We start from the raw sequence: 1068545 nt of genomic DNA on the forward strand, positions 1-1068545 counted from the left end.
GCTGGAGTGGACATGCAGTGGCCTAAACAGGAAAGAGGGACAGATGCAGGGGGCTTGAGCGGCAAACAGCAGGATTTAGGGACCTTGAGAGGGCCACAGGGGGTTAAAGCAGCAGAGGGCTTGAGGGGACATGCAAGCAGCTTGAAGGGCAAAGAGCAGGGATGCACAGGGCTTGAGGGGGAAACAGGGGAGGATGCAGGAACCCTAAGAGGGCCAGAAGCATGTTAAGGCAGCACAGAGCTTGAGGAGACATGCACAGAGCTGGAGGGGCAAAGAGGGACGATGCACAGGGCTTGGAGAGAAAGCAAGGGGGATGCACAGGGCTGGAGGGGAAAACGGGGCCGCAGGGCAGTTAAGGCAGCAGGACACTTGAGGGGACATGCAGGGGGCTGGGAGAGCAAACAGGGGGATGCAGAGACTCTTAGGGCACACAAAAGGGGATGCAGGGTGCTCGACAAACCCAGAGGGGGAATCCAGGGCACCTGACAGAGCTTGAGGGGCCACAAGGGGGAATGCAACGAGCTTGAGGCAGAAAAAGTGGGAGATGCAGGGACCTTGAGAGGGGCCACACACAAGTTAAGGCACCAGGGCCTTGACAGGGGATGCAGGGGCCTGCAGGAGGCTTGAGGAACACAAAGGGGGGATACACGTGCCTTGAGGGGGCCACACAGAGCTTAAGGCAGCAGGAAGCTTCAGGGGCAAAGAGACAGGATACATGGAGCTTGAGCCAGAAACAGTGGGAAATGCAGGGGGCTGGAAGAGCAAAGAGGGGGGATGTAGGGAGCTTAAGGGGTAAATACAGGGGTAAATACAGGGGATGCACAGAGCTTGAGGGGCAAACAGGGGGGACACAAGGACCTTGAGGGCACAAGAGGAGGGTTAAGGCAGCAGGGGGCTTGACGGGACATGTAGGGCACTTGAGGGGCAAAAAGAGGGGATTCAGGGGGCTTGAGGCGGAAAGACACGGAAATGTAGGGACATTGAGGGACCCGGAGGGCACTTTAAGGCAGCAGGGGGCTTGAGAGGACATGCACGGGCCTGAGGGGCAAAGAGGGGGTGGATGCAAGGGGCTTGAGGGGCAAACGTAGAGATTTACAGACCTTGAGGGGGCCAGCGGGGGGTTAAGGCAGCAGGGGGCTTGAGGGGAGATGCACAGGGGCATGCAGGGGGCTTCAGGACCAAAGAGGGGGAATGCAGAGGCTTGACACAGAAACAGGGGGTGATGCAAGTACCTTGAGGGGGCCAGAGGGGGGTTAAGGCAGCAGGCAGCTAGACAGGCAAAGAGGCGGCATGCAGGGATCTTAAAGGGGAAAGAGGAGGCATGCAGAGAGCTTCAGGCAGAAAGAGTGGAGGATGCAGGGACCTTGATGGGACCAGAGGGGGGTTAAGGCAGCAGGCAGCTTCAGGGGCAAAGAGGGGCAGGGTGCAGGGGGCTGGAAGGAGAAACAGACAAGGATGCAGGGACCTTGAGGGGGCCAGAGGCAGGTTAAGGCACCACAGTGCTTCAGGGGACATGCAGGAGGCTAAGGGAGCAAAGGGGGGAGGTGCACAGGGGGCTTGACAGGACGTGATGGAAGATGCAGGGACCTTCAGCAGGAAACAGGGGAGATGCAGGGACCTTCAGGGATCAGAGGGGACATGCAGCAGGCTTCAAGGGCAACGGCAGGGGATGCAGTGGGCTTCAGGGGCAAGGACAATGAGATGCGGGAGTTGGAAGAGACCAGAGGGGACTTAACACACCAGGACACTTGAGGGGACATGAAGGGCAGAATGCAGGGAGCTTGACAGGGAAAGAGGGGGAGATGCAGGCAGCTTGAGACAGAAACACAAGGGAATGCACAGACCTTGAGAAGCCCAGAGGGGAGGACGTTAAGGCAGCAGGGGGCGTGAGTACACATGCAGGGGCCTAAACGGGAAAGAGCAGCAGATGCAGGGAGCTTGAGGGGCAAACAGCAGGATTTAGGAACCTTGAGGGGGCTTGAAGGGCAAACAGGGGGGATGCACAGGGCTTGAGGGGGAAACAGGGGAGGATGCAGGGACCCTAAGAGAGCCAGAAGGGTGTTAAGGCAGCACAGGGCTGGAGGGGACATGCACAGGGCTGGAGGAGCAAAGAGAGACAATGCAGGGGGCTTGGAGGGAAAAGACGGGGGATGCAGGGGGTGGAGGGGAAACCAGGGGGGGTTTAGGAACCTTGAGGGGACCAGAGGGCAGTTAAGGCAGCAGGAGGCTTGAGGGGACATGTAGTGGGCTGGAGGAGCAAACAGGGGGATGCAAGGAGCTTAAGGGCACACGACGGGGGATGCAGGTTGCTTCACAGAGCCAGAGGGGGGGATCCAGGGCACTTGAGAGAGCCAAAAGGGGGATTAAGGCAGCAGGGGCTTGAGGGGACAAGCAAGAGGCTTGACGAGCAAAGGGAGGGGGTGCAGCGAACACAAGGGGGAATGCACAGAGCTTGACACGGAAACAGGGGGGGATGCAGAGACTTTGAGGGGGCCACAGGAGAATTAAGGCAGCAAGGGAGCTTGAGGGGACATGCAGGAGGCTGGAGGAGCAAAGAGGGGACATGCAGGGAGGTTGACAGGACACAAGGGATGCAGGGAGCTGCTGTATTTCAGGGAGACACGGGCACTGGGGACTGCAGGAGGTGTGAGCACAGCTGGGGCAGTTCCTTACTGTGCTGTAGTGGTGATTCCGTTTGCTGCATGCAAGAGGTCTTTGGTGTGACAGTGGTCAGAAAAAGGGTGCTGACTGGTGTGGGGCTGCTCCCTTGAGCACCCTTTTTTCCCTGGCACTCCTCCCTTTTGCCTCTGCAAAACACCCATAGTCGCTGCAGGCTGCAGGGTCCCGGGGGGCCTGCCCTAGCTGTGGGAAGGGCACTGTTTCCCGGTGGAGAGTGGCAATGTTTCCCATGTTTAGGGGTGCAAGGCAAGCCTGCTGCCCTGCTGCTGGGGCTGGGAGACCTCCCAGGCCAGCCTTGAGGGAATGCTCATGCCCTTGGGCAGTGGTGCCTGTGACCAGGGTGGAACGGAAGCAGAGCCGGTGGGGCCAGTGCTTCCTGCTGCAGTCCCTGGTGATCTGGTCGGCAGGGTTTGGTGTTTTCACTGCTGTAGTGTGGATTCATTTCCTGGCCAGGCAAAGGAGGAGCTTTTGATTTTCACCTTGCATCATAGGTTATGCGAAGGGGGGCACGGCATGTTCCCCCCCTGAGAGCGCTGGTGCCCCCCCTCACAGCAAGCACTCTGGCCATTAGGGGGGGTATGGAAAGTGCTAGTGTCCCCTCTGAAATTGGCTCTGCTGATGTGCTTGGTGACCAGCCACTGGGGAACTTCTTCCCCAGTCACTGGCTGGCTGCTGGAGGACCCCCACCCCCAGTTGTGCCCCACGGGTGCTCCCCAGATTCAACAGGCACGTCACCCATAGCCTGCACTCCCCAGGCCTCCTGTGGACCAGAAAGGCAGAGGCCTCCCTCCCATAGCCAGGGGTAGCTTTCCTGGCCATCCCTGGGCTGCCAGGTCCTGCTGCCTTGGAGAGATGGCCCTGAAGCTGGGTGCCTGAGTTCCCCCTCGCCCCTTTGTTCCCCTTTGGCCCCAAGCACTCCTGCCACTTGGAGGACAGGTGGCCGTAGCTCTCGGCGGCCAAGCAGAGCACGAGCCGCCGAGGCACTGGAGCTGCTAAGCTGGTGGGAGGAGGCTGTTGCGTGGGAGTGCAATTGGGCAGCCAGAAGCAAATGCCAGGAAACAGATTTGAACCCATCTTGTACGGAGAGGAGAGGGCAGGCTGGGCAAGGGAAAAGACCTCACTTGAGCCCAGGGGACATGCATAGGAGGTGCACTGGTGGCTCTGTGTTTGAGTTTCTGCCTACCACCTGAGAGATCAGCATTCAAGTCCCAGCTGGGACGCCCTGGGGTGAGTAAAGTGACAGGGGAGAAGTTCTTGTTGCAGTGGAAAGAGGCCGTTATGCTTTCTCCCCCTCCAGGTACCTAGGTCCTATATTCCTTGTTATTTGACATTTTGTATTTTGTGCCTTTTATATTTCGCCAACCAGTATTGTTTGTTCTGCTGTTTGTGTTTTATATTTTGTTAACCCTGTCTTTTGTCAGCTGGATGAATATGTCTATGACTGTAAGTGTCTAGCCTTTGTTGACTCCCGCCTCCTCGGGGTGTTGTAGTGTCCCCTGTGCCCCCTGGTTTATACTGGTTATGTTCCCAGCACTGTTCTCTCATTAAAAGGTGTACGGTTAAGTCCCCAGGGGTGGTCTGGCTCTGCTCCATCGGGGCAGGAGGGCCCGTACTCCTCCCGCGGCGCTTGTGCACCTGCTCTGCTCCCTTCAACGGGAGAGGGGGTCCCTCTCGGAGTACCGCCCGGGTTACAGTGGGAAACAGGCTGGGGACAGCTCTGGCAAACTGAGGCACAGGCTAGAGGGTTCAGGGGAAACTGAGGCACGGGGTCTGGAGGGCGTCTGGCAGGAACTGGGGCATGGTCGGGGATCGAGGCAGGGGGGAAACTGAGGCACGGGGAGACCGAGGCACAGGAGCTGCAGGGTCCAGGAGGGAAGTGGAGGCTCAGGGAGCCAGAGGCCACTGGAAACACTGATGCAGGGACTCAGGACAGGGAGGAAGGGGCACCTCCCAGGCATCTCCGAGCGGCGGGCCTTGGCCGGGTCTCCAACTCTTGGAGCAGCCCTCGCCCCTGCGGGTCCTGCCCGGCAGCTCCTGCTACCAAAGGGTTAACGCGCCGGCAGTGGGCCGTGGGGCAGCTGCGGCCGTGACGCGCCACAGACTTTAGGCGACGTCACGTGTGTGACGGAAGTGGGTGGGGTCGCGGCAGCAGGACTGAGCGGTTTGTGTTCAGCTCCCAGCAGTCCTCGCGGCGTGGGGAGGGGAGGGGAGGGAGCCAGGTCGGGTCTGGCACCGGGGTGAGGGGCTGCGGGTCGGCAGTGGGGGGCACTGGGGGGGGGCAAGGGCTGTGGGTCGGGGGGGGCTGAGGGGCAGGGGCTGCTGGTCGGGAGTGGGGGGCACTGGGGGGGGGGGGCAGGGGCTGCAAGTCAGGAATGAGGGTCACCAGCAGGGCTGCCGGTGGGGAGAGGGCTGTGGGTTAAAAGGGGGGGGGCTGGGGCTGCAGGTCAGGTGTGGGGGACACTGGGGGGGCTGGGGTGCAGGTCTGGAGTGAGGGGCATTGGCAGGGCTGGGAGTAGGGGGCTGCAGGTTGGGAGTGAGCGGCACTGGCAGGGCTGCTGGGGACGGAGGGGGGCTGTGGGTTGAGAGTGGAGGGCACTGGGGAGGCTGGGGCTGTGGGTCAGGTGTGGGGAGCGCTGGGGGCTGGGGTCGTGGATTGGGAGTGGGGGGCAGTGGCAGGGCTGGGGGCAGTAGGCTGCAGGTGTGGCGTGAGGGGCATTGGCAGGTGTGGAGCGAGGGGCAGTGGCAGGGCTGCTTGGAGGGGGGCTGTATGTTGAGAGTGGAGGGCACTGGGGGAAGCTGGGGCTACAGGTGGGGTGTGGGGAGCACTGGAGGCTGGGGTTGTGGATCAGGAGTGAGGGGCATTGGCAGTGCTGCTGGGGACAGCAGGGGCTGCAGGTCGGGAGCAAGGGGTACTGGGGGAGGGGGCTGGGGCCAGAGGTGAGGAATGAGGAGATGCAGGGCAGGAGGCTCCACCAGTCTCTGGGGCTGTTGGGAGATGCTGGAGATGTTGCCCAGGTCAATGGCACTGGGATGTGGGTGGGGGCCGGGGGGCTCAGGACCATGTGCCAGGTACTGTGGGGGTCTGTGGGGCTGGGGGAGGGCAGTGGGGGGTGAGGGGGTGATCTGTGTCCCCTGTGGATGCTGTGGGGAAGTGGACCTGTGGTTGGGGGTTTCTGGAGCCAGCTTAGTCCCTGCAGCCTGTGTGGGGCAGGAGGGGAAGCAAGAACAAACCCGAGGCTGCTCTGCGTGGGCACATTTGGGGTGTCAGGGCTGGGCAGACCTTGGGGCTGGGGCAGGGGCACAGTCCTGAGTCTCCCATCGTGGTGATGTCTGTGCTGCCTCCTTTCCCGCAGGGGCCCGCAGACTGGATGCTCTGGGCAGGCGCCGTGTGCAAGTGCGGGTGAGTGAGAGCGTCCCATGAGCTTTCCGGGCGAGTGATGTTCCTGCAGGCTCTGTCATGGTGCTGTAATAGGCACCCTGCACTGGGATAGAGTTATTGGGGCTCATCTCCAGCTTCGTACATGTGGAGGTCTGTTAGCCAGACCTGTGGGACTTTGATTCTTCTGCCTCCCCGCTCTTCCACACACTGAAGCCTCTGGCTGCCTCAGTCCCAGGCCAGTACAGGAGACTAGCAGGGGTTTCCCCATACCAGCAGCACCAGAGCTAACCTGTGCATCCTCTTCCCCACCCCACAGGTGCTGGGACCCTGAGCAGAGCTCAGCAGCAGCCTCCTGAGGAGGGGCCTGTTAACCTGCAGCTGCAGAGGACTTCCCCAGGAAGACTGGAGGAGAGGAGCTCCATGACACCGGAGCCAGGCCAAATGCAGAGGCAGCAGAGCAAACCTCCAAAGCAGGGGGAGAGCTTGGAGGTAAGCAGGGCAATAGGTCCGTTTGGCTGTGGGAGTACGGCTGGGGCAGAGCCCAGGAGGAGCCAAGGGTGGTGTGAAGAATTTGGGGTGCAGAGAGGCCCAAAGAGCATCAAGCCTGTGGTGATGGAGGCTGTAAACACACCAAGTTGGTGTTAGCAGGAGCTCCCTCCTAAGTGCAGATAGACAGGGGTGCTAGCACAGGCAGGCCTTGTCAGAGTGCATGGAGCTGGGGCTCCCTGCCCCTGAAAGTGATACCAAGGCTGTCTCAAAGGACTGAGCAAATACAACATGATGAGCTGGGTTAAAGTTGACACATGAACTCCTATATCCACAGCTGCATCTACATCATGTTAGCTGAAGATTGGGGAATATTGCACCCTTACCTGTTATAAGGAAGCCTGCAATTAGTTGCAATACAGAATGATTCCAGATAGGGCTGCGGGGGCTGGAGGCAGCTGGAACAGGAGACACTGATGGTGCAATGCTTGTGACTGCAGCTCCGAGAGGTGTTTGAGGACGTGGCTGTGTATTTCACGCGGAAGGAGTGGGAGCTGCTGAAAGATGAAGACAAGGTGCTTTACCAGGACCAGATGCTGAGGAATTTCCAAGCCCTTGTTTCCCTGGGTAAAGCTCTGGTTCTTGCTTCTACCTGGACCTGTGTGAACTGTGAAATTTAGTGTCTTCCTGTTTTTTCAGCAGTCTCATCCTCATGCACCTTTGGCTGATGGTTTAAATCTGCTTCCTCCCCAATGGTCTGTCCATGATCAGACCTCTCTCATATCATATTGATAGATCCTCCTTCATTTGATTCAGCCACCTTCACTTGTGTTTTCCCCATTATTGTAGCTGCTGGTGCTTCCATTTGCAGCAGTTTCTTTGACAACATGATCTCTTTTTGCCTTCTCAGCACGTTCATATTATCTTCAATTCATTGTGCATAAATTAACTAACAGCTCTTGGGGAATATTTCTAATTTTCCCCTTCACTAGTGCGTCCTGTCCAAACACATGTAACAGTCCTAGCGTACTCAGTTCAGTGCTATCTAAATGCTTTTTCTCCTCCTTTCGTTATGACCTAACACAAGTTAATGGAAGTCTTCTTAGCCTCAGCTGCTACAAGACGTGGATGATGCATTTCCTCAGCTCTTCCTCTAGTGACAGATGTACACGATGGACCCCAGGTACTTCTACCAAAGGGTCACTGGAAGCTTCCGTCCACGTTCCTACCTAACATCTTCACCTCTATAGACCAGAGACTGTGGCTTTTCTGTATTTACATTAAGACCTGTGCTCTCAAGGTCGCTCTGCCATTCTCCAAAATTTTGTTCTCCTTAAAGCTCTCTGCAGATCAGACACCCATCACCGTGATAAGAAGAAGTGGGCTAGGTGCAAAGCCTAGTGAAAACCATTTTTCTTTCCAGAGGATCTCTAATATAGGGCCTTGTTCTTTCTTGTGCACAGGGTTGAGGTACTTACCTTTTACTAGGTTAGTTTGCTTTTCTGATGCTCTTTCCCCTCTGCTTCCCCCAGAAGATTACCACACAAACCATTTATACATTATAGGCTTTCATATGCTATGAAGTGTGTGGGGTTTTTTTGCCTTCTTTTTGTCATTTCCATGACTCCACGAACCTTGGTTTTAGACCTGTCAGTATTTGCCAACCTGTGGACCTATCTCCATTCCTGGGATGTTCATCCCATTGGGCGGGATGCTAGATTCAGTTGTAACTACAGTTGTTGTAAAATCATTTTGTCCTGTGCCCTGGTAATGCTGATTTATCCTCTCTCCCAGAAAAATTTCATTGTCAGCCACCTGTCACAGATGCTTTTCATTGCCACGGGTCCTCACTTTAAACCTTCACTGAGAATAAGCTCATTTCCATTCTTTTAACTGGAGTGCCACTAATGAGATAAATATTATCCATTTGTAAATGTGTCCAATGTTTCTTCATTTTGTTACCTCGAAAACAGTAAAAGCTTTATGTCTGCTCCCTTGTACATCATGGATCACTGTATCTCCATGCCTATCCTCGCCTTTCCTTGGTGATTGTCAGTTTGGTACCCTTTCTGTACCCTTCCTGTATCCAAACAGGATATCAAGGTCCCACACCTGACTTAATCTGCTGCGTCCAGCAAGGACAAGTGGAGCTCTGGGTCTGTGATGAGGATGATGGGGAAATCTCAAGGTCAGAGGACCTGCTGCCAGGTGAGTTGTGGCTGTCCTCTCCACCCAACTCCCCCCTCAGAAATGCTCCTTGCCCAGAGTGCCAGGGCAACCTGGAAACTGCTGACATGCCCTGTGCTGCCATTGCAGGGTGCTGACCTGAAATACAGTACATTATACTGTAATGTGTCCGGGCAGGTGTTATTCCCTCTCTCTGAAATCCAACGATATGGAAACAAGCAACTTTTCCTTTCTTCTCCCCCTAATTACAGCTGTTCGGGGACAATCAAGTTTGCCATCTTGATTGTTCAGCCCAGATCTGGATTCCCTGGGATGCCATGATCTTAAATTTCCATCTTCACTCATTAATATAAGAGTTTATTCCCCAGCCCAAGGTAGCCATACCTGTCTAACAACCTCTCCCAGCACTCAATAGGATTTGTAGTCCCCCATGGAAATCAAGATGAATACCGAAGCTCTGTTTAACCATTAGCTCTGATGATACCGAAGCTCTGTTTAACCATTTCTGTTGGACAGGAGAAAAGCTGGGGCTCTCCTTGGCTTTTCCCGGTCAGGTTGACCTGGAACCCAGGAAGTGTTTCATCATGGTCTCAGGGTGCATTAAATGGCTCCATGGCATGGGTGGGATTCAGAAGCTTTCATGTTGTGAGAGGAAGCAAAAGCCCCATGTCTTACACCTAGGGCCCTAAGTGTCACAAAGCCAAAGACTCAGCACACAGTTCAGGTTCAAGGTCATGCCAAGGCTTTAAGCCTAGTTCAGACCCCTGTGACATACAGGCCAGCTGGGACTGGTCAGCAGAAGAAAGCTCCGTGGGCTCATTCCCTGTACCAGACCGTGACTTGGAAGCAGACAGGATGCACAGCTCTGCTCCTTTCAGAAGAAAGCCACAGCCCTCGCCCTACACACAGGTCCAGGGGACACATGCCCCCCACGCCTCCCCCGGGATGTGCACAGCCTCAGCAGCCGTTCCCCTGGGATGAGCCACGTTCTGTCCTGCACCCCGTTCCACTCTACCTGAGCTGGGCAGTGTCTCCCCAGCCCCAACCCCACTCCCTCCTTCACCATGGGGGCTTTGATCTGCCACGCCGACTGCCCCATCCCCCTGGCAGACTTACCAGCTGGATGCGGCTTTCAAAGCTGCCAGGCTGCATGTTGGCAGTTGGATTGGTATCAGCCAATATGGTTTGTTAATAATCAGCTATTGGTATCAGCACAAAACATCTTTATCGGTGCATGTCTTCCCACATGTACGTGTCTCAGCAGGGCCCAAGGTGATGGGGCTGACAGCTGGGGCAGAAACCTTGAGAGTCTGACTCTGAACTCACTTGAGTAGGGAACATTAGCTCAACACAAGGGACCTGCCTTTCCCTCGTCCCCAGCATTTTGGGTTTTGGAAAGAAGACCTCGATTGCTTGAGGGAACACAAGGACCAAGGTCCAGGCCTGCTCAGGCCCATTCCAGCAGAAGGAATACCAGTCTGCCCCTTGCCAGCCGAGCAGGGACTAATCTGGAGTTTTTCCTCCCTGTGTAGGAGGTGCCTGGCTCCTGAACGGAGCTGAGCAGGAGACTTCTCTGGAAGGGTCTGCAAACCTGGAGCCACCATGGACTTCCCTGGGTAGTGTCGGTGAGATGGACTCCTTGAGACCTGAGAAGGAGCAATGGCCCAAATGTCAGGGGAGACCCCAAAAGCAGATGAAGAGTGTAGCAGTGAACCAGGTACTATCTCCAGTTAGGTGCGAGTGTGGAGAAGGGGCAGAACCCAGAAACAGCCCTGGGTGCAGGGAAGAATATGTGTAGATGAGAGACCTAAAGACCCATTGGAACTAAGCACTGCATCCAAGCCAAAGCAGTGAGGAGGGTGTCGGAGGGAAGCAGGAGCTCATTGCCAAGCACAGGAGCAGAACCCAGCCCTGCTCCAAGGTCTGGAAAACCTTTAACTGCCCTTCCTTCCTGGCTCTTCACAAGATAGGGCATACGTGATGTATGCATCAAGTGTGGGAAGAGCTTCACCTGCCTCTCGACCCTGGTTGCTTATCGCCAAATCCATTCTGAAGAACTCCCCCACTGTTTCACCAAATAGGGGAGAACTTTATGTGCCCTTGAGGCCTGGACAAGCACCTACAGGGGTGGGGAAATGTCTACCATTGTAATACGTGGTAAGGCCTTCACCCATTTTTTCTCCCTGTCTCAGCACCGGCACGTCCACCTGGGAAGGAAGACACACTGCTGCGCTGCATGCAGGAAGAACATCTGCTGGCAAGACCTGTCCCAGCACCAGTGTGTACACAGCGGGGAGCAGCCACACCATGGCACTAAGTGTGAAAAGAGCTTCAGGCAGCCCTCCAATCTGGCCAGGCACTGGTGCATGCACACAAGGGAGAAGCCACATAAGTGCTCAGAGTGCAGGAAGAGCTTCACTCGCTCCTCCAGCCTGGCTCAACACCAACGTATCCACACAGGGGAGAAGCCACATCAGTGCTCGGAGTGTGGGAAGACCTTCAACCATTCCAGAAACCTGAGAAGACACTGGCTCATCCACACAGCAGAGAAGCCACATCAGTGTTCAGAGTGTGGGAAGAGCTACACCTGCTCCTCGCATCTGGTCCGGCACCAACTCATCCACACAGGAGAGAAGCCACATCAGTGCCCAGAGTGTGGGAAGAGCTTCACCTTATCCTCAGACCTGGCTCGGCACCAGCGTATCCACACTGGGGAGAAACCACATCAGTGCTCAGTGTGTGGGAAGAGCTTCACCCGATCCTCCCACCTTGTCCAGCACCAGCTCATCCACACAGAAGAGAAGCCACATCAGTGCCCAGAGTGTGGGAAGAGCTTCACTCACTCCTTCAGCCTGGCTGAGCATCAGCGTATCCACACAGGAGAGAAGCCACATCAGTGCTTGGAGTGTGGCAAGAGCTTTGCTCGCTCCTCCAGCCTGGCTCAGCACCACCTTATCCACACAGGGGAGAAGCCATATCAGTGCTTGGAGTGTGGGAAGAGCTTCACTCGTTCCTCCAGCCTGGCTCAGCATCAGCATATCCACACAAAGGAGAAGCCACATCAGTGTTCAGAGTGTGGGAAGAGCTACACCTGCTCCTCTCACCTGATCCGGCACCAGCTCATGCACACAGGAGAGAAGCCGCATCAGTGCTCAGAATGTGGGAAGAGCTTCACCCTATCCTCAGACCTGGCCCGGCACCAGCGTATCCACACAGGGGAGAAACCACATCAGTGCTCGGAGTGTGGGAAGAGCTTTACCCGATCTTCCCACCTTGTCCAGCATCAGCTCAGCCATACAGAAGAGAAGCCACATCAGTGCCCAGAGTGTGGGAAGAGCTTTGCTCACTCCTTCCACCTTGCTCAGCATCAACGTATCCACACAGGGGAGAAGCCATATCATTGCTCACAGTGTGGGAAGAGTTTCATCCGATCCTTCCACCTGGCCCGGCACCAGCTCATCCACACAGAGAAAAAAACATTTTAGTTGCTCAGAGTGTTGGGAAGTGCTTCCCTCACTCCAAACTGGCCCAGCACCAGTGCATGCATAACTGGGAGCATCCGTAACTCTTCCAGCAATGCTGGAATGGTTTTGGGGTGTCTGTCTGCTCAGCGCCCACCAGTGTCTTCATCCAGGCAAGGAACCTCATGCTGGTGGACTGCAGCAAGGGTTTACCCATTGTTCATCCCTTCTAGGGCCCTGTAAAACCCAAAGAGCACAGAGGCTGGCCTCCAAGGTTTGATGAGGGGGAGGGGTTAAAAGGAAATGTCTCATGCAGAGGCCAGCCCAGATGCTCAAGGAACTTGTGAGAAGGTGGTCTTTAAATCAGCCCTGGAGCTGTGCCATCCCCATATTCTCTAAAAGCAGGCAGTGCTCCCAGGGGGAGAAGTGCCTTCACAATAGGGTGCTCTCCCTTATGCAACTAACTCTAAATGACACCCAGGGACTGTCTTTGGCAGACTCCCAGCTTTGTCCTCTGTCCTGGTCCCAGAGTACCAGTATGTGAGACTCTTGAATTGCAGGAAGGAGGACGCTTATTGCTGGGGAGGTATTCCCTGTCTTAGACATCCCCGTCCCCCAATGAAACTAGTTTAAAGCTCTGTAGGAGATTTGCCAACCTGTAAGAAAACAGACTCTTAGCTTTTGGAGAGAGATGTAGACTATCGCATCCCAGCAAGACCCTATCCTGGAAGTACAGATCATGGTCTAGGAAGCTAAACCTCACATGGTGGCACCAACTACGAAGCTGTGAGTTGACCTCACCATTGCAGTTGCTGAGGTGCTGGCCACAACCGCTGACCGAGAGGAGAGATTAGAAGACAACTTGTGCCCCCAACCTCTAAGCCTGGCTCCCAGAGCCATGTAGTCAATCATGACCCAACCCAGACTATTCTGGGCCCCATCATTTGTTCCCACATGGATGAGGACCACAGGATAGTAGTCGGTGGGCCTGATTAGGTCTGGAAGCCTCGCTGTGACATCCTGAATCCGAGTTCCGGGCCAGCAGCATACCTCCCGTACTGTGGGATCCGGGTGGCAGATGGCTCCCTCAGTTCCTCTCGGGAGAGAGTCACCCATCACGATGACCCAGCGTCGTCTCCTCTGGCTGCCCGGTTGTTCCTCAGCCTGTCTGGTGGTAACTGTGGACATGGCCTCCATTGCTGCACTCTCTCCCGGTGATGCCGGGGCCTCATCCCTGTTCCCCAGCTGCACAGGGGGAGTCGCTTCAGCAGTGTGCCATCTAGTTCTGGAGGTGACTGTCTTTCATCTTTCTGCATCAGGTCCCTCGGATGATGCCATCCCACTACATGTGCGGTCCTGCAGAGTGGAAGTACCCGTCAATCTCTTCCTCAACCGCCCTGATCCCCTGCAGCCTGATAACCTCTGCCTGGAGTTCCCTAACTTGCCTCTCCAGGGTCTCAAGCTGGGCACACATGGGACAGGTGAGGAGACTTCTGCTTTGTCCACCACCCCCGGGCCCCAGAGCCCTCGCCAGGCAACCCCCACAGACAGGTAGCCAGGGTGCTGCCGACCCATCCAAAGGCCCTGTCTGGGTGCAAGGAGGGTAGTAAAGCACAGGAACAGGCTACTGAGAGAGGTGGTAGATTGTCTTTTCTTGGAAGCTTTTTTAAGTTCCACCTTGACAAAGCCTTGGCTGGAATGATGAAATTGGGGCTGGTCCTGGTTTAAGCAGGGAGCTGGACTAGATGTGACCTCCTAAGGTCCCTTCCAGCCATCATGTTCTCTGGGTCTATGAATGCAAATGGCCGTCTAGATACAGATGATGCAGGTTCTGACCCAATAGCAAGGGGACAGGCTGTGGAAGATGCCCAGCAAGGGCAGTGGAGGCAAGGACCCAGATGGCTGGAGACAGAGCTTCAGTCTACGGAAGGGAGTAGGTGACACAGGGCCTGGCAGGGCCAAGCCTGAACTTGCTGCTCCAGTAGGGTCTTTACCCTATTCCCACCCTCACCTTGGCCTGTGAGGCCTAGAAGGACCTGGGGAAGGGCTGGATGGGCAGGTGGGAGATCAACAGATGGGCCAGTGGGTACTTCAGGACAACTTTCTGACCCTAGCTGATGTTGATCCAGTGGCCCTGCTCCCAGTTCACTATGCTGCACACTCAGCTGGGATCCCTGTCACAGCAGATCAGGCTCATGATCTCTCCAGCATCCAATGAGTGCTTGGGGGGGAGGGGAGTATGAAGCAGTACTGTTCCAAATGTGCAGGGCCCTAATCTCATCCCACAGCATCTTCCTTGCTCTAACCCACTAGCTGCCCCTCCCCTATTTGTGCTGGGCTGGAACCCAGATATCTGGGCTTTCATCCCCTACCTGATTTGGGGGACATGGCATTGAAGACATCATCGTCCAGGACCTTGAACCAATTCTCTGCATAGCTGATTGTCTTGGGGGAGACGTCCGTGGCGGGGAAGGGGACAGCCTTGTAGTTGAAGTACTGAGCTGACATTGCACCCTGGGACACACAGACAGGTTGGGTGGTCATGTTGGGGCTGTGCTTATCCCTAACACAGCAGAGGTGGCAGGAAGTGTGGGGATGGGGTCACTAGAGGGTGCCACATTGCAGACAGCAGGGAGTTCCTGGCCCTGCAGCAGATCCCTCTGTGGTGGTCCCAGCTGTGGAGTGTAACCCCATTCCTACTGGGTGCTTCACCCCAGGGAGGGAGGAGTGAGCCAGGAACTGGGACCAAAAGCTGGGCACCCCCTGCATGGCCCAGCCACTCCCCACCTCCCTTTGCTCCATGGTCAAAGCAAAGTCCTGGCGGAGGGGAGGCTGGCAGGGATCAGAAGAGGAGCTGCAGCTCATGGGCAAGGCTTGCATGCATGACAGCAGGGGGCTCCTGTGACTCCCAGAGACCATCGCCCAAAGGGAGCAGAGGAGCCAGTACAGGGTTGATTCTGGCCAGGCTGAGCTGAGCCAGAAAAGGGTGCATGAGAAGTGCATCTGCTACTCAGTGACTGCAAAGCAGCCAGGGCCACAATCCAGAGCAAGCACAGGTCCACAGGAGAGCTCTGACTTATGGGGCTGGTATCCCACCCCAGCCACATTGCTGCCCTGGGATTCCCTTTGTAGATGACAGGGAAGATTAATGTCTCATTTGCTAACTGCATCCAAGGGAGACATGCATATGTACATTGGAGCAACATCGCCCAAACTTCCCTAAGTCCAAGTCACCTCAGATGCAGCCAGGCAGTTATGTGCCTGGGAATGGGGAAGGGGGAAGATTGCAGGTAGGTGGGAAATCTTCGAGAAATGGGGCTGGAAAGGGACCTTCATAGTCCAACGACTTCTTGAATATGATCTCATCAGAATAATGTAGACCTGGTGCGATGCCATCCATGACTGGGCTGTATCCATAGAGGGCTACCAGCTACACAGAAGGGATCAGGTAGAGAAGAAGGGAGGAGATGTAGCTCTCTCTATGTAAAGGAGTGGTATGCCTCCTTGGAGACCCAAATTGGCTTGAGAGAAGGGCAACTCAAGAACCTGTGGGTCAAGATATGGGGGTGGGGGATGAGGAGAAGGGAACTTGATGGTAGGCATCTGATACAGACTGCCACATGGGGAAGAGGACCTGGATCTGGAACGTCCAGAGAACTGATGAAGGCTGGACATTCAAGGGACATAGTTAGCATGGGTGACCTGAGTTTTCCTGACATCTGCTGAGAGGAGTGCTCAGCCAGATCTGACCGGTCACATAGGTTTTTGACCTGCAGGGAAGAACTTTAGTACGGAAGGTGAATGGGCCAACCAGGGGGACGGCTTTGTTAGATTTGAGTCTAGCCAAAGGAGATGACCTGGTGACAGATCTGAGGATTGAGGGTAATCTGGGAGAGAGTGATCATGAGATGACAGAATTCACTATCCATCATAGGGCAGGGAAGCCAGCCAGTAGGGCGAGGGGCTTGACTTCAGGAAGGCTGTCTTCAGTGAGCTTAGGAAAATAGTGGGAGAGACCCTATGGGAAGAGGGACCGGAGAGGAAGGGAGTACAGGAAGGGCGGTTGTTCCTCAAAGGAATGATCCTCAGAGCTCAGAAAAGGTCTGTTCCTGAATCCAGGAAAGGTGGTAAAGGGGCTGAGAAGCCCTCTTGGCTTACTGGAGTAGTCATGGATGATCTTTTGAGGTTTCTTCCAGTCCTTCATTTCTATGATTTGAGGTGATGTTGGATTTCTTTGTTGATATCAGCCTTCTGTGAGAGATTGCTTTCGAGGCATGGGAAATATTTAATGTTCTTCAGAGTCTCACTAAATCTGAATTAACAGAGCTGAGGTCTGTTCACTGAGAGCCTTGCCACATGCAAGGAGCAACTTTCACGCTTGTGCCATGATCGACTCTTTGGGCCAAACAGTGATAGGCTGAAATGGCCCTGTCTCTGTCTCCTGCTCTCTCTCAATCCATGTTCTGATTGGCTGGTATCCCTCCTAGCCTGCAACAAGCCCCCCCCCCATACTGATTGGCTTCTGGGGGCTTACAGCCTCTTTCTTGGTTTGTGTGCTGGTTGGTCCATTTGTGATGTGTTGTGGTGTCAGTCAGCTGGTGGAGTGAGGTGAGGCCAAGGGGCACAGTCAGTTCAGCTGCTGAGAGCAGGGAGGGGTGACACAGGGAGACCAAAGAGGTCATTTGGGATGGGGTTTTGGTTCTGGAGCATGGAGAAGTGCCTGGTATTCACAGCCTTTTCCCCATCTTCTCACTGCTGCTGCTACTGAGAGTGAGTGGTTTTGCGGGGGCTGTGCTCCCAGCTGTGGGGCCATTTCCTGCCGAGTGAGGGTGCAGTAGTGCGCACTGCCTACAGTAGTGGCTCAGTGAGGGTTGGAGGTCTGTGCGCTACAGTGCTCAGGAAGATTAGCCGTGGTTCAAGGAGACCAGGCCTGTCTGTCACCGTTTAGTTCAAAGAGACATGGGACCCTGGCAGGGAATGTGTGCAGTGGGTACCAGCACACAGGAGATCTGCATCCGCCTCAGCACCTAGCCGGAGTTGCCTCTTCAGCTCACCAGGTAGAGGCCTGTGTTTTTGCTTACTTGTTCAGCTCTGAAAAGTTGTGGCCTCAGTCCCTGATTTTATCTGTAGGGTGCTTGGCTTCTATCTGAGGGGGTCTCTGTTCTGTAAGCACTGGCCCAGTTATCAGCTCTTGGCAGCACTGGGATCTCTTGGGCTGGGAGTGGGCAGTGGTTTTTGAGGGCTCTGGGAGTGGATGCAGCAGCATTACAAGAACAGGGGAGGGGCCAGTCTCCTGAGAGCGTGAGCAAGGTGGAGGGCAGCCTCCAGTCCACCTTTAGTACAACAGAGTGCAGATGCCAAGGAGTTGCTCAGAGTTGCTGAGAAATTTATCCACACCCACGGTGTATACCTAGTGCTTCTCAGAAACCAAATTAGGGGAGGTGCTGCAGCTTAAGAGAGTCTGCTGCAATACAGTACTCGCCCCCCAGGAGAAAAGTCACAGCCACCACCTGAGCGAGTGCCATAGCTGATCAGCATCAGTAGTTAAGGAAGGGAGTATTAGCCCCTGCCCCCAAAATGGCTACTCACAGCAGTACTGGAGCCAGTGCTATACCTAGACTCCTGGCAGCCCTGGGCAAACTTTTAGTATCAGGCCTCCCCTTCACCAGAGATAATGATTTTTTTGTTGCAGAAGTCTTTAAAGACATTGATACCACAGATATGATAAATAGTTTGTTCTTAATTGATAACTTTGCTAGTCCTGTATATGCGCAATATTAAAACTTTTTTGCAATTCAATTTTATTTTTTCCTTTTCAAGCCCCCCTTTCTGGATTCCAACTGGGTATCAGCCCTTTTCTGGGCTGTGGGGGATGGGGGCGCTCCTTCTATCAGTTCTGCTAACCACGGCTTAGCACACTGGCGATGCGTAGGGGGTGCACGCAGGTACATGTGCACCCTCTGAGCTCGGCAGTGCATCCCCTGCAAACAGACACCACCAACACTGCTAGAGGCATCTGCGGGCAGTCGCCGCTCGCCACTCCCCCGCGCCGTCACTGCCAGTGACATCTGTGGGCAGTCCCCAGTCGCCACTGGCCACCACTGCTGGTGGCATCTGTGGGTGGTCACTGACTGCTGGTAGGCGGTCTCCACCCCCTGCTCTGCCCTCTGCCAGCCACAGTGCTGCAGCTGCCTGCGGGAGCTCACCAGTCCCTGCTGCCACACTCCCGCTGCTGACAGTGCTGCTGCCACCAGCGGGAGCTTGCCGTGCCCCACCGCAGCCTCTGGGGACATGCAGTGTTCATGGCTTAGCAGAATCTCTGCTGCTGCACAGGACCCATGTGAGAGCTGACAGTAGCAGGGCTGAGTCCAGTGGGGCAATGGAGTGGGCCTGCCCCTCCCCTTGAGTCCTGCCCTACTTGGCAGCTCAACTGAGGAGGCTCGACGTGCCCAGCACTGTTGGATGAGGCTGCAAGGTGAGGAGGGAGGCGGTAATAGAGAACCAGGTAGTAGAGACATGTGAAAAGTCAGGGTCATCCTCCAGCTCTTGCAGGGCCCATGCTCCCCTTGTGCTGGGTGAGAAGGGATGTGAGTCTGCCAGTCTGGAGAGGAGTTTTCCAACCATAGGGCTAGGCATGGGCTGGACATATCTTGAGCCCAGGACAGAGGTGGGCACATGCTGTAGTGACTGCAGTGTGCGCTGCTCCAGAGGACAGGGGAGGGGGGACAGGGGACCTCTAGCTAGTATGGGCTGTGGCAGTGTGCAGCTGTGTATCTAACAGGTATAAGCAGTGTGACAATGTAGAGGAGTTATTATCAGGGGGGAGGCATGTTCTCTGCAATGGGCAGGTAAATGAACACAGCACTAAAGCTCCTACAGAGATTCATAGATGCTAGGGTCAGAAGGGACCTCAATGGATCATCATGTCTGACCCCCTCTGCCTATAGCAGGAAGAAGTGCTGGGGTCATGTGAACCCAGCCAGGCCCTTGTCCAGTCTCAAAGACCCCCAAGCTAGGGGAGAGCACCACTCCCTTGGAAGCCCGTTCCAGATTCTGGCAACCCTTACTATGAAGAAGTTCTTTTTGATGTCCAACCTAAATCTACTCTATCAACTTGTGGCTGTTGTTTCTGGTTATTCCAAGGGATGCACTGGTAAACAGAGCATCTCCTATTCCCTGCTGCCCCTCCCACCCATGAATTTGTATACTGCCAGAAGAATCCCCCTTAGGCTTTTCTTGTGGAAGCTGAAAAGGTCCAGGTCCCTCAGCCTTTCCTCATAGGGCCTTCCCTGAAGGCCTCTAACCATATGAGTGGCCCTCCTCTGGACCCTCTCAAGTTTGTCCACGTCCCTCTTGAATTGCAGTGCCCAGAATTGGACACAGTGCTCCAGCTGTGGCCTGACCAGTGCCACGTAGAGGGGAAGCCTCCTCTGCTCCCTGCGTCCCCGCTCACTCGTTCTTGCAGCTGGCTTTTATTTGCACCGGGTGGTGTCTCTCTCTGACATCGGCCACCCGTGCCAGCTCCAGCTGCAGATAAGTGCAGCTAATGAAGTGCGTGGGTGTTACCTCTCAGTGTGGTCCTTCTGGCCCTCGGCGTCCTAAAACGGGTATTTCTCTTTTCTGGGGCTTTTCCTTTGGGGTTGGGTTCCCCCTGTCCTGGGTTCCCCCATGAGCGAGGTTCCTTGCTCCCCCATGCTTGTACCCCTGGGACAGATGGCTGGGGAACTGGCTCTGAGGCCAGATTCAAAGAGTGGTGGTTGACAGAAGTGAATCATCATGGCACTCCGTGACCAGTGGTGTCCCCCAAGGCTCCGTCCTTGGACCTGTTCTCTTCAAAGTCTTTATCAATGATGTGGATGCTGGTGTCAGAAGTGGACTGGCCAAGTTTGCTGTTGACAACAAACTTTGGGGTAGAGCATCCACACCTGAGGATAGGCTGGTGATCCAGGCTGACTTGGATAGGCTCAAAAAGTGGGCAGATACAAACCTGGTGACATTCAATACCAACAAATGTATGGTACTCCACCTTGGAGGGGGAAAAAACCCCACAGCGTGCCTATAGGCTTGGCAATGCTATGCTGGCTGGCACCATGGCTGAAAGAGACTTGGGAGTCATGAGTGACCACAAGATGAACATGAGTCACCAATGTGATGTCACAGCTGGTAAACCAAACCAAACTCTGGCTTGCATCCATAGATGCTTCTCAAGAAAATCTCAGGATGTCATCCTCTCACTGTACTCAGCCTTGGTGAGGCCACAGCTGGAGTACTGCATCCAATTCTGGGCTCCACAATTCAAGAAGGATGTGGAGAAGTTTGAGAGTCCAGAGGAGAGCCACACACGATCAGAGGACAAGGGAATAGGCCTTATAAAGACAGGCTGAGAGCCATGGGACTCTTCAGCCTGGAAAAGCATAGGCTCAGGGGCGATCTGGTGGCAGCTTATAAATACATCAGGGGTGTGCATCAGGATCTGGGGGAACACCTGTTCACCAGAGCACCTCAAGGGATTACAAGGTCCGATGGTCACAAACTGGGCTCCAAGACCGTTTTAGGCTGGACATAAGGACAAATTTCTCTACTGTCTGAGCCCCCAAGGCCTGGAATAGACTCCTTCCAGAGGTGGTGCATGCATTTACTCTGGACTCCTTTTAAAAAGCGTTTGGATGCTTATCTTGCTGAGATCCTTTGACCCTAGGTGACTGCCTGCCCTTGGGGCAGGGGCTGGACTCAATGATCTCTTGAGGTCCCTTCCAGCCCTAATGTCTATGAAATCTATGAAAAATATATATTTTTTAAATCAAACTGATGAATGTTTTAGATGTTCACTTTTTAGAATATAATTTGCTATTTTTCTGGTTCTTAGATGGCAAAACCCTTTCCTGAAAGGAGGACTTCCAGGGGCAAGGGGAGGGACTTCTGGTGGCAAAGGTCAGGGGTTAGGGGGCAGGACTTCCAGTCACAAGATGGTGACTGGGGCGGGGCACCTGTCAAGGGGTGGGGCTACTCATGGCCCTTGACAGCTTACCAAAACTGGTCCTCCGCCGAAAATAATTGCCCACCCCTGTTCAAGAACCATATGTGGCCCTGCTTCTGGCAAACATCCTCCACCCCCAGCTGGGGTTTCAGATGTTTCCAAATTATTAGGTGGGCATCCTACATGCAGGCCCAAGCCTGGACACCTGGGTTTTGGATGCCCCCGAGTTTCGCTCACCCATTTCCATAAAGTGAGCATAAAGATCTTACCACGGGAAATGAACATGGGAGCTGAACCATACATTACCTCCGTGGATACTTTTCTACCCTGTGCCAGAAAAGAGGTCATCCCCAGTGACTAAGAAAACTGCCTTGGTGGTTACGGTACTTCTCCTGCCAGAGATTCTTGAAAAGAAACCTAGGCAGATTCCTGCTTGACCCAATGCTCAGTTTTTGAGTGCCAGCCTGTCAAATGACACCCACCCCTCAATACCTGCATGCTAGATACGTTGTGCCAAATAAGGATCTTATTCTGGGCTGGGACTATGGGGCAAAACTCCCTTTGGGTCGCCTCAAACCATGCATCTCCCTGACCAGGGGATCTCCTGAAGAAGTCTGGGCAGGATAGTGCCTGACCCAAAACTTGTTTTTTTGCATGCCAGCCAGCTAACTGAGAGCCCCCCCACCCCAATTGTGTGCTATATAATCAGCACCAAATAAGGGATTGAGATTGGTCTGCGATTTCCAGGCAAGATCCTTTTGGGTCACCCAAAACAGCACCTCTCCACCACTGGGGATTCAGCCAAAGACGACGTTTCAGGCTGCATTTGATCCTTCACTTTTCTGCCAGAGATTTCTGTACGTGACATCAAGTAAGATGATAGTGTAAAAGTTTCGTTGAAGCTGTGATGACATTAAGTTGAAATAAAACTAAATGCATATCTAGCTTTATATCAAATTACCAAACCATGCCTTCTCAAATGCCAATTGCTGGCTTTTTAGAGATGGTAGTACCCTGTTTCCTTGCCCCCAAAATCCTTTTCTTATATCCTGTATTTAGATCTCTGGTATTTAAGCATGTAACAGCTGATGCTGGATTTGCAGCAGGGCTCAGGATCCCTGCAAAGGCAGAGTGGGAAAGTTTGCAGAAAGTCGTTGCTTGCAAGAGCATGGCTCCTGAGGCAGGAGAGGGGAGGGAACTTAGCTCTGGGGACTCAGGCAGGCCCAGAGAAGGGAAGGCGCCCTGGGGCCACAGAGCTTGGGGAGGAACCACCCTGCAGCCTGTCTGTGAAGTGAACCTGCCCTTAGTGATGGGGAGAAGGCAACCTGATATCCTTTTTTTCTCTCTGTGAGGCAGAGGGACCTGTGTGAGGAAAAAGGGTGGTAAAGTAGACTTGCCTAGGACGGCAGGGTGCTGATCTGGGAAGGCTCTGCAGAGAGTTAACAGAACCAGCCTGGGGCTGGGTGGGTGATCTACCCAGGGTTGTTTCAGTTATCAGCACAAGAGGCCGTGTCTGGGAATTGGAGAAAGGTGCTTTGGGGAGAGGGGACAGTGCTTTTTCATTGCAGATACCACAGACAGCTGGAGCAGAGGAGAGCTTCCAACTTCCCCATGAGGCTCTAGCAGAGAGCAGGACTTCCTGAAGCAGCAGCACCAGCCATGGTTACAGTGTTGCCAGTGTGAAGGAGAGCTGATGTCTTGTTAACCCTGTGTGCTCGTGCTGAAGTTCACTGGAGTCCCAAGGCCTACGCTGGGGAGTTGTACTGAGGGTGTCATTGATTCAATTTGTATAGGGTGTTTTAGTTCATTGATACCTGCCTTTGACAATTAGATTATTGCTATCCTGTTCTGCTATTAATCTCATTCGTATGTTGACTCCACGGAGAGGTAGCCTCAGCCTTACGGGCTGAGAAGTTGACCGAGGCTATCTGACACTCCAGGACCCTGAATCCAGACGTGGCTGCAAGTAGCACCATGGCTAGGGTTATATTTTGGGGGGCTCGTGTGGGATACCTGGGGGCAGCTCTGTTTAACAAGGTGCCTTTGTATCAGTATCAGTGTGCTTTCTTTGTGCCCTGCCTGGACGGCTAAGTTGCACCATAGCTATGGCTGGTTATGATGGTCCCAGGTCACAAAATCCTTGGACGCAGGTGTCACGGTGGACATAATCTTTCTGGACTTTAGGAAGGCCTTCGACACTGTCTCTCACCCTGTTCTCATTAAAAAATGAGGCAACTGTGGTGTCGATGCCTACACAGTCAGATGGGTCGCCAATTGGCTGGAGGGCCGCACCCAGAGAGTGGTGGTGGACTGTTTTTTTTTTTTACTTGGGGGGATGTGGGCAGTGGGGTCCCCCAGGGCTTGATCCTTGGGCCCACACTGTTCAACATCTTCATCAGCAACTTGGACAAGGGGCTGAAAAGCACCATGTTCAAATTCACAGATGACACTAAGATGTGGGGAGAAGTGGGCAGGAGGAGAGGGACAGGCTGCAGCTAGATTGAGACAGGTTACAGGGGTGGGTGGATGAGAACAGGATGGGATTCAACACTGACAAGTGCAAGGTGCTGCACCTGGGGAGGAAGAACCAGCAGCAGACCTACAGGCTGAGGACCTCCCTTCTTGTCAGCAGAGAAGCAGAAAAGGATCTTGGAGTCATTATTGATTCCAAAATGAACATGGGCCACCAGTGTTGGGACGCAGTCAGGAAGGCCAACCACACCTTGTCGTGCATCCACAGATGCATCTCGAGCAGGTCCAAAGAGATGATCCTCCCCCTCTATGCGACACTGGTCAGACCGCAGGTGGAGTACTGCGTCCAGCTCTGGGCGCCGCATTTCAGGAGGGATGTGGACAGCATGGAGAGGGTCCAGAGGAGGGTCACTTGCATGGTCAGGGGGCAGCAGGGCAGACCCTACCAGGAGAGGCTATGGGACCTGAACCTGTTCAGCCTCCACAAGAGAAGGCTGAGAGGGGATCTGGTGGCCGTCTACAAACTGGCCAAGGGGGACCAGCGGGTAATGGGAGAGTCCCTGTTCCCCTGAGCACTACTGGGAGTAACAAGGAATAACAGCCATAAGTTGACTGAGAGTCCTACCCTGGGGGTCTTCAGAAGGAGGCTAGATAATCACCTAGCTGGGGTTGTTTGACCCCAGCATCCTTTCCTGCCGTGGGAGGGGGTCAGACTTAATGATCTGCCCAGGTCCCTTCCGACCCTACCAACTATGAAACTATTTCGCAGGACCTATCCCAGGAGAAAGTGCAGAAACTACTGTGAGACTCCTCAGTGGAGTTTTGGGCTTGTCGGGTGTGTGGTATAGGCTTCAGAGACCCTGGGGATAGTCGGTTAGCTCTATGTGAAATGTCCAACCCTGTTGACCCAGACAGAATACCTCGGGTGTTGGCTTCCCCAGACCAGGGGGTCTGGGGCCTAACTGTAGTGAGCAGCATGGCTGCCTCAGCCTTAGAGACCAGGCAAGACAGCCACAGAGTCACTCCAAGGGCTGGAGAAGGGGGACCCCCTGAGTGGATAGGAGTTCTGAGGCAAATCCTGACGGAGGTCGCACAGCCCCAATCTAATCTAGGCTCTTACAAAAAACTTTGAGTGTTTTCAGGAGCTGATCCTTCCCCACCAGGTGAAGAGACCTTTGATTCTTGGCACACCTATGCTGCAGAGACCCTCAAGTCTTGGGAGGTGCCAAATATTGAAAAGCGTTGGCGACTACTCAGAAGTCTGTGAGAGCCTGCCACCGGGCTAGCTTGCGTGGTTATATTTCAGAACACTGATGCTACTGCTGAGCAGTGCTTAAAGGCTCTGGCTAGTGTATTTGGGAGTGTGACACACATGAGCATGCTGTAGTTCAAATGCCATAGTGCTTGCCAGAACCAGGGCAAGGCCATATCTCCCTTTATTCTCAGGTTAGAGAAGATACTTCAATAGCTAGTAGTATGTGGGGGTGGGGTTTCACCCAGACAGCTGCAGACCATGCCAGGCTGCGACAAGTACTTGTGGGGGTGTTGTATCACAAGCACATATTAAATAACCTACAGCTCGCTGGCCGAACAGGCACACCCCCCAGCTTGAGCCTTCTCATTCAAGAGGTTCAAGAACAGGAGAGACTCCAAACCATTAAAGCGACATTCAGATCTGTGCAGCAGAGTGCAGCACAACACGTACCCCTTTCCGGGGCCATGCTGGCTGAGACAGTACGCTCCATGGTTGAGACCAAAGATATTCCCACTGGGGTGGATGTCTTGCCTGGCTGGGTGGGTGCCCCTGGGTCTGCTGCCATGGGAGAAAGAGATTGCCATGCAACTGCTCAGGACTCCCGTACTTGAGGGCCCCACAAGAGGGTAGGCAGGAACACTTTTTGTTATAAATGTGGAGAGAATGGGCACGTCTGGAGAGAGTGTCCCAATGAGGAGGACCCAGAGCGGGTACTGCAAAAATGGAGGGACATGTGGGATCTATCAGGACATGTGGGTGCTGCCTACCACCCCAGCAGTTTCCACCAGGACTAGGCCCCAGAGCAGAGGTCCCCGTGATGGTGGAAGGATGCCAGTGCACAGCTGTTTTGGACGGTGGATTGCAGGTGATGATCATTTTTCCTTCCTTATATGATCAACATTTAAAACACCTGCCCTTGCAACTACTGGTTGGATTAGGCCTCTGTGGATTTAGTCACAGCCTCTCCCTGTAGTGGATACATTATATGTCGCCTTCAGTTCCCTGAGAGCGTTGTAGGTGTTAAAAGGGAAGTAGCCACTGTGACATTGGTTTGTTCAGACCCCAACTGGATGCAAGGGGCCTTGATTATAGTAGGAACTAACTCAAGTTTTTTTTCAGATTCTGGCAGGATATTGTAAGCAGAGAGCTGGAAAATTATATTCAGCAACCCTCAAAATGCATGTCCTTCGTGCTGAGGCATATCAAAAGATCAAGAGCTGGCCATTAGAGAAAGAGGATTCCCCCGTTGGGGCATTACACTATGCTGGCATCACTCGCGAGCACGTGCCTGCTCAGACTACTCAGCTGCTTCATACCACGTGCCAGTGTTCCATGAGATTCAAGGATCAAAAGTTGGCAGTGTTGGAACCAGTATGCCAGCAAGGAGCGCTTAGGAAGATGCTGGTCCCCAGTGGGATAATTGCATTAGAAAAACCAGCACCACAGGAGATCTCAATCCATTGGGGAGGGACCTTTTGTGCAACCCGGACAAAAGGTGGCTGACCTAAAAAAGGTAGAAGTGGCTCTGGTGCCACCGTGTCCCACTGAAACAGAAAGGTTGGACCCCACCCGGTTTTTCTTTGGAGACTTGCTGGTGCCCCCATAGTGGAAGGCACAGTTGCAACAGAAATTAAGCACCAGATCCAAGGTAATCATAGAATCATAGAAGTCGGGTCGGAAGGGACCTTGTAGATCTTCAAGTCCGACCCCCTGCCTGGGCAGGAGGAAAACGGGGCTCAAATAACCCCAGCCAGGTAGGCATCAAGCCGCTTCTTAAAGACCCCCAGGGTAGGAGCCAGCACCACTTCCCTTGGAAGTTGGTTCCAGATCCTAGCTGCCCTGACTGTGAAGTAGTTCTTACGGATGTCTAATCTAAACCTACTCTCCAACAACTTCTGGCCGTTATTCCTTGTTATCCTGGGGGTCTCCCCCAAGCCTTTCTGGTCCCCTCTAGTGAGTTTATAGATGGTCACAAGGTCCCCCCTCAGCCTTCTCTTGTGAAGGCAGGTGGAGAGGAGGAGACGGACAGCTCCTGAAGAGAATCTGGCTACCCTTCTGCCCAGCCCTGTGGGAGCATGGCTGGGCTGATTGCCCTGGGCTGCCAAACCAGGCTTTGCCACTGCCAGGGAAAGCCAGTGGGGAGCTCCCCACATGCAGGAAACCCTCTGCCCAGGGGAAGATACAATAGCCGTCCTTCCCACTCCTGGTTTGGGGGGTGGGCAGAGAGGGTCTTGAGGCATGTCAGGTGGGACAGGGAGAGGAGTGCTGAAGCAGAATTCCATCCTGCCTGGCTCCAAGGGAGCTGCCATTTGTGGCACCAGTCAGGGCTGTCACCAGGGAGGTAGCAGCTCATGCTGCAGGACAGCAACCTTTGGCTGCTAAGGCTGAGATCTGTTTAACCTTCGCCACTTCAGGGAGACACAATGAGATGCCTCTCCTAGGGTGGCCATCACAGAGGACAATCTAGTTGTCCTCTGTCCTCTATTGATATGAAATTAGATGCCTTTATATCCTCTACTTTTCTCTTCAAGAAAGGCATCGGGTTTCGTATCTTCGTATCAATAGAGGACAGAGTAGTAGAAAACCAGGATGTCCTCTATGATGGCCACCCTAGCCTCTCCTTAGTCCAGGTCCAGGACACTGATACAAAGACAGGAGTGATTGAACTGTAGGCTATGCCAGATTGTCAATGAGCAGCACAACCTCTGAAGGCAGCTCCAGGTTTTCAGGTGTCTCTGCAGATAAGCATCCAATTTACTCTTGAAGGTGTTCAATGTAGGTGCTTGAACCACCTCCGATGGCAGGCTGTTCCAGACCTTGGGGGCTCGGACAGTAAAGAAATTCTTCCTTATGTCCAACCTGAAATGGTCTTGTAGTAGTTTTTATAACCGTTTGACATCGTCATCCCTTGGGGCACTCTGGTGAACAAACGTTCCCCCAGATACTGGTGATCATCCCTGATAAACTTATAGGTGGCCACCAGATCACCCCTGAGCCTGCGCTTTTCCAGGCTAAAGAGCCCCATAGCTCTCAGCCTGTCATTGTAAGGTCTGTTTTCCTGACCTCTGATCATGCGCGTGGCTCTTCTCTGCACTCTCTCAAGCTTCTCCACAACCTTTTTGAATTGTGGGGCCCAAAACTGGACGCAGTACTCCAGCTGTGGCCTCACCAAGGCCGGGTACAAGGGGAGAATGACATCCTGGGATTTGCTTGAGAAGCATCTGTGGATGCAAGCCAGCGTTTTGGTCACTTTACTAGCTGCAGCATTGCATTGAAGGCTCATGTTCATCTTGTGGTCAGTGATGACCCCCAAATCTCTTTCTTCCTTAGTGCTAGCCAGCATAGCACTGCCGAGCCTATAAGGATGCTGTGGGTTTTTCCTCCCAAGGTGGAGATCCTTGCATTTTTCAGTGTTAAACCCCATCAGGTTCTTGTCTGCCCATTTGCTGAGCCTGTCCAAGTCAGCCTGGATTGCCCTCCTGTCTTCAGGTGTGGATGCTTTGCCCCAAAGTTTAGTGTCATTGGCGAACTGGGCCAGTCCGCTTCTGACTCCAATGTCCACATCACTGATGAAAATGTTGAACAATATGGGTCCAAGGACAGAGCCTTGGGGGACTCCACTGGTCACAGGGCACCATGATGATTGACTTCCATCAATGACCACCCTCTGGGTCTGACCATGGAGCCAATTCCCCAGCCAGCGGATCGTGGTGGACCCAAGGCCACAATTGGCCAGTTTTGCCAAGAGGTGATCATGGGATACCAGATCAAAGGCTTTTTTGAAGTCAAAATATATAACATCAGTCTCTTCTCCCTTGTCCAGGTGATAGGTCACCTGGTCGTAAAAGGAAATGAGATTGGTCAAGCAAGACCTACCCACAACAAACCTGTGCTGGCTATCCCTTAAGATGTTGGCGTCGGCCAGTCCATTAAGGATGGCCTCTTTAATAAACTTTTCTAAGACCTTCCCTGGGATAGAAGTCAGGCTGATGGGCCTATAGTTAGCCGGATCCACTTTCCTCCCTTTCTTGAAGATAAGCACCACATTGGCCTTCTTCCAGTCTTCGGGCACGACACCAGAGCGCCAAGAGTTTTCAAAGATCCGTGCCAGAGGCTGAGCTATGATGCTCGCCAGCTCCTCGAGTACCCTGGGGTGAAGATTGTCAGGCCCGGCTGATTAGAAGGTATCCAGCCTCTCAAGGTGTTCCTTCACAAGGTCAGCATTGATGGAGGGCAGGGGATCTCTCTCACCCGGACCTCCCTGTCCCATAGTGGGCATGGGCGTCCCATGGGACTGATGAAAGATTGACGCAAAGTACTTGTTTAATAGGTTGGCTTTTTCCTGGGCGTCAGTAGTCAGTTGTCTCATCTGGTTTAGCAGGAGTCCAACATTGCCATTGCTTTTCCTCCAGCTCCTCACATATCTGAAAAAGGACTTTTTATTGTCCTTGATGCTCAAAGCTAGTTGGAGTTCAGTTGCAGCCTTGGCTGCGGAGTGATCCTCCCACAAGATGTCTGGGTAGTTGAAGTCACCCATGACAACCATGGTCCTGGAGCATGTGGTCTCAGCCAGTTCCCAAGCGAACTCCTGGTCAAGCTCTTGACTTTGGGTGGGAGGTCTGTAGTAGACTCCCACCATTGTGTCCCCTGTGCCGTGTTCCCCACAGATTTTAGCCCAGAGGGTCTCCAGTCGTCCACCCTGGTCACTAACATTAGCTTGCAGGGACACGTAGCTCTCCTTAACATAGAGAGCTACATCCCTGCCCCTTTTATCTACTCGATCTCTCCTGTACAAGGAAGGTATAGCCGTCTATACCTGTGGTCCAGTCATGGGTGGAGTCCCACCAGGTCTCCATGATCCCTATGACGTTGTAATTTCCCTATGACGTCGTAATTATTTGTGTTAAGCAGGAGGACAAGTTCCTCCTGCTTATTCCCCAAGCTCCTGGCATTAGTGTACAGGCGGGCAAGCGTCCCCTTGGGGGCTCTTGCCTTGCCCACAGATGGTACCAGGGCTGAGGCAGGGGTGGGCTCCCTTAAGTGCCTTGGCCTGCTGGCTTTGCAAGGGTTGCTCAGCGGGCCAGCAGTGGCGGTAGTGCCCCCGTCCCCCAGCAGGCTTAGTTTAAAGCCCAGTGGAGCAGATCAGCCAGTCTGGCTGAGAAGAGCCTCCTCCCCAGCGGAGAGAGGTGGAGGCTGCAGGTTAAAACTCAGGGTAAATTACTCTAGTGTTCATGGCCTCTCTCTGTTCCCTGGGTGATTTTAGCCAGCTGGACCAGCTGCTGTTACCTGAGCAAAATAAGCCCTTCTTTCAAGGCATGAGCTATCTCCGCAGTATCCCACAGTCCTCAGGATGTAAACTAATTTCCTTTTACTGACTAAAAGCCAGATCTCAGTGGACAGTTAATGCCTTCATAGCATGTGTGACTGGTGCCACCTTAGTCACAGGGGGCACAAGGCCCCCCCCCCGGTGACCAGTCAGCGACGGGTCTCTCTCCACGGCCAATCGCACCAACCAGAAAGTGGCTGCAGCTCTCCGGGAAGTGGCCGCAGCACTTCATCTGGTGCTCCCACTCCCTGGCTTAGCCTCATGGGAGGCGGGGGGGCACTGGCACTCCCACCTGCCCCCCCTGCCCATCGCCTCAGCGGAGAGTGCGGCCTGTCAGGGAGTGCACCAGTGCTCTCAGGGAGTGCATGTGCAGCCCCATGCACCCCTACTCATCACCACTGCTTCATAAGGTAGCCAGGCCTTCCCCATGCACCTGCCCTGTAGCCACACCCAGAGCTCAGCCACAGGAACAATCAACACCATCCTATTCAATCTTTGCATCTCCCCCATGCATTGGTTAGATCAGCACAAGGCCATTACCAGGGCCACCCACTCCATAATGCTGAGCAGGAATCCACAGCAAAAGCACAGGTGGTGCCTAGGGAGGCACCAAGTTAGAGGATCCCACACAACAATTAGGGTCTGGTACATATGTAACAGCTGCAAAGGCTTTCTTGGCTGAAAGCTGAGTGGGTGAGCTGTGCCTAAGAACTTTGCAAGAAAGGTGGCCAAAAGTTTGCAGAGGGTGAAATATCTTTTCCAAATGGAGGGTATGCTGTGCACAATGCATACTTTTTACTGAAGCATTTGAATTGTGACCAGAACCCCCATTGCAAACCCCAGGCTCTGATTGACTACTATGGAGCCATAAAAAGCCGAGGGAGAGAAAAGGAGTGGGAGAGAAGCCAGATATGAACAACGCCAGTCTGAAGAGAGGGGCAGACTCCCCCCCCTGGAGGAAGTGGAGCTGAGGCTTGCTGGGGAGTAGACTTCAGGACAGAGGAGAGTCTGAGTCATCCCAGGAGAAGTTGATTCCCCACCCTAGTGGGAGCTGTGCAAGCAGGGACACAGGTACCCAGGGAAAGAGTGGGAAGGGTTGGTAAGCTAACTGGGAGCTGGAAGAAGCTGCATGGTCAGGGACCTGCAGAGGGAAGTCCTCTGTTTGGGCTGGAAAGGCTTGTACTGCAGGAACAGAGACCTGCAGAGGGAATCCTCTGTCTGCATGTGGAGGTGATTGGAGGGGAGAGAGAACAGGCTGTGAGAATCCCAAATCTGCATGGGTGTGCAAGAGGACACGTAACCCCTAGTTACCTAGTAACCCCTAGTGTTTGGAGGAGGTGTAGTTTTCGGAAGGAAATTAAAAGTTTCCCCACCATAACCCAGGGTGATTTACCTCTGATCACACTCCCCTTCCGATACCAATAAATAGCAGCACAGCTTTAACTATGATTCACCACTAGATGACAGAGGCGAGGCTTCTGCTGCTCTGGGGAAGGTACTCTGGGGAAGGTAAACTCTTTCCTCTTTCTTGCAGGGGTATAGGTTGTAGCCGTGTTGGTCTAAGGACATATACAGACAAGGTTCCTTGGGTGAATCTGATATCTTTTATTAGACCAACCCAAATGGTTGGAGAATAGTTATTAAGCAAGCTTTTGGGTTCAAAAACCCTTCGTCAGGCTAAGGAAGTTTCAGCAGTTGGTGTGTGCTCTTCCTGGATGGGATGAAAAGTAAAGAAGCCAGCGGCTGAGCTGGTATGTGTACAAGACAGGTAGTCAGTGAAAATGTAGATTGAGGAGTCAATGGGTGAGAGACAGGCAAGGGGGGGGCAGGGGGAGAGAGAGAGAAGGGGGATGAAAGTGGAGAGATACCTGGGGAGTCAGATGTCAGGGAGGGGTTTTTTTACCCCTTTTTGCATCATTGTACCCAGCAGCGACTGGATGCAGAGCAGTGTACCCTCGACTGCCGAGCTGAGGGGTGGGGATGGCAAATGGCTGGATGTGGAGCGATGGCAGCCACCACATGTGAGCTTCCCCCACTCTCCATGTCTGCCTGGGCGGGCGGCACCTGCATAACAGCACAGGATGCTGCATGGTAATGCTCCTTCCCCGCCCACCTGTGTGTACCCTTAGGGCCTTCTCAAGTACCCCTGGGGGTACGCATACCCCCAGTTGACAACCCCTGGTCTAAGGCATTACCTCGCCCTGCCTTCATACCAACATAACTACCCACCTTCATGCTCATGAAACATGCATGTCATCAGGAGGCGCTACTTCACTGTCAGGACTGCTAGGATCTGGAACCAACTTCCAAGAGAAGTGGTGTTGGCTCCTACCTTGGGGGTCTTTAAGAGGAGGCTGGACGAACACCTTGCTGGGGTCGTTTGACCCCAGTACTCTTTCCTGCCATGGCAGGGGGTTGGACTTGAAGATGTGCTCAGGTCCCTTCCAACCTGACTAACTATGACACTATGTGCCCAGCACCCGAGTGCAGAGCCACAGTTCTAGTTTCTCTCTCTGGCTCCATAATGCATTTCCAGTAGAGAGGCAGGCGAGAACACCCACAATGCTGCCCTGTTCTAGTCCCAAGGGCCCCTGTCAGATCTGGATGTGCAGATGCTGCTACCACCTCCATGCAGCCAGCCAGCCTGTCCGGCTTCAGCAGTGCTGGCAAATCACCAAACACTGCTGCAATGGGGCACAGGCCAGAGCAATACAGTCCCTGAAGGTGCCTGGGGAGCTGGCTAGTCCTCAGAGTCTTCTTTGTGGATAGAAATTCCCTCCCACTGACTGTGTCTAATGTGAGCAATGCAAACCACACCGTCTCCTCTGTTTTCCGTGTTGAAAAGACACTGCAGCCTGTTGTTGTCATAGTTCCTATCCCTCGACTCAGAACAATTTGTTCCTTGTAAACCAGTTGTCTGCAGTTTATTTCAATTGACCTATGGCATCAAAAGAACTCTCCATACCTGTGTTTTTGAGTCCCCTCTCTTGGCATCACCCACATCGCTTTGAACTGTAATGAAACCTGAACCCATCATTAACTTGCCCCCAGTCTCAGCTTCCCAGGTGTGCAGGCCGGGCCCTGATCCCGCCCTCGTCGGCGGTGATTCATATCCCACTCTGGCCGCCATGAGCTAGCCGGGGGCGAGCCGGGGTCGAACCAGACCCGTCTTCGGTGCACGCGGGCTGTGGCTAGCAGCCCGGGCACGTGGGGCGGGAGAGAACCGCAGGGCGGTTTAGCGCACGCGAGTTAGAATTAGTTTCGGAGGCGTAATGGTTGATTGAAAAGATTATTTACTTACACCGAAGATGGCATTGGTGTAGGCTGGACAGGTTTCCAGGCACAGCTCCCGCTTGAGCCCTCGTTGGAGGACTCTGACAAATTAATTGCTCCCACAGAGTTTGCTAGGCTCCGTGGGTCCGGTTAAGTTGTATTCGAAAAGTTTCCCCGGAGCTATTTAGGCTCCGCGGCTCCGATAAGTTTTCCCCGGAGTTTGCTAGGCTCCGCAGGGTCCGAAGTTACAGGAAAGGGATACGTCTAGGATTGCGCTCGGCGACGGGGAGAGGCGAGAAGCGAAAGCTCCGTAGACCCGGTTCTATTGCCTCTCTTGCCTGCTTAGGAGAGGCGTGCTGGGTCCGCGAGGGTCCGCAGCGCTTGGAGATCTTCACACAGAATCTCTCTCGTCCTCCCTCCTCCAACTTGGGCGGAAGCTACCCAAGCCTTACGTACGGCTAGCAAGCCAATTGCTAGCTGCCACGTGTGCCTATATTAGAAATGGGCCAATAACATGGCGTAAATCCTAATACAAATGGCGGGAACTTCTTTACAGCGTGTATCACTACGATGCAAGAAAGAGATGCACAGTGCAAAGAAAGCGACAAATTGGCGGGAAATAATTTAGCGGTGCTGAAGCACACACACAAACAAAAAATCACAACTTTGGGTTGTGACACCAGGCACCATGAACAAATTCTAGAAGTTCTAGACTACCCTGGCCTGCGATGTGGCATGTTTCCTAGTGCCCATCTCTGTCTGAGACCAGCTGGGTGGCTACTTGTGAATCCTCTCCACTGCACCTTGATCTTAAAGCTGCATGGCTTGAGGCAGAGTCTGCCAGCCCCCATGAATGGCACAGACCCTCCTGTGCATACTAATGGCATTTTATAGACTAACACAGGCACGTAGGCACTCGGGCTATCATAGGAGAGACCATAATAGCATCTAAGTTGGCTGCTGCCTAAGAAAGCTCATGCACTTCTGAACAAGTTAGTCTGTAAGGTGCCACCCTGCCTTGCCATCTGCCTGGCTTCAGACCAACATCACGGCAGCTCTGCACACGCTAAGTCCAGGCTCACTCTTATGCATCTGCATGGCTCTAGACAAGCAGTTCCAAGCCTTGACCTTTCAGCATGGCATTTCCTGAGCTGGAGACGGGCTTTTTCTGCACACTGATGATGCCTGGCCCTGGCCTGGTTCCTGCTCATGCCGCTACCCTCCACTGTGGTGCTGCTGCTGATTCTACTGCATTTACAAACCAGGGCATGTGCCTCTCCTAAGTGGTCAGCACCATCATGGCCCCATTCCCTGCTCCCCCCCCGCCCAGTTCCCAGTGTCAGACCCCCTGGGCAAGCCCACCCTGCTTATGCCCACAGGGCTTCGAGCTGGATGGGCTGGACAGCATGTCTAGATGGAGGGCCGCTCTAGCAGAGGTTTCCTCTCAGAGGCCCTCTGGGTACAGTACATCCAAAGGCTGCTTGAAACCCTTGGGTGAAGCCTCCCACTCTCATTTTCTGTCTTGTTCCCCTTCCTCTTCATCACTCCATGTAGGATTCCCTTGAGAAGTCTCAGCACTTAGATGATTCTTAATCTGATTATCATTATCATCATTGTCATCATCATCACCATCAGTTTCTTTATTATTATCTAGGTTTATAATATGGGTTCAAGTGATGTCACAGTTCCACCAAGTCATGGGTGACTGAGACAAATGCCTTATAAAATCAGAGCACAGCTGTCTTGTGTGGTAACTTTGCAACCTCATAAAAAACATAGAATCTCATCGCATCATAGAGAAGTCAGGCTGGAAGGAACCCCCTTCTAGTCTCATTCTAGTGCAACCCCCTGCCTAAGGCAGGATCATCACTATCCAAACCATCCTATATAAATCTATTGTCTAGCTTCTTAGCAAAACTACAGGCAACCCTGTCACAACCACAAGACATGACACCCTACCCAGCCAAGTTTTTCTGACAAGACTTTTGTTCCGTAGAGCACCTTAGACTTATACATGACCATTCCTTAAATCGGTATTGTTTGCATCCCCTATCGGCATTTCCCACGGTCAGTGCCAAGCTAACTAACCTGTGCTTACTCACGCCATCATGCTTTTTTCATGTACTTTAAACAGCAGCTTTTTCCAATCCTTTGGAGTTTCCCCTGTGTTACAAAGGGGCTTAAAAGCCAGTATCCTTGTCTGGCTCTTATATGGTTTCCAGGTGCACATTATCTGCTTCTGCTGAGAATATTAATATTCTCCTCCAGTTATTGTGTCATTGTTGCTGCAGAATAGGAATGCATCTCCCTACCATTTCTGTGCTGCAGAACAGAGAGAGCTGCTGAATGCTTCTCTCTTTGTGCATGGCTAACAGCTCTACAGCTGTGGGGAATACAGAAACATCTGTTTCTATGTTACTGTGGAAGAGCAGCCTGGCCCAGCTCACCTCTCACTCTGTGCAGCTCCCTGCATGGTTTGAAGTAGATGATTCCTTCCCAGGGCTGGAGTATTGGCTTGCTTGTCACCCTTGCAGGTGTCCTGGCCAGTAAGAACGAATTATGGAGGACTGGCCATATGTGATGGAGGTCCTTGGAGCAGGAATGTAGAACCAGCAATTGCGCACAAGGAGAACATGTCAAACCAGCTTGACTGCAGTGGAACCCAACACCTTGGCTGTGAAAGAATTGTTACCAATAAGGCTGGCAGTATGGGGAAGGACAAGATCTGGGCGCTGTGGGACAGATTATGTTGCAAGATAGATGCAGGGACCACTTTGGCTTTGATGGGGTAATGTAGGCATCTGAAACAACTGCATTCCTGTGTTTAATTGCTGCCAGCTCATTTGGGGCAGCTGCTTGTGGGCCCTGCATATGTCTGCTGGCCTCACAGCTCCCAGAGGGCACAGGCTGCAGCTGGGGTGAGGTTCGTGCACTCATTGCAAGAGCCATGTGGAGAAATGCTGAGGCATCAGAGACCCCCATCCTTGGTAAGCATTACCACAGGACTCAGTCCCACACAGAGTGGGGCCCTGTGTCCAGCCCCTGGAGGGTCCCTTCCAGAAGGGTTGCTGTAGAGAGGTCTGGGACACAGCACACATCCTGTAGATCCAGCACATGAACCAGTTGCAGGGTCTGCCTTTCCTGCTGGGTTCAGAGTTGGGCTTGGATCTGGAGAGCAAATATTGCTGGCACCACAAGGATCCAGGAGTTCCCACGTCCTGCATTGCTCTGAAGCTGGGGGTGGATCCTGAGAGCCTCTTTTTTTTCAGGGAATGGCTGGAATAGGCTGGGCTTTTGTGACGCTGTGACAGACTAGTTTCCAAGGTGTTCGGGGTATAGGAGGGGCTGCCAGGAGGACCCTGACAAGGCACCAGTCATCTTTCAGGCAGCATCAGAGACCCAGGAGGGCCCCAATCTCCCTGAAAGTTTAATGCGCACTAAAGGCATCATCTGCAAGTGCCCCAGGGAGGGTACACTTGCCCCTTCCCTTACTTCAGCCCCAATGGGAGCGATTCCCCACATCTGCTTGGGTTGCCAATGTCCCTTGTGCCTGCTGAGACCACATATTTCTGGTCCCCCCAGAGAGTCCTGGCTCCACCTGGATCTGCCCTAGGCACAGCAAGATCCCCTGCACCATTACCGCCAACGTGGGAGCCCAGCTTGTCTCTTGGGCTGAGCCCCAGCCCACTACAGCTGCATCTGCTGCCCTGCCCCTGACACTGGGAAAGAACCAGACACACTCTGGAGATGTGGCCTTTACAGACCGTGGTTCATGCTTCCCTTCTCCCATCTCAGAGAGGCAGCTGCCCAGGGGACAGCCTGTGGGGGCATTGGGGGGTGTGTGTGTTGGGGGGGTGCAGGTAGGTGCTCCAGGGAGGGCCAGTCCATGTTCTGTGGGGGGGCAGAACCTGCACTTGTTCCCAGTGGGGAGATAGGGGGGAGCCAGAGCACTGCCTGCTCTGCCCCAACCCCGATATACTACACCCTCTAACAGGAAGGGGGTGTGTGTGCACATGCAAGGGTCTGTATTTGCACATAAGCCTATACACTCTGGCATATAATAAGTTGAACTCCTTATTGAGACATCTCACTGCCTGTGCCCTTGTTCTGGGAATGCCCCACAGAATTGCCGCTCCTGACAAATGGGCAATGGAGAGGCATTCAGCCACGTGGCATTGCATGCACAATGACTCACAGGTGCAATGAAGGTAGTGGGGGAGCCCCAAAGGGCTTGAAGCACAAGGCCAGGCAAGTTGCCCTCGCCAGCAGCCAGAAGCACCTAGCACCAGTGCTAGGGCCCAGGGCAGGGCCCAAGGAGCCTGAAGGGATAGTGGTGAAGGTGGGGGCAGGGGGGAAGTGACACACAAAAAGCCCAGCACACCCCACCTGGCACAGCCCAACCTGACAGAAATCCTGCCCTGCTCTAGTTTCCACTCTCCTCTGAGTGGGCAGCAGCCCTTCCCAGGCCTGGGTCATCACTGGTTGAGGCAGCAGGAACCGCAGGTGTGCAGGGCAGGCAGCAGCTATGGGAGGGGCAGGAGCTGCAGGTGTGTGGGAGCTGTAGGGGGAGGAGGTGGATTCATCTTTCTCTGCCGCACTGTGCCAGTTTAGCAGAGGGCTCCATTTCCCTGTTCAGTCTTCCCCGCCCCTGCTCCTGCCCCTGCCAGGCTATAAGCCCCCCCCACAGCAGGTAGTGTCTGTCACAAGCTGAACACAGATCCTTGTTGCTCTGGACCAGACGGACAGGTGAGTCCTTGCCCTTACTCCCTGCCCCTGCCCCAGGTGCTGGGTCCTTTGGGGGTGCCTCTTCCTGTGATAGGGCAAGACCAGTTCTGAGTCTCCTCAACCATGAATCAGTCTTTCTGCCCCGCTTCCCCACAGCACTGCACCTAGCACCATGACCCTATGGACTGGTGCATCCTCTCTGTAGGCTTTGCCAGAGAGGAGAGGAACCCTGAGGCTGCAGGTGACAAGGTCCTTGGAACCAGCCAAGGAAATGGGCCCTGCAGCTCCCTGCTCCCAGGGGTTGGGTGGGGCTGGTGGATGGGCTGAGCAGGGCCAGGTGCTGGAGCAGATAGTCCCAGGTCTGCAGTTCTTCTCTCAGTGAAACAGCCTGAGAGGGAAGGACTGGTCCAGGGGGCTTGCAGCCCCTCTCCCCTCGTTTGTTTTCTCCCAGGGTAAGGAGATGGGGACCACGGCCCGCCTTTGCTTCTGCCTCCTCGGCTGCCTGGCTTTGAGCCCCTGGCTGGAAGGTGAGTCCCTGACCAGCTCCCTCCAAGGACCTGGGCCCGAGGCCTCTGTCTGTGCCAGGAAGCGAGTTCATGTCACCTGGGTCCCGCCTCCTGCCCCTGGGCATCTCCCCGAGGTTCTCTCCCGCCGTGCCTCCCCCCGGCCCCAGGATGGCGCCCCCTGCGCCTGGTGCCGAGCCGGGCCGGGCCGAGACCCCCCACCCATCTCAGCTACAGGGGGTCGCCAGCACCCCCCACCCCCCAGCGCCGCCCGGTCCGTGCGAGCGCACCGCCAGACCCTACCGGTTCCCCCTGCTCCCGCTCCTACCCCGCAGGCGCCGCGCCAGAGGTGGAGTCCTGCCCCCGGGGCTGGCTCTTCTACCGCGGCAACTGCTACGGACTCTTTCTCCAGCCGCTGCCCTGGGCAGAGGCGGAGGTGAGGTGGGGCACAGTGGCGCGGGGGTGCGGGGTGAGCCGGGGGAGGTGGAGCCGGGCGCTAACCCCGGACCGGCCCCGGTTCAGGCCCGCGACACGCCCCGCATCCCCGCGGGCCGTCAGCGCAGGCCGCTCCCTGCCCTTGCCTCACCCCGTCTGCGGCTCGTCCGCCGCGGGGAGCCTCAGCCCGGGTTTTGGGCGCCGGTGTCGCGCAGGCGGAGTGCCGCAGTTACGGCCCCGGGACGCACCTGGCCTGGGTGCGGAGCGCGGTGGAGAGCGGAATGCTGGCCATCCACGTCTCGCAACGGATGCCCGCGGGTGGTGTCTGGATCGGGCTCCACCGCCCGCCGCAGGTGAGCGCCCGGCGGCGCCTACCCGGGTCCGAGTGGCTGCGGGAGGGCCGCAGTGGAAGTGCCGCTGTGCCCTGCAGCCGCTCTGCGGCCTGCGCCCCACCCTGGTTGCCCTTGTGCTCCGAGCTGACGGGCCCCTCTCCGCAGGGAGGAGGCTGGACGTGGACGGGAGACACTGGCTTCAGCTTCAGCTCCTGGGAGCCGGGGGAGCCGGGCCGCTCGCGGCCGGGAGCGGGGAAACTCTGTGCGCTGATGTGGAGCGGCACCGGTGAGCTGCGCGGCCGGGCCGGGGCGAGACTGGCTCAGAGCCGGGGACCCGTGCGCTCCCGGGCGGGTACGGGCTGCGAGCAGGTGTAGAGGGCGAAGCCAGCTGCAGGGCAGAGCCGCGCGGCCGGGGCGAGTGGAGTGGGAAGGACAGGACCGGCTCCGGCCGCGGAGCTAACGCCCTTGTTCCCGCAGCGTTCCTGAAGTGGAAGGCAGAGCACTGCGCGGCCGAGAGCGCCTTTCTGTGCCAGTGCCGGCAGCCGCAGTGCCCGGCCTGAGCCCGTCCTGCCCCGGCCACCGCCTTCGAGCCGACCCCGCTGCCCCCAGCCTGTCTCCCCCCTCCCGGCGGTGCAGCAGCACCTCCCCGCCCCGCCGCGCCCCGCCCCCGGGGCTAGCGATGATAAAGTTCCTGAAGCAGCCGGTCCCACGCATCTCTTCTCCCGCCGCGCCCCACTCCCGGGCAACACCTCCTGCCGCAGCCGCACGGCTACCAGGACCAGTCTGTTTTCTGCCCCCTTCCCCCGGCAGGCCCTTCTCCCCTGCCACGCAACCGAGCCGCAGGCCCGGGCGTCGGGGCACGGAGCTCCCGGCTGCCTGCCGCCTCCTCCCCAACCTCAGCCCAGGCCACAACCGCGTCCCCCCAGCCCCAACACCTCCCGGCTTTCTGCCCCGGCAGCCTCCGCCCGCCGCCGCCCCGCTGTCGCCTGCCCCAGCCCTGCCGGCCGGTGCCCAGCTCCCCTCCATCCGGTCCGGGCCTACAGGAACGCCAGGCTTCTGCCCTGACACGCATGACGCGTCCGAGATGTTGGCGTGGCCCGGGGGGCCGACCCGCCCACTCCCTGGCCCCTCGCGCACCAGCCCCGCGTCCCGGAGCCCACCGAGGCCACATCTGCACTGGCCCGCGCCGGAGGCGGCGGCGGCGGGGGCTGTACTCCGGCTCGTTTGTCGCCACGGCCGCTGGCGGAGAGGGGGGCGCTGAGCGGGCGCCGCTACAGCAATAGCCAGGGCTCCCCAGAAGAAGCCTGGAGCCCGCAGGCACCGCCTGCCCGCAACCGGCCGGGTCCGCGGGCAGCGACCGAGCGGGTGCGCAGCGGCCCCAGTCCGGTCCCCTGGCTCTCGAGTCACCTCCGCGCCCGGCGGGGAGTGCAGCCCGGCCGTCCCACACAAAAAAGCTACCCCGGCCCCGCCCCCCCGCCGGGCCGCAAGGACTTCAGGAGACTCGTGTCGCTACAAGGCAGCTTTTACCGAGGCGCCGCTGCCCCTGTACCCCGCTCTACGCCCCGGCCGGGGGCGGGGGAGAGGGTGGGATCCACGAGAGCGGTGCCCGGTCCCGTGTCCGGCCCTGGGCGTGTCGCTGAGGGGGGCGCGGGGCTGGGTCAATTAGGCACTTTGTTGGGGGGCGCATCGAAGAGCCCCGCGATGTCCAGCAGCGCCTGGCGCACTTGCCTCCCGAAGCGCCGCGAGTCCTGCGGGGCGGGAAGGGAGAGAGTGGCCAGCGAGGAGCCGAGGCGACACGGGCACCCGTCTGCGGGCGGGGCCGGGGCCAAGGCCCCGGGAGCGGGTGCGGCCAAGGCAGGGCAGGGCAGGGCTGATCCCGGTCTGAGGATCCATTGCCGGAGCCGCGGCCCGCGCCGGGGATCTGTCTCGACCGGCACCGCTTGGGGTCTAGCACCGACCGTGGAGACGGGGCTGAACGGGCAGTTGGGCAGGTCCCGGTTCCGCCAGTGCCCCCACAAGAGACCAGAGAAGCCACGACCCCCCCCCCCCCCCCCCCCCCCCGCGCCCCGCCTCGGGATCTCACGCGGGCACTAACCGTCTCGGGGCTGGAGAATTTGCTGGAGATGTGGAAGGTGATCAGGTTCTCTCCCCCCATCATATACGAGACGCCATAGCCGTCGTCCGCCACCTGAAAGGGGGAGAGGATGCAGACGCTGGGCCGGGCCGCGGGCAGGGACAGGGGCAGCGTCCTGACCGCCCCGTCCTAGCCCGGCCGCAGGATGGTTAGCAAGGAAGGGCATGGGCTGCTGTGGCCACGCAGGATACTCACGGCCGCAGGGTCGCACCTGCCTCGGGGCAGGTAGTTCCGCGGACGTCCCCAGCCTCACAGGCCCGCCCCCGGGCTCGTTGCCCCCCGCCCCGGGCCAGTCCAGCGCCCCCGTCCGAGTCCCCCCATGCGCGCGGCCGCACTCACGGGCCCGAAGCCGCCGCCGGCCGAGACATAGTCCGAGAACTTCTCCAGGTCGAACATCCTGATCTGCTGCTGCGGGGTCTGGCTGGTGGACAGGCGCCAGGGCTCGGACAGCACCTGCGGGGCCCGTGAGCGGGGAGGTAATACGCGGCACCGGCCCTGCCACCGGCCGGGGGGCAGAGCTCGCCGCGGTGGGGAGGCGTGGGCCACAGTCCGTGGTGTGCACGGGAGGCTCCCACGCTACGTGGCTGGGAACATGTGGCTGCAGGGGAATCCGAGTCGGCAGCCCGGCACTGGACACAGATGCGAGGGCTGCGGATGAGCGGGCCAGAGCGTAGAAGGCTGCGGGCTCTCACCTGTGCGAGGAAGGGAGACTCCACGCCCAGGTACCTCGAGACCAAGTAGAGGCAGAAGAGGTGTCGGTCGATGCCAGCGCCGGTCATAGCCAGGCGGTACATGAGTTGGTGCTTCTCCGCCGCCAGCTTGAAGAGCCGCAGGCGTTCGCACCGCTGCAGGGAGAGGGCGGATCAGGGCACGGCTGGGGCTGCCCGCCCGGGGGCTCTCGGTGCGGCTGAGCCAGGTGCATTCTGGTGTCATCCTTCCCGCAGACTCTGCCGGGCATCGGTTGCCCTTGTGCTGGGAGTGCAGTGCAGGGCTGGGGGCAGGGAGGAGCCAAAGCCTGCGGGGACGGATCGGGAGCAGGGAGGACCAGGACCAGGCCAGGCTGGAGGGAGGGGGTGGGGTGCAGCGAGGGGCCAGGCCAGGCTGGGGGGAGGAGGTAGAGAGGGGCCAGGCCAGGCTAGGGAGAGGGCAGAGAGTGGACCAGGCCAAGTTGGGGTGGTAGAGAGGGGCCAGGCCAGGCTTGGGGGAGGTCAGAGAGGCTGGGAAGAGGGCAGGGAGGTGTCAGGACAAGGGGCTTACTTACGCTCTGGGCCGGGTCAGCCATGCTGCGCACAAAGGCTGTGGACTCGCTGGTGCAGGAGCGCACGGTCTCAGTTCGGCCCTCCCGGAAGAGACGTGTCATGGAGGCCTCATAGGTGAGGCAAAACCTTCCTTTGTCCTGGGCAAGGAGGCATGGGGCGGGGGGGCACAGCCCCAGCACCCTGAGTCCTGAAGAAGGGGAACCCTGCCCCCGCTCCAGTGCCCAGGGCTGTACCCATGTGTTGGGCCCAGGGCACTGCATCATCTGTATGCAGCCCTTGCTGCTCTCTGCCCCAACCCCCCGCCATTTCATGTTGGCTCCTTCAGCCAGGTCCTGCTGGGGAGGGAGGGTGGTGGGGGCAGGGGCAGCCCAATGTCCAAACCCCAGATACAAATATTTTGGGACTGAGCTGTGGAGCATGGCCCAGAATGGCCCAGCACGGCCCAGCACAGCAGTGGGAGCTGCTCTGGGTTGTTTGGTGCCAGACACCTCCCAGCTCCTGCACTCCTCCCCTCCTCCCCTCCCTCCCCCAAAAGGTACATTCCCCAGGACTTGGAGAGATACCCTGGGAGTGGGGGGATGATAATAGGACAAAGACTGAGGGGGTGCTGTATCTGAGCCCTGGGTGGGAGCCCTGCAGGGAGCCCTGCAGGGTGCCCTGGCCCTGAGGCAGCAACCACCAAGTGAGGGCCACCAGGCCCACACAGGAGGCAAGGAGGGTCAGCAGCTCACATGGAAGTGTGCCAGCTGCAGTGCAATCTGGATGAAGGCATCAGGGCTGGTCCGGCACCGCTTGATCTGGCCCTTCCCAAAGTTGGTGAACAGGAAGCAATGGAAGTCTACATCATCTGCCAGCACCTGGGCTACACGATAGGAGCCATCGATGGCCATCCTGCACTGCAGAAAGGCTGTGTCGTGAGCGTGTGCCCAAAGACTCCTCTGTCCCTGCCAGCACCCAGGGGGAAGATGGGACATGCAGGGCTCCTGGCTCATGGGGCTGCAGCTTAGAGCTCCTCCTGATATCTGTTTTCCCCCACAGGGAGGAGCAGCCTGAGTGCCTGGCCAGACACAGGCACCTGACCTGGGAGGCAGCAGAATCTCGCCCCTCCCGGTCGGTGCCTGGCCTTGCCTGGAGCTCTGGTGCCACAGCCCCTGCTCAACAGCTGCCTGTATTTACCTAAGATAAAGCTGTCCTTGGTCGGGCAGGACCTCCAGACCCACAGCACCAGCCCTGCCTACCTTAGGCCCTGTATTCACCCCTTCTCCCAGCACTACCAGACCCCACTCTCCACACCTGCCTGGAACCATGGCCCTTGCAGCACCTGGGATCAGCTTGGGCCAGGCAGGTACTGCTTGGCCCCTGCAGCATGGGTCAGAGCCCACCTTAGAGCTCTCAGGACCCGCAGGGGAGTTTCACTGTGTCTGTGTGGAGAGGCAGGGATTGAGAGACCTCCAGGGCTCAACGGGGAAGTGGCTGGGTGGGTTTCATATGCATGGCATGTAACCAGGCCCTGGCAGCAGGCAGCTTCTGTGGACTGGCCCACAGATCTGTGCTGAGCCCCAAGCTGCTGAGGATTCTTGACGGCCACCAAGCTTTGCAAAAAGAAAGACTCTCTCCCCCAGCTTGCTCTGGGAAGTGGCTAGTCCATTTTAACTGGAAGTAGGGCTGGAGATGACCTGGGCGGTGTTGAGGCCCTGCCAGGGCTTCCCCATCCCTGCCACTGCAGACTCTAGGACCTACCTCCTCAGAAATGTCCCACTGCAGCCGTTGGGGGGGTGCCAGGCCCAGGTTGGGCTCCCCACAGCAGTGGCCCCCCTCATTGTAACCCAGCTGGAAGGTATCTGTCGCCAGCACGAACTGAAAGGGAAGTATGGCAAGTGCAGGAACACCCAATCTGGCATGGGTGGGGACTCAGAGCCCCCGCCCCCACACACACACACACTAGTCCCTGGGGCCAGGGCCTCAGAGCCCCCTACACATACACCCACAGCACCCACCACTGCACTAACCTCTGGGGCCATTCCCCCCCTCCACACATCCTACATGCACTGAGTCCCTTTGCCAGTGCTGTCAGTGGGCACAGAGCCCCTCTGCAACAGGGTCTGGCCTCTGCCCCTGCCCCAGCCTTGCCGTCCATGCCCTATCCTTGGCCCCTGACTTCTGGTCATGGACTCAGCCCTGGCCCCAATCCATACCTCCCAGAGGTGCCCGATGATGGGCGCGTCAGCCCAGGCATGCTCAGCATTAGTACCCAGCTTGCCGTTCTTGTAGACGATTAGGGTGAAGGACTTGTCGAACCACCTGGGGGAAGCTGGAGCATGAGGCGGGCAGGGGGGACACCAGGGTGGGTGGGCAGGAGAAGGAGGAAGCCAGGGTGATGCCTACCTGTCATAGCAGCGGCCGTGCAGCAGGGACTTGGCATAACGGTCCAGGCAGTCCTCCTGGTCTCGGTGGTAGCAATGTTCCTCCTCATCCAGCACCACAAAGAAGGCTGCCCGCTCAATGGCCTCCAATGACACCTTGTTCTTTCCAGAGCCAAAGAACCGAGCACGGGCCTCGGCCCATGGGACCCTGTGCAGGGCGCCCCAGGAGCTGCTGAGTCACAGTCCCCTCTGCCACCCCCACCTAGGCACAGGTTCTCATCACCTGCCCTGTGACTCCTGGGCCGGCTTCCCTCCTCACTGGGAATCCAGCCTTCTCCCAAACCCTGGCACCCCATGCTTCAGGCCATGCCCAAGCCCTGCCCTCCTTGCTCTGCTTAGGCTGGGCTCCCTGTTCTGTCCCTGTGCCAGTGCCATTCAGGTTAGTCCCTATCCCCGCCCCTGGCTCTTTCCAGTTCCCGCAAGCCACATGCCCAGTAGGCTACCCACAACATCCATCCTGGCCCCTACCTGTCCCCGGCAGTGAGGGCTGCCAACTTCTCCTCCCCAGGCTGTGGGACTGATGGGTCATCCAGGATGCGCTGGAACTGCAGCTCCAGGTCACGTGGCCCCAGAAGCCGCCCGCTGTAGTATAACCACAGCTTGTAGAAGCGTCCACGGTGGTACACAGCCACATGTTTGCTGTCCACTAGGTGCTGCAGGATGTCTGTGGGTGGGCAGCAGGGGCACAGCGGCCCCAGAATCATCTGATGGCTCTCACTGCCTGGATCCCACCCACACCAACAAATTTATGCTGCCAGAGGGGAGCAAGGCCACCACAGAGATGGGGTTTGTCCTCTGAGCCCTGCTAGAGGGAGCTACTGGCTGCAACCCATTTTCCAGAACTGGCCCTTACATGCAGATGTGGGCAGAGTGGAGATGACGAGCCCACAGGGAATGGTCTCCCATGGAGATGCCCAATGGACAAGGTCCCCATTGAGTACTAGAGACTATGCCCAGGGGCTGGGAGGCTGCATAGGACCCCTGTCCTATGCTGTGCCACATACCTGTCTCCTTCCCGGGGATGCGTGTGGTGTTGAACATCCGCTCCATCTGGGAGGAGCACATGGGCACTAGGCCGAGCACCTTCACCTGCCAGCATGGCCACAGGGTCACATGTGGAGCATGGCCACAGGGTCACCCTGGGGTATGGCCAGGCCCCCAGCACACCTTCTCCAGCCATCCTGGCCACTCCTCCACAGCCCTGTGTCTATTCCCCATCCCCAAGGGTTCAAATTACAGCACAGCTGGGGGGGCGGCTGAGCTCCCCAGTAAGAGACAAGAACCCCCCTGTAAAATTTGAAAAGCATAACCTGGGGGTGGGGTGGGGTGGGGTTGTGATTTGATTAAGGTATTGTGAAGGGCAGCCCAATTTTTTTTGCAGACCTCTGCAAGAGTCAAAGTGTAATTAGAGCCCTGCTGCCCCCCCATTCCCACCCCTGCTGAACCCCATCCCTGCTGCTTCGTCATCCCCACCCCCTGCATCAGACCTTCATGCCTCTGAGGTCTCACCCTGCCCATGAGGAGCTGCTCACCGGGGAGATCTCCTCGCGGTCAAGCCGGCGCCGGTAAAGCAAGATGGCATGCACACTGTTGCCTGCCCGGGCAGCCTGCACGGACGTGGGTGTCACATACAGGAAGTCCTGGGAGAGGTGAGTTGTAGGGCTGGGGTCAGGGCCCTCCCTGCACTGGCTGTAGGCAGGGAGGAGGGGCACAGGGGCTGGGAAGGGTGGGACTGGGCTCTGCACTGGCCCCTGGTCCTGCACCCCAGAGCCTAAGGGTGCTGAACCCACAGGGTAAGGGCTACCCCTTGCTGTCATGATGGGCCCCTCCATGCGCAGGGAGCATTTGGCTGGTGCCAGGGTTGTGCAGCAGCATTACAGTCCCCCTGCCCTCCATGGGCTCTGTACCCTTCCTCACCATGGCATAGTAGTTGCTGTTCACCATGAGGGGCCCTCGTCCACGCAGGTAGATGTACTCCTCCCACCAGTCGCTCACCTGTCACAGGAAAGCACACATGAATGGGGGGGGGGGAGGGGGCACATGAGTGGGATGGGAAGCCAGAGCAGTGGGATGCAGTGGAGTGAGGTGGGGTAGGGGTTGCCTTCATGTCTGTCTGGGCAGTGCCCCGGCCATACCCTGCTCTCCCAGCTCCCCATAGCTGCAGGTGCTGGGTTGGATCTGGGTGTGGGGAAGCCCAGATGCTGTCCCCTGGGCCTACTACATGGTGCCCCCTCCCCGGTAATAATCAAGCACCTGCTCCCCACAAAGGGAACGTGCCTTGTAGAGGCTGTGACTTCAGCCTGCCCAGGGACCAGCATCATGTGGGGCAGAGCAGATGGGGCAGGCCAGGGGAGGGCTGAGAGCAAAGGGTAGAGAGGGTATATGGGGGAGGGGGGGGCTAAGGCTGGGCTGTGCCATGGGGCAGGGAGCAGGGACACCCCAAAGCTTGCAGCTGGCTGGGACCTGTGCCAGTGGACGGTTCAAAGGGCAGAGGTGGGCTGTGGCTCTGTCTGGGTGCAGGGGAGCTTCCAGGAGCTGGTGAAGAGGCAGGGGTAGGAGGTGGCTCTGTTGGGGGCAGAGGAGCTGTCTTGCAGGGGATGGCACAATGGCAGGTGCTGGCTCTGTGGGTGTAGGGCGCCTGGCTTGCAGAGGCTGGGGTGAGTGGGGTTCTGCCGGGGGTGGGAATCTGGCTGGCAGGGGCAGGGGCAGGGGCAGGGGCAGAGGTAGTGGCATGCAGGGGCATGAAGGGCCTGAACTTACATAGTTGGTCGCCCACCAGGACTTGAGCACTAGGTACTTCTGAAGCCGGGGCGCTGTGTCGTTCTGGAAGTCCTGGGCCAGCACCTCCATCTTGCTAAATTGGGCATCGTCCAACAAGGGCCGCACGGACTCCAGGTACTGCTGGCACAGGTGTCCTCACGGGTTAGAGGCCTGACTCTCTGCAAGGCCTCGCCCTGGGAACACCGCTCTGCGGGGTGGTGGGAGGGCAACGCTAGCACCCGTGTGGGGCCTCCCCTCCCCTCCCTGCCCTGGGGGCCCCTGGCCAGACATTTACCCAAACCAGGACTCCCTCCTCTGCCCAGGCACACCCCTGGCTCCCTGACCCCAGGGTCTCTGCACACCCAGCACTGATGCTTGTGGCTCACTGGGGTGGGTACCATTCAGCCTGCCCCTCCCCCATTTCCTGTGCCCTTGGGATTTCTGAGGTCCAGCTAGGACCAGCGACCTGGCCCATGTGCTCATGGCCCATGGCTTGAGGCCTGCTGGCTCCTGCCTTGCAGCTGGGCCCAGATGCACCCCTACCACCTCACTGGGGGCATCCCCCTCTGCAGCTGGTGTCTGCAGGTAGGAAATGCCCATCCATTCCCAGGCTGTTCTGCCCCTGGGGCCCCTAGCATGGGCCTTTCTGACAAGCCCCATGGGAGCTGGGCCTGGTGCCAAGCATCCCATTGCAGGCCATGTGGTGGGAGAGACACATGTTCTGTCCTGGAATAAGGGCCAGGGAGGGAATGGAGGGGGATGTGGGACCAAGGCATGAGCTAACAGGGGCAGGGGCAAAGGGAAGAAGTGGTTTCAAATCCATTAAGCCACCAGGCTCCATAGCCCCCCTAGTGGGAGCAGAGGCCTGAGCTGCTCTTAACCCTTGGTGCTCTACCTCCCACAGGGACTACAGGACTCGGCTCCTCACCCTTACCCTGTGAATGGTGGCCTGCACACTGGGAACAGGCAGCTTGGGCAGTGCGCTCTGGAAGCTGTACAGCATGGGTTTGTGGCCAGTCATGACCTTCGTTATGGCCTGGAAAGCAACAGAAAGAGCTGTACTGGGAGGTAGGAGGGGGCAGAAATCGGGCCCCAGGAAGATGCTAGGGAGCCTGTAATCAGCCCCATCTCAGCTTCCTCTGCCCCTTGCCATGGGGCAAACCCTTCCACATGAACCCCTCTCTGTGCTGCTGTCACAGATTCAACCCCCCAGCCAAGTCTGCCCCGTGTGGGCTCTGTGGGAGACTCATCATTGCCATGACAGAAACAGACCCCTGCCTCTTCCCTTCATCACCTCAGCCCCCATCCCACCCCATGTATGTACACATGCCTGCACATGCACACAGCTCTTCCTCAGCCCTCTGTGCAGTGCATAGCACTGCTGTTCTGCCTGTCACACACGACAGGTAAACCTCCAGCTCAGAGACCTCTGCAGCCCCCACAGCTACACCCAGACCCTCCCACATGGTGTGTCCAAGACAGGCTGTTTCTCCCCACCCCATCTCTTGCTAAGGCCCTGCATCTAAGCTGCTGCCACGTCCTGCCCTTCACTCCACTTGGTCTGTCTTGGAAGCAGCTGCATGGCTCCTTCCATGGCAGGTCCCTCTGACCCCATCACCCCTTTCAGTGCTTCCTGCATGGGGTAGGGGATGTGCTGTCATGACCCTGCACAGCTTGTCCCCCCTTCCTGTTCCATGCTGGGCCAACCCCTGCCTGGGGTCACCCAAGGCACCAGCTCCATCTGTTGAATTTCTGCCCCCTGCCATCTCTATTGTGCCTCCGACCATGGGGGAGTGCCAGCACGCACCTGGAGAGTCATGATCCCCTCTGCTCCCCCTCCCCTTGCCCTGGGGCCTGCAAAAGCCTCCACAGCAGCTGAGCTGCCACTGCTCACAGCCTGCCTGGGGCAGCCCCTCTGCTCCCTGGTGCATCTCAGTTTGTGACCACCCTGTCTAGCCCTCTGATCAGGATCTGCATGGGATGCCAACCACACATGTCCATGTCTGCAGCAGGAGGGCAGCCACATGGGGCACACTCACCGCCCAGACCTTGGTGCCACGGCTCATCTTGCCATGGGGCTCAAACATCCAGCCCTGGTAAGACAGCAGCAGCTTGAGTGTCTGCCGGAAGACCAGGATCCCCGAGATCCAGACGCCAGTGGAGAAGAGTGTGGCACTTAGCAGGGTCCTGTTCTGGAAGCTCAGGTACCGGCTGGAGAGGAGAGGAGACAAGAGGAGAGGGGGCTGTGCAGGGGCATCTTCAGGAGTTGGGGGACCTCCTGGGGGAGCAGAGTGGGGACTGCAGTGAACTGTGAGGACCTGACCTGGCACCAGGGAGACCTGAGCCCCCGCCACAGGCTCTATATGCCCCGGCCTGTCATTGAGCTGAATGAAAGGGACCTGGGGGTAATAACAGACCACAGTATGAATATGAGCCAGTAGTGTGATGCTGTAGCCAGTAGGGAAAATAATACTCTGGCATGCATCAATCGATGCATCTCCAGCAAAACCAAGGAGGTGATTCTTCCACTCTACGTTGAGGGTCCAGGATGGGTGGACATTCCTCAAGGAAACCATTCTTTGGGCTCAGAGTGAGTCAATCCCATGGCAGAGGAAAGGGAGAAAGGGGGCCAGGAAGCACCTTTGGCTAACCAGGGGCATCCAAGATACCTTAAGGGCAAAAAAAGAGGCATACAGGAAGTGGAAGCAGGGGGTAGCTAGCAAAGAGGAGTATACTTCTTTGGCCTGCACCTGCAGGGAGTCAGTCAGGAAGGCCAGGTTAGTGTCAAGGATTAAGGACAATAAAAAGTCTTTCTTTAGGTACGTTGGGAGCAAAAAGAGGGTGCGGGGTAGCATAGGACCCATACAGGATGGGCAGGGGGGCTTAGTGACAGATAGCGGGCATAAGGCAGAGCTCTTCAATGAGTTTTTTGCCTCTGTCTTCTTAAATGGGAATCTAGACGAATCCTCAACATACGTCACAGACACCAACAAAGGGAACATCAGTCGACCAATGGTCTGTGCTGACACGGTAAAAAGACACTTGGAGGGACTGCACGTATTCAAATCACCAGGACCAGAGGGACTGCACCCATGGATAATGAAGGAATTAGTGGGGGTCATAGCTGATCCACTGGCAAGGATATATGAGCACTCATGGTGCTTGGGTCAGGTTCTGGAGGATTGGAAGAGGGCTAAGGTTGTCCCAATCTTTAAGAAGGGGAGGAAGGAGGACCCGGGGAACTACAGACTGGTCAGCCTTACCTCTATCCCTGGGAAAATCCTAGACAAAATTATTAAGGAGCACATCTGTGGGAGCCTGCAGACTAATGTGCAGAGGGGTAACCAACATGGGTTTTTAGCAGGCAGGTCCTGCCTGACTTACCTGGTTTCCTTTTATGCCAAGGCCACCAATTGTTTAGATGCAGAAGTCGAGGCGGATGTTATCTATCTGGATTTCAAGAAGGCCTTTGAAAAGGTATCCCATACCATCCTTATAAATAAACTGAGGGGATTTGCCTTTGATAATTACACAGTAGATTGGGTAGCAAATTGAATCAAGGGTCGCACTCAGAGGGTGGTAGTGGATGGGTCAGTGTCAACCTGGAAAGATGTGGGCAGTGGAGTCCCTCAGGGCTCAGTTCTGGGACTGGTGCTGTTCAACATCTTCATCGGTGATCTGGATGAGGGGGTGGGAAGCACCCTGTCCAAATTCGCAGACAACACAAAATTATGGGGGTGCAGCTAACACCCTGGAGAGGAGGAACCAGATCCAGGTCAACCTAGACAGGTTGAGGGAGTGAGCAGATAACAACAGGATGCAATTCAATAAGGACAAGTGCAAGGTGCTGCATCTAGGGAGGAAGAACTGCCATCATACCTACAGGCTGGGGGGCAACCTTCTCAGCTCCACGGAAGCTGAAAAAGATCTTGGAGTCACTGTTGGCTCCAGGATGAACATGAGTTGCTGATGTGATGAAGCAGTTGGCAGAGCCAATTGCACCTTGTCATGCATCCGTAGGTGCTTCACAAACAGGTCCAGGGAGGTGATCCTCCCTCTCTACGCAGCACTGGCCAGACCACAGCTGGAGTACTGCATTCTGGATGCCACAGTTCAAGTGGGATGCGGACAACCTGGAGAGGCTCCAAAGAAGAGCCACTCACTTGATTAAAGGCCTGCAGGGAAGGTCCTATGAGGAAAGGCTAAGGGACCTGAACCTCTTCAGCCTCTCCAAGAGAAGGTGAGAGGGGACCTTGTGGTGGCGTACAAATTCGTAAGGGAGTGAGCAACACGAAGTAGGTGAAGATCTGTTCACCAGGGCACCCCCTGGAATGACAAGGAACAATGACCATAAGCTACTAGAGAGAAGGTTTAGGCTGGACATTAGAAAAAAGTTCTTCATGGTCAAGGTTGCCAGAATCTGGAATGGGCTCCCAAGGGAGGTGGTGCTTGCCCTATCCTTGGGGGTCTTCAAGAAGAGACTGGACAGGCACCTGGCTGGGATCACATGACCCCAGGGTTGGTGACTCTTTTCTTGCCTGTCAGGGGCAGGGGGTCAGACTAGATGACCCACTGAGGTCCCTTCTGACTCGATGAATCTATGAATCTACTCAGCACTGGTGAGTCCACAGCTGGAGTCCTGCATCCAGGTCTGGGCACCGCACTTTAACAAGGATGTGGACAAGCTTGAGAGAGTCCAAAGAAGAACCACCTGTATGATTAGAGTCTTAAAAGGCAAGCCATATGAGGAAAGGCTGAGGGATCTGGGACTCTTTGGCCTGAGGAAAACAAGGCTGAGAGGGGACCTGATAGCAGCTTACCACTGCACTAGGGGAGTACATCAAGGTCTTGGCAAGCAACTCTTCACCAGGGCACCCGAGGGGAAAACCAGGAGTAATGGCCACAAACTCCTGGAAGATCGATTCAGGCTCAACATTAGGAAAAACTTCTTCATAGTCAGGGTGTTCAGAATGTGGAATAAGCTCCCTTCAGAGGTGGTGCAATCACCTACCCTGAAAATCTTCAACAGGAGACTAGACAGTCACCTTGCTGGGGTCACTTGGCCCCCCCAGCTATCTTTCCTGCATGGCGCAGGTGGCTGGACCCAATGATCTTCCAAGGTCCCTTCCGGCCTTACAATCTATGAATCTATAAGCTGCTTGGCTTCGCTTCCTCCTGCATAATGGGACAGTGCCTGGCCTCGCCCGGCCCAGCCCCCAGGGGTGAGCGTGGCTCCTGCCTGCTCCAGCCAGCAGAACCCCACCAGGTGCATCTGTTTCTCTGTGTGTGTGTGCACGCGTGTGTGTGTGTGTGTGTGTGTGTATGTTGGTGGGGGGGTACTCACCTGCTGGGCAGGCATTGCCGTATGTGGCTGATGAGCCCCATAGACAGGTCAACCTTGCAGTATAGAGAGCCCACCGTTGTCATGACGACCACCAGCCAGCTGGAGGGGGTGGCAGGGTACACACCAGTCAAGAAGGTGTTCTGTGTGAAGAGCATGAAGTCAGGGTTGGGTTAGGGTTAGGGGTCACAGAGGCACTCCTGCACTGGGACTCCCTGGGCTCTACCCCTGGCTTTGCAGGGCAGCCCCTCCCCTCTTCTCCCCCTAGCACCCAGACCCCACAGGACAGCCCCACATCCTGTGCCTCTGAAGCCCCACCACCCCGTGCCCTGCAGTGCATCCCACCCCCACTCCCAGCCTCACCTTGAGGCGAGTGAGGCGCTTCTTCCAGGCGGCGATACCTGACAGGTATATGTGCTTGAGGGCCTCCCGGCTCAGGCGCAGGTCAAAGCCCTCAGGGGTGACCGTGAACTGGAAGGCCACAGCCTGGTGTGCTTCCGCCATGGTGGGGGCTGATCAGTGCCTGCAAGACACTGGTGATGCAGCATGGGGGGTGATGGTGGGCACAAAGACAGGGGATCCCAGTGGGACCCTCAGTCCTGTGCCCTGCTCCCTGCCCACAGTGCATCGCATGCTTGCCCCCAGCCATGGCATCATGGATGCCCTGCCCGTCATCCCGATATCAGTCCTGGGACGGGGACAGACAGGCAGGCATGGCCTTCTGGTCCAGAAGCACTGTGGGTGGTGGTGGGAAGCCACAGCTCTGTGCCTCAGGAAGGATCCTAAGGCATTCTCCATCTTTTGGATCCCATGGCTCAGTTCCAGCCTGTGCCCAGCCTGGGGGCCAAGTTCCTAACATGCCCATGACCCCCTGCCCCCCAGCTGCCCTCTCCACGCCTGCTGCTGCAGAGACACCAGCACCAATGCCGCAGCCCTCACTCTGGCAGAGAGGCTCCAGTGGCACAGGAGGGCAGGGTCAAGCTAAGTGATTGCCATCATCCCTCCCCCCCCCCCCCCACACACACACACACCATGGTGGCTTCACTGGTCACTGCTTGGGTGTCAGCATATAGAGCAACATAGCGACTCTGTGTTCACGGGAAGCACAAGAGGCCATTCAGGATGCCCCTCTCCTCTCCTTGCAGTCCCCCCAGCTCTATTAGTCTACCTTTGGAGTCTTGGGCCTAGCCCACCACGTTATGTGCTAGCCTCCCTTAGGTGGGGAGGCTACTGAAAAAGGGGGCAACTAAATGCTTGGGACAATGGATGCAAAAAACATGGACGGGAGTGTGGGCCAAAGGTTAAGAATAAGAACACCAATGGGGGATACCGAGCAGAGAGCCCACTGGCCCTCAAATGTGTCCAAGATGCTGAAGCCCCTCAGCACCTCCACAGCCAGGGGTGCAGGGTAAGACCGGGCCCTGAGCAGCAGCTTGAGGAGGCTGCAGCCCCCAGCTCCCTAGGACAGGCACAGATCAGTGCCCATGAGCTGCCACACCCCAGGGCCTGCAGCTGAGGGCAGGGGTCTCTCTCTCTCTCTCTCTCTTCAGCTCTGCTGCCCACTCCTTCCCAGGCAGCTGGTTGCTTTGGCAGACTGACAGCCCTACCTTTGCCCTAAGACTGGCAGGAGCATACCAAGCGGTGCCCAGTCCTGCTGCAAGACCACCTCAGGACACAGATGCGCAGCACCTGGCAGGAAGGCCCTGGCCCTGAGGTTCCTGGATGGCCCAGCGTAGGTGGTGCCCCAGAGTCCCAACTGCAGCAGAGCCCCAAGTCTTGGAAAAGGGGCAGGGCCAGAGTAGCCCGATGGAGAGGCTGCTACCCACTGACTGCCTATAGCTGCACTCCAGGCCCTGCAAGCCATGCCCCCCTTGCAGTCTGGAGCAGCAAACATCACTCCCATGTGGAGTGAGCCACCCAGGTGAGCCATGCTCCAAGGTGGAAGCCACCAATTATAACCTGCTCAGTGGGGAAAGGGTGGGAGGCCAGATATGCCTGGTCAGAGCTGCCCATGAGCAGTGGCTGCAGCTGCCAGGGCTGGACGCAGTGGGGCAGGAACCCCAGCAGAAATGCGGCATCGCTGCTTGGAGCAGCAGGCAGATGGGTTGCCCAGGTCTCTCTGGGGCAGTGGCTGCCACGGAATGAGCTGTCAACTGGAAGGATCTTGGGATCACACCTAGTCCAAACCCGGCCCAGGGCAGGGTCTGCCCCAGGGTACACGGATGGCGTGGGCTCTGTCTGCCCTAGGGCCACTGCTGCTGTGGAGGTGCTGCACTGGGAAGGGCCCAGGTGGCGTGCTCCTCCTCGGAGACAAGGCCCGGGACAGCCTGGGAAGGGTGCATAGCAGCGGCCCGGGACGGAGCAGCTCAGCACAGCCCCCGCAGGGTGAGGGTGCCCGGCTCCTGCCTGCCCTGGTCCCCGGGCACGAGGGGAAGCGCCCGGGCGGCACGTATTTACCTCGCCGCAGGGAGGCCGGGACGCGGCGCTCCGGTCCGTCCCAGTCACATGAGGCTGGAAAGGGGCCCAGCGGGGGAAGGGTCAGGCTCGGCTCCCTGGGCGCCGCGGGGAGGCGAGCTGACTCCGGGCCGGCCGCAGGCGCTCGGGCTGCGGACAAGCCTGACGAACCCGCGAGCAGCCCTGGGCGCTCGCGGTGCCCCCGGGCCAGGCGCCGACGGACACACAGCACGGACGCGTCGCCCGACTTCAGCCGGCCCCCACAAGCCCAGCTGCCTTCGCTGCCTTTTAAGGCCGCGCAGAGGAGTCGCTGTCTCGGCCCGCCCGGCTTCCACTCGCACTGCCCCTCCCGGGCCCCCGCCCCGCGGCAGCCCGATCTGCCGGGCTCCCCTGTCCCTCCCGCAGCGCATCCCGGCCCCGCTCGGCCCCCGCCCGCGGCAGCAGAGGGTCGGGGGGCGCAGCCGGCCCTGTGCTGACAGCCCGTGCTGGGCACAGCCGCCCGGCACTCCCACCCGGGCACCGTTGCGAGGAACCCTGTGTGGCCGGGTCGTGCCCGCTGCTGGGGAAGGCCCCTCTGGCCCCCCAGAAAGGCAGGACCCGGCCCTTCGGGGCTGCTGGAGAAGCTGTCGGGAATCCGGCCGGGCTGGGGGCGGGAGGAAGAGAGCCCTTGCCTGCAGTGATGCAGACGGCCGAGGTTTAGCCCCTGAGCAGCCGTGCTCGGAGCCAGTGGCGCGGGCTCAGCACCAAGGGTCACTGCTCCGACAAGGACTCGCCGTCTCCTGCCTGGGGCACGGAGAACCCCTGCACCACGGTCACTCCGGGCCCCAGGCTGGTGACGCCGCCGCGATCTGCCGGCTCCACGGATGTCCAGCTCGCTCCGCGGGGCCGGAGCCTGCACCTGCTGCAGCCGCATCAGCACGTCCCCCGGAGCCCCGCGCCAACACGGACCCAGAGAGGCACCCCAGGGCGGTGACACCGCCCCCCCGCCCTCGCCACGGTAGCTCAGGTCCGGGGTGGGCCAAGGGGCTCTGGTCTTGCTGGGTGCCCACACCTCCCCAGCACCGGGAAGACTGGGTGACACGGGAACCATCAGGGACCGGACAGACAGCTCCGCAGCACCAGGAGAGGGCTGGCCGGGCTGGGCCGAGGCGGAGCGCGGGTCGCTGGGTGGCCGGGGCCGGCGCTGCTGTTGTGGGAGCAGCGGTGGGTCCATCCCAGCTGGGGAGAGAGGCGAGACAGGAGCCGGCCGCGGCCTTGACCGTGACCATGGCAGCAAGGGCGACGGGCAGGAGAAGGGCGTTCAGGGCAGAGCTCCCGGTTTCCGCCCCAGCCCGGGGGAACGCACCAGCCTCTGCAGGCAGCGCCCCCAAGCACCCCCGGCCCCGGCCGAAGGCAGGGACCCCGAGGGGAGGGGAGGGGAGGGGATGCGAAGACACCGGTACCAGAGGGGGGACAGACCGGCTCAGCCTGGGGAGGGGGCAAACCGCGCGGGACTGGGGGCCCGGTACCCCGAGGAGTTTGCGGGGGGGAGGCGGCTGTACCTGCTGAGGACGCACAAAGACTCGTCGGCCGCAGAGCCAGGCAGGGCGCTCCTGAGCCCCCCCGCCCCGCCCCGCGCCTTCCTTCGCTGCTGCCACCGGACACCGCAGCCGCCGGCCCCACGCGGACCCCGCCCCGTCCTCCTCGGGCACCTGCTCCGGCCCAGCCAGGCAGAGACCAACGGCTTCCCGGGCCCGCGCTTCCCCCTGTGTCCGGGGCAGGGGTGGGGGCAGCGGCTGGGCTCGGCCCGGCTAAGGGGACCAGCCCAGGGCGGGAGGGGGCGCGTGGGCGAATGCCGCGGGGCGGGGGAAACGTTGGGGATGCCGCGGGCGTGGGGGCGCGAGGAGGATCCTGAGCGGCTCTGTCCCCCCGCGGCCCGGCCGAGGACCCTGCTCCGCTCCCGGCTGCTCCCGCATCACCCGGCTGGGAACAGAGCGCACTGCTGCACGCTGCTCCCCAGCCCCCGCGGCTCCGCAGAGGTAGCTCCGCCTGAAGCAGAGCGGAGCAGCTGATCGCAGCCGCCAGAAGGCGGTTAGAGGAGAGCTCAGGCCGGTGCCCAGTGGGAAGCTGCGGCCCCGGCCCCGGGGCGCCCACGCCGAGTACAGAGCGAGAGCGGAGGCGTGCGTGTGCAGCGGAGCGCAGCGTGTGCACCTGCGTGTGCAGGGGCCGTTGCATACGCTCGTGCCCACGAGCTGAGCCCCCTGCCAGGCTGGCCGCGCGGCGCCGTAGGGTTCACAGGCTGCTCAGGCAGGAGCGGGGCAAGGGGGCGCGTGTAAGCGGTGGGAGCTTGTGCGCGAGCTGAGCCGGGCGAAGGTCACTCCTGTCCGGCCCCGCCTCCCCTCGCGGCCGGACCAAGCTCAGGAGGACGCCGCCGCCGCTGCCGCCGCTGCCGCTTTATTGCGCTGCCGGTCCAGCCCCGGCCCGGGCGCAGAACTGCACGGACCCAGGAGGACAGTCCGCGCCAGAAGCCGGGGAAGGTCCTGCCGTATACGAGCCGCACGGGGGCAGGTCCGGGGGCTGCAGGGGGTGTCGCAGGCCCTGGCCCCTGGCCAGGCCCGGAGCAGCTGCCTGCTCAGCCCCCTATAAATAGCGCGGAATCCGGGTGAAAGGGGAGCGGGCGGGTGCGGCGGGCACAGAGGAGGCAGCGGCCCGGCCCGGCGCAGCCCCGCCCCGCCCCGCGCCTATGGGCTAAGGGGGCAAGACGGGGCAGACAGAGCCCGCGGCAGTACCCGAGCCAGAGGCAGCTCGCTCGCCTCCTCGGGTCCAGCCCGCTCCCGGCAGCGCAGCGTCCCGCGGGGGGGCGGTTGGCCCGGCTCGGCAGTGCGGCAGCCCCCGGGGGTGGGAGTGGGCCTAGCAGCGCAGCAACCCCTAGTGAGGCCCTCGGCCTCGACGGTTTGGCCCTGCAATGGGGCAGGGCTCAGGGCTTGTGTGCCCGCCTGCCTTGCTCGCTGCTCACGTCGGGGCCAGGCGGGGGGAAATGCAGGAGGACGACTGCCTCGTAGAAGAGCGAGAAGGGTGGCGGGGGCAGGGTGCAGCAAGCCAGCGTGTCTAGCTCCACCCGCAGCACCGCGCCCAGGTCCGGGGCTGCCATGAAGAGGCGGGTGCCCTGGACCACGCCCTGCCCCGCCAGAGCGCACCGGGGCAGGCTGCGCGCGGGGCCCCAGCGCCGTGCCTCGGGGCTGAAGGAGGTTAGCACGTTCTCCCGGGCGTTGCCACCCAGCACATAGAGTGGCTCCGAGCCCCCCAGGAAGTAGAGGCCTGGCAGGTCGGTGTCTGCCTTCGTCAGCGTCGGCAGCAGCTCCTGCCACGTGTCTGCAAGAGAGGATGAGGGGCAGGTGAGGGGCAGGTTCCTTGCCTCGGCATCCGGCAGTGCCCACCTGCAAGCCCCAGTCTCACAGTGTCCAGTCGCCCTGCCCTTGGGCCACTACCCCTGGCCAGCCAGCCCTGGCTCAGCATGGCCTGTACATCCCCTTGCAGGTCACTGCCCCAGTGCCCAAGGCTGCATGACCCGGGTGTGGGGAGGAGTCTCCAAGGGGGAAGACTCAGCAGCACCTGGAGGGCAGGGACCCTCTGCCCAGGGCTGAGCCCAGGCCCACTGGCCAGCTGGGGGGTCGTAGGGCACTGAGCAGGACACGCTGGGGCCTCCTGCTCACCTGCCTGAACGTCATAGCGCAGCAGCAGCTTCTCCCCAGTGCGCCGCACACTGCCCAGGGCATAGAGGCAGTCAGCCTGGGCCGTGCAGAGCGGGACATCATGGGACAGTGAGATGGCGAAGGTAATGTCGGTGAGAGGCAAGGAGGAGACGAAGGCCCAGGTGTCATGCCAGGGGTCGTAGCGCTCCACAGCTGCGTACAGTGCTGTGCTCACGTCTGGCGCCAGAAGCGAGTCCAGATACCAGCCTCCAATGGCATAGATGTGCTGCCCTGACAGCTGTGCTGAAGTGCCGCCGGCGCTGTGGGACAGTACAGTCAGGAGGGGCAGGAGCCAGGGTGGTAAAGGGCCCTGCCCTTTGTGAGGTGGGAGCTGGGCACAGGCCCTGGGGCTGGGCACAGATGTGAGGGGCTGTCACAGGGGCCAGGGCATGGGTGCAGGGGTTATATTGGGGCACTGGCAAAATGGGGGAAGACTGCAAGACAAAGGGGCCTAGCACAGGGCCAAGGGGCAGCAGTGGCACCAGTCAGTGCATGGGGTGGGAGCTGGGCCAGGTGGGACTGGTTATGTGTGCAAGGGAGGAGGAGTGGGGCTGCGTGAGGCAGGTGGCACATGCCTGGGGCAGATGTGGCCGGCCGTGAAAGTGAGGGGTGGTAATGTGGTAGGCAGTGACCGATTGTGGGCACGAGGGGTCACTATGAAGGCTGGTCTAGGATGCAGGGTGCGGTGCCGGCGGCAGGACTGACCTTCAGAAGTGGGGCAGTGGGCTGCCAACGGTTGGCTAGAGGGTTGTAGCGGAAGGCGGCCATGCGGAAGGTGAAGCCCCGGGTGCCGCGTGGCTCTCGGTAGCCACCGATGAGGAAGAGGTAGTTGAGGAGCTGGGCAGCACTGAAGCTCCACTTCTCGGCCTGGAAGGGCAGGGTGGAGGCACGGTGCCACGTACCCACCCTGCCCAGCGGGAGGTGGTATAGCCCACGGAGCGCCTGCATCTCTGGGCCAGGCTGGATGCCCAGGTTCTCCTTGCGCAGCAGGCAGAGCTGCAGGGGACCGCACTCCCGGAGCTGCGCAAGCTCTTCCCGCAGCACCGATGCCAGGTCCCTGGTAATGGGCGCCAGCTCCAGCAGCTCAGTGCTCAGGAAGCGGCACAGCTCGGCCCGCATCTCAGGACAGCCAATGGCCTCGGCAAAGCGTAGCAGGGTCAGGCAGTTGTGGGGGCTCAGGTGGGCATTCAGAGCTGGCCAGCAGCGTGCCAGAAAGGCTGGCACCTGCAGGTAGCTAGCAGCCTGTACTGCTGAAAGCAGCTCTTCCACGCCCACTGCAAAGTGCCCAGTGAAGACGAACTCCAATATGGCATGGAAGGCACCTGACGACACATGAGGCAGCTCCAGCTGCCGGGCCACGGCCTCCTGCATCCCTGAGCGGGCCAGTGCCTGGAAGTACGCACTCTCCTCTGCCAGCCGCCCCAGATCCACCTGCCAGGCCACCGAGGGGGGTGTCAGTGGGGCAGAAGCAGGGGCAGGGGCTGGCTCATGGGCATCAATGGGGCAGGGGCAGGGTCTGGGAGAGTCCTGGAGTGGCTCGTGGGCTGTCCAGGCCTTGCCCTGCCACTGGGCCCCAGACTTGCCCGAGGCCACCTGTGCTGCCCCCCGCCCCCCGTGGCAGTCCCCCTGCGGCTACGTGTCTCGTGTCTCACCCGACAGAAGGCTGCACCCTGCTCGACTGTGCAGTACCCCGCTGTGGGAGGGGCTGGGGGCCGCTGGTGGCTCTGGGGCGAGGTGGGCTACGGGGCCGGAGGGGTTGGCAGCTAGGACAGAGCTGCCGCCGGCCTGGAGCAGGGCACCCCTCCCCCTGCAGCCGCACCCTTGCAGTGCTGGAGGGCAGTAGGCAGAGCCACCCAGGGCCAGGGGCAGCGGGGCGGGGGTTGGGCGCGGGGCTGCGGTCGCCCACGCCTCAGTCCAGCCCAAGCCTCGGGACTCCCCCCTGGAGGGGCAGCGGGGCGGCACCCACCTGGAAGGCATGCGGCGCCGTGCGCACGGTGAGGAGCTGCGGGTCTGGCTCCCGGCCGCGGTAGACGCGGTGGTCGGCGCTGCACTCCCAGGACTCGGGCTGCTCCGCGCCGCCGGCCCGCGCCACGCCCCGCAAGAGCCGCTGGAGGCCGCGCAGGGCCCAGGCGGCGGCAGCCACGACCAGGCGCGACCAGACGAGCCAGGCGGCCGCCCCGACACCGAGGACACCGCGCTGCGCCGCACGGACCCCGCGGCGGGGCATGGCAGCCGCGGAGCGGGCCCGGCTCGGCTTATTTTAAACCTGGCGTTTGCAGCTGGCAGGGACAGCTGGTTCCAGGTCGCCCGCCCTCCCCGCGAGCTTTCCGGCGGGAGGGAGCGCAGGAAGGGAGGGTCCTGGGGCCCTGCCCGCTGCGAGGAGCACAGCCTCCCCCGGAGGCGCTTCTGGGCACAGTGGCCCTGGGTAGATGCGGCTCCAGAGGGGCAGCACTGCTGGCCACGGCCCAGCAACGTCCCCTGTGGGACACAGGGCACAGTGGCTCCCCCCGCCCCCTTCCCGTAGCCACTCCCGTGGGTCCAGCCCCTCCCTTCACCCCTGTCACTGTCCTGCTGTGCCCCCGTCTTTGCTGCTACAAGGCGCAGCGCTGCAGCAGGAAGGCTCACTCCTACCATTCCCAGCCCATGCCCCTGAGCCCCCTACTGCCCTGCTCTCCCTTTCCCTCCACAAGGCCAGAGTCCATGGATTGCAAGGGCAGTAGTAACCAGCAGCACACTTATAAGATGGGAAACTCCCTTCTTGAGAGCAGGGAGGCAGAAAGGGATCTTGGAGTAATTACTGATTCCAAGATGAATGTGGGCCGACAATGTGAGGTCACGGTCAGCAGGGCTAACTGGACCTTATCGTGCAGCCACAGGTGCATCTCAAGTAGGGCCAAGGAGGTGATCCTCCCCCTCTACGCGACACTGGACAGGCCACAGCTGGAGTACTGTGTCCAGTTCTGGGCACCCCACTTCAAAAGGGATACGGACAACATTGAGAGGGTCCAGAGGAGGGCCACTGGCATGATCTGGGGACAGCAGAGCAGACCCTACAATGAGAGGCTACGGGACCTGAACCTGTTCAGCCTTCACAAGAGAAGGCTGAGGGGGGACCTGGTGACTGTCTATAAACTCACTAGAGGGGACCAGAAGGGTTTGGGGGAGACCTTGTTTCCCCTAGCGCCCCCCGGGATAACAAGGAATAATGGCCACAAGTTGTTGGAGAGTAGGTTTAGATTAGACAGCCGTAGGAACTACTTCACAGTTAGGGCGGCTAGGATCTGGAACCACCTTCCAGGGGAAGTGGTGCTGGCTCCAACCTAGGGGTCTTTAAGAAGCGGCTTCATGCCTACCTGGCTGGGGTCATTTGAGCCCAGTTTTCCTCCTGCCCAGGCAGGGGGTTGGACTTGAAGATCTACAAGGTCCCTTCCGACCCGACTTCTATGATTCTATGACAGTCCAGAGGCACAAACAGCCGAGATTCTCCATCCCATCACTTACCACACTTCCATGCCAACCTGCAGCTCCTTAGAATCATAGAAAATGAGAGTTGGAACGGACCTCAGGAGCTCATCTAGTCCAGCCCCCTGCTCAAAGCAAGAGCACCCTGAACCGGATTAGCCCCACCAAAGCTTTGTCCAGCTGAGTTTTCAAAACTTCCAAGGGCTGAGTTTCCACCACCTCTCTGGGTAACCTGTGCCAATGTTTTACTACCCTCCTTGTGGGAAAATTCTTCCTAATATCTAACCTAAACTTCCCTTGCTGCAACTTGACAGAACAAGGAGCAATGGTCTCATCTGCCGCTAAGAACAGCCAAGCTCCATCCTCTTTGCAACCCCTCTGCAGGAAGCTGAAGGCTGCTATTCAATGACCCCTCAAGTCTCTTCTGCACACTAAATAAGCCCAGTCCCCTCAGCCTCTTCTCACCAGTCCTGTCCCCTAGCCCCCAACCATTTTTGTTGCCCTCTGCTGGACTCTCTCCAATTTGTCCACATCCTTTCTGTAGTGGGGGGCCCAAAACTGGATAGGGGACTCCAAGTGTGAAGCAATCACTTTCCTTGACTTACTGGCAACACACCTACCACTGCAGCCCAGGCTGCCATTAGCCTTCTTGACAAGAAGGGCATGCCGGCTCATATTCAGCTTCTTGTCCACTGTAACCCCCAGATCCTTTTCTGCAGAGCTGCTGCTCAGCCAGTCAGGCTGCAGCCTGTACCGGTGCATGGGACTGCTTCGTCCTAAGTGTGGGACTTTGCACTTGTCCTTGTTGAACGTCATGAGATTCCTTTTAGCTCAATCCTCCAATTTGTCTAGGTCACTCTGAATCCTAGCCCTACCCTCTGGCATATCTATTACTTCCCCCAGTTTGGTGTCATCTGCAAACCTGCTGAGGGTGCACTCTATACCATCTTCCAAGTCATCGATGAAGACATTAAACAAAACCAGCCCCAGAACCAACCCCTGGGGCACTCCACTTGATACCAGCTGCCAACTAGACATCCAGCCATTGATTACTACTTTGTGAGCCCGATGCTCCAGCCAGTTTTCTATCTACCTTACAGGCCACTCATCCAGCCTATACTTCCTTAGCTTGCCTGCAAGAATGCTGTGGGAGACTGTATCAAAAGCCTTGCTAAAACCAAGGTACACATCCACAGGTCTCCCCGCATTCAGAGCCAGTCATCCAGTCACAGAAAGCAATCAGGTTGGGCAGGCATGACTTGCCCCTGGTGAATCCATGCTGACTGCTCCTAATCACCACCTTCTTTAAGTGCTTAGAAATTGATTCCTTGGGGATCTACTCCATGATTTTTCTAGGGACTGAGGTGAGGCTGACTGGTCTATAGTTCCCTGGATCCTCCTTTTTCCCTTTCTTAAACGTGGGCACTATGTTTGCCCTTTTCCAATTATCCGGGACCTCTCCTGATTGCCATGAGTTTTCAAAGATGATGGCCAATGGCTCTGCAGTCATATCAGCCAACTCCCTCAGCACCCTTGGGTGCATCCCATCCGGGCCCCACAGACTTGTACACATCCAGCTTTTCTAAGTAGTCCCTAACCTGTTCTTTCAGTACTGAGGGCTGCTCACCTCTTCCCCAAACTGTGCTGCCCAGTGAGGTAGTCTGGGAGCTGCCCTTGCTTGTGAAGACTGATGCAAAAAAAGCATTGAGCACATCAGCCTTTTCTGCATCCTCTGTCACAAGGCTGTCTTCCCCATTCAGTCAGGGACCCACACTTTCCCTCTTCTTGCTACTAACATACTTACAGAAACCCTTCTTGTTAACCTTCACATCCCTTACTAGCTGCAACTCCAATTGTGAAGCCTTTCTGACTTCATCCCTGCATGCCCAAGCAATGCTCTTATAGTCTTCCCTAGTTATTTGTCCAAGTTTCCATGTCTTATAAACTTCCTTCAGTAAACTAAATCACAAAAAGGAGTTCCCTGCTAAGCCAAGCTGGTCTTCTGCCATACTTGCTAGTCTCCTTCCCCTTCCCTGGCTAGGCCAGGCCAGGCCCCTCCACAATTCCCTTGGGGCCCGTCCTGAACATGTCAGGCTGGGCCATCTCCCTCCCTGCTGCCTTTCTTGCTAGACCATGAATGCTGCAGGTCTGGCCCAAAGCCTTGCAGCAGCTGGTGACCTCTCCCCCTGGCTCAGGACAGCCAGCAGCCTGTGATGCTATTGTGTTTGAGAACATGTTGGCTTATCTTCCAAAGGCCAGGCCCAGCAGGCTGCAGCCTCCTGGAGCCTCCCCCAGCCTGATCGCCTGCTGCCTGGCTCAAACACTGCAAAGGGCACACACCTAGGGCAAAGAGGCTCCTTCCCAGGCTAGCAGTAGTCCATGCAGTGGCCAAGATGGACAAACAAGGCGTGCAGTTCACACAAAGCTGCTGGAGCATTTATTGGTCTTATTATGGGTTACATTCAGTCTCTGGCCCATGGGGATGGGGCAGGGGTGCTGCACGGAGCTTTGTGGCCTGAGCACATGGGACCTGCAGGCATATGTTGGTAGACAAAGCTTACAGAAGCCCAGATAGCTCTGGGACCTATCTTTAGGGCACGGCCACAGGCTGCAGCCACCCTGCCCCACAGCCCCTGCTGGCAGCACAACCTGGGAGCCCCCACCCTGCACCACTGCATGCTGCCCCAGCCCCACCTGCAGTAACTGCTCTCAAGCCGAGCCAGCAGGAGGCATAGGGCCAGGCGGGTCACCCTTGGGCAGCAGTCAGTCTGGGCCTGCCTTTGCCGGAGCCATCTACACATGCCCCTGTTGCCCACAGCCTGGGGCCCAGGTGAGCAGGGCGTGCCCTGCCTGGGAGGATGCTGGAGCATGGCTGAAGCACACTGGGGGCCCAAGGCAATGCCAGTGCCAGTGCCTGCAGCAGGAAGCCCCTCGGTGCAGGAGGACAGGGGTGTTCCACAGGGGAGGCAGACAGACTGAGGCAGGGGGGACAATGTGCTGACAGCCCAAGGGAAGGCAGGGCTAGGATGGTGCCATGAAGCCTGGGCTTGGGAAGAGGCAGGAAGTATAGTGCATGTAGGGCTCAGAGCAGTAGGGAATAGGGAGAAGACCCCCAGCTTGGGCAGTGCAGCCTGGGCCAGCAGCAGAATCCTGGTAGGGACGGAGCAGGCCTCTCAGACAGTAATATGACCATGATGTCTCCGTCCCTGGAAAAAGTGCCCAGGGCGGCCCCAAGACTAGGCCTGTCCCCCACTTGCAGGCCCCCGTAACCGTATGACATGACAACATAACCAAACGATGCTGAGGAGATGGAGTGGGCTGGAGTCCGCGGTCCCCAAATGTGCTCAGGGAGCCCCTGCCTCTGCCCCCCTCACCATTACATTAACCATTTTCCTACCAGACCCCTCAGGGGGCAGCCCCAGCCACAGCCAAGGAGTGAGCCAGCCACCCCCACAGACTACAGCTGACATGCCAGATGAGCAGCTTGCTGGGGCAGAGGGAGCAGAACAAGGGAGGTTGGTCTGTGGGCACCATGCCCTTGTGGTCCTTGTGGCCCCTGCTGTGGCACTGTGGGAGGCAGGGACAGGGACAGGGCCCCTGGATGCGGAGGGTAGCTCCGCTGTCCATGCCAGGCCCCCACATGTCACTGCCGTGGCGCAAGGCCCAGGCGCTGCAGCAGGAGGCAGAGTTGGAAGGGAATGGGTGGAGCCAGCTGGGGCCATGAGCCACGGTCAGGAGCACAGCACCTTCTGCTGGAAGTACGCCTCGAAGCGGCTCTGAGCATAGTCCTGGGCAGGGAGAGTGTCCATGGGGGTGGGGCTTGGCCTGAGGACCTCCCAGCAACACCCCCACAGGCAGAGGGGACCCGGAGACTACCCACCCATTGATATCCTCACACCAGGATGATATCCTCACCCCCATCTGTCAGGACGGCAGCCCAGGGCCAATCCCTGCTATGGGAGAGGCGTGCACTGCGCCCAGCTGGGGACAGCCCTGCTTCCTCCCTTCTCAAGGGCAGGGTGATGAAAGAGGCCTCCAGCGTGCGCAAGTTGGCACCCAGCCCCTCCCTGGGCAGGATGCCCCCAGGACCTCCTTCCTGGTTCCAACCCCATCCCCACCCCCAAGGCAGCCTGCCAGAGCTGTGCTCACCAGGTATCCGAACTCGATGGTGGAGATCTTTGCCTGCAGGATGGACCAGAGGCCCCAGAAGAAATGTGAGGCCAGAGCAAACCTGGAGGGAGTGGCCACTGTCAGGAGGTGCTGAGAGGGACCCCAGCACCAGCTCCAGCCCAGAGGCAGCACCCCCCACCCTGGGGAATCAGCCTGACCTTACTTCCAGCACCCACTCAGGTGCCTCCTCTTGGTGGGGGGGAGGACACAGGAGATGGGGTGGACCACACAGCAGGAGCCTGTGGCATTGTGCAGTGCCTCAGAGGTCTCCTAGGACCTCCAGACCAGCATTCTAGTCCTTGTGGGTAGGCTGGTCCCCCTGTGCTCCATTCTCTGTGAGGGGGGTCTCTATAAGCTGCTACCTCCTAGCTGTGTTGGGGAATCAGAAGGGAAATACTCCCTGCGACACCAACCAGATCCACGAGGGAATGACCTACACTGTTGCTCCCACCTGTCGGGGAAGCAGACCAGGGAGCCCATGACACCACGTCCCCTGCCTCTAAAGGAGTCTTGGGGGATTCCCTGTCCCGCCCCGACCTCCCCCGCACAATTCTGGGAGGGTCTCTCTGGGGCAGCACTCACCGGTTGACCTCGGTCAGCATCTCCTCCTCGATGCAAGCTTGCTCCTCATGCGTGGTGTCCCCATGCTGCCCTGAGTCTTCTGAGAGGTAGTGTCGGATGAAGTGTAGCTATAGATAGAGCCAGAGTGGGCTGAGCACAGGGGAGTCAGGGGCATGTGGGACTGCAGCACAATAGCCCAAGCAGGTGTCCCAAGACCCCCAAGACACCTGTCCTGCAGCCCACCCCCGCAGGCACCACCTGCCAGTCCCATCCCCCTCGTTAGGCACAGAGAGCGGCTGCACAGCCATGGCCTCAAGGGCACCCCCACAGCCCCTCCCTAGCAGGGACCCTTACCTGCTGCTGGCGCGAAGGGTAGTTCTCCATGGAGGCCTTATAGAACGGCCATGCATCATGGGTGTAGTCATATACCCACTCACAGAAGTGATTGCCGATGTCGAAGCCCCTACACAGGAGACACCGTCAGTAAGATTCCTGCCCCTTGCAGTTGCGGCATGCCCTGGTCTTCCTCTTCCAGGACAGCACTTGGCGAGAGACAGAGGTGGCAGCCCAGGGGAGCCACTGGCCAGACAGTAGCTGCCACCTGAACTCTAGCTGATGGCTGAGCCCACCCGAGATCACCCCATGCCACAGCCCCTCCTGAGCCCCGCTCTCATCCCACCCCACCCCATCTAGCACACCCCTCACCGCCCCCACACATACCTGTAGTTGTAGCTGCTGTATTCAAAGTCAATCAGCATCAGCTTGTCTGTGGAGGAAGCTTCGCGTCCCGAGAGCAGGAGAATGTTTCCTGGCAGGAAGAGTGGGGCTGAAAGCACAGCTCTGAGGGAGGTGGCTCCAGGAGTACAGCAGCATGCACAGGAAGCCGGGGGAGCTGGGACTGGCAGATCCTGTGTGCAGGGCTGAAGCAGGCAGCTCTTGCTCTTCCTAAGGGCAAGATGCTCCCAGGGGGAAGAAGCCCTGTGTATGAGACTCAGCAAGTGGTCAGACGAGCCCAGCTGTGGGTGGGGCAGGAGCTTGGGACCCAAGCGGCAGGCAGGGCCATCTGCAGGTCAGGCTAGTGAGGGCCCTCCATCTGCCTACACTCACTTTCCTGGACATCCACTCACCTTCCTGGACATCGTTGTGGCAGAAGACAACCGGTGACCGTGTGGACTCCAGCAGCTCCCTGAGGGCATGGCAGGGCAGAGCCAGGTCAGCAGGGAAGGTCCCTGCCCCCATGACAGCTTGCTCCTTCCCCCCACCAATTCTGCCAGGCCCAGCTTGTGGCCACAGGTGAGGGGGGAGTCACGGCGCTGACAGCAGCCGCTGACAGGAGACATGGAACAGGGACTGGCATGACAGAGCAGGCATGACATAGGGGAATCGAGGCTGGGGGGAAGGGCAGGGGAAGGCCCCACTGGGGATGAGGGAGCAGACCCACTCTGCCTTGCTCTCCCCAGGTGGCTCTGCCAGCAAAGGCAAGGGCGCCCACACCAAGCTTCGAGGGGGCCAAGCTTTGGGGCTGAAGCCGCCCCTGTGACTGCTGCCACACACCTGAGGCTGCGCATTTCCTCCTGTAGGTTGTAGGCCTTGAGGTGATTTAACTTCTTCAGCTGAACCTCCTCAGCAAAAGTGAGCTCAGCAATCTGATTCAGGTACCTGGAACACAGTGTGTAACTTGGGTGCCCACAGGGGAGACCCAACAAAACTCCCTGTCCCAGCAGGGCCAAGGCCCTCATTCATGCCTATGGTCAGAGGGTACCTACCTGCTCCCTGGCTCAGTATGGACAGAGCAGCCATCCCCATCCACCCTGAGCCAGGGCACTGGTCCCCTGGGGTGATGCATATCTAACGTCATTTTGGGAGATGAAGGGGGCTCCTCACCAGCCCCTGCCTGGGGCCTCAAGAGACATTATTAGCCTTACCCCTCCATGGTCCCAAACAGCCACTTGGGCTCCTTGTTAAAAGGCATCACCATGCCATGGAACCGGGACATCTTCACTGCAATCTCCCCGGAGATGTCAGGATCCCGCAGGTCCTCGGTCCGGAGGCGTCGGCTCTGGGGGGGATGCGGGGCGGGTATGAACCAGCCCAGACAGGCCAGGTACAGGATGGATTCCCCCCCTCCCTCCCCCACCCCTCTGCACAGGGAGATGGGGATGGAATGTGTCTTGCACAGAGTCCCCAGCTCTGGGAATGGAACGGGGTCTTGGTCTCCAAGCCATGAGGTTCAGTTCCAAGGACAGGGCACAACAGAGGCCCAGTCCAGCCCCATGCAGGGGGGAGACTAGCTTTGCCAGGCAGGGGCTCTGACCTGGAGCGTCCCCCTCAGTAGAGGCATTCACCCAGCGAGGCCCATACCGGAATGTACTGCTCCAGGCGCCCCTGGGGGAAGACCCCATACAGCCGTGGTCCCAGCGACCGCTCCGCCAGGATGGCAAACATCACACTCTCCAGTACCAGCGAGTCTACACCCTGGCAGAGAGAGCGGACAGGTAAGCAGTGGCAGCCCCCCTCCCAGTCTGAGCTGCAGCCAGGGAGGGGTCAGCACCTGCAAGCCTGAGGGCCTTAGAGGGGAGGCATCAGCCCCAAGTGCCAGTCTAAGGGGAAGCTCTGGGGGCCTGACAGCTAGGCAGGGAGGGGTCAGCCCCCAGGAGCAGCAACTCTGCACAGGGGGAGCTGCTCCCCTGAACTGAGGCCCCACAGGCTGGGATAGCAGGGCTGTGGGTCAGGACAGAGCAGAGGCTTCAGCACCCACCTGGCTATGGGGCACAACTGGCCCCGCGTGCAGCATGCACGGATGTTACTGGCCTGAGCCGGGCTGAGCACAAAAGGCTCAGCCAGCCCCCAGCCTGACCAGGACTGCAGGAGCTCCAAGATTAACTGGACCGTGAGGTCTGGTAACAGCTAATGGCCCCCTTGTCTCCCTGTTACAGGCCCCTTGTTGCCCCCGGGGGGCGGGCCGAGTCCGGAGCCAAGTACAGAGAGGATACAGGGAACAAGGGGCTGGTCTGACCCAGGAGACTCCAAGAGCGCGGCAGTGTAACGGGCAAAGTGAAGACCGAGGGCCGTAACTGCAGCCCGTTAATACCCGGAGCGGAGAAGGAAACAGCAAGGCCGGCAGGCGCCGATTGAGCCGATTCTCATGTCGGGACACAGCCAACACGAGAGATGCCAAGAGCACCCACTGGGCAGAAAGCATCTGACCGTGGGACCCCAAGGGAAGAGAGGGCTCCTGGGACAGCCCTGGGCCGTGCCCCCCGCCGCCCTCCCCACAGCCAGGCTGGGACCCACGTACCTGGAGGATGGCCCCGTAGACGCGCAGCAGCACCTGCCGGGGCTCGTCCCCCACGCTCAGGACGTGGTCTGGGAGGGTGCATTTGTACAGCAGGTTGCTCAGCCCCCCGCTGGCGACGAGAGCAAGGATCAGGGACCGCCGAGCTGCGACCCCACGCGCAGCGCACCCCTGGCCAGCTGTCACGCGTGGGACACACGTGCACCCCCCCACCCCGTGACCTGCCTGGTGGGGGTGGGGCACGAAGCAGCAGACTCCTGCCCCCCATGCCAAGGCCGTGTCTCCTGGGACCCGTGTCCTGCAGGGGCCACGGCCGGTGGCTCTGGGACCACGGGTAACGCCCCGACCACAGAGGGGACCGGTGCGGGGCCCAATTCCCACAGCCCGGCGCAGAGCGTGCAGTCAGGCCGGGGAGGGGCAGCAGGCGGCTCTCCTGCAGGGAGGGCAGGGCAGCGAGAGCGTCCCGAGGCCGAGGACGTGCCCTGCACCTAGTCAGTGTACAAGGTGCGCTGCCACCTGTGCAGCAGGGCCAGGGAGCTGCAGGGAAGGTGACTGTGACCTTCGCTCCCCGCCCGGCGCCCCACGGCTGCGGGTGACACAGCCCGGGGGCGGGCGGGGGGCAAAGCTCACGGACCGGGACCGGGACCGGGACCGTGCGCGCGCCGCGCAGCCCCGGGCTCCCCGCCTTGCCACGCACCGACCCCGCGGCCCCTCCAGCCCGAGGGGAGACGGGTCCCCGCCGGCCCGGCCCCGGCCCCGGGCGGCCAGACCGCGCTGATGCCCCGCTCCGGGCCACCGCCGCCGGAGCCCACCCGGGCGCCCGCCCCGGCTCCGCTCCCCGCGCGCCCCGGCCTTCCCCGGCACCTGACGGGGCTGATGCCGAAGTCGCGCGGCGCGATGAGCTTCCAGGACCCGGCCAGGAACTCGCGGCACCAGGCGAAAGCCTGCAGGCGGGTGCGCGCGGGCACGGGGCAGCCCCGCGGCGGCGGCGACCCCGACCCCGGCCCCGGCCCCGGCCCCGGCCCCGGCCCCGCCGAGCCCATGCCCGCCGCTGCAGCCGCCGCCATCCCGCCGCCGGCCCGGCCGGCAGAACCCGCCCTGCGCCCCACCGCTTCCAATCGGCACGTCGCGCCACGCGGGCTCGCAGCCTCACTGGTCCAGTCTCCTGCCAGTCAACGCCCGCTGCGGTGGCCCCGCCCAGGGGGGAAGCGCGGCCGGTTGGTTTGGACGCCGGGCGGTGACGCACGCCAGGAGTTGGGAGCGGATGGGGGCGGGACCCAGCGGCAGCCAATGGTCGAGGAGGTCTCGGGCGAAGCAGCCAATCACAATCGGCGAGCGGAGGGCTCTGCCGGGGGCGGGGCCGCGCGGGAAGGGGCGCGCGATGCCGCGGAACGTGGAGCTGAAGGCGCGCGTGCGGGACCGGGCGCGCGTGGCGCGGGACGCGGAGCGGCTGGCGGGGGGCGCGGGCCGCCGCCTCGTGCAGGAGGACGTCTTCTTCCGCGCGCCCCGCGGCCGCCTCAAGCTGCGCCGCGCCGAGGTCAGCGGGGCGGGGGCGGGGGCTCCCCCCGCGCGTTGTTTCCGCCCGCGCTGACCCCCCCTCTCCCCTGCAGGACGGCGCCGGCGGCGGCGCGCAGCTCATCTTCTACGAGCGCGCGGACGAGCCGGGCCCGCGCTTGTCTCGCTACCGCCTCTCGCACACGGACGACCCCGCGGGGCTGGCGGTGAGCGCGGCGCGGCGAGACGGGACGGGACGGGACGGGATGGGGGGCCTCGGGCAGCAACGTGCTGGGCACGGGCGTGGGGTCTGGAGGCGTGATGGGGGCTCCCGGCGGGGGCAGCGCAGTGTGGCAGGGCTGGCGGGTGGTGGGGGTGTGGGCAGTGGGGCTTGGGCTCCACTGGAGGCGTGATGGGGGGGTCCCGGTGGGGGCAGCATGGTGGGGCTGGAGCTGGCGGGTGGTGGGGGTGTGGGCAGTGGGGCTTGGGACACCACTGGAGGCATGATGGGGGGGTCCCGATGGGGGCAGCGCAGCGTGGCAGGGCTGGCGGGTGGTGGGGGTGTGGGCAGTGGGGCTTGGGCTCCACTGGAGGCATGATGAGGGGGTCCCAGCAGGGCGGGCTCTGGGCAGGGCCAGTGCAGCAGGGCTGGAGCTGGTGGTTGGTGGGGGCATGGGCAGTGGGGGCTGGGGCACAACTGGAGGTGTGATGGGGTGTGGTCCAGGTGGGGTGTGCTCTGGGCGGGGGCAGCGTGGCAGGGCTGTCACTGGGGCTGCCCCAGTGACAGCTGAGTTGTGGGCTGGCTGATGCAGGCACTGCTGTCGGAGGCGCTGGGGGTGCTGGGTGTGGTGCGGAAGGAGCGCCTCCTCTACCTGGTGGGGCAGACCCGGGTGCACCTGGACCGTGTGGATGGCCTGGGGGATTTTATGGAGCTGGAGGTGAGTGGTGCAGGCTGGGAGGCGTGCTGCTGTGTCCCCTCCTTGTCCTGCAGGCCAGGTGCTGGGATAGTGCCACCGCATGGCCGTGGCCCCATAGCCGACCTGCTCTGACGTGTCTCTTCCATGGTCTCTGCAGGTGGTACTGAATGAGGAGCAGAGCCTCCAGGACGGGGAGCAGGTGGCCCGGGCACTGATGGAGGAGCTGGGGGTCCGGGAGGAGGATCTCATCTCTGGGGCCTATCTGGACCTGCTCCTGGCCCAGGGCGAGTTGCAGCAGTGAGCTTTAGCCCTGCCCTGGCTTGCACCCTGACTGCCAGGAAGACTGTCCGGAGTCCCCCCATCCTCCATGTACACATCTCCCTGCCGCTGTGATGGGTGGGCGGCTTAGGCCCTCCTCTGCCCATCTGAGTGGGGGTGCAGCATGAGTTCAGCCTCACCCTGCCCAAGGGGCTGCCTATGAGGACATGCCCTTGTTTCTAGGATGTGCCCCCACCCCCAAGGGAGGGGCTGGCTGTCTTCAATAAATACTCAGTTCTGGACCAGGGACATGTCCTTTGCCATCCAGCAGCTGGGCCAGAGTCTGGGCAGCAGAAGCTAGGATGCCTGTGTTCCATGTGTGGCTCTGCTGTGCACACCCCAGCCCTGCGGTGGGGTGACAGATGCTGCAGGGGATGGGGTTAGCTCATGGGTGTCTTCAAAGCACCAGGCCATGCCTATGTAACCAAACCTGGGTAGGGGGGAGGAGGGGGTGCTGTCTCCAGGGCCTTTCCTTTTTCACTGGCTCCCTGGATGTTTGGGGCTGCTGTTTTGCGCAAAGAGGAGCAAGATCTGGTGGAGGAAAGTCTCCCTGCTGAGTTGCCCCTGGCTGAGGTGCACTGGATGAGGAATCTCTGCAGCTGGCTCCAAGAGCCCTTCACCCCCTCGGTGGCTGCGGACGGGTTGTCAGTGCTGGGCCCTGCAGGAGCCAGACCCAGCTTGGCTGAGAGGAGTGGGTGGGGTGACACCAGGCTGGGTTGTGGGGCAGGAGGAAAGAACTGATCCAAGAAGGGAAGGAGGAGAAACTAGCACTGGAGGAGCAAGGCACCTGGTGGAGGAAGCTGCCTGCAGGCTGGGCCCTAGGAGGCGGCAGGGCTTGCCAGGATGTGGGCCTGCCAGTTCTGGTGCACATACTCAGTGCTATGCCCCCATGGCAGCACATCAGGAGAGCATGGCCATGAGCACCTCAGTTGATGGGTCTGTCCCTGCAGCGGCAGCAGAGATGGGTCCAGCACCTCCATCTCTGCACTGCCCTAGCCTAGGGCAGCCCCCACAACCTGCCCATGTGGGGCTCTGGGAGATTCTGACAGCCACCCCAGGGCCTTGCAGGCACTACTGCTCTGAGTTGGGTGCTGCGGGCAGGGTGATGTGCAGGAATCTGGGTTCTCCATTTGCCATAGAAAAATGCTGTAAACCCTGATTGTCTCCTTTTAAAGAGAAAAACCCAGAGTTTCTCCTTTAAAGGAGAAAAATGTGGGAAATGATGGGTTTCCCTTGCAAGCTTGTAGAGTTCCAGCCTGCAAGGGGCTGCAGGGAGCAGGGTAGGGGCGCCATGCACATGTGTGTATATACACATACGGACATATGAACATGGGTGCCAGGCAGCCTGGAGAGCAGCTCCTGCAGGTAAATCATAGCGAGGGCGGGAGTTGGGCAGGACTGGGGCTGCTGCCCAGCTGGAGGGGTACATGGGGCTTGAGGCCCTCAGGGCACAGGCCCTGGTGAAATTGGGCCCCTCTCTGCCCCTGGTCCTGTCATGGGCCCCTGCCCTCTGGGGGTCCCTGCCCCCAGCAGCTGGGAAGACATCCTTAGGCTGGGCTTGAGGATGCTGCTCCCAGGAGCCTCTCCTTGCATCTGCCAGGTGGTTTCCTTCGACCTGGCACCCTCATCTCCTCCCCTGGTTTATGCATCAGGCAGCTGCCCTTGCCCCATCTCTGCTGGCATGAGGAAACAGAAAGTCCTCAAGGCTGGGCTGAGACCCTGGGAGTCCCCTCACACTATGATACCAATGCACAGAGACCTGTGTTGTGGGGTGCAGTGGAACTGGTACCTGTTGGAGGTGGGAGGCCTGGGCAGTGGGGTACAAAGCCACATTTCCTGATGGGGTGGCTAAGAGGGGAGCAATGGGGGTTGGAAGGGCAGGGGCTGCATTGAATAGATGGCGTATCTCTTGCTTGTACAGATGTTGCTGGTGCAAGTCTCCACATCCAGGTGGGAAAGGAAATTTCCAGTCTCCACCTTCCGCCAGTGGGGCTGTGGCCTCCTGTTCCTCACACGGGTGGGAAGTGTTGGGGAGTGCTCAGGGTGGGAGCCCTAGGTGAGAGGGGAACCCTAACTCCCCCTCCTCTCCCACACTCTGATGCTTGCTGGGGCTGGATGAGAGGAGGGGTAAAGAGCTCCAGGGTCTCAGGAAAATGGAGCTGTGGCTTAGGGGCTGGGCAGGGCTGGACTCTGAGCCTCCCTGGTGAGGCTGGGACGCAAGGTCCACCTCCTTCCCCTCCCTCCCCAGAATCCAGCTCGGGGGGTAGCACCAGCCAACAGTGTTCCCCCTGCTCAGGGAAGCCTGCTCTGGACAGGAGGACCCTGGCTATTGGTCTCCCCAGCTCCAACCTGCAGCATTGCCCTCATCCACCTAGGTCTGGAATCATCCTGATGAAATTGGACCAGTGCAAAGTCCTGTGCTTGGGATGGGATCAGCCCATGCACGATGCAACCTGGGTGGGGATTGGTCGAGGTGCTGCACTGCAGAGAAATCCCCAGGAGACCGCCATGGACCACAGCCAGGATTGCCATCAGCAGAGCTATGATGTTCCAGTTTCCATGCCCAGCCCAGACACTGCTTTCAGGGAGGCATGGAAATGCTGAGTGGAGCAGATGGGCCCTGTGAGGCGAGGTGGTAGAGCTGGGATTTATCAGTCACAAGAAGGGAAGGCCAAGGGGCCTCTGGGTCATCTTCACCTGCAGAAACCAGTCTCGCTGTAGCAATGGGGGTGTTGGGAAATGTCTTGTAAGGCTGTGACCCATGAGGCCCTAGAGGTTCTGTCATGAGGAACTGGGGGCAGGCTGGACAAATGCATGCTTGGGCCAGGTCCCATGGTGCTGAGTCTTCCTTGAGTAGGTGCTGGGGCTCTAGGGCTCCCCCCAGCCGTAGCATGCAGTTCTAGCATCTTCTGCTGCCCTGGTTGCTTCCATCTATAGGCACCTTGAAAGCCATCTCAGAGCCGGCAAGTGCTAGTTCTGCATAGCTCCCCCACCTGTCATGGTAGCCCACACTGAGTGGCCTGGAGCTGGGCTGGGTGGGTGTGGGGGTGGGCTGTGCCCCAGGTGCTACTGGTACAGTTTGCTCTGTGGGCTTTCTGCAGTTGCCGGAGGCATCTTTCACTAGGCAGGCCAAGGCCATAGCCCATCCCAGTCCTCTTCCCTGGCAGGGCTGTGGTAGATTTGCCTGCCCTACTTCCTGCCCAGGCAACCCCATGACCCCCAAAAGCCCCCGTACCCCTGCCCCTGCCTCCCCTGGGATCCTCTGCCAAGACCTGCACAGAGCTGGGGAAGGGCCCAGCAGTGATACCAATGGTGATGAGGCCCTCATCAGTACTGACCCCCGTAGGAGTAGGCCTGGGCTCTACACAGCTCTGTAGCCTGTGAGGGGTGGGGGAGGCAATTGGCAAATGGCTTGATACTTGGTCTAGCAAGGAGTGTAGGATTCCCATTGCAGGCAGGCCCCATTCATCCCTTTCACATGCATTTGCAGCTGTTTCAGAGCCACACAGGCTCCTGCCAGGTGCCGCAGCTCCAGGAGGCTGCTCCTAACCTCAGTGCCCCAATGTGCAGCCAACTGGAGCTCATCCAGCCAAACGGGAGGGGACTTGCCTTCTTATGGCCAGGACCCAGCTGACTCCTCTTGTCCGGAGCTGGGGGTTGGCCATGTTGACAATGGCCTCTGCAGCCCTGCCTGCGGTTAGTGCAGAGAGCAGGCTGTTCTGGCTTCTTGGGGAGTGCACGCACACCTGTATCTGTGGCAGGGAGAGGCTTCCTGTCTGTGCTGGGGAATGTGTGCACATGTATTGGCAATACAGGGCGCCTCATCTGTGCTGGGGCCCTGCCACCTGCCACGTATGTTGGGGACAGGGCAAGGCATCTTGTCTGTGCTGAGGAATGTAGACACACAGTGGCATGAAAAGTCCTCCCATCTAAGCTGGTGAGTGCATGCACATGCATGTTGGCATCAGGGTGAGGCCTCCCGTCTGTGCTGAGTAGCATCTATGAATTCATGTTGGTGTCAGGACAAGGCTTGCTGTCTGTGCTGAGGAGTGTGCATGCATGTGCATGTTGGTGGCAGGGCAAAGCCTTGTGTCTGTGCTGAGGACTGTGCACACGTGTTTGCAGCATGAGGTCTCCTGTCTGTCCTGTGGAGCACATGCACACAGGTGTTGGTGGCAGGTGAGGTCTTCTGTCTTTGCTGGGGAGTTGTGCACACACATATCCATGGCAGGATGAGGCTGCCTGTCTGTGCTTGGAGGTGCATGCACACACGTCAGCAGCAGGACAAGGTCTCCTTTCATACCTAGACCCCCAGCCTTGTTCTGCATCCACTGCCTGGTACAAAGGATGCTGTGGATGTTCCATGGGGCAAAGGGGCTGGAGGAACCAGTAAGAACTGGATGACAGGTGAACTAGCAGGCTGGCTGCCAACAGAAGAGGCAAGAGGCAGGTCTGCAGCCCAGGTTTTTACCGCTTCCACCCCAGAACTCTCACCCCAACAGCTGCCTGGCCCCCCATGATGGCCACAGAGATTCTTACGTGTACCAACTGGGGAGACTCCAGGGGCACAGGGAGAAGGGTGGCACACTGGCCGGAAGTGGGAGTTTTTGTATTGGTGTAGGTCCCCAAATGTCCCCCCAGCCTGTACCCTAGTGTAGAGACTGGTTCTGACAGTCTAATGACATGCTCTCTGATTGTAGTCCAGTTTCTGTTTTGCTGACACTTGGGGCTGGAGTGAACGGAGCCTCTTGTGCACTTGGAGGTGTTAGTTAATTGGCACTTCTGTCCTTGGGTAAGTAGAAGGGAGGGTTTCTCGCCCCTCCTTTGCCATCAGGGAGTATCACCCTGCTTCCTCTTTACCTCAGTTATGGTCTTTACCAACAAGGCCACTTTGTTTTTATACCTTATCTAATAAATTCAAGAATACTATATTTATTATGGCTGTGAAGTACTATATCTGGATTTTTCAGTTTAAAGTCTTGTTTTAAAAGCTCTTTTCAGGTCTTGTGCCCTTCTCGTTAGATTTCCTTACAGGTTTTGCTGGAGGTGCTGATGCTTCCTTTCCTTTGCTGACCAGGGTGGTCCTCACCGCTACCAAGGTTCACTCTGTGGTCACTCAGAAACCAGCTTTAGGGCCTTCTGCTCAGCCCCATGTCTGCACCTTGTCCCTGGCCCCTTGGAAACGGCCAAGACTAGCAGTCCCAGCCAGGGCCCAGGTGGGTGGGAACGGAATGACTGCAGAAGGGCGCAGTGAGTGTGGAGCCCGGCTGGGGTGCCTGAGTGCCCTGCCGTGCTCTGCCCTGCCGTGCATTCAGCACGCGGGCGGGGTGGTGTGGGGAGTCACAGCTCCAGTGTCCATCGCCCTGCCTGCTTCGGTTGTCCATCGCAGCAGGTACTGGCGCCACTTGGCTAGGGCAGAGCAGCCTCCACCGCGCTCGGCCACGTCTTTCCCGCACCAGCAGCGCTTTGATGTGGAGGCTCGAGCGGAGCCGGCCCCGACACAGCGCTGGCTCAGCCCAGTGTGGGAAGGCCTGTCCTCAGCGGATACAGACCCGCCACCGCCGCCTCTCCCTCTCCCCGTGAGCGCTCTCGCTGCAGGGAGGCGCTCCGGGGAGCCCGTCCCGCCTGGGCAGCCCCTTCCCTGGGGCTCTACAACACGGATGGATGCGACCCCCCGGGCGCCAGGGAGGGCGGTGGAGTCGGCTGGCCCGACTCTATCCCCGCTCTCCCAGCTTCGTGCGTGGGAGCTGGCGGCTTCCCGGCCCGGGGCGAGGCGGGCCGTGCCGCGAGGTGTGCAGCGCGGGCTCGCGGGGGGCAGCAGGTGCCGGTGTCGGTGCCGGTGCCGGCCCGGGGGAGAGCCGTGGACACACGCGGAGGGCCGGCCCGGGCCCATGGCCCGGCTGCCACCCGCCCTCAGCACCGGGCCCGGGACAGCTCCGGAGCCTTCAGCACCGGGCGCGGGACAGCTCCGGCGGGGCGGGCGCTGCCGGGCACAGAGCGGCTGCGGGGCCGGGCCGGGCCGGGCCGGGCCGGGCCGGGCGGGGGCAACCGACGGGCGGCCCCGGGTCTCGCTGCCTCCCCGGGCGGCCCCCCCGCCGGGCCCCTGCCCCGCTGAGCGCCCGGCCCCGCCTCCGCCCGCCCCTCCCCTCCCCTCCCCTCCCCTCCCCGCGCCGGCCCTGCCCCCGGCCCGGCTGCCGGCGGCGGCGCTGTGCTCGGCGCGGCTCGCTCGGCTCCGCAGTCGGCGCGCCCGCCCGGCAGTGCGCTCGGCTCGCGGGAAGGGAAGATGGCGGATCGCGCGGAGATGTTCTCGCTCTCCACCTTCCACTCGCTCTCCCCGCCGGGCTGCAGGTAGGGCCGGGACCCCCGCTGCGGGCCGGGCCGGGCCGCGCCGCGCCGTCAGCCCGCGTCGCCGGCTCGGGGGCCGCCCCTGGCCCCGCGCCCGGGACGGGGCCTGCCGGGGGGGGAGGCCGGCGTCTGGGGGCGCTGCCCGCCCGCCCGCCCGCCCGCCCCGCCCAGGCCTGGGATGCCGAGGCCCAGCGCGGCCTGGCTGGGGTGCTCCGCACTGCGGGCCGGGGCCGGGGCCGGGGCCGCGCTGCGCTGCGGGGCTGGGTGTGGGTGGCGGAGCCCGGTGCCTCGCCCCAGGTCCGGGCGCTGCCGGCGGGGTGGGGGCGCGCCCTGGGGAGGAGCCCCTGCCCCCTCCCCGTGCAGGGCAGAGGTGCCCCCTCCTCCCCCGACGGCCCGCCAGCCCGGGGGGCACAATGGAGGCGATGGAGGCGGAGGGTGGGTCGCGGCCCCGCTCTCGAGGCCCGGGGCAGCGCGGTCCGGTGCGTCTCCGCCGCCGTCGCCTGGGCCCCGCATCGCTCCCGCGAGTGCCGCGGCCGGGCCCGGCCCAGTCCTCCGTATCCCGGCCCGTCCTTGGGATCCCCGGGAGGTGACCCCCCGCCCCCCCTTGTTTGCTGGCGCGGGCGCTGCCCGGCTCCCATTACACAGCAGCAATGCACCAGCGCATCCCCCCCCCCGGCTGGGCCCGGCCCGGCCCGGCCCGGCCCGGGGAAGCTCCAGGCCTCCGTTAGGCACAAGCACCTTCTGGCCCAGCCTCGCTCCCCGCATGGGCCGCAGCCGGCCTGGGAGGGCGCTCCGAGCCTGCGGCCCCCTCCCACCGCCGGAGCCGCACGTCCGCCGGGAGCGGAGCCGGCTGCTGGGAGGCAGGTTGCTATCCAGGCCGCAGCTGGGCGATAAACAGGGAGTGCTGCAGGTGGGGAGGGGGCTCTCCTCTGCCTCCTGGGCCTGGGCTGCCCTGGGGCAGGTGCTGGGCATCTTCTCCTGCGAGCTGTGCAGCCCGGGCTCCTTGGGGCTGTGGTGCCTTTTGTGCCTCCCTCCACCACCCCAGGGGCTCCTGAGGATGGCTTGCTGCTCCTGGCCCTCCCTAGATCCCTTTTGGGCTCAGCGGCTGTTGTGACAGGATGGCTGGCACAGTGATGTTCCCAGAGCAGAGGCACACACTGACTGGGGATTGAGCTGGGCATCTGGCCTGCCCCCAGCCTTGTTGCCCCTAAGGTGCAATGGGCAGCTGCTCCCCTGGGCTGCCACAGCTCTTCCTCCTTTTCTGAGGTGAGGGCTGGCTGGACTGGCATCTCCCTGCAGGGTCTCTGGCTTGAGAACCAGAGACAGGGTCACACATGCCCCTTAGCAGCAGCTGCATGACCCAGGAGGGGCCGCACCCTCCCACACGGCCTGTATTTCCCCACTGTGATGGTGTGACCCAGACATCCTGGGAAGATGGGCACTGCTCTGGCCTTGTGGTGGCCTCTGGTGCCTCCTCTCAGCAGGGCCTGGTGTCCATGCCAAACCAGAGGGCCCTGGAGAGGGGGCAGAGCAGCCAGGGCCTGTGAGGCTCTGCATGCATTGCTGGGATGTGGCCAGGCCTGCTCTGGGCAGCTGAGCAAAGCTGCAGGTTTCTGGGGCCCTGATCCTGCAGTGTCAGCCAGCCAGACCAGTGCCTGCCTCTGGGTTTGCTCCCACTGGCCTTGGGAGACAGGGAGCCTGGAGGAGGGTGCAAAGGTGGGGCAGGAGGCCACGGGGGGATGGGGTAGCAGCTGAGGGCAGGACCATCTGTGGGGCAGGGGCTTCCTGAGCTTGCCTCATGTAGCCCCGTGCTCCAGGGCAGGGATGGAGCTGGGGAGCCATGATGGGGCAAGCAGGCAGCATACTGAGTGCAGGAGCCTGTGGTTCTTTCAGCCTGCTTTGGCACATGGTTTTACCTCCATTCTGCCTGCCAGTGCCTGGCCCCTGCAGCAGGGAGCACCTCTGTCCATGTGGCGTTGCTTTTGCTCAGGCCTGATGGGGCTGTCCCCCGCCTATCTCTGCTGCAGGCAGAAGGCAACACCAGCATCCAACCTCCTGTTGGTGCAAAACCAAGGAAGTGATTCTTCCACTCTACTTAGCATTGGTGAGACCGCGGCTGAAGTACTGTGTCCATTTCTGGGTGCTGAACTTTAACAAGGATATGGTAAAGTTTGAGAGAGTCCAAAGAGCCACCCATATGATTAGAGACTTGCACGGCAAGCCATACAAGGAAAGGCTGAGGGACTTGGGACTCTTCAGCCTAAAAAAGAGAAGGCTGAGAAGGGACTTGGTAACAGCTTACTACTACATCAGAGTACATCAAGGGCTCAGTGAACAATGGTTCACCAGGGCACCCTTGGGGGAAAAACAGGAGTAATGGCCACAAACTCCTGGAAGATGCACTGTTTAACATCTTCATCAGCAACTTGGATGAGGGGGTGGAAAGCACGCTGTCCAAGTTTGCTGATGACAGTAAGATGTGGGGCGAGATGGACACAGCTGAAGGGAGAGAGAGAGGCTGCAACTAGATTTAGACAGACTACAGAAGTGGGCAGACGAGACTAGGATGGGGTTCAACGCAGACAAATGCAGGGTGCTGCACCTGGGGAGAAGGAATCCACAGCACACATACAGGCTGGGGAGTTCCCTTCTTGAAAGCACAGGGGCGGAAAGGGATCTTGGAGTCATTACTGACTCCAAGATGAACATGAGCCACCAATGCCAGACCGCAGCCAGCAAGGCCAGCCATACCCTGTCATGCATCCAAAGGAGCATCTCAAGCCAGTCCAGAGAGGTGATCCTCCCCCTCTATGCGACTTTGGTCAGGCCTCAGTTGGAGTACTGCGTCCAGTTCTGGGCACCGCACTTCAGGAGGGATGTGGCCAGCCTGGAGAGGGTCCAGAGGAGGCCACCCGCTTGGTGAGAGGGCAGCAAGGCAGGCCCCACGAGGAGAGACTGAGGGACCTGAACCTGCTCAGCCTCAGCAAGAGGAGGCTGAGGGGGGGGACCTGGCGGCTGCCTACAAACTCATCGGGGGGGATCAACAGCAAACAGGCAGAGCCCTTTTCTCCCCAGCACCGCCCCGGGTGAAGAGGAACAATGGTCATAAGCTGATGGAGAATAGGTTTAGGTTGGAGATCAGAAGGCAATATTTTACAGTTCGGGTGGCCAAAATCTGGAACCAACTTCCCAGGGAAGTGGTCCTGGCCCCTACCTTGGGCATATTCAAGAGGAGGTTGGACGATCACCTGTCTGGGGTCTTGTGAACCCAGCATCCATTCCTGCCTGTGGCAGGGGGTCAGGCGAGATGATCTGTTCAGGTTCCTCCTGACTCTAGCTACTATGATACTATGATGACGGTTTCAGGCTCAACATTAGGAAAAACTTCTTCACAGTTAGGGTGTCCAGATTGTGGAATAACCTCCCTCCAGATGTGATGCAATCACCTGCCCTGGAAATCTTGAAGAGGAGACTGGATGGTCACCTCACTGGGGTCAGCTGACCCCAGTTGTCTTTACTGCTTGGTGCAGGGGCTGGACCCAATGATCTTCTGAGGTCCCTTCCAGCCTTACAATCTATGAATCTATGGTGCTTTATACCTGGTGTGGGCTAAATGCCTTGTCCATCCCCCTTGCCTGTCTGTCCATCCATCCATCCATCCCCTCATGATGCAGCAATGAAGGGGCAGAGCAATGATGGTGCCCAGATCTGGCTCCATAGAGCTGCTCCAATCCCGGCCTGTGGGAGGTGGTTTTGGGCCCACCTATGGCAGCCCTGACAGACAACGCCTCTGGGCATGTCTGAGCTACGACTTCAGGGTGTCTGCAAGGGCCCAGCAGGCAGCCCCTGTTGCCGTGCGGGCCCCAAGGCTCCCAGACCCTGCCCACATCAGGGCCCAAGGACCCCAGGGCTGACCCCACCAGGGCACAGTACCGCCAACCCTTTCCCATGCAGGGCAGCCTCTGCAGTGCCCCCAGCACATAACAGTCTCCTGATGCCAGAGGCTAGGGGTGAGCCCATCTCCTGCACATGTGTGTGTGCATGGGTGTGTGTACACATACATTCTCACACCCATGCCCTCTGTGGGGCAAGAGGGGACCTTGGCTGCCCATTTCGCACCCACCCAGCAGCAGTTGCTGGCAGAGGAGATGGTCGTTCTCTCAGGCTGGCAGTGCTGGGTCCTGGCAGGAAAAGCCCGCAGGCCTTATGGTTTGGGGCTGCAGCCTGGGCACAGGGTGGCCAGCATTCCCAGCCATCCCTTCCAGAGCAGGGGGGCAAGAGCGACTGTCTGCTCACCCTCCCCATCTGCCACCAGCACTGGGGTACCTGCAGGTGCATGTCCCCCAGGCCTGGGGGTGGCACTGACTCTTGTGCTGTGTTTTGGTCCCTGTGCACCCAGGATCATGGATTTCCTCCCCCATCCAGGCCCTCCATGCAGGTCTCTGCAGTGCTGATCATGGGGCTCTGCTGGGTCAGCGGTTTTCCACCTCCCTCTCCTCCCCTCCCCTCCCCCTCCTGTGAGTCCTGGTGCTGACAGGCAGGATCAGGAGCCTGACCCAGGGTGCCAGAGGCCTGTGTTGCCCCCAGCGCTCCCCACCCCCTCCTCAGCGTGTTCCCTGTGGAGACGCTGTGCAGCGTGGCTGGTTGCTAAGGAGGGTTGTCAGGGGAACTGCTCTGGAAAAAACTAGGGTAGGTCTGAATCTACCTCTGCCAGTCCTGTGTTGGTCTGCAGGCGTGCATCTGTCCACTGGGGCTTGGCTGGATTGGGTCCTGTGGGGATCTGCACGGACCCTGCCACCCTCCGCCTCTTCGTGGGGCTGCATGTTTGCACGCGTGTGGATGGGTGCAGGCGTTGTACTGCTGCCTCCATTGCTGTCGCTGTGGCCTGACAGCTGCATCCCAAACACCTTGCTCTTGGCCTAGGTCTCCTCCCTCCTGCAGGGGTCACGCGTGTGTGTCCTGGTGCCTCCTGCGGTGGCAGGTGTGCCAGCACTGCCCCCCTACCCGCGCAGCAGCCCTGGCACCTGCCTCTCCAGGCGGGGGCTGCAGAGGGGCTGAGAGGCCTGGGCCCTGGTGCCAGTGAACTGGAGCTGCCTGCAGCTGCTGCCCCCATCTCCCTCTCCCCTCGCCCACCCCCCATGCAGCTGGGCTCTGGGCTCCTGAGGAAGGGGTGGGGGCTGGGGCCAGTGGAGTCGCAGGGCCAGGGCAGGGAGTGCCCTTGGTTAGAGAGTGCCATCGCCAGCACGGACTAGGGGATCCTTCTGGCCCCAGCCCCCACAGAGTTCTCAGGTCTTGGTAGGGGGCTGCTGCAGTGGTGCCCTCACCCATTTGGTGTGTTGCCAGCAGGGCCCTGACACGCACAATGAGGTGGCCCTGCCCTGGGGGGGCATTAGGATGGTGTCTCTGCTCTTGGGGGTTTGGCCTTGGCAGTGGGTGGTATTGGGCTGCAGGGGGAGGGGAGGCCTCTTGGCTGTGGCTGCATCAGGCCACGCTTGCTTCCGGCCTGACCTAGAAACTCCAGCTGTGCGTTGTAGCGGGGAGGGGCCAGTGCTGCTGCGCTGCGGCTGCCGCTGCCGCTGCCGCTGAGGGGCTGCTCTTGGGAGGAGCTACACATGGGACCAGGGCCGGGTCCCCTGGCTTCAGCATCAGTGGCATGGTGCAGGATGGGGACTTGCAAGGCTGGGCTGGAGGTGCTGGGAATAGGACTGAGCATGGGGACCAGCCTGGGCAGAAAGGGCACACTTGGAGAGCTGCTGTCAGTGGCTGAGGACCGGGATGGTCAGCCAAGACGTGTGGCCTGGGGGGCTGCACCCGGCTCTCTGCCCTGGTGACCTGTGCCCCGTTCTCTTCCCACTGACTGAGCTCCTGTTCCCTCCATCCCATGGCTGCTTTGCTGCCTCAGGGAAGCTGTGGGAGCTGCTGAGCTGTGGGGGGCCCCAGGTACATTCTGAGCCCCTGCATTGTCCCACAGAGGCCTTGTAGGCCCTGCTGGGCACAGCCAGCCAGAAGGAAATGGCATGTGGATGGGGACAGGGCTGTCGTCTTCTCCTCCCTCTGGCTCCTCATTCAGTGCAATGTCCTGGGATGTCAAAGCTTGGAGGAAGTTCCCAGGAAGAGACATCCTCCTAGAACATGGCTTTGGCTGCCTGGCAGGGGCTATCTTGGAGGAGGAGGGCACTGGAGGTGCATGGAAGGCACCAGGGAACACGTTCCAGGGGACAGAGAGCAGGCAGGGATGGGCGGACAGGGTGACTTGGGACATGGGAGCTGGCCTTAGCTCAGAAGAGGAAGCTAGTGGAACTTGGCTTGTTTAGTGCGGAGAAGCCGGCGGGGGGGCGTGCTGCCTATAAATACCCCGGGCAGAGGGAAAAGCTGTTTGTGCTGGCGGATGCTGCTGGCACCAGCACAAATGGACATTAATGGGCCCTGAGTCCACGCAGGCTGGAAGCAGCAGGAAGATTTCTCAGCCTGGTCAGGGAGTTGTGGAGCCATCACCATGGGGAACTGGAGCTGGGGGGTTCACGGGGGGGACTGTGTGAGGCAGCACAGTCTGGAATAGCGTTGCTGCTTCTCATGTTTGTCCCCGAGTCCCCTGGTGTCTGCACCGTCCTGGCCCTGGGATTGCACAAATGGACAGGAGTCTTGATTTCCTGCCTGGTCCCTCCTCAGGCATTGCCAGCCCCAGGGCTATGGGGAGACTTGGAAGCAGGAGCCCAGGGCAGAAGCCAGGAGGCAAAGCAGAGGATTTCCCTTAATGCTTTAATCTCATGAAGTTTAAGCTGCTTCTGGGCTGTGGGCACCAAGCCATGGGATGGAGGGGGGCCCAGATGGTATCTGCAGGGGCAGGGGGCTGAGGCTCTCTGGCTGTCAGGCGGCCAGCCCCGTGGGATGGGCTGGCATCCAGTGGACTTGAGACCAAAGCATCTAAATGTGTTGCTGAAGGAAAAACTAAGAGCAGTGTGGATGTGCCACCCTCCTCAGCAGGCCTTGGCCAAGGCTCCCCCCTGCCATGGAAACCCAGGTGCATTATGGGAGCTGTATAAGGCATCTATGGTGCCATGTTTCCTGATGGGAAAGTATTTCATCCTCATGGGTCGGGCTGTTCTGTCTCTGTGCCTCCCCCGCGGGGTAGGAGGGCAGCGCCTGGCCTGTGGGCACCAAGCCTGGGAGGAAGAGCCCCAGGAGCTGGGCTGTAAAGCTGCTGATGCCAACACATAGTGCTGGTGGGACGTGGCTGGTGCCCTTGGGCACCACAGGGCTGGGCTGTCACAGAGCACCAGCCACTGTGGTGTGGGGCCAGCAGGGCCCAGGGAGAACTGACAGGGATTAAAGCAAGCAGCCTCTGGAAGGGCTGAGATTATTGGTTGAGGCTACAGCAAAAATAAATCCCAGCTGCTGCGGAGGCCTCCTCCTGCCCCCTATACCTGCGTGTTGGGTACAAGGACACGTCCTGGGGGTTGTGGGGCAGGACGGGAGGCAGCTGCTGTGCCACAGGGTTGTCACCACCTCTGAGCAGCCTGATACTTTCCTTACAGCAGCAGCTCCCAGGGCACTGGGACTTGGGGGGCTCTGCTCTGAGCAGCAGAACAAATGGGCATGGGCTCCCAGGCATGCAGCAAGCCTGGTGCAGCCAGTGGGGAAGTGACTTGGCCTCAGGTTCTGGGGGGAAGGTATGCCTGCTGACCTGCTCGGGGCCAGTGATCCCCAGGAGGGAAAGCACAGCTCTAAGCGTGCCCACCTGCCCGTCTGTCTAGCAGGTCTCGGGTTCATGAGAGGTCCCCTGGAGATGGTGTTAGTGTGTGAGACCGGGCAGGGGGAGTCTGCTGTGAGACCACAGCAGATGCCAGCAGCAGCATTCCCTGCTGCTCAGGACACCAGTATGGGTCTAGGGCTAGGGCGGTGCCTGGAAAGAGGCAGGTCATGGTTGGGAGCACGGGGCTTGAGTTCATGAGGCACAGGAGCATGCCCCATAGGCACAGGGGGCAAGAGCAGGCAGGGCCCCACAGCAAATGGTGTGCAGCTAGTGCGAGTTGGCAGGAGGCTAGTGCATGAGCAAAGGAAGCTGTGGGGGCAGCCTGGGGGTTGGCAGTGGCAGGCAGGTGCAAGGGGCTGGTCAGAGGCACGTGTCTATGACAGGGGCCTGTCCCACCCCTCCTGGGGCTCAGCCAGATTTGTGGCACCCCGGATCCCATTGGGATGGACAAGGCCCCAGCAGCAGCCTCCCAGTGCTCAGAGGGCTGCTGTGCAGGAGAGGGTAGCAGCTCCCAGCCACAGGGGCAGGACCAGGCAGGGGCAGGTGCAGCACCAGGCAGCTCCCTCACTGTCAGGCCCTTGCCCGGGCTGTGTCCTTCTGGAGTGTCTCAGGGCCAACACATCCTGCCTTGGTGCCAGGGGCTGGGCTCTCATGGCCCCTTCCCTTCCCCTGGTTCCAGGGTCCATCATTTCTGTGGCTGAGCTCCTGACCTCACCCGCCTCTTGCAGGCCTCAAGCAAAGGCATGGGAAGGCTGGCCTCCAGGGTCTGGGCTGCCAGCTCCAGGGTGCTGGGAAATGACAGGGGGTCAAAAGCTCCTCTCTGCCCATAGCACTACGGCCTTGTCAGGGCACCCAGGGGAGGGTAGTGTGCTCTCTCTATGCTGGGAGCTGAGAGGAGATGGAGGGGCAGCAAGCTGGCTGCAGGCATGGGTGGAGCCCAACAGGGCCAGGCTGGCTTGGTGGGGCGAGCGGTTGGGAGATGCAGGTGAGCCACGTGCCAGTCCCTGCCCCAGTTCCTGCAGAGGCCTGGTGGGGCCGGCACCGCCCCTGCACCCTGACCCCAAGCTGCTTCCCCGCGTGGAGCCTTGGGGCAGGAACCCATGGCTGCATCACCTTGTGGCCACCCTGACCACCCCGCACTGGCTCTCACTCTGCCCAGGCCCCCACAGGACATCAGCCTGGAGGAGTTTGATGACGAGGACCTGTCAGAGATCACAGACGACTGTGGTATTGGCCTGAACTATGACTCAGACCATTATGAGAAGGTAAAGGGGGGTGTACGGTGGGGAGGGGCTGGCGGGGACCCGGGGCTGGGTGTGTTGGCAGGGGGGGACACTCAAAGCTCTGGCTGGTGTGACCCTGTGTGTGTGGGGAGGGGTATTGTGGAGGTGGCGTGAGCCTGACCCACAGTGGCACTGGATGATGTGGGCAGCTCCACATCCAGCCTGTGTCTGTGGTCCTGGAGGAGGCAGGTGCATCAGGGCAGGCTAAGGCCAGGCTGTAAGGACGGTCGGGGTCACCGGGGCCAGCCTGTGCCGGGTCCCTGGCGTGGATCTTGCTCTGCGTGGGTGCCAGGGGGTGGGTGCCTGGTAGTGAGCCCGCACAGCGTGGAGGCTGGGGACACTGATGGCTCAGCGTTCCAGTCACGGGAGCTGCTGCCGAGTCAGTACCGAGCTCCCGCCTCTGGCTCCGCTGACTTAGCTGCTCCGCACCACAGGGACGCCGTGGGCACAGGACAGGTGGAGGCCCTGGGGCCAGGACCGTGGCACGGGGCCTAGCAGCACAGCCAGCGTGAGGGGCAGGGGAAAGGGCCAGGGCCAGTTCGACACAGGGACATGTGGGGCCGGATGGACATGGGGGTGGGGAGGGCAGGACAGGACATATGAGGTCAGCTGCACATGGGGCTGGGAAGGTGGGATGCACGAAACTGACTGGATCTGGGGATGGGGAGGCCAGGACGCCTGGGGCTAGCTGAACATGGTGGGCGGGGTGGGGAAGGTCAGGCCTGTGCCCTTGTGCCACAGGGCTCCCAGCCAGCCCATGCTCTGGGCCCCAGCAGGCAGGTAGGTGCAAGCTGGGCCTTCACTCCGTGTCCCGACTCAGGACTGCCTGGTGCTGGAGCGCTGCGAGCAGCCGCACCCCGTCTGCACCTTCCAGGATGACTTCCAGGAGTTTGAGATGATTGATGACAATGAAGAGGAGGAGGAGGAGGAGGAGGGGAACGAGCTGGATGCACCCCCATCACCCTCAGCCTCCCCCATCCCCTCCCCAGCCACTGAGGACACCCAGAAGACACGGCCCACCACACTAAACCTAACTGTGCCTGGCACCCAGGTGAGGGCTGGGGCAGGGGTGGGGGCTCTTTTCTGTGGGGTCTCTGCTGGGGGACCTCGGGGAGGGAGGGAGGTCCCTGCTTGTAATGTTGTGGGGAGCAAGGTAGGGTATGTGTCGGGGGGAGCAACAGCTGGATGAGTGGGGGGTGCAGCTGTGGTCTCTGCAGTGCTGTGGGTGCTGTGAGGTTGTCCAGTGTGCCCCAAGCAGGCAGAGGCACTTGTGTAAAGGGTGGCCCCATGCCCAGTCCTTGTAGGGCCATGAGCATCCAAGGGAGGCAGCTGCAAGCAGGCAGGTGTTTGGGGGTGTGTGGGGCATGGCTGCCATTGCATGGGGACAGAGCACGCATGTCTGGACACTGTGCACAGTTCTGGGCTCAGGTTGCTGGGGCTGGGGTGCCAGGCTGGGGAGAGGAGGTGTAGTAGTCCAGCTCATGGGGCCTGGCACAGCAGGTCTGATCCTTGCTGATACATGTGCCTGAATGCTGGTGGGTGGGGGCTGATGCCAAAGGGTGAGTCTGGCCAGGAGCCAGGCCCTGGGTGGCAGAGCTCTCTGGCTCATCTCAGGCAGTTGCTGTGGGAATGGAGCCCTGCCCTTCCGGCTCTATCCCCATCCTGCTCAGAGCAGGGGTCTTGCCATGTCCGTCCTGGGCCAGGGGCAGGCCACCCTGCTGTGACTGCATGGATTGGCAGGGGTTCCTGTCAGCCCTGGAAGGGTAGGTCATGTGGAGTGGGAAGGGCTCCGGGTGCTGGGCACAGGGGTGGTTTGGGGGGATCTGGAGTCCTCTGCTGTAGTGCTGGATAGCCCTGCTTGGTGCCTGGCAGTACAGAGCTGGTCCCTTCCTTCTCGGGATGTGGCTCCTCCTCTCAGTCTTTGCCTGTGGTTGGAGCCCCTGACACCTGTTCCCCTGGCCCAGCCATGGCTGCTTCTGGATTCCCAGCCCCTGATCCCCTCCCCTGGGGATTATTGCTCCATGCCTACTGGCCCACAGAGCTCCTGCCAGGAGCTTATCTGCAGGTGTTGCACACGTGCACATGCCCTTGCTCCTTCTGGATGAGTGGTCTTGGCACAGGCTACTGTCAGCTCTGTGCTCTGCCCACCCCTGAGCACTTTGCATGTGACTTGCTGGGCATCACATCCCAGCCAGGCCTCCATAATGCTGCTGCCCAGGCTCAGGGCCTCTGCAATGGCCACAGCCTGGGTGTTGCCCCCTCCCCCCCAGCGCAGGGCTGCCAGGGCCCTATGCGGGGAGGAAGCACTGGGCAGCAGTTGACTGGGGCAGTTCTGCACAGCTCAGCTTGCTTCCAGCCCAGGGGTCATGGGTTCCTAGGGTAGCTCTGTTGCAGATCCTCTGCTGCCATGTGCATGTGTGTGAGTGCACATGTGTGCCTTGGAGGGTGAATGGGTAGCTCCTGCGTGTGCTGGAGCTCATGTGCAAGGTGTGGGGGAGGGTGTGAATATGTGTTAAAAGGTGAGGGCTTATGTACACGTATGTTTGTGTGTGGTGATGGGCAAAGGAGCGCATGTACACATGTGCATACATGTACACACAGGTGTTCTGGGGGCTGTGGGGTCCTGGCGTGGTGCTGCCTGTGTACCTTGCCTTTGAGCTCTCCTCTGCCAGGTGAATCCCCAGCCACACGGGGCTGGGTCTGTGGGCTCTACTTGGTGTACTGGTGGGGGGCTCCCTGGTTGCCTCTCTGGGAGTGAAGACCCTTGTGACCTGCCCCAAGCACCTATCACAGGGCCAGACCTGGACACCATGCTGCTGACATGCCATGCTGATGCACCCAGCAGCTAGACCAGACATCCTTTGCCTCCAGCTCCTCGCTCTCTTTCTGCCTTTGCTCTCTTCCCCTTATCCCATGGCCACTTGAGGCCCCTAACGGCTCTGCCTCTTCTCTCTCCCACCAGGATTCCCTGAACAACAACGGCAGCTACCCACCTCCGGCCCCTGCCCCAGCCCAGCGGGCCACCTGGCAGGAGACCCTCCTCCACTCCTCTTCCTCCTCTTCCCCCCCTCGCGTTGGTGAGTACCTATCTTCCCTCCCTGCCCCCCTGTCCACTGCCTCAGCTCCAGGGTGGGGGTCTGTCCCAGAGGGTGGGGGGCATGTTGGTGTGTGGAGCCCAGCTGTGGGGTGGCAGGGGGCGGGGTGGGCATGGGGCTGAGGGAGCCAGGATGCTCTGGGGACAGGCCCTGCAACAGATGCACTAGCCCCCAGGGCCCTGGCTGTGCCAGGGAGGGCCAGCCCATGCCAGTGCCCCCTGCCCCCCCACGTGCCTCCTACCTTGGGCAGGGTCCTGCTGGGGGTCCCGGGCGAGCACAAAATGCTTCTTGGAGCTGCATCACCCTTGGGCATGTGAAGGGAACCTTGGGCATGTGGCCCATGGGAGCCAGCACCGGGCACTAAACCCACAGGGATGGGAAGGGCAATGGCTCTAGGTGCTCACTTTGGGTCCATGGATTAGTGACTTTGTGGCTACCCCCTGCCTGGCTGCATCCCACCTCCTTGCCCTGTTGGGAGCCACCTGTCAATGCACAGGCCCTTCCCTCACCCAGGATAGGGGATGGGGGGGAGCAGCACATGCTCCCTGCAGTCAGCCAGAGGGGCCGGCTGGGTGGCCAAGACGCCTTGAGAGTGGAGCTACAGCAGGGGCCTGGGGGCTGAGACGAGCTGTGGAAACTGAGTGCCTGCTCCCACCCCTGGGTGGCAGGGGCAGAGTGCAGGGAAGGGTGGAAGTTCCCCAGAAATGCAGTAACTCCCCCAGCAGCAGATCTCCAAGGAGCTCCACAGATTCCCCACACCCTGGGCCTGGGCACCTGCTCCTCCCGTGGTGCTCAAGGCTGTCTCCAGGGCATGGCTGGCCCCCTTCTATTGCACACGTGGACATGGGTGCATGCAGCAGCTCCTGACCCTGCCCAGCCCTGCTCAGAGCAGCTAGTGGAGTCTGGTTCCCTGTGGCAATGGTGTGACTGCCCCAGTGCTCCCATTGAGCAGAGGGCAGCGAGGTGCCTGCCGCTTGCCGCACTGATCTTGGCTCTTTGCACTTCCTCCACAGGGCACTTGTCTCCTGCCCACCTGTGTGTGCAGGATGGACCTTGCCTGGAAAGCCAGCAGGGCCTGGGGCCAAGCGTGGGGGGCACAGGGCAGGGTCCGTCTCCACTCAAATCCTCCCTCTACGACCTGGAAGGCAACAGACACGAGTCCCTGGCATGTGTTAACCAGGCGCCCGAGAGCGCCGGGGAGGATTATAACATGAACATCATCACCGTGCCGCACTCCCCTGCCCAGCTCTGCCCACCGCCTCCTGAGCCATCTCTCTCTCCAACAGGGCCTGCTGCCCTGCCTCGCCTGGACCCCGGCACGGATCCCCGGAGCCCTGGTGCCAGCCCCCCACTGCCTGGCGCCCTGGAGACCTGCTGCATGCAGTCAAAGCCAGACGCAGCCAGCAGGAGGGAGAAGCAGCATCCCGGGGGAGAAGGGAGCCCCATGGAGGGTGCAGTGCAGGAGGCAGGGCTGGGCGGCCCTCAGGATTCCCCCATTGCCCTCATTGACCAGTCCAGCACCCCACTGTCTGAGGAGGAGCTGGCCAAAGGCTACGGAGACCCTGGGGTCGGCGTCTTCACAGACCGGAGTGATGGGGAGGGCCCACAGCCCCTGGGGGCCTCTACATGCCGCAAGGGGCTGACAGAGCAGCTGAGCTCAGAAGGGGAGGGTCCTCTTGGTTGCCGGGCCGGGCTGCCCTCGGGCTCCTCGGAGACCACATCACCGTCATCAGACCCCGGCATCGAGGCTGACATGACCAGCCGGAACGCCAAGCCCTTCCTGCCCTGCAGCCGGCACAGCGAGGACCTTAGCTCGCCTGGCTCCGACTCGGACGTGGAGGGGGAGCTAGAGGCAGCATTCGGCTCTGGGGGCCGCCTGGTCGGCAACATGATCTCCTCCATCTCGGAGACAGAGCTGGACCTGAGCAGTGACAGCAGCAGTGGCCGCTCATCCCACCTCACCAACTCCATTGAGGAGGCCAGCTCCCCCGCCTCAGAGGCTGACCTGGAGGCTGAGCTGGATGCCCCGGGCATCCTGGGCATCAAGGACGCACTGCTGTTGGACACCGGCAAGGAGGAACCAGAGTCAGCACTGCCAGGGGAGCCACTGGGCAGTGAGCGGAGCATGGTGCGGAGGCAGAGCCTGGCTGACCTGAAGATGGAAGACTACTATGACAGCCTGAGCCCCGAGGACTCCTCGGTGCCTGCCGAGCAGACGGATTTGTCCATGCCCAGCCCCCTGGACCTGGCCATTGACCCTGACCACAGCCTGGAGAGCATCCGCCGCTCCTTCTACCTGCCTGTGGGACCCAAGCTCCTGCCTGCGGTGGATGACGAGGAGGAGGAGGAGGAGGAGGACAACAGTGAGTATGACTCGGACTCAGAGTCAGAGCCTGACCTCAGTGAGGACTCTGACTCTCCCTGGCTGCTCAGCAACCTGGTCAACAAGATGATCTCAGAGGGCTCCTACCCCATCAAGTGCCCAGACGAGTGCTTCCAGCAGTCCCACTCCCTCTGCGACACTATCTCCCCAGCCTCTGACCTGGAGCCTGAGATCCTGGGAGAGGTGCTGGATGGGGAGCCTGGTCCACAGGAGCCACCAGAGCCACCTGCGATACATCATGCCCAGCAGGGCATTGAACTAATGGATATGGAGACCCTGCGCAGCACCCTGCAGAGCGCTGAGGACGCCAAGCCCGCGAGCGCTGGCCCTGGCAGGGCCCCGGTCCCACCCCTGCCTGGAGCCGGCCCCTACCTGTTCATGAGCAACCCAACACGTGACACCATCACCCCGGTGTTCCCCGGGCGCCGCCGGGGCAGCACCAACCTGCGGGCCAGCCCAGGCTGCTGCACTGCCTCTACCAAGAGTCCCCCAGGTGCCCCTGAGGGCCAGGAGCCCAGCACAGAGCCAGTGGCCAGGCCCGAAGACTGGGCTGTCGACAAAGATCTGGACTCGGGCATCCTGGAAGACAACGACATGATTGACGACATCCGGTTAGAGGCCCTGGGCCAGGGCCCCGGTGCTCTGGACGTGTCTACGGCCAAGACCAACCGGTGCTTCACCATGGCTTACTCTACCGATGAAGATGATGCCCCTTACTTCGGCAGCCTGAAGGGCTCCCCCTTCTGTGAAAGCCCGGATGGCCTGGAGGGGGCCCTGGGGCTGCCGCCACCCACCCGGCCCCTGGACGCATCGCTGGTATACGACTCCATCAAGTACACGCTGGTGGTGGATGAGGACACACAGCTGGAGCTCGTGAGCCTGCAGCGCTGCACTTCGGCACTGAGCGACGATAGCGAGGAGCTGTTGCGGGCCGGTGGCCCTGGGGACGGGGATGAAGACGAGGATGCGGACACGCTGGGTGATGGGCTGGCAGCCTGTGACAGGCCCAGCTCCTCTGAGGACTCCTCACCTGAGGCCGACCTCCAGTTCTCCAAGAAATTCCTCAATGTCTTCGTCAACAGCACGTCCCGCTCCTCCAGTGAGTGTCCCTGCTCCCCCTCCCCTCCCCTGTGTCTCTGACCAGTCCAGGGCTATGACCCCCCCACCCTCCTGATGCTGTCCCTTGGCCCACCTGCACCATCCGCGGGGGGCATCTCAGTCCTCCCACATGGCTCCCCTCTCAGCAGCTGCCCCAGTGCCCACCTCCATCCCTTACTGCCCCATGAGCAGCATCAGGGAGACCTGGGACTGGGCAGGGGTGGGTGAGACTTGGCACCCCATGGCCTGCTGGGTGTTGGGGGTCACTCCATGGGCAGAGGTGACACACGGCTGTGGGGCAGCATGGTCTGGGTCTTCCTCCCCCATGTGCCCTGTACCCCTGGCTGCCATGATGTCCTCTCTGCTCCCCAGGCACTGAGTCTTTTGGGCTATTCTCATGCATGGTGAATGGGGAGGAGCGGGAGCAGACGCACCGTGCTGTCTTCAGGTGAGGAGCATGTCTGGACCAGTGCAGCCCCTGCCCCTGCCCTGGCCTGTGGGACCCTCTCCCCTCTGTGGACTGCCTACCTGTTCCTGCTTGTCTGCCACGGTCAGCTGAGGGCTGTCGTGGCATCTTCAGTCCCTGGCATTGCAGCTGTGGGGCAAAGGGCAGGTTGGCTGGGCCCGAGGCTCCTGGGCACCAGCGTTTCCTCCAGCCCTTACCCCCATCCCAGCAGCTGCCTCTGTCGGCAGGTTTATCCCACGCCATGAGGATGAGCTGGAGCTGGATGTGGACGACCCAATCCTGGTGGAGCTGGAGGAGGATGACTACTGGTACCGTGGCTACAACATGCGGACAGGTGAACGGGGCATCTTCCCAGCCTTCTACGCCCACGAGGTGGTGAGCCAGGCCAAGGACCTCATAGGTAGGTGAGCTCCTCCCACCCCAGGAGCCCTGGCTCCAGCCCTGGGACTGCCAGGGAAAGAGAGGGGTTTGCTGGCGCTGGCCCTGCCAGTGTCCCCTGGCTCACGCAGAGTCCTGTGCAGGGTCAGGCCTGGGGCAGGGCTACAGGGATCCTCTGCCCAGGGAAGTGTGGGCTTGGAGAAGCCCAAGGGAGGAGACTTTGGTGCCTGAACAGCTGCTTCCAAGAAAGGCTGAGGAAGTGCAGCCAGCCTGGTGGGAATGGGCAAGAGGGTCAGTAGAGGCCATGGAGCCCTGCCCCGAGCCTGCTGCCCTCCTGGGGGAGCCTGGTGCCACGAAGCCCTGGAAGGGGGTGCCTGCTGGCACCGGTGGGAGTCTCCAGGGATGGCACCTCATACCGGGTCCGGTGGTCAGTGACTCCCCTGACATGGAGCAGATACTGCTGCCAGGGTGGAGGATGCTGCTGATGAGGGGCGTGCTCGGAAATTCCTGGGATTGAGCCCACATGGCAGTGGGCTGCTGACAGAGCAGAGGGGAGCATGTTGCAGCCTCCTGGCAGGGGCAAGGAGAGCAAGAAACCCCATGCCTGTGAGGCAGGCCTGGCAGGGTGCAGGCAGTCATCAGTGCTAGGGAGCAAACCCGCCCCAGTGGGTACCATATGCTGGAGCCCTGACCCTGGTGTGGCGCAGTGGTGAGAGAGAAGTTGCAGTGGGGGCTGCATGGCTCCAGTCCAGAGGACCAGGTCAGGGAGGTGGGTCAGAGTCCAAGGTGGTGCTCATTTTGCCACCAAGTTAATTAGTATGCTGATGCCAGTGCTGAGTCCGTGTGGGTGGGGTGATGCTCAAGGGTTGCGGGAGAGGGGGCCTGGACAAGCAGGAGCCAGAGTCAAGGGTAGCACCAGTGCCAGCTGCTCCACTGGGGAGAGCTGCCCCAGCCAGGCCCTTAGCAGGGACTCGGGCCGCCCCCACAGGGAAGCAGTGGTGGGAAGAGGTTTCTGCAGCTGCCTCTGGGACAGCCCTGCAGCCTGTTGGTGGCCTGTGCTGGGCTTTGGGCTTGCCCCCAGCAGGGCATGGGACAGTGCAAGGGAGCAGGTAATGGGGAGGGCGGGACTGGGACTGGATAGCAGGGAGCTCCCCGCACTGGGCTGCGCTGCAGTCCCTGGGCAAGAGGGATGATGGGAGCCTGTTCCTTGGGCAGACCCCTGGAAAAGCACAGGGGAACAGGGCAGTCCCAGCCTCTGCCCCTGCCCCTGCCCCTGTATCAGGATGAGGGACCAGGGGTCTCACAAGCTTTCCTGTGCTCCCTCTTGCTACACAGCAGCCCGTGCCCACCCCCAGCCCAGGCCCAGCCGCACGCCCCAGCCCCATGGGCTGGCTGGCTTCCTGCAGGGCTTGCTGCCTCTCTTTGCAGGCCTGAAGAGGAACCCGTGCTGGGTGGAGCGGTTCAACGTGCAGTTCCTGGGCTCCGTGGAGGTGCCATACCATCAGGGCAATGGCATCCTGTGCGCTGCCATGCAGAAGGTGGGGCTGGGGCCGCAGGTGCCAAGGACAGGGCCATTGTGCTGCCAGGGACTTGCTGCTGTGCCCTGAAGGAGGGGTGGGGATGTTGGGGGGGGTTGGGGTGAGCCTCCCCAGCAGTGGGTGCTGTGGGGAGTGGGGCAGGGGCTCCGGCTTGGGCACTGTGCCTGGATACTCTGCCCCCAGCCTGTCCCAGCAGGATAAGACGTAATGGCAGCTGAAGGGGAGACACGGTCCTTAGAGAATAAGGGGCACTCCCAGTGCAGGCTGTGGGGTGTTGTGGTGGGGACGGGCCTGTAGGCATCTGGCTCTGGGCTTTGTGCTGCTGTAGAGTCAAGACCGCACGGCAGCAAGTGATGAGGACAATGGGCCTAACTAGGCTGTTGGGGGGGCGGGGGGGCGGCAGCAGCCAGGACGCTGTTTTGGGTGCAAGTGATGCTGTGGGGTGCCGGCGCTGGCGTGGGTGTGGGTGGAGTGGTGAGAAGGGGCTGGCTTGGACCGCAGGGGACGTGGGGCTTCCCTGATGCCATGTGCTGAACCCAAGGTCCTGCATCTGGGAACTGGAACATGCGTCACCCATGGCGGCAGCGTCGGAGCTCTGGGAAGCTGTGACAGGGCTGGGGCAGGTCACAGCTGGATCCGTCAGAGCAGTGGCAAGAAGAGCTGGGCCTGTGGGGGTGGGGCAGGGGCCGGGGCACAGCTGGGGCAGCCTGCCCATCCCTCAGGAGCTGGGGAGGGCCCGTGGGGAGCAGGAGCGGCCAGGATCAGGCAGTGAGGTAGCAGTTGTGCCATCAATGGCCTTGGGAGCAGGAGGGGGAGTGCCAGCCACATCCTGCCTGGGCCAGCACTGGCAAGGGGCCCCGCTGTGCTGGGCGTGCTGGGCCAGCGCGGGGCAGGGCTGTCCACAGTCTCCAGTGCCCAGTGGGGTGCCAGGGAGGCCCTGTTGGCCATGCATCATGGGGCATTGCGCTCCTGGCCTTTCCAGATTGCCACCACCAGGAAGCTGACGGTGCACCTGCGCCCGCCGGCCAGCTGTGACCTGGAGATCACACTGCAGGGCATCAAGCTGATTTTGACAGTCAACGAGTACAGCAGGGAAGAGGAGGTGAGCACAGGATGTTGTTGGGAGAGTGTGGAGGTCGTGGCAGCAGGGTGAGGACGTTGGCCCTGCTCTTGGCCTAGGCCGGGCTCCTCATGCTGGGTGCAGACGGGGCAGCCCTGCACAAGGGACCTGGGCGGCTGCCAACAGGCTCAGCTGATGCAGCTAGTGCTGCCCCAGGGCTGGGGCCTGCGCTTGCTCAGTGTGGGTTGTGGGGTAGCTCTGAGGCAGAGAAGGAGGGGTGGACAGGTTTGACTTTCCCCTCCTGGGAAGGCTGGGGGATGTTGGCTCCTCTGGACCAGAGGCCGAGCTCTGACATGCAACCACTTCCTGCAGTTTGAGCGCTGCAGCCACTTCTTCCAGATGAAGAACATCTCCTTCTGTGGCTGCCATCCCCGGAACAGCTGGTGAGAGGCCCCAGCCACGCTGACTCGCGGGCCCCACCCCAGGGCACTGGGGGGCAGAGGGTGCTCCGACCCTCCCCTGTGCATGGCCTTGCCCTGTCCCAGACCAGCTGAGTTTCCAGGGAGTTGTGCCCCATTCCCACCAGATGTCTGGTGATGGTGGCCTCATGCCCTGAGACCTGCCATCCGGGGAAAACATCAGGGAGTACGGGGTTCCCTGCTCCCACATCCCCCTGCCCCTGCCAGGAGTGCTTCAGCCCGGGGCTCCTTGCTGCGGCATCCCCGTGGGAGTCTCTGTTCTGATCCCCCGTGTCTCACAGCTACTTCGGGTTCATCACCAAGCACCCCGTGCTGAGCCGCTTTGCCTGCCACGTCTTCGTCTCCCAGGAGTCCATGCGGCACGTCGCTGAGTGTGTCGGGTGAGCATGGGGCTGGGGAGAGGGACTGCCCCACAGAGCATGGGGGAAGCCGGGAGGGCCTCAGAGCTAGGGAAGGGCGGAGGAGAAGGGTGAGCCAGGGTCCTCCAGCTTTCGGTAGTCAACATGATGGGGCTGGCCCATAGCTGGGCTCCGGGGGCCAGTACTGGGAGTGGTGCCTCAGGCTGTGGCTGGGCTCTGGGTTGCTGGGGCTGGGGTCTGCAGTGGTAACCCATCCCATGGCCAGGCTCTGGGCTAGTGTGAGGCACCCCAGCCCGTGGGCCCGTGCCCTGGCTCACCGGGGCCCTTGCCTTGCAGCCGAGCATTCCAGGAATACTACCAGGAGCACCTGGAGTATGCCTGCCCCACAGAGGACATCTACCTGGAGTAAAGGAGCGAGTCACTGGGTCTTGCTTCCGCGCCCCCGCCCAGCCCTGCCAGCGCCCAGAGACTCTGCAGGACCCTGCTGCCTGCTGGCTCGGCCTTGCTGCCCCAGCCCCAGCCCCAGCCCCAGCCCTGGCCCCAGCTCAGTGGGGTCGCTGCACACCCTTGCTGCCTTGCTGGGGGCCGGGGCTGGGGTGCAGGTGTCCTACCAGCAGCAGCCCAGGCAAGGTGGGAGGTATTGGTGTGGGGCATCCGGACACCTGGCCCTTGCCTGGATGGAGGTTGGGGGGCAGCTGGGAGCTGCTGCCAGGAGGCTGCTGTTCTGCATGACCAAAGCGAATACATTGAGGACTCCGGGGCCATATGGTGCCTGGGGAGCAGGGGCTGCTGGGTGAGTGTGGGGACCAGGGAAGTGGGGAGGGGCTGCCGGGGTGGGGGAGCTGTGGGCAGGGACCATCATGCGGTGGGTACCTGGCTGGGAGGGGCAGGAGGAGAGCAGAGGAGGGGGCCCGGTGGGGAGGAGCATCGCTGAAGGTCCCTGGGCCCTGAAGCCTGCCTCTGGGCAGGCACCTCCCAGCTCTGCAGCCATGGGAGCTCCACACAGTGCCAGGGATGGGGCAGGGGTGGGCATGGGAGTTGCGAGCCTCTCATGTGGGGCCACCAGCCCCCTGCCATGGCCCCATATGGAGCTGCTGCCCAAAATACCCACAACAGCATTGGTGCCACAGGCCTGTGGCTGGTGCTTCCATCTCAAGGAGTGTGGGACACATCTCTAGTCCTTCCTTCCCCTGCATGGGCACGGGAGGTTGGGGCAGGGAGGAGCTCCAGGCCCCAGTGTCCCGTGGCCCCTGCTGGTGCCCCCATCCCCGTGGCTCCAGGTCATGTCCACATGCTTGTCCATGGCAGCTTGAGTGTGGATTGGGTTTTGCCTCCCCCTTGGCCCCCTCATACCCCCGGCCTTGTCCAAGTGCTCTGAACTGTGTGAGTGTGAGTGTGAGTGTGAGTGGAGGGGGTGGATGGCTTTCCCAGCCTTTCTCCCAGATCATCCCAGTCTGGCTTGGCAGCACCTGGATGACCAACCCGCAGCCTGTGGGATGTCAGGGGGTCCCTGCAGCTCAGCACCTGCTCCCGGCACCTTTTGGGGTCTGTGCCGTGTCATGCCTCTCCTGAGAGGAGCTGGCCATGTGACCTGGCCGGTGCTCCCTTTCTGGGGGCTGCCTGCATGCCAGGCAGCTGGAGATGGGTGCTAGGACCAGGCTGAGGTCAAGAGGGGGAGTAATTCCTGGCATGAATGTGTTTGCCCCCAGGAGCAAGGCCTCTATCCAGCCCCCCCAGGGCAGCTGATCAGGGCAGCCCCACACTCACCTGGCCCCCTGCCCATTGCCACCCATCTGCACCCAGCCCCAGGGCCCTCTGCGAGTGGACAGAGGCATCCTTGGCAGCTGGGCAGGGTCCGTGGGCTGGTCCCTGCTGCTGCCTTCGGGTTGCTCAGGGTGCGCGGCTGTGCCCCCCCACATGTACCCCCACTGCTGTGCCTGGTGATTTCTTTTGCTTGCCGGCCCCGCGTTACCTCCGGTCCGTGCTAGTTTAGTGACTATAACTCCACGCCGCTCGCTGTACCAATATTTATCTGTAACTGTACACGACAGGAGAACTACCGCGCAACCGTATCTTGTACAAAGCCCCAGCCCCAGGCCCTCACTGCCTTGTCATCCAGTCCGTCTTTCAATAAAATATATGCTTGGTGTGACTGTGTGCCCGCGCCCCTCTCCTGCCTGGGGTCAGCAGGGGCCTTGTGAGGGGTTGCGGGGGGTGATGCTGCTTGGAGGAAGCCGAGGGCAGCATCCATTCAACGCCAAACCTGTGGCTGCGGAGGCCAGCACATTCGTCTCAGGAGCGGACGGCACTGCTTGCTGTGGACAAAGCCTGGACCAGGGGCAACATGGGCAGCCAGGGCTGTTGGCTGGGGCGTGGGGCTGCAGCCTTTAGCGTGCAGCTTGGCTTTGTCCTTTGTGCCGTGGAGTGTGGAGCCCCCCCCAGCTCAGACGCAACCGTAACTGCAGGGCCCATATGCATCATCACCCTGAGCTCGCTGTGTGGGCAGGACATGGGGCCCTTGATGTGAGGCCGGGCACCCCACAGCACATTGCCTCAATGCCCCCTCCACTGCTGGCTGTCAGCCCAGTCTGTGACATTGCCCTGGCCCTGGGGGTGTCTGACGTATCCGCAGGAGTAGCACTGCGGGGCCAGAGTGGGCAGGGGACCACGGGTGGGGGGCTGGATATGGGAGTAGGGGGTGGGACAGGGAAGGAGGGCAGCACCCTGACACTGGCCTTCTCTCCTGTGTGTGGCCCAGCCCGGGCATCGTGCTCAGACCCCTGTGAGCTGGGAGAAGCAGGGAGCGCTGGGTGGGGCGCTGGGTACCTGCTGCCTGCAGGGCTGAGTCCAAAGCAAAGCCAGTGCAGGGGCTGTGGGATGTGGTGGGCCTGGAGCCACTGGGAGGGGCTTGACCCCCCCCGGCCCATAACCACAGCTGGCCGGGGGGAAGGGATGCTGGCACCAACAGGGACAATGGGCACCAGAGCATGAGGGGACGACTGGCATGAGCGGTCAGGCTGGGAATGGGCCAAAGGGCCTGTGTCATGGGTCAGGGCTGGGGGAGGAGTGGGGCATTGTGAGGGGGGCTTCCCATGGGCCCCGAGGGGAGGGGGAGCCAGCCCTCATGGCAGTGCACAACCCTGCGCGGGGGAGCCACAGGCCGGCTGTGCTGCCGCAGGGGCCCTGGCGCCTCGGCCCCCAGGGCCCGCGTTCAGGACGGGCTCCCCAGGGCCCCTTGCCAGGGGCAGCCCAGGGCAGGTATGCTGGGGTGGGGATGTTGGCAGCAGTCACGGTCCCCGACCTTCCTGGGGTGGGTCAAAGACATCGGTGGTTTGGAGTCTCGAGCCTGGGCCTTGTGCGTGGGGCTCGTTAGCCCTGTGATTAGGAGCAGGCCAGACGGATGGGGTTCGCACTCACTGGCACCTCCTGGGCAATTGTGGCAGAGTCGTGGCACCTCGTTCGGCCACGTGGAGATGGTTTCTGCTGTTAGTGCCACTCTGCCTTCTCTCTGTGCCCACGTATGTGCACAGCCTGTCCCACAGCTGGCCCTCTTCAGCTGCCCCAGCCCCTCCCAGCTGGCCTGGTCCATCCCCATCCTTGCCCCCACAGCCCCTACCAGCCTCTCTCTGCTTGCTCGGGTCCCCCCAGCCCCAGGGTCTGGTGCCCTTGCTGCCAACCTGCCAGGCTGTCCCAGCTCGGCTGCCGGAGGAGCCAGTGGAAGCAGGAGGGAGCCGGAGCTGCCCCCACCCCGCAGGGCTCTGGCTGGAGCAGCTGTGCCTATAGCCCAGCCCCTGGCTGGCAGCTCTGTGGGTGCGAGTGTCTTGCTGCTGCCCCCACCCCATGGTCACACTGCTCCCTCTCCCTGGTGCAAAGTGCTGGCTTCTCCGGGCCGGGCCTGTCTGCCATCGTTCTGCAGCCTCACGCTCCCCGCTCACCTCGGGGAGTTGTCCAGCCCAGCCTGAGCGCTGCTCGCCAGAGCATCCTCCTTTGGCACCTCACAGAGGAAGCAGTCCCTGCCTGGGGGCCCTGTGGACAGCAGCAGTAGTAGCACTTCGCTCCAGCCTTGGCAGGCCCCTGCCACCTTTGCAGGCCCTGCCCAGGCCAGCTGTGTCGCAGCCTGGGCGTGGCACACCTTGTTGGCCAGGGCCTGTGTTGAGGTGGCTGAGTGTTTCTCTGCAGCGTGCAAAGGAGCCCTGGCATGAACCAGCCTTTGCCGCCAGCTCGTCAAGCCCGTTGGCCTGGAGCTGCTGAGATGCCTGGCTCTGGTACACCGTGTGGGAGCCGGCGGTGGCATGGGGTAGGCACGCAGCAGGTGAGCGCCAGACGCAGTCCCCAGCGGCACAGCCCATTGCCTCACGGCTGGAGTGAGCTCCCAGGGAGCACTGGGTCCCATACCTGCCAGGACTGAGACGGTTGCTTCCACCAGCCCTGCTGCCTGCGCCAGACGCGGGCCGCACATGGCACTGGCTGCAGCCGCCGCTCCTGAGCAGGCGTCTGCGCAGAGCTGATGCTTCCTGTTGGCCCTGTCTGCATGGTGCTGTCGGTTCATGGGCCACCCCAGAGGGGACAACAGATTAATCTCAGCCCGCATCTCTCTCCTCGAGGAAGGCAGGGCCCTTGGGCACTTGCCCTGCCCGGTGCGGGCTCCCTCCTGTCCAGCTGTCAGACAGAGGGGGTGTTCTGGGTGGCAGCTCCAGTGAAGGGGACAGTGTTCACCAATGGCCGCGGATGGAGGGCTGGATTCCCAGCCAGGCTGGGCGCCCGGTGTGGGTCAAGGGTGAGTGTAGCCACCCCCTTGGTCAGTATGTCGCCAGAGTCTCGCGCGCAGTCCCAGGCCAGCTCCCCTCCTGGCCGAGGCTGCCTGTGTCAGGGTCTGATCAGGGCAGGGGTGGCTGGGGCTTGACCCCAGAGGGTCACAGCCAGGGGAGCAGGCATGGGTGAGGTTAGGGAGCAGTTGGGATCAGGGGCAGGTGGGTTGGGGACTGAGGTCTGTAAGGGGTGGAGACGTGAGGGCCTCTGCAGGACATGGTAGGAAATCTGGTGGTTACACCAGATGACAAAGCTAACCTGTTTAACAATTTCTTTGCCTCCATTTTTCTGAGAAGGGACCGGGTCACCCCCCGCCCCCGGGATCCCTGACGGACCCAGGCAAGGCGCAGCCAGCCCCGGGGGAGGAGAGGACCTAGTCAGGGAACTTCTGGAGGGACAGGTCATGTTCAAATCAGCAGGTCCTGACGATCTCCGCCCCAGGGTGCTGAGGGAGTTAGCAGAGGTCATTGTGGGACCCCGTCGCGGCTTTATGAGCACTCGTGGTGCTCTGGCGAGGTGCCGGAGGACTGGAAAAGGGCCAATGTGGTCCCCATTTTCAAAAAAGGGAGGAAGGAGGACCAGGAAACTACAGGCCCGTTAGTTTTACCTCAGTCCTGGGGAAGCTCTTTGAGAAAATTATCGAGGAGCACATCTGTGAGGGGCAGCAGGGGAGGTCATGCTTAGGGGCAACCAACACGGGTTCATTAGGGGCAGGTCCTGTCAGACCAACCTGGTGGCCTTCTACGACCAGGCCACAACATCTGTAGACACGGGTGTCGCGGTGGACGTAGTCTTTCTGGACTTTAGGAAGACCTTCGACACTGTCTCTCACCCCATTCTGATTAAGAAATTAAGTGACTGTGGTGTCGATGCCTACACAGTCAGATGGGTCACTAACTGGCTGGAGGGCCACATCCAGAGAGTAGTGGTGGACGGGTCTTTTTTGACCTGGAGGGATGTGGGCAGTGGGGTCCCCAGGGCTCGGTCCTTGGGCCCGTGCTGTTCAACATCTTCATCAGCGACTTGGACGAGGGGGTAAAAAGCACCCTGTTCAAATTCACGGATGACACTAAGAGGTGGGGAGAAGTGGGCAGGAGGAGAGGGACAGACTGCAACTAGATCTGGGCAGGATACAGGGGTGGGCGGATGAGAACAGGATGGGTTTCAACACTGACAAGTGCAAGGTGCTGCACCTGGGGAGGAAGAACCAGCAGCAGACCTACAGGCTGGGGAACTCCCTTCTCGTCAGGGCAGAGGCAGAAAAGGATCTTGGAGTCATTAACGATTCCAAAATGAACGTGGGCCGGCAGTGTGGGGACGCGGTCAGGAAGGCTAACCGCACCTTGTCGTGCATCCACAGGTGCATCTCGAGCAGGTCCAAGGAGGTGATCCTCCCCCTCTGTGTGACACTGGTCAGGCCGCAGGTGGAGTACTGTGTCCAGTTCTGGGCGCTGCACTTCAGGAGGGATGTGGACAGCATGGAGAGGGTCCAGAGGAGGCCACCCACATGGTCAGGGGCAGCAGGGCAGGCCCTACGAGGAGAGGCGACGGGACCTGAACCTGCTCAGCCTCCACAAGAGAAGGCTGAGAGGGGATTTGGTGGCCGTCTACAAACTGGCCAAGGGGGACCAGCAGGCATTGGGGGAGTCCCTGCTCCCCTGAGCACTACTGGGAGTAACAAGGAATAATGGCCATAAGTTGACGGAGAGTAGATTCAGACTAGACATCAGGAAGCGCTGCTTCACAGTCAGGGTGGCTAGGATCTGGAACCAACTTCCAAGGGAAGTGGTGCTGGCTTCTACCCTGGGGGTCTTCAAAAGGAGGCTAGATAATCACCTAGCCGGGGTCGTTTGACCCCCAGCATCCTTTCCTGCCTATGGCAGGGGGTTGGACTTGATGATCTACTTAGGTCCCTTCTGACCCGACCAACTATGAAACTATGAAACTATGTGAGCAGCCTCACGGTGGAGCCATGAGCTGAGGCAGGGAGCGGGTGAAACAATTATCCAGTCAGGATCCCTGGCCAGGTGGTCTGGAGCTAGGTCAGACACAGGCATGGGCAAACTGGGCGGCTGCCCAGGGCCCGGACAGAAAGAGGGTCTGAAAATGGTGAAAATAATTATTATTATCATTATATCTGGTGAAGTGGGGCCCTACACTAAAAGTTTGCCCAGGGCCACCGGGAGTCTAGGTATGGTGCTGGTCTGGAGCAGATAGCTGTAGCTGTGCCAGGGCTTGGGGGTGGCTAATCTGAGCCATGAGCCAGGCTCTCTCCCAGGAGACAGAGGTCTGGGCTGGCACCAGGAGCAAGGGGGAGCAGGTGCCAGGGATCCCAGAGCAAATGGGCTGGCCGGCAGGAAGGAGCTCAGGGCTGGGCCAAGTCCTCTGTCCTGCTGGGCATTGACAGGGCGGCTGCTGGCATGCCGGCAGCCAGGCCTGGGCAGGCCACTGGGGAAGCTGGGGGTCATTAGGCTGCTGGCAGACAGGCCACTTGGGCTGGTGGGGGAAAGTGGAGCTGTGGGCTGCCCTGGTTCCTGACAGCCAGGCTCTGCCCAGCCCTGGGAGCCCATGGTGGGTCCACAGGCCAGGCCTCCTGAGGTGCCTGCTGCCTAGTGGTGTCCTCACTTGGCGGGGCTCTGCAGTTGGGCAGGGTGGGTCCGGGGCTGTGGGAGGCAGCACTGTGGCTAGTACTGTCCTCCGTGCACCTGTGCTGGCCTGGCTGGGGCAGCCCCGTGCAATGGGCACGTGGCCATGGCCAGGAGCCCCTGCTGTGCAGAGCTGCAGCAAGGTGCCCTCAGAAAGAAAGCCCGGGGAGGAGGGGCAGTTCTCAGAGGCCAGGGGGGAGTGCTGAGAGATGGCCCAGGACACAGACAAAGGTTTCTTATAAATTTATTACATAATAATAATCATAATAATATACTATAAGAAACATAGATCTCTGTGGGGTGTGTGTATCACAACGTCACAGGGAGGGAGAGCCGTGGGCCACACCTCCATGACTCTGGAGAAGGAGGAATCTCCTCAGAAAATCCGTACAAAATCAGGTGTGACGTCAAACGGACCCTGTAACATTTAAAAAACAAAAACAAAAAAAAAAACAAAAAAAGAACCGAACCAAAAACCCACAGGTGAGTTAATCTACGTGAGCAACAGGGACATGAGTGCGAGACGTGCGTGCATGTGTGTGTGTGTATGTGTGTGTGTGTGTGTGAGAGAGAGAGAGAGAGAGAGAGAGAGAGTTGTGTGTGTGTGTGTGTGTGCGCGCGTGTGTGTGTGTGCATATGTAAGTGTGTGTATGTTCATGACTGAAAAATTAAAACACGCTTTGCTTCTGTTTCCAAACGGCTGTAGCTGGAAAAGCCTTTCACAATCAGGAGCAAAGTGTTGCGAGTTTTGTTCTGTTCTTGTTTTTAACATCTAGAAATTCTTTGAAGAACAAAGGATGTACGAACTTAGGCTGGACAAAAAAATTATCAACAACTTAAAAAAAAAATTCAAAACAAAAAAAGTCTGTACCCATTTTTACAGAAGAAAACCAGCGTCGTTGAGAAATCACAGTAACCTCAGCACGCGGCAGGTCCCAACGGGAGCAGGGGTTCCTGGCGGGTGGGGTGTGGCTGTTCTCTGAATGGACCTTGCGCTAAGGTGTTGTTTTGGGTTCCTTTCCTGCATTACTCTGCCTTCTCCTAAATGGCTTTTCAGAATGAAATGTTCCATTTGTCTGGAGATGTTTGGAACGGAGATGCCAATGCAAGGAGAATAGATACGGAGTCAGAAAAGAGCTATCTACACATGGGGAAAAGAAAAAACCCTCTGCTTTAGCTGAAAAACGAAAAGTAGCAGCAGCTACAGTAACGGGAACGTGACATTTCCGTCTCAGTGAGACTAGGAATGATCCTGGGACCAGACTGCGGGGCCAGCAGGGCTGTGTGCAGCCTGCTCCCGGAAAGGTCCTGGAGTGGACGCGGATGGGTGTGAACAGTGCAAGAGAAGTTCTCCACCGCCAGTCACACACACACGGGGATCTCGGGACCTAAGCCCTAGGCATGTTGCGGAGCATGGTATGCGACTCCCCCGGAAGTCAATGAGTCCGTGAAGCAGCAAGTCTTCTATACTGAACTGGGAGCGCACCCGCCTGTTGCTGGACAGGCCAGGTGGGGGCAGAGGTCCCCACAGCCCGGCTCTCCCCAGAACTGGCTGGAACCCGGGGTGTCTCAATGGATACAGAATGGGATTCTGTCATCTGGAGACAGGAAGCAACAAGCAGAGCTGCTGGACTGGCCTCAGCCCGGCACTTCTGCAGCTTCCTTTGGACAGCAGAGCAATCTCCAGAGACATGCAGGAGCTGGGAGCTGGCAAGCCCCCATCTTTGTGCTGGGGCTGCGGCCACCCCGCCATGTCAATGCCCAGCTGTGGGGACGTGGCATCCCCAGAGCTCTGTGGGGCAAGGCCATTCCCCCCAGGGCCTGCTGACATGGTGCCAGGCGGTACAGGGCCTGGGAGCTGTGTCAGCCACACTAGTGTGGGGCTCGGCCCACCCGGTGCCTCTGCCTCTTGGCAGGGCGGGGTGGCTGGGGAGCACCATGCTGGCACAGCTACGCCGCGCCAGCCCATGCCACACCAGCCGGGCATCCGCTCAGCTCAGCTCAGACCAGCCGTGCCTGCAGTGCCGTCTCCTGTCTTCACGCTGACTCCTGCCCTGTGTTGTGGGATGGGGAGCGGGAAGGAGCCACAGCACAGATGCAAGCTGTCCTGGGAGGGGTGACATGGAGAAGCCGTGCTGATGGGCCATGCTGTGTGTTGTGACTGGGCAGAGAGAAGACCAGGGGCCAGGGAGCCACCTGGGGACTAGAGCCAGAGGGAGAGACCACGGTTGGAAGGCACCTTTTTTTGGGTTATACCTGACTGGGATGAGCCGTGGTGGCCCTGGGACTGATGGCGCCAGAGGCCTCAGTCTCACACCAAGGGCCACTCAGTGTTTTCAACACAGGTACGGCTGCAGCTGCTTGGCCGGGTGGAAGCTGCGGTGCACCCTGCGGGTGCCCGGGACGGCCCTTCTCTGCAATCAGCAGCACACACCATTTCTAGCCCTCTTAAGGAGGTGCAGCTCCATGGGGGAGCAGGTGGGGCTCTTCAGAAATGGGAAGAGGGCGTCCAGCATCCCCGGTCCCAGACCGAACTTCCTGCAGACACGGTGAGGTCTGCAGTCTTCGAGCCTCCTTGAGCCGGAGGCAGGTGCAGGTGGGTCTCATCAGATTGCCCCAAAACAGCTGCAGAAGGGACAGAGACCAAGGGTTCACCGAGCATGAGCTGGGAACCAACCTGCACTCAGGATAACACCAGGTGCGCTTCCACCCTGGGACAGCCTCCCCCAGGCTGAGCCGGGCCCATGGGCTCCCCTCAGGGGCCCCAACAGGACTTGTGAGGGGGCTGGGCTGGTTGGGTGTTAACAGTGGCTTGCTAGGAGCAGTGTCCAGCAGAGCTGGCGGCACTGTGGGGCTTGGGCACCCCCTCCGAGTTATGGACGGGATGGAGATTTGCGGGGCAATGGAGACGGATGTTGGGGGTGTGGTGGGGCTGGTGGTGGGCAGGGCTGAAGGATGAGAGGCTGCTGCATGGCATGTACTGGGCCACAGGGGTGGACTCGATGGGTGGCAGGCGCTCACCCATGGCACAGCGAGGTGTGGCATGAAACATGGGGCATAGAGAAGCAGGGGCCTGCCAGTGATGGGGTGGTAAGGAAAGCCAGAACCAGTCATGGTGAGGCGGCTGTGGCAGGGGCAGGAGGTGTTTGCAGGGCTGTGCTGCTGTGGGTAGGGCCAGGAAGGTGTGCAGGGGCTGGCATGTGCTGAGCAGAGGGCAACGTGCATGTGCTGCTGGCCAGGCACAGGGAACATGGTGCAGGGCAATGGACAAGGGCAGGAGGTGGTGGCAGGGAGCTGTGTGTCCTCTGCTACCTGCTACCCAAGAGCATGCGCCCAGGTGCGGCAGAACGCTTAGCCCAGTGCATGGTGGGATCACGCTGTCTGGAAAGGGACTGTCTGCCACAGCCACGAGCATGGGCAGGGATGGGACTTGGTGATGCACGAGGCCTTGCCTCTGTTGCAGGGCTTTGGCTATAGGGGATCTGAATGTGCCAATGGGTGCAGGCATGATCACAGGGCATGAGGCAGCATTGCTGGCATGGGCTGCAGTGTGGAATGATTAGTTCCAGGCTTGCAGTGGGTCAGCGCTGCAGGGTGTCAGTGCTGTGCTAGGACCAAGCGTGCTAGATGCTGGCCAAGGCATCACTAGGCAATGGGAAGGTGGGGTGTGTATGTTGGGTACGCACGGCCAGGCTGTGTTCAGGGCTGCCATGTGCAGGGTGCATGATGAGTACATGCAGAGTGATGTGAGTGTGGTATGGTGCGTGAGCTGGTGTTGGGGTTGGATGTGGCATAATAGATGTGGGGGGTGGGAGAGGGGGCATGTGTGGGAAGGCAGGTTGGGTACGGAGGGATGGTGTGCAGGGGAGGGCTTAACCATTGGGTTGAGGACAGGGATGTGGGAGAAGGAAGGTGAGCTGGGCTCATGGCATCGCGGTTATCTGGGCCCCTGGTTCAGAGGCTGGATGTTGGGCATGGGATGGGCTGCTGGGTGCTGGGCTGGGGCACAGGCCGTGATGTGGGTCTGGCAGCATGGGGTGATATGAAAGCAATGGCTGCTGTTGAGGCTGTGGCTGCGTGTGGGAGGGTTTCAGGCGAGACTTCAGGCTGCCTCGTGGCGAGAGCGGGTGTCTTGTTCTCAGGCCAAGGGGGCACTGAGGCACCAGCCTCTCCCCTTCCTCATAGCCCTGCCGCAAGCCGTGAGCTCTGGGTTGCTGCTGAGGAGAGGAAAGGGGCAGGACCACACTGGGAGGCAGAGTCTAGGGCACTCTGGGCAGGGCTGCCCAGGCCAAGTCTTCCCCACCTTGTGCCAGGAGTCAGCTCGGGACACGAGACAGCACTGCAGAGCGTGGCCCAGGCCTGCCTGGGGGTCGGGGAGGCTGCAGAGCCCAGCACGTGGCCTGGGACTTTTCACCAGCTGACGTGTCAAGGTCAGAGATGAGTGAGGATCGGAGTGGAGCTTCCCTGTCCTTCCCTCTAGCACCACAAGAGTTAATGCCTTCACCGGGGGCCTCAGCTGTCTGGGACCCCTGGTCACCAAGCTGCTCCCCTCGGAGCGGGCAGGGCTGAGCCCTGCTGCACCCAGAGCCGAGGCACCTAGCTAGGATGGTGATGGGCCGGGGAGTGCCAGACCAAGGCAAGGTCCCTGGATCATGGCGCTCCCAGGCAAGACTGGGTGCCTTTGGCACGAGGCCCTGCAGGACACCGCAGCCCTGCTCACATCCTTCCTCTGCAACTACCCCTGGGAGAAAGCTCTTCTGAGTGATGGAGGAAGGGCATGGGGCAGACCTGAGGCCTGACACAACTTAGGTCATCACGTCTGGAAGGGAGAAGCATGAGCCTAAGCTCCAGCCATGGGTCTCCCCAGCTCTGCCCAGACCCTCCAGGCCCTGCTCAGCACCACAGAGCAAGGGACGTTTCTTCTTGCAGCATCTGCCCCTGTGATGCCTGCCCCGAGGGCTCTGAGGGCAGGAAAACAGCTTCACTGGTGCCAGGGCCATGCCAAGCTGCTCCTGGTGGCACAGCCCCCAAGCCACACTTGGCTAGGCCCCTCACCAAAGCTGTTCCTCCCCACTGCTCCTCCTCCCCTGCAGGGCCTCTGCCTATCCCAGGGCTGGGGTCTCAGAGCAAAACTCCAGCTCAGGGGCAGAATCTGGAGCCAGGCTCCTTTCCTGCCCCATGACTGCCTCTGCCCTGGAAAGCCCTGCTCAGCCCCCTCCTTGCCTTGCCCTGACACACAGGCGCTCACGGGAGCAGCCCAGGCTGCGCCGTGGCCTGGTCCCACTCTTCTAGCAAGGTCTCCCCAGCACTTAGACGTCTACAGCGCAGTTTAAGTGCTCGGTGTCACAATGATGGCTCTTACTCCCAGGACTGCAGGCAGAAGACCTGAAGCGGTGGGAGCCCCGTGCCTGCCAGAGGCGTGGGGCCTGTGGTGCCGTGGAAGCGTGCCAGCTCCGCACCTCTGCCTGGGGGTGGAAGACTTGGTGTGTCCCAAAAACCAAGCTTGATTCTGTGTTTCTAAATCTTTAAAATCCAGAGTGTCTGGAAGGAGCTGTCGGGTTTTTTTGTAAAAAAGACTTTAACATTCATTCAGTCAGTCACTTAAAAAGGCCCGGGAGTCGTGAGCATCCCGGGAGCGGGGGCATGGAGACCCCCACCCAGCCGCATCGCAAGGAGTCTAGAGTTACATAGGTTTAGTAAAATTATAACAAAATCAGGTGGCTATAGCTATAGATATAGATATATAGATATTTGTTCTCTTCTCTTTTCAAATATATAGCTGATTAAAAAGATGCAAAATAAGGATGACTAGGACGGAGTGGGAATCCTGTAGTTAGCATCATCTCTTGTTGATCATCAGCTGCTCTACATAAATGCACGGAGATTATATATTACCCATCAATGTGTCCCCCTTAGAAACGACCCCGAACCAAGAGGAAATAACACCCCGTTCCCCCACCCCCCAAACGTTGGCAAAGCATTTCTGCTGGATTCCCCGCCAGGCTCCCTCCGACATCCCCCAAACATGCTTCTATCCATGCGGTTTCAGTCCCTCTCACCAGGGCAATAGGGCAAAGGAACACAGAGTCCAAAGGCTGGTCTCTCGCACCAGGGTCATCACAGTCTTCTTGCTGTCATGGCAATAGGTTTCCTCCTCTCTGGGGCTGGATGGGCGCGGGTGGTCACTCCAGGGAGGCGCAGCTATGGGCAGGGAGGGAGCAGGCTAGATGTCTCTCTGCTGCATGGCTCATCCTCAACCAGTAGCTTAGGCATTCACCCAGAATGGCCCTTTTGCTGCCAATTCCACTGGGCCTTTGAGCTGGAGCCCTTCCTCCTGTTGTGTGCTTGCTGCTGTGCTTCCCAGGCCTGCCAGGTGCCCCGAACCCTGCCTGTCCTGGCAGGTGGCCTCTGGGCCACATGCTGCCTGCCTCGCACCACTCTTCGGCTCCTGCTATGCTCCAGGTGGTCAGGGCCTGCCCTGCTGCCGCCTTCCCAGTCTTACCAGTGCCAGCACTGTGCATTCCTCTTTCCACAGCTGCGCTTTCCAGCCTGCCCTCCTGCCCCTGGGAGCAGCCTGCACTCAGCCTCCGCGCACCTCTGACCCAGCAAGCCGTGCGCCAGCCACACCAGGGAGGGCTGACCTGGCAGTGCACACGGTGCCTGGCCCAGAGCCCAGGACCTTGATTGATGCCCATCAGCTCAGACCATGGCTTGAAGTGACCAGCACTGTGTGGTGAAGCCCCCTCCATGGTGCGCCCCAGGACCTGGGCTGGGCTGTCTCCTGATCTGCACCAGCGATGCTGGCCCTCCTGTCCCTGCTCCACACAGGCAAACCAGGCTCCACTGCGTGGCCCAGACCCCAAGACAGGGGCTTGGGCCTGACCAGGCACGGTGCCTCGACCCCGCCGGCCAGCCAGCAGCGACGTGCCTTGGGAACGGCGCCGAGCGATGTACAGGGCGGACTCTGAGGAACGGAGACGAGCGCGTCATGCAACATTCCTGTTCCCGGAGGCGGCGGCGCTCTGGTGCAGGGCGCGTGGGTCGGGCTCTGCGCGCGAGTGCAAGCAGGAGCAGGGGCTCCGCGGCTCCTCGCCCTTCAGTGCAGTGGTCAGAATAGAAAGAATCCAATTGGGTTTTGTTTATTAGCCTGGTAGAAATGCCCCCTCCCCGTCCAGTGGCTCTGGAAGAGGCCAGCACTGCCTAGGATGGTCAGCTGTCGACCAGCTGCTTGAGTGCCCGCTCAATGTTCATGCGGTGCCCCACCCGTGTGACCCCTAACTCCACGAAGTCCTCCTTGGTGAGGGCAGGCAGGTGTGTGCCCTCGATCTCATTGTCCTCAAACTTGTCTCGGTGCTCCACCAGGTTGATGCTTTCCAGCCAGTCCCCTACATCATACTTGTTCCACAGGTGCAGGGGTTTCTGCATGAAGGGCCGTGGTGGGTGGAGCGTGTGCAGGGGTGGCCCAGGAGAGGGTGAGGGGGACGGGGACCGGCTCCGGGCACTCACGCTGCGCACTACGAAGCGCACCTCCTTGGGCTCATGTGGGATGGAGAGGCTGGAAGATTTGAGAATGGTGGGGGGGGTCAGGCCGTAGGGCCGCACGGTGCTGAGAGGCTCTGTCCGATCCAGGGCGGGCTTCACTGGGCTGGGAGTACGTCGGGTGACGGGGTAGCGGCTGCCGGGTCGAACCGTGTAGGTGGTTCCGGAGCTCCGCTGGGAAATGGTGCTGAGTTCTCCTAAACTACTGAAAAGTCTGTGGAGTAAGAGATGCAGAGAGAGAGAGAGAGAGAGAGAGAGAGAGAGAGAGAGAGAGCAAAGGGCAGGGGTGAGGCGGAGATCCCCAGACACGAGAGCACACAGATACGCTGTACACGAGGGGCAGCAGGGCTGGAGCGCGGGGCCAGCCTGAGACAGGGAGGGACTGTGGTGCAGTCAGCCTGGCGGGGCAGTGGTGGCAGACGTATGTGCCAGTACCTACAGTCTCTCCACGTGCTGGCCAAGCTTGACCTAGGCGCACTCTGCGGAGACCCCGGGAAGACCTGGCCCTGCTGCTCCCGACACACACACAGCAAAGCACTGCAGGTGGGGACACCGCTGATCTCACCTGCCTTCGACTGAATCATGACAGCCTCTCGGGAGTTGTGCCAGAGCCGGTCGAGCCCCGGCACAACTGGCTGCAACCCTTTTAGTTCCACTGGTAGGGATACGTGTTTGCCCTTGAAACTGGGTCCATTCGCTGTCAGCAGGTACAGCACATCTCTGGCCATGCTCTGCCAGTTGAGGGCAGTGCCCCAGTCTGGAGCTAGATGTTCTTGCCCTGAGTACTGGGCGGATGGGAGTGCCGCTGCAGTGCAGCGGGACAGAAGGCAGCAGGGACGGAGCATTGTCATGCGTGAAGGTGACATAGGCAGTGTGACAAGACAGGGCCCTATGTCTGGGGCACCTTGGGGAGGCAGGCACATGCAGGTGGGCATGCGCTGCATGGGAGCTAGCTGACCAGGAGTGCAGCACATGCCAGATCCCTGTGGGCAAGTCCAGCCCATGGGGCAGGGGGCATGATTGGGGTAAGGCCTCTCCCAGAGACTGTGAGGTCTCAAGCTGAGGGCTATGCTGTTGCCACAGCTGAGGCCCCTTCCTTGCTGAACAGGATGTGGCGGCACCTGCGCCAGGCGCTGCACGTGCCTGCCTGTTGCTGGTACCTGTAGGCACGTCGTGCTTTGCCTGCAGGCTGTGCATGCTCTGTGTGTGGGCTCCTGTCTCCGTGTGAACGTCTTGGGCTCCCAGGAAGCACAACAGCAAAGGCTGGCTGGAGAACGGCAAAAGTTTGGTCTCCTCTGGCTGGCAGCAGCTGGAGTTGGGACTAGGCCACATGTTCTTGCCTGGGAAGGGGGCCTGTGGTTTGTTGGTGTTTGAGTGACTCCATGTCGAGACTCTGGCCCTGCCTGCTTGGGTGGGCTGCGTGCAGCAGCCTGCCTCACCACCATGGGCTAGGCATCCTTTGCTGAGGTCTCAGCTCATCAGAAATGAGCTAGAGAAATGCTAGGGAGCCACAGAGCCAATGAGGGGCTCCAAGCCCAAGTGGCTGGTAAATGCCAGCACTTGTGGCCTCTGCCTGGCTGGGGAAGAGTGCTGCATCAGGGGTTACCCATGGGAGCATGAAGTGGTGCATTTAACATCAAACAGAACATTTGCCTCCTTGCTCCTGTTACTAGAGTGCTCTGTCCACTCCGAAGCCAGTGGGCCAGGCCTGGCCCAGGGCACCCTCTGCACTGGCCTGAGCCTTGCAACTCCTCAGCATTTCCTTCTGCTAAGCCCTGCTGCTCCTTCTGGGGGCCAGAGCCCTGGGGGTGTGTAGCACTGATAAAAACCATCCCCAGGATCTCCCTGTATTGTATGAAACGGCAAGGGAGAGGTAGGCAGAGAGACACTGCCCTGCTTCCTATGCTCTCCCACACAGCAGCCTGGTGCTGGCATTGAAGAAGCTGCCTCTCATGGTGTCCAGCTGACTTCACACCTGATGGGCAGAATGGCCTTCCCAACAGCTCTGACTTGCAGACATGAAGTCTTCCTCCCCACAGCCACGAGCTGCCAGGGTCCCAGCATGGTCCTCTCCGGGCTCTTCTGCCTGTGCAGCTGTCTGGCTCTGGGGTTGGACAGTGTGGATACTCACCGGCTTGTGCAACTTGGAGCAGAATGGGGGCATCTTAGTCTGTAACCCTCTGCAAAGCTGTGGTTAATGTGGGTCATGCCCCCACTCCTCCGTGCCCATGACACTTCCCATGGGGCTGTGCCAGCTGGAGTCCCCTGACCCTGTGTCCTCTTGGATCAGAGCTCCCAGAGAACAGGAAGGGACTTCCAAGGTGCCCTGCACAGGAGCGGGGTGTGTTGGTCCTACCTCACCCCAGAGAGGTGCTTTCCTCCAGCCTCTGCTTAGAAACCTACAGGGATGGAGATTCACCACTTCCTTAGGCAGCTTGCTCTACTGTCCGGCTGATTGGACGATATCCATCTACAGCCCACTACTCAGTGGGCACGTCTACATATTGCCATATGGTGATGTACTTCCTTTTGGAAGTACTAAAGCACGGCGCAGCACAGGCAGTTACTGCACTGTGCCAGCGGCGCATGCTTAGATGCTGCTGCTACATCGCCGTGGTGGAGCGCTAGACCCGGGGAGTGCATCACTAACGCAATGTAGCTAGTGATCACGTGCAGACACTGTAGTGCACCATAGGGTGATGTGTAGATGCTCCCAGTGTGCAGGAGCTGTCCTCTGAGACCTGATGTAAACCTGCCTGGCTACAATTTACACCTATTGCCCTGTGTCCTGCCCTGTGGCAAGAGAGAACCATTGTTTTTCCTCTCCTTAATGGGAGCCAGTCTGGCATTTGAAAACTGCTGTTGTGCCCCACTTCTTCTCATCTCCACACACTCACCCTTCCCTCGCACAACTTGCTTTCCACTCCCTTGTCTTCACTGCCGCTCAGCTCTGCACCTTCTCCAGTTTCTCTGCACGTTCCTTCCACTTAATCTACGGGGTGGCAGCTCAGAGTCACAGGACAGTGGGGCTGGCAGGGCCCTTAGGAGGTCACATCTAGTCCAGCCCCTGCTTGAGGCAGGAGCGGCCCTGTCTGAATCAGCCCGGGCGAGTGTTTGTCTCACCAATCCTTAGATCAGCCCTCGCACCACTACGAAGCTCATGGCTGCAAAACACCAAGAATGCCCAAACTGGCCACAGCAGAGCAGGGGGCCGAGGGCACTGGGGAGGGGTGACAGGGCGCTGAGCTGACAGTAACCGGTGAATAAGCCTAGACTCAGCTGCGGACCTGGATGGCGTATACACAGCGACAGTGCCCTGAGAAGGACTGACAACAAAATGCTTGCGGGGGGGCTCTCCTACATTGCGCGCCTGTCCTGCCGCCCGGTGGAGAGACAATTCCATGCAGAGGTGCAGGCTGCGCTACTGGGGGCATTTCTGCTCTTCTCCACCATGGGCCCATGTTGGAGACCTGCTGAAGAGCTAGTTTAAGCCAGGAAGAATGCTTCTTTCTGGTACCAAAACAGGCTGAGTCCAGCATGTCTAGACACAAGGTTGCATTGCCCTGGGGTGTCTGTGGGTGCATATACACTCTCCTTTATTTCATATTTTCATTAGTGACAATGGCACACACAGTAAGCCTCTGCTGATGCACAATATGAAGAGGAGGACTGACCACCGTGCAGGAAGACCTGAGGGATGCTGAGAATGCAAGTGAGCCAGGAGCTTAACAGTGGGGAATGACCAAGGGGGATGATAACCTGGGCAGTCCATCATGGGGACAGCAGAGCCTCCACCATGACCTGGACGTGACAAAGGCAACCGTGGCCCTTGGGGGTATCAGGCAGGAGCCGCAGTGCTACCAGACACAGCGAAGGATCACCACCATTGTTCGGAGCACTGCTAAGACCTCATGCAGAGCAATGCATCCAGTTGGACAGAATGAAAGAATTCAAGGAAGATGAGTTCAAACTGAACAGGTGGGAAGTACAAGGTAACCTAGGGGATAGTGACCATCGATTGATTGAATTCACTATCTGGCAAAGGGTGGGTAAACTAACCAGCAGGGCTGAAGTGCTAGACTTCAGAAAGGCTAACTTCAGTGTGCTTAGGAGATTAGTTAGTGAGGCGTTAAAGCTCAAGAACATTGGCGAAATGGGGGTCCAGGAAGGGTGGTTGTCTTCAAAGGAGCAATCCTATGGGCGCAGAAGGAGACAATCCCATTGCACATAAAAGGGGGCAAAGGGGCCAAGACGCCCTCTTGGCTGAACGGGGAAGTCCAGGAAAGCGTAAGGGCAAAGAAAGAGGTATGCAGGCTGTGGAAACAGGGGGTAGCTCCCTGGCAGGAGGAGTATAACTCCCTAGCTCGCACTTGCAGGGAATCAGTTAGGAAGGCCAAAGCAGGATTAGAATTCAGGCTGGTGACAAAAATTAAGGACAACAAAAAGTCCTTCTTCAGGTATATAGGGAGCAAAAGGAAGGTGCAGGGCAGCACAGGACCCTGCAGGACAAACTAGGGCAATTGGTGACAGAGAGTGGGGACAAAGCTGAGCTCTTCAGTGAGTTCTTTGCATCTGTATGCCTAGACACAGACCAAGACAACTCTCCCAGCTGGATCATACATAGACACAGGAGGGACACCAGCCCAACAACTGTTAGCGCACTTAGTGAAGGGGCACTTGGAGGGGCTGGATGTGTTCAGATCAGCAGGCCCAGATGCACTTCATCCAAGGGTGCTGAAGGACTTGGCCAGTGCCATAGCAAAGCCACTGGCACGGCTGTTTGAGCACTCGTGGTGCTCTGGTCAGGTCCCAGAGGACTGGAAAAGGGCCAATGTGGTCCCTATTTTCAAGCAGGGGAGGAGGGCGGAACCAGGAAACTGTAGGCCAGTCAGTCTCACTTCTATCCTTGGGAAAACTCTGGAAAAAATCATTAGGGATCACATTTGTGGGAGCCCAGCAGAAGAAATAATGCTGAAAGGAAATCAGCACAGGTTTAATGCAGGTAGGTCCTGCCTGACTAACCTTGTTTCTTTTTATGACCAGGTCACAAAATGCTGAGATGCAGGAGTCGAAGTAAATGTCATCTACCTAGGCTTTAAGAAGGACTTTGATACAGTATCTCATTCTGTTCTTGTAAATAAACTGACAGCCTGTGACGTAGATGATTATACGGTCAGGTGGGTGGCAAATTGGCTTAGGGGTTGCACCCAGAGAGTGGTCATGGACCGGTGAATATAGACCTGGAAAGATGTGGGCAGTGGAGTCCTGCAAGGCTCGGTCCGTGAACCAGTGCTATTCAATATCTTCACCAGGACTTGGACGAGGGCGTGGAGAGCACCCTGTCCAAGTTCTCGGATGATACCAAATTATGAGGCAAAGTTAACACACCAGAGGGTAGGGAATGGATCCAGGTGGATCTGGACAGGTTGGAAAAATGGGCAGAATGAGTTCAACAAAGACAAGTGCAAAGTGCTGTGCCTGGGCAAAAAGAGCCACCAACACACTTACAGGCTGGGGGATGACCTTCTCAGCAGCACAGCAGCGGAAAGGGATCTTGAAGTCATTATTGACTCCAAGACGAACGTGAGTTGTTAATGTGACAAAGCGCTCAACAAGGCTAACTGCACTTTATCATGCACTGTCCGGTGCATCACGAACAGGTCTGGGGAGGTGATGCTTCCCCTCTATGTAGCACGGGTCAGGCCACAGTTGGAGTACAGCATCTAGTTTTGGGGGCCGCACTTCAAGAGAGATGCGGAGAATCTTGAGAGGGTTCAGAGAAGGCCACCCGTGTGGTTAGAGGCCTGCAGGCAAGGCCCTACGAGGAGAGACTGAGGGACCTAGGTCTCTTCAGCCTTCACAAGAAAAATCTGAGAGGTGATCTTGTGGCTGCCTATAAATCCATCAGGGGAGGGCAGCTGGGAATAGGAGATGCTCTGTTTACTAGGGCACCCCCTGGAGTAACTAGGAACAATGGCCACAAATTGATGGAAGGCAGATTTAGGTTGGACATTACAAAGAACTTCTTCACAGTAAGGGTTGCCAGAATCTGGAATGGGCTCCCAAGGGAGGTGGTGTTCTCCCTCCCCTTGGGGTCTTCAAGAGCAGACTGGACAAGCATCTAGCTGGGGTCATCTGACCCCTGCACTCTTTCCAGCCCAGGGCAGGTGGACAGACTGGATGACCTACTGAGGTCCCTTCTGACCCGAACATCTATGAAGCTATTAAGTAGGACTACTACGATGATTAGGGGAATAGAAGGCTGACTCCTTATGAAAACAAGGGAAAGAGAGGCGCTTTTTAAGGTAAAAGACAGCATTGGCATAAAAGCACATTGGGATAAATTGGCTAAATTTAGGCTAGAAATGAGAAGAAGGATTCTAACCATCATGGGGTGAAGTTCTGGACCAGTCCTCCAAGAGGAGGAAGACTGGACAGAAGCAGGACACTGGCTGCCGTGGTTGCCCTGCTTTACCAGCGGCAGGTTAGGGTGTTAGGTCTGTGCTAAGTCCGGGCGGCAGTACTGTCACGTAGAGTTTAGATCATGGATTCTCTAGGATGGTTTGAAGGGGGATGGTCCTGCCTAGGGTGGGAGTTGGACTGGGTGGCCTCAGGAGGTCCTTTCTGGACCTGCTTCTCTATGATCCTATGATGAGTAGTGGGGGCCAGGTACCTAATAGGCTTGAAGGTAAAGCATAATCCATCTGAAGCACAATTTTGGACTGGGGCTACATGCTATGTGGCCTGTGATGATGGGGTTGGAGCTCATGTCCCAAAAAACCCTCCTAGTCACAGAAATCCTAGGTCCAGGTGCCTGTTAGGCAGGACTGCTGGTGAGGACGTAGCGCCAACTTGTCCGTATTTCCATATGGGCAGAGAGTGCAGAGTGGGCCATGTCGGGGACATGACAGGCTGTCCAAGCTAAGGTTAGGGAGATGAAAAATCTTTCACGTAGTGACAAAAGCAACAGTGAAGGCTGCTGTGCAAGTGAGTCATGCACTCTATGGCTTCTACTGGCTGAGAGCGATCAAGGCTTTTCCTCTGGAGAAGGCTCTTAGAGTGCAGTGGTTCTTGATTCTTGGCCCTGATCTTTTTGCACACCTGCCACCATTTGTCTCGATGACACTCCTGAGGTTTTGAGGATGCACCTGCCAGCAGAAAGGGCTCCTGGACGTGGGGTGGTGGCTCAGAAGGGTGAGTGCATACTCGTATTACTGCTGATTCCTTTTGTTGGGGTGCTGGCAAGATGGAGCTGAGGATGAGGAGCCAAACTGCTGGTGCTGACCACGGCTCTCCTGTGACAGTTCTCACAGCGGCATTTAGCTGCACATCAGTAAGTGTCCACGTGCTGTTGTATCTGCCAAGCCTGGTGTGCGGGACATGGCTATGGAAGAGAGAAGGACTGATAGGGTGGTCTGCGAGGTGTGGCCATCGGGCCCCAGGGGTACTTGAGAGCTCCTTTATCTTGGCAGAAACCACCATCATATACTGGCAGCATGTGAGACCACAGCTCAGGGCCAACAGCGATGGCAAGACAGAACCCGTAGGAGTCAGCCATGCAGGACAGGAGGCCTGCTGGTCTGCTCCATCTGATGGATACAGAACTTCTGGTTGGTGGCTATAGCTCTCTGCAGATTTGCAACACATGACTTTTCACCCTTTTAGAAGCAGAACCAAGCTGTTGTATGCCCCAAACAGGTCCAAACAGGCTGCTGTTCAAGTAAGTCATAGGAGCTAGTAGCTGGCTTTGCTGTGGGTCATCAGTGCAGTTACCTGGTTGTAGGTGCCCTTGACTTGGTCTGGCCACAGATTGGTCTTCAAGGTGTATTTTCACAGAGGGATGTAAGTCTCTGGTCAGCAGGGAGTGGAGGGGGAACATTGCCTTTTGAGAAAAGTCAGATAGGGCCTGATTTTTGTACCACAGGTCACAGATGATTCCCACTGATTGCAGTGCAGGGAGAAAAATAAGACCCACAGTGAGTCCAAAGTAACATCCACTTAGTGAAAATTAAGTTTCAGACCCAAGAAGAAGCTGAGTTAGATCTAGATGGGAAGAACTGGATTAACACCTTTAAACATCATTTTGCACAGACTCCTTGAATGGTGGGGCAGTGATCAGAGACAGCTGTGTCCCATCAGTGAAGACCAGGTCCAGTCTCCTTCAGAAACAATGAACAGTCCAGGGTGTTAGGGAGAGAGGCAGAGACTGGAGCGAAGAGTTTCTGACCAGTCCAGTTAGGACACTTGCATCCATTCAGCTCAATGACACTTGTGATTGGTTTGGGACTCTCTAGCAGGTGCTTCCACATGGCTTTCAGCAATCATCTAGTCCTCTTGTTAGGCTGCATTAACCATGTCGGCAGTGACAGAAAGTGTGTATCTGGGAGAAGAAGTGTGATCATTGGGGTGAGCAGTCCTCACCAACACTAGCTCTGAGGTGGGAATTACCCCCCATTCCCGATGGCCCTGCCACAACTAACTTCTGTGGTGGAAGCACCAGGTGCAGATCTTGGCAGTGACAATGACCTGTGCAGCAGAGGGAAGGGGCTGCCTCCAGCCCGAGGCCACTCCTGTGGATTTAGGGGTCAGCAGCAGCAGCAGCAGCAATCCCTTGCAGTCGAAGATGATTGTCTTCCATAATCGTCTTATCTGTGGGTCCAAAGATGGCTGACAAGGCCAGTCCGGGATTGTCAGGCTCTCTTGCAACTCAGACACAAGTTTCTGTGTGGGGTGGGGGACTCTGGGTTCTTCATTCAGCCCATGACATACCGTTTCTGCTGCTCCCACCTTTCTGTCTCCGGCTGTCGTTGTGAGGTTTCAAAGTACTGAGATCTCTGCAGCAGACTCTTCCTCCATTTCCAATAGTCCTGGACAACAGCCTCCCATAAGTTAATGTAGATGATGCATTTTTTCAAGTTGGTCTTGAGGACATCCTTGAAGTGCTTTCTCTGCCTTCCTTTTGAGCATGTGCTTTCTTTGAGCTGGGAGAATAAAACTTGCTTTGGAAGTCTGGCATCAAACATCTGGATACTGTTTCACAAATGACAGTAGTCCAGAAGGAGAAGAAATAATCACCGCTTTTGTGTATTTAGGACTCTCTGGGTGCATCTACATGAGATGCTAGCTGCGCAGTGGCTGAATAATACTGTAAAATGCAGTAGTGCATCACAGCACAAACAGAGCTAATATGCTGCTGCGCAGTAGTGTCACTAAAAAGGCATTAGCTGGCACTACTGCGCAGTAACTCTAGCTACTGCACGTTTATTTAGTACTTGATTATACAAGTACTAAATAAACGCACAGTAACCACGGCATAGTAGCATCTTGTATAGACTCGGCCCCAAAATAGCATTTTTGGAAGTGCAAAAGTGCCTTAATCCCTTTCCTGAAGGCAGTAAGGAGACAGGAGACTGAGCTAAGTATGCAGTGAATGACCTCTTAGTATCCTCTACACCACTCTCTAGACCTTGGGCCCTGGCAACTTTGTTCCTTCCCAGGACTCTGCTACCTGAGTGTCTTAAACGGGGTCAAGTGAATCTGTTTTTGTTTGGAAAATGAGACAACGTGGCATCAGAAAAGTCCCCTACTCAGCTGACTTCATTTCCTACTTCGGCCAAACTGGGAAGAACAGCCAACAAGAAAAGGTATTTCAGTCCTGCCTGGAGCCATCGCCTAGACACGCGGCCAAGGCAGGCACTAGTCACAGAGACCGTACCCGAGGCTGAGCGAGCCCGCCGCCCGTGCCCTTGTAACGGACAGTGCTCTTGGCTGCTGAGGCTGTCGCAGTCCAGTCACTGACGTGGACGTCTGGGCTCCCCCAGAGGCCGGACAACTGCACAGGTCACAATCCTGGCTCATCCAGGAAGGCTCACAGGCGCTTCCACATGAACAGCTGTGCCAACAAACAGCTGTGCTTCCCTACCCAGCCTCGGAGGTGCCGATATGTTCAGTCAGCACAGCGGCAAACACTTCACCTCAGCAGCCGTCAACAAGCTGGCGCCCAAAAGGCCCGTGTCCTCTCAGCCCACACAGACCTTGCTGCTCTTCTGACCCCAGCTGCCCGATGGGGCTCACCCGTAAAATATCCGTGCTACCGAGAATACCGAGCACAGCGGTGGGCCACCGTGGCAACACAGGTACAGCATAAAGACAGTGACTGCTTGACACAGGGAATGCTTCTGAGGAAGGTGTGAGATGTGCACAGGAAGAGATGTGGGATAGTCTGCCTCAGGCTGGTCTCAGGTTAATCTCTCCTGGTGTGCTGGATGCTCTAGCACCCCTCCATACTTCACGGTGACGCTCACCCTTGTGACTCCAGATGTACATGCTCTTCATTAGCACCTGGCTAAGCTCCTGCTATTGTTTCATGGACATTAGAAACACAACCTCACCCAGTGCAGCCCGGCCCCGCACGAGGCACCGTGCTGCATGTGCTGGGGGAAGGCTCAGCCACCACGGTGACAGGAGGGTGAAGGCCTCTTGGCAGAACACGTCTCTTGAGGCCCGGGCTGATTGCACACTGTGGAAAGACGCATTTCCTTCACCAGTTTGGGATTCCTGACTTTTAACACCATTGCACGTGGCCTCCTTCCTGTGCTATGAGAGAGGGTGTGCAGACGCTCCGCTGTGTCTCAGCTATCCATTACTGTCTGCTTTCACAGGTAACAGTCCCAGCTTTGGTGACATCTCTTTTTGCAAGAATCTTCCAGGCTTGTGCCATTCTCACTGCCCCTCTCTGTGCTCTCCATCATTCTGCAGTGTCCTTGATGGAAATGGAGTCTTTTCTTTTGTTTCCACTGATCAGCCATCACACCTACCCTCTGCTGACCATCCTGGTCCTTTGAAAATGGATGTGTCAGGAACGGGATCTCACTCCTTAAACTCAAAGCATGCCTTCAAATTCTGGGCCTGTGATTTGCAGTATCTCACCTACGCGCAGGGAGCAGGACTGCTGCCGCTAGCTCTGCTCCTTAGGCACAGTGCAGCTCTGACGGCAAGGTGAGGCTTGTCAGTGCCGGAGACAAAACTTTCTCAGGAGCTGGTCCAAGCATGTGGACATCGCAACCCCCTCAGACTTCACTTGCTCCTTTCCAAATGCAAAGCTCACTTGCTTTTACTCGGCCTCTGATCTTAACACCTGGAAGCTTATAAAACAAACCAAATAATCGTCCATCATAATTTTCTGTTTGAGGAGAGGAATGGAAAAGGAACCCCATGCGGAAGATGCTAGTGCAGCCGCTCAGAGTATCTCTAGGAGGCCCTCCCGTGTCAGTGCGACAGGCTCAGTGAAAGGCACACTCAGCAAGCAGTGGGGAAAATGTTGGATAAGCAGTCTGGATGGGAAAAGCATCTCTAGCACTGATATTTCTCACCACGGAGGCTTGTCTTGGGGAAGTCTGTTTGGGGGGCCATGCTCAGGCAGTCTCTTACACTTCATTTGGGCAATGGGTGGCTCTTCTTGTTTTTGGAGAGAGGTAAATGCTAGGTCCTGAACAGCAGGTGCCTCTCTCCTGAGCTTCCCGACCCATCCAGAACTAGACACCTGCTTGTCTCAAGAGCAGAACAAAGAAGAAAGGTCCAGCACTGGCTCTGACTCGCATCCTGCCTTGAGACCTGAAGTATCTTGTCCGTAAAGATCGAGAGTAAGAGGAGGAGGCCTGTCCCTACAATGCAGATAGCAAGGGTAACTGCCTAGAGTATGCCCTGTGGATCCCATCAGTTCTCCAGGGCTATCTGGCATACAAAGTGAAAAATATATACGGTAATAAGCTGACTGGCAGGTCACGCATCTAGGAACAAAGTCTGTCAGGTCACCCTTACAGTATGCAGGACAATAGTCTAGAAAGCAATGACTCTCACGGTGACCCACAAGTAGAAACCAACTGAACAAGAGCTTGTGGTATGGTGTTGGGCCAAAATGGAGACATTAACATAGGACCTGCCAAGATGACAAGGGGGCTATCATACTTCTGCATTTCACGTGGGCGAGGCCGCTGTGGACACTGAAGAAAAACTGGGAACTGCTACAGTGAGTCTTAAAGAGCCCCATCTGTTAGCTCAACTAAAAGACCACATAACACCTCTACGGTGGTGTAAAAGTTCCAGCACAAGGAGGAGATGCCAAGTACTAGAGAGTTCTTAGTCAGTGCAAAGAGGCCTAAACAAGAGTTGATAGCTGGAAGCTAAAGCTTTACAAGTTTGTAATAAGGCCCCGGTTTTCAACAGGGAGGGTGACTTTCCATGAATAAATTACCACGGAGAGCAATCCATACCTCTACATCCTGGTGTCCGGACAGGATGCCATCCCGAAAGGCATGCTGTAGCAAAATGCAAGCTGTTAGCTTTCCACAGGGATTTCTAGTAAAGTGCGATGGCTGCCTTAGGCAGGAGTTCAGACTGGATGATTATAATGGTATTTTCTGGCCTTATAACTGTATGAATCCATGAACATGGATGCGATGCCTCAAATTCCTTAGGTTTTTGGTTGTAGCTGTGTTGGTCTAAAGACTTTGGCAGGCAAGGTGTTTTGGGTAGATGTGATAGCTTTTATTAGACCAACTGAGTAGTTGGAAGAAAGTTATTTGCAAACTTTCCAGTGCAACCACCCTCCTTCAGGTATGGGGGGTCGGGGGCGGGGGGGGGGGGGGTCTCTGCTGTTCTGAGACTCCAAGGAATGAAAGAAGCTAAAGTGTGGCAGGCTGTCAGAGAGAATGTAAATAGGTAGAAATTAGGAAAACAAAAGGTAAAGTAGGGAAGGAAGGGGGAAAAGCCAAAGGTAAGTAAGGGGGACTCTACTGGAGTAGTTTTCCAAGGTAGAAAAGAGTCTGTCTGTGAAAAAGTAAATAGCTGGAAATTAGGAAGAGAAAAGACAGAAAAGGAGGGGAAGGGAGGAAGGTGGGTGGGGGAAGAAAAGTGTAAAAGGTCAGGTCTGGCAGGTACCTGGTGAATCAGATGTCAGGAAGGTTGTAATGTGTCATAAATCCAATGTCTATATTGAGTCCATGATTTTGTGTATGTAGTAGATTTATGAAGTGAAGTTTGTAGGCTTGTCTACGAAAGCTGTTTTGTAAAAGGGGACTTACAAAACACCTTTCGCAGATGAGGTGTTGGATAGTGGATATTGGATTTATGACACATTACAACTTGCCTGACATCTGGTTCACCAGGGACCTGCCAGACCTGACCTTTTACACTTTCCCTGCCCCCCCTTCCTTCCTTCCTTCCTTCCCCTCCTTTTCTACCTTCAGTCTTCCTAATTTCCAGCTATTTGCTTTTTCACAGACACTCTTTTCTACCTTGGAAAACTACTACAGTGGAGTTTCCCTTACCTACCTTTGGCTTTTTTTGCTCCTCCCTTCCCTTCTCTACATTTCTTTTCCTAGTTTCCACCTATTTATATTGTCACTGACATCCTGTCACACTTTTAGCTTCTTTCATTCCTTGGGAACAGCAGAGACCCCTGTGACAAAATGCACCCCCAAACTGCTATCAGGGTTATCACCTGTCTGTCCATTTGGTTACCATGGTCACTGCGGTGGGCAGGCGGCCCTCCCCACACCCTGCTTCAGGTAATGCTGAGGTGTAACCTGAGCCAGAAACATTCCCGAGGGAGGGGGGAACCTGCTCCCTTTGTCTCAGGTCCCCTCCCCCCCCCAGTCATGTGACTAGCTTCCTTACCTGGAAAGGTGAGGTCATTTGAAAGCACCGGGTTTCAGCCAGTGGGCCTGCTCCTGGTGGGACCTTAGTGATGTGGTCATGATAGGGGATAAAAGGGGTCCCCATGAAGAAGGAGGGGGGAACCATTTTTGGCAGAGCCATGCTGCAAAGCAGGGAGAGAGCTTCCATGCTGGAGCCCTACGGCTCCTGGGGAGAGAGGAAGAGCAGCTGGACGCTGCAGCCCTCTCTCTCTCGAAACTGGACATACAAGAAACTGCCTGCCTCCAGAGGAAAGCAACCAGCCTCTGGATCATACTTGTGAGTCTAGATATATAGCTTGCAGGACAGCAATTGCGTAATCAATGTCTACCTAGCCACACTGTTTGCTCCATGGCTATTCTGTAATACCTCTGTCCTGTACCCTACCCCAAACTTACTCCCTGGAACCAATGAAGTTCTCCATCGTTCTCAATGTGGTGAACTGGCTGGGAGAGGGGCATGCCCTTGTGTCCCCTTGGTCCAGCTGATGAAGGGAGGCTACTATTTAAGCCCCAGGCTAAAGGAAGCTTCCCAAGTTCTAGCAGTGGGCCGAGCACCTTCTAGGACTATGAGGCCTGTGTTTCCCAGGGGACACATGGCCAAGAATAGTCCAGACCCTGGGTGGTGGCCTAATAAAAGATATCATGTCTACCCACAGAACCTTGCCTGCCAAAGTCCTTAGTGCACTGATGATGCAGATCTGCTCCAGAAAGCCTTCCCTTGAAGAGAGGGCAAGTTTTAAAGCCAACCAACCAATGTTGGTTCCCTGCATAGGTATTTCCTAAGCATGCTCACAATCTTCTCACACACAGTAGAAGCTTCTTAGGCTGGAGTTGAATTGCCCAATGCCATAGCTCTTCTTATTTACTATGTCTCCAAAATTCATGTCCTTTGCTTGGGGATAGCCTTGGTAGTGTCTTTATTGCAAAACAAGTGAAAGGAAATTTATTTTTTCCTTTGTGTCCATCCAAACTGCTCATAAGGCTAATGAGAAAGGGCCAGTTCCTGGAGGATGATATCATGAGAGCGGGCAGGTAGTCCTTAGCAGGAGGATGCCAATTAAGAGCACAGAAGCAAGCTATCTCAATGTGATGGAAGAATTGTAAGTGCAATAGGAGACCCCCCACCTGGCTAGACAGCAATCTCTGCAAAGAACTGAAACTCAAAAAGGAATTCTACAGAAAGTAGAAACTTGGCCATAGCACCAGGGGAGTGTATAAGGGCATTGCACAGACTTGCAGGGAGAAAATTAGGAAGGCCAAGACATTATTTGAGATGCAGCTGGCAAGGGACATAAAATACAATGAAAGGGATTCTACAAGCATGTCAAGAGGAAGAGCAGAGACATTGTAGGGCCCTTACAGAATGCAGAAAGTGATTTAGTTATGGATAATGCAAAGAAGGCTGAAGCATTAAATGCCTTTTTAACTTCAGTCGTCACAATTAAGGGCAGCTACGAGATGATGAACTCAGTTGGCAGCAACAATAGAGAAGGAAACAAAGAGCCTAAAGTAGTGGAAAAAGAGGTTAGGGATTACATAGAAGGAAGCTAGATGCTTTCAAGTCAGCAGGGTTGGATGGGATGCACCCTAGGATACTAAAGGAACTGGCTAATTTCAGAGCCATTGGATATCCTCTTTGAGAATTCATTGAGGTTGGGTGACGTCCCAGATGATTGGAAAAGGGCAAATATCGCACCCATTTTTAAGAAAGGGAAGAAGAAGGATCTAGGGAATTATAGACCAGTCAGCCTGACCTCAATACCTGGCAAGACCATGAAGCAGATCCTCGAGGAATCTGTTGTGAAGTACATAGACGAGAACATGGTGATCAGGAACAGCCAACATGGATGACCAAGATCAAGTTATGCCTCACCAACCTTTTGCCTTCTGTGATAATGTGACAGGCTCTGTGGATGTGGGGGAGAGCGGTGGACATGGTATACCTTGATTTTAGCAAGGCTTTTGACATGACCTCCCATGACATTTTCATTACCAGGCAAAGGAAATACAGACTAAGTCAAAGTACTGTAAGGTGGATACACAGCTGTTTGGATCATTGTACTCATCATGTAGTCCTCAGTGGTTCAATGGCCAGTTTGAGGGAGGTATCAAGTGGAGTTCCCCAGGGGTCTGTTCCGGGGGTGGGGGGGGTGTCTGGTATTATTCAGCATCTTAATTAATGGTTTAAACAATGGGATTGAGTGAATGATTAGCAAATTTGCAGGAGACAAAATTGGGTGGAGTCCTGGGTACTCCACAGGGCAGGGCTAGGATCCAGAGTGACCTAACCAGAATGACCTGACTGGGAAAAAATGGTCCACAATTAATCAGATGAGATTCAGCAAGGAAAAGTTCAAAGTCCTGCACTTGGGCTGCAGTAATTGAATGCACAAATTCAGACTGAGGAGTGACAGGTTGGGCTGTAGCACTGCAGACAAGGGCCTGGGGGGGTTGCAGGACATCATAAGCTGAATAAGAGCGAACTGTGCTCTTTTTGTTATGGTGTGACACAAATGATTAGAGGCCTAAGAGGAGGTGAGACTGGCGAGGAAAGGCTGGAAGAGCGAGAGTTATTTAGTCTGCAGAAGAGAAGACTGAGTTGGGAAGTTGATAACAATCATCAAATACCTGAAGTGTGGGTATAGAGAGGATGGAGATGGACTTTTCTCAGTGGTTGGAGATGGGCTTTTCTCTGTGGTCATAGGGGCAGGAGTAAGAGCAATGGCCTCAAGCTGCAGCATAGCAAATTGAGGTTGGCATTTAGGAGGACCTTTCTGACTCTGCAGGTAGTCAAGCATTGGAATAGGCGGCCTAGAGAAGTGGTGGACTTGCCATGTCTGGAAAATTTCAAGAGCAGGTTGGACAGACACTTGGCTGGGATGGTTTCATCAATTCAATCCTTCCTGGAGCTGGAAGCTGGACTGGCTGACCTTGTGAAGTCCCTTCTAGACCTACTTTCCTATCATCAGAAGGATGAACTGGGAGTGGAGGGGCAGGGGTCATGACAGGCAGGGAAATGCTGACCCCCAAAGGACTGTGATAGGGGGATTGCCATGGCTGGGAGAAGGACTCGTGCAGACTTGGGTACCAGCTTTGGAGTATCTTCCATCTGGCTGGCTTCTCAAATCTCACCACTCTCTTTATTGCAAGCTTTTCTTTCTCTGTCACTGCTCTTAATTTCTTACTGGTGTTTTCTTATTTGCTCTATATTTGTTCATTCTTCTGCAGTCAGAAAAAATAACTACTGGTGCTTTCATCTTCAGCTAATTCATTTTTCACACCAGCTAACTGGTATAACTGACTGTCTCATCTATACTCCCTAGGTCACTTGCACCTTTTTCACACCTTTTTCACACCAGACCAAGTAGGGACTTTCTAATAGAACAAGCTGAGCTGGTCTTGCTCTCCCTAAATGACGTGAACTCAAGCTCACAAAAGCTTGTGCTTCCTCCCTCCCCACCCCACCTCATATTTACTTAGTTTATAAGGATACATATGTAGGCTGACTTCTGACTAACTTGGTTACAGTCGCAGCAATAGGAAATGAACCCCGCTGAGTCTAGCTGTGTGGTCAGTAGTGACTGACTCTTGCACACACAAAGGCTGACTTCTGCAGGCGGTGGGAAGAGCTGGGTGCTTGAGGTGCAATTGGAATTATAATAGGCTTTTGGTAGCATTAAAGTTGGGTTCGACTCTGAAAAATGACTGGATAGCCGGGAAGCATAAGGCTTTCATTTTATTTTCTTCACTGATTCCAGAACAAATGTGTGAATTTAAAAGTAATAAAAGCCCTGCCTTTTCTTAATTGCCGGAGCTGAGTTCTGAGAACCAACAAGGATCCTGCCCTTCCATCATCATCCTCAGCAACAAAAGTTGTTCAGGCCATGTCTGCCCATGAGATCCCTCCCTAACCCGGTTGTTTTCAGTGCGCTTGCACTGGAGTCACTGGCTGGACCTCAGCCAATAATTTGATTGATGATGCACAGGAAGGGATAGATTTCATTTTGCTCTCCTAACTGTGCTGGCTTTGCAGAGCCAACAGGCATTGTGCATAGTGAAAGCTTATCTTAGTCATGAACACGAGCAGCTCTGACTCAGACATACCGGGGACACTCTCCGACTGAGTGAGAGTGTGCCAGTTTTATTCAGTCACTTTTCACAGTAGAACTGTAGCATGCAGCTCCAAAACAGCGTCCCTTCTAGCCTCCCACTTTCATGCCTAAGAGCCTTTGCGACATCTGTCTTTGGGCTGAGGCTTCCCTTTTTTGGTTTCACCAGAACAGCTTTTTCTGAAGAATAAAACCCCTTCCTCTGTTCTTAAGACAGGTTTGGAATATCGGATGTGGCAGGTCTCTGGAGCCTGGGGCCAGCGCTCATCCCGGCGGAGGCAGGAGGCACTTTGGCCACTTGAACAGACGAGGTTTAGCCAGTCACCAACACTGAAGTGTATGTGCAGTGACTAGTTTCAATTAAGCTCAGAGCTGAGTTCAAAGCAAGGTAAGAAGCAGCAGTGAGTTTATGTATTCAAAAGACTGTTACGTTCAAACTTCTGTACTAATCACCTTGTTTTGTAAACCTCACTGAGGGCTACAACCTAAACTATGCACAAAGAAATCTGGTTTGGAAGTACCACAGTTAGTGACTTCTGTTCTAGTCTATACTCATTTTCTGTGCGATGACTCAGTCTGTTCTAAGTTACACTCGTTAGCTCTGGAGAAACTTCACTGACTTCAGGGGCATCAGTCTGGATTTACAGATGTAAAAATGAGAGCAGAATTTTTCCCATGTTGTCAGGAGCATGGTTTAACTGTGCTGCTACTGTGTGTGTGTGTGTGTGTGTGTGTGTGTGCATGTGCAGGGGGGTGAGGGGGTGTCTTGAAGGAATGTAGCATAGGTAACACAGGTTAAAAATGTGCCCCTAACTTGCAAAATCAACAGATGCTGCCTGATGCTTGTTGGTTACAGAATTAGGCCTTTCCTCTTCTTTCTTCTTTAAAAAATAAATTCTATCTTGAACAAAGTAGGAAATTAAATGGCCAAAGCTGTATTCAAAGAGTATCAAGGCTGCACATCTAAGCAAGGGGCAGGCCAGGTGAACAATGCAGTTTATATACAATCTGAGCACTGACCCTGTGTAGAAACACCACTTTACTTTTTAACCACTGAATGGAAACTCATCCTCCTTCAGTGCTTGAGGCATGAGCAGCACCTCTGCCCTGTCTGGGCGGCCTGTGGGAAGGGCTGCGGGTTACTATGCTAGTGTACAAGGCAACCGAGGCTGGTGGAGAAGGGGCTCCTCCTGCCCATAGATGATGTGCATGGTCAGACAGACGGGCAGTGGGACAGAGGGCAGCTCGGCGAGAAGCTCACATACACTGGGATGGGGCTGTGCCACCCAGACAAAGCATCAGCCAAAGCTCCTGCTCCCCTGCTGGCATTAGGCCAAAGCGCTGCCTGCAGCCTCTGCACACAAGACAGGGCCATGGGGAACAGAACATTGTTCAAAGCTCAATGGGGCTAAATGAGACAGGATTGCTGGAAGCCGATGTTCACAGTCAGGCGGGAATGCTGGACTCAGATGAAACAATGGTCAACGCTCTCACACAAACAAACAGGCCTTGCAATGGAGAGGGAACATCAGCTGACACTCGTGGTCATTCAAATGGTGTAGGGGGGATGAGCTAAGGTCCTGGCTGCTTCTCCTGGACAGAGGGAGGTACACAAGGGTCCACGGTCTGAAACACCTTCCAGGTGGCTGGGGAGCAGACCATCTCCCACCACCCCTACTCTAGATGCTGCCTAATGTCTCTGGTGCTGCCACTAGGTTCGTCTCGAGGGTGAAGGAGAAAGGACTGGGCAAAACCTGCCTTCAGCCCTCTCACTTTTTGCAGCCTCAGGCTGGGGGAAGTAAAGACTGACACGCATTCCTGCAGCAGTATGGAGCTTGGGAGCATGCCAGGATCCGCTTTGGGAAGCAAGAAGCCCGTTCCTGCTGTAACCCCCTGACTTGTCAGACATGATGTAACGCCAGCCAGAGTCAATAGGACTGAACGCATGAAGAATAAGACTGAATGCATGGGCATGTGCAGTGAACTCGGACACGGAGAGGACGCTCCCACCACTGGCCATGGACATATGGAACCTGAGCGCTCTGCTGACCCGAAGGTGCAAGGCTGCCACGCTTTGCCCGATTGACTGGCACACCTATGGGCTCTGGGCTCTAGGACTCCTGTCTACTGGGAAGCCGAGGCAAGGCAGCTGTTTTGAGTTTCCCACATCTCTGTTTATAGCAGCTGTCCATCAGAGGCAGGGGATGGAACGGGAAGTCAGCTGTATGGCTCTCTGGAAAGGAGCAGAGGAGAAATCACGTTCCCCTACAAAGTCAGCAGGGCCAGCTAGGAACGGGCACCCCCTCCTCCAAATGCTGTTACTTTGCTGCCCTGGGGTTGTGGCACAGCCCAGCCTCCGCCACGTTGGAGAGACAAGCTTGGAAATCTGGTAATCAGCAGAAAACGAGACAAGGGAAAACCAACACGACTCTGCCCAGAGCTTTGTGCGTGCTCTGGACTTGTCCTTGTATATAGAGGCAGCACACGTGGAAGGGACTGGACTCATTTATCCGACAGGTGAAACAGGAAAGACAGACAGGGACACACACACACACTCACAGCAACTGCACGACGGAAACACGCTCTATGCCATGCACCTGGGGAAATTCGCTGGGCTGGCCCCTGGACTCTGCAGCATCCCTGCCAGTTCAGTGCCTCCCTTGCATTTTTAAGGCTGCCGGTGACTTCCTGGCCAGTGGCCCTAGGCTCCTCCGGGAAACGGTCCTGGCACGTTCTCTCCCTCGGGCCCTGCTTCCTGTTCCTGCCCGGTGGGTGCACAAAGCCAAGCAGCCCATGCCCTTGCCGGGCAGGTGGGTCGTGAGCACCCGGATTCCAGCGAACAAGACCTGTGCTGGGAGGGGCTTTTGGGCTACGACTTCCCCGGGCCTGTCCCAGGCAAATGCTGCTCAGCAAGAAGGCCTGCGCTGGGAGAGGACCTGGGGACAAACACTGCCACTCCTGGGAATCAAGGTAAGAGGCTGACGTGACTGGCGGGGGACCCGATGGCTGTTCCGGTGCCCGGCACAGGGAGCACCCTCCTATTGCCCCAGCCCAGGCTTCCCTCTGCTGCGAGGCATCTGATCCCCACCTGGCGCTCAGGCACAAGCAGGATGAAGTGCTGCCCTCTCCCTCTCACCCCCACGTCTGGCGGCCAGCGCACGGCCTCCTGGGGCTGGCAGGACAGGTGCCGCAGGAGGGCCGTGCCCAGGCGAGCTCTGGGCTCTGGGGGCTCTCAGACGCCGGCTCTCTCTCGGGGCACCGTGGGAAGGGGCTGGTTCTAGGGCAGCCGAGGGCTCTGCCTTTTCCAGACACCTCACAAATGAAAACACTCGGCTGAGGTCCTAAGAGGGCCGTGGGCTGCCCCACCGCAGCCCCCGTGGGGTCCTCCCCAGGCAGCAGGGTGGGGCGCAGGGGGCCGAGTCCGACCCCGTGGAAGCCAGAAGGGAATTTCCTCAGTTGCCTCCTAGAAGCCAGCGCACGTAACGTCACGACACGGACACAGCACAGACATGCTAGGGGGCACGGGCAGGGTGGGGTACGGTGGGTGGAGGATCACGCGCCGCAGCAGGCCCCGCGCCCCCTCTCCCCATCCCCCAGGCCAAGGGAGGAGCGGGGAGCGTGACTGGCGCGTGACACAGAGTGGCACAGGGAAGACGACGTGAGTTGGCTATGAGATGAGAACATGCTCACTTACACAAATCGCCCACCCTCCTGAGGCCTGAGGCGGTTCTAGACAGAGCAGCGCGGACATGCAGATGTGAGAGCAGGAAGAGAGGCAATGAGAGAGAATGTTAGCATCAGTCCAGGGCGTAGTAACAATACGGAGAAGAATGAACAGACTTCATCACAAACCGGCCCGGAACCGCTGCAACTCCCAGAAACCCGCCTTGGGCCGAAGGGCTGGCTCTTTTCTCGCACCCCTGCCCTGCCCTGCCCCGCCCCTGGGAGCACGCAGCTGGGGGCTCAGGCGTGGGGGCGTGGGGGCTACGGTGTGCTGATCTGTGGGCAGAGGGGCATGACCCCCGCACCACAGAAACGTTCCCAGGCCATGGCTGAAAAGCAGCGCGTCCCTAGGCATTATGCTTGCGGCTGGTGCCGCCCCCAGCGCTGTGCTGCTGCCGTGCAGCCGGCGTGAGCCTGCCTGTAAAGGAGCTGGGATGCCCGCAGGGCTGTGCACCCCTCGCCCCTGTCTGACCAGGAAGGGGCTGTGGCCTGCGAGTGCCAGGACAGATTTAGACGCTCCGACTTAATTTGCTGTTTGCTGTGACCCAGCAGACCTGAGGGGGCTGGCTGTGGTTCCTGAGGAGATGTTAAAGGGTCCAGGCGATTGGCACCAAAAGGATTCTGGGAGCCAGTTCGGTTCAGGTCAATTCAATATTCATTGGCTTTACATTCCTGTTTACTAGAGGAAATGGGACATTCATAATTGCATGAATTCAACAGCCAAAGCCTAAGACAATTCAACAATGGTATTCCTAATAACTGAGAGCGGGCATGGGGGAATTGGGGGGTGGGGGGGAAGAGAGAGACAGAGAGAGAGAGAGAGCGGGGTGGGGGTGGGGGGGGAAGAGGAGAACATGAGAAAATGGGAAGAGTGGACTAAAAGAGGCAGGAAAGAGTGTGTGTAGGAGCGAGCACGCTCTATAGCGAGCCGGGGAGAACAAGAGCGGTAAATACAGTTCAACATTTTATCAGCCTTAACCAGAAAGCTGCTTGAGGTGCTCGACTGTGACACTTGTGAGAGGAATGAGAGCAAACTACAGGCCAGTCAAATGCTAAGGGGCCTTGAGAGCGTGCTAATGGTTCCCAGAAGGGGCAATCACAGGCTCTCCAGTGCGGGAATTTGGCTTCATCTTTCTCTGAGGACCTGCAATAGCTGGAGGATTTCCCTGCCCACTCGGGGACGGCAAGAGTTTCTCTTCAGAAAATGAGATGGAGCTCGGCAGTGGGTTTCCAGCACGCGGCTGGGCCAGATTACAGCTCAGCAGGGACAGCTCATGAGAGCCCCCGCCCCGCCCCGCCCCGCCCTGCCCCACCCCACCCCGCCCCCTCCTTCCCCCCCCGCTGGAGTCCTGCGCCTGTCTAGTTCCTAGCAGGAATGCCAGCCTTCCTCGGCGCGCCGGAGCTCAGTCCCTCCCCAGCATGTCCGAGAGGAGGGGAGTCCATTTTAGACCATCGCTCGCCACATCTCCCTCTCTAACAGAAACTCTTCATCTCCTTGCAAGATGCTGCCAGGGTGCTGCTTGTTCCCTGAAGCTTTGCTCACTGCGTCCGGGCCTTGGTCAGCATTTTGATCTGCTCCTGCGCTACGGACACAGAGGCACAGCGCTGCCTTCATTTGCAGTCTGTTTTTCTGCAGCAAAGCTGCTGTGATCGTAATGGGACAACGGTCAGGGGACAGGCTCCTGCCTGCCCCAGACTCCGGAAGGAGAGGAAGGACTGGTGTGCTCAATCCCACGGCTGCTGACTGCTTGTCTTGGGCCAGAAGAGGGGCAGCAGGTGGAAGGTACTGGCAAGCGCTTGTTACAGGGCACAAAGAGTCAGGCTCAAGTCAGGCTTACCCTAGACGAAGTACCTGTCCTTACTGCAGAGCAACCCCAGGTAAATGCACGCAGCCAGCCCCACAGAGGTCTCTGCCCAGCCTGTGAAGCAGCCTGGCTATCCCCTCGGGAGCTGCACGGGGCTTAGGGGGGAGTGCCGTCCCGGCTGGGTGTCACAGTAACAAATTTGCTATGCTTGAAAGAATGAAGTAGAAGAGCAAGAGGACTTCAAAGCTCTTTTGGTGCCACGTCCCTCCCATTCTTGCACTGCAGTAAGTACTGCACCTATTGCTCTCCCCTGGCGATATCAAAGCCAGCCACGTGCCTGCAGGACACACCGCAAGTCGAACATAAATCGCTCTGGCTGCCGAGGTGGCTTCCTGGCGTGCCGTCTGTCAGATGCAGTTCGTAGGGCGGTGTCACAGCGAGAAAAGGAACTAAGAACTATACTGCAAGAGAAAGCAGTGACCCGGGGGTCTGCAGCAGGGCGGGGAGCTAATGTTCTGGGCCGTCCCAACACTGCACGATGCCCCAGCTGTGCCTTGCAAACCTGCCCTTCTGGGTGAGAAGGGATTGCAGGGTTCATGCTCTTGGCCTGTCCTCAGCTTTTCCACACTGGCCCTCAGGCCTCCTCTGGGAGGGGACACAGCTTTCAGTCCCTAGGCACACTCCTCTCTGGGAAGCCCCACAGCCTCCTGCGAATTGCCTCGCTGACATATGGCTGTGCGTGTTGGGGCTCTGGTTGGCAGGGAGCTTCCTATACTGCCTGCATGGCGCCCTATTCACTGAGCTGCAGTGATGGCTAGTCTGTCCCAGGAATCTCACAGGTGAGGGGAAAGGCCTGTTTCTTTTCTGTGACCTTCACGTCCAGTCTCCAGGTGCTGGAGGGGTGGCCCTGTCCCTGCAGTGCGGTGTGCGGTACACGGGACTCCTCCCACCCCCCACCCCATGCTGAAATCAGTGCCAAGGTAAAGCTGCCGAGGCTTAATGCCCGCCTCTTTGGGACACTTCCACACCGAAATACTCTCGGAGACACGGCTAAGTCTCCCTCCGAAGGAGCAAAGAATTATCTTAAGCCGTAACCCAGGGGGCATGAAGGAGCTGAAGTCAAGGCTTGCTCTTCTACTCACTCACAGTAATGGGTGCATGAGCTGTGATTAGTACATGTTAGTGATCAGATGAGGTGAAGCCAGCTGTGCTTGCTGTGACATGAACACATGCTGAGACTGATTACTCACAATGCCCCTGTCTCCTTGTAGGCAAAGCACATCAACGTTTAAGAAGCAAACCCCTGCCCATGAGAGGAATTCCTTGATCACTTTGACTTTGGGGTGTCTGCCCAGAATGATGGGCTAGTGCTTGTGTGGAGGACTAGGCGATCAACCCAGACACACTGTTCGTGTTCTCTGGTGCTCTGCCCCAAAGTGGCCTGGGCCCTTGTCTTCTAATATTGTCCGCACCTGCTCTAGAAGGGAAACCTAAACCAGGCAGGCTGATGCCCAAGATGCCATAAACATCAGCCTCTCCGGAGACACTTCTGAACAGCAGCACGTTTTACGGGACACTGGGAAAACAACTGCCCTTTCCTGAGGGGACAGGTGGATGGGGTCTCGCTGACTTGTCCTGGCGTTCCCTGCTCTGCCTCCCACAGGACACTGTCACCCGTCTCCGGCCCACCTCCCGCTGGGCTCAGAGACGTTCAGTCTGTTCTGACAGCCCTGTCTCTCCCCCTGCCCCTGTGGACAGTACGGGGTTCGGAGCCTGGAAGGCCACCTTCAGTCATAACAAGCGCAGAGCGGTTGTGCTCTTTGCACCCGTACGCCCAGCCACCCCATTTGGGAACAAGGTGTTTTTTGCACAGCAAACCCCAGACCTGTACTTCTCCACCAACTCTCTAGCTCCTTCCCTGTCTGCAGAATGAACTTCAGTTTGGTTTGTGCCTGAGTTTAGACGGAATAATGAGGAGACAAAAAGCCTACAAGGAAACAGGGGGTTGTAACTGCAGTGGCTGAAAGCTTACACCAGAAATGTTACACCATTTGACTGAACAGAATTAATTGATGAGTTTATATAGAAAGAGGTAGCTTTACCCTAGGAGCTAAATGCCTAAAGGGCTTATTTTTCTTCTCTCTCTCTTTCAGATCTGTAGAAATACAAAGCAGTTGTGGGTTTCCAGAACAGCACCTGAAAAACTCAGTTTTGCATCTAAAAATTTGCTTCAAATGATACATTTGGCACGTTCTGTTGTTGCTTAAATGTAAGAATGAGAAAACCTGTGCAGAAATCCCACTACCCTGGAGTTTTGGCTGGATTGGAGCCTACAACTGAAACTGTGCAAACACTACTGAACTCTTGTGGCTTGTGTCAACCCTCGCTCACATATAAGCCGTAGGGCCCAGCTGGTCGCTGTCATGCCAAAGTGGACCAGCCAGTTGGGAGGTTGGAGTCCAGGTTTCGCTATACCCAATGAGGAATGGCACAACTCTTGATGAGGCTCGATGGCCATGGCCAGCATCACATGACACAAGGACATTAAACAAGAATGCCAGTTTAAACATATATTTTAATGCCGTACATTTAACATGTGTGATTCACCCTGGAAGTCTATGATCTCAGCCTCTGATGCTACAATGCATTCCTTCAGCTAGCTATGATTCACTAGACTCACCACTCACTGATCAAACACACCCAGCTGTCATTAGGGAACTTCACACACTGATTCCGTTGCCTTATTCCGGGAGCATCCTTAAACTGCAAGTTCTTCGAAAACGGCTCTGCCTCAGTAAAGGGCTAGCCTGCTGGTGGAGCTACTGCAGGACTTCTCAAGCTGCCTTGGGACAGATCAGAAGGTAACTTAGAAGTTAGCTCATGTCCTGGCTCTCTCATGATGCTTGGAGGCTCTCTTGCAGCTTAGATTAAGATGGAACATTACATGCTGGGATCTGCAGTCTTCGGGCTCCATCCACATTAAAGATGAAGATGACTGCAGCTAACTTCTACTCGTGCGTCTTAGGTGTGGCTCGTGTGTTCCTAGTGGGCATGTTTACACGTTCATGAATGCACTTTTGCTACTGCACATTAAATTTAGGACTTCTGCTGTGAACTACTAACTAAATGTGCATTAAGCTGCTGTAATGTGCAGAAGAAAAAGTGCATGCTTTTTTAGTGACGCTTAATGCGCACTAGCCTCTTTTTACTGCTTATTAGCATAATAGCACAGTTTTTGACATGGTGCTTTAATGAGTAGTAAAATTGGCTGTGTATTAAAGCGCATGTGTAGACACACCCAGCAAGTGCCAGAACAGCCCATGCTTGAGCAAAATAGGGTGCCACTGATATAGGAACACCGCACATGCCAGCGAAACTCCACAAATGGAAGGTCCACACGGTTCTGTTATGTCACCTGCGAGGCTTGATGGGCATCACTGTGAACACTGTGGTGAAGGCAGGGTGCTGCAGCTGGGGAAAGAGAAGCAGTGTTGCTCAGTGAACACAGCACATGCTCTCCAGGCCAAGCACAGCCCTTCTCCCCCCATTCAGCACTGCCATCTTCACAGAGTCCATGGAGCGGGAGGATGGAGGGAATAGCCTCGCTTTGGAGTGCCTTAACTCTGACCTAATCTCCTCCTCGTTCTCAGTGGGCACATCTACATGAGACACTAAAAGCACAGTAGATTAATTCTACTGCGCATTAGAATATCACGGCAGAAGCTGTGCTAACGTGCAGAATTAGTGTACTGCACATTAGCGTCACCTAAAAGACCTCTGTCAGCACTATTACGGCAATTTAGTATCTGTTATTACAGGTACTAAAGTTAATACACCATAAATCCGGTGCATTAATGCACATGTAGACGTGCCCAGTGTTTCTTGACCTCTTTCTCAGTCGCTCTGGTCAAGGCTCTTTATATGAAAGACTCTCTTAGAAGGAGACACAGGCAGAATTAGACTTAAGGAGATTTGGATCTCCACAGCCAGGAGCTCTCCAGACCTCTGGAAGAGAAATGGACCAGGCCCTGCGCTCCAGACAACACTGAGATGGATGCTCTGCTCTCAGGTAAAACTACTGTCTATTCAGAAACTAATGCCCCTGGGAGCACATTTGGGGACGACATGAACACCGCACCACCAGGCCCACCGATTCGCAGCAGCTACCTCAGTCCTCCTGGCTTCCAGGGATCAGCTCTGGCAAGAAGAGTGCTTGCTTAGGGTTGGCTTTGGGGACAGGTCACCTCACTGTCCTTCTCCAATGTTGGGGAGAGTCCAGGGAAGTGCCAGGCATCAGAGACACAGTGTCAGCGGGGTCTGATGGGAAGGGCTCACTCTTCTTCTGCAACAATGACGGATCCAAGGACGACAGGAGTGGGCGCAGGACAGGACAGATTCCAGCAGTGTGTCCTTGTGCCCAGTGGAAGGATTCGAAGGCAGCTTTGGGTGGCAGCAGCTACTCTGGCATTAGGGTTCTCCAGCAGGAGCAGCAAGAACGGTCCCCCAAGGGACATCACGGGTGGTGGCAGCAACAAATTTTGCATGGCCCTGCTTCTTGCCTTCAGGGTGGCTTGTCATGGGAGCTCTTGGTGGCAATGTCATTCCTAGCTCAGATACAGACACTGGAGGTGGTGGTGCAATAAAGTGTGTAATGCACTTGTAAATCGGTCTCTGTATTAGTTTCTGAATTGACAGTAGTTTGCTAAGAGAGAGCCTGACGTTACTCTAGAGTTCCCTATTTACAGCTGCCTGCCTGAGAAGTAGCTCCAAGTCTCTCTCAACCACCACAAGCACCGTATTTCAGAGGTGAAAGGCCACAACTTTCAGAAAAAGTAAATGAGAAACATTCAGCTCTACAAGACCAGAAAGAAATGCCAAGCAACCGGGGGATGGGCTGCACTAGCCCATGATGGTGTGGGGGAGAGCACAACACCAGGCTTAGCCCGGGAGTGCCGTGGAGGTGCAGGAACTTACTCATGGTGCAGAGCCGGGTGGCTGGCTCGGGGGACAGCAGGGCATCCTAGAGGGGTGTCTTGCAGGGAGTGATGGAGTCAGAGGGAGGACGGGGGGGACTGGTGTCTGAGTGCCTGGCGTTGGTGGAGCCCCTCTCCTAAGAGCAGTGGGGACCATGCAGGGTTGCCAGGGGCAGTGTCTCTGGAGGCACAAGCAGCAGAAAGACAGGGTTAGGGCAGACAGAGTGTGCACTGGTGTCCCTCGGGGTGGTGGGACAGTGGAGGAACATGAGGGGCCCATGTGTCTCTGGCAAGAAGAGGATGGTGCCTGGGAATGGAGAGGGAATACTGAGTTCTGATGTCTCTAGGGGCAAGGGATCCCTGTAGGTGCAGGGGGCTGGCATCTCTTCGGGAGCAGGTGGGACTGGGGAGCTGGTGTCCTGTAGAGCCCAAGGTGTGGGGGGAGCAGAGCAGTTATGCTCAGGGGATCCAGCACAGCACTGTGCGATACTTAACCTGCAAGGTGTGGAGAGAGCGAGCATGGGCTAGCCCTTTTGGCTCCACCAGCATCAAACAACTCTGACCTAGAGAACCAGTGCCTATGAATCCCAGGCATCTGGAAGGGAGGCAAAGGAGATGGGAGGAAACGGGACTGTGGCCAGCTGGGGTCTGTATTGGGAGATGTCTATGAAGCAGTGGCATAGCTCAGGTGAGGTGAAGGCTGCCCTGACTGCAGGGACAAGGCAGGCTGGGGGAAGCCATGGGGCCACAAGGAGGCTGTATGGGTGTGGGATGGACTGGTGTTGCTGGAGGCCTGTGATGAATGGAGCGGGGCTGGTTTCTCTGGGAGCTCGGAGGACACAGCTGGTGTCTCCTCTGCATTCAGGGGATGGAGAACTGTTATTGTTTTCCATGTGAGAGAAGGTTCTGTGCGCCAGGGGCCTTCTCACCCAGACCCCCTGGGCTGTGGCCTTGTTAGGTGTCAAAAGTTACTTTAGCTCTTGCTAGGTCTGTGTTGGGTGTGAAGCCTGTAGAAACCCATGCAGCTGCAGGCAACAGTGCCAATGTCTTAGCAGGGGGTATCTCTCTCCCTGCATCAATGCTGATCCCAAAGCTTCTGGGTGGTGGCAGGAGGTTGCTGGTGGAGGAGTGGGAATGACTCGGGAGGGGGCGGGGGAGACTGTGCTACTGCAGACGGAAGAGATGTTAAACTAAGGCACTGGGCTTGTAAAGATTGCTCGTCACATTTCCTAGCTATGCTTCGCCAGCCTAAGTCCCTTAGCAAGTCCACTTAGATGTGGCCTTCACTGGCGTCTCATCTTTCAGAGATGCATATTGTTGTGGCTTGTGTCAGGGCTGCCACGTTCCACCCCAGGAATGGCTTTAGCTCCATGAGTGATATGACTCCTATGTATGTAGCCTGCCAACACTTGGGAGTCCTTTGGGATGAAATGCAAGTAGTCATTCCCTGTTCAGGGGAACACACTGAGCAGTGGAGCCCACAACCAAATACAGCAGTTTAACAATAGAATCAAGACATAGAAGCAACATGAAACAACAGGAAAGCAAGTTAAAGGGCAGAGACAGTGAGAAAGTGAGGAGCCCCCAAACCAAACACGACCATTTCTAGGAAGTTTGTCTCGGCATTTCCTCTCCTGTAAGCGGCTGAGGAATCCTGACAGCTCTGAAATGCTCCTCAAAATGCAGCCTGTGATTATGTAGGACAGTTATAGGCCATTTCTTTTGCCGCGATGCCTAAACTTTGCACCAATCCCCTCCCCTGACCAGCATAAGTCTTACCGTGCTGCGACCACAGGTGACTTCTTCCCGGGATCTAAAGTGGACCCGGTAGGTTCCTCCCCCAGTGATCGCGTATCCTTATTCAGCTGTTGTAGCCGGGAACTTAGCTCACTGATCACAGTTGGCTTGTCATCATCAGCCCCGTGGACTGGCCTGCTCTCCATGGGGTCCCCCCATAGCTTGGACCTTCTCTGAAAGAGGTAGCGTGGCCGACCAACACTGGCTGAAGCCAGCGTGGCCGCATGTTGCTGGGAGATGAGCTCGCTGTCCGAAGACTGCTTCAAAAGTGGGTCCCTGAAAGTAACTGGCCCCTTGCTGAGCTGGGACTTGAGTTTTGGCTTTGGAGGCACTGGTGGCTTCTCGAGTATAAAAGTTTGTCCATCCGCAAAGGAAGTGTATGTATCTGTAGGCTCCCCACTCTCTGAGGACAACGTAGACATGCTGGAGACGGTAGAGATGGTGCTTGTCGTCTCCAGGTGATGGTCACTTGAACTTCTGGTGTCCACCTCTTCCACTCCTGAGTCTGCAGCAGACTCTGGGGCTCCGGGGGCATCAGAGGGCTTCCCTGAGGGTGTTCCACCAGTGGTAGAAGGTGCTACTGCTGCCGCTGGTATGGATGGCGTGCTAGGCTTTGCCAGTTGGCTGATTGGTGTGCCAGGTGTGGTGACGAGTACCCCGTTCGCAAACTCATCTGGTGGAGGCACCAGCCCAATCTTGGCCAGCTCCTCCCTGGTCTCTTCATCGCTTGAGGACAGCTGGGCTGGCGGGAGGGTAACTGTGTAGGGCTCCACTTCCTCCTCTGAACTCCCTTGTCCCAATGTTTTGTCAGAGACTGGACTTACCGGAGGCTTTCCCACAGGGCTGGGCTGGGTCTCCGCCTTGGGCAGCTCTGCTGGCTCCGTGCATTCTTCAGGAACAGCTGGCTTCTCCTCTTTCACCTCAAGTCCTATCTCGTCTTGGCCATTACTTGTTGCATGGACCATGATGAGGCCTGCTGTCTTTTGCTGTGATGTGTCCACTATGCTAATGATCATGGACTTCTTGTCTTCTGGTTTTTTTTCCTCTTTCCCAGGTGTTTCTGCTCTTATCTCCATCTCCTTCCTCACTGTCGTCGGGGTCCCCCACTGGCTCTTTGCAGGGGCCAAAGCTCCAGAATCTGCTCCAACTGCCCCTTTGCCTCCAGGTGAGAAAGCAGGAGACACTAAGCCCTCTAACTCCCCCCTTTCTGGTTCTTTGGTTTGGATGTCCACAAACAGGGGTGCTGCTCTTTCTGAATCTGGGCTGTGGATTGGGGTGGGCGATCTGGATGGGACTTGAGTGGACAGGGCCCGCTCCCTTGCGGCCAGCGCAAGTGCCAGTGGTGAGTTTGGATCCAGGGGCTTTCCTGTCAGGGGATGGATGAATGTTGAGGATGAGCTGCTAATTAATGGCTTTAAAGCTGAGACAGGTGAAGGCAGTAGCACATCTCGGCTTCCTAACAGCCGCTCATCAATAGACCTGGACTGCTGCAGGGATGGCATGTCGATGCTGGGGGGGCTTCCCTCAATGGCCCCAACCGAGAGGAAGACAGTGGATTTCCGCTTCTCATCCAGACGACGGTCTCTGTCCTTCATGACTCCGGCAATGGCAGTGGCGAAGGGGATGCTTGTGGGCTCGACCTGAGCGATGCCAGGGTGGTGCTGATATTCAATGCCACTCAGGCGATGGCTCCTGCGCGTGGGAGAGGGCTCCCTCGTGAAGCCTCCCACAATGGACAAAGCTGCTCTCTCCTGCGCATCCTCTACTTGGAGCTGCTTGACCAGTGGACTTTTCTTCCTCTGGGGCTTGGTGGGAGCAAACAGGCTGACATTGAACTGGCCCATGTTGGCGTAAGGGTTGTCGATCACTCTCCCTTTCCTTTTCAGCTTCTCTGGGGGGGTGGCGGAGGGGCCAGGCCGGGGGATTTCCGTCGGTTCAACAGGAAGATGAGAGGAGTCTTGTAGGATTATCATGGATCGGGCTCTCTTTTGCCGCTCAGGGTAGGGCACAGACGTCCTTGCCTGGTCGTACATTTCAGCTGCACTGATCACCTGTGGGAGCCCATGGAGCTTGGCCTCCAGGCTTGGCTTAAAGCTCGATCTGATGGTGTCATAAGCTCTTCCGGGGGGCGGCGGTGGGGAGAAGGATGGGGGAGGGCCCGTGTCAAAGTAATATGGAGACGGAGGCGGGGGAGGAGCTGTCTGAGGCGGGGGTGGGATGCCATGCCCTTCCCTAACTGTGTCTTGCATCGAAGTGCTCCGCGGAAACTTCCCATCCATTAAAGAAGCGGTGAGTTTCTCATCTTCACCTATAAAACCAGAGGAACAGCAAGGTCAGCATCTCCAGAGGGGACGGGGGGAAAGGGGGAGAGATGATGCTTCAGAGGAGTTGGGCCTTCCCTGTGCACGGCACGCTCGCTCTCTGACCCCCAAAGGAGGGATGCTGCTGCTCACTGCCTGTTTCTGAGGTGGGGCACTGTTCTTGGGAGGCGCTAACTGCTCTGTGTGCATGTGCCTGCCATGATGTCTAGGGGCTGAGTCCCCTGCCTGAACCCTGAGTGAAGCAGCAGGACAGCTGCAGCGGGTTTGCTGCATTTGTGTCGTCACAGGGTCGTGCGCAGCATTTATAGCACACATCGGCTGCACGGCCCAGAGCAGCCGCTCCCCCGATTCACACGTATGCCTGCTCACAGCTCAGCAGAGAATTCGACCTGCGCTGAGACACGCTCTTCCATCCTGACTCACGTGGCGCGTGCTTCACCTCAGCTATGCACTGGAAGCCTGTGCAGGCTCTGGCGCTGCTCCGGGGCGATACCAGAGCCTGGCCTAGAGAGGAAGACTACGGGAAAATGACACAAACAAGTGCAGGAAGGCAGAAGTTGCACCCATTTCAACTGCCTTCAGGCAGCCCCAGGAGCCTGGCCCTGCCTTGCCATTGCTAATGGCCACGTGCCTTCTCCAGATTGTTTCAGGCTCAGGGAAGGTTCCCTCAGGTATGCAAATGTCTCGAGCGTATACCAAGGGTAAGTGTGTGCTACATGGCTGTCTCCTTGGCAGCTACTCTATTGCTTTTGCCCATTTTTAATGCACTCAGACAACCCGCATGCTTTTCTCAAGGCAGCTGTGCACTGCCCTGGGCAGACATCTTTCCCAAGCTGCACAGTGAACCCACCAGCTCTTGCACACACAGAGTCAGGAGACTGGGGTCCTGTTTTGCCCTAAGAGCACTAACTGGATGCTGCTTCTAGCTGACTTTCCCCAGACCATCGCTGCATTTCAAGCCACTCCTATCATGTTTTTAGATGAGAGGCATCGTGGATGGGCAAGCACTAGGAGCCATGAGTCCTCCTTTCCGGTCTGTCTGTGTCGCAGCTGGCTGCATCCACACTGCAGGCGCAGACAGGCCAGCGCAGAGCACAGAGGCTGGGAGCAAAGGACAGGGCGCTTCAAACCCTGTCCCATGCTACAGCCACACAACACTCACCACAAGCTACAGGTGACGAGCGGGGCAGACAAGGGCACTGCTGAAGCCCTGCCACTGAGGATCCCAGGCTGCGGACCTGACCCACACTTCAGAGGAAGATGAAATACAACATGACCTGGCAAGACCTCACAACTGGGGACTGCTGGACCCAGGGTGCTTCTGCAAGACCCCCAGCTACCGTTCTGTGAGGTTCCTTGAGACTGACAGGAGCTGCAACCATCCATCCCCCAGCCTCACCAACATCCAGCACTTCAGAGGAAGATGAAGAAACCCAGCAAAAGCCATAACAAACATTGGTGGGAAAGAAATTAGTTCTGGGTCCTCCAGGGGCCCTGCAGCACGGATCCACTAGATATCTCCTGCACGACCCCACGGGACAGCAGCAGCAGCCTGGCTAGAGCAGGGTGGGCAGGGTACCCACACCTCCTGCAGTGCCTCGCCCCCTTGCACCTCCCTTCTGCTACAGTGAACTTGCCTGTAACCCTGGTCTCCATTCCCCTAACAAGCGGCTCGCCCTTGTTCCAGTTTACGTTGTTCCCTCCTGAATCCTGGCAGCCAAGAGCTGGACACAATATTTTAAATGGGGTCTTACTAATGGCACTAACACGCCACCATCTCCACCAGACGGGAGCATTAGGCACCATAGCACTGCCTTTCTTGCAGAAGCATTGCACCGACAGGTTGTGGTCACCCCGCACCCAGCTCCGCGGCATGTGCCCGCAACAGCCTTCCAAGGCCTGCCAAACTGCATTCCAGCTGCAGAGCTTGCTACGCAGCTCTTCTGCCCGCCCAGCTCTGCCCTGATGTCCTGGGGCTTCACTGCTCCCACAACCTGCTTCATGAGCAGGAAGGGAGCTCTGGAGGTCATATTTGGTGCAACCCCCTGCTTGGGGCAGGGTCACTCCTATCCAGACTATCCCATACAAACGTTGTCTGACCTATTCCTCACACTACTCAACAACCCCGTTGCACCACTACAAGACCCATTGCCCAAAAAGCACAAGAGCCCCCAAACCTGCCAAAGTAGGGGGACAGGGACTATCAATGGCTCACTGCTGCAAGGGTTGTTAAAATGCACTTGAGAGGCCTGCTCATCTACACTGTATTATACAAACAAACCCCCTGAGAAGCATCTGCTTGTACCCATGGCTGCATTGCATGACCCTGCTGCTGCAAGTGAGGCGTCTCCTTTCACACCCTGATGCATCTGCTGGACACCTTTCGGTCGTACCACTGAGGCTGACAAGGAGGTGATCAAGTGTTCCTGGTCAGCCCCAGGCACCTCACAGCTAGAGAACAGAACCTGCTTTCTCTGTCTGTGGGGACTTTCCCCAATGCCTTTCCACTGAAGCTCGATGGCGGAGGTTGACAAAGTATAGCTCCCTGGCTGACACCTTGAAGGAAACGAGCTATGTGCTAGTGCAGGTGCTGACTGTATGTGCACTCAGTGGATGGGACAAACAAGAAGAGATCCTGAGTGCCAGCAGGATACCCCGGAGCAACTCCAATCTGATAAGAAACCCGTATTATCAGATACCATCAGGTGATCCCGGGACATGAATAAAGAGGTCATAACCAGTCATTGTCACAAGCTGATAGCCAATCCTAGAAATGAGAAGGGGGGGGGGGGCAGACTGAAAGGGACACCCCCTTATGCTACTGGCTCCAATAAAAACTGCACATCTTACTGACAGCATTTTACACTGGGCAAATGCAGACTGCATGTCACCTTCACTGCCTAGGAATGCACTACCATGTCTTCAATCCATCAATTAGCCACTGTGCAGAGGGTCCTGCATTTTCATAATCATACTGTATCATGTAAACATTTCCAGTAACATTTTCTCAATAATGCTTTTAAATCTGTTCTATTGTGGGATCAAATGCAGAAAAGATGCCATGGGAACATTGGTCCTGTAAACACCTCTACCTTCTCTGTCAGAGCGGAGACAAAATTAATACTGGCATTTGTAACAGATACACCCACCAGCACAGTGGCTGCACCCCTAGACTTCAGCATTAATATAGCTGTGCCTGTGACTGCTGGCTGGAGTCCGTCATAGCTTGACTGGTTTTCCATTTTGGATATAGAAATTATTTCCATTTTGGATATAGAAATGATATGCAAAAGGGCAAATGCAGTGTACATCTTTAAGAAAGGGAAGAAGGACAATGCCTGACCTCAATAAGTAAGTAAGATCATGGAGAAGGTCCTCAAGGAATCTACTGTGAAGCACTCAGAGGAGAACATGGTGATCAGGAACAGCCAGCACAGACTCACCAAGAGCAAGTCATAACTGATCAACCTGATTTCCTTGTATAACAGAGTGAAAGGCTCTGTGGATGGAGGGAGAGCAGTGGATGTGATATACCTTGACTTCAGCAAGGCTTTTGACACACTCTCCCATGGCATTCTCATTACCCAGCAAAGGAAACACAGACTAGACAAAACTACTGTAAAGTCAATACATAACTCGTTGGATCATCGTGCTCAATGTGTAATCATCAATGGCTCAGCATCTAGTTGGGAGGAGGTGTCAAATGGGGCTTCCCAGGGGTCTGTTCTGGTCTGGTATTGTTTACTATCTTCATTAATGATTTGGACAATGGGACTGAGAGTACACTTAGCAAATTAGACTGGAAAAATAGTCTGCAATCAACCAGATTAAATTTAGCAAGGAGAAGTGTGAAGTTCTGCATGTGGGATGGAATAAGTGCATGCACAAATACAGACTGGGGAATGACTGGTCAGGCTGAAGTACTGCAGAGAAGGATCTGGGGATTGCAGTAGACCATAAGCTAAATATGAGCCTATAGCCTGTTCTTATTGCAAAAAAAGGCCAACAGCATCCTGGGTGGTATGAACAGGAGTGTCACTTGCAAATCAAGGGAAGTGGTTCTTTTGCTGTAGACAGCACTGGTGAGGCCTCCCCTGGAGCCCTGTGCCCAGTTTTAGGCCCTGCACTTCAAGAAGGATGTGAACAGATTGGAAAGAGTCCACTGCAGAGCAACAGAAATGATTAGAGGCCTGGGAAACAAGACTGATGAGGAAAAGCTGGGAGAGCTTGGGTTATTTAGTCTGGAGAAGAGAAGCTTGAGGGGGGATTTGATAACAGGCTTCAAATACCTGAAGAGCAGTTATAGAGAGGATGGAGTATGAAAGCTCTCAGTAACCGGCTCTGCCCGTCTGTTTTAGGTATGAGACCCAGGCTAAGCACGTGACTTGGGTTGGACAAAGTCACTTAGGGCCATCACTTCAGTGCCTCCATGTAGGCACTTGCAATACCCACAACTCTGGTGCATGTCCCAGGAAGGTGTTTCCCACAGCTGGGGCTGAAGTGAATGGAGAGAGTCATCATCTTCAAAGGGCTATTCCAGGTTAGGCACCTAGCACCCAGGCCTCCCTCCCTCCTGGCAGAGTGCTCTAACCACTAGGATTGAGGCAAAGGGTGAACACCATCACCCCTGGCGTTGGGCGCTGCACAGTGCCCTGAACTTAGTGCTGTCCGTGCGAGTTAGGTGTTCTCTAGGGATGCTGGGCCCCCAGGTCTCAGACAGAGCTTTAGTGCCTCTCTGGTACCACTGAGCTGCAATGAAGCTTTGCAGTTTGCTTCTGGGCATGTGGCAGCCCTAGGTAAGGCAGCAGGGGCCTCAGCAATGCAAAATAGACGATGGACTGAGGCTTCTGAGTTGTGCAGCTGCTAGAGAAGGGCCACACTGAGCTCAGGTGCCTATGGTCCACCTCAGACTTGCTCAGGTGCCTCCAAGACCAATCTGGATTTTTACCTTAGGCCTTGCCATGCTGAGTGGAGCCCAGGCTATGTCTGGCAGAGCAGGAACAGAAGCCAGCTATCTTGTAGCATCCCCTGATGCTCTCACAGGAGCCTCCTACTGACACGGACAGGAAAGAGGTGCAAAATGGGGGCACTGAGTAGAAATAACAAGCAAAATACACAGAGTGGATACAGAGGGAAACAGACAGAAATCACTACAAACTGGGAACAAGTATAGATATCTGATAAGGGAAGCAAAAGACCTCAGGGAGGGTGCCAGGGCTAAGGACAATAAGCCAGCGATTTTAAGCTTATTACCAACAGAGGAAGTCTTGGCAACTGAATCTGCCCATCACTAAGCAGAGATAAGCAAATAGTTAACAAGAATTCAGAAAAGCGGAAGGGGGGCAAGAAATACTTCTCTTTTATTTTTGGAAAGGAAAAGGATGACATACTTGCATCAAATGAGGATTATGAAGTATTCTCCAGCTCATTAGTAACTCAGGAGGGTATCAGACAATGGCTACTGGGGAGAAACATTTTAAGATTAACAGGACTAAATAACTTTTACCCAAGAGTCCTAAAAGAGTTGGCCAAGGATATTTTTGGCTTGCTGATTGTAATGTTTAATAAATCTTGGAGTCCCAAGGAAACTCCAGAAGACTAGAAAAGCACTGAGGTTCTGCCAATACCAAAAAAGGGCAAGTGGGATGATTTTGGTAATTACAGGGCTGGTCGACAGGGACATCAATCATAGGCAAATAACAGAAAAGCTGGTGCCGGAGGATGAAGTGCAGGCATCAGCCCAAAGGAAAGCCGATTTTACCTGAAAGAGGCTGTTAGCAATAAGAAAAAGCATGGAGAGATGACTCAAGTATGAAGCTGACATCCCCATGATGTGAGCTGGGAAGCTCAGCTGGGGAAGAGGATGGCAAAGAAGATTCTTCTGAGAGTCTGCCGGGTCTCTTCAGGAGGCAGGATGGCCACGAGTTTCAGACATGGTTGGGAGCTGGCGTCTATGACAGACCTGTCTCTGGGTCCTACTAACACAGACAAGTCATGGCACACTACTCCCCTCGGCAGGAACAGCCTGTCATTCTCACAGGCTTTTTGCCTGTGACCACTTCCTTTTCCTGCTTGGTCAATGAGAAACATCTGGAGCCTGTCACTTCTGCTTGCGGGCTTCTTCTGCAAGGCACACCACTGCCAGCACCCTGCATTGGCTCTGGAAAGCCAGCCCGTGCCCTCCTTTGGCCTAGATGGGGCTTTGCGCAGCAGCTCTTGCAATACCACAATGCCATTTCCAGCTGCTGTGAACTATTGCTGCCCAGGGCATTCCCACCAGAAGCAAGAGCCACCATGTCTGACAGGTGAGCATGTGCTGGTCAGTGCTGTGGCTGCACAGGCCACCTGGTGACCATCTCGCAGGACAGTCCTCCAGGCCTCTGAGTTTGTACCAGCAAATTTCTGAGGCTCTTGGCTCAAGATCCAAGTGGCTCAGCAGTGCACTGCTGTGACAATCTGCTTTAATTCCCCAAGCCCCACCATTGCTGCCATCCTTGTGTTAGGTCTGCACTGCCCTCAGGCAGTATCCTGCATGCGCTTGGCTGCAGCCGTGGGGAGGAAGGTGCTCAGCTATGCTGTGTGCCAGGGATCTCCAGCAGCCTCAGGTTCTCCTTCTCTCTGTGTGCACGACTGCTCCTGTCACCTTGGGCTGTGCTCAGCTGTATGCGGGGCCAGGCCTGTCTGGTATTTGCTTTTTTCAATTTAAAGCTACTTTTCTTTTGCACAGGGCAAAACACACGTGGCCTTTCTGCAGGCTACTGATGCTTTCTGCCCGGGTGTCCAGGGCACAGGGCAGCACGGACAGACAGCTGGTTGCTGCCGCAGCACCGGTGAGCTAGTGCAGCTGCCAGTGGCAGCCATCCCCCCTCTCCCCTACTCTTCCACATGCTCCTCCCTCGTTACCCCACAGAACAGGACGGTTACTTTCACCCTCTTTAGATATTCAGAGGTTGTAGGCTTGATGCATTAATGACTTCAGATAAGGAGACAAACCAGAAGGAATAACACGTAAGCATCTAGCTCCTAAAAGAAGAGATGTAGGCAGATTTCAGCTCTTCGCTGAATCAGAGCAATGTTATTATGCTGCTTTATAACTTGATGATATGCCCACACCTTGACATGAAGTTCTGGTCCCTCTCCCCCCATCACCCAGCTCCGACCTCCAAAACATAACGAGGAAAGGTGCAGAGAAATGTAACAAGGATGAACAGAGGCACAGAGAGGACGTAGTCTTTCTAGACTTTAAGAAGGCCTTTGACACTCTCACCCCATTCTTATCAATAAATTAAGTGACTGCGGCATTGATGCCTGCACAGTTGGATGGGTAAAAAACTGGCTGATGGGGCGCACCCAGACAGTAGTGGTGGATGGGTTGTACTCAACCTGGCGAGATGTGAGCAGTGGGGTCCCCCAGGGCTTGGTCCCTGGGCCTGCACTGTTCAACATCTTCATCAGCAACTTGGATGAGGGGGTAGAAAGCACGCTGTACAAGTTTGCTGATGACACTAAGATGTGGGGCGAGGTGGACACACTTGAAGGGAGAGAGAGGCTGCAATTAGATGTACACAGACTACAGAAGTGGGCAGATGAGAATAGGATGGGGTTCAACGCAGACAAATGCAGGGTGCTGCACCTGGGGAGAAGGAATCCACAGCACACATACAGGCAGGGGAGTTCCCTTCTTGAAAGCACAGAGGGGGAAAGGGATCTTGGAGTCATTATTGACTCCAAGATGAACATGAGCTGGCAATGCCAGACCGCAGCCAGCAAGGCCAGCCAGACCCTTTCATGCATCCAAAGGTGCATCTCAAGCCGGTCCAGAGAAGTGATCCTCCCCCTCTATGTGACTTTGGTCAGGCCACAGGTGGAGTACTGCGTCCAGGTCTGGGCACCGCACTTCAAAAGGGAGGTGGACAGCATGGAGAGGGTTCAGAGGAGGCCACCCGCCTGGTGAGAGGGCAGCAGGACAGGCCCTACGAGGAGAGGCTGAGGGACTTGAACCTGTTCAGCCTCAGCAAGAGGAGGCTGAGGGAGGACCTGGGGGCTGCCTACAAACTCATCAGCGGAGATCAACAGCAAATAGGCAGGGCCCTTTTTTCCCCAGCACCGCCTGGGGTGACGAGGAACAATGGCAATAAGCTGATGGAGAATAGGTTTGGGTTGGAGATCAGAAGGCAATATTTTAACAGTTAGGGTGGCCAAAATCTGGAACCAACTTCCCAGGGAGGTGGTCCTCGCCCCTACTTTGGGCAAATTCAAGAGGAGGTTGGATGATCATCTGTCTGGGGTCTTGTGAACCCAGCATTCATTCCTGCCCGTGGCAGGGTGTCAGGTTAGATGATCTGTTCAGGCCCCTCCTGACCCTAGCTACTAGGAAACTATGAAACTATGAGAGGCTTCTGCATGAGGACAGGCTAAATAGGCTAGAACTTTTCAGTTGAGAGAAAAGATGACTGAGTGGGGGTGTAGCAGAGGTCTACAAAAGCATGAGTGGCATGGAACAAGTTAATAGGGATTTGCTATTTACAGTCACCCTGAACTAGAGCTAAGGGACATACAATGAAATTACCAGGATGCAGGTTTAAAGCAAACAAAAGGGATTTCTTCTAATACATCATGCAATTAACTTTTAGAATTCATTGCTGCAAGATGTTATAGAGGCTACCAATGTAACCAGGCTCAAAGGGCACTGGACACATTCATGCAGGGCAGGTACATTGGCAGGTATTACACATGATCATTAGGGATGAATCTTCCAAATTATGACTTCCTGGGTCTCTGATCCTGGAAGTGGTAAGAGAAAAGGGGCAGGAGCCAGAACAGTCCAGTTAGGTCCTGCATATGCTCTGTCCCTGTGAGATAGGGGATACTGGTCTACAAGGACCTGTGGTCTGTTATGTTTTGAGCTGCCAAGCCCCCTGGCTGGCCTCCAAAGCTGAAAATACTCTTGTATTCTGGGCCTGGATGTGGCCTCAGGTCTTGTTCCAAAGCAGAACCCTTGCTTGTGTTCACTCCAGTCCCTGGGATCTACACCCCTCCTTCGCTTGTGGGGCCAGCTGTGATCTTAACGGTATTTATCTGTTGCTGTGCTGCTGCATCACTCTGCTGTCTGAGTTGAGCTCTGCTCATTCAAATGGCTCCTTTGACAAAACCATGTGCCAAACCACAGCCAGGCATTTTGATGCCCAGTGCAGGTTGTGCACTGGGCACCCCCACGCGCTATTATGGAACATCACTTCCATTTGACTTGGTGCTGCCCATGCAAGGGTCCCCAGTGCTGGTGCTCTTGCTATGGTACTGCACACACTGCCTACTGAGCCTCCTTGCACAGGATGTGATGTCTTCCACCATTTTTGGTGCAAAGCTGGTCTCTGACATGAGATCACCCTTGTAGTCCATACCAGTGCCTTGGTGTGCATGCTTGACTAGACATGCTTTTAGTCCTTTCTCTGCTTGTTGCCTTTTTTATTTGGTAAGCAGCTTTTGCTAGCTGTATAGATATATCTCCTAATAGATAAAACCATTTCTTGCAATAACTTTGGTTTGACCTTATCAAATTTGCTCAGTCTCCAACGGGTTTGCTAATGTAGCGAAAGCTGTACGGCTTTCTGGAGATGCAGCATATACTGGTAAAGGTGTTCCTCTGATGGTCTAATTTAAACCAATGTACTCAATGGAATAAGCCACTGCAGCAGATGCCTCTTTGCTGCTACTGCTGTTTTAGTGGAGGGGTGATTCTTTTCACATGACCAAGAGAAGCCACTATAACTTTTTAATGCAGACCAGACCACAGTCCATTAGTTTAATTGCTCAAGTTCACATGACACATGTCTTTAGCATAATGGCCAGCGGACTCACTTGGCACCTGGTTCCTCATTGAGAAAACTTGCCTTTCCTGTGTGACCCACTGGCAGGGACCATGGTACTCCTGATGCTTCAGTGACTAACTAGCACTCTTCAGTTGTCATCTTGGCCCCCCTGTAAGGTGTACTGTAGACCTTTTCATCCCATCCAGGAAGAGCACACACAGACTGCTGAAACTTCCTTAGCCTGACGAAGGGTTTTTGAACCCGAAAGCTTGTTTAATAACTTTTCTCCAACTATCTGGGTTGGTCTAATAAAAGATATCAAATTCACCCAAGGAACCTTGTCTGCCTGTAAACCTCAGTGCTTTTTGGATGTCTCTAAAAAGTTAATTCACTAAAAACATCAGTTTGATGTGCAGCCCTGACCAAAGAAGCCAATAAAACATCAATGTGAGAACAGCAGGAGGTTTCAAGTGAAGTTACACAGATGTCTGATCTAAGTCTGAAGGTCTTATTCATTATGTGGATATGGGAATAGAGAGCTGCAGATGACACAAAGGGCTTGTAAACTCTTGGGAGGCCAGGATTAGAATTTAAAAGGATCCTGATAAACTTGAGACCTGGGCTACAGAGAACCTGGTGAAAGACAAGGTGCTGTACATAAGGGAGAAAAACCCCAAACAAATTCACAGCTACAGAAGAGGGATAACTGGCTAGGCTGTCGCACTGCTGAGAAGGATCTGGGGGTTACAGCCCACCACAAATAATACAAGGGGGTTTCAGAAACTAACAGCAAGTTCCCAATAAAACCACCGTGTGCGCATCGGTCATTCCCTGGCCTGCACCACTTCTCGCGGTAGTTGTAAACGATGGTATGTGTGATGGTGCTGCCACTGGTGTTCCCTGATGCTGGGCAGTTTCTCACTTTGTCGCAGGCTTGCAGCATGGGCAGCCATTTTACTGGTGGTTTCCGAAACACCTTTGTAGACTCATAGAAAAGTTGGGCTGAAAGGGGCCTCACAAGGTCACATCTAGCTCAATGCCTTTCTGAGGCAGCATTGTCCCTGACTAGACCAGCCCAGACTAGGTTTGTCCGACCTACTTTTAAAGACTCAAGGACAGTGATTCCTCAGCCTCTCTGGGTAGCGTGTTCAATGCTCGGCCACCATCATGGTGAAAAAGTTCTTCCTTATATCCAATTTCAATTTCCCTTGCTGTAATTTCAGATCGTTGGTTGTTATACTTTCCCTTGAAGCCAGAGAGAAGAGGGAGGACAACTGCTCTTCACTGCCAAAGAGGGCAGAAGACGAAGCAATGGGTTTAAATTGCAGAAGAACAGATTAAATCTCAGGAACAAGCTTCCTGTTGCAATGGACATGTGGGTTCGGGAAGTGGGGGAATCTCTTCCTCTGGTGGGTCCAAGGAAAGGCTGCTCAGAAACAGTGCATCCTGCATCTGAGCAGGGGCTGGACTAGATGATGCTCCAGGTCCTCCCAGCCCAGGACTGTGGGAGATACTGACCCGTGTATCCCAGCCACGCAGCACGGACCGGGATTACTAACACCTGGTCCCTCAGTCACATGGCAGGGGCCAGGCTATGCACAAGGAAGAAAACCAAACTCACAGATACTCTCTCTTTTCTGCTGCCTTGCTCCACAGTTTTCTTTTTACTCACAACAACCCCTTCCTTTCCCCCTTTCCAACGCTGCGCAGCCCAAGAAGCTGCTCAGATAGAGGCTTCTCCAACGGCAGAGACAATTCCAGAGACAAAGCAGAGAGCTGGCACAAAGTGACCTTACCCGCAGCGGGTTCTTACCCGCGGCCCCCACTCAACATCACTTTGCTTTTGCACCATACTCCTTTGCCTTGGCCTGGGTCCTGCTCACAAGTCACCTGTGAGCTCCCAGGAGCAGGGGCTGTGTGCTCATATGGAATCGGTGGTGAGTGTCCCCTACCAGTCTGCACAGCCCTCAGAGGATAGGACCTGGCATGGCCCAGGACACAGGTGCAGCTGTGCAGTGCCATGGGCTGCCCCAGTTACACCTCCCCTTACACTACTGGCATGGCAGTATGGCTTTGGCTCTTTAGCTCAAGCTGTATAGGTCCTGCATTGTCCCTGGATCAGTCCTGCCTGTGTCAGCTGAGGAGGCGGTCATCAGATCAGCTCACGGGGCTCCAGCCCTGGCAGTAATACAAATGCACAGGAATGAACTGTTGCCTTGGTTTGCTGGCACAGAAAAGGAAGAAACATTTCCACCCTCAGCAGGACTGCGAGCTCTTGGTCATTAATATTTATCCAGCCTCAGTCGCAGGCAGCTTAGAAGGGCAGAACACGCCTGGAGCTCTGAAGCGTCACAGCAGCTGCCTCCTGGAGCTCCCCCTCTCCCTCCGTAAGCCCAGACCATCCTCCCGTTTGCCTTACCTACGGACTTGGTCCGTGGAATTCCTTTGCGTAGCGAGACGTGGGGTTTCTCCGCCCCAGTGTGGACCCCCGAATGCGCTGCCATCCCCTGGCGCTCGAATAGTGACTGTGACAGAAACAGACATAGAGGAAACGTCACTCCCGGGCCCGAGGGCACCCAGAGTGGAAGCGTCGCGCTGTGGAGCCCCTGGTTCTAGCCCGTGGGGCAGAGGAGCAGGGCCCTGAGGCCAAGCCTGATCACTGGTCACACCGAGCATTGCAGAACAGGGGCATGGCCCAGCACCACCGTGCAGTTAGAGCCCTCTGGGCACTATCGTGTAGGCAAAAGAAACCAAAAAGATGGGCCAGGAGGGTGGCACCCCTTTCCTCCCAGCTGCTCTGAGGTCATGGACTTGGCTGGCAGCAGCCCCAGGTCCCGGAGGCCTCCAAAGGAGCATGCTGTCTGGCCACTGGCAATCACAGAGCCTCAGCGGACCCCTTCCCTTGCCCTCAGCACCTCCCCAGGGATTCTGCTGCTTTGGGCATCTTGGAATATGACAGCTAGACTGTCACTGTCCCAGCCTTGCCTCCCTCCGTGGGTCACAGCCAGCGTCGCCCATTGGGTTTCCATGTCTCTACATTGACCTGTTCTCCCACTCGCTCTGCTTCCGCATGGCTTCCCAGACTCCCTCCCTACCTTCCTCCATGGCCTGTGCCTCCTAGCTGCTTGCAGCCCCACAGCTGGGAGCTTGCCCTAGCACTCTGGGCCCTTGCTGGAGCTGGGTAAGTAGAAGTCCTTGTCCCTCCCGCCACGGGAAGCCCTCATGGCTCACACTGATCTCTGCTGGCGTGATGCGCCGGCTTGTCGGTCGTTGCTTCACAGTGGCCGCCCTGGAATCCGCTTCCACAATGTCGGCTCTCAGAGAGGGCTCAGCTGCTGCCAAGATTTCATCCAGTTTCTCTGAAAATGCAGGAATAAAACTGCACCGGTGAGTAAGGGCCCTTCCACCATGGCACTGGGGCAGGACAGTGTCTGTGGCATGGTGGGGAGAGTGGGCACTTCCATTCATGGTGAAAGGAGAACAGGTGTGTTAGCACCTGCAGCTTGGGGAAGCTGCAGGTCCACCCCTGTGAGCATGGGTTCCTCCAGCAGCCCAGTGCAGTCCACCCTGCTGTCACCAAGCAGGAGCCCAAGGGTACTCTGGTCAGGAGGCCCCACTGCTACTGCCCTGCCCCACAGCACTGCCACCCCCCACATGGCAGGGACTGGGTCTGGGTTGCTGCCTTTCAAACTTGGGGACCCTTCAAAGTCTCGCCTCATTTACAACTGCAGCTGGGACTCTGCTTTTCCACGCAAGGCTTTGATGAAGTTTCTTTCTTTAAGCTACTGGTGAGGAGTCCTGCCTAGGCAGTTCTTTGGGCTGTGGCACTGAGAAGCTCCAACAGTCTGGGTGGGATCTCAAATGTCCTGGGCTCCTTCCCCCCCTGCTGCTGATTTCAGGCAGGCCTGTAGGTCTCTGATGTCCTAAGCCTGTAACTCAGGTAATCCAAGGACAGCATTCAGAAAACCCAGGGAGCCCCAGGTGTGCAGAAGCAATAAAGGCATCTCTCAGGCTTGAGCACAGCATGCCAGACTCCAAAACACAGGCTGCTGCTGGTCACAGCAACCCTCCCACTGAGAGTGGGCCATGTGTGGTCAGGCCAAGTGTTTTGGCGTTATAACAGGGCAAAATTAGGCACCTGGTCACAACTGAAGCCAGGAGGGTCTGTGACAGGCAAATAAACTGACTGACCCTCCACCAGCGGAGACTGCGCCTGAGTCCTGGGCAGAGACCTGAGTTCCCAGTGCACGGCACGGAGCCTCTGGGCCTCTGCTGCCAGGACGCTGCGGTGGCAGCCGCCCACCTGTTCCCGCTCTCCCTAGGCAGGCTCCGTGGCTCCGCTGCCTGACTGCCATGCAGGTCAGTCACGGGGCCAGGGACCGCGGGGCAGGGAAGTGCTGGCAGCAGTCGGGGCACTGCCCAGGCTTGGAGCCCGAGGACAGTTCCCTCCCAGCTGACAGCTCCACACAGAACCGCAGGGCCAGGCTGCGGACAGGGCAGGCCGGGGGGAAAGCACCCAGCACAGCTGGGCTCCAGCCTCGTCTCAAGTGCCGCAGGCTGGGATGCGGCTGTGGGAATTCCTCAGGGGGACAGAGACAGGACAAGGCCCTGGGCTTGGGTCCTGGAGCAGCCGGGCAACACTCTACACAAGCCAAGCAGGGTGCAGAGCCTAATCTGAGCCTGGGGACTTCCCCACCCGGCACCGTCCCTAGGGCTGGGTAACCCACATGGCGGGGACGTGGAAAGTCTAGCCACGGTTTGGCCAAAAACTGGGTGATGCCAAGAACACTCAGGCCATGGAGATGAAAAAAACCGATGCCTGGCAGCACGCCCCATGGGAAGGTGCTTTGTGCTGGGACCAGCTCAGCTCTTGTAGCGCTCTCAGTCCTCACTGATCTCAGACACAGCCGCGAGTCTCTCATCCCCTGCATGCCCAGCTTGGCCCCTGAGCTCTCTGTTTCTGAGTCCCCAGTAATGGACTTCACCTCAATCACCAGCTGCCATAAAGGGCGCTCTGTGCAGGGAACAGCCCTGTGGTGCTGCAGCCAGGCCCTCCCCAGGCAACTGTAGGGGGGGAAGGCAGGAGACACGGTCTGCTGGACAGAGGGTTCCTGGATGTCCCAAGGATGGGGTCTCCGCACCTTCCTGCTGAGACTGTCCAGTGAGAAAACTGCATGCCAGGCAATGGCCACATGTTTCCATGCTGCTCTGTCCTGTGCTCCTGCTGCTGCCTCTGCCAGGAGGACCCTGCTCTGCCCAGGGGGGCATGGCCACCTTCCCACACACCTCCTCTGCTACCACAGCTTGCAAACTAGCCTGAATTCCTTGCCTGCTGCTGGCCTGGCCCCCTCTTGCAGAGCAGGGAGACAGGCTGGTTGGTCCCTCACGTCAGGGGATGCTCCTCATGCTTCCCTGCACTGCAGCAGAAGCAGCTTTGCCCTAGTAGGACTTGAACCGGACCACAGTGCCAGGAGAGTGGAGGGCCCATGAAGTCCTCCCACTCCAGCCTGAGTCTGGTGCAGAGACCTTCCAGCAGGAGCAGGCTCCACAATGCACCAAGGCACAACCTCCTAAGGCAGGATCAGGGCTCCCTGCTCTATCTAGGTTCCTGGCTGGACACTCAGAGCTGCCAGGGGCAGGCCTCTTGGAGGCAGGATGATTCCTCACCTTCTGCCCTGCTGGGGACTGACAGGCATTGGCCCTGAGGCTTTTTAATGATCACGTTGGCATCTACAGAGACTGTCCTGCCTCTTAGACAGGGACGGTCCTCCTTTCCAGTCCAGTCTCTCTGTGCCACAGTGCCCAGGGAGGCGAGGCTGTAGCACATGCAGGTGCACCTGAGCTAGCACCGACTGATAGCCAGGGCCGGGGCAGCAATGAATCCACGGCAGCACAAGCTTCAGTGGGATCAGGACACACTCGACAGTGGAGGCCCATGCTGCCACCACTTCACTGGCGCCAGTGCCCCACGGCGCTAGTTCAGGGCTAGCTCAGATAAGTCTCTCATGCTGCAACCACCCCTGCACCCTGACTGCAGTATGGCACAGGGCCTCCCACACAGGACAGTGCTGGTGTTTGCTTCCAGGTGGAAGCCGGGCAGGGAAGGATCAGGCTTGGGGGTCTAGGAGTGTCTGCCACTGGTCATTGCACCACTGGCACGTGGGCACTTTGCAAGTCCGGCATGCAGGGATGCGGCTCTGTGGTCGAGTCTTAGATGGGAAACATAGCCCTCATTCAGGGAGCTGGGGGGTGAACTAAGCCCTGGGGATGGGGGGCAGTGGCCCTGGGTTTCCCTGGGGCGAGGCTCAGGGAGGATGTGCTGGCTTTGGTGGGGATGGGAGAAGCCCCCGGATGTGCGATTTCACTCACCCCCTTTTCTCCTCCGCATCGAGGCTTGGAATCAAGAAACAAAACACAAGACGTGAGTGGCATGCACAGTCGCTGCGCCCACCCCCAGCTCTCCTCACCAGCTGCCCTCCCTGCATTGGCTCCCCTCCCTGTCTGTGCGCACAGTCCCGCTCACAAGTCAGGCTCTGGTGATTCAGTGGGGGATACCTCCTGGCCTGTGCATCCGGCTTGTGTCATGCTGGGTCCCAGCCTGGCACTTGGTTTTCACCCGAGATGCCCGTGCAGGATCCCCTGCCTACTCCCTGACATCTCAGAGCCCCTGCGGGAGGGCTGGAAGCCCTGCCCTTCCTGCCCGTCCACTGCCCTTCACGTCCTGCCCTTCCACTGGGGCTCAGCAGCAATGGCCAGATCTGAGACAGCACTGACTGCAGGGAGGCTGCAATGGCACAAGGACCTGAGAGCGGGATGCTGACGCCTGGGCCTGAGGCTGATGCCTGAAGCCCTGGGATATGGAGGAGGCCAAGGTGCCCAAAGAAGATGGTTCGACTGCAGAATGCTTGCAAGAGGAGCCAACCGCCCAGCACATGGGACTCTCCACAAACTCTCAGGTGCACTGGCCAGCACAGCGTGGGACAGGGACATGCCTCTCCTGAGGCTTCCCAAGTCTGCCCTTCCCAAGGACTGGGCTGCGATGCACCTGCAGCCTGGGGCATGAGACAGCTCCTGACCAGGAGGCCAGGCAGGGAACAGACCTGGGTTAGCCTCTCGTGACAAACCCTCCCTCTCCTCATCCAGGAGACAGTGTTGAGATTGGTCACCACATCCTTTTGGCCACAGCAACCTGCCCCTATAAGCCTCTCCTGGCAGAGGGAGGAGAGAGCTCCCTCCCCTGCCTCTAAGAAACCCTGGGCAGGGACTGGCTGGGAAAGCCCTTCCTCCAACCCCTCCGAGGCGCCCAGAGAGGCCCGGGGACCCAAGTGCTGCACCGTGGGGATGGGTACTGAACCCTCCTCCCTGGGGGACGGGAGCTGCAGCCCGAGCGGGCCTGGCCTGTCGCTCAGAGGGGATGCAGAGATCAGCTGCCACAGCTTGGCTGCTCGCTGCTCTCCCGGGCCCTGGCGCAGGGACAGCTGCTGGAGCCCTTCTCAGTGAGCCCTGAAGGACGGCACTACCCCTAAATCCCTTCTCCTGTACAAAGCTCTTCCCTGCCCTTCTCCAGACGTTCCTCACCCTGCTCTGAGGTTGCCCACTGCCCGCCTGGCACCGCACAGGCCCACAGCATGTGATGGGTGGCGGCAGCGCTGTGAGGGTACACGGTTGCCCACAAGCCCCCTGCTTTGCTCATCTGGCACACTGTGTGCACAATTGCTGGGCCAGTGGCTGCATCCGTCTCAGGGCAGGGAACATGATCATCGCCAACCGGGGCCCGTGCTTCCCCCAGACAGCTGCACACAGCTGTGGACGGTGCCCTAGGTTGTAGCAACATGCTGCTCTTTACGCATGTAGGCCAACATCTGGGTGACCAGAATCCCGTTACTTAGCAGGCCGATAGGCGAGGCTGGCGGCTGGAGCCGGCGGGTACAGAACAGCAAGAAGCGGTGCATGCAGAAGGGCAGTCAGGACAGGAGACGCTAGCCAAAGTGAATCTCCCTACCCCAGGCACTCAGTACCCAGCCGGCGCCTGGACTGGCCAGGCTGGAGGAGCTGGGTTTGGTGGCTGAAAGCTGTCTCTCCATTCAGAGCACAACCCCGAAGTGCCCCCAGGGTCTCAGCACTCTGTTCCAGACCCTTCACACAGACACCTACGCTGCTACTCAGGCTATGGGAAGCGTGTGGACTCGAACCCTATGGTCTCTCCTTCCAGGGAGCACAGCACCGACAGAGGCACCGGCTTCCCTGGTAAAGGACTTAGTGACTCCCAAGCCCTGTCTGGAGTTGACCCTCCAGCTAGGGAAGAGGAGCGCTGAGTGCGAGAGGCTCTGGGGGATGAACACCCCAAGCAGCTGGAGGAGGGGGCTGCGGGACCCTGCTCACGTTCCCCTCCCCAGCTGGGTCTCTTCCGAACAGGGAGGAGCTGGCAGGCCTGGGGCTGTGCAAGGCAAGTCCAGTCACATCACCACATTTTAGCACCAAACAATACAAGAGCAAACAGAGGGAGCAGTGGCCAGGGCCGGGCTAGGAGCCATGGCAGGGCCAACAGGCACTGCACACAACTCCCTCCGTCAGCTCGAGCTCCCTCCAGCGCTGCAGCGCGTTTGATGCCAGCCCAGAACAGCCCGTCTTGATGCTGCTCAGCCTCGTGCATCGCAGCGGGAGCTAGAGCCAGAGCCTGCTCCGTGCTGACAGGGTGCATCCATGCAAAGGGGCAAGGAGACCTTGACCTGGGCCGGCATTCCCTCCATCACACAGCAGGACCGCTGGCACCCGGCACCCCGCTGGGACCCGCCGCTGCCCCACATCCTGTCTGGCGCACGGGGCAGGCTCTGCGGTGGAGCGCGTGATTGTTTCTAAGCACAGGAAACGCGTGGTGATGCTCAGGCTGTGGGAATGCTGACGCATGCAGACGTGTGTGCGTGGGGGCCTGCGTGGCTGTCAAGGGGAGCAGGGGGCTGTGCAGGGAGCTGGGGCGCCGGGGAGCGGTGGGGGCTCCACCTAGGACCTGAAAGAGCTCAGGAGCCTCTGTGAGGATGCTGGGACAGATGGAGCCAGCCCGAGGTCCCAAAGCACCTGAACCAGGTGTGTGCATGTGCGTGCGTGCGAGCGTGCGCGTGGAGGAGGGGCTCTGTGGTGATGCCAGGACTCCTGGAAGTCGGCTGAGCCTGCCTGGAAGTGCAGGAAGAGAGACACTGGGCTGCTAGAGACGCGCTTGCGGGGGGTGAGCTGCCTGGATGGGCGAGCACGGGCAGACGCTGGGCTGCCCTGAGACATGTGCAGCCCCCTCCCCCGGGGGCCGGCGAGCAGGAAGGAAGGGGACGAACCGTTCTGAGACGATTTTCCTCCTGCTGCTGCCTGTGCGGGTCACCGCGAGTCGCAGCCCGGCGCTCGGCACGTGGCCAGGCGCTGCAGAAACTTCAGCCTACGGGGGGAGATGCGTCCCTCCCGCCTCCCACACACGTGGCCCTCTGGGAAGGGGGTGCTGCCTGCGGGGGGGGTCCGCGCCCGCTCCACAGCCCGCGCGAGCCCTCATGCAGCCGTGCACTCGTGCAAGCGCCCCCATGCCCCGTGCTTACCTAGCTCCTCCAGCTCTGCCGTCATGGACTTGGAGCGCAGCGTCAGCGTGGTGCTGGGGGCTCTCTTGGGCGGCGGTGGGGCTGAAAGGAAGAGAGATGGCATTTTGCATTTCTTGTCCAGGAACTTACGAGGAGTGGCCAAGTGCAGGTGCCACTTCTTCTCCACAGCCTGGATCTCCTCGTACTCGCGGGAAGAGGAGTCGCACTGCTGCAGAATCTTATTGAGGCTGCGCGTGGAAGCAAACTTCTTCATGGTCTCAGCCGCACGGTCCCGGGCACGGGCACGGCGACGTCGCTGCGCCCAGGTAACCACAGCCCCTCAGCACGAGAGAGTCCGCGGCCTGGCCCCGGGGCCGCTCATGCCCCCGCAGCTCCGGCAGACGCCGAGGTCGTCGCAGCCTCTCGCAAACGAAATCCTAGGCGGCCGGCAGCCTGCCCGCGGGGCTCGGCGCGCCGCGCGGATGGCCGCTCCCCTCCACGCGCGCCATGGGCGGAGGGCGGGAGAGGGGCCGCGGCCGGCGCTCAGGCCCTGGCTCCTCGCAGGGGCTCCATCGCGCCACGCGACAGCCCACCCCACCCTCGCCGCTGGATTCAGGCTGTATCCAGGACCGGGCGAGGCTCCCGGCGCCCGAGCGGCGCTCCGGAGAGGCGAGTCTCGGTGCCAGGCAGAGGAGGCACGTGGCTCATGTGGCAAAGCCCGCACGGCGTGGGAGCTGTGTCCAGGGGCAGGGCTGGCGAGAGGGGCTCCCTAGCCAGGCCCGCCGGTGGGTGAGCAGGAGAGCTGGTCCATGCCATGAGCTCACAGAAGTGCAGACGAGTTGAAGGCTTTTCCTCTTCACTTCAGGTGCCTCCTCCCCGCCCGCTCGCTCGCTCGCTCGCTCGCTCGCTAACAATGCAGGACTCAACGCTCGCGCGTTTCCATGGGAACCAGCGCTTCGGGCTTGTGCTGGAGCTGCCTGCATCACAAATCCCGACAGGGGCGGATTCGGGCGGCGAGCGCGGTTCCCACACAGGCCTCCATTAGCAGCAGGGAACAGCAGGGCGCGCGGGCCCGATCCGCGGCCCTGCCGCTCGCGGGGCAGGCCGGACCCCCGGCAGCCAGCTCGCCCCGGCCGGGCGCGGACGCCAGTCGCGGGACCCGCGCCCCGCTCGGCCCCGGGGCTGGGAACGGCAGCCGGAGGGTCCCTTGGGGCAGGGTCCGTGCCGCGGGTGGGGAAGCGTGACAGGAGGGCGAGCGCGGCGCCGGCAGAGATCCCAGCGCTGGCTCCCGAGCCTCGGTCTTTCCCACGACTCGTGCTCTTGTGCGGTGACAACATAATTACAGCTCTTAGTGTCAGCGCGCAGAGCGGCCTCCACCCCCTCTCCTCGCGTGCTGCTTCCACAGCGCCGCGGTCCCCCAGCCCCCAGCCACGCTCCCCACGGGAGCCGCTCCGTGCCCCGGGGCTCCTTCTCCACACGCAGACCCGCGCGGCTGAAATGGCACTCGGTCCTCCGTGCCTCCCGCTCCCTGTCCACGCTCCCCCGCGCTTGGGCAGACTCCTCACAAAGCCGCGGCAGCCCCTCAGCGGGGCGGCAGCAGGCTGGAAGCTTTGCTCTGGTACAGGAGAACAAGGGGTCCCCTCTTCCCTGCACCCTCCCCAAAGGGCAGGGCAGGAGGAAGCCCCTACCTCCTGGGGCATCCTGGGGCTGCAGAGCCCTCCGCACCTAGCTGGGCTCTGCCCCCAGGCAGCTCCTCCACCCTTGGGGACCTGCCCCGCGGTCAGGATGGCAAGCCCCCGCGCTGCGAGTACAGGCCACTGCTGTTGCAGCCACGAGGGCTGCGATGGGGATGGGGCAGTGCTGCCGCTCTCCGGCCTGCATGGGGTGGTTGCAGTGCTCTGGGGAGTGCAATGCAGTTACCTCCTCCAATAAGCAGCTTTGTCTGGGGGCCTCCTCCTTGCACGTCTCAGGGCCCCCGAAGAGGCCCCAGCTCTGCTCCCCTGAGCACTGGGCTCTGCAAATCCCCGCCGTTCTGCACCTACCCTTTTTCCGAACGACTTCTTCCGATTCTGGCTTGCGGCTGACAGAGACGACTTTCATCACCAGGTGGTTTCCCCCTTGACGGATCAGGGACACCACCTGCTTGTGCCCCACCTTCACCACGTTCACACCATTCACCTGAGACACAAACAGACTGGTCAGCAGAAGCCTGGCCTATACCAAAGAGAACAAGGTCTGGGAACAGAAGAGGTGAAGGCCCCCGAAGTGCCAAGAAAGAGCCGTGTTCAAATCTTACAGCTCACCCCAAAGAGGCATGTGCGTCAGACTGGAGTGCCAGGGACAGGAAATCTCGGCCACCTGCCTGGAGCCTCTATCCTGTCCTGTTCTGCATAGGACTGGAGGGCTGTTGGAGTTGTGACGGTCCAGGACATATGCGAGAAGCAAGGCTGGTGTGGTGATGGCTTTCACTGGACCAGCTGCACAGCGGGGAGAGGTTAGATGGGCTTCCAAGCGCACAGCCCTGAACAAGGGCTATCATCCTGGAGAGCTTGTCTAGCATCTCTCCCAGCTGTCCAGGGAAGTGTCTTGTCCCAGGTCACCCGTGTTTGGTCAGTCTTTGCACCAGGCATACGCTACCTTTTGCCTCGTTCTAGAATCATGCACGGAGGCTTCCTGGCTCCTAGACAGTCTGGGCATGACATAAATCCCCGTGACACTGAGCATTAAGATGCAGACTACAGTGACACGGGGGAGACTAAAAAGCTGAGCACCCAAAACTTAGACACTTAAACAAGGGCACTGATTTTCATAAATACTGACCATGAAACTCTTCTTTAGCCTCTAGAGGGAGTGTTCAGCACCTCTGGAAGTCGTAGTTTCATAGATGTTCGGGGCTGGAAGGGACCTTACAAGATCATCAGGTCCAGCCCTCCTGCACTCGGGCAGGAAAGACTGCTGGGATCAGATGACCCCAGCAAGGTGGGCAGCAAGACACCTTTTGAAGATCGCCAGGGCGGGTACCACCTCTGGGGGAGCCTGCTCCAGGCCCTCGGCACTCGACTGGTAAAGAAGTTTTTCCTTATGTCCAATATGAAGTGATCTTCAATCAGTTTGTGCCCATTGTTTCTTGTCCTCCCCTGGGGTGCTTTGGTGAACAGATGCTCCCCCAGGCCCTGATGTATGCCCCTAATATACTTATAGCCTGCCACCAAGTCCCCTCCGAGTCTTCTCTTCTCCAGGCTGAGCAGTCCCAAGTCTTTCAGCCTCTCTTCGTATGACCTGCTCTTTAGGCCTCTAATCATGCGTGTGGCCCTCCTTTGGACACGCTCGAGCTTCTCCACATCCATCCTGAAGTCAGCCTACCTGTCCCACCACATGCATTATTTTATGGACCTTGATCCTATCCCCCCTCGGTCATCTCTTTTCTAAGCCAGAGTCCCAGTCTTTTAAGTCCTCCTCTTATCCAAGCCATCCCATAGCCCTGATGATCTTTGTTGCCCTTCTCTGCACCCTTCCATTCCTAGTATATCTACATATACTTGCATAGGAATGGGCACAGACAGTCACCCTGGAATAACTATCTTATAGTGAGTCCCTGCCCTCATTAACTAGCTGCAATTTGTTCATTTTTTGATACCCTAGGACTGGAAATGTTGGCCCTGACCTCCCCGTGACTGCCAGCTCCTTTGCAAAGCAGAGGTTGGCACCTTTGCATAGCCATGTCTGTAAAGTGCTTTGACATTTCCTGATCTTTGGGAAGCATGATTACTAATTAATGGTAGATAAGTGGAGGAGCAGAGGGGCAAATGCTTGCTACTCACTTTATCTAATGATCATCATAACATTTAAAATGCAAATAGGCATATTAAAAGAACTTTGCTGAGCTTGCAAAAAGCCATGAACTCTAAAGTTAGGAATGGCCAATATTCAGGCATCAGTTCTGCCCTGTGATTTAATCTTCCACAGGACCCCGCCTTTTTCAGGGCATAGCTGTTAATGACTTCTTTTCAACATCACTCAATTAGTGGTCCCTCTCACTGACAGCACAGCAGCCAAAGTCTGTCCTGAGGACTACATTAATCATTTCCCTGTGGTCTTTTAGTGAGTGCTTCTCACTGCATGCTTTGAAGTCCTCACAGATATTAATACATTTATATCGACATCTCTCTTGTGAGAGAAGAGAAGTACAGCACAAGCAGGAATATTGCTGTAGTAGAAAGTAGAGGCAGGGAGGTGATTTTACCTTTGCACAGAGCATTGGCAAATGTGGTAATAGATGGCCAGGGCTGGATTCACACATAGGCAAACTAGGCACATGCATAGGGCCCTAAGTGAAGAAGGGGCCCAATTGTGCTTATTTTACCTATTGTAATTTTTGAGTGAAAACAGTAATATAAATAAACCGTATTAAGTAGGGACCCACAAGTTTGTCTGCCTAGGGCCCACTAAAGGGTTAACCCAGCACTGTTGATGGCTATGCAATTCTGGTGCCCATATTTTGAAAGGATGTTGAATAATGGAAGACGGTGCAGAAAAGAGCCATGAAATGATCTGAGGGATGGAAAAGATGCCTGACAGTGAAAGACTTGAAGAGATTACCCTGTTTTGCTCATTGAAAGAAGGTCAATAGGTGACTTGGTTACAATGAGTAAGCACTTTCGGGGGGGGGTCCGGTGGGGGGGGGGAATACTGGATATTAAAGAGTTCTTTAATCAATCAGGGAAGCTGAATCCAGACAAATTCGTTAGAACTTGACGTAGTAATACCTTGTGAAAGGGACGGCTGAACAAATGGGCTGGGCTGCGGGGGGAAAGACTGAGAGCTGGACGGTGCACCCCCTTTCACAGGATCTAGACCCCAACTGCCCGTTTCATAAACTGTGCAGAGGGTGCCACTGGTTCCCAAAGAGAGGAGACAAGTCGGGAAGGTCTAAAACGATGGCGCACTCCACTCAGGTGAACAGTCAATCGGCTGCTGGATGCAAGAGAGACTGTTTGAGGGGATTCCTACCTCCAGAGAAGTATCAGGTTGCCTGACTTGATGAACGAGGGTTGTATTGCTTTCCTGTGGGAGCTGGGCTATATACTCCCAGTGACCTCCACCTCCCCCGAGTCTTAATGAGTGCAGCATAGCAGTAGCGTTCACTGCACAGACGACCGCTCCGCTGGCAGCCCCGCAGCTGCGTGCTGTGCTTCGTGGCAGCTATAGCTGAACCCTGCAACAGCGAGGGGATGAAGCGCTGAATGGCAGAAGCAGACTTGTAGCAGGAGGAGTGCCGAGGATGCCGAGTTGGGCCAAGGATGCGATAAGGATGCAGAGACGGAGAACCCACCCGGCGGGGTTGGAGAATTTACATTTTAAACACCAGGCCATTCAGGGAAGGGGACTCCTCCCTGTGGGGAAGTTGAGCGAGAGATGGCATCTGTAGGGTACTGGGTTAGTATTCCTTATGTCCGAGGATGTAAATATTCTCCTGGGCATAATTAGGTTACTGATTTCTTAGGACTGCTCTTGTTTTTATCTTAACTCTTCTGTTATCTTTTATACCTTTCTTACTGTCAGCAATCAATGTGATTTCCGAGCATGTGACCAGGCAGGCAGGCAGGCAGGCAGGCTTCTCCTACAGAGTGGGGGGAGTCTGTAATTTCTGAGCACTTGACTGGGTATGATTCTTCTAGCTGTCAAAACCTAAGTGACACAGGTAAAGCCGAGGTGCTATAGGTCAAGCAAGAGAGGGGTTTGGGGCTGAGGGGCTCCCCTCAAGGTGTGAAAACGCCTCAGAAGTGTGTCTCAAAGGTGCATCTGATGAAATCTGGGGGTCAGGGTGCACCAGAGCAGTGCTGGTAGGAGGTTTGCTTCATGTCACTGGTATGGCAGTCCTGGCAATCTGTGCTGCACTGGCTGGCACCAGGAGCAGTGGTCCTGGCTGCCTTGGAGCAGTCAGACAGGAGCAGAGCATCAGAGGACCCTGGCATGCAGGCGCAAGGCACAATGCCCAGGATCCCCAGGGCTGCTCAGTAAACCTGGTTTTGAATCTTGAGCTGTAAAGAGCTGGAGGTCTCAGGAGTCTGAGAGGAGGCTCCAGAGACAGAGGTCTCTGCCGCTTCTTTTCAGAAGCTTTGTAAAGCGCCCTTTGTCGATCTGAGGCCGTGCCTTTCAGCGACTAGGGAGAAGAGGCCAGAGAACCCCTTTTGGAGGAAGCCTAATTGGACCAAGCTGCCCTAGGCAGGTCAGCACCAGGGTCCAGGTGCTCCTGCCTGGGACACAGCCGAAGTGGAGACGGTCTAGCCCGGAGCCACACACACCCCTGTCAGTGATGTACCCTGCCTCTAGCCAACCAGGCACCTCCTATGCTCAGCATTCAGGCTCAGTTGTACAGGTCAGGCAGCTTCTGAAGCCTGGGGTACATGTTCGAGCTTGACTGAATCAGTTCTACCCCAGGCCAAAGAATTAAAACAGCCTTCAAAGGAGAGCTCAGGGCACTGCAACACTCCCCAGGCTGTTGAGAACAACCAATGACAACTTCCATGAGCTGTTGGAAAGAGCAGCCAAGGGTTACCAGGAGCCAAGATTCCTGAACACGGGGGTGAGGCTGAAGGGCAAGAGGCTGGAGTGGCCTCATCTTCCATGCCCTTGTTTCAGGCCTGGGGATGCTCACGACGCACGTGCTGCCCCAGCAGGCACAGGCGCTCATCAGCCGCTGCCTCAGCTGCTAGGACCAGGCTCTGCGATGCTCTGCCGTGCTCTCTGTGCTCTTGCAAACCTTGCAGCTTTGGGCAAAGACAGTGATGACCAAACTGTGACCGTGCCTCGGGCTGCAGACAGTGAAGCGCAGGTCAGAAAGACCTTCCGTGCCCTCCGCCCCCGGTCCACTGCGGTCACGTGTATTTGGGGATTCAAGATGCATTTTAGATTTTCTCTCTCTCTGTCAGGGGTTTACGACAGTTGGAAGCAGGGCATCTGGCAGGGTGGACCTGCGCTCCTGCTTAGATGCCTGTCCAGCATGCCTTGTTCACACCTTCTGGATCAGACTTGGGCTCTGGGAAGGACATCCCCATAGCTCACGATGGATGGGGCCTGACCCACCTGCTGGGACTGCCCGGGCATCTGTCACCTCATGTGTTCCCTGCCCTCACAGGGCCTCAGTCTCTTTTCTTTCCTGCCCGTGGCACACAACAGCTTCCCTTTGTGAGGAGGGATGTGCTTCGCTCTATGGAAGTGCAGCACACCGGGCTACAGGGTGAGGCTGAATTGTCCCTGCTGGCCCAGGTGCTGACCCACAGCAGGGTGCCAAGATGCCCCTGCAACGCACCCATCCCTGGCAGAGGCTGGGTTGGAACCGCGGTCTCCTGACCTTGCCCATTTCTGCTGCTGACGCAGCCTCCCTGCCAGAGCCCTACCTGTCCATGCCCTCTGGATGCAGCGCTGCAGGCTCAAGCCTCCTGCAGATAGATCAGCCTCCCATTAAGTATCCAGAGAACGAGTGACACGCCGTGGAGAGGCCACCTGTGAAACATCTGGCCTAAATGACAAAGCCTGAAGAAGAAGCAGGGCTGTTCCCTCATGTTCTTACTCCCGCCGAGTCCGGCCTCTCTCCCCCGATGCTTCCCAGCTTCTAGTGCACACGAGGCAAGAGGCCCAGCTCCCCAAGTGGTCCAGACTGTCCGGTACGACTGCTCTGTCCTCACTGCTATTCACCGCTCTGTGCCATTTGCACGTTTTCCAGCAGTGATTTTTATATTGACTTCCAGATCATTTATGAAAATGCTGAATAAGACTGGGCAAATACTTATCTCAGCAGAACTACGTTGGAAACACAACCATCTGAGGAGGATTCCTCACTGACCACTGCTCACTGAAATCTGTCACAGAGCCAAGTCTTAATCCATTTATTTTGGGCTTCATTGGTATCATATAGTGACAATTTTGTAATGAGAATGTCAAGGAGTACTAAGTCAAATAACTTACAGAAGTCTATTACATGTAGGCATCTCCCTTTACAAACCAAATTTGTAATCCTATCAAGGAATGAAATCAGGTTTGTCTGACAGGATCTACTTTCCACAGATGCTGACTGGCATCTATTCTGTTCTTAAGTTCTTTATCAAGTGAAGCCTGTGCCGGCTTTTCCTTTCTTTTGGCAGGCTGACTTATAATTAGCCGGGTCATTCTACTTGCCCTTGCTGAACACGGGCACATTAGCTCAGTCTCCTGGCACGTCCCCAGTATCCCACGATTTATTAAAAACCACATGCTACAGGCCAGAGATCTCCTTAGCCAAATCTTTTTGGACACTTGGGTGCAAGTTATATAGGCTTGCTGATTTAAAAATGTTACTCTTTGCTGATGTTTGCCACCCTCCTCAGCTTCTAAGGGAGAGGAACAGCACTTCTTCATTTCATGCGATAGAAGCACAACAACCTGCTTCTTTCCAGACACCAACAAGTATTTATTGAACTTATTGAACACTTTTGCCCTTCCTGCATGAGTTTTAATTTAACCAGCCCCACCTACAAATGAGTGACCATAGGCAGGAGGCAGCATATGCTCCTATGGACCCACTCAGCACTGAATGGCCAAAACTCAGTTATTACCTTGGCAGGCTGTTGAAGTGCTTTTGCTGATATTGCAGGTAATAGAAGGTGATTTTCAACTGTTTGTACCTCAAGTCAGGTTCAGTGGGATTTGATGATGTGAAGAAGAGACACTTTGGCCCTAAAAACATTTTATGTGGCTAACGTTAGTCACATAAGGGGCATTTGGGGCCATTTACATGGATTTTACATCCTACTCCTCTGTACAACTTGACTTGTCCTTCTGGCCAGCTCTAAAGGCATCTTATCTGCCCACTTATGCTGCTGGAATCCCGTTCTGCGCAGAACAGTGTGCAATGCCACATAACTCTCGAGCGACAGCTCTAGGACAAGTACCTCTTTCATAGAGGAGGAGGCCCTCCCACACTGTAGCCCAAATGTTTAGGGCACCTGTTTATGGAGCAGAAAACACAGGCTGCAGGCCCTTGTACAGCCTGGTGGAGTTTGCACCAACACCTATTTTCCAGAACACCGCCATAAACCCCTAGGCCATAGATTTAATAGATTTCATAGACATTAGGGCTGGAAGGGACCTTGCGAGATCATCGGGTCCAGCCCCCTGACCAGGGGTCAGGAAGTCAGATGGGGTCAGATTACCCGAGCAAGATAAGCATCCAAAGCAAGATAAGCATCCAAAAGCATGGGTAGGCAGGACCAAAAGCACTCTTCATCCCTCCTCCTAAAGCTGGTCTAGTGGACAGCAAGAGAAAGACAGACAGGCAGAGAGCACCTGCTTTGTGACTGGGATGTATGCTATGTCCTGGGAAGGGGAAGGGGAAGGGCAGAGCCCTGGTTTCTGGCCGTGCTCCCGTCCTCCACTGCTGCCTACCCATTTCAGCTAACGTCACAGGGCGGAACAAGGGCACGCTGGAAATGCAACTTCCAAGGGGAGCTTTAGTGCTGTTGTGCAATGGGGAGCACTACTTACCCACCTGAAAGGGGGGCGGATCAGGGCCTGGGGGGTTGGCTACGTAAACAGTGACCATGTGCAAACTTACCGCGCATTGGCTACCTCTTGGGAGTGGCCTGTGTGTACGCTCTTATTCTACAGCAGTGTGAGGCAGCTTGTCTCAGTGAAAGCAGGGTAAGCTGCCTCACATCTACCAGGGGCTAAAAGGATGCACAGAGGCAGTTAATGGCCACGTCTACATGAGACACTGGCAGGAAGCATGATGCAACATACACAGCAGTAGTCACGAGCTGTCAGCGTCATGAGAAAGCTGTTCCTTGGTGTGACTGCACAATAATGACTGTGCAGTCAGCATCGCATGTAGACGCAGCCACTGTGGGGTAACTAATGCCTGGGCAGTTCACAGGAACTTGTTCAAGTGCTCATACCCTCAATGGCCACAGCGTACCCGTAACTGGTGCATTGTCACTGGCAGTCCCTCAGTGCAAGGATGATCTCTACCACACCTCATGGATGGCTCTTGAGGTGACTGAAGAGTTCAATCCTCGAGCCACAGACACATTCACAGAAGCTGCAGGTCTTTCTGCAGAGGGGAGTAGGCTGCAGGCTGAGATCCCTCTCGTTCTCCTTCCTCTGCTCTCTTTTCTCTACTTTGAGGACAAGGCACTTTTTCTCAAAACAGGCTGCCACTTGGTTGAGACTGTAGTGCCACTGGAGTTGGTTGGCAGTCAGGTCCTCCCAACTCTCCACGTCACTGTCTGTCTTGGGGTATGCCTTCAAAATGTCCTTGCTGCGCTTCCTCTGGCCACCGCGTGATTGCAGGCTATACTAAGCTGGGAGTAGACCATTGTTTTTGGAAGTCAAGTAAGGTGTGGCAGTGCACTGTGTGTGCCTGCCACTTTAAGAGCCTGGAGCTGGCAGCCTCCAGGTGCCTGATTAGGGCAGCCATTTTAGAGGCAAGGGCTGCCTATATAAACCAGGCAGTTTGGCTGCAGGAGGCCAGGCAGCAACATCGCCTGGCTGGAGGGCTGCTGACATCACCCGGAGGAAAGGGGGAGCTGCAAGGGGGTGGCAAGGAGGCTCCTGGTCCTGGGCATGACCTGAAACTGCACCCTGCCGGGAGTGGGTGGTCTGGCGGGGCTCCCAGTGGCGTGGGAGCCCCCAGGAAATGCCAGGCCAGTTACCACCCCGGTGAAAGGCGGGTCGGGGCGCCTTAACCCCTAGCTCCCACCACCGGGTGGGTAACCCTGTGTATGTGGAGGGGCCCAGAGGGTGGACCCCAAGAGAGTGAAGATTACCGGGCGTGATGCTGTGGTGACCCCGGGAAAAAGGGGGTAGTAGTGCGATGAGCCCGAAGAGAGAGTGAGGGGCTAGAGACCCAGCCCGAAGGGGATAGTACCCTCGACTGGCCCATGCTGGGGCCAGGACCAGAGAGGGTCAAAAGGGCCAGGGGCCCACTGCGAGGGACACCCAAGAGCCAGGGGTCTGGGGTCCCGACTGGCCTGGAGGTGGGCCAGGGCCAGTTAGCCAAAGGTCCCGGGGGGACCACACCCGAGAGGGGAAAATGGCTTCGGGAGGGCTAGTAGCCCGGATGAAGGCGGAGAGGCCGCCTGATCAGGAGGGATCATAGAGGGGTGCTGTTTAGGAGATTCTGGGGCCCAGCGTGGGGGCCGGAAGAGACGAACACTGAGATGCCATCTGCGAGGCTTGGGCTGCGGTATTAGGGGAGGTCGGAGCCGCAGAGCGCCCCTGGCATCGGGGCATTAAAATGGGTAACCTCCTGCTTAATTGACATCTTAGTTGAACTAATTATCATCAAAGGCGTGGCAGGCGAGATAGGCGGGCGGTTGCCCAGAGACAGGTGGGCGGGCCACGAAGAGCTCAGCCCCAGGAGGCTCCCTGTCATGGTGACAGGCGGGCGGGCCAGGAGGAGCTCGGCCCCAGGAGGCCCCCTGCCACAAGGCAACTGCACATAACATCCGGTCTGGCGACGGTGGTGCTTGGAGATCACTGACTCAATGCTGGTACCACTCGCTTCAGCTCCCTTTCAGCTTTTGTGCAGTGATCTTCCCATTTGATGGGAAGGATTTTCCAGAGGCATTGTTGGTGATACCTTTCCAGGCTTCTGAGATGACAATGGTAGGTCACCCACATTTCACATCCGTAGAAGACAGCGGGGATGACGACTGTATTGTAGACCTGGATATTAGTGTCTTTATTCTTTGTGGTCTTCAGAAAGACATGCTGAAGCAGTTTCCCAAAAGAGGCATTAGGGCACCAGATCCTGTGCTGGATCTCCTCATCCATGTTCATTCTCTGAGAGAGGTGGCTATAGAGGTAAGGGAAGTGCTCAGCTACCTCCAGGGTCTTTCTCTCCATGATAATTTCGGGAGTGAGGTGGGGGGGTCACATTCATGGCCCAGAGCAGACTGATACAGCACTTCTGTCTTCCAGCACTACAAGGTCTCAGTCCACAGAGGACTGGTGCATCACACAGGCCAGTACGAACACATTACAGCCTCTTGGCAAAGGTCCCAGGAAATGAACAAAGGAAGGTGCTGGCCGACCTACCGCTAAGTCTGGAGGCACCTTTCCACTCCCCTTATAATCTAACAGGTGATATCAGGCCATTTGTGGCTGAGCCCAGGCTCCTGCCTGGCCATGTAAGCACAGCATGTAATCCTCTTCACAAACTTGCCAAGCTTCAATTTAAAACTAGTTAAGGTTTTTGCCGACTGCTCCTATGGAAAGCTAATTCTGAAGCCTCTTACTGGGTGTGGTTAGACAACTTGCCCTGACCACCTCATGCACATTTGGTCACGACAAGGTTATCTTCACTGATCTCATGCCAATATTGCCCGTCAGCTGAAAACAGCTCTTCCTGCTCCCTGGTGCTTAGCTCAAGGTACTGAGAGGCAGCAATCATGTTCTCTCATGGCCTGTGCTTGGCTACGCTTAAAAGCCAGGTCCCTTTGCTTTCTTCTCATAAGGTATTTATTTATTTCATTTATATGCTGCCCTTCCCAACAGCAGCTCAGGGTGGCATACAATAGAGAACAGACTAATGTATGAAGCCGGAAGAATGCTCGCAGAACAGGAAAAAGCATAAAATAGAGACCCAGTGGAGAATATTCCAGCCTGGCTTTGTTTGCTAAATGCCTGCCCAAACAGGAAGGTCTTATAGTGCTTCAGACAGATGTCCGGGCTCAGGCTCCAGCAGCCTCAAGAGCTCCAGAGCTGAGGAGCAACTGCTGAAAACAACTTCCCACGCATTAGAGCCAAGCAGACTTAGCGCACTGACAGTGCTTGTGGGAGGTTGCTTTTGGCTGACCTTGGGCATTGCAGTGTGGGGTAAGGGAGAAGGCAGCCCTTGGGTACATAGGACCCAGGTAGGTCAAAGCCAGCACCTTGAGCTGCACTCAGAGAGCTACTGGGAGCCAGTGCCAGGCAGTCCCTCCAGCTCCTTGATACCCTGGAAGGCCTCCTCTGTCCACACTGCGGTGGGTGTGAATCCATTTTCCTTAAATGTGGATGACCAGAGTTGTACACAAGATTCAAGACGGGGTCTAATGAGCTTCTTGTATATCTTGGATGTAATATCTTGGATGTCATGGAAATACCTTGTTAATGTTAAGCTACATTAATGATAACATTGCTGTTAGTTCCACTTGAGCAACAATTTGTTGGTTGTGCTATATGCACTTCCCTTGGCATCAGCATTCCCCAGATTTTTCCCTCCCATTGAAGGTCTGAATTTTGGATGGATTTTCCCCAGATGGATGAGCTAAATTCTTCAAAATTCACTCTGATCCTATTTCTTTCCCTGTATTTTAATTGCTTTATTCTCTTTTAATTGCCTCTCTGTTCTCTCTGGCATTTAGTATGCTTTGTCATTGATGAACTGGCTAAACCCATACCCATCTGCTAGACTTTCTCTCCCCTCTGCCTCTTCTTCTGTGTTCTCTAGAACTTCTCTCCATGTCTAAAAACACGATGATCCTTCGGGGTCCCTTCTGACATTACAACCTATGAATCTATGTCTATCCCGGGCCTTTTTTGTCTTTGGTTTGCTGTGCTAGTCTGGGCACATGGGTGCAATTCTTTTTTCCCAGTAGTTGGAGATGGTGCACCTTTCTGGATGCTGATAAAGCTTTTACCACCCTGGTAAACCTGGGTGTTACTATCTTCAGTAGGTGCTGAGCACAGCACCTTTGGCCACTGGCATAAAGACTGGAGGAAGAAAACGGAGCCTAAACTCCAGAAATCCTTGTAGGCCTGGGACAGCTGCACACTTTCCTCCCCGGGGAGTTACCAGCCAGACGTGTGGGGTGCTGGCTGCTGAGGGACCCTGAACATCTCACTCCTGCTGGAGCCTGAACCCAGCCCTGCAGAGCAATGCTGGGTTAACTGCATGCAGCTCCTGCAGGAACCAGCTGGGATCCTGCATCTTAGGGAGAGTACCTGCATGGTCAGCAGCCTCTGGCTTGGTACTGAAGACACCATGCCTAACGAAACCTTTGTCATTAAGGCTCGGTGGAATAGAAACAAGGTTAAAGGACAACTTCCTCTGTTTCTTGCCTCTGGGGTGAAAATCAGGAAATATAAATAAATGAATGCTGATGGCATTTTGATTGCAGCAGTGGGACTAAGATGCCACTGTCTTAGGCACCAGCTGAACAAGTCCAAAGAGTCTGTCTCCATGTTGTTCCATTTGCAATTGCTATCTTCTCTCCTGAGCACTTCATCGCCACAACGATGCTGACAACCTGGAAAGCTCTGAAAAGGGCAATGCTATGATCAGAGGATTTCAGTATGTTTCTACTGAGATCTGACTTGGAGAAGAACACAAGAACTTCAGCGTGCCGGGACAGACCACAACGCCTCCATTCAGCCCTGCGTCCCCACGTAGTGGCCGAAAGCAGAGGCTGAGGGACAAGTGAAAGGGCCCCGTGATCTGGAATTCTTCGCCCCCTGCTCCCCTCCCACTTCACCTTCCAGCACTCAAAGGTTTAGGGTTTTCTGATGCTTCCCACCTACTGGTATCTACCATATTCAGTACGTACTGATGGACCACCCAAGAACTGGTCCAACCCCTTTTTGAGCTGTATTAAACTACCAGGCTCCGCAACATCCTGTGGCAATGAGTTCCACAAGTTAATTACTTGCCATGTGAAAAAGAACCTCCTTTGATTAGTTTGAAATCTGCTACCTAATAGTTTCATTTTATGTCTCTGAGTTCTAGTATTGTGTGACACTGTAAACAAGAAATCCCTGCTTGCTTTTGGTGACCCTCAGATATATTCTGAGAACCAAGAAAAGTTCAGTCAGTCCTATGACAATTAAATATTAAAATTTACCTAAATTTTTCATAGCAAATGCAATAATAAATATAGAACAGAGATAAATGATAAAATAGTAGAGACACAGGTTATCAAGCAAATGATTAAAATCTATAAAATAAATGTATCTAAAGGAATAACAATCTTGTTAACATTTGAAAGAGTTACATCTACTTTCTCTAAGTACTAAAGTCTTAAAAAGCCTCTAACAGGTGGCCAGTCTGTTAGGATAAAAGACTTATCACCTAGATTTCAAATTAAGTTTTAAAAGAGCGCCCATCTGCAAGTGAGCTATTCAGCAGGAATGGTAGTTCAAAGCTGAAGAGCAAAAGTTTTGAGATGAACCCACATTTTTACACTTTATTGCAGAGCTAAAATATCAAAAACCTTACTAAATAAAGCAAAAAATATTCCTAAAAGGGGCCACTAATTAATATGCATATGCCTATTTTTATTCTATATCTAAGCTACATTTTGTTTAAAAACAGCCTTATCTAACATCAAACCACCAAATATATGCTAGGTGACCTTTAGCAACCTTTAGCCTAGTTTTGTTCCATGCCAATTTTCCTGAGTTTCCTAAAATGGCTCACACCTTGTGATGTCCCCTGGCTTGGGCATTTCCTTTGCCTCTTCTTCTCTTAGCCAAACTTTGGTCAAGCAAATGCTGGACCATACCACCATCAAGCAGCTGAGGGCCTGCTATGGTCTACATGTTCTCTGCACCGGTACTGTTCTGTAATTCCGTGTCAAGTAGCTCCTTAAGCATCTCTTTTCCAGACTGAAAAGTCCTAGCCCAGGGGTGTGCAACCCCCGGCATGGGTGCCAGAGCGTGGCATGTGAAGGCATTTTGCTTGGCATGTGCACCTTGGGGCGGACGACAGGGAAGGGGTCAGGGCTGCACTGTACAGCAAGGATCAGACCCCTCATGGCTCGCCCAACATCTTTCAAGTCAAGGTTGCAGGTAGTTTTGGCACTCTACTCTGTCCTAGCCTATTTAGTTTTTCCTCATATGGAAGCCCCTCCATACCCCTGATTATACCTGCTGCTGTTTTTGGTATCTTACTTGATCCAGGAAATCTTTTTAGGACTGCCAGTACCAGGCACTGCAAATGCTGATGGGGATGAGCTTGTAACAGGCCTCTGGGAGGAGGTTGTAGGTCTCCAGGAGTCTCCAGTGTTGTTAGGGCAGACTTTGTCCATGCTGTTATCTGACCCTGTCAGCGTTGCTTGGGGGTTAGGTGTCAGTGGTCATGTCAGGCTCCCTCAGGGTGGACGGTCTGTCCATGTGCTCCTAGGGCACCGTCTGTGTGCCCCTAACGATCTCATTGTCACAGGAAAGAGAGGCCAGGCGGGATCATAGCCCCTAAGCACTGTGCAGAGTATTCAGGGTCTCCAGGCCCTTTATATGTACCGAGCAAAACAACTTTGTGGCTGTAGCAGACACATCCGAGTTCTCAACAGTTACTTAAACAGCTTTAGGTGACATCATCCACATCCTACTTCTCACCAATTTGGGCACGCTTCCCACCAGAGATGGACACCTGTGGCCAGGTCACTCAGATGCTTGCTCTGGTGTCCTGTACTGGTCTTACCCTTTCACTCTCTACCTGTTGGCCTTGGTGGCTCTACTAAAATGTAACGCCTTTCTCAGTGCTTCTGCGCGAACCATATACAGAATGCCTAGCTCATATCCACGGGGCCTGCTTCACTTCGTGCTGTTAGCAGGGTCTCCATGTGATTTGTATACACATTGGTCAGTGCCTACATTAATCCGTGCTGGGGCGAGGCCCGTGGAGGAACGCCTCTAACCCTATCCGTGATGGATGCAGCACCTAGTGTCTCAATGCCGGGCCAGACGGTGGAGTGGAGTGCTCTAAATCCCCGAAGACAACTACATAGTCTGAAGCAGCCTCAGGCCACCTTTGGTTCATTTATCTCAACTTCCCTGAGTGCCCCTATCTGGACAAGCTCTTAGCTGTCAAGCACATGAATCACATGATACCTCAGCTCACAAATCTTGTTTCAAGCACATGAACTCCTTTTTTGGCTGCGCAGGGTGAAGTATGCATTTAACACAGACATTTTGTCACAGGGTGTAATGAGTTACAGCATAAACAGATGATATAAAAGCAGCAAAGAATGGGTGAAGACATCAGGATGCTCCCCATGGGACTTCTCTGATCTGAGCACTACATTTACAGAGCTCTTTATCATGTTCTTTCCGGTGGTATCTTCTCTAAATGTGACCTTCTCCCCACAGAAATAGAGTCTACCTGATCTATCACACGGTAGGCATACAATCTAAATTGCACTGGTATCTAAGAGCACAGAAGCGTAGCGATTGCAACTCTGACTCAGACTAGTGGTCCTTCCTGCAACGATCCCAATCCCACAATCCTCTGTGGTTACACAACCGCTTCGCTGTTCTATTTTGGACTACAGAATTGGGCTCAGTTCACTCTTGATGATAAATGTTCCTGCCACAATCTTCAAGCAGTTTGTGGAGTTTTGATCTGTCAGGGCACTGCTTTTCAAAGGATTTTGGCAAACTGGAGGATTCAGAAAAGAGGTGCAGTAGCAATTCAAGATTTGAAAATCTTGCCTTTCACAGAAGGGCTGCTTCTCTGGGGCAAGGCAGCACTGATGCAGATATGCTATTTCTGGTTCAGTAGCGAGTGTGTGCCTGAAGCAGGTGTGGCAAGTTTCAGCACGATGCTGGCTGGTGCCACAGAAATAACCTAAGAGACTGAAGAAACATGGTGTATTTAGCTTCCCAAAGGGAATATTCAGAGCAGACCAGATCAGTCTCCGGCTAGCTATGTAGGGAGAAGACTGGTGCCTGAGTGTTGGACTGTCCCTCACTGGAAATCTTTCAATCAAGATCGGCTGTATTATTTCTAAAGGATAAGCTCCAGTTTACTATCCAATTCCACTGTCTAGGGTTTCACACATTTCATAGATTTCATAGACATTCGGGCTGGAAGGCACCTCGGGAGATCATCGAGTCCAGCCCCCCGCCCGAGGGACAGGAAGTCAGCTGGGGTCATGGGATCCCAGCAAGATAAGTATCTGAATGTGTCTTGAAGGTGTTCAAAGTAGGTGCTTGAAGCACTTCCGATGGCAGGCTGTTCCAGACCTCGGGGGCTCGGACAGGAAAGAAATTCTTCCTTATGTCCAGCCTGAAACGGTCTTGCAGGAGTTTATAACCGTTCAACCTCGTCATCCCTTGGGGCGCTCTGGTGAACAATCGTTCCCCCACATACTGGTGATCACCCCTGATAAACTTACAGGTGGCCACCAGATCACCCCTGAGCCTGCGCTTTTCCAGGCTAAAGAGCCCCAGGGCTCTCAGCCTGTCGTCGTAGGGTCTGCTTCCCTGAGCTCTGATCATGCGCGTGGCTCTCCGCTGGATTCTCTCAAGCTTCTCCACAGCCTTTTTGAATTGTGGAGCCCAAAACTGGACGCAGTACTCCAGCTGCGGCCTCACTAAGGCTGGGTACAGGGGGAGAATGACATCCTGGGATTTGCTTGAGAAGCATCTATGGATGCAAGCCAGCGTTTTGCTCGCTTTACTAGCTGCAGCATCGCACTGCAGGCTCATGTTCATCTTGTGGTCAGTGATGACCCCCAAGTCTCTTTCTTCCTTAGTGCTAGCCAGCGTAGCACTGCCGAGCCTATAAGGATACTGCAGGTTTTTCCTCCCAAGGTGGAGAACCCTGCATTTTTCAGTGTTAAACATCATCAGGTTCTTGTTTGCCCACTTGCTGAGCCTGTCCAGGTCAGACTGGATCGCCCTCCTGTCCTCAGGTGTGGATGCTTTGCCCTAAAATTTGGTGTCACTGGCAAACTTAGTCAGTCCGCTTCTGACTCCAATGTGCACATCACTGATGAAGATGTTGAACAGTATAGGTCCAAAGACAGAGCCTTGGTGGACCCCACTGGTCACAGGGCACCACGACGATTGACTTCAGTCAGCCACCGCCCTCTGGGTCCGACCATGGAGCCAATTCCCCAGCCAGCGGATCGTGGTGGACCCAAGGCCATGATTGGCCAGTTTTGCCAAGAGGTGATCATGGGATACCAGATCAAAGGCTTTTTTGAAGTCAAAATATATGACATCAATCTCTTCTCCCTTGTCCAGGTGATAGGTCACCTGGTCGTAAAAGGAAATGAGATTGGTCAAGCAAGACCTACCCACAACAAACCCGTGCTGGCTATCCCTTAAGATGTTGGTGTCAGCCAGTCCATTAAGGATGGCCTCTTTGATAAACTTTTCCAAGACCTTCCCTAGGATAGAAGTCAGGCTGATGGGCCTAGTTTGCCGGATTCACTTTCCTCCCTTTCTCGAAGATAGGCACCACATTGGCCCTCTTCCAGTCTTTGGGCACTTCACCGGAGCGCCAGGAACTCTCAAAGATGCGTGCCAGAGGCTGAGCTATGATGCTCGCCAGCTCCTCGAGTACCCTGGGGTGAAGATTGTCAGGGCCGGCTGACTTGAAGGTATCCAGCTTCTCAAGGTGTTCCTTCACGAGGTCAGCATTGATGGAGGGCAGGGAATCTCCCTCACCCGGACCTCCCTGTCCCGTAGCGGGCAAGGGCGTCCCATGGAACTGATGAAAGACCGACGCAAAGTACCCATTTAATAGGTTGGCTTTTTCCTGGGTGTCAGTTGTCCCATCTGAGTTGAGAGAAGACAGTGGCTATGTCACCCATGACAGTGCTCAATGTGATGTAGAGAAGCTCCTCTCCCCTTAGTTTCTCCAGGACTGATACCTGGCCTCACAGATTCATAGATTATAGATTCATAGATTGTCTAGTCGGAAGGGACCCAATGGATCGTCGTGTCCGACCCCCTGCTCCTGGCAGGAAGAGGACCGAGGTCAGACGACCCCAGCCAGGTGATTGTCAACTTCCTCTTGAAGACTTCCAAATTAGGTGACAGCACCACCTCTCTTGGAAGCCCGTTCCAGACTCTGTACACCCTTGCTGTAAAAAATTTCTTCCTAATGTCTAACCTAAATGTACTCTCCACTAGTTTGCACCCGTTATTCCTAGTTACCCCGGGGGCGCTCTGGTAAACAGCGCATACCCGATTCCTTGCTGTCCTCCCCTAATACATTTATAGGTGGCTACAAGGTCACCCCTCAGCTGTCTTTTGTATAGGCCAAAGAGATCAACCTCTCCTTGTAGGGTCTTTCATGGAGACCACTAATCGTGTGAGTGGCCCTCCTCTGAACCTTCTCCAGATCCTCCGTGTCCCTCTTGAAGTGCAGCGCCCAAAACTGGACACAGTACTCCAACTCATACTCATACTGACAGCCTGTTACAAGTGCATCCACACCAACATTTGCAGTACCTTCTAGCATGGCAGGGCTAAACAGACTCCAGGAAGGAGTGCAATTAAAGAATTTTTTTTGCAAAAATCTTGTTGGTTTAATAAAAGATATCATCTCTACTATGAGTCCTGAGTGCCTTTTCCTCTAGACCAATACGGCTACAACCTGGATACCTGACACATGGAAGATATTGAATCTTAGCTGATTTTTTAAAAATTAAATCTTCATATTTTCCCAAGCAGGAAGCAACTATGACCACCTGAAATCTGAGATCCTGCTCCTGCCTTTGTTTCAAGGTAATTTGCATCATCACAGATCCTCACAGGAGGTGAGAGGCTCCAACTCCTTTGTGAAATCCTCTGAAATATGAACTTTCATTTCTACCCAGAAGAACTTTTACAACCTTTTCTCCAATGTCTGATGAAGGGTGTTTGTGCCTGAAAGCGTGCAATTAAAGAATTTTTTTTGCAAAAATCTTGTTGGTCTAATAAAATATATAATCTGTACTACGAGTCTGTCCCCCAAGGGTGCACTAATTTTAACCCTTTGACCTCACAGACACTCCCTTTTTTTGTCATTTTTTGTCCCCCGGAATTAGTTGAAGGCTTGGATCGCACTGCTGCCCAACAGTGGCAGCCCACAGCAACCTAGTGGGCTAAAAGCCCATGGCCCAAGAGGTCAAATAGGTCTACTATGAGTCCTGATTGCCTGATCTTACACTTAGAGTTGACTAGTCTTCACTTTCCTAGGTGTCCCCAAGACCTTAAAGTGAGACTAGGCAAGTTCAGCACTTTCCCCTGGGGAAAGAGGAAGGAAGAAAGCCCTTTCTAACAGCTTACCTGAAGTGTCATTTAAGAGACAATGCTGTAACAAGTGGTTTTAATGGCTCACAATTGCTCTTGCTGGGGACTAACCAAGCCAATTTTACCAGGTGGGTGAGACAGAAACACACCTAGGAAAAGCTGGGCTTTCTTAGGAGACTGAGAGTTGATCCTGTTCTGTTACTGTATCTCAAGAGTAAGTCTGGTTAGTGAAATGTAACACTAGCTGAGACCAACACACATCAAATGCTTGCTGTTTTCATTGAAATTAAGACCAGAAGAGACAGCCAGAGCATGTAGATTGGCCTCCTACATATGAGAGGCCAGTAAGTAGCACTCAGCCTCCTTATAAGCTTGGGATCACCAGACTAATGAGAGTTACCTCTATATCCAAAACCGGGGATTGATGACTCTACATATCTCACACTGCTCATTGAAAGTCCTATCCTGACACTTGACACGCCTTCCATACACATGTCCAGCTTGATCTTAAAGTGAGAGGCAGTTAGCTGAATAGTCTGAAGTCCAGCAGAAGGGCAGGGGTTCATTCACCTGCTCCTCTGCCAACGCCATATACACCATCCCGTCACCTGCTTACAGTGGCCCATGGATAGATGGGGTGAGCCCTACATGACAGAATGAATGGGCACCAGTCTGACATCAATTCCAGAAATGCACACAAGCCTGTGACAGACCACGTTCACCTCTCTGGACATCCCATCACTGACCTCAACGGAGCTGCTCTTAAAAAAACAGCACTTTAAAAACAGACTTGAACACAAAGTTGCAGAACCAGCAATCACCCATGGACTGGCCTATGTTCAGTAGCATCTGAACCAAGACCATGGCTTTTTATCTCATTACCTGGACTAGCATTTATAACCCCAGTGTCCCTATGAGTTTACTGCTTCATTTATGCCTTTGACCTCTTCAACCCACCTCTACTCTCATCAGGGCCCTTTTGCCCTTCTTCCCCCTTTCCTCTCCTTTGCATTTAAATTACCGATTTCTGTTTAGAACCTGCTTTTCTATTTAGTCAGGGGTGGGTGATCCTGCTTTTAGCAGGGGATTGCATTACCGAATCGTAGAGGAGTAGGGCTGGAAGGGGCCTACCTCTGGATCATTTAGTCCAACCCCTTGCCTGTCCCAACCATCCTATACAAATCCACTGTCTAACCTCTTAGCGAAACTACAGTTAATCTATAAAGTGTCCACTCTGTCCTGTCTTAAAGTGATGCAGGTTCCTTGCCCTCAACTACTTCGCTTGGAAGACCGTGCCAAAATTTTATGCCTCTGCCAGTTACACATCTTTAAAAGCCAGCTCTAAATTTATCCATAGCTGGTTTGGATCCATTTGATCTTATGCCACTTATTTTTTAGCCTAAAAAGCTCTTCCCCTTCCCTAACTTTCACCCTGTGAATGTATTTGTAAGGAGCGCGCATATCTCCGCTCCATCTCTGATCATACCCATTCTCAATCTCTGGCCTGTATACAAGGGTGAGATTTGGTTCCTGCTTCAACTTTACACTCCCTTTTTGGATATCTATCACATTAGCCTCACTTGCCACAGCACTGCATTGAGACACAATTATCGGTGGCCACCTCACTGCCCTTTCTCTGAACTGCTGCTTTCCCAGACACAGCCTCCGGTCCTGTAGGTATAGCCTGTGTTCTTCTTTCCCTGATGGTTTCCCCTTCCTTTTAACTTTATTACAATACATCTTCCTGGATTAAGAGCATTTAGCCAAGAGCTCCAGATCACTCTGTTACAGTAACCTGACCTCTTCATTATTTGCTACCCCTCCAATATTTTGGTCACGTGCAAACTTTGCTAGCAAAGACCCTAACTACTGAATACCCGGGACCAAGCACTAACCTCTGAGGTAACTCCATTTGTAACAATATTTTAACGTATGGATATCTGCAACCTAACTACATTTTGAGATACATCAGTGGGGCAGTTTTCAATTAACCTGTGTCCTATCAGAGGTGGAAAGGGATCTTGGAGTCATTATTGACTCCAATTTGAACATGAGACGCCAATGCCAGACCGCAGCCAGCAAGGCCAGCCAGACCTTGTCGTGCATCCAAAGGTGCATCTCGAGCCGGTCCAGAGAGGTGATCCTCCCCCTCTGTGCGACTGTGGTCAGGCCGCAGTTGGAGTACTGCGTCCAGTTCTGGGCGCCGCACTTCAGGAGGGATGTGGCCAGCCTGGAGAGGGTCCAGAGGAGGGACACCCGCTTGGTGCAAGGGCAGCAGGGCAGGCCCTACGAGGAGAGACTGAGGGACCCAAACCTGTTCAGCCTCAGCAAGAGGAGGCTGAGGGGGACCTGGTGGCTGCCTACAAGCTCATCAGGGGGGATCAACAGCAACTAGGAAGAGCCCTTTTCTCCCCAGCACCACCTGGGGTGACGAGGAGCAATGCTCATAAGCTGATGGAGAATAGGTTTAGGTTGGAGATCAGAAGGCAATATTTTACAGTTAGGGTAGCCAAAATCTGGAACCAACTTCCCAGGGAGGTGGTCCTCGCCCCTGCCTTGGGCATATTCAAGAGGAGGTTGGATGCTCACCTGTCTGGGGTCTTGTGAACCCAGCATTCATTCCTGCCTGTGGCAGGGGTCAGGCGAGATGATCTGTTCAGGTCCCTCCTGACCCGAGCTACAATGATATACTATGATACTATTATTTCCATATAATGCATACTTTTAAACCAGAATGTCACATGACACTAAATGAAAAAAGAGCCATGGAGAGGTCCAAGTACAATATATTGACACAGATGTCCCTTTCAACCAGATATATAATCCTGTCTTGTACTCCCCACCTTCCCGTCCCAGCCAGTTAAAAAAAAGAAGACTATTTGCTCAACAAGATCATCTACTTGCCATGAAACCATGCTGGCTGGCATTAATTACATAGTTAGCCTCTGATTTTTTTGTTGGTAGTGTCCATAATTAGCCATTTCATTATTCTATCCAGGATTGATGGTAGGCTAACTGGTCATGCCTCTGAAAATACTGCAGATTTCTAGTCCTTTAGATTTTGCCCAGTTTTCAAGATCAGTTACATATTCACACCAGTCGTTCACAGAACTTTTCAGCTAGTTCCTTTAAAACTCGGGTGTAAGTTGTCTGGGCCTGTTGATCTGAAAATGTTTAATTTTAGCAGATGCTGTCTCACATTCTTCTTGGTTACAGATGGTAAACTTTCTGTTCTATCCATAACATCATATGGGATGGATACATTCTCCTGCTTTGTTCCAAATTCAGAACAGAAATAGCTATTCAACATTTCTGCCTTTTCTACATCACTATTTACAATTTGCCATCTACATGTCACAATCAGCCTATATGAATTTAGATTTTCTTACTCCTAATACATTAAAAAGATTATTTTTATCAGGCATTGATATTTTACTGATTCCTTTAGCTTCCCTTATCCATTGCCTACAAGTTTTAATTTATATTTATCACATGTACTCCTTAATCCTCTTATACTTTTTAAAGTTTTATAACCAGTTTGAAAACTCTTTTCAGCCAGGATAGATTCTTACCCAGCACAATTTTTTTCCAAACATGTGTTTTTTTGCACATCAAGTAGGATGTTCCTAGCTGACACTTCATGTTTCGTTTATCATCCCAGTCTACAACTGCTTTAAGCTTTGGAAAATTGCCCCCCTAATGTTCTTGATATGCAAATTACAGATTGGTGCCATATTTGTCTCTATATAATAATAAATTAGACTGTGATCACTGGTATTTAGACAACTGCTATTTTTTATGTTACCATTTAGATCTGCTTTCTCCATCAGAAAGAAGTCAAATACTGAATTACCCATGTTTGGTGCAGGCTTGTCCATAATAAGAAGTTATCATCTATTTTCATTAGTAATTCTGAGTCATCTTTGACTCTGAGCAGGTAATGCTGTGTTTCATTTTGGAACACATTATAACTGCTAATTTAGTGTTCTAGTCTTAAGGCCCATCCCACTAAGTTACAGTGATGCTGGCCAGATTGTATTTCTTCTCATCCATGAGTATATCCAGCTCCTCTTGCTTACTACCAAGGCTCATGCTATTGATATGTACACCGTATAAAAGGTGTTATTAGATATGTCCCTTTTTACCCAAAGTGTTGCATCTATCACACCATGAACCTGATTTACGCGCTTGGATATCTATGTCATAATCAGCTATGATCAAAGCTACACAAAGTCATCATAAGCATCATGAAAAGTCCCTATTAGGGCTGGTACAAACAAGAATGCTGAAAGGCTTTCAGTCATTAAACAAGGAATTTTGCCAAATTTTGTGCTGACACGGATTGCCAAGTACTATGTCTTCAAGTGACACACTGAGGGACAAATGGTAACTGCCCCCAGATGTCAGGGATGAAGCTGACCTTTGAGAGAACATTGTGACAGTGAAATCTTTGTTAAACCTGACCTCGTCATCGATGTAACAGCTATGACTGATGATGAAAACTTTGCAACTCTAGCAATAGATACCTGTGGAATTTATATCACATCAGTCTACAAGCCATTGAACAAAACCTTTAATTTTACAAGTCCATCAGACCGCAGCCATGACAAAACATGAGTGACTATGGGTGACTTTAACAGTAGTAGAGTCAACCAGGGATACAACACAACCAATAAAGATGGGGAATGGGCCAAAGCATGGGCAGAGGCGCATCATTTAGGGCTCATTCATGATCCAAAGCTTCCCAATTCCTCTGATAGTAGCCACTGGACCCTGACCTGGCATTTGCTAGTAACACAGCTGGATTCTGTAACAAGGCCATTGTGGGACTTATTCCCCATTCATAGCACATACCAATCATCTTACAAATCAAAGATGCAGGTCACAGCCTTTCACGTATGCCAAGCCAAGCAGAAATTAAACATCACCTGGGATGGAATCCCACTGACTAATCACCTGAACCCGGTGTACGTGGGGGTTGCACTGGACTGAACACTTACCTTCAAAGCACGTGTGGAGAAGATGAAAGGGAAAGGCAGAGTCTTCAACAACATATCTCAAAAGTCGGTCACCTCAAAGTGGGGAGTGAACCCAGCTACACAATGAACCACTGCTATTGTCTTGTGTTACTTCACTGCACAGTATGCATGTCCAGTGTGGGAATGGACAGCTCATGCCAAGAAACTAGACCCAGTTCTAAATGACAACTACCATGAAATACCAGGATGTCTAAAGCCAACACCAAAGGAAAACCTGTATTTACTGGCTGCCATTGTATCACCTGGTACCAGCAGAAAGACAGCGAGCCAAAAAGAAAGATCACTGTAGGTGGAAGACCCCAGCATCCACTCTGTGGTCCTACAGAAGTAACTAAATGGCTTAAAGTGCCGAAGAGTTTTGTGACCAGTATTGTACCCTTGGACACGATGCCTGACGGGGCATGACTGAAGTTACAGAAGGAAAGATTATGTGCAACCAGATGCCCTGAAATGGAGCTGAACCCCAGAAGGACCTTCCCAGGGGGGCTGATACAGACTGGTCAACATGGTGATGCCTGAACCACCTGTGCATGTAAACTGGAAGATCAAAAGCAAACACAATCAAGTAGAGCTAGTCTAATGACATAAATATATACAAGTGCAGTGACGTATAGATCATGGAGCACCTGCTTATTTGCTTATGCCTTAGTGAGACCTATATGAAGGAGGATCTCATTGCAGCAATGGAGAGAGCCATTGCTAGTGCATGATTCTGGAAAAACATCTAATTTATGTAATGGACATGAGAAGATGTAGAAGTTCCCTTCCAGCATTGCTTCAACTTCAAGAAAGCAAAGTGGGATAATTCCACTGAACAACTCACTACTGCCATAGTAAACACTACAAGCAAGCTCTGTAGATAGGGACACTAGAAGAGCCACTCTTGTGGGAGCTGAGGGAGTAGTTTTCCATCAGCGTGACAGGAGTTGAGGGCCTCAGCAGCAGGACTCGGGTGCCTGTACTCCAGTGCCAGGAGCATGGGGAACAAGCAGGAAGAGCTAGCCCTCCTGCTCTTTGGTGGGCATTATGATCTAGTAGGGATTATGAAGACCTGGTGGGGCTCCTCACACAATTGGTGCATACCCATGGAGGGCTATGCCCTTCATAGAAGGGATTGAGTAGGGAAGAAAGGTGGAGGTGTAGCTCTCTACGTGAAGAAGCAGTACGCCACCTTGGAGGTCAACATTTGCTCCAAAGAAAGACAGCTTGAAACCCGCTGGATCAAACTGCGTGGGGGCGTGGGGGCAGGGGTTAGAGAGACCTAACTGTAGGTATCTACTACAGACCACCAAACCAGGGGGAGGAACTCGTCTGAGAACTGGCAGAGGCCGTACAAGCACAGGTCATGGTCGTCATGGATGACTTCAATCATCCAGGTATCTCTTGGAAGGTACACTTTGTCAAGTGGGATCAGTTGCGTTCCTTTCTGACCTGTATCAAGGAGCCTTTCCTGACTCAGGAGGTGCATGAGCCAACCAGAGGCAAATTTCAACAAACTCAGGTCACTACTAGGGAAAGTGCTGTGGGACCAGGGGCCGAAGGTGAAAGGAGTGCATGAAGTGTGGTCATTCCTCAAAGCACAAAGGAAATCCATTCCCACATGGAGGAAAGGTAACAAAAGGGCCGGAAAGCCCTCTTGGCTAAACAAGGATATCACGGTCCTCTTAAGAAGGAAGAAAGAGGCGTACAAACAAGGGAAGCTTTGGGCATGCCCCATGGAGGACTATACAATAATGGCCTGCACTTGTAGGGAACAGATTCAAAGGGCTAAGGTGGCAGCTGAATTAAAATTAGCAATGGGGATCAAGGACAACAAGAAGTTCTTCTTTAGGTATGTAGGGAACAGGAGGAAAGCAAATGGGAGTGTGGGGTCAATGCTCAACAACTCAGGAGAAAACTAAACTCCTGAATGACTACTTTGCTTTGGTATTTCACCGGGCCAAGGGGAAAACCATGCCAGCTAGGGTACAGATGGAGCAGGGTAGGAATGACTGCCTTCCTACTATTACCATAGAACTGGTATGTGAACATTTGAAAAAAATTAGACATATATAAGTCAGCAGGACTGGATGAACTTCATCCGAGGGTGCTGAAGGAGCTGGCTGAAGTCATCGTGGGACTTCTGGTGAAACTTTTCCAGAATTTGTGGTGCTCCGGAGAGGTCCCTGAGGACTGGAAGAGGGCCAGTGTTGTGCCCATCGTCAAGCAAGGGAAGAGGGAGGACCCATGTAACTATCAGCCAATCAGCCTAACTTCTATCCCAGGGAAAATCCTGGAAAAATTCACCAAGAAGTCTACATGCGATAGGCTTGCAGAAGGTAGGATTCTGAATGACAGCCAGCATGGCTTCGTTGAGGGCAGGTCTTGTCTTACCAACCTCATCTCCTTGTACAATCAGGTAACTCACCACCTGGATAAGGCAGAGGAGGTTGACACTGTATACCTTGACTTCCAAAGGGCCTTTGATCTAGTATCCCATGATGTTCTTGTGACAAAAATTGGAGGACTGTGAGCTTAACTGTGAGACAGTTAGCTGGGTGGGGAGCTGGTTGCGGGGTAGGATCTAAAGAGTCCTAATGAACAGATCCGTGTCATCTTGGTAAGAAGTGGCCAGTGGTGTCCCACAGGGGTCGGTGCTTGGTCCAGTGCTTTTCAACATTTTTATCAATGATTTGGATGTGGGGGTGAAGAGCTCACTGGCCAAGTTCGCGGATGACACCAAGGTATGGGGAAGCGTGGTCATGCTTGAAGATAGGCTGCAGATGCAGGCGGACCTAGACAGGCTAGCAAGTTGGGCGGATCGGAGCCAGGTGAAGTTCAACATCGAGAAATGTAAAGTGCTCCACCTGGGGACAAAAAATCCCCTACACACCAGCACCACGAATGAATGGGACCTGGGAGTAATAACAGACCACAGTATGAACATAAGCCGGCAGAGCGACGCTGTAGCCAACAGGGCAAATAATACCCTGGCGTGCATCAATCGATGCATCTCCAGCAAAACTAGGGAAGTGATTCTTCCACTCTACTTGGCATTGGTGAGACTGCAACTGGAGTACCGTGCCCAGTACTGGGCGCCGCACTTCAACAAGGACGTGTCAAAGCTTGAGAGAGTCCAGAGAAGAGCCATCAGAGACTTGCATGGCATACCGTATGAGGAAAGGCTGAGGGCCTGGCACTCTTCAGCCTGAAAAAGAGAAGGCTGACAGGGGACTTGATGCGGCTTACTGCTATATCTGGTGCATACATCCAGGGCTTGGTGAACAACTGTTCACCAGGGCACTCTTGGGGAAAACTAAGAGAATGGTCACAAACTCCTGGAAGACTGATTCAGGCTCAACATTAGGAAAAACTCCTTCACAGCCAGGGTGTCCAGACTGTGGAACAGGCTCCCTCCAGAGCTGGTGCAATCGCCTACCCTGGAAATCTTCAAGAGGAGACTGGACGGTCACCTTGCTGGGGTCACCTGACGCCCAAGTATCTTTCCTGCCTGATGCAGGGGGCTGGACCCAGTGATCTCCCGAGGTCTGTTCTAGCCTCACAATCTATGAATCTATGAACCAATACCAAAAAGCCTATTAACAGCTTGTAAAAATGTTACATTGGGCACGTCTCCGCATTACATTTAATACCTGTAATAACAGGTGCTACATTTAATGCGTATGTAAAACCCGGCGCATGGGGTTTTTTTTACACTAAGGTGCAGGAGACTAATTCTACCATGCATTACTGCATTAGCATGGCTTTTGCTGTGACGCACTAATGCGCGGTAGAATTAGTCTACTGCATATTTAGCGTCTTGTGTAGATGTGCCCACAGTGTCTTAAACAGACCTATTGCAAGAGGTTTGCAGAATGACCTGTACACCAGGACTAATGCCAGAATCAGGTGATAGATACATACAATACCACAGGGTGTATGAAGCAGACCTGTTTGCTGATGAAACTATCACTGCAGAAGAAGAACTGGTTGCTATACTAGTAGACGAACAAAGAAAGTCATGGCTGAACCTTGCTGAGATTGTGGATATGACATACAATAGTGAAAAAGTATGGACAACCATCCAGCAACTTAGCAATGACCTCAAAAAAGAAAGAACAGTGTCACTGAAAATCAGATTGCAGATCAACTCATTGAAAATGGGAGGGCAGCAAATAAGCAACCCAAGATTTGAACCAAGAGAAAAGACAGCCAGGAGGTTTATCACTTTGGGGTACATTTTACAATGGCTGAATTAACAGCTACAATAAACACTTTTAAAGATGGCAAAACCACCAGCCTTGATGATACTCACACAGAACAAATAAAACACTTCAGGCCAATGACAAGGCCCTGACTACTCCTGCTGTACCATGTGCGTGACCACACAAAGTACTCAAGACGTGGTGGCAAGCGCATATTGTACCACTCCTAAACACAGGGAAAGATCCCTTAGATCCAAAGAACTTCAGACCTATAACCTTACTTTGTCACCTTGACAAACTCTTCGAATGCCTTACTTTAAACTAGTTGTCACTGGATGTCAAAGAACATCTCACCGCCAAGCAAGCTAGCTTCTGACTAGGGAAATTACATATCATTCAATTACATATCATTCAATTATTAAACATCACCCAGCGTATCGAAGATGGCTTAAAAAAGGAGATGATAACTGGTGCCATAGCTGTACCCATCAGCAGCTTATGACGCTGTAAACCATTGGAGGCTCCTTTAAAATATATATATGATACAACAAAAGATTCCCAACTATTACAAATAATATGATTCTTGTTGGAAAACTGCTGGTTCTACATTGTTATGTAAGAAGTGGAGCTGATAGTGAAAACCAAGGAATGGCACACCTCAAAGGCGGACATTTGCATCTATACTGTTTAACATCTACACCAACCTTCAACTATTTCATCCAGGCATGAGAAACGTTATTTATGCAGATGATTTGTGTACCACTCCCCAGGCTAAGAACTTCACCCAGATTGAAGTGACAGAACAAGGAACAATGGTCTCAAGATGCAGAAAGGGAGGTTTAGGTTGGATATTAGGAAAAAACTTTCTCATTAGGAGGGTGCTGAAGCACTGGGCTGAATGGAAATTGCAGGTGAATCACTGGATGCCTTAAACCAATGACTGTCAAAAGTCTCCACCTACTCCACATACTTACGAAGCAGCTCTGCAGAAAACGACCTGGGGGGACAGTGGACAAGAAGCTGAACAGGAGCCAGCAGTGTGCCCTTGGTGCCAAGGCGGTGAATGGCATCCTGGGCTGCATTGGTAGGAGAGCTGCCAGCAGATCGAAGGCAGTGATTCTTCCCCTCTATTCAGCACTGGGGAGGACACATCTGGAGTCCTGAGTCCAGCTGTGGGCCCCCATGACAGCAAGGATGTGGACACATTGGAGAGAGTCCAGCAGAAGGCAATGAAAATGGTTGGGGGGCCTGGACACAGGCCTTGTGAGGAGAGGCTGAGGGAACTGGGCTTCTTTATCTGAGGAAGAAAAGACTGAGGGGGGACTTAATAGCAGCTTTCAACTCCCTGAAGAGTGGATCCAAAGAGGATGGAGCCGGACTGTTCTCAGTGGCTGTGTAAGCAGAGAACTAACATTTGTGTCATATGTGGCTACCAGAGAACTGAAACGGTTGTGACACGTGTGGGCCTCCTCTATGCGTACGAGACTCAAAGCAGACAGCCAGACGACAGTGTCAGGCAGGTTCGCGTAACGGAAACCTGCATTTGTACTGCAAGGGAAGCCAAAATCCTAGTGCTGAAATCTGTCCGGACCCAGATACAGAAAGCTGCAATAGCAACTACATGAAGTATTAAATGGATTGTTGTTAAAATGTTTAGATAAATTGTGAGACGTGGGCATGTCTACATATGCATCTAGGTGTGCCTAAATTTAATGCACATTAAGCTGATTTAGATTCATGCCTACATGTGCATTAATGCACTTTAGCTATTTGCACCAAAATTTGATCTCTACTTTTGCAGGTATCACATTTTAGCACGCATAGCCTAAAATTGCCATTTTAAGGCACATTAAGGGCACATGTAGATGCATGCTCTTAATGTGCCTTAAATTGGGCTAAAGTGTCTTAAATCAGCATGCGCAGATGTGTTCACAGTAGTATAAAATAAGGAAAATAAAGAAGTCTCCTGCTGCAAAAGATATGCATCCCCAATTAAGTGACACCTTTCATAACCACAAGGAAGGATCTAGTCTGACCCAGCTTTGAAGACTGCAGTGAGAAAAAAGAAGTTTAAATAAAGCCAATCAGGAATCCTTGCTTACAATCTTAAGATCACGTTTACCAGCCACCCATAAATAAAAAATGTAACTGGAAGGAACTGGAAAGGGTAACTGTTCACCGCTGTGGGACTGCTGCACGTACCAAGACGCTTGCCTGGTGGAAGGCCGAAGGGGCATTTCCCTCCCTGGCTGTGGAGGAGCAGGCCAAGACCGCTCCTGGCAGAAGAGGCTTATCCATAAGATGATGCTTATCCTCAGCAATGAAGCTTGTTTTTGCCCATCAATCAATAAACATAAGGCCCTACAAGGGGAGTCTGAGAGACCTGGATCTCTTCAGCCTCTGTAAGAGAAGGCTGAGAGGGGATCTTGTGGCTGTCTACAAATTCATCGGGAGGGGCCAGCAAGGAACAGGAGATGCTGTGTTTACCAGGGCGCCCCTTGGGGTAACCAGGAACAATGGCCACAAACTAAAAGACAGCAGATTTAGGCTGGACTTCAGGAGGAACTTCTTTATGGTAAGGGTTGCCAGAATCTGGGATGGGTTTCCAAGGGAGGTGGCGCTCTCCCTTACCTTGGGGTCTTTAAAAGGGGACTGGACAAGCACCCGTTCCTGCCGAGGGCAGGAGGTCAGACTGGATGATCTATTGGGGTCCCTTCCAACCCTAACAACTATGAAACTCAGAAACAAGGAGCAATGGTCCCAAGCTGCAGCAAGGGAAGTTTAGGTTAGATATCAGGAAGAACTTCCTTACTTGGAGAGTAGTGAAGCACTGGAACAGGTTATCCAGACAGGCAGCAGAATCTCCATCCTTGGAGGTTTTTAGGACCCAGGTGGACAAAGCCTTGGTTGGGATGATGTAGTTGGGGCTGGTCCTGCTTGGAGCAGGGAGCACCGCGAGGCCATGAGTGTGAGTGAGCAGAGGAGGCTGAACCCCATCAGTGATGGGGACCCCAATCCCCTCCGCCACCACTCCAGAGTCAAGTAGTCTGCCAACGCCATCACCTCCACCTTTGTCTGGATTCAGATTCAGTTGCTTCACCCACAAACACCCACGAGGTTATATCAATGCTTTATCATAACCTCATGGGCAACTGTGCCAAAGGTAGAGCTAGTATGATCCACAGGACACAATCTCTCCGGTTGATCTCCAGTGATGAGGATCACTGACCAGGGCTATCAGCAGTCCCTGTGCTACACACAGGATGAAAGCCAGTCTGGCAGGGCTCCAGGAAGCTGACGTTATTCAGATGTGCTTCGAGTTTTGGGGTGACCTTCCAATCAATTAACGTCCCCAAAAAGGGGAGCTTGAAGATGATGATAAGTGGCTAGGGATCTGGCATCCAGAGACAAGTTTTTGAGTAAGGATCAGACGTGTATTTGAATTGATCTATAACCCTGCTTCCCTCTCTTCCTTCAAATCATTCTGACTACAGTATCTGCAAGAAATCAGCCTACGATTTAATTGTAAGGTGAAGGGACCACAGAAATGAACATAATAGACAAAGAATTAGCCAATGTACAAGTGCCCATACCAGTAACCAATATTCACAGTCACAGCTTCTGAGAGCAGAAGGGATTGCTAGAAAATTCACTCTGGCCTGCTGTACAATAAGGGCTAAAGACTTTCCTCTTTTATTCCTGTAAGGAGTCAGATAACTGGAGTTTGATTGCAGGATACCTCCAGAAAGGACTTCCAGTCTGGATGTGAAGCAATCAAGAGAGAGAAAAACCCACCATTTCCTTAGACAGTGAGTTCAATGGCCATTTAACTACCCTCTGTTAAAAACGTGCTTTGCTTCTAATTTAAATGATCTGGCTCCAGCTTCCAGCTGTGGATCTACCTTTCCCTGCTAGATTCAGCAGCCCTCTAGTTGTGGGCTTCTTCTCACAGCAAAAGTACTTTAACCAAGTTGTCTCTCAATCTTGATAACATAACCAATTAAGCGTCAAGTCCTTCATTGCAAAACATTTCCCTCCACCCTTAAATCAGGACGGGGCAGAGAGCTTTCCATGGAGGCACTCTTGAAGATCCTTACAGACCTTTGGGTCTTAAAGAAATTTGGTGCTGAGAGTCCTTCATATTGTTTTTGATGTTTTGGAGCAAACTGGATGACAAGATGGTGATCTGTCCATCAGTCATTGGCTCCGTGCACGGCTCACGTGCTACAGACATCCATTCGACCACGGGCCCTAACAATAACATAGTCGAGGAGGTGCCAGTGCTCAGAAGGAGGGTGCCTCCAGGTGGTCTTGTATTTGTCACTCTGTCTGAAGACGGTGTTTGTGATGACAAGACCATGCTCCATGCGTTTGCTCAAGTGAAAGATGCCATTGGAGTTGGCTTTCCCTACTCCTCCCTTCCCAGCGGTGCCACTCACGCCCAACTCTGGCACTGAAGCCACCAAGGAGAAAGATCTTGTCCTCTTTGCTAGTTTAGTCAGTACATGATCAAGGTTTGAGAAGGACCTTGTTAATGTGAGGAAGCTGGTGCGTGGAAAGAGCAACGCCACAGTCTCAACAAGGTGAAGATCTGAGCCCAGTGGTAAGGGAGATCCCTAGACAACAGGAGACCTCCAGCTTGCTGCAGCCGTCTTTGTCTTTACAGTCATTGAGATCCTGACCTCTTCTTTCACCTGATCTGCCATTGAGGACTTGGGGTTTGGACTGTGGTTTGTCTGGAAGCTCCCCTCAGGCCTGTTCACCATGCAAGACCCTGAGAGGAGCGCGAGACTCTGGACAAGATAGCTCTGAGGATCACTGGGGTACATGAGCCTCTCCACCACTACAAGGTCTTGGTCCATGGAGAGGACTGGGAGGTAACATGTAGAGATGAGACAGCGTACCAAAAGTTCTGGAAGACCTAGAAGGATTGTCGAGAAGATCCTGGCCTGTCACGTTTTGATTTTGGGGCTGTTGAGGTGACCCAAGAAAGAGTAGTGACAATTAAGATGTACATAGCTTTTATTGAAGAGGAGGATAAAAGATGTTGGCTATCGAGGCACTGCAAAAGAGTGGAGAATGTGGAAAAGGTCTGAGACCCAGAAGGGTATGGACTGGGGCCTGGACAGCCTCAGTATTACTCTGGGTGGACTCAGTAGAGACAGGAAAGGGAATAGGCAAGAAGGGAGGACAGGAGGAACAGGCGGAGGGAAGAGCAAAGAGAGAGAATGGCAGGGAGGGGCAGAAGAGGCAGGGATGAGAGGAGTAGAAAAGATGGAGGCAGGGAAAGGATCAGAAAGAACGAGGGGGGGCACAATAGGAGGATTAGGGGAAGGAAGACTGGAGGTGGGAAGGCTTAGCCTCACTAAGAGAAGGGAAAAAGGTAGGGAGTGGGGGAAGAAGAGAGAGGAGGAGGAGGAGGATGACATCAACATGGAGTGGCTTGGAGGATGCATGACGTGGAAACCAGAGTGGCACATGCTTGAGAGGAGGCAGAGATGCAGGAGGAAAGAAAAGGAGATGAACAGACAACAGGAGTCTCCTTTCAAGTCGTCCCCCCACCCCAGTCCACTCCTAGCCCCATGGCACTCAGGTTCATTGGGTCCTGCAGAGGGAAGCCAAAGCCCTGCCAGAGCAGAGCTCTTAGAAGAAGGCACAATACAAAGTTTGTCGCATGCGACGGACATGGTGAAAAGAAAAGGTGGAGGGGGAAGAAGACATGAGGAGCAGGAAGGATCAGTCTCAAGTTTGGAATCAAAGTGGAGTAATGCCCAGACCTGGACCTCAGCGCACAAACTGGTCCGGGAGGGTGGTGGGTAACTTCTTGGATAAATACAATTGTTATGCTAATATCAGTTAATGTAAGGAGCACTCACAGCCATGTGAAATGGGGGAGGGGGGCAGTATTTGGATCAGATGGAGGCAGACGTGATAAGCCTGTGGGAATGAGGGATCTCGGGACAGAGGGAGTATAAAGACCTGATAGGAAGATGCAAGCATGGCCCATCCATGTGTTCGGGTAGTAACGAGAACAGGGTGACAGGTGTGGTGGTACTAATTAAAGGTTCACAGCTGCAGCTAATAAGCTATCAGGAGATAACTGGGGGAAGAGGGTTATGTGTGATTGCGGAGAAGGGAGGGGAAAGGTTTAGAAAACAAGGTTTATGCACCGGCTGCGTGGGAGGCGAGCTGCGCCCTCTTAGAGGACCTGGTGGTCTCCCACTGGGAGCACTGCCTCTAACACTGGTTGGAGATTAACTGTATATTGGAGGAAGGAGATAGGATGGGGAGCGACACCTCAGGATTAGATAGGACCTCACAGATACGGGCAAGGATGGCAGCGGAGCATAAACTACAGGACAGCCAAAAGGCAGTGTCTAGCGCTGAGTGTAGGTTTACTAGATTAGATGCGGTGGGCTGCTCATGGTCCTGCACAGACTTCATTTTGGGGTCTGCAGACTGGAAAGTCCAAGCGGCAGAGAGAACACCGGTCTTCTTCCCTGCTACTGAGGACAGTGCTGGGAGCGGGGCGCAAGGAACACCAAGGAGAGGGCAGTGGAAGTTATATACGAGACTACTGGAAGATGAACAAGTGTGCAGATGGTATAGAAGCCACTATGAAGAATGGGGAGCAATGCAAGGAATGAAATGCAGGACAAGCAGAGTGAGATGGTGGGAAGATGTTAAAGAAAGAACGCAAATATGTTTGCAGAATGTGGGGTAAAGATGGGCCTGGGAAAAGCAGAAGAGGTTTACAAGGTTGCAACAGAGACTTGCAGCATCTCCTACGATTAGCAGAGAAGGGGTTCCTGGTAGCAGAGGAAATTAGAGGCATGAAGAACCTACTGAAGAGGGGTTGAGAGAGAAAGGACAGAAAAACATCTTCTTTGTGAAGGCTGCCTGAGTGGAGGAAAGAGAAGAATAGTCCTCTTGCTTTACCCAAAGGAGAGAAAAAAAGTATCACAGCAGTGTGGAACGAGAGGGGAGCGTGGTACCAAAGACAGATGAGATACTGAGCACGCTGAAGGAGTTTTACCAAAATTTGTAGTCCGGCAGAGTGCTGCATCAGGGAGCTCTTGATTCCCGTTTCCGGCAGTGTTTACAGGGGCGCGTGGAGGGAAGTGAGAGGCATCAGCTAGAGAAGGTGTGGATGCTGGAACAACTATGGGAGGCAACGTCAACCTTCAAGACAGGAAAGGACCCAGGGAATGATGGGCTCCAAGCACAATTTTACAGGACTTTTGGGGACCTGTTAGCGGTGTTCAAGGAGTGCCTGGAGGGAGCAGCTGGGGCAGGTATAGACACAGGAATAATAATGCCATTGTACAAGAAAGGAGAGTGGGAAAAGTTGCAGAACTGGAGGCCAATCACTTACTGAACCTAGATTATAAAATAATGACCAAGATGTTGTAGTATGAATTTTTGCATATTAGTTATTATGTTTAAATGATAACAGTATTGAATTGATAAACCTCTATGATTTTAGGAACAACTAAAACTCCATTTAGTGCTTGTTCCCTGCCTGACATGAGTAGATGAACTTTGTATGCCACGTGGACGTGAGTCTGTGTGAGAGGGTGAATGGTGAAAGAATGGTAACTATTTGCATGAAAACAGAAAAAGATTTACCTGATTGTGTAAGCAACAAGGCGCCAATGTATAAGTTACCAGACAGTAAACTAATTAAGCTAATTAATGGATGGCTGAAGAACTTGTCTGTGATCAGGTGCAAAGAAGGAATTTTGCATATCCTGCCATTTGAACTGCACAGTACTTCAAGGCAGAGATACCAACTACAATGCTTTAAAGACACAATACTTCAAGGCAAAGATCAAGACTGAAATATCAACTCTGAGATAACCAACTTCACTGCAATGAGCTCATTGGAGATACACTGGAATGACCTCAAGTTGAGATAACCAGAAGAAACAACCTCTAATTAAAAACTGAGCATGGAAAAAATCCCATTGCTGAACAAAAACTTGAAATCCCTATAAAAGTGAGATGCAGACAAGCCAAGATGGGGAATCCACTCTCTGCAACCTCATGGAGCACAGGCATGAATGCCTGTATACCCCTGCTCATATCCTCAATAAGCCTAGACCAGTGTTAATACTGAGTAATGAGTTCCTGTCTGGCAGTCTGAACAAGATGGGGGTCCCCCCCCAAGTTTCTAAATTGGATTGAGACTATACAAAAGATCATGGTCTAGGATACAAGTGAATGGTCATCTAATGGAATAAGTCAAGGCCAGATGAGGCGTGAGAAAGGGGTGCTCTGTTGCGAATCCTACATATTCATCTGCGCCATCCAGCTACTGGTGCAAAAGATCAGGATAGATCGTGTGATCGAGAGTGTGCCGGAAGGAAAGGGACCATGAGCAAAAGGCACGATGTACATGGATGATGTTAATATCTTAGCAAGAGACACCACGTCCCTAGAACAGGCAATGAGACATACAAATGAATATGAAAAGGCACTGTTGGCAAAACTAAATATACAAAAAAGTGCCTGGTGGTGAGGAAAAGGGAAGGAATGGGAAAACTGGGGTAACAGGTCACAATGGACCCAATCCACATATTGGGAGTGGAGGCAACCACATGACAGACAGGCAAAGCAGCCTGGGTGCTAAGAGCCAGCTCAGGCTAGAAGCGGTTGTGTGCAGGGTGCTGTCCTGAGCTTTCTTGCAGCATTGTGGAGGGCAAGAAGCTTACTAGTCTTGTAACAACTGGACTTGTCGGTAGAAGATACCTTGCGTTCGGGCTTGAATGAACTGGGGTGGTGCTGCTGGTGGGACACAAGAGAACTAGGTAAGGAGCAGGTGATGAATTTATGGAAAAGAAAAGAACGGCAATACCTAGTAGATTTAGGAGGATGAAAAGGTGATGAGTAGGGATCTACCTAGACCACACCAGAAGTGCGCTGCACAGCCACTCCTATAATTTTGCTCTTTTTGCCATGTATTCCCCTGCCACTGATTGGCGGAGGGACCGCAGCAGCCCTGCTGCTTGCTGGTGATCAGCGGGGGGACAAAAACTGTGGGTTTAAATATGCTGCAGTTTTTGCCCCCCCAGCTGATCAGCAGCGAGCAGCAGGGCCGCGGGGGCCCCTTGGCCAATCAGCAGCAAGCAGCAGGGCCACCAGGTCCCCTCGGCCAATCAGTGGTGGGAGGCAAAAACCAGCACGATTTAGGTAGATCCCTAAGGATGAGTCCTGAGAGGCGGCAGAGCTATAGCAGCTGGCCACAGGTTGGCTAGGGAAGCCATGACAGGGGCTAAGACAAGACATATATGGGATAAGGGGTGATAGGAATTAATAGATGAGCTTGGAAGGCAACAGGGAATAATGCGGTATTAAGAAACAAAGGTGTCCAGGCCTCTGGATTAATGCAATCATGGGATAATGTATAAATCTTCTAGGTTTTCTGTTGATCTTATTTGTTGAAGTTTTGGAGGCGTGTAGAAGCATGCTTTAAGTTTTGACACCTTATTGTTTCTTTTCCTCCTTAGTTGATGCGGTTTTTGTAAGGTAATATAAGATGATGGAAGCTTGTTTTAAGTTTAAATACTTTATTGTTTTGTTGGCCTGTAATTAATATAGTTTTCTTTGTAAAACAACATAAGCAGATGGAAGAAGGGTTGTAAGTTTTTGATACTTTCATCATCATCATCATTATCATCATCATCATCATAAGAAGTTCTTATCAGTGTGTTTGCCCAATGTGGGTCAGGTGTTTCATGGGCATATCCAGCATGTGCTGCATTCAGTCAGCTTCAAAGCTGGTTTCCATAACTTAGCACATTACTTCTAGCTGCAGTTTAATGATAGACAATGTGTTTAAAGGGGGCGGGGGGTGAGGTGTCGCTGGTATGCAAATAAGATAAGAGGCTTTCTTCCCCATGCTAATTGTGGGGAAAAAAACTCATCTTACATTTGAGTAAATATGGTATTTGCTATATGTGCAGATATCACAGATGAAAAAAGCAGTGTTTTTTTTTCTAATTCCTGCCTTCGCTCCTCTTTCTGAGGCTTAGATTTTATTTAAAACTGCCCTTTTAAGTGATTCACTGATCCTTAGGCAATTGAAACTTATTGGTCATCTGGTAAACTTGTTGTAAAAAACCTCATATTTCACTCATGCCTATTTCCAATACATTCCTTGAACAATTTTTCTCAGTGTTAGAAAGTTGGACCTTTTCCGTTAGGAGCACTGAAGGGCTGTCTTACTGGCTGAGACTGTCTCTGTTCATAATGCATGCAACTGGGTCATGAACACTGATCCTTAGGCACCCACCAACTTCCAGTCCAGTGATCAATAAGTCTTTATAAGCAGATTGAGGTTTAAGCTAGAATCACATCATATCAGATGTTAGAAAACGATTACAAGTTTATAGAAATTCTAACAATGTTTACCTGATGGCTGAATAGGGCAGCCAACACGCGTCTTTCAAACCAGTCCTCCGTCATAACACATTTTTTCTTTCCACAAATTACAGACAGGTACTTAAGGAAAAACTCAGCCTATTGTCTAGTTTCATTTAGCTGTCTCAATAGTTGCAAGCAAAGGGTAATTATTAAAGGGTCCATGTCAGGATGGCAGGAGGTTTCGCGTGGCATCCCACAGGGGTCTGTCCTGGGCCTGGTGCTGTTTAACGCGTTTATTAACAATTTGGATGCTGGCATAGAAAGCTCTTGGAGCAAGGTTACAGATGACATGAAACTGCACAGGATTGTGAACACACTGGAGGATACGAGTGCAATTCAGAAGGATCTCGACAGATTGGACAGTTGGGCTAGGGCTAACAGGATGAAGTTTAATGAGGACAAATGCCAGGTACTGCACCTCGGGCAGAATAATGAAAAACACAAATACACAATGGGGGACCTCTGGCTGGATGGCAGCTCTGTGGAAAAGTATCTGGGAGTCTTGGTAGATCACAAACTCAATATGAGTCTGCAGTGTGATGCAGCCACACCAGAGGAGAATGAGGTTTTGGGGTGCATCAACAGAAGCATGAGGTGCAACACACAGGAGGAGATAGTGCCTCTACTCAGCACTGGTTAGGCCTGGTCTAGAGCAAGTTTTGGGATCTGCATTTTGAAACAGAAGTGGAGATTTTAGAGAGGGTTCAAAGGTGGACAACAAAGAACAAAAAGGGTTTGGAAAGCAAGTCATATGAGGAGAGGCTGAAGAAGTTGGGCATGTTCAGCTTGTGGAAAAGGCACTCAAGGGTGAACATGATAACAGTCTTCAAATACTTGAAAGGCTGCCATAAAGAAGAGAGAAAGCACCTTTGCTCTCTTGCTGCAGAGAGCAGGACATAGACCAATGGCTTAAAGTTGCAGCAAAGCAGGTTTAGATTGGATCTCAGGAAACACTTCTTCACTGTCAGAGCAGGGAGGTGGTGGGACAGGTGCCCAGGGATGGTGGGCACTGTCCAATACTGGAGGGGTTCAAGGGGTAGGACAGTCACTGGTTGGGGGTGATCTAGCTGTAACTATGCCTATGTTCGACTATGAGGATTTGCCATGGTTCTGGGCTTTGCTGGTTCCCTCTGCCCCACTTTTCTCCTATATGTCAGAGTGTTTTTAAGCCTTCTGGAGGTATTGGGTGTTGGCCGCAGCCAAGGCTGGGGACTTCGACTGGGGTGTGCCAGTGCTTCTGCTGGGATAAAAACCAGAGGGTCTTGCCCCTTCTGCTCAGGATCAGGTTAATTGCCATATTTAGGGCCACAAAGGAATTTTACCCCATGTCAGATTGATATGGACAGTGATTTTTGCCTTCCTCTGAACCAGGGTTGGGGTGGGGCGGATGGGGGGCACAGCCTCTTCCTGGCATTTCTTGAGCATATACTGACATGTCATAGGAGCAGGACAGTGGCTGCTGTGGTTTCCCTGTGGCAGGTTTGCGTGTTAGGTCTGTGTTGGGTCAGGGTTTATAGTTGTTTATGTAGAGTTTAGATTGCGGTTTGTCTGGGCTGGTTTGGACAGGGCTGAACCTGCCTCAGGCATGAGTTGGACTAGATGTGACCTCTGGAGCTCCCTCCCAGCCCTACTTCTCCATGACTCCTTTTCCTACGGCTCCTTCTTCCACTGCAGCGTGGGTCATTATTTCACAGAGCAAACATTCAGCATTCTAGTCCTTGTGCCACCGCTGGGGCTAGGTACAGACACTGAAAAAGCCCGAGGAGGAACTGATCTAAGGTATGTGGTTTCCTGTGAGTGGCGTAGTTTAGATCGGTAGCGAACAGGACATACATTTGCCCTGGGGGAGGTGAGGAGGGTGGGGAGCAAATCTTTGACTGGGTTCCACCATTTTTAAACCAGTCTGCATGTACTGAACTTCTGTTCTGTTCTGGGTATAGACTGGTTCCAGATCTTGTACTGGTACAAGTGTAATGTCTGTACCTGGCTTGGTTCACCTCCAAGTTCCTGATGTGAGAAGTCAGGATGAAAGTAACTCTGAGAAGGTCACTTGGACTTTTCTTCTCTTTGCCCCCCCCCAACACTTCCCACTCTTTAATAGCCTGTGTGGATCCAGTGCTCATGCTCATCCTCCTTAACCTTTCAGCTCCCTTCTACAACTGGCCAGAACTTTCTTGAACTTTTACTCTCCCTTGGCCTCCATAACCCTATCCTCTCATGGCGTTTCTCCTGTCTCCCTCATCACGTCTACAGTATGTACTCTGGAAGATCTACTTCCTCCCTCCTGCCCCTCTGCAGGTTTCTGTGGGGATCCCAAAGAGTCCTGTCCTTGCCTGTCTTTTCTCCTCCTGTATCTTACCTGACTCATTTTACTCACAGACCAAAATTGAACGACTCACCACTCTGCCTCGCTGCTTTAGACCCATTGCCTTCTGCTCGTACAGAAATCTGAGCCTGTCTCTCTGACATTTCATGGATGATTAGGCATCCTGTCAAGGTCAACATGACTAAGACAGAGCTCCTAATCTCCCTCCACTTTGAAAAAAACTCTCTCAACTTCTTCCTTGGTGCCTTCTTTAAGGTACTTTGTGCATAATGTGGCTAAGACCGTCTTCCCTGTTTATCTGCACAGCCAGCACTTTTGCAAGGCTCTCAGCTCAGGCCTTGAATTTAAATGTTCCAACAAGTTTCTCCATGATTTCTCCCACATGCTCCCCCATGCTTGGGAGACCCCACCCTGCAAACAGCTGCAGAACGAATGCATGATCTCCTTCAAATCCCTCCTGAAAACTCCCCTTTCCTGCAGTGCCTCTGGAAGTGAGAGTAGTCACCCTGCTGATGTGCAGAGTAGTCACCCTGGGTGTTGCCCTTCTTCTTGGCCTGACCTCTACGTGTAACGTGATATAAGTATTAAATACATGCTGACCATGCTTCAGTATGCTTCTTGCACTTGGTAACTCGTTATCGCTGGCTAAGGGTTTGGGTTCCAGGGTGCTAACTCTTGCTATACAACACTCAGGTATATGGGCATGAAGGGCAAGTCAGTTTTTATACTAGTCAGCGGGGTTTACCCAAGGTGGGTCTGGATTATGTCAGTCTGCTTATACATCAAAACAAAGGGTAATAATATTACCTTTGTTCTAATAGTTCAATATATGGCAGCACTGAATGATAGCACCAACATAACCAGGAAAGGCCACATGGAAAAGTGTCACTCACACAGGGTGAAAGCAGTGCACGGCTACCCCCTAACTGCCTGACCACGACTTTCCCAAGCCCAACAGAGATGCTGAAACAGGACAGTACTGTGCCAGGTCAATCCTGCTGCTGTCTGTGCTGTAATTTCAAATCAGCCTGGACAAAGCTCCAGTTACTGTTTGGTAATAAACAATCCCGCACCGGTCTCCAGGAAGGACACCAAATAGATCTTTCCTGTCTCTGACTTTTAGTAATCTAGGACTCTGGTTCGTGGAAGGGGACATGCCAGCCTGTTTCCTTCCTGGTGAAATATGAAGCACCACTGATTGCACGTTGTCCCTGGCTGCACTGTCACGGGTGGAGAAGCTTGGAGGTTTTTGACTTATTTTCCCAAGCAGACAAGTCAGGAGGGATATTCCAAGACATTTAAGTAATGAGTAATGCTTAGCCCTGAAAGTGCTTTACAGCAGGAGGTAGTTTCCAGCATGATTTATGTTCCTCATGTGCAGAATAACATATTGGTTGGCACCCCCCCCCTCCTCAGCCTCTAGACTTACCTCTATCAGAAAGTCCCCAGTGCGGAGTCCTGCTCTCCAGGCCACACCTTCCACGTCCACGGATTCCAGGTACTGGAGAGCTGGGAAAGCGGGGGTTGGGGTGAACTCCTCAATCGGAGTCTCCGCTGAAAGACAAGACAGGGACCTCCAGTTACAAGTCAGCTGAGGGCAGCCAGCGGTATGTTTGGTGAAGTTTAGAAAAGTTCTTTCCCGAAGCTTAAGTGGCTCACAGGAAACGTGGACAGGTGTCCTTGCCAAACAGCCCACACTGCTCCAAGTCCTGAGATAAACCAGGGTTGCATGTTTAGTTCTCTAAGGTGTTTCTCCATGTAGACGCTGTACTGGCGTCCAGAACCTCGTTTACCCCAAAGACCTCCCCACACGGTCCCCAGGTGACGTTCACCTCTACAACTGCACAGGCAGCACAGGGAGCTTTTGACAGAAAGGAGGTCACGGGGGTCTTTAGGTTTAAATATATATCTGAGTAGGAAATATGTTCCCTAGTATGAATCAAAGTCCTTCGCTCACCAACTGAAATCTCTCCTCAGCACAGAGCAGCTCCTTATCCATCCTCCATCCTCCGCGCCCTTGCTTGTCGACACTGCCTCTCAGCCCGTCCTGCTTCACCGTCCGTTCAGGGCGAGGCCATGCAGACTTGGGCTGGTGACCATGTTGGGAGGGATGTGGATCAAGCACGTAGCCCAGTAACTCCTGCCCAAGCTCCCTTCTCATTCAGACGGGAGCTGGAAGGTGCCTAAGTTTGCCTCCAACCCTGATCCACAAGGCATGCTCTGTGGATGCCTAATGCCGGATCATATCCAGTTAAAGCCTGTCAGCCTTCATGCACAACGCCCACGACCACTCTCATGGGTAGAAACAGTGTTGTCAAGGCTTCTGCAAGCTGCCTAGCAGCTGGAGCACTTGCCCAGCAAGTGGGGGACCGGGGTTGTAAGTCCTCTGCAGCACGAGGAGGCACCTGCCTATGTCTCCCTCTGCCCTGCGAACCCGTCTGTAGACATGCGCTGGCTGAAGTGGGCAACAGGGCAGCCAAGCCTGCAAGATACGCAGGGCCAAGAAGAGAGGAAGCACAAGGGAGCCTGCCTGTGTGGCCCAGTGATGGCCCTTTTAACCAGGGACGTCTTCAAGTGACCCAGGCTGTCCCGATGGCAGGGGAAGGGTGAGCTGCGAGTGGGAGCGCAGCCACATGCCTGCCAGCAGCGATGGCACCAGCACTGCTGCAGGTCCTGTGTTCGGCTCCGAATTCAACGCCCCGCGTCGATTGGGTGTTGGGCTAGGCAGCCCCCCTCCCTCGGTGCTCTGGACCTGGGGAGCATGGGAGTGCTTCATGTGCAGCCTGACTCGGGCTGCAGGGTCTGAGGGTGGGGTTCAGGCCCATGCCTGCACCTAGCATTTCCAATTGGCTGGCTCCTTGCTTTCCAGCCCCAAAGCACTCAGCATCCCTCTTTCATAAGCCCTATTTCTCTCTGTTGATTACATGATATGCAACTCCCCCTCTCTCCTGCCAACCCGGATCACGCTCTGGAGGCGAGGTGCTTAATTTCTAGACACTGACATGCCTAAGTAGAGCACCACAGACCCAGACCAATTTGGATTACTGCTAAAGCCTCTGCCTGAGCTGCTGCACTGGAGTCCAAGGGCACAACTGGGGATGTAGCGTCGACTGCCCTACACCGCCCTGCTCTAATTCAGGAGTGAGCCCAAACCCAGGAGTCGAGCTGAAAGGGGTGGGGAGAACCGGGGCTGAGTATGCAGAGGGACGGTTCTAGGACAGTTAACAGCTCAGAAACTTCCCTTCTTCGAGTGGCCTCCACTTATTCCCACTATGATAAGGTCTTGCTGAGCATGTTCTTCCATCCCTTGGTGGCTGCACACCAGCCAGCTCGTATCTGTTGTGACATGCAGTAACCAGCCCTCGTCCTCCCCCCGTCCCAGCCTTACCCCATACAGAATACAGCAGTTATCTGTTTTTGCTGATGACGACAACACACATTCATTTTGCTATGATTTGTAATGTGGCTGTGGAACGCAATTTTTGAAAGGACTTTTTTTTCCCCATTTGGAAGCCAGCAAATATCAGGCTGACCTCCAGGGTGTTCTTCCCTAAATTTCCTTTTGAGCTTTCTTTTCTTCAACAAGGTGGATACACATTGTTTCAGACATAAGTAGATCATCAAAAAGCAATCAGATCGGTATCAGCTAATATGGTGTGTTAAAAATTGGCTATCGGTATCAGCCCAAAAAATCTCTATCGGTGCACCCCTAATATATTCCTAATATATATATATATATATATTCCCTTAATCAAATTCCTTAAGGCAGCTCTCAGTGTAAAAACAACAAGGGGGGAGTTGGAACACAACCCTTTTACTCCATTAGCGACAGGAAGAGGTTTGGAGGTATCACTGTCTTCAGTGATGAAATAGCCAAGATGAGCTTGTAATACAAGATGCAAAGAAGGCAAACTGAGCTGCTCGGTTACTCTGACTCTGTCTTCATGAAAAAATAACCTGCAACCAGATGGCTAACAAGGATTATATAGACAAGAAAGGGTTCAGGCTGAGGGCCATGGTGATGAAAGAGACTGTCAGAGTTTTTGATCGGTTTGAACTAATTGTAGTCGGCAGGAACAATGAACTTCATCTGAGGGTACTAAAGGACCCGACTGAAGGGACCTCAGAGCCCTTGACAATTATATTTACCGAAGTCGTGGGAGATGGGCAAGGCTACACAGGACTAGAGAAGGGCCAATGTAATGTACTCTTTAAAAAAAGACAAAAAGGAGGATCTGGAGAATTACAGACTGTTAAGCCTCACCGCAGTACCCAAGACATCACTGGAACAATTTATAAAGAAGCATCCATTTGTAAGAGGAAAGGCTGATCATAAGCAGCAAGCATTGAGGTGCTCACAGCAAATCATACCACAGAAACTTGATCTTCTTCCTCAACAAAGTAGCTGGGTGGATGAAGGGAATGCAGTGGACATAGCGTATTTGGACGTTAGTGAGGTTTCTCACAAAGTCCCACATGACTGTCTCTTAAAAAAAAAATTGGAGAAATGTGGTACAGACAAAACTACTACAAGGTGGATAGACAATAGCTGCAAGCAAAGCATAATTATAAATGGATCCTTGTCAGAATGGCAGGAGGTTTTGCGCTGGAGTCCCACGGGATCAATCCAGGGGTCAATGATGTTCACTCTGTTTATTAATTATTTGCAAGTTGGAATAGAGAGCTTTCTGATCAAGTCTGAAAATTACCCAAAACTGAGAAAGACTGCAAATACACTGGAGGGCAGAAGTACAATTCGGAAGGAACTTGATAACTTGGAAAGCTGGGCTGCAGACAACAAAAAGAAGTCCAACACTGACAAACGCAAGGTGCTCCAGCTTGGGCAGAATAACCAAAAACACAAATACAGAGTGGGTGACAACTGGCTGGATGGCAGCAATGTGTGAAAAGTTCTTGGGGCCTTGACGCATCCGAGACTCAACATGAATCTTCAAAGCAATACAGCTGCAAAGGTGGCAAATGCAGTTGTGAACTGCACCGACAGGAGTAGTAGGTGCAAGACATAGGAGGGGATCGTGCTACACTACCCTGTGCTAGTTAAGTAACACAGAGTACCGTGTGTAGTTTTGGGCTCCAAATTTTAAGAAATATGTGGAGAAATTAGAGGTCTTCCAGACACAGGCAACAAAAAGGATGAAGAGCTTAGAAGGCAAGTCGTATGAGGAGAGCTTGAGAGAAAGAGGCATATTCAGCTTGCAAAAGAAGCGACTAAAAGGGGAAAGGGTAGCAGTCTTCAGGTATCGGAAGAGCTGGCATCAAGTCCAGGGAGAATGCCTTTTCCCTCTCTCTGAAGAGAGCAGGACAGACACCAATGGCCTGAGATTGCAGCAACGCAGGTTCAGGTTAGACACCAGGAAAGACTTCTTCACTGGTAAAGCAGTGACAGCGGGATGGGCAGCCCCGGCATCTTCTTCCCTGCAGATTTTCAATCAGAGGCTGGATAAACACTGGTCAAGGATAATCTGGAAGTACAGCAATGTTTGCTACGTGCTATGAAGAGCAACAGCTGGAAGCCCAGGAGACCGCCCGAACACACACGTGCACACGCACACGCACGCATCCCTTACACATCGCGAGAAGAGCTCCGTCGGGCAGAGCGCATGGACTGAAGACAGAAGCAGAGCTCCACAACTGGCGTGGCTAGCGGCGGGGCTGAAAGCTGGGACAAGCTCTACGGAGGGGGGAAGACACAGGGGAGTTCTGGCTCCCCAGTCATGGTGTGGCATGTGGGAGTTGTCTTCACATTGGAGCGTGTTTGGAGGGTTTTTTTGCATGTTTCTGGACTCTTTGTTGGTTGTCACATGGGACCAGGGAAGGACTTTATTCCTCTCCGATTGTGTTGCAGGTCTTACCGATTAATTGTTTCAGTGGGCACTTGGTCCTAGTCCAGCATCAGGCTTCCTCGGGCCTCTATGCTCTTGTTGGGGCCTCTGCCCCTCTTCTCTAGCTGGGCTTTCTAGTCCAGGTCCACCGTGCCGGAGCTGGCATGGTGGACCTGAGCTTCAGACGCTGTTATCACCTGTGTCTCAGGCTCCGGCCCTCGTCTTGCCTCTTCTGGCTTCCTGGGCTCACTGGCCCTGTCTCTGCCCCTCCTGGGGCTCTGCTGGGACCTCCTCCTCCCCAGTGGTCCCAAACCACCAGTAACAAAACCAATCGAAAGTCAAGCTCACCCCTGAACTAAACACCCACCCACGCTGGGCTCTCGGGCTAAGCACACACAGTCAAAAACCCTGAGGCTGACTCGATTCAAACTTTGCAGGTTAGTCTACACTGCGTCGATTGAACCGAGGAGCAAGTGAACAGACATTCACTTCTGATTCCAGAAATGCAGCCACGCGTCTGCCGGGGGGATGGGGGGGGAGGGGGCAAAAGTCAGGGGTGCTAGAGCACCCCTCCTGCCCCTGCCAAAGGGAAGGGAGGAGAGAAGCCCTTCAAGGCTTTCCCCCCTCCCTGCTCGAGCCGAGGGCATGTGGCCAGGCCCCAGCCAGGGGCCAGCATGCTGAGGCCAGGGGAAGGGGATGGGGGCTTTAAACCCCCCTCCATGGCCTGCACTTCTGTCCCCCACTCCCCACTCGGAGGGCAGTCCCTGCCAGGGTTTTGCCCCCACCTCAAGCAGAGATCGGGGGGGGGGGGGGGGCATGGCCACACCCCAGCCTGGGGCTCGCATGCTAAGGTGGTGCAGGAGGGGGGTTTAAACCCCTTGCTGCAATGCTCCAGCCCTGGGCTGGGGCATGGCCATGCCCCCCACCCTCCACTTGAGTGGGGGAGAAAACCCGGGCAAGGACTGCTCTCTCCTCTCTTGAGCAAGGAGCAAGGGGCGCAGAAGTGTGGCAGGGGCTGTCCCCCCAGGGCAAACCCCAGCTGGGGTCCCTTGAGGGGAGGGAAGAGGGGGGTTTAAACCCCTCCACCTCAGTGTGCCAGGCTGGCCTGCATGTGGCCATGCCCCCTGCCCCTCCACTCGGGTGGGGTGCAGGGGAAAACACTGAGGGGCTGCTCCACCCCCACCAGGCAGACCCCGGCTGGGGTTTACACCCAGGTTTCCCACGCCCGCACCTCCTTCTCCGCCAGCCGGAGCAGTGATAGTGCCCCAGCGGAGGAGCAGAGGGGTGGGGCCAACCAGGGCTGCAAACCACCCTGCGAGTTCACTTGAACCGGGAAGGGGTCTGGGACAGCAGTTCCATAAACCGGCTTGACCCAGCTCAGTTAAGTCTGATATAATACATCCAACCAGGTTTCTCTTCAGCCGGTTTCGGCCGTGTTGTAAGTGGTTTAACTTCACTGAACTTCTGTTTTGTTACAGGTTTACACCTGTTTGTGATCACTTAAACCATTTTGTGTGTAACTTCTATGCCTAGCCTTGAAGGCTGTAACCGAACGAGGTACATTTTTGCTTTAACGCAATCAGCCCAGCTCAGACAATCAGAGAGCAGAAATAACTGTCCTATCATTTTAACCCAGCTACATCCTCCCACTCCAAGTAAATGTGCCTCCCTCTGGGCAGCCTCACTGCCCTGCTTTGAGAGTCCAGCTCCCCTGCTGGGATTGCCCAGCGGTCAGTCCTCCCTGGGAGCGGGGTGCAGCCCCCTTGCAGGGCACCCGCACGCTGCAGAGCCTCTCACCCAGCTCTAATCACCTCTCAGCTCTCCCACCTCTGCACATGCCCTCATCTAGCGCCAGCCCTTACCGGTGTCTGGCGACTCCCGGTCCCAGGTGTTTGCCTTTTCAGCTGATGGGCTGCCCCTCTCTCCACGGCTGCCGAATCTATGGCTTCCAGTCCTTATCTTAACAGCCTGTTAACGCACGGTGGCTGTTTTTCTGCATAACAGGAGTCTCCGGCTCCGTTACAGTTCCCCTGCTTTACCTGCTGCACGTTAGGGTGCTCTTGATGTTTCTGGGCATTGTGCCTGGTAGGTAAGTGGAAGGGCTGTTTGTGCAGGTCTGCTTGGAATAGGCTCCACAGACAGTTGCGTGGGATGGTTTAGACAGGGACAAGCCTGCCTTACGTAAGGGGTTGGACTAGATGATCTCCTGAGGTCTCTTCCAGCCTGACTTTCCTACAGTCCTCAGATCCTGTGATCATAACATCATGGAACGGAGAGATCTCTGGGATGCAGTTTTGGGGATAAGGCTTCCATCGGGCCTCTCTCCTGACTAGATCAAAAGCCTTTGCGAGGAAAAAAAGCGTGCTAACGATTAATGGTCCAGATTTTGTCCTGGTGGAAAAATGGTGTCAGTTGTGCCTTTGCCATCTCAGCATCTGTACGACCAGGCAAGAGTTTCTCAGCTACCGGCTCCACCTAACGATTTAAACAGAGACGTAGCTACCAGGGTGTGCGTCCTGGGTTGCGCTGGCAGCAGGGGTAGTGGTATGGGCCGGGCCAGCTGTGCCAGCTGTGGGGCCAGCTGCAGCGGCAACTGCTGTTCTGGTGCCCAGGGCTGGCGCCTGGGTTGCCCACACCTCGTTATGCTACTGGTTTGAAGATCATCTGAGGAAGGATTTTCCCTGTAAGCAGCAGCAGAGTAATCCTGTGATGGTCAAACATGTATCTGGTACCTTCATGTTGAAGTAGATGGATAATGGGCACATCTCTGAATTCCTGTGGGATGATTTTTTTTCTTGCCACACACGGTGGAAAATTTTTTTCAGGGTCTGAACTAGGAAGAGCCTTCCAGTCTGGCATATCGCAGCAGGAATCATGGCAGAACTGGGGGCCTTGCCACTAGCAAGACGCGTCATGGCCTTAACAGCCAGTGGCACTGAATGTTGTTCAGCAACAGACTCTAAGATTGGGGTTTGTGGTACCTGACACGTGACCTTCTTGCCTATGCTAGGATGATAATTCACAAGCTTCTTCAAAAGATTAGCCCCTCCAGCCATGATTTTTCACTTTTGCCCCCAAGCACCGAAGCAGAGCCACGAGACAAGGAGCCAAAGACTGCAGCACTTCATAAAGACTCTTTGCATCGTGTCTATCAGCATAACAACACCCGTGCTTTGTGCCAGCTCTGTTTCCTATTGAGTACTTGTACAGGCAGCAACGTTTTCATCAGGAGGGCTTGGCAACAGGACCTGATGGCAGTAGGTGGGTGCAAGAATGACAGGGGAGGTGCGGGCACAGAGCAGGAGGGCAGGGGTGAGCGCAGGTGGCTTGCATGCTGCAGCTTCAGATTCGGCTGATTCGGGGGACAGTGATTCGATTCGGTGATTCGAATCACCATCCTGAATCGATTCGGCTGAATCTGATTCGGAGATCTGGCTGCTGCCAAATCTTCGAATCACCCAGGCTCATCCCCCGCCCGCTCCTCCAGCCTGGCCGTGGCTACCCCGCCCGCCTGCCCACCTGCACCTGATAAAAAAACACCCCGATTCAGTGGGTACAGCTGAGCGGGGGCAATCCCTGCTGCCCCCCACTGCCCCATGCTGCATGGGGGGCTCAGCACAAAGGCCGGAGCTGGGGCAGGCAGGGCAGCCGTGGGGGAGGGCTGGGGGTTGGGGGGCTCGTGCAGAGCCCCCACACAGCGTGAGCCAGTGGGGGGCAGTGGGGATCACCCCCCCCACCCGGAAGCACCTGGTAAGTCGGTGCTTTTTTTTAAAGCACCGGGAGCTGGGGTGCACGAGGCAAGCATGGCGGGCAGCTGGGGGAGCAGGCAGGGGTTGGGGGGCTGGGGGAGCGTGCAGGGGATGAGGGCTGGCAGGGATTCCCCCATGATCCCCTCCCCCTCCCCCAGCCCCCTTACTTATCGGCTCTGAGTCTGGCTGCAGCTCCCTGATGCAGCCGGCGGGGGCTGTCTCAATCATCAAAGCTCTCCGAATCTTTTCCAATGATTTGGAGAGCTTCGAGTCGATTCGGACCTTTTTATTGGTCCCGATTCAATTCGGATCTGGAGATTTGGCCACCGAATTGGGCTGAATGTCCTCCAAACCGAATCGCCACCCAAAGCTCTGCACAGCCCTAGCAGAGACACAGTTCAGTGGCAGAGAAGCCGGGTGGAGGAAGGGGATGCCTGCCCAGGGCACAAACCTTAGTAGTTATGCTTCTGATTTTCATTAAATCAATAGTGATGTTTTCCAGTTTTGGGCCTTAGACTATAAAGCAGGGTTGGACAAAATGCGGCCCAGGGGCCGGATGTGGCCCACCAGGACTTTTCATCCAGCCCACCGGGCCCCTAAAAAATTTAGAAAATTAATATTAACCTGCCCCTGGCTGCCTGTCACGCGGTCCTCGATGGCTTGCCAACACTCAGTAAATGGCCCTCCACCCAAAATAACTGCCCGCCCCTGCTTTAAGTGGAACTATCTGGAGATCAAGTTTTGCTTGGTTAGTTTATGGCCAGTCCAATATTCTTCTCCCTTGTGCCTTGTAAAATCTTAAAGTCTTTGGCATCTCTCTCGTGAACCGAAACAGGGCCAGATCAAATGCCAATGTTCAACGGGAGGGTACCTTCATGAAATCATCTGTTCACCTGGCAACCTAAGAGTGCGCAGGTGATGATCACTCTGTGCACATTTCAGGGAGCAATTGTCCCGGGGTGTTACTATTCCCATTTCCCTTACAGGACCAGTGTTCAGCTCTGAAATGGGCATTAAGGTTTTCCATGAGGTTTTCCATCTTGCCTCTCTTGGAACCTGGGTAATGACACGCTTGAAATCTTTAAAACATTTATTTTTTCAGAGCATGTTCTTGGTTGGGCCATAGGGACTAATAACGGTGGCACATCGCTTACCAGTCAGAGCTTCTCAAAGTTAGCGGCTGGTCACTGACTCCTTTATATACGCTTTCAAGTTGGGAAAGCTGCTTTCATCTGAACCAAGTGGCATGTCAAGATCAGGATGGCTGGAGTTGAACTCTGTTGCAGGAGATAACCTGCATTACCTAATGCCCCTTAACAATGGACTCTGCTTTTTTATATATAGCTTGGCTTCTGTGTCTCCCACTTGGAAAGCTTAGCACAACCGTTGGTTCTGTTTCGGTCTGCCACAGTAAATTTTCTGTACAAGAATGGGAGATAGGTAACTACAGCTCTCAAGGACAACCCTCTAAAAGCTACCTTTAGAAGGTCCCAAGACGATTCAAATTATGGAGCAGGACCTGCCTTCCTGCACAGGAATGAGTCTTTGGGGAAAATGCAGGCAGGCCAACAGCCCAAAAGAAATGGAAGTAAGACACCTGCACAGCCAGGTGTCACAGAGGACAATCTTACAAGTGTTTGAAGAGAAGACCCTGAACCTTATGAGAACAGGATTCGAGTATGCCAGTGAGGGAGACACGCACCAGATAGTGAAGTAGGATGGCTCACGTCAACCTGACTTGCTGTGGTACCAGCGCACTGGCAGGGCCAGGCAGCAGAGATCTCCGTATACTTTGCAAGGCTGCTAAAGCAAGCAACTACCCCAGCAGCTCCAGTCAAAGCCCGCATGGATGAACAGGAACTTCAAGCAGGCCATTAAAAATAAGCAAAAGATCGACAACTGAAAATGGGTCTGACCAGGACGGATGGATAACTTTCTGTGGGCAAGGAGTGCAAGAACAAAGTAAGAAGGGCCAGAAGTTTAGTTAAGCTTGACCCTGTAAGACATTAAACAAATAGCAAACACTTCTTTGGTCATAGAAATAAAAAGAGAACCAGGAGGGAAGAAGTAGGGCTGCTATTTGCTGAAGGAGATGAGGAGAACCTGCATATGGAACAAGAACTGAACAAATCCCTTTCCTCAGCGTTACAGTCAAGATGAAGAAGTAACTGAGAATATTGGTGGAGTACCACTTGGCAATGAAGATACAAACACAGAAATGATCATAGGACCATAGGAAAGTCGGGCTGGAAGGGACCTCACAAGGTCATCTAGTCCAGCCCTCTGGTCAAGGCAGGATCTTCCCTGACTAAACCAGCCCAGCCAAAGTGTCTGTCCAAGCGCTTGACGATTCCCAGGGATGGAGACTTCCAGGCAGCCTGCTCCAGCGCTCGACCACCCTCAGAGCCAGGAAGTCCCCCCCATCTCCAACCTTAACTTTCTCTGCTGTACGTTGAAACCACTGCACCTAGTCCTGTCCCCTGCAGCCACAGAAAAATGCCCATCTCCATCCTCTTTATAATCACCCTTCAGTTATTTGAAGACTTTTATCAAATCCTCCTCACTCTTCCCTTCTCCAGGCTCAATAGCCCCAGCTCTTTCAGCCTTTCCTTGTAAGTCTTGCCTCCCAGGCCTGAACTCCTTTTTTATTACTCTGTGCTTGAATCCTTCCAAACTATCCACATCCTTCTTGAAGTGTGGGGCCCAAAACTGGCCACAGGTCTCCAGGGGAGGCCTCACCAGTGCTGAACAGTGGAAGATTCACTTTGCCTGATTTGCAAGTGATGCTCCTGTTAATACAACCCAGGGCACTGTTGGGGTTTTTTTGCAATAAGAGCACGCTGTTGACACTGTTGGCTCATATTCATATTCAGCTTATGTTCTACTGTAACCCCCAGGTCCTTCTTTGCAGCACTGCAGCCCGGCCTGACGTTTCCTAATGTGTATTTGTGCATGTGGCTATCCCACCCTGAGTGCAGCGCTTTGCAGTTATCTTTGCTGAATTTCATCTGGTTGATTTTGAACCATTTATCCAATCTATTTAGGTCAATCTGGATCCTAGCCCTACTCTCCAGAGTATCTGAAGCTCTACCCAACTTGGTGTTGTTCATAAATGTGCTATGTGTGCAGTTGATCCCACCATTTAAATCTTTAATGAAGCCATTAAATAATACTGGACCCAGGACAGACCCCTGGGGAATGCCACATGATACCTCCCCCCAGCTAGACATTGAGCTATTGATGACTACTCTACTTGTTCAGCATGGTGATCCAACCAGCTATGCATCCACTTTACAGTACTTTTAAGTCTGTATTTTCTTAGCTTAACAAGGATGTTATGAGACAGAGTCAAAAGCCTTGATAAAATCAAGGTATATCACACCCACTGTTTTCCCTCACTCCACAGAGCCCGTTACTCTATTACATAAGGAAATAATAGAGTGACAGGGTGGTCAGGCATGACTTGCTCTTGGTGAATCCATGCTGGCTGTTCCTAATCATCACCTAATCTCCTCCAGATGCTTCACAATAGATTTGCTAAGGACCTGCTCCATGATCTTGCCAGGTCCTTAGAGAGGTCAGGGTGACTGGTCAGTAATCCCCCAGATCCTTCTCTTTCTCCTTCTCCTTCTTAAAGATGGGCACTAGATTTGCCCTTTTCCAGTCTCCTGGGATCTTACCCACCCTCCACAACTTCTCAAAGAGGAGAGTCAATAGCTCCAAAATTACCTCAACCAATTCTTTCAGTATTTAAGGGCAGTGGTTCTCAAACTTGACAGATTGCGCACCACCAATTTAAAACGATACAACTTTAAGTACCACCAGCACATTTTTCAGTTCAATCCTAAGTACCACCAGCAATTTTTTGTCATATAAATAATTATAATAAATCTGTTAACATGTACCACTGGTGGTACCTGTACCACAGCCTGGGAATCGCTGCTCTAGGGGTTTATATCCCATCCAGCCCTGCTGACTTGAAAGCATCTAGCTTCTGTGAGCAACCCCTAACCTGTTACGTCACTACTCAAGGCTGTTGGTTTCCTTCTCTATCACTGATGTCCAATGCTCTCGCCGTCTAGTGACTGCCCCTATTTGTGACGGCTGAAGGAAAAAAAGGCATTACATACTTCAACCTTCTCTGCATCATCCATAACTAGATTGCTTTCTGCATTCCCTTGGGGACCTATGGTTTCTTTGCTCTTTCTCTCGACATATTTGCAAAATCCCTTTTTATTGCCTTTTATATCCCTTGCCAGAATCATCTCAAATAGTGTCTGAGCCTTTCTGATTTTCTCCCTGCACACCTGTGTGATGATCTTATACTCTCCCCATGTGCTATAACCAAGTTTCCACTCCTGTAGGATTCCTTTTTAAGTTTCAGTTCATCGAAGAGATCACTGTCTAGCCAGACTAGTCTCCTCTTGCGCTTCCCATTCTCTGCCTCATCAGGACAGCTTACTTCTGTACCCTTAAAAGGGGCTCCTTAAGTACAGCGGTGCTTCTGGGCTCCTTTCCCCTTCAAACTTGACTCCCAGGCATAGGCAGATTAATGCATGGGCTGGCGCGGCCAGGGCCCAGGGGCCCTGCCAATCAAGGGTGCCTGGGTTCCCGTGGGAAATGGCAGGTTTCCCCTTGCAGGCGGGCGGCATTCTAGCTTGCAAGGGGCTGCAGGGAGCAAGACCCCGGGGCATGGCCACACGCATGCACACAGCCCAGAACACAGTGAGTGGGGCAGCATGCAGAGCAGCTCCCTGCAGGTAAGTGTATGGGGGGAAGAGGCAGACTGAAGCTCCCATAATGAGGGAAGGAGTGGAGCAAGGGCAGGGCCTGGGGCTGGGGGTGCTGCCCAGCCACAGCACTGCATTGGAGCTGGGGCCATGGTGGGGAGTGGGGACAGAGCCACTGGTGGCTCGTCCAGGAGGCCCGGGGGGTGGGAAGGGGGACAGCTCCCTGCTGCTGCATGCATCCCCCATGGGAGGCATGTGGGGGTATGTGACCCCCCTGATTTGTACGTGGGGTGGATGCAGGATGCCCACTGTGGGCTCAGAGCTCTCTGCTCTGTTGCCTTTAGCCCAGGGATTCTGCACTGGCTGCACACCCCCTGCCCACCCTACAGCAGCGGGGGTGGCGAGCTGCTGGCCAGTGTGGAGCCTCCGGGGCAAAGGCAGAAGAACGGAGAGCCCCGAGCCTGCAGCAGGCTGCCTGCATCTGCCCTCACCCCACTCCACTCTGACCATGGCAGGGGTTGGGGGGGCAAGGAGCAGGGAGGAGAGGCGGGCATGTGTCACCTCACCCCCAGCCTGGCTGGGTCCACCCAGCCTCCCCCATGGGGCACAGAGACCCGTCCTGCCCTTGGCAGTGGCAGCACCAGGAGGGGAAGGGGCCCTTTCCCCCACTGGAGCCCATGGCCCCAATACATCTTAATCCACCACTGTTCCCAGGGGATCCTGGCTGTGTTAAAGTCTGCTTTTCTGAAATCCAGTGTCCTTATTTTACTGCCTGCCCGCCCTTCCTCCCTGACGTTCTTGATCTCTATCATTTCATGGTCACGGTCACCCAAGTTACCTTCAATCTTTACACTGTCAACCAATTCCTCCCTGTTTCTGAGCATCAAGTCAAGACGAGCTTGCCCATTCATTGGCCTCTCTACCATCTGTATCAAACAGTTATCCCCAGCCATGGGTGGATTCAGGATTTTGAAAAGAGGGGTGCAGATGGTGTGGTTATCACCACATACAACAACACGTTTTTATGCAGTTAAAGAAAAACTAGGAATTTTACCAATAAGGTAGGAGGCTAGCACAATATTAGTCAGTTTAAGATAGAGGCAAAAACAAACATAACTATTGGAATGTGCACTGATTTGCTAGAATATATATTTAGTTAAAAAAAAACTCAACAAAATAGTCAAAAGATATTGTATCATCAGTCCTGTAGCTTTCATAGTTAAATGCACATCTCTTATTCAGGTTCATGAAACAAAATCTAGCCTTCTTGAGTGTCTTGACAGTGTCTTCTACACTTCACAGTCAGTCTCCCTGGAGGGATGTGGCAGTGATGTCCCCCAAGGCTCTGTCCTTGGACCAGTACTGTTTAATATCTTCATCAGCAATTTGGATGAGGGTGTTGAAAGCACCTTGTCCAAATTCGCAGATGACACTAAACTGTGGGGCACAGTAAACACACTGGAGGGCAGGGAGTGAATTCAGGCAGATTTGGACAGACTGGAGAAGTGGGTGGATCAGAATAGGATGCAATTCAACAAGGATAAATGCAAGATGCTGCACCTGGGGAGAAAGACTCTCCAGAACAGCTATAGACTTGGGGGGACCGTTCTGAGCACCACAACACTGGAAAGAGAGTCAAGATTTTTAGCTAGAGTTAAAACCAGTCTGCAGGGCTATGAGATAGAAGAGAGACATAACCAGGAATAGTTTACAAACAGAAACATTGCAGGAGAAAGGATAGCTTGACTAGTGAAACATCCAGACCATTAAAAAGGATAGACGGTCGTTAACATCTGTGGAGTGGAGAGAGATTAGCAGGAATCAGGGAGTTGATACTGAGCCATGAAGCCAATTGACTCTCTCAGCACTGCCTGAATAGAAATGCTGGTCCCCAGCACACTGCAGGACTTTGCTGGACTGATTGTGCACTGCTGCATCTCCCTCCCAGTAGATGTCCCAGTAATTAAAGTCCCGCATGAGAACCAAGTCCTGAGACTTGGAAGCTTCTGCCAGTTGTTTAAAAAAGGCCTCTTCCACCTCCTACTCCTGTTTGGAGACCTGCAGCACACACCCACCATGACATCTCCTCTCTGCTCTCCCCTCTGACCTTTCCCCAGAGGCTTTCAACAAGCCTACCTTCCACTTCGTACCGCACCTCAAAGCACGTATACATCTCCTTTACATATAAGGCAACAACTCCTTTTTTCCTTCCTGAACAAGCTATACCCATCCATGACCATACTCCGGTCATGTGCATTATCCCACCATGCCTCTGAGAGGCCACCAGTCTGGCACCCCTCTAGGTGGGCCAGGACTGGGCCCTGCTTTGCTCACCCCCAGTTATGCCACTGGGAGCTGGCACAGAAAAGAGCAGTTCCCCTAGCACAGATGTGTACAGAGCTGCCACCTTGGGAACAGTGCCCTATGGCTGGAAAACAGTGCGTCCAGTGTCCATCTTCACAACGGAGGGAAGTCTAGGCCTATAGATTGACTTCAACAGTAGGGAAGACCTTTGAACAGATCCTGAATGGAATAACTATGGACTAGAAGATCTACAAGGTCCCTTCCGACCCTACATCTATGAATCTATGAAAAACTACAGATGCAGAAAGAAATTAAATGGGTTTATCACAGAACGAACACATTTGATTAATCTAATATCACTCTGCGATATGATAACAGGCTTCTTGTTCAACCGCCAGGCTTCATTAATAGAGATAATGCAGCTGACTTAATTTATCTAGATCTAAGCAAATGTTTTGATGCTGTGCCTTATGGGAAATTATTGATCAAACTGGGGAGGACGAGCATCAATGCTACATTCTGGAGGAGGGCAAGGAGATGGCTCGAAGGAAGATTACAGTGGTTTATGATGAAAGGGGAGTCTGAATGGAGAGCAGTTACCAGTGATGCTCCTCAGCGAGTGGTCTTAGGCCCTACCCCGTTAAACAGCTTCATCAGCGAGCTTGATGCTGGGAACAGAAGTGTCCTTGTGCCATGCACAGACAGGGAGTATTGCCAGTGTGGAAGCAGATGGGATTATTTTAATCTTGTGGACGGGAGCATAACAAATGGAGTGACAATTTAACAGTATGGAGTGCAAAGTTGGGTACTTAGGCAACTGTGATAAGGACTTCAGCAGTAAGATGGGGAAGCACAGACTGGAGACATCTGAGGAGCAGAGGGACCCAGGACTGTTGGTTAATCAAGGAATAACCATAACCCGCTCCTGTGATGCAGTTGTGACAAAGGCTAATGCGATTTTAGGGTGTATTTGGCAGCGTATGCGGTAGAGGCAAAGGTACAAGTCATTGGTAAGAGCGCATTTTAGATACTGTGCGCAGTTCTGGTCACCATTTTTAAAAAAAGATTAATTTAAACAGGCATGAGTTCAAATGGGCCTCTAAGATGGTCACTGGAATGGAGACCTTTTCTCACGAGAGAGGATTAAAGGAGCTTTGCTTTTTCAGTTTAGTCAAATAGATACTAAGAGTGCATATGGCCACTCACTACACGTACATTAGTGGGCTGAATATTAGTGAAAAGAAAGAGATTTTTAGACTGAACCCCCACCCCCACAACCAAACAAAAAACCCACAAGATCAAATGACTAGAAAAGGGTGACAGACACATTTCTTTTGGTAATTAGAAGATGATTTCAAACTATAACAGGAGCTAAATTTTGAATGGCCTCCTGAGCAGCGGGGTGAGGGCAAAGAGCCTGCGCTGTTGAAAGACTGACCCGGATACGGTGATAGGAGAGACGGTCTGAGCAGAGGGGCGGGGTGCCCGGAAAGCGGGGTGCTCACCCCGAGAACGCCGCCTGCCCCGGTCTGCCTGGACTTCCCATCTCCAGAACGGCACGGCGGCGTGTAATGGAGCACAAGGCATTCTGGGAATCGCCGCGTTGTACAGCAGCAGTGGAGCGTGCTGCTCTGATGGGGGCGAAGAACCGGCCCGTATTCTTTGCTGCCTAAATTAGCTTTTTTTTGTACCTTGGACATGGGCTTTGGTGCCAGAAAAAGGGGTGAAATCCTGCCCCCGGCAGCAGGGAACTTCACTGCCGCTCCAAAAAGCAACAATTCCCAGAACACCTTGCACCGGGGGCTGCTTGCTGCGCCTGCCAGCCGCAAGGCAGGGGAAGACAAGGGAGGAGGGAAAGGGTGAGAGGCAGTGGCCGTCGGTGCATTTTTTCCATGCTTTGCTCTGCTCACAGCACCCAGAGTGCAGGGTCCCACCTACTACACGGGACCTTTGTTCCTAGATATGTCATCTTGCATTGGGACTCAGAGGACAGTTGGGCTGGGACGGGCCTTGGGAGGTCACAACGAGTCCAGGCCCCTGCTCCAGGCAGGACCATCCCTATCAAAACCATCCTATAGAGGCATTTGTTTAACCCATTCTTAAAACTGCACAAACGATCCTCATCCACGGCCACCAGGCACGCTACCCCCAACATGAGAACTATCTACCGTCCCAAGGTGGAGCAGGGGGATAAGGACACTGCCAGTGTCCCGCCGCTGCAAGGACACGAAGCAGCTTGTTCAAATACACTCGTGAGGTCCAAGGATGAGGAGCACACCCCCTGCCACGGAGGGAGGCACGACCCTCACAGCCCGTGGCAGCCTGTCTGTGGCATGATCCTTCCTGATCACATCTGTGACAACCGGTCTGACCCCGAGGAAGAGGCAGACCCGCTAGTGGGAACCTCCCCGTGTTTTTCAGTCCCAGTGTGGCAGGGTGCCTCTCCAGGGGTGGCCGTGAAGCCCCGGGAGTCCCTGCAGCCCTCGTTTTCTGGGCACTCACCCCTTCAGTTGCCCACCATGCCTTGACGTTTATTACTTTAATGAGGGGGCTGCCCCAGGGCTTCCCAAATTGCTCTCCAATGACCACCAGGTGCCCATGGTCCCTGCATTATGGGCTAATTGCATGGCTCTGTTTCTCCCCTGCATGGGCCACGACTCGCAGATGACATCTGCGTTGATGCTCTCTTACTTAACCCAGCCTCTGGGGTTCCTGGACCCTCACTGGTCTCACTCTCAGCCCCTCAAATCTGGGCTCCGGACCCCTCCCCTGGGTCCCTAGAAGCCTCCTCCTCCTCCCCTGAGTTCAGGGGTGGGCAGAATACAGCCCATGGGCCAGATCCAGCCTGCCATGTGACTGGATCTGGCCCCCGCAGCACTCTGCATAGGGCCAAGCCCCGCTCGCTCATGCTGGGGCACCCCGGGGCCAAGTTCCCGCCAGCACCTGCGGACTGGCCCCAGCCAGTGTGCCCAGCTTCCAGCCAGTTGCCTCTGGGGCGGCTGCAGCGGGGTGCCGTTCTGCGCCCCCCATCTCCAGCGGCAGATCCTGCTTCTGACCTTGCCCCTGCCGTGCCGTGCCGTGCCGTGCCGTGCCGTGCCGTGCCGGGGAGCAGCTTCAGCCAGGTGGCTCCTGCCGCAGCGCGCCAGGCTCCCAGTCCAGCTCCTGGCCACCTGCTACTAGAAGGCAGCTGAAGCTGAAGCCCAGTGTGCCCACCCCGAGTGGCACGGCGTGAGCAGGAGCCACTGCTGGAGATGGGGAGGCACAGGCAGAAGTGCAAAGTGGGCTGCCCCGGTGCAAGCTGGCAGGGCTCGACCCCACGCCAAGCACCACGGGGGAAGCAGGGATTGCACCGCCCGGACAAGCTCTGCTGCATGCGCTGCCCACTTGTCTTCGCTCCCCTCACCCACAGCAGGCTCTCGGGACCTAGCACCCAGGCACCCCCACACATACACATGCCTCCCCACACCCCGGAGGGCAGGGGCATGTTGGGAGCGGGCCTGGGCCTTGGCCAGGAGCTGTCACCGCCGCACGGTTGCAGCCTCGCCTGCCCCCTCCCTCTCTTGATCCCTGCCCCCTGCCGCCCACCCGCAGCCCCATAGGGAGCCCTGGTGAGTTGTGGTGGCAGCGGGGAGAGGGGGCAGAGGGGTGCTGACCTGGCCCACAACAGCACATCAAAACTCCCCATGCGGCCCTCGGGCCCAAATAATTGCCCACCCCGCCTTACTTCCTCCCCAACCTCCCGCCTGCTTCAGCTGTGCTCTCGGAGCGGCCGTCCTCCTGCGAGGGTGCAGGCTCCAGATCTTACTGCCGGCTTCTCTCAGGGCCTGGGCTTGCACCTGCATGGCCCCGTCACCTTCTGCAGCCAACCCCAATGCTGGTGAGGGAGAGGAAAGAAAACCCCCAGCACCTGTAGCAGGAGGAAGGTAAAAACTTCTTTCCCAGACCCTGTGGCAACCAGCAAAGTCCAGAATGGGAAACCCAACCACGCTCCGCTCTGCACTGAAACCTGAGGACCATAAACAGAGCTTCATGCATCACACCCCCCGAGGCAGAGGCAGGGGCAGAGCTGCCCCTTCTGTCATCCCATCCCCTCCATGAACGTGTCCCAGATCTTTAATCTTCTTTCATAACTCATCCAGTTGTGCAGCCTCTCCTTCATTCTCCGGTTGCTGAGCACGGTCCTCCCCAGTTTCCAGTGCAAGTGTGCAGGTTTCCTGGGCTTCCAACTGCACTAGGCTGCTTGCCCAAGTTTCCTCTTCTTATCAGCTTCCTTTTTGTGCTGTAGCTCACTGAAGAGCTCCCTGCCAAGCCAAGCTGGTCTCCTGCCATGCTTGCTAGTCTTCATGCACATCGGGGTGGTTTGTTCCTCACTCTCAGGAAGGCTTCTTTGAAGTCCAGCCAGCTCTCCTGGACTCCTCTCCCCCTCGGTCTGGCCTCCCAGGGGCTTCCCTGAGCGAGTCGAAGTCTGCTTTTCTGAAGTCCAGGGTCCTTCCTCTGGTGCTCTCCCTCCTTCCTCTCCTCAGGATCCTGAGCTCACTCTGCTCGTGGTCGCTGCTGCCCAAGTTGCCACGCACGATACGACATTCCCCACCACCTCTTCCCTGTTTGTGAGCAGCCGGGCAAGAAGAGCACAGCCCCGAGTTGGTCTCTCCAGCGCTTGCACCATAAAGTTGTCCCCAACACTCTCCACACACGTCCTGGATTGCCTGCACACCGCTGTGCTGCCCTCCCAGCACATCAGGGTGACTGAAGTCCCCCATGAGAACCAGGGTCTGCGATCGGGAAACTTCTGCTAGTTGTTTGAAGAAAGCTGTATCCAGCACTTCCTCCTGGTCTGGTGGTCTATAGCAGACCCCCACCACTACATCATCCTTGCTGCTCTCCCTTTTGACCCTAACAGGCCTGTCTCCAGCTTCACACTGGCATAAAGTGCAACTCCTCCTCCGCTTCTGCCCTGCCTGTCCTTCCTGAGCAGTTTGTACCCCTCCGTGACTGCTCCTGTCATGCAAGCTCCCACCAAGTCTCTGTTATTCCAATCACATCAGAGGTCCGTGACTGCACAAGGACTTCAATTCCTCCTGCTTGTTTCCTGGCTCCACGCACTTGTGTACAGACACCTGAGGTAACTGGCTGATTGCCCTGATTTCTCAGAAAGAATGAGGCCTCCTCTGTTGCCCCCTCTTGCTTGTGCTTCCTCCAGGTCTCCCACTTCCCCACCGACCCCAGGACTTTGGTCTCCATCCCCTGGAGAACCTAGTTTAAAGTCCTGTGTCTGAGAGTAGTTGGCCCTGTCTAGAGCCAGGCACTGGGACCCTGCCTCCCACACGTGGACCCATGTAGTGAATGCCAGGTGTGAGCTCTGCAGGACACACGTGGTTTAATGCCCTTTCAGGTCAGTACCAGGCCTGATCCCAGTGTCCAGAGGCCCAGTGTGTCCCAAGCAGATTTCAGTAGAAATTCCCAAATGCAGCCTGCACTAACTATTAAGAAATAGTTCTGGGCACCACACTTCAAGAGGGATGCGGATAACCTGGAGAGGGTCCAGAGAAGGGCCACTCGTATGGTCAAGGGCCTGCAGACCAAGCCCTACGAGGAGAGACTAGAGAAACTGGACCTTTTCAGCCTCCGCAAGAGAAGGTTGAGAGGCGACCTTATGGCTGCCTATAAGTTCATCACGGGGGCACAGAAGGGAATTGGTGAGGATTTATTCACCAAGGCGCCCCCGGGGGTTACAAGAAACAATGGCCACAAGCTAGCAGAGAGCAGATTTAGATTGGACATTAGGAAGAACTTCTTCACGGTTCGAGTGGCCAAGGTCTGGAACGGGCTCCCAAGGGAGGTGGTGCTCTCCCCTACCCTGGGGGTCTTCAAGAGGAGGTTAGATGAGCATCTAGCTGGGGTCGTCTAGACCCAGCACTCTTTCCTGCTTATGCAGGGGGTCGGACTCGATGATCCATTGAGGTCCCTTCTGACCCTAACATCTATGAATATGAATCTATGAAAAAACTCCAGTAAGGAAAACTGTACAGGGATATGGATAGACCTAGGACTAGCTGGTGGCTGCCCTCTATCTGAGAAGTGATGGAGAAAACAGAGGTGGATAGGGGGGATTCCCGTACGCAGACTGGGAAAACTGACATCGAATGCAATGAGGGGACCTGAGCAATCCCAGGGGAGCTCCCCAGTCCTTCCCAGAGGCACTCTGGGACCTGCCCCCACCGAGACCTCCCCGAGCTGAGCAGCAGGGACTTTGCAAGCAAGAAAACGGCTGTAGAGAAAGCCTGGAAGACCAGACAGACCGCCAGGACACATCATGGATGTCAACATAGACTGCACGGGCCTGTGCAGGGGAAGACACGGGACACTACTGCGCTCTTTCACTTAGCTGAAAGGGAGGTCCAGTGCTTGAAAGCTGAAGTTAGGAAAATTCAACCTGGAAACAGGAGACAACGTCCTAACCATGAGTGCAATTAACCATCACAAAGGTTCACCACTCCTTAACTGCTTAACTGTAGGGAAGAATAATTTATTATGCATTACTTATACAATTAATTATAAAACTAATTAATCACTTACGAAGAACAAAGCAACAACAATGATTAGGGGCCGGGAAAGCAAATCTTATGAGGAAAGGCTGAAAGAACTAGGATTATTTGTGAAGGGCAGCAGCGGGGATGATGCTCAAGGGCAACCAGCACGGTTTCATTAGGGGCAGGTCCTGTCTGACCAAACTAACTGCCTTCTACGATCAGGTCACTAAATCCTTGGACACAGGTGTCGCGGTGGACGTAGTCTTTCTGGACTTCAGGAAGGCCTTTGACACTGTCGACCACCCCATCCTCATTAAAAAGCTAGGAGACTGTGGCACTGATGCCTACATAGTCAGATGGGTCACAAATTGGTTAGGGGGCCGTACCCAGAGAGTGGTGGTGGACGGGTCATAGTCGACCTGGAGGGATGTGGGCAGTGGGGTCCCCCAGGGCTCGGTCATCGGGCCCGCACTGTTCAACTTCTTCATCAACAACTTGGACGAGGGGGTGAAAAGCACCTTGTTTAAATTAACGGATGACACCAAGATTTGGGGAGAGGTGGGCACACTAGAAGGGAGGGACAGGATACAATTGGCCCTGGACAGGTTACAGGGGTGGGCAAATGAGAACAGGATGGGATTCAACACTGACAAGTGCAAGGTGCTGCACCTGGGGAGGAAGAACCAGCAGCAGACCTACAGGCTGGGGAGCTCCCTTCTTGCCAGTGCAGAGGCAGAAAGGGATCTTGGAGTCATTATCAACTCCAAGATGAACATGGGCTGCCAATGCGAGGACGCAGTCAGGAAGGCCAACCGCACCTTGTCATGCATCCACAGATGCATCTCGAGCAGGCCCAAGGAGGTGATCCTCCCCCTCTACGCGACACTGGTCAGGCCACAGTTGGAGTACTGCGTCCAGTTCTGGGCACCGCACTTCAGGAGGGATGTGGCCAGCATGGAGAGGGGTCAGAGGAGGCCACCCACATGATCCGGGGGCAGCAGGGCAGGCCCTACGAGGAGAGGCGACGGGACCTGAACCTGTTCAGCCTCCACAAGAGAAGGCTGAGGGGGACCTGGTGACCGCCTATGAACTTACCTGGGGGGGACCAGCGGGGAATGGGAGAGACCTTGTTCCCCCAGGCACCACCCGGAGTAACAAGGAATAATGGCCATAAGTTGACGGAGAGTAGATTCAGGCTAAATATCAGGAGACGCTATTTCACAGTCAGGGCGGCTAGGATCTGGAGCCAACTTCCAAGGGAAGTGGTGCTGGCTCCTACCCTGGAGGTCTTTAACAGGAGGCTTGACAATTACCTGGCTGGGGTCATTTGAGCCCAGTTTTCTCTCCTGCCCAGGGCAGGGGGTTGGACCAGAAGATCTGCAAGGCCCCTTCCGACCCTACATCTCTGAATCTATTTAGCCTGTAGAAAAGAAAGCTGAGGGAGAACGAAGCTTCAGCAGAAGTTTAGGGGAGGAACTTCTGGACACTGGGGGTGATCAGGTGCTGGAACAGGCTGCCTGGATAAACTGGACTCTCCATCCCTGGAAGTTTTCAAGAGCAGGCGGGACAGACACGTGGCTGGGATGATCCTGGCTTGAGCAGGGGCGAGACTTGGGCTTGCGAGGTCCTTCCCGCCCCGCTTTTCCATCATCCTGATCCACTGCTGGAATGACAGCGCTAGTGCTACAGCCTGGGGGATGCAAGACCTCAGACCTGAGGATCACAGTGATTTCTTCACGGTCTTAACAGTCATGAACTTGTGCTGGCTTTGTCAAAGACCTTAGTTTTAATCGCCCCCAGAAGAGCTGGGAGAATAAACCCTGAGAGAGTCAGCTCGTCGTGGGAGCCAAGCAGCAGCGGTGAGCTCCACCTTCAGCAGCACCGTCCCCGCTGCTGAGACCCTGCGGCCTCAACGTCCAACTCCCACAGAAGAGGCTTCAACGCTAAGCCCGGAGTGAAGTAGCAGGAAAAGGATCCGTGCTGCAGACAGGGCGACCCTGTGCAACAGGGCAAAGGCTTGCGAGCCCAGATGCCCTCCTGCAGACCTTTGGGGGTGACTGCGACCGTCCTGCTCTGCAGCTCCCTTCGCCAGGCTTTGTGAGCAGGAAAGGTCTGCCCCAAGGGTAAGATCCTCCGTCACAGGCTCCACCTCCCCTGGAGACGGAAGATCCCGATACCCACCCAGATGCACTGCTGTCTACGTGAGGCACGGACGCTTCAGCCAGCCGTGCTGTGGCACCTGGGCATTGGTCTTGGCTGGCCAGATAAGACCAGACACATGGCTAGTGCGTGAGCTCAGCACAGACCCACCCTGGCAAGCAGCTCTCCGCAGCGGGCACAGGTCACCCACGAGCCTCCCTTAACAGCAGGGGAGGAGGTGGATGTCCAGCTTCCTGCAAACCTATACCCACCGATGCACAGGCTCCTTTCCCCATCTTCCCCCACGTGACTTTTGCTTGTGTCCAAAGAACGGATGACTGACACACTAACCACACACGAGAGCGGCCAAAGGGGCACATGAAAGAAAACACAGATTCACAGAAGTTCAGGACTGGAAGGGATCCCACACAAATGAGAGGGAAGACACGAGGACAGTGGGCAAGGCCGAGTATGCTGCACTCCCGGCAGCACCTGCAGCTGCTTGCTCTTCTGCCTCTCCTTTGTGTCTCCTTTCCACGCCGGCCGCGTGGTGAGACAAGCACGGAGAACGCGCAGAGCCCACGTGGAAGAGATGTGACTAACACACAAGCCTGAGCAGCAGCTCCCTCACTTAGCAGAGCCTGGATATCACCTGAGCCTCTCCGTCTCGGCAAGAGACCACCCTCCCTTCCCCGAGAGCCTGGATTCAGTGCAGAAGCGGTGATGTGCCAATGACAAAAGCACCACGGTCACATCCTCAGGGCACCGTGCTATTGAGAAGGGCCAAGCTGAATGTGAGCCAACGTGACATTGCCTTTGGGTGCCTCAGGCTTGCCAGGAGACCTGCGATCTGAGCAAAGGCACGGAGAGCTTTGTCCTGGGGAGACCAGAGCAATCTGTCTCCATGCTCCCAATGCCAAACCAGAGTAATGATTAACTTGGAGAGGAACCTCGGGGAGCACCAGGGGTTAATTTACACGCAGCTCAGATCCCAGGTCCTTCGATCCAGCAGTCACACCCCAGGAGCTCAGGCGGACGAACACGAATAGCCACAAGCTCTCCTGCCCATGGCTCTAGCACAGGGCCACACCAGAGGCACTAGCAAAACAAGCTTACAAACTACAGGCGAGGCCAGGTGTCCTCTCCCAGTTCAATCTGGGACAGGGTGGACTCACTGAAAACCATCCGGTTGCTGATACCATGAGCTGCAGGTTTGAGACGCTCATTCCCACCGCCCCAGAGTCGTGATCACAAGGGAGACCCTGGGCTGGGTCTGACAGCCATCCCGATGAAGCCGGTGTCTCCCAGGCCCATTATGGAGGCATTCTGCACGTCCCGTCTGCTTCCCCGCTGTGGCTATGCTCTCCCTGGCCTGCAAGGGGGTCACCACCAAGCACCAGTGACTCTCAACCAGGTGCTGTGGCACCCTGGGGTGCTGCCACTTCCCCTAAAGGCTGCTATGAGGTGTGAGGAGGTGAGAGCAAAGACGCTAAGCAGATAAGTGCAGGCTCAGCCTTGTTCCTGCCTGGCCAATTCCCCGCCCCTCTGCCAGGAGGTAAGCACAGTAGTATAAAAATGAGTTCCTGAAATTGGGTGCCACTCAATTTACAGAAGTCATGGAGCAGGACTGGAGTTCAGAAAGGCGGAGAACCAGTGCCCTGTGCCTCCTCTGCGGAGAAGACAGAGCTTGGGTGGGATAGGAAACGATAGTCGTAAAAAAGTTCTGTCTTTTTAAGGACCTTTTCTATCCCCAACACCGTTGCCTCTGAGCATCCCGCAACCCTCCCCGGATTTATCCTCACAAAACCCCTGTGAGGATGGGAGATGCTTTCACCTCAAAAAGACTAAGGGCCGGATCTAGATGGGTGGACTAGGTGCCTCAACAGACTTCAGACAGAGTTCAGGCATCTAAGTACGGAGAGTCAATGGAGAGCAACCTGGCCCGAGCAGCCACAAAACCACTTAGGAGCCTGAACCCAACGGGCACCTCTTTTGTCCTGGAACGATCTTTAGGCAACTAGACGCAGGCTCCGGGATATGCTCAGAAGCAACCCATTTCACTGTGATCTGGACAGGAGCCAGGCCGGCCCGATCCATTCGGGATCCGCAAAGCACGCCGGACACGCCACACACTTGGAGACCGTGCAAAGTGCAGCAGCCACCATCGCTCTGCCCTGAGGCCACAGGAAAAGAGGCAGCATGCACACCGTGTGTGCAGCAGCACTCACCCAGGGAGAGGGAGACCTGGGCTACAGGCCCTCCTGAGCCTGGAGAGGGATCAAATGCAGGAAGTATCCTAAACACCTAGCTGTAGATGAGTGGAGGCACGCTCCATCCCTCCTGCCAAAGGCACTGGCCCGTCAGGCGCCCTGGGTCTCGATCTGACGGAGGTTCCTAAGCTCCGGAGGTGACCGGGAGTCTGGGCGCACACCTGAGCCTACCGGCTAGCTCTAGGTGCCACCTGCCCAGCACCGGGGTGCTCAGCAATACCCTTCAGAGCGGGCTAGCTCTCGCCTTGAAACCTACAGGAATCCTAAGCACCTACCTGGATCCGGCCCTCAGCGACTTGCCTACGGTCAGGCTGGAAGCCTGTGATGGAGCAGGGTGCAGGCTCACGGTCTCTAGAGGCCCAGGCTAATGTCCTAACCATTGCTCCATCCTTCCCCTCGCTGATTACTCAGTTCTGCAGCGGAGACATCAGGCTGGGTCCTGGCCCTTTCCCTTTCTCTGCCCATGTATTATTCATTTTTCCAATGCTGTTTCCAGCAGCTGGGGCAGGAGTGTAGCGTGTCACTGGGTGTGCAAGCCTGGTGTTGGAGGGGAGAGAGATGTTGGGCCCAGGGGTTGGCCCAGGCGGACAGGAAAAATCCCTGGGGCAGATCAGCCTGGGACCCAATTCCTGACAGGGCCCAGAATCAGGACCAGCTGCCTCAGAGGACATTATAAAACCCTGCGAATGACCCTGGAAAGCCTGCCCGGTCTGGGGTTTTCTCCCAGGCCAGCCAGCCCAGGGTGGGCTCGCTCCCGAGGCACTGGGCTTGTAGTCACGCTAATTCTTCTAGATCTTAATTCACTGAATCAGAGGCCCAGGAGAGACGACCAGGGTCATCTGGGCTAACCTCCATGTTCATGGCAATGCCCTGATTATGCCTATAAATACCCACTCCTTATTTAAAGGATAAGCTTCTTGAGGCAGGACTGTCTGGGCCTGTCTGCCCCAGGAGGACACACCGCAGAGATACCAGACCATGAAGAGCTATTACCATCATGACCAACAGCTTAAATCGCTGGGTTTGCTGGAGCCTGTATGTGGAGCTCAGCGCGGGACAAGCCTTTATGTTGGATGCACCACGGTTTGGAGAGTGGCAACAGCGGCAACCTGATCGAGTTTGATAAATTCCCATGAAGTGGGTTGAGCTGTGATGAGTTGGGCAGAAAGGGAGAGGTGGCACTAGTCTACGCTGGATATCAGCAGGGCATTGGCATGGATTTTGGAAGCAGGGAAGGAGGCTGGATTCATTTGGGGAAGTTGCAGAGCAAAACGTAAGGTTTAATGACTTTGCACGCTAGGGCAAAGAGAAGAGAGGGGGGCTGTAGCCTGCACGTGCTGGGCTGGGCTGGAAGGGTGAGGCAGCCCTTTTGGGCCAGGCTGTCTGCAAATCTGCTCCCTGCCCAGGCCAGGGGAGACAACTGCCTGCCCTGTCTTCAATGCATGTGGCTCTGCATTACACCTGCGATTATAATCAAGTGTGGGCCTTCGGGGTTTAGCTAGTCGCCTTTGGAGTCAGCGCACAACTGACCAGACGTGTTCTGGCTGGGGACCAGCCTTGCTGCGACAGCAGACGATGGCCACATTGGGAAGCAGAGGTAGAAGGAGATGTAGTATGGACAACGCTCGCTGCTCACGTGCTCAGGGTCAGACTGATCCCCAGATGTGGAGCCAGGGAGGCGTCCTCCCCCAGGCACGGCGATGATTTCTGTTTTCCTCCGCGGCACGGGGCATCGTTCACTGGCTCGGAGCATCTGGGCATCCCTCACCTAGCCACCCCTGGGCACTGGTGCCAGCTTGGCCTCCTCTGCTCCCTGCCTGCGGCACACGGCGGTTTGGCCTCCTGAGAAGTGTCATCCTTTGGCCTAACTCAAATCTTTGGGCTCTAGGCGAGGGACACAAGTGAAACTGAGCCGTCTGAGAAACAGAGGCAGTCTTAATGAAAGATCGAAGGGCTCCTTTCCACGAGCATGTGACACCCCCAGGCAGCTGGCTGGAGAGCAAGGGGGTCTCAAGAGAGCCACAGCCACCTCCACAAGAGGGTCCCTCAGGAGCCACAGTCCTGTCCAGGCCCCTGAACCCTTCCCTCCTCCGCGGCCCCTGCAGCCACATCAGGGTCCCCAGATGTGGGTCTTGCTGCGAACTTGGTTCATAAGCTCGCAAGTCCCTGGCAGCAGCACAGCCCCACACCCTATTCCTGTGGCTGAGTCTGCCCAGGGTCTTCTCTCTCGCTGAATCGGCAGAGTGGAGCGCACCGAGCATGCACGCGGGAGGAGCGAGCACAGCGAAAAAGCTGAAAAATCAGACAAAAGCCATTCAATATGGGACTAACTCCCTGCTGAGAAACCCGAACTGGCAAGAAAGGGACATGCCTTTCTGAATGCTGAGAAGTTTCACTAGCCAATTTACAGACTAATGAGGCGAGTAAAATGCACATAGGCACATGTGCATGTCATGTATGCACCCGCGCGTGCACGCACACAGGCACATACACACACACAACCATATTCTGAGAGAAACACAAACACGCCCACCTACACACAAAGCCCTTTTGTGATCTATGCAGAGCAAAGATGATTAATGAATGCTAGTAGGAAATCACTGCCAGGATTCAAGCCCAAATCAGAGGGTCTCCACCCACAGCAAGGTCTAGACAGCGAGCAGCTCTTCACTGAAGCTGGCAGCCACTTATTCAAGCCTTCCCCATTGTGTCCTGTCTCTCGTGCGGAGGGAGGGCGTTCAGACATCACAGGGACTGTGGCCGCGCGGCTCCTTTACTGGCTCGAGCCCTCGGGACACTGCCACTGGCTTTGTGGCAGTCTTCGCCCTGTATTGCAGAATAGGTCCCCCCACCCCGCGGCTCCTCCCTTCCAAATGCCCCCGGCACAAGGGCTGGAGCTGACCGTCCGACACGAACGCGAGCGCATCCTCAGTCCCCGAGGGACTCCCCGCAGCCAACGTGCGATCACCTCCTGGTTATCTGAGCCACGATACCCCTGACACGGTCCAGGTGCACTGACAGCACGAGTCCCTGGGACTGAGTGCACGGAGAATAGAAATGCCCCTCGGACGCGGCAGGGGCACCCCCAGGGTAGGGGCAGAGAGGCAGGGGCAAGCCGAGGTGCAGCCCGGTCCTGCTCCTTACGCTGGGAGCGCTTCCCCGAACAGCCAAGGACCTCCGCGCTTACAGTCAGAAGGCAAGAAGCACAGGACTGCCCATAAGCCCGGGGAGGGCACAGGCCCTGCCATGAGGGGCTCCCAGCGCACACCTCACACACTGAGAGCACAAGGCATGCATGCCGCACACCCGCCATGGAGGAAGGTGCAAACTCCTCGGAGCGCGAGGCTACGAGCCCACGACTGTACCAGAAGACACCGTTCAGCGTGCAATGGACGCATGTTACAGCGGGATGCGGCTTCTGCACGACGTGCGTGGACAGGCTGAACCCCTCCAGGGTCTGGGCATGAGACAAGGAAGGAGAGAGCCCCAGAAGAGTCCCTGCTGCACAAGGGCCCCGGGGCTGGCTGCGTGCAATGCCAGCACAGCCAGCAAGAGCAGGGCCCCGGGCACTAGCGAGCGGCAAAGCCAGGGAGCCTCCCCGCCCAGCCCCAGCACCAAGTGAAAGAAGCAGCCCTTACCTTTGGCCCCTCGCAACACAAACCCGAATCCCTCATGCTCCCTCTTCTGCAGCACGGCCGTCTTCTCCTCAATGATGTAGTCACTGGGCAGAAAAGAGCACAAGAGAATGATGCTAGGGTTAGATTTCAGCACCATGCTGCCAGGCGCAGGTGGCCTTTGTGCCTTTCACAAGGAGACCTCTTCTGATCGACCATCTCGTCTCAGCAAGGAGTTGGGCACAATCTCTCTCGCTCTCGCTCTCTCTCTCGCTCTCTCTCCCTTGCCCACTGTCAGAACAAAAAGGCGAAGCTCCTTTTCCCTCCCTGTGTAGGTGGGGGTCAGCCCTGGCTGCCTGGATCCCCCGTCTGCCCACCGAGCCCCCTCTCAGTCACCTGCATCTGTATGCAGGGAGCTTACTGATCCCACACTGGGCTTCCCTTTACATGATGCCCTTAGCATGTAAGTGAAGAGCGAGGCGCTCGAGTGGAGTTGCAGGGAGGGGCAGCTGTCCGTCCATCAGGGAGGATTCTCTCTGAGACTTTCCCGTTGCCTCCTGCACGCAAAAACACGGAGCCTGACAAAAGGGATGGTGGCTCTTTGGTAAGTTTCCTGGGAGAGAGAATAGCAGAGTTTATATCCTCATGCTGCCGCTCTGATCTTCCTTAAAATCCCCCCCTGTTGCTAAGTAACGGTCTGTCATTAGAAGGGGGGGGGATGCATTTCATTGTCCTATTTTAACAACGCTGCACTCTCTGCCCTCAATGGCAGCTAGATGAGAAGACTGAAAAAAGCATCCAGTGGTGAGGAGAGAGAATCGAACGCAGACCCTGAGCGCTAGCGACCCTTGCAACAAGAAAATGTCTACACATTGGAAGAGAGATGGGGAGGGGGAAAGAGGGACGGGGGGAAGAGACAGAGAGATTCTCTCAGCGAACGAGAGCTTAAATGCAGCTCTGTAAATCCCTCCCAGCAGAGCCGCATGTCTGACATCAGAGTGGAATTAATCAGCGCCCTCAGCCCCTTCCAGCAGCACGGGCAAGGAGTTTCACACACCACGCCAAAAAGAGAAAGGCAGAGAGAGAGGGTCGGGGATGCGCCGGCCCCAAGCCCACACCTACACGTGCGCGGCCATTCATCCCGGCGCGCCCAGAGCCAGCAGCAGAGGAACAAAGAGCCAAAGCACCGAGCGCTGCACACGGGAGGCAGCCCATCGCCCAGGCATCGGCATGCAGGCTACACCCCCACAGGAAACACAACAGGGAGCGAGCCGGTTCGGCTACAGCCGTCGGCACAAGCCAGGCCGAGTTCACACACACTGACACTGCAGCAGAAACCCCCTCCCCAACCCAAGCACACGGGTGGAGCGCTACATACAGACATGCACACCCCACAGACACAATGTCATGGCCACGGTGCTGCATCTGGGTGCTGCTGCTCCCTGCCGCATGCAACGAGTATTGCGGCCGGTCGAGTTTATCCCGACAGAGACCGGGACTCCTCCTCTGACCGCTGCACGGCACCTCGGCTCCCACCTGGGCTCTGGGGCTGTGGCGCCTGTGCACCACGTCCACACTCGCACCTGCTGTGTGTTGTGCATACAAGGATGGCAATTCAATGTGCTGCCCTTCACGTTGTGTGGCCCTGGCTGGTGACAATGGCTTTTGTGCCCATCCTCTGTATTGCTACGGACTGGTGCGTGAGCGAGGGCAGGGCCGCCTGTTCTCCTGCACCGAGTCTAGCTTTCTCTGCTGGGACTTGTGTGTAGATGCACCACGGCCTCTTTTTCCAGGAGAGTTCAACGGCCCTGCTCTAAACCATCACGTAATACATCTACTCTTCTGTTGACAATGATATACAAATACGTACCACAAAACACTCAGCTTCCCAGCCACAAAAAGCAATTACGAACTGTTACACACCTGGCGGCGGAGGTGCAAAACAGCCCAGGGAGTTTGGGATCGCCTAATGGAATTAATGGCATATGGATGTCTAAAGCCCTTGGACTGGTCTGAAACCTGTGACTTTATACTGCCCTTTTGCACATCATAAGCATGACACGCGCTTATTTTTTTAAATTGATTTATGCACCTCCCTCCCTAGAAGAGGCTCAGAGCAGCTTGCAAGAAACAGCAGATACACGGCAAAGGCAGAGTCAAACATTGCAAGGCAATAATGTGCGATAGGGCAAACTCCCCTGACACTGCCCCCAACTTCTCTCTGCCTGCTGAAGGCCTGCCCAAACACAAAGGTTTTACAACGCTTCCGGGACGTGTTCGGGCTCAGGCAATGACAATGATGGAGCTGTTTCCATAGAAACAAACATATATTACTTCCAGCAGCAAAAATTAGAGAGCGCTAAATACTGACGGAAATAAATGAAACCAAGTATGGAAGGAAGGTGCTGTTCTCCAAGTGCCTGGGAAGAGCTCTACAACCCCGTGAGACTCTGACACGGAGCTGGGCAGAGCCAGCGATGTAGTTCCCTCCTGTCTGAGAAGGTCTCGGTCGGTGCCTGGATCATACCCTTTCTTACCTGGGCACCGTGTCTCCATCAGCACGTGGGCGATAAGCACGACAAAACTCATGCGAGTTATTTACACCTTGTGACGCTTGCTGAATGTTTTAATGTGAAGCTTGGCTCAACGCGCGTTTGGCATCAATAGGCTTGTGACCTATCAGGACTGAGTTTTAAATCCAATTTTTCAGTCATGTGGAAAGCACAGGGCTTTGTTCGTAACCATCTGCAATTGTCCAGGACATGGGGAAACATATCCAAAGTCTGAAAAAGAGTTTCCTAGAGATTAGGAACAGTCTCTTCATTTCCACTGAACTGACACCTTCTCAGCGGGAAGCAATCATTTAGATATGCAGGCTGTGGAACTGTCTTTACGACAGATGAGAAACCATGAAACATAAAAGGGTTTGAACTAGTATTGTTCAAATCCTCTCTGCCAACTGAGTTAGCGGGGAAGCTGTCTCAGTTCACTGAGAAGCATCTGGGTTTCTCAAGCAGAAGTTCATGCATTTTATTTCTGTGGTGCCTACATGTGCTCAGCCAGACTGCGGCATCTATGTACATGCATGTACATGCATATACACTAAAGACATGTGAGCTATGAATATCTACGTCAAGAGTATGAACGCACTGCAGGTATCTGGGAGGCACGGGGCAGTGGAGCCTGGCTCACCTCATTAGTGATGATTTGGGATGGGTGCAATACTCGTGAGTGGTGAGCCTCAGTTATGCAGGTCACCCCAAACCAGGGCTGCCAGAATTTCAGTCTCATCTCATGCACCTTGTGTGGGGCGCGCACACTACAAGCGCACTTCTCCCTCCCTGCATTCATATGGCAAAGTGCCTTGCTTACAAATTCAACGGCACAGGCCTCAGACAAAAAACATGACTAATAATATTTTATAATGTCATTATTAATAATACAGTTGCGACCAAATACATTAACTATGCACACCAGAAGACACGGTTCCTTCCCTGCAAGGGCAGACACATGGGAACAAAGGAGAGCCACTCCACATGGATACCAGAGGATTGGGAGAGGACAAAAATCTATCCAGGACACTTAAACCAGCCTACTTGGGTAGTGCCCAAGCACCTCCCAAATTCTGCTATGTTTATCTATCTTCATGACATCTGCTGAGAAGGGAACACTGTCCAATCCATTACGCAGACAGGGAGCTGAGGCCCAGGGAAACCGGTGACCTGCTCCAGTCCAGAGAGAGCAGGGTCTTGAACCCTGGTCTTAAGTACCCTACCCCTGCCCTGCATTTCTCAGCAAAGAGAGATCACACGATTACTTAGCTTTCAATGACACACATTTCCTCTGCCAATCCACTACCCTCCTCCAGGACAGAGCACACCTTCCAGCGCCAGAAGCAAGTGTGATGTGTCCTACTGGGGAACATGCATAGCTATTACACCCAGAAAGGACCACTATAGGAATTAGAGAAAGCTTCTCCAGCAGGTCTCTCTTCATTTTAAGTAATGGCTGACTGAAGCTGCGCAGTGTTTTAGAGTTGACAATTAGTCCCGCTGGGGACGGATCGGTGACCGGCCTCCCAGTGAGGTCGTCAGGAATGCATGAAGAAAGAAAATGCCGTATCCGTCATTCTTCACGCCGTATACGCGGGCTGTTCTAGCCATGCGGCCAAGGGCAGAAGCCCAAGACAAACTGCCCGCATCACATACCTCTGACCATCTCAACCAGCCTTTCCCATTAATCTGTCTATGCCAGGGTTTATACTCACAATGCACATTTCTGAGTATCTTGAAACAGGTGCCCATTCTGAAGCAAGCCCTTTCGACTGCAGTGCTTCCTCCTTTCCGTCACACGTGGCATTCCCACCCCGAAATGTAACTGCCACGCAGTTCATGGCAAGCAATGCTTGGCCCTGTACTAACAAGAAATAGTTCCCAGCTACTCCTGGGACAAACACAACTTGCTTTTAGCCCCGAGCTCTTAAGACAGGGGTGGGTAAAATGCGGCCTGGGGGCCAGACGCGGCCCGCCAGGTCATTCTATCCGGCCTGCGGGCCCCTAAAAAATTTAGAAAATTAATATTTATCTGCCCAGGGCTGCCTGTCATACGGCCTTCAACAGCTTGCCAAAACTCAGTAAGCGGCCCTCCGCCCAAAATAATTGCCTGCCCCTGTCTTAAGAAGATGTATGGAGAGGAAAAGCTAAGATACTCAGAGAGGCTATGAACTTGAGGGTTTAAGCTCCCTCTCTGCCTCCTGTGCAGCTGGACTTGTGGGGCTAGATTCTCAGGATCAACTGAAGTGTTCAGTCTTCATCCCACATTTGGGCACTGCAGCCATTCACCCCAACCTCAGCTGCTGCCTAACCCTCCAGACATCTGGTGTCCATAGACACCTAAGTGTCTATGGGTTTAATCCCACAGGCACATGCATTCCTCCTGGTAGGCATGCCCAGAACTACCAAAGTCTTGACAACACTGAGCAGCTTAGTGGGCATGTCTACATGTGCATTAATGTGCTTTTCCTAATGCACATTACATTTTGTGCCTCCAATGTTTGGTACTAAAAAAATGTGCATTAGGCTGACCTAATGCACAGTACCAAAAGCACAGGTTTGTAACGTGATGCTTAATGTGCAGTGGCCTATTTTACTGTGCATTATCATAATTGCACCGTTTTTTACGTGACGCTTTAGGGCACTTCTACACATGCTCTACACAGGTGTGTGCATGGGGGGTAGCACTTTAATTAGAGCAGCTCGGAGAGCTGCAGTGTCTCATGTATCAGCATCCCCATGCTTAAAAATGGCAGCAGGGGCGCTTGAACTAAATCTTGTTCAATGAGCTTTAGTTCAAGCGCCCCTGCTGCCATTTTTAAGCATGGGGATGCTGATACAAGATGCAGGAGGATGCTGGAGCACAGTAATTACTATGCTCCAGCAGACTTGGTTAACTGAGTCTGCTCTGACATGCTCCCTTGGCTAATTTGCCAGGAAGTCTGAGCTAACAGACATTTTCTGAGCATACTTAGCCCCACACACAGCAAAGGGGGAGCCTACTTGTATGCAATAGCTTGCTGACTGAAACACTCACTTGGTTCAAATCTCTCCTTTGTTTGATTTGAAGCAAGGGTTGGATCAAGGTCCCCTCTCCCAGGAAACAGCCCCAATCACTAGGCTATCAGATACTCGACAGTGGGCCACTTGCGCTCTCTTGTGGAAGATGCACCGCTTCAGATTTGCTCTTCATTGCAAAAGAGAACCAGCATCTCCCAGACTACAGACGCCTTCCAACTCCAGTCCGGTGAACACTGAAGTGATTATGCCAAGTGGGTAAACTTCAACATGCGGGACGGAGAGCCCGTGTCAGAAGTCACTACACCGGTGATTAGAGCAGTGTCCTCCGAGGGCGCAGCGCCTCGTTCAAGTGCCTAAGCAGGCACAGGAGAGGTCTGAACCTAGTTCTAGCACATTTTTGAAAGTGCTGTAAGCACTGGGATTTGGGATCTGAAGGCATCTCCTCACTTTTCTGAAAGCAAGGACTGACAGGGCTGACATGCCACAGTCCCGGACAGGGTTCAGCATCTCGAATCCCAAGTGAAGGGAGGCTTCTCCCTCCCACCCAGAGGTAGGTACCCAAGGCTCTTCATAGGCTGGGATGTCGGCCTCCCCCTTCCTCTCCTCAGCACTTCTTGCTGGATGGCAAGACTGTGTCTGGCCCAGTGCTGGTTTCTGTGAAACCCCAATGCCCGCCCCTCCCTGTGCATTGTGCAGGGAGCCTGGCAGCCTCACAGGGACTGACTCTGAATTCTACTCAGTGGAAAGGAGCTCAACAGTTGAGTGCAGCAATGCCCAGGCCCCCCAGCTTGCAAACCTACCGTGCAGTAACCAGGAGACTTGGTTTTGGAGGTGGAGGGTCCAAGAGGGACCCTTGCAGCTAGGTGGAGACTGGACATGCAAGTGCTAGGCAGAGCTGGAAGTGTGCACAGCTTCGGAGACAAGGGTCAGGAACAGTAATTGCATGTAGTGGGCACAGTGCAAATCAACAGCACAGCAGTGACTGCGGACAGTCTTCCAAGCATCTCTCACAGTCCATATCTCTAAAAACAACTCACTTCCTTAAACAATTCCTCTCCAGAACATTTTGGGCAAATGCAGTCCTTACACGAAGCTGAGAAATAAAAGTCCAAATCAGGCTGTAGTAAAATCTCTCAGCCATGATGATGATACATACTTCAGGATAAACCCATAAATACAAGCCAATGCGTAAGCAGACTTGCAAACCTACATGCGCACATTCAAGTACATACATATACAGCATGTCTACACATGCTTTTACATGCATCTACACTTAAAGTGCGGTAGTCTAATGTGCATTAAGGTGATTTAGTTGCACATCTACATATGCACGTGCTAATGCGCATTAACGTGGGTGTGTGGACCGACTTAGGTCTAAAGTCAACGGACACACCCTGAGTTAATGTGCATTAATGCATCTACACATGCGCTAATGCAATTTAGCTATTTGCACATAAATACGATACCTGTTTTATTCAGGTAACAAATTTAGGCTCAAATAGCCTTAAATCACCAGTTTTAAGGTGCATAAAGTCACACATGTGTAGACACGTGCCCTTAATGTGCCTTAAATCAGGCTACTGCACATTAATTGTGCACATGTAAATACGCCCATACACACTCAACAACTTGCAACTCTAAGTCTACAGGCACGTCCATGCATATACCACAATATCACCCTTATACAACAACAAACTTACATCTGCACGTGCATGGTATTTATGCATAAAACAAACAAATGAACTGCTGCACACATAAGCACCTCACAAACTCATGTTCACATCCAAACAAATGTGAACCTTTCTCCATAAAGTGTCCGGTGACAGTGACTTTAAATTGGAACAAAATATTGTCACAATGGTATACGATATATTAGCATGGAGTCATGAACGCCGCATACCCCTGGAGGCTGGGGGGCATGGCGAGCTCCTTCAGACCGCCAGCTGGGGGGAAGGGTGAGCGGCGGCTGCCCGCAGGTGCCATCCACAGTGTCGTCAGTGCCTTTTCACAGGGGGTGCGCCGCCATGCTCAGGGGGTGCACGTGCACCCCCTACACGTCGCCGATGCATGGAGTTAACGAACTTAAATCCAGGACCTTTTCTGTTTAATGTACAGGACAACATCTTGTATCCAGGTGCCAGTGACAGAGACATGCTACTGAACAAACACGTGCAAGTGTGCCTGCTGCATCCTACGGACACATAAGTCATGCTGTTCACAGAGGTTTGGTGGCTGCCAGCAAGCATGGTTTTGCTGAATAGACCATTGTAGCTTTGTGAAATATATGGAAAGCAGCCACCTTTCTGTTAGGTTCAATGGGAAGCAATTACACCCTCATTTGTTACATGGGAATTGAAACTAGATACCACTACCCAGCCACAGACCAGCATAGCAAAGCCAGAGTGGAAGAAGAGCCACGGGCCCCAAAAAGGCTTCCTGTGGTTGACTGATTAAGAAGGGGCTGTAAGGAAGCCAAGGAAGAATTTTGGGCAGAGTGCTGGCTAGAAATGCAGGTTTGGGAGTGGTGGGTAAGGAACCTGCCTGGTGTTAGTTCCTGCGTTCATGGAACAACATTCCTTGTCTGCACCAGAGAAACACTTCATTTGTATCATCAGTTCCTCCTCCTCGGGGGAACGCTGCCCAGCCCCCAAATAGCAGTTAATTACTTGGGTCACACACACACTACAGCACAGCTCTGCTCAACTTCTGCTACTGTCTCTAATCTGATTTCTTACCATGAACCTCGCACCTTGCCCTCTTCACTATACATCCTGGTATAGCAAAGCTCCTCTTAGGTGCTAGGTACCTCTTCTAAAAACCACAATATAGTCAAATCAGAGTAAGGCCAGCAGTTGTCCCACACCCTGCAACAAAAAAATGAAAGCTCAAATAAACCCAGACTTTTTTTCTATATTCACAGACATAACTTAGCCCCTAGTACAGCCCTAGTAAACAGGACCTTAAGCAGATAAACCTTACAGTAGGACCTGGAAATCACCAAATCTGGGCTATTTTAGCACTCGCTATCAACCCTTCTCTTTCATACCTAGGGACTCCAAACCAACCCCCTGTTGTCTGGTAGAGGCAGAGAGGTGGTTTCTTAGTGAGGTAGGGCACAAATCACTTATGGGACTACAGGTCAAAACCAACAACGTATGCTTTGCACAGAAATCACATAGGAATGAATGCATATCCTGGACTATTAGCATTCCATAGTCACATCAAGATAAATTTTGCCTTTTAAGCATATCATCACATGCTGGGAACTGTACCTTTAGGGAGGTCTCGCAAAGCCAGCTGAACCCAGTTATCCTGTCATGCATGGGTATGAGAACAGCTAGACCAGATTCATGGAGCACACCTCTCTGTGGCTCCCTGGCTAATAGCAACTGCTGAGAAGCTAACAGAGAGCCTGGCACTCTCCGGGTGCATCTACACATTCATTAATGTGCTGTAGGTAATGCACATTAAGTTTAGTATCTCTGGGCACCTTTACACATGCTCTGGGGATGGGGGAGTGGTGCTTTAATGAGAGTGGATCTGAGAGCCACTTTAATTAAACTTCTGCTGCGTCGCATGTATCAGCATCCCCACACTTGAACATGGCGGTGGGGTGCTTGAACTAAAGTGTGTTCAATGAGGTTTAGTTCAAGCACCCCTACCACTATTTTTAAGCATGCGGCTGTTGATACAGGAGGTGCAGTAGGTTGCTGGAGCATGGTAATTGCTATGCTCCGGCAGAGTCAATTAACTGAGTCTGCTCCAATACGCTGGAATTGCAGCGCACCCGAGCAGCCTCTGAGCTCATGTATAGGTGCCCTCCATTGTGAGGTACATTCAGGCTTTTACCTCATTGTGAGGTAAAAGGTGCATTAGCTTATTTTAATGCGCATTAGCTAAAGAGCATTTTTTTTGGTGACGATTCAGTGAGCATTAAAATAGGCTAATGCGCATTAAAGTGCACGTGTAGATGCACCCTCTGTCACTTTAAAGGAGAAACAGCCTAGGGTGAGCCCTGCAGGAAAGACAGGGCACGGCTGCAGCATGGAGCCCAGTTGATGAGCCTAATTAGAGGGCACATGCAACCAACACTGTGGACTCACCTGACCGGAAAGGGGCAGGGCGTGGGGGCGATCTAAGCCAGGGCCAGAGCCAGAGGCAGGGCAGGCAGCCTGGCCCTGGAGACTGAAGAGGGAAGAGCTCTGTGGCAAACTGCCTGTGGCTGAGAGGTGGACCGTGAGCATGCTATGCCTGGAGGTGGCAAGCAAAGGGCTGAGGGCTGGCAAAGGATTTAGGTCCATCACTAAGAAGGATTTTGGATAGATAGATGGAAGGCTAGAGGTTTAGTTATAGCTGGAGGGCTTGTGTTTTTCTGTTAAGTTTGACCAGCCGGTTGGGTTTGGGACTGGAGGAGGCCCCTGTAACCATGAATGCCACCTTCATTTTTTTCTGGAGATTGTACACCTGACACATTAATGTCTCATAATTAATAGGCGTGAGTTTAAGTAGCGATGAAATATGCATTAGATATATTACAGCTGATCCCCATCATCTCTGTTTCAACAGGTTAGTGGAAAATGGTGTCAGAAAAACAAAAAAGGCTGCAAACTGCTCTATATTTAGCACCGTTAAATGACAAAATAGTGCAGTGAAGTACAGATGGTCAACAGAAAACTGGGAGTAATAATGTGTGCACTGTTCAAAATTGGTCTCAACGGGGAGCTCCAGATATACAGAGAGACAAATAAAGAAAACTCAGTATTATCTGGAGTCTTGAGAGGTGCCACGGCTCCACGAAGTGATTAAAGCACAGCAGTGGAACCGTAAGTGAAAATAAAGAGGTGATACCTACTTGACATTTCAGAAAGGGAGACTAGAGGGCACTGAGTCAGACATCTTAGGGTCACAGGAAAGCAGGGCTGGAAGGGACTTCCCAAGGTCCCATCTAGCCCAGCCCTCTGCTCAAGATGGGATCATCCCAGACTAAATCATCCCAATCACGCATCTGTCCAATCTGCTCTTGAACATTCCCACGGGAGGAGATCCCACCACTTCTCCAGGCAGTACTGGAAACCTGGTCCAGTACTTGACCTTCAGCCGGGAACTTCCTCCTTATCTCCAGCCTAAATTTCCCCTGCCACAGCTTGTCCCTGCAGGACAGCTCCCAGTCCTGTCCCTGACGGCCAGCAAGAAAAGCCCATCTTCATCCTCTCTGTAATGGCCCTTCGGGCATTGAAGGCTTCTCTTCTCCAGATTAAATTACCCTAGTTCTTTCAGCCTTTCCTTACAAATCTTGCTTCCCACGCCTCCAGTAATTGTCACACTGATGGACTCTTCGCAATCTGTCCACATCTCTGTTGAAGTGTGGGGCCTAAAGCTGGGCACAGGACTCCAGGTGAGGCCTCCAAAGTGTTGAATACAACAGAAGGATCATTTCCTTCGATTTGCAGAAGATACTTCTGTTAATACAACTCAATATACAGTTGGCTTTTTTGCAGCAAGAGCAGGTTGTAGGCTCTCACACAGCTTATGGTCTACTGTAACTCCCACGTTCTTCCCTGCACTACTTCAGCCTTTGTGCATGCAATTATTTCATCCCAAATCCAGGACTTTGTATCTGTCCTCACTGAATCTCATCAGATTGATTGTAGACTATTTCTCTAGTCCACCCAGGTCAGTCTGGATCCTAGCCCTGCCCTTCGGAGTATCTGCAACTCCCCCAAGTTGGTGTCATCCACAAATTTGCTAACTGTGCACTCAGTGCCATTATCCAAATCATTAATGAAGATATTAAAAGATACCAGACCCAGGACAGACCCCTCAGGAACCCCACTTGCCTGATAAGGTCTCAGACAGGCAACAGTCGCAGGAGGTTGATACGGCTTAGCTCGACGACTGAAGCTCTACGGCAGAACTGATGGGCTTGCTGCCATGGGACACGAGTGCTTACACTGAATGGGCACTTCAGAGACTAATTGGATGTCATTAGTCAGTCTTCTTCTGTGTTTGCAATTTTGTATTCTTCCATGTGGCTGTGGAAGAAGGATGGGGACAGCTGTTTTTAAAGGCCAGCTGAAGGCGGTTGTTGAACAGAGGCTCATGTTATGCCGTGCTGATTATCTGGACCTCGGGCACTGGACAAAGTGAGCTTTGGTCACATTTCTGGGCTCCGAGAGGTCGCTGAACACGTGATGCACTGTGCTGGCTTCACGTGGCTGCTTGGCAGTGTAGGCCTATGGCGTGACCACCGCTAGCGTCTCATTTCGACTGACATGATTGTGAATCACAGAAGCCTGGTCCAGTTTTTAGAGAACCTGCTGCAGTCTCAGGTGAGACTGGGAAGAAGAAACCCCGAACCCTCTTCCCATGGGATCATATAACTGATGGCCAGGATCGCTGCTCCCACTCATACTCCACATCTTCCTCCACGTTGCCCCGTGCCTGCCACGACCTCCCCCTTCTGAAGGACGTCCAGGCTCGGGCTCTGCTGGCCTCAGGAGGGAGGGAGGGAGTTTCAGACCTGGGAAGCGACTGCTGAGAACGACCTCCCACGTTTTCAGCAAGTGAACGTGGCGCACCGATGGCGCTTGCAAGAGGCTGCTCTCGGCTGAGTTTCGGGATTGCAGTGGCACCTAAGCGAGAAGTCCCAAAGGTACGTAGGGCCTGGGCTGTGCTGAACTTTACGGGTCAAAACCAGCACCCTGGATTGCTCCCAGAAAGCTCCCGGGAGCCAGTGACGAGACTAGAGGACTGGAGCTGTACGTTCCTGGTGACCGCCCCATCAGAAGGCGGCTGCTGAGCTCTGCGCCGGATGGCTTTCAAGGGTAGCTGCACGTCGGGTGCATTGCAGCAGGTTACCCTGCTTTCACGGGGCTCCAGAGCCGCGGGTGAGTGCTGCTGCCACTGCTTGCCCCCTCCCTTCTCCTACTGCTGAACTCAGGGAGGGAGGGGAAGGGAGAAGAGCATGCGAAGGCAGGCGCTGCAGCCAGACCTGTCGTGATCAGCTGGAGCGCTCAGAGCTCGCTGCTCGTGTGGAGCCCCAGCAGAAGCCCCCCTGTTCGGGCAGCGAGCGCGGAGCTCGCTGTGCACTAGCAGCAGAGACAAAGTGAGGGGTGGCTGCAGCCCCACTGCCCCGTGCCTGCATTTGCCGTAACAAGGAACAACTGCCCCAGGCAAGGAAAAGCTCCTACAATAGCACCTGACCTCCAGCCACGGGCAGTGGGAATCCAGGGCCCTGTCAGACGCAATGCCTCCGCCGATTCCTGCTGCTGGGAGCAATCTTTTAATACTCAAATTAGAGTCAACGCTTGGATCTGCAAGTCAGCGTAGCACATAGACTACACCGACAATGGGCTTCCCACGGCTTCATCGCTGCTAGGCAAGATGCTCCTCACCGTGCAACCTAGATGAAGCTGCCAAGCAGTGGAAGGGACCTCCGGAGGTCACGTGTGGTCCATCCCCCAGCACTAGGAAGATCAGTCCCGTCCAACCATCCCCATACGAGTCCATAGTCGAGCCTTGTAGCATCCTATGCAGTCAACCCTGACGCACAAATGCAAGGCATAGCAGCACGCTAACCTGCCTCAAGTAAATCAGTGGCACAACTGTGGCCCATGCCCTGCTGCCTTGTGGTTTTTAAAATACACTCGAAAGATCCAAGGCCAAGGTAGGAAGGTAAAAGCCCCAAGAGTCCACACCAATTTGACCATGGGGTAAAATCCCTTCCTGACTCTAAATGCAGTGATCAGTCTGAGCCTGAGTAAGGCCAGGACCCTCTGGGCTTCAGTCCCAGTAGGACCACTGGCTCAGCCCAGTCACAACCCTCAGCCTTGGCTGCATCCAATGCCCAATGCTGCTGAAGATGACCAAGAAACCCCTGACACTGCTAGCAGCAAGAAGGGGGAAAAATCCTTCCCAACTCCGTGCGGCAACCGGCAATGTCCAGAAGCACGGGAAATGCCGAACACCCTCTGTCCTGCTCTGCAGCCGGGGACAGAGAGCAGAGCTCCCAGGCTATCCCCTTAACGAACTTATCCCAGCTACTCCTAGGGCTTGGTTACACATACATTTTAGGCCACTCAGGGAGGTCTTAACCCTGCGATTCTCTGCACATTAACACATGAAACTAGTTTTAAGCACCCTGTAGGTGTCTTAAAGTGATGCCACTCCAGGCTAGTTTTATCTGCGATCTGCATTACCCAGCTCATGTTACACTGAAGTGCAGTCACTCCAGTCTACACGTTAGTGTGACACTGCCTGCCCCCCTCACTACTGGCTTGGATTGGGCTGCTGCCCCCCCTCCACCCTCCTGGATCGAGGCTGCTGTCCCTACTGCCCCTAATCCACGGCTGCCCCCCACCTGGTTGTACCTTCAACCATCTCGAACAGAAAGGTGTCCTCCGCACAAGTCAGGGACATGCCCAACAGTTTGCATTACTCGTCTGGAAGAAAACAGGAAAATGGAGGTCTCCCATCAGGACCATCCCATGGCTTTTGAATAATTTTGTCATATCCTTGAAGAGTGCTTCATTCACCTCTTCTTCTTGTCTTCATGAGCTATAGTAAATCCCCACTGCTGTTTTGCTACTATACCTTTTACCCAAATGCACTCCAATCTGCTACCTTCCTCCTCATGAACCAAAGAAGAAGGTTATATACTTCTTGACATGAAAAGTGACACCACCACCTTTTTTCCCAATCCTGTGCTTCTGAAAGAGTGTGTCCCTCAGTGCTGACTTTCCCACCAGGTCTCTATGACACCAAATAGATCACAGTTGTTGTCACAAGATAAAGCGTCCATCTCATCTTGTTTGTTCCTCATATTTTTCAGATTTGTATGCACACATTGGATGTATTTTGCATTTTGACCGACTTGTTTTCCCTTTGCATTCCTTGTTACAGTCCTGTGGGTCCCTGGCCCTTTTCCTGAGTCGAGTTGCTTCTTCTGGTCCTTTTCCTTCTGGATTGTTTGTTCTGTTGCTGGAAGGTTTTGTTCACCATCCCCCATGGGACCTAGTTTAAAGCCCTCCCTGCTAGGTTGGCCAGACAATGCCTAAAGATGCTCCCTGCAGTTCTCATCGGATGGATCTCATCTGTTAATACCGGTCCTCCTCCGCAGAGTCCGTCTGCCCTTTGTCAAAAACTCCAAAGCCTTCACGTTAACACCACCATTTCAACCACACATTTACTTCCATGGCGCAACTTTACATCCTGGGCCCCTGCCTCCTACTGGGAAGCCTGATGAGACACTATTTGTACTCCAAACTCCTTAAAGAGAAGATATAGACCCAAAAGAAACCCGGGGCTAACTTCTGTGCCAAAGAGTAAATGCAACACTCCAACAGAGGAAACAAACACAGTTCCTACACAGTCTTCTGGGAGTTGCCCAGTCTACAATGACTGCCTTTAATTAGTCCAGATTGAGTTTCCTGCTGCTCTCATTCAAGCTCCTACCTTGTACAAGGCACCAGGAGGACAGAAACTGCAGAAAACAGTGTCTGCTGAAAGAAAGAAAGAAAGAAAGAAAGACTTTGACTTTTAAGAGACCTTTATTCCCCGGAGGGTGATGACTCGGAGCCAGTCAAAAGCATGTACAAGGACGCCCGAAGCTCTGGGCCTCATGGACAAGGCCTGGGCTCCTGGCCTGCAAGGCCTGCCCGTACACTCTAGACAAAAAAAAACCAACCAACACAACGAACATAAGGACTATTTACAGTATTTACAGTTCTGCCAGCAGGGACACCCATGGAGGCCTCCGGGGTCGACCCGCACGAGCAAAAAAAAGTCCAGGGCCTCGGCCCGCTTGACGCGTCTCTGCGGCTTGAGCAGCCGGTGGCATCACAGAACGAGGATCAGGCGTCCCGCCTCGACCCGGCACAGCACCCCCTCGAGGGCCCAGCGCTCCTCAAAGGCGGGCACCGTCCGCCGGAGGACAGCGTGCTCAAACTCGAGCGAGAGGCGGGCCCGCACCAGCAGGCGGAAGAGCTGCAGGGCGTCGACCATCCCGGTGCCGCTGAGCTGGTTTCGCCGGCTCTTCAGGGTGGCCATCTTGGCCTGGCCCAGCAGGAAGTTGGCCAGGCTGACCGTGGCCCGCTCGGCCGCCCGGTATGGAAAGGAGTGGACGTAGGCGTCTTCGGAGAGGTCACGGCCCAGTACCCGAAGCAGTGCGCCCAGGGCGGCAAAGAGAGGCTGCAGCCGGGGGCAGTCGAGGAAGGCGTGGAAAATGTCCTCGTCCAGCACCCCCGGGCAGAAGGGGCAGGCCGCCGAGGCCGCTGGCTCCAAGTGACGCACAAAGGTGCCGGTGGCCAGGATGCCGTGCACGAGCCGCCACTGCAGGTCGCCGGTCTTCTTGGCGATGGGCGCCTTATACAGCGTGCGCCACGCCGGGGTCCCGGGCCGCGCCAGGCGCCGCCGCCACGCGGTGTCCGGGCGGCCGGCCAGCACCTGGGCGTGCCGGGTGCGCACCACCCACATGTAGAGGCCCTTGCGGGGCAGGGTGCCAAAAGGGCAGCCCGTATTGCTGCTGGGGGGCACCGGGAGCCTGAGCAGCGTGTTGGGCCGCTCGGCCAGCTCGCCGGGTACCGCTGGGATGACGGGTAGCGGTGGGAAGGCGTCTTCTGCGGCGTCTGCGGTGGGGAGGGGCCGGCGAGTCTGGAGATGGGCTTCCAGGGCGGTCGCTGCCTCCGTCGGGAGGGCGGCCCTAACGGCCCGCAGAAGCCGCCCCGCGGTGCGGACGGAGCGCATGGCCAGCCGGGCAGCCAGGGCCTCGGGTGACAGCCAGTCCGACCGAGCGGGGTCCAGGAGGTGCTCCAGGCGGGTGGAGCGCGCCTCGACGAGAGCTGCCGTGAGGCTGGCGGAGGCCAGGCTCGGCACGACACGGTGCAGGGCCGGGTTGTGGACCAAGGGCTCTCGAAGGAGCTGCGGGAACCGCAGGTGCCTGGCCTGGGGACAGAGATGGAAGGCCGCCCGCCAGGCCCGCACCACGCTGCGGTAGAACGGGGGAAGGACCGCCCCGTTCAGGAAGGTGAGGTCCAGTTGAAACAGCTCCCGGTCAAAGCCGAGGCCCCCCACTCGCCGCAGGAATCGGCACGCCAGCTGTCGCCACGGGAGGTGGCCTTCGGTGTACAGGAGCCGCTGGAGGGCCTGCAGCCGATAGGCGGCCACCCTGCTGGCCAGATCGATCAGGCCCTGGCCCCCCTCGCCGGTGGGCAGGTAGAGGGCAGCTCGTGGGAGCCAGTGGCGTCCGTCCCACAGGAAATCAACCAGGAGCCGCTGCAGTCGCTCCAAGAAAGAAAGAAAGAAAGCCAAGTCCCGTCAGCACAGAGGTGATAGCACTGTTGGCCCTCACAAACACTGAGCAGGAGTGACAAAAACAATAGATGAACTGCAGTCATTACTGAGCTAACTCTCGACTTCATAATAAGACTCCAGAGGGATTCATTTATCCCAATTAGTCTAGGATGTGACAAATTGCTTAAAAATAGCTGTTGACAAAAACGCAGGTAAAAGAATACCTGGAAGCTAAAATGTGCACCGTGTTTGAATGGTTACTCACATACTTTAGAGACGGTATGAATGGGGGTGGACAAGGTAAGGTTACCCTGACAGCTATTTCTCAAAAGTCATGAAAGGCTGAAAAAATAGCAAAAGTTTGAGAACAGCGTGGTAACAATTTTCAAGACTGATCTTGGCAATCACCACCCAGGGCCTCTAATAAAACATAAAACCACCCAGGGCCTCCCAAATAAAACATAAATAATATGAACACAAAACTATGTCAATAAATGCTCACAAGCAAGGAGCAGCACCAGTAGGTTAGCAATCCCAATTCCTTTTTAGCTACTAGGACAGAATTAATGGATGAAAGAAAAGTCACAGGCTGATGGTCCAATTCTCTTTTGCCTTGTAGCTTACTGCTTAAGTCTGGGCAAAACATGCAAAAACCCACTGCGATTTGCTAGCATTTTACACACATTTTGCACAAAATACATGGCATGGCACTGGAAATTCACACCCATATATATGCATACACCCCCCCCACCCCCCGAGCACACCATAAGGTCAGTGAAGATTGATTACAGGACCGTGACCAGAGCAAAGGCTTTCCCCTACAACATCTTTGTTCAACTGAGAGCTGATGATTGTATCTTGGTAATTAGCACTCAGGCCTGCTGCTAACAGACTACGGTCATTGTAAGATATTGAGCTGCAAGTTCTGATAATTTTACTGTTTGAAAGAAAGCCATAGTCAGTCCACCTTCAGGAAAATTTGACTTATGGTGGTTTTTTCCTTGTACAACTTAGATGCTAGTGACACGCCAGGTGCTTGGTCCAGATGCGTCCAGCTTTGCAGTATGCCCTTTGGAGCAGCCATTTACCATCCTCATGAAAGAGGGGGTCTGGGTGGTAAAATGATCTGGGCTGAAGTAGTTTCAGTGCAGTCAGCAAGCTCATCGCTCCTCAGACCGACACCTGGCTTACCTGGGGGACCCTGGCCAGGCCATGACAGCAACCCTGCTCTGTTCGACTCATGGAGATAACAGATCTCAGCTGCTGTGATTGGGCCATGCTCTTTAATACATTGCTATTCTCCTGTTTTGGACAGGAGGCAGTGCAGGGTGCACCTTAAGGCCAACTTGTTCAGAAAGGTTGTGAACAGCTAGTTTTTCAGGTGCTGCCCTGCCCTGCCCTGCCCTGCCCTTTGTCTGACTTCAGACCGACACGGCTACACCTCTCCTACCGGGGGTGATGCAAACAGAAGCGTCTTGGGCTTCCAGTGGATAACATCCGCCCTGCATTTCTACTTACCTTGCAGATGGGCTGCTTATTCTGTGTGCTCTGTCTTTGAACACCGCTTTTGGAAACAGGGGGATGTTCCTTTGTCCTTGTAAAGAGTCTCTCTGCTCCATGCACTGAAAAGTGGTGCCTTGCGCCCTTTTATCCATGCATGGTGAAGCAGTCGGACACATTAATTCAACCTGTATGCTAGTGCTGCTTTTGTGCTTGTTTGGTAGATTCTGCCATTCTCTGCTTTCCTAAAATGAACGGCTGCAACCTATGAGGTGACAGCCTTCTTCACTGGTCCCCACACAGGACCTGGGGGAAGGGATGGCATCCCAGTAGCTGCCGAATCGATCCCCAGTGCTGGCCAAAAGCCAGTTTGCCTTTGCTGCTCAAGTTCATCCAGGGACGGCCTTGCAAGGCACACACATTAAAGAATGCGTGACCTAAAGAGGGCTCTCCCTGGATGGGTCCATGAGACCCTCTGACTGAAGCAGCTAATACTTCAGTTATTGAAGGAATTGTTTTCTTCTCCTTGTAGCAAGCAATTGTTAGTCACTGATGAAGAAAACTGTGCGTGAAGCATGACAACCAGTCAGCTACTATCCAGTATCTAACCTTCTGCTCCTCAGCTGTCTAGCAGAGAAGCTAACTAAATGTTACGTGCAAGCTCGTGTAGTCGAAGACAGGAATACTGGTTCAGCACAATCTGGATTCACACCAGCAATGGAACAAAAATAGCACTGCTGTGATCTGAATTCCAGTAGCGCCCAGGGAGCCCCGCTCAGATCAGGTCCTACAACACGAGTTATTGTAGAAAGGCAGATACTTCCTGCCCCAAACAGCTCATCAACTGAAAAAGAGAAAAAGGTGTGGGGTGAGGTGCTGTAACCTGGCAAGGATGGCTTTGAACTAAGATCTGTAGCAGATGGCAAATAAAAGCTTCCAGCCTTGGGGCATTCGATCCACGGGGAAGAGGACAGGGAGATTCAGGAATCTGGAGAAAGGTTTAGAGCCACAAAACAGCAAAAAGGAGCCAAAGGACAGCAGGCAGGTCAAAATCTAAAGTGCCGTATTTATTTGAATCCAAGACAAGATTTTTTCCCCCATTTAACATGAGGGGTGGGGGGAAGCCCATCACCCTGGATTTGAGTACGGGGGTGGTGGTGGTTTGTGGGGGGAGTGGGGAGGCAGCTGCTATGGCTCTGGCTCTGGCTCTAGCGATGTTTTTGCCCACTCGGTTTGGCGAGAGCCTTCTGCAACCTCAGCACCAGCCTGTGACCTGACGACCCGGAATAATTTCATATCATCTGCAGACTTGGAGATTTCACTGTGCACTCACTCCCCTTTCCAGGTCATTGATGACCACAGAATCATAGAAAATTAGTCTAGTCCAAGCCACTGCTCAAAGCAGGACCACCCCCAACTAGATCATCCCGGGATGGTTGAACCAAGGCTTTGTCTACCCAGGTCTTAAAAACCTCCAAGGATGGAAAGTCCACAGTCTCTCTGGGTAGCCTGCTCCAGTACTTTACTACTTTCCTGGTGAGAAAGTTTCCTTTTTTTAACCTCAACTTCCCTTGCTACAGCTTGAGCCCATTGCTCCTTGTCCTGCCATCTGCCCCCACTGAGAGCAGCCCAGCTCCATCCTCTTTGCAGCCCCCCTGCAGGGAGGTGACGGCTGCTATTCAATCCCCCTCGGTCTTCCCTTCTGCAGACTCAATCAGTCCAGGTCCCTCAGCCTCTCCTCACAAGTCCATTTTCATAAGTCTGTCAGCCTATCCTCGAACCATTTTCATTGTCCTTCGCTGGACTCTCTCCAGCATGTCCACATCCTTTCTGTAGCGGGGGGCCCAAAACGACAGATGTGGCCTCACCAGTGCCAATTAGAGGGCAAGGGTTTGGGTTGTAGCCGTGTTGGTCTAAGGACATAGGCAGACAAGGTGCCTTGGGTGAATTTGATATCTTTTATTAGACCAACCCAAATGGTTGGAGAATAGTTATTAAGCAAGCTTTCGGGTTCAAAAATTAGAGGGCAAGACTCTCTTCCCTTGATGTGCTGACAAAGCTTTTACTAATGCAGCCCAGGATGCCATTAGCCTTGTTGAACAAAACCAGACTCAGCACAAATCTCCGTTGCACCCACCATTGAAACTATCGACACTGTGGGAAAGTGCAAAATGTAGCCGCTGGACACGGAAAACACGAATCCTGAGCAGTAGGCAGTGGTTTTGCCTCTGTACGTGGCAATGTTGGTTCTGGTGTCCATACTTCAGGAAGGATGTGGGAAGTCCAGGGAGAAGTCACAGGAATGAAATCAAGGGAAGTGATTCTTCTTCTCTATTTAGCACTGGCGAGGCTCCACCTGGAGTCCTGTGTCCAGCTTTGGGCCCCACACTTCAAGAAGGATGTGGGTAGACTGGAAAGAGTCCAGCAAAGAACAGCACAAATGATTAGAGGCATGGGGAGCATGACCGACGGGGAAAGGCTGAAGGAGTTGGGGTTATTTAGTCTGCTGGTAAATTGGTGCATGATGCCACTTGGCATCTGTAATCATGACTGAGCAGAACGATTTAGGATCCACTCTGGTCAACGTGTGTGGGGAGGAGGCTAGAAAAGGTGCCCTATAGTTCATCTCATTTTACCTGACTGGAAAACTGCATCCAGTGGGATCACCACTTGTGGTCCAGATCAAGTAGGGCCTCAGCAGGACACACTAGGAAGTCTGGTGGTTGCACCAGATGTCAAAGCTAACTTATTTAACAGCTTCTTTGCATTCATTTTTCTGAGCAGGGACCAGGTCATCCCCCCCATCATGATCCTGGACGGACCCAGGGGAGTCGCAGCCAGGCCCAGGGTCAGAGTGGACCCAGTCAGGGACCTCCTGGTGGGACTGGACGTGTCCAAATCAGCTGGTCCTGACGATCTCCACCCCAGGGTGCTGAGGGAATTAGCAGAGGTCATTGCAAGTCCCCTGGCACGGCTCTACGAGCACTCGTGGTGCTCTGGCGAGGTGCCGGAGGACTGGAAAAGGGCCAACGTGGTCCCCATTTTCAAAAAAGGGAGGAAGGAGGACCCAGGAAACTACAGGCCCGTTAGTTTTACCTCTGTCCTGGGGAAGCTCTTCGACAAAATTATTGAGGAACACATCTGCGAGGGGCAGCAGGGGAGATCATGCTCAGGGGCAACCAGCACGGGTTCATTCGAGGCAGGTCCTGTCAGACCAACCTGGTGGCTTTCTACAACCAGGTCACAAAATCTGTACACGCAGGTGTCGCGGTGGACGTAGTCTTTCTGGACTTCAGGAAGGCCTTCAACACTGTCTCTCACCCCGTTCTCATTAAAAAATTAGGCGACTGTGGTGTCACTCCCTACACGGTCAGATGGGTCACTAACTGGCTGGAGGGCTGCACCCAGGCAGTGGTGGTGGACGGGTCATTTTCAACCTGGAGGGATGTGGGCGGTGGGGTCTCCCAGGGCTCGGTCCTTGGGCCCACACACATCTTCATCAGCGACTTGGACGAGGGGGTGAAAAGCACCTTGTTCAAATTCGCGGACAACACTAAGATGTGTGGGGATGTGGGCACGCTAGAAGGGAGAAATAGGCTGCAATCAGACCTAGACAGGTTACAGGGGTGGGCGGATGAGAACAGGATGGGTTTCAACACTGACAAGTGCAGGGTGCTGCACCTGGGGAGGAAGAACCAGCAGCAGACCTACAGGCTGGGGAACTCCCTTCTCATCAGTGCAGAGGCAGAAAAGGATCTTGGAGTCATTATTGATGCCAAAATGAACGTGGGCCGGCAGTGTGGGGACGCGGTCAGGAAGGCCGACCGTACCTTGTCGTGCATCCACAGATGCATCTCGAGCAGGTCCAAGGAGGTGATCCTCCCCCTCTGTGTGACACTGGTCAGGCCACAGCTGGAGTACTGCGTCCAGTTCTGGGCACCGCACTTCAGGAGGGATGTGGACAGCATGGAGAGGGTCCAGAGGAGGCCACCCACATGGTCAGGGGGCAGCAGGGCAGGCCCCACGAGGAGAGGCGACGGGACCTGAACCTGTTCAGCCTCAGCAAGAGGAGGCTGAGAGGGGATCTAGTGGCCATCTACAAACTGGCCAAGGGGGACCAGCAGGCGTTGGAGGAGTCCCTGTTCCCCCGAGCACTACCGGGAGTAACAAGGAACAAGGGCCATAAGTTGACAGAGAGCAGGTTCAGGCTAGACATGAGGAGGCGCTGCTTCACGGTCAGGGCAGCTAGGATCTGGAACCAACTTCCAAGGGAAGTGGTGCTCGCTCCTACCCTGGAGGTCTTTAAGAGGAGGCTTGACAGACACCATGCCGGGGTCATTTGACCCAAGCATCCTTTCCTGCCCATGGCAGGGGGTCGGACTTGATGATCTGCTCAGGTCTTGTCCGACCCGACCAACTATGAAACTAAGTAATGAAGTTTGCTACCTGGAACATTTGCGCCCTGATGGACAACGCTGACAGTGACCCACCAGAGCCAAGGACAGCACTCTTGGCCAGGGAACTTGCACAATGTGATCCTGACATTGCTGCACTTAGTGAGACCAGATGCGCAGGAGAGGGGCGGCTCACGGAGCACAGGGGTGGCTACATCTTTTTTTTTTTTTTTTGTGAAAAGAAAACACCAGTAAAAATGGACATATCCATGGCATCGGTTTTGGTATCAAGATGAAGATTATTACTCAGATGCCAGAATGTCCACATCGCATCAACAAGCGTCTCATGACCCTTTGTCTTCCACTGACCAGCAGATAACATGCAGCAGTGATCAGTACATATGCACTGACCTTTGATGCAGATGACGAAACAGAAGAACTGTATACTCAGCTCAACCAAGTCCTGCCATCTGTCCCCAAAGAAGATAACATGATTCTTCTTGGCAATTTCAGTGCTTCGAGTGGGCAGGGACTCTGAGCTGAGGAAAGGAGCACTTGAAAAAGAAGGAGTGGGGAAAGCAAATTCAAATGGGAGTCTTTCTTTAGCAGATGTTTGCAACATGATCTCAGCACCGTAACCGCCTTAACTTGTCAAAGTAGCAAATGGAAGACATCATGGACATATCCACACTCAGATCGTGGGCACGTGATGGACTACGTCACAGTTCGTGCCTGGGACTGTTGCAATGTCCATATCGCCAGAGCTATGGCCAGCGCAGATGACTGCTCGATGGATCATCGATTGAAAGGTTCTTCATGTCCACTCATATTGCCCCAAAATGGTATAAACAAAAGAAACAACCAAGAGGTTCAATACTGAGTGCTTGCAGGACCTTGGTAAAAGCAACCATCTCAGTGGTTCTCAGTTCCTCAGTGAGAAACTCTCCAACCTCCCTGTTGATCCTGACACCACTGATCACCAGGAAAGCTGCAAAAAAGGCACCCACGAGGCATGCACAAAATCTCTAGGCTTCTTCACAAAGAAACATCAGGACTAGTTCAGTGAGAATGACAGAGAAATTCAGGCTCTTGCTGAGGAAATGAAGAGCCTTCAAAGCTTGGTAAAATGACATTACGTCCAAATAGAAGCAAGACATTTATCACCACATTAAAGTTGAGACCCAGAGGAAAATTCAAGCATGAAAAAGCAAGTGGTGGGAGGACAAAACAAAAGAGGGTCAAAAGTTTGCTAACAGCCACAACATGGGACAGCCACATTTCTTCAGCACAGCCAAGGCTATGGGCCAAGCACACGAGGCGCCATCCCTCCAAGGTCCAAGGATGGAACAACGCTCTTTCAAACCTGCTCCGCTATCACTGCATGGTGGAAGGGGCACTGTCAAGAGCTCCTGAACTGAGATTCAAATGTCAAAAATAACACCATCAAAGCCGTTCTACAACTTGCAGATGCGCCAATTTATCAAGAGGCCTTGGAAGCCACAAAGCAGATGAACAACAACAAAGCATATGGTCCTGATGGGATACCAGCTGAAATTTATAAGAAAGCTCAAAAAAAAAGCTCTCGTGTCAACTACTCATCGTTATGAAAATCTGGAAACACGAACAGATTCCTAGTGACTTCCTAGACAGCTGCAGGAGAGGTGCTGTAAGCAACGCTAGGCACGTCTACACATGCATTAAGGTGATTTCTCTAATGTACATTCAATTTAGTACCTCCAATGTGAGGTACTAAAGAAACGCACATTAGGCTGCCTTAACGTGCAGTAACAAATGTGCACAGTTTTTTACGTGACGCTTTAATGCTCAATAAATTAGGTAACTGTAAATTAAAGCACATGTGTAGACCCCCCCCCCCCCCCCCCGAGAACTTTATTTGACCTTCGTTGACCTGGTTAAGGCCTTTGATTCAATCAACAGAGAGGCCCTCTGGAAGATCCTGATGCGATCTGAATGCCAAAATTTGTGACCATTATCAGACTCTTTCACGGTGACATGACAACTGTCCTAAGCAATGGCTCAGAAACTGACCCCTTCACTATTAGAACTGGAGACAAGCAAGGATGTGTGATTGCACCAGCTCTTGTCCATCTATATCACAGTTATCCCACATACCATTGCTGGCCGACTTCCACCTAGAGTCAGTGCCCAAAATCGTATGGGAATATCTTTATCACCGACTGCTTACATTCCAAACCCAAGATAACCAGCACGTTCATTACTCCTCTTCAGCCTGCTGACAACTGTGCTCTGGGGCCCCTCAACAGAAGAGCTCCAGGTCCCCCTTGATTGCTTCTGTGAAGTGTATGAAATGCCTGGGTTCACTGTCAACTTCATAAAAGCCAAGATCCTTTACCAACCCAAACCCACCAGTCACTCCTCCACATATTACAATTAGAGGGCAATCCTTGGAGAAATGTTGAGCATTTCCCCTACCTGGGTAGTCACCTTTCCTAAAAAGTAAGCATAGATGAGGATATTCAAGACCAGATAAAATCTGTCAGTGCTGCCTTTGCACATCTCCAAAATTGCTTCTTTGATGGTCATGACATCAGGATCCAAACCAAACCAGCAGGGTGTTGTCACCCCTACTAGGGGTGTGCTAAGTGGGCCCTATTCGATTCAGATTCGGCCCGAACCAGGGACAGTGTTTCAACTCATTGATTTGGATCGCTGTCCCTGATTCGATTCAGTCGAATCCAAATCTGAAGGTTCGATGCTGATTCGGACATAGACACAGCATCATCGCAGTGCTCACGAGCCCCTGCTACCTAGCATTTGTAGAAAAAACATTTAAAGCTGTGTTTGTTCGAATCGCCAAATCTCTCTGAATCAATTCAGAGGGTTCTGATTTGATTTGGAGAGATTAAATTAAGATTCAGTGATACAGACACCGAATTGGGCCGAATCTCCGTCAAATCGAATCAAGGACTGACGCTTTGCAGAGCCCTAATCCCTACCATGTTGTATGGGAGCAAAAACTAGATGTCATTTTATAAACACATGAAAGCTTTAGACATTTTTGATCAGTAATTTCTTCAGAAAAGCCTTCATATCAATTGGAAGGATAGACGAATGAATATCAGCACTCCAGCTCAAGCAAACACCACCAGCATTAAAGTCATGTTTATATGGCACCAGCTCCATTGGATAGGACATGTCATAACAGGCACCTATACACATGATGGACCTGTGCTCCAATGTGTACCAATTAGCACGTGCCAGAGTGTATTTGATTGAGTCTGCTGTGAATCTGTTGGAGCTTGCTAACTAGTGTGCTCCAGCAGCCTCCGCGACACGTGCATTCAGTATTTCTACACTTCAAAAGGGCGGCAGGGGTGCTTAACTAAAGCTCATTCAACGAGCTTTAATTAAAAGTGCTTCTGCTGTCATTTTGAAGTGCGGGATGCTGAATACATGTGATACTGTGGACACTTTAATTAGAACGACTCTCAGAGCCGCTCTAATTAAACTGCTTCCCCCTCCACCCCATAGCACACATATGGACGCCCAAGGATTCCTGATAACCAGCCCCCAAAACAGGTCCTATACTCCCAACTCACCAGTGGTCACCAGAAGAGATTCAAGGACCTCTTGACGGCCAATCTAAAGAAATGCAATATTAACATCAGTATCTGGGATACTCAAGCACTGAAGGGTGGGTGTTCCTCAAGGGGCTGACCCTACAGGTACAGAAGGACACCACCCCAGTACATGCAAAGGGAGGCAAAAGAGACAAAAAACCTTCTTGGCTGAGCAGGGAAATCCAGGACAGCCTTCAGAGGAAAAAAGAGGCCTACAGGCTGTGGAAAGAGGGGGCAGCCTCCAAGGAAGAGTACACCTGCTTGGCTCCCTCTTGCAGGGAAGCAGCGAGGAAGGCCAAAGCAGATACAGAGCTCAAGCTGGCAACAAAAATTAAAGATAACACAGAGTCCTTCTGAAGTACGTAGGGAGCAGGAAGGAGGCACAGGGTAACACAGGGCCGCTACAGGATGGACTAGGGCAACTCGCAACTGACAGGATGGAAGAAGCGGAGCTCTTCAATAATTTCTTTGCTTCTGTTTTCCTGGACATGGATACAAATGCACCTCCCAATGAGTCTTTAGTCTGGAGTGAGAGTGATATCAATCCACCAACGGTTAGCACTGACCTAGTGAAGGGGCACTTGGAAGGGTTGGACGCATTCAAGACGGCGGGCCCTGACGATCTTCACCCAAGGGTACTAGAGGTATGGGCTGACGACATAGCAGAACCGCTGGAACAGCTGTTTGAGCACTTGTGGCACTTGGGACAGGTCCTAGAGGACTGGAAAAGGGCCAACATGGTCCCTATCTTCAAGAAGGGGAGGAAGGAGGACCCGGGTAATTATCGGCCAGTTAGCCTCACCTCTATTCTCAGCAAGACCTTAAGAAAAATCATAAAGGATCACATTTGCCGGGGGCCAGCAGGTAACACAACGTTAAGGGGCAACCAGCATGGGTTTACAGCAGGCAGATCCTGCCTGACTAACCTGGTCTCTTTTATGACCAGGTCACAAAGTACTTAGATGCAGGGGCGCAAGTAGATATCATTTACCTGGATTTTAAAAAGGCTTTTGACACAGTGTCGCACCCAATTCTTACGAGCAAACTATGTAGCTGTGATGTAGATTTTTTTCACAGTAAAGTGGGTGAAAAACTGGCTTATGGGACGCACCCAGGGAGTGTTGGTAGGTGTAGCGGTTTCTCCTTGGAGGGATGTGGGCAGTGGGGTCCTCCAAGCCTCTGCCCTTGGACCTGTACTGTTTAATATCTTCATCAGCACTTTGGATGAGGGTGTTGAAAGCACCTTGTCCAAATTCACAGATGACACTAAACTATGGGGCATAGTAAACATGTAGGAGGGCAGGGAGTGAATTCAGGCAGATTTGGACAGACTGGAGAAGTGGGTGGATCAGAATAGGATGCAAATCAACAAGGATAAATGCAAGGTGCTGCACCTGGGGAGAAAGACTCTCCAGCACACCTATAGGCTAGGCAGGGGGACTGTTCAGAGCACCGCGACAGTGGAAAGAGATCTCAGAGTCATGGGAGATGCAAAAATGAACATGAGTCGCCAGCGTGATGAGGTAATAAGCAAGGCTAACTGCACTCTGTCTTGCATCAGCAGGAGCATCACAAGCAGGTCCAGGGAAGTGACACTTCCCCTCCATGCAGCACTGGTGAGGCCACAGCTGGAGGACTGCGTCCAGTCTTGGGCGCCGCACTTCAAGAGGGATGTGGATAACCTGGAGAGGGTTCAGAGGAGGCTACTTGTATGGCGGAGGGCCTGCAGGTAAGACCCTATGAAGACACACTGAGGGACCTGAATCTCTTCAGCCTCCGCAAGAGAAGGCTGAGAGGAGATCTTGTGGCTGCCTACAAACTCATCAGTGGGGGTCAGCAGGGAATAGGGGACACTGTTTACCAGGGCGCTCCTCGGGGTTACCAGAAATAATGGCCGCAAACTGAAGGAGAACAGATTTAGATTGGACATAAGGAAGAAATTCTTTACGGTGAGGGTTGCCAAAATATGGAACGGGTTTCCAAGGGAGGTGGTGCTTTCTCCTACCCTGGAGGCGCTCAAGAGGAGATTAGACAGGCGTCTGGCTGGGGTTACTTAACCCCAGCGCTCTTTGCTGCCTGGAGCAGGGGTCGGACCCGATGATCTACCAGGTCCCTTCTGACCCTAGAAATCTATGAAATCTGTGAATCATCCCCAAAAGAGCCATGAGGTACGACAGGGCATCAATCATTTCAAGCAAACTCACTTCACTATGGAAGCAGGTGGACTTCCCCATTTATCGGAAGACTGTCCTCCTTGTATCGAGGGACTGCTGACGACAATGACCACCTAAGAAACGGCCTGCTGGTAAGTGCCGGTGGCACTTTGCTCCCTCCTCCTCTATACCTATAGCACACATCTAATCATGCTTTCAGAGGAAAATGCTTCAGTCTAACTCTAGTCCCTGGGTGCACGACAGGACTCCCTGGGTGAAACTTAATGGCCTGTAGCATACAGAGGGCTGGAGATCAGGGGACCTAATGGACAGTTGTGGGCTTCACAAGGCAGGTCTGGGGATTCACTGGAGTTGGGAACTGAAGAGCCTGCTCTGAGCTGCAGCGAGCTGTCGAACAGGACATCGAAATTCTCCCGCCAAACCCTGCGAGGGGTCCCCATGGAAATGCCACGAGGTCCACATTCTTACTTTTTCTCCATCTCTCTCACAGCTCCGTCTTTTTTTTTAAATCACAACATTTGGTGGATTTCTAACTTTCCGGTTACGGTAACTATGTTCTTCGTCTTCATTTTGTAGGCCAAGTGCTTTAAGAGCACTGGACTGAAAGGGGTCTCCTGTGACATCAAGTTTAGGTCCCTGTTATCTTAAGCAACCTGGTCATGTCACCTGCTCATTAACTGATTAAATTCCACTCTGAGATATGACAGTGGTGTGGGTGCCAAAGTGCGTGGTTGACAACCCAGAGATTGCAAGGTCAAGGTCATAGCAGAAGCGCTCACTGCGCGGCCCTATCAAATTTGCACGAATTGGTGAGTTCTGCTAAATACCTCGTCACAAGGACATGAAGAAGGCAGGCAGGCCTGCAGCTGCCTGCATGGCTCTCCCCTGCCTTCCTACGTAAAGGCACTACCGGCCATGCACTACCACTCCGGATGCATCACAGTTGTTAAAAATATGCCGCCTTGTTTCCTAGTTCGCTTTCTATTTATTTCTCTGAAGACCCTTTTGTTGTTGGTTTTTAATATCCTTTGCAAGCTTTTAACGGATGGTGGCTTTAGGCAATTCTCACTTAATCTTTATACTTCTTGAACACTAAGCTTACTTTACTGGACGGTTCTTTTTTCTTTCCTGGTATGCTCGCTGCTTAGTCCTAATATCCTTCTTGTGGTGGTGGCTTTTTCCTTTTGCCTGGGATAAACATTTCTGATAAGTCTAGCACCTGTGATTTGAAGAAATTCTCAGTCTCCTCCACGCTCGGCCGCCTGAGTGTTTCAGTCTAGCTGACTTTACTAACGAGCTCCCAGGGTTTATCACTTTGCTTCCTTGAAATCAAGAATCTTACAGCCCAACTTACGTTTATTCTTCCACTTCATTTAAATTGAATCAACTTGTAATCAGTTAGGCCACGATTATTTTTTTATGAGTACCTCTTCAATTAGATCTTTAATATTTACCAAGCCCAGTGTGAAATAGCATCACCTCTTGTTGGTTCAGGGACTACTAGATGAAGAAATCTCTCAGCTATCACATCCAGCAATATCGGGACCGACCATTATTAGTAACATTTGTTCTCCAGTTTATTTGTGGGAAACTAAATCTTCCATATCAGCACAATTCCCAGCAGCATCTCTCTCTAACAACAGCACAGAAACTTTTATTTAAGTCCAAATCTGGCTCTTGGTGTCTGCAGCAGGCGCCTGGCACTGTCCCAGTGCATCCTTCGTTACCATCCTTTGTCAAAATGATCTCAACCCAAATAGAGTCTGCTTCACCCCCACAATCTCTTCTTATACCTCATATTCTTAACATACAGTGCTACCCCACCTTGATGTGTATTTGTCTCTTTCCTGAGCAACGTCTAAGCTTCTACATCCCATTCCTGTCTCGACTGGAATGAGACAAGAGAAGGTGAAGACAACGAGGTGTGTTTAATTCAGTTTAGATTAAGAGGGGCGTGACTGGTTTTAGCTATTTGGAAGGCTGCCCACTACAAAGGGCAGGGCACACGACAAATGGTTTAAACTGCAGCAAAGCAGATTTAGATCTAATCTCAGGAAAAACTACAAAAAAATAGTCCTTTCTGCCAGAACAGTAAGAGAACAGAACAACGTGCCTAAGGAAACTGCAGAATCTCTTCATTCAACGTTGTCAAGAAGAGGCAAACAAACCTTTGACAGAGACGGACCAGGAGGGGCACATTCTGCCTTTACAGCCCTTGAAGTGCCTTCCAGCCTTGCGAGTCGGTCGTTCCCGGACTGCCCTTATCCCTAGAGCGCCCCGTGTCCAGTCCCGCGCCGGGAGTCCGCACTTCTCCGTGCTGCGGGCCAGGTGCCAACTTCTCAGTTGTTTCTCACCCCCCGCCCCATTTTATATTCAATTAGGTAGCCCTTTCCTGTAACTGTGCCGCCTGCCTGCTGCTCTCCTCAGTTGCAACCCCGCTTTCTCCTTGCTGTGCATCCTCCTACCCTCCCTCCTTTCTCTATCCGTGGCAGTTTCCTGTTTCTGTCATTTTCCTCCTTCTGGTCTTGGAAATGACACAAGTCTCCCTCAACCTCCTCCCCGCCTGTCCTTTGTTCAAGGCTTTTCTTCTCAGTCGTGCCAACTCCGAAAGCCAGTACCCAGCTGGAACCCTCCTTCTGGGAAGCCTCCCATGCTGTTTAATCACCTTCTTTCACATGGTCTCAAACTTTCTGGAGACAGGTGCTCACCTTTTCCTGACCACACTTCTCAGTCGGCCTTATTGCCAGCATTGTTTGAGGGCCTGCTCCGGCGTTGCCTGCTGGCGCGTAGCTAGGAGGAGGATGCCGGGAGGGAGCGCTGCTCCGCGCTCCCTTCGCTCGGCCGCCGCAGGGGCTGCGTGCATGCAGGCAACACCTGAGCTGCTGCTCCTGGCTCTGACAGGGCTGTGGAGCCAGGTACTTCCTTCGGCTGATCCTCTCTGCTGCTTGGGGAACATGTGAGGAGGCTATGGGCACCTGCCCACACATCTGGCAGCAGGATGAATTAAAAAGAGAAAAGTCCCATGCACACAATACGCACATGTGTACACGCACTGGACTTGTCAGCACTTTGCTTTGCCAGAAGGGCGAGAACGCTTAAAATATCTCATCAGCCAGACCTCATCTCCCCACTCACGTAGGTTCAGAGACCTGCAGCGTGGAGGCCTACGGATGTCTGTGTTCACTCGGTGTCCAGAGCACCGAGTCCTCATCGAAAGGATGGGACACCCACAATGTCCTGGCAGTGCAAGCACTCTCCCTGCGAGGCCTCGGCGCTGCAGCCAGGCGCCTGGTCCGGCGACACTCGACCAGCCGAGCCCCGGCCCGCTGACCGGTTCGGGGGTGCTCTGCAGGAGCTGTCGCAGCGCCAGACCCCGATGTGCAACGACCAGCCTCGGTCTCACGCAGCTCTTGTGCGTGCGACTTCCCTGGTGCCTGATCTTGCTGCTCACGAACTGCAGAACCCCGGTCCGACCGCGGCTTGCTTCCTGACGTCCACTCCTGGTCACCCCTTTGGCTCAGCATGTCATCCCGGTCTGACCTTGGCTTGCCTCCCCACTGTGGATGCTGGTAACGACCCCGGGCTCTACCTGCTAGGCCTAATACCTCCGTGGACTCTGACACCCCCAGAAGTGGGAACCTGGGTTTTAGGTTCTTCTTGAAATCCACATCTCCCTCCTCCCAGGAAAGTGTCCAGACCGCCAGGCTTTACGCAGCATTCCCCACCTTCCTCTTGAAACCAGGCCACTGTGCAGAAAGACAAGCAAGAGTCACAGGGCCAAAGAGGAAGCTTCCCAGAGGCAGCTCCACTGCAGTGCAATGGGGAGGGTCCTGGACAGGGGGTCCCGGGGCCTTGTCCCAGCTCCCAGGACTGCTTGTGTACGTACATGGGAGACATGGGTCCGAAACAGGAAGACCCCTTGGAGCAGGGAGCAGATCTGCTACGTGGGACACGGGCACTTACTTTTCCAGTCTGGATCTAGCCTCAGCCATCCAGGTTGCTGACCCCAGGCCAGAAGGCATGATGTGCCAATGGATGAGAAGGCTTTGGTCTCTATGTCAACTTAGGCTGTGGCTAAAATGTGCTCAGAGGAAGGGGAAGGTCTCAGAACAAGAAAACAGTGGGTAGATGCACCACTGTCCCCCATCGCCATCTCGCAGGTCCCCAGATGCTTCACATTTCAAGAGGAGGCTGGACAGAGATTTGCCTGGGCTGATGTGACCCCGGCACCCGTTCCCGCCTGGGGCAGGGGGTCGGACTTGATGATCAACGATGATGATCAGCAGCCCAGACCTTACCAGAAGAGTCTGAAAAGATTGGGACTCTCCAGCTTGGAAAAGAGAGGACTGAGAGGGAGATGCGACAGAGGTGAGGTGCACGAAGTCAGGAATGGTGTAGGACGGCTATTCACTTCTGTTACACTACAAGAACCAAGGGGCACCCAAGGACTACGTCAGGCACCAGGTTCACACTAAACAAAAGGAAATGCACAATGAACACACATGGCCAAGCTCCATGGCACTAAGACCCGAAGCCTGCGCCCTCCCTCCTGTACCAACGAGGCTGTTAGGGGCACGGCATCACAGGCGGTACCTGACAGCACACGCACGGACCGTCCACAGCCGGGGAGCCTGATGTGAGCCAAAACACCCAACTCGAACAGCTCTATGTCAGATAACAGCACTGTCGGAGACTCCCCCAAGTCCTACAGTGGCCATTAAAATAAGTTGGGGTGTGACGTACTGCTGGTGACGGGGAGGGTCTAACAGGGGCTGAACTACTCTGCGCTAGACCGCGTGCTTTCAGATACAGCCCAAGCAGAAAAGACAAATGCAAAGTTAGCTCCTGGAACAACTCATCGACTCCGACCGGGGTGCCAACCCAGCAACGTTACGAGCTGCTGCACTTGCACTATGTTGTGCGGTAGCTGAATACACCGGCCCATTTGGGAAAGATCGGCACGTGCAAAGATTTCTGTTCAGCGCAATGTAGATGTTGCAGGCGTATCATCCGATGCCTTTAACCAGTGGTGTCCAACCTTCTCGCCTGGGGGCAGAGGGACGTTGCCGGGTCTGTCTGTGGGCCCGATATGGCCTGTGGGGTCAATGTGGGGTGCAGGCTTGGAGCAGCAGGGGCCTGGTCTGGCTGTGCGGGGTGCGGGGAAGCAGCGATGTGGATTTGCAGAGTGGGGTGGGTGGAGAGAAGCAGCCTGGCCCTGATCTGGATGTGTGGGGGGATGTGGGGAGGGTGGAAAGGGAAGGGATGGCCAGGCCCTGATCTGGATGTGCGGGGCAAGAGGAGATGTGCCTTCAAGCCAGATGTGGAAGGGATTGGCTTGGGCCTGATTTGGTTCTATGCATGGGGCCAGATCCAGATGTGCAGAGGTTGGTTATCTGGCAGGGGGGTGGGGTGACAGTATTAATTGCCACTGCTCCACCAGCTCCACCGGTGGGGATCCCCACAGGCTGCATGCGATGGCTCTACGGGCTGGATTTGGCTCACGAGCTGGGGGTTGAGCATCACTGCCATAAACCAACACATCACGGCTCGTCACAATCGCCCCACCAGACATCAGGACGGCGGCAGCAAGCAAAACGAACAAACCCAGCTGGTCAAAGACAAGAGGCACCCACGACAAGGCCACACTGGAGACTAAAATGACAGAAGTTTCCTCAATACAACGCAGCACTGGATGAAGCAGCAACAGCCACGGGAACGACATCACGTGTGGCCATCACGACTAGGAGGGATGAGACACCACGAATATCTGAAGGGCCCAACACCTCCCCGTAGGCTCGGAGCTCGACTGGCCGAGGTGGAGAAGCTCGGACCACCTCTGACCAGGGGCCGGTAGGGCTGAAGCGACGATGCAGCTGTGGGGCACGGCAGCAATGCAACCTCCGAGCGCAAGCGTGGAGCAGCTGCCAGACGGCGGGACGCCTGCCCACTGCCCATGTACGGGGGGCCAGGCCCCAACGAGGACCTCACAAAGGCTACAGATTGAGCAACAGCATGCATCCGTTTGTCAGGGTGGATAAAAACCAATGCTTTTAAAAGGTAAAGTTTAAAAAGTCAAGTTTTAAAATTTAAATCAGATTTTTTTTTATTTAATCATATTTTTGATTTTTTGTTAAGATGCTTTAAAAATAAATTTATAGAAAGATAATTTAAGATATCTTAAAGCTCAAAGATATAATCATGGAATAGAGATTTTAACTTCTAATTATATACTATTTGAGACAAATTATTCATGTATCCTTTTTATAAGTTTTATAAATAGCTCACAATAGGCTATATTAGGGCCCGCATCTTATGGGGTTCCCAGAGGCTCCTCTATAGATTAGTAAAGATTAAAGACAACCTTTCTACCCAATGGGACTCAGTGCTCAGTCTAGAAGATCCCATGAAGCACCTCTGTGATGCTTAGTTTCTCAGACAAGGTTCTTTGGGTAGATGCGATATCTTTTATTAGACTAACTACAATGTTGGTAAGATTGTTCTTTGCAAGCTTTTGGGCACAAACACCCTTCTTCAGGCATAGGGAGAGTGTTGTCTCCAGAGGTAACATCCTTGTTAACAGCAGTATATGGAGACGAGAGATAACAGACCTGATGATTACCCACCCATCAGCCTTCTTGACTCTCTGCAAGTTTGTGTACACACAGTCAAGCCCTTGCCTTTCTCTAAAAGTGCAAAACTTCAAGAAGTTAAATGAATAAAGGATATCAAACAACAAGAATGCATTTTTTGTAGAAAACAATGATTAAATTAAACAATGGGGTTATGTGAGCCCAGTAGTCTTTCCTGCCCAGAGCAGCGGGGCTGGACCCGATGAGCTCACAAGGTCCTTTCCAGCCCTACACTTCCGTGAACGTGTGAAATCGAGGCTTCCTGACCAGTGATTTAAATTGCAATTTAAATCGCTATTTAAATCAATATGATTTAAATAAAAAAACCCACCATCATGCTGCTCGTGAACTCAAGTTTGAACATGGTGACTGGATATAAGATGACGACGATGACGAGGACTCTGCATGTGCCCTGGTTTCTCTATGCTCCCTCAAAAGCATCTGCTGCTTGCCACGGTCAGAGACAGGCCACGTTGCTGCATGGACCATGGGTCCGATGCAGCTCTTAGATTCACGTGTTCCAGCAGACTGCTACCACGGCCTCTTTCAAATTCTCCCTCGAGACCCACATGCTCAGCAGTGGCTACGAGAAGCCGACCCACTAGTAATAGCTGGGCAGAGGGTCAGAGCACCTTCCGCTGCCCGCTTGCTCTCGCTCGCCTTCAGGGCTGAAGCACACGGCAGCGCACACCATGCAGCGTTCTCCACCTTTTGGTCCCTGCTGGCATACACATAATGAACCAAGGGCCACCGGGATCTGGCTTACAAGCAAGCTCGTAGGAAAGACAAGGAGCAGTTTGTTCCAGGGCCCCACACGGCAGTGAAGGATTAACTGAGGGGGGCATGGGCACAATTCCTGTTACCAAGCATTGATGGGAGCACTGTGCTCACGCTCTTTGCACGTGCCCTGCCTCCTCGACGTGCTGCTCCGGGCACTCTACAGCCGGCGTGTCAAACTCATCCCATGCCGTGGGCCGGATCCAGACCGCAGGGTTCATTGCAGGCTGGACCCACGGGGCCAGCAGCTGCTGCAGAGGCAGAGGTGGCAGTGGGATGAACAGCTGGAAGGGGCACAACGGAGCCACGTGCCCACGGCTGCACTCAGTGGTAAACCTGCGGTGTGTAGCTCACCGCTCAGTAGCGATGTGCTCGCTGTAACACAACCCATACCTGATCCACTATCCTCGTGCACAGACACCAGAAACCCCAGAGCCGGGGCAGCCTTCCTGGCAGACTTGCCTGCTCCACACTTCCTCCCTCTGGTGAAGAGACCCATCCAGATGGCTTATTAATACTCGCCGGTTTAATCTCCCTCCCTGGTCAGCTAATCTCCAGGAATGAACAAAAACAACCCTTAAATTATTGCTTGTTCCCAATTCTTTCATTTCCCAGCTGTGCCCTCCAGAGTATCGGGCTCCTGAGTTCACAGTGAGTTAATTTCAATCGATGTAATCCCTTCCCTTATCAGAGTTCATCAGCTGAAGTCGGTTCACCCTGCCACTGCCTCCTTCCCCCAAAAATGAGCTCACGTTTGTCCCTCTTCTCTATGCTGTTCTGGTTTTGGACCCGACTGCATTTACCGAGCTCTGCCCCAAGGTCTGGTGAGGCCCCAGGCTCAAGCTGGCCAGCCCGGAGACTTCATCTGGCCCCTGTGCTCTCTCCGCTCTTGTACCGCAGCTGTTCTTTGCTTTGGTGCCTTCGAGGACCTTTCACATCATTAGACATTAAAGGTCTACTTGCCCCAGTACAATCCCTGTCCCTTCACCAGGGTAGAACCGATCCTTTTTGTTCATCACTAGTTTTATCCAAGAGAGACTGAAACATCCCAAGTGCCGGGGCTTCCCAAGCCTCAGGGACTAGTGCCCAGCAGAACAGTTTTACCTGATATGCAGCCAAATTTAATTCCATTTTCCTAAATACAGCTATGCCTTACCTGAATACCCTTTTTCTCTCCTTACATTTACTTAAACTAAGTGGAAAATGAGTACATTTTCTAACCCCACAAAACTGCTCCTTAGCCATAATCTCGGAGGTCTGGGAAAGGGCCAGTTCAAGGCACGTCTACATGTGTATTAATGCACCTTTTCTAATGCGCATTAAATTTAGTACCTCCAATGTAAATTAATGTGCATTAGGCTGCCCTAATACGCAGTAGCACATTTGCACAGTTTTTAAGTGACAGTAGACTATTTTATTGCACGTTAGTGTAATATCATGTTTTTTATGTGATGCTTTAATGCACGGTAAATCGTTTACTGAGCATTAAAGTGCACATATAGATGCACCCAGAGTGTCCCTCTTTAAACAAAAAAAGCAAGAAAAAAACCAAAAAGGCAGAAAAGGGGAGCCCAGAGAAATACAGACTGGTTGACCTAACTTCATACCAAGAAAATTACTGCAGCAAATTATAAAGAAGGCCACTTGTAAGCATTTCAGGAAGGAAAGTCAGATTACGAACAGCCAGCATGGATTTGATAGGAACATGTCATGCCAAATACATCTGGTGTCCTCCTTTCACAAAGCTGGGTGATTGAAGGGAATGAAGTGGACACAGAGTGCTTGGACCCCAGTAAGGCTTTCGACGCAGTCCTACAAGACCATTTTACAACCAAACTGGAGAAATGTGGGCTAGACAAAACTACTACAGGAAACTGGCTCAATAGCCACAAGCAAGGAGTCATTATAAATGGATCCATATCAGAATGGCAGGAGGTTTCGAGTGGAGTCCCGCAGGGATCTGTCCTGGGTCCAGTGATGCTCAATGTGTTTATTAATGATTTGCAGAAGAGGATTCTTGATCAAGTTTGCAGATGATGTGAAACTGGGAAGGACTGCAAACGTGATGGAGGACAGGAGTGCAATTCAGAAGGATCTCAACAGACTGGAAAGCTGGGCTGAAGCTAACAGGATGCAGTTCAATATTGCCAAATGTAAGGTGCTAAACCTCAGGAAAAACAATCAAAAGCATAAATGCAGAATGGCTGATAACTGGCTGATGGCAGGACTGTTACGAAAGATCTTTGGCTCTTGGTAGATCACAGGCTCAACAGGAGTCTTTAACATGAAGCAGATGCCAAAAAGCTGAATGTGAATTTGGGCTGTATCAACATACGTCTTAGGTGCAAGACAGGGCAGGTGATAGTGGCACTACTCAGGGCTGGATGGGCCTCATCTAGGGTGCAGATTGTTCTGAGCGTCACAATTTTTAAAGGACGTGGAGAAATAAGAGACGGTCTGACAGCAAGCGAGATAAATGATAATGGGCTTGGAAGACAAAGCCGTATGAGGAGAGGTCAAGAGAAACAAACATGTTTATTTTGCAGAAAAGGCAATTAAGGAGGGGACATGGCAGCAGTCTTCAGCTAGCTGAAGGCTGCCAAGAGAAGAGGGAGAACACCTTTTTCTGCTGTTGCAAAGAGCAGGATATGTAGAAATGGCTGGGAATTGCAGCAAAGCAGGTTTAGGCTGGATACCAGGAAAATCTTCTCTCTCAGAGCCGTGAGACAGTGGAACAGATGCCTAGGGAAGCTGGGCAATCTCCTTCACTGGAGGTTGGATAACCATGGGTCAGGGATGATTTTGGAGGGGCAATGCCTGGAGTGTGCTTGGAGATCCCCCCGCGTACATCTGAACTTGGACAGGACCGTGCAGCACTGCATAAACTGGTGTGGTTAAAACGAGGATGAAAGAGCTGGGACAAGGTTATGGAGAGGATGGGATGGCAGAAAGGGCAGTTCTGGCTCTCCCGTTAGGGTACGTGAGAGGCTGCAGCGCAGAGTAGACGGTGTTTGGTATTTCCTGGGCTTGTGGGCTTTGCTGGCTGCCACACGGGGCCTGAAAGGAGTCTTCCCTCCTCCATTTTCCTTTTCCTTTTGCCTTCCTTGGCATCATCAGGTATTGGCTGCAGATGTACTCTTCCTCCTACTTGACTTCAAAGTAGCACAGCTACCTACATCTCCCAGCCTTTTCTTGGCTGCAGACAGGCCTGGGGATTTTGACTCAGGTGTGCTGATGCTCCTGCTGGACTTGAAAACAAAAAACCAAGCTCAGGGATGCTTATTTTTACCCCATGGTCAGACTGGCATGGATGGGGAGCGGGGTTCTTGCCTTCCTCTGCACCAAGGAGCACAGTCCTCAGCCTTGGATCTGTATTTTAATAAACTGCTTCCTGTCCTTCCAGTAGCAGGGCCCTCACCCCCTGCTTGACCTGTGGTGGTAGGTTGTTCTTGATGTTTTCAAGCACTGTCTCATAATGCCTCCTTTATAAATCCATGGCATAGTCACACCTTGAATACTGCTCCCAGTTCTGGTCCCCACACCTCGAAAAAGATATAAAAAAACTAGAAAAGGTCCAGAGAAGAACAACAAGGATGGCCAGTGGTATGGAGGAGCTTTCATATGAGGAGAGACTAAAAAAAGCTAAGCCTATTCAGTTTAGAAAACATACAGCTGCATGATAAGGATTTATTAAATACTAACTGGTAAAGAGACAGTAAATAGGGATTTATTATTTATTATCTCTCACCAGACAAGAACTAGGGATTGGAACATGAAACCAGTAAGGAACAGGTTGAAAACTAACAAAAGGAAGTTCTTTTTCACATAACACGTACTTAAACCGTGGGACTCGTGGCCAGCAGATGCGGTGGAAGCTGACACTTGAGCCAGATTCACCAAGGGACTGGACACACGGGGCATCGGTGGCTATTGAGCACAGGAGTTAGGGAGACGGCCTCTGAATCAAAACTCCCTAGATCTTAAATGCTGGAGGCTGTTATAGGATGGCTTAGATAGGGGTGACCCTGCCTTGAAGAGGGGAACTGGATGATGTCCCGAGGTCCCTTTCAGCGCTCTTGTTGCATGATGCGATAACCTGGCTGTTCCCTGCGGCACGCAGTGGGACAGGCATTCAGCACTGGGAAGTATTTCTAGGACTTTCCCAGCTGTTTAGGCTGGCTTGTGTGTAATTTTCTCAAGCACTTCTAAGCCTTTCCTTAAACAATGTCATTATGTTGATCTCCTTCCCCTTTTCTGATCTCGGATGAAGTGGGAGACGGCACAGTAAGTGCTCTCCTTCACATCACGTCAGCCTGCCTCCCAGTGCCGAGCGTCCAGCACCCTGGATCTTAGCTCACCAGATCTGCGCTCCAGCAGCTCCTTCGCCAAGTGTCTCCTTCACCTCCTCAAGAGAGGAATGGCAGCTCTCAATATTTGTGCTCTTTATCATTTCCAAAGTAATGAAAGGCAACCCTTATTCCATTGCCTCCAAACACAGAGCCACCTTCACACTTCTCTGAACCCTAATTCCAGTCCCACAACTCTGGACAAATAGCTCCTGGCCCCAATATCTCTATCAGGCCCCTGGATGACTCAATTCACCTGTTTTGTTAGCAATTGCAGCTTGACGCCCCTGCATCAGAGTGGACAGATGCCCCAGTAAAGAGTCAAATCTGTATGTTTGCCTTTTTGTTTTGAAGCATCCTAGAAGCTCCTGTTTTTTCCTGAACTAGCTCCTCATGAACTCCTATCCAAGAAGTCTTTATTTTCCCTGATAGCATACAGTGTGGATCCTGTAGTCCACCCCCTTCTTTTGTTCCTCCAAGACGGAGACCAGCTTACACTGGGTGCAGATGACATTGCCTCGACCTTCCAGGACGAAAACAAGCATGATGCATCCAATGCAAATACCAACTGCTGATCCAGGCTCCATTCACACCTCCCCGGCTCCCTGGAGGGCACCCAGGCTGGAGGTGCACAGGCATGTATGCACACACACACACACACACACAACTGCAAGCACAGACTGTGTCAAGCAGTCTCTCCCAAGCAGGCATTAGTTAAATATGCAGACACCACAAATCACTCGTGCACAAGCTCAGGTTTTCAAATCACCAGCTCACAGCAAAGCCTCCTCAAGGCAGCCTCACTACTGAGCTACTTCTTTCCCCTCCGCTCTACAACTCCCCAAGCAAACTCCCTGTCACGTCCTCCTGTTTGCTGCCCATGCCCCCATGCTTTATCTGTGGCCAGTTCCTGGTGTTTGGGGGCATTATGCCTGGTAGTCGTGTGAGGGGCTTGTTCATACAGTTTTAAGAACAAGTTAGACAAACACATGTATAGGATGGTTTACATGGGGATGACCCTGCCTCAAGCAGGGGGTTGGACTAGGACCCTGCCAGCCCCGCTTTTCTACGATTCTAGCCTGTTCCAGGGCTCAACCACACTCGTTGCCAGAAACGTCTTCCTAATATTCAACCTAAACCTCCCATAACCTCTGATGAACAAGGCCTATGAAAGCTCATGTCTCTCTGAATCACTGAATCACATGTCTCTGAAGCACTCAAGGGAGCATCTACATGTGTGCTTTAATGCACGTCAGTGTATTTTAATGTGCATTAAAGCGTCATGTAAAAAAACCATGTTTTTTACTTAATACTCATAAAAGTAGGCTAATGCTCATTAAGCATCACTTAAAAAGCATTTGCTTTAGTTAATGCACATTAAGCCAGACTAATATGCATTTTCCTAGTACCTCACAATGGAGGTACTAGATTTAATGTGCATTAACTAAAGCACATTAATGCACATGTAGACGTGCCCTAAGATGCCACCCTGCTTTACCTTCTTCGTTTATGATTGCTGCTTCTTGTCTTGTTTTCTGAAGACACGGGGAACAATTGATCACCATCCTCTTTATAATCATCCCCTATGATGCCTTATCAAACCTCCTTTCAGTTTCCTCCTCTTTAGTCTAAATAGCCCTAGTTCCTCCCATCATTCCTCATGTCATATTTCTTTGACCTCTATTCATTTTTTCTGCTCTCCTCTGTACTCTTTTCAATTTGTTCTCATCTTGAACTGTGGTGCCCAAAACTGGATGCAGTACTCTGTACGAGGCCTCACCAATGCTGAGCAGGGTAAAGAAATCACTTCCCAGGCCTGTTAATGCATCTACTTTATTTCATTCAAACTAATCAGTTTTATTCCTGTTTAGAAACCTGCTAAACACTTGACCTAAATGATATCTTGCATGCTTGGAGCCACAGGCTTTATGTAAAAGACCATCTTTACTTTTAAATGGGCTACATTTCAAGGTCTTTGAACATTGTATTATGGGAAAGAGCACAAGGGAGTACCTAGTTTACTTTCCCTATTCTACACACTGATACATGTACCATCAAAGCAGTTCCATTTTATTCATCTCCTTCCTAATACACAAAATCCCAATTCTTTCCAGCTTGCTCATACACAAATCCTTCCGTGCCTCTAGTTTCATCAATAGTCTCCTTCCCCTGCTGTTCGCTCGTTGGTTGGAGCGACCAGAGCTGAATACCGTCCAGTCGGATCGTGCACCTATATGATAGTTGTGCACTAGCAATCTCTTCTGCTCCATTCTTCATTGAACCGAACCTTTTGTTTGCTTTTTGCCTGTGCAACAAGTGAATGTGTCCACAACAACAACAACAGGGTTTTATTCCTCCATGATTTTAGTGGGTTTAGAGCTCAGCAACACACAAGTTGTACAAACTCTTTGTTCTGGCATGCATTGCCTTGCATTTGTCAAAATTAATTTATTCGGCCATCATGTTGTCTGCTCCCATAGCATGACTCCTCACCGCCCATTCCAGCCTGGACTAACCTATTTAATGGGGTCATCTACAGACTGTCACCCCTCTCCTTTTTAGGATCAAAAACAAACACTGGCTCTACTACAGAATTTTAGGGCATCTGGCTCACATTTTGCCAGGATGAAAATTTGAAGGGCTGGCAGGGAGCTTCAGAGGTCACATCTAGTCCACCCCCAGCCTGAGGCAGGATCAGCCCTGTCCAAACCCTCCTATACAAATCCATCATCTAACCTCTTAGCAAAACTACACAGTCAACCCTGACACAGCACAACACAACACAACACAACATACCCAAACTGCCACAGGTAAAGCAGGGGGACCATGGCAGCCAATGTCCCGCTTGTATAAAGGCTGGGAGAGATACACACTAGACAGATCCCAGGCAGAAGATACACCCCGACTACAAAGGAAGGCAACCTTCCCCCTCCCCAGTCTGTACCAGTCTGACTGTGGGGCAAAACTCCTTCCTGAGCTCAGATATGGTGATCGGTTTGACTGCAAGCAGAGGATCAAGACCCTCTAGCCCGGACCCGTGGGTTTAAGTCCCAGCCGATGCCCTGGCACGGCCCAGTCACAATCCCCAGCCTGGGCTGCAGCCAGCACCCAGCGCCTCTGGGGATGGCTTCCAACCCCCCCGACACATGGAGCAGCAGGAGGGTAGGGGGCCCAGCTCCATGCAGCAACCAGCAAAGCCTTGAAGCCTGGGAAATCCCCATGGCAGAAGTTAGGCATTGCTGTGCCTAGCTCACCCCCGACCAGGGGCTACCCAGCCTCTTGAACACCTCCGGTGATGGAGTCCACACCTTCCCTAGGCATCTATTTCACTGCCTCGCTGGTCTGAGAGTGAAGATGTTTTCACAGATATCTGAACTAAACATACTTTGCTGTAACTTCAAGCCATTGGTCCACATCCTCCTCTCTGCAAAGGAAGGGTGCTTTCCCTCCTCTTTACGGCAGTCCTTCAAGTATTTGAAGACTGCTATCATGTCCCCTCTTAAATGCCTTTTCTGCAAGGTGAACGTGCTCAGCTCCTTCAGCCTCTCCTAGTGTGACTTGCCTTCCAAGCCCTTCATCATCTTTGTTGCTGCCTCTGGACCCTCTCTCATTTTTCCACGTCCTTTTGCAAATGTGGAGCCCAGAACTGCACACAGCGTCCGGATAAGGCCTGACCAGTGCTGAGTAGAGAGGCACCATCACCTCCCACATCTTGCACCTCATGCATCTACTGATGTGTCCCAAAACCACATTTGTCTTTTGTGTAACTGCATCACACAGAAGACTCCTATTGAGTCTGTGATCTACCAAGACTCCCAGATCCTTCTCCACAGAGCTGCCATCCAGCCAGGGGTCCCCAAATGTGTATCTGTGTTTTTGATTATTCCTCTCGAGACATAGCACCTTGCAATGATCAGCAATGAACTTCATCCCGTTAGCTCCAGCCCAGCTTTCTAGTCTGTCAAGATCCTTCTGAATTGGGCTTCCATCCTGCAACATGTTCACAATTCTTCCCAGTTTTGCGTTATCTGAAAACTTGTTCAAACACTTTTTCCTTCTTAAACTGTTTCTAATCTATGGTAGAACTGTTTTTCCCCTACAACCACTCAGTTTACTTGAGAGCTTCTCAAAGAAACCTTCCTGCCGGCCTTTGAAAATGTAGGTAAAGTACATCCAACAAAGGTGCTCAGACCCCATAGCTGTGGGCTTGTTATATGATGCTCAGTAACACAGAATATGTCTACTATTTTGGTGGCATGCTCAAAGGATTCTGGACAATTGGCAAAGCTCAATTTTCTTATAATGCAGTGGTTCTCATCATTTTTAGACCCATGGCACCCCTTGTTAGACTCAAGGCATCCCTTGAAAAAGACCAGCTTTTAGCTTTGTCTTTTGATTATGAAAAAAGAGAAGGATTTTCCTGTTGCGAAGAATTCAGAAAGACCACAGGAGGTTGGGATGTTTTGAACACTGGTTTCTTACTGGAAATCTCTGGATTTATCTTGTGAATCGTGTTTGCACACCTCACAGTGCTAGCCCTGTATGGAACCCCACAGCACCTTTAAAGGATCTCAGGGCACCCTAAGGCCCTGCCACACCCGGTTGAGCATCGCTGCTATAAAGAGTTGTGACGGTTTCCCCACCATCAGATCATACTCAGTAATGCCCATCCTGTCACCTGTGCTGAGCAGATGTTATACAAGCACAGGGTGCCTGATAATAAGCAGAGATCCTGTCCTGGGCTGCTGCTAAAAGGGCTCTTGTGTGCTTGCCCATGATGGATATGCCCGAGGCCAGGCATGGACAGAAGACTTCGCTCTGCACCAGCTTTAATGCCAATCCCCAGAACACCAGAATTTGGCACAGCACAACACCACGAGCAACTCTATAAACCTGGCAGAGTGATTCAGCTTCATTTCAAGCATGGCATGTCTAACACACCACCTTTGTTACCTAACACAGGTGTCGAACCTTCTTTTGCAATTGCCAACAAACAGCATCCCTTTCTAGTATGAGATCTCCAGCTCACCCCTAACACAGTCACCAGGCATAGATCATTGGCAAAAAAAGAAAATTGCCTTTATGATCCCTACTGCTTCTAACCCTACTGCTATGAATGATGCCACTACCATAAATCGGACACAGTACATATTGTCCTCACAAGCCTCAGCTGTCTACGCAAAGAACTGCAGTCCTGGGGTACAGAATAAACAATGGATCCCTTTCCATGATCGACTGCCATTCATTGCTCGGTCATTAGGTGAAGGAGATCTTAATGCCATGGGGTTGACATAAATTCCAGTTCTGTCATCTCTCACGAAGGAGACAATCCGGCACTTACCTGTGAGAGGTGAAGTTGTCATAAGAACCCACAGTATAATGTCGGAAGAGACGCTTTGTCCTGTCTTCTCTTGTTTCTGTAAGAGAAAGAGCAGAGATCTCATGGGGCTGAAAGTTAACAGCCATTTTCCTGAAAGTATGCAAATGTATAAGCACACGCACACATGCACACACACCCTGATCCTTCCGAGCATCTCTCTCTACTGACACCCACACAGGCACACGTCTCCTTTTATGCCAGCATGAATCCCTGTGCAATTCTCCATACGTATTTATGTGCTGAGTCACACATGCGCCTCTGTCTCGGTCAACGTTATGTACAGATACACTCACATGCAGACATACACTGACTTGTAACTTCTCAAAATATATCCATACACAGATCCACATGCAAACATATACAGGAAAAGTTTTCTATGAAAAAGGAACTTTGTTGGAATGTAAACCCACGGTCTAAGAGCACCAAAGGCAGGCAGCTGGTACATGCTCACAAACAATGCTGTTACCCTAGCTGGCTTCCTGCCCTTGGGGCAGAGGGCTGGACTTGACGATCTTCAAGGTCCCTTCCAGCCCTAATGTCTATGAAATCTATGAAATGCCAATCCAGCTCCCACAGAAGCCAATATGGGGTTGAACCAGGTCCCAGGTCTCGTGTCGCAGGTTAGACTCAACCACAAGTTTTGGAAATGGTCGCAGAGTAAAGGTAACTAAGTAAGGAACAGGCCTGTGGATGCCAAGGTCTGCAGAACAAGGTAGAGCTGGTGGAGAAGGGTGCTTGAATATGTGATGTTCATGTGAGGAAAATTTCCCTTTGTGTGGCTTAATGGCATTGCACTGTACACATACAGTTTTGTGTATTTTAAATAAGTTTGCATCATCACAAACTAAACCGCATCCCGATGTAGTTTAGTTTGCAATGTTAGAACTAAACCGCATCCCGATGTAGTTATTTTGCAATGTTGCAACTTAGAACGTCGCAGTCATCAATCTGTCAGCTCGCCCCCCGGATGCAGGAGAGGTGGGCAGGCTCTGGTGAAGAAAGGACAGGGCCCCTCAGCACTTCTGCCTTCAGCAGGCTCTTGCAGCCACCAGGACAATGGTGTGTATACAGAGACAGACAAATAAAACTCACCATTTCAATTTAGTAGGCACAGAATGCAGCCCTGAAGGACTCAACCCCCATCACGTGTACAAGCGCCCGAAGATACCTGATTACTTTGGCCACAGGGAGATCTGCTTCCCAAGACCAGTGCTAAACACAAGGAATGCAAAAATCTCTCATTCTTTGAGAGACAGGGACCAGCATGAGGGGAGGGTGCTGGAAGGACATTAATGAGCCCATTTTAGTCCTCCAAGCCACTCTGCAAAACTGAATCTTCCACTTGCTGAAGTTACTGATGCTAAAATGATCAAGCACTGGTTGGAAAAGCCTCTTTAATCTCTCTGTCTGGCAGGACCCAGCCCAGCTGTCCGACTCCTCTCAGAGAGAGCGGCAGCACATATGGGTTTTGGTCTTTCTAGGATTGTGCCTCTCTGACATGCTTTCTGCACCATCATTAACTGCTGGGATTAGGGAAGCAACCATGTGCTATCCAGGTTCCTATACTATACCCTATAGTTTCCAAATACTGCCCTGAGCATAAGCTGGGTCCTTAAGCAGTCAAAATCCAGTTGAAGTCCTAACCCACCTGTTTGGGACACTGGGAGAACAGAGCCATTTCCATGAGACTTCCCTGTGAGGCTGAAGTTCCCAAACCGGAGCCCACAGAGCACTTTCTGGTGCTCAGGCCGAGTTTTCAAGACAGTGAAGGGTCACAGAAGGGTGCAGTCTCCTAGGCTCTTTTTGGAAAGTCTGTGGCACAAGGAGGGATGGTTTCTGCAGGCATCCAGACTCTCTTTTATAAGGAAAAGCAGCTAAAAGTAGCTGGAATTAGGATGCAAAATGCCCACCCAGTTCCATGGGTATCGGTTGTAGCCATGTTGGTCCAAGGACACAGGCAGACAAGGTTCTTCGGGTAAATCCAATATCTTTTATAAGCTCCACCTAGTTCCACTGCCTTTTAGTCGAAGCAGCAGCAGCTGCTGCCCTCAGGGAACTGAGTTACCAGTGGGAGATGCCGGAGAGAAGCAAACACAGCATGCACCCGGGCAGGTGAAGAGTCGCAGGGCAGCTCAATATGCAGAGGCAGAGAACGAAAGCAACGCAAGTGCCAACGTGAATTAAAGGGGAAGAAAAGTACTCCTGACAACGCTGGTGTCATTCTCCCAGTCCACGGGGCACTCTCAGCTGGTTCCTGCACCCAGTTCTGGCCACAGCCTCAGAGAAAGCCACGCAGAAACAGAGGAAGTACAGATGAGCAATGAAAAGGCCTGGCAGCCTGGAGAGATTTTCCTACTTGGAGAAACAGAACAAGATGCTTGGTATAGGTAAGAGGAGGCATAACAAGGATTCAAAATTATGTTGGAGGCAGCACAAGCCGGGCATGCCTTCACCCTCTCCTGTAACAAAAGAAGTCTAATGGCAGTGAAGAAGAATTGTCCTTTGTTTGCATGAGCAGGAGAGACTTGCTGCCGTAAGCAGGAATTCAGGCCCCGACAGTAGCAGGACTGGATGGTTAGAGATGCAGCTCATCCGTAGTTACATCAGAGAGGGGGTTTTGAAGAAGCGAGATAAACCCTCCTGCTTCAGCGCCTGAGCTAATTACCTGCTGCTGCAGCCCCTCGCATGCAAATGAGCAAGTCATTGAATAAATTGCCCATTGTGGGGACTCTTTCCGCTTCCTCTGAAGCAGCTGGAAGTGGCCACTGCATTAGATCAGACCCAGAGCTCAACTAATTTGGCAATTCCCAAGCTCCTAACTATGTGCAGTGTCACAGGCTGGTGGCAGGGATGTGGGTGAAGGGGGATGGAAGATAGGAAGGGAGGACGACAGGAAACAGGGCTGGGCAGGACCTCAAGGTCATCTAGTCCAGCCCTCTGCTCGAGGCAGGATCGTCTCAGACTAAACCAGCCCAGACACGTGTCGGTCCAGCCTGCTCGTCACAGCCTCCAGGGATGGAGAGGCCACAGCTCCCCCGGACACCTGTCCCGGTGCTCGACTGCCCTCAGACGCAGAAACCCCCTCCTCGTCCCCAGCCTAAACTTCCCCTGCGCCTTGTCCCGGCCCCTACAGCCACAGAGACAAGCTCATCTCCATCCTCTCTGTCATCGCCCTGCAGGGATTTGAAGATGGTTATTAAATCCCCGCTCAGGCTTCTCTTGCCCAGGCTAAATACCCCTTGTCCCTTCAGCATTTCCTCGTCAGCCTCACCTCCCAGGCCCCTAATCATTTGTGTTGCTCTGCACTGGACCCTTTCCTTTCAGTCCATGTCCCTCTTATACAGGGCTCAAAAGTGCACACAGGACTCCAGGGGAGGCCTCTGCACTGCTGAATAAAGCAAAAGAATCACATCCCTTGGCTTACAAATGCCCCTCCTGTTAACAAATCTCCGTATACTGCTGCATTACTTGCAACAAGAGCACGCTGTTGGCCTGTAGTCTGCTGTAACGCCCAGTTCCTTCTCTGCAGGATTTGAAACAAAGGGCAAAAAAGATGGCAAGACTCACTTCTCTCTTTACAAACAACAGAGATATTCCTTGCATCCACAAAAAAATAAAAAAGCTGTTGCTTTGGCTGCTCTGGGGAGACGAAACGATCGTGACAGGGAGAGGACATATTCTCTGCAAGGGTGGAGGGGAGGGGATGAGACCCACACCGGAAGGGAGCCCAGGCTTGTCACTAAGGGAGCTCGCTGTGACAGGACCAGCCCTGGCCAGACCTGGGGAATATCTGTGAGCTAGCTCCTTTGCACACATGGCCTCATCTCATCTCCCCTATAGCTCCCACTCAGTTCCAGTTACTCAGAGAAAGACAGCCTGGAAGAAACGGAGGGTACAGACAGGTCTGAAAGATGCCCCAGGGAGCAGAGAGAAACAGGACTGGGTGGAGCCCCTGGCCATCAATCCAGCCCGTGGCATCTGCAGGAACTCAGTTGTTGGAGAACCGGCTGCGATTGTAACGACCACTATGGAGCGCTGCAAAGGGGCTACGATCGGCATTGAACGCAGGGTCCTACTCACAGGCTGGAGAGCCCCTACCGCGAGGTACATCTTAGGACTTCACAGCTAAGGCCAGAACTTCGCTGCCTTTGCACACGGATAGGAGGGGACTTCACAACAGCGTTTACAACTCCGGCGTCTTGCCTCAACAACAGGCGACGACTCTGGCTGCAGCCACAAGGACTGTGTTCATCCCTGGGTGACACTTGGCTGGAGGAAAGAAGAGCTGTGACCCGTCAGGACTGGCACCCACCCACTTTCTGCCTGTGAGAAGAGCTGCAAAGCAGGAGCCAGAAAAGGCGAGGCTGGTGCTGCACGGTGCTGGACTCGGGAGCTGGAGGTGTCGCTCTCCCGGTTGCCAGCAGAGGGTGTTCATGCTCCGCAGCCGAAAAGCTCTGCCAAACTCCAAACTTGCTGCTGCTGTTTTAGGAGCCATTCGGCGTTCAGCACCCAGCTCTGGTCTCAGCAGCCGAGGACCAGCAAGTCCCTATCCAGCAAATGCTCCAAAAAGGAGAATCAAGTCCAGGATCGTAGATTTGGAGCTGTCCAGAGGCTCTTCTGGATCCTGTGGTCCAGACACGCAGGGTCAGCATATGGTGAGCACGCTGAGACGGCAGCAGCTACTGCCCTTCTGGAGGACACGGGTCCCAAGCTGTGCGAAACCCAAGACAGCAATGCCTTCAACAGTCCAGCCAGCTCCACGCATGTGGCCCAGGTGTGTGCAGAACAGCCTGGTGTGTGCAGAGAGGGCATGGGGCCCAGGATGCGGCGAGTTGGCAGGGAAGGGTCTGCGTGGTCGCAGGGCCTGTGCAGGGCAGTGAGCCAGTACGGAGCAAAACCAGCTAACAAATGCACAAACCATGTCATCAGACTGAAGACCTGTAGCTGTGCACAGACCTTGCAATTTCCTTGAACAAGCGACTCCTGAACAGGAGAGGGAAGTGCAGAGCCACGGGGGACAGCTGCTAGTCTCACTGCCGAATTGCCAGCCGCATTGGTATCTATTCTAGCCTTTCTTCATGGAGGCTTTTATGCTGCGCCAGCCCCGGGGTCAAAGCACCTCCCCAGGCCGTGTTGTGCAGTCGTTCATCCAGCCGGCTGGGCACTCGCACCGTGCCCATCACAGCAGCATCGGTGCAAACCCCTGCTGAAGAAGAACGAGGGAGCAAGCCCCTCGGTTCCCATGATGTGCTGCGGTGGGCAGGAAGGGCAGGCTGATGCACGTGCATGCCCGAGCAGAGAGCGGCCTCTCCGTGCAGCGCCCGCCCGAGCGACTGGTACGTGTCGCCGGCGCGTCACCACTGTAATGCAGGGAGCAAGCGCTGCACGCAGCGGTGCCCACCCAGCGGCAGAGCCCGGGGAGGCCCTGGGCACCCATGCTGGCTGGCAGAGGCTGCAGGGAGCATCTGGGGACAGCTGTGGGTTGTCATCACGGACACAAAAGCTCTGTGTCAAGCCAGCCTCTTCCCCCTCGGCTCCTATCGTTATCTGGTTGCCTTAGACCTGCTGCGGGGCGCGGGTGGGACAGGCCATTAGCAGAGAACATTTGTCTGCTCCGGAGAGATGCTCTAGAGACGGGCGCAGGTGCAGCGGGGGCTGTGGCCTCCACACGAATCCTCCTGAACTTACGCTTGGGCCGATCCCTTGCTGAGACCCAAGGAAGCCAGCTCGGAGCCGAGGAATTCCCCATCCTGCCAGAAGAAATGGGTTTGGGCTGCTATGCCAGTGCAGCCGCAGGACGCCACGGGCACGCGGGCAGCTGCTTATGGCATTGTAAGACGCAGGAGTCCCCACAACCTGCTGGACTGAGGACGCGGGGCCCACAGCCGTCTCCACCTGCACCACCGAGCAGCACGGCATCAGCACAACACGGTGTTTCACGACGAGCACGCTCCAGAGCCAACCCCTCTCTTCCGGCGTAGCCTCCTTGTTACCACACGCCTCTGGGAAGTGGGTTTGGAGGCCGAGGGACCAGGAGCAGCCGATCAGAGCCGCACCACGCTGCCTGTGAGACAGCCAAAGTGAGCACCAGATACAAGAAGCTACGAAAGCCTCGCGCTCCAAGTTGCGTCTCATCCACCCCCAACTCCAGCTCGAGTCCCCCTCCCGTCTCGCGCATGGGAGATCATTCCCCAGGTGCGAGACACTCGTAACTCTACGAGATGGTCCCTTGCTGCTGCTGTTTCCTTCAGGGATCCTTCTTCCCCCTCCACCCTTCCTTCTTGTACGGTGTCTGCCTATTGCTTTTTTGGCCCTCTCTTTGCCCCTCTCCTTCCCCATCGCTCATCCTCTCTGCCTCCTCGTCCCCTGCGCTCTGCTCTCACGGGCGATTGTTCCTCATCTGAAAACACTTCTATCGATTTCATTCCAGATAAGAGAATGGTGATTTCATGAAGGAAGCTGGATTTATGGGCTGTCCACAGCCCAAAGGCTCATTCTCCTCCTGACTTCTAAATATAGCTGCTACCGAGCTTGTGTTTAATGGAGCCGTCAAGTAGGCATCAGGGACTGTGGCTGATGGATGGCGAGATGAGAAGCATGTGGAGATAGGTGTGGAGGGGGAGGCTCTATATTTAGAGGAGACGGAGCGAGAGGACACGAGGGTGCTAGCTGTCAGAGCAGCGCAGCGAATGCCGGGGGCAGCCCTATGGGAGGAGCTGCGCACGCATGGAGGCAGCAGCTCATTGACATGCACGAGGCGGCACACAGCAGCTTGCAGAGGACAGACGCAAACGGGGGAACGGGAGTCAGGAGAAACCCCACTGAAAAGGTACAGGCTGGCGACCAGCTGGGCAGAGACAGGAGACGCAGTCTTCACTCAAGCATCCTCTTAATGACCTCAAAGAAAATTGCTTGTGCACAGCTTTTCAAAGACGAGTCTCTCTTGATAAGTTGTTCAACAGAAGAGCATCCCATGGCCGATCAGGGAAACGTCAGGAAACGTCAAAGCAGGGGCTGTGGAGAAACGCGTTGTTCGGAGGGTTTTGCAAGAGCTGGCTGGAACCGGTAGCTTTCTTCTCCCCAAACTGACTCTGCAGCAACAGCGGCAGCCCCCAGCTGTGCCCGACATGGGCAACTGCGTCTGCGACCGCGGTGCCAACGCAGCACAGCAGCTTGTAGGAGACTCAGCCGTGGGCAGACGCGAGCCGGATTGACCAGGCGGTTCACCACCCAGCGCAGCTCTGTCGCGGATGCAATGACAACGGAGACGTTTGCTACTGTCCGTGCCGGGCCGTCGTTCTCTAAGAGGGACCAATGCCGGAGTCCGCTGCCTTCAGCCTGGCTCAAGAGCCACCCATGAAGTCCTGCTCCAGCTCCGAAGAGCGAGGTCTCCCCAAGGCAATCAGCCTGGATGTCCTCAGCACCACTTCTGAGACCACCTTGGCTAGATGGGTCAGGGCTTTGCTGTGCAGCGCGCTGGCTGGCACACCAGCCAAATCCCCCTCTATCCCCAGCCTCACGAGGTGGACGTCCTCCAGCTGCTCTTCCCAGCAAGGCAGGAGATGAAAACAGAGCTGGTAAAAGAGCTAAGCCTGACTAGTCCCCCTGTTAGGACCCCGAAAAAACAGAGCAGACTGCAGCTGAAATCTGGGGGAAAACACTCCGGCTGAGGGAAGACCTAGAACTGACCCGTGAGAAGGCAACGAGAATTTTCCAAGTGGAGGAAGTTACTGAAGCCAGACTGAGGTTTGCAGAAGCCGCACAGCGCCATGACCGCAGACCGTACGCAGCATCCAAACACTACTAGAAGAGAGACCCGAGGCAGGAAGATAGGCAGCGTTCATGTCTGGAGTCTGCAAAGATCAGTGCATGGAGCTGCATATACCGTGACAACTACCTAGGCAACTCCCTGCCTCTTGATAACAATGCATCACTCTAAGAGTCTGCATGTTCTAGTTGAGCCTGGAGAAACGGGACGACCACAGCACCACTAGCTCCAAAGTTAAACAGGGAAGCACCAGACAGCGCCGCAGAAGCAGATGAATGGACTGTTAGTCTGGAAGCAGATGGACCATTTAAACCGGATGCCAATGCATGCGCCGCTGGTGCTAGAAACAGTACCGCCTGCACCTAAATAAAAGCCAGGTGCGTTTCTACAAGAACTTGGAAGACTGTAAACATACTTAGCACAATCGATAGGGAGCAGGAGACAATGACTGTAGAAAAGCACTGTCCCCTCCACAGAACCACAGCTGTTTTGGGGGGGTCTAGAGGCAGCGAGAGACACAAATCAGTCCTACTAGGGACCATCGTTCTGGTCTCAACAGCAGCACCCTCCCTTGAAGGTCTCCACGGTCCTCTGTCAGTTCCTCGGTCTAGACTGGGCAGTGCCTCCCTCCTACCTTGGCAATCAGGAAACAGTCTGAATAAATGCCCTTCATTCAAAACACTGAGGCACCTGTCCATGGATTCACAGGATAGAGAAGGAGCTAACTGTGTGCAGCATGTTGTGGGAAGGGATGCATGAAGTATTCTGGTGCTGAAGAGTATGAACGAGCCCTGTGGTACTACGTCCGTTACCCAGAAACCCAGGCTTTATAAGATAATTCTCAACAAAGCCCGAAGTAGAAGATAAGCTGGTAGCGGGGGCGGGTGGGGGGGGCTCATGTGCACCTGACCAGATGCTGTCACAGGGCTCCCACGTGCTGCTGGACCAGCGCCGTGGAGGCTGAGCAGAACCCGTGCAGCCAGACGTCGTGCTTGCTGCTTTGAAGGTTAAGCTGGACAGGCCTGGAGGGAAGTGTGTACAAGTGTCCCACAAGGATGGTCCGTGATACCTGAAGGATGCATATGTCGCCTTGTCCTTGAAGCAGTGGACTAGGACAGGCCAGAGACCTCATGGTTTTCATCACCTTCCAGAGTTTCATAGTTGGTAGGATCGGAAGGGACCTGAGCAGATCATCAAGTCCGACCCCCTGCCATGGGCAGGAAAGGATGCTGGGGTCAAACGACCCCCGCAAGGTGATTATCTAGCCTCCTTCTGAAGACCCCCAGGGTAGAAGCAGGTACCACTTCCCTTGGGAGTTGGTTCCAGATCCTAGCCGCCCTGACTGTGAAGCAGCGCCTCCTGATATCTAGCCTGAATCTACTCTCTGTCAACTTATGGCCATTGTTCCTTGTTACTCCCAGTAGTGCTTGGGGGAACAGGGTCTCTCTCATTACCTGCTGGTCCCCCTTGGCCAGTTTATAGACGGCCACCAGATCCCCCTCAGCCTTCTCTTGTGGAGGCTGAACAGGTTCAGGTCCTGTAGCCTTTCCTCATAGGGCCTGCCCTGTTGCCCCTGACCATGTGGGTGGCCTCCTCTGGACCCTCTCCATGCTGTCCACATCCCTCCTGAAGTGCGGTGCCCAGAACTGGACACAGTACTCCACCTGCGGCCTGACCAGTGCCGCATAGAGGCAGGGGATCGCCTCCTGGGACCTGCTCGAGATGCATCTGTGGAAGCATGACAAGGTGCGGTTAGCCTTCCTGACCGCGTCCCCGCACTGTCGGCCCACGTTCATTTTGGCATCAATGATGACTCCAAGATCCTTTTCTGCCTCTGAACTGACAAGAAGGGAGTTCCCAGCCTGTAGGTCTGCTGCTGGTTCTTCCATCCTGTGTGCAGCACCTTGCACTTGTCGGTGTTGAAACCCATCCTGTTCTCATCTGTCCACCCCTGTAACCTGTCTAGATCTAGTTGTAACCTATCCCTCTCTTCTAGCATGCTCACTTCTCCCCACATCTTAGTGTCATCTGCAAATTTGAGCAGGGTGCTTTTCACCCCCTTGTCTAAGTGGCCGATGAAGATGTTGAACAGTGCGGGCCCGAGGACCGAGCCCTGGGGGACCTCACTGCCCACAGCCCTCCAGGTCGAAAATGACCCGTCCACCACCACTCTCGGGGTGCGGCCTGTGGCAGAAATGCCCCGTCGGTGCCGCTCTCCAGAGACCTGTCTCCACCAGCCTGAGAGGCTGGTGTTGAATCCCTCAGGGTGGGGATCTCCCACCTTGTCTGCATGACAAAAGCCTGGGGCCTGAATGCTCTGGTCACCTGGGCGGGGGGGAAAGCCCGGCCCTGCGCGCGGGCCCAGGTAGCCAGGGATGCTTGGGAGATTGGTTGGCTTGTGGCCAGTGTTGGCAGCTTCGATTGGACCGGGCTGCTGAGGGGAGAGAGGTGATATAAAGGCCTGGGCCAGGAAGAAGTCAGCCATTAGCCATGCGGTCACCCAGGTGAATCTGAACCTGGCTCTCTCCTCATCACCGCATGCTCCAAGAGCGCCCTGCCTCCAGAGGAAACTCCAACCACCTCTGGATGATGCGAGTGAGTAAGCTACTGGGAGCCTGGACGGTGGTCGGGTGCAGGGAGGTGGGCGGGTCAAAGCAGGAGCGCCCCCTACCGGCCCGCCACATGGCCCTCCAGCCAACTAGCGACCCATCTGACTGTGTAGGTGTCGACATCACAGTCGCCTAATTTCTTCCTGAGAATGGGGTGAGAGACAGTGTTGAAGGCCTTCCTAAAGTCCAGAAAGACTACGTCCACCATGACACCTGCGTCTACAGATGTTGTGACCTGGTCGTAGAAGGTACCAGGTTGGTCTGACTGGACCTGCCTCTAATGAACCCGTGTTGGTTGCCCCTAAGCATAACCTCCCCTGTTTGCCCCTTGCAGATGTGCTCCTCGATAATTTTCTCTAAGAGCTTCCCCAGGACCGAGGTAAGACTAATGGGCCTGTAGTTTCCTGGTTCTCCTTCCTCCCTTTTTTGAAGATGGGGACCACACTGGCCCTTTTCCAGTCCTCCGGCACCTCGCCAGAGCACCACGAGTGCTCGTAAAGCTGTGCCAGGGGTCCCGCAATGACCTCTGCCAGTTCCCTCAGCACCCTGGGGTGGAGATCGTCAGGACAGGCTTTTCCATGTTTCAAAAGCCTCATCAGCTTTTTAAGTGAGCAATTTTGTGCTGCAAGGGAAGCTCCCCATTTGACCTGGTACTTCAGGAGTTATGCCTACTGTAGTCAGCCAGGATAACTTCTGGATAGCAGCTATTGCCCTTGCTGAAGGATCAGAGCCAGATATGAAGTATTAGAGGTTGCCCCTTTTTCTTTTCTACAACTAGCTGGCTCACCACCTAACACTGATCTGATGCCGAGCCACAATGGCCTCCTCGCCTTCCACGGTGTACACTGTGAACAAGCTAACACTGCTTGATACCTGGAGATTTGCACTGCCAGTCATTCCCCATGATTACCCCTTGCTGCTGAAATGCTCCCTCTGTACCTTTCCTTGCCCACAGGAGCTGAAGCAGACATTTCTGTGCTCATGAATTTCTCATGGCTTGTACTAATGACCCAAAAGAGTTTGTACAGGAGTGACGAGGGACATATAAAAGGTTTCTGCATTGGAACTGGGTAGACGAAACAACTGCACCATTTTAAGGGGGGGTGGACACTTACAGGAGATTTAAAATGAATTGCAGCATCTATTCCACCAGTTTGCTCTCCCCCTGGGTAAATGGAAGCTAAACTACAATAATTCCCACCCATTTCACTCAGGTATAAATTATTTCAGTTTAGCTTCACTTACTGCAAGAGTGGGCAGACAAACAGGTGCAACAGATCATCTGACATGAGCAGCAGCTCCCACCCCCTCCTTGCAAATTGTTTTTTCTTTCCTCACCCTGAGCAAGACTGCCAGTGATGGAGAGGCTGCAATCCAGGTACCCGGGGTGTATCCAGAAGGCACTCATGGACGGGCAGTGAAAGCCTACCCCGCACTTTCAACTGAAGAACGCCAGGCGGACGATCCAGGTTGGGTGGCAGTGTCGGCAGCGTTAGCTGGAGCGCACGTGCCACCCTGTTCAGTCCTTTCAGCAGCTCATGGAAGTGGTCTCACGGAGAAGCTGTGGAAGAGCGACGTCCCATCACTCATGCTCCACATCCACATCAACCACAGCAACAACGTCTGCAACGTCAAGAGTCGGACAGAACCAAGGAGGCACCGGTCACATGAGACGGAGCAGGGGAAGGCCGGGAAGGCCCTCGCTGGCTTGCCCAAGGCAGTCCAAAACTGACCGTACGTATCAGCATGGAGGCGTAGCCACAGCAGCAGGGCCACGCAGCAACGTGCAGGGTGCATATGGGGCACGCGTCAGGGATATGAACTCTCGGAGCGCAGCATCGCAGCATCACCCTGGCCTGACTGCAGAGCTCTCCTGGGAGCAGCAACTGCTCTTTCTTATGAGCCATCTCCTCCGGGCCTGATGATTGCTCCTTGCCCCTTGAAAGAGGAATGACGCTTAGGGCTGAGAGTGCTCAGGGCAAGCAGGAGTGGATGATGGATGGCTTTTTTCCCCTTGTAGTGCAGTGGACACCAAGCATCTCCAGGCTGTATGCTATCTGCACCATGTTCTCGGTGCAGATGGAGATCGGTGTGACTGCGATGGAGCGGTCAGTGCTGTAAGAAAGGGTCTGTGCTGAAGAGATCCGGTGACAGAAACTTTCGGCAGTGTCAGGGTACCAACCGAGGGTCCTGGATATTGAGTGGAGGAGGGCCCCGGTGCGACAGCTGCTGTACGAGCCTGTGCTATCGGCCGGCCTGGCCGAGGGAGAGGCTGTCTAGATGCACCCTCTGCCTTATGCCCACCTGGGTGGACTCTGGGCGTGGAGGCCCGGCAGACTGATGACTGCACCCCACTGCGGGTTTCTCCCAAGCGCACCGAGCAGCACACGAGCGTCTGATTCAGGGTGTGTAGGCAGGCAGATGGCATAGCAATTAAAGCCCTTTTTAGGCTCTGTGCCAGCCAAGCTGCCTGGGCAGCCTCAGAGCGCTGCTTCTGCAGAGGACGACTCTTCAGAAGAAGGGAAGCTGAGCTGCACCTGGAAGGGACGGGCAAGAGCTGCTCTACTGAGATGTAGCAAGGATCCTGATGCACTCTCATCCTTCCCTATCTGTGATCTCTGAGAGCAGAGAAGAGCCAGTAATGTATTTTTTAGCATAATGCTACGTCTATGGGTTGACAGCTATTTTGCTTTTCTCTCGATTTATCTCCTTTCTTAATACAGTTCAAAGACAACTTTGGGAACAAAGAGTTTAATGATGTTTATAAAAGCATTTCTTACTTGGGCTGGGACTCTGACCTGTCTTATGCAAGAATTCAGGAGATAATCAGACCAGGCAGCTCTACCTTTAATTTCTGATTTATTTTTGCAAAATAATTACAGCTGCAAGAATTCACAGTATATTCATAGCTGAAGAAGTGCAAGTGAACTGCAAAAAGGAGGTTACTTACAAGTAACAGGTTCTTTGAGAGCCCCTCTGTGCGCTGCCACTAATAAATGACTCAGCCGTGCAGCCCCGGTGGAAAATGGACGGGAGATTTCATAGACATTAGGGAGCTGGAAGGGATGAGTTAGGGACCGTAACAGGACTGTGTCAAGCCTAGCATCAACAGTGCACATATCAAACTGCAAATAGCCAGCTTGTACACTGCTGTACGAAGAATACTTCTAAGAAAAGGTCATAGAAATAGCTGTGGTCTTAGCTGAGCACACCCTGAGTCTACCGATGGAGACATTTTTACTATGGTACTGCACTGGACAAGTTACTTCTTGGCTCAGACAAGAGCCGAGGAATATGTTTTCCCTCGTGCACATATACCCAGAGGCTACCTAGGCCTGGCCGGCCGGCCTCTCCTTAAGATGCTGAGCGCTGGCATCAGGAACCGCTGCTCCGGCAGACTTGTTAGCAGAGGCATGCGTCCCTCTGAAGGGGGATGAAATCCATTTTCCAGGAGACAGAAAAAGAGACAGCTCCACCAGCCTGGTGTTTTATGGAGCATCAGAGGAGGGCTTGCAGGATTCCCCTGACTCCTCTCACCTGCAGGCGAGTCCACTTGTGCCGCTGACTCCTACTGCCATAGATTCATAGATGTTAGGGTCGGAAGGGACCTCAATAGATCATCGAGTCCGACCCCCTGCATAGGCAGGAAAGAGTGCTGGGTCTAGATGACCCCAGCTAGATGCCTATCTAACCTCCGCTTGAAGACCCCCAGGGTAGGGGAGAGCACCACCTCCCTTGGGAGCCCGTTCCAGACCTTGGCCACTCGAACTGGGAAGAAGTTCTTCCTAATGTCCAGTCTAAATCTGCTCTCTGCTAGCTTGTGGCCATTGTTTCTTGTAACCCCCGGGGGTGCCTTGGTGAATAAAACCTCACCAATTCCCTTCTGTGACCCCATGATGAACTTATAGGCAGCCACAAGGTCGCCTCTCAACCTTCTCTTGCGGAGGCTGAAAAGGTCCAGTTTCTCTAGTCTCTCCTCGTAGGGCTTGGTCTGCAGGCCCTTGACCATACGAGTTGCCCTTCTCTGGACCCTCTCCAGGTTATCCGCATCCTTCTTGAAGTGCGGTGCCCAGAATTGCACACTGTACTCCAACTGTGGTCTGACCAGCGCCCGATAGAGGGGAAGTATCACATCCTTGGATCTATTCGTCATGCATCTGCTGATGCACGATAAAGTGCCATTGGCTTTTCTGATGGCTTCGTCACACTGCCGGCTCATGTTCATCTTGGAGTCCACTAGGACTCCCAGATCCCTTTCCACCTCCGTGCCACCCAGCAGGTCATTCCCTAGGCTGTAGGTGTGCTGGACATTTTTCCTCCCTGGGTGCAGCACCTTGCATTTCTCCTTGTTGAACTGCATCCTGTTGTTTTCTGCCCACTTGTCCAACCTGTCCAGGTCTGCCTGCAGCTGTTCCCTGCCCTCCGGCGTGTCCACTTCTCCCCATAGCTTTGTGTCATCTGCAAACTTGGACAGAGTACGCTTCACTCCCTCGTCCAAGTCACTGATGAAGACATTAAAGAGTATCGGTCCAAGGACCGAGCCCTGCGGGACCCCACTGCCCACACCCTTCCAGGTCGAGACCGACCCATCCACCACGACTCTCTGGGTGCAACCCTCTAGCCAATTCGCCACCCACCGGACTGTGCAGTCATCCACATCACAGCCTCTTAATTTGTTCACCAGTATGGGGTGGGATACCGTATCGAAGGCCTTCCTGAAGTCTAAGTATACGACATCCACCCCTCCTCCTGTGTCCAGGCGTTTCGTAACCTGGTCATAGAAAGAGACTAGGTTGGTCAGGCACGATCTGCCCGCCACGAACCCGTGCTGGTTTCCCCTCAGCATAATCTGCCCTGCCGGGCTCTCACAAATGTGAGCCTTGATAATTTTTTCAAAGACTTTGCCAAGGTTGGAGGTGAGACTGACTGGCCTATAGTTGCCCGGGTCCTCCTTCCTCCCCTTTTTGAAAATGGGGACCACGTTAGCCCTTTTCCAGTCCTCCGGGACTTGGCCCATGCGCCACGAGCGTTCGAATATTCCCGCCCGTGGTTCTGCAGCGATGTCGGCCAGTGCCTTCAGCACCCTCGGATGGAGCCCATCCGGGCCTGCCGACTTAAAGGCATCCAGTTCTTCCAAGTGACTCTGCACCGTCTCAGGGTCTACACATGGCAGTCTGGCGCCTTGCTGCTGCCTCTCTACAACCCCAGTGAGAGACTTGTCGTGCCCCTCACTTAGGAACACTGAGGCAAAGAACTCGTTGAGGAGTTCAGCCTTGTCCCCCCGTCTGTCACCAATTGTTTCTGCCCATTTAGCAGCGGTCCTATTCCTCCCTGGGCCTTCCTTTTACTCCCTATATATCTAAAAAACAATTTCTTGTTGTCTTTTACTTGGGTTGCCATCCTCAGCTCCATGGTAGCTTTGGCCCGCCTAACTGCCTCCCTACAAGCATGAGCAGAGGAGGTATATTCATCTTTAGTGATCTCACCCTGTTTCCACTTTTTATGTGCTCCCCTTTTGGCCCTTAGGCTGCCCTGGATTTCTCTGGTCAGCCAGGGAAGCCTCCTGGCCCCTTTCCCTCTTTTGCCTCGCTCGGGGATCGTCTTGCTTTGTGCCCGAAGGATCGTTTCCTTAAGGCACAGCCACCCTTCTTGGGCTCCCATCCCTTCAAAACTCCTACTCTGCAGTGCGTCCTTGACTAATCGCCTGAGTGCATTGAGATCAGCTTTCCTAAAGTCTAGCACTTTCACCCTACTAGTTACCATGTCCTAGCACAAAAGCTGACTTAGTCACAATACAAAGCAACTGCCAGGGATTAACAGGGAACGCCAACTATATCTGCCCCCCATTCAAAAAACAGAGCAGCAGGAGGTGCATGTGGACACCCACTTGCCTTTCAGAGCCTGGCCTGCATTTTGCACCGCTGCTTCAGCACGCGTGGAAGCTCGCAGAACAGGGACGAGCATCCAGTGGGCCAGAGAGGCCGATGCAGCCACTGCCCTTGCGGAGACGCAGACTTGCTTTGCAGCGTCTCCCGTCCCTGCCTGGCGCCCGCTCCTCCGTTCTGCAGGACAGTCCCCGCTCTGACGTTAAAGCACCAGGTTGCTCCGGAGCCAGAGACTTCCTCACTGAAACGGCTGACGGCGCCTACCCCCTGCTAACGACAGGGCAGCCATTCCCGCACTGACTGACAGCGCTCGCACAGCAGGACCGCAATTACAGGGCACCCCAGCCCTGCAACCGAGTGCAGAGAAAATACAGGGTGAACCAAAGCTGCGCTCACCTTTCTGCAGAAAAGAGGCAGTTTAGAAAACTACCAGGCAGCCTGAGTGTCAATCAAAGTGGGGGAGGGAAACAGCAAGGGCGAACACTGCGAGTTACCAGGTGCAATGAGAAGAGTGAAGAGAGAGCCCTTCCCGCCTCGCACCTGCGATGGGTACCACGAGACCAGACACGCTCCTCGAGAGCGCACGGCGCTGGCCACTATCCGACAAATGCCAGGATTAAGATTGCTCTCAATGTGGTCATCTGGCTCACGTGGGGCTGTACCGGCCCCTCCTGTCCCTCTCTGCTCCTATCCTTCCCTTAGCCTGCCCCTGTCCCTGGGGGCATGAGGGTGGCGAGGGAGGCTTGACTTTCACCTGGGGCGTGGGGTCTGACACAGACTTACCTCTCACGCAACCTGATTTTTGGTTGCCATGCAGCTGTGTCTACGGAGATGCACAGTAAGTTTCTCAGCCGTGGCTGTGAGTCAGTGGACCATTTCAAGAGAATCTCAGGCACCAAGAAATCACAGACAGCAAGGGCTGGAAGGGAACTCAGGAGGTCACATCTAGTCCAAACCCTGCTCCAAGCAGGACCAGCCCCAACTACATCATCCCAGCCAAGGCTTTGTCTACCTGGGTCCTAAAAACCTCCAAGGATGGAGAGTCCACCACCTCTATTCCAGTGCTTCACCACCCTCCTCATGGGAGAGTTTTTCTAATCTCTAACCTCAGCTTCCCTTGCTGCAGCTTGAGCCCATTGCTCCTTGTCCTTGCACCCACTGAGACCAGCCCAGCTCCATCCTCTTTGCAGCCCCCCTGCAGGGAGGTGAAGGCTGCTATTCAATCCCCCTCGGTCTTCTCTTCTGCAGACTCAATCAGCCCATTTCCCTCAGTGTCTCCTCACCAGTCCTGTCCCTCAGCCCCCAAACCATTTTTGTTGCCCTCCGCTGGACTCTCTCCCCTCTTTCTGTAGTGAGGGGACCACAGCTGGACACAGGACTCCAGATGTGTCCTCCCCAGTGCTGAATAGAGGGGAAGAATCACTGCCCTCGATCTGCTGGCAGCGCTCCTACCGATGCAGCCCAGGATGCCATTAGCCTTCTTGGCACAAGGGCACACTGCCGGCTCCTGTCCAGCTCCTTGTCCCCTGTCACCCCAGGCCCTTTTCTGCAGAGCTGCTGCCCAGCCCGTCACCCCAGCCTGCACCGGTGCAGGGGATCGCTCCCTCCTCGGTGCAGGACTTGGCACTTATCTTTGTCAAACCTCATGAGATTTCTTTTGGCCCAATCCTCCAATTTGTCCAGGTCACTCTGAATCCTAGCTCTACCCTCCAGCATGTCTACTATTTCCACCAGCTTGGTGTCATCTGCAAACTTGGTGAGGGTGAACTACACCCCTAAGCCTCATTGAAAGCGGATGGGATTCAGGCTCCTAGGTCACTCTCACTTTTCAGAAAGGTGTAGCCATTCTCCAAGTCACACTAGCAACAACCAACGAGCTTGCTTAAGTTTAAGTAGATGCTCTGAGGACCTGTCCTTGTAGTTTCCATTTGTAGACCAGCCTAGAGTTAGCTTGTCACGTGGCAAAAAGGTTGAGGGGTCTTTGTCTTAGTCCCTCCTGGCACAGGACCACACGGGTAAGGAAAGGCTACAGCTCAGTCCCGATTAACTGACGTACACTCAGGTCTATTCTAAAGCGAGTGTATAAATAAGTATACAACGTAGGGCTGTCCAACTGGTGGCCTGCAGGCTACATACGGCCTGCAAGGGGTTATGCTGTGGTGCAACAGGGAGGAAGGGTGTGTTGCAGACACACGGTGTGTGGTGTAGTGGTAGAGAGGGGCTGTGGGCACAGGGTGCAGCAATGGGTGTGTGGGTGTGTGTGGGGGGTGTCCATGGGGTGTGTGGCCCAAGGGGGGCCATGGCTCATCCTGATGTGGGCTGTGCCCCCTGCAGCTGCTTAGAAGTTGGCCCCATCGATCGTACCCATTGATCTACAAGCTTCAATATTGCTTTTTTACTAATATTAAAGCTTCTGGAAGCAGGAACTGTGTGTGTGCAAAGCCTGGCTCATCTCCTATCCTGTCTGGTAAGACTGGCCCAGATCCTTTCCCGTTTGGGACACATTTAAGCCTGTGCAGATGCTCGCTCCAAATACACGTCTACCCGCAGAAGCACAATCCAGTTCTGCCCAGAGAGGCCCGCAGCTCTCCCATTCTGTCAGGGGGCAGATTTACGAGCGCACAGAGCATACAAGCACTGAGCAGGGACACCTACAGCTGTCCTAAGGAAATGCTAGGCACAGGGCATGGGGGAGAGGGCAGACAGCAAGAGAGAGCGCTCTTCCATCTTCTCAGGACCCAAACGGTCTGCAAGGCAAGCACAGACGTGCACTGAAAAGGGCCCACCAGCTATTCGATAACCTAGTGGGAGTCTGGGGAGGAGGGCGCTCCCCGGAAGAGTGGGAATCCCAGGTTTTGCCCAAGCATCCTGCACTAGTCACTGGATAACATGCAAAAACAGCTCTGGGAGGAGAGCCCAGACCAGGTTTCTCCCCCTCTGCTCTCCTTGCCGGACCAAAGAGCCAGGTCCGATACTGAGGACTTTCCTTTGCTTGTTCTCCTGCCCAATGGCTCAGCTTCAAAAGGAGGGTGGAGGATGACCTAAAAGGTGGAATAAGGATCTGTCTCACTTTATTTGCAGAACCATGCAAAACCTTCCTTTTTGAAAAAGCTTCTCCTCCACCCACCCTGCAAGGAGACCGTTCCCAGCGGTGACGCCCCAGCTACAACAAGCACCAAACTCCTAGGGAGAAAACACTCGTCTCAAAAACCAAGGAACCTGGCCCCCAAGTACCCTAGGACGTCCTTTAGGGACTCTGCTCTCACGACGGCTTTCCTGTGGAATAAGACCAGGTGTGCAAGCTGTTCAACAGCTATTTCTGGGGCAGAGAGAACAGCGTATCCTACGACAACGTGTGTGAAGCAGCAAAGAGGACGTATGCTCACTCATTCTACCAAACTGGATGCGGGGACAATACCGTTCGCAGAGCATCAAGAGCTATTAGCTTTAGGGCTCCCAGCTGCTAGCACTATATCACCAGTAATCAGTCAAGCCTCCGTTAATGTGCCTCCGTGTCACAAGAGGCTGTCCTAGACCCATTAAGAGAAGCCATCGCCAGACATAGTGATACTGCATCGCTGTGAGAACAAAGCACGCTTGCATGGCAGGGATCAGAGCAGCAGGGCATGCATTTCATCTGATACCCAACAGCAGTGAGCATATTGGTATTTGCATATGTTCCTCTGATGTTCATCTTGAACTTGAACTGCACGGGAAAGAATACGACTGTGCCCAGACTCAGATCCATTAACGCTACACTCGATGTAATTTTGAAATGATAAAAATTAGAACAAGAACTCTAGATCCGGAGCTCTTGAACGCCGGAGAAGGTCAGGTCTGCCTTTTGAATCGGAATGAATGCTGAAGTTTCAATCAGCTGAGAGCGTTACAATTTCATTTGAAATCAAAATACGCAGCTCTACAAATGTGCTGTTTAGGGATTATATTTCCCCCCCTACTACCCAGATGCCCCAAATCAGGTTTAGGAGCAGTAAGTATATACTAGGTCAAACCAAGCTCAGACACTGAAGTGCTAGGTGCCAACATAAGCAGCTCAGTAGACGAGAAATTCAGCATGATGTCACCGAACGTGACTAAAATGTCAGCAAAGGTTTAAATAAATCACATGTAAGTGATTCAGCACTGATGACGCTTTGCTCAGCTCAGATAATGCCATTCCATTGACAGTTTTGCAGAGGTGTGTACAATGCCACAGAATAGGCCAAGCCGCACCTAAGAACCTCAGGAAGAGTCTGAGCTGTCAACACAAGACGTAAGCATTTGCAAGTACATGGGGAAGGAGGGAGGATCAGTTACTCATAAAGGAAATAATCTGAATATGAGCCAACAGCATGCTCTTGTTGCAAAGAGAAAAAAAAAAAGGGCCAGCAGCATACTGGGCTGCATTAACAGGACTGTCACTTGTAAATCAGGGGAAGTCATTTGTGAGCAATATCCGCAGTGCTGGGTTCTGAACTCGCTGTTACAACTCAGGAAAGAGACCTTGGAGTCATTGCAGACACTTCTCTAAAAAAATCAAGTCCAATAAAATGTTGGGCACAGTTATGAAAGGAACTGAAAGCAAAATGGAGAAAATCAGTACGCCGCAATACAAACCCATGCTGCATCCACATAGAATCAGACAAGGAGGGCTGAAGGGAGCTCAGGAGGTCACATCTTGTCCAACCCCCCCTGCCCCAAGAAGGACCAGCCCCAACTCCGTCATCCCAGCCAAGGCTTTGTCTACTCGGGTCTTAAACACCTCCAAGGATGGAGATGCCACCACCTCTCTGGGTAACCTGTTCCAATGTTTTACTACCCTCCTCATGAGAGAGTTTTTCTAATCTCTAACCTAAATCTCTCTTGCTGCAGAGGGAGCCCATTGCTCCTTGTCCTGTCACCTGCCCCCACCAAGAACAGCCCAGCCCCATCCTCGTTGCAGCCCCCCTGCAGGGAGGTGAAGGCTGCTATTCAATCCCCCTCAGTCTTCTCTTCTGCAGACTCAATCAGCCCATTTCCCTCAGCCTCTCCTCACGTCATGTCCTCAGGCCTCCACTGGACTCTCTCCAATGTGTCCCCATCCCTTCTGTAGTGGGGGGCCCACAGCTGGACACTGGACTCCCCAGTGCCGAATACAGGGAAGAATCACTGCCCTTGATCTGCTGGCAGCGCTCCTACCCATGCACCCAGGATGCCGGTCGCCTTCTTGGCACAAGGGCACACTGCTGGCTCCTGTTCAGCTTCTTGTCCCCTGTCCCCCCAGGGCCTTGTCTGCAGAGCTGCTGCCCAGCCCGTCACCCCCAGCCTGCACCGGCGCAGGGGATCGCTCCATCTGAAGTGCAGGGCTTGGCACTTGTCCTTGTTGAACCTCATGAAATTTCTTTTGGCTCAATCCTCCAATTTGTCCAGGTCTCTCTGAATCCTAGCCCTACCCTCCAGTGTATCTACTGCTCCCCCCAGCTTGGTGTCATCTGCAAACTTGCCGAGGGTGTGCTGCATCCCATCTTCCAGGTCGTTGCTGAAGATATCGAACAAACCCAGCCCCAGTGGGGCCCTCCACTTGATACCGGGTGCCAACTAGACACTGAGCCATCGACTACTGCCCTCTGAGCCCAATGATCCAGCCAGTTTTCTATCCACTCATCCAACCTGTACTTCCATCTCGGATACTGCGTGCAGCTCTGGTCCCTGCATCTCAAAAAGGATATAGTAAAATTAGAAAAGGTCCAAAGAAGGGCAGCCAAATTGGTCAGCGCCTGGAGCATTTGCCAAACCAGGAGAGACTAAAAGGGCTAGGACTGTTCAGTTTGAAAGGAGAACGCGGAGGGGGGTTAGGATAGAGGGCTTTCTAATCACGAAGGTGTGGACCAAGGGATAGGCGAACCGTGGTTCACCAGGTCCCAGAACACTGCAACTAGAGGGCACCCACTTCAATTAGCAGATGACAGGTTTAAAACTAACAAAACAGAGTATGTTTTTAAGCAACTTGTAGTTTATTTGTGGAATTCACTGCCACAGGAGGTGGTGGAGGCAGACGGCATAGCCGAGTTCAACAAGGGACTGGATATATTCGTGGACGACAGATCTATCAAAGGGTATTGAGCTGAAAGGATGGAGAGGTGTCCTCTGATATCTCTAAACCTGTAATAGCGGATGGCAAGGAGGGTGTAGAATAGGGGAGAGATCATTCTTGAATTCAATGCTCTCCCCCTGTAGCATCCACCCCGACCGCCGGCGGAGACAGACTACCGGGATGGACAGACTGCTGTCCTGATCCTGCACGGTGCTTCTCATACTCTTATGATCCTTCCGCTCCAGTCGGCACTGGGGAGCCCTCCCCTGCGGTCCTGTGCCTAGCTTTGGGCCCCGCACCTTGAGAAGGATGTGGACAGACTGGAAAGAGTCCACTGTCGAGCAATACACATGATCATGATCAGAGCATGACGATGAAGAAAGGCTGAAGGAACTAGGATTATTTAGTCTAGAGAAGAGAAGAGAAGAGAAGAGAAGAGAAGACTGAGGGGGGATTGAAGACGGGCAGCTGCAGGGGACAGGACTAGGAGCAATGGCCTCAAGCTTCAGCAGTGTAATCTTAATTTGGAGGGGAAGAACTTTCTGCCTGAGGGTGGTGAAGCCGCCTAGAGAAGTGATGAAATCCCATTGGGTTTGCAAGAGCAGGTGAGATGCACACTTGCTCTGAGCAGAGGGCTGGACCTAATGTTCCTACATTCCTATGAAATGGATGTTGAAATTAAAAAAACCCAAGGTCAGAATGGAAATAAAGCATGACCTAATCAGCAAAATGTACCATGTAGAGTCTCTAAACTGAGGTGAGATGCCTCTTCCTACAACACTCGCTCCAGTTCAGCCATGAGTTATTATACTCAGTGCTTTCTTCTGTAACGAGAAGAATAGCTCCATCAACTTTAGAAATGACTGGTGACATTTTGCACGGTGTTTTTCAGGAAGCCAGACAAAGTGATCATTACAGCCCCTTCTGGCCTTAATCCACAAACCATGAGTAACGGGATTAAATTAAAAAAAAAAAAAAAGCAAGCAAGCAAATGAATAATCAAGAAAAGCTTGCTAAATAGTAACGTTCTGAAGCTTTTACTGGAAAGCAGTGGAAGCAGAGTCACTTGAATTATTTAAGCCTAAGGTATGTCCACACGGTACAAAGCAGCCTGTGTACACAGTGGTTTTCAAGCAGGGTGCCATGGCTGATAGAGAAGAAAGAAAAGATAAGATAGATAGATGGAAGATAGACAGCTGCTGGATAGATAAGAACCAGCTGATAGATGAGAAAACACCCTCAACTCAGTTTTCAGTCCATCCCTCAGCCCCTGCCATTATCAATGATAGCCCAACGAAAGGCAGGCCAGTGCCTCTGTGCTAGACAACTGTCCACCCATCACAAGGCTCAGGGAAGGGGAGGCAGGATGGCAGAGTTCATAGCAGGGACCTTGTCCCCAAGCTGTCACCTGCGGACCCGAGCACTGAAAGGGGCAGAGAACAGAAACTAGAGCACATTTGGCAATTCTTAAAAAGGAGTGCATCGGTTCATCTTGCGCTACGCCACTTCCGTCTGAATCGTCTTGCCTCTCCAGCAAATCCAGTCTTGTAAGGATGCGCACCCCACCTTGGGGCCGTGTCTTTCCTCACGGTTGTCTCTTCTCCTGCCCCTCTCAAGACCAGGTCCTTCCCCGTGGAGGAGTCCAGCGTCCGTGCACACTGCCTCTTCCTGTCCCCCAAGACGAGTTGGGTTTGACTTCTACAGGCCCCAGTTCTCTCTCTCACTCAGCAGCTTTTGGGATGGTGGATAGCTGAATATAACCAGCTGCTTATTGACAGTTCAGCATATTTTAGACATCACCACCTAAGGGTCTAAAAACACCCCTCACTTAACATACAACCCAGCGAGTCTAGAGCACGCCGGCAGTCAGAACTGACGACTACGACTGCAGAGGAGGTACCCGTTTTCCATTGTCAGTCTGTGGCCTCCGACTCGAGGCCTCATGCTGGTCAACACAGCCGCTCATCCCAGCCTGGCACCCTGCGGCCGGTTGCCCAGACTGATCCAAGATGCCTCCAGCGAGACCCAACCCTCCATCGGCTCCTTGTGGCCAGAGCGGCTGGCCAGGCCAGCTGACCCTCCGTTTCCCCCATATCAATCCCTGCACAGGAACAGGAAGAGTCCGGACAACAGAGCTCAACCTGCCCAAGACCACTTTGCTGTTCCCTCCAGCTTGCTCCCCAGCTCCGCTCTCTGCTTGACCGCCCGGCTGCTCCTGGACCCCGCTCTCGGACTGATGACTTCCTGACCTGGCTTGACTCAGGCTCTGCTCTCCTGGTCAGCCCCTCGATGGCCGAGGAGCCCCAGACCTGGCTGCCCGTGTCCTGGCCCAATGCCACCCCTACACTTACGTACTTGATGCATCTGCTGCTTTCGTTAATGAAAGGCTGTAGCAACCACCTCCTTCTTGGCTTTTCCCCTAGGGAGTGCTTGAAACAAGACATCGTGCATGACCGGGTACATGTGAGAAAGAGAGGGCTGCCAACATCCAGTGCTGTGCAGGACACCCCCTACTACAGGGCAGGCTTGGCACACGAAGCTGCAGTTGTGAAGGGCAAACGGGAGGAGCCGGCCAATCTTTCCAGCCCTACCTGTGCTGCTGGTACCGCACCTCCGAGGCCGGCTTGCACCTTCTGCGGAGCACAAGTGCAGCTTCGTCTCCGACAAAGAGCAGCAGGGAGAATTTGGGGGCAGGTGATGACTGCAGAAAATGTCGCTTGTGAGCAACCGAGATGGGCATCACAGCCCGGCCCATCCCACACCTGCAGTGCACATCCACTCTGCCTACCTGGCATGCAAACGTGGAACTGGGGCTAAATTCAATCCAGTTTTTCAGTGCAGAACTAGAGGGACGGTTACTGCCCTGCCACGCTGAAGACACGAGCTCCCGCAGCTGCAGCGTTACAACCCCCGGGTCAGTCGCCGCGAGGAGAACGCCACAGGACCAGGGTGCGGCGCGGTTACATGGACACGAACTACCCAGGAGTCTCTCCAGGGTTTTATCCCTGTAGAAAACAGTCGAGTTTGGGGGCCAACACAACCCTACACCCCCCTGGTCCCAGGCATCTAGAGCAGCTGCTTTCAGTTGTTCTTTCCTTTGTTTTTCATTCCTGCTAACCTAATGCTAAAAATCCCATTATCTCCACCATCAGTTGGCTTTGCAGCAGCTTTGTGAATGCTTTTTCTTATAAGCACAACCATCTTCTCTATTCCTACTGTATGCTTTGCTGAACATTAACTGTTAACGCCCCAAATTCAGAAACTGTCACACCAGATTTCAGTTTTGCCATTAGCACAATCTTTGTCATTTGGTGGCATTTCTTGTTCATCTTGTTTATTTTCCATGCTCCCTGTCACTGTGTACAGACACTTAAGTACACTAATTTTTTATTCTTCTTATTCATCATCTGTTGCAGTCTTTACCATCTGTTCTCTTATTTTAAATTGGAAATATATGCCAAGAAATATGGGTTTAAACAAGAGCTCCCCTTCCCCCAATCCTGCCCAGTTTAAAAGCTGCCCAAGAAGACACACCAGTTTTTAAGCCAGGCACCTGGTACCTGTCTGGTTCGTAAGTACAGACGTATCGTATACAACTAGCCAAGAGCTATAAGGAGGTTTCCCTAGATTTCTGAAGCTTTAGGTACTAGCCACTGCAGACTGGGTGGCACAATGGCCTGTCAAGTACAAAGGAAGACTAAAATCGTTTTGCTTTTTTATATCATGGGCACTTGAACAAGTTACCGTGACAAAAAGGGGGGCAGGGTTTTCATGCATGAGCTGCTCTGCAGAGAGGGCCTATGTGCGTGCTCTTTTCCCTGCTAAGAGAAAGCTAGCCCGAGTTAGTTTAGCCAGGAAGCTAGGAGAGGCAAGCTGTCGGGGGTGGCTTCCAGTTGCCGCGGGGTAGGAATGCATACCTGGGAGCTATGGCCCAGCGGGTGATGCAGAGTCCCTGTCACGTCACGGAGAAGCAAGGCTGGAAGAGACCTCCAGCGGTCACACCTAGTCCGGCCGCCTGCCAGAGGCAGGATCAGCCCTGTCCAAACCATCCCAGACACACCCATTGGCCAACCCCTCAGCCAAATGCCAGAGCCACCCCTGGCAGCACAGGACATCACACCTGGAGCTGCTGCCGGGGACCGTGGCTGCCAGCGCTCTGCTGCCGAGAAGGTTGTTCAAACAGGCTTGAGAGATCCCAGGAAGAGGCCATGCCCCCGCCACAGAAGAATGCAAAATCCCTGCAAAATCCGTAAAAATCTGACCATTTCTTCCTGACCCTAAATGTGGTGATTGGTTTGACCCCAAAGAGGGGCAAGACCCTCTCGCCAAGAGCTGCCACGTTTAAGTCCCAGCAGGAGCACTGGCACAGCCCGGTCTGCATCTCGACGCCTGGCTGCAGCCAGCACCCAGTGCATCCGAGGATGGTGCAAAAAACCCAGATGCATGTACTGGCGGGAGGGGAAAATAATCCCTTCCTGGCCCCACGCAGCAACGACAAAGCCCAGAAGCAGGGGAAGTACCCACAGAACAACACAGGCATCGCCGCTCCTGAATCCTCCCTGACCAATGCTTATCCAGCCTCTTCTTGAGCCCCTCCAGCGACGGAGAGTCCACAGCTTCCCCAGGCGTCTATCCCACCGCCGCCCTGCTCCAACAGTGAAGAAGTTTTTCCTGACAGCGTCCTCCGATGGCCCTAGCAATTTGTGTTCCCATGTCCTCTGTCTATCCAACAGAGCCGAAGGGGACCGATGACAAATCTCCATAAACACCAGGAAGGAGAAGAGCTGCCTAAACAAAGGGACAATGCCGGTACCAGAACAAAAGGGGATGAACTGTCCTGGGAAAAATGTAGGCTGGAAATTAGAAAAAGGTTTCTAAACATCAGAGCAGCGAGATTCAGAAAGCGGCAGGGGAAAAGTGTAACCAGTTTTATAACGGAGCTTGGAAAAAGTATGAACAGGCTTAATATGATGTGGTGACTATCACAAACCCAAGGGTTGGACCTCTGGAAGGTCCTTCCAGGGTTATGTCAAAGGCTACGTCCACAGTTATATCAGCTGCTTTGGGTGCCTTTGTATTCAAACACTCCTGAGCCTGGGAGAAAACAGAGCTCTGCCACCCCACGAGGTCTTCCCTTGGCAAATCCCCCTTTTCTGACACCGCAAACATCTCAACCGCAAAAATACCCCGGTGGGCAGCAGTGCCTGGGAACATGCTGCCCTGCTTCACAGCTACCCTCTGATCCACAGGCAGCTTTCCTACGAGCACCTAATTAGCACTGCTAAGTGACAGAGCTAATTGCCTGCTTGCAGGGTTGCACCAACACAACTTCACTCCTTCCAGTTGTGTCCAGAGCACAGTGGCTTGTCTGCAGGCAGGTGTTAATAGAGATGCCAATTATGGCCCCTCGCACACATTCATTTCATGGCATGATGGAAACTGATCCCCAGTCCCAACAAACGTGCCCCCTGCCGTGCCTGGTTGTCGGCCTGGGCCACACGTTACATTTAAGGTGCCAAACAAATCAGCCGGGAAAATGTTTGTTGTGATGCATGGGGCGATTTTATGGTCCCTTAAATTGGGTGCACGTGTAGCACCCTGCTCATGTGCTGTGATTACACCTTACACAATTAACACAGTAATGTGCAGAGGGGTCTTGGACTGCTAATGCCACTACCGATCAAGATCCACCACGATGTCGCAGTGCTAGGGAGGCACTCACCTAACACAGTGCCAGTGCTCCTGAAGTACAGTAACACGACAGGAGGTGCAACACGCGGTACAAACAGAGCGCAGCAAACGTGCAGCTAGCAAGACGGAGCAGGGGCTGAGCCAGGGGGACACTTTCTGCTCCGGGTTCTGAAACCCAAACAAATGCAAGGAAGATGCTTCACCATTTGATGAGGAACTAGAGGAAAATGGGTCTTGGCTCATGGAAAACAGGAGTTGTAAACACCGCACCATGCTATAGAGCCACTTACCACGGGTCAGGAACAGGCACTCTTGCAGACAAACACAGCAGAATAAATCCACCTCCTGGGTACATCACGCCAGCTCTGGACAGAGAGCCGAGAGGTCTCTCCCCAAGGACCGTACCTCATCGCTACTCATCCCAAACTGTATATTCATCTAAGTTCCTTGAAAAGCTGAATTTTTATGCATCTGTTTCTACTTACAAAACTTTTTGGTCATCTTTGTCACTGATGTGCTGACTCTAAGAAGGCTGAGCCAGTAAGCCCTTCTGTCAGGATAAAGGATTGCTTTGGCGACCTCTTTAAATTGAGGAGGACCCACTGCCTCTCTCTGTCTAGTTCTCTATTTGCAGGTTCATATGCGGAGCACAACCTACTAATCCTACGTGCGGGGACATTTGCACAGCTGGTGCATGCAAGACACTACAGAAGATACTTGCCCTTGAAAGAGAGAACAGGACTGCACAGTGCAAAAACCAAACCATCTTGCTGCTCCCCAGAAAGACTCTCACAAAGCAGTATCTGCACTGATGAGTACCATGCTTCATCGTATAGGGAAATTTCATCGGTTTGGATTTCTGAGTGTTCACAGCCGCACAGCTATCATGGAGATAAATGGGAGTCACCCAGCTAAAACTACAGACACAGCTCCGAAAATGAAGTGATTAAATCTCCTAAAGACTTTGGGAAGATGAAAAGGGGATTCAATTTGTGTGGATATCCATCAGGGGCTTTATAAAAATTCCTTTGCAATTCAGTACATATCCTAAAAAATACCAAGGAACCCAGCAAAACCTCAGCAAAACCCCTATTGTACAAAGCAGGCAATAATACCCTCAGAACTCCTAAATGCCAATGGTCTAAACCTGTTTTTAGATAATAGTGCAGCACACCAAGCAATACTAGCCAATGCACCGTCCCTTGATTTGCAGCCAGAAATAAACATGTATGCAATCACTTTGGTAAAACAGAGTCTCACAGCTAAACAGGCTTCCTTGGTAAGGGTTTTGTGGGTGATATCTTCTATTAGACCACCTGCATGGTTGGGATAGACCGAGACAAGCTTGCAGAAGCTTTGCTTAGTCGATCCCAAGCATGCAGTTAGTCCAATACAAGATATCACCCACAAAAATCCTTGCCTCGCAGACTTCCTGGGCCATCGTGGCTACAACGTCACTCCAACACATTCTTGGTAAGAAATTTCTGTTCTACCCAAACCAGAACTCAATGGTTTCTATAGACTCACAACTTGTTTGGGAAGACGACTATCTGCTCATAGTTTCTGACCATTATAAAATGTTCTGAACTCATATCTGGCATGAAGAAAGCAATCACAATATTGACAGATCTCATCACCAGGTTGGAGGTGAAGGCACAGATCTTATTCCACCTCTGAGTGTCTAAGTGGGACTTAGCAGCTTTTCGGACCACTAAGGCGCTACGGGTATGTCTACATAGGCGCTTGGTGAGGGACGTGCCTGAGCACACCTGCCAACCTACTCATGTGCCAGAGCTGGAAATGGTGCGATGGCGAACCTGGTCCTGGGGTGTCCGCGCAGAGAGGACCGTGACTCTAGCCGGCTCGGGAGAGACTGCCTGGGGCGCTCCTGGACGGCTTCACTGGCCCACTTCCAGGGTTGGCAAGTGAAATGGGATGAGACGGGCAGATCATGCTCAAGCCTGCTCTCCCCAGCGAGACGGCATACCAAGAAACATGGCCCTATTCCACCCCAAGCAACAGCTACATCACTGTGAAGGCGCGCCTATTCCTCACGCAACGTCATTCTGCCCTGACCAGGTCTAGACTCGACCTATGGCACGAGCTGACAGGTGATCCAAAAAAGCATTTGGGAAGGCACAGAAATGGAATAAAAATCCCTGAACCCTTCGCTGGAAGAATGACCAGTGCCCACTTAATGCAACATGTAAGCAGAAGCAGGGAGCTGGGAACGGCAGCCGGGCTCCCTTGTGTCTGCTCTTCTTCTGGCCGTCACTCTTGCAATCTTTTCCACCCACTGACCCAGCCTCAATGGAGGGGATGGAGGCCGTCTTGGGATGCGTTCAGACCCCCTGAGGGCAGGAGGATGTGGTACCCAGGTGGCCCGCTCCCTGCGTGGGTCACCCCTCATCCTGCTCTCTTCGCTTCCCCGGCCGGCTGGGTCTAAGACAGTGGAGACGCATCATGTGCAGCCCTGGCTCAGGGATGCATCCCGGGGTCTCTCGTCTCCCACCGGTGCCTGCAGGCGACTCCCTGAAAACTGTTAACTAAACCTTGCTGTAGGTGCCCCAGGCTGCCCGCTGGCAGAATCGGAGCTACGTACCTCTGCCGGGTGAAACAGCGTTCGCTTCTGTAGGTACGTGAAATATCTATGGAGAAAATAGCCAACGGAGGAGCCTTCACCATGGAACAGATTCACTTTTCTGAGGGAGATGTGCAAGTTTTGGGTGAGCCGAAGTGAAGTCTGAGGGGTCTGCGGGAGCTCGACTACCTAGGCGTTAGTGCCCATCGTCTGCTGGAGTTTACTGTCTGGTGCAGGGTGGTGAAAGCAAGCAGCAAGGCAAAAGTCCTTGACCTCAGGAGGGATGTTTTCAATGAGCTAAGGAGATCAGTCAGAGAGACATTGGGGACTCAGAGCCTCAGTGAGATGGGCGTCCAGGACGGGTGGTTGTTCCTCAAGGAGACGACCCTCCGAGCTCAGAGGGACTCAGTCCCAATGCACATCAAAGTGGACAAGAGTGCTAAGAAGCCCCCTTGGCTCAGTAAAGCATCCAGAAGGGCCTGAGGGCAAAAAAGGAGGCGTACAAACAGTGGAGGCAAGGGGCTATCACCGAGGAGGATTACACCCCCATTGCTCGGGACTGCAGGGAGGTGGGTAGGCAGGCCAAGGCAGAGATGGAGCTAGGGCTGGCGACCAGAATTAGGGATAACAAAAAGTCCTTTTTCAAATACATAGGGAGTAAGAAGAGGGCACCGGGTAACGTGGGCCCCTGCAGGACAGGCTCGGCAATCTGGTGATTGCAGCAAAGGAGAAAGCTGACCTCTTTAACGAGTTCTTTGCCTCCATATTTCTGAGCAGGGACCCCGCGGGACAAGTCCCCGGCTAGGATTATGGACAGGCTCAGGGGACACGACGCCATGCCTAGGGTCAGGGACGACCGAGTTAGGGAACTCGTGGAGGGGCTGGACGTGTTTAGATCAGTAGGTCTTTGTCTGAGGGTGCTGGGGGAATTGGTGGGGGTCATAGCAGGGCCCTTGGCATGGCTGTATGAGTGCTCGTGGTGCTCGGGCCAGGTCCCAGAGGACTGGAAAAGGGCCAGCGTGGTCCTCATTTACAAGAAGGGGAGAAAGGGGGTAACTGGGTAACTACAGACTGGTTAGTCTGACCTTGGTCCTTGGGAAGACCTTTGAGAAAATTATCCAGGAGCACATCTGTGGGGGCCCACATGGGAGGTCATGCTCAGGGACAATCAACACGGGCTCATTGCAGCCAGATCCTGCCTGACTAACCTGGTTTCCTTTTATGATCAAGTCACCAAGCCCTTGGATGTGGGCGCTGAGGTGGATGTCGTCTACCTGGACTTCAACAAGGCCTTTGGCACTGTTTCTCACCCCATGCTCACAAAAAACCTAGGCGACTGCGGCACTGATGCCCACACAGTCATTTCCCCCCAAGAGGGGATCTGGTGGCCGTCTATAAACTCACCAGGGGGGACCAGCGGAAAATAGGTGAGGCTCTGCTCCCCCGGGCACCACCTGGACCAACAAGGAATAACAACCACAAATGGATTGAGAGCAGGTTCAGGCTGGACATCGGGAGGCATTACTCTACGGTTAGGGCTGCCAGGCTCTGCAACGGGCTCCCGAGGGAGGTGGTGCTCTCCCCTCCCTTGGGGGTCTTCAAGAGGAGGTGGATAAATATCTGGCTGGGGTGTTATGATCCCAGCACCCGTTCCTGCCCAAAGCAGGGGGTCAGACTTGATCTGTTCAGCTCCCTTCCGACCCTAGAAACTATGAAACTGTGCCGCACAGACCAAATAGGATTTTGATCTAAATGTTCATATTAATTTTGCATGGCATTTTTCAGCATTTGAATTTTAAGAGCGACTAAATGGCACTCATTAGTTATGAGACCCAGCAAGAGCAGACAGAGTCGCTTTCATCCTGCTTCATTTTGGTAAGGAAAGCAAAATAATACAAGGGGAAATCTATGGCTAGCAGAGCTAACGACAGCAAGACAGTAAGAGGGAAGAGAAGGAATTATAACAATGGTACTAAACCATTATTTAGATGAAGATAGAATGGCCAATAATGCAATAATATTTGACAAATACAGTTTTGCACTTGGGAGGAAATAGGCAATGAACTCATACCATATGATACCATACTTTTTATTCTAAGAGTAATAGAGAAACATACACATCTGCAAATATAAAATGCCTAGTGAGTTCTTAGCAGCTCTTTGGGACAATTTTCTGCTTTATAAAGCTGAAGTACAAGGCGCCATTTCTCATGGATCTTGTTCGGACCCATTAAAGCATTGGCTGCAAACATTAAAGTGACTGGGAGTGTGGAGGGAAGCGATCACGCTATGAAAGACGACATGCTTCCAAGGCATTAAAAGAGCAAAACAAAGACACTGGACTTGAGAAGGGCAAGTTGTCAATAATCCAAAGGTAAGGTCCAGGAGGATTTAATCCTAAAGGCAAGGGTGCTGGGAGCTCAACGAGAAGCTATCCCATCACGGTAGAATGAAAATAAAAAGAACTGCAAGAAACCAAGAAGCCTCTTGGCTCCCCCAAAATAAAGAGAGAAACATACAGGTAATGGAAGGAAAGGCAAGTCACGAAGGAAGTGTATCCAGGAATGGGAAGAGCACGCAGGGATACAGCAGGAAAGCAAAAGCAAAAAATAAGAGAGAGCTGGGACGGGACCGTGAAGAAAACAAGGATTCTGTCAAAAAAGGGAAGCGGGGGACACCGCGGTCCACCGCTCAGCAGCGAGGGGGGAAGAGGCAAAAGTGGAGCAGCTCCGCAACTATTGGTACTTTGCCTCCGTTGTCACAAAACCCCACAAACTGGGACCGTACAACTAACAACATGAATATAAACGTATTACCAATATATACACCTGCAGCAAACTAGCTTGGTGCATGAGGCGACGTGCAAGACTTTAATAAAGACGGGCTTTACAAGTAACTGGAGAAATATGGGATAGACAAAATTACCATTGGGTGGAAACACCATAGGCTGAATAACCACAAGCGAAGTGTAGCTGTAACTGGATTGATCTCAGAAGGGGAGAAGGTCTCAACGCGAGGCAGCACTGCGATGCTGCGGTAACAGAGCACACGCAATTTGGAGAGGCATTAACAGGTGCATGTCATGCAAGACATGGGACACGATAGTATTACTGTGAGTGGTGCTGCCTAGGTCTTGGTTGAAGCCTAGCATCCAGGTCCGGGCTCCACTTTTTAAGAAGGATGTAGAGAGGAGAGGCAGGGTCCAGAGGCAAGAGACAACGATGCCAAAGGCATGGGAATACAGGACATACGAGGGAACTAGGTATGTTTAGTATGGAGAAAAAAAAACACTAAGTGGCAGGGGGAGGCATGATAACAGTTTTCAACTCTTCGAAAGTCTCCTATTTAGAAGAGGAAGAATACTGGATGAAACCTCAGTCAAAGCTTCCTAACTGTAAAAAGGGCACAACAGTAGGACAAGCTGCCCCTGGACGTGGTGGGATCACTGGAGGTTTTCCAGCTGAGACTGACTAGGTTTTCACCCGGGACGGTTTAGAAACAGTACACCCCGCATCTGTGCTGCGGGTGCGACTAGGCGACTCTCGAGGTCTCTTCCAACTCTGTGATTAACAGATTAAAGCTGCCTAACTGATGCCTCTCCGAACGTAACAGCAGATGTGGATTCACCCCCCTGAGGATGTGTCCCCATTGCCGCCCTGCAGGCATCGGGACTCTGCTATTTAACATGTTCATTAATGACCAGCCAGCACATAAAGAAACGTTTACTCGTAGCTTTGTAAATCGGTGAATAAGGCCCAAAGAATAGCAGTAGGCTACTGCTCTTTTCCAACGAGCTTCACAGCAGAACCGTATCAGCGGAGGAGCAGTTGCAGATTTCCTCCCAGAAAGCAAAGAATGAAACCACTTGAGCAATGCTATGTTCCTGCCAAGCTCGGCTGGCATGACAACAGCGCTCTGTGGTAAGCAATATCAAAAGGCAGCTGATACTCTAAAAGAATCAGCATGGACACTTAACTCTCGTCTACGAGCCTCGCATTTGTCAGCTTAGCTGACCGCCGTTTCAGGGAGACGAGCAGAATCAGCCCAGTTCACAACACGGCATCGCTCTGGATGCTTTCCTTTCTGCCTCATCTCTCCCACCCAGATACCGGAGCGACTTGTTGGCATCTGCAGCTATGTGAGTACTTGGCAAGTACAGAACTGGGAATGAGTTCAAGGCTACAAACTGATGTAGGCAGGCAAAGACAGACTCCCTTCACAGACGGCGATGCTATGGAGCTGGCTACATTTGCAAAATGATTTTCTTTTCCCAACAGCATCACCCTGATGTTGCCAGGGTTCAGCATTGCTCCGCTTGCTCTATCCAGGTGCATAATTGTTACCCAAGCACAGCTTTCCCATTAGTAGAAATCAGCTGTGGAAGATGGGTTTGATCTGTATATGGTCAGCATTCAGGCCCATGATTTTCCTTCAACACATCTCAGACAGTGGGGAAAAGGAGACGGTTTTGCTGAATGCCATCAGGGAACGCGGCAGCAGCTGCTCACTTCTCTATTGGGGCATGACCTGAAAGGACGGTCGGGAATCATCTCAGAGTTTTACACAACTTTTATGCGTATCTTAACCCCGTTGCATCTCTAAGGCAAGAAGTCAACACAGATAAACAAGAGCCTCATACAACAGAGAAAACTAGTGGTCTGTGGATGGATATCTGCCCTGGTCCGTGACCTCTGGTGCGACTAGGAAGGCTCTAGGAAGTTGGTGGTGAAGAATCGAAGACAGCTCTGGGCTCATTTCCTAGTTATATTGCTCAGGAACAGGATATGAAGTGCTAATTTTGCAGACGCCTTACTGAAGAGGACTGCAGTATGGCATGCCGACAGGTTTCCTCTTCAAAAGGTGGCATCAATAATCTCAGCCAGTGAGGGATGTGCATGCTCTTACAGCCTGGAGGTACAAAAGGAGCGGTCCCGTCCCCCCTCCGGTGAAGGTTTAAGTCCAGACACTCGCTGCAGCGGAGGCTGCAGACCAGTTTTCCCCGCTCCCTTCTGTGACAGCACCCTGCCCACGAGGCCACGGAGACACCCGGAGCGAATCTCTAGGTCTTTTCTGCAAGGTGCAAGAGCTGCAATCGGAAGTGTCGAAAATGCCCCCCTTCTCCAGAACAACCTACAGCCTGGCGGCTGCGGCAGTCGCTCGGAGCTGGAAAACATGAGTTTAAGACACCGCTGGGAAAGCGCATGTCTATGGACAGTCATACACATTTTTCCACAAAGTGGCCTGTCAGGTAATGGCGTGCTTTCCTTTTGCCTGGGACATTGTTTAGGGTCGTGGATTTACGGGAATGACGATAGCAACGCTATTCTATTTGATTGATGACTTGAGAGTTGATCTCTGCCTACGACAGGCAATGCCAGATTAGGAGCAGGATTATGATGTCCTCAGACAGTTTAAAAAGCAACACACACACTTCAGCAGTAGCTTATCCAAACCATAGAAAATGAGGATTGAAGGGAGCTCAGGACGCCACATCTAGTCCAACCCAAGCAGGACCAGCCCCAACTACATCATCCCAGACAAGGCTTTGTCGAGCCGGGTCTTCAACACCTCCAAGGATGGCGACTGCACCACCTCTCTGGGGAGCCTGTTCCAGTGCTTCACCACCCTCCTAAGGAGAAAGTTTCTCCTAATATCCAACCTCACCTTCCCTTGCTGCAACTGGAGCCCATTGCTCCTTGTCCTGCCGTCTGCCCCCACTGAGAACGGTCCAGCCATCAAATCCCCCCTCGGTCTTCTCTTCTGCAGACTGAATCAGCCCCGTTCCCTCAGTCTTTCCTCACCAGTCCTGTCCCCCAGCCCCCTAAATCGTTCTTTCTAACGTCACCTGTGCCCTGGCGCATGCTACCAACTTCAGCAGACAAATTCAAGACTCAAACCACTACACTTCTGGGTTAGGATGAATTAAACTCACTTCTAGTGCTCTGCTACCTGTGCACGGGACAGCAGAAGAGCCATGCATCACCACATCAGGTCTCAGAGCCTAAACACCGTTACGAGACCCTTTCTGTCCAGGTGGGCCTGGCCGCGTGCTGGTTTTCTTCCTCACCTTTAACAGCTGTGCAAGGAGACGCCGCAGCAGTGCAGAAGCAGAAGCAGCTCACAGCTGCCCGGCCCAGCCCGGCTCCTCCGGCAGGGAGCCGCGCAGTCGGGGGAATATGAAATGAAAGCAGCATGCCAGGCTGGCTTCGTTTGCTAAACACCTACTCGACAGGAAGGCCTTGAAGAGGTCCAGGCTCGGGCTCTGTGGCCTCAGGGAGAAAGGAGTCCAGAGAGGAGGAGTGACTGCCGATAGTGACCACCCACGCGGCCGTGGCACACCGCGGGTACCCGCACGAGGCGGCTCTTGGCTGACCTCAGGGGCCGTGACGGGACAGGAGGGAGAAGGCAGTATGTAAGGCCCAGGCCATTTAGGGACTTGCAGGTCAGAAAAGCAGCTTGAACTGCACCTGGAAAGCTTTCGGGAGCCAGGGCACTTTCTGGAGGACTGGAGTTAGGTCTCCGGCCGGCCCGCCCCATCGCAAGAACTCTGCAGCTCACTAAACTTGGGAATACGAAACGCGCTGCAGTTGTGAGGCACATCTGCCTGGCCTCCGTCCACGAGAACCACGCAGCAGGAGACACTGAGGAAAAAGGAGTGGAGGAAAGGGCCCCAGAGCCTCGGCCCAACTATTAACACAAACTGGAAGTAGTACGAAGAGCCATGACAGGTTCCCTCATCCGTTCCTTTCCTTCCCCCGCCATGCTACACAAATGCACAATCGACACCCACCCCCCCCTCCATTCCCCACACACCCACACCCATTTTGCCAGTGCAATTGCTTTGGCAGGACAGGTTAACGAGGCAAGTGAGCAGCTGTGGAATCAGTGGGGTATTTTCACCTTCCTTGAAAGCAGCAGCTGCCGGTCACAGCTGGGGCTGGAGTTCGGCAGGGATGCACCGATGCTCCCAGGAGTACTAAAACCTCCCGCATGCCCCCTGGTAGGTCTGTCGAGCGTGCCCAGGGTCAGAGCTAAGGTCAGGACAAGGTTTTCCCCAATTTCAATCAACTGCAGGGTCCTGTAGCACGGACATGGTACCGGTCTAAGCCACTCGAGCAGGTTTGACCCCCAACAACTTACTTCCACTGCAGCGTCGAAGCAACAGTGCTGCCCCCGACCCTCCTGCTTTCCCACCTCCCGAGGTGCGGCCCAGGGGTGTCTCAAGGTGTGCTGTGACGATGGTGCGAGGGGTCACGTGGACGATCTCATGCACCCTTTCAGAAAACTGGTTGCCTGAGGACCTGGGAACTGAACTCACTTACCTGGCAGGCCCCTTTCAGTCCTAAATGCCGATATTAGTCTACAGCCAAGAATTTCAGAAGGGGTGACTAAAAGTAGACTCCAAAGCCTAATGAGGAATGCTGTTTTGTAGGGTCACAATACCCAAGTCTAAACCACCAGAGAGCAGCTACTGAATTTCCTTCTGGAGAGCTGTCCTGGCTGGCAAAGGGACTTCACGTGAGGTTGAAGGACTACCAAGGAGAGGGCATCAGGACGGCACGCTGGGGCTCTCCCCTTTGAACAGCTCAACTACATACTCATCCCTGCAGTAGAGTGGTTTTCTGCATGGGTGGAGGCAAGCTCGGTGAGAAAGGGGGGAGATCTTAGATTCATAGATTCAGAAAGTTAGGGCTGGAAGGGAGCTCAGGAGTCGCATCTAGTCCAACCCCTGCTCCAAGCAGGACCGGCCCCAACTGCATCATCTCGGCCAGGCCTTTGTGTAGCCAGATCTTAAACATCTCCAAGGATGGAGATCCAACCACCTCTCTGGGCAACCCGTTCCAGTGCTTTACTACCATCCTTGTGAGAAAATTCTTCCTAATACCCAACCTCAACTTCCCTTGCTGCAGCTTGAGCCCATTGCTCCTTGTCCTGTCACCTGCCTCCACTGGGACCAGCCCAGCTCCATCCTCTTTGCAGCTCCCCTGCGGGGAGGTGACGGCTGCTATTCAGTCCCCCTCGGTCTTCTCTTCTGCAGACTCAATCAGCCCATTTCCCTCAGCCTCTTCTCACCGGTCATGACCCCAGCCCCACAACCATGTATGATGCCCTCCGCTGGACTCCCTCCAATGTGTCCACAGCCTTTCTGTCGCGGGGGATGGACACAGGACTCCAGATGTGGCCTCCCCAGTGCTGAACAGAGGGAAGGATTGCTTCCCTTGACCTGCTGGCAACGCTCCTACCCATGCAGCCCCGGATGCTGCTATCCTCCTTGGTAACACGGGCTCACCGCTGGCTCGTCTTGTCAGCCGTCAACTGCGACAGAGATCACAACCGGACTGCAGAAGGGGTGCTGCTGTAATTAGGGTGCCAGGGGGTCAGCCACTGCCGCCGAACTGAAGGGCTGTGGAGGGTAAGTATTATGCCAGAGGACTCTGCCAGACCTGAAATGCTAACAGGGCTTATACTTAAAGTGGCAAGATCAGATAGGGTAGGGAGGTATATGCCTTTTGGTGTTTTAAAACGCTTGGGTGCTTTCCAGAGTCAGGTGACTGTGGTTAAGAAGCCCCTTTGCTAAGCCCAAGCTCTTGGCTTTCTTGCCAAAGAAACCAGTGACACGGGGCTGCAAAGGACCTCCCGGACGAATGCAGCCAGCCCCTTGCTATCATAGCCACCGTGCTGTGTATAATCCTTTTCAGCCACGGATCACAAACCAGCCGAGTTTCTTCTCTATACAGAAGGGCCTGGTCGAGGCTGGAGAAGGGGGTTCAGCCTCAGAATCAGCCGTGACAAGCTAACACTTTAAAACTGGATGGCTCTTGTCCACATCAGTGCAAAGCTGTTGAACAGCATTAGTTAAAAGGTACTAGTGTGACCCGTCTATTGATGCTGCAGCACTTGAGTTTTTTGCCACTCGAGTACAAACAAAAAGGAGAGAAGCCCGGAGAGGAAATGTGCACGTTACCCGAATCCTCTGCTTCGCTGTATGCAGGCAGAGAGCAGACAGGGCAACTTAAAGAGAGGGGCTTGAAAACCTCTGGGGAAGGGGTCAGGTAATTTTTAGGCACACTCAGGAGCAGTTTCCGAAGCTGCGCGGAAAGTTTCTACAAAGAAGCAGTCGTGTAGGGCTAACACATCCCTCGTTTGAGAGCCGAGCCCATCCAAGCTCAGCGGGGGAAGTCACCGCTACAGGAGCTGAGGACAGCTGTGTGTGGATGCAGCTCTTTGAAGGATGCATTGCTCAGTGCCATGGATTTTCTGTCTTCCTAGAAAACTAAGGAGACATAACTATCAGCTCAAGGCCCGAAACGTGAGGCTGAATGAAGGGGTGGTTTCAGATGGCGCTGTTGAAGGAAACGTTTGGAAGGTAACCAAGAGTCTGCCTTTTCCTCAGGTCCGGGAGAAGTCGGGTCACTCACACCGTTAGTCATGTTACACGGAGTGACAAATCACCTCTGCGAGACGGTCACGGTGGAAAGCGTCTGCACATGCATCCTGACGCATGACATTAAAGCTGAAACCTTGTACTGAAATATGTGACAGCAGCAGCAGCGCAGTGAGGAAATCTGTATACAGAGCACTAAAATTTACTGCCTAATAATTTTCTTTAAGTTATTCAGACGTACTGAATAATGTACTATTCACAGATCTATTACATGTCTGCTCACTAAGCAAGCGCAGGGTGCTTTCTCTATAACGGTACATTGCAGTTGCTCTTTTCTTTCTGAAGAGATGTAGGAAAAAGTGTTAGCAGTGGCCAAGGTCAGGGACTTTGACTGGGCTGAGCCAATGCCCCTGCCAGGACCAAAGCTGGAGGTCCTGGCTACAGGGTCTTGCCCCTCCACTCAGGACCACCCAACTGCCGTATCTGGGGTCAGGAAGGGGTTTTACCCCATCGTCAGATCGGTACACAGTGCAGGGGAGGTTGCTTTATTCTGTAGCAGGGGCTGTGGCCCTTTGCCCAGAAACATCATTGAGAACATCTCACAGAAGCAGGACGCTGGCTGCCTTGGTCCCCTGCTTTACCTGCGGCAGGCGCAGGCGTCAGGTCTGTGTTGCATCAGGGTTGTGGGTATCTTATGTGGCGTTGAGATTGGGGTCTGTCTGGGGTGGTTTGGACAGGCAGGGGCTGGACTAGAGGAGCGCTGGAGGTCCCTTCCCGGCCCACGTCTCTGCGATTCTGCCTGGACTCCAGCAGGGAGTCAAGCCGAGGTGCGGGCAGAAGCAGCAGAACGTAGCCGAGTTGTACATAACATTACTTCACCTCCCCTTTCCCCATTATTATAGCAAACACGCTTTCTAACAGTCTTGTCCCTGGTACAAGCCTGCCCCAGTGTCCCTGGAGCTGCTCAAGCTACCAAAATGCTAAAAGAAACAAGAGACCTGCAGTCTCCGTGAAAGTCTACACTTATCACTTTCAAAATTAAAAAAAAAGAACAAAAAGTCATCACAGACAACGAGGGCGGAAAGGATCTCAGGAGGTCACATCTAGTCCAACCTCCTGCTCCAAGCAGGACCAGCCCCAACTCCATCATCCCAGCCAAGGCTTCGTCTACCCGGGTCTTCAACACCTCCAAGGATGGAGACTGCACCACCGCTCTGGGGAGCCTGTTCCAGTATTTTATTACTCTCTTAGCGAGAGAGTTTTTCCTAATATCCAACCTCAACTTCCCTTGCTGCAGCTTGAGCCCATTGCTCCTTGTCCTGCCATCTGCCCCCACTGGGAACAGCCCAGCTCCATGCTCTTTGCAGCCCCCCTGCAGGGAGGTGAAGGCTGCTATTCAATCCCCCTCGGTCTGCTCTTCTGCAGACTCAATCAGCCCAGTCCCCTCATCCTCTTGTCACCAGTCCTGTCCCCCAGCATCCAAACCATTTTCATTGCCCTTCGCTGGACTCTCTCCAATTTGAGCACAACCTTTCTGTCGTGGAGGCCCAACACTCAGGTCACATTTTAAAGGAGTCTAAACAAGGATGTGCAAGCCTAACTTCAGACACTTCTGACAATTTTGGCCTAGAGATGAACAAACACAAGGCCAGGTTTTCAGGTGGCTGCAGACTACCACTTCTCTACTGATTTCAGCGGAGCAATAGCACTTATGCCTGCTGAAAGTCTGGCCCAGGGTCTGAATTTCCAGCCCATCACAATGGAAACCCCCGCCACGTAAGCTGGGCAGATGCTAGTGCCAATAAGGGACCTGAAGACCAGGGACTAAAAGCATGACAGCGCCGTCTCTTACGTGAGGATGCCTGGGCTGATGTCGCGCGGCAGCGCACGCTGCGTTGTCACCCCGCAATCCAGCACCAACCTGGCAATTCTGCTCCGGTGCCTCGGACGCTGGCAGCCGGTCGTGGCTCCCGGAGACTGAGGCTCCATACTTAGCCAGACCCATCTGAGTCTATATTTGCCCCTTCACACCAAGCCTCCTCTTCTTTCCCTCCCACACGCAGTTTCAGCTGCTAATGAGCACTGTAAGTAGGACACAGTGAAATATTGTTTTGTATAGAAGTTGCTCACATACAGCGATGTCCCCAAAAGATGTAAAGAGCCTATTATTTACTTTGTAAATTAATAGGAGCAAGAAAGTGAGATAAGTGCAAGAGCAATGCTTTCAGATGAGATCTGCAACGAGATGGAGCTCCGTGAGTAAGGCTGCCGGCAGCAGCGGCGGAGAGAAGATTCCTGCACCTGCTGTGAGACAGTGTGGGAGGATGGGAAGAGTAGATGGAGAAAGAAAGAGAGCTGCACTATTATAGACTGAGGTGCCAAACTGTGATCCAGCTGCACCTTGCTCAAGTCCATGGTGGGACGGGGACGGGGGGGAAGAGAGCGACAACAAAAACCCCTCCAAAAACAACCCACTCCCCCCCTAAAAATAAAATTGTGCATCTGCTTTTATAACATGCATCTGATGTTATAAGATCTCAGCCTTAAAGATGAAGTCATGGTAAAGACGAGAAGACCCATTCACCTTCTGTAGGACCAGTTTTTCAGAGGCTCAAGCAGGGTGGAACAGGGTTGTATTTAGCTGCCCAGTAAGTAAAATAGGGTCTAACCCTTAGTTTTATGTAACCCACAAGAGTGAAGACAAGAATTAACAGCATTCTCGTCCTAAATGTTGACTTTAATGTAAGGATAGGCGATGTCTTTAACAGGGAGGTAAGGGTACAACACGTGACACTAATCTTTGGAAATGAAAATTAAAAAAAATATGGTTGAAGAGTCCAGGGTGTCAAAAGAAAAAGCAATGCAGTCAGGAAGTAGCATCCGTGCCATCTCTTAAGTCTCAGAAAGCACATGCAGCAGTGATCGAAAAGGAAACCTGGAAGTAAACTAAGAGTAAACTAATGGTATTTTAGTTAAATAGAAAACCTTTGAATTTGGAAAAATCAGATTCTACTGAGGACAGCAAAACAGGAGCATAAATTACAGCAGGAAACATAAGAGAAATTAGAAGGATCAAAATAGACTTGGAGAAGCAGATGAAGATGCAGAAAATGAAACGGTCTGTAAATAGCAGAAGCAAGGAGCCTGTTAGAGAAATGGTGGGCCCAGGGCTTGCCAGGGGTGCAGGAGCAAGCAAAGAAGAAAGAAAAAGACATAGAAGGGAAGTGAAATGTTCGCCTGCCAGAGTCTTTGGCACACAGCGACTGTTGTGGGGATCCACCCTGGCCCACCCCTCCCGAGCAACAGAGGTGAAGCACTATCGGACACTGCGGCATTAAAAATGTCTACAGCAACAAGCGGCCGGCCCAGTGGATATATCCAAGAACGATGAAGCAGGTTAGGAACCAAGTGGCTGAGTTGGTCATAGAAATATCCTCCCTCTCATTAAAAACAGGTAACATATTAGAGGACCGAGGAGGGGTAAATCATCTACCTGCATTTAAAAAAAAATGCTCTAGGGAGCCATCTGGGGAAATAACGACCAATAGACCTTATATCTGTACCTGGCAAGCAGCTTAAACAAGCCAAACAAACAAACAGCAGCAAAAACCCCATGATGTAAGGGCTAATCGGCAAAGATCCTGCAAAATAAAGCTGGACTTAGCTAATCTATTAGACTTCTTTGAACGTGCCGGTGAAATTGGGATACAAGAATCAATCGGCGGCGCTCACCTGAGTGCAGAAGGGGGTCGGCGTTGCGGTCTGGAGGCAGGCAGAAGGTGAAGCAGGGTGGCACTGTACAAACAGCTGGCTGCTAAAGGTGCCACCCGCCCTACTTTTTGCCTCACCTACTTGTTTAACTTTTCTAAAGCTTTTGACAGGGTCCTTCACAAAAGCCTACTAAAGAGGCTGTGTTTCCATGGGGTGAGAGGCAAAGTTACTGTCAGGGATCAAGAACGGGCTAGAAAAAGAGAAGGAATAAATCAGTTTTCATCATGCTGGAGGAGGGAACAAACCTTGAACAGTTACTCTGTTCTTGTTCCAGTGCCATTTGCTACATTTTTATTAAACAACCTGCACCACGGCATAGAAAATTTGGAGAATTTGGGGAAAAATTGTGCATCAATTTTTAACATATTAAGTCATGATGTCTGTTAAAATGTAGTGTCCAATGTATCAGCCACGGCAGTCATATGGGCAAAATCTTCCATTCCCAAACTACTCTTATTTAAAATTGGAAAGCCATGAACCACAGTCCCAGACCCTTCTCGTTTATGCTAAATTGGTAGCAAGTTATAAATACTCCTTGGTGCTAGGTGCAAAAAGAAACCAGAAACACAGGACGAGATGGAAAAGGCCATCAGGACTCTAGACCAATACACCTACAGCCTGGATACCTGACACATGGAAGATACTGAATCTTCATATTTTCCCAAGCAGGAAGCAACTGTGACCACCTGAAACCTAAGATCCTGCTCCTGCCTTCGTTTCAAGGTAATGTGCATCATCACAGAGCCTCACAGGAGGTGAGAGGCTTCGTACCAGCTATGAACTGACTGCCCAGAGGAGTTTTCCATCTATTGACTCCTCTGTAAAATCCTATGAAATATGAACTTTCAGTTCTACCCAGGAGAACTTTTACAATCTTTTCTCCAATGCCTAATGAAGGGTGTTTGTACCTGAAAGCAGAACTTTTACAATCTTTTCTCCAATGCCTGATGAAGGGTGTTTGTACCCGAAAGCTTGCAATTAAAGAATTTTTGTTGCAAAAATCTTGTTGGACTAATAAAAGATATCATCTTTAGTATGAGTCCTGATTGCCAGGACAAGATAGAGGCACAAGAGGCAGGTACTCTGTCACACAACCTACCTAGGACAAGATGCCTTTGAGCTTTGTCGAGCTCCTGTGATGATTTATTCAGAACACAATAAGAGGCTGACCGGAGTGGGTTGGCCAGATGTGGGCAGATGCACCACATACTCTGTTGGTCTAGTTGTTGTAAACAGATGTGCAGATGTTTGGAGTGAGGGGTTATCAGCATACGGATGGCACGCAGCAATTCCTCTCCCTCTGATCTGGCCCAGGCCCTGCAGTCTTAGGCCTCACCCAGTGCCTGACCACAGCTGGGGCTGGCTGCGAGCGAATCAAGTGAAGCCGAATCGAGACAAGAGAGGTGCGGAGATTGCTTGCCTTGGGTGAAGAAGGCTGGGACACTCTCACTGATGGAGTTCAGCCTCCCCTGCTCTCTCACGTTGGCAGCCTTGTGCTGCTCCTGGATCTCCAGACAGCAGCAGGGGCGAGAAGCGCCGTTCACCAGCTCTATCTGGTGAGGAGGCTGCGACCTTTCCTTTCAAAGTTGCATCTGGCCACCATCACCCAGGCCTTCATTACCTCGAGGCTGAACTATCGCAACGTGCTCTATGTGAGGCTACCCTTGAAGACCATGCAGAAGCTGGTGCAGGACATGGCAGCCAGCGCTCTCTCTAAGCTGCGTGGCGTGCGCCCGCGTGCAGGCGCACCTGGCAGCGCAGCATGAGCACAACCGTGCATGCCACGCAGCTTAGAGGGAGTGCCGATGGCAACCACCTTCTGACAGACGTGAGTTGACAGGACTACACAACACCAGTGCTCCAGCATCTTCACTGGCTCCCAATAGCTTTCTGGGTGAAATGCAAGGTGCTGGTTTTGACTTATAAGGCCCCATGTACCTAAAGGATGACTTCCTCCTTGCACCCCGTTGCAATCCCTAAGGTCAGCCACAAATGACCTCCTGCAAGTGCCATCAGTGCGCCAAGTCCATTGGGCAAAAATGCGTGAGAGGCTGCTCTCCGCAGTCGCTCCTCACTGAAACCTCCTCCTAACTGAGCCACCAGAGTCTGAACCTGGACATCTTTTGTAGGCACTCTAAGACCTTCCCTATTTCAGCAAGTGTTTAGCAAAAAGAGCTAGGCCAGGATATTGTTTAGGGGGATTTCTGTTTGATACTCAAGCTGCCTTTTTTTTTTTATTCTTTTGCCTGTTTTATAAGTCAGTCTGTTCTCTTACTGTAAGCTACCCTGAGCCTCTGTTGGGAAGGACATTGCATACTTTGAATAAATACTTAAATAAAATAAACAAATGCAAATAGCAATGCCTTCAAATGCATGACTGAACTTACTCCATTCCCATCACTGCAACTCACTTCTCCCTTTGGATTGCTAACGCGTAACTTAGGCCTTGCTGACGATTAGGGCTATACAGACAACAGTCAATAAATTAATGGAGCTTGGCAAGATTTGTCCCTGGAACCCTTCTTCTCATTAGAAACAACAAACACTCAACAAATTGCCAAGCCAGGCAGGAAGCCAATGGCCCGTATCAATCAGCCTGGTAAGCTAGGGTTTCAACCCAGGCAATGGAGTTAAAAGACAGTGACACTCGAGAAGTGGGATGCCAACTGTTGTACCAGCGTGGCTGCGTAGGACACCTGGCAGGTACAAGGCGCTGCACTCGTTTTCTTTCAAGAGGTTGTTAAGCCTTCTCCAGCTGTGAGGACGACTCCCTGCCTTGCGTTATTCAAGAGGCTGACAAACAGCAAAATAAACCACAGAAGAATGTGTTGGGTGACGCGGAAAAACTATAAGATTCAAATGGCCAGACTTCTGCATGCTTCCTAAAAAATCTACCAAATACGAAGCTTTATGTGCCTGTTTTTTTTATCGAAGGATCCATTTTTCAACATACAAATAATCTGTCCTGCAGCTCGAAGATGTCCTGTTCATTGCAAGTTGCACGCTGAAAGTTGTGAAATAAAAAAAAGGCATAAGATATAACGGAGTCTGAACCAGAACCTATCCGTTACTTTGGTCTTTAAATGGCTTGCTTGAACTTCAGAAGTGATGGGCACTGTACGGCACAAGAAAGGGAATACTAGACGGCATGCAACTATTAGGGTACATTGAAATATTACAAGTTGCCTGACGGGGAGATCTCAACACATCAGTCTGGACTAATATCAAAATACGACAAATGAATAAGACACAACAAGCCTCTGATAAGAAAAGAGTCAAGAGACACTTATACAATACCAATGGAGACAGCAGAGAAAGCTGAAATCCAAACCATTAGGAGTGGTCAAGCATCAAAGAGAACAAAGTGTTATCCTTCTTCAGCAAACCTAAGATGCGGGTGCAGACAAACCCGAGGTCACCCTCCAGAAACCAGACGAGAGGCTGCAGAATCCAGAAGTACGGCTAACCCTCGGACTAGCTGCTTGGATAGGTTTCCCTCTCCTCCGGGGCTACCAGGACTGACAAGCAACACGGATGACGTCTCATGTCAAAGACTGCACTGCTCTTAATGTCCTTCAATATAACTTAGCCTTGCCCGGCTGATTCTACACCTCGTGTGCGAGGCATCAAGGAACGTATTGTAGTTTTACCAAAGCAATGCTATCTGCATGTTTCTCCTTTATAAGCCCATGTAAATTGGCCTGAAACAAACAATTCTAAGCAACTGCTTTGATACTTTAGAAGTAGCCCCTTTTTACTGAACAATTCAACTGCTAGGGACCATATTCCTAAAAATGCCTTAAGACGATTATATTCTCACTCCTTAGAGACTTACTGCAAGGGTGACAAATGTGTGAGAAGTACTAAAGAACTGATAAGAGGATTAAAAATACGTGTAATAAGAGCTCTTAGTAGTATGCATTGTTCTCTGGTATAACTGCTGAACTTCAATGCAAGCTATTGTCATAAACAGCATGTGGGTATTGCATATTCAGTGCATGTCCAGGACATTTGTTAAACTAAAATTAATAAAAATTAAAAAAACCCCAAACCCCTACTGATCACACACACACACTTACGTGGATTAATTGGATTCTGGTGAATTAACAAACTGCTCATTGATCAAGAATGTCAAGCGTCTCAATTTGAGAAACGCTGTCCAAGGTGAAAGCGAACCTGAGAAGGACTTGGGGACAAAAACTAGTAGGCTATAGGGGCAAATCAGTAAGAAGCAGGTGTCCCAATTAAACACTAGCCCAATACAGATGAGTGTCATTGGATTTCAGTTAAAAAAAAAAAAAATCGAACCGACTCTTTGGCGTGCTCGTAAACCGGACGTCCGCTCCCGCCTGGAAGAGGCACCGTGAACAGCTGCAGGCTACAGCCGTGGAGAGCAAGAATTCAGGGTCAAGACGGGGATCGAGTTAAGGGCCGTGCAGCCCAATGGGAAGCCCGAGTTGGAGGGAAGGAGGGAGGGAGAGGAGACGGGGCTGGGCTGGATGAGAGTCAGCAAAGTGGAAAGAAAATTAAGAGGCTTTTCAAACCGCCGAAACAAACAGCTGCAGGCCTCATTCACGCTTCCTGGGCAATGCAGGCGATGAATGTCGGAGGGGGTCGCAGCCCTGCTTGGGATTCTGCATGGCGCGCCAAGCCTGCAGGGAGACGAGAGGTTATCTGTGTTTTTAGAAGATGGCTTTTAATTTGCCCACTTTCCCAGCACCAGCTGGCAGGCCACGTCAATCACGGCTCGGTAATCTGCGCCTGCATTGTCACCGGGCCCGCAGCCCTTCCTGCGCACGTTTCCACGTGGGCATGTCCAGCATGCACAACTCCAGCAGAGACGCTGGCCGCTCACAACATCTGCAACAAGAACTTTTCAGCAAGGCGTCAGGAAATTCAGATTCAAAGCTCTAAGCGCACAGTCGCCTTTCTGAGCGAGCGCCAGATCAGGACCGTTACCACCATCTGCCCCAGAGACGCCTGCAACAGAAGATTTATCCCCGCTGCAACTAGCAGAGAAGTACGTCCGGGGCACAGATCTGCAGTTTCCATCACTGTTCAAATCTGCGACATAGTAAATGCACTACTGTAAAGTCTGCCAACACCCAAGCTAATTATCTGGCACAGTAATACCAGAACAGCCCGCCCAGTGCTGGGCTCCTTGCAGATCTGCTGGGCACCGCAATCCTGCCGTTCCCCTGCTAATCCGCTATGATTTCTAACTCAGCGCCCTTTGCCACTGCACCGCTGCCCTGCCCTGCAGCCTGGTCTGCCGCGCTGCCCGCCGGTTCTTGCGAGCAGAGAAAATAAGCTGTCAAAACACTGCTGTTGTTTTGATTTACAAAAGTATCCTCTCCGGATATTAAAATAAGACTCTAACTTGTTTGACTTGTTACCTAATCAAATTTGAAGTCTGACCTCAAAAGCTGATTGGGAAGGGGGGGGCGATATAATATCTTCTCTGGTGGGAGATTTCCATCCTGTTATTATTTATTTCTTATGCAAGTGTGTCCCAGATGTGCTAGAAGCACTCCTGCCCCGAGTTTGGGCACGCTCCCTGGCCCCAGCAGCACAGCGAAGGCTGGTGAGAGCAGGCCACTCACCCTGCTCCCTGCTGCAGGGGAGTCTGGTCTGACTTCAGGGTTTGCAGACAGTTTATTTGACATCAGGCAATCCTGTCCCTGCAGCACACACAAGCAAAGAAACTGCAGACACACAAGCAACAACCCAACCCAACCCAACCCTCTCTGTGGCTCCATCCTCATTCATTAAGTATCAGTTTCAGCTGTTTCCCAGCCTGCCAACCAAGCAGACTATTGCCTACCAACCACCTCCAGCTGGGTTCCAGCCTCCTGAAGCCTGAGCACCTCTTCACAGGTGGGAAGAGGGGACACAACAGATGTGCAAAGTGATAACAGATGATGGTTATTTTAGTTCCTGCCACCTACACAACAGTTCACTTAACTCCTCTATGTTTCTTAAACCCACTAGGATCCAATCTTCGAGTCTGCTGCAGAGGCAATGGGGTAAAGGTGGCATGAAGACAATACCATTAGCTGGATCCAAAGGTCCACAGCCCTCAGTGAAAGGGAAAGCAGCTGCAGGTCTGACCATTGCCATCACATCTCTGCTGTTATGTCCAAGAAAACAAGTATACCAACGTGAGACAAATCTTGAGGGTCCCCAAAGAGAGCAACTGGCTGCCTCTCTGCCCTGTTGAGGGCACATGGGTAGGATCTAGCACCTACTTCCATGTAGATGTAGGAAAAATGGGACTTTGACAGGGATTTAGGTGGAGAAGGCCACGGCCGTGTGGAACGGCTGTGGGTCATGAGCCCTATGCACATGAGACGGGCTAGAAAACAGAGAAGCGGACAAGCCGGGTATCAAGACCGGAGTGGAAGAAGTACATGGGTGATGCAAAAAGAGACAAGGGTAGAAGCAGGGAAATAATCCTGAAGGAAATGAAAACCTTGAACTTGACATGGTGGAGAATCCAGTGGAAGGATGCAGAGGAAGATGGAAATGACCTGGTCAAAACATGGGCTAGAAAGGCGGTCTTAACGGCTGAGGGGTCAAGCTGTGAATCCAAGGGGCAATGTAGGTGTCAGGTGATGGGATCCCGGCCAAGAAACCTAACAGTAGGGACCACAGGACAGGGTGCATCGCAGGAACGAGAAGCAGCAGCAGACTTGGTTATTCACCGTTCACCTTTGCACCGGTCGCTCTCCTAGCTTTTCGGATACGATCCCAGAGCCGCCTCGGTGATGCCTCATGCTCTTCCTTTCAGCCCCCCTGCAGCCCTCCTGGAGACCCCCAAACTATTCAGGAGCCAACGTTAACTCCATGGGTCCTTCTGTTGGATTTCAATAGCCTTCCCCTAAATATATTCATAGAAAACACAGGGTACGTGCTCAGTACTTATCAATATTCAAAACAGTTTTTCATTTAAAGCTTTGGCGTTGGCATTTCCTACCAAGATAGAGAAGCTTATTTTCAGTCCTGCTGTCCCCACACCCTCTCCAGTGTAACCCATCAGCTCTTGGACAGGAAAGAGATTGGATTTTTCCCCCCATTACTAAAGAGTCAGATGCAGATCAGACAGGCTTTTAGAAGTTTAATTTAGGAGACAGTAATGTGAAACCTACATCAAGCTAATGGAGAGCGGAGAGGCAGAGCAGGATGCAGATGCAGCGAGACAAGCACGGGGAGACGGTGGGTTACAGCTGAGGTTCGGTGCTCAAACCCCACGAAACACAACCACGCTGTGCCGAGATGCCGAGAGCTCCTGGAAGAGGACCGACCGCGGCCGTCTCCCAGCACAGCTGACCTGCTTCCCTGGGCAAACCATGTTCTCCCCGGACTTGGGCCTGGTCCTGTGCACCCTGGGAATGCCAGTGCAGGATCAGGCCCCTCAAGCCCTGGAGCACCGACCCAGCTTCCTGAGACGTGCCCCGGGACGTGCCCAGGTGGCTGGAGAGCACGGGCAGCTCTCGCACCCTGAAGTAAACAGACGTCCACCGCTAAACGGCACCACGAATTGGTACCACCTTTTGCAGACAAGTTTCGTTGGGTAGATGTGATATCTTTTATTAGACCAACTAAATAGCTGGAAAATGCCTTTTGGGCATTTGTGGTGCGACAAGGAGTGTGGACCTCTGTGTGCTTGGCCTGAAACATTTTATAGTGGCATAAAGGCAATGAAAGGCAACCCCTGTCTCCACCCTCTGGTTAATGCACCAGACTGGCACAAGCTGCCCGTGGGGAGCCATATGGGGACGGACATGGAAGACAAGTCCAGAAAGTTTTCAAACCCGGTGATGGGGTATGCCCTTATTACCTGAACACCACGTGGCCCGAATCCCAGGGCCAGGGTGAAAACTTGGCCCGGCAGTCAGTCCTCAGAGGCACAGCTAAGCCGAGAGGCTCAGGTTTGGGGGCTCAAGCATCAGCCCCTCACTAGCTGCTCTGTGCCGGTGCATCTTTGCAAGACCCAGCCCTTGGCCAGGGGAAAGCCAGGCATGGAGTGTCGTCCGGGGGGGCTGGCTTAGGACCGCAGCCTTGTCTGGTCTCCACGAGAGCCCCCAACGCCAGCCCAGGGGTGGCTTCTAGAGCCGGGGAGCCCAGGCTCCTTCCCAGCCCGAGACCCCAGCCCTTCCGCATCTCGCCCTCCCTGGGTCTCCACAGCCCGGGCTCAAGGAGCTACATCCAATTGCACTCCTGAGAAAGGGACATTGCTACGCAGACCAAATGTAACCTCAAGTTCCCAGCAGCAAAGCAGACGGTCTCTTTACTGTGGGCATTTCCTGGGGCAAAGGCCATCCAGCCTGAGGCTCTCTGTTCCCGCAGTCCCTCTGGCCCCGGTCTAGCCCATGCAGCCCTATGCACCCTCAAAGGTACCCAGCTGCCCCCTTTCCAGTCTCTCCAGTTCCCTCTGCCTCCAGACTCATCTGCAAGGAGATGACAACCCTTTATTCATGCTCTTCTCTCCATGGTTATGCTCATCTTCCCCATCTCACCTTCGTTGGTACGCCAACAACTTGCCTGCAGGCCCTGTAGCACCACCATGCACCCCACAAGATCTGGCAACACCAGCACCAGGTGCAGGGGCCTGTGCAGCATATTGGGAGCAGACCATAAAGAAAGTTTGGACTGGAGACGCAACAAAGACGGAGATGCGTTAACAAAGCTGTTCAACAAATGCTATAGGTCCTTCTCCTCTTGTCCCCACCTGTAGGCAACCCTGGCAAGGGCTATAATCACTCTCCTTTCTCTACGTGCTACCATTGTAGGTAAACTGAGTCATGCGACATTATAACAACTTCAGCACAATTAAAACAGAAATATTGCACTAAACCCCATAGCCCGTCACACACCCCCTCAGCTCGCCTGCACTTCCACCGTGCATCGGACAGAGAAGAACAGGGCACGGTGGGATTACAGGGCAGGGCTGTCAAGTTAGGATCAGGAGAGCCAGGACTGAGGAGAAGTAGGATACGAGAGTCCCTGAGCTGACCCTGTGTCTCACTGAAACCTTGGGATTTTCCCAAGAAGCGCGTCATATTATCCAAATCAGCCAGACATACGCTGGATTCTTTTGTCGGCAAAGGACTAGATATTGGGGGTGTCCCTCATCTCCCTCCTGGGCACTTCACCTGGGCAGGGATCAGAGATGTCCCTCCTTCCTGCCAGGGCAGCAAGCAACTGAAGCTGGGGACCCCCACGATGCCTGCGCCGTTTCAGTTTTCAGCTCACCAAGTCACTCAAAGACAAGGCACCGAAGAGCCAGTCCAGGCACCCATGCCCACCGCCACGGACTCGTTAGCGGCCAGCCCCCAGCCTTCCCTGCCTGGCCCGGGCAGGGTCACGAGCGCTCGCACACGGGCCGTGGCAGACGTAGCTAAACCCCCAAACCACGGCTTCACACCCGCCGCGGGGCAGGAGACAGAAGGAGCGCTCTGCTCCTCTGCAATCAGTGCAGCACAGGCAAGGTCACTGGAGTTACTTCGCATATTGAGCCAGCTAATCAACCCAGACGGCAGAGCCCAGACACCGGGAGAGGCATCAGCTGCTGAAGAGCGCTGCAAGGAGAGTCTGCTGATAAGACAGCCGATTCCCCGGAGCTGGGCTCTCCGGCAGGCAGCCTGTGGCCTGCGTGGGGTTCAATCGCAGCCCCCCCGGCTCTCACCTCCCGCCGTTCCCCACGGTCCCCGGGCTTCTCCCTCCTCCAGCTGCCACTTTCAGCCCTTGCTTCCAGGGCAGCGTAGGGCGGCAGCTGCCGCTGGTCCAGGCCATGCCGGAGGAGGCAACTGGGGCTGCACAAAGGGTAGACAGACGTGCCTGCGTGGGGTAACAGTGGGGGGATGCCTGTGAGGGCATGTGGCCCTGGGGGGCTCCGAAGCAGGACAGCACTGCTGTAGGGAATCGGGGATGAAGACTGCACCCCTGACACCCCAGCACCCCTGACGGAGCCTGGCCCCTCGTGCACAGCAAGATCCACATGTCCTGAAAGGTGTCCGGCAATGCGGGCAACAAGGCCACATGCCTCCTGGCTATTAAAGGCCAGTAAAAAACACAAGGCCGCTCTGCTGAGCAACCAGTCCACGTCCTCTGCAACCTCCCTTCCTTGAAGGGAAACCTCTCAGCGAGGGTCACCACCCAGGTTTCCACCCGAGGTCCGTCAGTGCCGCACGGCACGCAATCGGGACTCGGGGCTGCCCGCAGTGCCGAATGGGGGCCTGGAAAAGCAATGAACGAGTCTAAGGGGAGAAGCAGATGTTGCCGAACGAAGGGCACCGAGCTGGGGCGGGATGTGTCCCGCCACAGCTGCTGTGCTTTATTGGGCAAAACAAACAAGGGTTTGATGCAGGACAATGTTCCCCTTGCCAGACCCTTGGCTGAGCTCGTTCAGTCAGGCCCGATCTTGTCTTGGGCAGGGGGCTGGACTAGATGCGACCTTGTGAGGTCCCTTCTTGCCCAACTTTTTCTATCATCCTAAGCGGTATGAGTAGCCTGTGTGCGCGGCACGCGGCAGATCCAGAAAGGAGCAAGAAGAACAACAGCAGATCAGCAAGGGAGCAGGCAGCAGAGCAGCAGATCAGGCAGGGGAAGGGGATCGGAGTGGCACTCGGTAGGGGCGGGGGAATTAGATGGTGGCCCCACTGATCTAGAGTCCACCAGGTCACTGGCCCTCTGCCAGCGACCTGATCCTCTACAGGGCCAGTCCAACAACAGCACTTAAAACTTTTCCACCTAATGGACTAACCAAATCACAGATGTATTTAGTCAGTCCATAAGGTGCAAATCTTTCCCACCTTCTGCTTGGCTTCAGACTAACCCCGCGAACTACCTCTCTTTAGTGACAACCTTAGCATTGCTCCTTCCGCCAACAAGTCCAAACCGATGAACAAACAAAAAGAAAAAACCTAAGCCTCTTCCCAGAAAAGTAAAGTTTCCAGAAGGAGGCTCAAGTGGTCTGCAGGTGTATCTACACATGCATTAACGTGCCGTAGTTAATGTACATTAATTTAGTACCTCCATTGTGAGGTATTAGGAAAATGTGCATTGACTAAAGAGCATGGGGCACTTTTACATGTGCTCTGTGGACCGGAGGTGCGGCACTTTAATTAGAGCAGCTCTAAGAGCCGCTGTAATTAGTGCCACTGCGTCTCCTGTATCAGCATCCCCGTGCCTACAAAGGCGGCAGGGGTGCTTGAACTAAAGCTCATTCAACGAGCATTAATTCACACACCCCCACTGCCATTTTTAAGTGTGGGGATGTTGATACACAAGACGCAGGAGGTTGCTGGAGCACGGCAATTGCCACAGTTAATCAAATCTGCTCTGATGCGCTGCAATTCCAGCACGTCGGAGCAGCCTCGGTGCTTGTGCATGGGCGCCCATGGTTTCCAGTGACACTTTAACGTGCACTTGCCTATTGTAATGCGTATTAGCAAAAGTGCATGGTTTTTTATGACACTTTAATGTGCATTAAAATAGGCTAATGCACATTAAAGTGCATGTGTAGATGCACCCACTGAATATAAAAGGTGTTAGCTAGTCCAGTAACAAGTGGCAGCATGAAATCATGAGAGAGGGAGGCAGCCCCAACACCACTTTATGCCAGGACTCGATGCTTTGCAGAACTTCCTCTCTGGCTTGGGCCAGCAGCTTTGCCCCCCACATCCCTCCCCGACGGGAGCAGGGGACACCGAGATAGCAAATCTGAGAACTGTGTGCTGCAGTAAGCTGGCGTCCAGGCAGTTTTGACAACACACCCAGCATCAGACCACAAGTGACGTCCTGCCATTGTCCCCACGGCACAGACTGATTTAGGACTCAAGCCAAGAGCCAACGCCTGGCACCAAGGGGCTTTGTACTCACACATCAGCTCCCAACTAGCAGAACATGTCACACACTGTCCTCCTTGTAACCCCGGTGCCCGTTCCTGGGTCTGTGCAACTGCTCTTCCTCCATTACTCCAGCTTAGCCTCTTGTCATCAGGCATGGCTATCCCAGCTCTGGCCGGTGCGGTAACCCCAACGGTGCCCAAGGGCTGCCTGTTTTTGTGTAACTCACCCCCACCAGGAGTCGCACATGCAAAGCAGTAATTTTCAGATGTGCAGAGTCTTCCCCATTTTCCACCACCAACAAAAACCTTTGTTATCATTGAGTGAAGGGTGCCTGCTTGCATCGCATGCCTTTGCAGAAACCTGATGTCAAAGGAAGACCCTAAGGCAGCTTCAACTCAGCCTTCCTTGAGCAGGGCACCAAGACCCCTGCGAGCACAGGTATTCACACCGCCGCTCTGCAGACGGCACGGGATACTTAGGGAGTACGGCGCTCCATCGGTGCGCAGCAGAATCGAACGCTTTCTCTTTGTCAGGGCAAAACCTCCTGCAAGTGAGCTAGCCCCAACAGCTGCTGCCTCTGCCAAACCTCCAGCATGCTTCATAACTGTTCCAGCGCCACCATCCCTTTGACCAGCAAAACTAGCGCTGAGCAGCTTCACCTGTCTGTACTTAGCCCCCTCAGATGCACTCCGCTGCTGCCCAGCACCACGACAAGGCAACCCCAGCTCACTACAACTCTTGCAAGTCTTGTGGAGCTCAGCAAAGTGAACTTCATATACATCTTTTCCTGTGTTTTCAGTCTCCTAATATCATGGTCCCACCTCCACCTCCACCGGTCGCTCCAGCTGCTTCTGCCACCGTTCAATACAGGTACCGCGTGCACAGCGAATGCAGCCGGAGTGCATGAAAGGATTTCCTAGAGGCTAGGGTCAGCTCTGGCCAGGCCAGCCCAGGGACAGCTAGGCCTGTTCAATTAGCAGGCTCAGCTAGGAGGTGTCTAGGCACTTCCTAGGAAGGGGCCGAGCTGCAGAAGGAGGCTCCTGCACCAGGGGACTGAAGGGAGGGAGCTGTTGGGAGCAGTTGCCTGGGGCAGGCAGAGGCATTGCTTGAGGTTTTGCTTAAGCTCTGTGTTAGGGAATGGAGCTGCACCCCCAAAAGATGCAGGTGGGCGCATCAGCAAGGCTGGGGGAACAGGCCAGCTGCCTTCGGCACAGGAAAGCAGCTCATGACACGCCTGCAAGACGTCGGCGTTCAGACTGCAGTCAAGGCATCTTAACTAGTTCCCAGTTTTCAGAGGTTTGAGATTTTTGTACCTGACTTTTTAGAAAAGCACAAGGCACCAACCTGCATCCGCAACGCCACTTAAACAAAAGCTTTGTCAGTGCATGTCTCAGGTTTTTCAGAGAAATACGCATGTTGTGTGGGAGTTAGTGGTCAATTGGGCCAGCTGTAGTCACTGCACAGTCTTCTAGTGAAAGCTCTGGGTAAAGGATGCTGTGAGCTGCCTTCATCTTTTTTCACTGCTTGCCACAGGATGGTGATAACAGTCACTTTGGGCAATGTTTGGAGGATGGAGAGGGTGCAGAAATCATGATTCTGCTGCTGCGTTTTCTCTGGTTAATGGGTACCACTTCATTGTTGGGCACGCTGCTACTTTCTCAGCTGAACGATTATGGTAGCAGTGTAAGTCTTCTCACGGACAGACATAATGCAGCCTCTTGCAGGAGACTCAGACCTTTCTTAAAACAGGAAGTCATATTTTCCAAGAAGTTAAACACACAAACTTCACCTCTCAGGTCTCTGTCAGACACGGGGTTCAAAACAGGGAACAGCCGGGTTTCCAGGCCCACGGCATACTCCTTCAATTCATCAGGTTACGGTGACAACTGCTGCCGGCACTCGCAGCGCCCGATCTCCGGGGTACGGAAACACTTCGTTCGGAAAACCAAACCTGTCTGCTAACTTTTGCAGCCTTGGTTTTCCCGGAGACAACAGATGTCATGCGTTAGCACGCGTGTTTGTCACAAGACCGACTCCTCCCAGAAGTCACGGGACTGGCGTGTCCACGTGTCACCCCTCCAATCAGGCTTAAAGAGTGGCGGAAAGCACTGCCACCTCCTCCAGCACGTGTGAAGCAAGGACTGGTCACGTGTCCGTAGGGTCCCCCGACTCTGCCAAGCGCCCGCTGGGAAGGTCCCACAAAGCGTGGGACCACGTGGAGGACGAGACGCCACCGTCCGATCCCACGGTGTGCACAAAAGGCTTTGTGCAATGCCGCGCGTCTGGGGGGAAAGGGCCACGTCTCGACAATGTCGTGACCAAACGAGCTCTATTAGTTTTCCACAGTCGAAAAAGGAATGCAACGAAGAGCTGGCATTTCCCGAGGGGTGCCGCCAGTCTAATGAGGGGTGCTGTGCGTCTCAAAACGTGGAGAACCGCTGCCTTACAGATTTCAGACGGAGAGAACCGCTCTGCTTCGCTGGCACTGGCGCTTCCCTACAGTCCACGTCCGAGCCCCGCGTCCTCCCTCGCCGTCGGCTCGTGCAGGACGATCCTGTAAATAGCGCAGACCAGGAGCACGCGGTGTCCCGAGCTGGGAGCAGACGCTGCAGGGCCGGCGCGTTGTCGGAGCACGGAAACACAACAGCAAACGAGAAGAAGCGAGCCTCTGACCAGATGGCTGCATGTGCCCGTCTGAAGCGCCTGTGCCTGAAGTCCGACTCGGAGCCAGCGGTTCTCCCCCTCCGTGCAGTGCGAACGCTCCCGCTGCAGACGTGGCAAATGCCGCGTGTCAGACGTGCCCGTGTCAGACTCCCCTCCAAGAGGGACAATCCCAAGCAAAGCCCCATCTGGATACACAGCAACAAGGCTTCAGCCCTTTACGGACCAGGTGCAGCCTGGTCGACATCCTCAGCTTGCCTTGTAGTTGTCACCATACGGCGATCAAGGTGGAAACGCAGCAAGACGAAGCTTCACCAGCCCGGGACCCGCCGCCCCGTACCCCTGACGCTCACCACCTGTGCTTCTCTAACCGGCCTCTCTCTGCCTGGGCTTCATCACAGGGATGTGCTCCGGTTTCTGGCTGCCTCTTCCCTGGGTGCAGCTTTGAAATCCGCCCCTGGCCTGCAGGCCGTATCCAGAAAGTGGATGGGGGAGCAGGGGCTTTGCTCCCGGCCCTGGCAGCCCCCGGGGCGGGGAGTCTGGGGGGACGAAGCCCCCTTTGTCTGAAGCAAACTCCGCCGAGATCCCGCTCTTCTCAGTCAGGGCTCCGGCGGGTTGCAGAGCTTTCTCAAATGCTAACAAGACTGTTATTTCTTTACATGAACGTGCACTTTATAAAATTTTAATCATTTGCTTGATATGCCTGATCTGCACTGTTTAGTCATTTATATTAAATTAGCTATTAAAAATGATCTGTGTTTATGTTTGTGAGTATTTACTTTTGGTGGGACTGGCTCTTTGGACCTTTCTGGGCTCTCAGAAGGTGTCTGGGGGGGCGACAAGCGAGTCCGGACCCCGTGACGACAGCGGTGCCACCTCATCCCTTCCAGGAGCTGATCGAGCTCCCTCGTAGAAAAGGGCTAGGTGCGCCTGACGCCTGTTGCACGGTGTTGCAGAAGCTCCCTGCTCACGTGGCTACACGCCTGCCACCTGTTCCCAGCCTCAGTTCGTTTAGCCTCGTGCCAAAATCCCCCTGATCGTCCTCTCCGCACCCTTCCAGCTTCCGCTCATCTTTCTCGACTGTGAGAGACCGGAGCTATTGCACGTGAAATGTCACCAGGGCCTTGTATCGGGGCCTTACCGTTTGCTTCTCTCTTTCGTGGAAGTATTTCACCTGACACGCTGAGCTTGCATTTCCCTGTTTCGTGGCCACGTCCCATTGGCGTCTCATAGCTATCTTGTGATCAGTGCACCCAAGTCTTTCTCCTCCAAACTTATTTCCAGCGAATGAGCTGCAAGATTGCAGCAGGATGCTTGTTATTTAGTCCTTGTGTGCATGACCTTGCTCTTGGTACGTTTAAAATTTTATCATATTTCCATTGCTTCAGCCTTCAATGTCATCCAGTTTTCTTGTATGATGCTGTGAACCTGCTTCATACAGGCAGTGCCTACAATCTTTGTGTCACCAGCAAATATCAGTAGCACACTCCTCCTTTGGGGGCTAAAGTCATTAATAAAAATATTTTTTAAAAATTAATCCCAAAACACTCCCTGAGAAACTCCTTCCAGCTCAGCACTTCTCCCTTTAACATCATTTACTCTATTTTCTCTCCCCAGACATTTCCTCACCCATTTTAAAACTCTTGTACTCAACCCCATTTCCTCAGTTTAACTAACAATTTGCCATGTGGCACCCCAATATACGCCTCACTGAAGTCCGGACAGGTGGAAATACCACGCTGCCTTTGTCTGGAAGACTACTTGTTTCGTGAGGAAAGCAACCCAGGCAGTCTGGCACAATCTATCTTTGGTGACCCCACGTTTCCTTCTACCTTATTTTCCATTTATTCTCATGCCTTTAATTATTTTTTCCTTCACAATTTGTCTGTACATCTTGCACACGGCAGAGGTCATGTCGGTAAGCCTGGATCGCTCCCCTGCACCTCTCCCTTCTGCCCTACGTTTGTAATTCTCTCCTCAGTTTCTTTCCATAGGATCATTGGAAAGTTGGGCTGGAAGGGGCCTCACAAATAACTGAAAGGCTGCAGCAAAGAAAGGAGAGGACAAGTGTGCTCCCTTGATGCAGAAGGCAAAGCAATGGCCTTAAGTTGTAGCAAAGCAGATTTATATTCCATCTCAGGGGGGGAAAACCGCCCTGGCTAATAGAGGAAGGCCCAGGATGTGATGGCATCCCCTTCACTGGAGGTTGTCAAGAGGAGGCTGGATAAACACTGGTCAGAGATGGTTTAGGAGGAGGTCTCCTGCATTCATGCAAGGGCTGGACGAGATGACCCTCCAGCCTCAGGATTCACCGATCCAGCTTCACACCCTGCACCAGTAGTTTAATGTCTCCATGTTGTTTGCTGTACAAGCTCCTTATGCCTCTATACAGACCTCGTCACCGATCTCTCACGACTGCCCCCGACATCCTAAACAGATTGGGATTGCGCTATAACTAGCTGTACCATCTACACGAGTATTGCTCTCATCAATAGGAACCATTGCTTTCTTTATTTTGCTACCCAGCATCTTATCTCATGCTGTTCCTTTGCTCTTTCCTGCTTCCTCATTGACTTGGTCTCCCCCTTCCTGTGTATTAAAACCCGGGGCAGATTACACTAGTTTTGTCCAATATTTTTCCCTTGTTTCATATTTTAAAGCTCTCTCTTACTGGTCATACCAGCCTTGACTCTGTAAGGCTGCTACCCAGCACTCTGGGAAGAGTCCTTTCTGCCAACTTCTCCCAGTGACCAAACACAACAAACCCTTCTTCAAAGCACCAGGTCTCAAGCCAGCTGCCGGGCTTAGTTATCTTGACAACCTTGCACCCTCTTCTTCTAGGGACCAGAAGAATCATACTGAAAAGTCACTTCCCTGGGCATTTCCCCAGTGGTGTGGTGGCTCTTGATCCCTTCCAGCAGCAATCTGTCAGCATCACTGCTTGTGCTACCCTCGTCTCCTTTGCTGCATAATGACCCCATTTGGGGAAAACTGACATCTCTGCCCCTGGCTTTGGGGTCAGTGAGCTTCATCGTGGAGCAAAACCTAGCCGTAGGGAACAGCCTGGCCATCTCTGCGTGCCAGGTGCAATTTGCCTTTCACTGGTGGCCTGTGCCCTGAGAGCAACGTCCAGTTTCAGTTAACCCCATGGACAGCTTGTGACAGCAGTGCACCTTGAGCATAGCACGAGCTGCCAGGCAATGCAAGGGCTCAGAAAGCGTTCAGCTGCAAGACCCCTTTCCTCTGCCTGCCTGGGGTGGAGAAGGGGACGCTATCGGGGCTCCAGAGCCTCACCTCCGCGCTCGTGCAAGAGAGGAGTTGGTGTGTGCTCCAGGGGAGTTCAAACCCGGCTTCCTCACCTGGCTCTCAGAAATGAGTCTTGGACACCCAGGGCGTAGCCAACTGCCAGCAGTGACCGGCAGATGTGGGAAAATCCCGCGTCTTGTGCTGCAGAGGTAGTGGTATATAGAGACAGCTTCAGAGTAGAGAGCAGGACACGAACAGGCAACGGGAACGCAGCTGCAACACCCAGCACAGATAACTCACAGCATCGCGCAGGCCTTCCTGCAATGCCCACTCAGAAACGTCTCCAGTGCAAGGGACTTCTGGAAGTCGATTAACTTCCAACTACTTCCTGCCCATCACACAGCCCAGCAAAGCCACTGCAGCTGGCGAAGGGGGGGGCAACACCACAGATCATTTATGAACTGGTGCCTCATTGTGCAACGCTGTGAATAGAGGAAGCAATCTCCTTGCAGGGACTCGAGGCAAAGAAAAGCCGAGACCCGACTGAGGGTACAGGGGCTGCTTTGAACCACGGGCTGTGCCAAGCCCCAGCAGAAGACGGACATGCAGCCCCTCCTGGAAGCGGGACAGCCGCCGCTGCTGCGACGCCTGCAAGTTTCCCAGGTTTGTCTCCCTTTTGGAAAGCGCTGCCGGCGTGATTCAGCATTCCCAGGAGGCAGCGGGTATGTAGGTCGCAGAACCGGAGGGGAGGCACAGGACCGGCGACTGCAACAGGATCCTTGACGACTGCACCTTCCCCGTTAAGCAGAACAGCTCATTTGCATGAGTGACTAAGAAGCTGCCGCTCTCCTCTTCCGGCCCCGCATGGCAGGGCTGAGCCACGGGTACGCGGGTCTCACCCGCCCCCGAGACCCCTCCACAGCCCCGCTCTGCCTTTGCCTTTTGACAAGCCACGTGCATCCCACAGCTGGGCACGCATACAAGCAGGTATTTATGGACAGGGGACTACGAAGAGAGCTGTTACTCCAAGCACTGAGGATACATTCGGAATAAATCAGTCTGCTTTTGGAGGGCTGGACACAGCTGCCCGCCCCAAGGACGTGCTCAGGCCAAGCAGGCTTACCTTGCCGTGCATCATGTCGCATCTGCACCTCTTCAACACATTCTGCCGGGAACCAGCCAGTGCGTCCTTTCACCGTTCCTTCCCAGAAACCACCTTCGCCGATGCTCAGCACTGCGGAGAGAGACGGATGCGAGTCAGGAAAGGGACAACGGTGCACAAATAAATGGCCATCTTAACATGCAAGGGAAGGTGACAGTCCAGCACACAGGGACTAGTCTAGTGGGCACACATGGGGCAACACATGGCAAAAGAAACCTTCCAAAAAACCCTTGCTTGGAAGGGGGTCTGCCCTTCCACCCCGCTCAGAGAGTGCATGAGAGGGGTGGGACGTGCACTGTGATGCCCTTAGGGCACGCAGGAGCAAACCGATGGCCTCCACCCAGTTTACGGGAAAGAGGAGAGAAACGGAGCATTCCACAGAGGTTCTTTTTTTTAATCCAATTTATGTATTTTTAGCAACAAGGTCCCATCCCTGACAGCAGGCTGCACTTTGGGTTTCTGGATTCTCCCGGAGGGCAAGGACCTATTGCCATCACACCACTGTCGGGAAACCGAGGCAGAGAGGGCAAGCAATGTGCCCAGGGCCACGCAGTAATAGGTATCAAAGCTGTAGGAAGTCCCGGCTCTGGCCCACGCTCGCCCTGAAGGAAAACACAGACTCTGATTCTCAGTATCAACAGCAACACCCTCCCTGCCAGAAGGGACAACAGCCCTTTCCCCCCCACAATGTGCCTGCTCCCCAAAGCCTGAGGACACTGACGCCTTAAAGGTGCCCTGGAGATGAACGGGCCGCAGGGAGAAGCAAAATGCATCCTCGCAATGCCTCCCCGGGCACCGGCAGTCGCAGGCTCCCTGCAAGAAGCACAGCCAGGGCCCCTGCGGGCTATGCCAGCAGCAGGTGGAGGTGCCTGGCCTGCAGCCACTGCCCTGCACAGAGCCCACGGCATTGCCTGCTTTGAGGGACAAGGACTTGGACAGGCCTGGGGTGGCCCTGATGGGACAGGTGTGGCCATCGCTCAGTGGGAAGCTGCTCTGTGGGCTCCTCTGACAGCCTGCAGACCTATCTGTGGAAGGCACTGTGCTGGGGGAGCTCGCAGCATCACCCCGAGTCCTCTGCCCCCCACCCCACGATCACCCCCTTTTAACCACAGCCAGCTGTGGCCCAGCCCCGGGCACACAGGCAGGGGCCTCCTGAACCAGCCAGGTCTGAGACGGCACAGAAGCAGGGCTGAGGTGTCCATGCACACGGTCAAGACAAGCGGAGCCTGGGCTACAAGCGAGAGGAAGCACTGCCAGTGCCCTTCCCTGCGAGCAATGGTGCTACAAGGCCCGCTTGCTTAGGGTACAGTGCCCAGGACCCAGATCCGAACGCGACCCCATGCTCGACGGGCTGTCTGCCAGCTCTCGCCCGCCAGCCTTGATGGCAGTTGTTATAGAGTGTGGGAGGCAGCCCTGCTCTCATTGCAGTGACCACCCTACTTGTGGTCAAGGCCTTAGGGCAGGGGCGGGCAAAGTCTAGCCCAAATCAGGCTTATGTGAACTCCATTTCCCAGCAGCCCCTGCCTGTGTCACTGTAGCTGGTTTCCATGGAGACCCCAGTGGTGGTGGCGTGGTTGCAGCACGGGGCCAGGGTTTCCATGGAGACTGGCCCCAGCCACGCTGGCAGGGCGAGCAGCTGGGCAAGAAGCTGCTTCGGGGCTGGGATCGTGCAGTGGTGACAGCGTGGTCGGGGGCCAGGGAAGACCAGCTGGTTCTGGTCCTCCACTTCCCAGGGCGTGCTTGCCAGGCCCTTGGGCCTGTCTGGTCCCATGCTATTCCTGGCCACTCCCTGGGCCTCTGGATCCCCGTGGTCCTGGTCTCTTTCCCGTTGCTTTTCTGTTGGGGTGTGCTCCCCTAGCCTTCCCCCTCCAGGGGGTGACCCACAAGGCAGTGGGAGCTGAGGCTTTCCAGCACCGCAAACTCACCTTTCCCTGGGGTGGCCATACGTGGTGGCCCCACCGTGCTAACCAGCCCCAGGAGGGTGCAGTTTCAGGCCTTCCTGATCTTGCTTGTTCCTCTGGGCTCCCCCTGGATGTCCTACACCCCTCCTGGGCTGCCACCCTCCAAGATCTCTGGCCTCGGCTCCATCTCACATCTGCACCCCCACCCATCTCTGGCTCCCGGCTCTCTCTTGGACCCCTTTCCTTGCTCCCTCCTCCTCGAAGAGCCCAGCACCAGTCGTCGTCATCCCACACTGTATGCCCCTTGACACCTTCCTCTCGGCTGTGACCACACAAGGACCTTTGGCTTCTCCTAGGCCCTGGCCCCGTTCCACACAGGCCAGTTGAGATTCCCAGGGTCAGTCCTCTGGCTGCCAGCCCTCTCATCTCTGTAGGTCTGCCCTCTTGGGCCCATTCAGAGATAGCTCCGTCTCTTTGGGCTCACCTGGAGCCCCCTCCTTAGGTCTTTACCCACACAGCTCCTTCCTTCTCTGGGCTCATCCAGACCCCTCAATAGGCGCCAGACTGTCCCACTCACTGGGTTCACCCACACCCTTCAATAGGTCTCCTAAGCACTTTATCCCTCTCTGGGCTCATCCGGCCCCCAGACGCTCAGCCCCCCTCTCTGGGCTCACCTGGACCCCAGACTCTCAGCCCCTCTCTCTGGCCCCTGGACCCCACACTGGGTCCCCAAGAGCCTCCTCTACCCCCTTAGCTCCTACCCAAACTTCCCAACTGCTCCAGATGTTACACTCCTTGCTGGCCTCCAGGAGCTGCAGCCTTCTTGCTGGGCAACGCTCCTTTACCAGCTCTCCAGATGTTACTGCCCGTCCTGCTCTCCGGGTCTGGGCTTATACCCTGGCTAAGCCAGCCCTCCACCCATCAGGTGACTCCTTCATCAGGCCCAGCCTCGCCTGCCGGCTCTGGGGACCGGCTGACTCTCAATCAGCCCCAGCCCACCTGCCTGCGGCTCCACAGGCTGCCTGACCTCTTCAAGCGGTAGGCACCCCAAATGCCCGGCCACACGCACTTATGCAGGACTCTGCATGTCTGGTATGCACCTGCTATGACAGTTTTGGAAAGCCTGTTCTTCATCACAACCCCCAAGAACGGGCTGGGCACTCACCAGACCACACGCATACTCTGCTCCAAGCGGCTGGCAGTCTCGGGGCCTCACCAGGAAAGCAAAGCCCAAGTCTTCAGAGCGCAGTAGTTCAAGTTTATTAACCACCGTGGAGGACGCCTTCACTTCAGCCAAAACAAGACAAAAGGACTCCGAACTCGTGGTACAGGTGATATCTTTTATTAGGCCACCTAGATTTTTGCAAAAAAAAATTCTTTATTTGCAATTTTTATTTGCAAAAATCTAGCTGGTCTAATAAAAGATATCACCTCTACCACGAGTTCGGAGTCCTTTTGCCTCTAGACCTATACGGCTGCAACCTGCATACCTAAAGCAAGCCAAAGCCATTTGACTTCCAAGTGATAGCGTCCACGTGGCAGATTAATGCTCTTGACCTTCATGTCTCGTGGGAATGGCGCCCAGCCCCTTCTGCCACCCAACCTCCCAACTGCTGAGGGCAGGGTGATGCCCCCGGCTGTGCCGATGGCCCTGCCCTGTGTCTGTGTTGGTAAATGTGCCCTGCTCAGGGCCAGGAGGCCTGTCTTGGTGCTGGGCTGTGCACTGGAGACCAGGGCTCTGAGCTGGTGGGATCTGGCGGTCCTGCCATGCAGAGGAGGTGGGGAGTGGTGGAGGCTGCAGACCGCCCCATTCATGCCTCTTGTCCTGGGCTCTCTGCCTCCACCCAGGAGCCCTGCTTTTCCTATGGCCCACAGGTGGTTCAAGACAGACGTGTAAACCCGGCTGCCGCGGGCGTTCCCTCCCTTGCCTTCTTGATCCTGATCAATGGACGCTCCTCCCGGCTGCGAGCCCGGCGGCTGCTCCCTTGCGGAGGCTCTCCCATACGAATGCACCTTGCTCTGATCTTGTGTCGTTTCTTCTTTGTTTGAAAGGTCGCTCCCAGCCCGTGAGCCGGAGCAGCTGCTCCTTTATGCACTTGGGCCCGGGCCAGCCCTGTCATCTCGCTCCCTGCTTGGCTGCAACGCGTTCCTCTGCAACGTCCTGCTGACTCCATCTCCACAATGGGAATCTTCCTGGGGCTTCCCCCTCCTGCTGCATGGGGCCACGAGCTTCCAGGATGGTGCTAAGGGGTCGTGATGGCTGGCCCTAGTTAGGCGCTGTCAGCTAATGAGCAGCACCTGCGCTGGCCCCAGATATACCTGGCTGCATGTTTCTGCTCAGAAAAGCATGCTGCCAGGGGAAGGGGTAGCCCGGCTGGGGCTAGAGCCACGTCCCCGGTGGGTGCTCCAGACCCTGGCAGACGATATGCAGTGGAGGTCAGAGATGTCACATCCAGGTATGAGAGCCAGAGGCAGTGCCGGTGCCCTGGACACTGTAGCCACAATATCAAGCCAAGGGGTCAGCAGCAAGAGGCCAAAAGCCAGAGCACGATCCAAGAGCAGGAGCCAACATCCGCAGGCTGGAGCCAGGAGAGGCAGAGGCACGAGACCAGGCTAGGAGGCACGTCTAGGTCAGGCACTGCTTGCAGAGGGGAAGCCTCGCAGCGGGGCCCAGATGTTTCCTTAACGAGGAGCTGGAGACAGCATCTGGGTGAGCAAAGGGCTGTCCCTGCATCCAGGAAACTGTTCAGCTCGGACCGGCTTGTTCCTCCCATGCTCCCTGCTCGAGCAAGACTTGGAGAGGGCTGTGGTGCCTTCACGGTTGCAGGCCCCTGCTCTGCGGCCAGGACAGCACTGCCCTCCTGCCACGTTGCAACCTGCAGCACCGTGCCCACGCTGAGCCTTCCTCATGCAGACTCCAGGCCCCATGGCCTAGCAGGGCCCGTCTCACCCAGGTTTGGTGTAAATACCTCTCTGCGGGGCTGTTCTGACGTGCCAAGGGGCTGCACCATCGTGCAGCTGCAGCCAGCGCGGTGCGAGGGTGGGGAGAGGCAGTGGGGAGCGCCCGGGCTGCGGGGACGGTGCCGCAGAGCACCGGCTGCGCCTGCACTGCTCACCGAACGCTCTCCGTCCTGGCTGCAGGAGCTGCATGCCCAGACGCTGCCCAGAGCAAGACCGGCAGCCTGCACCTCCCTGGGGATTCATGGTCTGGTGCCAGGACCAGCCCTGCCACGTCCTCGGCCGGATGCTGCTCCCCGCAAGACGCAGGGCACAGCTGCCACGGGGCGCAGGCAGCGCAGCAGGACAGGCGGCTCATGCACTCAGCCCAGGTCTACCAGGGGAACGTGCTCCGTTTCACATTGCACCTGAGCTCCTTCTCCGCATGCCTCTTCCAAGTGTCCAGGGGGCTGACGGGGCCCTGGCAGCCTCGCTGCTAGCACCTGTCAGCTGCTGCTAGCACCTGTTCCCGTGCCAGGCTGGGCTCACAGGATGTCTGCTAAGTGGCTCCATGTGTTTTCTGAGCTCTCTTTGCCTGTTTCCAGGAATCGGGGCAGTTGGCACCCCACCGTGACACCGAGGTCTGGCCATTATGCAGGGCTGAGTGTTGCATTGCCTGCTGCGTCCTCGGCCCTGGACCGTGCACAAGCCCCACGGAGCTGGACAGCTCGGACGACCGGCAGCCACACAGCTGCTGAGCTGGCACACCCAGCCCAGCCGCACTGTATACGCCTGCCGCTGCATCGGGACACGGCTTTCAGCTCCCGTTACCCCGAGGCCAGGTCCTCGCAGCTATGAACGAGCCCATCTCCCACGGGTGGAAGCAGCTACTGCCCTTCTCCATGGAGGAGCTGCCACGCAGGCTGGAGCGGTTAGCAGGTCTGGCTGGCACCGCCACTGGGGTAGCCGTGGGCAGACACTGGTGCCCACGTGCCCCGCACACTCGCACGCTGCAGTGCAAGAAGTGGCTGCAGCGCACAGAGACCAGGCCCAGCTGGGTCAAACAGCTGGATCGTTTCTAACCTGCTTCTCAGGGTAACGCCGGTTCAGTGCCGGCTCTGGTAGGTCTGCACAGCCGCACTCGCTCCCTTTGCTGCCCCAAGGCAGGACTCCACCGCACGGCTGTAAAGTACAGCACACAGGAGGACTGGGGAGGATAGGGCATGAGAGGATGGAGATGGTGGGTTTACAGGGGCCACGGGCGGCGTGGGGAACACGGCGGGTCACAGGTCACTGCCTGAGCTTGCTGGCTTGGGGTGCTCCATGGGGAAGGTGCCTCTACCCTTCGAACGGGGGTGAGCCCAGAGTCAGAGATGCTACTGGGGTGCAGGTCGGACTGGGTAGCGGCTCACGCCAGCAGCCACCGGCCCCGAGGGAGAAGCTGGGGAGCAGACGGAGCAGTCACGCTTTCCCCAGGCCTGTCTGCATCTTGCAAATGCCCAGCAAGGACACAGCTAGGCCACGTGCTGGAGATCCCCGTCCTGCCAAGCCCCTGGGAGTGCCCTGCTCCGGACTCAGGGCACCGCCAGGCTTGGCGCTGCCGGGAGTTACCGACACGCACCTCTTGAAATCCTTCAGCATCTTTGCCCCAGTTTCTGTCCCAGCCCCGTGAGTGCACATCAGCCTCGCGCCGCGACCTTGAGCTCCTGCCTGGGCCCTGCAGGCTCCTCGCTTCTGCCATTTTCCACATTAGCAAGAGTTATTTCTCTCTCCGGTTTAATTTGCCCGTGACTGCATAAGCAGCAGCAGCTGCAATTGGGAGCTGGGTGGAAAAACCCCGCGGCTTTGCATCCTCTGCCCAGGGCTCGGCAGGTCCCACTCAGCTCACACGCACACCATCTCACACCCATGCACATGCACTCACATGCAGGGTCACGCACACCCTTCTGCCCCCAAAGGTAGCACAGTCTAACCCCAGGGCTGACGGCATCCCTGAAAGGACCTCCTCGAGCACGGGGACGCAGGTCCATGGAGAGTCTGGCCGGCTCCGAGCACCTGCAGCGTGCAGGGCCCCGTCCAGCATCGCGCAGAGGCTCTCGACCCTGTTATCGCTGGAGTCCGGAGGCCCCGGGTGGGACAGACTCACAGCCCCCAGCCCCCCTGGGAGACAGCCGGTACGGTAGCCTCACACTTCGCTCTGCAGAAGCTTCACTTGTTAACAAATTAAAATGCAATTACAAGAGCTGATTTTAAAATGTCCAATTAAATTAATAAGCTGGCTGTGTATCATGCCTCTGGCAGGTGCTTGCAGGGCCCCTCCATCACGGTGACTGATTTCACATCTTAATACGCGGCGGTGGGAGAGAGGGGCCGGCAGCCAGAGGGACCGGGGCCGCGGCAGAAAGACTCTTGACCCCGGGCCACCTGGATCAGCCCGAACCATGACATACCCTGGTGCTGGCTGGCGGGACCCTACCTGAAGCCCCCTTAGCTGGCAGCCTCTGCACAGGGCCAACGTCCGCAGAAACGAGCCCTGCCCTCAACCGTGCCTGGCTACCCCTTGCATCCCCACGGACGCACACGGGCACGGGAGCCTGCATCCGTACACGGCCACGCGCACAATGGAGCTTCCCCTCTCCCCCTGACAGGTCCAGGGCAGCACAGCTGTGTCCCTGCCTGGCGCACACCACCCTCCTAACCCCCCACGTCGTCCGCCCATGCTGCCAAGAGCCTGCCATCACCGTGCACATCTGCCAGGACACACGGAGCCTGCCGGCCTGACAGCTCCTCATCCACGTGCTGCAGCGGACACCGCCGCTCCACTACGGCACCTTTCCAGCCCAGCCGTCCCCCCCTAGAGCTCATCACAAAGGCAGCGGTGAGCGGAGTCTCATAGTGCAGGGAGCATTTTCCTCGCTCACTGACCCCTGAGCCAGCTTTACTGATGCTTAGCAATGCCCTCGCTGGAGACCTCGCAAAGAAGTCTCTGCACGCCACGTCGGCCTCCTCACTGCCTCTCACCCTCTGAGAGGGGAAAGGAACCACCACGGCTCCAGTCGCATTGCTCGGCCGCTCCCGCCGTGGCCCGACATCCCCTGTATCCCAGGAGCAGGCACCTGACTTCTGCCCCTGCCCATCTGCCATCGGTGTCATCCCGTCACCTCCACCAGGACAGGAGCCGGGGCTCCCAACACCTAGGTCTTGCCCAGCAAATGCCTGGCTACGCACCCAGACTCTGCCCCAAAGCGTGGCTAGCCCTGCTGCTTGTTGAGCTTGGCGAGGGTCACGGTGCCCACCACCAGCACGAGAAAGCCCAGCCGTCTCTTTTACAAGGATGGCCACACATCCAGCTGCCAGCTATGAAAGGGCTTGTCACTGCAGGCTTTGCTGGAGTATTGATTAATGCAAGCATTGATCAGTGCACATGCAGCTCGCAGGAAAGCTCTGCTCCAGCTCTGGCCAAAGCAGGAGGCACACGCTGGTTATGCAAAACCTAAACCATGCACCGACAAGATGAGCTTGTAGGGACCCTGATGAACGGGGTCCCGGGGGTCCAGGACACACAAGGTAACGACAGGACACACACGAGTTAGGACAGGCCAGGAAAGCTGTTGATGCACTAAAATACGTAGTGCAGGAAGTGTCTGATGAAAACAAAGCTGCTGTGACCGGTGTATCAGAGAGAACGGGACACTCCTGGACCCGTGCACTCGCCTAGGGCTGCAAGAGGTGACTTGTGCCTGCATCGTGCCATAAGCACCCCGGGCTAACGCCCCGTACCCGCGTGGGCAGGAGTGTTAGCGTGTCGGTGCCTTGAGGGGAGTGAGCTGGCTGAGACTGAGCTGAGCCCGCGCCCATTCGTCCCGTGGCGTCAGGGTCTTCTGGGGAACGCCCGCTACCCACACGGGCACTTCAGTAGCCACCCAGACCACCACGAACTCCAGTTCCCCACCTGACCTGTGCCACCCGGACAGGCCAGCTGACACGGAGCCACAAGCTCATGTAGAGAAGATGTGGATGGAGAAGGTGTTTGCCGCTTATCAGCCCCTTCTCAAGGGAGGAGGATCTTTTCTGGAGATCACTGGTTAGGTGATAAGACTAGAGAGACTCCCAGGGACATGGGATCCAGAAGTCTCCACTGGCTCGTGGGCAGGGTAGGTGCTGACAGGGACCCTGGTGGCATCGCATCCAGGAGAGCCAGCTGCGTCAGGAAGCGACTTACTCATTTGCACCTGGGGTCTTTGGGATCTTGCTGCCCGGGTGCTCCCCTTCTTGCGCAGCATCCCAGGCTCGAGGGAGAAGAGCCCATTAGGCAGCAGTGTCTGCTGGCTGCATTTTAAAACTGGAATCAGTGAGGGATGAAAAACCCATTCTTCACTCCTGAACTGGTAGTTAATGTGCTGAAATAGCTGCTATATGAACACGGAATGAGCTTATTAAGAGAGCCCGGAAGCAAGTACTGCACAATATAAGCAATCAAACCCTTTGTGGGGGATAAATTATGCTGAGACGGCCATAGCTGCAGAACCGGTCTGTCCCCCGACGCCGTCCGTACAGCGAGAACGGACCCGTGTTGCTTGAACAAGTCGGAAGTGCGAGGTAGAGCAAGCGGAGGGGTCGCCTCCCCTCCGGCACCGTCGCTGACGCTGGTGGCCAGCCCAGCACCGTGAGCCTCCTGGTCCTGCCCTGCCCTGCGGCACGCGCTCCCATTGACACGGGAGACGATCTCAAGCCGGGGGAGCCTCCCTGTACACCTGCTGTGGGTCCTTCGACCGGATGAGGGATGTCAAGACTTGCCGCAGGATTCACACCCTCTTGCCTATGTCGTAGGCGGTGCCTTCAGCCAGCTCTGTGAGCAGTGCCTATGGGTCACGGGTGCACGCAAGGCCACGCGACCGCCTAACCGGAGGCATGTTCTCACGGTGGCCTGCAGACTGTCACGAAGCTGATGGATGGGACACAACGTGTTGTCAAACCTGGCTTGAGGCAGGGAGGCTTTTGCTGTAGTGGCGTCTCTCAGGGCTCCAGTAAGCTCTGTTTTACACGTGGGAATTAGGAACGGTCCCTGCTTATCTTCAGTGGAGACTCTACCTCTCTGTGACCTGCCTGGGGAAGAGCCTCGCACCAGCCAGAGGAGATTTGGGGCACGCTGGGCACTGCTATGGCCAGGCTGCTTTGCAGAAGCCCCTGGGGCTGGGGCCATGCCGACTGGCAGCATCCTGTACTGGTAATTCATGTTGCCCATTAGTGAACCCAGCTCTTTCCTGTGCACCGAACCAACTGTAGCAGAAACGCGCAGTGGTTTGTGGCCCTTGAACTTCAACAGGAGGAAGTGGGCGAATGAAGAGGAGAAACTGGCAGAAGAAGGCAGGGCAGCAAAGAAGAAGAGCAGCTGCTTCAGACGAGGAAGGGAGGGGTAACGGCCATGGGCAGGCCCCCGGGCCTGAGGGGGATGCGCAGCGACTGCAAGAGAGCGCAGAAGGTGATCTGCGGATGGGAGGTCAAACGGACGGCACGGCACGGCACCCAAACGTCGCGCCAGCACTTGGAAGAGCAGGGCTCCAAGGCTGGGGACTGACAGGGGTCTTGCCAGAGCGGCTGGCAATGACCACGGGTGAGGACAGGAGACAGACTCGAAGTAGACAAGGGCCCCGGAGGGAGCAGGGAAGAACTCCCTGATCCCCCTTCAGGTGCGGCAGAGTCGCGCTGCAGGCAAGGGAGGCGAAACTCTCAGGGCAATCGGACCAAGTGCTCTGATGCAGGCAGCTATGGCCACACTGGAACTGGGTCTTCCCTGTGATGCCTGCCCACTTCATGAAAGCGACTGGAGAAGACTCAGCAAGCGTTGGGCTGGCTTGTTCTCCGTAACGTGCGAGGCTTTTAAACACCCTTGGAAAACAAATTACCACGCAAAGCTCTCAGTGGGCACATCTACACATGCAACTAATGCAGGATCAGTTTACTCTAGAGTAAATTACTCTAGAGTAAACTGATCTACACATGCAGGGTCTCAGGAGCACATGTGCTCCCAGGCAGAGATCTACACATGTGCTACTGTGCAGTTACTAATCTCGAGTAAACCTGCTACATGCATTTGCAGGTAGCGAATTTACTCGGGATTAGAGCCAATTATTGTGCAGTAGGCATCTGCACATGTAGATGTGGATGCTTGCTGCACAGTAATTCGCTGTACTGTGCAGCAAAGCATCTTGTGTAGACGTGCCCAGCGTGTCCAAGACTTCATCTGTTTTCAGCAAAAAAGATATGCCCTTCCAAAGGAAAATCCTCTGGTCTACTCTGAACCTCTTTTGGCAGGCCAGAGGATTATGGCCTTCAGGACGGCAGGGCTAGGATCCAGAATGACCTAGACAGACCACTAAAATGGTCTGCAATCAATGGATGAGTTTTAACAAGGAAAAGTGCAAAGCCCTGCACTTGGGACAGAATAAGTGGAGTCACAGATACAGACTGGGGAATGACGGGTTGGGCTGCAGCACTGCAGAGAAGGGCCTGGGGATTACAGGAGACCATAAACTGAATATGAGCCAGCAGTGTGCTCTCGTTGCAAAAAGAGTCAACCACCTCCTGGGCTGTACTGCCAAGACTGTCACTTGCAAACCAAGGGAAGTGATCCTTCCGCTCTATTCAGCACTAGGGTGCCTCACCTGCACCCCTGCGTCCAGTTTTGGGACCCACGCTTCAAGGAGGATATGGACGGATTGGACAGAGTCCAATGCAGAGCGACACCAATGATTAGAGCACGACTTATGAGGAGAGGCTGAAGGAACTGGGATTATTTATTCTGGAGAAGAGAAGACTGAAGGGGGATTTGATCATTCTTCAGGTTTGTGAAAGGTGGTTACAGAGAGGATGAAGATGGGCTTTTCTCTGTGGCCATCGGGGTTAGGACTTGGAGCAATGGCATCAAGCTGCAACCCAGGAAATTTAGGTTGGCGAGTTAGAGGAACTTCCTGACCCTGAGGGTGGTCAAGCATTGGACCAGGCTGCCTAGAAAAGTGGGGGAATATCCATCCCTGGAAATGTTGAGGAGCGGGTTAGACCGACACTTGCCTGGGCTGGTTTAGCCAGGGCTGATCCTGCCTGGGGCAGGGAGCTGGACGAGATGGCCTTGTGAGGTCCCTCTCAGCCCGACTTTCCTACGATCTTATTAACAGGCCACGCTGACGGCTGCTGCTGAGGAAGTGTGCGCTGTGTTTATAAACAGCTTGTGAGCTCATGACTGATGTCACTACTTCCTGCAGCTAATGCAGACTTGAATTCATCTCTGTGGGCAGGACAGAGCTCATCCCCAAGCCCTGCTAGATTTGTGCACGTTAAATTAGCTACAGTAGGACAGGACAGCATGATCATTTTCCATGAAAACGTGCAAGCTTAGAGAATAACAACATTTCTTGGGAGAAAGTTAATATCACCGGTTACTTTTCACTGGGAGCCTTTTTAAAAGACTTCTGTTTTGTCTCGTCTTGAACCACAGTAGGCACGTCTACATGTGTACTTTAATGCACATTAGCCTATTTTAATGTTCATTAAAGCATCACAAAAAAACTGTGCTTTCACTAATGTGCATTAAAATAGGCCAACGTGCATTTTTCTAGTACCTCACAATGGAGGTACTAAATTTAATGCACATTACAAAAAGTGCATGAATGAATGTGTAAACGTGCTCAGTAACAACTAGAGTGCCTGGAATTAGATGGAAATGCAACTAAGGGGGACTGCATATCTTGTTTTTAGCAGGCATCTTCTATTGGACCAGTCAAAAACCCTCTTACTTCCCTGGACCATCATGGTTTCAAGAACACTACGACCCGATTTCTTTTCAGCGGTCAATCACAAAGTATCTGGCAACTGCCGCAATATATGAGCAAGTTTGAGCGTGCTTTCTCTTACGAGGCCAGCTCTCAGATAGAGTAGTGCACTGGACATCCATCAACTAACGTCTTTGCGGTAGAGGTGGGATCTCCAAATGTCCTTGGAAGTCCCTGCTAAAGTTCCTGGGATGACCCAGTTCTCCAGTGGAGACACAGAAGGACGAGGTGGGGAGAGAGACACGTGCGCTGCTGGTACAAATCCCGGGTAGTTGAACTAACGGAGGTGGAGAGGCCTGCATGATCTGTGGAAGCTGCTTGTGTGCCTTGGCCAGGCTAGTGCATGCACTGAGCCCTGGACAACGGGGTGGGACTGGCTGGGCGCCCTGCTACGCTACATCCGCAGCTGCCTGCACGTCTCGCTTCCTTCTCTAAAGCAACGGGACCTCAAAACGAACCCCGAGGAGTGAGAAGAGCCAGGCCCCTCACCAGGAGAAAAGGAAGAGATGAAGCAACTCCTGAAGGAAGGACAGAGTTTGCGTGCATCTGCAGCTCCTCGGTGTCCTTGCTATTGCTAAGGGAGACTCAGGAGCAGGTAGACTTGTCTCTGCAAGGCCCAGAAAAGGGGCTGAGACAGAACTCATTAATCAGACACAGTCAGAAGCGGGGCTGGCAGGGAGCTCCAGAGGTCACATCTAGCCTGAGGCAGGATCAGCCCTGTCCAACCATCCCAGACAACCGTCATCTAAACTCTGCATCAGACTACCCTCACCCGGGACACAGCACACACCTAACACCCGAACCTGTCCCTGGCAAAGCAGGGAACTAGGGCAGCCGGCATCCTGCTTCTGTGAAACCATGTCCATGTACACTCAACAGATCCCTGGTAGAGGCCACGGACCCTACTCCAGAGGAAGGTAAACCCCCCCAGTCTGGACCAGTCTGACCACAAGGTAAAATCCCTCTCTGACCCCAGATATGATGTTGGTCTGATTCTGAGTGAAGAGGCAAGACCCTGCAGCTTTGCTCCTAGCAGAAGCATTGGCACAGCCCACCCCATTCCCAACCTTAGCTGTGGCCAGCACCCAGTGCCTCTGGGAAACCTTGAAAACCCCCGGACACACGGAGCAGCAAAGAAGGGGGAGCAACCAGCACAGCCCAGGAGCCTGGGAAATCGCCCACGGGCGAAACGTCACAACGCGTTGAAATGGTTTCGACAAAACGAAACGGGACAGTATTTCGAAACAGTGAAATGAAACACTGTCCCTTTGAAACGGTGAAAGGAAAGTTAAAATGAAACAGTGTTGTTTCGCACAGCTCCAGTGCCTGTCCAGCCTCTCCTTAAATGATGTCACTCCCCAGCACCGTTTAAACGGGCCACGGATGTGAGCTCGTGGCTGAGCCCACCCAGCGCTGGGGCCAGCTGCTCAGTGGCCTGGCTGGCACTGGTCCCTCGTGCCGTGGCCGAGGTCAGCGCCGGCATGCCCTCCCTCTCACGTACCAGCCTCCTCTCCTCCTGCATCTCCATCCTGCCAAAGGGCTGTCCCGATGCCAAGAAGGGAGCGCCGGTCAGAGCCCAGGACTACGGGGCCTGGCTTGGTGCGAACCAGCTCCTGACCCAAGAGGAACCAGAGGCTCAAGAGCAGCTCTCCAGAGATGCTCCTTAACTGTTTTTCGCTGGGCCAAACTACTTCCTGCTCATGCCCCAGTTTCCTGGGCCCCACTGGACTGGTTTTTGTCTCTACCGCATTCCCAGGCCCCAGCTTATTGCCTCCAAATGTCGGTAACATGGTGCCCTGTGTCCTTCCCTAAGCAACTGCTTCTGCATGCAGACGAACAAACACGACACTATCACAGCTCGTATTGACAGTCAAACACAAACACCATGCCAGAGCAGCCAGTAGCGACGGGGGCAAGAAGGTCCTGAGGGCAACGGGAGCCCTGGAGTCAAAGACTGAGGAGGTCGTGGGGCCAGCAGCCACGGGATGGATGAGCCAGGAAAGGCACATGCACATGGAGATCAAAGGGCCAGGCAGGCCTTGAGAAAAGTGGCTGCAGAGGAGGGGAAGATGCACAAAAGACCCTTGGGATCAAACCAACCCATCAGGAGAAACCCTCCGGCCACCTCACAGCCCCAAGGGGAGGAGATGCTCCCAGAGCCCACAAAAGCCACCAGATGCAAGGATGACCCTATGGTACGAGCATGGTGCTAGGACTCCAGGGATCTGGGATTGATCCTTAGCTGTGTAATGGGATCCCTGCATGCAGGACCCCGGGATGCCCCTTCTTCCCTGCTCTCTGGCTCCGGACACCTGCCACAGAGGTGCTGGGGGGCTGCTCGGACACAGAAGGGGAGAGCACCAGGTTCGCCCAGAACGACGGTGGGGTGCGGACCTCTCCGGTCAGGAGCTGGGCAGCTCAGAGCCAGCCCTGGAGGAAATGCGACTGTTTTGGGACAGGAACCCAGAGTAGGGGGAGAAAGCGGGGGGAGCAGAGACCACTCTTGCTCAAGCCATCTGTCACCGGCAGAGCCGAGATGAACGGTGCAGCTTCTGCAGCAGGCGAGTGAAAGCAATTACGCTTGAGACCCAGGGATCTGACAAGCCTCCAGGAGCAGATGGAGCTCACCCGAGGGCTGTTACAGAGGCCGCGGCAGAGATCTGCGTGCAACCGGCACAAGGACACAGTCACGCCAGCGTGCACAGTGCATCCCATCCCGAACCAGCGCCTTCCTCTCATCTGCCTTCACTCGCATAGATGCAGCTCAAACAACATCCTCCCTCCAGGGAAACCCTGCAAGACCCAGATGCTCCAATGCAGCATCAGCCCCGGGACCAGAGCGGGAACATCACCCTCCTGACCGAAACCAGTCACGCTGCTTCGGGGCTGGATGGTGCTCCCAAGCAAGGGTCCTGCCTCAACACAGGTGGGGAAATGCCACCAGCGGCGCTTGGGGATCACGCACAGGGCAGAAAGGTCAGATCTGGCTCCAGCACTGAGCTCCGAGGCAGCTCCCCCTCACCAGTGCTGGGCCTCAGTTTCCCACTCCCTGGGGAGATAATGACGCTTCCCCTCCGCTCCGCCAGCCTGTGGGGCCAGAGGCTGCATGGGGCTCAGCTCCAGGGGTCCCGCTCCCAGCTGGGGTCTCGCAAGCGTCTGAGCGAAGAGTCCTCGGCTCTGGGCACAGGGATCCCAGCTCCGCGAGCGCCTCCAACCCCCTCCCTGGCTCCAGCTGTGGAGCTGATTGTGTAATCATCCTGCCTTTAATTACACATTTATATGTAAAACTGGTGCCAATCAAAGTCAGCTCGGCTGGGCTGGGGGAAGGAGGGAATTAATTTATTCCCAAAAAGTTAATGAGGACTTTTCAGCCTTAGCAGTTCATTAATGCCCTGGATCCAAACGAGCGGATTTGGAACCGCAGGCAGCGCAGCGCGGCGGCCTGGCAGCGCAGAGCAAGGCGCTGACGGGCACAGCTCCTCTCTGCGCTCGCGGGCCCCAACCCGCATCCCTCGGCTCTGCTCCCCGGCCCCGGGTCCACGCACACGGAGATTACATTAGGTGCAAGAGGGTCAGCATGTGCTTTATATTTACCCTCCTACACTTCGCAGCCCATTGACAGCCAACACGATCCAAGCAGCTGGCCTTCGAGCTGCAGACGAGCGCAGCCCTGCAGAGCCCCTGGCCGGCAAGCCGCAGTCATGTGCTGGGACCGGGCTGGAGACAGCCCAGCCCGCGCGGAGGCGAGGCCCACGCAGCGCTCCCAGGACACGGGAGGTGCATCAGCGATGGGGTTAAAGCAACATGTGCAAGGTCAAGAGCCGCAGGATTGATTCCTGCTGGGACACGAGCTTCTCTTCCAGGTGAGCGCCCAGCTGAGAGCCAGCGATTCCCCGCGCGGAGAGCCCAGCACAGCCCTGTCCTGATGGGCAGTGACCCTGGCTGTCTGCACCTCATTTCTAGTCTGCATTTATCTCGCTGAGCTACCGCTATGGGCTGCTCTGCCGCCCCTGCCCGCAGAAACTTCCTTCCCAAGGAAGTGTCCAGCCGAGAGGCTAGGGACCGGCGAGCATCGTTACCGAGCCTCAGCACGGCAGCCCTGAGGCGCCCTCTCCACGTGCGGGTTTTTTCAGGCACCCAGCACCAAACCCCGGTGTGCAAGGGGAAGGACCAGGTGGGCTGAGCCTCTCCAAGCAGCTGCAGAGGCAGTTTCATGGCCACGAGAGCTTCCTTCCCACCTCCCTGCAAGCTGTCACGTCTCACCCGAAGGAGCGACCGGGGACGGTGCGAACTGACCCGTTAGCAATGCTCGGCCCCCGGCCCTGCCCGAACCGCCTGCCTGCCTCACCATAGTCCAGGTCTGGCTGCAGCCAGCGCAAGGGCAGCCCCTGACCTGTGGACCCTCCCCGCACCATTCATAGCTGGCGTTAGAGCAAACGGTGCCTCATTCAGAGAGGGCCGATCCTGCGCCTCCGCTTTCAATGCTGCACTGGCCAGCTCTCCAGACACCCGTCCTGGGCTCGCAACACACCACGGGATCAAACCTCGCAGGCCCGAGCGAGCCCGCAGATGCTGGCCAGGGGCATCTGCGATCCCAGCCAGGCAAACCTACTGCCCCAGGCCAGTCACCACATAGGTACAGTCCCAGGGGCAAGTAGCGTGCCCCTCCACCACGTACCACGGTGGTGCTATGTTAGGTGACCCAGTCGTGCAAGATCGTGCCAGGACACCGGCTTCTCCAGCTGCAGTGCCGTGGTGCACCCGGCACGAGCATCGGTGCTCGGGAAGCCCCCACGAGCACGGGGCGGCTACTCTGCCCTCCGCGAAGCAGGGGACCCGTCCTTCCCCAGACCATGGCCACCACTTCCAGGCTTAGCTCGTCAAGGCACCCACGGTCTGGGCTGTGGACATCAGGAGGCCTTCACTGGTCTGGGAGGACAACTGCCCTCACTGGACACAGCACAGCTTTTCACGCCAAGGCGAAGGGCCTCGTCGGCAAGAGCTAATTTCCTCGGGCTCTGGTCCCAGGCACAAACGGTGCTTCCAGAGGAATGGCACAGCCGCCGGATACCACCCTCCACGACCGGAGCCAGGTGCAATCTTGCTCCCCAGCCTGAGCCAGGCTCTGCCTCTCCCTCCCATGCATGTGGAGCTCCTCTCCCTGCTGCCCTGAGGCCACTTGATGCCTTGTTGTCTTCCCACTGCCGCCCACGTGCCAGCAGCCCCGAGCTCCCGCTCTGCCCCGTAGCAAAGCAGTGACCCTGCACCAGCCCGAGGCTGCCTCTGGACAGGCCTCCCAGGGGCAGGGGACAGGACAGGCCCATCTCCTGCGGGCACGGCACAGACATAACCGCGCGGCACGGACACGGAGTGACTCTGTGCACCCACGGCCTGGCGCCTGGTTCCTCCTCAGCATGAGGCCTTTCTTCCTCTGGTCTCATTACTGTTTGCATATCCTTGTAAAGGGGCTGGTGTGACTGGTAGGCCCACATCGCTGCTGCACGATGGGGACATTTATTTGTGTCTTGGACCATATGCTTTAGGCAGCCTCGGCCAGTTCAGTGGCGTGAGGCAGTGCAGCGTGTCTGCGCCTGCCTCGGCTGTTGTGGACCAGAGTCCTGAACTCATGGCGCGTGCCGAGGGCTCAGCGTCCTGCCCACCGAGAACAGCGCTGCTCAGCAGCGAGGCAGAGAAAGCTGCAGGAGCAACAGCTCACCTGCTGTCCTCGCTCCACCGCCCACCTGGCTTTCCCACCTCCCGGCTGGGGATGAGCCCGGGCACGCAAAGCCCCCGAGTTCGGGAAATCCCTTTCCACGGAAACGCTGCGACACGCTTTACTGCATTAACTCCATGCAGGCGGCTCAAGCGCCTCATCAACAGAAAGCAAGAAAGCATCTGGGAGGGTCTAACAGGCTGATGCGATTTGCTAAGCCCTTGTTGAGCAGAGAGCGTTGGCAGCTCCGGCACCGGCAATCGCAGCTCCTACATGCGGCGCCAGCTGAGAAAGGGCTTTTAAAGAGATGGATTAGGAAACCCTCGGTGCCGTTCAGCAGCAAGGGCCACGGGGGAAGCCCAGAGCCGCAAGCAGCCTAAGGGGGAGGAATCCCTCTCCTGCACGTCACTCACGCCAGGGTCATGTGGGGCTGCCCGGCTCACCACCACCTCTAACACCCGTTCAGCAGCCGCGGCCACACTCAGGGCTGAGCCAAACCGGGCCGAGCCACAGAGCCAAACCAAACACAGGAGCCAGCGAGGCAGGAGACGGGTCAGGCGCCCTCATATGATTTATAACCCCCCAGGCGAAGACGGCGGCCCCGCTTCCCTCGGCACGTTGAGAATTGAGAGCACCCGCCAGGGAAGACAGTCAGATGCGTGTCCTGCATCCGACCAGATGTCAAGCCTGACAATTTGTGACCAAGCTGCGACAGCCGGTGACGCCGTCAGACCAGGCACGGCGCCCGTCCGGACGCTTGGGACAGACGGGTCAGTCGGGAGCCAGGGTCCCAGCCAGGACGAACACACTGGAAACCAAAGCCAGGCCTCCAAGGGCGACCGCATGCACCCCGTGCTCGGTGACCACAACATGCCAGCGTCTCCTCCTGCGAGGTGTGGCAAGGTCACGGTCTGGTTCAAGCTGAGCAAGCAGCTGCACATTGCATCAAAGCACCAGCACCGTCGCCAAGCGCAGGGGAGAAGATGGGGAAGGCGCGTGACGGGGAGGATGAGTGATAAGGAAGGGCGGCAGGCCTGGGGGTGTTGATGCACATAAGGTCTTAGGATAAACCAGCGATAGTCTAGGAGCGTGTGCCGCTGCCACCTGGACAAACCTGCATGAGTGGAGGGGAAACCCCCGTCTCTCAGGCTCTCCTTCTCTCCACCCAGGGGTGCCCCGATCCAAGAGTTTGGGGGAACCCCCGAGGGCAGAACGCAGCCCCTGCCCTCCTGTAACGGCAGCTCTCGCCAAGGAGGTGCCCAATGCTCCTGGTAGAGAAGGAAACCTCCCAGCACTGGCCCGGGAGCCTGCCGGGTGAGGAGGTAAGAGCCAAAGGGCAGCCCAAGGCCCCAGCATCCCTCCTAGACATAGGACCATGACATGCAGCCAGCTGCAGGCATCTCCCACCAAAGCACCGGAGGATCCTGGCGTTTCCCCAAGACCCAGGAGCTGCTCGCTCGGTGGAGGATGGTGCCGCTCTCCTCCTTCCCCGGCACAGAAGGGTCATGGCACCGGGAAGAGACGCCTTTCAGGGACCCTCCACACCGTGCCCAGGTCTGGCATCAGGATGGGTGCACTGCCCGCTGCCCACTGCCCAGGCACTGGCTGGCAGCTCGCTATTGGCACCAGGTCTGACTCGGCGAGGCACGGGGCAGCACAGCCCCTTGCAGCAGAGACAGGAAGATTTCCCTCAATTCCCAGATGGGGACAGGGAAGCCACAGGCTGGTGCCAGGAGGCTCGGGTGGGATTTCTAGCCGAAAAAAGAGATGCGGGAATGTGGGTGTGCAATGAACAGAGGAAGTAACAGCAGCCAGACCCTGGAAAACTCTGCGAGGCCGGTCACTGCCCACCTTCCCCAGCCTCCCTGGGCCTCGCATCCCCTCCCGGGCAGAGGGACACCCAGGCAGCAGCTGCTGAGCCCCCCCAAAGCCCATCTGCAGGGTCCGCCCGAGCCCCAGGGCAGCGCTGGCCACATCTCCCGCGGGCTCCGCTTCATCAACCCACAATCCAATTTCCCCGAGACAGGAACGCCCACGCACAAAGCGAGTGCGGGACCGGAGCCGATGAAAGGAAGGATTCATTTGTGATTAGCATCCGCCCCCGCAGCCGACTCCTGGGAGGCCACGGAGCCGGCCCGGCCAGGGCAGAGAAATGCGCTGCGGCAGCAGCACCGCGGAGCCAAGCCAGGCCCAGGTGGGAGCTGGCTCCGCAGGAGGTGCCGTGCAAGCAGCTCCTGACTCACCTCCTGGCCCTCGACGGCCCGGGCCCTCCTGCAAGGCAGGTACCACGAGGGGCAGACCCCTGCCTGGCCCAGCACTGCAGCGTCGCAGCCTCAGCTGCCTGCACGGGGCCTGCAGCACAGCAGGGGAGAACAAAGCGCTGCTGCGCAGAGGCCTGGACTCGACATCACCCACCGTACAACGGCCAGCTCGGGCTGGCAAGGCAGCCGCTCAGTCAGCAGAAGCTGGAGGTGAACAAAGCCTGGTGCAAATGGGGTGGCTTTGGTGCAAAGAGCCGTGCAGCTGCTTCCCAGGACCCAGCCCCTGTGCCACGGCCAGCCTTCATCGCCCCGATCCTCAGGGGCCTCCTGCACAGGCCAGGCCAGAGCGCCCCAGATGTTGCTGCACCTCTGGCAGATGCACCCAGGGGCAAGGCACGAGTGCTCGCTGTTAATCCCTGCTCCCGTGAGACACGTGTCTTCCCTTTGCTCAGGCTCAGCCAGCCTGTACAGGCCTCTCCTTGCAATGCTACTCTTAGCTCTTGAGCTGAGTGACGGCAAGGAGAAAATGTCGCATGCAGCCTGCAACCCGAACACGTTTGCTGGGCCGGGCGCGACAGCAGACCACACGCTGGAACTGTGGAAAGTAAGTCAGCACCAGCAAAAGTTGCATTTCCTACCTCTGCTCTTCTCCTCTCTCCCCTTTGCTTTGTTTTCTCTTAAAGAAAAGGGATCCAACGTTAGTGAGAAGCTCTAGCCCATCTCAGCTTCCTCTCACCTAAAAGTGAACGAACACCAAAGGTGCTGTCCTACGCAGGGGTCCCTGCTAACGAGAGAGACTCAAAGGAGGCTGCTACGCCGAAACTTTCCTTGATGCTGCAACTACTTTTTCATCTTGTTCTGTGTCTTTAATCAAAGTGATTTCTACAATCAGAACCAGTCACAATCAGAATAAACTGGTACCGAGTCGATGTGAAGCCCACAACCACGGATGGCCAGGAAACCAGGGGCTCATCAAACCCTTCTCTCTCGCTGGCCACTTTTCTACCCCATACCTGTTTGGGATGCTCACTCCCACTCAAAGCAAGGGAAGACCAGGACCAGACAAGCCTGTGGGGAACAGCAGCAGGACGCAGCCCCGCTAGAGGCACAAGCCTCACGAGGGGAGGCAGGATGCAGCGCTGCCCGCCACACACAAGTCAAACCGAGCGCGCCTCGCTGAGCCCCGCACGGACAGCTCACGTGCCAGCAGCACTGGCCTCCCCACGCAGCCGCGGCAGGAGAGGATGCAAAGCATGGACCATAGGGATAAGTGCCATCACGCGAGCCACCTGGCCACCCCATCGCACGAGGCAGACAGCAGAGAGGGGGGCTCCCGTCCCAAGGTGGGCAGCTGCCCCAGGAAAGGCCTGGACAGAGGCTGCTAGCAAGGGGAGAGTGGAAAGACCAGGGCTGTCTGGATAGGAACTGGTATGAGGGGAGACGACACAGGGATGACGGGATGCAACAAGCAGATCAAACACTCCCGTTTCTTTCACAATGCCAGTTCTCGGTCCAGCGAGCCAGGGGAAGTTGCTGCTGGCAGGCCGCTGGCCCAGACCAGCACGTGCACAGACACCGGCGACTTCGGGCAGGGGCTTTCGTGGACCACAAGCAGACGCCTCCCTACAGTAGGGCTGAGCCTGTTCATACAGCACCGAGCTTGGCACTGTCCCAGCTCCCCTCTGCCGGCAGCTCAGGCCGCGCACATCCACTCTCAACTTTTAAATGCAGGTGGGGCGGCCCCGTAACTTGTCTGCATGAGAAGGTCCCCAACAGCTACAGCAGTGCTGGCAAAGCCCCCTAGAGCGGACACTACCCAAGGCAACCAGAGGCAGGTTTTGGTGCCCACGGCCATGCTACTTCCAGGAGCTGACGTGGCCGAAGCCCTCCTCTGCGTCCACACGCGGGTCTCCCCACCACGGCTGCGTCGGCTGCGAGGATATTTCAGGGGAAGTTTCCATGCTGAGCGCCGGCCTCAGCCTGATTTGGTCTTTTAAGCTCCAGACAACACAGCTGCCCCATGCATCAGGGAAAAGTTGCTCGGAAAACCAACGCATGGCAGCTACACGCACCCGAAGGCAACCCCGAGCCCTGTTGAAGGGGTTGAAGTTTGGTGGAAGGTCACACCGGTATCTGGGCGGCACCGTCATGAAAATGCACCCAACATCAGCTGGTCACTTGTTGCAGCTCGGGTCCATTGCAGTCCCTCGCCGCCAACTTCACCTTGACCCTTCCCAGCACTTGAGCGAGACCTGTCACCCTGCCCTTGACCCCCACCCCCTCCCTACCCCCGGCCCTTCTCCCCTTCAGGCCACCATGGAGGATGCTGGACGCACAGGAATGGCCCCTGCTCTCAGGTCCACGCCTCGTGCCACAGCACCTGCTCACTGCCACCGATGGGAGCATTGCCCTCAGCCCCAGGCCAGAAAGCATTTGGGGGCTTCACAAGGACGGTGCACGGCAGCCCAGCCTGCACGTGGGGGCCGCGCCGGGCTGGGGCAGGGTCCCTGCCGACACTTTTCAGGGGACTCGCATGCCGCAGCAATGATGGTCTCTGCTGGGCGCGGGCAAACTGAGACCACTTAGAGGTGTGCAGCGCGGTGAACCTGGGCTGGACTTTGAAGCACGGCAGCAAGGTTATGTCCACAATGCCAGGGTGGTCTGTGCTACGCATCACGTCCCTGCTCCAGGCACGGAGTGGCTGTAGGATGCTCCAGCATGGGCAAAGAAGCCAGCTTTGGAAAGTGATAAGCAGCTGGAACAGGCTCCCGCAGGGGAAAGCAAAGGGCCATGACACCCAGGTTTGCTTCCAGCTCTGCCGATAACTAAAGCTGTGGGTCAGGGATGGGAGACAGGGGCAGACGGAGCTTGGGTCTTGCCCAGCCTGGTCCTTCCTGTGTCAAGGCTTCCTGAAGCTGGAGCACGAGGCCCAGAGTGGCTTGTACCCCGCTCCCCCGCCCTTCGTCCTTCCCACCCCCACGACCACAGCTCTCCACACCCAGGGGTGGACAGACAGACCTGTCGACGTGGGGTGCTCCTGGTTCATGCCTTCCCTGAGAGCACGGCATCCTTGCCCTCCTCCTGCGAAGCATCATCACGTCCCCAGCTGGCACCTCCAAGGACATCGCCGAGGGTACAGGGGAACTTCGGGGGCTGCAGGACGGGGAGGGAAGCCCTTGCAACCCTCCCCAACCCCGGTCCAGACAGGGTGAGGAAAGGAGCCAAGGACAGAAGAGGAGGAAAGAGCAGCCAGCCCCACATCCGCACGTCGCTCACTCGGGGAGGACACGGCAATGGGCAGAGCGGGCGCAGTGGAGGGAGGGAAATGCAAAGACCATAATTACCTGCTCCATGGGATGGCTCGCCTAGGTGGAGCATGAATGGAAATGAAAAAGAAAAGCAAACGATGGGACACCAGCTCCAGCTGAAGGTCAGAGACCGATGCGGCCTGCAAGGACGTCCCCACCCCACCACTGGGCCCCGGCCGGCTCGCCTCCAGCAGGTGATGGGCATTGGGCAACCCCGAGCCTCCCGGTCCCCCCTCTCCCTTCACCAAGAGCTCACAGAGCAATCCCAAAGCAAACACTGAGCAAGTGGCCCCTGGCCCCATGCAGATGCCCGAGCTGCCACCTCCACGGAGCCTGGCAGATGCCTTCGTCTCGCCACGTGGAGCCACGCACACCCCGAAGCACCAGCGTCCCACCGGCAATTGAGGAGGCTGCACCAGAAGCCAGCGGGACGCGGGTGCACGGGGCTGATGCTCCCGGCCAGCCCTGTGCCACGTGCACGCTCTCAGCCCGCACCTCAGACACTGGCAGAGGACGGCTGAGCCCGGAGGCAAGAGGACCTTCCCCTCTGCTCGGGGTGCTTGGGGTCAGGCAGGAATTTTACCCACGGTCAGACTGGTCTGGACTGGGGGGTTTGCCTTCCTCCACAGTGGGGACACGGCCTTGGCCTGGGTTCTCCGGAGCATCTATTAACCACCTTTTACGGCACCGGGATGTTGGCATCTGCGGCCCCCCTGTATCCCAGAGGTAGGGGCGATGCCTGGGACTGCCAGGGCGACTGTGTCACGTGGCTCCCAGGTGGGACACGGGGTTTGTCTGGGCTGATCCTGCTTCATGGGGTGGACTCTCTGCAGCTCCCTGCCAGCCCCGTGGCTCTAGGGGTTTACGAGCCCCAGTCACCGCTCAGCCAGGACGCACCCTGGTCCCAACCTCTGAGCTCCCCCCATTCATCACGGCCCTCCCGATACCCCAGTGCGCAGCCCCTGAAACACGGGGTGGGCCCTGGCCCCTGTCCACCACGGGCTCTGCCGGGCCGAGCCAGCACTGGCGGGTCCACTGCACAGACACGCCAAACTGGCTCCGAAGCACCGAAGAGCAGGATATTTTCTGCCAGGATGCTGGCTCAGCAGGCGTAGGGCCCTTGCCACACGCGTGCATCCCCTGCATGCCGGCGGGCTGGGAATTTCCCCACTGGCAATGCCCACGGGATGTCCCAGCACTCCCCTCTGCCTGCGCTGCGGGACCCTGCCAGGACTTCAAGGGTCCCGGGGTGTCCTAATTCAGAGCCCGTGGCGCCGAGACTCCTCAGTCACAGCGAAGACTGAGTGGGATTTAACAGCAGCCTTCACCTCCCTGCAAGGTGAGTGGTTGCAAAGAGGACGGAGCTGGACTGGTCTCAGTGGGGGCAGATGACAGAAGGAGCAATGGGCTCAAGGGGCAGCAAGGGAAGTTGAGGGTGGATATTAGGAAACACTCTCCCATTGAGAGGGCGGTGAAGCACTGGGACAGGCTCCCAAGAGCAATGGGGGAGTCTCCATCCTCCGCTGTTTTAAAGACAAAGCCTTGGCTGGGATGATATAGTTGGGGCTGGCCTTGCTTTGAGCAGGTTGGACTAGATGTGACCTCCTGAGTTCGTTCCCACCCTCACTGTCTGCGAGAGGCGGCATCTCGTGCGGGGAGAGCGATAAACCAGCCTTGAGGACCCACGGGCCAGGGGGGAGCACGAAGCTCCTCCTCAGCATGAGGAACTGTTCAGGGCCAGGAGGGAGACGGGGCCGAGCTGCTGTAACGCCCGTCTGCCTGCAAGGGCCGCGGCATCGTGTCTAGGAGCGACCCGGGAGCTCCCCGCAGCTACTCCGGACACGGCCGGCCTTGCTGACGTCACGACACCTGAAAACGCAAAGACTGGCTGTGTCGGGGAGCCGCGGCAGGGCCGAGTTCACAAAACATTTCAAAACTTCGTTAAAAAACCTCACAAAAATGGACAAATCCCCAGGCTGGGAGTTCTGCTTGGCAGGCAGCTCCACGGGGACATCACACGTCTCCAGCCAGCGAATCCTGATCGAGACCTAGTTATTCACCGAGTCGATCCGTTTACATTGCGAGTGCTCCCAGGCAAGGCTCACCCCACTCCTCACCCGCCCAGCTCTTACTCCACGCTCGGTGCTTTTCTACCGGGACTTTGTTCCCCCAGCGCTAGCGCTGGCTGGCACCCGGACGCTCCCTGCCCAAGCAGCCTCCAAGCTCAGCGCAGGCCGGAGGGACCTGCCGCAGATAGGGAGAGGACGAGGGAAGGCAGGGGCACAGCACAGATGACACCAGTGCGGCAGCCGTGCCGCTTGGCGCCGTTCACGTTTGGCTTCAATACAAAGCAGGGGCTACCGAACAGCCGAGATCACCTTCCCCCTTGCACGCTCACCGACATGCCTGCAGCCACCCCGCGCGGGAGAGCAGCCCACGGGTGACAGTTTGAAAGGCAGGAACGGTGCCGACATATGGAAATGCCGGCTCCTTTCAGTCCCTCGCCACCGGCTGCAAAACACGGGGAGACAGATGGAGACGGATGACGGCTCCAGTGCGACACTCGTCTGGTTGTATCACGCTCTGCCTTTGAAACAAGCAGTGCAAGCTCTTCCCACTCAACTCCAGCTGCAGAGCGCGGAGCACACGCGCTGGTGCGACGGGCTCACCGGGACGGTGCCCCGGGACCAGCTTCCTTCAAAGAGCCCCTCTGCAAACTCCCCATCCCAGGTGCGTGTCCGAGTCCTACCCGCTCCGGGGGACTTCTGGCAGCCGTGCCCCCGGGGTTGTACATGTGCTCCCTGCTCGTCTCTGAACCCCCAGGCCTCACGGCTAACAACCTGCAAGCTGTTTGTTGGCAAAACTACGTCAATGTTCATTGTCTTTCCTCCTGAAAATGACCTTGCGTTCCTCTGGGTGTGTTGAGGAGGCCACCCCACCCTCGACCACGTGCGGAGGAGTTTGAGGATGCAGATCTGCACTCCCAAAGTGTGCGCCGGGCCTAGACGCCAACGTGCAAACAGGTGCACGGGGCTCCACGGGGCTGCCCTATGGGCCTCTATGCCAGATCCAGGATGGGGACGGGCCAGCCTCTTGCCTCTCCGGCGCAGACAGGCTCGCTCCAGACAGCGGGGCAGGGGCAATGGCTACGGGAAGGAGGATCTCAGCCTGACACAGACCTGCATGAACTGGCCCGGCATAAAGCTGCTGTCCACAACTGCCCCGTGGCTCCTTTATCACTCCAAGGTATGGCGAGGAGGAAAGGCTTTGGCCGGTGCCCTTGCCTGCATCCCATCGACATTGTCTTTGCAGCCCTGTGCTGGGAGGATCCCCGCCTGGGGGAGACGGCGGACACCACCAAAGCCAGGAGCACGACCGAATGCTGCTGTCACATGGAGCAGTAAGACGGAGGCTGGAGCAGCCTCTGTGCACGTGTCCGTGGGGCGCCAGGCTCTGCCGATCTCGACAGTGGCACCGGCCAAAGGGATGTCGCGGAGGCGCCTCCCCGCTGATCCTAGCAGGGGGAACTCCAGCAGCCTGGCTCAGGGAGCACAGGCACCCCCAGCCTGCAGGATTTCATCTCTTTGAATCACCTACAAGGTGATTCAAGCGTCACACGTGTCCCCTCAAGGGCCGAGTTCCTTCGAGTCCATTCCCTGGCTGCGTGGCACGACGGTGATGGCCGAGGCGGTGCCGCGATGGGCACGAGCAACTCTAATCTGCGCTGCAAGGGTGCAACAGTCCTCGCTGGCAGGCCCTCCCCTCGCCCCCCACCGGGATACGTTTGCCTTCTGCTAGGGCCATGGGATCGCAAATTGGCTGAGGGGTCACACCCAGAGAGTGGTGGTGGACGGGTCATATTCGACCTGGAGGGTCCTCGGGCCCGCACTGTTCAATTTCTTTATTAGCGACTTGGACGAGGGGGTGAAAAGCAACCTGTTGATGACACCAAGATTTGGGGTGAGGTGGACACGCTAGAAGGGAGGGACAGGATACAGCTGGACCTGGACAGGTTACAGGGGTGGGCGGATGAGAACAGGATGGGATTCAACACTGACAAGTGCAAGGTGCTGCACCGGGGGAGGAAGAGCCAGCAGCAGACCTACAGGCTGGGGACTCCCTTCTCCTCAACTTTCAAGGGCAGTGGTGCTGGCTCCTACCCTGGGGGTCTGTAAGAGGAGGCTGGATGATTACCTAGCTGGGGTCATTTGAGCCCAGTTTTCTCTCCTGCCCAGGCAGGGGGTCGGACTAGAAGATCTGCAAGGTCCCTTCCAACCCTACATCTATGCATCTATGAACCTCTAGCCCTTGGCTTGCACCCAGAGACAAACAGCCTGGAGGATTTAGGGAGCTCTGCCCCATCCTGTAACCCAGATCTACAGGGTCAGGGTCAGTCCCAGAGGCAGGAGGTACCTCGAAGCCGTGCGGTCGTATGCACCAGTCTGATCATCCCTTCCACAAAGCGATCCCAGCTCCATCGCACACCTACACCAAGCCAATTAAAGTCTCCCTGGGCCAATCTACATGTGTTATTAAGGCACCTGCATACGTACCTGGGACTGCAGCACTTGGAGCCAGGGCAGAGCAGCCCTGGGCTGGCAGGGGACCCCGGGGGTCAGCCCTGGGCTCCAGGTGGTGGCACTGGGGCTGGCAGGGGCACGAGGGTGCTGCAATGCAGGGCCAGGCGGCAGGCAATGCCCACAATGTAGTATCCTCATGGCCCAGTCAGCCCCACTCACCATCTACCCATGCATTTTGATGGAGTAAGTTATTCTGCCAGAGTATAGTACTTGTCCTGGACTGTACTATGCTATGGCATAGCTAATTAATTTACTGTGCCCCAATACAGGTGCATGTGTAGATGGTGATGCTTTACTGTGGAACTAATTAGTCAACTCTACAGTAAAGTGCATGTGTAGATGCACCCCTGGAGTCAGCGCTCGAGGCCAGGCAGCAGCTCAATGTAGTTTAACTCAACTATTTTAAAAGTTCATTGGCATTAACTGCTCTGAGCGTCCCTGTGTAGACAAGCCTTGGCCCGGCCAGGGCAGCAGGAGAGGAAGAGGTGGGTTGTGGGGAGCCACACAGACAAACCAGTTAGTAACTGCTCACCACCAAGCACTGTCTGGGCAGGGTCCCTCTCCCAGCAGCTAGCAAGTGTCCCCAGAGACATAACAGACAAGGGGCTGAACAAAGTCTACACTACAGCTCTCCTAAATCAGCAGCAGATCTGGAAAGCAGGGCCACAGAGCAAAGCAAAGTAAAAGGTATAAACAGAGCTTCATATACACCCAAGACAGGACCTTTGACATATGCATCGAAAGTTGCCTTTCAGCTGAGTGGAGTGAGACCCAGCGGTGCATATTCAGAGTCCTGGAAGGGCACGGCCATCAGGGCTGCCGCGCCTACAGGCAGAGCCCCCGGACGGGGAAAGCGGGTGCCCTGGTACTACTCCTGGAACAACCACCGGCAAGGCGATTTGCAAGCTATCTTGGTCGTGCCACAGGCTCTCAGGAACAACAAGCATGCGTCGAGGGCATCACAACCCCCCAGCGGGTAAATCAGGTGGAGGACACACGGTCCAGCTGTGCAAGGATGTGGCTGAAAAGCCCCGAAAGGAACAACCAGCAGATCTCACCCGAAGCAAAAAGCGACCGACAAGTGCTTTAGGAACCAAGCGAGGCCCGAGCAGGTCTTGGGCTTCCTGGGGACAGCAAGGGGATGGCTCCTGGGCGCCCAAGATCTCTGGTTGCAAGAGTGTCCCCTTCACCTCCGCTGTCCAGTCCTCTGCAGCAGAGGCATCCCCACATCTGCGCTGCTCAGCCAACGGACCCGGCCAAGGGAAGCAAAAACTTCACCTGCTGCTAGGCATAGACCCAGGACTCGTCCCAGCGCCATACGACCGACCCCAGGGGATCGCTGGGACGCTGTGTGAGAAACGGTAGAAGAGGCTATTGCCACAGAGTTAAATGACAAAGTCCGTCTCCCCCGGGCTCCCCCAGGCAGATGAATCAGACTTGTTGCTGGTTTGCCTACACGAGAGCCCAGCTCTGTTAAGTGAAAACTATGCTAGGAGTTGCTACGCTGGAAGGACAAAGCAAGGAGCACGGGGCAAAGACGGGCTCCCTGAAGACAAAGATTTAAAAGGTCAACTGGAAAGGCTCTCAGTCGATTACGAGCCTGTGAATGTACAAAAAGGAGCAGAAAGACGGTACATGACCAGAAGTAAGTATGCCCACGGGCACGTTGCAGCAGGGCAGGATGGGGCAGTCCGGCCGGCGAGGGGCACAAGCCGAGTCGCAGGGCCGCGCGGGGCAGATGCGAAAAGAAGAGCACAATTTGGCACAGCTGAAGCTGGGGCATCCGTGTCCTCGAAGGCACCAGGGGAAATCACGGCTGCAGCGAGGGGCCGGCGCGGGCTCGCGAGGAGACGGTCCGGTGGAGCCAGATACCAGCCTGGCGTCTGCGTCTGCACCAGCTGCTGCTTCCACCAAGGACGTTTGGCAGCAAAGGCAAATGACAGCAAAAGTTAATCACAGGCTGCAAGGCAGTGACCGAGATCAAACTGCCAAGACAGAGAGACCGTGACTGCCCTGAAAGCGCAGCTGTCAGACGCACCGGGAGAAGAGCGGGCAGCACCTGAGACCAGGCACGGGTGTCGATCCAATACTTTCCACGGCACCGGCGGACAATGACATTGAGTTCAGAGACGTCCACTTGCTAGAACAAGCCCGGAGGAGGGAAGCTGGCGAGCAGCAAAATGAACCCTCTCTCCCCCTTAAAAGGTTGCCCTTGAAACCGTTCAAAGTGTCAACACACCTATTTTTGGATGCAAACCTTAGAGGCAGCCCTGTCTGCTGCAAGTGCAGACAGAGGGAGATAAGGGGAGAAATGCACAAGAAAGTAGGACAGCGATTGCAACCCAGGCACCACGGCATCCTGGGGTGCTGCGACATCCTTTGAAGGGGTGAGGAGACGAGCGGAGAAGCGCGGGCTCCGGCTTGCCCCTGCCCGGCCGATTCCCCACCCCACTGCCCGGACATACGCACGGTAGTGGGGTGCCGCTCGGCTCATGCAAGCTGTGGAGGGGGCCTCGAGGCCAGACAGGCCGACAACCACTGGTCCAGAAGCATAAGTCCCAGTGAAAACCCTTCCAAAGAAATCTCCCTCAGCGCCTCGTTTAAATAGATGGATCTTGAATTTTCCCCTCCAGAAGCAGCACGAGCGTGGGATGCACTGCTGGAGGAGGAGGCCCAGAGAAAGAGAGACTGGGTTATAGTGCAAGGTAAAGACCAATGCATTTCTTCCACAGGAAAACATTTCCCTGAAGCAGAGAGAGGCTGCACTGAGAGAAACGCGTCTCCTGCAAGGAGTCCGAGAGATGAAGCCATGCCGACCAAGCTGTCAGGAATAGGCTGACCAGATGGCGGCAATTTTCTGTGCTAGTCGAACACACTCTTTCTCCTCCCCCTCGGAGAAGGAACAAGGCTCACGAATCCAGCCAAGTCAATCCAAGCCAGCAACAGCTTCCCCGCTGCCATTGCAAAGCGCCCTGCCCCGAAACGCGCCGTGCCGCCCCTCCCCAGCTGCACCCGAACGGGCACCTGCACGCGCTCGCTGCTCTCCAGCCGACGGGAGCCGAGCGGCAGATCCTGAACGTCCGAAGGAGCAGAGGAGTGCCGATGGTATCTTGTTTGGTTGCCTTGAGAGCGGAAATCTCGTTCACAAGTGACAAATTGATAACGATTCTGAGAACCGTCTCTCAGATATCAATGTCAAAGGAGGAATATGACATTTTTAGGGCCTGCTTATGCGACTTGCAAATGGCACACAAGAGTCCCACTTCGTTGTAGCTCAGGGAGACTGTTAATGAAGCAGAGTTGATTAAGCCCAATTAAACTTGTTATCAGCTTAGAGCTAAAATGCATGTAAACCTGCTTGGAAAAAAAGCACCTTCTGCGCTTGCAATTCCAGTCGAGTGTCATTGCAAAAACCTCAAAAGAGAGAAACACGATTCGGGAAGGAGGACGGACAATCCTCTCCGCTTTCGAGGCGGAAACGGCAGCACGGCTGGTCGGCCCTGCCACGTCCTGCGAGCGCCGCAGCGACCAGGGCACCGAACGCGCCGATTCACAACGCCTGTGAACGCCGGTACAGCGCCTGGCTGGGTTTCCCCTTCTTAGTCCCGCGCCCCCCCACTTCCTCGCTGGAGCGATGCTGCGGCTGTAGGGAACGCCGCCTTATGCAAAAACATCTCGCAAGGGTGCTCTCCGCCCAGCACGTTTGCTCGGGCAACATCACAGTCCCCTGGCAGAGGAAGTTACGGTGGGAAAGAGAAGAAACATGGGAAAAGCCTTTCAAAACCATGTCCGCCACAACTATAGGCAGCAGACGGCCGGGGCAAATGCTCCTCCGCCCTGCCATGTACGGGCCCCCCAAATAACATTTTCTCCCGCGGGGGGAGCGACAGCTGCCAGCCCTTTCCTTGGAGGGCAGAGAGCGGAGCTGGAAGACAAAGGGGACCCACCGGCGCACGCCAGCTCTGGCTGCACTCGGGGAATCGAGGCTCTTTGGGTAAATCAGGTGATCTTTTATTGGATGGGATTTACCCGAAGAACCTCGTCTGCCCGGTGTCCCTAGACCAGCACGGCTACAACCATCGCCCCTACGGGAATCAATGCAGCCCAGGCGCTCCAGGGCTCTGCTCCCTGCCGTATCGCGCGGTGCATCCCTCGCCCAGCTCCTTGAGCGGACCTGTCCCGGCCGCTCGCTAGTAGCGCCGTCTCGGTGCCCGGAGAACACCTTCAGTCGAGTGATCTCAGCATCCAGAAGCCAAACTCTTGGCCCCCAAATCTTAGGGTCTCAATGAAGTCTTGCCCCAAGCCAGAGTCAGGAGACCCAGTAAACTGAGAAACAGGCCTTACGGCACAGGCGCTTGCCCAACGTGGCTGGAGAATCCCGACCGCAGGCCACAGCAATCAGCAGACTTTTGCCTAATTCCCAGTTTTCTTTCAAACACGCTTTCCTGACACGGCAGAGGGAACCGAGACAAGAAGTCCTGAGCCACTCCAGGTCCTTCCCACCCCGGCGCAGACCAGAGGCCCTTGGTACTCCTCCGGTTCCCTTGGGAATGGCACTGCACGCACCCAGCGGTACGGCAGCTCTCAGCTGTGGCCACGACGAGCAGCCTCATTCCCTGCAGAGTCCTGCAACGTGGACAGCTCAGGAGATATCAGTGACATCTCAGCATGCCTCTGGGTTCATCTCTTATCAGCGGTCACCGCCATTCGACTCCAAGCTTTGCAGGGAGTGCCTGCACCTGTAGCGGTTAGTACTGTGCCCAGCACTACCACGGTGCAAACAACAGGTAGAGGAAGACTCGACTGCACCAGGCTGGGCAGTTTATCTTTCAGATCTGCAGGAAACTTAGATGCTGGTGACGGATGCCACAGTGCAAACTCGCGATGCATGCGTGCATAGGGAGAACGCACCCCTCTGCTCTGGGGTCTGACGGAGGACACCGTGTCCTGGACTAAAAGGAACAGGTGTGGGGTCTCTCCTGGGGTCCTTCCTTTGCTTGGGGAAAGCCCCAGAGTCTGGAACATGAGGCAACTACTGCACGGGCCGAGCGCACGGCTTGAGTGACGCGGCCCTTAGAGGGGGGCTGCCCCCGTAAGGTGCACTCACCGGACGGCATCAGCACATGCAAATAGGTTTCACAAACGATCCCACAGCCCTGCCGGCGCTGCTCCATCGCGGACACCCCTCCCTGCAGAGCAGCCAGCCTCCGGCCTCAGCACGCCGCGGTGCCGGGTGTCTGTTCTGGGCAGGCATCCAGCAGTGCCGACCGAGTGACGTGTCTTGCGTCTGGCCACAGGAATACTCCACGCTCTTTGGAAGGCCACAGTGCTCGCTGCCCACGCACGCTCCCGCGAGCTGCAGCACTCCCTCGTTGCTTGGGCTGCAGAATAGCCAGCAGCCTACGAGCCTTCCCTTAGACCAAAGCAAGTGCTAAGGTCCACAGCTTCAACAAGGTGTCCTCCAGCTACTCCTGGAAGGCTTCACACCCCAGGAGGGGAAGCAACAACAACACCGAGCCTCCAGGCTCGTCTGGACAAAACGTGTGTAGGGGAGGTGCGTTCTCAGTGGGCACGTCTACATGAGACACTTACTGCGCATTACCCTAAAAACGCTGTGCAGTAGCATGTCATGGCAAAAACCTGCTAGTAGCCTACTGCATAGTGTTATGAGGCTAACGTGCAGTAAGCATCACTAAATAACCGTTCGCCAGTGCTACTGCAAAGTAAATCTAGGGACTATGCATTTAGTTAGTGTTTTATTAAGGAAATACTAAACTAAATGCACAGTATCTAAGGTTCATTAATGAACGTGTAGATGTGCCGTCTATGCTGTCACTAGAGGCCCCTTGAGCCAGAGAGGACGGCGGCGAGGAAGTCATGCTGGCTGCCGGAGAAGGGGAAAGGCAGAGGTGTAGGAGAAGCCGACCCGGGGGCAGAGCCCCGAAACACGCTGACACAGTCACTGCAAGACAACAGATAGCCGCACTGAATCAGGCCTGGGATGAAGACCCATCCTCAGGGGCTGCAACACTGCCCTGAATTGGGGCCTGGAAGCCAATGTCCACCCCATCAGGGGAGACACCGGTGCCAAGGTGGGAAATTATTAGGAGAATGTGGGATGAGCAGATCTGTGAGGTTGGCAAGGGTAAAAGGAGATGACAACACGCGGTCCTGGCAGGGGAAGGGCTGCACCGGAGAGCTGTTATTGCTGGAGTTCCTCAAGGGGCTGCCTTGGCACAGATCATTAATATTTTCATTAAGGACATCAACACAAACTGCAAAAATGCACCAATGAAATCGGCTAATGATACGGAGTTCAGAGGTATCAGCAATATAGAGAGGAGGGAAATATCATGCAGAAAGAAATGGATGGCCTTGGGGCTGGGGTAATTTTATGGCATGAAATCCAACAGTACCTAGTGCAAGGTCTTGCACTTTGGGATTAATACAAGTTTCTGCTGTAACCTGGGAGTTCATCGGTTGGAAATGACCAAGAAGGACATGGGTGTAGTACCTGAGCACCGTATGACTACGACCTACCAATACGGTGCAGCCATGGGAAAAGCAAAAGCAATCCTAGGATGGGTCGATGGGCAGATCTAGGATTTGAAACGGGGGTGCCGAAGATGCGACACATCATTACATAGAACGCAACACATTTTTTCTCCGACTAAAGAGAAACTAGAAGTTGTACTAATATCCTAGGGGGCTAGCACTACAGTATTCAGTTTAAGATTTAAGCAAAAACAAATATAGCTATTGGAATATGTGCTAATTTGCTAGATATATGCTATTTAAAAAAAAAAGCACAACAAACGAGGAAAAAATAGTCAAAAGAAGTAGTGTTATTAGTCCTGTAGTCATTATAGTTAAATGCACATCTCATATTCAGATTCATGAAATGAAATCTAGCTGTCTTGCGTGTCTTGACAGTGCCTCCAATTCTTCACTGTCAGACATTTCTACACCTGAGTTAATGGGCCCACACCTGAGTTAAGGTTTTTAGCTAGAGCGTAAAACAGTCTGCAGAGCCACGAAATGAGAGAGAGACATGACTAGGCATGGCTAAGAGACAGCAACACTGCAGGAGAAAAGATTGTTTGAACAGCAAAACACTAAGACAATTAAAAAGGAGAGTGGGCTGTTAATACCCGAGGAGTGGAAGGAGTTTAGCAGGAACGAGGGAAGAGGATAATGAGCCACGAAGCCAATGGACACCCTCAGCCCTGCCTGAATAGAAATGCCGCTGCGCCTCCCAGGCAGTTGCTTTTCAAGTCTGGCTGGAGCAGGAATGGACAGCAGGGGAGGGGGTGCAACTGAACCACCGCACCCCCCGGATCCGCCCCTGGATGGTTCAGACCAGATATTTGCAGCAGACATCAATATTTGCATGTCGTTATGCAGGGCTCTGCTGAGACCTTCTGTGAAGCATGGCGTGCAGCTCCGGTCACCCACATTCAAGGAAGACGGTTTCAAACTGAAGCAGATGCAGGACATGCATGTGTGCAGTCCCCTGCACCGGTGCAGGCTGGGGTGACGGGCTGGGCAGCAGCTCTGCAGAAAAGGACCTGGGGGACAGGGGACAAGAAGCTGGACACGAGCCAGCAGTGTGCCCTTGTTCCAAGAAGGCGACCGGCATCCTGGGTGCATGGGTAGGAGCGCTGCAGCAGATGGAGGGCAGTGATCCTTCCCTTCTGTTCAGCACTGGGGAGGCCACATCTGGAGTCCTGTGTCCAGCTGTGACACGAGAAAAGATGTGGACACATTGGAGAGAGTCCAGCGAAGGGCAATGAAAATGGTTGGGGGGACAGGACTGGTGAGGAGAGGCTGGAGGGAAATGGGCTGATTGAGTCTGCAGAAGAGAAGAGCGAGGGGGATTGAATAGCAGCCTTCACCTCCCTGCAGGGGGGCTGCAAAGAGGATGGAGCTGGGCTGGTCTCAGTGGGGGCAGATGACAGGACAAGGAGCAATGGGTTCATGCTGCAGCAAGGGAAGTTGAGGTTGGATATTAGGAAAAACTCTTTCACTAAGAGGGCGGTGAAGCATGGGAACAGGCTCCCCAGGGAGTGGCGGCATCTCCATCCTCAAAGGTTTTGAAGACCCAGGTAGACAAAGCCTTGGCTGGGGTGATATATTTGGGGCTGGTCCTGCTTTGAGCAGGGGGTTGGACTAGATGTGGCCTCCTGAGGTCCTTTCAGCCCTCATTTTCTATTTGACTGGAAATTGGAATTGGAATAAGGTTTCTAACTTTCTAACTTACAAAGCACTGAGGTTCCAGAAGAGCTTTTCTAAAGGAGCAAAGGAGTGATAGACCCAAGCCCCTTTTAACAGTTTCATCTGTTTCTGAAAGGGATTTTATAGAAACCACAAAGAAGTAGGGCTGGAAGGGACCTAGTCCAAGCCCCTACTTGAGGTGCGATCATCCTTCTCCAAGTCATCCCAGACAAAGCCACTGTCTGACCTACTGGCAAACTAGTCATCCCGACACATTCCCCAATATAATGTGGTGCTTTCAGTCTCGGGGCCCATCCAGTCCAGCGGTCCCAACACCTGGAGCAGAGTAACGGGGAAGGATCCCTGGTGCATTTCTCGCTAGCATTAATGGCCCTAAAATTGGCAGCACATCCCACGCGGCCCTTTTAGGCCGGGCTAACTGGTGTTTTTTCAGTGACCTATCATGCAAAAAAACCTTTCACTAACGTGTTTTCAGCCTGCGCCAGTCCGTGACATCAGACGGAGGCGAAGCATTTTGGGCAAGACCAGCCTCTCTCAGCCAAAGTTTACTAGAGTTAAAAATAGGGTTTATAATGCAAACTGGTCGCAGTCTTAATAACTGTGGAGGGATTACTGTCTCTCCGAGTCCTGAGGGGATTTCCATTTCTTCTTCCCACAAAGGCAGCTTTTGGCACCTCATCCCATTGCACCATGCTCATTAGATTTCTTTCTTTAATTCTTGATTGATTTTATGCCATAAACAATATTACAGAAAGCTGACAGGAGTCTAACAAGCTACTCTCCCTCCTCCACGTATTATACTCGCCTCCCTGATGGAGGGGTCCTGTGTTTCCAGGCTCCCAACCTCTGCACCTAGGCGGGCTCGCAGGCCCCCGTGGCAGCCAGACTCTGCAGCACCGGCTCTCGAACTGTGGCCCGCGAGCTCCGGTCAGGCAGTCCGCAGAAAGATGACAAACTTTACACCCAACTTCCCAGAACTTTGCTCAACAAAACAGGTGCATCCATTGCATTCGAAAGGTAAGACTACTGATACTAAAATACGAGTTGTGTGCTTTGATTTGCAGAACAAAGAAAGTTTATTAAGCGGTCCGTCGAGGCCCTCGGCAATTTTCAAGTGGTCCGCAAAAAAAAAAGTCTGAGAAGCACTGTTGTAGCACCTTCCTCTCAAGGGACCGTGGTCACCTCACTTTTGACTTGGAAAGCCTCTAAGGCTTGCATAAAAACCACTGGCAACCTGCCCCCTGCCCTACATCAGCTGGCGTCAATCCGCACAGCCCCTCGACTCAGCTGGAGCCACGCTCAGCTCCCATCGGCCCAGCCTCGGACCCTCCCGAGGTCTTCCACAGTGCTAACTAACAGCCTCTTCCTGTACTACGTGGGAGGGGACTGGCTGCAAGATGCCCTTGGTGCAGCTGGAATAAATTAAGAGGTAAATTGAATAAATTAATCAAATATATTCACATCTACTGAGAAACACCAAATACAAGGCACAGATGCATCTGACTGCAGCTCTCTGGGAAAGGGACAAACAAAAATATAGATCTACGGAAAGAAAAAAAATAGCTTACCCATCCCAAAAACTTCATGCTCAGAGATTAGCGTGGTTCAGATGGATGCTTACTCTCAGCACAATAAGACACTTTGATTACCTATTCCTGAAAGTAAAAGGTTGCTTTTCTGTAAAATTTAGAAGGGGTTGCAAATAGTATTGAATGGCTTCATCTTCACTTCTGCATCTCAGATTGATTTATCATATTAGCTATAACTGCAAGACCCATCAGGAGACGCTGAAGTCAGAGATGGGAAAGAGCTATTTATAACAGACATGGAAGCAGCCCAGGGAAGAGCAGGAGGAATGATCAGAGCGGGGAAAGGCTCCCCTGCGAGCAGAGGCTGCAGACGAGAACGGTTTCGTGCAGACGTGCACGCTAGGGCGCGAGTGATGCAGGTGCACGAGACGACGGGTGGTCGAAAGCAGCGCTGCAAGGACCAGTTTCCCCTTCCCGCCCCTCAGGAGCAAGGGGCTGCGACAGAAAGAGAAGTGAATCATTTCACGACTTGCAAAATGAAAGGTCAAGGGCGTAGGTGGACTCCAAACAAGACCGGACACTGCAGGAATAATAAGACGGTGGAAGCGCTGCGAGGCGAGAGAACTGCAGAGTGCCCTGTGTCAGGGCAGAGCCAGCCACGGGCAGACAGGTGCAAGGAGAAACACTCCCATTGGGCCGGTTCTTCCACAGGCAAGGGGGTTTGAGCCCCCTCCTCTGAAGCACGTAGGACTGGCCACTCGGAGCCAGGATACACGGGGAGATCTGGGCCTACTCCAACCCTGTACGGCTACCGTGCTTTTCCTATCAAGGCATGTCTGCTACCACATCCCTGCCCGAGCACCTGGACAGGATCGCTCCCTCTCCTCTATTCCCCGGGCTCTGGCCAGAGTAGCTGTATGTGTCTGGTGGGTTGGAGCAGGGTCCTCTTCCCTTGGGATATTATTGCTGATCTCACTCTTGGGATGCTTCGTTTCTCACTCCAAACCCTCCATGTCTCTCTCATGGAAAATTCATAAGTCTCTTTCCATTGCTTTTGCATGATGTGCTTTTCAGGTGTCTAATGACTGCAGAAAGAGAGAGAATTTTACACAAGCCGTCTTCCATCTGCTGTGTAGCTCGGCTGTGTCTGCTTGTCTCCCAGAGACCTGGACAAGGTCCCAAAAGCAATACCCAAAAGCTTGTTCAAGTCTACCCCAGCTCTGCAGTTGGTCCAGTGAAAGATACTGTCCCTTGCCTCTTGCAAAAAGCAGCCAGTTATCTAACCTTCAAGAAACCATCGCTCAGTCCTGAACCTCTTTCCAACTGTTTCCCATCTCATTTCATGTTTCCCATGCCCGAGCAATACAGCTGCAGAGCGGCACCCACCGGGCTCTAATACCACGTGCCATCAGCCCACACCGTGGAAGCCTCTGCAAGCAGGCTTCAGGCCAGGACTCAGTACCGCTTTGGTGGCACTAAAGGTGACTCTCCTCAGCCGTGCACATAGGAGCACCCAAAGGTACCTCGAACCCGGCTGCTGACACTTCTCAGACACACGTGAAAGGAAACCCCCTCCTCCTCCCCGCAGCCCTCACATGCTGGGCTCCATAGGGCTGCAACTATCATAGCTTTTCTCCAGAAAAAGTTCAAGCTAGAAGGACTCTCTGGATCGTTTGACCTGATGGATCAAACCCAGATACCCTGCACGGGTCTGAAAAACCTCAGACAAAGGCATTTCAGTCCACAGACACAGGGTCCACAAGTCAAGGCAGAGCAGGAGAGACCGCCAACGTCCACGGCCCTTACACTGAGAAGACTGGGGGCGATGGTGAAAGGCAAACCGTCTTCAATGCAACCGCTCTCATTGCTGCCACGTCAAATAGCTATATATAAAAAAGAGCTCTTGCAGGAAGAGCTGAACGATGGGGAACCCACAACCAAAGTGATGCTGATGGGCTGGGGAAATGCTCCGAAGAACGAAGCAGGGTGCTGTCCTCGCCTGAAGGATGCGGGACCCGCTCACCGAAGCGGAGTGAACCCTGGGCATCGAGCTGACCCCTCGCTAAACCAGGCCAAGCAGGTAGCGTCTGTGACTAAACACATCTACTCCCACACGGGGCGGTCCAGACGACCCAACGATCCCACCTTCAGGTCACTCGGAAACTCGGTCTCTTCATCCTGGACAATGGCCTGGATACGGTCACTGGTCACCTCCTAGCTGAGCTACCGCAAGCCACTGCACGCGAGGCACAACAGCGGAGGGTATAGACTGGCCGCAGGAAGTTAGGCTGGAAACTGGGATGCTCCAAACCACCCTAGCGAGGTTTCATAGACATTAGGGCTGGAAGGGACCTTGCAAGATCATTGGGTCCAGCCCTCCTGAGGGGAGCAGCAGGGGCAGAAAGCCTACCCGGTTTTCAGATGGAGCTTGGGCAGGTTATGAAAGGGACTGCGACACACCGCTGACAGGCCCAGCTTGGATGATCCCGGGGTCCCCTCCAAGCTGGTCCCTTACATCCCCCTGGAGCTGAATGTGGAGCCGATGCACATTCAGCTCCTTGATCTCAGCGTCCTCTGCTCCGTTTCCCAGACAGTTTCACCTGCAGGGCTTGCAACTAATCCTCCGACTGTGAATGGATCAAGCCTCAGCTGCCTGAGGGACCGCACAGAACAGGGGCATGAGGCTCCTAGTTCAGGACCAAGTTTGCAAAGTGGGTACAACGCGTTGTCGGGTGCAGAATCTGGCTGCCAAAGGGAGAGGAGAAAGTCCCCAGGGCTGACGGTCACTAGGAAACACTACAGAGCCCTCCCCTTGGACAAGCCCCTTTGCACCAGCACAACAGGCCCCACCGCCTCCAGTCTCACGCACCACCACCAAATCACCAGAGCTCGTGCATCCCCAGCAGGGAGAGGAGCCGGGACGGCAGGAAAGCCACCCGGCATTTTGTGACTGCATTGGTTTGACATCGGACGTGAGCAGTACTCTGGTGATAAGAAATGGTTGGAGTCACTGAAACACACCAGCTGACGAGACCGTATCCGGTAGACTGGAAAGCACCATGCAGAGCCATCTGCAAACACATGAAGTTTCTAAGTTTCTCCAGGGCCGTGTTCCTGATGCCCGTGTCCATTTTCCCCCATTTCTGCAGAATTCCAGGGTCTGGCGGGCGCTGGCTCCCCGCTGACCTGGGGCTCCTTTCTCACGACCGGCCGGGAGCAGGTGGAGGGCAGCGTCTCCTCTGCTGGGAGTCCCCGTCCGTCAGGTAATGCATGGGAGACCCCAGCGCTGGAGGGCATGCGACCACCCTGCCTTTCCGCCCCTGCCCCAACAGGCCGGACGCCGTGCAGATGCCCGCCTGCAGCCACGAGAGCCCCAGCAAGGACCCGGTCAAAGGAAAATCTGAACCCCTGAAGTGCCGGGTGGATCGGCAGGATCCCCTGGTCTGCTGGAAGAGACCAGATGTGCCTTCCTTGTGGTGGGCGGCTGTGCATACCTCGCCCCCATGCACCCCCCCAAAACACTGAACAGAAGTGACCCCCGTGCAGCAGCCCCGCGAGGCGCAGCTCTCGCTCTTCAGCATCTCTCCCCAAGACAGCTCTTGGTTCAGCTCCGACACCCAGAGACGTACCCTGGGACCCCCACGCTCTGGGGAGCTGGCATGGGGGGCTCAGCACCAACCTGGAGAATGCCCCTTCCCATCCAACCCTGGACAGCCCCTTCCCTTAGCTCTCTGCGAGCGTCCTCCCTGCATGACAGCGCTGCCCCGGGTGTGTCCACCTCCCTTCGGGTCCCCCCCGCCCCTCCTCAGCCACCAACCCCACCTTGCCGAAGGCATGAGTGTCTCCAGAAACCCAAAGCCACCTGCCAGGAGCATCAGCTGGGCCTCATCACATCTCCGCCCCAAACTCCTGCAAACCAGGCTGGAGGGGCCATACCGACTGCCAGGAAATCCCTCCCTTCCCCCAGCCCCAGCCACTGCAGAGAGCCACAGATTTGTTGCACCATGGAGACAAACGTCAGCCACAGCAGCTCCGATAATGACCCAGCAGCCTCCAGCGCTGGCACGGCACTGTCACCCAGGGCTACGCGCCTGTGGCCTGCAGACCGGGACAGGCCCGGGCCCCACCTGCCTCTGCACGTGGAGGGACCCGCACTCGCCTCCTCAGTGCTGCAACGCAGCCCCCGCCGGCCTCTCGTGGGGACCACGGGGTGATGCACGAGACATCCAGAGCCACGACAGAGGACAAAGCGATGCAAGAAACGTTACCCCAGTGCAGCAGCGCTGGGAATCACCTCCTGATCAGAGGAAGTGAGAGGCCTCCCGCAACAACGCCCATAACAAGGAGCACAACAGTGCCTGTGGATCGGGGAAAAGCTCCAAGAAAGAGGGGCAGAAACAATGACCGGGGCAGGGCTACTGAGCCGCTGGACCACAGCTCCTTGGTCTCTTGGAAATGAGTCCACCCAAATCCTACCAGGCAAGGAAGCCCATGGAGGAGACAGCACCTGCATGATCCCTGGCTGGCAGCGACAAGGCCAGCATCCAGGGACCGGCCACCTCAGCCCAGGGCAGAAGCAAGACGTGGGCGGCACAGGCAGGTGCATTTAGCTGGATTGCTTCCACCTGCCAACACATCTGGCCGGGCTGAGGGGTCGGTCTCCAGAGCTGCCGGGAACACTCCTCCCAACAGCACGGCGGTCACCGTGCGAAAGAGCCAGGGCACGGAGGGGAGAGCACTCCTCGGACCGCACCCCCGACCTGCCACCACCCCAGCGACGGGCTGGAGCCTGCACACGGGAACAGCTCCCGCAGAGCACGTCCCCGGGCCTCCTAACCCAGCATCTCGTCTCCCACAGCAACCAGGACAAGATGCCTCGGAGGCAGACGTCAAAAACGCTCGCGGCGGACAAACGTGGAGCCAGGGAGGAGGTTTCCTTTGCCCCTGTCGGCTACGAGCAGGAGGGGTTAACACTTCTTTAAAGCCCTGTCTAATGTGACAGGGGATTTTCCCATTATCCGTATAAATCGCTAATCCTTTCTCGAAGGCGGCTAAGCTCCTGGCCTCGCCGGCACCCTGCAGCAGCGAGCTCCAGACACGAGTTTCGTTCCGTGTGGAACGAGCCTCCTCGCCAGCGTCCGGCTCTGGACAGGAGCCGGGCAGGCGGGAGAACGGGGGCGGCACCGCTGCGAACCCCCCACCCCGCGGTGCCACACGCGGAGCACCGCGTGGGAACCTGCCACGGCGCTGCGTGCCCCGCGGTCAGGCGAGAGCGAAGCGTGCAGGGGCAAGGCGAGAGCAAGGCGCCTCTCCCGCCACCCGGGACGCCGGGCCACCGATGCCACCGCATGGCACGTGCCGGCAGAGCCGAGGGACGCCGGAGTCACCCGGTTTCTCCCCTGAAACAACAAGACCCTTGAAGAGGGGCCGGGAGCTGGCAGCCTCCAGCCATGCAGCCCACCTCACCGCTGTCCACGGACATCCCCATCCCCGGCACCTCGGCGGGGCTGGACACAGGCAGAGGCCGAGGGGAGGTGGAGAGGGCAGGCTGGGGCAGCCCAGCCCCCGGGGGAGGGGAGGAGAGGAGAGGCGTGGGGAGGGGGTGAAAACTTGCCGGCCGAGCAGGTGAATGCTCCTGGCTCCCACTGAACCCCCACGTGCGCGGCCTGGCCACGGCACGGCACGGCACGCCTGTGCCCGCAGGGTGCCGGTGGAGGGACAGCCCAACATGGCATGGTCCTGCCGCCTGTGCCCAGCCCGGCACGGCACGGTCCACCCATCCCGCCCGCCCCGGTGCCCGCGGGTGCGCGCCGCACTCACCCTTGACGGCTTCGCCCCGGTTGAGCTGGATCTCGCCGTCGCCCTGCGGCGCGTAGCTCTGCACCACGATGAAGCGGCGGCCGGGCACGGCGCTGTACAGCTTGCGCTTGGGCCCGGGCAGCGGCGCGTGCGGGGCGTGCGGGGCGGGCGCGGGGCCCGGGCCCGGGGGCGCGGCGCCGGGGCTGTAAACGAAGACATAGGTTACGGTGCTGATGCCCGGCAGCTCGCCGCTCCGCCCGCCCGCCATGGCCCGGCCCGGCCCGGCCCGGCCCGGCTCAGCGCCGCCCCGGCCGCCGCCGGATCGGGGCCCGCGGGCCGCCGCCGCCGCTGGTGCCGGTGCCGGGCGCGGACGGCTCCATGCGCGGCCGCCGCCTGCCCGCGCCCGCGCCCGCGCCCGCACCCGCGCCCGCGCCCGGCCGCCGCCGCATGGCTCAGCAGCGGCGCCGGGGCCGGGGCCGGGGCCGGGGCGCGGGGCCGCCGCAGCCTCCGCCGCCGCCGCCGCCGGGTCGGGAGCGGGAACGGGATCGGGGCCCCGCGGCGCTCGGCTCCCCCCGGCGCCGCGCCATGGCCCGGCCGCCGGCTCCTCCCTCTGCGGGCGGGCGGGCGGGCGGGGGCGGGAGGCAGCGCCCGCCCCGCCCGGGAGCCGGCTGCGGGAGCGGGGCCCTGGCCCCCCGCACCGCACCGCACCGCACCGCACCGCACCCCTGCCCGGGCTGGGACGGGACGGGACGGGACGGGACGGCCGGCCGGCGCGGGGCACACGTGCGGGCGCCTTTGGGGAAGGGAGGGCTGCCCGCCCGCAGCCGTGCCGTGCCGTGCCGTGCCGTGCCGGGGAGCGGCTCCGCGCGTCCCTGCCCGCGCGGCAGACAGACCTGCGGGTGCCGCAGGCCCCGACCCTCTGATTGCACAGGGCCGGAGACAGCCGGGGGCACGGTCCGAAACCGCATCACGCGAGCAGCACTCGCAGTGCCAGGCAGTTCCCGCGGGTGCCCGGGCGTCCTTACGGACGGCTCCTGGCACACGGCTGCTCGAGGAAGCAGACGCTAGCGCCTAGCTCGTTTCCACGCTCCCCACGAGCCCGCTGGCGTGGCAGGCTCCGCGCGGGGTGCCAGTGCCCTCGTGGGATACGGTGCCCCTGGACGGGCTCGCTCGTCACAGCCGACTAGGGGACACGCACCTCGTGCTGCAGCGCGTCTTGTGTCCTCCCGGGACCCCTCTCCCGTGCCTACCAGTCCTCAGCACCACGCTCCCCCTCATCTCTGCCCCACGGATGCTGAAGTAAACTAGCCGGACTCCGGGATAATGCTACACTGCCCGTGCCCTGGGCTGCCCGCAAGGCGTCCAGTACGGCCCACCCTTCCCAAACCCCCTGGCTTTTCTTGACTCGATGGCACACGCACCAATCAACCACCCATCGCCTCTGACCCAGGGTCTAACGCCACGCCGTTATTGGTCACGTCACCGTTTTCTAAGTGGACAGGGTCCCTGCACCTCGAACCCAGACCCAGGGGGCCTCTGCAATGACAACGGATGCCCTTGGGGACAAGTTCAAGCCGTGTCCCACACCGCTGCCTCGTGTCCACTCACCAGGCCACCCGGTGCCCTCCACGCTCTCCACGCTGGCAGTGGCTTCGCCGTAAGACGGCTGAAACCATTTGCCGAACCCGCGTATGCTAAATAAATCCAACCGGGAAGAGGCACGTTACAAGTCAAGTGCCTCAGAAGTCTGGGTCTGTTGCATCACAGCCGCCTTCTTGAACCAGGACCGTACTCTCATTTCAAAGGCTTTTATTTTCTTGGCAAGCCTTGTTTTCCATGAAACCACATTGATTAGCATTAATCATGCTTCTGCACTAATTCTTAATTGAGAGAGTCCTGCATCAGCTGTAGGGTTACACGGATTTATAGGCTAATGTCTAGGGGAAGCGAAACTTATTTCCAAGCTTCCTCTGACGGAGCAAGGCTTAGGCCCCTGATCTCCCACTGGGTAATGGGTGGGCAGGGTATCTTCCTCCTCCTTGCTTTCCTTTTATCCACCATCACTCGGTGATGAACAGATGCCATATAAAAAGCTTCCCTTTAAGCTGGAGTCAGCGCGGTTGCTGCTGTTAGTTGGAGACACCGATTCGGGCAGCCATCCCCTTCCGAGGGCTCAGGGGAAGGCCAGGACAGGCGTGCTGTATACCTCCCGGGGCGGAGTAGTACCTCCCTCCCGAGGTGAGACACCGAGCTCTTGGGCTAGTGACAGCAAAGGCTTGGATGTCTCAGAGGTGGGACAGGACCTGGGCCCAGGCCTTTAGCATCAGCAACCTCAAATTTCTAAAGCGTTCGATCTTGGTGATGAAACAAGCTGCAAGTGAGATAGGCAAGGCAAAAAATAACGTAGCTCCAGTGCCCAGCTCAGCAGCCCGGTGCCAACAGACAGCCCCAGCGAGAGCCGAATATCAACAGACATTGAGCCGTTTTTGCCAGGGATCGCCTCGGGCCGGAGGCATCGCCACAGATGCCTGCTCCAGTGAAGGCACCTGTCAGGGTGAAGCTCTCGTTGCCTATTCGGAGCAAAACAAAAAGGGACTTTGTGTTCGTTGTTGTGCTATCTATTTGTGGATGTGCCCATCTGTGGAAAGAGAGACACAGTCTCTTTTTAAGTTCTATTTATAATTTTAAATGTTTTCACAACCACAAGGGCTAGAAACGTGACCTGGAACGGAGCAAGCAAGCGTGCTTTTCCTGGATCTGCAGCCCTGGGGGTGCCGGCGGGGAGAAGAGCTACCCTATTTGTTTCCACAGGTCAATGCCCAGTCGTGCCAGGGCTGCTGCCTCCTAGCCAAAACGCACTCAAGAAAAACGAAAGAGAGAGTCTTGGAGATGTTTCCTGGCCCACGAAAGATGTGTCAGGAGGCCAAAATGATGGTGCATGGTTTGGTGTAATACTGGCCCACCTTCACCGGGGGAAAGACTTGCCTGGGCATCACATCAGTGGACTGTCATTTCTAGGGGCAGGCTGGCTAGACCAGTTAGACCAAGATTAGGGGGAAGGGGATGAACTAATAAGACGGACATTCACTCTGCGCAAAATCAATGAGTTGAGACCAACAGTTAACCACGACACCAAAAAGGATGCAAAAAAGAGCGGAGATGCTTTAGCTTCTTGTGCAGTAATCCTACGGTCCCAGCAAATAAACGAGGGGAGTTTACACCGCTCGTGCGGGAACATTTCATCCATCTCAGCTGATGCTACTGGAGCCCAGAGACAAGACAGGCTGGACCGAATGTAGAAGTCAATGCACGTGACCACGTGTAAGAGGGAAGATGAAGGAGTGACACCCTGGATTCAAAACGGTATTTTGCAGGCACGGACAACTGGGAAGCAGAATGATCCTGAATGCTTCTGGATCAATGTTCCCTCGCCAAGAACAAAAAAAGGGGGAATCAGCTGGAGACTGCTATCAGCCAATGGCAGGAGAGAAGAGGATGCCTGGGTCCCCGAGCACCAGTCAGTTGTAGGAGCGCAGTGTAGCAAGAGCTCATCTCAGGGGTGGTCGTCACGCCCTCGGTAGCTGCTCAGTCCTTGACACACCTGCTTCCTTCTTGCCCGCTCCCCTTTCCTTGCCTGCCGCACCTTGATGTGATCGACTTCTGAGGACAGGGAGGCTACCCAGGGATTCCCAAGCTGGGTCTCCCTGTCCTGACCACAGGTGCCAGTGGTCATTACCTTCAGGGCTAATTATGTGGGCTCCATCCTCCCCTGGCCCCACTCCTGAGCGTCACAGGTGATGTGCTGACACCCGCCCTTTCTGGCTCCACAATCCCGGCCCTCATCCTTGCCCCTCCTGGGCTACGGGCTCCTTGGGTCCCTCAATCTCTGGCAGTAGTCCCTGACCTTCAGTCTCCCTGACCCTAGCTCTTAGGCCAGTTGAAACCTTTGGGCTCCCTTGGCCCTGATGATGCTCGCCCCACTGGGTGCTGCAGACCCCCGGGCTCTCCGGCCCTGCTGACACTCCTGTGTGGGCCCTGGCCCCTTTGGCCCCACACTCTGCCCCTCTATGGGCTCAGGATCTGCCCCTCTGGGCCCTGGGCCCTCTCAGTCACTCCTGTTTCCAGACCCCAGCTCAACTGTCGTGCTACGAGCCCCACTGCCAGGAGCTCCTCTCCCTCTGGCTCCCAAGGCCAGACTGCCTGACCAGCTCAGGCCCTGGACTTATATGCCTCAAGCTCCGCCCCTTCTGGTCAGGTGACTCTCTAAATGCCCCCTGCCACTCCTGCAGGATGCTTCTCTCTCAGCCCCTCCCCTCTTAAAGTGACAGGTGCACTAAGCACCTTGTCGCATGCAGCAATACAAAATTCTCTGTTTGACCCATAGGCTGAAGGCCTCATGTTGCCAGTACTAAAATACAGTGTCAAGTCAGGCTCAGCTGCCGAAGCTCTTGAACTTCTACACCTGACCTTGACCCCACCCAGCTTGGTTGTCCTTCAAGGGCCTATCTTCAGGTCCGGCTGCCTACATCCCAGCTGAACCCTCACAGACAGCAAACAGGAAAAGCTAGCAGCCAGCTCACCTGGGAGTTTGCCTGAGGAGGGACCCAGGAGAGCATGGAAGCATCTCTTTCCACTCCCCAAGAGGTTTCAAAAGAGGCAAGGAAACAGAGATGGGGTGATCCATGGCTTGTCTTCCTCCTCAAAGGCAGAGAGGACTTCCCCTATCCCAAGTGCAAGCTGGTAACCACACTGGGGGATAAGATTCAAGGGCTGGAGTGCAAATGGTGCTTACTGGAAAGAGCTGCAGTATCCAGGGATTGGAAAGGACTTCAAGAGTTATTTCACCCAAACCCCAAAAGAAGATTTTCTGGGCAGGAGCCTTGAGAGGAGGGTGTAGGAAAGGTGAGGAACAAGGCAGGCTAGTGGCATTGTGGGACCACCAGCAGCAGAACTGCTAGGAGACACAGACAGAAACGGACAATTGCTTTCAGGTTCAATTGCTGCATGGGAACTACTAACTGGGAAGGCCTCAGAGGAAACAGTGGATGCCAGGGATCAGAGACACCCCACAGACAGAAAGGCAGGATGGCAGTTCTGTGATCACCACACTGAAGAGGAGGGTGAGGAGGGTGGTGCTGACTGGAGACTCCCTGCTAAGGGGGCCGGAGGCTCCCGTCTATTGTCCTGATTTGCAATCCTGGGAGGTATGCTGCCTGTCTGATGCACAAAATCAGATCAGAGACTGTGCAGAGCTTTATTCATCCCATAGACCACAACCCTTCACTGTGTCCACACTTGCACCGGGGATGCCCCAGGAATGACCCTGAATTGATCAGAAGAGACTAAGAGGTTCTGGCCATGAAGATAAGGGGGTTCGGGGTACAGGTGGTATACTCAGTATTCATCCATCCTCAGTTTCAAAAGATAAAGGCCCAGGAAGGGATATCACGGAAGTACATGCATCGCTCAGAAAGTGGTGTCAACAAGGAGGCTTTGGGTTTTGCAACAATGGGCTGGCTGTGCCAGGAGATGAGGACTGCTGCCCAGAGATGGGAGCCATCTGACAAAGATGATGCCCAGAGATGCTCGTTCCAGTCTGGCTAACTTGGTGTAGAAGGCTATAAAACTAGGTCCTACCGGGGCTTGCAGGAAAACCCACCAGTTCCAATATATTCAATACCTAGAGATGAAGACTGAAAGAGACATGATTCATAACTTGGCACAATGTGGGAAAAACACAATAGAATAACAAGAGACACAAGAGTAAAAACCAGAATGGCAGACAAATATACAAATGTAAGACGTAAGGGGAAAAAGCAGGATGAATTGCAACTCACAATCTGCAGAGAAAACTATGATTTAATGGGCATTACAGAATTTGGTGAACTAACTGCCATGACTGAAGTATCAACATTGATAGGTACACTTTGTTTCAGAAAATAGGCTTCGTTAAAAAAAAACAGATGGTACTGCACTACACATCAAGAATATGCAGACTTGTTCCCAAGTCCAGGAGGAAGAAAGCAGCAAATCTGAGTGAAAATCAAGGGCGGGGGGAACGAATGATAGAGATACGCAGGCAAGGGGTACTCTACAGACTGCCAAATTGGGATGAAGAGGTGGATGAGGCATTTTTCAAGTAGGCAAGAAGAATATCTGAAACCTATAAGATGGTACTAATATAGGAGATGGAAGGGGGGCTACCGGGGATCAGCTCCCCCAAATGCAGGGCAGCAGGTATGGCTGCAGGGCAGCCCAGCTGCAGGATGCTGCGGTGGAGGGAGGAGTGCGCATGCTCAGATATGTGCACAGCCAGGATCACAGATCACAGCCCCATTGTGTGGCTGCCCAGCACGGCAGGTAAGTTTCAGTTTATTTTCTTTGTGAAGAGGAAAGGGTGGGGGGGAGGGGCAGATTGAGACCCCCACATTGTGGGAGGGAGTGGGGCAGGGGTGAAAGGGGCCCTGGCTGGGCCGGGTCATGGTGGGACAATTGGAGCCCAGCGGCAAGTCTGGGGGAGGGGGTGCAGCTGTATACACCATGGGGGAGCTAAGTGGGGGCGAGGCACATGCCCCCCCTATCCGCATGGGGCAAGGGTGGGCTGCCGCTGCGGGCTGGGCTCTGCTCTGCCTCTGCTTTGAGAGCAGCGAGAGTCTGACTCCAAGTGCGTCTCACCGCTGGCAGCCCACAATCCTTGGTGCACAGAAGTTGTCCATACCTGTATGCAAAACAGGTGGCACAGGGACCGGGAAGCCATTTTGGCTCAATAGGGAAGTCGCAGCTCTTCTGAAAAAGAAAAGGGAGGCCTACCAATGACTGAAGCTAGGAATAGGCCCCAAGGAGAATTATGTAAGACTGGCCCACACCTGTAGGGCGTAGATTAGAAAAGGAAAGGTGGTGACCGAATTCAGGTTAGCAACTGAAATCAAGGACAATAAGAATTCCTTCTATAGGTACATAGGTAACAGGAGAAAAAACAGCGGAAACATGGGAACACTGCTCATTGTGTTTGGACATCTGATCACCAACACCAAAGAGAAAACTGAACTCCTGAACAAGTACTTTGCATCTCTATTCCACCAGTCTAAGAGTGATAGCCTGCTGAATGCAACTATGACGCAGAACAGTCACAGTAGGGATGATCACCTACCAACAGTCAATGTAGAGCTGGTGAACGAACAGCTAGAGAGGCTGGATAGCTATAAGTCAGCAGGACCGAATGGACTCCATCCAAAAGTGCTGAACGAACTAGCTGAAGTCATTGCAGGACCGCTGGCGAACCTCTTTGAAAATTCGTGGCACTTGGGAGAGATCCCAGAAGACTGAAAGAGGGCCAATGTTGTGCCCATCTTCAAGACGAGAGGAGAGAGGACCCAAAAAACTACATGCCGATCAGCCTGACCTCAATCCCAGGAAAAATCCTCCATATGCAATAAGCTGATAAAAGGCAAAATTCTGAAGGACAGCCAGCACGGTTTTGTCATGGGTAGGTCATGTCTGGCTAACCTCCTCTCCTTCTATGACCAGGTTACTCGCCACCTGGATAAGGGAGATGAGGTTGATGTCATTTACTTGGCCTTCAGGAAGGTGTCCCATGAGGCTCCCAAGGTCAAACTAGGGGTCTATGGGCTCAACAATTCAACGGTCAGATGGGTGGGAAACTGGCCTTGGGGTCGGAGCCAGAGAGTACTAATAGACAGATCTGTGTCGACCTGGTGGAAGGTAGCCAGTGGGATCCCCCAGGGTTCGGTACTTGGTCCAGTGCTTTTCAACACCTTCATCAATGATCTGGATGTGGGGTGAAAAGCATGCTGGCAAAGTTCACCGATGATGCTAAGCTATGGAGAAGCACATCCACAGCTCAGGGTAGGGTGGTGATCCCAGCGGACCTAGACAGATCAGTGAGATGGGCAGACCAGAACCAGATGCAGTTCAACACTGAGAAATGTAAAGTGCTCCATTTGGGGAGGAAAAATCTGCAACAAACTTGAAGGCTGGGTGGTGCTACACTAGCTAGCACCATGTCTGAAAGGAACCTGGGGTCATAATTGACCATAAAATGAAGATGAGCCACCAGTGTGATGCTACAGTTAGCAGAGCGAACAATACGCTGGCATGCATCAACCGATGCAGCTCAAGCCAAACTAAGGAAGTTATTCCCCTGCTCTACTCGGCATTGGGGAGGCCACAGCTGGAGCACTGCACCCAGTTCTGGGCGCTGCACTTCAGGAAGGATGTGGAGAAGTTGAGAGAGTCCAGAGAAGAGCCACCTGTATGATTAGAGGCCTGACGAGCAAGCCATACAAGGAAAGGTTGACAGATACGGGGCTGTTCAGCCTAGACAAGGGAAGACTTCGGGGGACTTGCTGGCAGCTTACAAATATTTCAGGGGTGAGCATCAGGGGCTAGGCGAACAACTATTCATTGAAGCGCCCCAGGGGAAAACCAGGAGCAACGGTCAAACTCCTAGAAGAAGGTTTCAAACTGGATGTAAGGAAAAGCTTCTTCACGGTTCTTGTGACCTGACTCTGGAACAGACTCCCAGTGCGGGTGGTGCAGGCATCTACCCCGGAGATCTTCGAAAGCCATTGCTGGCTTATTTGACCCCAGCAGTCTTTCCTGCCCAGAGCAAGGGGGCTGGGCCCAACGATCTCACGAGGTCCCGTCCAGCCCTAAACTTCTGTGAATCTGTGAATGCGCAGTAACTGGCGCTACTGCGCAGTAGCACCAGCACATGGTATTTTAGTGACACTAATGCGCAGTAGGCTCGTTCTACTGTGCATTAGCACATTAGCACGACTTTTGTTGCGACCTGCTAATGCACGGTAGGATTCAGTTTACTATGCATTTAGCATCTTGTGTAAACACGCCCAGGAGGTTTCAGTCCATTCATTTATGTTAGCTGGAGTAGACTATCCTGTTCGGGGCCTTGCACATGGAGATACTGGAGCGGGTCCAGAGGTGAGCAGACATGAGCACGATTCTGGAATGCAAGCTGTACGAGGAAAGATGGAGATAACTAGGGAATACGTATTAGGATTAGTTTGAGAAAAGAGTTAGGGCAGGGGGACGTGATGGCAGTTTTCTTCTGTTTGAAAGGCTGCCATAAAGAAGGAGACCTGTGAAAACAGTAGGACAGTGGAACAAGCTGCCTAGGGAAGTTGTGGAATTTCCTTCATTGGGTATTTTTAAGGAAAGGCCAGATAAGCATTTATTTGGCATGCTTTCACACTATCCCACCCTGCACCCGTGCCATCGGTTGGACTCGAGGACCCTTGAGGTTCCTTCCAGCTCTACGATTCTTTTCAGAAATTCCACGGATATTTTCATGAAGTCAGGGACGACGTGAAGCGTTGCATGTAATGTGGCAGAGGCATATGCTAGTGCCTCTTTATCTGTCAGGATGAGGTTGGATCACAAAACTAAACCTCAGGGGGAACACGGGTAGAAGTTGCTGTGACTCGATTACAGCTATTCATTCTGTGCAAGCAGGATACAGAAGGGCCAGTTTCACGAGATAAACCCGACACTTCCTCTCCCTCCTCTTTCTCCTCTGTGGGCACGAAGGGCGCTGTCACCAGCGCTGCCTGAATTCAGATGAGAAGACTCCCGGCTCCAGGAAGAGAGGGGAAAGTTGTAGGACCTACAAGCACACAGCATCTCCAAAAATGCAGCTGGTATAAAGGCAAGTAATCCTCTCTCCTAAGTCTCCTCCCAAGGGGATCTGGTCACGATGGCGGCAGAAGCCAGGACTTTATTTGAGTCATTAGTGTGGGAACATGTCAACACTTCTGTGTCGTGAGACAGTAGCTGGTAGGACACACGGTAACTGAACGAAGCATCTGATCCGTGTGTCCACTATGGGACTCATGGAGAGGACGGCTCGTGCTCTGGTCAAATGAGCTCCAGCAGTAGAAGAAGGAGCCACGTGCAGCCCTTATGCAATCAGCCACGTGCCACCAAATGCCAGAGTCCGGGCGGTCAGCATCTAGCTCTCATTCTAGTACAGCTAATATAGGGGTACTCGTAACAACCAAGGCATGTCATTTTGCCTTTGCAATATGTGCATGAGCTCTCAGGAAGACTGATGGTTGCTGTGAATAGTAATAAGAAAATCTGGTACCATTTAAGTCCATTTAGGAAAAATGGAGTTTCAGGTGGATTTGGCAGGAGAGCACGTATCTCGCTCCGTCCTCTCAGTGACAGCACAACCCCCCCCGGCGCAGCCGTCGTTAGAAAGTGATGCAAGGAACAAAACTCCAAGGTCTCAAAGGGCAGCTTCAGGACAAGATATCAGTTTTAGATTCCTCCTTATGGGAAGGAATACTTGTGAAAACCCTGTAAGAGTCTACTGTGTTTGATGGGGAAAAACAAAGCCTTCCCTTGTGCGAGCTAAATGGTATGCCGCTATTGCCACACGCTGAACGTTCCTAGAGCCGAATAACCCCGGATGCTTCAAAAACAGCCAGAAGCCCACACAACCGATTCAGAAGCTTTAACCAGATCACAGTCTTGAGAGGAAGCCTAGAGGGAGAAATGCTTCCATGTGCTAGCTGAAGGCCTTCTGCTTTGAATTAAAATATTCCTCATTTCCTCAGTGCAATTCCTGTCTATTGATGTAATCCGTATGATACCCACGCTGCCTGATGACAGGACATTGATTCTGGATGTGGAATTAGACTGCGGCTCTCAGAAATAATGTCCTTTTGCAATGATTAGATGAGTAATTCTCAACCTGGGAGAACCTTAAGGGCACCATGGGGTGCCACGCAATATCAGCCCAGTAAGTGTGCAAACACCTACACGTGATTCACAAGATAAACCCTGACATTTCACAGAGGAATCCACAGCGTTAAAAACATTCTGGCCTGCTGTGGTCCGAGTTCTTTGCAACTGAAGAATTGCTCTATTATTTTTCTGTAGCCAGAAAACAAACGAAGACTAAGAGCTGGCATTTTCCAAGGGTGCCTTGAGTCTAACGAGGGACGCATTGAGTCTAAGAAAGGTAGAGAACCGCTGGATTAGACAGCTGCAGTACATCTAAATGCCAAAAACGCAAGGCTGGGACTACACGTGTAACCTGAGCTTTGTCTTGCTGCACTTGGTTTAAATCCCTGGGAATTAGCAGACACCGTGGGAAAGCACATAGCAGGGGATGTGACAACAGGGTTAAAACAATGTCAGCGGTGGATCCTGAACCTCTTCCCTCTTAAGAGCAACATTACTAGACTTATTCTGTCATTTTGGACATAAAAGGTCTATTTGGGGAGTTCCCGAGCATTGAAAGCGTGGCTTGTAATTGAACCCTTCAGCTGATTTCCTGGCCCTTCCTCTAGCTATATTGCTATTAAGACTGTTTTCGTGATGCACCAGTCCCATAATAGCGTGGCTTCTTGGCACAAAGGATTTGACCTCATGCCAGCCTGCCTGTTTGTGTAATACCTCACTGCATTGTTCATTAACACGCTGCTGGGCTTCCCTTTCAGGCAAGGCCAAAAGGATCGGCTTGCAAATCCAATCCCTCTGAGTTCTTAGACATTCGTGCCCTGTGCATCCTACGAGCTCCACAGATCATGGACCTGAAGATGTGTGCTCCCCAACCCTTTCCAGAGGCATCTGCGATCAAAGCTGTAAGGTACCCCTGGACACGTGTGCTGCAGGTTTGTCCCCAGTAGGAAAGAGATGTAATATTCCAGCCTTGAACTTCTACACACATTTCAGCTGTGCAGGTCTGGTCTGCACACTGATTTGAATCACAACCAAAATGCTCCAAGACAAAAGCGGTGCAACTACTATGACAAAGCTATATGACCCCGTCACTTTGTGCCCACCTAGACTGACAGCAAGGAAGGGTTTTTTGCTTGAGTCACTTCACATCCTGGCCTTCGGAGGAAATGCTTTGCCACGCTGGGGTCTAGAACACGTCCGACAACTTCCCTTGAGACAGACAAAACTAGATCTGAAGTTTTTCAGACGGATTTTCAGTCTCCGTGAGGAAGACAGCTGCAGCACCACGCAGCTGCTGAAAACTCAGCGAGCCAGATTTCCAAGTCAATCAGTTGCCTGATAAGAGTAAACACATATCCCTATTTGATGACAGCGTGCTGATAGGCATTTTGTGAGGACTCCACGAGCCTTCAGTCCTGCAAAAAGACAGCACTTGGGACTTCTGGTTGTTTCCAACTGCTACAAACTAAAGAAGAAACCTTTGTGCCGGGTATTCAGACTGACAGCAGCGGGTGCCCTGTCAAGCCACGATCGGGTCCCTGCCCAAGGGATTTCGACTGGATGAGATGGACACAGGACACACTGCTCTCTAATACTCTCTCTGCCCCATCCATTCATTCCCACTCACCTGCAGAGACAGAGCGGGTCACCAGCGGGCAAGTGTATCTCCTCTTTTGCTATCAAGAAAAAAACTGGATTCTTTCAACGGGACAACCCAAAGCCGTCCATGGCTTCTCAGGAGACGAAACCTCTCTGAATGGGATTCTGATTTAAGGAATGGGGTTTTTCTTTGCAGCCTTTAGTCACTTCCAACTTTGAAGCTTCCTCCTTCAACAAGACCTGACATCAAGGTGCTGAGGGTAATATTTCTGATGGTGCCTACCGTCTAGGGCCCTGCTGTGGGGTGGCATGCACAACCCTGACATTCGGGGCTCAGGCTCCCTGTACAGAGCATGGGAAAGTTTAGGCATCTACGAAGGATGGCACAGAAGCCACCAGGAGCTGCCAAGGACACGGGTGGGATGAATCCTCTGTCCCATTCAGGGAGACAGGTGTCAAAGTCCAGACTGCAAGGAGGCAGCAGTCTCTGCTCAGGATCTCCTCCTGAGTCGGGGCCTAAGCTCTTCTTTAAAGACTGAAGTGGGGCAAAGGGGGAGCCAGTCCTTCCTTTCAAAGGGCAACCTCAATGGGAGGTGCCAATCCCTTCTGCCCAGTAGCTGTACCTCGCACTACGGATGTGGGAGACCCAGAGGTAAACCTCTCTCTGCCTAAGGGGACTAAAGCCAGATCTACCACTTCCCAGGAGAAATCCTGGACCCACCACGAAACAATCAGGTGTTCAGGGGTGGGAATACCCCTTTGTCTTTTCTGGTTTACTGGTGCATAGATATTGGAGCATTCGGCCAAAAGGGATCTCATGAAGTTCAACAAGGACAAGTGCAAAGTCCTGCGCTGAGGAGAGAGCAATTCCATGCACCGGTGCAGGATGGGGCTGACCAGCTAGAAAGCAGCTCTGCAGAAAAGGACTGGGGGGACAGGGGACACAAAGCTGAACAGGAGCCAGCAGTGTGCCCTTGGTGCCCAGAAGGCTAATGGCATCCTGGGTGCATTGGTAGAAGCGGTGCCAGCAGATGGAGGGCAGTGATTCTTCCCCTCTATTCAGCACTGGGGAGGCCACATCTGGAGTCCTGTGTCCAGTTGTGGGGCCACACTACAGAAAGGATGTCGACGAACTGGAGAGAGTCCAGTGGAGGGCAACAAAAATGGTTCAGGGGCTGGGACACTTGACTTGTGAGGAAAGGCTGAGGAAACTGGGCTTATTCAGTTTGGAGAAGAGAAGACCGAGGTGGGATTTGATAGCAGCCTTCAACTCCCTGCAGGGGGTTGCAAGGAGGATGGAGCTGGGCTGGTCTCAGTGGGGGCAGATGACAGGACAAGGAGCAATGGGCTCAAGTTGCAGCAAGGGACACTGATGTTGGATATTAGCAAGACCTTTCTCATGAGGAGGGTGGTAAAACACAGGAACAAGTTACCTAGAGAGGTTGTATTATCTCCATCCTTAGAGGTTTTTAAAGCCCGGATCGACAAAGCCTTGGCTGGGATGATGTAGTTGGGGCTGGTCCTGCTTTGAGCAGGGGGTTGGACTAGATGTGACCTCCTGAGCTCCCTCCCAACCCTCATTTTCCATAATTTTCTATAATTTTACTATACATTTTCTATAATTTTACTGGTGAAGGAGCAGCAATGCAGCTTGGAGCGATGACGTGTGTAAATGGCTGTGCTGCTCCTGTTTTGATCTAGGTCAAACCACTGCAAAAATCATTCCCAGGTCAAGTTACAGCCTAACTGTATCTGACATAAAGTGGAAGCACTTCAGTGGGAGTGACTGGGAGCTTTCCCTCAGAATACCAGGACCTTGGGGGTTACAGCACTTTCCTGGCAGGGGAAACATGTTCCATGTCGCACAGGGATCTGAGCGTGCGTTTCATTCCAGATGAAGTGTTCTAAGCACTGTGATATAAAATGGTGCATGTAGGGAGGGGAAGCAACTCTTCCACTGTATTGTGGGGGTTAAACATGCTCAAAGCACATCTACCATGAATAATTGTAGAGGGTATGGAGAAGGGTACCAGACAATTTGTAAGCTTCAGAAAATGCCTTATAATGACAGCCTGATTGAGCTCAATCTGCTTATCTTATCAAAAAAGAAGATTGAGAGGTGACTTAATTTCAGCATGTAAGTACCTTCCCACTGAGAAAATGCTGGGTACTAAAGGACTGTTTAATAGAGCACACAAAGGCATAAGAAGAACTGCTGGAAGCGGATGCCAGGCGAATTCAGATAAAAAGGGCATAAACTTTTAAAGAGCGCAGTTGATTACATTTTGGAACAGACTGAAAAGGTCACTTGGAAGGATCCTCCATCTCTGGGTGTCTCCAAGAAAGGACACTGTTCTGGAAGTTGTATGTGCCGTAGTCAGACCCCAGTCATTGAGCTTGTCAGAAGGTGGTTGGATGGTGTTCAACGTGTTCTGTGCAGGGGGTCAGACTAGGTGACAAAGGTCACTTCTGACCTCAAAGTCGATGAATCTAAACAATTAATCCAGCTGGGTTAAGAATCACCATTGCTATGGAGCTACGGCTACACAGACCCCAGTATCCTACTCTCTTTCGGGGAATATATGACTCACTTGAACTAATATTATATCTGGATAATTCTATACAATCAACTCGTTTCTGCTCAAGAAAGAGCAAGATGACTGCTGGTCAGGAAATGTAGTTGGGGAGCAGCAGTTGTGACTCACTGTCCTGGCGGTGGGATGGGGCAGAGCTGTTGGGACATAGTTTCAGCTGGAACGTGCTGTACCTCAGGTCAGAGTCCGGCTGACCCTCAGTCCCTGCCCAAAGAGGAAATCCTAGGAAGAGCCTTACGGTATGTCTTGAAGGTGACCCATCCTAGGATCTGTCTGGATGTGTGTGTGTGGGAGGGGGACACAAAGCAAGTGTCACAGCTGAAGAGCCTTTGGAGGGAACAGCGTATCAGAGGGCATGTTTACACATGCATTTAAGCTTGCCTAAATTTAATCCGCATTGTCTTAATGCGCATTAAGCGGGTTTAGGCAGGCATCTACATGGGTTTAGGCAGGTGTCTTTAATGCCTTAATTAATTATTAAAGCCCATTAATAATGAATAATGTTAGTCCCAAGTCAGTCCGTATACCCAGCATTAACGTGCTTCAATGTGCCTGCATGTGCGTTAATGCACCTTAAGTAATAGCGCCTAAATTTGCTACCTGTAAATATAGGTCGCAAATTTATGTGCAATTAGCCCCAAATAGCCATTTTTAAGGGTGCTCCTGCATAGACATGCACCCCGATGAGCCTTAAATTTAGGCTAATATTCCTTAAAGTATCTCATGTAGGTTTACCCAGAGGGTGCTTAGTCTCAGCCGAACCCAGCTGCTCTAGTGACGCATGCAAAGAAGGGAGGGTCTCAGATGGCCACAGACACTGATGAGAGAGGCAAGATCCTCATCCAGTAGAAAAGGAGGCAAAACCATCTCCTGAACCATAAACAGTTTCTGTCCGAGCACGAAGACCTGCCCTCACCTCCTCCAGCGGTACCTGGGGTAACAAGCGGACAGGTGCCAAAAAGAAACGAAGAGGCCGTCTTGCCGCCTCCTCCATTTCCCTTTGGCCCTTTTACCATGCCACAAGCACCCGCTCTGGCGAACGAGCCCCCCTTTCTGTAAGGCCCTGTACGGCCTTACCGAGTGCTGCTCCGCTGCCTCCCACTTCTCTGCGACTGGGAAATTAAACATGTAATCGGTGAAATTGCTCAGGAGCTTCGATTCCAAGTCACGTCCACGTTTCTTGAGGCACAAGCTGGAACTAGCAGCCCAAGCAAAGGGAAACCTGTAAGGAGGGCTTCAGACCTGCCAGAAGGGCTGCTAGCCCCAAAAAGACACTGGGAGGAAGAAGGGAGCCCACAAGACACGAAAGAGCAAGCCCCATCTTGAAAGTCAGGAAGTGTAGGGATAGAGTGAACATTTCCTAAGACCAAGCAGTCAGGTCCTGACAAGGAAATGAGAAAAAAAAGAGATTATTTGGCTGGCTCAATGGAGGGAGAACCAGGCAAGAAGTGGAGCCACTAAGCAGCGAAGATGGGATAGAGGTTGAAGATAAATGAGTCTGTCTCCAAAGTCAATGAACACTACCTCACGTTTCAAATAGGGCAGGACGGGCAATGGGAACAGCGATGCAGAAATGGCATTGTGACCATCCGAGGGGGGAACAAGACTCCGACTTTAACACGCTCAAGCTGACAGGAGGGGAGACAAGGGACCTGATTCAATCCCAACACAGAGAGTACAACTGACAGGAGATCACAGGTCCAGTATCAAGGCTTGCTTCTGAATGTATCAGACTAAGGACCATATAATTGAAGAATAGCAAACATCAAACCTAAATTTAAGAAGCGGGAAAAAAACCCACAAAAACAAAGGCACCTACAGATCTAATAGTCTTACTTCAAAAACAGACAAGGTTTCAGAACAAATTTTGAAGGAAAGATTAATTACAGACAAAAATAAATGGAAAGTGGGATAAAATGCAATGCCAGCTTACCAGAGGTATTTTGTCTTTGAGGAGGAAACAGATTTTTCTTGCCAATGGAAATGCAGTGGATCTGATCTATCTAAACATCAGTAAAGCACTGAATGAGTGCCACATGGGAAACTGTTAGCTAAAAAGGGGGAAAGCAGAGATGAGTGCAGGAATCGAGGCAGATAAAGGACTGGCTAAAGGGGAAGTGGCAGTAAGTTGTGCTTAAAAGTATCACGCTAGGGGTTGGTTATGGGGAAGGGGCTCTCAAGGAGCAGCCTTGAGAGTGATTTTATTAAATTTGTCATTAATGACCTTGGCACAGAAAGCAAGTGTGCTACTAAAACCTACTGATGGCACAAGTTTGAAAGACAGTGTCAATACAGAGGAGGATCAAGAGATTATCAGATTATCATACCAGAAGAAATAGGATAAGTTTGATGACTGGAGTGACAGAAACGGGATCAAATTTAATAGTATAAAGGGCAAGGCCTTGTCGTGATGGGCTATTACCATGCATTTCTGCTATGAAGTATGGACTTAGCAACTGGAGGGAAAGGCCCGGCTGCATTAGTCAATCATAAGACACCGATGACCACCAACGGAAGAACGCATGATCCTGTTATGCATCAAATAAAGAGATTTCCGGGGCGCCTGGGAAGGATTAGTACAAGGTGTTGGCAAGACTTCTTCTGGGGGTCTGTATACAATTCTGCTCACTCCTGCTCAGGGAAGGACTGATTCAAACTGGAGGGCTCTGCCGATGCGGAAAACGGAGACTAGAAGACCTCTGTTTAGCTGAGCAAGATGAAGCCTGAGAGGAAAGTGTGACTGATCTCTGCAAGCTCACCACGGAGGGAGAGAGCTGTTCATGCTAAATGACAACAAGGCACAAGCTGGGTAAGCGTAAGGCCATGCACAGGTGCAGGCTGGAAACGAGGGGAAGGCTGTAACCGGACCGCACGGGGTGCGTGTGCCCTTGCCGCTCTGTGCACCGGAGCGGCCAGGTTCTGCGTCAGCCTCCCGACAACAAACGTGACCTGGTTTGAAGACGGAGCTTGATCAGTTCGTGGAAGGCATCATCCACCACGATGGGCCCATGACCCAGGAGGCCCTGCCAGCTCTATGTTTCTACGTCAGATTGACTTGGTTCAAATGAGATGTGCTGCAGAGTGAAGCGCTGGCCACGAGAGACATGCAAGACCATGGCAGTGCAGACAGCAAGAGGAACTGAAGAGACAGAGGACCACAGAGCCCACGCTGGCTGTGGCACCACCCTCCGGCAGGCACAGGGTTCCCAGACCCGGCAGGAAAGCTTCATTCAAACTTTTGATAACTGCGACTAGGTTGGAGAAGTATGAAGCTCGGCTCATCTATGGGCTGGGAGAGCTCAGCCACCAGTCCTGTGGTTCTCAGCCTTTTCAAACTCTAGGCACCCCTTGGAAAATGCCAGCTCTTCGCTCCCGCTCCTTTTCTTAACTACTGAAAGTTAAGAGAGCACGTTCTGCATTGCAAGTGACGCCAGGACAACAGGTCTGAATGTTTTTGACACTCTGGGTTCCTAATTGAACCCCTGGGGTTTATCATGCCTTGCAGTGCTCATAGTTTGCAGCACCCATGGCACCCCTAAAAGCATCCCACAGCATTGCAGGGTGCCACAGTGAAGCATCACGGCACTAGTGCAGAAGATCCTGTTCATTTTGGGCTGGAGTCCATAAGAGGCTGTTGCAAGGCCATTTCTAGAGCTGGCTGTTGTACTGACTGGCTGATGGAGACGGGAAAGCTACAGCCAGAGGCAAGATTAGGTTTTGCAGCTAGACATGCATGAAGTTGTTTAAAGTCCCACTAGCATGGGGTCACTTTTCAGGGATGCACCCATCTGCTTACAAGGGGTTGGGTTAAACATGCCTTAGGGGAAGGATCCGTATTAGGCATCAAGGCTTTTAGGAGATTTTAAAGCATTGGTTGTTCTTGCTGGCCTCTGTTTCAGCCTAATAAGCTATTGTGCAGAAAGTGGCATGGGCCTTACTGAGCTCAAGAGCAATAGTACATGACTCCAAGCACTGCGATTTCAATTCAGCCTCCTCTGGTAAAGTCCCTCACTGCCGGTGCATGGGACGGTCTCCATGTCAGGAAGAAGGGGTCATCTCTGGGCAGAATGGCAGGAATTTCACATTTGGGGCTCAGACAATTTTTTCCTTGAACTCAGAGATAGGGGAACTCTCCTGAACTGATTTAGGAATCAGGACTGCGCTCATGTACCAAAGGAGAGGAGCAGAGCCTGAGCTCAGAGATGGGGCAAGACCTTGCTGTCTTGCCTTGATGCCCATTGCATGTGTGCAGGACTCAAGTTTCCCCTGCCCAGGCCCAGGGAGGAGCTCTTAGCTGTCTGCTGGAATCCGCTAGTACTCCTTGCGAAAGCTCTTCAACCTGCTGCTTTTATTGCTTCCTGTCCCTAGGACATTCAGCATTTTGTTTAATGGTCACAGTCTGTTTAGAAACTTTTAGTCTATGATCCCCTCTGTGCATCTAAACGGAGAAAAACACAGCCCAACGCTAAGTGGAGCCCATTCACAACCGCTCTACTCTTTGCTTCAGCAGAAGAGAGGTAGTGAGAGAACAAACGTCTTGGTCACTTAGGGCCCATGTTCCCGTGTTCCCCCAGACAGCAATGAGATGAGCACACTGACTAATTAGTGCTGTGAGAACAGGAACTACTTCAACCGGGAGCTATGAGCCCAGACCGTGAAATCTACTAGGAGCAACAAGCAAGAAGGGCTGTAAGAAGGAAGGACACGGCAACGCAGGGCAGCAACAACCCGTGTCAGCTACAAGCGCAGGCACAACAGCACGTACACTTTGAAGCTTCAGCATGAAGGAAAAGAGGGACTGAGCGGTACTGCAGATCTTCATATCAAATACATGCAAGCTCAGCCCTCTCTGAACCAGGTTATTTCTGATGTGTCACCCTGCCCTGCCTTCTGCCTGTTGAAATACAGAGGGAGATTCTGCTCCCAAAACACGAGAAAGGACGACTCGTCCGGTTACAGACATGAAGCAATAGCTGTCAGGTCACCTTTACCTCTCGGGAAGGACTCTGACCCATAGTATTTTCAGCTAATTGTTACAACAGCAGCAGAACAGGCGCACCACTCTCCCCGTGCACACAAATGCAGACAGATCTGTGTTGAAGGGGCTGCAACTGTAGCAGAACCCATGTCCCCGGGGTGCCAGATGCCCCCAGGTGACCCATCCACCCTGCCCCCCACCTTGGGCTCCTCGGGTACCCTCCTTCCTTCCTCGCCTGCCATGCCTCAATGTAATTATTCTTAGTGTGAAAGGGAGGCTGCCCCCAAGGTGAGCCTAGTCCGGCTCCACCTTGCCCCTGGGACACTTTGTTGTGGCCCTCCTGGCCCTATTAGTGCGCCAGGTTACCAGTTGCCTTATGGGCTATTTGTGGCCTCCATCCACCCCTACAGCCATGCCCATGCCTCACAAATGCTACTCTAGATCCAGGGGTGTAGGTTGTAGCCGTGTTGGTCTAAGGACATAGGCAGACAAGGTTTCTTGGCTGAATTTGATATCTTTTATTAGACCAACTCTAGATCCATGCACCAGCTTGTATGGACTTCAGCTTTCTGGTTATTTCTGCTGTAGACAGCCAGTCTAGGCCCACTTACTCTAGCCTGTCTCACCCCTGTTTGGGCACCCACAGTCCTTAGCTCATCTCCCTCTGTTTGGACCTGCCCCTACCTCACTCTTGGAGCATAGGCCCTGGCCCTCTCAGCCTGGAGCCTGCCCTGGACAGGGCTCAGAGTCTGGAGCACCTCCTAGGCACCCCGGCGTGGCCTCCTGTCCTGTCCTCCAATTAAAACTAAAACAAGCAATGCCATCCGACTGCTTTAAATCAAACATTCAAAGCTGCCTCTGGGTTACCAGGCCACTGCAGAACCTTTGTCCCCACTCCCCAGCCATCCTGGAGCCCCTTGGGTATCTGCTCTGGCCCGCAGCATTCACCCCCTTGCCTGCCCACGCTGCAGGAGCTCTGCCCCATGCACAGCTTGGGGCTGCACTGCCTCTCTGCCTCAGGAGCCCAGGCTTATAGCTCCTGAGCTCCTCCTCTGCCACTCAGGTGCTCTCCTGACAGGCCACAGGTGACACGTGTGCCCTCTTGGCCTAAAAGGCAGGTTAATGCACCGAGGCTCCATGTGCTCCCTTGTTGCCTTCCCTCAGAGACTGCAGTCTCTGTCCCTAACCCTAAACCTGGCTTCCTGTGACGTGGCCTGAGAAAGAGATGGAACAGACTGAGAATAGAGGAAAGCTCAGGAAAAGGAATAAGTCTTCAAGACTATGAGTTGTTACACAAACCCAGACCTGTTCACTCATCAAGATCTTGTGTCCTCACACACCTGGTCCATAAGTTGTCTGCGGAAGGAGCTGTACTTTTATCGTATTGCCACGGTACCCGGCCCAACTGCTTCCCAACTCCTGGTCAGGCCTATACATGATAATTAAAGAAACCAAAACAAACCAGTGGAGAGCATATAGAGGCACGTGACCATGATGACAAAGGGGGTGGAAAGCTGGCCAGACCAGGGAAGGCTAAGAGAGCCAGGTAGGTTTAGTTTGGAGAAGAGGAGATTGTGAAGGGGGACATGACAGCAGTTTTCAGCCATTTAAAAGGATGCCATAGATGACAGGAAGAACAAGCGTTCTCCTTCCTTGCAGAGACCCCGGCATAGAGCAAAAGTTTACACTGTAGCAGGGCAAATTTAGATTAAATTTAAGTTTAAACCCCCCCCCCCCCCAAAAAAAAAAAAAAACAACAAAAACCCAACAGAGATGATAAAGGGCATGCAAAGCAAGTCATACAAGGAGAGGCTGAAGTAGCTGGGCATGTTCAGCTTGCGGTAAAGGCACTTAAGTGAGGACATGACAGCAGTCTGCAAATGCTTGAAGGGCTGCCATAGAGAAGAGGAAAAGCACCTTTTCTCTCTTGCTGCAGAGAGGAAGGCACAGACAAATGGCTGGAAGTTGCGGCAAAGTAAGGTTAGATCGGATATCCGGAAAAAAAGGTCTTTCCTGTGAGAGCAAGGAGGCAGTCGAATAGATGCCTAGGGATGGTGCAGACTGAGCAGCAAGGTGAGTCTGGCTAGAGGATCTTGTCCCTCCGTTCAGGGTCAGACCGACACCATATCTGGGGTCAGGAAGGAATTTTACCCCATGATCAAACTGGTATGGACTGTGGGAGCGGTTTTTGCCTTCCTCTGCAGTGGGGGATGTGCCCTCTACCCAGGACCTTTTGAGCGTATATTGACACCATTTCATAGAAGCAGGGTGTTGGCTGCTGTGATTCCCCTGCTTTGCCTGTGGTTCGGGTGTTAGGTCTGCGTTGTGTCAGGGTGAGGGTATTTTATGTAGAGTTTAGACTCTGGTTTACCAATCTGGGACGGTTTGGACAGGGCTGATCCTGCCTCAGGCAAGGGGCTGGACTAGATGTGACCTCTGGAGCTCCCTTCCAGCCCCACTTCCCTACGACTCTAAACCAACCCTTCTTAACTAGCAAAACAGCAGGACGATGGGGCAGGCGCCAAGGGGAAGTGCTGACATCCCCTCCACTTGAAATGTCCAAGGGATGGTTTAGGAATAGCACATCCTGCAGCTGTGCAGAGCTTGGATGAGATCCGAGCTGTCCAACTGGCAGCCCGTGGGCCACGCACGGCCTGTGGGGGTTTAACACCCAGCTCCAGAGCTCCTGTCCAGACGCTGCTCCTCTCACCTCTCCCGTTACTGCTGCCCCAGGGTCTCTGGGCTCCTTCTCCCTCCTCCAGCTTCTGCTTCCTGCCCCAGGCCCTGGGATAGGATGGAGCAGGGCAGTGCAGCCCTTGGGGTCCCAGGGAGCATGCAGCTGGCACGGGTCAATACTTCCAAAAGGTTAGGGCCTGGAGCACGTGTCATGCATAAAGCAGGGGCCTGGTGCTGGAGATCGAGGTTTAATTCCCATCCTTACCATGGACTCACTAACTGCATCCAGACATGCAGGCACGTGCAGTTTGTGGCACCACAAACCTCTTTGTGTGCCACAAACCACACGTGTGGAACATTAAGACATGCCCTGCACTGCAAATTTGTGGCACGGGGGCAAAATTGCTACCGGGATTTCACAAAGCACATGAAAATAGTGTGCGCCAGAACAAACGGGGGTGTAGTCCTCCAGTGAGACACACTGGCTGCCAGCCAGAGCGTCTCTACTGCTCCATTTGTGCCCCTGCTGCTCCCGTACACTGGAAGCCGGGAGGAGCGGTGCAAGGGCCGTTTGTCCAAAGCGAGACAATGTGTCCCGCAACAAAGTGCACGTGCAGGGCATGCACTGAGGCAAAAAGTAGAGGCACATATTTGTGCCACTATTTGTGCTGCTGCAAGGGCACGCCCCTACATGTCTGGACACAGCCGCTATGTCCTTTCAGCAATGACTAATGTTTTTGATACGTCAGGTTTTGGATGTCCACCCTAGTATGCCTTAAAGAGACCTCATTATAGGGAAGCAGCATGCACCCGCTCTGGGAACCCTGCCTGTTCGATGCATCTCATCTGGGCACCCACAATCCCCTACTCATTTTTTTTTTCATTTTATCCTTAGCTTCCTGGCACCTCAGTGAGCTAAGGGGTAATAACTGCCTGCCCCACACATTGCCTAGGGGTGTTAGCATAGTACTAACCACCTGCAGAGTACTCACTACTACAGAGGTGGCTCCAGAGAACAGTCTTCAGATACCGAGGCCCTGGATTCAAAACCAAAGATAGATCCAAGCACTCAGAGAGCTCCTCCACCAAAGTCCTCCTCAGGGCAACTCCAGGTGGGTCTGAAGAAGTCACGGGACTAATCCAGACTTGAGACTCCCATGCTCTGAGGTCAGTTGCACTCATGCTTCCTGGAGAGCACCTCTCAGGGCCTTCTTCGACAGATCCTGTTCCTGCTCTTATCCCCCGTGGATGCCTCTCTGGACGAGAACAGTCTAGAGATGCCCGGTCCCTTCTGGACCAGGGACAGATTAATGCACAGGCAAACGAGGCACATGCCTAGGGCCCTAAGTGAAGACGGGGCCCAGTTGTGCTTATTTTACATAGTATAATTATTAAGTGAAAAAAGTACTATAAATATACAGTCAGGGGCGATGCGTAGGGGGTGCATGCGGGTGCGTGTGCACCCCCTGCAAAAAGGTGCCACCGCCACTGTCAGTGGTGCCTGCAGGCAGTCGCCGCTCGGCCCCACACCGCTTGCCACCGACGGCATCTGCAGACGGTCCATGATTGCTGCTGACCACCGCTGATGCTACTGGCAGTGCCTGTGGGGGGGTTGTTGCCCCCTGGTCAGAGCTTGCTCCCCCCACCGCCTACAGTGCCGGCGGCGCCTGTGGGAGCTCTGTGCTGACCACCACCGCGGTCCCGCCAGTGCAGCCGTGCCCCGGCAGCTGCCAGGGGCATGCACCTTTCATGTACTCAGCATAAGTAGGGGCCCACTAGTTTGTTTGGTTAGGGCCCATTAAAGGGTTAATCTGGCCCTGCTCGGGACAGACTCGTTTGACGAGTTTTCAGCCTCTCTACAGACACAAGCTTCAGCACCAGAGTTTAAGAGCTGGAACTAGAAGACCCGCTGTTGGACTTTCCCTTGGGGTCTTCAATCACAGAGCAGTGAAATCTGTTTTGACCCCCGCGTTCCTGTCTGGACCCACGATGGCGCCCCAAACAAAGGAGACCAAATGGAGACGTGAAAGCAGCGCAAGCATATTTACAAAGTACAAACAACTGCGTGAATCCAGCCCTGCCGCGCGTGCCACTCACTGACAAACAGGCTCGTTGCACAGGGGCTTTGCAGGGGCAAACGGGACAGGGCCAGACAGGGGTGCTAGCGGGTGTGGGTAGCTCCATGCACACGCAGTGAAAGCCTGAGCTAGCGTCGCCTGGCTGGGAGGGGTCATCTAGCACAGCAGATGCTCGACGTGATGTCCCTAACCCCGTGGCCCCTGAACAGAGGGCACTACCACCTTTTCTCAAAAGCTTCCAGTACAAGGAAACACCCAAATTATGAAGATTTATTCATTTCTAAACACCATGCTCTAACCCTGCAGTGTCAGAGCTACGGCCCGTGGACTGCATCCAGCCCACAGCGCCACATCATCTGGCCCCTGGCACTGGGGCCAGTCCGGGACCCCTCCCTGCGTGCCGAGTCCAGCATCCGCTCTGGCCGGATCGGGATGCATGCCACCAGGTGAGGACAGATGAGGTTGACCGCCCTGCGCTAAGCCAAAGGCCTCGACGTCGCAGGCTTGTCCTGTGGTGCATGTGACGCCAGGTGAGACTTGATGCTCGCCGTGGTCCTTCCTGGCCGTGCTCAATCAGACCAGGCTCTGTGGCTGCCTGCGCGCTAGCGCGGGTCTCTGCAGACCACGGCATGTGCAGAAACGAGATGCTGCATAAAGCAGTCATCTCGGAGGCTGGAGGGGATAGATCCTTGCCAGCCACCCACGCGCCATCAGGTTTCACAAACGAGGTGTCGCTCCCTCCCCCTACCTCGCCTGCAGGGCCCGGACACGTTAGCTCTGCCCCGGGACAGGCCTACACCCAGGGTCCAGCCGCTGGAGGAGGTAGCGACCCCCTTGACCCAACAGACTCCCCAGCCCGTGTGATTGCACTGACCTCCCGGGGGCCAGCAGCACCACCACTGTAGTCTCAGCGTCTGCAAGGAAGGCCAAAGGCGCTCCCTAATCCTAGTGGAGGGCGTGCAGCCCAGAGGTGGGTGCCAGTGTCCTGGCGAGGGCTGGGATCATTGGAAAGTCAGGCTGGAAGGGACCTCGCAGGTTCATCTAGCCCAGCCCCAGGATGAGCCCCAGACACGTGTCGGTCCAGCCTGCTCGTCGCCGCCTCCAGGGATGGAGAGGCCACAGCGCCCACAGGCACCTGTCCCGGTGCTCGGCAGAAAACTCCTCCTCATCTCCAGCCTAAACTTCCCCTCCGGCAGCTGGAGGCCCTGCTCCTCGTCCTGGCCCCTGCGGCCACGGAAAGAAGCCCATCTCCATCCTCTCTGCCATCGTCCTGCAGGTATTTGAAGACTTGCTAAATCCTCCCCTGGGTCTTCTCCTTGCCAGACTAAATAACCCCAGCTCTAACCCTAACCCTAACTCTTCCCCAGCCAGTGTTTGTGCATGTGGTTATTCCATCCCAAGACGTAGGACATGCTCCCATCCTTGCAATGTCCTGCTGCTGGATGCTCCTTGCGGCACGTTGGCTTTTGTGGACTGTGCTCTGAGCCACCCCTTCCCCCCCAAAGTGGTGAGCCAGGCCCGGGTGTGCACGTGATGGGGCAGCAGAGCCCCAGTCAGGCACAGTGCACCTTTGACCCACGACCCTGTATTGCTCGGCGAGAGCAGCCCAGCGTGCCGGGGACCGCAGCCACGGGCGCGCTACAAATACCTCGGCAGAGCTGACGAATCCCGTCACACGTTTAGCACTGCAATGAGAGATTTTTGCATCTGTTCATGCAGTCAGGCTTCCTCGTTATCATGACAACAGGCCTGCAGCTTACTCCTCCGGGTATGTTAGTGTTTTTGTTGCCTGCGATTTACAACCAAATGGCCTTAACCTTCGTGCCTTAATCACCTCGCCCCCCTCTGCCACAGAGGTTACTCCATCTGGCCCGCTTGGCCCCAGCCCACGCAATGTCCTCGCTCGCCAAACTAAACTTTCCAGCTCCTTTGGGTTGACGCATCAGACCTCCGCACACGGACAGATGTGGGCATTTGAAGCAGACCCACCATCGCTACGAGCCCACTAGGACGAACTCCGCTTGGCCTGGGCTGGTCCCTTTTTCATCCCTTTCCCTTGTCCTTGCCACTGGATAGTCAGTATTTCCCAGGAGACTCTTCCCTCGCAGATCCTTTTGGGCCTTACAGCCAGGTCCTGAACTTGTGACTGGACCTTCACACCTTGTTATCACCTCCCCTGCGCTGGAGTGAAGTCCCCAAAACTAATTTACTCTCTTTAACCCTTCCTGCATGGAAGATCAGTGCACTCCATGGAGGCACGAGCCAGTCTTGGCTATCCACCATTGCCCTGCGGATCCTGCACTCTTCATCCCCTCCACCGCGACCGTGGAAAAGCCACCGCCTAACACGGCTCCCCGGAGAAACACCCAGCAAATGGCAGCTCTGATGTTCTTCCCTCGCCTCTACAGAAATATTTTCATGGACGTTGGGGAAAGACAAATTCTGCTGGGTGATGGGGCCGATCCCCCTGCCACGGCAGCAGTGCGCAGCGCACACTGACTGCAAGACCAGGTCAGAGCAACGGGTCGCTATTCAGACTTCAGCCCTGTTCAATACTGGTGTAAAATCCTGGTATCGGACTGTTACAGGATAACAAGTCCATCAGGGAAGCTACGTCCCAGTCCCTATTGGCTGGCATTCACTTATGGCCTGCAGCAAGAGGGTTTATGTCATGTAGGATTAGACCCCTCAGTGGCTAACGGGGATTAGACCCTTGCTCTACTTAGGCACTGATGATTTCATTTTAATCATGTCTTGAGTTTAAGCTCTGAGCCTCAGTGGGTATGATGCATCCTGGATCTCCACAGGCTAGGTTGTAAAAGATGGGACTGGTAGCCACGTTAGCACTAGGTGCCTGGCAGCGTCTCCTCGACAGGTACTGTTTGCCCAAATCTGAAGGCATTTTCCCTTGAGGTCACAGCACCTGTGAGTGGACTGTTTTCTGGGGTATCCAGATGTGCTGCATTACCAGCAAACAGGACTCCCTACATCTGCCACAGCCCCAAGCCCCGGGCTGGCAGCTGCAGTAAACGAAGGTCCAGGTGACGGATCAGTCTATTCTGCTGAGCCGATATGTCTGTGGTTGGAAGGAGCAGTCGAAACACTCCTCCGGAGGGTGAAGAGGGTCTGGAAACCCTCTTGCTGCAGCGACCGAAACCATTCCAGCTTTATCTCGCTGTATCTCCCTCCCTCCTCTGATCTTCCGAGGTCCCTTCCAGCCCTAATGTCTATGAAATCTATGAAATCCCTCGTGACTCTGCAACTGAGAAGGAGCAGAGGAAGGGCTTGGGAGGGACATTCTCCGGCTGAGTAGGAAACACTTCAAAATGAACAGACTCCTTATTCCTGCTCTAGCAAAGGATCCTGGGCACTTGGCATCATGTTGCATTGCAGGGATCCATTTCTAGATGACCCTAGGGAGCAAAAATAAGTGCAAAATCCTGCACTTAGGACAGAGCAATCCCATGCATGGGTACAGGCTGGGGCTGACTGGCTGGGCAGCTCTGCAGAAAAGGACCTGGGGTGACGGGGGACAAGAAGCTGCATAGGAGCCGGCAGTGTGCCCTGGTTGCAAGGTTACCGGCATCCTGGGCTGCATTGGTAGGAGCATTGCAGCAGATCGAGGGCAGTGATTCTTCCCCTTTATCCAGCACTGGGGAGGCAACATCTGGAGTGCTGTGTCCAGTTGTGGGTCCCTCACTACAGAACACATGTGGACACATTGGAGAGAGTCCAGTGGAGGGCAATGAAAATGGTTTGGATGCTGGGGGACAGGACTGGTGAGGAGAGGCTGAGGGAATTTGGGCTGATTGAGTCTGGAGAAGAGAAGCCTGAGGGGGATTGAATAGCAGCCTTCACCTCCCTGCAGGGGGGCTGCAAAGAGGATGGAGCTGGGCTGTTCTCAGTGGGGGCAGATGGCAGGACAAGAAGCAATGGGCTCAAGCTGCAGCAAGGGAAGTTGAGGTTGGGTATTAGAAAAAACTTTCTCACAAGGATGGTAGTAAAGCACTGGAACGGGTTACCTTGAGAGGTGGTGGGGTCTCCATCCTTGGAGGTTTTTAAGACCTGGCTCGACAAAGACCTCACTGGAAAGATCGAGATGGGGCTGGTCCTGTTTGGAGCAGGGGGTTGGACTAGATGTGACCTGAGCACCCTTCTGTGGAGGATTTCCATCCCAGCTTCATCCGGGTCTCCTTCACTAGTTTTTGTTGTTTTCCCTCTCTCTCCTTTAACCTTGGTCCCCTCACCTGTCTAGCCCTCTGGTGGCTAAGCCGCTCACTGAAGTAAGTGAGAGGCCCCTTTGCCTATGTGACTGGCCTCACACACCTGGGTCGGGGGCTTAAACTCCCTATCGTTCTAAGCAATGTCCTCATGGCTGGGAGGGGAGGCTAAAGCCACTGTCCCTCTGCCCGGGAACCAATGACACATTTCAAATTGGTTGGCTGGCAGCCAACCTCTGCTGGCCGTCATTGGATCAGATGAATGAGGTCAGAAGGTCTATATAAGCCAAGACTGCCCAGGAGGAGGGGCAGCAGCTACGATGAAGACACTGAGAGCATCTGAACATCGGCAGCTCCCTATCTCTCTCTTTTGAAACACATGGACACCCTACAAACTGCTGCCTGCAGGGGAAAGCTCAACCAGCGTCTGGATGATACTTGTGAGTAAGTAAGCTGCTTGAGATCTAACAAGATATGCAGCTTGCAGTAACATAGAGGTGTGATCACAGGCTGCTCAGCCACCCTGTTTGCTCTAGTTATTTCTCTGATATTGCTCTACCCTGTACCTACTCCAAACCTACTTCCTTGTAATCAATAAAGTTCTCCTTGTACCTAGCATGGGAGACTTGTTGGGAGAGGGTCTAGATTATGCCTTGGGGTCCCCTCAGTCCAGGTGACTAAGGGAGACCACTATTTGTACTTCAGACTAAGGGCAGCACCCCATGTTCTTGCTGCGGTTGAGTACCCTCAAGGACTACAAGGCCTGTGTACCCCTGGGGGCACAGGGTCCAGAAAGAGTCCAGACCCTGGGTGGTGGCAGCATTACCCCCAGGCTTGCAGGGGTGCTCCAGGAAGGGGGTCAGCTGGACGTGAGGTGCCCCCAGGGAGGCACTCAGAGGTTGGAAGATGGATGAGCGTAGTGAGGTGGGTGGCTCAGCGCAGGAGCACCCGCTACTGGCCCGCCACACATGGTGGGAGCGGTGGGATCCGACCACCTGCTGTCTTGCAGGCATAATTTGGGGAAGGGAATAGAGTCACTGAAAACCCTTGACAAAACAAATCCTTAATTCGGCATCAGGTCAACTGGACAGAGTAGCTAGCTAGGATGGCTGACAAGTATGGCCACCTGACTGTGACCAGTTGGCGGAGAAGCTGAAGGAGACAGGCATCCAAAGAAAAAGAGGGCAAAAGAGACAGGACCTGGTTGAAGTCCTGCTGGACTACGAGTGAACCAGGGAAGTGCCCAGTCATTTGAGGTACCGGTAACCCAAGTCCCCATCGAGTGGAGAGGCTGCGGGATGTGCAGAGAACTGGGAGTGCTGGAAGAGGCTCCTGTCCCCATATTATGGAGCTCGAATACCTGCAGGGGGTGGGGGGCCACTTCAAAGAGCCCTACCATGTTAATGTGGTGACTCGTCAACAATGCAGACAGGCTAAGGTGGGAGGGGTGGAAACTTCCCAGGGCCTGGTCACCCAATTGGCTGCAGAGGAGGCGGAGGAGGAGACGGGAGAGAGTCCCCCTGACTGCAACCAGCCACCAGCCACTGAGGAAACTAGCGACCTCGAGGTTGGGTTAAGTGACAGCCCCAGGGAGGAGTCCGGTCAGTCAGTGGCGGAGGAAACTGAGACTCCTGGGGAGAAGTTAGAGGACATCCTGGGGGGTGAACGTGCGCTCCTCCCAGGAGCACCAGACCTCCCTGCTGATGGCTTAGCCGGGCAGGAGAAGTTCAAGCAGGAGGTTGTGGCGGGCCCCAGCTTGGAGGGACTCCGGCAGATGGCCCAGGAGCAAGAGAGAGTTCACTCCAGATAAGAGGGAACAGGTGGTCTGGGATAAGGGATAAGGATGTCAAACCTCCCTCTGGATCAGGGCTATCAAACTCATTTAGCTCCCCAACCTGGATCCAGACTATGGGGCTTCTTGCAGGTCAGATGTAGACCAACCTCTGGCTGCCGGGCGAGCAGCATCAGGGAGATGCAGGAGCTAATGCAACCATTGCTCGCTGGGCACCCAAAGTCCTGGCTCCTCCAGGAGCCCTGAGGGCTGGTGACACAGCTCTGAGGCTACATCAGGCCCAGGGCATATGTTTGACGCCCTGCTCTCGATTGCTGTCTTTGCCTGACGAATGCAGGGATATGGGGGAAATACTGCTATGGATACATCCAGTCCCACTAGGCTGCACTTCTCAGCACAGCTGAAGGGACGGAGTCGTCCTCTTTTGCTCGCAGGGTGCGCTGATCCCATGTACAGGGCAATGCTGGGCATTACAGCTTGGGTTGCTTTGTCTTGCAAGTGAGGAAGGAAAAGCTTGGCAACCCCAGTAAGCTGAGCAGTGTTTCAGCAGGATGACAGGCGGCTTCTCCCCAGCTGGTTGAGTGGCTACGAACGATTAGGTGTGAAATGCGTCCTCTTCTCCCCACAATGCACCAGGAAGAAGCAGCAGTGCTCTCTCGGGACGTGCACTATCGAACATGCTGCCGGACCTCCGTGCACGGTGTTTTGCTAGCCAGCGCTGCAGACCTGTCCGCCCGACCTGAATACACACGTGGCAGGAGCCACAAGGCTCGCTGGTCTGCCGAAGAACATCGGCCGGCTGTCCTGGAGCCTGGCCACACATGAGCGAGTTTCCAGGAATCATCTGTCTGGAAGGCAGGATCTGCCTGAGTCAGATGCCGGAGCCGCTCCGCGAAGGGGATTCTTTGCGTAGGAAGGAAGTGTGATTCTTTCCAAATTATTCTGAGTCCCAGTTTCTCAAAAAGGGAGCATGTGTGAGTCACACCGTTGTACAGCCTGCCTTGTTATGACGCCTCTAAGACCGTCATCGAAACAGGGGTGTATATGTGTAGCCTCTTGTCTCAGCGGGGCTGCCAGCCCCCGTTCACATCGTGGCTCTACATGATGCGCCTGTTCGGCTCCCGTTTTAGTAGGGGCCGATGGCACAGAGGAGGACGAAGGCATGCAGGACAGCTGCGCTCGTCCCATTATTGGTATGACCTTCCTCACGGGATTGTCCTCAAGCCACGGCCCTACTCTTCAGCTGAGCGTTGTAGGGTGTTTACAGAACGAATCCCAGAGGATGCAGGAGCGGGGCGGCACTGGGCTTGGCTCTGCTCACACGAGCTGTGTCGCGTGCCACGTCCTCATCCCGCGCTGGAGCAATCAGGTCTGAAGAGGATGGAGCTGGGCTGTTCTCAGTGCGGGCAGCTGACAGGACAAGGAGCAATGGGCTCAAGCTGCAGCAAGGCAAGCTGAGGCTGGATATTAGGACAAACTTTCTCACCAGGCGGGTAGTAAAGCACAGGAGCAGGCTCCGCAGAGAGATGGTGGAGTCTCCATGCTTGGAGGTTTTCAAGACCCGGGTAGACCAAGCCTCGGCTGGGATGATGTAGTTGGGGCTGGTGCTGCTTGGAGCATGGGGCTGGACTAGACATGACCTCCCGGGTCCCTTCCCACCCTCCATTTCGATGATCATTTAATTGTGCTCGGCCCCCCCCCGCCCCGGCAGATACTTCAGCTGCACGGACCAAGGCAAGAGGCAGAGGATGCGCCCAGGCCTGGGAGGAAAGGCTCGGTCTGCGCTCCCGAAGGGCTTCCTCATCCGCAGCACAGCTGACCACGGAGCAGTCAGCCCCACGCGCAAGCGCAGCTCAGTAAAACAGAAGCCCCGGACGACCCCAGTGGGAAGTGCCCAGACTAATCCCTTGCAGCCCCCTGGCTCCGTCCTTGGCGCGCCGTCTCCCACCTCTCGCCGCCTGCTCCAAGTCACCGTGTCCTGCCTGCGGGCAGACGCCAGGCTCCTTCCAGCACAGCCGCAGGACGGCCGTGCACAGGCAGCCGGGCGTGAACGCCCAGCACGCTCGTCTTTCTGCCCTCCCCGCCACGCAGACGCGTCCACGGGCTGCCGTCCTACTCCGTGTGCAGCACCCACCAAGCCACAGGGCCGGTGCCGCAGGCTAATCGTCGACGTCGACCGGGCAGGTGCGTGGGCACGTCTCCGAACTCAGCCCGGCAAAACCATGCGATTCGCAGTGGTTCAACTCCAGGGGGAAGGCAGCAGGCCCTGCAAATGGTTGTTCAATGGGCCAAGACCCAGGTTGCTCATCCCCTGCAGCACAGCTACCGGTCGGGCATTACCCGGTCCCCTCTCCAGCCCTCCTCCAGAAGCTGGCTCCCGGATCAGCCAAGGAAGGGAGATCTATGGGGCCAGGGTGGAGAGAACAAGCTAGAGACTATGAAACCGCTGGGTGCTGGGCTGAAACGTGGGAGGTTCCCCGCTTTGGGCTCAGCAGAGTCGTTTTGCCTCTCCACGTCCACCTACAAATGTGCTTTATGGATGCCAGGCTCACCTCTCCCATTCAGATCTACTCCCGATTTCCCTCCTCCTCTCACCCCAGCTACAGCTTCGCCCTTCTCCGTGGTCCCCACTCGTCCCATCTCTAACGTACGCAGGATCTGGCTCGCTCCACCTGCTCACAGCATCAGAAACCCACTAAAGATGCACCTTGACCCCAGGCAATTCCACGAGCTAGATCCGAGTCCCAGGGCACGCCTACCCGTGCACTAATGAGCCATAGTTGAGACACATCAAGTTTAGCACCTGTAATAACAGGTAGTAACCTAATGCGCTGTAATTGGTGCTCATGCGCAGTCTGCCACATGATGCTAAGGCTCAGTAGACCGATTCTACAGCGCATCCGTGCAGCGTTCACCACGACGCGCTGCACCGCGCTCCCAGCGCCTCGTGTAGACGCGCCCTCAGCGTCCAGCAGAAAGCGGCGTGTGAAAGGCCTGCCAGGACCCCATCGCTGCACGATGCCCACACGCCGCCTCGCTGCTGCCACAGAAAAAATCCTCCTGTCCGCGGGGCAGCCTCCCTGCCTCTGTCCCCTCATTGACTCTCCATCCACTGTCAAAAGCTCAGCTTAAAACAAGTCTCTTTTCCTTGCTGTCCTCTGACAAGCGCACACCGATAATCCCTTTCATTTGCATCACACGGGTAAAGTGTTCTGCATGACAGGGTCTCTAATGCATTGTGGAGAGAGACACTTTGTATGCAAAATGCAATACAAGAGAAAGTGGTAGGATATTTGTATTTACCGCAGCTCCCATGAAAAGGTGGTCTCTAGGGCCGTCCAACATGCACCTCCCCTACTCTGGGTCTCTGCCAAGGCTCCACATGATAATTTCCTTTAGCCAGTCTCTCCCACCGACTCTGCAAATTGCAAAGAGACAGAAGGCAAAACAAAAAACTCAAATCTAATCTCCACTCCTCGCCATCCCTGCGTAACAGAGCCGTGCCCAGCACCCCCCTCCTGGCTGCCCATCTGCCTGTATCCCTGGCCAAGGTTTCCCTGCATCGTATGGGAAGAGCATACGAAGGGGTGCTGGGCGCCTGACTCTGACCTATCTGCTTGGCCACACACCTGGCCATCCACGGGCAGAGCTCCCGGGACCCGGCAGATACGGACAGCGGCGTTACTACAACAGACTTGAAATGCATCCATCTGGACAGACCGAGCTACAGTTCTCAGAGCAGCGTTGTCTTGGCCAAAGCATGACCGCAGCTTGTCCTAGTTAACGCTCTTGCTGGTAGCGGCACTGCCACCAGAGTCGATGCGGGGGACTGCCTGGGCCGGCAGTGCAGGAGACCACGCCAGAGATTGCAGCGGTCTTTTCTGACCTCCTAATCTATGAACTAACCGGCTGATGACATTTTGCACTTCTCTGGGCACGTGCCACTCGCATGCCTTTTGCATGTCTAGGACGCTGCGTGCCAGCAGCTCCGACTTACAGTGGCTTTGACCCGTGGGCCAGTCTGCCAACGAACAGAGGAGCCTAAACACGAAGCATTCCAGCTTGACACAACTCCTCTGGCCCCTAACACGTCTCCAAGCCAGGTTTTAAGAGTGAGGAGGGCACAGGGTGGGGACCATTCCCTGCCATGCTGGGTTTGGTGGCTTCTTTATGGATGCTGAGACATCCCAGTCAGTACTGGTCTAGCCCATCCTTTCTCCTGGCAGGGATTTCACAGCCTCTCCCCGTATCCTGCTGCAGAGCTTAACTAGAAAGCTCTTCGTACCTAACCTAAACATCCCTTGCTGCTATTTAAGCCCATTAATGTTTGCCCTGTCCCCTGGGGATACAGAAAGCGGTTGATCACCATACTCTTTACAAAAAACCCTTTTATATTTTAATGTCATTATCAAATCCCCTTTCAATCCTCTCTTCTCCAGAATAGATAATCTTGTTTCTTCCAATCATTCCCCAGGCATGTGTTTCATGACCTCCAATCATGTCTGTTGCTCTTCTGTGGATCCTTTTGTGAGGCCTCACTGGGAGTGTCTACGTGTGCATTAATGTGCCATAATTACTGCTCCAAGGTTAGTACAGTATCTGTAGTAACAGGCACTAAGTTAATGCGCAGTAATCGGCACTACTGTGCAGTAGTGCCAGTGCATGCATTTTAAGTGACATTAATAAGCATTGGACTAATTCTACCGTGCATTATCATATCACTTTTCAGTGCGACGCACTAAGGTGCAGTAGAATTAGTCTACTGCGCATTTAGTGTCTTGTGTAGATGTGCCCACTAATGCTGAATGCAACGCACAAATTACTTCTTGTAACTTGCATGCCACACTCCTGTTAACACATCCCCACCTGCCAATACGTTTTTCACAGAAAAAATGCAGTATTGGCCCATATTCATCTTGCGACCTGCTATGACTCCCAGATTGTTTCCTGCAGTATTGTAGCCAAGCCAGTGTTCCCCGTTTTGTACTGGTGCAGTAGCTTGTGTCTTCCCAAGTCCAGAACATTGTATTTGTCTTTACTGATTAACACCTGTTTAATTCAGATAGTTTCTCTGGTCACAGAGTCATAGAAAAGTACGGCTGAAGGGGACCTTGAGAGGTCCACCCCTTCCTTACAAACCCCTATCCATAGCATCCCATACAAATCCACTGTCTCACCTCTTAGCAAAAGAACACGGGTCATTTTATCCAGGTGATGGCACACAAAAATGGAGGTAACTGAAACACAGACAAAGCAAAGAGACAACCTTGTTGCCCTGTCCCAGACGCTGAGAGGGGCGCCCTGGGCTTCTGGCCTTCGCACAGCAGTCTTGCCTTCTGCACAGCAATAATTCAGCGCACCACTGTCTCCCCCACATTTGCACTCCCTTGTCTACATGTGCGCTTTAATGTGCATTAGCTTATTTTAATGCAGATTAAAAACCTGTGCTTTTTAGTTAATGTGCATTAAAATAGGCAACTGTGCATTAAATGCTGCTTTAAAACCATGGGGCTCCTAGAGATGTGCAGGGAGCTGGCTCTGATGCTCTGGAAACCCAGCACGTCGGAGCTGACCGTGCTCCAGCAGACACTAGTGTCACATGTATCAGCATCCCTGCACTGACAAATGGTGGCGGCACACTTTGAACCAAAGCTCGTTTGATGAGCTTTAATTCAAAGTGCCCCGCTGCCGTTTTTCAACACAGGGGACACTGATACACGTGACGCTCAGGTGCTTTTAATTAGCGTGGCTCGCTAATTAAAGCGCCTCCCCCCATGCCTCCTGGAGCATGCATAAAAACATCCATGCTCTTTAATTCATTTGCATTTAGACAGGCTAATGCACATTTTCCTAGTACCAAATTTAATGCACATTAACTAAAACACACTAATGCATGTGTAGATGCGGTGGTTCTCCTTTCTGGGGTTTTGCACTCCCAGACGGTTACTCCCTCTCTCCACCCACAAAGCTTATCACCGTGTTATAGGGGGTGATCAGGTTGGTCAAGGATGATTTGCTCTTAAGAAATCCACGTTAGCTGTTCCTGATCACCTCGTTACACCCTAGATCAGTGGCTCTCAACCTTCCTGGATGTAAGGCATCCCTCACTAGATGTGAGGCCCCCCTGCCATAACCATTGTGAATTGAAAGGTACCCCATTTCAAAAACGAAGTTATACATTACAATGCTTACTCCCTTGAAGAAGTGCCGGGGAGCGGGGGTAGCGTATTGGCCAGGCAGGGGCAAGCCTGAGCATGTGCTTATCTGCTTATCCCCTCGTATGTCGCGGCACCCTTCAAGGGAGTCGCTGCACCCCAGGGCTCCCCGGGATGCTGCTCGAGGGGTTCGACTCCCTGCTGATGTACTCCGCCGTCTTTCCGAGCAGCAAGGTTCGACTGCTCGATAACGCCCTGCATCCTTCTTGTTCCTGTTGTGAAAAACAGGCGCCCTACCTGCTGTTTTCCCCTCTTTTGGGACCTCACCCAAGCTCGCAGAGAGCAGCCAGTGGCTCTGCCATCACCTCGGCCAGTTCTTGGACGAACCTCTTCCGTTTGTTTAAATAACTTCTAACCTGTTCTTTTCATGGTCTAGTCTGATCATCTCTTCCCCGTGCCTTGCTGCCAACTGTGCTCGTATCTGATAGCTGACCTTTTTTTATGAAGGCTGAAGGGGGAAAAAAAGCATTAAACACTTCAGCCTTTTCTGCTGCGTCCATTATTATCTCCCCCATCACGCAGTAAGGGGCCCACATGTTATATGATCTTCCCTTTACTTCTCATGTAAGCAGAGTAAGTTTTGTTGCTTCTGTGTCCCTTGCTATCTCAACTGGTGTTTTCCCTACAACTTGCATTACATCTTTATATCCAACCTTAGTAATATGGCCGAGTTCCCATTTTTTGGTAAGATTGCTTTTTACATTTCAAGTAGCTGCTTCACGGATTCACGTTTCTTGCTGTATTTCTTATCCTTACTTCGTGTTTTGATAGCCCACTCTTGTCCTTAAATACTGCCTCTCTAAGGAACAACCACCTCTTTTTGACTCCCCTTTCCCTGAGACTTGGCTCTTGTGAGATCCTGCCTATCAGTTCTCTCTTTTGGTTAAAAGTCTGCTTTTCTGAAGTCCAGTTTTTATTCTGCTGCTTTCCTTTCTTCCGGTCTTTAGAGCCATGGCAATTCACGATCGCTCTCGCCCAGGTTGCTTTCCAACTCTATCTTCTCCACCAGTTCCTCCCTATTAGTTATACACCAATTGAGATGCTTTCCGTCTCCTTGGCTTATCCACCATCTATATCAAAAAGTTAGCCCGAACACAATCCAAAAAATTACTGGACTGTGTGCACTGCCTTCTTATCTTCCCAGCAGCTCTCACAGTAATGCAAGTCGCCCATTGCCTCCAGGGCCTGTTATTTGGAGGCAGATGGATGCAAGAGACAACCCGCATGGTTCGAGTGAAGGCCAGGTGTAAACGCACGGAGAAGGAGGCAGAAAGACAGCCGCAGCTGACAGACTCTTGTCACACGACTGACTGCGTTTTTGGAAATACCACGGGTCACTGCAGCACTGCTGTCCCCACCCCGGCCGCGACCCCAGCAGAATCAGGACATTCCTGCACCTATTTGGACACCCCTCATTTGTGAAAAGGGAAATGGGGAGTGATTATAACCACAGACCCTCTTATATTCTGAGATGCAAACACTCAGCTCCAGGCTGGGGTTTGCACGCGGATCTAATGGCCGCTGAGATTTGGAGCTGTGTCTCGGTGCCAAGGGCATGCACGTGTCCCAAGGGCACGGGCCCGGACCGGTATTCTCAACAGAGAAACCAGGGCTCGTTCCCCGACATCTACAGAAAGCGCTTTGGCATCTACAAGGACCACGAGCAATGTTAGCTCTCGAGTTCCCAGTGTTCATCGCAGATGAGACAGCACCGCTACCAGCGCCACAACGCCTGGCATATAGCACTGGGTGCAGACGGGAGGCTACCCCCATGGCAGCCCTATATGATGCTACGAACAGAGGAATGGGGTGCTAGGAGGTCACGTCGAGTCTTATCCCCCCACTCAGGGCAGGATCAGCCCTGTCTGCACCATCCCACGCATGTGCTCATGTGACCTGCTCTTAAATCTTTGCAAACAACCCTCTCCTATCACTACCACGCACAGTGGTGCACACATCAGAAACACTGCAGCTTGCCATGGGACAAGGGCGCTGCCAATGACCTGCAGCTCCAAGCACAGCAAACGTTAGTGAGGCTCAGGAGCGTGCAGTGGTGAATGGGAACATGCCAGACCCCGACACCACCTTCTCGGTGCACGTCTGCAGGTGGCTTTCCAGCACCCGTGCCCCGTCCTTTCCTAGCTCGCTTGAGTGTGTGGGGGGAAGGAAGGCTGCAATATAACAACAGAAGCATTTGCATTTCTTGGGTCCGTCTTGCCTCGTCTCCCGTCGCACGGGGCGGATGTCGGAGGCTGGAAGGGAGAATGACGGGGTTTCATCCGGGTTTATTCCACTGCTTCTCTCTCACTTGCAACTTCCAGCGTTTAAGCTCTAGGAAGGTCTCATGCAGAGGCCGTGCCCCTCACTCCCATGCCCAATAGCTACTGATGCCCTTTTCCTCCAAGAATGCGTCCAATGCCTTTGTGAACCTGGCTCAGCTGTCAGCTCCCTCCACATCTGGTGGCAACGGGTTTAATTGCACACTGGGTGAAAAAGACCTTCCTTGTCTTAGATGCAGACTTACTACCTACTAGTTTCATCGTGTGACCCCTAGTTCTTGTCTGGTGAGAGAGTAAATCCCTAATGACTCACACCCTTCACCACTTAGTATTTTGCTAATTCTTACCATGTTCCCTCTCTTTACTAAACTGACCAGGCCTGGTCTCTTTAGCCTCTCCTCGCGTGCAAACCCGTCCATAGCACTCATCACCCTTGCTGCCCTTCTCTGGACCTTCTCCAGCTCTCCCATATCCTTTCGGAGGCGGGAGCACCAGAACTGGGCACCGTACTCACAGGATCACAGGCAAGGAGGGTGGAAGGGAGCTCAGGTGGCCATGTCTAGTCCAACCCCTGCTCCAAGCAGGACCAGCCCCAACTACATCATCCCAGCCAAGGCTTTGTTGAGCTGGGTCTTAAAAACCTCCAAGGATGGAGACTGCACCACCTCTCTGGGGAGCCTGCTCCAGTGCTTCACCACCCTCCTTGTGTGAAAGTTGCTCCTCATATCCAACCTCAGCTGCCCTTGCTGCAACCTGAGCCAAGGCCCTTGATGCTGGAGTTGCAGGCCCTGTTCGAAAACAACGGTGCCTGCACGCAGCTGGATTTCCACATCCTTCGTGCCAGACCAAGTCAGACTCCATTGTCACCGAAACACTCAAAGGCACCTTTCCACCCCAGCATCGCCCCCACCGCAACGCACGTTCACTTCCTCCCCGCAATGGCCGGGGCTTCGGGTCCATGCAAAACAACACTGCAAGTCTCGGTTGCTAATGTGTATTTTTCCGCCTCTCCTGGTTTTTCTAAAGGCCGATCCGCGTTAACACCGGTGACGGCCCCGGCCCCACGCAGAAATGCTGAATTGCACGCGTGTTTCTGGCATCGTCATCCCAAAGCGCGAGGTGTGGCCCCGGCTCAGCCTCAGAAATGCATGTAATAAACAACACTGCGGCAAGCACCGCAATGCCAGCCCTGGCTCCGCGTCCTGCGGCACGTGCCGTTCGGCACGCAGGTCTCCGGGATGTAAACATTTGACAGGAAGACATAAAGGTCAAAATGCCTGGCGCCTTCCCCGCGGGGCAGGAGTTATGCAGGCTCTGCAGAAAGAGCGGGGAGTGTCTGCTGACTGGAAGCACGGACGCAGGGCGCCCGTGCAGGGACACGTCACTCAGTCCCTTGGAGCCCGGCATCACGGCCATGATGCACGGATGCGCAGAACCGGGAAGACATTCAGCTCCAGGTGGCTTCCTACAGGTCTCTCTTTCAATGCTGGTTTTTTGGATCTCCAGGGGAAGCACCAAAGCTGGCTGGTGCCCGAGGACCGCGGCAGGCTGGTCTGGCGTGCAGACGCAGGAGGCTGCGCGCTCAAACACAGCGTATCGCTCTCAGGCCCATCATTACGGGCCACCCTGGCGTGATGCGCGTGCCGTCTAGAGCTGCCTTTGTCTGGTCGTCCTGCTGCGGGTTAGGGAATAAGGCAGTCTAAGGCCAGCGCCTTCAAGTGTCAAAGCTGACATCTCGTAGCTCAAAGAGAAATAGCTCTGAGTGCATTGCGACAATAAGAGAAGGTGCACCGAGGAAAAACCTCAGGGCAAGACGCCAGTCCCAGACTTGGGCCATTGAGACGTAGTTAGCCGCGTTAGCTCGCCCGCAGTCAAGCAGGAGGCAGATTTGCACCTTCTAGACTAAATGAGAGACAGATGTGGCACGAGCTTCTGTAAGCTGGACCTCACTTCATCAGATGTTGTGAATAAACGGTGCAGACGACGGAGGGGGCAACCCGAATGCACACGTAGCAAGGGAGGGGGAGGTGGGAAGAAGGGGTTCTGGCAACTGACTTCAGCAACCGACTCGGCAGTGCAAAGGACACATTTAGACCAGGGCAGGAAAAGGGTCAGAGCATCAACACCACCTGCAACCCTGGGACAGCACGCCTGCCTTCCCTCTCGCCTGCCGGCGGCACGGCTAAGCTGAGAAGGGAGGCACGTGGAGGTCTGACGTGTCCGAGTCCGACAGCGTGGAGCACGGATCCGTCACGCCACCCCCGTGAAACAACCGCTTCCAGTCTGCGCTGGACTCAAAGCCATTGCACCTCGGGATCCTGTTGGCAGCTTTGGCCATTTTCACGGGCCCGGGCCCAAGCCCAGCGGCAGAAGCGCTGCTAAGCAGACGGCCTAAAGCCTGTTTCTGAGTAACCGCGGTGTGAACCTTTCCAGATGTGACACATTAACTTGGTCAGCAAGGAAAGGAAACCATCAAACAATTAAACAAAGCACAAGGCCTGAAAGGAGATAAGGGAAGACCATGCATTAAAATAATTCATATCTGTTATGTTATAGCTTTATCTTAAAATAGTAGTATAGTGATTGATGTAACCAAATGTATTAGAAATTATTTTACCAAAATAGATATGGTTATGTTAAAATGCTTAGAGCCTTTGTAAAAACAAAAACAGCCTGTCAGAGAAGAACATAAAGTCAGGTAAAAAAGCAGCTCTGCAAAACTAGCATTGCACAATGGGGAAGGAAAGGAGATAAGAAGCCCTCCCGCTTTCCCAAGGATAGAAATCCCAATAATTGACACCTTCTAAGTCCACAAAAGATCTGGTTCAGTCCGGTTCCAAAAGTTTCAGTGAAACAAAGACATTTAAATCAAACCAGTCAGAGGTTATTTATTACAATATTAAACCCAGCCACCTATAAATATTGGGCATGTGCTGGAGGGATATTTGGAGAGCTCAGCAAATTCAAGAGGACCGGCTGCCAATCTGCGTGCCCCCCTCCTCCCACCTCTCCAGTTTCCACAGCCGGGGTAGGTGCGAGTCTATGAGGTGCTATCGTGGGCAGACAGATAGACTCTGGGATAAATGTGTGTTCTCATGTTTTAAGGTGCAAGCAAATAAAAGGTTGGGCTGTAGACCTGTTTCTGCCTCTTTTATCAGTATCCTACTCACAAGGTGACCTGTAATCTAAGTAACGATCCATCTCTGACGCTGCCGGCCCCGCTGCTGCAGAGCAAGGGGCACGAACCCCAGGGAACAAAGAAATCTCATGAGGTTCAACAAGGACAAGTGCCAAGTCCTGCACTTGGGACAGAGCAATCCCCTGCACCGGTGCAGGATGGGGACCAACTGGCTGGGCAGCAGCTCTGCAGAAAAGGATCTCGGGGGGCAGGGGACAAGAAGATGGATATGAGCCAGCAGTGTGCCCTTGTCTCCAAGACGGCTACCAGCATCCTGGGTGCATGGGTAGGAGCGCTGCCAGCAGATCGAGGGCAGTGATTCCTCCCTCTATTCGGCACTGGGGAGGCCACATCTGGAGTCCTGTGTCCAGCTGTGGGCCCCTTGCTAAAGAAAGGATGGGGATACATTGGAGAGCGTCCAGCGAAGGGCAATGACAATGGTTTGGATGCTGGGGGGCAGGACTTGTGAGAAGAGGATGAGGGGACTGGGCTGATTGAGTCTGCAGAAGAGAAGACCGAGGGGGATTGAATAGCAGCCTTCAGCTCCCTGCAGGGGGGCTGAAAGAGGATGGAGCTGGGCTGGTCTCAGTGGGGGCAGATGGCAGGACAAGGGGCAGAGGTCTCCAGGTGCAGCAAGGGAAGTTGAGGTTGGATATTAGGACAAACTTTCTCATTCGGGGTTTGGTGAAGCACTGGAACTGGCCCCCCAGAGAGGTGGTGCAGTCTCCATCCTTGGAGGTTTAGCGTTAGGGTTGACAAGGCCCCGGCTGGGATGATGTAGCTGGGGCTGGTCCTGCTCCGAGCAGGGGGTTGGACAAGATGTGAGCACCTGAGGTCCCGTCCAGCCCTTGTTGTCTATGACTTATGATAAGAAGGTGGGGGGTGATCTACCCTCCACGGGAGGTCTAATCCCATTCTAAGCAATTAGGATTTAGCTTAAATCCTGGGGCATATACTTTAATATCCCTTTCAAAACCAACACTCATGTTAACTGTTGGGACTCTACATGTTCTCCATAGAAATGCCCAGGTCTTGTAGGCCGTGTGTAGAGTTGCTAGCGGTTTGACCTGCCAGAGGCTTAAGCAGCAGCTATGTACATCCTTGCTTACAACGCGCACACCGATTTCCAGCAACTGGTTTCTATGTGTTGCATATGAAAAAAAATATGGTAAGTTCTTGGCTTCCAAAACTGTGATGAGAAGAGTTGCGTGGTCTAATCATGTGCTGTGGGGATAATTATGTCCTTTCACCAGTGTTTGGAAGCAGTGAATAGTCTCTTCTTTTGAGGCAAGAACAGCAGCTCCCCTTCTCCACCCTGACCATCCTTTCACCACGTCTCCTTGCAGGCGTTTCTAAGGCACCCGGTCTCTTCAAGCTTGCTTCGCACCGAGATCTGCCCAGGCTCTCGACCCATCCCTCGCTCTTCTCTGAAACCGCTCCAGCCCGCAGCTTTCCTGGGCAGCTTACTGCATGCTCCTGCTTTTCTTGTGTTTAAGGAGCTATTTCCCCCAGACTGACTGATGCTGTTTAAACCCTCTGCCTCGTGCCCTGCCCTCTGCAGCGAGTTTTTCTTCTAATTTACAGCGGCCTTTCAAATATTTGAAAACTGCCCTCATGTGCCCCCTTAATCTCCTTTGCTTCAGACTAAACTACTCTTCCTTGATCTGCCCACCGTGACACGCAGAGCCCTTTCCTGACTCGGTGCATTGCTGTTGCTGCTGGTAGCCAGTGTAGGTAGCTTATTTCTGTTTCTTCTATTTGCTGGCAGTGAGATGCGCCGCTCCGGCACACCTACGGCGCTTCCCGTTTGGGGCACGTCTCACCGTCTTGCACCCTGTGAAGCTAGCACAGCCTCTGCCGTCCTGAACACCCCAAATAACCTTGCACCCCTGGAAATGCAGCTGTAGCATTGCTCAAGCCCCCTTCCCAGGTCATTCGTGCACATGTTAAGCCACGCACAACCGAACACAGAACCGGGAGGCCTTGCTGCCCAGCTGTTTTTCAGCAGGTTTGCTAGGAGCTGCAGGAGACGGACAGGGACAACCACACCAGGGCTGCAAAGAGCTTGCCCAGGTGAGGGGTGCGGAGGTAGATGACGAGCCACAAAGCCAAGTGCCTCCCTCAGCGCTGCCTGACTGGAAACGCGGCTGCCGCGGCCAGGCCCTTGGCGTCAAACTCCGGGTGCAGCAGGAATAAAGGTGGGTGCGAGTGCCACCGTGCACCCCTTACCTGCCCCAGATCCACCTGTGGCAAACCCACTGGCACGTGGGGCTGAGGATGAAGGAGAGGGAGGTGGCAGGACTGGGACTAAAGGACACCAACCATCACCTGCAGCAGGCTTGGGAGCTCTTGGTGTTTTCTGGGCAATGGCCTCGTAGCTGTGCAGCCGGGCTGACCGTGTGGTTTTAGGTATAGGTTAGGCAAGCCCTTGTCTGGGCTGGTCTGGATAGGGGTGATCCTGCTGGGATAGAGGAGACCTGCAGCAGGCCCTGCCAGCCCCAGTGCTCTTGGGATAATTTCGGAGCAGCATCCTGCATTCAAGCAGAGGCCCCTGGAGGTCCCTTGCAGCCACGGGGCAGTGATTACAGTCCCCCCCCATCATCCAAACACTGCAGCAAAGGGCAAGGACCAGTTCAATCCTGGCAAAGGGTGACCGTCACTAACGCTGCTGGGGACGTTTCACATGCATCTCGTTCAGCGTCCTGCAAAGCAACACGTCAGCCCCCATCCTCTTCTTGGCTTCTCTCCTGATGGCATATCCCGGCGACGACCACCGGCACGTGGGAGAGACCTTCCCGCGGACACCCGACTGGAGCAGGCGGCCGCCCTCTCGTGCAGAGCCCGCGAGTCCTGGCAAGCCGCTGCCCACCTGCTCCCCGAGCTCATGTCGCCAGTCTCCCCTCCAGGTCTCTCCGGCGAGGACTGACAGGATGGCACGGCACCAGCGCCAACACCAGCGCCAGCCAACCTCCTGCTGCCCATTCACACTCAGCCCATTGCCTTTGCTCCTGGCCAGCTGGTTGCAGCCACAGGGACCTGCGTATTCACTCGTGTCCATCCAAAAAGCCAAAATGAGATGAAACGGAGGTCTTTTGAGGACACTCACCCTCCCTCCCTCCCTCAATGAGACATTGGCATCAAGAAACAGAGGTAGAAAACTGGGTCTTTCCAGCCCCACTGTCCTAAAAGGGTCTGATCTCTAGGGCAGAGACAGAAATCGGTCTACAAGTCAGCAGGACCCGCGCAGAGGAGGGCTGCACCGTGGGAGAGCACCTGGGTGTGGAGGTGCCTCTCCCTCCCCTCCCGTCCTCCACCCGGATGGAAAAGAAAGACGGGGACAAAAACAGTCTGTGAAGAAATACCCCACGTATGAAGCAGCTTCCCTAATGTCACACAGATGGTGGGTAGGGGTTATGCTTTCGGCACACATGGGAAGGACATATGTGTCTCGTTTCAGTTGGAGTAGGTATCCACATCTTTGTCGAGGCCTGTGTGCTCTGCAGCCAGCGAGACAACAGCGATATGGGAACTGCCGCCCGGCATATCCTGACCCGTAACCGCTAGTGGCTGACTTGTGCCCACGGACTTTGGAGCAACTTTTTTTGTACACGCTAATTGTGTGCGTGCGGGAGGGGGAAAGAAGATATGTCCTTATCCGTTTTAAATCTATTGCTTTTCCATTTCATCTAACATCCTATTTTGTCTGAGTTTCCCTCTCCCGACGAACCCCCTCTTGTTCATCTTCTCCCTAAACTAAACAGACCTCATGTCTCCTCAAAGCATTTGTCACCCAGTTCTGCAACCCGCTCTCCTCTTTTATTGCATTAAGATACCCAGCGCCGTATGCACTGCCCGGGTGAGACTGTCCCACGGGGTTATGGCATAGGCAATACTATTTCCCACCTCCCGGTTGCACAGATTTATTGCTTGATCTGTTTACTGTTGCTTCTTAGCGAGAAGAAGTTTTCTTGGAGCTGAGGGCAATGAAGCCTGGGGGACGGCGGGTAATTTAAAATCCAGTTATCGGTTTAGATAGTTCGAATTACCCCGTTCTGTGTGCACGGCCCTGCCGTTGTCAGCCCTGGACTCCATCTGTCTCAGCAGCTTTTCAGCTTTCTCTGGTCTCAACTAACTTAAATAATTTTGTCTTCCTCCGATTTTGCCATCCCACTGTTCCTTTCTGTTCCAGATCATTTGTTTCCTGTCTCAGAGCCAGTTTTTAATTCATGACGCTACTGCTCTGCTTCTGGCCCCGTAATTGCCTTGTTCCTAAGCAGTCACTTACAAGGGTTTGTTGAGCATCTAAATGCCCGGTCTCCTGTTTTTCTTGTAGCTACTCTTTTGCCGGGGCCCGTGTCCCCACTACTCTCCCCGTCATCTCCAGTTAGCTAATCCAGTTACTGCCGACTCTCACAAGTTTATTGCAAGGCTCAAAAACCACGAGAGAAAAAAAGTACAAATCCAAGTGTGTTATTTATAGAACATCATGATTTTTTAACACTGGCTTGCTGATACTCAAATCCTCTCCTAAAAAAGCCTCCCCAAAAAAGCACTGAAAAGCTCCACAAAGCAACGGCAACAAATTCTGCAACTAACCTGACATTTGCCTGCCCCTATATTGCTCACTCTGCTCATGTGATGCCTCCCGTTCCTCAACCCATCATTCGTCCTGTCTGTTTAGATGACAAACCATGCAGCACAGAAGCTGTCTCATGGTCTATATTTATACGGCGCCTCGCACAAAGGAGCCTGGTCATTTTTGCATCACCAGGTACCGCTGCAATGCTAATATGGTGCAGAGACGCTGGCAGGTTAGACCACTGCCGTTTTGCTCGCAGCAACCGTGTAGGCTCGCTCCAACCCTTCAAGACCCAGCAAGGAGATCATCCTCGAACCGAGGGACTGCCACCGCCACCTGCCCCATCATGGTCACCTCGATGCTGGGCTGTAACTCAGGGCCACCGGACCCCGAAGCTAGTGCCGAATGGGAGCATGCTAGGTAAGTGCTGCAGGACCCGCACGGGTTTCCGGCATCAATCCGAGTGAAATGAAAGGTGCTGATTTGAACCCGTCCGATCGGGTTAGCGGAGAGATGGTCCCTTCCTACAACAGGGTGCCACGGCCGACTTCAGCCGCCGTCCCTGAGCTGCAGCTTTCCGGACAGATGGGCTGGAGCCGTGCTCAGGGGAGCTGGGACACCCCGTCGACACCACCCATACCCACGAGACTCCTTGCCCATTGCGTGTCCCCAGGAGCATCACGGCAACATCACCTCCGCACTGCCCGCTTGGCCTGCCCAAGCCGCAAACACGTAACCTCCTGGGAACATTAAATCCCGTCTCCTTCCTGGTCCGTTCCAGCTGCTGAGACCGCACAGGGAGAGGTGAAGATCCATCCCCTCAGTCCCTTGTTTGCATTTAGATTTTGATTCATGCCTGTCTGGACGGTGCAAACGTTTGAAGAAATCGAAGTTCTCGGGGGTTTTAAACCAATTTAGCTGGTACTGACTCAGGTTCCCATAGGATTTGCTGGTCTGTATCCCAGGGTGGCCTTGCCCCTTTTCAGGAGGATGAACTGCATCCTTCTGTCCGCAGCCCCTTCATCCGTAGCACGCTGCGGTGCGAGCGGTGGGAATATCTGGGTAGACACTTCTGGCTCCTCAGTTAAGGGATTTGTTCTGCGACAAGCAGGCGTGTGTGAGGGTGCCTGAAGGCAACAGGCCCAAGGTGTTTTATCCCAACGCCCTCTATGATGAAGACTGATGAAAAGAATTCATTTTGCTTCATTGCAACAACTTAGTTTGCCCATTTGTTCCTTCCAGTTCGTGGTGGGCCAGAAGAAAGATGGATATGCAGACGCACTTCTTGAATGGACTTCTTGTCATGTCTTCATAGATCCTGGACTCTCTGTATTTCAGATGTCATCTTACCCTCCTCGGTTCCCTTGTAGATGCCGCCTGCTGCTCTCTTCGCTAAATCAAGATGTCCATTTTCTGCCTGTCTCAAATCACAGTCTGCACCTCATCCATTTAGCTAGTCTCGTTTGCTCCTTGTCTTCCTGTTCCCTCCCTGGTGTCAGCATCTTGCACGCTGGCTGCTCAAACAGCCTCCACGTTGATCTGACAAGTTTTATCACTTTCGATTTGACAACTTTTTTGATGAGTTCCCTCTATTTTTTTGAACGACTTCTTTCTAAAAGTGAGCAACACTGGGCACATCTATATGTTCATTAACGCACCTTCATTACTGTACATTTAGTTTAGTACCTCTAATAAGAGGCACTGACTGAATGTGCAGTAGCTAAAGTTACTGCACAGTAGCACCGGGCACGGCTTTTTAGTGATGCTTACTACACATTAGCTTAATAACACTGCGCAGGACGCTATTTGCACAGTTAATAACCGCTACACTACTGCACAGTGTTATCAGGGTAATGGTCAGTAAGTGTCTTGTGTAGCAAAAACCTCCAAGGATGGAGAGTCCAAAACCTCCCTGGGTAACCTGCTCCAGTGCTTCACCACCCTCCTAGCGAGAAACTTTTCCCTAATATCCACCCAGCCAGTATGCTGTACCCAGAACAGCGTCTACCCTCGTGTGCTCGAGCACGAGCTGTTCCTAGCAGAGATCATTTAAGGCAACAAGGATCAGCGTCTGTGAAACAAGTCCCACCGTGCCGCTGGGAACATTCATGTGCGTGTAGTCCAAGTCCCTCGTTATTACAGGTGACTGGATTTAGTTGCCCTTTTGATCTCTGCCAACACTGCACATTCATTCTCCTTGTCCTGAGCTCGAGGCCTGTACTATAACCCCCATAAGTACAGTATAACTATTTACCTTCGTCAACTCCATAATTTGCATCTACCCCCCCTCTACTTGCCACTCAGATTTACTCTGTTGAGCTTCAACACCAGCCTTCCTGCATACCGCTTTGTCTTCTTCTCCAGGACCGAATCTGCTTTCTCCCACAGCGCATTACGCTGTCACACGCTTTCTACCAAGGTCCAGTAATACCTCTTCCATTGCCAGACATACTCATTGACCACGACTGCATTTTTTTCCCTTGAACAAAGCCCCACCAATATAATTCTGAAGTACAGTCCCTAACAGATTTTATCCAGCTGAATATGAAAAATAGCACAATAGTTGCTATAGCGTCTTGTCATTTATTTGGCAATTAAGACCCATTTATTTCATTCTTTCCACACAGTTCCTTGTTCTCATAGTACAACTGCAGATTTTTGCATTGGTAGCACATATCTGCCTCGTAGGAGTTGTCAGAGGGGAAGCTAGAGGCTTTGGCAGCTGGGTGCAGCGTGGAGTGGATGGATGGCATGGGAGGCGGTTTTGGATTGTGGGATAAGCACATTTGCTGGATGTCTCAGCAAAAATATCTGGTTAAATGCATCGACATTGAGATTTTTGCCTTTACGATCCAGAATCAAAATCCCATTGTGATCGATACCCGTCCCGGATCCATTGCTTAGCCTTTCCCACTTTTTGTCCACGTCCGTTTTGCAACCAGAACAGTTTCTTGAGGCAGTTCTTCCAGGCTGCGCCCCCCAGGACAGTGTCACGCTGCCCAGTGTCATTAAGAGCCATTAGCTTCGCCTGGGTATCATGGAGGATTAGCTTCAACGAAAAATCTGATTTCTAGCCCCTCGTTAACTCTGCCCAACCAAAACGGATCAGTCTGCAATTTCAGGTGTGCGTGCCCTGGGGCGGGCAGGGCCAATCAGACGAAGTGGCTTGGAAACAGACATGTCCAGGCATGAAGGCAGTCTCGCTTGGCTCTGGCATTTTTCTGGCTCATCACAGAAGTCATTTGGCCAGAGACATCAAATGCGATCCATTTGGTTTCTCTCTGAAGTGCAGCACTGGGATGCCTGGATGGACAATTAGCTGATCAGAAGTTAATTATATTTGGAGATGCACCTTTGTGATAACAGCATTTTCCTACTTAGCTATCTGCTCCCCCGGTGAGCCAGGGCAATAGGTGCTGCCCTCATACATGCATTGCACCACTGTTTACCCCTGTCAGCGCTGCAGAGCCAACCCGGAGCTGGGGTGGAGGAGGGGAGTGCTAAGACCGGCTGGATCGGGAGGCATTCGCAGTACAATCGTTTCGTTCCAATCGGCTGCGCGCGTGGAAGTGCACTGAGGACAACGGGGCTGCTCGGGTGCCAGGGCAGGCAGGTTGGGCTCAGGCCGAGGCCGCAGGGCTGGCGTTTTGGAACAAGTTACCTTGCACACTGAGCCCCTGGCAGGTGATAAGCATGAGGCAGTATTTCTAGCCAATTTTCCCCAACGAGAGCCCGGCTAATGCTTTCCACGTGCCTGAGGCAGCACACAGGCTGGAGCGCATTGACAGCGTACGCACTGAGGAAGGGCGCTCTTTGCAAAGGCACATCAGACAATCAGTGCCCACCCCACCAGCTTGTACCGTGTGGCTCAGGCTTAGCTGCAGGTGGAGGAAGGAGCTCTCCCCCACAAAACCTAAAAGCCCAGGGAGAAGAGGAAGGAGGTTTTTGGCTGATGCAGATTTGACAAGGTCTGCAGCAGGAAACGAGCTCTGGGGGCCATGGGGACCTTCTAAGTAGTCTAGCATGGCCCCAAGAGCTGGATTTTTCTCCTCTCGTAGGCATCCAGCTTAGGGAACGTATTGCCATTTTCACAAATTCCCAAACCCTGTTTACTTACGCCCACTACTACTGTACCGGTTTGACAACCTTTCTGTGGGCGCATGTACACGTCGCGATGAGCTACGTCACCGTACGGTGCACTACGATGACACAGCAATCACCGGGTCTACATGTGGTTGCCAGCTATGTTGCCATAGTAGCATGCTGCCCGACTATAGCGTGCTGCTATGGCAATGTAGCCGGTGAATCTAACCGCGTCCCATTCATACGTCGCAGTATGGACAGCTACTGTGCGGTGTTTTAGTACCTCCCTCAAGCAAGTACTAAAACATGGCACAGTACTAACATCGCCATACGACGACATGTAGACATGCCCTGTGGGGCTTACTGGTATAGTGCCACTGGTATGCAAAACTGGATTCGGGAACTGTGTCTCTTGTCTGTGTATCCCATATTGGTACGCATGGGCAAGGGGTGACAAACTCTTGTGCTTGTTTTCCCTGTAATAATGTGCCAGGACCTCACTACTTTGAAAGCTCACAATGACAACAGGAGATGGAAAAGCAGGAGCAGCAGAAGCGGTGTGCTGCAAACCAAACCACGGATCCAGAGCCCCCCACCCTGCATGGAAACACGTGCCCCAGCTGCAGCAGTCTGTTGACCCTGGATCTGTCTCATCAGATGGGATGCGTTGCCTTTTTCACAAATTCCCAAACCCTGCTAAGCCTGGAAACTAGGGCTGTGCGAAATGCCAGCGGTCTGTTTCGACCAGCGTTTCGACCGAACAGCGTTATGTTTCGAATTTTGTTTCGATTAGAAACAGCCGTTCCATTCTGTTCCGTTCCGTCGAAATAGCTTCGCCGTTTCGACCCTGTTTCGACGTTTCGCCCATAGGCTATAATGGGGAAGGTTGAAACAGCCTATAACTTTGTCATTTCTAGCCTGATTTGGCTAAAATTCCCCAAATTTAAGAGTCTGCAGAGATCAGGGATTGCTTTTAGAACATGCCTAAATACACCGAAGCCAGAAACAGCTTGGGTTATCCAGGAATGACTGTCAGAGCGATAAATCCATCATAGAGGAAACCAAAGCATCCCATCCTCGCCCTGTACAACTGTTGGGTCTCCTCCTTTCTCTGCTCCTTCTGCAGCATCGGTGCAAGCTGTGCTGGTTGTGGGTCCGGGAGCAGACAAGGGATCATGCACTGCGCAAAAGGCGTCACGCCGATGCTCTACCTTGCTCTCCCAGAGAAAAGCCAGGGTTGAGCTAGCACCGCTAGCAGTCAGTCGTGCTGCTAACGTTACCCAATTACCCTTAACAGCAGTGCTAAGAAACAAGATTGGCCAGCACTTACACCTGCCACGTGTCAACCGAGATGCTCCTTTCCTTGCTGGCAGAGCTCTGCTGGGGAGTTGTGATGGAGGGCCCTTGGCTGGCCGAGACGCAGAGGAGACTCCAAATTACCAGGCAGTGACCATTTTAAAAGCTGGGGGCAGCGGAAAATGCAAAGCAAATTGCCCTAATTCTCCCCACGGCGCCCAAAGCAGGGAGAACAAAACAAGATTGCAGCCCTCCTGGAAGGCAGGTGCATCCAGCAAATTGGTTTTGCTGAAAACAAACCAGCCAATCACCCCGCGCTAGGGGCAGAGACCTCATTCATATAGCTGAAAGAAATATAAGGTTTGGGAAGAGTGAATTAATTCATATTGTTTAAAAAAATGAACCGAAGGCTGAGGGCGGGAATTCATTTGGTTAAAACCCCCAGAGACAGGTCAAAGGATATTAAAAATAAAATCCCCAGGTTTTGGCTGATGTAATAAAACTGAAGTCTTAGCACTTTAAAAGAAATGCAATTTGCTCCTGCTGGCGGGCTGCCAGGGTTTTTAAGGAGAGTGGTGCCGGAGAAGGGACCATCTGTATTTTGTTTGCAGTTGAAAAGGGGCTTGTTTCCAACAGATAAAATGTATAAAAAGCTGTCTAGAAAGGGCACGGTTCTGCTGGGGCCTTCCCACCTTACACTCTCCAGCCTACACACCCTGGCCGTGGAAATGCCAGTTATAATTTAGTAGCCTGACATTTTCCCTTACACAGACAGCCACTGACACAAGTGAAATGAGAAACCGTGTCCTTCTCTTGCTGCTTTATTTGCATGGCCTAAAACAAGGGGCGAGGACGGCCAGGTGCAGAGGTGGAAGAGGTGCTGCAGCTGCTAGTCACATCACCATCAATTCCTCCAGATCAGACAAGCCCGGAGCTAAGGCAGCCAGGGACAGAGCCTTCCCCTTGCTGCAGCTTCATGACTACGCTTGGCCACATTTCAGAGCTGGAGAAAATAAAATGGCACGTACAAGATGTAAAATGCATGAGAAGAGCAGTGCTTTCGCCGACGTTACAGACAGCGGTAGAAACAGGACTCTGGCACCGGAGATCACAAAGCCCCTGTTTCTCAGGCTGCAAAAGATGACGTTACCCAAACTATTCAGAAGGGCGCTACAGGCAAAGCAAGCAGTGTGACTGCAGGTCTCAAAACTGCTTATCAGCTGGGAAAGCCGTACGAACAAGACGCCCCGAGTCTCTTTCCGAATGCAGGCGGGCGTAGCAGAGCTCTCTGAGATCCCTCGCACAAGCTTAGGGGAGTCCTGCCTCGGTTTCCCTACAGTCTCCTGGTCCAGCTGTGCCGTCTGCTTTCCCTACCAGATCAGCGCTCCCCTCCCCTCCCATTCTCCCCCATCCCCACGCAGGAAAATAATGCATTCGCTTTGACGGCCAACTGAAGACCCTCCTCTGGGAGCACCAAGTACTATGACACTAAGTGAATCCAAGCAATGCTTTTCTTTGCTCGTGCACCCAAAAGGGGCAGGTGAGATGCAGCTGTTCTCCAGCCCCTTGTGCCTCTGCTCCCAGGCTCCGTTCTCCAGGTCACAGAAATCGCAGCGACGCGGGGCTGGAAGGGACCTGCCGAGGCCTAAGGAGCAGCCCTGTCCAAACCACCCCAGACAAACCCTTGTCTACCCTGCACCGTGAACCCTGACACAACACCAGACATAATGCCCAATCTAATGCAGGGAAAACAGGAGGCCCACCACAGCCGATGCCCTGCTGCCGTAAAGGTCGTTAAAATACTCTCGAGCGGTCCAAGGAAGAGGGAGATGCGCTGCAACAGAGGAAAGCAATCCCCTGCAGTCTGCACCAATTTTTAACTTAAGGATTAATGAAGAAGAGTAACATCCTTTTTCGATATCTGTGACAGTTTCTTCCGGCATCTCCACCCTCCAGGCAACACCGTGTGCTTTCCGCGGGTCAGCAGCGCACACCCACCGGCCCTCGCTCTCGTCCCAGCACTCCCACCGCTGCACCACTCTGCTCCCTGGTCTTCCTCTTTCCGGAGGGCACCCTGGGGCTTTACAATGGACAGAGGCAACTAACTAGTCACAGGTGAGCCAGACCTGATCCCTCTCCCAAGGACCAATTATCCCGTGACAGTGTCCCAATATTAACAATGCCCCCGTTGCAAACAGGTGCAGTGCCCCAACTAGCCTTTTGGTCTCAGGCTTCAGGGACTACAGAAGGTTAAAAAGGCAGGGCAGACTCCTGAACAGACAAGCACCAATGTGAGCAGGAAAGGAGAACAAGTCAGAACAAGGAGCAATGGGCTCAAGTTGCAGCAAGGGGGGTTTAGGATGGATATGAAGGAAAACGCTCTCAGGAGGAGGGTGGTGAAGCACTGGAGCAGGCTCCCCAGAGAGGTGGTGCAGTCTCCATCCTCGGAGGTTTTGAAGACCCGGCCTTGGCTGGGATGATGTACTTGGGGATGGTCCTGCTTTGAGCACAGGGTTGGACTTGAGCTCCCTTCCAGCCCTCATTTTCTATGACTCTGTGATGCGACGCTTGCTTGCCGGGCCCCGAGGCCGTCCTGCAGGTTAAGAGCTAAAAGGTGGCCTTTGCCCCATAACTCATGGTTGCCTAAAGCGCCTCTTCCCCCGGCTCCGTGCGCGGTGCTGAAGGTGGCGAACGCACTGACTGCTTCCGCCGGTGATCTGCTCTAAGGGTTAATCCCCCTCGCTCGTAAAAAACAGTGCCTACATTTTTATTGGGTGAATATGAGATCTTTTATTAGACCAACTTAAATAGTTGGGGGAAAATTTTTTAGCAAGCATTTTTTTTCCAACTATTTAAGTTGGTCTAATAAAAGATCTCATATTCACCCAAAGAACCTTGTCTGCCCGTGTCCTGAGACCAACACGGCTACAACCTACACCTTATCATTTTTTATTTGAATTTATTTGGTTTTAGCCCCAGTGATGGCTGGTGCTATACCTTTCCTCACTAGTTTAAGTGCCCTGAATAGTATCCAGCGTATGCCCCTATGGAAGTACCTTTATGCCGTAATCAAGTCACCTTTCAGTCTTCCTCGGATGACCTGAACAGACCGAGCTCTTTAAAGTCTCCCGTGCTATCGTATTTGCTTTAGTGCTCAAATTATTTTTGTGGCTCTGTTCTGCATCTTCTCCCCTGCTCCAACATCCTGTTTTAAACGTGGGCGCTAGAACTGGACACGGTCTCCGGCACCGGCCACAGCTATAAGAAGTGCCCTTGCCTGGGTCAGCCCATCGGCCCGGCATCGCACAGGGGCAGAGACTGGATACTGAAAGGAAGAGGGAACTGATGTCATATGCAGGAGCAAAATCACCTCTCGGATCCTACTTGCTCTCCCTGTATATCCAGGGATGGATGGTATTAGCCCTTTATTTTCATTTGCCTCAAGTTCTCGTTATTCAACCAACATCCAACTGACCTCTGGGACCGGCCAAACCCTAGCTGCATCTCCGCAGAAGGGCCTGGCACCCAAAGTATTAGTATGGCTGAAGTCATGGCCCTTGGGAACAGCGGGGTCAAGAAATGGGCAGCATAGGGGTGCTATGACTGGACTTGTGTTGAGGCCAAATCCCATATATGACACTGGCATTACCCATTAGTTGACTCTCAGAAGCTCTTTCCTTTTTGGAAAAAAATGGCAATGTTGCCAAGATGCTTCTTTTCTTTTAAATCCTCTCCCAAACACAGAATAAATAGAAAGACATTCAGGATTTACAGGATGAGACAGCACTTAAAGCAAAGATAGCTCTGAACACAGATGACATGGCAGAGCCTAGCACAATGCAAAGAAAACTGAAGCCTGTGCATGCTCTCGGCACCAATTTTAATAACAGGCTGGATGTCAAAGCCTACGTTTTTGCAAAGTTTTCAGGATTTGAGAATATGCCACACACTGGTTGTTGTCTCACCACTTGTCACAGAACTAGGTCTTGTTTCAGGAAACAGGAGCTGGACATTGAAATGTTACTGGGCCAGCAAACTGCTCTCAGCTCTGGTGACAATTAAAGCTCCCTGCTGGGTGGGGCGGGGGACACCCCATCTCACTCGAACAGACTGCGAACTGACCTCAGGAATCAAGTGCAAAACAATCAGCGGACAACTACCGAGCCCAACACAATATTGGCTGTTTCACCGACACCGTAACACGCGGCTTCACCGAGAACGACGCCGGCAGGACGCGTCCGAGCCCACCATCTCGTTGCAATCCCACTCCAACTCCAACTCCGTGCGTAGCCATCAGCTAGCAATGTTCCCTGGCTGCTGTTTGGAAGAAGAAACCAGGCGTATGGTGAGTTGGTGTCAGGAGCAGAAGCCTCGGTGCACGCTGCCAAGAGCTGCTCGCGCTGCTGAAAAAGAACAGCTGAGCGGCAGGGACCCGCAAACGTGTCTCACCAGAACCGCTTCCCGCGGGAGGGTGCTTGTGCGCCCCGCGCTCCCTTCCTGACGCACGGCCCAGGCTGCGCGACGGGCCTCGGCGCTCGCGCTTCGCCGAAGCCGGCAAGAGCCTTTCATCTGACCGTGCCCCCGGGTGCGCGCAGGTCCGCCCTGCGGAGCTGGGGGAAGGAAGCAGGGGGCATTTCTAGCACCTAGGTTTTAGGGGGCAATGGCAGAGGCAGCCAACAGGGTCTCCGGTCGCCTGGACAAGAGGATCCTCTTTCTGAAACGTTTTAGCTGGAAAAGGATAAAGCGGAGACCAAAACTCACTTAGCGAGGGTTATTCTTTAATTACAAACACACAAACCCTCCCTTAGCTCTCAGCGCCCCACTGCAAAGCCTGGCTCGACGGCAAACTCCGGTAGGACGGGCTCGGACTATAAGCCGCTGCATTGCCATCGTGAGCCCTGCTCTCTGACCCCCGAGGCACCAATTCGAGCCATGAAGTATCTGAAATGAACCAAGAAGGAGGTCGGGGACATACAGAAAGGCAGGAGAAGGGCGAAGAGCTTCACCCCAGGAGGAGAAGTGTCTTGAAGGAGGGAGCAGACCTCGCTAGCCCGGTTGGGGTGATGCTACGCAGGCATCCGGATGCTTTGTGGAGGCGTTGGGCTACGCTCCCACCGCAGGGTCGGCTCTTTTAGTCGAAGTGCCACCCAGTGGCTTGCTTTTGGTAACAGCAGCGGCAGGTCTGGCCGTAGGAGGTAGGCTGGGCTGGCAAGACAGGTAAGCCAGCTGTCATCTGGCAACAGCAGTCTCAGCTCGTGCCCGACGTCCAGTGGGTTTCTCTGACCGGTGCGATGGAGCAATCGCTCCCGGCCGTGCCCACAACATGCTGGAAGTGACGGTCCCGGCTCCGCGGCGCTCCCAGCCCCAGCACAGATAGCGGCTGGGGGAAGAACAGGGTGTATTTACAACATCACTGAGTCCGACAAGGCAGGGCCCTGAAGATGGGAGAAAGGGGCTGAGTGTGCACAGGGGGCCCGGGGCTGGGTGTGCAAGGAGCCGGCCAACAGCGGTGTGAGGCTGAGAGTGCGGGTGGGGGAGAGCAGGAAGGATGGGCGAAGCCGTGCAAAGCGTCAAAGACGGCAACGAACGTCTTAGAAGTGGACGTGTGAGAGGATGAGGGAGCAGCGGATGGGGCAAACGGGGGAATGGAGGGATCCAGACGATGGGCGTCGGGACTGGACGGCAACGAGGCACTGTCCGGACAGCGTCGTGGCTGCCTCGGCCCTTCCGCGGGAGCCCTCCCAGGGCGGAGGGGAGGGCAGCGCCAGGCCTCTGCTTCCCGGGGCTGTCAGCTGAAGCACCGGCACGAGGGAGCTGAAGTTGCCAAACTCTCCTGGAAGTGGGGAGACATCGGACCAGAGCAGCCGTGCACGTTCGCGTGTCCAGGGGCAAGGACAGATGTGGGCACCCCGACTCTGCTCTAACGCTGGTTAGTGCAAGCGCTCCCAGGAGACGCAAAAGGGCCAGGCTGCAACACATCTAAACACCTGCCCTAGCAGAGAGGACCTCTCCCGCTCCACGCCTGCAGTCCTCTGCCTTGCACGAGAAAGGCCCCTTAGCACCAGCGGTGCATATCCCGTGTGCCTTAGCTGGGCTCGCTTAGCTGTACCCCCAGCTCACGTCTACCCAGACAACGTGGGCTCAACCCATCCGTTTAGCCAAAACTGTCGCTCCCCAACACCACGCCACGGGGATCCTAGCACAAGGTTCACCGGCCCTGCTCCTGCCCGGGGTGGCACGAGGAAGCCTGTCCTCTGCTCTCTGCATGGCCTTCCACAAGCGATCACGTCACGCTCCAGGTTTCCCCCCTCGCTGTCGCCTCGCAGCCTGCCTCGCACACCGCTGGCAGCCCCTCTCCCCTGGTCCCAGGGCCGCGCACTGTCCCGGGCAAGGCGGGTCTGCTCCAGAGACGGGGCGCCTTGGGGACAGGTCTGAGACGGGGAACAACACAAAACTTCTCTACAACTTGGCCAGGAGTGATCCTCTACCTGCCTTTGCCCACAGGGACACGGAGCAGAAGGCACCTACTCGTGTGAACCCCCACAAAGCACTGTGCTGCACACCCAGCCCCACCACGGAGGGAAGATGAGAGAAGAAATAAGCCAGATGTGACGGACGTTAGCTACCGACCACTGAGAAGGTACTCAGAGAAAAGACCATCTCCATCCTCTCCGTCATCGCCCTTCACGTACCTGAGGACTGTCATCAAATCCCACCCCTCATCAGTTTTCTCTTCTCCACCTCACTCACCCCAGCCCTTCCTCGCCAGTCCTGCTTCCCCGGCCTCTAGCCATGGTTGTCACTCCGCGCTGGACTCTTCCCACACTGTCCACAGCCTTTTTGAAGTGTCCAGGGCAGGCCTCTCTCATGCCGAATAGGACAAAAGAATCACTGCCCTGGGCTTGCAAGGGACCCTCCTCGTCATGCACCCCAGGAGGCTGCTCCTCTTCCTGCAACAGGAGCGCAACGTTGGCGCATTCGGTTCATGGTCTACTGCAACGCCCAGGTCCTTCTCTGAAGCACTGCAGCCCGGCCAGTCATCCCCCAGCCTGTATTTGTACGTGCAATTATTCCACCTCCAAGTGTGAGACTAGATCCTTAATCTTGGTAAATTTTATTCAGTTGATTTCTCCAGTCCATCCAGGTCATTCTGGATCCTAGCCTGGCCCTCCAGGGTGCCTGCAACTCCCCTCAACTTGGTGTAACCTACAGTTTGCTAACTGTGCATTCAATCCCATCCACCAAATCATTAACGAAGATGCTAAACAGCACCGGCGTCAAAAAAGACCCCTGGGGAACCCAGTTTGATACCTCTTCCCAACTAGACATTGAGTGAGCCACTGATGACTACTCGCTGAGCACGAGGATCCAGCCCGTTGTGCATTGTGTCATATGGCATAGATATGCCACTGTAGGAGAAAAGGTGAGTGAAAGTCACCAGGAACGGGCAAAGAAGAGGTTTTGTGCATGAGGAATAGCCAGATGAATGCGTGTAGAAAGTTTGGGCTAAATCTGATTGGTTTTTGGAACTTACAAGACGAGATAATGCAAAATCTAGATGAATAAAACAGTGAGAGAGGGGCTTTTTGGCAGTGTGAGCTGACCTGCTGGAGCCACTCAGCCTGGGACAGTTAGGCTCTCCCTCACTAGCTGAGTTTTAAGTTTTCTGACCCAATGCGTGGAACTATAATTACTGCGCGGGTGCGGTCATCAGTAAGCATTGTGCCACGGCTCGGTGACATAGAGTTGGCATGCTGTTATAGTGTTTCAGAAAGTTTGTTTAAGGCAACTATATAACTGCTACGGCCTTTGCATTTCTGGCTGCAGCCTTGCAGCCACATTGCACTCAACGACAGGGCACTTAGGACTCGGAGAAGCAGGACGCTCTCTGTCCGTTGCGCTGCCATCGAGTTGGGAGACCGTGCTCACGTGTCTGTGCGCTATAACCTCTGGGCTTAATCAGTTCATGTTTGACAAGAGCTGCGGAGACGAAATAGCCCCTCAAAGGATGTGCCCATGCTAGAAAAAACGTTGGTAGCCAATGCATGCATCATGTTAGTCTGGACAAGGCTGTGCGACTCTCACACGTTAACAAAAAGAGGTGAACCCGAGGCTCTATCCTTGGGTCCCAACTAGGCCATAACAGTGTTAGTCTGCAGTGCTAACTGGGCGCGTCTACACATCCATTCATGTGCAGTGCTTATTGTGCATTAAATGTTGTACTTGCAAAAGGAAGTACTAATACATGCACCGTTGGTTGCCCTAGTGCATATCGGCATGAACGCACACTTCTTTCATGATAGTTAATGTGCAGCAGACTAACACTACAGCGCATTAGCCTAATAGCACAGTGTTTGCCATGACACTGTAACGTGCAGTTAATCAGTCTAATGCACATTAAGCATCTCGTGTAGTCGTGCCCACTATGTACCAGGCATCCCTGCATCATTTATTTTGGGTGTGAGAAGGGGTTAAAACGAGGCACTCATGACCTTTTTCTCTGCTTTCACTGTTTTCATCCCTTGCTTTCCAAACTAAATCATTGCTTTGTAGATTTAAACTGTATCATGGCAACAGCACACAATGATCTATGGGACCGCGCAGACAACCCTCATACTGGAGTCTACCTACATAAAATACATGCCTTTAACCACTGACCGGGGAGGTAGCCTAACAGGACACAAGGGCCGAGGAAGACCTCCAGTTGTCTGATACATCAGCCTTCGTTTTCTACCACTTCCTTTATAGATTCATAGATGTTAGGGTCGGAAGGGACCTCAATAGATCATCAAGTCCGACCCCCTGCATAAGCAGGAAAGAGTGCTGGGTGTAGATGACCCCAGCTAGATACTCATCTAACCTCCTCTTGAAGACCCCCAGGGTAGGGGAGAGCACCACCTCCCTTGGGAGCCCGTTCCAGACCTTGGCCACTCGAACTGTGAAGAAGTTCTTCCTAATGTCCACTCTAAATCTGCTCTCTGCTAGCTTGTGGCCATTGTTTCTTGTAACCCCCGGGGGCGCCTTGGTGAATAAATCCTCACCAATTCCCTTCTGTGCCCCCGTGATGAACTTATAGGCAGCCACAAGGTCGCCTCTCAACCTTCTCTTGCGGAGGCTGAAAAGGTCCAGGTTCTCTAGTCTCTCCTCGTAGGGCTTGGTCTGCAGGTCCTTGACCATACGAGTGGCCCTTCTCTGGACCCTCTCCAGGTTATCCACATCCTTCTTGAAGTGCGGCGCCCAGAATTGCACGCAGTACTCCAACTGCGGTCTGACCAGCGCCCGATAGAGGGGAAGTATCACCTCCCTGGACCTATTCGTCATGCATCTGCTGATGCACGATAAAGTGCCATTGGCTTTTCTGATGGCTTCGTCACATTGCCGGCTCATGTTCATCTTGGAGTCCACTAGGACTCCAAGATCCCTTTCCACCTCTGTGCCACCCAGCAGGTCATTCCCTAGGCTGTAGGTGTGCTGGACATTTTTCCTCCCTAGGTGCAGCACTTTGCATTTCTCCTTGTTGAACTGCATCCTGTTGTTTTCTGCCCACTTGTCCAACCTGTCCAGGTCTGCCTGCAGCTGTTCCCTGCCCTCCGGAGTGTCCACTTCTCCCCATAGCTTTGTGTCATCTGCAAACTTGGACAGAGTACATTTGACTCCCTCGTCCAAGTCACTGATGAAGACATTAAAGAGTATCGGTCCAAGGACTGAGCCCTGCGGGACCCCACTGCCCACACCCTTCCAGGTCGAGACCGACCCATCCACCACGACTCTCTGGGTGCGACCCTCTAGCCAATTCGCCACCCACCGGACTGTGTAGTCATCCCAGTCACAGCCTCTTAACTTGTTCACCAGTATGGGGTGGGATACCGTATCGAAGGCCTTCCTGAAGTCTAAGTATACGACATCCACCCCTCCTCCTGCATCCAGGCGTTTCGTAACCTGGTCATAAAAGAGACTAGATTGGTCAGGCACGATCTGCCCACCACGAACCCGTGCTGGTTTCCCCTCAGCATAATTTGTCCTGCCGGGCTCTCACAAATGTGAGCCTTGATAATTTTTTCAAAGACTTTACCAAGGATGGAGGTGAGACTGACTGGCCTATAGTTGCCTGGGTCCTCCTTCCTCCCCTTCTTGAAAATGGGGACCACGTTAACCTTGGTTTAATTCACCAAGGATCTTGTTTGTTCTCCTAACAGTAGTTATGGGGAGAAGGCATCTTCTCAGAGCCCGGCACAATATTCTCGAGGTCATTCCTGTTTTGAAAATAAGCATTTGGGCCAATGCACCCTATGTGTTTTGCCTGCCCTAGGCCTAGTGAATGGGACAGCCTCACAATCCTCCCCATAGCTCCTCTCCCTGAAGCCCACCCACGAGGTCCAGGTGCCTCACAAGGACACAGATACTCAGCAAAATGCAATGCAAGCACTCGAATAGGAGAAATACAACCGGCCCCGAGCACCCAGAGCTACCCACGCCCTGAAGCAGGCAGAAGACATGGGTTTCCACGGGCTCCGATCTTTGGCTTTGCTTCTTGGAGGGGTCCCTGGGCGCCTCCCCACGACACGGACCCTGCGCCCGATCCACCTCCTAAACCTTTGCACCCACCGCTCCCCAGGCCAGCCCCTCGCGCACTACTCGGGAACGCAGGCGATGCATCGGGCGCAGGGTCCACGTCACCGGCACGCGGACTGCATCGCTTTGCAGCACTGGACGCTTCGGATCATTTTGAAAACGTTTCCAACATTTGTACTATCATTAACCGCACAAGCGACGGACGTTCCTGCTGCTCGTATCACGTCCGACCCTGCTCCGAGCCTTACGATCTCACCGACTTCGACGAGTTCCGAAGCTAATTACACGTTGTGTGCAAAAAGCATTTCCTTTTCTGTATTTGTCAGCTTTTAATTACACGGCATGAACCTTCTCCTTGTGCGATGAGACAGGGAGAACAGCAGGTCCCCGTTTCCCTCTTCTATCCCATCTACTATTTTAACACTTTTATTGTGTCCCTCTCGCTCATCTTGTTTCTAAGGAAACCATCCCAGCCTCCTCAGCCTCTCTCAGACGAGATTTCCCAGCCCCGATCGTTCCCTTTGCTTTCCTCTGCCCCCAGCCCTGCGAGCCCACGCGTCCTGCTGCAGACGGGGTGCCCGGAGGAGGCCACACCGCGGCTTTCCAGAGGCATCATTACATTTTCCCATGCAGTTCTCGGCCCTTGGGTTGGCTTTTCGACCCGCAGGCTGAGCAGGTCTCCACTGAGCTGTCTGGGATGACAGCCCGGGTCCTTCCCTCGCTGAGGCAATGAACTGCAAACCTAGACACGTGTGGGAGCAGCTCAGAGGCTTCTCTCCGGCGTGCAGTACCGCCAGGGTTGCTCTCCTTAGCCATCCTCCCGGGCCAGAGTTACTCTCATAAGCAATGACCAGGTAAGCAAGCCCTTGCAATGGGCCACGATAACCACGTGTGGGACGGACAGCTGCTATAGTATCTGCACTTGCTCCATGGGTGGTCAGCATCGCAGCCGGTGTCTCCTGACCTTCGGCCGGTGTCTCAATTCCTGTCTTCAGCTCCCGACCTTAACTCACCGCTGGCATCTAGACCACCCACACCCTCGACCTTTTCACTGACCTGTACATGTATTCACGCTACCCTGTATTTGATGACACATCCCCCGTCCTCCAAATGGTTTAGACTTTCAACAAGTTCATTGTGGCTCTGTTTGGTCCTGACTAATTTCCGTACTTTTGTGAGTCACACGTTGTGCCACCTCGCTGCTCACCCCTTTGCCCAGATAAGTGCAGCAAACGAGCCTGAACCTAGCAGTGACTCATGAGCTCTTCACCTTCCTATGTGATAAAAAATGACCACTTACTTTTACTCTTTTTCTGCCTCCTACCCAGTTTTTGACTCATTCAAAACTTACCTTCTAGTTATTTCCCTAAGCTTTCTGAAGAGACAAGGCAGTTGCCACCACCCGTTAGTAAGTCTTTTCTACTTATTTATTATTTAAAACAACCCTGAAGCATGTCAGAGAGGGAAGACTTCTCTTCAGGCAAGAAGAGCTGGTCTGACACAGACTGTTCTGTCCTTAACCGAAGGCCAGGATCTTCCAGCATCCTGTCTTCCCCCTTTACAAATAAAACTACTCGCCAATGAGACCTGAAGACATGCCCTGCAAGGTCAATGTGTGATGGGGAAGCCATAGGAGAAAACATGCATCACTTTGTTCCCGTGTACTTGATTCAATAAAGCTCTCCGAAACAAAACGCCAGCAGCGTGCTGGCAGCTCTCCCGTGTGACCCAAGTGATGGCTATGTGCCTGGACACGCACTCTCGCGCCAGGATCTCCACTCGTCCGGCACGGAGAGGTGGCAGAGCTCCCACTAGAGCGCTCCACACACACAGGGCCCGTGGCTGGCCACGGGTCCTTCGGGACACAGCCGGAGGCAGAGGGACGAGCCCGGCCGGGAAGTCAGTCCGCTCACTTTGGACACTGGTCTGTCTGCAACGGCTACCTCCAAGCAGCAGATCTCGAGATACGCTTCGTTGGGCCAGCAACAACATGCTCGGCAACACAACCGAGGTACCCGCAGGCTTCCCGGTGCGCAGAATTAGACCGGGACAGGGGAGTCGTGGAGGAGAGAAAGGAAACGAACCCCGGTTGCGTCCCGCTGAGAACCAGGCCGGACGCGAGCGGTCAGCGCCAAGGACAGTGCCCGCTCCCCGAGGTGCTTGACGAGAGAGATGCAGAGCCTCCGAGACCAGGGCACTGTGCTGGGCCGTCACACCCCCTAGTTCCTCGGTCAAATGGGGTCCTCGAGGTGCCCGCGGCCCCGGAGAGACGAAGGGGGCCGGGGCTTCCCGGTGACACCGACACCGCCGGGGCGGCCGTGCCGCTCGCTGGGCGAGCCAAAGCCCAAGCCCCATTTGACGGGAACAGCTGACGAAGAGGAGGGTGCAGCAGGACATCGGTTTTCCGGGGCCGGACCCAGGTGAGGACCCCAGACGCCACCCAGCAGCCCCTTCCTGCCCGCTCCCAACTCAGCCAGGGACAGCAAGGGGCTGCAGGGCAAGCCGCGAGCTTCCTTTCTCCCTCCTCCCCACGGCCTCGCTTACCTGGCCCTTGCGCGGCTGCTTCTCCTGAGAGTGTGAATGTCGACCTCCCTCTCTTCCTGCACGCGCTGCAGAGACGGGGAGCGGCTGTGCGCGCTCCGGGAGCTGCCCGTGCTCGCCAGGCTACTGTCCCCCACTCCCACCCCGACAGCCGCTTCCTGCATCTGCGCCAGCAGCTGTGGGGGCAGGCTGCGGAGCGAGGGCACTGGCGAGTACGACGGGCGGCTCTCGGCTTTCAAGTTGTTGTCGCTGGCGGAGCGCTGCAGCAGGCGCGGGGAGGAGAGGCCGCCGGCACCCGTGATCCGTCTCCTCTTCGTGTAGCTGGGGGTTTCTCTAAAAGGCACTGCAAGAAACACAAGCACAGAGAACCCGTCAGTGACTGACCGTGCAATAACCCAAGCCCAGAGAGCCCCGCTGGTGACCAGCAGTGCAAAACCCCAAGCCCAGAGAGCCCCACTATTGACCAGCAGTGCAAAACCCCAAGCACAGAGAGCCCCAGTACTGACCATCAGTGCAAAACCCCAAGCATAGAGCCCCACTATTGACCATCAGTGCAAAACCCCAAGCACAGAGAGCCCCAGTACTGACCATCAGTGCAAAACCCAAGCACAGAGAGCCCCACTACTGACCATCAGTGCAAAACCCAAGCCCAGAGAGCCCCACTACTGACCATCAGTGCAAAACCCCCAGCACAGAGAGCCCTGTTAGTGACCATCAGTGCAAAACCCAAGCCCAGAGAACCCCACTACTGCCCATCAGTGCAAAACCCCAAGCACAGAGAGCCCTGTTAGTGACCATCAGTGCAAAACCCAAGCCCAGAGAGCCCCACTACTGCCCATCAGTGCAAAACCCCAAGCCCAGAGAGCCCCACTACTGCCCATCAGTGCAAAACCCCAAGCACAGAGAGCCCTGTTAGTGACCATCAGTGCAAAACCCAAGCCCAGAGAGCCCCACTACTGACCATCAGTGCAAAACCCCAAGCCCAGAGAGCTCTGTTAGAAACTGCTACTGCAATAACTCAAGCCTAGAGAGCCCAATTAGTAACCATCAGTGCAAAACCTCAAGCCCGGAGAGCTCCGTTAGAAACTAACAGTGCAAAACCCAAGCCCAGAGAGCCCTGTTAGAAACTGCTACTGCAATAACTCAAGCCTAGAGAGCCCAGTTAGTGACCATCAGTGCAAAACCCCAAGCCCGGAGAGCCCCATTAGAAACTAACAGTGCAAAACCCCAAGCCCAGAGAGCCCCGTTAGTGACCATCAATGCAAAACCCAAGCCCAGAGAGCCCTGTTAGAAACCGCTACTGCAATAACTCAACCGCAGAGAGCCCAATTAGTGACCATCAGTGCAAAACCCCAAGCCCAGAGAGACCCATTAGGGACCAACAGTGCATCACACTACAAAGCAAGTTGTACACAATCCTTTTGGGGCTGGAAATAGGTGATGAAGGAGCAGGGTCCCAGGGCAGTGCCGGGCTGGGAAGGGGGAGGGAAAGCTCCTGAAGGAACACGGAGATTGTGTGCTTTGATCTGAGCCAGGTCCATCTCCTGTCCTGACATCCCACGTGCCCTCGGGTGGAGAAGAAATCACAAGGAGGTAGCCTCAGCGGCGGCGATGAGTGTCCTGGGCACCGTGCAGACCACACTGCTGGGGGTGGAGACGGCAGCAGAAGCACCGTCAGCCTTGTCCAGACTAGCAAAACAGGTGTTTTTCTGAAGCACGTCTGCGGGCACATTTCAGACCCAGCGTGGACGCAATTTAACCCTGCTAACGTTGGTCGGCAGGCTGCGGTCCGTGCGAGCAGGCAGCCTATCCCGGACCGTGACCAGCTCACAACCATCTGGGAAAACCCGGAGCTGCCGCGAGGAAAAAAGCTGCAACCTCATAACTCGGCTGTTTGCAGGCAGGTGAATCTCCCCTCGCCAGATTTCTGGACATTTCCAAACCAGCATCATTTGTTCCCCGAACAGCCCCTCGTTCGTGACACCTGCCCCACACCGGTGATCTCTGCCTCCTTGCCTCGAGGTTTGCTGTCCCAGAGCAACTCCGCATGTGGTCACGGGCTGTTAAAGGTGTTAAGCCTGTCTACACTGGTTGCTGAGTGGTGCTTAAAGTGTGGTAATGTGTGTCAGCTAATGAGCTGATAACGAGCTCTCTACTCTCTGGGGAAGCCTGGAGAAGTGGTGTGATCCTGCTCACCGAGGTGCACTGCCTGTAGTCTGCGTTCACACACGCCCCGGGCTCCGCTCCTTGTCCTGTCCCTATTTCCATAGTAACTTGCACACTTCAAAGTGAGCCCCGAACACAGCCGAACTATGTACGCGACAGGCGGCAGGGAAGCCCGTGGGCCCAGGGGGGAAGGGCTCCTTGCCCCACACCGAGACAGGTTTCAGGGCTCTCTTCCTCCCCGTTTCGATGCCCGGGGAGCACGGACCAGCCCCGCCGTGCACTCACATGCTTGGCTCAAGAGAAGAATCTCGTATGTTCAAAATATAGACATTTCAGTCTGCTGTAACTCATGTTGTCATAGCAACTTGATGCACTTGCTCTCAGATCAGTTTTAATCACGTGGACGTGGAGCCTGGCTCCAAGGGCCCGAGTTCACAGCGGCGCCTAAGCCTCCGTCCGCCTGTGTCCGGCACCCCGTCGGAGCGACCGCAGACAAGGAATCAGACCCTTCCTCGGATGCTGGTACAGAGCGCAAACCCTGTCCGTCCCCCAGGCCGAGTTCACAGCTTTCCTCTCCTCCTGCCCCGCTGGACCGTGCCCGATGTCCCACCAGGTGCCAAGATGTGGGAAGTGGACTCCCACCGCGCATCCTCTCCCCGCTTGAATTTGGGTCTAGCTTCGTCCTGCCCCACTTCTGACTTTAGAGACGAGCACTGTGCAAAGCCCAAAACGGCAACTACGAACCGTGGGGTCTGACCCAATAGGGCTGTTTTTCCTAAGGAGACTGCAGGTTTCCCACCCCAGCCCAGGGCTACTCAATACCTTTGCTGGTGACCTGGAAGAAAACCTAAAGCGGTTGCTGGTAAAATCTGCAGAGGACACAAATACCAGTAGGGCGGTAAATAATAACAATTAAGCCAGTTCTCCAGAGATGCTTGGGCTGCCTGGGGAGCTGCGCTCAGCGTTTTAACTTAACTCAGTGCAAGGGCACGGCTCTCAGGCCGAGCACCAAGTCGTGTTGGCAGCACGGGGACGGTCTCCTGGAAAGCAGTGATGTGGAAAGGACTCGTGAGTCAAAGTGGACCCCAGCGGAGCAGGAGGTCTTGATGCAACGCTGCCTCTAAAAGGACTAACTTGCAGCTGGGGCTAACTAGCAAGGGAACAAGACGAAGCCATAAGGGGCCGGTTTTCCCTTGGCGTGTGGTACTAGTGAGACCATCCCTGGACGATGCGCCCGGTTCCAGCGTTCCCACTTCAAAGCCAACGTTGACCCATTGGCAAGGGCTCAGAAAAGAGCGACGGGAACGATTCAAGGTCTGGAAAAGCCTCCCTGGGCAGCTCCTTTCTGCTGCGCCCGATGGCATTTGGATGCAGCAAATACAGAAATTAGCCCTTTGCTCCAGGTGAAAAGCCTCGCGTGCATGAGACACTACCCAGACATCTGAGACGAGGACCCATATAACCTGGCAAGTGCAACAAGGGCAGGAATTGGGAGCCAGGGTCCTCCTGCCACCACGTGCAATCCGGAGGCCTGAACCTGCTCCTCTTGCACCCACCGAAGCTAACGAGGCTGCTTCCAAAGTGCAAGGATGGCTCATTTGCATAAAGGCCTGCAAGAGCAGGCTCCGTCTAGCGCATCTCTTCCGGGTTCGCGTTTGCACCGACACCGTGGCACCTGCTACCCGACCACGGCGGGGAGGAGTGTCGTGACAAAGCACCGGGGCTGGAGGAAAGCTCTCCAGCAAGCAGGAGGTTGGTTTGGGTTCTGCTGTAATGTGCTGCACGAGCTAATTATCGGTTTCTGGATGCTAATTGCTTAGGGAAAATGTATAATTGTATGTTGAGGTGGTCGCATGCGTGTTTCCTTTAATAGCCTTGTTAGCAAGTGAGCTGCTCTTATGATCCTGACTTCAATTGACTCGGACCCTGGGGAGACGCAGAGGTTGAGCAGGACTGGCCAGGGTCAAAGTCACAGCTCTTCTTCAAGGAGTTTTTGGAGGTGGCTCTTGAAAGGGCTCATTAGGAGGATAATTGGAAACAACTCGGGGAAAATGGCTGTTCAAGCAGTAGGGTTTCTTAAAAGATAAGAGGCTTCTCAGCGGCTGGGAAGGAATAAACACCTCAGCTAGGAAACCCTGCTAGTCTCGGGCAAGTCTCCTCTCCACAGCTGTCACAGCTGCACGTGCAGCGATGCTTCAGTGCCAAGAGTCTGTCCCAGCCTCTGCTCTCCAAACCGCGACCAAACGCCCTAGCACGAACATGGGGCACGGGTGGGAGTGCCACGAGCGTGTGGGGTCAGGTGTGGCACAGGGAGACAGTCTGATTCATGCTCGGTGTGAGCCAGCAGCTGTTAGTCAACCAGGCACGCAGTGTGTCACCCTGGAGACCGCTGACAGCAGTCGAAAGGACTTTACAGCACCAGAGGTAAAGTGGTATGTGAGCTAATTAACACAAGTTAGTCACCTTGACGTGCACTTTAGCCGACGAGACAGGCACTGTCATTTCCCTTACACATTGCAGGGGACCTTTTCCCGCACCTCAACCATCACATCGTCCCTTAAACAGAGGAGGAGCTGAACATCCCTTGTATCACCCGATCGCACGCTGCGGAGGAAGGTGGGCTCCACAACCACGACCGAACGCTGCAAAGCAATGGCAAGCCGGGCGCTGGCCTCAGCGGGCACGTCCGAGATCAGTCTGGAGATGAGCTGTGTCCAGTCCCAGCCCGTTCTGGATCAGGACCAAACCGAAGATCATCTCCTACATAAGAGGAATACAGCCCAGAGAGGGACCGGGTTAAACAGCAGGACGCGAGTGACGCTGCTGGGTCTAGCTGGGATTTGGCGTGACGGTATACAATGGCGGTGAGCTGTGCAGAAGTGCTGGATGCAGAAAACTGCGCATGTGCATTAGACAGAAAAGGCATTTTCAAAAGCAGCGGCTGATTTGGCAGGCCCAGCACGAGACAGAGTGGCCCCGGTCCCAGAGGTGCCGAGCATCCACAGCCCCTGGATTTCAGCTGGAACAGGAGTCAGGAAATGCCAGAACCAAGGTTGTTTGTGCAACTTTTCCCCGGGCGTGCACGTCTTATTACGGTTGCAATCCTGTCACCGCCGTTTTGAGTAACTGGTGATCAAAGCGCAAGAAGAAAGCAGGTCACCAAGCATGTCCGCTTCATGCTCCCTGCGTTTCCCAACCGAGGACCTGCCTCGTGCGTGTGGGGTGTGCGGGGTTGGCTGACCTACACCTCCCGGCCCCTGTGCCCTCCCCTCTGCGCGGGTCGGAGGGTGCATCGCGGAGTCCCTTCCGACTCACAATTTCCACGATGTCCTTGACGCAACCCCAGCTGCAAGAGACGGCCTTTCATTACACATCGCCGCCACGATTCATGCCGTTGTCCGCTCTGCGGAGCAGCTGGTCGAGGGGTCCATGCCTGCCTCTGTGCCCCGCTCCCCATTGCTATGGCTTCTCCCCAGGTTTCGCTGCTGATCCCAAACCCCTCAATCCAGAATTGGCTTATCTTGGAGCTGCCAAAACATCTCGCTCCCCAACCTGGTCCGAGGGGCTCCCTCCCCTGCCTCCGAACCCGAGGGCTTGGCCCACCCTGTGCTGGCGCCTGTCCCTGCAGTGGGACCAGCCCCGTGGCCCCTGGCTGCTTGCTCCAAGGCAGCTGGCCCTAGCCCAGCCGTCCACAGGCCCTTGCCTGCTGCTCTCACCTTCCTAAATAACAGGGTCCTTGATCCCCAATACAGTCGCTCACTGGTGCAGCCCAGTTAGGACCAGCAGCCCCAGCTGAGTACTCGTGGCCTGCAGCCCTCCCGGCCCGGCTCCCCGCAGCTGGGCGCAGACGCCGCGGCCCAAATGCACGCTCCTGCTGCATCAGGTTAAGGATGTCCCGAATCGGAGCTGAGCCCAGACGTGGGCCCAGGGGATATGGCTAGCCAGGGTCTTATCTGTGCATTGAAAGGGGGATGGAGAGTCAGGCAGGCAGAGAGGATCAGGAACCAGGGATTCAGACTGACCGCAACAAATGGGAGGACTGGGCCAAAGGAAATCTCATGAGGTTCGACACGGACAAGTGCCAAGTCCTGCGTGAGGAGGGAGCGATCCCCTGCACCGGTGCAGGCTGGGGGTGACGGGCTGGGCAGCAGCTCTGCAGAAAGGACCTGGGGGGACGGGACAAGAAGCTGAACAGGAGCCAGCAGTGCGCCCTTGGTGCCAAGAAGGCGACCGGCATTCGGGGCTGCATTGGTAGGAGCGTTTCCCCTCATTCTGCACCAGTGAGGCCACATCTGGAGTCCTGTGTCCACTTTTGGGCCCTGCACTTAAGGAGCTGAAGGCTGCTATTCAACCCCCCTCGGTCTTCTCTTCTGCAGACTAAATCAGCCCAGTTCCCGCAGCCTCTCCGCACCAGTCCTGTCCCCCAGCTCCAAACCATTTTCACTGCCCTCCACTGGACTCTCTCCAACTTGTCCACGTCCTTTCTGGACACAGGACTCCAGCAAGCCCATGGAAGGCAGCGATTCTGATCCTGAAGCGGACAAGGAGGTGTGGAGGGGTCTGCGGGTGGGAGATGACATGGCTACAAGGGTTGATGCAGCCCGGCGGGCAGTGCTGCGCACAGGCCACAGTCCTCGGACGAGCGACGGAGCTGGGTACAAGCTGGGACTTCAAATCAAGGCACTCACGAGCCTGGGACTGCGAAACACTCAACTTGTAAGAAAGGATGGAGAGAGCGCTCTGCTGCACATTGGAGAGAGAAAGCCCGAGCTGCGAAGCCCCGGGCCGACCCAGCACCGGGGCTGGCAGATGTAGAGGTCCGACGTCGCTCTCTGTTCCTGAGTGGCCAGGACCGGCTCTCAGGAAAGCAGCATCTCCCATGCAAACCAGCCAAATCCTCACTGCAGGCAATGACCCTGTCCCTGCTGGCAGCCGAGGCCCTGGGACGCGGCGAGCCACGGCCTTCGCTTGCTGTCGCCTTCCCCGCTGCAGATGGGCAGCAGTGCTCCTGCGACCCGACTCCCCCTCCTCGTCGCTGGGGTTTGCCCTTCTTGCCCCCGGCAGTGCTCAGGCTGCCGGACACCCAGAGAGGCACGACAACACGGACCCAGTCTGCAGAGGGCTGGGTGAAGGCGCTGTCTTCTTTATGTGGAGAGAAGGAGGGTCCCGCGACCCACACGACCATTTTCCCAGATGGGAAAACGCCTCGTGGCAGCCAGGTGCCAGCCGGCACTTTGTCATGCAGGTGACGAGGGAGGGCAACTGCCATATGCAGCCCCTCGGGGAGATCCCCGGGCAGCCCCTGCACAGCAGATGCTTGCCAGGGTGCGGAGAGCAGCTCTTGCTCCGGCCGCGGCCCCCTGAGACGCAGAAAGATGAAGAGGGAAAGGACTGCTGAGCTGCCCTGCAGCTTGTGCCTCTGCGCCTGGTGCAGGGTTGTTCGCTCGAGTGCATTTGCTAGTGCATGCAAGTGAGGCCACACTGGTTATACCCCGGGCAGTCCCTCGAGGCAAGGATGATCTCTACTCAGATCACTGATGGGTCTCGAGGCGAGTGATGAGTCCGACCCTTGAGCCACAGACCCATCTGCAGAAGGTACACGGCTTTATGCTCAGGAGAGTAGACCGTAAGGTAGGATTTCTCTCCTCGAAACGGGCTGCCGCTTGGTGGAGGCTGCGGCACCCCTGGGCTCGGTCGGCGGCTCGCTCCTCCCAGCTCGAGGCCTGCCTGGCACGTGTCCTTGCAGCGCTTCCTCTGGCTGCCGGGATCTCGGGCTGCAGCTGAGCTGGGAGTCGGGCATTTGTGCTGGGAGTCGAGCCAAGTGTCCACATGCAGCATCTGGTCCAAAGTCACCACCTCCGGACTGGGAACGCTGGCTGCAGCAAGGATGCTGGGCTTGTGCGGCGTGGCGCGGCGCTCTTCCCACTTGATACTGCACTGTTTACACTGGTGCTCCAGGATCTGTGCTAAATGCCGTCCCCTGCGCCGTCACCCCAGACCCGAGCTACGGGAAGGTGGAGCTCCTGTCAGCTGCCCCCCCTCCCCAAATCTCCCAGTACCCACAAGCACTCGGGTGCACCGCCCAGTCTCACCAGAGCAAGGCTGGTGCCCTCAGGTCCCAGGGCTACCGCCGCCCCACGCCACTGCCCCTCTGCCCCCAGCTGCTCTGCGGTGAGAAGAGAAGTGCCCAGGGGCGGTTTGCTCCTCAGCGAAACCAGGCTAAGTTGCCCCCGTCTGACTTTCATGCCGCGGTGGTTGCAATGCATGCGACGAGGAGGGGGGCACCTGCAGCCTGCACCACGCCAGCCGTGGGCTGCGGTCTCTGCGGACACAACACAAAGCTGCAGCTGCCTTTCCAGGGCGCTGTGGCCACGAGGCTGCCCCTCGGCCGCGCTGCGTGCCCTGTGCAGGATCGGGACAGCAGATGCAGGGCCCGACACGCTTGCTCTCCAAAGCAGCTCTTAGCCATCGGGGTCGTTTTCTTCTCCTCACTAAGGCTGTCAGCTGCCCTGCACGCGGCTTCCCCTGCACGCCTCCCTACGTGCGGTTTACTCTGCCTTCCCGGGTGCTAATGAAGACGGAAAATTGGCTGACGAGCCCGTCTGCTGCTCCTTGTGCTCCTTCGGTCCCTCCTGCTCCCTCGCCTGCTGCATCCTCTTGCCTGGCACGGGCAGGGGAGCTCTTCGGGGCTCAGGCCACCTCTTTGCTCCGCAGGGCGCAGCACCGAGGACACAGCCAGCGGCCAACTTCCAACAGCGTCTGGTCAGAAAATGCCTGCTCGTTCAGCCCGAAATGCTTCGTTCCACACCTCTTGGGGTTGGGGCTTTCCCACGTCCCAGCAGGGGCTGATGCTTCTCCAGGCTGCCTCGTGCAGAGGCAGGGTCCAAGCCTGGCCGCTCCCGACGGGCTCCGGGGTCGCAGCTCTGGGGCCGGCTGCAACCACGGCTGCCGATGGCAGTGACCAGCTGCAGGGGATGAGGAGCTCCTGGAGGTGGGAATGCTTTGATTTTGATCCGATTTGGACCAGAACTGGCTTTTGAATAGCAGGAGACTTCTCACAGCCTGGAAACCTTGATCTGTGGCCTGCCCCGTGGGTGGACACCTGCCATGGACTCCTTCCGCCCCTCCCAGCCATCTCCCCAACCTCTTCCATTGGCCTTTTTCCCAGCCAAAAAATCATGTTCTATCAAAAAAAAGACTTCAAAGGTTGATGACGACCCTCCCAGACCTGGCTACAGATGAAAAAACTCTTTCTGTCTTTCTTTCTCGTTGAGAGTTGACTGCTACTCACAATCCTCGTGGAGAAACCGAGCTTGTGGGCCTGTAAGGAGAGGCATTTCCAAGCCCAGGAAGCAACCGTGATTGTGAAGATGCCTCCTCTCGCCCGTTCAGACAGATGCACGGTGCAGTGCACGGGGAAACACGAGCAGCGCTGCAACCTTGCCTTAAACTTAGGTGGAGAAGGCAACTTCTTCCCACCCATCAGTCATTAATGCACCTAGTGATCACCTCCCTGAAGGTGCAACCTCCCCAAAAAGCAGAGCAAGGGCTACACTGGCCCTCTGCTCTCCCCTCTGTCCTCTGGGTCTGAGGGTTTTGGATTCCTGGAGCAGACCCTCCACGGAGGGCAAGGTTTTAACTTTCCAAGAAACCTGGGAACTTCCTGTGTCTACACATCGCGTAAGCCATCCAGAAGCCCCCAGTGAATGTCAGGGGAAATGACTGAGCTCCCACAGCGTCCTCAAAAAGTGTGCAAATCTGCTATTTTCACCTCGTTTTGATGCAAGAGAATGCCGAGACCGTGCCCTTGGGGAGGGAATGGGGCACCAGAATCGTCTGCGAGCTGCGGCCTAAACCTTAGTGCTCATCTGTATCGGTCCGGAGACAGAAACCAAATCCTCTCCGGTCGGCATCCGCACCACCCTCCTGACTCCAGGTGTGGGGTCTTCCCAGAAGCAGCCCCCTCTCAGCTTCTCTACTAGCAAGTCACCGTCTTTCCCACGCGCCTGTACCTGGGGAGAAAGACGATGGCCAACGCCAAGTCCTCACCGCACAACCAGCACCTCCAAGCAACTTCTTCACCGTTAGTGCAGGGCGGCGGTGCAACAGACGCCCGGGGAAGTTGCCTTTGAATGCTGCCTATCTGGTGTCTCAGTGGACTTCAGCACCCACCGTGCCCATGTCCCCAAAAACCAGCCTACGCAACAAGTGAAAGGGTCTTGCTCCTATTTGCAACTTGCTGGGACTTTCTCTCGAGGCTGAAACGCAGGCGTGCTGCAACAGGAGCCACATTTGCAGTTGTTCAGTCACTTGGGCAGGGTGGAAGAGGATCTCATAGTGGCATAGCACCGTTCCCAAAGTGCAGGGGAAGGCCTCGGGGGTTTGCAGCGGCGCTGAGCTGCAAGGAAGGCTACGAGGAGCGGAGAGGTCTGTGGGGCTGCCGGCAGCACCGAAGCATTGCAGCGCTTCCTCTGAATTGAGCGCTGTCAGGGACAAGACGGCCTGCCCGTGCAAGGCAGCACCTGAGGCCTCAAGACATCACGCACAGGGTGTACGGCGGGGCATGCGCTGGTGCGGTCCAGATACAGAGGAGCAGCTCTGACAGCGGCTGCAGCACAGAGCCGGGACCTGCTCAGCTGGTGTTGCACGTCCACGGCGCAGCACAAAGCCATGGCAGCACCTGGGGAAGGTGCCAGGGTTTCTGGCCTCGGGGCTATGCAGAGCTGGGATAGCGGCAGCTCACGATGACTTGGTCACTGAGCCATTCAAAGGCAGCTTCCCCGTACTGCAAGGGGAGAGGACGGGCACTCGGAAGAAGGTGAACTCGGAGCAGCAGATGAGGGTGGCGAGTTGAGAGTCAAAGGAATCAAAGCCGGCACCCCAGAAAGGTGGCAGAGAGTGAGGACTGGAGTCCTGCCGGTCCGTGCAAACCTGCGGGCGCATGGATGTGCCGCGGGGCAAAGGGCAGCACCCGAGTGAGGCTGACGCCGGCCTGGTCTCCACCACAGAGCTCTGCAAGCCCGGACGGCGAGCAATGACCACGATCGTCGCCCCCGGCCACTGTGGCCACATCAGCAGTGCCACAGGTGCTCAAGAGGGCAATAGGATCTCTTCCAGCTCCGCTCGTGTCAGTCTGGAAGACTGCAGTGCTACCAAGAGAAAACCTTCTCCCGTGGGCACGTGCTGCGTCTCCAGGAGGATGCCCTGCCAGTCCCGCCACGGCAGTACCACGTCTTCTAGAGCAGGCAGAGCCAGTGGCCATGCCGGCGCCTGCGGGAGAGGGGAGCAGCAGTAGTTCAGCATCTTGGCCACCCAGACTGCTTCAGGCAGGGCACAGCTGGAGGGACGGTCACTGTGTAAGAAGCCCCGGGGAAGCTCCGGGATCTCCATCTGTGCTACGGCTAGGGCACGAATAAGGGGAAGGATTGGCAGAGTCCCACACTGCAGAGATTCCCCGTGGCTGCTTCCACGTGCGAGACAGCGATGGATAGGGGACTGCCCCTTCTAGGGGGAGAAACGCCTGGCTGCAGACGGGCGAGGCTGCGATGGTGCAGAGCCCTGAGCACCGGGGCGCTGGGCAGCGCGTCGCGTCCTGCCCCGCCGGCCCATCCCCGTGGCACCACGAGACCAGACTGCGCACGCCGGTGCAGCGGGGCGGCTCCCCAGACAGATGCCAGGCCACGGCGTCCCAAAACGCAGCGCGGAGCCGCGGTCCCCGTCCCCGTGTTGCTGCCAGCCTGCACGGAGGGCGGCACGGGCCTCGGACGAGGTCTGGAGAGAGGCGCTGCGCTCCGTTCGCCCGGCCCCGTTAGAAGATCCTCCTCTGTTTCTTCTGAAGAGTTTAATCAAAGTCTGTTTGCCGGGGCTTTCGGAGCAAAATGAATCACTCCCGTTACCATGACTACGTTGCTCAAAGAAGCGCAATTTGCTCTCGCTAGTCTGCTTAATCGGCCACTTCTTTGTTTGGCTTTTGCTCTCCAGGAGAGGAAATCTAGTGCCTTTGATCTGAAGATCCTTGCTGGTGCGGAGGGAGGGGAGGGCGGCAGGTAAGCTGGACTTCCCCAGGGAATTCCCGCCCCCCGTGTCACTTGGGCAGCTGGACCAAGCCCCGGCCAGCGCCCAGCCGAGCCGGCAGACTAACGAACTCACAGCGTCGTTCCATTACTGAGAGATGTTCAGGCCTGATGTGCTCCGAGAGCAGAAACAACCCGAGAGTAAATGTTTCCACAGTTCCAGGCCGGGAAACCACATTTACATTTTAATAGTGGAAAATTACCAAGTGGAACGGGGACGAGGCTCGCGGAGGCCACCTGCAAGCTCCCCCGACGTGACCCTGCTCCGCGCCGGGGCTGCGAGCTCGCAGCTGCTCCCCACTCGGGCCGGGGCGGGGGAAAGGCTGCTCCCGCGTCCCCTCTCAGGACAAATGATCAATGACTTCCAGGCAGACGAGACCCTTTCAGGGCCCTGAGCAGCCCTACGGAGGCAGTCGGGACTGGAGACCCTCTCGCCTACCCCAGCGGTGAGCGCAGGCACCTGAGCACCGCCGCACAAACCCCTAATGACATTGTTTTCATTAAAAAAATAAAAATCTCCTATCCGTTCATCTGACGAGATTTCAACTCTGCTCAACAAAGACACTTGTTGACAGATCCTCTCCCGTCAGATTTTTGACTCGATGCCATACGCTATTCTGATTAAAAACCAGCGCTACACGAAACTAGCACGGCGCGTATTCGACGGATTCAAGACTGGCTAACTGACAGATCTTACAATGTAATCGTTAATGGGGGAGCATCAGCGAGGAGCGACGTTTCCAACCGAGTTCCTCGGGAAATCAGTTCTTGGCAAAGTGTCAGGCAGTATCTTTATTAAGAGCCTGGGGGAAAAAATACAAAATCATGGCCAGTAAAATTTGCAGATAACACAAAGTGTGGCAGCGTGTTAAATAATGAACGTGTGTTTTAACGCAACTTGGTGCAAGATCGTACATTTAGGGAGCAGGAGCACAGGTCACCCGAAAAGAACGGAGACCTGAATCCTGGAAAACAACGAGCCACAAAAGGAGTTAGGAGTCCCTTGGGTGCGTCTACACGTTCATTAATGCACTTTAAGTAACGTGCATTAAGTCTACATGTTCATTAATGTGTTTTAGGTAATGCACATTAAATCTAGTATTTCCAGGTGCTTCTACACAAGCAGCGAGGCTGCTCTGGCACACTGTAATTACAGTGCATCGGAGAAGACTCAATTAATTGAGTCTGCTGCAGTGTAGCAATTACCGCGCTCCAGCAGACTCCAGCGTCGCATGCTTCAGCATCCCCGTGCTGAAAAATGGCAGGAAGGGGTGCTTTAACTAACGCTCGTTTGACACGCTTTAGTTAAAGTGCCCCCACCATTATTTTTCAGTGCAAGGTGCTGATACACGATGCTCTGGGCCCTTTAATTAGAGTAGATCTCAGAACTGCTCTAATTAAAGTGCTCCCCCCTGCTCCCCCTCTCGAACATGCGTATAAATGCCTTGCGGGTACATCTAAATGTTCATTAATGCATCTTAGATAACGCAGATTAAATCTAGTACTTCCATTGTGAGGTACTAGAAAAAGGCACATTGGCCTCTTTTAATGCGCAGTAGCTAAAGAGCACAGTTTTGTGACACTTTAATGCGCACTAAAATAGGCTAATGCACATTAAAGCACACATGTAGATATGCCTTCCATTTTGAGGCACAAGAAAAACGTGCATTAGCCTATTTTAACGCACATTAGCTAAAGAGCACCGTTTTTGTGACACTTTAACGCACATTAAAATAGGCTAATGCTCATTAAAGTGCACATGTAGACATGCCCCTTGTGGAAACCAGAGACGCTTGAAATCCTTGTCCGATTCTGTGACTAAACGAACTAATAAAACTGTTGGGTATATGGGGGGGGCGAGGCTGGGGGAGGAGATGTGTGATTGTGTATATATATATGTATACACACCCCTTGGGATATAGGCCAAGGGAATACTGAGTAAAAAGAGGAGGATGATATGCAGCATTAACGAGATCATTACTGGGAAAGCATATTCGCTTCCAGTGTCTGCTCTTTAACGAGAATGTTAAAAAAGTTCAGAAAAAAAAAAAAGAGCTACAACAAGGATTTGAGGTCTGGAAAACCTGGCTCACAGCGAGAAACTAAAGAAACTTCATCCACTCAAGGTTATCCAAAGGCAGTTAAGAACTGACCTGATCTCTGTCAAGTACTTACAGGGGGAAGAGGGTTTTGGTAGTTGCAACTCTGATTAAGCAGAGACAGGCAGAATGAGACATAATGGCCAAAAGCTAAAGCTTGAGAAATGCAGTCTAGAAACAATACAGGGGTGATTAGCCGCGTTAGTCTTCAGTCAGGAAAAAGGTAGGGCAGAGGGGTTAGTCTCGAAGGTGATTAGCTTCTAATCAGTCAGTCTCTAAGGTGCCACCCTGCTCTACCTTACGGAGAGACGAGCAATGCTGCCGGGAAGGCGTCCGACCCCGAACCCTCTGGTGCTAGATACAGCACTCATTCCTCCTCCCAGACAAACCCATCCCAGAAGCAATTCAGTCTGAATCACAACGATCAGCACGCAGCGGGGCAGATCCGCGAGGGACGGTTTCGGCGAGCGAGATGCGCAGGCCGATAAGATGACCGCAGGTAGAACAACGGTCTCACGCCACGAGCCAAAGCTTTCCAGCTTCCTACTCAACTGGCCAAGAGACTTATCTCAGGTGGGGACCAGACACGGGGATCTGCACTGGGTAAAGCTCCTCCACGCAAAGGCGTAACGGGACTCTGAAATCTGCCTGGCTGGGAGGATGGACTCCGAGGGACCTGAGACCGCACTACGCACTACAAACATATCGATGTCTTCTCTACTGTCCATAGCTGCTATTGGAAGTATTACCTACTTGCAAAATCAGCAGGGTTCAGAGGATCCTGCTTTGTCTTGCCTTGTCTTTCTTCAGATGAAATAAAAACTGGGTGTAACAGTGCAACCAGGGGTAGGCCGTCCAGCTCAGTGGCTAGGGCTGCGGTGGAGGGCGGTGGGTCCGAGCCAGCAGCAAGAAGCCCAGAACAAAGCAAGCATTGAAGCTGGGGGTCAAGACCTGAGAATCACCCAGTGCAAACAGCAAGGCAGCAAGTACATACAATACCGGGTTACAGGATTTGAGCAGGTGATGGCCCTCCACCATAGGTGTGCCTAAAGAGGGGACCAGCTCCCTGTCCGGGGTCAGTAGGTGCTACGTGCGAGTGGCCGGCCCGGCCCGGCCACCCCAGCTTTCCAGCCGGGGATTCCCGCTGCGGTTCCTGACGGCAAACTGCAAGCGTGGACGAGCGATGGTGGTCACCCTCCGAAACAGCTCGCTCTGGACGTGGCAGGTCCTCTCCCCCAGAGCCGTCGGTCCTAGTTTCCTAAAACATGCCAGAGCTCACCCTGAAGGTATGGACAGGAGGTCAGACGAGTTGATCCTCACCGTCCCTTTTGGCCGTAAAACCCATGAGTTTATCAAACCGTATTAAGGCACTGTTGTCTAGTTTGAGTTTGGAGCTGACACTTAACCAAGCAGCAGGGACAAGGTCTGCAATCACCCTGGGATCTCTGAGCACAGAGTTAATAGGTTTCCCATGCCTAGTTATGTTGCAGAAGCAGCAGAGCAAACACCCTGAAAGATCCCGCTCTCGACTCAGTTCTAGGTTAGAAATTCACCGGGTCTTCCAGAAGTTCAGCACCTTTAGGATCAACGACAAATTAAGTTGAGGAAGCCCTTAATCGCTCATCCAAGCAGGAATCACTGCAAGTGATCTGTCTTCTTGGACTCACAGCCATTACCACCCTGCAGCGATCCAGCCAGCTGTGCACTGCTCGAGGGACAGGACTACGTATAAATCTACTCACGCTAGGATGGGTTGGTCTTCCCTGCCGTGCATCCTGACTGCAATCTAGCACCCAGCTGGGAGAGGGCAATGGGAATGGCTGGGGGACAGGACTGGTGAGGAGAGGCTGGGAGAGCTGGGCTTACTGAGTCTGGGGAGAACTGAGGGGGATTTGATAGCAGCCTCCAGCTCCCTGAGACGGGGCTGCAAAGAGGATGGAGCTGGTGGGGGCAGACGACAGGACAAGGAGCAACGGGCTCACGCTGCAGCAACGGAAGTTGAGGTTGGTTATTAGGCAACACTTTCTCATGAGGAGGGCGGTGAAGCACTGGAACAGGCTGCCCAGAGACGTGGTGCAGTCTCCATCCTTGGAGGTGTTGAAGACCCGGCTCGATACAGCCTCGTCTGGGATGGTGCAGTTGGGGCTGGTCCTGCTTGGAGCAGGGGGTCAGACTAGATGCGACCTCCTGAGCTCCCTTCAGCCCTCATTTTCTATGATCTCTCAAACCAAGACACCCCAAACCAGCCTTGTGAGCGCAAGGGAAGGCTGGCAGCCACCGATATTGCATCGCAACGGATCTGAGCGTCTCGATTGATCTGTTTAGACATCGCGACTCCCATAGAAGATGGAAGCCCCCGGGACAGCAAGCGGGCAGAGTTCCCAATGCTGTTAATAAAATGAACAAATACCAGACGGGATCCAAACTTCTTCTAAACCTGGATGCTGGCTTTATTGTTAGCACAGATATCAATACTAATCACAGATATCAGCCTCAGCTTTCTCTCCACGCCTTTTCTCAGACTTCTCCTGCAGACCATCGTTTCATCACCAACCCCTTCATTTCTTGGTTCAAACTACAGGCCTGGACAGAGGTAACATTTTAGCCCGTTCAAAAGGGGAGGAGAAGCTGCAGCTGCTATGCTGCAACTGCTACCATTGCATGATCCTGCAGTGATAGACGTGAGATAAATCACCCTGGGACCCCGAATGAAACAGGGTTAAAGTCGAAACGGTTTGGTTATGGTTGCACTGCTACAGGATCATCATTACAGCTGCATTCCTCAGCATCCACTGATATCCATACCAGTGGTACATGCATCTATGCCATGTATGTGTCCAGTGCCCAGCACGACTCTGCAGTGCTTCCACTGCCCCCTCATGCAGACCCTCACCCTGGGCTAAGCCAAGCAGTGTGTCCTGCAACCAGCTAAAGAGCAATAAACCATGTCACAATATGGCTGAGAAGCCTTCTGCTAAGTGTGACGACTTCTTCCTCCAGATCCTTATGGCATCCAGGAAAAAAAGATTCAGAAAAAAAAGGAGGAGTTGAAATGAGTGCGAAATCTCTTTTCTATTTCTATTACCCATCTATCTGGGGTAATTCCTCTTCATGGCTTCAGGGTACAAAGATGAAGAAACATTTTTCTAACTTGGCTTTGGGTTCTCTTCTGAAACATCAAGCGTGCGGCCCCAAAACTGGCCACGCTGAAGGAGACTTATGTTACCCCACATCTCCTTCCTCTTTTTCATTAAACAAAACAGACCCTTTGCAAACTGGGCTGAGGACAAGGAATCAGGCATTCCCTGGCACATGCACGATACAAACTAGAAACCACATACGTTCCCCAGCATCAAAAGATGCCACGGAGCAGCACTGGATGAAGTCTTAACCAGTAATTGGACCTCACTGAATGGATCTACAAGGATATGTTCCCCCAGTGAGAGCCACGTGAAATTATAAGCAAGCTACAAGATCTTTGCAAGTAGAAACACGCACCCTCGTGCTCCAGGGGAGCGTAATCAAAAGCCCCAAAAACAATCTCTGGACTCTTCGTCTTCTGGAACGGAAAGATATGGATGTGTTCAGACCCGAAAAGGTAATCAGAGATTGTGACACACGGTTCGACAGCCAATATTCACAGCCCAGGGAGGGATACGCAGCAGATGTGCTCCAGCTTGTGGGTAACGTTACAGGGAGAACAGGAAGGATGAGGCACGCTGCAGATCTTGGGTTGATTCGAAAAGACACTCTTGTTAACAAAAATCATTTTTTTTCTTTTGTTTGAATTACAAAATGTCAAGCAGCTTGTGGGGTTTCTCAATTTCTCAGTGACAGCTGACAAGGCAATATGCACCATTTCGGATAATCGTCCTATCACAGGTTGGTGCAAACTGAAATCATGCTGGTGGCGGTTCATCGGAGAAGGGAATGCGATGACTAAGCAACGGGGTCATCTGCATCGGGACATCAATCTGTTTAGGAGGGATCAAGAGCCATTTTTTAATTTAGGGATTTAGGGGGCGTTTGGCTTATTTTTATGCAGTTGCGTTGTGGCTGGGGTGTGCCGAACAAGCCAGAGCAGGCATTTTGGACTCTTTTGCACAAGACGTGCCAAAGAACACGCACCACTAGACCCAATGGCCATGGAGGCCCCTTTCCAGTCCTGCGTTTTTTGGGTGTCTGCACACAATACTAGTGCAATGCAATAAGCTCTGACGTAGGTTGCACTGGAGTTTATTGCTCCTGGGTGTCACACTTACACGTGCACCCAGGACCGCAGTCTGTTGAGCCGGGTTGGACCAGCCGCAGCTGGCGGAGGGCCCAGTGGGTTTGGCCTGCCAGCCTGGGGCAGATTGGAGGGACTGGCTGGGGCACGAGGATGCTGCAGTGTGGGGCTAGCCGGCACGCTGCACGTGCGCTGTGATGCACTAAATAATGCTGCCGTAGGATAGTACTTGTGTTTACAAGGCCTGTGCTAAGGCAGTGTTTATTAGTTTACTGCTGCCTAATAGGGCCGGCACATATAGATGCTGTGACTAATTAATCAGCTCTGCAGTAAACATCTCGTGGGAGTGAAATGTACTCTGTCCAAGTTTGCAGATGACACAAAGCTATGGGGAGAAGTGGACACGCCGGAGGGCAGGGAACAGCTGCAGGCAGACCTGGACAGGTTGGACAAGTGGGCAGAAAACAACAGGATGCAGTTCAACAAGGAGAAATGCAAAGTGCTGCACCTAGGGAGGAAGAATGTCCAGCACACCTACAGCCTAGGGAATGACCTGCTGGGTGGCACAGAGGTGGAAAGGGATCGTGGAGTCCTAGTGGACTCCAAGATGAACATGAGCCGGCAGTGTGACGAAGCCATCAGAAAAGCCAATGGCACTTTATCGTGCATCAGCAGATGCATGACGAATAGATCCAAGGAGGTGATACTTGCCCTCTATTGGGCGCTGGTCAGACCGCAGTTGGAGTACTGGGTGCAATTCTGGGCGCCGCACTTCAAGAGGGATGCGGAGAACCTGGAGAGGGTCCAGAGAAGGGCCACTCGTATGGTCAAGGGCCTGCAGACCAAGCCCTACGAGGAGAGACTAGAGAAACTGGACCTTTTCAGCCTCCGCAAGAGAAGGTTGAGAGGCGACCTTGTGGCTGCCTTTAAGTTCATCACGGGGGCACAGAAGGGAACTGGTGAGGATTTATTCACCAAGGCGCCCCCGGGGGTCACAAGAAACAATGGCCACAAGCTAGCAGAGAGCAGATTTAGACTGGACATTAGGAAGAACTTCACAGTTCGAGTGGCCAAGGTCTGGAACGGGCTCCCAAGGGAGGTGGTGCTCTCCCCTACCCTGGGGGTCTTCAAGAGGAGGTTAGACGAGTATCTAGCTGGGGTCATCTAGACCCAGCACTCTTTCCTGCTTATGCAGGGGGTCGGACTCGATGATCTATTGAGGTCCCTTCCGACCCTAATCTATGAATCTATGAATCTCATGCAGATGTGCCGTCTATGTTCCCATATGGCCGTGTAAGGGTTTTAATAGGAGCTAGGTCGCTGGTTGTGTTTTACCCTCCTGCTTGGCAATTCTTTGCATCCTTAGGGGCCTAAGAAGAAGTAAAACTGCAGAGGGGCAAAGGGAGGCTGTAGGGTGGCACGCTAATTTAGGCACTATGACCTGGTTTCTGGTTGTTCAGGACCTCAGGAACATACCTATGTACTGGCTGACAGGTGCCCTAACAAAGTCTGGGATGGAGAAGCTGCTGGAGAGGTGATTTCCACACTGAATCTGGCAAAAGGACAGGATGAGTTGCTCCTGAAGCAACAATAATGTGTGGAAAGAAAAAGCTGTGCCGTTACTGGGACTTCAGTTTGGGAGAAAAATGTTGGAGGTCTCATGCAACATCATTAGCGTGTCTAAAATTACAGCTGATCATTTTTTAACACAAAAAGGTGTTGCACCCAACACAAGGTAACTATTTTAGACCTCGCTGTGATGGATAAAGATGAATGAATCACTGGACTGGAAGTCAGTAGTTGCCTAGCGACCAGTGATCATGACCTGATTACATTTAATGTGGACAAAGGATAGTACCAACCACATATATGTACACCTACATGTGTGTGCACACACACCCACACACACACACCCCCCAAAGCTGGGGGAAAGTTATGAGCAAAACCAATTGAGAGAAAAAAAACCTTGGAAAGAGAAATGTGAATAAATTTTGGGAGTTCTTTAGGAATCTATTAGATAATCAAAAACCTATAATGGCACAATTCAGAAAGAGAGAGATCTTGGCTAGAGGTCCGTAAATAAAGAACGGTATGCAACATATGGAAATAGACAATAGTGCAAATGTAAAGGAGAAGCTATGAATACAGAAAACTGAAAAGGGAAGCTAAAGATTTTACAGAAAGTTCTTTTAAAAAAAAACTGAAACACAAGAAATCCTAGCAATGGGATATTTCCATTACCAGCTGGTGATGGTAAAACTCTTAATTATATTGAAAAAGGTCGTAGTGTTCAAAAAATGTTTTTGTTAAGTATTTGGGAAAAAACAATATGACACACTTGGGTTAGATGAGGATGATAAATTATTTTCCAGTCTATTAGTAGCTGAATACATCTTTTTTTTAAAATCCACAGGCCCAGATACCTTGAACCCATAAATCCTAAGAGAGGTAGCTAAAGAGCTCATCAGCCCTCTGCAGTTCATTTAAATAAGTCTTGGAATACTGGCCAAATTCCAGGTGGAAGAAATTGTGCTAATGTGCAAAAATTAAAAAAAAAATTAAAAAAAGCAAGCAAGAGGACATGGGTAACTAACTACAGCTAAGTTCATTCTGATCTCAGATCAGGGGAAAATAATGATAAAGCTGCATAAGACCTAGATCTGGTTCTCGTGGAGGATATTAACTATCAGGACATCTGCGGGGAGGGAAAGGAGTCCAGGAGAAGAACCAGCTGGACTTTAAGGAGGCCACATTAAGGGTGCAGGACCAAGCTATACCAACATGACAAGACTGGGAAGTGCAACAGGAGACCAGCCTGGCTAGACAGCAGTCTCTTGAATGAGTCGTAACCCAAAATGGATGAGTTTATAGTATAGTAGAATCAGAGAAGTCAGGTCAGAAGGGACCTTGTAGATCTTCAAGTCTGACCCCCTGCCTGGGCAGGAGGGAAACTGGGCTCAAATGACCCCAGCCAGGTAGGCAGCAAGCCTCTTCTTAAAGACCCCCAAGGTAAGAGCCAGCACCACTTCCCCTGGAAGCTGGTTCCAGATCCTAGCCGCCCTGACTGTGAAGTAGTTCTTACGCATGTCTAATCTAAACCTACTCTCCAACAACTTGTGGCCATTATTCCTTGTTATCCTGGGGGGCGCTAGGAGAAACACGGTCTTCCCCAAACCCTTCTGGTCCCCCCTAGTGAATTTATAGATGGTCACAAGGTCCCCCCTCAGCCTTCTCTTGTGAAGGCTGAACAGGTTCAGGTCCCATAACCTCTCCTCATAGGGCCTGCCCTGCTGTCCCCGGATCATGCAGGTGGCCCTCCTCTGGACCCTCTCCATGTTGTCCACATCCCTCTTGAAGTGGGGTGCCCAGAACTGGACGCAGTACTCCAGCTGTGGCCTGACCAGTGTCGTGTAGAGGGGGAGGATCACCTACTTGAGATGCACCTGTGGATGCACGATAAGGTCCGGTTAGCCCTGCCAACCGTGACCTCGCATTGTCGGCCCATGTTCATCTTGGAGTCAATGACTCCAAGATCCCTTTCTGCCTCCGTTCTCTCAAGAAGGGAGTTTCCCATCTTATAAGTGTGCTGCCAGTTACTACTGCCCACGTGCAGCACCCTGCACTTGTCCATATTGCAACGCATCCTGTTTTTGTTAGCCCACCCCTGCAACATATCCAGGTCTTGCTGCAGTCTTTCCCTCCCTACTAGCGTGCTCACCTCACCCCAAATTTTGGTATCCTCAGCAAATTAGAACAGGTTGCTTTTCACCCCGTCGTCCAAGTCGCTGATAAAGAAATTGAACACTGCAGGCCCAAGGACCGAGCCCTGGGGGACTCCGCTGCCCGCTTCCCCCCAGGTCGAATGTGACCTGTCCACCACCACCTTCTGAGTACAACCCTTCAGCCAATCTGCAATCCATCTGAAGAGTATCACAAAACTCAAAAAGGATGAGCATGAGCAACATGAGGACGTGCAAGGAGAAAATTAGGATGGCTGGGGCACAAATTGAGAATGCAATTGGCAAGGGAAGAAAAAGACAATAAAAAAGGATTCACAAGTACATCAAAAGAAAGAGAAAGACCAGAGAAACCATAGGTCCCCTGTGGAAAGCAGAAGGCAACCTAGTTATGGATGATGCAGAGAAGGCTAAAGTAGTTAATGCCCTTTCTAATTCAATCTTCACAAATCGGGGCAGCCACTAGATGACAAGTGCAGTTGGCAGCAAAGACAGGGAAGGATACAAACGGCCTTGAGTAGTGACAGGACAGGTTAGGGTTACTTAAAGAAGCTAGATGCTTTCAAGTCAGCAGGGCTGGGTGGGATGCACCCTAGGGTACTGAAGGAACTGGCTGAGGTAATTTCAGAGCCATTGGCTATCCCCCTCTAGGAACTCATCAGTGGCATGGCCATATTAACAAGGATGAGTATAAAAGTACAGTGCAGGCATGTAGAGACAACACCCAGGAAGGCCAAGATACAAACGGAGATACAGCTAGAAAAGGTCATAAAAGGCAACAGAAAACTATTCTTCAAGAACATTAGAAGTAAGAGGAAGACCAAGGAAAGTGTATGTTCCTTACTAAATGAGCAGGGCAAGCTAATAAATAATGATGTGGAGAAGGCTAAACCATTTAATGTTTTTTTTCTTCTCACTTCAGTCTTCACAAAAAGGTCAGCTACCGGATGATGAGCACAGTTAATAGCAAGGATAGGGACGTAGATAATCAACCTAGATCAGGAAAAGAACTGCTTAGACAAGCTGGATGTTTTCAAATCAGCAGGGCTCAATGAGATGCATCCTAGAGTACTCAAGGAATTGGCAGAGATCCCGGAAGACTGGAATAAGGCAAAGGGTATTACAGACCAGTCAGTCCCACTTTGATACCCTGCAAGGTTGTAGAGTATACGATCAGAGAATCTACATCTAAGCGCCCAGGGGAGAACAAGGTGATCAGGAAAAACCAATGCAGTTTGTCAAGAGCAAGTCAGGCTTAGCCTAACTGCTCCCCACCTGTGACAAGGAAAGGGGCTTTGTAGACGCGAGTGGGGAGCCACGCACACAATATACTTCAACGCCTGCAGGGCTCTTGCCACGGTCTCTCGACATGCTCATGAGTAAGCTTACAAAATGCAATCTAGGTAAGGACTGTTCAACTGGTGGCCCAGGGGAGCCAGTAGCTGCCACCTGGCCCTGAATGCCCCTCACACTCCAGCTGCAATAACAGCTGGAGTTTCCAGGCTCCTCCTCCCACTTCTGGCTTCCACACTCTGTGCTTGGCTGTGCATGCAGTTCCCTGCAGCACCGTGCACTCAGGGTGAGGTCAGGACCATGCAGCACATGGGGCAGTGGTGGGAGGTGGGGTTCCCACACGTTGCAGCAGTGGTTTGGGAGGGATCATTGCAGTGGGGACAGGGATTGGAGGGGCAGGTGTGCAGCGCAATAGCAAGGGGAGACCATGCGGCGCGTGGCCCACACTGAATGGGGTAACAGGCCCTTCACAGGACAAGGGGAGGACAATAAAGATACGTGCAAAGTTCTGCACTGAGGAGCGAATGATCAAATGTGCAAATGCAAATAGAGAAACAACTGGATAGTGCTTCAGGGAAGTTACCAGAGGTTCTGCTGGATCACAAGCAGAATATGAGACAGCAATTTAATATAGTTACAAAAACCCCCCAAAGGAATCATTTAATATAGTCACAAAATCCCTGCAAAGGAATAGCATGCTGGTGTGTATTAACACCAGCGTAACATGCAGTTCACAGGAAGGCCCCAGTACTGAGGCCCCTCCCGGAGCACCACGTCTAATTGCTAGAAAGACACGGACAAATGGGAAAGACTCCAAAGGAGAGCATCAAAAATTCAGAGAGGTCTAGAAATGTCACAGGAGGAAAGTTTAGAAGAGGGATCATTTCGTTAGCAGCAGAGAAGTCCGAGGACAAATCTGACAGCAGCCTTTAAACTACAAAAAAGGTGGCTATAGCAAGAGTGACAATCGACTCTTCTCTGCCTACGGGCAGCACAGGACAGGACAGGAAGCAATGGGCTTAAATTGCACTGAGGGAGATTTAGGTTGGGCATTAGGGAGTGCGTCTACACATGACGCTACGTCACCATTGCAATGCGCTATGGCGACACAGCATCCATGGGCAAAAACCATGATGCCCCAGGTATGTCGCCGTAGCAATGTTACCTCCGTATAATGCATTGCTACAGTGACGTAGTGCCTAAAAATAACCATGCACGGTGCGCACGGCACAGTATAGGTTGTTACTACGCCATCATGTAGCACTTCCAAAAGGCGGTAAAAATGGCGCTGGATGGGCTTGTGTAGACGAGCGCGGGAAGAGCTAACTATGAAGGTGGTTGAGCACTAGAACAGGTTACAGGAAGGACCTGTGGGATCCCCGTCATTAGAAGATCCCGAGTGGAGTTCAGACAAACACTTCTCAAGGACGGTTTAGGCAGGGATGCTCCCGCCTTGGCAGGTGGCTGGCCTAGATGGCAGTCTGGGGTCCCTTACAACTCTATTTGTCTATGATTTTATGATTCTCTATGGAAGACCCAGCAGCCTTATATCCAGTGAGAAATAAGGTCTGGAGTCTTAGTCCTTACTCAAGGGCAGAAGAGAAGACCGAGGGGATTGAATAGCAGCCTTCACCTCCCTGCAGGGGGGCTGCAAAGAGGATGGAGCTGGGCTGCTCTCAGTGGGGGCAGATGACAGGACAAGGAGCAATGGGCTCAAGCTGCAGCAAGGGAGGTTGAGGTGAGCTTTTCCTAATATCCTTCTCATGAGGAGGGTGATGAAACACTGGAACAGGCTCTCAAGAGGTGGTGGACTCTCCATCCTTGGAGATTTTTAAGGCCCGGCTGGACAAAGCCTTGGCTGGGATGATGGAGTTGGGGCTGGTCCTGCTTGGAGCAGGGGTTGGACTCGATGTGACCTCCTGAGGTCCATCTCCCCACTGTGCCAAACCCAAGTGAGAACAAAGTCTGCATTGCCAAGGAGCCATCCTCCAAAAGAGGCCACATGGAGAGCCCTGAGGGATCCAGGAGGGTGATCATCTTGGTACTGACGAGAAGATCCTTTGATCAGTGCACGGCCCAGCCATGGGCAGGTTTAAGATTTTGAAAAGGGGGGTGCAGACAGGAGCGTGGTGCAGCATTGCGTATAGCACAACACACATGTTTCTCGAGGTAAAAAGAGACTAAAAGTGTTGCTAATAAGCTAGGGGCCTAAGGCTGTATTATTCAGTTTACGATCAAAGCAAACACAAATACAACTTCATTGGACTGTCCATGAATTTGCTGTGTGATACGTTATGTATTAAAATAACACAACCAACTAGGCAAGAGGACTCAAACAATGTCGTTTCTTTAGTCCTGTAGCCATTAGAATTAAATGTCCATCTTTTTCAGATTCATCAAACAAAATCCAGCCTTCTTGAGCGTCGTGACAGGGCATCCAATGCTTCACTAAAGGTTATTTCCGCATCTGAATTACTGCTTGCCTGAGTTAATGTTTCCAGACCTGAGTTAAAGTTTTAAGTTAGAGTTAAAAACAGTCTGAAGGGCTGTGAAATGGGAGCTGTTTGTCCAGGAATGACTGAGAGACAGCAGAATTGCAGAGGAAAGGCTGGCTGGATTGGTAGGACATTAAGACCACTGAAAAAGGAGAGAGTATGCTAACACCTGTGGAGTGAAGAGTTTAGAAGGAATCAGGCGACTAGAATGAGCCATGAAGTCACATGACTGCCTCACTGCTGTGTGAACAGAAACGCTGCGGCCACGACTGGGCGGCTGGTTTGAGACTCTGGGTTCAGCAGGACTCAAAGGGGGTGCAACTGCACCCTCTGGATCTGTCCCTGGGGCCAACCAGCTCCATGTGACGTCAGAGGCATGCACATCCACACGTCAGTCCTAGCGACTGTGATGAGACAGGCAGCTCCCCCTGCACTGCCCTGACCCTTGCACCGGCCCACATGGCAGTACAGGGAATGCCCCCTGCTAGTGATACCAATGCGTGTGTTAATATGTGACTGCACAGCTCCCGAAAGCCCGGAGAGTGCCCAGCACTCCTTGCACAACAACCACGTGCCCAACATCTGTGCCAAGCGGTGTAAGGGGGCAGGGCCTGTTTCTTGGTGACAGTCTCAGCATCACTGGGTGCGTCTACACAAGACACTTTACTGAGTACTATGTGCGGTGTCTGCACATGTACACACTTACCGTGCAGGAAAGTGTTCTAATCACGTGTCAATTTGCTACCAGCAAATGCAAGTAGCAAATTTACTTGCAATTAGTTACTGCACAGTAGTGCTCATGTAGATGCCTGACCAGGAGCAAGTGTGCTCCCTCGCGAGCAAACTGCTCCCGGATCAAATGCATGTGTAGACACACCCACCGTGGAGCTGCCACAATTGCAAGGGAGCAGAAAGGCATGGAGGTCCTTGCTGGCCCCTTCACAGCCACACAATTGGTCTCATCTCTGCAGCCTGCACATGCAGCCTGGCCGTGGGAAGGGACAGAAGCACACGGAGAATTAGCCTTTCATTTGCCTGCTCTTTGCTGCTCGCGGCTCCCTTGTTATTCTACTAGACAAACGGGAAGGACGCTGGCAGGTCCAGGGTCTCCTCGTGTTCTCCAGCCAACACCAGCTTTACTTTCTTCCTAAACCTTTGGTTCCTTCCCAGTTCTCAATGGACTCCTGCAAAAGAATTTCTCGCGGCTTGGAAAGTTCATTAGCTGACTCCCTCTAGTTGCAGGTATGTGCCATCTGGACCTGCTGCTTTGCGCGAGTTTAGTTTCCCCAGTATTATCTGACCTACTTTCTATCAGTAGTAGTGTTTGAAAATTCAGCAGTTTCTGCTTAATTGATTATATGATTTCATACCTCTTTTGATTATTTTTCTCAATAGGAAGATTTAATAAAGCAGCAGCTCAGCCATTTTATAATAAGCATTAATGTAATCTCCTTCCTCATTTATAATGGGCCTGCCTGCTTGCTAGTTCGCTCCTCTGATATACTTACGAGGAACATTCACATTTCCCCAAGTCCCTCTAGCAGCACTGACATGTCTCTTCGTGAGCTACGGGAGACAGTGAGCCGAGGCAGACTACAGCTCTGCAGCTGGCATGCGAATGAAATAAGCGTCCAGCGCAGAACGTGTCAGGAGTGACGGCTCCTTTGAAGGCTGTAGACATGGAGGGAAATGGTAGGAGCCTGCCCGAGGTCCAGGGTCCCAGAGTCCCCGCCACTTTTCAGGGCCCAGTACTCCAAGAAGTATATACCACTGCACCCCACTGTCTCCCAATACCCCGTCCATCCTATCCACTGCCAGGAGTCTCACCCACAGGTGCAGGGCTTGCTGTCGCCCAGCAGTAAATCCCATCAGCTCCCATTGCTTCAGGGAACTCCAGCCCCACAGGCCCCTGAAGAGGCTGAGCCAGTGGCGTGGTTATGTATATGTGCCAGGGACCTCAGCTCTGCAGGAGAGGTTGCAAGGTATGCACGTGCCCCTGCATAAAGAGGCAAAGCATGACTAGGATGGAGGCTGCTGGGCTGCCTTCATGTGCACCAGCACCAGCCTTGCCCGCTGAGAATGGGAAGCCCCTTGTCATCGCCGCAAGCGGCATCAGGGGCTTATCAAGAGACAGACCCTAGAGCTGGTGCAGAACGTAGCCGCCCACTTTGGAGGGGGGTGGGTCGTCCAGACCACAAACCTCTGGTGCTGCAAAGTCTGCACTGGCTCCCAGTAGCTTTTTGGGTGCAATTCAAGATGCTGGATTTGGGTTAGGTGGCCCTGAATGGTCAGGACCCTGTGTACTCAAGGGACTGCTGTCTCCCTTACGCCCCACCATAGTGCTGAAGGGCCGCTGCCAGCAGCTCCCTGCAAGCGCATCAGTGCACCCGGTCTGCCAAGCAAACGTGCATGTGCGGTTGCTCTCAGCAGTCGCTCCTCTGCTCTGGAGGCCACCACAGGCATCTTCCAGAAGTGCTGCAGGACCATCCTGCTTGGCAGGCATTTAGCAAACCAGCCTGGGATATTGCTTAGGGGGCTTCTGATTTATGCTGAAACTCAAGTTGCCTGTTAAATGCTGTTCTCTTGCTTGTTCTCCTGTTTTAAACGTCATTCTTGTGTCTTACTGTAAGCCGCCCGGAGCCTGTGTTGGCAGGGCAGCATATACATCACACTCACAAATCAACAGAGTGAGCAATGGGCCCGAGTGTGCAAGAAGCATGTGGAACAGCACATCAGCCTTTGGGGAAAAGGTCCGAGTGCTGCGTGCCCGGCGGTCTGGTTATCCTTGGTGCTACAACAGCCAAGGCAGCCAAAGCCACGTCCCACCAAACCAACCAGCCTCTGACAGCAAGCACCCGGGGACAAACAGGGATCCAGACAGCCATGCCCAACAAGCCCCCAAATCCACAGTGAGCGCCAGGCCCCCGACATAGTGCTCCCCCTGCTCTCCCTGCCGCCCGGCTTCTGCATTTGGAGGTAGCCCTGGATGCTACAGAGAGATAAAAGGAGAGGAGAAAGGGAGGATGTTCACTCACCAACATCGGACTCTTTGTGGGTTTTGATGATTTCAGCCAGTTCAAAATTTCCTGCAATGATAGCCACCTGGAAAGAGAGGAGGGGAGGAGCGTTGAGTGGGTTGGAGCAGCACGACTTCCCACAGGGAGAGACCGGGCCTGCACGCCGAGATGGCATGGAGAGGCACGGAGCCAGCAGTCCCAAAGCCAGCACCCCGCGGTAACCTCCCGATGCCAGCATCGACGTGCACCGGCCCCGCCAAGCAGAGACTGCCGTTCCCGTCCTCTCTGGTGCAGCTCCCGCAACGGGGCACGGACGACATTCAGGGGGTTTCTGAGTTGTTCTCAAGCCCTGAGTTCGCCAGCAAATCATTTACTAGCTGGAAAAGGAAAGTGACTTACCAGTAACTGAACTCTTGGCACATCTTACCTTGGCAGAGCCACAGCACTGAGCTAGGCTTGCTCTGCGCTGCGCAGACCATGGAAACATTTCAAAGCAGGCAGCTGTCGGGGCCAGCCTGCTGGGAAAAGAGCCCCGGTACTCTAAACCAAGGTGAAATGGGGTTGCGTCCACGAAGCGCCCTACCCTAGAGCTTCTGCCAGCGCAAACTATCCTGGAAGGAGCAAGGCAAGACGAGGCTGGAGGAGATCTGCCCAGGAAAGACATCCAGGAAACTCCAGTTACTCGTTAAGATCCTCCTTTCTCCTTCAAAGAACTAATCCTCGCGCCCAAGACATTACACAACCGGAGCAGTCTTCAGGATGGGGACTACCGTGAGCGGAGGTACGGGACCACCCTCCCGAAATGAGCATCCGATCCAGAGGGCAGGGCACAGGAAAGGCATGAAGTGACCTTCCCGCGGCCCTTTTACACAGCTTGCAAGCTGAAGCATTGCAAAGACAACCTGCCAAAGGTGCTATTGCCCTAAAACCTGGTACTGGGATTTCCAGGCAGCTCTCAAGCCTGCAAGCAGGATTCTGCCTAGTTAGATAACATCTGAGCCAAAAGTCTCCTGCTCATTAGACTCCTCTTCCTGTTCAATAAATAGCCAGGATGATTTGCAAAAGGGCTTGAAGCCTGCCCAAGTCAGTTATTTACAGTCCTCTTTAGCCCAGGTTTATGTCTTCTGGCCTGAACAGATAAACTCTGAAGTTTCAGACGGCCGGAAGGCAATGGATTCACACCCGAGTCCGATTACGCTCCTGAATTTAGGATGGGGCCATAACAATTTTATTCTTGCAAAAAGCGTAGGAGCCACGAGAACATGAATCAGCCTCGCAGGTCCAGTTCGTGGTGCTGCCACCAGATATACGACCCTTGTGGGGAGAGGATACACACACATAAAGGTGAACTCTGTCACAATTATAAATGGTGAAACTCTCGAAGCAGATCAGTACATTAAAATCCCAGGCCAGCGGTGCTGACAGATGCAGCAGGGAGCCCGCTCGCCAGGTGCTGCGGTTCCCGGGGGACAGTAATTCTCCAGGGAGGACCCCTGCGATGCAAGGTCCCGGGAACACACAACCCCAATGGCAGCACAAGCGTCGTGCAGAGCCAAAAACCATGAGAGAGGAGCAGCCCGCGTTTGCCTTAGTCCCTTCTGCAGAGGCCACAAATGTACAAAGATGCTAGCGAGGAGGGGCAAAAGGGCACAGGATACGCGTGCAAAGGCAACACCTTCCCAGAACAAGTGGTGTTTTAATAGCAGCAAGGGATGGCGAGTGTGACAGAGCTCTGTGCACTGACATTTGACTGCTGGTCTCCCACTCAGGGGCTCGTCCATGAACCCCAGGTGCATCACCCCGATGAGGTCTCTCCTCATGGCCCGTCACTGGGGGAATACCTGCTCCCTTCCCCGAAGTCCCTTGGCATGCCCCTTCAGCCACCCCTGAGCTCAAGGCGAACCCAGGCAGGACCAAAGGGATGCTGGGTGGGAAGAGAAAGCACTTTGACGCACTGGCCAGAACTTGCTCTCCAGGCATCTGGGTCCCCTGCTTGGCAAAGGCCCCTGGGCCCGGGCCCAGCTGGCCCATGCATTAATCCACCTATGCCAGGGAGCATCAGTTTCCAAAACGAGTCTTCCCTCACCTCCGGCTGGCTAAACTTTGCCCTTTCCTCCAAGGAAAAGACAAGGACAAGAACAAGGACAAGGAGCTGCCTGAGTCGTTCCTGGTTTGTCACCTCCACGCTGGGGTACTGCAGCTCCATGCATTTGAACCTGAATCTCAGGTCGATGCACTGGCTTCAGCTCACCCCAAAGAGGATAGCAGATGGCAGAGAAGTTTTGGGTGCCTGCCCATTACCTAGGTCAGGACAGTGAAAACACATCCGTCCTGTGCTCAAGTCCCCCCACTGACTCCAAGCCATCTCCCACAGGAGTTCAAGGCACTGATCCTCAACTTAAAAAGCACATATTGCATCAAAGACTGAATTTTGATCTATCAACCATAATGCTGCTGTAGCAACAGTCTTCTGGGACACGGCGCCCAGGACAAGGTGTGTGAGTGAGGGGACAAGGGGACTTCTCTGCTGAAGTGATCTGGCTGCCAAATGATCTTCTAGAGGATGCAAGACAGACCCAGCATCAGAGCATCTTTAGGACGCCTTGCAAAGTTGACCTCAGTGAGGAAACCTTTCCACTCTCAACTGTGCGGCCCTCTCAAGGGTCCCAGCGCTTACCCGCAGCAAACCTTACTATAAGGATTTCTTGTGAAAAACTCAGCGGTGCATTTCTCTTGACAAAGGAGGGTCTGGAATACCACATTTTCTCATGCCCGTGATATAATATGCACTTTGTTTTAGAAAGGCATTGCAATAATTTCCCCACCCCAGAGCTATGACTGCAGAGAGCAGGGACAGAGGCTAATCTTCCCCCTACAAACCCTCCCTTCCCTGCTTCACTACAGCCCTAGCTGCTGCTGAAGACTGGTCTCCATGGGTGGACCTATGATGCTGAAAAGAGCTAAAGAGCTGCGAAATAGGTGAGAGGAAAGCATTTCCTAAGGCAATACCTTTTATTGGTCTAATAAAACATATCACTCTAAAAAAATCCTTACTGCTCCTCATAACTTCCAGACCATCATGGCTTCAACATCACTCTTGTATTGCTATGCAACAGAAAGAGACCAGAAGCCCTAGCAGACAGCAAAGCTGCCCTGTGAAAGGTTGGCTTTATTAGCGCAATGAGCATTAAAAAAGGGTGAGATAGTTGTTAACAGCTGTGAAGTACATGGGGGGGGGGGGGGGCGGTGCAGTCTGTTCACCAGGGTGCCCCAAGGGAAGACAAGGTCTAATGGTCACAAACTGCTGGAAGACTGTTTTAGACTGGACGTAAGGAAAAACTTCTTTACCATCTGAGTCTCCAGCAGACTGCCCCCAGAAGTGGTGCAGGCACCTACTCTGGACACGTTCACGACATGCTTGCACGCCTATCTTGCTGAGATCCACTGACCCCAGCTGACTTCCTGCCCTTTGGGCAGGGGGCTGGACCCGATGATCTTGCAAGGTCCCTTCCAGCCCGAATGTCTATGAAATCTGTGATGAGGTGTAGAACAATGGTCCCTTAATTGCCTATCGACTCCACCAGCTGCCTGAATAGTAATACCAGAGCTGCAGCACCGTGGAGCAGGAATCAAAGCAGAGGGCTTCTGTCACAGTGCCTCTGCTTAATACACAGACCCTGATTTTGGGGGGGAAAGGGGTGTGCTTTACTCGAGGAAATACGGTAAGTTCCACCTGGTGATTAGCATTGTGGGACAGGATCTCCCTCATTTCCCCCAGTCTGAAAGCCATGGGCTCGCCTCCACAGCTTTCAACACCTATTGAAAGTTTGGCTAGCATGGGTTTTACTAGCCTTGGCGCTAGCACAGGTTTTACTAGCCCTGGAGATCAGCCAGAATTGGAAAAGCCTGGTCCAGACATCGGTGCTGGGTGGGAGGAAGTGAATCCATAACCAGGCTGTGATCAGTGGGCTTTGCCGTGGTTTTCGCAAGCTGGTACTACATCAAAAGGTCACTCTCTCAAACTGGCAAGAGCGATGACTGATGCGCAGGGCCACCAAGCCTGCGGCAGGGTCTCACCGAACTTCAGTGTCACTGCTGGGTTTTTACACACGTAGGAAACTGCTTTAGAGGAGGCACGCGGACGTTTCCCTGGAGCCTGAGCTCTAAGAAGTCTCTTGGTGGGCTCTGAAAAAGCTATTGCCAAAGTTACTTTGAACTCCAGCTTTCTCCCCAAAGGAACAGCCCCCTTGAAAAGACTGGCTCGGTCTTCGACAGCACTGAACGCTGCTGGAAGTGTTTTATCAAGGTGTGCAAGCTTGTACCCCCAAAAGAGAGGGGAGAAGCATCAACAAACCAAAGTCCCAGCTGGGTGGGGTGTTCTTGGGAACAGCCCAGATGGGACACGCCACCTCCCCTGCGTACTTTTTGTAAGCTGGTCATTTCTACAGTCAACTTGGCACACGTCAGCTTGGACAGCCCAAACTCCGTTTGTTGATGTCTGCAAGAAAACTTTTGTGAGCTGCGCATCGATGGCCAACGCTGAGAATCAATCGCTTTGGACCGCTGCAAGTGGAAAGCCGCCATGAAGCAGAGCTTACTTCGCTTCGAGATGCAGAGGGTCAATGACGAGCTAGAGAAGAGGCGTCATAGGCAGGCAAGACGAAACGGCACTTGGCATGCCACAGCAAGGCCAACCAAGTTTGTATGTGCAACTTGCTAGAGGGTCTGCATGTCACACATCAGACTTCATCCGCTCGAGAAGCCGTGGTGGTACCCGGTAACCCACCAAAGGTGCAATCCCCGTGGTCTCCCCCGAGACCAATGGCTGCCAACGATGATGAATTTCTACAGTGCTTGTGCAACGGAGCAGAAGGGGGAAAAATACACAGCATGCAAAGAGACAGAGCGGTGATTAAACTGCAAGAAGAAATCGGGACCGTCAGAGAAAATCAAGCAATAAGGCGGATATTCTGCAGGAGGAATCACGGCCAAGGTGCAGACCTTACTTCAGCAACGGAGACATGGGATGCTGCTCAAAGGGCGTGCCTCCAGACTTTGTCCGCCGTATGCGAAGGCTTTTGGATTCCCGAGAAGGAGCGGCGGTGCCGGTCTATAAAGCACCGTTCTTTTGGACCGCGCAGGAAGTAACGAAATAGCAAGGGCACCGGGGAACCAAGGCTCGTCTCACAGAATACCCGAGCCCAGAGACACGGGGATGGCAGCAGTGCACTGCCGCCGGCAACGCTGCTCGTCTCTCGGTCTCTGTCACCGCACCGGATGACCTGAACACAACTCAGCACCAGCGTCACATGGAAGACGCGCCCGTGAAGATCGACACAAACTCAGATGCCAAAGAACTGCGGACTTCTTCTCCCTCTTTGCCAAGCTGAAAGGTTTCTTCGTGCGCTCTGGGAACGAAGAACTGATTATTTCTATCCAGTCAGGAGATCAGCGCCAAACCCGGGTGCTCTTTCAGAGACTCCCACATCACAGCCTCTGGAGAGTTCATGGTTTCAATGGTTTCGCATCTCACTGTGGAGGGATCCCAGTTCTTCACAGTACATGGATTTAGGATGGTCTAAACCTAAAGATCTTTTCCTCTGCTTCACATTGTCAGTTTTTTTTTCCCTTAGATCTTCTTCTACTAGCAAGCTTTCACTAGCAATGGCAGTGAAACCTCAGTTGAACCTCATGGGCTAGCACATTGCCGCCGCACAAAGCTTCGAAGGTTAACCAAAAGCAAATGCATCTTTAAAAAAAAAAACAAAAAAAACCCAGCAGTAATTTATTTTTACATTTCTGAGGCAAAACGTACTCCTTTCTGGCAAAAATGGAAAGAGAGCGCCTGAAGGACATGCAAGGGGAGCGGGCTGCAGGCAATGTCCGTGTGCAGAAGGCCTCTAGAAGCTGCCGCTTTCAAATAATAGTCGTCTGCGCGTCTTGGCACGACTCCACTCTGTGAATGCAGGGCTATGCAGACAAGCCTATGGAGAGGTTTTAAAATTCAGGGCAAGACCAGAAAGATTAATGTGGTTGGTATGAGAGCGAGCGCGCGCGCGCGCCCACATGCACAATAGCTTTGAGATCTAAGCCAGATGCCGTCAAAGCTGGAACAGCGCCGCTTCCCTGCGCACAGATCTGCCCGAGTCCTGCAACCCCGTCACGACCCATGTCCCTGCCGCCCCGCTAAGGCTCGTCTTCGTGACCCACATCGCTCTTCTCCTCCGGTCCCCTGCACCCAGCCCTGCGACTCCAGGCCTCCCCTCCCCAGCGCACACTTCCACACGCGCACGTGCACGAGCCGATGCACTTCACTCCTGTTCCCAGAAGCAGACGAACCAGGAGGCAGGGGGCTTGAGCGAAGTCACTCGCAGGAGACAGGAGACGACTGAAGCGGAGGTTGCTCCTTTGCACCGGATGCCTCTGCACACCATTCGGGAGGGCAGAGGTCTTGGGGAAAGTGGGAGCCCTTCCCCTCCTGCACCAGCCCAGACGGCAGCCCAAGACCGCGGCGGACAGGCCTGCGGCGGGGGGAGCTTGGTCACGGTGCAGCCGGGAACGTTTCCCTCCCGGGCTCCCGCTTGCGCGTGTGATGATCCCTCCAAGGCCACTTGCAGCCCTGCCTTTCCCACCGCCCGGCTCCGTCGCAGCAGTGCCATTCGCATCGAGGACAGGCATCCTCCACGGGGATTTCTGTCTCTGTCTCGTGGGCGGCTCATCTGTCTGGTGGGTTGCAACTCTCCGCTTATTAGCCGGCTGGGTGACCGTGGGTAGACTTTGCCTTCGGTGCCCGGTTTCCTCCCATCTGCACAGTGAGAAATAACACCTGGCTCTGCCGAGCAGGGACTACCTCCAATGAGGGCCGTTTCCCAGCACATCTGGCTGCCGTGCCAGACTGTACTTGGTCACTAGCAGTGTCCGAGCCATGCTCTAGGCTGCAGACAGCAGAAGCAACATCTGTTTTAGCGAGAGCTGAAGAAGCCTGCGAGGATGAAGGGGAAAATCAGGACCGGAGGTGCAGCGGACCAAGGACTCTCGCAGGTGTCCTCGAGACAGCCTGCGAGCTCAGCGGATGGCCCTAAGCAAGCCCGCCACCATCCTGTGGCTCGCTTCGGAAAGACTGCCTTCCCGAGGCTGTGCGAGACGCGCTGAGGGTGCGATTCACTGCGCGTCCCCCAGACTTGGCTTCGAGAACGTCAAAGCGCTTCGATCATTTTTCACACGAGCTACCAGGACATGAATTTCATTTCACCTCCATTTCAAGGGGGTTCCTTTTGCCTGGGGATGTAATCCGTTTCTGATGATTATTAAAAACTTGGAGGCATGCACGCACTAAAGAAGAAGCGCGCAGACAGTGTTCCTGTGCAATATACGTCCTGGTTTGAAGTTACATCGTAGTAACCTTAAATCATTTTAAGAAATGAACCCTTACGAAGAGGTCACCATGCACCAGAGCACGGCCAGGCTGGCCAAGCGCAGCTGGGTGCAAAGCGGCTGGACGCTGTCGCAGCAGCCAATGGACCGGTGAACACGGCCCCTGTCTGCAAATGACTTCCTGGCCTGCAGCCCTGTAACGTTAGAGCCAGGGCCCCGGGAGGAGGGAACAAGGACAACCAGTCCCCAAGCCTTGTTTCCCATGCCCCACCCAGGGGCTTTCAAGCCTACAAAGCGGGGAAGGTCTGGGCACGGTCCCAAACTTCTCTCCAATCTGCCCCTAAAAGTCCTGAATCCCTGACCTGACTCCAAAGAAGTGGGAAGGTGTAGGGACCAGGCACAGGCAGAGCTGGCTGTCCAGAAGCACGGCAGTACTTAGGAATAACTGCTCTCTCTTCGTCGAGTGGCCCCTGCCCGTTCCCACTGTGGGACATGGGGCAGCTCCTTAGGACAGCAAGTTTCATAGATTTCATAGATTTTAGGGTCAGAAGGGACCTGTTAGATCATCGAGTCCGACCCCTGCCCCGGGCAGGAAAGGGTGCTGGGGTCGGATGACCCAGCCAGGTGTCGTGCAGTCTCCTCTTAAACACCTCCAAGGAAGGGGACAGCACCGCCGCCCTTGCAAGCGTAGTCCACATTTTGGCAACCCTCGCTGTAAAGAATCTTTTCCTGATGTCCAGTCTGAATTTGCTCTCCTTCAGTTTGTGGCCATTGTTTCCAATTACCCTGACGGGTGCCCTGGTAAACACTGCACCCCCTACGTCCTGCTGTCCCCCCGATGAGCTTGTAGGCGGCCACGGGATCACCTCTCAGCCTGCTCTTGTGGAGGCTCAAGAGGTTCAGGTCTCCCAATCGGTCCACATAGGGGTTTTCTGTAGGCCTTTAACCAGACGGGTGGCCCTTGCCCTCCTCTGGACCCTCTCCATGCTGTCCACATCCCTCCTGAAGTGCGGCGCCCAGACCTGGACGCAGTACTCCAGCTGCGGCCTGACCAGTGTCGCGTAGAGGGGGAGGATCACCTTCTTGGCCCTGCTCGAGATGCATCTGTGGATGCACGACAAGGTGTAGTTGGCCTTCCTGACCGCGTCCCCGCACTGTCGGCCCATGTTCATTTGGGCATCAATACTGACTCCAAGATCCTTTTCTGCCTCTGCGCTGACGAGAAGGGAGTTCCCAGGCTGTAGGTCTGCTGCTGGTCCTTCCTCCCCAGGTGCAGCACCTTGCACTTGTCGGTGTTGAAATCCATCCTGTTCTCATCCGCCCACCCCTGTAACCTGTCCAGGTCCGATTGCAGCCTATTCCTCCCTTCTAGTGTGTCCACATCGCCCCACATCTTAGTGTCATCTGTGAATTTAAACAGGGAGTTTTCTCCCCCTCGTCCAAGTCGCTGATGAAGATGTTGAACAGAGCGGGTCCGAGGACCGAGCCCTGGGGGACCCCACTGCCCACAGCCCTCCAGGTTGAAAATGACCCGTCCACCACCACTCTTGGGGTGCGGCCCTCCAGCCAGTTAGTGACCCATCTGACCGTGTAGGTGTCCACGCCACAATCCCCTAGCTTTTTAATGAGAACGGGGTGAGAGACAGCATCGAAGGCCTTCCTGAAGTCCAGAAAGACTACGTCCACCGCGACACCTGCGTCCAAGGATTGTGTGACCTGGTCATAGAAGGCACCAGGTTGGTCTGACAGGACCTGCCTCTAATGAACCCGTGTTGGTTGCCCCTGAGCATGATCTCCCCTGCTGCCCCTCGTGGACATGCGCCAGGATAACTCTCTCAAAGAGCTGCCCCAGGACCGAGGTAAGACTGACTGGCCTGAAGATACCTGGGTCCTCCTTCCTCCCTTTTTTGAAAATGGGGACCACATTGGCCCTTTTCCAGTCCTCCGGCACCTCGCCAGAGCGCCACGAGTGCTCGTAAAGCCATGCCAGGGGTCCCACAATGACCTCTGCTAACTCCCTCAGCACCCTGGGGTGGACATCGTTAGGACCTGCCAATTTGAACACATCCAGCCCCTCCAGAAGTTCCCTGACTAGATCCTCCCTGACCCTGGGCCTGGCTGCGCGTCCTCTGGGTCCGTCGGGGATCCCAGTGGGGGGATGTCCCGGTCCCTGCTCAGAAAAATGGAGGCAAAGGATCTGTTAAGGAGATTAGCTTTGTCATCTGGTGCAACCACCAGATTTCCAAGCGTGTCCTGCAGAGACCCCACGTTACCCGGTACCTTCTTTTTACCCCTATGTATTTAAAAAAGGACTTCTTGTTGTCCTTGATCCAGGTCACTAGTCCCAGCCCCATCTCCGCCTTGGCCTTCCCGACCGCCCCGCTGCAGCCCCGCGCACCCTCGGTGTAGTCCTCCCGGGGGTGGCCCCTCCCGGCCATCGGGTGTACGCCTCCCTCTTAGCTAGGAGACGTTCCTGGATTCACTTTCCTGCATTTGCTTCCTGCCATCTAGTGTGTTTACTCTCCCCATAGTTTGGTGTCATCAGCAAACTTGGAGGAGGGGGTAGAAAGCCCCCCGTCCAAGTCACCGATGAAGACGTTGAACAGTGCCGGTCCCAGCGCAGAGCCTCGGGGGACTCCACTGCCCACATCCCTCCAGGTAGAAACCGACCCGTCCACCACCGCTCTCTGGGGGCGTCCCATAAGCCAATTTTCCACCCCCTGGACTATGTAATAATCTTCATTGCATCTGTTTAGTCTATTTATAAGAACCAGGTGCAACGCTGCGTCAAAGGCCTTTTTAAAATCTAAGTAAGCAACATCTTCCTCTGTTCCTTCATCCAAGCATTTTGTGACCCGGTTGTAAAACGAAACCAGGCTAGTCAGGCTATGAGCCCATGCTGCTTGCCCCGTAACATTATTTTACCTGCTGGTCCCCCACAAATGTGATGTGTTAACAGTTTTCTCAAAGGTCTTGCCAAGGATAGAGGTGAGGCTAACCAGCCTATAGTCACCCGGTTCCTCCTTCCTCCCCTTCCTGGAAATAGGGACCACATTGGCCCTTTTCCAGTCCTCCAGGACTTGTCCTGAGCACCACGAGTGCTCAAACAGTCGTGCCAGCGGCTCCGCTATGACTCCAGCTAATTCCCTAAGTACCCTCGGGTGAAGATCATCTGGTCCTGTTGATTTAAATACATCCAACCCCTCCAGGTGCCCCTTTACTAGGTCAGCTCGAACAGTTGGTGGGTTGGCATCTATCTTGCACTTACCCAATGGGATGCATGCTTGTATTCATGTCCAAGAACACAAATGCAAAGAAATCATTTAGGATCTCCGCTTTGGCCATCCTATCCATTACCGGTTGCCCTAGTCCACCTTGAAGGGGCCAAGTTGAGAGGCTCCGGGTGAATCAACCTACCCACATGAGTGTCAGCTCTTGACAGCAGCAAATGCAATTGTGCTCTCTTGGATCCAGTCTCATTGTGAGACCTTTTTGCTTGTGGCACATTCAGACCTTTAGGTAACACCTGTGCAAATCTGTGAAAAAATATAGAAGAACCAAGGGCAGCTGCCATTGTTGGTTATCTGACTATCATTCGATATATCCAGGTAAATGAACTCGTGTCAAGCCACAGGAAGGGTGTAAAGGAGCTCTGGGAAATACAGAGAGGGAAGTGCAATATAGAAACAACCATCTCCCGAGAAGGGAACTGCGGGGGACAAGCTTATGGACCAGTCCCCTCTCCTAAGTGCTTTAGTTCACAAAAGACTGCGCGCTATACCTGCGCCTAGGAGGACGGCCCTCTTTACAGCAAAGAGGAGGTTGCAGCAGCTTTGAAACACAAGACACGGCCCCACGTGCCCTGGCAAAGTGCTTCAGTGGTAGCTACACAAACACATCCTCTCTCCGTTACCTGCTGCACACCCATGTGCAAGGCTAAGAAAAAAACCAGTTTCCTTGGTGCAAGCCTGCAGGAAACCTCGTGCAATCCTAATGGTTCACAAAGCAACCCTTTCATAAGTTAGGATATGAAGAGGCAAGCAAAAATCGTAGCCCTGACTAGGTGGGGGCTGAGCTTAGTTCAACTCAGACATGGATCTGAAGGTTTGAAGAGAACTACTGAAAAAGCAAGAGAGGTTTGCTTGTTCAAAGGCTCCTTTCTGATGAGGGCCATTCGGTGTGAAACATCCCCATCAAGCACAAGAGCAAACGTTAACATAAGAAGAAAACTGGTTACCGTGGGCGATTTCATCCTCGAGGACATTTGCTGGACTTCTCATTCATGAAAATGTCCCATGAATAAAATGGCATGAATCAATGTCGGTTGTAAATTAGAAGCTTCCTAATGGTCAGAACAGCGAGGTTTGGGAACAGCTTTCCATCGGGAGCAGGGGAGGGAAACAACGATTTTAACCTCATAATTTTATGAAAGGATGATGTGATGTGGTCCCCATGACAGCACAGGACTGGATTCATTGATCTCCTTCCAGTCCTACGTTCCTGTATTTGATAGACAGTGACGTGCTCTACCCAGCACAGGAGAGCTCCACCCTGGACTTCATCCTGACTCTGATGGATGGAAAACAATTAATCACAACCTAAAAAACTGGCAGTTGTCTAGATACTAAGGAGCTTGATCTGGTCACATCTGTCTTGTGCCAACTGGAGAGGCCAAGCACTAACATGTGCACATGAAGCTTTGAAGAGGGCAGTTTCCCGAAGCTTAAAGAGCAGTTATTGCCCTAAATGACTGGAAATAAAGTGGGAAGTATTAATAAGAACTGGGAATTGTTGAAGGATATCATACCAATGCTCTAAAACAGAGATTTTCAACCTGTGGTCTGTAGACTATGTCTAAGGGGTCCACAAAAGATGACTGTGATCACTCAAAAGTACATGAATACCCACACTTACAATTCAGAGGGGTCTGCACCTCCATTCAAAATTGTTTAGGGGTCCGCAAATGAAAAAAAAAAGGTTGAAAACCACAATTTCACAGACAAAATTGGCAAAGGATCCTGGGTAAAGAGGACTGTGAAAGCAACAAAAACATTACTAAATAAAGTTACAAAAGAAAGATAATTGGTAAAGAAGCCAAATGAACTAGTGGAGTGTCAGTGGCCAGGAGAGCTAAAAAAAAGGTATTCTTAAAATGTATTATTAAGAAGAAAAAAAGCCTAATTCAGGTCTGGAGTCTGGCATTAAGTACAGATGCTAAAACAGTGATGTGTGATGCAGAGAAGGCAGAAGTGTTCAGCTGATATTTCGAATCTGTATTCGGGACAGATCTGGAAGATGCATCTTCCATCTCATCACGTGGATGGAAAGGAAAGCTCACCAGCTGCAACCAAGGAGGATGTGAGGCAGCATCTACTAAAATTAAACACTTTCAAATCAACAGGCCCAGAAAAAGACTTACATCAAAGAGCATTTTAAAAAGAACTAGCTGAGAAGGTCTCCGAGCCACTCGTGGGCCTTTTTAACAGGCCTTTTGAACTGGGGAAATGCCCAAGGATCAAAGTGCCAATGTTGTGTCAGTATTTTAAGAGGATGAGAAGGATGACCCAGAGTTGCAGACAGGTGAACCAAATGCCAATTCCAGGACGGTGAGTTTGGGGCTCTATCCATGAAGACGAGCCAAAAACATAATTTGTTTCCCAGGTTTCCTGGAAAACAGGTTGTGTCCAAAACAACACCAAGTTGGACTGACAAGATTAAAGGCCTGTTGGATACAGACAACTGTACTTCAAATTAACAAAAATAAATTCAATAAAGACAAGTGCAAAGTACAAATGCTTGGGATGGAGAAATCGAATGAGTTCACACAAAATATGGAATAAGGAGGTAGGCAGCAAAACAGCAGTGAACGATCTGGGGGTTACAGTGGATCACAACCGAGACATGAGTTAACGATGTTAGTGTTGCTGGGGAAAAAAAAAGGCAAATCTCAGTCTGCCACGTATTTTATCAGACGTGCCATACACAAGACACTAGAGTTAATTATTCCACTCTGCTCAGTGCTTGTGAGGTCCCATTTTTGGCACCGCACTTTCAGGAGCACGTAAAAAAACTGGGTATATTCCAGAACCGATCAACAGAATGATAAGAGGTTTAGCAAATACAACCTAGGAGGACCGACTGGAGGAAATGGGTTGATTTAGCTGAGAAAAAAGAAAAGTGATGGGAGACACGACAGCTGTTTTCCAAAATCCAATCAGTTGTTCAACCATTCTCTGCTAGTTGCATTTTTTCCCATCAAGGAGCTGGACGATGGGACGCGGTGCACCCTCAGCAAGTTTGCAGATGACACCAAGCTGTGGGGTGTCGTTGATAAACTGGAGGGCAGGGCTAGGATTCAGAGGGACCTCGACACATTGGAGGATTGAGGCAAAAGGAATCTCCTGAGGTTCAACAAGGACAAGTGCAAAGTCCTGCACCGAGGAGGGAGCGATCCCCTGCACCGGGGCAGGCTGGGGGCAATGGGCTGGGCAGCAGCTCTGCAGAAAAGGACCTGGGGAGAGACAGGGGGCACAAAGCTGGACAGGAGCCAGCAGTGTGCCCTAGTGCCAAGAAGGTGACCGGCATCCTGGGTGCATCGGTAGGAGCATTGCCAGCAGATCGAGGGCAGTGACTCTTCCCCTCTATTCGGCATTGCTAGCAAGTCTCCAAATTTCGCGCTGGCGCTTCCACGTTAATGGAATTGCATGATGGGCCCGAAGGAGTCTCCTCACCCGCAGGGCGTGGAGGTCCACGCAGGCCCAGATGACACCATTTCTTTTTGGACTTTAAAAAAAGTACTAATTCACAGTCTACCTGACAAAACAATAGCCCCACAAACAGAAGGGAAAAAAAGTGAGGGAAACAGTAAGGAAGAGTCGAGGATTTCTTCGGGTGATCTCTTTTATTGGATCAACTGTAGAGTTGGGATAGGGTTAGAGAAGCTTTTGAATGAATGCAAGACATTCGTTACCAGGGTTGACCAGTGCAAGCCAAGCACAGCATAGCCGAAAACAGTTGTAGAAGGGGAAGAGAGGAATTGCCGGGGGTTGCAGGCAGGCAATTAGCAGAAGAGAAGCTGATTACTGGAAGACCAAGGCCTATCAAAAAGGAGGAGGGGGTCTTCTCACCTTTCACATGTGGAAAAAATTCAAGAGTCAGGTAGGTTATAGTGTTTCATGAAACCATTATCAGGGCTAAGTCCTTGGCTCCTAGTGTCCAGCCTGTTTATGGACATGAAAACTGTAAGGACATCGTGCATGAGCTCCAGTGCAGGAGGCACCGAGGAGAGCGGGGGGAATCCCCCTTTCACGGCTCCGTGGAGGCCGTGGCAAGACAGCAGACGCTGCGCTTGCAACGATGCCACGGATGAATGCCCGGAGATGCCCGGCCTGCAAGTGGGGAAATGCCAAGGGCACCAAAGGACAATCAGAGACAAGCACTAATAACTCAGCGTAATCACAAACTGCTTTCTCCTACATGGCCTATGCACAAGGTTTCAATTAATTGGACTACAAGGGAAGTGAGACGAGCCTGTGCTGCTAGGTGATAAGGTCATTCACAACAATGAAAAGACTCGATTTTTAAAGGACCCGGTTTTTAGTTAAACTTGATGAACAAATACAATACATTTAGGTTGGCAAGAAATCTCATTCTGTCCTCGAAAGGTCAGCGCTAAGTTCGTAGCGGATTTACTGTATTGTTAATACCGAACAAAAGCGATTGAATCCCTGCTGTAAGTATCAAACCGGCACCCATAATTCCTCCTTTGATTGTAGTAAAGCAGAGCTTTGGACCACCATGGGTAGCACTACACATACTATTAAAAACCCACAAAGCTACAATCCAAGTATGTGACAAGAGACAACAGATGGAGGAGTACAAGGCTACAGTTGTAGTGACGACAAGGAAAATATGGAGCTTATTAATCACAATAATGGTATAGACATCCACACATGGGCCAGGATTCTTGGTGTAAGTTAGGAAAAAGGCTTTAAAACATGTCAAACAGCAGATGCTGTTCCTGTGTTTCACAAAGGTTGAACAGCAGCAGCTAACTAGCAAAAGCTTGTGATTCAGCCTCAAGTTGTGAAGTCCCTTTATACGTTACCCTTTCCATTGGGATGTTTGATGATTATAAGTTTGCATAAGAGACAGGGAAGCAGATCAGGTGATGTTATACAGTACACGATCACAAGATAAATTTGTATTAAAGTTCTGAAAAATGACACTTGGTATTTAAGGAACCGCATCAGAAAAACCGAAGAGTGTGTACAGACCCCTTCCAGTTGAGGAAGCGTCATTGCCCAGCCACCTGACCAGAAATGAGAAACAGTTCAGAATCGCCGCATTGCCTTCAAGTAGAAATACGATTGACGTGAAATAGCTCATCTGTAATGACAGTACACCCACGAGGTATTTGTATTGCATCGAAGGAGCTGGTACAGTTAAACAGCGTGCCAAGAAACCAATGTGACACGAACATCTCTTAAGGTACACCAACAAAAAAAAGTGTTATCAGGTCACAAGACCTGATTACTTTTACAGCTGGTAGTCGCACAGAAAGAATTGGACATCTGAAGCAACCCCATAACCTCATTGCGGAGGCACAGGGAACAATCAAACACCAGCAAAAGGTGTATATCACTGGTTTGTATGACTTCAGGAACTGTTATAAGCCTTTTGAAAAGAGGCCAAGCAAATAAGTCTCATGACTTTATACTACTGTGTGATGAACTACGGAGCAAGGTCAGAATTATCCAGGAGTGCACAGGGATTTTACATAAAGACCGTCGTAACTGCAAAACTGTAAATTCTGCAGTCGTTTAAAAGCAATTTGGGGAAGTAAATTGTCAACCACAGCTGAGCCAGTAAGTGTTCAAATTATAGTTCAACAAATCTTATATAAACCGGAACGGCACAACATATTCTGTGTAAAGTTGGAACGAGCCATGAATGAGGCACCTCATTTTCTCATTGGATGATGAGAAGGGACAACTCCTGATCTGATTGGACAATTCTGATCTTTGCTAGGAGCCTTGGTCACTTTCTAATTGACCCCCCTCAGCTTTGCCAAGGAGATGCCTGCGCTGCCCGACACACAACGTGCAAGATGCCTCGTGCTGTTCGCTACGGTGCTCCCACAACCCAAAGCACGTGGATGGGAGAGCGGAGCGGGACACCCGCCGCCGGCTCAGCAACCAAATCTTGCTACAGACCAGCGCCCTGTGGGTGCGTCTGCATGAGATGCTAAGTGCACGCTAGTGTAATAACACTGTGCAGTAGTGTGCCGGGCAAAACCCGTGCTAATACATTACTGCGCAGTTAGCGTCTGCAAAACCCTGCGTGCTCACGCTACTGCGCGGTAGCGCCAGTCACTGCGCACTGATGTAGCACTTGGTTGTCCAAGCACTCAGCTTAATGCACAGTAATTATGGCACGTTAATGAACGTGTATCCGCACCCTGTAACTCTGTATTCTCTCCTCCTCCCAAGTCCCTCGTAGGGAGAGCGCTGTGAAATTCGCAGAGGATACGAATACTGCTGTCAGCTCCACTGAACCCCCACGATGAACTCTTCATCTACCCAAAAAACACGGTATTGCCGCTACGGAGCTCAGCTGAAAACCTCACACATGTGCCCGCTCCACTGGAGAAGCAGAAAGAGACTTTTATGCAGCTATTGTTTACGTAAGAGATGACTTCTTTATGCCGGGCTACTTATTTTAAGAAACTAAATTAAAACCCTCTGACTAAAATCTCTCACGTGTACTTGTGTAGCTGTCGAAAAGTGGCTGATTTTCAGGTAAGTAATTGGGAGCACTCGCACCAGACAAACGTGTTACACCAACTGTGCCTAGTACCATTGTGATGGGAAACTGCTTCTCTACAGCCTGAGAAACCCTGTCTATTCAACAGGAACATAGGACCATGGCATTGGGTTTGGTCCCCTGCAAAATGAGTTTGGAGATGCTGTGGTCAAAAACTACTGATACCTTCCAGGACAAAAAACAACCCATAAAAACAATAGCTTAGAAATGCTAAACCGGCTACTATCGAGAGGGCTGGTTAAGGTGACACAGCCTTGGCAAAATTATGGGAGAGAAGAGAAGACCTTTGAAATAATTACCTGCATATAATATTTTGCTTTAGCAGGTGGTAATTGCGTGTAGAAGTAAGCGGTAAAGACTGACACCGCATTTTACCTGGACACTGTAATCGTGAACTGGACTGGCATCCTGCGATAATTAAGAAACATATCTGCATTTCTGAGCCCCACTTTGACATTATTTTGGCTGCACGGATGCAAGCGGTCATATCATTTCACTGGCAATGACCTTAGAGCTATATTTAACAATCCGTAGCTGCAAGTTGATATCAAAATCAACAGCCCAGATTAGGATGAAACAAAAAAAATCTCCCTGTGTAAGAAGCTTATGATTAGTGTCTGAATTAGCTCAACTGAATGATCATTACCTCCTAACTGTAACATCTCATGTTGAGTTCAGGTTTTTATAGGTGTTCACAATGTCATCCAGCCCCCTTTCTTTTGGTTTCTGCAATGCATTATTTACTGAAAAAGCTTTTTTGGCTAATTAGGAATTATTATAAATGTATGAGCCTGTCTGTACTTTAGTTAAGGAACAGAGACCCAAAACCAGTGAGAAACCTAGCAGTGATAACTGGTCTGTTGGGGTTTCCTCACCCATCTCCTCCTGCAATGGGGCTGTGATGAGAGGTATAAACTGCTCTCACAGCACCAAAGGCCACGTGTCCCCGAGGGCTGCATCTTGGACCGCAAGACCTTTTCCAAGGGGCAGGTGTGCGAGAAGGACCCAGTCCAATTCTCAGAGCACAGGCTAAGTTTGCTAGGCTAGCAAACTGGAGGTTTGCATTTGCAAGACAGAGCCCCTGAGACGCAGTAAGGCAGGCACGGCACCCTGCGATGCATCTCCAAGGAGCTACTGCCACCCTACAAGGAGGGATGGTTTATTTATCACTAGCAGCTGTTTCTGGAGTGCATTCACACTTCTGGGATTCAGCACCTTGGGCGCGTCTACACATGCATTAACACACTTTAAATCTAGTGCCTCCATTGTGAGGTACCAGGAAAATGCACATTGGCCTGTCTGAACGTGCATTAACTAAACACTTTTTTCAGTGGTGCTTTAATGCGCATTAAAATAGACTACTGCACATTAAAGGGCACATGTAGACGTGCCGCTTGGGTGTTAAGTGCAAAACCGCTCGCTCCAATGGAGCAAGGATGTTGTCACTGGCACTCTCTGTACCACAGGGTGCACCCCCTCACCTCCAAACCTTCACTCAAGCTCCCAGAGCCTCGACACAGGAGAGGCCAGTGCCAGGGAGGACAGGCACAAAGCACAAATACAAGAGCTACCGTTACCGTCTTATTTCAAGGGCCTCTGTGCTCTCCCTCTACAAGCAGTGCCCCCAGGGAGGGCTCCAAGCAGAGACAGACTCCAATGCTCCTGCACCATATCGTGCAGCAAAACACCATGTCAACTCCAGTGAATGATGTTTAACAAAAGCATGAGCCAAGCTCCACACGGCTGCTTTGTGAATCACTACCAGGGGAACTTTTTGGATAAGCTATGGAGCTGCGACCCTACTGAAGTGTGTCTTTAAACCCACGAGTATTGGCTTCCTGGCTAAGGAGAGCCACGTTCAATACATCTTTTAGACTCTGCTTAAGGGCTGGCTTCTCCCCCCTGTAAACCAGCGTCTGCTTGATCTCTTCTCCAAACAGTAAGATGGAGCCTCCGGGGAAGTATCAGTGAGACTCCCCACAGTCACTGCGGGACCTGGGGAAGTAAGCAAGGAAGACAACATGACGCGGAGTCTGTTTTGCTCTGCAGCACTTCAGGGCACAGATCAATACAGGATGCAACAACAGCTCGGGCTCCTGGTTCACAGAAGTGGCCCACGCAGGTCAGCCAGGTGAAGCATCTCAGAGGTGAGATGAGAGATTCACCTGTGTATAAGGGAAGGAAGGTCCGGAAGCAGCAAAGGGGAGCAGCGATGCCCCGGGCAGCTGCACCATCCGATGTCTTATGCTCTGGGGATCAGGTCAAGGGGATCTGACAGAAAGCACAGAGAGGAGCGGACTCCTCTATACAGCAGGAAACCCTGGCACGGTACTGCTGGGGCTCTGTCTGACCTCACCTAGGTTGATTAGTGGTTGTCCTCACCCAAGGAAGAGAGAAGATATCCACAGCTAGCTCACGGGCCATTCTTGTCGACTGCCTGACTTTCCACATAGTGGAGAAAAGTCTACCAGCAGATGCACTGACAGCCATACGCCTATCAGGAAAACATGATGTTGGCTACAGCAAAACAACCGTTCCCTCGGCTTCGCAGGCAGGGCTTCAGCGTCGTCCTCCTTGCCTGTGATACAATGCAAAGCTATGGTAGTGGATGCGAGGCTCAATGTTGTACGGAGAGGCCAAAGGCACTGAAGGTCCCTTAAGATACATTTTCAAGATCTCCATCTTCCAAAAGAACAGGATAGGAAAGAGTCCATAAAATCATGAATGGTGCAGAGAAAGAAAATAGGGATTTACTATTTGCTCTCACAATCCTAGAACTAGAGGACATGCAATTGAATTAAGTAGCAGGTTTAAAGCACGTCGTTCTCCCCAGTGCATAATTACGGTGTGGAACTCATTGAGATGCCACTAGAAAGGCAATTCAAGAGGATTCAACAAAAATGTCAGGAGTCAGGGGAAGACAAAAGGAAAAAGTGCGAGTCCCTTACTGAATGCAGAGGGCAATTTGGTAATGGATGATATAGAGAAGGCCGAATTACTTCATAACTTTTTACTTCAGTCTTCCCAAAAAAGGTCACCTATCAGACGACAAGTGCAGTAGCAAGGACAGGGGACAAGATGTGCGGCCCAGAGAAGTGGAAGAACAGGTTAGGGATTACTTGGAGGAACTGGGTGTCAGAAGGTATAAGTGGGAAGCACCCTACAGAGCTGAAGGAACCCTGAAATTACCTCAGCTACTGTCATCTTTGAGACTCATGGAAGTCGGGTGAAGTCCTGGATGACTGGAAAATGGCAAATAAAAGTGCCCATCTTTAAAAAAAAGGGAAGAAATAGGATTCAGGGAATTGCAGATTGGTAAATCTGACCTCATTACCAGGAAAGATCGTAGAGCAGGTCATCGAGGAGTCTATTTCTAAGCTCCTGGAGGAGAACAAAGTGATCAGAAATAACCAATATGAAGTCATCAAGAGCAAGCCGTGCCTAACCAACTCGATTTCCTTCTATGGCAAGGTGACAGGCTGCCGGCACGGTGTGATATACCCTGACTTTGTCAAGGCTTTGGAGAAATCTCCCGCAAGATTCTCATTGACAACCTACGGAAATGCTAGATGGGAGTGCTGCACGGTGGATACACAACTGGCTGCAGCATCACATGCAATGATCAGTCAGTCGCCAACGGGAGACGGTATTAAGTGTGGTGCCCCAGGGTACAGTCCTGGGTCTGGTGTTGTCTAATGCAATCATGCATTCATGCATGATTTCCAAGATGTGATTAAGTGCACACTTAGCAAATTTTCAAAAGACAGCCTGTCAACCCGCCCCTGCCCCTAAGTCTTCTGACTAATTAATCCCAGTTCTTCCAGCTTCTCCTCATAGATCATATTGCTGAGGCCTCTTACCATTTTTTCTGCTCTCTGCTGGACTCTGTCTAAGTTGTCCACATCTTTCCTGAAGTGAGGGGTCCCAAACTGGACCCGTGCCGAACAGAGTGGGAGAATCACTTCCCTTATTTGCAGGTGATGCTCTGATTAATACCATGCAGGATGCTACTGCCCTGTTTTGCAGCAAGAACTCATGGTTGCCTCATATTCAGCATATGGTCCACTGTGACCTTTTCTAGGTCCTTTTTTGTAATAATACAACCTAGCCTGTCATGCCTCGGTCTCTATTTGTGCACGGTATTGTTTTGTCTTATGTGCAGGACTTTGCACTTGTCCTTTTTTGCATTCATAGACTCACAGAAAATGAGGGCTGGGAGGGAGCTCAGGGGGTCACATCTAGTCCGACCCCTGCTCCAAGCAGGACCAGCCCCAACTGCATCATCCCAGCCAAGGCTTGCTCCATCTCTGCTTCATCCTCTCCTGCCCTCAAAACACCAGCAAGGGAACGGCTTCCCTTTTCCATCCCTCCAGCCTGGACAGTGCTCCGTTCTTTGGCAGAAGAAAAAGCCCCCACAAGTGCTACAGCCCTCATCATCTCTGTCCTCTAACCTTCTTGTCGGTGTTTGGCACTGCCTTCCTTCCAACCGTATCCAACCCCACACGAACACCCAAACCCTGAGCCAAGGCCAGACACGGGTGTGGGCGAACTGGGCAGCCCCCAAATGGCAATTATTATTTTTATCGTTATCTCTGGCAAAAGGGGGCCCGGCACTAAAAGTTCACCCGGGGCCACCAGAAATCTAGGTACGGTGCTGCCCTGGGCAGAGCTTGTTTGACTTGGACAGGTGGGCATCCCCATACAGGACGGCACGGTCCTCGTCCAGCGCTGGACCTAGGCTGACGGTTTCATCGTTGGGCATAGCTCAGTTATGAATATTTAGCTGGGCTTTGATGTGCCAGATCATAGTACCCAACCCTGAACTGCACGTGACAAACCCCTGGGCTGCACAAGAGAAACCATCAAGAATCTGGCTTTTCCAAGGCCATTTTTCTCCAGATCATAATTTTAGCAACATGGAGATTAAATGACCTGGCGTTCAGACGAGCACGTCGCACCACGGCCTCTCGAAGTTTTCCTGAGCCCTATATATAGGGTCTGGATACTAAACCAGTCCAGAATACAAGATACATATTCAGTTAGGGCACTGTGTAAGCAAATCAGGAAAGTGTATGCACAAGTGACTAATTATCTCTAGGCTACACACAATAACCTAATTTGCATATGCAATCACAGTAATTATGGGTGCATATGCAAATTACATGCAAAACATTTTGTTCATGAAACTGTCTAAATTATTTTAGAGTATTTTAGAGCCGAGCATCTGTACAACGCACTTTAGGGAAATAAAGTGAGGAAGTCGGTAACTAAAGGGCAATTGCAGCTGGGAATTCAGGGAGTTGGATTATATCGACCTAAGCTGGCATTGAGCAGGATGGCAGAGTTGCACCCCTCATCGCAAGGGGGATGCTTACACACCTGGAATGACCAGGACCTTGAAAGCGTCACGGGACTGAGTCTCCACAAGCAGGAGACTGAACGGGGCCGCGAGGGGTGTTCAGCGACAAGAGGAAGGCAGCAGACACGAGAGGAGGAGGAGGCTCGTGGTCAGTGAATTCGGGTTCCCGCTGTGGCAGGCGCCACCTCGGAGACTCCCTTTCAGAAACCGAACAGGATCCATCGTTGGACTAGCCAGGCTCTTTGTCCCGCCCGCCCATGCCTGCTGAAAGCTGGACCAGACCCGGGATGCTTAGGAACCTCCTTCAAGTTTCCAACCTAAATTTATCTAAATTTGAAAACCACGAGTTCCTAAGCCAACATACTCCGTTGGCATCAGCAGCGCTTTTCCCCTCCTGGTGTTTATTCCTGGATCCACTTATGAAGAGCAATCAGATCCCCTCTCAGCCTTCATTTTCCTAGGCTAGACAAGCCAAGCTGTTGTCTTCTCTCACAGGACCCTGCAGCCATCTCCATATGTTCGCATGCACTGCGTCACCCCAGACTAAAACAGCTCCAGCATAAGGAATTTGGAGTTAGCATTTTGTTCTGCTAAGCTTCATCCTTGTACGGGACTAGGAAATGCCCTCTGTTTACCAAGCACATAGCTCGGCATTTATTGACAAGCCCTTTCCCAGCACTCTGAGACAGGACTGCACCCGCGCGTGTCCCCACTGACAGTGTAAAGAGCAAAGCGGCCCCACGCCGTCCTACCTGGAACGCGGTCTGGCTGTTGTAGTTGCGAATCTCTTTGCTCGCCCCGCGGAACAGGAGAACCCGGGCACAACTCTCCTAGGAAAGAAAATCAGAGACGAAAGAAGGACGGCGATTAGTGACGTCAACAGCTGAGAGGGAAGAGCACAGAGACTTCCCTAACTCTTTCAAGACACAACTCAAGTTGTGTCCAACGGTACTTAAACGTGTGTAGTATGTTGCTAAGTGAGGGGTGATCACGCACCAGGTTTAAAGGGTATGGTGTTGAAGACCACCCTCTGCCCCGCACAGAGCAGACTCGAAGGCACCTGCCTCTCACCAAGCTGTGAATCACCCTTCATGTACCACAACGATAATAATATATAACAGCAATTCACTTCGAGCCTTGATTTTGCAGGCATGGCCAAAGACAGCAGAAACCCTGTTACAGAATAGCTGGCACGCCTGAGCACGTATCCGAGAAGGAACACAATCCGGAGGAGAAACTCCTTAGGAGCCCAGAAAGGAACAGGTGGCAAGGCTGGGCTTGAAGGAAGAGCCCCCCAAGCTCCTTCTGGGTCCAAAACACACACATGGTCTCCTCACGCCGCAGATCCCCGCGGAGCCGAGCACAGCTCAGACTTCTGGTACCCGACAGGTGCGCCCCCACCTCCCCCAGGCTGCCTGATCTCGTTACATTCAAAACCTCAGACACCAGCAGAAAGATATTAACCCAGGTCTCTTTCCTTGTCTAGGGTCTTGCAGCACTCTAGGCACAGCCAACGAGTTGGAGGCAGGCAGGAGGTGGAGGGGATGGCTTACCTGCCCCAGCTGCCCCCGCACTCGGCTGCCACAGCTGAGGACCCACACACTAGTTGCAGCAGGGGCACTGGAGTGATCCCCCCACCCACCCACCCACCCACCCCAGGACCTTTTGCTGTGGGAGATGGTGTGCAATGTTCAGCTAGAGCAACCCCACGGTGTGTGGGATCCCCAGCCTGCCCCGGTGTTGTTCCTTCACACATGTACGCTGTTGGGCAAGGCCTAATCCTTGCAGAGGGAGGGCGGTACTGCTCTGCCCAACCCCTCCGCCCATGCACGACTGGGCACAGGGCTGCACTGGTCTCTATGTCTGGGCCGTGCCGACCACAGCAAAGACTCCAGGGGGGCATTCAGATGCCCGCTCATTACACTATTGATGCCCGCCACGGAGCTGGAGCAGCTGGATTTACCAGGTTACTGACTGCCCGAAACAAACTGCTGCACTTGATCAGCCTCCGCACAAGATTTCTACGCTGGCTTGTTCAGGTTGCTTCGTCTCATTATCGTTAAAACCTCAGACATAAGAAGCAAGACCTTAGCAGCGCAGCCTGCCCAGGCCCGTTTCCCAGATCAAAGGCATCTTTCCCCTGAAGCCCTTACGGAACTAGCCAAAGTAATCTCTGAGTTATTAGCAATTATCTGAGAGAAATCACGGAGGAGAGGGGAGTTCCAAGAGAGCTAGGGAAGAGCCAGCAAACACAGGACTTATCTGCTGAAACAGGGGGAGGAGGACATCCAAGGAACCATAAAAACAGCAAACCCGAATTCAATCCTACAAAGATTCTGGAGACAATCCTTAAACAATACATTTATGTGTACCTTGAGGATAATAAGGCAATACCAACAGCCGTGTGTCAATAATAAATTGTGTTAAAGCCACCCGGTTTCCTTTTCGGATAGGATAACTGGCCTAGCGGGTAAAGGGGGACAGATCAATGCTATATCAGACTTCAGCGAAGCTCTGAATGCTGCCCCACAGAGCATTCCTATGTGGATAAACCAGGAAAATGATCTAGATGAAGCTGTCACCTGGTCGATTCACAGCTGTTTGGAAAACGGAGAGCGTTCAAGCAGCATCCCTACGGGTCTGGGGTGGGCCTGGGTCTGTTAGACTCCTTCATTAAGTGGATGAAGAAACAGAGACAGCAACACTATGGGAAAGACTCTGGGAGTTACAGTGAATCTTAGTTCACACTGGGCACGTTTACATGTGCGCTTTAATGCGCATTAGCTTATTTTCATGTGCATTAAAGCATCTCCAAAAAAACCCAACCGTACTCTTTAGTTAATGTGTACTAAGACAAGCTAACGCACATTCTTCTAGCACCTCATAATGGAGGTACTAGATTTAATGTGCATTAATTAAAGCACGTGAATGAACATGTAGATGTGCCCAATGTGATGCTGCAGCAAAGCAGGCAGATGTAATTCTGGGATATAGTCACAGGGCAGGCCACACGCTGGGCACAAGACACCACTCTGCTCTGTGCTGGCGAGACCTCAGCTGACTCATTTTGCGCACCTGAATTTAAGAACGATAGAGGCTAATTGGAGAGCTTTGCAAGAACAACAAGGCTACGAAGTGGTTCAGTAAACATGACCTATGACGAAAGGTTGAAAGAAAATTGTGTTTCATTAATTTGTCTGATTTATATTAAGAGAAAACAGTGGGCAGATACAATCCCAGTTGCCATGCATAAAAGGTTGTTATAACAAGTGGACAGTGACCCATTGTTCTCCAGGTCCACTGGGGAAAGAAGAGAAGAAATCAGCTTAATTTGCAGCAAGGAAGTGTTAGGTTAGATATTAGGAGAATCTATGCAGGTAGCACGGCACTGAAACAGACCACCTAGAAGGGTTGCGAATCCCCTGTACCTTTTCTGAACAGATAAGCCGGCTATCGGTCAGAGAGGGCCTAGACAGGTAGATTTGAACATGCCTCATCACAGGTTGGACATTGAGGTCCCTTCCAGCCCTACACTTGTAAGACTTTCTTTGCCAGAGATCATCCGCAAACCAGGAGACACCCCAAGAAAGAAGATGACAACAAGGACACCTAAGGGCACCTCAACAGTGGCAGAGGACAAAAGAGTATTGGGGTGTCCCACCAAGCCAGAAGGGGATGTTGTCCATCACCAAAACTTGATGTCCTACAAAACTCACCGGAAGCCTTTGGTTCCATTAAACTTTGAGGGCAAATGATCACAGCAGGTCCCTTGCTTGACAAGAGAGATGAGCCCACCCTCATATCCAAACGCAATTATCAGCCTGTGATGAAGGGTTAAAATCCAAGACACCTACACCTAACCTCTGTATTTCAGGACCACCGGAGGGAGGATTAGGCCAACTCCTGAATTAACTGGAAGAGCAGTGCACCATCCCAGCCCAGAAAACACATTCTGAAAGCACACGTCATGTCAAATTTTGAACGAAGAAACCTCTGACACTTTTGGCTGGATGCTTAAATTAAGACCACTGCATTGCCCTTATCCATGAAGGGAGTTTTCTTGTCATAAAAGGATACGAATTTAGACCAAAGTGGTATCCTTAGATGGACCCGTGTTGGGTCTTGTCCTGTTTTCTACTATTTTATCCCATAACCTACGATTATTGCTGGTTAGGAAACAAAACAGCATGCACACAGGGAAGGTCTGAGTGTGTGGGCCAAGCTGATTGCCGAGACCCCGCTGGCAAGATCTCTCATAGCCTCTTCTGCTGGTAGCGAAGGCAGGCTGACAACGTTTAGGCAGACACTTCCTCCCGCTGGGACAGGGGCTTGTGGGTCATTTGCTTGTGACCTGCCATGAGCAGCGCCTGATGCCAGGGATGGCCCTTTTCTATATCTGCTCTCACAAGAACGTGGGGCTGGGAAGCATGACAGGGTGCACTTCCAGGGGTGGTTGCGGTGCCACGGTGGCTGTGCGGCACTGACCTGCCTACCCCAGCTCTCCTGCCTGCCTTGCCTTGATGTTATAATTAACATGTTGGTTTGGAGGCTGCCTCTCGGTGCCCAAAGTCTAGTCATGGGTGTCTTGCTCCCCTCCTCCTTCCCCAGCTATCCATCCAGCTGGGCACCTTTCTCTCCCTCTGTCCTTGGCTGGGGCCTCAGCACAACCTGCCTTACTTAGTCAGGGTCCCCAGCCCGTCTGGGCTTTGACCCCCTCCCAGGCCTGGTGAAGGCTGCTCTCTGCCTCCCCTTCCAAACCCAACAAGAAAACAGAAAACAGTAAACAAGAAAAAGAAAGACGGGAAGATTTGCTGGGTCCTGGGCCTCTGCTCTGCCACCTCCGTGCCTCCCCTCACAGCCACCCCCCCCAGCCCACAGATGAGCAGAGATGAAAAGAACAGGAAAAGCAGACCTGTAGCGGGTTCACATACACAGTCCTTGGGCTACATCTACTCTCCCAGCACCCCCTGGGCCACAGTCCTCAGACTTCTGGGGGCACTCACTCCCCCAAGACCCCTCCTGGGATGGCATAAACAGGTTCATAGATTCATAGGTTGTAAGGTGGGAAGGGACCTTGGAAGATCGGGTCCAGCCCCCCGCACCAAGCAGGTCACAGTGATTCATAGATTCGTAGATGTTAGGGCCGGAAGGGACCTCAATAGACCATCGAGTCCGACCCCCTGCATAAGCAGGAAAGAGTGCTGGGTCTAGATGACCCCAGCTAGATACTCATCTAACCTCCTCTTGAAGACCCCCAGGGTAGGGGAGAGCACCACCTCCCTTGGGAGCCCGTTCCAGACCTTGGCCACTCGAACTGTGAAGAAGTTCTTCCTAATGTCCAATCTAAATCTGCTCTCTGCTAGCTTGTGGCCATTGTTTCTTGTAACCCCCGGGGGTGCCTTGGTGAATAAATACTCACCAATTCCCTTCTGTGCCCCCGGGATGAACTTAATGTTCATCACAGTGCTTCCCAGGCACTTGCACACCCTCTCTCCCCGAGCCATGACTTAATGAGGAGGGTTCATTAGCTTATTTAGTCTGCAGAAGAGAAGACCGAGGGGGATTGAATATCAGCCTTCAGTTCCCTGCAGGGGGGCTGCGAAGAGGATGGAGCTGGACTGGTCTCAGTGGGGGCAGATGACAGGACGAGGCGCAATGGGCTCAAGCTGCAGCAAGGGAAGTTGAGGTTGGATATTAGGAAAAACTCTCACTAGAAGGGTAATAACGCACTGGAACGGGTCAGTGGTGGAGTCTGCATCCCTGAAGGTTTTGAAGACCTGGCTCGACAAAGTTATGTCTGGGATGATCTAGTGGGGGATGGTCCTGCTTGGAGCAGGGGGTTGGACGAGATGTGACATCCCAAGCTCCCTTCAACCCTCGTTTTCTATGATGCTATGAACAGGGTCCTCCTGGGCAGCAACTTCCCTTGCTGCACTTGCATTCCCCCTCCTCCCTGGGGGGCTCCATCCTTCTCCACTTGCCAGGGCCAGTCTCCTGTCCCTGCTCTGGAGGAGGGGTTATATCCCAGGCAGCTGGCCGGGCTTCCTGCTCACCTGGCCCAGGCGTAGTTAGTCTGTGTCTTGCAGCCAGCTGCTTGCAAGCGGGGAGAGCCCATAACCCAGTTATGAAGCATGCAGCTTCCCCCTCCTGTCTCTCCTGGCAGCCAGGACTTCTGTCCCTCTGGCTGCTCTGCCAGGGCTTTTTCCTGCTGCAGGTGATGTCCTCCCCTTCGGGCTTCAAAAGTCCTGGCTTTAAAGGGGCCTCACTGATTTTCCTTCCCTGGCCCTCTCCTTCCCCATAACAGGGTTAAGTTTCCCTGCAACATAATATTGGAAAGGAGCTGCAAGGCCTGAGATCCGTCCTCCACCAGAGAAGGGTCTGAAGAGGGGACATCACTCCAAGTCTCCTGCATAGTCTGATGATGACGAGAAGCCATCATCCCTCATTCAGGCCCTCCAATCCCTCGCGCATCTCAGTTACTCTCCTCCACACTTCCCCCCCATTTATCAGATTTTCCTGGTACAGAGGTGCCTCAAACTGAACAAAACATCCCAAGTGTGGTGACACCAGAGCCATCTGGATTGCCCCCGTTTTGGTCCACCACAGCAGACACTTTCACCCTCAGGTCGGTAAACCTCGGATATCAGGAGGAGCCGCTGGGAGAAATCAAGGGCAGATTGTGGCAGGATGAGCCCCCGGGGTGGCCGTGACGTTTCCCAGTCGGGGTCACCAGGCTGGCTGGCTCTGGCAGTCCCAGCTATGGTCTGCCCTGGACCTTGAGCCCTTCCTGAGCTCCCAGGCTCTCCCCAGGATGCTCCCCCCGGGCTCCCAGCTCTCCTAGTCTGCCTTGAGCTGCCCTCACGAGGGCTCAGGGCTAAACCACCAATGCAACCTAAATAACAAGCACCTCAGCCCTCTGGCAGACACCACCCAAACTCTCTGTGGGTTCAACACAAAACGAGGCTACTTGCCTGCATCTGCACCCCAGCAACTTGCCCTGGTCCCGGGCCCGCAGAGCTTCTTGCCCGGTTTCACCGTCTCTTCAGGGGCTCTGCTGCCAGGAGCCCCAACCATCCAGGCTCTCCGGGCTGGAGTGCTTGACCGGCTGGGACGCTGGGCTTATCTGGCTCAAACCCAGGCCCTTTCTGCTCAGGTGAGTCCTTAATCAGCCCCTTTGCCACCTGCAAGCCCCTCTCAGGTGCAAGGGACAGGCACACCCCACGCTTTGTGAGATTTAGGCAGAATATTAGAACAAACTTCATGAGGACAGGATGAACGAGACCCGAGAAGCGTCACCCCAGGGAAAGAGCTGGGACACCTGGCCCTCCGGAGTCAGAGAAAAGTCAGGCTGGAGGGGACCTCAGCAGGGCGCCTCGTCCAAGCCCTGCTCAAAGGAGGATTATCTCTGTTTCAGCCAGCTTAGATGAGTGTTTGTCTGATTTATCCTAAAGACTCGGTACAAATCCTAAACCCAGTGCCTGAAACACCCGGGTCCAACACGGGGGAAGCAGAGGGAGGAGGGCGCTGCAATGTCCTGCCACTGCACGGACAGGACGGAGCTATAAATACACTCGAGACTTCCAAGGAGGAGGCCCGTGTCTCCAACACAGAGGAAGGCAAACCCCTACACAGCCGGGGTCAGTCTCACCACGGGGCAACTTTCCTTCCTGGTCCCAAACGTGGTGGCCTGGCTGACCCTGAGTGGAGAAGCAAGACTCGTTAGCCAGGAACCTCTGAGATTTAGAGTCCCAGCAGGAGCATTGGCACAAACCCTTGGCCTGGGCTGCAGCCAGCATCCAATGCTGCTGAGGAAGGTGAAAAAGTCCCTGACACCCATAGCACCATGGGGGAAAATATTCCTTCCCTGCCCCATGAGCTGACAGCAAAGCCCAGAAGCCTGGACATACCAAACATCCTCCGCTGTGTCCTGCCAACATAATTCGTGCAGCACACCTGGAGTCACAGAACCACAGACAGCGAGGGTTGAAAGGAGCTCAGGAGGTCACATCTAGTCCGACCCCTGCTCCAAGCAGGACCAGCCCCAACTCCATCATCCCAGACGAGGCTTTGTCTAGCTGGGTCTTCAACACCTCCAAGGATGGAGGCCCACCACCTCTCTGGGGAGCCTGGTCCAGTGCTTCAGCACCCTCCTCGTGATAGTTTTTCCTAATATCCAACCTCAACTTTCCTTGCTGCAACTGGAGCCCATTGCTCCTTCTGCCATCTGCCCCCACCGAGATCAATCCAGCGCCATCCTCTTTGCAGCCCCCCTGCAGGGAGCTGAAGGCTGCATCCTAGCTGGCGAGCCAGAACTTCCCTTGCTACCATCCTCTCTCTTGTACAAATTTATCCCAGTTCCTTTAATCTTTCATGTCCACACCAGTTGTGGAGCTCCGCTTCCTCCTCCTGTTGCTGCGCCTGGTCCTCTCCAATTCCCACCTGCCCTGGGATGCTGAGGAGGTGCTTCGGGAGGTCTTGCACTTCCAGCTGTTGCCCTTCACAGAGCACCCCAGGCCAAACTACTCCTAGATCATCCCCGAGCAGTGACGGTCCAGCCTCTCCCTCAACGCCGCCCGCGACGGAGAGCGCACCCTTCCCTGGGCATCTATGCCCCTGACTCCCTGCTCTGACAGTGAAGAAGCATTTCCTAATCCAAACTAAACCTCCTCTGCTCCAATTTCAGGCCACTGCCACACATCCTACTCTCTGCAGTGTGGAAGAAAACGCGTTCGCCTTCTTTTTTAGCTCTTCAGACATTAGCAGGCTGATAGCGCGTCCCCTCCCTCATGGACCCTTGTGCAAGTCGAATATACCTTTTCCCTCTCAGCCTCTCCTCGTATGGCCAACTTTCCAAGCCCTCTATTATTTTTGTTGCCTGCATTTCTGCCTTTTTCAAGGGCAGAGTCTGTAACGGCATGCAATGCTCCAGATGAAGTCGAGGCCACGTTGAGCGCAGAGGCACTATTGCTTGTCTTGCACCTCACGCTCCTCCTGATGCAGCCCCAAACCACGTTTGCCCGTTCTGAAGCTCTTACACTGCAGACACAGGCTGAAATTTAAAATCAGACCCAGCAACGTGTGCATGTGTATGAAAGATGGATCCTGCACTGGCCACGGACCAAGAACTACTCGTGTCCCAGCACATCCTTGCTGGCTCTAGATGTAGCAACACCCCCACCAGCATGCCCGGATCCCAAGCCAGGGCACCCTCTGCCCCAAGCTACCCACCCGTTTGTCTACACACCACCCACCCTCGTGCCCACGTCCCTGTTTCTCCCATTGGCATGCACCACTCCTCTCTCCTCACCTGGTTGTAGAGAGCACAGATGTGGAGCGCAGTGTTTCCTGAGGCGTTCTGCGCCGTCATATCGGCTCCGTAGAAGAGAAGATGCTCCAGGTGCTGCACGTGGCCGTAGCGACATGCCTGCTCAGGAAGGAGAAGGGAGAGAAAGTAACAGACATAAACATAGGACAAGAGGGAACCAAAAGGTTTTGGACCCATGTAAAGAGCTTCAAAAGAGCTGGCCCGCATTTACTGGTGCACGGAAGGATGTGGCAGGAGCCAGGATAGACATGCAGCTTTTTACAACCGTCTTGTTTTGGAGACAAAACAAGACTTACCCATCTGTGCGCTTATCTTCACTCAAAACCCTGTACTGAGTTTGAACGTAAAGTGCACCTGCTGCTCTGGAAGGACCCATCCCAGAGGCAAGCGACAAGCCCAGTCTCCACGGCCTGTTGGGCCTTGGTTTTCTGCTGAGGCTACCTGCCGAGGGGCCAGTTAGCACGTCCGTGATGGGGGTTTTGCAGTTGTGACATCTGCCCATCATGGAGTGGACTCACACCCATCAGCTGCATCACCCCAAAGAGCTGCAGCTTGGGAAGGGTTCCCAGACACTGACCTGGACTAGAGCAAAACAGCTGGCGTATTTAGGATGGGCTCGAATTAGAGATGGCATGCTACCCTGCAGACTTTGGGCTGAAGTGAGAAGGGATTTGTGTGTGCTAGTCACGTTCTGGTCAGGATTTATGCCCCCTTCTCCTGTGTGGTTTATCAAATGCCAGCGTTGTGCATTGTGCCCTATGCAAATACGAAGGCCTGCGAGCGTCAGCGCATAGCTTTGCCTTCCCGCGCTCAGGCACGAAAGGTCCTATGTGCTGGAGGACATGGGGGTGCTCCGAATGTCACCCATCTTGTCAGGGCACATATGTGTAATGTAAGTCAAGGCAGGCTGGAAAGTGATCCGGAGACTTAGACACACACGGGGCCCACGGCTGGCCCAGATTTCCAGGGGAGCTCAGCCCAGCCACCCCCACCATGTCACGGCCCTCGTGAGCCCACTGTCTCCAGCACTCTGGCTCCTGAGCCGTCCGCCCTTGTGTAAGCACGTGCACAAGTGCTCTCACGGCTTTACGGGCAGTGTTGTGACAGCTGGTCTGGGCAGCAGGTCTAAGGGAAGTGCAAGTCTGCTGCAGCGAAGTCTCACTCGATCCCACTGACCATGCTGTTGTTCCCCTCTAGCCTGGCTTTGCAAGAAAACATGCTGTCTGACATTGGGCACGTGTCCTTGCACTTCCAGTGCGAGCATCTCCTCAGAGCAGCCTGTGTCTGTGGCATTGCTTGTGCAAGATAGCAGAGAGGGACGTGCCTGAAGACCATGTCTGCAGGAGTGCAGCGGAAGAGACACCGAGCATTTCAGAAGCATTTAGTGCTGTCTGTGAGCAGACAGAGGCGTACGGCTCCCAGCCTGAGCAATGCAACTGCATCACTCACAGCAGAAGATGGTTTATAACCTCTGACCAATATCCACTTTGTATTTTTATGTATTCATTCATTCATTCATTCATTCATTTTGTATTCATATAAATTATTGGTATATTAATATTAATTCCTTATATAATTCTTATACATATACACATAATGTGTGTGAGTGCGCAAATGTAATTGGTTTTTGAGAGTGATAAGTCCCATGTGGCCACTTTCTTTTCCAAAGAGAAGAAGATACCAAAGGCACTGGCAGCCTGTATGTGGCTACACAGACACGCTCCTGAGCTTACGTCCCAGGAGAGGAACACCCCCGTGCTTCAAGCCCCATGGTCTAATGGTCAAGGCGCTCATCCACGAAGCAGGACACCCAGATTTTCGGCCCCTTTCACCCACAGGGAGCCCGAACCGATACCTCTCTGACTTCTCAGCACAGTGCTGTAGCCAGGCCACAGGCCAGGCATTCCCCAGGCACCTCTCCAGACCCCTTTTGAGGCTGAACTACCACCTCTTGCATTTAACAGTCATGGCATAAAATGGCTGGAGAGCAGTGGAGAAGTCTGTGCGCCATGGAGAGCTAGGGCCCAAGCTAGGACCCTGGGCTCGTTCCCTGCCAAAGCAGCAGCCGTCTCACCAAGCAACATGCATCCTACCTTGCTCCCCTTCCTCCCAGCCCCCAGATCTCCCCCTCTTGGCTGCTCAGGGGCTAGTTTCAAAATCAGGGCTGGGAGCAGACTGTAGTTGGACATAGTGCTGGGAAGTCAGAGAGATGCTGGTTCAGACCTCCCCTAAATGAGAAAACAGCCTCCTCTCCTGCCGTGGCTTTAGCGGTCGAATGTTGCGACAGGCACCCACCATGCACCCACCAACAGAGCTGCACTGGGGTGGACACTTGTAAGACGTGAGGCTCAAACCCTCCTCTGGACCTACCTGGTGAATCTCCTGCCAGCCGTTCTCATCTATGCAGCCGACCTTGGCGTAGTCGTGCAGCAGAAGCTCGCAGCAGTACGGGTCCCCTCCCACCATGGCGCTGTGGTACAAAGGAGTCAATCCTCTGCTGTCCTTGTAATCCGGGGAGGCGCCCAGATCCAAGAGCGTCTGCAAAAAGAGAGTCAGACTCAGCGGGGATCTCACTGATGTCTGAGGCTTACAAAGATTGAGACCAGGGACAAAGCAGGAGGAAACCCTGCAGGGATGGGGATGGAGGGGTGCTCAGTCCCGGCACAGGACAGTCGTCACAGCTCACTTCCCCACCTGACCTTGTCATCTGGCTCCATGAAGAGCCGTGCACTGAGCTTCCTGAACAAGCAGGAAGGTAAAGCCCTTGGTCCAGACAGCCCGAGTCCCAGAGACAGAGGTGGGGAAGGGCCGGGAAGGGCCAGACGGACACGAGGGTAACGGGGAGCTGGAAGGACGGATGCACATGCACCTCCCCTTCCTCAGTAGGCTTGGCCCAGAGCAGGGGGCTCCAGCCCCGGACCTCCCCCTTGCTGGGACTCACCATCAGGGCGGCGTGGTTCCGGCACCGGACGGCCTTGTGGAGAGCTGTCATGCCCTCCCGAGTCCTGAAGTCCAGGTGAGCTCCTCCGTTCCTCAGGGCCTTGACGGTGTCCGCACTGTACTCCAGCTGGGCCGCCATGGTCAGAGGGCATTCTGCAGCACCCGCCCGCCGGGAAAGAGAAAAGCGACGTCTGAGAAACGCACCGAAACCCTCTCTCCAACTGAGCCTCTCCTGCACGGGCAGGCGGCAGCTCCTACACCCATCCCCACACCCCAGCGAGACCGAGCACCTGGCTGCATCCCTTCCAGCTATAACAAGCTCCCTGCCTTGGGGGCCAGTCGTATCCCCTCATCCATGCTCTCTGTGATCCTGACAGCCGCAGGAGTGACACAGCAGCCCTGCCCCATGCACACGAGCTCCCAGCAAGGGTGTCACACCGCCACCGGCGAGCACCTCTGGATGCACCGCTCGGGCATGCCGACTGCCACGGACTCAGCACCTCCCCGAGCTAGAAATAGATGCTAAAAAATGAAGCAGCATCAGCTGTGCCAGGACGCATCTGGTCCACTTCAGTGGGTGAAACACGTTGCCCTGCCCTTGGGTGCTGCAGGACAACAGGTGACATGTTCTCCCGGGGTGGAAGGGACAATCTTGCTCACCCTGGGAATTCCCACATGGGATCGGACCCTTTCAGCCCTGGGATCGCCTGCACAGATTTTCTTGCTTACACAGACAGATCCCCGGGATCTCTGGGGCACGTCTTGGTAAACGAGGAAAGTCAGGTTTTCCTGCCCAGGCGGCTGGGTAGCACGGGCAGCTCCGGGCTGCCGACACTCTCACACCCTAACATAGCATTCACCTGCCTCGAAAGAGCAGCGTAAATGGATACCACTGCGGCTGCAGCCACAAATTCTGGGTGTTTGAGGAGTGACGAGGGGCATGGACATCTGTCTGCGTCTGCTCGGCCTCTATGCTGCCATAAACATTTGAAAGACGATGAAAGACAACATCTGTTTCCATCCTAAGGCAGCTGTACTCCATCTGCTTCAGAGCTTAGTGCCCGGGGAACGAGCGTGCTCCCTAGCATGGCCTGAAGACAATAAACCTGCCCCATGGGTCTCCACGTGCTTTAGGGCAGGATTGGCAACCTTGTCCTGACAGCCTCCAATCTCTGCCCCCAGGACGCTCGAGCCACCTGTGCTTACTCTCACGGCAGAGACCCAGCCGGCTGCAGCAAGGGTCAGCATGAGAAAGTGGTGGCGAGGGCTGCAGAGGGATGGGTGAAACAGTGCAGCTCTATGCTGCCCATCGCCCATGCTGCCCCAGGCTGGGTCGGACCTTCCCAGGGTTGTAGGTGGCCCGGTCCTGGTTTAGGAGATCTGCAAATGGGAAATCTCCTTCTCTTTGCTGAGACGCACTGGGCAGCTGCAAACATCCCTTGAATGCAGGCAGCTGAGCTAGGAGCCGACAGCGCTGCTCATCAGCTACCGGACCCACACGCACAAAAGCCTGGTGAAAAGTGGGTGTCCAGGAAGGCAGAAGGGAGAAGCAGGGTCCAGAAGTGAGCAGATGAGGGAGGAGTGACGGGGAGTTACTGCATTGACCCTAATGCTGCAGAAGAAGGAATGCTTTAATGTATTCATTACACCAGATAGGACAAAGTAGGGCAGAGTCGGAAAATAGGCCATCTTCACTCTGCTGTTCTCAGGCATTTAGCAGCGCGTGGCCAGGGGTGGCTTTGCCTGTCTGCGATGAAGTCCCCGCTCCGTGCTTTTGGGAACTCAAACCGTCTGAATCAGAACGTGGCCATCAGCGTCCGCAGACACAACAGGGACGAGCTCTCTCCCCACCACGTTGCTGCCTCTCACCACTTGATTTCACCAGCATGCAACTCCAATCGTAACAGATGCAAACCAAGCGCAGCAGCTCTTACGCTACCCTGAGGACCTTGCCCCAAACACTGATCTCCCTCCCCTCCGGGCAAAGACCTCTCCCCTTACAATGCTAAACCACAGCCTATGCCTGTCACCAGCATCTCCCTGACACAGCAGTGCACCCTTGGTGCAAGAAGGTGACCGATGTCCTGGGCTGCATTGGCAGGAGCGGTGCCAGCAGATCGAGGGCAGTGATTCCTCCCCTCTATCCAGCACTGGGGAGGCCACATCTGGAGTCCTGTGTCCAGCTGTGGGGCCCCCACAACAGAAAGGATGTGGACACGTTGAAGAGAGTCCAGCGGAGGGCAACAGAAATGGTTGTGGGGCTGGGGGACAGGACTGGTGAGGAGAGGCTGAGGGAAATGGGCTGATTGAGTCTGCAGAAGAGAAGACCGAGGGGATTGAATAGCAGCCTTCACCTCCCTGCAGGGGGGCTGCAAAGAGGATGGGGCTGGGCTGGTCTCAGTGGGGCAGACAACAGGACAAGGAGCAATGGGCTCCAGCTGCCGCAAGGGAAGTTGAGGTTGGATATTAGGAAATAATTTCTCACTAGGAGGGTGGGGAGGCACAGAAACAGGCTCTCCAGAGAGGTGGTGCAGTCTCCATCCTTGGAGGTTTTGAAGACCTGGCTGGGATGATGTGGTTGGGGCTGGTTCTGCTTGGAGCAGGGAGTTGGATAGATGTGACCTCCTGAGGTCCCGTCCAACCCTCATTTTCTAGGATTCCCAAAGGCGGCTAAACCCCGGCTAGGAATTAGCCTGCAGAACCCGAAGGCTGCTCTCCGGCTCTCGTTATTAATGTCCGTAGATGTATCCTTACTCATCAACAGATTCATAAGTGATCCAGAAAAGGGAGTAAATAGGGAGGTGGAAAAATTTACAGATGACACAAAATTATTCCTGATAGTCAGATCCAAAGCTGATAATGAAACTTCTCTCCAAAGTGGGTGGGTGGGCAATAGAGGAGCATGTGACATTCAACAATGACAAATACAGGGTAACACACACACACAGGGAAAAAAAACCCCGTAGCTATGCATACGCCGTGAAGGGCTCTGAATGAGCTGTTCCCTCTTGGAAAGAGGCCTTGGACTCAGCGTGGATCGTTCTCTCAACCCCGCGGCTCAGCGTGCAGCGGCAGTTAGAAAGGCAAATACAACGTTAGGAGCCATTAGGAAAGGAAATTGAAAACAAAACAGAAAATATCATGATGCCATTACAGAAATCCATGCTGAGCAGTCCTGGACACCTCATCTCCAAGACAGAGAGAGCAAAACCCATCAAGGTACAGAGAGATGACCAGCGAGAAACGGCTCCTGTCTGCAGCAATGAACAGCTGACGAGGCCGGGATGCTTCAGCTCACCTAGAAACAGACCTCGCCTTTGTGCCACCAGAAACATTTTTCCAGGGGCACAAAGGCAAAGGAAACGGGCGTCCACGCCCCTTGTCGCACCACAATTTGTGGTTGCAATGGAAGGGGTACGAATGGCAGCGGTGTTTTTGCAGACAACATCTGTTTTCTTCAAGGCAGGACAGCGTGGGCAGCCCAGAACTGCTTGCACTCGCCAGCCTCTAAGGTTTCACGGTCTTGACCCTGCACACCCTGGGAGCAGGAGCCCCTGGGGTGTGGGGATCTGGCCCCTGGAGCCCCCCAAGAGGCTGCCTGGGTCTCTCCCCAGGGCAATCCCCTGGGGGTGCAGGCAGCAGGCACTGGGGTCTCCCCAGGTCCTGCACTACCCCGCATTGGGATGGCAAGGAGGGGTTTGACAGCAAAGGACCCGGGCAACCCCCGGCCAAGGGCCACACGTTGCTCACTGCCCCACATGGGTTCCCTGCCCAACACGGGACAACGGGTGACGTGTCTCCCCCAGCGAAGCCGATCAGCTGTGGCAGAGCACCACAGGTAAGCAATAAGGAGCCCCTTGGGACTGGGAGCGGGGGGGCAGCAAAGGCGCCAGTCGCAGGGCTCAAGTGCCTATATACTAATGCTAGGAGCATGGGGAACAAGCAGGATGAACTAGCGCTCCTGCTTGCACTAAACACCTGTGACTTAGTGGGGCTAACAGAGACCTGGTGGGATTCATCCCATGACTGGGCGGTACATATTGAGGGCTATAGATTGTACAGAAAGGAAAGGTCGGGGAAGAAAGGGGGGGGGTTGCACTTTACGTCAGTGAGCAATATACATAAACCCTCATCAAGACAGAAACCGAGGTTGAGGAAGTAGAAGGATTGTGGGTTAGGCTACATGGGGGGCAAGGAGAAAGGGATTTGGTGGTAGGGGTCTGCTACAGACCCCCACACCAAGGGGAAGAAATAGATGCGGGGCTCCTGAGGCAACTCTCGGAGACCATAAAAGCTAAAGAGGCGGTAGTCGTGGGGGACCTAAACTACCCGGACATCTGCTGGGAGACGCAGACAGCAAGGTCCCATCGCTCACGCAGGTTTCTAACTTGTGTACAGGACCTCCACCTGACACAGGAGGTGTATGGTCCCACTAGGGGGAATGCCATACTGGATCTGGTATTGGCAACAGGGGATGACATGGTAGGGGACCTCCAGATGGGTAGCCATTTGGGAGACAGTGATCACCTAATAATAGAATTCAACATAAGACGTCGAGTGGGTAAGGTAACTAGTAGGGTGAAAGTGCTAGACTTTAGGAAAGCTGATCTCAATGCACTCAGGCGATTAGTCAAGGACGCACTGCAGAGTAGGAGATTTGAAGGGATGGGAGCCCAAAAAGGGTGGCTGTGCCTTAAGGAAACGATCCTTCGGGCACAAAGCAAGACGATCCCCGAGCGAGGCAAAAGAGGGCAAGGGGCCAGGAGGCTTCCCTGGCTGACCAGAGAAATCCAGGGCAGCCTAAGGGACAAAAGGGGAGCACATAAAAAGTGGAAACAGGGAGAGATCACCAAAGATGAATATACCTCCTCTGCTCGTGCTTGTAGGGAGGCAGTTAGGCGGGCCAAAGCTACCATGGAGCTGAGGATGGCAACCCAAGTAAAAGACAACAAGGAATTGTTTTTTAGAGATATAGGGAGTAAAAGGAAGGCCCAGGGAGGAATAGGACCGCTGCTAAATGGGCAGAAACAATTGGTGACAGACGGGGGGACAAGGCTGAACTCCTCAACGAGTTCTTTGCCTCAGTGTTCCTAAGCGAGGGGCACGACAAGTCTCTCACTGGGGTTGTGGAGAGGCAGCAGCAAGGCGCCAGACTTCCATACGTAGACCCTGAGATGGTGCAGAGTCACTTGGAAGAACTGGATGCCTTTAAATCGGCAGGCCCGGATGGGCTCCATCCGAGGGTGCTGAAGGCACTGGCCGACGTCATTGCAGAGCCACTGGCGGGAATATTCGAACGCTCGTGGCGCACGGGCCAAGTCCCGGAGGACTGGAAAAGGGCTAACGTGGTCCCCATTTTCAAAAAGGGGAGGAAGGAGGACTCAGGCAACTACAGGCCAGTCAGTCTCACCTCCATCCTTGGTAAAGTCCTAGTGGACTCCAAGATGAACATGAGCCGGCAGTGTGACGAAGCCATCAGAAAAGCTAACGGCACTTTATCGTGCATCAGCAGATGCATGATGAATAGGTCCAGGGAGGTGATACTTCCCCTCTATCGGGCGCTGGTCAGACCGCAGTTGGAGTACAGTGTGCAATTCTGGGCACCGCACTTCAAGAAGGATGCGGATAACCTGGAGAGGGTCCAGAGAAGGGCCACTCGTATGGTCAAGGGCCTGCAGACCAAGCCCTACGAGGAGAGACTAGAGAAACTGGACCTTTTCAGCCTCCGCAAGAGAAGGTTGAGAGGTGACCTTGTGGCTGCCTTTAAGTTCATCACGGGGGCACAGAAGGGAATTGGTGAGGATTTATTCACCAAGGCGCCCCCGGGGGTTACAAGAAACAATGGCCACAAGCTAGCAGAGAGCAGATTTAGACTGGACATTAGGAAGAACTTCTTCACAGTTAGCGTGGCCAAGGTCTGGAACGGGCTACCAAGGGAGGTGGTGCTCTCCCCTACCCTGGGGGTCTTCAAGAGGAGGTTAGATGAGTATCTAGCTGGGGTCATCTAGACCCAGCACTCTTTCCTGCCTATGCAGGGGGTCGGACTCGATGATCTATTGAGGTCCCTTCCGACCCGAACATCTAACATCTAGCACATCCAGCACAGCTGGTGCGCTTCACTTGGTGACATCTGTTTGTACAATGAAGTCATACACAAGAAGGTTTTTAAGTGAAAACAATAAGGATTTTTATGTACAATATTCATTTTACCCAGACAATCAAGTATACTCAGGTCAGAGTCAGGCTGGGCCTGACGACATTCCACGATGCAAAAGTTGGGCCTCGGTGTACCAAAAAACCCTATACAGGGCATCCTTGAAGTACACACACACACACACACACACACACAGATAACGTCGTAAATGTAACATGGTTAACCCCAAGTGCAAGCTGTATTTCTTTGTCAAATTAATGATTATTAAATACAGACATACAGATACAGGAGGTTTAAATGACAAATGTTGCTAGACTCAATACGACAGACCAAGTAACTTAAATAATGGGAATATAATAGTATAAAATGGGTGTGATTTTGACATCAGGGTTTCTGCTCTGAAGTGCATCCTGGCACACACTGCTGGAATCCGCTTTTATTGCTACTTGAATTGCCTGATTAATGGTGTTTTGTTAAGGTGATGCATTGCTTTCACGATTTGCTATTTTCTGATTTTGCTAAAATCATGCAGAGATACCAGCTTGGCATGAAAGCTACTCAAGAACCTTTCTGAGAGTTCGTGAAGTACCAGCTTTGCGGCTCTTCAATTTTTCAGGCTCCAAAAGGTACAATTCTGCCGGGGGGAACGTGACAGTCAAGCTTGTAGCCTCAGGTTCAGAATATCTGACGATCCCTGGGTCTGACCCAACACAGCAGTTCTTCTGTTCTGAGGAGCAGGGGCAGGAGTGTGCATGTATGACAGCTGTCAGAGGATCACAAGGGCTGGCAGGGAGCTCAGGAGGCCACGACCAGCCCCAACTGCATCATCCAAGACGAAGCTTTGCCTACCCGGATCTTCAACACCTCCAACGACGGAGACTGCACCACCTCTCTGGGCAGCCTGTTCCTGTGCTTTACTACCCTCCTCGTGAGAGAGCTTTTCCTAACATGCAACCTCAACTTTCCTGGCTGCAGCTTGAGCCCATTGCTCCTTCTGTCATCTGTCCCCAGTGAGACCAGCCCAGCTCCATCCTCGTTGCAGCCCCCCTGCAGGGAGGTGAAGGCTGCTATTCAATCCCCCTCGCTCTTCTCTTCTGCAGACTCAATCAGCCCAGTCCCCTCATCCTCTTGTCACCAGTCCTGTCCCCCAGCATCCAAACCATTTTCACTGCCCTTCGCTGGACTCTCTCCAACATGTCCACATCCTTTCTTTAGCAAGGGGCCCACAGCTGGACACAGCACTCCAGATGTGGCCTCCCCAGTGCCGAATAGAGGGAGGAATCGCTGCCCTCGATCTGCTGGCACCGCTCCTACCAGCGCAGCCCCGGATGCCGTTACCCTTCTTGGCGCCACGGGCCCGGAGCTGGCTCACATTCAGCTTCTTGTGCATTGTAACCCCCAGCTCCGAAGTGGCACGAAGCTGGAGAAGTCATCTTTTATACAGACTTCCTGAGGCTGACCTAGGGCTCGTACTTGGGCACAGGATGGGATGTGGAAAGGGAGTGGACCTGCCATCTGGCAACACTCAGCTGGCACGGGATCTGCAGCCGGCGGCCTCGTTACGACCCTCCTTGGAAGTGGTGTCAGAGCAGCGTGAGACGCAGGGAGCGACACGGCCTCCCGAGTGCTGCTCCCCAGCCCAGGCTCCTGCTCCAAGCATACGCTGGCAGCTGAAAACATCTCTCAAGCCTTTAAAAGGATGGAAAAATGGATCTTTCTAAAAACGTGTTTTAGTTCAATTACAAATCATTCCCCTCAATTTAGGAGTCATTTGGTAAAGTTCTCGGGCCCGTGATATATGGAAAGTCAGACTAGATCTCCATAATGGTCCATTTTGGCCTCGGCGTCTATGGCTGACGGGATTTAGGAATTGCAACCTAAGTCTGGCAGGTAATTGTTTGATATTTTTAGCAATTTTTATTGACATGCTCAATGAAGGCAGGCTGTCTTCTGCTCTGCCTGGGTAATGAAGCTGTGTAATGAATGTGTATATCTTGTCAGGTGCGCACTGAATGAGACAGAGCTCAGTAGAAGCAATTATTAGCAAAGCTCGCTCTGTTTGTTTCTGTGTAGTAATAAGCTGATAGCCTCTGTCTCCAACTTATTTCATATTTGGACAACGGGGATAACTGCTGTTATTTTACGGATCGCTGAAACAGTGAGAGGCAGAGGTCCCCTGTCCCAGCCCCCACATCTCTGGCATAGAGGCGGGGTAACGGCACCGAAGCATGGGCAGGATGGCGAGGGATGGGAACGCAGCAAAGGGGAGCTCACCCGGACCCATCGCCGCTGGATGTTATGGTATTACTTAACTTACAGCTTCTCCGTTACCCGTCGGCATTTACCGTTGGCAACTTATCCCCGGCACAGCTCTGCGCCTGCTGCGCCCTTCCCTTCTGCGGCTTAGCCTTGCAAGGTCTTAAAGCTGCATGGTGAGATGGATGAGAAGCTGCAAGCATTGGTGATGCCTCTACCTGACATTTCATCTGCAAAATCTGAACACTCAAAGGTCTGAGCACGAACAGTCAGGGCTCCCAGCTCGCTGCTCGCACGCCAGGTTTCCTGTTCAGCGCGAAGAACTACCCGAGCAGGAGGATGAGGTTGCAACCCGCGTGCCCCTTCTTCCCCACCGAACCAAACCAAACCTGAACGCGCGGGATCCTGACGAGAACACACCCGAGGAAAACAGCCACGAGCAACAAAGCTTAAAAGAAAAGCCTCGTCCAAGCAGTCTTTGCCACAACGACGGAGACACGCTGGAGACACCACAAACGCCACCACGGGCCTTGGCACCTCCGTCGCTTTGCCTGGCGGGCGCTTGGGAAGCTGGTGACAAGCGGCAGCATCGCGTTACCGGCTGCCAAAAACTTTCTGGGCACAACTTAAGGGGCTGGTTTTGACCTAGGAAACCCTAAATCGCCTGGGCCCCCTACCCACAGGACCGTGGGTGCTCCCAGCACGAGGCCAACCAGAAGAAACATCTCCAGTCCCACCGGGCACCTCGTTGGCTTGATGAAAATACAGGGAAAGTTGCTCTTGGCAGCCGCTCCTCAGCTCCGGGGCTGCCGGAGCGCGAGCCTGGCCATCTTCCAGGAGCGCGGCGAGCCCCTTTCTTCTGGCAGGTTTTAGCATGCAGGGGTACGTCCCGACGGTGGTTGTACATAGCTAGGAAAAGGGTAACCAAAGGAACGGGGAGGAGGCAGCGGCTCCCAGGAAGACGACACGCTGCAGATGCACACCATCAAAGCACCAAGTACGACAAACAGGTCCTCCGGAAAGGACAGGACGTAAAGTCGAGGAAAGTTCCTGAAATGCAGCAAACAGCAGAGGAGGGATTTGCACGGGTTTCCACCACTGCTTTGTTATGCCTCGACTCTGCGGTCCGGACGGCAGGAGAAAGGCCAGGAGAAAGCAGCGGGACCTTTCACCCGGCGGTCAGAGACTGAGAGCGCCTCTTCCGAGACCCGCGCCTGCGGCACGTCGGGTTTTCGGTCAAAGCCCCTAATCCCCTATGGCCGTCAGTGAGCAGCAGGCAGCAAACATGTAGAAAGACTGGCAGAAGTGGGGGGTTTTGGCTCCTGACAGCCCATCCCGCTGGCCACGCTTACGTTTCTCAGAGCAGCGGTTTGCAGCTGGCGCTCTCTTGCCTGTGCACCGCTGTTGTTCACGTCACGTTAACGGTGCGTAGGAGGCTCCGGCAGGAGCCGTGTGAATCCTACCAGCACCGGACCACGGCACAAACGAAGCTGAAAGCTTAATGAACCGGAGGGTCCCAGTTGCTCTGTCACTGCAAGCATCCACGCCTGTGCCCGGATGGAAGTAAATCAGGAGGTGTTTATCAACGGTCCTTCCCGGGAGATCCGGTACTCTGGAGCCATGCAGGAACAGAGAGATCTCGATAGCCCCTCAGCCCCGGTCTTGTATCTAAATACAAGAACTTCATAGCCCAGATTTTAGCTGGAGGTGTCAGTGGCAGCTAAGGAAGCTGAGCACCTTTTAGCTCACGTCTTCTTTGCACACAAACACGTGCAATGGAGTATTCTTGGGGCAGCAAGCATCACGTGCATAACAACAGAGGTGCATATGAATTTACTTCCAGATGAAAAAGACTTTGGGGTATAACCACGCCTGTGTTAAGAAGCCTTCCCTTTATAACCAGCCATGCCCCAAAACAGGTTGGAAGCACTGTAGGGGCTGGGCTGAGCGCTTGCTTCCTCCGGGGAACATGAGAAGCATCACATGAACTCGGGACTCGCCTAGCGAGGAGTGGCAGCCTGGAGCAAGAAGAGAATTGGGATCACTCGAGACACATGTTTGTGCTGAATTTATAACAGTTGCAGGAGTCGCTTTTGTTCCAAGGGGAAAGTAAAGCATTCGCAGGCAGGTTCTCTAGCACCGCACTTTATACTGGCTTTGATGTGAAAGTGTTATCCCATCCGCATGGGTTTTATCCTATTCCTCAGCTGTAAGAATGGACTTTTTGGCCAGGCTTTTAGAAAAACGCTACTTATGAAATTGTAATTGTGCTCTGTCCTTCTTCACACCCTGCTTGGAGATCCAGTTCTGCTGAGCTGCTTTTGAGAAAGCCACCAAACCCACGACAAAACTGACCTTTCTGTTGTCAGCCTCCTACTCCCTCCCGCTGTCCTCCTCGCTGTCTGTCACGCTCCCCGGCACGTGCTTTCTCTGCATTGCACGGGCTCTGAAGAGGGACCTGTTTCCTTTTGTTTGCTTTTTGTTTGCTACCTGCACTATTGGTTGTAGTGCTACGAGCAACCAAACCCAGCCCGACTGGGGCCGGCTGGGCCACAGGATGTAAGGGCATCCTTCTCATTTTTCCAAGGCCATGCAGGAAATGACACTCCAAAGGATTCCCACGCTAGGACCTGGCGCTGTTTTCATCACACGGTGGCACCACGAAATACAGAAGACACTTCCGCAAGTGCCGGCAGGCATTTCCCAACTGTAAAGATTTGTTAAACTGCTGTTATGAGAAGGAAAACATTACCATGAGGCTTAATTTTACATGTAGAGAAGATGAGGTTTTGTATCTAAGCGTCTCTAAATTCCTTTCCGCATTTGCTCTCTGCCCCTGCGTGACACCAGAGACTGCGCAAGACAGACCTCGGTCTGACCCAGTCGATGCCAGCTCTCACGTCCTTATGAGAAGCCAAATGACAACGAGCCTCTCCGGGGAGCCTGTCCCAGCGCTTCACACACACCTTCCTAGTGACAGAGTTTTTCCTAATATCCAGCCTCAACTTCCCTTGCTGCAGCGTGAGCCCATTGCTCCTTCTGTCACCCGTCCCCACTGAGACCAGCCCAGCTCCATCCTCCTTGCAGCCCCCTTGCAGGGAGGTGAAGTCTGCTATCAAATCCCCCCTTAGTCTCCTCTAAATCAGCCCAGTTCCCGCAGCCTCCCCTCACCAGTCCTGTGCCCCAGCTCCCAACCATTTTCATTTCTCTCTGCTGGACTCTCTCCAATTTATCCATATCCTTTCTGTAGCGGGGGGCCGAGTAATTCTGCACCGAAGCCAAAACTTCTGGCTGAGCTACAACACAGCTTCAGAAAAGACATCCAGATTTGACTGAGCCATTAAATAGCATAGACACCGCCCCCCGCCCCCATATCCCTAGCTGAGCTATTCCAATGGAGAATTAAGTCTCCTTCATGCACCCATGCACGCTCAAGCAGATCTCTGAGGGCAGACGGGAGCAAAAGAAATACACATGCCGCGGCTGGCAAAAAGCAAGGTGCAGAGAGCAGCCGTAGGTGAGGTGCTTGCTGCAGCCGGAGGCTTTTTGGGACTCCAAACTCCTAGAGAAAGGAGGACGCAGAGAAGAGAAAGCCCAAGGATGACAGGAGAGACTTGGACCTAAAAGCAGTCGCGGCCCTGAAACTCTTACTCCTCTTACCCTCGAAAACAACCTGCACAAGCCAGGGTTAACGCCTAGTATTGGTTCGGTTGGTCGTGAGCAAGGATCCTGGTTTTTTCTGATAAAAAAATCCCCAGTTTTCAGGTTAAACAGTAACCCGAAATCCACATTTTTCCGTGATCAAAATGAAATACCACTATATCTATATATTAGCGGTGTTTTATTTTGATCATGGGAAAATGTGGATTTTAGGTCACTTTATCTAATCCAAAAATTGGGGATTTTTTTTTTTTTTTTATCAGAGAAAACCAGGATCCCTGGTAATGGGATTCTAGGTTTCTCTGAGTTAAAAAATCCCCAATTTTCATTTAAAAAATAGTAACCCCAAAGCCGATTTTTCCATGATTTAAATCAAACACCATGAATCTATCTATCTATCTATCTATCTATCTATCTATCTATCTATCTATCTATCTATCTATCTATCTATCTATCTATCTATCGTGGTGCTTCATGTTAATCATGGGAAAATGTGGATTTGGGGTTACTTTTTTTAAACCAAAAATTGGGGATTTTATTTTTTTTTAATCAGAGAAAACCAGGATCCCTGGTAATGAGGTATTTTAAAGTCGCATGTGTACATGGGACACACGTTTCTGAGGAGACATCAGGGCTGTCAGGCAGATGAACCACGTGTTTTAATGCACAAGGACCGACTGGGTGACTTGCACTTGTCGCAGCACCGTGCCACAACACGCCTTGCACGTGGACTGTGCCAGGATGGTCTCCGCGGCGCGGCCGCGCCGCACTGCACTCAGGTGTGCGCGGTGGTGCTTTGCACTCAAGCCAGCTAGCCTGAAAGCTGGAGTAGGTTAAAGCATGCATTTGCACAAGCTCTCCATCCACGCTACCACAACAGCTCCGTCCCTCCCTGCCCTAGGACGGGGCGCTCCAGCTCTGGTGCAGCCCGGGGGCCAAACGTGAACACCTGCAGGCTGAGCGTAACCCTCGTGCAAGCTTCCTTTTGGTCTACGGAGCAAAGGTAATCTCTCTGCTGGGTTTCTCAGATGAAGAGGAATAGGGTTTCTGTCCGAGGCAGGACTATTGGACTGATTAACTTAAGGGAGTCAAGTCCCGACAAGGGCAGAGCCCCCTGTTCTCTTTGGGAAATAAGATTAGTTTCAAATAGGCCCTTTGGCCCTGAGAGACAGACAAAGACTCCCAGCAGTCTCTGGCGGCACATCACATTGCTGTCCTTTTGCCCAGGTCAAGAGAGGAAAAGCACAGGAGATTTCAAACAACACGGAGAAATCTGGACTATTAAGTAACCAAATTGCTGGGCCCTGGAGACTCGCTCGTACTGAACAAGTTGTCTTACGACCGAGCAGAGCAGCCTGAGTGAGCCTTCAAGCGCGGGGAGCGACTGTGCATCCCACGGCAGGCTGGAGAAGGAGCCCCCAAAAGCCATAGCAGCACCTGAGAGCTTGCTTACCCCCCGCTCTCCTCACCTGACCCTGCAAGCAAGACCACGTTTCCTCCCCACCCTCAGGCCCAGGAAGGTTGCTGAATCCCCTTGCTTGCTTCGCAGCCATGTACGTACAAAGAAGGTCTTGCTAAAGGTATCCTGTACTTTCCAGGGCCTGGAGATGAAGTTATCTTGCCAAGGACACAGCCCTCAGTTTGTCCACACCAGTGCAAGAGAAGGCAAGCAGGGGACAGCACAGTTATGCTGCCCCTGGCAGTGACACACATGAAGAAAAGGACCTGGAGGGACAGGGGGCAATAAGCTGAACAGGAGCCAAGAAGGAGAACGGCATCCTGGGTGCACTGGCAGGAGCGGTGCCAGCAGTGATTCTGCCCCTCTATTCAGCACTGGGGAGGCCACATCTGGAGTCCTGTGTCCAGCTGTGGCCCCCACTACAGAAAGGATGTGGACACATTGGAGAGAGTCCAGGGGAGGGCAACGAAAATGGTTGTGGGGCTGGGGGACAGGACTGGTGGAGGAGAGGCTGAAGGAACCGGGCTGATTGAGTCTGCAGAAGAGAAGACCGAGGGGGATTGAATAGCAGCCTTCACCTCCCTGCAGGGGGGCTGCAAAGAGGATGGAGCTGGGCTGGTCTCAGTGGTGAGATGAACACAAGGAGCAATGGGCTCAAGTTGCAGCAAGGGAAGTTGAGGTTGGATATTAGGAAAAACTTTTTCACTAGGAGGGTAGTGAAGCATTGGACAGGCTTCCCAGAGAGGTGGTGCAGTCTCCATCCTTGCAGGTTTTGAAGACCCGGCTACACAAAGCCTTGTCTGGGCTGATGCAGTTGGGCTGGTCCTGCTCCGAGCAGGGGGTTGGACTAGATGTGACCTCCTGAGCTCCCTTCTAGGCCAAATTGTCTGCAACTCTGTGAATTCAAGGATCTTGATCAGGTTTGAGATGTACCCATTCTGGGTGTAAACAGATGTCACGTTTCTCCCAGCAAAAACCCTTTTGTTGCTCGTTCCTAGAGATATACCAGTCACCTGTCTCATTTTACGTACCTGTAAAGTACAACGTGTTAACACTCCCCTGCCTGCACACACACACACACACACACACTGCTGTGTAAGTCTCTAAGTTAGCAGTGGCTTATTTGAGTTAACTGCTGGTCTTTCCAGGGAGAAGCTGTCGGCTGTATGCATTCCCTGGCTGCTGTGTAAAAGGCTGTGTTGCTTCCTTTTGTCCTGGGTTTGGACTCGGATCAATGAAGACCGCCTCAAATGGGAGAGCTTCTGAGATTACCCTTGTTAGAGTTACCTTGATGAGCTCTATTAATAGCTTTAACGCAAGGCAAAGAGGCTTTAGATTGAAGGGACGACATGTAGCCAGCAGTGAAAGCAGTTGGCGTTACGGTGCCTTTGAAGCTGGTGCTCTGGTCTTTTATGCGCTGGGTCTTCAGCGACAACCGCGCTCTCACGAAGAACAAAGGTCTTTGGATAAGGGACGGGCCATTCTCAGGAAGAAATTCAAGCTTTTCCTTAGCTGTTTTGTAAAGGGTAGAATCAAGAGCAGATCCTTTCTTGACTTAGAGCAGCGATGCGCTTGCTACCTCCTCTGTAGCACAAAGCACTGCAAAGAAAATGTATTGATTGCTTCTCTCGCTCTCTGAGTATTGATAGGGCCCGTGTGCTCCTCTTCTAGGCTGCCAACACCTCTTCACCCTCTGGGATCATGGTCAAAACTCTGGGTTTCGAACCACCGTGGCCTTATAGCAGCTCGGCGAGATGAAATTTAGGCTGGGCAACAAAGCCCTGCAATCCCCGTCATCATCTTAAGGGCCAGACCAGAGACTACGACACGACTACACAAGCATCATTCAGCTCAGAAACGTGAAGTCCTCTGGTCAGGTGAGGTCTCCCCGAGGAGGAGGAGATGGCCGAAGAGCCGTGTGCTCACCAGTGTCACCTGCAGCACAGGTCAGGCCCGCGGGGACCAAAACCAGGAGGCAGGAAGCGAGGATTCAACGGCTCGTCGGTCTTTCAAGACAGGTGGTTTTCCCTTGCAGGCAGACCTTGATTGCACGCCCCGTTGTCCACTGAGCTCAGACCTGAACTTCACCAGCTTGCCTAGTTTTTCTGGAAGCTGTTGTTCTGCGCAGGTGGTAAATACACTAGAGACAACGAGGAGGCTTCTCTCGGGCTGGAACAGTTTTGGGGGGAAACAAGGAAGGTTACTAAAGTCAGAAAGGACTTCGGTAAGGACTCCCACACCGCTTTCTCCCTTCATAAGTGTGGAAGGTCTACCACAGACTGCCTCTGGATATCACATGAAGTCACAACCACCACATGCATTGCGCTTAAGTTGAGCTGTCCGAATAAAAAATGTCTTCTGCTTTGACCGGCACATCGAGTGGATAGATAGCTTCCTATTGGGGATCAGTATTTCCTGGATTTAAGCAATACCCTTGGCACAAAAGCTAGCATTGCACTAAAACAAAATAATCTGTTGCTGAAACAAAGTTGGGAGGTATCGCTCATACAAAGGGGGATTGGACTGCCATACAAGAACAACTGGATGCGTTTCAGGACTGGGATACTGGAAATGGGAGGCAACTTAAGATGGCAAAGTGCAAAGTCATTCACTTCGGGCCTAATAAACAATAATATATGCAAAAACAATCTGAGGCTGTCCAAGTCAAGGTACTTCTAGAGGAAGAGGGAAGTATAAGTGCTATTTTGCAAGGCCCTGGTAGGATCTGGATGCTGTGTACAATTCTTAACACCCATGTTCAAAACAGATTAATTCAATCTGGGACAGGTGCCCAGAAGGGCTACTGGGATGATCAGGGGAATGTGGAATCTATTTTACAAGTGAAGATTAAGAGTGTTTGGCTTGTTTAGCTTAGAAAAATCAAGGCTAGAGAGGTATATAATTGCTCTGTGTAAGTACAGAAGGGGGAGTAAATACCAGAGAGGGAGGGGAGTTGTTGAAGCTAGACGACAACGGAGACACAAGAAAAAGTGGGTATGAACTGGCCATGAATGCAACTACGCTGGAAGTGCAAGGAGGTTTCCAACCACCAGAGCAGAGCGGTTCTGGAAGAGTAGTACACAAGGTGTGGCAGGACAAAAGTCCTAGTTTTTTTTTAACGATCTGCCCAAAAAGTGGGCAAGAACTCATGCCAGAACCGGAAAGAAACAGGTCAGAAACTATAAAGTTGGATTTTTTTTTTTTTAATTGCTAGAAATTTCACCCTTGAATACTTAAGAAACTGGCTGAAACAATCTCAGAGCCATCAGCCAGCAGAGAGGAGAGTTTGGGAGAAGTCCCTTCCCTTGCCACAGACCTCATAAAGGTTGGGAGTCCTTCCAAAAGCCTGGAGAAAGGCAAACATAGCCCTATTCTTAAAAGGAGGGGAAAGAAGGACACAGGGAGTCAGAGACAAGTCAACATATTATCAATTCCCAGAAAGATATTGGAAAAAATAATCAAACAGTGTATTAGTAAGCACCTCGAAGATAAACAAGGTGATAATTAATAGCAACATGGATTCATTAAGAACAAGGCGGTTCAAAACAACTAAATTTCCTGCGATAACAGGGGAACAGGTTTAGCAGATGGGTGAAATGCTCCATGTGATACGCCTGGACTTTAGTAAGGCTTTTGTTCCTCTCGCGTGACACACGAAATGGCACATGCACAATGGGCTGTCACTGGAGCTCCGCAAGCGTCTGTGCTAGGTTCAGCATTATTCATCTATTTATTACACTACACTTGTTCATTACAAATTGTCACGATCCACAGAAGCCAAAAGCTTGTCTTGCCCTTTCCCAGCTATGCAGTTGGCCCAATAAAAGATATCCCGCAGAGAAATCCTTGCCGCTTACATCATTCCTGGACTATCACAGCTATGACATCACTCTGACACTGCCTTCAAATTGCTCCCTGAACCAGATAATCACGTGACGCTAGAAAACGTTGCTGACCAAAATCAATTCCCGGGTGAAGAGCAGTGCGTTGAACTGCACCTGAAGGTACAGCGACGTTGTGGGCAGAAGCAACAACCCCGAGACGCTTGCAACCACGCTGCAGTTGTCTTTGGTGCAAGGGCTGAGCTGCCACGTAGCCCAACATTGCAGTTGGCTGGAGACTGTCCTACTCTGGCACATAACAACTGGCCTCAAGCCTGCTTTTATCACCTCCCCTCTGGAATACAACGCTGTGATCTTTCTGGGCATGAAGCCACCAGCTCTTAGGAAACTCCAATGACACAGAAGACTGCAGTGCGTCTCCTCAGCAATACAGGCTCCCTTGAGCGGAGAAAGGCCATGGGCAGCCTTCCCCAGCTAGCTTCGGAGGGGGAGCGGAAGGTACGATGGGACGTGTTACACCTTACACCCTACACCGCCCTTCATTCTCCAGAGATAACGAACCAAGGGCACGGTCTCACTCTTTCCTGCAGGGTCCAATTGCTCGCTATCCCAGAACTCGGCATCCCCAAACCTCATACCACCCCCTGCCCCAGAGGCAAAGTGCACTGCCCAGACCTGCCTTCTCCAACACTGATGCTGAGCTGTACAAACAACAGCATTCATAGTTTAAAACCAACCGAAAGCAAAGCACTGCATTATGCGCATATTTCTTTTCCTTGTTGGAGTTGGGATGGCAAAAAAGAAAAATGAATCCCACGTAAGAGGTGCCGCTCCGTAAATGCACAACTTGGAAGTGTTTGGACGCTACTGTAAAAAGGCACTATAAGGACAATGAAGCGTTCTGAGAGAAAGAACTCTAGGTCACCAGCAATGTCTAGGATTATTATTTTACAGCAAACTAAAATGTCTTGCATGCTTCCTAAAAAAAAAAATAAATGCTACAGAACTTAAGCTAATTTCGGAAATTATGTGGTGAGAAAAAGCGACGAAACCACAAGTAGGGGCCTGGAAGAAACGACACGAGTTACAGCAATACAATTACAGAGTCGCTCAAAGTAATTGTGCGCCGAGCAAAGTTGTTTTTTAAAAGCGAAGACATAAGCTAAATATCACTGTTGACTCACTGCTTGTAATTATCAACTCTACAACTGAACATCCCTGATAAGTACGTCTGCGCGCCGCACACGGCTGTTCTTGACATCTCTATCAAGTCGCGCAGGTGTGGGCATTCTTCCTAATCTTGCTTGCTCTTGGGGGCTTGCCTGTATGCATCCCCTGCCTTGATCGAAGGCCTTGTCTACAAGAGAAAAGTTGTCCCAGTATAATTTGCATCAGCTTTTAAACTGAGACCTTTACAGTGATGCAACATGCTTCAAGGACACTTAGGACTCGATTCTGCTCCGCTTGTCGGGCCAGTGATTCTCAACCAGGATGCCACCACGTTAGCACTGTTAGGTGTGCAAATATGATTGGCAAGCTACACCCCAGAGGTTTCAAGCAGGAATCCGGTGGGCCAAAAGCATTCAGACCAGTTGAGGTCTTTTTGGGTTCCTTGCAACCAATATGCTCTACTATTTTCCTGTAGTCAAAAACTAAGTGAAAAGCTAAGATCTGGCATTTTCTGAGGGTGCTGCAAGCCTTTTCAGGGGTGCCTCGAGCTTAACAAAGTTGAGAACCACTGGAGGATGTGCATAAATGGACTTTGGTATCTAAGTGCGATTCTATCGCACCCGGCTCTGGAAAACAGTCAGTGGAAAAGTTGGGTGCTGCTTTTCTGTGATTCAGTCTTTAGAGTAAATAACAGTGTGTTATGGAAGTGGGTTTTCAGGGATTTGGCCAGGGTGGGATTGAATCATACTTAGACGCTGAAGTCCAATTAGATACCTAATAAGTGGAAGAGATTCTGGCCCTTACTCTGCCAGGGTGATATAACCCCGACAACCGTTCCTGCCCGGGGCAGGGGGTCGGATCTGATGATCCGTTTAGGTCCCTTCCGACCCTAAGCACTATGATGCTATGAAACGAGTCATTTTTTTTTGATGTAGTTACATGTATTTATTCCTAATCGGTTTGAGTAAAATTGAAGCGAGTCTGCAGGAGAGAAACAAGAGCGCCTCCACACTCCTTTGCACCTTTCAAATTCATGCTGTAGTTACACGGCCGCTGCGTTCTGGCACAGACAGGTCATAAAGGTAGGATGTTAAATCAGTGCAAGTTTGAATGCAAACAGTCTCATATGTGTTTAAACCGCAGCACGATGTGCCTGTTTGACAGCGTCCACAAACAAAATTGTTTTGGTTTAACTATATCAGTTTATCTATCGAATCTTTAATTAAGTGGCTATACCTTTCCATGCATATCAGGCCTGAGATGTATGCTTGTAGTATCCTCCCTAGAATGATGTGTCAGATCCTCTCTTTCCCATTATTTTAATCAATGCTACAATGCTCTCTCTGTAGCATCACCAGTGGAAGACTAACATGCTATAACTTAACAAGTTTTGAACTGCTAGGATGCATGTTGCCCAAAATGCATAAGAACTGAAGTCATATTGCGGTAGGTAATCCGCTTCCCCCTCTCCTTCCTAGTGTGTCTTATAAACTAACCCATCTCTCAAGTTTACCGTCTAGACTACAAATTCTTCAGGTGAAGGACCTGTCTCCTTTGTCTTCTCTGTGATACTCCTACCCTATGTGTAGGGACGATAAAATAAATCATTACGCTCCAGGGGCTGAGTGAATTTACATATATTAATTGCTACGGCATCCATCATCAGTGAGCGATGGTGGATATTGTAGCTATTCTACTGACTGGAAAGACGGAGCGTCCTCTCCATTCAGTTTTGGCTGCAATGGCCTGGGCAGTTCATATGGAGATGCTTCACTTGCCCATACATCAATGTCTCCTCTTTGGCCAGGCAGGTTGATCCCAAAGGAAAGGCCGAAACCAGTACCTTTGGAGCCAGCTTGGCTGCAGCAGCTGCCGGTACGAAGAAGATCTTGAATCCTTCCGCCTTTCAGGGCTCTGCTCCTCCCGACCGAGGCTGGAGAGCCCAGTCCACCCTGCCGTGGCACCTGCCTTTTGGGGTAAGGATTAGGACCCCCTCTAGGTTGCTCCTCCGCCCAAAGCCGTCGGCTATTTCCCGCTGCCCAGCTCTCGGCGTTGACAGCTACAGGGAGTACCGTCTACTGTCATAGCCGTCGCAGACCTGATTGCAATGTTAACTGAACAGTGAAGCATTGAATATAGAATAACAACTATAATGTAGCCAGCTTGACTCCTTGCACCCAAGAGGGAAAGGGAGACAAGAGTGAGCCCAAAGTCCCTACGAAGCACCTGAAGTCCCGCATGGCCTGTCTGTTTTAACGCCGATCTGCCAGAAAGGCAACGTGGCTTCTGTTGCAGTGCAATCACACACGGCACCGCTACGGCCAGGACTTTTGGTGGGCATCAAAGCTCTGAAAGTCATCAGGTGGAGATGTTAATGAGGACGTTGCAGCAGGGCCCTCGTCTCCTGTAGCGACCCGAACTTGAGGAATCGTGGATCCCATCATAGAGAGCAGCGGTCAGAGCTGAGCCCTGGTCTCCTAAGGGGCTCCCAAATGGGCTAGCAATAATAGGATAGCACCCAGAGAAGACAGGAGGAACCCCAGGGCAGTGCTGGTTTACTGTGACGATTGTGATGCCGAGCTATGGGTCTGGGAGGCATTCACCCCAGGTACAAGCCCAGCTTGCAAACAATGAAGCATGTTCACCGAGGTCTCAACCTGATTGAGGAAGACTGTTGATCCTTACTGGGGACTGTACACCGAAAAGAAAGAGAAGACCGTTCTGCAAAGGAGGGGCAGGCAACAGGACATCATCTTCCTCGGGCTAGGACATGAGGCATCACTCTAAAAGTGGACAGGAAAAAGCGCGACGAGGAGACATTTTCCAGTTGCTTAGGTATGAATGGAGGCAAGATGAACTGCTAATTCTCACTGTTGAGAAGAAATTGGATATAATCGGCATTGCTGAAACTTGGATCGCTGCACGATTAGAAAGTTAAAATGACTAGTTATTGCAGCCTTTGTACACAGGGTACAGGCAAAAGGGATGTGCAGGGGGTAAGGGAATAACACCGTTACGATACCATTTGCTATTTGTATTATGGATAACTCAGAAGGGCAGGATCTTGAATTCATAGGGGCATTTTTTTCTAATAAGAGGGTGCTGGGAAGGGGCTCTTAGGTCGACCCAGAAAAAAGGATGACGCAGAATCCTAGAAAAGCAGGACCGTGTCCAGTCCAACCCCCTGCTAAAGGCAGGATCGTCCATCTCTAAGCCATCCTGGACAAGGGGTCATTTAACCTGTTTCCTAAACCTTTGGGAACAAGCCTCATACACAATTGCCCTAGACAGCAAAAACACCCTTCAACGTGCCCAGGTAAAGCAGCGGGATGAAGGCGCTGTCTGCAAGACGCTCATACGCCCCATTAGAGAGGAAGTCAAGCCCCGCACGGTCCGTGCCAATCTGAACATGGGGCTAAATCCCTCCCTGACCCCAAGTGTGTTGATGGGTCTGATCCGACACAGACAACAAGACCCTCTAGCCAGAAACCTCTGGGTCTTTCAAGGGCCCAGGAGCACCAGTACAGCCCAGGCAAAAATCCATAGCCTTGGTTGCAGCTGGCACCCGGTGCTTCTGGGGAAGGCAGAAAAGCCCCTGAAAAAACCCTGCCATCCTTAGAACAGGAGTGGGGAAAATTACCCCCTGGTGGCAACCAGCAAATCCCAGAAGCAAGAGACAACTAGACACCCTCTGCTCTACAACGCAGGTCACACAAACACAGCTTCACACACCGCACACCTGGACTAAGCCACAGCTCCCTTGCCTGTCGTCCTGCCCCTCCGTAAGCGTATCCCAGCACCGCTCATCTTTCTACACAGCCCCACGAGCACCGGTCCGCAAGGTGTAGGAACGAGACCTGAACGGTCATGTGCGACTTCAGCTTTGGAGAATAATGCCGGAGGTTTTGTGTTGTTATCACAAACTTTCATTACGGGTTGGAAACGATGTCAAGGGTCTTCTGCTGCAAGTGCCCGCACTGTTCCTAAACCCTCCGCACCAAGTGCCCAACAGCCTCGTCTTGACGGCCGCCAGTGACGAGACCTTGCAGCTGCCCTGGCACCTTGTCCCCTTGTCCTAGGACTCCTACCGGGGGGAAGGCCTCCCCGAGACTTGATTTAAATCTGCTTTGCTGCTTTTTTCTTCCTTTTAAAGACCCCTTCAAACATTTGAAGACTGCCATTGTATCTCCCGTTAATCTCCTTTTCTCCAGACTAAATGTGCCTAGTACCTGCTTTCCAACCTTGTTATCATCCTCAACACCTGCCACTAGAGTCTCTCCACTTTCTCTACAGCTTTTGCAAAAGGAGACACGGGTCTAAAGGTGAGGCCTAGCCAGTGTCGAGTGGTACTGTCACTCCCAGGGCTTGCATTCAACCTTTCTGTTCATGGCACCCGTAAACGTTGCCGGACCCAGAACAGGCCTGTTTGGAAACTGCTTTGAGATCTGCTCTTCTTTCAGCAATCCACACACAGTTATTCTTTCAAATAATTATGTTTCCACCTAATATTAATTCTATATCGCCCACCTTTCTCCAGTTTACTTATACAAATGCCATTTAAAACTGGTTCAAAAGTCTCATTAAAGTCCCGGTATATTTTGCTCATATATTATACATATATGTATGTATGTGTGTGTGTGTATCTATCTATCTATGTTTACCTATATATAGCAATACATAGATATATATCTAGATATATCTATCTATATTCAGATATATCTGTATTTACTTATACAAATGCCATTTAAAACTGGTTCAAAAGTCTCATTAAAGTCCAGGTATATTTTGCTCATACATTATACATATATGTATATGTGCACGTGTGTGCATGCGTGTGTGTATCTATCTATGTTTATCTATATATAGCAATATATAGATATATATCCAGATATTTCATATATCTATCTATATCTAGATATATCTATATAGATAGATATATCTATCTACAAATATATCTAGATATATATCTATATCTATCTATATGCACACACACATCCATCCACATATATTAGTGGTGACTGATGACAGAACAAGGAGTAATGGGCTCAAGTTGCAGCAGGGATTGGATATTAGGAAAAACTCATTAGGATATTTGGTTGGATATTAGGAAAAACCTAATATTAGGATTCTAGGAGAAACTCTCTCACGTGGAGGGTGGTGAAGCACTGGAGCAGGCTCCCCAGAGAGGTGGTGGGGTCTCCATCCTTGGAGGTTTTGAAGGCCCAACTAGACAAAGCTTTGGCTGGGATGATGTAGCTGGGGCTGGTCCTGCTTGGAGCAGGGGTTGGACTAGATGTGACCTCCTGAGCTCCCTTCAACCCTCCTCGTCTATGACTCAATGACCGTATGCCCTCTGAATTCCCCTCATTGACCAACTATTTACTCTTATAAAAAAAAAAAAAATCAAGTTGTCTTGGCCTGCTTTGCTCCTAACAAATCCACGTTGCCTTCTCGTGCTCACCCCTTCTTTGTCCAGGTGTTTGCAAAGTGCTTGCTGTGCTGTAGTGACTTTCTAGGTTTGGAAGCCAGGTGGACCAGGCTGACGTCCCCGGGCCCCACCATCCTTCTGGCTTTAGAGATGGAGACTGTCTCAGCCTCCCTCCAGCCCGCTGGGATCTTGCCTCTGATCAGTTTGCAAATATTGCCGCTGGCTTTGAGATTTCTTCAGCCAGCTCCTCCAGCCCCCGGGAGCTGATCACTCATGAGAGCTGGTCTCATTCTCCGGGGAGCACCGGTCATGACCTGACACCCTTCAATGCAGGCAGAGAGGACGGTCCCAACCGGTAATGCAAATAGCTGGTGCCTCAGAAAGGCCAGTTTCCCCAAACTGAGAAAAATATTAGAGGAACTGATGGGGAGGAAAAATGTTAATGGAAATTGGAATAGCTTTGAATAGTATTTATTAGATGGCTGAAAACACCACAATTTTACAATCAAAAAGGAGGATGACTTTGGCTAAAAGCCCATCCTGGTTCAGTCCTGAAGAGAAGAGAACATTTAGAAATAGCACGGCAATACATAACAAATGGGAAAAGAGGAATTAGCAATCGATATAAATCAGAACTTATGAACTGTAGAAAATTAATAAGCTAAAGACATCATGGAAAAAAAAATGCATGCCTGGAAGAGCTAATTAGAATTTCTTTTAAAAAGAATAGAAGGAACAAAAGATATCCTAGCAGCAGTATAGGCTCATTAGTAGGTAGAAAGAATAATATTGTTAATAATGAATTATAAGAGACAGAAATGACCAATAAATATTGTTTCGTTTTCAAAAAGAAGTCAGGTAATGTATTTTTCATCTCATTAGTAACTAAAGAGAATGCGATACATCATCTGCTACAGACACGTTTCTAAATTAGCTACCCCAGATGTAAGTTGGACACAAAAACATTTTAAGTTTTGGTTCAGGATCTCCCTGATGCAATGATAATTTTTAATACAATTTGGCATTCTGGGAAATATCAGAAGACTAAAAGAGGGCTAATATTGGGCAAGTATGTACGAAGAATGAGCAGAATTACTCCAAGGCCATTAGCTTGATATCAGTCTTCAGTACAGTATTGGAAAAACTCAGATGGGCTCCAGCTGACAGAGTATTAAGCAGCATGTACACAAACAACACCGGTCAATATATTTTTATAGAAAACAGGGCTTGTAATACCAATCTGATTGCATTCTGCGACTGGTAAAGGCAAGCAAGCACGAAGATAAAATAAACTTGAACAACGGCATCTAACTTAGTCGTGCGCGACATTGTGACTAAAAAATAGAGCGATGCCATGTCAATAAAGCACGTCCTAAACAGATTACGAGGTGGCTGTGCAATGGATGTCAAAAAACCATCACCGGGGGACCCATCCTTGAATGGTCAGTACCCTGCCTGGCCCTATTCAACGTTTCAAAGCCAATATAAAAAAATCCCTGCTGACCAAACGTGCAGATAACACAATGCTTGCCAGAGGATAAATGCTGCGGGCAGGGCTGCCACCCAGAGCAATCTAGATCCTTTAGTACGCTGGGTCCTTCAAGCAAAATGTGCCCACATGGCCAAGCGCACAGGTAGAGATCCAGGAACAGAGCACGCAAGCCTCCCCTACAGATTAGGGGCCGTGTCCTCGAACGCTGATGCACAAACTGGTCTAAGGGCTCGTCTGTGCTGCAAGCCCGCACAGCTCAGAGGAGCTCTCCCCTCCAGGCTGGGAAGCACCAGCTAGAAAAGGGGCCGCCGCCGGCAGCCCGAAGCACAGGCACGTTTCAGCAAAATCTGAATTCTGCTGGCAATGCAATGTAGTGCAGACCAAACCTCCGTAGACAAGGAAGTCAGCCTGAGCTCCCAGTGCAACGCTCTGGGAAGAAGCGCTAATGTGATGCTAGCATGCAGAACCAGGTAAGCAGCAGGGAGGAGCAAGAGTACAGAAGAGATACTGGAATATCTAAGGTTTGCATTTTTTAAAAGAAGTTTTAAATGAGATTAAGTACAGAAAGGAAGCACAAAAAAAATGGTTGGAAAGCTGGAGGAAACACCTTAAAACGAGACTTAAAGAGCTTAATGACTTTAATTTTCCAAAAAGAAGGGTGAGTAGCGACAAAATTGCAATGCATAAATACTTTCACACTAGAAAGCACCGGGTACTACAGAAGTCTTTATTCTAGCAGGGACAAGCATAGCAATACCTGGAAGCTGAAGGCAGAAGAATTCAAATTAGAAGTTGGGCACCAAATGTAAGCAGTGCAGGTGATCAACCTCTGGAGCAAACTGCTAAGGGACACGACAGGGTCTCCATTTCTTGGAGGTTTCAAATAAAGACCGATACCTTTCTGGAAGACATGCGTTAGTCAAACACAAGTTTTGTTTAAATCAAACACAAGCTATTTGGCTCAGTGCTGCAGTAGCTGTTGAAATGCAACAGCCTCTGACATACAGGAGCACATACTCGGTGGTATAACGGTCCCTGACGGTCTTAAATGGTATGAACGGGACCAATGCTAATATCAAACACCTCTGTCCTTAATGGAACCAACTCAGGAAACACCTGAAAACAAGAGTAACGAAGAAGTGGGCTGCATGTGCACAAGCGCCAGAACGCGCGGTCCTGAGGCATCGCCAGGCGGCCTCCGTCTGTGCCAATGCTCCATGTGCATTTGCACCAGCTCCGCACGAGAGCCCAGTCACCACGAGGATCCGTTGCACATCTTTTCCCTTACCTGGCCAAATTCTTGGAGCTAACTTGCTCCAAGACCCCAGCCTTCTCTGAAATAAAGTCTGGATCCAAAACCACACATGATGCAGAACTTGTGCAAGACGCCGTCGAGCGCCGTGTCGGACTGAACCTGCTGATGTGCTCTGCCAAGTCGGAACAAACTGGGAGGCCAGATCAGCGTGACCGAGTTGGAAGGCTTGCTTTACAAGGAAAACCTTCGAAAGACCCCAGTCCTTGCAAACTGACAGTGTAAAACCAAGTCAACGAAGCCTTCAGGGTGGTCTGTGTAAACGTGGTGTTTTAGATCCGGTGCTCTTAGGACACGTCGCTGAAAATCAGACAGCTTTCCAGGCCACAGCAGATGGCTAGGACCGAACTGGAATGGAGAGCCACTTGGCGCACAAATGCATGCAGAAAATAAACAACTCACTGGTAGGAACCCTGCAGAACCGACTCGCTAGCGTGCAAAGCAATACATGCTATGAATTCAGCACAGAAACAACAACCATGACAGCACTGAGTCCTGGGAAGCGCTGAAGGACACCGCACAGGGGGCACGGATGAGAAATGGTAAGAAAAGGACGGGCTGGGGTCCCTCACACACCTGGGGTTGCGCTCAGTACCAGCAGTGCCTGCTCTTCAGAGAGGCCGCTGAGAGTTGTGCTTCTCATACAGGTGGGGAATTCTTGGAGGACCCAGAGCCCAGCATCCCACGCACCCCTTCGCACTCATTTCACCTGCCCTGAGACTATTTTGCACCCCCATGACTATGCCATCAAGAGAACCCCAAGTTTGCACCTGCGTTCGTCTAACCCGGCTGTCCCAGGTCTCCGTATCCTGCAAAGAAACTCATCCATCCTGAGAAACCTGCACCTACCCCCATTTAGCTGCCTCATCTGACCCCACAAACCCAGCCCCTGCACTCCTCCCCAGAGATCTCCTCTCCAGGCTAGCAAGCTCGCGCTTCCAGAAATCCAAAAGAAACATCATCAAAACACACGATTTGGACTCTCAGCGGCACCCCAAACCCACCGCTTACATTTCCACGCGTGCCACTTGCAACCCCTCTCGCCAGGCAATGGCTCCCCAAAACCTGATTGCAGCCCCAAGGCAGCCAGCTGCCCCCCGCCCCTCTTCTGCCATCACCCCAGCTCTGGGGAAGCTAGTCTCACCTCCAGTGTCCGGATCATGGAAGTTGGGGTCCAGTCCCTTCTCCAGCAGTCTGCAGACCTTCTCCACATTTAGCATTTGCACGTACTCCATGAACTTCTTCAGGTTTGCCTGCAGCCGTGACATCCCATGAAAACACACAATACACAATGTTAACACCCGGATACTGAACAAAGAAGCCCCTGGGGTGGGTGGGTGGGTGGGTGGGGAGGGCGAGGGGGGGGATACCCTTTCTGGACACGCAAGCAAATGTCTGAGGCTGACATCCTCCGGAGGGATCCCCAGGGCCCTCGGCCAAAACGGGCAGAAGCAGCTGAGCTACGAAGGGCCCGTTTCCTCCTGGACTGCATTAGCTTCGTGACCCCTTTGCTCCTACAGGCTCTTTGCTTGGTGCCTCTCCCCTTCCCTCTCCCTCTCCCACCTCTTTTCTACCTTTGCATTCAAATCACTCTCTCCATTGCATACCCTGGCGTGTGCAGGTCCTTTCACGCTTGTGGGTTGTAGCACTGCTGGTCTAAGGACATAGGCAGGCACGGTTCTTGGGGTACATGTGATATCTTTCATTAGACCAACGAAATAGTTGCCAAAATTGTTCTTTGCAAGCTTTTAGGCACAAACTTGCCCGAAAGAAGAAGGGTGCTGGTGCTCGAAGGCTTGCAAAGAGCAATGTTTCCAACTATTAGTTGGTCTAATAAAGAATAGCACATCTACCCAAAAAACCTTGTCTGCCCAGGTCCTTTCACCGCATCTGGTGAAGCGAGCTCCGGCTCGTGACAGATTGTGCTATGCATATCTCCAATTTAGTTAGTTTATAAGGTGCAAATCTGCCCTGCCTTCCACATTTCCACCCCCCAGGGACTGGAGACGTGGAGCGTATCCGGAGTCCAGAACCACGAGGGGCATTCAGATACCTCCCCCTGCCCCCCAGCCACACGCCTGCCCTCCTGATGGATGGTATACTTCCACGCACACCCAGCACTGAGCAAAACAGGCATTAAATGCTGCGACACAGACACCGCAAAGGGAAAGTGATGTGAGCAACCACCTCTTCAGCAAGACCACACAGCGCTCGATGCAGGAGGTGACGGCCCAGCTTCCCGTCGGCAGCGATCTCATGCTGATGGAGCGACGCGGTATGGTTTTATTTATACCTCTCTGGCTTGTTTTGTGCCCAGAAAACATGTTAAAGTGGCATAATATACCTATCTCCCTCTTGAACTGAAGGCACTCAACTAAAGAGACAAGATCAAGCTCCCTTGTACATCGACTATTATTGTGGGTTTCTATAACCGATATCACTATTGCCGGTACTCTCTGCCTTGTACTTGTGTTTTATTATTAGTGTCCCTTCCTGCCCTGCGCGTCCCAGTTGGCCCAGCAATTAGACCTGTTCTCAAGAGGGTACTGCGAGCTCAAGGGTTTGTCTTTTCTCTGTGTTGTTCCCCCTGCAATTATGATGTGCGGTAAATACATTTATTTAAATAAATTCTCCACAAATGCCCAGGCTCCAGAACAGACTGATTGGGAGAAGAAAGCAGACCAATTAGACAGGAAGCAGAATATGAACTAGGTTCTTGTTCAGTGCCCCAGATCTGTATGGACAGGATTTGTTTTTAAACACTTAAATTCATATTAATAAATCCTGCAGTAGCCAGCTCTGCTGAAAAAACATGAGCTCTTTGGGGCAGAGGCTCTTTGAAGAGAGCTTCTCACATGAGAAATAATACCAATGATGTGCGATTGTCATAGCATTGCTCTCAAAACAGAGCCCTGTGCTCTGGGGTCCAGAAAACCATGCCCCAACTCTGCACGCAAAGCTGGTAGAGATGGTCAGAAAACTGGGTTTCCTTTTTTGACAAACGGTGAGGCTTTTTAAAAAATAATATCAGCATAATTTGAGCAAACACAAAAAAAAAAAATTTGCATGAAACCAAATGTTGAAAAATAATTCAATAACAACAAGAAGTAACGTGATAATTTAAGATCAATGGATACATCCCGTTCCAAATGTTAACACTTTGAAAAATAATACCATATATAAAAAAATTCTTAAAATAAATCCTTTTCTTCAACAGGATCATATATAAAAATACCAAAAATATCTAAATAATTAGTTACTTTAAGCTGAGAAACCAATGTCTCATTCTGACACCAATGAAACAGGATGCTTCACCATTTCCAGACCTTTCACCCAGCTTATTCCAAACAAAACATCCTCAACATCGATTTGAGAGTGAAACAAAAAAAATGAGATTTTTTTCAAAACAGAAGAAAATGGCTTCAATTTTAAATTTCTGCATCGTGCTAGAGGGGCTTGCATGAATTCACCCGCTCCAAGCCTCCAAACGGAGACCTTGTGACCACTTCATCGAGCTCTTTGCTGTGACGATGGCTGGGGGAGGCCGGGTAGATAAACCTGGTAGTGCAAGATCATGCATCTTGTGACCAAACACAGTACAACTCATTTAAAACCCTGCTCATCCTTGGCTTGCGTACGCACTGCAAACGGAGCTAGATGATACGACCACTTATTTAAACCCCCAGTGGATCCCCCAAACCCGTTAGTGCTGGACCCAATGCAGCATAAACCAAAGGAGTCCAAAAATATTAGACCCCAATGATGTAGCACAACCAAAAACATCTCTTCTTCTCCACAAGCCACAGCAGCAAGTGCTGCAAATCTGAACCTCCAGTAACATTTAATGCTGTGGGTTTAATCACATATGACACTCATTGTGCGCTAGGGTGTCACAACACATCAAACCCTGACGCGCAAAGAAAACAAAGTCTGTCCGCAGGCAGCAAGTTTCGATGCCCTGAATGGCCCTGGGGAGAGCCATAAAGTGGGGTCGCTGCCAAAGGCAAAGAAGAAATATTAGGGTTTCATTGAAGACTGTTGAAACTGAAACCTTACCACTTTAGGCCCTGGCCTCCTTTCCCGTCCACATCCTACTTAACAAGGCACTCCAAACGCTCTCTGATCCCCGGCCAAGACAAAGCAACCCACGTCAGCTGCTGAACCGTGTGCCAAAACACGCTGAGAGGCTGCGCCGGCTCGGCAGACAGCAGAACAGCTGGGCAGTGGAGAGGGTCCAGCTCGCAAGGATGGGGAGCGAGGCAATGGCAGCGCTTCCCAGACCGCTCCAGGAGGACGAGCCCTGGAAAGGAAGACGTGGCGCCATCTCCTGCATGCCGCAAACATGCCCTTGACCCCAGCAAGAGTAAAACGTCCCTCGAGCCTCCTTGCTTCCCCGGGAACCACCTTCTCTCTGTAGCTCAGCATCAATCACAAGCATAACAAAGCTCCTTACTTCCCTTCTTCAGATCTTTCCGATCTGTTAAAAACATTGTGAAGGAGACTCTTGGATGGGGCATCGCTCTTCAACAGCAGAAACTGGACTTGATGACGCCGGAGGTCCCATCTAGCCACCATCACGTTCCCAAGCTACGCAAAGGTAACTCTGACCACCCACCCAACGTGCCCAAGCCTGGAGCTAGTAAGCAAGAGCCTAGGAGTGACTGCACCAAAACCATACAGGTCCTGTCCCCATCAATTATTTTGCACTACAATCTCCCCTCTTCTGCCCACACTGCTGCAACCTCATTGCAGGGGTGACATGTAACTGGCCACACCGCTGCTGGGCACGTCTCAACGGTGTTTGAACCGGACAGGGTCACCGTGCTTCCCACCTAGACCAATGGAGCCTTTGCAATGACAACAAATGCCCTTGGGGACAAGTCCAAACCATGTCCCACATTGTTGACTTGCGCCCATTCACCATGCTACCCGGTGGCCTGCAAGCTCTTCGCACCGGTGATGACATCGCTGCAAGATGGCTAAAACAATATGCCGACACCGCCTATGCAAAATAAATAAATAAATAAATTGTGGGGGCGCTATCATGGAGAAGGAGTCCGGCACTAACAGTTATCTTGCCACCACGTCATCTTATCCTTCCAGGTTGACCGAAACAACCTGGTGATACAAGCGGTGATGCCAAGTCTGCGCTCCAGCAGGTTGTAGCCCACCTGGACTTGAACCGGCAGCTGCGGCGTTACTGCTAAGAGGTCAGAAGTTTAGCAGGGCAAGACGGAAATGCAGACAAAGCCGAAATGTGGACGCACCTGGAAGGATGTGCTTGCAACGCAACAAGGCATGCGTTGTTTTTCTACTTTTGTGCCAAGCAAACCCGCGAGGGCCCCTTACTTGGGGGTATTTCTGCCCCGCAGTAAATGAGCCTGCACGTCTTCAGGCACCAGGCAGGCGGCTCTCGTTAACGCTTCGTTCCACAGGATGGCAGCACACACACGAAAACATGACAACGACCCTCTTGTTGGAAGCCAGCCGTCATCTGGTGCTGCTGTCAAGAAGCTGCTTGTTACATTCGTTCTTCCTGGAGCCTTCAGGACTGGAAGGAAACCTCCCCTCTGCTGTGTCTGTTTCCTCACCACCCACAAACACTTTGGGTTCGCTCTAGTTTCCCCTCCAGGGCAGACTAAAGTCTTAAATATTAATCAGAATATGCCACCTGCATGTTCTCTCATGTATGACACTCAAAGCATCTCTCGACGCCCCTGCAAACCTGGCTTCCTTCCCTCTCATCCGCTCGGCAACTCCCATCCATCCAGCTGAGATGTCTGTCGCTAGAGACCGGGGCTGAAATCCTGCGCCTAGAGAAGCCGATGGCCCATCACGCTCCAGGACTGTCTGCAATGCAATATCTCCAGATAATTTCACCTTGATTCTCATTTGAAAGGTTATCGATGCTCTAAAACAGAAGGTCCTGCTCTCATCCCCCGCACAGAGGACAGGGAGGGCAGCTTGGCAAGGACGGATCCCTTTTCCCTCCTTTGAGCATCTATAAGACGCCCGCGCCAGCAAGCCAGAGCTGGACTCACCGCGTTTCATCTCCAAAGGCAAACACGGCGCTGCTGGATTCCCCTCATTCACCTGCTCGTAAACTAGTCTTCAGCCATCCTACCTTCTCCCACTGTCACTTGGTTCCCTCGTTCCATGTTTAATTCTCGGTAAACAAGTACGCAACGTTAGTCTTCCAATAAATCAAGGCACTAACAGGACACATACTGTGCCCTCCGTGAAAGCTGCTAACCATCCTTCTGCTCCCTCCCTGCCATTACTAATTGATTTCCTCTGCTCCTGGCTCTATACTTTGTCTGTGTGCTTCCCATTTAGACAGCAAGTGCTCCCAAGCAAAGACCCATCCCACTCTTCGCCTGCTAAGCACTTAGCCCAAAGCATACTCAGTGCTAGTCTATCATTACTTTTATTTTCACAGTGCCTAGAGTTTGCTGGCACCCGGCACCTCCCAGAGCACCTGCTCCCTGCTCGAGCAGCTTCCAACCTCAACGCAGGCCGGAGGGACGTGCAGGGCAGCAGAAAGGGAGAGGATGAGGGACGGCAGGGCCCCCGCAGCATCGCCGCTCGTGTGAAGCAATTCAGGTTTGGTTTTAATCACGTCGGGAGAGATGTCAAGGGTGATCGAGCCCAACTCCCTACATGGATGGAGGCTGTGCTACCCCTAACCCATCTCAAACAAATGTTTATACCGAGTCGCTTCTCAGGGAGCTCCGGTGAAGGAGATGCTGCATCGTCCAGAGGCAGCTTGTTTCACTGTCCGTTGGTTTTGCGGTTAAGAGGGGTTTCTTGAGGTGCAATCTGCTTTGCTGTAGTTTCTACCTGCTCCTTCATCCTCTGCCTTCTCCAGCAAGCGAGAAAACTGCTAGCATGACCTGCCTCCATCTCCTTTTCACCAAACTAAACATGTCCAGCGCCTTCATCCTCTATTCGTACAGTTTTCACTCCAGCTTATCCAATGTGTCACGCACCTTTGGATCCTCTCCAGTTTCTCTGCATGCTTCTTCAAACCTCCGGTGCCCAGAACTGGATGCAATATTTCAGTCAAGGCCTAACTGGCCCCAAGGAGAGTGGCACTATCACATCCCATCCTTCGTGCAATGCTTCGTCACATTCCTGCCTCGTGTTGACTTTGTGACCTGCCATAACGCCCAGCTCTGCCTTACTGGTGCTACTGGCGAGCCGATTCTCCCTCATTCTTTCTGCCGGCATTTGGTTTTTCTTCCCCAGTTTGTCACTTAACATTTGTCTTTGCTGAATTTCATTTTCCCTTGTACAGCTTAGTTGTCCAATTTATCAAGCCCCCTGCGAATACTAATCCTATCCTCCAATGTGTTTACAAGTCCTCCAGCTCTGTGTCATCGGCCAGCTGGATCAGGAAGCTTTCTATTCCTGCATCCAACACCTTCACACAAATACGAAACAGCACCAAACCCACGGCAGACCCGTGTGGAGCGCCGCTTGCAGCCTCCTGTCATTCTGACATTGATCTATTTATAGTTGCTCGCTGCGTGCGGTTATTCAGACAATTATGTATCCACCAAACAGTAATTCTACCTATCCCAAATATCTCCAACTTTAATGCGGTACTGGGTTAAAAGCCATGCTCAAATCCAGGTGTCGTATGTCCACCGCATTCCCCTCGCACACCAAACGCGTTACCCTGCTAAACAAGAAAATCAGATTGTGGTGATGTGATTTCTTTCTAAAAGATCCAGGTTGGCCGATAGTCATCATGCCCTCCTTGTCCCAGTAGGTACACACGCATTTTTTGATCCTTTTCTCTAGTAAGTTCCCTGGCACTGAAGTCAAGCTGTGTCTTTCTTTTCCCCTTTATAAAGGTGGGCACTATACTAGTCTGTGTCCAGTCCCCTAGGACCTTGACACACACTATGGTTGCCATTGGCTCCATCGTTTCTTCAGCTAGTTTATTCAGGACCACAGGATAATTTCTTTTAGGCCCTTCTGATTGAAATTAGTTCAGTTCAGGCCCCTGCTGAAGGCAAGATCAGCCCTGCCTGACTCAGCCTACAACAGACAGCCCCCAGGACATCCCCCTGCTGCTCTCCCCTCTGACCTTTACCGCAGAGGCTTTCATCGGGCTGACCTTCCACTTTGTGCAGCACCGCATAACATACAGACATGTCCTTTATATATATGGAACATCTCTTCCTTCCTATCCAGCCAGTCCTTCTTGAACAAGCTATGCCCATCCATGACTGTAGTCCCATTATGTGAACTGTCCCTATCATAACACAATCCTATGCTTGTACCAAGATCTCCAATTCATCCTATTTGCTCCCTGTGCTTCTCATGCTAGTACATAAACATTTCAGGTAACTGACTGCCCTGTTTTCTCCCAGAGCACATTGCTAAGTGTGATAGGGGGCCATCTGGGGCCAGTCACAATGTTGGTTTATCCAACTGTCTAGGGCAGGTTGCCCTGACTCGCCTGCCATGCCTTGATATATCTAAACCAGATGGCAAGTATACGAGGCTGCCCAATTAATGTCCTCATGCCAAGGGCATAACACACAGCTCTGACCTCCCCTTTACCATGTCCCATGCCTCGCCATTGGCATTCCAAAATCACTTCCACTATTACTCCCTCGACCCCATTGCTGGGCTGCACTCAGGCCCAAACTTGGCCTCAGGTGTTCATAGATGTGTCTTGGCCACTTTCCCCCACCACTGGGGCCTCTACACCCACACACACACACTGGGATCCTTACCTCTTATTAGGCTCCTTGCCCTGTACACTCTGTTCCCTCATTGGGGTAACTACTCTGCCCCCTCACTGGGGCATCTGGGCTTTGCACCCCTTGGGCCTCAGGTGTCTGCCAACATACCTGGACCCCACTCCTACTCAGACCTCCCACTAGACCTCCCTCTCATTTAGGCCTTGGGCCCTCCTGGCCCCTGTGTTGTGTCTCAAGCCTGGTGCTTTTCTTTCAGGATGTGTTCCTTTAGCCTTTCCCCCCCACAGGGTCACCCACAAGGCAGTGAGGCTTTTAGCACCCCATCCTCGCCTTTCACTAAGGAGGCACTGGTGTGAACTGCCCCGCCACAATAGCCCTACCACATCATGCAACTCCAGCAGGATGTAGTTTTAGGTCATTCCCCAGGACGCACTACAGGCCTCCCTGCCCTGGTCTTTCATTTCTTCACTGGGTCCTGGATGTTCTTCCATCTGGGCTGCTCATCTGGGTACTCTGCTCCAGCCTCCGTCACATCACATGCCCTCAGTCACTGACCCCAACTCACTCAGACCCCCTTACAAGATTCCTCCCATCAGGCGGCTGGGCTTCATCTCCGTCATTCCAGCCTGCTGGCTGGCTGACTGCCTGTCCTCTCTTGGCAGTGATGTCCCCCCTCGAGGGGACAGTCAACCTCTTCTAGGCTCTGGCCCCACCACTAGACCAGCTGGGGTGCCGGTAGCTCTCTGCAGCCCTGGCCTGCCCCTCATGGTGGGCTCGCTTGCCCTTCCCCCTGTTGGCCCTGGCCCCTTGCTTTGACCAGCCGAGATTCCTTGGCATCAGTGTATCAGCAGCTGACCTCCCTACCTCCCTGGGCCACACCTACAGCCCCCAGAGATCTTATATCCGGCAGCCCTTTACTCTACTGGGCTCATCTGAGCCCCTGGCCTCACCGCCACTTGTAATCAGGGGCTTGCATAGCTCCCCACAAACCCCTTCCTAGGCTGGCCTGTGCCTTCTCAAGGCCTAGGCGTACAGGGCCTCTCCTCAGCCCCATGCCTACAGACACTTCCTTGGGGCTTGGGACCCCCTGGCTCCCTAGGAACCTCCTCCTTCCCCATTGGTCCTATCCCGACCTCCTGAACGCTCCAGGGAGCAACAGAGCTCCTGCCGGGGAATGCTACCTCGGTGGCATCCGTGCAGCAACTACCGGCTCTACTCCTTAGGGCCTGCTCTTATACTGACACTGCTCCGCCCTGCTCCAATCAGGTGGCCTCCTGGCTGTCATGCAAACACCTGATTGGCTCTGCAGTCACCGACCTGCAGGCTACCTCGCAGCCTGCTCAAGCCCTTGAAGTGGCAAGCACCCAAAGGTGCTTGGCCACACTGAGACTATTCCTTCCTCTTACCAGGAGTCTGTTCGGGTCCCTAGGCTTCTTGCTCACTTTTGGGTTTTTGTCTGCATCTCCCAGTGAACCTTGGTTAAAACCCTCCTCATTAGGTGTGCAAGCCTGTAGGTGAAGACACTCTTCCCTACCTCTTTCAGGTGGGTCCTATCTCTTCCCAGTAGTCCTTCTTCCTAACACACTACCCCACAGTCAGAGAAACCAAAGTCCTCCTGGTGACACCGTCTCTGCAGCCATGTGTTAATCTCCAGCGTGCATCTGGTCCCAGCCAGACCTTTAGCTTGACCAGAAGAATAGATGAGAATACCACCTGTGTCCCTGTCTCCTTCACCACTGCACCATGTAGTCACTTTTATTATATTCAAGGCAGCCCCTGGCAATATCATTAGTGCCTACACAGATGGGCAATGACTGTATATTTCTCTCTTGATATTGAGATATTTGATGTTGAAGCCACTTATGAAGCTACACTGGTCTCCTGTGATTCTTCCCACCATCATTGAATACCTTCTTGTTGCACCTCCAAAACGATGTCCTTTAGAAATTGCTGGATCTCCTGGATTCCTTTATCCTTCAAGGTATCTACTGGGGGAATGTTATCTACTATTTCTCTGAGTTGGTTGAAATGTGCCCTTTTGAATGTCATTGCCCTTGTTTTGCTATTCTCATGGGTTCCCTTTTTTAGACTCACAAATTCTACCACATTATGATCATTTCCTTCCAAGTTTCTGATCACCTTCACATCTGCACCTAATTCCTCCTTATTTGTGAGAACAAGATCATACAAACCTCAAGTTGCACCCTCAGCTTTCTGGAAGAGAAAGTTGTCCGACAAGTTCTTATATGCACAGGACATTTTATATTTTAGGTTTTGCTCTATTATTTTTTCAAGAGCAAAATTCTCAACAAAAGCCAGGACCATGACAACCCCTCTCCCTCAGAAGAAAAAGCCAGACAGTTTCTAAGATCCAACAACAGAATAGTAATCAAACCAGCAGACAAAGGTGGGACTATAGTCAGCCTCAACCATCCAGATTACATCAGTGAGCCCAATGAATAACTCTGACACCAAATACTACAGAGAATTTGGGAGGACTCCACACCGGCATTCACGCTGGAACTGGAAAATATCGTCACAATCCTTCCTACATCAGCTTCAGAAAAAAAAATTACTTCTACTCTCCCACTTCTCCTATCCCAGGAAATTTCTATAGATTCACAAACAGGACAACCCTGGCAGACTCATTTCCAACTGCGCTACCCTCACCGAAGAGCTATCAGGATTCACAGAAACTATCCTTAAACCACTTGTCACTGAAAGAACGAATTTTCTACAAGACACAACAGACTTCCTCAACAGAAACCCGAGCATCAACCACCTCCACGAGAAGGCCATACCTGCATCGGCCTATACACAAGCATCCCGCACCACGAAGGCACGGCTGCCTGACTGACATGTCTACAAGAACATGGCGTTTTGCGACAACATGTTCTAAAATCATCCACTTCACAGCCTTACTTCACTTTCAACAACCAACGCTTCCTCCAAACCATGAGCACAAAGATGCCCCCCCAGTGTGCCAACCTCTCCATGAACTACCTGGAGGTGGAATTTCTAAAAAACCGCACCATCAAACCTGCATTATACAGAGGATATTTTTCATCATTTGAACGGCGCACCTGGATTCACTTATGGATTTCCAACATGGATTTAACAACCGTCACCCCGCAATCAAATTTTCTCCCGAATACTCCTACGCTAACATCAACTTTCTTGATGCTACAATCCATACGTGTGATAGCACCCTACAAACCACCATACACAAAAACCCACAGACCACCAGCCTTATGTCCACATGACCAGAAATCATCCCAAATGCACCAAAACAATGGTAATCTACAGTCAAGCCCTCAGGTACCACCTCATATGCTCTGAGGAAAACACTCATGATGCCCACCAGGCCAGCCTAAACTTTGCCTTTATACAACGAGGACACTCCAGCAGAGAAATAGGACTGTGTCTTTGAAAGAGCCACCCAAATACCCTGCAGTACGTTGTTACCATACAAAAAGGAAGGCCACCACAACCCCCATGCAACCAGATACCTCCGGTGGTCCCTGTACCACCCCACCTCGAACCAATCGAAAGCACCACCAAACAACTACAACCTATCCTTGACGAAGTTCAGACCTTGAGATAAATATCCCCAGCCCCTCTGCTCCTAGCTTTCAAACAAGCCCCCAACCTTGCTCGACTCTTCATCAGAAGAAAACTCCCCGCTGCCCCGCGGACATCAAGTAGGACGCAGCCATAAGAAACGCTAAACCTGGCATCACATCTCCACTGCCCCTGCGGTCAACGCCCCCCACAACAAACCCACCCAAATCTACAGACCCTACGTATGCCCGTCCTCAAATGTGAGATACCTGATCCAACGTGCCGCGCGCCCTTGCGGCAACTGCGTGGCCGAAACGAAATGGAAACGAAACGGCAACTAGGCACCCGAAGGAGCTCTCGCAGAACGAGTGCAAAGGACAGAGACGCACGCGCAGCACTGGGAACACGTCCTACAGCACATCCACTCCCCGTCCTTGTGCTCGAGGGAACGCTACCGAACACCTTGAAAAGGCGAGTTTGGGAAATCTGGTATCTTTGATTATTTTAACAAGAACCAATACCCCTGAAGCTTGGCAATAAGCATTCAGGAGCCGGCTGGACGCTAGGAACCAACATCAGTATCGGTTTTAGGACACGCTACAAATCTACCTGATTCCTGAAATTCTTCCGACACCCCGCAGGGGATAATGACCCTCGTGCCTTTGGTAGGTCTTGATTTCCCCAGGAATCAGATCCTTTTCTTCTGCTAATTGTTTGTCCCCTGGGAATTTCTTCCCCCCTCTGATGGCACAGCTCTTCCCACTGTCTTGAAAAATCGCTCGCTGTTCTCCTCAGACCCGAAAAAGAAAGCTTGCAGGGGTGTAGGTTTTAGCTGTGTTGGTCTAAGGACTAAGGCAGACAAGGTTCCTTGTCATTCGAAAGCTGGCCTATCTTTGCTGGTCCAACAAAAGATACTACCCCCAAAAATCCTTGCCTCTAACAGATAGCAAGGAAGTTAAAATCCCCCATTTGTACTGTCATAAATTTGTGCTAAATGCTTGAACAATACTTCAGCCACTTCTTCATAATCTGGTGGTCTATTGTAGACCACGGATATAATGACTGTTTTTTCCCATGGATAACAATGGCTATTGTCTCAGCAAATAACCCTTTCCTCCCCCGCGCAGAGCAGGGGTCGTGCTGTGATCGGACACTCCCCATCACATCTGCAGGGCTTTCGGTGTTTGATCTGGGGTCATTCTGCCATCAGACCCAAACTTTTGCCCGAATTGGAGATCTGTGGCTGTCCCCTTCAGCCCACACATGAAGATCACCCAGTCTGAACTAGAGCAGCCCATGTCTTGAGGTAACCTCTCTTTACAGAATGAATATCTCTTTGCTTTTCCACGGAGGAAATCCCGAAGGTCCACGTGGAGAACATGGCTGCTGTCTCCGAAGATGAATTAATTCTGGCACATTCTGTTTGAAGTCACTCGCTGCTGCCGGAGAGATTGTGTGCTTCAAAAAATACAAATGTAGGCAGGGTCTGCTGGACCGGACACATCTGGTCCAGGACGCGAGGGTCAGGATGTGAAGGAGGGGAGCAGGGAAGTGTTTACAGGCTAGAGTTTAATGAGAGATGGTCTATTCTGCTAATATACTGGCTTTTAATAAAAATAGGGCTTTATTTATAAGGCACCAAAAGCAAAGCAATGGATTCACTCGGTGCCTTAGTTACTGCTTCACTAGAGAGACAGCTGCATGCATCAGGCACTCTGCAGTGCTTTGCCAGGCAATTCTTCAATGCATCTACATGAGACTCCAATTTTAGTCTCAAAGTCTTGCTGTTCTCGCATTAATTTTTCAAGTAAATCTCTCAGATCCTTGGCTCTCTTCCCCGTGAACCTACGTCTGCTCCCTAATTGGACTGGCAGAGCTCACGGACAGAAGAGCTGGCTCATGATAAACTCAGGGTAAGCAACCTTTAGAAAGTTATTTGTTCCCATTAGAGTCCAGGAAAGCAATCAGTGAGGGGAAGAGTCCTCAGCCCTCCTGGGCAGAGGAACTTGCGCTCGGGCTTTAGACCGTGCAGAAGTTTGTTTCAAGGGAAAAAAAAAAAAAGCAACCTTTTCTTTGGCAATGTAAAATGGTTTTTGCTTTTATTGTTCATTAGTTTCTGTGCAATGTTTCCCTTCTGAGACAGACAGATGGTAAAATCATTTGTGCTCATTCACTTCCACACAACGCTGCGTGTAAACCAGCAGAAAAGCACTCGGAGAGCGGAGCTGCGCTCTAGTGCCCGAGCACCTGCGACCGTACGTCCACCGTGGCACCCCCCCGGCGGGGTGTAACGCGCTCTCCAGCTGCGGCCGGTGCAGGTTAAGTGACATTCGTCTTCCCAAACATCGGGGAATATTAACTGCATCTTTCGACTCCTGCAAACTGATCTGACATGGCAACGTTGATTTTGGAAAGGAAGATAATGAAACGCTCCTAGCAAGGATTAGGATGCAGAAAAAGCCCTTTACTTGTGATATGCTCGCTCGCTCTTGCTGCAGTACCGGTGCACCTCCCCAAGTCATTAAGGATTTTTCTGCCCAGTGTTCCTGGGAGGAAGTGAGTTGCTGTACCCTTTTTGCAGATACGAGATGCAAGTACAGAAAAGAAAGTCACAAAGTGATTCTGTGGCAAGACTTAAAATGAAGTCCAGCTCAGTGTCTAATGGCCAGGTTTGTCTTAATCACAAGACCACCGGGGAAGAAAAGGAGAAGAAGATGCAAGAACAATAAGCCCTCACCTGAGTTTCCCTGAGTTTCATTTCTTTGAGCTCAAGCCAAAACCAGAGCGAGTGTCCAAATAGGCCAACAAGAACAAGGGCATGAATGATGAAGAGATTATGATGATTACTGCCTTACAGGAGGCCCTAAGATTTCAATCAGGATTAGGCAGGGCCCTGTACAAACACACATAATGACACGGCCCTTATCCTACTTACAAACGGAGTTGAAACAACACACAACAAACAGGTCAAACCAAGCTGGAGAGACAGGTGGCAATAATGAGATCGCTCGAGGGCTGTTATCCAAAGACAGCCGACACCTGATGGTTCAAAATCATCTGACTACAGGCACCGTGGGTAGCAACGCCTATACATAATTTGCCTTGTACTTCCCATTGGGAGCCCCTGTGTCAGTCGCTTACAATTTTGCCAAACTTCAAATTTTTGGCTGAACGTGTCCAAATGTTGTGTGTCAGCCTTGCTTTTTCTGGGCAAACTCTGCAGCTAAGAAATGTTTGCTGTTTTCAAACATGAGGTTTGGGGAAAACATATTCATTTCTTTTAGAACGGCTCTCAGCTGCTGTTACTTCATTAGACCTAATCCTGCTGGCTATCTACGGTCCTACTTGATGCAATTAAGTTTCACATTGCTTAAAAATTCAGAGAACACACTGTACCTACAAGAACGAGGTGGGCAGCCGTGTTAGTCTGAAGCCAGGCAGAAGGCAGGGTACGGCGTCATGGGATGTGATGAAGTGAGCTATTGCTCACCAAAGCTTGTGCATCTCTGATGCAGGTGGTCTACAAGGTGCAGGTTGCAAAGCCAAGCACTCAGCAGTTAGGAAGTGCCAGCATTAAGGTGGACCCTGCAGGTGTTTGTGAGGAAAAATGTGATAAATGGGTGTTCAAAGCTAGGGCTGCTGGGACAGCAGCTGGCTAAGGTCCTGCTCCTTCACACACTTAAGCAGATACATAAATCTATTCACACGAGTCCCTTTTAAGTTCAGACTGTAAACTCGGAGGCAGGAGCACAGGGTGATCAAAGCATTTCAGCCTTCCTTACGTGGGGAAGCTCAGTGCATCAAAAGGTGGTACCGATTGCAAATACTGTGCAGGCTATTTGCTTATCAAAGTGAAGTTTGAAGGGATGGTGTTCTCACCGCACGCATGCTAATGAGGCCCTGGGATTGCATTTGTGAGCACAGATGAGGACGTTAAATGTGACGCTTACTAGGGAAAAAAACCCCTAGGAAACCTGAAAACCTGCTAACAATTAGGAGATGAGAGAAACACACTCAAAGCTATTTACCTTCACTGTTTGTAACCATACAATATGAAAAAAGTAAAGAACTAATGATAGGTACAGAAAAGTCTGATTTAAAATTCTGAAAATCTGTTTTTAAAAATCATCACATTTTTCAATGGTTTAATCTGTTAAAAAGGCATCACTGCAGGGGATAAAAAAAAATGCAGCGGTGCAAATAACAATTGCAGCTGTTTGATACCCGTGCCTCGTACACCCTTCTTCCGGATGCTGGACCTCGTGCTACCCAGGCAAACCCGCGTGCAGAGGTCTTGTCTCTCTTCCCAACTCTGTCCCTGGAAACAACAGTCAGTCCCTTAAAAGTCTCCATGCCATACACGATGTGAAGAAAACCCCAGTCACCAACACTGCAAACACCCACCGGTGACCAGTGTCCAGCTCCGCCGCCCTCGCACACGAGCAGGAGCAGCACACCCCACGTTCACCCCACCGGTGTCTGTCTCCACACTGGAGGGGATGTCACTTCCAGAGGACGCTCAGCCGCCTCCTCCTCTGCTCTCCTCAACCGTCGAGGAAGGGTGCATGGTAACGGGATTTATTTATTTGCATGAATCTGAGGTCTCACAGGCTCGCTTTGTTCATCGGGTCCTGTGGCTCTCATCCAGAGACCCAGCCAAATGCAGTGCTCTTTGAGGCCCTACAGCGTAAAGAGTTGGAAGTGGAGTTATCCTAGAAATACCCACCGCGTGGCTGCCTGGCCACCCTCAAAACCACCATGCACCGTGGCATCGAAACAAGCTAAATGAGTACCCCGGGTCTTCTGCAGCAGCGAGAAGGGAAGCTACAGCCCCACTTCAATGAGCGAGGTATGGCTCAACGCTGAAGTCCATGTCTTATGCCCCGGTTTGCATCTCGCTCTGCTCCCCCGTGGGGGTTACGGACTAAAAGGACAGAGAGAGCAGTCCTTAGAGAGGCACCGGGGAGAGCGCAGCACCTGGCGAGGCCCAAATCACCACAAGTCTCTCGCGAGCGCGGTATTAGGGGGAGTGACCAGACATCCGCTTCGAACACCCAGTTCATTGCAAATGCTCTTTCTTTCATGGGAACGATTAAGACTTAGATCCTGACTGCGTGCCCAATGTCCACTGTAGTGCAATTCACACTGGATGCCAATCTCAGCAATCAGGTTGGTTCCCTGATTAAGTCCCTCTCAGAGAGTGATTTACCGCTGCCTACAGTTATACCCACAGCTGAAAACCAAGCACTGCCCAGAGCCAAAAACCTAATTAAACAGCAAGGGCCAAAAACTGGGAGATGCAATGGGGGTCAGGGTGGGGGAGAGGTGTTTTGCATCAAGAAATCCGGTGTCATACTTTAGTCTAAACATTAAATGTCTCTTGAGGACTGAGTCTTCCTTCTATAAGGTTTTCACAGAATAAAGGATAACGGATACCAGCAGCAAAAACCATTTTACTTACAGACTAGGAAGGAAAGAGAGAGAGAAGGATTGTTATTTCTGTCTATAAAAGCTTAGGAGTATTTCAATACTTCTCTGATTATGCCATATAGCTACCTCAATAGCCAGATCTCATGGATAAAAGAGATGAGATTAGACAGTAGTTAGAATAGGAAATTGCCAGTCAGGAAATCCCAGTCACTACGAACTTCAGACTAATATATCAAGTGCTGAAATCCAGGAACCCTCACCCATGAAGGCCTCTTATTATCTTGCTTTCATGAATGTGAAAGCCTAATAACTCCAGAATTGCGAAGGCGCCGCATTAAAATTCCTGCTCGCTCCCAGCACATCCTAGAAGTTATTTTAAAGCCTTTGGGGACACATTGAGAGCAGGACATTGCTGAAGTCGTCTGTGCTCTACTTTAGGTGTCTGCAATAACAAGGAGAAGGGAAGAAGAGTCCTCTCTGCTCCACACCAGAAGATTTCACTGTCCCTCTTCTGGGGTTTTTTAACTGCTCCAGGGTCCCGTGTCCAGCTGTGGCCCCACTGCAGAAAGGATGGGGATGCATTGCAAAGAGTCCAGGGGAGGGCAACGAAAATGGTTGTGGGGCTGGGGGACGGGACTAGTGAGGAGAGGCTGAGGCTGATTGAGTCTGCAGAAGAGAAGACCGAGGGGGATTGAACAGCAGCCTTCACCTCCCTGCAGGGGGGCTGCAAAGAGGATGGAGCTGGGCTGTCCTCAGTGGGGGCAGGTGACAGGACAAGGAGCAATGGGCGCAGGCTGCAGCAAGGGAAGTTGAGGTTGGATATAAGGAAAAACTCTCTCATGAAGCACTGGAACAGGCTCCCCAGAGAGCTGGTGCAACCTCCATCCTTGGAAGTTTTGACCCAGCAAGACAAAGCCCTGGCTGGGATGAACTAGCTGGGGCTGGTGCTGCTTGGAGCAGGGGGTTGCACTAGATGCGACCTGAGATCCCTTCCACCCTCGTTGTCTGTGATTGTATAGGACACAGACATGGCCTGCTTGGAAAATGGCACCGACTGAGCTGAAAGTGGAGTTTGAAACTGGTTTAGCCAAACTGGTACAACTTTTTGCATAGACACTGGTGCAAGCTAGGCCGATATGGGCCAGATTTCAATGAGGATCCATGCCCGCACATGCAAGTACGCAGGTTTGGCTAAACAGGTTACAACCCTAATCTCAGTTAAACCAGTGCAAGATTGGTGTGTTCACACCTTTGCCTGAATTGCAGTCACGTTTCAGCGGCTTGTTTCCGTCTTGCCTCCCCCTACATGGAAAGGGAAAAGGCAGCTTGCAAGGAGACCCTGTCTCATTCACACTGGTCTAGTGTCCTGGAACCCGAACTCACTCGATAAAACCCCGAACTCACGACCGTCAAAAGAAGGGTGGATAAAAAGCAAATCTTTGGTTGCGAAAAAATGTGGACTTTTCTATTTAAACCATACTTCGCAGCTTAAAATATTTTTCCTTTTAAAAGTAAACTTGCTTAAAATTCACTGTGAAATGATATACAATCTATGTTAAGATAAAATCTTGCTCTAATCATTTAATAAATGTAAAACACATGTTGCATCAATGAGCTACCCACCAATGTTAACTTAAAGGGTGTTTTTTTTTAATTACCTACAGAATCAGAGGAAAATCATCTTTATTTTTTGAAGGCAGCTCAAACATTGCAAACGTGTAATCAGGTGATGTGCTACCTTAAGATTTATCAATGTTATTTTCAGTCCCTTCAAAGAGCAAAAATATTACCATATTTTCATTGTTCCCTGCCAGTGCATTCGGTTTCTCTTGTGCAAGGTAGCTTTTTCATTAGTTACGTTTGGTTTCAATTTAGCTAGGAAGTGCAGAGGGAATATGTTCACACTTAGGCTACTTTATTAAAAGTTGAGAAACCAGAAGGGATTTGGAAAGCAGGAAAAGTCATTTTTTCTCATCCATTCTATTAATAAAAACCAGGTGGGAGAATATGAGAGCTACTACCGGTAATACTAAGTGCATTGAAGGTAGTTAATGCATAGAGGCACCTAATGGGACTTGCAGAAGTGCCTAAGCAGGCTAGGCACTGAATTCCCCAAAATGAAAAAAGACTCTAAATATTAAGCTATATTAGTGCCTAAATGAATGTGTACGGCATACGGCCGTGTGTACGCTGCCTACGGAGCATCAGCCAAGTGCAACCCTCGTCCACCTCGCTCAAGTCCCTGACAAACCATCACTACAGAAAGTAAACAGATCCTCCTCCCAGCCTGCTTCTGTGACGCTAGTCTCCAGCCTAAAATGAAAGCGTGCGGCATCAACAGCTTTTTAGGCACCCCAACAGACACCTAATGGATGAAACGGCATTTGGTCGCAGCGTGTCATAGAAAATTAGGGTATGTCAGGAGGTCACATCTAGTCCGACCCCCTGCGCCAAGCAGGACCAGTCCCAGCTACATCATCCCAGATGAGGCTTTGTCTACCCGGGTCTTCAACACCTCCAACGATGGAGACTGCACCACCTCTCTGGGCAGCCTGTCCCAGTGCGTCACCACCCTCCTCGGGAGACAGTTTTTTCCTAATATCCAACCTCAACTTGCCTTGCTGCAGCTTGAGCCCATTGCTCCTTGTTCTGTCATCTGCCCCCACTGAGACCAGCCCAGCTCCATCCTCTTTGCAGCCCCCCTGCAGGGAGGTGAAGGCTGCTATTCAATCCCCCTCCGTCTTCTCTTCTGCAGACTCAATCAGCCCACTTCCCTCAGCCTCTCCTCATCAGTCCTGTCCCCCGGCCCCACAACCCTTGTTGTTTCCTTCCACTGGACTCTCTCCAATTTATCTACATCCTCTCTGTAGTGGGGCCCACAGCTGGACACAGGACTCCAGATGTGGCCTCCCCGGTGCTGAATAGAGGGGAAGAATCGCTGCCCTCGATGTGCCGGCAACGCTGATCCTGATCGGCAGTGAGTGCCAACATTAGTCTCAGATTGCAAACAGCGGGTCGGCACGTGGGGGGCTGTGTGTCGCCCCACTTAACCTGTAGCACGCGCTCCCACCGCTGGAAAGGAGACACCGTGCACGCTTCTGGCAGGGCTTCCTCCCCCCCAGCTGAATACGCACGGGGGAAGAGGGGGACCCCGGGCCCCCACCCCTCTCCTGGCACTGGCAGTATACATGCAGCACCCTGAAGCCTTGACCTCTGTGCTGCCGACAGATTGGGAATCTGCAGCACCAACCCCCAGAAACAACCAGGAGCACACACGCTCACTTCTGGTGGGCCTGTGCTAAGCCCCAATTAAGGCCATGGGGTCCAAATGCCCCAATTAACGGCAGCAAAGCAGAGCCGCAGAGCTCTCTCTGTTCACCAACTGACAAAAGTTGTCATCACCCTTTTTTCCCTGTCTCCTCACAAACGTCTCTTGTCTTTTCCTATTTTTAATGTACTTACACTTTTTTCATGAATTCCTACACCGCCATGGGAAAAAAACAGGGGCCATAGGGGAGTTATCACTTGCAAAAAACCAATTACATTATATATCACACAAACACACTCATATATAATAAATGAATGTTTTAGAAGTTATAAACCATCTCCTGGTGAGAGAGATGCAGTTTCATTACTCAGGCTGGGAGCCGTACGCCTCTGTCTGCTCACAGACTGCATGATGCTTCTCAAATGCTCGTGTCTCTTCAGCTGCACCCCTGAAGACATTTGAACACGCATGGTGATCAGGAGAGGTCCCGGATGAGTGGAGAAGAGCAAACATCATACTCATATTAAGAAAGGGAAAAAGGAGGATCCGGGGAACGACAGACCAGTCAGCCTCACCTCGGTCCCTGGAAAAATCATGCAGCAGATCCTGCAGGAACCCACTTCCAAGCACCTGGAGGAGGAGGAGGAGGAGGAGGAGGTGATTAGGGACAGTGAGCAGGGACCCACCCAGGGCAAGTCATGCCTGACCAACCTGATGTCTTCTATGACGAGATGACGGGCTCTGGATGCGGGGGGAGCAGTGGATGTGATAGACCTCAACTTTAGCAAGGCTTTTCATATGGTTTCCCATGGCATTCTCGCAGACAAGCTAAGGAGGTATGGTCTGGATGAATGGACTGTACGGTGGATAGAAAATTGTCTGGAGTATTGGGCTCAGAGAGTAGTAATCAAAGGCTCGATGTCTAACTGGCAGCCAGTATCAAGTGCAGTGCCCAGGGGTCGGTCCTGGGGCCAGTTTTGTTCAAAGTCTTCATCAAGGAGCTGGAAGATGGGATGGATGCACCCTCAGCAAGTCTGCAGATGACACCAAGCTGGGGGGAGTAACAGATACGCTGGAGGGTAGGGCTAGGATTGAGAGTGACCTAGAAAAATTGGAGGACTGAGGTGAAAGAAATCTCCTGAGGTTCAACAAGGACAAATGCCAAGTCCTGCGCTGAGGAGGGAGCGATCCCCTGCGCCGGTGCAGGCTGGGGTGATGGGCTGGGCAGCAGCTCTGCAGACAAGGACCTGGGGGGACGGGGGACAAGAAGCTGACCAGGATCCAGCAGTGAGCCCTTGTGCCAAGAAGGGTAATGGCATCCTGGGCTGCATCGGTAGGAGCGTTGCCAGCAGATCGAGGGCAGTGATTCTTCCCCTCTCTTCAGCACTGGGGAGGCCACATCTGGAGTGCTGTGTCCAGCTGTGGGCCCCGCACTACAGAGAGGATGTGGATAAATTGGCGAGTCCAGCAGAGAGAAATGAAAATGGTTTGGGGGCTGGGGGACAGGACTGGTGAGGAGAGGAGGAGGGAGCTGGGCTGATTGAGTCTGCAGAAGAGAAGACCGAGGGGAATGAATAGCAGCTTTCAACTCCCTGCAGGGGGGCTGCAAAGAGGATGGAGCTGGGCTGGTCTCAGTGGGGCAGACGACAGGACAAGGAGCAATGGGCTCAGGCTGCAGCAAGGGAAGTTGAGGTTAGATATTAGGAAGAATTTTCTCACCAGGAGGGCAGTGAAATATAGGAACAGGTTACTCAGAGAGTGGAGGACTCTCAAGGTTTTCAAGACCTGGTTAGACAAAGCCTTGGCTGGGGTGATGTAGTTGGGGCTGGTCCTGGTTTGAGCAGGAGGTTGGACCAGATGTGACCTCCTGAGCTCCCTCCCAGCCCTCGTTGTCTGTGATTTTATGGTCTTCAGACACTTCCCGCACGCTGCTAACCTGCAGGAGCAACGCAGCCGGCACAGGCTGCTCTGAGGAGATGCTCACGCTGGAAGTGCAAGGACACGTGCCTCGTCTTAGACAGCACATTTTCCCTTACCAACCCAACTGCAAAACCAGGCTAGGGGAGAAGAAAAGCCTGGTCAATGGGATTGAAATTAAACTTCTCTGCAGCAGAGAAGGGCCTGCACCTCCCTTAAACCTGCTGCCCAAACTGGAGTTCACAGCATTGCCCGGAAAGCCGGTGGTGAGCCGCAAGCCGTGAGAGCGCTTGCGTGCATGCTGCCACGAGGGTGATGGCTAAGCGTGCTGGACACAGCGGGCTCATGAGGGCCACGACATGGCACGGGTGGCTGGGCTGAGCTCCCCTGGAAATATGGGCCAGGCACGGGCCCTGCGCTTTCTGATCACTTTCCAGCCTGCTTGGCTCACGGTACCCCAGGGCTGTCCAACTGCAAGGCCACGTGCAACCATGCAAGGGGCTCAGTTACGGCCCCCTCGGGCTTTTGCCGGCCCCTGCTGCACTAAGCAGCTTTCGTGCCTAAGTGCTGGAAGGCGCAGATACGCACCGAAGTGCCCTGGCCTTCGCATCCGCATCAACGGCACTTTGATGAACAGCACGTGTCACAAAGGTGCATAAATCCTCGCTGGAATGGGAATGGAGCCCTTTGGACGGGGCAGGCGCAAAGGTAATGAATGCACAAATAAAACAGTGCATGCAAATTCCTCTTGGAATCGTGCCCGTAGTGGAAAAGAGACATTGAATTGCAAATCAGCACGTTCAAATGGTTCTAGCAGCCAGCAACAATCAGCTCTTCTTGGGGGAAAAACGGAAGCACAAATATTAAATAAGTTTAAAATCAATTATTTAAATGAAGGTCTGTTTGCTGATTTAAATCATGATTAAAATTGGGGAATTTAATCACTTTGATTTAAATCGTTCCAGGCGGCTGTCAACTGGCTGTAGGTCATCCCTGGGGCCAGGGCACCCCACAGCAAAAGACACTGACGTTTGCTCTTACTGGGCCGTGGTTACCTCTGCACCTTTATTCTCCCTAATCCAAGAGACCAACTGCACCCGGGGAGGTAGCAAACAAGGAATGACATTTGAAGAGTCGGGGCTGTGAATCCCAAACTGAGGTTGCAAATTGCTTTTTTGCTACTCAAACAAATGTGGCCTAACATGGCTTAAAACACCAACCGCACTGAAACCGTGCGTCCGCAAAGCCCGGCCTTGCAAATAAGGAATAAACCCTGAATCCCTGGAGATGGTAAAACATTACGGGCAGGGGTGGATCCAGGCGGGGTGACGTGATCCCTTCGACTGCCGCTGTCCCGGGCTGAGCCCAGCTCCCTCCCCGCGCAGCCTGGAGTGAGTCTTGCCTGCTTCGGGGACTTAGAAAAGGTACCCGGCTACTGCTCCTGTGACTGCACCCTGCCTGGATCCACCCCTGCCAGCAAGGGTTTCCTATCTCCAGGGATTTTAGGATTATTGCATTACGTGCAAGGCTGGGATCTGCAGAGGTGAGTGCCCACGGCCCCTGCCACGGAGGCCTGATGTCATTGCAAACCTGTCGCTCCAGTTCCTCCGCACACAGCTGTGAAGTCTGGTCTCCGGCGCTTCGGTCTGATCCGCATCTCATTACCCAAAATGCTCCGTGTCAGCAGACGACTTTGCTCGGGAAGTCTGAGGCGTGTTTACAGAAGTGGGAATGAGGTTAATCATGAGGAATGTGCTTGCGGAGGGGGTGGGGGTGTTTAGCGCACAGCTGTCCAGCTGGCAGCCCATTGTGTTGCAGTCCATTATCCTCCATTAGCAAGAAATTGCAAGAAAAATCAACAGCCTCCAGAAAAAAAGCTCATTGAGAGGAAGCTGGTGTGAGGGAGCAGAGCTCCTCTCCCTTGCATCGAGATGAAAGAAAATGAACGAGATATTCTTCTTGTAGCGAAACGAGTCCAACTTTCACTTGCTATTGATCCCAGCAGCCTGGTGCAGAGCCCCACTCTGCCATACTTCAAGTGTGGGAGGACAAACGATCCCCGTCACACAGGGCCCATTTGGAGGTGTCTGCTTCAAAGCCTCCCTGAGGTCTACAAGATATTTTGGAAGGAAAACTCCGCTCATTTCTTTCTGGGCGGGTATGATTAACTTCAACTGCTGGCAGCCGCCAAGATAGAAACCCTGAGCTTCCAAGAGCTGAGCGGGTGCCATTTGATCCCATTTCCCCTTATGAACGAGAGGCGGCTGGAGACGCCGAGCTTTCCTCTAACGCCAGCGATCTGACAGGTTTCTACACGGGCTATTAGATGGCAACAAACGGACATTTCATTGATTCCTACCACGAGGCGTCAGATAATCAATTTTCTTATGCACAAAAAGAGGGTTTAAACTGCCGTCTCTGGAGGCCGGGGGAACGATTTGCTGAATACCTTTCAAATGCGAACGGTTCGCATTCCTGCAGCCACATCGTTTGAGCCGCTCTGGGCCCAGAGGCTCTGAACATCCCTTTTAAATAGGCAGCGGCATTGCCCTGGCGCGGTGCTGGGAGGAGCAGTGCTGCAGGCAATGGTGTGGGCAGCTTTCCTCCAAGGTTAGCACCGGTCCCCAGACGTCTGCGCATCGCTCCTTTAAACCTCAGCACAGTGCAGAAGGCCCTGACCACCCGAATTCATTTACAGCCATCAGACTGGCGACCCAGTTCAGTCGCCAGCTCGGCTACCTTGACTCTCCCGCCCCACATTTTCCACCATAGCATCCCCCTTTCGTGAGCTGGTGATGCTGTTCCCCCCGATCTCCCTCCCCAACATCCTCCACTGCCTTCTTACATGAACCCAATGATTCTTCTGTTAAATGAAATGCAAATCGTTCAGGGCAGGGATCGCTTCTTCTTAGTACTGCCCGCTGGACCAACCCGGCGGGTTACGGCAGGGTGGCCTGCCCTGTATGGACCCTGCAGGGGCCCATGGTCAGCTAGCCCTGCTCATGTAGCAGGTCCGGCAGGAAGGCAGCCAGATGTTCCCTAGGGGCGCTTGTACACACCACGCTGCTCCCATGTACACGTGACGAAAATTTGCCTTTGTGTGCCTGAATGGCATCATACTGTAACATGCAAAAGTTGTGGGGGTTTTAAATGAGTTTGCAACACTGCAAACTAAACCACATCTCTCCCTACAGGGAGGGAGACAGACCCTGAATCGGGAGGGATTTGCGGCAGGGGTGCAAGAAGGGAGCCTGGGTGCGGTAGCTTGGCGTGGGCAGGGGGATTGTTTTGTTTGATGCTTGTGCTTGATGCTAAAGACTGAATCCGTGCCCCCAAAAGGACGTAGAGGTCATTGTCCAGTCCCTCCTGAGCCATCTGCATTACCAGTTTGAGGGGTGCTGCGGGGACGCGGACAACAACAAGGGCTGCTAGGCCTGCAGGAGAGCACAGGGGACTCTGGACCAGGGGACACCACAGCAAACTCTCTTGAAGGCTCCTATCTCTCCCTCCCCTGTCTGGGTGAGTAGGGCAATCAGCTCCTCGGACAAGTAGGAGGTCAGGCTTTCTAAGAAAGGGATCTTCAGAAACAGCAGCTCGAAACATTATAAGGAGATATCGTGTCACCCCCTTGCTGCAACAAGTGCCCGATGTGGCCAGACCCTCCCAGGTACCCCAAATCCCAGAACCGGTGGGTGGAAATCCTCTCAACCACGTGCAAGTCTCTGGATGCACAGAGGTTCCTGCATGGCATGCGGATAACTCAGACACGTCTGTCTTACCAACACCGAACTTTCCAAAGACGCTAGTCGCAGCCCTCTCCCCCCCACCCCACCACTAATGAATCCAACCCAAGATTGACTTAAAATAAAAAAAGGATGGATTGTGTTCACTGAAGCTCTCTCACTTGGGCACCTAAGACATATTTTCAAGTCTTTTTTTGGAACGGGAGAGCACAGAAACTTTCAACCTCTCACATCATCACATGAATCTGGGAGCTAGCGCTTAACAGCAGCAAGCACCACTGGACTCGTGACAAATCTGCAAAAAAGGTGGCAACCATGAGTCATCAGACACCGCAGCCCAAGCAGATCAATCATCGAAAACTTGTGCACAGGCAGAAAGCAGGTTTGAAAACAAAAGTACTGACTTATCTCTAGCTACAGCAACACCACATGTCACCAATCTGTCCTGTCGCACAGGCGAAGTCCTATACAACCCAAACAGCATCGCAACAGCCTGCCTGAGAAACAGAACGACACATGACAGTACTAGGAAGATCTTTCTGCCTTAGGAGACATCCTGCTGCCACCATGAGAAAAGCAGAGTCAGAAACAGGGATGGGACCAGACTGCAACCAAGTTGCTCCATGCAAGGATCCATCGCTCCTCTTTCCTTATTCTGCAACCCCAAGGGTCTCTGTGCTCTCCCGTGCAAAGGCGCAGTTTCCTGCTAGCACCCCTGAGACTCAAACCATGCAACGGGAGGGAAGGACAGCGGGCTCACAGGGGAGCACGTGCTGCAGCATGGTCAAGGCCGGCAGGACAGTCCCCCACAGGGCCAGCGAGCTCAGCACCAGAGCCTACCCGGGCAGATGCTACCTGCTACCCACCTACCCATTATCTGTAAACCGATGGAGGGTGGATGCCGCAACAGACTCTGGCAACATCTGACTGTGACCACAGATCGTGGCCCCCACTACAGAAAGGATGTGGACACATTAGAGAGAGCAATGAAAATGGTTGTGGGGCTGGAGGACAGGTCTGGTGCAGACAGGCTGAGGAAACTGGGCTGATTTAGTTTGGAGAAGAGAAGACCGAGGGGGATTGAATAGCAGCCTTCACCTCCCTGCAAGGGGGCTGCACAGAGGATGGGGCTGGGCTGGTCTCAGTGGGGGCAGATGACAGGACAAGGAGCAATGGGCTCAAGCTGCAGCAAGGGAAGTTGAGGTTGGATATTAGGAAAAACTTTCTCACTCAGAGGGTGGTGAAGCACTGGGACAGGCTCCCCAGAGAGGTGGTGGAGTCTCCATCGTTGGAGGTGTTGAAGCCCCAGGTAGACAATGCCTTGGCTGGGATGATGTGGTTGGGGCTGGTCCTGCTTGGAGCAGGGGTTGGACTGGATGTGACCTCCTGAGCTCCCTTCCAGCCCTCGTTGTCTGTAATTTTGTGATTCTAACATACTGTGATATTTCTGGGTTCAACATGCAGGGTTTTGTTGTCTTGTTTTTTTACAACAATGCCGCGCACCTCCATTTCCCCAACTTTTGGACGTGCTGCGAAAGAATGGATTCATTTCACCGGGCAGCAAAGGTGCCGCTCTGCACGAAGTGCCTCCGTTACGAGAGAACGGGCCGTCCAAAATGCAGCGGACTAATTTCAAATGACCACCGGCTGGAGCACTCCTGAGCTCGAGCCCCATTGCCTGGAGATGCCCTGGTGTCCCTGGGCCCCGGGAGGGACAAGGAGCCCCCGTGAGAGAGAGACTGAAGAGGGAGGGCTGGACAGGAGGGGCCGAGTCTGGAGCTGCGGCCAGGAGCAGCAGAGGCCTCGTGACCCGAGGACGTTGTCTGCTGTCCCAACTCAAGAAGAGCTGCCCACTTCCCTGCAGTCGACTTCGGGGCACCCCACCCTCCTTGGAGGTGTTGAAGACCGGGCTGGACAAAGCCCTGGCTGGGATGCTGTAGTTGGGGCTGGTCCTGCATGGGTGGGACTAGATGCGACCTGCTGAGCTCCCTTCCAACCTGAATTTTCTATGATTACATTTCTTTTCCTAGGAGAGAGGCTTCACAAGCTATACTTGGAGTTGATGCTGGTGGAGAAAACCACCAAAGACGACACAGATTTTCTGTCTGGTCACACAGGTAAAACTTTCTTTATCCCGCACCTCCATTCAGGCCATGCCCTTCCCTTTGGCTTGCAGAAATGCCAGTCTCTTCCGGCTCAGGACACTGCTCACGGATCGCTGCCTTGCCCACGTCACCTCTCCTGTTGCATCCCTCCACGGACACCTCCCCGCGACTGCAAACACGTGCTTCTCTTCCTCCCAAGGCGCCTCCAGCCTGTCCCGACCCGTTACCCCTGCTCCCGGACTGTGAGGATGGCTCCCACCTCTCCAAACGCGCACCTCTCCGCTTCCCGCGAGCATCCGCAAAGCCGGTATTATCAATATCCTCCTTCAACACTCGGATGCCTGTAGGGTCCCTCACAATACGTGGTGACGACTGCCTGTCAAGCTGACCTGTGTTATCTCGTTGTTTCTTTACAGCCCGCAGTCTGTCAGCCTCCATCTCTTGTCCTCTGCTCAGCTGTGTCTGTCCAGTGTCTGGACGAGAGTCAGACTGCCGCTCGCTATATGGACATCAACCCGCCATCGTCTCCCATCAAGGAATAGCTATTTGTCCTCTCCCGTGCCATTGACCGCATCACCAGACTCAGCCAGGACGACCCGCTGGCAAAAAGATTGGGGAAACCAGGCGGCGACGCTGCTGAATGGAGCCGGCGAGGAAGTACCCCCGGTGAGGAGTTAGCATCCGGCTCCAACGACACATGGCACATGCGGCGGAGCCTGAACAGATTGAGAGCGGTCTCGGCAGATGCAACTTTCTCATGAAATCATGGGGCCTCCACGCAACCGGCCATGTGTTTGTCGAGAGAAGCAAACCACGGATCATCTCCTGAGATGCCTTGTAGCACCGCAATGCACCCCGCAAGATCTGGACGTATCTAGGGTAGATATTTAGCAACGGAGGTTGAGGGTGGATAGCAGGAAAAACTCTCTCACGAGGAGGGTGCTGAAGCACTGGCACGGGCCACCTAGAGAGGTTGTGAAGTCTCCATCTTTGGAGGTTTTTAAGGCCCGGGTAGACAAATGGATGTAGATGGGGCTGGTCCTGCTTTGAGCAGGGGCTTGGACTCGACATCGCCTCCTAAGCGCCCTTCATTGTCTGCGATGCTGCGATCCGGCAGCACCAGCACCAGAGGCAGAATAACGGGAGCAAACCGTATAGAAAGGCTGGACCGGAGGCATGACGGAGAAGACGGCAGCACACGGCACAGCTATTGCAGATAATAATGCCATACGTGGTGCCAACTGCCAGCGGTTTAAAGCGTGCCGTCCTCCGATGCGTGCTTTGTGGACGGTTGCTCTTGGATGATCTTCACAAGTTTGGGGCACCCTCAACTCTTGCGGAGATTCACAAATCCCTGCTCAAAATGAAGCCCTCCCTAGTGACGGTATTAGGAGGACCCGCTAGAGCGCCCTGGAGTTACCGGCACAAAACCCCGTTGTCAGGCCAGGCACGGGTGATACGATCCTGCAGAGAAGTTTTATTTTATGGAGACTTCACATTCCTTAATCAGGAACAGGCAGAGCGACTCTGATTCACAGGACCCGCTGCTATTCAGAGAGAAAGAGCTCAATTTACACCCCACCCCCCTGGATTCCCTCCCTCGTTTACTACAGCCCAAGAGACACACACGTCCCCAAGCTAATTTCCTATCGTACTCCAAAATATTTCTAGAAACACACTGTGCACCAGTGCCCCACGGGATCCCTCCCCGCCACAGATCCCAGAGTCGCTCCCGCTTTCATACTAGTGCCCTGTGAGGCCGACGCGCTGTGCACGGCACCCTAGAGAAATCAACTGTGGGCACCGGGTTTTCCCCGAGGGACGCTGTCTGCTCACACACACAATGCCAAACAGCAAAAATGCATTCACCAGCTTGCTTAGAAACATAAGCCAGTGCACACCGGCCGTCGCACGCACACCCGGAAAAGCTCTGTACTCTGCTTAAGTCTCAGAGACGGTCTGCGAGGTGTTTGCAGAACCGCAAACAAGCTCTCACCCACATCCTACACTCCCGAGGGATCTCCTCCAACATCCACCCCCCACAGCGCCTATCCAGAGAGACGCCTCGTGCTGCCGGAGGGGACCGGCGAAGGAGAGGGGCACAGCAGCAGAAGGTACCTTGCTCTTCAGCCTGGACCTGCCGTCCCCTGAAGTTTGTCTTCTGTCTTTCTGCTCGGGCAGCTTTCTTCCTAGAGAGGAGCCCATGTCCCTGAACTCTGCCCCTCTCCTCTGTCTGTCCCCGTCTCATCCCCACGCCGGCTCCGGCGCCGGCCGCGGGGCTCGCACACACGCACATTCCACAGCCGCGCGCCCTCCAAGGAAAACAGCCGCGAGCTGTGCCGGGGGGTTACGTTACACCAGCGCGGGCTCGCAGGCAGGACTGTCATCTCTCCAAGCGAGCAGCAGGCGTGCTATGCGATGTGACACTGCGTGTGCATGTGTGTGTGTGTGTGTGTGCGCGTGTGTGTGAGAGACGGCTGCCTCCTCTCTCCCTGCCACTTCATTTCTCCGTCTCTCGCAGGAAACAGTCTTTCTGGATGGCTGCAGGTTTTTCTTCCTCCATCTGATCTCACCGCCCAAGTGTGACACACCGGTGGCTGCCACGCCGACAGGCAACAGCAAATCCGCACAACGCACGTGTCGGCGTTGGCGTCCCCCTGCACACGAGTCGGCGGGGAGAGCGGCGCGGGGTTTCACTCGACAAGGGACAGCGCCAAGGAGGTCTTTCTCGAGGAGAGAGAAAGAGCCGACATAAAGGTGTGTGTGTGCGTATACACCTGTCTATATTTGGGTGTGTAAGTTAGTGTGTGTGTCACGCATACACACACTTTATACACATACACACATGTATATACCCACACACTTTATACACACACACTTTTATATATATATGCACACACATGCACTGTATACACACACACACACTTTATACACATACACACACACTTTACATACACACATGCACTTTATACACACACATTATATATACACACATTAATACACACACACCCTTTATGTACACGCATGCACTTTATATATATATATACACACACATATACACTTTATACACACACGCACACTATATGTACACACGTATACACACACACACTATGCGCACACTTTATACACACACACCCTTTATATACATGCATGCACTTTATATATATATACATATACACACTTTATACACACAAGCACACTATACATACACACATTTATACACACACACTTTATACACACACACCCCCTTTATATACACACATGCACTTTATACACACACACACACACACACATACACACACACACACTTTACATACACACACAGATACACTACAAACACACACACTTTACATACACACACACACAGATACACTACACATACACACACACTTTACATACACACACACTATACACACACACAGATACACTACACACACACACTTTACAAACACACACACTTTATGTTACATTATTTTATTTATATATATATATATATATATTTTTTTTTTTTTTTTGTAATATACATATTTAAAAATTATAAATGGAGACTAAGGTCTGCATAAAAGTGACTGCGATTTCTCCTCGAGGGCAGTGCTGTGCATGGACTCTGCCTCCCTGCACTGCACCATGCCACACCGCAGCGCCCCTCCACATCCGTCCCTCCATCCTCAGCCTTCCTTTCTGTGCAATGGCCCCTAAGCTGCAAGGCCCACAAGCCCTGGGCAGTAATGGCCTGGCTCCCTGCCACGGGGAGGGACGCCGGCCGCACTCCCGGCTGTTGTGTGGATGCTCTTTTTCCAGCCGTCCTGCAGCTCAGTCGACACCACCCGTCCCCGTGCAATTCCCCGCACTCTGCCGGCGTGCGGCTCCTCTCGCTGCCTTGCTTCGCGTTACTGCAGCCCCCGAGAGGCTACAGAAAGGGCCTGCCCCTGCCCCTGCCCCGGACGGCGGGCTCCATCTGGAAGGACGAGCCCTTTGGGGAGATCACTTTCTCTCTCTCTGCTGTGCATCTGCTGTGACTTCCTCCCACCTGACTGCAGCTGCTTTATAGACACGCAGGACTTTACGACTCCCTCCTGCCCCTGTGCCGGCAGCACGTGTCGGCGGCGCCCGCGGTCCCGACAGCCCCGCGCCGCCCCACAGCACCGTGCCAGGTGTTGGACGGGGGAACCCTAACGCTGAAGGTCGAATGGATCCCGGCAATGCGACGCGCGCTGAGAGAGACGCAGGGACACCTGGCGTGTGTCCAAAGACAACTCTGTGCGGTGCTTTATAGCGCATGCTCCGTGGCCAGGCCCGCCGATGGCACGAGACCAGGCCCCGGGGTGCTCGGGGGAGGCTGGTGGCCGAGAAAGAGGTCAAAGCCAGATGACAGATAAGAGAAAAGTCCAAACCATCTAGGTGCTGTGCCCAGAGACGGAAAACACCACCCGTGCTCCCCCAAAAAGCCACCGCTCTCCCCTCACACCCCGCCTCTCCTGGCTGGAAGAAGAGCTCCGGCTATTGACTTCCTCACTTACGGACCCGCTTGAATACTTTCGGATGCTGTGAGCCATCCTGCTCTGCCTCCAGCCAACCCCGGGGGCTGGGGGACTCCACCACCAGCACCCTTGTCTTCATTTTACATCCCATCATTTCTCACGCCCATCGGTTTCATCCGGCTTGCTCGTTAAATCAGCACGGGAGCCCCGATCCCAGCACGACCGGCCCAATTCTGCCTGGGGCCTCTACGTATGACCGCGTTACGAGCAAACCATTAACAGCGTCCTGCCTCGGGGCACGCCGGCTGGGGTCTGACGCATGCAGCACGCGGCGTGGGTCTGGCATAGGGCCCCCACGCGTGACGGCCATAACCAAATCCCTCTGCTCGGATGGGCGCAGCCCGTGGAGGCTGGTGGCACGAGGGGTATCCCAGCCTGGGAAAGCTGGAAAGCTCGCAGAAGCCTCACCACTCTCTCACAGCATCTCTCTTAGCCTGTCTGTAGTGGGAATGAAGCGGTTGGGGACCAGGAGGAGCAGGAACACACACCTCTTGCTGAGCCGTCGTGCACTATTACCTCCGCAGACAGACCGAGCACGGCTGAAAGCACACGCTCGTGCCGCTATCAGCTCCCTACCCCAGACGCCCAGTCTGGCCCTTAAGCACCTTCTCCCCCCGTGTAACATTCAAGCCTCCAGACTGCTTGCCCACTGGCATCCCCGTGCACTCGCACACCACGCGTGTCCACACCCGCTCGCCTTCCACCGGGGAAGCAGGGCTTTCCGAGGCACCGACCCTTCCAGGAAACCAGGGCTCACGTATGCTTTTTGCTTTGCACACCAAAGCGGGTGTAGGGCGAGCAAAGGAACCAGCATCCCGTGCTGGCATGCACACACGGGTTAAAGCCCCAGAGACAGCCGTGCAAGAGTGTCTCTGTGGGTGAGCAAGAGGAGCCCTGCCGCCTCGGGCTGGGGGAAGGGGACAGGGGACTTGTCAATGCATGCCATTGTGCTGCGCTGGCATGCGGCGATTCATCAGTGTCAGCGAATAAAGCGTCTCTTCAGAGGGCCCATCATGTGTTCCTCCCAGCCTGACCATCCCAGGAGAAGCTTGGCCCTGACCTCTCCCTCTGAACCCGGTCCAGCTGCACGTCCGATCGCAGCGAGCACGCCGCCGGCGCGACGTTACCGCTGTAGGCACCACGCCACGCTTCTGCGGGGGGCCTGCGGCTCACGCCGCTCAGCAAAACAGCTCAGCCTTTGGCAACCAAAGTGCATTTTTGAGGAGGGGAGGTGAGGTCTGATTAGGGAAGGGGGGTCTGCAATGTACGGAGGCGTGCTGGCTGACATCCCCTGTGCCCAGGGAGGATATGTCCGAGAGACCATGGCTTCGCTGGGCAGTACGGACGGCGCTATGGGGCCGCGGAGCTCCTGGGCGCTGGACTCTGGCCTTACCTTGGTGTGGAGCTTGGCGAACTGCTTGTCGTCCAGCAGGCTCTGGGTGTACACACGCCTCTTATACCGGAACTGGAGAAGAGAAGGCAAGGGAACAATGTCAGGCACAACAGCCGAACACAACGCCACGCGGTAAGCCACGGAGGTCCTGCTCCATTTGGCAACTCACCCCCATTCACAGACTCATACATTTTAAGGCCAGGAGAGACCATCAGATCATTTGTTGGCCCCCCGGTAGATTGCACCAATCCTTAATCACCCCAGCTGTTAAAAATGTGCCTGATTTCTAAATTTAAATGCATCTAACTTCAGTTTCCAGCATTCCTACAGCTTTCTCTCTTAGATTAGAAAAGCCCTTTATGACCTGATATTTTCCTACAGTGCTTACGCTCTATAGTCAAGTCTCTTCTCGATCTTCTTCGTGGTAAAGCAAACAAATTCAGCTGTGAGGTCCAGACCAGACCCTACGACATCTCAGTGGAGCTACACACTACTTACACAACTTTTAAGGGTCAAAGACAGCAAACACAACTTGCACAGCCAACCAGGTCCTACTGCCCGTGCTTGGAAGTGGCTAATATGGCTACTCGTGCTCTGTTGTGATCCAGGTGCACACACATTGTGCAAGTGCCCAGACCCGCGGTCAGTAAAAACGCACAGGATTTTCAACCCTGTGGCCATGGTGGTCATCCCACCGCCCCTTTGCCCAATGGCCTGATAAAAACACTTCTTGCTCGGGAAGCATGAGACCAGGGTTCGAGGCCTCGCTCGTCCTAGCGGGAACCCACATCACCTGCTTCTCAAGACAGGCTTGGCGTGCTTGAGAGTAGCCTTCATCTCTCCTGGAAATGCTAGCTTGCTTGGAAATTGGTGGGACCAGGAGGAGAGCGAGCAAAGAGGAGTGTGGCTCTGTGGGTCTAGGTTGTAGCCAAAGCCCAAATCCGGCCGTGTAATGACCGCTCGGTGCAAAATACACGATGGCCCTCTCCTCATTATTTACCACCCACCAATCTTTGGTCATCTGAAAATGCATTAGCAATGATTTTATATGTATAGGCAGATCATGGAAGGAAATGTTGACTTAAGCTAGGCCTAGCATCGATCTCTGACGAAACCCACTAGAAACATGCCCAGCTGATGATTTCCTGCTGAAAACGACTTGGAAGATCAGTCAGCTCACCAGTTATTAATCCAGTTAACACGTGTTTCATTGATATTTCCTAGTGCTAATTTAATTAGGATGTCATGAAATATGCAGTCCAATGCCTTAAAACTCTGAGTCTATAATATTAATACAGTTCCCTTTATCAACAAAATGTGTAACCTCCTCAATGAATGAAATCAGGTTTGTTCGACAAGACCTTTTTGGCTGGCAGCAACTATATTCTTATCTTTTAAATCCACTTCTTGTTCCTACCCATCGCGTAGCACAGGCATAAAACAATTACGTGGCTCATACGAAGGAAAGACTCAGTCAACCTCGGGAGCCCTTCAGGACCCATGTTGCAGCCTGGGAAAAATATTGAGGTCTGCAGGCATTTAAATATAGATGGAGAGAAATGGTAACCTTGCTGAGAACGGTCTGGCGGTTTTGGTGGATCAGAGACTCGATATGAATCAGCAAACCAAATAATGCAATTTTGGACAGCGTCAACAGGAGTATGAGGAGGAGTATCAGGTATGGGAGGCGATGGGGCCACCTTACTCAGTGGGTGCATCTATAGAAGATGCTAATTGTGCAGTAGCCTAATTCTCCCGCGCGGTAGCGTGCAGGGCAACACCCTGCGAATAAGCTGCTGCGCGGTGCTATCAGGCTGCTGCACGGTTAGCATCACTGAATAGCCACGTGACGGCACTACTGCAGTTAATGCACGCTGATTTAGGACTTGGTTATCCAACTACTAAACTTAACGCTCAATAACTATGGTGCGTTAATGATCATGGAGACACACCCAGCGTTCGCTAGGTCTCAGCTAGAGCATTACGTGCATTTCTGGGCTCGATACTTAAAGAAGGATGTGAAGAAAGCGAAGGAGTCCAGAGGTAGGTGACAACAAGGATAAGAGGTCCGGAAGACAAGCTAAAATTAAATTAAAGACCGCTTTACAACAGACAAAAGGAAGTTCTTTTTCACCCAGCGTGTAATTAAAGTGTGGGACTCGTTGCCACGAAGCTGACAGTTCAGCCAGATTCGGAAAGGGACTGGACACGTGCCTGGAGGAAAGGGGCATCCGTAGCTACTGAGCACAGGAGCGCGGGGCACGGCTCCTGGATCAGACCCTCTCGGACCTTCAGTGCTGGAGGCTGCCAGGGGAAAACCCTGCCCAGACCCCGTCACCCTCCCGTCCAGCCTCCGCTCTCCGCGGCCGTGCGACACAGACCACAGGGCCTGACCCAGTCTGTGGCAGCTCACATGAGAAAAGGCTGGGAGAGCCAGGCATGTTTAGCCTGAAGAAAAGGAGATTAAAGGGGACAGAACAGCAGTTTTCAAGCCCAGGAAAGGCTGCCGTGAAGAAGAGAGAACAACAGCTCTTCTCTGCGGCAGGGGTCGGACACACGGTAATAGCCTTAACCTGCAGCAAAGCAGATTTAGATTATATCTTAGGAAAAGTTTCCTTCCTGTCAGAGCAGCAAGGCAGCAGCACGGCAGCCTGCCCAGAGAAGCGGCAGAAGCCCCTTCCTTCGCTGCAGGCTTGCAAGAGAAGCGGGATTAGCCTTTGCTAGGGCTCGTTCAGGAACAACATCCCCGCATGCATGCAGGGCTTGGTCCCTTGAGGTCCTGCCTAACCCTGTGCTGGTACGACGACCCGGCAGGCAGCATGAATGGAAGAGACACGGGGCGCAGAGAAAGACGCCAACACCCACTTTGGGCAGCCCCGACGTCCCGTTAACGCGCCGTGGCACACTGCGTCACGAGGTGCTGCAGGAGCTTGCCACGGGGTGCTTTGCATTCAGCTGACAGCTAATTAGGGCAAGGACATGCAGCATTGGCTCAGGTGTAGTGACATGCACGTGGACCTAACAGATCTACGGCTGAGCATCCTCCGTGGCGTAGCGTAGGCAAGGCCCAGCCACGCAAACGCCTCTGATCCGACACAGGCTGGGCAGCAGTGGCCGTCCCATCCATCACCACAAGGCCCCGGGGCTGAGACCCTTATTCAAGGATGAAGGATCTCAAATGGGAACACAAAGCTGCAGCCCTTCCAAGCAACGCATTCGGGAGTCATCAAACCACGCATTACACTGCGGCGTGGGACAGCCGGCTCCACAGAAAGACCGAGGGAGGGACCGGGAGGACACGTCGACCGTTGCTGTCATCTTCCACGTCTCTGCACATGTCTCAAGAGCAAAGCTCACAACTCAGCTGGAAGGGCCCAGAAACCTCCAGAACCGGGGTCGTTATTAGACATGCCCAGTCGTCATTTCTGAAGCCGTACAGAACATGCTCATTAAGAGCAAGAACTCCTGTAGGCCTCAAACATTTGAACTGAGTAAAACTAATTAGGGCTGAGAGGGGGAGCACTGGGAAACGAAGCAGTTTAAACACAGGCGTTGACGGCAGCCCTGGGAACGCAGCAGCTGCAAATGCAGAAATGAGAGACGCGTCGACAGCGAGGGCTGGGTCTCAGTGCCTGTGCTAGGGCTATCGCTGCTTGCCTTGCTTGCAAAAAGAGCTCTTGAGTGAGATAAAACCCCGTGTGCTTTACAGACCATGAGATGCAGCTGAAAAGGAAAGATTTCTCACTACTTCGAGGCGCCGCCGCCAATGGAGTCGACATTCAGCTTTTACCCGACAGCTTTAAGTTGGAAATTCGCCGTAGCTAAAGGATAGCTCGATGATCTTCCGAGGACCCTTCCAGCCCTAACGTCTATGAAAGTCTATTAGGGGAGAAGCACCCCTCGGGGCAGTAACCTCCTCCTTCCCACCCTCCCGTCCAAGCCGTTTAGCTCAGGAAGCCAACATGCAAGTCCCTGCCGCTCTCTGTCGTCTCCTGGGCGTGCCGTCAGCTTTCCCAGGGACGCATCACCATTGCTCGTTGTCTCCTCCAGCTCCTGACCTTCTTTTTGACCGTGTAGCTTCTGCGCAGGTGAGCCCAACTCCGCTGCCTGACCGCTGCCAGGTGCAGCCACGGGGGCTAACCCAGCCCTCTGCACGCCCCTGCCGACGGGGGCTGCAATCTGACAAGCTTGCTTTAAGACAAGGCTCTACATGGTTTGGAAGAGAAACCAAGCTCTTGTTTCTCTTCTCAAGCTGCGAAGATGCACGCTTCATACACGGCCACACTGAAGAGCCCGAGACATTGTCTCTGTGTGAAGCCTGGAGACAAGTGTGTTTACACGCGTGTGCTGAGGCATACATGTTATGTTAAACCATCAACATAAAAACATGTTGCCAGGGATAGAAGTCCATCTGAAGAATATCAGTCAATTTGCTACCAAAAGCTTTCATTTACATGTTAAAAGTATTTCTAACGCCGCCTACAATGCTCTTGGGCACCTGTAGATGTGCAGTGAGGCTGCTCCAATGCTCTGTAAATACAACACGTCGGAGCAGACTCAATTAATAGTAATTACCGCGCTCCAGGAGACTCCAGCATCACGTAAATCAGCATCCCTCAGCTTAAAAATGGAGGCAGGGTCGCTTTAATTAAAGCTTGTTTGACGAGGTTTAGTTCAAACGCCCCTGCCACCATTTTTCAGTGTGGGGATGCTGACACGTCATGTCTGGGCACTTTAATTAGAGTGGCTCTCGGAGCTGCTCTAATTAAAGCACCCCCCGTCTCCCGGAGCAGGTGTATAAATGCCTCTTGTGTCTATTCGTTGTTTGGTCACTAAGACACTGTTGTGTGCACTCTCTTTCAGGAGCAGCTGGAGGAGTTTTGGTGAAGTGGAGGTGTTTAAGTATCCTTACGGGAACCCTCGAGGTTTAATGAAGCATGGTGCTTTCTAAGAAGATGTGACCAGACGACTCTTTGGAAGCATGAGCAGGAAGTGCTGTTATATGGAGCATCCTCCCCCACCAGCCACTGCACACATGGGGCACGTCTACATGTGCACTAATGCGCTTTTCCTAATGCGCATTAAATTTAGTACCTCCAAGGCAATGTGCTAAATAAATGTGCATTAGGCTGCCCTAACGGGCAGCACCGAAAGCACACGTTTTTAAAGTGATGCTTAATGCACAGCAGCCTATTTTACTGCACATCAGTGTAACTGCGTGTTTTTTACATGATGCTTTAATGCACAGTAAAATGGGCTACTGCGCACTAAAGTGCATGAGTAGATGTGCCCGCGATGCCCAACTGGGGGCTGCACTTGTTGTTTAAGCACACGGCTTTGGTGCTGCAGTCTCTGCAGAGCTTTGCTTGAGTCCAGCGTCCAATGCATGGTCTTCACCTCCACGCTCCAAGCGCTCCTTGAGACGGTCCCTAAGCACTTTAGAAACTGAATGCAGGGTCGATTTCCCTGACTTCAGACTAACACGCCGAGCTACCTCCCTCTGCTTTAGAAACTGCTGCTCCTGCTGTGACTATGACCTTCCATATCAGCTGCGCTCCACTGGAACAAGGACGCCGTTAATCGATAGGGTCGCAGCCTGGCAAACAGAGCTTTTATGGGAGCGCAACCGCTGTTACGGAGCAGAGGGAGAGAAATGACCAGGAAGCTCACAAATGAGATGCAAAAATAATTCCGTTGCCTAAGTTTCCCTTCAATAAATTCTTCACCAGAAACAGACCCACCCACACACATTTCTGATATATTCATGCTTTTCCTCCCACGGGCAAGGAAAAGAAAGATGATGGTTACTCTTTTTTCCTCCTTGCAAGGAACTCAGTTACAACAGTAAAAGGGGATATTGAGTCACATAAAAGGACAGGTACCTCCAGGTAGGGGACAGGAGTGTCAGGATTCAGCGGGTATTCCCTCAGCAGCCGCTCCTCATCCAGGAATTTTCCAGCCCGGCCATTGAAGGCTGGCTGGAAAAGCCCGTAGTTCAAAACATCCTTGAGGCTGTGGTTCAGGGTGCAGAGAATGCGCTGTTTGGAGACCCATATGGGAACATCAGGATTTAGCCGTAGACATTTCTAAGGAGAGGGAAAAAAGGGACAAGAGGTTAGCACCGGAGGGATACTGCAATCCATAATCACACCTGATATCACAAACATACACACGCATATCTATCTATCTATCTATCTATCTATCTATCTATCTATCTATCTATCTATCTATCTATCTATCACACACATATACTTTTCCATGTCAAGTGGGAATAAAAGATTTGTGGAAGTCAGAGAAGGATCACGTCCATTAGCACCCAACAAGCTCCTCTTCCATGGGGTCCGGGCGAGATTGCTCTCTATTGCCTAGTCCTCTGGTGAATAAATACCTCAAACTATGCCATACTCAGGAGAGCTTTCCGTGGCCTACCTCCCCCTGTAAAACTTGCTGCAGGGAGGTTTTCCTTGGTATTCGCCCTACGACAGGGTGCAGGGGCCCTGCTGCACTTCCAAGAGCGGGGTGATCTCCCATGCAGGTACATAGATAGTGAAAAAGGAAGGGGACCGTGTGTGCAATCAGGGACCCTAAACATCTCGACATTTGCAGGCTAGACACGTTCTCCCAGGTGCATCCTTTGCACGCCACGTGACTTCTTTTCCCTCACTAGGGCTCGGCCTCAAACACTTGTAGGGAAGTGGACTGGCAGTTCGGGACTCTGCGGCCACGGGATTTGCTAGCGTTCGCCCGCCGACAGCACTGTGCAGCAAACGTGGGCTTTCCTTTTAAAACCTAGAAGGCTGCACACTCCACTGCTTATGTAGGCCAAGCTGACAGATGGTGGGAGGGGCGAGGACACAGTCTCTATCCTTGAACCTGTAAGAAACTTATAGGAACTTGCTGCAGAAGCAGCATTTTACTGTCAAGGCCACTCCTCTTCAAAGAGAGGTGCCTGAAGAGTAGCATCATGACTTCCCAGGTACCGCAGCTCCTTTATTCGGTGATCCCTAACCCACACCTGAGCCGCACCGCCTGCCTCGTTCTCTCCTCTCGACCGCAGCGCTATCTATGCACGGAGGATTCCCCCCCCGCCAGCGGTGCCCAGCCAGCAATGACCAGACCCATTAAACCAGTGCCAACTGGGCACGGGTGAACGATCCCGCTCGAGCCTGACATCGCGTGAAGTCATCACGGGGCCGAACTCCAGCCTCTCCCCCGATCCGAAGCAGCTCTCTCTATTGCGGTCCTGCACCCTGCACCCCGGCTCCGTCCGAAACCTCGGGCCTGGGAAATCATTGCATAACAGATGGGAAAGCTCCAGCAAGTTGACTGCTAGGTCTCACTTTGCTCATCCAATAATAACTCGCCCTTGCCAGCGATTATTTGTGCTGCAGGCAGAGGTCAATGCTGTAATCTGTTTCACTGCTGCTCATATTAGCAAGTTAGACTAATTATCAATCGCTGTTGTGTGAAATGGTGGCTCGGAGGGAAGCTGGAGGCTGACCGCTGGGAAGGGAGCGAGGCGCTCCAGCCCTGCGGAGAGTTTCGGTTCGATCTGGCCCTGCTCGCAGAAGGGAAAGAGAAACGTCCCCGCGTGGGAAGCCAGGCCCTCCGGCCCCTGCAGCTCTTCCCTTACCGTTTAAATTCCCTGACGCTTTTTCAGTGCAAAAGTCGGCAGGCACTGGAAACACCGTGAGGTCCCAGCATAAAAAATATTGCATTTCGTTAAAAAAAAACCCACTTGAAATCACAGGGATACGGTCTTGAGAGGATTAACTATGCCACATTTCATTCAGTAAAAACCTTCATCTCCTAATGCAGCTGAAGCCGCCTCAGGAAGCAGGGGCGACGGCAGATTTCAGCCCGGCTCGTGGCAACGTCGGTGGAAACGTAACCGCCAATTTCTCTGCCCCGCCGAGGCACGGCTACAGCTGCGCAAACTTTTCGTCTGTCTTCATTGCGCAGTCCCTCCAGTCATGGGGTAACTTATTATCTTCTTCAGATGCCTCCAACTTACTGAGGTCTTTCTCAGGCTGGAGCGCCCAAAACCACAAGCGCTATTCCAGGCAGTCTCCCCACGGCCACACAGACAAGGACGCGCTCCGGTCTGACCGTGGCAATGCAGGTGCATCTGAAAACTACATCGCTCCGGAAGAGGAAGGCACCTGGAAATGATACCAGACTCCACCGTGCAGATTGAACTATATACTTGCCACCTGTGCTGTGAGCAAAGTCACTGGAGGTTTGCACACCCACAATCGACAGGAATCTTTGCAGGCTTTTGGCATCGAAAACCTCACACAACAGCGACACAGTCTGAAATGCAAGTGTCCCTCACACTTCCTCATCATGTCTCCAATACAACCTTTCTACGTGGTCTGTTCCCAATATTTTGCACAGGCCATGGCACCGGGTGGTGGTGCTGCCAGATCACGTGGTGTGCACAGGGGTGCACAACAGACACCTCCCCGTGGTGCATCCTGGGCACCTCCTGGAGGGCGATCTCCTAGAAGGCCAAATCTATCAACCACACCAAACTGCAAACGCCAACCCCAGCCACTGATTTTGTTTAAACATTGAGTCTCTTTTCACAAAAACTTTTCAGCTCTGATTCACGGGCAGTCTCCACGTACTGAACAAGTTCCATCTCCCTCCTTTTAGCTGCATCTGGCTCAAAGCAAACAGTAATGTCCATCAAGTACAGAGCTGGCAGGGGCCAAACATTGTAGGCAAGAGATTTCCCTTCCTCTCCATCCCCCTGTCTCCTATAATGCCACACGGCACCAATACTTAGGTGCCCTACCCTCTGATTGCCACTGTGCCCAGCAAACCTCCCCTCTCCCGCAGCACAGATCCTGCACCCTGCGTGCACAACAGCTGAACACAAGGGTGCAAGGAAGGAAGCCAGTGCAAAGCTCACAACAGAAGAGAGGACCGAGGGGGATCGAATAGCAGCCGGGGGCTGCAAAGAGGATGGAGCTGGACTGTCCTCAGTGGGGGCAGATGACAGAAGGAACAATGGGTTCAAGCTGCAGCAAGGGATGTTGAGGTTGGATGTTAGGAGAAACTTTCTCACGAGGAGGGCGGAATGGGTTACCTCGAGAGGTGGAGGAGTCTCCATCCTTGGAGGTGTTGAAGACCTGGCTGGGATGATGCAGTTGGGGCTGGTCCTGCTTGAAGCAGGGGTTGGACTAGACATGACCTCCTGAGGCCCCTTCCAGCCTGCGTTGTCTAGGACACTATGAACAAACAGGTGAAAGTTTGCCAGAATCTAGGCACCGTGACGGTAGTCACTGTATCATTAACACGACGTCCCTGCCTGTACACGGCGTGGACACACGTGCTTTTGGAGCCGTTTCACAGGGGACCAGTAGCTCATACCTTCTCATATTTTTGTAGGAACAGGCTGAGAAGAATTTGGATGCAGCAAAACCACTCCCACCCAAACACTATTTTATCCAAGTTAAAAAAGGAAGCATTTTGCTATATTTGCATAGCCCTCAGCTCGTTTACAGGCAATAATCAGAATGTACCAGCTGCTGCCCTTTGCACTCCTTCCACCCGTGTGAGTCCACACCCTCGGTCCACTAAGCGCTGCCCGGCAGGAGGCCTCGGGGTATCCGGAGCAGCCAGGACCCATAAAGCAAGGAGAGGTGAGAAAGAGGATAGAAGCGCTTTGCTTTCTTTCCTTCGCCGTGTTGCACTCTGGAGACGAAGCGTGCACAGACTGAGAGCGGCGACAGTCCCTTCCGCTTGGCTTCCAACAGCGCACGAAGAGGACAGGAGAGATTTAAAAGCCCATGTTCAAATGCAGGTTCTCCCGACTTCTTGCTTGATGCACAAAGTCATTCTGCCTCTCTTAGCAGGGTAACAGAAAAAGGGGCCAAGGTACTTGCATATCATGGAGGTGGCTGGGGGATCGTACACTGAGAAGGGAAGAAAAGGGAGAGCAAAGTTTCTTTGCAAGCGGGTTCTGGACAGGACCAAGAAACAACGTTAGGAAAGAGAATGCACGAACCCCTCCTCGCCCGTCAAGGTAACAGGTTTTACTCAGACAACTTGTTGGGGATCACTAGGAGGAAGGTTATTTCCAATAAGAGATGATTCACTGCCAGCAGTTTGCTCAGGTTGTCTTTTAAAAAGGGCTCCAGAGGGAATCCAATGAATTTTAACTAGCGAGCCTAATTTCTGTGCCTGGCAAATCGGTAGAAAGCATCCTAAAAAACAGGATTGTCTGTCACATGGATGAGCAGGACTTGATGGGGCAGGCTCAACACGGCCCTTGCAAGAGGAGGTTGAGCCTGGCCAGTCCACTAGAGTTTTTTGGGGGCATCAGCAAGGATGTGGATCAGGCTGATCCAGCTAATGTCGTGCACCTGGACCTTCAAAAAGCTTAGACAAAGTCCTGGGCCAAAGGCTTTTAGGTTGCCATGACATTCGAGCAGTGGTTTTCAACCTCGTTAGACTTAACGCGCTCCTCAGAAAATGCTGGCTCTTAGCTTTCACTTGCTTTTTTTTAGTACAGAAAACAATAGTGCAATTCTTCTATTGCAGAGAGCTCAGAAAAAGGAGAGCAGGCCGGGATGCTTTTAACACTCTGGATTCCTATATGAAATATCGGGGCTTATCTTGTGAATTGTGCTCACGCACCTCTCATTGCTAACAGTGCAGGGCACCCTGGTGTCATTGCCGTGACATCCTGGTGGAGAATACCACTTGCATTAGAGGCGAGCTCCGGTCCTGGATCAGCAACTGGCTGAAGGACAGGAAAGAGTGGGGCTAAATGATCACTTCTCACAATGAAGGGAGATTAGCAGTGGTTTGTGCTAGGGCCTGAGCCGTTGAACAGATTCAGAAATGATTTGGAAACGAGGGGGAATAGAAGTGGCCAAATCTGCAGGTGACACCAAACGATGCAGGCTGGTAAAAAAAAGCAAGCAGTTTATGAAGGCCTGCAGAAGGAGCTCAAAAAACAGAGCAAAGGGGCAACAAAACGGTGCGTGAATCAACTCCGGTAAGTGCAAAGTGATGCACGTGCACAAGAACAACCCGAGACGTGCGCACGCGCGCGGCGGGGCTCCCGCTGCGCTGCCGCTGCTCAGGAAAGAGCTCTAGTGCGGTTCTGGATCCGGATCACACGGCGTATATTCCCCTTCATGAGCCAATCGAGCTCCACTGCAGGCTAGTTTTCTGATCCTCTGTTCCTGTCAGGAGGCTGCTCCAGAAGTGCACGGCTCAGGTAGCTAGAAACCTTAATTTCCAGCCTCAATTTATTCATGGCATTTTCTGCCCGTTTGCCTTGGACCAACACTATCCGTTAACTTAAACAGTTCTTCCGACATGGTGTTTACCTCCCTGATGTATTTATCGAGAGCCATATTACTTACTCACAGGCCTCATTTTGCTAGGCTAAAGCCAAGATCTTTTCCTCTCCCCATCAAATACGCTGTCCCTTTCTTCTGTCATCTCTGTAGCCCTTCTGTATACCCCGTAGCTGCTTCAGTTCATCTAATCCTCTTTCAGTAGATGTGGCTACAGTCTGCCCGGTGTTGCGGTGAGGTCTCACCGGGACATTTCACGCTGGCACTACAATCTCCTCTCCTCCTCCACAGAAAATAGCTCTCCACATACATCCCAGCAGTGCATTTGCACTTTTCATGGATGCAGCCCGGTGGTGGCTCAGGATACACCCCCGGTCGACATCCTCTCTCATTTCCAGCTGAGGAAATCCCATTTATCGCAACCAGTCCTGTTGTCGGTGCCTATGTGCCTGACCCTGAATGTTTTACCATTACATTTTTCATAGCATTTTTACTACTCTGGTCCTCAAGATCACCCACGTCTTCCTGTATGGTGCCCCGATTCTACTCTCCGTCACTCACTTTTGTCATCAGGAAATTTTACTAGCAAGCCCTCAGATACCACTGAATTTGCACTGAGGAGAAAACCTGCGATCTCAAGAAGGCTTTCACCCAACAAGGACACTCCTCCAAAGAGAGATCGCATGTTGGAAACAGCCGCCCGGATACCCCATGAAGAACTGCTGCAGTGCAGAAGGAAACCCCCACGAATCACACCCCGCTGGTTATGACGTATCACCCCTCCCTCGAACCCATACGGATAATCCTCAAACAATTGCAGCTCATACTAGAAGGAGACCCAATTCTTAAAGAGATCTTCCCAAACCCACCCATCCCAGCGTTCAAACAAGCACCGAACCTCGCTAAACTCATCATCAGAAGAAAACTTCCTACGGCCCGAAAGACACCGAATGGGTCCAGACCGCGCCGGGACAAGACATGCAAAACCTGCCAATACATCTCCACCACCCCACAATCACGACACCCCATAGCAGCAGAGACAACAGCGTTCCTGGGTCTTACAGCTGCACCTCCAGAAATGTGATATATCTCCTCCAATGCACCAAACGACGGAAGATACATAGGAGAGACCAAACGATTGCGCAGCAAAATGAACGCCTACCAGAAATCCATCAAAGACAAGAATACCCAAGTACTGGTGAGGCACATTTCTCACAAGAAAACCACTCCCTCTCCAATCTCTCAGGTCTAATCCTCAAAGGGAATTTACAAAACACTTTTCACAGACGAGCCCATGAACTTCACTTCATCAGCCTTCTGGATACAAAAAATCATGAACTAAACACAGACACTGGATTTATGACAGATTATAACCTGCCTGACATCTGACTGCCCAGGTACCTCTCCACTATTTACCTGCCACATTCATCCTCTTTCTCCCCCCACCCAGCCTGTCTCTCACCCACTGACTCCTCAATCTACATCTTCTCCGACTGCCCATCTTGCATGCAGAGCAGCCTCTGGCTTCCTTACTATGGATCCTATCCAGGAAGAGCGCACACCATCTGCAAATGCTTCCTCAGCCTAACGAAGGGTGTTTGCACCGCAAAGCTTGCAAAGAAGAATTTTTCCCACTGTTTCAGTTAGTCTAATAAAAGATATCAGATTTACCCAGAGAACTTTCTCTGCCTGTTATCACATGACTACATTTTGTGCCATTTTATCCCCTTTAGCCAGTTTCTTATCCACCTTGAAATAATTCCCATCTTCTCCTATTTAACTAACATTTTATCAGATGTCTTACTGAAGTCACAGAATCACAGGATCACAGACAACGAGGGCTGGAAGGGAGCTCACGAGGTCACATCCAGTCCAACCCCTGCTCAAAGCAGGACCAGCCCCAACTACATCATCCCAGCCAAGGCTTTGTCTAGTTGGGGCTTCAACACCTCCAAGGATGGAGACCGCACTACCTCTCTTGGGAGCCTGTTCCAGTGCTTCACCACCCTCCTCGTGAGAGAGTTTTTCCTAATATCCAACCTCAACTTCCCTTGCTGCAGCTTGAGCCCATTGCTCCTTGTCCTGTTGTCTGCCCCACACTGGGAACAGCCCAGCTCCATCCTCTTCGCAGCCCCCCTGCAGGGAGGTGAAGGCTGCTATTCAATCCCCTCGGTCTTCTCTTCTGCAGACTCAATCAGCCCCGTTCCCTCCACCTCTCCTCCCCAGTCCTGTCCCCCAGCCCCACAACCATTGTCATTGCCCTCCACTGGACTCTCGCCAATGTGTCCACATCCTTTCTGCAGTGGGGGTCCACAGCTGGACACAGCACTCCAGATGTGGCCTCCCCAGTGCTGAACAGAGGGAAGAATCACTGCCCTCCATCTGCTGCAATGCTCCTACCAATGCACCCAGGATATTGTTCGCCTTCTTGACAACATGGGCATGCTGCTGGCTCATTTCTATTGTATTGACCCCCATCACCCCCAGGTCCTTTTCTGCAGAGCTGCTGCCCAGCCAGTCACCCCCAGCCTGCATCAGTGCATGGGGCTGTCCAGATAAATCAGACCCACTGCATTTGCCTTATCCACAAAATCAGTTAATTTATGAAAAAAGATAGGTTAATCTGCTATAATTTGCCTTTGGCAGACCCCTTGCATTCACTGCATTTGCATGGCAGTAAATGGAAACCCATTTTCCAGCGACTGCCACGTCTTTAATTCTTCCTTCAAAGTTTGTCCTAAAGCTGCGCAAGCTGCTGCAGTCAGATCACGGGCCTGTAGCTGTGTCACTTGTTCACCTCTCTCAAACAGCAGCAGTGCAATTGCTATTCTCCAGTCACATTGTACCTCCTCCCTCTGATAATGTTATTAAAGATGCTGTGATTTCATGCGTCAATGCTTTCAATGTGCTGGGATGGAGTTGATCTGGACTCCCTTCCGACGCGATCGCATTAAGCCGACACAGCCTTGCACCGACAAGGTCCCCCCGCCCCAGGCGGCGAGTGCGTCTTGAAGGAAATGCGTGATGCCGTCCCACCTGCCAGAGCCACGGTCCCGGGCCGTCTGCAGGCCCATTCAGACAGCAGACGATCAGCTGCAGCGGGGTCACGTTTTCAAACTCTGCCTTAAACCTCCGGGGAAGGAAATGTACTTTTTTTCTGAAAGGAAAAAACTGAAATTCCAGCAAAGCATGATGCCAGGGCCCAAAAATTGGTCTATGCTTTAATCCCACCTGAAAAGATGCATGCCACCCAAAAAGGAGCAGATATAGGATTTGGATTAAAAAAAAACCCAAGCAATCCATATTTATTCTCATTATTTCTTGCCTTAAACCTAACTAGAGTTTGGAGATTTGTGCAGGCCTGCTGGCGACGGCTGGTCTGGAGAAGGGATGTGGAGAGGGTTACACATATAAAAGGAAAGCTATTGCCCTGACAGATGCTAATAGAGCCTCTGCAAGCCAGAGGAGCTGCTGTGAGCCTCAAGCATTGGGATGGACACGGCGAAGAACCGTCGAGAGCAGAAGGAAATCCAGGCAAGAAAGCAGCAGCCACGTAATCCTTAGGGAACATCTTGCTGCTGCCTTGGACTGAGCCCGAGCAGCTAGTCTCGCAGCGGAGGGGAGAGACTCGTCCCAGACGTGAGAGCTCAGCTGGTGGGACGAGGGCGCCCTGCCTGGCCCTTGCAGAGGGATAAGAAGAGAGCCTGTGCTACCACGTCCCCATCTCCTGAGCCATTAGCCCGTGGGGCCACAGGTGGGAAGGGGAGATGGCGAGGAGGGACAAAGTGGGCCGGCGACGCAGGTGGAAACAGCTGCCGCTGCATCCAGGCTTGTCGGGGGAAGCAGAGGTGCTCAGAGCAAGGGCATCCTCTGCTTCAGCTGGGGACGGACTTTTCCTTTTCCCTTCAGCTTTGCCTCCTGCATCCTCAGGATATCAGGAGATGGGGGTCGATGTGCCGGGCTTGAAAACAGAGTTCCTCCTCCTTGCTGGAAGAGGAACCCGGACGACAAAGCCAGTGATACGCTGGACTCTCCTCTATCCCCCCCACGCTCTGCAGCATTTCCTGAGTCACCAAATCACAGACAAGGGGGGTTGAAGGGAGCTCAGGAGGTCACATCTAGTCCAACCCCTGCTCCAAGCAGGACCAGCCCCAACCCCATCATCCCAGCCACGGCTTTGTCTACCCGGGGCTTCAAAACCTCCCAGGATGGAGAGTCCACCACCTCTCTGGGTAACTTGTCCCAGTGCTTTCACCCTCCTAGTGAGAAAGTTTTTCCTAATATCCAACCTCAACTTCCCTTGCTGCAGCTTGAGCCCATTGCTCCTTGTCCTGTCGTCTGCCCCCACTGAGACCAGCCCAGCTCCATCCTCTTCGCAGCCCCCCTGCAGGGAGGTGAAGGCTGCTATTCAATCCCCCTCGGTCTTCTCTTCTCCAGACTGAATCAGCCCAGTTTCCTCAGTGTCTCCTCACATGTCATGTCTCCAGCCCCCAACCATTTTTGTTGCCCTCCACTGGACTCTCTCCAATGCATCCACATCCTTTCTGTCATGGGGGCCCACAGCTGGACACAGGACTCCAGACGTGGCCTCCCCAGTGCTGAACAGAGGGGAAGAATCACTGCTCTGGATCTACTGCACCGCTCCTACCCATGCACCCAAGATGCCGGTCGCCTTCTTGGCACCAAGGGCGCACTGCTGGCTCCTATCCACCTTCTTGTCCCCTGTCCCCCCAGGCCCTGTTCTGCGGAGCTGCTGCCCAGCCCGTCACCCCCAGCCTGCCCCGGTGCAGGGGATCGCTCCCTTCTCAGTGCAGGACTTTGCACTTGTCCTTGTTGAATTTTTTTACCCCAATCCTCCAATTTGTCCAGGTCACTCTGAATCCTAGCTCTACCCTCCATCGTATCTACCAGGGACCTGTGACTTGCACGTCCCCTCACGGCACTCAGACGCTGGTTTTCCTGGAGCCACTGTTGGGACAGACCAAGACTCACAACCCGTGCCACGGGGAGGCAAGAAGAAGACAGCCAGTGCCGCGCTGGAGGGCGACTGGGCCCAGCTAAGAGCACGGGATCAGCAAACTGGCAGCACGTGAGTTTTGTGTCGCTTTAATTTATCTGCTCGCGGCCGCTGGCCCTGTGGCCCGATGCGAAGCACCGTGCCAGGAGAACCATCCCCATGGTAGGGAGGTGGCAGGAACTGGAAAGGAAGGTCTGTGCTTTCAGCAGATGAGTGTTTTTGCCCTATATCCCTTGAAGCGCCCAACAGCCAAGAAGGGGGATATTTGGGGTCTTAATCCCACACAGGCTGCTGCTGTTTCCCAGCTGTTCTCAAGGGGAGGCTGCCGGCCGCCACCGGGACGTTGTGCCGTCCTTCTGGTGTCCTGCCTCGAGACTGAAAATCCACCGACAACGAGGACGAGGAAGGCTGGTCCTTTCAAGTGCGAGAGGGAACGTCTCCTGATCCGAAGCTGCAGGGGCGCAGACAGAAAGCTGCAGCCAGCTCCGTCTTCTAATCCCAACAGCCAGCGCCACCAAATAAATCGCTGCGTCTGACATCAAACACAGCTTGAAGGGAGTGTTTAATGAGATCTAAGTCTTCATTAATGCTAACTGGTTCAAGCAACAGCTAAATGGTAAGGCACCTTGTTACATATAGCTACAACAGCCTGGTAATTAGCCACCTGCTTAGAGAGGGTTGCTGAAGGGTATAATCTCCAGCCTGACTGATCACGCTGGCCGGATCCTCAATGGGGGAGAGGAGAAGGGGCAAAGGAAAGGCCAAGGTGTCGTGGTGTGCAACCCCCCGTTGCAAACCCCAGCAACAAGCGAGGCAGGAGGGAGTAAAAAAAAGAAAGGTCCCACGTGCCCTTCGGTGTGGGGGCACATGCACGACCACAGCGGAGGCCACGTTGGCCCAGGGCTACGAAGGAAAGCAGAAAGTCTCATGCTTGGTGAGATGGACTTGGAAAGCCTGTCCTGCCACCAAGAAGCCAAGGAGAGCAAAGCGTCTTCTGGAGAAGCAGAAAGATCTTCCTTTTTCTCTTCCTCACCTCTGAATACGGGAATAAGCCCCGGGGTAGATGCAAGCCAAAGTGTTCCTGAAGATGTGTCTGGGGGCGTTTTCTGCCACATCACCGAGGGCGAGGATCTCCACGGGCTCTTTAGGAGAACAGGCAGAGAAGGAGCAAAATGGCATTTCAATCCCATAGGTTTGGTAGGATGATCCATGCCGACTTCTCTCTCGCAGTATCAAAGGCAGAGGATGCTTAACGGGGTGTCCAGTCCCCACGTACACATGGCCCCTGGGAAAAGCACAGCTCTCCTTAGGAAGCAGGGCTGAGGGGAGCCAAGGCTGGCTGATGGTGCAAAACCACGGTGGAAGGGGCACATTGCACAGTGGCTGCACCCCGTGCAGGGTCACACTTTGCATCCCTTGTTTGCCCCTGTCCAGCTTCAAACGCACTTTTTACAGCGCGGACGGCGGACGCAAGCGGTGCACAGTCTTCTCGTCCGTCTCGTCCATGCTGACTTTTCCGTGAAACCATCCCCCTGTCCCGTTTGCTGCTCCCCTTTGTGCATCCAAGGATTGCTTTAGCTGTTTCTGTTTCTGCCACAGCATCCTCATGCTGATTGCTCGGTTCCCGTGAACCCCGATCCCTTCAGAGTCGCCGTTCCCTGGAGCCAGCCACCCGATGCGACCTGCCGTCCTGTTCCCCGGTGCAGAGGTTTGCACGGGGCTGCATTCAGAGACATTTGGTGTGAACGGGCCCAACTTCCCGAGGGGTCTGGACCCAGCTGTATGGCTCAAGTCAGGTCCCGCGAGCGCCGGTGTCGCTGTGCATCGCCTTCAGGGCTCCTTCCGTCCTCCCCGGTCCCCACCCCATGCCTTGCTCACCCCCACTCACATATTAGCCAAAAGCCCGGCTGCCAAGGGCTGGATCTGCTCAGGGCTGGACTGCTGGACCAGCTCAGGCCCTGGGCTTATATCCTGCCCCTGGTCAGGGGACTGTAATTGCCCCGCCACACCTGCAGCCTGCCTCTCCCACCCTGTCTCCTGCTACAGCCCCCCAGCACCGGCTTGCACTGTGCTTGCACACGGAGCTGCTCACGCTCCTGCACATGCCCCTGTGCTGGGCTGGGCTGACACCGGACTTCGCACGACGTGCCAGGGTTCAAATCCCCTTCTCCGCTACGCACTGGTTTGGCTCTATCGACACGGGAAATCATCTGCGATAGACTTACGCTTCATCTAGCTAAGCGAGGTCCTTTGAAGTTCCCTGTTGTCTCCTCTGGGCTCGGCTGGCCTAAATAACTGTCGGTTGGCTAGCTTCCTTTTCACGTCGTTAAGGAAAATATCAAACGGGGCTGGATCCAGGTGCAGAATTTGGAGGCATCCTATCGTTAGCCTTTTCCCTGCCGAGGAAATTGACTATTTATTCCTATTTTTCGGTTGCCCGTTGCTTACCTGGCTTCCGATCCCTGAGGATCCTTTGCCTCTCTGCACGTGACTCCTTCGTTTCTTAAGTAGCCTTTTGGGAGAGGCTTTGTCAAAGCCCTCTTGTCATCTAACCAGACGATAGCAAGGGCTCCTCCTTTATCTACTGCTCTGTTGTCACACTCAAAGGAGACTTAAAGATTAGCGAGAGACAGTTTTCCTCCGCAGAAACTTTGCTGGTTAAACCCTGTCAGATAACGGAGGCACACGTGCTTGTTATTGCATCTTTACTTATCGCAGTAAAGGAAGACTCCCGGGCCGGGAGAAGGGCTGGAGCTGAGCTGGGCTGGGAAACGCCAGCGGCAGGAGGCACCGGGGGCGGGGGGTTCATTTGAGCCGTGCCCGATTTATCCGGGAGGCAGGCGGTGGCTGCAATGGGGGAGCTGGAAAGATGCAATGCAAGTGCTCCACGGGCGCTCAGGACCTGCAAACCGGGGAGGGTTTGGGGTGGGCGCTCCTGCAAGCTGCCCGGCTTTGAGAGACGGGCTGGGCTGAGAGGCTGGACTGATCTGAGCACCCCGGTCCTGGGGGCTTGGATTGATTGGGGGGTCCACAAGGACCGCACCCCGGGAGACCGAGAGAGAGAGAGAGAGGAAGAAAGGCACCGAGGCTGCTCTCTCCATAGACGGAGGGTCTACACCCGAGACAAGCCATCCAAGGCACAGCAGGGGAGAGGACAAGACCACCGGGAAGCTGGATGGGCAGACAGGTGCGAGCCGCAGACAGCCCTCGGGGCTTCCTGGGGGCTGTCACACCAGCACACGTGCACAAATGCAAGGTTTGTTGGTCTTTAACTGCCCCAAATGCCCCGCGGGCCTTTTATTCAACATGGTCCGTTTGCTACGCCTTGTTCCCCTGGTTCAGAGCTGTTTTGAATGGCAGACTGCAGGGTTTGCTACCAGCTCAGCTACGCCGTACCGGAGCTCCTTCAGGTAACTCAGATGTACCGTACGGGCTCGATGACTTGCTGGGTTTCAATCATCTGGCACCTCCTTCTCTGACCACGCTTTATCTTTATAACCTGCACAGATCTGCTCTTTCCCAGCATCTCATCAGCTTCCTTTGTGGTGACGACTAATGCAAAGAGCTCATGCTCCTTTCCAGGGGTGTCCTTTTCCTCCTTCACCGATCCACTGCTCGTCCACGTCTCAGGTGCGTCTGCTGCCTGCCTGGCTTTGTAATAAACTCCAGTTGCTTCAGACAGAGATTTGCTGAAGTACATCATGTTCTTGATAGTATAAATGTCTCACCGCTGTCCCATCTTAGATGGCATCAGATCTTGGACGGTCCATGGTACGGGCCGCTCGTACACCAGCCTCTTGCCACAGACGCCAAGCTTTTCCTTTTTCAAGCATTACTTTGCAAAGAAGATCTTCCAGAGGCAAGCTGCATAAAAACCCGTGCAGCAAAGTCTCCAGACAAACCAGATACCGGAGCCTGCAGGAGCAGAGCAAGGCTCAGGTAGCTGGTTTGTCTGGAGACAAAGGCTGGATCCGCCCCGTCCAAACCACCCCAGACAGATCCACCGTCTAAACGCTTCGTGCACCTGCCGCCAGCGCCAGACGTCACCCCCGAACCAGCCGCAGGGAAAGCAGCGGGACCGCGGCAGCCAATGTCCTGGTGCTGATATAAACCCAAAGGCCATGCCCCCGCAACAGGGGAAGGCAAAAGCCCCCACAGTCTGCACCAATCTGACTGGGGGGCGGAGGAAATCCTTCCTGACCCCAGTATAATCTCGAATGATTTTAAATTCAGCAACGAAATGACTACGACATAGATACAAACATGAACTAGCCCCTTGCTGACTGGTTCCTTGGAAATACCTAAAATGGGGACGTCATACTACTGCCCCAGCGCCTACCCAGAGCCCCGGCTCACCCCTCAACCAGCAACCCCAGCGTCCACCCCCCGCGACACGGCCTGCACAGCAACACGGCACGTCTAACAAACATCCCGCCGCAGAGAGCCTTTTAAAAATGTCAAAGTAGCATGAAATGAATTGCTCCTTGTCCTGTCATCTGCCCCCAAGGAGAACAGCCCAGCTCCATCCTCCTTCCAACCCCGCTGCCGGGAGGTGAGGGCTGCTATCAAACCCCCTCGGTCTTCCCTTCTGCAGACTCAGTCAGCCCAGTTCCCTCGGTCTTTCCTCACCGGTCCTGTCCCCCAGTCCTGCAAACATTTCCGTTGCCCTCCGATGGACTGTCTCCAACGTGTCCACATCCTTTCTGCAGTGGGGGTGCACAGCTGGACACAGCACTCCAGATGTGGCCTCCCCAGTGCTGAATAGAGGGGAGAATCACTGCCCTCCATCTGCTGGCACCGCTCCTACCGATGCACCCAGGATGCCGGTAGCTTTCATGGCAGCAAGGGCACACTGCTGGCTCCTGTCCATCTTCTTGCCCCCTGTCCCCCCCAGGTCCTTTTCTGCAGAGCTGCTGCCCAGCCCGTCACCCCCAGCCTGCCCCGGTGCAGGGGATTGCTCCATCCGAAGTGCAGGACTTTGCACTTCTCCTTATTGAACTTCATGAGATTTTTTTTTAGGTCCAATCTTCCAATTTGTCTAAGTCCCCCTGAATCCTAGCCCTCCCCTCCAGCGTATCTACTACTTCCCCCAGCTTGGTGTCATCTGCAAACTTGCTGAGGGTGCGCCGCGTCCCATCTGCGTTGATGAAGACATTGAACAAAGTTTTCCAGGGGGAGAAAAGTTACCAGCTGTCCACGAATGGTTTAATCAGTGCTAAGGTCATGGTTAATCTGCTATACTGCAGGGGAGAGGGGAGGGCAGTGATTAAGATGGGAATGAGTCAATCTTGCCAAAAGCTATAAGGGGAACAGCAGGGGTTTTCACCAGCACCAAAGGGGGGGAAATAAACAGAAGAATGAAAAAGCACTAATGAACGGTAGGTAAGTGAAATTCATCCTGAATATTAGAAAAAGCCAAGCTGCTAAACCACTTTTTTATGATTTTCCTTTAACAAGAACAATAAAGAAGAAAGCCCGGACAATTACCACACGGCAGTATTACACGCATCTTGTACACGTGTACGAACGCTCTGACTCAGCACAGCTCCTCGAGACGTGCGTAAATCCCACCGATGCCAAGCGCGTGCTCCGCTCGGAGAGCGCAGACCGAGGACTTGGAAACCACCGTCGGCCCGAGCGGTGCAGAAGACCGCCATTTAGGGGGTCGGGGGATGAGCCGACACTGAGAAAACACAGGAAGTTGGGAGGTCTGGAGGGAAATACGACATCAGGCTTCCAAAAACAAGCGAGATCCCGGTGACTGCAGCACGGGCAGAGTCTGAACATCACTGCAAACTGCCCCCCGAGCTCCAAGGACACGTATTAACAGAGACCCCATGCATATGGGCAGGCCTCGCTCGCAAACTTCCCCGCTGCCTTGAGCTTCTTGCGGGAACAAACACCTCGCAACCTCTCCGGGCACAGCAATAATCACCGCTCACGTGGGAAATCGGCACGAAGACACCAGCACAGGAGCGAGACACAAACATGGGTCTTGCTCCCTTGGCACCTTGTTACGGCTGCCCGCGTTACCCCCCTGCATGCCCCAGCATCCTCTCCAGGTCCCCGGGCAGCTGCATGCTCCTCCGTGTGCTCCCCTCTCTTTGTGTTGTCGCCCCAAAACCCGACCGCCGCTGAACTGATGCTGACAGACGCAGGCACGACGCAGCCAAAGAGGGGCGTAGGAGGTGTTTTGTTTTGTTCAGTTTAAGGGTTTTTAATTTTTGGTTTCATTTTAATTGACCACTTGAGCCTTTGAAGACTCTAAAAGGTAGATATTGTACAGCTGAAACAGAGGCAGCTCCTCTAACCACCTGCAAATGCTCTCTGGGCCGCTGGTTTAGGGGGAGAGAGAAACATGATGATTAAGAAGCTTTGGGGGATTATTAAAAAGCTAATCTTGCCGGAAAAGCTTGATTATTTTTGATAGACTTACACCATTGCAAGACAACGGGAGCAGGCTGAATGCCACAGAGCTGGAGTTTACAAAAACAGTTGTTACTGCCTCGTGAAATTTTGCTTGCAAAATTAATTCAAATTGACTGGGCGATAACACCGGCACACAGGCTGCCGAAGGATGAAGCGCAGGAGAAAGGCAGGGAAGACTGGCAGAGGACACTGAGAAGCAGGGAAGGAGGCATGTCGTAAGAGCCATGTGAAGAGAGCCACGCTGAATGAAGAGTGCGTTCGTGCAACGTGTGTAGAAGCCAATGTTACGTGCAGGAATGAGAGAGAGCGTGCAGGACACGGGCAGCGGGGCTCGTCGGGTCGGTGCGACTGCTTTTATTAGAACAACTAAATTGTTGGAAAAATTGTTCTTTGCAAGCTTTCGGGCACAAACGGCCCAAGCAAAGGAGCAGGCTAGGAGCAGCCTGCGATTCTCTGTGCTGCCTTCAGGAGCAGGACAGCTGAACAACAGTTTCCGATTCACTTTGTCCAGACCCTTCACGGTTTTATAGATGTCTTGTCGTATCCCCCCTCGGCCCTCTCCTTTCCAGAGTGAGGAGCTTGGGCCTGGTCGGGCAGCTGTTCCCCCCTCCAGATCAGCGTTTCTCAACCCGTGGGTCGCACCCCAAAAGTGCATTGCAAGAACATATGAAAGGGTTGCAAACTCTTGTGATAAGCGAAAGGAAGGGTTGTCCCGGCATAGGGTGGCAAGGGCTGCCCTCACGCAGTCCCAGCTGCATGCCAGAGCCAGATCAAGCCCTGGGAGGGCAAGAACAGAGTCCGGTTTAACGACTGATGTGTTTACATGAAACTCAGGCTTTACACTGAAATTGCACAATGATCGGCACGACAGCAGAGCCCCTTACAGAGAGACAATGGAGGGATTGGAAAAATTAAACAAAGCAAAAGAAAATGTAGGCTTAATATCAGTAAAAATCTTCTCAACAGCCAGATATATTAAGCTGTGGAATAATTTCCCAAGGGGAAGGGAAATGGCCTGCTTCCTCAGGACATTACAACTAGATGGGGTAAAGAGCCAAAACCGATGCTGCGCGAAGCTATCTGGCCTCCAATGGGGTGGATCAGGTTGGACGTGCACCTCCGATGTCCTTTTTCACTTGTATAAAGCCATAAAACGCAGTTTATCTTGCATAAAACACAGGTCTGAGCGGCGCGTGCAAAAGCACCGCTTCCGAGAGTGGGGAAGTCAGCACTTGAGCTGCAACTGCCCCGACACTTAGGTCTGGGCGGGTCGGGATCAGACGAACCACGCGCTGCGGAAATGCAGAGCAAGAGACCGGATGCATCTTGGTCTGAGGAGCCCAGAGCGAAAGAGGCCTCCCAGATGGTCGAGTGAAGCCCCTGACAGCAGGCAGCCACCTTAAATATAATGCACAAGTGTCCGTCTGGCACCACAGCCACAAAGCACGTGAAAGCAACCTTCAGCCACTTCATACATGATAAAGCCTGCTGATGTGCAGCACCGTGCACATCCACGCCAACGTGGCTGAGGCCCTGGGCATGACGGCCTCGACTCTGCCCCCTGTCCGTGTCCTCCACCAGCTACACGGCTGCCGAGGACAAAGCCGTGCCGAGCCCTCTGGCCTCCGCGACCGCTGCCCAACACCTAGCACTCTGCAAGCACACAAAGCAAGCCCGGCAGGTGGAGGAGCCGGGACGACAAGCAGCGACAGCACAACTTCGGGATGCGCTGGGTGCCCTTTGTGGACATAGCTGCCATGCTCCAGCGATGGGCACCCCTCACCACCACCATCGCCATCCCAACAGCCTCGGCTCCATTGCCAAGCAGTTTGGCACGGGTTTGCGTGACGCTCGGATGCCCGTGCTCTGTAGCCTGTGCTCCCAGCGCTGTACTTTGCAGCAAAGTGTGCATCGGCACTCCCCTGCACCCCTGGCTTTGCATGGTGAGCACCCCTCTGCTGCGCTGCACCGGTGTCCTCTGGGCATAAGATGACTTGGACCCATGGTCCGCACTGCTTGCAGGGGCGGGGAAAGGCAGCAGAAGCTGGAAGAGGGAGGACTCCCCCAGGCTCCTACGAGGAACAAAACCCCAGACCCCCGAAGCACTCTATAAATTGCAGTCAGGAAAGCAGGGGCAAGAAGGGCCCTGCCTGCGGCTGTCCCTACCAGAGCAGACGAGTGTCGTACGCGCGCGGAGGAGTCTCGGAAAAGGGCCACGCTCCGTGCTGCGAAGGCAGGCAGACCCCCGGCCCCCCCAGTCTGCCCTCATCGGGGACACGTCCCCTCCTGATCCCGAACGCGGTGCCATCGTGCCAGATCCTGCAGCGAGGAGCATCTCAGATGACTGGTATTGGCAGGAGCATCAGGGTCGCCGGCCGTGGCGAGGGGAGAGCAGAGGCGGGGAGCCACGCTCGTCCATTAGGCCGGGCAGGGTGACACCTTAGAGACAAACTGGCTCAAAGAGCTTTGAGCTGTCACACGCAACAGCCTTTTCCATCAGACATCAGCATTTTAGCAATGCAGACTCGTGCCTACCACAGCTCAGGCTTCTTTGAACCCGTTGGTCTCAAAGGTGCAACCTTGCCCTACCTCATGCCTCAGAGGAAGGTGAATAAAAAGCCCCAGGAGCCAGTACCATTCACAAGGGGGAAAAAATCCTTCCTACCCTCCCCTCTCCCCTGGGGGCTTGTGTTTTGGGGGCAGTCCCGGACTTGGCAGGGAGCCGGTACGGGCTGGCCAAAGCCCTGAGACGTGGTATTGCCAAGCACCTTTCATACTACGGGATGCTGTAGCCCAACCTGGGGACCGCAAACACGTGACACCCACTTGCACGCGCTGCTGCTGCGCCAGGTCTCCGTGCCCTGCGATACCCCCCTGCCAGGAGCTTACTCCGCTCAGTCCTACAGCGATGCACGCGGCCCCTGCTGCTCTGCTTGAAAGACGTCCGAAAACACTGCTCCGCTGATCATCAGACATCTCCTGAATTCACCGGTAGCCCGTTTCAGCCATTTGAAATTGTGCTGGTTTTGTTGTTCAGCCTAAAAAGCTCTTTCCCTTCCCCAGCTGTGAGCCTGCTAATGCGCTTTAAAAGCAACCATGTGCCCTCTCACAGTCCTTGAAACAAGCCACGCTCCTACAGTCTTCTTTGACAAGAAAAGGTCTGGGTTTCATTGACCATCTTAGCGTCCCTTCCTTCAACTCATCCCAGTTCAAGTTGGGCTTTTTTTGAATGCTGGTGATGAGAACGGCACACAGCACAGGCTGAAAGGGGTGTTGCCTTGTGCAATGATACTAGTGCCTCCCTGTGTCTCCTGAATACACAGTACACCTCAGGACTGTGTTAGCCTCATCACCGTTGCATTGCACTGACGCTCGTGGACATCTCATGTGTACCCAGTACGCCCAAGTCCCTCTCTGCCTCAGCGTCTCCAGTCTACGTGCCTTCCCTCTCACAACTGAAGTCCTTGTCACTGGTCCTTAAGTGCACAACCTTGCACTTCATGCTGTGAAGATGAAGTTGCATGTTATACTTAGACTACACTACAGACATTGAAAACATGAACGTCCACATGTTAAAGCTCGTTAACTCGTGCTAAGTGCTCTCTTTGAGTGTATCAAAGTGATGCCACTTCAGGTGAGGGTTAACTCTGGGCTGTGCTACCCAGCTCATGTTAGGGTAACTTCAGCCTGCTCCTCTGAGAGAAAATGAGCTCCTGGTAGTCTTCCACCATCCCATGATGCACTGCTCCCAGTCACCCCACCCACCCAGAGCAGGGATAGCACCCAAGGGTCCTGGCTTTTAGCCACGCCCCTGCTCACCAGCCCTCTAGTGGCAGATCAGAGCTTTGCAGACAAGAAATGGTATTAACCCTTAGCGTGCAACCACTCACAGCACGCTCCCACTTTAACACTGCTGAACATGCCATAGATTTAGCGTGGCCTGAGCATTACCTGCAACCTCACCCTTACATTTCATACAATTCCTTACAGTACTTTCCACAACCACAGGAAAATTGGGTTGGAAGGGTCCTCAGCATATGCAGCTTAAAACTCTACCAGCTTTTAGCTCTTTTGTTGTTGCTATCGCTTAAAAGGGTGTGTGGGGGGGAGACTAAGTGTTTACTCCAAAGGAAGTAGCATACTCAACACAATGAGCTCATATTTGCGAGGCAAAGGTCATCTTTTAACAGAGATAAAGTATGGAAAATGTTATAGAGAAGGGCACTGTAGAAACAGGAATGCTGTTATGAAAATGGTTTTCCAGCCTTGACTATAAACAGCTGCTTGACCAAATGACAGTTCCAAAAAAAGAGAATCACGATACCTGCTGCCCGCATTTGATCGCTATAAACAGCAACGAGGTTGAGAAATTGTTCCTACTCTGCTCGTTCAGTGGGATGTAACTAGAAGTCAGCAGGTAACCTCAAAAGCTTTTCTAGGCAGAAACTGCACTGATTTCTCAGTGGCAGCCATCTGCATGGGCATTTAAATGGACTCAGGAGAAGCTAATACAAACCGCTCTTAATACAGACAGTTATAGAATTCATCTAAATTGATATCAGGCACTCTTAAATTGATTGAGCTCTTAGCTACACAGACATTTGCACCACGGGCACACAAGGCACGGTTTTAAATTGAGATAGCTAACCTGGAACACCTTTGCAATCGTCAAGTGCAAAACCTCCCAAGTGTTGCCTACGCACACAGACGTCTCGACAGTTTACTTTCAGCCAGTTTACCACAGATGACTTAATTTAAATGGCTGCAATTTTGTGCGCAGAGAGACTTTTATCTCAGTTTAAGTGCATCTGATTTAGGGTCTGCTTCATCCACATGTAGCTGCACTGCCCTGACTTCAGGGCACACGGGCATGCAGACAAGTGACTGCAAGGTAAATGAGGCAGGGATTCACAGCGCGTCGGCTGCTCTGCGGTAACCACTCCGATGCGCACTCTTTCCCCTCTGTGAATGAAAGCTAACCTGCAGCCGCTTATCCCTGGTTCAGAGGTACAGCCTGCTTCTTTGTATGCAGCTGCTTCAGCACAATTTGTTCCACATTTATGTCTCCAGCTTTGCCTCGCTCTTCCTGTGTCCATAGCCTCTGAAACCAATTCACTTTAATTGCTGTAATTTCTGTGTGCAGATCAGACCTCAGAAAAAGAGAAATGTTTGAGTAGCGTCAGAAAGCCTTCGCTGACAGCGAGTCCAGTCAGCTGAGCGTCGCCTCCAAAGAGAGCGAGAGCCCCTCTCCCACTCGTGATGTATGAGACCAAAGTCTTGAATAGTGGCCTGTAGATCGGATATAATCTAGTCCCTCCCTAGCAAGACGGAGCAGATGCGACCTTCAGGGGCTTCTCCTTCCCCTACTCCCACACCTCTGTGACAAGGCCCCGGCAAGTAGGGGGTTTCTTCCTCCGGAGCTGAGGCTCTTATTTCCCAATTCACCTCTTGCATATCTTCAGCTCGCGCCAAAGGAGACAGATGCTTCAAGGGGAAGCACAGCTAGGGTTTTCTTCATTTTTAAGTGCACCTTTCCTTGCTTCAACTAGGTTTCTTGAGGTTGGGGATGCTTGGGGCTTCATACCTTCGCTCTTTGTAGAAATAGTGACAATTAATTTGGACATCCGTCAGACCAGGGCATCGTTAGTGATGAGGGTCTCTTGTCCAAGACCTGCAGGGGACACGGATTACAGCAGCTGGGTACTGGGAGGAAGCTGGAAACCTCTTCCTGTATGGATCCATGGGGAACCATGCATTAAAAGTGAAGTTAATCTCAGCATTTGCCATCAACCCAGATTTTAATAAAAATAACCTCCCCTGGAGATGGCTGTAATATAGAGCTGCAATGTTGCTTCACACATTATGGCCCAGGGTTTTTTTCTCCGGCAGCGGTGAGTTATGGCTCAATTACACTCACTTGTCCTCCAGGCACAGTCTGGGGAGAGGAGGGGAGGGCTGCCCTGATGCGTCCTTCCAGATACATACATCCAAAGCAGCTCACACGCTCACAACCATGCCCCAGACCAGCCCACAAGCAAGCCCATATCTTTTCAAGACAAGACGTGCTGGCGGTATCTTCTCCGTCAGGGAAGACAAGGGAGGGAGGGCACGTGCCTATGGGGGCAAAACAAAGGCAGAAAACAAGCAATAGTTGGTGAGAGGCTGAAGGCACCAACAAGGGGACCTAATCATAGAAAAATAGGGCTGCAAAGGACTTTGGGAGGTGATCTCGTCCAGCCCCCTGCTCCAAGGAGGATCACCGTCACCGTGATGAAACCACCCCAGTCGCGTTTTTGTCTGGCCTGCTCTTAAACCCATCCAAGGATGGAGATTTGACCACGTCTCTAGGCAGCTTGTTCGAAAAGGCCGAACCCAGGAGGAAGTAATAATTCCTCATAAACCTCCCGAATGTCCCTTATTCCAACGTAGGGTTGTTCTGTCTCGTCCCGTTTCCTGCAGCCACGGGGAATAGTCGATCTTGCTTCCCTTTGCCATCGCCCTTCGGGTCTCTGAAAACTGGTCTCAAATCCCGTCGTGGTCTTTTCTCCGTCAGACTAAGCATCCCCAATTCTGCCAGCCTGCAAAGAGGTGCTGAGCCACGGGCGATGGGCAGTTCGCAGGCTGGGGGCAGCGGATGGGGAGTAGACGAGGGGCAGCCACAACGAGGGCCAGGGAAGAGAGGAGCAGCTGCAGCGCTGGGGAGAAGCCAGAGCTGGCTTTCCCCCTCTCCTACAGCTGGGGGAAAGAGAGCAGGGGGTTTGTTTCCCCTGGTTTGGGACAATTTGGTTATTGTGACTGAGGCATAAAAATGCCTGGAAAGCTGGATGATTACAAGAAACAATGGCCACAAGCTAGCAGAGAGCAGATTTAGATTGGACATTAGGAAGAACTTCTTCACAGTTTGAGTGGCCAAGGTCTGGAACGGGCTCCCAAGGGAGGTGGTGCTCTCCCCTACCCTGGGGGTCTTCAAGAGGAGGTTAGATGAGCATCTAGCTGGGGTCATCTAGACCCAGCACTCTTTCCTGCCTATGCAGGGGGTCGGACTCGATGATCTATTGAGGTCCCTTCCGACCCTAACATCTATGAATCTATAAACCTCGCCTTCTAACTCATGTTTTCCGGGCCTCTCGTCCTCCCTGCAGCTCTCCGCTGGACTCATTCCAACTCTGCTACGTCTTTCTTGAAGAGCAGTACCCAAAACTGGACTCCACGTGGGGTCACGTCAGTGAGGAAGAGAAAGGAGAAATCATTTCTTGCGTCTGGCCGGTGACGCTCCTGCTCAATATATTCCAGGATGCTGCTGGCTTCTCTTGCAAAAAGGGCAAACTGTTGGCTCATATTCAATATACGGTCCTCTGTAGCCCCCAGGTCCTTCTCTGCAGCCTGGGCACTCATTCTGCAATCCCTGTTTGTGACTTTCCTGTTTCTATCCAAATACCATTCTTTGCACTTGTCCCCATTGAATTGCACCTGATTAAAATCAGATGAAATTCATCTCGAGGTGATTCTGTTCTGCCCTGCGCCAGATCTGTTGTCACCCAGCCTAGTGCCGCTGCTCAGCCCCAACCTCCACAGCATTAATTAAGATACTAAACAGGACTATACCCAGGACAACCCAGCATGGTAACTCTGTCCAGTTGTGCTCTGAGCTAACGAGGGCTACAGACTGAACGCGGTGAAGCCACCAGCTCGGTGTCCACCTTACAGTGCTTTCGGCTAGTCTGCGTGTCCTGAGCTTTCTGACGAGGACGTCATGGGAGACGATGTCAAAAACCTTGGTGAAGTCAGGGTATATCACATCCTCATCTCTCTGCTCATCCAGAAAGCCTGTCACTTCACCGTAAAGGCAAATCTGGCTGGTGAAACACGACCTGCTCTTGGGAAATGCACACGGGCTGCGTCCGACCACCTTGTCCTCCTCGGGGCCCTCAGACTCCTCGATGACTGTGCCATAACCTTTCCAGGTAGCTGCCAACTTGAACACATCCCGATTCTCTACATAACGTCTGATCTGCTCTTTCCAGGATGATTATCTTCCCCCATCCTTGCTGCCGAGCGGGCTTGTCATGTGATGGCTGACCTCTCTCACGAATCCCGAAGTAAAGAAGGCATCGAATGCGTCAGGCTTGTCCGCATCCTCCATTATGAGATTGCACTTGGCATTCAGTAGGGACCTACACCTCCCATGGTCTTCCCCTTACTTCTCCCCTGCTTCCCACCTAATAGTATCTTAACTTGTGCCTTGGCGTCCCCGATATCCTCCACGCCTGCCTACGCGCTACTCTTAGCCATCCCTCGCAACGCAACCGGGTTTCCGCTGTTTGCACAATTCCTTCCTAAGTCTCAACTCATGGAAGAGTTTGTGGTTCAACCAGGCCAGCCTCTTGCTGTCTTTCTTCTCCTTCCTTTGTACCCTCTGTGCGTCTCTAAGAGACAACCAGCTCTCCTGGCCTCCTTTGCCCATTAAACTTGCCCTCCATGGGATCATTCCCACCAGTTCCCCAACTCCGTTCAAGTTGCTGTTTGCAAACTCACAGATAACCGGTGAGGTCCTGGAGGTTTGGGACGGGCTAACAGGGTGCCCATCTGCAAAAGGGGAAAAAAGAAAACCGGGGACCTTCAGACCAGTCAGCCTGACTGTAACACACGGGGAGTGACAGGAACAAGTTACAAAACATGGAGGCAGCGTCCCATTTCCCTTTGCACGCCCAAGGGGCATATACCTGGCTGCCTCTGGCCCCTGCCGCTGTATGCTGTGGACCTGCAAGCCTGTGCACACAAACTATGCATCTCCCAGCCACGTGTGCATGCACATAGCTACGCACGCACGTAAGACCCAGACAAAATGACAGTGGGGAGGGACAGCAGCAGGGCCCCCCCAAACTGTTTAGGGCACTCGCCCAGGAAGCCGGAGACCCACGTCCTAGAAGGGGTTTGGAGCCTGCATCTCTCTGTGGCTCTGGCATTTTTCAGCATGCCTGGGCTATTGCCCCTTGCATTGAACAGCCATTGGATGAAGTGGGTCGGGAGCCATGCTGCAGGGAAGTTTGTCCCAAGAGCTGGCGATGGCTGCTCATACCCCCGACCTTGTGGCCTGGTGCTTAGAGAGAGAAAGGTTCAAACCCAGTCTGGACTAGACCCTGGGTCACCCACTTCCTGGGCAAGTGAGTGTCCTAACCACTCTGCTGGGGGGATAAACCATAGGAGGGCCCTGCCCCGCGAGGGTCTCGCTCCTGTTAGTCAGGCGTGTCTAGCTGCCACAGCCTGGGGCCTTAAATTTGGGTAGGCGTCCACGAGGGATGTGCCCTTGACCATGAACATGCTCAGCCAGTGTGGACTCAGTGCACACAACTACACACCCACACTGCCAGAGACATGGAGCAGCCACCCACACACGGCATTTTTGGCACTTAAGAAGCTAAAAGCTGCCGTTTCGACATGGAAAAGGAAACAAAACTGTACCCTGAACATGTAAATACTGGGGAGGGGGAAGACATGATCTCTGCCAGCCAGCATGGATTTGTTAGGAATTAATCATGCCACACCAGATCGGTTTCCATCTTTGCCAGGGCAAAACATTTGGTGAACGAGAGGAAGGCGGTGGATATACGATACCTTCACTTGATACAGACCCGCAGGCAAGTCTCGTAAGTGAGATGAAAAACTGTGGTCAAAACAGAATTACTATCAGGTGGCTATGGATAAGCACAAGGAAAAAGTAACTATAAGTGGACCACTGCCAAAATGGAAGGAAGTCTCCAGTGAGTTTCCACCATTGGCTCCAGTGTTGATAAACATTTTTTATTAATGACTAGGTTGCAGAATTAATGTACTAATTAAGTTAGCAAATGACCACAAAGCTGGAGAAAGCACACTGGAAGATAAGATTAAAAATCAAAAGGATCTTGCTAAATTTGAAAACTGGACTATAAACAGCAAAGAAAAAATTCAGCAAAGACAAACGTGCCATGTTACAACAAGGGAAAGAAACTAAATGCACCCGTACAGACCGGGGGTAGCTGGGGAGAGAGTTGTGCAGCCCAGAAGCGTCTGGGGGTTACGGTGCGTCCCAAACTCGCCGCAACTCAGCAATGCGATGTTGTCACAGAAAAAAATCAAGTGCAGTTTGGGGTTGCATTAACGGGAGCATTGCGTGCTGCGCAGGGGAGGCGACCGTGGTTAGGTCTCAGCTGGACGGTTGCGTCCAGTTCTGGACAGCGCTTTTTAAGAAGGACGTAGAGAAACAGAGAAAATGCAGGGGTAAATAATGAAGATGCTGAAGGAGTTACGGTGTCAGCCACATGAGGAAACCTGGAAGAAGCTAGATATGGTTAGTTTGGGGACAAAGAGATCGTGCATCTGCAGAGGGCATTGGATGAGCTGGTCCTTGAGGTCCCCTCCAGCCCTATAGCGCTGTGATGGGGAAATCCACCTTCCCCATCCAGAATAGACCTGAACGCTTCAAAACCTCCAGTGGGACAAAAATGTAAAGCTCTGGCAGCTCTGGCAACTCGGTCTGATGCCAGCTTGCAGGCCACGGCGGGGTGGAGAAACGGGGCTCCGAAAGAAAAGGGAAAACCCAATTTACCTTCAAGAGAATATACCTATTGAACCCTTTATGCCTCGTCTCTTCTGAAATCCTTCCTCACCGATTTCACTGGATGTTTTATCTATTGCCTGCCCCTTCCCGTGATGCTCTCCAGCCCGGTCTTTCTCTCAGCCGCTTTTCTGCACGGCTGTCTCTCGCCCTGCTTTCATCCCTTTTGTCCTTCCGTGGCACATCATTCACTGCCTATTCTCTTCAGGAAGCAAAGGTATTGAAACGAAAAAAACCCAGAGTTGTTAAAATAGCCAACTCTAAAACAGCTAGAAAGAAGCTAATAGCTCAGCAAGGAGAACGGTATACTCTCTTCCATAAAGATTAGTGGATATGACTTTTATGCAACTTTTAATGAAAATCTCACTCAGCAGATTGGTGAAACCCCACATCTCCACGTTAGAACATGTCCCGTGCATGCATTTTACCCTGCCGCTTGCCTCGGTCTTGAAAACATCTAAATCCACACCTTCAAACCCCAGCCCGGCGGCCTATCCTGTTCAACCCATGTGTTGGGAGCCAGCGGATGGAGAATCCCCATCTCAAACCGGCGTGCAGAACAAAAGCAATTGACACCCCTACCGAGAACAGAAGCTAAGCAATTCCCCGGGAGCCTGACATCCTCGCCGGTCTCCGTGTCCCGCGGAGCAAACTCCAGCGCCGGCGTTTCCCAAACACCGAGCTGGTCCTCAGCCCGGGAGCGGACGGAGGATGCGCGGGAGCCGTCAATGCGTCGAGAGCTTTCCCGGAGGCACTGAAGGCCTCAGCTGCCAGCGGACTTGGCAAGCCCCAAGATGAAAAGTGACTCCTCGGTTGTATGCGTCTCAACGGCTCCCGTGAGCCTGGCCGGGCGGGACTCAGGGAATCGCAAGCCCGGCTCACGATGGGAAAGTGATGGATGAACTGACATCTGTCCAAGGGCAAAAGAAATGCTCAGCTGGGGCCCTCGTCCTGATTAGCAAACCTGCCACAATTCGGACCATTGCTGTGCAGGTCTCTCGGGAAGGACCAGCCAACCCCTACCAGCTCCTCCCCGTTCCCACCAGGATATTTATCATTTTAGGAACGTACAAAAGAAAGATTGCAATGTCCCAATTCACCCAGAAGCTTTCCTGCACCGGGTGAGGCCTCTGGCTCCACTTCTCCAGCGAGAGAAGCACGTGGGCTAGCAAATTATCTCTGGGCCCAAGCTTCACCGTCACCAGGAGATGGCTGTCGTCCGCATGCACTTCCATCTCTTCGATCAGTTGAAACTCAACAAGGAAACCCTACAGAAGTGGAGACTCGCTCCCGTATTAGCAAGAGAATAAGTGTCGACCACGTGGGTGCGCAGGGAGAAGTTTAGGAACCGCCAAGACACGATGTACGATGCAGCTGGCAAGGGACATAAAGGCAATCAAAAAGGATCCTAGAAGTGTGTCAAGAGCAAGAGAAAGACCAAGGAAGCTGTAGGTCCTTTATGAAATGAGGAAGGAAATCTAATTACAGCCGAGGCCGGGAAGGCTGAAGTAATTAATGCCCTTTTACTTCAGCCTTCGCAAGTACAGGAAGCTAGCCTGACGAGTGCAGGTGGCAGCAACGATGGGGAAGAAGATACACAGCCTAGAGGAACAGGAAAACAGGTTAGGGATCAGTCCAACCAGCTAGATGCTTTCAAGTCAGCAGGGCTGGATGGACCCTGGGGTCCTGCAGCAATTGTCTGAGGGACTTTCAGAGCCTTTGGGTATCCTCTCCGAGCATGCGTGGTGGTTGAGTGAGGTCCCAGAGGGCTGGAAAAGTGCAAATATAGTGCCCATCTTTAATGAAAGGAAGAAGGATCCAGGTGGCCTGACCTCGATACCTGGAAAGATCATGGCTTAAGGCCTCAAGGGATCTAATGTGAAGCACCTGGAAGAGAGGAAGGTGATCAGGAACAGCCAGCAAGGACCCACCAAGAGCAAGTCCTGCCTGGCAAACCTGCTTTTCTTCTACGATCGGGTGACAGGCTCTGTGAACGAGGGGAGAGCAGCGAGTGTGACGGACCTCAACGTTAGCGAGGCTTTGGACGCAGTCTGCCTTCACCTTCACATTAACAAACGATGGAAATACAGACTGGACAAAAGTAATGCAAGGTGGATGCATAAACGGTGGGATCATCATGATCGATGTGCGGTCATCAATGGCTTGAGGTCTAGTTGGGAGGGGGTATCAAGTGGGGCTCCTCAGGGGTCTGTCTTGGGTCTGGGATTGTTTAATATCTTCCTTAATAATTTGAACAACAGGATCCAGCACAGACTTAGCAAATCTACGGATGACAAAGCTGTGGGGGTTGCAGAGGGCATGGAGGGCAGGGCTGGGATCCAAAATGACCTGGGTGGACTGGAAAAATGGTCCAAAATCAATCAGATGAGATTGAACGAGGTCAAATGCAAAGCCCTGAACGTGGGGGAGAATAACTGCATGCACAAGTGTCGACTGGGGAATGGGCGGCTCGGCTGCAGTGCTGCAGAGGAGGACGTGGGGGTCACAGTGGGTCGGGATGAATACCAGCCAACAGTGTGCTCGTGTTGCCAAAAAGCCGGCCGGCTCCCGGGTTGCATGAACATGAGCGTCACTTGCAAATCAAGGGCAGGGGCTCTTCTGCTGCATTCGGCACCAGGGAGCACCACGACCCGGCTGAGCATCAGTGCCCAGGGTGCGGACCTGCCGCGGCTGGTTTGGTGCAGCGGTCTGGCCAAGTTCAGCTGGAAAACTTCTAATTTTTTCCAAGTAACAGGTTTCAGGAAGAAGAACTGATTCTTCCCTGGACTTGGTGGGTCAGGTGTCTCTCATGCCACTCAGGCACTTTGCAAGTCACGCAGCCCTGCACAGCTGGTAAACTTTCACGCGTTTTGAACATCAGAGAAACTCCACCGCACAATCGCCCACAGGGTAGGGGAAGGTAACTAAGCTACAAACCATGCACCAATGAGTTTTAATCCGAACTCTTGATCGCTGTTCACAACCCTTCCTTTTTTCCCCCCCCACAAACCTTATTCATAGGGAAGCGGGGCTGGCAGGTCACACCTAGTCCAACCCCCTGCCTGAGGCAGCCTTGTCCAAACCATCCCATACGATCCACAATCGAAACTCTGTGTAAAACTGCCATCCACAATCCAAGCCTCATGCCCCCAGCCTTAGAGGGCATGTCTACACATGCATTAATGTGCTGTAGTTATGGCACATTAAGTGTAGTACCTGTAATAACAGGTACTAACTTAATGTGCTGTAATCAGTAGTGCCAGTCTTTTAAGTGATGCTAATGCGCAGCAGACTGATTCTAGCATGCATTAGCGCATCACAACTAATGCACGCATTAGCCATGATGCACTAATGCATGCTAGAATTAGCCTATTGCACTTTTAATGTCTCGTGTAGACGCGCCCAGGGGGAGGTAGCCAGCATTTACACACTTTGCAAATAAGCCTTCAGGGCACTTGGACAAGGCAGTTTCAGGCACTACCGAGAACAGGACCCACGGCTCTAATCAGACAGGGTCAAGTCTCATCGACTTTGCCTTGGACCCTGTCAGGTAAAACAGGATGAACATGGTCCTCTACTGTATTTATTTATCATGTTTGTTCCAGCACTGCCGAGGCTGAGATCCGGGCCCACTATGTTAGGCACGGTAAAAACCAGAATACAAGTGATCTTGCCCTGAAAAGTTCAGACTAAACACCTCAGACACAGAGAAGGTCAGAGAAAAAAAGGAAACGTAGATGTGTATATGTCTAGGCACCAGAAAAATGTGATAGCAGCAAAGGTCCTATTCCGTACAAAATGTTGTTTTATGATTTCAATTGGCCTTCCATGACCAAAAGATGAGCTGGGGGGGGGACAGGTGAGGGCATGGAGGGGCCAGAAAGATGGGCCTATCAGCCAATCAGCACAGAGAAGAAAATGTTCGGTGGGGGAAATTGCAGAAAACAGCATGACAACATCCAAAGCTTCCACCGGTCCCTGTTTGAATTACTTGCTGCAATGGCTATAAATGCAAATGGGAGCTGGGATTTGCTGGAGGGTTTGTCATTAAGGGCGACGGGGTGAGGTGGAGTTTTCCAGACTTGGGGTGTTGTTTGGGGCATTTACTGTTCATGTTGGTCATTTATTGCAAGCTGCTCTGAGCCTTTCTGGGTAGAGTGGGATATAAATCATCATAATAGCAATAGCAATAGTAATCCCCTCCATCCAGCTCCGTCCCCAAGGCCACAAGAGTCCAAAGGAAACTTCATCCTTGCCTATCACCTACATCGCATAGAAAGGCTACTGTATTTCCTGCTGCCTCCGTGCTCATGAATGCAGCCCTTGAGCTCAGCCGGTAGGCACTCGAGCTTTTAGATACCAGGCTCCCTGGGGACGGCTCACACAGGTATGGTTGCACTTGGCCGGGCTGACGCAGTACGCGACCATCCAGTGCGCCCAGAGCTAGGAACTGAGCTCGGGAAACCCGATGCCCGGCTTTCTAGCGCCCGTTCAGAGAGAGTCGTGCAGGCCGGTGACAAGGCTTCTCCTGCATCTGCCTCTCCGAGCTATTCCACACAAAGAACAGCAACACCCCTCCCTCCTCGGGTATTTTTCCAGCCGAAGTGGTGCTCTGTGGATCGGAAGGCTCCGGGTTCAAATGCGACTAAGTATTTCGGAGAAAGGGAAAGCAAATGTATTTTGCTGGCCCTTGAAAAACACGGGAGGATGCATGCTGTAGGTTTTGCAAGTGCCAAAAAAAAAAAGCCTAGAAATCAATCCAATCAATTTAGGGTTCAGCGAGATTTCAGCTCAAGCGTGATGGGTCCCTCCCATCTCTTCTGGAGTCTATGAAGCGGTGTCTGCGCTCACCCACCCAAGAAGCTCCTTCCAGCCCCAGGTGCGTCTACGAAAGAGCTTGGTGGGTTCCAGGTCTTGCGCCCCCATCACAAACGCACCGCCACGCCGCGGCAAAATCAACCAGAGCCTGCAGAGACCCCGAAGAGCAAGCTGCTCTTACAACCCCCAAAAGGAAACGTCCCCTTTTCCCTTCTCGTCTCCTCGTTAGCGCGGAGAAAAGCCGGCAGCCCCGCGATGCAGGACCCCTGCCCTGCTGCGCCCTGTCGAGAAACAGAGGGCTTCATTCACCAGGGCAGCATAAGCAATCAATCCGCAACGTTTCTGAAAATGGATTTTACAGTGCTATGCAAATTAGCTGCCGTTATTTAAAATGCTTCATTAGATAATTTGCATTAAATGTCACAGATGGAGCTGCACAAACCTGAACAGGTACACGCTTCCCAGGCGTGCACACGCTCTGTGTTTCTAGGCACAAAATCTGCAATCATCCACCACAGCCCAAGCTTTACCTGCCCCCACAGCTAACCCCCCTGTGCAGGGGGAGTGGAGCAGGGCTGCATTGATTTCGACCGAAGCGATCACCGATTTTAATCCTGATGGAAATCAGCAAGCAGGGAACTGTGATTCAAATCATCACGTTACCCTTGTTTTGCATGTGTGCTTTTCAGTTATTTTCTTAAAGGAAGGTTGATTTTCACTGGTTGGTAACCATAAAGACCTACTACTTTGCAATTTAATAGAGTGCTTACATGGAATTTGGTACCTTTTCTCTCAGAAGTGAATAAGCCAGGCCTATCTGCATCTGTTTAAGCAATCATGGATCTTACTATACATTTATTCATACTTGTAACTTTTTTATTACGCTAGGAAATGCTGAATGACACATTTCTTATCTGGTAGATGATTAATATTTTTTTCTATGATTTGTGTCAAGCTGGATTTGGATGGTAATTGGCATTCAATTAAAAATGCACAAATACACCATTTTAATTCTACTTTGACATAAATGAAACACAAGTACCCAAAATATGATGGAAATATAAGAGAAAAAGTAAGTTTATTGAAGCCTAGTTTACATTTCAAACTAGCTCATATGTTCCACAAAGGAAGTTTAATCTGCGGTTAATGAAATTAAGTGACTGTTCCCGGCCACTACGTGTGTCAAGATTATAGAAGGAAAAGACCCCGTGCACGCAGGCATGATTGCTATGAAAAGGACTGCAAGCTTTCCTGCTTTTGCAACTGCCGGTTGTTTTTGAAGCTTCCCATGAACGATTCACAGATGCAAGCTCTCTGAATAAATGGAAATCAGGCACGATTCTTCCTGCACCTGCAGCAGCTCCTGATGTCAAAAGTGACTTCAGATTTAAACAAACTGGCTCCAGGTGTTTAACTGGTGACCCCCCCCGACCCCCCCAGTACAGTGATCTGATTTACCTGAAGCATCGAGCACCCACAGGCTCTGTTCAAATGCTTTCTATTTAATCTGAATGGGTTTTTATGGAGTACAAGAAATCTCAACCTCAGAGTAGGGGGCTGTGATTTCAAGCCTAATTTAAAATTTTTTTTTTAAATGAAACCAGGTCAAATGATAGAAATCGCAGAAATCCTAGAGAAGTGGAGCTGGAAGGGAGCTGCAGAGGCAGGATCAGCTCCTCCAAACCATCCCAGACAAGCCATCGTCTCAACTCTTGGCACAAGACATCACACCCGACCTGCCACGGGGAGAGCCAGGGACCGCGGCGGCCAGCGTCCGGCTGCTGTAAATAAATGCTCAAGGGATCTGGTGCAGAGGAGGGCACCCCCCCCAAGTCCAGACCAGTGGAAGCACAGCGTCAGAGACAACTAATCTAGCTGTTATTTAATTCTTCTCCGCCTGGATGTGGAAGACCCCACGTTTCATGCCTGTCTCGTCCCCGTGCACCAGAGCCCCAGCCCCGCTTTGCACAATCCTCTCCTCTGCATCTCACAGCGCATTTCCCCAAGGGCAGAACGAGTGACTCGTGCACGCTGGGCAGAGACGGGGGTGTCGTGATGAGCACCCCGAGCAGCACGGGAGGGTCTCACCTGTGCTGCCGTCGGCGCTGCCTCGCTGCACCAGGAGCAAGGCTGGCACCGGAGCCGCTCCCCGCGTGCTGCCCAGCTCCATGCACCCCACCTGGCCACGGCTGCCCCCCTAGTTAGGCTACTGCATTTCCCTTTCCTGACTGGTTTCTGCTTTGCTGGGAGCCCTGCTACTTCTTTCCCTGCCTGCCAGGAAATCCCCTGGCCCCATTGCTCCAGTTGCCCTCCCAGGGGCCACCCCAGCAGCTGCTCCGGCGAGGCGCAGGTCTCCCGGGGGGCTCCAGGCTTGCCCTCCCCAGGGCTGAAGCACACACCTGCCAGGGCTGGACATGTCTCCCTGCCCATCCATCAGGCCCTGCACGGCTTGCAGAGCCTGGCTGCAGAAAGGCCAGGTGTTGAGATGCTGCACGGGTCGTGAGCCAGCGTGGGGCTGAGCACCGCTCTGCCCAGACTCGCCAGACAATTTCTTGAGATGATCTTGAATTTGGAAGCCAAACACCACGCTGCTTTGTGAGGACGGTCCCCAAATCAGCAGCCTGTCTCTCTCCGTGCCGCTGTCTCCCATCGGCAAAGCAAGAAGCGTGGCGCGCCCTGCGGAGCAGACGAGCACCGAACGCCGGCTCCTCCCTGTCCTTGCAACCCGGACGGCGAACCTTCCTGCATGCCGTGCTCCAGACAAGCCCACCGTGGGCACAAAAGAGGGGTCGTGGTGGAAACGTCGGCCCTGTGCTGTCCAGGAGACAGACCTGCGTGTCTGAAACTCGGCGAAGCCTGCCTTCCTGGTGGCTACGTTCATTAGCATGCAAGAGACCAGGCTGACGAGCGTGCTAGGAAAACCTAGAGACATTGGAAAATACCATGCATTGGACAGAGCACCGGAGACAGTGCGTGGGGCCGTGCGGTGAGCGAGGGGGATACAACACACGGAGCAGCTGCCTCGTTCGCTGAGCACCATCCATCACACCGTCTGCACGAGGCAGGGTGCTGACGCGGCCGGATCCTCCCCTCTCCACGGCACAGATCAGAAAGCATCGCTGAAGTTGCCGGAGTTACGTCACCCGAAAACGAAGCCTGGGCTCGAGGCACAGCACGAGGGCGGTACAGACGAGCGCTGGCACTTCTTGACCTTGCAGAGCATCACGCTGCAACCTTCGAAGTCTTTCAGCGCCTACGTTGTCGCGGGGATGTTTCCAGTCTTCGCGAAGCCAGAAAGCAGGCGGAAGAAAAGGCCCCTGGAGAACACGCTGCTGCGCGCGGGGCGGCCGCTCGAGAGGCGCCGCGCGGATTAGCCCGGCCGACCGGAGCTGCTGGCTGGCGGCACCGTGCGCCCGCTGAGCCCCGCGGGGAGCACCCCTCGCTCTCGCAGGCACGGCTGGCTCTGGGCCGCCTGCATGGCCACGGGCAAGGCAAGGCAAACATCCCCCCTCCGTTTGCTGGGCAGAAGTTGTCCCCTGCCCGCCTGGGGGGTGGGGACAGGCTCGTGCCCCCCGCCGCAGCCAAGACATTGTGAGGTCTTGCAATGAAAACCGGAGCGGACGGGGGGAGGAGGGCTGGGCTGGTGCCTGGTCTGCCTCTTTGTGATGGTGAATAAGGGGCTGAAGGGTTTCGCATCCAGTGGGGGAAGGGAGAGCTCGGGGATGCTGCATTTTCTCACGGTCCCAAGCCTGCCCTGGAAGCCCCTTTGCCGGCGGACGACGGCCCGCAGCTGCGGAAGGGGAAGGGGTCAGGTGGGGGGCTCGGTGTTAATTGCACAATGAGGATGGGGCCTGCTTTCCCCATCCCATCCCATGCCACTGGACCCAGCTCCCCCCGCCCTAGGAAACAAATGGGGCGGAAAGAGGCACCCGCTCCTTTCCGGCTACAGAAGGAGCAGCAGTTTGAAATGAATAGCCAAAGCCCTTGGGAGCTGCCTCAAGGAAGTCCCGTTCACCGAGCCTCCTCCCTCGGCGCTGCAAAGATGCTCGAAAGACGCCGGCTCCCGTGCTTCGGCAGCTCGCCGCGATGGAAGCACCACTTGTCTGCAAGAGGCTCTTATCTACCTGCCTCGGCGTTTCTCATGCGCCACGCTGAGCCACGATTCCTCCGAACAAAGTCTCTCTCGGAAAAAACAAACCGAGCCGGAGGAATTGCCCAGCCCTGCCGCGCTCGTGCAGATGCAATCCCCGCCGCTCTGCTCTTCGGGGACTGGAAGGGGCTGCGGGGCCCAGCTCCGCAGCAGGGAGGATGCCATCCTGCACTGGATCCGCTGGCCCCGGGGCGGCCCGGAGACGGGCGCTGTCAGGAGCGTCTCAGACCCCGTTGCACTCGCGCCCCCGCTCCCAGCGCTCGGGGCAGGCCCGGGAGCCCATCTGCTCAGCCCCCCGCTCCAAGCAGCTGGGGGCAGAAAGGCGCACAAACCCCTTGGGGGCAAGGAGCCCTGACTGAGGGCGACACTGGCTCCGAAGTCACCCCAAGCAGATGGCCCCTGACCCCTTTCAGGTCCGCGGGGAGCACGGCTCCCTCCTGCAAACACCGAAGGCCAGGGCCGGCCGTGCCTCCTGCCTGCTGGGCTGGGGAGCAGACCTGCCCAGGGGCCGTTGCGCCCCGCGGCCCCCGGCAGCAGCCCGCACGGACCACCGCCGCCGCTAGAAGAGGAGGCTGTTTCTAGGTTACCAAACTCCGGTAAATCGCAGCCTGGGGAACATTGCAGAGCACAGCAGATTGCACTGTCAAAACAGATCAATCCCCTGCCCTACAGCTCCTGGAGGAAAGGGGTCAGTGGGGTGAAGCGCTACGCCGCGGCAGGCCGTGGGGCTTAGCTTGCGTCCTACCGCGGGCACGGGGCAGCGTGGGCAGGCCGGGTCCGGCCCCTCGGTGGGGTGCTCCGCGGACCTCCTGCACCCCAGTCTGCTCGGGGTCACTGCCCAGGCAGGGCTGCAGTGTCCACCCTTGCTCCAGGCCTGCTGCTCTCCCAGCACAGCCCGAAGGGGGTCCGGCGGATGCAGGGGAAAACCAGCAGCTCCGTCCCCTGCACCCCCGGTCAGCGAGGCAGCTGCGAGCCCAGGCATGGAGCACAACCCACAGCTGAGGGTGGGTTAATTCAAGTTTTCCCCCCCCAGCACAGGCCATTAAACCTCCCTGCCAGGCTTTGCATTGCCCCACAGAAGGGGCAAGGCTGTCTGGGGATGCTCCCTGGAGCCAAGGGCACGTGCCAGCAGCACGCTGTAACGATGCCCTCTCGTGCGCACAGCCCCGGGCTGCTCCGTGGCTGCCTCAGCAGAGAAAGGTAGAGACGGCGCCCTGCGTTCGCTTCGCGTAAGCTCCTCCGGCGAGCTCGGCGCATCTCTCTATCTATCTAGGCGTGCATACTGCAGTCATCACCATGGCCACCTCGCAGGGAGCTCACGCAGAGCCGTGCAGCGTGCTTCCAGCGACACAAACGAGGCTCCGCTCGCAGAACGATCCCCCGGCGCGGCTGGAGAAACGGGGTACGGAGACGGGCAGGTCTCCGCTGCAGTCGCTGCGGCGCGGGGTGAACCTACCCAAACGCGCTTTTCAACCTGCTACCTCGGGTACCGGCAGCAATCTAGCCATGGCAACACAGCTCAGCGTGGGCTCGTTTCCTCTGCAACCCCCCGCGTGCCGTTCGCAGTTAGCCGGCCTCGTATCACGCGGGGTCTCCGGAGGGCCGCACCACGGACCAGCTGGAAGACGAAGATGAAACTCATCTGGATCATGTAACCCCGCAGAAACACGCATGATGTGGAGCTTCTTAGGTTTTCCTTCCTTCTTTGCTTTTGAAGACAGGGAGCAACTAACAGCCATTACAAAGAGTCTCGCTCGGACACTTCGCCGGACTCTGCCACCTCGCACCAGAGGGCTGGTCTCCTCCAGCACGTCCCGGCCGGAGTGATTCTGGAGCGTGCGGGAGAGCCCTGGGAGTCGTGCACAGCGTGCAACTTGCTCTCCACCCCTCATGCGTGCCCCGTGAGGCCTGCTGACACCAGGCCGCAAGTTCACGCATAACCCATGTGCACACGTGTCATGGTGCAGCAAAGCAGCTGCCTACTTACATCAAAGGCGGCTCAACCGGGCACTTGGGAGCTCTGCAAGTCCCTCCGGCAGGATGCACGTGTGTGCTCGCAGGTGGCATAGGACAGGCAGCGGCACTGCTTCGTTTCACACCTGTCTTGCCGACATGCCTGCTGCACCAGCCAAGCGACGATGGCCCCTGCGCCCTGGTGCACAAGGTAGAAAGGCATATCCCCACCGCTCACCCTGGGGCTGGGCGGAAAGGATCGCTGCAGCAACGGCCTCGGGCGTAGACCCGGCACCGCCTCGACTCTGCGCTCCTTTGGTCACGAGATGCCTCCTTCTGCTGAGAGCAGCACGTTTCACGGTCTGCGACGAGCTCTCCGCTTCCACGTGAGCTTCTCAAGGGTCGGCGTGACTTTCTCAAGTCCCCCACGAGCGCCTGGACTGCCCTCTAGCAACGTTCGCCAGCAACGAGCAGGAAACCCAGCGCCCGGGAACGCTGATAAGAGATCGGCCGTGCGACGCCGCTATCGCTGCAGCCCACCTCGCCCTCCAGCGCTGCGGACGCGGCAGTGCCCGACCAGGGCGGCTGTGCCCCAACCCTGCGGCGGAGGCTGGCTCATCACGGGGGCCGGAGAAGCGTGCACGGCCCCTCACCCTTCCTGATCTGACCTGCAGCTGCGGACGCACAGCTCGGGGCCTGCGCTCCTGGGACTCCCGGTGCCTCCGGGAAACCGGGGCCCATCTGCTCCGACACGGAGCTCGCCCACGGCTCCGCATCGCTCCCACGCGAGCGGCTGTTCGTGTCTCGTCCCAGATTAGCAGCCTCCCCTCCAGGAGCCGGTCCAGTGCACCGGCGCTGCAGCGCTCGTGCCTTCTCCCCGGCCTGCTTGCCCTTTGGCTCGGGGTCGACAGACCTGCTCGTCAGCCGCCCCCTCCTTCCCGGGGCTCTCTAGAAAGCGGGAGCCCTGGACAGATGGCTTCTCATCTGTCACGCCGTGTAAGCGATTTGCTGTCTGATTCACGCAGCTCCGTGCCAGACCCCGGCTGGGCAAGCTCAGAGCCCGGCCTCCGCGCTGCACGGCTTGGCAGACGCGCACGCCCATCGCCGGTGCAGGTGGGACCTTGCCCGCAGCCTGGACCCCAAGCCGAGCACCCCTCCCTTCTGCCGGCCTCCAGCGTGGCCCCGGGAAACGAGCTGGCCGCGGTCAGCCGCCCCTGCAGGACCCGAGCCCGGCGGCACAGCACGTAGGCAGGTCGGTGCCGCGCTCGCACGCTCGCGGCCGGAGGGCACGGCCGATGCCTCCAGGGCTGTGTCATTTGACAGATGGGCTTGCCTGCGGGCACCGGCCAGCTCCCCCGTGCTGTCTGAGGGCTTTCCCCACCCACGCACGCGTGCACGCGCACCGGCTAATCCCTGCCAGGCTGCAGCTGTTTAGACCCGAGCGCCTTCCCGCCCGGTTCCCTTCCTCGCTGCCGCACGTGCGGGTTGGCAGCCCGACAGCCACGTCCCCTTGTTGGCTCAGGCCTCTCACGAGTGAGCGACGGCCAAATCCAGCCCCAGGCTGGCAGCCGGCACCGCGCAGCCCGTCCTCACCCGGCACAGAGACCCTGCCGGCTGCTCGCTCCCCTGGAGAGCCCGGGCACACTGCCGGGTCTCGACACGGCCCGAGGCTGCGCACGAATTTGCACGGATGCACGGTTTAATTCAAGCAGGTGCAGGAACGCATGCAGCCCGAGAGCACCTGCACACCGAGACCGCCCGGCTGCAGCCTCCCCCTGCCCCGGGGCGGAAGCCAAGCCTGGTGGAGGGGAAGAAACGGGCCCTGGTCTGCACCCGACCCGATGTCACGTGGGAGCGGTGACATGTGGCCTTCCCCGAGGCGGGTTCGGGTGCTGTGCCGCGCTGTCTGGGCTGCCCGTACTTGTGCGAAGAGTTTAGGTGACGGTTTGTCTGCAGGGGTCGGACGGGGCTGGGGCAGAGGTTGGACTCGATGCGACTCCGCAGCTCCCTACCAGCCCGCGGCTCTGGGACCCGAGGGTTTTTATGCAATAAAACCATAACGTGGTGGCAGCATGCACCCTGCCCCAGTCCAGGGGGCCGGGCCGGGCCGGGCCGGGCAGAGGTGCTTGCAGCCGGACAGAGGCCCCAGGCATAGACTGGGCGGGAGGTGTCACCTCGGCACCTTGCAGGGACCAGCTGCTCTGCTAGGGACCAGCACAAGAAGCCGGCTCAGGGGGGCACAACACGTCCCCCACCTGGCAGCGCGGCCCCCGCCGCACGAGCCAGAAGCACCACGGGCGGCCGGGAGCGGGGAGCGGGTGGGAAGAGGCAGAGGCTCGGGGAGAGGGAGAGGGAGAGGGAGAGATGCTCCTGTACTGCAGCTGTCGGCTCAGCATTTCCAGCCCGCGCCGGGGGCTGCTGGGCTGTTGTCCCCCCGGCTCCTCTCCCCAAACCAACGTGGAATGAGAAGCTCTGGGCGGGGGGAACAAACCCCTGGGTTAGGCAGCCCTTGGGGGCGCGGCAGAGCGAAGGGCCCCATCTCGGGTGCAGCCGCCGGGGCGGGGGCCGAGGGCTGGTGCGGCGGAGCGGAGCCGTGCTCGGTCAGGCCTGACCGTACTGACATCCGCCAGCCAGCCCCTGCAGCCGACGGGAGTGACGGGACCGGTGCCCCCCCCGGTCCTGCCGGGGTCCCCCGTGCAGCTGGGCTGGGAGCTCGACGGCAGGCGACACTCGCACTCGTGCCTCCGACACCCCCGGCTCTCAGCTGCCGCAGGCCCCTGCCTGCGCGCCCCAGTGACGCTCCTCTCCGCCTGTCCAGCACTGGCGCGTCACGGGAAAACGGGACCTCCCCGAGGGGCAAGTCCAGCTCCCAACGGGACCTTCTCCCTGCCTCGGGGGGCCGGGAGGGACCAGCTCAGCCCCTGCCAGCCAGCACCCCGAAACAGGCCATGCTGCCTCCCCTCAGCAGCCTCCGGGCCCCGCGGCGAGGAGCTGGGCTCGCAGGCAGCAGGGGCAGGAGCTGCGGCCACGAGTCCTGAGAGCGGAGCGGGGAAAGACGCCCAAAGAGCTCAAGCCCGGTGGCCCCATCTGCCTGCTGAGTCTTCGACAGCAAAGGCCTCGTGGCTGCACGGCATGGCACAGCCCAGCCGGCACCACCGTCCCTGGAGCTCAGCCCCGCTCACGGGCTCCCCGCACCGCACCCGCCGCAGCCCCCGCACCACGGCCCCTGCTGCCGCCGTGTCTGGTGCTGGTGCTGGTGCTGTCCCCTCCGGGCTCACTGACGTGCCGAGCTCCGCTGGCACGCTCTGCGGGAGCGCACCTTCACCTGGACGCACTGTGCGGTATCGCAGCTCTGCTTGCTGACACACAGTGCCACACTATCACACCCGTGCCCACTAACACGTCGTGCCAGTTAGTATCGTGCTGGTACTCACTGACGCGCTGTGCCGTGCTATAACACCCTCTCTCACTGACATGCCATGCCACGCTATTGCACCTGCGCTCACTGACAAGCTGTGCCCTGCTATCACACCTGTGTCCACTAACACACTGGGTCTGCTTGTATCACGCTGGTGCTCACTGACACACTGTACCCTGCGGTATCACACCTGTACCTGCTGACACGCTGTGCCATGCTATAACACTTGTCCACTGTGCCCATTTGTATCACATTGGTGCTCAGTGACACACCATGCCACGCTAGCAGACCTGTGCTCACTGATGTGCTGCACCACACTAGCACGCCCATGCTCGCTGACACGCCATGCCATGCTATCACACCCATGTTCACTGACATGCTGTGCCACGGTATCACAGCCTGCGCACTACACCTGTGCTTTTTGACAGGCTGTGTCCTGCCACAACAGCCAGCCACAGCTCTGGCCCCACGGGCTGCGGGGCCAGATGTGCCCAGGGCCAGCTCCTTCCCTCCATCTGCACCGCCACCGGCACTGGCATCCCGCCTCCTCCCTGCCCGGCCACTGAGCTGGTCCTCGTCCCTCCCTGCCGGGTCGGCTTGGGGCTGGCAGGAGAGAGCCGGGCACCAACCTCCCCGCATGCCCCAGGACGGGGACCGGGACCAGGACGGGGCACCTGCCCGGGGCGTGGAGACGGCTGCCAGCCCCGCGTGTGCACAGGCACAGGCTGCAGCGCGGGGAAGGGGGATCGGATGGATGGCTGCTCGCCCCAGACCCACCTGCCCCCAGCAGCACCCCTGTGCCCCCGGCCCGGGGGACCCTCCCGGTGGTGAGTGGGGCTTTGCCCGCAGGTCCAGCGCCCCAGCCTCGCACCCCGCTCCCCGCACGCCCACCCCGCACACTGCTCCCCGCAGGGCGCTCACCGTCTGCTGCAGGTCCGGGATGCCGATGCGCACCACGATGGCGTTGGCCGCGGGCTCCTCCATCCGCCCGGGCGGCGGCGGGTCGGGGCCAGGGCCGGGGCCGGGGCCGGGGCCGGGCGGGATGCTGGCATACAGCGCCTCGTCGCGGGGGCTGCCCGCACCCTGCCCCGCGGCCGCGCCGGGCTGGGGCTGCGGCTGGGGCTGCGGCTGCAGCTGGGGCGGCTCCGGCGGTGGCTGCTGCTCCGGCTCCGGCGGCGGCGAAGACTCATGTTTGCCGGCTGCCGGGCTCCGAGGCATGCTCCGTGCTCCGGGCGGCGGCTGCGCCGGGCGGGCGGGCGGGCGGGCGGGGCGGCGGCTACAGCCCGGGCATCACGGCCCCGCGGCGCTGCAAGGCAAGGCAGGGCAGGGCGCACACATCGGCACCGCGCACCGGCACCCGGGCAGCCCCACCGCTCCGGGGCACCCACTCACACCCCCCCCGCCCCACGCCCGGCACCGGCACTGGCACCGCTCCGGGGCACCCGCCCCCCCGCCCGGGACCGCTCCGGGGCACCCGCCCCCCACCCCGTGCCCGGTACTGGCACTGGCACCGCTCCGGGGCATCCGCCCCCCCCGCCTGGCACCAGCACCCGGGACTGGGAGCGCTCTGGGGCACCCGCCCCCCCGCTCCGGGACACCCGCCCCCCCGCCCTCCACCCAGGACTGGGACCGCTCTGGGGCACCTGCCCCCACGCCCTGCAGCGCACCAGGGATGGGGACCGGGGGCACCCACCCACCTGCCCCGCACTGGGGATCAGGACCGCTCTGGGGGCACCCCCCCCCACCCCGCACCAGGAATCCAGAGCACACTGGGGACACCAGCCCGCCCACACTGCACCGGGGGTGGGGACCTGGGGGCACCCACCTGCCCGCATTGCACCGGGGATCAGGACTGCACTGGGGGCACCTGCCCACCCCCTACCCTGCACCGCACCAGGAATCAGGACCTGAGGGCACCCACCTGCTCACCTGCCCCGCACCAGGGATCAAGACCTGGGGGGACCCACCCAGCCTGGGGATTGAGACCACACTGGGGGCACCCGCCCACCCCACCCCGCACCAGGGATCAGGACCTGGGGGCACCCACCCACCCCGCACCAGGACCACACTGGGGGCACCCAGGCAAGAGGGGCACCCACAGCTCCAGGGCGCACACGCTGCCCGTGCCCCGGGGTAGAGTTCCCAGGTGCAGCTGCACCAGCTCTCCTGACCAGACCCATCAGCGCTGCCCCGTTTTGCCTCCCCATTGCCCACCCCAGCTAGTCCACCCCCGCAGGCACCAGGGAAGGGGCAGCCATGGCTCAGCCAGGCCCCGGGGCAGGTTGCCCATGGCCACCTTCCTGCCCAGCCCCAGGCCGGCGTCCTGCGGCGGTGAGTTCCGTGGGTGGCTGCCCTCGGGGTCGGCTCACCGTCCCCCTGCCAGAGCTGCGCTGGGACCTGTGGTCACAAAGACAGCCCAGGCCCTCCCCAGCCCCCAGCCCCCTGCCCTCTGTCACAGCCCTGGGCACCCCCTCCCAGCCCCTGCAGAGCAGCATGTGGCACCCAGGGGCGAGCACCCAGTCCCCACCTCCACCTCCCTCTGTCCCTGGCCCACGACATCCCGCCCCGGCCTGGGCAGAGGCAGAGCAAGAGGGGCAGGCCAGGTGCCATCGTGAGGGGCACCCAACAGGCCAGGGGCACCCTGGGCCGGCAGAGATCTGCTGTCCAGCAATACCCCCAGCTGCAGCACCCACAGGCCGCGCCAGCCCTGCAGACACCATCACAGCCACCCCAGGCGCCCTCGCCGCACCACAGCAACCCATCCCCACTGGCCCTGGCCCCGTGCCATGTCTGCCCCTGCTCAGCCTGGCACGGCAGCAGGGCAAGCCCTAGTGCCAAGGAGACCCAGACAGAAAGCACTCTCAGATGGGGTCAAGTCCAAGGTCTCCTCCACCAGATGGTCTTTGCACAGAAAGTCCCTGGGAGCTGGTGGGATGGATGGGCTGGCCTGGATCTGTCCAGGAAGAAGCTCGTAGCCCGTGCACCTACCCTGAGGCCGACGCCTGGCCCTCCTTCAGCAAGCCCAGCCCCGGCAACATGGCCCCATGAGGCCCCCCCAGACCCTGCACCCAACTGGGAGCAGGCACCGCATGAGAGCGGAGCCAGGCCTTGGACCCCGTGCAGCTGCAGGACGGTACAGGGCCCCCCACATCCAGATGTTCTCCAGGGCTCGGCCTTGGAGCTGCCAGGGTAGCAGGCAGCAAACCAGCCCCGGGTCCCCGCAGGGTGGGAGGATGCTGTGCTCCTGCTCCACCACCCACAACCTCCCTGGGAGGGGTGGGTCAGCCTGTCCCCTACTGCTGCTCTGATTGGCTGCCCTTCCCCAGGAGGTGGGCCACGGCAGTGGGCAGCCAATCACAGAGCAGTTCCCCAGCCCAGCTGGACGTCTGGGGGGCACAGCAGCCAGGACAGGCTCTCCCAGAGCCCCTGGGGAGGGGAGATGGCCCTGGAAAGAGTGCCTGGGTACTGATGAGGGCACCGCTGCCCATGATGCTCCAGGGCAGGGAGGGGCAGACAACAGCCCCATCCTGGGACATGTGCCGTGGGGATGCCGAGGCCCTCAAAGGAGAGGCGCGGAGGACTCTAACCTGCTTTGATGAGTCCCCTTGGAGTCCCAGCAGAAGCTGCCAGCGCTAGCCCCAGAGGCCACGGGGCACTTGCCGTCCCCCTGACCCCTGCTCCATCCCTCCCCCACAGTGCACAACTGCCATCGCCACACCAGGCTCCCACTGAGCACGGGACAACTTGCACCCACTGCACCACACCGCACCACTGAGGCACAACCTGCACCCCCTCTCCCCACACCGCATCCTACTCGTGTGTCCACTGCTTCCTGCCACTGACAGATTTTACTTCTTTCCATCTCTCTCTCTCCATTTCACAAGGGGGAGAAATTAGATTAACCAGATGGTAACTGTCAGGGGTTTCTCGCTTTTTGCCACTCCTCTGGTACCTCATTAGTTTCCTATCATGTTTCAGATACAGGCATCGATGGCTCGGAAAATGCATCAGCCAGCCCCCTCAAGACTCGCTAATCCAGGCCTCCTGATGTGCACACCTTGGCTTCCTCTCCTTCAAGTCAGCCTTGGCCCCGGAGAGCCGGGGGAAAGCTAACGTGCCTACCTATGGCGAAAAATAATGGGAGGGGTCTTGGGAATTACCCACCAGGGAGCTTCATTTCAACCCCAGGAAAATGGGGTGAAAAAAATAATCCAGGGGAGAATTAGGAACATCTCCACGAGCACGATGTGATGGGGGTAACCAGCACAGGAAACTCGCGCCTCGCTGATCTATTAGAGCTCCTTGGATGGGCGGCAGAAGAGCGGGGACGTGACCATCGGGCTAGCTGGATTCCCCAAGTGCTCAGGAAAAACGCCCCGGTGCGAGGCGGGGAAGGAAAAGCAGGCAGCAAAGTGCGGCCATGGGTCCACACTGGCCAAAGGAGACAGCATGGGGCAGGGATAGCTGCTCTGCATCCTCACGGCAAAAGCCTCCCAGGAAAATCCCCGTGCTGCTAAACATGCTTATTAGCCGTCGAGGAAGAGGGGGCCCCGTCCTCCAGGAATGCAATTACTGTGGTTCGTTAAGGCTCGAGGGGGGCGAGGAACTGCAGAAGGAAAGGGGCAGGGTGGATCGGCACCAGGTGCCGGAGGCTGGGTCTGGTCATCAGGCACCGGGGCCTGATGAAAGCCCAGGGTGGCTCCGGCTCACGGCTGGGAGATCCAGAAGAGAGGGCTGCTGGGAGCAGGGAGGATCCCGAAAGGGGTCAGGGGAAAGGATGTCAAAAAAAGGTCAAAGGTGGCTCCCAGCCCAGCTGCCCCCATGACCGCACAGCCAACAGCTCGCGAGGCTGTGATGCAGCAGCGCCGCATCGGCCACGGCTGAGCCCCGGCCCACGTGGCCCCATCCCACGCATCTGGCATGAGCTTCCCTTGCACTTCCAGAGCCACGGGCACCCCGTAACCATTGTACCCACCCTGGAGGACCTGTCCACACTAGGGCAGGAAGGTGTGGAGCCATCCCCACCCACTGCACTGTGTGGGTCCAGCCTGACCTCGCCGGGCTGCACAGGGCAAAGCCAGGTCCATGCCGGTGTCACGGAGCCCATGGGGCCCCAGGCTTGCACCCGGCTCTGGCCCCTGGTACCAGGGCGGCGTCCAGCACCCCCTGCCTGGCTCATCCCTGGTGTGGCGGGGACACACGGCCCCTGCCCCAAGCAGCACGGGGCCTGCCGGGACCATCCTGCTCTGTCGGCAAAGCCACGGGCCCGGAGAGCACCCCGCACTGGCGCCCAGCGCTGCCCACATCCCCCCGTGGCCCCGATCACAGCCGCCCCCACGTCCCCCCGCACCTGCTGCAGACAGGCAGGGCCTCCGCACCCCGGGAGCCGAGCCGCGTCCGCTTTCCCACACTCCTCTGGCATGGGGGACGGCCCGCGGCCCTCCCCCTTCCCTCGTTACTGATTTACCAGCTGGAATGCACCGTCCCCGGCTCCAGACCACGCAGGGCGGCTGGTCCGGTGCCCACATCGCCCCAGCACGGCACCGGCCCTGGTAGCACCGCGCTCTGCCCAGCGCCACGCCGCGCCCGGGTCCTGCCCAGCCCCAAACTGAAGGACACGGAGCAGGAGCCCCGGGCTGGGAGCCGCGGCGGCGGTGCTGTTTATCAGGGCACCTGCGCTGCCAGGAGCCCTGTGTTTGCCGTGGCAGGGGGTCAACTGCCTGCACGGAGCAGCTCCAGCCGGCCCGACCTTGTCCTTTGTCCCCCTCCCGGGGACCAGCCGGCCTGGCACAGCGCCCGTGGCGTCGAGCAGCCGGTGTCCAAGTGGCACGGGGGTCTCGGAGCTGCAGGGCCAAGGCCGGGCTGGAGGGGCAGGACCCCAAGGGGCCGCAGCCCATGGGGTCCGGAGCAGGCGGAGTAGAGGCCGACCGAGGTCTAGAAGGGACGGAGACGTAGGCGGTCGCCCTGCGTAGAGCCATGGACTTGGGGGGATCCAAGCCGATGTCACTACCCAGGAAGCCTGGAGCTGTACGGGACCGGGGAGGGTGGCATCACGGGTAAAGCCGGAGCCAGGAGCCCTGGGGAATCAGCAGGGTCCGTGCCACGGCTGCAACCAGGAACGTGGGGCAAGCACCCGGCAGACCCAGGGCCCCCAGACGGGACCAAGGGAAGCAGGGGCAGGCCGCCAGCAGCCCGCGGCCGGGCAGGGAAGGATGGGCCCAGGTGGGCACTGGCAGCTCCAGGGACCGGGCAGCAGGCAGGTCCTGCCCTGGCCTGGGGCACCAGGTGCAATGCGGGCACACTGTAAGGTGATGAGAACTGCATCGGACTGGGTCAGACCGTGGGTCCGTCCTGCCCCATCTCCTGTCACACAGGAGGGCGGATGCTGGACAGCAGGGTCACCTGGATTTGACCAGGCCCAAGTAGGGCCTGATCCCACGCAGGTGCATCTGGCCTTGGCTTCCTCCAGCCGCATGGGAACGGAGCTGGACCCCTCTGCGTGGGGCCACCCCGGCCAGGGCCAACCCAGCCCCGTGGGGCTTGGAGACGTGGCGGTGGCTCCTGCTCCCCCCGCTCAGCTCCAGGCTGCTTCCTCTGCAGCAACGGAGCTGGGGAGCACAAGAGAGGGAAGCAAGAGGGATGCCTTCCCTGGGGGCGTGCACCATGCCTTGGGGGAGACACGAGCTGGGCACCCCAGGTCTCCCATGCCTGCTCCAGCGCCTGGCATGGTGCATTGGTCGCGTTGGCAGGGACGTGGCTGGAAAGCCCCACATCCTAGACAAAGCCAACACCACCGATGGTGTGTGCCGGCTGCCCTGTCGGGAGTGACTCATTTGAGCAGACAGGGCTTGGCAGGTGTCGTGACCAGGGGCAAGGGGTGCCACACATGGGGAGGTTGCTGGGGACCCTGGTGCAGACTCGCGCACTCAGGTCCCGGCCCCATTTGCAGCAAACGATCCTGGCACGAGCACGCAAAGCACAGCCGGGAGGAGCCGGGGAGCTCAGCGGCTGGGGTGGCAGACGCCCCGAGCGTGCGGGTGGGCACCGGTCGGACCGGAGCCGGCACGGAGCAGGGCTCCGGGATGGCTGGGGCGGCCCGTGCCAGGAGAGCCGCGCGGCCGCGCTGGGCCTCCTCTGCAGCCGGGCGAGGCAGGAGGGGCCTGGCTGCGCCCTGCAGAGGCACCCGAGCGCGAGGGCATCGACCGGGCAGCTCCGCGGCGCCCCCCAGGCCTGCCGGGCGATTCCACAGCCCGCTGATTTCCGCCCCGCCAGCCACCAAGGTCAGCGAGTCCCCTGGGACGTGTGGCCAGCTCCTGGGAAAGCCCTACCATGTCCAGCCTGGCACGGCCCCACTGTCTGGCCTGGCGAGCGGCCTGACCGGCCCCAAAAGGGTCCTGGGAGTCCCCCGTCCACGGGGAAGGGGGTGCCTGTGCTGCAGACCCCCGGAAACCCCAGGTCTGGGGAGCCCAGATCCAACCCAGCGCTCTTGGCTGGGGCCGGGGTCCCCTTGGGGTTCGGGGTCCCGGGCGGCGCTGGAGGAGGGGGTTCCCACGGCCCAGCCGGGCTCAGGTGTGCCGCCCCCACACCCCCACCCGGCCCCTGACCCACTTCCCAGCATCGGCAGCCACGGGGATTGGGTTTCGGTGCCGGGGCTCCGGCGAACACAGGCGCTTTGAGACGCTTGCGGGTCCAGTTACCGTAACTCAATGCGGGCTGGCTCGGCAGCCGGGGGGAGCGGGGAGGGGGCTCTGCTCCAGCACTCCCAGTGCCAGGACTCCCCCCCGCGCCTTGCTCCGTGCCCGGCTGCAGCAGGTCCCCGGGGACGCCTGGCAATGGGACGGGGCTGCATCCGCATCCGCCCCGTCCCATTGCCAGGGCCAGACCGCGTCCCCCCGGCAGCACAGCCCCCGCAGCCCCCGGCACCGAGGGGCTGCCCCTCCCAGGGCGCGGGCAGTGGCGGGTCGCCCGGCTCTGGGGAGCTCCTGGCCCCGAGCACGGGGCGCTCGCTGTCGGCGCTGGGAGGGAGCATCCTGGGCTCCGACGCTGGCCACGCCAGCATCACCGGGCATCACCGCACGGTGCAGCGCTCCATCGCTACGGTAACACGGTGAGCCAGAGCTGTGCTCGTAGCCATAGGAACGCAGTCACTCGGTAACCATAGGAACGCAGGCAGGGAGCAGCCCCGTGCACTCTGGGCCCAGCCCCTGCACCAGCGCCGAGAGGGACCCAGGCAGCTTTCGGGGTCCCAGGTGCGTTTCGGGGCCACCGAGGACCATGCTGGGCGCAGCAAAGACGCGAGGGGGAAAAGAGCAAGGCCTGCTCCTCCCTGCCCTTCGCAGCAGGGTCGGGGCCGGGTCCTCAGTCCCCAAGATCCTTGAAGCAGCCCCTGGGCAGAGCCCGCACCCCTGAAATACCCGTGAACCCCAAACCCTTTGATTCTGTGTCAGATGCTTTAAATGAGAAACACAGTCGTTAGCCTGGTCCAGACCCGGGGGAGGTTTCACCCTGGAGCTGCAACCCGTCTTTCCCCGGGACCGTCAGGGCAGTAAGCGCCGCCGTGCCTCGGCCTGATGCGTGGCCCTGGCCTGGCCTGGCCAAGCCGACAGCCGTGCATCTCCGTGTCCGTCAGGGTGCAGCGCGGCCAGTCCCCCAGGCCCCAGCACAGCCAGCGGGTGCAAGGGGCCAAGCTGGCACATCCTCCGGGGTCACCAGCGCCCCATGCCCGGGGCTGGTCAAGCCCAGCGCCCCCAGGCTGGCCCAATGCCTGGGCCCAGGGGCAGAGCCCTGGGACCCCCCGCTGAGATACCCGCAGCCCCAGCAATGCCGATCTGACCTGCTGCAGCTGGCGACACCGCTCCCTCACGGCCGGGGATGCCACCCCACGGCCCCATCCTGCCATGGCCAGAGCCCAGAGCCGGCCACCAGCCCCGACCCCGCCAGCCTCTGCTGAGCCCCGGTAATAGGATCAGACGCCTGCATCTGCTGGTCTGGGACTGACGGGCCCCTAATCCCGCTCCTGGCTCCGCACCAGTCAGCTCCTCCCTGCCCCAGGCAGCCCCAACCCAGCGCCTCGAGGCAATGGGGTGCTGGGGAGGGGCTGGGGTGCCCCCATCCCTGCCTACCCCGAGTCGGACCCAGTGCCCTGGGGCTGTGCACGGCGCTGCAGGGAGAGGGGCCGGTCTAGACAAACCCAGGAGCCTCCAAAGGGACTCGGGACCCCGGGGCTGGAACCGCTCGTGGCCCCCAGCAGCACTCCTGCCCCGGCACTGCCTGCCCCAGCTCGGGGCTGCATGGGCAACCGCTGCCCCCACCAGCCCTGTGGGAATCCCGGGGAAGCTGCCTGCTGCTCTTATGCCCACGGCTTTCCCAGAGGCCTCCTGCACAGACCAACACACACACATGCTCATGCATGTACACAAACACACACACATGCACGCATACTCTGGCAGAGGCATACACAGGCACGCCTCCACACACACAGGCCCACTCATACATGCACACACATGTACACAGGCAAGCACGTGCACATGTACCCAAGCACACACATGTATACACATGCACATACTCATTCCCACCCAGGCATGCGTGCACACACACACACACACACACACACACACACACACACACACACACACACACACACAAAACCATGAGCACCCCTGAGCTACATGCTGGCTCCCAACCTCAGGGCCTTAACCCTCAAGCACCTGCATACACACACACCTGCATATACACACATACATGTGTCTGCACCTGCACACACACACACAAACATGCACAGGTACATACCTGCACATGGACCCCTGGTGGCACATACACACGTGTATACACATACATATGCATGTACAGGCATACGTGTACACATCTGCACATGCATGCAGATGTACACACATGCTCAAGCATGTCTGCACACACATACACACATCTGCACATACAGTACATGCACATACAAGCACCTACACACATGTATGCACTTGCACACACATGCATGCACATATGTCTGCACATGCACATACTGGTACATGCACACAATGCACACACCTATACCTGCATGTATACAGACTCCTGCACACATGCTCATGCATGCACTCACACGCATGGCCATTTCTCCCCTCACAACCTGAATCAGCCAACCAAGGCGGGGGGCTCTCTGATCCCGCACTGCCCCGGGGCAGTCGCCCCCTGCACCGCTCCTTACTGCTTATGGCGCAGAGCCGCTCAGCCCCACCTGCCCCCGGCCTGCCCTGCCCATTGCACTCTCCTCCCTGCAGGCCCAGGTGCAGGATTGGGCAGTTGCTGCCTGCTCTGCCGCAGCCTCCTACCCAGCGCCTGGTGCTGGGGCAGGCACTGAGCACTGGCAGGGCACCCCATGGGCAGCTCTATGACCCCCCACATCCACGGGGGGCTCACTGCAGCCCCATCCCCATCCCAATGCTCTCTCAGCGCGGCATCCTGACCCCGATCCTGACCCCTCCTAGCCCCCAGTGCCAGGACCTGGCCAGCCCGGGGCGATGCAGTCACAGGCGTGGCAGCCCCCGGTGCAGTGCGGTGCCCCACTGCTCCCCCAGGTCCCCCGGGGTCTATCACACCTGCCCAGGGGATGGGACCTACCTGAGGCGGCTGTCACGGGCGCAGGGATCCCTCCTCATTCACCTGGGGAGGAGAACGCAGGGTCAGACACGAATCTGCAGCAGGGAAGCACCCGCCGATGCTGCCCCCTGCTCCCATCCCTGTGCTCCATGACCGGCCCGATATGCATGTCCCCCCCCAGCTCCTGCCCCCAACAACAGGCAGGTCCCAAGGGCCCAGGGCAGCCTCGCACCCGCCCCATAGCATCAGTGGGTCCCAGCAGGGCCAGGCGTGCCATCGCTGTGGTGCAGGGGGTTCGGGCTCAGGCTCGGGTGCACGTGTGCACAGCGCGACGGGGCCTGGCACTGCAGGGGCTGGGGCTCCCCCGTACTCTCTGCCCTGCACCCCGTGGGGCAGCTACCCCGACAGGGACATCCCCTGTGTCCAGTTCCCATCGGGTCCCAGAGCTGTGGGGTTGGCAGGGAGCTGCGGGGTCACATCTAGCTCGAGGCAGGATCGGCCCCGTCCAAACCAAGCCAAGCAAACCCCATGTCCAACTTTGGAGCCACACGACAGTCGCCCCTGACACAGCCCCAGGCATCGCCCCCATCCCACACCCCCGGGAAAGCAGGGGGAACACGGCCGCCAACGTCCTGCTGCTGCCGGTGGGTCATGGGCGCTGCAGAGACCCCAGGCCAGGCTGTGTCCCCGCTGCAGAGGAAGGGGAAACCCCCCAGTTCGACCAGTTTGAGCAGGGGGAAAATCCCTTCCGGCCCCAGGGCAGCGTGGGGCTGATCCTGAGCGTGGGGGCAAGACCCTCCAGCCAGGACCCTGCGGGGTTGGTGCCGGCAGGAGCATTGGCACAGCCAGCCCCAGCCCCAGCCTGGCCTGCAGCAGCACCAGCGACTCTGGGGAGGGTTAAACCCCCCGACACATGGGGCAGAAATACATGTGGGGGCCGGGGAGGGCAGGAGACACCCATGCACCATGCACCGCATGCACTGGGCCGGGGAAGGCACGTCCCAGGCACAACGTGGACCGGCTCCCCTTAGCCTCCAGTCCGTGGCAGCTCTGGTGTTTTTATCATGACAATTTGCAACCTTGTACAAGGTGGCTGCAGCCCCGTGCTCCCACGTGGGCCTGGGAGGGGGCCAGCCTGTCCCCAGCCCCTTCCCCTGCAGCATCGGGCACGGGCAGCCCCGGGACTGGCCCACAACAGCTGTGGTGGTTCCCCACATGCGGGGAAGCCAGTGCAAAACCTCCTCCAGGCTGGGCCAACACCTCCTGCACCTGGGCTGGACGTGGAACAGGGGCGGGCAGGGCAGAGACCATGCCGGGTGGCAGGGGCAGTGCTGGGCCACGCGTCCGTGGTCTCCCCCGCCTGAGTGGTGACCAGGGAGAGAAATGCACCATTCACTGCATCGACGTCTCTGCAGCAGCATGAAGGTGCACGCAGCCCTGCGAGCCAGCCCAGCGGGGGGACGGACGAGCACGCAATCAGAGCAGGGAGACGGGATGCGCCGGAGGGGAATAAATTCTGCAGAGGATGCATGATGTGTTTAACGGCAGCACACGCTTCCCCTCCCGCCGCGCTGCCCTCCCCGGAGATGGCCGCAGCCTGGCCAGCGCCAGGAGATGGGTGCATGCCCATCTCCATGCACAGGCCTTCCCATCCTCCTCGCCTCTGCTGGTGCCCGGCTTCGCTCTGCCCATCAGGTGCTGGGGCTCGCAGAGAAGGGAGGCCGGTTGAGTCTCGGCGCTGGGCTCCGTGCCCTGGGGCTGGAGGCAGCAGAGGGGACGTGGCCAGGTCTCCGTACAGGGCCTGCCCCCGGCTCCCGGGGGTGCAGGGAATGAAGGTGGGAAAAGTCCCCCCTGGGGCAGCTAAGCCCTGAGCCAATGCCCCAGGCTGCAGTGCCCTGAGCCCCCCGCCCCCTGCAGCCTGGCCTGGGTCACACCAGCCTCCCAAAATGCACTGCAGCATCCTCCACCCTGCATCCAGCACCACTGTCCCAGAATGCACTGCAACATCCTCCACCCTGCATCCAGCACCACTATCCCAGAATGCACTGCAGCAGCCTTCACCCCGTACTCACCGCCACTATCCCAGAATCCATTGCAGTGGCATCCACCCCACATCCAGAGTCACAATCCCAGAATGCACTGCAGCATCCTCCAGCCCCAGGAGGCCTTATCCCAGAATGCACTGCAGTGTCCCATGCTTGTTGTACCAGGTGGGGGGCAGCAGCTGGGCTCCGAATGCCCCGGGCCGGCCACCCCTCCCTGGCCTGCTCAGCCCACACCCCAGGGCCTGTGCCCCGGAGCTGGACCCTCTGCGGTGCGGAGGAGCCAACAGGCATTGGAGACCGGCGGCAGCCCCCAGGGCCACCCACACCCAGCAGCTGCCAGCCCCAGCATGCAACGCCCTCCTGCCTGGCACTCCCACTGCACTCTGGGAAAAGCATCCCCCTACCTGCACCCCAGTACCAGGGGGCTGCGCCCGCACTGGGCACCGCAGACCACGGCCCCCACCCTGCGGAGCGGGCGTGAGTCACGCAGCAACAATGGCTCGCTGGGCGGGCCGTGCGGGCTGCTGCTCTTCCTGCCATTCTTCCCGCTCCCCGGAGGTGCCTATAAAAAGCACGAGGGCCCGTCCGGGAAGTTCAGGCCACTCCTTGCAGCAGCTAAAAATAGCGGTAGGAGCCCCCAGCCCGGCAACGCCGGCAGCACAACTGGGACCGAACGGTGTCAGCGGGGGGCGTGCACAGGCCCCCAGTCCAGAGCTCCCGACTCCATTACCCCAGGGCCAGCGGGGCCAAACCAGCCCCGGAGTCGCGGGGGACCCCCACCTCGTGGCCCTGCCCAGGGAGGAGCTGGAGAGGAAGCACCAGGACACCCGGGTCCCTGGAACGTCACAGTCCCGGAAACAGGAACAGAGGGAGCTGGAGCCCACGTGGCTGCAACCACGACCAGGCAGCCATGACCACGTGGCGGGGCCCTTCCCAGGCAGCCTGGGGTAGCGCTGTCTCCTGGCCCAGCCCGGGCTCCGTGCAAAGCTGGGAGAGCCGAGCACCGAGGAGGGCGAGCCAGCTTCAATATTTAATGCCAGCCCGGAGCCTGCTTCTCAGATTGCACTGCTCCCTGCCCCCGTGGTAAATGCTTCCGCCAACCCTGACCCCAGGGCGGCGAGGGCATCCCACGCAACTGCCCCGGCGCTGGCATGTCGGGTCCAGGCAGCACAGACCCAGCCCCGTGCTGGGGACAGCGGGCCGATCCAGGCTCTCGCCGAGGCTCCAGCGCTGCTGTGGCCTGCGCGTGCCGTGACGGCCCCGCGCTACACGGCACTGAGGAGCACAGCGCCTCATAGCAAGCCCACCAATCCCAGAATGCCCTGCAGTAGACTCCCCCAACAGCAGGCCCTCCTTTCCCAGAGTGCACTGAACCAGCTGCCGCCCACGGCTGGGACCACGATTGATCCCAGAATGCACTGCAACATCCCCTGCTCACACCAAGTGCCACGGTCCCAGAATGCACAGCAGCACCCTCCCCCAGCAGGAGGCTTGGACCCAGAATGCACTGCAGCAGTCTCTCCCACCCCAAAAAGGACTTGTCCCAGAATACTTTGCAGCAGCTGCCGAATCCTGCCCCCTCTCCCCCCATGGCTGGGACCACGATCCCAGAATGCACTGCAACATCCTTGCCCACATCAAGTGCCACGGTCCCAGAACACACTGCAGCTGTCTCCACCCTACCAAGCAGGCCTGAACCCAGAATGCATTGCAGCAGCCTCCACCCTCACCAAGCCGACCTTATCCCACAATGCTTTGCAGTAGCCTCCTCTAGAAGACCTTATCCCAGCATGCACTGCAGCAGCCACGTTTGTCCTACTGGTTCGTGGCAGCAGATGGACGCCCCGTGACCACTGTGCCCTGTGCACGGTCCCCAAAGGTCCCCGCTGAGCACGGCCCACCCCCTCCCAGCGCCAGCCTGGCGCAGCACCTCCATGCAGCACCCGCCCGGGGCGTGAGCAGCTCCGAGCATGGCAGCACGGCACCCCCTGGCTCCCCCGGTGCCCTGGGCAGCCTGGTTCCCCCAAGCCCTGGCCAGCTCTGCCTTGGACCTCCCTGACCCCGACCAGGTTGGCCCAGGGGTCATTTGTGTCGGGTGGTGGCAGCTTTGGTTGGGTGCACAGCAGCACCCTCCACCAGCAGGAGGCTTGGACCCAGAATGCACTGCAGCAGCCTCTCCCACCCCAAAAAGGACTTGTCCCAGAATACTGTGCGTTCTCCAGAGCTCCCCGTGCCCCTTTCCTCCAAGCCCGTGTCCAGGCCCTGGGTGGATCTGGCCGAGCTCTCAGCTCCCACCACGGCTGGTGGCCACGAGCCACGTGGGAGGATAAAAGTGGCCCGGCGTTCATGTTCAACTTACTACCTCCTAGTTCCATGCTGGGCAGTAATAAATCCCCCGGGACTTTCTCTTCCCCATTTTGTGCGTTGTGAACCCTTCCCCTGCCCTCGCCCCGTGTCTCTGGCCTGCCCAGGCCTGGCCTCGTGAGTCTCTCCTCCTCCTAGGGAAGCCCCCACAGCGCTCCTCATCCTCGCTGCCCTTCTCTGCACCTGCCCCCGTTCTTGCAGCAACTTCTGGAGGTGTGGAGACCTCTCCCACCCCCTCCCCACGGCCAGAGGTCCTGGAGGGGGTCCCAGCTGGCTGTCGGACCTGTGGGCTGCACCCAGCCCCAGGTGCCAGAGGCTGCTCTGGTCCCTCGCCCCAGCAAGGGCCTGGCGTGGGGCCGAGCCGTGGGGAGCTCAGGGAGCCCTAGCAGGCGCTGGGAGTCCCGTCATGCCTGCACCCCAAAACCACACCCACGTGCACACGCAGCCACCCAACACCACCACGTCTGGCCCACCCAGGGCTGCCTGAGCCATTATATATGGAAGCTCCTCCCCTTTTCCCCAGCATGCCTTGCTGCAGACCAGACTGCAGCCTGGGCCGTGTGTCCCGGCCGTGGCTTGCGGCTGCCAGACTTAACCCTGAGACTGCTGGAGGCTCAGGGCGGCACCAAGGGCTGAGGGCCCAGCCTGTTCCTTGGGGCCATTTACACCGCCTAGCACTAGTGCCCTGGTTTCAATGCACGCCCACGCCAGCCCTGCTGCTCCTGACAGCCTGCTGACACCTGGCCCCAGCCTGCTCCAGATGCTGCCCGTTCCCCATACCCTGCCTTGGCACGCACCCCATGCCCCCTGGAGCAGGCAAAGCTGGGCCCCACAACACGTGCACACGTGTGAAAGAGCACATGCCGCGGAGGGGCAGGGAAGGCACAAGCCCCCCAGCATGGGCGCCAGCCACAAGAACGGCTGCCAACTTGTGTCCCGCAGGCCGGAAACTCGAAGGGGCCAAAGGCACCCTGCAGGGAGCAACCCACTGACGAACGCCCGAGCTACGCATGCCTGGCCGAGCACGGACTCGCTCACCACCACGTGCATGGTCACATGTCCTGCCCAACCAAGCCCCTACTCCCCACCATGCACTCTCACGTGTGTCCTGCGAGACCACGCCCAATTCACCACCACATACACGCATACATATCCTGCCAGATTGTGCCCCTACTCCCCACCACGCACACTTACATGTGTCTTACCGGACCACGCCCCGATTCACCACCACGCTGCAGCAAGAGCTCATCTCAGGGATGCTCGTGACGCCCGCAGTAGCCGTTCAGCCTGTCACACCTGCTCCCCTCGGGCCCTCTCCCCTTGATGTGACCAACTTCTGAGGACAGGGAGCCTGCCCAGGGCTTCCCACACCAGGTCTCCCTGTCCTGACCACAGGTGCCCGTGGTCATTGGCTTCAGGGCTAATTACATGGGCTCCATCCTCCCCAGGCCCCACTCCCGAGCCCTGCAGGTGATGCGCTGACACCTGCCCTTCCTGGGCTCCGCGCTCCCAGCCACCGCCCTCACCCCTCCTGGGCTACAGGCTCCTTGCCCCTCGGTCTCTGCCTGTGACCCCCGTCTTTGGCCCCTCTCTGGGCCCTGGCCCCGCTCCTGGGCCAGTTGAGACCTCCGGGCTACCAGGCCCTGGCAGCCTGTAGCCCCACTCCTGGGCCAGTGAAACCATCAGGCTCCCACAGCCCTGCTGATGCTCGCCCCTCGGTGGGCTCTGGGCCCTGCTCACACCCACCCGCTCTGCCCCAGCCCATCCAGACCGAGGCCTGCCTCTGCCCCTTGCCGTGGACAGGCTTGCTAACCCAGCAGCCCCACTGCCAGCGGCTCTTCAGGCCCTGGGCTTATATACCTCAAGCCCCGCCCCCTCCTGGCCAGGTGACTCGCTAATTGGCCCCTACCACTGCTGCAGGATGCTTCTCCCCCCCCCTTTCTCCTCTTAGAGTTATAGACATGCCACGTGACCTGTCACACATGTACACACACGCGTGTTCTGCTGGACCAAGCCCCTATTCCCTACCATGCACACTTACATGTGTCCTGCCAGACCACACCCCTATTCACCAGCATGCACACTCATGCATGTCCTGCTGGTCCATGCCCCTGTTCATTACCACTAACATTCACACATGTCCTGCTGAACCATGCCCCTATTCACCACCATACACACTCACACGTGTCCTGCTGGACCACACCCCTATTCCCCACCATGCACACTCATATGTGTCTGGCTGAACCGTGCTCCTATTCCCCACCACGTATACTCACACGTGTCCTACTGGACCATGCCTCTGCTCATTACCACTCACGCTCACATGTGCCCTGCTGGCTGGACCATGCCTATTATGCACCACTATATACACTCACACACTCATGCATGTCCTCCTCCTATTCGCCACCATGCACACTCACAAGTGTCCTGCTGAACCACACCCCTGTTCACCACCATGCACACTCATGTGTCCTGCTGGATCATACCCTTGTTCATTACCATTCACACACACACAGGTGTCCTGCTGGACCATGCCCCTATTCACCACCAGGCACACTCACAAACGTCCTGTTAAAGCCACAATGCTGTATACCAACACACACAATCTCATGAGTCCCTGCTCACCAGCACACACTCCCATACATCCCCAGAGCTGACACAGCTGCTACCCACTGACACACATATGCCCAGGTGTGCCTGCAGCATGAACAGGGCTGGGCTTCACTAGTGTGCACACACACCTCTGTGCAAACACAACCCCAATTTGCTGATGCACACAACCATAAGTGTGTCCCTATTGGGAAGCACAGACCCTCATCACCAGCACATACATTCCCATGTGTGTCCCTATGCACACGTGGGGCTATTCCCTGATGCCCATACCTTGGTGCACATGCATCTGAGCACAGAGCCCTGGCACATGCACTCCCACGCATGTCCCAATGCATGCACGGGGCTATTCCCTAATAAACACACACACACACTCCAGCACACGCACTCCCCCATGTGTCCCTGTAGGCACAGAAAGCTATTCCTGCACACCCACACCCAGGCATACCCCCAGCTGGGCACATGCGCCCCAGCACACGCACTCCCTCCTGTGTTCCCGTGCACATGTTGGGATATTCTCTCACACCCACACCCCTGCACGCTTGCAGCCCGGCACATGCACACCCACACATGTCCCTGTGCACATATGGGGCTATTCTTCCATGGCCACACTGTGGCACACCCACAGCCAGGTACACATACCCCAGCACATGCATTCCCACACGTGTCCTTGTGCACATATGGGGCTATTCCCTCATGCCCACACCCTGGCACACTTGCAGTTTGGCACATGTGCACCCACATATACCCCTGTGCACACGTGGGTTATTCTCTCACACCCACACTCTGGCACACCCACCGCTGGGCACACGCACTCCCACGCGTGTCCCCATGCACGCAGGAGACTATTCCCTCACTCCCACACCCAGGCACACCTGCAGTTGGGTACATGCCCTCCCACATGTGTCCTTGTGCACGCACAGGGCTATTCGTTCATGCTCTGACCCTGGCACACCTGCAGCTGGACACATGCCCTCTCACACGTGTGTCCATGCACGCACAGACCTATTCTGTCATGTCCGTGCCCTCCCACGCGTGTCCCCGTGCCTGCTTGGGGTACTCGCTCACACCCACACCCGCAGCTGGGCACATGCACGCCCACACGGCGCTCTTCCCTCACACCCACGCCCAGGCGCCGGCCACGCCAGCCTGGTCACGCCGGTGCCCCGGCCCCTCTGCTGGGCGGCCGGCGAGTGCCACGGCACGGCTCCTACCTGCAGAGCGGAGCCCGTCGGCGGCACCGGGCTAGGATGGCAGGGCCCGAGTAACCATAGCAGCGCCGGGAGGCGGCCGCGCGGGGTGGGGGCGGAGGGGATTTCTGGAGAGGAACGAGCGGAACAAGAAAGATGAATTTCTCCGGCGAACTCAGCCCCCCGTGTTAGTTTAAGGTGTTGTCATGGCAACCCCGAGGATGTGCGACGGGGAGCGGGAGCGCGAGGGAGGGAAAGTTCAAAGCCAGATGCCTCCCTCGGCGCCGAGCCCGGGCTGGCCCGGACGGCCCCGCGCCGCCCGCCTCGTGCCCTGGCACCGGGCCGGCGGGAGCAAGGCGTCCGGACTCAGGGCTTCGCAGCGGGCAACAGCGCGCTCCGGTCCCCAGCGCCCGGCGGCACAGCCCTGTTACCTGCGCTTGGCCTCCGCCGGCGCCAGGCCCCGGGGGTCTGCGGGCACCGGGCTGCAAACGCCCGTCGCTGGTGCCCCCGGGCTCCCCGGGGAGCTCTGCCTGCACAGGCGGGACGACCTCGGCCCCACGCCCCAGCCGCTCGTGTCACCCTGCAGGCACCCGTGGGCCTAGCGTGGGTGCAACACGTGCCCTGGCCCCGGAGAAAGCCCCACGGGAGCCCCACACGTGGGGGAAGCCATAGCTGCCCCTGGGCCCACGGACGGGCACCGGGGAGCACCACCGGCCGCGGGAGTCGACACGTTCTCAGCCCCCTCGTCCCACCTGTTGCCGCCCCACGTTTCCCGCAGCCCCGTGTGCCGCTCGGCGCCCGAGCCCCAGGGCACTGCCACCCTGCTCCCCCGCAGCGCCCGAGCTCGCTCGCGCCCACCCACCGGAGAGCAGCGCAGGGGCTGCAGCCTCGACGGCGGCTCCGGCAGCTGCTCCTGGCCGGAGAGCCAGCGCCGAGAGGAAGCCGGCTGCTAGCTCAGCCCCTTTCCTGCCAGGAAGACACCCCCGGCCTGGCCCCCCCAGCCCGGCCTGTGCGACACCCCCTCCTCCTCCACACAGACCAGCCAAGCAGCGCTGACCTTCCCTGCCCAGCACCCGCGGGCGGCCAGGGATCCCCTGCCCAGGACACAGGGCGCGTGCGCGTGCGAGCATGCAAGGGCCACATGTGCGTGCACATGTATACATGTGTGTGCATTTGAGCATACCAGGGTCATACATGTCTATGTGCTCGTGAGCATGCACAGGTTGTGTGCGCGTTTGAGCATACAAGGGTCATGTGTGTATGTGTGTGCATTTGAGCATACAAGGGTCACACGTGTGCCTGTGCTTGTGAATATACAAGGGTTGTGCAGATGTGTGTGAGCACACAGATGTCATGTGGGTGAGCACACAAGGGTTGTGTGCATGCGAGTATTTTGGAGCATACAAGGATTGTGCATGTCTTTGTACGTGTGCATGCATGTATGCACACACAAGGGCCACATGCATGTGTTTGTAAGCACGACTGTTGCATGTGGGTGAGCACACAAGGGTTGTGCTTGCGTGTGTGCGTGTTTGAGCATGAAAGGATTGTTTGCATGTATGTGTGTGCGTGTGTCTGAGCACACAAGGGCCATGTGCATGTGTTTATAAGCACACGAGTGTTGCGTGTGTGAGAGCGCATGTGTTGCATGCATTTGTGGGTATGGACAAGTCATGCATGTGCCCACGTGAGTCAGGGAGGTGCTGTTTGCATGGTGCACGTGTGTGCTAGAGAGCTCCGTGTGCACTGGTGTTGGAAGGGCACAGATGGCAACTATCAAAAGCGTGCATGGCCGTGCACTAAGGATGACACGTGGGGGCACGTGCAAGCGTGTGCTGCAGGGCTGCCCTGCGTGCTTGTGCTGGGCTCCGTGCTGTGAGTCGCTTGCGTTTGCATGGAAGGGAGCATGTATGCACGCGCAGGCCTGGGGAGATGCGTGTGCGCGTGCAGGCATGCGCACTGCTTGGGGGCTCTGTGCACGTGGCCGGCGAGGCAGGATGTCCCTTCCACGTCCTATCGGCAGCACCAGGAAGCACCTTGCCGGGGCCGGGATTGGAACTTCCTCCCTGTCGCCCCAGAGGAAACCCCCTTCCTGCCCCCGCCCCACAGGGCAGCTCCAAGCCTGGCCCAGGCCATGGCGCCAAGCTCAGGCTCCAGCCCCCACCCCTTGTGCAGGGGTGCCCACGTGTCCCCCGCAGCGCCCCACAGCCCCCAGCCTGCGCGTCCTGAACTCAGACCCGGAGACACAGGGACACGGCACTGCCCGAACCAGCCCGGCCCCACACAGGCGCATCCCGGCAGCCCCCCCGGGCACTCCCAGCCCAACGGGGTGGCTCTCCCGGGCCAGGCCTGGGCCCTGCTCCCTGCAGCAGGACCCTGCTCCAGGCCCAGGGGTCACGGGACCGGCTTAAAAATCCCGGAGCCCATTGAAGAGGCACTTTCCCGGGCCCTGGGGCCGCGATTCCTGCCCAGGCAGGAGGCTGGAAACCCACGTGCTTGTACAAATCATGGGGTGGGCTGGCAGGGAGCTGCGGAGTCACATCCAGTCTGAGGCAGGATCAGCCCCGTCCAAACCTGTGTCAGACCTCGGAGCCTCACGACACAGCCCCGGGCATCGCTCCCACCGAGGATGGAGCTGGGCCAAGGGGAAGCCCGCAGGGTCCTGACGGCATCTCCAGCTGCGGGAGGGATCGGGGCCGGCCCAGGAGCGAACAATGGGACAGGATGGAGGGAGCTGGCAGCAGGGAGCCGCGAGCCGCCCTCCCTCCAGGGAGCCTGGGTTGGGAGCGGCTGGAAGCCCTCGCCGGAGATCCGGGCACGGGGGAGAGGCAGAGGCCCCCCCGTGAAGGGCCAGGCCAGGCGCAGCAGTGAGGGTGCAGGGCTGGAGTGACCCATGCATGGAGCTGGAGGCACCGAGATGAGACCCGGCGTGGCGGGGCACGGGCAGGGAGAAACGCAGAGACTGGCGCAGACGCAGGCCGTGGCAGGGTCAGGACGACGGGGCAGGTCCACCGGCGAGGGCACGGGAAGCTCAGGGCGTGGCAGGATCCCGGCGAGCTCAGCGCCGGCCCCGACTCTGCCCGTGGCTGGCACGGGGGACGTGACACCTGACGTATTGCATCTGGCAGCTCCCACGGTGACCAGCCACGTGCGAAACGGGCCAAGGGCGGTGCGTGCATTGTGCATTAGAGTGCGACCCGCTGGGGGGCACACGTGTACCTTAGCATGCACATGCCTGAACGGGTGCAGAAGCCGAAGGGGCTCCAGGACTCGGTGCCCGGGGATGCCAGGAGGAGTCAGAGCAACCTCCCTTTGGCCTGTTTGGGAAGTCGCAACCCGGCCCAGGGACAGGTGCGCATTCACAGACACATGACGTGAGCACAAGCACAGACACACGTCCCACATGTGTCACATGTGGGTGTGCATGTGCCTCTGTGAGCAACACCTCTCCACAGCACCTGCTTGCGCGCCAACCCTGCGGTGCCTATGGGTTGTGGGGGAAAAGGCTAGGCTGGGAAGGAGCCATAGTGGCTCGGAGCAAGCTGGAAACCCCCGCGGGAGCGCGGGCAGCGGCCTGGGGAGCAGCACAGCCCCGAGGCACTGCAACAGGCCCATCCTGCCTGGCACCGAGCACCCCAGCGCCCACCTCCCCACGCTCAGTTACCCTCCTGCCTGCCATGCACCGGCAGCTGGGCAGAGGTGCGGCGCCAGCCCCTGGCATTGCTGCCCCTTTAAGTGCCTTGGCCCAGGTGCGGCTCCCACGCTCCTTCCTTCGCCTCCTGGCTGGCGAGAGCATCTGCGTGTGAATGCCTGGACCCCGTGCCAGGCGCTGGGCAGGGCGCCAGGCCCCGGCCGCAGCCCCGTGCCAGGTGGGCACCACTGCGGAGCCCAGCTGCACCAGGCAAGCCGCTGGACCCATGCCCGTCCTCGGGGTGGCTCGTTAGTCCCCCAAGAGTCAGAGTCTCAAAGCTGTGGGGCGGGCAGGGTCACATCCAGTTCGAGGCAGGATCAGCCCCGTCCAAACCAGCCCAGACAAACCCCGTGTGCAACCTCGGAGCTGCACAGCACAGTCCCAGGCATCGCCCCCGTCCCTGCCCCCGGGACACAGGGGGGCTGCATCCGCACCCTGCTGCTGGCGCTGCAGAGAGCCCAGGCCCAGGCCGTGCTCCCGCTGCAGAGGAATGCAAAACCCCCCAGTGCAACCAGTCTGAGCAGGGGGGGAAATCCCTTTCTGCCCCAGGGCAGCGTCAGAGTGCGGGGGCAAGACCCTCCAGCCAGGACCCTGTGGAGTTGGTGCCGGCAGGAGCGTTGGTCCATCGCCGCGCCAGGGTGAAGCAGCATCCTCTCCCCTCACGCAGCACCGGGCAGGAGCCAGGGTCCTCCGTGCACACCCCAGCACCAGCGAAGGCAGGATCCTCCCGGGTCGGGAGCCCAGGCCTCAGATCCAGAGCCCGGGTTTGGTGCAGACGCCGAGCGGGATCACCCCAGACAGCGGCAGCCCCAAAGCCCAGTGCAGGGAAAACCAGGTGCCCGGTGCAAGCACGGCCTGGCACGGCAGGGCTGAGGATGGATGGACGCCGGCTGCACTGAGGGCTGCTCTGCCCCCACGGCCTCGGCAGCCCCGGGGCACCGCTGCGGACAAAGCCCCCCAAGGGGCGCATGGCCCAGCTGGGGGGCACATGCCTCGTCACCCTGGCAACAGCCTCTGGCTGCCTGCAGATCTGCAGCGCTGCCGGTTCCCTGCTCCGCGCGCCGACAGCCCCGGTCTCGCCGGCTCCGGTGAGAGCCGGTGACGCACGGCGCGTGGGGAGGTGGGGGCAGTGCGGCCACGCGTGTGCATGCACCTCTGCACGCGTGGGCCGAGCACGCAGCTGTGTGCAGGGAGGGGCGTATGTGCAGCAGGACAGTGCATGCACGTGGGGATGTGTGCAGGGGTGAGGGCACGCATGAGTGTTTGCCAGGGTGCGGCGTGACAGGGGGCGTGCACGCATGCAGGAGGAAGGGAATCCCTGAAGCGTGTGCAGGCGTGTGCGTGGGCAGCCCAGAGGGCAGGGGGACCCAGGGGCTGGCTGGGGGTGGGCCAGGCCCGGCTGCCCCTCCCTAGGGACCTGGGCTCCTCTGCCCAGGTCTTGCTGGGGGAGTGGTGGGGGGACTTGCTCCGCCCCCTGCATTTAATTACAGCTCTGTGCTAATGAGCTGGCAGCTCCTCCAGGGAGGCTGCCCCTTAATTATGCCTTTAATTTGGTGACACTGCAGATTTGCCCAGCGGCTGGCTGCAGCCCAAACCCCGGCTCCTGCTCACCAGCCACGCACCCGTCCCTGCCCTGCCACGTGCACCCGGGAGCTGCCAGGCACGGGGGGGGGGGGCAGTTCAAGGGCAGCCCCCACGTGCCCCCAGCTGCACGGGCTGGGCCCACCCGGGGACAGGAAGGACCAAGCCAGACCCCCTCCCCACGCCTGTCCTGGAGCCACGATGCCCCGGGGCTGCTTGGGGGCATCTCTGCCGCCCCCATCCTCGCCGCCCCATGGGCACCCGGGGAGAACTTGGCCTTGCCACTGAGACAGGCAGCACCGGGGTCTGCAAGGCCTGGCAATGGGATCGAGGCCTCTGCCAGCATGAGCAGGCCCGGCCCGTGCCCCCCACCCCTGCCAGTGCTAATGAGCTAAGTAGGGGATTACAGGCTGCGCAATTACACATGCAGATGGGCAGCGGCCGGTGCCAGCCCTGACGACGGCTGGGCTGGGATCCGTCAGCCCCTTCCACGCACCACAACCCCCCGCGGGAGCCACCAGCCCCACTCCACGCGGCCAGACGCTCACCACGACCAGGACGCCGGCGGCAGGGGTGGCCAGGGCCGATGCCCCCTGCTCCCACCCGCCCGCGCCTGCAGCTACCCCGGGCAGCGCCGCTGGCACGGACAGGCAGTGCCTGCGTGGCACGAGGGCCCAGGCCGTGGCCCCGTGAGACACGCGAGCCCACGCAGGCTGCGCAGGACCCTGCGGCACACGAAAGCCGGGACCTTGGTGGCCGCGGCCCCCCTGTATCCCGGGGCGGGGGCGATGCCTGGGGCTGTGTTGGGGCGACGGTGTTGTGTGGCTCCGAGGTCGCGCATGGAGGGGCTGGACGGGGCCGATCCTGCCTCAGGCGGGGGTGGACTCTGCAGCTCCCTGCCCGCCCCGTGGCTCGGGGACCTTGCAAGATGGACAATGCAGCGCTGGGCACGGCCTGGCCCCTTCTCCCCGCCCTGCGGCCGGCTCCTCGGGCGCGAGCAAGCGCTGGACCCGGGGGCAAGGGGTGCCAGGCCTGGGCGGGACGGCAGAGATTGCACACAGAGCGGAGCGGTGGGCAGCCGTGGCGCTTGGGGCAGGGGTCGGGGCAAGAAGGGACCTACCTCTCCGGGGCAGCCGGGCAGGGAGCGGGCCTCAAGCGCTGGAGCTGCGTGGCGCAAGGTCCCGGAGCCGGAGGACGATGCCCCGGGGCGGGGGAGCCCAGGGCTGGGCGCTGGCTGCAGCGCACGTCTGCCCAGGGCCCGCGCGGGGCAGGAAGCCGGGGGCGGAGAAGAAAGGAGCCACTGAGCTCGGCCCCGGCAGCCCGACCGACCGACCGAGGGCCGCCGCCAGCCCTGCGCCCCCCCGGCCCCCCACGCTGCTGCTGCTGCCCACGTGCCTGCCCCAGGGCTGCAGGTCGGGGGGGGCAGTCAGAAGTGGGGGGCACTGGGAGGGCAGGGGCTGTGGGTCAGAAGTGGGGGGCACTGGGAGGGCAGGGGGGGCAGTTGGGAGTGGGGGGCACTGCAGGGCTGGGGGGCAGGGGCTGTGGGTCGGGAGTGGGGGGCACTGGGGGGGCTGGGGCTGTGGGTCGAAAGGAGGCACTGGGTGGGTACTGGGGGGCAGTTGGGAGTGGGGGGCGCTGGGGGGCAGGGGCTGTGGGTCGGGAGCAGGGGGCAGGGGCAGCAGTCGGGAGTGGGGGGCACTGGGGGGGCTGTGGATTGGGAGGGGGGTGCTGGGGGCAGTCAGGAGTGGGGGGGCACTGGGGGGGCTGGTGCTGCGGGTCAGGGGTGGGGGCACGGCGGGGCTGGGGCAGGGGGGCGGGTCCCAGCTCGCGGGCCCTGGGGAAACTGAGGCAGGGGCGAGGGTGGCGGAGGTGCGAGCCCGCCCCGCCCCGCCCCGGCCCAAAGCCCGTGTTGGCGGTGACTCGGGGCGGGGTTCCCACAGGCGCGGCCGGTCGCAGGTGTCCCCCGCCCGCCCGGCTCCGAGCCGCCTCGGCCGACTCTTGTGACACTCTTGACGCCGCTGGCACCGGGCACCGCCCAACCGCCTGCACGGGGGGGCGGGGGAGGGGGCAGGGCGCTGCCGCCGCCCTTTTAAAGCCCCCCCGCCGTGCGGACTACAGCTCCCGGCGTGCCTCGCGGCCACGTGACTGCAGCTGTCACGTGGCGCGGCCGGGGCCGGGGCGTGGCTGAGCGCGGAGCCGCGCCGGAGCCGGCGGCGATGCAGCCCGCGGCCCCGCGCCTGGCCCGCTGCCGGTGGCCGTGGCCGTGGCTGTGTGTGTGCCTGTGTGTGTGGCCGTGGGCGCCGCGGGCCGTGGCGGCGCCGCCGAGCCTGGTGCTGGTGCTGGCGGACGACCTGGGCTACGGGGACCTGAGCGGCTGCGGCCACCCCAGCTCGGACACGCCGCACCTGGACGGGCTGGCGGCCGCCGGGCTCCGCTTCACCGACTTCTACGCCAGCAGCCCCGTGTGCAGCCCGTCGCGGTGAGCCCCGGCGGGCATCGCCCCCGCCCGCGCCCGCACCGTGCCTCGGGTGCCCCCGGCATGCACGGGCTCCCCTCTGTACCGCGCTCCTCTCGCCCAGGGCCGCGCTGCTGACCGGCCGGTACCAGACCCGCTCCGGCGTCTACCCCGGCGTCTTCTACCCCGGCTCGCGGGGCGGGCTGCCGCTGGCCGAGGTCACGCTCGCTGAGCTGCTGAAGGCGCAGGGCTACGCCACGGCCATGGTGGGCAAGTGGCACCTGGGCCTGGGGGCCAACGGCTCCTTCCTGCCCGTGCACCAGGGCTTCGACCACTTCCTGGGGGTGCCCTACTCCCACGACCAGGTGAGTCTGCGGGGCGAGGGGCCGTGCGGGCGCGGGCGAGGGGCGCGGGGCTTTCCCTCCTCTTGTCCCCGCAGGGCCCCTGCCAGAACCTCACCTGCTTCCCGCCCGACACCGCGTGCTTCGGGACCTGCGACCAGGGCGTGGTGCCCGTCCCGCTGCTCCTCAACCGCAGCATCGTGCAGCAGCCCGTCGCCTTCCCCAGGCTGGTGCCGCACTACACCAAGTTCGCCCAGGACTTCATCGCCGACTGCGCCCGCCACGGCCGCCCCTTCCTGCTCTACTACGCCTCCCACGTGAGCGCCGGGGCCGGGGCCGGGGGGTGCTGGGCGCGGCGGGCCTGGGCCTGACCCGCTCCAGGGTGGCTCTGACACTTCTCTTCGCCCCAGCACACCCACTACCCCCAGTTCGCGAGCCAGGGCTACGCAGGCCGGTCGCGGCGGGGGCCCTTCGGAGACGCCCTCCTGGAGCTGGATGGGGCGGTGGGGAGCCTGCTGCAGGCGCTGCGGGACCACGGGCTGGACGGCCACACGCTCGTCTTCTTCACCTCTGACAACGGGTCAGCTCGGCCCCCCGTGCCCGACACCGAGCCCTCGTGCGGGGCCGGGGCCGAGTGCTGAGCCTCGTCCTCGGGGGGCCGGGTGCGCAGCCCCACGCCGCGCTTGGCTGGTGGGTGGGCTGTGGGCATCGTGCAGATGCTGGTGCTGGGATCGCTGCTGGCCGAGTGCGCCTCTGCAGCGATGCTCTCGGGGCCGTTTCGGGATGCTGGTGGGCAGAGGGTGCTGGCCCGTCCCACACCCGCCTGCTGGGACGCCCCGGGGCCAGGACTGACGGGCCGTCCCCCTGCCCGCAGCCCCGAGACGATGCGCATGGCACGCGGGGGCAGCTCCGGCCTCCTGAAGTGCGGGAAGGGCACGACGTACGAGGGCGGCATGCGCGAGCCCGCCGTGGCCTATTGGCCGGGCCGCATCGCGCCGGGTGAGTCCTGCGGCCCGGGTGCCTGTTGTGGGCACGCGCTGGCCTGGGAGGCCCCGCTCCCGCAGTGGGGCACCTGGGCTGAGTTTGCTGACGGGTGACTTGGGGCCGAGCCCCCGTTGAGAGGAAGGCAAAACCCCCCAGTGCGCACCAGTCTGGCGGGGGGGAATCCCTTCCTGCCCCAGTGCAGCGCGGGGTTGAGCCTGGGCAGAGGGCTGTTCGATTGCCCCGGGCCCGTGGGGAGAGGGAAGGGGGTCGGGGTCGGGGGGCTGGACCCGGGTGTGAGGAGGAGGGTGTGTAAGAGTTCCTGAGCCCGTCTCCTTGCTCCCAGGCGTGACGCACGAGCTGGCCAGCACCCTGGACATCCTGCCCACCATGGCTGCCCTGGCCGGGGCGCCGCTCCCCGACGTCGAGCTGGACGGCTACGACCTGACCCCGGTGCTCTTCGGACAAGGGCCGGTGAGTCCTGGGGCCGGGGCCTGCCCGCGCGGCCTGTAGGCCCCCGTGACACCGGTTCTGATCTCCCCGCAGAGCCCCCGGCAGACGATGTTTTACTACCCGCCGGCCCCCAGCAAGGCGCTGGGCGTCTTCGCCGTCAGGCAGGGGAAGTACAAGGCCCATTTCTTCACCCAAGGTAATGACCCTAATCCCTGGCCCCGGCCCCGGCTCCGGTCCCAGCCTGGGGGGAGCTGAGCACTGTTTGGGTCCCTCCCAGGCGCCTTCCACAGCGACACGACCCCTGACGCGGCCTGCCATGGCCTGACGCCGCTGACACCCCACGAGCCCCCGCTGCTCTTCGACCTGGAGTCAGACCCGGCGGAGAACTACGACCTGCTGCAGAGCAGCACGGCCCCGAGCCCCGTGGTGCTGCGGGCGCTGAAGGAGATCCAGATGCAGAAGATGCAGTTCGACCAGCGCATGGTGTTCGGGGACAGCCAGATGAAGAAGGGCTCCGATCCCGCTCTGGAGCCCTGCTGCGTCCCCGCCTGCACCCCCAAGCCCTCCTGCTGCCGCTGCCCCTAGCCTGGCCCTCACCACGGCCCCGCCGTCATCCCTGCCTCAACCCGCAGCTGCCAGTGTGGCCTGACTAACCCCCCAGGGCTTTGCGGCCCCTCGGGGCTGCTCGTGCTCCCGGCCGCGCTGGCGGTGCTGGCTGGTCGCCGAGCCGTGAGGCACGGGGCCCCCCGCGCTGGAGGGCCCACAGTGCTCATGTTTATTACTAACGCTGGACGTCCGTCCGCCCTTGGTAGGGAGGTCTCTGTCTGCCTCTGTCTGTCTGCTGAGCGCCCTGCCCAAAGAGCCCAGGGCCTGCCCCGAGCCCAGCCCCAGACCCCGCTGGCAGAGATGGCGAGGCCAGGAGCGAGTGGGAGCAGCTCTGTGCACATCCACGCATGAAGCCAAGGTCCCAGCCCACAGGCGGTGAGGCCTGGGGCCGGGTGGCCACGTGCCCCATGTCCCCGGATAGCCACATGCGGTTGGAGCAGGCTCCCGGGTGAGGGGAGGAGGTCTGGGCCAGACCCCGTGGTGCTGGGCTGAGTGCTGTGGGTCCGGGTGGCTGGGCACCGTGCAGGGGGCTCGGGGCAGGCATGGAGCCCCCTTGCAGCCCCTGGCTATGGGCACAGGAAGGATGCAGCGAAACGTAGAAAGCCCAGCCGTGTGCTGCGGCCTGGGGGGAAAGGCCGGAGCTCCCTGGACGGTGGCTGGAGGAGAGGCGGTGGGGGGGGGATAGCGGGGCTGGAGGCAGTGCAGGGCAGGGCAGCAGAGGAGGGGGAGAGATGTGTCTGGCTGCAGGGGACAGGACAGCAGAGGAGGTGAGGAAGGACGTGGAGCTGAGGCCCTAGCTTCCTTGGAGCTCGGAGCTGCTGCGTGCCCAGCCCTGGTGCCCCAGGCAGGGCTCAGTGGAAAGAGCCGCAGGGCTGGGGGAATGGAGACGGGGCCACCTATTCAGGGGTCTTCTGGCCTCGACCTCCCTGTTGGGCCTCAGCTAGAGACCGCCTCTCCCCAGCTCACGGGGTCTGATGCTGGCGCCGCAGGGCCGGGCACTTGGGTGCCAAGAGATGGTGAGAGACCCATTGAGCTCTCCCTTCCTGCCAAGGTTCGGGGCATCGCCGTGTCCCTTTTTCTGCAAAACAAGCTGGAAGTGCAGCTTCCAGCCCCCTCCCAGGACTCCAGGAGCTGGGGCTTCACCTGCTGCAGGCACGGGAGTGGAGGAGAGCTGGTCCTGAGCCCTGCAAGCAGGAGAGGGGGCACAAAGGGAGACCCCCCTCGTCTTCCAGGGAGCTGTTGGGACAAAGCCAGAGCTGGTTCAGGGCTCCCCAGTGCCTGCACTAACCACTAGGCCACAGCACCACCCTCCCGTGGCTCATTGCCTTCGTGCTCCTGGCCCCCGCATCTTGGAAAGACGGGAAGAGACCGTGGCCGTGCCCAGCGGGGAGGTGGCAGGGGGCCGTCCCCACAGGAAAGCAGGCTCCGTGGAGGGCTGGGATCTTTCCTCGGGTGGAGGGCCAGGGCCACCCCATGCAACAGCCACGGCTGGAGATTGCAAGTGGCTGCAGCTCCGCTGGCGCCAGGGCTGGAGCTGCGTGCAGACCAGCCAGAAATACAGTCACGGGGAGGGTCAGGCCCAGACAAACCCTGTGTCTAGTAAAACTACAGTCACCCGACACAGCTCCAGGCATCGCCCCTGCCCCTGTCCCTGGGATACAGGGGGGTCGTGGCTGCCACATCCTGCTGGGGGGGCATGGGTGCTGCAGAGAGCCCAGGCCAGGCCGTGCCCCCGCTGCAGAGGAAGGCAAACCCCCCCAGTTCAACCAGTCTGAGCTGGGGGGAATCCCTTCCTGCCCTAGTGTGGCGTGGGGCTGAGCCTGAGCGCGGGGGCAAGACCCTGCGGGGTTGGTGCCAGCAGGAGCCTCCATCCATGGCTGCCTGACCCCAGGGCATGAGCCCTTCCTACGGAGTAGGGACCAGGGCTGACGGGGCTTTGCTATGGCCGAGCGGCAGAGCGAGGGCCCGTGGCTGAAGCTCGACAAACATGGCGGGACTTGTCACGGGGCACAGACAACGCCCTCCCCGGGGCGGCGGCACCGCCCAGCGTAGGAGGTTTGGTGGCACCAGGCCATAGGTAAGCCAAGGCACCGCAAGAGCAGCCGGCTTTGCTGAGCCCCGGATGGCCTGATACAGCCTCAGCGTGCCAAAACGGTGCTTCAGAGACGCAAAATTGTACAAGTTGAGAGTAAAAAGTTAGAACTGGGTCTTACTGGAAGCACTGGTGGAAAATGGCTGCGGCGTCAAACTTGTGGGTGCATTGGGGCTGGGCAGAGCGAGGGAGGGAGAGAGATGGGGGGCGCCGGGGCAGGAGGGACCAAGGAGCATGCGGCCGGGGCGGATCCAGAGTTTCGACAAGGCGGTGCAGAGGCTGAGGTGCGTCGGCTCCTCGCGGGCAGCGGGAGAGGCTGGCCATGCTGGCGGCACATGCAGACCGGTACAGAGGGTATCGCCTGTGGAGTGAAGAGATTATTAGGAATCGGGGTGATGACGAGCCGGGAAGTCCAAGGCCCCCCTCGGCGCTGCCTGACGAGAAACGTGGCTGCCTCGGCCAGGCCGGCGGGGCAGATGTGGGGGCAGCGGGAAGCCCGGGGGTGCAAGTGCCCCGGCACCGCCCCTGGGACCTGCCCCCGGGCCTGGAGAAGGGCAGGGGCTGGTGGCCATCTTGGCTGGGGGCAGAAAGTGGCTTCGGCCCCTGTGGTGGCAGTGGCCGTTTTGAATAGGGGAGCTGTGACGGATGGCTTCACATGGCCAATGAGAAGCCCCCAACATGGTGGGCCACAGTGGGGGGGAGGGGCAGGCCACGTGCCCGCCCCCCCCATTCCAGCCTCCCTCCCAGGCTCATCACGTGGTCGCCTAGCAACTCCGTGGGAATGCGGTGACATCACAACAGTCCATGGCCGGTCCCCGTCCCCGGTGCTGGGGGGCCCTGGCCTGGCTGCCCCTGGGGCTGTTGGCCCTGCTGCTCCAGGGCACGGGGGGCCCCAACCCACAGAGTGAGCGGCCGGCGGCCGGATGGGGACGTGGGCACGGCCCCCGTGGGAGCAGAGCCCGGGGCAGGGCCGTTCCATGGCTCCCCGTCACCCCTGGTCCTGCAGGGGCAGGGGCCGTGGTCAGGAGCGAGGGGCACCAGTGGGGCTGGGGGCCGCCGGGGGCCAGGGGCTTCCTCCGTCTTGGTGCATCTCAGCCGCCTGCTCTCGCTTGCAGCCTGCGGGCTCCGGCCCCTGGCGTCGGACTACGCGGGCATGCGGATCGTGGGGGGCGCGGACGCCCTGCCGGGGGCCTGGCCCTGGCTCGTCAGCATCCAGATCCCCGCGCGGGAGGGCACGCGGCACTCGTGCGGCGGGTCCCTCGTCAGCCCGCGCTGGGTGCTCACGGCCGCACACTGCTTCAAAGCCAAGGGCAGGTGAGTGGCCAAACCGGGGTGGGGGTTAGCCTTCCTCTGCAGCGGAGGCACGGACGGACGCGGGCCTGACCCAGCCCACGGCACTGACGCTGTCCCACGTGCACGCACGCGCAGGATGCTGCCGCAGTGGCGGATCGTGGCGGGCGTGACGGAGCTGTCGCACCTGACGGACCTGGCGCAGACGCGGGGGGTGCAGCGGGCCGTGCTGCACCCGGCCTACGACCCGCGCCGTGAGGCCAACGACATCGCGCTCATCCGGCTCGACCGCCCCGTGGCCTTCAACGACCTGGCGCAGCCGGCCTGCCTGCCCAGCGCCCACATGGCTGTCGCCACCTTCGCCCCCTGCTACGTCAGCGGCTGGGGCGTCACCGACGAGAAGAGTGAGGCCCCGAGGGGAAGGGGCTCCTTCTTACCCCACAGGGCCAGCTGCGCCCTCCTCCCAGGGGCAGGAGATGCAGGGTGTGCGCACACGTGTATGCACATGCACACGCCAGTACGGCTGTGCACGGAGGGCACCAGGGACATGGGGCTGAGACCAGTGCCCGCAGGGGACCGGAGCCACGGCCTCAAGCTGTGACGGGAGCCGAGCCCAGGAACAGGCCCCCGGTAGCGCAGGGCAATGCTTGCACGGGCAGGTTGGCCCGACGCCGGCTGCCTGGTTTAGTGTGGGCTGCTCACACGATCCTTAGCTGGGGGGCGAGGGGTTGTGTGGGCTGCTGAGGGCTTGCAGGGCTTGGGGAGTGGGCTGGCAGGGGCTCGAAAGCCTGGGGGGTGGTGCTGGGGATCCCCGGGTCCCCCGTCTGCCTCCTAAATGAAGCCGGAAGGCTCCGGGAGCCGGGTCAGGGCTGCAGCTCCCAGCGCCTCGGTGGCCCAGGGAACCCCTGGGGCGGGGGCCGCGCTGACGTCCCTCCCTGCCCGCAGGCCAGAAGCCCTCGGACATCCTGCAGGAGGCCCAGGTGCACCTCATCGACCTGGACACCTGCAACGGCAGCCGCTGGTACAACGGGGCCATTACCGCGACCCAGCTGTGCGCGGGGCACGAGGAGGGCGGCATCGACAGCTGCCAGGTGCGTGGTGCTGGCTCAGCCCCGGGGCCTCCAACGGCCACGTCGGACTGCCTCGGCTTCCCTGCCACGACCCGGCAGAGGACGGGAGCGGCACAGAGCACCACGGGTGCAGCTGGGATGGGGGAATGGGCACGGGTGGGAGACGGTGTCTTTCGCCCTGAGCCCCTGGACCAGCATCAGTAGCATCGGGCTGACGTCCGGGATGGAGCCGGGGCTGCTCCGCATCAGGGTGCAGAGGAAGCTGCTTTGCTTTGCTTGCGCTGCCCGGCAGGATGGACGCCCCCGAGCCGGCGGCTCGGTCGCCTTTCTGCAAGAAGGGAGCTAGCGAGGACACCGTCAGCCACAGACGGGGCCTGGACTTCCTCATACGGCCCTGAGCAAGAGAGACGTTGTAGGACGAGCCCCAGCTGTAACCCGGAGGGGAATGGAGACGAGGAGCTCCTCGACCGGGGGCGTGAAACAGGAGTGGAGATGGGGCTGGGACGACGGCTTGAAGGCCAGACGCAGGCCGGGCCTCGTTCCTCAGCACGGGCGACGGTGCCGTCCCCGGGGTTCGAGGCCAAATGGGCGCCGGGAACGAGGGTCCAGATGTGCTGCTCCCGAAACAGAAGCCAGGCGCTAAGGGCTGAACCTGGGCCCCGAGCGCTGGACGGGGGGACGGGGTGCAGGGCCAGAGCTGGGAATGGGGCTGCTGAGGCCGGTCATGCCAGGCTGGGAGGAGGCAGCCGGCCGGCAGATCCCTCCCCGCCTCCGGAGCGGTGTCACCCGTGTCCCTGGGCACCGGTGGGCACGTGCCGTGGATGTGGCTGGGAGGCGGGGGGCAGGAAAGGCCTGGACCGGCTTCCCCGGGGAGCAACCCCCGGGGCACGGCTCCGGCGCCAGTAACGTGCCCGCTCCCCGCAGGGCGACAGCGGGGGACCCCTCATGTGCCGCGACGAGCTGACGGACCGCTACTACGTGGTGGGTGTCACCAGCTGGGGCCGGGGCTGCGCGCGGGAGCGACAGCCGGGCATCTACACCTCCACGCAGCGCTTCCTCCAGTGGATCCTGGAGCAGACCGGGGCGCTGGAGGTGGAGGAGGACGAGGACAAGCCGGCTCCACACCCACTTCCCGCCGCCCCAGCCAAGACCCCCGTCCTCCCACCCCCTGTGACAGCGCCGGCGCTGGCCGCCCCACACGGCCCCAAGCCGCCCTTTGCGTTCCCGGAGCCGGTGTACATCCCCCCGGAGCCTGCTGACACGCCAGGGCCGCTACACCTGCCCCCGGAGCTGCAATTCATGCCCCCAGAGCTGCCACACGTGGCCCCGGAGCCTGCTGACCTGCCGGGGCCACTGCACCTGCCCCCAGAGCTGCAATTCATGCCCCCAGAGCTGCCACATGTGGCCCCGGAGCCTGCTGGCACCCCAAAACGTCCGCACGTGCCCCTGAACCCACCGTGCGTGACTCTACAGCTGCCCTGCGTGCTCCTCGTGCCACCCTGCGCGCCCTCGCAGCCGCCACACGCGCCCCCGGCACAGCCCACGCAGACCCCCTACGTCCTCCCGTGGCCTGTGGCCCCGTCCGGCCCGGGCTCGGGCCCCCCGACCAGCCACTCCCGCAAGCGGTCCCCGCGCTGGTGGGCCAGAAAGGCAGCTCCCCCCTGGCTCCGGCCCTGGCACTGGTCCCGGCCCGTGGCCCCCAGCCCTGCCCTGGTCCCAATGGCCTGAGATGCCCGAGATGACGTGGTCCCGGCAGCCTGAGATGCTCGGGGTACAGGTTTGGGGGGGCAGGAGGGGGCTGGGCCGCCTCTGCCCAGCAAATTACAGATGTTGAGCTCCCCTCCGTGTGCTGTCCTGTCTGTGGGGCCCTGGGGGATGACGCTGGCCCACAGGCCAGAGGCCCCCAGCTCCCCAGATGGCTGCAGCCTGGGGCAACAGCCCCAAGAGGGGGGTGTCGAGCATGTCTGGGCAAACCCACATCCTAGCAGGGCCCTGCTCCGGCGTGAGTGCGGTCCAGGCACACAGGAGCTGGGTGGAGGGGTGACGCGAGGGCCTCGCACGGCGCTACGCCGGCTGTGTGTCCTGGGCTGGGGGCGATGCCCTGGGATGAGAGCGGAGTCCCCTCGCACACGCGTGTGGGTGAAGCACTGGCAGCGTCCGAGAGGGTTTGGAGTCGACGGCGGCTGAGACCCACTGGCTGCGGTGCAGGAGCGTTGCCCTCCCTGCCCCGGGAGCGCACGGGAGATGAGCAGTAACGTGGGCCCGCAGCTGGCACCCTCCGTCCAAGCTCAGTCCAGAGCCACTGGTGAAGTCGAACTCGCGGCACAAAGCAGGGCCAGGCCGAGGCTACGACAGACCTTTCTCTTGCGGCAAAGCAAGACACGGACCAAAGGCTGCAAGTTGCAGCAAAACAGAACTGGGCTGGATCTCGGCGCACACTTTGCTGTTGCAGCAGGGAGGCTGCGGGAGAGATGTGGGGAGCGGGGATGCCCCAGCACTGGAGGCATCGAGGGTGGACGGGCACCGGGCAGGGAGGATCCGATGCCCGTGCTCTGCTGGGGGGTGTCCCAGGCTGCTGGGCTGTGCTGGTTTCCCACCACCCCTTTCTGCTCCATGTGTCGGGGGGTTTAAGCCTCCCTCAGAGATGCTGGTGCTGCTGCAGCCCAGGCTGGGGATGGGGCTGAGCTGTGCCAATGCTGCTGCTGGCACCAACCCCACAGGGTCCTGGCTGGAGGGTTTTGCCCCTGTGCTCAGGCTCAGCCCCACTGCACTGGGGCCGGAAGGGATTTCCCCCCTGCTCAGACTGGTGGCACTGGGGGGTCCCCTTCCCCTGCAGCGGGGGCACGGCCTGGGCCTGGGCTCTCTGCAGCGCCCATGACCCCGCTTGCAGCAGCAGGACGTTGGCAGCCACGGCCCCCCTGCATCCTGGGTGCAGGGCAGGGACGACTGGGTCATGCAGCTTCAAGGTCGCACATTGGGTTTCGCTGGGGCTGATGCTGCTTCAGATGGGACGTGACCCTGCAGCTCCCCGGCAGCCCTGCCATCTCTATGCTACGTGAACCAGGCCTTTGCAATGCATTGTGGGAGAATCCCAGGCAGCAGCTGCATCCACCCCTCCCTGCTGCCTGCTCCAGGGGCTCCTCGACCCTGGTGCACAGGCTGCCATGGTCAGCAGGTAACCCCCCCCCCAGTGGCTCTGCGTGATGTCATGCTGCCACAGAGCTGATTGGCTGGAGCCAGGACGTGGTTTGTGATGTCACACGGGTCAGTGGGTCGGCAGTTGGTGCTGTGTGCCCGGGGAAGATGGGGCTGGTTGCCCTCCTGCTGCTGCTGGTGCTGGCCGGCCTGGGGCTGGGGAGCGATTACCCCTGCGGGTTCGTGAGCCCAGGCTGGAGCTGGGGGGGGACAGGCCTGGGAGAGAGCTCGTGGGGGCTGGGTACAACTCCGCCCCAGAGTGGAAGGGGGCAAAGCCCAGCACTGACCTGTGTCTGTCCCCGCCAGGGCGGACTGTGGGACGAGGCCCCTGGCAGCGAGCTACGGCAACACGCGGGTCGTGGGTGGCCATGACTCCATGCCGGGGGCCTGGCCCTGGATCGTCAGCATCCAGGCCCTCTCCACGACTGGCTACGTGCACTTCTGCGGCGGGTCCCTCATCCACCCCAGCTGGGTGGTCACCGCCGCCCACTGCTTCAAGTCCAAGTGAGTTTGGGGGAGGCGGGGAACGCTCGCACCCACGCACTGACTGGGAGGACCCCATGGGGATGGGGAGCCTGGGCTCTGCCCCTGCCCAAGACACGGCCTCGGCCGGCCCTGATGCAGCTGGCACTGTGCTGTGCTGTGCCGTGCCGGCAGGTCATTGTTCGGGCGGCGCGCGGTGATCGGCGCCACGCAGCTCTCCAGGCTGGGCCCCCAGGTCCAGGTGCGCAACTACCGGCAGGTGGTGCCGCACGAGAACTACCGGCGCCAGGGGCAGCTCAACGACATCGCCCTGCTGGAGCTGGACGAGCCTGTCCAGTGCAGCGAGTACATCCAGCTGGCCTGCGTGCCTGACCGCACCGTGGACCTCACCAAGCTCACCAACTGCTGGGTCAGTGGCTGGGGCTACATGAAGGAGAAATGTGAGTGCCGGCAGGGCGCGGGCGGGACGAGCTGCCCTGCTAGGGGCTGCAGGGAGCGGGCTCTGGTGCCCCAGGGGTAACGCTCTCTGCGCTCCTGCAGCCGGGATCACGGCCGACATCCTGCAGGAAGCCCAGGTCCACTACATCGACTATGTCACGTGCAACAGCAGCACCTGGTACCGGGGGAACATCCACAGCAACAACATATGTGCCGGCCACAAGAAGGGCGGCATCGACAGCTGCCAGGTGTGTGGCACCGGCCCCTCCCCGCCCGGCCTCCATGAACTCGGGGCTGCCAGATGGAGCAGGTCTCATGCATGCTCCATCCTCAGTTTCTCCTGGCCTCAACCCCTTCCTGCCCCCCTCGGTGGCAGTCCCAGCCGGACGTATTCCCCGTGCGCCATGCTGCCAGGAGTGCTGCACAGACATGGGCACAGGGGGCCAGAAGAGGCTCCCCAGGGGCGTGCAAAGCACTCGTGGGGCATCCTCGGCGAGGAGACTGGCCAGAGCCCTGTGGAGCAGGCTGCAGGGCTGCAATGCAGCTGCCACTGGTGTATACAAGCACCTGCAGAGCATGTGGATGCTCTGGACCAGTGAAGACAATTTGGGAGCCCTGGTCCCAGCTGCCCTAGGCGTGAGTCCCAGGGGGCTGTGCAAAAGGAAAGGGAAGGGGCCGCACAGTACCAAGCCGCCCATGGGAAGTGCGTTCCTGAGCCAGGGAAGCCTGGCTGCAGCTCCCCGGGGCAGGGGCGTTGCTCTTCTAAGGCACCACCAGGGCTGGGACCTGCAATCCCCCCATTGTCCGGGGTCCCCAGGCCTCACCCCCCAACCTGTGCTGCAGGGCGACAGTGGTGGCCCCCTCCAGTGCCGGGAGGAAACGTCCAACCGCTTCTGGCTCATGGGGATCACCAGCTGGGGGATGGGCTGTGCCAGGGCCCAGCGGCCTGGGATCTACACCCTCGCGCGCAACTACTTCGACTGGATCGTGGCCAACATGAAGCCGGCGCCGCGGACAGAGACAAGCCCGGCCCCAGTCTCAGTGTCAGTCCCAGTTCAAATGGCCATGCCCACCTCGCAGTCGCCCTACATGCAGCAGCTGCCGCCAATGCCACTGCCACCGGTAAATCAGAAGCCAAAACCAGGCACCTGTCCGTCAGGCCGGAGCACCAACGACGATTTCTTCAAACGACTGAATAACTTCCTGAAGGCTGTGAAGGAAGACAAGCATTGAGAAGGGTGGAGAGCAGGGCACCGGGCTGGCTGGGGGCTGTTTCTGGGTGCTGGCCACCGCCCCAGGGGACTCTGGCACCCAGCCCTGCTCCTCTTGGTGCCCTTGCTGCTGGCAGGGGAAGAGTAAAAGAGTATTTCTTGTGACTGGCTTTGCCTCTGTCCTCCCCTGTCCTGCCCAGAACCACATGGGAGCCATGAGGCACTGAGGGGACCCCACATACACAGAGCCCACCAGGCTGGAGGGTGAGGGGCAGCAGGAGGGGATGGAGATGGGGAAGGGGTGATACAGCTTGCAGAGGGCTGATGCACCTTCCGCCAGGCCAGGGGACAAGACGGCAGAGCAGCTGAGCTGGAGCAGCAATGGGCAGGGCTGGCCCTCGCACTTGGCCCACTACCAGCCAACTAACTACTCCAGTACTGGGCGCAGGAAGGACAGGACACAGTGCTCTGCACAAAGTCCTTTAGTGCCAGTTTTTCCATGGCCTGGGCGGGACCCTTTCCTACAGCTCCCTGCTGCGTGTTCTCTGCGCTGGGGCAGGCCATAGTCACGTGTACATGTGTCCCCTTCCATGTCCTGGATGCTCTGGGGTTGGACCAGGTAGGGAAGTTCAGGCCGAGCCGGTCTCCCTGCCACAGACAGGTGCCCTGAGACAGCTGCGCCCAGAGCTACTAGGCCTGCAAAGTCGGCTCTCCCCAGGTAGACACCGATGGTCCTACCCATCCCCTTGGGTGATGCAGGGCAGCAGCCTGAGGCTGGTCCGGGCAGGCTCAGGTGGAGGGGGGCTTCTCCTCGGGGCAGCTCTCCTCCTTATCGGAGAAGTCTTCCCCCTTCTGCTGCAGGTCAAAGTTCTGGAAGGGAACAGGATGGGGATGGCAAGACGCACGTGTGACCAGCCACCCCTGCTCCACATGGCACTCCCAGCCTGGCCCCTGCCCCTCCACCAGACGCCGGATCCCCCTGCCCCTAACCTCACCTGCCCCTCTGAGTGGGGCTGGGGCAGCCCATGAGCCGACCCCTGCCAGGGCACTACCTACTTCCCTGGAGGCAGCAGCCTGGGAGTGCCAGCCCCTCCAGGGAGCACAGGGTGCAGCACACAGGGCCTCTCTTACCTCCAGCTCTCGCATGACCTCGTCCATGAAGTCCCCTGAATTCTGCTTGTAGGCGACGGCCAGTTTGATGGCGTCACTGAAAAGCTGAGGGAAGAAGGGAGTGCTTGTCATTCAGGGGACGGCAGGGGCCTCCGTGCTCCCCCAGCCCTGGGGAGCCAAGCACATGACCACCCCTGGGCCCTGGGGAGCCCTACCATGAATCAGGCCCCAGCCACAGGCACTTGCCTGCAGGAGCTTGCCAGAGAAATGCTCCTTCTTTCCCACATCCGCCCTGTGCCACCCCCCGCCCCCCCAGACCACATACTGCCCTTGGGGTCGCCGGTCACACAGCAGCTTTACCTTCACCACATTGGTGCCGTCTGCAGCAGAGACAAAGTAGAAAGGCAGGTTGAACTTCCGGGCAAAGTTGAAGCTTTTCTGAGTCATTTTCATATCCGCTGGGAGAGCAGAGAGAAGTGATGAGTGAGGCACGGGTGTGGTGTCCCCCACAGCCCCGAGAGAGAGGCTGAGTGGCCAGGTGATAGCCCCGCAGAGTGAGGTTAGCTGGTGCTAGCTAACCTCAGCTGGCTGCAGGCAGGCGGCTGCTGGTCCATGGCTGAAGTGCAGACCTGACTGCTAGTACACCTGGTTGGGGGCAGTGGGCACCGCGAGCATGTGAGTACAGCGTACACTGTGAGCAGGCCAGACCTGTGTTCTGGGCCTCTGTTACTCCGTGAACCCAAAACATGTGAGAGGCCAGAGCAGGATCCAGCCCTTCAGTGGGTAAAACACGGCCTGAGGAGTCCATCTCCAAGAGCCCTTCATACAGATGACTCCCTCCTGCACCCGGGCCCAGGCCCAGCGGGCCACGGCCTAGTCTGCACTGCAGTTTTCTTGGCACAGTCCTAGGTCCTTTGTGGCAACAGAGCCTGGCTTTGCACTGCCCTTGCTGGGAGGGGACAGCTCCCCCCACGTGCCCTGGTAGCTGGGGGATAGTGGCTGCTGTCAGCTGAGATGGGTGAAGCTGAAGGCCTCAGAGACGGCAAGACACTCACCGTCAATTTTGTTGGCCACCACGATGCAGGGGATCTCTGGGCGGAACTCCCTCAGCTCCTTGTACCAGTTGCTCAGGTTCTTGTAGGTGACCTTCCTCTGCACGTCAAACACCTGCCAGGACAGAGCACTGGTCGCTGGGCTTGGCGGCAGGTCAGCCCCTGGGCTCCCCCGGGCCAAGCTCAGGCTTGGGACTGCCCCCCAACCCTGGCTCGGCCTGCGTCTTTAACCAGGCAGCATTCTGAAGCTAGTGCCTGCAGGGAAGACGCTGGGCTGGGCAGAAGCCCCATGAGGCTGCCCCATCACCAGCGGCTCACAGCAGCTGATAGCAAAGGTGTGAATGACAGGCCCCAGAAAGTGGCAAAGTATCATCCCACTGTGAAAAGCAAGCAGCCCTGGCCCCCGCACTAGGCCAGCACCAGTCTCTGGGTCCCCTTTGAATACCTGTCTTTTACAGTGCCAAGCAAGCTGTCCCCCTCAATGCCACAGGGGGTTAGGAAAAGGCCTAGTGTGAAGGGATAGATCTGTCCAATTAACTAGCTCCATTAACAGTCTAGTAGGGGGAGGTGGCCTGGTAAGACATTAGTGAAGTGGTGCAAAGTTATGGATGACACTAAACTAGGAAGGACTGAAAACAGCATGGCCTGGGGACCAAACAGGGGAGAGCCAGGGCAGAAAATGTGTGCGGGCAACGAAGACAGAGGGAAAAGCAATCTGAACAGGAGAGCAGAGGCAGAGGCAGGACACGTTGATGGCTAGAACAGGCCAAGGGAATGCAAGGCATCACATCCCAAAGCAAGACAGGGACGGGCTCTGCCTGGAGAGCGCAGGTGTGACAGCACCTGACAGATACAAAGGTACCAGACAGATGGTGCCAACGGAGCAAAAACAGAAACCAAACTGTTTGGAACTGGGGGGAGGGAAGTTTAAAAACTAAATGTGATTAATCTGCCTAAGGCCAGCCAGCGAAGGGAGAGGGACAGATGGAGGGGGTTTGTAAGCAGGAAAAGGAAATATCTGCAGCACAACAAGGGAAATGCACAAGCCAGCTGAATATCCAGGGAATGTGAGTACCGGCCATGGCCCTCTGACCAGAGCGAGAGGTATGTCCTTACCATGATACAAGCATGGGCTTTGTGGTAGTAGGAGGGGTGCATGCTCTGGAACCGCTCCTGCCCTGCTGTGTCCCAGAAGTCTGCAAGGCACAAGGACACGGTCAGTGTGCCATGACATGGACCAGCCACATCCCGCCCATGCCCACAGCCCGGCCCCGGGCCTGAGCAGCCGTGCTCGTTTCACCACTCGGCAGAGATGCCGCCGGCCCCGAAACCTTCCCAACCTTTGGTCCCAATTTCCTCAGGGTAGGTAGTAACCACTGCAGGAAAGACTGCGTGGGCTGGACAGAGGGAAGGCAGAATGAGCAGTGCAGCATGGGCATACAGGGTGAGCGAGGTGAGAAGCGCTCACACACGTGGGGACGAGCAGGGCATGCAAAACTCATCCAAATGGAGCACTCACTTCCATCTCCTCTACCAGAGCACACTGCAGTCAGGGCCATGCCAGGGCAGGCGCTGCCCTCAGCCCCGGCTGCCCCGAGAGGTCTGTGCCAACATCTCTGCCTTGTTGCTTGCTTAACCTTTGACTTCAACTTCCAGGCCCTGGACCTAGCTACAGCTTCCGTGCTGGGCTGAGCCCCCTGCTACTACAGATCCATTGCCCATGCAGACTTTCATGCACCGCGGCTGCACATGAGGACAGGGGTGTGCGCCCAGATCAGGGGCATGTTCTGAAGCGACTTGCAATCGAGGAGAACTACATTTCATTTCCAAAAGGGGAGTCAGACTGGTGAGGGGACCCAGCAACTTCAGCACCCTTGCCTACAGAGGAGAATCAGCGATGACACCCTCCCCCCACCGTGGACATCTGTATGCTGTGTTTTACCTGCCAAAGCAATGGAGCAGCCTCACAGGGTGCTGACCTGGCCAGACCCTGCTCTGACTCCCTGGGAAACACTGCACGTCACTACTAAGGGCGCCAAATCTGTCCTGTGGTGCCCCACATGGTTCCAGCATCCAGAGAGGCTAAATGTAAACTGTGGAGAAGCCAGACACGTCTGAGCAGGGTACACAAGCCTGAACAAGCCTGTGGTGCAAGGAACACATCAGAGGCCTTGGTGTAAGTGCCTCCATCTTGTATACATCCTCCACTGTATAAAGATTGGGACCAACTTGCACAGCCAGAGTCCACGGCTCTTGCTGTTGTAACAAAAAAGCAATGGCTCGGTGTTTAACTAGTCACACAACCCAAGCAACTGACACCCATTACAAGGAATAGCACTCTTATTAAGAGTTAAAATCTAACAGACCTCCCCTGAGGCAATCCTAGTCAAGCCATGAAGCATTTGTCATAAATTCTTCACTGAGCAGGCGAGGAGGTCTTCATGATCAACCCTTTTCATTAACATATGCCCAATCATGTTTTAGATAGGTGCATTCAGTAATAATTGTGTGCATGCGTGTGCATGTGCTGTAAACCTGGGGCAAGCGGGGAATCCCAGACCTGAACTAGAGGAGCTCAGAGCTCCTGCAGCTTGGCCTACACCCATCCTCCCGAGCGCGTCTCTGAACTTCCACTGCCCGATCTGGATGCTAGCTACACTGCTGTTCCACTTTCCAACAAAGGTTCTTGAGAAGAGACAGGAGCACTCTCTTTATTCCAGGGCCCACCTGACAAAGCAAGCTCCCTGTGTCCCAGCCGGGGGATAAAGAGCTCCCCTTATGGGGGATGCTAAGATTAGCAAATGTTTCAAGGGAAGTGTTGACCTCTCACCCTGTGAGATCTTCAAAGCCCGTTGAGAGACCAGATGCGGTCCTGAGCCGAGACTGAAGGAGCCTCTTTGCTGCCGTGCTGGCTCAGACGAACAGCTGTGTTGCCTAACCTGGTCCTGGCCCACAGCAGGCCACCAGACCTGGCAGGACCAGCTCCTGTCTGCACAGAGGGAGACCTCAGACGCATGCTGCCCTGGATCGAAGCTATTCCAGTGAAGGGGAATCCACCGCAGCCCAGGGCATTTGCTCCAGGGCTCCATCACCCCCAGGGCTCAGCATTTGGGAGCTATTTGTCATTTACATTTGCATGGAGTCAGCTTCATAAACCACAGGGTAGGAAAGGATCTCAAGGGTTGTCGGGTTCAACCCCCAGCAGGAATTCCAGGCACGGGCCCGTGTTGTAATCGTCTGCCACCCTGGAGAGACCTCAATTATTAAACTTCTGTTCCCAAGTGAACGCGTGTCTGCTGTGACCCCTGCCCTTACCTTCTAACAGACCGACCTCCCCAAACCTCTCAAAATCAGGCATCACTCCCAATCCTACCTTTATTCCTGTGGCTCTTCTCTGAACCCCGACTGCTCAACAAACCTCTTGAATTGTGGAAGTACCCCAAAACCCCAGTAGCACCCACTCCACTGCAAGGAGCTGAGGTCATTATCCACACTGTTTCTATCCACCAGGCCCCCGCTTCTGTATTCAAAGAGCACGTTAGGTCTCTGACTGCGGCCCCGCGGAGGCTCACTTTCAACCGACTCGTCTTTTTCTGTCACCGCCCTCGCGATGACTTTGCACCCAGCCGTTTCACGCCGCTTGCTTGTGCCCAGCTCACCAGGTGCTCCAGTCCACTCAGCATCAGCGACCTCTCCCTTTATTTGTCACCACCACGCTGTCACTGGACTATATTTTTTTATTCCACATCACTGACAAACACAGGGCGAATCCAGCAGCTCCCCCCACAACTAGAAACATGCCGACTTCCTGTATTTCTCACCGCTGACAAAGTATGCAGACGGCCCAAAGCTGGGGGGTGGTAAGTCTCTGGCCAATCTGTGCATGCTGCAAGGGCGCAGGAATGGGGCTCGTGGGCTTTTTGACCATCTTGTAAGAATTTCCTAGCCCCACCAAACCTCAGTGCAGATCTCCCTCTGGCTCCTTGGCAATGATGCCCCGAGCTGTGCTGGCTGCAAGCGGGTCCCTGCCTGCCCAGGACAGCCTCGTGCTGCCTCTTCAGCACCGCCCGCGAGGGGCAGGCGGCAGCAGGGCTATCGAGGGAGTCAGTTCTCAAAGGGGACTTTGGAAGGCGAGGGGAAACGAAGCCTCCTTGAGACCTCCCCCTGCACAACTCCGAGCCCCTGCTTTCCACCCCTTCCTACTCCTGATCGGGGCCTGGTGCATGGGGGAGCGCGCAGCCCATCCGCTTGCAGCACAGGAGCAAAGCTGCCCATTCGTGGGGTGACACTGCCTCACTGGACAGGTACCTCGAATCTCCTTGCGGAGACGAACGCGGCCCGAGATGAGAGTGGCCGACCTTGTTCCCGCGGGCATTCGCATCCTCCCAGCCCCGCTTCCTCACGCATCAGGGATCGAAGCTGGCACACGGAGGCCAGGCAACGGGGCTCGGCTGTCTCCCCGAGGGCCCGAGCCCTCCCAGATGTCCGCACACGCACCGCAGGCCTCGGTCCCCTGCTCAGAGCAGCAGACCTGCCCAGATCCCGGCTCACGCACGGGGAAGGGGCTCAGACCGACCAAAAGGCAAAGCCCCCCCAGGCCCTGATTCACACCCAGGGCCCCAAAGGACTCGGGGTCATTGCCATCATATTCCCTCCCTACCTGCTTGGGGCGAGACGGGCTCCCCTCCGGACCGTGGAGCCATGGAGGGGAGCACGCCAGCTCCTCTCACCGTTCCCCTTCCCCTCCCTCAGCCCCAAACCCCTTTCCCCGTACTCCCCTGCACTCCTCCGCCCAGCCCCTCGTCCGTCGGACCCCACGCTCGCCCCTCGACGGAGCAGCCCCCGGCACGCGGCAGCCCAGGAGTCAACGCTACCCGCGCGCAGCGTCAGGAGCGAACCCCGGGGCTTGCCGCCGAGAAGACCGGGAGCGCCCGGATTTGGGGATCCCGGCGCGAGAACGGGGCAGGGGCTCCGTCCGGGAGGGGCCGGCCCGTCCGCGGCGCGGCGCGGCGCTTACCCACGAGGACGCGCTTCCCGTCCACGCTGGCGGCGTGCTTGTAGAGCGTCAGAGCGAACGTGGAGAGCTGCTGCGGGCGGCTGCGCGGCGGTTAAGGACGTGACAAACGAGCCTGTCGGCTCCGGGCCGGGGTCGTACGCAGACGCCAGCGCCCGTCCCAGGTGGGGCAGCGCGCGGCAGCCGAGCCCAGACACGCCACTCGCTCTGCGGGCCCTGGCGTTTCCGCCGTGGACCGCGGCCGTGCTCCCGCTGCCCGTGGGGGCCGGCCCGCGCAAACCCCCGGGACGAGACGGCGACGGGCTGGGGCCGGGGCAGGAGCTCACCGGCGCTTGGGGACAGCCCGCAAACAGCTCTCGAGCGCGGGGGGCCGCAGCCTGCGAGGTCGGGGAGCTGCGGCGGCGGCGGCGGCGGGGTCTGAGCGCGGCCCCTCGCACCCCAGCCCGCTTCGCCCGCTCAAAGGATACTACCCGTCCAGGAGGAACCGCTCCATCAGCCTGCGGACCAGACACGGCGCGCCGTCAGCGCCAGCCTCCCGCGCCCCCGCCGCCCTGTCCCCTGCCCCGCGCCCCCGCCGCGCTCACTTGGACTTGCCGACGGCGCTGTCGCCCAGGCAGATGATCTTCACGTTCTCCTCCGCGTCGTACTTCTCCTGCCCCGGCCCCGCATCCACATCCACATCCAGCTCCGCGCGCGCGTCCCCGCCCGCCGCCGCCATCAGTGCGGGGCCCGCTCGGTGCGGGGCAGCGCGACGTGACGTAATGCGGCGGGGGGGGGGGGGGGGCGGCTGCCTGCGCCCGGGCACCTCCACTGCGGCCGCCGCGTCCCGCTGCTAGGCGACGCCCCGGCCCGGGCTGCGCCCTGCGCCCGAAGGCCCCAGGCCAGGCCGCGCCGCGCCGCGCGCAGCCCACGGCACACCCGGCCGGGACGGGACGGGACGGGCCGGGGCGCACCGAGCCGAGCCGGCCCCGCGCGAACAAGCGCGCACCGGCACCGGCACCGGCACCGGCAGCGCGCGGGCAGCCCCAGTCACCATAGAGACGGGGAAGGCCCCTTCCCCGCGCCGGAAGTCCCGCCTCTCCCGCCGGAAGTGGACCGGGCAGCGCCATGGGCGGTGCGGCGCGGCCGCTGGCGCTGACGCTGGCGTTGTTGAAGCCCGACGCGCTCGCGCACCCCCTCGTCGCCCAGGTGACGGCCCCCCCCCGCCCCTCCCCTCCCCACAGCGCCCCCTGGCGGGACGGCGGCGTCCGCCCCTGCCACGGCCCGACCCCCGGCCACAGGCAGATCCCTGACCCTTAACCCCCGGCCCCGGCCCCGGCCCCGGCCCCGCGTGTGTGTGTGCCCGCAGGCCGTGCACGAGACGATCCTGGGGCACCGCTTCCTCATCGTGCGCAGCAAGGAGCTGCGGTGGCGGCGCGCGGACAGCCAGCGCTTCTACCAGCAGCACGCCGGTGCGGCCGGGCCCCGGGCGGGGCGGGCGGGCGGGGCGGGGGCTCGGCGCGGTGTGTGTGGCCTCGTCCCCCTGCGGGCGGCGCGGCGCAGCGCGGCGCGGGGGTGCACTGGGGGCGGACGGTGCTGGACTGCGCTCGGGGGCGAATCGCCCTCTCTCTCCCTCTCTCCCTGTGCAGGGCAGTTCTTCTACCAGAGGCTGGTGGAGTTCATGGCCAGGTACCTCCTTCCCCTTCCTCCGCCATCCCGCTCGGCACCGCCCGGCTGCGCTTCGCACCCCCGCTCGGGCTGCCCCGTGGCTGGGGCAGGCTCCCTCGTGGGCCCCTGGGAGGGCTCAGGCTGCGGGAGTCGGCGCCCCATCCCGAACGGCCCGGCACCCCCGTGTAAACCGCACGGTGCCCTCGACCCCCGGCCGCTCCGGCTGTGCCGTGCCGTGCCGTGCCGGGCCCTCGAGGGCAGGACGCCTGAGGCCCCCGCCCAGCAGTAACCTCGTCTCTTTGTCTCCACGCGCCCAGCGGCCCCATGCGCGCCTATATCCTGGCCCACGAGGACGCCGTCGTGCGCTGGAGGTGTCTGATGGGACCCACCAGAGTGTCCCGAGCCCGCAACACGGCGCCGGACTCCATCCGGGGAGCCTACGGCCTCACGGACACGCGCAACGCCACGCACGGCTCAGGTGGGCCGCCCGGCCGGCCGGGGCAGAGCGCAGGGGGTTTCGCTCTGCGTGCGCTGGTGGTGTCCGGTGAGGCCCGGAGCTCGTGCCTCCCTGGTCCCACAGGCCATCTACCCACCTTGGCTCAAGTCCTGGGGCTTCGGGACACGCGGGTGGCACTGGGGCCCCCGGACGCATCTTCTGCCTGTCCCCGTGGGATGCAGCGTGCGGTGAAGTGCAATGGTGGCACCTCACACCTTCGTCTCCCCTCTTCTCTCGCAGACTCGGCAGCGTCGGCCAGCAAGGAAATCGCCTTCTTCTTCCCCGAGTTTGACGAGAGGCGCTGGTACCAGGAAGATGAGCCACGCTTGCGCTGCGGCCAGGCACGCTACAGCGTAGAGGAGCGCGTTCACCAGGTGCCCGAGGACGAGGGGACGGAGTCGGCCTAGGGTGGAGCTGACCCCTTGGGCACTGCCTGTGTTGGCACTGGCCAGGGTGTCTGCCACACAGGAGGGACGTGGAGCAGCACCGTGCCTGGAGCAGGGCACAGGGATCAGGCCCGGTTCACGTGGCATGCTTTGGGGCAGGTCTGGATGCAGGTGCAGCCCCTGGATGCCACTGGTGCTTCAGGAAGACCAGAGCTGCTCCCAGCAGGACGAGGCGTGCTCCTGTGAGCTGCCGGCCAAGGGGCAGGTCAGCACCAGCTCCAGGCATGGCGGGTGGAGGCTGTTTGGCAGTTCTGATGTTTAGTCACCTTCGCTGCTAGGAAACTACATCTGTTGTGTCCACCTTCAGCTCCCAGCTCCAGACTTGTCTGGCCACGGCGCTGCCCTGAGCGCTCGCCGGAGGCTGTGAACTGCGGGGGCCCTGAAGTCCTCCCTCAGCTGCTGCTTCCCACTGCCATCTGCCCCCTCTCGGTGCAGCTGGGTCCTTTGTTTCCAGGTGCTTTGCTTTGCATTTGGCTGTATCGAGCTGCGTTTTGTTGGACTGCTGATGAATCAGACCATTCCGATCCCTCTAGCAATAAGCCGTCTTTCTCATTTACTGCTGTGCCAAAGTATGTGTCCTCCACAGCCCTTTTCAGCAGAGGTTTTGCTCTGCCGCCGCCCAGGCTGTGAATGAGAACACTGGGTGTTGCTGAGCAGAGAACCGGATGCAGGGCCCTGCTGGCCACGGCCCTGCTGGCTGGCGTCTCCCCTTCCCAGCTGCAGCTTGGGATCCTGCTGAGCCAGCATGTCATCCTTGAGTTCCCTGCCACCCCCCTTGTTCAAGGTGTCCTGAGCTGCTAAGTGAGAGGCCTCTGGAGAGGGCCGAAAGTCCCGTTTCATGCAGATGCCTCGATCAGCCAGACCTGTGATCTTGTCAAAGAGGTACAGCAACTGCATCTACTCATGCAATTAATGTGCATGAATAAGCTCCAGAGTTGTTTGTTCCTGGGCACGCCATATTAATGTCCAACTGGGAGCAAAAAACTCCGGCGCATGTTGCTCCAATGTTTATTCCTGAGCAGCACGTGGAGTCCAGTCGGAGCACTGTTGACTGGCTGAGGACTCACTGGGTCACCCTGCCAGCCCAGGGCCGCTCCAACCAGGCTGTCTGTGCTGCGCAGGGGCTGGCTGGGGCACGAGGGTGCTTCAGTGTGGGGGCTGCCCGTCAGCTAGCCCTGCCGTGAAGCACCCACATGCCCCAGCCAGCCCTGCCACCGTCTACACATGTGCTGCGGTACACCAAGCAATGCTGCTGCAGGGTAGTACTTGTGTTTAGCTAGGCTACCCCATGGTGGCCTTTATTAGTCTACTGCGACCTAATGGGGTTGTACTTGTAGATGGTGACATTTTACTGTGGAGCAAATGTCCCGTGCAGATGCACCCAGCTTTGAGGAGACCTGCCTTCCACAAGGTCGTGCTGCCTCGGTGCTGATTTGTGCTGCCCGATGAGTAGGAGTTTGTGGCAGGTCACTGGGGAGGACTTGGGAGGCTGGAGACCTCGGTCAGTCAGCCTCCAGTTTTTACTAGATGAATCCCAGTCCGGTCCTGGCTGCTGGCACGGTAACGCCAGGCTCAGCCAGCTGCAGCAATGGGGTCTGGTATGCATGGGAACAGCAACAGGAGCAGCTTCTTGTCATCCTGTTTTTCGCACCTCTGGATCATCCGTCAGCAAGCATGTGTCCGTGGTGCAGGAGACAGCTCACCAACAGAGCACTAAGCTGCACTTCGGATCTGCACTGATACTACACTACAACTCGTGAACAGATTTCCTGTGCTAACAGCATTGACACGGTGAGGTTGGGTGTCTGACTGGCTGATCCAACAGAAGGAGCTATGGAGACGCGGTGTGGCAGCAGACCCTGCAGGTAGTTGGACAGTCTGGTGTGGATCTCAGGTCAGCCAGCTGGGCCAGGCCTCTAGGAGTCGGGCTGGTTGCTTCCACTGAATTAACGGCTGAATTTTTTTCCAGGATGACCCAGGCTGGCAGGTCTGTAGTTCCCCAGCTCACCCAGTTCCCCCTCCTCAGTACTGGACTCCACATCTGTCCCAGTTCAGCTGGGATTTCCCCAGGTTTCCAAACTCGGTTTCCAGTAGCGGTGCCGACTGCTCCTGAGCTCGTTCTTCACACCTCAGCACCTTGGAAGTGCTAAGTGAGAGTTATGTGGGCCTGGTGAGGACCAGATAATGTGTCTAGACGTCCTCTGGTTACAGCAGCTGAGGTTTCTGTTCCATTCACCACCTTCCCTGGGTTGGATCCATCCCCTGCTCTATTCCATCTACAGCAAGGAAACATCTCAGCTATTTTGGCATTTGTATATAGCTGTCTGTGACTCTGCCAGCTGTATCTACGTGTGGACCCTGGCCTCACTTAGTGTAAGACTTGCCTCAAGTTTGCGAGGCAAAAGAGGGAAAGGGGCCAGGAGGCTTCCATGGCTGACCAGAGAAATCCAGGGCAGCCTAAGGGCCAAAAGGGGAGCACATAAAAAGTGGAAACAGGGTGACATCACTAAAGATGAATATACCTCCTCTGCTCGTGCTTGTAGGGAGGCAGTTAGACGGGCCAAAGCTACCATGGAGCTGAGGATGGCAACCCAAGTAAAGGACAACAAGAAATTGTTTTTTAGATATATTGGGAGTAAAAGGAAGGCCCAGGGAGGAATAGGACCCCTGCTAAATGGGCAGAAACAATTGGTGACAGACGGGGGGACAAGGCTGAACTCCTCAATGAGTTCTTTGCCTCAGTGTTCCTAAGCGAGGGGCACGACAAGTCTCTCACTGGGGTTGTAGAGAGGCAGCAGCAAGGCGCCAGACTGCCATGTGTAGACCCTGAGATGGTGCAGAGTCACTTGGAAGAACTGGATGCCTTTAAGTCGGCAGGCCCGGATGAGCTCCATCCGAGGGTGCTGAAGGCACTGGCCGACATCGCTGCAGAGCCACTGGCGGGAATATTCGAATGCTCGTGGCGCACGGGCCAAGTCCCGGAGGACTGGAAAAGGGCTAACGTGGTCCCCATTTTCAAAAAGGGGAGGAAGGAGGACCCGGGCAACTATAGGCCGGTCAGTCTCACCTCCATCCTTGGCAAAGTCTTTGAAAAAATTATCAAGGCTCACATTTGTGAGAGCCCGGCAGGACAAATTATGCTGAGGGGAAACCAGCACGGGTTTGTGGCGGGCAGATCGTGCCTGAACAATCTAGTCTCTTTCTATGACCAGGTTACGAAACGCCTGGACACAGGAGGAGGGGTGGATGTCGTATACTTAGACTTCAGGAAGGCCTTCGATACGGTATCCCACCCCATACTGGTGAACAAGTTAAGAGGCTGTGACTTGCGTGACTGCACATTCCGGTGGGTGGCGAATTGGCTGGAGGGTCGCACCCAGACAGTCATAGTGGATGGGTCGGTCTCGACCTGGAAGGGTGTGGGCAGTGGGGTCCTGCAGGGCTCGGTCCTTGGACCGATACTCTTTAATGTCTTCATCAGCGACTTGGACGAGGGAGTGAAATGTACTCTGTCCAAGTTTGCAGATGACACAAAGCTATGGGGAGAAGTGGACACGCCGGAGGGCAGGGAACAGCTGCAGGCAGACCTGGGCAGGTTGGACAAGTGGGCAGAAAACAACAGGATGCAGTTCAACAAGGAGAAATGCAAAGTGCTGCACCTAGGGAGGAAAAATGTCCAGCACACCTACAGCCTAGGGAATGACCTGCTGGGTGGCACAGAGGTGGAAAGGGATCTTGGAGTCCTAGTGGACTCCAAGATGAACATGAGTCGGCAGTGTGACGAAGCCATCAGAAAAGCCAATGGCACTTTATCGTGCATCAGCAGATGCATGACGAACAGGTCCAGGGAGGTGATACTTCCCCTCTATCGGGCGCTGGTCAGACCGCAGTTGGAGTACTGCGTGCAATTCTGGGCGCCACACTTCAAGAAGGATGCGGATAACCTGGAGAGGGTCCAGAGAAGGGCAACTCATATGGTCAAGGGCCTGCAGACCAAGCCCTACGAGGAGAGACTAGAAAACCTGGACCTTTTCAGCCTCCGCAAGAGAAGGTTGAGAGGCGACCTTGTGGCTGCCTATAAGTTCATCACGGGGGCACAGAAGGGAATTGGTGAGGTTTTATTCACCAAGGCGCCCCCGGGGGTTACAAGAAACAGTGGCCACAAGCTAGCAGAGAGCAGATTTAGACTGGACATTAGGAAGAACTTCTTCACAGTTCGAGTGGCCAAGGTCTGGAACGGGCTCCCAAGGGAGGTGGTGCTCTCCCCTACCCTGGGGGTCTTCAAGAGAAGGTTAGACGAGTATCTAGAGGGGTCATCTAGACCCAGCACTCTTTCCTGCTTATTCAGGGGGTCGGACTCGATGATCTATTGAGGTCCCTTCCGACGCTAACATCTATGAATCTATAAGTTGGTTTAAAAATGTCTTTTTTATCTTTAGCCATTCATAGGACTTTTAGATTCTTTTATCAGGCACCTAGATTTTTTTTACTTAGAATCATAAAAAAGGGGGTGTGAAGTGACCTCAGGAGGTCACGTCTAGTCCAACCTTCTGCATCATCTCAGCCAAGGCTTTGTAAAGCAAGGCCTTAAAAACCTCCAAAGATGGAGACTCCACCACCTCTCTGGGTATCCAGTTCCAGTACTTCACTACCCACTTAGTAAGAGAGTTTTTCCTAATTCATAGATAGATTGTAAGGCTGGAAGGGACCTTGGAAGATAATCAGGTCCAGCCCCCTGCATCAGGCAGGAAAGATAACAGGGCAGGTGACCCCAGCAAAGTGACTGTCAGGTCTCCTCTTTAACACTTCCAGGATAGGTGAGTGCACCACTTCTGGGGGGAGCCTATTCCACAGTCTGGACACCCTGACTGTGAAGAAGTTTTTTCCTTAAAGAATCAAGGTACACCACCATTGGTCACCAAAGGGCTTGTCTGGGACTTGAACCCAGGACCTCTCACACCCAAAGCGAGAATCATACCCCTAGACCAACAAGCCGCCTGAAGATAATGTCTAACCTCAACTTCCCTTGCTGTAACTTGAGCCCATTGCTCCTTGTTCTGTCATCTGCCCCCACTGGGACCAGCCCAGCTCCATCCTCGTTGCAGCCCCCCTGCAGGGAGGTGAAGGCTGCTATTCAATCCCCCTCGGTCTGCTCTTCTCCAGACTCAATCAGCCCAGTTCCCTCGGCCTCTCCTCACCAGTCCTGTCCCCAGTCATGTCCCCCACCTCCCCAGCCATTTTCATTGCTTTCTGCTGGATTCTCTCCAACTTGTCCACATCCTTTCTGTACCTGAGGGGGGTGGGTGGCAAAACTTGGCCTTGGTGGATCCCTGCTGACTGTCCCTAATACACTTTCCCTCCTCCAACTGCTTAGAAAGAGATTTCTTGAAGACCTGCTCCATGACCTTTCCAGGGACTGAGATGAGGCTGATGGACCTGTAGATCCCCAGATCTTCCTTCTTCCCTTTCTTAAAGATGGGCACTAGATTTTCCTTTTTCCAATCATCCAGGACCTCTCCCTACCACCATGAGTTTCCAAAGAAGATGGCCAGTGGCTCTGCAATCACATCAGCCAATTCTCTCAGGTGCATCACATCTGGCCACATGGACTTATACATGTCCAGCTTTTCTAAGCAGTCCCTAGCCTGGGGGGGGGGGCAAAATGCGGCCCGTGGGCCAGATGCGACCCATGGGCCAGATGCGGCCCACCAGGCCATTCTATCCAGCCCGCGGGACCCCTAAAAAGTTAAGAAAATTAATATTTACCTGCCCGTGGCTGCCTGTCATGTAGCCCTCGATGGCTTGCCAAAACTCAGTAAGTGGCCCTCCGCCTAAAATAATTGCCCACCCCTGCCCTAACCTGTTCTTTCATCACTGAGGGCTGCTCACCTCCTCCATGAGCGGTACTTGCTACTACTTCACTTTTTTCTGTCGTTTACATAGAGATGTTGGTGCTGCTGCGGTTTATTCATTCTTGCACATCTTTTGACTGGTGAATTTTCACGTTTCTGGAATTGTAGCTTTTCATAGAAATCCTAGAGCCGTGAGGCTGGAAGGGATGTGCAGAGGTCACATGTATTCCTACCTCTGCCTGCGGCAGGATCATCCCTGTCCAAGCAGCCCATAAAACCATAATTTAAACCAGGGGCAGGCAAAATACAGCCCATGGGCTGGATTCGGCCTGCCAGGTGATTCAATCCACCTGCGGGGCCCCTCCGTAAGTCGAATTATCATGGGTCCTGGCCCTGGGCTGCCCCTCTGGAAGCTGGTGCCTCCGTACTAAGGAATCAACCCCCCGTCCCAGCCTAGCCTAACTTGCCCCCGCCCCAAGGTCAGGGGCACTGGGGACAAGAAGCTTCTGCCTGGCAGAGGCTTTTGCCTGCCCCCACTTCCCCCTGCCTGAGGCTGTTTCCAGCCTCCCTGAGTGGGATTTGAGGCACAAGCGCCCGCCAGGCCAGAGCCAGAGACTCCCACTGGGGTAAAGGGGGCCAGGAGCACAGGGAGCCTGCACTATGGGGCTGGTGGGGCTGGCCCTGCCACTATGTGTGCCCATGGACTGGGGTGGGAGCACTTGGCTCACTGATGCCATGTGCAGCTCCAGAGACTGGCACACTCGAGGGACACCCCCCGCCCCCCCTCCCAGCCCCACACACCCTCACACACACCCCACCCTTAACATACCTCCCCACCCCAGTCACATACCCCACACCCCGCCACACTCCTACCCTCCCCCACACACCTTTTGCCCCCCATGCAGTGTACAAGAGTTAGACTATTTTGAGCTATGATGCAATCACTTGTAGCTGCGTGATGCAAAAGCATGTAAATCATGACAAAATATTTTTTAAATAAAATAAGTTATAGCAAATGTTTGATTTTTTTGATTTATTTTTTTAGTATAGGAGTTGTTTTTTTCTCCAGTTTCAAGATGACAACACCCTCTCCTAAAAGGAGAACTTCTGGAGCAAGGAGAGGAACTTCCGTTGGCAAGAGGGACTCCTGTGTTGGGATGGGACTCCCAGTCCCAAGATGGTAACCAGGGGGTGGGGCAGCTGTCCGGGGCGGGGCTACCCATGTGGCCCTCACAGCTGATCAAAACTTGTTAATCAGCCCTGCAGCTGAAATAATTGCCTGCCCCTGGTCTAAACTCTACACAAGATACCCTTACCCCTGACACAGCTCCAGGCATCACCACTGCCCCTACCCCCGGGAAAGCAGGGGGGCCGCGACTGCCAACATCCTGCTGCTGCCAGGCTGAGGCCGTGCCCCCACTGCAGAGGAAGGGGAAACCCCCCAGTTCGCACCAGTGTGAGCAGGGGGGAAATCCTTTCCTGCCCCAGTGCAGTGTGGGCTGAGCCTGAGTGCCGGGACAAGACCCTCCAGCCAGGACCCTGCAGGGTTGATGCCAGCAGGAGCATTGGCACGGCCCAGTCTCATCCCCAGCCTGGCCTGCAGCAGCACCCCTTGGGGAGGCTTCAAATCCTCCTGACACATCTCAGCCCTGGGCGGACAGATGTCACGCAGCCAAGCAGCCTGGGGGGCAGAGCTTCCTCATCGCTGCACTGCTTGGGTTTCACTTGCGTCTCCTCTCCTTAGACACAGGAATTCCTGCCTCAAAGTTGCGCTGCCCCAGGCCTTTGACACTCAAGACCCTAGCTGCCCAAGCCCTGGGTCCTGCTCTCACAGCTACAAGTGCCAGGCAAGTTCCATGGCCCCATCGAGCTGTGGCCCCCACAGCCCCATTGCAGACAGTGCAAAGAAGGGGCCTGAAGTGTCTGAGCTGTCCTGGATGCAACAGTCCTGCACTGCGATGGCTAGAAAATGTAGAGGTTTGCTCCTAGAAACTGGCTTGTAAGTAAAGTAGATATGCATTACAATAATGGTACAGGGCAATGACAAGGGTTAATTGATTTCTAAAAGCCTGTTTATGACAAGGTTTGCTTCAAGGCCTATGGTGTCTGGAGCCAGCAGACACAGAGGCTGGGAAATTAAAGACATGTACCACACTATTCCATAACAGAAACAAGGGACTTTGGTGTGTTGGCTTGGTCATAGTGCCCAACTGCACAGCCCTTGATTTCTGGCTTTGGGAAACAGACCAAATTAGGAGAAACTGGTAAAAGCCCAAATTAGGATGTATACATGTGTTGGGTTTGTTGGAACAAAGGAATATGCTGACAGGACAGATCATGGACCCCAGGGAGACCAATCAACATGGCCCAGAGGTGAAGAGTCATCAGCAGGCAGAAAGGATGCAAAAGTGTCCCCAAGAGGGGAATCCGAGGCCACCATAGAAAGGGGGCACACCAGCAGCCCCTCACCCACCCCCATGGAGTGGGGTGGGCCTTGGTCTTCAAACTCCAAGCTGCTGATGCATGACATTCAAGAGAAAACCTCAGGTTGAAGCTCACGTACTGTCTGATGTACCTTCCTTCTCTGACAGCTCCAGGACTCATAGATAAAGAGTTGTTTGCATTATTCTTACGTGCTATCAGTGTACATCAATAAAATTCACCTCTTATGGAATGGAGAAGTTGTGGCCAGTCTGAGGGTTCGGGTCCTCCCGGAAGAAGGTATCTGGGTCATAGACCCAGTGCCCACACCCAGTCCATGGGTTTCCCTCTTCCCAGAGGGAATCGGCCCCCATGCATGTTGGAGAGCACAGCTGCCCCTCAATGCAGACCCAGGCCGTTGGGAAGCAGGAGGTGCAATCACAGCCCAGCCTCTGACAATTTTCATGACCGGGCCAAACTTCCTCTTCCTGGCTGAGGTTCCTGGTGCCCTGAGTGCTGATTGTGCCCAAAAAAGGGCTAAAAGGCTAACGGGGTTGCAGTCTAGGGTCTGGAGCTCAGCTTCTGATGCATTGCCGTCTGCTGCACTTGGAGCAGTCAGCAACACGCATGGCAGATTTGACACCCGGGGGAGTCATGCACACAGCTGGGGTCTGCCACGGAGCAGGAGAAGGCAGCATGGCTCCTTCATGGATGTGACATCTCCTGAGAGGAGATAATTCCAGGAGAAGCCGCACACTGGCTTATTCCTGGGATGTGCAGTGCCCCTCACTGACATTGCCTGAGAGCAAACAGCAGGATGTGGAGGCCAGCAGTGGAGTGAGGGGCTTTGGTCATTTCCACAGAGGTGTCTCTGGCCCATCCTGTCTCGAGGCAGACGAGGCAAAGTGCTGACCCCCATGGAGAGGCCCTTCTTCTGCAAGCTCCCATTCCCGGAGAGGGTCACGTTCTCCATAAAGGTGGACACAGACGTTGCCTTTTTTGCTGCCATTTCAGAAGGCCAAATGCACAGATGTCCATACTCCTTGTCCCGCCACAACTGCCCAGAATCTGTGGCTGCAGGAAAGGTGGTCGTAGTTCCTGTTACAGCTGATGGTTTTTTTGCTGTCCAGTGTGAGAGCGCAGGCAGCCCAGAGCTAGGCTGGGGTCTCAGGACTTGAGGGGCCTGATCCTGCATGCCCTGGGAATTCCCATTTAGGATCAGGCCCCATAAACCCCAGGAGTGCCTACCTGGCTTTCCTCGCTTAGAAATGCACCTCAGAGATGCCCTGGTGTGGGTCTCTGCGAGCGGAGGAAGCTGGGGTCCCACATGTAACCGTGCCCCAGGAGCTCTCTGAGGCACATCTCTGTAAGTAGGGAACATGTGGCACATTGTCCTGCCTCGGTTCCCTGCCCAAGGCGGGACAAGGGGCAATGTATGGTTGACCCCGTGAAGTGGATTAGTTGTGCTGGAAACATCCTGTCACGGTTCGTCCGGCTCATTTGACGATACCTTTTTATAACCTAAGAGAGTCAAGTCAGTAATTTTCCATGAATCATGATGATAAGCTTCTTGAATGTCCTGGTGGACCAGGACTCACCTCCTAGGCATGACCCTAACCTGGCCCTGATTCCCCATGTGTGGAAACACAGTCCCTCCTCTTGTGCCCAAGCACCTTCTTCAAGGCCCCCCTCACGTCCTGGTTGCGGAGGCTGTAGATGAGGGGGTTGAGCATGGGGGTGATGATGCAGTAGAGCGTGGAGATCAGCGTGTCCACCTCCAGGGAATAGCCGGTGCTGGGCCGGTTGTAGTTGAGGTTGGCCATCCCAAAGTAGACGATGACCACGACCAGGTGGGAGGTGCAGGTAGAGAAGGCTTTGCGCCTGCCCATTCTGGAGTGCATGCGGAGGATGGCTGCCACGATGTAGAGGTACGAGATGAGGACGAGCAGAAATGGGCTCAGGCTTACAAAGATGCTGGCAGCATGAAGAGCCATCTCGTTGATGTAGGTGTCGCTGCAGGCGATCTTCAGCAGGGGAGGGACGTCGCAGAAGATGTGGTGGATCTGGTTGGCTCCACAGAAGGAGATGTCAGTGGCCAGGAAGGTGTGGATGGCCGAGTCCAGGATGCCCCAGAGCCAGCAGGCCGTGGCCAGTGGGACACACACCTTCTTGCTCATGATGCGGGTGTAGTGCAGGGGTTTGCAGATGGCCGCGTACCGGTCAAAGGCCATGACGGTGAGCAGCGCACACTCCGTTCCTGCGCAGGTCATGAGGAAGAACATCTGTGCCATGCACTCCCGGTAGGAGATGGTCTCCCGCTGGCGTACAAAGTTGATGAGGATCTTGGGCACGGTGACAGAGGAGTAGCTCATGTCCAGGAAGGAGAGGTGGCCGAGGAAGAAGTACATGGGGCTGTGCAGCTGGGGATCCAGCACGATGAGGGTGAGGATCAGGCAGTTCCCCAGCAGGGTGATGAGGTAGATGGCGAGGAAGGCCAGGAAGACGAAGGCCTGGCCCTGCAGGACGCGGGAGAAGCCCAGGAAGACGAACTCTGTCACCTGTGTCTGGTTCGCCCCGTCCATGGGGCCGGTGGCAGCTACCTGTGGGGAGAGAGACCAGCAGTGAGTGGAAGCAGAGCGCGGGGACAGGGATCCGGAGCAAGATCAGCCCCTTCCCCAGCACGGCTGGGCCGTGTCACGCCGACGGACAGGGCTCTTGGGGCTCACACACATTGTACATGGATCACACAGCTCTGGTCCTCTGCACCCCTGGAGTGAATTGAGTCTGGGACGTCTGGGACGTCCCTGCTATAGTACCTGGCCACTGCTCCTCATCCCCAGGCTCCCTGCAGATTTTGCCACCAGCTGAGCTCCCGCCAATGGACAGGTTCCTTCCCCACCGGGCAGGACAGGCTCTGAGCCAAAGCTGTCCCCACCCTCGATTGTAGAATGACGGCTCTTGTCCATGCCATCAATTTGTCTTGAAAATCCTCCCTCTTTTCATTCACATTTTTGCTCTCTGATTTTTATTTCCCACTGAGTTTCACTCCTCACTCTCCTTGCCATTGTGGGAATTGGCTCTTTGGTCTCACCAAGTAGCTATCTATTACTGGTTCTCTCTCTGCCCAAACTGAACATAATCAGCTTATGGTCAGTGGGCTTGTCTACAAGTGTATTTACTCTGCAGTAACTTACTGCGCAGTAATTTACTGCACAGTAAGCAGTTTTAAGGCCTTTCCCTGCTGGCAGAACCACGGCTTCAGTGTCTGCAGGAGCGTGCACCACAGTACCTGCGACAGCACCCTGCCCCACGGGCTGGGCTCCGGCCCGCTGAGCCTACATAGTGTTAAGGCAACTCCTAGGATGTTAATTGTCTTATGTTGCCTTACACGCCTATTGTTACTGCGCAGTAAGGTGTCTACACATGCCTTACTGTGCAGTAACTACTCGGGGGTATAACTGCAACCTGCATCATGCGGGTAGCAAATTTACTCCTGAGTCCATGTAAGTCTTGGTGCAGCCGACTCATCACCGCCTCCAGGGATGGAGAGGCCACAACTCCCCCGGACACCTGTCCCGGTGCTCGACCACCCTCAGACGCAGAAACCTCCTCCTCATCTCCAGCCTACACTCCCCCTGCGGCAAGGTTCGGCTGGAGATGGAGTTTTGACTTTTATCAAATCCCCCCGCAGACTTCTCCTCCCCAGGCTACATCACCCTGGTCCTTGCTGGCTTTCCTCATCGGTCTCGTGTTGCCAGCCCCGACCGTTTTCACGGGACCCAGGCCGAGCTGCACAAGTGCTGCTAAGCAGAAGGTCCAAAGCCTGTTTCTGAGTAACCGCAATGTAAACTTTTGCAGATGTGACAGTGACTTGGTCAGCAAGTCAAAGAAACCACAAACACAATTAAAACAAAGCACAAGGCCTGAAAGGAGGTAAGAGAAGACCTGATATTAAACAATCCATATAGGTGATATAACAGCTATATCTTAAAGTCACAGTAGTTAGTAGTGACTGATGCAACCAAAGTCATTAGATGTTATTTTGCTAAGGACCGTGCTGTAGTGTGTCTCTCCAAAATGGTTGTGTCAGCCACCCCTGAGGTTACTGTAAGGCCCCAGATATGTGACATACCAGGGTGAAATCCTGAAGTTATAATATTTTTCTATTTTATAACGCTCAATAAAACTGATTTATTAAGGAATTAACTGGGTTCTCATTTGGGGAAATAACTGGGTTCTCGTTTGGAGAAATCAATAGGTTCTCGTCTGGAGAAAACGGAAGCATATCTTAGGGTAATATCGACCCTGCTGTTTGCTCTGAGTTTGGGAGGAGACCCATTTTCCCCCTGGTTCGTAAGGCAATGGTAGTGCATCTCCCCAAAACGGGTGTGCCAGCAGTCCCTGAGGTCAGGTACGCCTGTGCGAGCAGGCAGCGATCCGATCCGGCTTCGGATCCGGCTGCTTCGGATGGCCACGATCCGATCCGGAGCTCTGGGCCGGGTTTCTGCCTCGATCCGGCCAAAGCTGCTCTGAAGTCGGAGATCCGGCCATAGGATATAATGGGGAATCAGTGAAATATCTACAACTTGGTGGTTTTTTGTCTGATTTCAATAAAACGTGCAGGGGTGGTGGCCTCCACTGAGAGCATGAAGTCTGTCAAGTTTCAGGAAGATCGGTGTGGGGGTTTGGGGGGAACTGCACCCCAAATTCTTGAAGCCCAAACTCATGGTCTCAGCAGAGGCTACCACCCCTGCAAGTTTCATCGAGATCAGACAAAACCCAAGAAAGTTATAGATATTTCACCGATTCCCCATTATAGCTATGGCCGGATCTCCACAGCGGCTCTGAATCTTTTCTGAAGTGCTTCGGAAAGCCCAACGAAGCCAGCGCTTCGATCCGGACACGCTGCTTCAGACGCCAAAGTGTCCAAAGCTTTTCCAGATCTGAAGCTGGGTCCGAAGCCTCGCAGGCTCATAAATGTGACAATACTAGGGTGGAATCCTAAAATTATCATATTTTTCTACAGACTGTCACCTCGGTCCAAGTCAGGCACCCTTAGTTTGCACAGGAGAAGAACCTGGTCGAAAACCCACCCCGGTGACGGCCCTGTTCTTTGGGTCATGTTGGAAAGGTCCAAGAACAAGGTGTCTTTTCCAAGGATGCACACGCACACGCACGCCCACACACACACACCGCGCTTCCACACACTTTGTTGGTAGCATTTTGTTGCCCGTGAATAATTGTGTCTGGGAGCTCCTCCCAGTTACCGGGTGGCAAACAGCGACACAACACCTGGATCAGGAGAGCCCTCCAAATGCCTGTGTGTGTCCCCCTTTAAAAGCCGATCTATGACATCGTCCTGATTCATTGGGCCAGTGCTAACCAGTGCTTCCAGTCTCTTTCCTCTCTCTTCCCTCTTGTGACTGGACCTGAGCTTCCAGGATCTGCAGTTTTAGTTTTCAGTCATGTAGGGGCTGGTTTTAGATTGTCTTCCCCCTCTTGGCAATGCCAGTCACGATCATATTCATATTCGGTGTAAGATTGATCATCAGAAATCCTAGTTTTCTCTGGTTAAAAAAAATCCCCAATTTTTGGATTAAAAAAGTAATCCAAAATCCACCTCTTTCCATAATTAAAATGAAATACCACTATAAATATATATCTCTATATTAGGGGCGATTCATTTTAATCATGGAAAAATGTAGCTTTTGGGTACTTTTTTAAATCTGAAAATTGCTGCAACTTGAGCCCGTTGCTCTTTGTCCTGTCGTCTGCCCCCACTGATACAGTCCAGCACCATCCTCTTTTGAACCCCCCGATCCACTCACTCCATTCGTCACAGAGGGTCTCCCAGGATTTTGGGGTGTCAAATGTGCCCTGTTTCCATCCTGATCCCCCCCATCTCAGATACCTCTTGTTTGAGATGATCCCATTCCCTCGTTATCAGGCAGGGTGTTAGTGCTACCCATGCCAGATGACTGACTTTTACCAATGGGGCAAAAGTCTAGCTGCAAATACCTCACCTGCCAAAGAAATAGTGGAAACATACAGTGCTACCGGTAATACCCCGCAGCAGCCTGCGTCCCATTCGGGCGCCAGTTCTGTTACCCAGATTACAGGGCACCTCGTGAGCAGGCTACTGAGAAAAGAGGCAGAAACGGGTCTGCAGCCCAGCTTCTATTTTCTTGCACCTTAAAACACGAGAACACACATTTATGCCAAAGTCTGTCTGTCTGCCCATAACACCACTGCATAGATTTGCACCTACCCCGGATCAGGCGCCTCGAGGGGTGGGAGAAGGGGGGCACGCAGATTGGCAGCAGGTCCTCCTGAATTTGCTGAGCTCTCCAAATATCCCTCCAGCCCATGCCCAGTAGTTATAGGTGGCTGGTTTTAATATTCTAATAAGTGACTTCTGATTGGTCTGATTTAAATGTCTTTGTTTCACTGAAACTTTTGGAACTGGACTGAACCAGATCTTTTGTGGACTTGGCAAGTGTCAGTGATTTGGGATTTCTATCCTTGGGAGAGAGGGAGGGCTTCTTATCTCCTTTCCTTCCCCCTTGTGCAATGCTGGTCCTGTTTCTTCTTCACCTGACTTGATGGTCTGCTCTGACAGCCTGACTTAGTTTTTACAAATTATCTAAGCATGTTAAGAAAATGACATTTATTTTCACAGCCCCGGGCAGGAGGCAGAGTGCGGGGGGCAGAGCTCCCCATGCCCCTGCTCACCCCCATTTGGAGGCTGGAGATGTTCCTGGTTAACGGGGGCTCTGGCCCCTCTTCCATGCAGCTAAAGCAGATTCAGAGCATCCTGCTGGGAAGGGCCAGGGACCGGGGCAAGGACCAGGGCAGACTTTGAGACTCTGCCTCTCTGCCCTTGTGTGACGCAAAGAGCCTGAGCAGAGCCTGCAGGCACCTTCCTGGGGCGGGGGGGCAGGTGCCGGGGGCCACGGCCGCTTCCCTGGGGACGAAGGATGGTTTCAGGGCCAGGGGTCAGGGAGGTCCTGCCCGGCAGTGGTGGGCAGTGGTCTTGGACACCCCCCGGGCGCTGAGCCTTGCCCCTCCTGCTGGTTCTCCATACAACGGGGCCGACACAGTCACCCCGGCACCGGGGCCATGGCCGGTGGCTCAGCAAAGAGGAGGTTGACTTCCCCGGCTCCTGAGAGCAGCAACCCCGTAGACGGCCCCTCCTGCTCCCTGAGCCCCGAGGGCTTCTTGGGCACTGGTGCCAGGGCTGAGAGGGACGGAGGGAGCCTGGAGCAGGGGCTCTCCTGCCTCCCCAGCTGCATCCCCGCAGACCAGCCCGTCTCCATGGCTCTCCGTGTGTGTCCAGGCTGGAGGCCGGTGTTGGAGCTGAGACCTGGGCCCTGACTCCTCACCTGGGGCTCACGACCTCCTGCTGCACCTGGTCCCTCGTCCCCTCATGCCCACACCTGAGTCCTGCTGCTCCTGCCCTGCTCTCTCCTCGGGCTCCTGTCAGTGCCGGGCACCTGAGGACCCTGCTCACAGCTGCCCACCCCGTGGGGCTGCAGGGTCAGCTCAGCCCTGATCCTCCAGCTCCCATCGACAGGAGTGGGCTCGGGCCCCATTCGGCAGTGGGGCCAGCCCAGCATGTGGGGAGGAGCTGGGGCCTCCAGGGCTTCAAGAGGAGAGTGCACGGTCACCTAGCTGGGGTCAGCTGACCCCACCTGTCTTTCCTACCTGGTGCAGGAGGCTGGACCCGATGATCTTCCGAGGTCCCATCAAGCCCCTGACAACCTATGAGTGTATGAATCCCAGGAGCCTGCAGTGGTGCTGGGGGTGCAGAACTGAGGCTATGCTGGGAGGGGAGCAGGGGCCAGAGCTCCGTCCCCACTGGTGCTCCCCTGAGCCTGGGCTGTGCTGGCTTGGGAGGGAAGGAGCAAGGGGGCTGAGCTGGGGACTGGAGCTCAGGCGTTCCAGCGACATCCAGTACTGCGTTTCTCCCTCCCTGTGCTTGCTCTGGTGTACAAGGCTCTCCTCTGTGCATGCCCATCACCGCGGACCCCAGCTACCCCCAGCCCTGCATGCCCCTCGCTCTTGCTTGCAGGCAGGAGCGGGTAAGTGTCGACCCCTTGCTGTGTTGGGCTTTGTGTCGCCCTCGGTGGCCAGGGAGAGCCGGGCACAGGCAGCAGAGCAGAGGGGATGGCATGGGACAGGGGTCCTGGCCAGGGGAAGGGGCTGAAGGGGCTGCTCTGTGCCCAGGGCAGGATGGGCAGAGTGAGCCTCTCTCTTCTCCGTCCCTTTCAACCATCATTGCTCATAACAGGTCCTCTGCCGCTTGCTCCAGACCAGCGCTTTATTGGCCCTGTTCCTGCCTTGTTGGGTCATGAATCTTTCTCTGTGGTTCCCATGTTGCTGGTGAGAGCAGAGACTGTGGTCGTCTGTGGGGTCCCAGGACACTCCTAGACCCGGGCCTCTGTGTCCCAGTTGTTCTGACCAGGCCTCTCCCTTGCCAGGGCCCTGACTGCCTCCCGCCTGCCTGGTCTCAGGAGCAAGGGCCATGGAAGTGGCCCCCGTTGCAGGGATGTGCAGCCAGCTCATCGTGGCCCTGTCCCTGGCCTTGGCCCTGCACTGTCACTGCCTAGGGTGACCACATGTCCCTAATTGGGCAGGACATTCCCTCCATGGGAAACTCCAGTCCCAGTCCTGGGTTTCATGAGTCCATGACAACATTTGTCCCGAATATGCAGCATCATGCAGGGATCTGCAGGATTGGTGGATTTCCCCTTGTAGGTTGGAAGCATTTCACCCTACAAGGGGCTGCTTTGGGCTGCCAGGAAGGTGCCACATGCATGTGCAAGCCCAGATACATGCATGTAGCCAGGAAGGAGCCTACAGAGCAGCTCCCTGCAGGTAAGTCTATGGAGGGGAGGGGGCATGAGGATGGGAAAGGGGCAGATCAAGGTCTCCACAGTGAGGGATGGAGTGGGGCAGGGCTTTGGGGTGCTGCCCAGCCAGGGCAGTGCATCTGACATGAGTGTGGAGTGGGACAGAGCCACAGGAGGTGAATGCAGGGCATCTGGCATGGGGCTCCCGTTGGGGGGCAGCAGGGTGGGAAGCCCCAAACCCATAGCGGACAGCCTGCATCCATCCCTGCCCCATTCAGCTCTGCTCCAGGTGTCCAGCCAGAGGAGGTGGGGGGAGAGGGGCATGTGTCCTGCCTTCACGTTTCAAGATGGTGGCCACCCTAGCCTCATCCCCTGCTGATTTTGGGAATCTACTTCCTGATACAATCAACCACGTTTAGTACCAAAAAGTTTGGGAGTCAGGGCCGAGCGCTGCTGACAAACAAGCCTTTAATAGTTCCCCCGGGCCTCGTTTGTATGCTACAAAGAGCAGGCCGGGTAACGAGGTCACAGTGTCTTCCCTGCTGTTGTCATTAGTGCCAGGCCCGTGGGGGGCAGACAGCAATTGAGAGTGGGTCCTAAGCAGCGAAGCGGAGCAGGAAACGTTGCTTTCCAGCACGGTGGTTTTGTTCCTGGAGTCTTGTTAGATCAGGACTAATTGGCCCCTGCACAACTTTGGCCTCTCCCAGACAAATGCCAGGGGCTAATTGAGCCCTCCAGGTCACAGACTGAGGCGGGAGGGGGTGCTGTCCCACGACTGGCTTCGCTGCCCCATTCCAGGCAGTCACTGGCCGCAGGGCTCTCGGGGCAGCTCGTGTGTCAGCACCCAACATCCCAGTAGCAGAACAGTGTCTTTCCTATCCCTGGCAATGGGGATGGGGGGTCCTTTGATGCCAGGCCCCTGGCAGGGAATATCCTGGCCACTAACAACCAGTGCCATGAGTGCAGCTTCTCTGCCCAGGGCAGGCCAGTCCCTAAGTGACTTGTGTGCCAGGGAGGAACAAGGTCAATAAGGAGAAATGCAAACTCCTACACTTAGGATGGGACAATCCCAAGCACTGGTGCAGGCTGAGGGCTACGGGCTGGGCAGCAGCTCTGCAGAAAAGGACCTGGGGGTAACCATGGAAAAGGAGCTGAACAGGAGCCAGCAGTGTGCCCTTGGTGCCAGGAAGGCAAACGGCATCCTGGGCTGCATCAGTAGGAGCGTTGCCAGCAGATCGAGGGCAGTGATCCTTCCCCTCTATTCTGCACTGGGGAGGCCACATCTGGAGTCCTGTGTCCAGTTTTGGGCCCCTACTACAGGAAGGATGTGGACAAGTTGCAGAGAGTCCAGTGGAGGGCAACAGAAATGGTTGGAGGGCTGGGGGACATGACTGGTGTGGAAAGGCTGAGGGAGTTGGGCTGACTGAATCTGGAGAAGAGAAGCCTGAGTGGGGATTGAATAACATCAGCCCCCAGCAGGGAGCAGCCCCAGCCCTTACCCAAGAGCTCAGGGCAGGCTGGGAGCACCCTCATGCTATGACAGGGCTTCATGCCTCCATGCCCCATGACCCCCCTCAGGCTGGGTGGGTCAGATCCCACATCCCACAGATCCAGGGACCCTGGCACACAGGACCAGGCCATCAACACCGGGGCTGTCGCTGGCTTTCTTGGCCTCAGCCCGCAGCTTCAGTGCTGGACCAGTACTGCCTGGGCTCGGGGGAGCCCCAGTAGGGGCAGGAGCCCTGGCCTCTGCTCCCTCCCAGCACAGGATTCTCCAGCACTGCTGTGGTGCAGGTGGCCTTAGTGGAGGCCCCTCCAGGCTGTGCTCACAGCCCCACAGCCCCATCAGGGCCCCTCTCTTCAGCCTGCCTGGCCCCTACCTAGGAAGAAACCCCTTTCTCTCTGTGTCCTTGTGGTCTTGTTGGACAGTGGGGCTGGCCATGTGTCTGTGCATGTGGGGAGCAGCTGGGTCCTTCCCCAGGTTCCTCCCAGGAGGCTGCAGCCATGTGGTGGGTGTCGAGCTGAGGCCAAGCGGGATGGGGCAGAGCACCAACGTGGTGCAGAGCCTTTTGTGGTGTGGCAGGACACTAGAGGGCACAACTATGCTGAGCCACCCACCTCACTGTGCCTAGCCCAACACCATGCTTCAGGAGTTTTTTCCTGGGTCCCTTACTTCTGGCCGTCCCTCCTCCTGGAGACTTCCCACAAGCCTGGGGGAATGCTGCCACCACCCAGGCACTGGTCTCTGTTAGGGCTCTGTGCAGCCCAGGGTACACACACCCAGCCAGCCCTGGGGGTGCTTTGCCCCCTGGAAGTATTTCTCGGTGCTCCTTGTAGCCTGAAGCCTTCCAGTATATTCTCAGGTTGGAGTGAATTAATTAATAAACGGCAAAGCACTGCTAGAAGTGACATGCCATCTGACCCGTCTTCCCTCAGGCATTCACAGCTAGGCATGCTGAGCAAGATAGCCTTTTATTAATCAGAGAGAGAGAATGGGGGGAGGGAAGAACAAAGGGACTTTTGGTGAAAATCGCCTGGAGCAATACAAAATAAATTGAGCCTTTCATCAAATTTGGGTTCAGGGACCCCTTTTAACACGTCTAAAATCACTTAATCCTTATATGCTGGCCAACACTGGTGACACGTAGGGGGTGCATGCAGGTGCACGTGCAACCCCTGAGATTGGCCATGAGCCCCCTGGAAATGCCAGCTGTGAAACTGGAAGTGCCACTGAAAGTGCACTACTGGTTTCACCGGTTTCACCACTGGCTCAGCGATCAGCCACTGGGGGACCCAGCCCCCCTTCAGCGATCCAGTGCCCTTATGTGCTATCAGTGCGTATCAATAAATTTCACCTATTATCGAACGGAGAAGTTGTGGTCAGTCTGAGGGTTCGGGTCCTCCCGGAACAAGGGATCTGTGTCATAGACCCAGTGCCAACACCCAGTCCATGGGTTTCCCTCTTCCCAGAGGGAATCAGCCCCCATGCATGTTGGAGAGAGCAGCTGCCTCAATGCAGACCCAGGCCATTGAGAAGCAGGAGATGCAATCACAGCCCAGCCTCTGCCAATTCTCATGACCAGGCCAAACTTCCTCTTCCTGGTTGAGCTTCCTGGTGCCCTGAGTGCTGATTGTGCCCAGAAAAGGGCTAAAAGGCTAACGGGGTTGCAGTCTGGGGTCTGGAGCTCAGCTTCTGATGCATTGCCGTCTGCTGCTCTTGGAGCACTCAGCAACGCACATGGCAGATTTGACACCCGGGGGAGTCATGCACACAGCTGGGGTCTGCCACGGAGCAGGAGAAGGCAGCATGGCTCCTTCATGGATGTGACATCTCCTGAGAGGAGATAATTCCAAGAGAAGCCGCACACTGGCTTTGGCCTGGGATGTGCAGTGCCCCTCACTGACATTGCCTGAGAGCAAACAGCAGGATGTGGAGGCCAGCAGTGGAGTGAGGGGCTTTGGTCATTACCACAGAGGTGCCCCTGCCCTATCCTGTCTCGAGGCACAGTGCTGACCCCCATGGAGAGGCCCTTCTTCTGCAAGCTCCCATTCCCGGAGAGGGTCACATTCTCCATAAAGGTGGACACAGACGTTGCCTTTTTTGCTGCCATTTCAGACGGCCAAATGCACAGATGTCCATACTCCTTGTCCTGCCACAACTGCCCAGAATCTGTGGTTGCAGGAAAGGTAGTTGTAGTTCCTGTTACAGCTGATGTTTTTTTTGCTGTCCAGTGTGAGAGCGCGGGCAGCCCAGAGCTAGGCTGGGGTCTTAGGACTTGAGGGGCCTGATCCTGCATGCCCTGGGAATTAAAAATCTAGGCAACTGTGGCATCGATGCCTACATGATCAGATGGATTGTGAATTGGCTGAAGGGTCGTACTCAGAGAGTGGTGGTGGACGGGTCATATTCGACCTGGGGGGAAGTGGGCAGCAGAGTCCCCCAGGGCCCGGTCCTTGGGCCCGTGCTGTTCAATTTCTTTATCAGCCATTTGGACGACGGGGTGAAAAGCAACCTGTTCAAATTTGCTGATGATACCAATATATGGGGAGAGGTGGGCACGTTAGCAGGGAGGGAAAGACTGCAGCAAGACCTGGATAGGTTGCAGGGGTGGGCAAACAAAAACAGGATGCGTTTCAATACGGACAAGTGCAGGGTGCTGCACGTGGGCAGTAGTAACCGGTAGCACACTTATAAGATGGGAAACTCCCTTCTTGAGAGCACGGAGGCAGAAAGGGATCTTGGAGTCATCACTGACTCCAAGATGAACACGGGCCGACAATGCGAGGTCACGGTCGGCAGGGCTAACCGGACCCTATCGTGCATCCACAGGTGCATCTCGAGCAGGGCCAAGGAGGTGATCCTCCCCCTCTACGCAACACTGGTCAGGCCACAGCTGGAGTACTGTGTCCAGTTCTGGGCACCCCACTTCAAGAGGGATGTGGACAACATGGAGAGGGTCCAGAGGAGGGCCGCCCACATGATCCTGGGACAGCAGGGCAGACCCTACAACGAGAGGCTACGGGACCTGAACCTGTTCAGCCTTCACAAGAGAAGGCTGAGGGGAGACCTTGTGACCATCTATAAACTCACTAGGGGGGATGAGAAGGGTTTGGGGGAGACCTTGTTTCCCCTAGCGCCCCCCGGGATAACAAGGAATAATGGCCAGGAGTTGTTGGAGAGTAGGTTTAGATTAGACATCCGTAGGAACTACTTCACAGTCAGGGCGGCTAGGATCCGGAACCAACTTCCAAGGGAAGTGGTGCTGGCTCCTACCCTGGGGGTCTTTAAAAAGCAGCTTGATGCCTACCTGGCTGGGGTCATTTGAGCCCAGTTTTCCTCCTGCCCAGGCAGGGGGTCGGACTTGAAGATCTACAAGGTCCCTTCCGACCCAACTTCTATGACTATGATTGTATAAATTCCCATTCAGGATCAGGCCCCATAAACCCCAGGAGTGCCTGCCTGGCTTTCCTCACTTAGAAATGCACCTCAGAGATGCCCTGGTGTGGGTCTCTGCGAGCGGAGGAAGCTGGGGTCCCACATGTAACCGTGCCCCAGGAGCTCTCTGAGGCACATCTCTGTAAGTAGGGAACATGTGGCCCATTGTCCTGCCTCGGTTCCCTGCCCAAGGCGGGACAAGGGGCAATGTATGCTTGATCCCGTGAAGTGGATTAGTTGTGCTGGAAACATCCTGTCACAGAGTAATTTTCCATGAATCGCGATGATAAGCTTCTTGAATGTCCTGGTGGACCAGGACTCACCTCCTAGGCATGACCCTAACCTGGCCCTGATTCCCCATGTGTGGAAACACAGTCCCTCCTCTTGTGCCCAAGCACCTTCTTCAAGGCCCCCCTCACGTCCTGGTTGCGGAGGCTGTAGATGAGGGGGTTGAGCATGGGGGCGATGATGCAGTAGAGCGTGGAGATCAGCGTTTCCACCTCCAGGGAATAGCCGGTGCTGGGCCGGTTGTAGTTCAGGATGGCCATCCCAAAGTAGATGATGACCACGACCAGGTGGGAGGTGCAGGTGGAGAAGGCTTTGCGCCTGCCCATTTTGGAGCGGATGCGGAGGATGGCCGCTAGGATGTAGACGTACGAGATGAGGACGAGCAGAAATGGGCTCAGGCTTACAAAGATGCTGGCAGCATGAAGAGCCATCTCGTTGATGTAGGTGTCGCTGCAGGCGATCTTCAGCAGGGGAGGGACGTCGCAGAAGATGTGGTGGATCTGGTTGGCTCCACAGAAGGAGACGTCGGTGGTCAGGAAGGTGTGGATGGCCGAGTCCAGGATGCCCCAGAGCCAGCAGGCCGAGGCCAGTGGGATACACACCTTCTTGCTCATGATGCAAGTGTAGTGCAGGGGTTTGCAGATGGCCGCGTACCGGTCAAAGGCCATGACGGTGAGCAGCGCACACTCCGTTCCTGCACAGGTCATGAGGAAGAACATCTGTGCCATGCACTCCCGGTAGGAGATGGTCTCTCGCTGGTGTACAAAGTTAACAAGGATCTTGGGCACGGTGACAGAGGAGTAGCTCATGTCCAGGAAGGAGAGGTGGCCGAGGAAGAAGTACATGGGGCTGTGCAGCTGGGGATCCAGCACGATGAGGGTGAGGATCAGGCAGTTCCCCAGCAGGGTGATGAGGTAGATGGCGAGGAAGGCCAGGAAGACGAAGGCCTGGCCCTGCAGGATGCGGGAGAAGCCCAGGAAGACGAACTCTGTCACCTGAGTCTGGTTCGCCCCGTCCATGGGGCCGGTGGCAGCTACCTGCGGGGAGAGAGACCGGCCGTGAGCGGAGGCAGAGCGTGGGGACAGAAATCCAGCACAAGACCGGCCTTTTCCCCAGCGCGGCTGGGCCGTGTCACGCCGACGGGCAGGGCCCTTGGTGCTCAGATATATGAATTTCACTCCTCACTCTCCTTGCCATTGTGGGAACTGGCTCTTTGGTCTCACCAAGTAGCTATCTATCACTGGTTCTGTCTTTGCCCAAACTGAACATAATCAGCTTATGGTCAGTGGGCTTGTCTACAAGTGTATTTACTCTGCAGTAATTTACTGCACAGTAAGCAGTTTTGAGGCCTTTCCCAGCTGGCAGCACCACGTCTTCAGTGTCTGCAGGATCATGCACCACAGTACCTGCGCCAGCACCCTGCCCCACGGGTTGGGCTCCGGCCCACTCAGCCCACATAGTGTTAAGGCAACTACTGGGATGTTAATTGTCTTATGTTGCCTTACACACCCATTGTTACTGCGCAGTAAGGTGTCGACACATGCCTTCTGCGCAGTAACTACTTGGGGGGTATATCTGCGACCTGCATCATGCAGGTAGCAAATTTACTCCCGAGTCCATGTAAGTTGCCATAGTCCGGGCCATCCCAGGCCACGTGCTTTGAGGGGCCTTGCAGAGCCAGGTGGAGCGGTGGAGGCTTTGCGTCCAGCTGATTGCTATCCCCCACTACTAGCATTGGTGGTGGCAGCTTCTTCAGGTCTGGGGCCCAGATTGGAGCGGTGGCAGGGCCCCGCATGGGCTGATTTGCCTTGGGCCCCGCGCCCTGCTCGGGTCAGCTCTTTCCATAGTTCCTGTGCAATATGGATGCGCGTGTATAGACAATGAGCCCTGACTAAACCAGCCCAAACAGGTGTCGGTGCAGCCGACTCATCACCGCCTCCAGGGATGGAGAGGCCACAACTCCCCCGGGCACCTGTCCCGGTGCTCGACCACCCTCAGACGCAGAAACCTCCTCCTCATCTCCAGCCTACACTCCCCCTGCGGCAAGGTTCGGCTGGAGATGGAGTTTTGACTTTTATCAAATCCCCCCTCAGACTTCTCCTCCCCAGGCTACATCACCCTGGTCCTTGCAGGCTTTCCTCATCGGTCTCGTGTTGCCAGCCCCGACCGTTTTCACGGGGCCCAGGCCGAGCTGCACAAGTGCTGCTAAGCAGAAGGTCCAAAGCCTGTTTCTGAGTAACCGCAATGTAAACTTTTGCGGATGTGACAGTGACTTGGTCAGCAAGTCAAAGAAACCACAAACACAATTAAAACAAAGCACAAGGCCTGAAAGGAGGTAAGAGAAGACCTGATATTAAACAATCCATATAGGTGATATAACAGCTATATCTTAAAGTCACAGTAGTTAGTAGTGACTGATGCAACCAAAGTCATTAGATGTTATTTTGCTAAGGACCGTGCTGTAGTGCGTCTCTCCAAAACGGTTGTGTCAGCCACCCCTGAGATTACTGTAAGGCCCCAGATATGTGACATACCAGGGTGAAATCCTGAAATTATAATATTTTTCTATTCGATAATGCTCAATAAAACTAATTTATTAAGGAATTAACTGGGTTCTCATTTGGGGAAATAACTGGGTTCTCGGTTGGAGAAATCAATAGGTTCTCATCTGGAGAAAACGGAAGCATACCTTAGGGTAATATCGGCCCTGCTGTTTGCTCTGAGTTTGGGAGGAGACCCATTTTCCCCCTGGTTCGTAAGGCAACGATAGTGCATCTCCCCAGAACGGGTGTGCCAGCAGTCCCTGAGGTCAGGTACGCCTGTGCGAGCAGGCAGCGATCCGATCCGGCTTCGGATCCGGCTGCTTCGGATGGCCACGATCCGATCCGGAGCTCTGGGCCGGGTTTCTGCCTCGATCCGGCCGAAGCGGCTCCGAAGTCGGAGATCCGGCCATAGGATATAATGGGGAATCAATGAAATATCTACAACTTGGTGGTTTTTTGTCTGATTTCAATGAAACTTGCAGGGGTGGTGGCCTCCACTGAGAGCATGAAGTCTGTCAAGTTTCAGGAAGATCGGTGTGGGGGTTTGAGGGGGAACTGCACCCCAAATTCTTGAAAGCCAAACTCATGGTCTCAGCAGAGGCTACCACCCCTGCAAGTTTCATCCAAATCAGACAAAACCCAACAAAGTTATAGATATTTCACTGATTCCCCATTATACCTATGGCCGGATCTCCAGAGCGGCTCCGAAGCTTTTCCGAAGCGCTTTGGAAAGCCCAACGAAGCCAGAGCTTCGATCTGGACACGCTGCTTCAGACGCCAAAGTGTCCAAAGCTTTTCCAGATCCGAAGCAGGGTCCAAAGCCTCGCAGGCTCATAAATGTGACAATACTAGGGTGGAATCCTAAAATTATCATATTTATCTACAGACTGTCACCTCGGTCCAAGTCAGGCACCCCTAGTTTGCACAGGAGAAGAACCTGGTCGAAAAACCACCCCGGTGACGGCCCTGTTCTTTGGGTCATGTTGGAAAGGTCCGAGAACAAGGTGTCTTTTCCAAGGATGCACACGCACACGCACGCCCACACACACACACCGCACTTCCACACACTTTGTTGGTAGCATTTTGTTGCCCATGATTAATTGTGTCTGGGAGCTCCTCCCAGTTACCGGGTGGCAAACAGCGACACAACACCTGTATCAGGAGAGCCCTCCAACTGCCTGTGTGTGTCCCCCTTTAAAAGCTGATCTATGACATCGTCCTGATTCATTGGGCCAGTGCTAACCAGTGCTTCCAGTCTCTTTCCTCTCTCTTCCCTCTTGTGACTGGACCTGAGCTTCCAGGATCTGCAGTTTCAGTTTTCATAGATTCATATTCATAGATGTTCGGGTCGGAAGGGACCTCAATAAATCATCGAGTCCGACCCCCTGCATAGGCAGGAAAGAGTGCTGGGTCTAGATGACCCCAGCTACATACTCGTCTAACCTCCTCTTGAAGACCCCCAGGATATTTTCAGTCATGTAGGGGCTGGTTTTAGATTGTCTTCCCACACTTGGCAATACCAGTCATGATCATATTCCTATTCAGTGTAAGATTGTTCATCAGAAATCTTAGTTTTCTCTGGTTAAAAAAAATCCCCAATTTTTGGATTAAAAAAGTAAATCTACCTCTTTCCATGATTAAAATGAAACACCACTATAAATATATATCTGTATATTAGGGGCGATTCATTTTAATCATGGAAAAATGTGGATTTTGGGTACTTTTTTAAATCTGAAATTGAGGATTTATTTTCAACAGAGAAAACCAGGATCCCTGTTGACCAGGGTCATCGCCCCCATTCCCTGTGGAAGTGCCGGAAGCCGCTCTTCCCCGTTAGCTGGAAGCCGCTCCTCTAACTGCCTGGTTCGTACTTCACATGCCCGTGATCCCCCGCTCATCTGGGGCTTGTCCCGCTGCCCCGAGAGCGGTCCGAGCAGCCCCTCGCTGTCTTGCAGGTGGGACTGTATGTTTTCCAGCTTGGCACTTCACTGAGCTGCCTCTGACTGCCGGAGCTGACGTGTCGGTCAGCAGCTGGGAGATGAACGCCGTCCGTTCAAGCCCGGCCGTCCAGGTGTAAAACCTCTGCCCCTAATTGCTTACATACATCCTCTGGGGCTTTTCACTGTGCTATAACGTCTCGATACTCCTCCTCTAAGGTCTGTACCTTCTCAGGTGTCCCCTTTGCTACCATGTGCAGTCCTTCAAGGAGAGCTGCCTTCTTCCTGAGTTTGCCTAATTTAAAAATCTTTTTAATCCACCCACCCCAGTCTTCACAGAGGGTCCTCCAGGGCTTTGGGGTGTCAAATGTGCCCTGTTTCCATCCTGATCCCCCATCTCAGATAACTCTTGTTTGAGATGTTCCTCCATTCCCTCGTTATCAGGCAGGGTATTAGTGCTACCCATGCCAGACAACTGACTGGCTGCCAACATCTCACCAAAAAACAAAAAACAAATTGCAAACAAATTGCTGCCGCAGCAGCCTGCGCCCGGGTCGGGTGTCAGTTCAGTTACCCAGATTACAGGTCACCTTGTGAGTAGGCTACTGAGGAAAGAGGCAGAAACAGGTCTACAGACCAACTAGTACTTGCTTGCACCGTAAAACCTGAGAACACACATTTATCCCAAAGTCTGTCTGTCTGCCCACGACAGCACCGCACAGACTCGCACCTACCCCAGATCAGGCGCCTCGAGGGGTGGGAGGAGGGGGGCACGCAGATTGGCAGCCGGTCCTCTTGAATTTGCTGAGCTCTCCAAATATCCCTCCAGCCCATGCCCAATAGTTATAGGTGGCTGGTTTTAATATTGTAATAAATAATTTCTGACTGGTTTGATTTAAATTCTTTGTTTCACTGAAACTTTTGGAACTGGGCTGAACCAGATCTTCTGTGGACTTGGAAGGTGCCAATTATTTGGGATTTCTATCCTGGGGAAAGAGGGAGGGCTTCTTATCTCCTTTCCTTCCCCCCTGTGCCATGTTGGTCCTGTTTCTTCTTCACCTGACTTTATGGTCTGCTCTGACTGTCTGATTTTGTTCTGACAAGTTATCTAAGCATTATAACAAAACTATATCAATGTCCATGGACCTGGGCAGGAGGCAGCGTGCGGGGGCAGAGCTCCCCATGCCCCGCTCACCCCCGCTCGGTGGCTGGAGAGGTTCCCGGACATCCCAGCAAACGGGGCTCTGGCCCCTCTTCCATGCAGGGAAAGCAGAGTCAGAGCATCCTGCAGGGAAGGGACTCAGGCCGGGGCCAGGGCAGCCTCCAAATCCAGCCTCTCTGCCCCGGTGTGACCCAGGGAGCCCGGTGCAGAGCCTGCAGGCACCTACCTGGGGTGCGGGGGGCAGGCGCCGGGGCCAGGGTTGCTTCGGTGGGGACGAAGGACGGTTTCAGGCCTGGGGCCGGGGCCGGGGCAGTGCTGCGCGGTCCCAGGCAGGAGCGTCTGGACGTGGGCAGTGCGGGGCAGGGGTCCCGGGCACCCCCGGGCGCTGAGCCGCTCCTCTCCGGCTGGCTCTCTGTGCAGCGGGGCCGACACAGTCACCCCGGCACTGGGGCCGTGGCCGGGGCTCAGCACCGAGGACACTGACTTCCCCAGCTCCCGCAGCACCAACCCGCACACAGCCCCTCCTGCTCGCTGCGCCCCGAGGGCTTCCTTGGCACTGGCTCCAGGGCTGAGTGGGATGTGGGTGCCCAGAGCAGGGCTTTTCTGTCTCCCTGCCTGCATCCCCAGGTACCAGCCCCTTCCCCAGGGTCCCTGGGGCGTCTCCGGGATGGAGGCTGATGCTGGAGTGGTGTGGAGGGTCCAGGGTTGTGGCCCGGGCCCCGACTCTTGGCCCTGCACTTACAGCCCGAATGTGGCACGTACCCATGGGTGACGGCTGGGCAGGTGGCAGAGAGGGGTGCAGACAGGGCTGTGGGGTTATAAGCTTGGGCTGGAGGGTCCTGCGCTATGGCCACCTGTGCCACGCCAGTCTAGGGTCCCCTGTGCTGGGAGGGGACCCGGGGCCAGAGCTCTTGCCCCACCAGGTCTCCCTTGACCCTGGGCAGGGCTGGCCCATGAGGGGGAAGGGGAATGGGGGCACCATCTGTGGGGGACAAGCTGGATTCTTTACTGGGGGATGAAGCCAAGGCAGCCAGTGCTGCGTTTCCTCCTCCCCATGGTTGCCCTTGTACAAGACTTGGACAAGCCTCTCCCCGAAGTCTCGTAAAAGGCCGTCCCCTATGCACGCCCAGTGCCGTGGACCCCAGCCACCCCCTACTCTGCAACCCCACAGGTTCCCCGCTCTTGCTTGCAGGCAGGAGCAGGTGAGTGCAATGGCCCCTCACTGCCCACGGCCAGGCAGAGCCGGGCGCAGGCAGCAGAGCAGAGGGGATGGGGTGGCATGGGCCAGGGGTCCTGGGCCAGGGGAAGGAGATGAAGGGGCTGCTCCATGCCCAGGGCAGGACAGGGAGATCGAGCCTATCTCTTGTGCATCCCTCTCAACCACCTTTGGTCATGACGGGGCCTCTGCCACTCAGTGCAGCAGCTACGTCCAGGTCTTTGCAGGGTCTTAGCTGGACGCGTAGCACAGCTCTAGCCTGGTGTGACCAAACCCTGATGCCTCCCATGACTTCCACTTCAAGATGCAAGGAACTAAGTTTGGCACCAAAAAGTTTTGGAGTCAGAACTGAGCGCCGCTGACAAACCAGCATTTAACAGTTCCCCTGGGCCTCGTTTGTGTGTACGAAGAGCAGGCCAGGTAACGAGGCCCCAGAGTGTTTTGTGCTGTTGTCATTAGTGCGAGGCCCATGGGTGCAGACAGGGCCATCGGGATTGGGACCCAAGCAGCGAAGCGGAGCAGAAAAAACTTGTTTTCCAGTGTGGTGGTTTTGCTCCCAGAGTCCTATATGAACAACACTAATTGGCTCCTGTGCAACCTTGGCCTGTCCAGACAGACACCAGGGGTAAATGAGCCCCTCCAGGCCCCAGACCGAGGTGGGAGGGGGTGCTGGCTCGTGCCTGGCTCCGCTGCCCCTGTTCCAAGCAGTCACGGGTCCCCAGGGCTATCAGGGCAGCTCGTGTGTCAGCACCCAGCACCCCACTAGCAGAACAGTGTCTTTCCCGCCCCTGGCAATGGGGATGGGGGTCCTGTGATGCCAGACCACTTGCAGGGCATGTCCTGGCCACTAACAACCAGTATGATGAGCACAGGTGCTCTGCCCAGGGCAGGCCAGTCCCAAAAGGGACGTGTGTGCCCAGGAGGAACAAGGTCAATAATGTCAAGTGCAAAGTATTGTCCTTAGCACAGGACAATCCCATGCAGGCTGGGGGTGAGTGGGTGGGCATCAGCTCTGCAGTTAAGGGCCTGGGAGTGAGCGTGGACAAGAAGATGGATAGGAGCTGGGAGTGTGTCCTTGTTGCCAAGAAGGTGAACGGCATCCAGGGCTGCATTGCTGGAGCGGTGCCAGCAGATCGAGGGCAGTGATCCTTCCCCTCTATTCTGCACTGGGGAGGTCACATCTGGAATCCTGTGCCCACTTGTGGGCCCCCGATACAGAAGGGAAGTGGACACATTGGAGAGAGTCCAGCGGAGGGCAATGAAAATTGCTGTGGGGCTGGGGGACAGGACTACCCAGGCCTTAAAAACCTCCAAGGATGGAGACTCCACCACCCCTCTGAGGAGCTGGTTCCAGTGCTTTACTACCATCCTAGTGAGAGAGTTTATCCGAATACCCAACCTCAACTTCCCTTGCTGCAACTTGAGCCCATTGCTCAGGGAAAAGGGCCAGTTGCACAGGGAGGTTTTATTCCTAACGAAGGAAAAACAAAGTTTAAATAGTGAAATAATGGGTTAAAGCTGAGGTTTGAAGCAAGCAAACAAGAATCACTTTTCCTGTGCAGAGAATGAGAAAAGAGGAGTAGTGTCCATGTGCACGATGCAGGGCAGCCATGACTAGGCCTCCTGCATCGAAGACAACCACAAGTTCCCCAACTTCCCTGATGAGGGGTCCCAAGGTGAGAGGGCTGCTTTGGTGCAGGAAGGGAGCGTGGAGCAGGAGGCTCTGGGCCCGGCCTGGCCACATGCTCAGCTCTCAGGTTGCATGCACCATGCATGGGCCATGAGCTGCACTCCCGACGTGCTCCATGTCCTGGGGCTTTCTCCTGAGACACATGGCTGGAGTCGGGCTCAGACCCTCGTTCCTTGCATGTCGATGCCCCTCGTGCTGCAGGAAGCAAAAGGTCATCAGGCAGGATCCCAAGGACTGGGTCCAGCCCGGGAACAGCTGGATCTGCCCTGGCAGTGAAATCCCAGAGCAAGGAGCAGCCCCACTTGGGGCTACGGCCCACGCTCACACTCCGCACCAATCAGTGCCCAGTCTCCAGAGCCCACTGCCCCAACCCTGGAAGATGTTCCCATCTCCTCCAATCAGTGTTGCTCTTCCTTCTGTCACTCACGCTGAGCTCCGCCTTTCATCTCATGGACACCGAGCAGAACTGGCCCAGGTTCCCATCACAACGTGGCTCCAGGACGGTGTGTGCCCGGTGGCTGCCACGAGGCCTGGAGTTCCCCCGGTCCCCAGGGCCCGGCACCTTCCCTACGAGCCCACAGCATGTGCATATGCATGTGCATGTGCATGTGCATGTGCAACACACTCCTATGTTCAGGGATGAGGTCACGCTTCTGCATGCCACAGAGTTAACCTCTTCAGAGCTGACACAGACCCTTGTCAGCCACGCTGTGTCCACATCCTTTCTGTAGTGGGGGTGTGGAGAACTCAACCTCCCTGCATGTAGCAGTTGTAGGGCTGCAGCCCAAGGTATACTACACCCCAGAGTGACTACGTGACCAGGTTGCAAACCCACCCCCCGTTCAGCCAGATCCCTTCGTTAAACTTCCTGCCACTGACCCCGAGGGGTGGTCTCAAGGCACTGGTCACTCCTCAAGGTGAGGGCTGACGTTTTTCAAACTGACTGGTTAGCATCAGAGGTGCTCAGAAAATACCAGATTTTCGTCGGGTCCTGGTGATGAGATCAGGAAGGTTATTTAAAGGGTCCCTCCATCTTGGTCGGGGAGACTTCTTTGGAAACACAGAAGCAAGCTGAGGCCTTCAGAGCGACTCAATCAGTTTCTGGATGAACAGGTGAGTAACTTACCTGAAATTTAGCCAGTAACTTAGGATTGCATGTTCTAGACACATCAAAAGGGCCAACAAGTCCACTCGGATTTGCTCAAGTGGGTTTTTTACCAGTTTTCCATTTTTGTGTATTCCCTCCTCGCTGTCTCTCTCTCTGATCAATAAAGCTATCTGGTATAGCCTGGCTCACTCTGCGTGTGCTTGAGAAGGGAGAGGCAAACCTTTTTAGCTCCCTTTTGCTTGGCTGGCTAAGGTGGGCATGGCATTTTACTTTCCTCCTGCACAGGAGGCTGCTTGTGAATGCTTCAGGCTAAAAGGAAGCACCCCAAAGTACCACAGTGGGTTAAGCACCCCCAAACTCCACAGGATCTGTGTACCCCAGGTTGAACAGAGCCCTAACAAAGACCCAGGCCTGGGTGGTGGCAGCGGTTACCCCAGGCTTGGGCTGGCCGGATGTAAGTGCCTCAACGGAGACACCATCAGCGTTGGTTTTTGGTGGGATGCAGTGAGGCGGGTGGCTCAGAGCAGGAGTGCTCCCTACTTGCCTGCAACAGGGAATGGGGGTGTAGGGCACTGGGTTGCACGAGCTGGGGGGGATGGGGAGGCAGGGGATGCATTTGTGAGAGCTGTCCTGGGGGGTGCCATGCAGTGCAATGCAGTGCAGTGCGCAGGGCTCCCATTCCAGCTGCCGGCCAGGGGCAGCGGGTGGGAGACAGCTCGGAGCTGGAGATCCACACACTGGGGCAGGAGCCTCTCGACTGCAGCTTCCACCCCTGCCCGGAGCAGCACAGTGGGGATGGAGGAGCAGGAGCTGGGGCAGTCGAGCAGCACCCGAGCAGCTGCAGCTGCATGTAGAGCAGCCCAATGGGGAAGCTGTGCATGCTGACCGGGATATGTAGAATATATAGGTATTGAGAATTTATTATCTTATGATGACTGATGTGCTGGTAGGCCTCCACATGGCTTTAAAATGGGAAACATCAGTAAAATGTTGTGTTCAACTGATAATTATAAATGGTGGTGTTTGTTTTTAATGGTGAAACATCAGAGATTTGGGGGGTTTTAATCAGAGAATATGGAATTTTTCATTAGAGAATATGCACTGATTAAACACAGAAAACCAGGATCCCTGGTGATCAGGAATGACTGATGTGGGCTGGTCAACAGCACGTCATGCCTGAACAGCTGGATTTCCCCCATGACAAGGTGACGGGCTCTGTGCACGGGCAGAGTGCAGTGATGCGATGCACCTGGGCTTGAGCAAGGCATTTGAGACTTGGCCATCGATAGTGACATGCTCATGGGGAAGCGAAGGAAATACTGTCTACATCAGTGCTTCCTAAATACTGACAGATTGTGCAGCACCGGTTTAAAATGATACAAGCTTAAGTGTCACCAGCAAATTTTTGTCATATAGAGTAAATATAATAAAGCTGTTAATGCGTACCATTGACAGGTTGTCTGCATACCATTGGTGGTACCCATATGACAGACTGGGAACCTCTGGTTTAGATGAAACTGCTGTGAGGTGGGCTCACAATGGTAGGTGGCAGGGCTGCAGGAAAGGCCGGGGGGTTGCAGTGAATTGCAGCCAAATAGGAGGCAACACTGTTTTAATTGCCAAAAGCACTAACAGCTGTGGGGAATGCATAACCAGGAGTGCCGTACCCACTGGGACGAAGGGCATTCCCTCCATTCAGTACAGGTGAGGCCTCACCTGCATCCAGTTTCAGGTACCACATCCTAAGAGAGATGTGGAGAGGCTAATGGAGCGAGCAAAAGAAATGATGAGAGGCCTAGAAATGAAGACACAGGAGGACAGGTGAGAAGTACTGGAATTATTTAGTCTGGAACAGGGAGCACGGGGGCTTGGACAATAGGCCTCAAATACAAAAGGTTCATTTCCAAAGAGGGTAGAAATCCCTCGCTCCGTAAGTTAAGAGGGGACAGGACAAGACAGGTTAGATGTTGGGGGGAACTTAGGAGCAACAGGTGCCAGCGAGAGGGAGGGTGCACTCACTGTGAGTCCTAAAGTGCAGACTAGACACGTGCATCTGAGCTGGAGTAGACGGGGTGGATCCGCACTGGAGCAGGGCATGGGACTAGATGACCTCTCACGCCCCTTCCAGTGCTACCTTGCTGTGACTCTTTCCCAGAAATGCAAAGAGGGATTTTCCCATCAGCACGTGGCTGAGCCCTTGGTGTCATGCTGGGGCAGAGTCTCCTCCCAGCCCTCACCTTAGTCCACACCTGGCTGTGTGCGTGGGGATGCATTCTCCTTCTTGTGGTGCCCCAGGGCCCTCCTCAGGGCGCCCTTCACGTCCTGGTTGCGGAGGCTGTAGATGAGGGGGTTGAGCATGGGGGTGAGGATGCAGTACAGTGCAGAGACCAGCGTGTCCACCTCCACAGAGTAGCCAGCGCTGGGCTTGTTGTAGTTCAGGATGGCCATCCCAAAGTAGATGATGACCACGACCAGGTGTGCAGCACACGTGGAGAAAGCTTTATGCCTGCCCATGTTGGAGCGGATGTGGAGGATGGCCAGCAAGATGTAGGCGTATGAGATGAGAACAAGCAGAAATGGGATCAATCCCCCGAAGACAGTGGCAGCATGAAGAGCCATCTTGTTGACGTAGGTGTCGCTGCAGGCGATCTTCAGCAGAGGAGGGATGTCGCAGAAGATGTGGTGGATCTGGTTGGCTCCACAGAAGGAGATGTTGGTGGTCAGGAAGTTGTGGATGGCTGAGTTCAGGATGCCCCAGAGCCAGGACACTGTGGCCAGTGGGACACACACCTTCTTACTCATGATGCGGGTGTAGTGCAGGGGTTTGCAGATGGCCGCGTACCGGTCAAAGGCCATGATGGTGAGCAGTGCACACTCTGTTTCTGCGCAGGTCATGAGGAAGAAAATCTGTGCCAAGCACTCCTGGTAGGAGATGGTCTCCCACTGGTGCCGGAGGTTGACGAGGATCTTGGGCAGCGTGACGGAGGAGTAGCACATGTCCAGGAAGGCGAGGTGGCCGAGGAAGAAGTACATGGGGCTGTGCAGCTGGGGATCCAGCACGATGAGGGTGAGGATCAGGCAGTTCCCAAACAGGGTGATGAGGTAGATGGCGAGGAAGGCCAGGAAGAGGAAGGCCTGGCCCTGCAGGATGTGGGAGAAGCCCAGGAAGACGAACTCTGTCACCTGTGTCTGGTTCGCCCCGTCCATGGGGCCAGTGGCAGCTACCTGTGGGGAGAGAGACCAGCAGTGAGCGGAGGCCACAGGCGATGACCTGCTGCGGGGTCTGCGGGTGCTCGACCACCTGGGTGACAGTGATCATCGCCTGCTGGGATTCACCATCCAGCGCAGGGTGTCCAAGCCCTGCAGCAAGGCAGGAGCCCTGGACTGCAGGAGGGCAGATTTCAATGAGATAAGGAGACTAGTCAGGGAGGCACTGGGGTCCGGGTGGGGTGGGGTGGGGTGGGGAGGAAGTTGGGAGTCCAAGAAGAGTGGCCGTCCTTAAAGAGATGTTCCTCCAAGCCCGAAGGGTGAAAGTCCCAATGCGAGTCAAAGGGGACAAGAGTGCTCAAAAGCCCCCATGGCTCACCAAAGGCATCCAGGAAAGTCTAAACGCTGAAAAGGAGGCGTACACCCAATAGAAGAGAGGGGCCATCACCAAGGAGGACTAGACCTCCGTTGCTCAGGATGGTAGGGGGGCTGTTAGGAAGGCCAAGGCGGAGACAGGGCTAGGACTAGCAACCAGGATCAAGGACAACAAGAAGTCCTTTTTTAAATACATAGGGGGCAGAAAGAAGGCACTGGGAAACGTGGGTCCTCTGCAGGACACGCCTGGCAATCTGGTGGTTGCACCAGACGGTAAAGCTGACCTCTTAAATGAATTCTTTGCCTCCATTTTTCTGAGCATGGACCAGGTCATCCTCCCCACCGGGACTCCGGACAGACCCAGGAGAGGCACAGACAGGCCCAGGGTCAGGGAGGACTGAGTCGGGGAACTTCTGGAGGGACTGGACGTGTTCAAATCAGCAGGTCCAGATGATCTCCACCCCAGGGTGCTCAGGGAATTGGCAGGGGCATTGCAGGACCTCTGGCAGGGCTTTATGAGCACTGGAAAAAGGCCAATGTGGTTCCCATTTTCAAAGAAGTGAAGAAGGAGGACCAGGAAACTACAGGCCCGTTAGTCTTACCTCAGTCCTGGGGAAGCTCTTTGAGAAAATTATCGAGGAGCACATCTGCGAGGGGCAGCAGGGGAGATCATGCTCAGGGGCAACCAGCATGGGTTCATTAGAGACAGGTCCTGTCAGACCAACCTGGTGGCCTTCTATGACCAGGCCACAAAATCTGTACACGCAGGTGTCACAGTAGACGTAGTCTTTCTGGACTTCAGGAAGGCCTTCAACACTGTCTCTCACCTGATTCTCAGTGAGAAATTAGGTGTCTGTGGCACTGATGTCTACACAGTCAGATGGGTCGCTACCTGGCTGGAGGGCCGCACCCAGAGAGTGGTGGTGGACGGGTCATTTTCGACCTGGAGGGATGTGGGCAGTGGGGTCCCGCAGGGCTCGGTCCTTGGGCGCGCGCTGTTCAACATCATTGTCAGTGACTTGGACGAGGAGGTGAAAAGCACCGTGTTCTAACACTAAGATGTGGGGCAAAGTGGGCACTCTGGAGGAGAGGGACAGAGTACAACTAGATCTGGACAGGTTACAGAGGTGGGTGGATGAGAACAGGATGGGTTTCAACACTGACAAGTGCAGGGTAACGTACCTGGGGAGGAAGAACCAGCAGCAGACCTACAGGCTGGGGAGCTTCCTTCTTGTCAGTGTAGAGGTAGAAAAGGATCTTGGAGTCATTATTGATGCCAAAATGAACATGGGCCGACAGTGTGGGGACGCGGTCAGGAAAGCTAACTGCACGTTGTCTACATCCACAGATACATCACGAGCAGGTCCAAGGAGGTGATCCTCCCCCTCTATGTTACGCTGGTCAGGTTGCAGGTGGAGTACTGCCTCCAGTTCTGGGCGCCGCACTTTGGGAGGGATGTAGACAGCATGGAGAGGGTCCAGAGGAGGCCACCCGCATGATCAGGGGGCAGCAGGACAGGCCCTACGAGGAGAAGCTACGGGACCTGAACCTGTTCAGTCTCCACAACAGACAAAATAGACGGGTCAAAAAACCCTCTTGGCTAAGCAGGGAAGTTGCAGCCCCTGCAGAAAAAAGGAGAGGCGTGCAAACAACGGTAGCGTGAGACAGCCTACTTGACAGTGGCCTGCACTTGTAGAAACCAGATTAGACAAGCTAGGTCAGAAACTGAATTAAAACGAGCTACAAGAATCAAGGACAACAAGAAGTCCTTCTTTAGCTACACAGGGAGTAAAAGGAAAACTATTGGGAGTGTGGGGCCACCGGTCAATGCCTCAGGATACCGGGTCACTACCACTCAGGAAAAAACGAACTCCTAAATGACTACTTTGCCTCGGTCTTTCACAAGACCAAGGGGAACAACACACCAGGTAGGACACAGAACGACACAGTTCCTACCATTGCCATAGAACTGGTGTACAACTAACTACAAAAATTAGATGTATATATATCAGCAGGACCGGATGAACTCCACCCAAGAGTGCTGCAAGAGTTGTCCAAAGTAATCGCAGAACCACTGGCAAAAGTCTTTCAAAAATCATGGGCCTCTGGAGAAATCCCATAGGACTGGAAGAGGGCCAATGTTGTGCAAGAAGGGGAAGCATGAAGACCCGGGAAACTACAGGCCAATTAGCTTAACTTTTATTCCAGGGAAAATCCTAGAAACATTCATCAAAGGGACTACATGTGACAAACTAGCAGAAGGCGTGATACTGAATGACAGCCAGCATGGCTTCACTGCGGGCAGGTCTTGTCTGACCAACCTCATTTCTTTCTATGATCAGGGGACTCGTCACCTGGATGAGAGAAAAGCTGCGCACATCATATACCTTGACTTCCAGAAAGCCTTTGACCTGGTATCCCACAAGGTACGAATCAGAAAACTGGAAGATATCAGGCTCAAGTGCGGGACCGTCAAGTGGGTGCAAAAGTGGTTGCGGGGTAGGACGCAGAGTCCAAACGAATGGATTGGCTTCGTCCTGGCAAGGTGTGGGCAGCAGTGTACCCCAGGGGTCGGTACTAGGCCCAGTGCAGTTCAATTTCTTCATCAACGACCTGGATGAGGGGGTGAAAAGGCCATTGGCCATGTTCGCGGACGACACCGAGATATTTGGGGATGTGCAGACACACGTGCAGATAGGCTGCAGATGCAAGCAGAACCAGCCAGGCTGGCATGTTGGGCAGAGCGGAGCCAGATGAGGTTCAACACAGAGAAATGCAAAGTGCTGCATCTGGGAAGGAAGAGCCCCCCTGCACACCTGCCAGCTGGGCATCGCTAGCCTGACCTGCACTACACATGGAAGGGATCTGGGGGGAACAGTAGACCCCAGCATGAAGATGAGCCGGCAATGCGACGCAGTAGCTGCTAGGGCCAATACAACACTGGCATGCATCAGTCGATGCATCTCCAGTAAATCCAAAGAAGTGATTCTCCCACTTTACTCAACACTGGTGTGGCCACAGCTGGAGTATTGCGTCCACACTTCAACAGGGATGTGCTAAAGCCTGAGAGGGTCCAGAGAAGGGTCACACATGTGATCAGGGACTTGCATGGCAAGCCATAGGAGGAGACGTTGAGGGATCTCGGACTCTTCATCTTAAAGAAAAGAAGGCTGAGAGGGGACCTGATTGCGGCTTATTGCTACATCAGAGGCGTACATCAGGGGCTCGGTGAACAGCTGTTCACCAGGGCGCCCTGGGGGAAAACTAGAAATAACGGCCACAAACTCCTGGAAGATAGTTTCAGCTGAACATTAGGAAAAACTAATGCCATGGTGTGGAGACAGTCCAGCCTTTTGACGCTTGACAGGATTGAAATGGTCCCTTATGCCTACAAAGCCTAGCTGACTTGACAGAAGGAGGCTAGAGTGCGCTCACGTAGTTAGCATACGTACACAAGCTATGTGATTGTGCAACCTGCTTTTCTAAAAAGAAAGGTCTAGTATAACTTGTGGGGGGGGGGTGGTTTGGTAAAAAGTCTGAAAAAATAGCTTGCTCTGGATAAAAGGCTTGTTACGGTGCATTCCAACCATATCTGAAGCAGAAGACTCCCTGGTACCCAGAGAAGGGAGAAGCAATGATAAAGTAAAGACAAGATTCAATGTGTTGATGAAAAACAGAGCCTGGCTTAACTGGGAGCGATGGGCACTTGTACACAACACGGGGGTTTAACTCTCTGTAATTTGAAGTGGTGTTTTTTAAAAACATAGCTTCAGTTAGGGCAAAGTAAACCCCCGTGTCGTGTGCACCTATGACCACCCGATCCTTACCTGCCTCTCCAGCTGCAGGGAGGGGAGAGTGAGCTGCTGGTGGGCAAAGCGGTCCCTGAGCTGAAGGGCGGGGGTGGTGTGCTTCCCTCCACAGCAGTGGCGGCCTTCCCCCCCAGGTGACACCCACCTGCAGGCATCTGGCTCGGGCAGTCCTAGGGGCACTGCAGCCATGGAGGAAAGCCCCGGGCCCCAACGTAGCTCAGGCAGGAAGGCAGGCTTGTGGGGGGGAAGACCAGGCTCGCTGATTTTTTTCCCTTCTGTGGAGCCTGCCTTCCCAGGCTCCTGCTGGGCTGCCTGCATGGTCTGCCTGCACAGCCCCTGAGCCACAAGGAGCCTGGTGATTCCCTCTGTGGCCGTAGGGAAGGAAACTAAGACTCCTTGGAGGTGTTTTACTTTGCAGAGCCCCAAAGTCATTTGCTGCATCCCAGTCATTTAAGGCACATTACGGCGCCAAATGTGCTGCAGTGGCTGGAATTAATGTTCAATACACTGCCGAATGTGCAAGCAGTGATGCCATCAAAGCAGTGCAAAAGGCATTTAACCCGCTTTAAAGTGTCATCTACAAACGCCCTATCTAAAGGGCTATAAATATTACCAGCTGGACAAAGGAAGATGCATCCCCTTCCCCTCACCCTAACGATGAGAACTGAAAAACTCTGATCTCCCCTCAAGGAACCAGCCTGCTCTGAGATGCCAGGGCAGCTCTCGAGATGTGTTGTATTAGGACTGGGAATATACAATTACTCCCTTCAAAAATTATATCTGAAAGCATGCTTGTTGTTAATACTTTATACTGCTAAATAATATTGGTTTAATAAGGAATTAACTGGGTTCTCTTTTTGAGAAAGAACTGGGTTCTCGTTTGGAGAAATAAATAGGTTCTCATTTGGAGAAAACTGAACCATACCTTGCGGCAATAATGGCCCTGCTGTTTGCTCTCAGTTTGGGAGGAAAACCAACTTTCCCAACAGTAGTACATCTCCCCAAAATGGTTGTGCCAGCAGTCCCTGAGGTTAGTGTCAGGGTACATGTGACAATACCAGGGGGGAGTCCTGAAATTACATTTTTCTGTAGACTATCATCTCGGTCCAAGTCAGGCACTGCCGGTTGACACAGCAGAAGAACCGGGTTGAATACCACCCCTATAATTGCCCTGTTCTTTGGGTCACATTGGAAAGGTAAGGGAACAAGGTGTCTTTTCCAAGGATGCACGCTAGGGCTGTGCGAAGTTTCGGTCCTTGATTCAATTCAGCAGAGATTCGGCCTGATTTGGTGGCTGAAACTCTGAAAACCAAATTGAATCAGAGGACCCTTTAATTTCTCCTAACTGAATTGGTGAGATTCAGAAAATTCAGAGATTTGGGCATAAGGACAGCTTTAAATGTTTTTTCTCCATACCTCTAGGAAGCAGGGGCTTGTGAACACTGCGATGGTGGGGCCCAGCATCGCAGCATTCATGAGCCTTGCAGGGACCTCGAGGTATATAGAAAAATCATTTAAAGCCATGTCTATGTCCGAATTGCTGATTCTCCAAATCACCATTGAACCTTCAGATTCAGATTCGGCTGAATCGAATTGGGGACAGTGATCCAAATCAACGAATCGAATCACTGTCCCCGATTTGGGCCAAATCTGAATCTCGATCAAATAGGGCCCGGTTTGCACACCCCTACTGCTCCCACCGCCCTTCCGCGCACTTTGTTGATAATGTTTTCTTGCCCCTGTTTAATTGTGTCTGGGAGCGCCTCCCAGTTACCGGGTGGCAAAAAGCAACACAACCCCTGGATCAGGTCTCCGGCGGTTTTGAGCCCTCCAAATGCCTTTTTGTGTCCCCCTTTCAAAGCCAATCTGTGACATTATCCTGACTGATGTGGCCATAGTGCTACCAGGTCACGTCGCTGATTCGGTTCCAGTCTGTTCCCTTTCTCTTCCCTCCTGTGACCGGATTGTGGTTTCCATGATCTGCAGTTCCAGTTTTAAGTCTTGTGGGAGCCATGGGGCTGGTTTGAGCTTGCCTTTCCCCCCTGGGCTACACCAGTCATTTCCAAACTCGTACTGGGTGTAAGATGGATCAGGGTCATCGTCCCCGTTCCCTGTGGACGTGCCGGCAGCTGCTCTTCCCCGTTAGCTGGAAGCCGCTCCTCTAACTGCCTGGTTCATACTTCACATGCCCGCGTGTTTTCGAGCTTGGCACTTCATTGAGCTGCCTGACTGCCGGGAGCTGACTTGTTGGTCAGCAGCTGGGAGATGAACGCCGTCCGTTCAAGCCCGGCCGTCCAGGTGTAAAACCTCTGCCCCTAATTGCTTACATACATCCTCTGGGGCTTTTCACTGTGCTGTAACATCTCGATACTCCTCCTCCCAGGTTTGTACCTTCTCAGGTCTCCCTTTGCAACCATGTGCAGCCCTTGAAGGAGAGCTGCCCTCTTTCTGAGTTTGCCTATTTTTAAAATCTTTTTAACCCACCCACCCCATTCTTCACAGAGCGTCCTCCAGGGCTTTGGGGTGTCAAATGTGCCCTGTTTTCATCCTGATCCCCCATCTCAGATAACTCTTGTTTGAGATGTTCCTCCATTCCCTCGTTATCAGGCAGGGTATTAGTGCTACCCATGCCAGACGACTGACTTGTACCAGTGGGGCAAAACTCAAGCTGCCAACATCTCACCAAAAAACAAAAAACAAATTGCAAAAAAATTGCTGCCGCAGCAGCCTGCGCCCGGGTCGGGTGTCAGTTCAGTTACCCAGATTACAGGTCACCTTGTGAGTGGGCTACTGAGGAAAGAGGCAGAAACAGGTCTACAGCCCAACTAGTACTTGCTTGCACCGTAAAACCTGAGAACACACATTTATCCCAAAGTCTGTCTGTCTGCCCACGACAGCACCGCACAGACTCGCACCTACCCCAGATCAGGCGCCTCGAGGGGTGGGAGGAGGGGGGCACGCAGATTGGCAGCCGGTCCTCTTGAATTTGCTGAGCTCTCCAAATATCCCTCCAGCCCATGCCCAATAGTTATAGGTGGCTGGTTTTAATATTGTAATAAATAATTTCTGACTGGTTTGATTTAAATTCTTTGTTTCACTGAAACTTTTGGAACTGGGCTGAACCAGATCTTCTCTTGACTTGGAAGGTGCCAATTATTTGGGATTTCTATCCTGGGGAAAGAGGGAGGGCTTCTTATCTCCTTTTCTTCCCCCTTGTGCCATGCTGGTCCTGTTTCCTCTTTACCTGATTTCATGGTCTGCTCTGACAGGCTGTTTTTCTTTTGACAAGTTATCTAAGCATTATAACACAACTATATCTCAGGGGTTCCCAGCCCTGGGCAGGAGGCAGCGTGCGGGGGCAGAGCTCCCCATGCCCCGCTCACCCACGCTTGGCGGCTGGAGAGGTTCCCGGACATCCCGGCAAACAGGGGCTCTGGCCCCTCTTCCATGCAGGGAAAGCAGAGTCAGAGCATCCTGCTGGGAAGGGACTCGGGTTGGGGCCAGGGCAGCCTCCAAATCCAGCCTCTCTGCCCTGGTGTGACCCAGGGAGCCCGGTGCAGAGCCTGCAGGCACCTACCTGGGGTGGGGGGGGGCAGGCGCCGGGGCCAGGGCTGCTTCGGTGGGGACGAAGGACGGTTTCAGGCCTGGGGCCGGGGCCGGGGCCGGGGCCGGGGCAGTGCTGCGCGGTCCCAGGCAGGAGCGTCTGGACGCGGGCGGCACGGGGCAGGGGTCCCGGGCACCCCCGGGCGCTGAGTCGCTCCTCTCCGGCTGGCTCTCCGTGCAGCGGGGCCGACACAGTCACCCCGGCACTGGGGCCGTGGCCGGGGCTCAGCACCGAGGACACTGACTTCCCCAGCTCCCGACAGGAGCAAACCCAGAGAAAGCCCCTCCTGCTTGCTGCGCCCCAAGGGCTTCATTGGCACTGGCTCCAGGGCTGAGTGGGATGGGGGAGCCCAGAGCAGGGCTTTTCTGTCTCCCTGCCTGCGTCCCCAGCGACCAGCCCCTTCCCCAGGGTCCCTGGGGCGTCTCCAGGATGGAGGCTGATGCTGGATTGGTGTGGAGGGTCCAGGGTTGTGGCCCGGGCCCCAACTCTTGGCCCTGCACTTACAGCCCGAATGTGGCACGTACCCATGGGTGACGGCTGGGCAGGTGGCAGAGAGGGGTGCAGACAGGGCTGTGGGGTTATAAGCTTGGGCTGGAGGGTCCTGCGCTATGGCCACCTGTGCCACGCCAGTCTAGGGTCCCCTGTGCTGGGAGGGGACCCGGGGCCAGAGCTCCTGCCCCACCAGGTCTCTCTTGACCCTGGGCAGGGCTGGCCCATGAGGGGGAAGGGGAATGGGGGCACCAGGACAAGCTGGATTCTTTTCTGGGGGCTGAAGCCAAAGCAGCCAGTGCTGCGTTTCCTCCTCCCCATGGTTGCCCTTGTACAAGACTCGGACAAGCCTCTCCCCGAAGTCTCGTAAAAGGCCGTCCCCCATGCACGCCCATTGCCGTGGACCCCAGCCACCCCCTACTCTGCAACCCCACAGGTACCTCGCTCTTGCTTGTAGGCAGGAGCAGGTGAGTGCAATGGCCCCTCACTGCCCATGGCCAGGCAGAGCCGGGCACAGGCAGCAGAGCAGAGGGGATGGGGTGGCATGGGCCAGGGGTCCTGGGCCAGGGGAAGGAGATGAAGGGGCTGCTCCGTGCCCAGGGCAGGACAGGGAGATCAAGCCTATCTCTTGTGCATCCCTCTCAACCACCTTTGGTCATGACGGGGCCTCTGCCACTCAGTGCAGCAGCTACGTCCAGGTCTTTGCAGGGTCTTAGCTGGATGCGTAGCACAGCTCTAGCCTGGTGTGACCAAACCCTGATGCCTCCCATGACTTCCACTTCAAGATGCAAGGAACTAAGTTTGGCACCAAAAAGTTTTGGAGTCAGAACTGAGCGCCGCTGACAAACAAGTGTTTAACAGTTCCCCTGGGCCTCGTTTGTGTGTACGAAGAGCAGGCCGGGTAACGAGGCCCCAGAGTGTTTTGTGCTGTTGTCATTAGTGCGAGGCCCATGGGTGCAGGCAGGGCCATCGGGATTGGGACCCAAGCAGCGAAGCGGAGCAGAAAAACCTTGTTTTCCAGTGTGGTGGTTTTGCTCCCAGAGTCCTATATGAACAACACTAATTGGCCCCTGTGCAACGTTGGCCTGTCCAGACAGACACCAGGGGTAAATGAGCCCCTCCAGGACACAGACTGAGGTGGGAGGGGGTGCTGGCCCGTGCCTGGCTCCGCTGCCCCTGTTCCAAGCAGTCACGGGCCCCCAGGGCTATCAGGGCAGCTCGTGTGTCAGCACCCAGCACCCCACTAGCAGAACAGTGTCTTTCCCGCCCCTGGCAATGGGGATGGGGGTCCTGTGATGCCAGACCACTTGCAGGGCATGTCCTGGCCACTAACAACCAGTATGATGAGCACTCGAGCAGCTGCAGCTGCAAGTAGAGCAGCCCTATGGGGAAGCTGTGCAGGCCAGTTCCGAAAGGGACGTGTGTGCCCAGGAGGAACAAGGTCAATAAGGACAAGTGCAAAGTGCTGTCCTTAGCACAGGACAATCCCATGCAGGCTGGGGGTGACTGGCTGGGCATCAGCTCTGCAGAAAAGGGCCTGGGACTGAGCGTGGACAAGAAGATGGATAGGAGCTAGGAGTGTGTCCTTGTTGCCAAGAAGGTGAACGGCATCCAGGGCTGCATTGCTGGAGCGGTGCCAGCAGATCGAGGGCAGTGATCCTTCCCCTCTATTCAGCACTGGGGAGGTCACATCTGGAATCCTGTGCCCACTTGTGGGCCCCCGATACAGAAAGGAAGTGGACACATTGGAGAGAGTCCAGCGGAGGGCAATGAAAATTGCTGTGGGGCTGGGGGACAGGACTACCCAGGCCTTAAAAACCTCCAAGGATGGAGACTCCACCACCCCTCTGAGGAGCTGGTTCCAGTGCTTTACTACCATCCTAGTGAGAGAGTTTATCCGAATACCAACCTCAACTTCCCTTGCTGCAACTTGAGCCCATTGCTCCTTGTTCTGTCATCTGCCCCCTCTGACAACAGTCCAGCTCCATCCTCTTTCAAGGCTCCCTGCAGAGAGCTGAAGGCTGCTATTCAATCCCTCTCTGTCTTCTCTTCTGCAGACTTAATAAGCCCAGTTCCCTCAGCCTGTCTTCACAAGCCCTGTGCCCCAGCCCTTGAAGCATTTTTGCTGCCCTTGGCTGGACTCTTTCCAATGTGTCTGCGAATTGCCACCCCTGCACCTGCCTCGCCTCAGTGGGATGTGGCCTTTTTCTCTCCATCAGCCCCCACTGACCTCTCCCTTCTGGCATCATGACAGGGAAAAGGGCCAGTTGCCCAGTGAGGTTTTATTCCTAGCGAAGGAAAAACAAAGTTTAAATAGTGAAATAATGGGTTAAAGCTGAGGTTTGAAGCAAGCAAACGAGAATCACTTTTCCTGTGCAGAGAATGAGAAAAGAGGAGCAGTGTCCATGTGCACGATGCAGGGCAGCCATGACTAGGCCTCCTGCACTGCAGACAACCGTGAGTTCCCCAACTTCCCTGATGAGGGGTCCCAAGGTGAGGGGGCTGCTTTGGTGCAGGAAGGGAGCGTGGAGCAGGAGGCTCTGGGCCCGGCCTGGCCACATGCTCAGCTCTCAGGTTGCATGCACCATGCATGGGCCATGAGCTGCACTCCCGACGTGCTCCATGTCCTGGGGCTTTCTCCTGAGACACATGGCTGGAGTCGGGCTCAGACCCTCGTTCCTTGCATGAGGATGCCCCTCGTGCTGCAGGAAGCAAAAGGTCATCAGGCAGGATCCCAAGGACTGGGTCCAGCCCGGGAACAGCTGGATCTGCCCTGGCAGTGAAATCCCAGAGCAAGGAGCAGCCCCACTTGGGGCTACGGCCCACGCTCACACTCCTCACCAATCAGTGCCCAGTCTCCAGAGCCCACTGCCCCGCCTCTGGCAGATGTTCCCGTCTCCTCCAATCAGTGTTGCTCTTCCTTCTGTCACTCACGCTGAGCTCCGCCTTTCATCTCACGGACACCGAGCAGAACTGGCCCAGGTTCCCATCACAACGTGGCTCCAGGACGGTGTGTGCCCGGTGGCTGCCACGAGGCCTGGAGTTCCCCCGGTCCCCGGGGCCCGGCACCTTCCCTAGGAGCCCACAGCATATGCATGTGCATGTGCATGTGCATGTGCATGTGCAACACACTCCTATGTTCAGGGATGAGGTCACGCTTCTGCAGGCCACAGAGTTAACCTCTTCAGAGCTGACACAGACCCTTGTCAGCCACGCTGTGTCCACATCCTTTCTGTAGTGGGGGTGTGGAGAAATCAACCTCCCTGCATGTAGCAGTTGTAGGGCTGCAGCCCAAGGTATACTACACCCCAGAGTGACTACGTGACCAGGTTGCAAACCCACCCCCCGTTCAGCCAGATCCCTTCGTTAAACTTCCTGCCACTGACCCCGAGGGGTGGTCTCAAGGCACTGGTCACTCCTCAAGGTGAGGGCTGACGTTTTTCAAACTGTCTGGTCAGCATCAGAGGTGCTCAGAAAATACCAGATTTTCGTCGGGTCCTGGTGATGAGATCAGGAAGGTTATTTAAAGGGTCCCTCCATCTTGGTCGGGGAGACTTCTTTGGAAACACAGAAGCAAGCTGAGGCCTTCAGAGCGACTCAATCAGTTTCTGGATGAACAGGTGAGTAACTTACCTGAAATTTAGCCAGTAACTTAGGATTGCGTGTTCTAGACACATCAAAAGGGCCAACAAGTCCACTCGGATTTGCTCAAGTGGGTTTTTTACCAGTTTTCCATTTTTGTGTATTCCCTCCTTGCTGTCTCTCTCTCTGATCAATAAAGCTATCTGGTATAGCCTGGCTCACTGTGCGTGTGCTTGAGAAGGGAGAGGCAAGCCTTTTTAGCTCCCTTTTGCTTGGCTGGCTAAGGTGGGCATGGCATTTTACTTTCCTCCTGCACAGGAGGCTGCTTGTGAATGCTTCAGGCTAAAAGGAAGCACCCCAAAGTACCACAGTGGGTTAAGCACCCCCAAACTCCACAGGATCTGTGTACCCCAGGTTGAACAGAGCCCTAACAAAGACCCAGGCCTGGGTGGTGGCAGCGGTTACCCCAGGCTTGGGCTGGCCGGATGTAAGTGCCTCAACGGAGACACCATCAGCGTTGGTTTTTGGTGGGATGCAGTGAGGCTGGTGGCTCAGAGCAGGAGTGCTCCCTACTTGCCTGCAACAGGGAATGGGGGTCTAGGGCACTGGGTTGCACGAGCTGGGGGGGATGGGGAGGCAGGGGATGCATTTGTGAAAGCTGTCCTGGGGGGTGCCATGCAGTGCTATGCAGTGCAGTGCACAGGGCTCCCACTCCAGCTGCCGGCCAGGGGCAGTGGGTGGCAGACAGCTCGGAGCTGGAGATCCACACACTGGGGCAGGAGCCTCTTGGCTGCAGCTTCCACCCCTGCCCGGAGCAGCACAGTGGGGAAGGAGGAGCAGGAGCTGGGGCAGTCGAGCAGCACTCGAGCAGCTGCAGCTGCATGTAGAGCAGCCCTATGGGGAAGCTGTGCATGCTGACCGGGGTATGTAGAATATATAGGTATTGAGAATTTATTATCTTATGATGACTGATGTGCTGGTAGGCCTCCACATGGCTTTAAAATGGGAAACATCAGTAAAATGTTGTGTTCAGCTGATAATTATAATGGTGGTGTTTGTTTTTAATGGTGGAAAAACAGAGATTTGCGGTTTTTTAATCAGAGAATATGGGATTTTCCATTAGAGAATATGCACTGATTACACACAGAAAACCAGGATCCCTGGTGATCAGGAATGACTCATGTGGGCTGGTCAACAGCAGGTCATGCCTGAACAGCTGGATTTCCCCCATGACAAGGTGACGGGCTCTGTGCACGGGCAGAGTGCAGTGATGCAATGCACCTGGGCTTGAGCAAGGCATTTGAGACTTGGCCATCGATAGTGACATGCTCATGGGGAAGCGAAGGAAATACTGTCTACATCAGTGCTTCCTAAATACTGACAGATTGTGCAGCACCGGTTTAAAATGATACAAGCTTAAGTGTCACCAGCAAATTTTTGTCATATAGAATAAATATAATAAATCTGTTGATGCGTACCATTGACAGGTTGTCTGCATACCATTGGTGGTACCCATATGACAGACTGGGAACCTCTGGTTTAGATGAAACTGCTGTGAGGTGGGATCACAATGGTAGGTGGCAGGGCTGCAGGAAAGGCCGGGGGGTTGCAGTGAACTGCAGCCAAATAGGAGGCAACACTGTTTTAATTGCCAAAAGCACTAACAGCTGTGGGGAATGCATAACCAGGAGTGCCGTACCCACTGGGACGCAGGGCATTCCCTCCATTCAGTACAGGTGAGGCCTCACCTGCGTCCAGTTTCAGGTACCACATCCTAAGAGAGATGTGGAGAGGCTAATGGAGCGAGCAAAAGAAATGATGAGAGGCCTAGAAATGAAGACACAGGAGGTCAGGTGAGAAGTACTGGGATTATTTAGTCTGGAACAGGGAGCATGGGGGCTTGGACAATAGGCTTCAAATAAAAAGGTTCATTTCTAAAAAGGGTAGAAATCCCTCGCTCCGTAAGTTAAGAGGGGACAGGACAAGACAGGTTAGATGTTGGGGGGAACTTAGGAGCAACAGGTGCCAGCGAGAGGGAGGGTGCACTCACTGAGAGTCCTAAAGTGCAGACTAGACACGTGCATCTGAGCTGGAGTAGACGGGGTGGATCCGCACTGGAGCAGGGCACGGGACTAGATGACCTCTCACGCCCCTTCCAGTGCTACCTTGCTGTGACTCTTTCCCAGAAATGCAAACAGGGACTTTCCCCATCAGCACGTGGCTCAGCCCTTGGTGTCATGCTGGGGCAGAGTCTCCTCCCAGCCCTCACCTTAGTCCACACCTGGCTGTGTGCGTGGGGATGCATTGTCCTTCTTGTGGTGCCCCAGGGCCCTCCTCAGGGCGCCCTTCACGTCCTGGTTGCGGAGGCTGTAGATGAGGGGGTTGAGCATGGGGGTGAGGATGCAGTAGAGCGTGGAGACCAGCGTGTCCACCTCCACAGAGTAGCCAGCGCTGGGCTTGTTGTAGTTCAGGATGGCCATCCCAAAGTAGATGATGACCACGACCAGGTGTGCAGCACACGTGGAGAAGGCTTTGTGCCTGCCCATGTTGGAGCGGATGCGGAGGATGGCCAGCAGGATGTAGGCGTATGAGATGAGAACAAGCAGAAATGGGATCAATCCCACGAAGACAGTGGCAGCATGAAGAGCCATCTCGTTGATGTAGGTGTCGCTGCAGGCGATCTTCAGCAGAGGAGGGATGTCGCAGAAGATGTGGTGGATCTGGTTGGCTCCACAGAAGGAGACGTTGGTGGTCAGGAAATTGTGGATGGCTGAGTCCAGGATGCCCCAGAGCCAGCAGGCCGTGGCCAGTGGGACACACACCTTCTTACTCATGATGCGGGTGTAGTGCAGGGGTTTGCAGATGGCCGCGTACCGGTCAAAGGCCATGACGGTGAGCAGTGCACACTCTGTTTCTGCGCAGGTCATGAGGAAGAAAATCTGTGCCAAGCACTCCCGGTAGGAGATGGTCTCCCACTGGTGCCGGAGGTTGACGAGGATCTTGGGCAGCGTGATGGAGGAGTAGCACATGTCCAGGAAGGCGAGGTGGCCGAGGAAGAAGTACATGGGGCTGTGCAGCTGGGGATCCAGCACAATGAGGGTGAGGATCAGGCAGTTCCCAAACAGGGTGATGAGGTAGATGGCGAGGAAGGCCAGGAAGACGAAGGCCTGGCCCTGCAGGATGTGGGAGAAGCCCAGGAAGATGAACTCTGTCACCTGTGTCTGGTTCGCCCTGTCCATGGGGCCAGCGGCAGCTACCTGTGGGGAGAGAGACCAGCTGTGAGCGGAGGCCACAGGCGATGACCTGCTTTGGGGTCTGCGGGTGCTCGACCACCTGGGTGACAGCGATCATCGCCTGCTGGGATTCACCATCCAGCGCAGGGTGTCCAAGCCCTGCAGCAAGGCAGCAGCCCTGGATTTCAGGAGGGCAGATTTCAATGCGGTCTGGAGACTAGTCAGGGAGGTACTGGGGTCTGGGGGTGGGGATTTGGGAGTCCAAGAAGAGTGGTCGTTCCTTAAAGAGTTGTTCCTCCAAGCCTGAAGGGTGAAAGTCCCAACGCGAGTCAAAGGGGACAAGAGTGCTCAAAAGCCCCCATGGCTCACCAAAGGCATCCAGGAACTTCTGAACGCTGAAAAGGAGGCGTACACCCAATAGAAGAGAGGGGCCATCACCAAGGTGGACTAGACCTCTGTTGCTCAGGATTGTAGGGGGGCTGTTAGGAAGGCCAAGATGGAGACAGGACAAGGACTAGCAACCAGGATCAAGGACAACAAGAAGTCCTTTTTTAAATACATAGGGGGCAGAAAGAAGGCACTGGGTAATGTGGGTCCTCTGCAGGACACGCCTGGCAATCTGGTGGTTGCACCAGACGGTAAAGCTGACCTCTTAAATTAATTCTTTGCCTCCATTTTTCTGAGCATGGACCAGGTCATCCTCCCCACCGGGACTCCGGACAGACCCAGGAGAGGCACAGACAGGGCCAGGGTCAGGGAGGACTGAGTCAGGGAACTTCTGGAGGGACTGGACGTGTTCAAATCATCAGGTCCAGATGATCTCCACCCCAGGGTGCTCAGGGCATTGGCAGGGGTCATTGCAGGACCTCTGGCAGGGCTTTATGAGCACTGGAAAAAGGCCAATGTGGTTCCCACTTTCAAAGAAGTGAGGAAGGAGGACCAGGAAACTACAGGCCCGTTAGTCTTACCTCAGTCCTGGGGAAGCTGTTTGAGAAAATTATTGAGGAGCACATCTATGCTATGTTGGTTAGCACTATGGAAGAAAGAGACTTGGGGGTCATCACTGACCACAAGATGAACATGAGCCTGCAGTGCGATGCTGCGGCTAGTAAAGCGACCAAAACGCTGGCTTGCATCCATAGATGCTTCTCAAGCAAATCCCGGGACGTCATTCTCCCCCTGTACTCGGCCTTAGTGAGGCCGCAGCTGGAGTACTGCGTCCAGTTTTGGGCTCCACAATTCAAAAAGGATGTGGAGAAGCTTGAGAGAGTCCAGAGAAGAGCCACGCGCATGATCAGAGGTCAGGGAAGCAGACCCTACGACGACAGGCTGAGAGCCCTGGGGCTTTTTAGCCTGGAAAAGCGCAGGCTCAGGGGTGATCTGATGGCCACCTACAAGTTTATCAGGGGTGATCACCAGTATCTGGGGGAACGTTTGTTCACCGGAGCGCCCCAAGGGATGACGAGGACGAATGGTCACAAACTGCTACAAGACCGTTTCAGGCTGGACATAAGGAAGAATTTCTTTACTGTCCGAGCCCCCAAGGTCTGGAACAGCCTGCCACCGGAGGTGGTTCAAGCGCCTTCATTGAACACCTTCAAGATGAAACTGGATGCTTATCTTGCTGGGATCCTATGACCCCAGCTGACGTCCTGCCCTTTGGGCGGGGGGCTGGACTCGATGATCTTCCGAGGTCCCTTCCAGCCCTAATGTCTATGAAATCTATGAAATCTATGAAATCTGCGAGGGGCAGCAGGGGAGATCATGCTCAGGGGCAACCAGCATGGGTTCATTAGAGACAGGTCCTGTCAGACCAACCTGGTGGCCTTGTATGACCAGGCCACAAAATCTGTAGACGCAGGTGTCACAGTGGACGTAGTCTTTCTGCACTTCAGGAAGGCCTTCGACACTGTCTCTCACCTGATTCTCAGTAAGAAATTAGGTGTCTGTGGTGTGGACACCTACACAGTCAGATGGGTCACCAATTGGCTAGAGGGCCGCACCCAGAGAGTGGTAGTGGATGGGTCATTTTCGACCTGGAGGGCTGTGGGCAGTGGGGTCCCCCAGGGCTCGGTCTTTGGGCCCGCGCTGTTCAACATCTTCCTCAGCGACTTGGACGAGGAGGTGAAAAGCACCGTGTTATAATTCTCAGATGACACTAAGATGTGGGGCAAATTGGGCACTCTGGAGGAGAGGGACAGGCTGCAACTAGATCTGGACAGGTTACAGGGGTGGGCGGATGACAACAGGATGCGTTTCAACACTGACAAGTGCAAGGTGCTGTGCCTGGGGAGGAAGGACCAGCAGCAGACCTACAGGCTGGGGAACTCCCGTCTCATCAGTGTAGAGGTAGAAAAGGATCTTGGAGTCATTATTGATGCCAAGATGAACATGGGCCGACAGTGTGGGGACGCAGTCAGGAAGGCCAACCGCACCTTGTTGTGCATCCACAGATGCATCATGAGCAGGTCCCAGGAGGTGATCCTCCCCCTCTATGCGACACTGGTCAGGCCGCAGGTGGAGTACTGCCTCCAGGTCTGTGAGCTGCACTTCGGGAGGGATGTGGACAGCATGGAGAGGGTCCAGAGGAGGCCACCCGCATGATCAGGGCGCAGCAGGGCAGGCCCTATGAGGAGAGGCGACAGGACCTGAACCTGTTCAGCCTCCACAAGAGACAAAATAGCAGACGGGTCAAAAATCCCTCTTCGCTAAGCAGGGAAGTTGCAGCCTGTGCAGAAAAAAGGAGAGGCGTGCAAACAACGGTAGCGTGGGACAGCCTACTTGACACTGGCATGCACTTGTAGAAACCAGATTAGACAACCTAGGGCAGAAACTGAATTAAAATGAGCTACAAGAATCAAGGACGACAAGACGTCCTTCTTTAGCTACACAGGGAGTAAAAGGAAAACTAATGGGAGTGTGGGGCCACCACTCAATGCCTCAGGATACCGGGTCACTACCACTCAGGAAAAAACAAACTCCTAAATGACTACTTTGCCTCGGTCTTTCACAAGACCAAGGGGAACAACACACCAGGTAGGACACAGAACGACACAGTTCCTACCATTGCCATAGAACTGGTGTACAACTAACTACAGAAATTAGATGTATATATATCAGCAGGACCGGATGAACTCCACCCAAGAGTGCTGCAAGAGTTGGCCAAAGTAATCACAGAACCACTGTTAAAAGTCTTTCAAAAATCATGGGCCTCTGGAGAAATCCCATAGGACTGGAAGAGGGCCAATGTTGTGCAAGAAGGGGAAGCATGAAGACCCGGGAAACTGCAGGCCAATTAGCTTAACTTTTATTCCAGGGAAAATCCTAGAATCATTCATCAAAGGGACTACATGTGACAAACTAGCAGAAGGCGTGATACTGAATGACAGCCAGCATGGCTTCACTGCGGGCAGGTCTTGTCTGACCAACCTCATTTCTTTCTATGATCAGGGGACTCGTCACCTGGATGAGAGAAAAGCGGTGGACATCATATACCTTGACTTCCAGAAAGCCTTTGACCTGGTATCCCACAAGGTACGAATCAGAAAACTGGAAGATATCAGGCTCAAGTGTGTGACCGTCAAGTGGGTGCAAAACTGGTTGCGGGGTAGGACGCAGAGAGTCCAAATGAATGGATTGGCTTCGTCCTGGCAAGGTGTGGGCAGCAGTGTACCCCAGGGGTCGGTACTGGGCCCAGTGCTGTTCAATTTCTTCATCAACGACCTGGATGAGGGGGTGAAAAGGCCATTGGCCAAGTTCGCGGATGACACCAAGGTATTTGGGGATGTGCAGACACACGTGCAGATAGGCTGTAGATACAAGTAGACCTAGCCAGGCTGGCATGTTGGGCAGAGCGGAGCCAGTCTAGGTTCAATGTAGAGAAGTGCAAAGTGCTGCATCTGGGAAAGAAGAGCCCCCCTGCACACCTGCCAGCTGGTCATCACTAGCCTGACCTGCACTACACATGAAAGGGATCTGGGGGGGACAGTAGACCCCAGCATGAAGATGAGCCGGCAATGCGACGCAGTAGCTGCTAGGGCCAATACAACACTGGCATGCATCAGTTGATGCATCTCCAGTAAATCCAAAGAAGTGATTCTCCCACTTTACTCAACACTGGTGTGGCCACAGCTGGAGTATTGCGTCCACACTTCAACAGGGATGTGCTAAAGCCTGAGAGGGTCCAGAGAAGGGTCACACATGGGATCAGGGACTTGCATGGCAAGCCATAGGAGGAGAGGTTGAGGGATCTCGGACTCTTCATCTTAAAAAAAAGAAGGCTGTGAGGGGACCTGTTTGCAGCTTATTGCTACATCAGAGGCGTACATCAGGGGCTTGGTGAACAGTCCAGCCTTTTGACGCTTGACAGGATTGAAATGGTCCCTTGTGCCTACAAAGCCTAGCTGACTTGACAGAAGGAGGCTAGAGTGCGCTCACGGAGTTAGCATACGTACACAAGCTATGTGATTGTGCAACCTGCTTTTCTAAAAAGAAAGGTCTAGTATAACTTGTGCGGGGGGTTTGGTAAAAAGTCTGAAAAAATAGCTTGCTCTGGATAAAAGGCTTGTTACGGTGCATTCCAACCATATCTGGAGCAGAAGACTCCCTGGTACCCAGAGAAGGGAGAAGCAATGATAAAGTAAAGACAAGACTCAATGTGTTGATGAAAAACAGAGCCTGGCTTAACTGGGAGCGATGGGCACTTGTACACAACACGGGGGTTTAATTCTCTGTAATTTGAAATGGTGTTTTTTAAAAACACAGCTTCAGTTAGGGCAAAGTAAACCCCCGTGTCATGTGCACCTGTGTCCACCCGATCCTTACCTGCCTCTCCAGCTGCAGGGAGGGGAGAGTGAGCTGCTGGTGGGCAAAGCGGTCCCTGAGCTGAAGGGCGGGGGTGGTGTGCTTCCCTCCACAGCAGTGGCGGCCTTCCCCCCCAGGCGACACCCACCTGCAGGCATCTGGCTCGGGCAGTCCTAGGGGCACTGCAGCTGCGGAAGAAAGCACCGGGCCCCCACGCAGCTCAGGCAGGCAGGCAGGCTTGTGGGGGGGAAGATCAGGCTCGCTGATTTTTTTTTCCCTTCTGTGGAGCCTGCCTTCCCAGGCTCCTGCTGGGCTGCCTGCATGGGCTGCCTGCAGAGCCCCTGAGCCATAAGGAGCCGGTGATTCCCTCTGTGGCCGTAGGGAAGGAAACTAAGACTCCTTGGAGGTGTTTTACTTTGCAGAGCCCCAAAGTCATTTGCTGCATCCCGGTCATTTAAGGCACATTACGGCACCAAATGTGCTGCAGTGCCTGGAATTAATGCACAATACACTGCCGAATGTGCAAGCAGTGATTGCATCAAAGCAGTGCAAAAGGCATTTAACCCGTTTTACAGTGTCATCTACAAACGCCCTATCTAAAGGACTATAAATATTACCAGCTGGACAAAGGAAGATGCATCCCCTTCCCCTCACCCTAACGATGAGAACTGAAAAACTCTGATCTCCCCTCAAGGACCCAGCCTGCTCTGAGATGCCAGGGCAGCTCTCGAGATGTGTTGTATTAGGACTGGGAATATACAATTACTCCCTTCAAAAATTATATCTGAAAGCATGCTTGTTAATACTTTATACTGCTAAATAATATTGGTTTAATAAGGAATTAACTGGGTTCTCTTTTTGAGAAAGAACTGGGTTCTCGTTTGGAGAAATAAATAGGTTCTCATTTGGAGAAAACTGAACCGTACCTTGCGGCAATAATGGCCCTGCTGTTTGCTCTCAGTTTGGGAGGAAAACCAACTTTCGCAACAGTAGTACATCTCCCCAAAATGGTTGTGCCAGCAGTCCCTGAGGTTAGTGTCAGGGTACATGTGACAATACCAGGGGGGAGTCCTGAAATTACATTTTTCTGTAGACTATCGTCTCGGTCCAAGTCAGGCACTGCCGGTTGACACAGCAGAAGAACCGGGTTGAATACCACCCCTATAATTGCCCTGTTCTCTGGGTCACATTGGAAAGGTAAGAGAACAAGGTGTCTTTTCCAAGGATGCACGCTAGGGCTGTGCGAAGTTTCGGTCCTTGATTCAATTCAGCAGAGATTCGGCCTGATTTGGTGGCTGAAACTCTGAAAACCAAATTGAATCAGAGGACCCTTTAATTTCTCCTAACTGAATTGGTGAGATTCAGAAAATTCAGAGATTTGGGCATAAGGACAGCTTTAAATGTTTTTTCTCCATACCTCTAGGAAGCAGGGGCTTGTGAACACTGCGATGGTGGGGCCCAGCATCGCAGCATTCATGAGCCTTGCAGGGACCTCGAGGTATATAGAAAAATCATTTAAAGCCATGTCTATGTCCGAATTGCTGATTCTCCAAATCACCATTGAACCTTCAGATTCAGATTCGGCTGAATCGAATTGGGGACAGTGATCCAAATCAACGAATCGAATCACTGTCCCCGATTTGGGCCAAATCTGAATCTCGATCAAATAGGGCCCGGTTTGCACACCCCTACTGCTCCCACCGCCCTTCCGCGCACTTTGTTGATAATGTTTTCTTGCCCCTGTTTAATTGTGTCTGGGAGCGCCTCCCAGTTACCGGGTGGCAAAAAGCAACACAACCCCCGGATCAGGTCTCCGGCGGTTTTGAGCCCTCCAAATGCCTTTTTGTGTCCCCCTTTCAAAGCCAATCTGTGACATTATCCGGACTGATGTGGCCATAGTGCTACCAGGGCACGTCGCTGATTCGGTTCCAGTCTGTTCCCTTTCTCTTCCCTCCTGTGACCAGATTGTGGTTTCCATGATCTGCAGTTCCAATTTTAAGTCATGTGGGAGCCATGGGGCTGGTTTTAGCTTGCCTTCCCCCTTGTGCAATGCTGGTCCTGTTTCTTCTTTACCTGAGTTTATGGTCTGCTCCGACTCCCTGATTCTGTTTTGACAAGTTATCTAAGCATTATAACAAAACTATACCAACGTCCATGGACCTGGGCAGGAGGCAAAGTGTGGGGGGCAGAGCCCCCCATGCCCCGTTCACCCCCGCTCACCCCCACTTGGCAGCTGGAGATGTTCCCGGACATCCCGGGAAACGGGGGCTCTGGCCCCTCTTCACTGCAGGGAAAGCAGATTCAGAGCATCCTGCTGGGAAGGGACTCGGGCTGGGGCCAGGGCAGCCTCCAAATCTAGCCTCTCTGCCCTGGTGTGACTCAGGGAGCCTGGAGCAGAGCCTGCAGGCACCTACCTGGGGTGTGGGGGCAGGAGCCAGGGTCAGGGCTGCTTCGGTGGGGATGAAGGACGGTTTCAGGCCCAGGGCCGGGGCCGGGGCAGTCCTGCGCTGTCCGAGGCAGGAGCGTCTGGACGCGGGTGGTGCAGGGCAGGGGTCCCGGGCACCCCCGGGCGCTGAGCCGCTCCTCTCCGGCTGGCTCCCCGTGCAGCGGGGCCGACACAGTCACCCCGGGACTGGGGCCGTCGCCGGGGCTCAGCAAAGGGGAGATTGACTTCCCCAGCTTCCGACAGGAGCAAACCCAGAGACAGCCCCTCCTGTTCCCTGCGCCCCGAGTGCTTCATTGGCACTGGCTCCAGGGCTGAGTGGGACGGGGGAGCCCAGAGCAGGGCTTTTCTGTCTCCCTGCCTGCATCCCCAGGGACCCATCCCTTCCCTAGGGTCCCTGGGGCGTTTCCGGGATGGAGGCTGGTGCTGAAGCGGTGTGGAGGGTCCAGGCCTGTGGCCTGGGCCCCAACTTTTGGCCCTGTGCTCACAGCCCTGACGTGGCATGCACCCATAGGTGAGGGCCAGGCAGGTGGCAGAGCGGGGCGCTGACAGGGCTGTGGGGTTATAAGCATGGGCTGGAGGGTCCTGCGCTAGGGCTGCCTGTGTCACACCAGTCTAGGGTCCTGTGTGCTGGGAGGGGACCCGGGGCCAGAGCTCCTGCCCCACCAGGTCTCCCTTGACCATGGGCAGGGCTGGCCCAAGACGGGGAAGAGGTATGGGGGCACCAGGACAAGCTGGATTCTTTTCTGGGGGCTGAAGTGAAGGCAGCCAGTGCTGCGTTTCCTCCTCCCCATGGTCGTGCTTGTACAAGACTCGGACATGCCTCTCCCCGAAGTCTCGTAAAAGGCCATCCCCCATGCACGCCCAGTGCCGTGGACCCCAGCCACCCCCTACTCTGCAACCCCACAGGTACCCCGCTCTTGCTTGCAGGCAGGAGCAGGTGAGTGCAATGGCCCCTCACTGCCCATGGCCAGGCAGAGCCGGGCGCAGGCAGCAGAGCAGAGGGGATGGGGTGGCATGGGCCAGGGGTCCTGGGCCAGGGGAAGGAGATGAAGGGGCTGCTCCGTGCCCAGGGCAGGACAGGGAGATCAAGCCTATCTCTTGTGCATCCCTCTCAACCACCTTTGGTCATGACGGGGCCTCTGCCACTCAGTGCAGCAGCTACGTCCAGGTCTTTGCAGGGTCTTAGCTGGATGCGTAGCACAGCTCTAGCCTGGTGTGACCAAACCCTGATGCCTCCCATGACTTCCACTTCATGATGCAATCAACTAAGTTTAGCACCAAAAAGTTTTGGAGTCAGACCTGAGCGCCGCTGACAAACAAGTGTTTAACAGTTCCCCTGGGCCTCGTTTGTGTGTACGAAGAGCAGGCCGGGTAACGAGGCCCCAGAGTGTTTTCTGCTGTTGTCATTAGTGCGAGGCCCATGGGTGCAGACAGGGCCATCGGGATTGGGACCGAAGCAGAGCAGAAAAACCTTGTTTTCCAGTGTGGTGGTTTTGCTCCCAGAGTCCTATATGAACAACACTAATTGGCCCCTGTGCAACCTTGGCCTGTCCAGACAGACACCAGGGGTAAATGAGCCCCTCCAGGACACAGACCGAGGTGGGAGGGGGTGCTGGCCCATGGCTGGCTCCGCTGCCCCTGTTCCAAGCAGTCACGGGCCCCCAGGGCTATCAGGGCAGCTCGTGTGTCAGCACCCAACACCCCACTAGCAGAACAGTGTCTTTCCCGTCCCTGGCAATTGGGATGGTAGTGATCCTTCCCCTCTATTCAGCACTGGGGAGGTCACATCTGGAGTCCTGTGTCCACTTGTGGGCCCACACAACAGAAAGGAACTGGACACATCAGAGAGAGTCCAGTGGAGGGCAATGAAAATTGCTGTGGGGCTCGGGGACAGGACTGGTGAGGAGACGTTGAGGGAGTTGGGCTGGCTGAATCTGGAGAAGAGAAGCCTGAGTGGGGATTGAATAGCATCCCCCAGCAGGGAGCAGCCCCAGCCCCAACCCTAGCGCTCAGGGCAGGCTGGGAGCACCCTCACAATATCGCAGGGCTTCATGCCTTCATGCACTATGACCCCCCTCAGGCTGGGTTGGTCAGATCCCACATGCTGGATCAGGGACCCTGGCACACAGGACCAGGCCATCAACACCGGGGCTGTCACTGGCTTTCTTGGCCTTAGCCCGCAGCTTCAGTGCTGGACCAGTACTGCCTGGGCTCGGGGGAGCCCCAGTAGGGTCAGGAGCCCTGGCCTCTGCTTCCTCCCAGCACAGGATTCTCCAGCACTGCTGTGGTGCAGGTGGCCTTAGTGGAGGCCCCTCCAGGCTATGCTCACAGCCCCACAGCCCCATCAGGGCCCCTCTCTTCAGCCTGCCTGGCCCCTACCTATGAGGAAACCCCTCTCTTTCTGTCTCCTTGTGGTCTTGTTGGACAGTGGGGATGGCCATGTGTCTGTGCATGTGGGGAGCAGCAAGGTCCTTCCCCAGGTTCCTCCCAGGAGGCTGCAGCCATGCGGTGGGTGTCGAGCTGAGGCCAAGCGGGATGGGGCAGAGCACCAATGTGGTGCAGAGCCTTTTGTCGTGTGGCAGCACACTAGAGGGCACAACTGTGCTGAGCCACCCACCTCACTGTGCCTGGCCCAACACCATGCTTCAGGAGTTTCTCCTGGGTCACTTACTTCTGGCCATCCCTTCTCCTGGAGACCTTCCACAAGCCTGGGGGAATGCTGCCACCACCCAGGCACTGGTCTCTGTCAGGGCTCTGTGCAGCCCGGGGTACACAGACCCAGCCAGCCTTGGGGGTGCTTTGCCCCCTGGAAGTATTTCTCGGTGCTCCTTGTAGGCTGAAGCCTTCCAGTATATTCTCAGGTTGGAGTGAATTAATTAATAAATGGCCAAGCACTGCTAGAAGTGACATGCCATCTGACCCGTCTTCCCTCAGGCATTCACAGCTAGGCATGCTGAGCAAGATAGCCTTTTATTAATCAGAGAGAGAGAATGGGGGAAGGGAAGAACAAAGAGACTTTTTGCAAAAAACGCTTGGAGCAATACAGAATAAATTGAGCCTTTCATCAAATTTGGGTCCAGGGACCCTTTTTAACACGTCTAAAATCACTTAATCCTAATATGCTGGCCAACACTGGTGACACGTAGGGGGTACACGCAGGTACACGTGCAACCCCTGAGATTGGCTATGAGCCCCCTGGAAATGCCAGCTGTGAAACCGGAAGTGCCACTGAAAGTGCACTACTGGTTTCACTGGTTTCACCATTGGCTCAGCGATCAGCCACTGGGGGACCCAGCCCCCCTTCAGGCATCTGGTGCCCTCCCAGACTTGGGAGGCACCAGTTGCCCATGCTGGCTCCATTTCCAAGTCTACTCACAGTAAAATCATCTAAAACTTCTCTCCAGAGGTGCAAGCTTCTCTGAGTCCCCAAAATGTCTCCAAATGCCTGCTGCAGGAAGAGGAAGAGCAAGCTCCCCCATTTCTTAGGAATTTTTAGAGCCCAGTTCCCTAGGTGACCAGGCTTATTTGCCTAGGTGACCAGGTTGAAACCAGGCAATGTGAACAAACCCAGGTTGCTGGGCTGTCCCAATACAGAGGTGAGGCAGACTGAAGTGGATTTCTTCACAGGGGGCATGGCCTCAGCCTGGACTCTCTGCAGCTCCCATGATTCCCCTGGCAGTAGCAGGACAGTGGTGGCTGCAGCCCCCCTGTAGCCTGGGGGCAGAAGCAGGGGCAGGGGAATGACTGGGGCTGTGTCAGGGGTGACTGTGTTGTGTGGCTCTGAGATCGCACATGGGGTTTCCCTGGGCTTGTTTTCATGGGTCTGACCCTGCCTCAGGCAGGGCTGGGACGGGATGTGACCCCACAGCTCCCTGCCAGCCCCATGGCTCTAGGTGTCTATGACTCTAGCTCCGTGCAGAAAGGGCCTGGCTCAGAGGGAGACCCTACAGCTGCACTGGCTCCCACCACAGTGCATCGGCCGTGCACTTACATCCATCACTGGCCCTGGGCCACAAGCTCCCTGCACCTTCCAAAGGCCCTTTCTGAGGAGGGCATCTGGATCCAGCTGCTGAAAGCTGCTCCCCAGCTGTGTGGACACCTCCAATGCATCTTTCCTGCAGAGCCCACCCATGCAGCCAGATTGAATGCAGTCCAGAGAGCAGCCCTGAAGGACCTGATGCAGGACACTGTGTGGGAGCTGGAAAGGAGGGCTGAAGTGTGGCTGGAGCCATGATACTCCAGGAAGAGCCCCATAGGGAAGGGGCTTCACTAGGAAGCAAGTTTCGATTGCAGCCAAGTCAGTTTATCACAGAATCATAGACAATGAGGGCTGGAAGGGACCTCAGGAGGTCACATCTAGTCCAACCCCTGTTCAGAGCAGGACCAGCCCCAACTACATCATCGCGGCCAAGGCTTTGTCTACCCAGGCCTTAAAAACCTCCAAGGATGGAGACTCCACCACCCCTCTGAGGAGCTGGTTCCAGTGCTTTACTACCCTCCTTGTGAGAGAGTTTTTCCGAATACCCAACCTCAACTTCCCTTGCTGCAACTTGAGCCCATTGCTCCTTGTTCTGTCATCTGCCCCCACTGACAACAGTCCAGCTCCATCCTCTTTCAAGGCTCCCTGCAGAGAGCTCAAGGCTGCTATTCAATCCCTCTCGGTCTTCTCTTCTGCAGACTTAATAAGCCCAGTTCCCTCAGCCTGTCTTCACAAGTCCTGTGCCCCAGCCCTTGAAGCATTTTTGCTGCCCTTGGCTGGACTCTCTCCAATGTGTCTGCAAATTGCAACCCCTGCACCTGCCTCGCCTCAGTGGGACGTGGCCTTTTTCTCTCCATCAGCCCCCACTGACCTCTCCCTTCTGGCATCATGACAGGGAAAAGGGCCAGTTGCACAGTGCAAGGGGGCAAAAAGAAGGCACCCGGGGGAGTCATGCACCCAGCTGGGGTCTGCCACGGAGCAGGCGAAGGCAGCATGGGTCCTTCAGGGATGTGACATCTCCTGAGAGGAGATAATTCCAGGAGAAGCCGCACACTGGCTTTGGCCTGGGATGTGCAGTGCCCCTCACTGACATTGCCTGAGAGCAAACAGCAGGATGTGGAGGCCAGCAGTGGAGTGAGGGGCTTTGGTCATTACCACCGAGGTGCTCCTGCCCTATCCTGTCTCGAGGCACAGTGCTAACCCCCATGGAGAGGCCCTTCTTCTGCAAGCTCCCATTCCTGGAGAGGGTCACATTCTCCATAAAGGTGGACACAGACGTTGCCTTTTTTGCTGCCATTTCAGAAGGCCAAATGCACAGATGTCCATACTCCTTGTCCCGCCACAACTGCCCAGAATCTGTGGCTGCAGGAAAGGTGGTCGTAGTTCCTGTTACAGCTGATGTTTTTTTGCTGTCCAGTGTGAGAGCGCGGGCAGCCCAGAGCTAGGCTGGGGTCTTAGGACTTGAGGGGCCTGATCCTGCATGCCCTGGGAATTAAAAATCTAGGCAACTGTGGCATCGATGTCTACACGGTCAGAAGGATTGCGAATTGGCTGAAGGGTCGTACTCAGAGGGTGGTGGTGGACGGGTCATATTCAACCTGGGGGGAAGTGGGCAGCGGAGTCCCCCAGGGCCCGGTCCTTTGGCCCACACTGTTCAATTTCTTTATCAGGAATTTGAACAACGGGGTGAAAAGCAACCTGTTCAAATTTTCTTATGATACCAAAATATGGGGAGAGGTGGGCACGTTAGCAGGGAGGGAAAGACTGCAGCAAGACCTGGATAGGTTGCAGGGGTGGGCTAACAGAAACAGGATGTGTTTCAATACGGACAAGTGCAGGGTGCTGCACTTGGGCAGTAGTAACCGGCAGCACACTTATAAGATGGGAAACTCCCTTCTTGAGAGCACGGAGGCAGAAAGGGATCTTGGAGTCATCATTGACTCCAAGATGAACATGGGCCGACAATGCGAGGTCACAGTCGGCAGGGCTAACCGTACCCTATCGTGCATCCACAGGTGCATCTCGAGCAGGGCCAAGGAGGTGATCCTCCCCCTCTACGTGACACTGGTCAGGCTGCAGCTGGAGTACTGTGTCCAGTTCTGGTCACCCCACTTCAAGAGGGATGTGGACAACATGGAGAGGGTCCAGAGGAGGGCCACCCGCATGATCCTGGGTCAGCAGGGCAGACCCTACAAGGAGAGGCTACGGGACCTGAACCTGTTCAGCCTTCACAAGAGAAGGCTGAGGGGGGACCTTGTGACCGTCTATAAACTCACTAGGGGGGATGAGAAGGGTTTGGGGGAGACCTTGTTTCCCCAGCACCCCCCGGGATAACAAGGAATAACGGCCAGAAGTTGTTGGAGAGTAGGTTTAGATTAGACAGCCGTAGGAACTACTTCACAGTCAGGGCGGCTAGGATCTGGAACTGACTTCCACGGGAAGTGGTGCTGGCTCCTACCCTGGGGGTCTTTAAAAAGTGGCTTGATGCCCACCTGGCTGGGGTCATTTGAGCCCAGTTTTCTCCCTGCCCAGGCAGGGGGTCGGACTTGGAGATCTACAAGGTCCCTTCCGACCCAACTTCTATGACTATGATTGTATAAATTCCCATTCAGGATCAGGCCCCATAAATCCCAGGAGTGCCTGCCTGGCTTTCCTCGCTTAGAAATGCACCTCAGAGATGCCCTGGTGTGGGTCTCTGCGAGCGGAGGAAGCTGGGGTCCCACATGTAACCGTGCCCCAGGGGCTCTCTGAGGCGCATCTCTGTAAGTAGGGAACATGTGGCCCATTGTCCTGCCTCGGTTCCCTGCCCAAGGCGGGACAAGGGGCAATGTATGCTTGATCCCGTGAAGTGGATTAGTTGTTCTGGAAACATCCTGTCATAGTTCGTCTGGCTCATTTGATGATACCTTTTTATAACCTAAGAGAGTCAAGTCAGTATTTTTCCATGAATCGCGATGATAAGCTTCTTGAATGTCCTGGTGGACCAGGACTCACCTCCTAGGCATGACCCTAACCTGGCCCTGATTCCCCATGTGTGGAAACACAGTCCCTCCTCTTGTGCCCAAGCACCTTCTTCAAGGTCCCCCTCACGTCCTGGTTGCGGAGGCTGTAGATGAGAGGGTTCAGCATGGGGGTGATGATGCAGTAGAGCGTGGAGATCAGCGTGTCCACTTCCAGGGAATAGCCGGTGCTGGGCCGGTTGTAGTTCAGGATGGCCATCCCAAAGTAGATGATGACCACGATCAGGTGGGAGGTGCAGGTGGAGAAGGCTTTGCGCCTGCCCATTTTGGAGCGGATGCGGAGGATGGCCGCTAGGATGTAGACGTACGAGATGAGGACGAGCAGAAATGGGCTCAGGCTTACAAAGATGCTGGCAGCATGAAGAGCCATCTCGTTGATGTAGGTGTCACTGCAGGCGATCTTCAGCAGAGGAGGGACGTCGCAGAAGATGTGGTGGATCTGGTTGGCTCCACAGAAGGAGACGTCCGTGGCCAGGGAGGTGTGCATAGTTGAGTTCAGGATGCCCCAGAGCCAGCAGGCCGAGGCCAGTGGGACACACACCTTCTTGCTCATGATGCAAGTGTAGTGCAGGGGTTTGCAGATGGCCGCGTACCGGTCAAAGGCCATGACGGTGAGCAGCGCACACTCTGTTCCTGCGCAGGTCATGAGGAAGAACATCTGTGCCATGCACTCCCGGTAGGAGATGGTCTCTCGCTGGCGTACAAAGTTAACGAGGATCTTGGGCACGGTGACAGAGGAGTAGCTCATGTCCAGGAAGGCGAGGTGGCCAAGGAAGAAGTACATGGGGCTGTGCAGCTGGGGATCCAGCACGATGAGGGTGAGGATCAGGCAGTTCCCCAGCAGGGTGATGAGGTAGATGGCGAGGAAAGCCAGGAAGAGGAAGGCCTGGCTCTGCAGGACGCGGGAGAAGCCCAGGAAGACAAACTCTGTCACTTGCGTCTGGTTCGCCCCGTCCATGGGGCCAGTGGCAGCTACCTGCGGGGAGAGAGACCAGCAGTGAGCGGAGGCAGAGCGTGGGGACAGGAATCCAGCGCAAGATCAGCCCCTTCCCCAGCCCGGCTGGGCCGTGTCACGCCGACGGGCAGGGCCCTTGGTGCTCAGATATATGAATTTCACTCCTCACTCTCCTTGCCATTGTGGGAACTGGCTCTTTGGTCTCACCAAGTAGCTATCTATCACTGGTTCTGTCTTTGCCCAAACTGAACATAATCAGCTTATGGTCAGTGGGCTTGTCTACAAGTGTATTTACTCTGCAGTAATTTACTGCACAGTAAGCAGTTTTGAGGCCTTTCCCAGCTGGCAGCACCACGTCTTCAGTGTCTGCAGGATCATGCACCACAGTACCTGCGCCAGCACCCTGCCCCACGGGCTGGGCTCCGGCCCGCTCAGCCCACATAGTGTTAAGGCAACTACTGGGATGTTAATTGTCTTATGTTGCCTTACACACCCATTGTTACTGCGCAGTAAGGTGTCGACACATGCCTTCTGCGCAGTAACTACTTGGGGGGTATATCTGCGACCTGCATCATGCAGGTAGCAAATTTACTCCCGAGTCCATGTAAGTTGCTATAGTCCGGGCCATCCCAGGCCACGTGCTTTGAGGGGCCTTGCAGAGCCAGGTGGAGCGGTGGAGGCTTTGCGTCCAGCTGATTGCTATCCCCCACTACTAGCATTGGTGGTGGCAGCTTCTTCAGGTCTGGGGCCCAGATTGGAGCGGTGGCAGGGCCCCGCATGGGCTGATTTGCCTCGGGCCCCGCGCCCTGCTCGGGTCAGCTCTTTCCATAGTTCCTGTGCAATATGGATGCGCGTGTATAGACAATGAGCCCTGACTAAACCAGCCCAAACAGGTGTCGGTGCAGCCTACTCATCACCGCCTCCAGGGATGGAGAGGCCACAACTCCCCCGGGCACCTGTCCCGGTGCTCGACCACCCTCAGACGCAGAAACCTCCTCCTCATCTCCAGCCTAAACTCCCCCTGCGGCAAGGTTCGGCTGGAGATGGAGTTTTGACTTTTATCAAATCCCCCCTCAGACTTCTCCTCCCCAGGCTACATCACCCTGGTCCTTGCAGGCTTTCCTCATCGGTCTCGTGTTGCCAGCCCCGACCGTTTTCACGGGGCCCAGGCCGAGCTGCACAAGTGCTGCTAAGCAGAAGGTCCAAAGCCTGTTTCTGAGTAACCGCAATGTAAACTTTTGCGGATGTGACAGTGACTTGGTCAGCAAGTCAAAGAAACCACAAACACAATTAAAACAAAGCACAAGGCCTGAAAGGAGGTAAGAGAAGACCTGATATTAAACAATCCATATAGGTGATATAACAGCTTTATCTTAAAGTCACAGTAGTTAGTAGTGACTGATGCAACCAAAGTCATTAGATGTTATTTTGCTAAGGACCGTGCTGTAGTGCGTCTCTCCAAAACGGTTGTGTCAGCCACCCCTGAGGTTACTGTAAGGCCCCAGATATGTGACATACCAGGGTGAAATCCTGAAATTATAATATTTTTTTATTCGATAATGCTCAATAAAACTAATTTATTAAGGAATTAACTGGGTTCTCATTTGGGGAAATAACTGGGTTCTCGGTTGGAGAAATCAATAGGTTCTCATCTGGAGAAAACGGAAGCATACCTTAGGGTAATATCGACCCTGCTGTTTGCTCTGAGTTTGGGAGGAGACCCATTTTCCCCCTGGTTCGTAAGGCAACGATAGTGCATCTCCCCAGAACGGGTGTGCCAGCAGTCCCTGAGGTCAGGTACGCCTGTGCGAGCAGGCAGCAATCCGATCCGGCTTCGGATCCGGTTGCTTCGGATGGCCACGATCCGATCCGGAGCTCTGGGCTGGGTTTCTGCCTCGATCCGGCCGAAGCTGCTCTGAAGTCGGAGATCCGGCCATAGGATATAATGGGGAATCAATGAAATATCTACAACTTGGTGGTTTTTTGTCTGATTTCAATGAAACTTGCAGGGGTGGTGGCCTCCACTGAGAGCATGAAGTCTGTCAAGTTTCAGGAAGATCGGTGTGGGGGTTTGGGGGGAACTGCACCCCAAATTCTTGAAAGCCAAACTCATGGTCCTAGCAGAGGCTACCACCCCTGCAAGTTTCATCCAAATCAGACAAAACCCAACAAAGTTATAGATATTTCACTGATTCCCCATTATACCTATGGCCGGATCTCCAGAGCGGCTCCGAAGCTTTTCCGAAGCGCTTTGGAAAGCCCAACGAAGCCAGCGCTTCGATCCGGACACGCTGCTTCAGACGCCAAAGTGTCCGAAGCTTTTCCAGATCCGAAGCAGGGTCCAAAGCCTCGCAGGCCCATAAATGTGACAATACTAGGGTGGAATCCTAAAATTATCATATTTATCTACAGACTGTCACCTCGGTCCAAGTCAGGCACCCCTAGTTTGCACAGGAGAAAAACCTGGTCGAAAAACCACCCCGGTGACGGCCCTGTTCTTTGGGTCATGTTGGAAAGGTCCGAGAACAAGGTGTCTTTTCCAAGGATGCACACGCACACGCACGCCCACACACACACACCGCACTTCCACACACTTTGTTGGTAGCATTTTGTTGCCCATGATTAATTGTGTCTGGGAGCTCCTCCCAGTTACCGGGTGGCAAACAGCGACACAACACCTGGATCAGGAGAGCCCTCCAACTGCCTGTGTGTGTCCCCCTTTAAAAGCTGATCTATGACATCGTCCTGATTCATTGGGCCAGTGCTAACCAGTGCTTCCAGTCTCTTTCCTCTCTCTTCCCTCTTGTGACTGGACCTGAGCTTCCAGGATCTGCAGTTTCAGTTTTCATAGATTCATATTCATAGATGTTCGGGTCGGAAGGGACCTCAATAAATCATCGAGTCCGACCCCCTGCATAGGCAGGAAAGAGTGCTGGGTCTAGATGACCCCAGCTACATACTCGTCTAACCTCCTCTTGAAGACCCCCAGGATATTTTCAGTCATGTAGGGGCTGGTTTTAGATTGTCTTCCCACTCTTGGCAATACCAGTCATGATCATATTCCTATTCAGTGTAAGATTGTTCATCAGAAATCCTAGTTTTCTCTGGTTAAAAAAAATCCCCAATTTTTGGATTAAAAAAGTAAATCTACCTCTTTCCATGATTAAAATGAAACACCACTATAAATATATATCTGTATATTAGGGGCGATTCATTTTAATCATGGAAAAATGTGGATTTTGGGTACTTTTTTAAATCTGAAATTGAGGATTTATTTTCAACAGAGAAAACCAGGATCCCTGTTGACCAGGGTCATCGTCCCCGTTCCCTGTGGAAGTGCCGGCAGCCGCTCTTCCCCGTTAGCTGGAAGCCGCTCCTCTAACTGCCTGGTTCGTACTTCACTTGTCCGTGATCCCCCGCTCGTCTGGGGCTTGTCCCGCTGCCCCGAGAGCGGTCCGAGCAGCCCCGCACTGTCTTGCAGGTGGGACTGTATGTTTTCAAGCTTGGCTCTTCATTGAGCTGCCTCTGACTGCCGGAGCTGACGTGTCGGTCAGCAGCTGGGAGATGAACGCCGTCCGTTCAAGCCCGGCCGTCCAGGTGTAAAACCTCTGCCCCTAATTGCTTACATACATCCTCTGGGGCTTTTCACTGTGCTATAACGTCTCGATACTCCTCCTCTAAGGTCTGTACCTTCTCAGGTGTCCCCTTTGCAACCATGTGCAGTCCTTCAAGGAGAGCTGCCTTCTTCCTGAGTTTGCCTAATTTAAAAATCTTTTTAATCCACCCACCCCAGTCTTCACAGAGGGTCCTCCAGGGCTTTGGGGTGTCAAATGTGCCCTGTTTCCATCCTGATCCCCCATCTCAGATAACTCTTGTTTGAGCTGTTCCTCCATTCCCTCGTTATCAGGCAGGGTATTAGTGCTACCCATGCCAGACAACTGACTGGCTGCCAACATCTCACCAAAAAACAAAAAACAAATTGCAAACAAATTGCTGCCGCAGCAGCCTGCGCCCGGGTCGGGTGTCAGTTCAGTTACCCAGATTACAGGTCACCTTGTGAGTAGGCTACAGAGGAAAGAAGCAGAAACAGGTCTACAGCCCAACTAGTACTTGCTTGCACCGTAAAACCTGAGAACACACATTTATCCCAAAGTCTGTCTGTCTGCCCACGACAGCACCGCACAGACTCGCACCTACCCCAGATCAGGCGCCTCGAGGGGTGGGAGGAGGGGGGCACGCAGATTGGCAGCCGGTCCTCTTGAATTTGCTGAGCTCTCCAAATATCCCTCCAGCCCATGCCCAATAGTTATAGGTGGCTGGTTTTAATATTGTAATAAATAATTTCTGACTGGTTTGATTTAAATTCTTTGTTTCACTGAAACTTTTGGAACTGGACTGAACCAGATCTTCTGTGGACTTGGAAGGTGCCAATTATTTGGGATTTCTATCCTGGGGAAAGAGGGAGGGCTTCTTATCGCCTTTCCTTCCCCCCTGTGCCATGTTGGTCCTGTTTCTTCTTCACCTGACTTTATGGTCTGCTCTGACTGTCTGATTTTGTTCTGACAAGTTATCTAAGCATTATAACAAAACTATATCAATGTCCATGGACCTGGGCAGGAGGCAGCGTGCGGGGGCAGAGCTCCCCATGCCCCGCTCAGCCCCGCTCGGCGGCTGGAGAGGTTCCCGGACATCCCGGCAAACGGGGCTCTGGCCCCTCTTCCATGCAGGGAAAGCAGAGTCAGAGCATCCTGCTGGGAAGGTACTCGGGCTGGGACCAGGGCAGCCTCCAAATCCGGGCTCTCTGCCCTGGTGTGACCCAGGGAGAGCGGCACAGAGCCCGTAGGCACCTACCTGTGGCGGGGGGGCAGGCGCCGGGGCCAGGGCTGCTTCAGTGGGGACGAAGGACGGTTTCAGGCCTGGGGCCGGGGCCGGGGCAGTGCTGCGCGGTCCCAGGCAGGAGCGTCTGGACGTGGGCAGTGCGGGGCAGGGGTCCCGGACACCCCCCAGGCGCTGAGCCGCTCCTCTCCGGCTGGCTCTCCGTGCAGCGGGGCTGACAAAGTCACCCCGGCACTGGGGCTGTGGCCGGGGCTCAGCACCGAGGACACTGACTTCCCCAGCTCCCGACAGGAGCAAACCCAGAGAAAGCCCCTCCTGCTCGCTGCACCCCAAGGGCTTCCTTGGCACTGGCTCCAGGGCTGAGTGGGATGGGGGAGCCCAGAGCAGGGCTTTTCTGTCTCCCTGCCTGCGTCCCCAGCGACCAGCCCCTTCCCCAGGGTCCCTGGGGCGTCTCTGGGATGGAGGCTGATGCTGGAGTGGTGTGGAGGGTCCAGGGTTGTGGCCCGGGCCCCGACTCTTGGCCCTGCGCTTACAGCCCGAATGTGGCACGTACCCGTGGGTGACGGCTGGGCAGGTGGCAGAGGGGTGCAGACAGGGCTGTGGGGTTATAAGCATGGGCTGGAGGGTCCTGCGCTATGGCCGTCTGTGTCACGCCAGTCTAGGGTCCCCTGTGCTGGAAGGGGACCAGGGGCCAGAGCTCCTGCCCCACCAGGTCTCCCTTGACCCTGGGCAGGGCTGGCCCATGAGGGGGGAGGGGAATGGGGGCACCATCTGTGGGGGACAAGCTGGATTCTGTTCTGGGGGCTGAAGCCAAAGCAGCCAGTGCTGCGTTTCCTCCTCCCCACGGTCACGCTTGTACAAGACTCGGACAAGCCTCTCCCCGAAGTCTCGTAAAAGGCCGTCCCCCATGCATGCCCAGTGCTGTGGACCCCAGCCACCCCCTACTCTGCAACCCCACAGGTACCCCGCTCTTGCTTGCAGGCAGGAGCAGGTGAGTGCAATGGCCCCTCACTGCCCATGGCCGGGCAGAGACGGGCGCAGGCAGCAGAGCAGAGGGGATGGGGTGGCATGGGCCAGGGGTCCTGGGCCAGGGGAAGGAGATGAAGGGGCTGCTCCGTGCCCAGGGCAGGACAGGGAGATCAAGCCTATCTCTTGTGCATCCCTCTCAACCACCTTTGGTCATGACGGGGCCTCTGCCACTCAGTGCAGCAGCTACGTCCAGGTCTTTGCAGGGTCTTAGCTGGACGCGTAGCACAGCTCTAGCCTGGTGTGACCAAACCCTGATGCCTCCCATGACTTCCACTTCATGATGCAATCAACTAAGTTTAGCACCAAAAAGTTTTGGAGTCAGACCTGAGCACCGCTGACAAACAAGTGTTTAACAGTTCCCCTGGGCCTCGTTTGTGTGTATGAAGAGCAGGCCGGGTAACGAGGCCCCAGAGTGTTTTGTGCTGTTGTCATTAGTGCGAGGCCCATGGGTGCAGGCAGGGCCATCGGGATTGGGACCTAAGCAGCGAAGTGGAGCAGAAAAACTTTGTTTTCCAGTGTGGTGGTTTTGCTCCTAGAGTCCTATATGAACAACACTAATTGGCCCCTGTGCAACCTTGGCCTGTCCAGACAGACACCAGGGGTAAATGAGCCCCTCCAGGACACAGACCGAGGTGGGAGGGGGTGCTGGCCCGTGGCTGGCTCCGCTGCCCCTGTTCCAAGCAGTCACGGGCCCCCAGGGCTATCAGGGCAGCTCGTGTGTCAGCACCCAGCACCCCACTAGCAGAACAGTGTCTTTCCCGCCCCTGGCAATGGGGATGGGGGCCCTGTGATGCCAGACCACTTGCAGGGCATGTCCTGGCCACTAACAACCAGTATGATGAGCACAGGTGCTCTGCCCAGGGCAGGCCAGTCCCAAAAGGGACTTGTGTGCCCAGGAGGAACAAGGTCAATAATGTCAAGTGCAAAGTATTGTCCTTAGCACAGGACAATCCCATGCAGGCTGGGGGTGAGTGGGTGGGCATCAGCTCTGCAGTTAAGGGCCTGGGAGTGAGCGTGGACAAGAAGATGGATAGGAGCTGGGAGTGTGTCCTTGTTGCCAAGAAGGTGAACGGCATCCAGGGCTGCATTGCTGGAGCGGTGCCAGCAGATCGAGGGCAGTGATCCTTCCCCTCTATTCTGCACTGGGGAGGTCACATCTGGAATCCTGTGCCCACTTGTGGGCCCCCGATACAGAAGGGAAGTGGACACATTGGAGAGAGTCCAGCGGAGGGCAATGAAAATTGCTGTGGGGCTGGGGGACAGGACTACCCAGGCCTTAAAAACCTCCAAGGATGGAGACTCCACCACCCCTCTGAGGAGCTGGTTCCAGTGCTTTACTACCATCCTAGTGAGAGAGTTTATCCGAATACCCAACCTCAACTTCCCTTGCTGCAACTTGAGCCCATTGCTCAGGGAAAAGGGCCAGTTGCACAGGGAGGTTTTATTCCTAACGAAGGAAAAACAAAGTTTAAATAGTGAAATAATGGGTTAAAGCTGAGGTTTGAAGCAAGCAAACAAGAATCACTTTTCCTGTGCAGAGAATGAGAAAAGAGGAGTAGTGTCCATGTGCACGATGCAGGGCAGCCATGACTAGGCCTCCTGCATCGAAGACAACCACAAGTTCCCCAACTTCCCTGATGAGGGGTCCCAAGGTGAGGGGGCTGCTTTGGTGCAGGAAGGGAGCGTGGAGCAGGAGGCTCTGGGCCCGGCCTGGCCACATGCTCAGCTCTCAGGTTGCATGCACCATGCATGGGCCATGAGCTGCACTCCCGACGTGCTCCATGTCCTGGGGCTTTCTCCTGAGACACATGGCTGGAGTCGGGCTCAGACCCTCGTTCCTTGCATGTCGATGCCCCTCGTGCTGCAGGAAGCAAAAGGTCATCAGGCAGGATCCCAAGGACTGGGTCCAGCCCGGGAACAGCTGGATCTGCCCTGGCAGTGAAATCCCAGAGCAAGGAGCAGCCCCACTTGGGGCTACGGCCCACGCTCACACTCCGCACCAATCAGTGCCCAGTCTCCAGAGCCCACTGCCCCAACCCTGGAAGATGTTCCCATCTCCTCCAATCAGTGTTGCTCTTCCTTCTGTCACTCACGCTGAGCTCCGCCTTTCATCTCATGGACACCGAGCAGAACTGGCCCAGGTTCCCATCACAACGTGGCTCCAGGACGGTGTGTGCCCGGTGGCTGCCACGAGGCCTGGAGTTCCCCCGGTCCCCGGGGCCCGGCACCTTCCCTACGAGCCCACAGCATGTGCATATGCATGTGCATATGCATGTGCATGTGCAACACACTCCTATGTTCAGGGATGAGGTCACGCTTCTGCATGCCACAGAGTTAACCTCTTCAGAGCTGACACAGACCCTTGTCAGCCACGCTGTGTCCACATCCTTTCTGTAGTGGGGGTGTGGAGAACTCAACCTCCCTGCATGTAGCAGTTGTAGGGCTGCAGCCCAAGGTATACTACACCCCAGAGTGACTACGTGACCAGGTTGCAAACCCACCCCCCCTTCAGCCAGATCCCTTCGTTAAACTTCCTGCCACTGACCCCGAGGGGTGGTCTCAAGGCACTGGTCACTCCTCAAGGTGAGGGCTGACGTTTTTCAAACTGACTGGTTAGCATCAGAGGTGCTCAGAAAATACCAGATTTTCGTCGGGTCCTGGTGATGAGATCAGGAAGGTTATTTAAAGGGTCCCTCCATCTTGGTCGGGGAGACTTCTTTGGAAACACAGAACCAAGCTGAGTCCTTCAGAGCGACTCAATCAGTTTCTGGATGAACAGGTGAGTAACTTACCTGAAATTTAGCCAGTAACTTAGGATTGCGTGTTCTAGACACATCAAAAGGGCCAACAAGTCCACTCAGATTTGCTCAAGTGGGTTTTCTATCAATTTTCCATTTTTGTGTATTCCCTCCTCGCTGTCTCTCTCTCTGATCAATAAAGCTATCTGGTATAGCCTGGCTCACTGTGCGTGTGCTTGAGAAGGGAGAGGCAAGCCTTTTTAGCTCGCTTTTGCTTGGCTGGCTAAGGTGGGCATGGCATTTTACTTTCCTCCTGCACAGGAGGCTGCTTGTGAATGCTTCAGGCTAAAAGGAAGCATCCCAAAGTACCACAGTGGGTTAAGCACCCCCAAACTCCACAGGATCTGTGTACCCCAGGTTGAACAGAGCCCTAACAAAGACCCAGGCCTGGGTGGTGGCAGCGGTTACCCCAGGCTTGGGCTGGCCGGATGTAAGTGCCTCAACGGAGACACCATCAGCATTGGTTTTTGGTGGGATGCAGTGAGGCGGGTGGCTCAGAGCAGGAGTGCTCCCTACTTGCCTGCAACAGGGAATGGGGGTGTAGGGCACTGGGTTGCACGAGCTGGAGGGGATAGGGAGGCAGGGGATGCATTTGTGAGAGCTCTCCTGGGCGGTGCCATGCAGTGCAGTGCAGTGCAGTGCAGTGCGCAGGGCTCCCACTCCAGCTGCCGGCCAGGGGCAGTGGGTGGCAGACAGCTCGGAGCTGGAGATCCACACACTGGGGCAGGAGCCTCTCGGCTGCAGCTTCCACCCCTGCCCGGAGCAGCACAGTGGGGAAGGAGGAGCAGGAGCTGGGGCAGTCGAGCAGCACCCGAGCAGCTGCAGCTGCATGTAGAGCAGCCCTATGGGGAAGCTGTGCATGCTGACCGGGATATGTAGAATATATAGGTATTGAGAATTTATTATCTTATGATGACTGATGTGCTGGTAGGCCTCCACATGGCTTTAAAATGGGAAACATCAGTAAAATGTTGTGTTCAGCTGATAATTATAATGGTGGTGTTTGTTTTTAATGGTGGAAAAACAGAGATTTGCGGTTTTTTAATCAGAGAATATGGGATTTTCCATTAGAGAATATGCACTGATTACACACAGAAAACCAGGATCCCTGGTGATCAGGAATGACTCATGTGGGCTGGTCAACAGCAGGTCATGCCTGAACAGCTGGATTTCCCCCATGACAAGGTGACGGGCTATGTGCACGGGCAGAGTGCAGTGATGCGATGCACCTGGGCTTGAGCAAGGCATTTGAGACTTGGCCATCGATAGTGACATGCTCATGGGGAAGCGAAGGAAATACTGTCTACATCAGTGCTTCCTAAATACTGACAGATTGTGCAGCACCGGTTTAAAATGATACAAGCTTAAGTGTCACCAGCAAATTTTTGTCATATAGAATAAATATAATAAATCTGTTGATGCGTACCATTGACAGGTTGTCTGCATACCATTGGTGGTACCCATATGACAGACTGGGAACCTCTGGTTTAGATGAAACTGCTGTGAGGTGGGCTCACAATGGTAGGTGGCAGGGCTGCAGGAAAGGCCGGGGGGTTGCAGTGAACTGCAGCCAAATAGGAGGCAACACTGTTTTAATTGCCAAAAGCACTAACAGCTGTGGGGAATGCATAACCAGGAGTGCCGTACCCACTGGGACGCAGGGCATTCCCTCCATTCAGTACAGGTGAGGCCTCACCTGCGTCCAGTTTCAGGTACCACATCCTAAGAGAGATGTGGAGAGGCTAATGGAGCGAGCAAAAGAAATGATGAGAGGCCTAGAAATGAAGACACAGGAGGTCAGGTGAGAAGTACTGGGATTATTTAGTCTGGAACAGGGAGCATGGGGGCTTGGACAATAGGCTTCAAATAAAAAGGTTCATTTCTAAAAAGGGTAGAAATCCCTCGCTCCGTAAGTTAAGAGGGGACAGGACAAGACAGGTTAGATGTTGGGGGGAACTTAGGAGCAACAGGTGCCAGCGAGAGGGAGGGTGCACTCACTGAGAGTCCTAAAGTGCAGACTAGACACGTGCATCTGAGCTGGAGTAGACGGGGTGGATCCGCACTGGAGCAGGGCATGGGACTAGATGATCTCTCACGCCCCTTCCAGTGCTACCTTGCTGTGACTCTTTCCCAGAAATGCAAACAGGGACTTTCCCCATCAGCACGTGGCTCAGCCCTTGGTGTCATGCTGGGGCAGAGTCTCCTCCCAGCCCTCACCTTAGTCCACACCTGGCTGTGTGCGTGGGGATGCATTGTCCTTCTTGTGGTGCCCCAGGGCCCTCCTCAGGGCGCCCTTCACGTCCTGGTTGCGGAGGCTGTAGATGAGGGGGTTGAGCATGGGGGTGAGGATGCAGTAGAGCGTGGAGACCAGCGTGTCCACCTCCACAGAGTAGCCAGCGCTGGGCTTGTTGTAGTTCAGGATGGCCGTCCCAAAGTAGATGATGACCACGACCAGGTGTGCAGCACACGTGGAGAAGGCTTTGTGCCTGCCCATGTTGGAGCGGATGCGGAGGATGGCTAGCAGGATGTAGGCGTATGAGATGAGAACAAGCAGAAATGGGATCAATCCCACGAAGACAGTGGCAGCATGAAGAGCCATCTCGTTGATGTAGGTGTCGCTGCAGGCGATCTTCAGCAGAGGAGGGATGTCGCAGAAGATGTGGTGGATCTGGTTGGCTCCACAGAAGGAGACGTTGGTGGTCAGGAAATTGTGGATGGCTGAGTTCAGGATGCCCCAGAGCCAGGACACTGTGGCCAGTGGGACACACACCTTCTTACTCATGATGCGGGTGTAGTGCAGGGGTTTGCAGATGGCCGCGTACCGGTCAAAGGCCATGACGGTGAGCAGTGCACACTCTGTTTCTGCGCAGGTCATGAGGAAGAAAATCTGTGCCAAGCACTCCCGGTAGGAGATGGTGTCCCACTGGTGCCGGAGGTTGACGAGGATCTTGGGCAGCGTGATGGAGGAGTAGCACATGTCCAGGAAGGCGAGGTGGCCGAGGAAGAAGTACATGGGGCTGTGCAGCTGGGGATCCAGCACGATGAGGGTGAGGATCAGGCAGTTCCCAAACAGGGTGATGAGGTAGATGGCAAGGAAGGCCAGGAAGACGAAGGCCTGGCCCTGCAGGATGTGGGAGAAGCCCAGGAAGATGAACTCTGTCACCTGTGTCTGGTTCGCCCCGTCCATGGGGCCAGCGGCAGCTACCTGTGGGGAGAGAGACCAGCAGTGAGCGGAGGCCACAGGCGATGACCTGCTTTGGGGTCTGCGGGTGCTCGACCACCTGGGTGACAGCGATCATCGCCTGCTGGGATTCACCATCCAGCGCAGGGTTTCCAAGCCCTGCAGCAAGGCAGCAGCCCTGGATTTCAGGAGGGCAGATTTCAATGCGGTCTGGAGACTAGTCAGGGAGGTACTGGGGTCTGGGGGTGGGGATTTGGGAGTCCAAGAAGAGTGGTCGTTCCTTAAAGAGTTGTTCCTCCAAGCCTGAAGGGTGAAAGTCCCAACGCGAGTCAAAGGGGACAAGAGTGCTCAAAAGCCCCCATGGCTCACCAAAGGCATCCAGGAACGTCTGAACGCTAAAAAGGAGGCTTACACCCAATAGAAGAGAGGGGCCATCACCAAGGTGGACTAGACCTCTGTTGCTCAGGATTGTAGGGGGGCTGTTAGGAAGGCCAAGATGGAGACAGGACAAGGACTAGCAACCAGGATCAAGGACAACAAGAAGTCCTTTTTTAAATACATAGGGGGCAGAAAGAAGGCACTGGGTAATGTGGGTCCTCTGCAGGACACGCCTGGCAATCTGGTGGTTGCACCAGACGGTAAAGCTGACCTCTTAAATTAATTCTTTGCCTCCATTTTTCTGAGCATGGACCAGGTCATCCTCCCCACCGGGACTCCGGACAGACCCAGGAGAGGCACAGACAGGCCCAGGGTCAGGGAGGACTGAGTCAGGGAACTTCTGGAGGGACTGGACGTGTTCAAATCATCAGGTCCAGATGATCTCCACCCCAGGGTGCTCAGGGCATTGGCAGGGGTCATTGCAGGACCTCTGGCAGGGCTTTATGAGCACTGGAAAAAGGCCAATGTGGTTCCCACTTTCAAAGAAGTGAGGAAGGAGGACCAGGAAACTACAGGCCCGTTAGTCTTACCTCAGTCCTGGGGAAGCTGTTTGAGAAAATTATTGAGGAGCACATCTATGCTATGTTGGTTAGCACTATGGAAGAAAGAGACTTGGGGGTCATCACTGACCACAAGATGAACATGAGCCTGCAGTGCGATGCTGCGGCTAGTAAAGCGACCAAAACGCTGGCTTGCATCCATAGATGCTTCTCAAGCAAATCCCGGGACGTCATTCTCCCCCTGTACTCGGCCTTAGTGAGGCCGCAGCTGGAGTACTGCGTCCAGTTTTGGGCTCCACAATTCAAAAAGGATGTGGAGAAGCTTGAGAGAGTGCAGAGAAGAGCCACGCGCATGATCAGAGGTCAGGGAAGCAGACCCTACGATGACAGGCTGAGAGCCCTGGGGCTCTTTAGCCTGGAAAAGCGCAGGCTCAGGGGTGATCTGATGGCCACCTACAAGTTTATCAGGGGTGATCACCAGTATCTGGGGGAACGTTTGTTCACCAGAGCGCCCCAAGGGATGACGAGTACGAATGGTCACAAACTGCTACAAGACCATTTCAGGCTGGACATAAGGAAGAATTTCTTTACTGTCCGAGCCCCCAAGGTCTGGAACAGCCTGCCACCGGAGGTGGTTCAAGCGCCTTCATTGAACACCTTCAAGATGAAACTGGATGCTTATCTTGCTGGGATCCTATGACCCCAGCTGACGTCCTGCCCTTTGGGCGGGGGGCTGGACTCGATGATCTTCCGAGGTCCCTTCCAGCCCTAATGTCTATGAAATCTATGAAATCTATGAAATCTGCGAGGGGCAGCAGGGGAGATCATGCTCAGGGGCAACCAGCATGGGTTCATTAGAGACAGGTCCTGTCAGACCAACCTGGTGGCCTTGTATGACCAGGCCACAAAATCTGTAGACGCAGGTGTCACAGTGGACGTAGTCTTTCTGCACTTCAGGAAGGCCTTCGACACTGTCTCTCACCTGATTCTCAGTAAGAAATTAGGTGTCTGTGGTGTGGACACCTACACAGTCAGATGGGTCACCAATTGGCTAGAGGGCCGCACCCAGAGAGTGGTAGTGGATGGGTCATTTTCGACCTGGAGGGCTGTGGGCAGTGGGGTCCCCCAGGGCTCGGTCTTTGGGCCCGCGCTGTTCAACATCTTCCTCAGCGACTTGGACGAGGAGGTGAAAAGCACCGTGTTATAATTCTCAGATGACACTAAGATGTGGGGCAAATTGGGCACTCTGGAGGAGAGGGACAGGCTGCAACTAGATCTGGACAGGTTACAGGGGTGGGCGGATGACAACAGGATGCGTTTCAACACTGACAAGTGCAAGGTGCTGTGCCTGGGGAGGAAGGACCAGCAGCAGACCTACAGGCTGGGGAACTCCCGTCTCATCAGTGTAGAGGTAGAAAAGGATCTTGGAGTCATTATTGATGCCAAGATGAACATGGGCCGACAGTGTGGGGACGCGGTCAGGAAGGCCAACCGCACCTTGTTGTGCATCCACAGATGCATCATGAGCAGGTCCCAGGAGGTGATCCTCCCCCTCTATGCGACACTGGTCAGGCCGCAGGTGGAGTACTGCCTCCAGGTCTGTGCGCTGCACTTCGGGAGGGATGTGGACAGCATGGAGAGGGTCCAGAGGAGGCCACCCACATGGTCAGGGCGCAGCAGGGCAGGCCCTATGAGGAGAGGCGACAGGACCTGAACCTGTTCAGCCTCCACAAGAGACAAAATAGCAGACGGGTCAAAAAACCCTCTTCGCTAAGCAGGGAAGTTGCAGCCTGTGCAGAAAAAAGGAGAGGCGTGCAAACAACGGTAGCGTGGGACAGCCTACTTGACACTGGCATGCACTTGTAGAAACCAGATTAGACAACCTAGGGCAGAAACTGAATTAAAATGAGCTACAAGAATCAAGGACGACAAGACGTCCTTCTTTAGCTACACAGGGAGTAAAAGGAAAACTAATGGGAGTGTGGGGCCACCACTCAATGCCTCAGGATACCGGGTCACTACCACTCAGGAAAAAACAAACTCCTAAATGACTACTTTGCCTCGGTCTTTCACAAGACCAAGGGGAACAACACACCAGGTAGGACACAGAACGACACAGTTCCTACCATTGCCATAGAACTGGTGTACAACTAACTACAGAAATTAGATGTATATATATCAGCAGGACCGGATGAACTCCACCCAAGAGTGCTGCAAGAGTTGGCCAAAGTAATCACAGAACCACTGTTAAAAGTCTTTCAAAAATCATGGGCCTCTGGAGAAATCCCATAGGACTGGAAGAGGGCCAATGTTGTGCAAGAAGGGGAAGCATGAAGACCCGGGAAACTGCAGGCCAATTAGCTTAACTTTTATTCCAGGGAAAATCCTAGAATCATTCATCAAAGGGACTACATGTGACAAACTAGCAGAAGGCGTGATACTGAATGACAGCCAGCATGGCTTCACTGCGGGCAGGTCTTGTCTGACCAACCTCATTTCTTTCTATGATCAGGGGACTCGTCACCTGGATGAGAGAAAAGCGGTGGACATCATATACCTTGACTTCCAGAAAGCCTTTGACCTGGTATCCCATGATGTACTAATCAGAAAACTGGAAGATATCAGGCTCAAGTGTGTGACCGTCAAGTGGGTGCAAAACTGGTTGCGGGGTAGGACGCAGAGAGTCCAAACGAATGGATTGGCTTCGTCCTGGCAAGGTGTGGGCAGCAGTGTACCCCAGGGGTCGGTACTGAGCCCAGTGCTGTTCAATTTCTTCATCAACGACCTGGATGAGGGGGTGAAAAGGCCATTGGCCAAGTTCGCGGATGACACCAAGGTACTTGGGGATGTGCAGACACACGTGCAGATAGGCTGTAGATACAAGTAGACCTAGCCAGGCTGGCATGTTGGGCAGAGCGGAGCCAGTCTAGGTTCAATGTAGAGAAGTGCAAAGTGCTGCATCTGGGAAAGAAGAGCCCCCCTGCACACCTGCCAGCTGGTCATCACTAGCCTGACCTGCACTACACATGAAAGGGATCTGGGGGGAACAGTAGACCCCAGCATGAAGATGAGCCGGCAATGCGACGCAGTAGCTGCTAGGGCCAATACAACACTGGCATGCATCAGTTGATGCATCTCCAGTAAATCCAAAGAAGTGATTCTCCCACTTTACTCAACACTGGTGTGGCCACAGCTGGAGTATTGCGTCCACACTTCAACAGGGATGTGCTAAAGCCTGAGAGGGTCCAGAGAAGGGTCACACATGGGATCAGGGACTTGCATGGCAAGCCATAGGAGGAGAGGTTGAGGGATCTCGGACTCTTCATCTTAAAAAAAAGAAGGCTGTGAGGGGACCTGTTTGCAGCTTATTGCTACATCAGAGGCGTACATCAGGGGCTTGGTGAACAGTCCAGCCTTTTGACGCTTGACAGGATTGAAATGGTCCCTTGTGCCTACAAAGCCTAGCTGACTTGACAGAAGGAGGCTAGAGTGCGCTCACGGAGTTAGCATACGTACACAAGCTATGTGATTGTGCAACCTGCTTTTCTAAAAAGAAAGGTCTAGTATAACTTGTGCGGGGGGTTTGGTAAAAAGTCTGAAAAAATAGCTTGCTCTGGATAAAAGGCTTGTTACGGTGCATTCCAACCATATCTGGAGCAGAAGACTCCCTGGTACCCAGAGAAGGGAGAAGCAATGATAAAGTAAAGACAAGACTCAATGTGTTGATGAAAAACAGAGCCTGGCTTAACTGGGAGCGATGGGCACTTGTACACAACACGGGGGTTTAATTCTCTGTAATTTGAAATGGTGTTTTTTAAAAACACAGCTTCAGTTAGGGCAAAGTAAACCCCCGTGTCATGTGCACCTGTGTCCACCCGATCCTTACCTGCCTCTCCAGCTGCAGGGAGGGGAGAGTGAGCTGCTGGTGGGCAAAGCGGTCCCTGAGCTGAAGGGCGGGGGTGGTGTGCTTCCCTCCACAGCAGTGGCGGCCTTCCCCCCCAGGCGACACCCACCTGCAGGCATCTGGCTCGGGCAGTCCTAGGGGCACTGCAGCTGCGGAAGAAAGCACCGGGCCCCCACGCAGCTCAGGCAGGAAGGCAGGCTTGTGGGGGGGAAGATCAGGCTCGCTGATTTTTTTTTCCCTTCTGTGGAGCCTGCCTTCCCAGGCTCCTGCTGGGCTGCCTGCATGGGCTGCCTGCACAGCCCCTGAGCCATAAGGAGCCGGTGATTCCCTCTGTGGCCGTAGGGAAGGAAACTAAGACTCCTTGGAGGTGTTTTACTTTGCAGAGCCCCAAAGTCATTTGCTGCATCCCGGTCATTTAAGGCACATTGCGGCGCCAAATGTGCTGCAGTGCCTGGAATTAATGCACAATACACTGCCGAATGTGCAAGCAGTGATTGCATCAAAGCAGTGCAAAAGGCATTTAACCCGTTTTACAGTGTCATCTACAAACGCCCTATCTAAAGGACTATAAATATTACCAGCTGGACAAAGGAAGATGCATCCCCTTCCCCTCACCCTAACGATGAGAACTGAAAAACTCTGATCTCCCCTCAAGGACCCAGCCTGCTCTGAGATGCCAGGGCAGCTCTCGAGATGTGTTGTATTAGGACTGGGAATATACAATTACTCCCTTCAAAAATTATATCTGAAAGCATGCTTGTTAATACTTTATACTGCTAAATAATATTGGTTTAATAAGGAATTAACTGGGTTCTCTTTTTGAGAAAGAACTGGGTTCTCGTTTGGAGAAATAAATAGGTTCTCATTTGGAGAAAACTGAACCGTACCTTGCGGCAATAATGGCCCTGCTGTTTGCTCTGAGTTTGGGAGGAAAACCAACTTTCCCAACAGTAGTACATCTCCCCAAAATGGTTGTGCCAGCAGTCCCTGAGGTTAGTGTCAGGGTACATGTGCCAATATCAGGGGGGAGTCCTGAAATTACATTTTTCTGTAGACTATCGTCTCGGTCCAAGTCAGGCACTGCCGGTTGACACAGCAGAAGAACCGGGTTGAATACCACCCCTATAATTGCCCTGTTCTTTGGGTCACATTGGAAAGGTAAGAGAACAAGGTGTCTTTTCCAAGGATGCACGCTAGGGCTGTGCGAAGTTTCGGTCCTTGATTCAATTCAGCAGAGATTCGGCCTGATTTGGTGGCTGAAACTCTGAAAACCAAATTGAATCAGAGGACCCTTTAATTTCTCCTAACTGAATTGGTGAGATTCAGAAAATTCAGAGATTTGGGCATAAGGACAGCTTTAAATGTTTTTTCTCCATACCTCTAGGAAGCAGGGGCTTGTGAACACTGCGATGGTGGGGCCCAGCATCGCAGCATTCATGAGCCTTGCAGGGACCTCGAGGTATATAGAAAAATCATTTAAAGCCATGTCTATGTCCGAATTGCTGATTCTCCAAATCACCATTGAACCTTCAGATTCAGATTCGGCTGAATCGAATTGGGGACAGTGATCCAAATCAACGAATCGAATCACTGTCCCCGATTTGGGCCAAATCTGAATCTCGATCAAATAGGGCCCGGTTTGCACACCCCTACTGCTCCCACCGCCCTTCCGCGCACTTTGTTGATAATGTTTTCTTGCCCCTGTTTAATTGTGTCTGGGAGCGCCTCCCAGTTACCGGGTGGCAAAAAGCAACACAACCCCTGGATCAGGTCTCCGGCGGTTTTGAGCCCTCCAAATGCCTTTTTGTGTCCCCCTTTCAAAGCCAATCTGTGACATTATCCTGACTGATGTGGCCATAGTGCTACCAGGGCACGTCGCTGATTCGGTTCCAGTCTGTTCCCTTTCTCTTCCCTCCTGTGACCAGATTGTGGTTTCCATGATCTGCAGTTCCAATTTTAAGTCATGTGGGAGCCATGGGGCTGGTTTTAGCTTGCCTTCCCCCTTGTGCAATGCTGGTCCTGTTTCTTCTTTCCCTGAGTTTATGGTCTGCTCCGACTCCCTGATTCTGTTTTGACAAGTTATCTAAGCATTATAACAAAACTATACCAACGTCCATGGACCTGGGCAGGAGGCAAAGTGTGGGGGGCAGAGCCCCCCATGCCCCGTTCACCCCCGCTCACCCCCACTTGGCAGCTGGAGATGTTCCCGGACATCCCGGGAAACGGGGGCTCTGGCCCCTCTTCACTGCAGGGAAAGCAGATTCAGAGCATCCTGCTGGGAAGGGACTCGGGCTGGGGCCAGGGCAGCCTCCAAATCTAGCCTCTCTGCCCTGGTGTGACCCAGGGAGCCTGGAGCAGAGCCTGCAGGCACCTACCTGGGGTGTGGGGGCAGGAGCCAGGGTCAGGGCTGCTTCGGTGGGGATGAAGGACGGTTTCAGGCCCGGGGCCGGGGCCGGGGCAGTCCTGCGCTGTCCGAGGCAGGAGCGTCTGGACGCGGGTGGTGCAGGGCAGGGGTCCCGGGCACCCCCGGGCGCTGAGCCGCTCCTCTCCGGCTGGCTCCCCGTGCAGCGGGGCCGACACAGTCACCCCGGCACTGGGGCCGTCGCCGGGGCTCAGCAAAGGGGAGATTGACTTCCCCAGCTTCCGACAGGAGCAAACCCAGAGACAGCCCCTCCTGTTCCCTGCGCCCCGAGTGCTTCATTGGCACTGGCTCCAGGGCTGAGTGGGACGGGGGAGCCCAGAGCAGGGCTTTTCTGTCTCCCTGCCTGCATCCCCAGGGACCCATCCCTTCCCTAGGGTCCCTGGGGCGTTTCCGGGATGGAGGCTGGTGCTGAAGCGGTGTGAAGGGTCCAGGCCTGTGGCCTGGGCCCCAACTTTTGGCCCTGTGCTCACAGCCCTGACGTGGCATGCACCCATAGGTGAGGGCCAGGCAGGTGGCAGAGCGGGGCGCTGACAGGGCTGTGGGGTTATAAGCATGGGCTGGAGGGTCCTGCGCTATGGCTGCCTGTGTCACACCAGTCTAGGTTCCTGTGTGCTGGGAGGGGAACCGGGGCCAGAGCTCCTGCCCCACCAGGTCTCCCTTGACCATGGGCAGGGCTGGCCCAAGACGGGGAAGAGGTATGGGGGCACCAGGACAAGCTGGATTCTTTTCAGGGGGCTGAAGTGAAGGCAGCCAGTGCTGCGTTTCCTCCTCCCCATGGTCGTGCTTGTACAAGACTTGGACAAGCCTCTCCCCGAAGTCTCGTAAAAGGCCATCCCCCATGCACGCCCAGTGCCGTGGACCCCAGCCACCCCCTACTCTGCAACCCCACAGGTACCCCGCTCTTGCTTGCAGGCAGGAGCAGGTGAGTGCAATGGCCCCTCACTGCCCATGGCCAGGCAGAGCCGGGCGCAGGCAGCAGAGCAGAGGGGATGGGGTGGCATGGGCCAGGGGTCCTGGGCCAGGGGAAGGAGATGAAGGGGCTGCTCCGTGCCCAGGGCAGGACAGGGAGATCAAGCCTATCTCTTGTGCATCCCTCTCAACCACCTTTGGTCATGACGGGGCCTCTGCCACTCAGTGCAGCAGCTACGTCCAGGTCTTTGCAGGGTCTTAGCTGGATGCGTAGCACAGCTCTAGCCTGGTGTGACCAAACCCTGATGCCTCCCATGACTTCCACTTCATGATGCAATCAACTAAGTTTAGCACCAAAAAGTTTTGGAGTCAGACCTGAGCGCCGCTGACAAACAAGTGTTTAACAGTTCCCCTGGGCCTCGTTTGTGTGTACGAAGAGCAGGCCGGGTAACGAGGCCCCAGAGTGTTTTCTGCTGTTGTCATTAGTGCGAGGCCCATGGGTGCAGACAGGGCCATCGGGATTGGGACCCAAGCAGCGAAGCAGAGCAGAAAAACCTTGTTTTCCAGTGTGGTGGTTTTGCTCCCAGAGTCCTATATGAACAACACTAATTGGCCCCTGTGCAACCTTGGCCTGTCCAGACAGACACCAGGGGTAAATGAGCCCCTCCAGGACACAGACCGAGGTGGGAGGGGGTGCTGGCCCATGGCTGGCTCTGCTGCCCCTGTTCCAAGCAGTCACGGGCCCTCAGGGCTATCAGGGCAGCTCGTGTGTCAGCACCCAACACCCCACTAGCAGAAAGAACAGTGTCTTTCCCGTCCCTGGCAATTGGGATGGTAGTGATCCTTCCCCTCTATTCAGCACTGGGGAGGTCACATCTGGAGTCCTGTGTCCACTTGTGGGCCCACACAACAGAAAGGAACTGGACACATCAGAGAGAGTCCAGTGGAGGGCAATGAAAATTGCTGTGGGGCTCGGGGACAGGACTGGTGAGGAGACGTTGAGGGAGTTGGGCTGGCTGAATCTGGAGAAGAGAAGCCTGAGTGGGGATTGAATAGCATCCCCCAGCAGGGAGCAGCCCCAGCCCCAACCCTAGCGCTCAGGGCAGGCTGGGAGCACCCTCACAATATCGCAGGGCTTCATGCCTTCATGCACTATGACCCCCCTCAGGCTGGGTTGGTCAGATCCCACATGCTGGATCAGGGACCCTGGCACACAGGACCAGGCCATCAACACCGGGGCTGTCACTGGCTTTCTTGGCCTTAGCCCGCAGCTTCAGTGCTGGACCAGTACTGCCTGGGCTCGGGGGAGCCCCAGTAGGGTCAGGAGCCCTGGCCTCTGCTTCCTCCCAGCACAGGATTCTCCAGCACTGCTGTGGTGCAGGTGGCCTTAGTGGAGGCCCCTCCAGGCTGTGCTCACAGCCCCACAGCCCCATCAGGGCCCCTCTCTTCAGCCTGCCTGGCCCCTACCTATGAGGAAACCCCTCTCTTTCTGTCTCCTTGTGGTCTTGTTGGACAGTGGGGATGGCCATGTGTCTGTGCATGTGGGGAGCAGCAAGGTCCTTCCCCAGGTTCCTCCCAGGAGGCTGCAGCCATGCGGTGGGTGTCGAGCTGAGGCCAAGCGGGATGGGGCAGAGCACCAATGTGGTGCAGAGCCTTTTGTCGTGTGGCAGCACACTAGAGGGCACAACTGTGCTGAGCCACCCACCTCACTGTGCCTGGCCCAACACCATGCTTCAGGAGTTTCTCCTGGGTCACTTACTTCTGGCCATCCCTTCTCCTGGAGACCTTCCACAAGCCTGGGGGAATGCTGCCACCACCCAGGCACTGGTCTCTGTCAGGGCTCTGTGCAGCCCGGGGTACACAGACCCAGCCAGCCTTGGGGGTGCTTTGCCCCCTGGAAGTATTTCTCGGTGCTCCTTGTAGGCTGAAGCCTTCCAGTATATTCTCAGGTTGGAGTGAATTAATTAATAAACGGCCAAGCACTGCTAGAAGTGACATGCCATCTGACCCGTCTCCCCTCAGGCATTCACAGCTAGGCATGCTGAGCAAGATAGCCTTTTATTAATCAGAGAGAGAGAATGGGGGAAGGGAAGAACAAAGAGACTTTTTGCAAAAAACGCTTGGAGCAATACAGAATAAATTGAGCCTTTCATCAAATTTGGGTTCAGGGACCCTTTTTAACACGTCTAAAATCACTTAATCCTAATATGCTGGCCAACACTGGTGACACGTAGGGGGTACACGCAGGTACACGTGCAACCCCTGAGATTGACTATGAGGCCCCTGGAAATGCCAGCTGTGAAACCGGAAGTGCCACTGAAAGTGCACTACTGGTTTCACCGGTTTCACCATTGGCTCAGCGATCAGCCACTGGGGGACCCAGCCCCCCTTCAGGCATCTGGTGCCCTCCCAGACTTGGGAGGCACCAGTTGCACATGCTGGCTCCATTTCCAAGTCTACTCACAGTAAAATCATCTAAAACTTCTCTCCAGAGGTGCAAGCTTCTCTGAGTCCCCAAAATGTCTCCAAATGCCTGCTGCAGGAAGAGGAAGAGCAAGCTCCCCCATTTCTTAGGAATTTTTAGAGCCCAGTTCCCTAGGTGACCAGGCTTATTTGCCTAGGTGACCAGGTTAAACCAGGCAATGTGAACAAACCCAGGTTGCTGGGCTGTCCCAATACAGAGGTGAGGCAGACTGAAGTGGATTTCTTCACAGGGGGCATGGCCTCAGCCTGGACTCTCTGCAGCTCCCATGATTCCCCTGGCAGTAGCAGGACAGTGGTGGCTGCAGCCCCCCTGTAGCCTGGGGGCAGAAGCAGGGGCAGGGGAATGACTGGGGCTGTGTCAGGGGTGACTGTGTTGTGTGGCTCTGAGATCGCACATGGGGTTTCCCTGAGCTTGTTTTCATGGGTCTGACCCTGCCTCAGGCAGGGCTGGGACGGGATGTGACCCCACAGCTCCCTGCCAGCCCCATGGCTCTAGGTGTCTATGACTCTAGCTCCCTGCAGAAAGGGCCTGGCTCAGAGGGAGACCCTACAGCTGCACTGGCTCCCACCACAGTGCATCGGCCGTGCACTTACATCCATCACTGGCCCTGGGCCACAAGCTCCCTGCACCTTCCAAAGGCCCTTTCTGAGGAGGGCATCTGGATCCAGCTGCTGAAAGCTGCTCCCCAGCTGTGTGGACACCTCCAATGCATCTTTCCTGCAGAGCCCACCCATGCAGCCAGATTGAATGCAGTCCAGAGAGCAGCCCTGAAGGACCTGATGCAGGACACTGTGTGGGAGCTGGAAAGGAGGGCTGAAGTGTGGCTGGAGCCATGATACTCCAGGAAGAGCCCCATAGGGAAGGGGCTTCACTAGGAAGCAAGTTTCGATTGCAGCCAAGTCAGTTTATCACAGAATCATAGACAATGAGGGCTGGAAGGGACCTCAGGAGGTCACATCTAGTCCAACCCCTGTTCAGAGCAGGACCAGCCCCAACTACATCATCGCGGCCAAGGCTTTGTCTACCCAGGCCGTAAAAACCTCCAAGGATGGAGACTCCACCACCGCTTTGGGGAGCTGGTTCCAGTGCTTTACTACCCTCCTTGTGAGAGAGTTTTTCCGAATACCCAACCTCAACTTCCCTTGCTGCAACTTGAGCCCATTGCTCCTTGTTCTGTCATCTGCCCCCTCTGACAACAGAACAGTTCCAGCCTCTTTCAAGGCTCCCTGCAGAGAGCTCAAGGCTGCTATTCAATCCCTCTCAGTCTTCTCTTCTGCAGACTTAATAAGCCCAGTTCCCTCAGCCTGTCTTCACAAGTCCTGTGCCCCAGCCCTTGAAGCATTTTTGCTGCCCTTGGCTGGACTCTTTCCAATGTGTCTGCGAATTGCCACCCCTGCACCTGCCACGCCTCAGTGGGACGTGGCCTTTTTCTCTCCATCAGCCCCCACTGACCTCTCCCTTCTGGCATCATGACCGGGAAAAGGGTCAGTTGCCCAGTGAGGTTTTATTCCTAACGAAGGAAAAACAACGTTTAAATAGTGAAATAATGGGTTAAAGCTGAGGTTTGAAGCAAGCAAACAAGAATCACTTTTCCTGTGCAGAGAATGAGAAAAGAGGAGCAGTGTCCATGTGCACGATGCAGGGCAGCCATGACTAGGCCTCCTGCACTGCAGACAACCGTGAGTTCCCCAACTTCCCTGATGAGGGGTCCCAAGGTGAGGGGGCTGCTTTGGTACAGGAAGGGAGCGTGGAGCAGGAGGCTCTGGGCCCGGCCTGGCCACATGCTCAGCTCTCAGGTTGCATGCACCATGCATAGGTCATGAGCTGCACTCCCGACGTGCTCCATGTCCTGGGGCTTTCTCCTGAGACACATGGCTGGAGTTGGGCTCAGACCCTCGTTCCTTGCATGTCGATGCCCCTCGTGCTGCAGGAAGCAAAAGGTCATCAGGCAGGATCCCAAGGACTGGGTCCAGCCCGGAAACAACTGGATCTGCCCTGGCAGCGAAATCCCAAGGCAAGGAGCAGCCCCACTTGGGGGGCAGCAGGGGATGCATGTGTCAGAGCTGTCCTGGGCGGTGCCATGCAGTGCAGTGCAGTGCAGTGCGCAGGGCTCCCACTCCAGCTGCCGGCCAGGGGTACTGGGTGGCAGACAGCTCGGAGCTGGAGATCCACACACTGGGGCAGGAGCCTCCCAGTTGCAGCTTCCACCCCTGCCCGGAGCAGCACAGTGGGGATGGAGGAGCAGGAGCTGGGGCAGTCGAGCAGCACTTGAGCAGCTGCAGCTGCATGTAGAGCAGCCCAATGGGGAAGCTGTGTATGCTGATCAGAGTATGTGGAATATATAGGTATTGAGAATTTATTATCTTATGATGACTGATGTGCTGGTAGGCCTCCACATGGCTTTAACATAACCAGTAAAATGTTGTGTTCAGCTGATAATTATAATGGTGGTGTTTGTTTTTAATGGTGGAAAAACAGAGATTTGGGGTTTTTTAATAAGAGAATATGGGATTTTCCATTAGAGAATATGCACTGATTACACACAGAAAACCAGGATCCCTGGTGATCAGGAATGACTCATGTGGGCTGGTCAACAGCAGGTCATGCCTGAACAGCTGGATTTCCCCCATGACAAGGTGACGGGCTATGTGCATGGGCAGAGTGCAGTGATGCGATGCACCTGGGCTTGAGCAAGGCATTTGAGACTTGGCCATCGATAGTGACATGCTCATGGGGAAGCGAAGGAAATACTGTCTACATCAGTGCTTCCTAAATACTGACAGATTGTGCAGCACCGGTTTAAAATGATACAAGCTTAAGTGTCACCAGCAAATTTTTGTCATATAGAGTAAATATAATAAAGCTGTTAATGCGTACCATTGACAGGTTGTCTGCATACCATTGGTGGTACCCATACCACAGACTGGGAACCTCTGGTTTAGATGAAACTGCTGTGAGGTGGGCTCACAATGGTAGGTGGCAGGGCTGCAGGAAAGGCCGGGGGGTTGCAGTGAACTGCAGCCAAATAGGAGGCAACACTGTTTTAATTGCCAAAAGCACTAACAGCTGTGGGGAATGCATAACCAGGAGTGCCGTACCCACTGGGACGAAGGGCATTCCCTCCATTCAGTACAGGTGAGGCCTCACCTGCGTCCAGTTTCAGGTACCACACCCTAAGAGAGATGTGGAGAGGCTAAAGGAGCGAGCAAAAGAAATGATGAGAGGCCTAGAAATGAAGACACAGGAGGACAGGTCAATAGTACTGGAATTATTTAGTCTGGAACAGGGAGCATGGGGGCTTGGACAATAGGCTTCAAATAAAAAGGTTCATTTCTAAAGAGGGTAGAAATCCCTCGCTCCGTAAGTTAAGAGGGGACAGGACACGACAGGTTAGATGTTGGGGGGAACTTAGGAGCAACAGTTGCCAGCGAGAGGGAGGGTGCACTCACTGTGAGTCTTTAAGTGCAGACTAGACATGTGCATCTGAGCTGGAGTAGACGGGGTGGATCCGCACTGGAGCAGGGCATGGGACTAGATGACCTCTCACGCCCCTTCCAGTGCTACCTTGCTGTGACTCTTTCCCAGAAATGCAAACAGGGACTTTCCCCATCAGCACGTGGCTGAGCCCTTGGTGTTGTGCTGGGATGGGAGTCTCCTCCCAGCCCTCACCTTAGTCCACACCTGGCTGTGTGCGTGGGGATGCATTGTCCTTCTTGTGGTGCCCCAGGGCCCTCCTCAGGGCGCCCTTCACGTCCTGGTTGCGGAGGCTGTAGATGAGGGGGTTGAGCATGGGGGTGAGGATGCAGTAGAGCGTGGAGACCAGCGTGTCCACCTCCACAGAGTAGCCAGTGCTGGGCCGGTTGTAGTTCAGGATGGCCGTCCCGAAGTAGATGATGACCACGACCAGGTGTGCAGCACACGTGGAGAAGGCTTTGTGCCTGCCCATGTTGGAGCGGATGCGGAGGATGGCTAGCAGGATGTAGGCGTATGAGATGAGAACAAGCAGAAATGGGATCAATCCCACGAAGACAGTGGCAGCATGAAGAGCCATCTCGTTGACGTAGGTGTCGCTGCAGGCGATCTTCAGCAGAGGAGGGATGTCGCAGAAGATGTGGTGGATCTGGTTGGCTCCACAGAAGGAGACGTTGGTGGTCAGGAAATTGTGGATGGCTGAGTTCAGGATGCCCCAGAGCCAGCAGGCCGTGGCCAGTGGGACACACACCTTCTTAGTCATGATGCAGGTGTAGTGCAGGGGTTTGCAGATGGCTGCATACCGGTCAAAGGCCATGATGGTGAGCAGTGCACACTCTGTTCCTGCGCAGGTCATGAGGAAGAAAATCTGTGCCAAGCACTCCCGGTAGGAGATGGTCTCCTGCTGGTGCCGGAGGTTGACCAGGATCTTGGGCAGCGTGATGGAGGAGTAGCACATGTCCAGGAAGGCGAGGTGGCCGAGGAAGAAGTACATGGGGCTGTGCAGCTGGGGATCCAGCACGATGAGGGTGAGGATCAGGCAGTTCCCCAGCAGGGTGATGAGGTAGATGGCGAGCAAGGCCAGGAAGAGGAAGGCCTGGCCCCGCAGGACGCGGGAGAAGCCCAGGAAGATGAACTCTGTCACCTGTGTGTGGTTCGCCCCGTCCATGGGGCCAGTGGCAGCTACCTGTGGGGAGAGAGACCAGCAGTGAGCGGAGGCCACAGGCGAGGACCTGCTGTGGGGTCTGCAGGTGCTCGACCACCTGGGCGACAGCGATCATCGCCTGCTGGGATTCACCATCCAGCGCAGGGTGTCCAAGCCCTGCAGCAAGGCAGGAGCCCTGGACTTCAGGAGGGCAGATTTCAATGAGGTAAGGAGACTAGACAGGGAGGCACTGGGGTCCGGGAGGGGGGGCGGTGGAGTTGGGAGTCCAAGAAGAGTGGTCGTCCTTAAAGAGATGTTCCTCCAAGCCCGAAGGGTGAAAGTCCCAACGCGAGTCAAAGGGGACAAGAGTGCTCAAAAGCCCCCATGGCTCACCAAAGGCATCCAGGAATGTCTGAACGCTAAAAAGGAGGCGTATACCCAATAGAAGAGAGGGGCCATCACCAAGGAGGACTAGACCTCTGGTGCTCAGGATGGTAGGGGGGCTGTTAGGAAGGCCAAGGCGGAGACAGGGCTAGGACTAGCAACCAGGATCAAGGAGAACAACAAGTCCTTTTTTAAATACATAGGGGGCAGAAAGAAGGCCCTGGGAAACGTGGGTCCTCTGCAGGACACGCCTGGCAATCTGGTGGTTGCACCAGACGGTAAAGCTGACCTCTTAAATGAATTCTTTGCCTCCATTTTTCTGAGCAGGGACCAGGTCATCCTCCCCACCGGGACTCTGGACAGACCCAGGAGAAGCACAGGCAGGCCCAGGGTCAGGGAGGACTGAGTCAGGGAACTTCTGGAGGGACTGGACGTGTTCAAATCAGCAGGTCCAGATGATCTCCACCCCAGGGTGCTCAGGGAATTGGCAGGGGTCATTGCAGGACCTCTGGCAGGGCTTTATGAGCACTGGAAAAAGGCCAATGTGGTTCCCATTTTCAATAAAGGGAGGAAGGAAGACCAGGAAACTACAGGCCCATTAGTCTTACCTCAGTCCTGGGGAAGCTCTTTGAGAAAATTATCGAGGAGCACATCTGCGAGGGGCAGCAGGGGAGATCATGCTCAGGGGCAACCAGAATGGGTTCATTAGAGACAGGTCCTGTCAGACCAACCTGGTGGCCTTCTACGACCAGGCCACAAAATCTGTAGACGCAGGTGTCACAGTAGACGTAGTCTTTCTGGACTTCAGGAAGGCTTTCAACACTGTCTCTCACCTGATTCTCAGTAAGAAATTAGGTGTCTGTGGTGTTGATGCCTACACAGTCGGATGGGTCATCAATTAACTGGAGGGCCGCACCCAGAGAGTGGTGGTGGACGGGTCATTTTCGACCGGGAGGGATGTGGGCAGTGGGGTCCCACAGGGCTCGGTCCTCGGGCCCGCACTGTTCAACATCTTCCTCAGCGACTTGGACGAGGGGGTGAGAAGCACACTGTTCTAATTCTCGGAAGACACTAAGATGTGGGGCAAAGTGGGCACTCTGGAGGAGAGGGACAGACTGCAACTAGATCTGGACAGGTTACAGGGGTGGGTGGAAGAGAACAGGACGGGTTTCAACACTGACAAGTGCAAGGTGCTGCACACAGGATGGAAGAACCAGGAGCAGACCTACAGGCTGGGGAGCTCCCTTCTTGTCAGGGCAGAGGTAGAAAAGGATCTTGGAGTCATTATTGATGCCAAAATGAACATGGGCCGACAGTGTGGGGACGCGGTCAGGAAAGCTAACCGCACGTTGTCGTACATCCACAGATACACCACGAGCAGGTCCAAGGAGGTGATCCTCCCCCTCTACGTGACACTGGTCAGGCCGCAGGTGGAGTACTGCGTCCAGTTCTGGGCACCGCACTTCAGGAGGGATGTGACCAGCGTGGAGAGGGTTCAGAGGAGGGCCACCCGCTTGGTGAGAGGGCAGCAGGACAGGCCCTATGGAGAGACCGAAGGACCTGAACCTGTTCAGCCTCAGCAAGAGACAAAATAGCAGACGGGTCAAAAAACCCTCTTGGCTAAGCAGGGAAGTGGCAGCCCTTGCAGAAAAAAGGAGAGAAGTGCAAACAACGGTAGCATAGATTCATAGATGTTAGGGTTGGAAGGGACCTCAATAGAACATCGAGTCCGACCCCCTGCATAGGCAGGAAAGAGTGCTGGGTCTAGATGACCCCAGCCAGATGCCTATCCAACCTCCTCTTGAAGACCCCCAGGGTAGGGGAGAGCACCACCTCCCTTGGGAGCCCGTTCCAGACCTTGGCCGCTCGAACTGTGAAGAAGTTCTTCCTAATGTCCAATCTAAATCTGCTCTCTGCTAGCTTGTGGCCATTGTTTCTTGTAACCCCCGGGGGCGCCTTGGTGAATAAATACTCACCAATTCCCTTCTGTGCCCCCGTGATGAACGTATAGGCAGCCACAAGGTCGCTTCTCAACCTTCTCTTGTGGAGGCTGAAAAGGTCCAGTTTCTCTAGTCTCTCCTCATAGGGCTTGGTCTGCAGGCCCTTAACCATACGAGTGGCCCTTCTCTGGACCCTCTCCAGGTTACCCGCATCCTTCTTGAAGTGTGGCGCCCAGAATTGCACGCAGTACTCCAACTGCGGTCTGACCAGCGCCCTATAGAGGGGAAGTATCACCTCCTTGGACCTATTTGTCATGCATCTGCTGATGCACGATAAAGTGCCATTGGCTTTTCTGATGGCTTCGTCACACTGCCGGCTCATGTTCATCTTGGAGTCCACTAGGACTCCAAGATCCCTTTCCACCTCTGTGCCACCCAGCAGGTCATTCCCTAGGCTGTAGGTGTGCTGGACATTTTTCCTCCCTAGATGCAGCACTTTGCATTTCTCCTTGTTGAACTGCATCCTGTTGTTTTCTGCCCACTTGTCCAACCTGTCCAGGTCTGCCTGCAGCTGTTCCCTGCCCTCCGGCGTGTCCACTTCTTCCCATAGCTTTGTGTCGTCTGCAAACTTGGACAGAGTACACTTCACTCCCTCGTCCAAGTCACTGATGAAGACATTAAAGAGTATCGGTCCCAGGACTGAGCCCTGCGGGACCCCACTGCCCACACCCTTCCAGGTCGAGACCGACCCATCCACCACGACTCTCTGGGTGTGACCCTTTAGCCAATTCACCACCCACCGGACTGTGTAGTCATCCAAGTCACAGCCTCTTAACTTGTTCACCAGTATGGGGTGGGATACCATATCGAAGGCCTTCCTGAAGTCTAAGTATACGATGTCAACCCCTACTCCTGCGTCCAGGCGTTTCGTAACCTGGTCATAAAAAGGATGGAGGTGAGACTGACTGGCCTATAGTTGCCCGGGTCCTCCTTCCTCCCCTTCCTGAAAATGGGGACCACATTGGTCCTTTTCCAGTCCTCTGGGACTTGGCCCATGCACCACAAGCATTTAAATATTCCCACCATTGGCTCTGCGATGACGTCAGCTAGTGCCTTCACCACCCTCGGATGGAGCTCATCCAGGCCTGCCGACTTAAAGGCATCCAGTTCCTCCAAGTGCCACTGCACCATCTCAGGGTCTACGCATGGCAGTCTGGCGACTTGCTGCTTCCTCTCTACAATCCCAGTGAGAGACTTGTCCTGCCCCTTGCTTAGGGACACTGAGGCAAAGAACTCATTGAGGAGTTCAGCCTTGTCCCCACTGTCCATCACCAATGGGACAGTCTACTTGACACTGGCCTGCACTTGTAGAAACCAGCTTAGGCAAGCTAGGGCAGAAACTGAATTAAAATGAGCTACAAGAATCAAGGACGACAAGAAGTCCTTCTTTAGCTACACAGAGAGTAAAAGGAAAACTAATGGGAGTGTGGGGCCACCGCTCAATGCCTCAGGATACCGGGTCACTACCAGTCAGGAAAAAAATGAACTCCTAAACGACTACTTTGCCTTGGTCTTTCACAAGACCGAGGGGAACAACACACCAGGTAGGACACAGAACGAGCACAGCGGGATTGACGTTGTTCCTACCATTGCCACAGAACTGGTGTACAATTAACTACAGAAATTAGATGTATATATATCAGCAGGACCGGATGAACTCCACCCAAGAGTGCTGCAAGAGTTGGCCAAAGTAATCGCAGAACAACTGGCAAAAGTCTTTCAAATATCATGGGCCTCTGGAGAAATCCCATAGGACTGGAAGAGGGCCAATGTTGTGCAAGAAGGGGAAGCATGAAGACCCGGGAAACTGCAGGCCAATTAGCTTAACTTTTATTCCAGGGAAAATCCTAGAAACCTTCTTCAAAGAAGCTACATGTGACAAACTTGCAGACGGCATCATACTGAATGACAGCCAGCATGGCTTCACTGCGGGCAGGTCTTGTCTGACCAACCTCATTTCTTTCTATGATCAGGGGACTCGTCACCTGGATGAGAGAAAAGCAGCGGACATCATATACCTTGACTTCCAGAAAGCCTTTGACCTGGTATCCCATGAGGTACTAATCAGAAAACTGGAAGATATCAGGCTCAAGTGTGTGACTGTCAAGTGGGTGCAAAACTGGTTGCGGGGTAGGACGCAGAGAGTCCAAACGAATGGATTGGCTTCGTCCTGGCAAGGTGTGGGCAGCAGTGTACCCCAGGGGTCGGTACTAGGCCCAGTGCTGTTCAATTTCTTCATCAACAACCTGGATGAGGGGGTGAAAAGGCCATTGGCCATGTTCGCGGACGACACCGAGATATTTGGGGATGTGCAGACACACGTGCAGATAGCCTGCAGATAGAAGCAAACCTAGCCAGGCTGGCATGTTGGGCAGAGCGGAGCCAGATGAGGTTCAATGTAGAGAAATGCAAAGTGCTGCATCTGGGAAGGAAGAGCCCCCCCGCACACCTACCAGCTGGTCATCACTAGCCTGATCTGCACTACACATGGAAGGGATCTGGGGGGGACAGTAGACCCCAGCATGAAGATGAGCCGGCAATGCGACGCAGTAGCTGCTGGGGCCAATACAACACTGGCATGCATCAGTTGATGCATCTCCAGTAAATCCAAAGAAGTGATTCTCCCACTTCACTCAACATTGGTGTGGCCACAGCTGGAGTATTGCGTCCACACTTCAACAGGGATGTACTAAAGCCTGAGAGGGTCCAGAGAAGGGTCACCCATGTGATCAGGGACTTGCATGGCAAGCCATACGAGGATAGGTTGAGGGATCTCGGACTCTTCATCTTAAAGAAAAGAAGGCTGAGAGGGGACCTGATTGCAGCTTATTGCTACATCAGAGGCGTACATCAGGGGCTCGGTGAACAGCTGTTCACCAGGGCGCCCTGGGGGAAAACTAGAAATAACGGCCACAAACTCCTGGAAGATAGTTTCAGGCTGAACATTAGGAAAAACTTCTTCACAACTAGGATGTCTAGACTATGGAACAAGCTCCCGCCAGAGGTGGTGCAATCATCCAGCCTAGAGGTCTTCAAGAGGAGACTGGACGGTCACCTGGCTGGGGTTGTCTGACCCCAGATGTCTTTCCTGCTCATGTCTGTTTCTGAGTAATCACAGTGTGGACATTTGCAGATCTGAAAACTACCTTGGCCAGCAAGAAAAAGAAACTACTGTATCATCGCTTTATATTACAGTTGCAGTAGTAGTGATCGAGGTAACCAAATGTATTAGATGTCATTTTCCTAAGGACCATGCCATGGCGTGGAGACAGTCCAACCTTTTGACGCTTGGCAGGATTGAAATGGTCCCTTATGCCTACAAAGCCTAGCTGACTTGACAGAAGGAGGCTAGAGTGCGCTCACGGAGTTAGCATACGTACACAAGCTATGTGATTGTGCGAACTGCTTTTCTAAAAAGAAAGGTCTAGTATAACTTGTAGGGGTTTTTTTGGTAAAAAGCCGGAAAAAATAGCTTGCTCTGGATAAAAGGGCTTGTTACGGTGCATTCCAACCGTTTCTGAAGCAGAAGACTCCCTGGTACCCAGAGAAGGGAGAAGCAATGATAAAGTAAAGACAAGACTCAATGTGTTGATGAAAAACAGAGCCTGGCTTAACTGGGAGCGATGGGCACTTGTACACAACACGGGGGTTTAATTCTCTGTAATTTGAAGTGGTGTTTTTTAACAACACTGCTTCAGTTAGGGCAAAGTAAACCCCTGTGTCATGTGCACCTGTGTCTACCCGATCCTTACCTGCCTCTCCAGCGGCAGGGAGGGGAGAGTGAGCTGCTGGTGGGCAAAGCGGTCCCTGAGCTGAAGGGTGGGGGTGGTGTGCTTCCCTCCACAGCAGTGGCGGCCTTCCCCCCCAGGCAACACCCACCCACAGGCATCTGGCTCGGGCAGTCCTAGGGGCACTGCAGCCACGGAGGAAAGCACCGGGCCCCCACGCAGCTCAGGCAGGCAGGCAGGCTTGTGGGGGGGAAGATCAGGCTCGCTGATTTTTTTTCCCTTCTGTGGAGCCTGCCTTCCCAGGCTCCTGCTGGGCTGCCTGCATGGGCTGCCTGCACAGCCCCTGAGCCACAAGGAGCCTGGTGATTCCCTCTGTGGCCGTAGGGAAGGAAACTAAGACTCTTTGGAGGTGTTTTACTTTGCAGAGCCCCAAAGTCATTTGCTGCATCCCAGTCATTTAAGGCACATTACGGTGCCTAATGTGCTGCAGTGCCTGGAATTAATGCACAATACACTGCCGAATGTGCAAGCAGTGATTGCATCAAAGCAGTGCAAAAGGCATTTAACCCGCTTTAAAGTGTCATCTACAAACGCCCTATCTAAAGGACTATAAATATTACCAGCTGGACAAAGGAAGATGCATCCCCTTCCCCTCACCCTAACGATGAGAACTGAAAAACTCTGATCTCCCCTCAAGGAACCAGCCTGCTCTGAGATGCCAGGGCAGCTCTCGAGATGTGTTGTATTAGGACTGGGAATATACAATTACTCCCTTCAAAAATTATATCTGAAAGCATGCTTGTTGTTAATACTTTATACTGCTAAATAATATTGGTTTAATAAGGAATTAACTGGGTTCTCTTTTTGAGAAAGAACTGGGTTCTCGTTTGGAGAAATAAATAGGTTCTCATTTAGAGAAAACTGTACCGTACCTTGAGGCAATAATGACCTTGCTGTTTGCTCTCAGTTTGGGAGGAAAACCAGTTTCCCCAACAGTAGTACATCTCTCCAAAATGGTTGTGCCAGCAGTCCCTGAGGTTAGTGTCAGGGTACATGTGCCAATACCAGGGGGGAGTCCTGAAACTATATTTTTCTGTAGACTATCATCTCGGTCGAAGTCAGGCACTGCCAGTTGACACAGGAGAAGAACCGGGTTGAAAAACCACCCCAATGACGGCCCTGTTCTTTGGGTCACATTGGAAAGGTAAGAGAACAAGGTGTCTTTTCCAAGGATGCACGCTAGGGCTGTGCGAAGTTTCGGTCCTTGATTCGATTCAGCAGAGATTCGGCCTGATTTGGTGACCAAAACTCTCAATCCAAATCGAATCAGAGGACCCTTTAATTCCTCCTAATTGAATCGGAGAGATTCAGAAAAATTGGAGATTTGGACACAAAGACAGCTTTAAATGTTTTTTCTCCATACCTCTAGGTAGCAGGGCTCGTGAACGTTGCGATGGTGGGGCCCAGCATCGCAGCATTCATGAGCCTTGCGGGGACCTCAAGGTATGTAGGAAAACATTTAAAGCCGTGTCCATGTCCGAATTGCTGATTCTCCAAATCACCATTGAACCTTCAGATTCAGATTCGTCTGAATTGAATTGGGGACAGTGATCCAAATCAAGAAATCGAATCACTGTCCCCGATTTGGGCCGAATCTGAATCTCAATCGAAGCCGTTCTTCACAGAGGGTCCTCCAGGGCTTTGGGGTGTGAAATGTGCCCTGTTTCCATCCTGATCCCCCATCTCAGATAACTCTTGTTTGAGATGTTCCTCCATTCATTCCCTCGTTATCAGGCAGGGTATTAGTGCTACCCATGCCAGACGACTGACTTGTACCAGTGAGGCAAAACCCAAGCTGCCAAAATCTCACCAAAAAACAAATAGCAAACAAATTGCTGCCACAGCAGCCCGCGCCCCAGTCGGGTGTCAGTTCAGTTACCCAGATTACAGGTCACCTTGTGGGTAGACTACTGAGGAAACAGGCAGAAACAGGTCTACAGCCCAACTACTACTTGCTAGCACCGTAAAACCTGAGAAAACACATTTATCCCAAAGTCTGTCTGTCTGCCCACGACAGCACCGCACAGACTCGCACCTACCCCAGATCAGGCGCCTCGAGGGGTGGGAGGAGGGGGGCACGCAGATTGGCAGCCGGTCCTCTTGAATTTGCTGAGCTCTCCAAATATCCCTCCAGCCCATGCCCAATAGTTATAGGTGGCTGGTTTTAATATTGTAATAAATAATTTCTGACTGGTTTGATTTAAATTCTTTGTTTCACTGAAACTTTTGGAACTGGGCTGAACCAGATCTTCTGTGGACTTGGAAGGTGCCAATTATTTGGGATTTCTATCCTGGGGAAAGAGGGAGGGCTTCTTATCTCCTTTTCTTCCCCCTTGTGCCATGCTGGTCCTGTTTCCTCTTTACCTGATTTCATGGTCTGCTCTGACAGGCTGTTTTTCTTTTGACAAGTTATCTAAGCGTTATAAAACAACTATATCAATGTCCATGGACCTGGGCAGGAGGCAGGGTGCGGGGGGAAGAGCTCCCCGTGCCCCGCTCACCCCTGCTCGGCGGCTGGAGAGGTTCCCGGACATCCCGGCAAACGGGGCTCTGGTCCCTCTTCCATGCAGGGAAAGCAGAGTCAGAGCATCCTGCTGGGAAGGGACTTGGGCTGGGACCAGGGCAGCCTCCAAATCCGGGCTCTGTGCCCTGGTGTGACCCAGGGAGCCCGGTGCAGAGCCTGCAAGCACCTACCTGGGGCTGGGGGGGCAGGCGCCGGGGCCAGGCCTGCTTAAGTGGGGACGAAGGACAGTTTCATGCCTGGGGCTGGGGTCGAGCCAGTCCTGTGCTGTCCGAGGCAGGAGCGTCTGGACGCGGGCGTTGCAGGGCAGGGGTCCTGGGCACCCCCCGGGCGCTGAGCCGCTCCTCTCCAGATGGCTCTCCGTGCAGCGGGGCCGACACAGTCACCCCGGCACTGGGGCCGTGGCCGGTGGCTCAGCAAAGGGGAGACTGACTTCCCCAGCTCCCGACAGGAGCAAACCCAGAGACAGCCCCTCCTGCTCCCTTTGCCCCGAGGGCTTCATTGGCACTGGCTCCAGGGCTGAGTGGGATCTGGGCGCCCAGAGCAGGGCTTTTCTGTCTCCCTGCCTGCGTCCCCAGGGACCAGCCCCTTCCCCAGGGTCCCCGGGGTGTTTCCAGTATGGAGGCAGGTGCTGGAGCGGTGTGGAGGGTCCAGGGCTGTGGCCGTGGTCCCCAACTTTTGGGCCTGCGCTCACAGCCCTAATGTGGCACACACCCGTGGGTGGGGGCCGGGCTGGTGGCAGACAGGGGCGCTGACAGGGCTGTGGGGTTATAAGCATGGGCTGGAGGAGGCTGCGCCGTGGCCGCCTGTGCCACGCCAGTGTAGGGTCCCCTGTGCTGGGAGGGGGCCAGGGGCCAGAGCTCCTGCCCTACCAGGTCTCCCTTGACCCTGGGCAGGGCTGGCCCAAGACGGGGAAGAGGTATGGGGGCACCAGGACAAGCTGGATTCTTTTCTGGGGGCTGAAGCGAAGGCAGCCAGTGTTGCGTTTCCTCCTCCCCACGGTCGCGCTTGTACAAGACTCGGACATGCCTCTCCCCGAAGTCTCGTAAAAGGCCGTCCCCCATGCACGCCCAGTGCCGTGGACCCCAGCCACCCCCTACTCTGCAACCCCACAGGTACCCCGCTCTTGCTTGCAGGCAGGAGCAGGTGAGTGCAATGGCCCCTCACTGCCCATGGCCAGGCAGAGCCGGGCGCAGGCAGCAGAGCAGAGGGGATGGGGTGGCATGGGCCAGGGGTCCTGGGCCAGGGGAAGGAGATGAAGGGGCTGCTCCGTGCCCAGGGCAGGACAGGGAGATCGAGCCTATCTCTTGTGCATCCCTCTCAACCACCTTTGGTCATGACGGGGCCTCTGCCACTCAGTGCAGCAGCTACGTCCAGGTCTTTGCAGGGTCTTAGCTGGACGCGTAGCACAGCTCTAGCCTGGTGTGACCAAACCCTGATGCCTCCCATGACTTCCACTTCATGATGCAATCAACTAAGTTTAGCACCAAAAAGTTTTGGAGTCAGAACTGAGCGCCGCTGACAAACAAGTGTTTAACAGTTCCCCTGGGCCTCGTTTGTGTGTACGAAGAGCAGGCCGGGTAACGAGGCCCCAGAGTGTTTTGTGCTGTTGTCATTAGTGCGAGGCCCATGGGTGCAGGCAGGGCCATCGGGATTGGGACCCAAGCAGCGAAGCAGAGCAGAAAATCCTTGTTTTTCAGTGTGGTGGTTTTGCTCCCAGAGTCCTATATGAACAACACTAATTGGCCCCTGTGCAACCTTGGCCTGTCCAGACAGACACCAGGGGTAAATGAGCCCCTCCAGGACACAGACCGAGGTGGGAGGGGGTGCTGGCCCGTGGCTGGCTCCGCTGCCCCTGTTCCAAGCAGTCACGGGCCCCCAGGGCTATCAGGGCAGCTCGTGTGTCAGCACCCAGCACCCCACTAGCAAAACAGTGTCTTTCCCGCCCCTGGCAATGGGGATGGGGGTCCTGTGATGCCAGACCACTTGCAGGGAATGTCCTGGCCACTAACAACCAGTATGATGAGCACAGGTGCTCTGCCCAGGGCAGGCCAGTCCCAAAAGGGACTTGTGTGCCCAGGAGGAACAAGGTCAATAAGGACAAGTGCAAAGTGTTGTCCTTAGCACAGGACAGTCCCATGCACCGGTGCAGGCTGGGGGTGAGTGGCTGGGCATCAGCTCTGCAGAAAAGGGCCTGGGAGTGAGCGTGGACAAGAAGATGGATAGGAGCCAGCAGTGTGCCCGTGTTGCCAAGAAGGTGTACGGCATCCAGGGCTGCATTGGTAGGAGCGGTGCCAGCAGATCGAGGGCAGTGATCCTTCCCCTCTATGCAGCACTGGGGAGGCCACATCTGGAGTCCTGGATCCAGATGTGGGCCCCCGATACATAAAGGAAGTGGACACATTGGAGAGAGTCCAGCGGAGGGCAATGAAAATTGCTGTGGGGCTGGGGGACAGGACTGGTGAGGAGAGGCTGAGGGAACTGGGCTGGCTGAATCTGGAGAAGAGAAGCCTGAGCAGGGATTGAATAGCATCAGCCCCCAGTAGGGAGCAGCTCGAGCCCCAACCCCAGGGCTCAGGGCAGGCTGGGAGCACCCTCACGTCATGACAGGGTTTCATGCTTCCTCCATGACACCCCATGACCCCGCAGGCTGGGTGGGTCAAACCCCCACACCCTGAGCCAGGGGCCATGGCACATGGGACCAGGCTGTCACCACTGGTGCTGTCAGTGGCTGCCTTGGCCTCAGCTCCCAACTCAGCCTGCTGCCCCCATTCCCCTTCCCCAACATGGACTGGTGCTGCCCTGGCTCAGCGAGCCCCAATCAGAGCAGGAACTATGACCTCTTTTCCCTTCCTGACACAGGGGACCGCAGCACTGCAACGCAGGCATCCTGAGCGAAGTCCCCTCCAGGCCATGTTCACAGCAACTGGTGATGTGTAGGGGGTGCACGCAGGTGCATGTGCACCCCGAGTGTGGCGGTGCACCCCCAGCTTCCAGGGGCATGTGGCGTTCATGTTCACAGCCCCACAGCCCCATCAGGACCCCTCTCTGCCCCCTGGCCGGCCCCCACCCAAGGCTCTGTGTCCACATTGGTGCTCTGCCCTCACCCCGCTCAGCCTCAGCTCTGCGCCCACTGCATGGCTGCACCCTCCCGGAAGAAGTAGGGAAAGGCCCCACATGCACAGATCCACAGCCTCCCCCACTGCCCGATGGGCTGTGCAGGGATCCTATTCCAGCCTCCTCCCTCTCTTTGGGGTCAGTCTCTTCCCCTCTCTCTATCATGTGCCTATCAACCCAGTTGCTAGTGAGTAACTTGCCAGACACCTAACTAGGAATTTAGTTGACTGTAATCTAGTCACATGGCAAAAGGCGGACAAGCCGCTCAGATTTGCTCAAGCTTGTTTTCTTTCTAAATTTTGCTAGGGCTATTCCTTCCCCTTCCCATCCTTCTTTGTTCAATAAATCTATTTTAGCACACCGCGCTGTGTGTGCTTAAGAGGGAAAGGACCTACTAAGGTGGGCTCGGTTATTTTGCTCTCCTTCCTCATGGGAGGCTGCTGATGAATGCTTCAGACAAATAGAAGCACCCCAAAATTCAAGGTCTACAGGGCCTGTGTATCCCGGGTGGCACCGGGCCCAAAGACCTGATTCCAGGTGGTGGCAGCGGTACCCTAGGCTGGCGGGTGTGCTCCAGGAAGGAAGTCGGACAGACATCGGTGCCCCAGGGGAGGCAATCGAGGCTTGGTTTTTGGCCAGGCACAGTGCGGTGGGCAGCTTCGTGCAGGGGCACGCCGTGCTGGCCCGCCACAGGGGCCACCCACCAGGAGCCTACGAGCCCAATCCTGTCAGTGGGAGCCAGAGGCTCAGGGCTGAGCCAACCCCATAGGGTGGGTGGCTGTGAGCAGGACCCTCCTGGATACATGTAGGTGCATGGCGCTGACAGGAGCCCTGAGGAGAGGGCAGGGCAGGAGCAGCAGGGCTCAGGCATGGGCACGAGGGGTGAAGGGCTTAGTGCAGCAGGAGGCCGTGAGGCCCAGGCATAGAGTCGGGATGCAGGCCACAGCCCTGGACCCTCCACATGGCTCGAGCACCAGTCCCTAGCCTGGAGATGCGCTGTGGAGCCCTGGGCATGGGCTAGTCCACGGGGACGTGGGCGGGGAGGCATGTCCCATGCAGCTCTGGCCCCAGCACCCAAGAAGCCCTCAGGGAGCAGGGAGGGAGGGGCTGTCTCTGGGTTTGCTCCTGTTGGGAGCTGGGGAAGTCAGTCTCCTCCTTGCTGAACCACCAGCAATGGCCCCAGGGCAGGGGTGCTTGTCGTTGGCCCTTCTGCACTAAGAACCAGCAGAGAGGAAAGGCTCAGTGCCCGTGGGGGTGCCGGGCATCCAGATGCGCCTGCCTGAGACAGCACAGAATAGCCCTGGCCCCGGGGCCTGAACTCATCCTTTCTCGTCACAGAAGCAGCAGCAGCCCTGGCACAAAGCGGCCACCCCCTCTCCAGGTAGGTGCTTGCAGGCTCTGCCCTGGGCTGTTTTGTGCGTACAAGAGCAGAGAAGCAGAGTCTCAAAGCCTGCCCCGGTTCTTGCCCCATCCCCAGGTCTGGCTCCTTCCCAGTAGGATCCTCTCGCTGCATGGAGAAGGGACCAGAGCCCCTGTTTACTGGGATGCCCAGGAGCATCTCCAGCATCCGAGTGGAGGTGAGTGGGGGCATGGAGAGCTCTGCCCCAGGGCTCAGCCTCCTGCCCAGGGCTGTGATGAGAAGGGAGAACCGCCTGGTTTTCCTCCTTGCTAATCAATTCCCCCATTGGCAATTAGTGCCTCGCTTTTGATTTGCATCTGCCTGGCTTCAGCTTCCAGCCACTGGCTCCCAGGCTTTTGTCCCCAGGACTGAGTTGTCCTCAGGTCCTGGGAGAGAGACAGGTTCCTCCTGTTGAGAGGGACCACAGCAAGTCCCCCTGCAGCCATCTCTCAGGGACCCTGAACAGGTTAGGCTCTCGCCCCCAGACATTTTGTTCAATCCTTGTATCATGTTCTGCCCTTTCCCCAGTTTGTCATAGTCCTTTCTTTAACAAGTGGACCGCAGAGATGTCTGCAGCACCCAGGACTGCTCTCACTCTGGCCAGGGGCAAAATCCAGCTCAGGTCTGATCATAGATATAGTTTCATTAATTTGCTCATATATTTTGTAAATACAAAATCAGGTTGTCAGAGCAGACCATCAAGTCAGGTGAAGAAGAAACAGGACCAGCATTGCACAAGGGGGAAGGAAAGGAGATAAGAAACCCTCCCTCTTTCCCAGGGATAGAAATCCCAAATCACTGACACTTGCCAAGTCCACAAAAGATCTGGTTCAGTCCAGTTCCAAAAGTTTCAGTGAAACAAAGACATTTAAATCAGACCAATCAGAGGTCTCTTATTAGAATATTAAAACCAGCCACCTATAACTATTGGGCATGGGCTGGAGGGATATTTAGAGCTCAGCAAATTCAAGAAGACTTGCTGGCCATCTGTGTGCCCCCCTCCCCTCACCTCTCGAGGCTCCCCAGCTGGGATAGGTGAGAGTGCACGCGGTGGTGTTATGGGCAGACAGATACACTTTGGGATAAAGGCATCTTCTAATGTTTTAAGATGCAAGCAAGTAAGTAGAAGTTGGGCTGTAGACCTGTTTCTGCCTCTTTTCTCAGTGGTCCACCCACAAAGTGACCTCTAATTTAGGTAACAGAACAGACAGCCAACTGGGGGCCCAGGTTGCTGTGAGGTAGCACAGTTTGCACTTTGTTTTTTGGTGAGATGTTGGCAGCTTGAGTTTTGCCCCACTGGTACAAGTCAGTCGTCTGGCATGGGTAGCACTAATACCCTGCCTGATAACGAGGGAATGGAGGAACATCTCAAACAAGAGTTATCTGAGATGGGGCATCAGGATGGAGACAGGGCACATTTGACAGCCCAAAGACCTGGAGGACGCTCTGTGAAGAGTGGGGTGGGTGGATTAAAAAGAATAGAAAAAGGGGGAAACGCAGGAAGAAGGCAGCTCTCCTTTAGGGACCGCACATGGTTGCAAAGGGGACATCTGAAAAGGTACAGACCTTAGAGGAGGAGCATCAAGATATTGGAGCCCAGGGACAAGGCCCAGAGGATGTATGTAAGCAACTAGGGGCAGAGGTTTTACACCTGGACGGCCGGGCTTGAAGAGACGGTGTTCATCTCCCAGCTGCTGACCGACACGTCAGCTCCGGCAGTCAGAGGCAGCTCAATGAAGTGCCAAGCTGGAAAACATACAGTCCCACCTGCAAGACAGCGAGGGGCTGCTCGGACCGCTCTCGGGGCAGCGGGACAAGCCCCAGACAAGCGGGGGATCACGGGCATGTGAAGTACGAACCAGGCAGTTAGAGGAGCAGCTTCCAGCTAACGGGGAAGAGAGGGTGCCAGCACTTCCACAGGGAAGGGGGACGATGGCCCTGACCATCTTACACCCAACACGAGTGCAAATGACCAGTGAAGCCCAGAGGGGGAAAGCAAGCTCAAACCAGCCCCGTGGCTCCCACATGACTTAAAAGTGAAACTGCAGATCATGGAAACCAAAATCTGGAACCGAATCAGCGACGTGCCCTGGTAGCACTATGGCCAAATTAATCAGGATTATGTCATAGATTGGCTTTTAATGGAGGACACAAAAAGACAGCTGGTGGGCTCACAACTGGAGATCTGATCCGGGTGTTGTGTCGCTGTTTGCCACCCGGTAACTGGGAGGAGCTCCCAGACACAATTAATCACGGGCAGGAAAATGCTATAAACAAAGTGCATGGAAGGGCGGTGTGTGTGCGTGTGTGTGAGTATCCTTGGTATTTCTCCAAACGAGAACCTGGTTAATTCCTAAATAAATTAGTTTTATTTAGCAGTATAAAGTATTAACTACAAGCATGCTTTTGGATATACTTTTTTAAGGGAGTAATTGTGTATTACCAGTCCGAATACAACACATCTCGAGAGCGGCCCTGGCATCTCAGAGCAGGCTGGTTCCTTGAAGGGAGATCGGAGATTTCCAGTTCTCATCGTTAGGGTGAGGGGAAGGGGATGCATCTTCCTTTGTCCAGGTGCTAATTTTTATACTCCATAAGTCCCACAGCTATCAGTTAAGCCAGTTTCTGTTTTTCATCAACACATTGGGTTATGTCTTTACTTTATCATTGCTTTTCCCTTCTCTGGGTACCAGGGAGTCTTCTGCTCCAGATACGGTTGGAATGCACCGTAACAAGCCTTTTTCTCCATAGAAAGCTCTTTTTCCAGACTTTTTACAAAAAAACCCCAAACAAGTTATACTAGACCTTTCTTTTTAGAAAAGCAGGTTACACAGTTATATAACCTGTGCATGTATGCCAACTATGTGAATGCACTCTAGCCTCCTTCTGTCAAGTCAGCTAGGCTTTGTAGGCATAAGGAACCATTTCAATCCTGTCAAGCATCGCAAGGCTGGACTGTGTCCACGCCATGGCATGGTCCTTAGGAAAATAACATCTAATACATTTGGTTACCTCCATCACTACTACTACTGCAACTGTAGTATAAAGCTATGATAGAGTAGTTTCTTTTTCTTGCTGGCTAAGTTAATTTTCTGATCTGCAAATGCTCACACTGTGATTACTCAGAAACAGACTCTGGGCTGTCTGCTTCGCAGCACTTCTGCAGTTCGGCCTGGGTCCCGTGAAAATGGCCAAGGCTGCAACATCAGACTGATGAAGACAGCCCAGAAGGACCAGGGAGATGTAGTCTGGGCAGGAGAAGTCTGAAGAGGGATTTGATAAGTCTTCAAGTCCCTGCAGGGCGATGGCAGTGAGGATGGAGATGGGCTTGTCTCTGTGGCTGCAGGGGCCATGACGAGGAGCAGGGCCTCCAGCTGTCGCAGGCAAGGTTTAGGCTGGGGATGAGGAGGAGGTTTCTGTGTCTGAGGGCGGTCGAGCATGGGGACAGTTGCCTGGGGGCGTTGTGGCCTCTCCATCCCTGGAGGCGGTGACGAGCAAGCTGGACCGACACATGTCTGGGCTGCTTCAGTCAGGGCTCGTCCTGCCTGGGGCAGGGGGATGGACTAGATTAACCTGCGAGGTCCCTGCCAGCCCTACTTGCCTTGATCTCTTGTGATCCTGAGTCATTACCTCACCTCAAAATGACCACAAGACACAAATCATTAAAACTTGCCCATGAGATCCTGTGTAACAACCCTGCAGCCAGAGCCCCGCGCCAGCCCTGTCCCAGGGGTAAGCCCAGCATCCAGACAGCCCTGGCCCTGAGCACGGGGCAAACGCAAGGAGCACAAGATGCCTGGGGAGATTGGCAGCGGCAGCCCCAGCTCCCCCGGGTGCCCTCACGTTCCCCACGTGCGCTCCATGCCCATGCGGGAGCCCTGCCATCACCGTGCACTTGAGCTTCACACTCCAGTGAAACCCGTCTGTCCAGAAGCTTCCCCCATTGCAGTGGGGGTCAGTCACTGCTGTGACCCCTGCGCCCACTCGCTTTCTTGCTGCTCCAGCTCTGAGATGCAGAGAGGGGACCGGTGCGAGAGCGGGGCAGGCTGCCGGCACGCAGCCCTAGCGGGAGAAGAGGTGCCTGAGCGGCCAGAGACTGTCTGGTTTCCGTGTGCTCAGCACGGCAGCATCCTTGGAGCCCTGGGACGGGGAGCGACAGGCCAGAAGGAGCCGACACGCAGCAGAGCAGAGCAAGGGGAGGGCAGCACGCTGCGCACAGCCAGGCAGACCGAGGGCAGCTCCCCAGGGCCGGGCGCTGCTGCCTGCCCGCACCACAGAGCTCTCTCGGGGGAGCAGGAGGGCACTGGGCTGCCTGGGAGCAGGGAAGGGGAAACGTCCAGGGTGGGGTCAGTCCAGTGTTGGGGGCTCAGCTGGTGACAAAGTCTGTGCAGGGAGCCTGGGGAGGAGGAAAGGTGGCCAGGCACTGCAGCAAGCACACGCACGTCCCAGCCTCAGTGCACTCAGGGCTGCTCTCGCAGTCCTGGTAGCCAGAGGGTGGGTGCCATCGGGCTGCCCCAGGGACACCCCCACTGTTATTACAGCCCCCCCCGGTATGGCCTGTGCAGGGGTATGGAGAAGTGAGTGCTGTGGTCCTGCACAGTGTGCGCGTGGGGCAAAGGGCAGCAATCGCAGCCCCAAGGGCCCTGCCTGTTGGCATGACATGGCCCACCCGTGCTGGGGAAGGGGCTGGTTTTGCTCCAGATCCCTGTCCCCGCGCTCTGCCTCTGCTCACGGCTGGTCTCTTTCCCCGCAGGTAGATGCCACCGGCCCCATAGACGGGGCAAACCAGACACAGGTGACAGAGTTCGTCTTCCTGGGCTTCTCCCGCGTCCTGCAGGGCCAGGCCTTCCTCTTCCTGGCCTTCTTGACTGTCTACCTCATCACCCTGCTGGGGAACTGCCTGATTCTCACCCTCATCTTGCTGGATCCCCAGCTGCACAGCCCCATGTACTTCTTCCTCGGCCACCTCTCCTTCCTGGACATGTGCTACTCCTCCGTCACGCTGCCCAAGATCCTGGTGAACTTCCTGAGGCAGCGGCAGACCATCTCCTACCGGGAGTGCATGGCACAGATGTTCTTCCTCATGAGCTGCGCGGGTGCCGAGTCTTCATTGTTGACTGTCATGGCCTTTGACCGGTACACGGCCATCTGCAAACCCCTGCACTACACCAAGATCTTGAGCAGGGGCGTATGCACCTCCCTGGCCACCGTGTCCTGGCTCTGGGCCATCCTGGGCTCGGCAGTCCAATCCTCCCTGGTCACCAATGTCTCCTTCTGTGGAGACAACCAGATCCACCACATCTTCTGCGACGCCCCTCCTCTGCTGAAGATCGCCTGCAGCGACACCTACGTCAGTGAGATGGCTTTGCATACAGCCAGTGTCATTGTGGGATCGATCCCATTTCTGCTCATCCTCATCTCATATATCTACATCCTGCTGGCCATCCTCCGCATCCGCTCCGACACAGGGAGGCGCAAAGCCTTCTCCACGTGTGCTGCACACCTGGTTGTGGTTGTTATCTACTTTGGGATGGGCAACCTGAACTACAACCGGCCCAGTGCTGCCTACTCCCTGGAGGTGGACACGCTGGTCTCCGCACTCTACTGCATCCTCACCCCCATGCTCAACCCTCTCATCTACAGCCTCCGCAACCAGGACGTGAGAGCCGCCCTGAGGAGGGCCCTGGGGCAGCATGAGAAGGAGAAAGCCTCCACAGGTGCACAGCCAGGTGTGGGCTAAAGTGATGGCTGGGAGGAGACGTCTGCCCTAGCACGACACCAAGGGCTCAGGCACGTGCTGATGGGGAAAGTCCCTTTTGCATTTCTGGGAAAGAGTCACAGCAAAGTAGAGCTGGCAGGGGCTCTATATATTAGATGACTAGATGAGAGCTCATCGAGTCCCATGCCCTGCTCCAGTGTGGATCCACCCTGTCTACTCCAGCTCGGACACGCGTGTCTAGTCTGTAAAGACTCGCAGTGATTGCACCTGCTCCCTCTGGGATGCATTGTTCCTAGCTTCCAAGGGACAAAGGATAGATGTTGGGAGGTCGGGCTGTGCAAGGCTTTGGACCCAGAGAAGCTTTGGATGCTTTGGCGTCTGAAGCAGCATGTCTGGATCAAAGCACTGGTGTTGTTAGGCTTTCCGAAGAGGTTTGGAGCTTCTGAAGCACTTTGGAAAAGCTTTGGAGCCACTTCCCTGTCCTTACCTCCTTGAAAGTTTGCAGGCTTCGTGGCCTCAGCAGGGGCCACCATCCCTGCAGCTTTCACCCCGCTGCGCCTTAACCCACACAGTGTCACCCATGGCACGAGTTTCTCCTGTCAGCAGCCTGAGGGGCAGAGCCCCCCAAGCCCCTGCACTGATCTTCTTGAAACCAGCAGGCTTTGTGGCTTCACCAGGGGCCACCACCCCTGCAGTTTTCACCCCCCACCCCTGCCCCATAACACCTAGATGTGACATGATTTTGCTTTCAAGAATTTTGGGTGGAGTTCCTCCTGAACCCCTGCACTGATCTTTTTGAAACTTGGCAGGCTTCATGCTCTCAGCAGAAGCTACAATCCTTGTAAGGTTCATACAAATCAAAGATAAAACAACAAAGTTATAGATATTTCATTGATTCCCCATTATACCCTGTGGCCGGATCTCCAAAGTGGCTCTGAACCACTTTGGAAAGCCTAGTCCTACCTCCCAACAGCTACCCTTTGTCCCTTGGTGCAATGCCAGTCCCTTGTGTCTTGTTCTGTTGGCTCTCAACTTACAGAGCCAGGGATTTGTTCTAGGACTGTGTGATATTTCAGCAGCTGTTTGGTTTTGGAGGTTTTTCAGCCTATTTCGGTGCCCGAAACACCAAATCTGAAATGAAACAGAAGGCTCCAAAACATCTCCGAAGTGAAATGAAATCATCCGAAACTTTTTGGATGTTTTGGAGGTGGGCTTCTGGGGGAAACAGAAGCTCAGAAGAGGGAAGGCGGGGGGAGGACTGTTTTTATATTGACATCTGTAGCAGGCCAGTGTCTGTGATCTGTCCCTGAGGTCCCTTCCAATCCCAGTGCCCTGGGGAGGGACAGAGAAACAGCATCTAAGGCTCTGTGTGAAGCCTTTCTCTGCCTTCATGAGCTGTCTGTCTGGAAGCAACAGCGTGTGAAAGGTAGTGGGAGGGGAAGCGGACAGGGAGAACGAAGAGCACAGAGATGTAACTGGGCCTGGAGACAGCGAGAAGGACAACAACGGGATCAGCAGCAGCGGAAGTGACAGCAACATCAACAGCAACAAGGACAGTGAATGGACTGAGCATGGAAACCCCAAATCGGGGTTTGGACTAAAGGACTATGATTTTGGTAGGTGAGGGTGGAGGGTGGGTGTGCAGAGGGGCAGGGGAGTGTGTGTTTATTGTAACGGGAAGCGCGGGTCTCGTAATGCAGTTTTAGGATGCGTGATGGAAAGTTTATAATAGAGGATGTATATATATATAACTCTCTCTCTCTAGAAATATATTTTAATAAAAAAAAGAAAGGTACTGGTCGGCTGCAGTGGCTGACTTTCTAGTAGTCAGTCTCTTACTAGCCTCTCTTCTTGGAAAGGATTGAATACACCTTGCCAATATATTACAGATAGAAGATATATTACACACACGCACTCATACAAACACACACATTAAACACATAAAGATATAGTACACACACACACATACACACATTTTCCAGCACAGCAAACGATATGACGTGTGCTGGAAAGGCAGGTGCCAGGTCTTCTGGCAGGGGAGCGAAAGGGGCGAGAGCGGGGAGGGGGAGAGCTGCAAGTTCCCTCCACCGCCCCGCACAACGTAGATGCACCCTCTTCCCTAGCAGCCATGAGGTTCTGCTGCTAGTGGCAGCAAGGAGGTGGGACCAGTGTCTGCACCTGCCCCACCTCCACTAACACCAGCAATAATAATAACCCCCAGCATGACAGTCTCCTCCACCCCAATTTCAGTTCCCAGCCTGAGCCTTCCAGTGCCAGAGGAGGAGCTGGATCTGCAACCAGGGAGCTCGGTGCCAGAGCCGGAGACGTTCTGGGGAAGGAGTGGGAATCTGAGTTTCTGCTCCACACCCCTCAGTGTTTCCCTAGAGTCAGGTCTCTGTCTCCAGAAAGCACCTTGGAGGGGATTGAGGTTGTGGAGGCAGGTGGCTCAGCCGAGTCAGCTCCTCCTGTCATTGTGGCTCTGCCTGCTAAGCACAGGGAAAAGACAGGATCCGCACCTGCACCCCAAAAGTGAGGGGGTAGCGTAGTGTGGGATCATCAAACAGGCAGAGCTGAGCATCATGAAGCACAAAATCATGCAGGATGTGGAGACTCAGGGGAACTCAACATATCTGATGCTCGAAAAGCTGCTTGAGCAATTGAAGACCATCCACGAGATGGTCTTGCTTGGAGAGATTGGGATCAGCGGTCCCCTTAACAAAGCTCAGTGGGATACCATCTCCCAGCCATGCCTTGAGGCCACCAATAGCCTCAGCGCTGGCGAGGCCCTCCTTAGCCAGATGATCCCCATAGTGAGGGAACTTCAGAACCAAATGGAGAAGTTCCAGGGGATCGATCTTCTTGGCTGGGGCAAACCGCTGTCACCAGAGGTGCAGGCATTGGTGAAGCAGCTGAAGGAGAGCATCAAGAAATGGCTGGATCTGTTGCAGTCCAGTACGGTTCACATGTTGGTGGCCATGTGTGACCCAAGGGTGAAGGGGAGTGTGTTTGCCAGAAAAACCCTGGATCACTGGGTGGAGATGCTGGTGAACAGAGTCAGAGAGGCAGAAGGGCAGAGGCGGGGGGATTTGGAAGGGGAGGAACCACTGTCCCATGCCAGCACACCACTTACCAGCCAGCCTCCTCCACCACAGGCGCTGCCAATGTGGGCCAAGAGCATGGCTTCCGTGTTCGGGTCCAGAGGCACCAGACCCCAGCTTCGGGCAGGTAGCACCAAGGCCTCAGTGGCTACGTATCTCACCAAGGATGTGGAGCCACTGCTCTGTGACCCCTTGGCCTACTGGGCAAGCCGCAGCCAGAGGTGGCAGGATCTGGCCACGGTTGCCTGGGAACACCTGTCCTGTCCACCAACCAGTGGTCTGAGCGAGAGGGTGTTCAGCATTGCTGGTGATGTTGTGATGCCCCACCGCACCTCCTTGGATCCTGATTTGGTGGAGCAGCTGGTGCTACTCAAGGTGAACCTCCCGCTGCTGGGGTTCCCCAAGCTCCATGTGCAGATGGAGTGAATACCACTCTCCTCACTCTGTTCACACCTATTTCCTTTTAAAAAAAATAAAAACCATTTAATGCCCCGCTCTCAGAGCTGGAGGCAGCACTCACTGCATCACCAGCCAGCAGGGGAAGAACATATCCCTGCTGAGTTGCCGTGCCAGGATGAACTTGGAGGTATGAGCTGGGGCTATGGGCAAGGAGGAGGCCCCAGGTCCTGGGCATGACCTAAAACTGCATCCTAAAACTTCACTTCATCAGCCTCCTGGATACAAAAACCATGGATACAATATAGACATTGGATTTGTAACACTATAACCTGCCTGACATCTGACTCCCCAGGCACCTCTCCACTTTTACCTGCTACATCCCCCACTCCTCCTTCCAGCCTGTGCCCAACCCTCTAACATCACAATTTACATTGTCACTGACTGGCTTTCCTGCCTGCATTGCATGCCAGCCTATGGCTTCTTCACTATTCATTCCATCTAGGAGGAGCACACACACACACACCAACTGCAGATGCTTCCTCAGCCTCACAAAGAGTTTTTAAAACTGGAAGCTTGCTAAGATATAGTTTTCCAACTATTCAGTTGATCTAATAAAAGCTATCAGAGGTACCCTTGACTAGTCCATGCTGGGGCCAGGAGCCCACTGCGGGGAACGGCCAGAGCAAGACACTTGGGATTCTGACTGGCCTGAAGGTGGGGCCAGGGCCTAAGTGGGAGCTAAAGGTCCCAAAGAGGGGACCAGAGCTGGAGGGGGTGAAGGATGCATGTGTGAGGCATGGGCCTCAGTGTAGGGGAGGTACAGAGCTGCAGAATGGATGTCACCCCAAGACACTTAAATAGGCAGCCTCCCGCCTGGTAAACATTTGAATCAGTTTTCTACCAAGGCGTGGCAAGCAAAAGAGGGGCGGGTGGTTGGCCCAGAAACAGGTGAGTGGGCGGAGATCTAACCAGCACAAGGAAAGCCCCCTGTTACAGGCTACCATCCCTGCTGGTTTCATGCCACTCTGCCTATGCACACACACAAGTGTCATGAGTTTTGCTTTGAACAGTTATCATACCTGCAGGTTTAATCTGAATCAGGCAAGAAATGACAAAGCAATTGGCATTTTAGAGATTCCCCATTATATCCTATGACTGAATCACCGAAACAGTGTCGAAACTCCAAAACAGATTCGGCTGAATTGAAAGAGAACAGTGATCTAAAACACTGAAATGAATCACTGTCCCTCCCAAATTGCTGAATCCAAAACTGAAACAAAACACAGCCATTTTGCACGACCCTAATTTCTACCCTCTTTGGAACTTTACCTTGTGTATTTGAAGTTGTCGCAGAGCACTTAGGTGCCCTGCTCCCTTAAAGAGCTGAAACTGCTAGGGAGAAAGCTCTAGCTGTGAGTGGGGAGCCCCAGCTGCTGGATACCAGGGCAGCCAGAATGAGCTAGCTGGCCCACACCTGCCAGCGGTCAGCTGACCGGAGGGGCAGGGCCTGGATCATATATAGACCCCAGGGCTGAGGCCAGGAGGGCAGTTCCCTGCTAGCAGCCAGAGGGGAAGGAGCCTCCAGGGAGGAAGTGCCCAGTGATGCTGCAACTGCCTGGTATGCTGCACCGAGGGCTAAGGGGGCTCCACGAGCTCCACAGGTAGCCTTGCCTCCCAGACAGTGCTAGGGATGAAATCAGATACTTTTAAAGGGTCAGAGCACACCCTGATCTTCTATATTATGTTGTAGCCCAGGGGCTTATGGTTTTGTTTGCTGTTTATAAGACCGGTGGTTTGGGTGAGGCTATTTGGGGAAGGAGGAGGCCTCACTGGGGGCCCACTGCAGTGTGGGGACCCCAGTGCCAGAGAGGGTGTGGCATTTGGGGTGCATTGATCCCGGTGCCAGAGAGGGCACGGCATTTGGGGTGCACAGACCCTGGCACAGAGATAGGGCTGTGGAGAGCCCAGAGAGGACAAGGGGGGCAATTCATACCAAGGCCCAGACCGAACAATGTCAATGCCATCTGTGAGGTTTGGGGCATGGTAAAGGGTCGGTTGGAGCCACATATATAGCGCATAAGGCTAGGGTGTCCTGTGACATCTATTTTGAGTGGGACTCACAAGGGGTCCGGGAACCCACAGGGTTCCCAGAGAGTCCATCAAACAGTGTCCAAGGGGACTTAAAGGCAGGCTCCCTATACCATAAATCCATCAAGACATGGCGGGTGAGAACCAAGGGTGCCCAGCAGGCCAAATTGGCACGGTCAAGGGTCCTTAGGGGTACCGTGGGACCCCATCCCATGACAGAAGCCTGTTGTCAAAGCCCCTGTACTCCGCGCAGGGGTCTTGGGCTTGTCCATCTAGCGCTTTTCCTGTTTTCATGTGACAAAAATTACCATTTCGCTAGCTTAATCACATCTGAAAATCCACGTTTTCACCTTGTTTTATTGTGTTAGTCATTTTTTTATGATGGTAAATTAAACCACCTCTGACATGTTTTCTTTTTAGCATGGGAATTTGTGCAAAGAGGATAATCTTTATTGTATTATTTTTTCAACATGGACGGCAAAACTGGGATTTTCCCTTTTCTGCCACAATTTGTCTGCCATGTGGTACTTGGATACACAGAGAAATCCATGCAATCTGTTTTGCAATCCAGCCATTACAAGCCCAGTGGAAAGGATCAAAATTGTTAGGGGTCAGGCACTTCAAGAATCAGGTTGATTAAAATTATTTTTTGTTGGACTGGCTTTCTGGTTGTAGCCGTGCTGGCCTAAGGATGTCGGCAGTCCTCCGGGGTTTTACACTTTGCATGGTTTTTGTCTTCCAGCAGGGAGACAAAATGGTGCCAAGTTTAAAACCGTGGCTGGGATTGCAGCACAGTGCCATGCAGGGGGCCCAGGCCAGGAGCAGGCCTGGAGTGCAGGGCACCAGCACGGCTGGGGGCAGGGGCTGCAGGGTAGTAGCAGGGCTGGGGGGTAGGGAGGTTGTGGGTTGGGGCTACCAAGGTCCCAGCAGGAGACAAGACCCTCACCCCCCCACACCAGTTCATGGCACTTCTGGGGGAAGCTCGCAGCCACAGGGCACTGGAGGGGGAAACCTGCAGCCACGGGCCATCTTGAGGCCCTCGTAACATAGGAAGAGTATGGGGTGCACCACCCATGTCCACATGCTCCCCACAGGGTGTAATGGTCCAAAATAACAGTGTAGTACACCGAAAATGTACAAGTCATTTTGTGGTACAAAATACGTTTCAGGGTAGCCACACTGGTCACGAAGCCAGTCCCCCGTTGCAAGGACAGCTCCCCAACACTGACCAAAGCAGCACACCACGATACTGTCTCCTCATCTCTCTGGACACAACCGTGTTGACCCAGGTGCACCCAGCTCTGGAATGTAACAGCCACATATAACAGTGTATGGCGAGGGCTGTGATAACCTGTTATATGGGGCTGTTGCACCCCAGAGCTGGGTGCATCTCCACCTTCCCTATGCACTGTTATATGTGGCCGTTACACCCCAGAGCTGTCCCGACTCTCCCAGACATCTCTGACCAGAGTCTTGAGTGGCCCAACGTGTGGCTTGATTGACAGCCCCCCATGCGCACTATATTAAGTACATGGGCTCAAATAAGGAACTGGGTTTTGGGCTGGGATTACAGCTGGAGCAGCCGAACGCAAAGCAGGCGGCACAGGGAAGCAGCACGTGGCAGCAGCACAGAGTGGGGTCAGGAGGGGCTGACAGTGTGCATGGGGAGCTGTCAATCAGGCCACAATTTGGGCCACTCAAGACTGGTCAGAGATGTCTGGCAGAGTCCTCTGGTGGTACAGAGGCAAGGTGTGGAGTGACCCAAGAAGTATTTCCAGCTGTAAGCCCAGCCCAGAAGCCAGTTCCTTATTCGAGTCCATATACTTAGTACAAGGGGCATGAGGGTTGTCAGTTGGCAGGCTTGCAGGGCCAAACTGTGCTTTGGGCTGGGCAGTACTGCAATCAGGGGTCTTTGGGACAGTCCCACGGTGTAAACTGGCAAGAAGTTTGTGGTGGAACAAGAAGATTTTTGCCCCATAATCCCATCCTAATCTGATCTTCATTTAAGGCTTTATACTTGATGCAGGATGCTAATGTACATATTGTAACCCATGCTGGCATGCTAGAGCAGGTGATGTGCCAGATTTTGGATCCTGAGGGTGCCCGTAGCTCTGGGGACCGCCTCAGGCAGGTCTGCTGACTGAGGTGTCCCACGGAGGGGTGTGTGCCTCACCCTCACCACCCAAGAATTTACTCCAAACCCAATAAGCACATTGGTTTCTTTATTATGTACAACTATATCTAGAAAAGAAATGACTAATCAAGAGAAGAATATATATATTATAGTTAATAATAAAACCAACAATTTGAATAGAATTTACAACTGCAACAATAAATGAATAATTCCACCACACTGAGCGGTCCCACTTGCATCAAACAGCCTCAGTGATTACATTCACCTGCTTATAACCCCGTAAAACAGTTTCTCCCCCATAACCCAGGGTGATTTCCCTCTGGACACAATCCCCTTCCCATAATAAATGGGAACACAGCTTCAACTAGGAGCCACCTACTAGTAGATGGCAGAGGCGAGGCTGCTCCAGGGAAAGTGGACCCTTCGCCCTTTCTTGCTAACTCAGCAAAAAGAAGTCTGATCAGTCACTGAAGGCGACAGGTGCAAACACTAGGCGTTAAGTGTCCTTTCACACACCCGTAGACGTCATAGATTTCAGAGACATTTGGGCTGGAAGGGACCTCGGAAGATCATCGAGTCCAGTCCCGTCCCCCCCGCCCCCCCCCCCCAAAGGGCAGGAAGTCATCTGCTGCATAAGATCCCAGCAAGATAATCATCCAATTTACTTTTGAAGGCGTTCAATGTAGCTGCTTGAACCACCTCCGGCGGCAGGCTGTTCCAGACCTTGGGGGCTCGGACAGGAAAGAAATTCTTCCTTATGTCCAGCCTGAAACCGTCTTGCAGGAGTTTATGACCGTTCGACCTCGTCATCCCTTGGGGCGCTCTGGTGAACAAACGCTCCCCAGATCCTGGTGATCACCCCGATACATTTATAGGTGGCCATCAGATCGCCCCTGAGCCTGCGCTTTTCCAGGCTAAAGAGCCCCAGGGCTCTCAGCCCATCGTCGTAGGGTCTGTTTTCCTGACCCTTGATCATGTACGTGGCTCTTCTCTGGACTCTCTCAAGCTTCTCCACATCCTTTTTGAATTGTGGAGCCCAAAACTGGACGCAGTGCTCCAGCTGCGGCCTCACCAAGGCCGAGAACAAAGGGAGAATGACGTCCCGGGATTTGCTTGAGAAGCATCTATGGATGCAAGCCAACGTTTTGGTCGCTTTACTAGCCACAGCATCGCACTGCAGGCTCATGTTCATCTTGTGGTCAGTGATGACCCCCAAGTCTCTTTCTTCCGTAGTGCTAGCCAACATAGCACTGCCGAGCCTATAAGGATGCTGCAGGTTTTTCCACCCAAGGTGGAGGACCTTGCATTTTTCAGTGTTAAACCCCATCAGGTTCTCATCCACCCATTTGCTGAGCCTGTCCAGGTCAGCCTGGATCGCCCTCCTGTCTTCAGGTGTGGATGCTTTGCCCCAAAGTTTGGTGTCATCGGCGAACTGGGCCAGTCCGCTTCTGACTCCAATGTCCACATCACTGATGAAGATGTTGAACAATATAGGTCCAAGGACAGAGCCTTGGGGGACCCCACTGGTCACAGGGCACCACGACGATTGACTTCCATCAATAACTGCCCTCTGGGTCTGACCATGGAGCCAAATCCCCAGCCAGCGGATCGTGATGGACCCAAGGCCACAACTGGCCAGTTTCTCCAAGAGGTGATCATGGGATACCAGATCGAAGGCTTTTTTGAAGTCAAGATATATGACATCAATCTCATCTCCCTTGTCCAGGTGATAGGTCACCTGGTCGTAGAAGGAAATGAGATTGGTCAAGCAAGACCTACCCACAACAAACCCTTGCTGGCTGTCCCTCAGGATGTTGGTGTCGGCCAGTCCATTAAGGATGGCCTCTTTAATAAACTTTTCTAAGATCTTCCCCAGGATAGAAGTCAGGCTGATGGGCCTGTAGTTAGCTGGATCCACTTTCCTCCCTGTCTTGAAGATAGGCACCACATTGGCCTTCTTCCAATCTTCAGGCACTACACCAGAGCACCAGGTTGATCCGTGCCAGGGGCTGGGCTATGATGCCCGCCAGCTCCTTGAGTACCCTGGGGTGTAGATTGTCAGGCCCGGCTGACTTGAAGGTATCCAGCTTCTCAAGGCATTCCTTCACGCGGTCAGCATTGATGGAGGGCAGGGGATCTCCCTCACCCAGACCTCCCTGTCCCGTAGTGGGCATGGGCGTCCCATGGGACTGATGAAAGACCGACGCAAAGTACCCATTTAATAGGTTGGCTTTTTTCTGGGTGTCAGTTGCCCCATCTGGTTCAGCAGGGGTCCAACGTTGCCCCTGCTTTTCCTCCGGCTCTCCACATATCTGAAGAAGGACTTTTTATTGTCCTTGATACTTGAAGCTAGTTGGAGTTCAGTTGCAGCCTTGGCTTTCCTGGTCTGCTCCCTGCAGGACTGGACCAGTGCAGAATAATCCTCCTTGGAGGTGACTCCCATCCTCCATCCTTTGTAGGCCTTTCTTTTTAGCCTCAGGAGGTCTGCTAGGTCCCTGGAGAGCCAGGGGGGCTGCTGTGCCCTCTTGCTGCCTTTCCTCCGAGATGGAATAGCGTTAGCTTGTGCACTGAGGATCGCTCCCTTGAGGAGCAACTACTCATCCTGGACTCCCCTCCCCAGGGTCGTGGTCCCTTAGGGCCTCACCGACAAGCCTCCTGAGCTTGTCAAAGTTGGCTTTCCTGAAGTCAAGGACTTCCATGTTGCTGACTGACTTGCCAGCTTTTCGGCGGATGGTGAAGGTGATCAGCTCGTGGTTGCTGTCACCCAGCTTCCCATCGATCACTAGGTCACCGACTAGGTCATCCCCAGTAGCCAGTACCAGGTCGAACATCAGTTTACCTCTTGTTGGCCCGTAGACTTCTTGAGTCAGGTAGGGGTCATCCACGCACGATAGGAAGCTCTGCGACCACTCAGATTTTGCTGAGCGATCCTCCCACGAGATGTCTGGGTAATTGAAGTCGCCCGTGACAACCATGGTCCCGGAGCATGCAGTCTCAGCCAGTTCCCGAGTGAACTCCGGGTCAAGTTCCTGACTTTGGGTGGGAGGTCTGTAGTAGGCTTGGGACTCTCACAGCCCGCTCCCTCTCTGGGCTGTCTCTTTCCCCCAGCCCTTCCGCATGCAGACAGACAGGGGGTCCCCTCGGCAGGTCTCTGTTCCTGCACTACAAGCCTTTCCAGCCCAAACAGACGACTTCCTTCTGCAGGTCCCTGACCCGGTAGCTTATCCCAGCTAGCTTACCAACCCCTCCCACTCTTTCCCTGGGTACCTGTGTCCCTGATTGCACAGCTCCAACCCAGGTGGGGAATCAGGTTCTCCTGGGACGACTCAGGGTCTGCTCCATCCTGAAGTCCGCTCCCCAGCAAGCATCAGCTCTGTTCCCTCTGCCCGGGGGAGCCGGGAAGAGGGACTGAGTCTCTGACCCTCTCTCCAGGCTGCCATGGCTCTCCTCTGGCTCCCCACATCCCCCTGCTTTTTCACCCCCTCCCTCAGCTTTTTATGGCTCCGTAGTACCCAATCAAAGCCCAGGGTTTGCAATGGGGGCTCTGGTCACAGTTCAAATGCTCCAGTAAAAAGCATGCATTGTGCACAGCCTACCCTCCATTTGGAAAAGCTATTGCACCCTCTGAAAAAATTTTGCCGCCTTTCTTGCAAAGTTTTTAGGCACAACTCAACCACTCAGCTTGCAGCCTTTGCAGCTGCTACAATATTATTTGGTAAATATGCATAGCTAATGTAATTCATTAATAAGAAGCTTTTATTGGGTCTATATTAGCTTTGAAAAAGGAATCAGGAGCCAGGAATAAGGAACTGGGAGTAAGGAACAAACTGCAGCCTCGCGAACCATAGCATGCAGCCTTGGCTGCCCCAAATAGCGAGAAGGCCAGTCACTGCCACCCACAGTTCTCTGCCCCCAAAAACCCAGCATGTGGCCTGGGGCACCCTGACACAGTGGATGGTGAAAGCAGGCCACTCACTGCGAGCAGGGGGCTCCCACACCCCCAGGCCCAGGCAAAAGGGAGATTGGCAGGGAATTATGTGAGTGAAATGTTCCTGGGACCTCAGAAATGTGTGGGGTGGCCCCAGAAGAGTCACATCACAGAAGTCTGCTTCTGGAAGAGGTAACTATCTGGTTTATTGGACGGGGCTGGTGTCTGTTCAAACTCCTGGAAAGCCAGGTTTGGAGGTGTGCCTCAAAGCACAGGCTGATGAAAGAACTGTAACCCGAGCTGCCGGAAACCAGGGTTCACTTGCAAACAGGGTTACTGTGAAAATGGTACTAGGACAATGCACTGTCACATTTCAGCTCTCCCCCCAAAAAGCAGACTGGGGGTCCTTGGACTCTGCAGCATAGCGTGATGAAACCATGTCTGACTCTGTATGGAAAAAAAAAGCTCAATCACAAAGAGTATGGTCAATGATTTGTCAGGCTTTGGGGTGCCTCTTATTCCCAGTCCAGAGCCCTCTGCCCCCCAAATAGTCCTGCCAGTGCCCCTCACTCCCAACCCGCAGACCCCTACCCAACCAGTGCGCCTCACTCCCAACCTAACCCCCCTCCCTCCCCCAGGCTGGCCGGTGCCGGCCTCTCATTCCTAGCTAACCTGCGGCAGCCAGCCCAGCTGGTGCCCCTCGCTCCTGACCCACAGCCCCCTGCCCTCTCACCACCTCCGCCCCCAAACCCTGCTAGTGCCCCTCACTCCCTACCTGCGGCCCCCTGCCCCTCTGGCCCATCCTGTGCCCCTCACTCTTGACCTGAAGCCCCCTGCCCTCCCAGCCCTGCCTGTGACCCTCACTCCTGACCCGCAGACCCGCAGGTGAGAGACGGGCCCTGACCTCAAGCAAAGAGCACGACTGAGGGGGTCACTCAGCTTGCCCATGGGTGACACCCTGCTCCGGGGAGCAAGCACAGCCCCAGCAGTGCGTTCACAGGCTGCTTCCACGGGGCCCTGACAAAGTGCCTTGGGGGACAGTATAGTACCTGCAGCCCTGTCCTGACAGCCGGGCAGCTGCAGAGCTGCTTTGCAAGAGGCAAAGCCTGGGCCAAGCATAGAGACCCCCGAGGCTGGCACTTGGGGACAGTGCCCAGAGTCTTCCAGTCCTGAAGACCCATCCTGTTCCCCCTGCTGTCACCAGAGCCCCGGAGTGACCCCTCTGCAACCCACCCCATGGCTCCTGGTGTTTGCTTCCCATGCCCAGGTTGGCATTGCCCCATCCCGGTGTGCACCCCAGGCAGGGCCCAGAAGCCATGGAGCTGCAGGGAGCTCAGCTTCACCCCCAGACCCCACCATGCTCGGCCTTCCTTGCCAGCCCCCTGCCAGCAAGGCCTGGGCACAGCTGGGGGGCAGTGGGACAGGAGCAGAAGGCGGGGCAGAAGCCCCCTGGCTTCCCCCGTCTCCCCAGTGCTGCAGAGGGGATTAGCCTCTCACCCTGGGGTGCCACCCTCCTGGGGGTGCCTGCCCCTCTGCCCAGCTCTGGATGCAACCTGCTTCTCAGAGGGACCCACTTTCCATGCCATAACCAGCTCCACGGGGCTTGGAAGGACATGGGAGCCCGCCTGGCTGCATCAGAGCCACTTCCAGCCTAGGCACACAGCGGGGCCCTTTCCCCATTGCAATCCCAAAATTGAGGGGGAGGGGCTGTACAGCCACAGAGGTTTAGCTGCAAGAGCTGGTCCCAAATGCCAAAAAATATAGGTATTTGACCACCAGGCCCCAGCCCCCCTAGCCCTGCTGGAGGGGTCCCCCATTTGCCACGGCTATGGGTCAAGGAACCTGGGTCCACAGCCCCCTGCCCCCGCAGCAGCATCGAAACTCCAGCTGATGCCCATGGGAGGTGGTGGTCATTGCGGCCTGAGTGGAGTGTGGAGCCCGGCTCCCCATGCCCAATGGGCTGCATGGCTGCAGTGGAGCCCATGGAGGGACCGGATGCAGACTGTGGCCCCTGCAACCCTAATGCAGACAGAGCAAAAAACCATCCTGAAGTGTCCTAGCTGCTCTAGATGCCGTACCCACTGGGACGCAGGGCATTCCCTCCATTCAGTACAGGCGAGGCCTCACCTGCGTCCAGTTTCAGGTAGCACGCCCTAAGAGAGATGTGGAGAGGCTACAGGAGCGAGCAAAAGAAATGATGAGAGGCCTAGAAATGAAGACACAGGAGGACAGGTCAGAAGTACTGGGATTATTTAGTCTGGAACAGGGAGCACGGGGGCTTTGGCAATAGGCTTCAAATAAAAAGGTTCATTTCCAAAGAGGGTAGAAATCCCTGGCTCCGTAAGTTAAGAGGGGACAGGACAAGACAGGTTAGACGTTGGGGGGAACTTAGGAGCAACAGGTCCCAGCAAGGGTGTCATGGAAACACACGCAGCATACTTTTGGGTCAGGTCAGCAGAAGCTTTTATTCAAAAGAAACTACAGCTGTAGGGGGATTCCAAAGTGACATGGATTTTCCAAGCACTTGGAAGGGGTCCCCCCCCCATGAGCAAAATCAGAAGGCTTATATACTTTTTAACAGTTGCTTACAACTCACGTGATCATATAGTGAAATTAGCATGAAAAGCGGCTATAATATTACTTCATTATTTCTTTGCTGTAATCAGGATGGGAACTAATGGGGGAGGCGAGGTTAGTTCACAAACCTCCTTCTTGCACCTGGAAATCGGATTTGTACACACTTTTTTGCTATCTTCAAGGCCGCAGTGAGTGAAGCAGTTGCAGAGGAGTTACAAAGAACAAACACTTTCTCTTATCTGTCCTACTGTACAGAGCCAGCAATTCTCCACAAAGCGGTTATGTCATCTTATAACTAAAATAATCAAAGTTTAAGGCATATATTTTTTCTGATTCCACAAGAGGGAGGGTGCACTCACTGCGAGTCTTTCAGTGCAGACTAGACATGCGTGTCTGAGCTGGAGTAGACGGGGTGGATCCGCACTGGAGCAGGGCATGGGACTAGATGACCTCTCAAGCCCCTTCCACCTCTCCCTTGCTGCGACTCTTTCCCAGAAATGCAAACAGGGACTTTCCCCATCAGCACGTGGCTGAGCCCTTGGTGTTGTCCTGGGGCAGGGTCTCCTCCCAGCCCTCACCTTAGTCCACACCTGGCTGTGCGCGTGGGGATGTGTCGTCCTTCTCATGGTGCCCCAGGGCCCTCCTCAGGGCACCCTTCACGTCCTGGTTGCGGAGGCTGTAGATGAGGGGGTTGAGCATGGGGGTGAGGATGCAGTACAGCGTGGAGACCAGCGTGTCCACCTCCAGGGAGTAGCCAGCGCTGGGCCGGTTGTAGTTCAGGAAGCCCATCCCAAAGTACATGATGACCACGACCAGGTGTGCGGCACACGTGGAGAAGGCTTTGTGCCTGCCCGTGTTGGAGTGGACACGGAGGATGGCCAGCAGGATGTAGAGGTACGAGATGAGAATGAGCAGAAATGGGATCAATCCCACGAAGACACTGGCAGCATGAAGAGCCATCTCGTTGATGTAGGTGTCGCTGCAGGCGATCTTCAGCAGGGGAGGGACGTCGCAGAAGATGTGGTGGATCTGGTTGTCTCCACAGAAGGAGACGTCGGTGGCCAGGGAGGTGTGCATAGCTGAGTCCAGGATGCCCCAGAGCCAGCAGGCTGTGGCCAGTGGGACACACACCTTCTTACTCATGATGAGGGTGTAGTGCAGGGGTTTGCAGATGGCCGCGTACCGGTCAAAGGCCATGACGGTGAGCAGCGCACACTCCGTTCCTGCGCAGGTCATGAGGAAGAACATCTGTGCCATGCACTCCCGGTAGGAGATGGTCTCTTGCTGGTGTACAAAGTTGATGAGTATCTTGGGCAGCGTGATGGAGGAGTAACACATGTCCAGGATGGAGAGGTGGCCGAGGAAGAAGTACATGGGGCTGTGCAGCTGGGGATCCAGCACGATGAGGGTGAGGATCAGGCAGTTCCCCAGCAGGGTGATGAGGTAGATGGCGAGGAAGGCCAGGAAGAGGAAGGCCTGGCCCTGCAGGACGCGGGAGAAGCCCAGGAAGACGAACTCTGTCACCTGTGTCTGGTTCGCCCCGTCCATGGGGCCGGTGGCAGCTACCTGCGGGGAGAGAGACCAGCAGTGAGCGGAGGCAGAGCGCGGGGACAGGGATCTGGAGCAAGACCAGCCCCTTCCCCAGCGCGGGTGGGCCGTGTCACGCCGACGGGCAGGGCACTCATTCGATCTACGTGCCCTTCACAACCAAGGCTCCAGGAAGCTTAGTGTGAGAGGACAGGACGAACATGAGGGACAACGGGGTACTTGCAAACCAGGGGAGCAGCCAGAACAACAGGGCTTGGAAGGGAAGCGGGAATCAAGAGAGGACAGGGACTCCCGCCCTCAGCAGCATCTCAGCGCTGCTGTGTTTGCTACCCGCTGCCCAAACATGCTGCGCTCACCAGCATGGGCGAGAGGGGCTCACACCTCTAGTCCTGCTGACACGGCCCCAAACTGCCAGCCCTTTTTCACCGCTGCATCCCCTGGCCGCCTTGCGTGGCCTCTGGGAGTGTCCAGGCTCCCAAGACCATTGTCATCGGTGCTGCCCCCAGCCAAGGATCCCCCTTCGCAGCCCCCCGGCCAGATCCAAAGCAGGTCCACAGCGTGACTGGCGGGCTGGTTGATCAATTGACAGTTAAATAAAAAGCCAAGTGCTTTCAAATGTAAAGTGAGATACCAGTTTTAGTGATTAGCTACGGGATGAAACTGTCCTGGTGGTTCATTTCCCAAATCCAAGAGGTTGGAAAATCCAACTGGGTTCATCTGTGGCAGGCATGCGATATGTGTGCACATGCTAGCAGTCAGGACAGGACGGGGACTGAGGATGGGTCTGGTGAAACTGTACAATTCCCTATTTGACGACACGATTGGACCATAGGAATGCCTTCACCTGACAGAGCCCATCTTGCTTTGAAACCAGTAAAAGCAAGACTGGAAAAGGAGTCGTGTGTGGGCGAGGAGTGTACCGGTGCGGTGCTGCGCTGCGCCTGGTCGAGTCGTGCTGGTGAATGTCTCCAGGTGAGCTTTACACGCCGAGCACACGAGGGAGCGGGTGCGATTCAAGTGCATTAGAGGGGCTCGGCACCCGCACAAAGTCAGACTCTGCCTTTCTCTTCAGTTTGTCTCTGCCAGCTCCGGCACGACTATCTCTGCAATTGTAACTGCCGTTTTCCCTCGCTTTATGCTGCACGTGCGTTCCTGGAAAACGGCACGTAACTTGAATTCACATAAAGGGAACCCACTTCACAATGTAACACGTAGGGAGACGTTCCAAGTCCTGGACTACACTGACGCCCAGACCCATTCCTACCACTTTTACAAGACAATTTTGGCACTCGCCAACAGCAGACAGTGCACACAAGCACAGGGTGGTGGTGCATGTTACCATAATGGGGATGGAAACTACAGAAACACGTGTTGCAGACAACGAGCGAGGAGCACACAGCCACACAGGAGCCTATATTTTGGTGTGTGTCACTCTCACAATGCACAGCGCAAAGCAGCTGACTGCAGGCACACCACACCGATCGTGTACGAGTGAATTTACCTTGCATATAACGAATTTTTGGTATAAAAAAGGTCATCGCATAAGAGCAAATTTGCACCTATAGGACCCGTATAAAGCGAGGGAAACTGGTATAATTTCTAATTCTGGAGAATCATGCTAGTATTGCTATATTTTATCACAAACAATGACCATTTTTAGCCTATTGCTCTTCCGAAGGGTGAGGTTCATCACCTCTAGGCTCAGGTTTGAGTTCTCGAGCCAGGCAGCTGCACCAGCGCCACGGCTCCTTTCTGAAAGAAACCTCTGCTGGGGAACGCAGACCTCCAGGACACGGGACAGGAGCATTTCTTCCCGAGCAACACATCTGAGTGATGCAAAACATTCCCACACGACTTGTTCCCTCCCAAGTGTGAGTGTGACCAAGCGCTGGTTTGCAAATGCACCTGGATCAGAGCAGACCCCTGAATACTCGATCCCTGCTACCCATGACACAGGTTTCATTCCCACTGCATTTCACTGACTGCATGTGCAGTGCCTGAGAAATCCCACAGGAAAACACTGGCAGCCAAAAATGTGAAGGGAAAACCTGCATCGAAAACAACTGCAGACACTCCCTCTGCCTGAAGAAGAGCGTTTCTACCTGAAAGCTTGCAATGAGGACATTGAAATGCCCCAGAAGACCAGAGTGCAACAAGGTGGAAACCCACGTCCTGACTTTACTCGTGACACCATTTAATGTGCCAGAAGCCGCTATGACCTCAGAAATCATAGTTAAGCAAACTGGAGCCTTTGACCTCACTGCATCAAGTCTCAGCAAGGGAAGTTTATGTCAGAGATTAGGAAAAGCTTTCTTACTAGGAGGGTAGTAAAGCACTGGGGAGTCTCCATCCTCGGAGGTGTTGAAGACCAGGGTGGACAAAGCCATGGCCGGGATGATGCAGTTGGGGCTGGTCCTGCTTGGAGCAGGGGGTTGGACTGGATGTGACCTCCGGACGTCCCTTCAACCCTCGTTGTCTGTGACTCCATGAAACTCTGTGGCCTCTTGCACCAGGAGTCAGAGCAGCGGGGACAAAGCTGAACAGCAGGATGGGAAAGACTGCCCCTAACCCTGTCCCAGTCCCCTGCGAGCTCCTCACCTGGATTATAGCGCGCAGCTCCGGTCGCCCTGTGTGAGAAGACGTCCGGCAGAAGGAGGAAGGCTCTGCAGTGGGTGACGGCGATGCAGGAGCACGTCCATCTGCCTCCTGAGCGTGGGGAGGAGACGTGACGCGGGGTGGGCGAGAGGGCTGGAATTAGGACAGGAACGCAGAGGTCGCTCGCCTGTCGCCGTCTCCCGCAAGAGAAGAGCCCGTGCACGTGCCAGGGTGCATCTGCACACCGCCAGGTTTGACCCAGCAAATAGAGACACGTCTCAATGCCACACAGGACTGATACAGGGACTTTGTAGTCATGCAGGATCACTGGGGATGGGAGCACGTGAGCACAGGGCCATGGAGACCACGATCCCCCAGGGAAAGAGCAGCCACGTCTGCGTGGAGTGCCTTGGGCAGGCCCAGAAGGGTCGTGCATGGCAGGGACCCTCCTAGTGTCCTTGGGTGTCCCCCTCCCGGCCCTGTCAGGGCAGCCCGTGCTGCGGCCGGCACAGACCCACCCCCGCAGGGAAGTGCCATGCGGGGTCCAGCCCCAGCCCCTGGAGAACAGCACTAAGGGCCATGGGATGGAACCTGTGCCCCCACGGTGCAATGCTAATAGAAAATGGGTGCCAGGTTCCCCACCCTCTCCTTATGTGTGTAGACGGGGATGGCTCAGCACAGCCCATGCACCCCTGCCTCTCACACCAACCCCAGCCACGAGGCCACGTGAAGGGTGCCTGCACATCCCCGCAGCCCGCTCCAGGAAAAGGGGCTTGGGGAGGCCTGGCTTTGAGGTCTTTCATCTGGGAGCAGGGGTGTCCTTGAGGAGCCATGGATGGGGACCGGGCAGGCAGCAGAGAGGGGCAGTGATGGGGCTGCGGGGCTGCGAGCACGGCTTGGAGGGGCCGTCTGCTCCACGCCAGCGCTGGCATCCCCTGTGCTGGGAGGGGAGCGGGGTCTGACTTGGGGTCTTTCCTGTGGGCTGAGACCAAGGCTGCCAGTGACGTTCAGTGCTGCATTCGCTCGAGCATTGAGTCCTAACGCCCTGCTGATTTTGGGGATCCCGGGCATTTTGGCTCATGTTTCCTGTCTCCAGCTGGCTACGCCCAGGTCTTTGCAGGGTCTTAGCTGGACGCAGCGGAGCACAACTCGGGCCTGGCATGACCGAACCCTGACGCCTCCCATGACTTCCACTTCGTGATGCAATCTAATAAGTTTAGCACCAAAAAGATTTGGAGTCAGAGCCGAGCGCCGCTGACAAACAAGCCTTTAACAGTTCCCCAGGGCCTCGTTTGTGTGCTATGAAGAGCAGAGTGGGTAACGAGGCCCCAGCGTGTCCTCTGCTGTTGTCATTAGTGCCAGGCCCAGGGGGGCAGACAGGGCCGTTGGGATTGGGACCCAAGCAGCGAAGCAGAGCAGGACAACACTGCTTTCCAGCACAGTGGTTTTGTTCCTGGAGTCCTATTACATCAGCACTAATTGGCCCCTGTGCAACCTTGGCCTGTCCAGGACAGATGCCAGGGGCTAGCTGCCATCCTCCAGCTGTGAGGTGGGGGGTGCTGGCCCGTGGATGGCTCTGCTGCCCCTTTTCCAGGCAGTCACCAACCCCGCGGCTATCAGGGCAGCTTGTGCGTCAGCACCCAACACCCCACTAACACAACACCCCCCTGGCAATGGGGATGGGGGTTTCCGTGTCCCCAGGCCCCTTGCAGTGAATGTCTTGGCCACTGAAAAACACTGCAATGAGGGCAGCTTCTCTGCCCAAGGCAGGACCGTCCCAGAAGGGACTTGTGTGCACAGAAGGAACAAGGTCAACAAGGACAACTGCAGAGTCCTGCACTGAGGAGGGAGCGATCCCCTGCACCGGGGCAGGCTGGGGGTGATGGGCTGGGCAGCAGCTGTGCAGAAAAGGACCTGGGGGGACAGGGGACAAGAAGATAGATAGGAGCCAGCAGTGTGCCCTTGGTGCCAAGAAGGCGACCGGCATCCTGGGCTGCATCGGTAGGACCATTGCCACAGATCGAGGGCAGCGATTCTTCCCCTCTCTTCAGCACTGGGGAGGACACATCTGGAGCCCTGCATCCTAGTGGACTCCAAGATGAACATGAGCCGGCAGTGTGATGAAGCCATCAGAAAAGCCAATGGCACTTTACCGTGCATCAGCAGATGCATGACAAATAGGTCCAGGGAGGTGATACTTCCCCTCTATCGGGCGCTGGTCAGACCGCAGTTGGAGTACTGCGTGCAATTCTGGGCGCCGCACTTCAAAAAGGATGCGGATAACCTGGAGAGGGTACAGCGAAGGGCAACTCGTATGGTCAAGGGCCTGCAGACCAAGCCCTACGAGGAGAGACTAGAGAACCTGGACCTTTTCAGCCTCCGCAAGAGAAGGTTGAGAGGCGACCTTGTGGCTGCCTATAAGTTCATCACGGGGGCACAGAAGGGAATTGGTGAGTATTTATTCACCAAGGCGCCCCCGGGGGTTACAAGAAACAATGGCCACAAGCTAGCAGAGAGCAGATTTAGACTGGACATTAGGAAGAACTTCTTCACAGTTCGAGTGGCCAAGGTCTGGAACGGGCTCCCAAGGGAGGTGGTGCTCTCCCCTACCCTGGGGGTCTTCAAGAGGAGGTTAGATGAGTATCTAGCTGGGGTCATCTACACCCAGCACTCTTTCCTGCTTATGCAGGGGGTCGGACTCGATGATCTGTTGAGGTCCCTTCCGACCCTAACATCTATGAATCTATGAATCTATGAATCCAGCTTTGGTCCCCCACTGCAGAAAGCATGTGGACACATTGGAGAGAGTCCAGTGGAGGGCAATGAAAATGGTTGTGGGACAGGGCGGGTGAGGAGAGGCCGAGGGAACTGAAGACTGAGGTGAAGTTTGAAAGCCGCTTTCAGGTGCCTGCAGGGTGGCTGCAGATAGGATGGAGCTAGACCAGAGATGGGCACAATACAGCCCGTGGCCAAACATGGCCCTGGGAGGGATTTTATCTGGCCCATGGCAGGTCCTTCAGCCCTGTCTGACCCAGGCACGGGGCAGCTGGACTGATCCGTGCGGCAGGTCCCTCTGCCCCAGGGTGTGCAGTGGTGCAACAGCTGGACAGAGCTCCCAAGCCGCGCTTGCAGCCCTGCTTCCCTGCCAGCGCCCCCCTGCCGCCTGCACGGCCCCTGCCCATGGCTCTGCACTGCATCGGGGCCCTGCCCCTGCCCCTGCCCCAGCCCTGCTTGGCCCCAGCTCTGCACCCCCAGGCTGAATTGACCCAGTCCCACGGGGCAGGCGGCTGCGAGCGGGACCCTTGCGGGCGCTGGCACAAACAGAAGTGGAGGAGAGGGCAGGCAGGGCAGGAGCCGCAGGACTCGGATGTGGGCATGAGGGGTGGGCGGCCTGGTGCAGCACGAGGCCGTGAGCCCAGGGCCAGGAGTCGGGGCTCAGGTCACAGGCCTGGACCCTCCACCCTCCACCCCACTCCAGCGCCAGCCTCCACCCTGGAGACACCCCGGGACCCCAGGGATGGGGCTGGTCCATGGGAACGTGGGCGGGAGGCAGAAAAGCCCCTTCTCCGGGCTCCCTCGTCCCACTCGGCCCTGGCCCAGCGCCCCCGGAGCCGTGGGGTGCAGCGAGCAGGAGGGGCTGTGTCCGGGGTGCTGCTGCGGGAGCTGGGGAAGTCAGTGTCCTCGGTGCTGAGCCCCGGCCACGGCCCCAGTGCCGGCGTGACTGTGTCGGCCCCGCTGCATGGAGAGCCAGCCGGAGAGGAGCGGCTCAGTGCCCGGGGGTGCCCAGGACCCCTGCCCCGCGCCGCCCGCGTCCAGACGCTCCTTCCTGGGACCGCGCAGCACTGCCCCGGCCCCGGCCCCGGGCCTGAAACCGTCCTTCGTCCCCACTGAAGCAGCCCTGGCCCCGGCGCCTGCCCCCCCGCCACAGGTAGGTGCCTGCAGGCTCTGCGCCAGGCTCCCTGGGTCACACCAGGGCAGAGAGGCCGGATTTGGAGGCTGCCCTGGCCCCAGCCCAAGTCTGGTCCCAGCAGGATGCTCTGACTCTGCTTTCCCTGCATGGAAGAGGGGCCAGAGCCCCGTTTGCCGGGATGTCCGGGAACCTCTCCAGCCGCCGAGCGGGGGTGAGTGGGGCATGGGGAGCTCTGCCCCCGCACTCTGCCTCCTGCCCAGGGCTGGGAACCCCTGAGATATAGTTGTGTTATAATGCTTAGATAACTTGTCAAAGAAAAACAACCTGTCAGAGCAGAACCTAAAGTCAGGTAAGAAAAAACAGGACCAGCATGACGCAATGGGGAAGGAAAGGAGATAAGATGACCTCCCTCTCTCCTGAGGATAGAAATCCCAAATCACTGACACTTTCCAAGTCTACAAAAGATCTGGTTCAGCCCATTTCCAAAACTTTCAGTGAAAGAAAAACCAGTCAGAGGTGACCTGTAATCTGGGTAACAGAACTGACACCCGACTGGGGCGCAGGCTGCTGCGGCAGCAATTTGTGTTGGCACTATTTGTTTGGTAGGTGAGATGTTTGCAGCTTGAGTTTTGCCCCACTGGTACAAGTCAGTCGTCTGGCATGGGTAGCACTAATACCCTGCCTGATAACGAGGCAATGGAGGAACATCTCAAACAAGTTATCTGAGATGGGGGATCAGGATGGAGACAGGGCACATTTGACAGCCCAAAGACCTGGAGGACGCTCTGTGAAGAGTGGTGTGGGTGGATTAAAAAGAATAGAAAAAGGGGGAAATGCAGGAAGAAGGCAGCTCTCCTTTAGGGACCGCACATGGTTGCAAAGGGGACACCTGAAAAGGTACAAACCTGAGAGGAGGAGCATCAAGATGTTAGAGCCCAGGGACAAGCCCCAGAGGATGTATGTAAGCAATTAGGGGCAGAGGTTTTACACCTGGACGGCCGGGCTTGAACGGACGGCGTTCATCTCGCAGCTGCTGACCGACACGTCAGCTCCGGCAGTCAGAGGCAGCTCAATGAAGAGCCAAGCTGGAAAACATACAGTCCCACCTGCAAGACAGTGCGGGGCTGCTCGGACCACTCTCGGGGCAGCGGGACAAGCCCCAGACGAGCGGGGGATCACGGGCATGTGAAGTACGAACCAGGCAGTTAGAGGAGCGGCTTCCAGCTAACGGGGAAGAGCGGCTGCCGGTGCTTCCACAGGGAACGGGGACGATGCCCCTGGTCACCAGGGATCTCCTAACTCCTTGCAGGTCTTGTGCTTTGTTGAATTGTGTTTGATGATTTCTTTTCCTTGCTGAACAAGTTAGCTGTCACATTTGCAGAGGTTCACACCGCGGTTCCTCAAACACAGGCTTTTGGCCGTCTGCTTAGCAGCACTTGTGCAGCTCGGCCTGGGCCCCGTGAAACCATTCGGGGCTGGCAACACGAGACCGATGAGGGAAGCCAGCGAAGACCGGTCTGGGCACGAGAAGCCAGGGGGGGATTTGATAACAGTCTTCACGTCTGTGCAGGGCGATGGCAGCGAGGGTGGAGATGGGCTTGTCTCTGCGGCCGCAGGGGCCAGGACGAGAAGCAGGGCCTCCAGCTGTCACAGGTGAGGTTTAGGCTGGGGACAAGGAGGGGGTTTCTGTGTCTGAGGGCGGTCGAGCACCGGGACAGGTGCCCGGGGGAGCTGTGATCTCTCCATCCCTGGAGGCGGTGACGAGCAGGCTGGACCGACACGTGTCCGGGCTGCTTCAGTCTGGGGCAGGGGGCTGGGGGCTGGCATGCAGCATTTCACACAATCATCCAAAACGAGGGTGAGGAAATCCTTGTTGCAGCAACCCGAGACTGCCTTGTGTCTTCCCACAGCCACCCGTGGCCGTCTCGTGTGGAGTGTGCGATGCACGGTCCCCACCAGACCCATCTCCGCAGCACCTTGCCCTCCCGCCGTCCCCGGGCTGCATCTGTCCATTTGCTTTTTCTCCCCCAGCTGTGGCTTGTTACGTTTCCTTTGCATTTCCCTGCTCCACGCACGGCCTGGGGGCACTTGTGCACGTGGTGAAATTGCCCTATTTTGTGGTTTAATTGCATCATTCTTTACACATGTGGGTGGTTTTTTTTGCGATTTAAATGTGTTTGTTGCAGTGCAAGATAAACCGCATTCTGATGTATTTCAGTTTGCATCAACCCAAATGAATATGCTACAGCCATTGATCTGTCACGTGTACATAGTAACTCACTGAATGACATGTAATAAGTCCCTTTCCCCCCAGATGCCACGTCAATTTGCAGGTCCATGTGCGTAGTGTGTATTGTCGGACACCACGTGTAGCAGCCCAGCCTGACGTGAATCAATCTTCTGCTCGCCCGCACGGACCGCCTGCCCGCCGCACGTGGCCCTGACCAGCGTGCACGCCTGTGCTGGCACGTGCTGCCCCTGGCTGGGGGCTTGCTTGCGAGGGGCCCTTTCATCTCATAATCCACCCCGGTTACATCAAGGAATTAATAACTGCTTGGCCACCGCGAGTGCTTTCATTTGCCCTTCACAGTAAATGGTGGCTGTGGGCATCTTACACTTTGTCTTCATTTTGTGGGCACGAGGGCACAAGTGGACGGCACAGTCAGACCCATGGGTCCTCCTGGATGGTCAGCAGACAGCCCCACCAAGCCACTGCCACCTTCATGGACACCCGTGCCCACCCCACATGCCCATGGCCAGGGTGCAATTTGGGCAAAAAGAGAACCAGTCATAGATAGCTTCCTGGTGAGACCAAGGGCGATTTTCCCCAATGCAGAGGAGAGTGAGGAGTGAAACTCGGTGGGAAATAAAATTGGGAGAGCAAAAATGTGAATGAAAACTGGGAATTATTTCAAAAGATAGTTATGGCATGGCCAATTACTGTAATTCCACAATCAAGGACAAGGACAGCTTTGGCTAAGAGCCTGCCCTGGCCCAGCGGGGAAGTGAGAGCAGCAATTGGAAATGAGAAACATATTGAAAATGGGGAATTGAAAGCCATGATTGTTAATTTAGAAGCTATAAACGACAAGAGAGAACTGTTTGTGATGATGGAGAAAGAGCAGAATTATTCAATTAATACTTGCAGAATCCAGGAGGTTCACTCCGGGCCGGTGAAGAGGACGATGTCCTTTCCAGTCCATTAGTAACTACGGGGAATATCTATCAGTTTCTCATAGGGATAAAGGCTTGAAGCGTGAAGAGCTCAGTCTCTTTATCCAAAAGAAAATCAAAAAGGGCCTTAATTGTAGTGTACCAGTGCCTCTCCAGTGAGGAAACCTGAGCGTGGCGGAGCCAGCAAGGGCACGTGGCTGGGCGTGGAAGGTAGACGACTTCCAGCTGGAAATGAGACGCGCACGGGCCAACACTGGCGGGGAGCCAGGCCAACCCGCTCTGATATCACACAGGTAATTAAGGGCTTTGTGTGTAACTTTCTTAAAGAGGAGAACAGAGAAAGCGTGAGAAACCTCTGGTCGCTGCAAGCTGAGGTCAGGAACGTGCTGCCGTGCACGGAACGAAAGGTCATGTCGAATGCAAAAGGCGGGGATTTCCCGAGCTGGGAGCGTTACCGGTTTCAGGACAAGGCACGGGCCACTGACAGCAAGAAGACGGACAACTGCTCCTGGGGGAGAAACGGTTGGTAAAACTAAACACGTGGGTAACCCGCCTATGACTTGGTGTGAACCCCAAATCTCTGATGTGCATCCAGCAGCACGTGTTCCCAACTTTCCTCCCTCTTAAAAACATAACCATAACCTTGGAAAGTTTCTAGGTGTAGTGATAAACACAGCTCAGTTGGCAGCACTGGCAGGCGGTGGGCTGGTCTTGCTCCGGATCCCTGTCCCCGCGCTCTGCCTCCGCTCATGGCTGGTCTCTCTCCCCGCAGGTAGCTGCCACTGGCCCCATGGACGGGGCGAACCAGACACAGGTGACAGAGTTCGTCTTCCTGGGCTTCTCCCGCGTCCTGCAGGGCCAGGCCTTCGTCTTCCTGGCCTTCCTCGCCATCTACCTCATCACCCTGCTGGGGAACTGCCTGATCCTCACCCTCATCGTGCTGGATCCCCAGCTGCACAACCCCATGTACTTCTTCCTCGGCCACCTCTCCTTCCTGGACATGTGCTACTCTTCCGTCACGCTGCCCAAGATCCTGGCCAACCTCCGGCACAAGCGGGAGACCATTTCCTACCAGGAGTGCATGGCACAGATGTTCTTCCTCATGACTTGTGCTGGGGCTGAGTGTGCACTCCTGACCATCATGGCCTTTGACCGGTACGTGGCCATCTGCAAACCCTTGCGCTACACCCGCATCATGAGCAGGGGCATATGCATCCTGTTGGCCCTGGCATCCTGGCTCTGGGGCATCCTGGACTCGGCCATCCACACCTCCCTGGCCACCGACGTCTCCTTCTGTGGAGCCAACCAGATCCACCACATCTTCCGCGATGTCCCTCCCCTGCTGAAGATCACCTGCAGCAACACCTACGTCAATGAGATCACGTTACACTTGGCCAGTATCTTCATGGGCCTGAGCCCATTTGTGCTCATCATCATCTCGTACCTCTACATCCTGCTGGCCATCCTCCGCATCTGCTCCAACACGGGCAGGCGCAAAGCCTTCTCCACCTGCACCTCCCACCTGGTCGTGGTCACCATCTACTTTGGGATGGCCAACCTGAACTACAACCGGCCCAGCAGTGGCTACTCTTTGGAGGTGGACACGCTTGTCTCCACACTGTACTGCATCCTCACCCCCATGCTCAACCCCCTCATCTACAGCCTCCGCAACCAGGACGTGAGGGGCGCCCTGAGGAGGACCCTGAGGCACCATGAGAAGGACAACGCCTCCCAACGCGCACAGCCAGGTGTGGACTAAGGTGATGGCTGGGAGGAGACCCTGCCCCAGCACGACACCAAGGGCTCAACCTCATGCTGATGGGGAAAGTCCCTGTTTGCATTTCTGGGACAGAGGCACAGCAAAGCAGAGCTGGAAGGGGCTTGAGAGGTCATCTAGTCCCGTGCCCTGCTCCAGTGCGGATCTGTCCTGTCTACTCCAGCTCGGACACACATGTCTAGTCTGTACTTAAAGACTCGCAGTGATTGCATCCACTGTCTCTGGCTTCTGTTGCTTCTCAGTTCCCCGCAACATCTAACCTGTGTCCCTTGGTGCAATGCCAGTCCCTTGTGTCTTGTCCTGTCCCCTCTCAACTTACAAAGCCAGTGATTTCTACCCTCTTCGCAACAGCTACTTTTTTTAGTTGAAGCCTATTGTCAAAGCCCTCCTGCTCCCTGTTCCAGACAAGATAATCCCAGTACTTCTGACCTGTCCTCCTGTGTCTTCATTTCTAGCCCAATTAACATTTCATTTGCTCTGTCTTTTAGCCTCTCCACATGTCTCTTAGGATGTGGCACCTGAAACTGGATCAAGGTGAGGCCTTAGCAGTAGTGAAAGGAGGGAATGCCTTGCGCCCCATGATGTGCATACAACACTCCCTATTACAAATTCACATTAGCTATTACTGGTTTTTGCAACCAAAACACAGTATCAAGTCCTATTTGACTGCAGTTCACTGCAACCCCCCGGCCTTTCCTGCAGCCCTGCCACCTACCATTGTGAGCCCACCTCACAGCACTTTCATTTAGATGGTATTTCCTTCGCTTCCCTGTGAGCGTCTCACTACCGCTGTCTGTGGGAGGCCAGGAGGGGACGCTCCTGCACTGAGCTACCCAAATCACCGGCCTGACCAGGAACCCCACTTCGAGTGCCTCCCCTGTGGTGCCTATGTCTGGCTGACCCCCTTCATGGAGCACACCCTCAAGCCTGGGGTAACCGCTACCACCACCCGGGGTCTGGTCTTCGGTAGGGCTCTGTGCCGCGCGGGGCACACAGACCCTGTAGACCGTGGGGTGCTTTGCCCCCAGCAGGATATATCTGGGTGCATTTTATAGCCTGAAGCATTAACAGTAGCCTCCCTTAGCTGAGCAAAGGGGGCTACAAGGCTTACCTAATCCCTCTGAAGCAGGCGCAGCAAAGCTTGCCATAACGTATAGCTTTACTGATGGGAGAGGGTAGGCATGGGGAGGGGTACAGTCAAGAAGTATCAACAGAGAAACCTCGAGCAAACAGAGGCAGCTTGGTAACCTTTTGATACGCTTCTAGATCACTTCATCCTAAGTCAAAACTTGGAGAAGTTACTCACATTTACACCCAGGGACTGACCAAGCTCCTTCTCTGGAGGATGTACGGCTTGTGTGCTGTGTCCCAAAACATGCTTCCCCCCTTCCTCATCAAGGGACCCTTAATACACCCGTCATGACCTCATCACCAAGTTCCCACCAGAAGCCGCCCCATTGGCTGCTGACCAGTGCTTCCAGAAGACATCAGGCTGCCCAGGTGAGATGACCAGTCACATGACCTGCAGGGGCAGGAACCTGAGACAAGGGAGGAGCAGGTTCCCCCTCCCGCTGGGATTTGTAGAGCCCCGCCCCTCATGCAGGCAGGTGACACGGGGGTCACGTAGGCACAGGGGCAACACAGGGAGGGGGCTGGGCAGTCTGTCTGCAGCAGCGAGGCAGATTGGGGGGATTTCTCCACAATGTCCAGCTCTGAAATGTCCTGCCCAAGGCCAGGTGCATCGCAGCACTGCCCTCTGCCCATCCGCAGAGCCCCTCACCTCGCCAAAGAGGAAACGGGGGTGTTCGGGCATGACCTGCTCTTCACCAGCCCGCACGGGTCATTCCTGATCACCAGGGATCCTCGTTTTCTATGTTTAAAAATTGCAGATTCTCTAATTAAAAAACCCAAAATCCATGTGGTTCAATATATTAAATGAAACACCACCATATATATACATATCGGTTGAACACAATGTTTTTTTGGTATATTTACAATATTCAAGCCATGCGGAAGCCCACCAGTGCTTCAATCATTATAATAAAATCAATTCTAAATACCTATATAATTTGGCATTTGGTTTCTGTTGATTTATCATAGAAAATCAGAGCTGCCTCTGTTAGGACATGGGTCCAGCTACACCTGTCCACACCCGCCCAGCTTTGTGGCTCTGAGCAGCCCTGTTACGCTGGTGCCCTGCCCATGCCCTTGCCCCTCACTCCGACCCACAGCCCCCGCCCCCTCCCCAGCTGGATGTGGGCCATGGCTCCCGCAACCCCATTGCAGACAGTGCAAAGAACCTGGACCCCGTGAGCTTTTCCCTCCCTCGCCCCAGGTGATCAGAGAATCCACATCCGAGGCACCAGGCTTTTGTGATCCCCCTCCCTGAGGAATTCAACACCAGCCTCTCATGCTGGCAGAGACAGATTTCTGGAGAAGGACACAGATGGTGACATTTCTGCCACAGACCCCACCATTTCCCCTTCCCTGCTCCCAGGCAGCCCAGTGCCCTCCTGCTCCCCCGAGAGAGCTCTGTGGTGCGGGCAGGCAGCAGCGCCCAGCCCTGGGGAGCTGCCCTCGGTCTGCCTGGCTGTGCGCGGCGTGCTGCCCTCCCCCTTGCTCTGCTCTGCTGCGTGTTGGCTCCTCCTGGCCCATGGACTCCCCGTCCCAAGGCTCCAAGGATGCTGCCGTGCCGAGCACATGGAAACCAGACAGTCTCAGACGCCTCTTCTCCTGCTCGGGCTGCGTGCCGGCAGCCTGCCCCGCTCTCGCACCGGTCCCCTCTCTGCATCTCAGAGCTGGAGCAGCAAGAAAGCGAGTGGGTGCAGGGGTCACAGCAGTGACTGACCCCCACTGCAATGGGGGAAGCTTCTGGATAGACGGGTTTCACTGGAGTGTGAAGCTCAAGTGCACGGTGATGGCAGGGCTCCCGCACGGGCATGGAGCGCACATGGGGAACGTGAGGGCACCCGGGGGAGCTGGGGCTGCCACTGCCAATCTCCCCAGGCATCTTGTGCTCCTTGCGTCTGCCCCGTGCTCAGGGCCAGGGCTGTCTGGATGCTGGGCTCACCCCTGGGACAGGGCTGGCGCGGGGCTCTGGCTGCAGGGATGTTACGCAGGACCTCATGGGCAAGTTTTAATGATTTCTTGTGTCTCGTGGTCATTTTGAGGTGAGGTAATGACTCAGGATCACAAGAGATCAAGGCAAGTAGGGCTGGCAGGGACCTTACAGGTTCATCTAGTCCATCTAGGGGACCTCCAGATCGGTAGCCATTTGGGAGACAGTGATCACCTAATAATAGAATTCAACATAAGACGGCGAGTGGGTAAGGTAACTAGTAGGGTGAAAGTGCTAGACTTTAGGAAAGCTGATCTCAATGCACTCAGGCGATTAGTCAAGGACGCACTGCAGAGTAGGAGATTTGAAGGGATGGGAGCCCAAGAAGGGTGGCTGTGCCTTAAGGAAATGATCCTTCGGGCACAAAGCAAGACGATCCCCGAGCGAGGCAAAAGAGGGAAAGGGGCCAGGAGGCTTCCATGGCTGACCAGAGAAATCCAGGGCAGCCTAAGGGCCAAAAGGGGAGCACATAAAAAGTGGAAACAGGGTGAGATCACTAAAGATGAATATACCTCCTCTGCTCATGCTTGTAGGGAGGCAGTTAGGCGGGCCAAAGCTACCATGGAGCTGAGGATGGCAACCCAAGTAAAAGACAACAAGGAATTGTTTTTTAGATATATTGGGAGTAAAAGGAAGGCCCAGGGAGGAATAGGACTCCTGCTAAATGGGCAGAAACAATTGGTGACAGACAGGGGGGACAAGGCTGAACTCCTCAACGAGTTCTTTGCCGCAGTGTTCCTAAGCGAGGGGCACGACAAGTCTCTCACTGGGGTTGTAGAGAGGCAGCAGCAAGGCGCCAGACTGCCATGCATAGACCCTGAGATGGTGCAGAGTCACTTGGAAGAACTGGATGCCTTTAAGTCGGCAGGCCCGGATGGGCTCCATCCGAGGGTGCTGAAGGCACTGGCCAACATCACTGCAGAGCCGCTGGCGGGAATATTCGAACGCTCGTGGCGCACGGGCCAAGTCCCGGAGGACTGGAAAAGGGCTAACGTGGTCCCCATTTTCAAAAAGGGGAGGAAGGAGGACCCGGGCAACTATAGGCCGGTCAGTCTCACCTCCATCCTTGGCAAAGTCTTTGAAAAAATTATCAAGGCTCACATTTGTGAGAGCCCGGCAGGACAAATTATGCTGAGGGGAAACCAGCATGGGTTTGTGGCGGGCAGATCGTGCCTGACCAATCTAGTCTCTTTCTATGACCAGGTTACGAAACACCTGGACACAGGAGGAGGGGTGGATGTCGTATACTTAGACTTCAGGAAGGCCTTCGATACGGTATCCCACCCCATACTGGTGAACAAGTTAAGAGGCTGTGATGTGGATGACTGCACAGTCCGGTGGGTGGCGAATTGGCTAGAGGGTCGCACCCAAAGAGTCGTGGTAGATGGGTCGGTCTCGACCTGGAAGGGTGTGGGCAGTGGGGTCCCGCAGGGCTCGGTCCTTGGACTGATACTCTTTAATGTCTTCATCAGTGACTTGGACAAGGGAGTCAAATGTACTCTGTCCAAGTTTGCAGATGACACAAAGCTATGGGGAGAAGTGGACACGCCGGAGGGCAGGGAACAGCTGCAGGCAGACCTGGACAGGTTGGACAAGTGGGCAGAAAACAACAGGATGCAGTTCAACAAGGAGAAATGCAAAGTGCTGCACCTAGGGAGGAAAAATGTCCAGCACACCTACAGCCTAGGGAATGACCTGCTGGGTGGCACAGAGGTGGAAAGGGATCTTGGAGTCCTAGTGGACTCCAAGATGAACATGAGCCGGCAGTGTGACGAAGCCATCAGAAAAGCCAACGGCACTTTATCGTGCATCAGCAGATGCATGACGAATAGGTCCAGGGAGGTGATACTTCCCCTCTATCGGGCGCTGGTCAGACCGCAGTTGGAGTACTGCGTGCAATTCTGGGCGCCACACTTCAAGAAGGATGCAGATAACCTGGAGAGGGTACAGCGAAGGGCCGCTCCTATGGTTAAGGGCCTGCAGACCAAGCCCTACGAGGAGAGACTAGAGAAACTGGACCTTTTCAGCCTCCGCAAGAGAAGGTTGAGAGACGACCTTGTGGCTGCCTATAAGTTCATCACGGGGGCACAGAAGGGAATTGGTGAGGATTTATTCACCAAGGCGCCCCCGGGGGTTACAAGAAACAATGGCCACAAGCTAGCAGAGAGCAGATTTAGACTGGACATTAGGAAGAACTTCTTCACAGTTCGAGTGGCCAAGGTCTGGAACGGGCTCCCAAGGGAGGTGGTGCTCTCCCCTACCCTGGGGGTCTTCAAGAGGAGGTTAGATGAGTATCTAGCTGGGGTCATCTAGACCCAGCACTCTTTCCTGCTTATGCAGGGGGTCGGACTCGATGATCTATTGAGGTCCCTTCCGATCCTAACATCTATGAATCTATGAATCCCCCTGCCCCAGGCAGGACGAGCCCTGACTAAACCAGCCCAGACACGTGTCGGTCCAGCCTGGTCATCACCGCCTCCAGGGATGGAGAGGCCACAACGCCCCCGACATTTTCCGAATACCCAACCTCAACTTCCCTTGCTGCAACTTGAGCCCATTGCTCCTTGTTCTGTCATCTGCCCCCACTGAGACCAGCCCAGCTCCATCCTCTTTCAAGGCTCCCTGCAGAGAGCTGAAGGCTGCTATTCAATCCCTCTCCGTCTTCTCTTCTGCAGACTTAATAAGCCCAGTTCCCTCAGCCTGTCTTCACAAGTCCTGTGCCTCAGCCCCTGAACCATTTTTGCTGCCCTTGGCTGGACTCTCTCCAATGTGTCTGCAAATTGCAAGCCCCCCACCTGCCTCGTCACAGTGGGATGTGGCCTTTTTCTCTCCGTCAGCCCCCACTGACCTCTCCCTTCTGGCATCATGACAGGGAAAAGGGCTAGTTGCACAGTGAGGTTTTATTCCTAGCGAAGGAAAAACAACGTTTAAATAGTGAAATAATGGGTTAAAGCTGAGGTTTGAAGCAAGCAAACAAGAATCACTTTTCCTGTGCAGAGAATGAGAAAAGAGGAGCAGTGTCCATGTGCACGATGCAGGGCAGCCATGACTAGGCCTCCTGCACTGCAGACAACCGTGAGTTCCCCAACTTCCCTGATGAGGGGTCCCAAGGTGAGGGGGCTGCTTTGGTGCAGGAAGGGAGCGTGGAGCAGGAGGCTCTGGGCTCGGCCTGGCCACATGCTCAGCTCTCAGGTTGCATGCACCATGCATGGGCCATGAGCTGCACTCCCGACGTGCTCCATGTCCTGGGGCTTTCTCCTGAGACACATGGGTGGAGTCGGGCTCAGACCCTTGTTCCTTGCATGTCGATGCCCCTCGTGCTGCAGGAAGCAAAAGGTCATCAGGCAGGATCCCAAGGACTGGGTCCAGCCCGGGAACAGCTGGATCTGCCCTGGCAGCGAAATCCCAAGGCAAGGAGCAGCCCCACTTGGGGCTACGGCCCACGCTCACACTCTGCACCAATCACTGCCCAGTCTCCAGAGCCCAGTGCCCCGCCTCTGGCAGATGTTCCCGTCTCCTCCAATCAGTGTTGCTCTTCCTTCTGTCACTCACGATGAGTTCCGCCTTTCATCTCATGGACACTGGACAGAACCGGCCCAGGTTCCCATCACAACGTGGCTCCAGGACGGTGTGTGCCCGGTGGCTGCCACGAGGCCTGGAGTTCCCCCGGTCCCCGGGGCCCGGCACCTTCCCTACGAGCCCACAGCATGTGCATATGCATGTGCATGTGCATGTGCATGTGCAACACACTCCTATGTTCAGGGATGAGGTCACGCTTCTGCAGGCCACAGAGTTAACCTCTTCAGAGCTGACACAGACCCTTGTCAGCCACGCTGTGTCCACATCCTTTCTGTAGTGGGGGTGTGGAGAAATCAACCTCCCTGCATGTAGCAGTTGTAGGGCTGCAGCCCAAGGTATACTACACCCCAGAGTGACTACGTGACCAGGTTGCAAACCCACCTCTCCCCCTTCGGCCAGGTCCCTTCGTTAAACTTCCTGCCACTGACCCCGAGGGGTGGTCTCAAGGCACTGGTCACTCCTCAAGGTGAGGGCTGACGTTTTTCAAACTGTCTGGTCAGCATCAGCGGTGCTCAGAAAATACCAGATTTTCGTCGGGTCCTGGTGATGAGATCAGGAAGGTTATTTAAAGGGTCCCTCCAACTTGGTGGGGGAGACATCTTTGGAAACACAGAACCAAGCTGGGACCTTCAGAGCAATTCAATCAGTTTCTGGATGAACAGGTGAGTAACTTACCTGAAATTTAGCCAGTAATTTAGGATTGCGTGTTCTAGACACATCAAAAGGGCCAACAAGTCCATTCGGATTTGCTCAAGTGGGTTTTCTATCAATTTTCCATTTTTGTGTATTCCCTCCTTGCCTAGAAATGAAGACACAGGAGGACAGGTCAGAAGTACTGGGATTATTTAGTTTGGAATGGGGACCACGGGGGCTTGGACAATAGGCCTCAAATACAAAAGGTTCATTTCCAAAGAGGGTAGAAATCCCTGGCTCTGTGAACTGAGCGATGACAGGACAAGACGGGTTAGATGTTGGGGGAGACTTAGGAGTAACAGGTCCTAGCGAGAGGGAGGGTGCACTCACTGCCAGCCTTTAATTGCAGACTAGACACATGCATTTGAGCTGGAGTAGACGGGGTGGATCCGCGCTGGAGCAGGGCACGGGACTAGATGACCTCTCAAGCCCCTTCCAACTCTACTTTGCTCTGACTCTTTCCCAGAAATGCAAACAGGGACTTTCCTCATCAGCACGAGGCTGAGCCCGTGGTGTCATGCTGGGGCAGAGTCTCTTCCCAGCCCTCACCTTAGTCCACACCTGGCTGTGCATGTGGGGAGGTGTTGTCCTTCTCATGGTGCCCCAGGGCCCTCCTCAGGGCGCCCCTCACGTCCTGGTTGCGGAGGCTGTAGATGAGGGGGTTGAGCATGGGGGTGAGGATGCAGTAGAGCGTGGAGACCAGCGTGTCCACCTCCACAGAGTAGCCAGCACTGGGCTTGTTGTAATTCAGGCTGCCCATCCCAAAGTAGATGATGACCACGACCAGGTGTGCAGCACACGTGGAGAAGGCTTTGCACCTGCCCGTGTTGGAGTGGATGCGGAGGATGGCCAGCAGGATGTAGGTGTATGAGATGAGAATGAGCAGAAATGGGATCAATCCCACAAAGACACTGGCAGCATGAAGAGCAATTACGTTGACGTAGGTGTCACTGCAGGCGATCTTCAGCAGGGGAGGGACGTCGCAGAAGATGTGGTGGATCTGGTTGGCTCCACAGAAGGAGACATTGGTGGTCAGGAAGTTGTGGATGGCTGAGTTCAGGATGCCCCAGAGCCAGGACACTGTGGCCAGTGGGACACACACTTTCTTACTCATGATGCAGGTGTAGTGCAGGGGTTTGCAGATGGCCGCGTACCGGTCAAAAGCCATGACAGTCAGCAATGAAGCCTCAGCACCCGCGCAGGTCATGAGGAAGAAAATCTGTGCCATGCACTCCTGGTAGGAGATGGTCTCCCGCTGGTGCCGGAGGTTGACCAGGATCTTGGGCAGCGTGACGGAGGAGTAGCACATGTCCAGGAAGGCGAGGTGGCCGAGGAAGAAGTACATGGGGCTGTGCAGCTGGGGATCCAGCACGATGAGGGTGAGGATCAGGCAATTCCCCAGCAGGGTGATGAGGTAGATGGCGAGGAAGGCCAGGAAGAGGAAGGCCTGGCCCTGCAGGATGTGGGAGAAGCCCAGGAAGACGAACTCTGTCACCTGTGTCTGGTTCGCCCCGTCCATGGGGCCAGTGGCAGCTACCTGTGGGGAGAGAGACCAGCAGTGAGCGGAGGCCACAGGCGAGGACCTGCTGTGGGGTCTGCGGGTGCTCGACCACCTGGGTGACAGTGATCATCGCCTGCTGGGATTCACCATCCAGCGCAGGGTGTCCAAGCCCTGCAGCAAGACAGGAGCCCTGGACTTCAGGAGGGCAGATTTCAATGAGGTAAGGAGACTAGTCAGGGAGGCACTGGGGTCCGGGGGGGGGGGGTGGGGTGGGCGGTGGAGTTGGGAGTCCAAGAAGAGTGGCCGACCTTAAAGAGATTTTCCTCCAAGCCCGAAGGGTGAAAGTCCCAATGTGAGTCAAAGGGGACAAGAGTGCTCAAAAGCGCCCATGGCTCACCAAAGGCATCCAGGAAAGTCTGAACGCTGAAAAGGAGGCGTACACCCAATAGAAGAGAGGGGCCATCACCAAGGAGGACTAGACCTTTGTTGCTCAGAATTGTAGGGGTGCTGTTAGGAAGGCCAAGGCAGAGACAGGGCTAGGACTAGCAACCAGGATCAAGGACAACAAGAAGTCGTTTCTTAAATACATAGGGGGCAGAAAGAAGGCACTGGGAAACGTGGGTCCTCTGCAGGACACGCCTGGCAATTTGGTGGTTGCACCAGACGGTAAAGCTGACCTCTTAAATGAATTCTTTGCCTCCATTTTCCTGAGCAGGGACCAGGTCATCCTCCCCACCGGGACTCCGGACAGACCCAGGAGAGGCACAGACAGGCCCAGGGTCAGGGAGGACTGAGTCAGGGAACTTCTGGAGGGACTGGACGTGTTCAAATCAGCAGGTCCAGATGATCTCCACCCCAGGGTGCTCAGGGAATTGGCAGGGGTCATTGCAGGACCTCTGGCAGGGCTTTATGAGCACTGGAAGAAGGCCAATGTGGTTCCCATTTTCAAAGAAGTGAGGAAGGAGGACCAGGAAACTACAGGCCCGTTAGTCTTACCTCAGTCCTGGGGAAGCTCTTTGAGAAAATTATCGAGGAGCACATCTGCGAGGGGCAGCAGGGGAGATCATGCTCAGGGGCAACCAGCATGGGTTCATTAGAGACAGGTCCTGTCAGACCAACCTGGTGGCCTTCTATGACCAGGCCACAAAATCTGTAGACGCAGGTGTCACAGTAGACGTAGTCTTTCTGGACTTCAGGAAGGCCTTCAACACTGTCTCTCACCTGATTCTCAGTGAGAAATTAGGTGTCTGTGGCATTGATGTCTACACAGTCAGATGGGTCGCTACCTGGCTGGAGGGCCGCACCCAGAGGGTGGTGGTGGACAGGTCATTTTCGACCTGGAGGGCTGTGGGCAATGGGGTCCCCCAGGGCTCGGTCGTCGGGCCAGCACTGTTCAACATCTTCCTCAGCGATTTGGACGAGGGGGTGAAAAGCACCGTGTTATAATTCGCGGATGACACTAAGATGATGGGGTGAAGTGGGCGTTCTGGAGGAGAAGGACAGGCTGCAACTAGATCTGGACAGGTTACAGGGGTGGGTGGATGAGAACAGGATGGGTTTCAACATGGACAAGTGCAAGGTGCTGCACCGGGGGGGGGGGAAGAACCAGGAGCAGACCTACAGGCTGGGGAACTCCCTTCTTGTCAGGGCAGAGGTAGAAAAGGATCTTGGAGTCATTATTGATGCCACATGTCCGTGTGGGGACGCAGTCAGGAAGGCCAACCGCACCTTGTTGTGCATCCACAGGTGCATCTCGAGCAGGTCCAAGGAGGTGATCCTCCCCCTCTATGCGACACTGGTCGGGCTGCAGTTGGAGTACTGCGTCCTGTACTGGACACCGCACTTCGGGAGGGATGTAGATAGCATGGAGAGGGTCCAGAGGAGGCCACCTGCATGATCAGGGCGCAGCAGGGCAGGCCCTACGAGGAGAGGTGATAGGACCTGAACCTGTTCAGCCTCCACCAGAGACAAAATAGCAGACGGGTCAAAAAACCCTCTTGGCTAAGCAGGGAAGTTGCAGCCCCTGCAGAATAAAGGAGAGACGTGCAAACAACGGTAGCGTGGGACAGCCTACTTGACACTGGCCTGCACTTGTAGAAACCAGATTAGACAAGCTAGGGCAGAAACTGAATTAAAACGAGCTACAAGAATCAAGGACAAGAAGTCCTTCTTTAGCTACACAGGGAGTAAAAGGAAAACTAATGGGAGTGTGGGGCCACCGCTCAATGCCTCAGGATACCGGGTCACTACCACTCAGGAAAAAAATGAACTCCTAAACGACTACTTTGCCTTGGTCTTTCACAAGACCGAGGGGAACAACACACCAGGTAGGACACAGAACGAGCACAGCGGGATTGACGCTGTTCCTACCATTGCCACAGAACTGGTGTACAATTAACTACAGAAATTAGATGTATATAAATCAGCAGGACCGGATGAACTCCACCCAAGAGTGCTGCAAGAGTTGGCCAAAGTAATCGAGAACCACTGGCAAAAGTCTTTCAAAAATCATGGGCCTCTGGAGAAATCCCATAGGACTGGAAGAGGGCCAATGTTGTGCAAGAAGGGGAAGCATGAAGACCCGGGAAACTACAGGCCAATTAGCTTAACTTTTATTCCAGGGAAAATCCTAGAAACATTCATCAAAGGGGCTACATGTGACAAACTTGCAGACGGCATCATACTGAATGACAGCCAGCATGGCTTCACTGCGGGCAGGTCTTGTCTGACCAACCTCATTTCTTTCTATGATCGGGTGACTCGTCACCTGGATGAGAGAAAAGCGGTGGACATCATATACCTTGACTTCCAGAAAGCCTTTGACCTGCTATTCCATGAGGTACTAATCAGAAAACTGGATTATATCAGGCTCAAGTGTGTGACCATCAAGTGGGTGCAAAACTGGTTGCGGGGTAGGATGCAGAGAGTCCAAACGAATGGATTGGCTTCGTCCTGGCAAGGTGTGGGCAGCAGTGTACCCCAGGAGTCGGTACTAGGGCCAGTGCTGTTCAATATCTTCATCAACGACCTGGATGAGGGGGTGAAAAGGCCATTGGCCAAGTTCGCGGATGACACCAAGGTATTTTGGGTTCTGCAGACACACGTGCAGATAGGCTGCAGATGCAAGCAGACCCAGCCAGGCTGGCATGTTGGGCAGAGCGGAGCCAGATGAGGTTCAATGTAGAGAAATGCAAAGTGCTGCATCTGGGAAGGAAGAGCCCCGCCGCACACCTGCCAGCTGGGCATCGCTAGCCTGACCTGCACTACACATGGAAGGGATCTGGGGGGAACAGTAGACCCCAGCATGAAGATGAGCCGGCAATGCGACGCAGTAGCTGCTAGGGCCAATACAACACTGGCATGCATCAGTCCATGCATCTCCAGTAAATCCAAAGAAGTGATTCTCCCACTTTACTCAACACTGGTGTGGCCACAGCTGGAGTATTGCGTCCACACTTCAACAGGGATGTACTAAAGCCTGAGAGGGTCCAGAGAAGGGTCACACATGGGATCAGGGACTTGCATGGCAAGTCGTACGAGGAGACGTTGAGGGATCTCGGACTCTTCATCTTAAAGAAAAGAAGGCTGAGAGGGGACCTGATTGCGGCTTATTGCTACATCAGAGGCGTACATCAGGGGCTCGGTGAACAGCTGTTCACCAGGGCGCTCTGGGGGAAAACTAGAAATAACGGCCACAAACTCCTGGAAGATAGTTTCAGCTGAACATCAGGAAAAACTTCTTCACAACTAAGGTGTCCAGACTATGGAACAAGCTCCCGCCAGAGATGGTGCAATCATCCAGCCTAGAGGTCTTCAAGAGGAGACTGGACGGTCACCTGGCTGGGGTCGTCTGACCCCAGATGTCTTTCCCGCTCATGCAGGGGGCTGGACCCGATGATCCTTTGGGGTCCCTTCCAGCCCGCGGATTCTGTAGTCCTTCTGGGCTGTCCTCATCAGTCTGGTGTTGCCAACTTTGGCCATTTTTACGGGGCCCAGGCCGAGCTGCGCAAGTGCTGCTAAGCAGACAGCCCAGAGTCTGTTTCTGAGTAATCACAGTGTGGACATTTGCAGATCTGAAAACTAACTTGGCCAGCAGGAAAAAGAAACTACTGTATCATTGCTTCATATTACAGTTGCAGTAGTAGTGATCGAGGTAACCAAATGTATTAGATATTATTTTCCTAAGGACCGTGCCATGGCGTGGAGACAGTCCAGCCTTTCGACACTTGTCAGGATTGAAATGGTCCCTTATGCCTACAAAGCCTAGCTGACTTGACAGAAGGAGGCTAGAGTGCGGTCACGGAGTTAGCATACGTACACAAGCTATGTGCTTGTGCAACCTGCTTTTCTAAAAAGAAAGGTCTAGTATAACTTGTGGCGGGGTGGGTTTGGTAAAAAGTCGGAAAAAATAGCTTGCTCTGGATAAATGGGCTTGTTACGGTGCATTCCAACCGTATCTGAAGCAGAAGACTCCCTGGTACCCAGAGAAGGGAGAAGCAATGATAAAGTAAAGACAAGACTCAATGTGTTGATGAAAAACAGAGCCTGGCTTAACTGGGACCGATGGGCACTTGTACACAACACGGGGGTTTAATTCTCTGTAATTTGAAATGGTGTTTTTTAACAACACTGCTTCAGTTAGGGCAAATTAAACCCCCGTGTCGTGTGCACCTGTGAAAGAGGGAGGGCTTCTTAGCTCCTTTCCTTCCACATTATGCAATGCTGGTCCTGTGTCTTCTTCACCTGACTTGATGGTCTGCTCTGACAGCCTGATTTTGTTTTGACAAGTTATCTAAGCATTATAACAAAACTATAATAATGTCCATGGACCTGGGCAGGAGGCAGAGTGCGGGGGGCAGAGCTCCCCATGCCCCGCTCACCCCCGCTCGGCAGCTGGAGAGGTTCCCAGACATCCCAGCAAACGGGGCTCTGGCACCTCTTCCATGCAGGGAAAGCAGAGTCAGAGCATCCTGCTGGGAAGGGACTCGTGCTGGGGCCAGGGCAGCCTCCAAATCCAGCCTCTCTGCCCTGGTGTGACCCAGGGAGCCCGGCGCAGAACCTGCAGGCACCTACCTGGGGTGTGGGGGCAGGCGCCGGGGCCAGGGCTGCTTCGGTGGGGACGAAGGACGGTTTCAGGCCCGGGGCTGGGGCTGGGGCAGTCCTTCGCTGTCCCAGGCAGGAGTGTCTGGACGCGGGTGGTGCAGGGCAGGGGTCCCAGGCACCCCCCGGGCGCTGAGCCACTCCTCTCCGGCTGGCTCTCCGTGCAGCGGGGCCGACACAGTCACCCCGGCACTGGGGCCGTGGCCGGTGGCTCAGCAAAGAGGAGATTGACTTCCCCAGCTCCCGACAGGAGCAAACCCAGAGACAGCCCCTCCTGCTCCCTGAGCCCCGAGAGCTTCCTTGGCACTGGCTCCAGGGCTGAGTGGGATGTGGGGGCCCAGAGCAGGGCTTTTCTGTCTCCCTGCCTGCATCCCCAGGGACCAGCCCCTTCCGCAGGGTCCCTGGGGCCTCTCCAGGATGGAGGCTGATGCTGGAGCAGTGTGGAGGGTCCAGGGTTGTGGCCCGGGCCCTGACTCTTGGCCCTGCGCTTACAGCCCTGACATGGCACGCACCCATGGGTGGGGGCCGGGCAGGTGGCAGACAGGGGCGCTGACAGGCCTGTGGGGTTATAAGCATGGGCTGAAGTGTCTTGCACCATGGCTGCCTGTGCCACGCCAGTGTAGGGTCCCCTGTGCTGGGAGGGGACAAGGGGCCAGAGCTCCTGCCCCACCAGGTCTCCCTTGACCCTGGACAGGGCTGGCCCATGAGGGGGAAGAGGCATGGGGGCACCAGGACAAGCTGGATTCTTTTCTGGGGGCTGAAGCGAAGACAGCCAGTGCTGCGTTTCCTCCTCCCCATGGTTGCCCTTGTACAAGACTTGGACAAGCCTCTCCCCGAAGTCTCGTAAAAGGCCGTCCCCCATGCACGCCCAGTGCCGTGGACCCCAGCCACCCCCTACTCTGCAACCCCACAGGTACCCCGCTCTTGCTTGTAGGCAGGAGCAGGTGAGTGCAATGGCCCCTCACTGCCCATGGCCAGGCAGAGCCGGGCACAGGCAGCAGAGCAGAGGGGATGGGGTGGCATGGGCCAGGGGTCCTGGGCCAGGGGAAGGAGATGAAGGGGCTGCTCCGTGCCCAGGGCAGGACAGGGAGATTGAGCCTATCTCTTGTGCATCCCTCTCAACCACCTTTGGTCATGACAGGGCCTCTGCCACTCAGTGCAGCAGCTACGTCCAGGTCTTTGCAGGGTCTTAGCTGGACGCGTAGCACAGCTCTAGCCTGGTGTGACCAAACCCTGATGCCTCCCATGACTTCCACTTCATGATGCAATCAACTAAGTTTGGCACCAAAAAGTTTTGGAGTCAGACCTGAGCGCCGCTGACAAACCAGCATTTAACAGTTCCCCTGGGCCTCGTTTGTGTGTACGAAGAGCAGGCCGGGTAACGAGGCCCCAGAGTGTTTTGTGCTGTTGTCATTAGTGCGAGGCCCATGGGTGCAGGCAGGGCCATCGGGATTGAGACCTAAGCAGCAAAGCGGAGCAGAAAAACCTTGTTTTCCAGTGTGGTGGTTTTGCTCCCAGAGTCCTATATGAACAACACTAATTGGCCCCTGTGCAACCTTGGCCTGTCCAGACAGACACCAGGGGTAAATGAGCCCCTCCAGGACACAGACCGAGGTGGGAGGGGGTGCTGGCCCGTGGCTGGCTCCGCTGCCCCTGTTCCAAGCAGTCACGGGTCCCCAGGGCTATCAGGGCAGCTCGTGTGTCAGCACCCAACACCCCACTAGCAGAACAGTGTCTTTCCCGCCCCTGGCAATGGGGATGGGGGTCCTGTGATGCGAGACCACTTGCAGGGCATGTCCTGGCCACTAACAACCAGGATGATGAGCACAACTGCTCTGCCCAGGGCAGGCCAGTCCCAAAAGGGACTTGTGTGCCCAGGAGGAACAAGGTCAATAAGGACAAGTGCAAAGTGTTGTCCTTAGCACAGGACAATCCCCTGCACCGGTGCAGGCTGGGGGTGACTGGCTGGGCATCAGCTCTGCAGAAAAGGGCCTGGGAGTGAGCGTGGACAAGAAGATGGAAAGGAGCTAGGAGTGTGTCCTTGTTGCCAAGAAGGTGAACGGCATCCAGGGCTGCATTGCTGGAGCGGTGCCAGCAGATCGAGGGCAGTGATCCTTCCCCTCTATTCAGCACTGGGGAGGTCACATCTGGAGTGCTGTGTCCACTTGTGGGCCCCGATACATAAAGGAAGTGGACACATTGGAGAGAGTCCAGCGGAGGGCAATGAGAATTGCTGTGGGGCTGGGGAACAGGACTGGTAAGGAGAGGCTGAGGGAACTGGGCTGGCTGAATCTGGAGAAGAGAAGCCTGAGCAGGGATTGAATAGCATCAGCCCCCAGCAGTGGGCTGCCCCAACCCCAGGGCTCAGGGCAGGCTGGGAGCACCCTCAAGTCATGACATGACACCCCATGACCCCGCAGGCTGGGTGGGTCAATCCCCCACACCCTGGGCCAGGGTCCGTGGCACATGGGACCAGGCTGTCACCACTGGTGCTGTCAGTGGCTGCCTTGGCCTCAGCTCCCAACTCAGCCTGCTGCCCCCATTCCCCTTCCCCAACATGGACTGGTGCTGCCCTGGCTCAGCGAGCCCCAATCAGAGCAGGAACTATGACCTCTTTTCCCTTCCTGGCACAGGGGACCGCAGCACTGCAACGCAGGCATCCTGAGCGAAGTCCCCTCCAGGCCATGTTCACAGCAACTGGTGATGTGTAGGGGGTGCACGCAGGTGCATGTGCACCCCGAGTGTGGCGGTGCACCCCCAGCTTCCAGGGGCATGTGGCGTTCAGGTTCACAGCCCCACAGCCCCATCAGGACCCCTCTCTGCCCCCTGGCCGTCCCCCACCCACGGCTCTGCGTCCACATTGGTGCTCTGCCCTCACCCCGCTCGGCCTCAGCTCTGCGCCCACTGCATGGCTGCACCCTCCCGGAAGAAGTGGGGAAAGGCCCCACATGCACAGATCCACAGCCTCCCCCACTGCCCGATGGGCTGTGCAGGGATCCTATTCCAGCCTCCTCCCTCTCTTTGGGGTCAGTCTCTTCCCCTCTCTCTATCATGTGCCTATCAACCCAGTTGCTAGTGAGTAACTTGCCAGACACCTAACAAGGAATTTAGTTGACTGTAATCTAGTCGCATGGCAAAAGGCGGACAAGCCACTCAGATTTGCTCAAGCTTGTTTTCTTTCTAAATTTTGCTAGGGCTATTCCTTCCCCTTCCCATCCCTCTTTGTTCAATAAATCTATTTTAGCACACCGCGCTGTGTGTGCTTAAGAGGGAAAGGACCTACTAAGGTGGGCTCGGTTATTTTACTCTACTTCCTCATGGGAGGCTGCTGATGAATGCTTCAGACTAATAGAAGCACCCCAAAATCCCAAGGTCTACAGGGCCTGTGTATCCCGGGTGGCACCGGGCCCAAAGACCTGATTCTGGGTGGTGGCAGCGGTACCCTAGGCTGGCGGGTGTGCTCCAGGAAGGAAGTCGGACAGACATAGGCACCCCAGGGGAGGCAGTCGTGGCTTGGTTTTTGGCCAGGCACAGTGTGGTGGGCAGCTTCGTGCAGGGACACCCCGTACTGGCCCACCACAGGGGCCACCCACCAGGAGCATACGGGCCCAATCCTGTCAGTGGGAGCCAGAGGCTCAGGGCTGAGCCAACCCCATAGGGTGGGTGGCTGTGAGCAGGATCCTCCTGGATACATGCAGGTGCATGGCGCTGACAGGAGCCCTGAGGAGAGGGCAGGGCAGGAGCAGCAGGGCTCAGGCATGGGCACGAGGGGTGAAGGGCTTAGTGCAGCAGGAGGCCGTGAGGCCCAGGCATAGAGTCGGTATGCAGGCCACAGCCCTGGACCCTCCACATGGCTCGAGCACCAGTCCCTAGCCTGGAGATGCGCTGTGGAGCCCTGGGCATGGGCTAGTCCACGGGGACGTGGGCGGGGAGGCATGTCCCATGCAGCTCTGGCCCCAGCACCCAAGAAGCCCTCAGGGAGCAGGGAGGGAGGGGCTGTCTCTGGGTTTGCTCCTGTTGGGAGCTGGGGAAGTCAGTCTCCTCCTTGCTGAGCCACCAGCAATGGCCCCAGGGCAGGGGTGCTTGTCATCAGCCCTTCTGCACTAAGAACCAGCAGAGAGGAAAGGCTCAGTGCCCGTGGGGGTGCCGGGCATCCAGATGCGCCTGCCTGAGACAGCACAGAATAGCCCTGGCCCCGGGGCCTGAACCCATCCTTTCTCGTCACAGAAGCAGCAGCAGCCCTGGCACAAAGCGGCCACCCCCTCTCCAGGTAGGTGCTTGCAGGCTCTGCCCTGGGCTGTTTTGTGCGTACAAGAGCAGAGAAGCAGAGTCTCAAAGCCTGCCCCGGTTCTTGCCCCATCCCCAGGTCTGGCTCCTTCCCAGTAGGATCCTCTCACTGCATGGAGAAGGGACCAGAGCCCCTGTTTACTGGGATGCCCAGGAGCATCTCCAGCATCCGAGTGGAGGTGAGTGGGGGCATGGAGAGCTCTGCCCCAGCACTCTGCCTTCTGCCCAGGGCTGTGATGAGAAGGGAGAACCGCCTGGTTTTCCTCCTTGCTAATCAATTCCCCCATTGGCAATTAGTGCCTCGCTTTTGATTTGCATCTGCCAGTCCCCCCTCAGCCATCTCTCAGGGACCCTGAACAGGTTAGGCTCTCGCCCCCAGACATTTTGTTCAATCCTTGTATCATGTTCTGCCCTTTCCCCAGTTTGTCATAGTCCTTTCTTTAACAAGTGGACCGCAGAGATGTCTGCAGCACCCAGGACTGCTCTCACTCTGGCCAGGGGCAAAATCCAGCTCAGGTCTGATCATAGATATAGTTTCATTAATTTGCTTATATATTTAGTAAATACAAAATCAGGTTGTCAGAGCAGACCATCAAGTCAGGTGAAGAAGAAACAGGACCAGCATTGCACAAGGGGGAAGGAAAGGAGATAAGAAACCCTCCCTCTTTCCCAGGGATAGAAATCCCAAATCACTGACACTTGCCAAGTCCACAAAAGATCTGGTTCAGTCCAGTTCCAAAAGTTTCAGTGAAACAAAGACATTTAAATCAGACCAATCAGAGGTCTCTTATTAGAATATTAAAACCAGCCACCTATAACTATTGGGCATGGGCTGGAGGGATATTTAGAGCTCAGCAAATTCAAGAAGACTTGCTGGCCATCTGTGTGCCCCCCTCCCCTCACCTCTCGAGGCTCCCCAGCTGGGATAGGTGAGAGTGCACGCGGTGGTGTTATGGGCAGACAGATACACTTTGGGATAAAGGCATCTTCTAATGTTTTAAGATGCAAGCAAGTAAGTAGAAGTTGGGCTGTAGACCTGTTTCTGCCTCTTTTCTCAGTGGTCCACCCACAAAGTGACCTCTAATTTAGGTAACAGAACAGACAGCCAACTGGGGGCCCAGGTTGCTGTGAGGTAGCACAGTTTGCACTTTGTTTTTTGGTGAGATGTTGGCAGCTTGAGTTTTGCCCCACTGGTACAAGTCAGTCGTCTGGCATGGGTAGCACTAATACCCTGCCTGATAACGAGGGAATGGAGGAACATCTCAAACAAGAGTTATCTGAGATGGGGGATCAGGGTGGAGACAGGGCACATTTGACAGCCCAAAGACCTGGAGGACGCTCTGTGAAGAGTGGGGTGGGTGGATTAAAAAGAATAGAAAAAGGGGGAAACGCAGGAAGAAGGCAGCTCTCCTTTAGGGACCGCACATGGTTGCAAAGGGGACATCTGAAAAGGTACAGACCTTAGAGGAGGAGCATCAAGATATTAGAGCCCAGGGACAAGCCCCAGAGGATGTATGTAAGCAACTAGGGGCAGAGGTTTTACACCTGGACGGCCGGGCTTGAACGGTCGGCGTTCATCTCCCAGCTGCTGACCGACACGTCAGCTCCGGCAGTCAGAGGCAGCTCAATGAAGTGCCAAGCTGGAAAACATACAGTCCCACCTGCAAGACAGCGAGGGGCTGCTCGGACCGCTCTCGGGGCAGCGGGACAAGCCCCAGACAAGCGGGGGATCACGGGCATGTGAAGTACGAACCAGGCAGTTAGAGGAGCAGCTTCCAGCTAACGGGGAAGAGAGGGTGCCAGCACTTCCACAGGGAAGGGGGACGATGGCCCTGACCATCTTACACCCAACACGAGTGCAAATGACCAGTGAAGCCCAGAGGGGGAAAGCAAGCTCAAACCAGCCCCGTGGCTCCCACATGACTTAAAAGTGAAACTGCAGATCATGGAAACCAAAATCTGGAACCGAATCAGCGACGTGCCCTGGTAGCACTATGGCCAAATTAATCAGGATTATGTCATAGATTGGCTTTTAATGGAGGACACAAAAAGACAGCTGGTGGGCTCACAACCGGAGATCTGATCCGGGTGTTGTGTCGCTGTTTGCCACCCGGTAACTGGGAGGAGCTCCCAGACACAATTAATCACGGGCAGGAAAATGCTATAAACAAAGTGCATGGAAGGGCGGTGTGTGTGTCTGCACATGCGTGTGTGCGTGTGCATCCTTGGAAAAGACACCTTGTTCTCGTACCTCTGCAATGTGACCCAAAGAACAGGGCCGTCATTGAGGTTGTTTTTCAACCCAGTTCTTCTCCTGTGCAAACTAGGGGTGCCTGACTGGGACCAAGATAACAATCGATAGATTGTTAACCCTGGTAATAGCCCTGGTATTGTCACACGCACCCTGAGAGTAACCTCAGGCAGTGCTGACACAACCAGTTTGGAGAGACGTACTCCTGTTACTTTAAGACTCAGGAGGAAACTGGTTTTCCTCCCAAACTGAGCAAACAGGGTCGATATTGCCTGAAGGCGCAGTTCATTTTCTGCAAATGAGAAACTATTTATTTCACCAACTAGAACGCAGTTATTACCCCAAATGAGAACCCAGGTATTTCTCCAAACGAGAACCTGGTTAATTCCTAAATAAATTAGTTTTATTTAGCATTATAAAGTATTAACTACAAGCATGCTTTTGGATATACTTTTTTAAGGGAGTAATTGTGTATTACCAGTCCTAATACAACACATCTCGAGAGCTGCCCTGGCATCTCAGAGCAGGCTGGTTCCTTGAAGGGAGATCGGAGATTTCCAGTTCTCATCGTTAGGGTGAGGGGAAGGGGATGCATCTTCCTTTGTTCAGGTGCTAATTTTTATACTCCATAAGTCCCATAGCTATCAGTTAAGCCAGTTTCTGTTTTTAATCAACACATTGGGTTATGTCTTTACTTTATTATTGCTTTTCCCTTCTCTGGGTACCAGGGAGTCTTCTGCTCCAGATACGGTTGGAATGCACCGTAACAAGCCTTTTTATCCATAGAAAGCTCTTTTTTCAGACTTTTTACAAAAAAACCCCAAACAAGTTATACTAGACCTTTCTTTTTAGAAAAGCAGGTTACACAGTTATATAACCTGTGCATGTATGCCAACTATGTGAATGCACTCTAGCCTCCTTCTGTCAAGTCAGCCTGGCTTTGTAGGCATAAGGAACCATTTCAATCCTGTCAAGCATCACAAGGCTGGACTGTGTCCACGCCATGGCATGGTCCTTAGGAAAATAACATCTAATACATTTGGTTACCTCCATCACTACTACTACTGCAACTGTAGTATAAAGCTATGATAGAGTAGTTTCTTTTTCTTGCTGGCTAAGTTAATTTTCTGATCTGCAAATGCTCACTCTGTGATTACTCAGAAACAGACTCTGGGCTGTCTGCTTCGCAGCACTTCTGCAGTTCGGCCTGGGTCCCGTGAAAATGGCCAAGGCTGCAACATCAGACTGATGAAGACAGCGCAGAAGGACCAGGGTGATGTAGTCTGGGCAGGAGAAGTCTGAAGAGGGATTTGATAACAGTCTTCATGTCCCTGCAGGGCGATGGCAGTGAGGATGGAGATGGGCTTGTCTCTGTGGCTGCAGGGGCCAGAATGAGGAGCAGGGTCTCCAGCTGCCGCAGGCAAGGTTTAGGCTGGAGATGAGGAGGAGGTTTCTGCGTCTGAGGGCGGTCGAGCACCGGGACAGGTGCCCGGGGGCGTTGTGGCCTCTCCATCCCTGGAGGCAGTGACCAGCAGGCTGGACCGACACATGTCTGGGCTGGTTTAGTCAGGGCTCGTCCTGCCTGGGGCAGGGGGATGGACTAGATGACCCTGCAAGGTCCCTGCCAGCCCTACTTGCCTTGATCTCTTGTGATCCTGAGTCATTACCGCACCTCAAAATGACCACAAGACACAAATCATTAAAACTTGCCCATGAGATCCTGTGTAACATCCCTGCAGCCAGAGCCCCGCGCCAGCCCTGTCCCAGGGGTAAGCCCAGCATCCAGACAGCCCTGGCCCTGAGCACGGGGCAGACGCAAGGAGCACAAGATGCCTGGGGAGATTGGCAGCGGCAGCCCCAGCTCCCCCGGGTGCCCGCACGTTCCCCACGTGCGCTCCATGCCCGTGCGGGAGCCCTGCCATCACCGTGCACTTGAGCTTCACACTCCAGTGAAACCCGTCTGTCCAGAAGCTTCCCCCATTGCAGTGGGGGTCAATCACTGCTGTGACCCCTGCACCCACTCGCTTTCTTGCTGCTCCAGCTCTGAGATGCAGAGAGGGGACTGGTGCGAGAGCGGGGCAGGCTGCCGGCACGCAGCCCGAGCCGGAGAAGAGGTGCCTGAGCGGCCAGAGACTGTCTGGTTTCCATGTACTCGGCACAGCAGCATCCTTGGAGCCCTGGGACGGGGAGTGACAGGCCAGGAGGAGCCGACACGCAGCAGAGCAGAGCGAGGGGAGGGCAGCACACCGCGCACAGCCAGGCAGACCGAGGGCAGCTCCCCGGGGCCAGGCGCTGCTGCCTGCCCGCACCACAGAGCTCTCTCGGGGGAGCAGGAGGGCACTGGGCTGCCTGGGAGCAGGGAAGGGGAAACGGTGGGGTTGGTCCAGTGTTGGGGGCTCAGCTGGTGACAAAGTCTGTGCAGGGAGCCTGGGGAGGAGGAAAGGTGGCCAGGCACTGCAGCAAGCACACGCACGTCCCAGCCTCAGTGCACTCAGGGCTGCTCTCGCAGTCCTGGTAGCCAGAGGCTGGGTGCCATCGGGCTGCCCCAGGGACACCCCCACTGTTATTACAGCCCCCCTGGTATGGCCCATGCAGGGGTGTGGAGGAGCGAGCACTGTGGTCCTGCACAGTGTGCGCGTGGGGCAAGGGGCAGCAATCGCAGCCCCAAGGGCCCTGCCCTTCGGTGTGACACGGCCCAGCTGCGCTGGGGAAGGGGCTGGTCTTGCTCCGCTCACGGCTGGTCTCTCTCCCCGCAGGTAGCTGCCACCGGCCCCATGGACGGGGCGAACCAGACACAGGTGACAGAGTTCATCTTCCTGGGCTTCTCCCACATCCTGCAGGGCCAGGCCTTCCTCTTCCTGGCCTTCTTGACTGTCTACCTCATCACGCTGCTGGGGAACTGCCTGATCCTCACCCTCGTCGTGCTGGATCCCCAGCTGCACAGCCCCATGTACTTCTTCCTCGGCCACCTCTCCTTCCTGGACATGTGCTACTCCTCCGTCACGCTGCCCAAGATCCTGGTGAACTTCCTGAGGCAGCGGCAGACCATCTCCTACCGGGAGTGCATGGCACAGATGTTCTTCCTCATGAGCTGCGCGGGTGCCGAGTCTTCATTGTTGACTGTCATGGCCTTTGACCGGTACACGGCCATCTGCAAACCCCTGCACTACACCAAGATCTTGAGCAGGGGTGTATGCATCTCCCTGGCCACCGTGTCCTGGCTCTGGGCCATAATGGGCTCGGCCATTAACACCTCCCTGGTCATCAACATCTCGTTCTGTGGAGAGAACCAGATCCACCACATCTTCTGCGACGCCCCTCCTCTGCTGAAGATCTCCTGCAGCGACACCTACGTCAGTGAGATGGCTTTGCATACAGCCAGTGTCATCATGGGATCAATCCCATTTCTGCTCATCCTCATCTCGTACATCTACATCCTGTTGGCCATCCTCCGCATCCGCTCCGACACAGGGAGGCGCAAAGCCTTCTCCACGTGTGCTGCACACCTGGTTGTGGTTGTTATCTACTTTGGGATGGGCAACCTGAACTACAACCGGCCCAGAGCTGGCTACTCCCTGGAGGTGGACACGCTGGTCTCCGCGCTCTACTGCATCCTCACCCCCATGCTCAACCCTCTCATCTACAGCCTCCGCAACCAGGACGTGAGGGGCGCCCTGAGGAGGGCCCTGGGGCAGCATGAGAAGGAGAAAGCCTCCACAGGTGCACAGCCAGGTGTGGACTAAAGTGATGGCTGGGAGGAGACGTCTACCCCAGCACGACACCAAGGGCTCAGCCACGTGCTGATGGGGAAAGTCCCTTTTACATTTCTGGGAAAGAGTCAGAGCAAAGTAGAGCTGGCAGGGGCTCTATATATTAGATGACTAGATGAGAGCTCATCTAGTCCCTTGCCCAGCTCCAGTGTGGATCCACCCTGTCTACTCCAGCTCGGACACGCGTGTCTAGTCTGTAAAGACTCGCAGTGATTGCACCAGCTCCCTCTGGGATGCGTTGTTCCTAGCTTCCAAGGGACAAAGGATAGATGTTGGGAGGTCGGGCTGTGCAAGGCTTTGGACCCAGAGAAGCTTTGGATGCTTTGGCGTCCGAAGCAGCATGTCTGGATCGAAGCACTGGCGTCGTTAGGCTTTCCGAAGCGGTTTGGAGCTTCTGAAGCACTTCAGAAAAGCTTTGGAGCCACTTCCCCATCCTTATCTCCTTGAAAGTTTGCAGGCTTCGTGGCCTCAGCAGGGGCCACCATCCCTGCAGCTTTCACCCCGCTGCGCCTTAACCCACACAGTGTCACCCATGGCACGAGTTTCTCCTGTCAGCAGCCTGAGGGGCAGAGCCCCCCAAGCCCCTGCACTGATCTTCTTGAAACCTGCAGGCTTTGTGGCTTCACCAGGGGCCACCACCCCTGCAGTTTTCACCCCCCACCCCCTGCTGTAACACCTAGACGTGACATGAGTTTTGCTTTCAGGAATTGTGGGTGCAGTTCCTCCTGAACCCCTGCACTGATCTTTTTGAAACTTGGCAGGCTTCATGCTCTCAGCGCAAGCTACAACTCCTGTAAAGTTCATACAAATCAAAGAAAAAATAACAAAGTTATAGATATTTCATTGATTCCCCATTATACCCTATGGCCGGATCTCCAAAGTGGCTCCGAACCACTTTGGAAAGCCTAGTCCTACCTCCCAACAGCTACCCTTTGTCCCTTGGTGCAATGCCAGTCCCTTGTGTCTTGTTCTGTTGGCTCTCAACTTACAGAGCCAGGGATTTGTACTAGGACTGTGTGAAATTTCAGCAGCTGTTTGGTTTTGGAGGTGTTTCAGCCCATTTTGGTGCCCGAAACACCGAATCTGAAATGAAATGGAAGGCTCCAAAACGTCTCCGAAGTGAAATGAAATCATCCAAAACTTTTTGGATGTTTTGGAGGTGGGCTTCTGGGGGAAACAGAAGCTCAGAAGAGTGAAGGCGGGGGGAGGACTGTTTTTATATTGACATCTGTAGCTGGCCAGTGTCTGTGATCTGTCCCTGAGGTCCCTTCCAATCCCAGTGCCCTGGGGAGGGACAGAGAAACAGCATTTAAGGCTCTGTGTGAAGCCTTTCTCTGCCTTCATGAGCTGTCTGTCTGGAAGCAACAGCGTGTGAAAGGTAGTGGGAGGGGAAGCGGACAGGGAGAACGAAGAGCACAGAGATGTAACTGGGCCTGGAGACAGCGAGAAGGACAACAACGGGATCAGCAGCAGCGGAAGTGACAGCAACATCAACAGCAACAAGGACAGTGAATGAACCGAGCATGGAAACCCCAAATCGGGGTTTGGACTAAAGGACTATGATTTTGGTAGGTGAGGGTGGAGGGTGGGTGTGCAGAGGGGCAGGGGAGTGTGTGTTTATTGTAATGGGAAGCGCGGGTCTCGTAATGCAGTTTTAGGATGTGTGATGGAAAGCTTATAATAGAGGATGTATATATATATAACTCTCTCTCTCTAGAAATATATTTTAATAAAAAAAAGAAAGGTACTGGTCGGCTGCAGTGGCTGACTTTCTAGTAGTCAGTCTCTTACTAGCCTCTCTTCTTGGAAAGGATTGAATACACCTTGCCAATATATTACAGATAGAAGATATATTACACACACACACTCATACAAACACACACATTAAACACATAAAGATATAGTACACATATACACATTTTCCAGCACAGCAAACGATATGACGTGTGCTGGAAAGGCAGGTGCCAGGTCTTCTGGCAGGGGAGCGAAAGGGGCGAGAGCGGGGAGGGGGAGAGCTGCAAGTTCCCTCCACCGCCCCCCACAACGTAGATGCACCCTCTTCCCTAGCAGCCATGAGGTTCTGCTGCTAGTGGCAGCAAGGAGGTGGGACCAGTGTCTGCACCTCCCCACCTCCACTAACACCAGCAATAATAATAACCCCCAGCATGACACTCTCCTCCACCCCAATTTCAGTTCCCTGCCTGAGCCTTCCAGTGCCAGAGGATGAGCTGGATCTGCAACCAGGGAGCTCAGTGCCAGAGCCGGAGACGTTCTGGGGAAGGAGTGGGAACCCGAGTTTCTGCTCCACACCCCTCAGTGTTCCCCTAGAGTCAGGTCACTGTCTCCAGAAAGCACCTTGGAGGGGATTGAGGTTGTGGAGGCAGGTGGCTCAGCCGAGTCAGCTCCTCCTGTCATTGTGCCTCTGCCTAAGCACAGGGAAAAGGCAGGATCTGCGCCTGCACCCCAAAAGTGAGGGGGTAGCGTAGTGTGGGATCATCAAACAGGCAGAGCTGAGCATCATGCAGCACAAAATCATGCAGGATGTGGAGACTCAGGGGAACTCAACATATCTGATGCTCGAAAAGCTGCTTGAGCAATTGAAGACCATCCACGAGATGGTCTTGCTTGGAGAGATTGGGATCAGCGGTCCCCTTAACAAAGCTCAGTGGGATACCATCTCCCAGCCATGCCTTGAGGCCACCAATAGCCTCAGCGCTGGCGAGGCCCTCCTTAGCCAGATGATCCCCATAGTGAGGGAACTTCAGAACCAAATGGAGAAGTTCCAGGGGATCGATCTTCTTGGCTGGGGCAAACCGCTGTCACCACAGGTGCAGGCATTGGTGAAGCAGTTGAAGGAGAGCATCAAGAAATGGCTGGATCTGTTGGAGTCCAGTACGGTTCACATGTTGGTGGCCATGTGTGACCCAAGGGTGAAGGGGAGTGTGTGTGCCAGAAAAACCCTGGATCACTGGGTGGAGATGCTGGTGAACAGAGTCAGAGAGGCAGAAGGGCAGAGGCGGGGGGATTTGGAAGGGGAGGAACCACTGTCCCATGCCAGCACACCACTTACCAGCCAGCCTCCTCCACCACAGGCACTGCCAATGTGGGCCAAGAGCATGGCTTCCGTGTTGGGGTCCAGAGGCACCAGACCCCAGCTTCGGGCAGGTAGCACCAAGGCCTCAGTGGCTACGTATCTCACCAAGGATGTGGAGCCACTGCTGTGTGACCCCTTGGCCTACTGGGCAAGCCGCAGCCAGATGTGGCAGGATCTGGCCACGGTTGCCTGAGAACACCTGTCCTGTCCACCAACCAGTGGTCTGAACGAGAGGGTGTTCAGCATTGCTGGTGATGTTGTGATGCCCCACCGCACCTCCTTGGATCCTGATTTGGTGGAGCAGCTGGTGTTACTCAAGGTGAACCTCCCGCTGCTGGGGTTCCCCAAGCTCCATGTGCAGATGGAGTGAATACCACTCTCCTCACTCTGTTCACACCTATTTCCTTTTTAAAAAAAATAAAAGCCATTTAGTGCCTTGCTCTCAGAGCTGGAGGCAGCACTCACTGCATCACCAGCCAGCAGGGGAAGAACATATCCCTGCTGAGTTGCCGTGCCAGGATGAACTTGGAGGTATGAGCTGGGGCTATGGGCAAGGAGGAGGCCCCAGGTCCTGGGCATGACCTAAAACTGCATCCTAAAACTTCACTTCATCAGCCTCCTGGATACAAAAACCATGGATACAATATAGACATTGGATTTGTAACACTATAACCTGCCTGACATCTGACTCCCCAGGCACCTCTCCACTTTTACCTGCTACATCCCCCACTCCTCCTTCCAGCCTGTGCCCAACCCTCTAACATCACAATTTACATTGTCACTGACTGGCTTTCCTGCCTGCATTGCATGCCAGCCTATGGCTTCTTCACTATTCATTCCATCTAGGAAGAGCACACACACACACAACAACTGCAGATGCTTCCTCAGCCTCACAAAGAGTTTTTAAAACTGGATGCTTGCTAAGATATAGTTTTCCAACTATTCAGTTGATCTAATAAAAGCTATCAGAGGTACCCTTGACTAGTCCAGGCTGGGGCCAGGAGCCCACTGCGGGGAACGGCCAGAGCAAGACACTTGGGATTCTGACTGGCCTGAAGGTGGGGCCAGGGCCTAAGTGGGAGCTAACGGTCCCAAAGAGGGGACCAGAGCTGGAGGGGGTGAAGGATGCATGTGCGAGGCATGGGCCTCAGTGTAGGGGAGGTACAGATGCAGAATGGATGTCACCCCAAGACACTTAAATAGGCAGCCTCCCGCCTGGTAAACTTTTGAATCAGTTTTCCATCAAGGCGTGGCAAGCAAAAGAGGGGCAGGTGGTTGGCCCAGAAACAGGTGAGTGGGCGGAGATCTAACCAGCACAAGGAAGGCCCCCTGTTACAGGCTACCTCCCTGCCGGTTTCATCCCATTTTGCCTATGCACACACACAAGTGTCATTAGCTTTGCTTTGAACAGTTTGAGTTGCAGTTTCACAGAAACCCCTATACCTATCTCCTTGAAACCGGGCAGGCTTCATGGCCTCAGCACGGGTTATCATACATGTAGGATTAATCTGAATCAGGCAAGAAATGACAAAGTAATTGGCATTTTAGTGATTCCACATTATAGCCTATGGCTGAATCACCGAAACAGTGTCAAAACTCCGAAACAGATTCGGCTGAATTGGAATGGAACAGTGATCCAAACCAACAAAATGAATCACTGTCCCTTCCAAACTGCTGAATCCAAAACTGAAATGAAACATAGCCATTTTGCACAACCCTAATTTCTACCCTGTTTGGAACTGTACCTTGTGTATTTGAAGCTGTCGCAGAGCACTTAGGTGCCCTGCTCCCTTAAAGAGCTGAAACTGCTAGGGAGAAAGCTCTAGCCGTGAGTGGGGAGCCCCAGCTGCTGGTTATCAGGGCAGCCAGAATGAGCTAGTTGGCCCACACCTGCCAGCGGTCAGCTGACCAGAAAGGGTAGGGCCTAGCTCATATGTAGACCCCAGGTCTGAGGTCCGGAGGACAGTTCCCTGCTAGCAGCCAGAGGGAAAGGAGCCTCCAGGGAGAAAGTGCCCAGTGATGCTGCAACTGCCTGGTATGCTGCACCGAGGGCTAAGGGGGCTCCACAAGCTCCACAGGTACCCTTGCCTACTAGACACTTAGTTCCAGGGATGAAATCAGATACTTTTAAATGGTCAGAGCACACCCTGATCTTATATATTGTGTTTTAGCCTAGGGGCTTATGGTTTTGTTTGCTGTTTGTAAGACCGGTGGTTTGGGTGATGCTATTTGGGGAAAGAGGAGGCCTCATTGGGGCCCCACTGCAGTGTGGGGACCCCGGCGCAGAGAGGATGCAGCATTTGGAGTGCACAGACCCCAGCGCCAGAGAGGGCACGGTATTTGGGGTGCGCAGACCCCAGCGCCAGTGTGACACAGAGACAGGGCTGTGGAGAGCCCTGGGCGCTGCACTTCAGGAGGGAGGTGGACAGCATGGAGAGGGTCCAGAGGAGGCCACCCGCATGGTCAGGGGGCAGGAGGGCAGGCCCTATGAGGAGAGGCTATGGGACCTGAATCTGTTTCGCCTCCACAAGAGAAGGCTGAGAGGGGACCTGGTGGCCATCTATAAAACTGGCCAAGTGGGAACCAGCAGGCGTTGGGAGAGTCCCTGTTCCCCCGAGCACTACCGGGAGTAATGAGGAATAATAGCCATAAGTTGACGGAGAGTAGATTCAGGCTAAATATCATGAGGCACTACTTCACAGTCAGGGTGGCTAGGAGCTGGAACAACTTCCAAGGGCAGTGGTGCTCACTCCTACCCTGGGGGTCTTCAAAAGGAGGATAGATAATCACCTACCCAGGGTCGTCTGACCCCAGCATCCTTTCCTGCCATGGAGGAGATTGGACTGAATGATCTGCTCAGGTCCCTTCTGACCCGACCAACTATGAAACTATGAAAAGAGCCAGGACTGGCATTTGACTTTTTTTTATCATAGAAAATCAGAGCTCCCCCTGCCCGCTTCACTCACCAGGACATGGGTTCAGCTGTGGCTGTGCACCCCTGCCCAGCTTTGTGGCTCTGAGCAGCCCTGATATGCTGGTGTCCTGCCCATGCCCCTGCCCCTCACTAATGCCCCACAGCTCCTCAGCCATGCTGGTGCTCCTCACTCCACATCACAACCCCCTGAGCCCTGCCAATGCCCTTCACTCCTGACCCATAGCCCTACTGGTACCCCTCACTTGTGGCTACTATAACTATAGGTGTTAATATGCATTTTATTATAATGATTGAAGCACTGGCTGGCTTCTACATGGCTTTAAACTTGTAAATATACCAATAAAATCTTGTGTTCAATTGATTCCAATATATCAATACTGTCTAGATGAAACTGCTGTGAGGTGGGCTCATAATAGCAGTCTGCAGGGCTGCAAGAAAGGCTGTGAGGGTTGCAGTGACCTGTAGCCAAATAGGAGGCAACACTGTGTTTTTGTTGCCAAAACCAGTAATAGGTACTGGGAATGCTTAATCAGGAGTGCCGTACCCACTGGGACAAAGGGCATTCCCTCCATTAAGTATGTGTGGCGGGCCAGTAGGGGGAGCTCCTGCGTTGAGCCTCCCACCTCACCATGCCTGTCCACCTGCCGGACTCCACCTGTCTCTCCAGGGGCACCTAAGCCCTGGCAGACCCCCTTTCAAGCCCCACCGCTGAATCCGGGGGTAATGTGTGCTGCCACCACCCTGAGAAGGGATTGTCTAGGGCCTGTGTCCTCGGAAAAACACAGGCCTACTAGTCCTATGAGTACTTGACCCAGTACAAGAACTTGGGGCACTTCCCCAAGTTGGGGGCCAAAAAGGATAGTCTCCCCTAGTCCGCAGACCCAAGGGGCCTCCTAGGCATAATTAAACCTACTCCTCAATAAGTCTCCTACACCAGTCACAAAGGAGAACTTTATTGGTTACAGAGGGTAGGGTTAGACTAGGGTACAGTGTACAGCAATATCAGAGAAATGCCATACAGCAAACTCCTGTGGCTGGGGTAGCCTTTGATCTCGCATCTGAGTTACTGCAAGCTATATATCTAGTTGGATCTCAGGTAGCTTACTCACAAGTATCATCCAGAGGCTGTTGGAGAATCCCTCTGGAAGCAAGGAGTTCCTTGGTCATGAGTTTTGAGAGATAGAGCAAGTTTTAGATGGTCCAGCTCTTCTTTGTTCCTGAGTATCCCTCATGGCTGTTGCCCCCTCCTCCTGGGCAGTCTTTAACTTATATAGCCCTTGTGACCTCATTTACCTGGTCCAATGGAGGCCAGCACCTGTATTTCAAATTGGTTGGCTCAGAGCCAACCAATTTGAAATACATCACTAGTTGCCGAGCAGACTCTAGCCCACCAGGAAGGAAGGCCCTCACCCAGGTATGTGATGCCAGTCACGTAGGCAGAGGGAGCAGGTTCCCCCCTCCCTCAGGAATGTATCCAGCTCAGGTTACCCAAAGAGATAGGGTACAGGTATGTGTCCTCTGCTGGGCCCATCCTAATCACCATTGTCACATAGCAGAGACTTTGGGGAGAGACAAAGGTGGCTTTCTGCCACACAGGTGAGGCCCCACCTGCATCCAGTTTCAGGTACACATCCTAAGAGAGATGTGGAGAGGCTAAAGGAGCGAGCAAAAGAAATGATGAGAGGCCTAGAAATGAAGACACAGGAGGACAGGTCAGAAGTACTGGGATTATTTAGTCTGGAACAGGGACCATGGGAGCTTTGACAGTAGGCTTCAAGTACAAAAGGGGCAGTTCCAAAGAGGGTAGAAATCCCTGGCTCTCCATGTTGAGAGAGGACAGGACAAGACAGGTTAGATGTTGGGGGGAACTTAGGAGCAACAGATCCCAAAAAGAGTAGGTGCACTCACTGACAGTCTTTAAGTGCAGACTAGACACGTGCATCTGAGCTGGAGTAGACGGGGTGGATCCGCACCGGAGCAGGGCACGGGACTAGATGACCTCTCAAGCCCCTTCCACCTCTACTTTGCTGTGACTCTTTCCCAGAAATGCAAACAAGGACTTTCCCCATCAGCACGAGGCTGAGCCCTTGGTCTCATGCTAGGGTAGGAGTCTCCTCCCAGCCATCATCTTAGTCCACACCTGGCTGTGCACGTGGGGAGGTGTTGTCCTTCTTACGGTGCCCCAGGGCCCTCCCCAGGGCGCCCCTCACGTCCTGGTTGCGGAGGCTGTAGATGAGAGGGTTAAGCACGGGGGGGAGGATGCAGTAAAGTGCGGACACCAGCGTGTCCACCTCCACGGAGTAGCCAGAGCTGGGCTTGTTGTAATTCAGGTTGCTCATCCCAAAGTACATGATGACCACGACCAGGTGTGCAGCACATGTGGAGAAGGCTTTGCGCCTGCCCGTGTTGGAGCGGATGCGGAGGATGGCCAGCAGGATGTAGGCGTATGAGTTGAGAACAAGCAGAAATGGGATCAATCCCATGAAGACGGTGGCAGCATGAAGAGCCATCTCGTTGATGTAGGTGTTGCTGCAGGCGATCTTCAGCAGAGGAGGGACGTCGCAGAAGATGTGGTGGATCTGGTTGGCTCCACAGAAGGAGACGTCGGTGGCCAGGGAGGTGTGCATAGTTGAGTTCAGGATGCCCCAGAGCCAGCAGGCCGTGGCCAGTGGGACACACACCTTCTTGCTCATGATGAGGGTGTAGTGCAGGGGTTTGCAGATGGCCGCGTACCGGTCAAAGGCCATGACGGTGAGCAGTGCACACTCTGTCCCCGTGCAGATCATGAGGAAGAGCATCTGTGCCATGCACTCCCGGTAGGAGATGGTCTCTCGCTGGCGTACAAAGTTGACGAGGATCTTGGGCAGCGTGACGGAGGAGTAACACATGTCCAGGAAGGCGAGGTGGCCGAGGAAGAAGTACATGGGGCTGTGCAGCTGGGGATCCAGCACGATGAGGGTGAGGATCAGGCAGTTCCCCAGCAGGGTGATGAGGTAGATGGCGAGGAAGGCCAGGAAGATGAAGGCCTGGCCCTGCAGGATGCGGGAGAAGCCCAGGAAGACAAACTCTGTCACCTGTGTGTGGTTCGCCCTGTCCATGGGGCCGGTGGTGTCTGGCTGTGGGGAGAGAGACCAGCCGTGAGAGGAGGCAGAGCACGGGGACAGGGATCCAGAGCAAGACCAGCCCCTTCCCCAGCATGGCTGGGCCGCGTCACGCCGACGGGCAGGGCCCTTGGGAGTCCGATTGCTGCCCCTTGCCCCATGTGCACACTGTGCAGGACTACAGCACTCGGTCCTCCACATCCCTGGATGGGCTGTACCGGGGGGGCTGTAATAACAGTGGGGGTGTCCCTGCACATCCTGATTGCAGCCCCCCTCCGGCCGCCCGTGTTGGTGTCCCTCCCACCAAATACGCAGCCGGGACTGCGAGAGCAGCCCTGAGTGCATTGAGGCTGGGACGTGCGTGTGCTTGCTGCAGTGCCTGGCCACCTTTCCTCCTCCCCAGGCTCCCTGCACAGACTTTGTCACCAGCTGAGCCCCCACCACTGGACCGACCCCACCGTTTCCCCTTCCCTGCTCCCAGGCAGCCCAGTGCCCTCCTGCTCCCCCGAGAGAGCTCTGTGGTGCGGGCAGGCAGCAGCGCCCGGCCCTGGGGAGCTGCCCTCGGTCTGCCTGGCTGTGCGCGGCGTGCTGCCCTCCCCTCGCTCTGCTCTGCTGCGTGTCGGCTCCTCCTGGCCTGTCGCTCCCCGTCCCAAGGCTCCAAGGATGCTGCCGTGCCGAGCACATGGAAACCAGATTGTCTCTTGCCACTAAAAGTCCTTCTCCTCCCACTCAGGTAAATAGAGTAAATTACTCTAGAGTAAACTCCTACTCGCACATCTAGACATACAGGGACGTGGGCGCAGATTTGCTGCTAATGGCAGCAATCTCCTCCTGCGTCTCTGCATGTGTAGACTTCTGCCCAGGGTGGGTTACTTTAGAGTAGATTTCTCCAGAGTAAATACACCCCGGAGCATTTGTACGTGTAGACTCGCCCAGTGAGTTTCACTCCTCACTTTCTTCCACATCGGGGAAATTAGCCCCTCGGACTCACCTAGTAGCTATCTATTCCTGGTTCTCTCTTTGCCCATAATGAATACAATCAGCTCATGGTCACTGATCCTAAGACAGCATCCACATGGTCACAGATTGAATTCAGTGAGACCAGGGTGTGTGAAGGACTATGAGGATGCTCCAGGGCATGGACCGGCACAGCAGAGGTGGAGAAGGGACCTGATGGCTCTCTGCAGACTTCGGGGAGAGAAACACCAGGAGCAGAGCTGTTTACCATAATGGTAAACCAGTCTGGGCCAGCACAGGAGCAAGGGAGTAAACTAGTTGTGACAGTATTTTATCTGGAAGCTGCAGGAAGCTTCCCAAGCCTCAGAACAGCAGGGTGTCATAACCCAATGATTTTTAGTGCCTCGGCACAGTGAAATTTTTCCCGCCACATGGAGCTTTCTTTGCACGGTGGATTTCTCAGCTGCAGAGAGAAATCCCCGGTGCAAAAGAGTTCCCGCCACACGCATGCAAATTAGTGTCCCGTTATTGGTCAGTTCTAAATTATTCCTACGTGGCGGCTGGCAATTGGCTCGCTAGCCGTATAAAAGTTTAGAACAGCTTCCGCCCAAGTTGTAGGACTCCACAACCATCTTGTGGAGAGCTCTAAGCGCGCTGTGGAGCCTAGCAAACTCCGTGTGTGTCTTAGAGGAGAACTTAGGGGCCTGATCGGCCTGCTCCCCGTCATCATGGTGTTATATATATGTATATATAACTATATATGTATATATAGTGACGTACGCCCGTGTTCAGCATTCGTGGAGTCGTGCTTCGACGACTCATCTCAGTTTGGTTCGGTGTGGTTTGCAAAGAGATCTCATCCCTGTTTATTTTGCAACTGTAATTCAAGCAAGTTATCTTCCTGCACTGCGACCATTGGCGGTGTAAGTAAAGTTTTCTTTTACAACCAATACGCTTCCGTGCCTAACTCTACCCCATCGTGGAAAATACCCCACCTTGCGGTCCGGGAGACTGGCCATAGCCTTAGACCGCCGCTTGGCCCCGACACAGGGGTCTGTAGCGGCTTCCAAGGGCGGTCATGGGAAACTAACGGGTTTCAGAACAGAACTGAATCCATTTCAGGAGGGGTTGCACGCTGTGTTTGCTCAGCAAGACTACGTACAGACAGAAAGAAAGCTGGAGGCTGAATTTTTTCAGTCTTTGCAGGTTAGTCTAAGCTGCGGAGATTCACCTGCTAAGCAAACCAACCCGCGTTCACTTTCGATTCAGGAAATGCAGCCACATGCCTGCAGTGGCTCAAGCCAGATGCCGGGGGTGCTGGAGCATGCCTACCAGCTACTGCCAAAGGGGAGGGAAGAGAGACACCCTCCAAGACGTTTCCCCCCTCCCCCCAGAGCAGGGCGGCTGTGCCCAGGCCCCAGCCCTGCTCTGCCTGGGGGCGGTGAGGGGAAAGTAGGAGCACTGAATTCATGAAAGCTTGAACAAGAATAGGTCTTTCTCTGAAAAACTATAAACCGAAGAACTAAAAGCACAGCACAGGCGTGTGTTTGCTTACTGTTCCTGCTGCCCCCAAGGTCTCTGGGAGTTGCAGTGCACAGCAGCAGGACTCTGCAGGGTTGCTCATCACTTCCTCTTCCTGCCTCCAGATGCCTCTGGGATTTGTAGTCCACAGTCACAGCCAGCACCGCGTAAACCAACCAGGCAGCTCTGTACTCAGGGGAAGATGCGTTTAAGCCTCGTCACTGGCCCCAGACGGTAGCCAGAGTTTGCCTGGGGGGAGGGCAGCGAGCCAGCCCCCACTGCTCCAGGCAGGGAGCAGAGGGGCACGGCCAGCCCTGCTCTCTGGAGCAGACGGCACAGCTCAGCACAGCGCTGAAAAGCATGCTGGGATCCTGGGGGGTTGATCCAAATTAAGTATTAAGTGTGATACTACATTCAACCAGGTTTATCTTAAACCAATTTCCACCATTTTGAAACTGGTTTATGTGCACTGAACTTCTGTTCTGTTCTGTTCAGGTTTAAACCAGTTAAACTGGTTACTTAAACTGGTTTATGCCCAACTTGTGTGCCTACCAGTGAGAGCAGGGGGGACCAGGTAGTCCAGGAGCCTGTACCCATATGCTATGACCAGTCTTCCCAGGGCTCAAGTCTGGGGATTTACAACTCCTCTTGCTTTTTACCCAGACTCCCAGGATTTGGTAACAAATGCAAGCCGATTTCTGGCATCACAAGGGGTGACAGGAAGCTTGGTGAGGGTGGGGGTTGCACAGAGAGAAAAGCAGCTCCTAGTACGACGGGCTCTTGCAAACCAAACGCGGTGCAGCCAAAGGAAGGTCAGACGTGTGGGAAGGAGGGTGCCGGCCTGCAGCCGCAGAACAAGGACTGCAGCTGGGAAAGCCGTGCCTCGGGGACAGATCGGGGTCCTGGGAGACAAACTGCTCGGCCCCGGTTGCTGACGGCTGGTGCTCAGGAACAGGATTACTGAGCACGTCGGCTGGGGATGCTGGACCAGGCGGGGCTCAAGCACTTGGAGGAGAGGGCAGAGCTCACACGGATGTGCAAGGATGAGAGGCTTGGGCTGTGGGGGGAGCAGGGGAATGCAGCAAAAGGTAATGAACTGTACCTGGGGGAGAAAAAGCAAATGGACAGATAACACCTGGGGACAGCGGGTGGGTGAGGAGCTGCAGAGAAGGGTCTGGTGGGGACCGTGCATCGCACACTCAACACGAGGCGGCCGCTGTAACAGGAATGTCCTCACCCTCGTTCATGATGACTCTGTGAAATGCTGAGTGTCAGGGGACGGGTTGCACTGATCGCACCGCTCTCCTGCAGCTTGGCCTGGGCTTTAGCTGCGGGGCTGCTTCGATTTTTGAGCATAACTTTTTAAGAAGGATGCAGAGAAAGTGGAGAGAGTGGGGCTGCCTGGGAACAGGCTGGCTTGTGCCTGGGGGAGCATAGGGAGGTGGTACAGGGAGGGTGGCTCAGCATGCCGGTGGCCAGAGAAGGCGGGGGGGACGGTGCACCGGGCGCTGGAAACCCAGGCGGGCTAGCAAAAAAGTTGGATCAGGAGCCTGCAAACTGGGGCAGCATCCGGCCCGCTCGCAGCCCACCCGGGTGGCCTGGGGGGTCACCGCCACCACAGAGGGAAAGACCAGGACCCCCACAGCTCAGGAGCTGCTCGCCCCACCAGAGCTCGCCCCCAGGCTCCAGGAGAGGTGGGCAGGCTCCTCTGAGAGATGGAAAAAGGGTCAGGCCTCTTGTCGCTTCTGCCCTCAGCTTGAAACTGTGGCCTCCAGGACAAGGATGTGTATACAGCGATGGAAAAATAAAACCCAGCATTTCAATTAAAAATCCACTGTTTCAGTTTAGGGGGCATGGAAGGCAACCTCGAAAGACTAAACCCCCGTCATGTGTACAAGCGCCCTAATCACTTTTGGGACCAGACTTTGGCTTCAAGAGTCCATAGTCTCAGTTTTAAGTCATATGGGAGCCATGGGGCTGGTTTTAGACTGCCTTCCCCCTTGGGGCTACATCGGTGATTTCCACACTCGTGTTGGGTCTCAGATGGATCAGGGGCATCGTCCCCGTTCCCTGTGGAAGTGCCGGCAGCCGCTCTTCCCTGTTAGCTGGAAGCCGCTCCTCTAACTGCCTGGTTCGTACTTCACTTGTCCGTGATCCCCCGCTCGTCTGGGCCTTGTCCCGCTGCCCCGAGAGCGGTCCGAGCAGCCCCTCGCTGTCTTGCAGGTGGGACTGTATGTTTTCCAGCTTGGCACTTCATTGAGCTGCCTCTGACTGCCGGGAGCTGACGTGTCGGTCAGCAGCTGGGAGATGAACGCCGTCCGTTCAAGCCCGGCCGTCCAGGTGTAAAACCTCTGCCCCTAATTGCTTACATACATCCTCTGGGGCTTTTCACTGTGCTATAACATCTTGATACTCCTCCTCCCAGGTTTGTACCTTCTCAGGTGTCCCTATGCAACCATGTGCAGTCCTTGAAGGAGAGCTGCCCTCTTTCTGAGTTTGCCTTTTGTTTAAATATTTTTAATCCACCCACCCCATTCTTCACAGAGGGTCCTCCAGGGCTTTGGGGTGTCAAATGTGCCCTGTTTCCATCCTGATCCCCCATCTCAGATAACTCTTGTTTGAGATGCTCCTCCATTCCCTCGTTACCAGGCAGGGTATTAGTGCTACCCATGCCAGACGACTGACTTGTACCAGTGGGGCAAAACTCAAGCTGCAAACACCTCACCTACCAAACAAATTGCTACCACAGCAGCCTGCGCCCCAGTCGGGCGCCAATTCTGTTACCCAGATTACAGGTCACCTTGTGAGTAGGCTACTGAGAAAAGAGGCAGAAACAGGTCTACAGCCCAACTACTATTTGCTTCCAGCTTAAAACATGAGCACATGCATTTATCCCATGTCTGCCCACGACAGCACCGCATAGACTCACACCTACCCGGCTGGGGAAACTCGAGGGGTGGGAGGAGGGGGGCATGCAGATTGGCAGCCGGTCCTCCTGAATTTGCTGAGCTCTCCAAATATCCCTTCAGCCCATGCCCAATAGTTATAGATGGCTGGGTTTGATATTCTAATTAGTGGCTTCTGATTGGTCTGATTTAAATTTCTTTGTTTCACTGAAACTTTTGCACCTGCACTGAACTGAATATTTTGTAGACTTGGAAGGTGCCAACTATTTAGGATTTCTATCCTGGGGAAGGAGGGAGGGCTTCTTATGTCCTTCTCTTCCCCATTGTGCCATGCTGGTCCTGTTTCTTCTTTACCTGACTTTAGGTTCTGCTCTGACAGCCTGATTTTCTTTCGTCAAATTATCTAAGCATTATTACACAACAATATCTCAGGGGTTCCCAGCCCTGGGCAGGAGGCAGCGTGCGGGGGCAGAGCTCCCCATGCCCCCTCAACCCCGCTCGGCGGCTGGAGAGGTTCCCGGACATCCCGGCAAACGGGGCTCTGGCCCCTCTTCCGTGCAGGGAAAGCAGAGTCAGAGCATCCTGCTGCGAAGGGACTCGGGCTGGGACCAGGGCAGCCTCCAAATCCGGCCTCTCTGCCCTGGTGTGACCCAGGGAGCCCGGCGCAGAGCCCGTAGGCACCTACCTGTGGCGGGGGGGCAGGCGCCGGGGCCAGGCCTGCTTCTGTGGGGACGAAGGACGGTTTCAGGCCCGGGGCCGGGGCCGGGGCAGTGCTGCGTGGTCCCAGGCAGGAGCGTCTGGACGCGGGCGGCGCGGGGCAGGGGTCCCGGGCACCCCCGGGCGCTGAGCCACTCCTCTCCGGCTGGCTCCCGGTGTAGCGGGGCCGACACAGTCACGCCGGCACTGGGGCCGTGGCCGGGGCTCAGCAAAGAGGAGACTGACTTCCCCAGCTCCCGCAGCACCAACCCGCACACAGCCCCTCCTGCTCTCTGCGCCCCGAGAGCTTCCTTGGCACTGGCTGCAGGGCTGAGTGGGATGTGGGAGCCCGGAGCAGGGGCTTTTCTGCCTCCCGCCCACGTCCCCACGGACCAGCCCCGTCCCCGGGTCCCGGGCGTGTCCCGGCGCTGCAGCGGGGCGGAGGCTGCAGGGCTGCAGACTGGCCCGGCTCTGCGCTGCGCTCGCGGCCTCGTGCTGCACCCGCCCCCCGTGCCCATCGCCTCGCCCCGCCGCAGTCCGCCTGCTCCTGCCCCGCCTGCCCTCTGCTCCGTGCTCCTGTCCGTGCCGGCGCCTGCATGTGCCCGGGGGGCGGCTCGGCCCTGAGACACCAGCTCCCCCGACACGAGCGGGCTCGGGGCTCCCAGGGCATGGCCCCGTGGGCAGTGGGGCCGGCCGTGGGTCTGTGCACGTGGGGAGCCGCTGGGGACTTCCCCCGGGTCCTCCCGGGAGGCTGCAGCCGTGCAGAGCTGGGTGCAGAGCTGGGGCCGAGCAGGGCTGGGGCACAGCACCGACGTGGGCGCAAAACCATGGGTGCGGGCTGGGCAGGTGGACGGGGCTGCGGGGATGTCAGCACAGCCTGAAGGGCCTCCGCTAAGGCCGCCTGCCCCTGCCAGTCCCGGGGTGCCCTGTCCTGGCAGGGGAGCAGGGGCAGCGCCGGTCCGCGAGGGGAAGGGGCCGTGTCCACATCCTTTCTGTACTGGGGGCACACAGCTGGACACAGGACTCCAGATGTGGCCTCCCCAGTGCAGACTAGAGGGGAAGCCGTCTTGGCTCCGGGTCAGCAGCCTGTCCACGCTCACCCCCCGGTCCTTTTCTGCAGAGCTGCTGCCCAGCGGTCAGCCCCAGCCTGCACCCCTGCATGGGATTGTCCCGTCCTAAGTGCAGGACTTTGCACTTGTCCTTGTTGGCCTTGTCCCGCTTGGGCACAGGAGGCCCTTCCAGGACGGTCCTGCCCTGGGCAGAGCAGCTGCGCTCCTTGCATGGGTTTTTAGTGGCCAGGACATTCGCTGCAAGGGGCCTGGGGACATGGGGCCCCCATCCCCATTGCAGGGGGGAAGACACAGTTGTGCTAGTGAGGTGTTGGGTGTTGACACATGAGCTGTCCGGACAGGACTGGGGGCCGGTGACCGCCTGGGACAGGGCAGCAGAGCCGTCCCCAGACCAGCACCTTCTCCCGCCTCATCCTGCGACCTGGAGGGGCTCAGGTAGCCCCCGGGGTCTGTCAGGCAGAGGCTGAGTCTGCGCAGGGGCCAATTAGTGCTGGTGTAATAGGACTCCGGGAGCAAAACCACCACGCTGGAAAACCCCGCTTGGCTGCTTGGGTCCCAGTCCCGACGGCCCTGTCTGCGCCCCTGGGCCTGGCGCTAACGACGGCAGCAGGACACGCTGGGGCCTCGTTACCCGCTCTGCTGCTCTTCGTGGCGCACAAACGAGGCCCGGGGGAACTGCTCACGGCTTGTTGTCAGCGGCGCTCGGCTCGGGCTCCAAAACGTTTTGGTGCTCAGTGTAGCTGATTGCATCATGAAGTGGAAGGGGTGGGGGCGCCGGGGTGGGTCTCGCAGGCCAAGGCTGTGCCATGCTGCAGGCAGCTAAGTCCCTGCAAAGCTCTGGGCATTGCTGGCTGCACCGAGGGCTGGATGGCCGGAGGTGGGCGCGTGAGCCGCAATGCTGGGGATCCCCCACATCAGCAGGGTTTGAGGCTACAGTGACCCCTTTTAAAGATATAAAAGTGGGACACATCCCCGCTTTCCCTGCCCTGCCACCCTGCGCACCTGTGTGGGTGGCACGGAGGAGCAGAGCCCAGCGGGGAGGGGGCAGATGCGGGACCCGCGCCCTGCTGCCCTTGTCCCGGGGGTCTCTCGTTCGCCCACGCCCCGTGGCGCCCAGCAGCAGCCGTGGGCTCAACTCCTTCTGCTGCTGAGGGCAAGGGGCTCACCCCACGGCTGCACAGGGATCCCGCGGGAGGGGGGGGGGGGCAGCATGGGGGGAGCCCAGCCCCACGGCAGGCAGCTCTCCTCTGTCCCTGCCCTCCACACACATCTGGAGACAGTGCGTGCAGGGGGTGCAGGCAGTGGCGGAGCCCCCCCATGCTCCCACCCTGTGGACGAGCTACCCGTGGCTCCATCCCACTCCATACCAAGCCCCATGCACCGCCCTGGCTGGGCAGCGCCCGCAGCTCCTGCCCCGCTCCCTCCCTCACCGGGGGAGGGGGGGGGTCTCCTCGTGAAACCCCCTGCGCCCTGCTCCTGGCAGCCCCGAGCACCCCTGGCAGCGGGGAAGGCTGCCAGCCTCCAAGGGGAAACCCACCCGCACGGCGCTGCACATGCAGGACAAGTGCTGTCCCTGGAGTGATGCAGCCAGGCACTGGGACACGAGGGTCCCGTTGCACGACTGTCCTGTGCTCTTAGGGACAGGTGGTCACGCCGGGGTGGTGACAGCATACGGCCACGATGCGCTGCCCGCACGTCCCTGCAATGGGGGCTGGGTCATGTGCAGAGCGGGTCGCGGGTCTGCCCCGGGCCCAGCCCCGTGCCATCGCCCCGCCAAGAGCCCAGCGCGGTCCCTGCCCCTGCTCGTGAGAGCCGGCAGCCTGGGGCCAGTGCCGTCCCTGGCAAGGGAGAGGCTGGTCAGAGCGGTGGGGGGCACAGCCACAGGCACGAGGAGCGCCCTCGGTCCTGGAGTGGCTGTGGGCCAAGCCCGTGGTCTCGAGCAAGGGGCAGAGGCCCCGTCGTCTGCAAAGTGGTCGACAGGGCGGCGAAGAGAGGCCCGCTCTGCCCCCCCTGCCCGGGCACGGAGCAGCCCCTGCACCGCTGCCTCTGTCCCAGGGCCCCTGGCCGAGCCAGGTCCCCGCTGCTGTCTGCATCCAGCTCGTCTTGGCCACGCGGAGCACCGCAAAGGCCGCACAGCGAGGAGGCCCCGCACCCGCCCGCCCCTGCCTGCGAGCACGAGGGAGGGCCGCGCGGGGCTGCAGGGCTGGGGGTGCGCTGGCAGAGCCGTGGGCGCCAGGGCGAGCACGGCCAGGGGGCACGCAGCACTCGCAGTCCCCGCTGCATTGGCCTCAGCCCCCAGGAAAGGGGCCAGCTCGGCCCGGTGCCCCCAGGGCCCTTCCCCATGCCGGGCCGGGGCGGCCCGGGCTCAGGGGAGCCCCGCTGCGGGCACGAGCTCCGGCCCCGCTCCCCTCCCCGGACAGGGCACCCCGGCACCTGGGCAGCACTGCCCCGCTCACCGCCCGCAGCCCCACCAGCGCCCCTCGCTGCCGCTCGCCCAGCTCCCACCCCGGCTCCGCGTCCACGCGGGCGCCGGCCCCGTCCCGCTCCGCCCCGGCTCTGCGCCCAGCTCTGCACGGCTGCAGCCTCCCGGGAGGACCCGGGGGAAGTCCCCAGCGGCTCCCCACGTGCACAGACTCACGGCCGGCCCCACTGCCCACGGGGCCATGCCCTGGGAGCCCCGAGCCCGCTCGTGTCGGGGGAGCTGGTGTCTCAGGGCCGAGCCGCCCCCCCGGGCACATGCAGGCGCCGGCACGGACAGGAGCACGGAGCAGAGGGCAGGCGGGGCAGGAGCAGGCGGACTGCGGCGGGGCGAGGCGATGGGCACGGGGGGCGGGTGCAGCACGAGGCCGCGAGCGCAGCGCAGAGCCGGGCCAGTCTGCAGCCCTGCAGCCTCCGCCCCGCTGCAGCGCCGGGACACGCCCGGGACCCGGGGACGGGGCTGGTCCGTGGGGACGTGGGCGGGAGGCAGAAAAGCCCCTGCTCCGGGCTCCTCCGTCCCACTCGGCCCTGAAGCCAGTGCCAAGGAAGCCCTCGGGGCGCAGCGAGCAGGAGGGGCTGTGTGCGGGTTGGTGCTGCGGGAGCTGGGGAAGTCAGTGTCCTCGGTGCTGAGCCCCGGCCACGGCCCCAGTGCCGGCGTGACTGTGCCGGCCCCGCTGCACGGAGAGCAGCCGGAGAGGAGCGGCTCAGCGCCCGGGGGTGCCCGGGACCCCTGCCCCGCGCCGCCCGCGTCCAGACACTCCTGCCTGGGACCGCGCAGCACTGCCCCGGCCCCGGCCTCGCCCCCGGCCCCGGCCCCAGGCCTGAAACCGTCCTTCGTCTCCATAGAATCAGGCCTGGCCCCAGCGCCTGCCCCCCCGCCACAGGTAGGTGCCTGCAGGCTCTGCGCCGGGCTCCCTGGCTCACACCAGGGCAGAGAGGCTGGATTTGGAGACTGCCCTGGTCCCAGCCCGAGTCCCTTCCCAGCAGGATGCTCTGACTTTGCTTTCTCTGCATGGAAGGGGGGCCAGAGCCCCGTTTGCCGGGATGTCCGGGAACCTCTCCAGCCGCCGAGCGGTCCTGAGCGGGGCACGGGGAGCTCTGCCCCCGCACTCTGCCTCCTGCCCAGGGCTGAGAAGCAAGGGCAGAGCCTCCTGGTTCCTGGAGACCCCTCGGTCCTCTCTCAGACAGGCAGGATAGGTCGGGCTCTCGCCCCCGGGCATTTCGTCCCAGCCTTCCCCAGTTTGTCACCATCCTGTGTTTAAAACGTGGACATCAGAGATGTCTGCATCCAGGGAAGAGAGTCCTACTTCTCTTACCCTTGGCACGTCTTTCCCGAGACTTTCCTTTGCTTCAGGTTTAAGCCAGGATCCTGCATCCTGCCCCGTGGGGCAAGGGCTAACACTTGTCCTCTCGTGTCCTTCGGCAGGTGCCCAAACACTGCCGTCACATCACCAGGGCCTCGGGAGCCGGACTGGGAGGACCAGGGTGATGTAGTCTGGGCAGCAGAAGACTGGGGGGATTTAATAACCGTCTTCACATAGGGCGATGGCAGCGAGGGTGGACATGGGCTTGTCTCTGCGGCCGCAGGGGCCAGGACGAGGAGCAGGGTCTCCAGCTGTCACAGGCGAGGTTTAGGCTGGAGACGAGGAGGGGGTTTCTGTGTCTGAGGGCGGTCGAGCCCCGGGACAGGTGTCCGGGGGAGCTGTGACCTCTCCATCCCTGGAGGCGGTGACGAGCAGCCGGACCGACACGTGTCCGGGCTGCTTCAGTCAGGGCTCGTCCTGAGTCGGGCAGGGGTCTGGGGTCTATATGACCCTGAGAGGTCCCTTCCAGCCCTGCATCCCCTTGCCCCTGAACTGCTCTTTTCTCCAGATTAAACATCCCCAGGTTCTCCCCATTTCTCAGAGCTTGCGTCCAGGGCCATTCTCCCCCGGGTTGCTCATCTCTGGACTCTCGCTACTTTCTCTACATCCTTCTTTAAAATGATGCTCCTCCAGACAGCCCCACAGCTAAAGCCCAGTCCACCCTGCAGAGCGGTCTGTTCAGTGCAACCCGCTCCCTGGCACACGGCATTTCACACAATCATCCGAAACCAGGGTGAGGAAATCCCTGTTGCAGCAGACCAAGACTGCCTTGTGTCTCCCCACAGCCACCCGTGGCCGTCTCGTGTGGAGTGTGCGATGCACGGTCCCCACCAGACCCAGCTCCGCAGCACCTCCTCACCCACCCGCAGGCCCCAGGTGTTATCTGTCCATTTGCTTGTCCTCCCCCAAGTGCAGCTCCTTACCCTTTGCTGCATTCCCCTGCTCCCCCCACAGCCCAGGTCTCCTCATTTCACATCCGTGTGAGCTCTGCCCCCTCCGCCTGGTCCAGCATCCCCAGCCAACGTGCTCAGTAACCCTGTTCCTGAGCACCAGCCGTCAGCAACCGGGGCCGAGCAGTTTGTCCCCCAAGACCCCGATCTGTCCCCGAGGCATGGCTTTCCCGGCTGCAGTCCCCTGTTCTGCGGCTCAGGCCAACAGCCTCCTTCCCACATGTCTGACCTTCCTTTGGCTGCACCGCGTTTGGTTTGCAAGGGGCTGTGATACTTATGTACTTGTCCCCAGCCCAGCAGCCCACCCCTGCTCTCATCGGCAAGCACCGAGTACGAGATGCCTCCATGACATGGATTCAGTTCTGCCCTGAAACCCATTACATGTCCCAGGACTCCCCTTGGACGCTGGTGCAGACCCCTGCTGCTCTGAGGGTTGGAAACCTTCCTGCAGCTCCCAGCTGAAATGCAGGCATGGCCATTTATCCCCCGCTCCTGTGCCAGCCCGATCCATTGGGGTAAGCAGCTCTGCTCCCCCTCCGTGCTTCTCTCCCCGAGGTCTGTGCAGAGCCATCAGGTCCCCGTTCCCCCTCTGCTGTGCCTGCCCATGCCCTGGAGCATCCTCACAGCCCTTCACGCACCCTGGTCTCACTGAATTCAACCTGGGTGACCAGATCTGTTCGTTGGGTCACCACAACTTACCAGTGAGCTGTAATGGCACCAGTGCTCCCAGTCCTTACTGGAAAGACCCCCTCTGGTGATGACTGCATCACACTGAGGGCTCATTCTTCTCTTTTGTGCAGCTAATGCACTCATATCTTTCTCCTGCTCCATCTTTTTCAACACACAAATTCCCAGCTTTCAGCCCAAATTATTGTTGTCGGTCCCTATGGCCCCGACCCTGTACTGTGTACTACAGCATTTCATCAGGGTCACCTATGTCTGATATGATTTTCCCATCCTGCACTGCACTGGCAAACTCTCCCAACTCTCCATCATCAGCACATGGCATGAGTTCACTGCTGGGTTTCAGTGAACTCATCCTTACCCTCTTCATTATTAACATGTTAAACCTATGTTTCCTCTACTGACATTTCACCTGGTTTCCTCTTCGCTCGTCTGCTGTGGCCGCACATGCACAAGGATGGTAATACACTGCTCTGACAACAATTTTTGGATTCGTATCTGTCCCCTCCCTCTTCTCCTCTCCATATGAAATGATCCCATTTCATCCAATCTGTCCTTATATGCCATGGTCCTATATCTCAGTGTGCTGTTCGCTTTATCATCCCGTTTACTCATCCCATGTAATCCAACCTTTCCTCCTAGCTCATGGTCTTATCTTTCTTTCACTATGCTGTTAGCTTCTCTTTTCCTGGCCATAGCACTGAACAGAGGACTCCTATTCAGCTTGTGGGGTGTTGCAACCCCCAGTCCTTTTCTGCCGTTTTTCAGCCCAGTCACTTCTTCCCCATTTTGTGCCTGTGTCTTGTAGGGCATTTCTACTGGGGAGACGTGCTGGAGGTTTCATGCCACTTCTATTGCACCACCATTTGTTTCTAAGCATTGCAGGTGAGGATTTGGTCACACAAATATTATTCCATCCAGAAGGAAGTCACTCTTTTGGACGTCATTGCGATGCATAATGATTAATTAATCACTGGACTGGAAGTGGGTGCTGCCTAGGGATCAATGACCATGAGGTGATAACGTGCAGTTTGGGCAAAGAGGGAACAAGTAATAGATAGTTCTTGGTGAGAGCAAGGGTCTTATTTCCCCAACGCAGAGGAGAGTGAGGAGGGAAAATCACTGGGTGCATCTGCACGTGTACATGCCCTGGGGTTGGTTTGCTCTGGAGTAATTCACTCTAACGTAAACCCACCCCGGGCAGATGTCTACAAATCTGGGTAAGTGGGAGCAGACTGCTGCCATGAGGAGCAAATCTGTTCCCATGTCCTTGCACATGTAAGCGTGTGCCCAGGAGAGCGTCCTCTAGTTATTTACTCTATATACTCTACGGAGCACAGCCAGCCAGACCGAGGGCTCCTGCGTCGGACCAGGCTCTGCTGCTTGCCCGCATGGGAAATGGTGGGGTCGGTCCAGTGGTGGGGGCTTAGCTGGTGACAAAGTCTGTGCAGGGAGCCTGGGGAGGAGGAAAGGTGGCCAGGCACTGCATCAAGGACATGCACGTCCCAGCCTCAGCGCACTCAGGGCTGCTCTCGCAGTCCCAGCTGCATGCATGGTGGGAGGGACACTGACAAGGGGAGCTGGAGGGAGGCTGCCATGGGGCTGCCCCAGGGACACCCCCACTGTTATTACAGCCCCCCCGGTACAGCCTGTGCAGGGGTGTGGAGGAGCAAGCGATGTGGTCCTGCACAGTGTGCGCGTGGGGCAAGGGGCAGCAATCGCAGCCCCAAGGGCCCTGCCCGTCGGCGTGACACGGCTCAGCCGCGCTGGGGAAGGGGCTGGTTTTGCTCTGGATTCCTGTCCCCGCGCTCTGCCTCCGCTCTCTGCTGGTCTCTCTCCCCGCAGGTAGCTGCCACCGGCCCCATGGACGGGGCGAACCAGACGCAGGTGACAGAGTTTGTCTTCCTGGGATTCTCCCACGTCCTGCAGGGCCAGGCCTTCGTCTTCCTGGCCTTCCTCACCATCTACCTCATCACCCTGCTGGGGAACTGCCTGATCCTCACCCTCATTGTGCTGGATCCCCAGCTGCACAGCCCCATGTACTTCTTCCTCGGCCACCTCTCCTTCCTGGACATGAGCTACTCCTCTGTCACTGTGCCCAAGATCCTTGTTAACTTTGTACGCCAGCGGGAGACCATCTCCTACTGGGAGTGCATGGCACAGATGTTCTTCCTCATGAGCTGTGCAGGTGCCGAGGCTTCGTTGTTGACCGTCATGGCCTATGACCGGTACACGGCCATCTGCAAACCCCTGCACTACACCGAGATCTTGAGCAGGGGCGTATGCATCTCCCTGGCCACTGTGTCCTGGCTCTGGGCCATCCTAGCCTCAGCCATCCACACCTCCCTGGCCACCGACGTCTCCTTCTGTGGAGCCAACCAGATCCACCACATCTTCTGCGACGTCCCTCCTCTGCTGAAGATCGCCTGCAGCGACACCTACATCAACGAGATGGCTTTGCATACAGCCAGTGTCTTTGTGGGATTGATCCCATTTCTGCTCGTTCTCATCTCATACACCTACATCCTGCTGGCCATCCTCCGTATCCGCTCTGACACAGGCAGGCGCAAAGCCTTCGCCACGTGTGCTGCACACCTGGTCGTGGTCATCATCTACTTTGGGATGGGCAACCTGAACTACAACCGGCCCAGCGCTGGCTACTCCCTGGAGGTGGACACGCTGATCTCCGCGCTGTACTGCATCCTCACCCCCATGCTCAACCCCTTCATCTACAGCCTCCGCAACCAGGACGTGAAGGGTGCCCTGAGGAGGGCCCTGGGGTGGCATGAGAAGGACAATGCATCCCCACGCACACAGCCAGGTGTGGACTAAGGTGAGGGCTGGGGGGAGACTCCTGCCCCAGCACGACAACAAGGGCTCAGCCTCGTGCTGATGGGGAAAGTCCCTGTTTGCATTTCTGGGAAAGAGTCAGAGCAAAGTAGAGGTGGAAGGGGCTTGAGAGGTCATCTAGTCCCATGCCCTGCTCCAGTGCGGATCCACCCCGTCTACTCCAGCTCAGACACGCATGTCTAGTCTGTACTTAAAGACTCGCAGTGAGTGCACCCTCCCTCTCGCTGGGACCTGTTGCTCCTAAGTTCCCCCCAACGTCTAACCTGTCTTGTCCTGTCCTCTCTCAGCATAGGGAGCCAGGGATTTCTACCCTCTTTGGAAATGAACCTTTTTGTATTTGAAGCCTACTGTCGAAGCCCCCGTAGTCCCTGTTCCAGACTAAATAATCCCAGTACTTCTGACCTGTCCTCCTGTGTCTTCATTTCTAGGCCTCTCATCATTTCTTTTGCTTGCTCCTTTAGCCTCTCCACATCTCTCTTAGGGCGTGCTACCTGAAACTGGACGCAGGTGAGGCCTCGCCTGTACTGAATGGAGGGAATGCCCTGCGTCCCAGTGGGTACGGCACTCCTGATTAAGCATTCCCAGTACCTATTACTGGTTTTGGCAACACTGCCTCCTATTTGGCTACAGGTCATTGCAACCCTCACAGCCTTTCCGGCAGCCCTGCAGCCTGCTATTATGAGCCCAACTGAAAGCAGTTTCATCTAAACAGTATTGACATAAAGGAATCAATTGAACACAAGATTTTATTGGTATATTTACAAGTTTAAAGCCACGTGGAAGCCAGCCAGTGCTTCAATCATTATAATAAAATGCATATTAACACCTATATTTATTGTGCTCACAAGTGAGGGGCACCAGTGGGGCTGTGGGTCAGGAGCGAGGGTCACTGGCAGGGCTCAGGGGGCTGTGATGTGGAGTGAGGGGCACCAGCATGGCTGAGGGGCTGTGGGGCATTAGTGAGGGGCAGGGGCATGGGCAGGGCACCAGCATATCAGGGCTGTTCAGAGCCACAAAGCTGGGCAGGGGTGCACAGCCACAGCTGGAGCCACGTCCTGGTGAGTGAAGGGGGCAGGGGGAGCTCTGATTTTCGATGATAAAAAAAAATCAAATGCCAATCCTGGCTCTTTTCATAGTTTCATAGTTGGTCGGGTCACTCGCAGTGAGTGCACCTGCTCTTTTTGGGATCTGTTCCTCCTAAGTTCCCCCAACGTCTAACCTGTTTTGTCCCGTCCCTGCTCAGCTCACAGAGCCAGCAATTTCTACCCTCTTTGGAAATCAACTTTTTGTATTTGAAGCTTATTGTCAAAGCCCCCGTGGTCCCTGTTCCAGACTAAATAATCCCAGTATTTCTGACCTGTCCTCCTGTGTCTTCATTTCTAGGCCTCTTATCATTTCTTTTGCTCTCTCTTTTAGCCTCTCCACATCTCTCTTAGGATGTGGTACCCAAACCTGGATGCAGGTGAGGCCTCACCTGTACTGAATGGAGGAAATGCCCTGTGTCCTACAACACGTGTAGGGTGCCCCTGATTAAACATTCCCAATAGCTGTTACTGGTTTTGGCAACAAAAACAGTGTCAACTCCTATTTGGCTGCAGTTCACTGCAACTTGCCAGCCTTTCCTGCAGCCCCGCTGCCTGCCATTGTGAGCCCGCCTCACAGCAAGCTCGTCTAGATGGTATTTCCTTCGCTTCCCTGCGGGCATCTCGCTATCAGTGTCCACATCTGAAATGCCTTGCTCAAGTCCAGATGCATTACACCGCTCCCCTCGGCCCATCCTCAGAGCCTGGCCCCTTGTCACTGAGAAAATCCAGGTGTTCAGGAACGAGCTGCTGTAGACCAGCCCATACAGGTTGTTCCTGATCACCGTCTTTTTCCTGTAGCAGCTTAGAAATTGAGTCTTTGATGAAATGTTACATCATTTTTCTGTGCATCGAGGTCAGGCTGATGAACCTGTCGCTCCATGTTCCCTCTTTACAGCCTGGGGCTCTATTTGCCATTTTCCAGGTGTTGGGGGTCGCACCTGGGTGACCTCAGCTCTGGGATGAATCTCGTGCATGCTGACCGGTTCAGTGACACCCAGCATTTGTGAGCAATCCCTGACCGGTGCTGTCCCTCCTCTGTGCTGAGCACCTCCCCTCCAGTCCTGACCGTGCCGAGGACTGGTCATCGGACAAGTGACCTTCCTTGTGAAACCTGAGCAAAAAAGAAGACACGGAAGAGCTTTGTCCACAACATCCTATAGCTTCCCCTCCCCACCCAGCCGGTGACTTCAATCTCCCTTCCTCTTCATCTACACCAGGGTTGGGCAAAACATGGCCTGCAGGATGGATCTGACCTGCCAACTGATTGGATCTGGCCTGAGGCTTCTCCCATGGTGCTCTGCATGGGGCCAAGCCCTATGTGGGGCAGCCTGTGCCGCGCTCCCACGTCCCACCTACCCCAGCCCCAGCCCTGGCCAGCATGCACAGCTTCCCCATGGGGCTGCTCTAAGTGTGGCTGCAGCTGCCTGGGTGCTGCTCAGCTCCCCCCAGCTCCAGCGGCTCCTGCCCCTTCTGCCCCTGCTGCGCCGCTCCTGGTGGGAGTGGAAGCTGCAGCATTTGGAGCCCCAGCTCCATCTCCCAGTTATGATGGGCTGGCAGCAGGAGCGGGAGCCCCATGCACTGCACTGTGCTGCCCAGGCAAGCTACACTGCATGGACCCCTGCCCCCCAGATGCTCCCACTCCCTGCCGGCTCCTGCGACCCAGTGCCCCACACCTCCCACTACAGAAAGGATGCAGACATGGCGCGGTTGACCGGGGTCTGTGTCAATTCTGAAGGAGTTAACTGCTGCGTGGCACTCGGAAGAGAGACCTCATCTGTGCACACACGAGCGGTATGCGTGCACATGCTGCAGGCTCCTGAGGAAGGTGCTGGGCCCCAAGGAGTGGTTGTGATGTCTGCTGGGCATGCACCATCCTGGAGCCTGGGCCAGTTGTGTCTGGTGCCTGTGCGATGAAAGGCAGAGCTCAGCATGAATGATGGCGAGAGCCCGAGGGAAGAGCGACGCCGATCGGAGGAGGCAGGGTCGTCTGCCAAGGCTGGGGCATTGGGCACTGCGGACTGGGCGCTGATTAGTACGTGGGTGTGAGGGTGAGCGTGGGCCGTACATGGCTGCACTCCCACATGGGGCTGCTCCTTGCTTGCGGCTTTCCCTACCAGGATAAATCCCGAGGCAGACCCAGTCCTTGGGATTGCAGCTTGCAGAGGGGAGTGCAGCGCGTGTCCCGTGCACAGGGCGTGTGACCTGGATGTTGCGCGTGTGGCCGAGCTGGGCCCAGAGCCGCCTGCTCCAGACTGGCCTTCTGCACCACAGCAGACCCCTCACCTCGGGACCCCTCGTCGGTGGAGATGGGGGGCTCATGGTTGACCTGATCACTGTGACCCTGCGTCATGCGGCACGGACACTGCATCTCTGCCCCCCCCATCCCCGCGGCACTTGCTCATCGCTCCCCTTTATTCATTTTCTGCACAAGAAAAGTGATTCTTGCTTCTTCTTTAACCCAGTGTATTACTATTTAAACATTATTTTTCCTTTGCTAGGAATAAAACCTTGCCAGGTGACCAGCCCTTTTCCCTGTTGTAATGCCAGGGTGGGGAGGTCAGCAGGGGCTGATGGACACAAAAGGGCTGCATCCCACTTTGGTGGGGGGGCAATTTGCAAGGATTTTGCAGCTGGCCATGCACCCTGAAAGTCTCCCCTCAACAGATACAATAGGGAGTGTTCAGCTCAGGGAAGTAAAAATGGTTTGGGGGACAGGACTGGTGAGGAGAGGCTGAGGGAAATGGGCTGATTGAGTCTGGAGAAGAGAAGACCGAGGGGATTGAATAGCAGCCTTCACCTCCCTGCAGGGGGGCTGCAAAGAGGATGGAGCTGGGCTGGTCTCAGTGGGGGCAGATGACAGAAGGAGCAATGGGCTCAAGCTGCAGCAAGGAAAGTTGAGGTTGGATATTAGGAAACATTTTCTCACGAAAAGGGTGGTGAAACACTGGAACAGGCTACCCAGAGCGGTGGTGGGGTTTATAGGACTTGGGTAGACAAAGCCCTGGCTGGGATGATGTAGTTGGGGCTGGTCCTGCTCTGACCAAGGGGTTGGATGAGATGTGACCTCCTGAGCTCCCTCCAACCCTCATTGTCTATGGACACTTGTGCATGTGATAGGGCTTAATCTTCATTAAATTAAAATGGTTTATTTAATTCAAAATAGTTGTGTGTGCAGACAAGAGCAGTTTTCGGGTCCCCCCCAGCTAGCAGTGTCCCTGCTGTCAGGGCATGCGGCGAGTGCACGGCATGGTGCAGAGCTGTACTGCAACCTCCCTGGCATCTTGTGGTGGTGACAGCATGGTCCGGCACGGAGGCACAGCTGCGGTCTACAGCCTGCCTTGCCCCCGGTCACTGCCGTGGTCTCTCAAAGGTGGCACATCTTTCCTTGAAATATTTTTTTTTTATCAGGTCATGCCTGGATTCAATATATTATATATAACCCCCAAAACCAATATGAAACACAGTTTAAAACAAAATCAATCTCTCTTACCAAAAATAAGTACCTTTAATAAAAGAAATATCTTTTAAAAAGTAAGAAGGAAATATAAATACAAATACGGATGCCTTCCCTCACCCGGGCAGCCACCCCCTCCCGTGCCCCCGTGCCCGGCTGCAGTCCCCAGTGGCGGCCGTCTACTCATAATTCAGGTAACAGCAGGAAGCACCTCCACCCTCTCCACCGTCCACAGTCACCAGTTATGAAAAATACACACCACATCTGGAAGGAATTATATCAATTACAACCTTTTATTTACAAAAGCAAAAAAATAAAAATGCAACCTTTTTTTTCAAAACAAACAAATAAATAAAAACCAACAAATAGAAATGAACAGAACCAAAAGCAAAATCCAGAGCACAATGGTGACATCGCATCATCTTCAATTTAGTTGCCCCACGTTACGGCGTACACGATATGAGTCACCTAACCTATTACCTGGGGGTAATAATAGACCACAGTATGAACATGAGCCGTCGCTGCGATGCTGTACCCAGCAGGGCAAACAGTACTCTGGCGTGCATCAATCGATGCGTCTCCAGCAAAACCAAGGTGACTCGTCTGCTCTACTCAGCACTGGGAGACCGCAGCAGGACGACTGCGTCCAGGTCTGGGCTCCGCGCTTCAACAAGGACGTGGAAAAGTTTGAGAGAGTCGAGAGAAGAGCAACCCGCATGATCAGGCTTACATGGCAAACCATACGAGGAAAGGCTGAGGGACCTGGGACTCTTCACTATCTAAGGCAGAGCCTCTCCAGGAGGAGGAAGAGCCATGTTGGGATTTTCACACAGCAACTTGAACCGCTGCAATCCTCACCCTCTTCTGGGATGCTGAAGTGAGTAATTGCATAGCTTCATCGATACTTGGGTTGGAAAAGACCTCAACAGATCATCGAGTCTGACCCCTGCCTGGGCAGGAGAGAGCACTGGGTCAGACGACCCCAGCCAGGTGTCTGTCCAGCCTCCTCTTAAAGACCCCCGAGGGAGGGGAGAGCCCCACCTCCCTTGGGAGCCCGTTCCCAATTTTGGCCACCCTCACTGTGAAGAAGTTTTTCCTGATATCTAGCTTAAATCTGCTCTCTGTCCATTTGTGCCCATCGCCCCTTGCTACCCCAAGAGGCGCCCTGGTGAGCAGAGCGTCCCCGATCCCTTGCTGCGCCCCCCTGATGAATTTGCAGAGGAAGACTTTAATTTCTTTTGCTATTGCAGTAGACACTGGCTTATTACTCCCACTTTCCAACTTCTCAATATTTTTTTCCTCCAACCAAATGTCTATCAAGTCCTTAAGTTCTTCTCCAGTCCAGTTGGCTTCAGCGCCTGTGGTGGCGGTGGCTATTTTGAATAGGGGAACCGTGGCAGCTACACACGGTCACTGAGAAGCCCCCGAAATGGCAGGAGCCATGGGTGGGGAAGGGCTTCCGACCTCGGTGCAGGGCAGCCATGACTCCCCCAGCAGGTGGTCCAGCCCCCAGCAGAGCCCCATCAACCCCCCCACCCCCCCACTCCACAATGCAGAGGCCACGTGCCCTCCATTCCAGCCTCCCTCGCAGGCTCATCACGTGGTCGCCTAGCAACCCCATGGGAATGCGGTGACATCATCCCATGAGGGACCAGGTGACATCACAACAGTCCATGGCCCATCCCTATCTCTGGTGCTGGGGGGGGCCTGCCTGGTTGCCTTTGGGGCTGCCGGGTGCGGGGGCCCTCTGTGGCAGAATACATCTCCGTCTCTCCCCAAACTCTGTCTCTGTGTCGTGCGGCTCCGAGGTCGGACGCGGGGCTTGTCTGGGGGGTTTGGACAGGGCTGGTCCTGCCTCCGGACTGCATGGGACCCCACAGCTCCCTGCCAGCCCTGCCATCTCTGTGCTATGGGAACCAGGTTTTTGCAATGCATTGTGGGAGAATCCCAGGCAGCGGCTGCATCCACCCCCTCCCTGCTGCCTGCTCCGGGGGCTCCTTGACCCTGGTGCGCAGGCTGGCGTGGGTCAGGCTGTCATCCCCACCCCCACCCAGTGGCCCTTTGTGATGTCACATTGCCACGGAACTGATTGGCTGGAGCCAGGATGTGGTTTATGATGTCACACGGGTCGGTGGGTCAGCAGTTGGTGCTGTGCGCCCGGGGAAGATGGGTCTGGTTGCCCTCCTCCTGATGCTGCTGGCGCTGGCCGGCCCCGTGTGGGGTGCTGATTACCCCTGCGGGTTCGTGACCCCAGGCTGGGGCTGGCACGGATGGAGCTGGGGGGCACAGGCCTGGGAGGGGGCAGCGTGGGGGCCGGGCACAGCTCAGCCCCGGGGTAACAGGGGGCAAAGTCTGGCACTGATGCACAGCCATCTCCCGCCAGGGCGGACTGTGGGACGCAGCCCCTGGCAGCGAGCTACGGCAACATGCGGGTTGTGGGCGGCCACAACTCCATGCCGGGGTCCTGGCCCTGGATCGTCAGCATCCAGGTTCGCACCAAGACCGGCTACGAGCACATCTGCGGCGGGTCCCTCATCCACCCCAGCTGGGTGCTCACCGCCGCCCACTGCTTCAAGACCAAGTGAGTTTGGGGACGGGGCTGGACCCGGAGGGGATGCGCGGACTGGGAGGACCCCATGGGGATGGGGAGCCTGGGCTCTGCCCCTGCCCTGATGCAGCCGGCGCTGTGCTGTGCTGGCAGGAAGATGTTCGGGCTGCGCGGGGTGATCGGCGCCACACAGCTCTCCAGGCTGGGCCCCCAGGTCCAGGTGCGCAACTACCGGCAGGTGGTGCCGCACGAGAACTACCAGCGCCAGGGGCAGCTCAACGACATCGCCCTGCTGGAGCTGGACGAGCCCGTCCAGTGCAGCGAGTACATCCAGCTGGCCTGCGTGCCTGACCGCACCGTGGACCTGAACAAGCTCACCACCTGCTGGGTCAGCGGCTGGGGCTACATGAGGGAGGATGGTGAGCGCTGGCAGGGTGTGGGCGGGATGAGCTGCCCTGCCAAGGGCAGTGGGGAGTGCAGGGTGGGCTCAGACACCCCAGGGGTAACGCTGTCTGTGCTCCTGCAGTTGAAGTCGTGCCCGACATCCTGCAGGAAGCCCAGGTCTACTACATCGACTATGCCAAGTGCAACGGCAGCGGCTGGTACGAGGGCCAAATCAACCGCAACACCATATGCGCAGGCCACGAGAAGGGCGGCATCGACACCTGCCAGGTGCATGGCGCCGGCCCCTCCCCACACGGCCTCCCCTAGCTCTGGGCTGCCAGACGAAGTGGCTCTCACACGTGCTCCATCCTCAGCTTCTCCTGACCTGGCCTCAACCCCTTCCTGCCCCCCTTGCTGGCTGTCCCAGTCAGACGCATTCCCCCCTGCACTGCGCTGCCAGGGGTGTTGCGTGGGCATGGGCACGGGGGCAGAGCAGGCTCCCCAGGGATGTATGAAGCACTCACAGGGTGTCCTCAGCGAGGAGACTGGCCAGAGCCCGTGGGGCATGCCGCAGGGCTGCAATGCTGCTGCCACCAGCGAATGCAAGCGCCTGCAGAGCGCGTGTACCTTAGGCCCCGGGGAAGCTGAGGTGGGAGCCCTGGCCCCAGCTGCCCTAGTGCATGAGACCCCGGGGGCTGTGCAGGAGGGGAGGGAGGGCGCTGCACAGTACCCAGCCGCCCATGGGCAGTAGGCCTGTGCAAAGCAGCTAGTATTTGCTTCGGATTCAGCCGATTCAGAGGACAGCGAGTCAATTCAGTGATTTCAATCTCTGTCTCAAATCAATTTGGCTGAATCTGATTCAGAAATTCGGCTTCTGCTGAGTCGGCCGAATCTCCAAATCACACAGGCCTATCCCCCGCCTGCTCTCCGCCTGGCCTCTCCTCCCGGCTTTTTGGGGAAAAAAAGCCTGTACTGACCAGCTGCTGCCAGGTGGTGGGGAGGGGTGGCCCCCACTGCCCCCATTGCCCCACGCTCATGGCAGAGCCCCCAGAAGCCCCAAGGCCACTGCAGCAGCTGATGGGCCCGGGGCTTTTTCTTTTTTTTTAAAGGGCGGGAGCTGGGGGGGGGGCGGGCAGGGCAGCCATGGGGGTGCTGGGAGAGTGGGTGGGGGCTGGGGGGCAATAGGGGGCAGTGGGAATCACCCCCCCACCTGGCAGCAGCCAATGAGTGAGGGCTATTTTTTAAAGAGCCGGGAGCAGGGGCAGGTGGGGCAGCCGTGGGGGGGCTGGGAGAGTGGGCTGGGGTTGGGGGTTGCTCAGGGGGGCTAGGGGAGCCGGCAGGGCATGGGGCCTGGCAGGGGTCCCCCCATGGTCCCCTCCCACTCCCCCACCCCTGCCCCCTACTTTCCAGCTTGCAATCTGGGTCTAGCTGCAGCCAACAGGGACTGCCCGAATCACTGAAGCTCTCCAAATCTTTTCTGAATCGATTCGAAGAGCTTTGAATCAATTCGGACCTTTTAATTGGTCCCCTGCTTCGATTCAGATTTGGAGATTCAGCCAGCAAATCGGGCCAAATCTACTCCAAATCAAATCAGCACCTGAAACTTTGCACAGCCCTAATGGGCAGCGCTTTTCTGACCAGGGGAAGCCTGGCCACGGCTCCCCGGCTGCCCAGGACAGGGGCATCAGTCCTCTGAGGCACCCCCGGGGCCGGGACCTGCGCTCCCCCATTGTCCGGGGTCCCCAGGCCTCACCCCCCAACCTGTGCTGCAGGGCGACAGTGGTGGCCCCCTCCAGTGCCGGGAGCAAACGTCCAACCGCTTCTGGGTCGTGGGGCTCACCAGCTGGGGGATGGGCTGTGCCAGGCCCCGGCAGCCCGGGATCTACACCCTCACGCCAAACTACTTCGAATGGATCGTGGCCAACATGAAGCCAGCGCCGAAGAAGCAGGCAACCCCGCCCCCAGCCCCGGTGTCCGTCCCCGTTCAAATGGCCATGCCCACCTCGCAGTTCAGCACCGCGCAGCCACTGCCGCCAATGCCGCTGCCACCGGTAAATCAGAAGCCAAAACCAGGTACCTGTAAGTCAGGCCGGAGCAGCAACGCCAATTTAGTCAAACGGCTGAACAACTTCCTGAAGGCTGTGAAGGAAGACAAGCATTGAGCAGGACGGAGAGCAGGGCACCGGGCTGGCCGGGGGCTGTTTCTGGGCACTGGACGCTGCCCCAGGGGACTCTGGCACCCAGCCCTGCTCCTCTTGGTGCCCTTGCTGCTGGCAGGGAAAGAGTAAAAGAGTATTTCTTGTGGTTGGCTTTGCCTCTGTCCTCCCCCATCCTGCCCAGAGCCACATGGGAGCCACGAGGCACCGAGGGGACCCCGCACACACAGAGCCCACCAGGCTGGAGGGTGAGGGGCAGCAGGAGGGGATGGAGATGGGGAAGGGGCAATACAGGTGCGCCTTTTGCCAGGCCGGCGGGCAAGAGGGCAGAGCAGCTGGGCTGGAGTAGCAATGGGCAGGGCTGGCCCTCGCACCTGGCCCACTACCAGCCAGCTGCCCCAGGCCGGGCACGGGAAGGACAGGATGCGGCACTCTGCATAAAGTCCTTTAGTGCCAGTTTTTCCATGAGCTCCACTCCCAGGTCTGGGCAGGACCCTTCTCTGCCGGGAGAGGAGGGCAGCTTGGGCTTCCTGAATTGCAGGAAGGGCACAACATCCAAGGGCATGGCCTACTGGCCAGGCCACATCTCCCCTGGTGAGTCCTGGGGGCCCGGACACCTGTCATGGGTGCACCCTGGGGCCAGACCTGGGTGCCCTGTGGGGTCTGCCCAGCCTGGCCTGGGATGCCTCGTTCCCTTGGTGGGGCCAAGGTGAGTTTGCTGATGGATAACTTGGCGCAGCACCAAGGTCTCATGCTGCCCCCCGCTCCCGCCATGCCCCAGGGGAGCAGGGCAGCCTGGGGCAGGATCAGCCCCATCCAAACCAGTCCAGATAAACCCCATGCCTGACCCTGGAGCCACACAACACAGTCATCCTTGGGGCATCACCCCCGCCCCTGCCCCCAGGAAAGCAGGGGGGTCGCGGCTGCCAACGTCCTGCTGCTGCCAGGGGATGTCACGGGCACTGCAGAGAGCCCAGGCCCGGGCTGTGCCCCCGCTGCAGAGGACCAGTCCTGCCCCGTTGCAGAGGACCGTGCCCCCGTTGCCCCAGCGTGACCAGTCTGAGCAGAGGGAAATCCTTTCCTGCCCCAGTGCTGCCACATGTGTGTCTCCTCCGAAGGAAGTGCACAGGTCAGTTTGCCACCCCTCTCCCCTCCCGGGGAAGGCTCTCCATAGCACTCCTCACTCTCGTTGGCTGATTTTGATATTCTAATAAATGATCCCTAATTGGTTTTATTCAAATTTCCTTGTTTTCTTAACCTTTTGGAACTGGATGGAGCCACATTTTTTCATGGTCCTAGAAGGGGTCAATGGGTGGCTTATCCAGGGCTTTTTATCCCTAGGCCATCTGACCCCGGCCTGTCAATAGCCCGTGAAGGCTTTACCCCAAAGTCAGCATGCATGGGATGGGGCAGGGCAGACGGGGAATTGGCAGCAGGGGCACCTCGCCGTGCAGGGGCTGATGTTTACTGGCCCATCTCTGCAAGGAGGGACATACAGCTGGGCTAACAGGACCGTCCCCATGACCCCCTGGGCAGGCACGGGCTGGAGCACCAGCTCCAGCAGCAGAAGGAAGTGGAAGTGCAGCAGGATGCTCTGCCGCAGTCTGTCATCGTTAACACTAACGTCACGTGCACGTCTGGAGGATGCACCACGATAGTCGTGCAGGCACCGCCTGGATCGAGTGGACTCGTGCACCACCGACATACGTGGAGGTAGGGAGCGCGGGCTGGCATGTCCGTGCAGAGGAGGGAAGACACAGCTGGTTGGGTGGGAAACACGAGAGACAGTTTTGGCGACAGGAATGGCTCACGGTCACAGTGAAGTGGCTGGTGCTGAGTGTGATGCACAGATGGTAGCTCGGGGCCATCAACTGAGTAGAGGTGGTGTGATGGGGGCAGACAAGGAAGGGTTTGGGGAGAAGTGTGGTCTGTGGGTGCGTGTTGCTTGTGTTCAGTGGGTGCTGGGAGCGGGGCAGTGGCCATCTCCTCGCTGGCTCGTGGCTTCCTCCTCTGCTTCCTCCTCTGCTAGTGGAGAGAAGAGCTCCTGTCACTGTGATCCTGGCTGAAGTGCGGGACCCTCCCTGGGCTCCCCTGGGTGCGGGGGTGAGTTCCCGCTTGTGTCTGCACTTACTCCAGCGCACGCCCTGGGTCCAGGGAGTCCGTGACAGCAGAAAGCTGCACTGTGGGTGTGTGTTGGTGCAAGCGTGAGCTGGAGTTTCCCCGTGTGCATCACTCTGAGCTCATCCTCTCTTCCCTCGAGCAGCTTTGCCCCACAGTGCCCTCATTGCCCTGACCTTGTCCCTGCGCGGTGTGAACCGTGTGGGAACTTGTTGCTGCTGTTTGTTATTGTGTTTTCATTTTCTTTCTGGTCTCAGTAAGGTAGCAATTACGAAACAGTACTAATGAACGCAACCCTTTTAAACGTATACAACATTATAACAACACCTATACACGCGTGGGTAGGTGATCACACTCCCAGCAGAGCAGCGGTAGGTCTCCTCCCCACACAGTAAAGCAACCTTACGTGCATCCAAACCCGAAACAAAGCAGGGGCATCCCCTCTTTTGTGAAGGATACAGTCCCAGTGTGTCTGTCGTAGACACCCACAAGAACAGTCTTTCAGTTCAAGACGTGAGTCTTGAAGTCACCGTAGCCGAGGCAAGCGTGATCTCTCAGTCAGGTGTGGGAGCGATGGGAGCTCCCGCAATGGCCCCATGGCTCGACTCCCGATGATGGCCGGTGCCTTTGCTCGGCCTCCTGTGACACGTAAACGCCCCTTCCTGCCCCTCGGACACGGCCGGCGGGTCTGCTTGGCTGGGTGCTCGCTCCCACGGCCCTCTTTGACGCTCCGAGTTAGGGCGTCCCTGGCAGGTCCCCCTCCTGTTGTCCCCAGCTGCGCTCTCGCTAGCTGAGGCTGGTCCCCGACAAGGGCAGCGGGCCATGCTGGTCCGCTTGGCTCTCCTGGCCCTTCTGGCCCACCTCCTTCCCAGCCGCAGACACCAGTGGGATCTACTCCCTGCTTATATTTGGCCCCCAACCGAGTGCATCAAGTGACGTGGAGAATCAATGGAGGAAAGTAGAACAATTCCTATTTCAAAAAGCAGTTTCCAATCAAACTTCATCTGCAGAAGCCCGTTCCCACCAGCTCTTCCTGCCGCAGTGTCGTCAGCTGGGATCAACACAGGAATGACCAGGATGAGAAGTTGTGCAGGAGCAGACATCTCAGCGTCCTGCACCAGGAAGGAGTGAGGCACTGGGTTGCCAACCCAGCCCAGCACAGCCTTCAGACCAGCCACAACTCCTCCAGTTGGTAATAGGCTGATTTACTTGACACACAGTGATAGGAAAGAAGAGCAATGCATGCAAAGCAGGCAAGATCATTACAGCATACATACTCCAAATGCCCCAGTGCCCAGAATAGACCCAAGCAAGCTGTCCATCTGGCCGGTACGTCCACTCCTCCTTCAGGTTTTTTGCTTGAATGTCCAGCGTCAGCCCCCTTGGAGGTCAGGGGCCCATGTCACACGCCCACTTGCTGGTTCGAAAACTCCTCCTTTTGGATCCTTTTTCCTCTGATGACTCTTCATCTTTAGGCAGCGTCTTCCTGCCGTCGTCATAGTGTCCACGTTCTGTTTTGTCAGTCAAAATACTATTTTCATAAACCTATCACATGCACACACCTTAATTTGGTCATTTCATTTGAAACCAGAAATCCCAAGTGTTTTTGCAAGTGAGCACTGTAGCCCTGGAGCCAGGTCTCTCTCTCTTATGAAAGTAAAGTTTGGGTGTTTTCAGTTCCCCAGGACGTGTATATCCATTGGCTGAAGCCTTCCTTGAAGGCTGTGAAACTGTGTGACAAGACAGGATTTTAGAAATCAATTAACCCTTGCTGTTGCCCTGGACCATTGTTCTAATACAAAAGGCTCAATGCTTTTTTTTGCCTCAGTGTTCACAGGGAAGTTCAGCTCCCAGACGACTGCACCGGGCAGCACAGTTTGGGGAGGAGGTGAGCAGCCCTCAGTGCTGAAAGGTCAGGTTAGGGACTACTTAGAAAAGCTGGACATATACGAGTCCATGGGGCTGGATGGGATGCTGAGGGAGTTGGCTGATGTGATTGCAGAGCCACGGGCCATCGTCTTTGAAAACTCATGGTGATTAAGAGAGGTCCAGGATGATTGCAAAAGGGCAAGCATAGTGCTCATATTTAAGAAATGGAAAAAGGAGGAATCAGGGAACTACAGACCAGTCAGCCTCACCTCAGTCCCTGGAAAAATCACGGAGCAGATCCTCCAGTAACCCATCTCCAAGCACTTGGAGGAGAAAAAAAAAGGATTAGGAAGAGTCAGCTTGGATTCACCAGGGGCAAGTCATGCGTGCCCAACCTGATGCCTTCGATGATGAGATGCCTGGCTCTGTGGATGTGGGGAGGCCGGTGGGTGTGATTTACCTTGATTTTGATACGGTCTCCCACAACAGTCTCGTAGGTAAGCCAAGGAAATATGGGCTGGATGAATGGACTGTAAAGCGGATAGAAAACTGGCTGGAGCATCGCGCTCAGAAGTAGTACTCAGTGGCTCTATGTCATTCAGTATCGAGTGGAGTGCCCCATGGGTCGGTCTTTGGGCTGGTTTTGTTCAATGTCTTCATCAACACCCTGGAAGATGGGATGGACGCACCCTCAGCAAGTCTGCAGATGACACCAAGCTGTGGCAGGTAGTGGATACACTGGAGGGTAGGGCTAGGATTCAGAGTGACCTGGACAAATTGGAGGATTGGGGTAAAAGAAATCTCATGCGGTTCAACAAGGACAAGTGCAAAGTCCTGTACTTCAGATGGAGCGATCCCCTGCACCGGGGCAGGCTGGGGGTGATGGGCTGGGCAGCAGCTCTGCAAAAAAGGACCTGGGGGGACAGGGGACAAGAAGCTGAACAGGAGCCAGCAGTGTGCCCTTGCTGCCATCCTGGGCTGCATGGGTAGGAGCATTGCCCGCAGATCAAGGGCAGTGATTCTTCCCCTCTATTCAGCACTGGGGAGGCCACATCTGGAGTCCTGTGTCCAGCTGTGGGCCCCCGCTACAGACAGGATGTGGACACATGGGAGAGAGTGCAGCAGAGGGCAACAAAAATGGTTGTGAGCTGGGGGACAGGACTGGTGAGGACAGGCTGAGGGAAGTGGACTGATTTAGTCTGCAGAAGAGAAGACGGAGGGGGATTGAATAGCAGCCTTCACCTCCCTGCAGGGGGGTACAAAGAGGATGGAGCTGGACTGTTCTCAGTGAGGGCAGATGACAGGACAAGGAGCAATGGGCTCAAGCTGCAGGAAGGAAATTTTAGGTTAGATATTAGGAAGAAATTTTCTCATTCAGAGGGTAGTAAAACACTGGGACAGGTTGTGGCGGGCCAGTAGGGGGCGCTCCTGCGTTGAGCCGCCCACCTCCCTGCGCCCGACCACCGTCCAGGCTCCGAGTGCCTCCCTGGGGTGCCTCCCGTCCGGCCGACCCCTTCCCTGGAGCACACCCGCTAGCCTGGGGTCCCGCTGCCACCATCCAAGGCTCTGGACTCACTTCTGGCTCTGCGCGCCTTGGAGAACGCAGGCCTGATCGTCCAATGGGCACTGACCCAATACAAGCACTTGGGGCACTTCCCCAAGTCAGGGGCTTATTAGGAAAGTCTCCCTTAGTCCACAGACCTAAGGGGCCTCCTTGGCATAATTTAGACCCACCCCTCAATAAGTCTCCCACACCGGTCACAAAGGAGAACTTTATTGATTACAGGGGGTAGGGTGAAAACAGGGTAAAAGGTAGAGCAATATCATAGAAATCTTACAGGAATATCAAAGGAATCCCATTGAGCAAACCAGGGTGGCTGAGGTAGCCGTTTAAACGCATCTGAGTTACTGAAACTAAATATCTAATCGGATCTTTAGTAGCTTACTCACTCTCATCGTCCAGAGGTGGTTGTTGTATCCTCTGGAGGCAGGGCACTCTTGGAGCATGCGGTGATGAGGAGAGAGCCAGGCTCAGATTCACCTGGATGACCGCATGGCTAATGGCTGACCCCTCTTCTTCTTGGACCGAGCCCTTAAATCACCTCTCTGACCTCAGCAGCCCGGTCCAATTGAAGCTGCCAATACTGGCCACAAGCCGACCAATCTCCCCCGCATCCCTGGCTACCTGGGCCCGCGCAGGGCCGGGTCTTTCCTCCCTGCCCAGGTGACTAGAGCATCGCCTCCCAGGCGCCAGGCTTTTGTCAGGTAGACCAGGTGGGAGATCCCCACTCTGAGGGATTCAACACCCGCCTCCCAGGCTGGCTGAGACAGGTCTCTGGAGAGGGGCACCAACGGTGGCATTTCTGCCACACAGGTTACCCAGAGAAGTGGTGAACTCTCCATCCTCGGAGGTTTTGAAGCCCTGGTTAGGCAAAGCCTTGTCTGGGATGATGCAGCTGGGGCTGGTCCTGCTCTGAGCAGGGGGTTGGATGAGATGTGACCGCCTGAGTCCCTTCCAACCCTTGTTGTCTGCGATTGTATGATTCTAATATCTACTTTACCTACAGGCCAATTCCTAAAAGCAAACCTGTACGTATCATTTTCTAGACATCAATCCCCTCCCTGAAGGTCTTATACCTTCACATCATAAATGGAGCTTAACCAAGGGAATCTCCTGGCATGTTTAATAGCTTAGTGGGGAGGACCACCAGCCGTCACCCCAGAGAAGGACGGCAGCACTCATGATTAGGGGCTCCGATGGGCTGGACATTGTGATAAACCCTGAACCTTTATTTGAATGCTGCCCGTAGCCCCTCTGGCTCGGCTTTTTGCCTCGCATTCCCGAGCCAGCAACCAAGTTTTAGCCAATTGAGTTTAAACTGGCCGCCCAGACCAGGCCGGGGAACGTCTGGGCCAAGACGCCCACTAGCCCTATTTATTGAGCATTTCAAGTAGTATTGCGCTCAGCAATCTATCAGTGCTTCATCTGACTGCCAATATGCCCACACTAGCGCCGTTACTGCCTGGGGTGAATTACAGCCATACTGTGATGGAACCCAAAACGTGGTTAGTGGGTAACTCGAACTCGTGGTCTTTTCCCCATTAATTTCTCCTTATACATAGACAATGTTGATTGGGGGCACCCACAAATCTTGTTTGGTCAGCCCTTCCACATCATCTGATGGAAGTAATTTGGGGCTCAACCATTCTGTGGTTTGAATGCTATTCGGTCTGCTGTATGTACTTTGTAAACAGCAGGCTTGACGTCCATCAGGGTGCCACCTTTCTACTCCTTGTTCCAAATCTTTACACAAATTCTGGGAATTAATAAAGCTACACTGCATTACTATTCCTACTATAAACACTTAAAATACATCTCTAGCACAAACAAAGCAAAAAAAAAATATTCAGCCTTCTTGATCTTTGGTATGGCCAAACTCTCTTTGAGGCCCTAGAGGTGATGCTTCACCGCCTCTGCCTTCCCTCTGTCAGCCTTGTCCACATCTTGCCCATGTGCTGATGGCATGTGGCGTGCCCCAAGTTTACATTGTTTGTACGCCCCTTGCTTCTTGCTTAAGAGGACCATGATATCCTTGTTTAGCTGAGAGGGCTTCCCGAGCCTTTTGTTACCTTTCCTCCATGTAGGAATGGATTTCCTTTGTGCTTTGAGGATCATGTTAAGGAAAGACAACTCCTTTTACCTTTGGCCCCTGGTCCCACAGCGCTTTCCTGACAAGCAACCTGAGTTTGTTGAAATTTGCATTTCTGAAGTCCAAAACTTCAGCCCAGCTATCTAATTGGTCTGCCTAGCAATGGACAGTGAACATGATGATTTCATGGTTAATGTCACCCGGGCTACCTTCTATTTTTAAGTTGGTCACTAGGTTGTCCCCTGTGGCCAGGACCAAGTCCAGAATAATGTTTCCTCTGGTTAGTTTGTGCACCTCCTGTCAGGGGCCTGGCTTTCCCTTTCATGTCTGTCCAAGCACCGTATCCAGTTAAACAATTCACTTCAGAGCAAGGCGAGCCCCAGCGTGCTGGCAGCCCAGTGCCCAACAAGCCTGTCTGTAGAAAAGGATGTGAGGGACAGACAATCTGGGATGTCAGCCTCCCTACTGTGGATGCTGAGCTGGTGCAATACCAACTAGAAAAGTTAGACATTTATAAGTCAGCGGGACTGGATGGACTCCATCCAGGAGTGCTGAAGGTGTGGTCACCTACCCTGGAGGTCTTCAAGAGGAGACTGAACAGTCACCTCGCTGGGGTCACTTGCCCCCAGTTGTCTTCCTGCCTAGAGCAGGGGGGCTGGACCCGATGATCTGCAAGGTCCCTTCCAGATCCTTATAATCTATGAATCTATGACTCTGCAGGAGAAGACATCTCCCTGTCTTGCACCTGGGGAGGAGCCCTGATACACCCTGTGTGAATGGCTACTACATTCCCTGAGCATGAGGCGACATCCAACCTGCCCTGTTATTCCCTAGGGCAGAGTATCTCCCAGCCGTATCTTTTCCAGGATTATCAAGAACGACCCGTGTGGGCTGGTCAACAACAGGTCATGCCTGAACAGCTGGATTTCCTCTATGACAAGGTGAGCGGCTCTGTGCATGGGCAGAGTGCAGTGGCAGGATGCAAACGGACTAGAGCAAGGCATTTGAGATGTGGACACTGATAGTGACCTGATCACAGGGAAGAAAAGGAAATACCATCTAGATGAAACTGCTGTGAGGCGGGTTCACAATGGCAGGCTGCAGGAAAGGCCTGGGGGTTGCAGTGAACTGCAACCACATAGGAGTTGACACTGTGTTTTTGTATCCAAAACCAGTAACAGCTATGGGGAATGTGTAATAGGAGTGCGTATGTACATTGTGGGACGCAGGGCATTCCCTCCATTCAGTACAGGTGAGGCCTCACCTGCATCCAGTTTCATGTACCACATCCTAAGAGAGGTGGAGAGGCTAAAGGAGAGAGCAAAAGAAATGATGAGAGGCCTAGAAATGAAGACACAGGAGGACAGGTCAGAAATACTGGAATTATTTAGTCTGGAACAGGGAGCACGGGGGCTTTGACAATAGGCTTCAAATACAAAAAGTTGATTTCCAAAGAGGGTAGAAATCGCTGGCTCTGTGAGCTGAGCGGGGACGGGACAAGGCAGGTTGGGGGAACTTAGGAGCAACAGGTGCCAGCGAGAGGGAGGGTGCACTCACTGCGAGTCTTTAAGTGCAGACTAGACACGTGCATTTGAGCTGGACTAGACGGGGTGGATCCACACTGGAGCAGGGCATGGGACTACATGACCTCTCATGCCCCTTCCAGCTCTACTTTGCTGTGACTCTTTCCCAGAAGTGCAAACAGGGACTTTCCCCATCAGCACAAGGCTGAGCTCTTGGTGTCGTGCTGGGGCAGAGTCTCCTCCCAGCCCTCACCTTAGTCCACACCTGGCTGTGTGCGTGGGGATGCGTTGTCCTTCTCATGCCACCCCAGGGCCCTCCTCAGAGCACCCTTCATGTCCTGGTTGCGGAGGCTGTAGATGAGGGGGTTGAGCATGGGGGTGAGGATGCAGTAGAGCGTGGAGACCAGCGTGTCCACCTCCAGGGAGTAGCCAGCTCTGGGCCGGTTGTAGTTCAGGTTGGCCATCCCGAAGTAGATGATGACCATGACCAGGTGGGAGGTGCAGGTGGAGAAGGCTTTGTGCCTGCCCGTGTTGGAGTGGATGCGGAGGATGGCCAGCAGGATGTAGAGGTATGAGATGACTATTGACAAAAATGGGCTCATTCCCATGAAGACACTGGCCAAATGCAGAATGATCTCATTGATGTAAGTGTCACTGCAGGCGATCTTCAGCAGAGGAGGGACGTCACAGAAGATGTGGTAAATCTGGTTGTCTCCACAGAAGGAGACGTTAGTGGTCAGGAAGGTGTGCATAGTTGAGTTCAGGATACCCCAGAGCCAGGACACTGTGGCCAGTGGGACACACACTTTCTTATTCATTATGTAGATGTAGTGCAGGGGTTTGCAGATGGCCGCATACCGGTCAAAGGCCATGACAGCCAGCAGCGTGCCCTCAGCCCCTGAGCAGCTCATGAGGAAGAACATCTGTGCCATGCACTCCCGGTAGGAGATGGTCTGCTGCTGCCTCAGGAAGTTCACCAAGATCTTGGGCAGCGTGACGGAGGAGTAACACATGTCCAGGAAGGCGAGGTGGCCGAGGAAGAAGTACATGGGGCTGTGCAGCTGGGGATCCAGCACGATGAGGGTGAGGATCAGGCAGTTCCCAAACAGGGTGAAAAGGTAGATGGCGAGGAAGACCAGGAAGAGGAAGGCCTGGCCCTGCAGGATGTGGGAGAAGCCCAGGAAGACAAACTCTGTCACCTGTGTCTGGTTCGCCCCGTCCATGGGGCCAGTGGCAGCTACCTGCGGGGAGAGAGACCAGCAGAGAGCGGAGGCAGAGCGCGGGGACAGGGATCCGGAGCAAAACCAGCCCCTTCCCCAGCGCGGCTGAGCCGTGTCACGCCGACGGGCAGGGCCCTTGGGGCTGCGATTGCTGCCCCTTGCCCCACGCGCACACTGTGCAGGACCACAGCGCTCGCTCCCCCACACCCCTGCACAGGCTGTACCGGGGGGGCTGTAATAACAGTGGGGGTGTCCCTGGGGCAGCCCCATGGCAGCCGCCCTCCGACTACCTGTGTCAGTGTCCCTCCCACCATGCACGCAGCTGGGACTGCGAGAGCAGCCCTGAGTGCGCTGAGGCTGGGACGTGCATGTCCTTGATGCAGTGCCTGGCCACCTTTCCTCCTCCCCAGGCTCCCTGCACAGACTTTGTCACCAGCTGAGCCCCCACCACTGGACCGACCCCACCATTTCCCATGCGGGCAAGCAGCAGAGCCTGGTCCGACGCAGGAGCCCTCGGTCTGGCTGGCTGTGCTCCGTAGAGTATATAGAGTAAATAACTAGAGGACGCTCTCCTGGGCACACGCTTACATGTGCAAGGACATGGGAACAGATTTGCTCCTCATGGCAGCAGTCTGCTCCCACTTACCCAGATTTGTAGACATCTGCCCGGGGTGGGTTTACGTTAGAGTGAATTACTCCAGAGCAAACCAACCCCAGGGCATGTACACGTGCAGATGCACCCAGTGATTTTCCCTCCTCACTCTCCTCTGCGTTGGGGAAATAAGACCCTTGCTCTCACCAAGAACTATCTATTACTTGTTCCCTCTTTGCCCAAACTGCACGTTATCACCTCATGGTCATTGATCCCTAGGCAGCACCCACTTCCAGTCCAGTGATTAATTCATCATTATGCATCGCAATGACGTCCAAAAGAGTGACTTCCTGCTGGATGGAATAATATTTGTGTGACCAAATCCTCACCTGCAATGCTTAGAAACAAATGGTGGTGCAATAGAAGTGGCATGAAACCTCCAGCACGTCTCCCCAGTAGAAATGCCCTACAAGACACAGGCACAAAATGGGGAAGAAGTGACTGGGCTGAAAAACTGTAGAAAAGGACTGGGGGTTGCAACACCCCACAAGCTGAATGGGAGTCCTCTGTTCAGTGCTATGGCCAGGAAAAGAGAAGCTAACAGCATAGTGAAAGAAAAATAAGACCATGAGCTAGGAGGAAAGGTTGGATTACATGGGATGAGTAAACGGGATGATAAAGCGAACAGCACACTGAGATATAGGACCATGGCATATAAGGACAGATTGGATGAAATGGGATCATTTCATATGGAGAGGAGAAGAGGGAGGGGACAGATACGAATCCAAAAATTGTTGTCAGAGCAGTGTATTACCATCCTTGTGCATGTGCGGCCACAGCAGACGAGCGAAGAGGAAACCAGGTGAAATGTCAGTAGAGGAAACATAGGTTTAACATGTTAATAATGAAGAGGGTAAGGATGAGTTCACTGAAACCCAGCAGTGAACTCATGCCATGTGCTGATGATGGAGAGTTGGGAGAGTTTGCCAGTGCAGTGCAGGATGGGAAAATCATATCAGACATAGGTGACCCTGATGAAATGCTGTAGTACACAGTACAGGGTCGGGGCCATAGGGACCGACAACAATAATTTGGGCTGAAAGCTGGGAATTTGTGTGTTGAAAAAGATGGAGCAGGAGAAAGATATGAGTGCATTAGCTGCACAAAAGAGAAGAATGAGCCCTCAGTGTGATGCAGTCATCACCAGAGGGGGTCTTTCCAGTAAGGACTGGGAGCACTGGTGCCATTACAGCTCACTGGTAAGTTGTGGTGACCCAACGAACAGATCTGGTCACCCAGGTTGAATTCAGTGAGACCAGGGTGCGTGAAGGGCTGTGAGGATGCTCCAGGGCATGGGCGGGCACAGCAGAGGGGGAACGGGGACCTGATGGCTCTGCACAGACCTCGGGGAGAGAAGCACGGAGGGGGAGCAGAGCTGCTTACCCCAATGGATCGGGCTGGCACAGGAGCGGGGGATAAATGGCCATGCCTGCATTTCAGCTGGGAGCTGCAGGAAGGTTTCCAACCCTCAGAGCAGCAGGGGTCTGCACCAGCGTCCAAGGGGAGTCCTGGGACATGTAATGGGTTTCAGGGCAGAACTGAATCCATGTCATGGAGGCATCTCGTACTCGGTGCTTGCCGATGAGAGCAGGGGTGGGCTGCTGGGCTGGGGACAAGTACATAAGTATCACAGCCCCTTGCAAACCAAACGCGGTGCATCCAAAGGAAGGTCAGACATGTGGGAAGGAGGATGTTGGCCTGAGCCGCAGAACAGGGGACTGCAGCCGGGAAAGCCATGCCTCGGGGACAGATCGGGGTCTTGGGGGACAAACTGCTCGGCCCCGGTTGCTGACGGCTGGTGCTCAGGAACAGGGTTCCTGAGCACGTTGGCTGGGGATGCTGGACCAGGCGGAGGGGGCAGAGCTCACACGGATGTGAAATGAGGAGACCTGGGCTGTGGGGGGAGCAGGGGAATGCAGCAAAGGGTAAGGAGCTGCACTTGGGGGAGGACAAGCAAATGGACAGATAACACCTGGGGCCTGCGGGTGGGTGAGGAGGTGCTGCGGAGCTGGGTCTGGTGAGGACCGTGCATCGCACACTCCACACGAGACGGCCACGGGTGGCTGTGGGGAGACACAAGGCAGTCTTGGTCTGCTGCAACAGGGATTTCCTCACCCTGGTTTCGGATGATTGTGTGAAATGCCGTGTGCCAGGGAGCGGGTTGCACTGAACAGACCGCTCTGCAGGGTGGGCTGGGCTTTAGCTGTGGGGCTGTCTGGAGGAGCATCATTTTAAAGAAGGATGTAGAGAAAGTAGCGAGAGTCCAGAGATGAGCAACCCGGGGGAGAATGGCCCTGGACGCAAGCTCTGAGAAATGGGGAGAACCTGGGGATGTTTAATCTGGAGAAAAGAGCAGTTCAGGGGCAAGGGGATGCAGGGCTGGAAGGGACCTCTCAGGGTCATATAGACCCCAGACCCCTGCCCGACGCAGGACGAGCCCTGACTGAAGCAGCCCGGACACGTGTCGGTCCGGCTGCTCGTCACCGCCTCCAGGGATGGAGAGGTCACAGCTCCCCCGGACACCTGTCCCGGGGCTCGACCGCCCTCAGACGCAGAAACCCCCTCCTCGTCTCCAGCCTAAACCTCGCCTGTGACAGCTGGAGACCCTGCTCCTCGTCCTGGCCCCTGCGGCCGCAGAGACAAGCCCATGTCCACCCTCGCTGCCATCGCCCTATGTGAAGACGGTTATTAAATCCCCCCAGTCTTCTGCTGCCCAGACTACATCACCCTGGTCCTCCCAGTCCGGCTCCCGAGGCCCTGGTGATGTGACGGCAGTGTTTGGGCACCTGCCGAAGGACACGAGAGGACAAGTGTTAGCCCTTGCCCCACGGGGCAGGATGCAGGATCCTGGCTTAAACCTGAAGCAAAGGAAAGTCTCGGGAAAGACGTGCCAAGGGTAAGAGAAGTAGGACTCTCTTCCCTGGATGCAGACATCTCTGATGTCCACGTTTTAAACACAGGATGGTGACAAACTGGGGAAGGCTGGGACGAAATGCCCGGGGGCGAGAGCCCGACCTATCCTGCCTGTCTGAGAGAGGACCGAGGGGTCTCCAGGAACCAGGAGGCTCTGCCCTTGCTTCTCAGCCCTGGGCAGGAGGCAGAGTGCGGGGGCAGAGCTCCCCGTGCCCCGCTCAGGACCGCTCGGCGGCTGGAGAGGTTCCCGGACATCCCGGCAAACGGGGCTCTGGCCCCCCTTCCATGCAGAGAAAGCAAAGTCAGAGCATCCTGCTGGGAAGGGACTCGGGCTGGGACCAGGGCAGTCTCCAAATCCAGCCTCTCTGCCCTGGTGTGAGCCAGGGAGCCCGGCGCAGAGCCTGCAGGCACCTACCTGTGGCGGGGGGGCAGGCGCTGGGGCCAGGCCTGATTCTATGGAGACGAAGGACGGTTTCAGGCCTGGGGCCGGGGCCGGGGGCGAGGCCGGGGCCGGGGCAGTGCTGCGCGGTCCCAGGCAGGAGTGTCTGGACGCGGGCGGCGCGGGGCAGGGGTCCCGGGCACCCCCGGGCGCTGAGCCGCTCCTCTCCGGCTGGCTCTCCGTGCAGCGGGGCCGGCACAGTCACGCCGGCACTGGGGCCGTGGCCGGGGCTCAGCACCGAGGACACTGACTTCCCCAGCTCCCGCAGCACCAACCCGCACACAGCCCCTCCTGCTCGCTGCGCCCCGAGGGCTTCCTTGGCACTGGCTTCAGGGCCGAGTGGGACGGAGGAGCCCGGAGCAGGGGCTTTTCTGCCTCCCGCCCACGTCCCCACGGACCAGCCCCGTCCCCGGGTCCCGGGCGTGTCCCGGCGCTGCAGCGGGGCGGAGGCTGCAGGGCTGCAGACTGGCCCGGCTCTGCGCTGCGCTCGCGGCCTCGTGCTGCACCCGCCCCCCGTGCCCATCGCCTCGCCCCGCCGCAGTCCGCCTGCTCCTGCCCCGCCTGCCCTCTGCTCCGCGCTCCTGTCCGTGCCGGCGCCTGCATGTGCCCGGGGGGCCGGCTCGGCCCTGAGCCTCCAGCTCCCCCGACACGAGCGGGCTCGGGGCTCCCAGGGCATGGCCCCGTGGGCAGTGGGGCCGGCCGTGAGTCTGTGCACGTGGGGAGCCGCTGGGGACTTCCCCCGGGTCCTCCCGGGAGGCTGCAGCCGTGCAGAGCTGGGCGCAGAGCCGGGGCGGAGCGGGACGGGGCCGGCGCCCGCGTGGACGCGGAGCCGGGGTGGGCGCTGGGCGAGCGGCAGCGAGGGGCGCTGGTGGGGCTGCGGGCGGTGAGCGGGGCAGTGCTGCCCAGGTGCCGGGGTGCCCTGTCCGGGGAGGGGAGCGGGGCCGGAGCTCGTGCCCGCAGCGGGGCTCCCCTGAGCCCGGGCCGCCCCGGCCCGGCATGGGGAAGGGCCCTGGGGGCACCGGGCCGAGCTGGCCCCTTTCCTGGGGGCTGAGGCCAATGCAGCGGGGACTGCGAGTGCTGCGTGCCCCCTGGCCGTGCTCGCCCTGGCGCCCACGGCTCTGCCCAGCGCACCCCCAGCCCTGCGGGCCGCCGCCACCCCCGCCTGCAGCCCCGCGCGGCCCTCCCTCGTGCTCGCAGGCAGGGGCGGGAGGGCGCGGGGCCTCCTCGCTGTTCGGCCTTTGCGGTGCTCCGCGTGGCCAAGACGAGCTGGATGCAGACAGCAGCGGGGACCTGGCTCGGCCAGGGGCCCTGGGACAGAGGCAGCGGTGCAGGGGCTGCTCCGTGCCCGGGCAGGGTGGGCAGAGCGGGCCTCTCTTCGCCGCCCTGTCGACCACTTTGCAGACGACTGGGCCTCTGCCCCTTGCTCGAGACCACGGGCTTGGCCCACAGCCACTCCAGGACCGAGAGCGCTCCTCGTGCCTGTGGCTGTGCCCCCCACCGCTCTGACCAGCCTCTCCCTTGCCAGGGACGGCACTGGCCCCAGGCTGCCGGCTCTCACGAGCAGGGGCAGGGACCGCGCTGGGCTCTTGGCGGGGCGATGGCACGGGGCTGGGCCCGGGGCAGACCCGCGACCCGCTCTGCACATGACCCAGCCCCCATTGCAGGGACGTGTGGGCAGCGCATCGTGGCCGTATGCTGTCACCACCCCGGCGTGACCACCTGTCCCTAAGAGCACAGGACAGTCGTGCAACGGGACCATCGTGTCCCAGTGCCGGGCTGCATCACTCCAGGGACAGCACTTGTCCTGCATGTGCAGCGCCGTGCGGGTGGGTTTCCCCTTGAAGGCTGGCAGCCTTCCCCGCTGCCAGGGGTGCTCGGGGCTGCCAGGAGCAGGGCGCAGGGGGTTTCACGAGGAGACCCCCCCCCCCGGTGAGGGGGGGAGCGGGGCAGGAGCTGCGGGCGCTGCCCAGCCAGGGCGGTGCATGGGGCTTGGTATGGAGTGGGATGGAGCCACGGGTAGCTCGTCCACAGGGTGGGAGCATGGGGGGGCTCCGCCACTGCCTGCACCCCCTGCACGCACTGTCTCCAGATGTGTGTGGAGGGCAGGGACAGAGGAGAGCTGCCTGCCGTGGGGCTGGGCTCCCCCCATGCTGCCCTCCCTCCCCCTCCCCGCGGGATCCCTGTGCAGCCGTGGGGTGAGCCCCTTGCCCTCAGCAGCAGAAGGAGTTGAGCCCACGGCTGCTGCTGGGCGCCACGGGGCGTGGGCGAACGAGAGACCCCCGGGACAAGGGCAGCAGGGCGCGGGTCCCGCATCTGCCCCCTCCCCGCTGGGCTCTGCTCCTGCCGTGCCACCCACACAGGTGCGCAGGGTGGCAGGGCAGGGAAAGCGGGGATGTGTCCCACTTTTATATCTTTAAAAGGGGTCACTGTAGCCTCAAACCCTGCTGATGTGGGGGATCCCCAGCATTGCGGCTCACGCGCCCACCTCCGGCCATCCAGCCCTCGGTGCAGCCAGCAATGCCCAGAGCTTTGCAGGGACTTAGCTGCCTGCAGCATGGCACAGCCTTGGCCTGCGAGACCCACCCCGGCGCCCCCACCCCTTCCACTTCATGATGCAATCAGCTACACTGAGCACCAAAACGTTTTGGAGCCCGAGCCGAGCGCCGCTGACAACAAGCCGTGAGCAGTTCCCCCGGGCCTCGTTTGTGCGCCACGAAGAGCAGCAGAGCGGGTAACGAGGCCCCAGCGTGTCCTGCTGCCGTCGTTAGCGCCAGGCCCAGGGGCGCAGACAGGGCCGTCGGGACTGGGACCCAAGCAGCCAAGCGGGGTTTTCCAGCGTGGTGGTTTTGCTCCCGGAGTCCTATTACACCAGCACTAATTGGCCCCTGCGCAGACTCAGCCTCTGCCTGACAGACCCCGGGGGCTACCTGAGCCCCTCCAGGTCGCAGGATGAGGTGGGAGAAGGTGCTGGTCTGGGGACGGCTCTGCTGCCCTGTCCCAGGCGGTCACCGGCCCCCAGTCCTGTCCGGACAGCTCATGTGTCAACACCCAACACCTCACTAGCACAACTGTGTCTTCCCCCCTGCAATGGGGATGGGGGCCCCATGTCCCCAGGCCCCTTGCAGCGAATGTCCTGGCCACTAAAAACCCATGCAAGGAGCGCAGCTGCTCTGCCCAGAGCAGGACCGTCCTGGAAGGGCCTCCTGTGCCCAAGCGGGACAAGGCCAACAAGGACAAGTGCAAAGTCCTGCACTTAGGACGGGACAATCCCATGCAGGGGTGCAGGCTGGGGCTGACCGCTGGGCAGCAGCTCTGCAGAAAAGGACCGGGGGGTGAGCGTGGACAGGCTGCTGACCCGGAGCCAAGACGGCTTCCCCTCTAGTCTGCACTGGGGAGGCCACATCTGGAGTCCTGTGTCCAGCTGTGTGCCCCCAGTACAGAAAGGATGTGGACACGGCCCCTTCCCCTCGCGGACCGGCGCTGCCCCTGCTCCCCTGCCAGGACAGGGCACCCCGGGACTGGCAGGGGCAGGCGGCCTTAGCAGAGGCCCTTCAGGCTGTGCTGACATCCCCGCAGCCCCGTCCACCTGCCCAGCCCGCACCCATGGTTTTGCCCCCACGTCGGTGCTGTGCCCCAGCCCTGCTCGGCCCCAGCTCTGCACCCAGCTCTGCACGGCTGCAGCCTCCCGGGAGGACCCGGGGGAAGTCCCCAGCGGCTCCCCACGTGCACAGACCCACGGCCGGCCCCACTGCCCACGGGGCCATGCCCTGGGAGCCCCGAGCCCGCTCGTGTCGGGGTAGCTGGTGTCTCAGGGCCGAGCCGCCCCCCCGGGCACATGCAGGCGGCAGCACGGACAGGAGCACGGAGCAGAGGGCAGGCGGGGCAGGAGCAGGCGGACTGCGGCGGGGCGAGGCGATGGGCACGGGGGGCGGGTGCAGCACGAGGCCGCGAGCGCAGCGCAGAGCCGGGCCAGTCTGCAGCCCTGCAGCCTCCGCCCCGCTGCAGCGCCGGGACACGCCCGGGACCCGGGGACGGGGCTGGTCCGTGGGGACGTGGGCGGGAGGCAGAAAAGCCCCTGCTCCGGGCTCCTCCGTCCCACTCGGCCCTGAAGCCAGTGCCAAGGAAGCCCTCGGGGCGCAGCGAGCAGGAGGGGCTGTGTGCGGGTTGGTGCTGCGGGAGCTGGGGAAGTCAGTGTCCTCGGTGCTGAGCCCCGGCCACGGCCCCAGTGCCGGCGTGACTGTGTCGGCCCCGCTGCACGGAGAGCCAGCCGGAGAGGAGCGGCTCAGCGCCCGGGGGTGCCCGGGACCCCTGCCCCGCGCCGCCCGCGTCCAGACGCTCCTGCCTGGGACCGCGCAGCACTGCCCCGGCCCCGGCCCCGGGCCTGAAACCGTCCTTCGTCCCCACAGAAGCAGGCCTGGCCCCGGCGCCTGCCCCCCCGCCACAGGTAGGTGCCTGCAGGCTCTGCGCCGGGCTCGTCTGTACACACGAGCTCGATGCCAGCCCCGGCCCCGGCCCAGCCCGCTCCCAGCAGGATGCTCTGCGGCGGCTTTAGCTCCATGGAAATGGGCCAGGGCTCCTGAGCCGAGCGGGGGTGAGTGGGGCATGGGGAGCTCTGTCCCCGCACTCTGCCTCCTGCCCAGGGCTGGGAACCCCTGAGATATAGTTGTGTTATAATGCTTAGATAACTTGTCAAAAGAAAAACAGCCTGTCAGAAAAGACCATGAAATCGGGTAAAGAGCAAACAGGACCAGCATTGCACAATGGGGAAGAAAAGGATATTAAAAACCGTCCTTCCTTCCCTAGGATAGAAATCCCAAATAGTTGGCACCTTCCAAGTGTAAATAATATAAAATATTCAAAATATTCAGTTCAGCGCAGGTGCAAAAGTTTCAATGAAACAAAGAAATTTAAATCAGACCAATCAGTGGCCACTAATTAGACTATCAAAACCAGCCATCTATAACTATTGGGCAGGGGCTGGAGGGATATTTGGAGAGCTCAGCAAATTCAAGAGGACCAGCTGCCAATCTGCATGCCCCCCTCCTCGCACCCCTCGAGTCTTCGCAGCCAGGTAGGTGTGAGTCCATGCGGTGCTGTGGTGGGTAGACGGGATAAATGTGTGTTCTCATGTTTTAAGGTACAAGCAAATAGTAGTTGGGCTGTAGACTGGCTCTAGTGGGTTATGGAATAAAGAAGATCCCACACAGCTTACTGATTTGTTTAATGCACTGGCTGGGGAAATTTTCAGCTAATTGCACAATTTCACAATGATTTCACACTTAATTTATACAACACAATTTTATTTTAAGAAATAACTTAAACACCAAAATCATGGTTACTATATATATATATATATATATATATATAAGGAACAATACTCTAAATGCACTTCTTTAAAACAATTGCAGTTACAACTAACTATATAATTTGAACCAGAAAAGTTATTACTATATTATACTTACAATCCTAGAATTCCGAGAAGCCAAACACCTAGATATGGTTTCATTCCTCAGTAGTACAATTTAATGGGTTGGCCTCAGTAGTGCAGTTCAATGGTTTAGCCTCAGCAGTGATAGGACTAAGTCCCCTTCCTTCAGTCCCTTTCGGGTGCTCCGCAGCTTCAGCGTGAACTAAGAGATTCATGTTCACGGAGAGGTTGGTTCAGGTGATCAGTCTGATCCGGCCTACACTTGCGATTCTTCCTTCGTTGTTCTGCAAGTGATAATTGGGATAACAAGGAATAACGGCCACAAGTTGTTGGAGAGTAGGTTTAGATTAGACATCATAAGAACTACTTCACAGTCAGGGCGGCTAGGATCTGGAACCAGCTTCCAAGGGAAGTGGTGCTGGCTCCTGCCCTGGGGGTCTTTAACAACTGGCTTGATGCCTACCTGGCTGGGGTCACTTGAGCCCAGTTTTCTTCCTGCCCAGGCAGGGGGTCGGACTTGAAGATCTGCAAGGTCCCTTCCCACCCCACTTCTATGATCCTATGATTCTATGAAGTGAGGTTACCTCCAAATTGCGACTGCAGGTTACAGCATTTATTGGGTGAGTTGCCATCTTGGGCCCCTCCTACCCAAACCTGTCGCTACTCCCAAATTTGGGCTTGGATCCTACTCAACAGGTTTTTTGCTAGGTGTTCAGTTTGTCTTCCGCAATGGAATTCATCTGCTGACTATTTAGTTGATCTTAAATTTTGCTTTGGAAGATTTTCCATACCACTGCGGTGATCTTCCTTTTACAACCCACTTTCAAAAGCCTTCTAGGGTTTTGATCTCTTGGAATATTTGCTTAAGGGTCATTTTTTTTCTGGTCCTTAGGATAACTTGTTACAGGCCTCTAGAGATAAGATGGAGAAGCCAAGACTTTAAGCACATTTGTTGTAAGGCCAGGTAAATCAATGAACCTAGATAAGAAGATGAACCTCGCCTTTTTCTAAACTGGTTAATGGGCAGCTATTACAAGCATTCAAACTATTACATTCAATATGACAGAGACCTGTTTCTGCCTCTTTTCTCAGTAGCCTACTCACAAGGTGATCTGTAATCTGGGTAACAGAACTGGCGCCCGACTGGGGCGCAGGCTGCTGTGGTAGTAATTTGTTTGGTAGGTGAGGTGTTTGCAGCTTGAGTTTTGCCCCACTGGTACAAGTCAGTCGTCTGGCATGGGTAGCACTAATACCCTGCCTGGTAACGAGGGAATGGAGGAACATCTCAAACAAGAGTTATCTGAGATGGGGGATCAGGATGGAAACAGGGCACATTTGACACCCCAAAGACCTGGAGGACCCTCTGTGAAGAATGGGGTGGGTGGATTAAAAAAGATTTAAAAAGTAGGCAAACTTAGAAAGAGGGCAGCTCTCCTTCAAGGGCTGCACATGGTTGCAAAGGGGACACCTGAGAAGGTACAGACCTGAGAGGAGGAGTATTGACATATTATAGCACAGTGAAAAGCCCCAGAGGATGTATGTAAGCAATTACGGGCAGAGTTTTTACACCTGGACGGCCAGGATTGAATGGCCGGCGTTCATCTCCCAGCTGCTGACCGACATGTCAGCTCCCGGCAGTCAGAGGCAGCTCAATGAAGTGCCAAGCTGGAAAACATACAGTCCCACCTGCAAGACAGCGAGGGGCTGCTCGGACCACTCTTGGGGCAGCGGGACAAGCCCCAGATGAGCGGGGGATCACGGGCATGTGAAGTACGAACCAGGCAGTTAGAAGAGTGGCTTCCAGCTAACGGGGAAGAGCGGCTGCCGGCACTTCCACAGGGAACGGGGACGATGACCCTGATCCATCTTACACCCAATACGAGTGTGGAAATCACCAGTGGAGCCCCAAGGGGGAAGGCAAGCTAAAACCAGCCCCATAGCTCCTACATGACTTAAAACTGAGACTACAGACACTTGAAGCCAAAGTCTGGTAACAAAAGTGATTAGGGCGCTTGTACACATGACAGGGGTTTAGTTCTTCGGGGTTGCCTTCCATGCCCCCTAAACTGAAACAGGGAGGTTTTAATTGAAATGCTCAGTTTTATTTTTCCAACGCTGTATACACATCCTTGTCCTGGAGGCCACAGTTTCCATCTGAGGGCAGAAGCAACAAGAGGTCTGATCCTTTTTCCATCTCTCAGCGGAGCCTGCCCACCTTTCCTGGAGCCTGGGGGCGAGCTCCGGTGGGGCGAGCAGCTCCTGAGCTGTGGGGGTCCTGGTCTTTCCCTCCGCAGTGGTGGTGACCCCCCAGGCCACCTGAGTGGGCTGCGAGGGGGGTCCGATGCAGCCCCAGTTTGAAGGCTGCCGATCCAACTTTTCCGTGAGGACAATCCTGTTACAGCGGCCGCCTCGTGTTGAGTGTGCGATGCACGGTCCCCACCAGACCCTTCTCTGCAGCTCCTCACCCACCCACTGTCCCCAGGTGTTATCTGTCCATTTGCTTTTTCTCCCCCAGGTACAGTTCATTACCTTTTGCTGCATTCCCCTGCTCCCCCCACAGCCCAAGCCTCTCATCCTTGCACATCCGTGTGAGCTCTGCCCTCTCCTCCAAGTGCTTGAGCCCCGCCTGGTCCAGCATCCCCAGCCGACGTGCTCAGTAATCCTGTTCCTGAGCACCAGCCGTCAGCAACCGGGGCCGAGCAGTTTGTCTCCCAGGACCCCGATCTGTCCCCGAGGCACGGCTTTCCCAGCTGCAGTCCTTGTTCTGCGGCTGCAGGCCGGCACCCTCCTTCCCACACGTCTGACCTTCCTTTGGCTGCACCGCGTTTGGTTTGCAAGAGCCCGTCGTACTAGGAGCTGCTTTTCTCTCTGTGCAACCCCCACCCTCACCAAGCTTCCTGTCACCCCTTGTGATGCCAGAAATCGGCTTGCATTTGTTACCAAATCCTGGGAGTCTGGGTAAAAAGCAAGAGGAGTTGTAAATCCCCAGACTTGAGCCCTGGGAAGACTGGTCATAGCATATGGGTACAGGCTCCTGGACTACCTGGTCCCCCCTGCTCTCACTGGTAGGCACACAAGTTGGGCATAAACCAGTTTAAGTAACCAGTTTAACTGGTTTAAACCTGAACAGAACAGAATAGAAGTTCAGTGCACATAAACCAGTTTCAAAATGGTGGAAATTGGTTTAAGATAAACCTGGTTGAATGTAGTATCACACTTAATACTTAATTTGGATCAACCCCCCAGGATCCCAGCATGCTTTTCAGCACTGTGCTGAGCTGTGCCGTCTGCTCCAGAGAGCAGGGCTGGCCGTGCCCCTCTGCTCCCTGCCTGGAGCAGTGAGGGCTGGCTCGCTGCCCTCCCCCCAGGCAAACTCTGGCTACGGTCTGGGGCCAGCGACAAGGCTTAAACGCATCTTCCCCTGAGTACAGGGCTGCCTGGTTGGTTTACGCAGTGCTGGCTGTGACTGTGGACTACAAATCCCAGAGGCATCTGGAAGCAGGAAGAGGAAGTGATGAGCAACCCTGCAGAGTCCTGCTGCTGTGCACTGCAACTCCCAGAGACCTTGGGGGCAGCAGGAACAGTAAGCAAACACACGCCTGTGCTGTGCTTTTAGTTCTTCGGTTTATAGTTTTTCAGAGAAAGACCTATTCTTGTTCAAGCTTTCATGAATTCAGTGCTCCTACTTTCCCCCCACCGCCCCCAGGCAGAGCAGGGCTGGGGCCTGGGCACAGCCGCCCTGCTCCAGGGGGGAGGGGGGAAACGTCTTGGAGGGTGTCTCTCTTCCCTCCCCTTTGGCAGTAGCTGGTAGGCATGCTCCAGCACCCCCGGCATCTGGCTTGAGCCACTGCAGGCATGTGGCTGCATTTCCTGAATCGAAAGTGAACGCGGGTTGGTTTGCTTAGCAGGTGAATCTCCGCAGCTTAGACTAACCTGCAAAGACTGAAAAAATTCAGCCTCCGGCTTTCTGTCTGTCTGTACGTAGTCTTGCTGAGCAAACACAGCGTGCAACCCCTCCTGAAATGGATTCAGTTCTGTTCTGAAACCCGTTAGTTTCCCATGACCGCCCTTGGAAGCCGCTACAGACCCCTGCTGCTCTGAGGCTTGGGAAGCTTCCTGCAGCTTCCAGATAAAATACTGTCACAACTAGTTTACTCCCTTGCTCCTGTGCTGGCCCAGACTGGTTTACCATTATGGTAAACAGCTCTGCTCCTGGTGTTTCTCTTCCCGAAGTCTGCAGAGAGCCATCAGGTCCCTTCTCCACCTCTGCTGTGCCCGTCCATGCCCTGGAGCATCCTCATAGCCCTTCACACACCCTGGTCTCACTGAATTCAATCTGTGACCAGTTCTGGACTGGAAGTGGATGCTGTCTTAGGATCAGTGACCATGAGCTGATTGTATTCATTATGGGCAAAGAGAGAACCAGGAATAGATAGCTACTAGGTGAGTCCGAGGGGCTAATTTCCCCGATGTGGAAGAAAGTGAGGAGTGAAACTCACTGGGCGAGTCTACACGTACAAATGCTCCGGGGTGCATTTACTCTGGAGAAATCTACTCTAAAGTAACCCACCCTGGGCAGAAGTCTACACATGCAGAGACGCAGGAGGAGATTGCTGCCAATAGCAGCAAATCTGCGCCCACGTCCCTGTATGTCTAGATGCGTGAGTAGGAGTTTACTCTAGAGTAATTTACTCTATTTACCTGAGTGGGAGGAGAAGGACTTTTAGTGGCAAGAGACAATCTGGTTTCCGTGTGCTCCTCACAGCAGCATCCTTGGAGCCCTGGGACGGGGAGCGACAGGCCAGGAGGAGCCGACACGCAGCAGAGCAGAGCGAGGGGAGGGCAGCACGCCGCGCACAGCCAGGCAGACCGAGGGCAGCTCCCCAGGGCCGGGCGCTGCTGCCTGCCCGCACCACAGAGCTCTCTCGGGGGAGCAGGAGGGCACTGGGCTGCCTGGGAGCAGGGAAGGGGAAATGGTGGGGTCGGTCCAGTGGTGGGGGCTCAGCTGGTGACAAAGTCTGTGCAGGGAGCCTGGGGAGAAAAAAGATGGCCAGGCACTGCAGCAAGCACACACGTCCCAGCCTCAATGCACTCAGGGCTGCTCTCGCAGTCCCAGCTGCGTGTTTGGTGGGAGGGACACCAACACGGGCAGCCGGAGGGCGGCTGCCATGGGGCTGCCCCAGGGACACCCCCACTGTTATTACAGCCCCCCCGAAACAGTCTGTGCAGGGGTGTGGAGGAGCGAGCGCTGTGGTCCTGCACAGTGTGCGCGTGGGGCAAGGGGCAGCTATCGGAGCCCCAAGGGCCCTGCCCGTCGACGTGACACGGCCCAGCCGCTCTGGGGAAGGGGCTGGTTTTGCTCCGGATCCCTGTCCCCGCGCTCTGCCTCCTCTCACTGCTGGTCTCTCTCCCCACAGCCAGGCGCCACCGGCCCCATGGACGGGGCGAACCACACACAGGTGACAGAGTTCATGTTCCTGGGCTTCTCCCGCGTCCTGCAGGGCCAGGCCTTCGTCTTCCTGGCCTTCCTCGCCATCTACCTCATCACCCTGCTGGGGAACTGCCTGATCCTCACCCTCATCGTGCTGGATCCCCAGCTGCACAGCCCCATGTACTTCTTCCTCGGCCACCTCGCCTTCCTGGACATGTGCTACTCCTCCGTCACGCTGCCCAAGATCCTGGTCAACCTCCGGCACCAGCGGAAGACCATTTCCTACCAGGAGTGCATGGCACAGATGTTCTTCCTCATGACCTGCGGGGCCACTGAGGGTGCACTGCTGGCCATCATGGCCTTTGACCGGTATGCGGCCATCTGCAAACCCCTGCATTATACCCATGTCATGAGTAAGAAGGTGTGTGTCCCACTGGCCACAGCCTGCTGGCTCTGGGGCATCCTGGACTCGGCCATCCACACCTCCCTGGCCACCGACGTCTCCTTCTGTGGAGCCAACCAGATCCACCACATCTTCTGCGACGTCCCTCCCCTGCTGAAGATCGCCTGCAGCGACACCTACATCAACGAGATGGCTCTTCATGCTGCCAGTGTCTTTGTGGGATTGATCCCGTTTCTGCTCATTCTCATCTCGTACCTCTACATCCTGCTGGCCATCCTCCGCATCCGCTCCAACACGGGCAGGCACAAAGCCTTCTCGACGTGTGCTGCACACCTGGCCGTGGTCATCATCTATTTTGGGATGGGTGACCTGAACTACAACCGGCCCAGCGCTGGCTACTCTGTGGAGGTGGACACGCTGGTCTCTGCGCTGTACTGCATCCTTCCCCCCGTGCTTAACCCCCTCATCTACAGCCTCCGCAACCAGGACGTGAGGGGTGCCCTGAGGAGGGCCCTGGGGCACCACGAGAAGGACAACACATCCCCACGCACACAGCCAGGTGTGGACTAAGGTGAGGGCTGGGAGGAGACCCTGTCCCAGCACAACACCAAAGGCTCACCACGTGCTGATGGGGAAAGTCCCTGTACACATTTCTGGGAAAGAGTCACAGCAAAGTAGAGCTGGAAGGGGCGTGAGAGGTCTTCTAGTCCCATGCCCTGCTCCAGTGCGGATCTGTCCTGGCTACTCGAGCTCAAATGCACGTGTCTAGTCTGTACTTAAAGACTCGCAGTGAGTGCACCTTCCCTCTTGCTGGGACCTGTTGCTCCTAAGTTCCCCCCAACGTCTAACCTGTCTTGTCCTGTCCTCTCTCAGCATAGGGAGCCAGCGATTTCTACCCTCTTTGGAAATGAACCTTTTGTACTTGAAGCCTATTGTCAAAGCCCCCGTGCTCCCTGTTCCAGACTAAATAATCCCAGTATTTCTGACCTGTCCTCCTGTGTCTTCATTTCTAGACCTTTCTTTTGCCTTGTCCTTTAGCCTCTCCACATCTGTCTTAGGATGTGGTACCTCAAACTGGACGCGGGTGAAGCCTCCCCTATACTGAATGGAGGAAATGATCTGCATACCTGCTCCAGCAGCACTGCCCAGACAAGCTCCTCTGCATTCGCTGCCTGCCCCACCGGCTGCTCCCACCCCCAGCCTGCCCTCGTGACCCCGCACTCATAACCCCTCACCCCTGCTACAGAGAGGACGCGGACACAGCGTGGCCAGCTGGGGTCTGAAGCGTGACCTCACCCATGCACACACAAGTGCATTGCACACATGTGCTGGGGGCTCCTAGGGGAGGTGCTGGGTCCCAGGGTTTGGTTGGACTCGAGGCCTCGTGGTGTTTGCTGGGAGCCACGTTGTGGTGGGAGCCCGAGCTGGTCCTGCAGAGCTCAGCATCTGTGAGAGCGAGTGCCTGAGGGAAGAGCGATGCCGACTGGGGGAGCTGGGGATGTCTGCCAGGGGCAGAGCACTGGGCACTTGCAACTGGATGCTTGTTGGGTGCATGGGGGTGAGCAGAGGCCATACACAGCTGCACCCCTGTGTGAGGCTGCTTCTTGCCCTGGTCTTTCCCTGCAAGGTCAGGGTCATGGTCAGGCTGCCTGCAGTTGGGGAATCTTTCCCTGTCCGTGTCAGGTGCTGCAGCCAGGCCCTTTCCAAGGATCAGGGAGACCCTGTCTGCCCCCAGCCCAGGAGGGAAGCCCGCCAGCCCCCGGGGCAGGGGGCCTGGGGCTGCACGGAGGCAGCTGCTGTCTCCAGCACACAAGGAGGGCTGATTGCCCCCGAGAAGAGGGCAGCCCGTGGCCTGGGCAGCATCAGGGCAGCACTCCTGCACCCAGGGCAGCTTGGACACTTCAGACCAGTTCTTTGCACTGTCTGCAATGGGGTTGCGGGGGCCATGGCCCACATCCAGCTGGGGAGAGGGTGGGGGCTGTGGATCGGAGTGAGGGGCAAGGGCATGGGCAGGGCACCAGCGTAACAGGGCTGCTCAGAGCCACAAAGCTGGGCGGGGGTGGACAGGTGTAGCTGGACCCACGTCCTGGCAGAGGCAGCTCTGATTTTCTATGATAAATCAACAGAAACCACATGCCAAAATATATAGGCATTTAGAATTATTTTATTATAATGATTGAAGCACTGGTGGGCTTCCACATGGCTTTAAAATTGTAAATATACCAATAAAACATTGTGTTCAACTAATATCTATCTATATACATATGATGGTGTTTCATTTAAGATATTGAAAAACATGGATTTGGAGTTTTTTAATCAGAGAATCTGCAATTTTTAAACATAGAAAACGAGGATCCCTGGTGATCAGGAATGACCCGTGCGGGCTGGTGAAGAGCAGGTCATGCCCGAACACCCCCGTTTCCTCTTTGGCGAGGTGAGGGGCTCTGCGGATGGGCAGAGGGCAGTGCTGCGATGCACCTGGCCTTGGGCAGGACATTTCAGAGGTGGACATTGTGGAGAAATCCCCCCAATCTGCCTCGCTGCTGCAGACAGGCTGCCCAGCCCCCTCCCTGTGTTGCCCCTGTGCCTACGTGACCCCCGTGTCACCTGCCTGCATGAGGGGCGGGGCTCTACAAATCCCAGCGGGAGGGGGAACCTGCTCCTCCCTTGTCTCAGGTTCCCGCCCCTGCAGGTCATGTGACTGGTCATCTCACCTGGGCAGCCTGATGTCTTCTGGAAGCACCGGTCAGCAGCCAATGGGGCGGCTTCTGGTGGGAACTTGGTGATGAGGTCATGACGGGTGTATTAAGGGTCCCTTGATGAGGAAGGGGGGAAACATGTTTTGGGACACAGCACACAAGCCGTACATCCTCCAGAGAAGGAGCTTGGTCAGTCCCTGGGTGTAAATGTGAGTAACTTCTCTGAATTTTGATTTAGGATGAAGTGATCTAGAAGCGTATCAAAAGGTTTCCAAGCTAACTCTGTTTGCTCGAGGTTTCTCTGTTGATACTTCTCCGACTTGTACCCCTCCTCACACCTACCCTCTCCCATCAGTAAAGCTATACGTTATAGCAAGCTTTGCTGCGCCTGCTTCAGAGGGATTAGGTAAGCCTTGTAGCCCCCTTTGCTCAGCTAAGGGAGGCTACTGTTAATGCTTCAGGCTATAAAATGCACCCAGATATATCCTGCTGGGGGCAAAGCACCCCACGGTCTACAGGGTCTGTGTGCCCCGCGCGGCACAGAGCCCTACCAAAGACCAGACCCCGGGTGGTGGTAGCTGGAAGTTGTCTACCTTCCACGCCCAGCCACGTGCCCTTGCTGGCTCCGCCACGCTCAGGTTTCCTCACTGGAGAGGCACTGGTACACTACAGTTAAGGCCCTTTTTGATCTTCTTTTGGATAAAGAGACTGAGCTCTTCACGCTTCAAGCCTTTATCCCTATGAGAAACTGATAGATATTCCCCGTAGTTACTAATGGACTGGAAAGGACATCGTCCTCTTCACGGGCTCGTAGTGAACCTCCCGGCTTCTGCAAATATTAATTGAATAATTCTGCTCTTTCTCCATCATCACAAACAGTTTTCTCTTGTCATTTATAGCTTCTAAATTAACAATCATGGCTTTCAATTCCCCATTTTCAATATGTTTCTCATTTCCAGTTGCTGCTCTCACTTCCCCGCTGGGCCAGGGCAGGCTCTTAGCCAAAGCTGTCCTTGTCCTTGATTGTGGAATTATGGGTAATTGGCCATGCCACAACTTTCTTTTGAAATAATTCCGAGTTTTCATTCACATTTTTGCTCTCCCAATTTTATTTCCCACCAAGTTTCACTCCTCACTGTCCTCTGCATTGGGAAAAATGACACGTGTCAGTCCAGCCTGCTCGTCACCACCTCCAGGGATGGAGAGGTCACAGCTCCCCCGGGCACCTGTCCCGGGGCTCGACCGCCCTCAGACACAGAAACCCCCTCATCGTCCCCAGCCTAAACCTCACCTGCGGCAGCTGGAGACCCTGCGCCTCGTCATAGCCCCTGCGGCCGCAGAGACAAGCCCATCTCCACCCCCGCTGCCATCGCCTTGCAGGGACATGAAGACTGTTATCAAATCCCACCCAGCTTCTCGTGCCCAGACTGGTCCTCACCGACTTTCCTCATTAGTCTCGTGTTGCGAGCCCCGGCCGGTTTCACGGGGCCCAGGCCGAGCTGCACAAGTGCTGCTAAGCATACGGCCGAAAGCTGTGTCTGAGGAACCGCGGTGTGAACCTCTGCAAATGTGACAGCTAACTTGTTCAGCAAGGAAAAGAAATCATCAAGCACAATTCAACAAAGCACAAGACCTGCAAGGGGATAGGAGATCCCTGTTGATCAGGGTCATCGTCCCCGTTCCCTGTGGAAGTGCCGGCAGCCGCTCTTCCCCGTTAGCTGGAAGCCGCTCTTCTAACTGCCTGGTTCGTACTTCACATGCCCGTGATCCCCCGCTCGTCTGGGGCTTGTCCCGCTGCCCCGAGAGCGGTCCGAGCAGCCCCGCACTGTCTTGCAGGTGGGACTGTATGTTTTCCAGCTTGGCACTTCATTGAGCTGCCTCTGACTGCCGGAGCTGACGTGTCGGTCAGCAGCTGGGAGATGAACGCCGTCTGTTCAAGCCCGGCCGTCCAGGTGTAAAACCTCTGCCCCTAATTGCTTACATACATCCTCTGGGGCTTGTCCCTGGGCTCCAGTATCTTGATGCTCCTCCTCTAAGGTTTGTACCTTCTCAGGTGTTCCCTTTGCAACCATGTGCAGTCCTTCAAGGACAGCTGCTTTCTTCCTGTGCTTCCCCCTTTTTTATTCTTTTTAATCTACCCACCCCACTCTTCACCGTGCATCGCATGGTGGGTCCTCCAGGGCTTTGGGGTGTCAAATGTGCCCTGTTTCCATCCTGATCCCCCATCTCAGATAACTCTTGTTTGAGATGTTCCTCCGTTCCCTCGTTATCAGGCAGGGTATTAGTGCTACCCATGCCAGACGACCGACTTGTACCAGTGGGGCAAAACTCAAGCTGCAAACACCTCACCTACCAAACAAATAGTGCCAGCACAAATTGCTGCCGCAGCAGCCTGCGCCCCAGTCGGGTGTCAGTTCTGTTACCCAGATTACAGGTCACCTCTGACTGGTTTTTCTTTCACTGAAACTTTTGGAAATGGGCTGAACCAGATCTTCTGTAGACTTGGAAAGTGTCAGTGATTTGGGATTTCTATCCTTGGGAGAGAGGGAGGGCTTATTATCTCCTTTCCTTCCCCATTGTGTCATGCTGGTCCTGTTTCTTCTTTACCTGATTTTATGGTCTTTTCTGACAGGCTGTTTTTCTTTTGACAAGTTATCTAAGCATTATAACACAACTATATCTCAGGGGTTCCCAGCCCTGGGCAGGAGGCAGCGTGCGGGGCCAGAGCTCCCCATGCCCCGCTCACCCCCGCTCGGCGGCTGGAGAGGTTCCTGGACATCCCTGCAAACGGGGCTCTGGCCCCTCTTCCATGCAGGGAAAGCAGAGTCAGAGCATCCTGCAGGGAAGGGACTCGGGTTGGGGCCAGGGCAGCCTCCAAATCCAGCCTCTCTGTGCTGGTGTGAGCCAGGGAGCCCGGCGCAGAGCCTGCAGGCACCTACCTGTGGTGGGGGGGCAGGCGCCGGGGCCAGGGCTGCTTCGGTGGGGACGAAGGACAGTTTCAGGCCCTGGGTCGGAGCCGGGGCAGTGCTGTGTGGTCCCAGGCAGGAGCGTCTGGACGCGGGCGGCGCGGGGCAGGGGTCCTGGGCACCCCCGGGCGCTGAGCGACTCCTCTCCGGCTGGCTCTCCGTGCAGCGGGGCCGACGCAGTCACTCCGGCACTGGGGCCGTGGCTGGGGCTCAGCACCGAGGACACTGACTTCCCCAGCTCCCGCAGCACCAACCCGGACACAGCCCCTCCTGCTCGCTGCACCCCACGGCTCCCGGGGCACTGGGCCAGGGCCGAGTGGGACGGGGGAGCCCGGAGCAGGGCTTTTCTGTGTCCCCAGCTGCATCCTCATGGACCAGCCCCGTCCCTGGGGTCCCGGGGTGTCTCCAGGGTGGAGGCTGGCGCTGGAGTGGGGTGGAGGGTGGAGGGTCCAGGGCTGTGACCTGGGCCCCGACTCCTGGCCCTGGGCTCATGGCCTCGTGCTGCACCAGGCCGCCCACCCCTCATGCCCACGTCCGAGTCCTGCTGCTCCTGCTCTGCCTGCCCTCTCCTCCGCTTCTGTTTGTGCCAGCACCCACAAGGGCCCCGCTCGCAGCCTCCCGCCCCATGGGGCTGGGTCGATTTAGCCTGTGGGGTGCAGAGCTGGGGCCGAGCAGTCCTGGGGCAGGGGCAGGGGCAGAGCCATGGGAGGGGGCCGTGCAGGCGGCAGGGGGGCACTGGCAGGGAAGCAGGGCTGCGAGCGTGGCTTGGGAGCTCTGTCCAGCTGTCGCACCACTGCACACCCTGGGGCAGAGGGACCTGCCGCACGGATCAGTCCAGCTGCCCTGTGCCTGGGTCAGACAGGGCTGAACGACCTGCCATGGGCCAGATAAAATCCCTCCCAGGGCCATGTTTGGCCACGGGCTGTATTGTGCCCATCTCTGGTCTAGCTCCATCCTATCTGCAGCCACCCTGCAGGCACCTGAAAGCGGCTTTCAAACATCACCTCAGTCTTCAGTTCCCTCGGCCTCTCCTCACCCTCCCTGTCCCACAACCATTTTCATTGCCCTCCACTGGACTCTCTCCAATGCGTCCACATGCTTTCTGCAGTGGGGGACCAAAGCTGGATGCAGGGCTCCAGATGTGTCCTCCCCAGTGCTGAAGAGAGGGGAAGAATCGCTGCCCTCGATCTGTGGCAATGCTCCTACCGATGCAGCCCAGGATGCCGGTCGCCTTCTTGGCACCAAGGGCACACTGCTGGCTCCTATCTATCTTCTTGTCCCCTGTCCCCCCAGGTCCTTTTCTGCACAGCTGCTGCCCAGCCCGTCACCCCCAGCCTGCCCCGGTGCAGGGGATCGCTCCCTCCTCAGTGCAGGACTCTGCACTTGTCCTTGTTGACCTTGTTCCTTCTGTGCACACAAGTCCCTTCTGGGACGGTCCTGCCCTGGGCAGAGAAGCTGCCCTCATTGCAGTGTTTTTCAGTGGCCAAGACATTCACTGCAAGGGGCCTGGGGACAAGGAAACCCCCATCCCCATTGCCAGGGGGGTGTTGTGTTAGTGGGGTGTTGGGTGCTGACGCACAAGCTGCCCTGATAGCCGCGGGGTTGGTGACTGCCTGGAAAAGGGGCAGCAGAGCCATCCACGGGCCAGCACCCCCCACCTCACAGCTGGAGGATGGCAGCTAGCCCCTGGCATCTGTCCTGGACAGGCCAAGGTTGCACGGGGCCAATTAGTGCTGATCTAATAGGACTCCAGGAACAAAACCACTGTGCTGGAAAGCAGTGTTGTCCTGCTCTGCTTCGCTGCTTGGGTCCCAATCCCAACGGCCCTGTCTGCCCCCCTGGGCCTGGCACTAATGACGACAGCAGAGGACACGCTGGGGCCTCGTTACCCACTCTGCTCTTCATAGCACACAAACGAGGCCCAGGGGGAACTGTTAAAGGCTTGTTTGTCAGCGGCGCTCGGCTCTGACTCCAAAACTTTTTGGTGCTAAACTTATTAGATTGCATCACGAAGTGGAAGTCATGGGAGGCGTCAGGGTTCGGTCACGCCAGGCCCGAGTTGTGCTCCACTGCGTCCAGCTAAGACCCTGCAAAGACCTGGGCGTAGCCAGCTGGAGACAGGAAACATGAGCCAAAATGCCCGGGATCCCCAAAATCAGCAGGGCGTGAGGACTCAATGCTCGAGCGAATGCAGCACTGCAGGTCACTGGCAGCCTTGGTCTCAGCCCACAGGAAAGACCCCAAGTCAGACCCCGCTCCCCTCCCAGCACAGGGGATGCCAGCGCTGGCGTGGAGCAGACGGCCCCTCCAAGCCGTGCTCGCAGCCCCGCAGCCCCATCGCTGCCCCTCTCTGCCGCCTGCCCGGTCCCCATCCATGGCTCCTCAAGGACACCCCTGCTCCCAGATGAAAGACCTCAAAGCCAGGCCTCCCCAAGCCCCTTTTCCTGGAGCGGGCTGCGGGGGTGTGCAGGCACCCTTCACGTGGCCTCGTGGCTGGGGTTGGTGTGAGAGGCAGGGGTGCATGGGCTGTGCTGAGCCATCCCCGTCTACACACATAAGGAGAGGGTGGGGAACCTGGCACCCATTTTCCTTTAGCATTGCACCGTGGGGGCACAGGTTCGATCCCATGGCCCTTAGTGCTGTTCTCCAGGGGCTGGGGCTGGACCCCGCATGGCACTTCCCTGCGGGGGTGGGTCTGTGCCGGCCGCAGCACGGGCTGCCCTGACAGGGCCGGGAGGGGGACACCCAAGGACACTAGGAGGGTCCCTGCCATGCACGACCCTTCTGGGCCTGCCCAAGGCACTCCACGCAGACGTGGCTGCTCTTTCCCTGGGGGATCGTGGTCTCCGTGGCCCTGTGCTCACGTGCTCCCATCCCCAGTGATCCTGCATGACTACAAAGTCCCTGTATCAGTCCTGTGTGGCATTGAGACGTGTCTCTATTTGCTGGGTCAAACCTGGCGGTGTGCACATGCACCCTGGCACGTGCACGGGCTCTTCTCTTGCGGGAGACGGCGACAGGCGAGCGACCTCTGCGTTCCTGTCCTAATTCCAGCCCTCTCGCCCACCCCGCGTCACGTCTCCTCCCCACGCTCAGGAGGCAGATGGACGTGCTCCTGCATCGCCGTCACCCACTGCAGAGCCTCCCTCCTTCTGCCGGACGTCTTCTCACACAGGGTGACCGGAGCTGCGCGCTATAATCCAGGTGAGGAGCTCGCAGGGGACTGGGACAGGGTTAGGGGCAGTCTTTCCCATCCTGCTCTGACCCCTGATGCTACAGCTCACAGAGGTTCACCTTCCCTGTCCTGTCCTGAGTCTTGCTGAGGTTAGATATTTGGAAAAACTTTCTCACGAGGAGGGCGGTGAAGCACTGGAAGAGGCTTCCCAGAGAGGTGGTGGAGTCTCCATGCTTGGAGATTTTTAAGACGCAGCGAGACAAAGTCTTGGTTGGGATGGTCTACTTGGGGCTGGTCCTGCTTTAAGCAGGGGGTCAGATTAGATGTCCACCCAAGCTCCTTTGCAAACCTAATTATCTGACTTTGTGATCCCATCATTCTAGCACATGCTCACCTAACACGTGCCCGACAAAGATGGATAAAGTCAGATGTCCCAACTTATTGGACTTAGAAAATCATCCACCCAGGACAGTTCCCTCCTATGCCTAGTAGTCACTAAAGCTGGCAACTCGTTTTGCATTTGAGCCCATCTGGCTTTTTGCTTCAGCCTCTGGTTCCTGTCCCACTTCCTGCTCTGGGTCAAAGCCCTGTGAGACCTGGTGCCTTCGACCTTGGGAAGGTGCCTCTACCCTGACATCTCCGCACGTCTCGTGTGCTCTGTGCAAGACATCCAGGCTCACCACCATGACAGGCAGGTCTCCAGCCCCCCAGTCACGCTGTGGACCTGCTTTGGATCTGGCCGGGGGGCTGCGAAGGGGGATCCTTGGCTGGGGGCAGCACCGATGACAATGGTCTTGGGACCCTGGACACTCCCAGAGGCCATGCAAGGCGGCCAGGGTATGCAGCGGTGAAAAAGGGCTGGCAGTTTGGGGCCGTGTCAGCAGGACTAGAGGTGTGAGCCCCTCTCGCCCATGCTGGTGAGCGCAGCATGTTTGGGCAGCGGGTAGCAAACACAGCAGCGCTGAGATGCTGCTGAGGGCGGGAGTCCCTGTCCTCTCTTGATTCCCGCTTCCCTTCCAAGCCCTGTTGTTCTGGCTGCTCCCCTGGTTTGCAAGTACCCCGTTGTCCCTCATGTTCGTCCTGTCCTCTCACACTAAGCTTCCTGGAGCCTTGGTTGTGAAGGGCACGTAGATCGAATGAGTGCCCTGCCCGTCGGCGTGACACGGCCCAGCTGTGCTGGGGAAGGGGCTGGTCTTGCTCCAGATCCCTGTCCCCGCGCTCTGCCTCCGCTCACAGCCGGTCTCTCTCCCCACAGGTAGCTGCCACCGGCCCCATGGACAGGGCGAACCAGACACAGGTGACAGAGTTCATCTTCCTGGGCTTCTCCCACATCCTGCAGGGCCAGGCCTTCCTCTTCCTGGCCTTCTTGACTGTCTACCTCATCACGCTGCTGGGGAACTGCCTGATCCTCACCCTCATCGTGCTGGATCCCCAGCTGCACAGCCCCATGTACTTCTTCCTCGGCCACCTCGCCTTCCTGGACATGTGTTACTCCTCCGTCACGCTGCCCAAGATCCTCGTCAACTTTGTACGCCAGCAAGAGACCATCTCCTACCGGGAGTGCATGGCACAGATGTTCTTCCTCATAATCTGCGCAGGAACAGAGTGTGCACTGCTGACCGTCATGGCCTTTGACCGGTACGTGGCCATCTGCAAACCCCTGCACTACACCCGCATCATGAGTAAGAAGGTGTGTGTCCCACTGGCCACGGCCTGCTGGCTCTGGGGCATCCTGAACTCAACTATGCACACCTCCCTGGCCACCGACGTCTCCTTCTGTGGAGCCAACCAGATCCACCACATCTTCTGCGACGTCCCTCCTCTGCTGAAGATCGCCTGCAGCAACACCTACATCAACGAGATGGCTCTTCATGCTGCCAGTGTCTTCGTGGGATTATTCCCATTTCTGCTCGTTCTCAGCTCATACACCTACATCCTGCTGGCCATCCTCCGCATCCGCTCCAACACGGGCAGGCACAAAGCCTTCTCCACATGTGCTGCACACCTGGTCGTGGTCATCATGTACTTTGGCATGGCCATCCTGAATTACAACAAGCCCAGCGCTGGCTACTCAGTGCAGGTGGACACGCTGGTCTCTGCACTGTACTGCATCCTCCCCCCCATGCTCAACCCCCTCATCTACAGCCTCCGCAACCAGGACGTGAAGGGCGCCCTGAGGAGGGCTCTGGGGCACCATGAGAAGGACAATGCATCCCCACGCTCACAGACAGGTGTGGACTAAGGTGAGGGCTGGGAGGAGACTCTGCCCCAGCACGACACCAAGGGCTCAGCCTTGTGCTGATGAGGAAAGTCCCTGTTTGCATTTCTGGGAAAGAGTCACAGCAAAGTGGAGGTGGAAGGGGCTTGAGAGGTCATCTAGTCCCGTGCCCTGCTCCAGTGCGGATCCACCCCGTCTACTCCAGCTCAGACACGCATGTCTAGTCTGCACTTAAAGACTCGCAGTGAGTGCACCCTCCCTCTCGCTGGCACCTGTTGCTCCTAAGTTCCCCCCAACGTCTAACCTGTCTTGTCCTGTCCCCTCTTAACTTATGGAGCCAGGGATTTCTACCCTCTTTGGAAATGAACCTTTTTATTTGAAGCCTATTGTCGAAGCCCCCGTGCTCCCTGTTCCAGACTAAATAATTCCAGTACTATTGACCTGTCCTCCTGTGTCTTCATTTCTAGGCCTCTCATCATTTCTTTTGCTCTGTCCTGTAGCCTCTCCACATCTCTCTTAGGGCGTGCTACCTGAAACTGGACGCAGGTGAGGCCTCACCTGTACTGAATGGAGGGAATGCCCTGCGTCCCAGTGGGTACGGCATCTAGAGCAGCTAGGACACTTCAGGATGGTTTTTTGCTCTGTCTGCATTAGGGTTGCAGGGGTCACAGTCTGCATCCGGTCCCTCCATGGGCTCCACTGCAGCCATGCAGCCCATTGGGCATGGGGAGCCGGGCTCCACACTCCACTCAGGCCGCAATGACCACCACCTCCCATGGGCATCAGCTGGAGTTTCGATGCTGCTGCGGGGGCAGGGGGCTGTGGACCCAGGTTCCTTGACCCATAGCCGTGGCAAATGGGGGACCCCTCCAGCAGGGCTAGGGGGGCTGGGGCCTGGTGGTCAAATACCTATATTTTTTGGCATTTGGGACCAGCTCTTGCAGCTAAACCTCTGTGGCTGTACAGCCCCTCCCCCTCAATTTTGGGATTGCAATGGGGAAAGGGCCCCGCTGTGTGCCTAGGCTGGAAGTGGCTCTGATGCAGCCAGGCGGGCTCCCATGTCCTTCCAAGCCCCGTGGAGCTGGTTATGGCATGGAAAGTGGGTCCCTCTGAGAAGCAGGTTGCATCCAGAGCTGGGCAGAGGGGCAGGCACCCCCAGGAGGGTGGCACCCCAGGGTGAGAGGCTAATCCCCTCTGCAGCACTGGGGAGACGGGGGAAGCCAGGGGGCTTCTGCCCCCCCTTCTGCTCCTGTCCCACTGCCCCCCAGCTGTGCCCAGGCCTTGCTGGCAGGGGGCTGGCAAGGAAGGTCAAGCATGGTGGGGTCTGGGGGTGAAGCTGAGCTCCCTGCAGCCCCATGGCTTCTGGGCCCTGCCTGGGGTGCACACCGGGATGGGGCAATGCCAACCTGGGCGTGGGAAGCAAACACCAGGAGCCATGGGGTGGGTTGCAGAGGGGTCACTCCGGGGCTCTGGTGACAGCAGGGGGAACAGGATGGGTCTTCAGGACTGGAAGACTCTGGGCACTGTCCCCAAGTGCCAGCCTCGGGGGTCTCTATGCTTGGCCCAGGCTTTGCCTCTTGCAAGGCAGCTCTGCAGCTGCCCGGCTGTCAGGACAGGGCTGCAGGTACTATACTGTCCCCCAAGGCACTTTGTCAGGGCCCCGTGGAAGCAGCCTGTGAACGCACTGCTGGGGCTGTGCTTGCTCCCCGGAGCAGGGTGTCACCCATGGGCAAGCTGAGTGACCCCCTCAGTCGTGCTCTTTGCTTGAGGTCAGGGCCCGTCTCTCACCTGCGGGTCTGCGGGTCAGGAGTGAGGGTCACAGGCAGGGCTGGGAGGGCAGGGGGCTTCAGGTCAAGAGTGAGGGGCACAGGATGGGCCAGAGGGGCAGGGGGCCGCAGGTAGGGAGTGAGGGGCACTAGCAGGGTTTGGGGGCGGAGGGGGTGAGAGGGCAGGGGGCTGTGGGTCAGGAGCGAGGGGCACCAGCTGGGCTGGCTGCCGCAGGTTAGCTAGGAATGAGAGGCCGGCACCGGCCAGCCTGGGGGAGGGAGGGGGGTTAGGTTGGGAGTGAGGCGCACTGGTTGGGTAGGGGTCTGCGGGTTGGGAGTGAGGGGCACTGGCAGGACTATTTGGGGGGCAGAGGGCTCTGGACTGGGAATAAGAGGCACCCCAAAGCCTGACAAATCATTGACCATACTCTTTGTGATTGAGCTTTTTTTTTTTTTCCATACAGAGTCAGACATGGTTTCATCACGCTATGCTGCAGAGTCCAAGGACCCCCAGTCTGCTTTTTGGGGGGAGAGCTGAAATGTGACAGTGCATTGTCCTAGTACCATTTTCACAGTAACCCTGTTTGCAAGTGAACCCTGGTTTCCGGCAGCTCGGGTTACAGGTCTTTCATCAGCCTGTGCTTTGAGGCACACCTCCAAACCTGGCTTTCCAGGAGTTTGAACAGACACCAGCCCCGTCCAATAAACCAGATAGTTACCTCTTCCAGAAGCAGACTTCTGTGATGTGACTCTTCTGGGGCCACCCCACACATTTCTGAGGTCCCAGGAACATTTCACTCACATAATTCCCTGCCAATCTCCCTTTTGCCTGGGCCTGGGGGTGTGGGAGCCCCCTGCTCGCAGTGAGTGGCCTGCTTTCACCATCCACTGTGTCAGGGTGCCCCAGGCCACATGCTGGGTTTTCGGGGGCAGAGAACTGTGGGTGGCAGTGACTGGCCTTCTCGCTATTTGGGGCAGCAAAGGCTGCATGCTATGGTTCGTGAGGCTGCAGTTTGTTCCTTACTCCCAGTTCCTTATTCCTGGCTCCTGATTCCTTTTTCAAAGCTAATATAGACCCAATAAAAGCTTCTTATTAATGAATTACATTAGCTATGCATATTTACCAAATAATATTGTAGCAGCTGCAAAGGCTGCAAGCTGAGTGGTTGAGTTGTGCCTAAAAGCTTTGCAAGAAAGGCGGCAAAATTTTTTCAGAGGGTGCAATAGCTTTTCCAAATGGCGGGTAGGCTGTGCACAATGCATGCTTTTTACTGGAGCATTTGAACTGTGACCAGAGCCCCCATTGCAAACCCTGGGCTTTGATTGGGTACTACGGAGCCATAAAAAGCTGAGGGAGGGGGTGAAAAAGCAGGGGGATGTGGGGAGCCAGAGGAGAGCCATGGCAGCCTGGAGAGAGGGTCAGAGACTCAGTCCCTCTTCCCGGCTCCCCCGGGCAGAGGGAACAGAGCTGATGCTTGCTGGGGAGCGGACTTCAGGATGGAGGAGACCCTGAGTCGTCCCAGGAGAACCTGATTCCCCACCTGGGTTGGAGCTGTGCAATCAGGGACACAGGTACCCAGGGAAAGAGTGGGAGGGATTGGTAAGCTAGCTGGGATAAGCTACCGGGTCAGGGACCTGCAGAAGGAAGTCCTCTGTTTGGGCTGGAAAGGCTTGTAGTGCAGGAACAGAGACCTGCCGAGGGGACCCCCTGTCTGTCTGCATGCGGAAGGGCTGGGGGAAAGAGACAGCCCAGAGAGGGAGCGGGCTGTGAGAGTCCCAAGCCTACTACAGACCTCCCACCCAAAGACAGGAACTTGACCCGGAGTTCACTCGGGAACTGGCTGAGACTGCATGCTCCGGGACCATGGTTGTCACGGGTGACTTCAATTACCCGGACATCTCGTGGGAGGATCGCTCAGCAAAATCTGAGTGGTCGCAGAGCTTCCTCTCGTGCGTGGATGACCCCTACCTGACTCAAGAAGTCTATGGGCCAACAAGAGGTAAACTGATGTTCGACCTGGTACTGGCTACTGGGGATGACCTAGTCGGTGACCTAGTGATCGATGGGAAGCTGGGTGACAGCGACCACGAGCTGATCACCTTCACCATCCGCCGAAAAGCTGGCAAGTCAGTCAGCAATACAGAAGACCTTGACTTCAGGAAAGCCGACTTTGACAAGCTCAGGAGGCTTGTCAGTGAGGCCCTAAGGGACCACGACCACAGGGAGAGGGGAGTTCAAGAAGAGTGGTTGCTCCTCAAGGGAGCGATCCTCAAAGCACAAACTAAGTCTATTCCACCTCGGAGGAAAGGCAGCAAGAGGGCACAGCAACCCCCCTGGCTCTCCAGGGACCTGGCAGACCTCCTGAGGCTAAAAAGAAAGGCCTACAAAGGATGGAGGATGGGAGTCACCTCCAAGGAGGATTATTCTGCACTGGTCCAGTCCTGCAGGGAGCAAACCAGGAAAGCCAAGGCTGCAACTGAACTCCAACTAGCTTCAGGTATCAAGGACAATAAAAAGTCCTTCTTCAGATATGTGGGGAGCCGGAGTAAAAGCAGGGGCAACGTTGGACCCCTGCTGAACCAGATGGGGCAACTGACACCCAGGAAAAAGCCAACCTATTAAATGGGTACTTTGCGTCGGTCTTTCATCAGCCCCATGGGACGCCCGTGCCCACTACGGGACAGGGAGGTCCGGGTGAGGGAGATCCCCTGCCCTCCATCAATGCTGACCGCGTGAAGGAATGCCTTGAGAGGCTGGATACCTTCAAGTCAGCCGGGCCTGACAATCTTCACCCCAGGGTACTCAAGGAGCTGGCGAGCATCATAGCCCAGCCCCTGGCACGGATCTTCGAGAGCTCCTGGTGCTCCAGTGTAGTGCCTGAAGATTGGAAGAAGGCCAACGTGGTGCCTATCTTCAAGACAGGGAGGAAAGTGGATCCAGCAAACTACAGGCCCATCAGCCTGACTTCTATCCTGGGGAAGATCTTGGAAAAGTTTATTAAAGAAGCCATCCTTAATGAAATGGCCGACACCAACATCCTGAGGGATAGCCAGCATGGGTTTGTTGTGGGTAGGTCTTGCTTGACCAATCTCATTTCCTTCTACGACCAGGTGACCTATCACCTGGACAAGGGAGATGAGATTGATGTCATATATCTTGACTTCAAAAAAGCCTTTGATCTGGTATCCCATGATCACCTCTTGGTGAAACTGGCCAGTTGTGGCCTTGGGTCCACCACGATCCGCTGGCTGGGGATTTGGCTCCATGGTCAGACCCAGAGGGTGGTAATTGATGGAAGTCAATCGTCGTGGTGCCCTGTGACCAGTGGGGTCCCCCAAGGCTCTGTCCTTGGACCTATATTGTTCAACATCTTCATCAGTGATGTGGACACTGGAGTCAGAAGCGGACTGGCCCAGTTCGCCGATGACACCAAACTTTGGGGCAAAGCGTCCACACCTGAAGACAGGAGGGCGATCCAGGCTGACCTGGACAGGCTCAGCAAATGGGCAGATGAGAACCTGATGGGGTTTAACACAGAAAAATGCAAGGTCCTCCACCTTGGGAGGAAAAACCCGCAGCATCCTTATAGGCTCGGCAGTGCTACGCTGGCTAGCACTACAGAAGAGACTTGGGGGTCATCACTGACCACAAGATGAACATGAGCCTGCAGTGCGATGCTGCGGCTAGTAAAGCGACCAAAATGCTGGCTTGCATCCATAGATGCATCTCAAGCAAATCCCGGGACGTCATTCTCCCCCTGTACTCGGCCTTGGTGAGGCTGCAGCTGGAGTACTGCGTCCAGTTTTGGGCTCCACAATTCAAAAAGGGTGTGGAGAAGCTTGAGAGAGTCCAGAGAAGAGCCACATACATGATCAAGGGTCAGGAAAACAGACCCTACGACGATGGGCTGAGAGCCCTGGGGCTCTTTAGCCTGGAAAAGCGCAGGCTCAGGGGCGATCTGATGGCCACCTATAAAAGTATCGGGGTGATCACCAGGATCTGGGAAGCGTTTGTTCACCAGAGCGCCCCAAGGGATGACGAGGTCGAACGGTTATCAACTCCTGCAAGACGGTTTCAGGCTGGACATAAGGAAGAATTTCTTTCCTGTCCGAGCCCCCAAGGTCTGGAACAGCCTGCCGCCGGAGGTGGTTCAAGCAGCTACATTGAACGCCTTCAAAAGTAAATTGGATGATTATCTTGCTGGGATCTTATGCAGCAGATGACTTCCTGCCCTTTGGGGGGGGGGCGGGGGGGACGGGACTGGACTCGATGATCTTCCGAGGTCCCTTCCAGCCCAAATGTCTCTGAAATCTATGACGTCTACGGGTGTGTGAAAGGACACTTAACGCCTAGTGTTTGCACCTGCTGCCTTCAGTGACTGATCAGACTTCTTTTTGCTGAGTTAGCAAGAAAGGGCGAAGGGTCCACTTTCCCTGGAGCAGCCTCGCCTCTGCCATCTACTAGTAGGTGGCTCCTAGTTGAAGCTGTGTTCCCATTTATTATGGGAAGGGGATTGTGTCCAGAGGGAAATCACCCTGGGTTATGGGGGAGAAACTGTTTTACGGGGTTATAAGCAGGTGAATGTAATCACTGAGGCTGTTTGATGCAAGTGGGACCACTCAGTGTGGTGGAATTATTCATTTATTGTTGCAGTTGTAAATTCTATTCAAATTGTTGGTTTTATTATTAACTATAATATATATATTCTTCTCTTGAGTAATCATTTCTTTTCTAGATATAGTTGTACATAATAAAGAAACCAATGTGCTTATTGGGTTTGGAGTAAATTCTTGGGTGGTGAGGGTGAGGCACACACCCCTCCGTGGGACACCTCAGTCAGCAGACCTGCCTGAGGCGGTCCCCAGAGCTACGGGCACCCTCAGGATCCAAAATCTGGCACATCACCTGCTCTAGCATGCCAGCATGGGTTACAATATGTACATTAGCATCCTGCATCAAGTATAAAGCCTTAAATGAAGATCAGATTAGGATGGGATTATGGGGCAAAAATCTTCTTGTTCCACCACAAACTTCTTGCCAGTTTACACCGTGGGACTGTCCCAAAGACCCCTGATTGCAGTACTGCCCAGCCCAAAGCACAGTTTGGCCCTGCAAGCCTGCCAACTGACAACCCTCATGCCCCTTGTACTAAGTATATGGACCCGAATAAGGAACTGGCTTCTGGGCTGGGCTTACAGCTGGAAATACTTCTTGGGTCACTCCACACCTTGCCTCTGTACCACCAGAGGACTCTGCCAGACATCTCTGACCAGTCTTGAGTGGCCCAAATTGTGGCCTGATTGACAGCTCCCCATGCACACTGTCAGAGCCGTCCCTTGGGTGGGGTGACCACCCCAGGCCCCATGCTTTTGGGGGCCCCACAGAGCTGGGTGGAGTGGCCCCAGCCCCTCCTGACCCCACTCTGTGCTGCTGCCACGTGCTGCTTCCCTGTGCCGCCTGCTTTGCGTTCGGCTGCTCCAGCTGTAATCCCAGCCCAAAACCCAGTTCCTTATTTGAGCCCATGTACTTAATATAGTGCGCATGGGGGGCTGTCAATCAAGCCACACTTTGGGCCACTCAAGACTCTGGTCAGAGATGTCCGGGAGAGTCGGGACAGCTCTGGGGTGTAACGGCCACATATAACAGTGCATAGGGAAGGTGGAGATGCACCGAGCTCTGGGGTGCAACAGCCCCATATAACAGCCCTCGCCATATACTGTTATATGTGGCTGTTACACTCTAGAGTTGGGTGCAACTGGGTCAACACGGTTGTGTCCAGAGAGATGAGGAGACAGTATCGTGGTGTGCTGCTTTGGTCAGTGTTGGGGAGCTGTCCTTGCAACGGGGGACTGGCTTCGTGACCAGTGTGGCTACCCTGAAACGTATTTTGTACCACAAAATGACTTGTACATTTTCGGTGTACTACACTGTTATTTTGGACCATTACACCCTGTGGGGAGCATGTGGACATGGGTGGTGCACCCCATACTCTTCCTATGTTACGAGGACCTCAAGATGGTCCGCGGCTGCAGGTTTCCCACTCCGGTGCCCTGAGGCTGCAAGCTTCCCCCAGAAGTGCCATGAACTGGTGTGGGGGGGTGAGGGTCTTGTCTCCTGCTGGGACCTTGGTAGCCCCAACCCACAACCTCCCTACCCCCCAGCCCTGCTACTACCCTGCAGCCCCTGCCCCCAGCCCTGCTGGTGCCCTGCACTCCAGGCCTGCTCCTGGCCTGGGCCCCCTGCATGGCACTGTGCTGCAATCCCAGCCACGGTTTTAAACTTGGCACCATTTTGTCTCCCTGCTGGAAGACAAAAACCATGCAAAGTGTAAAACCCCGGAGGACTGCCGACATCCTTAGGCCAGCACGGCTACAACCAAAAAGCCAGTCCAACAAAAAATAATTTTAATCAACCTGATTCTTGAAGTGCCTGACCCCTAACAATTTTGATCCTTTGCACTGGGCTTGTAATGGCTGGATTGCAAAACAGATTGCATGGATTTCTCTGTGTATCCAAGTACCACCTGGTGGACAAATTGTGGCAGAAAAGGGAAAATCCCAGTTTTGCCGTCCATGTTGAAAAAATAATACAATAAAGATTATCCTCTTTGCACAAATTCCCATGCTAAAAAGAAAACATGTCAGAGGTGGTTTAATTTACCATAATAAAAAAATGACTAACACAATAAAACAAGGTGAAAACGTGGATTTTCAGATGTGATTAAGCTAGTGAAATGGTAATTTTTGCCACATGAAAACAGGAAAAGCGCTAGATGGACAAGCCCAAGACCCCTGCGCGTTGCTTGCAGCAACCAGTCACAGCTACTGAGAATGTTTAATCAGGAGTGTTGTATGCACATTGTGGGACGCAGGGCATTCCCTCCATTCAGTACTGGTGAGGCCTTACCTGCATCCAGTTTCGGCTACCCCATCCTAAGAGAGATATTTAGAGCCTAAAGGAGACAGCAAAAGAAATGGAAAGAGGTCTAGAAATGAAGCCACAGAAGGACAAGTTAGAAGAAATGGGATTATTTAGTCTGGAACAGGGAGCACAGGGCCTTTGACAACAGGCTTCTGTCATGGGATGGGGTCCCACAGTACCCCTAAGGACCCTTGACCATGCCAATTTGGCCTGCTGGGCACCCTTGGTTCTCACCCGCCATGTCTTGATGGATTTATGGTATAGGGAGCCTGCCTTTAAGTCCCCTTGGACACTGTTTGATGGACTCTCTGGGAACCCTGTGGGTTCCCGGACCCCTTGTGAGTCCCACTCAAAATAGATGTCACAGGACACCCTAGCCTTATGCGCTATATATGTGGCTCCAACCGCCCCTTTACCATGCCCCAAACCTCACAGATGGCATTGACGTTGTTCGGTCTGGGCCTTGGTATGAATTGCCCCCCTTGTCCTCTCTGGGCTCTCCACAGCCCTATCTCTGTGCCAGGGTCTGTGCACCCCAAATGCCGTGCCCTCTCTGGCACCAGGATCCATGCACCCCAAATGCCACACCCTCTCTGGCACTGGGGTCCCCACACTGCAGTGGGCCCCCAGTGAGGCCTCCTCCTTCCCCGTATAGCCTCACCGAAACCACCGGTCTTATAAACAGTAAACAAAACCATAAGCCCTTAGGCTACAACATAATATAGAAGATCAGGGTGTGCTCTGACCCTTTAAAAGTATCTGATTTCATCCCTAGCACTGTCTGGGAGGCAAGGCTACCTGTGGAGCTCGTGGAGCCCCCTTAGCCCTCGGTGCAGCATACCAGGCAGTTGCAGCATCACTGGGCACTTCCTCCCTGGAGGCTCCTTCCCCTCTGGCTGCTAGCAGGGAACTGCCCTCCTGGCCTCAGCCCTGGGGTCTATATATGATCCAGGCCCTGCCCCTCCGGTCAGCTGACCGCTGGCAGGTGTGGGCCAGCTAGCTCATTCTGGCTGCCCTGGTATCCAGCAGCTGGGGCTCCCCACTCACAGCTAGAGCTTTCTCCCTAGCAGTTTCAGCTCTTTAAGGGAGCAGGGCACCTAAGTGCTCTGCGACAACTTCAAATACACAAGGTAAAGTTCCAAAGAGGGTAGAAATTAGGGTCGTGCAAAATGGCTGTGTTTTGTTTCAGTTTTGGATTCAGCAATTTGGGAGGGACAGTGATTCATTTCAGTGTTTTAGATCACTGTTCTCTTTCAATTCAGCCGAATCTGTTTTGGAGTTTCGACACTGTTTCGGTGATTCAGTCATAGGATATAATGGGGAATCTCTAAAATGCCAATTGCTTTGTCATTTCTTGCCTGATTCAGATTAAACCTGCAGGTATGATAACTGTTCAAAGCAAAACTCATGACACTTGTGTGTGTGCATAGGCAGAGTGGCATGAAACCAGCAGGGATGGTAGCCTGTAACAGGGAGCCTTCCTTGTGCTGGTTAGATCTCCGCCCACTCACCTGTTTCTGGGCCAACCACCCGCCCCTCTTTTGCTTGCCACGCCTTGGTAGAAAACTGATTCAAATGTTTACCAGGTGGGAGGCTGCCTATTTAAGTGTCTTGGGGTGACATCCATTCTGCAGCTCTGTACCTCCCCTACACTGAGGCCCATGCCTCGCACATGCATCCTTCACCCCCTCCAGCTCTGGTCCCCTCTTTGGGACCATTAGCTCCCACTTAGGCCCTGGCCCCACCTTCAGGCCAGTCAGAATCCCAAATGTGTCTTGCTCTGGCCGTTCCCAGCAGTGGGCTCCTGGCCCCAGCATGGACTAGTCAAGGGTACCTCTGATAGCTTTTATTAGATCAACTGAATAGTTGGAAAACTATATCTTAGCAAGCTTCCAGTTTTAAAAACTCTTTGTGAGGCTGAGGAAGCATCTGCAGTTGGTGTGTGTGTGTGTGCTCCTCCTAGATGGAATGAATAGTGAAGAAGCCATAGGCTGGCATGCAATGCAGGCAGGAAAGCCAGTCAGTGACAATGTAAATTGTGATGTTATAGAGGGTTGGGCACAGGCTGGAAGGAGGAGTGGGGGATGTAGCAGGTAAAAGTGGAGAGGTGCCTGGGGAGTCAGATGTCAGGCAGGTTATAGTGTTACAAATCCAATGTCTATATTGTATCCATGGTTTTTGTATCCAGGAGGCTGATGAAGTGAAGTTTTAGGATGCAGTTTTAGGTCATGCCCAGGACCTGGGGCCTCCTCCTTGCCCATAGCCCCAGCTCATACCTCCAAGTTCATCCTGGCACGGCAACTCAGCAGGGATATGTTCTTCCCCTGCTGGCTGGTGATGCAGTGAGTGCTGCCTCCAGCTCTGAGAGCAAGGCACTAAATGGCTTTTATTTTTTTTAAAAGGAAATAGGTGTGAACAGAGTGAGGAGAGTGGTATTCACTCCATCTGCACATGGAGCTTGGGGAACCCCAGCAGCGGGAGGTTCACCTTGAGTAGCACCAGCTGCTCCACCAAATCAGGATCCAAGGAGGTGCGGTGGGGCATCACAACATCACCAGCAATGCTGAACACCCTCTCGCTCAGAACACTGGTTGGTGGACAGGACAGGTGTTCCCAGGCAACCGTGGCCAGATCCTGCCACATCTGGCTGCGGCTTGCCCAGTAGGCCAAAGGGTCACAGAGCAGTGGCTCCACATCCTCGGTGAGATAGGTAGCCACTGAGGCCTTGGTGCTACCTGCCTGAAGCTGGGGTCTGGTGCCTCTGGACCCCAACACGGAAGCCATGCTCTTGGCCCACATTGGCAGCACCTGTGGTGGAGGAGGCTGGCTGGTAAGTGGTGTGCTGGCATGGGACAGTGGTTCCTCCCCTTCCAAATCCCCCCACCTCTGCCCTTCTGCCTCTCTGACTCTGTTCACCAGCATCTCCACCCAGTGATCCAGGGTTTTTCTGGCAAACACACTCCCCTTCACCCTTGGGTCACACATGGCCACCAACATGTGAACCGTACTGGACTGCAACAGATCCAGCCATTTCTTGATGCCCTCCTTCAGCTGCTTCACCAATGCCTGCACCTGTGGTGACAGCGGTTTGCCCCAGCCAAGAAGATCGATCCCCTGGAACTTCTCCATTTGGTTCTGAAGTTCCCTCACTATGGGGATCATCTGGCTAAGGAGGGCCTCGCCAGCGCTGAGGCTATTGGTGGCCTCAAGGCATGGCTGGGAGATGGTATCCCACTGAGCTTTGTTAAGGGGACCGCTGATCCCAATCTCTCCAAGCAAGACCATCTCGTGGATGGTCTTCTGTTGCTCAAGCAGCTTTTCGAGCATCAGATATGTTGAGTTCCCCTGAGTCTCCACATCCTGCATGATTTTGTGCTGCATGATGCTCAGCTCTGCCTGTTTGATGATCCCACACTACACTACCCCCTCACTTTTGGGGTGCAGGTGCTGATCCTGTCTTTTCCCTGTGCTTAGCAGGCAGAGCCACAATGACAGGAGGAGCTGACTCGGCTGAGCCACCTGCCTCCACAACCTCAATCCCCTCCAAGGTGCTTTCTGGAGACAGTGACCTGACTCTAGGGGAACATTGAGGGGTGTGGAGCAGAAACTCAGATTCCCACTCCTTCCCCAGAACGTCTCCGGCTCTGGCACCGAGCTCCCTGGTTGCAGATCCAGCTCCTCCTCTGGCACTGGAAGGCTCAGGCTGGGAACTGAAATTGGGGTGGAGGAGAGTGTCATGCTGGGGGTTATTATTATTGCTGGTGTTAGTGGAGGTGGGGCAGGTGCAGACACTGGTCCCACCTCCTTGCTGCCACTAGCAGCAGAACCTCATGGCTGCTAGGGAAGAGGGTGCATATACATTGTGGGGGGCGGTGGAGGGAACTTGCAGCTCTCCCCCTCCCCGCTCTCTCCCCTCTCGCTCCCCTGCCAGAAGACCTGGCACCTGCCTTTCCAGCACACGTCATATCGTTTGCTGTGCTGGAAAATGTGTGTATGTGTGTGTGTCCTATGTGTGTATGTGTACTATATCTTGTATGTGTTTAATGTGCGTGTGTGTGTGAGTGTGTGTGTGTGTAATCTATCTTCTATCTGTAATATATTGGCAAGGTGTATTCAATCCTTTCCAAGAAGAGAGGCTAGTAAGAGACTGACTACTAGAAAGTCAGCCACTGCAGCCGACCAGTACCTTTCTTTTTTTTATTAAAATATATTTCTAGAGAGAGAGAGTTATATATATATACATCCTCTATTATAAGCTTTCCATCACGCATCCTAAAACTGCATTACGAGACCCGCGCTTCCCGTTACAATAAACACACACTCCCCTGCCCCTCTGCGCACCTACCCTCCTTTAGACCAAACCCCGATTTGGGGTTTCCATGCTCAGTCCATTCACTGTCCTTGTTGCTGTTGATGTTGCTGTCACTTCCGCTGCTGCTGATCCCGTTGTTGTCCTTCTCGCTGTCTTCATGCCCAGTTACATCTCTGTGCTCTTCGTTCTCCCTGTCCGCTTCCCCTCCCACTACCTTTCACACGCTGTTGCTTCCAGACAGACAGCTCATGAAGGCAGAGAAAGGCTTCACACAGAGCCTTAGATGCTGTTTCTCTGTCCCTCCCCAGGGCACTGGGATTGGAAGGGACCTCAGGGACAGATCACAGACACTGGCCTGCTACAGATGTCAATATAAAAACAGTCCTCCCCCCGCCTTCCCTCTTCTGAGCTTCTGTTTCCCCCAGAAGCCCACCTCCAAAACATCCAAAAAGTTTCGGATGATTTCATTTCACTTCGGAGACGTTTTGGAGCCTTCTGTTTCATTTTAGATTTGGTGTTTTGGGCACCGAAATAGGCTGAAACACCTCCAAAACCAAACAGCTGCTGAAATATCACACAGTCCTAGAACAAATCCCTGGCTCTGTAAGTTGAGAGCCAACAGAACAAGACACAAGGGACTGGCATTGCACCAAGGGACAAAGGGTAGCTGTTGGGAGGTAGGACTAGGCTTTCCAAAGTGGTTCAGAGCCACTTTGGAGATCCAGCCACAGGGTATAATGGGGAATCAATGAAATATCTATAACTTTGTTATTTTTTCTCTGATTTGTATGAACTTTACAGGAGTGGTAGCTTGCACTGAGAGCATGAAGCCTACCAAGTTTCAAAAAGATCAGTGCAGGGGTTCAGGAGGAACTGCACCCAAAATTCTTGAAAGCAAAACTCATGTCACGTCTAGGTGTTACAGCAGGGGGTGGGGGGTGAAAACTGCAGGGGTGGTGGCCCCTGGTGAAGCCACAAAGCCTGCAGGTTTCAAGAAGATCAGTGCAGGGGCTTGGGGGGCTCTGCCCCTCAGGCTGCTGACAGGAGAAACTCGTGCCATGGGTGACACTGTGTGGGTTAAGGCGCAGTGGGGTGAAAGCTGCAGGGATGGTGGCCCCTGCTGAGGCCACGCAGCCTGCAAACTTTCAAGGAGATAAGGACAGGGATGTGGCTCCAAAGCTTTTCTGAAGTGCTTCAGAAGCTCCAAACCGCTTCGGAAAGCCTAACGACGCCAGTGCTTCCATCCAGACATGCTGCTTCGGACGCCAAAGCATCCAAAGCTTCTCTGGGTCCAAAGCCTTGCACGGCCCGACCTCCCAACATCTATCCTTTGTCCCTTGGAAGCTAGGAACAACGCATCCCAGAGGGAGCAGGTGCAATCACTGCGAGTCTTTACAGACTAGACACGCGTGTCCGAGCTGGAGTAGACAGGGTGGATCCACACTGGAGCTGGGCAAGGGACTAGATGAGCTCTCATCTAGTCATCTAATATATAGAGCCCCTGCCAGCTCTACTTTGCTCTGACTCTTTCCCAGAAATGTAAAAGGGACTTTCCCCATCAGCACGTGGCTGAGCCCTTGGTGTCGTGCTGGGGCAGACATCTCCTCCCAGCCATCACTTTAGTCCACACCTGGCTGTGCACCTGTGGAGGCTTTCTCCTTCTCATGCTGCCCCAGGGCCCTCCTCAGGGCGCCCCTCACGTCCTGGTTGCGGAGGCTGTAGATGAGAGGGTTGAGCATGGGGGTGAGGATGCAGTAGAGCACGGAGACCAGCGTGTCCACCTCCAGGGAGTAGCCAGCTCTGGGCCGGTTGTAGTTCAGGTTGCCCATCCCAAAGTAGATAACAACCACAACCAGGTGTGCAGCACACGTGGAGAAGGCTTTGCGCCTCCCTGTGTCGGAGCGGATGCGGAGGATGGCCAGCAGGATGTAGATGTATGAGATGAGGATGAGCATAAATGGGATTGATCCCATGATGACACTGGCTGTATGCAAAGCCATCTCACTGACGTAGGTGTCGCTGCAGGCGATCTTCAGCAGAGGAGGGGCGTCGCAGAAGATGTGGTGGATCTGGTTCTCTCCACAGAAGGAGATGTTGATGACCAGGGAGGTGTTAATGGCCGAGCCCATTATGGCCCAGAGCCAGGACACGGTGGCCAGGGAGATGCATACACCCCTGCTCAAGACCTTGGTGTAGTGCAGGGGTTTGCAGATGGCTGTGTACCGGTCAAAGGCCATGACAGTCAACAATGAAGACTCGGCACCCGCGCAGCTCATGAGTAAGAACATCTGTGCCATGCACTCCCGGTAGGAGATGGTCTGCCACTGCCTCAGGAAGTTCACCAGGATCTTGGGCAGCGTGACGGAGGAGTAGCACATGTCCAGGAAGGAGAGGTGGCCAAGGAAGAAGTACATGGGGCTGTGCAGCTGGGGATCCAGCACGATGAGGGTGAGGATCAGGCAGTTCCCCAGCAGCGTGATGAGGTAGACAGTCAGGAAGGCCAGGAAGAGGAAGGCCTGGCCCTGCAGGATGTGGGAGAAGCCCAGGAAGATGAACTCTGTCACCTGTGTCTGGTTCGCCCCGTCCATGGGGCCGGTGGCAGCTACCTGCGGGGAGAGAGACCAGCCGTGAGCGGAGCAAGACCAGCCCCTTCCCCAGCGCAGCTGGGCCGTGTCACACCGAAGGGCAGGGCCCTTGGGGCTGCGATTGCTGCCCCTTGCCCCACGCGCACACTGTGCAGGACCACAGTGCTCGCTCCTCCACACCCCTGCATGGGCCGTACCAGGGGGGCTGTAATAACAGTGGGGGTGTCCCTGGGGCAGCCCGATGGCACCCAGCCTCTGGCTACCAGGACTGCGAGAGCAGCCCTGAGTGCACTGAGGCTGGGACGTGCGTGTGCTTGCTGCAGTGCCTGGCCACCTTTCCTCCTCCCCAGGCTCCCTGCACAGACTTTGTCACCAGCTGAGCCCCCACCACTGGACCGACCCCACCGTTTCCCCTTCCCTGCTCCCAGGCAGCCCAGTGCCCTCCTGCTCCCCCGAGAGAGCTCTGTGGTGCGGGCAGGCAGCAGCGCCCGGCCCTGGGGAGCTGCCCTCGGTCTGCCTGGCTGTGCGCGGTGTGCTGCCCTCCCCTCGCTCTGCTCTGCTGCGTGTCGGCTCCTCCTGGCCTGTCGCTCCCCGTCCCAGGGCTCCAAGGATGCTGCCGTGCTGAGCACACGGAAACCAGACAGTCTCTGGCCGCTCAGGCACCTCTTCTCCCGCTTGGGCTGCGTGCCGGCAGCCTGCCCCGCTCTCGCACCAGTCCCCTCTCTGCATCTCAGAGCTGGAGCAGCAAGAAAGCGAGTGGGCGCAGGGGTCACAGCAGTGACTGACCCCCACTGCAATGGGGGAAGCTTCTGGACAGACGGGTTTCACTGGAGTGTGAAGCTCAAGTGCACGGTGATGGCAGGGCTCCCGCACGGGCATGGAGCGCACGTGGGGAACGTGCGGGCACCCGGGGGAGCTGGGGCTGCCGCTGCCAATCTCCCCAGGCATCTTGTGCTCCTTGCGTCTGCCCCGTGCTCAGGGCCAGGGCTGTCTGGATGCTGGGCTTACCCCTGGGACAGGGCTGGCGCGGGGCTCTGGCTGCAGGGATGTTACACAGGATCTCATGGGCAAGTTTTAATGATTTGTGTCTTGTGGTCATTTTGAGGTGCGGTAATGACTCAGGATCACAAGAGATCAAGGCAAGTAGGGCTGGCAGGGACCTTGCAGGGTCATCTAGTCCATCCCCCTGCCCCAGGCAGGATGAGCCCTGACTAAACCAGCCCAGACATGTATCGGTCCAGCTTGCTCGTCACCACCTCCAGGGATGGAGAGGCCACAACGCCCCCAGGCACCTGTCCCGGTGCTCGACCGCCCTCAGACACAGAAACTTCCTCCTCATCCCCAGCCTAAACCTCGCCTGCGGCAGCTGGAGGCCCTGCTCCTCGTCATGGCCCCTGCAGCCACAGAGACAAGTCCATCTCCATCCTCGCTGCCATCGCCCTGCAGGGACATGAAGTCTTATCAAATCCCTCTTCAGACTTCTCCTGCCCAGACTACATCTCCCTGGTCCTTCTGGGCTGTCTTCATCAGTCTGGTGTTGCAGCCTTGGCCATTTTCACGGGACCCAGGCCGAACTGCAGAAGTGCTGCGAAGCAGACAGCCCAGAGTCTGTTTCTGAGTAATCACAGAGTGAGCATTTGCAGATCAGAAAATTAACTTAGCCAGCAAGAAAAAGAAACTACTCTATCATAGCTTTATACTACAGTTGCAGTAGACGTAGTGATCGAGGTAACCAAATGTATTAGATGTTATTTTCCTAAGGACCGTGCCATGGCGTGGACACAGTCCAGCCTTGTGATGCTTCACAGGATTGAAATGGTTCCTTATGCCTACAAAGCCAGGCTGACTTGACAGAAGGAGGCTAGAGTGCATTCACATAATTGGCATACATGCACAGGTTATATAACTGTGTAACCTGCTTTTCTAAAAAGAAAGGTCTAGTATAACTTGTTTGGGGTTTTTTTGTAAAAAGTCTGAAAAAAGAGCTTTCTATGGATAAAAAGGCTTGTTATGGTGCATTCCAACCGTATCTGGAGCAGAAGACTCCCTGGTACCCAGAGAAGGGAAAAGCAATGATAAAGTAAAGACATAACCCAATGTGTTGATGAAAAACAGAAATTGGCTTAACTGATAGCTGTGGGACTTATGGAGTATAAAAATTAGCACCTGAACAAAGGAAGATGCATCCCCTTCCCCTCACCCTAACGATGAGAACTGGAAATCTCCGATCTCCCTTCAAGGAACCAGCCTGCTCTGAGATGCCAGGGCCGCTCTCGAGATGTGTTGTATTCGGACTGGTAATACACAATTACTCCCTTAAAAAAGTATATCCAAAAGCATGCTTGTAGTTAATACTTTATAATGCTCAATAAAACTAATTTATTTAGGAATTAACCAGGTTCTCGTTTGGAGAAATACCTGGGTTCTCATTTGGGATAGTAACTGGGTTCCAGTTGGTGAAATAAATAGTTTCTCATTTGCAGAAAATGAACTGCGCCTTCAGGCAATATCGACCCTGTTTGCTCAGTTTGGGAGGAAATCCAGTTTCCCTCTGAGTCTTAAAGTAACAGGAGTACGTCTCTCCAAACTGGTTGTGTCAGCACTGCCTGAGGTTACTCTCAGGGTGCATGTGACAATACCAGGGCTATTACCAGGGTTAACAATCTATCGATTGTTATCTTGGTCCCAGTCAGGCACCCCTAGTTTGCACAGGAGAAGAACTGGGTTGAAAAACAACCTCGATGACGGCCCTGTTCTTTGGGTCGCATTGCAGAGGTACGAGAACAAGGTGTCTTTTCCAAGGATGCACACGCACACACGCACACACACCGCCCTTCCACGCACTTTGTTTATAGCATTTTCCTGCCCGTGATTAATTGTGTCTGGGAGCTCCTCCCAGTTACCGGGTGGCAAACAGCGACACAACACCCGGATCAGATCTCCGGTTGTGAGCCCACCAGCTGTCTTTTTGTGTCCTCCATTAAAAGCCAATCTATGACATAATCCTGATTAATTTGGCCATAGTGCTACCAGGGCACGTTGCTGATTCGGTTCCAGATTTTGGTTTCCATGATCTGCAGTTTCAGTTTTAAGTCATGTCGGAGCCACGGGGCTGGTTTGAGCTTGCTTTCCCTCTCTGGGCTACACCAGTCATTTCCACACTCGTGTTGGGTGTAAGATGACCAGGGTCATCGTCCCCCTTCCCTGTGGAAGTGCTGGCACCCTCTCTTCCCCGATAGCTGGAAGCTGCTCCTCTAACTGCCTGGTTCGTACTTCACATGCCCGTGATCCCCCGCTCGTCTGGGGCTTGTCCCGCTGCCCCGAGAGCGGTCCGAGCAGCCCCTCGCTGTCTTGCAGGTGGGACTGTATGTTTTCCAGCTTGGCACTTCATTGAGCTGCCTCTGACTGCCGGAGCTGACGTGTCGGTCAGCAGCTGGGAGATGAACGCCGTCTCTTCAAGCCCGGCCGTCCAGGTGTAAAACCTCTGCCCCTAGTTGCTTACATACATCCTCTGGGGCTTGTCCCTGGGCTCTAATATCTTGATGCTCCTCCTCTAAGGTCTGTACCTTTTCAGATGTCCCCTTTGCAACCATGTGCGGTCCCTAAAGGAGAGCTGCCTTCTTCCTGCATTTCCCCCTTTTTCTATTCTTTTTAATCCACCCACACCACTCTTCACAGAGCGTCCTCCAGGTCTTTGGGGTGTCAAATGTGCCCTGTCTCCATCCTGATCCCCCATCTCAGATAACTCTTGTTTGAGCTGTTCCTCCATTCCCTCGTTATCAGGCAGGGTATTAGTGCTACCCATGCCAGACGACTGACTTGTACCAGTGGGGCAAAACTCAAGCTGCCAACATCTCACCAAAAAACAAAGTGCAAACTGTGCTACCTCACAGCAACCTGGGCCCCCAGTTGGCTCTCTGTTTTGTTACCTAAATTAGAGGTCACTGTGGGTGGACCACTGAGAAAAGAGGCAGAAACAGGTCTACAGCCCAACTTCTACTTACTTGCTTGCATCTTAAAACATTAGAAGATGCCTTTATCCCAAAGTGTATCTGTCTGCCCATAACACCACCGCGTACACGCTCACCTACCCGGCTGGGGAGCCTCGAGAGGTGAGAGGAGGGGGGCACTCAGATTGGCAGCAAGTCTTCTTGAATTTGCTGAGCTCTCTAAATATCCCTCCAGCCCCTGCCCAATAGTTATAGGTGGCTGGTTTTAATATTCTAATAAGAGACCTCCAATTGGTCTGATTTAAATGTATTTGTTTCACTGAAACTTTTGGAACTGGACTGAACCAGATATTTTGTGTACTTGGCAAGTGTCAGTGATTTGGGATTTCTATCCCTGGGAAAGAGGGAGGGCTTCTTATCTCCTTTCCTTCCCCCTTGTGCAATGCTCATCCTGTTTCTACTTTATGGTTTGTTCAGGGTCCCTGAGAGATGGCTGAGGGGGGACTCGCTGCAGCCCCTCTCAACGGGAGGAACCTGTCTCTCTCCCAGGAGCTGAGGACAACTCAGTCCTGTGGACGAAAGCCTGGGAGCCAGTGGCTGGAAGCTGAAGCCAGGCAGATGCAAATCAAAAGTGAGGCACTAATTGCCAATGGGGGAATTGATTAGTTCTCCCTTCTCATCACAGCCCTGGGCAGGAGGCTGAGCCCTGGGGCAGAGCTCTCCATGCCCCCACTCACCTCCACTCGGATGCTGGAGATGCTCCTGGGCATCCCAGTAAACAGGGGCTCTGGTCCCTTCTCCATGCAGCGAGAGGATCCTACTGGGAAGGAGCCAGACCTGGGGATGGGGCAAGAACCGGGGCAGGCTTTGAGACTCTGCTTCTCTGCTCTTGTATGCACAAAACAGCCCAGGGCAGAGCCTGCAAGCACCTACCTGGAGAGGGGGTGGCCGCTTTGTGCCAGGGCTGCTGCTGCTTCTGTGACGAGAAAGGATGGGTTCAGGCCCCGGGGCCAGGGCTATTCTGTGCTGTCTCAGGCAGGCGCATCTGGATGCCCGGCACCCCCACGGGCACTGAGCCTTTCCTCTCTGCTGGTTCTTAGTGCAGAAGGGCCGACGACAAGCACCCCTGCCCTGGGGCCATTGCTGGTGGTTCAGCAAGGAGGAGACTGACTTCCCCAGCTCCCAACAGGAGCAAACGCAGAGACAGCCCCTCCCTCCCTGCTCCCTGAGGGCTTCTTGGGTGCTGGGGCCAGAGCTGCATGGGACATGCCTCCCCGCCCACGTCCCCGTGGACTAGCCCATGCCCAGGGCTCTGCAGCACGTCTCCAGGCTAGGGACTGGTGCTCGAGCCATGTGGAGGGTCCAGGGCTGCGGCCTGCATCCCGACTCCATGCCTGGGCCTCACGGCCTCCTGCTGCACTAAGCCCTTCACCCCTCGTGCCCATGCCTGAGCCCTGCTGCTCCTGCCCTGCCCTCTCCTCAGGGCTCCTGTCAGTGCCATGCACCTGCATGTATCCAGGAGGGTCCTGCTCACAGCCATCCACCCTATGGGGTTGACTCAGCCCTGAGCCTCTTGCTCCCACGGACAGGGTTGGGCCCGTATGCTCCTGGTGGGTGGCCCGTGTGGTGGGCCAGTACGGGGTGCCCCTGCATGAAGCCACCCACTGCACTGCGGCTGGCCAAAAACCAAGCCTCGATTGCCTCCCCTGGGGCACCGATGTCTGTCCGACTTCCTTCCTGGAGCACACCCGCCAGCCTAGGGTACCGCTGCCACCACCCAGAATCAGGTCTTTGGGCCCGGTGCCACCCGGGATACACAGGCCCTGTAGACCTTGGGATTTTGGGGTGCTTCTGTTAGTCTGAAGCATTCATCAGCAGCCTCCCATGAATAACCGAGCCCACCTTAGTAGGTCCTTTCCCTCTTAAGCACGCACAGCGCGGTGTGCTAAAATAGATTTATTGAACAAAGAGGGATGGGAAGGGGAAGGAATAGCCCTAGCAAAATTTAGAAAGAAAACAAGCTTGAGCAAATCTGAGTGGCTTGTCCGCCTTTTGCCATGTGACTAGATTACAGTCAACTAAATTCCTAGTTAGGTGTCTGGCAAGTTACTCACTAGCAACTGGGTTGATAGGCACATGATAGAGAGAGGGGAGGAGACTGACCCCAAAGAGAGGGAGGAGGCTGGAATAGGATCCCTGCACAGCCCATTGGGCAGTGGGGGAGGCTGTGGATCTGTGCATGTGGGGCCTTTCCCCACTTCTTCCGAGTGGGTGCAGCCATGCGGTAGGCGCAGAGCACCGATGTGGACACGGAGCCGTGGGTGGGGGCCAGCCAGGTAGCAGAGAGGGGTCCTGATGGGGCTGTGAACATGAACGCCACGTGCCCTTGGAGGCTGGGGGTACACATGCTCCTGCGTGCACCCCCTACACATCACCAGTTGCTGTGAACATGGCCTGGAGGGGCCTCCGCTCAGGATGCCTGCGCTGCAGTGCTGCGGTGCCCTGTGCCAGGAAGGGAAAAGAGGTCATAGTTCCTGCTCTGATTGGGGCTCGCTGAGCCAGGGCAGCACCAGTCCATGTTGGGGAAGGGGAATGGGGGCACGAGGCTGAGTTGGGAGCTGAGGCCAAGGCAGCCACTGACAGCACCAGTGGTGACAGCCTGGTCCCATGTGCCACAGCCCCTGACCCAGTGTGTGGGGGTTTGACCCCACCCGGCCTGCGGGGTCATGGGGTGTCATGGAGGAAGCATGACACCCTGTCATGATGTGAGGGTGCTCCCAGCCTGGCCTGAGCCCTGGGGTTGGGGCTGGGGCTGCTCCTTGCTGTGGGCTGATGCTATTCAATCCCTGCTCAGGCTTCTCTTCTCCAGATTCAGCCAGCCCAGTTCCCTCAGCCTCTCCTCACCAGTCCTGTCCCCCAGCCCCCCAGCAATTCTCATTGCCCTCTGCTGGACTCTCTCCAATGTGTCCACTTCCTTTATGTATCGGGGGCCCACAACTGGATCCAGGACTCCAGATGTGGCCTCCCCAGTGCTGCATAGAGGGGAAGAATCACTGCCCTCGATCTGCTGGCACCGCTCCTACCAGTGCAGCCCTGGATGCTGTTCACCTTCTTGGCAACACGGGCACACTGCTAGCTCTTATCCATCTTCTTGTCCACGCTCACCCTGGTCCTTTTCAGCAGAGCTGATGCCCAGCCCATCACCCACAGCCTGCACCGAAGCATGGGATTGTCCTGTGCTAAGGACAACACTTTGCACTTGTCCTTATTGACCTTTCTCCTCCTGGGCACACAAGTCCCTTTTGGGACTGGCCTGCCCTGGTCAGAGCAGCTGTGCTCATCATCCTGGTTGTTAGTGGCCAGGACATGCCCTGCAAGTGGTCTGGCATCACAGGGCCCCCATCCCCATTGCCAGGAGCGGGAAAGACACTGTTCTGCTAGTGGGGTGCTGGGTGCTGACACACGAGCTGCCCTGATAGCCCTGGGGGCCCGTGACTGCTTGGAACAGGGGCAGCGGAGCCAGGCACGGGCCAGCACCCCCTCCCACCTCGGTCTGGGGCCTGGAGGGGCTCATTTACCCCTGGTGTCTGTCTGGACAGGCCAAGGTTGCACAGGGGCCAATTAGTGTTGTTCATATAGGACTCTGGGAGCAAAACCACCACACTGGAAAACAAGGTTTTTCTGCTCCGCTTCGCTGCTTAGGTCTCAATCCCGATGGCCCTGCCTGCACCCATGGGCCTCGCACTAATGACAACAGCACAAAACACTCTGGGGCCTCGTTACCCGGCCTGCTCTTCATACACACAAACGAGGCCCGGGGGAACTGTTAAATTCTGGTTTGTCAGCGGCGCTCAGGTCTGACTCCAAAACTTTTTGGTGCCAAACTTAGTTCCTTGCATCTTGAAGTGGAAGTCATGGGAGGCATCAGGGTTTGGTCACACCAGGCTAGAGCTGTGCTACGCGTCCAGCTAAGACCCTGCAAAGACCTGGACGTAGCTGCTGCACTGAGTGGCAGAGGCCCCGTCATGACCAAAGGTGGTTGAGAGGGATGCACAAGAGATAGGCTCGATCTCCCTGTCCTGCCCTGGGCACGGAGCAGCCCCTTCATCTCCTTCCCCTGGCCCAGGACCCCTGGCCCATGCCACCCCATCCCCTCTGCTCTGCTGCCTGCGCCCGGCTCTGCCTGGCCATGGGCAGTGAGGGGCCATTGCACTCACCTGCTCCTGCCTGCAAGCAAGAGCGGGGTACCTGTGGGGTTGCAGAGTAGGGGGTGGCTGGGGTCCACGGCACTGGACATGCATGGGGGACAGTCTTTTATGAGATTTCGGGGAGAGGCTTGTACGAGTCTTGTACAAGCGCGACCATGGGGAGGAGGATTCATAGATTCATAGATATTAGGGTTGGAAGGGACCTCAATAGATCATCGAGTCTGACCCCCTCATCAAGTCCGAAACGCAGCACTGGCTGCCTTGGCTTCAGCCCCCAGAAAAGAATCCAGCTTGTCCCCCACAGATGGTGCCCCCATTCCCCTTCCCCCTCATGGGCCAGCCCTGCCCAGGGTCAAGGGAGACCTGGTGGGGCAGGAGCTCTGGCCCCTGGTCCCCTCCCAGCACAGGGGACCCTAGACTGGCGTGACACAGACGGCCATGGTGCAGGACCCTCCAGCCCATGCTTATAACCCCACAGCCCTGTCAGCACCCCTCTCTGCCACATGCCCGTTCCCCACCCACAGGTGCATGCCACGTCATGGCTGTGAGCTCAGGGTCGAGAGTCGGGGCCTGGGCCACAACCCTGGACCCTCCACACCGCTCCAGCACCTGCCTCCATCCTGGAGACGCCCCGGGGACCCTGGGGACGGGGCTGGTCCCTGGGGACGCAGGCAGGGAGACAGAAAAGCCCTGCTCTGGGCTCCCACATCCCACTCAGCCCTGGAGCCAGTGCCAATGAAGCCCTCGGGGCTCAGGGAGCAGGAGGGGGCTGTCTCTGGGTTTGCTCCTGTCGGGAGCTGGGGAAGTCAGTGTCCTCTTTGCTGAGCCACTGGCCACGGCCCCAGTGCCGGGGTGACTGTGTCGGCCCCGCTGCACGGAGAGCCAGCCGGAGAGGAGAGGAGCGGCTCAGCGCCCAGGGGGTGCCTGGGACCCCTGCCCTGCACTGCCCGCATCCAGACGCTCCTGCCTTGGACAGCACAGGACTGGCCCGGCCCCAGCCCCTGGCATGAAACCGCCCTTTGTCCCCACCAAAGCAGCCCTGGCCCTGGCACCTGCCCCCCAGCTCCAGGTAGGTGCCTGCAGGCTCTGCGCCGGGCTCCCTGGGTCACACCAGGGCAGAGAGGCTGGATTTGGAGGCTGCCCTGGCCCCGGCCCGAGTCCCGTCCCAGCAGGATGCTCTGACTCTGCTTTCCCTGCATGGAAGAGGGGCCAGAGCCCCCGTTTGCTGGGATGTCCGGGAACCTCTCCAGCCACCGAGCGGGGGTGAGCGGGGCATGGGGAGCTCTGCCCCCACACGCTGCCTCCTGCCCAGGTCCATGGACATTGATATAGTTGTGTTATAATGCTTAGATAACTTGTCAGAACAAAATCAGACAGTCAGAGCAGACCATAAAGTCAGGTGAAGAAGAAACAGGACCAGTATTGCACAGGGGGGAAGGAAAGGAGATAAAAAGCCCTCTCTCTCTCCCCAGGATAGAAATCCCAAATAATTGGCACCTTCCAAGTCCACAAAAGATCTGGTTCAGTCCAGTTCCAAAAGTTTCAGTGAAACAAAGAAATTTAAATCAGACTAATCAGAAGCCACTAATTAGAATATCAAACCCAGGCACCTATAACTATTGGGCATGGGCTGGAGGGGTATTTGGAGAGCTCAGCAAATTCAGGAGGACCTGTTGCCAATCTGTGTACCCCCCTCCTCCCACCCCTCGAGTCTCCCCAGCCGGGTAGGTGTGAGTCTATGCAGTGCTGTGGTGGGCAGACATGGGATAAATGTATGTTCTCATGTTTTAAGCTGGAAGCAAATAGTAGTTGGGCTGTAGACCTGTTTCTGCCTCTTATCAGTAGCCTACTCACAAGGTGACCTGTAATCTGGGTAACAGAATTGGCACCCAACTGGGGCGCAGGCTGCTGTGGTAGTAATTTGTTTGGTAGGTGAGGTGTTTGCAGCTTGAGTTTTGCCCCACTGGTACAAGTCAGTCGTCTGGCATGGGTAGCACTAATACCCTGCCTGATAAGGAGGGAATGGAGGAACATCTCAAACGAGAGTTATCTGAGATGGGGGATCAGGATGGAGACAGGGCACATTTGACAGCCCAAAGCCCTGGAGGACCCTCTGTGAAGAATGGGGTGGGTGGATTAAAAAGATTTTTAAAATAGGCAAACTCAGAAAGAAGGCAGCTCTCCTTCAAGGGCTCCACATGGTAGCAAAGGGGACACCTGAGAAGGTACAGATCTGAGAGGAGGAGTATCAAGATGTTATAGCACAGTGAAAAGCCCCAGAGGATGTATGTAAGCAATTAGGGGCAGAGGTTTTACACCTGGACGGCCGGGCTTGAACAGATGGCGTTCATCTCCCAGCTTCTGACCGACACGTCAGCTCCGGCAGTCAGAGGCAGCTCAATGAAGTGCCAAGCGCGAAAACATACAGTCCCACCTGCAAGACAGCAAGGGGCTGCTCGGACCGCTCTCGGGGCAGCGGGACAAGCCGCAGACGAGCGGGGGATCACGGGCATGTGAAGTACGAACCAGGCAGTTAGAGGAGCGGCTTCCAGCTATCGGGGAAGAGCGGCTGCCGGCACTTCCACAGGGAACGGGGACAATGACCCTGGTCAACAGGGATCCTGGTTTTCTCTGTTGAAAATAAATCCTCAATTTTCAGATTTAAAAAAGTACCCCAAATCTACATTTTTCCATGATTAAAATGACTCGCCCCTTATATATAGATATATATTTATAGTGGTGTTTCATTTTAATCATGGAAAGAGGTGGATTTTGGGTTACTTTTTTAATCCAAAAATTGGGGATTTTTTTTAACCAGAGAAATATAGGATTTCTGATGATCAGTCTTACACCAAATATGAATATGATCATGACTGGTATTGCCAAGAGTGGGAAGACAATCTAAAACCAGCCCCTACGCGACTGGAAACTGAAACTGCAGATCCTGGAAGGTCAAGTCCAGTCACAAGAGGGAAGAGGGAAGAAACAGACTGGAAGCACTGGTTAGCACTGGCCAGATGAATCAAGATGATGCCATAGATCGGCTTTTAAAGGGGGACACACACAGGCAGTTGGAGGGCTCACAGTCGGAGACCTGATCCGGGTGTTGTGTCGCTGTTTTCCACCCAGTAACTGGGAGTGTCTCGGCCGGGCTGAACCGACTCGAGGTGATTCAGAAATTACTCGTTCTTCAGGGCGGGCTGGTGAATGGAGAGGCTGACAAGGTTTAATGGTTGTAAAAAACTTTACTTACGTTGCGGGTGGGTGCTCCAGCTGGCGAGGCCAATGCCAGTAAATCCATCCGTAATTCAAGCCGGCAGGAAAAGGGTATGTCTGGGACTGTGTTCGGCGACGGGAAGAAGGATCAATAGGTGATCAGTCTATCGACCAGCTAGCCGCAAGTCAGATCTCTAAGAGGCACTCTGCAGCATGCTCAAAGCTCTTCGACTTGGGCGGAAGTCGTGCTAGTTTTTAAACGGCCAGCAAGCCAATTACCGGCCGCCACGTGTGAATAATTTAGCACTAGCCAATTGCGGGGCACGAATTTGCATCTGAATGGCAGGAACTCTTTGCACCATGCACCTCCGTGCTGCAAAGAGAAAATGCATTCTGCAAAGACAGCTGCAAAGTGGCAGGAACTCCCTCCTGCGCGCGGGTTCTTTATACAGCAAAAACCCTCGCTGTGCAAGAGGCTCTCAGGTGACAAGAAAATTCCATAGTGCCGAGGCACCAAACTCACTGGGTTATGACAGGGAGGAGCTCCCAGACACAATTAATCATAGGGCAACAAAATGCTATCAACAAAGTGCGTGGAAGCGCGGTGTGTGTGCGTGTGCATCCTTGGAAAAGACACCTTGTTCTTGGACCTTTCCAACATGACCCAAAGAACAGGGCCATCACCGGGGTGGGTTTTTCAACCAGGTTCTTCTCCTGTGCAAACTAGCGGTGCCTGACTTGGACCGAGGTGACGGTCTGTAGAAAAATACGATAATTTTAGGATTCCACCCTAGTATTGTCACATTATGTGCCTGACAGTGCGGCTGTGCGAGGCTTCGGACCCTGCTTCGCATCCGGAAATGCTTCGGAAACTTTGGCGTCTGAAGCAGCGTGTCCGGATCGAAGCGCTGGCTTCGTTGGGCTTTCCAAAGCGCTTCTGAAAAGCTTCGGAGCTGCTTCAGAGATCTGACCATAGGTATAATGGGGAATCGGTGAAATATTTATAACTTTCTTGGGTTTTGTCTGATTTGGATGAAACTTGCAGGGGTGGTAGCCTCTGCTAGGACCATGAGTTTGGCTTTCAAGAATTTGGGGTGCAGTTCCCCCCAAACCCCCACACCGATCTTCCTGAAACTTGACAGACTTCATGCTCTCAGTGGAGGCCACCACCCCTGCAAGTTTCATTGAAATCAGACAAAAAACAACCAAGTTGTAGATATTTCATTGATTCCCCATTATATCCTATGGCCGGATCTCCGACTTCGGAGCCGCTTCGGCCGGATCGAGGCAGAAACCCGGCCCGGAGCTGTGGATCGGATCGTGGCCATCCGAAGCAGCCGGATCCGAAGCCGGATCGGATCCCTGCCTGCTCGCACAGGCGTACCTGACCTCAGGGACTGCTGGCACACCCGTTCTGGGGAGATGCACTATCGTTGCCTTACGAACCAGGGGGAAAATGGGTCTGCTCCCAAACTCAGAGCAAACAGCAGGGCCGATATTACCCTAAGGTATGCTTCCGTTTTCTCCAGATGAGAACCTATTGATTTCTCCAACCGAGAACCCAGTTATTTCCCCAAATGAGAACCCAGTTAATTCCTTAATAAATCAGTTTTATTGAGCGTTATAAAATAGAAAAATATTATAACTTCAGGATTCCACCCCGGTATTGTCACATATCTGGGGCCTTACAGTAATCTCAGGGGTGGCTGACACAACCATTTTGGAGAGACACACTACAGCATGGTCCTTAGCAAAATAACATCTAACAACATTGGTTGCATCAGTCACTACTAACTACTGTGACTTTAAGATAAAGCTGTTATATCACGCACATGGATTGTTTAATATCAGGTCTTCTCTTACCTCCTTTCAGGCCTTGTGCTTTGTTTTAATTGTGTTTGTGGTTTCTTTGACTTGCTGACCAAGTCACTGTCACATCTGCAAAAGTTTACATTGCGGTTACTCAGAAACAGGCTTTGGACCTTCTGCTTAGCAGCACTTGTGCAGCTCGGCCTGGGCCCCGTGAAAACGGTCGGGGCTGGCAACACAAGACCGATGAGGAAAGCCAGCAAGGACCAGGGTGATGTAGCCTGGGGAGGAGAAGTCTGAGGGGGGATTTGATAAAACTCCATCTCCAGCCGAACCTTGCCGCAGGGGAAGTTTAGGCTGGAGATGAGGAGGAGGTTTCTGCGTCTGAGGGTGGTCGAGCACCGGGACAGGTGTCCGGGGGAGTTGTGGCCTCTCCATCCCTGGAGGCGGTGATGAGTCGGCTGCACCAAGACTTACATGGACTCAGGAGTAAATTTGCTACCCGCATGATGCAGGTCGCAGTTATACCCCCAAGTAGTTACTGCACAGTAAGGCATGTGTCGACACCTTACTGCGCAGTAACAATAGGCGTGTAAGGCAACATAAGACAATTAACATCCTAGGAGTTGCCTTAACACTATGTAGGCTCAGCGGGCCGGAGCCCAGCCCGTGGGGCAGGGTGCTGTCGCAGGTACTGTGGTACACGCTCCTGCAGACACTGAAGCCGTGGTTCTGCCAGCAGGGAAAGGCCTTAAAACTGCTTACTGTGCAGTAAATTACTGCGCAGTAAGTTACTGCAGAGTAAATACACTTGTAGACAAGCCCACTGACCATGAGCTGATTATGTTCAGTTTGGGCAGAGAGAGAACCAGTAACAGATAGCTACTTGGTGAGACCAAAGAGCCAATTCCCACAATGGCAAGGAGAGTGAGGAGTGAAACTAAGTGGGAAATAAAACTCAGAGAGCAAAAATGTGAATGAAAAGAGGGAAGATTTTCAAGACAAATTGATGGCATGGACAAGAGCCGTCATTCTACAATCGAGGGTGGGGACAGCTTTGGCTCAGAGCCTGTCCTGCCCGGTGGGGAAGGAACTTGTCCATTGGCGGGAGCTCAGCTGGTGGCAAAATCTGCAGGGAGCCTTGGGATGCGGTACAGTGGCCAGGGACTATAGCAGGGACGTCCCAGACGTCCCAGACTCAATTCACTCCAGGGGTGCAGAGGACCAGAGCTGTGTGATCCATGTACAATGTGTGTGAGCCCCAAGAGCCCTGTCCGTCGGCGTGACACGGCCCAGCCGTGCTGGGGAAGGGGCTGATCTTGCTCCGGATCCCTGTCCCCGCGCTCTGCTTCCACTCACTGCTGGTCTCTCTCCCCACAGGTAGCTGCCACCGGCCCCATGGACGGGGCGAACCAGACGCAGGTGACAGAGTTCGTCTTCCTGGGCTTCTCCCGCGTCCTGCAGGGCCAGGCCTTCGTCTTCCTGGCCTTCCTCGCCATCTACCTCATCACCCTGCTGGGGAACTGCCTGATCCTCACCCTCATCGTGCTGGATCCCCAGCTGCACAGCCCCATGTACTTCTTCCTCGGCCACCTCTCCTTCCTGGACATGAGCTACTCCTCTGTCACCGTGCCCAAGATCCTCGTTAACTTTGTACGCCAGCGAGAGACCATCTCCTACCGGGAGTGCATGGCACAGATGTTCTTCCTCATGACCTGCGCAGGAACGGAGTGTGCGCTGCTCACCGTCATGGCCTTTGACCGGTACGCGGCCATCTGCAAACCCCTGCACTACACCCGCATCATGAGCAAGAAGGTGTGTGTCTCACTGGCCACGGCCTGCTGGCTCTGGGGCATCCTTGCCTCGGCCATCCACACCTTCCTGGCCACCGACGTCTCCTTCTGTGGAGACAACCAGATCCACCACATCTTCTGCGACGTCCCTCCCCTGCTGAAGATCGCCTGCAGCGACACCTACATCAACGTAATTGCTCTTCATGCTGCCACTGTCTTTGTGGGCTTGAGCCCATTTCTGCTCGTCCTCATCTCGTACCTCTACATCCTGGCGGCCATCCTCCGCATGCACTCCAGAATGGGCAGGGGCAAAGCCTTCTCTACCTGCACCTCCCACCTGGTCGTGGTCATCATCTACTTTGGGATGGCCAACCTGAACTACAACCGGCCCAGCACCGGCTATTCCCTGGAGGTGGACACGCTGATCTCCACACTCTACTGCATCATCACCCCCATGCTCAACCCCCTCATCTACAGCCTCCGCAACCAGGACGTGAGGGGGGCCTTGAAGAAGGTGCTTGGGTACAAGAGGAGGGACTGTGTTTCCACACATGGGGAATCAGGGCCAGGTTAGGGTCATGCCTAGGAGGTGAGTCCTGGTTCACCAGGACATTCAAGAAGCTTATCATCATGATTCATGGAAAATTACTGACTTGACTCTCTTAGGTTATAAAAAGGTATCGTCAAATGAGCCGGACGAACCGTGACAGGATGTTTCCAGCACAACTAATCCACTTCACGGGGTCAACCATACATTGCCCCTTGTCCCGCCTTGGGCAGGGAACCGAGGCAGGACAATGTGCCACATGTTCCCTACTTACAGAGATGTGCCTCAGAGAGCTCCTGGGGCACGGTTACATGTGGGACCCCAGCTTCCTCCGCTCGCAGAGACCCACACCAGGGCATCTCTGAGGTGCATTTCTAAGCGAGGAAAGCCAGGTAGGCACTCCTGGGGTTTATGGGGCCTGATCCTAAATGGGAATTCCCAGGGCATGCAGGATCAGGCCCTTCAAGTCCTGAGACCCCAGCCTAGCTCTGGGCTGCCTGCGCTCTCACACTGGACAGCAAAAAAACCATCAGCTGTAACAGGAACTACGACCACCTTTCCTGAACCCACAGATTCTGGGTGGTTGTGGCGGGACAAGGAGTATGGACATCTGTGCATTTGGCCTTCTGAAATGGCAGCAAAAAAGGCAACGTCTGTGTCCACCTTTATGGAGAACGTGACCCTCTCCGGGAATGGGAGCTTGCAGAAGAAGGGCCTCTCCATGGAGGTCAGCACTTTGCCTCGTCTGCCTCGAGACAGGATGGGCCAGAGACACCTCTGTGGTAATGACCAAAGCCCCTCACTCTACTGCTGGCCTCCACATCCTGCTGTTTGCTCTCAGGCAATGTCAGTGAGGGGCACTGCACATCCCAGGAATAAGCCAGTGTGCGGCTTCTCCTGGAATTATCTCCTCTCAGGAGATGTCACATCCATGAAGGAGCCATGCTGCCTTCTCCTGCTCCGTGGCAGACCCCAGCTGTGTGCATGACTCCCCCGGGTGTCAAATCTGCCATGCGCATTGCTGACTGCTCCAAGAGAAGCAGACGGCAATGCATCAGAAGCTGAGCTCCAGACCCCAGACTGCAACCCCTTTAGCCTTTTAGCCCTTTTCTGGGCACAATCAGCACTCAGGGCACCAGGAACCTCAGCCAGGAAGAGGAAGTTTGGCCCGGTCATGAGAATCGGCAGAGGCTGGGATGTGATTGCACCTCCTGCTTCCCAATGGCCTGGGTCTGCATTGAGGGGCAGCTGCGCTCTCCAACATGCATGGGGGCCGATTCCCTCTGGGAAGAGGGAAACCCATGGACTGGGTGCGGGCACTGGGTCTATGACCCAGATACCTTGTTCCGGGAGGACCCGAACCCTCAGACTGGCCACAACTTCTCCATTCCATAAGAGGTGAATTTTATTGATACGCACTGATAGCACATAAGGGCGCCAGATCGCTGAAGGGGGGCTGGGTCCCCCAGTGGCTGATCGCTGAGCCAGTGGCGAAATCGGTGAAACCAGAAGTGCACTTCCAGTGACACTTCCGGTTTCACAGCTGGCACTTCCAGGGGGCTCATGGCCAATCTCAGGGGTTGCACGTGCACCTGCATGCACCCCCTACGTGTCACCAGTGTTGGCCAGCATATTAGGATTAAGTGATTTTAGACGTGTTAAAAAGGGTCCCTGAACCCAAATTTGATGAAAGGCTCAATTTATTCTGTATTGCTTGAGGTGTTTTTTGCAAAAACTGCCTTTGTTCTTCCCCTCCCACATTCTCTCTCTCTGATTAATAAAAGGCTATCTTGCTCAGCATGCCTAGCTGTGAATGCCTGAGGGGAGACGGGTCAGATGGCATGTCACTTCTAGCAGTGCTTGGCCGTTTATTAATTAATTCACTCCTACCTGAGAATATACTGGAAGGCTTCAGCCTACAAGGAGCACCCAGAAATACTTCCAGGGGGCAAAGCACCCCCAATGCTGGCTGGGTGTGTGTACCCCGGGCTGCACAGAGCCCTGACAGAGACCAGTGCCTGGGTGATGGCAGCATTCCCCCAGGCTTGTGGGAGATCTCCAGGAGGAGGGACAGCCAGAAGTAAGTGACCCAGGAGAAACTCCTGAAGCATGGTGTTGGGCCAGGCACAGTGAGGTGGGTGGCTCAGCACAGTTGTGCCCTCTAGTGTCCTGCCACACCACAAAAGGCTCTGCACCACGTTGGTGCTCTGCCCCATCCCGCTTGACCTCAGCTCGACACCCACCACATGGCTGCAGCCTCCTGGGAGGAACCTGGGGAAGGACCCAGCTGCTCCCCACATGCACAGACACATGGCCAGCCCCACTGTCCAACAAGACCACAAGGACACAGAGAGAAAGGGGTTTCTTCCTAGGTAGGGGCCAGGCAGGCTGAAGAGAGGGGCCCTGATGGGGCTGTGGGGCTGTGAGCACAGCCTGGAGGGGCCTCCACTAAGGCTACCTGCACCACAGCAGTGCTGGAGAATCCTGTGCTGGGAGGGAGCAGAGGCCAGGGCTCCTGCCCCTACTGGGGCTCCCCCGAGCCCAGGCAGTACTGGTCCAGCACTGAAGATGGGGGCTGAGGCCAAGAAAGCCAGTGACAGCCCCGGTGTTGATGGCCTGGTCCTGTGTGCCAGGGTCCCTGGATCTGTGGGATGTGGGATCTGACCCATCCAGCCTGAGGGTTGTCATGGGGCATGGAGGTGTGAAGCCCTGTCATAGCGTGGGGGTGCTCCCAGCCTGCCCTGAGCTCTTGGGTAAGGGCTGGGGCTGCTCCCTGCTGGGGGATGATGCTATTCAATCCCCACTCAGGCTTCTCTTCTCCAGATTGATCCAGCCCAACTCCCTCAGCGTCTCCTCACCAGTCCTGTCCCCCCACCCTCCAACCATTTCTGTTGCCCTCCACTGGACTCTCTGCAACTTGTCCACATCCTTCCTGTAGTAGGGGCCCAAAACTGGACACAGGACTCCAGATGTGACCTCCCTAGTGCAGAATAGAGGGGAAGAATCACTGCCCTCAATCTGCTGGCAACGCTCCTACTGATGCAGCTCAGGATGCCGTTTGCCTTCCTGGCACCAAGGGCATACTGCTGGCTCCTGTTCAGCTCCTTTTCCATGGTTACCCCCAGGTCCTTTACTGCAGAGCTGCTACCCAGCCCATCACCCCCAGCCTGCACCTGTGCATGGGATTGTCCCATCCTAAGAGTAGGAGTTTGCATTTCTCCTTATTGACCTTGTTCCTCCCTGGCACACAAGTCACTTTAGGGACTGGCCCAGGGGAACTGTTAAATGCTGGTCAGCGGCGCTCAGGTCTGACTCCAAAACTTTTTGGTGCTAAACTTAGTTGATTGCATCATGAAGTGGAAGTCCTGGGAGGCATCAGGGTTTGGTCACACCAGGCTAGAGCTGTGCTACGCGTCCAGCTAAGACCCTGCAAAGACCTGGATGTAGCTGCTGCACTGAGTGGCAGAAACTTCACACAGCCCTAGTGTGCATCCTTGGAAAAGACACCTTGTTCTCTTACCTTTCCAACACGACCCAAAGAACAGGGCAATTATAGAGGTGGTTTTTCAACCCGGTTCTTCTCCTGTGTCAACCAGCAGTGCCTGACTTGGACCGAGATGATAGTCTACAGAAAAATTTAATTTCAGGACTCCACCCTGGTATTGGCACATTTACCTTGACACTAACCTCAGGGACTGCTGGCACAACTATTTTGGAAAGATGTACTACTGTTGGGGAAACTGGTTTCCTCCCAAACTCAGAGCAAACAGCAGGGCCATTATTGCTGCAAGGTACGGTTCAGTTTTCTCCAAATGAGAACCTATTTATTTCTCCAAACGAGAACCCAGTTCTTTCTCAAAAAGAGAACCCAGTTAATTCCTTATTAAACCAATATTATTTAGCATTATAAAGTATTAACAACAAGCATGCTTTCGGATATAATTTTTGAAGGGAGTAATTGTATATTCCCAGTCCTAATACAACACATCTCGAGAGCTGCCCTGGCATCTCAGAGCAGGCTGGGTCCTTGAGGGGAGATCAGAGTTTTTCAGTTCTCATTGTTAGGGTGAGGGGAAGGGGATGCATCTTCCTTTGTCCAGCTGGTAATATTTATAGCCCTTTAGATAGGGCGTTTGTAGATGACACTTTAAAGCGGGTTAAATGCCTTTTGCACTGCTTTGATGGCATCACTGCTTGCACATTCGGCAGTGTATTGAACATTAATTCCAGCCACTGCAGCACATTTGGCGCCGTAATGTGCCTTAAATGACTGGGATGCAGCAAATGACTTTGGGGCTCTGCAAAGTAAAACACCTCCAAGGAGTCTTAGTTTCCTTCCCTACGGCCACAGAGGGAATCACCAGGCTCCTTGTGGCTCAGGGGCTGTGCAGGCAGCCCATGCAGGCAGCCCAGCAGGAGCCTGGGAAGGCAGGCTCCACAGAAGGGAAAAAAATCAGCGAGCCTGATCTTCCCCCCCACAAGCCTGCCTGCCTGCCTGAGCTGCGTGGGGGCCCGGTGCTTTCCTCCGTGGCGGCAGTGCCCCTAGGACTGCCCGAGCCAGATGCCTGTGGGTGGGTGTTGCCTGGGGGGGAAGGCCGCCACTGCTGTGGAGGGAAGCACACCACCCCCACCCTTCAGCTCAGGGACCGCTTTGCACACCAGCAGCTCACTCTCCCCTCCCTGCAGCTGGAGAGGCAGGTAAGGATCGGGTGGACACAGGTGCACACGACACGGGGGTTTACTTTGCCCTAACTGAAGCTGTGTTTTTAAAAAACACCACTTCAAATTACAGAGAATTAAACCCCCGTATTGTGTACAAGTGCCCATCGCTCCCAGTTAAGCCAGGCTCTGTTTTTCATCAACACACTGAGTTTTGTCTTTACTTTATCATTGCTTTTCCCTTCTCTGGGTACCAGGGAGTCTTCTGCTCCAGATATGGTTGGAATGCACCGTAACAAGCCCTTTTATCCAGAGCAAGCTATTTTTTCCGACTTTTTACCAACCCCCCCCACCCCCCACAAGTTATACTAGACCTTTCTTTTTAGAAAAGCAGGTTGCACAATCACATAGCTTGTGTACGTATGCTAACTACGTGAGCGCACTCTAGCCTCCTTCTGTCAAGTCAGCTAGGCTTTGTAGGCATAAGGGACCATTTCAATCCTGTCAAGCGTCAAAAGGCTGGACTGTCTCCACGCCATGGCACGGTCCTTAGGAAAATAACATCTAATACATTTGGTTACTTCGATCGCTACTACTGCAACTGTAATATGAAGCGATGATACAGTAGTTTCTTTTTCCTGCTGGCCAAGTTAGTTTTCAGATCTGCAAATGTCCACACTGTGATTACTTAGAAACAGACTCTGGGCTGTCTGCTTAGCAGCACTTCTGCAGCTCGGGCTGGGCCCTGTGAAAATGGCCAAGGCTGCAACACCAGACTGATGAGGACAGCCCAGAAGGACTACAGAATCTGAGGGCTGGAAGGGACCCCAAAGGATCATCTGGTCCAGCCCCCTGCATGAGCAGGAAAGACATCTGGGGTCAGATGACCCCAGCCAGGTGACCGTCCAGTCTCCTCTTGAAGACCTCTAGGCTGGATGATTGCACCACCTCTGGCGGAAGCTTGTTCCATAGTCTGGACATCCTAGTTGTGAAGAAGTTTTTCCTATTGTTCAGCCTGAAACTATCTTCCAGGAGTTTGTGGCCGTTATTTCTAGTTTTCCCCCAGAGCGCCCTGGTGAACAGCTGTTCACCGAGCCCCTGATGTATGCCTCTGATGTAGCAATAAGCTGCAATCAGGTCCCCTCTCAGCCTTCTTTTCTTTAAGATGAAGAGTCCGAGATCCCTCAACCTCTCCTCGTATGGCTTGCCATGCAAGTCCCTGATCACATGGGTGACCCTTCTCTGGACCCTCTCAGGCTTTAGCACATCCCTGTTGAAGTGTGGACGCAATACTCCAGCTGTGGCCACACCAGTGTTGAGTAAAGTGGGAGAATCACTTCTTTGGATTTACTGGAGATGCATGGACTGATGCATGCCAGTGTTGTATTGGCCCTAGCAGCTACTGCGTCGCATTGCCGGCTCATCTTCATGCTGGGGTCTACTGTTCCCCCCAGATCCCTTCCATGTGTAGTGCAGGTCAGGCTAGCGATGCCCAGCTGGCAGGTGTGCGGGGGGGCTCTTCCTTCAGATGCAGCACTTTGCATTTCTCTACATTGAACCTCATCTGGCTCCGCTCTGCCCAACATGCCAGCCTGGCTGGGTCTGCTTGCATCTGCAGCCTATCTGCACATGTGTCTGCACAATACGAAATATCTTGGTGTCATCCGCGACCTTGGCCAATGGCCTTTTCACCCCCTCATCCAGGTCGTTGATGAAGATATTGAACAGCACTGGGCCTAGTACCGACCCCTGGGGTACACTGCTGCCCACATCTTGCCAGGACGAAGCCAATCTATTCGTTTGGACTCTCTGAGTCCTACCCCACAACCAGTTCTGCACCCACTTGACGGTCCTGCACTTGAGCCTGATATCTTCCAGTTTTCTGATTAGTACCTCATGGGATACCAGGTCAAAGGCTTTCTGGAAGTCAAGGTATATGATGTGCGCCGCTTTTCTCTCATCCAGGTGACAAGTCCCCTGATCATAGAAAGAAATGAGGTTGGTCAGACAAGACTTGCCCGCAGTGAAGCCATGCTGGCTGTCATTCAGTATGATGCCGTCTGCAAGTTTGGCACATGTAGCCTCTTTGATGAATGTTTCTAGGATTTTCCCTGGAATAAACGTTAAGCTAATTGGCCTGCAGTTTCCTGGGTCTTCATGCTTCCCCTTCTTGCACAACATTGGCCCTCTTCCAGTCCTATGGGATTTCTCCAGAGGCCCATGATATTTCAAAGACTTTTGCCAGTGGTTCTGCGATCACTTTGGCCAACTCTTGCAGCACTCTTGGGTGGAGTTCATCCAGTCCTGCTGATTTATATACATCTAATTTCTGTAGTTAATTGTACACCAGTTCTGTGGCAATGGTAGGAACAGCGTCAATCCCACCGTGCTCGTTCTGTGCCCTACCTGGTGTGTTGTTCCCCTCAGTTTTGTGAAAGACCAAGGCAAAGTAGTCGTTTAGGAGTTTGTTTTTTCCTGACTGGTAGTGACCCGGTATCCTGAGGCATTGAGTGGTGGCCCCACACTCCCATTAGTTTTCCTTTTACTCCCTGTGTAGCTAAAGAAGGACTTCTTGTTGTCCTTGATTCTTGTAGCTCGTTTTAATTCAGTTTCTGCCCTAGCTTGTCTAATCTGGTTTCTACAAGTGCAGGCCAGTGTCAAGTAGTCTGTCCCACCCTACCGTTGTTTGCACGCCTCTCCTTTTTTCTGCAGGGGCTGCAACTTCCCTGCTTAGCCAAGAGGGTTTTTTGACCCATCTGCTGCTTTTTCTCTGTAAAAAGGGTGATATAGTCTCTGCAGGAGAAGCCTGAAGAGGGATTTGATAACAGTCTTCATGTCCGTGCAGGGCAATGGCAACAAGGGTAGAGATGGGCTTGTCTCTGCGGCCGCAGGGGCCAGGACGAGGAGCAGGGTCTCCAGCTGTCGGAGGCGAGGTTGAGGCTGGGGATGAGGAAGATGTTTCTGCTTCTGAGGGCGGTCGAGCACCGGGACAGGTGCCCGGGGGAGTTGTGGCCTCTCCATCCCTGAAGGCGGTGACCAGCAGGCTGGACCGACACGTGTCTGGGGTGGTTTAGTCAGGGCTCGTCCTGCCTGGGGCAGGGGGATGGACTAGATGAACCTGTGAGGTCCCTGCCAGCCCTACTTGCCTTGATCTCTTCTGATCCTGAGTCATTACCTCACCTCAAAATGACCACGAGACACAAGAAATCATTAAAACTTGCTCATGAGATCCTGTGTAACATCCCTGCAGCCAGAGCCCTGCGCCAGCCCTGTCCCAGGGGTGAGCCCAGCATCCAGACAGCCCTGGCCCTGAGCACAGGGCAGATGCAAGGAGCACAAGATGCCTGGGGAGATTGGCAGCGGCAGCCCCAGCTCCCCCGGGTGCCCGCACGTTCCCCACGTGCGCTCCATGCCCGTGCGGGAGCCCTGCCATTACCGTGCGCTTGAGCTTCACACTCCAGTGAAACCCCTGTGTCCAGAAGCTTCCCCCATTGCAGTGGGGGTCAGTCACTGCTGTGACCCCTGCACCCATTCGGTTTCTTGCTGCTCCAGCTCTGAGATGCAGAGAGGGGACCGGTGCGAGAGCCGGGTAGGCTGCCGGCAGACAGCCCGAGCGGGAAGAGAGGCGCCTGACACTGTCTGGTTTCCGTGTAGCTGTTGCGAAGAGGGTAGAAATCACTGGCTTTGTAAGTTGAGAGGGGACAGGACAAGACACAAGGGACTGGCATTGCACCAAGGGACACAGGTTAGATGTTGCGGGGAACTGAGAAGCAACAGAAGCCAGAGACAGTGGATGCAATCACTGCGAGTCTTTAAATACAGACTAGACATGCGTGTCCGAGCTGGAGTAGACAGGACAGATCCGCACTGGAGCAGGGCATGGGACTAGATGACCTCTCAAGCCCCTTCCAGCTCTGCTTTGCTGTGACTCTGTCCCAGAAATGCAAACAGGGACTTTCCCCATCAGCATGAGGTTGAGCCCTTGGTGTCGTGCTGGGGCAGGGTCTCCTCCCAGCCATCACCTTAGTCCACACCTGGCTGTGCACGTTGGGAGGCGTTGTCCTTCTCGTGGTGCCCCAGGGCCCTCCTCAGGGCGCCCCTCACGTCCTGGTTGCGGAGGCTGTAGATGAGGGGGTTGAGCATGGGGGTGAGGATGCAGTACAGTGTGGAGACAAGCGTGTCCACCTCCGAAGAGTAGCCACTGCTGGGCCGGTTGTAGTTCAGGTTCGCCATCCCAAAGTAGATGGTGACCACGACCAGGTGGGAGGTGCAGGTGGAGAAGGCTTTGCGCCTGCCCGTGTTGGAGCAGATGCGGAGGATGGCCAGCAGGATGTAGAGGTACGAGATGATGATGAGCACAAATGGGCTCAGGCCCATGAAGATACTGGCCAAGTGTAACGTGATCTCATTGACGTAGGTGTCGCTGCAGGCGATCTTCAGCAGGGGAGGGACGTCGCAGAAGATGTGGTGGATCTGGTTGGCTCCACAGAAGGAGACGTCGGTGGCCAGGAAGGTGTGGATGGCCGAGTCTAGGATGCCCCAGAGCCAGGATGCCAGGGCCAACAGGATGCATATGCCCCTGCTCATGATGCGGGTGTAGTGCAAGGGTTTGCAGATGGCCACGTACCGGTGAAAGGCCATGATGGTCAGGAGTGCACACTCAGCCCCGGCACAAGTCATGAGGAAGAACATCTGTGCCATGCACTCCTGGTAGGAGATGGTCTCCCGCTGGTGCCGGAGGTTGGTCAGGATCTTGGGCAGCGTGACGGAAGAGTAGCACATCTCCAGGAAGGAGAGGTGGCTGAGGAAGAAGTACATGGGGCTGTGCAGCTGGGGATCCAGCACGATGATTTCATAGATTTCATAGACATTAGGGCTGGAAGGGACCTCGGAAGATCATCGAGTCCAGCCCTCCGCCCAAAGGGCAGGACGTCAGCTGGGGTCATAGGATCCCAGCAAGATAAGCATCCAGTTTCATCTTGAAGGTGTTCAATGAAGGCGCTTGAACAACCTCCGGTGGCAGGCTGTTCCAGACCTCGGGGGCTCGGACAGTAAAGAAATTCTTCCTTATGTCCAGCCTGAAATGGTCTTGTAGTAGTTTGTGACCATTCGTCCTCGTCATCCCTTGGGGCGCTCTGGTGAACAAACGTTCCCCCAGATACTGGTGGTCACCCCTGATAAACTTGTAGGTGGCCACCAGATCGCCCCTGAGCCTGCGCTTTTCCAGGCTAAAGAGCGCCAGGGCTCTCAGCCTGTCATCGTAGGGTCTGCTTCCCTGACCTCTGATCATGCGCGTGGCTCTTCTCTGGACTCTCTCAAGCTTCTCCACATCCTTTTTGAATTGTGGAGCCCAAAACTGGATGCAGTACTCCAGCTGCGGCCTCACTAAGGCCGAGTACAGGGGGAGAATGACGTCCCGGGATTTGCTTGAGAAGCATCTATGGATGCAAGCCAGCGTTTTGGTCGCTTTACTAGCCACAGCATCGCATTGCAGGCTCATGTTCATCTTGTGGTCAATGATGACCCCCAAGTCTATTTCTTCCTTAGTGCTAACCAACATAGCACTGCCGAGCCTATAAGGATGCTGCAGGTTTTTTTTCCCAAGGTGGAGAACCTTGCATTTATCGGCGTTGAACACCATCAGATTCTCGCCCGCCCACTTGCTGAGCCTGTCCAGGTCAGCCGGGATCATCCGCCTGTCTTCTGGTGTGGATGCTTTGCCCCAAAGTTTGGTGTCATCGGCGAACTTGGCCAGTCCGCTTCTGACTCTATTGTCCACATCATTAATGAAGATGTTGAACAGTATGGGTCCAAGGACAGAGCCCTGGGGGACCCCACTGGTCACAGGACACCACGATGAGTGACTTCCATCAATTACTACCCTCTGGGTCCGACCCCGGAGCCAATTTTCCTGCCACTGGATCGTGGGGGACCCAAGGTGACAATTGGCCAGTTTCTCCAAGGGACGATCATGGGACACCAGATCGAAGGCTTTTTTGAAGTCAAGATATATGACATCAATCTCATCTCCCTTGTCCAGGTGATAGGTCACCTGGTCGTAGAAGGAAATGAGATTGGTCAAGCAAGACCTACCCGCAACAAACCCGTGCTGGCTATCCCTTAAGATGTTGGCATCGGCCAGTCCATTAAGGATGGCCTCCTTAATAAACTTTTCTAAGATCTTCCCCGGGATAGAAGTCAGGCTGATGGGCCTATAGTTAGCCGGATCCACTTTCCTCCCTTTCTTGAAGATAGGCACCACGTTGGCCTTCTTCCAGTCTTCGGGCACTACACCAGAGCGCCAAGAGTTTTCAAAGATCCGTGCTAGAGGCTGGGCTATGATGCTCGCCAGCTCCTCGAGTACCCTGGGGTGAAGATTGTCAGGGCCGGCTGACTTGAAGGTATCCAGCTTCTCAAGATGTTCCTTCACGAGGTCAGCATTGATGGAGGGCAGGGGATCACCCTCACCCGGACTTCCCGGCCCTGTAGCGGGCACGGGCGTCCCATGGGGCTGATGAAAGACCGACGCAAAGTACCTATTTAATAGGTTGGCTTTTTCCTGGACGTCAGTTGTCAGTTGCCCCATCTGGTTCAGCAGGGGTCCAACGTTGCCCCTGCTTTTCCTCCGGCTCCCCACATATCTGAAAAAGGACTTTTTATTGTCCTTGATGCTCAAAGCTAGCTGGAGTTCAGTTGCAGCCTTGGCTTTCCTGGTCTGCTCCCTACAGGACTGGACCAGTGCAGAATAATCCTCCTTGGAGGTGACTCCCATCCTCCATCCTTTGTAGGCCTTTCTTTTTAGCCTCAGGAGGTCTGCTAGGTCCCTGGAGAGCCAGGGGGGCTGCTGTGCCCTCTTGCTGCCTTTCCTCCGAGATGGCATAGACTTAGTTTGGGCATTGAGGATCGCTCCCTTGAGGAGCAACCACTCTTCTTGAACTCCCCTCTCCCTGTGTTCACAGTCCCTTAGGGCCTCACTGACAAGCCTCCTGAGCTTGTCAAAGTCGGTTTTCCTGAAGTCAAGGACTTGCGTGTTGCTGACTGACTTGCCAGCTTTTCGGCGGATGGTGAAGGTGATCAGCTCGTGGTCGCTGTCACCCAGCTTCCCATCGATCGCTAGGTCGCCGACTAGGTCCTCCCCAGTAGCCAGCACCAGGTCGAGCAGCGCTTTGCCTCTCGTTGGCCCATAGACTTTGTGAGTCAGGTAGAGGTCATCCACACACGAGAGGAAGCTCTGCGACCGCTCAGATTTTGCCGAGCGATCCTCCCACGAGATGTCTGGGTAATTGAAGTCACCCATGACAACCATGGTCCTGGAGCAAGCTGCCTCAGCCAGTTCCTGGGCAAACTCCTGGTCAAGCTCAGGACTTTGGGTGGGAGGTCTGTAGTGGACTCCCACCATTGTGTCCCCTGTGCCGTGTTCCCCACGGATTTTAACCCAGAGGGTCTCCAGCCGTCCACCCTGGTCGCCAATATCGGCTTGCAGGGACGTGTAGCTTTCCTTCACATAGAGAGCTACACCCCCGCCCCTCTTCTCTACACGATCCCTCCTGTACAGGGTATAGCCATCTATCCCCGTGGTCCAGTCATGGGTGGAGTCCCACCAGGTCTCCGTGATCCCTATGACATCGTAATTGTTTGCACTGAGCAGGAGGATGAGCTCCTCCTGCTTATTCCCCAAACTCCTGGCATTAGTGTACAGGCAGGCAAGTGCCCCCTGCGGGGCTCCTTCCTTGCCCACAGATTTTACCAGGGCTGGGGCTGGGGTGGGCTCCCTTGAGTGCCGTGGTCCGCTGGCTTTGCAAGGATTGTTCAGCGGGCCAGCAGTGGCGGTAGTCCCCCCGTCCCCCAGCGGGCTTAGTTTAAAGCCCGGTGGAGCAGGTCAGCCAGTCAGGCTGAGAAGAGCCTCCTCCCTAGGGGAGAGAGGTGGAGGGTGAGGGTGAGGATCAGGCAGTTCCCCAGCAGCGTGATGAGGTAGACAGTCAAGAAGGCCAGGAAGACGAAGGCCTGGCCCTGCAGGACGCGGGAGAAGCCCAGGAAGACGAACTCTGTCACCTGTGTCTGGTTCGCCCCGTCCATGGGGCCAGTGGCAGCTACCTGCGGGGAGAGAGACCAGCAGTGAGCGGAGGCAGAGCGCGGGGACAGGGATCCGGAGCAAGACCAGCCCACCGCCTGCCAGTGCTGCCAACTGAGCTGTGTTTATCACTACACCTAGAAACTTTCCAAGGTTATGGTTATGTTTTTAAGAGAGAAGAAAGTTGGGAACACGTGCTGCTGGATGCACATCAGAGATTTGGGGTTCACACCAAGTCATAGGCGGGATACCCACGTGTTTAGTTTTACCAACCATTTCTCCCCCAGGAGCAATTGTCCGTCTTCCTGCTGTCAGTGGCCCGTGCCTTGTCCTGAAACCGGTAACGCTCCCAGCTCGGGAAATCCCCGCCTTTTGCATTCGACATGACCTTTCGTTCCGTGCACGGCAGCACGTTCCTGACCTCAGCTTGCAGCGACCAGAGGTTTCTCACGCTTTCTCTGTTCTCCTCTTTAAGAAAGTTACACACAAAGCCCTTAATTACCTGTGTGATATCAGAGCGGGTTGGCCTGGCTCCCCGCCAGTGTTGGCCCGTGCGCGTCTCATTTCCAGCTGGAAGTCGTCTACCTTCCACGCCCAGCCACGTGCCCTTGCTGGCTCCGCCACGCTCAGGTTTCCTCACTGGAGAGGCACTGGTACACTACAATTAAGGCCCTTTTTGATTTTCTTTTGGATAAAGAGACTGAGCTCTTCACGCTTCAAGCCTTTATCCCTATGAGAAACTGATAGATATTCCCCGTAGTTACTAATGGACTGGAAAGGACATCGTCCTCTTCATGGGCCCGGAGTGAACCTCCTGGATTCTGCAAGTATTAATTGAATAATTCTGCTCTTTCTCCATCATCACGAACAGTTCTCTCTTGTCGTTTATAGCTTCTAAATTAACAATCATGGCTTTTAATTCCTCATTTTCAATATGTTTCTCAATTCCAGTTGCTGCTCTCACCTCCCTGCTGGGTCGGTGCAGGCACTGGCTGCTTGGCAGAGCTGTCTGCTGGGAAGCCAGAAGGAGCCATGGGTCTGACTGTAGTGGAGCTCGTGCCCGTGTGCCCGTGAAAAAACCCGTTATGATGCCTACAGGCCGTAGGCTGCAGTCCTGGGGCTGGGCAGTGAACGGCGAATGAAACCATTCATGGGTGCCCAAGCTAGGAGACCGAGCAGTTGTTAACTCCTTGCAGGAACCAGGGGTGGATTATGGGCTGGTGTTGCCCCTGGCAATCGAGGCCCTACCCAGTGGGAGCAGCATGTCCGGGGCAGGCACGCAGACCAGGGCCATGCAGGGCGGGTGCGGGTGTCCATGAAGGTGGCAGTGGCTCGGTGGGGCTGTCTGCTGATCATCCAGGAGGACCCGTGGGTCTGACTGTGCCGTCCACTTGTGCCCTCGTGCCCACAAAATGAAAACAAAGTGTAAGATGCCCACAGCCACCATTTACTGTGAAGGGCAAATGAAAGCACTCGCGGTGGCCAAGCAGTTATTAATTCCTTGATGTAACCGGGGTGGATTATGAGATGAAAGGGCCCCTCGCAAGCAAGCCCCCAGCCAGGGGCAGCACGTGGCCAGCACAGGCGTGCACGCTGGTCAGGGCCACGTGCGGCGGGCAGGAGGTCCGTGCGGGCGAGCAGAAGATTGATTCACGTCAGGCTGGGCTGCTACACGTGGTGTCCGATAATACACACTATGCACATGGACCTGCAAATTGACGTGGCATCTGGGGGGAAAGGGACTTATTACATGTCGTTCAGTGAGTTACTATGTACACGTGACAGATCAATGGCTGTAGCATATTCATTTGGGTTGATGCAAACTGAAATACATCAGAATGCGGTTTATCTTGCACCACAACAAACTCATTTAAAGTGCAGAAAAAACCCCCATATGTGTAAAGAATGATGCAATTAAACGAGAAAAAAAGGGCAATTTCACCATGTGCACAAGTGCCCGCAGGCCATGCGTGGAGCAGGGAAATGCAAAGGAAACGTAACAAGCCACAGCTGGGGGAGAAAAGCAATGCACAGATGCAGCCCGGGGATGGCGGGAGGGCAAGGTGCTGCGGAGATGGGTCTGGTGGGGACCGTGCATCGCACACTCCACACGAGACGGCCACGGGTGGCTGCGGGAAGACACAAGGCAGCTTTGGGCTGCCGCAACAGGGATTTCCTTGCCCTCGTTTCGGATGATTGTGTGCTCTGCAGCATGGCCTGGGCTTTAGCTGTGGGGCTGTGTGGGGTTTTGGTCATCGCTTTCTAAGAAGGATGCAGAGTAACTGGGGAGAGCCCAGAGATGAGCAGCCCGGGAGAGCACGGCGCTGAGCGCAAGCTCTGAGACACGGGGAGAAACTGGGGATGTTCAGTCAGGGGAAAAAGCAGTTCAGGGGCAGGGGGATGCAGGGCTGGAAGGGACCTCCCAGGGTCATATAGCCCCCAGCCCCCTGCCCCCTGCCCCAGGCAGGATGAGCCCTGACTGAAGCAGCCCAGACATGTGTCGGTCCAGCCTGCTCGTCACCGCCTCCAGGGATGGAGAGGCCACAACGCCCCCGGGCACCTGTCCCGGTGCTCGACCGTCCTCAGACACAGAAACCCCCTCATCGTCCCCAGCCTAAACCTCGCCTGCGGCAGCTGGAGACCCTGCTCCTCGTCCTGGCCCCTGCGGCCGCAGAGACAAGCCCATCTCCACCCTCGCTGCCATCACCCTGCAGGGACATGAAGACTGTTATCAAATGCCCACCCAGCTTCTCCTGCCCAGACTGGTCCTCGCTGGCTTCCCTCATTGGTCTCGTGTTGCGAGCCCCGGCCGGTTTCACGGGGCCCAGGCCGAGCTGCACAAGTGCTGCTAAGCAGGCGGCCGAAAGCCTGTGTCTGAGGAACCGCGGCGTGAACCTCTGCAAATGTGACAGCTAACTTGTTCAGCAAGGAAAAGAAATCATCAAGCACAATTCAACAAAGCACAAGGCCTGCAAGGAGATAGGAGATCCCTGGTGACCAGGGGCATCGTCCCCGTTCCCTGTGGAAGCACCGGCAGCCGCTCTTCCCCGTTAGCTGGAAGCCGCTCCTCTAACTGCCTGGTTCGTACTTCACATGCCCGTGATCCCCCGCTCGTCTGGGGCTTGTCCCGCTGCCCCGAGAGTGGTCCGAGCAGCCCCGCACTGTCTTGCAGGTGGGACTGTATGTTTTCCAGCTTGGCTCTTCATTGAGCTGCCTCTGACTGCCGGGAGCTGACGTGTCGGTCAGCAGCTGGGAGATGAACGCCGACCGTTCAAGCCCGGCCGTCCAGGTGTAAAACCTCTGCCCCTAATTGCTTACATACATCCTCTGGGGCTTTTCACTGTGCTATAACATCTCGATACTCCTCCTCCCAGGTTTGTACCTTCTCAGGTGTCCCCTTTGCAACCATGTGCAGTCCTTGAAGGAGAGCTGCCTTCTTCCTGCGTTTCCCCTTTTTTATTCTTTTTAATCCACCCACCCCACTTTTCACAGAGGGTCCTCCATGGCTTTGGGATGTCAAATGTGCCCTGTTTCCATCCTGATCCCCATATCAGATAACTTGTTTGAGATGTTCCTCCATTCCCTTGTTATCAGGCAGGGTATTAGTGCTACCCATGCCAGACAACTGACTTTTAGAATGGGGTGAAACTCAAGCTGCAAACACCTCACCTACCAAACAAATAGTGCCAACACAAATTGCTGCCGCAGCAGCCTGCGCCCCAGTCGGGCATCAGTTTTGTTACCCAGATTACAGGTCACATCTGACTGGTTTTTCTTTCACTGAAACTTTTGGAAATATCCCGGGCGTGTCCAGGGTGGAGTTCGGCGCTGGAGTGGGGTGGAGGGTGGAGGGTCCAGGGCTGTGACCTGGGCCCCGACTCCTGGCCCTGGGCTCATGGCCTCGTGCTGCACCAGGCCCCCATCCCCTCATGCCCACGTCTGAGTCCTGCAGCTCCTGCCCTGCCTGCCCTCTCCTCCGCTTCTGTCTGTGCCGGCACCCACGAGGGCCCCGCTCGCAGCCGCCCGCCCCGTGGGGCTGGGTCGATTCAGCCTGGGGGTGCAGAGCTGGGGCCAAGCGGGGCAGGGGCAGGGGCAGAGCCGTGGGAGGGGGCCGTGCAGGCAGCAAGGGGGCACTGGCGAGGATGCAGGGCTGCGAGCGCGGCCTGGGAGCTCTGTCCAGCCGCCGCACCACTGCAGACCGGTGCACACCCTGGGCAGAGGGACCTGCCGCACGGATCAGTCCAGCTGCCCCGTGCCTGGGTCAGACAGGGCTGAAGGACCTGCCATGGGCCAGATAAAATCCCTCCCAGGGCCATGTTTGGCCACGGGCTGTATTGTGCCCATCTCTGGTCTAGCTCCATCCTATCTGCAGCCACCCTGCAGGCACCTGAAAGCGGCTTTCAAACTTCACCTCAGTCTTCAGTTCCCTCGGCCTCTGCTAACCTGTCCTGTCCCACAACCATTTTAACTGCTCTCTGCTGGACTCTCTCCAATGTGTCCACCTCCTTTCTGCAGTGGGGGACCAAAACTGGATGCAGGGCTCCAGATGTGGCCTCCCCAGTGCTGAAGAGAGGGGAAGAATCACTGCCCTCGATCTGTGGCAATGCTCCTACCGATGCAGCCCAGGATGCCGGTCACCTTCTTGGCACCAAGGGCACACTGCTGGCTCCTATCTATCTTCTTGTCCCCTGTCCCCTCAGGTCCTTTTCTGCAGAGCTGCTGCCCAGCCCGTCACCCCCAGCCTGCCCCGGTGCAGGGGATTGCTCCCTCCTCAGTGCAGGACTCTGCAGTTGTCCTTGTTGACCTTGTTCCTTCTGTGCACACAAGTCCCTTCTGGGACAGTCCTGCCCTGGGCAGAGAAGCTGCCCTCATTGCACTGTTTTTCAGTGGCCAGGACATTTGGTGCAAGGGGCCTGGGGACACGGAAACCCCTATCCCGATGCCAGGGGTGGGAAAGACCCTGTTGTGTTAGTGGGGTGTTGGGTGCTGACACACGAGCTGCCCTGATAGCCACGGGGTTGGTGACTGCCTGGAAAAGGGGCAGCAGAGCCATCCACGGGCCAGCACCCCCCACCTCACAGCTGGAGGATTGCAGCTAGCCCCTGGCATCTGTCTGGGACAGGCCAAGGTTGCACGGGGCCAATTAGTGCTGATCTAATAGGACTCCAGGAACAAAACCACTGTGCTGGAAAGCAGTGTTGTCCTGCTCTGCTTCGCTGCTTGGGTCCCAATCCCAACGGCCCTGTCTGCCCCCCTGGGCCTGGCACTAATGACGACAGCAGAGGACACGCTGGGGCCTCGTTACCCACTCTGCTCTTCATAGCACACAAACGAGGCCCAGGGGGAACTGTTAAAGGCTTGTTTGTCAGCGGCGCTCGGCTCTGACTCCAAAACTTTTTGGTGCTAAACTTATTAGATTGCATCACGAAGTGGAAGTCATGGGAGGTGTCAGGGTTCGGTCATGCCAGGCCCGAGTTGTGCTCCGCTGCGTCCAGCTAAGACCCTGCAAAGACCTGGGCGTAGCCAGCTGGAGACAGGAAACATGAGCCAAAATGCCCGGGATCCCCAAAATCAGCAGGGCGTGAGGACTCAATGCTCGAGCAAATGCAGCACTGCAGGTCACTGGCAGCCTTGGTCTCAGCCCACAGGAAAGACCCCAAGTCAGACCCCGCTCCCCTCCCAGCACAGGGGATGCCAGCGCTGGCGTGGAGCAGACGGCCCCTCCAAGCCGTGCTCGCAGCCCCGCAGCCCCATCACTGCCCCTCTCTGCCGCCTGCCCGGTCCCCATCCATGGCTCCTCAAGGACACCCCTGCTCCCAGATGAAAGACCTCAAAGCCAGGCCTCCCCAAGCCCCTTTTCCTGGAGCGGGCTGCGGGGGTGTGCAGGCACCCTTCACGTGGCCTCGTGGCTGGGGTTGGTGTGAGAGGCAGGGGTGCATGGGCTGTGCTGAGCCATCCCCGTCTACGCACATAAGGAGAGGGTGGGGAACCTGGCACCCATTTTCTATTAGCATTGCACCGTGGGGGCACAGGTTCGATCCCATGGCCCTTAGTGCTGTCTCCAGGGGCTGGGGCTGGACCCCGCATGGCACTTCCCTGCGGGGGTGGGTCTGTGCCGGCCGCAGCACGGACTGCCCTGACAGGGCCGGGAGGGGGACACCCAAGGACACTAGGAGGGTCCCTGCCATGCACGACCCTTCTGGGCCTGCCCAAGGCACTCCACGTGGATGTGGCTGCTCTTTCCCTGGGGGATCATGGTCTCCGTGGCCCTGTGCTCACGTGCTCCCATCCCCAGTGATCCTGCATGACTACAAAGTCCCTGTATCAGTCCTGTGTGGCATTGAGACGTGTCTCTATTTGCTGGGTCAAACCTGGCAGTGTGCAGATGCACCCTGGCACGTGCACGGGCTCTTCTCTTGCGGGAGACGGCGACAGGCGAGCGACCTCTGCGTTCCTGTCCTAATTCCAGCCCTCTCGCCCACCCCGCGTCACGTCTCCTCCCCACGCTCAGGAGGCAGATGGACGTGCTCCTGCATCGCCGTCACCCACTGCAGAGCCTCCCTCCTTCTGCCGGACGTCTTCTCACACAGGGCGACTGGAGCTGCGCGCTATAATCCAGGTGAGGAGCTCGCAGGGGACTGGGACTGGGTTAGGGGCAGTCTTTCCCATCCTGCTCTGACCCCTGATGCTACAGCCCACAGAGGTTCACCTTCCCTGTCCTGTCCTGAGTCTTGCTGAGGTTAGATATTTGGAAAAACTTTCTCACGAGGAGGGCGGTGAAGCACTGGAAGAGGCTTCCCAGAGAGGTGGTGGAGTCTCCATGCTTGGAGATTTTTAAGACGCAGCAAGACACAGCCTTGGTTGGGATGGTCTACTTGGGGCTGGTCCTGCTTTAAGCAGGGGGTCAGATTAGATGTCCACCCAAGCTCCTTTGCAAACCTAATTATCTGACTTTGTGTTCCCATCATTCTAGCACATGCTCACCTAACACGTGCCCAACAGAGATGGATAAAGTCAGATGTCCCAACTTATTGGACTTAGAAAATCATCCACCCAGGACAGTTCCCTCCTGTGCCTAGTAAGCACTAAAGCTGGCACCTCGTTTTACATTTGAGCCCACCTGGCTTTTTGCTTCAGCCTCTGGTTCCTGTCCCACTTCCTGCTCTGGGTCAAAGCCCTGTGAGACCTGGTGCCTTCGACCGTGGGAAGGTGCCTCTACCCTGACGTCTCCGCGGGTCTTGTGCACTCTGTGCAAGACATCCAGGCTCACCACCATGACAGGCAGGTCTCCAGCCCCCCAGTCACGCTGCAGACCTGCTTTGGATCTGGCCGGGGGGCTGCGAAGGGGGATCCTTGGCTGGGGGCAGCACCGATGACAATGGTCTTGGGAGCCTGGACACTCCCAGAGGCCACGCAAGGCGGCCAGGGGATGCAGCGGTGAAAAAGGGCTGGCAGTTTGGGGCCGTGTCAGCAGGACTAGAGGTGTGAGCCCCTCTCGCCCATGCTGGTGAGCGCAGCATGTTTGGGCAGCGGGTAGCAAACACAGCAGCGCTGAGATGCTGCTGAGGGCGGGAGTCCCTGTCCTCTCTTGATTCCCGCTTCCCTTCCAAGCCCTGTTGTTCTGGCTGCTCCCCTGGTTTGCAAGTACCCCGTTGTCCCTCATGTTCGTCCTGTCCTCTCACACTAAGCTTACTGGAGCCTTGGTTGTGAAGGGCACGTAGATCGAATGAGTGCCCTGTCCGTCGGCGTGACACGGCCCAGCTGTGCTGGGGAAGGGGCTGGTCTTGCTCCAGATCCCTGTCCCCGCGCTCTGCCTCCGCTCACGGCTGGTCTCTCTCCCCACAGGTAGCTGCCACCGGCCCCATGGACGGGGCGAACCAGACACAGGTGACAGAGTTCATCTTCCTGGGCTTCTCCCACATCCTGCAGGGCCAGGCCTTCCTCTTCCTGGCCTTCTTGACTGTCTACCTCATCACGCTGCTGGGGAACTGCCTGATCCTCACCCTCATCGTGCTGGATCCCCAGCTGCACAGCCCCATGTACTTCTTCCTCGGCCACCTCGCCTTCCTGGACATGTGTTACTCCTCCGTCACGCTGCCCAAGATCCTCATCAACTTTGTACGCCAGCAAGAGACCATCTCCTACCGGGAGTGCATGGCACAGATGTTCTTCCTCATAATCTGCACAGGGACAGAGTGTGCACTGCTGACCGTCATGGCCTTTGACCGGTATGCGGCCATCTGCAAACCCCTGCACTACACCCGCATCATGAGTAAGAAGGTGTGTGTCCCACTGGCCACAGCCTGCTGGCTCTGGGGCATCCTGAACTCAACTATGCACACCTCCCTGGCCACCGACGTCTCCTTCTGTGCAGCCAACCAGATCCACCACATCTTCTGCGACGTCCCTCCTCTGCTGAAGATCGCCTGCAGCGACACCTACATCAACGAGATGGCTCTTCATGCTGCCAGTGTCTTCGTGGGATTGATCCCATTTCTGCTCATTCTCATCTCATACACCTACATCCTGCTGGCCATCCTCCGCATCCGCTCCAACACGGGCAGGCGCAAAGCCTTCTCCACGTGTGCCGCACACCTGGTCGTGGTCATCATGTACTTTGGGATGGCCATCCTGAATTACAACAAGCCCAGCGCTGGCTACTCCCTGGAGGTGGACACGCTGGTCTCTGCACTGTACTGCATCCTCCCCCCCATGCTCAACCCCCTCATCTACAGCCTCCGCAACCAGGACGTGAAGGGCGCCCTGAGGAGGGCTCTGGGGCACCATGAGAAGGACAATGCATCCCCACATGCACAGCCAGGTGTGGACTAAGGTGATGGCTGGGAGGAGACTCTGCCCCAGCACGACACCAAGGGCTCAGCCTTGTGCTGATGAGGAAAGTCCCTGTTTGCATTTCTGGGAAAGAGTCACAGCAAAGCAGAGCTGGAAGGGGCTTAAGAGGTCATCTAGTCCTGTGCCCTGCTCCAGTGCGGATCCACCCCGTCTACTCCAGCTCAAATGCACGTGTCTAGTCTGCACTTAAAGACTCGCAGTGAGTGCACCCTCCCTCTCGCTGGCAACTGTTGCTCCTAAGTTCCCCCCAACGTCTAACCTGTCTTGTCCTGTCCCCTCTTAACTTATGGAGCCAGGGATTTCTACCCTCTTTGGAAATGAACCTTTTTATTTGAAGCCTATTGTCAAAGCCCCCGTGCTCCCTGTTCCAGACTAAATAATCCCAATACTTCTGACCTGTCCTCCTGTGTCTTCATTTCTAGGCCTCTCATCATTTCTTTTGCTCTGTCCTGTAGCCTCTCCACATCTCTCTTAGGGCTTGCTACCTGAAACTGGACGCAGGTGAGGCCTCACCTGTACTGAATGGAGGGAATGCCCTGCGTCCCAGTGGGTACGGCATCTAGAGCAGCTAGGACACTTCAGGATGGTTTTTTGCTCTGTCTGCATTAGGGTTGCAGGGGTCACAGTCTGCATCCGGTCCCTCCATGGGCTCCACTGCAGCCATGCAGCCCATTGGGCATGGGGAGCCGGGCTCCACACTCCACTCAGGCCGCAATGACCACCACCTCCCATGGGCATCAGCTGGAGTTTCGATGCTGCTGCGGGGGCAGGGGGCTGTGGACCCAGGTTCCTTAACCCATAGCCGTGGCAAATGGGGGACCCCTCCAGCAGAGCTAGGGGGGCAGGGGCCTGGTGGTCAAATACCTATATTTTTTGGCATTTGGGACCAGCTCTTGCAGCTAAACCTCTGTGGCTGTAGAGCCCCTCCCCCTCAATTTTGGGATTGCAATGGGGAAAGGGCCCCGCTGTCTGCCTAGGCTGGAAGTGGCTCTGATGCAGCCAGGCGGGCTCCCATGTCCTTCCAAGCCCCGTGGAGCTGGTTATGGCATGGAAAGTGGGTCCCTCTGAGAAGCAGGTTGCATCCAGAGCTGGGCAGAGGGGCAGGCACCCCCAGGAGGGTGGCACCCCAGGGTGAGAGGCTAATCCCCTCTGCAGCACTGGGGAGACGGGGGAAGCCAGGGGGCTTCTGCCCCGCCTTCTGCTCCTGTCCCACTGCCCCCCAGCTGTGCCCAGGCCTTGCTGGCAGGGGGCTGGCAAGGAAGGCCAAGCATGGTGGGGTCTGGGGGCGAAGCTGAGCTCCCTGCAGCCCCATGGCTTCTGGGCCCTGCCTGGGGTGCACACCGGGATGGGGCAATGCCAACCTGGGCGTGGGAAGCAAACACCAGGAGCCATGGGGTGGGTTGCAGAGGGGTCACTCCGGGGCTCTGGTGACAGCAGGGGGAACAGGATGGGTCTTCAGGACTGGAAGACTCTGGGCACTGTCCCCAAGTGCCAGCCTCGGGGGTCTCTATGCTTGGCCCAGGCTTTGCCTCTTGCAAAGCAGGTCTGCAGCTGCCCGGCTGTCAGGACAGGGCTGCAGGTACTATACTGTCCCCCAAGGCACTTTGTCAGGGCCCCGTGGAAGCAGCCTGTGAACGCACTGCTGGGGCTGTGCTTGCTCCCCGGAGCAGGGTGTCACCCATGGGCAAGCTGAGTGACCCCCTCAGTCGTGCTCTTTGCTTGAGGTCAGGGCCCGTCTCTCACCTGCGGGTCTGCGGGTCAGGAGTGAGGGTCACAGGCAGGGCTGGGAGGGCAGGGGGCTTCAGGTCAAGAGTGAGGGGCACAGGATGGGCCAGAGGGGCAGGGGGCCGCAGGTAGGGAGTGAGGGGCACTAGCAGGGTTTGGGGGCGGAGGGGGTGAGAGGGCAGGGGGCTGTGGGTCAGGAGCGAGGGGCACCAGCTGGGCTGGCTGCCGCAGGTTAGCTAGGAATGAGAGGCCGGCACCGGCCAGCCTGGGGGAGGGAGGGGGGTTAGGTTGGGAGTGAGGCGCACTGGTTGGGTAGGGGTCTGCGGGTTGGGAGTGAGGGGCACTGGCAGGACTATTTGGGGGGCAGAGGGCTCTGGACTGGGAATAAGAGGCACCCCAAAGCCTGACAAATCATTGACCATACTCTTTGTGATTGAGCTTTTTTTTTTTTTCCATACAGAGTCAGACATGGTTTCATCACGCTATGCTGCAGAGTCCAAGGACCCCCAGTCTGCTTTTTGGGGGGAGAGCTGAAATGTGACAGTGCATTGTCCTAGTACCATTTTCACAGTAACCCTGTTTGCAAGTGAACCCTGGTTTCCGGCAGCTCGGGTTACAGGTCTTTCATCAGCCTGTGCTTTGAGGCACACCTCCAAACCTGGCTTTCCAGGAGTTTGAACAGACACCAGCCCCGTCCAATAAACCAGATAGTTACCTCTTCCAGAAGCAGACTTCTGTGATGTGACTCTTCTGGGGCCACCCCACACATTTCTAAGGTCCCAGGAACATTTCACTCGCATAATTCCCTGCCAATCTCCCTTTTGCCTGGGCCTGGGGGTGTGGGAGCCCCCTGCTCGCAGTGAGTGGCCTGCTTTCACCATCCACTGTGTCAGGGTGCCCCAGGCCACATGCTGGGTTTTTGGGGGCAGAGAACTGTGGGTGGCAGTGACTGGCCTTCTCGCTATTTGGGGCGGCCAAGGCTGCATGCTATGGTTCGCGAGGCTGCAGTTTGTTCCTTACTCCCAGTTCCTTATTCCTGGCTCCTGATTCCTTTTTCAAAGCTAATATAGACCCAATAAAAGCTTCTTATTAATGAATTACATTAGCTATGCATATTTACCAAATAATATTGTAGCAGCTGCAAAGGCTGCAAGCTGAGTGGTTGAGTTGTGCCTAAAAACTTTGCAAAAAAGGCGGCAAAATTTTTTCAGAGGGTGCAATAGCTTTTCCAAATGGCGGGTAGGCTGTGCACAATGCATGCTTTTTACTGGAGCATTTGAACTGTGACCAGAGCCCCCATTGCAAACCCTGGGCTTTGATTGGGTACTACGGAGCCATAAAAAGCTGAGGGAGGGGGTGAAAAAGCAGGGGGATGTGGGGAGCCAGAGGAGAGCCATGGCAGCCTGGAGAGAGGGTCAGAGACTCAGTCCCTCTTCCCGGCTCCCCCGGGCAGAGGGAACAGAGCTGATGCTTGCTGGGGAGCGGACTTCAGGATGGAGCAGACCCTGAGTCGTCCCAGGAGAACCTGATTCCCCACCTGGGTTGGAGCTGTGCAATCAGGGACACAGGTACCCAGGGAAAGAGTGGGAGGGGTTGGTAAGCTAGCTGGGATAAGCTACCGGGTCAGGGACCTGCAGAAGGAAGTCGTCTGTTTGGGCTGGAAAGGCTTGTAGTGCAGGAACAGAGACCTGCCGAGGGGACCCCCTGTCTGTCTGCATGCGGAAGGGCTGGGGGAAAGAGACAGCCCAGAGAGGGAGCGGGCTGTGAGAGTCCCAAGCCTACTACAGGCCTCCCACCCAAAGACAGGAACTTGACCCGGAGTTCACTCGGGAACTGGCTGAGACTGCATGCTCCGGGACCATGGTTGTCACGGGCGACTTCAATTACCCAGACATCTCGTGGGAGGATCGCTCAGCAAAATCTGAGGGGTCGCAGAGCTTCCTATCGTGCGTGGATGACCCCTACCTGACTCAAGAAGTCTACGGGCCAACAAGAGGTAAACTGATGTTCGACCTGGTACTGGCTACTGGGGATGACCTAGTCGGTGACCTAGTGATCGATGGGAAGCTGGGTGACAGCGAGCACGAGCTGATCACCTTCACCATCCGCCGAAAAGCTGGCACGTCAGTCAGCAACATGGAAGTCCTTGACTTCAGGAAAGCCAACTTTGACAAGCTCAGGAGGCTTGTCGGTGAGGCCCTAAGGGACCACGACCCTGGGGAGGGGAGTCCAGGATGAGTAGTTGCTCCTCAAGGGAGCGATCCTCAATGCACAAGCTAACGCTATTCCATCTCGGAGGAAAGGCAGCAAGAGGGCACAGCAGCCCCCCTGGCTCTCCAGGGACCTAGCAGACCTCCTGAGGCTAAAAAGAAAGGCCTACAAAGGATGGAGGATGGGAGTCACCTCCAAGGAGGATTATTCTGCACTGGTCCGGTCCTGCAGGGAGCAGACCAGGAAAGCCAAGGCTGCAACTGAACTCCAGCTAGCTTTGAGCATCAAGGACAATAAAAAGTCCTTTTTCAGATATGTGGGGAGCCGGAGGAAAAGCAGGGGCAACGTTGGACCCCTGCTGAACCAGATGGGGCAACTGACACCCAGGAAAAAGCCAACCTATTAAATGGGTACTTTGCGTCGGTCTTTCATCAGCCCCATGGGACGCCCATGCCCACTACGGGACAGGGAGGTCTGGGTGAGGGAGATCCCCTGCCCTCCATCAATGCTGACCGCGTGAAGGAATGCCTTGAGAGGCTGGATACCTTCAAGTCAGCCGGCCCTGACAATCTACACCCCAGGGTACTCAAGGAACTGGCGAGCATCATAGCCCAGCACCTGGCACGGATCTTCGAGAGCTCCTGGTGCTCCGGTGTAGTGCCTGAAGATTGGAAGAAGGCCAACGTGGTGCCTATCTTCAAGACAGGGAGGAAAGTGGATCCGGCTAACTACAGGCCCATCAGCCTGACTTCTATCCTGGGGAAGATCTTGGAAAAGTTTATTAAAGAGGCCATCCTTAATGAAATGGCCGACACCAACATCCTGAGGGATAGCCAGCATGGGTTTGTTTTGGGTAGGTCTTGCTTGACCAATCTCATTTCCTTCTACGACCAGGTGACCTATCACCTGGACAAGGGAGAGGAGATTGATGTCATATATCTTGACTTCAAAAAAGCCTTTGATCTGGTATCCCATGATCACCTCTTGGTGAAACTGGCCAATTGTGGCCTTGGGTCCATCACGATCCGCTGGCTGGGGATTTGGCTCCATGGTCAGACCCAGAGGGCAGTTATTGATGGAAGTCAATCGTCGTGGTTCCCTGTGACCAGTGGGGTCCCCCAAGGCTCTGTCCTTGGACCCATACTGTTCAACATCTTCATCAGTGATGTGGACATTGGAGTCAGAAGCGGACTGGCCCAGTTCGCCGATGACACCAAACTTTGGGGCAAAGCGTCCACACCTGAAGACAGGAGGGCGATCCAGGCTGACCTGGACAGGCTCAGCAAATGGGCAGATGAGAACCTGATGGGGTTTAACACAGAAAAATGCAAGGTCCTCCACCTTGGGAGGAAAAACCCGCAGCATCCTTATAGGCTCGGCAGTGCTACGCTGGCTAGCACTACAGAAGAAACTTGGGGGTCATCATTGACCACAAGATGAACATGAGCCTGCAGTGCGATGCTGTGGCTAGTAAAGCGACCAAAGCGCTGGCTTGCATCCATAGATGCTTCTCAAGCAAATCCCGGGACGTCATTCTCCCCCTGTACTCGGCCTTGGTGAGGCTGCAGCTGGAGCACTGCGTCCAGTTTTGGGCTCCACAATTCAAAAAGGATGTGGAGAAGCTTGAGAGAGTCCAGAGAAGAGCCACGTACATGATCAAGGGTCAGGAAAACAGACCCTACGACGATGGGCTGAGAGCCCTGGGGCTCTTTAGCCTGGAAAAGCGCAGGCTCAGGGGTGATCTGATGGCCACCTATAAATGTATCGGGGTGATCACCAGGATCTGGGGAGCGTTTGTTCACCAGAGCGCCCCAAGGGATGACGAGGTCGAACGGTTATCAACTCCTGCAAGACGGTTTCAGGCTGGACATAAGGAAGAATTTCTTTCCTGTCCGAGCCCCCAAGGTCTGGAACAGCCTGCCGCCGGAGGTGGTTCAAGCAGCTACATTGAACGCCTTCAAAAGTAAATTGGATGATTATCTTGCTGGGATCTTATGCAACAGATGACTTCCTGCCCTTTGGGAGGGGGGCGGGGGGGACGGGACTGGACTCGATGATCTTCCGAGGTCCCTTCCAGCCCAAATGTCTCTGAAATCTATGACATCTATGGGTGTGTGAAAGGACACTTAACGCCTAGTGTTTGCACCTGTCGCCTTCAGTGACTGATCAGACTTCTTTTTGCTGAGTTAGCAAGAAAGGGCGAAGGGTCCACTTTCCCTGGAGCAGCCTCGTCTCTGCCATCTACTGGTGGCTCCTAGTTGAAGCTGTGTTCCCATTTATTATGGGAAGGGGATTGTGTCCAGAGGGAAATCACCCTGGGTTATGGGGGAGAAACTGTTTTACGGGGTTATAAGCAGGTGAATGTAATCACTGAGGCTGTTTGATGCAAGTGGGACCGCTCAGTGTGGTGGAATTATTCATTTATTGTTGCAGTTGTAAATTCTATTCAAATTGTTGGTTTTATTATTAACTATAATATATATATTCTTCTCTTGATTAGTCATTTCTTTTCTAGATATAGTTGTACATAATAAAGAAACCAATGTGCTTATTGGGTTTGGAGTAAATTCTTGGGTGGTGAGGGTGAGGCACACACCCCTCCGTGGGACACCTCAGTCAGCAGACCTGCCTGAGGCGGTCCCCAGAGCTACGGGCACCCTCAGGATCCAAAATCTGGCACATCACCTGCTCTAGCATGCCAGCATGGGTTACAATATGTACATTAGCATCCTGCATCAAGTATAAAGCCTTAAATGAAGATCAGATTAGGATGGGATTATGGGGCAAAAATCTTCTTGTTCCACCACAAACTTCTTGCCAGTTTACACCGTGGGACTGTCCCAAAGACCCCTGATTGCAGTACTGCCCAGCCCAAAGCACAGTTTGGCCCTGCAAGCCTGCCAACTGACAACCCTCATGCCCCTTGTACTAAGTATATGGACCCGAATAAGGAACTGGCTTCTGGGCTGGGCTTACAGCTGGAAATACTTCTTGGGTCACTCCACACCTTGCCTCTGTACCACCAGAGGACTCTGCCAGACATCTCTGACCAGTCTTGAGTGGCCCAAATTGTGGCCTGATTGACAGCTCCCCATGCACACTGTCAGCCCCTCCTGACCCCACTCTGTGCTGCTGCCACGTGCTGCTTCCCTGTGCCGCCTGCTTTGCGTTCGGCTGCTCCAGCTGTAATCCCAGCCCAAAACCCAGTTCCTTATTTGAGCCCATGTACTTAATATAGTGCGCATGGGGGGCTGTCAATCAAGCCACACTTTGGGCCACTCAAGACTCTGGTCAGAGATGTCCGGGAGAGTCGGGACAGCTCTGGGGTGTAACGGCCACATATAACAGTGCATAGGGAAGGTGGAGATGCACCCAGCTCTGGGGTGCAACAGCCCCATATAACAGGTTATCACAGCCCTCGCCATACACTGTTATATGTGGCTGTTACATTCCAGAGCTGGGTGCACCTGGGTCAACACGGTTGTGTCCAGAGAGATGAGGAGACAGTATCGTGGTGTGCTGCTTTGGTCAGTGTTGGGGAGCTGTCCTTGCAACGGGGGACTGGCTTCGTGACCAGTGTGGCTACCCTGAAACGTATTTTGTACCACAAAATGACTTGTACATTTTCGGTGTACTACACTGTTATTTTGGACCATTACACCCTGTGGGGAGCATGTGGACATGGGTGGTGCACCCCATACTCTTCCTATGTTACGAGGGCCTCAAGATGGCCCGTGGCTGCAGGTTTCCCCCTCCAGTGCCCTGTGGCTGCGAGCTTCCCCCAGAAGTGCCATGAACTGGTGTGGGGGGGTGAGGGTCTTGTCTCCTGCTGGGACCTTGGTAGCCCCAACCCACAACCTCCCTACCCCCCAGCCCTGCTACTACCCTGCAGCCCCTGCCCCCAGCCGTGCTGGTGCCCTGCACTCCAGGCCTGCTCCTGGCCTGGGCCCCTGCATGGCACTGTGCTGCAATCCCAGCCACGGTTTTAAACTTGGCACCATGTTGTCTCCCTGCTGGAAGACAAAAACCATGCAAAGTGTAAAACCCCGGAGGACTGCCGACATCCTTAGGCCAGCACGGCTACAACCAGAAAGCCAGTCCAACAAAAAATAATTTTAATCAACCTGATTCTTGAAGTGCCTGACCCCTAACAATTTTGATCCTTTGCACTGGGCTTGTAATGGCTGGATTGCAAAACAGATTGCATGGATTTCTCTGTGTATCCAAGTACCACCTGGTGGACCAATTGTGGCAGAAAAGGGAAAATCCCAGTTTTGCCGTCCATGTTGAAAAAATAATACAATAAAGATTATCTTCTTTGCACAAATTCCCATGCTAAAAAGAAAACATGTCAGAGGTGGTTTAATTTACCATAATAAAAAAATGACTAACACAATAAAACAAGGTGAAAACGTGGATTTTCAGATGTGATTAAGCTAGCGAAATGGTAATTTTTGTCACATGAAAACAGGAAAAGCGCTAGATGGACAAGCCCAAGACCCCTGCGCGTTGCTTGCAGCAACCAGTCACAGCTACTGAGAATGTTTAATCAGGAGTGTTGTATGCACATTGTGGGACGCAGGGCATTCCCTCCATTCAGTACTGGTGAGGCCTTACCTGCATCCAGTTTCGGCTACCCCATCCTAAGAGAGATATTTAGAGCCTAAAGGAGACAGCAAAAGAAATGGAAAGAGGTCTAGAAATGAAGCCACAGAAGGACAAGTTAGAAGAAATGGGATTATTTAGTCTGGAACGGGGAGCACAGGGCCTTTGACAACAGGCTTCTGTCATGGGATGGGGTCCCACAGTACCCCTAAGGACCCTTGACCATGCCAATTTGGCCTGCTGGGCACTCTTGGTTCTCACCCGCCATGTCTTGATGGATTTATGGTATAGGGAGCCTGCCTTTAAGTCCCCTTGGACACTGTTTGATGGACTCTCTGGGAACCCTGTGGGTTCCCGGACCCCTTGTGAGTCCCACTTCAAAATAGATGTCACAGGACACCCTAGCCTTATGCGCTATATATGTGGCTCCAACCGCCCCTTTACCATGCCCCAAACCTCACAGATGGCATTGACGTTGTTCGGTCTGGGCCTTGGTATGAATTGTCCCCCTTGTCCTCTCTGGGCTCTCCACAGCCCTGTCTCTGTGCCGGGGTCTGTGCACCCCAAATGCTGTGCCCTCTCTGGCACCGGGATCTGTGCACCCCAAATGTCACACCCTCTCTGGCACTGGGGTCCCCACACTGCAGTGGGCCTCCAGGGAGGCCTCCTCCTTCCCCGAATAGCCTCACCGAAACCACCGGTCTTATAAACAGCAAACAAAACCATTACCCCTTGGGCTACAACATAATATAGAAGATCAGGGTGTGCTCTGACCCTTTAAAAGTATCTGATTTCATCCCTGGCACTGTCTGGGAGGCAAGGCTACCTGTGGAGCTTGTGGAGCCCCCTTAGCCCTCGGTGCAGCATACCAGGCAGTTGCAGCATCACTGGGCACTTCCTCCCTGGAGGCTCCTTCCCCTCTGGCTGCTAGCAGGGAACTGCCCTCCTGGCCTCAGCCCTGGGGTCTATATATGATCCAGGCCCTGCCCCTCCGGTCAGCTGACCGCTGGCAGGTGTGGGCCAACTAGCTCATTCTGGCTGCCCTGGTATCCAGCAGCTGGGGCTCCCCACTCACAGCTAGGGCTTTCTCCCTAGCAGTTTCAGCTCTTTAAGGGAGCAGGGCACCTAAGTGCTCTGCGACAACTTCAAATACACAAGGTAAAGTTCCAAAGAGGGTAGAAATTAGGGTCGTGCAAAATGGCTGTGTTTTGTTTCAGTTTTGGATTCAGCAATTTGGGAGGGACAGTGATTCATTTCAGTGTTTTAGATCACTGTTCTCTTTCAATTCAGCCGAATCTGTTTTGGAGTTTCGACACTGTTTCGGTGATTCAGTCATAGGATATAATGGGGAATCTCTAAAATGCCAATTGCTTTGTCATTTCTTGCCTGATTCAGATTAAACCTGCAGGTATGATAACTGTTCAAAGCAAAACTCATGACACTTGTGTGTGTGCATAGGCAGAGTGGCATGAAACTAGCAGGGATGGTAGCCTGTAACAGGGAGCCTTCCTTGTGCTGGTTAGATCTCCGCCCACTCACCTGTTTCTGGGCCAACCACCCGCCCCTCTTTTGCTTGCCACGCCTTGGTAGAAAACTGATTCAAATGTTTACCAGGTGGGAGGCTGCCTATTTAAGTGTCTTGGGGTGACATCCATTCTGCAGCTCTGTACCTCCCCTACACTGAGGCCCATGCCTCGCACATGCATCCTTCACCCCCTCCAGCTCTGGTCCCCTCTTTGGGACCATTAGCTCCCACTTAGGCCCTGGCCCCACCTTCAGGCCAGTCAGAATCCCAAATGTGTCTTGCTCTGGCCGTTCCCAGCAGTGGGCTCCTGGCCCCAGCATGGACTAGTCAAGGGTACCTCTGATAGCTTTTATTAGATCAACTGAATAGTTGGAAAACTATATCTTAGCAAGCTTCCAGTTTTAAAAACTCTTTGTGAGGCTGAGGAAGCATCTGCAGTTGGTGTGTGTGTGTGTGCTCCTCCTAGATGGAATGAATAGTGAAGAAGCCATAGGCTGGCATGCAATGCAGGCAGGAAAGCCAGTCAGTGACAATGTAAATTGTGATGTTAGAGGGTTGGGCACAGGCTGGAAGGAGGAGTGGGGGATGTAGCAGGTAAAAGTGGAGAGGTGCCTGGGGAGTCAGATGTCAGGCAGGTTATAGTGTTACAAATCCAATGTCTATATTGTATCCATGGTTTTTGTATCCAGGAGGCTGATGAAGTGAAGTTTTAGGATGCAGTTTTAGGTCATGCCCAGGACCTGGGGCCTCCTCCTTGCCCATAGCCCCAGCTCATACCTCCAAGTTCATCCTGGCACGGCAACTCAGCAGGGATATGTTCTTCCCCTGCTGGCTGGTGATGCAGTGAGTGCTGCCTCCAGCTCTGAGAGCAAGGCACTAAATGGCTTTTATTTTTTTTAAAAGGAAATAGGTGTGAACAGAGTGAGGAGAGTGGTATTCACTCCATCTGCACATGGAGCTTGGGGAACCCCAGCAGCGGGAGGTTCACCTTGAGTAACACCAGCTGCTCCACCAAATCAGGATCCAAGGAGGTGCGGTGGGGCATCACAACATCACCAGCAATGCTGAACACCCTCTCGCTCAGAACACTGGTTGGTGGACAGGACAGGTGTTCCCAGGCAACCGTGGCCAGATCCTGCCACATCTGGCTGCGGCTTGCCCAGTAGGCCAAAGGGTCACAGAGCAGTGGCTCCACATCCTCGGTGAGATAGGTAGCCACTGAGGCCTTGGTGCTACCTGCCTGAAGCTGGGGTCTGGTGCCTCTGGACCCCAACACGGAAGCCATGCTCTTGGCCCACATTGGCAGCGCCTGTGGTGGAGGAGGCTGGCTGGTAAGTGGTGTGCTGGCATGGGACAGTGGTTCCTCCCCTTCCAAATCCCCCCACCTCTGCCCTTCTGCCTCTCTGACTCTGTTCACCAGCATCTCCACCCAGTGATCCAGGGTTTTTCTGGCAAACACACTCCCCTTCACCCTTGGGTCACACATGGCCACCAACATGTGAACCGTACTGGACTGCAACAGATCCAGCCATTTCTTGATGCCCTCCTTCAGCTGCTTCACCAATGCCTGCACCTGTGGTGACAGCGGTTTGCCCCAGCCAAGAAGATCGATCCCCTGGAACTTCTCCATTTGGTTCTGAAGTTCCCTCACTATGGGGATCATCTGGCTAAGGAGGGCCTCGCCAGCGCTGAGGCTATTGGTGGCCTCAAGGCATGGCTGGGAGATGGTATCCCACTGAGCTTTGTTAAGGGGACCGCTGATCCCAATCTCTCCAAGCAAGACCATCTCGTGGATGGTCTTCTGTTGCTCAAGCAGCTTTTCGAGCATCAGATATGTTGAGTTCCCCTGAGTCTCCACATCCTGCATGATTTTGTGCTGCATGATGCTCAGCTCTGCCTGTTTGATGATCCCACACTACACTACCCCCTCACTTTTGGGGTGCAGGTGCTGATCCTGTCTTTTCCCTGTGCTTAGCAGGCAGAGCCACAATGACAGGAGGAGCTGACTCGGCTGAGCCACCTGCCTCCACAACCTCAATCCCCTCCAAGGTGCTTTCTGGAGACAGTGACCTGACTCTAGGGGAACATTGAGGGGTGTGGAGCAGAAACTCAGATTCCCACTCCTTCCCCAGAACGTCTCCGGCTCTGGCACCGAGCTCCCTGGTTGCAGATCCAGCTCCTCCTCTGGCACTGGAAGGCTCAGGCTGGGAACTGAAATTGGGGTGGAGGAGAGTGTCATGCTGGGGGTTATTATTATTGCTGGTGTTAGTGGAGGTGGGGCAGGTGCAGACACTGGTCCCACCTCCTTGCTGCCACTAGCAGCAGAACCTCATGGCTGCTAGGGAAGAGGGTGCATCTACGTTGTGGGGGGCGGTGGAGGGAACTTGCAGCTCTCCCCCTCCCCGCTCTCTCCCCTCTCGCTCCCCTGCCAGAAGACCTGGCACCTGCCTTTCCAGCACACGTCATATCGTTTGCTGTGCTGGAAAATGTGTGTATGTGTGTGTGTCCTATGTGTGTATGTGTACTATATCTTGTATGTGTTTAATGTGCGTGTGTGTGTGAGTGTGTGTGTGTGTAATATATCTTCTATCTGTAATATATTGGCAAGGTGTATTCAATCCTTTCCAAGAAGAGAGGCTAGTAAGAGACTGACTACTAGAAAGTCAGCCACTGCAGCCGACCAGTACCTTTCTTTTTTTTATTAAAATATATTTCTAGAGAGAGAGAGTTATATATATATACATCCTCTATTATAAGCTTTCCATCACGCATCCTAAAACTGCATTACGAGACCCGCGCTTCCCGTTACAATAAACACACACTCCCCTGCCCCTCTGCGCACCTACCCTCCTTTAGACCAAACCCCGATTTGGGGTTTCCATGCTCAGTCCATTCACTGTCCTTGTTGCTGTTGATGTTGCTGTCACTTCCGCTGCTGCTGATCCCGTTGTTGTCCTTCTCGCTGTCTTCATGCCCAGTTACATCTCTGTGCTCTTCGTTCTCCCTGTCCGCTTCCCCTCCCACTACCTTTCACACGCTGTTGCTTCCAGACAGACAGCTCATGAAGGCAGAGAAAGGCTTCACACAGAGCCTTAGATGCTGTTTCTCTGTCCCTCCCCAGGGCACTGGGATTGGAAGGGACCTCAGGGACAGATCACAGACACTGGCCTGCTACAGATGTCAATATAAAAACAGTCCTCCCCCCGCCTTCCCTCTTCTGAGCTTCTGTTTCCCCCAGAAGCCCACCTCCAAAACATCCAAAAAGTTTCGGATGATTTCATTTCACTTCGGAGACGTTTTGGAGCCTTCTGTTTCATTTTAGATTTGGTGTTTTGGGCACCGAAATAGGCTGAAACACCTCCAAAACCAAACAGCTGCTGAAATATCACACAGTCCTAGAACAAATCCCTGGCTCTGTAAGTTGAGAGCCAACAGAACAAGACACAAGGGACTGGCATTGCACCAAGGGACAAAGGGTAGCTGTTGGGAGGTAGGACTAGGCTTTCCAAAGTGGTTCAGAGCCACTTTGGAGATCCAGCCACAGGGTATAATGGGGAATCAATGAAATATCTATAACTTTGTTATTTTTTCTCTGATTTGTATGAACTTTACAGGAGTGGTAGCTTGCACTGAGAGCATGAAGCCTACCAAGTTTCAAAAAGATCAGTGCAGGGGTTCAGGAGGAACTGCACCCAAAATTCTTGAAAGCAAAACTCATGTCACGTCTAGGTGTTACAGCAGGGGGTGGGGGGTGAAAACTGCAGGGGTGGTGGCCCCTGGTGAAGCCACAAAGCCTGCAGGTTTCAAGAAGATCAGTGCAGGGGCTTGGGGGGCTCTGCCCCTCAGGCTGCTGACAGGAGAAACTCGTGCCATGGGTGACACTGTGTGGGTTAAGGCGCAGTGGGGTGAAAGCTGCAGGGATGGTGGCCCCTGCTGAGGCCACGCAGCCTGCAAACTTTCAAGGAGATAAGGACAGGGATGTGGCTCCAAAGCTTTTCTGAAGTGCTTCAGAAGCTCCAAACCGCTTCGGAAAGCCTAACGACGCCAGTGCTTCCATCCAGACATGCTGCTTCGGACGCCAAAGCATCCAAAGCTTCTCTGGGTCCAAAGCCTTGCACGGCCCGACCTCCCAACATCTATCCTTTGTCCCTTGGAAGCTAGGAACAACGCATCCCAGAGGGAGCAGGTGCAATCACTGCGAGTCTTTACAGACTAGACACGCGTGTCCGAGCTGGAGTAGACAGGGTGGATCCACACTGGAGCTGGGCAAGGGACTAGATGAGCTCTCATCTAGTCATCTAATATATAGAGCCCCTGCCAGCTCTACTTTGCTCTGACTCTTTCCCAGAAATGTAAAAGGGACTTTCCCCATCAGCACGTGGCTGAGCCCTTGGTGTCGTGCTGGGGCAGATGTCTCCTCCCAGCCATCACTTTAGCCCACACCTGGCTGTGCACCTGTGGAGGCTTTCTCCTTCTCATGCTGCCCCAGGGCCCTCCTCAGGGCGCCCCTCACGTCCTGGTTGCGGAGGCTGTAGATGAGAGGGTTGAGCATGGGGGTGAGGATGCAGTAGAGCACGGAGACCAGCGTGTCCACCTCCAGGGAGTAGCCAGCTCTGGGCCGGTTGTAGTTCAGGTTGCCCATCCCAAAGTAGATAACAACCACAACCAGGTGTGCAGCACACGTGGAGAAGGCTTTGCGCCTCCCTGTGTCGGAGCGGATGCGGAGGATGGCCAGCAGGATGTAGATGTATGAGATGAGGATGAGCATAAATGGGATTGATCCCATGATGACACTGGCTGTATGCAAAGCCATCTCACTGACGTAGGTGTCGCTGCAGGCGATCTTCAGCAGAGGAGGGGCGTCGCAGAAGATGTGGTGGATCTGGTTCTCTCCACAGAAGGAGATGTTGATGACCAGGGAGGTGTTAATGGCCGAGCCCATTATGGCCCAGAGCCAGGACACGGTGGCCAGGGAGATGCATACACCCCTGCTCAAGACCTTGGTGTAGTGCAGGGGTTTGCAGATGGCTGTGTACCGGTCAAAGGCCATGACAGTCAACAATGAAGACTCGGCACCCGCGCAGCTCATGAGTAAGAACATCTGTGCCATGCACTCCCGGTAGGAGATGGTCTGCCACTGCCTCAGGAAGTTCACCAGGATCTTGGGCAGCGTGACGGAGGAGTAGCACATGTCCAGGAAGGAGAGGTGGCCAAGGAAGAAGTACATGGGGCTGTGCAGCTGGGGATCCAGCACGATGAGGGTGAGGATCAGGCAGTTCCCCAGCAGCGTGATGAGGTAGACAGTCAGGAAGGCCAGGAAGAGGAAGGCCTGGCCCTGCAGGATGTGGGAGAAGCCCAGGAAGATGAACTCTGTCACCTGTGTCTGGTTCGCCCCGTCCATGGGGCCGGTGGCAGCTACCTGCGGGGAGAGAGACCAGCCGTGAGCGGAGCAAGACCAGCCCCTTCCCCAGCGCAGCTGGGCCGTGTCACACCGAAGGGCAGGGCCCTTGGGGCTGCGATTGCTGCCCCTTGCCCCACGCGCACACTGTGCAGGACCACAGTGCTCGCTCCTCCACACCCCTGCATGGGCCGTACCAGGGGGGCTGTAATAACAGTGGGGGTGTCCCTGGGGCAGCCCGATGGCACCCAGCCTCTGGCTACCAGGACTGCGAGAGCAGCCCTGAGTGCACTGAGGCTGGGACGTGCGTGTGCTTGCTGCAGTGCCTGGCCACCTTTCCTCCTCCCCAGGCTCCCTGCACAGACTTTGTCACCAGCTGAGCCCCCACCACTGGACCGACCCCACCGTTTCCCCTTCCCTGCTCCCAGGCAGCCCAGTGCCCTCCTGCTCCCCCGAGAGAGCTCTGTGGTGCGGGCAGGCAGCAGCGCCTGGCCCCGGGGAGCTGCCCTCGGTCTGCCTGGCTGTGCGCGGTGTGCTGCCCTCCCCTCGCTCTGCTCTGCTGCGTGTCGGCCCCTCCTGGCCTGTCGCTCCCCATCCCAGGGCTCCAAGGATGCTGCCGTGCTGAGCACACGGAAACCAGACAGTCTCTGGCCGCTCAGGCACCTCTTCTCCCGCTCGGGCTGCGTGCCGGCAGCCTGCCCCGCTCTCGCACCAGTCCCCTCTCTGCATCTCAGAGCTGGAGCAGCAAGAAAGCGAGTGGGCGCAGGGGTCACAGCAGTGACTGACCCCCACTGCAATGGGGGAAGCTTCTGGACAGACGGGTTTCACTGGAGTGTGAAGCTCAAGTGCACGGTGATGGCAGGGCTCCCGCACGGGCATGGAGCGCACGTGGGGAACGTGCGGGCACCCGGGGGAGCTGGGGCTGCCGCTGCCAATCTCCCCAGGCATCTTGTGCTCCTTGCGTCTGCCCCGTGCTCAGGGCCAGGGCTGTCTGGATGCTGGGCTTACCCCTGGGACAGGGCTGGCGCGGGGCTCTGGCTGCAGGGATGTTACACAGGATCTCATGGGCAAGTTTTAATGATTTGTGTCTTGTGGTCATTTTGAGGTGCGGTAATGACTCAGGATCACAAGAGATCAAGGCAAGTAGGGCTGGCAGGGACCTTGCAGGGTCATCTAGTCCATCCCCCTGCCCCAGGCAGGATGAGCCCTGACTAAACCAGCCCAGACATGTATCGGTCCAGCTTGCTCGTCACCACCTCCAGGGATGGAGAGGCCACAACGCCCCCAGGCACCTGTCCCGGTGCTCGACCGCCCTCAGACACAGAAACTTCCTCCTCATCCCCAGCCTAAACCTCGCCTGCGGCAGCTGGAGGCCCTGCTCCTCGTCATGGCCCCTGCAGCCACAGAGACAAGTCCATCTCCATCCTCGCTGCCATCGCCCTGCAGGGACATGAAGTCTTATCAAATCCCTCTTCAGACTTCTCCTGCCCAGACTACATCTCCCTGGTCCTTCTGGGCTGTCTTCATCAGTCTGGTGTTGCAGCCTTGGCCATTTTCACGGGACCCAGGCCGAACTGCAGAAGTGCTGCGAAGCAGACAGCCCAGAGTCTGTTTCTGAGTAATCACAGAGTGAGCATTTGCAGATCAGAAAATTAACTTAGCCAGCAAGAAAAAGAAACTACTCTATCATAGCTTTATACTACAGTTGCAGTAGACGTAGTGATCGAGGTAACCAAATGTATTAGATGTTATTTTCCTAAGGACCGTGCCATGGCGTGGACACAGTCCAGCCTTGTGATGCTTCACAGGATTGAAATGGTTCCTTATGCCTACAAAGCCAGGCTGACTTGACAGAAGGAGGCTAGAGTGCATTCACATAATTGGCATACATGCACAGGTTATATAACTGTGTAACCTGCTTTTCTAAAAAGAAAGGTCTAGTATAACTTGTTTGGGGTTTTTTTGTAAAAAGTCTGAAAAAAGAGCTTTCTATGGATAAAAAGGCTTGTTATGGTGCATTCCAACCGTATCTGGAGCAGAAGACTCCCTGGTACCCAGAGAAGGGAAAAGCAATGATAAAGTAAAGACATAACCCAATGTGTTGATGAAAAACAGAAATTGGCTTAACTGATAGCTGTGGGACTTATGGAGTATAAAAATTAGCACCTGAACAAAGGAAGATGCATCCCCTTCCCCTCACCCTAACGATGAGAACTGGAAATCTCCGATCTCCCTTCAAGGAACCAGCCTGCTCTGAGATGCCAGGGCCGCTCTCGAGATGTGTTGTATTCGGACTGGTAATACACAATTACTCCCTTAAAAAAGTATATCCAAAAGCATGCTTGTAGTTAATACTTTATAATGCTCAATAAAACTAATTTATTTAGGAATTAACCAGGTTCTCGTTTGGAGAAATACCTGGGTTCTCATTTGGGATAGTAACTGGGTTCCAGTTGGTGAAATAAATAGTTTCTCATTTGCAGAAAATGAACTGCGCCTTCAGGCAATATCGACCCTGTTTGCTCAGTTTGGGAGGAAATCCAGTTTCCCTCTGAGTCTTAAAGTAACAGGAGTACGTCTCTCCAAACTGGTTGTGTCAGCACTGCCTGAGGTTACTCTCAGGGTGCATGTGACAATACCAGGGCTATTACCAGGGTTAACAATCTATCGATTGTTATCTTGGTCCCAGTCAGGCACCCCTAGTTTGCACAGGAGAAGAACTGGGTTGAAAAACAACCTCGATGACGGCCCTGTTCTTTGGGTCGCATTGCAGAGGTACGAGAACAAGGTGTCTTTTCCAAGGATGCACACGCACACACGCACACACACCGCCCTTCCACGCACTTTGTTTATAGCATTTTCCTGCCCGTGATTAATTGTGTCTGGGAGCTCCTCCCAGTTACCGGGTGGCAAACAGCGACACAACACCCGGATCAGATCTCCGGTTGTGAGCCCACCAGCTGTCTTTTTGTGTCCTCCATTAAAAGCCAATCTATGACATAATCCTGATTAATTTGGCCATAGTGCTACCAGGGCACGTTGCTGATTCGGTTCCAGATTTTGGTTTCCATGATCTGCAGTTTCAGTTTTAAGTCATGTCGGAGCCACGGGGCTGGTTTGAGCTTGCTTTCCCTCTCTGGGCTACACCAGTCATTTCCACACTCGTGTTGGGTGTAAGATGACCAGGGTCATCGTCCCCCTTCCCTGTGGAAGTGCTGGCACCCTCTCTTCCCCGATAGCTGGAAGCTGCTCCTCTAACTGCCTGGTTCGTACTTCACATGCCCGTGATCCCCCGCTCGTCTGGGGCTTGTCCCGCTGCCCCGAGAGCGGTCCGAGCAGCACCGCACTGTCTTGCAGGTGGGACTGTATGTTTTCCAGCTTGGCACTTCATTGAGCTGCCTCTGACTGCCGGAGCTGACGTGTCGGTCAGCAGCTGGGAGATGAACGCCGTCTCTTCAAGCCCGGCCGTCCAGGTGTAAAACCTCTGCCCCTAGTTGCTTACATACATCCTCTGGGGCTTGTCCCTGGGCTCTAATATCTTGATGCTCCTCCTCTAAGGTCTGTACCTTTTCAGATGTCCCCTTTGCAACCATGTGCGGTCCCTAAAGGAGAGCTGCCTTCTTCCTGCATTTCCCCCTTTTTCTATTCTTTTTAATCCACCCACACCACTCTTCACAGAGCGTCCTCCAGGTCTTTGGGGTGTCAAATGTGCCCTGTCTCCATCCTGATCCCCCATCTCAGATAACTCTTGTTTGAGCTGTTCCTCCATTCCCTCGTTATCAGGCAGGGTATTAGTGCTACCCATGCCAGACGACTGACTTGTACCAGTGGGGCAAAACTCAAGCTGCCAACATCTCACCAAAAAACAAAGTGCAAACTGTGCTACCTCACAGCAACCTGGGCCCCCAGTTGGCTCTCTGTTTTGTTACCTAAATTAGAGGTCACTGTGGGTGGACCACTGAGAAAAGAGGCAGAAACAGGTCTACAGCCCAACTTCTACTTACTTGCTTGCATCTTAAAACATTAGAAGATGCCTTTATCCCAAAGTGTATCTGTCTGCCCATAACACCACCGCGTACACGCTCACCTACCCGGCTGGGGAGCCTCGAGAGGTGAGAGGAGGGGGGCACTCAGATTGGCAGCAAGTCTTCTTGAATTTGCTGAGCTCTCTAAATATCCCTCCAGCCCCTGCCCAATAGTTATAGGTGGCTGGTTTTAATATTCTAATAAGAGACCTCCAATTGGTCTGATTTAAATGTATTTGTTTCACTGAAACTTTTGGAACTGGACTGAACCAGATATTTTGTGTACTTGGCAAGTGTCAGTGATTTGGGATTTCTATCCCTGGGAAAGAGGGAGGGCTTCTTATCTCCTTTCCTTCCCCCTTGTGCAATGCTCATCCTGTTTCTACTTTATGGTTTGTTCAGGGTCCCTGAGAGATGGCTGAGGGGGGACTCGCTGCAGCCCCTCTCAACGGGAGGAACCTGTCTCTCTCCCAGGAGCTGAGGACAACTCAGTCCTGTGGACGAAAGCCTGGGAGCCAGTGGCTGGAAGCTGAAGCCAGGCAGATGCAAATCAAAAGTGAGGCACTAATTGCCAATGGGGGAATTGATTAGTTCTCCCTTCTCATCACAGCCCTGGGCAGGAGGCTGAGCCCTGGGGCAGAGCTCTCCATGCCCCCACTCACCTCCACTCGGATGCTGGAGATGCTCCTGGGCATCCCAGTAAACAGGGGCTCTGGTCCCTTCTCCATGCAGCGAGAGGATCCTACTGGGAAGGAGCCAGACCTGGGGATGGGGCAAGAACCGGGGCAGGCTTTGAGACTCTGCTTCTCTGCTCTTGTATGCACAAAACAGCCCAGGGCAGAGCCTGCAAGCACCTACCTGGAGAGGGGGTGGCCGCTTTGTGCCAGGGCTGCTGCTGCTTCTGTGACGAGAAAGGATGGGTTCAGGCCCCGGGGCCAGGGCTATTCTGTGCTGTCTCAGGCAGGCGCATCTGGATGCCCGGCACCCCCACGGGCACTGAGCCTTTCCTCTCTGCTGGTTCTTAGTGCAGAAGGGCCGACGACAAGCACCCCTGCCCTGGGGCCATTGCTGGTGGTTCAGCAAGGAGGAGACTGACTTCCCCAGCTCCCAACAGGAGCAAACGCAGAGACAGCCCCTCCCTCCCTGCTCCCTGAGGGCTTCTTGGGTGCTGGGGCCAGAGCTGCATGGGACATGCCTCCCCGCCCACGTCCCCGTGGACTAGCCCATGCCCAGGGCTCTGCAGCACGTCTCCAGGCTAGGGACTGGTGCTCGAGCCATGTGGAGGGTCCAGGGCTGCGGCCTGCATCCCGACTCCATGCCTGGGCCTCACGGCCTCCTGCTGCACTAAGCCCTTCACCCCTCGTGCCCATGCCTGAGCCCTGCTGCTCCTGCCCTGCCCTCTCCTCAGGGCTCCTGTCAGCGCCATGCACCTGCATGTATCCAGGAGGGTCCTGCTCACAGCCATCCACCCTATGGGGTTGACTCAGCCCTGAGCCTCTTGCTCCCACGGACAGGGTTGGGCCCGTATGCTCCTGGTGGGTGGCCCGTGTGGTGGGCCAGTACGGGGTGCCCCTGCATGAAGCCACCCACTGCACTGCGGCTGGCCAAAAACCAAGCCTCGATTGCCTCCCCTGGGGCACCGATGTCTGTCCGACTTCCTTCCTGGAGCACACCCGCCAGCCTAGGGTACCGCTGCCACCACCCAGAATCAGGTCTTTGGGCCCGGTGCCACCCGGGATACACAGGCCCTGTAGACCTTGGGATTTTGGGGTGCTTCTGTTAGTCTGAAGCATTCATCAGCAGCCTCCCATGAATAACCGAGCCCACCTTAGTAGGTCCTTTCCCTCTTAAGCACGCACAGCGCGGTGTGCTAAAATAGATTTATTGAACAAAGAGGGATGGGAAGGGGAAGGAATAGCCCTAGCAAAATTTAGAAAGAAAACAAGCTTGAGCAAATCTGAGTGGCTTGTCCGCCTTTTGCCATGTGACTAGATTACAGTCAACTAAATTCCTAGTTAGGTGTCTGGCAAGTTACTCACTAGCAACTGGGTTGATAGGCACATGATAGAGAGAGGGGAGGAGACTGACCCCAAAGAGAGGGAGGAGGCTGGAATAGGATCCCTGCACAGCCCATTGGGCAGTGGGGGAGGCTGTGGATCTGTGCATGTGGGGCCTTTCCCCACTTCTTCCGAGTGGGTGCAGCCATGCGGTAGGCGCAGAGCACCGATGTGGACACGGAGCCGTGGGTGGGGGCCAGCCAGGTAGCAGAGAGGGGTCCTGATGGGGCTGTGAACATGAACGCCACGTGCCCTTGGAGGCTGGGGGTGCACCGCCACACTCAGGGGGTACACATGCTCCTGCGTGCACCCCCTACACATTACCAGTTGCTGTGAACATGGCCTGGAGGGGCCTCCGCTCAGGATGCCTGCGCTGCAGTGCTGCGGTGCCCTGTGCCAGGAAGGGAAAAGAGGTCATAGTTCCTGCTCTGATTGGGGCTCGCTGAGCCAGGGCAGCACCAGTCCATGTTGGGGAAGGGGAATGGGGGCACGAGGCTGAGTTGGGAGCTGAGGCCAAGGCAGCCACTGACAGCACCAGTGGTGACAGCCTGGTCCCATGTGCCACAGCCCCTGACCCAGTGTGTGGGGGTTTGACCCCACCCGGCCTGCGGGGTCATGGGGTGTCATGGAGGAAGCATGACACCCTGTCATGATGTGAGGGTGCTCCCAGCCTGGCCTGAGCCCTGGGGTTGGGGCTGGGGCTGCTCCTTGCTGTGGGCTGATGCTATTCAATCCCTGCTCAGGCTTCTCTTCTCCAGATTCAGCCAGCCCAGTTCCCTCAGCCTCTCCTCACCAGTCCTGTCCCCCAGCCCCCCAGCAATTCTCATTGCCCTCTGCTGGACTCTCTCCAATGTGTCCACTTCCTTTATGTATCGGGGGCCCACAACTGGATCCAGGACTCCAGATGTGGCCTCCCCAGTGCTGCATAGAGGGGAAGAATCACTGCCCTCGATCTGCTGGCACCGCTCCTACCAGTGCAGCCCTGGATGCTGTTCACCTTCTTGGCAACACGGGCACACTGCTAGCTCTTATCCATCTTCTTGTCCACGCTCACCCTGGTCCTTTTCAGCAGAGCTGATGCCCAGCCCATCACCCACAGCCTGCACCGAAGCATGGGATTGTCCTGTGCTAAGGACAACACTTTGCACTTGTCCTTATTGACCTTTCTCCTCCTGGGCACACAAGTCCCTTTTGGGACTGGCCTGCCCTGGTCAGAGCAGCTGTGCTCATCATCCTGGTTGTTAGTGGCCAGGACATGCCCTGCAAGTGGTCTGGCATCACAGGGCCCCCATCCCCATTGCCAGGAGCGGGAAAGACACTGTTCTGCTAGTGGGGTGCTGGGTGCTGACACACGAGCTGCCCTGATAGCCCTGGGGGCCCGTGACTGCTTGGAACAGGGGCAGCGGAGCCAGGCACGGGCCAGCACCCCCTCCCACCTCGGTCTGGGGCCTGGAGGGGCTCATTTACCCCTGGTGTCTGTCTGGACAGGCCAAGGTTGCACAGGGGCCAATTAGTGTTGTTCATATAGGACTCTGGGAGCAAAACCACCACACTGGAAAACAAGGTTTTTCTGCTCCGCTTCGCTGCTTAGGTCTCAATCCCGATGGCCCTGCCTGCACCCATGGGCCTCGCACTAATGACAACAGCACAAAACACTCTGGGGCCTCGTTACCCGGCCTGCTCTTCATACACACAAACGAGGCCCGGGGGAACTGTTAAATTCTGGTTTGTCAGCGGCGCTCAGGTCTGACTCCAAAACTTTTTGGTGCCAAACTTAGTTCCTTGCATCTTGAAGTGGAAGTCATGGGAGGCATCAGGGTTTGGTCACACCAGGCTAGAGCTGTGCTACGCGTCCAGCTAAGACCCTGCAAAGACCTGGACGTAGCTGCTGCACTGAGTGGCAGAGGCCCCGTCATGACCAAAGGTGGTTGAGAGGGATGCACAAGAGATAGGCTCGATCTCCCTGTCCTGCCCTGGGCACGGAGCAGCCCCTTCATCTCCTTCCCCTGGCCCAGGACCCCTGGCCCATGCCACCCCATCCCCTCTGCTCTGCTGCCTGCGCCCGGCTCTGCCTGGCCATGGGCAGTGAGGGGCCATTGCACTCACCTGCTCCTGCCTGCAAGCAAGAGCGGGGTACCTGTGGGGTTGCAGAGTAGGGGGTGGCTGGGGTCCACGGCACTGGACATGCATGGGGGACAGTCTTTTATGAGATTTCGGGGAGAGGCTTGTACGAGTCTTGTACAAGCGCGACCATGGGGAGGAGGATTCATAGATTCATAGATATTAGGGTTGGAAGGGACCTCAATAGATCATCGAGTCTGACCCCCTCATCAAGTCCGAAACGCAGCACTGGCTGCCTTGGCTTCAGCCCCCAGAAAAGAATCCAGCTTGTCCCCCACAGATGGTGCCCCCATTCCCCTTCCCCCTCATGGGCCAGCCCTGCCCAGGGTCAAGGGAGACCTGGTGGGGCAGGAGCTCTGGCCCCTGGTCCCCTCCCAGCACAGGGGACCCTAGACTGGCGTGACACAGACGGCCATGGTGCAGGACCCTCCAGCCCATGCTTATAACCCCACAGCCCTGTCAGCACCCCTCTCTGCCACATGCCCGTTCCCCACCCACAGGTGCATGCCACGTCATGGCTGTGAGCTCAGGGTCGAGAGTCGGGGCCTGGGCCACAACCCTGGACCCTCCACACCGCTCCAGCACCTGCCTCCATCCTGGAGACGCCCCGGGGACCCTGGGGACGGGGCTGGTCCCTGGGGACGCAGGCAGGGAGACAGAAAAGCCCTGCTCTGGGCTCCCACATCCCACTCAGCCCTGGAGCCAGTGCCAATGAAGCCCTCGGGGCTCAGGGAGCAGGAGGGGGCTGTCTCTGGGTTTGCTCCTGTCGGGAGCTGGGGAAGTCAGTGTCCTCTTTGCTGAGCCACTGGCCACGGCCCCAGTGCCGGGGTGACTGTGTCGGCCCCGCTGCACGGAGAGCCAGCCGGAGAGGAGAGGAGCGGCTCAGCGCCCAGGGGGTGCCTGGGACCCCTGCCCTGCACTGCCCGCATCCAGACGCTCCTGCCTTGGACAGCACAGGACTGGCCCGGCCCCAGCCCCTGGCATGAAACCGCCCTTTGTCCCCACCAAAGCAGCCCTGGCCCTGGCACCTGCCCCCCAGCTCCAGGTAGGTGCCTGCAGGCTCTGCGCCGGGCTCCCTGGGTCACACCAGGGCAGAGAGGCTGGATTTGGAGGCTGCCCTGGCCCCGGCCCGAGTCCCGTCCCAGCAGGATGCTCTGACTCTGCTTTCCCTGCATGGAAGAGGGGCCAGAGCCCCCGTTTGCTGGGATGTCCGGGAACCTCTCCAGCCACCGAGCGGGGGTGAGCGGGGCATGGGGAGCTCTGCCCCCACACGCTGCCTCCTGCCCAGGTCCATGGACATTGATATAGTTGTGTTATAATGCTTAGATAACTTGTCAGAACAAAATCAGACAGTCAGAGCAGACCATAAAGTCAGGTGAAGAAGAAACAGGACCAGTATTGCACAGGGGGGAAGGAAAGGAGATAAAAAGCCCTCTCTCTCTCCCCAGGATAGAAATCCCAAATAATTGGCACCTTCCAAGTCCACAAAAGATCTGGTTCAGTCCAGTTCCAAAAGTTTCAGTGAAACAAAGAAATTTAAATCAGACTAATCAGAAGCCACTAATTAGAATATCAAACCCAGGCACCTATAACTATTGGGCATGGGCTGGAGGGGTATTTGGAGAGCTCAGCAAATTCAGGAGGACCTGTTGCCAATCTGTGTACCCCCCTCCTCCCACCCCTCGAGTCTCCCCAGCCGGGTAGGTGTGAGTCTATGCAGTGCTGTGGTGGGCAGACATGGGATAAATGTATGTTCTCATGTTTTAAGCTGGAAGCAAATAGTAGTTGGGCTGTAGACCTGTTTCTGCCTCTTATCAGTAGCCTACTCACAAGGTGACCTGTAATCTGGGTAACAGAATTGGCACCCAACTGGGGCGCAGGCTGCTGTGGTAGTAATTTGTTTGGTAGGTGAGGTGTTTGCAGCTTGAGTTTTGCCCCACTGGTACAAGTCAGTCGTCTGGCATGGGTAGCACTAATACCCTGCCTGATAAGGAGGGAATGGAGGAACATCTCAAACGAGAGTTATCTGAGATGGGGGATCAGGATGGAGACAGGGCACATTTGACAGCCCAAAGCCCTGGAGGACCCTCTGTGAAGAATGGGGTGGGTGGATTAAAAAGATTTTTAAAATAGGCAAACTCAGAAAGAAGGCAGCTCTCCTTCAAGGGCTCCACATGGTAGCAAAGGGGACACCTGAGAAGGTACAGATCTGAGAGGAGGAGTATCAAGATGTTATAGCACAGTGAAAAGCCCCAGAGGATGTATGTAAGCAATTAGGGGCAGAGGTTTTACACCTGGACGGCCGGGCTTGAACAGATGGCGTTCATCTCCCAGCTTCTGACCGACACGTCAGCTCCGGCAGTCAGAGGCAGCTCAATGAAGTGCCAAGCGCGAAAACATACAGTCCCACCTGCAAGACAGCAAGGGGCTGCTCGGACCGCTCTCGGGGCAGCGGGACAAGCCGCAGACGAGCGGGGGATCACGGGCATGTGAAGTACGAACCAGGCAGTTAGAGGAGCGGCTTCCAGCTATCGGGGAAGAGCGGCTGCCGGCACTTCCACAGGGAACGGGGACAATGACCCTGGTCAACAGGGATCCTGGTTTTCTCTGTTGAAAATAAATCCTCAATTTTCAGATTTAAAAAAGTACCCCAAATCTACATTTTTCCATGATTAAAATGACTCGCCCCTTATATATAGATATATATTTATAGTGGTGTTTCATTTTAATCATGGAAAGAGGTGGATTTTGGGTTACTTTTTTAATCCAAAAATTGGGGATTTTTTTTAACCAGAGAAATATAGGATTTCTGATGATCAGTCTTACACCAAATATGAATATGATCATGACTGGTATTGCCAAGAGTGGGAAGACAATCTAAAACCAGCCCCTACGCGACTGGAAACTGAAACTGCAGATCCTGGAAGGTCAAGTCCAGTCACAAGAGGGAAGAGGGAAGAAACAGACTGGAAGCACTGGTTAGCACTGGCCAGATGAATCAAGATGATGCCATAGATCGGCTTTTAAAGGGGGACACACACAGGCAGTTGGAGGGCTCACAGTCGGAGACCTGATCCGGGTGTTGTGTCGCTGTTTTCCACCCAGTAACTGGGAGTGTCTCGGCCGGGCTGAACCGACTCGAGGTGATTCAGAAATTACTCGTTCTTCAGGGCGGGCTGGTGAATGGAGAGGCTGACAAGGTTTAATGGTTGTAAAAAACTTTACTTACGTTGCGGGTGGGTGCTCCAGCTGGCGAGGCCAATGCCAGTAAATCCATCCGTAATTCAAGCCGGCAGGAAAAGGGTATGTCTGGGACTGTGTTCGGCGACGGGAAGAAGGATCAATAGGTGATCAGTCTATCGACCAGCTAGCCGCAAGTCAGATCTCTAAGAGGCACTCTGCAGCATGCTCAAAGCTCTTCGACTTGGGCGGAAGTCGTGCTAGTTTTTAAACGGCCAGCAAGCCAATTACCGGCCGCCACGTGTGAATAATTTAGCACTAGCCAATTGCGGGGCACGAATTTGCATCTGAATGGCAGGAACTCTTTGCACCATGCACCTCCGTGCTGCAAAGAGAAAATGCATTCTGCAAAGACAGCTGCAAAGTGGCAGGAACTCCCTCCTGCGCGCGGGTTCTTTATACAGCAAAAACCCTCGCTGTGCAAGAGGCTCTCAGGTGACAAGAAAATTCCATAGTGCCGAGGCACCAAACTCACTGGGTTATGACAGGGAGGAGCTCCCAGACACAATTAATCATAGGGCAACAAAATGCTATCAACAAAGTGCGTGGAAGCGCGGTGTGTGTGCGTGTGCATCCTTGGAAAAGACACCTTGTTCTTGGACCTTTCCAACATGACCCAAAGAACAGGGCCATCACCGGGGTGGGTTTTTCAACCAGGTTCTTCTCCTGTGCAAACTAGCGGTGCCTGACTTGGACCGAGGTGACGGTCTGTAGAAAAATATGATAATTTTAGGATTCCACCCTAGTATTGTCACATTATGTGCCTGACAGTGCGGCTGTGCGAGGCTTCGGACCCTGCTTCGCATCCGGAAATGCTTCGGAAACTTTGGCGTCTGAAGCAGCGTGTCCGGATCGAAGCGCTGGCTTCGTTGGGCTTTCCAAAGCGCTTCTGAAAAGCTTCGGAGCTGCTTCAGAGATCTGACCATAGGTATAATGGGGAATCGGTGAAATATTTATAACTTTCTTGGGTTTTGTCTGATTTGGATGAAACTTGCAGGGGTGGTAGCCTCTGCTAGGACCATGAGTTTGGCTTTCAAGAATTTGGGGTGCAGTTCCCCCCAAACCCCCACACCGATCTTCCTGAAACTTGACAGACTTCATGCTCTCAGTGGAGGCCACCACCCCTGCAAGTTTCATTGAAATCAGACAAAAAACAACCAAGTTGTAGATATTTCACTGATTCCCCATTATATCCTATGGCCGGATCTCCGACTTCGGAGCCGCTTCGGCCGGATCGAGGCAGAAACCCGGCCCGGAGCTGTGGATCGGATCGTGGCCATCCGAAGCAGCCGGATCCGAAGCCGGATCGGATCCCTGCCTGCTCGCACAGGCGTACCTGACCTCAGGGACTGCTGGCACACCCGTTCTGGGGAGATGCACTATCGTTGCCTTACGAACCAGGGGGAAAATGGGTCTGCTCCCAAACTCAGAGCAAACAGCAGGGCCGATATTACCCTAAGGTATGCTTCCGTTTTCTCCAGATGAGAACCTATTGATTTCTCCAACCGAGAACCCAGTTATTTCCCCAAATGAGAACCCAGTTAATTCCTTAATAAATCAGTTTTATTGAGCGTTATAAAATAGAAAAATATTATAACTTCAGGATTCCACCCCGGTATTGTCACATATCTGGGGCCTTACAGTAATCTCAGGGGTGGCTGACACAACCATTTTGGAGAGACACACTACAGCATGGTCCTTAGCAAAATAACATCTAACAACATTGGTTGCATCAGTCACTACTAACTACTGTGACTTTAAGATAAAGCTGTTATATCACGCACATGGATTGTTTAATATCAGGTCTTCTCTTACCTCCTTTCAGGCCTTGTGCTTTGTTTTAATTGTGTTTGTGGTTTCTTTGACTTGCTGACCAAGTCACTGTCACATCTGCAAAAGTTTACATTGCGGTTACTCAGAAACAGGCTTTGGACCTTCTGCTTAGCAGCACTTGTGCAGCTCGGCCTGGGCCCCGTGAAAACGGTCGGGGCTGGCAACACAAGACCGATGAGGAAAGCCAGCAAGGACCAGGGTGATGTAGCCTGGGGAGGAGAAGTCTGAGGGGGGATTTGATAAAACTCCATCTCCAGCCGAACCTTGCCGCAGGGGAAGTTTAGGCTGGAGATGAGGAGGAGGTTTCTGCGTCTGAGGGTGGTCGAGCACCGGGACAGGTGTCCGGGGGAGTTGTGGCCTCTCCATCCCTGGAGGCGGTGATGAGTCGGCTGCACCAAGACTTACATGGACTCAGGAGTAAATTTGCTACCCGCATGATGCAGGTCGCAGTTATACCCCCAAGTAGTTACTGCACAGTAAGGCATGTGTCGACACCTTACTGCGCAGTAACAATAGGCGTGTAAGGCAACATAAGACAATTAACATCCTAGGAGTTGCCTTAACACTATGTAGGCTCAGCGGGCCGGAGCCCAGCCCGTGGGGCAGGGTGCTGTCGCAGGTACTGTGGTACACGCTCCTGCAGACACTGAAGCCGTGGTTCTGCCAGCAGGGAAAGGCCTTAAAACTGCTTACTGTGCAGTAAATTACTGCGCAGTAAGTTACTGCAGAGTAAATACACTTGTAGACAAGCCCACTGACCATGAGCTGATTATGTTCAGTTTGGGCAGAGAGAGAACCAGTAACAGATAGCTACTTGGTGAGACCAAAGAGCCAATTCCCACAATGGCAAGGAGAGTGAGGAGTGAAACTAAGTGGGAAATAAAACTCAGAGAGCAAAAATGTGAATGAAAAGAGGGAAGATTTTCAAGACAAATTGATGGCATGGACAAGAGCCGTCATTCTACAATCGAGGGTGGGGACAGCTTTGGCTCAGAGCCTGTCCTGCCCGGTGGGGAAGGAACTTGTCCATTGGCGGGAGCTCAGCTGGTGGCAAAATCTGCAGGGAGCCTTGGGATGCGGTACAGTGGCCAGGGACTATAGCAGGGACGTCCCAGACGTCCCAGACTCAATTCACTCCAGGGGTGCAGAGGACCAGAGCTGTGTGATCCATGTACAATGTGTGTGAGCCCCAAGAGCCCTGTCCGTCGGCGTGACACGGCCCAGCCGTGCTGGGGAAGGGGCTGATCTTGCTCCGGATCCCTGTCCCCGCGCTCTGCTTCCACTCACTGCTGGTCTCTCTCCCCACAGGTAGCTGCCACCGGCCCCATGGACGGGGCGAACCAGACGCAGGTGACAGAGTTCGTCTTCCTGGGCTTCTCCCGCGTCCTGCAGGGCCAGGCCTTCGTCTTCCTGGCCTTCCTCGCCATCTACCTCATCACCCTGCTGGGGAACTGCCTGATCCTCACCCTCATCGTGCTGGATCCCCAGCTGCACAGCCCCATGTACTTCTTCCTCGGCCACCTCTCCTTCCTGGACATGAGCTACTCCTCTGTCACCGTGCCCAAGATCCTCGTTAACTTTGTACGCCAGCGAGAGACCATCTCCTACCGGGAGTGCATGGCACAGATGTTCTTCCTCATGACCTGCGCAGGAACGGAGTGTGCGCTGCTCACCGTCATGGCCTTTGACCGGTACGCGGCCATCTGCAAACCCCTGCACTACACCCGCATCATGAGCAAGAAGGTGTGTGTCCCACTGGCCACGGCCTGCTGGCTCTGGGGCATCCTTGCCTCGGCCATCCACACCTTCCTGGCCACCGACGTCTCCTTCTGTGGAGACAACCAGATCCACCACATCTTCTGCGACGTCCCTCCCCTGCTGAAGATCGCCTGCAGCGACACCTACATCAATGTAATTGCTCTTCATGCTGCCACTGTCTTTGTGGGCTTGAGCCCATTTCTGCTCGTCCTCATCTCGTACCTCTACATCCTGGCGGCCATCCTCCGCATGCACTCCAGAATGGGCAGGGGCAAAGCCTTCTCTACCTGCACCTCCCACCTGGTCGTGGTCATCATCTACTTTGGGATGGCCAACCTGAACTACAACCGGCCCAGCACCGGCTATTCCCTGGAGGTGGACACGCTGATCTCCACACTCTACTGCATCATCACCCCCATGCTCAACCCCCTCATCTACAGCCTCCGCAACCAGGACGTGAGGGGGGCCTTGAAGAAGGTGCTTGGGTACAAGAGGAGGGACTGTGTTTCCACACATGGGGAATCAGGGCCAGGTTAGGGTCATGCCTAGGAGGTGAGTCCTGGTTCACCAGGACATTCAAGAAGCTTATCATCATGATTCATGGAAAATTACTGACTTGACTCTCTTAGGTTATAAAAAGGTATCGTCAAATGAGCCGGACGAACCGTGACAGGATGTTTCCAGCACAACTAATCCACTTCACGGGGTCAACCATACATTGCCCCTTGTCCCGCCTTGGGCAGGGAACCGAGGCAGGACAATGTGCCACATGTTCCCTACTTACAGAGATGTGCCTCAGAGAGCTCCTGGGGCACGGTTACATGTGGGACCCCAGCTTCCTCCGCTCGCAGAGACCCACACCAGGGCATCTCTGAGGTGCATTTCTAAGCGAGGAAAGCCAGGTAGGCACTCCTGGGGTTTATGGGGCCTGATCCTAAATGGGAATTCCCAGGGCATGCAGGATCAGGCCCTTCAAGTCCTGAGACCCCAGCCTAGCTCTGGGCTGCCTGCGCTCTCACACTGGACAGCAAAAAAACCATCAGCTGTAACAGGAACTACGACCACCTTTCCTGAACCCACAGATTCTGGGTGGTTGTGGCGGGACAAGGAGTATGGACATCTGTGCATTTGGCCTTCTGAAATGGCAGCAAAAAAGGCAACGTCTGTGTCCACCTTTATGGAGAACGTGACCCTCTCCGGGAATGGGAGCTTGCAGAAGAAGGGCCTCTCCATGGAGGTCAGCACTTTGCCTCGTCTGCCTCGAGACAGGATGGGCCAGAGACACCTCTGTGGTAATGACCAAAGCCCCTCACTCTACTGCTGGCCTCCACATCCTGCTGTTTGCTCTCAGGCAATGTCAGTGAGGGGCACTGCACATCCCAGGAATAAGCCAGTGTGCGGCTTCTCCTGGAATTATCTCCTCTCAGGAGATGTCACATCCATGAAGGAGCCATGCTGCCTTCTCCTGCTCCGTGGCAGACCCCAGCTGTGTGCATGACTCCCCCGGGTGTCAAATCTGCCATGCGCATTGCTGACTGCTCCAAGAGAAGCAGACGGCAATGCATCAGAAGCTGAGCTCCAGACCCCAGACTGCAACCCCTTTAGCCTTTTAGCCCTTTTCTGGGCACAATCAGCACTCAGGGCACCAGGAACCTCAGCCAGGAAGAGGAAGTTTGGCCCGGTCATGAGAATCGGCAGAGGCTGGGATGTGATTGCACCTCCTGCTTCCCAATGGCCTGGGTCTGCATTGAGGGGCAGCTGCGCTCTCCAACATGCATGGGGGCCGATTCCCTCTGGGAAGAGGGAAACCCATGGACTGGGTGCGGGCACTGGGTCTATGACCCAGATACCTTGTTCCGGGAGGACCCGAACCCTCAGACTGGCCACAACTTCTCCATTCCATAAGAGGTGAATTTTATTGATACGCACTGATAGCACATAAGGGCGCCAGATCGCTGAAGGGGGGCTGGGTCCCCCAGTGGCTGATCGCTGAGCCAGTGGCGAAATCGGTGAAACCAGAAGTGCACTTCCAGTGACACTTCCGGTTTCACAGCTGGCACTTCCAGGGGGCTCATGGCCAATCTCAGGGGTTGCACGTGCACCTGCATGCACCCCCTACGTGTCACCAGTGTTGGCCAGCATATTAGGATTAAGTGATTTTAGACGTGTTAAAAAGGGTCCCTGAACCCAAATTTGATGAAAGGCTCAATTTATTCTGTATTGCTTGAGGTGTTTTTTGCAAAAACTGCCTTTGTTCTTCCCCTCCCACATTCTCTCTCTCTGATTAATAAAAGGCTATCTTGCTCAGCATGCCTAGCTGTGAATGCCTGAGGGGAGACGGGTCAGATGGCATGTCACTTCTAGCAGTGCTTGGCCGTTTATTAATTAATTCACTCCTACCTGAGAATATACTGGAAGGCTTCAGCCTACAAGGAGCACCCAGAAATACTTCCAGGGGGCAAAGCACCCCCAATGCTGGCTGGGTGTGTGTACCCCGGGCTGCACAGAGCCCTGACAGAGACCAGTGCCTGGGTGATGGCAGCATTCCCCCAGGCTTGTGGGAGATCTCCAGGAGGAGGGACAGCCAGAAGTAAGTGACCCAGGAGAAACTCCTGAAGCATGGTGTTGGGCCAGGCACAGTGAGGTGGGTGGCTCAGCACAGTTGTGCCCTCTAGTGTCCTGCCACACCACAAAAGGCTCTGCACCACGTTGGTGCTCTGCCCCATCCCGCTTGACCTCAGCTCGACACCCACCACATGGCTGCAGCCTCCTGGGAGGAACCTGGGGAAGGACCCAGCTGCTCCCCACATGCACAGACACATGGCCAGCCCCACTGTCCAACAAGACCACAAGGACACAGAGAGAAAGGGGTTTCTTCCTAGGTAGGGGCCAGGCAGGCTGAAGAGAGGGGCCCTGATGGGGCTGTGGGGCTGTGAGCACAGCCTGGAGGGGCCTCCACTAAGGCTACCTGCACCACAGCAGTGCTGGAGAATCCTGTGCTGGGAGGGAGCAGAGGCCAGGGCTCCTGCCCCTACTGGGGCTCCCCCGAGCCCAGGCAGTACTGGTCCAGCACTGAAGATGGGGGCTGAGGCCAAGAAAGCCAGTGACAGCCCCGGTGTTGATGGCCTGGTCCTGTGTGCCAGGGTCCCTGGATCTGTGGGATGTGGGATCTGACCCATCCAGCCTGAGGGTTGTCATGGGGCATGGAGGTGTGAAGCCCTGTCATAGCGTGGGGGTGCTCCCAGCCTGCCCTGAGCTCTTGGGTAAGGGCTGGGGCTGCTCCCTGCTGGGGGATGATGCTATTCAATCCCCACTCAGGCTTCTCTTCTCCAGATTGATCCAGCCCAACTCCCTCAGCGTCTCCTCACCAGTCCTGTCCCCCCACCCTCCAACCATTTCTGTTGCCCTCCACTGGACTCTCTGCAACTTGTCCACATCCTTCCTGTAGTAGGGGCCCAAAACTGGACACAGGACTCCAGATGTGACCTCCCTAGTGCAGAATAGAGGGGAAGAATCACTGCCCTCAATCTGCTGGCAACGCTCCTACTGATGCAGCTCAGGATGCCGTTTGCCTTCCTGGCACCAAGGGCATACTGCTGGCTCCTGTTCAGCTCCTTTTCCATGGTTACCCCCAGGTCCTTTACTGCAGAGCTGCTACCCAGCCCATCACCCCCAGCCTGCACCTGTGCATGGGATTGTCCCATCCTAAGAGTAGGAGTTTGCATTTCTCCTTATTGACCTTGTTCCTCCCTGGCACACAAGTCACTTTAGGGACTGGCCCAGGGGAACTGTTAAATGCTGGTCAGCGGCGCTCAGGTCTGACTCCAAAACTTTTTGGTGCTAAACTTAGTTGATTGCATCATGAAGTGGAAGTCCTGGGAGGCATCAGGGTTTGGTCACACCAGGCTAGAGCTGTGCTACGCGTCCAGCTAAGACCCTGCAAAGACCTGGATGTAGCTGCTGCACTGAGTGGCAGAAACTTCACACAGCCCTAGTGTGCATCCTTGGAAAAGACACCTTGTTCTCTTACCTTTCCAACACGACCCAAAGAACAGGGCAATTATAGAGGTGGTTTTTCAACCCGGTTCTTCTCCTGTGTCAACCAGCAGTGCCTGACTTGGACCGAGATGATAGTCTACAGAAAAATTTAATTTCAGGACTCCACCCTGGTATTGGCACATTTACCTTGACACTAACCTCAGGGACTGCTGGCACAACTATTTTGGAAAGATGTACTACTGTTGGGGAAACTGGTTTCCTCCCAAACTCAGAGCAAACAGCAGGGCCATTATTGCTGCAAGGTACGGTTCAGTTTTCTCCAAATGAGAACCTATTTATTTCTCCAAACGAGAACCCAGTTCTTTCTCAAAAAGAGAACCCAGTTAATTCCTTATTAAACCAATATTATTTAGCATTATAAAGTATTAACAACAAGCATGCTTTCGGATATAATTTTTGAAGGGAGTAATTGTATATTCCCAGTCCTAATACAACACATCTCGAGAGCTGCCCTGGCATCTCAGAGCAGGCTGGGTCCTTGAGGGGAGATCAGAGTTTTTCAGTTCTCATTGTTAGGGTGAGGGGAAGGGGATGCATCTTCCTTTGTCCAGCTGGTAATATTTATAGCCCTTTAGATAGGGCGTTTGTAGATGACACTTTAAAGCGGGTTAAATGCCTTTTGCACTGCTTTGATGGCATTACTGCTTGCACATTCGGCAGTGTATTGAACATTAATTCCAGCCACTGCAGCACATTTGGCGCCGTAATGTGCCTTAAATGACTGGGATGCAGCAAATGACTTTGGGGCTCTGCACAGTAAAACACCTCCAAGGAGTCTTAGTTTCCTTCCCTACGGCCACAGAGGGAATCACCGGCTCCTTGTGGCTCAGGGGCTGTGCAGGCAGCCCATGCAGGCAGCCCAGCAGGAGCCTGGGAAGGCAGGCTCCACAGAAGGGAAAAAAATCAGCGAGCCTGATCTTCCCCCCCACAAGCCTGCCTTCCTGCCTGAGCTACGTTGGGGCCCGGTGCTTTCCTCCGTGGCGGCAGTGCCCCTAGGACTGCCCGAGCCAGATGCCTGTGGGTGGGTGTTGCCTGGGGGGGAAGGCCGCCACTGCTGTGGAGGGAAGCACACCACCCCCGCCCTTCAGCTCAGGGACCGCTTTGCACACCAGCAGCTCACTCTCCCCTCCCTGCAGCTGGAGAGGCAGGTAAGGATCGGGTGGACACAGGTGCACACGACACGGGGGTTTACTTTGCCCTAACTGAAGCTGTGTTTTTAAAAAACACCACTTCAAATTACAGAGAATTAAACCCCCGTATTGTGTACAAGTGCCCATCGCTCCCAGTTAAGCCAGGCTCTGTTTTTCATCAACACACTGAGTTTTGTCTTTACTTTATCATTGCTTTTCCCTTCTCTGGGTACCAGGGAGTCTTCTGCTCCAGATATGGTTGGAATGCACCGTAACAAGCCCTTTTATCCAGAGCAAGCTATTTTTTCCGACTTTTTACCAACCCCCCCCACCCCCCACAAGTTATACTAGACCTTTCTTTTTAGAAAAGCAGGTTGCACAATCACATAGCTTGTGTACGTATGCTAACTACGTGAGCGCACTCTAGCCTCCTTCTGTCAAGTCAGCTAGGCTTTGTAGGCATAAGGGACCATTTCAATCCTGTCAAGCGTCAAAAGGCTGGACTGTCTCCACGCCATGGCACGGTCCTTAGGAAAATAACATCTAATACATTTGGTTACTTCGATCGCTACTACTGCAACTGTAATATGAAGCGATGATACAGTAGTTTCTTTTTCCTGCTGGCCAAGTTAGTTTTCAGATCTGCAAATGTCCACACTGTGATTACTTAGAAACAGACTCTGGGCTGTCTGCTTAGCAGCACTTCTGCAGCTCGGGCTGGGCCCTGTGAAAATGGCCAAGGCTGCAACACCAGACTGATGAGGACAGCCCAGAAGGACTACAGAATCTGAGGGCTGGAAGGGACCCCAAAGGATCATCTGGTCCAGCCCCCTGCATGAGCAGGAAAGACATCTGGGGTCAGATGACCCCAGCCAGGTGACCGTCCAGTCTCCTCTTGAAGACCTCTAGGCTGGATGATTGCACCACCTCTGGCGGAAGCTTGTTCCATAGTCTGGACATCCTAGTTGTGAAGAAGTTTTTCCTATTGTTCAGCCTGAAACTATCTTCCAGGAGTTTGTGGCCGTTATTTCTAGTTTTCCCCCAGAGCGCCCTGGTGAACAGCTGTTCACCGAGCCCCTGATGTATGCCTCTGATGTAGCAATAAGCTGCAATCAGGTCCCCTCTCAGCCTTCTTTTCTTTAAGATGAAGAGTCCGAGATCCCTCAACCTCTCCTCGTATGGCTTGCCATGCAAGTCCCTGATCACATGGGTGACCCTTCTCTGGACCCTCTCAGGCTTTAGCACATCCCTGTTGAAGTGTGGACGCAATACTCCAGCTGTGGCCACACCAGTGTTGAGTAAAGTGGGAGAATCACTTCTTTGGATTTACTGGAGATGCATGGACTGATGCATGCCAGTGTTGTATTGGCCCTAGCAGCTACTGCGTCGCATTGCCGGCTCATCTTCATGCTGGGGTCTACTGTTCCCCCCAGATCCCTTCCATGTGTAGTGCAGGTCAGGCTAGCGATGCCCAGCTGGCAGGTGTGCGGGGGGGCTCTTCCTTCAGATGCAGCACTTTGCATTTCTCTACATTGAACCTCATCTGGCTCCGCTCTGCCCAACATGCCAGCCTGGCTGGGTCTGCTTGCATCTGCAGCCTATCTGCACGTGTGTCTGCACAATACGAAATATCTTGGTGTCATCCGCGACCTTGGCCAATGGCCTTTTCACCCCCTCATCCAGGTCGTTGATGAAGATATTGAACAGCACTGGGCCTAGTACCGACCCCTGGGGTACACTGCTGCCCACACCTTGCCAGGACGAAGCCAATCTATTCGTTTGGACTCTCTGAGTCCTACCCCACAACCAGTTCTGCACCCACTTGACGGTCCTGCACTTGAGCCTGATATCTTCCAGTTTTCTGATTAGTACCTCATGGGATACCAGGTCAAAGGCTTTCTGGAAGTCAAGGTATATGATGTGCGCCGCTTTTCTCTCATCCAGGTGACAAGTCCCCTGATCATAGAAAGAAATGAGGTTGGTCAGACAAGACTTGCCCGCAGTGAAGCCATGCTGGCTGTCATTCAGTATGATGCCGTCTGCAAGTTTGGCACATGTAGCCTCTTTGATGAATGTTTCTAGGATTTTCCCTGGAATAAACGTTAAGCTAATTGGCCTGCAGTTTCCTGGGTCTTCATGCTTCCCCTTCTTGCACAACATTGGCCCTCTTCCAGTCCTATGGGATTTCTCCAGAGGCCCATGATATTTCAAAGACTTTTGCCAGTGGTTCTGCGATCACTTTGGCCAACTCTTGCAGCACTCTTGGGTGGAGTTCATCCAGTCCTGCTGATTTATATACATCTAATTTCTGTAGTTAATTGTACACCAGTTCTGTGGCAATGGTAGGAACAGCGTCAATCCCACCGTGCTCGTTCTGTGCCCTACCTGGTGTGTTGTTCCCCTCAGTTTTGTGAAAGACCAAGGCAAAGTAGTCGTTTAGGAGTTTGTTTTTTCCTGACTGGTAGTGACCCGGTATCCTGAGGCATTGAGTGGTGGCCCCACACTCCCATTAGTTTTCCTTTTACTCCCTGTGTAGCTAAAGAAGGACTTCTTGTTGTCCTTGATTCTTGTAGCTCGTTTTAATTCAGTTTCTGCCCTAGCTTGTCTAATCTGGTTTCTACAAGTGCAGGCCAGTGTCAAGTAGTCTGTCCCACCCTACCGTTGTTTGCACGCCTCTCCTTTTTTCTGCAGGGGCTGCAACTTCCCTGCTTAGCCAAGAGGGTTTTTTGACCCATCTGCTGCTTTTTCTCTGTAAAAAGGGTGATATAGTCTCTGCAGGAGAAGCCTGAAGAGGGATTTGATAACAGTCTTCATGTCCGTGCAGGGCAATGGCAACAAGGGTAGAGATGGGCTTGTCTCTGCGGCCGCAGGGGCCAGGACGAGGAGCAGGGTCTCCAGCTGTCGGAGGCGAGGTTGAGGCTGGGGATGAGGAAGATGTTTCTGCTTCTGAGGGCGGTCGAGCACCGGGACAGGTGCCCGGGGGAGTTGTGGCCTCTCCATCCCTGAAGGCGGTGACCAGCAGGCTGGACCGACACGTGTCTGGGGTGGTTTAGTCAGGGCTCGTCCTGCCTGGGGCAGGGGGATGGACTAGATGAACCTGTGAGGTCCCTGCCAGCCCTACTTGCCTTGATCTCTTCTGATCCTGAGTCATTACCTCACCTCAAAATGACCACGAGACACAAGAAATCATTAAAACTTGCTCATGAGATCCTGTGTAACATCCCTGCAGCCAGAGCCCTGCGCCAGCCCTGTCCCAGGGGTGAGCCCAGCATCCAGACAGCCCTGGCCCTGAGCACAGGGCAGATGCAAGGAGCACAAGATGCCTGGGGAGATTGGCAGCGGCAGCCCCAGCTCCCCCGGGTGCCCGCACGTTCCCCACGTGCGCTCCATGCCCGTGCGGGAGCCCTGCCATTACCGTGCGCTTGAGCTTCACACTCCAGTGAAACCCCTGTGTCCAGAAGCTTCCCCCATTGCAGTGGGGGTCAGTCACTGCTGTGACCCCTGCACCCATTCGGTTTCTTGCTGCTCCAGCTCTGAGATGCAGAGAGGGGACCGGTGCGAGAGCCGGGTAGGCTGCCGGCAGACAGCCCGAGCGGGAAGAGAGGCGCCTGACACTGTCTGGTTTCCGTGTAGCTGTTGCGAAGAGGGTAGAAATCACTGGCTTTGTAAGTTGAGAGGGGACAGGACAAGACACAAGGGACTGGCATTGCACCAAGGGACACAGGTTAGATGTTGCGGGGAACTGAGAAGCAACAGAAGCCAGAGACAGTGGATGCAATCACTGCGAGTCTTTAAGTACAGACTAGACATGCGTGTCCGAGCTGGAGTAGACAGGACAGATCCGCACTGGAGCAGGGCATGGGACTAGATGACCTCTCAAGCCCCTTCCAGCTCTGCTTTGCTGTGACTCTGTCCCAGAAATGCAAACAGGGACTTTCCCCATCAGCATGAGGTTGAGCCCTTGGTGTCGTGCTGGGGCAGGGTCTCCTCCCAGCCATCACCTTAGTCCACACCTGGCTGTGCACGTTGGGAGGCGTTGTCCTTCTCGTGGTGCCCCAGGGCCCTCCTCAGGGCGCCCCTCACGTCCTGGTTGCGGAGGCTGTAGATGAGGGGGTTGAGCATGGGGGTGAGGATGCAGTACAGTGTGGAGACAAGCGTGTCCACCTCCGAAGAGTAGCCACTGCTGGGCCGGTTGTAGTTCAGGTTCGCCATCCCAAAGTAGATGGTGACCACGACCAGGTGGGAGGTGCAGGTGGAGAAGGCTTTGCGCCTGCCCGTGTTGGAGCAGATGCGGAGGATGGCCAGCAGGATGTAGAGGTACGAGATGATGATGAGCACAAATGGGCTCAGGCCCATGAAGATACTGGCCAAGTGTAACGTGATCTCATTGACGTAGGTGTCGCTGCAGGCGATCTTCAGCAGGGGAGGGACGTCGCAGAAGATGTGGTGGATCTGGTTGGCTCCACAGAAGGAGACGTCGGTGGCCAGGAAGGTGTGGATGGCCGAGTCTAGGATGCCCCAGAGCCAGGATGCCAGGGCCAACAGGATGCATATGCCCCTGCTCATGATGCGGGTGTAGTGCAAGGGTTTGCAGATGGCCACGTACCGGTGAAAGGCCATGATGGTCAGGAGTGCACACTCAGCCCCGGCACAAGTCATGAGGAAGAACATCTGTGCCATGCACTCCTGGTAGGAGATGGTCTCCCGCTGGTGCCGGAGGTTGGTCAGGATCTTGGGCAGCGTGACGGAAGAGTAGCACATGTCCAGGAAGGAGAGGTGGCTGAGGAAGAAGTACATGGGGCTGTGCAGCTGGGGATCCAGCACGATGATTTCATAGATTTCATAGACATTAGGGCTGGAAGGGACCTCGGAAGATCATCGAGTCCAGCCCTCCGCCCAAAGGGCAGGACGTCAGCTGGGGTCATAGGATCCCAGCAAGATAAGCATCCAGTTTCATCTTGAAGGTGTTCAATGAAGGCGCTTGAACAACCTCCGGTGGCAGGCTGTTCCAGACCTCGGGGGCTCGGACAGTAAAGAAATTCTTCCTTATGTCCAGCCTGAAATGGTCTTGTAGTAGTTTGTGACCATTCGTCCTCGTCATCCCTTGGGGCGCTCTGGTGAACAAACGTTCCCCCAGATACTGGTGGTCACCCCTGATAAACTTGTAGGTGGCCACCAGATCGCCCCTGAGCCTGCGCTTTTCCAGGCTAAAGAGCGCCAGGGCTCTCAGCCTGTCATCGTAGGGTCTGCTTCCCTGACCTCTGATCATGCGCGTGGCTCTTCTCTGGACTCTCTCAAGCTTCTCCACATCCTTTTGGAATTGTGGAGCCCAAAACTGGATGCAGTACTCCAGCTGCGGCCTCACTAAGGCCGAGTACAGGGGGAGAATGACGTCCCGGGATTTGCTTGAGAAGCATCTATGGATGCAAGCCAGCGTTTTGGTCGCTTTACTAGCCACAGCATCGCATTGCAGGCTCATGTTCATCTTGTGGTCAATGATGACCCCCAAGTCTATTTCTTCCTTAGTGCTAACCAACATAGCACTGCCGAGCCTATAAGGATGCTGCAGGTTTTTTTTCCCAAGGTGGAGAACCTTGCATTTATCGGCATTGAACACCATCAGATTCTCATCCGCCCACTTGCTGAGCCTGTCCAGGTCAGCCGGGATCATCCGCCTGTCTTCTGGTGTGGATGCTTTGCCCCAAAGTTTGGTGTCATCGGCGAACTTGGCCAGTCCGCTTCTGACTCTATTGTCCACATCATTAATGAAGATGTTGAACAGTATGGGTCCAAGGACAGAGCCCTGGGGGACCCCACTGGTCACAGGACACCACGATGAGTGACTTCCATCAATTACTACCCTCTGGGTCCGACCCCGGAGCCAATTTTCCTGCCACTGGATCGTGGGGGACCCAAGGTGACAATTGGCCAGTTTCTCCAAGGGACGATCATGGGACACCAGATCGAAGGCTTTTTTGAAGTCAAGATATATGACATCAATCTCATCTCCCTTGTCCAGGTGATAGGTCACCTGGTCGTAGAAGGAAATGAGATTGGTCAAGCAAGACCTACCCGCAACAAACCCGTGCTGGCTATCCCTTAAGATGTTGGCATCGGCCAGTCCATTAAGGATGGCCTCCTTAATAAACTTTTCTAAGATCTTCCCCGGGATAGAAGTCAGGCTGATGGGCCTATAGTTAGCCGGATCCACTTTCCTCCCTTTCTTGAAGATAGGCACCACGTTGGCCTTCTTCCAGTCTTCGGGCACTACACCAGAGCGCCAAGAGTTTTCAAAGATCCGTGCTAGAGGCTGGGCTATGATGCTCGCCAGCTCCTCGAGTACCCTGGGGTGAAGATTGTCAGGGCCGGCTGACTTGAAGGTATCCAGCTTCTCAAGATGTTCCTTCACGAGGTCAGCATTGATGGAGGGCAGGGGATCACCCTCACCCGGACTTCCCGGCCCTGTAGCGGGCACGGGCGTCCCATGGGGCTGATGAAAGACCGACGCAAAGTACCTATTTAATAGGTTGGCTTTTTCCTGGACGTCAGTTGTCAGTTGCCCCATCTGGTTCAGCAGGGGTCCAACGTTGCCCCTGCTTTTCCTCCGGCTCCCCACATATCTGAAAAAGGACTTTTTATTGTCCTTGATGCTCAAAGCTAGCTGGAGTTCAGTTGCAGCCTTGGCTTTCCTGGTCTGCTCCCTACAGGACTGGACCAGTGCAGAATAATCCTCCTTGGAGGTGACTCCCATCCTCCATCCTTTGTAGGCCTTTCTTTTTAGCCTCAGGAGGTCTGCTAGGTCCCTGGAGAGCCAGGGGGGCTGCTGTGCCCTCTTGCTGCCTTTCCTCCGAGATGGCATAGACTTAGTTTGGGCATTGAGGATCGCTCCCTTGAGGAGCAACCACTCTTCTTGAACTCCCCTCTCCCTGTGTTCACAGTCCCTTAGGGCCTCACTGACAAGCCTCCTGAGCTTGTCAAAGTCGGTTTTCCTGAAGTCAAGGACTTGCGTGTTGCTGACTGACTTGCCAGCTTTTCGGCGGATGGTGAAGGTGATCAGCTCGTGGTCGCTGTCACCCAGCTTCCCATCGATCGCTAGGTCGCCGACTAGGTCCTCCCCAGTAGCCAGCACCAGGTCGAGCAGCGCTTTGCCTCTCGTTGGCCCATAGACTTTGTGAGTCAGGTAGAGGTCATCCACACACGAGAGGAAGCTCTGCGACCGCTCAGATTTTGCCGAGCGATCCTCCCACGAGATGTCTGGGTAATTGAAGTCACCCATGACAACCATGGTCCTGGAGCAAGCTGCCTCAGCCAGTTCCTGGGCAAACTCCTGGTCAAGCTCAGGACTTTGGGTGGGAGGTCTGTAGTGGACTCCCACCATTGTGTCCCCTGTGCCGTGTTCCCCACGGATTTTAACCCAGAGGGTCTCCAGCCGTCCACCCTGGTCGCCAATATCGGCTTGCAGGGACGTGTAGCTTTCCTTCACATAGAGAGCTACACCCCCGCCCCTCTTCTCTACACGATCCCTCCTGTACAGGGTATAGCCATCTATCCCCGTGGTCCAGTCATGGGTGGAGTCCCACCAGGTCTCCGTGATCCCTATGACATCGTAATTGTTTGCACTGAGCAGGAGGATGAGCTCCTCCTGCTTATTCCCCAAACTCCTGGCATTAGTGTACAGGCAGGCAAGTGCCCCCTGCGGGGCTCCTTCCTTGCCCACAGATTTTACCAGGGCTGGGGCTGGGGTGGGCTCCCTTGAGTGCCGTGGTCCGCTGGCTTTGCAAGGATTGTTCAGCGGGCCAGCAGTGGCGGTAGTCCCCCCGTCCCCCAGCGGGCTTAGTTTAAAGCCCGGTGGAGCAGGTCAGCCAGTCAGGCTGAGAAGAGCCTCCTCCCTAGGGGAGAGAGGTGGAGGGTGAGGGTGAGGATCAGGCAGTTCCCCAGCAGCGTGATGAGGTAGACAGTCAAGAAGGCCAGGAAGACGAAGGCCTGGCCCTGCAGGACGCGGGAGAAGCCCAGGAAGACGAACTCTGTCACCTGTGTCTGGTTCGCCCCGTCCATGGGGCCAGTGGCAGCTACCTGCGGGGAGAGAGACCAGCAGTGAGCGGAGGCAGAGCGCGGGGACAGGGATCCGGAGCAAGACCAGCCCACCGCCTGCCAGTGCTGCCAACTGAGCTGTGTTTATCACTACACCTAGAAACTTTCCAAGGTTATGGTTATGTTTTTAAGAGAGAAGAAAGTTGGGAACACGTGCTGCTGGATGCACATCAGAGATTTGGGGTTCACACCAAGTCATAGGCGGGATACCCACGTGTTTAGTTTTACCAACCATTTCTCCCCCAGGAGCAATTGTCCGTCTTCCTGCTGTCAGTGGCCCGTGCCTTGTCCTGAAACCGGTAACGCTCCCAGCTCGGGAAATCCCCGCCTTTTGCATTCGACATGACCTTTCGTTCCGTGCACAGCAGCACGTTCCTGACCTCAGCTTGCAGCGACCAGAGGTTTCTCACGCTTTCTCTGTTCTCCTCTTTAAGAAAGTTACACACAAAGCCCTTAATTACCTGTGTGATATCAGAGCGGGTTGGCCTGGCTCCCCGCCAGTGTTGGCCCGTGCGCGTCTCATTTCCAGCTGGAAGTCGTCTACCTTCCACGCCCAGCCACGTGCCCTTGCTGGCTCCGCCACGCTCAGGTTTCCTCACTGGAGAGGCACTGGTACACTACAATTAAGGCCCTTTTTGATTTTCTTTTGGATAAAGAGACTGAGCTCTTCACGCTTCAAGCCTTTATCCCTATGAGAAACTGATAGATATTCCCCGTAGTTACTAATGGACTGGAAAGGACATCGTCCTCTTCATGGGCCCGGAGTGAACCTCCTGGATTCTGCAAGTATTAATTGAATAATTCTGCTCTTTCTCCATCATCACGAACAGTTCTCTCTTGTCGTTTATAGCTTCTAAATTAACAATCATGGCTTTTAATTCCTCATTTTCAATATGTTTCTCAATTCCAGTTGCTGCTCTCACCTCCCTGCTGGGTCGGTGCAGGCACTGGCTGCTTGGCAGAGCTGTCTGCTGGGAAGCCAGAAGGAGCCATGGGTCTGACTGTAGTGGAGCTCGTGCCCGTGTGCCCGTGAAAAAACCCGTTATGATGCCTACAGGCCGTAGGCTGCAGTCCTGGGGCTGGGCAGTGAACGGCGAATGAAACCATTCATGGGTGCCCAAGCTAGGAGACCGAGCAGTTGTTAACTCCTTGCAGGAACCAGGGGTGGATTATGGGCTGGTGTTGCCCCTGGCAATCGAGGCCCTACCCAGTGGGAGCAGCATGTCCGGGGCAGGCACGCAGACCAGGGCCATGCAGGGCGGGTGCGGGTGTCCATGAAGGTGGCAGTGGCTCGGTGGGGCTGTCTGCTGATCATCCAGGAGGACCCGTGGGTCTGACTGTGCCGTCCACTTGTGCCCTCGTGCCCACAAAATGAAAACAAAGTGTAAGATGCCCACAGCCACCATTTACTGTGAAGGGCAAATGAAAGCACTCGCGGTGGCCAAGCAGTTATTAATTCCTTGATGTAACCGGGGTGGATTATGAGATGAAAGGGCCCCTCGCAAGCAAGCCCCCAGCCAGGGGCAGCACGTGGCCAGCACAGGCGTGCACGCTGGTCAGGGCCACGTGCGGCGGGCAGGAGGTCCGTGCGGGCGAGCAGAAGATTGATTCACGTCAGGCTGGGCTGCTACACGTGGTGTCCGATAATACACACTATGCACATGGACCTGCAAATTGACGTGGCATCTGGGGGGAAAGGGACTTATTACATGTCGTTCAGTGAGTTACTATGTACACGTGACAGATCAATGGCTGTAGCATATTCATTTGGGTTGATGCAAACTGAAATACATCAGAATGCGGTTTATCTTGCACCACAACAAACTCATTTAAAGTGCAGAAAAAACCCCCATATGTGTAAAGAATGATGCAATTAAACGAGAAAAAAAGGGCAATTTCACCATGTGCACAAGTGCCCGCAGGCCATGCGTGGAGCAGGGAAATGCAAAGGAAACGTAACAAGCCACAGCTGGGGGAGAAAAGCAATGCACAGATGCAGCCCGGGGATGGCGGGAGGGCAAGGTGCTGCGGAGATGGGTCTGGTGGGGACCGTGCATCGCACACTCCACACGAGACGGCCACGGGTGGCTGCGGGAAGACACAAGGCAGCTTTGGGCTGCCGCAACAGGGATTTCCTTGCCCTCGTTTCGGATGATTGTGTGCTCTGCAGCATGGCCTGGGCTTTAGCTGTGGGGCTGTGTGGGGTTTTGGTCATCGCTTTCTAAGAAGGATGCAGAGTAACTGGGGAGAGCCCAGAGATGAGCAGCCCGGGAGAGCACGGCGCTGAGCGCAAGCTCTGAGACACGGGGAGAAACTGGGGATGTTCAGTCAGGGGAAAAAGCAGTTCAGGGGCAGGGGGATGCAGGGCTGGAAGGGACCTCCCAGGGTCATATAGCCCCCAGCCCCCTGCCCCCTGCCCCAGGCAGGATGAGCCCTGACTGAAGCAGCCCAGACATGTGTCGGTCCAGCCTGCTCGTCACCGCCTCCAGGGATGGAGAGGCCACAACGCCCCCGGGCACCTGTCCCGGTGCTCGACCGTCCTCAGACACAGAAACCCCCTCATCGTCCCCAGCCTAAACCTCGCCTGCGGCAGCTGGAGACCCTGCTCCTCGTCCTGGCCCCTGCGGCCGCAGAGACAAGCCCATCTCCACCCTCGCTGCCATCACCCTGCAGGGACATGAAGACTGTTATCAAATGCCCACCCAGCTTCTCCTGCCCAGACTGGTCCTCGCTGGCTTCCCTCATTGGTCTCGTGTTGCGAGCCCCGGCCGGTTTCACGGGGCCCAGGCCGAGCTGCACAAGTGCTGCTAAGCAGGCGGCCGAAAGCCTGTGTCTGAGGAACCGCGGCGTGAACCTCTGCAAATGTGACAGCTAACTTGTTCAGCAAGGAAAAGAAATCATCAAGCACAATTCAACAAAGCACAAGGCCTGCAAGGAGATAGGAGATCCCTGGTGACCAGGGGCATCGTCCCCGTTCCCTGTGGAAGCACCGGCAGCCGCTCTTCCCCGTTAGCTGGAAGCCGCTCCTCTAACTGCCTGGTTCGTACTTCACATGCCCGTGATCCCCCGCTCGTCTGGGGCTTGTCCCGCTGCCCCGAGAGTGGTCCGAGCAGCCCCGCACTGTCTTGCAGGTGGGACTGTATGTTTTCCAGCTTGGCTCTTCATTGAGCTGCCTCTGACTGCCGGGAGCTGACGTGTCGGTCAGCAGCTGGGAGATGAACGCCGACCGTTCAAGCCCGGCCGTCCAGGTGTAAAACCTCTGCCCCTAATTGCTTACATACATCCTCTGGGGCTTTTCACTGTGCTATAACATCTCGATACTCCTCCTCCCAGGTTTGTACCTTCTCAGGTGTCCCCTTTGCAACCATGTGCAGTCCTTGAAGGAGAGCTGCCTTCTTCCTGCGTTTCCCCTTTTTTATTCTTTTTAATCCACCCACCCCACTTTTCACAGAGGGTCCTCCATGGCTTTGGGATGTCAAATGTGCCCTGTTTCCATCCTGATCCCCATATCAGATAACTTGTTTGAGATGTTCCTCCATTCCCTTGTTATCAGGCAGGGTATTAGTGCTACCCATGCCAGACAACTGACTTTTAGAATGGGGTGAAACTCAAGCTGCAAACACCTCACCTACCAAACAAATAGTGCCAACACAAATTGCTGCCGCAGCAGCCTGCGCCCCAGTCGGGCATCAGTTTTGTTACCCAGATTACAGGTCACATCTGACTGGTTTTTCTTTCACTGAAACTTTTGGAAATATCCCGGGCGTGTCCAGGGTGGAGTTCGGCGCTGGAGTGGGGTGGAGGGTGGAGGGTCCAGGGCTGTGACCTGGGCCCCGACTCCTGGCCCTGGGCTCATGGCCTCGTGCTGCACCAGGCCCCCATCCCCTCATGCCCACGTCTGAGTCCTGCAGCTCCTGCCCTGCCTGCCCTCTCCTCCGCTTCTGTCTGTGCCGGCACCCACGAGGGCCCCGCTCGCAGCCGCCCGCCCCGTGGGGCTGGGTCGATTCAGCCTGGGGGTGCAGAGCTGGGGCCAAGCGGGGCAGGGGCAGGGGCAGAGCCGTGGGAGGGGGCCGTGCAGGCAGCAAGGGGGCACTGGCGAGGATGCAGGGCTGCGAGCGCGGCCTGGGAGCTCTGTCCAGCCGCCGCACCACTGCAGACCGGTGCACACCCTGGGCAGAGGGACCTGCCGCACGGATCAGTCCAGCTGCCCCGTGCCTGGGTCAGACAGGGCTGAAGGACCTGCCATGGGCCAGATAAAATCCCTCCCAGGGCCATGTTTGGCCACGGGCTGTATTGTGCCCATCTCTGGTCTAGCTCCATCCTATCTGCAGCCACCCTGCAGGCACCTGAAAGCGGCTTTCAAACTTCACCTCAGTCTTCAGTTCCCTCGGCCTCTGCTAACCTGTCCTGTCCCACAACCATTTTAACTGCTCTCTGCTGGACTCTCTCCAATGTGTCCACCTCCTTTCTGCAGTGGGGGACCAAAACTGGATGCAGGGCTCCAGATGTGGCCTCCCCAGTGCTGAAGAGAGGGGAAGAATCACTGCCCTCGATCTGTGGCAATGCTCCTACCGATGCAGCCCAGGATGCCGGTCACCTTCTTGGCACCAAGGGCACACTGCTGGCTCCTATCTATCTTCTTGTCCCCTGTCCCCTCAGGTCCTTTTCTGCAGAGCTGCTGCCCAGCCCGTCACCCCCAGCCTGCCCCGGTGCAGGGGATTGCTCCCTCCTCAGTGCAGGACTCTGCAGTTGTCCTTGTTGACCTTGTTCCTTCTGTGCACACAAGTCCCTTCTGGGACAGTCCTGCCCTGGGCAGAGAAGCTGCCCTCATTGCACTGTTTTTCAGTGGCCAGGACATTTGGTGCAAGGGGCCTGGGGACACGGAAACCCCTATCCCGATGCCAGGGGTGGGAAAGACCCTGTTGTGTTAGTGGGGTGTTGGGTGCTGACACACGAGCTGCCCTGATAGCCACGGGGTTGGTGACTGCCTGGAAAAGGGGCAGCAGAGCCATCCACGGGCCAGCACCCCCCACCTCACAGCTGGAGGATTGCAGCTAGCCCCTGGCATCTGTCTGGGACAGGCCAAGGTTGCACGGGGCCAATTAGTGCTGATCTAATAGGACTCCAGGAACAAAACCACTGTGCTGGAAAGCAGTGTTGTCCTGCTCTGCTTCGCTGCTTGGGTCCCAATCCCAACGGCCCTGTCTGCCCCCCTGGGCCTGGCACTAATGACGACAGCAGAGGACACGCTGGGGCCTCGTTACCCACTCTGCTCTTCATAGCACACAAACGAGGCCCAGGGGGAACTGTTAAAGGCTTGTTTGTCAGCGGCGCTCGGCTCTGACTCCAAAACTTTTTGGTGCTAAACTTATTAGATTGCATCACGAAGTGGAAGTCATGGGAGGTGTCAGGGTTCGGTCATGCCAGGCCCGAGTTGTGCTCCGCTGCGTCCAGCTAAGACCCTGCAAAGACCTGGGCGTAGCCAGCTGGAGACAGGAAACATGAGCCAAAATGCCCGGGATCCCCAAAATCAGCAGGGCGTGAGGACTCAATGCTCGAGCAAATGCAGCACTGCAGGTCACTGGCAGCCTTGGTCTCAGCCCACAGGAAAGACCCCAAGTCAGACCCCGCTCCCCTCCCAGCACAGGGGATGCCAGCGCTGGCGTGGAGCAGACGGCCCCTCCAAGCCATGCTCGCAGCCCCGCAGCCCCATCACTGCCCCTCTCTGCTGCCTGCCCGGTCCCCATCCATGGCTCCTCAAGGACACCCCTGCTCCCAGATGAAAGACCTCAAAGCCAGGCCTCCCCAAGCCCCTTTTCCTGGAGCCGGCTGCGGGGATGTGCAGGCACCCTTCACGTGGCCTCGTGGCTGGGGTTGGTGTGAGAGGCAGGGGTGCATGGGCTGTGCTGAGCCATCCCCGTCTACGCACATAAGGAGAGGGTGGGGAACCTGGCACCCATTTTCTATTAGCATTGCACCGTGGGGGCACAGGTTCGATCCCATGGCCCTTAGTGCTGTCTCCAGGGGCTGGGGCTGGACCCCGCATGGCACTTCCCTGCGGGGGTGGGTCTGTGCCGGCCGCAGCACGGACTGCCCTGACAGGGCCGGGAGGGGGACACCCAAGGACACTAGGAGGGTCCCTGCCATGCACGACCCTTCTGGGCCTGCCCAAGGCACTCCACGTGGATGTGGCTGCTCTTTCCCTGGGGGATCGTGGTCTCCGTGGCCCTGTGCTCACGTGCTCCCATCCCCAGTGATCCTGCATGACTACAAAGTCCCTGTATCAGTCCTGTGTGGCATTGAGACGTGTCTCTATTTGCTGGGTCAAACCTGGCAGTGTGCAGATGCACCCTGGCACGTGCACGGGCTCTTCTCTTGCGGGAGACGGCGACAGGCGAGCGACCTCTGCGTTCCTGTCCTAATTCCAGCCCTCTCGCCCACCCCGCGTCACGTCTCCTCCCCACGCTCAGGAGGCAGATGGACGTGCTCCTGCATCGCCGTCACCCACTGCAGAGCCTCCCTCCTTCTGCCGGACGTCTTCTCACACAGGGCGACTGGAGCTGCGCGCTATAATCCAGGTGAGGAGCTCGCAGGGGACTGGGACTGGGTTAGGGGCAGTCTTTCCCATCCTGCTCTGACCCCTGATGCTACAGCCCACAGAGGTTCACCTTCCCTGTCCTGTCCTGAGTCTTGCTGAGGTTAGATATTTGGAAAAACTTTCTCACGAGGAGGGCGGTGAAGCACTGGAAGAGGCTTCCCAGAGAGGTGGTGGAGTCTCCATGCTTGGAGATTTTTAAGACGCAGCGAGACACAGCCTTGGTTGGGATGGTCTACTTGGGGCTGGTCCTGCTTTAAGCAGGGGGTCAGATTAGATGTCCACCCAAGCTCCTTTGCAAACCTAATTATCTGACTTTGTGTTCCCATCATTCTAGCACATGCTCACCTAACACGTGCCCAACAGAGATGGATAAAGTCAGATGTCCCAACTTATTGGACTTAGAAAATCATCCACCCAGGACAGTTCCCTCCTGTGCCTAGTAAGCACTAAAGCTGGCACCTCGTTTTACATTTGAGCCCACCTGGCTTTTTGCTTCAGCCTCTGGTTCCTGTCCCACTTCCTGCTCTGGGTCAAAGCCCTGTGAGACCTGGTGCCTTCGACCGTGGGAAGGTGCCTCTACCCTGACGTCTCCGCGGGTCTTGTGCACTCTGTGCAAGACATCCAGGCTCACCACCATGACAGGCAGGTCTCCAGCCCCCCAGTCACGCTGCAGACCTGCTTTGGATCTGGCCGGGGGGCTGCGAAGGGGGATCCTTGGCTGGGGGCAGCACCGATGACAATGGTCTTGGGAGCCTGGACACTCCCAGAGGCCACGCAAGGCGGCCAGGGGATGCAGCGGTGAAAAAGGGCTGGCAGTTTGGGGCCGTGTCAGCAGGACTAGAGGTGTGAGCCCCTCTCGCCCATGCTGGTGAGCGCAGCATGTTTGGGCAGCGGGTAGCAAACACAGCAGCGCTGAGATGCTGCTGAGGGCGGGAGTCCCTGTCCTCTCTTGATTCCCGCTTCCCTTCCAAGCCCTGTTGTTCTGGCTGCTCCCCTGGTTTGCAAGTACCCCGTTGTCCCTCATGTTCGTCCTGTCCTCTCACACTAAGCTTACTGGAGCCTTGGTTGTGAAGGGCACGTAGATCGAATGAGTGCCCTGCCCGTCGGCATGACACGGCCCAGCTGTGCTGGGGAAGGGGCTGGTCTTGCTCCAGATCCCTGTCCCCGCGCTCTGCCTCCGCTCACGGCTGGTCTCTCTCCCCACAGGTAGCTGCCACCGGCCCCATGGACGGGGCGAACCAGACACAGGTGACAGAGTTCATCTTCCTGGGCTTCTCCCACATCCTGCAGGGCCAGGCCTTCCTCTTCCTGGCCTTCTTGACTGTCTACCTCATCACGCTGCTGGGGAACTGCCTGATCCTCACCCTCATCGTGCTGGATCCCCAGCTGCACAGCCCCATGTACTTCTTCCTCGGCCACCTCGCCTTCCTGGACATGTGTTACTCCTCCGTCACGCTGCCCAAGATCCTCATCAACTTTGTACGCCAGCAAGAGACCATCTCCTACCGGGAGTGCATGGCACAGATGTTCTTCCTCATAATCTGCACAGGGACAGAGTGTGCACTGCTGACCGTCATGGCCTTTGACCGGTATGCGGCCATCTGCAAACCCCTGCACTACACCCGCATCATGAGTAAGAAGGTGTGTGTCCCACTGGCCACAGCCTGCTGGCTCTGGGGCATCCTGAACTCAACTATGCACACCTCCCTGGCCACCGACGTCTCCTTCTGTGCAGCCAACCAGATCCACCACATCTTCTGCGACGTCCCTCCTCTGCTGAAGATCGCCTGCAGCGACACCTACATCAACGAGATGGCTCTTCATGCTGCCAGTGTCTTCGTGGGATTGATCCCATTTCTGCTCATTCTCATCTCATACACCTACATCCTGCTGGCCATCCTCCGCATCCGCTCCAACACGGGCAGGCGCAAAGCCTTCTCCACGTGTGCCGCACACCTGGTCGTGGTCATCATGTACTTTGGGATGGCCATCCTGAATTACAACAAGCCCAGCGCTGGCTACTCCCTGGAGGTGGACACGCTGGTCTCTGCACTGTACTGCATCCTCCCCCCCATGCTCAACCCCCTCATCTACAGCCTCCGCAACCAGGACGTGAAGGGCGCCCTGAGGAGGGCTCTGGGGCACCATGAGAAGGACAATGCATCCCCACACGCACAGCCAGGTGTGGACTAAGGTGATGGCTGGGAGGAGACTCTGCCCCAGCACGACACCAAGGGCTCAGCCTTGTGCTGATGAGGAAAGTCCCTGTTTGCATTTCTGGGAAAGAGTCACAGCAAAGCAGAGCTGGAAGGGGCTTAAGAGGTCATCTAGTCCTGTGCCCTGCTCCAGTGCGGATCCACCCCGTCTACTCCAGCTCAAATGCACGTGTCTAGTCTGCACTTAAAGACTCGCAGTGAGTGCACCCTCCCTCTCGCTGGCAACTGTTGCTCCTAAGTTCCCCCCAACGTCTAACCTGTCTTGTCCTGTCCCCTCTTAACTTATGGAGCCAGGGATTTCTACCCTCTTTGGAAATGAACCTTTTTATTTGAAGCCTATTGTCAAAGCCCCCGTGCTCCCTGTTCCAGACTAAATAATCCCAATACTTCTGACCTGTCCTCCTGTGTCTTCATTTCTAGGCCTCTCATCATTTCTTTTGCTCTGTCCTGTAGCCTCTCCACATCTCTCTTAGGGCTTGCTACCTGAAACTGGACGCAGGTGAGGCCTCACCTGTACTGAATGGAGGGAATGCCCTGCGTCCCAGTGGGTACGGCATCTAGAGCAGCTAGGACACTTCAGGATGGTTTTTTGCTCTGTCTGCATTAGGGTTGCAGGGGTCACAGTCTGCATCCGGTCCCTCCATGGGCTCCACTGCAGCCATGCAGCCCATTGGGCATGGGGAGCCGGGCTCCACACTCCACTCAGGCCGCAATGACCACCACCTCCCATGGGCATCAGCTGGAGTTTCGATGCTGCTGCGGGGGCAGGGGGCTGTGGACCCAGGTTCCTTAACCCATAGCCGTGGCAAATGGGGGACCCCTCCAGCAGAGCTAGGGGGGCAGGGGCCTGGTGGTCAAATACCTATATTTTTTGGCATTTGGGACCAGCTCTTGCAGCTAAACCTCTGTGGCTGTAGAGCCCCTCCCCCTCAATTTTGGGATTGCAATGGGGAAAGGGCCCCGCTGTCTGCCTAGGCTGGAAGTGGCTCTGATGCAGCCAGGCGGGCTCCCATGTCCTTCCAAGCCCCGTGGAGCTGGTTATGGCATGGAAAGTGGGTCCCTCTGAGAAGCAGGTTGCATCCAGAGCTGGGCAGAGGGGCAGGCACCCCCAGGAGGGTGGCACCCCAGGGTGAGAGGCTAATCCCCTCTGCAGCACTGGGGAGACGGGGGAAGCCAGGGGGCTTCTGCCCCGCCTTCTGCTCCTGTCCCACTGCCCCCCAGCTGTGCCCAGGCCTTGCTGGCAGGGGGCTGGCAAGGAAGGCCAAGCATGGTGGGGTCTGGGGGCGAAGCTGAGCTCCCTGCAGCCCCATGGCTTCTGGGCCCTGCCTGGGGTGCACACCGGGATGGGGCAATGCCAACCTGGGCGTGGGAAGCAAACACCAGGAGCCATGGGGTGGGTTGCAGAGGGGTCACTCCGGGGCTCTGGTGACAGCAGGGGGAACAGGATGGGTCTTCAGGACTGGAAGACTCTGGGCACTGTCCCCAAGTGCCAGCCTCGGGGGTCTCTATGCTTGGCCCAGGCTTTGCCTCTTGCAAAGCAGGTCTGCAGCTGCCCGGCTGTCAGGACAGGGCTGCAGGTACTATACTGTCCCCCAAGGCACTTTGTCAGGGCCCCGTGGAAGCAGCCTGTGAACGCACTGCTGGGGCTGTGCTTGCTCCCCGGAGCAGGGTGTCACCCATGGGCAAGCTGAGTGACCCCCTCAGTCGTGCTCTTTGCTTGAGGTCAGGGCCCGTCTCTCACCTGCGGGTCTGCGGGTCAGGAGTGAGGGTCACAGGCAGGGCTGGGAGGGCAGGGGGCTTCAGGTCAAGAGTGAGGGGCACAGGATGGGCCAGAGGGGCAGGGGGCCGCAGGTAGGGAGTGAGGGGCACTAGCAGGGTTTGGGGGCGGAGGGGGTGAGAGGGCAGGGGGCTGTGGGTCAGGAGCGAGGGGCACCAGCTGGGCTGGCTGCCGCAGGTTAGCTAGGAATGAGAGGCCGGCACCGGCCAGCCTGGGGGAGGGAGGGGGGTTAGGTTGGGAGTGAGGCGCACTGGTTGGGTAGGGGTCTGCGGGTTGGGAGTGAGGGGCACTGGCAGGACTATTTGGGGGGCAGAGGGCTCTGGACTGGGAATAAGAGGCACCCCAAAGCCTGACAAATCATTGACCATACTCTTTGTGATTGAGCTTTTTTTTTTTTTCCATACAGAGTCAGACATGGTTTCATCACGCTATGCTGCAGAGTCCAAGGACCCCCAGTCTGCTTTTTGGGGGGAGAGCTGAAATGTGACAGTGCATTGTCCTAGTACCATTTTCACAGTAACCCTGTTTGCAAGTGAACCCTGGTTTCCGGCAGCTCGGGTTACAGGTCTTTCATCAGCCTGTGCTTTGAGGCACACCTCCAAACCTGGCTTTCCAGGAGTTTGAACAGACACCAGCCCCGTCCAATAAACCAGATAGTTACCTCTTCCAGAAGCAGACTTCTGTGATGTGACTCTTCTGGGGCCACCCCACACATTTCTAAGGTCCCAGGAACATTTCACTCGCATAATTCCCTGCCAATCTCCCTTTTGCCTGGGCCTGGGGGTGTGGGAGCCCCCTGCTCGCAGTGAGTGGCCTGCTTTCACCATCCACTGTGTCAGGGTGCCCCAGGCCACATGCTGGGTTTTCGGGGGCAGAGAACTGTGGGTGGCAGTGACTGGCCTTCTCGCTATTTGGGGCGGCCAAGGCTGCATGCTATGGTTCGCGAGGCTGCAGTTTGTTCCTTACTCCCAGTTCCTTATTCCTGGCTCCTGATTCCTTTTTCAAAGCTAATATAGACCCAATAAAAGCTTCTTATTAATGAATTACATTAGCTATGCATATTTACCAAATAATATTGTAGCAGCTGCAAAGGCTGCAAGCTGAGTGGTTGAGTTGTGCCTAAAAACTTTGCAAAAAAGGCGGCAAAATTTTTTCAGAGGGTGCAATAGCTTTTCCAAATGGAGGGTAGGCTGTGCACAATGCATGCTTTTTACTGGAGCATTTGAACTGTGACCAGAGCCCCCATTGCAAACCCTGGGCTTTGATTGGGTACTACGGAGCCATAAAAAGCTGAGGGAGGGGGTGAAAAAGCAGGGGGATGTGGGGAGCCAGAGGAGAGCCATGGCAGCCTGGAGAGAGGGTCAGAGACTCAGTCCCTCTTCCCGGCTCCCCCGGGCAGAGGGAACAGAGCTGATGCTTGCTGGGGAGCGGACTTCAGGATGGAGCAGACCCTGAGTCGTCCCAGGAGAACCTGATTCCCCACCTGGGTTGGAGCTGTGCAATCAGGGACACAGGTACCCAGGGAAAGAGTGGGAGGGGTTGGTAAGCTAGCTGGGATAAGCTACCGGGTCAGGGACCTGCAGAAGGAAGTCGTCTGTTTGGGCTGGAAAGGCTTGTAGTGCAGGAACAGAGACCTGCCGAGGGGACCCCCTGTCTGTCTGCATGCGGAAGGGCTGGGGGAAAGAGACAGCCCAGAGAGGGAGCGGGCTGTGAGAGTCCCAAGCCTACTACAGACCTCCCACCCAAAGTCAGGAACTTGACCCGGAGTTCACTCGGGAACTGGCTGAGACTGCATGCTCCGGGACCATGGTTGTCACGGGCGACTTCAATTACCCAGACATCTCGTGGGAGGATCGCTCAGCAAAATCTGAGGGGTCGCAGAGCTTCCTATCGTGCGTGGATGACCCCTACCTGACTCAAGAAGTCTACGGGCCAACAAGAGGTAAACTGATGTTCGACCTGGTACTGGCTACTGGGGATGACCTAGTCGGTGACCTAGTGATCGATGGGAAGCTGGGTGACAGCGAGCACGAGCTGATCACCTTCACCATCCGCCGAAAAGCTGGCACGTCAGTCAGCAACATGGAAGTCCTTGACTTCAGGAAAGCCAACTTTGACAAGCTCAGGAGGCTTGTCGGTGAGGCCCTAAGGGACCACGACCCTGGGGAGGGGAGTCCAGGATGAGTAGTTGCTCCTCAAGGGAGCGATCCTCAATGCACAAGCTAACGCTATTCCATCTCGGAGGAAAGGCAGCAAGAGGGCACAGCAGCCCCCCTGGCTCTCCAGGGACCTAGCAGACCTCCTGAGGCTAAAAAGAAAGGCCTACAAAGGATGGAGGATGGGAGTCACCTCCAAGGAGGATTATTCTGCACTGGTCCGGTCCTGCAGGGAGCAGACCAGGAAAGCCAAGGCTGCAACTGAACTCCAGCTAGCTTTGAGCATCAAGGACAATAAAAAGTCCTTTTTCAGATATGTGGGGAGCCGGAGGAAAAGCAGGGGCAACGTTGGACCCCTGCTGAACCAGATGGGGCAACTGACACCCAGGAAAAAGCCAACCTATTAAATGGGTACTTTGCGTCGGTCTTTCATCAGCCCCATGGGACGCCCATGCCCACTACGGGACAGGGAGGTCTGGGTGAGGGAGATCCCCTGCCCTCCATCAATGCTGACCGCGTGAAGGAATGCCTTGAGAGGCTGGATACCTTCAAGTCAGCCGGCCCTGACAATCTACACCCCAGGGTACTCAAGGAACTGGCGAGCATCATAGCCCAGCACCTGGCACGGATCTTCGAGAGCTCCTGGTGCTCCGGTGTAGTGCCTGAAGATTGGAAGAAGGCCAACGTGGTGCCTATCTTCAAGACAGGGAGGAAAGTGGATCCGGCTAACTACAGGCCCATCAGCCTGACTTCTATCCTGGGGAAGATCTTGGAAAAGTTTATTAAAGAGGCCATCCTTAATGAAATGGCCGACACCAACATCCTGAGGGATAGCCAGCATGGGTTTGTTTTGGGTAGGTCTTGCTTGACCAATCTCATTTCCTTCTACGACCAGGTGACCTATCACCTGGACAAGGGAGAGGAGATTGATGTCATATATCTTGACTTCAAAAAAGCCTTTGATCTGGTATCCCATGATCACCTCTTGGTGAAACTGGCCAATTGTGGCCTTGGGTCCATCACGATCCGCTGGCTGGGGATTTGGCTCCATGGTCAGACCCAGAGGGCAGTTATTGATGGAAGTCAATCGTCGTGGTTCCCTGTGACCAGTGGGGTCCCCCAAGGCTCTGTCCTTGGACCCATACTGTTCAACATCTTCATCAGTGATGTGGACATTGGAGTCAGAAGCGGACTGGCCCAGTTCGCCGATGACACCAAACTTTGGGGCAAAGCGTCCACACCTGAAGACAGGAGGGCGATCCAGGCTGACCTGGACAGGCTCAGCAAATGGGCAGATGAGAACCTGATGGGGTTTAACACAGAAAAATGCAAGGTCCTCCACCTTGGGAGGAAAAACCCGCAGCATCCTTATAGGCTCGGCAGTGCTACGCTGGCTAGCACTACAGAAGAAACTTGGGGGTCATCATTGACCACAAGATGAACATGAGCCTGCAGTGCGATGCTGTGGCTAGTAAAGCGACCAAAGCGCTGGCTTGCATCCATAGATGCTTCTCAAGCAAATCCCGGGACGTCATTCTCCCCCTGTACTCGGCCTTGGTGAGGCTGCAGCTGGAGCACTGCGTCCAGTTTTGGGCTCCACAATTCAAAAAGGATGTGGAGAAGCTTGAGAGAGTCCAGAGAAGAGCCACGTACATGATCAAGGGTCAGGAAAACAGACCCTACGACGATGGGCTGAGAGCCCTGGGGCTCTTTAGCCTGGAAAAGCGCAGGCTCAGGGGTGATCTGATGGCCACCTATAAATGTATCGGGGTGATCACCAGGATCTGGGGAGCGTTTGTTCACCAGAGCGCCCCAAGGGATGACGAGGTCGAACGGTTATCAACTTCTGCAAGACGGTTTCAGGCTGGACATAAGGAAGAATTTCTTTCCTGTCCGAGCCCCCAAGGTCTGGAACAGCCTGCCGCCGGAGGTGGTTCAAGCAGCTACATTGAACGCCTTCAAAAGTAAATTGGATGATTATCTTGCTGGGATCTTATGCAGCAGATGACTTCCTGCCCTTTGGGGGGGGGGGCGGGGGGGACGGGACTGGACTCGATGATCTTCCGAGGTCCCTTCCAGCCCAAATGTCTCTGAAATCTATGACATCTATGGGTGTGTGAAAGGACACTTAACGCCTAGTGTTTGCACCTGTCGCCTTCAGTGACTGATCAGACTTCTTTTTGCTGAGTTAGCAAGAAAGGGCGAAGGGTCCACTTTCCCTGGAGCAGCCTCGTCTCTGCCATGTACTGGTGGCTCCTAGTTGAAGCTGTGTTCCCATTTATTATGGGAAGGGGATTGTGTCCAGAGGGAAATCACCCTGGGTTATGGGGGAGAAACTGTTTTACGGGGTTATAAGCAGGTGAATGTAATCACTGAGGCTGTTTGATGCAAGTGGGACCACTCAGTGTGGTGGAATTATTCATTTATTGTTGCAGTTGTAAATTCTATTCAAATTGTTGGTTTTATTATTAACTATAATATATATATTCTTCTCTTGAGTAATCATTTCTTTTCTAGATATAGTTGTACATAATAAAGAAACCAATGTGCTTATTGGGTTTGGAGTAAATTCTTGGGTGGTGAGGGTGAGGCACACACCCCTCCGTGGGACACCTCAGTCAGCAGACCTGCCTGAGGCGGTCCCCAGAGCTACGGGCACCCTCAGGATCCAAAATCTGGCACATCACCTGCTCTAGCATGCCAGCATGGGTTACAATATGTACATTAGCATCCTGCATCAAGTATAAAGCCTTAAATGAAGATCAGATTAGGATGGGATTATGGGGCAAAAATCTTCTTGTTCCACCACAAACTTCTTGCCAGTTTACACCGTGGGACTGTCCCAAAGACCCCTGATTGCAGTACTGCCCAGCCCAAAGCACAGTTTGGCCCTGCAAGCCTGCCAACTGACAACCCTCATGCCCCTTGTACTAAGTATATGGACCCGAATAAGGAACTGGCTTCTGGGCTGGGCTTACAGCTGGAAATACTTCTTGGGTCACTCCACACCTTGCCTCTGTACCACCAGAGGACTCTGCCAGACATCTCTGACCAGTCTTGAGTGGCCCAAATTGTGGCCTGATTGACAGCTCCCCATGCACACTGTCAGCCCCTCCTGACCCCACTCTGTGCTGCTGCCACGTGCTGCTTCCCTGTGCCGCCTGCTTTGCGTTCGGCTGCTCCAGCTGTAATCCCAGCCCAAAACCCAGTTCCTTATTTGAGCCCATGTACTTAATATAGTGCGCATGGGGGGCTGTCAATCAAGCCACACTTTGGGCCACTCAAGACTCTGGTCAGAGATGTCCGGGAGAGTCGGGACAGCTCTGGGGTGTAACGGCCACATATAACAGTGCATAGGGAAGGTGGAGATGCACCCAGCTCTGGGGTGCAACAGCCCCATATAACAGGTTATCACAGCCCTCGCCATACACTGTTATATGTGGCTGTTACATTCCAGAGCTGGGTGCACCTGGGTCAACACGGTTGTGTCCAGAGAGATGAGGAGACAGTATCGTGGTGTGCTGCTTTGGTCAGTGTTGGGGAGCTGTCCTTGCAACGGGGGACTGGCTTCGTGACCAGTGTGGCTACCCTGAAACGTATTTTGTACCACAAAATGACTTGTACATTTTTGGTGTACTACGCTGTTATTTTGGACCATTACACCCTGTGGGGAGCATGTGGACATGGGTGGTGCACCCCATACTCTTCCTATGTTACGAGGACCTCAAGATGGTCCGCGGCTGCAGGTTTCCCCCTCCGGTGCCCTGAGGCTGCAAGCTTCCCCCAGAAGTGCCATGAACTGGTGTGGGGGGGTGAGGGTCTTGTCTCCTGCTGGGACCTTGGTAGCCCCAACCCACAACCTCCCTACCCCCCAGCCCTGCTACTACCCTGCAGCCCCTGCCCCCAGCCCTGCTGGTACCCTGCACTCCAGGCCTGCTCCTGGCCTGGGCCCCTGCATGGCACTGTGCTGCAATCCCAGCCACGGTTTTAAACTTGGCACCATGTTGTCTCCCTGCTGGAAGACAAAAACCATGCAAAGTGTAAAACCCCGGAGGACTGCCGACATCCTTAGGCCAGCACGGCTACAACCAGAAAGCCAGTCCAACAAAAAATAATTTTAATCAACCTGATTCTTGAAGTGCCTGACCCCTAACAATTTTGATCCTTTCCACTGGGCTTGTAATGGCTGGATTGCAAAACAGATTGCATGGATTTCTCTGTGTATCCAAGTACCACCTGGTGGACCAATTGTGGCAGAAAAGGGAAAATCCCAGTTTTGCCGTCCATGTTGAAAAAATAATACAATAAAGATTATCCTCTTTGCACAAATTCCCATGCTAAAAAGAAAACATGTCAGAGGTGGTTTAATTTACCATAATAAAAAAATGACTAACACAATAAAACAAGGTGAAAACGTGGATTTTCAGATGTGATTAAGCTAGCGAAATGGTAATTTTTGTCACATGAAAACAGGAAAAGCGCTAGATGGACAAGCCCAAGACCCCTGCGCGTTGCTTGCAGCAACCAGTCACAGCTACTGAGAATGTTTAATCAGGAGTGTTGTATGCACATTGTGGGACACAGGGCATTCCCTCCATTCAGTACTGGTGAGGCCTTACCTGCATCCAGTTTCGGCTACCCCATCCTAAGAGAGATATTTAGAGCCTAAAGGAGACAGCAAAAGAAATGGAAAGAGGTCTAGAAATGAAGCCACAGAAGGACAAGTTAGAAGAAATGGGATTATTTAGTCTGGAACGGGGAGCACAGGGCCTTTAACAACAGGCTTCTGTCATGGGATGGGGTCCCACAGTACCCCTAAGGACCCTTGACCATGCCAATTTGGCCTGCTGGGCACTCTTGGTTCTCACCCGCCATGTCTTGATGGATTTATGGTATAGGGAGCCGGCCTTTAAGTCCCCTTGGACACTGTTTGATGGACTCTCTGGGAACCCTGTGGGTTCCCGGACCCCTTGTGAGTCCCACTTCAAAATAGATGTCACAGGACACCCTAGCCTTATGCGCTATATATGTGGCTCCAACCGCCCCTTTACCATGCCCCAAACCTCACAGATGGCATTGACGTTGTTCGGTCTGGGCCTTGGTATGAATTGTCCCCCTTGTCCTCTCTGGGCTCTCCACAGCCCTGTCTCTGTGCCGGGGTCTGTGCACCCCAAATGCTGTGCCCTCTCTGGCACCGGGATCTGTGCACCCCAAATGTCACACCCTCTCTGGCACTGGGGTCCCCACACTGCAGTGGGCCTCCAGGGAGGCCTCCTCCTTCCCCGAATAGCCTCACCGAAACCACCGGTCTTATAAACAGCAAACAAAACCATTACCCCTTGGGCTACAACATAATATAGAAGATCAGGGTGTGCTCTGACCCTTTAAAAGTATCTGATTTCATCCCTGGCACTGTCTGGGAGGCAAGGCTACCTGTGGAGCTTGTGGAGCCCCCTTAGCCCTCGGTGCAGCATACCAGGCAGTTGCAGCATCACTGGGCACTTCCTCCCTGGAGGCTCCTTCCCCTCTGGCTGCTAGCAGGGAACTGCCCTCCTGGCCTCAGCCCTGGGGTCTATATATGATCCAGGCCCTGCCCCTCCGGTCAGCTGACCGCTGGCAGGTATGGGCCAGCTAGCTCATTCTGGCTGCCCTGGTATCCAGCAGCTGGGGCTCCCCACTCACGGCTAGAGCTTTCTCCCTAGCAGTTTCAGCTCTTTAAGGGAGCAGGGCACCTAAGTGTTGCGTGACAGCTTCAAATACACAAGGTACAGTTCCAAAGAGGGTAGACATTAGGGTCATGCAAAATGGCTATGCTTTGTTTCAGTTTTGGATTCGGCAATTTGGGAGGGACAGTGATTCCTTTCAGTGTTTTAGATCACTGTTCTGTTTCAATTCAGCCGAATCTGTTTTGGAGTTTCGACACTGTTTCGGTGATTCAGTCATAGGATATAATGGGGAATCTCTAAAATGCCAATTGCTTTGTCATTTCTTGCCTGATTCAGATTAAACCTGCAGGTATGATAACTGTTCAAAGCAAAACTCATGACACTTGTGTGTGTGCATAGGCAGAGTGGCATGAAACCAGCAGGGATGGTAGCCTGTAACAGGGAGCCTTCCTTGTGCTGGTTAGATCTCCGCCCACTCACCTGTTTCTGGGCCAACCACCCGCCCCTCTTTTGCTTGCCACGCCTTGGTAGAAAACTGATTCAAATGTTTACCAGGCGGGAGGCTGCCTATTTAAGTGTCTTGGGGTGACATCCATTCTGCAGCTCTGTACCTCCCCTACACTGAGGCCCATGCCTCGCACATGCATCCTTCACCCCCTCCAGCTCTGGTCCCCTCTTTGGGACCTTTAGCTCCCACTTAGGCCCTGGCCCCACCTTCAGGCCAGTCAGAATCCCAAATGTGTCTTGCTCTGGGCATTCCTCGCAGTGGGCTCCTGGCCCCAGCATGGACTAGTCAAGGGTACCTCTGATAGCTTTTATTAGATCAACTGAATAGTTGGAAAACTATAACTTAGCAAGCTTCCAGTTTTAAAAACTCTTTGTGAGGCTGAGGAAGCATCTGCAGTTGTTGTGTGTGTGTGTGCTCCTCCTAGATGGAATGAATAGTGAAGAAGCCATTGGCTGGCATGCAATGCAGGCAAGAAAGCCAGTCAGTGACAAAGTAAATTGTGATGTTAGAGGGTTGGGCACAGGCTGGAAGGAGGAGTGGGGGATGTAGCAGGTAAAAGTGGAGAGGTGCCTGGGGAGTCAGATGTCAGGCAGGTTATAGTGTTACAAATCCAATGTCTATATTGTATCCTTGGTTTTTGTATCCAGGAGGCTGATGAAGTGAAGTTTTAGGATGCAGTTTTAGGTCATGCCCAGGACCTGGGGCCTCCTCCTTGCCCATAGCCCCAGCTCATACCTCCAAGTTCATCCTGGCACGGCAACTCAGCAGGGATATGTTCTTCCCCTGCTGGCTGGTGATGCAGTGAGTGCTGCCTCCAGCTCTGAGAGCGGGGCACTAAATGGCTTTTATTTTTTTTAAAAAGGAAATAGGTGTGAACAGAGTGAGGAGAGTGGTATTCACTCCATCTGCACATAGAGCTTGGGGAACCCCAGCAGCGGGAGGTTCACCTTGAGTAACACCAGCTGCTCCACCAAATCAGGATCCAAGGAGGTACGGTGGGGCATCACAACATCACCAGCAATGCTGAACACCCTCTCGCTCAGACCACTGGTTGGTGGACAGGACAGGTGTTCCCAGGCAACCGTGGCCAGATCCTGCCACCTCTGGCTGCGGCTTGCCCAGTAGGCCAAGGGGTCACAGAGCAGTGGCTCCACATCCTTGGTGAGATACGTAGCCACTGAGGCCTTGGTGCTACCTGCCTGAAGCTGGGGTCTGGTGCCTCTGGACCCGAACACGGAAGCCATGCTCTTGGCCCACATTGGCAGCGCCTGTGGTGGAGGAGGCTGGCTGGTAAGTGGTGTGCTGGCATGGGACAGTGGTTCCTCCCCTTCCAAATCCCCCCACCTCTGCCCTTCTGCCTCTCTGACTCTGTTCACCAGCATCTCCACCCAGTGATCCAGGGTTTTTCTGGCAAACACACTCCCCTTCACCCTTGGGTCACACATGGCCACCAACATGTGAACCGTACTGGACTGCAACAGATCCAGCCATTTCTTGATGCCCTCCTTCAGCTGCTTCACCAATGCCTGCACCTGTGGTGACAGCGGTTTGCCCCAGCCAAGAAGATCGATCCCCTGGAACTTCTCCATTTGGTTCTGAAGTTCCCTCACTATGGGGATCATCTGGCTAAGGAGGCGCTCGCCAGCGCTGAGGCTATTGGTGGCCTCAAGGCATGGCTGGGAGATGGTATCCCACTGAGCTTTGTTAAGGGGACCGCTGATCCCAATCTCTCCAAGCAAGACCATCTCATGGATGGTCTTCTGTTGCTCAAGCAGCTTTTTGAGCATCAGATATGTTGAGTTCCCCTGAGTCTCCACATCCTGCATGATTTTGTGCTGCATGATGCTCAGCTCTGCCTGTTTGATGATCCCACACTACACTACCCCCTCACTTTTGGGGTGCAGGCGCAGATCCTGCCTTTTCCCTATACTTAGGCAGAGGCACAATGACAGGAGGAGCTGACTCGGCTGAGCCACCTGCCTCCACAACCTCAATCCCCTCCAAGGTGCTTTCTGGAGACAGTGACCTGACTCTAGGGGAACACTGAGGGGTGTGGAGCAGAAACTCAGATTCCCACTCCTTCCCCAGAACGTCTCCGGCTCTGGCACTGAGCTCCCTGGTTGCAGATCCAGCTCATCCTCTGGCACTGGAAGGCTCAGGCAGGGAACTGAAATTGGGGTGGAGGAGAATGTCATGCTGGTGCTTGTCATGCTGGGGGTTATTATTATTGCTGGTGTTAGTGGAGGTGGGGCAGGTGCAGACACTGGTCCCACCTCCTTGCTGCCACTAGCAGCAGAACCTCATGGCTGCTAGGGAAGAGGGTGCATCTACGTTGTGGGGGGGCGGTGGCTGGGACTTGCAGCTCTCCCCCTCCCCGCTCTCTCCCCTCTCGCTCCCCTGCCAGAAGACCTGGCACCTGCCTTTCCAGCACACGTCATATCGTTTGCTGTGCTGGAAAATGTGTGTATGTGTACTATATCTTTATGTGTTTAATGTGTGTGTTTGTATGAGTGTGTGTGTGTAATATATCTTCTATCTGTAATATATTGGCAAGGTGTATTCAATCCTTTCCAAGAAGAGAGGCTAGTAAGAGACTGACTACTAGAAAGTCAGCCACTGCAGCCGACCAGTACCTTTCTTTTTTTTATTAAAATATATTTCTAGAGAGAGAGAGTTATATATATATACATCCTCTATTATAAGCTTTCCATCACGCATCCTAAAACTGCATTACGAGACCCGCGCTTCCCGTTACAATAAACACACACTCCCCTGCCCCTCTGCACACCCACCCTCCACCCTCACCTAGCAAAATCATAGTCCTTTAGTCCAAACCCCGATTTGGGGTTTCCATGCTCGGTTCATTCACTGTCCTTGTTGCTGTTGATGTTGCTGTCACTTCCGCTGCTGCTGATCCCGTTGTTGTCCTTCTCACTGTCTCCATGCCCAGTTACATCTCTGTGCTCTTCGTTCTCCCTGTCCGCTTTCCCTCCCACTACCTTTCACACGCTATTGCTTCCAGACAGACAGCTCATGAAGGCAGAGAAAGGCTTCACACAGAGCCTTAGATGCTGTTTCTCTGTCCCTCCCCAGGGCACTGGGATTGGAAGGGACCTCAGGGACAGATCACAGACACTGGCCTGCTACAGATGTCAATATAAAAACAGTCCTCCCCCCGCCTTCCCTCTTCTGAGCTTCTGTTTCCCCCAGAAGCCCACCTCCAAAACATCCAAAAAGGTTCGGATGATTTCATTTCACTTCGGAGATGTTTTGGAGCCTTCTCTTTTATTTTAGATTTGGTGTTTTGGGCACCGAAATAGGCTGAAACACCTCCAAAACCAAACAGCTGCTGAAATATCACACAGTCCTAGAACAAATCCCTGGCTCTGTAAGTTGAGAGCCAACAGAACAAGACACAAGGGACTGGCATTGCACCAAGGGACAAAGGGTAGCTGTTGGGAGGTAGGACTAGGCTTTCCAAAGTGGTTCAGAGCCACTATGGAGATCCAGCCACAGGGTATAATGGGGAATCAATGAAATATCTATAACTTTGTTATTTTTTCTCTGATTTGTATGACCTTTACAGGAGTGGTAGCTTGCGCTGAGAGCATGAAGCCTGCCAAGTTTCAAAAAGATCAGTGCAGGGGTTCAGGAGGAACTGCACCCAAAATTCTTGAAAGCAAAATCATGTCACGTCTAGGTGTTACAGCAGGGGGTGGGGGGTGAAAACTGCAGGGGTGGTGGCCCCTGGTGAAGCCACAAAGCCTGCTGGTTTCAAGAAGATCAGTGCAGGGGCTTGGGGGGCTCTGCCTCTCAAGCTGCTGACACACAAATCTCATGCCATGGGTGACACTGTGTGTGTTAAGGCACAGCAGGGTGAAAGCTGCAGGGATGGTGGCCCCTGCTGAGGCCACAAAGCCTGCAAACTTTCAAGGAGATAAGGACAGGGAAATGGCTCCAAAGCTTTTCTGAAGTGCTTCAGAAGCTCCAAACCGCTTCGGAAAGCCTAACGACGCCAGTGCTTCGATCCAGACATGCTGCTTCGGACGCCAAAGCATCTGAAGCTTCTCTGGGTCCAAAGCCTTGCACAGCCCGACCTCCCAACATCTATCCTTTGTCCCTTGGAAGCTAGGAACAACGCATCCCAGAGGGAGCAGGTGCAATCACTGTGAGTCTTTACAGACTAGACATGCGTGTCCGAGCTGGAGTAGACAGGGTGGATCCACACTGGAGCAGGGCATGGGACTAGATGAGCTCTCATCTAGTCATCTAATATATAGAGCCCCTGCCAGCTCTACTTTGCTGTGACTCTTTCCCAGAAATGCAAAAGGGACTTTCCCCATCAGCACGTGGCTGAGCCCTTGGTGTCGTGCTGGGGTAGACGTCTCCTCCCAGCCATCACTTTAGTCCACACCTGGCTGTGCACCTGTGGAGGCTTTCTCCTTCTCATGCTGCCCCAGGGCCCTCCTCAGGGCGCCTCTCACGTCCTGGTTGCGGAGGCTGTAGATGAGGGGGTTGAGCATGGGGGTGAGGATGCAGTAAAGCGCGGAGACCAGCGTGTCCACCTCCAGGGAGTAGCCAGCTCTGGGCCGGTTGTAGTTCAGGTTGCCCATCCCAAAGTAGATAACAACCACAACCAGGTGTGCAGCACACGTGGAGAAGGCTTTGCGCCTCCCTGTGTCGGAGCGGATGCGGAGGATGGCCAGCAGGATGTAGATGTATGAGATGAGGATGAGCATAAATGGGATTGATCCCACGATGACACTGGCTGTATGCAAAGCCATCTCACTGACGTAGGTGTCGCTGCAGGCGATCTTCAGCAGAGGAGGGGCATCGCAGAAGATGTGGTGGATCTGGTTGTCTCCACAGAAGGAGATGTTGATGACCAGGGAGGATTGGACTGCTGAGCCCAGGATGGCCGAGAGCCAGGACACGGTGGCCAGGGAGATGCATACGCCCCTGCTCAAGATCTTGGTGTAGTGCAGGGGTTTGCAGATGGCCGTGTACCGGTCAAAGGCCATGACAGTCAACAATGAAGACTCGGCACCCGCGCAGCTCATGAGGAAGAACATCTGTGCCATGCACTCCCAGTAGGAGATGGTCTCCCGCCGCTGCAGGAGGTTGGCCAGGATCTTGGGCAGCGTGACGGAGGAGTAGCACATGTCCAGGAAGGAGAGGTGGCCAAGGAAGAAGTACATGGGGCTGTGCAGCTGGGGATCCAGCACGATGAGGGTGAGGATCAGGCAGTTCCCCAGCAGGGTGATGAGGTAGACAGTCAAGAAGGCCAGGAAGAGGAAGGCCTGGCCCTGCAGGATGTGGGAGAAGCCCAGGAAGATGAACTCTGTCACCTGCGTCTGGTTTGCCCCGTCCATGGGGCCGGTGGCAGCTACCTGCGGGGAGAGAGACCAGCAGTGGGCGGAGGCAGAGCACGGGGACAGTGATCCGGTGCAAGACCAGCCCCTTCCCCAGCGCGGCTGGGCCGTGTCATGCCGGCGGGCAGGGCCCTTGGGGCTCCGATAGCTGCCCCTTGCCCCACGCGCACACGGTGCAGGACCACAGCACTCGCTCCTCCACACCCCTGCATGGGCTATACCGGCGGGGGGATGTAAAGATGTGGGGGTGTCCCTGGGGCAGCCCCATGGCACCCACCTCTGGCTGCCCGTGTCGGTTTCCCTCCCACCACGCTCGCAGCTGGGACTGCGAGAGCAGCCCTGAGTGCAGTGAGGCTGGGACGTGCGTGTGCTTGCTGCAGTGCCTGGCCACCTTTCATAGATTCATAGATTCATAGAAGTTAGGGTCGGAAGGGACCTAAATAGATCATCAAGCCCGACCCCCTGCATAAGCAGGAAAGAGTGCTGGGTCTAGATGACCCCAGCTAGATACTCATCTAACCTCCTCTTGAAGACCCCCAGGGTAGGGGAGAGCACCACCTCCCTTGGGAGCCCGTTCCAGACCTTGGCCACTCGAACTGTGAAGAAGTCCTTCCTAATGTCCAGTCTAAATCTGCTCTCTGCTAGCTTGTGGCCATTGTTTCTTGTAACCCCCGGGGGCGCCTTGGTGAATAAATCCTCACCAATTCCCTTCTGTGCCCCCGTGATGAACTTAAAGGCAGCCACAAGGTCGCCTCTCAACCTTCTCTTGCGGAGGCTGAAGAGGTCCAGGTTCTCTAGTCTCTCCTCGTAGGGCTTGGTCTGCAGGCACTTGACCATACGAGTTGCCCTTCTCTGGACCCTCTCCAGGTTATCCGCATCCCTTTTGAATTGCAGCGCCCAGAATTGCACGCAGTACTCCAACTGCGGTCTGACCAGCGCCCGATAGAGGGGAAGTATCACCTCCCTGGACCTATTCGTCATGCATCTGCTGATGCACGATAAAGTGCCATTGGCTTTTCTGATGGCTTCGTCACACTGCCGGCTCATGTTCATCTTGGAGTCCACTAGGACTTCACGATCCCTTTCCACCTCTGTGCCACCCAGCAGGTCATTCCCTAGGCTGTAGGTGTGCTGGACATTTTTCCTCCCTAGGTGCAGCACTTTGCATTTCTCCTTGTTGAACTGCATCCTGTTGTTTTCTGCCCACTTGTCCAACCTGTCCAGGTCTGCCTGCAGCTGTTCCCTGCCCTCCGGCGTGTCCACTTCTCCCCATAGCTTTGTGTCATCTGCAAACTTGGACAGAGTACATTTGACTCCCTCGTCCAAGTCACTGATGAAGACATTAAAGAGTATCGGTCCAAGGACTGAACCCTGCGGGACCCCACTGGCCACACCCTTCCAGGTCGAGACCGACCCATCTACCACGACTCTTTGGGTGCGACCCTTTAGCCAATTCGCCACCCACCGGACTGTGCAGTCATCCTCCTCCCCAGACTGCCTGCACAGACTTTGTCACCAGCTGAGCCCCCACCACTGGACCGACCCCACCGTTTCCCCTTCCCTGCTCCCAGGCAGCCCAGTGCCCTCCTGCTCCCCCGAGAGAGCTCTGTGGTGCGGGCAGGCAGCAGCGCCCGGCCCTGGGGAGCTGCCCTCGGTCTGCCTGGCTGTGCGCGGCGTGCTGCCCTCCCCCGTGCTCTGCTCTGCTGCGTGTCGGCCCCTCCTGGCCTGTCGCTCCCCGTCCCAGGGCTCCAAGGATGCTGCCGTGCTGAGCACACGGAAACCAGACAGTCTCTGGCCGCTCAGGCACCTCTTCTCCGGCTCGGACTGTGTGCCGGCAGCCTGCCCCGCTCTCGCACCAGTCCCCTCTCTGCATCTCAGAGCTGGAGCAGCAAGAAAGCGAGTGGGTGCAGGGGTCACAGCAGTGACTGACCCCCACTGCAATGGGGGAAGCTTCTGAACAGATGGGTTTCACTGGAGTGTGAAGCTCAAGTGCACGGTGATGGCAGGGTTCCCGCACGGGCATGGAGCGCACGTGGGGAACGTGCGGGCACCCGGGGGAGCTGGGGCTGCCGCTGCCAATCTTCCCAGGCATCTTGCGCTCCTTGCGTCTGCCCCGTGCTCAGGGCCAGGGCTGTCTGGATGCTGGGCTCACCCCTGGGACAGGGCTGGCGCAGGGCTCTGGCTGCAGGGATGTTACACAGGATCTCATGAGCAAGTTTTAATGATTTCTTGTGTCTCGTGGTCATTTTGAGGTGAGGTAATGACTCAGGATCACAAGAGATCAAGGCAAGTAGGGCTGGCAGGGACCTCGCAGGTTCATCTAGTCCATCCCCCTGCCCCAGGCAGGATGAGCCCTGACTAAACCAGCCCAGACATGTGTCGGTCCAGCTTGCTCGTCACCACCTCCAGGGATGGAGAGGCCACAACTGCCCCGGGCACCTGTCCCGGTGCTCGACCGCCCTCAGACGCAGAAACCTGCTCCTTTTCCCCAGCCTAAACCTTGCCTGCGGCAGCTGGAGGCCCTGCTCCTCGTCATGGCCCCTACAGCCGCAGAGACAAGCCCATCTCCATCCTCGCTGCCATCGCCCTGCAGGGACATGAAGTCTTATCAAATCCCTCTTCAGACTTCTCCTGCCCAGACTACATCTCCCTGGTCCTTCTGGGCTGTCTTCATCAGTCTGATGTTGCAGCCTTGGCCATTTTCACGGGACCCAGGCCGAACTGCAGAAGTGCTGCGAAGCAGACAGCCCAGAGTCTGTTTCTGAGTAATCACAGTGTGAGCATTTGCAGATCAGAAAATTAACTTAGCCAGCAAGAAAAAGAAACTACTCTATCATAGCTTTATACTACAGTTGCAGTAGTAGTAGTGATTGAGGTAACCAAATGTATTAGATGTTATTTTCCTAGGGACCGTGCCATGGCGTGGACACAGTCCAGCCTTGTGATGCTTGACAGGATTGAAATGGTTCCTTATGCCTACAAAGCCAGGCTGACTTGACAGAAGGAGGCTAGAGTGCATTCACATAGTTGGCATACATGCACAAGTTATATAACTGTGTAACCTGCTTTTCTAAAAAGAAAGGTCTAGTATAACTTGTTTGGGGTTTTTTTGTAAAAAGTCTGGAAAAAGAGCTTTCTATGGAGAAAAAGGCTTGTTACACTGCATTCCAGCCGTATCTGGAGCAAAAGACTCCCTGGTACCCAGAGAAGGGAAAAGCAATGATAAAGTAAAGACATAACCCAATGTGTTGATGAAAAACAGAAACTGGCTTAACTGATAGCTGTGGGACTTATGGAGTATAAAAATTAGCACCTGGACAAAGGAAGATGCATCCCCTTCCCCTCACCCTAACGATGAGAACTGGAAATCTCCGATCTCCCTTCAAGGAACCAGCCTGCTCTGAGATGCCAGGGCCGCTCTCGAGATGTGTTGTATTCGGACTGGTAATACACAATTACTCCCTTAAAAAAGTATATCCAAAAGCATGCTTGTAGTTAATACTTTATAATGCTCAATAAAACTAATTTATTTAGGAATTAACCAGGTTCTCGTTTGGAGAAATACCTGGGTTCTCATTTGGGGTAATAACTGGGTTCCAGTTGGTGAAATAAATAGTTTCTCATTTGCAGAAAATGAACTGCGCCTTCAGGCAATATCGACCCTGTTTGCTCAGTTTGGGAGGAAATCCAGTTTCCCTCTGAGTCTTAAAGTAACAGGAGTACGTCTCTCCAAACTGGTTGTGTCAGCACTGCCTGAGGTTACTCTCAGGGTGCATGTGACAATACCAGGGCTATTACCAGGGTTAACAATCTATCGATTGTTATCTTGGTCCCAGTCAGGCACCCCTAGTTTGCACAGGAGAAGAACTGGGTTGAAAAACAACCTCGATGACGGCCCTGTTCTTTGGGTCACATTGCAGAGGTACGAGAACAAGGTGTCTTTTCCAAGGATGCACGCGCACACACGCATGTGCAGACACACACACCGCCCTTCCATGCACTTTGTTTATAGCATTTTCCTGCCCGTGATTAATTGTGTCTGGGAGCTCCTCCCAGTTACCGGGTGGCAAACAGCGACACAACACCCGGATCAGATCTCCGGTTGTGAGCCCACCAGCTGTCTTTTTGTGTCCTCCATTAAAAGCCAATCTATGACATAATCCTGATTAATTTGGCCATAGTGCTACCAGGGCACGTTGCTGATTCGGTTCCAGATTTTGGTTTCCATGATCTGCAGTTTCAGTTTTAAGTCATGTGGGAGCTATGGGGCTGGTTTGAGCTTGCTTTCCCCCTCTGGGCTTCACCGGTCATTTGCACACTCGTGTTGGGTGTAAGATGGTCAGGGCCATCGTCCCCCTTCCCTGTGGAAGTGCCAGCAGCCGCTGTTCCCCGTTAGCTGGAAGCTGCTCCTCTAACTGCCTGGTTCGTACTTCACATGCCCGTGATCCCCCGCTCGTCTGGGGCTTGTCCCACTGCCCCGAGAGCGGTCCGAGCAGCCCCACACTGTCTTGCAGTTGGGACTGTATGTTTTCCAGCTTGGCACTTCATTGAGCTGCCTCTGACTGCCGGAGCTGACGTGTCGGTCAGCAGCTGGGAGATGAACGCCGTCTCTTCAAGCCCGGCCGTCCAGGTGTAAAACCTCTGCCCCTAATTGCTTACATACATCCTCTGGGCCTTGTCCCTGGGCTCTAACATTTTGATGCTCCTCCTCTCAGGTTTGTACCTTTTCAGATGTCCCCTTTGCAACCATGTGCGGTCCCTAAAGGAGAGCTGCCTTCTTCCTGCATTTCCCCCTTTTTCTATTCTTTTTAATCCACCCACCCCACTCTTCACAGAGCGTCCTCCAGGTCTTTGGGGTGTCAAATGTGCCCTGTCTCCATCCTGATGCCCCATCTCAGATAACTCTTGTTTGAGATGTTCCTCCATTCCCTCGTTATCAGGCAGGGTATTAGTGCTACCCGTGCCAGACGACTGACTTGTACCAGTGGGGCAAAACTCAAGCTGCCAACATCTCACCAAAAAACAAAGTGCAAACTGTGCTACCACACAGCAACCTGGGCCCCCAGTTGGCTCTCTGTTCTGTTACCTAAATTAGAGGTCACTGTGGGTGGACCACTGAGAAAAGAGGCACAAACAGGTCTACAGCCCAACTTCTACTTACTTGCTTGCATCTTAAAACATTAGAAGATGCCTTTATCCCAAAGTGTATCTGTCTGCCCATAACACTACCGCGTGCACTCTCACCTATCCCAGCTGGGGAGCCTCGAGAGGTGAGGGGAGGGGGGCACGCAGATTGGCAGCAAGTCTTCTTGAATTTGCTGAGCTCTAAATATCCCTCCAGTCCCTGCCCAGTAGTTATAGGTGGCTGGTTTTAATATTCTAATAAGAGACCTGTGATTGGTCTGATTTAAATGTCTTTGTTTCACTGAAACTTTTGGAACTGGACTGAACCAGATCTTTTGTGGACTTGGCAAGTGTCAGTGATTTGGGATTTCTATCCCTGGGAAAGAGGGAGGGCTTCTTATCTCCTTTCCTTCCCCCTTGTGCAATGCTGGTCCTGTTTCTTCTTCACCTGATTTGATGGTCTGCTCTGACAACCTGATTTTGTATTTACTAAATATATGAGCAAATTAATGAAACTATATCTATGATCAGACCTGAGCTGGATTTTGCCTCTGGCCAGAGTGAGAGCAGTCCTGGGTGCTGCAGACATCTCTGCGGTCCACTTGTTAAAGAAAGGACTATGACAAACTGGGGAAAGGGCAGAACATGATACAAGGATTGAACAAAATGTCTGGGGGCGAGAGCCTAACCTGTTCAGGGTCCCTGAGAGATGGCTGCAGGGGGACTTGCTGTGGTCCCTCTCAACAGGAGGAACCTGTCTCTCTCCCAGGACCTGAGGACAACTCAGTCCTGGGGACAAAAGCCTGGGAGCCAGTGGCTGGAAGCTGAAGCCAGGCAGATGCAAATCAAAAGCGAGGCACTAATTGCCAATGGGGGAATTGATTAGCAAGGAGGAAAACCAGGCGGTTCTCCCTTCTCATCACAGCCCTGGACAGAAGGCAGAGCGCTGGGGCAGAGCTCTCCATGCCCCCACTCACCTCCACTCGGATGCTGGAGATGCTCCTGGGCATCCCAGTAAACAGGGGCTCTGGTCCCTTCTCCATGCAGCGAGAGGATCCTACTGGGAAGGAGCCAGACCTGGGGATGGGGCAAGAACCGGGGCAGGCTTTGAGACTCTGCTTCTCTGCTCTTGTATGCACAAAACAGCCCAGGGCAGAGCCTGCAAGCACCTACCTGGAGAGGGGGTGGCCGCTTTGTGCCAGGGCTGCTGCTGCTTCTGTGACGAGAAAGCATGAGTTCAGGCCCCGGGGCCAGGGCTATTCTGTGCTGTCTCAGGCAGGCGCATCTGGATGCCCGGCACCCCCACGGGCACTGAGCCTTTCCTCTCTGCTGGTTCTTAGTGCAGAAGGGCTGATGACAAGCACCCCTGCACTGGGGCCATTGCTGGTGGTTCAGCAAGGAGGAGACTGACTTCCCCAGCTCCCAACAGGAGCAAACGCAGAGACAGCCCCTCCCTCCCTGCTCCCTGAGGGCTTCTTGGGTGCTGGGGCCAGAGCTGCATGGGACATGCCTCCCCGCCCACGTCCCCGTGGACTAGCCCATGTCCACAGCTCCGCTGCACGTCTCCAGGCTAGGGACTGGTGCTCGAGCCATGTGGAGGGTCCAGGGCTGTGGCCTGCATCCCGACTCTATGCCTAGGGCTCACGGCCTCCTGCTGCACTAAGCCCTTCACCCCTCGTGCCCATGCCTGAGCCCTGCTGCTCCTGCCCTGCCCTCTCCTCAGGGCTCCTGTCAGCGCCATGCACCTACATGTATCCAGGAGGGTCCTGCTCACAGCCACTCACCCCATGGGGTTGGCTCAGCCCTGAGCCTCTTGCTCCCACTGACAGGATTGGGCCCGTATGCTCCTGGTGGGTGGCCCCTGTGGTGGGCCAGTACGGGGTGTCCCTGCACGAAGCTGCCCACCGCACTGTGCCTGGCCAAAAACCAAGCCTCGATTGCCTCCCCTGGGGCACCGATGTCTGTCCGACTTCCTTCCTGGAGCACACCCGCCAGCCTAGGGTACCGCTGCCACCACCTGGAATCAGGTCTTTGGGCCCGGTGCCACCCGGGATACACAGGCCCTGTAGACCTTGGGATTTTGGGGTGCTTCTATTAGTCTGAAGCATTCATCAGCAACCTCCCATGAGGAAGTAGAGTAAAATAACCGAGCCCACCTTAGTAGGTCCTTTCCCTCTTAAGCACACACAGCGCGGTGTGCTAAAATAGATTTATTGAACAAAGAGGGATGGGAAGGGGAAGGAATAGCCCTAGCAAAATTTAGAAAGAAAACAAGCTTGAGCAAATCTGAGTGGCTTGTCCGCCTTTTGCCATGCGACTAGATTACAGTCAACTAAATTCCTTGTTAGGTGTCTGGCACGTTACTCACTAGCAACTGGGTTGATAGGCACATGATAGAGAGAGGGGAAGAGACTGACCCCAAAGAGAGGGAGGAGGCTGGAATAGGATCCCTGCACAGCCCATCGGGCAGTGGAGGTGGCCGTGGATCTGTGCATGTGGGGCCTTTCCCCAATTCTTCCGGGAGGGTGCAGCCATGCAGTGGGCGCAGAGCTGAGGCCGAGCGGGGTGAGGGCAGAGCACCAATGTGGACACAGAGCCGTGGGTGGGGGCCGGCCAGGGGGCAGAGAGGGGTCCTGATGGGGCTGTGGGGCTGTGAACATGAACGCCACATGCCCCTGGAAGCTGGGGGTGCACCGCCACACTCGGGGTGCACATGCACCTGCGTGCACCCCCTACACATCACCAGTTGCTGTGAACATGGCCTGGAGGGGACTTCGCTCAGGATGCCTGCGTTGCAGTGCTGCGGTGCCCTGTGCCAGGAAGGGAAAAGAGGTCATAGTTCCTGCTCTTATTGGGGCTCGCTGAGCCAGGGCAGCACCAGTCCATGTTGGGGAAGGGGAATGGGGGCACGAGGCTGAGTTGGGAGCTGAGGCCAAGGCAGCCACTGACAGCACCAGTGGTGACAGCCTGGTCCCATGTGCCACGGCCCCTGGCCCAGGGTGTGGGGGATTGACCCCACCCGGCCTGCAGGGTCATGGGGTGTCATGTCATGACTTGAGGGTGCTCCCAGCCTGCCCTGAACTCTGGGGTTGGGGCTGGGGCTGCTCCCTGCTGGGGGATGCTATTCAATCCCCGCTCAGGCTTCTCTTCTCCAGATTCAGCCAGCCCAGTTCCCTCAGCCTCTCCTTACCAGTCCTGTTCCCCAGCCCCACAGCAATTCTCATTGCCCTCCGCTGGACTCTCTCCAATGTGTCCACTTCCTTTATGTATCGGGGGCCCACAAGTGGACACAGGACTCCAGATGTGGCCTCCCCAGTGCTGCATAGAGGGGAAGGATCACTGCCCTCGATCTGCTGGCACCGCTCCAGCAATGCAGCCCTGGATGCCGTACACCTTCTTGGCAATGAGGGCACACTGCTGGCTCTTATCCATCTTCTTGTCCATGCTCACTCCCAGGTCCTTTTCTGCAGAGCTGCTGCCTAGCCAGTCACCCCCAGCCTGCACCGGTGCATGGGACTGTCCTGTGCTAAGGACAACACTTTGCACTTATCCTTATTGACCTTGTTCCTCCTGGGCACACAAGTCCCTTTTGGGACTGGCCTGCCCTGGGCAGAGCAGCTGTGCTCATCATACTGGTTGTTAGTGGCCAGGACATGGCCTGCAAGTGGTCTGGCATCACAGGGCCCCCATCCCCATTGCCAGGGGTGGGAAAGACACTGTTCTGCTAGTGGGGTGTTGGGTGCTGACACACGAGCTGCCCTGATAGCCCTGGGGGCCCGTGACTGCTTGGAACAGGGACAGCGGAGCCAGGCACGGGCCAGCACCCCCTCCCACCTCGGTCTGGGGCCTGGAGGGGCTCAATTACCCCTGGTGTCTGTCTGGACAGGCCAAGGTTGCACAGGGGCCAATTAGTGTTGTTCATATAGGACTCTGGGAGCAAAACCACCACACTGGAAAACAAGGTTTTTCTGCTCCGCTTCGCTGCTTAGGTCTCAATCCCGATGGCCCTGCCTGCACCCATGGGCCTCGCACTAATGACAACAGCACAAAACACTCTGGGGCCTCGTTACCCGGCCTGCTCTTCGTACACACAAACAAGGCCCAGGGGAACTGTTAAACACTTGTTTGTCAGCGGCGCTCAGGTCTGACTCCAAAACTTTTTGGTGCTAAACTTAGTTGATTGCATCATGAAGTGGAAGTCATGGGAGGCATCAGGGTTTGGTCACACCAGGCTAGAGCTGTGCTACGCGTCCAGCTAAGACCCTGCAAAGACCTGGACGTAGCTGCTGCACTGAGTGGCAGAGGCCCCGTCATGACCAAAGGTGGTTGAGAGGGATGCACAAGAGATAGGCTCGATCTCCCTGTCCTGCCCTGGGCACGGAGCAGCCCCTTCATCTCCTTCCCCTGGCCCAGGACCCCTGGCCCATGCCACCCCATCCCCTCTGCTCTGCTGCCTGCGCCCAGCTCTGCCTGGCCATGGGCAGTGAGGGGCCATTGCACTCACCTGCTCCTGCCTGCAAGCAAGAGCGGGGTACCTGTGGGGTTGCAGAGTAGGGGGTGGCTGGGGTCCACGGCAATGGGTGTGCATGGGGGACGGCCTTTTACAAGACTTCAGGGAGAGGCTTGTACAATTCTTGTACAAGGGCAACCATGGGGAGGAGGAAACACAGCACTGGCTGCTTTGGCTTCAGCCCCCAGAAAAGAATCCAGCTTGTCCTGGTGCCCCCATACCTCTTCCCCCTCATGGGCCATCCCTGCCCACGGTCAAGGGAGACCTGGTGGGGCAGGAGCTCTGGCCCCTTGTCCCCTCCCAGCACAGGGGACCCTAGACTGGCGTGGCACAGGCGGCCACGGCGCAGGCCCCACAAGCCCATGCTTATAACCCCACAGCCCTGTCAGCACCCCTCTCTGCCACCTGCCCGGCCCCCACCCACAGGTGCATGCCACATCAGGGCTGTGAGCGCAGGGCCAAGAGTTGGGGCCCGGGCCACAACCCTGGACCCTCCACAAAACTCCAGCATCTGCCTCCATCCTGGAGACGCCCCGGGGACCCTGGGGAAGGGCTGGTACCTGGGGACGCAGGCAGGGAGACAGAAAAGCCCTGCGCTGGGCCCCCACATCCCACTCAGCCCTGGAGCCAGTGCCAATGAAGCCCTTGGGGTGCAGCGAGTAGAAGGGGCTTTCTCTGGGTTTGCTCCTGTCGGGAGCTGGGGAAGTCAGTGTCCCCCTTGCTGAGCCACCGGCCATGGCCCCAGTGCCGGGGTGACTGTGTCGGCCCCACTGCACGAGGAGCCAGCCGGAGAGGAGCGGCTCAGCGCCCGGGGGTGCCTGGGACCCCTGCCCCGCACCACCCGCGTCCAGACGCTCCTGCCTGGGACCGTGCAGCACTGCCCCGGCCCCGGCCCCAGGCCTGAAACCGTCCTTCGTCCCCACCGAAGCAGCCTTGGCCCCGGCGCCTGCCCCCCCTGCCCCAGGTAGGTGCCTGCAGGCTCTGCTCCGGGCTCCTTGGGTCACACCGGGGCAGAGAGGCTGGATTTGGATGCTGCCCTGGCCCCAGCACGAGTCCCTTCCCAGCAGGATGCTCTGACTCTGCTTTCCCTGCACGGAAGAGGGGCCAGAGCCCCCGTTTGCCGGGATGTCCGGGAAGCTCTCCAGCCGCCGAGCGGGGGTGAGCGGGGCATGGGGAGCTCTGCTCCCGCACTCTGCCTTCTGCCCAGGTCCATGGACATTGATATAGTTGAATTATAATGCTTAGATAACTTGTCAAAACAAAGTCAGGCTGTCAGAGCAGACCATAAAGTCAGGTGAAGAAGAAACAGGACCAGCATTGCACAAGGGGGAAGGAAAGGAGATAAGAAGCCCTCCCTCTTTCCCAGGGATAGAAATCCCAAATAATTGGCACCTTCCAAGTCCACAGAAGATCTGGTTCATCCCAGTTCCAAAAGTTTCAGTGAAACAAAGAATTTAAATCAAACCAGTCAGAAATTATTTATTACAATATTAAAACCAGCCACCTATAACTATTGGGCATGGGCTGGAGGGATATTTGGAGAGCTCAGCAAATTCAAGAGGACCGGCTGCCAATCTGCGTGCCCCCCTTCTCCCACCCCTCGAGGCGCCTGATCTGGGGTAGGTGCAAGTCTGTGCGGTGCTGTCGTGGGCAGACAGACTTTGAGATAAACGTGTGTTCTCAGGTTTTATGGTGCAAGCAAGTAGTAGTTGGGCTGTAGACCTGTTTCTGCCTCTTATCAGTAGCCTACTCACAAGGTGACCTGTAATCTGGGTAACTGAACTGACACCCGACTGGGGCGCGGGCTGCTGCGGTAGCAATTTGTTTGCAATTTGTTTTTTGGTGAGATGTTGGCAGCTTGGGTTTTGCCTCACTGGTACAAGTCAGTCGTCTGGCATGGGTAGCACTAATACCCTGCCTGATAACGAGGGAATGGAGGAACATCTCAAACAACAGTTATGTGGTATGGGGCATCAGGATGGAAACAGGGCACATTTCACACCCCAAAGCCCTGGAGGACCCTCTGTGAAGAGTGGGGTGGGTGGATTAAAAAGATTTTTAAAATAGGCAAACTCAGAAAGAGGGCAGCTCTCCTTCAAGGGCTGCACATGGTTGCATAGGGACACCTGAGAAGGTACAAACCTGGGAGGAGGAGTATTGAGATGTTATAGCACAGTGAAAAGCCTCAGAGGATGTAGGTAAGCAATTACGGGCACGGGTTTTACACCTGGACGGCCGGGCTTGTACAAGTGTACAAGTGTACAAGTCAGCTTCCGGCAGTCAGGCAGCTCAATGAAGTGCCAAGCTGGAAAACATACAGTCCCACCTGCAAGACAGTGCGGGGCTGCTCGGACCGCTCTCGGGGCAGCGGGACAAGCCCCAGATGAGCGGGGGATCACGGACAAGTGAAGTACGAACCAGGCAGTTAGAGGAGCGGATTCCGTCTAACGGGGAAGAGCAGCTGCCGGCACTTCCACAGGGAACGGGGGCGATGATCCTGATTATCTTACACCCAATACAACTGTGGAAATGACCAGTGTAGCCCAGGGGGGAAGGCAAGCTAAAACCAGCCCCGTGGCTCCTACATGACTTAAAACTGGAACTGCAGAACCTGGAAACCACAATCCGGTCACAGGAGGGAAGAGAAAAGAAACAGACTGGAACCGAATCAGCGACGTGCCCTGGTAGCACTATGGCCACATCAGGCCGGATAATGTCACAGATTGGCTTTGAAAGGGGGACACAAAAAGGCATTTGGAGGGCTCAAAACCGCCGGAGACCTGATCCGGGGGTTGTGTTGCTTTTTGCCACCTGGTAACTGGGAGGCGCTCCCAGACACAATTAAACAGGGGCAAGAAAACATTATCAACAAAGTGTGCGGAAGGGCGGTGTGAGCAGTAGGGGTGTGCAAAACCGGCCCTATTCAATTGAGATTCAGATTCGGCCCAAATCCGGGACAATGATTCGATTCCTGTTTTTGGATCACTGTCCCCAATTCGATTCAGCTGAATCTGAATCTGAAGGTTCAATGGTGATTTGGAGAATCAGCAATTCAGACATAGACACGGCTTTAAATGTTTTCCTACATACCTTGAGGTCCCCGCAAGGCTCATGAATGCTGCGATGCTGGGCCCCACCATCACAGCGTTCACGAGCCCTACTACCTAGAGGTATGGAGAAAAAACATTTAAAGCTGTATTTATGTTCAAATCTCCAAATTTTCTGAATCTCTCTGATTCAATTAGGAGGAATTAAAGGGTCCTCTGATTCGAATTGGTTTTCAGAGTTTCGGTCACCAAATCAGGCCGAATCTCTGCTGAATCGAATCAAGGACCGAAACTTCGCACAGCCCTAGTGTGCATCCTTGGAAAAGACACCTTGTTCTCTTACCTTTCCAATGTGACCCAAAGAACAGGGCCGTCATTGGGGTGGTTTTTCAACCCGGTTCTTCTCCTGTGTCAACTGGCAGTGCCTGACTTGGACCGAGATGATAGTCTACAGAAAAATATAGTTTCAGGACTCCCCCCTGGTATTGTCACATGTACCCTGACACTAACCTCAGGAACTGCTGGCACAACCATTTTGGAGAGATGTACTACTGTTGGGGAAACTGGTTTCCTCCCAAACTGAGAGCAAACAGCAGGGCCATTATTGCTGCAAGGTACGGTTCAGTTTTCTCCAAATGAGAACCTATTTATTTCTCCAAACGAGAACCCAGTTCTTTCTCAAAAAGAGAACCCAGTTAATTCCTTATTAAACCAATATTATTTAGCAGTATAAAGTATTAACAACAAGCATGCTTTCAGATATAATTTTTGAAGGGAGTAATTGTATATTCCCAGTCCTAATACAACACATCTCGAGAGCTGCCCTGGCATCTCAGAGCAGGCTGGGTCCTTGAGGGGAGATCAGAGTTTTTCAGTTCTCATCGTTAGGGTGAGGGGAAGGGGATGCATCTTCCTTTGTCCAGCTGGTAATATTTATAGTCCTTTAGATAGGGCGTTTGTAGATGACACTTTAAAGCGGGTTAAATGCCTTTTGCACTGCTTTGATGGCATCACTGCTTGCACATTCGGCAGTGTATTGAACATTAATTCCAGCCACTGCAGCACATTTGGCGCCGTAATGTGCCTTAAATGACCGGGATGCAGCAAATGACTTTGGGGCTCTGCAAAGTAAAACACCTCCAAGGAGTCTTAGTTTCCTTCCCTACGGCCACAGAGGGAATCACCAGGCTCCTTGTGGCTCAGGGGCTGTGCAGGCAGCCCATGCAGGCAGCCCAGCAGGAGCCTGGGAAGGCAGGCTCCACAGAAGGGAAAAAAAATCAGCGAGCCTGATCTTCCCCCCCACAAGCCTGCCTTCCTGCCTGAGCTACGTTGGGGCCCGGTGCTTTCCTCCGTGGCGGCAGTGCCCCTAGGACTGCCCGAGCCAGATGCCTGTGGGTGGGTGTTGACTGGGGGGGAAGGCCGCCACTGCTGTGGAGGGAAGCACACCACCCCCGCCCTTCAGCTCAGGGACCGCTTTGCCCACCAGCAGCTCACTCTCCCCTCCCTGCCGCTGGAGAGGCAGGTAAGGATCGGGTGGACACAGGTGCACACGACACGGGGGTTTACTTTGCCCTAACTGAAGCTGTGTTTTTAAAAAACACCACTTCAGATTACAGAGAATTAAACCCCCGTGTTGTGTACAAGTGCCCATCGCTCCCAGTTAAGCCAGGCTCTGTTTTTCATCAACACATTGAGTCTTGTCTTTACTTTATCATTGCTTCTCCCTTCTCTGGGTACCAGGGAGTCTTCTGCTCCAGATACAGTTGGAATGCACCGTAACAAGCCCTTTTATCCAGAGCAAGCTATTTTTTCCGACTTTTTACCAAAACCCCCCCCACAAGTTATACCAGACCTTTTTTTTTAGAAAAGCAGGTTGCACAATCACATAGCTTGTGTACGTATGCTAACTCCGTGAATGCACTCTAGCCTCCTTCTGTCAAGTCAGCTAGGCTTTGCAGGCACAAGGGACCATTTCAATCCTGCCAAGCGTCAAAAGGCTGGACTGTCTCCACGCCATGGCACGGTCCTTAGGAAAATAACATCTAATACATTTGGTTACCTCGATCACTACTATTGCAACGGTAAAATAAAGTGATGATACAGTAGTTTCTTTTTCCTGCTGGCCAAGTTAGTTTTCAGATCTGCAAATGTCCACACTGTGATTACTTAGAAACTGACTCTGGGCTGTCTGCTTAGCAGCACTTCTGCAGCTCGGGCTGGGCCCTGTGAAAATGGCCAAGGCTGCAACACCAGACTGATGAGGACAGCCCAGAAGGACTACAGAATCCGCGGGCTGGAAGGGACCCCAAAGGATCATCGGGTCCAGCCCCCTGCATGAGCAGAAAAGACATCTGGGGTCAGACGACCCCAGCCAGGTGGCCGTCCAGTCTCCTCTTGAAGACCTCTAGGCTGGATGATTGCATCACTTCTGGTGGGAGCTTGTTCCATAGTCTGGACATCCTAGTTGTGAAGAAGTTTTTCCTGATGTTCAGCTGAAACTATCTTCCAGGAGTTTGTGGCCGTTATTTCTAGTTTTCGCCCAGGGCGCCCTGGTGAACAGCTGTTCACCGAGCCCCTGATGTACGCCTCTGATGTAGCAATAAGCTGCAATCAGGTCCCCTCTCAGCCTTCTTTTCTTTAAGATGAAGAGTCCGAGATCCCTCAACCTATCCTCGTATGGCTTGCCATGCAAGTCCCTGATCCCATGTGTGACCCTTCTCTGGACCCTCTCAGGCTTTAGCACATCCCTGTTGAAGTGTGGACGCAATACTCCAGCTGTGGCCAGACCAGTGTTGAGTAAAGTGGGAGAATCACTTCTTTGGATTTACTGGAGATGCATGGACTGATGCATGCCAGTGTTGTATTGGCCCTAGCAGCTACTGCATCGCATTGCTGGCTCATATTCATGCTGGGGTCTACTGTTCCCCCCAGATCCCTTTCATGTGTAGTGCAGGTCAGGCTAGCGATGCCCAGCTGGCAGGTGTGCGGGGGGGCTCTTCCTTTCCAGATGCAGCACTTTGCATTTCTCTGTGTTGAACCTCATCTGGCTCCGCTCTGCCCAACATGCCAGCCTGGCTGGGTCTGCTTGCATCTGCAGCCTATCTGCACGTGTGTCCGTGCCCTGCTGCGCCCTGATCATGCCCTCCTCTGGACCCTCTCCATGGTATCTACATCCCTCCTGAAGTGCGGTGCCCAGAACTGGACACAGTACTCCAACTGCGGCCTGACCAGTGTTGCACAGAGGAGGAGGATCACCTTCTAGGCCCTGCTCAAGATGCATCTGTGGATGCACGACAAGGTGTGGTTGTCCTTCCCGACCGCGTCCCCACACAGACATGTGGCATCAATAATGACTCCAAGATCCTTTTCTACCTCTGCCCTGACAAGAAGGGAGTTCCCCAGCCTGTAGGTATGCTGCTGGTTCTTCCCCCCAGGTGCAGCACCTTGGACTTAGTGTTGAAAACCATCCTGTTCTCATCCGCCCACCCCTGTAACCTGTCCAGATCTAGTTGCAGCCTGTCCTTCTCCTCCACAACGCCCCCTTCGCCCCACATCTTAGTGTCATCCGCGAATTATAACAGGGTGCTTTTCACTTCCAAATCCAAGTCGCTGAGGAAGATGTTGAACAGTGCGGGCCCGACAACCGAGCCCTGGGGACCCCACTGCCCACATCCCTCCAGGTCGAAAATGACCCGTCCACCACCACACTCTGGGTGCAGCCCTCCAGCCAGTTAGTGACCCATCCGACTGTGTACACATCAACACCACAGACACCTAATTTCTTACTGAGAATCAGGTGAGAGACAGTGTCGAAGGCCTTCCTGAAGTCCAGAAAGACTATGTCCACTGTGACACCTGCGTCTACAGATTTTGTGGCCTGGTCATAGAAGGCACCAGGTTGGTCTGACAGGACCTGTCTCTAATGAACACATGCTGGTTGCCCCTGAGCATGATCTCCCCTGCTGCCCCTCGCAGATGTGCTCCTCGATAATTTTCTCAAAGAGCTTCCCCAGGACTGAGGTAAGACTAACGGGCCTGTAGTATCCTGGTCCTCCTTCCTCCCTTTATTGAAAATGGGAACCATAATGGCCTTTATCCAGTGCTCATAAAGCCCTGCCAGAGGTCCTGCAATGACCCCTGCCAATTCCCTGAGCACCCTGGGGTGGAGATCGTCTGGACCTGCTGATTTGAACACGTCCAGTCCCCTCCAGAAGTTCCCTGACTCAGTCCTCCCTGACCCTGGGCCTGCCTGTGCCTCTCCTGGGTCTGTCCGGAGTCCCGGTGGGGAGGATGACCTGGTCCCTGCTCAGAAAAATGGAGGCAAAGAATTCATTTAAGAGGTCAGCTTTACCGTCTGGTGCAACCACCAGATTGCCAGGCGTGTCCTGCAGAGGACCCACATTTCCCAGGGCCTTCTTTCTGCCCCCTATGTATTTAAAAAAGGACTTCTTGTTCTCCTTGATCCTGGTTGCTAGTCCGAGCCCTGTCTCCGCCTTGGCCTTCCTAACAGCCCCCTACCATCCTGAGCAACAGAGGTCTAGTCCTTCTTGGTGATGGCCCCTCTCTTCTATTGGGTGTACGCCTCCTTTTCAGCGTTCAGACTTTCCTGGATGCCTTTGGTGAGCCATGGGGGCTTTTGAGCACTCTTGCCCCCTTTGACTCACGTTGGGACTTTCACCCTTCGGGCTTGGAGGAACATCTCTTTAAGGACGGCCACTCTTCTTGGACTCCCAACTTCCTCCCCACCCCACCCCACCCCACCCGGACCCCAGTGCCTCCCTGACTAGTCTCCTTATCTCATTGAAATCTGCCCTCCTGCAGTCCAGGGCTCCTGCCTTGCTGCAGGGCTTGGACACCCTGCGCTGGATGGTGAATCCCAGCAGGCGATGATCACTGTCACCCAGGTGGTCGAGCACCCGCAGACCCCGCAGCAGGTCATCACCTGTGGCCTCCGCTGACTGCTGGTCTCTCTCCCCGCAGGTAGCTGCCGCTGGCCCCATGGACAGGGCGAACCAGACGCAGGTGGCAGAGTTCGTCTTCCTGGGCTTCTCCCACATCCTGCAGGGCCAGGCCTTCGTCTTCCTGGCCTTCCTCGCCATCTACCTCGTCACCCTGCTGGGGAACTGCCTGATCCTCACCCTCATCGTGCTGGATCCCCAGCTGCACAGTCCCATGTACTTCTTCCTCGGCCACCTCTCCATCCTGGACATGTGCTACTCCTCCGTCACGATGCCCAAGATCCTGGTCAACCTCCGGCACCAGCGGAAGACCATCTCCTACCGGGAGTGCATGGCACAGATTTTCTTCCTCATGACCTGTGCAGGTGCTGAGGCTTCATTGCTGACTGTCATGGCTTTTGACCGGTATGCAGCCATCTGCAGACCCCTGCACTACACCTGCATCATGAGTAAGAAAGTATGTGTCCCACTGGCCACGGCCTGCTGGCTCTGGGGCATCCTGAACTCAGCCATCCACAACTTCCTGACCACCAACGTCTCCTTCTGTGGCGCCAACCAGATCCATCACATCTTCTGCGACGTCCCTCCTCTGCTGAAGATCACCTGCAGTGACACCTACGTCAACGTAATTGCTCTTCATGCTGCCAGTGTCTTTGTGGGATTGATCCCATTTCTGCTCATTCTCATCTCATACACCTACATCCTGCTGGCCATCCTCCGCATCCACTCCAACACGGGCAGGTGCAAAGCCTTCTCCACGTGTGCTGCACACCTGGTCGTGGTCATCATGTACTTTGGGATGGCCATCCTGAATTACAACAAGCCCAGTGCTGGCTACTCCGTGGAGGTGGACACGCTGGTCTCCACGCTCTACTGCATCCTCACCCCCATGCTCAACCCCCTCATCTACAGCCTCCGCAACCAGGACGTGAGGGGCGCCCTGAGGAGGGCCCTGGGGCACCATGAGAAGGACAACACCTCCCCACATGCACAGCCAGGTGTGGACTAAGTTGAGGGCTGGGAGGAGACTCTGCCCCAGCACGACACCAAGGGCTCAGCCTCGTGCTGATTGGGAAAGTCCCTGTTTGCATTTCTGGGAAGGAGTCACAGCAAGGTAGCACTGGAAGGGGCTTGAGAGGTCATCTAGTCCCATGCCCTGCTCCAGTGCGGATCCACCCCGTCTACTCCAGCTCAAATGCACATGTCTAGTCTGCACTTAAAGACTCACAGTGAATGCACCCTCCCTCTCACTACGACCTGTTACTCCTAAGTTCCCCCCAACATCTAATCTGTCTTGTCCTGTCCCCTCTCAGCTCACAGAGCCACGGATTTCTACCCTCTTTGGAAATGAACCTTTTGTATTTGAGGCCTATTGTCCAAGCCCCCGTGCTCCCTGTTCCAGACTAAATAATTCCAGTACTTCTCACCTGTCCTCCTGTGTCTTCATTTCTAGGCCTCTCATCATTTCTTTTGCTCGCTCCATTAGCCTCTCCACATCTCTCTTAGGATGTGGTACCTGAAACTGGACGCAGGTGAGGCCTCACCTGTACTGAACGGAGGGAATGCCCTGCGTCCCAGTGGGTACGGCACTCCTGGTTATGCATTCCCCACAGCTGTTAGTGTTCTTGGCAATTAAAACAGTGTTGCCTCCTATTTGGCTGCAGTTCACTGCAACCCCCCGGCCTTTCCTGCAGCCCTGCCACCTACCATTGTGAGCCCACCTCACAGCAGTTTCATCTAAACCAGAGGTTCCCAGTCTGTGGTATGGGTACCACCAATGGTATGCAGACAACCTGTCAATGGTACGCATCAACAGATTTATTATATTTACTCTATATGACAAAAATTTGCTGGTGACACTTAAGCTTGTATCATTTTAAACCGGTGCTGCACAATCTGTCAGTATTTAGGAAGCACTGATGTAGACAGTATTTCCTTCGCTTCCCCATGAGCATGTCACTATCGATGGCCAAGTCTCAAATGCCTTGCTCAAGCCCAGGTGCATCGCATCACTGCACTCTGCCCGTGCACATAGCCCGTCACCTTGTCATGGGGGAAATCCAGCTGTTCAGGCATGACCTGCTGTTGACCAGCCCACATGAGTCATTCCTGATCACCAGGGATCCTGGTTTTCTGTGTGTAATCAGTGCATATTCTCTAATGAAAAATTCCATATTCTCTGATTAAAACCCCCCAAATCTCTGATGTTTCACCATTAAAAACAAACACCACCATTATAATTATCAGCTGAACACAACACTTTACTGATGTTTCCCATTTTAAAGCCATGTGGAGGCCTACCAGCACATCAGTCATCATAAGATAATAAATTCTCAATACCTATATATTCTACATACCCCGGTCAGCATGCACAGCTTCCCCATAGGGCTGCTCTACATGCAGCTGCAGCTGCTCGGGTGCTGCTCGACTGCCCCAGCTCCTGCTCCTCCTTCCCCACTGTGCTGCTCCGGGCAGGGGTGGAAGCTGCAGTCGAGAGGCTCCTGCCCCAGTGTGTGGATCTCCAGCTCCGAGCTGTCTCCCACCCGCTGCCCCTGGCCGGCAGCTGGAATGGGAGCCCTGTGCACTGCACTGCATTGCACTGCATGGCACCCCCCAGGACAGCTTTCACAAATGCATCCCCTGCCTCCCCATCCCCCCCAGCTCGTGCAACCCAGTGCCCTACACCCCCATTCCCTGTTGCAGGCAAGTAGGGAGCACTCCTGCTCTGAGCCACCAGCCTCACTGCATCCCACCAAAAACCAACGCTGATGGTGTCTCCGTTGAGGCACTTACATCCGGCCAGCCCAAGCCTGGGGTAACCGCTGCCACCACCCAGGCCTGGGTCTTTGTTAGGGCTCTGTTCAACCTGGGGTACACAGATCCTGTGGAGTTTGGGGGTGCTTAACCCACTGTGGTACTTTGGGGTGCTTCCTTTTAGCCTGAAGCATTCACAAGCAGCCTCCTGTGCAGGAGGAAAGTAAAATGCCATGCCCACCTTAGCCAGCCAAGCAAAAGCGAGCTAAAAAGGCTTGCCTCTCCCTTCTCAAGCACACGCACAGTGAGCCAGGCTATACCAGATAGCTTTATTGATCAGAGAGAGAGACAGCGAGAAGGGAATACACAAAAATGGAAAATTGATAGAAAACCCACTTGAGCAAATCCGAGTGGACTTGTTGGCCCTTTTGATGTGTCTAGAACACGCAATCCTAAGTTACTGGCTAAATTTCAGGTAAGTTACTCACCTGTTCATCCAGAAACTGATTGAGTCGCTCTGAAGGCCTCAGCTTGGTTCTGTGTTTCCAAAGAAGTCTCCCCCTCCAAGATGGAGGGACCCTTTAAATAACCTTCCTGATCTCATCACCAGGACCCGATGAAAATCTGGTATTTTCTGAGCACCTCTGATGCTAACCAGTCAGTTTGAAAAACGTCAGCCCTCACCTTGAGGAGTGACCAGTGCCTTGAGACCACCCCTCGGGGTCAGTGGCAGGAAGTTTAACGAAGGGACCTGGCCGAAAGGGAGAGGTGGGTTTGCAACCTCATCACGTAGTCACTCTGGGGTGTAGTATACCTTGGGCTGCAGCCCTACAACTGCTACATGCAGGGAGGTTGATTTCTCCACACCCCCACTACAGAAAGGATGTGGACACAGCGTGGCTGACAAGGGTCTGTGTCAGCTCTGAAGAGGTTAACTCTGTGGCATGCAGAAGCGTGACCTCATCCCTGAACATAGGAGTGTGTTGCACATGCACATGCATATGCACATGCATATGCACATGCTGTGGGCTCGTAGGGAAGGTGCCGGGCCCCGGGGACCGGGGGAACTCCAGGCCTCATGGCAGCCACCGGGCACACACCGTCCTGGAGCCACGTTGTGATGGGAACCTGGGCCAGTTCTGCTCGGTGTCCGTGAGATGAAAGGCGGAGCTCATCGTGAGTGACAGAAGGAAGAGCAACACTGATTGGAGGAGACGGGAACATCTGCCAGAGGCGGGGCACTGGGCTCTGGAGACTGGGCAGTGATTGGTGCGGAGTGTGAGCGTGGGCCGTAGCCCCAAGTGGGGCTGCTCCTTGCTCTGGGATTTCGCTGCCAGGGCAGATCCAGCTGTTCCTGGGCTGGACCCAGTCCTTGGGATCCTGCCTGATGACCTTTTGCTTCCTGCAGCACGAGGGGCATCCTCATGCAAGGAACGAGGGTCTGAGCCCGACTCCAGCCATGTGTCCCAGGAGAAAGCCCCAGGACATGGAGCACGTCGGGAGTGCAGCTCATGGCCCATGCATGGTGCATGCAACCTGAGAGCTGAGCATGTGGCCAGGCCGGGCCCAGAGCCTCCTGCTCCACGCTCCCTTTCTGCACCAAAGCAGCCCTCTCACCTTGGGACCCCTCATCAGGGAAGTTGGGGAACTCACGGTTGTCTGCAGTGCAGGAGGCCTAGTCATGGCTGCCCTGCATCGTGCACATGGACACTGCTCCTCTTTTCTCATTCTCTGCACAGGAAAAGTGATTCTTGCTTGCTTGCTTAAAAACCTCAGCTTTAACCCATTATTTCACTATTTAAACGTTGTTTTTCCTTCGCTAGGAATAAAACCTCACTGGGCAACTGGCCCTTTTCCCTGTCATGATGCCAGAAGGGAGAGGTCAGTGGGGGCTGATGGAGAGAAAAAGGCCACGTCCCACTGAGGCGAGGCAGGTGGGGGGCTTGCAATTTGCAGACACATTGGAGAGAGTCCAGCCAAGGGCAGCAAAAATGGTTCAGGGGCTGAGGCACAGGACTTGTGAAGACAGGCTGAGGGAACTGGGCTTATTAAGTCTGCAGAAGAGAAGACCGAGAGGGATTGAATAGCAGCCTTCAGCTCTCTGCAGGGAGCCTGGAAAGAGGATGGAGCTGGGCTGGTCTCAGTGGGGGCAGATGACAGAACAAGGAGCAATGGGCTCAAGTTGCAGCAAGGGAAGTTGAGGTTGGGTATTCGGAAAAGGCCGGGGGCGTTGTGGCCTCTCCATCCCTGGAGGCGGTGACGAGCAGGCTGGACCGACACGTGTCTGGGCTGGTTTAGTCAGGGCTCGTCCTGCCTGGGGCAGGGGGATTCATAGATTCATAGATGTTAGGGTTGGAAGGGACCTCAATAGATCATCGAGTCCAACCCCCTGCATAAGCAGGAAAGAGTGCTGGGTCTAGATGACCCCAGCTAGATACTCGTCTAACCTCCTCTTGAAGACCCCCAGGGTAGGGGAGAGCACCACCTCCCTTGGGAGCCCGCTCCAGACCTTGGCCACTCGAACTGTGAAGAAGTTCTTCCTAATGTCCAGTCTAAATCTGCTCTCTGCTAGCTTGTGGCCATTGTTTCTTGTAACCCCCGGGGGCGCCTTGGTGAATAAATCCTCACCAATTCCCTTCTGTGCCCCCGTGATGAACTTATAGGCAGCCACAAGGTCGCCTCTCAACCTTCTCTTGTGGAGGCTGAAAAGGTCCAGTTTCTCTAGTCTCTCCTCGTAGGGCTTGGTCTGCAGGCCCTTGACCATACGAGTGGCCCTTCTCTGGACCCTCTCCAGGTTATCCGCATCCTTCTTGAAGTGTGGCGCCCAGAATTGCACGCAGTACTCCAACTGCGGTCTGACCAGCGCCCGATAGAGGGGAAATATCACCTCCTTGGATCTGTTTGTCATGCATCTGCTGATGCACGATAAAGTGCCATTGGCTTTTCTGATGGCTTCGTCACACTGCCGGCTCATGTTCATCTTGGAGTCCACTAGGACTCCAAGATCCCTTTCCACCTCTGTGCCACCCAGCAGGTCATTTCCTAGGCTGTAGGTGTGCTGGACATTTTTCCTCCCTAGGTGCAGCACTTTGCATTTCTCCTTGTTGAACTGCATCCTGTTGTGTTCTGCCCACTTGTCCAACCTGTCCAGGTCTGCCTGCAGCTGTTCCCTGCCCTCCGGCGTGTCCACTTCTTCCCATAGCTTTGTGTCATCTGCAAACTTGGACAGAGTACATTTGACTCCCTCGTCCAAGTCACTGATGAAGACATTAAAGAGTATCGGTCCAAGGACCGAGCCCTGCGGGACCCCACTGCCCACACCCTTCCAGGTCGAGACCGACCCATCCACCACAACTCTTTGGGTGCGACCCTCCAGGCAATTCGCCACCCACCGGACTGTGTAGTCATCCACATCACAGCCTCTTAACTTGTTCACCAGTATGGGGTGGGATACCGTATCGAAGGCCTTCCTGAAGTCTAAGTGTACGACATCCACCCCTCCTCCTGTGTCCAGGCGTTTTGTAACCTGGTCATAGAAAGAGACTAGGTTGGTCAGGCACGATCTGCCCGCCACAAACCCGTGCTGGTTTCCCCTCAGCATAATTTGTCCTGCCGGGCTCTCACAAATGTGAGCCTTGATAATTTTTTCAAAGACTTTGCCAAGGATGGAGGTGAGACTGACCGGCCTATAGTTGCCCTGGTCCTCCTTCCTCCCGTTTTTGAAAACGGGGACCACGTTAGCCCTTTTCCAGTCCTCCGGGACTTGGCCCGTGCGCCACGAGTGTTCGAATATTCCCGCCAGTGGCTCTGCAGTGATGTCGGCCAGTGCCTTCAGCACCCTCGGATGGAGCTCATCCGGGCCTGCCGACTTAAAAGCATCCAGTTCTTCCAAGTGACTCTGCACCGTCTCAGGGTCTACGCATGGCAGTCTGGCGCCTTGCTGCTGCCTCTCTGCAACCCCAGTGAGAGACTCGTCGTGCCCCTCGCTTAGGAACACTGAGGCAAAGAACTCATTGAGGAGTTCAGCCTTGTCCCCCCCTGTCTGTCACCAATTGTTTCTGCCCATTTAGCAGCGGTCCTATTCCTCCCTGGGCCTTCCTTTTACTCCCTATATATCTAAAAAACAATTTCTTGTTGTCTTTTACTTGGGTTGCCATCCTCAGCTCCATGGTAGCTTTGGCCCGTCTAACTGCCTCCCTACAAGCACGAGCAGAGGAGGTATATTCATCTTTAGTGATCTCACCCTGTTTCCACTTTTTATGTGCTCCCCTTTTGGCTTTTAGGCTGCCCTGGATTTCTCTGGTCAGCCAGGGAAGCCTCCTGGCCCCTTTCCCTCTTTTGCCTCGCTCGGGGATCGTCTTGCTTTGTGCCTGAAGGATCGTTTCCTTAAGGCACAGCCACCCTTCTTGGGCTCCCATCCCATCGAAACTCCTACTCTGCAGTGCTTCCTTGACTAATTGCCTGAGTGCATTGAGATCAGCTTTCCTAAAGTCTAGCACTTTCACCCTACTAGTTACCTTACCCACTCGCCGTCTTATGTTGAATTCTATTATTAGGTGATCACTGTCTCCCAAATGGCTACCGATCTGGAGGTCCCCCAGATGGACTAGATGAACCTGCAAGGTCCCTGCCAGCCCTACTTGCCTTGATCTCTTGTGATCCTGAGTCATTACCTCACCTCAAAATGACCACGAGACACAAGAAATCATTAAAACTTGCCCATGAGATCCTGTGTAACATCCCTGCAGCCAGAGCCCTGCGCCAGCCCTGTCCCAGGGGTGAGCCCAGCATCCAGACAGCCCTGGCCCTGAGCACGGGGCAGGCGCAAGGAGCACAAGATGCCTGGGGAGATTGGCAGCGGCAGCCCCAGCTCCCCCGGGTGCCCGCACGTTCCCCACGTGAGCTCCATGCCCGTGCGGGAGCCCTGCCATCACCGTGCACTTGAGCTTCACACTCCAGTGAAACCCGTCTGTCCAGAAGCTTCCCCCATTGCAGTGGGGGGTCAGTCACTGCTGTGACCCCTGCACCCACTCGCTTTCTTGCTGCTCCAGCTCTGAGATGCAGAGAGGGGACCGGTGCGAGAGCGGGGCAGGCTGCCGGCACGCAGCCCGAGCGGGAGAAGAGGCGTCTGAGACTGTCTGGTTTCCGTGTGCTCGGCACGGCAGCATCCTCGGAGCCTTGGGATGGGGAGTCCATGGGCCAGGAGGATCCGACACACAGCAGAGCAGAGCAAGGGGGAGGGCAGCATGCCGCGCACAGTCAGGCAGACCGAGGGCAGCTCCCCAGGGCCGGGTGCTGCTGCCTGCCAGCACCGCAGAGCTCTCTCGGGGGAGCAGGAGGGCCCTGGGCTGCCTGGGAGCAGAGAAGTGGAAATGGTGGGGTCTGTGGCAGAAATGTCACCATCTGTGTCCTTCTCCAGAAATCTGTCTCTGCCAGCATGAGAGGCTGGTGTTGAATTCCTCAGGGAGGGGGATCACAAAAGCCTGGTGCCTCGGATGTGGATTCTCTGATCACCTGGGGTGAGGGAGGAAAAGCTCACGGGGCCCAGGTTCTTTGCACTGTCTGCAATGGGGTGGCGGGAGCCACAGCCCACATCCAGCTGGGGAGGGGGCGGGGGCTGTGGGTCGGAGTGAGGGGCAAGGGCATGGGCAGGGCACCAGCGTAACAGGGCTGCTCAGAGCCACAAAGCTGGGCGGGGGTGGACAGGTGTAGCTGGACCCATGTCCTAACAGAGGCAGCTCTGATTTTCTATGATAAATCAACAGAAACCAAATGCCAAATTATATAGGTATTTAGAATTGATTTTATTATAATGATTGAAGCACTGGTGGGCTTCCGCATGGCTTGAATATTGTAAATATACCAAAAAAACATTGTGTTCAACCGATATGTATATATATGGTGGTGTTTCATTTAAGATATTGAAACACATGGATTTTGGGTTTTTTAATTAGAGAATCTGCAATTTTTAAATGTAGAAAACGAGGATCCCTGGTGATCAGGAATGACCCGTGCGGGCTGGTGAAGAGCAGGTCATGCCCGAACACCCCCGTTTCCTCTTTGGCGAGGTGAGGGGCTCTGCGGATGGGCAGAGGGCAGTGCTGTGATGCACCTGGCCTTGGGCAGGACATTTCAGAGCTGGACATTGTGGAGAAATCCCCCCAATCTGCCTCGCTGCTGCAGACAGACTGCCCAGCCCCCTCCCTGTGTTGCCCCTGTGCCTACGTGACCCCCGTGTCACCTGCCTGCATGAGGGGCGGGGCTCTACAAATCCCAGCGGGAGGGGGAACCTGCTCCTCCCTTGTCTCAGGTTCCCGCCCCTGCAGGTCATGTGACTGGTCATCTCACCTGGGCAGCCTGATGTCTTCTGGAAGCACTGGTCAGCAGCCAATGGGGCGGCTTCTGGTGGGAACTTGGTGATGAGGTCATGACGGGTGTATTAAGGGTCCCTTGATGAGGAAGGGGGGAAACATGTTTTGGGACACAGCACACAAGCCGTACATCCTCCAGAGAAGGAGCTTGGTCAGTCCCTGGGTGTAAATGTGAGTAACTTCTCCAAGTTTTGACTTAAGATGAAGTGATCTAGAAGCGTATCAAAAGGTTACCAAGCTGCCTCTGTTTGCTCGAGGTTTCTCTGTTGATACTTCTTGACTGTACCCCTCCCCATGCCTACCCTCTCCCATCAGTAAAGCTATACGTTATGGCAAGCTTTGCTGCGCCTGCTTCAGAGGGATTAGGTAAGCCTTGTAGCCCCCTTTGCTCAGCTAAGGGAGGCTACTGTTAATGCTTCAGGCTATAAAATGCACCCAGTTATATCCTGCTGGGGGCAAAGCACCCCACGGTCTACAGGGTCTGTGTGCCCCGCGCGGCACAGAGCCCTACCGAAGACCAGACCCCGGGTGGTGGTAGCGGTTACCCCAGGCTTGAGGGTGTGCTCCATGAAGGGGGTCAGCCAGACATAGGCACACCAGGGGAGGCACTCGAAGTGGGGTTCCTGGTCAGGCCCATGATGTGGGTGGCTCAGTGCAGGAGCGTCCCCTCCTGGCCTGCCACAGACAGCGGTAGTGAGATACTCACAGAGAAGCGAAGGAAATACCATCTAAATGAAAGTGCTGTGAGGTGGGCTCACAATGGTAGGTGGCAGGGCTGCAGGAAAGGCCGGGGGGTTGCAGTGAACTGCAGTCAAATATGACTTGATACTGTGTTTTGGTTGCAAAAACCAGTAATAGCTAATGCGAATTTGTAATAGGGAGTGTTGTATGCACGTCATGGGGCGCAGGGCATTCCCTCCTTTCACTACTGCTAAGGCCTCACCTTGATCCAGTTTCAGGTGTCACATCCTAAGAGACATGTGGAGAGGCTAAAAGACAGAGCAAATGAAATGTTAATTGGGCTAGAAATGAAGACACAGGAGGACAGGTCAGAAGTACTGGGATTATCTTGTCTGGAACAGGGAGCAGGAGGGCTTTGACAATAGGCTTCAACTAAAAAAAGTAGCTGTTGCAAAGAGGGTAGAAATCACTGGCTTTGTAAGTTGAGAGGGGACAGGACAAGACACAAGGGACTGGCATTGCACCAAGGGACACAGGTTAGATGTTGCGGGGAACTGAGAAGCAACAGAAGCCAGAGACAGTGGATGCAATCACTGCGAGTCTTTAAGTACAGACTAGACATGCGTGTCCGAGCTGGAGTAGACAGGACAGATCCGCACTGGAGCAGGGCATGGGACTAGATGACCTCTCAAGCCCCTTACACCTCTACTTTGCTGTGACTCTGTCCCAGAAATGCAAACATGGACTTTCCCCATCAACATGAGGTTGAGCCCTTGGTGTCGCGCTGGGGCAGGGTCTCCTCCCAGCCATCACCTTAGTCCACACCTGGCTGTGTGCGTGGGGATGCATTGTCCTTCTCATGGTGCCTCAGGGTCCTCCTCAGGGCGCCCCTCACGTCCTGGTTGCGGAGGCTGTAGATGAGGGGGTTGAGCATGGGGGTGAGGATGCAGTACAGTGTGGAGACCAGCGTGTCCACCTCCAAGGAGTAGCCACTGCTGGGCCGGTTGTAGTTCAGGTTGGCCATCCCAAAGTAGATGGTGACCACGACCAGGTGGGAGGTGCAGGTGGAGAAGGCTTTGCGCCTGCCCGTGTTGGAGCAGATGCGGAGGATGGCCAGCAGGATGTAGAGGTACGAGATGATGATGAGCACAAATGGGCTCAGGCCCATGAAGATACTGGCCAAGTGTAACGTGATCTCATTGACGTAGGTGTCGCTGCAGGCGATCTTCAGCAGGGGAGGGACGTCGCAGAAGATGTGGTGGATCTGGTTGGCTCCACAGAAGGAGACGTCGGTGGCCAGGGAGGTGTGGATGGCCGAGTCCAGGATGCCCCAGAGCCAGGATGCCAGGGCCAACAGGATGCATATGCCCCTGCTCATGATGCGGGTGTAGTGCAAGGGTTTGCAGATGGCCACGTACCGGTCAAAGGCCATGATGGTCAGGAGTGCACACTCAGCCCCAGCACAAGTCATGAGGAAGAACATCTGTGCCATGCACTCCTGGTAGGAGATGGTCTCCCGCTGGTGCCGGAGGTTGGCCAGGATCTTGGGCAGCGTGACGGAGGAGTAGCACATGTCCAGGATGGAGAGGTGGCCGAGGAAGAAGTACATGGGGCTGTGCAGCTGGGGATCCAGCACGATGAGGGTGAGGATCAGGCAGTTCCCCAGCAGTGTGACGAGGTAGATGACAAGGAAGGCCAGGAAGACGAAGGCCTGGCCCTGCAGGACGCGGGAGAAGCCCAGGAAGACGAACTCTGTCACCTGTGTCTGGTTCGCCCCGTCCATGGGGCCAGTGGCAGCTACCTGCGGGGAGAGAGACCAGCCATGAGCGGAGGCAGAGCGCGGGGACAGGGATCCGGAGCAAGACCAGCCCACCGCCTGCCAGTGCTGCCAACTGAGCTGTGTTTATCACTACACCTAGAAACTTTCCAAGGTTATGGTTATGTTTTTAAGAGAGAAGAAAGTTGGGAACACGTGCTGCTGGATGCACATCAGAGATTTGGGGTTCACACCAAGTCATAGGCGGGTTACCCACGTGTTTAGTTTTACCAACCGTTTCTCCCCCAGGAGCAGTTGTCCGTCTTCTTGCTGTCAGTGGCCCGTGCCTTGTCCTGAAACCGGTAACGCTCCCAGCTCGGGAAATCCCCGCCTTTTGCATTCGACGTGACCTTTCGTTCCGTGCACGGCAGCACGTTCCTGACCTCAGCTTGCAGCGACCAGAGATTTCTCACGCTTTCTCTGTTCTCCTCTTTAAGAAAGTTACACACAAAGCCCTTAATTACCTGTGTGATATCAGAGCGGGTTGGCCTGGCTCCCCGCCAGTGTTGGCCCATTCGAGTCTCATTTCCAGCTGGAAGTCGTCTACCTTCCACGCCCAGCCACGTGCCCTTGCTGGCTCCGCCACGCTCAGGTTTCCTCACTGGAGAGGCACTGGTACACTACAATTAAGGCCCTTTTTGATTTTCTTTTGGATAAAGAGACTGAGCTCTTCACGCTTCAAGCCTTTATCCCTATGAGAAACTGATAGATATTCCCCGTAGTTACTAATGGACTGGAAAGGACATCGTCCTCTTCACCGGCCCGGAGTGAACCTCCCAGCTTCTGCAAATATTAATTGAATAATTCTGCTCTTTCTCTGTCATCACAAACAGTTTTCTCTTGTCGTTTATAGCTTCTAAATTAACAATCATGGCTTTCAATTCCCCACTTTCAATATGTTTCTCATTTCCAAATGCTGCTCTCACCTCCCCGCTGGGCCAGGGCAGGCTCTGAGCCAAAGCTGTCCTTGTCCTTGATTGTGGAATTACAGTAATTGGCCATGCCACAACTTTCTTCTGAAATAATTCCCAGTTTTCATTCATATTTTTGCTCTCCCAATTTTATTTCCCACCGAGTTTCACTCCTCACTCTCCTCTGCATTGGGGAAAATGGCCCTTTGGTCTCACCAGGAAGCTATCTATGACTGGTTCTCTTTTTGCCCAAATTGCACCCTGGCCATGGGCATGTGGGGTGGGCATAGGTGTCCATGAAGGTGGCAGTGGCTTGGTGGGGCTGTCTGCTGACCATCCAGGAGGACCCGTGGGTCTGACTGTGCCGTCCACTTGTGCCCTCGTGCCCACAAAATGAAAACAAAGTGTAAGATGCCCACAGCCACCATTTACTGTGAAGGGCAAATGAAAGCACTCGCGGTGGCCAAGCAGTTATTAATTCCTTGATGTAACCGGGGTGGATTATGAGATGAAAGGGCCCCTCGCAAGCAAGCCCCCAGCCAGGGGCAGCACGTGCCAGCACAGGCGTGCACGCTGGTCAGGGCCACGTGCGGCGGGCAGGAGGTCCGTGCGGGCGAGCAGAAGATTGATTCACGTCAGGCTGGGCTGCTACACGTGGTGTCCGACAATACACACTATGCACATGGACCTGCAAATTGACGTGGCATCTGGGGGGAAAGGGACTTATTACATGTCGTTCAGTGAGTTACTATGTACACGCGACAGATCAATGGCTGTAGCATATTCATTTGGGTTGATGCAAACTAAAATACATCAGAATGCGGTTTATCTTGCACTGCAACAAACACATTTAAATCACAAAAAAAAACACCCACATGTGTAAAGAATGATGCAATTAAACCACAAAATAGGGCAATTTCACCATGTGCACAAGTGCCCCCAGGCCGTGCGTGGAGCAGGGAAATGCAAAGGAAACGTAACAAGCCGCAGCTGGGGGAGAAAAAGCAAATGGACAGATGCAGCCCGGGGACGGCGGGAGGGCAAGGTGCTGCGGAGATGGGTCTGGTGGGGACCGTGCATCGCACACTCCACACGAGACGGCCACGGGTGGCTGCGGGAAGACACAAGGCAGTCTCGGGTTGCTGCAACAAGGATTTCCTCACCCTCGTTTCGGATGATTGTGTGAAATGCTGCATGCCAGCCCCCAGCCCCCTGCCCCAGGCAGGACGAGCCCTGACTGAAGCAGCCCGGACACGTGTCGGTCCAGCCTGCTCGTCACCGCCTCCAGGGATGGAGAGGTCACAACTCCCCCGGGCACCTGTCCCGGTGCTCGACCGCCCTCAGACGCAGAAACCTCCTCCTCGTCTCCAGCCTAAACCTCGCCTGTGGCAGCTGGAGGCCCTGCTCCTCGTCCTGGCCTCTGCGGCCGCAGAGACAAGCCCATCTCCACCCTCGCTGCCATCGCCCTGCACAGACGTGAAGACTGTTATCAAATCCCCCCCTGGCTTCTCGTGCCCAGACCGGTCTTCGCTGGCTTCCCTCATTGGTCTCGTGTTGCGAGCCCCGAATGGTTTCACGGGGCCCAGGCTGAGCTGCACAAGTGCTGCTAAGCAGACGGCCAAAAGCCTGTGTTTGAGGAACCGCGGTGTGAACCTCTGCAAATGTGACAGCTAACTTGTTCAGCAAGGAAAAGAAATCATCAAACACAATTCAACAAAGCACAAGGCCTGCAAGGAGTTAGGAGATCCCTGGTGACCAGGGGCATCGTCCCCGTTCCCTGTGGAAGCACCGGCAGCCGCTGTTCCCCGTTAGCTGGAAGCCGCTCCTCTAACTGCCTGGTTCATACTTCACATGCCCGTGATCCCCCGCTCGTCTGGGGCTTGTCCCGCTGCCCCGAGAGCGGTCCGAGCAGCCCTGCACTGTCTTGCAGGTGGGACTGTATGTTTTCGAGCTTGGCACTTCATTGAGCTGCCTCTGACTGCCGGAGCTGACGTGTCGGTCAGCAGCTGGGAGATGAACGCTGTCTGTTCAAGCCCGGCCGTGCAGGTGTAAAACCTCTGCCCCTAGTTGATTACATACATCCTCTGGGGCTTGTCCCTGGGCTCTAACATCTTGATGCTCCTCCTCTCAGGTCTGTACCTTCTCAGGTGTCCCCTTTGCAACCATGTGCAGCCCTTGAAGGAGAGCTGCCTTCTTCCTGCGTTTCCCCCTTTTTTATTCTTTTTAATCCACCCACCCCACTCTTCACAGAGAGTCCTCCAGGGCTTTGGGGTGTCAAATGTGCCGTGTTTCCATTGTGATCCCCCATCTCAGATAACTCTTGCTTGAGATGTTCCTCCATTGCCTCGTTATCAGGCAGGGTATTAGTGCTACCCATGCCAGACGACTGACTTGTACCAGTGGGGCAAAACTCATGCTGCAAACACCTCAGCTACCAAACAAATAGAGCCAGCACAAATTGCTACCACAGCAGCCTGCGCCCCAGTCGAGTGTCAGTTCAGTTACCCAGATTACAGGTCACCTTGTAAGCAGGCTACTGAGAGAAGAAGAGGAAACATGTCTACAGCCCAATTACTATTTGCTTGCACCGTAAAACCTGAGAACGCACATTTATCCCGAAGTCTGTCTGTCTGCCCATAACACCACTGAATAGATTTGCACCTACCCGGATCAGGTGCCTCGAGGGGTGGGAGGAGGTGGCACGCAGATTGGCAGCAGGTCCTCTTCAAGTTGCTGAGCTCTCCAAATATCCCTACAGCCCATGCCCAATATTTATAGGTGGCTGGTTTTAATATTTTAATAAGTGGCCTCTGATTGGTTTGATTTAAATTTCTTTGTTTCACTGAAACTTTTGGAACTGGACTGAACCAGATCTTTTGTGGACTTGGCAAGTGTCAGTGATTTGGGATTTCTATCCCTGGGAAAGAGGGAGGGCTTCTTATCTCCTTTCCTTCCCCCTTGTGCAATGCTGGTCCTGTTTCTTCTTCACCTGACTTGATGGTCTGCTCTGGTTGCCTGACTTGGTTTTGACAAGTTATCTAAGCATTATAACAAAACTATATCAATGTCCATGGACCTGGGCAGGAGGCAGAGTGCGGGGGTAGAGCTCCCCGTGCCCCGCTCAGCCCCGCTCGGCAGCTGGAGAGGTTCCCGGACATCCCAGCAAACGGGGCTCTGGCCCCTCTTCCATGCAGGGAAAGCAGAGTCAGAGCATCCTCCTGGGACCAGACTCGGGCTGGGGCCAGGGCA

General features: G+C 55.0%; 32 protein-coding genes, 2 long non-coding RNA genes and 1 other non-coding gene across 53 annotated transcripts; 18 read left to right on the forward strand and 17 right to left on the reverse strand.

Moving 5' to 3' along the window:
• Positions 1 to 4810: 4810 nt before the first annotated feature.
• Positions 4811 to 17991, forward strand: LOC102571665 (zinc finger protein 883). The gene is made up of 7 exons (XM_019479168.2): positions 4811 to 4840; positions 6033 to 6079; positions 6375 to 6547; positions 7045 to 7171; positions 8639 to 8752; positions 10264 to 10448; positions 10924 to 17991. Exons 3-7 carry the CDS (start codon positions 6479 to 6481, stop codon positions 12214 to 12216), a joined length of 1788 nt encoding a protein of 595 aa, XP_019334713.1. The 5' UTR covers positions 4811 to 4840; positions 6033 to 6079; positions 6375 to 6478; the 3' UTR covers positions 12217 to 17991.
• LOC132249835 (uncharacterized) lies at positions 13271 to 38676 on the forward strand. Its single transcript, XM_059725484.1, has 3 exons — positions 13271 to 13673; positions 37078 to 37332; positions 38672 to 38676. The coding sequence occupies exons 1-3, from the start codon at positions 13271 to 13273 to the stop codon at positions 38674 to 38676; spliced, it is 663 nt and encodes a 220-aa protein (XP_059581467.1).
• LOC109281067 (C-type lectin lectoxin-Thr1) lies at positions 37384 to 40189 on the forward strand. 3 transcript variants are annotated; one of them, XM_019479165.2, is made up of 5 exons: positions 37384 to 38747; positions 39059 to 39159; positions 39374 to 39511; positions 39656 to 39776; positions 39968 to 40189. In XM_019479165.2, the coding sequence occupies exons 1-5, from the start codon at positions 38681 to 38683 to the stop codon at positions 40048 to 40050; spliced, it is 510 nt and encodes a 169-aa protein (XP_019334710.1). In that variant the 5' UTR covers positions 37384 to 38680; the 3' UTR covers positions 40051 to 40189. The 3 variants fall into 3 exon arrangements, with proteins under 3 accessions (XP_019334710.1, XP_059581557.1, XP_059581556.1); XM_059725574.1 differs by having other exon boundaries at positions 37384 to 38241; positions 38672 to 38747; positions 39656 to 40036; XM_059725573.1 differs by having other exon boundaries at positions 39656 to 40036.
• Positions 40190 to 40994: 805 nt separating this feature from the next.
• On the reverse strand, positions 40995 to 57490 carry CPT1B (carnitine palmitoyltransferase 1B). 6 transcript variants are annotated; one of them, XM_059725571.1, is made up of 19 exons: positions 57403 to 57490; positions 53771 to 53930; positions 53411 to 53550; positions 50106 to 50277; positions 49001 to 49102; positions 48067 to 48204; positions 47224 to 47301; positions 46839 to 46913; positions 46311 to 46395; positions 45775 to 45970; positions 45269 to 45454; positions 45079 to 45184; positions 44624 to 44740; positions 43615 to 43779; positions 42886 to 43020; positions 42317 to 42469; positions 41964 to 42077; positions 41586 to 41678; positions 40995 to 41238 (listed from the first exon to the last, which is right to left on the reverse strand). In XM_059725571.1, exons 2-19 carry the CDS (start codon positions 53909 to 53911, stop codon positions 41149 to 41151), a joined length of 2286 nt encoding a protein of 761 aa, XP_059581554.1. In that variant the 5' UTR covers positions 53912 to 53930; positions 57403 to 57490; the 3' UTR covers positions 40995 to 41148. The 6 variants fall into 6 exon arrangements, with proteins under 6 accessions (XP_059581554.1, XP_059581552.1, XP_059581553.1 ...); XM_059725569.1 differs by having other exon boundaries at positions 46839 to 46946; XM_059725570.1 differs by having other exon boundaries at positions 48067 to 48207.
• Positions 57491 to 58274: 784 nt separating this feature from the next.
• LOC102571890 (kelch-like protein 42) lies at positions 58275 to 61819 on the reverse strand. The gene is made up of 3 exons (XM_059725486.1): positions 61559 to 61819; positions 60298 to 61077; positions 58275 to 59852 (listed from the first exon to the last, which is right to left on the reverse strand). Exons 1-3 carry the CDS (start codon positions 61817 to 61819, stop codon positions 59718 to 59720), a joined length of 1176 nt encoding a protein of 391 aa, XP_059581469.1. The 3' UTR covers positions 58275 to 59717.
• A 3649-nt stretch (positions 61820 to 65468) lies between these two features.
• CHKB (choline kinase beta) lies at positions 65469 to 72162 on the reverse strand. The gene is made up of 11 exons (XM_059725572.1): positions 71945 to 72162; positions 71084 to 71192; positions 70147 to 70260; positions 69711 to 69844; positions 69340 to 69444; positions 68913 to 68971; positions 68506 to 68593; positions 68140 to 68248; positions 67807 to 67913; positions 67204 to 67285; positions 65469 to 66842 (listed from the first exon to the last, which is right to left on the reverse strand). Exons 1-11 carry the CDS (start codon positions 72145 to 72147, stop codon positions 66786 to 66788), a joined length of 1167 nt encoding a protein of 388 aa, XP_059581555.1. The 5' UTR covers positions 72148 to 72162; the 3' UTR covers positions 65469 to 66785.
• A 7823-nt stretch (positions 72163 to 79985) lies between these two features.
• Positions 79986 to 102198, forward strand: MAPK8IP2 (mitogen-activated protein kinase 8 interacting protein 2). 3 transcript variants are annotated; one of them, XM_059725564.1, is made up of 12 exons: positions 79986 to 80157; positions 89067 to 89172; positions 90011 to 90241; positions 92153 to 92267; positions 93299 to 95767; positions 96139 to 96214; positions 96460 to 96632; positions 98039 to 98148; positions 99131 to 99250; positions 99581 to 99651; positions 99969 to 100067; positions 100383 to 102198. In XM_059725564.1, exons 1-12 carry the CDS (start codon positions 80093 to 80095, stop codon positions 100453 to 100455), a joined length of 3708 nt encoding a protein of 1235 aa, XP_059581547.1. In that variant the 5' UTR covers positions 79986 to 80092; the 3' UTR covers positions 100456 to 102198. The 3 variants fall into 3 exon arrangements, with proteins under 3 accessions (XP_059581547.1, XP_059581548.1, XP_019353208.1); XM_059725565.1 differs by having other exon boundaries at positions 93572 to 95767; XM_019497663.2 differs by lacking the exon at positions 79986 to 80157 and having other exon boundaries at positions 89087 to 89172; positions 89967 to 90241.
• A 5530-nt stretch (positions 102199 to 107728) lies between these two features.
• On the reverse strand, positions 107729 to 642548 carry SHANK3 (SH3 and multiple ankyrin repeat domains 3). Of its 4 annotated transcripts, none has more exons than XM_059725575.1 (23): positions 642507 to 642548; positions 632817 to 633201; positions 590078 to 590281; positions 584196 to 584267; positions 550665 to 550773; positions 522749 to 522900; positions 522178 to 522345; positions 519790 to 519906; positions 511235 to 511312; positions 487943 to 488009; positions 458820 to 459159; positions 393430 to 393611; positions 349278 to 349388; positions 286594 to 286669; positions 240993 to 241075; positions 211219 to 211343; positions 168873 to 169008; positions 166852 to 166932; positions 163643 to 163666; positions 160505 to 160632; positions 159693 to 159798; positions 145126 to 147451; positions 107729 to 115253 (listed from the first exon to the last, which is right to left on the reverse strand). In XM_059725575.1, exons 2-23 carry the CDS (start codon positions 633111 to 633113, stop codon positions 114710 to 114712), a joined length of 5526 nt encoding a protein of 1841 aa, XP_059581558.1. In that variant the 5' UTR covers positions 633114 to 633201; positions 642507 to 642548; the 3' UTR covers positions 107729 to 114709. The 4 variants fall into 4 exon arrangements, with proteins under 4 accessions (XP_059581558.1, XP_059581559.1, XP_059581560.1 ...); XM_059725578.1 differs by lacking the exon at positions 107729 to 115253 and adding an exon at positions 140931 to 141844; XM_059725576.1 differs by lacking the exon at positions 163643 to 163666.
• LOC109285730 (uncharacterized) lies at positions 128787 to 140839 on the forward strand. The gene is made up of 3 exons (XR_002093563.2): positions 128787 to 129013; positions 133059 to 133233; positions 140527 to 140839. It is a non-coding gene; the product is annotated as an uncharacterized LOC109285730 (long non-coding RNA).
• LOC109285731 (uncharacterized) lies at positions 580112 to 589947 on the forward strand. The gene is made up of 3 exons (XR_002093564.2): positions 580112 to 580375; positions 580783 to 581018; positions 589059 to 589947. It is a non-coding gene; the product is annotated as an uncharacterized LOC109285731 (long non-coding RNA).
• A 15566-nt stretch (positions 642549 to 658114) lies between the features above and the next one.
• ARSA (arylsulfatase A) lies at positions 658115 to 661011 on the forward strand. Of its 2 annotated transcripts, none has more exons than XM_059725579.1 (8): positions 658115 to 658445; positions 658546 to 658786; positions 658924 to 659079; positions 659173 to 659342; positions 659637 to 659761; positions 660090 to 660217; positions 660290 to 660392; positions 660474 to 661011. In XM_059725579.1, the coding sequence occupies exons 1-8, from the start codon at positions 658183 to 658185 to the stop codon at positions 660779 to 660781; spliced, it is 1494 nt and encodes a 497-aa protein (XP_059581562.1). In that variant the 5' UTR covers positions 658115 to 658182; the 3' UTR covers positions 660782 to 661011. The 2 variants fall into 2 exon arrangements, with proteins under 2 accessions (XP_059581562.1, XP_019337242.2); XM_019481697.2 differs by having other exon boundaries at positions 658117 to 658445; positions 658861 to 659079.
• Positions 661012 to 662993: 1982 nt separating this feature from the next.
• Positions 662994 to 678704, reverse strand: RABL2B (RAB, member of RAS oncogene family like 2B). Of its 6 annotated transcripts, none has more exons than XR_009461438.1 (10): positions 678342 to 678704; positions 678225 to 678254; positions 677761 to 677840; positions 673860 to 673939; positions 672747 to 672858; positions 672052 to 672149; positions 671713 to 671796; positions 671320 to 671451; positions 670519 to 670580; positions 662994 to 663255 (listed from the first exon to the last, which is right to left on the reverse strand). XR_009461438.1 is itself a non-coding variant. In XM_019491063.2 (8 exons), exons 1-8 carry the CDS (start codon positions 678473 to 678475, stop codon positions 671371 to 671373), a joined length of 699 nt encoding a protein of 232 aa, XP_019346608.2. In that variant the 5' UTR covers positions 678476 to 678704; the 3' UTR covers positions 671049 to 671370. The 6 variants fall into 6 exon arrangements, 4 of the variants coding, with proteins under 4 accessions (XP_019346608.2, XP_059581564.1, XP_014462958.3 ...); XR_009461437.1 differs by having other exon boundaries at positions 670444 to 670580; XM_019491063.2 differs by lacking the exons at positions 662994 to 663255; positions 670519 to 670580 and having other exon boundaries at positions 671049 to 671451.
• LOC102574978 (acrosin-like) lies at positions 663129 to 664819 on the forward strand. Its single transcript, XM_059725487.1, has 3 exons — positions 663129 to 663178; positions 663990 to 664208; positions 664323 to 664819. The coding sequence occupies exons 1-3, from the start codon at positions 663129 to 663131 to the stop codon at positions 664783 to 664785; spliced, it is 732 nt and encodes a 243-aa protein (XP_059581470.1). The 3' UTR covers positions 664786 to 664819.
• On the forward strand, positions 668518 to 670859 carry LOC106737926 (acrosin-like). The gene is made up of 5 exons (XM_059725580.1): positions 668518 to 668628; positions 668756 to 668953; positions 669107 to 669372; positions 669473 to 669618; positions 670214 to 670859. The coding sequence occupies exons 1-5, from the start codon at positions 668558 to 668560 to the stop codon at positions 670601 to 670603; spliced, it is 1071 nt and encodes a 356-aa protein (XP_059581563.1). The 5' UTR covers positions 668518 to 668557; the 3' UTR covers positions 670604 to 670859.
• A 120-nt stretch (positions 678705 to 678824) lies between the features above and the next one.
• On the forward strand, positions 678825 to 680902 carry NME6 (NME/NM23 nucleoside diphosphate kinase 6). The gene is made up of 5 exons (XM_059725583.1): positions 678825 to 678945; positions 679106 to 679208; positions 679386 to 679425; positions 679722 to 679882; positions 680141 to 680902. The coding sequence occupies exons 1-5, from the start codon at positions 678865 to 678867 to the stop codon at positions 680305 to 680307; spliced, it is 552 nt and encodes a 183-aa protein (XP_059581566.1). The 5' UTR covers positions 678825 to 678864; the 3' UTR covers positions 680308 to 680902.
• A 4367-nt stretch (positions 680903 to 685269) lies between these two features.
• TRNAP-UGG (transfer RNA proline (anticodon UGG)) lies at positions 685270 to 685341 on the reverse strand. Its single transcript has one exon. It is a non-coding gene; the product is annotated as a tRNA-Pro (tRNA).
• Positions 685342 to 687257: 1916 nt separating this feature from the next.
• LOC132249836 (olfactory receptor 2D3-like) lies at positions 687258 to 703661 on the reverse strand. The gene is made up of 3 exons (XM_059725488.1): positions 702749 to 703661; positions 693035 to 693148; positions 687258 to 691219 (listed from the first exon to the last, which is right to left on the reverse strand). Exons 1-3 carry the CDS (start codon positions 703538 to 703540, stop codon positions 690233 to 690235), a joined length of 1893 nt encoding a protein of 630 aa, XP_059581471.1. The 5' UTR covers positions 703541 to 703661; the 3' UTR covers positions 687258 to 690232.
• Positions 703662 to 714589: 10928 nt separating this feature from the next.
• On the reverse strand, positions 714590 to 730497 carry LOC106738753 (olfactory receptor 5V1). The gene is made up of 3 exons (XM_059725490.1): positions 729699 to 730497; positions 715938 to 715963; positions 714590 to 715576 (listed from the first exon to the last, which is right to left on the reverse strand). The coding sequence occupies exons 1-3, from the start codon at positions 730480 to 730482 to the stop codon at positions 714590 to 714592; spliced, it is 1797 nt and encodes a 598-aa protein (XP_059581473.1). The 5' UTR covers positions 730483 to 730497.
• A 14390-nt stretch (positions 730498 to 744887) lies between these two features.
• Positions 744888 to 757597, reverse strand: LOC132249837 (olfactory receptor 2D3-like). The gene is made up of 3 exons (XM_059725491.1): positions 756768 to 757597; positions 747655 to 747768; positions 744888 to 745874 (listed from the first exon to the last, which is right to left on the reverse strand). Exons 1-3 carry the CDS (start codon positions 757527 to 757529, stop codon positions 744888 to 744890), a joined length of 1863 nt encoding a protein of 620 aa, XP_059581474.1. The 5' UTR covers positions 757530 to 757597.
• A 14428-nt stretch (positions 757598 to 772025) lies between these two features.
• LOC132249838 (olfactory receptor 5V1-like) lies at positions 772026 to 772994 on the reverse strand. The gene has a single exon (XM_059725492.1). It carries the CDS (start codon positions 772992 to 772994, stop codon positions 772026 to 772028), a length of 969 nt encoding a protein of 322 aa, XP_059581475.1.
• A 9445-nt stretch (positions 772995 to 782439) lies between these two features.
• On the forward strand, positions 782440 to 791919 carry LOC132249839 (olfactory receptor 5I1-like). The gene is made up of 4 exons (XM_059725493.1): positions 782440 to 782582; positions 782800 to 782809; positions 790933 to 791126; positions 791157 to 791919. Exons 1-4 carry the CDS (start codon positions 782440 to 782442, stop codon positions 791917 to 791919), a joined length of 1110 nt encoding a protein of 369 aa, XP_059581476.1.
• A 14589-nt stretch (positions 791920 to 806508) lies between these two features.
• Positions 806509 to 807670, reverse strand: LOC132249840 (olfactory receptor 5V1-like). Its single transcript, XM_059725495.1, has one exon. The coding sequence runs from the start codon at positions 807668 to 807670 to the stop codon at positions 806702 to 806704; it is 969 nt and encodes a 322-aa protein (XP_059581478.1). The 3' UTR covers positions 806509 to 806701.
• Positions 807671 to 814353: 6683 nt separating this feature from the next.
• On the forward strand, positions 814354 to 819108 carry LOC132249842 (olfactory receptor 5V1-like). Its single transcript, XM_059725496.1, has 3 exons — positions 814354 to 814386; positions 818122 to 818315; positions 818346 to 819108. The coding sequence occupies exons 1-3, from the start codon at positions 814354 to 814356 to the stop codon at positions 819106 to 819108; spliced, it is 990 nt and encodes a 329-aa protein (XP_059581479.1).
• Positions 819109 to 827066: 7958 nt separating this feature from the next.
• LOC132249843 (olfactory receptor 1I1-like) lies at positions 827067 to 852564 on the reverse strand. Its single transcript, XM_059725497.1, has 2 exons — positions 851587 to 852564; positions 827067 to 828053 (listed from the first exon to the last, which is right to left on the reverse strand). The coding sequence occupies exons 1-2, from the start codon at positions 852550 to 852552 to the stop codon at positions 827067 to 827069; spliced, it is 1953 nt and encodes a 650-aa protein (XP_059581480.1). The 5' UTR covers positions 852553 to 852564.
• A 14386-nt stretch (positions 852565 to 866950) lies between these two features.
• Positions 866951 to 868911, forward strand: LOC132249799 (olfactory receptor 5AR1-like). Its single transcript, XM_059725471.1, has one exon. It carries the CDS (start codon positions 867045 to 867047, stop codon positions 868011 to 868013), a length of 969 nt encoding a protein of 322 aa, XP_059581454.1. The 5' UTR covers positions 866951 to 867044; the 3' UTR covers positions 868014 to 868911.
• Positions 868912 to 874723: 5812 nt separating this feature from the next.
• LOC102561178 (acrosin) lies at positions 874724 to 877850 on the forward strand. The gene is made up of 5 exons (XM_059725472.1): positions 874724 to 874810; positions 874954 to 875151; positions 875272 to 875537; positions 875645 to 875790; positions 877275 to 877850. Exons 1-5 carry the CDS (start codon positions 874737 to 874739, stop codon positions 877662 to 877664), a joined length of 1074 nt encoding a protein of 357 aa, XP_059581455.1. The 5' UTR covers positions 874724 to 874736; the 3' UTR covers positions 877665 to 877850.
• A 9222-nt stretch (positions 877851 to 887072) lies between these two features.
• LOC106738755 (olfactory receptor 5V1) lies at positions 887073 to 888041 on the reverse strand. The gene has a single exon (XM_059725498.1). It carries the CDS (start codon positions 888039 to 888041, stop codon positions 887073 to 887075), a length of 969 nt encoding a protein of 322 aa, XP_059581481.1.
• Positions 888042 to 902893: 14852 nt separating this feature from the next.
• LOC132243184 (uncharacterized) lies at positions 902894 to 914386 on the forward strand. Its single transcript, XM_059725499.1, has 2 exons — positions 902894 to 903871; positions 913400 to 914386. Exons 1-2 carry the CDS (start codon positions 902906 to 902908, stop codon positions 914384 to 914386), a joined length of 1953 nt encoding a protein of 650 aa, XP_059581482.1. The 5' UTR covers positions 902894 to 902905.
• Positions 914387 to 928981: 14595 nt separating this feature from the next.
• Positions 928982 to 934667, reverse strand: LOC132249845 (olfactory receptor 10A6-like). Its single transcript, XM_059725501.1, has 3 exons — positions 934635 to 934667; positions 929775 to 929968; positions 928982 to 929744 (listed from the first exon to the last, which is right to left on the reverse strand). The coding sequence occupies exons 1-3, from the start codon at positions 934665 to 934667 to the stop codon at positions 928982 to 928984; spliced, it is 990 nt and encodes a 329-aa protein (XP_059581484.1).
• A 9863-nt stretch (positions 934668 to 944530) lies between these two features.
• Positions 944531 to 967032, forward strand: LOC132249846 (uncharacterized). The gene is made up of 4 exons (XM_059725502.1): positions 944531 to 945492; positions 946043 to 946197; positions 954222 to 954467; positions 966046 to 967032. Exons 1-4 carry the CDS (start codon positions 944703 to 944705, stop codon positions 967030 to 967032), a joined length of 2178 nt encoding a protein of 725 aa, XP_059581485.1. The 5' UTR covers positions 944531 to 944702.
• A 14519-nt stretch (positions 967033 to 981551) lies between these two features.
• LOC132249847 (olfactory receptor 10A6-like) lies at positions 981552 to 987237 on the reverse strand. The gene is made up of 3 exons (XM_059725503.1): positions 987205 to 987237; positions 982345 to 982538; positions 981552 to 982314 (listed from the first exon to the last, which is right to left on the reverse strand). The coding sequence occupies exons 1-3, from the start codon at positions 987235 to 987237 to the stop codon at positions 981552 to 981554; spliced, it is 990 nt and encodes a 329-aa protein (XP_059581486.1).
• A 9884-nt stretch (positions 987238 to 997121) lies between these two features.
• LOC132249848 (uncharacterized) lies at positions 997122 to 1019622 on the forward strand. Its single transcript, XM_059725504.1, has 4 exons — positions 997122 to 998083; positions 998634 to 998788; positions 1006812 to 1007057; positions 1018636 to 1019622. The coding sequence occupies exons 1-4, from the start codon at positions 997294 to 997296 to the stop codon at positions 1019620 to 1019622; spliced, it is 2178 nt and encodes a 725-aa protein (XP_059581487.1). The 5' UTR covers positions 997122 to 997293.
• Positions 1019623 to 1034155: 14533 nt separating this feature from the next.
• LOC132243185 (olfactory receptor 10A3-like) lies at positions 1034156 to 1043692 on the reverse strand. The gene is made up of 3 exons (XM_059725505.1): positions 1043609 to 1043692; positions 1034949 to 1035142; positions 1034156 to 1034918 (listed from the first exon to the last, which is right to left on the reverse strand). The coding sequence occupies exons 1-3, from the start codon at positions 1043690 to 1043692 to the stop codon at positions 1034156 to 1034158; spliced, it is 1041 nt and encodes a 346-aa protein (XP_059581488.1).
• An 8666-nt stretch (positions 1043693 to 1052358) lies between these two features.
• LOC106739788 (olfactory receptor 5V1-like) lies at positions 1052359 to 1053772 on the forward strand. Its single transcript, XM_014605311.3, has 2 exons — positions 1052359 to 1052424; positions 1052786 to 1053772. The coding sequence occupies exons 1-2, from the start codon at positions 1052359 to 1052361 to the stop codon at positions 1053770 to 1053772; spliced, it is 1053 nt and encodes a 350-aa protein (XP_014460797.3).
• A 9611-nt stretch (positions 1053773 to 1063383) lies between these two features.
• Positions 1063384 to 1065387, reverse strand: LOC132249849 (olfactory receptor 5AR1-like). Its single transcript, XM_059725506.1, has 3 exons — positions 1065312 to 1065387; positions 1064736 to 1064815; positions 1063384 to 1064370 (listed from the first exon to the last, which is right to left on the reverse strand). Exons 1-3 carry the CDS (start codon positions 1065385 to 1065387, stop codon positions 1063384 to 1063386), a joined length of 1143 nt encoding a protein of 380 aa, XP_059581489.1.
• Positions 1065388 to 1068545: the final 3158 nt, after the last annotated feature.

The sequence above is a fragment of the Alligator mississippiensis genome, chromosome 4, assembly GCF_030867095.1.
Source record: "Alligator mississippiensis isolate rAllMis1 chromosome 4, rAllMis1, whole genome shotgun sequence".
NCBI classification, from domain to species: Eukaryota; Metazoa; Chordata; order Crocodylia; family Alligatoridae; genus Alligator; species Alligator mississippiensis.

Bases quoted from the DNA above. Each gene is read 5' to 3' on its own strand.
- LOC132249848 (XM_059725504.1), top strand. From the start codon at position 997,294: ATGTACTTCTTCCTCGGCCACCTCTCCTTCCTGGACATGAGCTACTCC. The intron at 998,084-998,633 runs GTTAGGGTCATG...CTGAACCCACAG, and splicing joins ACATGGGGAATCAGGGCCAG to ATTCTGGGTGGTTGTGGCGG. The intron at 998,789-1,006,811 runs GTCAGCACTTTG...GGCCCTCCTCAG, and splicing joins AGAAGGGCCTCTCCATGGAG to GGCGCCCCTCACGTCCTGGT.
- SHANK3 (XM_059725575.1), bottom strand. From the start codon at position 633,113: ATGCCTCGGAGCCCGGCAGCCGGCAAACATGAGTCTTCGCCGCCGCCG. The intron at 488,010-511,234 runs GTAGGACGGCGT...CTCTCTTTCCAG, and splicing joins ACAGCCAGACCGCGTTCCAG to GTGGCTATCATTGCAGGAAA. The intron at 115,254-145,125 runs GTAAGACTTATG...CTTACTCCACAG, and splicing joins TCACCTGTGGTCGCAGCACG to ACTTTTCAGTAGTTTAGGAG.
- CHKB (XM_059725572.1), bottom strand. From the start codon at position 72,147: ATGGCGGCGGCTGCAGCGGCGGGCATGGGCTCGGCGGGGCCGGGGCCG. The intron at 70,261-71,083 runs GTACGTGGGTCC...TCTCTCTGCCAG, and splicing joins TCTACGGGGCCATCCTCCAG to GGTGTAGACTCGCTGGTACT. The intron at 69,845-70,146 runs GTATGGGCCTCG...CATCCCCCCCAG, and splicing joins GCCTGGAGCAGTACATTCCG to AGCCGACGCCTCCGGACCGA.
- LOC132249846 (XM_059725502.1), top strand. From the start codon at position 944,703: ATGTACTTCTTCCTCGGCCACCTCTCCTTCCTGGACATGAGCTACTCC. The intron at 946,198-954,221 runs GTCAGCACTTTG...GGCCCTCCTCAG, and splicing joins AGAAGGGCCTCTCCATGGAG to GGCGCCCCTCACGTCCTGGT. The intron at 954,468-966,045 runs GTACGAGATGAT...CTCTCCCCACAG, and splicing joins ATGGCCAGCAGGATGTAGAG to GTAGCTGCCACCGGCCCCAT.
- LOC102571665 (XM_019479168.2), top strand. From the start codon at position 6,479: ATGACACCGGAGCCAGGCCAAATGCAGAGGCAGCAGAGCAAACCTCCA. The intron at 6,548-7,044 runs GTAAGCAGGGCA...TTGTGACTGCAG, and splicing joins AGCAGGGGGAGAGCTTGGAG to CTCCGAGAGGTGTTTGAGGA. The intron at 10,449-10,923 runs GTACTATCTCCA...TCCCTGTCTCAG, and splicing joins AGAGTGTAGCAGTGAACCAG to CACCGGCACGTCCACCTGGG.
- LOC102571890 (XM_059725486.1), bottom strand. From the start codon at position 61,819: ATGCCCCGCCGCGGGGTCCGTGCGGCGCAGCGCGGTGTCCTCGGTGTC. The intron at 61,078-61,558 runs GTGGGTGCCGCC...GATGCCCATGAG, and splicing joins CGGCGCCGCATGCCTTCCAG to CCAGCCCCTGCCCCTGCTTC. The intron at 59,853-60,297 runs GTCAGTCCTGCC...ACTGTCCCACAG, and splicing joins CCACTGCCCCACTTCTGAAG to CGCCGGCGGCACTTCAGCAC.
- NME6 (XM_059725583.1), top strand. From the start codon at position 678,865: ATGGGCGGTGCGGCGCGGCCGCTGGCGCTGACGCTGGCGTTGTTGAAG. The intron at 679,209-679,385 runs GTGCGGCCGGGC...CTCCCTGTGCAG, and splicing joins CTTCTACCAGCAGCACGCCG to GGCAGTTCTTCTACCAGAGG. The intron at 679,426-679,721 runs GTACCTCCTTCC...CCACGCGCCCAG, and splicing joins CTGGTGGAGTTCATGGCCAG to CGGCCCCATGCGCGCCTATA.
- LOC106739788 (XM_014605311.3), top strand. From the start codon at position 1,052,359: ATGGCCCCTCTCTTCTATTGGGTGTACGCCTCCTTTTCAGCGTTCAGA. The intron at 1,052,425-1,052,785 runs GTGAGCCATGGG...CTCTCCCCGCAG, and splicing joins GACTTTCCTGGATGCCTTTG to GTAGCTGCCGCTGGCCCCAT.
- LOC132249835 (XM_059725484.1), top strand. From the start codon at position 13,271: ATGGCTCCCTCAGTTCCTCTCGGGAGAGAGTCACCCATCACGATGACC. The intron at 13,674-37,077 runs GTGAGGAGACTT...TGGTCCCCCCAG, and splicing joins GCTGGGCACACATGGGACAG to AGAGTCCTGGCTCCACCTGG.
- LOC132249842 (XM_059725496.1), top strand. From the start codon at position 814,354: ATGTCCGGGAACCTCTCCAGCCGCCGAGCGGGG. The intron at 814,387-818,121 runs GTGAGTGGGGCA...CTCTCCCCGCAG, and splicing joins TCTCCAGCCGCCGAGCGGGG to GTAGCTGCCACTGGCCCCAT. The intron at 818,316-818,345 runs GTACTTCTTCCT...CCTCTCCTTCCT, and splicing joins CCCCAGCTGCACAACCCCAT to GGACATGTGCTACTCTTCCG.
- LOC109281067 (XM_059725573.1), top strand. From the start codon at position 38,681: ATGGGGACCACGGCCCGCCTTTGCTTCTGCCTCCTCGGCTGCCTGGCT. The intron at 38,748-39,058 runs GTGAGTCCCTGA...CCTACCCCGCAG, and splicing joins TTTGAGCCCCTGGCTGGAAG to GCGCCGCGCCAGAGGTGGAG. The intron at 39,512-39,655 runs GTGAGCGCCCGG...CCCTCTCCGCAG, and splicing joins GGCTCCACCGCCCGCCGCAG to GGAGGAGGCTGGACGTGGAC.
- LOC106738753 (XM_059725490.1), bottom strand. From the start codon at position 730,482: ATGTACTTCTTCCTCGGCCACCTCGCCTTCCTGGACATGTGCTACTCC. The intron at 715,964-729,698 runs GTGTGGACTAAG...CCTCCTTTTCAG, and splicing joins ATCCCCACGCACACAGCCAG to CGTTTAGACTTTCCTGGATG. The intron at 715,577-715,937 runs GTGAGCCATGGG...CTCTCCCCACAG, and splicing joins GACTTTCCTGGATGCCTTTG to GTAGCTGCCACTGGCCCCAT.
- LOC132243185 (XM_059725505.1), bottom strand. From the start codon at position 1,043,692: ATGGACAAGAAGATGGATAAGAGCCAGCAGTGTGCCCTCATTGCCAAG. The intron at 1,035,143-1,043,608 runs GTGCCAGCAGAT...CTCTCCCCGCAG, and splicing joins AGGGCTGCATTGCTGGAGCG to GTAGCTGCCACCGGCCCCAT. The intron at 1,034,919-1,034,948 runs GTACTTCTTCCT...CCTCTCCTTCCT, and splicing joins CCCCAGCTGCACAGCCCCAT to GGACATGTGCTACTCCTCCG.
- LOC132249839 (XM_059725493.1), top strand. From the start codon at position 782,440: ATGGGCTGGAGGAGGCTGCGCCGTGGCCGCCTGTGCCACGCCAGTGTA. The intron at 791,127-791,156 runs GTACTTCTTCCT...CCTCTCCTTCCT, and splicing joins CCCCAGCTGCACAGCCCCAT to GGACATGTGCTACTCCTCCG.
- LOC102574978 (XM_059725487.1), top strand. From the start codon at position 663,129: ATGCGGCCGGGGCGGATCCAGAGTTTCGACAAGGCGGTGCAGAGGCTG. The intron at 663,179-663,989 runs GTGCGTCGGCTC...GGTGCATCTCAG, and splicing joins AAGGCGGTGCAGAGGCTGAG to CCGCCTGCTCTCGCTTGCAG. The intron at 664,209-664,322 runs GTGAGTGGCCAA...ACGCACGCGCAG, and splicing joins TGCTTCAAAGCCAAGGGCAG to GATGCTGCCGCAGTGGCGGA.
- CPT1B (XM_059725566.1), bottom strand. From the start codon at position 53,911: ATGGCGGAAGCACACCAGGCTGTGGCCTTCCAGTTCACGGTCACCCCT. The intron at 45,185-45,268 runs GTAGGCATCACC...AGCTTCCCCCAG, and splicing joins CACGGCCGCTGCTATGACAG to GTGGTTCGACAAGTCCTTCA. The intron at 43,021-43,614 runs GTGAGCTGCTGA...CTCCTTGCCCAG, and splicing joins TGCAGCTGGCACACTTCCAT to GACAAAGGAAGGTTTTGCCT.
- LOC132249849 (XM_059725506.1), bottom strand. From the start codon at position 1,065,387: ATGGCCAATTACTGTAATTCCACAATCAAGGACAAGGACAGCTTTGGC. The intron at 1,064,816-1,065,311 runs GTGAGAGCAGCA...ACTTTCTTAAAG, and splicing joins TGCCCTGGCCCAGCGGGGAG to AGGAGAACAGAGAAAGCGTG. The intron at 1,064,371-1,064,735 runs GTCACGTCGAAT...CTCTCCCCGCAG, and splicing joins TGCCGTGCACGGAACGAAAG to GTAGCTGCCACTGGCCCCAT.
- MAPK8IP2 (XM_059725564.1), top strand. From the start codon at position 80,093: ATGGCGGATCGCGCGGAGATGTTCTCGCTCTCCACCTTCCACTCGCTC. The intron at 92,268-93,298 runs GTGAGTACCTAT...CTTCCTCCACAG, and splicing joins CTCTTCCCCCCCTCGCGTTG to GGCACTTGTCTCCTGCCCAC. The intron at 100,068-100,382 runs GTGAGCATGGGG...CTTGCCTTGCAG, and splicing joins CACGTCGCTGAGTGTGTCGG to CCGAGCATTCCAGGAATACT.
- LOC132249836 (XM_059725488.1), bottom strand. From the start codon at position 703,540: ATGTACTTCTTCCTCGGCCACCTCTCCTTCCTGGACATGAGCTACTCC. The intron at 693,149-702,748 runs TAGGGTCATGCC...CTCCGACTTCAG, and splicing joins ATGGGGAATCAGGGCCAGGT to AGCAGCTTTGGCCGGATCGA. The intron at 691,220-693,034 runs GTACCTGACCTC...CTCTCCCCACAG, and splicing joins CGCTGCCTGCTCGCACAGGC to GTAGCTGCCACCGGCCCCAT.
- LOC102561178 (XM_059725472.1), top strand. From the start codon at position 874,737: ATGGGTCTGGTTGCCCTCCTCCTGATGCTGCTGGCGCTGGCCGGCCCC. The intron at 875,152-875,271 runs GTGAGTTTGGGG...CTGTGCTGGCAG, and splicing joins GCCCACTGCTTCAAGACCAA to GAAGATGTTCGGGCTGCGCG. The intron at 875,791-877,274 runs GTGCATGGCGCC...CCTGTGCTGCAG, and splicing joins GCGGCATCGACACCTGCCAG to GGCGACAGTGGTGGCCCCCT.
- LOC132249840 (XM_059725495.1), bottom strand. From the start codon at position 807,670: ATGGACGGGGCGAACCAGACACAGGTGACAGAGTTCGTCTTCCTGGGC.
- LOC132249799 (XM_059725471.1), top strand. From the start codon at position 867,045: ATGGACGGGGCGAACCAGACGCAGGTGACAGAGTTTGTCTTCCTGGGA.
- LOC132249843 (XM_059725497.1), bottom strand. From the start codon at position 852,552: ATGGACAGGGCGAACCACACACAGGTGACAGAGTTTGTCTTCCTGGGC. The intron at 828,054-851,586 runs TAAGATGATGGC...CTCTCCCCACAG, and splicing joins GTGCACAGCCAGGTGTGGAC to GTAGCTGCCACTGGCCCCAT.
- LOC106737926 (XM_059725580.1), top strand. From the start codon at position 668,558: ATGGGGCTGGTTGCCCTCCTGCTGCTGCTGGTGCTGGCCGGCCTGGGG. The intron at 668,629-668,755 runs GTTCGTGAGCCC...TGTCCCCGCCAG, and splicing joins GGGAGCGATTACCCCTGCGG to GGCGGACTGTGGGACGAGGC. The intron at 669,619-670,213 runs GTGTGTGGCACC...CCTGTGCTGCAG, and splicing joins GCGGCATCGACAGCTGCCAG to GGCGACAGTGGTGGCCCCCT.
- LOC132243184 (XM_059725499.1), top strand. From the start codon at position 902,906: ATGGACGGGGCGAACCACACACAGGTGACAGAGTTCATGTTCCTGGGC. The intron at 903,872-913,399 runs TAAGGTGAGGGC...CTCTCCCCACAG, and splicing joins GCACACAGCCAGGTGTGGAC to GTAGCTGCCACCGGCCCCAT.
- LOC106738755 (XM_059725498.1), bottom strand. From the start codon at position 888,041: ATGGACGGGGCGAACCAGACACAGGTGACAGAGTTTGTCTTCCTGGGC.
- ARSA (XM_019481697.2), top strand. From the start codon at position 658,183: ATGCAGCCCGCGGCCCCGCGCCTGGCCCGCTGCCGGTGGCCGTGGCCG. The intron at 658,787-658,860 runs GTGAGTCTGCGG...TTGTCCCCGCAG, and splicing joins TGCCCTACTCCCACGACCAG to GGCCCCTGCCAGAACCTCAC. The intron at 659,343-659,636 runs GTCAGCTCGGCC...CCCTGCCCGCAG, and splicing joins TTCTTCACCTCTGACAACGG to CCCCGAGACGATGCGCATGG.
- RABL2B (XM_019491063.2), bottom strand. From the start codon at position 678,475: ATGGCGGCGGCGGGCGGGGACGCGCGCGCGGAGCTGGATGTGGATGTG. The intron at 671,797-672,051 runs GTAAAGCTGCTG...TTCTTCCCTCAG, and splicing joins ACGGCACCAATGTGGTGAAG to CTTTTCAGTGACGCCATCAA. The intron at 671,452-671,712 runs GTAAGAGAGGCC...GTTCCCTTCCAG, and splicing joins AGGTCATGCGAGAGCTGGAG to AACTTTGACCTGCAGCAGAA.
- LOC132249845 (XM_059725501.1), bottom strand. From the start codon at position 934,667: ATGCCCAGGAGCATCTCCAGCATCCGAGTGGAG. The intron at 929,969-934,634 runs GTGAGTGGGGGC...CTCTCCCCGCAG, and splicing joins TCTCCAGCATCCGAGTGGAG to GTAGCTGCCACCGGCCCCAT. The intron at 929,745-929,774 runs GTACTTCTTCCT...CCTCTCCTTCCT, and splicing joins CCCCAGCTGCACAGCCCCAT to GGACATGTGCTACTCCTCCG.
- LOC132249847 (XM_059725503.1), bottom strand. From the start codon at position 987,237: ATGCCCAGGAGCATCTCCAGCATCCGAGTGGAG. The intron at 982,539-987,204 runs GTGAGTGGGGGC...CTCTCCCCGCAG, and splicing joins TCTCCAGCATCCGAGTGGAG to GTAGCTGCCACCGGCCCCAT. The intron at 982,315-982,344 runs GTACTTCTTCCT...CCTCTCCTTCCT, and splicing joins CCCCAGCTGCACAGCCCCAT to GGACATGTGCTACTCCTCCG.
- LOC132249838 (XM_059725492.1), bottom strand. From the start codon at position 772,994: ATGGACGGGGCGAACCACACACAGGTGACAGAGTTCATCTTCCTGGGC.
- LOC132249837 (XM_059725491.1), bottom strand. From the start codon at position 757,529: ATGTACTTCTTCCTCGGCCACCTCGCCTTCCTGGACATGTGCTACTCC. The intron at 747,769-756,767 runs GCATCCCCACGC...CTCCGACTTCAG, and splicing joins GGCACCACAAGAAGGACAAT to AGCAGCTTCGGCCGGATCGA. The intron at 745,875-747,654 runs GTACCTGACCTC...CTCTCCCCGCAG, and splicing joins TGCTGCCTGCTCGCACAGGC to GTAGCTGCCACTGGCCCCAT.